The 1,153,433-nt window shown below is 39.3% G+C and overlaps 69 protein-coding genes, 7 long non-coding RNA genes and 5 pseudogenes across 192 annotated transcripts in view; 44 read left to right on the top strand and 37 right to left on the bottom strand.

The window, feature by feature from the left end:
* The window catches only part of LOC100118487 (titin homolog), a 98,083-nt gene extending 91,453 nt beyond the window's left edge, over positions 1–6,630 (top strand). For 3 of the 5 annotated variants that reach the window (XM_031933620.2, XM_031933617.2, XM_031933619.2), the window contains 9 exons: positions 304–466; positions 1,736–2,113; positions 2,522–2,813; positions 3,149–3,290; positions 3,401–3,600; positions 3,754–3,906; positions 4,138–4,261; positions 4,598–5,603; positions 5,884–6,630. In XM_031933620.2, coding sequence (XP_031789480.1) covers positions 304–466; positions 1,736–2,113; positions 2,522–2,813; positions 3,149–3,290; positions 3,401–3,600; positions 3,754–3,906; positions 4,138–4,261; positions 4,598–5,603; positions 5,884–6,119 — 2,694 coding nt within the window. In that variant the 3' untranslated portion in view covers positions 6,120–6,630. The remainder of the gene's footprint in view (positions 1–303; positions 467–1,735; positions 2,114–2,521; positions 2,814–3,148; positions 3,291–3,400; positions 3,601–3,753; positions 3,907–4,137; positions 4,262–4,597; positions 5,604–5,883) is intronic. The other 2 variants (XM_031933618.2, XM_031933621.2) reach the window with 2 other exon arrangements.
* Positions 6,631–9,776: 3,146 nt separating this feature from the next.
* Positions 9,777–77,929, top strand: LOC100679567 (muscle M-line assembly protein unc-89). 11 transcript variants are annotated; one of them, XM_031933625.2, is made up of 51 exons: positions 9,786–10,136; positions 12,488–12,737; positions 13,022–13,220; positions 13,631–13,744; positions 14,035–14,209; positions 14,286–14,386; positions 14,478–14,687; positions 14,783–14,968; positions 15,046–15,160; positions 15,243–15,484; positions 15,555–15,677; positions 15,776–15,967; positions 16,445–16,728; positions 23,504–23,807; positions 24,828–25,006; positions 25,515–25,665; positions 26,259–26,666; positions 33,101–33,310; positions 43,484–43,606; positions 43,883–44,061; positions 44,517–44,764; positions 45,166–45,422; positions 46,571–46,762; positions 47,160–47,342; positions 47,725–47,946; positions 48,021–48,590; positions 48,662–48,845; positions 48,927–49,051; positions 49,130–49,585; positions 49,663–50,029; positions 50,122–50,558; positions 51,027–51,456; positions 51,539–51,841; positions 52,098–52,279; positions 55,458–55,766; positions 56,368–56,548; positions 56,821–57,281; positions 60,116–60,290; positions 66,542–66,885; positions 67,129–67,363; positions 67,446–67,643; positions 67,724–67,921; positions 67,997–68,160; positions 68,302–70,938; positions 71,346–71,388; positions 72,165–72,875; positions 73,126–73,326; positions 73,915–74,415; positions 75,421–75,527; positions 75,853–76,033; positions 76,322–77,929. In XM_031933625.2, exons 2-51 carry the CDS (start codon positions 12,544–12,546, stop codon positions 76,426–76,428), a joined length of 14,598 nt encoding a protein of 4,865 aa, XP_031789485.1. In that variant the 5' UTR covers positions 9,786–10,136; positions 12,488–12,543; the 3' UTR covers positions 76,429–77,929. The 11 variants fall into 11 exon arrangements, with proteins under 11 accessions (XP_031789492.1, XP_031789491.1, XP_031789493.1 ...); XM_031933624.2 differs by having other exon boundaries at positions 9,787–10,136; positions 23,507–23,807; positions 71,346–71,535; XM_031933623.2 differs by having other exon boundaries at positions 9,787–10,136; positions 71,346–71,535.
* Positions 77,930–80,024: 2,095 nt separating this feature from the next.
* On the top strand, positions 80,025–82,345 carry LOC116738684. Its single transcript, XM_032602080.1, has 3 exons — positions 80,025–80,073; positions 80,653–80,812; positions 80,990–82,345. Exons 1-3 carry the CDS (start codon positions 80,025–80,027, stop codon positions 81,183–81,185), a joined length of 405 nt encoding a protein of 134 aa, XP_032457971.1. The 3' UTR covers positions 81,186–82,345.
* Positions 82,591–84,185, top strand: Or54PSE (odorant receptor 54 pseudogene; annotated as a pseudogene).
* On the top strand, positions 84,484–86,288 carry Or55PSE (odorant receptor 55 pseudogene; annotated as a pseudogene).
* Positions 87,872–89,367, top strand: Or56 (odorant receptor 56). Its single transcript, NM_001190570.1, has 6 exons — positions 87,872–88,156; positions 88,231–88,634; positions 88,694–88,793; positions 88,867–88,968; positions 89,068–89,226; positions 89,302–89,367. Exons 1-6 carry the CDS (start codon positions 87,872–87,874, stop codon positions 89,365–89,367), a joined length of 1,116 nt encoding a protein of 371 aa, NP_001177499.1.
* On the top strand, positions 90,020–91,123 carry Or57PSE (odorant receptor 57 pseudogene; annotated as a pseudogene).
* Positions 96,151–196,835, top strand: LOC100118006 (titin). 9 transcript variants are annotated; one of them, XM_031933611.1, is made up of 76 exons: positions 96,186–96,980; positions 103,254–103,296; positions 103,485–103,759; positions 103,833–103,978; positions 104,073–104,294; positions 104,385–104,734; positions 104,798–105,146; positions 105,501–105,742; positions 105,820–106,049; positions 106,139–106,282; positions 106,370–106,627; positions 106,711–106,854; positions 106,934–107,206; positions 107,273–107,818; positions 107,906–108,964; positions 109,044–109,586; positions 109,677–109,931; positions 110,014–110,157; positions 110,272–110,673; positions 110,766–111,167; positions 111,259–111,481; positions 111,558–111,730; positions 111,810–111,949; positions 112,246–112,762; positions 112,846–113,244; positions 113,331–117,035; positions 117,123–117,521; positions 117,608–118,127; positions 118,199–118,370; positions 118,463–118,649; positions 120,170–120,509; positions 120,594–121,308; positions 121,387–121,725; positions 121,967–122,123; positions 122,215–122,381; positions 122,878–123,007; positions 128,415–135,404; positions 136,066–136,838; positions 137,497–137,956; positions 138,107–138,207; positions 138,368–138,462; positions 139,220–139,440; positions 139,757–139,831; positions 141,371–141,475; positions 145,676–145,864; positions 145,936–146,143; positions 146,231–146,303; positions 146,904–147,704; positions 148,529–148,598; positions 149,459–149,512; positions 150,954–153,766; positions 155,251–162,682; positions 163,954–177,111; positions 177,244–177,269; positions 178,851–179,957; positions 181,377–186,882; positions 187,129–187,176; positions 188,036–188,143; positions 188,212–188,364; positions 188,448–188,811; positions 188,912–189,227; positions 189,319–189,607; positions 190,247–190,379; positions 190,484–190,920; positions 191,007–191,276; positions 192,228–192,609; positions 192,700–192,854; positions 192,937–193,227; positions 193,306–193,447; positions 193,546–193,870; positions 193,966–194,116; positions 194,449–194,553; positions 194,626–194,823; positions 194,922–195,227; positions 195,367–196,404; positions 196,680–196,835. In XM_031933611.1, the coding sequence occupies exons 1-75, from the start codon at positions 96,884–96,886 to the stop codon at positions 195,564–195,566; spliced, it is 59,037 nt and encodes a 19,678-aa protein (XP_031789471.1). In that variant the 5' UTR covers positions 96,186–96,883; the 3' UTR covers positions 195,567–196,404; positions 196,680–196,835. The 9 variants fall into 9 exon arrangements, with proteins under 9 accessions (XP_031789469.1, XP_031789470.1, XP_031789471.1 ...); XM_031933609.2 differs by having other exon boundaries at positions 96,151–96,980; positions 178,851–186,882; XM_031933610.2 differs by lacking the exon at positions 110,272–110,673 and having other exon boundaries at positions 96,151–96,980; positions 178,851–186,882.
* Positions 196,836–197,970: 1,135 nt separating this feature from the next.
* On the top strand, positions 197,971–199,348 carry LOC116415762 (TBC1 domain family member 13-like). 3 transcript variants are annotated; one of them, XM_032598921.1, is made up of 4 exons: positions 197,972–198,614; positions 198,675–198,992; positions 199,066–199,180; positions 199,275–199,339. In XM_032598921.1, exons 1-3 carry the CDS (start codon positions 198,441–198,443, stop codon positions 199,123–199,125), a joined length of 552 nt encoding a protein of 183 aa, XP_032454812.1. In that variant the 5' UTR covers positions 197,972–198,440; the 3' UTR covers positions 199,126–199,180; positions 199,275–199,339. The 3 variants fall into 3 exon arrangements, with proteins under 3 accessions (XP_032454804.1, XP_031776784.1, XP_032454812.1); XM_032598913.1 differs by having other exon boundaries at positions 197,971–198,992; XM_031920924.2 differs by having other exon boundaries at positions 197,971–198,992; positions 199,066–199,348.
* A 74-nt stretch (positions 199,349–199,422) lies between these two features.
* Positions 199,423–203,376, top strand: LOC116415761. Of its 3 annotated transcripts, none has more exons than XM_031920922.1 (5): positions 199,423–199,594; positions 200,781–200,788; positions 200,863–201,034; positions 201,095–201,213; positions 202,744–203,376. In XM_031920922.1, exons 3-5 carry the CDS (start codon positions 200,970–200,972, stop codon positions 203,217–203,219), a joined length of 660 nt encoding a protein of 219 aa, XP_031776782.1. In that variant the 5' UTR covers positions 199,423–199,594; positions 200,781–200,788; positions 200,863–200,969; the 3' UTR covers positions 203,220–203,376. The 3 variants fall into 3 exon arrangements, with proteins under 3 accessions (XP_031776782.1, XP_031776781.1, XP_031776783.1); XM_031920921.1 differs by having other exon boundaries at positions 200,777–200,788; XM_031920923.1 differs by having other exon boundaries at positions 200,681–200,788; positions 200,863–200,988; positions 201,064–201,213.
* Positions 203,377–203,611: 235 nt separating this feature from the next.
* Positions 203,612–205,686, bottom strand: LOC103317169. The gene is made up of 4 exons (XM_031921005.1): positions 205,150–205,686; positions 204,706–205,054; positions 204,275–204,625; positions 203,612–204,191 (listed from the first exon to the last, which is right to left on the bottom strand). Exons 3-4 carry the CDS (start codon positions 204,612–204,614, stop codon positions 203,662–203,664), a joined length of 870 nt encoding a protein of 289 aa, XP_031776865.1. The 5' UTR covers positions 204,615–204,625; positions 204,706–205,054; positions 205,150–205,686; the 3' UTR covers positions 203,612–203,661.
* A 9,668-nt stretch (positions 205,687–215,354) lies between these two features.
* On the top strand, positions 215,355–220,247 carry LOC100117699 (fork-head transcriptional regulator 2-like). Its single transcript, XM_001601813.6, has 2 exons — positions 215,355–217,008; positions 218,841–220,247. The coding sequence occupies exons 1-2, from the start codon at positions 215,703–215,705 to the stop codon at positions 219,086–219,088; spliced, it is 1,554 nt and encodes a 517-aa protein (XP_001601863.1). The 5' UTR covers positions 215,355–215,702; the 3' UTR covers positions 219,089–220,247.
* Positions 220,248–255,779: 35,532 nt separating this feature from the next.
* On the bottom strand, positions 255,780–260,376 carry LOC100117617 (fork head domain-containing protein crocodile). The gene is made up of 2 exons (XM_008214047.4): positions 258,746–260,376; positions 255,780–257,901 (listed from the first exon to the last, which is right to left on the bottom strand). The coding sequence occupies exons 1-2, from the start codon at positions 260,113–260,115 to the stop codon at positions 257,775–257,777; spliced, it is 1,497 nt and encodes a 498-aa protein (XP_008212269.1). The 5' UTR covers positions 260,116–260,376; the 3' UTR covers positions 255,780–257,774.
* Positions 260,377–266,557: 6,181 nt separating this feature from the next.
* Positions 266,558–268,426, bottom strand: LOC100117575 (annotated as a pseudogene).
* Positions 268,427–270,394: 1,968 nt separating this feature from the next.
* Positions 270,395–271,882, top strand: LOC103317168 (annotated as a pseudogene).
* Positions 271,883–285,481: 13,599 nt separating this feature from the next.
* Positions 285,482–287,914, top strand: LOC100677948. 2 transcript variants are annotated; one of them, XM_003424783.3, is made up of 4 exons: positions 285,482–286,697; positions 286,795–286,997; positions 287,086–287,260; positions 287,340–287,914. In XM_003424783.3, the coding sequence occupies exons 1-4, from the start codon at positions 285,653–285,655 to the stop codon at positions 287,441–287,443; spliced, it is 1,527 nt and encodes a 508-aa protein (XP_003424831.1). In that variant the 5' UTR covers positions 285,482–285,652; the 3' UTR covers positions 287,444–287,914. The 2 variants fall into 2 exon arrangements, with proteins under 2 accessions (XP_003424831.1, XP_016841895.1); XM_016986406.2 differs by having other exon boundaries at positions 287,324–287,914.
* Positions 287,915–304,140: 16,226 nt separating this feature from the next.
* LOC100117698 (paraplegin) lies at positions 304,141–307,639 on the top strand. The gene is made up of 10 exons (XM_001601812.5): positions 304,141–304,274; positions 304,358–304,626; positions 304,695–305,027; positions 305,117–305,348; positions 305,427–305,741; positions 305,822–305,990; positions 306,053–306,414; positions 306,505–307,001; positions 307,099–307,224; positions 307,302–307,639. The coding sequence occupies exons 2-10, from the start codon at positions 304,468–304,470 to the stop codon at positions 307,476–307,478; spliced, it is 2,370 nt and encodes a 789-aa protein (XP_001601862.2). The 5' UTR covers positions 304,141–304,274; positions 304,358–304,467; the 3' UTR covers positions 307,479–307,639.
* Positions 307,627–314,750, bottom strand: LOC100117738 (exonuclease mut-7 homolog). Its single transcript, XM_031921073.2, has 13 exons — positions 314,582–314,750; positions 313,841–314,236; positions 313,467–313,631; positions 313,234–313,374; positions 312,738–313,161; positions 312,297–312,667; positions 312,021–312,221; positions 311,795–311,944; positions 311,268–311,731; positions 310,324–310,491; positions 309,791–310,135; positions 309,528–309,718; positions 307,627–309,453 (listed from the first exon to the last, which is right to left on the bottom strand). Exons 3-13 carry the CDS (start codon positions 313,606–313,608, stop codon positions 309,114–309,116), a joined length of 2,937 nt encoding a protein of 978 aa, XP_031776933.1. The 5' UTR covers positions 313,609–313,631; positions 313,841–314,236; positions 314,582–314,750; the 3' UTR covers positions 307,627–309,113.
* Positions 314,751–315,005: 255 nt separating this feature from the next.
* Positions 315,006–375,328, top strand: LOC100117775 (disco-interacting protein 2). 10 transcript variants are annotated; one of them, XM_031921068.1, is made up of 17 exons: positions 315,006–315,544; positions 345,643–345,714; positions 357,885–358,061; positions 359,712–359,879; positions 364,061–364,477; positions 364,745–365,033; positions 365,359–365,698; positions 365,952–366,212; positions 366,425–366,977; positions 367,061–367,491; positions 367,565–367,796; positions 369,473–369,603; positions 369,686–370,072; positions 370,154–370,489; positions 370,571–370,867; positions 370,949–371,517; positions 371,596–375,328. In XM_031921068.1, the coding sequence occupies exons 1-17, from the start codon at positions 315,460–315,462 to the stop codon at positions 371,846–371,848; spliced, it is 4,998 nt and encodes a 1,665-aa protein (XP_031776928.1). In that variant the 5' UTR covers positions 315,006–315,459; the 3' UTR covers positions 371,849–375,328. The 10 variants fall into 10 exon arrangements, with proteins under 10 accessions (XP_031776928.1, XP_031776929.1, XP_031776931.1 ...); XM_016988867.3 differs by lacking the exon at positions 315,006–315,544 and adding an exon at positions 337,725–341,711 and having other exon boundaries at positions 367,565–367,781; positions 369,491–369,603; XM_008213955.4 differs by lacking the exon at positions 315,006–315,544 and adding an exon at positions 337,725–341,711 and having other exon boundaries at positions 369,491–369,603.
* A 2,020-nt stretch (positions 375,329–377,348) lies between these two features.
* LOC100117814 (anion exchange protein 2) lies at positions 377,349–441,291 on the top strand. Of its 9 annotated transcripts, none has more exons than XM_008213958.4 (14): positions 377,349–377,971; positions 398,509–398,723; positions 419,822–420,005; positions 421,402–421,483; positions 425,079–425,253; positions 425,380–425,609; positions 429,049–429,483; positions 430,418–430,697; positions 431,268–431,318; positions 433,400–433,640; positions 434,163–434,534; positions 434,758–435,230; positions 435,359–436,047; positions 436,419–441,291. In XM_008213958.4, exons 2-14 carry the CDS (start codon positions 398,628–398,630, stop codon positions 437,083–437,085), a joined length of 3,975 nt encoding a protein of 1,324 aa, XP_008212180.1. In that variant the 5' UTR covers positions 377,349–377,971; positions 398,509–398,627; the 3' UTR covers positions 437,086–441,291. The 9 variants fall into 9 exon arrangements, with proteins under 9 accessions (XP_008212180.1, XP_001601955.2, XP_008212181.1 ...); XM_008213959.4 differs by lacking the exon at positions 377,349–377,971 and adding an exon at positions 391,646–391,815 and having other exon boundaries at positions 436,419–439,644; XM_001601905.6 differs by lacking the exon at positions 431,268–431,318 and having other exon boundaries at positions 436,419–438,753.
* On the bottom strand, positions 383,848–387,575 carry LOC116738557. The gene is made up of 2 exons (XR_004344830.1): positions 387,146–387,575; positions 383,848–386,124 (listed from the first exon to the last, which is right to left on the bottom strand). It is a non-coding gene; the product is annotated as an uncharacterized LOC116738557 (long non-coding RNA).
* On the bottom strand, positions 400,206–402,631 carry LOC116415804. Its single transcript, XR_004226364.1, has 2 exons — positions 402,172–402,631; positions 400,206–400,841 (listed from the first exon to the last, which is right to left on the bottom strand). It is a non-coding gene; the product is annotated as an uncharacterized LOC116415804 (long non-coding RNA).
* Positions 441,292–441,482: 191 nt separating the features above from the next.
* LOC100117851 (serine/threonine-protein kinase mos) lies at positions 441,483–443,265 on the top strand. Its single transcript, XM_016988827.3, has 4 exons — positions 441,483–441,724; positions 441,802–442,037; positions 442,112–442,497; positions 442,688–443,265. Exons 1-4 carry the CDS (start codon positions 441,648–441,650, stop codon positions 442,988–442,990), a joined length of 1,002 nt encoding a protein of 333 aa, XP_016844316.1. The 5' UTR covers positions 441,483–441,647; the 3' UTR covers positions 442,991–443,265.
* LOC107981936 (U6 snRNA-associated Sm-like protein LSm5) lies at positions 442,999–444,129 on the bottom strand. Its single transcript, XM_016988832.3, has 3 exons — positions 443,578–444,129; positions 443,264–443,460; positions 442,999–443,126 (listed from the first exon to the last, which is right to left on the bottom strand). The coding sequence occupies exons 1-3, from the start codon at positions 443,627–443,629 to the stop codon at positions 443,094–443,096; spliced, it is 282 nt and encodes a 93-aa protein (XP_016844321.1). The 5' UTR covers positions 443,630–444,129; the 3' UTR covers positions 442,999–443,093.
* Positions 444,130–445,553: 1,424 nt separating this feature from the next.
* Positions 445,554–448,326, top strand: LOC100117929 (guanine nucleotide-binding protein-like 3 homolog). Its single transcript, XM_001601992.6, has 7 exons — positions 445,554–445,915; positions 446,133–446,237; positions 446,314–447,069; positions 447,153–447,501; positions 447,583–447,802; positions 447,918–448,095; positions 448,172–448,326. Exons 1-7 carry the CDS (start codon positions 445,897–445,899, stop codon positions 448,264–448,266), a joined length of 1,722 nt encoding a protein of 573 aa, XP_001602042.1. The 5' UTR covers positions 445,554–445,896; the 3' UTR covers positions 448,267–448,326.
* A 1,103-nt stretch (positions 448,327–449,429) lies between these two features.
* LOC100233150 (uncharacterized) lies at positions 449,430–456,149 on the top strand. 4 transcript variants are annotated; one of them, XM_016988818.3, is made up of 6 exons: positions 451,391–451,619; positions 451,790–451,895; positions 453,467–453,689; positions 454,059–454,240; positions 454,800–454,972; positions 455,385–456,130. In XM_016988818.3, the coding sequence occupies exons 3-6, from the start codon at positions 453,479–453,481 to the stop codon at positions 455,584–455,586; spliced, it is 768 nt and encodes a 255-aa protein (XP_016844307.1). In that variant the 5' UTR covers positions 451,391–451,619; positions 451,790–451,895; positions 453,467–453,478; the 3' UTR covers positions 455,587–456,130. The 4 variants fall into 4 exon arrangements, with proteins under 4 accessions (NP_001136350.1, XP_008212174.1, XP_016844307.1 ...); NM_001142878.1 differs by lacking the exons at positions 451,391–451,619; positions 451,790–451,895 and adding an exon at positions 449,430–449,659 and having other exon boundaries at positions 455,385–456,149; XM_008213952.3 differs by lacking the exon at positions 451,790–451,895 and having other exon boundaries at positions 451,386–451,619.
* Positions 456,150–456,419: 270 nt separating this feature from the next.
* LOC100118005 lies at positions 456,420–463,271 on the top strand. 8 transcript variants are annotated; one of them, XM_032598833.1, is made up of 5 exons: positions 456,420–456,562; positions 461,642–461,854; positions 462,070–462,251; positions 462,466–462,638; positions 462,774–463,271. In XM_032598833.1, the coding sequence occupies exons 2-5, from the start codon at positions 461,656–461,658 to the stop codon at positions 462,973–462,975; spliced, it is 756 nt and encodes a 251-aa protein (XP_032454724.1). In that variant the 5' UTR covers positions 456,420–456,562; positions 461,642–461,655; the 3' UTR covers positions 462,976–463,271. The 8 variants fall into 8 exon arrangements, with proteins under 8 accessions (XP_032454724.1, XP_016844327.1, XP_032454725.1 ...); XM_016988838.3 differs by having other exon boundaries at positions 461,633–461,854; positions 462,774–463,187; XM_032598834.1 differs by lacking the exon at positions 456,420–456,562 and adding an exon at positions 456,815–457,131 and having other exon boundaries at positions 462,774–463,187.
* A 597-nt stretch (positions 463,272–463,868) lies between these two features.
* Positions 463,869–474,109, top strand: LOC100680143. Of its 3 annotated transcripts, none has more exons than XM_008213966.4 (5): positions 463,869–464,111; positions 471,688–472,019; positions 472,161–472,342; positions 473,103–473,275; positions 473,346–474,109. In XM_008213966.4, exons 2-5 carry the CDS (start codon positions 471,797–471,799, stop codon positions 473,545–473,547), a joined length of 780 nt encoding a protein of 259 aa, XP_008212188.1. In that variant the 5' UTR covers positions 463,869–464,111; positions 471,688–471,796; the 3' UTR covers positions 473,548–474,109. The 3 variants fall into 3 exon arrangements, with proteins under 3 accessions (XP_008212188.1, XP_032454722.1, XP_032454721.1); XM_032598831.1 differs by lacking the exon at positions 463,869–464,111 and adding an exon at positions 464,536–464,576; XM_032598830.1 differs by lacking the exon at positions 463,869–464,111 and adding an exon at positions 467,446–467,629.
* A 500-nt stretch (positions 474,110–474,609) lies between these two features.
* Positions 474,610–477,579, top strand: LOC100678031. Of its 3 annotated transcripts, none has more exons than XM_008213967.3 (5): positions 474,610–474,758; positions 475,499–475,731; positions 476,577–476,761; positions 476,858–477,030; positions 477,229–477,579. In XM_008213967.3, the coding sequence occupies exons 2-5, from the start codon at positions 475,509–475,511 to the stop codon at positions 477,428–477,430; spliced, it is 783 nt and encodes a 260-aa protein (XP_008212189.1). In that variant the 5' UTR covers positions 474,610–474,758; positions 475,499–475,508; the 3' UTR covers positions 477,431–477,579. The 3 variants fall into 3 exon arrangements, with proteins under 3 accessions (XP_008212189.1, XP_008212190.1, XP_016844326.1); XM_008213968.3 differs by having other exon boundaries at positions 474,610–474,829; XM_016988837.2 differs by lacking the exon at positions 474,610–474,758 and adding an exon at positions 474,764–474,829 and having other exon boundaries at positions 475,502–475,731.
* Positions 477,580–481,156: 3,577 nt separating this feature from the next.
* On the top strand, positions 481,157–564,059 carry LOC100118259 (cardioacceleratory peptide receptor). Of its 3 annotated transcripts, none has more exons than XM_031921056.2 (10): positions 481,158–481,579; positions 494,373–494,558; positions 495,640–495,846; positions 535,805–535,940; positions 545,455–545,652; positions 547,279–547,373; positions 547,774–548,029; positions 556,228–556,408; positions 559,885–560,096; positions 560,694–564,059. In XM_031921056.2, the coding sequence occupies exons 3-9, from the start codon at positions 495,658–495,660 to the stop codon at positions 560,078–560,080; spliced, it is 1,251 nt and encodes a 416-aa protein (XP_031776916.1). In that variant the 5' UTR covers positions 481,158–481,579; positions 494,373–494,558; positions 495,640–495,657; the 3' UTR covers positions 560,081–560,096; positions 560,694–564,059. The 3 variants fall into 3 exon arrangements, with proteins under 3 accessions (XP_031776917.1, XP_031776916.1, XP_016844324.1); XM_016988835.3 differs by having other exon boundaries at positions 495,634–495,846; XM_031921057.2 differs by lacking the exon at positions 560,694–564,059 and having other exon boundaries at positions 481,157–481,579; positions 495,634–495,846; positions 559,914–560,047.
* On the bottom strand, positions 509,298–577,246 carry LOC116738556. The gene is made up of 2 exons (XR_004344817.1): positions 576,507–577,246; positions 509,298–509,447 (listed from the first exon to the last, which is right to left on the bottom strand). It is a non-coding gene; the product is annotated as an uncharacterized LOC116738556 (long non-coding RNA).
* LOC116738555 (alcohol dehydrogenase 1-like) lies at positions 550,684–552,827 on the top strand. Its single transcript, XM_032598828.1, has 5 exons — positions 550,684–550,961; positions 551,059–551,194; positions 551,282–551,772; positions 551,840–551,988; positions 552,058–552,827. The coding sequence occupies exons 3-5, from the start codon at positions 551,638–551,640 to the stop codon at positions 552,086–552,088; spliced, it is 315 nt and encodes a 104-aa protein (XP_032454719.1). The 5' UTR covers positions 550,684–550,961; positions 551,059–551,194; positions 551,282–551,637; the 3' UTR covers positions 552,089–552,827.
* Positions 567,093–574,647, top strand: LOC100680216 (myosin-2 heavy chain-like). Of its 5 annotated transcripts, none has more exons than XM_008213976.2 (9): positions 567,093–567,152; positions 567,245–567,497; positions 568,310–568,402; positions 570,106–570,244; positions 570,898–570,994; positions 571,464–571,639; positions 572,672–572,873; positions 573,634–573,716; positions 574,036–574,647. In XM_008213976.2, the coding sequence occupies exons 2-9, from the start codon at positions 567,332–567,334 to the stop codon at positions 574,292–574,294; spliced, it is 1,215 nt and encodes a 404-aa protein (XP_008212198.1). In that variant the 5' UTR covers positions 567,093–567,152; positions 567,245–567,331; the 3' UTR covers positions 574,295–574,647. The 5 variants fall into 5 exon arrangements, with proteins under 5 accessions (XP_008212198.1, XP_032454708.1, XP_008212195.1 ...); XM_032598817.1 differs by having other exon boundaries at positions 567,094–567,156; XM_008213973.3 differs by having other exon boundaries at positions 567,122–567,156; positions 567,292–567,497.
* A 1,859-nt stretch (positions 577,247–579,105) lies between the features above and the next one.
* Positions 579,106–590,639, top strand: LOC100118338 (pleckstrin homology domain-containing family M member 2). Of its 5 annotated transcripts, none has more exons than XM_001602280.6 (13): positions 579,106–579,549; positions 582,055–582,250; positions 582,340–582,527; positions 584,143–584,337; positions 584,831–585,097; positions 585,247–585,719; positions 585,809–586,181; positions 586,786–587,457; positions 587,542–587,766; positions 587,882–588,214; positions 588,297–588,545; positions 588,628–588,747; positions 588,821–590,639. In XM_001602280.6, exons 1-13 carry the CDS (start codon positions 579,229–579,231, stop codon positions 588,935–588,937), a joined length of 3,729 nt encoding a protein of 1,242 aa, XP_001602330.2. In that variant the 5' UTR covers positions 579,106–579,228; the 3' UTR covers positions 588,938–590,639. The 5 variants fall into 5 exon arrangements, with proteins under 5 accessions (XP_001602330.2, XP_003427730.1, XP_031776920.1 ...); XM_003427682.5 differs by having other exon boundaries at positions 587,524–587,766; XM_031921060.2 differs by lacking the exon at positions 579,106–579,549 and adding an exon at positions 580,499–580,920 and having other exon boundaries at positions 587,524–587,766.
* LOC100118374 (39S ribosomal protein L47, mitochondrial) lies at positions 590,405–592,402 on the bottom strand. Of its 2 annotated transcripts, none has more exons than XM_001602305.6 (5): positions 592,211–592,402; positions 591,785–591,952; positions 591,484–591,698; positions 591,246–591,405; positions 590,405–591,169 (listed from the first exon to the last, which is right to left on the bottom strand). In XM_001602305.6, exons 1-5 carry the CDS (start codon positions 592,330–592,332, stop codon positions 591,019–591,021), a joined length of 816 nt encoding a protein of 271 aa, XP_001602355.1. In that variant the 5' UTR covers positions 592,333–592,402; the 3' UTR covers positions 590,405–591,018. The 2 variants fall into 2 exon arrangements, with proteins under 2 accessions (XP_001602355.1, XP_016844335.1); XM_016988846.3 differs by having other exon boundaries at positions 590,895–591,169; positions 591,785–591,984; positions 592,211–592,366.
* A 1,531-nt stretch (positions 592,403–593,933) lies between these two features.
* On the bottom strand, positions 593,934–634,696 carry LOC100118409 (plexin domain-containing protein 2). 2 transcript variants are annotated; one of them, XM_032598802.1, is made up of 9 exons: positions 634,356–634,696; positions 632,655–634,276; positions 599,288–599,778; positions 598,898–599,194; positions 598,419–598,611; positions 597,953–598,162; positions 596,526–596,924; positions 596,291–596,427; positions 593,934–596,207 (listed from the first exon to the last, which is right to left on the bottom strand). In XM_032598802.1, exons 2-9 carry the CDS (start codon positions 632,761–632,763, stop codon positions 596,139–596,141), a joined length of 1,905 nt encoding a protein of 634 aa, XP_032454693.1. In that variant the 5' UTR covers positions 632,764–634,276; positions 634,356–634,696; the 3' UTR covers positions 593,934–596,138. The 2 variants fall into 2 exon arrangements, with proteins under 2 accessions (XP_032454693.1, XP_016844333.1); XM_016988844.3 differs by lacking the exon at positions 634,356–634,696 and adding an exon at positions 621,694–621,738 and having other exon boundaries at positions 632,655–633,596.
* On the bottom strand, positions 599,800–618,348 carry LOC116415803. The gene is made up of 2 exons (XR_004226363.1): positions 614,226–618,348; positions 599,800–614,162 (listed from the first exon to the last, which is right to left on the bottom strand). It is a non-coding gene; the product is annotated as an uncharacterized LOC116415803 (long non-coding RNA).
* A 1,120-nt stretch (positions 634,697–635,816) lies between the features above and the next one.
* On the bottom strand, positions 635,817–639,855 carry LOC100118447. 3 transcript variants are annotated; one of them, XR_004226362.2, is made up of 7 exons: positions 638,615–639,855; positions 638,096–638,534; positions 637,762–638,008; positions 637,126–637,447; positions 636,915–637,027; positions 636,638–636,802; positions 636,329–636,559 (listed from the first exon to the last, which is right to left on the bottom strand). XR_004226362.2 is itself a non-coding variant. In XM_031921061.2 (6 exons), the coding sequence occupies exons 1-6, from the start codon at positions 638,882–638,884 to the stop codon at positions 635,922–635,924; spliced, it is 1,551 nt and encodes a 516-aa protein (XP_031776921.1). In that variant the 5' UTR covers positions 638,885–639,855; the 3' UTR covers positions 635,817–635,921. The 3 variants fall into 3 exon arrangements, 2 of the variants coding, with proteins under 2 accessions (XP_031776921.1, XP_031776922.1); XM_031921061.2 differs by lacking the exons at positions 636,329–636,559; positions 636,638–636,802 and adding an exon at positions 635,817–636,015 and having other exon boundaries at positions 636,849–637,027; XM_031921062.2 differs by lacking the exon at positions 636,329–636,559 and having other exon boundaries at positions 636,607–636,802.
* A 92-nt stretch (positions 639,856–639,947) lies between these two features.
* LOC100678283 (poly [ADP-ribose] polymerase tankyrase-2) lies at positions 639,948–644,050 on the bottom strand. Of its 4 annotated transcripts, none has more exons than XM_031921063.2 (5): positions 643,823–644,050; positions 643,275–643,694; positions 642,958–643,184; positions 641,778–641,933; positions 639,948–641,695 (listed from the first exon to the last, which is right to left on the bottom strand). In XM_031921063.2, the coding sequence occupies exons 4-5, from the start codon at positions 641,781–641,783 to the stop codon at positions 640,247–640,249; spliced, it is 1,455 nt and encodes a 484-aa protein (XP_031776923.1). In that variant the 5' UTR covers positions 641,784–641,933; positions 642,958–643,184; positions 643,275–643,694; positions 643,823–644,050; the 3' UTR covers positions 639,948–640,246. The 4 variants fall into 4 exon arrangements, with proteins under 4 accessions (XP_031776923.1, XP_016844334.1, XP_031776926.1 ...); XM_016988845.3 differs by having other exon boundaries at positions 641,778–641,927; positions 643,823–644,028; XM_031921066.2 differs by lacking the exons at positions 642,958–643,184; positions 643,275–643,694; positions 643,823–644,050 and adding an exon at positions 642,758–642,947.
* A 7,190-nt stretch (positions 644,051–651,240) lies between these two features.
* LOC100118524 (protocadherin-like wing polarity protein stan) lies at positions 651,241–695,020 on the top strand. Of its 4 annotated transcripts, XM_008213987.3 has the most exons (21): positions 651,241–651,520; positions 680,070–680,493; positions 681,116–681,390; positions 682,123–682,462; positions 682,551–682,940; positions 683,537–684,031; positions 684,317–684,783; positions 684,858–688,183; positions 688,265–688,571; positions 688,652–688,976; positions 689,059–689,633; positions 689,728–690,094; positions 690,176–690,391; positions 690,472–691,044; positions 691,123–691,555; positions 691,631–691,868; positions 692,314–692,682; positions 692,941–693,388; positions 693,478–693,753; positions 694,126–694,132; positions 694,335–695,020. In XM_008213987.3, the coding sequence occupies exons 2-21, from the start codon at positions 680,207–680,209 to the stop codon at positions 694,344–694,346; spliced, it is 9,726 nt and encodes a 3,241-aa protein (XP_008212209.1). In that variant the 5' UTR covers positions 651,241–651,520; positions 680,070–680,206; the 3' UTR covers positions 694,347–695,020. The 4 variants fall into 4 exon arrangements, with proteins under 4 accessions (XP_008212209.1, XP_016844332.1, XP_016844331.1 ...); XM_016988843.2 differs by lacking the exon at positions 694,126–694,132 and having other exon boundaries at positions 692,944–693,388; XM_016988842.2 differs by lacking the exon at positions 694,126–694,132 and having other exon boundaries at positions 693,481–693,753.
* A 388-nt stretch (positions 695,021–695,408) lies between these two features.
* Positions 695,409–698,509, bottom strand: LOC107981939. Its single transcript, XM_031921235.2, has 3 exons — positions 697,849–698,509; positions 697,598–697,738; positions 695,409–697,342 (listed from the first exon to the last, which is right to left on the bottom strand). Exons 1-3 carry the CDS (start codon positions 698,023–698,025, stop codon positions 696,959–696,961), a joined length of 702 nt encoding a protein of 233 aa, XP_031777095.1. The 5' UTR covers positions 698,026–698,509; the 3' UTR covers positions 695,409–696,958.
* A 2-nt stretch (positions 698,510–698,511) lies between these two features.
* Positions 698,512–784,159, bottom strand: LOC100118634 (dedicator of cytokinesis protein 3). 5 transcript variants are annotated; one of them, XM_032595965.1, is made up of 22 exons: positions 783,671–784,159; positions 763,839–763,922; positions 762,880–763,073; positions 762,518–762,666; positions 727,700–727,784; positions 727,061–727,519; positions 707,473–707,772; positions 707,150–707,354; positions 706,781–706,963; positions 705,960–706,240; positions 705,307–705,780; positions 704,666–705,222; positions 704,161–704,583; positions 704,039–704,056; positions 703,443–703,605; positions 702,457–702,894; positions 702,233–702,374; positions 701,791–702,125; positions 701,384–701,724; positions 700,922–701,301; positions 700,122–700,468; positions 698,512–700,049 (listed from the first exon to the last, which is right to left on the bottom strand). In XM_032595965.1, the coding sequence occupies exons 1-22, from the start codon at positions 783,705–783,707 to the stop codon at positions 699,876–699,878; spliced, it is 5,769 nt and encodes a 1,922-aa protein (XP_032451856.1). In that variant the 5' UTR covers positions 783,708–784,159; the 3' UTR covers positions 698,512–699,875. The 5 variants fall into 5 exon arrangements, with proteins under 5 accessions (XP_032451856.1, XP_016844337.1, XP_016844338.1 ...); XM_016988848.3 differs by having other exon boundaries at positions 700,928–701,301; XM_016988849.3 differs by having other exon boundaries at positions 705,975–706,240.
* On the top strand, positions 748,451–762,263 carry LOC100678367 (innexin inx3). Of its 5 annotated transcripts, none has more exons than XM_032595968.1 (5): positions 748,451–748,493; positions 757,090–757,276; positions 758,247–758,671; positions 758,814–759,209; positions 759,450–762,263. In XM_032595968.1, the coding sequence occupies exons 2-5, from the start codon at positions 757,114–757,116 to the stop codon at positions 759,654–759,656; spliced, it is 1,191 nt and encodes a 396-aa protein (XP_032451859.1). In that variant the 5' UTR covers positions 748,451–748,493; positions 757,090–757,113; the 3' UTR covers positions 759,657–762,263. The 5 variants fall into 5 exon arrangements, with proteins under 5 accessions (XP_032451859.1, XP_003427733.1, XP_032451857.1 ...); XM_003427685.5 differs by lacking the exon at positions 748,451–748,493 and adding an exon at positions 748,759–749,339; XM_032595966.1 differs by lacking the exon at positions 748,451–748,493 and adding an exon at positions 753,001–753,147.
* Positions 768,081–768,969, bottom strand: LOC107981940. Its single transcript, XM_016988851.3, has 3 exons — positions 768,751–768,969; positions 768,500–768,625; positions 768,081–768,228 (listed from the first exon to the last, which is right to left on the bottom strand). The coding sequence occupies exons 1-3, from the start codon at positions 768,886–768,888 to the stop codon at positions 768,184–768,186; spliced, it is 309 nt and encodes a 102-aa protein (XP_016844340.1). The 5' UTR covers positions 768,889–768,969; the 3' UTR covers positions 768,081–768,183.
* LOC107981941 lies at positions 769,180–770,088 on the top strand. The gene is made up of 3 exons (XR_001729618.2): positions 769,180–769,568; positions 769,702–769,826; positions 769,970–770,088. It is a non-coding gene; the product is annotated as an uncharacterized LOC107981941 (long non-coding RNA).
* A 1,334-nt stretch (positions 784,160–785,493) lies between the features above and the next one.
* On the bottom strand, positions 785,494–789,007 carry LOC100118709 (dihydrolipoyl dehydrogenase, mitochondrial). Its single transcript, XM_001602560.6, has 7 exons — positions 788,844–789,007; positions 787,789–788,077; positions 787,236–787,602; positions 786,818–787,162; positions 786,653–786,744; positions 786,244–786,569; positions 785,494–785,904 (listed from the first exon to the last, which is right to left on the bottom strand). The coding sequence occupies exons 1-7, from the start codon at positions 788,883–788,885 to the stop codon at positions 785,839–785,841; spliced, it is 1,527 nt and encodes a 508-aa protein (XP_001602610.2). The 5' UTR covers positions 788,886–789,007; the 3' UTR covers positions 785,494–785,838.
* Positions 789,008–792,815: 3,808 nt separating this feature from the next.
* On the top strand, positions 792,816–793,524 carry CPR57 (cuticular protein RR-1 family member 57). Its single transcript, NM_001167845.1, has 2 exons — positions 792,816–792,871; positions 793,120–793,524. Exons 1-2 carry the CDS (start codon positions 792,863–792,865, stop codon positions 793,459–793,461), a joined length of 351 nt encoding a protein of 116 aa, NP_001161317.1. The 5' UTR covers positions 792,816–792,862; the 3' UTR covers positions 793,462–793,524.
* Positions 793,525–815,091: 21,567 nt separating this feature from the next.
* LOC100118824 (facilitated trehalose transporter Tret1-like) lies at positions 815,092–817,673 on the bottom strand. Its single transcript, XM_001602659.6, has 4 exons — positions 817,283–817,673; positions 816,994–817,208; positions 816,236–816,646; positions 815,092–816,155 (listed from the first exon to the last, which is right to left on the bottom strand). The coding sequence occupies exons 1-4, from the start codon at positions 817,333–817,335 to the stop codon at positions 815,272–815,274; spliced, it is 1,563 nt and encodes a 520-aa protein (XP_001602709.1). The 5' UTR covers positions 817,336–817,673; the 3' UTR covers positions 815,092–815,271.
* Positions 817,674–821,101: 3,428 nt separating this feature from the next.
* LOC100118859 lies at positions 821,102–857,189 on the top strand. 2 transcript variants are annotated; one of them, XM_008213997.4, is made up of 7 exons: positions 821,102–821,457; positions 824,690–824,912; positions 825,241–825,415; positions 846,777–846,837; positions 855,400–855,562; positions 855,632–855,803; positions 856,041–856,988. In XM_008213997.4, exons 2-7 carry the CDS (start codon positions 824,716–824,718, stop codon positions 856,119–856,121), a joined length of 849 nt encoding a protein of 282 aa, XP_008212219.2. In that variant the 5' UTR covers positions 821,102–821,457; positions 824,690–824,715; the 3' UTR covers positions 856,122–856,988. The 2 variants fall into 2 exon arrangements, with proteins under 2 accessions (XP_008212219.2, XP_016844343.1); XM_016988854.3 differs by having other exon boundaries at positions 821,147–821,457; positions 824,693–824,912; positions 856,041–857,189.
* On the bottom strand, positions 856,963–860,445 carry LOC100117535 (methionine aminopeptidase 2). Of its 2 annotated transcripts, none has more exons than XM_001600706.5 (5): positions 860,072–860,445; positions 859,675–859,746; positions 858,553–859,286; positions 858,204–858,471; positions 856,963–857,645 (listed from the first exon to the last, which is right to left on the bottom strand). In XM_001600706.5, the coding sequence occupies exons 1-5, from the start codon at positions 860,211–860,213 to the stop codon at positions 857,440–857,442; spliced, it is 1,422 nt and encodes a 473-aa protein (XP_001600756.1). In that variant the 5' UTR covers positions 860,214–860,445; the 3' UTR covers positions 856,963–857,439. The 2 variants fall into 2 exon arrangements, with proteins under 2 accessions (XP_001600756.1, XP_008212216.1); XM_008213994.3 differs by having other exon boundaries at positions 858,553–859,283.
* Positions 860,446–860,452: 7 nt separating this feature from the next.
* Positions 860,453–864,301, bottom strand: LOC100118894 (coatomer subunit gamma). The gene is made up of 6 exons (XM_031921316.2): positions 864,165–864,301; positions 862,854–863,955; positions 862,183–862,762; positions 861,773–862,089; positions 861,504–861,702; positions 860,453–861,424 (listed from the first exon to the last, which is right to left on the bottom strand). Exons 1-6 carry the CDS (start codon positions 864,202–864,204, stop codon positions 861,041–861,043), a joined length of 2,622 nt encoding a protein of 873 aa, XP_031777176.1. The 5' UTR covers positions 864,205–864,301; the 3' UTR covers positions 860,453–861,040.
* Positions 864,302–864,456: 155 nt separating this feature from the next.
* On the bottom strand, positions 864,457–866,965 carry LOC100118927 (prostaglandin reductase 1-like). The gene is made up of 4 exons (XM_001602741.6): positions 866,552–866,965; positions 866,183–866,477; positions 865,823–866,096; positions 864,457–865,751 (listed from the first exon to the last, which is right to left on the bottom strand). Exons 1-4 carry the CDS (start codon positions 866,655–866,657, stop codon positions 865,398–865,400), a joined length of 1,029 nt encoding a protein of 342 aa, XP_001602791.1. The 5' UTR covers positions 866,658–866,965; the 3' UTR covers positions 864,457–865,397.
* A 1,671-nt stretch (positions 866,966–868,636) lies between these two features.
* LOC100118964 (prostaglandin reductase 1) lies at positions 868,637–874,406 on the bottom strand. Its single transcript, XM_031921317.1, has 5 exons — positions 874,269–874,406; positions 873,937–874,106; positions 869,655–869,949; positions 869,291–869,564; positions 868,637–869,104 (listed from the first exon to the last, which is right to left on the bottom strand). The coding sequence occupies exons 2-5, from the start codon at positions 874,040–874,042 to the stop codon at positions 868,751–868,753; spliced, it is 1,029 nt and encodes a 342-aa protein (XP_031777177.1). The 5' UTR covers positions 874,043–874,106; positions 874,269–874,406; the 3' UTR covers positions 868,637–868,750.
* A 2,074-nt stretch (positions 874,407–876,480) lies between these two features.
* Positions 876,481–886,187, bottom strand: LOC100119040 (rapamycin-insensitive companion of mTOR). The gene is made up of 18 exons (XM_016988865.3): positions 885,800–886,187; positions 885,669–885,719; positions 884,880–885,036; positions 884,533–884,798; positions 884,029–884,444; positions 883,571–883,927; positions 883,000–883,394; positions 882,204–882,861; positions 881,397–882,075; positions 880,657–881,240; positions 880,321–880,587; positions 879,767–880,221; positions 879,587–879,689; positions 879,407–879,514; positions 878,195–879,334; positions 877,678–877,972; positions 877,098–877,371; positions 876,481–877,018 (listed from the first exon to the last, which is right to left on the bottom strand). Exons 1-15 carry the CDS (start codon positions 885,858–885,860, stop codon positions 878,909–878,911), a joined length of 4,983 nt encoding a protein of 1,660 aa, XP_016844354.1. The 5' UTR covers positions 885,861–886,187; the 3' UTR covers positions 876,481–877,018; positions 877,098–877,371; positions 877,678–877,972; positions 878,195–878,908.
* On the bottom strand, positions 876,668–878,300 carry LOC100119006 (prostaglandin reductase 1-like). Its single transcript, XM_001602809.6, has 4 exons — positions 878,195–878,300; positions 877,678–877,972; positions 877,098–877,371; positions 876,668–877,018 (listed from the first exon to the last, which is right to left on the bottom strand). The coding sequence occupies exons 1-4, from the start codon at positions 878,298–878,300 to the stop codon at positions 876,668–876,670; spliced, it is 1,026 nt and encodes a 341-aa protein (XP_001602859.1).
* An 85-nt stretch (positions 886,188–886,272) lies between the features above and the next one.
* Positions 886,273–891,191, top strand: Eif2b3 (eukaryotic translation initiation factor 2B, subunit 3 gamma, 58kDa). Of its 7 annotated transcripts, none has more exons than XM_032598656.1 (5): positions 886,273–886,294; positions 889,391–890,082; positions 890,154–890,463; positions 890,549–890,778; positions 890,869–891,055. In XM_032598656.1, exons 2-5 carry the CDS (start codon positions 889,406–889,408, stop codon positions 891,023–891,025), a joined length of 1,374 nt encoding a protein of 457 aa, XP_032454547.1. In that variant the 5' UTR covers positions 886,273–886,294; positions 889,391–889,405; the 3' UTR covers positions 891,026–891,055.
* Positions 886,591–889,007, bottom strand: LOC100678688. 2 transcript variants are annotated; one of them, XM_003427688.5, is made up of 3 exons: positions 888,192–889,007; positions 887,867–888,059; positions 886,591–887,799 (listed from the first exon to the last, which is right to left on the bottom strand). In XM_003427688.5, the coding sequence occupies exons 2-3, from the start codon at positions 888,020–888,022 to the stop codon at positions 886,888–886,890; spliced, it is 1,068 nt and encodes a 355-aa protein (XP_003427736.1). In that variant the 5' UTR covers positions 888,023–888,059; positions 888,192–889,007; the 3' UTR covers positions 886,591–886,887. The 2 variants fall into 2 exon arrangements, with proteins under 2 accessions (XP_003427736.1, XP_016844355.1); XM_016988866.3 differs by having other exon boundaries at positions 887,867–888,062; positions 888,192–888,445.
* A 44-nt stretch (positions 891,192–891,235) lies between the features above and the next one.
* LOC100119072 (60S ribosomal protein L37) lies at positions 891,236–893,142 on the top strand. The gene is made up of 4 exons (XM_001601012.5): positions 891,236–891,364; positions 891,815–891,950; positions 892,554–892,638; positions 893,035–893,142. Exons 1-4 carry the CDS (start codon positions 891,362–891,364, stop codon positions 893,084–893,086), a joined length of 276 nt encoding a protein of 91 aa, XP_001601062.1. The 5' UTR covers positions 891,236–891,361; the 3' UTR covers positions 893,087–893,142.
* A 796-nt stretch (positions 893,143–893,938) lies between these two features.
* On the top strand, positions 893,939–896,570 carry LOC100117616 (mpv17-like protein 2). The gene is made up of 4 exons (XM_001601098.6): positions 893,939–894,542; positions 895,171–895,685; positions 895,914–896,039; positions 896,126–896,570. Exons 1-4 carry the CDS (start codon positions 894,518–894,520, stop codon positions 896,141–896,143), a joined length of 684 nt encoding a protein of 227 aa, XP_001601148.1. The 5' UTR covers positions 893,939–894,517; the 3' UTR covers positions 896,144–896,570.
* A 4,167-nt stretch (positions 896,571–900,737) lies between these two features.
* LOC100119107 (protein RCC2 homolog) lies at positions 900,738–906,264 on the top strand. Of its 2 annotated transcripts, none has more exons than XM_008214004.4 (6): positions 900,738–901,065; positions 901,517–902,088; positions 902,964–903,204; positions 903,289–903,567; positions 903,636–904,204; positions 904,288–906,264. In XM_008214004.4, the coding sequence occupies exons 2-6, from the start codon at positions 901,888–901,890 to the stop codon at positions 904,456–904,458; spliced, it is 1,461 nt and encodes a 486-aa protein (XP_008212226.1). In that variant the 5' UTR covers positions 900,738–901,065; positions 901,517–901,887; the 3' UTR covers positions 904,459–906,264. The 2 variants fall into 2 exon arrangements, with proteins under 2 accessions (XP_008212226.1, XP_032451852.1); XM_032595961.1 differs by lacking the exon at positions 900,738–901,065 and adding an exon at positions 901,194–901,234.
* Positions 905,782–909,637, bottom strand: LOC100119179 (ras-related protein Rab-18-B). Of its 4 annotated transcripts, none has more exons than XM_032595962.1 (7): positions 909,138–909,637; positions 908,779–908,896; positions 908,371–908,688; positions 907,117–908,288; positions 906,879–907,036; positions 906,629–906,815; positions 905,782–906,554 (listed from the first exon to the last, which is right to left on the bottom strand). In XM_032595962.1, exons 1-4 carry the CDS (start codon positions 909,206–909,208, stop codon positions 908,124–908,126), a joined length of 672 nt encoding a protein of 223 aa, XP_032451853.1. In that variant the 5' UTR covers positions 909,209–909,637; the 3' UTR covers positions 905,782–906,554; positions 906,629–906,815; positions 906,879–907,036; positions 907,117–908,123. The 4 variants fall into 4 exon arrangements, with proteins under 4 accessions (XP_032451853.1, XP_032451855.1, XP_001602999.1 ...); XM_032595964.1 differs by having other exon boundaries at positions 906,879–907,029; XM_001602949.6 differs by having other exon boundaries at positions 905,917–906,815.
* A 2,751-nt stretch (positions 909,638–912,388) lies between these two features.
* LOC100119219 lies at positions 912,389–945,544 on the top strand. Of its 3 annotated transcripts, XM_032595960.1 has the most exons (15): positions 912,389–912,515; positions 912,583–912,761; positions 929,457–929,558; positions 931,172–931,310; positions 933,988–934,098; positions 935,042–935,651; positions 936,779–936,826; positions 937,471–937,897; positions 938,145–938,335; positions 938,728–939,111; positions 939,604–939,792; positions 940,200–940,684; positions 941,009–941,416; positions 941,503–941,946; positions 942,033–945,544. In XM_032595960.1, exons 2-15 carry the CDS (start codon positions 912,748–912,750, stop codon positions 942,225–942,227), a joined length of 3,747 nt encoding a protein of 1,248 aa, XP_032451851.1. In that variant the 5' UTR covers positions 912,389–912,515; positions 912,583–912,747; the 3' UTR covers positions 942,228–945,544. The 3 variants fall into 3 exon arrangements, with proteins under 3 accessions (XP_032451851.1, XP_031777199.1, XP_031777201.1); XM_031921339.2 differs by lacking the exon at positions 912,389–912,515 and having other exon boundaries at positions 912,638–912,761; positions 933,988–934,155; XM_031921341.2 differs by lacking the exons at positions 912,389–912,515; positions 936,779–936,826 and having other exon boundaries at positions 912,638–912,761; positions 933,988–934,155.
* Positions 943,814–985,244, bottom strand: LOC100119257 (pancreatic triacylglycerol lipase). Of its 5 annotated transcripts, XM_016988858.3 has the most exons (11): positions 984,817–985,244; positions 958,592–958,718; positions 954,701–954,864; positions 953,735–953,889; positions 952,023–952,142; positions 950,290–950,436; positions 949,453–949,681; positions 948,864–949,295; positions 948,145–948,271; positions 947,799–948,014; positions 945,666–947,579 (listed from the first exon to the last, which is right to left on the bottom strand). In XM_016988858.3, exons 3-11 carry the CDS (start codon positions 954,861–954,863, stop codon positions 947,477–947,479), a joined length of 1,692 nt encoding a protein of 563 aa, XP_016844347.1. In that variant the 5' UTR covers position 954,864; positions 958,592–958,718; positions 984,817–985,244; the 3' UTR covers positions 945,666–947,476. The 5 variants fall into 5 exon arrangements, with proteins under 5 accessions (XP_008212236.1, XP_016844347.1, XP_031777203.1 ...); XM_008214014.4 differs by lacking the exon at positions 958,592–958,718 and having other exon boundaries at positions 943,814–947,579; XM_031921343.2 differs by lacking the exon at positions 984,817–985,244 and having other exon boundaries at positions 958,592–958,784.
* Positions 985,245–992,391: 7,147 nt separating this feature from the next.
* On the top strand, positions 992,392–995,865 carry LOC107981942 (zinc finger BED domain-containing protein 1). 2 transcript variants are annotated; one of them, XM_031921345.2, is made up of 4 exons: positions 992,392–993,190; positions 993,309–993,455; positions 993,816–994,181; positions 994,277–995,865. In XM_031921345.2, the coding sequence occupies exons 3-4, from the start codon at positions 993,995–993,997 to the stop codon at positions 994,846–994,848; spliced, it is 759 nt and encodes a 252-aa protein (XP_031777205.1). In that variant the 5' UTR covers positions 992,392–993,190; positions 993,309–993,455; positions 993,816–993,994; the 3' UTR covers positions 994,849–995,865. The 2 variants fall into 2 exon arrangements, with proteins under 2 accessions (XP_031777205.1, XP_031777204.1); XM_031921344.1 differs by lacking the exons at positions 992,392–993,190; positions 993,309–993,455 and adding an exon at positions 993,510–993,636.
* Positions 995,866–1,005,863: 9,998 nt separating this feature from the next.
* LOC100119427 (pancreatic triacylglycerol lipase) lies at positions 1,005,864–1,018,083 on the bottom strand. 2 transcript variants are annotated; one of them, XM_031933603.2, is made up of 7 exons: positions 1,017,138–1,018,081; positions 1,013,874–1,014,145; positions 1,013,478–1,013,748; positions 1,009,193–1,009,432; positions 1,008,679–1,008,912; positions 1,007,770–1,008,097; positions 1,005,870–1,007,492 (listed from the first exon to the last, which is right to left on the bottom strand). In XM_031933603.2, the coding sequence occupies exons 1-7, from the start codon at positions 1,017,298–1,017,300 to the stop codon at positions 1,007,384–1,007,386; spliced, it is 1,617 nt and encodes a 538-aa protein (XP_031789463.1). In that variant the 5' UTR covers positions 1,017,301–1,018,081; the 3' UTR covers positions 1,005,870–1,007,383. The 2 variants fall into 2 exon arrangements, with proteins under 2 accessions (XP_031789464.1, XP_031789463.1); XM_031933604.2 differs by lacking the exon at positions 1,008,679–1,008,912 and having other exon boundaries at positions 1,005,864–1,007,492; positions 1,017,138–1,018,083.
* A 4,853-nt stretch (positions 1,018,084–1,022,936) lies between these two features.
* Positions 1,022,937–1,025,881, top strand: LOC100119464 (kynurenine--oxoglutarate transaminase 1-like). Of its 2 annotated transcripts, none has more exons than XM_008214021.4 (9): positions 1,022,937–1,023,088; positions 1,023,170–1,023,232; positions 1,023,308–1,023,387; positions 1,023,474–1,023,621; positions 1,023,702–1,023,938; positions 1,024,008–1,024,245; positions 1,024,333–1,024,499; positions 1,024,584–1,024,925; positions 1,025,015–1,025,881. In XM_008214021.4, exons 1-9 carry the CDS (start codon positions 1,023,023–1,023,025, stop codon positions 1,025,075–1,025,077), a joined length of 1,404 nt encoding a protein of 467 aa, XP_008212243.1. In that variant the 5' UTR covers positions 1,022,937–1,023,022; the 3' UTR covers positions 1,025,078–1,025,881. The 2 variants fall into 2 exon arrangements, with proteins under 2 accessions (XP_008212243.1, XP_031789466.1); XM_031933606.1 differs by having other exon boundaries at positions 1,022,982–1,023,088; positions 1,023,156–1,023,232.
* Positions 1,025,774–1,028,032, bottom strand: LOC100680518 (kinesin light chain-like). The gene is made up of 2 exons (XM_003427675.5): positions 1,027,588–1,028,032; positions 1,025,774–1,027,462 (listed from the first exon to the last, which is right to left on the bottom strand). Exon 2 carries the CDS (start codon positions 1,027,390–1,027,392, stop codon positions 1,025,923–1,025,925), a length of 1,470 nt encoding a protein of 489 aa, XP_003427723.1. The 5' UTR covers positions 1,027,393–1,027,462; positions 1,027,588–1,028,032; the 3' UTR covers positions 1,025,774–1,025,922.
* Positions 1,028,033–1,047,788: 19,756 nt separating this feature from the next.
* Positions 1,047,789–1,055,870, top strand: LOC100119597 (fatty acid synthase). Its single transcript, XM_008214022.4, has 14 exons — positions 1,047,789–1,048,078; positions 1,048,175–1,048,425; positions 1,048,494–1,048,725; positions 1,048,818–1,049,236; positions 1,049,595–1,049,888; positions 1,049,973–1,050,183; positions 1,050,263–1,050,423; positions 1,050,502–1,050,819; positions 1,051,403–1,051,929; positions 1,052,025–1,052,305; positions 1,052,382–1,052,768; positions 1,052,844–1,054,714; positions 1,054,791–1,055,531; positions 1,055,595–1,055,870. Exons 1-14 carry the CDS (start codon positions 1,047,925–1,047,927, stop codon positions 1,055,709–1,055,711), a joined length of 5,964 nt encoding a protein of 1,987 aa, XP_008212244.2. The 5' UTR covers positions 1,047,789–1,047,924; the 3' UTR covers positions 1,055,712–1,055,870.
* A 62-nt stretch (positions 1,055,871–1,055,932) lies between these two features.
* Positions 1,055,933–1,062,807, bottom strand: LOC100677849 (mothers against decapentaplegic homolog 4-like). Of its 5 annotated transcripts, XM_031920791.2 has the most exons (11): positions 1,062,549–1,062,807; positions 1,062,013–1,062,342; positions 1,060,820–1,060,980; positions 1,060,397–1,060,676; positions 1,059,289–1,059,522; positions 1,058,811–1,058,993; positions 1,057,561–1,058,451; positions 1,057,038–1,057,316; positions 1,056,668–1,056,949; positions 1,056,387–1,056,517; positions 1,055,933–1,056,307 (listed from the first exon to the last, which is right to left on the bottom strand). In XM_031920791.2, exons 3-11 carry the CDS (start codon positions 1,060,970–1,060,972, stop codon positions 1,056,233–1,056,235), a joined length of 2,508 nt encoding a protein of 835 aa, XP_031776651.1. In that variant the 5' UTR covers positions 1,060,973–1,060,980; positions 1,062,013–1,062,342; positions 1,062,549–1,062,807; the 3' UTR covers positions 1,055,933–1,056,232. The 5 variants fall into 5 exon arrangements, with proteins under 5 accessions (XP_031776651.1, XP_031776653.1, XP_031776650.1 ...); XM_031920793.2 differs by lacking the exon at positions 1,062,549–1,062,807 and having other exon boundaries at positions 1,057,038–1,057,313; positions 1,062,013–1,062,401; XM_031920790.2 differs by lacking the exon at positions 1,062,549–1,062,807 and having other exon boundaries at positions 1,062,013–1,062,396.
* Positions 1,062,808–1,074,490: 11,683 nt separating this feature from the next.
* LOC103317148 lies at positions 1,074,491–1,075,790 on the top strand. The gene is made up of 2 exons (XR_512725.4): positions 1,074,491–1,074,895; positions 1,075,004–1,075,790. It is a non-coding gene; the product is annotated as an uncharacterized LOC103317148 (long non-coding RNA).
* Positions 1,075,791–1,080,213: 4,423 nt separating this feature from the next.
* Positions 1,080,214–1,081,936, top strand: LOC100680052. The gene is made up of 2 exons (XM_003427670.5): positions 1,080,214–1,080,539; positions 1,080,625–1,081,936. Exon 2 carries the CDS (start codon positions 1,080,783–1,080,785, stop codon positions 1,081,860–1,081,862), a length of 1,080 nt encoding a protein of 359 aa, XP_003427718.1. The 5' UTR covers positions 1,080,214–1,080,539; positions 1,080,625–1,080,782; the 3' UTR covers positions 1,081,863–1,081,936.
* Positions 1,081,454–1,083,364, bottom strand: LOC103317152 (probable cell division protein kinase ECU08_0230). Its single transcript, XM_032595958.1, has one exon. The coding sequence runs from the start codon at positions 1,082,989–1,082,991 to the stop codon at positions 1,082,356–1,082,358; it is 636 nt and encodes a 211-aa protein (XP_032451849.1). The 5' UTR covers positions 1,082,992–1,083,364; the 3' UTR covers positions 1,081,454–1,082,355.
* Positions 1,081,921–1,086,356, bottom strand: LOC100677886. 2 transcript variants are annotated; one of them, XM_016988870.3, is made up of 6 exons: positions 1,086,126–1,086,356; positions 1,085,737–1,086,017; positions 1,085,403–1,085,495; positions 1,085,058–1,085,313; positions 1,084,846–1,084,985; positions 1,081,921–1,084,780 (listed from the first exon to the last, which is right to left on the bottom strand). In XM_016988870.3, the coding sequence occupies exons 4-6, from the start codon at positions 1,085,311–1,085,313 to the stop codon at positions 1,083,875–1,083,877; spliced, it is 1,302 nt and encodes a 433-aa protein (XP_016844359.1). In that variant the 5' UTR covers positions 1,085,403–1,085,495; positions 1,085,737–1,086,017; positions 1,086,126–1,086,356; the 3' UTR covers positions 1,081,921–1,083,874. The 2 variants fall into 2 exon arrangements, with proteins under 2 accessions (XP_016844359.1, XP_008212247.1); XM_008214025.4 differs by having other exon boundaries at positions 1,085,737–1,086,356.
* A 511-nt stretch (positions 1,086,357–1,086,867) lies between these two features.
* LOC100216504 (small nuclear ribonucleoprotein polypeptide C-like) lies at positions 1,086,868–1,088,276 on the top strand. Its single transcript, NM_001142630.1, has 2 exons — positions 1,086,868–1,087,038; positions 1,087,201–1,088,276. The coding sequence occupies exon 2, from the start codon at positions 1,087,230–1,087,232 to the stop codon at positions 1,087,581–1,087,583; it is 354 nt and encodes a 117-aa protein (NP_001136102.1). The 5' UTR covers positions 1,086,868–1,087,038; positions 1,087,201–1,087,229; the 3' UTR covers positions 1,087,584–1,088,276.
* A 599-nt stretch (positions 1,088,277–1,088,875) lies between these two features.
* LOC116418372 lies at positions 1,088,876–1,090,906 on the bottom strand. The gene is made up of 3 exons (XR_004228385.2): positions 1,090,812–1,090,906; positions 1,090,194–1,090,288; positions 1,088,876–1,089,162 (listed from the first exon to the last, which is right to left on the bottom strand). It is a non-coding gene; the product is annotated as an uncharacterized LOC116418372 (long non-coding RNA).
* On the top strand, positions 1,089,011–1,090,749 carry LOC100119837 (protein ALP1-like). 2 transcript variants are annotated; one of them, XM_031933567.2, is made up of 4 exons: positions 1,089,011–1,089,267; positions 1,089,339–1,089,581; positions 1,089,665–1,090,014; positions 1,090,101–1,090,749. In XM_031933567.2, the coding sequence occupies exons 2-4, from the start codon at positions 1,089,472–1,089,474 to the stop codon at positions 1,090,634–1,090,636; spliced, it is 996 nt and encodes a 331-aa protein (XP_031789427.1). In that variant the 5' UTR covers positions 1,089,011–1,089,267; positions 1,089,339–1,089,471; the 3' UTR covers positions 1,090,637–1,090,749. The 2 variants fall into 2 exon arrangements, with proteins under 2 accessions (XP_031789427.1, XP_031789426.1); XM_031933566.1 differs by having other exon boundaries at positions 1,089,162–1,089,581.
* A 68-nt stretch (positions 1,090,907–1,090,974) lies between the features above and the next one.
* On the bottom strand, positions 1,090,975–1,091,834 carry LOC107981935. Its single transcript, XM_016988823.3, has 2 exons — positions 1,091,533–1,091,834; positions 1,090,975–1,091,447 (listed from the first exon to the last, which is right to left on the bottom strand). Exons 1-2 carry the CDS (start codon positions 1,091,693–1,091,695, stop codon positions 1,091,254–1,091,256), a joined length of 357 nt encoding a protein of 118 aa, XP_016844312.1. The 5' UTR covers positions 1,091,696–1,091,834; the 3' UTR covers positions 1,090,975–1,091,253.
* A 14,919-nt stretch (positions 1,091,835–1,106,753) lies between these two features.
* LOC100119969 (akirin-1A-like) lies at positions 1,106,754–1,108,442 on the top strand. Of its 2 annotated transcripts, none has more exons than XM_003427671.4 (2): positions 1,106,754–1,106,913; positions 1,107,178–1,108,442. In XM_003427671.4, the coding sequence occupies exon 2, from the start codon at positions 1,107,304–1,107,306 to the stop codon at positions 1,107,868–1,107,870; it is 567 nt and encodes a 188-aa protein (XP_003427719.1). In that variant the 5' UTR covers positions 1,106,754–1,106,913; positions 1,107,178–1,107,303; the 3' UTR covers positions 1,107,871–1,108,442. The 2 variants fall into 2 exon arrangements, with proteins under 2 accessions (XP_003427719.1, XP_031776771.1); XM_031920911.1 differs by lacking the exon at positions 1,106,754–1,106,913 and adding an exon at positions 1,106,957–1,107,070.
* Positions 1,108,443–1,121,311: 12,869 nt separating this feature from the next.
* Positions 1,121,312–1,124,235, bottom strand: LOC100119998 (cholesterol 7-desaturase-like). 2 transcript variants are annotated; one of them, XM_031920917.1, is made up of 5 exons: positions 1,123,823–1,124,235; positions 1,123,467–1,123,654; positions 1,123,038–1,123,204; positions 1,122,749–1,122,927; positions 1,121,312–1,122,657 (listed from the first exon to the last, which is right to left on the bottom strand). In XM_031920917.1, exons 1-5 carry the CDS (start codon positions 1,123,910–1,123,912, stop codon positions 1,122,064–1,122,066), a joined length of 1,218 nt encoding a protein of 405 aa, XP_031776777.1. In that variant the 5' UTR covers positions 1,123,913–1,124,235; the 3' UTR covers positions 1,121,312–1,122,063. The 2 variants fall into 2 exon arrangements, with proteins under 2 accessions (XP_031776777.1, XP_031776778.1); XM_031920918.2 differs by having other exon boundaries at positions 1,124,140–1,124,227.
* A 23,589-nt stretch (positions 1,124,236–1,147,824) lies between these two features.
* On the bottom strand, positions 1,147,825–1,151,307 carry LOC100118966 (myosin light chain alkali). The gene is made up of 6 exons (XM_008214647.3): positions 1,151,118–1,151,307; positions 1,151,013–1,151,040; positions 1,149,643–1,149,951; positions 1,149,470–1,149,556; positions 1,149,163–1,149,227; positions 1,147,825–1,148,474 (listed from the first exon to the last, which is right to left on the bottom strand). The coding sequence occupies exons 1-5, from the start codon at positions 1,151,118–1,151,120 to the stop codon at positions 1,149,202–1,149,204; spliced, it is 453 nt and encodes a 150-aa protein (XP_008212869.1). The 5' UTR covers positions 1,151,121–1,151,307; the 3' UTR covers positions 1,147,825–1,148,474; positions 1,149,163–1,149,201.
* A 344-nt stretch (positions 1,151,308–1,151,651) lies between these two features.
* On the bottom strand, positions 1,151,652–1,152,740 carry LOC100679800. The gene is made up of 4 exons (XM_003427728.4): positions 1,152,578–1,152,740; positions 1,152,440–1,152,481; positions 1,152,144–1,152,344; positions 1,151,652–1,152,046 (listed from the first exon to the last, which is right to left on the bottom strand). Exons 1-4 carry the CDS (start codon positions 1,152,623–1,152,625, stop codon positions 1,151,846–1,151,848), a joined length of 492 nt encoding a protein of 163 aa, XP_003427776.1. The 5' UTR covers positions 1,152,626–1,152,740; the 3' UTR covers positions 1,151,652–1,151,845.
* Positions 1,152,741–1,153,433: the final 693 nt, after the last annotated feature.

Here is a 1,153,433-nt window from a genome sequence, read left to right as displayed (position 1 = left end):
CACTCGCGGCGCAGCCGACACTCGATCTGATGAAACAAGGCGCGGTGTTGAATTACCGAGGCGAACAGGGGCTGCTATGCAGCGCGCGAACTTAAACGAGCCGAGACCAAGGCGCCGTTTTGCAGCTTCACTTTTGCAATTTCTATATTTAGACGTTTTCGATCGGGAATGTTATATCGATTTTTAGTTAGACAAGGTTAGATGGTTGATATTCAGATAAATAGTACAAGCACAGAAATAATGAATTTTGATGGTAATAGAAGATATTATGATTGTAACGATGAATTTTATTAATGCTTGCAGGGTCGAGAGTTAGCAGCCGATGAGAGGACGCACATCGATAGCGCGGAAGGGGTCTCGAGATTAAGGCTCGACGGGATCACTGCTGACCAATCCGGCAAGTATGCTGTGTCGGTGGAGAACGCCCTCGGTAGCGACTGTCGATTTGCCAGTGTCGCCGTTGAAGGTAACTAGCACATAAATAAGATTATAAATTATTATTGTTACAATTATTTCCTGCAATCGAGTGAAACAAGTGCAGCAGCTTAGTCGCGAGAAAGACACGATCAAAACTCGACGCCGCGCGTCGAGTGCATTTTAACGAGTTAAGTAGGCGCAGTACACGGTCCAGTTCTCGCGGAGGGCTCCAATGACATCTTGTAATATAATTATACGGTATAAAACTGCGATACGAGTCGTCGGAAAAGAAGTGTCGAGCGCAGTCGTTTGCGGAATCTCGTAGCGCGTGGATTTGCGTCGGTTTTTCGTTTAAAGTTTGCGCGGTATACGGGATTTTCGATGACGGAATCGCGGCTTGTCTGATGACTTACGTGGTGAAATTATGTCGAGCCGGCTGGGGTAAGTCTTTTTTTTTATTTTGATGATTTGTAGGGTGGGAAGAGAGTTAATTGATTCCAGGGCTGGCATACTCTGTAGTTTGCTTAGTCGGTTTTTAGCGTCTCTATGTTTTGTGAGTTAGAATTTTAGAAAAACGATTTTTGTTTATAATTTTTCGCGTGTTATGAAAATATTTGAGAAAAAATAGCATGAAGATGTTTCAAGTGCTCATAGTATAGACTGGAATATCGAGAAGTCCAACGAATGAGTTGCTTTATCATAATACGCACACATTTTTCTGATATCATTTGTACACTTCTGTATCGTTAAACGTGACATATTTATTATTCACTTTATTGAACGATAAAAATATAGCAAAACGTTTTTGAGCAAAACGTATTCCTAAACTTCGCCGTTAAGTTTTTATTTAAAAAAAAAACCAAAATCTATTTATGCTATAAAAACAATCTTTATAAAGGCAGCTAACAACTAAAAGATCAAATAGATTATTTCATTATAGAACAGTAAAAAAAATTCTTTTGCACTTAAGAAGGTGTTCTGAAACTCTTCCATCGAAATACATTTCAACGTAAAAAAACAAAGATTTTTAAGCTTTTCAATGTTTACAGGATTACTTAGCAAACTAAAATACAGATACGGCAGCACCTGAATAAACATCAAGCTACACTAACCGAACAAAAAAATCTTCCTCATAAACAAAGCTTCCGTCTGACATTGCGTCTTAAACCAACAATTTTCGTTCTCCTTCAGAATTTTCAGAAGGAAAGTTATATAGGTTCTCATAAATCTCAAAATTTTATAATACTAAAATCTTTTATATAGGTTCACATAAATCTTAAAATGTTATAATACTAAAATCTTTGCTCCTCATTTCCAGGTCCGCCGGAACCCCCGTGCGATCCGCCGACGGTGAAGCCACTGCGCCGCGATACCGGCGCCAGTAGCAACGGGGCGAGTGTCACCTGGTGCTCGCCAGCCTACGACGGGGGCTGTGCCCTTACCGGCTACACAGTCGAGTGTCGGCGTATCGGCGAGCTCTGCTGGCGCGTCGTTGCCGAGAACTGCCTTAGCCTCTGCCACGAAGCGCACAATCTTCACGCCGGGGCTACTTATCTGTTTCGCGTTCGAGCTCTGAACGTTCACGGACCTGGTGAACCGAGTCCTGAGTCCAGGCCCTTCAAGGTGCCCTTCGTTGACATGGACGACGCCGAGGACAAGCTCAAGGTCGAGGAGGATCAAGCCAATATGGAGGACGGTTAGTCGATGAGTTTTTATTTTTTAATTTGATTAAAAGTTTGCATAAGGTGATATTTCGTTTACACGATTGGCCTACGGTCATAACATTTCTTTGCAACGATTGACATGCTTTTAATAATAGACGATTGAGACGTTACAATGTTTATAATAGAAGCAAATATGTAGCTGTCATGATTCTATAAGTAATCATAGCTGCAGTGGCTACAATTGTAGCAAGGTTTCGAATAGATTATTGAACGGCGGAGTGATCGAATTGGATTAATCAACTTGCATTCCTCATTTGTCAACCAACTATAAACTTGTACCTCTATTCAAGTTTTTTCGATTTAAATAATCACGCGAATTCTCTTATTAAAAATTAAATTCGCAAAAAGATTTTAAAATATTTTTCTTCTAAAATTCACAGAGAACGGCGAGTACGACGACAAGGAAGTAACAGCCGAGGAGGGTCACCTCTTCAAAGAGCGTTACGCTCTGCACGAGGAATTGGGCAAAGGCCGTTACGGCGTGGTCCGAAGAGTCGTTGAGAAGAAATCGGAGAAGTCGTTTGCCGCCAAAATTGTGCGAACCGTGAAAACGTCGGATCGCAAGCAAGTGCAAGAGGAGATGAAAATCATGAATCTGCTCAGGCATCCAAAACTTCTGCGGCTCATGGCGGCCTTCGAGAGTCCTAAAGAAATCGTTATGGTCACAGAATAGTAAGTGGATGAATGAATGCCGCCTCTGTTTCCTTCTAGAGCAATAAAAATCTTTAGAGCCAAGAGGAGGTCATAAGCCTTCGCGCTAGAAAAGAAATTTCGTTCTATCAATAGATCGCGTTTGAAAAAATACAAACGAGCAGTTGTAATCAGCGTTTTTATATTTTTAAATTAATCATCAGTTGTTGACTTTTGAAAGTATATCAACAAAATGATTTAATGTTACGACAAAATATTGTAGTCTATAATTGATTACGTTTAGTGATGAAAACAAAATATGCTTCGTTCAGCATCCAAAATTGGTCTATTATTTAAATAGCTAATTATTTGTTTAGCATATCCGGCGGAGAACTCTTTGAAAGAGTCGTGGCAGACGATTTCACGCTCACCGAAAAGGATAGCATTCTCTTTATGAGGCAAATTTGCGAAGGCGTACGATATATGCACAAAAACAACGTCGTTCATCTGGATCTGAAGGTATGCACGTTTTTCCCATATCAGGCAAACTACACATTTGTTATTTAATACATTCACGTAATAACTTGAGCTTGGAGAAGCGGTTAATTTAATATTACATTTTGTTGCAGCCTGAAAACATAATGTGTCACACGAGAACATCACACCGCATAAAACTTATCGACTTCGGTCTCGCACAAATTCTCAGTCCAAGCCAACCTGTAAGAGTACTTTTTGGAACTCCGGAATTCATTCCCCCAGAAATCATAAATTACGAACCCATCGGCACGGAGTCTGACATGTGGAGCGTTGGTGTAATTTGTTACGTCTTGTGAGTATCCCTTTCTCGCGCATGTGTGAATACGCAGATTTTTTAAAAATACTTCAACAGAAACTCAAAAAAAAACAGAAAGCTTTGCTTTTTCAAAAAGTAATAATTAATTTTAGCATAAATACTTAACTAATTTGAGTACTTTTGAATTAGATTAACTGGATTGTCACCGTTCATGGGCGATAATGATGCCGAAACTTTTGCGAACATCGTTCGAGCGGATTACGACTTCGAGGATGAAGCTTTTGATGCTATTTCGCCAGATGCTAAGGACTTCATCAGCAACTTACTTCAAAAGAAAAAAGAGTGAGTATAATATAATAATTTTCCATTAAAGGAATGCATTGCAATTAGAAATTGAGCATTATTGTAATTTTTTAATCAATTGAGTCCGAATAGAGGATTTCCTGTTTATATGAATTGTACGTCCTTTGATAAAAATAGAACATTTTTATTAAGAATCTTTCCAGCTAATTGGGGCCTTAATGCGCGGCATTAACGCCAAATTATAGTGATTGATTGCTTGTAACTTTGCAGATTGAGAATGTCCGCAAAACAATGTCTTAGTCACTCATGGCTGGCTCAGCACACAGAAAATATGAGCAGAGTCGCACTACCCACAGACAAACTGAAAAAGTTCATTGTTAGAAGAAAGTGGCAGGTTGGTACACAATCTTATATAATACAATCGTGGCGAAACGTTGCTGTATTTTGATGCACCCAAAAATTAATTTTTTAAATTTTGTTTTAAAATATAAAGGTGAGATCATGCTGAAAGTTTCAATCCAAACAAATTTATCAGTTTATTATTTTGCAATTGTTTTAAACAAGCATTTAGCTTCTTCTATTTGGTAAAAATAATAAGTAGGAGAACAAAAACAAGGAAACATTCGCCTAACCTCACTTTTTCGCCCAAAAAAATAATCCCGCATGCATCACATCCTTTTCTAACGTGTTGAATGTGTCGTGTGCGCTCGCTTTTTCTTGCCTCTCACAGAAAACCGGCAACGCTCTGCGCGCGCTTGGTCGCATGGCGATGCTGTCAGCCAATCGACGCAGCCCATCGTTATCGCCGACCTCTACGCGATCGCTCAGCGAAGTAGCTAGGTCGGAATCCCTCGACTCAGAAAACCTGGACGACAGCGTCCGAAGGGAGGAGGATGAATCTCTGGAGCATTCCGCATCCGAAGGCGAAATTGCTAAGAAGTCGGAGCAGACTGGGGAGATGGATAGTTCAAAGGTTGAAGAGGAATCGAGCAAGGAACTAAATGTTGACGATGTTGTGGAGACGGTAAAAGATCTGAATATGTCTAGCAAAGAGCAGGCAAGTGAAGATATAGAGAAGGACGTTTGTGAAGTAAAACAGGAAGATAGTGGTGATAAGGAGATCGAGGCTTCGAGCAAATCTAATGAACGAGAAGATGATGTGAACCTTTGCAATGAGGATAACGATGTTACCGAAGAGACTGAAAAAGTGTTGAATGTTCAAGCATCAACTGATGATCAAAAAAAGAAAGAAGACAGCGATAAAGAAGTGTCGGAGTCTAAGGAAACTGCGGAAGAAGAATCTGACGAGATAACTGTCATAGAGAAGGAGGAGGACACAGCGGAAAAAGAATCTCTAGAAGATGAAGAATCTGTAAAAGAGGGCAGCGATACATCCATTAAAGACAATAAGGCTGATGAAGTATTTAAAACCGTAGATAACGATAGTTTTAAGAAAGAAAAAGGCACTACCCAAAACTTTTTTTCCAAGCTCAAGAAGTCGTGCGATGTTATGGCTAATGAGTCGACCTCAAAGACTATTGAGAACAGCGTGTTTTCACGGGGAATCAGTAAATCTCATTTTGAGGAACCAATGAATAATGGAAGTGCAAAAGAGGTCAAGAGATTGAATAATAAGGAAACTGGTGTAGCTGCAGGTTTTAAAGCAAACAAAGACATTGCTTTCGATCGCGAATTTACCAGACGTAGTTTTCGCAAGTTTAATACTCAGCTTGAAGGTTTGTTGCGTTTTCAGTGTTTTTTTTTTATTAACTTCTTCATCTATATTTTTTCTTAATTATTTTATGAACCTTTTTGCACGTACTGTTTGTATTTGATGATTCGCTGTGTTTTCGTGATTCATGTTTGTTTTATTACAAAACTCAAAATTCCACATATTTATGGTACCACGCGTTAGAGATAGCTACGAAGTATTACTTTCAAGTCAAAATATTTCTCATTCGCCAAAACAGAAATCGTCATAATTTTTACTAAAAATTTTGCATTTTTTCAAAACAGCCAATACGGATGAGGACACAAGGCTAGACGGATCACCAAGTCGAGGTCGGTTCGCACCGACAGGCAACGTCAGTCGAACGGCCAAATTGTTCGAGAAGCTGGAGACAGAACAAACCGTCCATCATCACCACGGCAACAATAACGGCCTGGCGATGACGACCAAGGACGCGACCGTTTCCGGGAAGCCTCAGCGCAGCGAGCGTATTCAGCGAGCTTTCGCCTTCTGGAACAAGTAGTCCCGTTGAATCTCATTTTTATCACGCGACAGGCGCGCTTTCGATTTTTTCATTTGCAATATCTACTCGCGAAAGTTTCGGCCGTCGATGAGAAAAATTCTATGTACACTGCGATGAAGCGAAAAAATTGGTAACGAAGGATGTTATTGTTGTCAAAAGAGAGTCGCGCCTATAGACTAGGCTGTTCACATAATGCACGAGATTTTTATTGAATGACAATTAATGATTAGCGTTTTAAGAGAAGAAACGTTTTTTTCTTTAGTTATATTTTATTTCCTCTTTTTTTTTAAATATATAGTTCGTCGACACGGCAAGTACTTTTATTTTAAAAACTCGTCGTTTTTAAACGTGCGAGAGCGTCGCTGTGGCCTTTTTAACAGGGACGACGCACTATAATACGTTTTAATCCGCGATCGCGTGTACCTTCGACAGTAAAGATTGTTCACTCGAATATTACGTAATGTGTACCATAGACTTTATTTTATTCAAATAAAGAAGTTATCTGAATAAATTTCGTGTTCTCAATCGTTGTCATCAAAGTTTCACTATATAATATATTGAATTGCTTGTAAGAGGATGAAACGTGTAGTTGAAAAATGAATCATGCTGTCGTTCACCGTTACTGTTAATTAAGAAACTTACGGCATAGAACAAAAAGGACAAGTAAGCCCGAGATTACATGTTTCTCAAGGAAACACGACGTATACAATTATTCTAGACCTGCGCAACTAATGCCTTCCTCAGTATAATCAAATACGTTCTTTACTACTTAGCTTGCCTTCTCAATTCGCAAAAAGCAAATCCACTTGCAACCGCCACAAAAAAAATCGGTTCAACTGTACCGCATTCCAAATCGCAGAATCTTTCAAAGCACCTGATCACCATCCAAGCATTTGCATGGCCATAGAGAGCGAGTCAGATTGACAAAAATGGACGTCTAAATTGCAGCCGCTCTCGCGGTTAACTAAGCTTCTAATTAAAGCCACATCGTCCTGACGTACCCACGTAGGTATACTTACGGGGAAATTTGCGGCGCGCTTAGAAAATTCTGCTACGCGCGTCTAGCCTTTAAGGCCTTAAGTACTCCCGAGTCATTTGCAAGCGGAGGCTCAAATGCTCCGCGGGGATATGGGCTTGCGTCTGGGAGCAAAAGAGAAAGAGAGAGAGAGAGAGAGAGAGAGAGAGAGAGAGAGAGAGAGAGAGAGAGAGACTTCTCGTCTTTCTTCTGGAGTTCATTCGCTTATTTTCTCTTCGTTTGGTCATCGCCGGTCACTGACCTTCCTCTCGCGCCGCCGACGATCCCCTGCAGCAGCCGAAGAGTTAGCGGTAGCACTGATGTTGATGTCCACTGATGATGATCAGATGGAGATTCACCTGTTCGATAGCGCTCGCCCCTGAAGCTGTTCCGCTTATGTGAGGGGATTATTGTGTAACATGCATTTGAAATGTGGATATTAGGAATTTTTTATCATTTAATATTTTCGAAAGTTTTCTTAAAGTTATACAACTGAAGATTATTTTCAGTCGAGCACCGAAACAGGTTCGTAATAAAATTAAGGATGTGTCGATGACCACATTTGAATCTGATCAATATGCTTAATATTCATGACAATAGTTGTCTTCGATAGATATTATTATTCAAATGATGGAATTCATAATATGTAGCTGTAGTGACTTTATTGAGCTCTAAATTGATCGTAACGATTTTAACGCGACAATCTATCATCTCTCAATGATTTCCAATCGATCTCTTCTAGCTTGGTGTATTATTCTCCGATACGATAGCATCTATTTTGACACACTTATAATGACTTTGTCTGTCATTGAATACGTAACTACGTCTACATGAACACTTTTTTTAAAATTAAGACTATAATTTGAGTCCTGGATCCCTAAATTCAAAAGTTGCATTCAAAACTTGTATCGGTATGCATTTGCGACAATTGAAATATCAAACGAAAAATCCTATATGAGCTTAAGAAATCAGAATATCCGGAAAAACGTACACATCAACCGTAGTCATTACGTTGCAATGGTACAGATCGATTTGTCACGGCAGTTAGTACAATTCCCGATGAATCGTAAGAGCCAAGCCGACTTTAACGCTTCGTAATCGATGATATACAGGTTTCGCAAAAATCGAGAAGAAAAAACTTGTCCGCCGCTCACCTTGAAAATTTATTCGTGCGCGAGGGTAATAAATTTAACAAGAATTTATGTATCTTTGGAAGAACTTTCATGAATCTATTATCCTTGCGCATCTGTATTGTAGAATGCAGAATATACAAATCACTCGGTGTTAAAAATTGCTTGTTAGTGATTCAATTCACGTTGAATCTGTCTTCGAAGAATTCCATTTTTAATCGTGCTCTTAATATATCATAACTGTTTTTAATAAGAAAAATAAAAAAATTCTGCCAACCGTCCTCGATAAAACTACAAAAAAGTTATACATGCTCGTCCAAAATAAATTCACTCAGCTTAAAAAAATTCATCCTTTGCATAATCTTATATCGCAAATCTCATTTAAATTCACTCACGCTTGATGTATCCCGAACGAACAAAAATTCTCACTGCGTCCAAGTCAATGTCTTAAATCCAGTAAGCAGAATCTCCAATCCTGTCAGCTCGATACCCTACCGAGTCATATACCTACACATTATCTCTGCATCAGGTAAGTCACGATCGCGATGTGACCTATTGAAGGTGTGCCGGCCGACAACACATGTGCCGCTGCTATTTGTTGGGAGAAAGAAAGAGAGCCGGATCGGCGAGAGTTTAATGAAGAGAGAAAGGTAAGGACGAAGAAGCTGCTGCCGCGACAAGTTTTATGATTGAGCTTGATCGGTAAGTCGGTATTTCTGTAATTGAGTTGTGAGAGCATTGAATTTTTTTCTTCAGGGAATTAGACAGATCCTGTTTTTAATTTATACTTATCGAGGCACGAGTCGTTGCGCTTCTATTAGGATAATCGTCGGCGACTAAGAATCGTGCGGTTACAGTAAAAAGTTTTTGTTGGCACTCGAACAAAAACTTCTCCGAACGATCGTTCCGTCTTTCACCGGATGCAAAATTTTGTTTTTAGATAAGCTGTGAAAGTGCGGACTAAGCTATACTTTTAAAATCCACGTCAGTTCTACTGAAAACCTTTATAAAACACTGATACGAAGCAGTGACACACTGCACATACATTTCCCATAGTAAAAATGACATCCCTAACGATAACCTATCGAGCTATAACTAATAGCTACCTGTACCCCACCGTAATAATTCCACATTTGCACATAAAGCATCCGTCCCCTAGTATACATCTATCTCTCTCGACTACAATCCTCGGCTTCTATACAGTTTCCAAAAAGAATGTCGTAAAACGTAGTGTCGTTGGACACACACAAAAAAAGGAAAAGCCGACCAGAAGAACTATCCCGAGGATAAAGAGTGAAAGAGACGTTAACGGCGGAAAGTAAAATACGAAAAACAGGTTGAAGCACAAGAGAGAGAGAGAGAGTGAGAGAGAGAGAGAGAGAGAGAGAGAGAGAGAGAGAGAGAGAGAGAGAGAGAGAGACGGAGATAGGAAGGGTCGGGCGTATAATCGGTGCCGGGATACCGTTGCATGTGAATGGACCGCGCGCTTTTCCTATACTTACACGCATACGCCTCCAAGGAACGTATTCGCTTCTCTCTTTCTCTCGCTACTCGTCACTTTTCTGTCTCCGGCCGGTACCGGTGACGAGAGCCTCGCGGTTAGGACTCAGTCTTCCTTGGACGATCGTCGGTGCTGTGTGTGTGCAAGAGTGAGCGTAATTTTACCCGCCATGTGAAGCCATATGAATGAAAGAAGATCGCGGAGGCGTTGTTTGGATATGGTGATTAGGATGGTGTGAAGTGACAAGTGGGTTGTTTTTACGGTTGGGAAAGTTGGGTTAGAAAGTTTGGAAAGGCTAAAAAAAAAATAAATTGCGAAAGGAGGACGCTGATGCTCTTGACACTTTGCAACAACCGTGGCTTCTACTTATGGTTGGTTCTTTACTGTTAATTTTTATTACTTAGCAGCTGGTGTACCGTAAGATAGACGCGTAGAAAGCTCTGAATATTGTTCTCGTAAAGAATGCTCAGAAAATAGATGTCGGATGTTGATATTTTTTTTATTATGGCGGTTGTTATTGTCTTTTATATTGATATGTCTTTGTAGTGATCACTTTTTAATTAAATCTATACTATGTATTGCTAAAAGATTTAGAAATTTATTTATAACCTAGCTTTGTTAGATTCTAATAGATAAGAAAATATGGTAATAAGTAAAATAACACAGCGTTAGATGTTTTAACGATTGCTTGAAAATGTAATCGCTATCCGTAATGATTACGGATTTCTCTTTTCTTGGAAAAACGTCGCATTTTAATTATGGTAAATTGCTAGTTACCTGTATAATAAGAATTCAGAGAGAGGCTTTTCATGCAGCGTTTCTTCAATTTCTTGTCTTGATATCTCTTTATCAGTCGAATAATATAAAAATCACTTCAATTAAATAACTTTCCATGAAATAAATTTTTACAATTTTCTATTGAATAATGGACTAATTTTGAATAAACTATTTCTATAGCTATGCATTAAATGAATTCTGAATGTCCCAAACCAACTACATTGTTGAAAGGCCGTTGATAAATTACCGAAGTCGCACACGCAGAATAAATGAAAAAACTTCGATATGCAAATTCCGAAAGAGAAAGAAAAAATACACCTTGTCACATGATACATCGATTGCGGCGCGGCGAGTTTGGTTTTCTTGTTTCTCGGCAGCGCGAGTCTCACGAGTCTCGTTCACTTTAAAAGATAGTGGCTTCGCGCGCAATTAATGCTGAATTATTATGTGCAGAAGGAAGCCGCTTAAATGAAGCTGTATTTTTAAGAGAATATTCAATCGCAGGTCATATAATCGACCGGTTAATCAGTCTTCGCTTAATTTCATCAGTATCTACTTTTTAAGTATAGTTATATTCCATTAGTTTATTTTTCATCAACCTTATGAATTTGCTAAATAAATAAAAACATACTTAATCGTATCTCCACATCGCATCGGAACGTTATAACGTATTCACCGCCCAGCGCGCGCGCACTTAATTCACCCCGAGAAATTGGCATCTCCAGTTCATTCACTAGCGCGAGTGCGCGCCATACACAAGTATGTATAACACGCGGTATATCTCGAGAAAGAGTAGACCTACTCTGTGCACGAGGGAACGACGAGAAGGATGAACGTATAATGCTCAAGTAAAAGGAGCGCGTGCGGCTGCAGTTAAGAAAAGAATAGCGCGGGGCAATGAATGAGAAAATGAGAAAACAAAAAGTCCGCACACGCAGGAAAGGAAATACTTAGCGGAACGAAGTATTATAATCCTCTCGTTTTATAAGAAACCTATTCATGCATCCTTCGAAAAAGAGAGCGAAACAATTCAACCCAATGCAAAGCACGCCGATAGTAGTGCCGCACCCGCGCGCGCGGAATTCTAAGCCCACGAATTAATGGGAGACGGCGCGACCTCTCAGCCCGGAGAATTACACGGCGTAGTAACGAGAAAGAGAGAGAGAGAGAGAGAGAGAAAGAGAGAGAGAGAGAGAGAGCAAAAGGTAGACACCGGTAGAGAAAGAGAGAGAGAGAGAGAGAGCAAAAGGTAGACACCGGTAGAGAAAGAGAGAAAAAAACCACGGAAGAGCCGAAGGGAGAGAGAGAGAGAGAGAGAGAGAGAGAGAGAGAGAGAGAGAGAGAGAGAGAGAGAGAGAGAGAGAGAGAGAGAGAGAGAGAGGCAAAATGAAGAGTATGAGCAGCAGGAGAGAATGAGCGAGAAAGGCTGCTGCTGCAGAGGTGGAAGGCTCGCGCGCTCCTGCGGGAGACTTGTTCGCGCAGGTAGAAACGCGGTCACACGCCGAGAGGACCAGTCGTTTCGTGTTCTCCAAGGCGGCGAGCGTTCTGCTCGTTTGCCTGGTGAACCGCGAGCGAGAATCGGATATCGAGTAACTCTTTTCACCCTGCGAAAACAGTGTTGTTGATCTGCACTCTTTGATTAATATATGTTGCGAGGAAAAATTTCAAGTGTTTTTTTGCGATCTGGAAATTTATTATCAAGACACACCATGCGGTAATTAATTGCGAATGTATAGTGTGATACTTTTAGACCTGTGCGATAAAATGCACATTACAGTTCGTACGTGCGAGATAGAGATCTTTCTCGCGAAGAATATCGTGAGATTCATTTCAATAATGGGGTATTAAAAACGTACGGTGAAACGACGGGATCGCGCGTAAAACCGTTCCGAACATCGGCAGAACTTCATCAGGACTTCGCCAAAACAATCCGATCTTTTCACAGGTGAGGTAACGAGTTTATAAGAAGGACGTGCTCGATGATCGGAGGAGCGTCGTAAGATGTCATCGGTGAGCAGCAGGTATGAGGCAGTCAACATTTTGGAAGCTCTCGAGTCGGAGATAGCCTACGTGCCGGGAGGGCGGGACAGGGAGAATCGAGCGCTGATCGTGCTCGACATTCCGGCCGGCGAGCCCCTGCCAATTACCCGAAAGAACCTCGAGCTGCTGATCGACTACTTTTTGGACATTTTTAGGTGTGTATAGTAGAGATAAGTCGGTATAAGCCTATAGTCGAGAGTTGTCCGCTTCTTGCGTGCTATGCTAAGTTAATGTAAATTTGATGAAGTTAGAATGGATTCTTTCGAATATGAGTGAAAGCTTTTTTCCAGTCGGAATCATGAGTTTTATTACTCTATATGGTTTTATTAACGTCGTAGAAATGAGATTTTCCTGTTACAAAAATCCAGGCAAATTGTTTGATCCTTTAATAGATCATTAATAAATGTATCCAAACAAAACAAAAAAATTAAACCCACAGCGAGGACACCCAAGCAAACGGCCTCACGCTCCTGGTGGACGCGCGTTCGGCGACATGGCGTTCGGCCCGCAGCCACATACGCCAGGCATGCTTGCAGCTTGGCCCGAGGTCAGCTTCCGTGATCGCAGTGAGGCCCGACGGCTTCTGGGACAACCACCGCGTCGACAATTACTGCACCAAATCCCACAGGGACGGCGAGGTCAGTGAAAGAGCCGCTGCTCGCGATCTTTCTGCACTTTCGATGTTGGCCTACTAACGCGAAATTGCTGCTGCGTTTGCTTGATTGTGTCTTTACGCCGCGCGTACCTTGTGTTAGCTTGTTCGAGGAATTTCTAATCTCGTGATGTGGCTTTGATTTTTGAGAGGGAGATCAGTAATCTCTGATTGAGTGATTTAACAGTGGGAAACTTGAAGGAACGCGTGCTCGAGAAGCTTGTTTACGTTTTTGAAGTTCGAAAGTATGACGCTTTTGCTTTGATTGAGAGGAAAGGGTCTGGAGCATCAACCATTCGATTTTTTTTAACTTACCATACTTGAGCCAACTTTCTTGCGATATTGTAGTTATGCATTTATTAAAAATAAATTTCGATGTATCATCTTATTTTGCAGCCGATCTACGTTTCTCTCAACAGGTTATGCGTTTACGTCGATCCCAATCAGTTGACTTACAACTTGGGTGGTAGCAAGTCCTACGACCACGCAGCTTGGATTCAGAATCGAGTGGTAAGTTTTGTTGGTTTATTTCCTTGCTTCCTGTCGCTGCGGCTATAATATTTCATATTCCTCGGTTCGCGTTTTATTTGTCTTGGCGTTTTATGCTAGTATAAAAACATGGTTTTACATACATTTTTTTCCTTCTGTTATTCTTGAACTCGTGCCTTTGCATTAAAAGTTAAAACGAGGAAAAATTTTATTTCACTGTTGTATATTTTTTCATACATAAAATAGCTATGAAAGCCACTGCCGATTAGACGTTTTGAAAATTCCGCTTACTACACACTATCTGATTTCAGCGAGTCGACGAGTTCATAACCGACGCTCAAGACTTGATTGCAAAAATGGATGAGCAAAAGGAAAGACTGTCGAGCGCAGAAATGATTCGTTCTAAGGACTCTGACGAAACACTTGCATCTACTAAAGAAACTAATTTGGAAATGATGAGTGCGGCTCAACGAATACTACGAACGGGTAAGAAAAAGAATTAAAATTGTTTGTTTTTACATGGTTTAAAGCAAAATTATTTATTAATGCTGTTATCTTACAGGCAGACATTTAACGAGTTCAATGAGTCGCGAATCGGCGCAAGATGTCTTGGACACGGTACAAAGGATCCATAAGTTAATCGATTCCATAGAGCAGAAACAGGTACGATCGTAGTGCAATTATTCAATTAGCTGTAGTTAGAAATAATATTATGTTACCATAGTTCTAATTCAATTTCACTTCCTGCCCGTAGGTGGAAATCGAGAAAGCTTGGATCGACATGGAGAGGAACATCGACATTCTGAAGGAGATCGAGAGTCTGGAAGAAGGTGTAGCCAGCGTGACGAATTGGATTCTAGGGCCGGCCGATTCCATGTTAAATTCTCATTACCAAATAGGCTTCGATGTTGCATCGTCAGAGGAGTTGAGGCGAGAACACGAAAAACTCGAATTAGAATGTAGGGTAAGTTACGACTTCACGCCTTCTAATCGGCTGATCGAATCAGTACGTATAACTGTACGAACTAATGTAATTAATTTTTTTGTTTCGCTTGACAGGAAACGTATGGAAACTATGCGGAACTTCTGCACAAGATAGATAGCATATCGAGCGATTATCTGTCGGAAGATTTAAAGTCTCAAAGAGATTTCATGGATTTTGTCTGCAGAAGCTTTGCTACGAGACTCGAAAGGCGGAGAAACGTGCTTATCACTTCCCAGAGATTCTTTCGTCTAGTTTCCGAGGTGCATGATAAATACAATTTATGGTTCTTGAAGCTCGTTAATTCTTGTGTTTTGTATAACTGAACATTTTATTTCAGTATTTTGATAAAACTAGCGAAGTTTTCGATAAGCTAATAATGGGAAGTCGTACCTGTAGTTTCTCAAACGCTGGAGCGAAATTAGCGAAACTGGAAAAGAGTCAGCACAAATTAGGTAAGTGTGGAAACCGCTGTAATCGTTGCTAATTTTGTTCAATTAATGTTACTAAGCATCCGATATTCTTCTATCTTTATAGAAGGACTAGAAAGGGAGCTAGTGAAAGAAGGCGAAAAGTTATCAGATATACTTTCGATGCCCGTGAAAGATGCTCTATGCCGAGATGTACAAATTGATTATGGTGAGGATATCATAAACATCCAAGATATCTTGGATGCAACGAACGCGAGGAAAAACATTTTTAACGACAGCGTGGAGCTTCAGAAACTGACGCTGAAGCAAATCGCTCTTGTACATACGTATGAGAGTGATGCCGAACAAGTTAGTGAAGTTTCGTGATCTGTTATAGAAAATTATTATCTGAAATTTTCAATTATCTTCATTACATTAGGCAATACGTTGGCTAGACGATCTATTCGACGTACTCGTTAGTAGCCACGTCGAAATCGGCTGCAACGTTGCGGAAATACAAACGCAGAAGCAAGAGCATCAATCGTTTCAAGAAACAGCTAGGGTAATTCCCTATTTTGTCCCATTGATACACTAAACTTAAAATGCAAAGATCATCAATTCCATATTTATATTAATTCATCATCGTTTATCCGTTGACAGGGTACATACGAATATGGCTGTCAATTGATGAACGGCGCCCGAGTTTTGCGAATCTCGTGCAAACTGGATCTCGACGATAACACGTTGCTTATGTCGCGACTGCGCCAGGCTTGGCGACAGCTTCGTTCGGTCGGACAGGAGCAGCTGACCCGTTTAAGAGTCTGCGCCGTTTTCCATCGCAACGTCACCGACGTGAGTCTCTCCATAATAATAAACAGGTTTACCTAAATCGATAGCGAGCGATTACGTGCTGATGGTCTTGTTTTGCACTTTAGAACAGTTTGATTCATGGTAACGGCAGTTCACTTCTGAGATTTCAGTGTACGTGGAAAATTCGGTGATTTTTACATTTTATTTCCATATAATCTTTCAAGATTACTCTCGAGTTCATTAGAACTCGTTTAATGTTACTTTAATTATCTTATTTAAATAGTACATCAAACAGTAAATATGTGATTTAGAATTAAAAAAGATTTTGTTCAGCACATATTACAATTTAGGATCAATGCAGAGATTTACATCTCTCTCCAATCAAAAATAAATTCATCCCAAAAAAAGCCTCGCTTTCCACGCGCGCTCAAGAGACTTACTGTTCTAAGTGCATACATACTAAGGTAAGCAGCGCGTTAAAATTAACCGATTTCCGTTTTCGCTCGCGGCCACGTGCAGCATTGCAGCAAATTGCGCGAGATGATCGAGACGGTCAGCGCGTTTTCGCCAAAGAGAAGCAGATCGGTGACGCCGCTGCGCTCGGCCTCGGCATCGCCAGAAGCCGTCGAGGCTCCGACGTCGGTGACGACTACCACTACTACCTCTGCGCCGACTTCCCGGCACAAAGCTGAAATCAGAGATGTACTGACCAAGAGAGAAAAGCTCCTTCCAGAGGTTGGTCGAATGGTGCGACTTGGTCGGTTGTTGAGGTCGCGGCTGAAAGAGCCATTAGCTCATCAGAGGTAAGCTTCGTGTGTTTTTTTTTCGAGGTGTGAATGTACTTTGTTTATAAATGTTTGTTAACCTGTAATTTAGAAGGTTGAATTTTGTTGTGTACATAGAGGAACTATTGGTTTGATCGATTTGTCCTTTGATGAATAACATAGTAAGATTGGCAAACTGTGTAGTGAAAACTAATGCGAATTTACTGTAATTTGTATGATTATTTAGGGCGAATGAATATACAAAATATTATGCATCGTCGCCATAATACCTAGAAAAACAATTTTTGGAAAAGCTTTTGTTTGTTCAAAGATATCACTTAATGGTAAAAAATAATTGTTAGCATTTCTCAATACTCTTCAAACTTCATACACAATAAGAAAATTAATTAACTATATCATTCAAGATAAACCAATAAACAACATTTAAACGATATCATTGATCAGTAGTTAAATGCACAGTAGTAAGCAGACACTACAATTTCAATAAACTCCGCATATCACCCAAATCGCTTCAAACTAAGTACTGCAATAAATAAAAGCGATAAATCCAAACGCATTACGAAATTCACACATCGTATTTATACACCCAATCTCACTCACAAGGAAAGGTACCCAACCCGAACTCACCGATTTTGATGATTTTCATATATGTTGTAGAACATAAAAAAATAAGAGACACGTATTTTTTTTTATCGGCTAATTTTCACTTTTAAGGGGTAAAAACCTCCCCTAAAGTTAACCCCCAAAAAGCGTTTTTTTTAAATATCTCGGCTTAAAATTAATATTTTTCAATGAAACAAATTGGAGGTTATTTCTTACAAAAAGAGCAAGTATTTCATGGTGATTTGAAGAGTAAGGGTAGCATCCCCTATTTTTTAGGGGTTGAAAACATATATTTTTTGGCATAATTTTATAATAAAAATGTTTAAACCGACTAAAAAAAATTGGAAAAAATGTTTAAACATCCTTAATAACAAAATTTAGTTGACGTCTTTCGGTGTTTTCATAAATATTACCCCTAAGGGGGTAAACCACCCCTAACACAAAATAACTGTAAATATGTAATTCAATACATAATATTTCGTAGAAAGTTTGTATATAGAGGTTTTCGAGGTCGCTGATTACAAATCTGTTATCAGATTTTGAAAATTCAAAATGGCGGATCCAATATAGCGGACGGAAATATCGAAAAAAAATTTTATATAATAAAAAAGTTTTAAACGACTAAAAAATTTGGAAAAAATTTGTAAACATCTATAATAAACAAATTAAGTTTTTCGGTTTTTTCATAGATACTTCCCCTTAGGGGGGTAAACCACCCCTAACACAAAATAACTATAAGTATACTTCAATCTATAATATTTTGTAGAAGGTTTGTATATAGAGGTTTACGAGGTCGCTGATTACAAATCTGTTATCAGATTTTGAAAATTCAAAATGGCGGATCCAATATGGTGGACGGAAATATCGAAAAAAAATTTTAACTTTCAAAAAAACTTGTTTACAAATGTGTGATCTTTGTAGCCTGTACATGTGAACTAAAGAGCCTTAAACCCTAAACCCCTAAAGAACAAATAGGCTAAATGGTTGTGCATTTTAACCAAACGACTCCAAACCCCTAACCTCCAGACAAGCCGAAGGCCTATGCTTTACCGTAGACACGAGTATAGACATATTACCGATATTTTATTCTATCATTTTGTATGTAACAAATAACGTCTCGTTTTATGTTTCAATCAAAGATTATTTATTTTTCTGCTTTTATAAATTAGCATAATTTCAAAAGTAATTTCATAAATTATAAAGTATTTCATAAATTGCATAATTATATAATTTTATAAATTCAAAAAGTCCACACTTTTTTGCAAATGAAAAAACATAGGTTAATAAAATTAGTTTATCAAACTTTTTGCGTTTTGTAATAAAATTTAATGTTGTCAAACTTGGGAGTTTTTCATTGTTACAATTATTTCGTAAGCCAAACGTTTTTTAGATGAATTCTCGAAGTAATGATTATTGTATCTATAGTAAAATATTTACAGTCTGGAATTCCATAATAATACTATTTGCTACGATTTAATGAATTTATCAAAAAATCTAAATTTAATAATAAATATTATTCTAATTATTATTATTATTTTTCATTATCATTGCTATTATCAGTATTACTGTTATTATTGCTATTGCAATTATGCTTATTCTTCTTCTTCTTATTATTATTATTATATTACTATGATAATTTTTGTTATTGGTAAAAATACATAAAAGAATATTAATACTCGAACTTCATTTGCAATTAAAGAACACGTTGTTATTGAAAGGGAATTTTATATGCATTCATTAGTTTAATGAATGTTATCGTACATTCAATGATAATTCCACAGATAAATGTCTTTCACTCATAAAAGTTGTTGACAATATGTGCGAATCAGTATGTTCTTTTTTTAGATTGTTTTCATCGAGTGTTTACCTCAGCTGCCTGTGTTATTTTTTAGGCAGTGAGTGAGTTTTGTGGGTATTCTAGTTCGATGCCGGAAAGTACGAATAGTACGTCTTTTTGTTTGTCAGTGGTATCATACAGTTGTAGAAAATTTTCTTTAGTGATTTTATATAGATTTACATTATTCAATTTCAAAGTGAATAAAAGTTGAATAAAACCAAAAGTAGAGTTTTCCGAACATCACAAAGTGGAACGAGAATTCTTCTCCAATGCATAAATTAATGATTTGATTCAATTTACATTCACTCGTTTTATTCTGGTAGAAATGTAGCAGTCGTGCCTTACATGCAAAAACACAGCTTGTATAAATTTTACCGCTTGTTTTCATTTTAGATTGAAAAATGAAAATTAATCCGTTAAACGTTCTAAACTTATTATTAGCATACTTTCAAGCGTTAAACATACCAGATAGTGTCACGAATTATCACGAAACAGAGTTGGCCGAAAAAATAAAAGAAATTTTAATAGATGCAACACATGATTTCAACGATGTAGAAATGATTACTGATGACTCTTTGGATTTTCAAGAAGAGTATAAAGACCATAATGTGGAAATAATTGAAGATGAAGTGCAACATCATTTTCTTGATCCGGATATAGCACCAACAAATCAATGTACAGCAGATAATGAAGAACTAGATTTTGAATACAAAAAAAGAGCTGTAGAATTTTGGAGAAGTAGCAAAACGAAGCAAAATTTAAGTCTCAAAACAGTGCAAAACAGATTCAAAAAAGTATCATCTATTAGTCAGCTACGTCGTTGGGCTCATTCAATTAATAAAGGTGGCACGTATAGAGAAAAAGTAGCACAAATTTGTCAGTATACCCTGGATAATTTTCAAGCAGCTCTCGACAGTGGTTCAATTATCCATGATGAAGATATAATTCGATGGGCCTTACAAGCTAAAAAAGAAATTGGTTTTGATGATATTAGATTCAAAGCTTCTAAACATTGGTTACTCAAATTTAAGCAAGCACACCGAATAGTTTCTAGTAAAATAAATAAGTTCATAACAAGAAAAACACTAGAAAGTAGTGCAGAACTTACGGCTAAAGCTGAAGCATTTATCGATGACGTTAAATCGTGTATACCAAGGATTGGACTCGAAAATTTGTATAATACAGATCAGAGCGGATTTCAGCTAGAAATGCATTCTGGAAGAACATTAGCAGTAGAAGGAGAAAAGCAAGTGCAATGTCTGGTACAGTCAATTTCAGCAACAACGCATAGTTATACTATACAGCCACTAATATCAGCTACTGGACAACTGTTGTCACCGCTATTTCTTGTTTTAAAGGAACCAAGTGGCAAGTTTGGCCCTATTGTAGAACAAAACATATTTAGACCAGAAAACGTGTACGTGGAAGCATCCAAATCTGGAAAATTAACAACAAGTAAGGGAACTAATAACAATTTTTACATTGTAATATCGTTGATCAGTTAATTAGTAAGTCGTTTAATTGCAGATCACTTCAAAATCTGGTTGGAAAAAATATTTTATCCCTATGTAGGCCATCACTCAATACTATTACTTGATTCTTGGAGTGGTCATTGTGACAAAGTTATAGAAGAAACAATGCCACAAAATAAAATTATTAACATAAAAAAATTCCAACTGGAACCACAGGAAAAATACAACCACTTGATGTCTATGGATTCCGTATTTGGAAAAACTTTGTCCGAACATTTTCTGATAATGTAATGTTAATGGATCATGATATGAATTTTCACGTGAGAAATAATATAATTAAACTTCAATCATTGGTTCACAACCAACTGTCTTCACCGAGATATATAGATTTGTTTAAATATTCCTGGTATAAAAGCGGTTACGTCAATGAAAAACCAGATAAATTTGATAATCCTATAGATTTCAGTTTTGGAAAGTCTTGTGCAACACATTGTGAAATAGAAGGGTGCACAAACATTGCAATTGTACGATGTGGTTGGTGCAAAAAAGCATTGTGCTTTAAACACTTTTATGAGGACTACCATTATTGTAAAAACATCGTAAAATAATATATTTTATGCTCAATACAAAAAATGCACTATGGCAAAAGATAAAAGATTGTAGATTATTATTATACTCTAATATTATAAACAAAAATACATTATAAGTTGAATTTACAATAAAGGAATTTCAATAACATTCTGATAACAATTTCTACGGAAATTATAAAACTGCTTCACACACAGAATTTTCTTGTTTACAAATTTAGGAATTTGAGGTGGTTTGGTTAAAAAGCACAACCATTTAGCCTATTTGTTCTTTAGGGGTTTAGGGTTTAAGGCTCTTTAGTTCACATGTACAGGCTACAAAGATCACACATTTGTAAACAAGTTTTTATGAAAGTTAAAATTCTTTTTCGACATTTTCGTCCACCACATTGGTTCCGCCATTTTGAATTTTCAAAATCTGATAACAGATTTGTAATCAGCGACCTCGAAAACCTCTATATACAAATTTTCTACGAAATATTATGTATTGAATTACATATTTACAGTTATTTTGTGTTAGGGGTGGTTTACCCCCTTAGGGGTAATATTTATGAAAACACCGAAAGATGTCAACTAAATTTTGTTATTAAGGATGTTTAAACATTTTTTCCAATTTTTTTTAGTCGGTTTAAACATTTTTATTATAAAATTATGCCAAAAAATATATGTTTTCAACCCCTAAAAAATAGGGGATGCTACTCTTACTCTTCAAATCACCATGAAATACTTGCTCTTTTTGTAAGAAATAACCTCCAATTTGTTTCATTGAAAAATATTAATTTTAAGCCGAGATATTTAAAAAAACGCTTTTTGGGGGTTAACTTTAGGGGAGGTTTTTACCCCTTAAAAGTGAAAATTAGCCGATAAAAAAAAATACGTGCCTCTTATTTTTTTATGTTCTACAACATATATGAAAATCATCAAAATCGGTGAGTTCGGGTTGGGTACCTTTCCTTGTCAGAGCGCGAAACATAAACATCATCTGCGCGAGGAGATTCGTCGGGAGGCTTGATTGCGATAGGGCAAATCAGCGATCAGGAATTTAATTTCTCAAACGTCGACGAGCCGGTGACGCATCCCTAAAGAGAAATAAAAGGACCGGCAACTCGGTCGAAAAACGACTGCAGCAGATGCGCTCTCGATACTTTTTTATTAGAAGTTAGAAGAATTAGAACGACGACCACGATTCCGCGCGCATATCCCCTCGTCCTTCTGTATACTCATCGAGCTTTCTCCGGTCTGATGTTTTGCACTTCGATTTTGTTACGGAATTGGCTTACTCAAGTTTTTGTTTTTTATTCTTGTACTGGTTTGAAAAAATTAATTGAATCAATTTTCTTACTAAAACTTCGTATATTGTATGGTATATGTATAGCACACTTTAGTTTAAATAAGAATACTCGATATTTAAAATTTACGAGCAGAAGTCACGTGTGGTAAAATTCACAAACTTGTCGGCAGATTCTCTTCAAAGTATTAGTTGCCGTAAAGGAAGTAGTAATTACTTATCGGTGTCTATTTGCAGTAGCAACAACCGGTTAATAGTTTGCGTTGCTGCAGCTGCCAACTGACGCATGACGAGCTACCGCAAACCACTATTAGAACACGCGCCAGTTCAAAGTTTATTAGGATTTGCACGATTACAAACTAGCATCGATTGCAATAATTCTCGCTCCAAAATAACAAGAGTATATTATAATCATTTTCATAAATAGATCATAATTATAGTTTCCAAAAATAACAATCGATTCCAGAAATAATTTTTACAAGCTATTAACTACAATCTTAATAACGTTTCTTCAAAATGCTAAATTCTGATAAATCCCTCTCCACCCACTACATATTCCCCTCCTCACAACAGCTCCACCACACATCCATTCCCGCACCTCCATCTCCTCCTCGTCTCTCCATCTCTTATTATTCCCCATCGTCGTTCGCGACCCACCTTTTCACAACCAGCTCCACCAGACTGGTCGCAAGCTCCGAGAGCTTTTTCGTGAGCGTCTGTGTGGCGCGTATAGCCTCATTCGCCCGCGCGCGTGCACTTCGGAAAAGTTGTGTCTCCCGCGAACGCGTTTATTACGTAAGCTCGCCGGAGAGCAAATATTGCGGCCGCTCACGACTTTGACTTTTGGACGGCGGACGCGTCAGTCTTCGACGCTACGGGCACGCGGCACGTCGCGTTCCAGATATAGTTTTATTTTATTTTTTTTTTTTAGTGCGCGAGATAATAGTTGATTAACGAACTCGAATTGTGATTTTTTTTTCTAATTTTGGTGGATTGTGAATGACAGCAGGATGTCGGAGCTGGATGACAGCACGTCAATGGAAGGTGGAAGCGGCCAGACCGGTGGAAATCTGTCGGCTGTGCAGTCGATATCGGCGAAGCTTCTGGAGGTGACGAGGTTGGCGGAAAAGCTCGACAAGAGGCTCTGCGAAGCTGGAGCTAGGAGTCAAGCTTTGAATCCTGCTCACGAGGACGACGAGGAGTTTTGTAAGGAAGAGGATATGAGGGACGCCAATGTGGGAACGACTACGACGACGAGGGAGCTTGCGGAGACAAGTGGTGCCATGGAGAAACGTAGCGATAAACTAGAGGTGCGATAAGATCTTGTATCTAGGTAGTGGGAATAGTGGTGTGAAGGAAGCGTTTCGTCAATGATTTTATGGTATGACTGTGCTGTGTTGAAAGTTGAAAGTTCGGATAATATGGTGGCTTGAAGTAGGAGGCTTTTTATCAACCATAAAAATGGGTATTTTCGAAGACGTGTGGTGGAGAAAAGAGAATGGTTTCGAATTACATTTGGATATGTGCTATTTTACGCGAATATTTATATTCAACTATAATGGTTAAAGATTTCTTTAAATCTTTAAATCTTTTTCTTCGTTTTGTTAATTATAAATGAAAGTAAATTAAGTTTATTGAATCATCTATAATATTAAATTAGAAGTAGTATTATTGCAAGTTGTCAATGCTTCAGCAAGTTTGTTTTTAATGAAAGAGAAAAAATTAAAAATATAGTGGTGGTTTAATCGATTTTACGAAAATAGATTGTTTTGATAAATGAAGCGTAATTTCATAAGAAAGCACGACGCATTTCTCAACAGCTTTTTCCTGCATGCAAATATTTTTAAATCTATAAATACGTACAACTATTTTTACAATTTTATGTATTTTACTATCTATTTGAGTTTTTATTTCTTAATAAAATACAGACATAATGTGCATGAATTCATCAAATAATTGAAGGGTGATTCAAAATGTATAAATTTATTCAAAAGCTATTTCGAGAAGACCGGATGAATTTGCAATAAAGAGGTATGATGTTTGGAGGGTCCACTTTTGAATCTTCTTGAGATGATATAGAGTTCTTCAATTAATGCTGAAAATAGAATTGTGAATTATATTTTTTCTTTTTGCATTAAAAGTATGAAGTATGAAGAAAGTTTTACTTGAAACAATGTAACAATGAATTTTTTATCATTCTGATGGCGGATAAATATTGTTTGACAACATTATTAAAATAAAGAAGAGATAAAATTGATATCTGAAAGTTTATCCTACATGCATTGCAAATATAATAATAAGTCAAATTAATTGAAATTTCTCTTCTCCAGGAAACTAACGTCAAAGAAACCGAGAGCCATAGTCAAGCCAGCGATCGGAGCGCCGTAGAGGATTCGAACGTTGAGGAGTACGTCACCGCGACCGAGTGCTCGACGACGCCAGTCCCAAGGTCGCGCAGCGAGTCGTTCCTCTCGTCCGAGTACGAAGATGCCCTCGTTTCAACGACCTGGTGAGTGAGAGCGAGAAAGAAAGAAAGAGAGAGAGAGAGAGAGAGAGAGAGAGAGAGAGAGAGAGAGAGAGAGAGAGAGAGAGTGTCGGCAGCAGTAGTAGAGATTCTCGGAGCACGCTCACGCACGTTTTCCGAGCTTTGGCAAAATTTAAATGAGGTTTATTCTGGGCGCGGCAAAAACGGGCTCATTCACTTTTATTTAGACCGGTCGTCGGCGCTTTGTACCGGCGCCGCGTCGGGAGTGTCTTACGTCTTCTTGAATTCGCATGATTTATTGTTAATTAATCGTTTAGTTTACTTTGCGTACTTTCCCTGCAGTTTATTGCGCAATTATTTTCACTACAATTGTTTTTGTATTTGTAAATAGAGGATGACGTTGAGTAATGCGCTATAGATCGTTGTTTAATGTCGTAACTATAAAAATAGTAAATACTCTGTAGACTATATATTATTTATTACATAAATGTGATTTGTAAACGTAAAGTTAATTGTATACTAACGTTTTCAGTCGAAAAGCGGAAGATGAGATGGCGATAAAAAAAGCCGAGGTGCTTCCCATAGCGAAATGCGAAACTACATTATCAACGAATCCTCCAGCTGATGAGGAAATTGTCGAATACAGTCCTGACGGTGCCACCGTCATTCAACGAATGATTCAAGTAAGTTTCAGAAAAAAGTATACCAAAAATATTGTTTTTTTTTTGGAGTAAATCATTTCAATTCACCTTAAGATAAAATCATTAAAAATATAAAAGTAATAGAAACTATACTTCCACTAGTGCTCCACACCTTGAGTGACCCGCCACCTAGCGAAGAAAACGTTTTTTGTTTATTATAATTAATTGACTAACTTTATCATCATAAATCGAGTTTCAGCACGTGCAATAAGTATTAAGGAATGTTTGAAAAAAAATTAAGCAATTAAAATTAAATAATAACGGCTTATTTCGTCGGAAAAAGTCAAATTGTAGTTAGCAAAATGACCACTGCTTCTTAAAATTTGTCCGACGGAATAAAATGTGAATTTAAACTTTTACCTAATAAACTTAATTTTGTAATATTCCTTGATACACACTACACTTGCTGAAACTCACTAATACCCACTTTTCAACCTTTAAGTTTGTTTAAATTATTAATGGTTATTCAGACGTAACGTGGGGGCGCTGCTAAAAATTCGAACTTCTAGCATAAGTGTGGAGCACTCTTAATATTTTCGAAAGCACTAACGAGTGTCAAACGATTCTGTCACCAGGAAAAAAGTGGCAAAATAGTAAAGGAGGTCACCGAAACGACAACACTGCGTGTCTCCCACAACACACACATCGGCGTCGACTCCTACAAACTCGTCTCCAACGTCATAACCGATCACACCGACAATCTTGACTATCGCGAGCTTCAGGACCTGAACCGGACGATCCTCAACGGCGACTGTCCCTCTCCTCTACCCCTTACGACTCATCGCGAGGAACATACCTACTGTCCATCTGCCAACACCTTCGTGAACTACCACAAGTCTGTAGCAAGTGGTAAGATCGAGGAGCTAACCGATCGGCCGTCAACGCCTCAAAACGATCTTCTCGCACTGGAAAACGGACGCAGTGATGAACCAGAGGATTTGCTGACGCAGGAAGAGAAAGACTTCCTCACGATGGTCAAAACGGTAAGTGACGAGCTCGACGAATGCACGAAGTCGCTGATGCCTATGCGAATGCCGATGTCGATTCTGCAGCAACGTCAGCACGTCGCGGTCGCCTGCACGTCGGCCGCTGCTGCGGCTGTCGAGGAACTGCAGGCGATCATACCTGCCGCTATTTCCATCTGCGAGCTAAACTAATGTCAGATTGTTTATGTTTGAGAGAGGCTTGGTTGTTTCACTTGGTTGTTGTATTCAGGTTTATTATCGAACTATGCATGTTACAAAGTTACAAAATATATCGGGGCTATTTTAATTAAATGTTACAGATTTTCTCGTCAGATTATCTGTATACTAAATTAGAAAATTATTAATGATTGTTAAATGGTAGAAATTTACGCGTTTAAAGCACTGCTCTTATTATCTCAGAATCCTAACTAGGTGAAAACCAGAACGATAATGAAGAGAGTAATTATTACATCAGCGATAACGATGAACACGTGCTCTGGACCTCATATCGTTAATTTATTTTGTACTCTACTATTCAGACATGTCACAACACTTGTTAGTTAAGTCAAGTATTACTGATTTATCATTTTATTTAAAATATTAACGTCAATTTTATTTATTATCACTTTTTCTATGATAATCATCAGATATAATGGAGTAGTGTTTTGACTCTTATTGCGAAATCGAAAATGTCAACGTCGTTTCGGATTTGATAACCCTGAAATCAAAAATAAAGTTATTTCCACTAGGTTGCGGTAGAATGAGATTTCTTTTGAGATTTTTTATTTGGTCGAAGCATTTATTTTTATCTGTGAATAATAGATGGTCTCTGTTTCAATTTCGATGAAACTTGAACATAATAAATAAAAAAGAAACAACCAAGTTTTTCAAAATCAATGTTTGTGCAAATAAATATAACATTTTAACGCTTACTCATCATACATATCAGCAAATGTTGCAATAAGCTTTTTGTACACAGCCATTGTTATAATATTCATAATTTTGTATGTGTTATAATACGTTTCACGCATTTTTGTTAATAAATTAATAAACTGCATTTAAATATTTATTGCAAGCGCTTTATATCATCGTTATATGTTAATGGTTTTACAATAATTCTTAGGCATAGGTATACGTTCGACTATTGTTAATGTAGTTAGATCAAGTTATAATAAAAGTATAAAAAATGAGTTTTTAATTCTCTCCTATTATAAACCTATGATTAAACATTGTAAAATAAAAATATTTGGCAATAATAGTTTCGTCAGTGCCGCAATTATTTGATACTTGAAACTACTATGTAAATTATAGTTATTCAAATAATTAATGATACAATAATTTAAACCTATTCAAGCTTTGAATCAAATACTTAGGATTTATCCGCCCATACATTCGTGCGAGTTAGTCTAAAAATAAAACACGACCACGAGCAAGTATGTATGCGCATGAAAAGCGAAACTACTGATAATGGTAATCATAGCTGAGAGCAGCACTTGTAAGCCTTCACAGTCGTCTAAGAAAAGCTGCTGTAATCCGTTTTGTGCTTCCTTCCTCTCCGTGTTTTAATTTTACAAAGGAATATAATTGATAAAAAACAGTCAATTTTAATATATTGACTATTCATAATGGAACCCGACATAAAAAGTCATCGCCCAACAAAGAACAAAAAAATTAGTCAATAAAACCCAAAATAAAATTTCGAAAAAATCACCAATTCACATCGCACTGAAATCATCTCTCCTCCGCTTTCAAGTCGAAGTCTCCCAGCAGCACAGCACCGAAATCCGCATAGCGAAATCCCCACATCGAAGCCGGCTCCAATCGCCGCGCTTCTGAGCTTACGGAAATTTTCTAAATTTAGTATACCAGTCGACGAGCGAAGGTTCACCTCAGAATTCCTCCAGACCCTTTGCCCTCATCTCTCCTTGCGCCACCGCATCTCTCTCTCTCTCTCTCTCTCTCTCTATCTTTACTCTCGCACCAGACCAACCTCTCTCTTTCTCTCTCTCTCTCTCTCTCTCTCTTTCTCTCTCTCTCTATCTTTACTCTCGCACCAGACCAACCTCTCTCTCTCTCTCTCTCTCTCTCTCTCTCTCTCTCTCTCTCTCTTTCTCTTTCTCTGCGCGAACCGGCGCGCTGGAGGCCTACTCGCGAAGCTTCTCCTTAGCGGCGCTCGCGAGCTCGAGAGACTCGTCAGTGCGGCGATCGCGCCGGACCATCGCGCACGCGTGTCTCGCTCGTGCAGCAGCTTCGCCGGTATAGTGTCTGACTGTGTGCGGGTGTGTATATCGTTTGTATAAGAGATTTGAGAGAGGAGCAGTGCGAGCAGAAACCCTCGCGGCGAAAACGAACAAGTGTGGCTGCGTTATGCCGTTGTTGTTAGGGCCGATTATTGGCTACTGCTACTGCTACTGGTGCACGTGAACGAGTCGATTGTTTGGTAGAGATTTGTTTTTTGGGGAATCGGATAGTTTTTGTTTCGGCTTTTGACAGGTTAGAGTGGTTTTGAATTTTGATGACGGGCAGGTTGAAATTAAACTTTAATCGAGAAATTGATAAAAAGATTGGCTGTGTCCTAAGAATAAACCACTTTTGTAAAAAAGTTGCCGCAATAAAGACACAATAAATCAAGAGTGTGAAGTCACGGTCGCTGAAACCTTGACTGCGCGAATGTGATGAGGAAATGTGAAAAATAATCTGCATCGAAATGTCACGGCCAGAATTAGAATTTCAAAACGGACCGAGATATTTTTCGGCACTTACGCTCACGCCGCAAAAATTCGCTCGCGCGCATGGCTGTGTTTAATTTCATGGTGAGCCTATAATCGTTTATGCAAAGAAACGTCGAATCTCATAATTATTGAGAAGGAACCTAGCAGCGTAAACTCTTAAGCTGAAGACGAAGAAAAAATACAACTATCACATATATTGATGCTTAAAAAAAATCTGACGACACATCAGTTTTTTTCTTAATTTCGTTTCTAAAAAATTCCACTAACTGTACGACAAACAACATTCAAAAATACCATGATCAATCTCCACCAAAACAAACGAATTCTCGCCTAAAACAAATTACATCATCTTATCACATGTAATACAATAATCGAACGATAAGCTATCAAAACTCTGTTTATACGCGAATGCGCGCCCGTAGATAAGGTACGAACGGCGCGAGCGCGAGCTTTCAAATTGTGTCGCCGGCTATCATATTATATAGTGTGCATACAGTTCGACAAAAAGTGCACCGCACCTAACGAGGTGCGCTCGCGAGCGCATAATCAGTTATTCTTCCGCGCGGTTTTTCGAGGGCCGACGAAACTCGCCGCGCACGATATATTTCTCATTCGAAGAACGCCACCAGTCAGGCCGGTTTTATCCTCCCATGTGTGTATATGTGTAGCTTCTTCTCTCTTTCTTTCCTTCTCGCTCTCAAGCTTCTTTCGGGATACGTACTTTGTATAGTCGTGCGTTTCGTGTGTGGGTGATGATACTCACGCTTGTATTGGTATATGCATCGGAGGAACACGCAACCTGCAGCAGCTCCTCGTATAACAGCAGAAATTTCAGAGAGAGAGAGAGAGAGAGAGAGAGAGAGAGAGAGAGAGAGAGAGAGAGAGAGAGAGAGAGTCTGGCGGAAATTCTGTTCTGGGATTTGTTGTGATAGGAAAGGCTGGGGATAGGGCGTTTATTATCGTTTCATATTTTTCGTGTTTGTGTAATCAGGGAGGCGTTTTTGTTTTTTCAATTTTGATAAATTGAATAGCTTCTTGGTAGTCGTTACAAATGTTCGTTGTGCAAAATGATTCAGCCTTATGTGAAGCTTGCAAATTACAGACGGTAGTTACATAAATCTACATATGAAATTCAGAAACATTGTTCAATCGAGTTGGATGATGCCAAAATCTTAAAATAAAAATTGTCTGCAGGATCGACTTAAAAATAATTAAAAGCTTTTTGCGTGCCAAGAATTAACAAAGTACTATACGTGCATACAATAAAGTAAAACTTTATTTTATCCCGGCACAACTTTAATCTTTTACGACGATTTCACTACTAGTTTTAATGATTTTTAAAACGCGTCAAGCTATGGAAAGTGAATGTAGGCTAATGCAAGTAACGGTTTAACGGTTCTCATACATGAGCGCTGTCATCTTTGTTGATCCTACGAAACGAAGGAGATAAAGGATATGATATTTCGCATGATATTCAAAATTGATTGTACTACAAGACGTACCAATACATTGACAGTCTTATACAGCTTTATCGTATTAAAATAATTTAGTCTAGAAGGCATATTATACGAAGCAAATTTAAAAATCATTCCGTTTCATTACGTATAAATGTAAAGGTATACATCGAGTACCTAACGTGCGAGAAGAAGCACCTGAACGATTATGGAGAGACACGTGGAAGCCCGAGTAGCTCCGATAAAAACGTAACTCATAATATACTGAACACGAACGTTTAAAAGAAAACCCGCGATGTCAGGTCGATAAATCTTTTGCCTCTCGCTGCCGGGCGTAATGAAATCAAACAATTTTGCTCACTCGTTCGCGAGATGTCTAGACCATAACGTTGGCAGATACAGGGATAAATTTGTTGAGAGAAAATGATGATTACTTTGCTATCGGTATTCAGAAGCCATTTGAAGGTCGGTTTTGGGCAAGTTACTTCTAAAAGACGAAAAACAATGATCTATCTACTATCTCGAGAGTAGGCAGTTATATATCATGAGGAACTCAAGCAGCAACCGCAACAAAAAGTAGTTATGGCATATACTTCTGTATCTATATGCTTGGCGTGCAGATTAAGATGAGAGAAATATAAAAGTGCTTATGCGCCATCTATCGCCCATGGTAAATGATCTGCGGAAGTTTAGGTGTTAGGGCTAATATAAAACTGCTTTGCTTTTCAGTGTATTACGTTAGATTATAATACTTACGTGTGAATAAAAATAAATTTTAGTTCAGACTTAACAAAGTTTTTTTTTGAGAGAGTAGAGCAATACACTACGGTAAAGCAGTGTTTTTCTGTTCTCTCGTTATTTGGCGCTATGTATTTGAGTTGCAGTATTTAAAGTTGATTAGATTCATTTATCTCTTCTTTCACATTAAATTAATTTATTAAAATTTTGAATGTATATTATTTTTGGAAATTGATATAAGAATATTTATGATTTCACAAAAATATTTCGATATTTTTTATTATACAGAAAATAGAAAAAAAACTCAAACTTATAGATCGATTTTCTAGGAATACTACTTTTAATAATTTTATTCGATATAAAATCAAAGCAACTCTTATTGATACTAAATGACTAACGCATGACTTCATCTCTCACAGTTGAGCAGTATCGAAATAACTTTAAATCGATATTCTCGTGCAACCAGAAATACAATTTTATTCCGACTTTAAAACATTCTCCGCAAAAATACACAATTCGGTCTCAGTCCCGTGGTGTATATCCAGCCTCGGCTGTAACGTCGCTGTGCAGTAAAACAAAACACAAACAAGCAAAATGACAGCGATATATCCGAGTAAAAAGTCCTATTTTCGTCGCATCGCGTCTCGCGGGCGGCCTATTTCATATTATGGCAGGGCGTACGTATACACATGGTAAGCCGCCAGGAATAATGTTTCCCCGAAGGTTCGCGCTCTAAATCGGCCGGCTGGCTGCTACTGCTATGCTGCATAATTGGTTGGAGTAGTCTGAAAATTTTCGGAATGATAACAGCCGGGAGTAATGGGTGATAACAGCGGGACATCGTCGTTTAGAAAGATGTACAGAAAGTAAACCGAATTCCTTAGCAAAAGCGAAGGCTATTGATCTTGTGTGGAAGCAAAGTTTTTCTTCCTACAGCTCTCGATCGAGTCGTAGACTTTCGTAAGTTCACGCGTGACACGAATCATTGATATATAAGTGCGATGATTTTAGCAAGATCTTTGCCTACTATGGTATCCTCGCCTCATTCCTAAAGCGTGTAAGGACGTGAAAATTGATTACCCCCTGCCTCGGATCCCTGTTCCCTAACGTGATTATAAAACTGGTAAATAGATGTTGCATTAGCTATGGGACTTTTTATATTTCATTATTATTATTTTTTAAAGCTAACTTTAAATGTGAAACTCAAATAAACTATGCTAATAGCAAATTAGTGTCGTGGGTGCGTTTTGTTTTCTTCACGCTTTAAACAAAAATTAACGAATTCAAAAGAACACCAACTCGATTCATTAACTTCCAACCTCAGACCAGTACTGAAGTGAAAAAAAGGCACAGAAACAGCCACTAATAAACCACACAATAGCACTGCATCTCTTCTCACAAAATAACCAGTCAAAAGCCAAAGCAAACCCTTTGTCGGACAATCGATTCCTTCTCCCCCTCTCTCGTATGTGTGAGCGTGTGTGCACCGCATCGCAAAGCAAAGCAAAAGAATGTTTTGCCAATTTAGTGCGTACCGGAGGCCGGCACAAAAATGGTGAACGGCTACGGTGAGACGCTGAGCCGGAGCTCGGAGAACGGCCACGTGGACGATGCCTGCAGTGCTATGCAGCAGCAAGAGAGTACGACGACGACGACGACGGCGAGGTCGAAAACGACCACCATCGGAACCATTGCACTGCAGAGCGGAGGCACCAGACTCGTCATTGCTCTTCTCGAAGTAAGAATCTGCTATCTTGTTGTATGCTAATCGAGTGGGATGGTTCTTATTTTATTTTTCGGGTGGTTTGAGTTTCAAGGACGTTTGAAGGGATAAGTGGAGGAGAAGAAAAAGATTTTCGTTGTTGATTTGTGGTTCGTATGAGAGATCGATTGTGAAGATAAGGAAATGGAGTATTTTAAAGTTTTGGATAAATAAACTGAGAATGGATTTTACTTTGAAAGGAATTCGGTTAATAGAAAAAATCCGTACATTCGATACACCAATTTCCTGTCACAGATACGCCGTGTATTCCACATGCAAACAAGAATGCAGCTGGACGACCGATAGCATATCCGTCCAATCCCAAGCACACAGTAGATAATTTTAATTAGCCGCGAAATCGAAAGTCATTATGATTCCATCGCAGTTTCAAAGACACCGCCGGTATCGCTTACCAATTTGTCGATCGACGATAAAACGCTGCCGCGCATACCATTAAAAAAGAAAAACCTGCGCGTGTCGAGTAATTAATACCTTACGCCGCGCGCGTACCTACACGAAATTTCAAAATTCCAGAGTGAAAACTCGCGCGCATTAATTCAATTCGATGCGCGCTTCCTTTTGTTTTCTCTCTTTCTCTCTCTCTCTCTCCCTCTCTCTCTCACTCATTACATTTAAAATAATTTAACCCCCGTAAAACGGCCGATAAATCATCGCTCTCGCGCCGTGGCTGAGAAACAAGCGCACACGCCCATAAATCTCGCGCCCCCGAACAATTGTATAACACAGTTGCTCATGCGCAGGAGCTGTATGGAAAAAGCGGGTCAAACGCACGCGCGGCTTATTTATCATCGGCGATCTCCGGACGCGCCGGCCGTTAAACTCTCCGCTCTGGAATTTCGTGCGGTGTGTGTGAAGTGTGGAAGTCGAGGTGAGAGACTTAGGTACTATGGGATGACGATAAAAAGGGCAACTTTATCTCTGGACCATATGACAACGAGAGAGATCGTGCAATACCGGTTTCGACTAGAAGACTTGTGTGTAAACTTTCTAGTTGGGCTGCAGCAGTGATAAACCTTTGAGTAGGTATACGCTTTATTTTTTGCTTTTGAAAGTCTACCTTCTTGTTAAACCGACTGTGTTGCGACATACCCTACGAAACGTGTAATTATGCGAGGTATACACGGGTGAACGAACTTTTGCAGAAGAGTTCGCTGGAGATATGCTCGAGGAAGTGTAGTCTTACATACTGTTTAGTTCCATATGCGTCTGTAATTGATAATAATTTTGGCGAATTTTCATTCGATTCGAAGAATATTTCAATTCGAATGCCTAAAAACAACGAAATATATACTAATAACTGATAGATTATTTATTGTACAAATTAAATTAAGAGTAGAATGTATGTATTATTCTGAATCAAAGTGTATTTTTCAAAGCACTGACGAGAAAACCAAGAAATCCTTAGAAACCCGCAAAAAGTGTCTATTTCGAAGTAAGAAAACATATATATCCTCGACTAACCGTCCTTCCTACAACTCCGAGGGGAAGACACTACAACGTCGAAGAAGGAGAAGTCGATCCGGCCGAGGTCCTATATACCTACGCGCGAGACTCGTCTCGTCTTTCGAGAGCGCGTGCGTTGCAAAAAAAAAGAGAGACAGAAAGCAGCAGCAGCAAAGACGACGGTGAGCATACCGCGTTGTCGCAGAAAAACGCTCCTGCGAGCCAAGAGCAAGAGTATACATATATGCAAGAAAGACGACGAGAAAATGAAGTGGTCGTAAGTGTGCGTGTGTACACGCGTCCGTGTACAGGAGGAGGAAACCGGACTTTGCGGTGTAAATTGCTATGATTTTTAAGCGAATATTATGAATGTTGGTACACGCGTGTTCGTACAATGTAGATATTACCGAGATCTAACAAATTGCAAGATGGCCATGTCAATGGAACTGCTGTGTGCATGCCCAAGGGGGATTGTTAGCGTATTAAATATTAAACGAGAACGTTTTCGCCTGTAGGGGATAATTGAGGAAAACTGGTGTTCGCGTTGGTACAGGCGCCAGATTGATATCAATTGGATGTGTTTTCAGTTTTGTTGATCTTCTTCCGTTATTAAAATATTGAAATGCGATGGTACTCGATTTTAGAAAATGCATTTCGATTAATGCGGCCCTCGTGAAATGATAAGAACAAGTTTAAGTTTTTTTTCGACTGACGTAGAATCTTTAGAAATAAAACAAATTGGAATGACGTCGGCACTTAATCAATGAAAAATGATACGAGTTGATCGATGCAAAAAGTATCAAGTTAAAATGTTGAATAGGTTTAAAGTTTTTTTAATTTTTCATAAAGTTAACTGAAAAACAGAAAAAAAAAGAACAACAAAAACTTAAAGCAGTTATGGCGTGAGTGTCTCAAACAGGCTTAAGCAATGCTTTTCGGCTTGTACAGCTTTTCATTTAAGGATAAACAATCAGGAAAAGAGAACGAGTGCTACTTGAATGATACCATTCTTATATACCTTACTATATGCGACCGAAGTAAAAGTAAAAGCAGCTCGAGGTGTGAAACCAAAAGTGAACCGATAAAGAACGTCAAAAAAAGCACTTATGTAAAAATACAAAATACAAATGAAAACAAAAAGCAGCCGCACACACGTACACAGCACATCGGTTTCACTTTTCGTTTTTTATTCATTCCCTCTATTCGCAGTCGCGCGACACGACTTTAAAAAACTCGGGAGAGTAAAAAAAAGGAGGATAGTCCACGCGAGAAAAATGCTATCCGGAGAGAGGCTCGGATGACGAATATCTTCAAAGGCGTAATGAAACGTGACCGTTTCTCTTCGGTGTTTTCTCTCTCTCTCTCTCTCTCTCTCTCTCTCTCTCTCTCTCTCTCTCTGTCTTTCTCTCTCTTGCCGCGCGCGAAAACACGTGTTTTATTTTTAAAGGTCGCCGCGATGACGGTACATTCCAAATAATGGTTCTTAACGCACACTGACAGCAGAAAATAGATTTTTGTTTTAAAAGATTTGTAAAAGTTTCGCTGACAACTGACTGACTTTGCGCTGAGAGAAATATGGCTTTTGGACTACGGAAATAACGCACACGTGGAGTTTTTTTTAGCAAAAATCGAAGGATTCTTTTTGTTAGCAGATGTATATTTATAAAAGGCTCAATAAAAGTTTCACGACGGAGCCCACAATGGGCGATAAAACAAGATTCATACACACGCCATCTCTTATTCTCACACCTTAAATCATAAAATGCGATTTTCATACATCGAGAGTCGAAGTTCAGTATTGTCGCGGTAAACGTGTGTAAGCTTCGCGTGAATAAAAGAACGACTTTTTCATGCTTTCGTTTTCATTCTTCAGTCCCATTGTCTTGGGTGCGTTTGAATGATTGGTTTCTCAAGCAGCAGTGAGAACAACGTGCATAAGCTCACCTCAAAAAGCCATTCTAACCGAAATTATTATACCTTGGAGAATCGATCCTTCATGCCGGCACTGTAATCAATTCTGCGGAGTATTGCAAAGTTAAGCGTAATTAATACACCTTTTGTGATTACGAAGTGAAACTTATGTACATGCGTTTAAAGTCTTTTTGCTGACAACGGGTGTAGAGTTTCGTTGCTGTCGGCGGAGAACATTATTGATGACAATGGATTGAAGTTCTATTTGAAATTTTTAATAAAAACTTGACTTCAAAATACTATTATTTAGTGATAACAAAGCTATCGAATGAATTAGCAAATTTTTTTGCAAAACTGTTCAATCCATACTTCTTCATTACGCCGAGAGAGAGAGAGAGAGAGAGAGAGAGAGAGAGAGAGAGAGAGAGAGAGAGAGAGAGAGAGAGAGCAAGAAAGCACTGCACGAGCAGAGCGAATTCTGAAATAGCAGAGCTCCGAAAAGCCAACGCCCCGAAATATAACAGACTTACGCATCATTAAACTGCACGCGAGAAAAAATCATTGTTATGCGCTGAAAAATCTGGTCGTTAAATACATCCTACGCTCGGCCGAGCAATGCTTTTGAGATGAAAGGTGTTGATGTATTTTTGGCTGGAGACGGTGGCAGCTATAGACACGCGCCGTAGTTTTAAATTTACAACTTTATAGCAGAAAGTGTGTACGATTCCAGAGCGACTCGATCAGTGGCGTGTTTTAACGAAAAACGAGCTTCGCATGAGATTTGAATTGAATAGAGCTGTTAAAAGAAAAATGTTTAACAGGTGCAGTTGGATATTTCGTTATTTTGAAAATGCGTTTTTTTTGCTTTGTGCTTGTTTAATTTTTATAAATTTTCAAAATTATTTTAACAATTTTAACATAATATGAATGACTACTCTACATTAAAATTTCAGAGAATTTCAGTTAACTTGTACGTGTTGTAGCATAATACCATATCTATTTCTGTTCCCACTTTACTTCAGAGACACACAGACATAAAATACAAGATATCTTCAGTAGGTCATGTTTTTACAACAGTGTTCTGCCAGGCTCATTAACATTTTAAAGAAAAAACACCTATCTCAAAATATATGGATGACGGAAATACAATGTATAAACCGAGTACGTGTTTTCTTTAAAATACAATATTCTTGTATGCAGCGTGTAACAAAAGCTGCGATGGCCCTTGCAAACCGGAATTTTTCTTCCGTAATTTGAGTTTTGGACACGCCTGCTCTACAATCATCGACTCATCGACTCATATGGCCGGATATACCTTAATCCCGGCGTTCATCATCAAACCATAATAAACAGTTTGGATAAGCGGTCTCAATCAAAAGGCTATTGTTCGCTTTCTTGGAATACGAAAAATATTGGTGCTCATAAAAAGTGAGGTTTTAAAAATCTTCAATTATATTTAAATTTCCAAGATTTAAGATGCTATAAAGTCAGTGAATACAACAGTGAACACATACTGTTTTTATTAACAAATTGTTGAGAGATTCTGGAAACTTTAAAATTTTATGTTTTAAATATTTAGTCAAATTATAGTGTAGAATAATGTGTATAAATAACACAAAATTGATGTATTATAAGAAGCGTTAAATAAAATATAAAGCGTAAATTCAATTTTTCTCCGATACATCCACCGTATCCAATTTCCATACGATCACCTCAAATCGAAATGTCATAATCTCATCAACAGCTCAAACGTTTGCAAGCTGTCCAAACTCACGATCCATTTCTCCGCATCAACTAACGACATTGGCATACCGACAACCAATTAAATCGCGATAAAAATCACCTACCTATATTCCCAACTCACTGCCACCTCTCTTTTTCCGTTCCCACATCGCATGCGAACTTTCGAAAACACCGCGCCATAAGCTCGTCGCGGGCATTTCGAAAACGGCGAGAAACTCACCTCCCAAGAGTACATCGAAAAAAAAGCAGAACATCAGAATCCATACGCACGTGCGCGGCATTTTGCCGGCCTCGTTAGTCGCTCATCCGAATATGGATATGATCGACGTTCGCGAGTCGTCTATTTACCCGCCACTTCCACCTCGGCGATATTGTGCGAGAGAAACGCCGCGTGAGGTTGTAGGACTGCGGTGGCTTCTTAATTTGACAGATCGGCGCTGATTCCTTGTGCGGAGGAAGAAACGCGAAGCGAGTCGATGGATAAATTCCAAATTTGGATTGAAATGTAGTTTTCCGGTTTTTGCGGCACTGATTGAAATTTATTTCGTTGGATGGATGCTTTTTTGTTGTTTCTGTGCGAAGCTCGTAAAGAAACAGTAAAGAGGCATCTTCAGCCAATGTTTTCGTAATCATTGAATCAGATAAATAAGAGTGACACAATTGGTGACAGTATGTAGAATCACATTTGCATTTCAGTGACTCAGTAATTTTACCCCCATATGTATTTGCACAAAGGAAAATAATTCAAGCAGTTTTACTGAATTGACTAGTAACGTTAGCGCAAATTCGTTACAATATAGTCATACTTTCTTTATTGTATTTTCTGCAAAAAATTTCAGTAAACGTGAGTAGCAAATGTTATTAAAAAAATATTAATATAAAAACCGCCCTAATCATCCCACCTCCGCATATACTCTTCTACAAATACACATCAAAATGCCAGCATCTCGAAAGTAGTCTACAGCAGCCTGGACGCGTGTCCTCGCGCACGTCTCCTTCCCTTCTTTACGCACTCGCTACACTATACGGCAGCGAAAAAAAGTGCGTCCTTATACACCGCGCGAGTGACTTTCACTCCGCAAACAGAAAGAGAAGATATACCCCTACAGAGATGCTGCTCGCACCGGTTTCGAGATACGTATAGGTATAGAGAAGAAGCGAGAAAAAGAGCCGTCCTGACCTAATGCAACGAAACCGACAATTTACGCTTCCGGACGCGCTGGTTCGGTCATTTGGCTAATTCATTATGGCTTTCACTCTTGTGGTTTCCATCTACTCGATATGCGCGCGGTCTGCGCTTATATGACTGCGCTGTGTGATTGTGTCGCTGCGGTAATGTAGTGGTGCGGTTTTGGCGAGGAGATTAGGCGGTTTGTTTGGTATGATAAGCATTTTTTTATGCGCAGTGATTCAATATATTTTTGTTTATTAAAATTCGGAGAACAATAAAATGACGAAGAGTGCAGAACTTTTTAAATATGAATGTTACTGCGAATACTGCTTCGATATATTAATAATAAAAAAGTACCGATCTATAGTTTTTAAAACAACATTAAAACATTCAAATGAACCCATATATCAACTCATCACGTAAACACCTTCAATTCTCTCACAGTACTACTTTTGCATCACGACTCCTCATCTCGCGATCCGCACGTGTCGCGATTCCGATCTGGGAGGCATCCAGTAAGTATACAAAAGATCGAGTGGGGAATCGGGAAATCCAACTTTCTCTCTCAACATCGAAAACGCGCGGGTGGCCGGCTCACAATCCATCACGACTCCCATCTGTATATAAGAGACGCAAGAAAGAGGTGATGCAGGCGCACGAGCAAAACTTATACATCCCGAAAACTGGCTTCGTGCCAACGTCGAAAATGGAAGCATATCCCGTCTATTACGTTACGCAGTTCGCTTCTATACGAGTCCATTATTGACTGACTTTCGAAGTTTGTTGCCTTCGCCCAGTCACGCTATACACACATCAGCAGCAGCAGCAGCATCCAGGCTTATCATTTTCTTCTTCTTCTTCCTTTTCCACGTTGTCCACCCACGCAGCGCACATAGACACAGCGTTTTACTACTCGCGCGCTAATGTGTATCTCGCGAATTCTCAAAAGGCCGACAGACACATTTACGCGCTTGAAAATACACAGGGCGAATAATCGCGTATTCATGGTGCTCATCAGCTTGCATCCCAACAACGCGCACACGTATACGCGTACACGATCTTGTGTGAATGTATATATCTGGCCCTCTGTCTTTAGGTCTTGGGAGTGCGGTTGAGTTCAACGCACGCGCGGAGAGTTAATTTCTGCTCCGAGAGCCGGCTCTCGTTCGATTTTCTGAACGAGCTTGCGAAAATTGGGGAGAGAAAGATCATTCGAATGTTTCCCAGCTGTAGGCTGTGGGTTATCGCTGAACGACTCGAATTCCGTTTGTGAACTGGAGTCGTATCTCCTTCTTTTTTTTGGGATTTTCCGCTCGAGTTACCGCTAAAGATTTATTTGCGAGAGCGCTGGATTCGAAAATCGCGCGTGTTATACTGGCAGGAAGAAGGGGATTGTGTTACGGCTTGCCAGGAGAAATTAAAGAATTTATTTTAATTCATCGGTATGGGTTGAGGGAGTTGTCGGGTACCGATACGCCCAATAAATTCGCTTAGGTATGCGTCGTTGATTATTTTGAAAAGAATAGTTGGTACGATAGACATAGATTTAATACCGGTCGCTGTAATTGCAGTTTAAAAGCCCAGAGAACAAATATATTAATAGGTGAGAAAAAACTTCACAATCTTGTTGAGGAAAACGCTTTATCACTGTCCCTCGTGTTCGTGTGGTTCACGCCTGTGGTGTACGACTTTTCTTCGTATACGAGTCAGCGAAGATTAATCGCTCTTTGATAGGAATAACTTGAATTGGTGGCTCGCGTTGCGTTTCGTTTTCGATGATATTGTCATACTTCCGTGGAGGTATGTCACCTACTTTTCATACGATTAAACTTGAAGTAGATGAAATTAAATTAAGGATGTTATCGAGGCTAATTATAGGTACTTCTGATATTTTCAGAACCAGGATTTATTGACCTAATTAAGGAAAGTGGATGAGTAATTAAGTCAATGATATTTACCTTCGAATTATGTAAATAGAGCCTTTTTTTCAGCTGTACAGTTTTCTATTCATATTTCACCCGTTTATGATTTTCGTATTTAGACAACAGCCATCAAATTTGTTTTGTGGGTAATTTATTCTGTCCATTCATAACATAGGCGCAGTAAATAATTTGACCTACATAATCCTCTTGAAAATCAATTTACCGTTAAAGCATGAATTCCTTGCAGCCCATTTAATTGTATTTTATGTCACATAACAATACGATTACTATTTTCTATTAACGTCCGCCGCACTCAAGATCGCCTTGATGGCTGGTTTCCATAGTAGCACAACAGCATGTATAATTACCTCGCAAAAAGTATACTAAAAACACCGCACATTAATCTCCAGTTGCACAATATATACCTTATTATGTCACGTTCCTTTAACGATTCCGATGACGCGACATGGACAATCTGCATGAAAATCTCTCGAACTTCGCAAAGAGCCAGAAATAAAGGTGCTCTCTACACTAGACTATACACACATGTAATCCACTTCGTTAAGATTACCGATGTCGTCATCAGAAAAGCACACCAATGCCGAATGTGAACGCGTTTCGCCAATGTATACGAGGGCACTTGGCACCTCTCGACGGCCGGACGTTGCTGCTTTGACCGAACTTTATGGGTTGCCGTGTTTTAGGCGCGGGCTCTGAAGATGTGCGATTTAACGAATACGAATACCTAACGCTGATGGAATGAGAGTCGCGTATTTTTCGTTATATTGTCACAGGAATCTCAAACTTTTTAAATTAAAATTTAAAATTTACTTGTGTGCTAAACATTTTTATTTTAAAAACACTGTTGCGCGTCGATAATGTATATGTACGTATATGTGGATTGCTAGAGCGATAACAATCACCAAAACAAAGCAGTTTTAGACTGACCCGTTCGCGAGTCCTTTCGTCATCACCTGAAATTTCCATGTATGTGGCAGGTGAAGATAAATGGCGTACAGGCACTTTTCCTTTTCCCTCACAGCAATCTACGCACCGTGTCTAGATATAGTGGTGCCACCAATGTTAAAACCGCCTTCTTTTAGCCTACTGCTTCGGCCTCTTACGTTATAAGTGCAAAGCGTCTTAAGCCGATAGATACATTTTTGTGAGTTATGTATTTAAGTCTTCATTGTTACTTTCATAGACTTTTCCTGCTTATTTCGCTCTCTGTAAAATCAAATTTTATCATCCTTCATTAACAAAATAAGAATTAAAGAATTGTCCACGAAAAAAGGCAGTCTAATAAACGAGAGGACGTCGAACTCAATCACGGATAGACCAGACTCACATAATACATATAGCATCATCCCGTCGTACTATTTCGACTTGATGAACAAACATCAGCGCCTTGAAAATAGCAGCCGCGTCTTACACCAGTCGCTGCTATCTCAGCTTGTCTCCTTCAATGCGATGCCCTGCGTAGAAAGAATTCCAGACCTCGGCGCGTTTTTAAAATTAAAACGTACCCTTTGATTATTTTGCCTCTTTGTACGTTTCGAGACTGTAAACCGACTGTAGAATCCGAGCTGGATGACGGATGCTTCTTCCCGTTGTTGGATCGTTTGTTTGTACAAGGGACCGCTATTTTGAAACACAGTCTGAGATCCAACCGCGGAGTTTGTAGCACACAAACGTTTTTTTTTTCCTTTGTGAATACGTTCGTGCTAAAACATATTCTGAGCACTTGATGTGAAGGAATCGTTGACATTAACAATCAGTTGTTAAATACAAATTTTACGATTTATTAAAATACCAAATAATTTTTTTTTAATGGTAAAATAAATTTTCCAGCTGAATTCTTGAACCGTGAATATTAACAGCCCACAAGTGTAGGCATATTTACTAAATCCTTATGTTTCTTTTTCTGTCTTTCTTCAGAGTGGAGAATACCTGCGGCTAAAAGTTTTGGACATACAGCCGGAACTAACGAAGCTGGGCGTTTCGCCGGAGGAGGCAAAAGAACTCTTGAACGCCCACGATGAAGTGCTTCTTCGACTGCAGGTAAATACGCAAAAGAAAAGTCAGAAACTCTCGAGAGATTAAGATGCTGACAGGGTAATTATTTCAAATCCCGTTTGGCTCAACAATAAGTGTGCAACTAGCAATTTCTTACATTATAATTCCTAAAGGCTGTTCAAAAAATAAGTATCTTTTGTGAGGACGGAACTCGAGAATATCCATGTATGCCAATCAAGTTTACTTGAAACATATCGAGTGAAGACAACATATCAGACGCAAGATTGTATTCTGAGTAAAATATGTGAAATTTTGTTTAAGGATAAACAAAGTCCGGTGGAAGAATTACTGAGACAGGCCGATCGAGTCATATCGACGCAAAAACCAAAAGCAGAAGTGTACAAAGCCATGGCTGAAACACTAGCCGCCGCCTGGAAAGATGTGAACGATCTTCTGGAACGAAGGAAACAAATTTTAGAACGAAACGTGCTTTTCCAATGGTAAAATTAGTTTATAATAATAACATTATTGAAAACATATTTAAAGCCACAGTTTATTCATCATTTGCAATGCATGCCTTAATTAAACTTTCAAAAATGATTAACGACTATAAGAGAAAGCTGACAATGAAACTTAACTGCCCTACTTTGTATTTAAATTGACACTTGTGCTGATGTCGCAAAAATGCTTAAGATCTTATTAACTTCCTTTCCACGTGGGAGTAGAAAATAAATAGCACCGCAACTGACTGACAAATCTTAAGATTAATCTCAGCCAATCCTTTATCTGCTTTATTCATACCTTCTACTTAAAAGCACCGTATGTGCTTCAAATCAAAATCTGTTGATTGTAGATATATGCGTGGGTTAAAAATAAATAATTTAGGATCAACAATATAAATGCAACAATTATGCATTTACTAATTTATATTCTCTGATACTCATTAATTTTACAGCCGAGCAGAGGAGTGCAAGGAAAGTATGAAGGCCTTGGAAATGGCCTGCAACGATACTCTTTTACCGATCGAAATCGAGGCAGTTAAGGATTTTTTGAGAAAGATTCATGAATTGAGAAAAACGATGCTTGAAACTCTCATGGGAGCTTTGAAGGATGGTAAAGTGTTATTGGACAGACTTCGAGAAATCGCAAACGAAGGAACCCTCGACTCGAGGCCTGACAGAATAAAATCCGACGCCGATAATGGTATATCTTTAAAGATATTATTTTTAGTTGCATATTCATTAGATATAATCCTTAATCGTTTAATAGAGATTTTCATTATAGATAAGCTTTTCACGCGCATCGATGAAACATGAAATATAACTGCATGTAACAAGTATTATCCTGTTATGTTAATAAGAACGTTTTTACACGCGTACACGCACATATATTAATTAACAGAACAGCTCCACCTTATGCATCTAAATATAAAACTTCGTAATCACAGTCATGACAAAGCTGGTCAATCTATTGAAAATTATGCTCCATTCAATCATACCTCGCAATCAAAATCATAAAATATATTACTCACACTATAAAAATGACTCCCGTTGACAATGCCAATCCCGGATACTCAAACCGATCTGTCTATCCCTCATACGCAGCGATACACAAGGTGGAGGGCTGGCTAGAGGCGCTCCACGACAAGAGGCGTCTGATCGAGCTGTCGTTTCGCAGCAGGAAGACCCAGCTGGAGCAGTGTCTCGGGCTCGCACTCCTTGCCACGGATCTACGAGAGCTCGAGGATACGCTGACCGATCGAGTGAACGCCCTGTCCAACAGCAATGATCACCTCGGCGACTCCTCGGCCAGCGCTGAGTTATTGCTCTTCGAATTGAGAAAATTGCAAGTCGAGGCTAAGGTTTGTTTGTCTCTGCGAGGAGTCCCTTTATTGTTTTGCATTGTAGCCCAGAGCGTAATCGATTGTAATTTATACGGGAGATTGATTGGCTCTGAGGGAGATTGTAATTGCGGAGGGAGATACGTGCACGTGATGAATGACGCGTCAGGTGGAGATGCGCGTTGTAGTTTTCATTTGTTGAATTGGTTGGAGTTGAACTTTAATGTTGTTTCGGTCGAATTGCAGCAGATAATCAATGTCGGGTTTGGTTGAACGTTTAATTGTGAACAATGGGACTAGTCTGATGCACTTTTGCTTCTACTTTTATGCGTTAACTCAACTGTCAATTCTATGCTGCGTGACTATTCTTCTCTGCCCGTGATGTCATGGTGCATCTACTTTTAACGTAGTGACCTCACCTGTTTCATGATAATATTTACACTACCATGACTGTTAATTTTTAGATATTGAGAAACATTTTAAAAGTCATAACAGACTACATAATTCTATTTTTACGTAATTTAAAAGATGGTTATAAAAATTTATTTATAGCACAGTGTGGCTAAAATCCGCTGTTAAGTCACGCCTATCTGTGACTAAGGTAATCCTTTTTTGCACCGTGTTCATCACACTCGCTACGCTAGTGCGCTAACCTCACGGTGCAAATAAGGACTACTTTAGTCACAAATAGGCGAGACTTGCGGATTTTAGCAGCATGTGCTATAAAATTTTGTACGATACTCTTGATTTTAATGGTTCAGTTTTACACGGCGCTTAGCGCCGGAACCATTTAAGTCACGCGTATCGTAATGTACTATTATTATACTGCTTTATATAATATGCAGTACTGATTTTTTACGATTTTTACAGTCACTACTATTTATCCTCTATCCTTTCACACGATGATCATTTACGAAAAAAACTTTTAAAAAGCAGAAGACACATTAACTATCAACAACCGGTATAGAGCAAGACTGTTCGAATCCTTGGCGGTATCATACACGACAGACATTGTTTTACAACCGTACGAGCGATCGCTGTCGCCGCGTGCTGGAACCTCTCCTGCGTGCATAAATCACGGCTCTTTACTGCCTACCAGCCAATAAATTCCACCTAGTTTATTCAAGCAAGCGCATAAGAATAAACATTCTCTCTTGTCTGTTATACAGGACTTTCAGGACAGGGCCCTAAAGATAACGAAGTCGACGGAGCATCTGGTATCCTCGGGGCACTTTGCCGGCGAACAGGCGACCGATCAAGCCTACGCTATACTCGGTGCCGCTGCCGATTACATGAACGATCTCGATCAGTATGAGCTCATGCTTCATCGAGCCCTTGCTTTTTTCAAATCCGCACAGTCAGTGAGTTTTTTTTTACGTTGTACAGTTCTTATCGATCGGCTATTTTGCATTAAGCCTTGGTAGCTGATTTTGAAAGTGTTTGCGATCACTAATGCACAGATAAAATAGATCGATCACAATAGCGGTGTGCGAATATTCAGAATATTATACGTAGAAACGCCAAGTACTGATACAATAATTTAGAACTAGATTTTTCCTCATATAGCTTGAATTTTTCGGCTCTTTTCCCGCTCTTTAGTCTTTGATATCTTGATATAGACGAGATTAAAGTTAAGTCTTTCTTTTATGCTAATGATATTTGAAATAATATAAATTAATTCTAACTTAGTTCAAAATATAAATTTATTCACATCAACAAGGACTCGTTTCAAAATATTAAGTAGAATCAATCCAACAGGTCTACACGAAATTGGATCAACTGGAGATCCAACTGGCCACTACCGATCATCCCCCTCGTTCTGCGGGTCTCGCACGACTGCACGCTCAATCGGTCAAGACCTTGGAGGACGTAACGGTCGGCCCCCTCGCCGAGGGTCACGCTCTTCTGGAAATCACGGGAAGAGGAGCGCCCGGCGCCGAGGTATCTATAAATCTCTGATTCTTTTACTGCTTTCCTCGATTTTTCACACCGGCGTAACGCTTCGCTTGCGCGACATATCGATGTCAATCGAGTCTGTGTGTGAGCTTATACGGTCGTAGAGATTACGCGAGTACATGCCTCTCATTGTTACGGTTTTGTATGTTCGATGAGGCTTGTGATGTGGGCTGCGGTCAACCGTGACGGCAGTGGTTTTCCGAACGAGCTTGCGTTGAGGTTTTTTTGTTGGATATATTATATACTTTGCGGTGTAAATCGATTAAAAAGATTTTGTGAGATCGAGACCAATTTTTATCTGGTTATGTTTTTTGTCGAATGAAGAATGTAAACAAGTGTGTTAACTCAATTATTTTTATTGGTATAGGGTGTCAAACGTACAGTGGAAGAAATCGAAGACCGAAAAATACGATTGCTGGAACGCTGCACGGCTCACCGAGAAGAAAACGTGCGCATCTCGCGCTGTATAAGTGACTTCCTGCAAAAATATGACGAACTGTCGAACTGGCTTTCTGGCATCGTTGAAGCTTTTCTGAGAGGACACCAGGATATGGGCAGCGATTTGACGATGGCTCGAGATTTTTACAAGGTGATCTAATCTTCTCCAATGGTAGCATAATTACATTATTACACGATTCATAATTTAATTAATACGATTCGCAGGTACACGAAAAACTGATGGAGGATTTGGACAGACGAGCCGACGAGGTTCGCCGACTGGATCGTGAAGTAGTGCCTAGTGACATCTTAGAACATCTTCAGGACACCGAACGCGCCGACATTTTCGACAAAGTTGAGGCGCTTAGAAGTTCCTGGAACATGTCCAGAAGTGCACTGGACGCCAGACTTCAACTGGCCGCGATGTACGTCGATTTCCATCAATCGGCTGCTGATTTGGAAGGAGAACTTGATCAAATCGAAGAAAGCCTAAAAGGAAATGCCGATAATATGAGCGACGTTCAAATGGAAGACCTCGAGAGAAAGTGGGCGACATTGCAACCGCGATATGTGAACCTCACGAGCACTGGAAAGAAATTCTTGGAAGAAAGCAGAAAGATCGTAGATTCTTACCTCGATGTGCCACGAGCTTGTCTGTGCATCGAATCCATAATGGAGAAGTTTGCGAATAAGCAATTTAATGTGCAGCAGAAGTACGAACACTTGGTCACTACAGTGACGATCGAAAAGGAAATTCGGATAGAACAAGAGAAACGGCTGGAAGAGAGTACTAGGGTATGGATTTGAATTTCGGAATTGAAAAATTCTTGTGTAAAAATTGTCTTACATTTTTATTTTTATTTTAGACAATACAGTGGGTATCCAAATTCAGAGAACAACTCTTCCCAGTCATCACGTGCGAATCAACGAAGCCAACTGATATTTTGAGAAATCTCGAAAGCTCTCGTCTCAAGATTCTTCCTGAACTGAACGACGCTGTTACTGAATTAGACTCTCGAATAAAGAGCATCGAAGGATTTGGAAGAAAAGGTATGATAACTTTCGGTGTACTGTACAAACAGAATATTTTTACAGAAATGTGACTAATTCACAGTTATCAATTTTGCATAGATGATAAATTCAACATTGAAATCAAAACGAAATTAGCCCAAGTCTCTGAGCGACTCCGAACAACCGCATCGGATTACAAAAGCCTCCTCGACGATCTCATCTCTATTTTTGAGAAAATATCGCAGGTACTATATTCAAGTTTAATTGAATTCAACCTTTCAAAGTACCAAAAGATTATTCATTAATTTTCAAACCTATTTCAGGTGGAACAAGAAATTGACGCACAGAACAAGAACGCAGAGTCCTCGTCAACTCTTAACATAGAGTCCCTTCACGAGGTACGAGCACTTTTGGAGCGTCTTGATTCCCTCATCCGATCAACGTCTGAAATCTTCAAACGAGCTAAGCAAGAGTCCGAAAAAGTTATTGTCAAGATTCAAAACATGGAACCAGCGGATGCGGCTTGTCAAGATATCGAAAAGCTTAATCAGTCCTTCCGAATTGCGGTTGAAGAATGGAACTCGTACTCAAGTTCGACGAAGACTAGGCTTCAGGAAAGACTGGACTTCTGCTTATTTGGAGATGATTTGGATAAGATCAATGCTGAGCTTCGGGATCTAGCCGAACAACTGGCGACAATTACTGGTTGGCTTGGAGAGAGCCTTGCTGCAGCGAGAGGAGCTTCTGAGGCATTCACACAGTTTGAGAAAACTTTAGATGTAGGAAATAATTTGTACTACGTATTGTGAGTTAAGTCGATTAACTCGTTAATCTAATCAAATTTTCATAATTGCAGATTCTGGAGAAGAGAGTCGAAGAGTTCATTAGGAAGACAGAAGTAACAGTGGGTAAAAATTTGCCGAAAATTGAAAACGAACTGTCAGGTCTTAAAAACAAATTGAAAACGCTGAAGAATCTCACAGAAGAAACGAGGCAGAAGATCAATTCAAGCATCGAATACTTTGAATTACTGGAAGAAGCGAAGGAATGGTTCAAGGAAGGAAGCAAACTCCTAATCATCGTGGCAAGGAAGGCTACATCAGTAAAAGCTCCCGAGGATGCTAACACACTTCTTCAAGATATTGATGCCTTCTTGAAACCTGGCGAAGACAAACAAGAGAAAAGAATCGAAAAGATTCGTGAATTATCTACAAAAATATTTGGTAGGTTAATGTACACATCATGCCAATAATCTTACAGCAAATAATACAAAAAAATTGTAAAAAGCAAATACTAAGAAATTGACAAACTTTAGGAACCGACCGACTGCCCCAATTCAACGACGTTGTGGTAGAGAACCGCGAGATGCTAGACTCTTTCGCTGTGATCTCTTCGGAGCTGCGAACATTGTCAGAAAACCTGCGCAACACGGAGGACTTGCGAGAGAAACTTCAGCGCGAGCGCGAAGAAGCAGCCGCTCGAGTAAAAGAAGCGCAAGCCGAAGCAAGCGCCGCCCAAGCAGCTGTTGCGGAGGCGGAAAACGCGAGAAAATTCGCGGAACGGCTCTCTGCAGAAACGTTGGAGAGGGCGGCTGAAGAGGCCAGAAGAATTGCTCTCGTCGAGGCGGAGAATCTGCAGAAGGCGAGGGAGGTTTCCACCGCGTCTGCGCAGACCGAAGCGCCGAGTGAGCTGGATGGTGGGCCAAGCGTTGTCAAGGAGACCATCACGAAGGAAATCCATATTGTGGAGAAAGTATATTCTATTTAGTTTAATTAATTTCTTTAGGATAGTTTAAAAATGACGGAATTTATAATCAAGGGTATCTATTTTATTAAGAAAAAAAAAAACAGATTTTAATAATAGATATTTGCATACTATAATGAGTAAAAAAGAACAATATTGTATTTGAAAACACAAAATACGGTTTAACATTGAACTAAAATTATCTGCTATTTTTTGAAACAAAGCTTAAGAATAGAATGTCTGAATGCATAATTATGCAAGGCCGGTATGCTTGAACGCTTTACAACTCTCTTAGTTTATGAGAAAAAAGGAAAATTAAGGTTTTTAAAAGATTTTAAGAACTCGATTTCATTTAAATTGAAAATTATATTTGTTAAAAAAAAAATATACTCGGCGAAAAGCATTGTTGACAAATCACATTACAAACGCGCGATAGTTACAAAAGCTCACTAAAATGTTCATTTTAAACAATTGCAGACGGAAATTGAAGAAGAGCACATCTCCACCATCAAACAAGAGCAAACGCCAATAATAGAACCAGCTGAAATCGTAAAAGAACAGACAATAATTTCTGAGGAGCGGCAACAGCCTATGACGACGACGCCCATCCTACTCGAGCCAGCCGTAAAACCCGAATTCACGGTTCCGCTTTACGATGCGACAATACAGGAGGGCGAGAGGTTCACCTTTGAATGTCGAGTCGTCGGTCATCCTCGACCGGAGATCAGTTGGCACAAAGACGGTATTCCGATTTTAAACAATCCGGATTACCTGACCAAGTGCGAGCCCGACGGTCTGTGTACCTTGACGATCGAGGAAACTTTTGCCGAAGACTCGGCGAAGTTCAGTTGCAAAGCGGCCAATGAGGTGGGAGCCGCCGAGACTGAAGCTGTTTTGAAAGTCAGAGGTACGCTTGCGAGATAATTTTCGACTTTTTAAAGGCTTATTTGAAAATTGCTAATGGCAAGTATACTGTTTTACATTTACAGAAACTTCTCCGGAAGAACAATTAAGTCCACCGTTATTCGTGAAGGAATTGAGTACGTCGGTGGCTTTAGAAGGCTCAACTCATCAGCTGGAGTGTAATGTGCAGGGAAATCCATTACCCACAGTTCAGTGGTTCAAGAACGACGTGAACATCGATAACTCGCCGGATTATGTTACGACCTACAACAACGGCGAGGCGATTTTGAAGTTCGAGGAAGTCTATATCGACGATCAAGGCACGTACACTTGTAAAGCCGCTAATCGGATTGGACATGCGGCGACCTCGGCTACTCTGACGGTAAAAGGTACGAGAGAAATAGTTCATCAGTGTGTCGAGTAATTAATATGTTTTGAATATGTAAACATCAATTTTACCGCGATGGACACTTGTTAAATTTGTTTATTCGGGTTAACATGAGTTATTTACTTAATTGTCGCCATTCGTTATGATTATTTATTCACTACTATAATTTTTGCATTGTCAGACAAAAGTATCATTTTGAGCTTACGAAATACAAGATTTTGAAAAAGTGATAACTAATTCTTTGTTTTGCATGGTAGTAACGAAACCAAAGGAAGAAGCTGTCATCATGGAATTGCCAACAATCACAAAACCTCCTTCAAACACAACTATAGTAACTGGAGAAAAAGTTGTACTGGAATTCGAAGCGATTGGAACTTTACCCATTTCATTTATTTGGACTCATAAAGGAAAATCTTTAGACGAAGTAAAAACAGTTAAGGTATAAATTAAAAATAAGTTTTAAACGACACTATGGTATTATTATTAAACAAGAAAAATTGCTTGACTTTTGCATCAATATCAATATCATATTAGCCTATTTTTTTTTTTTTTTTTACATGGCATTTGGAACTCGAAAGTTCATCGTCTCATCTACGCAAGCCTTCCACGCTGCCCTATCTTGTGTCAACCCCACCCAAGATGCACCTCTCCGATCGACACCCACCCGTCCTATTTCTACTAGATCCGTTTTTACGTTGTCCTCCCATCTACGTCTAGGTCTACCTAGAGGTCGCGTTACCATCGGCCTGCCCTTCATGACACGCGTTGCCCTGCCCATCCCAATCTGCGCGATTTTATTATTCTGTTAATATTTGGTGACGCGTACAGATTGTGTAACTCATCATTGTGTAGTCTCCTCCATTCCCCGGTTTTCTCACCTTTCTTCGGCCCGTATATTTTTCGCAAGACTTTATTTTCAAATACCCTAAAACGGTTGTCCGCCTGCTTAGTGAGAGCCCACGTTTCGCACCCGTACAGAATCACCGGCAGTATTATTGTCCTGTATATTCTTATTTTAACGTTTTTAGACAACAGCCTCGACTTAAGTAAATTACTCACGGCGTAGAAGCTAACATTACCCGAATGGAGTCTCTTATTTATTTCGACATTAATCTCGTTTCTATCATTTATGGTCGTACCCAGATACCTGAATTCGCTAACCTTTTCAAAAGTAAAATTCCCAACTCTGAGATCTTCCTCCCCTCTGCAGATGCCTAGCTTATCCACAATCATGTACTTTGTTTTTGATTCACTCACTTCTAACCCTGTATACTCCACCGCTTTTATGAGGATTTCCGCGTTTCTTGCTACCGTTTCCCTACAATCCCCCAGTATATCCAAATCATCTGCGTAGCCTAGTATCTGCGTTGTTCCATTAAGCGTTGCGCCCATCTGGCTAACCTGCATTTTTCTAACCGCATACTCTAACGTTAAGTTGAACAGCACCGTAGAGAGCTCATCCCCTTGTTTTAAACCATCGCGTATCATGAAGGGTTCTGATACATTACCGCCTACTCGGACCTTTCCCGTGCTTCCGTTCAGACATATTTGAATTAATCTCATGAGTTTTTTCGGTACACCGAGAAGTACTAGAATTTGATACATTTTGCTTCGCTTAATAGAGTCGTACGCTTTTTAAAATCTATAAATAGTTGGTGTATGGTTTCGCAAAATTCCCACTTTTTCTCTAACAACTGTCTTATGGTAAATATTTGATCGCTCGTCGATCTGTTGCGCTGAAATCCGCACTGATAATCTCCTACTATATCTTCCGCGAATGGAGTGAGTCTAGCTTGTATTACGTTTGACAGAACTTTGTAGCACGTTGCTAAAAGTGAAATACCCCTATAGTTATTGCAGTCTGTCTTATCCCCCTTTTTAAAAATCGGTATAATGATAGATTCCTTCCAATTTTCGGGTATTGTTTCAATTTTCCAGATGGCACATACTAGTTTATAGATTTTGAAAGTGAGCTCGACGCCCCCATATTTGAGTAACTCAGCTGGTATAGAGTCATTTCCCGCGGCTTTGTTGTTTTTTAGTTTTTTAATCGCGGCCTCTACTTCTTGGTAGCTCGGTTCCTCCACGTGGGGTTCAGCAGTGTGAATTTCGTCCCCTAATTCTTCGCTATTTTCGTGCACGTTTAATAATTTATGGAAATAATTTTTCCACAGCGACAGTAATTTGTTGTCATTTGTTACGAGGTCCCCGTTTTCGTCCTTCATCAATTGCGCTCTACTCCTAAAACCCTTTCTGATGGCGTTAATCCCTGTGTACATTTCGCGGGGGTTATATTCCTTACTGTTAGTTTCTATTCTCCTAATAAGATTCTTTTGATACTCCCGCTTCTTATTTCTGTAGATCGCGCTCGTCTGTTTCCTTACGTTAGAATACTCTTCTACGGTCCTATCGCTTCTATTTTGTAAGCTATCTAATTTAGCCTTTTTGCGCCTTTCAAACCAGAGTTCGCACTCTTCGTCAAACCATGGTTTGCTCTTTGGCTTTTTCTTTTTACCCAGTACTTTGTTCGCGGCTTCTTTTACCGTTTTTTCGATGTCCCCCCATAAGCTATTCGGTTCGTCATTCCCCTCCGGCGATGTGTTTGCTTCTTCAAGTGCCTGAAACCTGTTATTAATTTCTATCTGGTACCTAATTCGCTCTGTTCTATCTCGTAGTTTCTCAATATCGAAGCTTTCTACCTTGTTTGCTCGCTTACTATTTTGATTCGCTACTAGTCTAGCTCTTAATTTGGCTACTACTAGGAAGTGGTCCGAGTCGCTATCTGCCCCTGTGAGGAAAGAGATAGATTGAGAGATAAGAGATAATGTGAAGTGTTTTTGTTGTTGTGGTGCTTGCGTAGTGTTTCTAGATGAATGCGTTCGACAGTGTGGGCTCATCACACCCACGCCTGTTCCTATCGGCTGTCCGCGGCTGCTTATTCAATTTATTCGCAGCTAACCTCTTTCTCAGGGGCTGTTCCTCTATCCGCAACCTAAGGACGCGCTGTGTAGTGGTGATAGGCACCCACCCGTCCGATCTGGATGACAACGCCCAAGACCCGCTTAGGGTAGCGGCATTGTAACAGTCATATTAGCCTATACGATGCCAAAAATGGTACAAGCTGACAGATACCTTCGTCAGATTACTGTCGACGAACTCGATAACCAACTAAAAAAAAAATACACAAAACACACACATTCATCCAAAATAACAACGATTAAGTGTCTCTTCATATCTCACCAAACTCGTCATCTCTCTAAAAGCTCATCACGAAAAAGCTCAGGCGAAAGGTCGCCCTTAACCCAAGTCCTATAATTTAAAAGCTCCACACGTCTAATTCGGTATTCTCTCGTCCGCTGGCTCTTTCTCTATCTCTTTCACTTGTTCCATCTCTTGTCCGCGCTGCGTATTTTTAGCGCTACTCTCTCTCTCTCTCTCTCTCTCTCTCTCTCTCTCTCTCTCTCTCTCTCTCTCTCTCTCTCTTTTCTCACCTTTGCGCCGCATATGTGTACGCGCGAATCGAGTTGGAGAAAGCGAGAGAGAAAGCATAAGGAAAAGAAAAAAAGGGCCGGAGGGAAAGCTAGGAAATGACCCCGCGTCTGATGATCTGTCGGCAGATCCGTGCGGACGAGGCAGCCGGGAGGAGCGGCCTCGAGCTGCTGGAGGCTTATCCCAAGGACGCGGGCAGGTACGAGGTGACGGCGCGCAACGCGGCCGGCGAGGCAACGGCCGGCTGCGACGTCGCCGTCAAGGTCAGACCCTTGCCCTCCGACACCAGCGACTCCGAGGCTGTGAAGCCAGCGCTGGTCAAGAGGGACATGGAGCCCAAGGCGCCGAGGATACAGTTGCCCCTTAGGGATCTTAGTATCAACGAGGGCGCCAGCGCCAGGCTGGATTGTATCATCGTTGGACAGCCAGAACCTGAGGTATGAGAGTGTTGGATTGTATCATATTCTAAGGACTTTAGGTGCGACGTTTTTATTTCCGTTTTATTGTGCCATATTTGTTATTTAATGTTGTGGCACAGATAATTTGTTGATTGAGCTTTAATTCAAAAAGAATACTTTGAAAAAAATACATTTTTTTAAATTTTATATTGATTATTGTTAATAATATTTATCGGAAACAGAATTTATCAAGCATACACGAATATAACAAAGTTTAAAATATAGCAAAGCAAAGTATCAATGTAGACATCATCGCTGCAGTATCTTGTTTGATTCACTGAACTGTGTAAAAATAACAGTTGTTTCGGTCTCCACGTGATGCTAATAGTGGACTATTACGTGATCATGTATACGTGCGATTTGGTTTATATTTAGAATACTATATTTTTGTCTTTTTAAAGCACTAAAAACGGTTATAGTGGGATTTAATGAATAACAATATAAAAATGAAAACATTATAGACTGAATACTTATTGACGAAATATACATTTTTATCTATTAAAATTTTTTTATTATATTATATTATTACTTTTTTAATTCAAATTATCAGTCCATATACTAGCAAAATCGTATTTTTCAGGTTATATGGTATCACGATGATAGACCGGTAAAAGAATCGGCAGATTTCCAACTTTTATTCCAAGGTGACAGATGCTCGTTACTGATCCATGAAGCTTTTCTTGATGATGCTGGTGTTTACAAAGTTGTTGCAATTAATACTTGTGGGGAAGCATCGAGTGAATGCAGGCTAACAATTCAACGTAAGCATTAAAATATTAGAAAGTTCTTCCTTTTAATTATTTAAATTGTTTGGAGGTATAAATCTTTTGTATGCTAATGGATATCCATAATACTACATTTTGTTCGGACGTGATACACTAGCTCTATAAACATTTATTTAAATACGGTTTAAAAAAATCTCATGGTTTTAAATTTATTGAAAACATAACCAGACTGTAAATGAAACAAAAACACGAAAAATAATTAATTCTCTACTATTGATCAACTAATCTCAATCATTCTTAACCTCTAGAACGAAGCCTGGAAGCAGCAGAAAGCTCGCCAAAGTTCGTCAAACTCTTGACGGATCTTTTGATAGCCGAAGGCGAGGAGGCGCGATTTGAATGCGCGGTAACCGGCGAACCGAAGCCCTCTGTCATCTGGCACCTGAACGGCGAGGTTCTCGTGGAAAACGAGCGCGTCAAGATAGTGAGCGACGAGACCGGTCGTAGCATTTTAAAAATCAACCCGACTACGCCCGATGACAAGGGCAACTACACGGCCAAGGCGACGAATCGTGTGGGCGAGGCTAAGTCGTTCGCCAAGCTCGTGGTCAAGGTTCTCAGTGATTTCCAGCGTAAGGATGATAACGTCGTGCAGATGGAGGAGAAACTCGTGCCGCCGTACTTCAAAGAGAAGTTCGAGAGCAGACTCGTACCCGAAGGTATCACGACCAAGTTCGAGTGCATTGCTGTTGGCAAGCCCTCGCCCAAGGTCAGTTCTGATATTTTGCTATTTTCAGTTTTGAGAATTTAGATTATTAGGCGCAGCTGGGCTTTATTGCGTGGACTAGATAACTGTCGATCTATTAAAATACGGGCAGGCATTGATTAATATTCGTAAGCACACGTCTAACTGAATCTATAAAAAATTACTATAAAAAATGTGTATAGTTTCTGCAAAACGTATTGTACACAAAACGTAACGAATAGATTTAATAAAAAGAATGTATACGTTTTGGAAGTTCAATAACTTGTTATATCTAAAATCAAACATTTTATGACGTAATATGCTTAACATTATATATTATTTTAATTGAAGCATATTACAGTTTCGTTAAGCTACTAATTTAACTGCCTATATCGTCAAATGAAATTATATAACGTGATTTAATATTATAAGTACAGGTCGATTCAGTTTTGTGATTCTCAATGAGTTTCTACCGCGATCAATTTGAAATAGCTACAATGCAATCTCTATGTATATATAAGAATTAAACAAATGGCGTGTCTTATTCGAGATGGAACGCATGCCAAAAAGCATTTTGCCATTTCTGCAACCCACCGATCCCACATGCAGCTTTAGATACATTTCTGAGCATCTTCGACATAATCCAGTCTGAATCGAGGCTCGCGCGAATCATGGCTCTATTAACTTTTATCCTATTGCTTATAATCGTAAGTGTCAGTGTGGGAAGAAAATCGTTCAAATATGATGATAAAGTTTGTTTTTAGTACGAATGTCTTAATTGTGCTGGCTTGAGCTAATGTGTTTACACTTGAAAATTGATCGCCGATAATTAGGTTGTTTAATTGGATAGTAAATGTTTTTGCAAATATTTGAGTCAATATTTATAATTCTGAACTTTTGTGTAAGCGAGTTATGTCTATCACTATGAATCTTGAATTTATTCTTGATTTCCAAATGGTATAATCATATGACGCATTAATTTTGATCATCCTAAAGGAATCTTAATTTTCATTTCCATGAGTTCTAATTAACGTAGAGGACAAAGAACTCGCTATATGGGGAAATCTACAGAAAATATGCAGTTAGAGTGCTCGAAAATCCGAAAAAAAAATTCGATCATACATCGCCGCTACCACACTTTTCTTATCCTTTGAGGTCTATAGAACACTGAAAAGGCGATGATCCTGCGATATCGACCTCGGCACAATGATTTCTGGGCGATTTAAAATTTTTTTCGTGAAATTTTCGTCGTAAAAATTCATGAAAAGTAGCCATTGTTCAACGGCATGTACTCAAGCTCTGGGGGTGCAAACAGTAAATTCGTATTTATAGGATCAAAGTATGAGATAAAATCTTCAATTTTAGCCCTGGTGAGTTAAAAATAGTTGCTTACATTGAAAGTTGCCTTGGTCTGAAAATAGCGAAAAATCGAAATTTTTCATAAAAAACACAAGGTAATTTTTTTATTTTAAAATCCTAATAACTTTTTACTCGGGCGGTTGTGGTCACCCATACGGGGCTTAAATTGAAGCTCGTTTTCTTGTACTTTGATTTTACCAAATTAGATTAACATTTTATTTGTTGATTAGCTATATGTATGCTTATCAATTTCTTATGGAAATATGCTTATGGCTATCAGAGGCCCTTTTTCGACCTTTTTGATTGTCATATATATAGCTATTCAACAAAGAGGGGTTTAATCTAAATTTTCAAAACCAAAGAACAAGATAAGATCTTCAATTTAAGTCCTGGACGATTAACAATGACAACCCGAGTCAAAAGTTATCAGAATTTTAAAAAGAGCAAAATCGCCGGTCCGTGAAAAATCAAAATATTTTTGATTTTTTGCATTTTTTGCATTTTTTAAACGTAGACAACTTTTTACCCAAGCAACCATTTTTAACCTACCAAGGGTAAAATTAAAGATCTTTTTCAGCACTTTGATCCTGGTAGAGGCATTTTCAGTTTGCGCCTCCCAGACATCGAGTACATGCCGTCGAACTTTGCATTTTACTAATTGCTCCAGGTGCCGTATCAGAAAGCTTTTTTTAAATAAAATCTCGGACCGGGATCCAGAGCGCGCACTTTCCTGTATGAGATTAGAACTCAGTGTGTAATTCTGTAGTATGACTCTCGCAGTACCTCGGTCCACATATTTTTCAAACAGCGCGCGAGCGCGGAGTGCCGATGAGTACGCGGCAGCGACTGCGTACGTTCCGAATCCTGATCCGAGATAGACTCACTACGTCGCGCAACAAGCAGAGAAAGTGAGCTTTTTTTCCAGCGAGGGTGTATGTATTTAACAGGAGTGAAAGTTAAGGGTGCCGAAGGTGGCCAAAGCTGAACACACCTCCCCCTGTCACCAGAGTCTTGCCCTGGAAAAGATCTTTAATTTTAGCCTTGGTAGGTTAAAAACGGTTGCTTAGGTAAAAAGTTGTCTACGTTTAAAAAATGCAAATTCACGAACATCGACTTTCATGTGTACCATATATTATGCGGTGATTGAGAAGTTTGAGCGATTCGAAGGTCAACATTCCAGGATGCCGCAATTGACCTACATTCTGAGTCAAAAAGTGCATCTTCGTATGCGAACGGGCGGTTTTAAGTGCTATACATTACTCGCAACGGACGCTTACACCATAAACTTCGAAACGCGCCGTGTAATAAATTTTATGTCTTTTCAAAGTTAAATAAAAGACCTGATTTAGATCTGGGGTATGCTTGCACATTGATTATTGATGATGAATAAGAGAATCAAATCAATTTGGATAAAATGATTAATAATCTTTTCTACTGGTGAACTCCAATTGTACAACAAAATCGCATTTAACTTTAATTGTGCCAATTATTCTATACAGATTCAGTGGTTCTTCAACGAACGACCAGTTCATGGAAAAGACTTTCTGGTTTCTGTCAGTGGTGATCGCCAGGTACTAACCATTCCGGAAGTAGGAAGTGTTCACGCGGGCAATATTTCCTGCGTTGCGGAAAATGCAGCTGGAAAAGCAGTTTGTGAGGCAAAAATTGAAGTCGGTGAGTTCCTTTTATAATTCATAACAAATTCGAATGCTAATTCGTAAAACCAGTTTTGAAAATCGTGTTCACCACCATATACATCGATTCCCGGAAATGAGCAAGTAATAATAGAAAACGATACAAAAAAATCATAAACTTCTATACATTGACGTTCATGAAAATATCTTTTGTATAAAAGAAAAAATAACAAAAACATAAAAAATTGTCAACTATAAAAAATTTAAAATCTAGCTGTAAAAAGGAAAAATAGATCCTCCACACGCGAGTCCACAAAAAGAAAACAATCTACTCCGTGGGGTCTCGTCGTTAAGCGAGAAATGCGCGTCGGCGTAGGTGTACGTACGGAAAAAGACGACCGGCACACATCGTTATACACACTTGCGACAGCATATCAGCGCCGGTCTTCTTTTTCACGTGCTAAAGAAACTGGATGATGAGCGCATCGTATAGTCACTCGCGCGCGTCTCTTTTACTACTTTTACTAGCAACCGACGAAACGGGGTTGCGGGCCATCAGAGGCGAAAATAACGCCGAAGCTCTCGTGCAACGGTGCCACGAGTTATTAATACTCGAATTTCCCTCTATTCTTCATTCACGACTGTGTCGATTTTCCCGCCGCTTCTATAGATGCCGGCCGATTACGAAATTATTGTTTTACAACGCTCTCTCTTTCTCGCGCAAATCGGCATCACGAGGAACGGTTTTGAAGATTATACGCTTTTTTACTCATGTGTGTCCCGAGCTTTTATCGATTTCTTTTTTCGAATCAATGCGGTGTATGCTGGCGTTGCCTCGCTTTTAAAGCCGGAACGTGTGGGAATTGAAAATAGAATTCGGGGATACAGGAATAGAGTCGTAGCAGTTTTCTGGAAAAATCATATAACGCTGTGCGCATACGCGTACGGATTTCAAAACAATATATATGAAAATATTGAAGTTTTTATCGTCGGGTCTGGCGTTCAGCCAGTAACTGTGTTTATGAAATTTTACTTAGCACCGTAGACTTGGTTACTTCTGATCGTTCGGTCCGATTCTGATTACGTTTTGTGAATGGTTACGCCGATTTTCACAAAATAAAAGAAATTGATGTTTACAAACAGAATATTTACAAATATCCGAAAGTGCAGCAATATCTGTAATATAATAACTTGTATATTTTGATTTGATTGATTAAAAACATATTCATTCCATGGCACCACAAATCGGTAAGATAATACTCATATGCATTAAAATAAAATTACAACTGCCTCACAATGCACGATTCGTTCTAATTATTCCATTGACATATAGGTATATCTAAACGACAAAATTCAAACCCTCTTCTTCAAAATTGCTTCCAAAACTCGTCAGCAACAAACATTCGTTAACCGTATATTTTCAACCCATCCCAAAATACACAAAACATCAGATAAAGCTCTAGTGGTTCAAGTAAGTCGCGATCAATCAAGCAAACGTCAACAAGCGCTCTCGTCTCGCGAAAATCGCGAGCACGAGCCGGCCGCTTATACGCGCATTGCACAACACACCCGCGCCAAACTTTCAAAATCCTCTCTCGTGTCCAGCTCCGCTCTCGAGCGCTAATGAGCCCACGTCATGAGGCTACAGCGAAATCCACTCGGAACGCTTGCAACAAAAAGCCCAAAACGATTATCCCCGAGAGAAGAAAATCAACTCGGAGTTACAGCGGTACAAAGGGCTCTCTGATCGCTCTTGCGAGCGCGCGCGAGAGAGAGAGTGAAAGAGAGAGAGAGAGAGAGAGAGAGAGAGAGAGAGAGAGAGATAAAGAAAGTAAGTATAACTCGAGATCTGTATCTCGCTCTCACTCTCTCGTGCTCTCTGTTAAAGCGCGAGAGAAAGAGAGTGGGAAGGGAGCGCGAGAGAAAAAGAAAGGGAGAGTACCGTGCGAGGCACGCGCAGAAATACGTTATTTTCGTCGGCACAAATACCCGCTGGCCGTGGAGAGTCGTCGTCGTCGTCGTCGTCGTGAGTCGGTCCGTCAGCCGCCGCTGCTGCTGCTGCTGCTACCGGAGAACCTGCGAGCGCGCAGAGCAGCCCTCCGCGAGAGAGCTCGATACGCATCGACACGGCGAGCTTTTTCTTCTTCTGCTTTATTATTACTGTAATACGAACGATACGTGTGATTATTTTCGATTTTCTGAGTGATTTATTTCCCTGCATCGAACGACATCGATCTTCTCTTTTCTCTTCAGCGATATAAAAAGCCCGAAGGAGGAGACACAGACTTAGAGTGCGATAATATAAAACGAGCCTAAACCAGAATCGAAAGAGTGTATCCAAGAGTAAAACATCGAAAACTGTGCCACGAGAGAAAAAAGTACACTCGAAGGATACACGAGAGGCATCAGCTGAGCGACAGTAGCAGACGAAAGCAGCGGAAGCGAAGGTACACCCGCACGAGTGAAAATTCGCGCGCTCGTCATATACGATGTCGACAGGTCTCGTAATTTTTTTTTTTTTTATTATTCGAATCATGCCAAGCCGGTCGTTCGATGGATCAGACGCGTGTGTGCGCCGGCTCTGCTGCTAATTTCGTCGGGATCGTGTCCGTGCATTTGAACTTTCGAAGAGGGAGGCCCCGCTAGCCGGGCCGAAATAGCGAGCCAGGCGGGGATGCTACGACCATCAGAAGAGAGACTATCTTTTACTAGGCTTTTCCTTAGCGAGGGAACACTCTCTTTACTTACGTAATTTGTACTCGCAAGAGAGAGAGAGAGAGAGAGAGAGAGAGAGAGAAAGAGGATTAAAAAAAAGCGAGAGGGCGAGAGAATCGGGATGAGTGAGTGATGGGGCGAGAATCGGTCTTCTCATCTTCTCTGGTAGATTGATGATTGAAAGATATGTTTCCTCGGATGACAAATAGAAAATCACAATTATTATTAAAAATATAGTCTCTCTGAAGTAAAATCTTGTTTCATCGGCATTTACAACTTCATTACATTTCCGAATTCCCATTTTATTAGTCACTCAAAGTTAGAAATGTTCCGCGCCTTGTAATTAAGAGAACGTAACGAAAACATCGTAAAATTTAACGATCGTATGAGTGCCAGGCATAAAAATATTATTCATCGAACCATACGAGTTCTTCGTTATGCTGCATTAAAATTTGTCGCTTCGCGCGTTTTATTCAAAAGTCAATTTTAAAAAAAGACCTAAAATAAAATAGAAGAAGGATAGTCTCCAAGACTCAAAATGAAAATAGTACCCACGGAGCAACTGATAACGAGCTGCTAATTACGCTTGAAGCAGGTAGACCAGTGTTTGGGAAATCCGAGCGGCCAGTTTAAAAGTCGCGCGAGTTCCCAGTTTGGCGAGAGATCCGGGCCAGGAGTCGGCTTGAATTTCTCGCTCCAGATAGTCGCGCATTCTCGAATCTGAATTTATCTGGATTTATTTGCACGATATTTTGGAGAGCTGCCAGCTACAGGTTACACGCAATGCCTATGTGTATTGCTCTCGAGCGTGAAACCGAGCTGAGGAAACAACGACGGAAGTATGACGAGAGAATTGAAGTCGCGACAGATTGCGAGCGATCGTTGACGGACATAATATAAAGCGGGAAATGTATGATATGAAAGAGGCTCGTCTTGCGCGAATTTCGGAGTTACGAGGATTGTAAATATTCAGATTTTTGGAGGATTGATGTGGGTGCAAGGCTTATAAGGTTGATAGTCGCGTAACGACGTTTTTCATAGTTGCTTGCGCTCATTAGTATGACTGTTGGACTCAATTTATTTTTGACCATACATACTTTGAATAGCTAGACTATTGGATCTAATGATTCACGGATTTTGAATAACCAGGAATTCGCACATCGTCGCGAAAACGTCGTAGGCGTAATCTAGATTTATTAGAATCATATTCAACGAAAGAACGGTGTCAATTTTGTTTTAAAAATTGTTAAAATTTAATTTAGCATACGAGAAAAGCTGTTGATTCATGCACGCGATTTCCGCGTTCGCACCTGCATTTTTATCATTACTCCAGACAAGTTGTCAACTTACATAAATTTCAGAGAATTAGAAACTGTAAATCCCAGACAGACATAAATTCAAATGTCAACTATTCGCAGGACTTTAATATCTCAGTTATTCATTTAGCGAACACAGTGTCTTAATATCCGCATGTGTACACTGCCACCGAATTAAATTCATTACAACACTGTGACTCATAATAACAGCTGCTCCTTGAGCTCGCTTTGATATTCCGTTTGCTCGTGTGTGCAATGAAATATTAAATTATACATCTAAATACGTTACATCGAGATGAGCAATTTTTATTAATAAATCATGCACATTGAAATTTTAAAACCAATATTTAATCATCACGTTATGAATAGTAGTGAATTAAAATGACGGTATAAAAATGTAAACAAAAAATCCATTAAATGGGTGACACTCTTTGACCAAATCGAAGCACAACAAGCTCCATTTTTCTCGTCTACAATAAAATATTACGTTTAACCGACCCAAAGATCGCTCCACCTCGATCGTCTACCAACACCTATAAATAAACTTCCTGCTCAAAAAACAGACAGGAACTACTCTACAACCAGGCACTCGTCTCGTACGAGCATCCCTCTCTAATCCTACCAAACGATCCAACACATCGAAAGCTTGCAGACTCGTGCGAGACCTCGGAAACGCGCGCGTCCCTCTAACATCGCAATTGCACTATAATAATCGTCGGACTCCCTCGGTTAAATTATAATGGCTCCTCGTCGCTCTCCCCACATTCAACTCAGCTCAGCAGCATCAGCAGCAGGTGTGATTGCGCGCCTCTGCCGCTCGTCATTTGACGAATCAGGCCGTCTATTTTCACGTCGCCTCGGCTGCAGCGCAGGTATACGTGAATATTCGTACTCTCTGCCGGCGCACACGCGCTCTCTTCTCTCTGTTCCTTGAGCTCCTCGGCACACGTCCGCGTCCGCACACGGCTGTCGATCGTTCTGTCAACGACTGGTCCAAGAGTGGAAGAGATAGAGAGCGAGGAAGGTGCGGGAAGGGGATGGAAGACGTAGGGATAGGTCTAGGGATGGCTAGCTGAGAGATCAAGTAGGAGCAAGAAAAAGACGGTCTGTAAGAGGCGACGCTCAATTTAGTTTTGTCGAGCCCGAAGGTTGGCTTCGTGAAAAATAAGACTGTGTTCGATGGATTTCGTTGATGATCAGAGCTTTTTTATATTTCTTTTTAGTTCAGACTTATACGACCTCTGGTTTTGGTTGATGGAAAAGCTTCAGAAAATGTAGCTAATTTATTAGATTCAAAATTCCTAGAGGGAATATATTCGGTATATGATAATATGTCACGTTTTTATATTTTTATATAAATATTTTAGCTTAATACATGTCATGCAGAATTTTTACTATGAATACTTCTGATATAATTTTCTTTTAAAGCATTTCATAAGTCGTAGCTTCTTGACTAAGTATGGACGAAATAGCGATTTTTTATATCAAATGGGCAGCCAGTCAAACTCTGACAATTGTTTAATTTGTATATTGCGCAAAACACATAAAAATAATTAAATCGTTAAATATCATAAAAATCACAAAACGTTCAAATTAAGCTAGAGTTCATAATGTGCATTTATTTACCCACTGTAATTTGGTTGGAAAAAGAAAATAATTATAACCTATAACATATTTTATAAATAATCACCAATCATAATTATTCATAATACACTGTTTCAAAGATACACAGAGTAGTATCACAAATGTCGATCCTTCAAACACTACAAATTATCATACGTCGCATACCGATACGATCTATAAAAATAGTATTATTGAGACCCTTATATATAGATACAATCTAATTAACAAGGCACTACACGTTAACTGCACCTCTAAATTATCACGTGCCTCGCATACACGACCGTACAATGATTCAACGCGTCAAAATAGACGATCCGATCGCGCGCCAGTGTTCAAAACAGGCAATTTTTTTGTTATTTTTGAGACGATGACAGGGCATAGCCCCGACAAGGATAGATGCACGTATGTACCGATAGGAAAAGAAACGATCCCCGTGACAAGGACAGCCTCCCATTGTCGATCTCTGTGCCAAAATTCACACACGCCCATCTCTCTCTCTCTCTCTCTCTCTCTCTCTCTCTCTCTCTCTCTCTCTCTCTCTCTCTCTCCCTCGCACTGCAAACACGTTACTCAGCGGGCGACGATATCGATCTATTGATAAATCGATTAATCATCGTGATTTGTACTGTGTACACAGGTGGAGGGGTCAAAGCGGGGGAGGAGGGGCAAATCAAGCCGATCCAACTGCCCATCGCAGCCGCCGAGATGCAGGCCTCGAGCAGTAGCGACAAGTACTTCTCGAGCGAGAAGACAGCAGGCGAGAGTGGCCTCTTTGACAGCCAGACAATGACCAAGACGTCGTCATCAATCATGGAATCCTCGACTACGCACACCTCCATGAAGAAGGAATACGTCTCGACGACGAGCACCTCCAACCTATCCAGCTGTCCAGCCCATCAGCCGACCAGTTTGTGTGTGAAGAAAACCTCCCAGAGCTCCGAGCAGTCCAGTGCCTACAATGGGGCACCGCCTGTTGTTCAAGTAAGTTAACATCTAAGTTGTTTTTTAAAGTGTAAATTATTAAATGTTGTTTTTTTTAAATTAAAATTAAAGTCAGAGTTTCAATGTCTCAGATATTATATATTACTAGTACAAAACAAGTTTTCTATAAAAGTAAACTAGACAAAAATTCTTATCCGATGATTTATAAACAAGACTAGATTTTGTAAAAACCTTGACTTGATATTTGAGAAACAACAATTAATTTATTTTAATCAAAAACAGTCACAGAAAATCGAAGAGTTCGAACGAATTGTGCAAGACGCGCCTGATGAAATCCGTCAAGAAAAGAGGGTAATCATTACTCAAGACTCGGGGGGTACGAGGCAAAAAGAATGCAAGCATCAAGTTCAAGTTCAAAAGCCTTGTAGAAAACAGACTGCTCCAAGGTTCGTTTCGCCTGTCACTGGAATGATAGTCGATCAAGGGTCGGACATTATACTCGAAGGAATCGTCGACGGTACGAATTCGGATTAATATATTGTTCGCATTGAAGAAATTGAGTTTCGCTGGATATTAAAACTTCATTATTCATATTTTAGGATTTCCACAACCACTGATAACATGGACAAAGAATGGAGCGGAAATACAAGCTAAGAGCGGCATAAAACTGAGCTACGATCATAATCACGTAAAGCTTGAAATTAAGGACGTCAAGGTCAGAGATGCTGGTAGATACACTTGTGCCGCTAGAAATGAAGTAGGAAATGCGAGCAGTACAGCTGATCTAGTTGTCAAAAGTAAGTATATTTAATAATTCAATAATTTTTTTTTCATTGTTGAAAATACATAAATTAAATCTAACTTTTTTTGCACGAAGAAACCATTTTCCCGCCTGTATTTGGCCGAAGACTTCAAGCTCAAGTGGTGAAAAAAGGCGACAGAGTAATCATGGAGGTTGAAATTACTGGAACACCTGATCCAACTGTAACATGGTACAAGGACGACGAACCTCTTATTGAACCGGAGTACAGAATGAAACAGCAAGGCAATTGCTATCTTTTGCTCATCGATAAAGGTACGATGGACTTACCAGTCTTTGACTTTAGACGTAAACTGACATATCTTAATCTTAAAATGATTAACGTTACAGCGGAGAAAGAGCATGCAGGAAAGTACATGGTTCGAGCTACGAATGCCGGCGGAGAGGCACAGAGCATTGCTGATTTTGCAGTATTCGAACCAACACCTGACACAATGGTTGAAATGCACAAAACGCTTGTCTACGAAAATGTGGCAGATAAAAATGCAAAGAAAGTAAGTAAAAATGGATAAAATTAAAAATGGCTGCATTCTGTCTCTTTACTTTAAAATGGTTTAACTATATTTTTATTTTATATGAATGTAAATTTGTTTACACAATTCTGAAGATATTCTAAAACATTATTCAAATAATAGCTTTGCTGCGGCCAGCCGACTGAAATACCTGGCGCAAACCTGACTACGGAACAAATCACTACAACGATGATTCAGCCAAGTGCTGCAATCAAAACTCCATTCCCTCCTACATCCTCGTCCTCTACAATTCGTACCGTTAAATCTACAACAACCGAAGAAAATCAAAAGGCATCGCGCACAGAAATGATATCTTCCTCGGTTGAATCACACCGCAGTGAAACGAAATCTGAGCAGAAGTTCCACATGAAGCTTGAACATAAGCCAGCACCATTCGATGCTTCGAAGAGAGAAGAAAAGACGGAAACTACCGAAAGCACAAGGGGAGGTAAAAGTGTCTTCGAAGAGAAAACTGAATTAATTGAAAACGAAAATATCGAAACATCAACTATGGCACGCAAGGATGCTCTCAGCTTCTTTGAATCTATGTCAAAGGGCAGTGATAGTTTTCCCAAAGGACCCAAGGAAATGATAAAGCTAACTGATGAAGATGACGGAACCGGTCCTGGATGCGATGTCAGAGTCGATCAACTAACAAAGAATTACGAACGCACCACTAAGTTTGAGGAAGCTGCTCATGAAGCACCAAAACCAGATATCAAAGCCGGTAAACGTGCTGTACAGGATATTTTCAATAAATTTGAAAAGAGCTCATCCTCGTCACGTGGCATTGATAACACCATGTTTGACTTCCCATATGAAGAACATAAGTTGGCACCTTTGGAATGCACTAGAACAATATTAGAAGATGTAACTGCATCTGGGTCTCCAATCCACGGTACCTTGACTATTTCTAAATTAGCAGCACAATCGGAGAGTGCTGAAGCCATGTTAAAGGGATTTAATCTTGTGCCTGAGCCTCCACCAGAAATTGGATATGCGCCAAAACCAGAAGAAATGACGAGAACACGACCAGACGTTTCATTAAAAGCAAAACAACTGCAAGAATCTTTTGAAAAAAGTCATTCACCTATTGATGCTCCCGTAGGGGGTGTCAAGATATTCCCTACAGCTCCACCCAAGGCCCAACCAAAACCTCAAGAGAAGACTCCAACACGCCCACTTTCTATCCCACCACCATTTGAGCTTGGTAAAAGTGACGGATATTCATCGTCTACGTCAACAGATGCATTAGCAATGGAAAAAAATTGGGCTCATAAGAGTGCAGATTCTACTACGAAATCATGGCCACCTCAGCAAAAGGATACCACCACAACGTTCACAGACAAACAAGAATGGAGTCTCCCAGAGCAAAATTACAAAGTTTCTGCTTCAGAATCCAAGAAAGAGGTAGAACTGAAACCAGAATATCGTTGTACTCAAACTACTATCGAATCGTCCAGTTCATTGGAGAAGAAATCATTTGGATCGAAGGAGACTCGTATATCGGAGACTAAGATTGAACCTCCACCTTCGCCACCAAAACCTAAACCTATCATATACAATGCGGAAACGATTAAAGTAGACCACACGGTAAATACTATCGAAGAAAAGTCAGTTACAGAGAAATATCGGGCTGAGTGTGATGTGCACAAAACAGAAACTACTGAGAAGAAATATGAATCAGTCAAAAAGCAAGTGGCAAGGCCTTGGCCTGACGGCACTTGTGACTTAAGAGCGCCTGGTTTAGTCAAAAGTGTATCAGACTTCTCTAAACCAGTTGTTAAAATGTACCATGCATCTCCGGCTCCAGCTCCAGCTCCGTGTCCACTTTTGCAACCTGGAACACCTCCAGAAATTGGATATGCTCCAGGTCCATATGTTCAGGAAAAAAAAGTTGAAAAGGTAGAAAAGACTTACGAAAGATCATTCGATAAAAAACCAAGTTACACTCCTTCAAGTGGAGTAAAGACTGGACCATCACCAGTGCAGACTAAAAAGACTGAAGAATATATTTCTAGAGATTACAAAGTGAGCACACCCACAGCTCCACCAACATCTTCATCAAACCGATATTCAAGGACTTCGTTCTACAGCGAAAGTGAGTATGAATCTGAAATTGACAACACCCTAAAATCAACAAGCGGATACCGGCATGTTCAAGCGCCAGTGTCCAGCCATACATGTAGGCCAAGGTCGACTGAACCTGAACCATTTCCACCATCGAGCTTTGAAGTTCCCTCATCTACTTTAACCGGGCCACCCAGGCCAGTTGTCACTCCAGATTTAAAAGAATCATCTGTCAAGAAAACATCCACACTATACGAAAAGGATTCTCGACAATACCAGCAGAAGACTAGTCAATCTCAACAATACGGAACACTGCCAAAGCCTGGATCACCACCAGTCTACGTTCAACCAACGAAATCTTGTTTGTCAAAGCCCTACAAACCAGAATCGCCAAAATTCAAACCGAAATCTTTCCAGGCAGAAAGTGGATACATGGCAGATACAGATGAACCATTGCGTCAACAGCAACAAAAGTCATTCTCAGAATCCTACTCTTCATTATCTGAATCTAAATCCAGTTTTATGGAGAGCAAGAGTTACAGTAGCAGTCAAAAAGGCACCACCTCATCCTCATTCTCACAAAGCCAATCCTATTCCAGTGCACCCAAAACTGAAATGCAACGAAGCTCATTCGTGGAGAAAGTAGTCGAGAAGTCACCACAGCCGCGATACAGGCCAGCTCCTGCAAAGGTTCGAAAGAACGCAATATTGTGTGCTGGTTTTGTGTTCATTCCTTAGAAACCCCTCATGTATGATAGAAATTTGTACTAGTCAAAATATTCCTGTGTGATGATTTTGTTAACTACGAGTAATAAGCTTAACTTAAGTCTAATTTGTGTTTCTCAACATTGAAACAAATACATATTTGTTGAGTTAACACATTAATCTCAAAACATGATCATGTTTGCATTAATAAATCATTCATAGAAATTCACATAACACAATTGTGCATTTTTGTGGATTTCTCTTAGCGTAATTATATATCGCTAGACTAATTATAATAATAAGCTAATTGTACCGATTGGTGTTTTTGATGTTTTCACAGTTGAACGATGCTTTTAATTAGAAAATGTGTTAACCTCATTTTTTGTTTGCAGGAAAAAACTCAGGTGTCCCAAAGCTCTTCGAGATTCGCTAAGGGTGAGTTCCGCGAAAGCGATTATGAAAGCGATTATGATGGTAGTAAGATATCATCGCTCTGGAAACCTCAAACATCAGCTCAAACATTGTCGGACACAAAATCATCATCATCAGTCAAATCAGTTAAATCATCCTTTTCTAGTTCAGGTTCGTTCAAATCTCGCAGCAACCGCTATTTCTTCTTCTAAGGTGAATGTCCCAGCCACTTGATAAGCAATAAATATGATGAAAACACACAGGCATTATGTATACTTTTAAAATCTTAGATGCTCTAGAAATCACTAATCATTAAGAATGTATATTTTTGTAATTTATAAGAATTACGCTTAATCGGACCCTGTTAAAATGTCAGACACATGTAATATATGTAATAAACTGCAACGTACAAGAACTTGGGACATTTTCCGTGGCTTGATTATCTTTACACAGAAAATTATTTTACAGCTTACGTAAACTAGTGCAATGGGCAAATTCGTTGATTTATCGCTCAAATGCATCCCTTTCCTGCTTCAGTTAGCTTACTTGCTTCTTTTCCTACAGCTTATTACCTTCGCTTGTTCTCCGAGCGTTGCTCAAACAGGCAGATTAACGCACTCTCTTTGCTTGCCCGCTTGCTTGCTTTTCTCTCAGCATTCTATGCAGCGTCTCTATATTTACATCTATCTCTCACTTTTCACGCACATAACGTCTACTTCTTTGAGCTCGCCGAGCCTTTTTTCTACTTCTATCACGCACCACCACCATCACCATCACCATACCCTCTGTTCTCTAAATAGGAAAACCAGCAACGGCGCCTCCTTCGGCATTTGCCGAAACAGCGAAGGAGAGCATTACCAAGAGACAGACCGTCACGGAAGAAAAGCCGCGACCTAAGTCCGTGCTTCTTCCCGGTTCTCCACCGGAAATGGCTTACGCGCCACCTCGTCAGTCATTTTACGAGGGGCATAGCGGTGTGCCATACCATAATGCCGTAGGCACGGAGATGAAAAAAACCGTGCGCATGGACGAGTCCACGGAGAACACGCGGAGGATCATCACGGTCGAGCAGACGAGTCGCGTAATCAAGTTTGGCGAGAACCAGACGAAGCAGCAATCATCTACTAGCCCGATAACCGGTAGCAATCAACAGCCGCAAAGGAAGAGCTCCTTCAACGTGCCGACACCAAAGAAATTCATCCAGGGCCAGTTCCGCGAATCCGACTACGAGAGCGAAGCTGACACGAGTCGAATCAGGGCCAAGTGGGCACCTAGTGAGAGCGAAAGCGAGGAGCCGCGATACAGAAAGGTTCAACCACCTCGGGCCCAGGCCATCAGGTCACCGATCATCACTATGCCTCCCAGCGAGTCTGAGGCCGAAAGCGAGAGAAGATCTAACCGCACGGAGACGACGAGAAGTCGACAGATCATCCAAGATCAGAGCCTGAAACCAGGCTCGCCACCAGAGTTTGCATTTGCACCTGGAAAAGAGTTCAAGACAACCGCGAATCGTAAGGCGAATCAGGCGATTTATTTCTTCTTCTTCTTCCACTCTAACGCGACTTTAACCAACCGTGACTCTATCGCGATTATCGAATCGTCATGCAAGACATTAACAGTTACTCTCTCTCTCTCTCTCTCTCTCTCTCTCTCTCTCTCTCTCTCTCTCTCTATTGCTATAATCGCGGTACGGTTTACGCTTGAAACTTGATAATGCGAAAAAGATGCTGATGTATTTTGGGTCTGATGTACCATTCGCAGACGTGGCCACGAAGCACATAAGCGACATGACAAGCAGCTTCAAATCGAAAACCGAGAAATTCGCAAGTGACATACAGTCCGATTTAAAAAAACGCAGCAAACCGATTTTGAAGCGCTCGACGTCCCAGGAAGCCACCAGTGCGACCGACGGCGGAGATGATCCAAGAACGTATAGGGAAGAATCCAGGGTCGCACAATATGGTAAAACTGTCAAAAACTTACATTTCTGACTCAAGAATAGAGTTAATTGATATTCATTTCAGACGATTTTGTTGAAAGGCTTCGGGGTTAATAAAACTTTTTTTACGATCTTATGGCTACACTAAGTGAGGGTTGGAGGAGTAAAATTTTTGACAATCAATATGGTGGTCGTCGATTACTTGTGCATGAAAAAAGTTACCCTGTGAACCGAACAAATTCTACTCTGAAATAGAATCTGATACTGCAAAAAAGTATTTGCCAATGAATTACGTCAAGTAGTAAAAGTCGCGACGTATCAGACATTCGCCAGCCTAAAAGTTTCGTCACTTCTATTTTCAGAGTATGATTCGTTTATTTGTCTCGGAAACTTTCTTAACATATTTTAAACTCGCCCCCCTATAAATCTCAACCGATTCGCCACTTTCTTCAAAATTTTATCAAAAATTCGAAACAAGACTGAAGTTTCCAAGTTTGATTCGAAACTTCACTCAGCGAATCAATGTGCATCCATGCACTGTCGCTCCAATATCCCCTTTCACAATGAGACAACAAAAATCAAAGAAATCTCGTCTGCGCGTCTAAATGCAGGCACGAAGCACATCGATCCGAACACGGGTCTGATCTACTTCAAGTACGATTTTGGCTACGAGTTTGGTATCGTGCTGCCGGGCGAGGGCAAGCGCACCGTGGCGAGCAGTAACCAGAGCTACAAGGGCCATCGCAATCCCGGCGACATCGAGGTCCCGATCGTCCACGAGTTCACCTCGCGCAAAGAGAACGGCTTCAAGCCTAAGGGACCAGCTCCTGGACCAACGGCTCAAAACTGCCATACCTTCCCTCGCAAGTCGGCTGCCGGCAAGTTCGGCAAGAGCGTCAAATGGGAGCCGACCTCCGAGAGCGAGTTCTCGGAGGCCGAAGACTTCCGTGGCTCGAACAGGATGTCGGTGCCCCCGAGTCTCTTGATACCGAGCTCGCCGTCAACCAGATGGGATCCGACCTCTCCGAGCCCTGTCTCGCTCAGCCCCAGCTTGCCCAGTCTCAGTCCGCGATACGGAGCCGGACCACCCAGCAACGTCGAGTCGACGCCAGGTACCGCTCAACAAACACCGACGACGTTGATGAATACGGATATGTATTGGAGGATTTATTTGTAAAAGACTGTGTATTTAAATAGTATATAGGTTCTAAATTGCCTTACGAAATCAGGCTACCGCTAACAATTTATAGCGATAGATTTCAATAGTCTTCAGGAATCTACATTCCTAAGTGCACAAAGATTTATTTCTATTCAATTTATGTATCATCGTAAATCGTAGGATGTATTTGAGATTTCTGAAGAGGATTAAAATCGAATAGCCACTAAATGTCTAAATAACGCAACTTCACGCAAGTTTATTTATAACATTGAATTTGGGTCATATGTGGCTTAGGCTACTTGATTCTTAAACAAACCCACGAAGTGATATTGTTTTTATTTTAAAGAGGCAGAACTATGTTTCAGTAATATTAATGAATGATATGATATATAATGTTAACATATTTTTTAATTCTCTTATATCGATTACACGCACCTTTTTCATTGTCTCATACGTTTCATCAACGATCATGTGTTTGTTAAGCATCTCCATCTACGAAATGGTCATTTTAGATGGCTGTAAATGTTGTGTACATCCGCCACTTCCGCTTATTGGCACTCCAGCTATATTTTGCACATATGCGTCCACGTTTTTCCCACAAGCTATTTTTGGTTTTCTCCGAAATTCCTTAAGAATTTTACTTGTATCTCTCGCTTACGTTCGTCGATTCATCACTGGTAAAGAAAGGCGAATTTTCACTTAGTAAGTCATTTAAAGAGATCATTTTCATCTTTCATTGCCAGAACAACTGCACGATATACCTGCATATCCAGAGATGATATCCAATTACTTATTCCCTGCCTATAATTATCTTTCAATTTTTGTAAATCTGATTGAAAATATTACCGATGATGTATCAATGTCGATTTGCATATCCTTGTGATTACCAGAAAAAATCTTATTGGTATTTACTTTAATTTGGTGTACAAATAGTGATTGTACTGGATATGCGTTACAGGTTCTCCGTGGTCTGCGACTAATGGCGAACGAATAGTCCCTATTGCATCAGAAGTTGTCAAGCCCTACATCGAAATCCTGCCTAAGAAAGCGCCATTATTTATTACGGTAAGAGCTGCTTTGTTGCTTATCTACTAAAATAAAATAAAGGTATTTGTAGCATACCTGTGCTTAACTTTCTTTAAAAAGACAATAAAGTGTTAAAGAATTATGATTTGTTATATTATTTTTAATACGATTGTTAATAAAATTTGTAATTTTAAAGGCGTATTTATCGTAAATCGATCGAGTTATTTGGATTAACTCTAAAAGCTGTCTATTTTTGAGGAAGACAGCGCGAAAAAGATTTGTTTAGGCTAATTAGTAGATCGCACATTGGAAAAAATTGGCAAATCACACTGCTTAATTAGAACAACTTATTTTATCTTTACAGCCACTGAGAGACATTGCGGTGGTCAGCGGACAAACGGCACGATTCGAGTGCATCGTTCAAGCTGAACCACAGCCAAATATTATATGGTCTAAGGACGGCAGGATCGTCGAGAATTCAGTCAATTCCGATGTTTACTACCGAAACGGCGTTTGCCGTCTCACCTTACCTCGAACTACACCAGGTTGGTACCGACATCTTCTTTACATAATCGTTCTTAATCACACTCTATTTATCAATTACAAAAAGAACGAAAAAATTCTTCGATATTCGCGTTTTCACATTCTGAACTGCTGACATAACTCAATCCTAAGTTAAATTTTAAAATTATCCCAACAATTGATTGATAACTTCAATTAACACCAATCATATTGAGAAACCGAGCTTTTAATTACCAAGTTCAGCGAATTAGGATGAAAATAGAAAATAACGGACAAACGCACTTCATTGACCCGGATTTTCAAATTTTCAGACGACGCTGGCACGTACGTTTGCACGGCGACGAACAGCCTGGGCTCGACCGTGACATCGGCGACCTTGCAGGTTCCAGGTAATAGACGATCGGTATACGGGATATAACTGTAATGCACGCCAAATGTATGAGAGGGTGGAGGTGCAATCTCGCAATTAAGCAAACGCAAATACCAAAGACGCGGTGATGGTGATGATGATGGTGGTGGTGTTTTTTCTGTAGAGTTGGACACTTCGCGGCTGCCGATTCGAGGCGTCGGATTATTGCGCCTCTGATGAATTATTTATTTTTCTCTTTTGTCTTTCTCTTCTCTTTTTTTTTGTAACGATCGAGAGTCGGAAGTTTATCTATATTAAGAAAAGGTCCGATTTGCCTCTTGATCGGGCAGAGCGGTAATCAAAGAGGACACGCAGGCTTTGAGGATTCGCAAACGGATATTAGATAATTAGTCGGAAGAATATATATTTCGTATTAAATCGCATCGCACAGACGCTTATAATATGGACTCGCCAGAGTACAAGTGCCAAGTCAATAATTTCCGCCTAAGCATTTCCACAAACATAATTCAACGTTTTTTTTTCTTCTTTTTCTTCCTCCTTTGCGAAATATAGGCGAGAGGACATAATTGCTTTTTCTAGTCAGAGGCACGCGCTTATATGAGAGATAAATATGTACTACTGTGTATCCCACTCTAACGAGCATCGAGACTTATAATATAATATAAAAGCAATGCTATAAACGCGAAATTAACGAAACCAGCACACGGTGAGATTTTAACGAATGCCTATAATAATTGTAAGTTTTAATGTTATTGTGAAAATAAAATTTTTATTCCAAAAGAATACTCGACAATTTTATGTGCATCCACTTCAATCAGTTACACACAAGCTTTATACTCGCATTCACTTCATCTAGTCATACGTACAAGCCAATTTTGGTCTTATGTATTATCCTTCAGTTTTTAGTCTAACTTTTACCAAAGCTTTAGCAACTCAAGTTTCGCTGGAATACCGATTTCAAAAAATCCTTAAACTTCTCGATCGAGTTTTCGCTCGCTCCAGAGAGCTGATCGCGCGCCCGAGCGACAAACTTTTATTTTCGTTGTACGCCCATGTTATTTCGTTGAGCCACGACGTCGTTTTGAAAACACTCGGTGGCACTCTCTGCTCTCGAGATTTATTATTATAATTTTGTGCATCGAGTCGCGCGCGTTATTTCGTCGGGCGTTTTTTGTCGACTTCGCTGATACGGGGAAGCACGGAGATTTTAGGTCATAGTATCCGGAAGGAATCCATTACCGCGAGCTTGCGAAGAAACTTGGTGCGAGAATTTTTTCGGAGTCAGAGTTAGGATTTCATGTTTTTTTGGAAGCTTACGCTTTACGGGATTCGTATTTGTTTGATGTTGCACGTGAAAATAAAATTATAGGATGTGATTAAACGATGAGTTTGAGGGAGGAGAATTATTTTTAATATAGCGAATGAAGAGAATGCTACTATTATTATGTTGGTTCAATGATCTTGTAATGGTCATTATTACGAATTATAAATGTTTATCAGCGTCAGAAGATTATTACGGCTGTGTAAATAAATGTGTGCTTTCTCTGCAGTACGTGGCATCTTTATTTCTTATCACTTCCTTTCATTGTCCTTAAGTGAACAGAGAACATATATCTATGTATATCTATTGTTTAACTATTTTTTTATTATTAATATATTTTTTCTGGTTATATTATTTTCTTATGTATCATCATCGTGTACAGATTAAATAAAAAAGGGTATAACAATTTACCAGATGCTTTAAAAATTATACTCAAAGGGTATTCAAGGAAATATAACATTCAGTAATAACATTATTCATCATCTATATTTCTAAAAGTTCTATTTCTTATACTACGTTAGAAGTAGCTAATGAATAATTTAGATTAATTGAATAAAGAAAAATACATCAAATATATGCACTTCTAATGTAGAAATTTTCTATTGGTGGTGAAATTTCTTCGTTCAATGTAAAGCAGCATGGCGGTCTTCAGCTATACTTTCTTTCTTCAGGTATATGAATTTCAATTATTATAAGGTAAAGTAAATGTGTAAAGTAATTGTAATGAATTTGAGTTAATCAAGTTTCACTAACTTAGAATTTAAAAATATTGCATGTAATTTCGTTGTATTATGTAAATGAATTCAGCATTAAAAAAAATTAACAACAGGTATTTTCATTTTTAATACTTTTTATAATCTAATAAAAAATTATAACTTTTATGACTTAGCTTTCAGTTCTTCAATAAAGTTTACATGTATAAGTAGGTTAAAAATAATTAAGAAACTATCGTGTAAAATCTTGTGTTATGGTCTATACAAAGCTATTTGAAAAATATAAAAAGGGCAAATAAAAAAATTTATAAACACGAAAAAATTCTATTTCATGCTCGAAAATCTACGTAACTCGCGGGAACGATAGATGACGACAGGCTAGTCAAAAATAGATCGCAATGTAATCTTGGAATATACGAAGAAAAGTATGACTTGGCGACCCAAAAATAAATCGCTAGAATAATGAGCTCTTAGTTTTATTGAAATATTTTTGTATATTTTTATGTGAAAGTTTTCATCCGAGATAAACTTCTTTATTTGATTCTTGAATATTTTAATTTTTTTGCTTTAATAATCATTCAAACAAAAGATTAAAGAAAATACTTTAAAACAACTATCTTTACTTTTACATTTTGGCAAATAGGAATGCAAAAGTATGATTCTGTTATGCATGTTTCCATCGTCTAAATTGTCAAAGTAAATAAATCATGCTGTCCACGACTTAAAACGTCATTTTTTCTAACTTCTAAAATATTTTCATTATGATACCATCATTTGCTTAAAATTAAAAAAAAAAATTACGGTTAATCAAATTTCCAGAGCAATAGTATAGAAGATCAAAGTTCATGCCAAGTATACAATCAAATTACAAATTACAATATCCTGATGAGGAGCTACAAAGTGTCACTTAGTTTGAATTTATCCCTGGAATGAAAAGTAAAACATAAGATTACACGCATCTCCAGGAGGTCAGCAACGAGCAGAGGTCGCCAGAAATAGCTCGGGGAAATTCGCGTAGCTAAGAAATTCGCAAATTCCATCGACAAGAGGCAAGAATTCCGTTTATGCGCGTTTACGCCTGGAAGAGCGCAGGGAGGCATTTGCCGAGCAATATTTGCTTCCGTAATCTGGAACACATTGCATTTAAGAATTTGTTTCTTTAATAAACGGACGCGTTTAGTCTGACGGTAATTTGTTTTTGGACAGTTCCACGCTTTTTATTTGTGTACAAACATGCGCCTTTTGAAAGCATTATCTATGCGGATAATGTGTACTTACTTTACTTTTGAGTTCGTTTAAATTTTATGTTCGAACCTGAGACGATCTAATTTAGTCAGCGAAGCAATAAATATACAGTGATATATTTTCTGAAATTTATTTTTAAAAAACCTACTTCTCGGTTATTTCGTTATAGGATTTAAAAAACAAACTTCAAAAATATAAACTGTTACACGTTTTATAGAAGTTTGTGCAACATTAAGTAACTAGATATAAATCTCTTCTTCTATTTTTATTATTATTATTTTTTAATAACCTTACGGGTTTCCTGCACTTCACAAAAATCTCAAGTCATTAAATACTTTACGTCGTTCAACGAACATCTCGACAAGATGGAGCGGAAATTTTTCTTACCAGTCAGATCGTTATACAGAGTCTTCGGTATTTTTGCTAGCTTATAGCCGACAAATAAAATATCGCAAAATAACGGCAACAGCGACAGGGCTAGCGAGAAAGAGTCGATTCGGCCTACAGCGATTATTTTAAACGCGACCCGAATGCTTCCTGAACCACGTGTCGCCCCTTGGTCGGTGCAAAGTTTCTCTAGTTTGTCTGTAGTTCATGACAAAAGAGCCATACAGCCTTTGGCTTAGGGTCAAGCTTAACTTCGATTCTAATTTATTTTATTACTTATTAAAGCATCGCTTCGTTTATGCGTCCGTGCTTGATAATCTGACCTGATTTGAGCAACTTTGATAGATTAGACGGTTTTCAAAATTTTTGGAGGAACTGAAATCCAACATACATCTTAACATTTAGGTTCTTTATTTTTGAATAAAATATAACTGCTTAGAAATGTTTCCATAGTCTTTTGTACTGGTAGTCCTATGACTTTGATAGTGTTATTTAATTGATTAATTATAGTATTTTTGCTCATCATAAAATGATAAAATAAAAATTTGAAAAATGGCAATTTATTGAATGATACAAAGTTGTTAAGAGTAAGATGTTTAATTTCAGGAGCATTCACGACACTGCAAGAAATACAAAAAAGTGCACGAAGTCAAGAAAAAACCAGGTTCGTTGCACTTAAGGATCTTTTCTTGTCACCTGAAATCCACATCAAAGGCCCCATACTCTTGCCAAGCAGTGACTTAAAAACAGAGTTTTGGAAATTTAGGTACAGTTCATTTAATTTGCAATTTATTATAAAAATTGATAAAATGGCAAGTGTTACATCGAAAAATTTCAAGTCTGTACATTTCTTTCTACTTCTAAAAATCAAAGCTCTTTTTCGCGAAAAAAATGTTACATCTAACTGAAATGGAAAACGTAAGAATCACGTTTGTTTTTGCAGCAACGAAAGTATACATTACGAATCAGGGAATCTCGACGAAGTGGCGCGGCGTCTCGAATTTTCAGATGCTGACACGACTATCGAATCCATCGCTAACTTTGAGGATTCACCGCGTTTTAAATCTAAGCTCAAAGCCGAAAGCTCGATGAAAAAGAAATCCAAACTGCATAGAAATGGTGAGTTTATAGATGCATGACTTCTTTTACTGATTTTTATATTTATTTGTTTACTACTAAACAACATTTTTTAATGCTAGTAACTTTATCAATGAACGGTATTGACAGATGTGTATTAATGATGAATATTTCAAATTTATGGTCGTAAAGAAGTTAATTTACGTTGAATTGATGAAACTATGTCCAAACGTCATCCTAATTTAGACGATTTAAATCATTTTTCTGTAAGTCCTTCAAATTCAACTAATTGTCGACGATTAATAATTTTCGAATGTCCGACCGTTGTGAGTATTTAATGCCATATTTTCGCACACGCCACGTAGTTGGCTATTCATAATGCACCGGCGCAGTCGAAAATGAACTTGATCTGGCGCAAGAACATGTGTTGAAGTCGAGTTCGTCGTCTATAAAGCCGACGCGAATCGAGCGAAAGTATATAGAAGGGAAAACGTTACGCGGTACCCCCGCAGGTGCTTTGGGTCGTTCGTTTGAACGGGTAAGTAAGAGCGTAGACTTTGAAAATTTCGCTCGGAAACCCAAAATAGCGTCTCGTCGCCAACTCGCCCAGAAGCAGCGGCACCTTGAGAACAGATGACTCAGACTTCGCGGCTCGTACGCCAACTCTTGCTTGCGATAGTGGGAGATATTCGAATCTCGAGATTTCGAATCAAGCTCTTTTTCACCGGGGCGTTGGTGAATGAAACTATAGAATAACTCCTGAGCGCTTTTTTACTGTAGGGAGATATTTAAGACTTGGGAGATTCAAAATTGAAGGGTGACTAATTTGTTCCAGCAGTATAGCCAATAGACGAGATGATTTTATTTGTTCGTCTGTGCCGAGTTATTTTTGACGTAAACATTTAGCTTACGATGATTTCGTTTAAATATTCGTTTTGTTGTTCATAACACAAAACGTTGATTATAATATTTGTTGGTTATCATATTTGGTATTCGTTCAATTTATCGAACTAGTTAAGAAGAAATATCAAATGTACTACGGAAATGCATACAATCTTAAATAACACATGTAAAGGAAGTTGAATCAAAATTTAAATATATCTTCTTAGTCAATAATTTAGTATACGATTTGATTCGTTTTTACGTTTAATAACAATATAACTTTTTAAGTGTTTGAGAATCATATATGTAAAAATCATTACAGTATTTTTAGCCAGGTATAATTCAATAATTGTATGAATAAAAGTAACGTTCATAGACATTTGCACGATGAATAATTTTTTCTTTCTTCTGTTTTTGAAAGAGGTCATACTTTAATAATGCAAACATGATCAATCGTTACATAACTGTGGCGTAGAATGTCCTAATGTCATATTACCATAATGAGTATAGCCCGTCCCTCAATAGCATTATAACTACTCCTTGTCATCTTGCTTTATAAATTCTACGGTTATTTTTCATTTGAAAATGAACATTTATATACCGCATAATAAAAGTTTTTGTAGTCTACGTTTCATCGGGACGTGTTTGGGCATTTGGCTAACCGATAATAAAAAATGGACCTGTAAAAACGATTACTTATTTTGGTTCTGTATCCTGAACTATATAGTGTCAATTTTACCATTGTTTTATTCTTTGTATTTGAATCGAAGAAATGTATCAGCAGCTTTATACACGTGGATTGAATTGAGCGGAGTCATAAAAATGATGGCAGTCATTACCATTTATAGCAAATTTCAAAGACATCGACTAAATGCTCGACTAATTGTATGTAAAGCAATGATATCTATCATTATAATATTAAACGTGATTTATTATAGTGCATAGTTAAAAATCAACTCCTCACTCAATGTTTACAGGCTTTGTTTGTTCCAACGGAGCAACTTTTAGCTATTGACAAAGTAAAAATTGTCAAAAAATATGCCAATACTTATACACTAATGTTCTTAGCAGTACTTTTGCTGTATATGATCACCATGTCAATTTATTTAGCTATTGAACAAACCTCAAATTGGATACGAATACGTGATTATGACAGCTGTTTATCCATTCAGATTTTACTGTTACGCGGTTAAAGTACTTACTTGCGCAAATTGAGCCTTTGTGCAGATGCATTCGGTGATTCTTCCAACTTTTGATGGAATATCGATATTATTAATATTTATGTGTACGTATCGAATCAAAGTATTGGATCATGATTTTAAAAATGCATAGAATTTCATCGAGTTAAGAAAATGCATACAAGAGCACGAGAATATTTTAGGATAAATTTGAAAATATTATTAATCGATATACTAAAATGCTCTTGATCTCTTGAATGAGGATTCGTACCTGTTGTAGTATGGTAAAAGAAATTAATCTCATAATTCGCTTTATGATATTCAAAACTGTCATAACATTTATGTCAAACGTTATTGCATGTGATCTACATATATTAAACGTTAGTTATAAAATTTCAGACATTATCACTTAAATTTTCGTATTATAATTAAGAGATAAAAAATATGATGGTAACGATTCAAAAAATCATTAATTAATTTTTAAGAATGTGCCTGTAACGCAAAGTACTTTTCAAGTCAGTACTATATTTTTGGTTTGTACTGAAATAATTCTTTGTGCTGAATGTGCAGATAACATGACAACTGCAGTAAGATGGAACGTATTTCTTACTTAGATATACCCTTTGGCTTTTGACAAGGATTTAATTTCGTGAAACTTTTCTTTTCTATCTTCAATATTAGGGTGAAGACATGGAATTCACGATATACTCCACTCCTTGGTATGAAGAAGAACCTAAAATAATGATAATCAAGAGCATTATTTTAAGTAAGTGCCAAAAAGCCCCTGTGATATCAATAAATGGAGTTATGTCAACCCTTGATAGAAAGTACCTAGCCACCGTAAGTCAACCTTATCACTTTAACATTAAATTTATATTTTTTTATAGCAAAAATCATATTCTAATAATTAGGATATTTTAATCGATATTTCAGATAATGTATGCAACAGTTTCATATATAACGACATTGAGAGCAGTTATCGAGAATGATAAAATATTATAATTAAAATAATAATCATCGCATACATCAAATAAATAAAGCAACAATACGATCTAGTGAAGTAATTGCGTATTCTCTTATGTTTGAATTGCATAGAACAACCTAATTTTTCTACACATAATATTTTCATTGTTATAATGTGTATTGAATCAATAAGTTTGTAGAGCATCAATAGCTGGTAAGGAAGTCATTAGTAAAAATAGATACTATGCCTTGACTTTGTCGAACATCATTAACATTGTGTAATATACCTCATTAGATTCTATACAAGCTTTAAGAACTATACGTTTACTATAACGAAATGAGAATTTACATATCGCCAAAAAAAAGTTTCCGAGTTCTACGTTTTGTGGGTATTATTTTGCGCGTTTGGCCTGTCAATGATACAAAATGGAACTATAGAACTGACATCTTTTTTTGGTTTTGCATAATAAACTGTGCATTGCTGTGGGTACCTTTGTGTAATGCTTTGTACTTGAATCACAAGAACGCGCATGGTAACAGCTGCTATTTCATGGATTGAAGTAAGCTGGTTTGCAGAAATAATATTTGTACTCACTTACAGTAAATATAAAAAGCGACAATTATATGTATGTAAAGTGATCAAAGTTAAGTACGTAAACAAAGAACACTCAACGTTTCATTGTCTGTTTTTTTATCCTTTTCATAGGTACTGTTATCGCAGGTGGAAAGATGTGTGTATTTGAAAAAAACAAATATTATAAAACAATATGCTACTATTTATGCTATGATTTTCTTCTCAGTTATGCTATTTTATCTACTGGCATTTTTCGTGTACATGTCTATCGAAAGACCAAACACTGGATACAACACTTTGATAACCACGGCTGTATATCCTTTTGATATTAATTCATATATGTAGCTAAAGCGATACTTTACTGTAATCAGATTTTTCTTCTGACGTATGCAGCCATTGCTCCAACTTTCGATGGGATCTCTGTGTTATTGTTGTTTGTGTGTACACATCGAATAAAAATTTTAGATCACAATTTCAGACTTGCGAAAACTTTGTCAGACCTGGCACAATGTATTCGCGAACACGATGATATTTTATAGTGAGTACTAAGTTATCCGTTAACTGAACATATATCATTGCTTCCCTTCTAAATTTTTAATTAATTATTAACAGTTTTAATTATTAATTAATTTTGCTACAGCACAATCAAAGAAACCAATAGCATAGTGCGTATTGTAGTCTTTAAAACCGTATGTTCCTTTATGTCAAATGTTATACCGGCTGGTCTGCAAATTTTGAACGTAAGCCATACAACTTATTGTAAACCATATCATTCAACATATTTACAGTAATAAATAAATCTTACAGAGTGTAGGGTTATCACAAAGTATCTTGCATATTTGTACTATACTCCTGGTTTACACAAGAATTGTCTTGTGTTCTGAAAGTGCCGGTAACATGACTAATGCGGTAAGAGAAATTTAAAATTAATATGTGGTGGATACAAAGTCTGGTACGGAACATTTTTTGGTTTAATGTGTACACAAAGAAAAACTTTTCCCTTGCACAAGACAGTGAGAAATCGAGTTTTAGAAACAGCAATAACAAAAGTAGTGCTGCAAAATTATTTATTTTTATTTCTGATACTCGTAAATAAGTAAAACAAAAATAGTAATTATTGCAATTTTTTCTTTGATGAATCTTCATAATTCCAAATGCACTTAAAATGAACGAATCGTAACACTATTTACGTTGATTAGTAAGCATAAAAAAAAGAACCGTGTTAATGCACTTTTTTGTATAATATTACTAAATCCTTTTCTGCAGGCGAAAGATTTGGTATTCACAATTTATTCAAGTTTGTGGTACAATGAAGAGCCAAAAATCGTATTAACAAAAACGTTTATTCTTCAAAAATGTCAAAATGTCCCTACGATACATATAAATGGTTTAATGTCAGGTCTTGGTAGAAAATACTTATTGACGGTAGATATTATCATTGTTCATTTACAATACTTATGCCAAAAATTAAAATATTAACGTGATAAAAAAAATTATTTTAGATAGTATATTCCACTTTTTCCTACTTAACAACATTGCGAGCAGTTACAAGTAATGAAAGGCAGTGAGTTTAATTACATACCGTGAACATAAATTGAAAATTAAAGATTAATTTTATGTAATATAGACATAAAAAAATATACATTTGATTTTATAACTGGAAATCAAACATGAATTTTTAGAGGTTTTTTTAAAAGTAACCTCTGTATTTTACAACTATGCGCAAAACTATTCGTTTAATAAATTGCGTTTCTTAATTAATTGACTTCTAACGTTTTTTCTATCACCTTGAGTATACTTGCTAGAGAATATTCTGCGGCAGCGAAATTCAAACTTTTGTAAATACACGCTATAAGAATGTTTGCAAGAGTGTTTTATTATAATTCTAATCCTAAATTTAAATAATTGAATCCTGTGGTTGTTCTAATGTACAAAGTATAATATTTCTGACATCAATTTTTTCAGAATTATTATACAAATCACGATAATTCAATAATAGAAAAAGTCGTTCTGAAGAATGAAGAGACTAAAGCATGGAACGTAAAAACTACTCTATGTAAAAGTGCATCGGTCATGGCTTGTGTTTGGGTGTACAGAGTCATTGTGCTATCATTACACTATTGAGAGTTGCAATGCGATGCTAGCGGCAGCTTCGGGAATTAAAAAACATGGCGTCGAGAAAGTCTCTGTTGACATTGGTGGTATATGGGAGTTCAGTATTTTCAGTCAATTTTTAAATAACAATTATTATAAATTGTACGTGAACTCATTAAATCAACTTCTAGAGTTGACTATTATCTAGGGCGAAATGTATTTTTGTACTGAATACAGAAAACTTACTAAAAAAAGAATCTACTGCACTAATTCGTTCCTCAAGGACTGTAATTTCAAAATGCAAAAACTCTGTTTTTAAGTTTTTACTCAGTACTCAGCAAAGGAACGATATCTACTACAAATTACTTTAAAAAATTTATTTTGTATATCTGAGCAAGAGTACGAACAGTCCTTTTCTCAATTACTACTTCTACGTCATTTTTATCGTTTTCATTTTAGTAACAATATCCCTGTGACTAGATAAGGCTTAGATTTCGAAGAACTTGTTTGTAAAACTAATGAATACAGCTAAATTTTTTCTGGAGCTTTTACGGAGCACCACACATGTTAATCATGCCAGAATTTATAACGTTCTGGCCTTCTATCATGTTTTTTGATAACGGTGTAGCCTCACTCTATTGACACGGAGTGTGTAAGGACACTGACAAGATTTTTTATCGTGTAAAAGTTTATATTTTTACATTTTTTAATGAAGCTCCATAAGAGCCCTGTGTATTTCGGAGACTTTCTGGCTGCCATCTTTGTTAACCTTCAAGCGCGCGAACTGAGCGCGCGAATCAAGTTTAAACTCCCAATGTTTCTAATCAATAACTTTGCAAACATCTAATCGAATAGTATATTATAATAAATGCATTATACGGATGGCATAGAAGTAATTAGTGACGATAGATACCGTGTAACCCATAGCTCCTCCAAAATCAATGAATTAGTAATTTATTATGCTGCGATAATGACTCTACAGAGTATCATTGCAATGCGCGCAATACCTATTTACGTTCTGTTCAACTAGTAAGGGCTATTTCTTCGGTATAACGAAATGAGTGTTTACATATCACCGAATAGAAGTTTCCGGGTTTTGCGCTTTCTTGGTACTCATTTGCGCATTTGGCCCGATGATAATAAAAAGTGGAACTTTAAAACAGATGTTTTCTTTTGGTTTTGTGTAATTAATTATGTATTGTTATTGCTGCCGTTGTTCAATGCTTTGTACTTAAATCGAAAGAACGTCGTAGCAGCATCTAATACATGGATCGAAGTAAGCGGTTATGCGGAAGTGTTAGCTGCATTTATTTATAGTAAATATAAAAGAGTTCAGTTATACGTATGTAAAGTTATCAACTAAATAATATGAATAATGCGTTATTCTTTACTTTTTCTGATTATTTTCTTTTGCAGGTGCTATTGTGTGAAGCAGAAAAATACTTGCTTTTCAAAAAAGTAACAATAATAAAGAAGTATGCAAATACTTATGCTAAAATTTTTTTATTAGTTATCGTATTTTATCTATTTACTGTTTTTGTGTATTGGTCAATCGAAAAACCAATCACTGGATACGAACATTTAATAACCACCGCTGTCTATCCTTTTAATATTAGGTCTCATCCAATTAAAGGACTGATTTACTGTAATCAAACCTTTAATTTAGTGTACTCATCCATTCTTCCAGTTTTCGATGGAATTTCCGTTTTATTAATATTCAACTGTACCCATCGACTAAAAATTTTGGAACACAAATTCAAACTTGCAAAAACTTCATCAGATCTATCAGAATGTGTACGTGAGCACGATGATGTTTCACGGTAAGTCAAGAGATTATCCAATAATTACACAGTAATAATTGTTATCAATTTTTGCATAGAACAATAAAAGAAACGAATAGCATAGTACGCTTTTTAGTATTCAAAACCGTATGTTCCTTTACGTCGAATGTTATACCAGGTGGCCTGCAAATTTTGAATGTAAGCTAGAAAATCTATACTAATCCTTTAAACTTTGCATATACATATACACAATAATGAATACAATATTTAGAATGTAGCGTTATCACAGAGTATCTGCCAAGTTTGTATCATACTACTTGTTTACTCAAGAATTGTTTTATGTGCTGAATGTGCAGGTAACATGACTGACGCGGTAAGATAAATTTGACGTAAATACTGTATTCCAGTATGTAGATGTAGTAGATATCGAGTCAAATATAATTTCCTTTGCCATAAACTTTTATCTTTTCAGGGGGAAGATTTATTATTCACTGTCTATTCAACTTTATGGTACAATGAGGAGCCTAAAATAGTATCGATGAAAATTTTCATTATTCAGAAGTGTCAAAATATTCCTGCGATACATATAAAAGGTATAATGTCAGGTCTTGGTAGAAAATACTTATTGACGGTATATATTATCATTGTTTTAAAAGAATTTTGCTTAATATCTTAACACAGTTTTATAACAAATAAAATTTTTTAGATAATGTATTCCACTTTTTCCTATTTAACAACATTGCGAACAGTTACGAGTGATGAAAAGTCGTAAGTTGCATTTTCATACCAAGGATATAAAATTGAAAATGAAAATCAATTTATGGATTTTCGTCATGTTTGCTTTAACCTACGGCTATGTGTATAGTAATTTTTCAAATAAATAATGCATCTTATAATTAATTAATTTTAGATATTTTGCTACCTCAAGAACTAGTACCTAAAAAAATGATACTGGTCAAATTTTCGTTTTTGTAAAAGTTTGATAGAAGCAAGTTTGAAAGGTTGTTAACACTCTAACACTTAAAATAGAATTCTCTCTACGATAAAAAGTATGAAAGACAGAGTTAAATCTGATAAAATGAAACTTGAGCTGTGAGATTAATTTATCTTCGCTTCTATTTTATACTACTCAACGTTCAAATCGAAATTAATAGTCACTTTCTTTCTTTCAAAAGTAGATCAAAAGTATCATAATATGTACCTAATCAATAAGTTAAAAAACATCGAGTCCGTCGTAAGAATCAACATATGACATATGAGTATTTAGAAATGGCATATATCGCGTAATAATTTGCTTACTCAACATCATTAAATTAGTAATTTATCACCATGCGATCGCGAATCTAATTAGCATTATTTTGCTGTGTGCAATACCTCATTACGATCAGTATAACTTACAAGAGCTATTACTTCAGTATAACGAAATGAGTGTTTACATATCACCACATAGAAGTTTCCGAGTTTTGCGCTTTCTTGGTACTCATTTGCGCATTTGGCCCGATGATAATAAAAAGTGGAACTTTAAAACAGATGTTTTCTTTTGCCTGATAAATTATGTATTGTTATTACTGCCTTTGTGCAATGCTTTGTACTTAAATCGTAAGAACGTCATAGCAGCATCCAATACATGGATCGAGTTGAGCGGGTATGCAGAAGTGTTAGCTGCATTTATTTATATTAAATATAAAAGAAACCAGTTATACGCACGTAAAACAAATATAGTACATTATTGTATACCAAGGTCGTAAAGTGGGTACTTTTAGACCAAGTGTGAAGTTTGCAGTACATGTCGTAAACGAGTACTGCAAACCATACGAGGAAGTAAATCTCACTTAGTCATTGGTGCACACCATAGTTATTGTGACGCATGTATAGAATTTTGTATTTCACAAGTAAAACGGAAAATGTTCAAAATATGACATAAATATCAGCAAGCAGAAACATTTTTTTTTACTAGTTCTTACTGTTATTTCACTGCTGATACTTTACAGTGCATATGAAAAACGTGGGAAAATCATGCATGCCTTACAAACATTTATTACATAAATAATGTTGTTTGTTTCATTTTCTGGTAATTTTGTATAGGCGTTATTATCCCAGGTAGCAAAATACTTCCTTTTAAAAAAGTCAATGATAATAAAGGAATACGCAAATACCTATGCTAAAATTTTTTTATTAGTTATTCTCTTCTATCTATTTGCTGTTTTGGTGTATTCCTCAGTAGAAAAACCAATCACTGTATCACCAATATACTATTTTCTGAAAACTTTTGTCTTGTCAGGGAGAACATTTAGTAATTACAATTTATTTGACGAACCAAAAATAGTATCAATGAAAATTTTCATTATTCAAAAGTGTCAAAATATTCCTGCAATACATATAACTGGTGTTATGTCTGGCCTCGGTAGAAAATACTTGTTGTTGGTAAATATTATCAATGTTTCAAAATAATTTTTTTTTAGATAATGTACTCTACTTTTTCCTATTTAACGACATTGCGAACAATAACACGAAATGAAGCGCAGTGATTTATCGTGAAGAAAATTGCATTATAAAGTTCATCAGGAGATTTTAAATAGTTTTTTCTTTTATCAAATTCCTGGCTTCACTTAGATGCTACGGGTAAACTTCAGACTCGTTTGTACAATCATAATTATTTCTCAAGAATTTAGTACTATCAAAATAAAAGCAAAAGTCGAAATATTTGAACACCTGCGCACCGGTTACAACCAGTAACGAATTAATCTCATATGAGTTTTTATAAAATTGAAAGTGGGGTAATGACACGCTTGCACGTAATTTAAACAGTATAACTAGCAGCATTAGGTTATTGGATTATAATTATGATCTTAACTTTGTCAGTATAGCAGGATCCTGGTGATTATTGTAACGCATCATCATTGTGTCCAATGCCTTTTAACTTGTCAATAGTCGTTCTTCCTAACTTTCTACAAGAGTTAAAACGTACTTAGGTCACAAGTAATGCACTATTTTAAAACGCAGAATTTACCGCGTATTCAAGCCTATGGTACGAGGAAATGCCTTGAGTAGCATCGATTAAGTGTATGATAAAAAATTACCAGCAATTTCTCTCTCGGGCGTGATATCAACCCTGGATAGAAAATATCTAGCAGTGGTAAGTGATTTCAGAATTAATGTTTTCTAACAAACAGATTTATAAAGATCATGACTTCTCCATTCACAACTTTCTAGCTCATGTACGCTACGATGTCCTATTTAATAACTTTGCAGACTGTAACCAGCAAAAGTAGAGGATAAAATAACGGAATAATTTATGAACCAAAATTTTAAATCATTTTTCAGTCAGTTTTACACTCCATTAACAGCGAGGACTATGTATGAAGAGAAAGTACACATTATTGTCAAACGTTAACATCTTGTATACTCAATAAAATATTTTAAAAAATTAAGAGTTCTATTTTTAACTAGCATAAAAAATGCCCATTAAACTCCAAATTTATAAATAAAAAATACGTCATCCATCCACTACATCAGACAACCCGAAATCCCGTCCATTAAACCTGCAGCTCGTCGACTCACATCGTGCGCGAGTCTGCAGTAGTGGCAATGTCACGACGAGGCGCTTGTGCAAGCAAAAGGGGCCGATTGCGAAAGCGACTGCGTCGACGTAATGCGAAACCGAGCGCATTGTACGCGATCTGAATTACACGGGGCGGCGCTGGATTTATCTCTCGACTTCCGGACCGACTGTGCAGCAGAAGACGAGGCTATGCAACCACAGCGCGTCTTGCTCCGTTTCGTTGCAGCGGCCTGGACTCTTTCATAATTGTCATCGTAACCTTTGCGGTTACGCTGATTAATTAGCAGCTCGTCAACTCGGATTTTATTTTATGCAGAAACGAGATAAGCTTGTCGGCAGATTGGATTACGGGGTGACTGCACTTGTACTTGTATGTTTTTGTGTAGATTTAGCGGAGACACGTTGGATTGTGTATTTGTGATGCTATTCATAGCATTTGAAAGCGTTAGGTTGGCGGTTCTTGAAACAAATACTGCTTTTGTTAACTTTTAATTAAGTTGAAACCAGTTAAAAGTCTGTAAGGGTGTTGACTATTTATAAAATCATAGGATAACCACAGCGAAGAGATAGCAGCGCTAACAATCGTCTGGCTGCGTTATTAAAGTGGAGTTTTAAATTAATACGTTGCTTTGCTACCAGACGTAGCGTGAAAGATTATGTGTACATTATTCGAACGTTATACGAGAGTTTTATGTCATAATTTTATGCAATATAATTTTATATAAAAAAACACGTAAATGGTACTTTGTTTAAATTTGTTTATCCGCTATATTTTTAGTTGCGTTATAAGCAAAAATATATTATTAGCCTGAAAGATGAATCATAACATCTTTCTAGGCTAAAGCTAGCATGAGTTATTTACAAAAACCTTCAAATTTTGTGTAACCACTTACTTTTATTTTGAATCCAAAACATTTTTCACAAGATCGCATCACCGCTAATTGTATACCCAAATTACTCGATCAAACTTGCAATTTCAAGAAAAAATCCAAATCCAGTCATGCACGTTCCCGAGTCGATTGGCATACCCGCACAGCAGAGAGAAAAGCGAAGAAGCTATTCGTTCTCTTTCATTCCTTTGCGCACGCGCAACTTACCGCGATGATGAGATCGAAAACGGTTAAACGCACACCTGTCTACGGTAAACAAGCTCCTCCACAATTATACGCGATAATTATGCGTTAATAAGCTAAAGCCCGAAGAGGCATCTCCGCAAATCGTATACACTTATAATATACGGATATGCCGCTACGGTAAAGTCCGAAGAAAGAGAAACGATGAGCGGAAGTGAAGAGGCGCGAGCCGAGATATTGTCTATAGTTATATGGGCTAGCTTACTTACACCTGGTTAATTAATTACAAAAGTTATGATTTCGGGATTGTTAAATCTTCGGGGACGCAAGTACCGTTAAACTAGCCAGTTTTGAGGCACCGCGGGCAATTCTTTTTCTTCAATTAGAGCGAAATGCTGTATGGGCAGTGGTCACGGGGTGTGAGTTCCGTGATATAAGGAAAATTAGGTTCTGAATATTAAATTTATTGAGTAAAGAGAACAAAGTGAGAAGACTGATCGTTTTACCGAGGTATTCGGTAGAGACAATGTTTGCAAAATTAATTTTAATAGCTTGATTTGAATAGCTGGACCTTCTTCTAAGAAAATAGTCTATGCTTGTTACAGTCATGCATTGTCATTAAGGTTTTCTTTGTTGTTTGCTGAAGGTACTAGGTCGTATAATTATTCATTCTGTTATTCTATTTTTATTGGTCACTTTGTCTATTGATTTTAATTTATGCATGATTCACTGATATTTCATTCATCGATACGCGTGAGTAATGATTATCTGATTATCGCTTAAAAATTATTCAGAAAATCTTACTAATGCAGATATGATCTACGAAAACTTATTTTCAAATCAGAAAATTCCTGTACATGCACTCACGTCTTCTTCGATTCATCTCTCATCTCACGGCAAAAGAATATTTTCAAACAATCGCATACAGTCCCATTACAGCAGGCACAACTCTCCAAACCTCAGCCGCAGATCTTACACAACAGTACATACCAACCAACAAATCATCCTCATTATCAAAAACCATTGTCGACCCCACTTACTCTCTCCCTCTCAGAACTCAATGTCACAGAGCGCAAATTTCACGATCTCGCCATATGTAATACCGCCTATACCGAGAAAGAAAGGCCGTACATAAAGCGAAATGAAAATAAAGCAGAGCGAGTCACACACAAAGCGTAGGCGGGCTCGAAAGAAAAAGTTTCGCGGGCGCGCGCGCGTTCGCTATATAATGCATGCGACTTAACGGTTTCGCGCTGGGCTGCACCTTTCAGCAGTGCAAATTTTTTTTATACGCGAGAACCGCGTGGATGGAGTTTCCTGCTTTGCGTTTCTAGTCTTATTCGCAGAGACTTGATGCTTTGATTTGATACTGCGGTGTCTAGGTGGGATTCGTTAGTGATTAATTGTGGATTAGCGTTGAATTGTGGATTGAGCTATTTGCTTTTATAATATCGTTTAGATTATAATATGTTTAATTTATAATAAGAAATATACGTTTAGTAGATGCATAAACGTAAAAATTCTAATTCTATATAATGACTTTGCAGTTTGGTTTTGAATATTTCGACATCTACATTGCTTTATAGCAAAGAACTGGTGGAAATAAAAACATAAATATTTATTGGCATATAGAAACTTGGCTCAAAATCGTAATATCCCGTTAGAGAACTGAATCAGTAGCTGTCTCACCGGGTATTGCTAAAGCCAAATTCAATAAACTTGACGTGCGAATAAAAACTGATGCCAACAGAATACAGACACGTCACGTCTTAAACATTTCAAATATAGTGTAATCCTGAAGAATAAAGAATATAAATTCGAAAGGGATTTTGGCTTGAACTTTGCGCTTTGCGAAAATCTGCGAAATTGCAGTTGGCGCGCCGTAAACTGCGGTTACGAAATCCTATCTTATATTGTAACAATTTCCTGTGCTTTGAAGTTATAAATTGTGTATTTTGCTTATGCGCCTGTTTCATATTTGATATTTTGTATGAACTATTATTACGTGTGCACAAAATATGAGATCAATGTGCAACCGTATTCGTAAAGAAATTCAGATTATGCATGATATAAAATTGAAAAAGACCAATCAACAAGTTTTCTATTATTTTGTGTAATAACACAATAATTAATATATTCCAGCTCGAAATAATCAAATCAAAGGAAACGTCCTCAGTGTCGTTTTAACGGCAAGTGCCGCTTTCCCGAAGAGAAAACACTTTAAAATAAGAATCTAAATCCACCTTTCAAGAAATTAGGGGGGCATGAAGATTATTTTTGAATGCTTCATAGAGCCAAATAGTGATTCAGTTTACAATTTTAATAATAGGGGATAGCGCATCTGCAGCTGGAGTATCAGAATCTAAATTTTAACCATTTCTACAAATCTGATACTCGACTCATTCATTTTTAATAGTCATAGGATAAAAATACTTGTACTTTAACACGAATATTTTTAAGCTTATGCACACAACAACTAATATTATAGTGTATAAATTTACCCTCAAATTTTCGACGCAAAATCCCTTAAAATTGTTATGAAAAATTTCGGATCCAATTAAGAAAATTAAAAAAAATCATAGACAAATAACCAACCATTAAACAGCAAACAACATCCGAAGCTCGGTAACGCATCTCAAAGCTACGAAGCTCGAGATTTCTCGTTTCTCTAACGCCTCAATAGCCAGCTATCCCTCTAGTCGCGCGAGAGATATTTTGGTCGTCTCTTCTCCTCCTCTCTCTCTCTCTCTCTCTCTCTCTCTCTCTCTCTCTCTCTCTCTCTCTCTCTCTCTCTCTCTCTCTCTCTCTCTCTTCCCTGCGTCGCGGTGTTAGACGTCGTCCCCACCACCTCTGTCTCTCTCGTTCTCTCTCCCACTCGATCTCAACTACTCACTCCTTCTCTCTCGGACCCGACGGCGCGAGAGCCTCCCGAGATATCTCGCTACCGGCTCTCTCATAATTCGCATTCGACCGACGTCTTGGTGTGCGGACAGAGAGAAAGAGAAGTCTCGGGGAGAACACGCGCGTTTTTTGGGTATGATGACTTGACTTCTGCCGACTGACGAGAGGCCGCCCGCCGCAGGCACTCGCGAAGCGCATACTTCATTACGCTTCTTTTATTATTATTACTACGAGAGAGAAAAAGGATTGTGCTTTTATTTCGACAAATCGTAATCGAAAGGACGATTACCACGAAAAGCAACGAGGAAGCAGCAGGAAGTGTTCCGTTCAAGTTTCTTCGCTCCTTCCGGCTTGACGAATCGAGAGGCGGCTTAAGCCCTCGATAAAGATAAGGGAGTGAAAGTTACAAAAAAGAAGAAGAGGAGGATATTATCCACCAAAAGAATCGACGAGCAGCCACCAACACAACGCGCTAGAAGAATAAGAAGAGAAGGATTGAGGAAGGAGAAAATGTGTCTGAAGATTTTTAGTGCTTGTGCGTGCTCGACGAAGTCTCGCTGAATTTTTCACTGTTTTGTTGAATCTATCATTAACACCGAGAAGGAGGATTGTATTTCACACGCATCTCACGTACATACACACCCTCACGAACCCACATAACACGAAGTTACGAATCGTCATATCATTTTTTCGTTACTGAATCGTTTCGATCAGGGAAGTCAAGCTGGAAAGCTTGAGTAAAACGCGGCACGATGAGGCGCCAGCAATCATGGGACATGCAGAAGCAGCAATACTCGCAGGAGAGGACCGAGACTCAGGTTACGAGGCAGCAGATTACCCAGCAGAGAGGTCAGTCTACGAACTGCCCAACTTTTTTGTTTGTCTTTGATTTTATTTTCTCTTTTCTATTCGAAAAACTGAACGTAACTATTCGAGGCTATTTTCGGCACAGTGATTCAGTCGCGAAAGCTTCTCGTTATTGAAAAGATCTTGCGTGTATATGCGTGGATTACGTATTGCGTTACGCCGATCGGTAGTTCACCTCGGATAAAAATATCGTTTATTGAAATCCGACAAACAACTAAATTTCAGCTATTCTTGCGCGAAAAAATTATGCGACTGGGAAGCTAGAATGGTGCGTTCTATTCTTAACCCAGTCCCAGAAATAACACTTTTACATGAAAAAAATAACAATTAATCGCATAGCGAAAATTTCGATGTAACTCAATATCTTGGACTTCTAAATTATCACACACACACGCAGGCCCGGTTATTTATAATGTTCATACGCTCCTATTAATATCCCTCCGAAATATAGTCCGACTCATTCAGCGAAAAACCATTGAGTGCTCCGATTCACCTTCCCACACGACAGCGCACACCATCATTTAAAAAAAAAATTTGAAAACTATACGTATAATACCGATCTCGCAGCAATGCGAATCCAAAATGCCCGCAGCCGATCCATAAATCACGCGTGCGGAGTCGCCGAAAAGAAAGCAGCGCGCAGTCGCGAGAAAGATACAAAAATACCGAGTAACACGGAGCGCGGTACATATAAAGTCGCGCTCGCGCGCGTGGTTGCATCTCCCTCGCGTGCATGCGCTCAGCCCAGCGTATGGAAGAACTGTTAGCTCGTTACGCTATACTCCTCGTTTCTTTTAAATCTGCCGCTGTCTGACCTCGTGACGCCGATCCGGGGATCGGTATACACGCACGTATACACGCATACATGCGCGAGAGTGTGAGGGGCTATTGTTTTTGGACGGCGGGCTCAATGGACAGGACTTTTGAGCGCCAGATGCAGTTAGCTGCGTGTATATTGTTGGAGTTTCGACGCCGATCCGTATTCACAAACAAGTATGAAAATCGGTTACCAATCGCAGCGAAGTAAATCGCTTTCATGTCCCCCAAAAGCTCAAGAGTCACGTACGCGAAAAAGAAAAAGTAAATCCCAGCAGCGTAACGCCTTAAAAAGATTCGATTTCTGTATGACGATCGGCCCTTAAAAATCCGTGCCGACTCGCCGCACCGACTGCGGCGGTAAAAATCGTGACTTTTTCCTCACCCAAGCTTGCGCGCGCGCGGGCTTGCGGAGAGTTCTTCCACGTCGGTATTCTATTTTCGAGTGAGCTCTCGTCGGTGCCGGGCTAAATTTAGGGCCTCGCTCGTGCGCGCTCCAAAATTCCTCGCACCTCGCTCCGTCTCGCTCTTATATACTTCGTTCTTTCTCTCTCTCTCGAATACAAATACAAGCGTACACAGTCACGCATACATACACACACACACGCCTCGTAGTTGGAGCCAACGGAGTTATTGCGCGGAGAGATAGGCGCTGTAACAGCTGCTGTACTGTCAGATCGCGTGGGTATAGTGCGTAATCGCGAGAGATTACGATTTTTATGAAAATGATGTGATTTATCGGACTTTTTGTTGAGGGTGAAAGTTTTCTTTTTTTTTTCTTTTTGGATTGGGTTGACTAGCTTTTGGGAGTAGGTTTCTATTTTCAAGGATCTAAATTCATAGATTATTCAAAAATACTTCCGGCTAAGTGCATCAGGGCGACGAATTATTTCGAATCACGTCTAAAATTGTGATCATTTTGTTAAATTTAGAAAAACCATGTAGAAATTGTTAGTACAACTTTTGCGACACAACTTTGTTACACTTGTTTTTGGACAGAGAGCCAAGTAAAAACATTGTTCTACACTTACGTCTTGATACGTGTCAAACATAAATTTGATTCTTCAAAATAAAGAATAATGAAAATAAAGTTAATTTATTATCGCGTATATTTCGAGCTGTCTGCTGGTATGAATATTATATTTTAGTTCATGACATTTTTAGGCACTGACTCAAAATAATACTTTCCTGTGCTACTTGGACCAATTTTTAATTTTTAATATTATTCTACGGCCCATAATACGATAGCTTTTGTAATTTTATACTATATTGTGAAACTAAAGAGCCGAAAAATATATGAAAAAACGTAACTGTCTCCGGCAATTCAAGTTATGATCCAATTTCGTTTTATAGTGTTGTCGAATTACACGATCACTTGCATTTTGTTACGTTTACTCTTCACGATAAGATCGAAGAAAAATATATGAATTTTGAGGTGTTGCGCGAATACAGAGACGCATTCTTTTTGCGGCACCATTACAGAGTTGGATATGCTCCAAGGCGCAAGAAAGAAACATGTATGTATATGCGAATCCCGTTTGTTACCGTCTTGTTTACGAGTTTTGCCGGTTTTCTTGCGATCATAAATACGAGAAAGATGTTATTTCAATTTTAACTCTAGGAAAAAGTTAAGTCAGTAACGCGTAACACGCTGCAATATTACGACTTAGATCCAAAAATTTTTTTTTTCGTGAAAATTGGAGCACCTGAAAAGCTTTTCTATCCGGAGCATACGTTTTAAAATTTAGACTCGTTTGCCGTTGACGCGTTTGTTCACTTCATTCGCGAGAGAAAAACTCGACAGGTGAAGCTTTAAGAGCGTCTTCGTCACCCGTGGAAGAGAGAGAGAGAAAAAAAGATCATCATCCCCCGAAAGAATCCGGCCAGTCCTGCCAACTGCGCTTTCGCCGCGATCACTCGAAAATTTCATGATTGCGCGATCGACGCGAGCCAAGAGAGATAAATCTGTGGAGAAAAAAATTCGAGCAGCGTCCATAGTCCAGCAGCGAACGCGACACAATATAATGCGCGCGAGTGGGAGAGCCTGGTTAGACCGAAAATAACGCGGGCGCATATTGATACTAAATTTAATGGTCGCACACTCATCGTTTCGCTCTCTTTTCCTGTCGACCGAATGATTCAAAGCCAGCGTGTTATTTTTTTCAGACCTTGTGCATATTAATTATTGGCGAATGTTTGTAGGGATTAATTATAGGTCGCGTGAATCACGCGATTGGAATTTGGAAGAGGTATTTAGAGATGTTGGATGTTATGTGCTGTGTGAGTTATGAAGCGATTTTATCAATCGTGGCTCCATTTCATTTGCTCTAGTTGTGATTTGAAGCTGGAAATTCAATCTTTAAAAAAATCTTTTAACGAGGTTAATACAGAAACGGTTAGTCGGTATTTGAATACAGGCCATCGAAGCCTAAATTTTCGTTGTATTTATTACGGCAACAAAGTATAATGCACTTACCAGCTTGCGCTAAATCGATCGTCGTTTCATGTTGCTCATTCTCGTGTCATCGGTTTCGTAAGTTGCTCTTCCGCTTCGTTTATAGCTCCTATTTGTGTTGTAGTCATTTGTTTAGCTTTTTTTCCTTGTTAACATGCAACGTCAGTAATAATAGATTTCAATTTGATTTAAAAAAACGATCGAAATTATCATTGTTTTTTTTTATGTCTGAACAAAAATATTTACTCTATTGTTCTTGCTGCGATTTCATTTGAGATATTTTGAATATTCTAAGAGTCAAATTGTCATAATAAAATTGTGGTATAATTTACTACAAATTTCACACGATTGAATCGACTAAAATACTAAAATGAAATATTTAAATTGCAAGCCTTAAATAAAACTAAAATAAAGTGATGCATCGCAAACGAAGTGGGCGAGTGCATCATCGATATATCGATGAATAAAGGCAAATCGCCGAGAAGCTCGTAACAATAAAACGCTTAACGGCTCAAGGGCAGTTTCGACTAACTTTAGCCGGAGAACAGGCAGAATAGCTGATGCAGCGAGATCAATGACCTGTCGAGTGTCAAAATTCTCGGGGATGTACCTGAGCGACTCCGAAAAACACTAAACCGACAAAGTCTCAGATTCGTCATGGTATGAAAAGGGGTCGGAGTCGTTGACGCGAAAAACTGAGGGGAAAAATGTCTGGCGTGAAAACAAACGCGCTCAACGCTGCATACATAGACACGCTAACAGCTTTTGGTCCATTTGGTGCGATTCGATGCTGTTATTTTAGTCAGTGACTGGATTTGCGTAATGCTTGCGGTACCGAGCAGAACAATGCGCGAGAGAGTAAATAAACGTGTAATTGTTTTCCAATAGTGTTGTAATGTGTTTATTGATCTTGATTCAATAAAAACTTAACGTTAAATTATAACATTTTAAATCAAAAGTAACGAACAATTATGGTCGATAATGGTATCAGTGCTATTAGTCCTAGGATTATTCACTGGAAATTCTAAGCGATTTGAGCAAAGAACAATTACAAGATTAACGCAATCCCAAAAAAAAACATAAATCTTCACTCGGTAATCTCTCGGGGCATCTGTCCGTGAACGCCAACGAGGATGTGGAAGCGAAGAAAGTGCCTCGTGAAACTGAAAATAAAGCGAAAACGTCTTGCGAAGAAAAATAGAAGAAAAGGAGACGAAGCCATGCGCGCGATGAGACTATAGAGTTGCGAGCGTCGGGATGCTGGGCGCCGCCGCCACCGCCGTCGTCGCGTAAAATGGGTCTCGGTAACGTGATCCCATCTCGCACAAAAATAGGCACCGCGCTCTCGCACCAGCGTCGGTGGTCAAAAGCTCTTTCTCTCTTGCGCTCGCGCGCGATATACTCGCTGTATACCACTAGCACACTATTGCTGTCGCCGACCGCCTTCTCCGTCGGCGAATGATCATCCGAGTAATATGCTGCATTTATATTACTATCGCTCGGAGGAGAGGCTGAAAGAAATGACCTATGCCACGCAAAAGATGCGTCCGGATATACGCGCGTTATAAGCTCTTGCTGGACGCTGATCTATGCGAGGACGGGAGTGGGCGAATGATTTATTCATGGATTTTTTTTTTAATTTTCAAGACGGCATATTAATGTTCACAGTGGATCTTTTGGCAACTTCGTTGTTGCTCTGCTTTGTCGATTTTGAGATTTATGCGGCAAGTAGATATATTGCTACGTGTACTGATGTCATATTTAAAGATATTTTGTGGTATTATTATAGATGAATTGGTATTTAATGCGACAATCATTTCAGATTACAAATAAAATAAGCCCTTTTAGATGTATATTATAGCACAGATTTATTTGTTGGTGCAGCGTATAAATTTACCAATGGTTACAACAAATAACGTCTTCACGGAAAAAAGTGAGCCTGGGAGGACACCGGCACTCGTGTGCAGAATCAGGAAAGCTGAATTATGCCGATACAGCGCATACGCCTACCATTAGGGCACACAATCGTGCCAAATGAGAAAGGTCTAAGCGAAGCCGATGCAGCACAGACCCGGTGCTGTTGTGGCACCAGTTCTTGTACTGCGCGCTGCCTCGTTCGCAGCGCGCTCTCTCCGAAGCATGCGCGCGCATAGTGTCATAGAGGCATACTGGCCATATTTTTCTTAGCATAATGTGTCAACAAAATATGTCCACATTATGTCGAGTACTTGACTCCAACAATGGGTGTTTGAGTCAGTCGCAAGCAGTATCTATCATTATATAGCCTTATATCATTCAGTGTATTTATGCAAGACGTTTAATCTGTCATGTAGATGCTTATTTTATTATGTAGAAACAGGCTAGCGTAACAATTTTTGCTTGTCTGTCTTTGCTAGCTGATCTACACCGAAGCTCATGGCTCCGGGAACAAAATTATAACAAATATATAATAAGCCACAACTAGAACTCTGATGCTACACGCCGAACCGAATGGAAAAATGTCTCTATGACACTATGCGCGCGCATGCTTCGGAGAGAGCGCTCTGCGAACGAGGCAGCGCGCAGCACAAGATCTGGTGCCAAAACAGCACCAGGTCTGTGCTGCATCGGCTTCGCTTAGACCTTTCTCATTTGGCACGATTGTGTGCCCTAATGGTAGGCGTATGCGCTGTATCGGCATAATTCAGCTTTCCTGATTCTGCACACGAGTGCCGGTGTCCTCTCAGGATCACTTTTTTTTCCGTATTAAATCTGAAAAGAAGTACGGAAATTTCTCAAATCCATCACAAATACATTGCCTTAATTTTTATACCAACGATCTATATACGAAAAAATGTAGTATAATCAATGTGTCATGTATTGATCTAGATACTGATACAACAACAAATATTAGATTACTTATTGTTATCCTATGTTTTGCAATAAAAAATTGAATATAAAAAATCATACTCGTTTCCTGACCTATTTGTTCTTTATGTTTTCAGTCCAAGGCGAGATGATCGTCCAAACTACGCCCACAGTACCAACGTGAGTTTTTCCTCAGTTACAATTTTTATCGACAATTAATTAATTTAGTTCAATTGAGTTTATATGTAGAAGCGCTACCATAGCAACCGTTCTCAAAAAGCTTGAAACAATTAACCTAATTCATAATAACAAATCACCCAGAATTTAGTGATTCATTTTATCAATGAGGTACCTTCTATCTTTTGCAGATTTTCGGGTAGACCAGGTGACCCGTCGCCACCAGTATTCGAACAAATCTTCAAAAATGCACGATTTGCACAAGGTGGCAATGCTATATTCGAGGGTCGCGTCAAGGGTAATCCAAAACCCGTCGTGTCTTGGACCCACAAGGGCGCACCTCTGCTGGAAACACACAAGATCCTCATGTCTTACGACGACAAAACGGGTAATGTAAAGTTACAGATAAACCAAATCGGACCGGGAGACGAAGGAGAGTATACCTGCCATGCCAAAAATCAATATGGTTAGTCCCGTGTTTATTACTTCTTTCATATAATTTTGTAATTAAATGAATTAATCTTAAAACGAATCCTCAGGAGAAGGCATTTGCTCTGTATACATTCAACCTGAAGGTTTTGGACCGCCACCTATTCAACAACAGGGTAGCTACAAGAAAGAGGTTTCGCGAAGTTATCAACAGTACACTAATGGCAGCAACATCACGACAACTGAGGACTTTAAGGTAATTTATGCTACAACCTTTAGATCAGTCATTTATTGCTGCAGGTAAAAAATAAATGAAAATTGTTGCTAATCCATGATTTGTATTGTTTTAGGTCGACATCTTTGAGTACAGGATTTTGCGTGAAACAGAGTTCCGTGAATCGATCACCCGGCGTTACGTCGGTGAGTCAGACTCACAGATTACGACGGTGGCTGATCGGAGTCTCGGGCCGGTTGCACCGCCGCAAATCACGCAAAAGCCTAGAAGCTCAAAGCTTTCGGAAGGGTCCGAGGCTGTTTTCTCTGCCAAGATATCAGGAAATCCGAAACCAAGGGTAAGCAGAAGCGTTACTTTCCCTTCGTAATTTAAAATTTCATTTAGCACATTAGCCCATACTTATTAAAAATTTGTCGTCTCTTCGCAGTTGACATGGTTCAAAGATGGTCAGCGCTTGCGCGGATCGCAGCACGTTGAAACGATATACTCGAATCAGACGGCCACGCTCAAGATTCACAAAGTTTCATCTCAGGACACTGGACACTACTCTCTTCTAACGGAGAATCCACAAGGCTGTACCGTCAGCTCTGCTTACCTAGCCGTCGAGTCCAATGATCAAGTTGACCACGCGCCAGTTCAATCGATCCAGAGCAAGGAGGTCATTACGACCTTCCAATCTGAAGCTCCCATTGAGACTCCTGAAAGTGGAAAAATTCTCGCTCCTAATTTTGTTCGCACCTGCACTGATCGCGATGTCACTGAAGGAAAAATGACGAGGTATGACGAAGAGATCAATCTCGTCTCGTAAACATATGAAAATAAATGATACATTTTTTGTAGGTTTGACTGCCGCGTAACTGGACGCCCATACCCCGAGGTCACGTGGTATATCAACGGTTTCCCTGTAGCCAACGACGCGACGCACAAAATTCTGGTCAACGAAAGTGGTAGCAACTCGCTCATGATAACAGATGTTAGTCGATCTGACGGTGGAGTTGTTACGTGCGTGGCTCGAAACAAGGCTGGCGAAACGTCCTTCCAGTGCAATCTCAACGTTATCGAAAAAGAACAAGTTCTGGCTCCGAAATTCGTTGAAAGATTTACAACAACAACTGTGAAGGAAGGAGAACCCGTTAGTTTTACAGCTCGAGCAGTTGCTACTCCGCCTCCCCGAATCACTTGGCAGAAGGTAGGTTGATTTTTCATTAATCTTACTTGAAAGAATTGGAATTTAGTGATTGTAACTTCTGTGTACGCATATTTTATTATGTAACTGGACAGCTATTTTATTAGTATTTTTAGAGGCAAAGCAAGCTCAAATTTTTAAATAAATATTACATAAAATACATAAGATACATAAAATATCCCTTTAAATTCAATACCATATTATAATTACAATATCATGGTTTGTCAATAGTACTAAATGAAAAAATTTTTTTTTAAATTGTACATACTGACGAAACCAAAATTTATTACAGTCATATTAGTAGATATTCTCCAAACCAACAATATAATAGCTCTAAATACAATAACACTTGTACAGGATGGCGTGCCGATTACGCTCGGCCCCGACGTGCGTATCACAACGGACGGCAGCGGAGCCTCAACTCTGGATATTCCATTTTCAAAGCTTACCGATGCTGCATGGTACCAATGTACCGCACAAAATGTTGCTGGCTCTACTGCCACCCGAGCACGCTTATTTGTCGAATCACCGAAAGGAGCAGTCCCCGAACCACCAAGACGCCTGAACTTACCTCGACCGACGAAAGTCATCGAACCTGAGTGAGTAACACATTTTTTTGCGTAATAATTAATATGCATTTTTAACGACTTTTAAATGATTTTACTTTGTTTTCCAGACCAGCACCTGGCCCCGAAGTGATCTACCTAAGACATGTGGAACGAGCGAAACCATACTTACCGCCGTCTGAAGAGGATAGAATTTATCCGCCACCACGATTTATTATACCATTGCGTGATGCTCACCAGATCGAGGGTGGACGTATTCACTTCGAGGCCAGAATCGAACCGGTGGGAGACCCCACTATGAGGGTGGAGTGGTATATCAATGGAAGAGCCATAGATGCGAGTACGTATTTTAATTTTGTATAACGAACTTTGTTGAATTTTTCAATTGTAAAGTCAGTCTTAATTCAAAACTAAATTTTGCATTTTCAGGCTCCCGAGCGACTTCCGTTTTCCGATTTGGATTCATTGCTTTAGACTTAATAAGTATAGTCATGGAAGATAGCGGCGAATACCTTTGCCGCGTAGTTAGCTCAACAGGAGTAGCTGAATCTCGAGCCACCCTCAGTGTGACACGTAAATAACTCATTCATTAACAATCAACATTACGATCCAAGTAAACATTTTTACATAATCATATAATAATGCTTTTTCCCTTTACAGCACGTGCCACAATCGAACAAACCAGCCAAAACCCCGACAGTCTTCGTTATATCCAACAGCTCGAGGATTACAGCAAGTACCAAAGGCAGGAGAGCGTTGAGGAGACCTCTTCTCAGCGACCAGTCTTCATCCGACCGCTCCAGGATCTAGGAGAGCTACAGGAAGGACGAAATGCCCACTTTGAGGCACAACTCACTCCTGTAAGCGATCCCACGATGAAAGTGGAGTGGTACAAGGATGGAAGACCAATCACAGCCAGTAAGTGTCACGTTTATTCGATTTCTTAGTTTTTCAACTTACTATGTTTATAATTAATCACTACAAAACACTGTTTATCAAAGGTTCAAGAATCACTACCATCTTCAACTTCGGATACGTCTCGCTTAATATTATGCACCTACGGAGTGAAGATGCAGGTTCTTACACAGTGCGGGCTTTGAATCGCTCAGGAGAGGCCATCAGTACGGCGTCTCTGCGTGTCTTTGGTAATTTACAATCATAATAAATATAAAGAATTTTTGTAAAAACTACAGCGATTAACTTAAAACAATTTTATTTGCATAGCACGTACTACTATTACTGCCGATCTCGGCATCCCCGAGCAACAAAGATACATCGAAGCTGCCGAGGAATTGGAAGCTTATCAACAGGCTGCACACCAAAAATATGTTCAAGAGCAGCCTGAAAAGATAGTCCCACCGGTATTTAAAACACCTATCAAGGATCAAATTAGTATCCGAGAAGGTGGATTCGCACATTATGAAGCTCAACTCGAACCCGTCGGAGATGCTTCACTCCGCGTTGAATGGTTGAAGGATGGACGTCCCGTTGAAGCTAGTAAGACATCATAAATTATTAATTATAAAAATTAAATGAAACCGATTTAACAATCCTTTACTGTAGGTTCACGAATTACAACTTTCTTCAACTTTGGATATGTTGCCCTCACGATAAAATACGTTACGATACATGACGTTGGAATCTACACTTGTCGAGCGTACAATCGTGCTGGGGAAGCGCATACAACGGCACAATTGAGTGTCATCACTAAGAATGATATAATTTACGATAGTCAACATCCAAGCGGACTACAGAAAATACAAAGCTTGGAAGATTCTAGTCGATACTCACGTAAAGTAGAAGAAGAAAAGATAATCAAGCAGCCACCAAGATTCTTGGGACCATTGAAAGGCACTAACAAGATTGTTGAAGGGCAAAGAGCTCACTTTGAAGCTCGCGTTGAGCCACAAAGTGATCTCACTATGAAGATCGAATGGTACCACAACGGCAAACCAATCACCGCTGCTAACAGAATTCAAACATACCACGACTTTGGTTATGTTGCTATTGATATACTTCAAGTTCGACCAGAAGATGCAGGAACTTACACGGTTGTTGCAAGAAATAATTTAGGAGAAGCCAAACTGTCTGCCACTATGATGGTTGAAAGTAAGTTGTAATTTAACATTAATAAATATAAAAATACATTATTTAAACTAGAAGCAATACAACTAAATTTTACATTTTCACTTTTAGCTCGCTCCAGCATTGATACAAGTAGTATGCATCGTGAAGCATATGAGAAAACGCAGCGCTTCGAAAATGCTCCGTTTGTTGAGCCGCAATATTACATAGAAGAGATATCAAAATCAAAACCAATTTTTGTTCAGCCCTTGAGTGATCCACCACCAGTTAGCGAGGGTAAAAACATTCACCTCGAATGTCGGTTGGAACCTATGGGTGATCCAACAATGCGCGTTGAATGGTTCCAAAATGGTAAACCGGTGACTGTAGGTTCAAGATTTAGAACATATTATGACTTTGGGTTTGTTGCACTTGATATTATTCACACAAGTGCTCTGGATGCTGGAGAATACACCGTACGCGCTACTAATCACCTAGGATCGGCCCATACCTCAGCTTGCGTTCGTGTAATTGGCCGTTCTGATGTTGTTACTGACACTCAAAATGAGCAATCCCTGGAACAAATTCAAATGTTGGAGGATTCATCACGTTATAGGAGAACACAACAAGAAGAAGTAACTGTTCAACAAGCTCCACAATTCACTCGGCCACTTCATAACATAGAAACCGTTGAGTTGACAAATGTTCATCTGGAATGCCGTTTGCAACCGGTTGGAGATGCTTCTATGCGTGTAGTTTGGCTTGTCAATGGAAAGCCAGTTAAAACTGGACACCGATTTAGGCCCTCTTACGAGTTCGATTATGTTGCACTTGACATTCTGGGCGTCTACCCAGACGATTCGGGTGTATATACCTGTCAAGCATACAATCAACTTGGTGAAGCTATAACTTCGTGTTCTGTAAGAGTACATGCAAAGAAAGACCTCATTCTCAAATCGCAACACCCAGAAGGCCTAGAGAGAATACAATATCTGGAAGATGCTTCAAAATACAAGAGGCATGAACTCGTAGATGAAGTCGTTAATGTCAAGCCTAGATTTATAACGCATCCAAAGAATCAGGAAAATCTCAGAGAAGGACATAACGCTCATTTTGAATGCAAACTTGAGCCAGTAACAGATTCAAATTTAAAAGTCGAATGGTTAAAGAATGGACGTCCAATTCAGATAGGTAAATTAATTTACTAAATATCACCATCAACAGTTTCTTAATTGTAAAAAGTGTTACTATAAATTGCATTTTATTTCAGGACATCGATTCCGTCCAATCCATGATTTTGGTTACGTTGCCTTAGAGGTAATAGGTGTCATTGCCGAAGATTCTGGTGTATACACATGCCGAGCTGAAAATCTCGTTGGAAGGGATGAGGTGAACTGTACATTGAACTGTCGTTCTACTGCTCAAATTTTAACAGATACGCAAAACGAGTCTGGTCTAGAACAAATCCACTACCTTGAAGATAGATCGAAATACCAACGCCGAGAAGATGTTGAAGAAATAACAACTCAAGCTCCGATATTCACAACATCTTTGAATAATGTAGAAATTAAAGAAGGGCAACGTGCACACTTTGAATGCAGATTAATTCCAGTATCAGATGCCACAATGAAGGTGGAATGGTTCCATAATAATTTGCCAGTTAAAGCAGGATCACGTTTTGTTGAAACAAACAGTTTTGGTTTTGTTGCATTGGATATTATGTATGCGTATCCAGAAGATGCAGGAACGTACACATGTCGTGCTAGAAATGCTATAGGCGAAGCCATCACTTCGGCAACTGCTGTAGTTCATTGTTAGTATACAGCCATGACAAATATAAAATTTTATTTAAATTAATTTTTATTTATTTTAAAATTAATTTATATATTTCAATTATTTACAGCTAAAAAGTCTATTTATCTAGAAACTCAAAATGAGGAAGCCTTGCAAAAAGTACGTCAACTGGAAGATCATTCGCGTTACCAACGTAAGACTGTACAAGAAGAAACAGTCTCGCAAGCTCCAGTATTTACTATGCCTATTAAAGATTTACAAGTTGCTGAAAATCAAGCTGCACACTTCGAAGCCCGAGTCATTCCGGTCGGAGATTCAAAGCTTGTAGTACAATGGTTACGTAACGGTGTTCCAATTTCAGCTTGTGAGTACATAAGCCAACTTAATTTATTTTATTTCAATTATTTAACATAACTTTTTAACGTACTTACTTTTAAACGTTTTAGCTAATCGCATTACAACTATGCATGACTTTGGTTATGTTGCTCTCAATATGAAGTATGTTACTCCAGAAGATGCAGGTACCTATACATGTAGAGCTGTCAACGATTTAGGTGAAGCTGTAACATCTGCTACTCTGTTTGTTCAATGTAAGTAAACACATAAATCCAAAAATCAACGATTCACTGAATAAAAATTATTCAACATTTTTAATCGTGGGCTTACACAATAAACACACTATTCTCTACTCTCTGCTTATACAGCTAAAGCAGCATTACAATTCGAATCACAACACGAAGGCGCATTATCAAAACTTCAAGCCCTCGAAGATACAAATAAATACCAAAGACGTGAAGAAGAAGATATTGTAGTTAACGAAAAACCAAGATTTACCGTTCAATTGAATGGACCAACTAACTTAGTTGAAGGTCAAAGCGCACATTATGAGTGTCGTATAGAACCTTATCCCGATACGAACTTGAAAGTTGAATGGTTCCATAACGGCAAACCACTTTCTACTGGTCATAGATACAGAACAGCTTATGACTTCGGCTTTGCTTCCCTTGACGTTCTGTCAGTTTATGCTGAAGATTCTGGTACATACACTTGTAGAGCCACAAATAAACTCGGTCAAGAACAAAGTTCAATAAACCTTGATGTAAAATGTAAGTGTTATAACACATACACGCTTTCGTCATGCTATAAAATTATAATGTATTTATTATTATTATAACTAAATTAATAAAAATAATTTTAGCTCGAGCGTCAATTATCCGAGAAACGCAGCACGAAGGAGCTTTAAAGAAAATACAGTATCTTGAAGATGATTCACGTTACAAACGAACAGATAGAGAAGATGTTATTATCGCTGAAAAGCCCAAATTTGGACGTCCACTTAAGAACATAGAACATTTGCCTGAAGGTAAAAGTGCTCACTTGGAGGCTACACTGACTCCAGTGAATGACCCAACAATGGTAGTTGAGTGGTACAGAGATGGAAGACCAATTCCTCAAGGCCACAAATTCAAAACAACCTATGACTTTGGATATGTTGCCCTTGATATTATGTATGCTTACCCTGAAGATTCTGGGACTTACATGTGTAAAGCTAGAAACGCTGTCGGTGAAGCTGTCACCACTTGCGTCATTTCTGTTGATTGTAAGTAGTTTTGTTTTACTTTTAAAATTTAGTGTCATGTTTACAAGTCCTGTGTGTGATTGTTTTGGCTTAAATTTACATTTATTTTCAGGTAAGCAAGGTCTATATCTCGATACCCTGGACGCACAACGTCTTGAAAAGATTCGTCAGCTAGAAACTGTAGAGGTCAAGCATGTTGTTGAGAAGGAAATTGTCCATCAAAAGCCTGTCTTCCTAACTCCACTAAATAATCTGGACCATCTTAAAGAAGGTGAACATGCCCACTTGGAATGCCGTGTAGAACCTATAAACGATGCCAATTTGAAAATAGAATGGTAATATAAATCTTTAAAATGCTAACGTATCGCATGTATTTGCTGTACTAATTTCGTTATGTTACACAATTTAAAGGTTTGTTAATGGTAAAGCTGTAAAAACTGGTCATCGTTTCCGCACAACGCACGACTTTGGATATGTAGCTCTTGATATTCTATACAGCTATGCTGAAGATTCTGGTACTTATATGTGTAAAGCTACAAATCTTGCTGGCGAAGCTGTTAATACATGCACTATTAAAGTTGGATGTAAGCACAAAAATATATTATCAATTATGAAATCTTCTAAAATTATAAAAAATATGGTTCACCAAATCTTTTATTCTAGCTCACCGAAGCCTTATACTTGATACTCAGCATCCTGATGGTTTAGAAAAAATAAGAGAATTAGAAGCACAAGGTCGACCAGCTAGATTGGAAGTTGAAGAACCCCCAGTGTTCCCTCCGAAATTTGTCACAGAACTTAGAGTACGTATATTCTTCGAAAAATTATTTAAAATTAGTACTAATTATCTGACTGTATGTAAGTTGAATCAAATTGTTTTTATATCACCGCGTAACTAGAATCCGTATTTAAGTTACGCCTATTTGTGTCGTAAATAGTCATGCTTATACATTCGCTACGCTCGGGCGCTATCTTAATAGTGCCCAAAACAACTGCTTACGACACGAATAAGCATGACTTTGCGGTGCGAGTGCCCTCCTTACACTTGTATCATAATTGTTAACATTATTTTATTGTACGAACTTTTTAATTATTTTAGGGAACAACGGAGATCTATGAAGGACAAACAGCACATTTCGAATGCCAGATTGAACCATTACATGATGCCAATTTACGAATTGAGTTCTTCCACAATGGTAAACCACTACCATCTGCATCTAGATTCCATGTCACTTTCGATTTTGGTTACGTTGCACTTGATATAAGCCATGCAGTACCAGAAGATGCTGGACAATATTCTGTGCGAGCAATTAACGCTCTTGGACAATGCGTCTCATCGATCGAGCTCAAAGTTATACCAAAAGATAATATTATTTTGGAATCGCAGAGACCAGAAGGATTAGATAAGATACGTGAGCTCGAATCCCTGCAACCATGGAAGAGACCAGATGTTCCTGAGCCTCAAACAAGACAACGACCAGTCTTTACGCAGCCTCTTCAGAATATTGATGCTATTGCTGAAGGACAAACAGCTCACTTTGAATGCAGATTAATTCCTGTTGGAGATCCGACACTCAAAGTTGAATGGTTTAGAAATGAGAAGCCGCTTGAAACAAGTTCGTTAATTCTTGAATACTTTTTTTTAAAGCATTTAATCTATTCGAAAGATTTTATTGTTCAATAATTTTTTTAATTTTAGGTTCTAGAATCACCAAAGTTCACGATTTTGGTTACGTTTCTCTTGATATTACCCATGTTCGCGAAGAAGATGAAGGTGTTTACATGTGTCGGGCCTCTAATCCTTTGGGTGAAGCTGTTACTACTGCTTCTATGAAAATCCAATCGAAAGCAAATATTCAACTAGATACACAACACCCTGAGAGTCAACGAAAAATAGCTCGTTTAGAAGCTGACAAAGTACCAACACGCGCAGAAGAGCCTGAAAAAGTTTTCGATAAGCCTATCTTTACGCAATTGCTGACTGGCCCAACCGAATTATGGGAAGGGCAAATTGCTCGATATGAATGTCGGGTAGTACCAGTCGGTGATGCTAGTCTTAGATTCGAGTGGTATGTCAATGGCGTTGAACTAAAAATGGGTAAGTGTAATTCTTTATTTTTATCAATGCGTATTTTCACATAAAGTAATCAAACAATATATTAAGAATTATCATTCTTTGACTAGGCTCTCGGTATCACGTTAATCACGACTTTGGATTCGTCACTCTGGACATAATGAAGGTCATTCCTGAAGATTCTGGTGTATATACTTGTAAAGCTATCAATAATGCAGGTGAGGCTGTATCTTCGATCTCATTAAAAGTAAAGGCAAGATCTGCTATATCTGGCGATGCTATTCAACCTGATGCATGGAAAAAGATACAGCTGAAAGAAGCAGAAATGAACAAAGTTCCGGAAATGTTTGTTGATACTACGCCGCAACAAGCACCTGTTTTCACTACTCACTTAAAGAGCTATGACAAGTTAGTTGAAGGCCAACATGTTTACTTGGAAGCACAAGTAGAACCCCGTGCTGATCCAAATCTTCGCGTCGAATGGTTCAAGAATAGCGTTCCTTTACAAATAGGAACACGGCTGAAGAGCACTTTCGATTTTGGATTAGTTTCACTATCAATAAATGGACTTCGTCCAGATGATTCTGCAATTTATACTTGCAAAGCCACTAACTTACTTGGGGAAGCTGTATCAACTAGTAGTCTGAAGATCGCAGATCGACACTGGCTTTTAGGTGATACTCTACATCCAGATGCTCTTTCTAAAATTAGTGCTCTTGAACAACCTCCAGAAGGTACCAAAGAACAGCCGGAACCAACGTATGAAGAACCTGTGTTTATTAGTCATTTGAATAATGTAGAATGTACTGAAGGTGATAATGTTCACTTTGAATGCAATGTTGAGCCATCTAAAGATCCAACAATGAAAATAGAATGGTTCCTTAATGGAAAACCTTTGCCATATGGTGCAAGATATAAATCAACTTATGACTTTGGCTACGTAGCTTTAGATTTGAATCATGCTTACGAGGAAGACTCTGGCGTTATAACCGTAAAAGCAACGAATTCCAAGGGTTCTGCTCAAACATCTGGTACCTTAAAATGTACTAGTAAGCAGAGTATTTATTTGCAAACACAGCATCCACAAGGGCAAGCAGGTTTAGAAAAAGTCAAGGAAGTAGATGATGCATATGCTTCGAAGGCCAAGAGATCAGACAGTGGACCAGAAAAAGAATATCCTAAACCTATTTGGACAGTTCCACTTCAACCTGAATTCAAACTGGGAGAAGCTGAGCCACTACATTTGGAAGGACAAGTAGAACCGAAAGATGATCCAAATCTCAAGATCGAATGGTACTTCAATGGCAAAATATTGCAGCATGGAGCAAGATTCAAAATGACATGTGATTTCGGCTTTGTAACTTTAGATTTGACTGATGTTTATGACAGAGATTCTGGAATTTACACATGTAAAGCATACAACAAAGCCGGTGAAGCGTTCACTTCATCAACTATTTATTGCTCGACCAAAGAAAATGTCATTGAACGCTCTCAACATCCAAAAGGAAAAGAAGGTCTTGAAGCTATTCAAGATTTAGAAGAATCTTTGAGAAAACAACCAGGTGCTGCTCCAGAAAGTGAGGGCGGACACGCACCATCTTTCACTTCCCAATCCGATAACCTTTCGAATTTGTCTGAGGGAGAACTCGCTCATTTCGAAGCAACTCTTATTCCAACTGGAGATCAAACAATGGTCGTTGAATGGTTCTTCAATGAAAATCAGATTGAAGCAAGTCATCGTATTCGTACTGTTTATGCATTTGGAACAGTTGTTCTTGAAGTTCTTGGCACGAAGATAGAAGATTCCGGAACTTATACCTGTAGAGCAACTAATAAATGGGGCAAAGCCGAAATTAGCTTGACTTTGGAGTGTATTGACAAATCAATGGGTCAAAAACCAAGATTCACGACCCAAATTCAATCTTTGGAAGGTCTTAAAGATAATCAATCTGCTCACTTTCAATGCACTTTAATACCTGTCGGAGATCCAAACATGAAAGTCGAATGGTTCCACAACGGACAACCATTGCGTCATTCATCACGTTTCAAGATGGTATCAGACTTTGGATTCGTAGTCATGGATATTGCAGGTGTTATGTCGCATGATTCTGGTGAATACGTATGCAAAGCAAGTAATAAATACGGTGAAGACTATACAAAAGCTACGATTAAGTGCTTCGGTAAAAGCGGCGTTTATCTTGATTCACTACAACCGGATTCTTTAGCAAAAATTAGAGAATTAGAGGCATTCACCGGGGAACAATATGCAGCGCCAGTAGCTCCAGTGGCTGAACCTCCTAAATTCATTACGCAAATAACTGACATCACGAAATTAGTAGAAGGTCAATCAGCTCACTTCGAAGCTAGGTTAACACCTGTAACAGATCCTGATTTGAAAATCGAGTGGTATTACAACGGCAAAAAATTGCCTCAAGGTCACCGATACCGCACGTTCCACGATTTTGGAATTGTTATTCTTGATATACTGTATTGTTATGAGGAAAATTCTGGTGAATACGAATGCAGAGCAGTTAATAAATATGGTCAAGACTCTACAAAAGCAACCTTACGTTGTTTGTCAAAGGCTAATTTGATATTGGAGTCACAGTTGCCTAAAGGTATGGAAGGAGGCTTGGAAAAAATACAAACACTGGAAGATGCTATGATTAAGACCCGTGAGGAAAAGGTTACAGAAACTAAGGGCAAAGCTCCAGTATTTACTGTTCCACTTAGCAACTTAGATGGCCTACGTGAAGGAGAAAGCGCCCACTTTGAAGCTCGTTTAACACCAACTGATGATCCGAAATTAAAGGTGGAATGGTTCTGGAATGGCAAACCATTAAGAACTGGTACTCGATTCCGAACATTCTGCGATTTTGGATTTGTGATTCTTGAAATATCGCCTATTTATCCAGAAGATTCTGGGGAATATAGTTGCCGAGCAACTAATGATTACGGTGAGGCAGTAACAACATGCTCCATGAAATGTACAGGAAAGCGTAGTATTATTTTAGAATCACAGTTGCCTAAAGGAATGGAGGGAACAATTGATAAGATCGCTGAATTAGAAGGACTTGGTGCAGAACCTGGTCAACCTAGTCCCGATGACGACACGGGAAAACCACCAGAATTCATTACTACTCCATCAGATTTGACGCTTTCTGAAAATTCTCTTGCTCATTTCGAATGCAGATTACAACCTGTTAACGATTCTAGCATGAGAGTCGAATGGTTCCACAATGGTAAACCTTTGTTAGCTGGATCAAGAGTTAAAACCATCTATGATTTCGGTTTTGTAATTCTTGAAGTTGCAAACTGCTACCAACGGGATTCCGGCCTATATACTTGTAAAGCAGTTAATAGACACGGAGAAGCAACTGTTAATTGCAAACTTCAAGTTCGAGGTAGGCAAGGAATTATTCTTGAACCTCAGCTTCCAAATAACTTTAAAACTGGAACGGAAAGCATTCAAAAGCTTGAAGAATCACTTTATAAAAAAGATGAGATCTTACCCGAAGAAGAAAAACCCAGTCCACCAAGATTCATAGTTGAATTGAAAAACATAGAAGTTAACGAAAGTGAATCAAGTCATTTCGATTGCCGAGTTGAGCCTACAGGAGACTCGACAATGCGAATCGATTGGTACCATAATGGAAGACCATTTGCTACTGGATCTAGAGTACATCAAATTAATGACTTTGGATTCATTTCATTAGATCTATCATATACTTATGCAAGAGATAGCGGTGAATACGTTTGCAGAGCTACGAATAAATGGGGTTCAGCTATCACAAAGGCTACTATTACTTGTACATGTAAGTAAACATTAATTTGTTAATTACAAATAATTATGAAACATCATACTAATTTATTAACTATAAATATATTCTCCTTAAATTTAGCTAAAAAATCTATTGATTTTGATTCTCAACTGCCATCTGGCATGAGTGGAGAAAAATTGAAAGAATTAGAACGTGGGCCAGTATCAGTAGCACCACCACCTGAAGCTCCCCGTCAACCACCAAGATTTATTACCCAGATCAAATCTTTTACTGTCGATGAAAATGAACCAGTAAGATTTGAATGCCAAGTCGAACCGAAAGACGATCCTAATCTGCGCATAGAATGGTACAGAAATGGAAAACTTATACCAGCAGGTCACAGATACCGGACTGTATATGACATGGGATTTGTGTCGATGGATATTTTGTACGTTTATCCGGAAGACTCTGGAGAATACGTTTGCAAAGCTATCAATGATCTTGGAGAAGACACAACCCGTGCCTCTGTCTCTTGCAAACGTAAGTAAAAATTTTAATACATTAGAGATTTAGATGTTTATTTTAAAATTATTTATGCTTACAAAAATTTTTATGATTTTTTACAGAGCAACCAAGTATCATCCTACAAAATCAAGTACCAAAAGGTATGAAGAAATCGGAAACTCTGATGCAAATGGAAGCTACTATTAAGAAATACACTTCAGAAGTACATCTCACGGAGGACGATTTGTATGATGCTGAGAAAAAACAGCCTCCAAGATTTGTGACACAAATCACAGATCAAGTGGATCTCGTTGAAATGAACAGTACCAAATTTGAGTGTCAATTAGCTCCAGTGGGTGATCCTAACATGAGAGTTGAATGGTTCTTAAATGGCAAACCACTGCTGCACAAAAATAGATTCAATACAATATACGATTTTGGATATGTTGCACTAAGCTTTGGATGGGTATATCCAGAAGATAGTGGAGAATACGTGTGCAGAGCAACTAATTTATATGGCATGGATGAGACTAAAGCAATTATTAGAACAGCAGGAAAACCAGGTATTATTTATGACTCTCAACTACCAAAAGGAATGAAGAGCATTGAAAAGATTCGTGAGATGGAAGCTGCGTGGCAAGTGTGAGTAAAATTTTGTAACTCACTACAATAACCTTTCTATGCAAATATACTAAATACAAACAATTTATTAGTGTCCCTGAGGAGGAAACCGAAGTGGAGAAAGTTCGATCACCACCTACCTTCGTTAGTAAACCAGAACCTTTCACAGTTGAGGAAGGAGACTGGTCCAGATTCTGTTGCCGAGTTACTGGTCACCCCAGACCTCGTGTTATGTGGTTAATTAATGGTCATACAGTAGTAAGCGTAAGTATTTTATAACTTTTTGAAAATAATTGAAATTAACAATAATATTTGTTTTTTGTTCAATATGTGCTAAATAAGTAAACGCTTTATAGGGCTCTCGGTATAAATTGACTTATGATGGTATGTATCATTTGGACATACCTAAAACCAGACAGTACGACAATGGAAAAGTTGAGGTTATTGCAAGAAGTTCAGTTGGTGAAGCACGAACGGAAACCACGCTCACCGTCAAACCCCGTAGTGATGATTATCGTGGGGTTCTAAAAACATCACCTAAGCGTAAGTACAAATATACAATACCCATTATTATTACTTGCGAAATGATATGAGACTTTTTATTCAATTATAAATTCAACAACTTTATATTTATGTTATTCAAAATTAGAAATTTGCGTAATTTTTTTTATATTGTATGATGTAAAGATATTTGCCTGATATCATTTCTTACGACTTTCACACTCAAAGTAGAAACACGTTTTGCAAAATAAACACAAATATCACAAAATTCAAAATCAAATCTTTATGCGAACGATCCAACATGCGACATGGCAACATTAGTCATGCACATTCAAATTGCGCACAAAAAAAAAAAACTAAAAACTATTACGAATCAACATCACATAGTTCTTCAATTCCAATTTCCCCCATCCTTTTCCATTACGAAATTTAGCAGAAATTATAAAGAGATGCAGCGAAAGAATTGCGGTTATCTTTGCGAGTTTGACAGAAGACGAACGCACAAAGGACTGTATAAAATATTATTTGGTATATGGATAACCCAACTATTGAAGGATATGAGCAGGTATGATTTTCTTTTAAATCGTGAAAATCTTGATGTTGTGCACAATGATTGGCTAATGAAATCACTCCTTGACTTATTTTTTTGAAACTTTTTATAAACGTTACATCATTAAGGGTAAAGGTACATCTATAAATTAATTAAAAGTGCATTTGGGTCAAGTATGATATTTTAGTAAAGCAATATGTAAATTTTTGAAGTGTATCGATCGCAAAATAGATAAATGCCTGATTGTAAAATCAGGTTGTATCTTCGTTCATACATGCATTCAAGCACTTGATCAAAATTACTCGTCAATCGGTAGTTTATTGCATAATTTCGATCATCGTTGATAGAAGCACTAAAACTGAGAATTTGCTGACATAGGCGTGATTTTTATCAAAAACATACGAAGAAATAACAATTAATTTTTGGATGTTAAAGTATATCTGATCCCTAAAACTATTTTGTGTTTTAATATACTTTGTGTTTTCAATATTTTCCGACAAATTACGAAAGACATCTATATTTTATTAAATATTTGTAGTAATATACCTTTTTTACATTTAAAATATGATACACAAGACAGTAAGAAACAAAGCAACATCAAGTTAAAACATTACATTGTCAAATAAAATGATGCACCTCCTGAATTGCCCTATGCCTTCATACTAATCAATATACCAAATCCAGTAATCCTTAAAAAAAAATTATAAATATTCGAATTTTATCAAGGTAAATTTTTCCAAACATCATTCTGAATGTTATATTCTTTGTGCCTATGAATAATGTTATGTGTTTTATTTTATTCCTGCATATATATGTTATGCATAATTAATTTTGTGTCCCTTACTTGAGTACTTATGTAATATAATTCTATTTTGATCATTTGAAAAATTTTGTGATATACCTCGCATGTATTGTGATAGGTAAGGTGAAAAGTGGATCGTTTAAATTAATAAATTGTTTGATGTTTAATTACAATAATAGCAGATTATACATTATAATTTATGTTCTATAGCATGGTATGACTATGAACTAACGCAATATCAGGCAGAAAGGCAAGAGACCGAATTAGAGCGCGTGTTCGATGAAAGAACACATAGCCTTTCGCAAGGTACTAATATAGCAACGGAGCATCTTGGCCAAAAAGTAATTAAAGAACCAGAAACAGAATGGCAGAAGTCTATTAAATCAAAGAAAAATGAAGATTACTATACTAAATTAATGAGTCTTGAAGAAGAGCAAATACTCAAAGAATCAAGGTTAAGAGAATCATCCCATCAATTTGCAATTCCAGGAGATAAAATTGTGAACAATTCTATCGCTAAAGGAATGGCTCAAAAGTACCACGAAAATCTGTAAGTTAACTTTGCTATAGACCATGCATAAAATAATATTATATATGAATTTAAGTTGAGCTAAATTAATTGTTCATATTTTAGAGAAACACAGCCTCAAGAGCCTGCTCAACCACCTCCTAAAATCAGTAAAAAATTCACAACTCAAGTAGATATTGATTCTCAGCAACACAAAGGGCCGAAATATCCACCTGAACCATCGGAATCCACTGTTCATGGACGTGAAGTTCATGTGGCCAAACAAAAGCAAACTCAGAAAGAAGTTAAGGATGACGTGGAAATAACAAGAAAAATAACGGCCACTGAGACAACAGAAGTTGAGCACAAAGCCAAGACTCAAGAACGTGTTGTTCAAGGACAAGTCAAGCCCTCGAAACCACCTGTATTCACTAAAAAAATTCAACCATGTCGTGCTTTCGAACAAGAGCAGGCTAAATTTGAAGTTGAATTTGATGGCGATCCTTTACCCACAATCAAATGGTATCGCGAAGATTTTCCTATCATAAACTCAGCAGATCTGCAAATTTACACTTTTAGTACAAAATCTATATTGGTGATACGACAAGTCTTTATGGAAGATTCAGGAGTGTTTTCGGTTATTGCTGAAAATAGAGGTGGAAAAGCAAAATGCAGTGCTAATCTTGTTGTTGAAGAAAGACGAAGACAGCCAGGCAGGGGAGGAATTATACCTCCAAGTTTCATTACTACTGTACAAAGCACCACGGTAACCAGTGGCCAGTTGGCAAGATTCGATGCAAAAGTTACTGGTACTAAGCCAATTGATGTATACTGGTTAAAGGTATGATATTATTACATTCCATTTTTTGAATATCTATTTGAAGATATATAGTAACGTTGTAATTAATTTTTTTAATAGAATGGAAAGAAAATCAGTCCTGATATTCGCTACAAAACTCTTGAAGAAGATAATATCTATACTCTTTTGATCTTGGAGAGTGTCGTCGAAGATACAGGAAAATATGAATGTGTTGCCATAAATAGTGCTGGTGAGGCCCGTTGCGAAGCCGAGTGTATTGTGCGCCAGCCTCAGCAACCAACAAAAACTGCTAAGCCATCGCCTAGTGACATAGAAAAAGTCCCAACAGTATTACAACCATTAAGAGATCAAACTATTAAAGAAGGAACATCCGTTGCCTTCTCCTGCAGAATAAGTGGCAAACCAATACCAACTATTCAATGGAAAAAAGCAGATAAGGTTAGTATTTATTAATTCTAGATATTCTTGCTTTCATAACAAAAACTTATTTTTATGTTATGTGTAACTTAAATTTCAAACATGAAATATTTAAAATTCAGTAATTCATAATTGTAGTTGAAGATATAGCAGTTTTTATTTCTCAATTCATTTTTAGTAACAATAAATCTGCTTTTAGTTTTTTGATAGATTATATACAAATTTTAGTATCTTTTATATAATTCTTTGATATATTTTATAGATTATCAAACCATCCAAGTACTTCCAGATGCAAAAAGAAGTGGACCTTTGCACGTTAAGGATTTCAGAAGCATTCCCAGAAGATGAAGGTGTATACAAATGTATCGCTAAAAACTCCGCTGGAGAAGTAACTACATCGGCCAATCTTAAAGTACTTGGTATGTTTCTATACGGATTAAATTTACAAATATTAATGTCTCATAAAACGTTAATTACATGAATGCTAAATGTAATTTTATTGATTCGTAGCTCCTGACCAGACTGATGTATTACCAAAGCTGACTCCATTAAAGGATCAAATCGTTTTAGAAGGGCAACCTGCCCAATTTAAAACCCAAGTATCCCCTGCCAAACCGAAACCGACTATTCAGTGGTATCGCGAAGGAGCCCTTATTCCTGAATCGCCGGATTTCCAGGTAATCTACTTTTATTACTAATCTTTATGATTCAAACAGCAAAGTACAAATTTTAAGAAACTTCTTAAAAATTGTACAGAAATCATTAAACGATTGATTTGCTGAATTTTTAATCAGCATCACTTTCAATTTTTGTTTTTTTAATTTATATTTAACACGAAATTGTTTTAAACAATTGAAACTTATATTCATATTTTACATACATTTTAAACACACTGCTCTAATGAAAAAACGTTTTAGAATATACAAGTATTTCTAAAAGACTATCATTTCTTTAAAACACTAAGAAATGATAAATTTTGTAATACATTGGCAATGACTGCAAAAAATTATTATTTTTATTGTGTACTGTTTTTCGGCCTGTAACATCACCATTGAATTATTCCGATAAAAAAACTAGTCATTTTGGATTTTGAATAAGACTGTTTGATTACCAATACATGAATATTTAGACGACCATTTTTTTCTAATTGTACCGTCATTTGCTTTGTTTCAGATGATTCACGAAGGCAATAATGCTGTGCTTCTTATCGCGACCACTTACGAAGAGGATACGGGTACATTTACGTGCCGTGCAACAACTTCAGCAGGAACTGTAGAATCATCGGCAAAACTCATCGTTAAAAGTAAGAATTAAGTTCAAATCTTAAATTGCTATAAGAGTTTGACTTGAATGTTTATCCCTCTTTTACGATTCAACGAATATTTACATTAACGATTTTGCAAGTATTTTATAAGAGGATAAACAAAGTTTTATTTATTTTTCAAAAAATTTTTCATGTTGCACTGCCACAACTTGCAATCTTGATTTTTTGCGCTGCTTTTTTTTAACACAAGTTTGCAGTTGTTAAAATCTTTTCAACTTCTGTGAGTCGGGTAGTTTTTTTCTTACTAACAATGATGTGATTAAGTATCTAAAAAATACATACATTGAAAACGAAGGTGGTGCTGACACATAACAAAATTCATACGATACACGCAATGTATTACATTGATAAAAAAATTTAGCTCACATTTATAAAATTTTAGTCCAAATTTCGTAGGGTTTCGAAAAGAGCGAACTGTTCAGCATAGGTTTTATCTGATATTAGACGCCTAGTTATTAAGAAATAATGTTACTTTTTGTGAAATTATTATGTGAATTATGTTGTTGTTCGTTTCAATGCATAATTGTATGAACGCCGAATAGCTTAACAAAGTTACAAATATTATCTAAATATTATAAGGAACGCATCGTTTCTCAACTACTAATAAATTATTTATTGTACGATGAAACACTAATAAAAAATATAGAAAATCTAAGTTTCTCTTTGTTGGTAAACAATCATACTATAACTACTACTAAAATTATCACTATGAGCATAATTAAGAAAGCCTCATCAAAACTTCAAGAAAAAAAAGATCATGCAGATGACTAAAATACTTAAAATACCAATTTCACACGAGGAGTAAAAAATGTCCCGAAACTCGTTAGCAGCTCAAAACTATTTATTATCCAACGAAAATAATTGTAAAGCGATCGTTTTAGATTGCCTTCGTCATACTATTTTAAAATCCCCACAGCCATGAAACACAAAAAGCTCTCCGCTCTGCATACAAGAGTAGTGGCTGTGTTTTTAAACAGTTATTTTTACCGCGGTGCCGAAATATCATTATTTTCATCCTCGTGAATAACACCGTTATTTTTATTACGTGAGGCATCGCGATCAGCAATTACTCTGCGAAGCGAGAGATTAACGAGCTCGCTCGTGTTCGTAAATCTCAAGTCCTATTCGCACGATCGAAAAAGCGTATTAAAGCGTAAAGAAAAACAAGCGTATGCCAGCGCGTGTAGCTAACTCCGCGATCGAGAAAAGTATATGCTTAACGTGAGTAAGCTACGAGAAAGTCGGAAAGAGGAAGGGAGAGATACAGTGTGCGTCTTGCGCCCTGCAACCTCTTTAGTTTCGCGTCAAAAACGCGGCACACATGCCGCGACGCGAGTTATTTCCCTCGTTCGCGCCAGATCGCCGTGCCGTGTGCACTCGGCTAGGCTTCTTAAGCTATTTCTGCGCACGTGACGTGTATTACATTACCCGGCTATATTTGGGCCGCAATATAGGGACTACTTACAGAGAATAAGAAACAAAACGAAGAAAAGAGGGAAAGAACAGAGGGAAGCGGGATGAGTAAACTTTTTGGTAGTCCTTTCGCAAAGATTACGCAAAGCATTAATTCAATTATCGTGGTCACAATTATTATAATAAATAGACTAAACGAAATGAAAACTCATTCATTTGAGCTTCTATTTATATTCGAGTTATTGCATAAAATGGTTAATAATCTGTGTTTATAAAATAAAATGGACGATTGCATAATATTAAAAAAAAAAAAAAAAAACTACACCACTAAATATATTTGAACTTATATTTTTGAAATGTCATGGCCATTTAATAGTATAAGATATTCGTGCTCCGTGAAAACATATTATTCATAAATTAGAAAGAGTCTGTTCTTTAAATTCATAAAAATAAGCGTTGAAAGCATCGTTGTTTTGCTACAGCTTTTGCATTCTTGCCAAGAATTCAATGCATACTTAAATGATTTAACAAACGTTTTGTAATAAAGTAACTTTCACTAAGAAGGCAATGAAAATTTATAATAATGAAGTACGTAAATTTTACTCTATAAATAAAACGCATTTTAAACTATCCATTCTTTAATACAAATTAGCAATTAATTAAACTATTATCTTAAAAATACTCTTAATCATCCAATTATCAATTCCGATTAATAAGTTATTTATCACATCGAAATGCAAAAAATAATCTTTAAAAAAAGCTCAGGAGAGGAGATTTTTCGCCCACGCTCATTATTGGAACCCAGTGAAAATTCAACCTTGAACATCCCAACCACCTGACCAAGAATTCAGAGAATTCTGAAACATAGCCAAAGTTTTGCTTGCGAAGATTGAGCGTAAAAAAATATTGATGATTCATTGTGGAATCATAGAAACTTATTCATCAGAGCCTCTATCGTCATTCTGTCCTCGGCGTTGCTTCCAGATCGCTGAATTTTCCTGAGGCCGTTGAAGAAAATAAGGGAGAAGAGAGTAAGAGAAGTGGGGCCTGCGAATGCTATTTCAGCCATCGCAGCTAAATGATGATTCAGGCCTCCGAAAATATCGCTACTACGAAAGTCAGCGTACTTTGGAAATGCCGCGTATTTTTGGTCATCGAAAAGTTCTTACTTAGTTTTTAAATATTCAAACATCAACTAGATTTTCATACTAATTTATTTGAATGACGTTACCTGAAAGAACAGAATTACAAAATATAGACAAATATCAAATTAAAGACATAATTTACACATTGAGATAAGTTTATTTCAAAACACTTTAATACATGTTCAATTGCGCTGTATGTAGAAGAAAAGCTGTAAAATAAATACAATAATGATGTATCATATAGTACAATTATTCATAGATAGTAATATATTCATGCCATAAATTAGAATATGATAAGTAAAAATGAAATATTTCAAACGCCAACAAACAAATTTTCAACTGCAAATTATATTCGCAATTAATGTAAAAATACAAAACTCAATAAAGTTATTCAACACAATTTTAAAACTTTTTTCATTATTAATCACGCATACACTTATATATATATATATATATATATATATATATATATATATATATATATACACAGTGTGTATTCTACTGAAATCTGAGAACGACAATTCAAGAGATTCGCTTTCCGCATTTGCAACAATTGTAATGCCATAAAATGCGAATTTCAATATTATGTACATTTATTTTCTGTTACGCTATCTTGATTGAGTAATACTATGAACTTGTTATTTTTCACGATAAACTCAGCACCACCTTCATCGCAGTTTATATCGTTATGCACTTGCTTATAGCCTGTCAAAAACGGCCGCTTTCAAACCAACTTTATTTTAAGTGAATTTTTTTTTATGAATTGATAATTTACTCATTAAATAAAGAGCTTTATAATGAAGAATCGAAATTGATTTTCGAAAATAAATATTTTGATAATCACAGTACATTTTCACCCAAATCTTGTTAAAAAAAATGTACTTTATAGCAATTAATATTTTATATTCTGAGAAAATTTGTAAAAACAACTGATAATATTGCTTTTGGATAATAAACGTTCGTTTGAAGGCGGCTGGCTTATACGCTGAACTTGTATTTTACTTAACTGATAATTTACTTTAGCACTTAAAAAAACACTAAACAGAAATACGCTGGAAAATGTTTTCTAATATCTCCTACGAAAGTCACTTTTCTACATATAGAAATGATGAGTTCACTAAAGTATTATTAAATAATAAGCCGTATAACAAAAAAACTGAAATCACAATTTTGAGAAGGTGAAAAGTTCCCGAGCGTATGCTGGTTGCGTCTAGAGCTTCGGTAGATGACTGTAACTGAGCATAAGCTGAGTAGAAGTTAATACCGTGTGATCACATGAGCACTCTATCCCCACCAAGCAGCATCTCTTGCGCTGTAGACTTCTTCAGTTATATGCACTCGCGCGCTTTTTGCTTTGCCGCAACTCTGTTTTATTTTTGAGCATGGCTCACTGCAGATTCAACTTAATTATTTTGAACAAAGTCAGTTGAGCAATTGAATTAAAATTACATATTTCAAATAAAGATATAATATATATAAAAAACTTTTATTATCAGTAATCTCTTTTCATAATATGTTTCTTCTTAATGTTATAATTAATCTTATAATTATCTAATAAGTTTAAATTATGATTTGCATTTTTTTGTATCAATTAATTTTTCCTAGTAAACAATGAGCGTAAATGTTTAAATTTTTAATTTTTTATGGTGTGTTAAAATTTTTTAAACGACTTTAAATTTAACTAAACATATCTTTGAATTACTTTATTATCAAATAGTTAATAATATTTACATTTAATTGTAATTTGGATTCGTAAATATACGAAAGAAAAATTACGAAGGTTTATTACTTTATATCAATTAAGAGGAAAAATATTTTATGCAGAAAGATCAGAGGAAATAAAGATAGGAACTCATTTGCAAAAAAAATATTTTTTTTATATGGGTCCTAATATAAATAAACTGAAAAATCGAAGATAAAATATAAAACTTTTAAATATTAATTAAAAAGAAAAAATAAAATAAGCTTGAACAAAAGAAATATAAACTATTATTGAATAAATCATATATTATATAATTATTCATAATTTAAAAACAAAAATGAAAATAAATATAAAATTATTATAAATTTATACCTTAAGCTTAGAAAGTCAGGATTGCAATCAATTAATTCTATAAAGAAAATACTTAAACTAATATACTGCTCGTTATTTAGATTACATTTATTGTATGCACTATATAATTGGCTGACGGCCATAGATCTCGAACTATATTTAATAGGGCTTATTTCAAAATCAAATAAGTTTTAAACAGAAGAATGCAACATCCAAGATATTTATCAAAGCTGTACCGTAATAATTTGTCTGATCGTTAGACAGGCAGTCTCTGCCAAAATTGTCTAATTTGATTAATATAATGAGGAACACACACACACATAAACGCGCGCACACCCACACACACGCACACGACACACGCGCGCGCAAAGCACGCACATACATATTAATATAATTAGAATAAATAAAGCAGATATTTTATTTCTAAACATTACATTCCAACGTGACAAAGTAATTTAATTTATTGTCATTATGAAAATCTAAAACAATTTTAGTTTATTATTGAGTGTTACTTTTATTATTTATTAAATATTATCACATGTTTTAAAATAATTTAAAGTACTACAAACAAAGTGTTGTAGTACTTAAAATTTATAAATAAATATCATTTTGTTCAGTTTGCTGGCTTTAGTTTTATGAGTGACCGCATGAAGATTCTTAAAAAATTAACATTGAATTATTGCACGCATTATGAGGTTTATGAGAACAAAAAATCATAAGATTTTTTAGCAGTTATTACTACAATTAAAATATTTATTGAATAATATATTTTCAGAGAGAAAGGGTGTGTACTATGAAACTTTAGTTCCCGAAACTGATAGTTCGAAAACTCAAGGATTAAAACCTATAGATAAACTTAAATTTGGATCGATTGTTGATGAGAACACAGTTAAAGAACTATCAAAAAATATTATTGAATTAGATGAGGAGGGACTACCAATTGGTACAGCTTTACAACCTGGAGATGAAACTCTACCATGGCGTAAGGGTCGAGTACATCACAGGCCTCGGCCATTGCTATCGTCTCCATGGAGGAAAGTAAAACCGCGGCCTCGTGATTCATCTATTGATATACCACAGCAAATTGCCATAGTCGATGCTGTCAAACCGTGGATTGAAGAAGAAGTTGTGTTAAAAAAAGCTCCACAAATACCTAAAGAAATACCAAAAGAAAAAATAGAAGAAGTCGAGTTGCGACCAGCAAAGACAGAAAAACGAGAAATTAGAAGAGAAAGCATTCAGTATGTGGATTTGAAACCGACACCCAAAGAAATTTGTAGAGATGAATTAATTTTACAAAAACTGTTAGCCGAGGGAATTGATATCGAACAATACTATGAACAAGCAGACAGTACCCATCTGGATGTTAAATCAAAAACAACAGAAGAACAATCATGGAAGAAAGAAAACATTATTTTAAAATCCACCAAACCACAGAAGAAACCAGTTGTGAGAGAAACTTTAGAAGAAGTTGTACTTAAACCAATCGATTCAAAAAAGACAGAAATAGAAGAATATACTGAAAAAGAAGATTCACAAATATTAAGTATTAAAAAATATATTACAGAGAATGAACTGCAGCCTCAAAAACCTAGACCTTGGAATGAAGAAAATATAAGTTTAAAAAAGGCAATAACAGAAAAGAAAGAAATAAGCAAACCAGTATTAGAACAAATAGAATTAAAACCAACAGACAAAATAGTGGAAGATTTCACAAAAATCCATCTAGAACAAAACACCAAGGCTGATAAAAATAAAAAATTTGACCAACAAAAAGTAATAGATCAAGTTACACCCTGGACAGAAGAAAGCATAAAATTAAAGCCAACACAGACCAAACAACTACAGAAAAACTTACCGTATCAAGAAATAGAAGATATACAACGGTTGCAAATTCAAACTAATGAAATAATTGAAGAAAATGTAAAAGCAATTTTAAAGACCAAGATCATTACAAAAGACGAAAAAGTCGTAGAAGAGAAAGAGGTAGAAGAAACTAAGGTATCCTGGCGTCGGGGCAAGAAAACGCCAAAAGAAAAGAAACCAATTCATGAAACTACAGCTGAATTGGAGGTCAAAGAGCAGCCTAATACGGTGCTAGTTCCGAAACAGGTTATTGAAGAAAAACCAGCGGAGAAGCCAGAGGATGAAACAATATTGCCATGGGTGAGAGGCAAGAAAATCCCCAAGAAGGTAGAACAAAAAGTCGAAGAGGTTGAGGACATTACATCTGTTGTTCTGAAACCGACGAAACGTGGACCAAAACCAGACGAAGAGAAACACGATGAAGTTGCTCTTAAACCTATTGAGAAAGCACCAAGAGAGATTAAAGAGAAGGAAGAAGTTTCTTTAAAACCTATTCCAAAGAACGCACCGGAGGAAATCAAGAAACAATTAGAAGGCAAGATTATTACGAGAGACGAAAAAGTTGTAGAAGAGGAAGTGGTTGAAGAAGCTAAGGTATCCTGGCGTCGTGGCAAGAAAACGCCAAAAGAAAAGAAACCAATTCATGAAACTACAGCTGAATTGGAGGTCAAAGAGCAGCCTGATACGGTGCTAGTTCCTAAACAGGTTATTGAAGAAAAACCTGCGGAGAAGCCAGAGGATGAAACGATATTGCCATGGGTGAGAGGCAAGAAAACCCCCAAGAAGGTAGAACAGAAAGTCGAGGAAGTTGAGGACATTACATCTGTTGTTCTAAAACCGACAAAACGTGGACTAAAACCAGAAGAACAGAAACAGGAGGAAGTAGCTCTTAAACCTGTTAAGAAAACACCAAGAGAGATTAAAGAGAAGGAAGAAGTTTCTTTAAAACCTATTCCAAAGAACGCACCGGAGGAAATCAAGAAACAATTAGAAGGCAAGATTATTACGAGAGACGAAAAAGTTGTAGAAGAGGAAGTAGTTGAAGAAGCTAAGGTATCCTGGCGTCGTGGCAAGAAAACGCCAAAAGAAAAGAAACCAATTCATGAAACTACAGCTGAATTGGAGGTCAAAGAGCAGCCTGATACGGTGCTAGTTCCTAAACAGGTTATTGAAGAAAAACCTGCGGAGAAGCCAGAGGATGAAACGATATTGCCATGGGTGAGAGGCAAGAAAACACCCAAGAAGGTAGAACAGAAAGTCGAGGAGGTTGAGGACATTACATCTGTTGTTCTGAAACCGACGAAACGTGGACCAAAACCAGACGAAGAGAAACACGATGAAGTTGCTCTTAAACCTATTGAGAAAGCACCAAGAGAGATTAAAGAGAAGGAAGAAGTTTCTTTAAAACCTATTCCAAAGAACGCACCGGAGGAAATCAAGAAACAATTAGAAGGCAAGATTATTACGAGAGACGAAAAAGTTGTAGAAGAGGAAGTGGTTGAAGAAGCTAAGGTATCCTGGCGCCGTGGCAAGAAAACGCCAAAAGAAAAGAAACCAATTCATGAAACTACAGCTGAATTGGAGGTCAAAGAGCAGCCTGATACGGTGCTAGTTCCTAAACAGGTTATTGAAGAAAAACCTGCGGAGAAGCCAGAGGATGAAACGATATTGCCATGGGTGAGAGGCAAGAAAACCCCCAAGAAGGTAGAACAGAAAGTCGAGGAAGTTGAGGACATTACATCTGTTGTTCTAAAACCGACAAAACGTGGACCAAAACCAGACGCAGAGAAACACGATGAAGTTGCTCTTAAACCTGTTAAGAAAACACCAAGAGAGATTAAAGAGAAGGAAGAAGTTTCTTTAAAACCTATTCCAAAGAACGCACCGGAGGAAATCAAGAAACAATTAGAAGGCAAGATTATTACGAGAGACGAAAAAGTTGTAGAAGAGGAAGTGGTTGAAGAAGCTAAGGTATCCTGGCGTCGTGGCAAGAAAACGCCAAAAGAAAAGAAACCAATTCATGAAACTACAGCTGAATTGGAGGTCAAAGAGCAGCCTGATACGGTGCTAGTTCCTAAACAGGTTATTGAAGAAAAACCTGCGGAGAAGCCAGAGGATGAAACGATATTGCCATGGGTGAGAGGCAAGAAAACCCCCAAGAAGGTAGAACAGAAAGTCGAGGAAGTTGAGGACATTACATCTGTTGTTCTAAAACCGACAAAACGTGGACTAAAACCAGAAGAACAGAAACAGGAGGAAGTAGCTCTTAAACCTGTTAAGAAAACACCAAGAGAGATTAAAGAGAAGGAAGAAGTTTCTTTAAAACCTATTCCAAAGAACGCACCGGAGGAAATCAAGAAACAATTAGAAGGCAAGATTATTACGAGAGACGAAAAAGTTGTAGAAGAGGAAGTAGTTGAAGAAGCTAAGGTATCCTGGCGTCGTGGCAAGAAAACGCCAAAAGAAAAGAAACCAATTCATGAAACTACAGCTGAATTGGAGGTCAAAGAGCAGCCTGATACGGTGCTAGTTCCTAAACAGGTTATTGAAGAAAAACCTGCGGAGAAGCCAGAGGATGAAACGATATTGCCATGGGTGAGAGGCAAGAAAACACCCAAGAAGGTAGAACAGAAAGTCGAGGAGGTTGAGGACATTACATCTGTTGTTCTGAAACCGACGAAACGTGGACCAAAACCAGACGAAGAGAAACACGATGAAGTTGCTCTTAAACCTATTGAGAAAGCACCAAGAGAGATTAAAGAGAAGGAAGAAGTTTCTTTAAAACCTATTCCAAAGAACGCACCGGAGGAAATCAAGAAACAATTAGAAGGCAAGATTATTACGAGAGACGAAAAAGTTGTAGAAGAGGAAGTGGTTGAAGAAGCTAAGGTATCCTGGCGCCGTGGCAAGAAAACGCCAAAAGAAAAGAAACCAATTCATGAAACTACAGCTGAATTGGAGGTCAAAGAGCAGCCTGATACGGTGCTAGTTCCTAAACAGGTTATTGAAGAAAAACCTGCGGAGAAGCCAGAGGATGAAACGATATTGCCATGGGTGAGAGGCAAGAAAACCCCCAAGAAGGTAGAACAGAAAGTCGAGGAAGTTGAGGACATTACATCTGTTGTTCTAAAACCGACAAAACGTGGACCAAAACCAGACGCAGAGAAACACGATGAAGTTGCTCTTAAACCTGTTAAGAAAACACCAAGAGAGATTAAAGAGAAGGAAGAAGTTTCTTTAAAACCTATTCCAAAGAACGCACCGGAGGAAATCAAGAAACAATTAGAAGGCGAGATTATTACGAGAGACGAAAAAGTTTTAGAAAAGGAAGTGGTAGAAGAGACTAAGGTATCCTGGCGTCGTGGCAAGAAAACGCCAAAAGAAAAGAAACCAATTCATGAAACTACAGCTGAATTGGAGGTCAAAGAGCAGTCTTATACGGTGCTAGTTCCTAAACAGGTTATTGAAGAAAATCCTGCGGAGAAGCCAGAGGATGAAACGATATTGCCATGGGTGAGAGGCAAGAAAACCCCCAAGAAGGTAGAACAGAAAGTCGAGGAAGTTGAGGACATTACATCTGTTATTCTAAAACCGACAAAACGTGGACTAAAACCAGAAGAACAGAAACAGGAGGAAGTTGCTCTTAAACCTGTTAAGAAAACACCAAGAGCGATTAAAGAGAAGGAAGAAGTTTCTTTAAAACCTATTCCAAAGAACGCACCGGAGGAAATCAAGAAAAAATTAGAAGGCGAGATTATTACGAGAGACGAAAAAGTTGTAGAAGAGGAAGTAGTTGAAGAAGCTAAGGTATCCTGGCGTCGTGGCAAGAAAACGCCAAAAGAAAAGAAACCAATTCATGAAACTACAGCTGAATTGGAGGTCAAAGAGCAGCCTGATACGGTGCTAGTTCCTAAACAGGTTATTGAAGAAAAACCTGCGGAGAAGCCAGAGGATGAAACGATATTGCCATGGGTGAGAGACAAGAAAACCCCCAAGAAGGTAGAACAGAAAGTCGAGGAAGTTGAGGACATTACATCTGTTGTTCTAAAACCGACAAAACGTGGACTAAAACCAGAAGAACAGAAACAGGAGGAAGTAGCTCTTAAACCTGTTAAGAAAACACCAAGAGAGATTAAAGAGAAGGAAGAAGTTTCTTTAAAACCTATTCCAAAGAACGTACCGGAGGAAATCAAGATACAATTAGAAGGCGAGATTATTACGAGAGACGAAAAAGTTGTAGAAGAGGAAGTAGTTGAAGAAGCTAAGGTATTCTGGCGTCGTGGCAAGAAAACGCCAAAAGAAAAGAAACCAATTCATGAAACTACAGCTGAATTGGAGGTCAAAGAGCAGCCTGATACGGTGCTATTTCCTAAACAGGTTATTGAAGAAAAACCTGCGGAGAAGCCAGAGGATGAAACGATATTGCCATGGGTGAGAGGCAAGAAAACCCCCAAGAAGGTAGAACAGAAAGTCGAGGAAGTTGAGGACATTACATCTGTTGTTCTAAAACCGACAAAACGTGGACTAAAACCAGAAGAACAGAAACAGGAGGAAGTAGCTCTTAAACCTGTTAAGAAAACACCAAGAGAGATTAAAGAGAAGGAAGAAGTTTCTTTAAAACCTATTCCAAAGAACGTACCGGAGGAAATCAAGATACAATTAGAAGGCGAGATTATTACGAGAGACGAAAAAGTTTTAGAAAAGGAAGTGGTAGAAGAGACTAAGGTATCCTGGCGTCGTGGCAATAAAACGCCAAAAGAAAAGAAACCAATTCATGAAACTACAGCTGAATTGGAGGTCAAAGAGCAGCCTGATACGGTGCTAGTTCCTAAACAGGTTATTGAAGAAAAACCTGCGGAGAAGCCAGAGGATGAAACGATATTGCCATGGGTGAGAGGCAAGAAAACCCCCAAGAAGGTAGAACAGAAAGTCGAGGAGGTTGAGGACATTACATCTGTTGTTCTGAAACCGACGAAACGTGGACCAAAACCAGACGAAGAGAAACACGATGAAGTTGCTCTTAAACCTATTGAGAAAGCACCAAGAGAGATTAAAGAGAAGGAAGAAGTTTCTTTAAAACCTATTCCAAAGAACGCACCGGAGGAAATCAAGAAACAATTAGAAGGCAAGATTATTACGAGAGACGAAAAAGTTGTAGAAGAGGAAGTGGTTGAAGAAGCTAAGGTATCCTGGCGTCGTGGCAAGAAAACGCCAAAAGAAAAGAAACCAATTCATGAAACTATAGCTGAATTGGAGGTTGAAGAGCAGCCTGATACGGAGCTGGTTCCTAAACAGGTCATTCAAGAAAAACCTGTAGTAAAGCCTGAAAAAGAACCAAAACTGCCAGCGGTGAGAGGCCCAAAAGTTCGTAAACCTGAAGATAAAAAAGAACGAAGCCGAAAAGTAGTTGATTTTGAGGAAACTGTAACTGTATTACCAATTGAGCATCCGGAATCAGTTATAGAATCTCCTGTTGAGAATCTTATTACCGAAACAATAACAGATATATGCGATATTGATGATGAATATGTAAAAGATGATAAGGTTGTATTGGAAAAGAGACGTAAATCAAGAACGCGAACTCAAATTGATATTTCAATTATGGATAAAGAAAAAACTATTGCCCCTAGATTTATTCAAAAGTTACAACCTGTTATAGCTGAACCTAATTCAGTAGCTAAATTCACTTGTACAGTAGTTGGAAATCCTACTCCGAAAATTACTTGGTATAAAAATGAGCAAGAGCTGCATTCTACTGAAAAATTCACGATGATTAATGTTGAAACAACTGCTACTTTGGAAATTGTGGAAGTTAATGAAGAAGATGTTGGGATGTACACATGTAGAGCTTCAAACCCTGCAGGTGTTGCAACTTCAACAGTGAATCTCGTTATTTTCGGTAGTTATAAATTATACATATATTTAACTTAATTTTGATTTGGCATGTTTTTATCTTCAATTTCAAATTTAATCCATCCTATTCTACTGTATTTTATCGATATTTAAAATCATTGATATAAACTTAAATATTGATGTTACCTTAAGATGTTTACTTTTCTTTAAAGCTTAAATAACTTTATTTAATGCTTTGTTTACATTAATTACATATGAGCTCAATTCTAATGCATTTTTTATAAATAGGATAATAATAAAACTAACTGATATATTATTTACATATTTAACTTAAGGAAATGTCGGAGCTATGAATTCGTTGATTCTCCATTGCACTGCGATTAGTTGAGAAAGTGACCATATCTGTTACTTCTCGGGTTAAAGGGTTATTGATCCTATTCATTTTATCTTAATAAACAGAGGTCTATGCGTCAAAATCCTGAAATAAGACTGGCAGTTTTTAGACAGAAAATCGTTCGCAATTTTCGCCATTAGAATTGATTCTTTACGAGCTTACATTCCAATACGATATTCTGTTAGCGTAAAAACAGAAAATTCGCTTGCGTACTTACTTAACAATTGTATATTTTTGAGTTCCTTTAACCAAAATTATTAAATATTAATATTAATCAAAGCATGTATATAAACGATAAATTGATATATTTCAGAAAAAGAAGAAGAAGGTATTGCTCCTCACTTTTTGTACCCAATAAAACCCTTGATGGTGGAAGAAAATACACCAGCAATCTTAGAATGTATAGTTAATGGAACACCAATTCCGGAAATAAAATGGTACCGTGACGAAAATGAAATTGTACCAGAAGAAGGTAAAATTGAGATTAGTTTTGTGCCAGAAACCTGCGCATCTAAATTGACTATTTTAGAACCAACGGTAGAAGATGAAACAATTTACCGAGTACGAGCTATTAATAAATTTGGAAAGGCTGAGTGCAGAGCAAATCTTCTTATCAATAACGCAGCTGTAGTAACTCAACCTGAAGTACTTTATGCCCCTAAAATTACACGGCCTTTACCTGCAGTTGTAGCTCAACGTGGAAAATCATTACTACTGACAGTTGAATTTGAGAGTGACAGTCAACCAGAAGTTAAATGGTTTAAAAATAATGTTGAAATTAAATCATCTCCAGACAAAATAATTAAATTATACAAAAATACTGCTGAATTGTATATGCCAGAAACAAAGAAGAAAGATGCAGGTAAATATGAAGTTCGTGTACAAAATACTATTGGAGAAGCCCGAAGCTCTGGTTCGGTATCGGTAAAGAATGAAGAAGATGTAACCGAAGCTAAAGCACCTAGATTTATTCAACCCATTCAACCACAAATTGTAGCTGAAGGTGAAGTTGTAATAATGGAATCAACAGTGGAATCATACCCAACGGCATCATTCCAGTGGTTTTATGAAAACAATCCTCTTGAAGTAAATATTTTAAATTACTTCATAGTTCTTAAGAGTTTAATGTGTGTGCAACAATCATAATCGATTATAATCGCCTTCTTTCCGTCCTTGAAATTTAATTTAATCAATAGCTTAAAGTTCATACTTTTTCCCTGCGGAGTCAAGAAAAAAGTGCTCAATGTACTATTTTCCTCACTTCAGACCAAGCGCATGTACCTTCGTCTTTAACTCTGGCATAAAAATCATGCTGCGCCAAACACTAAACTACGATTAAAGTAATATTTGGCACTTTTTTCGGCAAACAAGTACAAACTTGACGGTGGGTAGGTTTTAAAATAGTATACTATATCAATTGAAAATATTGGGTTATATGCACTTGTGAACATATCTACGCGCACTTTCTTCCTACGTGCATAATATACTATCCCACTCTAGGGCACTCTTTTTTCACCTTTGAACAGAAACTACAATCATGCTTTCGAGTCATATTTACAGCATGAATAAACAGTATACTTACGATAAAAATTGTAGATCATGGGCAGGCTATAGACGATTCTGAAGAGTGTGATTTCGCACTTGTCTATAATCACCTTCTCTTTACCCTTGGCACAATATATTGTTATGAAACAACCATTTAAATTTTATATTGACATTAATTCATTTAATACAATTTTTCCAGACATCACATGAAATACGCATTGTAACCAAAGATAATAAATCGGTGCTCATGATTAAAGAGGTTAAACCAGAATTTTCTGGGACTTATACTTGTCGAGCTGAAAATGTCGCCGGATCGGTCACAAGTACAGCAACTGTGGATCTGGAAGAAATACCATGGGAAAAAACAATAGAATTAGTGTCACCAACTTTCGTTAAAAGACTTTCCCCTATTCGAGTTATGGATGGAGAAAGTGTAAACATGATATGCGTGGTTCATGGTAAACCCATTCCAAAGGTTGAATGGTTCCATGATAACAAGCCAATCAAAGAAGGCAAACAAATCACAATATGTCAGGATTCCGAAGGCATTTGTAATTTGGCAATAAATGAAGTATTCCCCGAAGACGCTGGGGAATATACATGTCAAGCAATAAATCAAGTTGGTGAGGCTGTCTGTAGTACATCGTTGATTGTCGAAGGTATATACGAGGAAATATTACACTCATTTAAGACTATTATCTTTTAAATATTATTTTTAAAAATCTATTCAATATTTGAAAAATTGAAAAATCGATTTTGATGCCAATTACAATATTTGATTGATTTTATGTTGCCTATTTTTTTCATAGCATATGAGTACGTTCCGGATTCAGAAATAGCATCTTCAGCTATTGCAACATCGCTCATTACTGGACAAAGCGGGTCTGAAGAGGATCTCTTGTCCCCTAAGGTAGTGAAATTGACTTTTATTCATTAAAAATGTTTTAACTTACTTATAAAATTTAACTATAATGTGTAATTATAACTACTTTAATAGAGTTGTTACTTTTATATTTAATAACAAAATTTAATGGTTAAGAGAAGTAAAAAATTGCTTTTACAACTTTTAGGAGACACCATTAGAATCTGATACAGAAGATTTCGCACCAGAAATAGTAAAACAACTTCCGCAATTAATTCCAACAAAGGACGGTGAGCTCACTCGGTAAGTAATCAAATATAACTTTCTATTTATCCATATAAAAAATACAGTTTAAATGAATCACTCAAGGTAATTTTAATCATTGTATTGAAGTTCTACAAATTTTATTCATTTGCTAAGAAAAGATGTATTTAAGGAAGTTTAGGTCCAAGCCACTCTCTTTAAGAAACGATTTCATCAATTACTTTAATATGCATATAGCTTATTTATGGAATCTTTGAAAACGTACCATATAAATTTAGATTCATCGTTACGGATCTCTTCATTATGCATCTACAATAATGTTAAATAAATAAAAATTAAATCTAATGCGCGCTTCACGCGCTCAATTTTCTTGGAGTCAGAAATTTAAAATCACAACTATATTTAGATTGAATATTTGTTTTTTAACCAATCAAATCGCTTCATTAGTAGAGTAGTGCGTGGTCGGCTCAGTGGTAAGAGTGCGTGCCTTTTCGGGGAAGATCTCGGGAACGTGGGGCCGAATCCTCCATAGACTTTTACTAAAAAAAATTGCTCCTTCAGTAAAATAATTAAGATTGAATATATTTATATTATTAATATATTGTATATTTGAACAATATTTTATCTATCGAATTTATAAATTTAGTCGGAGGAAGCTACGTGCCAAAGAATTAGCAGCGGTTTTGTATAGCACTGTTGTCAGCAAATAAATCGTTCCTTAATGCACTTATTTATATTTATCTCAAATATAGACGAGACACAATAACGTTTTATTAAAGTTTATTATATTTTCAAGATTGGAAGTCAAAGTAAAAGGAAAACCGAAACCTGAGAACAAATGGTATAAGCAAGGCTTGGAAATTCGACCATCCAAAGAGTTTCAAATTGAAGAACTTGAAGATGGAACATCTATTCTCACAATAACCGAAACTTACCCTGACGATACCGGTGAAATAGTTTTTGAAGCACACAATTCTCTTGGAGTATCAACTACAACCACGTATTTATCCGTAGAAGGTAGTAGGATTGTAAATAAATTATTAATAGAATTAAAGATAAATTTTAACACACTAATTATATTTTAATTGATAATTAATGGTTATTTAAGTTTTTTCAGCTCGTTAAATGAAAATATTCTGCATTCGCTAATACAATCCTATGCATATCCGAATTTCCTATCCTTTCATGAACTTTACTCTTAACACATTCTATTAGTTCATAAAATTTCTTTACACAAGTGCAATCTATAAATACAATTCTCGAAAAATCTCATATACAAATTAATATAAATATAAATTTGCGAGTTCTACAAGTATTTCATTGTATCATGCAGGTATTGTTGGAACAAAAGAATATCGAAAACCAGAATGGGTAACGCAAATGGAAGAAATGCAAGAAGCTCTTCGAGGTAAGAACAAGCTTAGTAAAATATATACAAGCACGTGTGTTAGTATGTTTGGATTTATGAGTGACAGTTTAGACATAGACACCGAATTTTCTGCAAAAGGATCCTCGTCATCTAATATTATATATCAAGGTATGGATACAATTCTTCAAAATGACAAATTCGTAAAAACCACATTAACCCATACTTGCGATACGCGCAAAAGCAATTCTTTTGAAACTGATGTATTAAAACATGATACAAAAGATGCAAAAGAAATGCTACTTCACCACCGAGCAAACTCAATTATTTATCGAAGTGATATAAAGACAGTAAAAAACATAAGCGATTACTCAGATAAGAAAAAGATAAATACAGATAAAATATTGTATATGAATGAGTATAATAAAAATATTTTGAATACCATACAGAAGAGAAAAAAAGGAAATAAATTTGTTTACAAATTAGGGGCATCTAATAAGAAGCCGATTAGCATTTTTGAATTAACTAATACTAACAACGTCAGTAAAAATAAAAACACCCATAATCAAACAAAACTTAAGTCATCTTCTAATAATAAAGCAGTAGATATTAAAATTATAAAACCATTGAGATTCTCGAGATTATTAAAAAAGAATAAATTGTCTAATGACAAAAAGGAAATCAAAATGGATAAGATAAATGTAAAAGAGTCTTATGATAATATTTTTCAAAATCCATTTTCCAATATACATGACCAAAAAGATAAAATAATATTGAATTTTGGAGAATTCTCACCACCAAATCACAGTTGCATTGCTAACAGCAAACAAAATTTGCATGATTTAAAAACAAGACCAAGTATTTTTTACTTGTCACCAATAGAAGAACACAGTGAAACATCAACAAGCAGTTCAAGTCAAAGCAGAAATTTATCTTGCTATAGTAAATATTCTGTTACAAGCAATCATCGTTTGATAAATGAAAACTTTTTATTGCGTTCACCCATAAATAGGCACGATGTTTCGAGAAAATATCATACATATCCTAAGTCTAGGATTCCCATATTACGAAAATATTCGAAAAAATATCAGAAGTTAGATTCTTTACGTTCAAAATTGTTTCCATTGGAGCCACGAGAAATAGAGTTGGAAAGTTTTCAACAGCTTCATACTGCTGATAGTCAAGAAGAACTTCAAGAATTTTTATTACTTGAAAATCAATGTAGTAGTGATCTCAATTTAACTCCTGTTTCGAATTCGTATAATAATGACAGCCTACTTAGTGAAGTAGAACGAGACACAATGTCAGGTATTTTCTAATATTTTTACTAACCACAAATATTTAATCCAGAGATTTAATTTTGAAATGTGCATTAAGTTTTTTTACTTGACGAATAATATTTTATGCATAACAAGATTAATTCGCATGGTGTGCCATTTATGTGTTTTACTTTAACAGATTACTGACAATTGAATATCTTAATCAAGTCGATATAAATTGATTATAAAACAGGTAAAAATAAATTTAAAAATGAAATATTTTAGAAAAATTGTAAATTCATTGTAATTTTGTGTTTAATAGCTACACAATCAGTACCTCGCTTTATTCAAGAATTTACTGATACTTACACTACAGAAGGAGAAACAATTGTGTTGGAATGTATATATTCTGGAAATCCTGTACCAGGTAGCGTTACTTTATTGAATGGACAATATTATTACATAAACTTTTTAACAGAGACATACAAATAATATATTACGCAACATAGGAGGTAAAGAAATGGCGATGGCTCATGTAAATTAAAACACGAAGGCGAGGGTGATAAACACGTGCTATGGACTCACCATTTTCCTTCCCATGAGCGATATAATATTTTATGTGACTCTAGACCAGAAGCGCCACATTCTCTTTTGGGCGCCAAGAGGGAATGCGGTACTTTCGGTTGAGCGTTGCGAAAAGGCCCTTTTTTGTAACACGCGAACGATTTTCACGCCTTTCGTACCTATAAACCGAAAGTCAAGTGATTCTTTTTTGATTAATGGGCGAAACAGTTATTTTAGCGGACTAAAAAATGTTCTAAAAAAGTGTTGATTTTGATGTATTTGCATTATTTATTATTTACAAAAACAAAAATTGAATTTTACCTTTCTACAATGTTTGAACAAGAGCGTAGTTGCCGAAAATTTGTCCGTATTGCCAAAAAATTCACGTCAGCCCCGCTTAACATGTACTAACAAACACGTAAGTATGTCCGCGCGTTACAAAAAATATGGTGTGCACCAAGGACTAAGTGGGCTTTTTGACTACGTGTAGTTGCAGTACGTGTTGAGACGCGCTAGCATAAGCTGGAAGCGAGTGCATGAGCGAGCCGAAAACAAGTCACATTCGATCTAAAACGGCCCACTTTACGTCCTCGGTACACAAATACTATTTGATACATGAGAAATAAATGGAAAATCGCGTTTTTCTCGCAGAAGAATAGTGCGTTGCACGACTAGGAGCGAAAGTTGGCTTTTTCAAGCGAATTGTATTCGATGTCACACTGACATATATGAGATGTGTCACACAGATACACACACGAAAATGCAAATAAAAACTTTCGCCCCTAGGGAAAAAACACTTTCGCCTCAGATATATATATATATATATATATATATGTATGTGTGGGTACGTTTATACGTATATATACTAGGGTGGACCTTATTATTTTTTTTTTCACTTGGGCCGGGCAAATATAGCTTCTATATACCTCAAAAACCATGCGCATATAGGTTTTGAACCCATAGCATCGATTTTTCACGTGCCTCAAAGCACCCGAAGTTTCTTATGGGATTTACATGTTAAAAAAGGGTCAAAACGTTTATCGTTCTGAAAACCTCTGAAAATTTTGGAATTTTAACTTTGGAAGTATATTTTCCCATGTATTTTGCCGCTGAATCGAATGGTGCTATTAATTTTCGACGTAATAGTGAAATAAAAAAGTTATAAGCCAAAATCGTTGAAAAACTCGAAAAATCGCAAAAAAACGTGTAAAAATGGACTTTTAAGGATTATAATCAGTGATAAGTTGGAAAGTTTTTTCAAAAACATACATTTTTATGTATTTTGAGCTCATTAAATAAATGGTGCAATTGGCTTTTGCCGATTCAATTGAGAAAACAAGATATAAGCCAAAATCGTCAGAAATGTCGAAAATCACGGTAAAGTGACCAAAAAATGGGTTTGTTACAATGTTACTAATACGAGGTCACGACTTAATTATACATTGAAGAATCTGGTATCTGCTTTCCACTTCTTCATAAATGAAGCATTTTAATAGCATATGCAGCAAAACTGCATTGCAATTGCAAGAATTAAGTCGTAGTAGGTCGTTTTTGCGATTTTTTTGTAATAAAATATTTAATAACATTTAGTTATTTTAAGAACTATTTGCATTAATTAAACGTATAAATAAAAATTCACTTGACTTCAATATCAGCGCAACCCCAACTTTTTGTCAAACTTCATGTTTTTAGGACTTGCTGATATATTTCAAGGACTTGAAGTACTATAACTTCTTTTTTATTGTTAATTAAGTTAAATTACACTTACCTGTAAAGTTTTAAGTCTATATCTTAGAAAGAATAAAAGATATCACTTAAAATGCAAAATTTCAGCTCTCCGTAGAACTCACTTTTGAACAAAGCTTAACTATATGTAAATCATCAGTTCTTTCTGCAGCATCAACTATAACCACCATTTCTATTTTCCATGTTCAGCCGTGTCATAATTAAGTATTCAAAAACAAAATATAATTACCTCTCTGATCAAGTAAAAACTGTTTATCAGATTCGTCTTCCATCTTCTTCAAAGCATCTGCGCAAGCAATGTCAAATAATTTGTTTATGCTTTCTTTATATGTTTGTTCATTTTTTATTTGAGTATCTGATCTACGTGAAGCATTTCTTTGTATTTTTCTCCGTCTTTCATATTCAGCCTCCAGTTTAATGACACATTTTTTATCTTCTTGCGTAGGAATTCGAGCTTTCTTCCAAATAATGATACACTCTTCAATGGTTAACTTCGCACTTTCACGTACAGACTTTGAAACTCTTCGTAGGTTATAGAATAAAGCAGCTAGTACTTGTTTTATCGTTGGTAGATTATTAGTTGCAACTATTTGATTAGTATAATATCCAATGTGATTGACTCTTTCGCGTAAATTATAAGCCATTGTTGAAAAACTAAATAAAATTGTTCATGCCGAGCAATATATCTCGAAATTAAAAAGTACCTGTTGAAATAAATTGAGCCGTGGTTAAATAGGAAAATAAGTTTAATATAAATATTCTTATGTTTACATGAGCTATATGCTCGCCGTGCAGTGCTTATTGCTCTGAGTCCGATGATAGAGAGAACGTACAGTGTTTATTGTTTATCGTTGTATAATATAATATGTATATATTCAACACTACCATTTTGTATTCACGTTACTTCGTGTCAGCTGATCCCTTCGCTGATCCGAAAATGCTTTAGGCCGCGGTCCCATCGATGGAACGAAAATCAGGAATAAGAATTCTGGAACGACAACAGCCACTCACAGTGATTCCGGTTTACCCTTCCGGTTTTTGAATACAGCCCGTATCCGATACAAAAGAATTTTTCAGATATGTATAACTATACTTTTTATGTATAAAAAAATTGACCTCGTATTAGTAACATTGTAACAAACCCATTTTTTGGTCACTTTACCGTGATTTTCGACATTTCTGACGATTTTGGCTTATATCTTGTTTTCTCAATTGAATCGGCAAAAGCCAATTGCACGATTTATTTAATGAGCTCAAAATACATAAAAATGTATGTTTCTGAAAAAACTTTCCAACTTATCACTGATTATAATCCTTAAAAGTCCATTTTTACACGTTTTTTTGCGATTTTTCGAATTTTTCAACGATTTTGGCTTATAACTTTTTTATTTCACTATTACGTCGAAAATTAATAGCACCATTCGATTCAGCGGCAAAATACATGGGAAAATATACTTCCAAAGTTAAAATTCCAAAATTTTCAGAGGTTTTCAGAACGATAAACGTTTTGACCCTTTTTTAACATGTAAATCCCATAAGAAACTTCGGGTGCTTTGAGGCACGTGAAAAATCGATGCTATGGGTTCAAAACCTATATGCGCATGGTTTTTGAGGTATATAGAAGCTATATTTGCCCGGCCCAAGTGAAAAAAAAAATAATAAGGTCCACCCTAATATATACACACAAAAACACTAAAAAGGCCTTTCGTCTCAGGCTTGAAAAACTATACTTTTGCTCCACTTTTTCGTAGGCGAAAAGCGCGTTTTCGATGCACGTGTTATGAAAAAGTGTTTATAGCACAGTGTGGCTAAAATTCGCTGTTAAGTCACGCCTATCTGTGACTAAAGTAGTCCTTTTTTGCACCGTGTTTATCACACTCGCTACGCTCATGCGCTAACCTCACGGTAAAAATAAGGACTACTTTAGTCACGAATAGGCGAGACTTGCGGACTTTTGCAGTCTGTACTATAAAATTTTATACGATACTCTTGACTTAAATGGTTCAATTGTACACGTCGCGTAGCGCCCTCGCTGCGCTCGGGTGCTAACTGCGCCGTATAAAAAAGAACCATTTAAGTTACACGTATCGTAATGTACTATTCTCTTTTGGCTGCTCAAAAGATTTAAAATTTGCAAATTTTTGATGGTATACTGAGTTTTCATTTTTCCATTCTTTTCCCATGCACGAAAAAAGGACTATTCGTGTCTTTGTATTAAAAAACACGGTGCCCATAAACACCCTCACGTGAAAAAGCCAATGTCCCTCCTAGTTGCTCAATATACAGTTAAATAACTATAAAAAATATATATTTTTAGATATTGTTTGGTTCAAAAATGACAAAATTATTCTAAATCACGATAATATCAAGATTAAAGTTTTTGAGGATGAGAAGAAAACATCATTGATAATAAATGAAGTTACCCATGAAGATGCGGGAGTTTATGTTTGCAAAGCAACAAGTGATATTGGATTGGCTACAACTAAAGCTAAATTACAAGTCACCGGTACGCACATACATTTTATTTATTCTGCATAAATGAATTTCACTACAAAACATTATTCTTCGAATTACTAGATTCGCTTGGAAGACCATCAAAGACGACAGACGATACCGAAGTTGAAGAAAGTATTCCAGAACAAATAGAAAAGCCACATAAGAAAAAGAAGCCAGAAGTTAAAAAAGCAAAAGAAATAAAGGAAAAAATCAAATCAGAACGGATTAAGACTGATAAAAAGAGTATCACCAAAGAAAAAGGAACCCCTAAAGAACAGCCAGAAGAGAAGTAAAAAAATCGTTATAACTATCAGTATAAATATAGTGGATATTTTAATTTTATATTAATTAAGCTTGTCACATAATGCTGTTTTAGGAATATTGTAGTAGAAAGTCTCGAAACTCAGATATTAAATAATACGGAATCTATTGAGGAAAAACCAAGAAAGGTATTCCAATCGTTTTATACTAACGATAAATCTTTTCATAATAAATTAATTAGTTTATGTTCCTTTTTTTTCAATCATATAATATCGATTTTTTAATGTGTAGCTAAAAAATAAATCAAATTGGCTTTTTTATCACTCATGCTTGGATAGTGCCGCATAACGCAATGGTTTTGTCTTGGCTAAATGGCGAATTGTATTGTCGGATGAGGTTAAAGGTAAAATTGTTAAGTTATAAACAAAAACGTTACATAATGAAAAATAACGCAACGCAAAAGCGTTGAGTTATGAAAAAAAACGCAAGGCTTCTCGCAGCGCCCTCACCCATTTTAGCCTCGGCAAAACCGTGTGTTATGCGGCACTTTATTCTCGAACTCGTGATAAAAAATAGTGTTGGCAACTAGTGCGATAAGTTGCCAATCACGCACGCGAGCTTCATGTCGCACTCGCTTCGCTCGTAAACCGCCCACGTGCGTAATTAGCAACTTATCGCACTAGTTGCACAATATATATAATATTACTAAATTTGTCAAAAAATAAATAAAAATTCTTCAACATATTTTTTTACATTTCGTCCTTGATAATTTAATTTATTTGTTAAAGTTATCAAGAGCCAAGAAAATAATTCCTGTTCAAGAATCAGTAATAACAGAAGCAACACCAAGTTTAAAAAAGGTAGATGAAAAGCAACGTGATTTAATACCAAAATTGGATGAAATAGCTAAAGCAATCGTTGAGGAACAACAAGGCATCGTTGTATCAGAAACAACATCTGAAGATATAGCTTCTGATTTCGTAGTTGAATCAGTTCTAGACCAAGCACGAATAACTTCTGAAACCTTCGAAACTGTTTCCGTATCCGAAGTTCACACCGAGACTGATGTGCGCGAAATTAGGAGACGGAAGAAAAAACCTGAAAAGACTAAAATAACGCAGAAAGATCAAATCAGCGAAGTACGTGTTGAACAAATTATTGAAGAACAAGAGAAGAATATTGCACAGGAAGTTGAAGAAATTATGGAAATGCTTAATGCACCCGAATTTGGACCAGGAGAACAACCACTTCGAGAATTAGCGACTATTGGATATTTAGTACGACATGGAATCACTGTTTATGAAATCAATGAAAGTTTATACAGAACCGACAAGTTTCCTGCACTGAAGACTCCAGATGCACAAAATGCTTTAGTCCAGCTTGTCGAGAGAAAAGGTCATGGGCCGTTAATAACTCAAGTGCTTACCGAAGAAACTACAACTGATGAAAGTATCGTAGCGGCAACCGTTGGTTTCAGAGCTTTCATGAAAATGGTAGAATTGCAACACGCAACTGTAGAAGAAATAATAACCCACTTTACTCCAGAAGACTTTAGGCCTCGAGCTTGGGAAGTCACTGAAGCAACAGAGGTAATAAGAAAATAAATTTTTTAATTATTATACATGATATTGAGAAAAAACTAAACTGAAATAGTTTTTAAAAATGGTGTAATGGGGCTCGTTTTCGGGGGAAAACTCGACAATATTAGACCGGATCACAATCCCTCGGTGGGGCTGAGAACCCTCTCAATGCCTGTGATCTGCCAGCGTTGCAACGCAGCTCGCGGCGGGAGCTGCTTCGCGAACGTCGTGTTCGCACGTGTGCTGTCTCTCCGCACTCTCCTGTGCAGAGCCGGCTTCTCAGATTTGCGTTGCGTAAAGACGTAGGGAACGAGAGAGAACAATTTAGGGAAAATGAACGAATCCCGATTAAGATAAAATATCGAGATCTTCTACACGAGTATGCACCGAGTCACATCAATGTCGACTCAGCGTGGAGAGTATCTCGCGAAGCATATGCGCGCGAACTAGAAGGCCGCTATTCGATGCCGCTGCACAAAGTCGCAAAGCTGTAGCCGCTGTTACTGCTGACGCGATAGAAATAAAAGGGCTCAGCCCTACTTACTCGCAGTCGGCACGTCTTCTTCTCGCGATCACACACACTCTCACTCTCTTGCACGCTATCGATCGTCGCTCGATGTAGTCAGTTTTACACACGAGAGCTGACGCGTTCACAACTATGGGCAGAATGGCTATCTGTCTGTCCGACGAATGGCGACTTATACGCGAATCTACTTGATTTCGCACCTCGTTACAATATCTTAAATCAATTATTTTAACTACTACTTTCAAAAGACTTTAAAATAAAAAAATTTTCATTGCACATTCAAATAAACATGATGTTTCTTTTTAAGCATGTTGAAATTGATCAAACTGCAACCGAAAAAGTTGAAATTATTCATAAAACAGAAGTCCACGTTATGGGTGAGTTACTACTTGCATGTGATTTGTATTTGTAATCAATGGCTTATGTAGGACGAATTGTATGACGTGTATGTCGGTATACTACTTTATAATTTATTTCATGTGATATCATCAGTCTCAACTCTACTAGCGGGCAGAAATTAATTAATATTTTATTTTAAACTTATTTTTTTAATTCTAATTACGTTTTTTAAATCATAAAATTTTGCATCAATACTATTTTTCTTAAATTAAATTTTAAATTGACTAGATATATTTGTTCTTATATTTGGCGTTCAGTAAACCGAACATTTGAACTTTCGTAGTGTAATTAGGTATATTCGGAAGATTAGGCTGACAAGAATTACGCTACAAGAAACCGATTGCCGCCTAATCGAACTAACCCAAACACTGTATTCAAAATTTTAAAATTGCTCTTCCTAGATAATTTATTTACAATAATAAGATAACTAATTTTTGTTTTATGACTATTAACATTAAGGTTAAGTTAAACATTAAAGCGAAGTTTTTCGACTAGTACAAATATCTAATTTAACAAATGAGATTTTGATTTTCGCATGTAATGTTTTTTATTGTTTAGAGTAATATTTGAGTTCATACTTTAATTCATAGCAAATATTTATAATCTGATAAATAATTCATAAAAATATGTTCAGTACCCGAAATTCAGCATTAAGATCGTTTTCATAGTTGACGTAAACTTTTTGTATCAATGCACTTAATTAGCGTACCTAATATATATTTTTTTAATAAATGTTGATAAATGAATGTGCTTATGATGTCTTATCAGTAATGCGGTTTCTTTTGTTATGAAATTATAGTTAAAAAGCAAGTGCAGCACTGATGTTTTTTGTTCACAGAAAGGAGAGAAGACAAAACTGTTGTGCAAATACAGGATGTTCGAGAAATTAAAGGTTTGGTTTAGAAACTTGGTTTAAAACTAAAATATAATACTTGCTTAATATTTAGGAAATTTTAGCAATGTAAAAAATGTCAGTTGAAACAATAATTTTTGTGTTTAAATTTGTTTATAATAATTCATGCTTCGCACCGCTATAATCATACTATCAATTATTCTAGTAAAGAAAATTTTGTTAGGGAAGCCCAAGGTGGTCGTATCTTAAATTCATTAGCGACTTAATTCGAAACGATCAATCAGAATTGTCGATATAAAAAGTAAATATATACAATCAAGTGCAAATGATAAGCTTTTTCAAATCTATAAAATTGCATAAAAACGTTTAAACGATCTCAATTAATACTTTCTTCCTTAACTATGTCAGTATATGCCTAACTATAAGCTAGTTTGACATATTTAAGATTTAGTCGAGTAAATGTTTTTTATTGTTATATTTTAGCTGCGTAAATTTCTTTTTATATTCTTTCAGATGCATGAAGCTTTCTTGAACGAAATATAGCAGTGAAATTCCGCTTATGCCGCTATGCTTTCAATGCGCAGTATCCTATCACTCTTTCTTTTCTTTAATATGCAATAAAATTAAAACATATATTTTTTTTTATAAAATATACAAATATTAAGAGTTAACATTCATAGTTTTCCTGTTACCTAACCTTATTTATCACAATATCCCATAGCTTCGCTTCTTGTGCCATATAAAAGTAAGTAAATTAGAATATAGAAACACTTTAATTAAAATGTACATTATGACCAACACGCTTAACACACGAACTCTGTACGATAAATTTTAGACAAGGCATTCAGTTAAGAATGAAAAAGATAAATATAAGCAATTTTCAAAATATCTTGAAGTATTTAAATTAAAAGTGTCCGTTCACTTATATTATTTATGTATAGTGTATATGTACAACTGTAAATATTCGATCAATAATTAACGTGCAATAAAATGACGATATTGCATGATTGCTTTCCAGCATTTATTAAATATCTTTGTGAATTTATTCTGCTAAAAGTATGTGTGTATACGTACATACATATATTAAACAAAAAAATATTTATTTCATTAATACAGGCATTTCATAAACTATTTATAGTATTATAATAAACAACTCTTTAGTACAATAAGTTCACATGTTTGACAAAATCAAATTTATGTGCGACTAGACGCATGTTTGTATAGTTTTATTCGGTCATATTAATACATTATTTATAAAAATCATATCTATTTTGCTCAGTTTAAACGAGTTTCGTAAATTTATTAAGATTTTATATCACTATGTTGACAAGATATTAATATAAAATAAGACAATTTATGTTTTCATTAAAAATATCAGCTATTTGATCAGTACTTTAGAATAACTTTAACATAACTGAGCAAAAAAGAGATACATTTACACGTAAGACCTTACACCTAAATTCTTACATACTTTTCACAGAATACGAGGACACTCAGCAAGCACACATCACATTGCGTAAACGAAAAGATACAAAGCATCAGGAACAATCCAAAGTTGATGATACACTTGAAAACAGGGAAGATGGGATCGAAATTGTAGAAATTGAAGACACAACACAGCTGAGCATTACAGATGGACAACACCAAAACAAAAAACAACTTATCAAAACAAAAGAGAAAATACAAGATATAGAGGTTGATGAGGAAATTGAAGAAGAAATTCAAACAAAGAAAACATTGAAACCTAAAAAATCAAAAATCAATAGTGAAGAGTTACTCTTAGAAGAACTTGAAGATCTAGATATAGTGGAAGAATCGGCAGTGCCATCTCTACTACTCAATATTCCAAACCAACAAAGTGAAACTGTATCAACTATTACAACAACGGACCAAGCACCTGGGGAACCTAAAGATGAGAAAGCAAACATCGCATTCGATACAGTAATGGCACTCACAAGAGAATATCATTCCATTCAAGATAAAGAAGTAGATCAAATAGTGCCCAAGGCACCGAACACTAGAAAAGCTTCACTTTCTATAACATCAAGTGAATCATATTTAACAACAGAAACCATAACACAAAATGAAACAGATTATTTGGATGCCATGTCTTCGCCTTATTTAGGTGAGGCACAAACAATAGTCATACCATCCGAAGGGATAATCATTAGTGAAATCCAACCAAGCGAAGCTAAACCAACACATTATGAATCTACTGAACAATTAAATAGCAAAGCTGAAGTAATTTTGACTTTGCAAGAAGCTAAAACTATAAGTCAAACGACTGCGAATGAAAAAGAAGAAACGACAAAAAGTTATAAAATTCCTGATGAGGTACTGGCAGAAAGACGTATTATTCCTCAGAAAAGTCTTACAGTTTATGAGATCCAAGAGGGACAAAAAGAAGATAAACTAGAAGAATTAAAAACCATGCGAAATAAACCAAAAATTAGGCTTGATGAAATCGAACCTCTTCAAATAGAAGAAGTTTATGCTGCCGATAAAACAGGTAAATATTATCCAGAATTAATAGTTCCAACAGAAATTGCTAATACATCAGTGGTAGAGCAAAGACAACGATTCACTGAAGAAATGCATGTATCCGAAAAAGAAGGAGAGTATATACCGCAAAAGTTACCTGTTTCACAAAAAGCTGGAATAGAAGTTTCATCTGGCGGTGAAGCAGCAATCGTACGCGAAGTACCAGTTCAAGAAAGCGAAGATACGTATAATCCTGATCGAAAAATCGATTCTTTTACTGCAACACCGAATGTAAATTTGTTTGAAAGTATCAATGTTACATATGTTGATTCACAACAACGAGAATCAGAATTATCTATTGAAAAATTAAACAGTTTAAATGCTGAAATTAATTTGGAAGAAAACATATCTGTGTCCATGGCTGAAACAACACTTGGAGAAAAAGAGTCAATTTATCTGCCAAATGAGCAACCAGAAATGAAATCAGCAGAAAAAACATACCTTCCATTAGAACTGGGTATAGTATCAAGTACATTTGTTCAAGATTCAGAAGGTATATACCGTGGTCCTATGAAACCAACTCCTGCAATAGCCGAAACTAATATTCGTCCCGAAGAGCACATTAATGTTTCTGAAGTCCAAACCGCTGATTTCCCTGCAGAATATAAAGAAACTTTAAAATATACCACTGAAAGCGGTACAGTTGCATTTGAAACAACTGAAGCAAAACTTATACAAGAAACGATGATTCATGACCAAGAAAATCTGTTGGAGGGAAGCATTGAACCTGAAAAACGTTTCACACAAGTAGTATTAGATGAAATAAAAAGCTTAGAAATAACTCAAACTACATTTGCTGAAAAAGAAGGTGATTATGAAAAAAGAGATTTACCTGAAAGTCATAAGGGTAAGGAAGTTCCAACCCAGCCTATGGTATCTTATCAAACCACTGAAACCAACTTAATTGATAATGTTGGAATAGTTACAAAAGAAATACCTGATCAAGTAACTGCAAAATTAACAAGTGAAAATCTTGAAGGAACTTTTGTCAGAGTAGTGATTCCTATCGAAAATATATCACCAGTGTCCCAACAAATTCTTCCTCAATCAAAAATTGCAGAAGTAACAATTGATGAAGTTAATAGTGTAGATACCACAGAAGTTATTTTTACAGAGAAAGAGTCTGAATACGATTCATTTTTAGAAGCAAAGAATTTTAACGCTTCTATCGAAATTTCTATGCAAACCGTAGCAACAAAAGAAGAGGTAAGAACTGAATCCCCAACAGAGCAATTCAGAGTAGACGAAGTACCGGAGAAAAATATTCTTCCATTCCAAGTACCATTAGAAAGTATCACGATCAGCATACAACTGACAGCCGAAAAAGAAGATCACTATAAAGATGAAACGAAACCTAGTGAAAAATTAGCTGTAGTTGAATTAACGGAAGCAATACATGGAGCCACGACTCTTGAAATAATAACAAATGATAAAGAACAACCCGAAATCTCTCAAGAAAAAAGGCCAGATGATGCCGTGGCTAATTTAAATGTATCAGCACATAGTATAGCTATTAAATCTGAAATTCAAACGGAGCAAAAACCTGAAGATATTTTGGAACATCGACCAATCAGCAGTATTGCTATTTCTCGTCAAGAAGCATTTGATGAGCTTATAATCACAGAAACTCACATAGCTGAAGCCGAAAAACCTAAAGAAAAAGATGTACGACCTAAATTACAGCATGCTGATTTCGAATTAACAACATCAGACAGTATGGCTATTCATGAACTTACAACAATATTAAACAAGGTAATTGCAAAAACTATATTTGTTATTTTTATATGAATAATGATTCAAAAAGTGTGTACATTTCTAACAATAAGTAACAATAAAATATTTAGAGACTACAAGTTAAAAATAACATGTCCGAGGTATAAAATTAACATAAAAAATAAATGGAAATTATAATTTAGGCACCAAATCAAGTGTAAAATAAGAATTAGTGAATCGTGTCATAAGAGCAAGAAGTGTGTTTTTTTTTCTATCAAACATGATATTCAGTAAGTTTTGTAAGCAAACGAATAAAAGTCGACAGTGCCCTGGTAGAAATTTGTATATTTAAAATGGGCTGGAAACTATGAAATGGCTATGAGAGATAGCCTAGACATAACTTGTGATGAAACGCTTTTTCTCCCATTTCTTGAGCATTTCTTGGAATGAACATAACCTTAAATCTTTCGTATTGATATTAGTTCTTGTGTCGTACACTAATTTCAAAGAGGCTTACGGATTTTAATCGATTTCCAAACGGTTTACACAATTAACAGTCAATTAGAGTTATATACAAGCACGACATACGAAGATATTTGTGATTTTCTTATTTTTTCACTTTTTTGACCGACTTATTTTGACCGTAGCCATGAATTAGCTATCACCTGTGCTTTGCTTTAGACAATGAAATCTATTTTTACAAGCTTGAAAATTCCTTGTAATACGGTATGACTTTATTCTTACTCCAACAAATGCGTAAAAAATGTCCGAAAAAGCGCTTCATCGCTGGTCAAAAAATCGACCTATTTTTTGCCCATCTCTAGTAATACGTGGTATGTTGTAACTTTAAACTGATATTGATTTCTACCAGTGTGAGTGCTTATATTTCACTATGAATTTTGTGAACTATGTAAGAGAAATCTACAAAACAGATTAAAATAATAGATGCTCAATAATCTGTGCTATATACTCAAAGGACAATAAATGTTTTATTAATTGTTATCACTACTTACAATTGTAATATGTGGGTCCTACTTACATTTCCCTTATACCTAATAACATAATTAGTAGCAGGAGTGAACATCATTTAAATCTATTTCGCTCTTTGAGTGTACACGTATACCCCGCTAGTAGCCGTACCCACTAGAAAAAGTTATGACTAAACATCAAAAGAGACGAGCACTGAAATTATGCGAAATATTTTTTTCCCTAGATCTCAACAGTTTTTGTAAAGCAAGTATTAATTTTTGTGTTCTTTACAGAGAACACCATACTCAGACTAAAAAACTCACTTCTCGCTCCATTTACTTATTATAATATCTCTTATTTGTAATATATTTAAAATTATTGCATATGATTTGATAATGAAATACAATAACAAAGATTTGAATAAATTTATTGCGTTCAAAATAAAATAACTTTTGCTATGAAAAATCTTTGGACTAGTATATTGAACAGAAATAACAAAATATTTACAATATCAGATAAAATTATACTTATTAAAATTGATCTTTATCTTACAGGAAGATACTTGTGTATTGGAAGATATACCATCATCCCAAAATATTTTTCCTAACATCTCAAGAGGCCATGAAGTACCACAAACAGAAGAGACTATTATTTCTAACACTGTAGATGTATTGAAAAAAGATATTTTTGCTACAGAAATTGCTAAAACCGCACAAAGTGGCTTAGATATTGCACAAAAAACTGAAATAACAGCATCGGAATTAGAGGCTCCATTCATATCCGATAGAACACCGGATAGCAAAACAAGTAATGTAACATTTGAAGAAGAAAGAAGCGTTGAAATAATAATAACTAATACGCAAGATAAAGAAGGAATATATATTGAAAAAGAAAAACCTGATACTAACGAAGCAACAGTTGATTTTGATGTTCAAAGAGTGGCATCAACGTATGAAATCATAAGTGATAATCGCCTGAGTGAACTACCAAAAGAAATTGTTGCTGACGTACTACCAAAAAGTTCTTTATTGCCTTATGAATCAGCTCAAACTGAAGAAGTTTTAATACACGAAAAAGAAAAACCACTTTCTGATACCGTGTTTGTTGATAGAAAAGCAGAACTTACATTTGATACTGGAGAATCGCTGACAGTAGCTACGATAAATACCGCTGAAAAGGAAAGTGACTTAGAAATTGCAGAAAAAACAGAAACTAAATCTGCTATAACAAGTATCACAGCACATTTGGTCGCACAAGCAAGCGAAATAACTCCGGATAACAGTATCAATAAATTAGAAATCATTCAAGCTTCAGAAACATCAGCAGTAATAGATCTTGTACCATTTCAAAGTATTATTGCCTCAGAAGTATCTACTGCTGATTCAGAAACTATATTCGATAGTTTTGTTAAACCCGATGAAAAGAAATCAGATGTAATATTTGAAGAAGGGATAAGCTTGCAAGTAACAGAAATAATTGCTTCAGATACAGAGCAAAACCAGATAATAAATCGAGACATGAGTTCTCAAATAGCCGATACTAAATATGATTCCCACAGAGTAGCTGAATCTACAGAAATAATTCCAGAAATAGCAATGGGCAATCTATCTAGTAAAACTCCAGCCCCTGCTTTAGCATCTGAAAAACATATATTATCAGAAAGTATCATTCAAGAAGAAGCTTTTATAGCTGATAAAGAAAAGGAATTTAAAGATAAACTTTCTCTACAAGGAACTACTGCAAACATTGGCATTGGTGAAAGTATTGGAGTCTCTAACGTAACTGAAATCGTAACTGAAGATAAAGAAGTGGACATGAAAACTTATGAAGAACCAATAAAAAAAATAGCACAAGTTGATTACGATGGGCATAAAGTCGCTGAAAAATTAGAAATACATCCAGATATTTCATCAGAAGACTTGCAAGAACAAAAGCCAGATTCAGCCTCTGCAATTCAAAATCCGATTCCATTTGAAACATTTGTAAGAGAAGAGGTTCAAATTAGTGAATCTGAAGGGACGTTAAAAAAAGATAAAACTCCTAATGAAGCTAGTGCGCGTACAGAACTTACCAAAGAAAAAAGTCTGATAATTTCGTCCGTAACATTGGGGGATAAAGAAATTGAATACAAAGTAGAAACAATGCCAAAATCTCATACTGCTTATAAAGAACTTATAAGTGGACATATTGTTCCAGAAATTATTGAACATGTTGTGAACCAAAGCACAAGTGATTTCGCACATGAAGAAGGTAAACCCATACAAAGCGCCAGTCGTACCTTAATAACCGAACAAAATTCACTGCAGACAATTATAGTAGAATCACAAATAGATATTCCAGAGAAAAAAGAGCAAAATTCAAGTAATATACGAAATGCAAAAATTACGCAAGATACTCGAGAGAGTTTAATCGTCACAGAAAATTTAATAGAGGAAACAGAAAAAACATTTGAAAAATCTATAACACCAATTTCGCAAAAAGCGTTGGTGGATATGAAAAATTTACAGTCTCTTGAAATATCAGAAATCTTAACACAAGATAAAGAGGATACCTTCTTTTCTCAAGTTATATCGGAATATACTGGAAAACCCGATTTTGTTGAATGTATACCATTATCTGTATCTGAAATAGTCTCTAATGAATTCGAAGAAACATTATTACTTGATGATGAGCAGCAAACTCAAAATGCAAAGCATGAATTATTATTATTTGGTCGTAAAATAGCACAAACAAATGAAATTGTTACTTCCATGCACACTGATAATTTATTAAAAGATAAAACACCTCAAGGACAAACCATTACACCAACTTCTAATAAATTATCAGCATTAATTATTTCTGAAATAGTGACAGATGAAATAGAATCAACATTTGCACAAAAAGATAAAGTCGATCAAAAAGTAGCTCAATTACATTTTACAGGTCAAGAAATAGCAGCAGTATCAGAAGTGATGTCATTGGCATCATTAAAAGATTTGTCTGAAACCAGCACTCCAGCTTCGCAAACTTGCACAAAAAATGTTGAAGAAATGTTGTCTGTTAAAGTATCTGAGACTATATCTAGTGAGAAAGAAAAAGCTTTTACAAGTTTGGAAGCTCCGAACGTGCAAAAAGCTCATCCAGTTGTAGTAGGTAGGGAAGTTGCTGAAACTGGCGAAGTATTATCTATGACAAGCGCGGATCATATATTAACTAAGGATGAATTTTTCAAAGCTACTGGAGAGGAAAAAGTAGATACTATTTTACCTTTATTCATTTCTGAAGCGATATCTAGTGAAAGAGAAGAAATTTTAAATAATGCAGTCACTCCTTCAGCAAAAATAGCAGAGGCTAGTGTTTCAAGTCGAGAAGTAGCAGAAACAACAGAAACACTGACAAACTTAAATACGGAAAAATTACTTGATTATGAAATTCCTAATCAACGCATTGGAAAATCATGTGTTGATACTTTAATGACAGCAATAACTATGCAGACAACGCCAAGCGATTTAGAAGAGAATTTGTTCATTTCAACAAAATCTGATGTTACAACAGTAGAAGCAAAGGTTATTCATAGTAACGCTATTGAAACTCTTGAAGTAATAACAACACATAATATAGAAAAATTACAGAAAAATATTTTGCCTAAAGAAAAAACCGGAATTAAAGAAGCAGATACTTTAACGTCGCTTACTGTATCACAAGTAAATGTAAATGAATCTGAAAATTTGCTGGCAGTATCAGAAGTACCAGTTAGTAAACGAGCTAATGCAAACATAGATGGAAGAGATATAGCAGAAATATCTGAAACTTTATTGCTAACTGATACACAAGAGCTTCAAATAACTGACGCACCTAGTCAAGTAAAACCTGAAGAATCAATTGAAGGATTACCGCTACCTATAATAATGCAACCTGTATTAAACGAAACAGAAACTTATTTACCCGATAAAACAAAACCAAGCGAGAAAAATGCTCTTACTGACATAAGGACCCATGAGATTGCTGAAACATTGGAAACTATTCCATTTAATAATTTTAATGTATTCCATTCAGAAAAGGTTGCGGAACAAGAAACGAAACAACAAGTAGATGCATTAAGCACAGTCAGTATATCAGAAATAATTTGCAATGATTCGGAGCAGACTTTAATTGAGCATAAAATTCCAAAGACATTAACAGCAGTTCCGCAATATCCCGGCAATGAGGCAACCCTAGTGAGTGAAATCGTTGCCCTTTCCGCTACTGATGAAATAAAAGTATATGTTACCCCTGAAACGCATGAAGCGTTATCACATCTAGATGAAATGTCATCGCTGAGTATTATTCAAACTGTTACGAATGAATCAGAACACGAGCTCTTAATTAAAGAGGCACCTAAGACATCGACTGCTACTGAAAGGCTTAAAAGTCATGACGAACTTGAAACTGTAGAAATAATGACAATTTCAAGTGTAGAAACTTTGCCAGATAAATTCATTCCAGAAGAGCAAATCAGTACAGAAGGAATGGATATGCATTCTCCATTGATCGTCTCACAAATACAAGTTAACGAAGAAAATGAAATCATAAGTAATGAAACAAGCACACTCAATAAAATAAATGCCAAGATATCTGTATCAGGTCGAGAAATTGCGCAAACATCAGAAATATTGCCAATGACAAATACTGTAGATTGCCAAACAACAGAAAATTTAGAAGAAAAATACGGTACAGAAAAATTCGATATACTACATCCAATTAGCATTACTCAAATGATACCAACAGATTCAGAAAATAACCTTCCAAGCAAGGAACTTCCAAATGAAAAACATGCTAATTCAAGTATTGTATTGCAAGAGATAAAAGAAGTAACAGAAATTTTAAGCTTGACTAATGTTGATGACTTCGATAATCAAACTATGCCTAAAGAGCAACAAGGAGAGCAACAATTTGATACTCATACATCATTGATAATATCTTCGGCAACATTACAAGAGAGAGAAGAAACTATGCAAGCGGCAAGGGCAGCAAATGAAAAAGTCGCTAATTTAAGTTTAGGTGGACATGAGGCTGCAGAAGTACTTGAAATCATAACATCAACTAATACGGAAATTTTATCAACATCAACGATACCAGATACACAAGAAATTAGTACTGTTTTACAAGAACTGTCAGCAGTAACCGTGTCCGAAATATTATGCGACGAAAAAGAATTAATTTTACCTGAAATGCAAAAATTAGATGAAAAAACAGCTGAAACAATTTTAAAAGGACATGAAATTGCGGAAACAACTGAAATAGTTGTGGAGAATAATGTAGGATTAATTTTGGAAGAAAATATTCCCGAAAAACAAACTATTTCGGAAAACCTTAACCTTTTACATCCATTAGTTCAAATGCAGGCACATATTAACGAAGAAGGGGAAGCACTAAAAAATGTAGTTCTTCCAGCAGGACAAACAGCATCCGTTAAATTAAGAGGAGATGAAATCGCAGAAGTTACGGAAGTATTAACATTATCAAACGTCCAAAAGTTATCAAAATCTGATACATATGATAAAAAACATGGTAAACAAAAAATAGATGAATTTCAATCGTTGGTTATTTTACAAACTCATACGTCAGAAAGCGAACGAGAATTATTACCTGGAGATATACCAGATTCAAAACTAGCCCATGAGTCAGTATTAGGAAGAGACATTGCCGAAATATCGGAGGTGACGGCAATAGATGATGTAGTAGAAATGGCTAAATCCATTTCGCCGCAGGAATATCAAGGAAAACCGCGAGTTCAAGAATTAGAATCAATAAATGTATACGAAAGCGTATGTAACGAACAAGAAATGGATTTAAAAGAAACATTTGAATCAGCAACAAAAGAAGCACAACCTAAAATGTTCTATAACGAAGTTGCAGAGACTACTGAAATAGTTACAGCATCTAGTACATCAGAATTAAAATCTAAAAAAACAATCGAGAAGCAATCTTCTACAGCAAATATACATACATTAACTTCAGCTGTAATATTGGAAACTGAAACTACTGAAAAAGAAGAAGTTCTTGTTTCTAAGTCTGACTATGATAGCGAAAAACACGTTAGCGAAATTTTTATAGAAAATGAAGCAACGCAAATTTTAGAACCCACGCCAGGTTTAAGTGTTAGCGATTTACATACAAAACTTCTCCTGTCGGAAAAAACAAGTATCCCAAAAATTGATGAGATGTTGTCACTATCAATCTCTGAAATTATTCCAAATGAATCTGAAATGACTTTGGAAGAAACTGAAAAGTTAAAGACAACAGTAGCTGATACAAGTCTCTCAGGTAGAGAAGTGGCCGAAACATCGCAAATTATTACAGGATCTAGTACTAAAATTCTTGAAAAGTATCACAGACCAGATGAACAGAGTATTCAAATAAATATAGAAGATACTTTACCATCATCAACAGTATCTCAAATTATTACAAGCGAAACAGAAGATACTTTTCAAATATCGAGTATACCCCGGGTACGTGCTGCCTCATCAAAAATTAAAAGTTACGAAGCTACTGAAGTAACAGAAGTATTTGACATTAGAAATACGTCTGATCTTAATAAGGCCCCAACACCACTAGAAGAAAAGCTAATTTCTAACATCGAAGAGCATAAGGCTGTAACAATTTCTCATGTTATATCAAATGAATCAGAACATATCCTGCTGACTTCTGAACTTCCAAACACTAAAACTGCATCATTGTTTGTTACTGATTCAGAGGCAATTTTAACAGAAGAAGCGATAACTTCAGTAAATACTGAACCTTTGAATGAATCTTTATTACCCGATACTAAGAAAGGCGAATTAACAATTAACGAATTAAACTCTCTTGTTGTAACACAGTCTTTAATCAATGATAACGAAACTGTGTTCGATAAACTATACACGAAAAAAGAAGAAACAGCTGAAACAACTGTCACTGGAAGAGAAATCGCTCAAAAGTCTGATACTTTAGTACTTACCTGTGAAACAAATCTTCCCAAACAAGAAATACCAGCTACTAAAACGGGAGAAATAAATGTTAATGAAATAATACCTTTATCAGTAACACATATTCAGACCAATGAACAAGAAATAAACTTACAAGAAGAGTTAATTACTGAACAAAAAACAGCTGAATTAAGCATCACTAGCCACACAGTAGCACAAAAAATTGAAGTACAAGCTACCTTAACTACTACTGATTTGCCCGAAAAAGAAGAAGCAAATGAACAAAAAAGTACTAAAAATATTGACGAAATCAATTCCTTAATCATATCTGAAACAGTGACAGATGAAAAAGAGTTATCTTTAAAACCATCTGAAAAGTTACCGGAATTAACAGCAACCGCAAAACTTACGACAATCGCAGTCCCTGAAAGTTTAGAAATAGTCACAGCAAGTGGAGTAAAAAATATCGAAGATGCACGTATGCCAGAAAAAGTTAAAGTCAAGTCAACCCTAGATCATTTAGAAACAATATCCGTAACAGAAGTTACGTGTATGGTTGCCGCAACAGATATCATAACTGACAATATCCCTGAATCAACTAAAATAGAAAGCGAAACAATACCACTGCACAGCATAGAAGAGAATGAAATAATAATTCAGGAAAAAGAAAATCTTTTAAAACCAGAAAGAAAATTATCTGTAGCATATGCTGAAATCGGATTCAAAATATCAGAGGGAGTGCAAATATCAGAAGTAACTTCTCATGAAGAAAAACCAAGTAAACTCGAAACTAAAGATAAAAAAGAAGTGACAGCTGATATAGCTTTAACAAAAACACAAGTAGCTGTTAAAACAGAAACACTACCCGAGTCAACAGTAACAGAATTAAAAACAACTCAATATACAACTAAAACTGCTAAAAAAGTTAAAGACATTAAACACAGTATTGTCGTATCTGAACAAAGCACAGAAGAAACAGAAACAAATATTAATGAAACCATACAACCACTTGCAAAGACAGCAGAAATTTCATTAGAGAAGGGCCACTTACAATCAATAGGTAAGTATCACACAGTAAACTCATTTATAAAAACTACATATTTTGAACTTAAGATAATTATCTCGCCTTTAAGAGCCCTAATAAAAATATGAACAGGTTTCTAGCTAAAAAAATTAACTATTATAATATAGATTGAAAATTAGCCAAGAAGTGCCGCTGAGTGGAAAAACATTGTCGCAATTCTAGCGGTAAATCAGCTACTGTTAATATATTGTGATATACGAGATATAATATTATATAGAGCAAATAGGAGGAAAATAGACTTTTTCCGGCGAGGGTGATGATTCAGCACATGTAATAAATCGAGGGCGCCTTATCACCCCTGTCTAAAAAAGTCATCCCCCCTTGTTGAATACCGTGCATTTTTGACAAAAGAAAAAATATAGGCTTTTTTATGTGTATTGGAAAGAAATAGAACATTAAAAACTTCAATACTTTTTAATAATCAAAAAGTATAAAGAATGTGTCGATTCATTTTAAGATATTCCGGAATACCTCAGGATCCCAAAGAAAATATAAAATACTTGCAAAGTTGAAAGATTTTCAGCTAGAAGCTAGCTAAAAAGCTTACTCAAGTCTATATATCCAGCGAATTTTCAAAAACTTTAAACAGGAAACCTGTTCAAGTTTTTAAAATAATTAATTCAATTATTTGCTCGAAACAAACTAGTTCAAATAATAGCAAATATACATAATCAAATTCGCAAAAAGAAAATAATTTTACATATACAAAAATGAACAATAAATGCAATTCAAATACACACGAACAGTAATCATATCAATAATTGTTTTAACAATATTAATTACCTAAACATGTAAATAATGTAAGATTAATAAGTAATAAGAAAAGGTAAGTGGAGAGAAAAAAAATTTGAGACTTTATATCTATGTACACGGAAAAATCCTCGGGTTAAAATCTGCACAATAAGAACATTATAGCAGCACCATACACCAGAAAGTAGTATGTCCCAAGCTCAGAGCCGAAAAAATTCTGTTTTAAGAGAGTGCTATCCCAAACGGGTCACACCAGCCACAAGTAAAAAAGTCTTTGAAAACGGTATCGCTGCTATAACAAAACTAGCGTAGCCACAATACTGTATTCACGATTCTGCTGATGTCCTGATATTTGTGCAAAAGCTATTCCACTGAATTTTCTGTGTACTGAATAAATCTTAAGAAAAGTATAAAAATAATACCATAGAACAGAACAACCATAATAAACGTAATTACATTGTATAACATAAAAAAACACTAAAAATATAACATTTCAGAAACAACAGAAGCAACTGTCCGACAACACAACATAACAAACATACACTATAAACAGAAACATCCAAAAATCAAACATCAATATAGTACAGAATCTGACTCAGAAATAACAGAAGAGTACACAACTAAATTTAGAAGAGACAGTAATGATGAAAACGCAGCTATCAAAACGAAAAAAACAATAATAAAGAAAAAGAAAAAACCATCGTCAACTTCTGAAAGAGTTGTGGTCATAGAAGAAGAAATAGAGAACGTTAAATCTTCATTGCCGGAAATACCAAAGAAACAATTTATGGAAATCGAGGAAGTAACAGATATAATAGATGTTGAAGAAATAACACCGTCAATTATTCAGGAAGTTGAAGACAATTCTGAAAGTGAACAAAATATCGAATCTCCAATTAAAGATGGAATGCCACAAGAATTATCAGAAACAGAAATTAAAGAAACAGGCAAAAAAACAGTTCAAGAAACACAAAAAAGAGATATTGAAAACGAGGAAGCAACAGGCATTCACCCGGTTGTCAAATATAGCAAATCGAAAGAATCCGAAGAGATTAAAGAGCAAGTGACAGTTGTTCAAGAAGTCACGCCTGAGGGTAAGACTAAAAAGACAACAAAAAAGAAGATTATAAAACAAAAGGGCAAAAAGCAACAAGTTAAAGAGATCGTTACAGTTGAGGAGGAAGGCAAGGCACCAGCGACTACGGTGCATGAAGCGCCTGAAGAGGAAATAGTTTTCGAGGAAACAACAGGCATTCTTCCGGTTATCGAGTATGGCAAACCACAGGAAACCGAGGAAATAAGAGAGCAAGTGACGGTCCTTCAAGAAGTTACGCCAGAGGGGAAGAGTAAAAAGACAACGAAAAAGAAGATTATAAAACAGAAGGGCAAGAAGCAACAAGTTAAAGAGATCGTTACAGTTGAGGAGGAAGGCAAGGCACCAGAGACCACTGTGCATGAAACGCCTGAAGAGGAAATCGTTTTCGAGGAAACAACAGGCATTCTTCCGGTTATCGAGTATGGCAATCCGCAAGAAACTGAAGAGATTAAAGAGCAAGTGACAGTCGTGCAAGAAATTACGCCCGAGGGTAAGACTAAAAAGACAACGAAAAAGAAGATTACAAAACAAAAGGGCAAGAAGCAGCAGGTAAAAGAGATCGTTACAGTTGAGGAGGAAGGCAAGGCACCAGAGACTACGGTGCATGAAACGCCTGAAGAGGAAATCGTTTTCGAGGAAACAACAGGCATTCTTCCGGTTATCGCGTGTGGCAAACCGCAAGAAACCGAGGAAATAAGAGAGCAAGTGACAGTGGTTCAAGAAGTTACGCCAGAGGGGAAGACTAAAAAGACAACGAAAAAGAAGATTATAAAACAGAAGGGCAACAAGCAACAAGTTAAAGACATCGTCACAGTCGAGGAGGAAGGCAAGACACCAGTGACCACTGTGCATGAAACGCCTGAAGAGAAAATCGTTTTCGAGGAAACAACAGGCATTCTTCCGGTTATCGAGTATGGCAAACCGCAAGAAACCGAGGAAATAAGAGAGCAAGTGACAGTGGTTCAAGAAGTTACGCCAGAGGGGAAGACTAAAAAGACAACGAAAAAGAAGATTATAAAACAGAAGGGCAACAAGCAACAAGTAAAAGAGATCATCACAGTCGAGGAGGAAGGCAAGACACCAGTGACCACTGTGCATGAAACGCTTGAAGAGGAAATCGTTTTCCACGAAACAACAGGCATTTTTCCGGTTGTCGAGTATGGCAAACCACAGGAAACTGAAAAAATAAGAGAACAAGTAACGGTCGTTGAAGAAGTTACGCCAGAAGGGAAGACTAAAATGACAACGAAAAAGAAGATTATAAAACAGAAGGGCAAGAAGCAACAAGTTAAAGAGATCGTTACAGTTGAGGAGGAAGGCAAGGCACCAGAGACCACTGTGCATGAAACGCCTGAAGAGGAAATCGTTTTCGAGGAAACAACAGGCATTCTTCCGGTTATCGAGTATGGCAAACCGCAAGAAACTGAAGAGATTAAAGAGCAAGTGACAGTCGTGCAAGAAATTACGCCCGAGGGTAAGACTAAAAAGACAACGAAAAAGAAGATTATAAAACAGAAGGGCAAGAAGCAACAAGTTAAAGAGATTGTTACAGTTGAGGAGGAAGGCAAGGCACCAGAGACCACTGTGCATGACACGCCTGAAGAGAAAATCGTTTTCGAGGAAACAACAGGCATTCTTCCGGTTATCGAGTATGGCACACCGCAAGAAACTGAAGAGATTAAAGAGCAAGTGACAGTCGTGCAAGAAATTACGCCCGAGAGTAAGACTAAAAAGACAACGAAAAAGAAGATTACAAAACAAAAGGGCAAGAAGCAGCAGGTAAAAGAGATCGTTACAGTTGAGGAGGAAGGCAAGGCACCAGAGACTACGGTTCATGAAACGCTTGAAGAGGAAATCGTTTTCCACGAAACAACAGGCATTCTTCCGGTTATCGAGTATGGCAAACCACAGGAAACTGAAAAAATAAGAGAACAAGTAACGGTCGTTGAAGAAGTTACGCCAGAAGGGAAGACTAAAATGACAACGAAAAAGAAGATTATAAAACAGAAGGGCAAGAAGCAACAAGTTAAAGAGATCGTTACAGTTGAGGAGGAAGGCAAGGCACCAGAGACCACTGTGCATGAAACGCCTGAAGAGGAAATCGTTTTCGAGGAAACAACAGGCATTCTTCCGGTTATCGAGTATGGCAAACCGCAAGAAACTGAAGAGATTAAAGAGCAAGTGACAGTCGTGCAAGAAATTACGCCCGAGGGTAAGACTAAAAAGACAACGAAAAAGAAGATTACAAAACAAAAGGGCAAGAAGCAGCAGGTAAAAGAGATTGTTACAGTTGAGGAGGAAGGCAAGGCACCAGAGACTACGGTGCATGAAACGCCTGAAGAGGAAATAGTTTTCGAGGAAAGAACAGGCATTCTTCCGGTTATCGAGTATGGCAAACCACAGGAAACCGAGGAAATAAGAGAGCAAGTGACGGTCGTTGAAGAAGTTACGCCAGAGGGGAAGAGTAAAAAGACAACGAAAAAGAAGATTATAAAACAGAAGGGCAAGAAGCAACAAGTTAAAGAGATTGTTACAGTTGAGGAGGAAGGCAAGGCACCAGAGACTACGGTGCATGAAACGCCTGAAGAGGAAATAGTTTTCGAGGAAACAACAGGCATTCTTCCGGTTATCGAGTATGGCAAACCACAGGAAACCGAGGAAATAAGAGAGCAAGTGACGGTCCTTCAAGAAGTTACGCCAGAGGGGAAGAGTAAAAAGACAACGAAAAAGAAGATTATAAAACAGAAGGGCAAGAAGCAACAAGTTAAAGAGATCGTTACAGTTGAGGAGGAAGGCAAGGCACCAGAGACCACTGTGCATGAAACGCCTGAAGAGGAAATCGTTTTCGAGGAAAAAACAGGCATTCTTCCGGTTATCGAGTATGGCAATCCGCAAGAAACTGAAGAGATTAAAGAGCAAGTGACAGTCGTGCAAGAAATTACGCCCGAGGGTAAGACTAAAAAGACAACGAAAAAGAAGATTACAAAACAAAAGGGCAAGAAGCAGCAGGTAAAAGAGATCGTTACAGTTGAGGAGGAAGGCAAGGCACCAGAGACTACGGTGCATGAAACGCCTGAAGAGGAAATCGTTTTCGAGGAAACAACAGGCATTCTTCCGGTTATCGCATGTGGCAAACCGCAAGAAACCGAGGAAATAAGAGAGCAAGTGACAGTGGTTCAAGAAGTTACGCCAGAGGGGAAGACTAAAAAGACAACGAAAAAGAAGATTATAAAACAGAAGGGCAACAAGCAACAAGTTAAAGACATCGTCACAGTCGAGGAGGAAGGCAAGACACCAGTGACCACTGTGCATGAAACGCCTGAAGAGAAAATCGTTTTCGAGGAAACAACAGGCATTCTTCCGGTTATCGAGTATGGCAAACCGCAAGAAACCGAGGAAATAAGAGAGCAACTGACAGTGGTTCAAGAAGTTACGCCAGAGGGGAAGACTAAAAAGACAACGAAAAAGAAGATTATAAAACAGAAGGGCAACAAGCAACAAGTAAAAGAGATCATCACAGTCGAGGAGGAAGGCAAGACACCAGTGACCACTGTGCATGAAACGCTTGAAGAGGAAATCGTTTTCCACGAAACAACAGGCATTTTTCCGGTTGTCGAGTATGGCAAACCACAGGAAACTGAAAAAATAAGAGAACAAGTAACGGTCGTTGAAGAAGTTACGCCAGAAGGGAAGACTAAAATGACAACGAAAAAGAAGATTATAAACCAGAAGGGCAAGAAGCAACAAGTTAAAGAGATCGTTACAGTCGAGGAGGAAGGCAAGACACCAGTGACCACTGTGCATGAAACGCTTGAAGAGGAAATAGTTTTCGAGGAAAGAACAGGCATTCTTCCGGTTATCGAGTATGGCAAACCACAGGAAACCGAGGAAATAAGAGAGCAAGTGACGGTCGTTGAAGAAGTTACGCCAGAGGGGAAGACTAAAATGACAACGAAAAAGAAGATTATAAACCAGAAGGGCAAGAAGCAACAAGTTAAAGAGATCGTTACAGTTGAGGAGGAAGGCAAGGCACCAGAGACCACTGTGCATGAAACGCCTGAAGAGGAAATCGTTTTCGAGGAAACAACAGGCATTCTTCCGGTTATCGAGTATGGCAAACCGCAAGAAACTGAAGAGATTAAAGAGCAAGTGACAGTCGTGCAAGAAATTACGCCCGAGGGTAAGACTAAAAAGACAACGAAAAAGAAGATTATAAAACAGAAGGGCAAGAAGCAACAAGTTAAAGAGATTGTTACAGTTGAGGAGGAAGGCAAGGCACCAGAGACTACGGTGCATGAAACGCCTGAAGAGGAAATCGTTTTCGAGGAAACAACAGGCATTCTTCCGGTTATCGAGTATGGCAAACCACAGGAAACCGAGGAAATAAGAGAGCAAGTGACAGTCGTGCAAGAAATTACGCCCGAGGGTAAGACTAAAAAGACAACGAAAAAGAAGATTATAAAACAGAAGGGCAAGAAGCAACAAGTTAAAGAGATTGTTACAGTTGAGGAGGAAGGCAAGGCACCAGAGACTACGGTGCATGAAACGCCTGAAGAGGAAATCGTTTTCGAGGAAACAACAGGCATTCTTCCGGTTATCGAGTATGGCAAACCACAGGAAACCGAGGAAATAAGAGAGCAAGTGACGGTCCTTCAAGAAGTTACGCCAGAGGGGAAGAGTAAAAAGACAACGAAAAAGAAGATTATAAAACAGAAGGGCAAGAAGCAACAATTTAAAGAGATCGTTACAGTTGAGGAGGAAGGCAAGGCACCAGAGACCACTGTGCATGAAACGCCTGAAGAGGAAATCGTTTTCGAGGAAACAACAGGCATTCTTCCGGTTATCGAGTATGGCAAACCGCAAGAAACTGAAGAGATTAAAGAGCAAGTGACAGTCGTGCAAGAAATTACGCCCGATGGTAAGACTAAAAAGACAACGAAAAAGAAGATTATAAAACAGAAGGGCAAGAATCAACAAGTTAAAGAGATTGTTACAGTTGAGGAGGAAGGCAAGGCACCAGAGACCACTGTGCATGACACGCCTGAAGAGAAAATCGTTTTCGAGGAAACAACAGGCATTCTTCCGGTTATCGAGTATGGCACACCGCAAGAAACTGAAGAGATTAAAGAGCAAGTGACAGTCGTGCAAGAAATTACGCCCGAGAGTAAGACTAAAAAGACAACGAAAAAGAAGATTACAAAACAAAAGGGCAAGAAGCAGCAGGTAAAAGAGATCGTTACAGTTGAGGAGGAAGGCAAGGGACCAGAGACTACGGTTCATGAAACGCCTGAAGAGGAAATCGTTTTCGAGGAAACAACAGGCATTCTTCCGGTTATCGAGTATGGCAAACCGCAAGAAACCGAGAAAATAAGAGAGCAAGTGACAGTGGTTCAAGAAGTTACGCCAGAGGGGAAGACTAAAAAGACAACGAAAAAGAAGATTATAAAACAGAAGGGCAACAAGCAACAAGTAAAAGAGATCATCACAGTTGAGGAGGAAGGCAAGGCACCAGAGACCACTGTGCATGAAACGCCTGAAGAGGAAATCGTTTTCGAGGAAACAACAGGCATTCTTCCGGTTATTGAGTATGGCAAACCGCAAGAAACTGAAGAGATTAAAGAGCAAGTGACAGTCGTGCAAGAAATTACGCCCGAGGGTAAGACTAAAAAGACAACGAAAAAGAAGATTATAAAACAGAAGGGCAAGAAGCAACAAGTTAAAGAGATTGTTACAGTTGAGGAGGAAGGCAAGGCACCAGAGACTACGGTGCATGAAACGCCTGAAGAGGAAATCGTTTTCGAGGAAACAACAGGCATTCTTCCGGTTATCGAGTATGGCAAACCACAGGAAACCGAGGAAATAAGAGAGCAAGTGACGGTCCTTCAAGAAGTTACGCCAGAGGGGAAGAGTAAAAAGACAACGAAAAAGAAGATTATAAAACAGAAGGGCAAGAAGCAACAAGTTAAAGAGATCGTTACAGTTGAGGAGGAAGGCAAGGCACCAGAGACCACTGTGCATGAAACGCCTGAAGAGGAAATCGTTTTCGAGGAAACAACAGGCATTCTTCCGGTTATCGAGTATGGCAAACCACAGGAAACTGAAAAAATAAGAGAACAAGTAACGGTCGTTGAAGAAGTTACGCCAGAAGGGAAGACTAAAATGACAACGAAAAAGAAGATTATAAAACAGAAGGGCAAGAAGCAACAAGTTAAAGAGATCGTTACAGTTGAGGAGGAAGGCAAGGCACCAGAGACCACTGTGCATGAAACGCCTGAAGAGGAAATCGTTTTCGAGGAAACAACAGGCATTCTTCCGGTTATCGAGTATGGCAAACCGCAAGAAACTGAAGAGATTAAAGAGCAAGTGACAGTCGTGCAAGAAATTACGCCCGAGGGTAAGACTAAAAAGACAACGAAAAAGAAGATTATAAAACAGAAGGGCAAGAAGCAACAAGTTAAAGAGATTGTTACAGTTGAGGAGGAAGGCAAGGCACCAGAGACTACGGTGCATGAAACGCCTGAAGAGGAAATCGTTTTCGAGGAAACAACAGGCATTCTTCCGGTTATCGAGTATGGCAAACCACAGGAAACCGAGGAAATAAGAGAGCAAGTGACGGTCCTTCAAGAAGTTACGCCAGAGGGGAAGAGTAAAAAGACAACGAAAAAGAAGATTATAAAGCAGAAGGGCAAGAAGCAACAAGTTAAAGAGATCGTTACAGTTGAGGAGGAAGGCAAGGCACCAGAGACCACTGTGCATGAAACGCCTGAAGAGGAAATCGTTTTCGAGGAAACAACAGGCATTCTTCCGGTTATCGAGTATGGCAAACCACAGGAAACCGAGGAAATAAGAGAGCAAGTGACGGTCCTTCAAGAAGTTACGCCAGAGGGGAAGAGTAAAAAGACAACGAAAAAGAAGATTATAAAACAGAAGGGCAAGAAGCAACAATTTAAAGAGATCGTTACAGTTGAGGAGGAAGGCAAGGCACCAGAGACCACTGTGCATGAAACGCCTGAAGAGGAAATCGTTTTCGAGGAAACAACAGGCATTCTTCCGGTTATCGAGTATGGCAAACCGCAAGAAACTGAAGAGATTAAAGAGCAAGTGACAGTCGTGCAAGAAATTACGCCCGATGGTAAGACTAAAAAGACAACGAAAAAGAAGATTATAAAACAGAAGGGCAAGAATCAACAAGTTAAAGAGATTGTTACAGTTGAGGAGGAAGGCAAGGCACCAGAGACCACTGTGCATGACACGCCTGAAGAGAAAATCGTTTTCGAGGAAACAACAGGCATTCTTCCGGTTATCGAGTATGGCACACCGCAAGAAACTGAAGAGATTAAAGAGCAAGTGACAGTCGTGCAAGAAATTACGCCCGAGAGTAAGACTAAAAAGACAACGAAAAAGAAGATTACAAAACAAAAGGGCAAGAAGCAGCAGGTAAAAGAGATCGTTACAGTTGAGGAGGAAGGCAAGGGACCAGAGACTACGGTTCATGAAACGCCTGAAGAGGAAATCGTTTTCGAGGAAACAACAGGCATTCTTCCGGTTATCGAGTATGGCAAACCGCAAGAAACCGAGAAAATAAGAGAGCAAGTGACAGTGGTTCAAGAAGTTACGCCAGAGGGGAAGACTAAAAAGACAACGAAAAAGAAGATTATAAAACAGAAGGGCAACAAGCAACAAGTAAAAGAGATCATCACAGTTGAGGAGGAAGGCAAGGCACCAGAGACCACTGTGCATGAAACGCCTGAAGAGGAAATCGTTTTCGAGGAAACAACAGGCATTCTTCCGGTTATTGAGTATGGCAAACCGCAAGAAACTGAAGAGATTAAAGAGCAAGTGACAGTCGTGCAAGAAATTACGCCCGAGGGTAAGACTAAAAAGACAACGAAAAAGAAGATTATAAAACAGAAGGGCAAGAAGCAACAAGTTAAAGAGATTGTTACAGTTGAGGAGGAAGGCAAGGCACCAGAGACTACGGTGCATGAAACGCCTGAAGAGGAAATCGTTTTCGAGGAAACAACAGGCATTCTTCCGGTTATCGAGTATGGCAAACCGCAAGAAACCGAGAAAATAAGAGAGCAAGTGACAGTGGTTCAAGAAGTTACGCCAGAGGGGAAGACTAAAAAGACAACGAAAAAGAAGATTATAAAACAGAAGGGCAACAAGCAACAAGTAAAAGAGATCATCACAGTTGAGGAGGAAGGCAAGGCACCAGAGACCACTGTGCATGACACGCCTGAAGAGAAAATCGTTTTCGAGGAAACAACAGGCATTCTTCCGGTTATCGAGTATGGCACACCGCAAGAAACTGAAGAGATTAAAGAGCAAGTGACAGTCGTGCAAGAAATTACGCCCGAGAGTAAGACTAAAAAGACAACGAAAAAGAAGATTATAAAACAGAAGGGCAAGAAGCAACAAGTTAAAGAGATTGTTACAGTTGAGGAGGAAGGCAAGGCACCAGAGACTACGGTGCATGAAACGCCTGAAGAGGAAATCGTTTTCGAGGAAACAACAGGCATTCTTCCGGTTATCGAGTATGGCAAACCACAGGAAACCGAGGAAATAAGAGAGCAAGTGACGGTCCTTCAAGAAGTTACGCCAGAGGGGAAGAGTAAAAAGACAACGAAAAAGAAGATTATAAAACAGAAGGGCAAGAAGCAACAAGTTAAAGAGATCGTTACAGTTGAGGAGGAAGGCAAGGCACCAGAGACCACTGTGCATGAAACGCCTGAAGAGGAAATCGTTTTCGAGGAAACAACAGGCATTCTTCCGGTTATCGAGTATGGAAAACCACAGGAAACTGAAAAAATAAGAGAACAAGTAACGGTCGTTGAAGAAGTTACGCCAGAAGGGAAGACTAAAATGACAACGAAAAAGAAGATTATAAAACAGAAGGGCAAGAAGCAACAAGTTAAAGAGATCGTCACAGTCGAGGAGGAAGGCAAGACACCAGTGACCACTGTGCATGAAACGCCTGAAGAGGAAATCGTTTTTCACGAAACAACAGGCATTCTTCCGGTTATCGAGTATGGCAAACGGCAAGAAACCGAGGAAATAAAAGAGCAAGTGACGGTCCTTCAAGAAGTTACGCCTCAGGGTAAAACTAAAAAGACAACGAAAAAGCAGATCACAAAACAAAAGGGAAAGAAGCAACAAGTTAAAGTGATCGTTACAGTTGAGGAGGAAGGCAAGGCACCAGAGTCTACGGTGCATGAAACGCCTGAAGAGGAAATAGTTATCGATGAAACAACAAGCATCCTTCCGGTTATCGAGTATGGCAAACCGCAAGAAACCGAGGAAATAAGAGAGCAAGTGACAATGGTTCAAGAAGTTACGCCAGAGGGGAAGACTAAAAAGACAACGAAAAAGAAGATTATAAAACAGAAGGGCAACAAGCAACAAGTTAAAGAGATCGTCACAGTCGAGGAGGAAGGCAAGACACCAGTGACCACTGTGCATGAAACGCCTGAAGAGGAAATCGTTTTTCACGAAACAACAGGCATTCTTCCGGTTATCGAGTATGGCAAACGGCAAGAAACCGAGGAAATAAAAGAGCAAGTGACGGTCCTTCAAGAAGTTACGCCTCAGGGTAAAACTAAAAAGACAACGAAAAAGAAGATTGTAAAACAAAAGGGCAACAAGCAACAAGTTAAGGAGATCGTTACAGTTGAGGAGGAAGGCAAGGCACCAGAGACCACTGTGCATGAAACGCCTGAAGAGGAAATCGTTTTCGAGGAAACAACAGGCATTCTTCCGGTTATCGAGTATGGAAAACCGCAAGAAACTGAAGAGATTAAAGAGCAAGTGACAGTCGTGCAAGAAATTACGCCCGAGGGTAAGACTAAAAAGACAACGAAAAAGAAGATTATAAAACAGAAGGGCAACAAGCAACAAGTTAAAGACATCGTCACAGTCGAGGAGGAAGGCAAGGCACCAGTGACCACTGTGCATGAAACGCCTGAAGAGGAAATAGTTATCGAGGAAACAACAGGCATCCTTCCGGTTATTGAGTATGGCAAACCGCAAGAAACCGAGGAAATAAGAGAGCAAGTGACAGTGGTTCAAGAAGTTACGCCAGAGGGGAAGACTAAAAAGACAACGAAAAAGAAGATTACAAAACACAAGGGCAAGAAGCAACAAGTAAAAGAGATCATCACAGTCGAGGAGGAAGGCAAGACACCAGAGACCACTGTTCATGAAACGCCTGAAGAAGAAATCGTTTTCGAGGAAACAACAGGCATTCTTCCGGTTATCGAGTATGGCAAACCGCAAGAAACCGAGAAAATAAGAGAACAAGTAACGGTCGTTGAAGAAGTTACGCCTCAGGGTAAAACTAAAAAGACAACGAAAAAGCAGATTACAAAACAAAAGGGCAAGAACCAACAAGTTAAAGAGATCGTTACAGTTGAGGAGGAAGGCAAGGCACCAGAGTCTACGGTGCATGAAACGCCTGAAGTGGAAATAGTTATCGATGAAACAACAGGCATTCTTCCGGTTATCGAGTATGGCAAACCGCAAGAAACCGAGGAAATAAGAGAGCAAGTGACAGTGGTTCAAGAAGTTACGCCAGAGGGGAAGACTAAAAAGACAACGAAAAAGAAGATTACAAAACAAAAGGGCAAGAAGCAACAAGTAAAAGAGATCGTCACAGTCGAGGAGGAAGGCAAGACACCTGAGACCACTGTGCATGAAACGCCTGAAGCGGAAATTGTTTTCGAACAAATAACAGGCATTCTTCCGGTTATCGAGTATGGCAAACCGCAAGAAACCCAGGAAATAAGAGAGCAAGTGACAGTGGTTCAAGAAATTACGCCCGAGGGTAAGACTAAAAAGACAACGAAAAAGAAGATTATAAAACAGAAGGGCAACAAGCAACAAGTTAAAGAGATCGTCACAGTCGAGGAGGAAGGCAAGGCACCAGAGACTACGGTGCATGAAGCGCCTGTAGAGGAAATCGTTTTCGAGGAAACGACAGGTATTCTTCCGGTTATCGAGTATGGCAAACCACAGGAAACTGAAGAGATTAAAGAGCAAGTGACGGTCCTTCAAGAAGTTACGCCTCAGGGTAAAACTAAACAGACAACAATGAAAAAGATTACAAAACAAAAGGGCAAAAAGGAGCAGGTAAAGGAGGTCGTTACAGTTGAGGAGAAAGGCAAGGCACCAAAAACTTCGGAGCGTGAAGTGCCTGGAGAAGAAATTGTTTCTGACGAAGTAATTGATGTTTCATTACCTGAGTGTAATAAAATGAGATCTTCAAAAAGCAGTAAAAACAAAGCTCAATTAATACCTGCAGTTAACAGGCTTGTTCCGATTGAAATTGAAAGAAAAGAAATTACTTCCTCAAAATTGAAATTTGTGCAACCAACCCATGAAGTTCAGTTTGCAACAATAAAATTGAAGAAGACTACAATTCCGAAACGAAGAGAATCAAAATCAACGAAAGTACCTAAAATTCGACTAAAGAGTAGAATCACATTTGTATCCGATTGGCCAGCGCCTTTGCAGAAACCAGCTATTACAATTATAGAAGAAAATCCATTACAAAATGGTACACTATCCAGAAATCTAGATGAGGCAGAAAAGGTACTTAAAAAGAAGTACAAAAAGAAGAAATTACCCGAAAAAGAAATAACTGACTTAGAAAAATTGGATAAAGAATTTGAAGAGTTAAAAAAGAAACCTTTGGAAAAAATAGAAGATAAATCTATCTATGAAAAACCGCAGAAAGCACCGAAAGGAAAATCACCAGACGACGTCAAAAAGTTAAAAGTAGGTAAGGGAAAATTACCAGAACAAGAAGATGTACCAGAAGATATAAAGCTAAAGAAAACACCAAAGATAAAAACAGAAGAGACAGATAAAGCAACAACAGAGCCGAAATCCAAGGAGAAGCCAATTACATCTGAAGAAGAGGAAAAAATTAAGCCGGAATTCACAATAAAGCCAGACGATTTCATACCTTTCGAACATGATAAACCGGAGTTAGAAAAATTCATACCGGATCAAGAACAAAAACCAGAAGAAGAATTGCCTGAAAAAATGCCAGATAAATACAAACGTCCTGAAAAAAAGCGTAAAGAACAAGATATTGAACAAATTCCGATCATAAAAGGAAAAGCAAAGCCAAAAGAACCGCAGGATGAGGTAGATGTTAAGTTTAGAATTCCTGAACGAGATAAGCCTGTCGAAGAATCTGACAAAATTAATTTGAAGCCCTGGAAAAAAGATGAACCTGAAAAGGTGGAAAATAAGAAAATTGATGGTGATCTTACTTTAGAAAATTCACTTATCAAAGTTGTCGAGACTGATAAAATCCGTAAAAAGCCATTAAAGATGAAGAAAAGAATTATTCCTGCTGATCAGTCGCCTGAATCTTTAGATGAAATAATCTCCGTTAGTGAAAGTACTGAGAAAATAGTGAAAGATGATCTTACTTTAATGGATGCTCCTAGTGAAAAATTTGATACTTTTAATTATGACACAAAAGACATATCACACACTAAACCTAAACACCGAAAGCCAAAACAAGCACAAGACGAGTATACACTTTTGGGTGAGTATCCTCACTTACATAGAAAAAAACAGTTAATAGCGTATTAATTCTTATCATTAATTACTTGTAATTTTAGTCTACGCCTTTTTCATTGATTACTCTGCATTTATAGTAATAAATTATATTTTTTAGGTAAACACATGGATGTAGAACATGAGGTAAGCTTAATATATATATATATATATATATATATATATATATATTTTTTTTTTTTTTTTTCTGTAGAGTTATAATTTCATATTTTTAAAGTAATCTATCCTGATCACCTTGATTAGGCTTTTATAATCGCTCTGTGCATAGTTGCAAGGGATAGTGATAGGGTCACGATTATTCGAATATATACCTTAACCTTTACTTACCCCTTGTGCAAAGAGTTGTAAATATAGTATTAATAGTTAATATGTATGTACATCTGATGCTCCTAAACTCACCTCAGATACGGCGAGATATTGGGCCTCCCAATGGTTAACTTCAAAGAACACCACGAATTACTTTAAGCACGATATTCCCTGAAGTTTGTAGTTGGGAACTGGTTCAAATAATTGTGACTCTACTACTAACATGGGACAATTTATTAACAGTTATACTGCCCTGAGTTAGGAAAGTAAAGTGACGCTAAAGGACGCTTTCTACTTTTTTAAATGTATCATAATAGTTTGCTAGGTTATAAATTGGAAATGTTCTAGTACATTTGTAATATTCTATTGAAATAGAAAACAAAATTATCAATAATTAATAAACCTAGTAAATATTAGTTGCTATTTATTACCAAGCATAACAGTAAAAGTAAATTTTCCTACATCACTCATATTTACTAAGAAACATAAAACTAAAGTTTGCAATAGCGACAATACTAGTATAGTCGAATGCACTTGCGAGCATTGCGGACATATCTTTATACAAAATTTAGACTTTGTAACCTTCGTTTAATATTAAAATCTTTTGAAATTTTGTTTAAGTAAATTAAATACTATCAAATAAAATTATTAACAATTTAGTACTAGCTTATATAAAAGCGTGTTTATTATTAAGTGATTAAGATATTAGAGATCTATTAAAATCAATTATTAAAGTCATAATTCGGAACTACAAATCTACTAACTCAATTGCACAGCTTGCATAATTAGTTTATGGAATTTTATGAATGTAACTATTACATCAGTATACTTAGAATTGAAATTAAAATCAGTAATAACGCTAAAATTGTAGTTTTAATTTTTCTTCGATAAGCTAATAATATTTGATACATTACACGCCAAAACTGTCTAAACGCTTTTATTTATTATTAAGTTTTACTTACAAAGTTAAAAAATGTCAATTAAATTCATGAACGAAAATACTATTTTTCGATACTACTGTGAAAGCGTTTTGTTTTACACGAGTAGGAGATTATTACCGAGAGTGATGAATATCCAAGTGGATAATCATCTTTTGCGTGATTATCAAACCCTGTTCACCGATTAAGAATGCGTAACTTAATATCTCGTCATACACTAAATGAAAATAACACATGAATTAATAAATTAGTTAATTAACGTTTTGTTAATAAGTATAGCAATAAAAAATCTCTCTAATAAAAATTAAGGTATAGGATCAACAAAACAAAATAATATAAATTTTAAATACTTCTGCAATAAATTATCTTATGTATTTTCCATGATATAAAAATGAGTTAAACGTCAATGAAATATTCTTAGTATATACATTTATAATAATTCACATATTATTTTTAATTTCAGGGAATTATACAAGAAGACAATATTCCATTGGACACGATTTCTAATTTAGATAAAGAAATTATTACTAAAAAGAAGAAACCAAAGAAAATCTTAAAAACAACAAAAAAGATTGAAAACGAAAAACACGAATCTACAGCATTATATGAGGAGGAAAATATCGAATCTTATGAAGAAATTAGGGATACACAGCCGGCTGTAGATACGGCACTTAGAAAATTCTCTTTATTGGAATCTATTGAAGTTGTACAACCAATTGCTGAAACTTTTACAGATGATGTCAAAGACCAGTTATTAAAAGAATTTAAAGCGTCCGAAATTACAGAAGATATTGTTGACGAAATAACGAATTTCAAAGTAAAAATTCTAAAGGCTCCTAAAATCGAAGAGATTTCACCTCTTGATTTAGAGCAATCTCAAGAACTCCCACAAGAATTAGCAGACCATGACAATATAAAGCCTACAAAAACAGTTATTTTAAAAGAAGGTGTTAAAATTTCCGAAATACATCTTGGTACACAAGCAGTTGAATTCACGACTGAAAAGAATGAAGCGGAAAAAGCGTTTGATACAATTGAAGACTTAGATACTGCTCATGTAACCAAAGCTAATATTTCAAATGCCCCATGTGAAATGCTCGAAACAATAACTTCTGAATCGATAAATATCTTGCAAGCTGCAGATACCACATCAGCTATGGCAGAATCTGTAATAGATATTCAAGAAGGTATTGAATCATCTGAACTTATTCCACAACTGACTGTTGCATCGATTCCGGATGCTATCAAAACTGATTATAAAGTGACAGAGACTTTACAAGAAAAGGAATCTGACATAGTGCAACCAGTTCCCAGTCCAATCATTAAAAAAGATGACGAGAAATATAAAGAAAAACAATTGCCATCAACGAAGAAACCCAAAAAGAAGAAAGTAGCGTTTAAAATCGAAGAACAGAAAGTAGTATTTCCGGAAAAACGATTAGAGACTGCAACTGTTAAAGAAGTAGAAACCTTGATCATAAAAGATTCTGTAGATTCTGAGTCCATACCAGAAAAAATATTATTAAATGAAGAGGAAATCGTAAAACCCATTAAACCAAAAAAGAAAAAAGCTGACTATGAAGAATGGGTAGAACCAGAATATATTCCCCCAGTGTTAGAACCAATGCCAGAAAAAATTCAGTGGGAACCAAAGAGAAAGAAGGAAAAAGCTAAAATAACACCCGAAGTTCGAAAGCTCGTCCCGATGAAAATTGAAAGGATAGAAATCAAGCCCACAAAATTAGAGTTTACACCAGCCTCCAAAGAAGTTCAGTTTGCAACAATAAAATTGAAGAAGACTACAATTCCGAAACGAAGAGAATCAAAATCAACGAAAGTACCTAAAATTCGACTAAAGAGTAGAATCACATTTGTATCCGATTGGCCAGCGCCTTTACAGAAACCAGCTATTACAATTATAGAAGAAAATCCATTACAAAATGGTACACTATCCAGAAATCTAGATGAGGCAGAAAAGGTACTTAAAAAGAAGTACAAAAAGAAGAAATTACCCGAAAAAGAAATAACTGACTTAGAAAAATTGGATAAAGAATTTGAAGAGTTAAAAAAGAAACCTTTGGAAAAAATAGAAGATAAATCTATCTATGAAAAACCGCAGAAAGCACCGAAAGGAAAATCACCAGACGACGTCAAAAAGTTAAAAGTAGGTAAGGGAAAATTACCAGAACAAGAAGATGTACCAGAAGATATAAAGCTAAAGAAAACACCAATGAAAAAAACAGAAGAGACAGATAAAGCACCAACAGAGCTGAAATCCAAGGAGAAGCCAATTACATCTGAAGAAGAGGAAAAAATTAAGCCGGAATTCACAATAACGCCAGAGGATTTCATACCTTCCGAACATGATAAACCGGAGTTAGAAAAATTCATACCGGATCAAGAACAAAAACTAGAAGAAGAATTGCCTGAAAAAATGCCAGATAAATACAAACGTCCTGAAAGAAAGCGTAAAGAACAAGATATTGAACAAATTCCGATCATAAAAGGAAAAGCAAAGCCAAAAGAACCGCAGGATGAGATAGATGTTAAGTTTAGAATTCCTGAACGAGATAAACCTGTCGAAGAACCTGACAAGATTAATTTGAAGCCCTGGAAAAAAGATGAACCTGAAAAGGTGGAAAATAAGAAAATTGATGGTGATCTTAACTTGGACAAATTGCCCTCTAAAGTCGACAACGAAGATATAGACCATAAAAAGCCGTCGAAAAAGACACAGAAATCTGTTTTTACTGACGAGATGCCTGAAAAGTTTGAAAAAACCCTCACGGTTAGTGAAACTCCCGATGAGGTTTTTACAGATGATATTACATCAACAAAAAAAGACGAGAAACAAGATAATACACAAGATCAACAGAAAGACAGTGAGATACCTGTAACAGTGCTTGATGATAAACCGGAAGACATAGAAGAGATTCCACTTGATAAAGTTACTAAAAAACCTAAAAAGAAGAAAACGGTTATAAAGAAGGCTGACTATGAAGAATGGGTAGAACCAGAATATATTCCCCCAGTGTTAGAACCAATGCCAGAAAAAATTCAGTGGGAACCAAAGAAAAAGAAAGAAAAAGCTAAAATAACACCCGAATTTCAGAAACTTGTTCCGATAAAGATTGAAAGAAAAGAAATTAGACCTACAAAATTGAAGTATGTACAACCTACCGAAGAAGTTCAGTTTGCTACTATAAAACTGAAAAAGACTACTATTCCAAAACGACGGGAATCAAAGTCAATAAAGGTACCTAAAATCCGACTGAAAAGTAGAATAACATTTATATCTGACTGGCCAGCTCCCTTGCAGTTGCCAACCATTACAATTATAGAAGAAAATCCTCTACAAAACGGAATATTATCTAGAAATATTGACGAAGCAGAAAAAGTACTTAAGAAAACTTATAAAAAGAAGAAATTACCAGAAAAAGAAATGATTGATTTAGAAAAATTAGACAAAGAGTTTGAAGAATTAAAAAAGAAGCCTTTAGAAGAAGTAGAAGATAAATCTATCTATGAGAAACCACAAAAAGTACCAAAAGAAAAGTCACCTGAAGACGTCAAAAAGTTAAAAATAGGTAAAGGGAAACTACCAGAAGAAGAGCATGTACCAGAAGATATTAAACTAAAGAAAACACCAAAAACAAATGTAGAGTACAAGGAGACAAAGCAAACAAGACCGAAAACTAAAGAGAAGCCAGTGAAGGTTGACGCGGATGAAAAACCTAAACCAGAACTTACAATAAAGCCAGACAATTTTATACTTTCCGAACATGATAAACCGGAATTAGAAAAATTCACACCAGATCAAGAACAAAAACCAGAAGTAGAATTGCCTGAAAAAATGCCGGACAAATACAAACGTCCTGAAAGAAAGCGTAAAGAACAAGATATTGAACAAATTTCGATCATAAAAGGAAAACCAAAGCCAGAAGAACCGGAGGTTGAGGTAGATGTTAAGTTCAGAATTCCTGAACGTGATAAACCCGAAGAAGGTGTCGAAAAGATAACACTAAAACCGTGGACAAGGGAGGTGGCAGAAGAACCAAAAAGAGATACCCAAGATGTTTCGCTTGAAACAAAACCTTTATCTTCATCAGAAACTGATAAAGATGAAACTATAAAAGGAGAAAAGATAAAGAAAAAACCAAAAAAGACGCCAGAAGTTACGGAAGCTAAGGAAGGAATAACTATCAAGAAGCCTACAGAAGTAGAAGAAGAAAAAGTGTTGGAGGAGGTAGTCGAAGAAGTAAAGTTAAAAAAGAAACTGAAAAAGAAGCCTAGCATCGAGAAAACAACCGAAGAGATCACGATTACAAAACCAGTAGAGGAAGTCGCAGAAACTAAGCAACCTGAAGAAGTTTCGGCTGAATTGCCTCTAAAGGCAAAACCGAAAAAGGCGCCAGAAGTTACGGAAGCTAAGGAAGAAATAACTATTAAGGAGCCTACAGTATTGAAAGAAGAAAAAGTGGCGGAGGAGGTAGTCGAAGAAGTAAAGTTAAAAAAGAAACCCAAAAAGAAGCTTAGCGTCGAGGAAACTACCGAAGAGATCACGATTACAAAACCAGTAGAGGAAGTCGCGGAAGCTAAGCAACCTGAAGAAGTTTCAGCTGAATTGCCTTTGAAGAAGAAACCGAAGAAGACTCCAGAAGTTATGGAAGCTAAGGAAGAAATAACTATTAAGGAGCCTACAGTATTGGAAGAAGAAAAAGTGGTGGAGGAGGTAGTCGAAGAAGTAAAGTTAAAAAAGAAACCGAAAAAGAAGCCTAGCCTCGAGGAAACGACTGAAGAGATCACGATTACGAAACCAGTGAAAGATATTGCTGATGTCAAACAGCCTGAAGATGTTGTCGCGGATATATCTCTAAAAAAGAAACCAAAAAAGAAACCTGTTGTGGAGGAAGCAGCAGATGGTATGACTATCAAGAAACCAGTTGCTGTTGAGGACGAAAAGGTCGTTGAAGATATTACTGATGAAGTCGTGATCAAGAAAAAACCGAAAAAGAAGCCTAGCCTCGAGGAAACGACTGAAGAGATCACGATTACGAAACCAGTGAAAGATATTGCTGATGTCAAACAGCCTGAGGATCTTGTCGCGGCTATATCTCTCAAAAAGAAACCAAAAAGGAAACCTGTTGTGGAGGAAGCAGCAGATGATATAACTATCAAGAAACCAGTTGCTGTTGAGGACGAAAAGGTCGTTGAAGAAATCACTGAAGAAGTCGTGATCAAGAAACAACCGAAAAAGAAACCTAGCGTCGAGGAAACGACTGAAGAGATCACGATTACGAAACCAGTGAAAGATATTGCTGATGTCAAACAGCCTGAGGATCTTGTCGCGGATATATCTCTCAAAAAGAAACCAAAAAGGAAACCTGTTGTGGAGGAAGCAGCAGATGATATAACTATCAAGAAACCAGTTGCTGTTGAGGACGAAAAGGTCGTTGAAGAAATCACTGAAGAAGTCGTGATCAAGAAACAACCGAAAAAGAAACCTAGCGTCGAGGAAAAAACTGAAGAAATCACGATTACGAAACTAGTGCAAGATATTGCTGATGCCAAACAGCCTGAGGATGTTGTCACGAATATATCTCTAAAAAAGAAACCAAAAAAGAAACCTGTTGTGGATGAAGCAGCAGATGAAGTAACTATTCAAAAGCCCGTTGCTGTCGAGGACGAGAAAGTCGTTGAAGAAATCACTGAAGAAGTCATGATCAAGAAAAAACCGAAAAAGAAGCCTAGCCTCGAGGAAACGACTGAAGAGATCACGATTACGAAACCAGTGAAAGATATTGCTGATGTCAAACAGCCTGAGGATCTTGTCGCGGATATATCTCTCAAAAAGAAACCAAAAAGGAAACCTGTTGTGGAGGAAGCAGCAGATGATATAACTATCAAGAAACCAGTTGCTGTTGAGGACGAAAAGGTCGTTGAAGAAATCACTGAAGAAGTCGTGATCAAGAAACAACCGAAAAAGAAACCTAGCGTCGAGGAAAAAACTGAAGAAATCACGATTACGAAACTAGTGGAAGATATTCCTGATGCCAAACAGCCTGAGGATGTTGTCACGAATATATCTCTAAAAAAGAAACCAAAAAAGAAACCTGTTGTGGATGAAGCAGCAGATGAAGTAACTATTCAAAAGCCCGTTGCTGTCGAGGACGAGAAAGTTGTTGAAGAAATCACTGAAGAAGTCATGATCAAGAAAAAACCGAAAAAGAAGCCTAGCCTCGAGGAAACGACTGAAGAGATCACGATTACGAAACCAGTGAAAGATATTGCTGATGTCAAACAGCCTGAGGATCTTGTCGCGGATATATCTCTCAAAAAGAAACCAAAAAGGAAACCTGTTGTGGAGGAAGCAGCAGATGATATAACTATCAAGAAACCAGTTGCTGTTGAGGACGAAAAGGTCGTTGAAGAAATCACTGAAGAAGTCGTGATCAAGAAACAACCGAAAAAGAAGCCTAGCCTCGAGGAAACGACTGAAGAGATCACGATTACGAAACCAGTGAAAGATATTGCTGATGTCAAACAGCCTGAGGATCTTGTCGCGGATATATCTCTCAAAAAGAAACCAAAAAGGAAACCTGTTGTGGAGGAAGCAGCAGATGATATAACTATCAAGAAACCAGTTGCTGTTGAGGACGAAAAGGTCGTTGAAGATATTACTGATGAAGTCGTGATCAAGAAAAAACCGAAAAAGAAGCCTAGCCTCGAGGAAACGACTGAAGAGATCACGATTACGAAACCAGTGGAAGATATTGCTGATGTCAAACAGCCTGAGGATGTTGTCGCGGATATATCCCTCGAAAAGAAACCAAAAAAGAAACCTGTTGTGGAGGAAGCAGCAGATGAAGTAACTATACAAAAGCCAGTTGCAGTTAAGGACGAGAAAGTCGTTGAAGATATTACTGACGAAGTCGTGATCAAGAGGAAGCCGAAGAAGAAGCCTAGCCTCGAAGAAACGACTGAAGAGATCACGATTACGAAACCAGTGAAAGATATTGCTGATGTCAAACAGCCTGAGGATCTTGTCGCGGATATATCTCTCAAAAAGAAACCAAAAAGGAAACCTGTTGTGGAGGAAGCAGCAGATGATATAACTATCAAGAAACCAGTTGCTGTTGAGGACGAAAAGGTCGTTGAAGATATTACTGATGAAGTCGTGATCAAGAAAAAACCGAAAAAGAAGCCTAGCCTCGAGGAAACGACTGAAGAGATCACGATTACGAAACCAGTGGAAGATATTGCTGATGTCAAACAGCCTGAGGATCTTGTCGCGGATATATCTCTCAAAAAGAAACCAAAAAGGAAACCTGTTGTGGAGGAAGCAGCAGATGATATAACTATCAAGAAACCAGTTGCTGTTGAGGACGAAAAGGTCGTTGAAGATATTACTGATGAAGTCGTGATCAAGAGGAAGCCGAAGAAGAAGCCTAGCCTCGAAGAAACGACTGAAGAGATCACGATTACGAAACCAGTGAAAGATATTGCTGATGTCAAACAGCCTGAGGATGTTGTCGCGGATATATCTCTAAAAAAGAAATCAGAAAAGAAACCTGTTGTGGAGGAAGCAGCAGATGAAGTAACTATACAAAAGCCAGTTGCAGTTAAGAACGAGAAAATCGTTGAAGAAATCACTGAAGAAATCGTGATCAAGAAACAACCGAAAAAGAAACCTAGCGTCGAGGAAAAAACTGAAGAGATCACGATTACGAAACCAGTGGAAGATATTGCTGATGTCAAACAGCCTGAGGATGTTGTCGCGGATATATCTCTAAAAAAGAAACCAGAAAAGAAACCTGTTGTGGAGGAAGCAGCAGATGAAGTAACTATTCAAAAGCCGGTTGCTGTCGAGGACGAGAAGGTTGTGGATGAAATTACTGAGGAGGTTCAAGAATTCACGCTTAAAAGGAAACCGCCTAAATCTGTTCCGAAGCCAATTGAAGAGATTTACGAAGATGTGACAATCAAAAAACTTCGGCCTCGAAAGAAACCTCGCTCTGACCTTAAAGAAATTACTGATGTTGAGAATGTAACATTTAGGCCTCGTACAACAAAAACGAAAGAAGATGTCGAACAAGAATTTAAGATTTCTCTTAATACATACGAAGAAGAAGATATATCCATGTCGGGAAAAGTTAAATTGAAACCTAAAAGAAAGAAGCTTACTTATTCTGAAGAGACTGGCGAAGAAACGATTCAAATTATTGAAAAATATGACGATTGTGGTCCTGTTATTGAAGAAATAATTTACTATTCTGACAAAGATGAGTACAGTATAGATGAACTTGAAACAGATGAATTGCATTTGCCACTCAGACGTAAAACTAAAGGTAGAAAACAGTCTTACACTGTAGAAGAATTGGAAGATGATGTCCGACTCACTTTGAAAACGGACCGAAAGTATTCTTGTGAAGAAACAGATGAATCATTAGCTCTGAAACTTAAACCTCATCGACGAGTATCAACATATGATGAAGGTTCGATAAAAAATATTTTAATAATACTATTAAAACGTAATGTTAATAAGCTGCTTTCAGATGCGTTAATGCTTAACAATACTCATCTACTTAAGTATTGTAAGTATCGTTACCATTTATTCCTATCCATGACTCCTTCGCTTTGCATTTTATTTTACCTATTAGCTGCAGTAAAAAGCATATCGGTTAAGTGGTTATTAAATATATTATTGCGATAAAATAATAATTTTTTCGATTTAATTTCAGAGGAAGCCACGTTGAGTATAACAAAAGAAGAAGACATTGATGAAGAAGGTATATATTATTTCCATTATCCATTTCCTGATTTTTTCTTAATTATTTTAGAAAATAATAGGTTTATAAATTCATGTCTACATATTTACTAAACATAAATAGTAATGATGTCGAAGCTTATCTTGTAACTAGATTACACTTACACTGCAACTACATTTCAATAAGTAATGAGATAACTGAATGTAAATGGTTTGTTTAAAAAAATACAGTTCATTGTTGCAGCTAAAATAAATCCGTCCTCTTGCCACTATTTCGCGTAAAAATGCGCGAGTGAGATGTTGGTTAAGAAATAAATTCTTTTATTATATTTAATGCAATTGAAAAGCTATTTATAAAAGTATAATTTCAATTAAATGTTACAAAAATTATAATGAAATATCAGTACAGTTATTCTTTTTTTATTATAAGTAAGAATTGACAAAGAGTATTGAAATCGTTTTAAACTTTTGCCTATAGCTATGTTAGAAAAAGAAACTTTAGACGGGTAAATCATTATAAACTAATGTAAAAAAAGACATATGAATATCTAACCTACTACAGTGAATTTATTATTATAGTAATTTTTATATCATAAATACTGAACGTAAAAAATTAATTGCTCTTAGACCTTAGATCAAATCTATAAAGTTTGTGTAGAATATCATTAGAAAATTATGATTCATTCAAACATTGAAAAAATGATCTTTATTGATTTTATACTATCCTAGAAGTACGCATGTATTGATTTTGTAAAAAACTTTCGTAACCAAATTTTGTTAAAATATTATGAACTTCGTAATTATAAAGTATCATTTAAATTAGTTTAAAATTAGAAGAATTAATTATCTATAACGTTTTCTACAATAATGTTACCTAACAGTTGAATATGCTGTACGAAATGGAGATGCAATGTTTTCTATCTGCTCCTACGTAGCAGAAACGGATGAAGCAATCAATTTAGTAGAAGGGGAAAGAGTTTACATTATAGGTACGTATTATGCCAAAGTAATTTATTTAGTATTTATTAATTCTTATAAATGTTGTTAATGACTTTAGAGCATACTAATTCTGACTGGTGGTTCGTGAGAAAAAACATAACTCAGGAAAAAGGATGGGTACCAGCTCAATATCTTCTTGACGAAGCACAGTATACAATTTACTTACAGCGAAAACTCCACGAAAAAATTGACAAGCTACCAGTATTTGAAAGTATGTCTAGTATTTACATATTAAATAGCAATATTAATAATGAAAAAGAATGTTGTATTTACTTTGGTTGCATTTATGTTTAGAACCGGCTCCTGGGGATAAGACTAGCGCTCCTCGTTTTATAGAAAAACTTCAACCGATACATACACCTGATGGGTATACTGTACAGTTCGAATGCCAAGTAGAAGGCATTCCTCGACCCCAAATAACTTGGTTTAGACAAACAGCAATAATTAAGCCTTCACCAGATTTCCAAATGTTCTATGACGAGGACAATGTAGCAACGCTCATCATTAAAGAAGTATTTCCTGAAGACGCCGGCACATTCACCTGTGTAGCGAAAAATACTGCTGGATTTGCGTCGAGTACTACTGAGTTAACTGTAGAAATACCTGGATCTGAACACGGCTCAGATATAACTTTACTTTCAAGAAAAAGCTTATCAAGGTACAAAGTTAATTCATCATCAAGTAAAATATAATAATTAAATAATAAGTAGTCAACAAAATATATTTCAATTCTATTCTAAAATCTCTTACGTTATTAGGGAATCATCATTAGCAGATATATTAGAAGGAATTCCACCTACATTCTCCAAACAACCGAAAGCAAAATGTGTTAAAGAAGGAGAGGATGTGATTATTGAATGTAGGCTGGTTGCAGTTCCGGAACCAGAAATTACTTGGGTTTATGAAAACAAAAAAATAACATCCAAAGATAATGTTATTGTTGCAACAGAAAGTGATATGCACATGTATTGCAGTGTAATTAAAATAACGAAAGTATTGAAACAACAAGAAGGAAAATACACTATAATAGCTAAAAATAGAGAAGGAGAAGCTATTATAGAAATGCCGCTAAAGGTAAATAAATAGCAACGGAAGAATCAGTTAAAGTTTGATTGGATTTTTATAAATGTTATATCATTGCATTGATATTATTTCAATAATTTAGGTCCAAACCGGTAATCAAGAGCCTCCAGAAATTTTGGAGCCATTAAAACCTTTTGCTGTCAGAGAAGGAGAAACTGTAGTACTCTCAACCCAAATAGTAGGAAACCCATCACCAAAAATAACATGGTTTAAAGAGGGTCAAACACTCCGTGGATCAATGCCCAAAAAAGATGGAAATATTAATACATTAACTTTAATTCAACCCCGAATCGCTGATTCTGGAGAGTATTCAGTAATAGCTAAAAACGAACTTGGTACCGCAGAAACCAAAGCCACCCTTACAGTTGAAGGTAAATTAACGATTGTATAGTTTAATAATTTGAAAAAAAATGTATTATAACCTTTTCATCGTTTTTATAATTAAATCAATATTGCTTGCTTTTTTGATGCAAATAATATGCTTATTATTAACTTAAATGTTTGCGCTTCAACGTGTATTACAGCTGCTGCTACTTTAGATGCTGCGTTAGCTCTTGCAGTAGAATTAGCTAAAGAAGATTACTCGGCGCTACATCCAATTAAGGGTATTGGTTAAGCAGTTGATATGCAACTATGATTCAAAAAATATTTTTTCAATATTAGTTATTACAATATATCTGTAAAAATAATATCAATTCCAGTTAAATAAAAACAAATGTATGCATTCATGCTTACAGAACTAGCTAAATAAAAAAAAAATAATAATTGAATCTTTGAAAAAAATAATCAACCTATAAAATAGTTAAAATCATACAAAGAAGAAAGTTGTTCATTATATTACAAAGAAGAAATTTCCTTTTTTAACAAACATTATTATTTAAGCCAACGTATATTTATTCACATCTTTTATGATGTTCAATGATTACTTCAACTATTTTGCATGTGTGTTACTTTGTACCTGCACATTAATTGAACTCAGAAAGATAATCAAATTAACTTATTTTTCATAGAAATACCTAGTGGAGCTCCAGAACCACCGTTGTTTACGGAAAGATTTCAAGAACTAACCGTCCCCGAAAAAGGAACATTTAAACTCATAGCTAAGGTCACAGGCAATCCAGTGCCGGAAGTTACATGGCTAAGGTAGACATGAATTTTAATATTTAAAGTTTTGAATAGACCAAGCAGTTGGTTTATTCAAAATTTAATTGAAATGTTTAACTAACCCAATTTCTTTATAATTACAGAAATAACAAACCTTTAGATAAATCTCCGAATATAACTGAAAGTTATGATGGTGAAAATATTTCACTAGAAATAAGAAATGCTAACTCGGAAGTTGATGCAGGAGACTATAAATGTCTAGCTGTAAATCCAGTAGGTAAAACATCTCACGGTGCAAAAATTACCGTAGATGTAGACAAGGTTATGTTCACAAAGAAACTGGAAAGAAGAAAAACCATTGATGAATATAAATGTTTGGAATTAACTTGTGAGACTTCACATACCGTTTCAACAACATGGTGGCATAACGACAAAGAAATCAGTGGTATGGATCATCGGGAAGTAATTCAAGAAGGAAAAATTCATAAACTTGTTATTAAACGCATCAGTCAAACTGATGAGGGTACCTACAAGTGCACAGTTAAAAATCAAAAAACATTCTGTGATGTGACAGTCAAAGGTAGAGTATATTTATGCATAAAGGTTATCTTTATTCTCAACTTTACTATATGTTTCCTCCTATAAAATTAAAACCTTTGTTTTTAGCTTCAAAGCCTGAATTCGTCAAAAAATTACAAGACTTCGAAGTCACGGAGCGCGAAGAAGCAATTTTAGAAGTAGAAATAACATCTCAAATAGCCGATGTATCGTGGTTCAAAGATGGCGTACCATTAACTCCAACCACTGAAAAAGTGGAGTTTATTAAAGATGGAACTTTGAGGAAACTTTTAATAAGATCTACCTCAATTCAAGATGAAGGTGAATATACTTGTGCTCTAGTAGATCAAGAGTGTACAGCTGAAGTAACTATTGTTGGTAAGTACTTTTTAATAATGATATTAACATATCATAAATTAAAATAAGATAGCGATTTAGCGAAAGTCGTCTAAAATAATTAATAATAGTATATTTCGTATCTAGAATGAGACGTTAGTCTGCGTATAAGGCTTGCAATACGAGTCGTAGGCAACCAAGCACGAGCCGAATTCTCGAAACTGATTACTGTAAACATAAGTGGATAATAACTGATTTTTGTTCACTACTATAAATAATCTCGAAAATCTTAAACACAGTACATGTGTTACAAAGAATAACGTATGGGTTTTTTGATCTCACGTTTTTGTAGAGATTATCTGCACAAGATGCACTTTCCTACAGATCGTGCTTGCTACTGGCCCTTAACTCGTTTTGCAAACGCCACACTCAGTCTAGTTTAAGTGCTTAAGGGCTCAAAGACTTTTGGTCCTTGAGGTAGATGCCTGCAGAAATCAACTGCTTTCTACCATAATTTTAACTGATTAATCAGTTCAAATCCATTAATGTCAATTTGTACTATAGATTACACTAAAATAAGCTAAACAGAAGTTTAGAAGCCATTTTAAAAGTGTAAAATACTTTTACTCGCTAGTTTGACGTCATTGCGACCCTTAAATTTATACATACTAAACGAATTCATGCAAGTCCTTCAAAATCATTGCATCATTATTACTTAATTAATCTCTCTTAAAAAAAGTGATCACCGGGTATTTTGAAGCAGTTAATAAAGCGATTTGATTGGTTGAGAAACAAACAGCCGGGCAGAATAAAGTTATGATTTTGAACTTCTAAACTCAACAAAATTGAGCGCACGAAGCGCGAGTTACATTTATCTACTTTATTTATAAAACATACTCTTAATTTATATGTACATGTGTATATTCATATTAGTTTCAATGTAAGTAACAAGTATTCTTTTGTTAAAATAATACATTGTTTCATATTGTTCAGAATTACCACCTGAGATCATAACAAAAATGCAAGATGTTACTATAGCAGAAGGAGAAAAGGCAACATTTGAAATTGAGCTCACTAAAGGTGATGCTTTGGTACGATGGTTTAAGAACGATCAAGAACTTCAATTTTCAGAGCATATTCAACTTTCTATAGATGGCAAGCGTCAAAAATTGAAAATCTATAATTCAAAAATAGAAGATACAGGTGTTTATTCTTGTCAAGTTGGCGAACAGACTTCAGCAGCCAAGTTAACGGTTGAAGAACCAGGAGTTGAATTTATAAAACGACTGCCTGAAGTTACATTAGTACCTCTAAATGAAGATGCTGCATTCGAAATAGAACTATCAAAACCAAACATTCCAGTCAAGTGGCTAAGGTAAATTGTCAAAAGAAAATGTTTGCATTGAAAATTATACGTTGAAGAAACTTTTGCAATAATAATTGTTTTTGTTCATGAACATTTTAGAAAAGGACAAGAAATTCATAACTCACCCAAGTATATAATTACGGATGATGGACCAAAAAAGAAACTGGTAGTTAAAAAATGCACCGTAGAAGATGCATTGGAATACAGCGTAATTGCCACCAACGTAAAATCATATTCTAAACTTAAAGTTGAAGGTATGGTTACGAAAACATTGTTAATATGAGCGTTATAAAGCCTTCTGATTATACGGTTAATTAATATTTAAAATATCTCTAGTTGTTGAAGCACCACCCACTATTAGTATGGATTCACCGAAGGTATACAAGGTAAAAACTGGTGACGACGTAGAAATGAGCGTAAACTTTACCGCGGCGCCAAAACCAGCAGACGAATGGACTGTTAATGGTTGTGTAATACAGAAATCGAAAAAACTGATACCCACCATCGACGAAGAGTCGGCAACATTAACCATAAAGAAAGTTCAAAAAGATGATGTTGGAGATTACACATTAAAACTCACTAACGTTCATGGAGATACCACAATCAATATTAAACTCATTATAATGCGTAATATAAATTACTTAAGTCAACCAAATGTATATTATTGAATTGATGTCGTTCTGAAAAACATAATTTATTTTATAGAGGTTCCAAGTGCTCCTAGTGCCCCAGAACCAACTAACATTACGAATAACAGCATTACGCTTAACTGGAATAAACCAGCATTTGATGGAAACTGTGAAATAACAGAATACTTTTTAGAATATCGAGAAAAAGAAAAGACAACGTAAGTCAAATGACATGCATATTTTGAGAACAACGACGATTATTTGATTTTTTAATTATAGTATAATAATATTATTTAACTTATATATTATTTTTTAGATGGACCAAAGTATCGGAAAAAATAACAGAGACTATTCATAATATGGCCAAATTAACTACCAATAAAGAATATACATTCCGAACGAAGGCCGTAAATGAAGTTGGACCCAGTGAGCCATCCCCCAATTCGAAGATCATTAAAATTACTGAATCAGCCAAGTTGTCAGAGGATAAACCAGGAGCACCAAGAGGACCATTAGAAGTTTCGGGAATGACTAAAACTTCATTTACCATCAAGTGGCAACCACCAGAAAGCGATGGAGGGTCACCAATAACTGAGTACATCGTTGAAATTAAAGAAACTTCACAAAAAACTTGGAAAAAGGTATTCATTTTGAGATTTATGTTATTGTGATGTATTATTATGTGTAAAGAGTAATTTAACGTACGTTACAACAACAATACTTGGTCTTGTTACAGCTTGGAACAACCAAAGAAGAAATAACATACATAGCAGTGGCAGACTTGAAAACTGACGTATCCTATGACTTCAGGATAACGGCTAAAAACAAAATAGGCACAGGGCCACCATATGTGTCAGAAGAGCCTATAGTAGCGGGTAAAAGGCTAAGTAAGTATAAAAAATATGTTCTTTACCTAACGTCACATGTTTCATTCTTTTGATCACTACTAACAACTGAATATTTAAAACTTGTTTGTTGCCATTCTTGGAACAACTATATTTTTGCTATTAATTGCTTATTAATCTGCTTCAATAATGCTTAGAAATAACGAAAGTTTCCGAAGAGACTATATATGCTTTACTTGGGACTTTTCCTGGTACGAAAGTCATAAGTTGCAAAAGTAAGTTGAGCATAGCTATCTAAAACTATAAATCGCAAGCTAATTACACATTTTCCACTTTTAATGAATATACTAACATAATTTTTTATTTCAATTCAGCACCACCATCACCACCGACCAACGTGCATGTCACCAATATTACGAGCAGAAGTGTGACGCTAAATTGGTCACCGCCAATAAGCAATGGGGGAACTGAAATTACAGGTCAGTTATTTTGAAAATTCGACAGCAAGTATGGTTCACGTAAAATATCACTGACTTGAAAAATCTGTTTAGGTTACATAATCGAAAAGAGACCATTGGCTGGTAAAGGCTCAAGATGGACTAAAGTCGTTACGTTAGACGGCACAGTGCTTTCTCATGTTATCGAGAATTTGAAGGAAAGCGAATTTCTGTTTAGAGTTTTTGCCGAGAATAGTCTAGGCTTGAGCTTACCAGCGACATCAGAACCTGTACTACTCAAATCACATGCCGGTTAGTAATGCAGTACCTTTGTTATTATTTATTGCAGTTTCATGTGAGAAGATTTTATCTTAATTCATCAATTAAAAAATAATTTATTCGTTTTCCAGTGGTACCGTCGCCGCCAACAGCGCCATTGGAAATCAGACAAATTGCTGGCAACACGATATCGATTGGGTGGGGAAGGCCAGAATTCGATGGCGGCGCTCTTCTTGAGGCCTATAAGATTGCAATCAGGGACATCAAAAAGACGATGTGGATGGAAGTCGGGCGGGTCAATGCCGGCATCCAAAAACTGACCATCAAAGATTTGCAGGAAAATCATGAATATCTTTTCAGGATCTACGCAAAGAACGAGGTTGGCTTTAGCGAACCACTTGAATCTGAAGAGCCATTCAAGATTTTACCAGCTTCAGGTAAATTCAATGAATGTCTTACTAAACTGATATACTTGTGATTTCATTCTCTTGCTAAAAATATTGACTGTAAAGTGCAATTAATATATTATTACACAAATAAGACCTTTTACGAATCATTATATAATATGCCTTACAGAGCTAGCAGTAATAGAACCAGTGGCAGAGGCACCAGACCGAGGAGAAACGACCTTGAGCTTCAGTACCGAGAACACGAGCTCCTGGCTTCGCGATCACAACATGGACGCGGATATTCATTCTTACGCCAGGGCCCGACTGCTACGAAAGGACGAGTACTTCTTCCGAATCTGGCACTACGCCAAAAAGCTCTTTGAATAAATAATAAGCGCATTTCCACAAGTATCGCGGACGAAGTTTGCGTACTTTCCTTCAAATTATTATTATTACTTCATTTTCCATTTCACGTGCTCGACGACCCGCTTGTGGCTCAACACCGTACAGTGGGTTCGGCTTTGTCGCGAGACTTTCGAAGAAATGACAAACCGTAATAATAATACTAAAAGACTACGGCTCGAGTTGCAAGACTCGACCTTTATGGAAATTCCTTGCGTGTTCCTTGTATAAAGAATTATTATGAAGAGATATTGCAGAGGAAAACAGACGGAAGCATGCATTACTTATACCGGATGGGTCCTTTATTTATATTTAAAAGTATTTTTTAGGGGTACCGCAGGCGTGGCTGTAACGATGCGAGCTATGGTGTATCAGGCGAGTGCAAAGTCTAGTCAGCACAAAACCTGTGTCGAGCTGTGCTTCTTTAAGTGTAGATCGATAACGACGAGAATTCTCTCGTAAGATCAATGACAACGCCAAGATGTCCCCGAGATGATTAATGTAATTAAAGCAGAATTGCCCAATTGTTCCGTTCCCCAACATGTTTTTTTTCTTAGAGACTTTAAGTATTTAGATTATAAATGAAAAAAGAAGTTGGACCTACCCCGAGACCCCCATCCGTTTTCCCACACTAAATCCTATAAGCCTCTCAGACAGAGTGAATGCGCTCTTGCGAGTAAATATTTTTCTGCATTCATGAACGACGAATTAAATGTGATAAAGAAATCGTTCGCTCGTGGAGCAAAGTTTGTTACGTATATAGGCTGTACGAATTTTATTAAGCGAAAAACGTCATGTTAATAAGCCTTGCAACGTATTTTATGTATGTATATTGAACCTATGTAATATTATATATATATATATATATATATATATATATATATATATATATATATATATATATTTATTAATTGTTACTATAATACTAATTAACAGAACTCCATTACCATTATGTTTAAATAATTAATTTATTTCCAATGTAATTTTTAATCGTGAAAGTGAGTAAACGAGATGTTCAATCGACAGAGACTTTCAGAGCCTCTGATATAATGTATTTAATATGATATATAAATGAATGATTTATTTTTTTCGTTAAAGGAGAGAAATGCCATCCGATGTTGGTGCCCGAGACGTCAATATAGGTGCAGTCAAACATCATGCATTTACCAACATCGCGTCGCATACTCTCAACGATATTTTAAATATAATGTAATAACTTGTATAAAAAGCGATTAAATTATTGCATAAATAATACAGGTTGTTTAGATCAAAATCATACAAATCCTCATACAAAATCCACACATCCTTTTCCTGGTTGTGTTCGTGCTGAAATTACGCAGTTACTTAATAGTTATTAAAATTTAATATACAATTTTCAGAAATAATCACAAACACAGTATCACTTCATATAGTTTCTGAGTGTTTTTCACGTGTTTTGAAAAAGAAATCATGTATACACATATCTGCGTGTGTGTATATGTGTATCTGTGTGTGTGAGTATGTACGTGTATTTTTGGATTCTAAATTCGGAAAAGCATAAATTATCGGCTAGTTTATGTGTAGTGTCCGTTTTTTGCTTCCTCCTAGAGGAAGCTTTGTAATAATAAAATTTTCAGTTTTCAAAAACTAAAAAATACCTTTTCATAACAGCGTGCGCGGAGCTCGACCTTAGAGTCATTTGTTTTGGCGCTAAAGTCATCGACTTAGGCACGCTCTCTCACAGCGTGCGCGGGAACATTTGAAGCGTGCGTGGGGATACCTCGCAAAAAGTTTCGTTAAAAAGAACCAGATTTGATTCAGAAGGTCGAGATGATGATAATGAACCACACGCTGAGGATGAATTTTATCGATTAACCGAAACACAGCAAGCTACATATGGTTCACCGTTGAAAAAACGTAGACAAAACAGTGATGAAAAAAGCGAACAATCATTTACTATTGAAAGCATCGAGAAAAATATTTCTTTTCATTTTAATAATTCTAATGTTACAATTATTGTACATAATCATCATAATTAACTACAATGTACGATACACTATATTTGTGTTTTAGTTTAATATTTTTTGATAAAAGATGTAATAATTTTCTATTAAAAATAAGTCCTTTTTAAATTTGCAAAAATATTTTAGTTTAGTATAATTACACTCGTATATAGCGACAATGTGTGATTTAACGAACTTTTTGTATGAATAAGCTTTCACAGGAGCGTGGCCTATTTCACATTATGAAATAAATTTAATTTGTATAATATACTAATTTAGTATAATGTCGAGCTCCGCGACACTTGTTATGAAAAATAGCATACGCAACTCGTGCGAGAGGAACACGATTTACGCACGCTCGGGCGCGAACTACCACGCGTGCGTAAATCGTGTTCCCCTCGCACTAGTTGCGTAAGGGAGATTCCACATGATTGTACTTCCCTACCCCTTACCCTGTAGCCGTACCGCGTCCGACTTTGTCATCGAGTTTTCATCTACATGATTCTGTGGTCATTGGAGAATTCGATCTGTGAACGTGAAAAGCGCATCTATGTAATGTTTGTATTCGTGTTGCTAGCTCCGATTCGTTTTGTTGACATCGTTCGTCATCGTTTCCGTTTTTCTGTGTTTTTCTGTTCAGCTCCGAAATGACTTTGGCGTAGTTAAAAAGAAAATTTCTAAAAACATATAGTTGCTCAACAGCAAAACAGAAAAACGGAAACGACGACGAACGATGTCGACAAAACGAACTGGAGCAAGGAATATGGATACCCTGGATACCGCTGGATACCGCTGGATACCCTGGATAAAAGAAAGACAAAACTCGATACAGGTATTGAAGAGGTCAACGACATAACCTATACCAGGGACAAATGGGATGAGACTCTGGCCAAGAAGAGAGAGAGAGCTCTACAAGTCCTTCATTGATGATCTTATTGTCATTCCTGGAGAGTCGAACCTGGAGACTGGTAGAGTGGATGTGACCACTGATGATCATTCGTTGAATCTCGATCAAAACAGTAAGTGGCAGACGTTCTTCAAGGACAACAAGGTACTGCTGCAGATCGATAAGGATGTCAGGAGGCTGTGCCCTGATATATCTTTCTTTCAGCTGGGCTGTGAGTATCCTTGTAAAGCCATTATGCACAGCAATGGTCAGAAGAGACTGCATCAGAGAGTTCATCACACTGTGTTGAAGAGTGCCAGTGTGGAGGAAGGGTCTGTGAGTTACCAAGATCGCTGTTTCCGCAAGAAAGGCTGCAGGGGATTACATACCACTGGAGGTTGGCAAGGCCCACTGGGAAGTATTAGAAAGAATGGGAGATTCTGCTTTACGAATCTCATGGCGGAGATCAGAGATTTCTTCATCAAGTGCCTGGATAAAGCCAAGTTTGGGATCAATGCCATGATAAGCAAACTCGATACACAGGTATTGAAGAGAATATAAATTTTGTTATTAAACAATAAGTAGATTGATAATAATTGATTTCTTTTTATTTTAGGTGGAGATTCCAAGCAGCAAAGTACTAGAATGCCATGGTCATTATTATGCCAAATTCTGAAGCGTATATCTGTAACATCTACATTAACGTTTATGCTTGCGTCTGCTGTCTTTATGTAATTTAATATCAACATAATGTTAATGATGTACTTTTATATTACTTTAACTTCATTATACAATATTTCAAAAAAGTTTCACTTGATTTGATAGAATGTATGTACTAATCAAGAGAATCAATACTGTTTCAACATAATAAACTAGAATAAAATACTGTACAAGGCAAATCATTTTTTAGTTAACTAACAATTCATTTAAAACTTATTCAATTGACTTAAATTAAAAAATGAATTTTTACAGGCTCTAGTGTGACTATTTTACTTACTAGACTGCCATGGAAAGAAGAGATATGTTTTCGACTATTCTCATCGACAAAGTAGGTTCAACTTATATGCTGTTCTTATTGTTGGAAATAGTGTACCCACAGGAGATAGATCAACATCCAGTATGAAGCTTCGAGCAGCAATCATCAGGTACGTTTCACTGTTATGCAAATCTTCAATATGCACTTATGCATGTCAGCTCGAGCAATCTGAATATATACTTTTACATATAGTGTAGTAATAAATGACAAAGTGTAATTTTATTTTTTATTTATTTAATGCATATATCGTTGAAAATTAAACATACAAAACTCAGTAAAATGAGAAAGAACATAAAGCTACATAAAAATATAATTGAAGTTTTTTTATAGTAACTCGCTAATCTTTTTCCAAACGTCTCTGCTTGAGATGCAAGCAGAATGCCACTCTGCCATAATTTCTGTATCCGTAATAACATGGGGAACAGGTGCTCTTAATTTTCTGACAGAAACCATAAAAGCTCTGTAAGGAATGTTTATGACATTCAGTTTTGGCGACCATAAACTGCGATAAAGATGTGTTTGTAATAAACACCATTTATTTAGAGATGCATAGTTTGTGATCTGGTTGTTATCTTCAATCGTTCCCAGTATAGCACATTCTTCACCTCCTATTATTGATTTCTCTGCTATGAGCTTTTTCAGAATGCTTCTATAATTTACTTTTTTATCATAAATTCTGAAGACTCCTTGATTATTTTTTGAAAACCAGAGACAGTATTTTTCAGAATATTTGTTACCCATGTCTATCTCGACATTTCGAAAAGCAACTGGAATGAAGCGGCGACTATCGATGTTTCTCATAATATATCTCAAATGAAAACTCATTTTTTCATTGAGTCTCTCTTCAGTGAAAGGTCGCGAAGAAAGAATACTTTTCATAACTAAATGGTTGTACATTTTAAGGAGGAACAATTCTAATTTTGAAAGAGAATTTTCGCTGCCGATTTTCCAAGATGCTTGAATGCAAGAATTTTGATGCTCTTTTGTTTCGACGTAATAATAACGTCGTGTGTTTAAATATACTCTATACAGAAATAATTATACTATATACCGGAAAGGCAGCCATAATTAACTTAACTACCGCATTTTGTCATTTTGAATTTCAAAACTAAAATATTTCAAATTTTTGCTTCATAAATTCATATAAGTTTAGTCATTACAATAAATACAAATAATAATGTTCGTTTAATTTCAGGTTAGAATTTATAACAATTCTGCAGCTAATTTTTCCATTAATAGAAAAATGTTAATCTAAGTATTTCAATCGTTCATTGGTGTACCATTGCTTCAGCTAGCGATGCGGGTAAGTTTACTTGAAATAGAAACATATGCTACTCATTAATGGACCAACATAATCACCGTTGATTATTTTTGCAGCATATGACTCAAAGGCCTGAAGTCATAGAGAATATTATTTCATCCTCTCCTGGACTGAGCGAAGATGCCGTAGCGATAGCAATATTACATGATTGTTCACTTCAACAATGCTGAAACCATTAGAAAGTAGGATATTCATAACAAGTTTCAAATTTTTGCTCAGAAAATCCAGGTATATAACATTTATCATCAAAATTTTAGAATTGCCAAGTTACACCCTTCTTTTCTGTAGACAGCACAGCACATCGCTTCAGCAGTTCACGACGAAGCTCACAACTTTGCAGCTTCAACAAACTCCCACAACAACTCAACCGGAGACTCTTCCCAATCCTCGGACTCACCCCAGCCACGGTATGTCATAAAAATCTTACTGAATATGTGTGTCAGTATATACAACACCACCATTTATTTTAAACTCATAATATGATTATGCTATTATATAAAACCTTTATTTTCAAGCTTTTCAATAATACATGTAAATAATTTATTAAGTGTTAATCTTTTCTTGAAATTCAGCAATGTAAGATAATATTTCCCTAGTACATTTATATTTCAATTCTGCAGGTACTTTATCAAATCCAATTTTAATTAATTTCATAAAATTGTCAATAGACTTCTGATTGAGGCTACTAACAGGTTCTTTTGACGTCAAATCATCTATAGATTTCGCTATTTTTGCATTTTGGTCGAGCAATTTCTCAACTGCATCAATGTCAGTTGCATTCCTTTTTTTTCCAAATTTTGTACTATTTGATGAATTTGTGTTTGGAGTCACAAGCGGCACATCCTTAAAATTATCACTGCTAAATTGAGGTTCATGCTCTAAGTATGGCTGTAACCATAACATTCCATCGTACAATTCCCAAGAAACTTGTTTTGTATTTGCTGATCCAGAAGCATAAGGAGTTTTGGCTTTTTTCAATTCATCTTTAAATTTTCTGACCAAGTATTGCCATCGTTTCTCAATTTCTTGCTCTAAAATATATATATATATATATATATATATATATATATATATATTATTTAGTTTTAAAATCAATTATTAATAATAACTTCATTATTTCTGGTAAACTTTACCATTCATATTGACAATATAAATTTTGTAAATTGTTTCTGAAATAGTAGTAAGACATTTTTGCCTTTCATCTCTGAATTGGGAATGGTATGATTCTGTAGATTTATCGTAGAAAAATTTATTTTCCCTTATCATTTCTATGATTATCTCATCAAGAGAAATTATAAACTCAGTATCTTCTGAGTTTTCTTCAGTATCTTCATACTCACATGAGTTGATATTATCATAATCGTCATTGTCTGTCATTTTTCTGAAAAAATATGCAAATATGCAATGATAATAACTTAAGAATACAACTGTGCAGACTTATAATCTGAACAGTTAACACTGTCTCCCTAATTTTATTATGTCGAGATTATGGCGCGAAACGCGCGCTGTTCAAACTCTAGTATTATAAAAGCTCCATAACCTATATTTTCACTCATACATACATAGTATCAATAACTTATTTATATCAGCATTGTTTTGTAAACCAGTAGTAAATAAAATGGCTGAGAATAATACAGATGAGTTAATTAGTAGAAAAATAAGTATTTTGGTTGAACGTAAAAGATGTTTATATGATAAAAAGGACAGATTTTACTATATTCCAAAAGCTAGAGAAAACGCTTTCAAGGCTATTGCTGCAGAAATTAATTCTGAGTTTAATAAACAATTTGATTGTAAGAAATTATTTTAATTTAGATTTACTTAAATGTTCTGATAATTTAAAAAGCGTATAACAATGAAATATATAAAGTGCTCATTAATTTGTTTATAACCTATAAAGTTACAAATATAAATCTTATATTATTTTCTTGTTACAGGGAAAAGTATAAAGACACGTTGGGAAAACATTAGGAAATACTTTGCTAAAAAAATTCATTCACAATTAGGACACTTCTTATCTAAGGAGTTACACTACCTCATTCCTCATTTAAAAAGTAGTCCACCAGTAGCACCAAACAAAAGACCAGTAGTAACAAATGAAAGACCAGTTAAGACAGTGAATGATGTATTCCATGAAGAGGATGAAGAAACTTTGACACTTGATGATGTTATGAACACGACAAAAAACATCAAGGAAGCTTCAACTTCAACAATGAATTCAACAAGTACTGTACAGTTTCAAACAGAAAATCAGAAGCAGGAACGTATTAAGAAAGTAGAAGAGCAGCAGTTCTCTAAGAAGATTATCCCACCAAAAGATATAAATTATATTAAAAATGCAGACAAATTAAACATGTTGGAAAAAAAAGTATGCAAGTTGCTGAGAAAGCCATGGAAGGGATTCAAGGTTTGATTTCCACAACCAGTGATAATCAACAATATGATGATTATTTAATTAGTGTACGTCAAAGTCTTATGTATATTCCAGAGAGGAATTTATTACAATGCACAAATGGAATTTTAACTATTATTGACAGTTACATTTCTAAATAAAGATGATTTGATAATTTTCCACTCGTTTTATTTTAACATTATTGTTTGATTTTATAATTTTCAATAATATGAGTTTTATTAATAAATGTTCAAGATTCAAGAAGTTCTTACAATGATTTTCTTTTATTTTATTTTATTTGTATTATTTAAGGTATTGATTTAATTATTTCTTAAAATCTCTATTGAATTATCAAAATATAAACGGTATATTTTTATAAATTAAATAAAAATCTTTAATTAATCTCTTCATAATTTTTTTATAAAATTACTTTATTATTATACAATATGTATACAATATCTTTTCAAATATAATTTCGTTGCCAAGGAACTGTACCTTCGTTGCAGAAATATTCTGCTAAATTGTGTCTAATTAAGACTGGAATACTTCTGTTGTTTCTAGCATTTTGTACTTCTGGTTGTCTGACCTCGCCACCATTGTTACTATGTTGATTTTGTCTATTACTTGTGATGAGAAAGTTATGTAAACATAAGCATGCACTTATGATATATTTACTAGTGATTAGATTGAAACGTAAAGCATTGTTTAATAATTGCCATTTTGAACACAATATTCCAAATGCACACTCTATTGTAAATCTTGCACGACTAAGTCTGTAATTAAATATTTTTTCTCTTTCAGTGCGCAATAATTTTCTATTATATGGTTTCATTAAATTCTTTTCAAGTCCAAATATTTCATCAGAGATAAATACAAATGGTGAAAATCTATCACTACTTGGTAACTGTGTTGGTGCAGGTATATGTAACTCATCATTTGAGAGTTTTTCATTAAAACTGCAATCACTGAAAACGCTAGCATCACTGAATGAACCTAAAAATTTAAGAGATTATTTCATTATTGTACTATTCATTATATCACTTTTATAACTTTATTTTAAAATGAATTAATCTTACCACCATCACCTACTGAAAACCAAACGAATCTACAGTGAGCATCACTTATAGCCATGAGTACTATGCTATGAAACCTTTTATAATTAAAAAAGACGCTACCACCGTGATCTGGTTTCCTGATCCTCATGTGTTTACCATCGAGTGCTCCAATGCAGTTAGGAAATTGCCATTTTTCTTCAAAGTCTTTTGTGATGGACAACCATCCCTCTGTGTTAGGAAGTTTTACATACATTGGTGTGAGCACGGTAGCAATGATCTTGCATGTTTCTGCAATAATCTTATAATATGTCGACATCCCTACTCTTATAATACAAAGAGTTGAGCGTGACACTTCCTCCATGTCCCAAATAACTGCAAATATAAACACATAAATATGGAATACTTGTACATAACTATCAATTGATTAATTTATTTTTGTATATAATATTTACTGTATAGTCATCGCCAGTCGAATGCATGATGGAATAGGTGATCTTATGACATGTCGCTTCTCTAATCTACATCTAACTAAGTCATATAGTTTTTCAAAATTATCTACTGTCATTTTGAATTGCAATTCAAACACTTCATGATCTCTTAGTTGGAAATACTGGCATACCATTGCGTATGCTCCCACAGCATTTCTTATTTCTGATAAAAGATGCGGCTTGACCCACCATCTTCTTAATTTTTTCTGCATTTTTCTGATTAACTTTGCATGCATTAATGAACTTAGAGCAATATGCTGCAGTTTTAAAATCTTAACAGCTTTCTGTAAATTTTCTTCGTCCATGTTCACTCCTGTAAACAATGGATAGAAAAGTATAATTAAATAATTTATCAGACTATTTATTTATTAGCACTTTTATTAATGGTAATTAAATATTCTAAATTACTGTTGAGCAACTATATGTTTTTAGAAATTTGCTTTTTAACTACGCCAAAGTCATTTCGGAGCTGAACAGAAAAACACAGAAAAACGGAAACGATGACGAACGATGTCAACAAAACGAATCGGAGCTAGCAACACGAATACAAACATTACATAGATGCGCTTCTCACGTTCACAGATCGAATTCTCCAATGACCACAGAATCATGTAGATGAAAACTCGATGACAAAGTCGGACGCGGTACGGCTACAGGGTAAGGGGTAGGGAAGTACAATCATGTGGAATCTCCCTAATGTACTAAGGCCTGGGCACATAAGCACGTTGTTTTGCGGTCGAATGCGGATGGATGCGGCAAAGTCACTAGAACAGTTTGGTGATTTTGCATAGAGCCAATTTCTAAAAGTAAGGATGTTCCCCTAAAGTCTAAGATAGTACTGAGCGAACACACTGCAATTCACACTGTTTCTTCTGCTATTGCCACCGAACAAACATAACCTTATTTTTTATGAGAAATGAAGTGATTACTGATTAGTTTTGTACTTTCGTAATTGCCCTTACAAATCGACTTTCATGTAAAAATAAATAAGGAGTATATTTACATGTATTATTATTACTTAAGATAGCTGTAAAAATGCACTTCAGCGTCGAGGTTATGTTGATTTGTTTTTATCTTCGTCAGCTTGTGAATCGGAGTCAGGTGTGTTCGTTTTACAGTCTTGGTTAGCCTTCATGGAGGCATCGTGACTTTACATTGGCTCTATGCAAAATCACCAAACTCTTCTAGTGACTTTGCCGCATCCGTCCGCATTCGACCGCAAAACAACGTGCTTATGGGGCCAGGCCTCTATAAAGTGAGTCCGGGTGCAGAGCCTGCGAAGGTTCGAAATATCACTCGCTAAGCTCGGGTTCTAACCTCTCGGTTCCAGAAAAAACTGCTTACGCCACGGATAAGTTGGCGTATTTAAGGCAGGCACTGCTATAAAATATTGTACGACACGTGTCTCTTCACTAGGGTTGTGCGAGTTGCGGAAAAGTCGAGTTTCCCGCCCTAAAAACGCGACGAGCTCGAGTCGAGTTATTCTATAGTTTTTCGAGCATCTCGAAAAAATCGAGAAGCTCGTAAAGCTCGAGCATCTTTTACAAAATTCAATCATCTCAAATAATTCGAACGCGATCTCCATCAACTATAACGCTATATACAACAGTGGCAAACCTACAGCTAGTTGCCAATCGCCAACATCTGCCAATTTTTCGTCGAAGATGATTGAAATTCTGTTTTCTTATCCAGAACGCACTTACTCAACCCTAATCTACCAATTTATTACTGTTACAAAGTATGAATAAGATTTGCTTCTATGAACATAGCAAATGTCCTCCCATATGTCTCTTTTTGCGCTCGTCCAGTTAACTTTGGGATTTGCTCGAGCATTGGCCAAGTTTCATTTAATCTTTCGCATACCTACGTATGTACCTTATACTGACATGGGTATGGTGCTCTCCGTGGTTTTCTCTATTCTATAAATATTGAAATACCTAAGTGTGTAGTATTATTTGTTCAGTACTTGTATGGAAATTTATATAGGTATAGTAAGTTGCGCGTCAGAATATATCGTCGCTCCCTGCGCAGAGTAGCACATTTCAGAATTCGCTCCGAAGTACGTTTCACGGACCAAACTATAATATTATTCTTAGTATGAGAAAAACTTATGATAGTTTGATCATTTTTGTATTAGCAGGCTCTTTGCATGTGGATGCTACTATATGCCACTCTGGTTTTTATAAAATTCATTAATTTTTGAATTACGAAGCCTCGAAATTGTTATAGTATTTGCGCGAAAAGTGCATGTCTTCGTAATCGCGGCAAAGTTGCGAAACGTGCTAGTCTTCGTGACAAAGGCGTGAAATGTTCTAGTCTTCGCGACAAAAGCGGCTACTTTGAGATGTACTACTTTTCGTTAGGAGCGACGATATGATCCTAAAAATTAAAAAATTTGTTGCTCGAGTTGCTCGAGTTTTTCGAGCGTATTGACAATTTCCCGCAGCTCGAAATTGGGGAACTCGAGTCGAATTTCGCAATAAAACTCGACTCGACTTGACTCGTGTTTTTCGGAAACTCGCACAACCCTAGTGTCTCCAGTGACATTTTCTGGCATGGCCGTGCCAGAAAGTGCCACTTACGGTACTTATATATATCGTAATATTATAACATTTTTGTATGAATATAAAGGCAGTATTAATTTATTAATAAAATCATAGTATTTTCCGATATGACAACGTTGATAAACTACATGACTAATACGTATTCACAAATCTCTAATTAATTAATAATTAATCAAATAATGATATAGTTAAAATAATGTGTTATAATATGTTTCAAGATCAAATCTAAAATTAATGCATAATTCCATTGAATAACTTACAATATTAGTAAAACTTCTTTAGATACGACTATCATTCATCTGTACAATTGAACCTTAGCGAGCATAAGGCTTGCGTCTGAGCCCTCTCGTAGCAATACTCTATTTTGTAAACACAGGTACTACTTACGGCAAAACTATCCCGTTTACTACTCGTTTCGAATTAGCTCTAACCCTAGAAAAATTCCTATTCTGTTTCCAGTTGGCAGACAATTCCTCGCTTGTCTTTAAACACATAAAAAAATGAAACGAATGGGTGGGTTGGAACGATGCAATTACACTGCATTTATAGCTTCCGGCTAAGAGTCACTATAAGTTGAGCGAAAAAATTGACTTAAGACAATAATATACGATAATACACGATTTCCACGTTTTTTAGACCTAAAAAGCGGTCCTAAAGTGACCTTTTTTGACCGACCTGGAAAAAGCGGACAAAAATAGTATATTGTGGCCAAAAAGCCCACTTAGCCCTTGGTGCACACCATATTTGTAACGCATGTACTGATTTCCGCGTTCACACACACGCACACACACATATGTAAATAATCATGTACACACACAGACATATACATATATTTGATGTGAACTACTGACTATTTTCTAAAAAAAATTAAAAACGCCCGCTAAATTTTTTTTATACGACGTTTTGAAAAACGTTACTTTACGCCCGCTAAATAGGTACGGAAAATGCGAAAATCGTGCTTGTGTTACAAAAATAGTATATTGTGTACCAAGGGCGTAAAGTGGGCTTTTTTAGGCAAAGTGTGGAGTTTGCAGTACGAGCCGCGGACGAGTACTGTAGCCACACGAGGCCAAAACGTCCGCTTAGTCCGCTTTCAAAAATTGCACTTGTTGAATTTCACGCGAGTTTAGAAGATTTGCCAATAAATTGAATAGCGGGCGCAAACGTGATTTTGCGCCCGCTGCTGCATTTTTTCGCCCGCCGGTCGGAAAACGACTACTTTTGTCCCTAATTTTAGGTTAAAAAAACGCGAAAATCGTGCATGTGTTACAAAAAATCGATTTTTTCCGCTTTTTGAAAAGTTTTTTAAAATGATTAAAACGTACTGACAAATAAGTCATTCTACGAGAAGTCAAACATTATTTTTTCCGGCATTGAGCCCGAGATCTTGAATTTAAAAAAAAACCGCTGCCAATCCAACTAAATTTATAAGTCTAATAAATAAAATATTGTTTCAATATACAGTATAATCTGCCTGCTAATGTATGAGGCGATTTTTGATACATAATTTAATATATAAGTTTTGGATGATTCATTGTCCAAAAGTTTGCAGACCCCTGTTTTTTTATTATAGAATACGAACCTTGCCGTCAATTTTTTGTCAACAAACACACCTTGGTATCGGTAGTCATGAAATGTACTAGGTAATAAGTGTCAAATTTGAATGTAAAACCACTAATTAGCCATTATATCATGTTTGTTTTCTATATAACTTCTAGTAGAAGGTCAGGCCCATTCTAAAACTTTACAGCAATTTTTTTACTATAAAAAGGTATCTTTTTACTGTATTGAGGTTGTCGAAGTCCGGATCAAACATTCAGATTTTTATATTTTAAGGTTTAAAATGCAAATAAGGTAGCCTTAACATATGTATAGGGCTTTAAAAGTATTTTTATTGAAAAATTCAGAAAATTTCACAAAAAAAGTATTCCGGTAGTTTTAGTTAAAAACGCATCCCTAATAAGCTACAAATCATTGATAATAGGCAAAAAATTCAAAAATTGCTTGAGCCATTCGTCCCTTTGGAATCTTACGGTCAGTGAATTATGGACTCCCTACGTATAGTAGGTATTATAGAGGTATATAGAAGGTCTAAAACCATCAAAATAAAGGTAATTATGTCTAAGAATAGTAAACAAATTTGGTTTATTTATATACGTATTTATAAATTTTTAATGAAGAATTTTGATTTTAATTTCAAAGGTGGTGTGCCCCCTTAATACACAATATGCTATTATGATATACATCTTTTGAGAGTCTTATTTATCGTACTATTTATTTGCTCAATATAGTATATTTTACATCTAAACAAAATATTACTTTTAAAACTTCTGAATTTCTCAGGTGTAAGATGCATGCTAATGAATCGGTGATTGCTTTTGATTTTATTATGACATACACTCGTGCTTTTTTAAAAGTAATAGAAACGTTTGGACTTTTCTGACCGATAAGTCATTAATGAATATATACACAACAAGGCACTAATCGTGTCGCAGTTGCCGAAAACTGTTTCCAGAAGTCAAGAGGGACGACTCGAGCATCTTGTAAATCGAGGACAACCCCCCTGTGGTTGCTGAGATCCAAATACCCAAACAGCAGATTAAGTGGTGTGTGTACAAGGCGACGCATAAACAGTAGCCACCCGCACTGCGGATTCCAGTGCTTAGCCCCAAAATATTGAACCTTCATGACAACGCCTGCATTTTTGTAAATATTTTTATCTTCTCGTGAGCGAGGTAAATTTAAATTTTATTATACTGCGTTTCAACGGGGTTGTAGATAAACACGTTGATAACACAGGTAGAGCGAAATAAATATATCATAGTACGCTTATTTTTATATAAGTAAATTTACTCTTGAAAAATTGCATAATAACTTTATCGTAAGTTTGAGATTATTTAAATTTATTCATTTATGTTTTTGTTATAATTTAGGTTTATTCTATTAAACATTAGCAATATCACGATGACCCTATACTCTAGTGTGACGTTTATCCATCAGACGTAACCGTTTCACGTTCACGATTTTTATATTAAAAACAATTATAAATACATATGATACATTTTTTTTCTAAATCTTTCGCCTACGCTCAAGTTCGAATTTCAGCTAAATTCGAAAATGTAAAGTAAAGCAGACTACCAGTCTTATATATAAAATTGATGGACGGCATTTAACGAATTTTATGGCTCATTTACACGAGCTCCCGAACATTTGTTCGCTGCAATCGCGAGAATCTTACGCGGTTTCTGAAATAGCATCGACTTGAGATAAACAGATTTTATTTTCAGATCGTCTATGGACCTTCTCCGTTTCTCTCTCTCTTTCTATCTATCTCGCTCTCTCTCTCTCTCTCTCTCTCTCTCTCTCTCTCTCTCTCTCTCTCTCTCTCTCTCTCTCTCTCTCTCTCTCTCTCTCCCTCTCTCGCTCCGTATCTTCCTCCTCTTGCTATATGTATAGGTACTATTCTTCTTCTCTCCGTCTTCGTCTTCGACTTCGACGCACACCTCATTGCCCGTCTCGCTCGTGCCTTCTCGGTTTCGTTGAAACATTATCCAGACTCGTGCGAGAGACAGCTATACAAAACTCTGGTAAAAAGAGGAACTACGAGCTTGCGCACAGATTCTTTTCAGCTATTCGACACTGTGATTTATTTATAACTCATCACTTAACTTTTGCAGAATATATTGTGAATTAGACATCAGTGAAATAATAATTTGCGTTGAATAAATAAGTAAATATATTTCAATCACAAAAATATAATTATAATCGTTGGATGTACAAATACATAGTGTACATTTAAGGCGGATTCGCAAATCTTTGTGTTTAAATGTGACAAACAACAAGTAAAATACGTCATTTCGGAAGAAAAAATTCGAAGTAATTCAGTCCCATATCCGCTCACCTCGCACTTACACGTATATTCAGCAAAGACCCGTTGAATATCTAAAGCGAAAACAAATCAGTCGAGGCCTCATAAAAGCCGACTTGAAAAGTGACGACTTTCGGAAAGATATCCGTAGCAGCGGCGCTGTACAGAAAGATAACTGCACGTCAGCAATGTGCCAGGCAGGCGCGCGCGCGAGCGGCGATCAGCGGTATAAAATTACGATGCCGGTGTAAACAGTGAATCCTCCGCGGAGCGGCGCGTGTGATGGCTCGAGCCGCTTGGGTGGCCTCCCAGTTTCCCCTGCTTCGAGCACAGACGTCGAGCGCTGTTTCACGTGCTGCCCAGAAGCGCGCACAAAGCTCTGTACGTAGATACTCTCGCACTGCTGTCTGTTTGTCTCGCTCTCGTTCTCGTTGGCTTTTTTCTTCGCTTCTGAAGAGAGAGAGAGAGAGAGAGAGAGAGAGAGAGAGAGAGAGAGAGAGAGCGCGAAGGGGAGGAGTTAGTGAACGCGTCTCGACTAATTTGCCTTTTTATATCTCTTTGCGCGGCGCACGTTGAGCTTTCTGAGCTTTGAGCGCTGGCTCGAGCTTTCGCCGTTTGACTGACTTCAGTGACAGAGTTTCGGGAAAAATTGACGAGTTGAGTTTCTTTGAAAATATTTTGGAACTTGTACGGAGAAAAAGCTGGCAGGCTTTAGTCATTTTATTGTGGTCGTTGCGAATTTTATTGTAATTAAAATATATGTTCGACTCTTTGAGTGTGCACAGTTAGTTATGTAATTATTTGCTACGTTTTCTTAATTTTCTTTTCCGAACAAACATTATCCTTTAAAAAAACAGCATATTATAGCGAATTAGTTAAAATATTCTACTTTTCTGCGTACACTTACTCATATTTGCACAAGAATTTTCATATTTTAACATTTTCTCAGAATATTATAGCTTTGCAATATATTCGAGCAATATCAAGACATTCGAATTAGGTTAAATCCTTTCTAATCTTTATTTTTCAGAATTTTTACCCTTGTCCATAAGGTTCATTAAAAATAAATTATGCATTCGGTACTAGGAGTACACCCTACATATCTAACCTTTGAGAATATAAATTATCAGAGACTTGTAAATTATGTTATTACAAAAATTATAATATTTATATTTGTCGCTAGAAAAAAACGAGAAGATCGAAGTGTATATAATGCTCTCGGAACTGTAGTTTATGATCACTTAAATATATTCTAGACAATTAAAATTTGTATAGCTCTCATAGTTTCCTTCGTTCTCAGTAACGTCAAGTGGACACACCTGAACCACGGATATGCGTGAGAAGATTTTAAAATTTTCATAATTTTCTGAAAATACTACGATCGTTTCCTCAATTCTGGTCCACAAAACACAGCCTTAAAAATGTATTCCCCATTAAAATATAAAAATGTTGCAGCAGATGACTAGAAAGCATAGCAGTACTTTATGGGAAAACGTGCAGTCGTACCTTCAACGGTCTAGTCGTATACGCGCAGTGCACTAAAAAGGGAAGAAATCCGAGGGCGATCTGTGTTCTCGGTCTGCGGTTTTCTCTTGTATGTCCGGAACACGTGCGGCCGAGTTTTCCGTCTGCGTTGTGGGACTGCCTGTGATCTCGGCGCGTTTTACCGAGCGGACGGTCCCATTTTTATTATCAAAAAACTATAAACGGAGGCCTCGCCGCCGCGGGCCGTAAAAACATGTGAGGCTCTCTCGCGAACCCGAGGCTGCATCCTTGCGTGTTGTTTCATGTACGATCTCACGCTAAGATAATAACCGAAAATATTGTTTCACACCGCGAGGACGTTTCTGTGAAACGCATGATTTTGTCTCGAATCTTGTACTCTTTTTGGTATTTTTTAGAGCGGAACTTTTTACAGTTTCGATAAGAAATTCGAATATACATAGTATACGATTTTTTTAATAAAATGATTTACACAAATATGACACGAATTCCTGCACAAACTTTGCATACTTATTTTGCGTCTACTTAAAAGTTTAATATTATTTTTTGGCAGAAATGTGTATTATTATAATTATTTTAAACGCGAGTCTATTACAATTATGACGATTTTTAAAATAAAAATGCAGATCTATTTCAAGCGCCTAAATAAATGAGACTACACTTAACATTTATTTATTTTTAATTTTATGACGTATATACGTTTATACGTTTGAAGGTATGTACTTTTTTCAGGTATGTTCTTACTTTCATGTAATTCAATATTTTTATCAATATTATACATTCGATAATCTACTACAAACTGCTGTAGGCAATTTTTATATACGATTGCAAATTTAAAAAATATTCTGCTTATAAGGATTTATTGTATGATTTTATAGCTCTAAAAATTTTTAATAGTTGAAAGATCAATCAATCACAAGTATTACAATCACTGTATTGTATAGTAAATTCATAAGAAACAGACTTAAAAACTTTAATCATAGAATGCTTTCCGTACGACTATATTTCAAGTGCCAGAGCGTGTCGAAGCACTTGAGACAATCGTCACGACAAGGCTTGATCGTTCTGCCTAGGAAACCAAACAGTAAACAGTCTGCAGTCCTACGCTGTTATGAGACTCTTTCAAGATTCCACAATTATTTTTCGTCTTCCTTCTGTCAAACGAATCAAGCCTTAAACTAGTAGTCCTAATAACTACTGTCTACAAGCCACAGTAAATCACAACAAGTGGCCCACCCCGAAGATCTTCCCGATCTGCTACTAAACAAGTTTCATCTATTTCGAGCTTTTAATTTAGAGGCTTCTAGTCGGGAATGTTATTAAAAAATTTACTTGAGCACATTCGCTCGTAAAAATCTTAAAAATAAATAATTTTCATTTTCATCAATTTTTATAATATTATAGTGTATTCGATTTACAATCTATAACGGGTTATAAATAATACTTTTGCTACGACTCGGAGAATAAGGCAGATTTTACAATCGCTTATTAATTCTGGATATCTCTGGCATGAATTTTGATGACGTGAGTCGAATTGATAGCGGCGAAAACTTAAAAGCGAACGACGGATCTCTCGACGTTCATCTGTCTATAACGTACTACTCATCGAGAATCAAACACGTATCAGAGGTGTTTATTTCCAACGACACACGTGACGTCGTGTCAGATTCCAATTGACGATGAGATGAGCGGAATATATTATACAACACGCTTCGATTTTTCTCACGTCGAGATCTTTTCGCTAAGGCCGAGTTTGTATTTGAGTGCATTTTGGCCGTGCATATCAATGACGTTTTTATTGTTGACATTATTTTGATAGCTATATTTTGATTTTCTTGTCTAACGTGAAATAAAATGTTTGAATTGCTGATGTTTTCAATTTGAAGGAGACTTATTAAACGAATTTGACGATTATCTTTAATGAAGAATTCAATTCACTTATTTTACTTATACTTTATCTTTTACTGTATACAAACGTACAGGAAAAATAATTTACATTTAAACTTGATTTTGCATGCTCACCCTACTTTTTTCAATAAGATTTATTCATTTAACACATTTATAATAATTTGAAAAATTGTATGAATATTGTTAATGGTTCTTTTTATTACTATACGTAAAGTAAGTTAAAGTTTTTCATAAATAACCATAAAATTTGTTCGATAATACATGCAAATGATAGTCAATATTTTGATCAATTTATGCCGTTACATGTAGCTTTATGACGGATATTCACAAAAAATAAGATACGTCAGGTCGACAAATCAATTCAACTGTTTACCCTTTACAGACAACGCTTCCAAACATTTTAAACTCTGATCAAACCCTCTCAAAATCCACTTGTCTTTACTACAAACCATCGCGAACTTCGATCTTCAATGACCAAACCCCTCGATATATCACTACAATCATCGTTCGTAATCAACAATAAATAATCACCGAAAAAATACCATCCACCGAGCAAGTACTCTTTACCCAAGTGACACGGTTCTCTCCCCAGCATCTGCAGTGATCCACCATCGAAAGGATTGCTCCGACCAATGCCAGCCGTCGCCTCTACTCTTTTTTAGGCTCTCGACTCCACCTCCGCATCTTCGCGCCGCCCACCATCCAATGAAGCCAGGCTCGCGCTCGAGACTCCTCTCGGCTCGGCTCGACTCTCCAGTCGAACGAAAACAGAGCTTGTGTAAGGTCCCGGGCTTATTAGCTGCTTAGCTTCGCTCCGTCGGTGAGAGAGTGGCTAAACAATTTACACTGTGCCGCCGAGGGTAAATAATTATAACCGGACGCGATCAAAGTCGCGCGCTCAGCCGCTGTTAATAAAGATATTCGAGCGCGGCGATCCTCGTTTCGCGATGAAGTGCTGTTTGTGCGAGGGTGTTTACGAGATTATGAAACTTTGATGAGTGTTGTATAATCGTAAGCGGGATAAGTGCACTTTATCCGATCCGATCACGACCATCAGCGAGCTGCAGTGAGAGAGTTTGATTTCTTTTCTTTTCGTACGACCGAAAAAGCCTTTCGAGATGACCAACGAGTCCGAGACAGTGTCGTCCTCGCAGCACCTGCACCAGCGCGACCATCAGCAGAGTCAGCATCAGCATCATCTCCATGGTCACCACATCTCGACGGCGACGCATTCGCACCCGTCGGCCTCTCTCAGCTACTCGATGTCGAGTACGAGCAACGCGACGAGGCCGACGACGAACGTCTCGAGTGTCATATCCAGCCTCGCTCAAGCGCAGAATCTCGACCCGATTCTTGGCGCTTCGACGTCCCCGAGCACGGAACCGCCTCGGAAACCCGGAGCTCGTCGCCAGGAGAAACCCCCGTACTCCTACATCGCCCTCATCGTCATGGCGATTCAGTCCAGCCCCGGCAAGCGACTCACCCTCTCGGAGATCTACACGTACCTGCAGCAGCACTTCCCGTTTTTCCGAGGCTCCTACCAGGGCTGGAAGAACTCCGTTCGGCACAATTTGAGCCTCAACGAGTGCTTCATCAAACTGCCGAAGGGTCTCGGTAGACCAGGCAAGGGCCACTACTGGACGATCGACCCGGCGAGCGAGTTCATGTTCGAGGAAGGAAGCTTCAGGCGTCGGCCCCGAGGCTTCCGGCGCAAGTGCCAGGCGCTGAAGCCCCAGTACCCACAGTACTTCTCGACGGCCGCCGGAGCCGTGCAGTCACCCGGCTACGAGAACCTCACGGCCGCGGCGGTCGACTACGGCAACGGCTACCAGAACCAGTACCAGAACTACCCGGAGTACGCGATGTACGGCGCGGCGGACTGGACGTACCCGGAGGCGACGTACAAGACTCCGCCGATCGCCGAGGTGACCTACAAGACTACCGAAGTCACCTACAAGACCGGCGACGTTTACCGGAACGGCGAGATCACGGCTTTCAAGAACGAGCCCGCCTACGCCAGGGGCAGCGCACAGGAACAGCCTCCGGCTTTCAGACCGACCGACGCTTTTCAGAGCAACGTGAAGGACCACCACTTGCAGCAGCAGCCACAGCAACACTTGACTCAACAGCATCAGCTGCAGCATCATCACCAGGATGTCGGTTTCAAGATCGACGCCGACGCCGAGAACGCTTACGGCAAGTGCGGAGGTAACGTCTCGAGCTCCGTGCCGACGACGGCTGCGCAGAGTGTCATGACTACGGGCAATCTGGGACAAGATTATTACGCGGCTTACGGGAACTCGGTGCAGAATCAGGCGATCAACGTTAACGCCGCGATTCAGACGATGCTGCCCGGGTCCAGCAGTCCTGTCGCTGGGGTCAACTCGCCGCACAGCAGCTGCCATACGCCAGTTGCCGATCACAGTAAGTTTTTTTATTCGACGTTGGTTTCTTTTGAAATACATAATTTTTTATTGTGTTGATTGAAATTGTACGACTAAAATGAGATGAAAACTCGGGTTGGCAGATAATATTAATCTTTGGGCTTTTTATAAGAAGATAAACAAAATACTATAAGCTTGCGTTTACATTACCGCACAAATAATAATAGTAATTTTGTTTAAAAAATTTCATTGCAATAATTAGGAGCTGAATAGTTGACAAGTATGATGAGTATGACAGTGTCGTAAAAAAAGTAATAAAAATAATTCAGACTTTTTCAAACTTTGAATTTTAAACGCCTTACGATAATACAATAAATTGTAATATACTTAATATAAAAAAATGTCGTAGCATTTATCAGATCTTTATAAAATTATAAAAGCAACAGGTCAACGTCTCCAGAACGGAAAATATGAGTAGAAACTAGAAACTAACGTAAACGCATACACGTGGGTGGCTTTCTTAGCGCCATAAAAACAGGGCAAGCGTTGACATTCAAGCTGAACTGAATACAGACCGCCTTTCAAAATTTTTTAGAGCTTTCAACGCTCATTAAGGGATTTTCTTACAGGTCCGGAACGCGGAGGAAAACATCTGGGTGAAAATGAAATTTAAGATCTCAGTAATATAGCGCTGGGTTGTGTCTAGACTGCATCTTTATAATTTACGCGTCATATTATAGAGGCGACATTTTTTAACGCAAATAAGGATTTTCATTAGCAAAGAATTATAAATTTGTTAATGATCATATAATTGTTTTAACTGTATTAAGTAAAATTAAAAAGTTAAAATAATGCAATTTAAAAGAGCGTCTCCTTTAAACAGAACTCGTCGTTACAATATGACAGTATGACGTGCTTTCTATACGAGGGAAAGGATACACCGCGCTAACAGCGATCTCACGTTGAATGGCAGGCTTGACACCGTCGAAATAGACCACACACGAGCAAAATTTCAAACTGCAATCATATTCTTAGACCCTTTCTTGCTCCACTTTTTGTTATACTAAGACCTTTAATGACACAGCATGTGCGAACACGCGGAACTGAGAATGAGTAATGCGCCTCGGAGTGCAATAAAATCGACTGGAACGTAGGTCCAATGAAATGGATTTCAATATCTCTTTATTCATTGCTGAAGCTTCTTTTTTTATAACGAAAAAATCTCCGCAATTATATCGAGTATGAATAAATTGTCATAAGTGCGCGAGAGAACAAAAAATTTGGCTCGTGCGAAGATTCCGTGTAACGTAGAGTTGAGTCACTCGTGGCTCATGATCGGGATGGCAATAAAAACGATAGTACGCGCGAGGGAAAAAGGCAGATAAAGAAGCGAACCTCTAGTGGAGTGTCCACTTGAAACCAAAGCGTGCACTCGAAATCCGGTACAGTCAATGAAACTACTAAATGATTCTTTACTGTGAGATTCAGAGCGTTGCATGCAGTATCGTAAATCATGTACCTTGAATGAACATGAAAAAAGTTAATCAGTTTTAAATAGAGGCACCGTTAAATAATTTTTAATAATAATTGAATTACTCAAGAATAAATTATCTCCTAAATGTAGATTTTTAATCATACAAAATTTGATCAACTTACAAAAATATCAATCATCTTTGATTTATATTAAGAAAATTTTAAGAATATTAAATTATAAATTACGAGTGATTCTTTACAAATAATAGGATGAACGTGAAAAAAAATCGTAAATAGCCAAAATTATAGCTATATTCATAAAAAGTCTGAGCGATAACATTCTAAATGAAACAAATGAAATGATACGCACCGAGACTAAAGATTAAATTTCAATTGCAGATATGAGGCTACAGTGCTCGAGCGGCGGCAGCTCGACGAGCAGCGGCGGTGGCATCGTCGACAGGAAGCCATACTTGGGCCACACGGCAACGGGCTCGATGGGCCTGAACACGTCGCTGGGCTCACTCGCCGGTTCCTTGAGCCTGGGAAACATCGGCGGACTCAGTCTACCCGGCGTCAACGTCCACTCCTCCGGCGCGTCTCCGACCACCTCTATGTACTACGACCACATCAAGTACTCCATGTGAAAACTCTGACGACGTGCGTCTGTCTATACACGGCTCCAGAGCCGATGGGAAATGTGATTGAATAGAATTCTTATACGTATATGTGCCTTTTAATTTGAGACAAGCAGTCATGCGTTTTTGAGTGTGTAAATAATTTTAACTGCGAACTGGATGATGCATTTTTTCTCTTACGTGCGTGTATTTATGCTTATTTTGGTTCGTCATCAATATTGCTCGCGAGAGTTGAATTTTAAAATGCTTTGAATTGCGCGTACAAAGCTTGCTTCAAAGAAGCTACGATATATTTCATACGAGAGTTAACGAGTGCCACCCTAGTGGAAAAAAAATGTTATAAATTGTAATAAATTGTAATAAAACGTAAAAAAATGTAAGAAAATGTAAGAAACTGTACCTTTTTGTTGGATTTCAGACCTTTTTTCTCATACGTTTTTGTACACTTTCTTACATTTTCAGATTTGTTAACTTTTTTTTACATTTTATTACATTCTATTACATATGTAATGTGTAATATTATTTTACCGCCTAATATAGTCAATATATATTTTTTAATTATTAATTTTATAATAAAATGTAAAAATGCATAAGAAATTGCAAGAAAAAGTAAAAGAATGTAAGCAGAAGCAAGAAAATAAAACAGTCGCCATTTTCTTTGTAACGGGGTTCGATTTCAGGGGAAACTCGGCAATATCCGACCGGATCACAATCCCTCGGTGCGGCGGAGAACTCTTTCAACGCCTCTGATTTACCCGCGTTGCAACGCAGCTCGCTGTGAGAGCTGCTTTACGAACGTCGTGTTCGCACGTGTGCTATCTCTCCACACTCTCCTGTGCGGAACCGGCTTCTCAGTTTTGCGTTGCAACCGCTTGTTGCAACGCCCGCGGAGGCGGCGGTATTCGCGATGAGAACGTAGGGAACGGGAGAGAACAACTCGCGAAAATACAGCTAGTCCCGATTAAAACAAAACAAAATAATGATATATTGTGCGGTCAATATTGTCTCTTTACAAATGTGCGCCGAGTCACCTCAATGTCGACTCGGCGTGGAGAGTATCTCGCGAAGCTTACGCGCACGAACGAGAAGACCGTTACTTGGTGCCGCTGCACCAAGTCGCAAAGCTGTAGCCGCTGCTACTGCTGACGCGGTACGAAAAAAGAGCTCAGCCCTACTTACTCGCAGCCACCGTTCTCGGTAGGTGCACACCACACACTCACACACACGCTACGCCAGTGGTGTTGCTGGCTCCCTCGCAGGAGCGGACGTCCTCTCGTTTGACCGCTGATCGGCAGGCCAGGTCGTCCTTGCTTCTTGTAGCAGGAGTTGACTTGGACGTCTTCTTCTCGCGACCACACACACTCTCACTCTATCGCACGCTATCAGTCGTCGCTCGATTCAGTCAGTCTCACACAAGAGAGCTGATGCGTTCGCACCTATGGCCGGAAGCTATCTCTCTGTCCGACGGACCACGACTTATATGCGAGGCCCCGAATCTTGCCTCGCACTTGCGCAACGTCGCGTTTCAACAATGCGCGAATCTACCTGATTTCGCATCTCGTTATAACCCCCTCCTAGAATCGAACAATCGTCCCGAGTTTGATTCTACAATCTAGGAAAAACGCGACGTGTATCGTTCGGACGATTGAACCTTTTCTACGACGCACCTATTTCTTCTCTGGTTCACTCAGATGCTTGCAGGTCGCGTCGCCACCTCCAGGACCGTATCCTAGATCGATCTTTACCTTGATCGCAAGGTTTCATTCGGCACGTTTACGAACCGTACGCGAAGTGGCTTTGCTCAGCCTGGACGCTGCATCCCTCTGTTCGCCTACAGAGGTTCGCTCGTTAATCAGCGGCGCATCCGCTTGTCCGCTCGCTTCCCTCGGCGATTGAGCGATGTCGTCCTCTTCACTCTTCAGCGACCTTTGCTTGACCGAAAGCTCGTGCTACTCTTTAAGTCACATGACCGGTGTCGGATTCACGAACTTCCTCTTCAACGATCCTCCGACAAATTCTCGTCTTCAAGGCGGCGTCTACTTGGTGATGCTTTGCTTCGCATCCGCCGTTTGTGACTTTCCTTTGTTACGAAATCGCCAGCCTTGCTTGCTACCGGTCCATGTCGTGCTTTTTTAGTAACGCGCTTGGCACGCTGACGCGCTTCACGCGATCGTGCCAGGCACCGATCGCTCACCCTCTTTATCGAGTTTTCTAAGGGTGATAAGGTGGCGCTACCCTGTATCTCTGCCGCTGACTACACTTCTCTCCGTTGTAGTCATCTCTGTGCAGCTTTTTGCGGACCCACGCCTGAACTCCAGGCGAACCTTGAATCTGTCTCGATATTAGTCCTTCGTGACGCAAGCTTGACTTACTTCCCCTTGGTCGTAAGGAGTCCAAACGTCTTGCTGAGGTCTAACGTTGGTACGTTTCTCGTTATCTGCAGTTCGCGGAGACGACCGTCCATGTTGGGTAATGGAGAGGCGTAATAGCCCCAGAAGTACGTTGAATCTCGGACGCTAACGCAGGAATTAACGCTTTCCTCTTCGCGCATTCTTGCGTCCTCATTGTGCTCAAGCGTCATGTTACCACCTTTCTTAGCGCTGGACGCTCGTTCTACGGACGAAGCTAGCGGATTTAAACTCTTGCACCTCTGACCTTTCTACGGTCTTAATCCGCCTTGCGTCCAAATTGCTCGCGCTGTTCATTAGTAGGTGTAAGGTCTCGTAGGACTATCAGACTGCGGTGCGTCTCCTTGGACTTGCTTCGCTCAAAGCGCGAGCGCGTCCTTGCGTCTGACCTCCCCTGGGGTAAGGATGTTCCATCCCGAGGTAAACTTTCTGATAGCTCTACACGAGCTTGCGTCGTCTAAGTGCGTCGAGACAGGCGCGGGAAGGACTTTGAGGTCAAGGCTGTCAAGTCTAACTCCTCAGCGCTCTCGTAACCAGACCTCCTGCACCGTCTAGAGTTCTGTGCCTGTGAAGTTCTCGTTTCAGAACCTCTGTCCCCTGCGTTGGGACAGTCGCGCCACCAATGCGTCAATCGTCCACAAGTTCAGCACTCGAGCCTTTTACGCGCTCTTCTGTTATACTTTTTTACGTATTGTTACATTTATCATTTTAAAGAAGAAACCCCCATGAAATCCTGGATCAATGGATTTGTAATAAAACGTAACAAAATTTAATAAAATGTAGCAAACTGTAATAAAAAGTAAAAAAGGTCCGAAATCCAACAAAAACGTACAAAATGATACGATTTGTTACATTTTCTTATATTTTATTACACTTTATTACATTTCTTATTTCCACTAGGGCATATAGGAAATATATATATATATATATATATATATATATATATATATATATATATAATTATGTAATAGCGTGTATATAAAAATAGATAAAATAACGATAAATTATGCTTATTTACCAAATATAATGCAGTCCAAGTTTACAATTATTGTTCATAAAACAGAAAAAAATAATCATAGTCATATGCGATAACTAACTAACCAAAGTTTCATTGAAAATAACCATATAATTAAAGTAAAACTGACTAGCTTTTTACCACTTATATTTTGATTCTTCAAAATATGTTGTAAAATTTTTTAAAAAACGTATGTAAAGAGTTTGTTAATTAAGCAAGATTACTTTGCGTACAGTTGTTTGATATTATAATACTTCTTGCAATATACTGAAAGTAATGTAGCCAAATAATCGAACGACGTACTTTCTGAGCGTACTGTAATTAAAACAACGGTGATCTTTTATTAAGGAAGCGTTGTATGCGTTTCGCGCATTGTCAGCGGTTATTGAAAATAAAAGCCCGACAACCTCGGAAATATAATCTCCGTTATATATTTATATATTTAAAATAACCCTTATAAAATATACCTGTAGCTATATATTAATTTAAGTTTCAATAAGTATATATGTTAATAATTGTCGTATTAAACAGCAGTAATTTGATAAAAAAATATAGACTTAAAAAATTCATTGCTTTTTCCCAATGCATCTTCAACATTATAGACATATACGCAATGATGTTGTCACATCAATCAAGCTGCTCGAGAAGAAATATTTTCCCGTGAGAAAAAAGGCGCAACATGCTGTCGGCAGATTTCCAGACCATGCGCTCTTTTTCTCCACCGGACCGTACCATAAAAGAACAGATGATTTTTACCTCGGACTTTTGAGGTTTTAGTGCGTTTTTTGTGTGGCTCATAAATTTGTCTGGCGCGCTGACTAGAACCAAATTTTCTAAATCTCGGTCATCTATTTTAAAAACATGAGAGTTATATTATACACATTAATAATAATGTTCAACTTCTTTTAATTACAATTCAATAGATTCTGAAATTTTAATATTTATTCGTATATGTCACTGATTTTTAATCGAAAACTTTAGTATACCAGCACCTGTACAGAAATAATTAATCTGACTTACTTTATCTTTCTGAAAACAATTATACGTTTAAGATTGTAGTTCGCTTTTTTAAGACAGTGGGAAATCCAGGCATCTTGAATAGACCAGACTTTGGCCTAGAATCAGACATACAACGAGGTGCAAGCTGAGCCACTCAACGAGCTCGTTGACAGCAGAACTTCGGCAGCTAAGCTCCGTCGGAAACTGCCAACGCACGACTTCATAGTTTTCTCATCGCCGAATCGATCTCGAAAAACATCTTATATAGACTTACATACTTTTTTATTTTTATAATAGTATAGTCTGCAGGTACAGATTAAACTGATTGTTTACTGCTTGCGATTGAATGAATATTTTTATATCGATAATGTCGGATTAAAAGGTATATTCCGAAAGTACGTGCCTGCCTATATATCAACAAGGTATCGAAAACTTTATAGTCATATAGATGATTGAATTCAAGACTATCGAATAATTCGATCGATTATTTTACTGTCGAAATTAGTAATATTTATGCAGCACGCTTTGCGATTACATACGTACTTAATATATTAAATTAAAAAGGGTATTCATATTCGAGCAGCTCAGCTCAAAGCTCCATCCGTGCCAGTCGGATATTTCTCAAGCCCGAAACAATTCGGGAATCGAGTAACCGAGATAGAACACGGGCCGCATTGCACGCTCATGACGACATGTGCACGCCTTCGCATACATCCGATAGGATCTCGCTCGCGGAGTATAGAATCTCGGAGGAGAGATGCCGAGGAAACGCGCGCGAGAGCCAGAGGAAACGAACGAGGCAAAGAGAAAGAGAAAGAAGAGTCGCGGCTTCGAGGCAGAGGAAGGGGTTCGCTCTAAAATAATAAACAGTGTCCCGGGTGGTGTGTGCGGCTGCTCTCTCTCTCTCTCTCTCTCTCTCTCTCTCTCTCTCTCTCTCTCTCTCTCTCTCTCTCTCTCTCTCTCTCTCTTTCTCTCGCTCTCCGGCGTACGCGCGCGCGCGCATGTATAATAGTGTCGAAAGCCGCGGTCGCGACTTTACATTGCGCAGCGATGCGCCCGCAGGAAATTTCAAAACTCGACCAGTGGCGGCAGCAGCCCCCGACTGTTTGTTTGCTTTTCCGTTTTTTTTTATAGGCGCCTAAGGGGTTATAGGTGGTCCTGGAAATTCTTTGAAATTTCGACTGGAGATACGACGCTTTACTTCCTCTGCGGACGAGCAGAAGAGATTTTTCTTTCGTGTAAGTTTTCGTTCGCTCGGGTTAGTCGATGCTTTTATTTTTAACAATTCAGATCGACCGATACCTCGAGCAAAATCATCGTTTGATTGTACGTTCTGAATCAGATTCGCTAAACAGGCTGCACTGGAGTTTTTTCTCATTATTTTATAATCGTAACTTTTTATCGCTACAACGATTTATTCAAAATTTCTTTTCTTAAAACTGCGGAAGCAGGCCTGATTTGAAAAACGACTTTCAAACCGTAAGCATTTATGAGGGATATTAAATGCTCGAACTTTGCATTGATGTTTATTGCTTTAGGTACGAAATTTATTTTCGTGATTCTAAGTGTACAGCGGGACAGTTCTACAATAAGAAAGGCGACGGATGAGATAAGCGTTCGTTTAAACAAAACGATTCGAGAAAACTCACAAGCAAATAAACATGTAAAAGTGGATGGCCCCATGATAAATCTCTGTATATTTATTGTTCTTTTGAAGGAAAGCATTATTTTGGAATCGAAATGATGTTTAGACTATGTTAGAGCTCGACAAGTAGATTTTGTTTTCTATTTGCAGCTTGAATATTATTTAACTTTTTATAGTCATGAATATAATACAATCCAGAATGAACAGAACTTATTAGGGTTGAATATCATCGTTTTTCCTAAATTATTTTATGCCAAGTCGTTCACATTTCAAAATAAAAAAAATGTATCCACTTTTGGCTCTTGATATGATAAAATAATTTGCGGATAATTATATATCTAAATCATGAAGTGTATTTCTATTACTTAACGTCCAATAAAAAATCGTACATACACGTTCGGCTATTACGTGGATGTTTGGCAGTCCGACGGCCGAGTCAAGAGACCGCTAAGTGAATCATATTCCGATCCAAACCTCTTTCTTCTCTCTCTCTCTCTCTCTCTCTCTCTCTCTCTCTCTCTCTCTCTCTCTCTCTCTCTCTCTCTCTTCGTCCGATGATGATAAACAGCGTGTCTCGTCGGCGTCTACCCGCGAGTCGAGCTCCTCTCTAAAGCAGCTTCGTTACTATTGTATATTATTTCCCCTCCCGCCGTAGTAAACAGTCTCGCGTTAAACATTTACAAAATGCTCGACCGTCGACCGAGTACGAGTGCGATATCCGCGTGATGAGTTTGCGGCTTGCAAACGGCTTACACGATTACGCGTCATTGAAAGCTGATGCCCCGTCTCTGCAGATGTGTATTAAGAACCATTAAGTTTTGTATGAATGAATGGAACGGATAAAAAGTTAATGTTAAGGAAAAAAATAATGTTATTAATTTAACTTTTTATCGATTGGCTGGTAATCACTTTGTAATTAGTGGATTAAGAACTACAATAAACGCAAACGCGTATACATTATTAAAGAGCTGTTGTTTTATCAAAAATATAATGATTTTTTAAAAACTTAAAACTAAGAATGAAAGCAAGCATTAGTAGATATTTAATTCGTGACAGCTAAGAATTAGAAGGAGGAGTTTTTGGCGCCGATTACCGGCGCCACCAGCGTCGACGATTACCTACCGTATGATGACATCACAGCTTGAAGTGGCTTCTTGAAGGGAGAAAACCACCCTGTAGGCCACTCGAGTAACCGGGAGGGCTGTTTTCTCGCTGTCTTCTTATTTTGACTAACGACGTCAGTCTATTTCATTTAAACCTTTACCAACCTGCTGCTACTGTTTGTATACGATTAACATTTGGTTATCTTCTTGGCTATTTAAACATACAAGACTATATTTGAGCTGTATAAATACATTGTGGTGGATGTTGTATACATAAGCGACAATTAAAATAAAACGGATCTTAGATTTGTATTATAAAAAGAATTCCTTGATCATACCGCGAACAAATAAAAATATTATTTTACTTTTTTTCTATTATTTATATTATGATTACACATAGTATGCTCGCACACCGCTAGCATTGCAAATCATTATTTTATTTCACTGTTTGCATATCATGCTCCTGCTTGCAAATATATTGCCGTCATTATTTCCACGCTTTTATTTTGTCGTGTATCCAGGGCCTATCTTATTAATTCACTATTTAAAACTTGCTGCAAAGTAAGTATAGTGAAAAAAAAAGATTTTTTACTTGAAAATCTATAATAAATATATCAACCATCGCTATAACGGTAGCATACTTCTGTGACGCATGAGGTAAATCGTGCAATTGTAACAAACGCCAAAATTGATATTTAAAAAATTAGCTCATGGGAATAACAGCAAATGAAATTGATAAAACTAAAAGTTGAAGAAGTTAAAGGCGTTTTATTGTATTATTCAGTCAAAAGTTTTTATTTTATCATGTTCAAACATACGCAAATCATAAAATACAAATTTTTTAAATCGAATTTGATATATATTAAATTGGAATATTAATTTCAATTAAATTAGAGAAGAAAACGATATTATATTACTGCACTATTTGTCTAATTTACCGACTCAGCATTCAGTTTCAAATATCAAAGCAGTCTACCCGATAACCTCAGCCTGACCTGCCCGACTGCTTTTCCAGCTGGCTGCAAAGATTCATTGATAGATGGCGGCTAAGTTTTCGGTGAATTCGAATTTTTAACTATTTTTCCATTAGAAAAAATATTACAAATAAATTTTTTTCGATTACGCATCTCACTTTAATTAGATATTAGGTAAAAGAATCATAGGTAATAATAAACTTAAAATGCCTATCACCGACTATATCCATCTAGCACACTGTTCAATAGAACCACTGAATACTACTAATCTAAATATTTTCATCAATATAAATTTATTTAAATATTTATATTGACATTATGATTATGTGAAATAGCAATGATTTGTATTGAAATATTATGATGATTGAATACAATTCATTAGATTGCAGCTTCTTGAGTAATTTCGCATTCTAATATTAATGATGGTAATAATTTTAAAATATCTGAAAACTTAAAGAGCGTATAATAAAATGTAAAATATTGCAATAAAACTTAAAACTTTTTAAACATATAACAGTACATTTTTTATATATTCAATATAATTTGAAAAAAAAAATAATATATGTGCCTCAGCAATGGATTGTAGTTCTCCTATTATTCGCAAGGTAGCTAAACTGTATATTATTGTCACACGCTATCAATTTGCACGAGTTAAGTTAACAATTAGCAGGCTTCTGCAATGGGCATTTGGCTTGATATTTTTTAGTAAATTGGTGTTTGATGCTTACTAGGCCGGCTCTCGCATTTCTTCTATAATCTCTATATCGTCGGTCCCTACGAAGAGTAGTACGGTTCAGATTTGCTACGAACACTAGTACGGTTTAAATTTGGAGCGAAGACTAGTACATTTCAGATCTTTCCCACATGAAAAAATCCAATTGTTTAAAGAAAAACAAATAGTTATTTTGTTTAAAACTAATAGAATTGCAATATTTTTAGAGTTGCGAAAAATCTCGAAATTTAAAAAGTTGTTCTAAAATTTAATATTAATTTGTTTCTTCTAATGAAAGTATTCAATCAAAATTTATTAAATTTCGAAATTTTTCAAAAATTTCTTGGCAACTTTGAAAATATTGCAATTTTATTAATTTACCCAAAATAACTATTTGTTTTTTTCCAAACCAATAGGTTTTTTCCATGTGGGAAAGATCTGAAATGTACTAGTCTTCGCGGCAAATCTGAACGTAATAGTCTTTGTTGCAAATCTGAACCGTACTACTCTTCGTAGGGCCAAGTCGTTCGGATTTGGCCAACCGATAGCGAATCAGTTCTTTACGTTTCTACCAGGGTTTCTTCGAATTTTGTCATAATTTTTCTCATGTATTGTTACCAAACTTTACACCCAGATTGCTGCAGCGTCTCGTTTCATCAGATAATATCGCTGATCCGTATAAAGACGAGCAAAATCCAGATTTTCAATAAAGAGTAGAACAACTCAGATTTCTCGCAAAGACTAGCACAACTCAGATTTTTTCCATAAGAAAATATTCACTATTTTTCAAGGAAATACAAAGATTATTAATAAGACATAACTAATAAAATTTCAACATTCGTTAAATTGTCGAATAATTTAAAAGATGTCTTAGTTTTAAAAATGTTTATCTGAACTTTTAAATAAAAAAATTGAAATTTAAAATGTTTTTTAAATTATTCGGCAATTTAAAGAAAATTGCAATTTTATTAGTTGTGTCTTAATAATATTTGTATTTTTTTGAAAAATATTAATCTTTTCTCAACGAATATAAATCTTTTCTCATTTAACAATCTGCGTTGTTCGCTACGCTCAGGCCCTAACTTCACGCAGTGCAAAAAAGTGCTACTTAGGTCAAATAATTTTTTTAGAAAATTGTAAACTTCTGTAGAAGTATTCATTAAGATTGATTAAACAAGCTAACCAAAATGTCATCATCTTATTATTGATGAAATCAGAATTCATAAGAGAAACCATGATTTGCAGTCTTCGCACTATTGTGGATACTCCACGGGGCTACTCGTACAGTGGCGCCCCGAAAGCAGTCGAACTTCTCGAGAAGCTCGGCGTGTGCTGCTATCTGGATATGGTAGAGAGTAAGCATTTACTGGTAAGGTAGAAAATGATCAAATCAATCTGAGATACCGTTTGCAGAACTTTTTAAAAAGTATTCCTTACAGATTAGTACTTTATCTCAGTTCGGTTGCATACCTACCAATAAAATTAATAAAGCATGTTGAAGACATTAATGATCGGGTTGATAATTATTTATTTTATAATAACTTACAATCAACAATTATTTAAAAAGCAAAATCTAATTCAGTCAAATCATAAAGTTCAATTCTTATATTAATTAGAGAAACAATGCGTGTTTACTTTTTGCTTCGCGTTATGAAAATTCAATATCAAAAACAATTAAGTGCACATCAAAATCGCTCTTTAAATGAAAAAAGATAGACTGACGCAGCCAACCTTACGTGCTTTATCCCAGACTAAATAAAAACATTGTTGGACCCCTCCGTATATTTTCTGAATCAATATTGAAGTCCTTGCGCAGCCTTGGAGTAACAGGTAGTTCTGTTACTGATCTACTTTTTTTCAATATTTCAAAATTTGAATTCCTGATCTGATTTCAGTACAGCTTCTTCTCGTATGCTATATATTTTTAAAAAAATGTCAAGCTTTTGGAATATCGATTACGGACTTATTTTGTCGGACTGTACGATCGAGCTTTTCTGAGATTCTGTATAGAAATGCTATTTACCTACGTCACCGTGCATTAAAAAAAAATTAACTTACGCATATTTAAAAAAAAATATAAAAATATATAATCGTATAAATATTCATATTGTTAAAAAACTTTAATATTCCGTAAAGTGATACACCGTTAATATTCGGTAAAGTCTCGGGTAAATTAATATACAGGATCTAAAATATCTCATTACACATGTAGTGGATCTAAAATATCAGTAATTTGCTCGCCTAATTCCATGCAACGTCGATACGAGTGTATACAAAGCAAGCCGACAGTCCCTCTTTTCACGATCCCATCCCTCCCAAAAACATTATCATCCTCGAAAACTAATATATCTGCTGCGCACGTGTTTCCAATAGTTGTACACCCATCTCTCTCTCTCTCTCTCTCTCTCTCTCTCTCTCTCTCTCTCTCTCTCTCTCTCTCTCTCTCTCTCTTTCAGTCCCGAAGAAACAAAAATCTGTTATCAGCGTCCGAGCGCCAGCTTAGGCACCCCGACAAAAGGAGAAAAAAATCCGTTCAAAAAAAGGGGCCCTGCATAATCCCTCTCTCGCAACACAAAAGCACACAAACTCCTCAAATTTTATCTCCTTCTGTCCAAACTCTCACTCCCACACAGACACACACGCGCGCGCACATGTTCGCATGCGACTGTACACTCGCGCTGCGCACATTTGTTTCGGCTTACGAGGCCCCGAAGCGGCGCGCGCACGCCCATCTGGAAGGACTCAAAAGCGCCGAGAGAAGGATAGAGAGGAAAAAAGTGGAAAAACTGAAAGACGTGCAGGAGCCGAAGCCTCTCGGATATTCGCCGTGAGGAGAAGTAACGGGTTCGCGTGAGGCCCCGATGTAGATTAGGCTCTCGGCAGATTAAATGTCAACGGGTGAAGGCGCCACCAGCTGTTAATCCGTGATCAAGCGAGAAGGAAGCCGAGAGACCTACGGGAAAATCGGCCCTGAGATTTGAGATTCCGCGAATCTCAAATCTGTTGTTCGGGTATTCCCGGGGCTGCATAATACAGCGCCCGATTGGATTTGCGAAGATGCGGGCAGATAAGGGGCCTGCAGCTTTAATTGGGAATCGACGCAAGGATATCTTGATTTTTTCCCGACGCGACGTTGCAGCTTGCGCAACGAGGAACACGGAGTGACTGGAAAAATATCGTTAAGCAGAGCTGAGAAGTGTGACCGACGGTATTTTCGAGCGTTCGTTTGATCGTTGCTTTTCGAAAACAAAAGTTTTTTGCCTTCGAACCATGAGAAGGCTATTGTGATATTTTAGGCGTCTTTTTCGCTTGCGAGCCGGGAAAATATTCTAATTAGCGCAAAGTTTTCTTTGAGGGAAAATGCAACGTGCGCGCGTCTATAAGAGGGACTGAAATATTTTGGTCGATAGCTTTGGAAATAGAGTTACGTAAACTTAATGGAGATGACTGATTAGAGCATTCCAACGCGTTGCATCATTAATGGGACCATTTATTGCAGAAGCATAATATTATTTCCTGATAATAATAGATAATGCACTTAGGATCGAGAATCGAACGAATTTGAGTCATCCCTGTATTATTCAATGCTACAATATAAATACGATTAAAGTATCGAATGTCGTACATTTGTTGCATTAAACGTATTTCGATCGAACTATACTTTCACAAGGCGACAAAAGCCTTCTTATCTTTTAGCAAGTAATATAACTTAACGCGCATCCAGATGAGCGTACATCCTTGCGTCTCTCTCTCTCTCTCTCCCTCTCTCGGCACTCATTTATAGAGCCCGCGCGATAGATATTTCGAGGTTTGTTGTTGCAGGTACGAAAATAGTATCACCGTACCGCAGTCGCCTCCAGAGACAGAGAGAGTATGAGGGGGGAGGAGCGCAGGGCTCTCAAAAGTTTTGATGACTTATTAAGGATAGTTTTCTCAAAAAACAAAGCCCGACGCGGCTATCCGGCTCGCGCCTAATTTCCATATAATCCAGCGTCACCCTCCAAACAATATATAACGGCGCGATCGTAAAAGTCGCCAAGCGATAAATCTCGGGTAATAAAACGACTTCAATGAGAGAAGGAGAGAGGCGCTAATGGTGTTTTCGACGTCGAATAATGGCGGCACAAAGCGACACTTTACTCGGCGAAATTGGCACGGCACGGAGATTTCACTTTCAGAGGTATATGGCAGGTATGCGCAGCGCACAAGAGAAAGCGGGGCGTGGCTATACCCGTAGTGGTCTCCCGTGCGGGCTGCGGGTATAGTATACGACGATTATCGAGGATCGCACGAGACGATTCTTAAGGCGGGTTGGGGAAATTATCTGTCCGCGTGATTATCTACCAGGGATGAAGATTCCGGGCTGGTGATTAGGCCGGGGAAATGCGTGAAGAGCATTGGCGAGCTGCTGGTACCTACCTGCGCACCTTTGAGTTTATCGCTTTGGAATTTATGTACTGCAGTGTACAATGTGTAGTTGTGTGTTTAGTTGACGAGCATATTTCATTGCACAAATGCGCAGTAAAATAATCAATTTCAATTTGACAATATTTATTTGATTTTATTTATTGTAAATTTGATTTGATAAAATTGATAAAGTCGATTTGATATTATTCATTGTAAAAGTTAATCATATGTATAAGAATGCAATATATAAGCTTTGTATTTACGGATACTTGATAAAGTGCACGCAGAAAAATTCTTCGTGATATTTGCTTAGCTGTTATAAGCGAAATTTACTTTGAAAACTAAGCTGGGTTTACTAAATATCTTGCTCGAAATTAGCTCAACCGATTTAGAAATATTTGCGAAACTCAAGTAAAGATAACTCATCTAATGATTCAGCTATAATTTAACCTAAATATGTATATAAACATTTGAACCAATTCTTCATCTAAATATAATCATACAATTTTTTACAATGCATCACAAAAGCTTCCAAATTTTAGCTCATAATTCCAAAAAATTTCATAAGACCATCATCCCCCTCAAGCCGCACCTCCAACTTTACGAGTGCCGCAACGAATAGGTGCGTGCGTTCTCGCCACCATTTTACCAACGCGCGCATTGAGGGGCGGATGAAGAAATCGCGCGTGTCTATAGGAAGCAGTCGATAAAGCGGTCGCTCGTCCGCCTAAGCGCGAGATCAAAGGGCAGCGACAACGGATATGCGTATAAACGAGCTGCTCTTCATCCGAACTTTCGGCCCCGCGCGCAGCTCTTCTCGCGAATATACTTCCCTCTTCATCAAAGACCCGCGGACGGATAAATGTAAGCGGCCGTTTAGCGCGAAGCCGTCGCTAATTTTAATTGCCGGCTGATTTACCGTCCATATCTCTCTCTCTCTCTCTCTCTCTCTCTCTCTCTCTCTCTCTCTCTCTCTCTTTTATTTTTTTTTGCAAGCGGCAAGGCTTATTTTATTTACTTTTATTTTTTTTCAAGCGGTTAATGGATGCAGTTCGGAAGATTAAACGCTTAGCGTGTAAGTTTTGATAATCGGGAAAAGTGCGGTCGAATGGGTGGTGCTCGACTCTGTTTCAATTGTCGGCCTTTGAGAGAGTTTTCGAAAGAAACACGCGAAATGTTTTTCGAGAAAATAAACTACTTACTCATCGGGCCGCAGGAGCTGCTTCTGATTGATGAAGGATCGTAAAGGAGCGGCGGGCTGGAAATAGAGCTACGGCGTGGAATTTTGACAAATTTTTTATTTGTTCAATCGGTATAGAAAATTATATAAAAAATGCTCGTTTGATGTTATTTGAACTTATTTATTTACAGGCGTTTTTCATAAGTAAACGTACATTAATACAAACCACAGGCATGTGTGATTGCTTAAAAAATATTGCCGAGCACACACGAGCGCATATCGATCTTTTCTCGCCGTCCGCAAATTTCCCGATTTTCGTGCAGGAGTGGTCCGCCGCACGAAAAGTATATTGCTGCATGTTTGCTCGAATAAGTGCGCGGGTGCAATATTCGGTTTGCTTCGATGCCACGGTCCATCACCCCTGCGGCTGTTTTCAGAGAAAACAAAGGAACAGATCCGTAGGCGATATTTCCTTCTGCTTTCTCGTATCTTCCACCGCTCTCTCTCTCTCTCTCTCTCTCTCTCTCTCTCTCTCTCTCTCTCTCTCTCTCTCTCGCGTCTCTCTTTGTGTACCCTCTTGGCTTCCTTCCGTCGAATAAAAATTTTCTCGGAAAAAAGAATTGGTGTATGGAAAAATGTTTATAAGTATAGTGCGTGTGCTCTCTGGCTATTTTTAGTTGAGAGCATTCGAAATTCCAAGCTCGCAACCCTTCGGCAGATACAATCTTCATACTAGACCGACAAAAGTTCGCTATATTTTTAGTCTGATCAAAAATGTTCACCAAAGCAGCTTCATTTGACATCTCTTTCGCGATCCTCTATAACTCTATAATTTACCACCCCCAGATCCGTCACGTCAAATCGGAAGTAAAGCGTGCCACCGCGCGTGAGCGCGAGATTCAAAGCGATCTCGCACCGCCAAAGGCCCGGGGTTCATGCCCAATTTGCAGTGACGCACATTTTTTCTCCCCACGGGATCGGAGACACAAACGCACACTCCGGAATCGAGCCATTAACGTCGCACCCGAAATACACTATATGGCAACGGTGGCAGACAGCCTGGCACCAACTTATGTCCCTCTCTCTCTCTATTACATTAAAGGAACAGAGATGGCACATAGGTGTGTGTGTGTGTGTGTGTGTGTCTCTCTCTCTCTCTCTCTCTCTCTCTCTCTATATATATATATATATATATATATATATATATATATATATATATATATAAGAAGTGTCGCCCCGGCAATAAGGAAGGCCCGCTGAGCTTGAAAAAACAGCATAGAGCCGCGCTAATATCGGATAGGCCGTGAGCCTGAAAAAACAGTCGTACAGCCAGGAGACCACGTGATGGAGACCTGTGGTTGCAAGCCTTCTATGCTCTACTCTGGATTTGCTTATGGGGTGTGTATGTATATAGATGTATAGGTAGAGAGTATTGACTGTGCGGATGTGACCGGATGGCCCAAGGGCTCATTGATGAGGATTGGGAATTGGAAATACGCCGACTGTTGTGCAGCGTCACGTATACTAGATGTGCGCGCGGCCTGCAGCTCCCCAGGACTGCGACCCTTGATTGTTCGCTGCTGTGACTATTATACTGCGAATGTTGAAAGCGTTATTAAAATATAGAAAATGAATAAGATGAGTCTTTGCGAAAATGTTATTTTTGTATGTATTGTTGCTTTTGAGGAATTTAGCTTTCATTATCGTCATTGTAAATTATCGAAATTCGCATAATGTTAAATAATTATTTAGCAAAGTTCGACAATGTATTTAAAATTTAAACAAATTAAATTATTGCTCGTGCTATATAAAGGTGCAACTAGACAATCTTTAGACGTAAATGAATATCTGATGTGAATTAAAATCTTTATATGCAATTATGGAAAATTAATTAGACTCCTGAATCAAATCGCAATCCCACAATACAAAATCATTAACAAACTGTACATAAAATATCTAAGCAGTCATAGCACGAGCGGCCTAAAGCCTAAAGCGTGGGCACATAATGTATGTAATGCGTGCACGCCAAATTTGAATTACTGTTGTAACTACGTACCTATGCGCCACCTATCGTCGCTATAGCCAGAAAACCGGAACGCTTAAGCAATTGGGAAGGGCTAATCCAACGGTTATTATCTAAAAGGATCCTGCATGATCTTATAATTTTTATTATAAGTATACGAATGAAAATATACAAACTTAAATTTAAACACTCATAACGAGCCAATCCTCATCCCTCAAAAAAAAAAAAAGAATCAGATCCCGCAGCAAACACAGACACACGCACGTGTTTACGTTCACAGGCGCTACTCTCTCAAATCAGTCCCACATCGTGAAAAAAGAGAAATGATGTCCGCCCATACACGCACGGCCCTCTCGATGAGTCGACGACTTTCCCGTGTCCTCCCACCCCGTCAGCAGCCGATACCATGATGCAGGAGTCGGAAATTCCTTCGGTGCGCGTCGCCAAGCTGTCTGGCCCAGAAAAATCTAGCGCGCGCCACGCTGTCTGGCGCACTAAACATAGATGCATCGTCGGTTCTCTACCGTAATATATGTGTTTGTGGGGGGAAACAGGACTTCCCTGGACAGGATAGCATCGGCTCGATATATCCGATCTCGGAGCTGCGTAAACAGACGCGCGGCCTTTTTCACGCGCTACTCGTGTTGCGCCCGCTATGTACTGGACTCCTGGTGCGAGCGAGCGCGACCTGATATATGAGTGGATGAGGGAAGCGCTTCGCGGGGAAAATTATCGTTTCCTTAGCGAGCTCAACGGGGGCGGTGTTTTCGTAATTTTAAAATTAATTTTATTTTATTTTATTCCGCACCGATCGTCGACGTATTTAACGCTTTGCAGGAATTTAGCCGAGCTGTTGTAATAATATTCGCGTGTGAAGCGCGATAGCCGAATGCAGCCGTCATTATTGTTGTCATATTATATTAATCAACATATTATCGTTAAGCCTTGCTGTAATTGAATTGACGCAGTCGACGTTGCAGGGGAATGAATCTATTAATTGGGATGACGGAAATAGTAGCTGCACAAATTGGATAAATTGCCTTCCCCGCTGCTGAGTACACCAAATTGCCATATAATACATTGTAAACAAACTGCATGATAAGCCACCGATGTCAAATGAGTATCTCTAATATATCCTAATGCGTTGGATTTGGGAATTTACTTTGATCCAAATAAACAAAAACTCCACAGATATTTCTTCGTCTTGTGAGTAAGATAATTATTATTTTTCAACCAAATATTGAGCGTGAAAAATATCCTCGTTTGGCGCCCAAGCAAATTATTTTTTCGCGTACAAACCCGCGTACGAAATTATTATCAAAATAAACGTTTTCTCGCTACTATGCAATAATCGATAATTTATGTGCGGCAGTGACAGAGCATTAAAATTAATGCACTTCTCTCTCGATAAGAATCCTGCAATTGCGCGCAAATTAATAATCCAATGACGACAAACAGACGTCAGCGCCGAAAGTGCATCGAATAACACAGCCACAGTCTGCGCGGAAAAACACGTGACTGCAAATTTTCCCGTCTCCTCTCCGGCCTTTTCCCTCATTTCGACTGTCCTCCTTTCTGACAGGCTAATTAACGAGCTGACGAAAGGGACGGCCAATCTTCGGTCCACTTCCTTCCTCGTTTCTCGGATAACGGCGCGCAAGCTCCTTCGAAGCCCTTCGTTGGCACGTGGGAAATCTTCAAGACGTCGCCGGGCACGTTCCATCGGAGTCCTCTGGAAATCTTTGTTTTCGTTGAAAAAACGGAGAGATGAGAGAGAAGCCGCAGAGAGGAAGAAAATGAAAATTCTTCTCCTGGCTCTAATGGAGTGTGAAGAATTAATTGCTGCGTGCGGATCAATGATTGAGCTCTGCATGATTGTGGCTGCTGCAGTTTCTGAAAAATATGTAAGAATATAGTAAATGTATAAGTTTATAATAAAAAATAAAATTAATTTATAGGTGTCAACTTTGAAAAAGTCGATATTTATATTTATAACTCGATTGAAAAACTGGCGCAAGACCGATACCCCGCACGAGTCTCCGTCATCGATCCTCGCTTGCTCTCAACTGCGCACAAAGTCGCAGCAAGCGAGTCCTTAATTGCGCCTAAATAAAGCCGTCCGTCAGGGCTCTCTTTCTCTCGGCTTGGAAAAACGAGATAAAAAGACGAGCTATGCTGCTGTGTCGTGTGGCATCCGGGAATGTTTTTTCGGTAGCCGCGCCGCTGTCAGTCCAAAGAGCTGACGGGCGCGATAGCGCCGCGTAATTGCTCTTGCTCGAGTTTTCGATCGAATTCTCTCTCTCTCTCTCTCTCTCTCTCCCTCTCTCTCTCTCTCTCCCTCTCGCTCTCTCTCTCTCTCTCTCTCTCTCTCTCTCTCTCTCTCTCTCTCTCTCTCTCTCTCTCACTCGCGCGCGCTCGCGAGTAAAAATAATATGGCGTGCGAGAAGACCCCTTTTGTCCTGCGGGGAATGCGCGCGCGAGGGAGTGCCCGAGGATTTTCATTCGTCGAGCTGCGATGCATCGAAAGGCCCTTCTCCTTTCGTTATTGAACGCCGCGCGGCTTCGGTGAGACGCGGTAGCTCACGCCTCCTCTATATCAAGCGAGGTGAGAACGCTGTGTTTGGGTTTGGGAGCGTTGTGAAATTATTTTTTCTCGGTTAATCGATCGATAATAACTATAATTTTAAAAATTAAAACAAAATTAATCGTTCCGATAATATACATTACAGTATTGCTGTCCCATTTTCCGGCTCATTAGCGCTTTAAAGGGACGAACAAAAATAGCGTTGATCCGAAAAATAAAGTTAATTTTCCATTGTACGGAAATTCCGAGATAAAAGAGACCCCCCACTGAAAAGTCCGGCCTTGACACAATGCCCAAGGACAAAAAAGCTGACTAGCGTTGGCTGAGCCAGTGACGCGGTCAGTGGGTCTTTTTCCTACCTCCTAATTCCATTCTAGCTGCTCTTGTATTTATTTTGCCCCGTCTTCCATATTGTTCTTTTCTCTTTCTTCCGACTCTTTCTGCCGCCGCTAATTAGCATAAATATAATATTTCAGGCTTCGGTGCGTATTTTCCTACCGAGGCACAATGAGAAAGGGTCCGGAATGCCTTGACCTACTGACGACGGCAAATTGGAATGTCTTTTCCTGGCATTTTGAATTGAAATTGCGAGTAAAATTTACGATCTTATTTTACGAACTCGATAATCATATCCCTTACTGACGACATCATCGCGCTTACAGAATCAAACTTTTCCTCGAGCAAACTAACCCCAACAAGCTTATCGCGAGATGAGCGTCGAACGACTTATGCCGTGTAATTTCATTAAATAAGCACAAGTCACACGAAGCGCAAAAATTTCCCGTAAATGTCCTGCGCCAAATTCCCGCAGCCCCGAGTTCTCCACGTCGTCGTCGTCGTCGTCGTCGTCACTGCAACGCAAAGTCAAGCCAGCGCGTTATCCCTGAGCAGATCCAAGAGAGCAGCGCAGTGTACAGCAGAGAGAGAATCGAACGAACCGTGTGTTTTGACACGACCGCACCTCGGGGGATAATCCGTTAAACGTCGCTCGCCGGGCGGTCTTGCCCCTTTTTCCCCGGCGGACGACACGAGCTGCGCGCCCGCCATATTCTAATCCTGACGCGTGCGCGCAACTGCCGGACATGGTTTGATGCTTACTGGTGGCATTTCGGACCTCTACACGCTGCACGTTATAAGCCGCATATTTTAATACCTCGCGAGCTCTTTTCCACTGGATTATGTATAGGTGTTCGGAAGGAAGGAAGGAACTGCCGGGGATTCCCCGGACGAATTGCCGACGATTGACTGGTGTTTACCGTTTGCTGGTGGGTTTCCGACAAATCCGAGTGACCCGCTTTCCTCGAGACTTTTACACATATTCAGTGGAGGGAAATTGTGCGAGGCGCGTGCTTCGGGACAATAGAGCATTGTTGGCCGAACTACGGGGGAATAATTGTCCAGCTGGTGGGTATAATAAGTACACTCGATTTCTCGCTTTTCTTGAACGAGGCTCAAGCTGCGCGTTGGATTGGCTCTTTTTACGACGATCTGATGAATGCCCACGTCAAAAATCAAATTACGTGTCGTTATAATTGAAACTCTTGACTATAGCTCCGAGCAAAAACTTTAACGACGATCTATCAGCCTAATATGAAAAATCGAAAATATTATTTCTATTAATTCGATCGGAATCCTAATCGACGTCTGTTTTTATGAATAATTTCAGGCGCGTGTACGAACGACAAAGGAGCCTTTGTGCGAGCATTAACGCAACTCCTAGCGAGAGCCGCGTATGCATGCATTCTTTTTTTCTCTCCGACTCTCTGTTTCTCTGCGTTACGAGAGAGAAGAGCGTCTGTCGAGCGCGGAACGTCAAGTGTAAGTGCCTCTGACTCGAGCCACCCATAGCATAACCGACGAATTATAATCCGTAGGCGTCAATCTCGCATGGTCATCGCGGATCAAAAATTCTCCCTCTCTCTCTCTATCTCTCTCTCTCTCTCTTTCTTTCTTTCTCTATATATGTGTATATCGCAGGCACGTTCTTTATCTCTCGCTGACTTCTTCTGTCTGGCTTCTCCGAACTTTACAACATCGTGTTTTTACGTTTCTTTATTTTACTCCTCGGATTTGATTGTAAGCGTTTTATTAATACATAGCTGCGGAGAAATAAAAATTTCGAATGGCACAATAATTTAATGCCAAGTCAATGAAAATTAAATTTTTTAAATTATATTTAACACAAAAAATCTTTAAAATTCTAATTATTTAATTCTAAATAAAAACGTTACTATAGTGATGTATCAACCGCTTATAAATTATAAATTTCCTTTCGATCTCTCTCTCTCTCTCTCTCTCTCTCTCTCTCTCTCTCTCTCTCTCTCTCTCTCTCTCTCTCTTGGCCGTTATTTCCTGCTACATTCTTCTCGCGAGATTCCCTTGCGCGCCGCGCGCCTCTTCGGAATGACGGGAGGCATCCGTAGCACGCGCGCGTCTTACTCCGCTATCTCTCTCTCTCTCTCTCTCTCTCTCTCTCTCTCTCTCTCTCTCTCTCTCTCTCTCTCTCTCTCTCTCCCCCAGTATTTATTCAAGACACCTTTCGCTCGACGAAAGAGTCAGCGCAGATAGAGTCGCGTGACGAAGTGGATCCGCGTAGGCGAGAATCGAACGAATTAAGACGACGAGTCAGCCGCTGCTGGGCTACCGAGAGAAAGAGAGGACGACGTCAGGTGCGGAAATTGCGAATGTTTTTATTAGTTCTAGCGATGTACAATGGAACGATGGGTATTCATGTGCGTTTATAAGAGATCGTTTTCAAGGGTTGAAAGCACCTGCGTACTACGGATCGCTTTCGAGCTTCCGAGGCATGTTTGATATCGAGATTATTTTTTTAGGATTTTTTGTATCTGGTGGCTTTGCAGTGCTGGACGCAACTGCTACTGTACAAATATACTTATAGACGGCTTTGTCTCTATTTTTATATATGAGACTCTGGTGCATTTTATTTGTAGGTGCTACGTTGAATTGAGTTACTTAAAAGGAAAAATTACAAACAGTATATTTTATGAGAAAATTGTTCACAGCATCTTACTGAATTATTATACAAAATACGTAATGTAAGTAAGCAAACTCGTGTAAAAAATAACTCCAGATAGACCCCAATAAATATCGCAAGCCGCATAAATCAACCCGCGAGAAAATCTTCGAAAAATTCGGAACCAGTCCTAAAACAACTTGTTCGCCGATCGACAAACAAATAGATTCGCGCATACGACAATATTATATTCATCTTCGCCTCGCTCGAAAACACGTACACACACACACACACATCAACGACCGACGGCTAAACTTTGTTTCCAACACTCGGATATTTGGCCGCTGCCGAGGCTGGTTAGCGCAGGGAAACGAGGCGTGCGACATTTGTTTGTGTAACACGTAAACGCTCGCATCCGACACTTGTCAAATTTTTTCTCCTCGGGGATCGTAGCTTGGGAATTTGTAAAACTGTGAGGAAGAAGTGCCAGACTAATCGTCGGCGGCTCGTGCCAATGATCGTATTTATAATTTCTAAGCTTAATTTTAACGCACATGCTATCACATGCAATCAATTTACGATTTTATACGCTAAGAAAAAAGTGTTAGAAAGCAAAACACGTTCATATTTCGCGAGAACACAGCGACCGAAGAAAAAGTGAAGGAGGATATATCGCGGAGTGTTTCTCGAAGCCGACGCCACACGAACCGCCTACACGATCCTTTTGTCTCAGACTGATGGGGCATCCGGTTCCGGTTTTTATCTCCAAGCCCGTAGCCACTCGCTCAAGAGAGGTATACCGCGTTGCCTATATGGTGTAGCGCTGCAACATCTGTGCAACATGTCTTCTGCGCTTGGGTTTGGGAGGATCGCAGCGAAAGGTCGCTCGCAACTTTACGGCCTGGAGAAAATTTTTTTTGAAGAGACAAGCGTTAAAAATTTAGTTGTCAAATCAGTAAAGAGTGTCACCGAGACGTAATATGATAAATGGAAGGTTCATTGCTGGGACTTTTTTTCTCAGCTTGGAATATGATACATTTCATTTTTTTTTTTGTGCGACGATAATGCGAATGAAAACGTGACGTGAATCTAACACTTTTTTGGATTTAAGAGAATTAAATATCACATCGCATGCTTAATTGTCTAGTTTATACTCAATCATCCGAACGGATACGATTATTGAGATAAAGCTATAGCTAACTGTAAGAGTACATTTTCAAGGTACACGCATCAGCATAGACAGCTGCATATGGAATAATTAAAGTTGGATCCAACTATCATTTAAAGCTTTCAACTATACTTTAAAAATTGTTAACAATAAGCGTATACCATACTCTTAATAAAATAGGCATCTGAAATCGTATAAATTTATTGATCAATTTTTTTTTAATTTTAGCTTTGATTTACTTTTTTTATTTTATTTTATGATGAAAACTTAAAGCGTCCATGCATTGAGTTAAAGCGTATTCAGCAAGTCTAGTAACAGCAATAAATCTCGATTAATATTTTTTTTTCTATATGCCTTTCATGAAAACGTTTTAGGAAAAGGGCAATGGACTCCAGAAGTGAAGGCTCAAACTGTCATTATTAGAACGGTTGAACAATAATAGTATATTATGACACTGTTGTGAGAAATATTTTTCTACCTTGCTCGAGGTTTTTCGCACGAGTGAAGCGAATAAGATGGAAATAAGATGGATTCAATGACACCAGCCAGAACGGCAGCTATTTTACAACTAGAAGAAGAATTTCAAGGAGCCGTTTTTCGTCGTAATAACGGTTTGTATCTATTATTTTGGTTGCCTTTTTTCAGAATGAATCTAAATTAATAAAAAAATTTATTTATATTCCTAATATAGGCATCGATTCAGAATTTAATTTTACAATCATATAGCTGTGTATCGAAGAAACGAGCGCTTCATACTCAATGACAATGTTCTACGGAACCCCGACATATCCATGCAGGACGTAGGAAATGGTGAGAATATGAATGAACGTATTGGTGCGAGTGCCACAAATATGCAATAAAAAAACCAAGCCAACGTATAAGACTTCGGCAGTTGTAGCATGAGCGGTCCAAGTTACAGGTTTAACAAAATTTATATGCTTATATGCAGTGCGCGTGTCAGATTTGCATTAGTATGTTATAGCAAATTGCCTATGCACCACCTAGCGCCGCTAGCCGGAGAACCGAAGGAAAGGACTGTCCAAAGCAAATTGACTGCGCATCCTCTCGTTTTATCCGCGTAGATAATCTTCAAATGAGATATCAAGAGTTAATGTGTTTTAAAAACACAAATGGGCGGTGCGGATCATCTCCAGCAAGCCTACCTAATGCGCAGAGTTATCAGATTTTTCATTATCTTCTTCTCCCTGATGATACTTAGCTCACTAATGACTATTGTCATTAATGCAAAACTGTTTGTGTCCTCGCCACGTCAAAGAAGAACAGCTCCTTTACCCAATGAAATAAAAACCTCTTAACAATCGCGATTTCCATCGAACTCAATAATCCCCACCGCAACGATACAATTACTTCACACCTCCATCGTCGAAAAAAGAAACCTCGATACACCGTACAATAAGCAGCAATCATCATCAAGCTTTCTCGCACCAATCGATCTCCTTATCCCCTGACGTAACGCTCCTTTCTAAGAATACACCGCAGTGAACCTTCACGAAATAAGAAGCTCAATTCTCCGACAATCGAGAGCCAATACGAGAAACCCCGAGACGACAGCGCCTGCAACAACGGCTTTCAAAGAATACCAGCAGCAGCAGCTCTCACGAAACGCGCGCGCATCCAGTGTGTCCTAATAAACGAGTAAATAATTTCGGTCACGTTCGGCCCTCGGCAATAGGATTATATTAATCCGTCGCGCGCGCGCTCGCAGGCACCCGCAATTGAATGGCGAGTCAAACTCGAGGATGTTTTGGTAGGTGCGGACGGGGAAATAAAGAAGCCGGCCGGAGCCAAAAGGGGAAAAAGGAGCGGGTTGACAGGTGAATGGCGCGTCTACCTATTCTCGCAGTTCCCACGCGCGCTTTTCTATTGCGTTATTAGACGTGTGCGGACAAGAAGGGTTTCTTCGAGTTGGCCTTTTAGGTGCGGCGCGCCGATTTTCCACGCTATCTCGAGTGGCTTTTGTGCGCGCGGGAAATTGGGCAACGCGATGGTCCAATTGATCCTCGATTTGCGCAGCGAAACTTTTGCATATTAGGGAAGATTGATTGGACAGTCAAACAAACGATCGACTCGACTCGACTCGATTGTATATAGCAGCGTCAATAAAACCCCAACGCTGTACGTCTCTGAAACAATATTGAAAAAGAGCTCCGGGTTTCCAGCGCAAGCTCGCTACTCTCATTCCAGCCGTGCGTTGGCCGCAATTTCGTGGAAAGCCAATACCGCGCGATAAACCGTCATCTCAACAGAATCATCTCTATAAACTCACGAGGCTCGACGAGTCTGTTATAATTCGGGAGTTTTTGGAATTCGGGCAGCGCCCTTTTACAAATTCAGTCTCTCTCTCTCTCTCTCTCTCTCTCTCTCTCTCTCTCTCTCTCTCTCTCTCTCTCTCTCACTCGCTCTCCCGAGAGTGTAAGAAGCTTCTGCGCCGACGAAAATATACCCCGGGCCCACATCAGCTCACCGCGAGACGAGAGACGCGAGGCTGACGTATAAACTGACACTTCCCTCGCGCGCGCTCGCGACGTGGTCTGTATACTTTCGAGGCGGCTGCGCCATTCTTCCTCGCAGTGTCTTCTGCTTATATTCTTCACGCGCGCTTTACAACTTGCTCGCGGGGCTTTTGCCGCTGGATTAGAGGCTCCAAGCTCGCTTTTTTTCTCGGTAATTCGGGGACGTAAAAACGAGTTATGTGTGTTCTCTCGGTTTGTGTACGATATAAAATTGGAGGCTCTCGTTCATATAAATTATCACACATCGCGCTATTTAAGGCCAATTAAACCATAAATCTCACTTCGATCACAAAGTTTCGAAACTCTCCTATACAGATTTCTGGATCGAAATAAATCGCGAAACGAGAGCTTTGATTTTTCGCCGCAAAGTGGAGGAACGAAAAAAGTCTGAAAAATCCAGGAAAATTGCAGCCGCAGCGTGCAGCGGTCCGAATTATTTTCGCGGCCGATATTTCCATCCGTTCCGCCACCTAAGCGCGCGAAACCCGGCTCTCGGCCAAGATCAACACTAGACTTATACGCCACGCTCTCTCTCTCTCTCTCATCTTTCCGTTGGATTTTTTTCGGTCCGGATTTCTTTTTTTTCCCTCGCTACGCGCTACGGTTCAATCTGCGTCGCGCCGTCTGGCTTCTTATATTATGGGCTTCTGCCTGCACAGCAAAGATTTCTCGAGCCTCGAAAGACCGTCTATAATCGCGAGGAAAAGTCTTAATTTGCGACCATCCACGCGTCTCTCTCGACTTTGGCTATATCTCTCTGCTCTAAGATTCGCGCCAGCTGGCGATAGACACTTAAACGACGAACCAATGGCTTTTCGAAGGTCCATAATTCGAGGACGTAAAAGTTGGTTGCGCAAAGCTGTCTCGTTTGCGACGATTATTAATAATAATCCTTAACTAAGACTTTAATCATCGAAAAAAATGTTCTCCCCTGTTTGCGCAAGCTCCTGGCATCCGCTCGGCAAATCGAATACTTTCGACTATTCTCTATATTAACAGACCATACGTCCTAGCGTATAATGCCACCAGTGCAAACACGCTCGCGAGCTCCGAGTCCGAAGATCCAACAAAGCGGCAAACGATATATTTGCATCCAAATCATCGGTATTTTTTTCTCGGAATACCGCGCGAGCGCGAGAGAGATATCCACTTGGAAGATACGTGGATCCCACTTGAGAGGTCCAGGGCTGAGAAGACGCTGCCGAGGATGAATGAATGAATGAACGAGTGAATCAATGAAGACGGGCTATACTGGAGAGTCGAAGCGAGTCGAGGAGTGACTCGCTCTTCAGCACGTGTGTAAGAGAAGTATGAAAGAGATATCTTTCTTTTTCGTGCGCGCATAGTCTTGACTCTTTATGCCACTTCGGAGCGTATACGGCGTGCTGTGGCGTTGGATTGTTGTCGAGAGAACGGCTGAGTACCCGATCTCTTATGGGGCTTTCGCAACCGAGCTTTCTGGAGGTCCGGGTTACTCAACGCGTGAGTTCGAGGCGGGCCCTTGTATCTGCGATCGTGCGTGATTGAATAATCGTTAGATTTTCAATAACAAACTAATGATACAATTTTTACACGAATTTCGCACTTTCACAGCGAGAAAATCATGCTCGTAATTTACAGAACGTTATATTTCCTCACTCGTCTGATCCCAGTACCTTGCGCACTGCGCATACAATAATCCAGCGCAGCTCTTTGTCGCGCACATCTTTCACTATTTTTCCGTCTCGATGTTTTTTCTTACTCGTCCGCACTGCATACGAGGCTCTCGTCGAGAGAGAGAGAGAGAGAGAGAGAGAGAGAGAGAGCAGAATTTCGCCTCGTCACTCTGGCCTCTGGCGAGCAGCGGAGCAGAATGGGCGAGATGAGGGCTCGATTTATTTTTATTTTTCCGAGCTGCGCCTTCGCATCAAAAACGTCCGAGTGACTGACTACGAAATCATCGTTTCGATTGGGAGCGTTTTGAAAGGGATACGGCTTCTTGCTCTCACTCTCTTGCTTGGGACAGGTTGAGAGAGAGAGAGAGAGAGAGAGAGAGAGAGAGAGAGAGAGAGCGATACATATGAATTCTCTCTCTCTCTCTCTCTCTCTCTCTCTCTCTCTCTCTCTCTCAGTTGACGAGTGGCCTGCAGAAGCTTCGCATTCTTTTCTTTTGGACGATTCATGGGTAGGAGGTGTTTAAGCGGCGGTTGACGTGAAAATATTGTTACTGCCGCCGAAGGAAGTGAAGCTCGAGTGACTTTCTTTAATGTAAATAGCTCCAGGAGAGTAAGAGCTGTGTCTAAGATTGATATGTTTCTGCTTTATTAATCAGCAGTTTCGATTATGTGGCGGGTATGGACGGCTTATCCTATTGCTGATGCTCGCTCAGCGTGAATGACGTAAATTAGGGGGTTTTTCAGACCCTTGGGATACTAATAGGTGTCTAATGCCGCTGCGAAATGTCTTTATTAACGACTGAGCGTGTGCTCTACACACCTCTTTCCTTTTTATGAAACTGAGAAGAAATCCATTTTATTGTCGAAACTCGCAAAAGTGCACAATAAAAATCCAGAAGGAATAAAATCCCTAAAAATTCAAAAAATTTATGTCGCCGCATGTACCCGATCACTTTCCAGCGCAACACCGCGAGAAAGCTCACGAAGGTTTCCGATCGATCATACGCGCGCGTGATTCCCGGCTTGAGAAAAAAAAACTGGCTGTCGTCGATCGGTCATGTGCTCGGCACGTACGGAAAGACGAGGCGCCAAACGTGTCGAGGAGAAAAAAAGAGAAGTCGTCGTCCTGCGTGACTTTTCACGCCCGAATCCCATAGGCGGGTTCATCTCTCGACGCGGACAGGTTATTCGTTCGGAAGTTAAGGCCAGCCAGACGCGTCGGCGACGAGTCCAATTTACGGAGCTAAATATCCGCGTTGAGATGTGAAGAAAAAATTAATTCCTTGAAAAATTCGTAGAATTATCTCGAAGCATTTTCCACGACTCTGAATCCCATCCATATCGCGTCTCTTGACAAACGGCCGTCTGCGCGTCTTAATTGCTGCGCAAACACCTCTCGGCGGCCTCCAGGAATTACACGCGTCGTTTTTAAAAAAATCTCCGAAAATTTCTCGACTCTCACAAGGTGATATCGTATACACGCACGAAAATCGAGCCATCAAGGCAAAGTTTAAACGGTGCGTAAGACAAACGAGCTACTCGCTATGTCTTGCACATAACGCTTTCACGCTTTCTTTCGACTCGCCGCATCAGCATCTGCTCTCCTTTATCGCTCGCTCCTCCTCCTCCTCTTCCTTTTTCCGGCTTCTATATAGCACGCGCGCATACGCAGCCCCCACGTCGCGTGTGCACTTTCAAGCCTCATTGCTGTCGCTTTGAGTCGCGTGCGCGCGCGCGTCTTCCTTTTTTTCTGGCTTCTCCGAGCCGCTCGCGTCTCGTCTTTCGCCTGATGTCGTGCTGTGAGTTGCGGGAAGGCATAGGTGCGCGCTCGCGCGAGCTTTTCCGGTTCCACTTACAAATTAACGCCGATGAATGGGCAGCTCTTGTTGAAACAAAACTTATTGTTCTATCTCTCGCGGCCTGTCTCTTTTTCACTGGCGGTTGATCCGAGCGTGTTTGTTTTGCTTGCCAAACGCCCCGGAACAATCGGTCTGATATGCGCGCGTGGAAGAATTTTCGGACTGATTGTTGTTGCACGGATTCATGACTATTGCTCTAAGTGGCACTAGGCTGATTATTTGTGGATGCAATAATTAAGGACGGGATGTGTGGACTGTTTTCGACATTAATTAGCGCGGAGGAGGAAACAAGCTATATAGGAAGATCTTGTTTTCTTTATTGGAAACTATAAGAGAAAACTGCAAAGGGTTATTTCGAGCCTCTTAATCGACGCATCGCCAGTCTCGAGATTCATATTTATTGACACTACGTGGTTGCACGTCAAAGGGAAGGAAAACTCGATTGATCTCCGATCGAGGGAGAAGTGCGTACAAGTATGAGCGCGAGTGCGGGCGTTGCGGCTAAGTGCACGCGCGGAGTGTTGTGTCAACATCGAGCACTGCCAGCATCAACAAGATGCAGTTACAAGCATACAGCGTGTATACTGTCTCTGCTATACACTCCGTAATATACTTGTGACTAGATTATGTTGCGAAGTAGTCGCGGTTTAATTGGGACTCGTTTCGGCGTTGCGGGCTTAACTGGTCGAGATTAATTTTTTGCGACAAAATTTTGTCGTGCTAAAAGATTGCCGAGTTTTGGCGGGAATATTATAATTAGTATACAAGAAAGCATGAAGCGCTCACATCATCTCGTTGTTGTGTGCATTCAAAATAAGTGTCTCGAACGATCCATTATTTTCGTGCCTTTAAAAAATTCACTTGAGTTTAACGTCAAATACAAAGAAACGCAGTCGACCCACATTCGTAACGTGTAATATGCAATCATTTATTTTTACCGCCACACCCAACGTATACAATCTCAAGGAAGCGTCCTCCTTCCTGAAAACTATCTCAGCTGATGAGCTCTCTTTCGAAACTGCATCTAACAAAACGCGAAGGTACTCAGTGCCTATTGTTGCTCGCATCGCGCATCAGCACACACACAGCGTGCTGCGAGAGCTAGCTCCGCGCCGCGGAATTCGCTTCTGGCGTCGCACGCACTGAGAATATTTCGTCAATCATCGAGTCGTTAGCAGGGTCTCGTCAGGCGAGTGCCTTGACTTCTCGAAATAATCGCCAGGTCGGCCCGCGGCGAATCTTTCCTTTTTCTGCGCCAGCAAGTGTTTCTCTCGTGATACACGCCTCTCAATCGTTGATGTTTGCGACGCGAGCTTTAGCTTATGTATACTTATGCCGCGAGGGCTTGAAATTTGAAATTTTTGCGCGTGTATTATATATACGTGTGTTCGTCTGATGTGGGTTTTCCTGTTGTGCACTGCTGGAAATGAGGTGACGCTTGTTTTGGTCGGTACTACAACGTTGATGTTATTTTAACTTTGTGCATAGTATGATTTTAATCGTGTGTTGATTTAGGTATCGACGATCGGCGGATATTGCAAAGCGAATTCATGTATAATTTATTGAAATACATCAGCAATGGTTTAAATATTAGGGCGTATTTTTATCGTATAATACGCGCAATAAAAAGTATTAATCCCCTGGTACAAAATTGACCCTATTTCTGGGCAGAATTGCTGGCCAACCCGTGTTAAAATGTGATTTATCTGAAATTACTGGAATTACTCTGAAACGAATTTCCGATGATCTATTTATTTAAAAAAATTTAATTTAATTTTCTATCAGGGTTTAATTAGAAAAAAAGACCTTGACGAACCCGCTGAAAAACTGAAACAACGCTGCCCAGCATACACACTCACCCCAATAAAGATCCATCAACCCTCGCACGTGCATATGCGGTCTTCTCTATTTACGCAGAAATAAGCTCGCCCTTGCCTCATCGCGCGGCAGAATCGTATCAGCGCCCCGATAACGCGCATCGACGGGCAAATCTATCTCACCCCCACTATCTCCCACAACCTAATATATACCTATAACTGCACACTATGACGACTGCAGAGAGCGAGAAGCACGTATAAGAACGAGTATACCTACATAGGTATATCAGTACCAGGCGCAGGTGGTCGGTTACGTCTATACTCTTATACACGCACGGGACGGCGAAGGAGCGCCTGTTTTCAGAGCAAACCCTCGCGAGCTTACACTCAACAAGAAAAATATTAAATCAGCGTCGCGCGCAGCCTCCGCTGCTTAATACGACGTCTCTCTTAGAATTTCGCGACCAATTTATACGCCTCTGCTGAGGATGTAACATGTCGGCCGCGCGGCTTTTCCTCATGTTCGCGCGCGACTCGATGCTCTATAACTTGCGACAAGAATTTATACCTATGTAGGTGCGGTGTGCGGGTACTTATAGTTCGCTGAGGGCGTGGAACATGCTTTACGCCGTAGAGAGAGCTTCGCACAGTGTCAATGCTCTGTTTTCGGTGAAAATTCGGCCGAGTTTCTTTTTCTGCGTATGCGGGGACGAGGAATCGTTGGCCCTGATTTGAGGAGGATGCGAAATCCATTGCAGTGATTGGAGTAATTTGGATTGAGAAAAGCTTCTAGAAATTCAATTTATGAAAATTCGAATAGTTTTTTATTGTAATTAAAACGCTCAATAAATTATCAATACAATCACTCACTTTGATCTCCAAATTACACTAAAATTAAGCCTCCCAGCAACAAAAAAAAACATTCCCCAGAGCTACGCCGTCAAAATAAAGACATGATTAACCATATACACACACATGCCCGAACCAAATCTCGATCGGAATGCGATCGCCTCCCGTTTTTCCAGCTCCTTACTCCCTGATGCACAACACACACACTCACACACACACACGATTTCGTCCCGTCTCGTCCGGTAAGCTCATCCACACACGAATAAAATCAAGCGTATAATACACGAGCGCGGAGCCCGGGAAACAATGGCGAGCATTGTAGTTTCGCATCCCAGCGGCGCTAATGTGGCTGCCGGCGAGCATCGTTTTATTGGAACATAATGGTCGGGGCGCGACACAGCCTCACGTGGTCGCTCGGGCGCGAGGCTTAATACCTTTGGCATTATACGGGGCCCCCGTTCATTCTACTTCTCTTTTACGAGGGTGTAGTGCACGGCGTTGGAAAACTCGCGCGGACTTCTTTGGGACTTTTTTTTTCGGGGTACCGGAGCTGCGATGTGGGAATCTCGGAGAGATGTTTTTGATGTCGCGCAAGGTGAATCGAGCTGCAGGTTTCTGAGCGACTTAGGTTTGTGAGTAGAATTAATTTTTTAACTAATTTATAGTTTTCTTGTATTATTTATAATTTATTTCTCGAACGAAATTACATCAGAAAGAGTTGCCTGAAAAATCTGAAAAAAAACGCAAACATCCAACCCCCATTGCTCTACCCACGCGGAGCAAAGAATCAGAGAGATCAAGCTCTAAAAAGCCCGGAATTTCACGCATCACCTGTGGCCACTGTGAATTTCGTCGAAAAGATCAATTCGCTTTCAGACAGAAAGGAATCATCCCCCAAAGCCCGACGGCTTATCAAAATATCATGCGCTCGGCAAAGACGCTCTCCTGCTTCGCAGCCTCCGACGTTAAATCGAGCGTGCACACGCGTACGCGTGTGCCCGCGAGGCGATTTCTTCGCGGAGAGAGAGATTCTTCGAGCAGGTTCTCGTATATACCTATATAAATGCATTGTGCCGATGAAAGCCGTGCCTCCCGCGGTGTCGCGCACGCCAGCTACTTTTTTCCTTTCTTCAGATGAGGATTTTTTCTTTTTTCTCTCTGCGCGGGGGGATCTGGAGATTCGAAAATGGCATTATTGTGGATAAATGGGGCATCGGAGCTCGTTGAATGGGTCGAGATAATGGAGGGGATTATTTGGATGCTTTTTATTGGTTTGATATTTGATGGAGTTTTATCGACTGTCGAGATCGATGATTACTTTTGTTGTTGAATGGAGAATTTTATAAATGTATATTGTATGAATTACTATACTATTTCGATTGGCCAGCCATACGTTCATCATAAATCATCGCGACGTCTCAAAATTCGAAAAGTCTAACAAACGGAATCCCCTTGCAAATACACACATCTCAATAGCATCTCTGTTCCCCCATCCCGCAGTACAGGCGCGATAAACTCTACACATCCCCGTAGCCTCATCCACAGCAGCAACAGCAGTAGCAGCGATCAATCGTAGGCCAAAATAGTCGCGTCATACACACAACACACACACGCGCATACCACTGTTTAAACGCGCTGTCATTAAAGCCGAACAATTCCAGGAAGCGAATTCTGTGTGCAATAGCGTTTAACGAGGCCAGAGGCGACTATAGGGTTGAACACCCTAAAATTAGCCGCGGCCGCATATGTGAGCGCGAGCGGCGCGGCGAGAGTGCGTGAAAAAATGCTTACATTATCATCCGTAATTTCATAAACAGGCCGCGCCGCAAGCGCTAATGGCTCGTGTGTATGGGTTTGACGCTCTCCTTCCTCGACTTTTTTGTACTTCTCTCTTTTTTTTCGTTATGCTGCGTGGTACGTATATGTATACGTTGCGGGTGGCCCGAAGAGAAGACGACAGGATGAATTATTTCTCAGAGATGGATCGTGCGGGTGTACTTCCTCGATGAGCTCGTATCGCAAGACGCAAGTTTTTTTTCTGGCTTCTTGTGATACGCTGTAAACGTCGTGAGCTTTTTTACTGTGGTGTTACGTAATCGGCGTCTCCTCTCGCCTTCGATATACAATAAAATAAAAAATAACATATTTCTCTCAATAAAAATAACGCAGTTACGCTATACATGCATAATACGCAGGCTTATAATCCAAAATAAAGCAAACAAGCACAGACGTCCTGTACCCGCCGCGAGGACATTATGACATTAAACGCTAAATTGCAGCCCCCGCGCAAATACAAATACACACACGCTATGCGCCACAATTTCCGAATTTAATTGACCCGTCGACGGTAGCGCGAGAAAAGTCCTACGGCCATTTTCCGCGCCGTCGGTTTTCCGGCGCGAATTTCCCAGAGGGGAAATTATTCTCTTCTCGCGCGCACTTTTTACTTTCGTTCATACGTTCGCAGCCGTCGCTGTGTATAGCTTTATTGTTATTCCATGCTGTTTGTTCACGATCCTTTTTTTAACGTCACGTGAGCAGTGTTTGTATATTGTGGGAGATGGTTTTGTTGTTGATTGAATTTTCTTGTCGAAATGGAATTTTTTTCCGACGGCTGTAAGAAAAAAAAATTGCGAATGATCTTTGATTAAGGCTAGGGCATATCGATGGCCTACGATATTGGTTCGGAATTGCGAATGGACTTTGTTATTTCAAGCTTTCTTTTCCAAAGTGTCTTGGGCCATTAACAATATAGGCACGCCATTCTCTGCGGAGAAAATGGTTTTCAACAACTGTATGAAACGGTGAAGGTTGATATATAATTCGACGAAATTGCCCAATAAAATAGGGCAAACACTCCGAACGAGATCATCGAGGACGAAAGCGAGCGAAATAATCTCTAAGCACACATTATGTGACGACGGCTATGCCGAGCGATTTTTAGCTATTTGTCAGGCGTATTAGAAAGGATAACTTTGAGTGTTTGCGCGAGAGAAAAGAGAACACAAAAGCGACGAGGGGGAAATCGTCGGGCAGTTTTGCACCCCAAGCTCCAGGGCTACGGACTAAAACACACGGATCCCCTAGAGATGCGCGTGTGTACACGAGGATGGACTTTTCGACTGTGTGCAAATATTAGAATTTTTGCGGTTTGAAGTGACTTGTTTTCGCAGCCAATTATCGAAATTACGCACGATGGAAAAAATCGATTGTCTTATCATCCAATAAAATCTCGAAGGAATAATGCCTGCTTCAGAGCCAACCATCGGAACTTCAAAATATTTACGCGATCTTAGCCGCAGCCTCCGCAGAATGCACCGAAGGAACCAACGTCATCCGCTAATTACCCTGGTCAGTTCGAGAAAAATAAAACCTGCTCCGAATCGTACACACGATCGGCTCCTCCCGTAAACAGACTCGACCGCACACTTGCGCGATTCCGGAATTTATGATTCAAACATTCCCGCTCTCTCGGATACATTGATTATACTTCCGAAGGTACTTCTACGGATTCTCGCCAGCCCGGCGGCTAACCGCGAGAGATGGAAACAATCTGCAGACATTTTGTTTTCAGCCGTTGCGGAACTGCCTATATGCTGTTGCAGCTCTCTAAGCCCCTATTCGTTTGCGCTGCGTAAACTACATAACGCTACGGACGGCCGCGGCTGCTGTTGCTGCTGCTGTGGAATCGGGAGCGGAAGTCGGTGAACATTTATTTTTGGACACTCGCGCCGCCGCACTACCGTGTGCTACTAGCTGCTGGGTATGTAGGTGTACGTATGCGCGTATCCGACTTTTCCGGGAATTGTCCGTTAAACGCCTTGGAAGCTTTTTCCTTTTTTGTGCTTGCGTGTGGACCGTTTTGGAGTGTGTTAAGGGGTTTGATCTGTTGGGGGAGGTAAGGTGTGGCCCTGCGAGACTTAGTTCATAGGCACGTCGAACCTAATCGAATTCATCCATTGTGATATCTTCAGCAATTTATTGAAATGAGAATAATAAAATAAAAAACAAATATTAAAACTAAGTAATCAGCACAAAATTCGAAAATAAGAATCTACACTCCAAAATCCTGCAATCCGTTTTCACGTAATCGCCTCGAAGCGCGTCATAATCGTCGTCAAAAATTGCATTATTATATACCCCCGTCTCTTGATCGCACACAAAGAAACCGATACCTCTAACGCAGCAGCAACAGCTAGCGGACGTTGAACGAGCATTAGAGCGCGTTAATGAGAAGAATGAAGAACTACTGTGCGCACTATACAGCACACAGTCGCACAGACATAGTCGGGGGGTCGATGGCTTTAAAATCGGAAAAGCCCCGGTTCGTTTGAAATGTAGATCGTCGTCGTCCAGTGTACAACGCGCGCGCCAAGTAGACGAGGAGAAAGAAAAGGAGCATCAGCCGCTGCTCGGGGCGAGATTTGGATTTAACTGCGGTGCATCTGCCAAAACACGTGCTTCGGATAAAGGCGGGGGGCTTTTGCCAGACTCTCGCTCGCTCTCTCTCTCTCTCTCTCTCTCTCTCTCTCTCTCTCTCGTGTCCGTGTGCGGCGAGGCATTGTTCGCGCGCTCGGCGGCGCTCGGCATTATGGCCCCTGGAGTAGCCTCTTATTATACTTGCTCTCTATATAGAGATCTCTCTTTCTCTGTCGTCTATCTCGATTTTGCGGACCGCCTTTATACGGAGTTTGTCAACTCGATATAGCGCGATATTATACGTTGCCTTGGTGTCGTTCGATTGAATTTTAAGGAGCTGGAGTAAGGTGTTCGGACAATGAGAATACGTGCGGATTTTCGATCGATAATATATTTATTTTTGAACATTTTCATCTCCTAATATATGTGTGTTTGTTACGATGACGATATTACAATAATAACGCTCGGATGTGTGTGTTCTCGAGAAATTGCGAATCTCGAGAGCTTACTTCGATCATATAGATTCGCCTATTTTTTCTCTATACTCATAATAATAATATTAATAATAATAATAATATTCTCATATTCATCGCGCTATTTTCGCTATACAGTGTTTTCTCTTCTATTTATATTTATATATTTATATATCTGCAGCTTATTCGCATCTTTATTTATAATACACACAGAGATCTAACTACTTTCGAGCGCTGAGAGAACCGTTTGTATCTTTGACTGTTCGTACGATGACATTCGCTTTCGATTCACATCGTTGCACATCTCGCGTGAAAAAGAAAAAGAAGAATGAGAAGCTGATGATGACGTGCGCGGGACACGACTCAATCGAGGCGAAAGAAAAATTGACACATTTTTCGAATGTGATTCACGTGCGTAAGCCTTCTCGCTATAAATCACTCGCTTTATGCGTGAATAAAACTGCGGCAACAAACAGTTTCGTCACCTTTTTTTACAGTTCAGTTGACGGTCGGAAATTCCGTCGATGATAATAATCGTCAACTATAGGTGCTGATCGCATATCGCCGACCGAAACTACCCCAAACACTCGCACCCTTCGGTATCGCCCAGCCAAAGATCCAGCCTTTCAGGCCCTACGCAGTACACAACGTACTATACATAGATAACGCGATCGCGAGGGCCGCGTTTGATAATCCGATGCGCTTTATTCGCGTATGTATAATATAGCATACATATTATGCATAGCCTAAAAACTTTCTTATCTATTCACACTATGTACTCATATATAATATCGTGTCGTTCGTCGTCGTTCATTATCAGCTACATATCAATAAATATATATCTCAGCTCTTTTTTCATTAATATATAAATGCACGTGGTTCGAGTTATACACATACGACTTTTGATTCTCATTTATTAATTACAGTCCTATAATACACAGTCCGGTGCGTCGATCGCGTTGTGTAACGTATATACGTATATATATTTCAGCCAACGAGTGCGTCTCTCTCTCTCTCTCTCTCTCTCTCTCTCTCTCTCTCTCTCTCTTACTTTTCATGTATATAGCATACGTACACAGTGACGCGTTGAGCGAAGCTTCATTCAGTGCGTTCGATCGACGGTGAAAATCGTTGAGAGATAAGCCGATTTCGCAAATGAAACGAGCCTCGCTCAAAGTTACACGCGCGCGTAGAAGGAAAGAGGGAAAAACAGAGGAGCAGCGACCCCTAACAGTCCCGGATCGTTATCACAAAATCGGAGACAACCTACACACACACACACACAGCGAGCGAATAACAACGCAACAAACGAAGAAAGAGAGAGAAGTGTAGAGGAAATGCAGTGCGCGATGCGTATGTGACTTTAGTTCGTCCTCGGTATACGCGACACACGACTCAATAGACGATCGGCAAACAAAGCCCGGCTGTGCCAATTTCGCTGCGTGGTTATTTGCACAGATGGAAAATCGGCCGATCAGGCGCTCGGGTCAAGGGCGTGAAAGCAGTATTATCGGCTTTGTTTTTTTCCGATTTCCTCCGCAGGCAGCAGAGCTTACACGCCGATTTCTTCCGAAGGTGTATGTATTATTTACAGAGTGACGTCGACAGAAAAAACGCGCTTGGTTTCGAAACGCTTGCCGATCTTTTCCACGGCGGAATAATTCGGCGTGGAGAAAAACGTTATATGTACACAAGATCGTCCACACCACGATTATCACTCTTAATAATCTTCTCTCGTTCAGTTCCACTCCTTGGAGAAGTCGTCGCTGGCGGGTATCCACTCCTGCTTGACGTAGACCAGGTTCGGGTTGTAGCCGTTGGCGGAGTTGACGATACTCGCGCTTTGCTGCTGTTGTTGTTCAAGGTCCCGAGTGTGGGACCTTGAATTTCGGTATTCTCAGTACTTGTGCAGCGTTATGGGCAAATTGCCGCTGGTGTTGACTGCGTTGCAGTCCTGGTAGTAGCGGTGGAACAGAGGAGGCGACGGCGCAGCGCCTGCGGAGATCGGCGTCGGTGGACTCGACCTGCAAGCATAAGAAAGATCGGACGTTTTTGTTAGTTGAAATTTGTTTTCCTTCGTATTAGGTACGTTTAAACATTTAAAGAGCCGCAGTGCCTGATACGAGTGTGTTGGTAGGTGCAGTTGTCGGTTGTGGGATATTTGAAGTACGAATTTAACTTCGATATTATCAAAAGAGCCCAGCGTATTAATATGTGCGGTATTCCGTGCTCTATTTATTCTTGCTCCAACCGACGAAATCCAGTTTTCGATTATACGATCAAAAAGTCGCTATTTTAGTCTTCGCTTCGATAACCTTTGTTTGCTTTCGTATCATACTCGTGCAGCTGTCGCTAAGCACGAAAAATGTCAAAAAGGCACAAGAGCCGAGTACTTTAAATAATCCAGCAGGTAAACACGCGCGAAATTCTTGCAAGATTCTCCAAAAAACCGATAAAGAGGCCTACGACCCTGTCCCCTCCAAAAAAGCCCGTCGATCAAGGCAAATATTATCGTTCTCACTCGTCACGGCGCATCTCGAAAATTTGCGAAACCCGCCGACGGCGGCACTGAGAAATCATCGGCCGCGTCTAAAAAAAATACGGGAGCCACATGCGACGCGACGACGTAAAAACGGCTTCGCACATCGTTCGATCGTAACTCGCTGCGTTTGTCGGAAGGATGCGTGCTGATGAGCTAATGCTCGCGGCGGCTATTCGTGTACCAGCGTTCCAGCTAGTGTAATTGGAGGCTTATTTATTGGCCGTTGAAACGCGGGGCTTTAAACGTTAGTTCGCGGGACACTGTTCGTATATTTCATAAGCGCGAAAGAGGAGTCACTTCTTTCGCGAGAAAAAACGAATCCTCACCTGTACAGTTGACAGCTCGGCGACTGCGTCTCCTGGTACATTGCGGCCGTGTCGGGACTGGCGGCCTCCTGGTACCACTGTGCGTGCCCGACGTTGTTGTGGCTCCTCGTCGTGGAATTGTACTCGTTGTGGTCCATGATGTAGCCCGAGGGACAGTAAGCCGGATACATGTTCGACGTCGGCGAGGGATTGGCCCTGGCGATGCTACTCGTGGTCACATGCCCGTAGCCGGTCGAGGCCATCATCGCAGCGACGGCGGCCGTCGTGGCCGTGGTCGTCGTCGTGACCAGGTCTCTGGCGTTGCTCATGGGCTGAGGCTCCGGTCTCGTGGTCATGATGCTGTGCGTGTGCTGCTGCAGCTGGTGGTGCTGGGGCTGGCTGGCCATCATCTGGCTGCTGGTTTCGGGACGGTTGCTGGTCATGAGAGCGTCGACGCTGAAGCTCGTCGGGTCGAGAGCCGCCATGTCCTGAATCGAGGGGTTCTGATGGTGCTGCTGCGGCTGCTGTTGGTGGTGGGAGTTGTTGCTCTGATGGTTGGGCACCAGGGAGCTCTGGATGACGCTTTGGACGTTGTTGTTGCTGGCGCTGCTCTTGCCGCTGTCCTGGATCGGGCTGTGGTGGTTGTGGTACTTGCTCGCGGCGACCATGCAGTGGCTGGCCGAGTTGGGGTCGTTCAGAGGCTCCCTCTTGGGCTTGCAGAGTCCGCTCTGGTCCAGGAGCTTGCTCTTTCCGACAGAGTCGCTGGCGCTCGACTGGAGCGCGATGTTCAACGAGGACTTGGTCTCGTCGAGCCTCTGCTTCGCCGTCGCCGGAAGCAGGCCCTGCCTCTTCAGGGCCTCCTCCTTCTCTTTGAGGGCGTCCTGCTTCTTGAAGCGCCTTCGTCGTCGCAGATAGGAGCCGTTGTCGAACATGTTGTAGCTGTCCGGGTCGAGGGACCAGTAGCTGCCCTTGCCAGGCTTCTTGTCGTCCCTGGGCACCTTGACGAAGCACTCGTTGAGGCTGAGGTTGTGCCTGATGGAGTTCTGCCAGCCCTGCTTGTTCTCGCGATAGTAGGGAAAGCGCTCCATAATGAACTGGTAGATGCCGTTGAGGGTGATCTTCTTGTCCGGCGCGTTCTGAATGGCCATGGTGATAAGGGCGATGTAGGAGTACGGCGGCTTCACCATGTCCTTGCCCGGATGGTGGATGTGCTGCTGGCTGATACCAGTCACGGGGTAGCCGGCGGCCGTCGCATAGCCGCCATACCGATACTGGGCCTCGTAGTAGCTCGGCGCGGCGCCGACGCTCGGGTAGGACGGTGTGCCCATGCCCATGGGCACGGCCGTCGCGTGCCTGTAATAGGCGTTCTGCTCGCTGAACAACGTATGCATCTCGGCTGCTGGAACTCGCTCGTTGATATCCGACTACTCGGAGGCTGCGGGAACGAACACACTGACTGCGGCGGTCACTGATTCCTACCGGCTATTCTCATCGAGGCAGTGTACGTAAGTCCGATCAGCGCTGGCTATACTCGCTCTGTATAATTGAAGCACAAACGCGACGAGGACAACACACAATAACACTAGCTTTTCGTACGCCCCCGACGAGTGCAACACAACACACCCGTGCACACAAGAGCCGAGACTACAACTGCCGGAGCCGTCTCGGCTGTCCGGGAGCAGCGCTCGAAGGAAAAATTTCGGGGGCCACCTTCGTCAGCGCGGTGGGGAGTCACTGGCGAGCAGCAGTTGGTCGACTGGTCGGAGGTCGGGATTAGGATGCGCGAATGGGAGACTGAGCGGCGCCCGATTGGTCGCTTGGGACTCGCGAGGACACACCCCGGCCGAGTGCGTGGGTGAGAAAAAGAGATAGGCTTCCGAGGGGGCGAGGGAGGGAGCGCGACGCCGGATGCTAATGTGCGCGCGGCGTTCTCGCGAGGAGATGGATTTCTACTTTTTTTCCGACTTCGGAGATGATGGGTTAGGCGTGCGAGGTGGTGGGCTGTGGTACACGGCGATAGGGGCAATCTGGATTCGCGTAGGTGAGGTGTAGTTTTATCGATCGCGATGCACATCAGGCGCTGTGATGGTAGGATTTTTCGGGTAAGATTGGCTGTTTTTAATGTGAAAATAAAAATACGGTGGTAAATATGGGCTGACACGCATCGGTGGTTAATAATATTCTCGGTGTGTATATTTCAAAGGTTCTTTTACGTATAGGCTTTTATATTTCATTAAATATCAACTGTGCGTGGAAGGTTTGAAATCACAGGACACTTTGGTAACTGGTGTGGATTTTATCAATTTTTATAGTAACGAAGTGACTATAGAAAGTGGATGTTTGGAGCTAGAAATTTTAACGTAAAATTTTTTTGTAGTACAAGCTTATTTTTTTAAGCAGTAAATTATTTGCGCCTACATAGACAATCCTTTATAAAGGCTTACGTATATTGTTATTAAACAAATAAATAAATGTTAAAATATTTAAATAAATATGCTATATTATGTAGAGCACTGATTATAACTGTACGTCTGTGCAAAAGTGTCATAAATTAATTAGGGTTTCAAAGTCTAAATTAATATAAAAATTTTTCACGATATGAGTATAACGAATAAAATATATTATCATTTTTTACAATTCATATATCAAACATTTTATCGAATAATTGATTAATTAACGCTTATAAATACCCAGTGAATGATGAAAAATCAATATAAATTTTAGTATAGAATATAATCATCATAAATTCTCGCAAGAAACCTCTTCAACAACAATTACAGCCAACAAAAACACACAAAGTGCACTCGCCACAGAATCCGATGAAATATCCCTTGGTATAAAAAGGCGCTTCTCTCCACGCGAACTCGACGAAAAAGAGCGGCACGAAAAAAGGGAGAAAAACTTGGACAACCCTTACAATCGTAGAAGAAGAAGCTCGCCTCTCTCTCGGGTGAAGGAGGCGAGTAAAAGGAAGAAACGGCGGGCTGCACAGAGCTCTTTGAAAGACGGAAAAGGGGGGCAAGAGGGGATTCAATTTGGCGTCTGTTTTTCCAAGGGTCCGACTCCCGCCTTGCGAAAACACTCGAGGACACCTCCATCTTGCTTAAAGTTCTCCGCTGCGCTCGCGCGAACGCGAGGGAAAGCCGGCGAGGGGGGGGGGGCTTCGGGAATTCCTCTCTTCTTCTTATACTCGAGATATACACTGCTTCATGGGAGCCTTTGTTTGGATAGATCGTCCATCTCGGACAAAGTAATCGTCTAATCATCCTCTTGGCGCTCCGACGGGCGGCCAATCTATTTCAAATAGTTTTCTGCCCTCCCGTTTTTGCCTCTAATTTATACCGCTCATACGCACGCATATGGAGCTAATTTTTCGTATGTCTCGCGGTTTTTTGCGGATCGAATGAAAAAAAAAAAAAATTGATAGCCATTTCAGAGATCGGAATCCGCTGCGAGTGTACGTGTACCGTTAAAATATCAACAGTCAATCAAGTGCCTGTTTGTTTTAGCTTCTTCATCCTCCACTGACTCGCGAGACTCGCGCGCGCGCGCACCTGAGACCGAATTATAATCCGATGATTAATCATTCAAAGCCGAGCGCGCAAGCATCAGAGTATTTCTCGCTCGAGCATCGCGCACAATATTATCGTTAAAAGCCACATTTTTTCTTTCACGCGTTATATGCAAAATTCAAAAAAGGGAGCCGTAATTCATCGCTAAAAGCCCGAGCACAGTATAGTTCATCCTTGAGTGCGCAGAAGCGGCGGCGGCTTCTGAAAAACGCTATTCCTTCCGTGAACTCGACTATACTCCGACGTTAACGAGTTTAAACTCTCCCTCGAGTCTCTCGCGGCGATATGAATATTCATAGCTCGCGAGGAGCTTCCGCTCGGCGCCCGGGAGCCGCGAGGATCGATGGATCAGGGTAGAGAGCAGCGCTATACACTGCACTGTGCGCGAGAAGACGCCTAATTTTCATTTAAATGCAACGACGAGCGGGACGACGTCGTTAGGTATGGTGCGCGGGTTTCAATTTGCGTAAAACGGCCCGCGGCTAGGAGACGTCTCTCTGGGAGACGTTTTGCTCGTTTGAAGTTTCAAGAGACGAGTTTAATTGTCCTCCGTGCTAGCTGTTTCTCGATTTTATATGCCGGTTGAGGTGTATACAGTTCTTCTTATAGAGGGCGAGGCGGTTGGCTGTTGTGAGGAGAGAATTAGAATGCTTGACTGACTTTGCTAAATATATATTTTCTTTGTTCGAGTTTGTTTGAAATCGACCGAAAATTAACTCTTATGTACTATATAATGTATACTATTTCATTTACTGCTGTCACTATATAATAATATAGACATGTAATTTTTTCGTATTAACAAAATATTAAATTTCAAACTATTTTATACGCACGCCGACTTGATGCTCTGTGCAGTTCATCGTTAAAATAAAAAAGTTATAACAAAGCACTTTCCGAAAAGTGTTTTGTAAATTCTGCAGCCATAGCAAAATAAACCGTTCCCCGCCGCCCTGACCTAGCCTCCGTCTCATCGCGTGTATATACCGCTTCGAATGTGAAACGCAGAATAAAACACGTGTTAGTACTCCTTTTTTCCGGCCAACAACAATAAACCGCTCAATGCGCGCGCCGAGGAACCTGCGGCCATTCCTGTTTATCTTTTTCATGACGCGGCGTTATACGTTGAGGCATTTCCTGCTAGGAGAAAAACGGGCTTCTCTCGCTGAGAGGATGAAAAATTAATGCTTTCTAATTGATATCTTATTTCCCCTTAAGCAAAGAAAACCTTACTAAATTATTGTTTGCATTTTTTACTTCACGCGCTCTCGTATGATTTAATATTTTTTGTTGTTCGTAGTTGCGTAAAATTAACTTTTCTTAATCACACTTCGAATGAATGCACAAGTTATGTAATTATTTTATTTAATATAAAATAATTAATACAACTGAATTAACAACCCGAATTTCACTAATATATTTTGGATTATAATTATAAATTTGAATACACGTTATTGAAAGATTTTAAATAAAGTCCTACAGTAATTTTATCCGCTTTCTTATCAATGTGTGGCTCATTTTCTTATTATTTTAACGCGAGACAGTATCGTTACAATAAACGATCGCCTTCTTAAAAAAATAAATTGTACAGGAATACAAAATATTGTGAAAAATAATATTTTAATGCTCAATCTCGAGGAAACATTGACCTCGCACATTTTCTTCAGCATCAAATCAGAAATTTTCCATTAATACACAATCGATCGCCAATTACAGCTCTTCAAAAGTTCCCGTTTCACAAAATTTTCTACACCCGAAGAATAGCTCCGACTCTATCGAAGAATTCCAAACAAGCTCCAATTCCGCAATTTACCACGAAACTTCAGTGCGTTTACATACTTTTTCAGGCTCTCTCGCGCGCGGGCGTTAATTTCGCGAGCTCATAAATATTATCCTGAAAAACAGCGCCAACTCCGATAAAGTGACGTTAATAACTTTGAAAAGAGCTCGATGTATAGCCGCATACACACACACACACGTGGAGCAGCGCATCAGTCGCATCTTTCAATTAAATCGAGCTTCGGCGCTCTCGCAAGCTCTTTCTCTCGATTGTCGAGTTGCCGGCGCTATATGCGTGCGCCGCAGTGTGTTTGCCTCACGGCGGCTGCGGTCTGCGTCATGTCTCACTTGGCCGCGTAATTCGACGGTTTACGCCTGCGTTAGCTCCCTATCTCTCTTTTAAATTCTCGACGAGTTCTTTACTTCGCTTCTCTCTCTATGCGCGCGGAATAAAGATAACAAACACTATATACGGCGCTATACGGTATACCTATACAGAATTTTTACTGGAAAAGCTCATCCGTGCTCTAGTTTCTCTCCCGCGTGAAATTTATTCCGTGGAATTTGAATCTGCGGCTGCGGGAAATTGCGGCTTGGATTTTGATGTTGAATGCAAAAATCCTTCGTTTTGGAGTACATAATATATATGAAAGCCATTTATTGAAAAATTGATGGTGAAAATCTGGGTAAAGTGTGTCGAGCTTACGCTTAAAAATTTTGTAGGATTATAAATTATAGTTTTATATATATATATATATATATATATATATATATATATATATATATATATATATATATATATATAAATGTGGGTCTATATATCTGTGCTAAAACTGTGCAGCCTTCGGTTGGGTCTGCTGCATTGAGCCGATCATGCTTATATAACAGAATAAAACTAAAATTTAAATCTAATCAAAGATGTAGGGAGCTACTGTAATTACTTTTAATCTACAATACCAGCCAGTACGTATACAAACGCGACATTCTCAATACTTCAAAAAAATATACAAAATTGAAAAAAAAATCGACACATCCTCTCAAAATAAAAACCACCACTTTATCCCATCGAGTACATACACCAGCGCAGAGCATTCCATTTTCCGCGAATCCCTTCTCGCAGCCAATTTGCATCAAACTCCATCATATAGCGAGCCAAAAGGTACGCGCTCCCACCGCGGCACACAGAACAAAAAAAAAGCCCGCCATATACTCGCTCGACTATACACGTATATATACGTATATACACAGGATCTCCATGAAATTGCCAGCAGGCGAAAAAGCCGCGGCCGCATAGCTGCCCGGCGACGATAGGATTGCGCGCTCGGCGCGAAGAGCCAAACAAAAAAGACAAGCGAGAGGGAAAAAAAGCGCGCGATAGAGCGGAGCCGCGCAGGGCCTGAAAAGGGCCGCCGGCGAACAATGCCAGAGCGCCGGGTGGCAATTTCACGCGACAAGTACCGCGCATCAGCATATCAATGGAGCAAGCGCCGTATAGGATTATCTGCCGGATCCGCGGTTGGGCCGCGCAGATAGGGTTACGCGCTGTGCTGGCTGGCTCTCTCTCTCTCTCTCTCTCTCTCTCTCTCTCTCTCTCTCTCGACGCCGACGCAGATCAGACGTTCCGATGTTCGCTTGCCGCGCGTTATACGCGTCACGGGGGGCAGACACTTGCGCTGGATTTCGATATTACTCGCAGAGAGCTGGCTGTATGCGCGGTATATTATATTGAGCTGCGGTGAATATTCGGCTGTGTACTGCGGATAATCGACTCGGCGCGAGGAAAGGAGAGAAAATTAGGGAGTCGGATTATCGTGAACCTTTGTTTGATCGATCTGGATGGGCTGGTTATCGTATATCTTTTGCTTTGTTGGAGTAAAATTCCTTAATCTCGAATATAATTATATGCAATTATGGTTAAAGTACGTGGAAAACGCATACTTATAATTTTAATTTATCGATCCAGGCGAACAGTCGCGTGCAACAATATTTTGGTCTGCATCGAATGTCGATGCATCATCGTCGCTCCTGACTCACGGCGCCGATGATTTTGATATAAACGTACATGTTCAGATGAAAAAAATATATAATTCTGAAATCTGCTTCGATTATTGCGTAAAAAACTACGCATAATATATTAAAATCAAAAAGGCAAGAGATGGTGGTGCATCAGGTTCCTCGGTGTTCTTATACTTACTCGCTATTTTTGCTTTATTTTTAACGCGCGCCTCCAGCCTTGAACTTATCACTTTCGAAAGTTTATTATGAGAGCAGCGGAAATAGTAAACCGGGGCCGAACAAAATGCAAGAATTTTTACCTTGAACTTTTTCGATTCTGTATTTTTTTCTGGCCTTTTCAAGTTCAACCGCAAGACGCAAGAAAGTTGTTTCAATAAAGCATCGGAAAACAAAAAAGAGTAGTGGGTGCGTCAGCTGACAGTATACACAAGTGCGGATTTGGCGGAGCGTGAAAAATTGGATTCGCAAACATATTTTGGAAGAGTTGATTATCTTGAGATCCGTGTGGATTTTCCTGTTGACATGCGCCTCCCCTGTAGTATATGCCACAATTTAATAATGGGTGAAAATGATTTAACTTATTGCCTCATACATAAAAATTAAATGGGTTATTAGAATACATTATTTTACTGAGACTTAGAAATTGTTAAACTTTCTTTGTAGGTGAGAGCAATTCGTTTTGTAAGTGGATTAAAAAAATTTTGCAATAAAAATATCATTGATATCCATGCTTCTTCGCTTCACTGAATAAAACCAACAATCCATCGAGAATCTCCTGACTATTAGGTATTATTTGATCCGGCGATAGAACGAATCCGTATACTTTCCTTTATCACGTAGCTCGAAGAGGAGCACCACACGTAATTTCAATGTGATTTTCACCCAATCGCTCGAAATTCCACTTCCTGGATCTGTTGAAAAAAAACATTGATATAATCGCAGCCTGAGTTTAGATTCAAGAACGATTCATGCATGCTTGATTATCGGCTGCGTTATTAAATTTACTCACAAAGTGCTTCGTAAAACGTTCCCAAAGTATACTGCGTACCGTATCTCTTCGTAATGGCTTCAACCGTTTTTGATCCGATTCGATACTAAAAATTCGCACAAATTAATAAATGTCACAACATGAAGGTTAATAATTTAAATAATGCCTACCATTACGTCATAGTTGTCTAGACGTTCCTTGGTATGCCCATAAGGAAGAAGAAGCAGTTCGGAGTAGCTGTGAAAGCTGATGTACGCAAACAATTTATCTGCGATCGAAGTAATAAATTCTGACATTGACTTCATTTCTATTTCGGAAAAAGCGGCGCTTCCGGCGTATAAATGTTCGCAGCCGTTTTTGCTAGCTCCAACTTCTAAAGTTCAAATTTGTAGTTTGTAATAATTTTATAAAATCCGGATAAATCATCTTCCATTATATATTTTAGATTTTTACTCATCCACACGTTGTTCCAGTTTCGATTGCCATCCGCACAGTAGCAACCGTCAGCGTTCTTCGATCTAGTCTTACGCCACAATCGGTCCTGTAAAACGACGACAAAGAATAAAAAATTTTTCAAATGAAAATTGAATCGAGGTATGTTTTCATTACTCACCGTCGTGTGCGTGTAAACATAGCCATCAGGATTAACGGACAGAAAAATGTATCAGTCATGCGACTCAGCCAGTTTACGAACCGACGGCTCTTTGCTGGTTAAAAATTCGTTGATCAAGTAGGTGACAGTAGCCGGTGAAATCCACTCGCGAGCGTGTATCCCACCTTCGATGAAAATTCCAGGGTTATTCCGACCGAATGACAGCTTGATTCCCTTGATGTCGCGGCCCTCGTAACTGTGGCCACCAATTATGACTTTGACAACGTTGGGATGGCTTCTTTCGAGAGTATCGAGCCACTGGTAGATTTCCTCGAGAGTATGGTAGCTTGTCCAGTCGAATGAAGAATTGGTTTTGGATGACAAATTTTCGTTGCGGATCAAGGACTCGACATTGTCGATGTAGTTTTCGTATCGTATACCCGTCACGTTCATGGTTTGGAAAAACTCGTTGAGTTTTTCTGGAGCTACCATCAAATCGGTGGGGTGATTGTGGCTCGGACTTTTCCAAAAGGAATACTTTAAAAGTGAAGGAAATGTAGTTTTATTTTGAAAAGTAAACTCTTTCAATAAGCAATGATCTTACTCACCTCCTCAGAAGACTCTTCTAACGATGTTAAAATTGTATTCTGCTGTTCATAAAGAGGATTTATTCTAAACGCTTTTTATTTATCATACTACATTTTAATTGCAGTAGCTGACGCTACAACAGCAAGCAGGGTCAGAAATTTAAGTGTCATCGTCTCAAAGAGGCTATTAAAAAAATCACAAACCACAATATGGAAGGCTTTTTATTAATAAATATTTTGATGATTATGTAAGTAATTTATAAACGCACCTGATGCAACGTATAAAGAAGAATGAGATTCGTTCGACTTTATCAATGAAGCTCGTTGCGCAAAAGTTGCAGAAAAGATTATAAATGCTATTATATCGTCGTTCCCTACGAAGAGTAGCACTGTTCATATTTCCCGTCATAAGTAGCACAACTCATTTCACGCATGCTAGACTAGCACACCTCAAAATTCCCCGCGAAGACTAGCACAACTCAAACTTTCTCACAACTTAAACAACGAATTTCTATAAAAATTTCCCGATTTTTGCGAAACAGTCCCTAATGAACATTTTTAAATATTCAAAATGTACACTTTTTACCGAATTTAAAATTGTTTTCACAAATACAATAATTTTTTACAAACATTTTTTTAAATTATTCGCTTTTTTTAGAAACCTAAAATTTCCGAAACCTTTTTAAACTTTGAGGTTTGTCTGTCTTTGTCCAAGGTTTTCATGAACTTAACCAACAAAATAACTCAATAAAAACGTAAAATACTCACATTTTAAGTAATATAAAGTCGCGAGTTGTGATACTCTTGACCGCATTTCTGAGCTGTACTACTCTTCGCGGCAAATCGTGAGTTGTGCTAGTTTGAGTTTCAAAATTTGAACTCTGCTAGTCTTCGTACGGAGCGACGATATTTAATCGATCAAATCGTGAACTTTCAACCAGGTATAAAATTTTTTCATCGATAAGTCTACTAAAATACCCGAACACATTAAAATATTACGAAAAAATCCTACTAACTCACACAAAACCATAAAAAACGTGTCAAAATGACGAGGCCCAAGTGCAGAATCAAAAGTCAAGGAATCTCAAGAGGCACCTATATGCGCGCAAGAGAGAGAGAAAGAGAGAGAGAGAGAGAGAATAGCTCACACCGCATCCCTCTCGAGATCCGAAGCGAAACGGCCTTTTCAGGCACACACCACAGCATCCCATTCGTCTCTGCGGTCCCTCGAAGCGTGTACGTCTGTCGCATGATCCAGACGTGAGCAAACTCGCGCGAGAGAAAGAGAGAGAGAGAGAGAGAGAGAGCCGAATAACGCAGCTAATTCCGACTGTTTGCTTAGCAAGCATTTAAGGTTTGTCTTGGCCGTTGCTCCGTGTCTTTTAGACAGTCGATCTGTGTTCCAACCAAACGAAACGCAGGAGCTGCTGCGCCGCAACCGCACCGGTGAGGCATATTATACGGCTGACGAGGTGCCGACGACAATGACGCGAGACGCCCTGCTGCACTACCAGACTGCGTGCTGCAGGCGTTTCGGGGATTCCCCCGCCGGTGTGTGGCGGCGAGTTTTGCTCAGGTATGTATAAAGAGAGAGATTCTATTTGTTGGTGGACGCTGCTGTTTGGATGCTGATGCTAAACTGGGATGAATATTGTGTGTGTGCGTGTGTGTGCTGCGGTTGATAATATTATAATCTTTACAATCGGCCAGTATAATATTTATATCTCTTGATTTAACTTTTATAACGATTCTATGATATTTTAAATAGATGTTTGAAGATTTGATCAAGTGATTTTTGAGGTCACTTATCATTGCATACGATTGTACTATATAATAATAATCATCGCATAGTTTATCGAACTCTCCTCCACGATAACACAAATGCGTGTCAGGCTTTTGTTCATAATGAAACGATAACCGATAGAGACGCGTGATTTATATCTGATAATTACAATTAATTATTCTGATAGTATTTATCGTCATTTAATCACTGTATTAGGTACGGTGTACAGGATAAGTTATTCCAGTCGTCTGCGACTTCTGTGTGCAAAAATGCGTTTTTTATTATCAGTGCTCTTTGCGTTTGCAAAATCCATTACTGCCGAGAAAGTCAGCTATGAAAACTACAAAGTTTTCAGAATGTCAGTCAAACAAGAGCACGAAGTGAATTTCCTAAAAGACCTGGTCGCATCTCGTGACGGTGTGAGTATACGTTGCATAAATCTATTAACGAATATAACAGAAACGAATTTTTGATTACTCTCAGCTCATAATATGCGCAGTTCACATTTTGGAGTGGCCTAAGCATCGCTATCCCAACCGGAGTCATGGTCGCTCCAAAGGACCTCAAGTACTTCATCGAGCAGATGGACTCGTCAAGCATAAAATACGAAATGATCGTCGACAACGTTCAGGATTTGATAAACCGTCAACTATCCGGTATTGGTAATGAAACGGATGAGTTTGGGTGGAAGCGTTATCACACCCTCGATGAAATCTACAACTGGATGGACAGCCTTCCAAAAAAGTATCCCGTCGTAAAAGTCATCAAGGCAGGTCGAACTGACGAAGGTAGGAGAATAAAGGGTGTCCAAATTTCTTTTGGACCTGACAGAGCAGGTGTCTTCATTGAGGGTGGTATTCATGCCCAGGAATGGATCTCACCAGCTACAACAACTTTCTTGATCAACGAATTGCTTACCAGCAAGGAACCGAGAGTGCGAGCTTTAGCTGAGTCTTACGCTTGGTACATATTTCCTATGCTCAATCCTGATGGCTATGTATACGCCCATACAACGGTGAATTTTGAATGTTTCTTTATAATGTTTTTAATCTTCTTTTACCTAAAGTCAATATTGAATATCACGATCAATTCGTAGGATCGAATGTGGTCAAAATCTAGATCACACTGGGACTCCGACTGCATAGGCGTCGACTTGAACAGAAACTGGGGATACATGTAGATGGGTATGTTGACATTTTTTATTATTCTGACTATCAATTAAAATTATTTTCATCGAATCATGTAGAAGTGGGTGCCAGCAACGACCCATGCAGTGCCAAGTATGCAGGAAGAGCTCCTTTCTCCGAAATCGAGACCTACACTATGTCCAGATATCTCAGTTCGATTCAAGACAAATTATTCGCCTACATAACCTTTCATAGCTTTGCCCAACTTCTTCGAGTCCCCTATGGTTACTCCACAGGACACTTCGACAATTACAATGAAACGGTATAAATGAATTCTTCATAATCGATTGCGCTTGTCGTAAGCTCAAATGTTTTATTTTTCAGTACGCAATCAGTCTGAAAGCTGCCGGTGCTCTTGCACGACGTTATGGCACAAAATATACCGTAGGAAGTATAGCAGAAGTACTTTGTAAGTCGTTGATTTTATTAAAATCTCCAAATTTGCTTTAGTGAATAAATTAGTTTAATATGACACATAATCGTATTACAGATCCGGCTGCTGGAATAGCCGTGGACTGGGTCAAAGCTGTATTAAAATTGCCAATCGTATTTGCTTATGACCTTCCAGATAAAGGGAATTTCGGAATGCTGTTGCCTCTGGAACAAATTATTCCAAATAGTCAGGAAATTTTGGATTCCCTGATAGCATTGTTCTAAGAAGCTGGAAAATTTGGTTACCCGCAAAATTATTATTCTAAATGAATCAAATAAGCTCTAGGGGTTCGAGTTGAAAAGTAGGATAGGTATAAAAAGCACTCGAAGGAAAAATCTTCTATGTAGATCGCAAAAAAGTAATAGCTAGGTCGATTAAGAAATACGTTTGAACAATTAACAAACTTTACTATCGCAAATAAATTATGCATACATTTTTTCGTGCGAAAATCCTTAGCGGAAGTAGAACGGAATAAATACGTGAATTTGCGATGTATTATTATTATGTTATTGGCAAATATATGTGCGTAGAATCGAATAAAAAGATTTAAAAAATGGATTTTTTTTATTTTGACGTTTTTTTGGGTAAACGGTATTCTTAAAATGTATACGTAGGTCACGATTAATCAAAATCTAAAGAATATTATCAAAAAAACTTTGTGCTTAAGGGGTTCAGCCTGGGTTAAATCCTGCAAAAAAAAAACAAAAAATATCTACTGAAAATACTTATAATATACACTATTTCTACTCTATATATATATATATATATATATGATATTTTTTAGTAGAAATAGTGTTTATTGTAAATATTTTCAGTAGATATTTTTTGTTATTTTATTTACGAAAGAAGAACAAAATTTTATCAGACGTATATTTTTTGTTTTTTTGCAGGATTTAACCCAGGCTGGACCCCTTAAGGCAGTTACAGCATGAGCGATCCAAGGAGCAATCCTAACAAATCTGTACACCGCTATAGATATGCATTCTCTATGCAGATTAAGATAAGGTATATAGGAAACTGCCTATGCGCCACCTATCGTCGCTAGCCAGGTACTAACAAATCGGAAAGTTGATAGTAAATAGGCCAGTCCAAAACTGGTTTGCTTCACAGCTATACAATCAGACTACGACTGATTCCTTTCTTTCTTATCGCCATACCAATAAAAAAAACCTGGCATTTGCACGCTTCGACTACCACGCACATTCTTGATACAAGTGTATACATCATACGCCAAAAATAAAAGCCTTGTCATACAAGTACATACCTCCTCAGCCTGCCGCACACATGGAAGTGCGGCGCATTTATGTCCATAAAAGCTCAGTACCACATATAACACAGCCGAGCGCAGAAAAAACAACACACGCCGAGAAAGAAAAATGCATAGTGTGTCGGCGGCTCGCCGCAGAAAAGCGAAAGACCGAATTATTTACAAGAAAGATTCCCGGTAGCCTTTTCGTGGCGAATCTTCGTCTCTCTATTCTCGTCGTCGGCGACAGCATCAGCCGGGCGTATCTACTTATCGGTACACCGCAACCCTCGTCCGTCGCGCCAATGCAGACTATACCGGCGCGCAGCAGCACATCACAAAAGATTTGGAGAAGTTGCGGCTGAACAAACAGTGCGCGCACGTTCCTGCCTGGATTCCGCCTCGCACCCTCGCCTCTCCCGATGCTCTATTCTGCGACGCTCCCCCTCTCTCTCTCTCTCTCTCTCTCTCTCTCTCTCTCTCTCTCTCTCTCTCGCTTTGTTTATCTCGGTTTTAATACATCGCTGCGCACACCTCTACTCGGATCATCCCGGGCACGTATAATTAGGTCGTTTGGTGCTTAAGACGTGTGCTTCGCCGGGGGACTCGGCTCTAGCGATTAGATCAAAGTGTAATGAGTCTTGTACTATGAGTGTATTGGAATTTAATTTGGAAAACTGCGAAGGGACACTAAAATTCCTCCGTAAATGCGATATCGATCACTCGAACCTTTCTACTGTAAAAATAAAAATAAAACAAAAGCATTTATCTAAATATACGGACAAAAGCACATAAGCGGCTACAGGAGAACAGCGCGCGAAAGCCGCAGAAAATTTTTAGCGAGATTTCGGCGAATGCTCGTGTGTATATATATATATATATATATATATATATATACTATATGGAGCAGCTTCCAGCACTCGAAAGCACTCCAAGTTCGACGCCGCGCATGTATATGGAAACGAGGCTGTTGTTATTTTACGGAACGGCTCTGCGGCGGCGGCGGCAGTCGACCGAGTGCGAGGGCAAATCGAGAGGGGCACTGCACACGTATGTTAAACCGATTTACACGAGCGATATATGTGCGCGCGCTCTATAGCTGCGATGGCTGCTTCCTCTTGTCTCTCTTTTCGTCGCTTATGTTCTTTCGTTATGTAGTTTTGCACTAGCTGTCTTTGTTGGTTTCGGTGAAAGAGTGCGGTGGGGAATTGTTTGAAAAAGCTCGGGATTTCGGGAGCTTGTTGAGTAAGCGGATTTGAAAAGGAAGGCTTTTGGAGCGCGAAATATAATGATTCGAAGTAAATCTTGAGTAAAGATATGCATTTTCTTATCGATACTCGCTAGCTCGTAATCTGAAAAAATTCTGTAATCAGGAAAAGATGTTAAAGAAATTCTTATCGATATCGAGAAACAATATACGCATCACACGGCCATAAATAGCTGTTGCATATGAACAAACATAGTGTCTTATTCTACGCACTATGCTCGACCGAATTACAAATTCACACGCACCGATACAATCGACGCACAGTTCATTTAATATTATGTATACCTTGGAGATTCTTTCGTCGTGACGAAAGACAGGGCCGTGAGCGACTTTAACAATGGACATTTCGAAAATTCCTCCTTTCCCATCGACTTTTCTTCCCTTTCCCATGAGATATACATACACACAGAGTCGCGAGCTGCGCACGAAGGGAAGACGAGAGGAGAGCTGCTGCATACTAAACATACAACATATGTGTGGTTGAAGAACTTCCACGAACCACGTCGCGGCGGTAGGTTACGTCTTGTCTTACGCTTCATTCCCGTATGATGTTCCATGTCTTCTTACGTGAAACTTAATATTATTTTCCGTCTCTCTCACTCTCGTCTAAGCCTATAGCTGGTAACTTCGCGGAGACTTTCCTCGCTGGGAAACTTGGGCTTTAGCCGCCGCCGTCGAATTTCGTAAAATATATCAGGTTCTTCCTGCTGCACTAGCAAAGTTTTTTTTTTCGACGACGATCGATCATCTTCGTACAATCCATTCATATACTCCATGTGTACTCGCTTATAAACACTCCAAAAAAGTGTCGATCGCATCCCCTGCAAAACAAACCGCCCAAAAACTCCCAGTCACACGCACACGCACAGCCCACTCGAAATTCCATTTCACATTGTTGCTGCTATACCTTCTCCGAAATTTGGCGAAAAACTCGTCGCTCGGCGATTCGGCCCCGTTAAAACACCTGCGCGAGAAACGAGAGACTGAGAGAGATGCACGCGGTGTTCGTCCATTGAGCTTCGACTAGATGTTGTCTTAGGCGCGAGCGTAAACAGACTCGAGCTGGGAATCGCGCGACGGCGAATCTCGCACTTTCGAAAACCGGACGTCGCAGCTTCTTCTTCGTCTTTTGCTTCTTCAATGCTCCTTCCTTTTTTTCCTTCTCTTTCCTGTCTCTCTTGTTCTTTTTGCAGCCGAAAAGTGCGTCAGGAAATGTCAGGCCCGAATGCGATGAGTAAACATTCCTTTGTCGCGGTTTGTTCCTATAGATATATTGGGATGGATTTTTGGGCTGAATTTTAAGGGGGGGCGAGTGTGTGCGAAATCGTCGTAATCTCGGTGACGAAGGGAAATCTGGAGGCTCCGGTGTTGAGTTAAGGGTTTAAGTGGAAAATCGGATTTCAAGCTTGGCGCGCAATTAAGAATTGTTTCAACAAAAACCGATTTGAGTCACGAATCGTTTTTCACGATTTCACACTCAGCCTCTAATGTATAGCGTGTATGTGAGACGTCAAAGCGATCTCCGTCAGAATACCAGAAATTCTTAATATAAACCGAAGACTGACAACTTCCGGATGATGTCCATTACATATAACTCGCTCTAATGCCTCTCTCGATTTTTCGCGAATCGTAAATTCCGGCGAACGTCGCATCAAATGTACGCCAAATATATATAATAATAGCGATTCCAGGGTACAGCTCATAATATACGCGCACAGCATTATGCATACGAAGAAGAAGAAGTGGTGGTGGAAGAAGGCGCCACAAAACTGTAGATAGTACGGAGCCGGAATTTATAATATAAATTTGGCCCGTCTCGCTAAGCTGCAACAACAGAGTGCGCGTATGAATTAAGAGGGAACGCTTGGGTAAACAGCTCGAATTAGGCGCGCGCGTACGTGCGCCATTCGTCTCTTTTGAGCGCGAGCGCGAGGCAAGCGATAGGGCGACGAAAGTTACGACTTTCGCGCGAGCGCCTGAAGATCGTTCCGGAGCTTTTTTCATCGCTTTTTCAGATATATGGCCGACGATGCGCGAGCTCGCGTAGACCGAGGCTTATATCGGTGACCGTAAATTAAGAGGTAGTTTGGAAAAAAGGTATAGCGGTGGCGACGAGTATAATGTGTGAAGTTCAATGGAGGCTTAGTTCGAGGTTGCAGGTCTTTTGTATTTTAGCGTGAGCGTAATTTAGAAATAGAAAGATTCAAAAAACTTGTCAATTTACTTTGTTTGTGCACAGTTGTATATAGTGATTGGTGGCTAATTATTTGAACATATCGATTTTTGAAAATCGTGACCCTGAAATTCAGCTGAAATTCAGCTTAAAAACTTAGCTTATAACTGTTTTAAACGCCAATACTTTACATTTCGTGCCATTATTTTCTTTTATAACATTGAAATCGGTGAGCTTCACTATACTATTGCTTATAGCGTATTGTCCAGAACATGCCAACGCATAAGTGCATTTGGAAGTTGAAAAGAATTTTCACGGACAAACGTGGTAGTGTTCTATGCTCTATCTACATTATTACCTTGATTCGCGTACGATGTTTATGATAGCCGGAGAGTTATTAAATTATCAGAAAGTTAGAATTTGACAACTTTATAGGTAACTCCATCTGTTACAATGCCGCTACCCAAAGCGGGTCTTGGGCGTTGTCGTCCAGATCGGACGGGTGGGTGCCTATCACCACTACACAGCGCGTCCTTAGGTTGCGGATAGAGGAACAGCCCCTGAGAAAGAGGTTAGCTATGAATAAATTGAATAAGCAGCCGCGGACAGCCGATAGGAACAGGCGTGGGTGTGATGAGCCCACACTGTCGAACGCATTCATCTAGAAACACTACGCAAGCACCACAACAACAAAAACACTTCACATTATCTCTTATCTCTCAATCTATCTCTTTCATCACACATTACAAAAATGGGCAAAAATCCTGCTGCCGAGGAGGATGCGGGAGCGATGACAACTGCCCCGAAAGGGGATGTGTAGAATGATTCGTCACCTGGTCTTACGCGGTAACGATGCCAGCGAAGGCGCGCTGCCTTGCAGGGGGGCGTTAGGATGCGAGAATGAAACCGTAGTGTGTCTGACGACGAATTGACACTGTCCTCGTCAAAGTCGGAAAGCTCTCATACTTAGTTCTAGAGAGGTATGGGGGTTATCACCTCTAGAACGGTGGACTCACTTGCGATCGGAACAGGATCCGAAGCGCGCGGGTTTAACATAACATCATGGCTCAAAAAAATCAAATCCGAACCAAAAGGGACTTAAGGGTCGGAACTTGGAATGTTCGCAGTCTATACAGATCAGGTGCGTTTAAAGAACTCGTAAAGGAAGCTGATAGGTACAATCTAGATTTGGTAGCAATACAGGAATCGCGGTGGCCAGATGGCGGAGTACTAGCATCGGGTAACTTCACGTACCTGTATGGGGCCGGGAGTGGGGGATCTCTAGGCACCGGATTTCTCGTAAGCAAAAGCATCATACATTCGGTTAAAAGTTTCAAATCCGTCAATGATAGGCTCTCGTACATCATTATAGAAGGTGAATGGTATAGATATGTATTTATTAATGTACACTGTCCTACGGAGGACAAAGAAGAAGAAGCTAAGGATCTCTATTACGAAACTTTAGAGCAGGTAATCGACCAGTTTGCGTCTTACGACACAAGAATAGTATTAGGCGATTTCAATGCTAAAATAGGTAGGGAGGATATGTTTAGGCCTACTATAGGTAAGGAAAGCCTGCACGAAGCCAGCAATGATAACGGTATTAGGGTCATAAATTTCGCGGCGGCAAAAGATCTTATAATCAAAACTACGTATTTTAAGCACAAGAACATACACAAGGCAACGTGGACATCGCCGGACGGGGCCACACAGAACCAAATTGATCATTTCCTCATTGAAAAAAGACGTCATACTAATGTTCTTGACGCAAGGGCTTACAGAGGGGCAGATAGCGACTCGGACCACTTCCTAGTAGTAGCCAAATTAAGAGCTAGACTAGTAGCGAATCAAAATAGTAAGCGAGCAAACAAGGTAGAAAGCTTCGATATTGAGAAACTACGAGATAGAACAGAGCGAATTAGGTACCAGATAGAAATTAATAACAGGTTTCAGGCACTTGAAGAAGCAAACACATCGCCGGAGGGGAATGACGAACCGAATAGCTTATGGGGGGACATCGAAAAAACGGTAAAAGAGGCCGCGAACGAAGTACTGGGTAAAAAGAAAAAGCCAAAGAGCAAACCATGGTTTGACGAAGAGTGCGAACTCTGGTTTGAAAGGCGCAAAAAGGCTAAATTAGATAGCTTACAAAATAGAAGCGATAGGACCGTAGAAGAGTATTCTAACGTAAGGAAACGGACGAGCGCGATCTACAGAAATAAGAAGCGGGAGTATCAAAAGAATCTTATTAGGAGAATAGAAACTAACAGTAAGGAAAATAACCCCCGCGAAATGTACACAGGGATTAACGCCATCAGAAAGGGTTTTAGGAGTAGAGCGCAATTGATGAAGGACAAAAACGGGGACCTCGTAACAAATGACAACGAATTACTGTCGCTGTGGAAAAATTATTTCGATAAATTATTAAACGTGCACGAAAATAGCGAAGAATTAGGGGACGAAATTCACACTGCTGAACCCCACGTGGAGGAACCGAGCTACCAAGAAGTAGAGGCCGCGATTAAAAAACTAAAGAACAACAAAGCCGCGGGAAATGACTCTATACCAGCTGAGTTACTCAAATATGGGGGCGTCGAGCTCACTTTCAAAATCTATAAACTAGTATGTGCCATCTGGAAAAATGAAACAATACCCGAAAATTGGAAGGAATCTATCATTATACCGATTTTTAAAAATGGGGATAAGACAGACTGCAATAACTATACGGGTATTTCACTTTTAGCAACGTGCTACAAAGTTCTGTCAAACGTAATACAAGCTAGACTCACTCCATTCGCGGAAGATATAGTAGGAGATTATCAGTGCGGATTTCGGCGCAACAGATCGACGAGCGATCAAATGTTTACCATAAGACAGTTGTTAAAGAAAAAGTGGGAATTTTGCGAAACCATACACCAACTATTTATAGATTTTAAAAAAGCGTACGACTCTATTAAGCGAAGCAAAATGTATCAAATTCTAGTACTTCTCGGTGTACCGAAAAAACTCGTGAGATTAATTCAAATATGTCTGAACGGAAGCACGGGAAAGGTCCGAGTAGGCGGTAATGTATCAGAACCCTTTATGATACGCGATGGTTTAAAACAAGGGGATGGGCTCTCTACGGTGCTGTTCAACTTAACGTTAGAGTATGCCGTTAGAAAAATGCAGGTTAGCCAGCTGGGCGCAACGCTTAATGGAACAACGCAGATACTAGGCTACGCAGATGATTTGGATATACTGGGGGATTGTAGGGAAACGGTAGCAAGAAACGCGGAAATCCTCATAAAAGCGGTGGAGTATACAGGGTTAGAAGTGAGTGAATCAAAAACAAAGTACATGTTTGTGGATAAGCTAGGCATCTGCAGAGGGGAGGAAGATCTCAGAGTTGGGAATTTTACTTTTGAAAAGGTTAGCGAATTCAGGTATCTGGGTACGAACATAAATGATAGAAACGAGATTAATGTCGAAATAAATAAGAGACTCCATTCGGGTAATGCTTGCTTCTACGCCGTAAGTAATTTACTTAAGTCGAGGCTGTTGTCTAAAAACGTTAAAATAAGAATATGCAGGACAATAATACTGCCGGTGGTTCTGTACGGGTGCGAAACGTGGGTTCTCACTAAGCAGGCGGACAACCGTTTTAGTGTATTTGAAAATAAAGTCTTGCGAAAAATATACGGGCCGCAGAAAGATGAGGAAACCGGGGAATGGAGGAGACTACCAATGATGAGTTACACAATCTGTACGCGTCACCAAATATTAACAGAATAATAAAATCGCGCAGATTGGGATGGGCAGTGCACGTAGCGAGAATGGGAGACGACCGTACGGCAGCGCGTGTCATGAAGGGCAGGCCGATGGTAACGCGACCTCTAGGTAGACCTAGACGTAGATGGGAGGACAATGTAAAAGCGGATCTAGTAGAAATAGGACGGGTGGGTGTCGATCGGAGAGGTGCATCTTGGGTGGGGTTGACACAAGATAGGGCAGCGTGGAAGGCTTGCGTAGATGAGGCGATGAACTTTCGAGTTCCAAATGCCATGTAAAAAAAAAAAAAAAATAGGTAACTCCATACAAATGGTATAAAATATGTACACGATACAAATAAAATGAAAACTAGGTAGCAGAATCAAAAATAATTTATTTTGTTGAAATATTTTGGTGTACTTGTGCACACGCGTACAACCATACGGAAATTTTCTAAAAACACACCTCGGAATGCATATCTAACCTGCATTTTACAAACTCGAAAATGTTCCAGTTGTCATTTCGCCGACCTGCTTTTTGCGAAAAAAAAAAACACGCAGCTGTGCCTTCTTATATACTGGTAGTGTAGTATGATGAAAGACCTACTTACTCGAGCTCATGCAGTTACAGCATGAGCAGCCCATAAACAGCAGGCTCAACTCAATGATGCTTTGGCATAGGTAGCCCACCGCTACACGTACATTCTAAGTGCAGATTCTCATGCGAGAAATAACGCGCCTATGCGCCACCTAGCGCCGTTAGCCAGTGACTAGAGAGCTCGAAAGTTTAAGCGAGGTGGGCCGCGGGAACGGCCAGTCCAAAAATTTTGCATACCCAGCGCTAAAGTCGCGAATTTTTTGGCTCCTTTAAATAAGAGCCCGACACGATATTATATTATATATTTTGATATACGATTCTCACAGCACACCATATAACCCGCAGATATATGTATACGTTCACAGTCAGTCGTCTCGTCCTCTCGAGCAATACCCTGAGCTAATCCAAATAAATATTTACCCGCAGATGCCCCGCGTATAAAGAGTTGAGAAATTTATGTACAAGGCTGCACCACAGACTCCATTAAAAAAAGACCCATTCGAAAAAAAGAAAGATCGAGCTCAGTCGCTGCGCAGACAACGCGTGAATCGAGGGCGAGAAGAGAAAAAAAATTCGCTTCTGGTGGTCCGAACGGTCGTCGAACCTCCGGGGCGCTCGTTGACGCCCCAAAATTTTTTCTCAATCCAGCTCGAAATCCCTCCGGCGCGCGACGCAAGAAATTACATTATCGAAATAAGAGCATCTGTATATAAATTGTGCGCACTTTATATCATAGAGATCTCGGCGTTGTACTCGATGGCACGGCCGAACAATGCGCAAGACTGCGGTGAAGCCTCTTTATTGACCGAGGAAAAGTGTGTCCCGAGCGTTCTTCTTTTGTACCTGTCACACGCGAGTTATCCACGCTTCGCGCCAGAGGGTTTCTCTTGATGCACTGTGGGCCATTTCACGATTTGATGTAGAGGCTGATGGTGTTCTCTGGGTTTGTTTGCCGTGGATGTGAGAGGACTAAATAAGGAGATACAGCCACTGTGAGCAGCGCAGTGTGGATCGATCGCTTGGCTGGGCTTGAATTTCTCTTTAAATCTCTTTATCACTTGGTAAATACGCTCTTTGTATAGGAGGACACACACATACGGAAGCTTTGGTATACGAGTGTGTTCGGCGTGAATACTATGCTTTATCAAATTTATTATATAAAACGATTATGACCAACTCTTTTTTTTTAATTAGAGAATATAAGTCATATTAAATTATGACACGCACCGAAATTTTCCCAAGTAGCTCTCTCCCATGCACCTCGACGCCTCCTCTCCATATCAATCACCTGTTCGAAAAAAAACATCACTTCTTCCTCATCGAGAAGCCCACACCTATCTTAAAAAAAAATTCATGACTGCATCAGAAGCGCGCGCATCGCGGGCTGCAACAAAAACGAAGAAAATATTATTCCATCAACCGGTAAGAGTAACATCGCGCGCGTATTTTTCCAAGACGCGATACACAAACACGGGCGTGCGCTCACTGGGCCAGCACCTTATACGCACATAATAATACACTGGCAGCGCAGGCGAAAGAAATCTCCGATTCGAGCCCTCCTTTGTCGAGTTTTTCCCGAGCGTTGCGCGTATAACGGCCTCGTATATAGCACACAAAGCGGCTGCACTTGCCAGTCGACGGACTATGTGTTCCGCGTAGGTATGTATACCTGCTGCTGCTGCTGTGGATGTGGATAAAGTGGAGAGATTGTGGACTATGCCACCGTGAAATTCGGATATGCTATGCGGTGGGTGGAAGGATAATCGCGTGTGTGCGCGGTTTTTTTTTCTCCTCGAGCGTGAATCGGCTGCGGGTTGGGTGTAACCGTATTGTGTACGGTTTTGTATGCTGTTAAAGAGGATTTTGATTTTTATATAGCGTGATGGGCTTTAAATCTATCGTTTGAATCTCACATAAAATATTGTCGAGCAAGATTCACATCTTCAATCAAACGAAACTATAGTAATTTCACCGTACATAGATAGAGATGTACTATTATTTCAAAATTAATTGTGCTCGTATAGACCGATAGAGTCATTTTAACATTTTTATAATTTTAAACGAGCAATAGACTCAGAATATATATATATATATATATATATAATATATAGAGATGCTCCAATATTCCCATCCGATGACCCCTGCACCAATTAACTCGCCAACCGTGGATCCCTTAATGAAGACGCAGACCATCAGTACCACCCCATCATCATCATCATCATCATCATCATCATCATCGTCATCAGGCTGTGTGCAATAAGGCCTCCAGTACACACACCTCGAGCCTCTCCTGCGCGAAGCTGCAGGGGGTTACAGGTGCGCCCTCCAGGTATATTATTTCTGTCAACCGAGCCTCGTCGCGCTGTTTATCTACATACATATTTGACGAACTAAACGTCGTCGTCGTCGGCGGTGGCTGCAGCGACGGAGTTTCGAGATTTCGAGCTCTTCTATATATCCCGCGCCGGCGGCTGCAAGAGTGTGTTTCCTGAAGAAGCAATCTCCGTAGCATGGAATAACATTTAGGCCTTTCGGTCCATTTTCACAGCGACGACGCCAGCCTCGACTCTCTCACTCTGCGGCTCTGTGTGTACATGGTAAAACGCACCTCCCTTGGGCTCTGCGTCTGTGTGTGTGCGGGGGGATATGAGTAAAGCGGTAGCCTTTTAAAGCCGAGACTCGGAGAAAGGAGTAAGGGTTGCTTTTTTAATCCTCGTATTACACTTTTCTCTGGGCGATCTCGCTCGCCTACATCGATCGCCCACGCGGTGTAAAATTTTTCAATCGTCGATCTCGTGCCCTAAGAGTTATTAGCTAAATTAGGCGCACGAAATCGCAAAAAAAAAATCATCCGACACAGCGGTATCGCGCGACGGAGAGATAACAGATTTGATGGGCAGAATAAACGTCATGAAAAAAAATCTGCCTACTCCATCGGAACGTTATAAATTCAGGAAAAATAATTAGCCGCTGTTATTTTTGCGCTCGCACGGCAGAGAGGGAATTATGGAAACCAGGCGAAATTTTGGTAAATAAAAGCGAGCTAGACGCCTCGCTCGCATATTGCCACGGCGCGTATACGCATCGTCGGTTATACTCTGGACTCGCGAGAGAGAGAGTGTGAAAAATAATTTCCTGCCGTCGATACATGTACCTCGTGGATACGGGGATGAGTTAACAAAATATTATTCGAGGGATTTCAGTGATGGGGGCGGCTGCCGCGCGCGGCTCTCTTCCATCATATATGCCGCGCGATATGCATTGCGCCCAAGTTCTGTCTCTCTCTCTCTCTCTCTCTCTCTCTCTCTCTCTCTCTTTCTCTCTCTCTCTCTCTCTCTCTCTCTCGCTCGCTCGTGCAGTATATGGGGAATTCTACGGGAAAATGCCATTTTCTGGTTGGAGAAACCGAAAAAAATAAATGTTGGGGCACATTCCTCTCATGGGAAAAATCATGAACATTGCAGGATTTTTTGAAGTCAAGAAATTTGTATCTTTTTTCATGATTTTTCCGCATTCTCAACTGTGCGTAACTTTTGACCAAATCAAGCATTTTGAACGCATTTTTTTAAATTGAAGCTCTTTTCCCGTTCTTTTGTTCTACTGTAATACATTTTCTGCTTATGCCCAGATGCCCTTATCCTTTAGGTACATGCCGTTGATCAATGGCTATTTTTCGACGAATTTGAAGGGCCGAGAAAACAGTGTCACAAGGCACTTTTTCGATGTTAAAACGTGGTTTTGCACGGTTCTAAACATGTACAATAAGAACAAAAAAGTTGCGGGAGTGTGCCCCAACATTTGTTTTTTTCGGTTTCTCCAACCAGAAAATGGCATTTTTCTCGTAGAATACCCCATATACTCGTCGGCGCTGTTGCTCTTTTCCCCGCGCTTTTTGACTCTATAATAAGTTATACGTAATTCTGTGAGGCGTAATCGAATTTTCAGAACACTTTTAATTTCCCCGGTATAACGCAAGCTCGATAAAAAATTCAACGGCTCACACGAGCTCGTCACTCGGCACCATCAGAACCGCCGACGAGTAAAAGGACGACGTACCGGGCGTCAGTCTCACACACAGGGCCAGGAGGCGAGCGATATAACGCATACAGAGAAAGCGAATATCAAAAGCTATATAGCGGTGTGACTCGTGGGTCGATATGTGCGGCCGCACAATGGAGGGTGTGGCATTCGAGGACCCGGGACCCGCTTCCTCCTTCCTTACCATTGGCTGCCGCCAGGTGTCTAACATGGCGGACGTCTCCTTCTCTCCCACTTCCTGCGCGCACACTTCCTCGCTGTACTTCCCCTACTCCTCTCTCTCTCTCTCTCTCTCTCTCTCTCTCTCTCTCTCTCTCTCTCTCTCTCTCTCTCTCTCTCTCTCTATACCTATGCGCTCACCTTTACTCCATCTCTCCTTATATTCCTTTTTCGCGCTCTGCTCCCGTATACACGGCTATATATCTGTAGTTTTCTGTACGAGCCAACTTTTTTTACTATTGGGTTTGTTGGCCAGCTGTACCGTCGGTCTTTCTGGGGGTAGCCCCGACGCTTTTGTCTTTTTCCTTTCTTTCGCCGCGGTGACGTATGCTTTAATTTAAACGTCAGCCTGGACGTTCGAATTTGGAACGTCGGTTTTGTACTGTACGTGTTTGAAGAATCGAAAATGTCGACGGTTTAATAACGAAGGAGCTGATGGAAATTACGCGTGTCGAATTTGTAAATTCAAACTTGTATTTCTCAGAAATTTCATAGCTTAGATACCTACACGATTATAATAGCGCTTGTATTGATCACCAGAAAGTTTCGAGGCTCAGTTGTTGTCGCGTTCACCTTCGTTGCGGTACATGTAGATTTACGTGTCCGAAATTTAGCGCAATTATAGTGAAATCGCAATGAGATAAATCGGTATTGCATTTTACGAGGAGCTGACGAAATTTTTGGAAACAGAGAGAAACTTTAACATGCAAGCGATGGAAAACGTAGTATCGACCATTGGGACGTCTAATTGTGAGACAAAGAAAGAAATTAGGCATCAAGGATTTCCATTTTTGTCGGTCAGGAGCATAGTGAATTTCGATAGAAGGGAACGAGAATGTTTGATCGAAAACAAAATTAGCGACGCCGAGAAATCTACAATTATATTTGAAGCCTACCGAAAGCGTGATTTCAAAATAGAAAAAGTAGAAGATGATGATCACAACACCAGTTTCTTGTCTAATACAGCTTACCCAAAGATGGAATCGGAGGACGAAGAACAATCTTCCAGTACTTATCCGAGGGAAGAAAGTGACATGAAAAGTAAAGACGATAGCCTCAGCAGCAGTTTTTCATCCGATACCTCTGACACAAATTCGTATTACAATATTGTTAGTGAAGAGTCTAAACTCGAGGACGACGTCAACAACGACGTCAGTGTATCTCTGAACGATAATCCAGACCACGATTCGCAAGCTGACGGTGATGTTTACGGCAGTATAAACCAACCCACATCTAATTACTTCGAGATCAAAAGTCAAGAATATCAAAGGAGCGTCAAATGCGTACCAGAAATCAAATGCGATTCTGGTACGAGTCTTAGGGCATATTTGGACCACATCTTTAGGAACGGGCCTGTAAAAAGCTGCATAAACCAGAAGAGTCATAGTACAATAAACTACATTATCGGCGACGCTGTCATAAACTGCTATGATAACAGCAACTTATTAGGGGCCAACGATGCCGCAAGCAGCGTCGATGAATTCACAAAGTCGATAATACCTTCCACAGAGGATTCGATAATTCAGAAAATTAGAGAATGGGCGATTTCGCACAATATCTCGAAAGAACAGGTGGATGATTTGCTGCAGATTCTTCGGCAGAAAATCTTGCCGAATGCGCCAGTGTCCGGAGAAGCTTTGATGGAGAGCGGTCTTTCATCTGCAGTAGCTATTACGTGTCCAGAAGAACTAATCACGCTCAAAGCGTGCGAGCTGTTGATGAATAAAGAATCTATATTTTTTGACAGAGGTATGATGGGTTGAACAATTTTTAAATCCGTCACACGTTTGCGTATTTAAAATGAAAACATGTCAGTGTCTTATGCTATCGTTTGTACCTCATACAGGTTACAAGAGTTTATTCGAAAAATACGACGATGCCGAGAAAATTGATAAGATGATGAAGAGAGGACATAATATTATCAATTGTCCTATGAATTACATCCAGTTCACAACGAAGTATCGCATCAAACTACCCATCGAGAGCGTGAAAATATTTGAACACTTCGACCAGAAAGTAAAAACAGACCCTGAATTTTACAATGACTTGGTAAGCTCGACGACGTGTGTATTTTTTAAAAGATCACGCGCATTGTAATTTCGTTAAGGTTCATTTTTCCATACATTACGCATTTCAGAGGGCATTAATCGTATCGCAATTGTCGGAGTTTTACACACTGCAAGACGCTCTTCTTCCTATAATGAAATTGATATTGTCGGAAAAGGTCATGGCGTTCTTTCTTTTGAGAAGGAGAACGGTTTATTTAACCAAAATGGCATTTTTTAAGACTGCCTTCTCGGATTGTCTATACAGTAAGTTTGCGTTACTCGTGTGCATTTTTAATGTATCTAATAGATGATAAATCCATCAAATAGATTGTAATTGTTACAGAGGTGATAAACGAGTACGGATGTTTTTGGTTAGAGGACATAACAGAAACCGATTACTTCAACACGATTCTTATGATTCTTCACAAAGCAGATTCGAATAAATAATAGTGCGTCGCAAGAAACCCGTACAAATTATCACTAGTACAACTATTCTATAAATTCGTAAAATCGTGAGTATTATGCGTGTACATCACAACAATGTGCAATTAACTTTTACCAAATGGAAATTTATTTTATATTAATGACAAATTATGCATATTGTCCGTTCATGTCTCGCGTGATCAATCAGTGTTTATAATACGCTGGCCGGTTTCGTATGAATTGTATGCGTGTGTATTTATTAAAAACGATGTGTTTTTTAGCCGAAATATATGACAATAATGTTTCGTGATTTTTTTTATTAAACATTCGACACTCTTTCTACTGAAATAATAGAGCGCATTTGATACTGTTAGACGTGTGTGTATATAAGAATTGTTTCAGAAGTACATAAGCAAATTTAACTTTATACAACGAATAAATGTTTTGTACCGCGTTTATCAGGGATAAATATAAATTTCTTTCTTTTTTACAGTGTCTCACGAGCACATCAATCAAATCACTTAAAAAAGTATCCAAACCCAAAACTCTTTCACGATAACGAAGACAAATCCTCACCAATTCCATCCGTCAAACCACAATCTCCTCGACTCACACACCATGACGCAATACATAACTTAAGAAGATCGTCCCCGAAATTTTCGGAAGCCCATGCAGAAGGGCCGTAAAGTCTAGATCGTGACTTTTTCTCCCTCATCTCGTCGTCGCTCGCGCGCGTGATTACGACGTCCCGACGGCTACGTACACGTGTTGAAAGTATTTTAAATCCGACGGCTTAGATGACGCCGAGCCGAAGATTGATGAGCCGGAGCCGCCCGCGCGACGACGATCTCTCCTCGCTGGATTATAAGCGTCGGGAAGTAATTACGCGGCTGTAAATATCACGCAAAACACGCACTGCGAGCAGTTTTCTGAATCGATGATCGAGTGCCTGCTTATTTGTCGAGGGTTTATACGGCGGTTCAACTAATTTTTCGGATTATATCAATTATACTTTTTATGCTGATGTAGGCGCATGATTAATTGGCTTCTGGGCTGGATTTCCCTACGAGGATGTATGTGCAGTTGGCGATTGGAATGACGACGACAGTCTGGTCGAGAGAAAACAACCTGTGCTCTCGGACACAATCGTACATCGCTATGTAAATAGCATTGACTTGTTCGCTTGGACGTGCTATTTTTTTAATGATTAAAGAAATTGATAATGTTTCCTCCCAGCAAACTTACGACGATATGTACTGATGGCTTTAAACGCGGGAGTTTGAAATAAAATCGTAATCGAAAAAAATCATCGGAAATTAAGAGTGCGAGCGCAGATTATTAATAGAATTTCCAGATTTTTTTCCGTTCGGTTGCAGTCGAACTGGGATGCGATAATTAGTCGACATACATACATGCGGTCGGAGGGAGGGGCAAATTGACGTTGCTCATGTGCCAAAAGGACGTGAAAAAATCGTCGCGCTTCGTTAACAGCGCGAATTGCCGGCGGAGAGTCGATATATTTTCCATACGACTATTTCAGTATTTCCTGTCGTTCGCGTTCGGCCTTTGATTAACGACCTTCCGAAACTCGTTCCGATAAACAAAAAATACTCAATCATCTATCCCTCATTTTAACTCGATTATTAGTTAACGCTCGTTATTTAGTACACATCGCATAAATATTTATATCAATGCGACATGCGTACAACGTTCGGCGAATGTAATTATAGAGCTTATAATTATTATTTAAAAAATCACGATCTTTACAGCAATCGAATTGGCGTCAAGCTGCAGAGAAGCGTATCGTCCTCTTCGCCGTCGCGCGACGGCGCGGATGAAGAAACTAGGACCGCCGAGGTTATTCCTGGTTGAACAAACACTGGAATGGGTCGCGTGCGCGGCTCCCGGCACATATTTATAGATTTTATCTCTCTTTTAACTTCGGACGCGACTATCCGATCGCGACAGATGACTTTTCTGCCAGTCGCGCAAGCCTCACTCACTCGATGCGGTGAAAAATATATAATATCATAAGAAAATTCTCTTCGGGGAAAAAGGGGTCCAAGGTGTAATGGAAGCGCCTTTTGAAGTTTGAAGCTCCAGAATGGATAACCGCTAAAAATAACGGCGAATTATTTCGGAAAACAAAACAGCTCGCGACGGAACGATATAACGCGTTGGATTTTGACACCAGGGTGTAAAGATGTCCTTTGACGCCTTGCTATCTTATATCCCAGAGCTCTATATATTCTATCGTCGTACATCGCGCTCATTTTCTCTTCTCACCATCATCGCTCGCAGCGTCAGCCCCCGTTAGCCGAGTTGCGAACTGTCTGTGTTGTTTTATTAGCTCCGCAGCAGTTTAGGGTGCAGTGCGCATCAAGGGGGGGCTTTAGGGGCTGCAGCCCTGGGCCCCGGTCTTGCAAGGGGCCCCTCAAACCGAAAATTTTCAATACCAAATTTTCCAAAATAAATTTTAAAAACTAAATAACCCACACACAGAGATTTCAGAATTGAAAAAAATTTAAACAAAAATTTGTAAACAGTCCTGTAAGTAAGTACTGCAAAAGTAAAAATAATCTCATTGTATGAATGCAATAATGCACTCAATACAAATTTCATCAGAAAGAAATAGACAGTCAAATTTTCAAACGTTGCCGCGTATGAGCCGATCTCGCTTGTGATTGGTCAACGTCGCTGTGTTAGCACACGTGTGTGCCTCATAAGCTCCCCCCCTCTCGCTCTCTCTTTTTCATGTGCATACAGGCTCGCGCGCTACACGCGGTGGCAGCGAATTTTTGCACACGCGGTTGCTCCTGTCAAAACAAGTTCGAAAGTTTCGAGACATATGATCATAGATTATAATTCGTTCGCTATAAAATAATAGTAACAGTACTTTTATATACTTGAAAGATATAATTCACAAATGCTTCAACATGTCAAGGAAGTATGCTAGTGGTAACGTGAAATGGAAATTAAAAGCAGATAGAGAGAATTTTGAAAAGAAGCTGCCTAAATTATCAAATTTTTTTCCTTCAACGAGTACTGCGGATGATGCTCCTCCGATTTCTGAAAAAAGCAGTGTTGGTGCTGTTGATCTTTCTGAAAGTGAAGTGTTAAACAGAGATGAAGATGTTTCCAACGGTAGTGAAAGAAACAAAGAAACAAATGATATGACAAATCAAATCAAGATTGCATTGTTCTAATTTAATTGAGGATTCAACGAAATCAGGTATGCATATCAATCAATCAAAAATAGCTTTTTCCAACTGATCCAATCTAATTTAATGAATCCTATGTCTTGGATATTTTTATTTTTAATGTATTTTCTCATAAATTTCATACATATATATGCTTCGCGATCCGATATTAATTGTAGGTGCTGATTTAAGATATTCACATTCACATCAGTGTAAATTTAGCTCTGAACATAATACCACAATTATTGCAATTACCTCAAAAGAGAAAACTACAAATAAAGATGACTCATTCCCTGCAGATACAAACGAAAGTGAAGTTGTAGGCATGGACGAATCTGTAATATTGGAAGACAATCCAAAGACAGGTAATACTTTGTATTTTAAGTAATATTTCATAATTATATACTAGACATTTCGAAAAACATTCAATTAACTTTTAAAAAAATTTTAATATTTTGATAAATCCATTTAACATTTATAAAATTATAATAAACATCATCTATTATACTATTTATAAAAGTAATGTTATTATTGTAGATACTGTAAAACAGGATCCAGCTCTTTGGCCATTACATTTCACAGATGCAGAAAGATCTAAATACTGCGAGAAAGACTCGACATTTTTTCAAAATAAAAATTCGGATTTTAAAAATTCTGTAAGAAAATGTAAAAATCAAAATAGATTTTTCAATCCCAAGCATTTTACGAGGGCATTAAATAATGGCGAAAAATGCGAAAGAAAATGGCTCTTATATTCTGAATCGACCAGAAATGTGTTTTGCTATACTTGTAAGCTTTTTGGCGTGGATCATGAGAACTCATTTGTCACAGGATTTTCGAATTGGAAAAAAACATCTATCAATTAGTGCTCATGAGAATAGCAGCGAGCATAAACAAAATATGACGACATGGATTGAGCGCATGAGAGTAACGGAGAGAATAGATATTAATTTAATGACTGTTATGGAAAGTGAAATAAAACACTGAACTGAAATTTTAAAAAGAGTAGTAGCAGTCATAAAATTTATTGCTGAGAGAGATCTTGCATTTCGTGGTACACACGAAGCTATAGGCTCTCCAGATAATGGAAATTATCTTGGAATTTTAGAATTAATATCTGATTTTGATCCGTTCTTGAAAGAGCATATAATTTTATGCGCAAATAAAGGTCGGGGAACGGTTTCGTATTTGTCTAAGACTATCTGCGAAGAATTGATAACTACTATGTCAGAAGCTGTTAAAAAGCAAATAATCAGTGAAATAAAACGAGCAAAATATTGGGGACTAGTAGTCGATTCTACCCCTGACATTTCGCACATAGATCAGTTATCTGTAATTTTTAGATACTATTATAATCGCCATGTATATGAACGATTTTTTTGCTTCCTTAGTATAAAAATATTGCAATTACTTGAAGACGTCGAAATCAACATAAGTAATTGCCGAGCGCAGACTTATGATAATGCCAGTAACATGTCCGGCAAATATTCGGGATTGCAGGCACGAATAAAAGAAATGTGTGATCTGGCTGTCTACGTACCTTGTGTTGGACATTCTCTGAATTTGGTTGGTGAAAATAGTGTAAGCGAATGTATTGATGCGATGAATTGTTTTGGTATACTTCAGCGACTTTACAGTTTCTTTGTTGCATCGACACATAGGTGGAATATTCTAGTTAAAAAAAAGGTGCTAAAGTAACTAATTTGTCAGCTACAAGATGGTCCTGTCGAGTAGATGCAGTAAATGATGCGGTCAAGGATTATAATGGAATCCACAATGCTCTTTTAGAATTAGAAAATGACGATAATCAAAAAGCGAATACTCGACACGAAGCTGCGTCATTAAGAAAAAATATGACAAAATTGGAATTCGCATGCATGGCTGTGTTTTGGCATCGGGTTCTAAATCAATTTCATAGAACTAGTAAATATTTACAAAAAGTAGAAGTGGATTTAAATACAGCTAATAATATGTTACAATCGTTGATCACATATGTGCAAGAATTGCGCGAAGATTTTGCAATTATAGAATGTAAAGCAAAAGAATTGAGTCCTTTTGTCACTCAGGCATACTATGATTCAGGAAAACGAAAAATTACTCAAAGGCTTGCGGATTCTCAAACACAAACACAGAATTTGGAAGGCACTGATAAATTTCGCATTTGCACTTACTATGTGATTATAGATAAACTGATTGCAGAATTAAAAAAACGAAGTTCGGCTTATTTCCTTTATAAAATTATTTGGTTTTCTAGCTGATCTTAAAAGCATGCAAAAAAGTGATTTGCAAAAGAGTGCTGAAAATTTAGTAGAAGTATATAAAAAAGATTTAGAAAATACTTTCGTATTAGAATTGGAGCAATTTGTTACGCTATTGAAAGAGCAATCTTTGTGTGAAGAGAGCACGGGTGATTCCTTGTGCCCCTTAAAGGTTTTAAATTGGATGGTAGATAAAAACATAATAGACATTTTTCCAAATGTTTTTATCGCATATCGTTTGTTTGTAACGGCGCCAATTGCGAACTGTGAGTCGGAAAGATCGTTTTCTGTTTTAAAGCGATTAAAAATATGTAGAGATCTACGATGGGACAAGAACGATTATCATCCTTGGCAACATTGTCCATCGAATCCGAGATAATGCGAACGCTTGATTTTGACTCTCTTATAAACGATTTTGCCACGACGAAAGTCAGAAAGCGCTCCTTCGTAAATAAGAAATAAATAGCAATAATAATTTAAACAAGATTATAGTAATTTTATTTTTTTACTCTTATTCCTGGAGTATAAGAGGAATATACAGAAATTCCTATTTATTTGTGGCGAGTCGCAAACTGTACATTTCAGATTTCCAACTCGTTTTGCGCGGGGTAGGTGGGTTTATGAAAATTCGTTAATAATAACCCAACAACCTTAATCAAAAGGGGCCCCCTTTTCATCGCAGCCCCAGGCCCTCCAAAACCTTAATCCGGCCCTGTTAGGGTGTGCCATATACTATATACTATACGCCGGCGTATATAGTACATATATCGCAGTGGGAAACGCGCTGTTGTTTCATATCCCTCCTCGGCGACCCCCGAACCGCCATTTCTCAGTCGGCATATGCGTATACGCGTGAGTCTCTATATACCAGTTTCTTACGTCGTGTTTTTCTGTTTGTAATTCTAGGCTGTTAAATAAATGGAGCCTCTGTGCGCTCGCGGCTTAATGATTAAATCAAAAGGAGCAGCGCGAGCGAGTAAGCGGACTCAAGGGGCTGTGAGATTCAAAGCGTGTGCGTGTGTGTTTTGTCTGATGACCGGCGGAGTGTTTTATTTTCTCGAGGCTCGGCCGATCGCGCGTCCTCGTGTTGTGCAGAGGGTTATCCTTACGAGATTGCGTATACATTTTATAATTGCCAATTTTTCACCATTTCGTAAATTTGAAATGTCAAACAGCCGATCGACGATCCCTATACAGTAGCAGACGAGCTATATAGAGTAGGAGTATAGGTATACGTGTAGAGGAAGGACGAGCGCTGCAAACGTAGATAGCCGCGCGATTAAGCTGCAACAATAGGAGAGGCGCAGCGCGCGGTATGGCGAAGCTCTGCAGTCGACTGTATAGCTCCGCGCGAGGGGGTTGACAATGTCACATTCGCTCGGCCGTTATTCCAGCACGAGTTGGCTCTTTCACGCCGCTCGGTCCTCCCGACAGTTTCACTCCGTCGCTGCTGCAACTTCCCCTTTATCTCTCTCTCCCTCTCGTGATGTGTTCCGCTCGCTTTATCTCTCTCTCTCTCTCTCTCTCTCTCTCTCTTTCTCTCTCTCTCTCTCTCTCTCTCTCTCTCTCACTTGCACTTTGGGGGCAAGCCTGGCATATTAGAAGATCCGTGAATTTCGTCGCCCGCGAAAGAAAACATCCCTCTTTCATCTTCAACTTTCCCGGCGCTTTGTCTAATTTTCCGTCTGCCCTCGCTGTCTGCGCGGCGCGTCAGTTCGATGGCTCTTTCTCGTGCCGTTGGACTGTGTGCGTGTGTATATTCGATGAAATCGTTATTGCCTCGACAGATTTCTCGGTAGTGGCATGGCTTTCCCCATGCACTTTTATGGGTGGTTCTGTGGGGTGTCGATCGGTTGGTATAATACAGTGAGAAGAGTCGATGATTTTTCGAGGCTCTTTTTTGTGTGGACGATGATTTCGAAGGCAGGTAAGGAATCTGTAAGGAAAAATACAATAGTAGATTCAAACAAGCTTTCAGTCATGCTTAAATTAATTTCAAGAAATTCACACAGCAATTACTGACATAAAATTAAGTTAATCACCCAAAAAAAAAATAAAATCAGAAGTAACAAAACGCAACAAGCCCGAAAAAAATCCCGTCACTCTCGCATCACCGCAACGTCAATCGCGACAAATCACTGCGCGGCGTCACCGAAAAAACCGGCGCATCTTCCTCCTCCCTATATACACTCGCACGCGACGTTTCGGCCCAGCAACAGCACGACAAATCCGAAAAAAGCGTCTCGCGTAATTCTACCTCCGCAGACACATCGACCGAGGGAAAATAGTCTTCCGGATTGCCGAGCGCATCTCCGCAGCGTTAGCCGAACGAACGGCCTTTCTTTCGTCTTTGTGCCTGAAATACACGGCAACGCGGCCGCGGCATCTGTAATAACAATCGAGCTCGAACCGCTGCTGCCGCTGCTGCTGCTACTGTTGCAGTAGCCGATACTCGAGTGAGAGAAGGGAAGAAGTCTGCGGTGCAGTATGCACTACATGCCAGGAGGTATATGCGCGTGCTGGATATGAGGAAATTTTTGTAAGGGCTGCCGCGATGCCAGAGGAAAGGGAGAGAAGGGCTTTTCCGTTCTTTTTATAGGGGATGTATGTGTGTGCGTTGATCGGTATTACGTATTATCGAATTTGAAAATATATTCGCGATTGTAGCGTGTAATTTTTGTTAATTATTTGAGTTATTTGTTCAAACAATAAAACATTACATCACGTTTCGCTGTGTTATACGAAATTCATTCGGTGTTTATGTTTCCAGCGAGTTTCAATAACATATATTATTACTTCATTATGACTTCGGTTGTTATTGTTCATTAATACGGGGCAATAACTTAGCGTTTATTATGCGATCTTATCACTGCGACAAATAAATAAATAAATAAATATATATATATATATATGTGTATATATGTATATATATGTATATATAGGTGTATATATATATATATATATATATGTGTATATATATATATATATATATATATATATATATATATATATATATATATATATCAAGTACCGTGAGGTATATAGTTTCAAGTCAATGCATATCGGGAGCAGATTACACAAAACACTTCCAGTGTTTTTCACATCACTTCATTACCCGTATCTTCGTCGCGGACACGCACACTACTCGAGTTTAAAAGAAAAGTCGACAAGTCTTTTTCTTGAGAGCATAATCCTATTTTTTCGGAGCGTAAGATCAATATTTTTTCTACAAACGTTTTACTTTCAGTTTATTTTCGCAACTCGCCGCTCCTACACAATCATCTATTTACCCATTTCTCTTTTCTAAATAAAAATTCAAACTCGCTCGCGCAAACTACTTGGCATTTTCAATCAAACAAGCTCACGCAGCATCATTAACATCCTTTCTTTCATCATATAGTTTATGATGATTATATAGGCGTGCGAAGAAAAACTATATTTTGTGACGCGCCAAGTATGCAACCGCGTACGAGTTACAAATAACAACAAAATTTACCTACATAATTGACCTACTACTCGGGAAGTCGAAATGCAAAACTACCGGTATAATGCACACGCCATAAGCTATGCTTATGATGAACAGTTGTTTTATCTTAGAAATTTGCGCAAACATGCTCGTGTACGCTTTTCAGGCCACATTACCATTACATACTTAATTTTTTGTCCATACTTAATTTTTTCATTATAAAAAACTTAAAAATGACCTTGTCCCCCCACGAATCAACATCTGACACCTCTCAATTTGTCCAGCAGACTCATGCATAAACCTCAAACACTCCGCCTCCCAACTATATCTACACTCATGAGAGCCAGAACCCATCAAGCACTCATAAAAATCCCCGCCTTCTAATCTGTTTACCAAGCGAATACCCCACAGACGCTGCACATTCGCGGCGCGACTGCACAAAAGAGGTCCGCGCAGGAAAAACACGTATACACCGCATAGCAGCCGAAATCGCCGAATGTCTCGTAGTGAATGAACATCGCGGCGCTGAAATGTAGGGAAGTGTATAGTATGGTATATGTATATATATATATATATATATATATATATATATATATAGCACATTGTGAATGAAGCGCGTGGCGCGCGCGCTTGCGAGCGAGCCATTGTTTTGGTTATTTTGGCAAACCTAACATAACAGCGCTTGTTGTTTAACAAAATAAATGATTTTGTCGCACCTACCACGAGTTCTTCTTTGCTAATGGCTGAGATGCTTTCTTTGAGGAGACTTATTCCTCCCACTTTCGATGACGGTTTTGTGCGCAGCTTTATTGTGCCGTGATTGTCACCTATATATTCTGTCGATCTGAATGACGGATCGTTATTTTTCTTTATGGCTCTATTCGATATTCATGACGAAATTCGACGAGTATTATTTACGTTATTGTTGGAGAATGGGCATTTTTTAAACTTCGCCCAACGAAATTATTATTCGTTCAAATACACTGTGTTCTGCGCAATAAACGACGATTGTTTTTTCGGTACAGCATCATCTGTTTCTATTTTTAGGAAAATAATACCGTCAGCAATAAAATAATCACGAAGCTCGTCGCACCGCAGTGTCATGGAAAGCCAATATAAAATAGCCATTAAGTACACGTACGCGCACACCGACTCTTTCACCGAACAGCAGCCGAATATTTTCGAAATATACACTGAGAAAAATTTGATAGTAGAAATTAACTATTTGGGATAGTAATTTTTACTGCTTTTCATAATAAATTGGTAACAGACTTTTAAGATATTAGATAGTAATTTTTGATGAAATCGAATTTTTTTAAATTTAATTTCAATTTCGCTTATTTCTATATTTTACACCTATCAGATACTTCGCGCTGTTATTACTATATTATTTATTATTTTTATTGATTACTAGGAATGAAGGCGCGCTTCGCGCGCTCTTGATTCTATCTCTGTCTAATAACACTGCATGGTATAGAAAATCTACTGTTCTAAAATCTACTAGATCTAAATCTAAGTGTTGGGCGGCACACTAACGTCTGCTAATATTTTATAAGCATGTAACATGTTACTAAATCCCTCAAAACTATTTTTTAATAAATATATTAATAATGCTCAATGCCGTCATCATTGGTTTGAATAATGAATTTGAAGAAAAATTCAGTATAAGAGTCAGTGGGTTTGTCTATCATTAAAATGCCATTTATTTGCATTATAAAAAAGCTATACAACTGAAATTTTACACAGATACTATGCTACCTAGAAAACATGTAGCCTACATGATTATGATTTAACTGTTTTCATTCACATTTTCACATCGAGGTCCATATGAATTTTTTAATTTAGCGTATCAAATTTTGCTTGTAGACAGTTACACAGAAACTACCATCTCTAGCACATTGTATTTCTGGTTTCCAGTGTATTTTTACATGGAGAAAGTGTATTTGATTAAATTCAAACTTTACCGACTGAGAATATTATAATTTTTCCCACATTTTACTATCTTAGGTAGTAAAAATTAAGTCTTTTGAAAGCCGTAACAATTTTTACTACCTGAAATAGTAAAAATTAATATCTCTTATAGTGAATTTTACTATAAAGATAGTAAAAATTACTAGCATCCGAGTCTGTTAACAAATTATCATCCGAGATAGTAATTTTTACTGTCAAATTTTTCTCAGTGTAAGGCTCGAGCGGGAAAACGCAAATAATCACCGGCCACTGCACCGAGCCCCGCGATGATTTCAATATTCCGTTGTTGTTTTTGCGTCGAGCGCACAAGTACACTATATTTTTAAAACCTTCGCGTGTTTTTGAACTTTTTCCGAAATGCGCGTATGTGTGCAATGTGTGTATCGCCGCTGGCCCGCTGCACATATATATATATATATATATATATATATACACATCCAAAATCCGTCGGACCGCGAACACGTGCCAAGCTATGCGCGGCTACTTAGCCGGGCGTAGGAAAACAAATTGTTCGAGGCGGGATTTGTCGAGAGAGAGAGAGAGAGAGAGAGAGAGAGAGAGAGAGAGAGAGAGAGAGAGAGAGAGAGAGAGAGAGAGAGAGAGAGAGAGAGGAGATCTTAATGCCGTCGTCGTGGTTTAACATGCAGACACTGCAGCACTGCACACAGTGCAGGGCGATTTTTGATTGCTTAATAATCGCGAGGCTTTGCGGCTGATTAAACCCGTAGTTGATCTACTTGGAGACAGGAGCTCTCCGAGCGAATTGTTTTCGCGAGTAATTGGATATCGTCGTCGCATTTGTTTCAGTATATGTGTGTGACGCGGTTTGTAATGGTTTGATAAACGCGTATTTAAATAATACGACACGTACAGCGATGTGTGTTGTTGTCGAATATAAATACTATTAACATTATAATTAATTATTTGTTTGTTTGTTTGTTCGTGTTGTTATTTATTTATTTAATGAAACTTCTATTTGCATGCTATAGTGGTTATTCGTATACGATTTCGCGATAAGGTATATTAAGAGATGTTGTTTATCGTGGTACGTTCTGATTAAAAAATCATGACTTTTATTAATTGTGCTTGTATTTTCTCGTTTCGACAGTAAAATTCTCGAAATGAAACAGTATACACCAAGTTCAAAATTCATTTTATAAATATCGCTATCAAAGCTGCACCGATGGGAAAAATAAAGCACAACTCGATGCGCTTCATAATTCCAGAAAATTATGGTTTAGAAATAAATTAAATTTCGTCGCAGTCGCAATAAACGCGCGACAACAAGAGTTCGTAAAATATCGCCGCAGCACGTAATGGCATCACCTTTTTCGATATAATTCAACAAAAACAAACGGTTAATTTGTCAAACGTCTTTTCTACACTTATTCCGCGCGCGCTCTCTAAAAGCAAAGAACGCGCCGCGAGAAGTACCTGTCAAATGAGACCGTCGAAAGACTTTTCAAGGACTGCACCTCGCTCTCTCGTCGCGTCGCTGAATGACAGCGTTAACACTTTACTTACGTCACTTCGCGGCGTAGCGGACTTGTCACAAGTCTAATTTTTCGCTTCCTTTATGCGCGAGCGTACGGCGGCGGAAATAAGAGGACGTTTTTAATTTTCTCATCCGCGACCTTGTATAACGTAGTAGAATATATGATCGAACTTCAAACTTCAAAAAAAAAAAAAAGAAATGGGCAACTCGAACCGTCATATAGGTCATCGGTTCCCGGGACAACAACAGAGCCACATATGGAGGGTCATCCGCGCAATTACGCACTTCATCCCCCGAAAACTGGCGCGGCCACTCGAAAAAAGAGACATCCCGACAGCGGCGGCAGAGGCGGCGGGAAATATAAAATAATAAAAAGCGAGTCTCGCGCGGTATCATGGCTCTATATATCGTACAGTCGCGCGCGCCCGGCTATATAGAGAATAGAAAGCTGTATAGCGAGCTGAGGGAGAGGGGAATAGAGCGAAGGGGAGAGAAGAGAGAGAGAGAGAGAGAGAGAGAGAGAGAGAGAGAGAGAGCTGCGGCGCGCGATCCATTAGGTAGGACGCCCCTGGCTGACACGCCCTGACGCTATCAAAACACGCCTTAAAACTTATATTCCAGCAGTAGTGTAGCCCCCGAGGTCCGACCGACCGTCTCTCTCTCTCTCTCTCTCTCTCTCTCTCTCTCTCTCTCGCTCGCTCGCTATATGTATGTACGTGTGTGTGTCCGCGCGCGTGTGTGTGACGGTGAAAAAAGGCAGCATACGTGAGATAGAATAACAGAGTGTAGTTAACAGGCTCGGGTAAAAATATTCACGCTGCGCCTCGCCTTTCTCTCTATCTCTCTCTCTCTCTCTCTCTCTCTCTCTCTCTCTCTCTCTCTCTCTCTCTCTCTCTCTCATTCTATTTCGCTTTTTCTATCTGGGCTTTTTGCGAGAGCGAGCGACCGAGCGATAGAAGCTCGCGTCGAGCTTTCTTTTTTTTCGGAGCGCTGTTTTTTGGCGCCGGCTGCCTGCAAGCTCGCCGCGGAGTATTTTTATAATTCCACTTGCTTTTCGGCTAATTTGGAGAAAGGTGCGGCTGGAGCTTTCGCGGAATTAAGTATATACTTTATATGTATAGGCGGTTGCGGTGTGTACGGATATGAGACCTTTCAATTGATAAGGCTTATCTGCTGCAACTGATGTAGATATAGGTAGCTTCATGATTCATCGATCATGTTGATCAGTAAGTGTGTCGTTAATTTTTGTGTGTATGGAACGAGAAGTACAATAGTACTTATAGTGATTTTATGTAAAAATTGAAGCACTTTGTACTATAGTAGCGAACGAGATGGAGGGAGTGTACAGAGAGGCAATATCAATTCAACAAAAATATATTTTTTATATTATGCTATGCACTTTATTCGGATAAAATAATACTAACGTACGAATACTTTTCCGGTGTTGCGTCAATTTTGAAGCGCATTTTTTATCATTGGCAGGTTTTATTCGGATGACTCATTTTGGCACAATATTGATCTGGAACAGTATGTGATCGAGAGATTTATATGAGTGCAATAAGTGAAGCGATTTTTGCTTGCCTCTAAAAGTGCAATATAATGATCAACTTACGGAAACGCTTTTATTCCGGGCTGGTAGCGTTGATTGCTCTGCAGTTGCAGTTGACTGTGCCGTTCAGTCTGTTACAGCTTTGGGGCACTTTACCTTGAGTGATGCACTTGAGGAAACAAAGGAATGATTCACCTCGAGTACATTTGACTCCTTCTTCGGGGAGATCGTTTTCTGTAATATAGTGAACATTTATTATTGCACATTATTTAGTCGCTATTTAATTAGACATCAGCTATTTCAAAGACAGGTTTTTTAATATGAAAAATGCTTGTACATGCAGTGGAAAAATATTTATAAACTATATGACTCTTAAAGTTATGTACCGCGCACATTAATGCGCACAACATTGTTGCAACATGGAACAGATATTTAACAATGTGTTATGTATAGTAATTTTCAAATATAAGTCTGATATAATCAAACAAACTAATTTCCTATAACGTAAAAAGAGAAAAGGTAAAAACGTACCTTGAGCCATCAGCACAGCCATCATGGCTACCATGACCACGAGAAACAGCAGGACTTTCATGTTGACTTTTGCGTTGCACTTTACGGTAGAATGACAACGAATACTGCAATAGCTAGATGCGCGACTTTTATACGATTTTATGACGATAACAACTAGAAAGGTGCTATATTTATTTTCTGATTTAATCACGGTGTTATCATTCTTGTAAATCGAGAAATCAAAGGAAAAAAGCTAAGTAAATTAGATTACGCGAATGACTGGAAATGTGGCTGCATCTTTATCTGTTCGATTAGTGTGAAATTTTTATATTCTCTGCAAGTGTATGTACGTGTCAGGTTTTCGATACTATATTTTCTCATGAAAATTAATGGAAATATTTTTTGGATGAACGAGTAATTTACACTTGCTTCGCTACAATTTATACAAATTATTGGGTCGAGTTTCCATTTTATATGGTTATTATTATTATTTTTTTTAATAATCAATTTATTAGATTTGGGACCCTAGCATATACAGGTATGTATAATATTAGATAGATACACCACTTACGTAAATAAAACCACTAATCAAGGGGCGCGACAGCGCCGCGCTGGCAAGAAAAAGTACGAAGTACGATTTGTCCGGCCTAACCCTATATACTTTGAAATTTGGTTTTCTTAACCTTAAAAAAAATCTCGAGAGCATTTAAATCATTACTATTGCGCGTATACGCAATCTGTTGGTATCTACTTGAATATATTAACCTAATCTTTCATGATTAAAAAGATTCATCCAAAAATATTAAGTTATTAACTTAATATTGCAAGTTGAAAATTTGCTCGGTATATTTCTTTTCGTTCAGTTTCCATCCTCTCTCGATTTTTTCGTCTCCTCCGGTCACGTGACTTCCGGTGAGGTTAGGTATTATGGTATTATACACCAGTGGTTAAAATGGTTCATCTACTTTACCGACATTCGTCTGCTACTCAGCGACGCACGCGATTATATGCATATAATAATGCTATACGATTATATGCGCGATGCGATCATTGTCTAAAGCAATAGTAGCTTATTGTCTATCGAATAGATCAAGATTTCATGAAGTGCAATAGCAAGGAGGATATGCTTTGTAAAAGATGTGGAATCTCCCAAAAAACCTTTTTTCAAAAGTGAAAACCTTGACAAGAAAAAGACTAATAAACGTACTGAAATCTCTATAAATATTAAAATGTCAAGTAAATGTTTTTTGCTATACGCATTAAGATATCATTTTTTGGGAAAACTAATTTTAACTTTAATTTTATATCTTAATGTGTATAGCAAAAAACATTTATTTGACATTTTAATATTTATAGAGATTTCAGTACGTTTATTAGTCTTTTTCTTGTCAAGGTTTTCACTTTTGAAAAAAGGTTTTTTGGGATATATTATATTGTAAGATGATTACATAAAAAGTTGACCCTTCATGTATAATGATCGTACAATATCATTTTTTGACAGGTAGATACTAACATGCTGTAGTTTTAAAATAAAAAAAATTATAATCCTCCAAAAAATGTTATCAGTTAATTATAAAATAAGTTGTCATGATAATAATTAAATTATTTTCTCCGTTGAAATGAGGTTCCAATTTTTAAAATATCCTATCAGATCACATATTAGATACATATACTACATAGTTTAGAATCGTCGATGAATATATAATTCTTTCACGCAACAATATTAACTGGAAATCGCGCTGCTTCGATATCGGTTTATAATTAATCACTATAGATATGAGCCAAATGTTTATTTACTCATTGTGAGTAAGAATATGTATGTACATATTTATAACATATATGGTTCATATCTACATAATTTAATAATACTATAATAATATTTACTACAATTTATATAGCATAGTATTCGACTAATACAATTATAATTTTAGATCCTTTTCATGCAATGGTAATGACATAAATATATTTTAAATATTCATCTAAAACTTACTATTTATCTATTTTATATTTAAAAAGTCTTTTTCCTTCATAATGAGAGTATATTTTGATACCATCGGGGTTTGAACAATAGTTTATTCTATCGAAGCTTTCCATACAAGTTTACATTCGCGCAACTAAACAAAATTCTAATTTTAATTTTCTATGCATATATTGTGATCGTAGTTAGTTTTTTGTAAGTACCTATGGGTATAGAATATCTATCTTACCGGCGCTAAGTAGGTATATTACCCGTGCCAGATGGTGTTCGGATCAGCTGATCGGTTGCGTATTTCATTGTAAGATTTGGAAAGGTTTTCAATACAATATGAAGTATGAAGATCCCGGCAAAGCTGAAGTTTCTTCTGCTACTCATTGCAGTTATCAATTAAAGACTCCATACTTTGCTGAAGTGACACCATTGAAAATGTTCGTTTTGAATAAACTCAATATTTAATTCTCTCTTATATACCTTATAAATAACCAGCAATAATGTTTTTTACTTTCGTCAGGGTTTTAACCTCCAAATTGATATGCTCAATTTGCTAATATTTATTCTTGAATCGAAGAAGTTGTCTACAATAAATAATTAACAGGATCGCAAGATCAAAAGAACGTAATAATGCAGAACGTCCTAAAGTCAACAAATCGAAGCATGTTTCGATCTCATGTAAATATGTTGAATTGTTTACATCGACATATGACGAAAAATAATGCAAACTTGCAGCGATGTCTGAATAGCAACCAAATCTCACAATTGTTCAGATCAATGACTCACAATGTATGTACCAAGATTTATTTTTATGTGATGGCCTCAATTTTCTATGACAACGAAATTATTATTTTCAGACTATTCGTCAAATGAAAAGAGAGTACAGAGCTGTACATGCGATGCTGGTTCGCAGTGGTTTGTCCGATACATCCAGCATATGTCAACTTAATCATTGTAGGGCCCTGAGTACATCCTGTGTAAGATCAATTCAAAGTAATCCTGCCAATCCCAGTAATCCTAATGATCCCAAAAACCCTGCATCTAATGAAAATAAAGATCAAAACAAGAAAAATAATGAAAAGAAAGCAAGAGAGATGATGTTAAAATTGGCTGCGTGGGCAATGTTTTGCTACATGAGCACAATTTGGTTACTATACTTTTTCACGGGAAAAACTACTGAAGAAGAAGAAGTGAGAATTCTTTCAAATTTTTTCTTTCATTTTCATATCTAAAGTTGTGCAATTTGAAATTCAAACTAATATCCAACGATTCGTTTCAGTCACCCAGATTTGTTTCATGGAATGAGTTTGTTCATCAAATGCTAGCCAAAGGAGAAGTAAAACAACTTATTGTGAGACCAGAGTTAGACATGGTAACTATTATACTTCATGACGGTGCTGTTATTAAAGGTAAAAAAAGCACATTCAAAACTTACCACATGGTTACACCAAACGCAGCAAAAATTGAGGAAAGAGTACGAGAGGCTGAACAACAATTGGGTATCAAACCAGGTTAGATTTAAGCTATTGAATTGTAAATCGTTCAAAAAGAGCGAATTGCTAATTCATCAATTACTTTGTTATTTGTAGAAATGGGAATCCCTGTCATTTATGATAGAGGAAATACTGCTGCTGTACATTTAGCGGTAACAGTTGCACTAACCATATTATTCTTCGCTTTGATGTCTCGATTTTCCTCAATGCGCGGTCAGTTCGGCGCTAATATGTTTACTCAAATGACACGCGCAAAGTTTACCTTAGTAGATCCTTTGACGGGTATTGGCAAAGGAGTCCGATTTGCCGATGTGGCTGGATTACAGGAAGCCAAGACTGAAATAATGGAGTTTGTAGATTATCTAAAAAGTCCTGACCGTTACAAGACTCTGGGAGCCAAAGTTCCAAGAGGTAAATTTATTTCACATACACGTTCGTGCACTTGTATTAGAAATTTATTTTAACTAAAAAATGCTTTGTGTAATGGCTAGGTGCCTTACTTCTGGGTCCACCTGGATGTGGAAAAACTCTTCTAGCTAAAGCAGTTGCAACGGAAGCGAACGTTCCATTTCTATCAATGAACGGCTCCGAATTCATTGAAATGATCGGAGGTCTTGGGGCGGCTCGCGTTCGAGATTTGTTCAAAGAAGGAAAGAAGCGGTAAGGTCTTGATCAGAATTGGCAAAATACTGAGCGCGTTTGAAAATTCATTTTTATTGCAGTGCGCCGAGTATAATATACATCGATGAAATCGATGCTATCGGTAAGAAACGTTCAGAATCAGCTGACAGAGGTGCAGGTCAATCAACCGACGAAGGCGAACAAACGTTGAATCAGCTATTGACCGAAATGGACGGTATGAGCTCGAACCAAGAAGTTATTGTTTTGGCTTCGACTAACAGGGCTGAGGTCTTGGACAAAGCTCTCTTGCGACCGGGTAGATTCGACAGACACATCCTTATCGATTTACCAACGTTGATCGAGAGAAGGCAAATTTTCGAACAGCATCTTAAGGGAATTGCCTTGGAGCACAAGCCGTCAACGTATTCAAATAGATTAGCTTTCTTGACTCCAGGATTCAGTGGTATGTAAAGCACTTGTTAGAAAAAATATGAACACGACACCGTATATTTTGTGTGTAAGGTGAATACAAAATCTACTCAACCTTTTTCAGGAGCCGACATAGCAAACGCCTGCAACGAGGCAGCTCTTCACGCAGCGCGTCTCAAAAAAAACATGGTAACCGGTGACGATCTTCTGTATGCTGTAGATCGTGTGGTAGCTGGTATCGAAAAACGCGACAACACGATCGCACCATCAGAAAAACGAGTCGTTGCGTATCACGAGGCTGGTCACGCACTGGTCGGTTGGCTGCTCGAACACACCGATGCGCTGCTGAAGGTGACGATCGTCCCCCGGACAAATCGTGCTCTCGGCTTCTCCCAGTTTACGTCTTCCGATCAAAAGCTTTACACCAGCGAACAACTCTTCGAGAGGATGTGCATGACTCTCGGCGGCAGAGTCGCCGAGAGTTTGACGTTCAATAAAATTACTACTGGAGCGCAAAATGACTTGGAAAAGGTGACGAAGATTGCCTACGCCCAAGTGCAGCAGTACGGTATGGACCAGATTGTTGGGCCGCTATCTTTCCATCCTGAGCAGACCGATACTGTGAGTAAACGACTTGAGTTTCTAAATTTGTTTGTATGATACTCTGCAGATTAGCTAGTAAGATTTTAATGACTAATCACCAACAACTGTTTTTCAGAATACTCGTAAACCCTACAGCAAGAAGTTGGCAAATTTGATGGACCAGGAAGCAAGGACGATCATCACTCAAGCATATAAAAGAACTGAACAGTTGTTACTCGAAAACCAGGATAAATTAAAACTGGTGCGTTTCATCCACGCTTAGCCTATATTTAAATAAAAATAATTTAGTTAATGTATACTGATCCTTTTTGCATTCAGCTTGCTGAAGGTTTGTTACAGAAAGAAACACTTACCTATGAAGAAGTTGAAAAGCTCATCGGCCCACCGCCGTTCGGTAAAAAGAACTTGGTCGAGCCAGCAGATTTCGAAAATTCGGTACCAGTACCCGAACCGCCGGAATCAGAATCGCCTCCTCCTCAGCCTGCTCCTGTATAATTATTGATAATAATCTGTTATTGTAATACCTTCAACAAGCGTACATTCATTTCTTGTCAGTGGCATCGACATTTTGTAACATATACCAGGAGAGTGCATAGAGCTTTTGTAATATAGAGTGTTTTAAATATAAATAAATTAATGCCAATTAATTCGAAAAATGGAAGGAAGTTTTATTTGTATGGGTTAGATATAATATTCGATGCCGAATACATTTTTTTTTCATTCATCTCATGCTGGAAAATCGTTTGTTTTTTAAGCCGAGAAGTATTTTTATCATCAATATACCCTAGATCTAATCAAAGCCAGAAACTATCCGCATAGCGTAGAAACTTTTTTAAATCCAAGCACGACATAACATTTTTATGACCTAACAAGACTCATGGTTACGATTTATCTTATATTCCGGCTTTATAAGTTGTGAAAATTAATATTTTTAATCATCTATTCTACAATACTAAAACGAAAATTTTAATTAACAACGATGCAGCACTTATTTAATGATTAAATAAAAAATAAGACGATAATTTGTAGCTAAGAATCTTGAATGGCTAAAAAAATATTACGCAGCCCTAAGCTATTCTGCATACCTGCTCAAAATTCGTATAGTTTTATACACAGTATGTGGATTAAAAATATTACGCTCGTTCATACATTTACTCCATTATCCTACTCGCGTAACTAAAATATATCTCGTATAATATGTTGAACGAAAATAATTGTTATCTTGTACTATGATGTCAGGTCACATTCCCTTCGAAGACATAGATTTGGTAAACGGACCGACCTTACGCAACTATATAACAAACTAATTCGATATATAGCGAGTAACCCTGTGTACATAGAGGTTTTATTATTTCTTCATTAAAGTACTATGAACGTTAGCATTTGTAAATGACTCACCCACAGGAACACATAAAAATACATCTAGACATGGTTCCATTATCATAATAAAGCGATATCACGCATGTATACTTTGATACTCAATAAAAATTCATGGTTTGGCAGTAACACATTATTGATAAAACAACGAACAGATTTATTATTATAGAAAAAATTTCTCTAAAATAGCGACAGCTTTTTTTCTTATAAAGACAGATCTATTATTATTTGTGACTTTTTCAAACAAAAACTTGACAATTTAAAGCTGTAATGAATAGCGTGCATTTTGTAGCACGAGTTTTTCAGAGAAACTTTTTCGTTTTGAATAAGTCACAATATTATATCATAATCATTAATAAAATAATGGCGGAACAAATTGATAAATATATATATTTATATATTATAGTGTGTAATGTAAAAACGTGTTTATATCACTGCTTCATGAACACACTTTTCAAATTGAAACAAAAGTGAGTTCTTAAAAATCACAGTATGCACAATAGAAATACTTGAATTACCGAAACTTACTTTGATTCAATTTTTGATAATACACACGTTACTTAATACTTATATAATATTGCACAAAGCAGATTCGATCGAGTATTTTAGATCGATCGAAGATTTCCGAAAAAATAAATTTCGTTCACAGTATAAATTACAATTTAGTCGATGTCTTAAAAGTGAAAAAATACACAATTTTTAAAACTCGCTTTTGTCTCCACGCGTAACTTGTAACTACTCGAAATTAGATTCTTAACCTAAGATATCCCTTAAACTTCCATTAAGAACACGCTGCATGTGTGAACCATACCAGTAAACTTTACCGCAGCCCTCGCAAACGTAAAACTTGTTCACATGCTGCAAGACGTTTGGTGGAACTTGATCTGTTTGTACTATTGCGTTGTACTTTGTTGTACAGCTTGACACGTTCAAAGTGCCGTAAAACACCTGCCACGAACGACACATGGCTTGCTCCTGTGTCGGCATGTCATTCGACATTTGCCTCACTTTATCCGGTGTATCCCAATGATTATGAATATCGCCTCCATAAGGCGAGGGCGGACCAGGTTGTGAATGAAAATTGCGCCCAGAACTAAATCGATTAATAGCGTTAATCAATGTTATAATCACCTAATTTTTGTAATTATATATACCAATTGTACTAACCGCTGCATAAGCTGAAGCATTGTGTCCTTTGAGACAAAAACAAACTCATTAGAATTGCACAATTGGCATCGACTCAAAATGTCGTTTTCAGAGACACTGATTTTGAAGTAATTAATAACTTCGGAAAGTTGATCCTCTTGTTTGTACTCCATAATATTGTAACAGCAACCAGGTGGTAAGTACTGCTTGAACTACAACAAAAATTCAAACGGTCATCAAATCGGGTCTTATTAAACTTAAGTATTCAACTTGCAAATTCATACCCTCTCAAAATTTCCGTTTCTCGTAAGAAGTATTCTTCTCTCATCGAGAGCCGTACGGAAAGAATGATCACCTCCTCGATCATGTTCAAAAAATACGCAGTCCACACCACATTTTCGCAACTGTCTGGCCAATCCTGCCAGCATCGCGTCGCAAACGAATCTGGGTGCCGATCGAGTCGTTCTACTGACTGCTCCTTGAATCATATTTGCGGCGGCCTGTGAATTTTCCTGCCAACCTTGGGGACCAGTATTATTATGGTTGATAAACGATTCTGGAGGTTGTTGATGTTGTGGTGCCTGGGTATGATTTTCTCGATACACGGACTCCGAAGGTTGTCCTGCATTCTGCATTTTAATATACGTTTTTATTATTATTGTTCATTTATTACAATTGATAATTCAAAAGTATATCACGCAACTGTAAAAAAAATACTTTTAAATGTTAAATCGAAATTCAGAAATATTTAGAGAACTTTTAAAAGAATGTTAATTGATCTAACTTAAAATACGTTTGCGAACGAGCTGGAATATACCTTCGGAGGATTTCTTCTTGGCATATGATGCCTGCTGTTTGATGGCCTATAGTTTTGTGGGCTTTTTGATGGCTTGTGACTTTGATGGCTTTGCAACGGCTTGTGAGAAAATTGCTGTGTCTGAGCATGAGCATGTGCATCTCGGGACTGCATACCTGAATAATCATTCTGCACATCCAGTGCATTATATATCACTTTCAACTACTTGATTATCTAATGCTACGTTAGCTTTGCAAAAGGGCACTCGTCCAGATTTTCAAATATTGAAACTCAGCAGTCGATTTATTTTAAATTGTGAATCATATTGACTTTGATTTATAAAAATTAATCAATTGATACATACAAGAGCACCCGTTTGAATAAGCAGTAAGAACAAAATATAAAATCTTCTGATGTAGGCTTATACTTCTGAATATCGAGCAATATCGAGTAATCTTAAGTGCAATGACGTTATTATTTAATAGAGGGTTGATATATTAAAAAAAAATCAAACATTTACTAATGTCAGAAAATAATTATTTATTGCAATTATAAGAAACAAAGTCATATTTCTTATGCATGTTTTTCATAACAATTAAAATAAAACATAACGATTATTTTTGGCGATTAATCACGCTAAGTTTCTACATGTTATGTATGTGTACATATCTGCTTTAATAATAAACTATGCTCGTTTCGATAAAAGAAAAAGTCTATGCTTAGCCCCAATCCCAGCGGCTCTCCTGTAGGTAATAAAAAAAAAACTTGTTATACTGATGACCAATTTTTTTTTGTATAAAACATGCTAATTATGCCCTTTTGCAGTTTAGCTGCAGTACTATTATAGGAGTAACTTAGGGGATTTTAATTATGTTATATAAAAAAGCAGCCATTTAAAACTTGGATACCAAAACTTAAATAAATTCACGAATTGAATGATGCACTAATAAAATGAACATATTTACCTTGTTATTCTGTGTTTTTTTTGCTTTGTTTTTTGATCTCGATGGCTTCTTACCATCAGCACTTGTTGATGATTTATGAGGTGCATGATGCATGTGGTGACATACATCCTGGAAAGGTATTCCTAAACGATCACATTGCACAGCCAATACATTGTAAACCTCCAATAAACAATATGCATCTAGCGATGCATAAAGAATTTGGCTTTCTCTCAATGGTCTTCGCTCCCAATTGGAAAATTGATCAGACTTGTTCAATCTTTGTCCAAGGCATAGCTCTACCAATTTGCTTAAGTTTTCATTTGTAAAGCATTCATCGCCTTTGAATGGAAATACAAAATTGTCTTCTTTGAGCAGTTTCTTCCACAAGTGGCTTAGATCCAAGTAGCCATCCCCACAGGCTCGAATGTTTGAAAGAGCTGGTAAACTCTCTCTAATCACAGCTATATCATGAGCTATACCAAAACCTGAAATATACATTTGTCAAAAATCTGCATAAAAATGTTTTCTATTTTCAAAGCCATATTTACCTAATTTTAAAATACTTCTATTATTAAATAAAGTTATTCCGAGTTCGGACCAAAGATGTTGAACCTTATTCCCTAAGGTTGTAACATCCAGAATATAAACGTTTGTCTCAGTGGCAATTTGAATCAGAGCTAGTTCTGGTTTTCTAATACCTATAGTAGAAAATAGTATTGAAATGAAATTAGAAATTCCTATCTCATAATTTATATTTAACTATAGAATATTTACTAAAACTTGGCTTCCATTCCGAGTCGATTCCAACTACATTGACATTTCTCAATGCATGATCTAAGAAATCTTCAAAAGATTTCTGATCATTTATTATTTGAATACATTCTCTTGGTAACTTGAGGGTGTAATATATCCTGTTATCGTCCGCATCCCAATTTTCGTCATTTCTCGAATCGTTTCCAACGCAGTTATTAGCCACTGCAAAATTAAATAAAATTGATTTCAAATCTTCTAAATGCAGTTTCAAAATCCATAAAAAATATAAATACTTACAATCAGGATTGTCATTTACGTAATTTTCAAGATGCCATGGCCATTGATCTCTTGGTACATTATAAGTTTGGGCAAAGTATAAAGCTTCTGGATTATCATTAGCGTTTACAAGAGATCTCAAAATTTCTGCTTGCAACCTGGGATCAGAGCCAACTGCTTCTTTTGCCATTTCTCTGAAACTCTCAACACTGAAACTACCATCCACATAACGCTTGTAAACCAAAAATTGAAGTGCGCCTTCTCCTCTTTTCTTGTGCAGGAATGGACAAGCCTCAGGAGGAAGATTATACAACTTTGCTAATCGGGCAACTAATTTGGATATAGGTTTGTGTTGTAGAGTCGATATTTTTACATCAGGTATATTATTATCTCTGAAATGTGCAAAAAAAAGTTTTTAATGCAAAATAAAATGTCAAATAAGTACTAGTATTGCATACATACATTATATATTGATCCAAAGTAGCTTGTACATTGTTGTCAGGAGCGAGTAAATTATCCAGATAAGTTACAAATGTGCGTTGCATTTCTGGTTGGTCTTTCATAAGATCTTCAGCAATGGTAACCTTATTTTGTAAAATTAACGGCAGTAATAGTACTTCTGGATCCGAGAATGATCTCTGAAGTTTTAGCATTTCTGCAAACTGGCCGGCTTCTTTGAACTTTTTTTCTATAAGTAAATCCTGTATAAAACCAATGAAAATCCTACTCTCTGTGTGGAATTCATAAACCTCTGCAACCATCTTCATAAGTTGCATGTTTTTTTGTTTACTAACTAATTTAAAGGCAGCGATTTTCAGGTCAGTGACAAGACAGTTCTTGTATTTATCTTTACAAGGTGTGATCCATTTTGTAAATTCCTCGATCACTATAAACAAATTTATTAGCAATAAAAAAAAAATACTCTTTGTCTTAAAAAGAAAAATTGAACATGACAAACCTGTGAATGTTAGAGAAGATCTAGTTTTTATATGGTAGAAGTCATTACAATTAACTAAAATCCTCAATGTGCTGAGGTAGGGATTAGGTGCCGTCTCAAAATATTCACACAGAGTTTGTGTGACGCCAACACTCTTTTTCCCTGCAATAGAAACATGCAATGCATTCCTCATTGAACAATATCAGGTAATAAATGAAATGATAGCAAAATCAAAAATCTTATCCGTTACTCACACAGTCCCCAAATGTGGTGCAAAGAATATATCCAAGACTTTGTCGCCTCGTCGATAGTTGAGAAGAACTCCAGGTCCTTGTCCACTGTATGTGTACGGACAGGAGGATCCCAATCCAAATTGTTGGCTAGTGCCTGTGCCATTTTCTGTATAAAATCTCAGATACCTGTAAGTAAAAAATAACGCGTACTACTCAAATCCAGTCTCATCAAATAAATCTAAACCGCAAATCTTTGCCTTACAACAACGACTGCAAGGATATATCGCGAGCTAATATCAATTGGCACGTGAAAAATAAAATCAACCCAGGTAATATCGCTGGCCTTGAAAAAGTATGCAAATGAATGGATGATATACCGAAGGATGTATTCTAACCTCAAATCAGGAGCCTCTCCACACCGTCCTCGTCTATAGCTCCGGTCAGGTTGTAAGTATTTATACTTATTGTTGGCACGTTATCGCCGATTCGCCGACTGCGAGCTGCCCGGAAAAATGGCCTCGGCGAAATTACCGAGTCGCGGCGGAAAGCAACCAAATTCCTTGCTAAGAGGCCATTGTTTTTCGGGCACTGGCCCCATCCACACTGCACACTGCACAGTGCACAGTGCACACACTGTGCTCTCCTGTCTCGACTCGCGCACACGGTGTATAACTATATAGTTGTATCCGTACGTATATGCCGCATACCTTGCGATTATGGCGAATCTCGTGGCGAATCTTGGGGCTGCGTCTTCAATGCGGATTTTCGCGAGGCTCTATACTGCAGTATACCTGTGTATTGTACTTATATATGAGCGCTCGACAAGTAGCGAGAGTATGCAGAATACTGCACTATAGGTATATAGGGTATGGCTGTGTCGGGTTTCTATCATCAGAATGTCATGAGTGGAAATATCTGATTTATACTTCTGAGAAAGAGTATTATTTCATTTTTCTCGTCATCACGTGTTAACTTGTTGAAAAAATTTATTTGTTCATAAATAATTTTTTTTAGATATAGTTCTAAGTGTATTAGTTAGGATGGGACGAGATTTATTACAAAAAAACCAATCACTCAAAAACGGAGCTATGGCAAATTCCCGTGAAAAGTATAAGAAATCTTTAAAAACATCAAACCTATAGATAATGTGTAACGTTCACCGAATTCTCAATGTCGAATCCCTCCATTTAACCGATTCGTCCTCCCGCTACGCGCCTCATTCCAGATCCCGACCACAAAAACCAAACCGGAGCAACAACAACGTGGAGCTCCGAAAAACCAAAACAAAGGCTTCAACTCCAATGCGCACAACTCATTCAAAGCCAGCGCGCAATAAGTATATGTACAACGCCTGTCCGCGAGTAACATCAGATAGAAATCAGCAGCAGCTCGCGCCCTCTGACATCGCCAACCGTCACCAGTCGGCAGTCACCACCGCCGTCTCACCCACACATGCGCGTATTATTATACAGGCATACAGCGTACAACACACACGTACATACAAGAGAGCAGCATAAAACGAGTTCGTCGCTCCTGTGTCGCTGGTCGCGCCGCTGCGCGGCGGCAGTTCAGAGCCCGTCTCTCTCTCGCTCGCGTGTGTGCGGCGGCTCCTCGTTCGAGCAGACACCAGCTGCGGTTGAGGTGCACCTAGTTGCGCTTGTGCTGCGGGCCAGCAGCGGCAGCAAGATGGCCGGACAGTGACGGAAGGGGGCTAGACAGAGACAGCTAGAGAGAGAGAGAGAGTGAGAGAGAGAGAGAGAGAGAGTGCAGACAGCGACGTCGTCGTCCTGAGAGTAAAGTGCGCGCGTTCGGTGTGTTTTCCACGGCGATCCTATACTCTTCGCTCCACCGTACAGCTCCATAACGACTGCTTTCGACAATATAAAAGAGATAAAGAGTGTGCATGTGCTTGACTCGAGACACGACGTGTAGTTGATGTGGTGAGGCCGCCGCGGATGGCCTAGCGTCGAAGCAGAGGAGGCTGAGCCCGCGAGAGTCTCCGAGAAGAGCAGACATGACCGAGCTCAACGTCGACCTCGGCAAGCTCCCCGAGGATGTCCGGGAGAAACTCGCCGAGCTGGACCTCGAACTCTCCGAAGGTGAGTCCTCCCTCTCACTTATATTTTTTTCCTCTTCTCCCTCTCTTTGGTCATACAGAGGGGTGTCTCATCTCGCGGTCTTTCCCGAGAAAAGCATTACACAGACTCACGGTCCGTGCAGCGCCGAAGGCTAAAGTGAGAGGAAGTGTCGGTGTGTTTGTGTGTAGAGTGCAGCTTCGTGACTCACCCCGTTCGACTCTCTCGGAACGGGTTGCCGTGCGCGCACCTTGTCTCTCTCCGTGCGTATGTAATATAGCCAAAGTATGCGTTTTCTGCGCGTGTTGTTGTTTTTTGCTCTCCTATATTTTCTTTCGCATATTGCGCTGGCGTCGTCGTGTCGGGTGGAGGGGAGGGGGGTTCGGTGCGTGCGGCAGAACGACGTCGACGACACGACGGGGGAGAGAAGAGCGGCAGCGCCAAGGGGCGGCTCCGCTGCAGCGCGGGAGGGTGAGCGGACACTTTAATCGATAATTTCCCACGCGCTCTTTCGGCCGGAGCCGCTGCTGCTACTGCTCTGCGGATGCTCCGAGATATACGTGTGCGCGCGTGTATACGTCGAAAATGAGAGATGTGTCAAAGGGAAACCGGATTTTTCTGCGTGACGTCACTTTTTCTTTTTCTCCCGCGGCCCCGTTTATTAAGAGAAAGAGAGAGAGACTTGGTCTCTGTGTGGATTATTATTGTGCTGCTGCTTCTGCCGCCGCCGCCGCCGAGAGGCTCGTTAACAGTTGTTTAATCGGAGAGAGGAGCTGAAACTACCATGGATTATTTATTGGGTTCGTCTGCGAGAGAGCTGCCGGGACGAGAGCGACGTCGTCGTCGTCGCGCGCGGTCTTTTATACATACATTGTGCTTTACGATCGATAATTTGAGAAAAGACGCGTTGCTACGGCTCTCTCTCTCTCTCTCTCTCTCTCTCTCGCTTCGCGCGGCTTGTAACGCCACTGATGCGTGTGTATACGTACGTATAACATACGTGTGGAAAGGACATCGATGAATTTTACATATGGTATTGATTTCTCCGTGGATGCCTGTGCGCGGAGAATCCGGTCAACACTTTACGCTCGATTTCGCGACTAAACCGTATTCCAAGCTCGCTTATCGACGGTATATTACACGTAGGCACTTGCTGTACAATTTACGCGCATACACTGAACGTTATAGGTATACATTATTTAGCACACGCGAATTTCTCGGCGATCGACCCCGCCTTGATCTTCTCCGCGGCGTTTCGTTTTTTCTCTCTTTTCTTGCATTATACGTGAGATAGATAGAGAGAGAGAGAGAGAGAGAGAGAGAGAGAGAGAGAGAGAGAGAGAGAGATCTCCCCTTCTCTCTCAAGGCGCGATGACTAATACGAGGCTCTTTCGAGAAAGAAATTAGCCGATTATCGAGGTATACACGCGCGCGCGCGTGTGTGTGTGTGTGTGCTGGACTTCCTCCTTGCGGCGAGGTCGTTATACGGTTTTTCGACCAAAAATGTATTAAGCGTGCGGTGAGCGATTCCGAGCAAAATAGACGCCCCAGGTGCAATTAAGCCGTCGATCGCGCCTAGCGATAAGAGTTCGGCTAATGAGTAACGCGACAATGTTTTGTTTTCTACACTCGCCGGAGTGGTCGGTTGGAATTAATTGATTCGTCGAGGTTATGACGCGGCCGGCAATTTTTTTTCGTATGATACTCCTTGAGAAGTACGATGAACTTTACTCCTTGTACATGCTATTAACAAATATGTGTAATCTGGATCTCGGCGATTCAGCGTAATTGCGGGGGAAAAATTTGCGTTTATCGGACAACTCGTTATCTCATCGTGTCTGTATACCTACGCACACTCTCGTACACGGGATTACACGTGTTACTGTTTTATTCATGCCGAAGATTAGCCGTGCGCGAAGCATAATATTTTGCATTCGATATAGCCGATAAACTTGATTTAAAAATAACCACGACGAGTAGTATGTTCACCTATACAAGAGTAAGAGTGACATTACTCTGCTCGCTCATTTTTATTACCCTCTTCTATTATACAATGAATGAGTTGATTGATATTCTCATAAAACACTAGTAAAAAAAAAAATCAAAGTCGATGCCGCCGTATTGGGTATCGAGGGATTATTTATAGATTTCGCATACTATCAAGCATCTGGTATCACTTTTCAATCCAGAACTTTCGTCGGGCCGCTGTACGTAAACTATTTTCACTAAACTTATTTTCGTGCACAAATTTTCGACCATCTCCCTGCAGCGACGGAATTCCAAACTAATATGCACATCTATATTTCACGCACGAACACTATTTATAAAACCGCTAATTTCAATGCTACCTTATGTATGTACCTCCTCCGCATTCCTACGACTTTTCCCACAATAATACACTCGCTTCGCGTAGATTGTTTTAGGATTATTTTTGCGAACGGCATTAATTCAACGGAAAGAGCTTGAACGTTGATGGGAACTTTTTTTTTATCTGCTTTCGGCATCGCGAACGACGCCAGTTTTTTTTCTTCAAACTTCCATAGCGTACAATGCGAGAAGGTATAACTTCATCGAGTCCTGATCATCCAATAAATATACGAGATACGTTTTATGACTCGAGCAGCGCAAAAATGTTCTCCGCATCAAAGATGCGCAGCAGCCGTAAAAAGGCATCTGCACATACGCATAACCGGTGTACAGAGCGAAAAAGCCGTAAAAACCGGGCGTAGGCTGTAAAGCTTGAATATTTTCCATGTATACAGAGACGTGCAATCCAAGCAGCCGAATCAAAAATTCCCTGCGCTCCCCGCACGTATACGCATAAGCCTAATACACAAAGAGTAGGCAGGTATAGAGGCGCAGACGGTTATATAGAAGGAGATGTCAGGAGAGAGAGAGAGAGAGAGAGAGAGAGAGAGAGAGAACAGGTCGTCGCCGGCGCAAAAGAAGAGAAAAAAATGCGCCGGCGGTTTCGATTTCGCATCCGGCTTCAAGATTCCGTGACGGGGACTGCGCTCGCGTCGACTCTCTCGCATCGATTTTGAGGTTATGTGTGCGTCGCATGGCACGACGACTATGGGAAGAAGAAAAGATTGGGTACAGCGAAGAAGTTTACAAGAGAGAGAAGATGAACTGCGGACGTCGCCGTGTGTAGTTGTCGCGCGACTTGACTGCCGCTGTGTTGGAAGAGTAGAGAGGATAAAAGCAAAAAATGACCGAGTGTCCGCGTTATTTCTCTCTCTTGCTTTTCTTTTTGAACACTGTTGCGAACGAAAAATGACAGTTTTTCCAGAAAAACTTTGCAGATGTCCGCGCTGAGGACGGTTTTTGTAGTTTTTTTAACGGGTGTTTGCCTGCACTGAACTGCCCATTAAACTCCGTTGTGGTATAATTGATTGTGATTGGTAGAAAAAGCGCTCGCAATTGGAGCGTAATAATAGACGTTTACGGTTAGTGCTGCTGCTGCTGTACGTATCAATTTTATAACATGATGAACAAATGAGGATTACGGAAGTCCTCGAATGATATAATCTATTGTTTCGTTTTCCACGGGGCACATCGAGAAGTATGACTTGGCATTGTGATGTCATCCCTCGATGTACACAACGACTCTTAATAGCGATTCTCCTCGCGATGATTCCTGCATACATTACACCGTAAATTGCGAGGACAATCCAGCAGTACATCAGCACCTCCGATTAATCATACACGAATTTCCCGCCTTTTGCAGCGAACTTGTACTAATCGATTCGATCTTCTAACTCAGCGCGTCGATAAAATCGCTCGGAAAACCTCCGAAAAATAACTTTCTAAATCGAAAAAAGCTTTTACTTTCGACAACAGTCTCGAACTTGAAAAACGTTAGCCTAATATAAAATCTATCAATCACCTCTCTCGCGCCGCAGAATGATCGATCTCACTGTCGGCTTGGAAATTCAGCATTTAAAACCGAGTCCGCTCTCGGTGAAACCGCATATTCGCCGCGCGCACGCGATTTAATAACGCGAACGAAATCGCCGGGGACAAAGGAAATTCCGCCGAAAAGTCGCGCCGCCGCCGCTGCAACAGCGAAAGGAGAGAGAAAAAGAAGTTAGTCACATAGCAGCCTATAAGGTAAAACCCACACATACACGCGTGAATATATAGAAGGGAGAGAGAGAGAGAGAGGGAGAGAGAGAGAGAGAGAGAGAGAGAGAGAGAGAGGGAGAGAGAGAGAGAGAGAGAGAGAGAGAGACAGAACGGAAGCGGGAAATTTTGCTCGGGAATTCGACGCGGTGCTCGTGGTTCCGTTTCTTTGCCGCCGTTGCTGCTGCCCATATGCGCGCGTGTGATATGGTGCAACGTGCACATGCGTGCCTAAATGCAGGTATACGTATGCGCGCACACGCGACCGATGTATATGTGCATCTATACGTGGCCTCGTCGCTCTTTATGGTAAGCGGAGAAAATGTCTCGGAAACAGCTGAAAAATGCTGCCACCTGCGCATATAGCCGCGGCAACTCCCTTTTTCTCTCCCTGCGCGCACAGTGTCTCTCTCTTCTTGGAGCGCACTTTATGCGCACACTTGTACGACTGCTATGGTACCTACTCGTGGCTTTTTTTGTTTCGACTTCGCTGGAAGCACATAAGGTCGGCTGTGTGTGTTGTGCGAAAGGTGCCGTTCGCTGCTGCTGCTGCTGTATTGATAACACAGGGGACAGGAGTCGTTTATTACGCTTAATTGAGCACTTAGTCATGAATTTTTCAAGCCGTACGTCTCCCGACGACGTGGCGGAGAATTCTTCGGGGATTCGAGGGAAACAAACGCGGGACTGTTACTTTTGAAATTGGATTTTTCTCCCGCGAGTAGAATACAGATGGGACTTGTGCGTTTTTAGAGGTGTATTAATGCTTCAGATTTTTAGAGGTATAGAAAAAGTGCGCGCAACACGCGGTATTCGCTCTGCTAGGCTGCGAATGATTTTAAATCGAATCGAAGCCGCGCGCGACCGTTACTTTTTATCGTCCGTCGTTAAGCTCTCGTAATATACAGTCTACAGCTGCGTATAGTCGAGTGTTTATTAATGTTTTTTGCGCGCTTTATCGCGCAAGAATGTATGTAGTTTTCAGATAGGCTTTTGTAACTGCTGTGGTACATACGTCTCTCTTTATTCATTGCCTCCAATTCTTCCACAGGAAAATACGTGTACGTATTATAATATTCTCGAGTGTTTTCGGTGAAACATCCAAAAATACGTGGAAGCTGCGTTTTTACTGCGCGTTCTGCCTCTGCCCAAGATATTCCTTATCGTATATTGTGTTCGAGAGCGAGGGAACCCTTCGGAGTCTTCTCTCCTCTCTTTTTTTTGTTACGACACAGATAAGCGCTACATGCACTTTAGAAAATTAATTCAGCTCTCTGGTAAACGTTGTTAGAGAGAGGCTTTTACATTAGCTGTTATACGTTCTTCAAAACACGGAATAACACCAACCGCAAGCATGTGTATTTTTTTTGTAAAAAGCTGTGCTACCTCTTTGGCATGCGAATGTGTGTACTGTTTAAAAATGAAATCCAACTATAGCTTTTCTAGCTCAAACTTAAAACTCGTTCTCGAATATTTCCTCAGCGGCGTGTAAAACTCCGCGCTTCCCTCGAAAACTTTGCGGTTCGAGAAACTCACAGCCGTATTAGAGCAAGATCCCCGTAAACGTCCGAAACCAGGTTAGCGCGCGGCATTAGAATCTCGCAGCCGAAATTCCTTTTAAATTTCCTCTCTCCCTTTCTCTCCACCACAATACACACCTCTCTCTCTGTCTAGCTCGACTATACCCACACACATATCCCTCTTTCTTTCTCTCTCTTTCGGGTTTCGGGCATTGACAGTCGAATCGGGAAGCGGAGCAGCGGTTTGCAGGTGGCAGCGGCTGTCGGTAAAAATAAATCGTGTCGGGAGAGGAAAAGTGAGACAGCGGCGGATTGAAAGACAGGCCTAGAGATCTAGCGTAGTGTATAGGAAGCGTCGAAGAGAAAAATATAAAGTGAGGCATTTTTCTCATTGTTTCTTCTATTCTACGCAGCCGCTGCTGCTCCTTTTTGTGGAGAGAAGAAGAGAGAGCTTTTCTGTCTCCCCGCGCTTTTTTCGGCTGGTTATAACCGATGGCAAGTAGTATAGCGCAGAAAGAGCTAGGGGGAAAACGGAGTCGATACGTGCAAAAAATACACGCGCTACGCTTGGCTTCTGCGGTCATTTTAGCGCGTAATTATCGTCCCTAATGCTTTCTTGTGGCGCTGCCGCGCACTGCAGGCAGTATTTACAAGCGCGTTGCGAATGGATACAGTTATATCGTATACAAAAGCGGAGTGAGCTATATGATTACACGGTAGGTGGAGAAAAATTAGCAGTTCCCTCTTTTCGTTGGCTCTCCTCTGGTTTCGTTTTTATTTGCTCTCCGAGTTCGCACGGCGAATTTCAACTGTTTCGCGCAGCTCGCTCGGGATGTGCCTCTTAGCTTCTTTGGCGGAAAAGTTCCGCCCGAGGGTTACGATAATGCAAATCCGGTGTGCTCGACGAAATTTGCATTCGGTTCAACGCTGAGAATTTTTATCTGCGCATTTAGATAATGAGTTCTGAAACTAAGTTATAGGAACTAATTATCCGAGGGTAATGCGATAGTCCGAGTTGGTCGCTTTTTTTGCAAGCGTATTACATTTCTGCGCGGTTGGGCTAAAATTTGTTCTTCGCACGTATGGCTCGTGTTTTGTGATAAACTCTGCTAGATAAACGACTCGGCTCTATTGTTTACCGTTATAATTTACCTGTATTATATCTCACCCGTACAAACCGAAGAGCTTTCCGTCCAGCGTTCTATTTTAAAGTCCACTTGATCGACTGCGCATTTTGTGAAAAACACAAAGCCGGAGCTATCCAAACACGTATAAATACCGTCGAAATCCGCGCTTCAGGGCGAGTTAGTGAACCGGTACAAAGGGCATTCCATTCCCGTCTAATCAAACACGACGGCTCTGTCTTTCTCCATCAGCATCGATTTAACTAATGGAAAATGACACAGGCGCTTCGCGGGCGTTTCCCGAAGTTTAAAAGACTAAAATCTCCAGCTCTGGCCGATAAATCAAAGCCGCAGAGAGCAGCAGCAGCGGCGGCGCTTCCTCTCCACAATACATCAATAAACCGCCAATAATACAGCCGAGCTTGCGAAAGATTTATCCGCCCGCCGTGTGCGCGATGTGTGTATTCTTAGCCCAATGATTCGCCGCAGGCCTTCTATTGATTCGACGAGAAAGACAGAGCGAGAGAGAGATGGAACATGGCTGCTGCTGCTGGCTATCGATTTCCAAATTTTCGCGTGACGAAACATCCCAAAAGAGTAAATTCGCCGCTGCTCTTCTCCTTCCCCTACGGCTCGTTTGTATTATAGTAGGGGATTATGTGGCCGCTGCTGCTGCTGCTGCGGTGGTGATTTATCGCGGTGCACGCGAAGCGAGAGTTTGAGAACGAGGTCGCAGCAGCCGGTGGCATGACGACGACGGAGCTGATGCTGCCGCTGCGTTGGGTATAGGGTATACATGGAAGAATCAGATTCGCTCTGGAGTCTTCTGCTACTGCTGCTGCATTCCTGCGGCGAGTCGTGTGACGCTTGCGAATTTTCTGGAATGACGCCGAATTAACGCGTGTAGGCTTTGATTCGCCTGCTGTGATGTGCTGGTGATGAAGATGCGGATTGAGGTTTCTCTCGGAGATTGTTGCGTATATGGAGTTTGTAGATTGCTGAGTTGAGTTTCTAGGAGAGGACGTTTGGATTGAGTTTCGCACAGTGTGCTGTTGTATGAGGTGGTGGAGGAGGATTAATCGCGTGAATCTTATCGTCGTGTAGATGAAATAAATGTTATTTACATTAAAAAAATGTTATTGAATTGCTCTTTTTTGATCTCAGATTCAAAGATTGGACAATCCGATTGTATTATCGTGATTCTATTACACGGAATGAATTTCCTCGGTACGTGAATCATTGATCCTTGATAATGTTACTTTTTTTACGTGACTTCTGCAGCCTGTCATTATCGAGAAGATCATCGAATCTTGATTCTCATTTCACAATCTATAGGATCTACGTATTCATGGAATTCGAATTCGTAACGTGTAAACACTCAATTCTCATTCTATTTATGTTCCTGCAGGCAATCATGCAATTGATTATTTGGTTATGCAAATACCTCGATTTTGATGGATGTAATCAGATTCGAATGTGTAATCATATTCGAATTCTATAATGATATACTGTGTTTACATTTGTATTCATCGTACAGATACCTACTATGCAGTCGCGCTTAAATTCATGAGTTATAGTTTTAAAATAAATGAACGTTAATCTATACAACTTCTATCTCATTGTAATTTTGCGTATTTCATTGATTTTCAAAAACTTACGTTGCCACTTAAAAGGATATATAAAGGCTTTTCACATACATGAATCGAGAACGCGGCCTTCCGTTCAAATTACTGTGATAACAACGCGCGTAACCATAATTACCATACGCGTCATACAGAACCAGCCAACAACAAACGCAATCGGATAAAATTCACACCGTCCGCAATTAAACTCTCCTTGTGTTGGTTACAAAAAAAATAATACAACGCAACAATTATACCCTTACATATGTCCCACGCTGCCCGAAAATTATAAAAGAAAACCACGAGAATCACGCTTCCACTTAGAGCTTGTAAACAGACCAATTCTCGAAATAAATTATGTAACTCTAACACGTGCCCGGAATCGCGAGTCGAAAATCAAGAATGACGCGGTCGTCACCATCAGCAGCAGTAGCACCGGTTATCCTCGCGTGCGCAAAGTGCAAAGCACACAATAACGCCGTTCGCAAAGAGAGAAAGAAGACGAAGAAGAGAAGAAAATAGAGAAAAACGACGCCTCGTTCAAATCCGGTTGACGGGGCGCGTCTGCTCGATCGTCACCTATGCAAATTTGCTCGACGCTGCTCTCGAGAGCTCAATTCATAGTGCGCCGCGGTTACGTTCGTTCGCTTATCCGTCGTTGCGTGACGTCAGCGCTGCCCCAGTCGAGGAGAATGAACAGATGTCCATCGCGCGGCGATCTGTCGCTTTCGATTTGACGGTATATCTTGCTCTCTCTCTCTCTCTCTCTCTCTCTCTCTCTCTCTCTCTCTCTCTCTCTCTCTCGCTCGGTCTTCTTCGTAATTATAGGTTGCGAGACTTGAATTACTCGACGCGGTGGATGGATAGCGCGGCGCGAGGGTATAGATCCCTGTTTTATCGGTATATACCGTTTTGTGCAGCTGCTTTTATGCGCCATTGTCTGTAACTTGTGAAAGGAAGGTTTTAATTATACGTGACATTTGTAATTGTAGAATGTTAAAAAATTGTATTTGTTGCATTATAAATTGTTGAGTGCGTGATTTCTTCGAAATTTACTGTGATCCTTCAATTTTTGATGCAAGAATAATTTTCGCAGGTATCCAATCATGTTTATGCTGCAACAGAGCAGACATCATATTCTATTTCAAGAAACGCCTTCTTTGCAAGGCATTATGCATTGTCAATAGACTCTTTGTATTAAATTTCTCAACTGAGTTCCGAGAATCCAGTTATAAGAAAGATCACCGCATTTATATATAGGATTATATTTATAATTCATATACCTAGAAGCGCTATCCTCTTTCGCACACACAGCTCGATTATCTTCATTCAATTAAATGCACGTGACGAACTAAATGTTATATCATCTGAAATCGTTACAGTTCTACGAAAAGTTATAGTTCGTGTATCGATAAAACAGGGAACTACGGTCGGTATGCAGGATCACCTGAAACAGGAGGAACTTCGCGTGAGAGACTTGCCGACTATTACGGCACGGCTTCTTACATTCCGCTACACACATGAGCTTTACAGTTTTTTCTTGTAATTTTCTCGGTTACCGACGCGCGCAACATGTATCCGAAGCCGATTTCCAAGCTGTGCAAAAACCGAGCCAAAAATGTATTCGCAATGCGCGTTTTATTTTTGGACTTTCTACTTAAACTCTATACTTTAACTATACGTGGAATCTTTAAATTGCATCACGACAAAAAGCATTTGAACAAACACACATCTCGATTTCCCAACGTAAAAATACTGCTCTGGCATATAAAAGCTAAAATATATGCGAGCGTCTCCGTGCTCTTCCCAAGAAATCTACCTTTTTACGAGCGAAAACTCGAAGAACGGCACGTAGCACAGGCTCCTTGTCTCGGATATATATATATATATATATATATATATATATATATATATATATATATATATATATATATATATATATATAAAACTTTCACCGACGTGAAAAAAGCAGATGAAGTTTGGTGTAATGCAGCGCAATAAAGGCAGCAAAACGATATAAAAACAAAAGCCGACTTTGTAATTCTCGGCTTTTCTCCCACGACGCGTAAAGAGCAGACGAGTTGCTGCGGTGGGCGCGGAAAGGATGAGCTCTGGGAGAAAGAGAGGAGCGGGAGAGGAGTTGCGACACTAATTCTGTCGGAAGTCGCAAGGCGCAATTGGCGCGACCGCAGCGAGCTCGGACTAGACTCCTTCCTTTAACGCCTCGCACGCTTGGTTATCGGCTTTTGTTTTTACTTCACTTAAGGCATCTTTCTCGCGTTAGAAATTAAAGTATGTTGTTTGTTGTTTGTATTTTGAAATTCATTACGATGAATCGAATGAACGATGCACTTGGAGAAGTGTATTATATATTGTAGAATCAATTAGTCAGGTCTTATGGTTATGGGCGGTGAAGGGGCTTTATTTAAATGACCAAGCAATCACGTCATGTATAATTTTAGCGCTGATTGCGCCAGCAGGAATACTGCGCACGTATAATTAGAAATCAATTGCTGTATCATTGATCAATCGTATCAATAAATTAAGGGATAGATCTATCTGTCGATTGATTCGATTCGAGATAGCCGGATTTTTCGAATTCCACGATTAAAAATGTGCTGGGATAATTGTTATTGTGCATATAATTCAATGTCGCACTTATACCTGCATGCTTTCTGCATTAAGTTTAATGAACCATTAATTAATTTCATTTCAACGTTTCTCATTTCCTCATACGCAGTAGCGTGCACAATATATTCAAACGTGAATCACAAGCAAAATACCTATATGTGCAGTGACGACTCTTCAAAAATAAACATTCCACACTCTGCGGAAATTCAACCTTTACCTATATGCACGCTCCCATTCGCACGAAAAATTCCTCGCACCTTTTTTGCCAGCTTGTCGACTCTTATCAACTTCCTCGACATCGGCATGCATTTTCGGCTCTCTTGTACTTTTACATACCACTATACTCGGCCGATAACAAGTCCTGCAGCTAATAGCTTTTTCTTGTGGATCTATGTGGGTCAGAAAGTTCTCTTTTTTCTTACTCCCTGGCGATTCGCCTGTGCGCGTCGCTTTTTCATTTTGTTTTCGCGGCTTTTCTCGTAATCTGTCGCCGCCGTTGCTTAACGCGCGAGTTTACGAGCGAAAACGTTCCCCGCCTTCCAGACCATTAACCCCCGTGTAGCAGCTGTGCGCAGCTTAGTATTATACGCACAGGCGCGACTGTCTCTTTTTCTCCGCTCTGTGCTTGGAGGAAAAAATTATCATTCCGAGTTTGTTTGCCGAGAGGGCCGTGATTTATTTCCCATCGATCGGGACTATAAATCATCCGAGAGACTTTAAAATGTAGCGGGTGCCATTAAGCTCTGGCAGCGGATACGAGTTTAGTGTATAAGTGTCACTTCCACTGGATCTACTAGGCATTTTTTGCCATCGAGTTGACTACCGCCTTGGCGGTTTCCCGTTTGTCTGGGCGATTATAGCGTTTATCGGAGACGCCTGTTGTAGTGCGTCGTTTCAATGAAACTTGCTTTGAAGGATCTTGTGCCAGGAAGTGGGAAAAATAGCGCGGGTCTAATGAGGGTATTTAAGTCGGCGATAACGATAAAGTTCGAAGCTTTGATTGAGTATCGCTGGTATCTTGTAATCTCGAATTAACTTTGTAGGACTTGTATGGCGGATCTGATAAGGATAGTAAAATCTCGCATTAAGTATTATTTAAGCCGCTGTTTCTGCGGATTTCTGTAATTAAGCCCTGATTTATGAATTTCGGTCGTTGCAACCTGTTTGCTTCATACACGTAGAGGTATACATTTTATTATGTCGGCTAGTGGAAACGAGACGTTGAATATTTCTTGGGTGACAGTTACAGAAGTGATTTTCAACGGTCGATTTGAATAAAATAATATTATCGTTGGAACAGGTTTTGTAAAATGAATATCAATACGGTTTGCTTATTTTGACAAGGTTCCCGGTTACGTCGCGATTCTCCTCCGAAAACAATTTCAAAAAATCTCGGACAGCACAAATCGTTAAGAATCGTTCCCCCAATCAATAAGTAAAGCCTCAATTTCTAAGCCCCAAAATTAAGCTCACGACTCAAGACTAATTGCCTAATAGCTACCAGGCATCTCCCGCCTCAAATGAAGATACCTTCTCCCAAATCCAATCTGAGTAAAAAAAGTGAATGAAAAAATACCGTACAAAAAAGGCTACGTCTCTCTCATCGGCCAATGATAAATTACGTCGTGCGCGGGCACACTACACAGCGGCAGCTGAATTTCGAAAGCAAGAAGATGCCCTGTCAAGCTACTCTCACTCGTGCCTCGTGGTTTTATTTCATTTTCGAGATGACGACGAAGACGGCTCTTGTAATTTCGAGTCACTTAAAGTGTATTACGAGCCAGGAGCGTACGGGTATACGTATTGTGTAACACAACGAGAGAAAGATGCACGTGTCCGAGGGATCGAAGGAGAAGAATGGCCAAGTAGTGAGCGAGAGAGAAATAAAGGCAGAATGAAGGGAAAAAAGAAAGCAAGATTAATGAGAGAGACAAACGTGTAATGGGTCAGTGGGAGCAGTATACGTACACCGGGCGGATCGCCGCTCGAAAATCTGATACCGTTTTGTGTGTGGCTCGCGCCTTTCTCGGGTAGGTATTTAATTTGGAGTGTTTGATGGTTTTTTTATTGGGCTTATCCATATTATAAGCTAGTGTGTAATGAAAAATGATGTCTATACTGAAGTACGTAATACGGACGTTACTGTGTGTAGGAAAGTAGTTCAAAAGGTTCAGGAGCAGATTGAAGCCGTAACAAAAGAAGAGCACTTTCTTCATTATGTTTTGTTGTTTACATAGCGAGATGTGTATATCTTTCAGATACTTGATTTTATTTCAAGACTCACATTTTGAAAAAAATCCATCGATCAAAAGCTATGCGCTATTTAATACATTAATCGCAACTAGAGCACGAGCAGTAAAACAACAATAGGTGAAGACAATGAAGCCCAGAAGCAGTCGAAATGTCGCGAAGTCAAGCAATAATCAAATGCAAAAGGGGGAAGGCGAGAGAGAACAACAAAGCTCGGATTGTCCGGTTAATCTGTCGCTACGGTTGTTGCAGTCTAGCGCACTCACAGGGGGACGGGCTTCATAACAGCATTGTACACACGCGCCCGTCATTCTTTTCTAGTTTATAATAGAAAAATTTTCGAGTTCGCTCGTGACCAGAAACAAGGGCAATAACTTTGCCGGCCGTTGCGTAATCTTCACTGTGCGGCACGTGGACTGCTGTGTGTACGGGCGAAACGAGTGAATAAATATAAGTTATCCAGTTTAATAAATCGGCTGGTTCTAGAAAAATGGCTAAAGTCGATTTATTAAAGCTTCGACTCGCTAGATGAATCACCTCGGCGTGTTGTTAGGACTGGGATATAATGAGAGGAAGGCTGCTATTGGAATAGACTGTGTGATATTGTAGTAACTCACGAAAATAGAATGACATAGAGAACTGATTTTTTTAATTTGTTTGATGGATGGAATGTATAAGATAGGGTTTTCTTTATTTTATTGGGGCAAATTTAGCCGCGCGAATGCATACTTTCGTTTTGATGGAAAATTTAATAACGCTGGTGTCGCTTTGAGAAGAGAAAAAAGTAGTTCAAAACGTTTAGCGCTCATTGTGCCATGAAGTCGTCGTTGGAGAAATTAAGTCATTCAGGCTTTTATCACAGTTGTTATGTGCGATTGGAGAAAAGTAGAAAACTTGAAGTTTAGTGTACTTGGAAAATTCACTTTACTTAGTGTCATATTAGTCTTAATTTTTTAATTCATATAAAATGCTCATAATTTAGCAAATGTGCTCGAAAATTAGAAAAGTTGTTTTGATTTTCTATTCTTCAGAGTTAGCTTAGAAAACACTAGAAGAATTATCACCCGCAATGGTCATAATGCACAATATTATACATTTTATGAATGCTTTCATTGAACTAATAAAGCAGATTTTAATACTTCTAAAAGTACTAATTACCGCCATTATCATAATAATTCGTTTATTTAACTTTCTCTCCGATCCATAAAGCTTATTATAAAAAGTTTTTTACTCTTCTTGAAATGGATATCCATGTAATCTTTATTTCAATCTCCTTACACGTCACTTAATTATCATCGACTGGTATGGAATGAGAGTCTGGTATTCTTCTTTTATTTCTCCTCCCAGTAAGATCATCTTGCATATTTAACTGCTGATTCATGCAATCAAAGAGCGTACTTAGTTTTATTTAATTAATAAAGATCTTTATAATGAAATTACATAATTTACTTTGAAGCCGAAATAAACATCTCATAATAAAATACGCCGTTAGGTTGAAGAAGATGTGAGATAGTTAACGATGATTGCTTTAAAATGTAGCGGTAATCCACATATCAGTTCAGTTTTAAGAAAAAAAAATACAAAAAAATTAACGACATTTGCTACCTTTACTTTATACAACGCAATTAATTTCAATCTTGGGGGCGACTATTTTTCAAAAAGATTTTTCTCAATACTTGCCCCCGACTCTCTAAATCTTGCAACCATAAGATTTAAAGTATGATAACGCAGGTATAAAGATACTATTTAGGGCGAAATTCGACACCCAAGAATTTCTATCGCACTAAGCTCTCTCCACAAAGTGCACATAACAAATCACGAAAGAGAAAATTGTTTTGAAATATCGTCGTATTCAATAATACCCACGACCGAGAGCACGCGACAATTACGCAAAAGACACGTATCTATTAAAGTCCCAATCAGCACCCAGTTGTTTTCTTCTGCTCTTGGGAACGTATATCCATGTGTATATATTAACCTATAAACTTCTCACTCGCGGAGGCGTATGGAGGACCGGTTACTTGCCTCACACAAAAGTGTCGCAGCGGCTCAAGCTTATTGACGCAGGATGTTTGCAGCATAGCTCGAACTTTTATCGTCCAAGGCCACCTGTGTGTGCGCACGCGTACAAAGCAAACGTCCTCCAGTTACCTTGGCTCGACTTTTTCCTCTTGTTCTTCGTCTTCTTTTCTCTCTCGTCTTCGCTCCTTATATACTTCCTAAGCGCAAAAAACACTCGAGAATGGGATTGAGTTACCAGTGTGCTCTAGATATTTACGCGAGACGGCGCGAGATTATGGAGGCGAAAAAAGCAAAAGTGTGAATATCAAGCGCAAAGTAGAGTCAATTTAGCAGACGTGAAAAAAAGCTGCTTCTTCACGAGTCTAGCGTTGTTTGCACTGTTCTTGCTAAAGTGCGTGCAGAGCAGCTATAGTTGCAGTTGGGAAATAGAAATCTGGAAAATTTCGTCAATCTTGAGAGTCTCTTCTGCGTTGGGTGGATATTATATGCGAGGAGATTAGGGATTACAAAATTCGCTCCATGTGCAGAGAGAGTTGTCGACACACACTTGCATTGTTGAATTAGCTTTTCTTCGTTTGACGTAATTGTTGAAATTTAAAATGCGTAATAAAAACTGAAGCCTGAAGACCTGTGGTAATTGACACGTTATTTTTCGTGGTTCTCGTTGTGAACACCTGAACGACAGATATATATCTGAATATTTCTCTGATCATAATACAAAGGCGTGCATTGACTCCTTAATAATTTATAACGCGTATGAATTAGATATTCCAAAGGGGACGGCATTGCGGTTCAGCGAAACGTTAGACGTTGAATAATTTATCACAATAACCCGGCTCGATAAATATCGATCAAGCCAATCAGAACGGTTAATTCAAACCGACAAGGAATACGATTTTTTGCGTTATCCTGCGTGCGCAGGTGATAAAATATTCATTTGTAAAGAATAAATTAAGCACGGGGCTTTTGAATGCAGAGATTGAAATTAGAAATATTCGTATATTCTTTATGATACTTCCTATAAAGATAACGACATTTACGGTCGCCGGTTGTGTACGTAATATCGAAGCTGTTATTGTGGAGAGTCATATGACATGTACGTTTTTGAATCCGTTTACGTAATGACGCGTTATTTTCGAGATTGCCTTGACTTTATGATTTTAGCATCCAGCTTTCCGGACACACTCGGTGATTCTCTTCCAACATAAAACTTAACTGTTCAAGTAAATAAAAAAGAATTTCCGTCATACAATCGTAAGATGCGGTCGAATCAAATCCTTTGCTTTTGTGTATAGCATTACAGTCTCGTCTGGAACATTCCACTGAAGCAAACCCAGATGTATGCAAGTATTCATCACACTACAAACGCTTGGTAACCCGAAAAAAATCGAAACGTGAAATAAAAACGAGGTGGAATACAGGCGCTGCTCAAACGTACGCATAATCGAATGCTCAGTAGCCGCGGAGTCGCATTGCATTTATGCACAACATAAACTCCGTTATAAACTCGGAGAGAGAAGCGACCCTTCGTGAGAACGGAATATGCGATGTAGATAGAGCAACGGAAAAAGAGCGGAGCTATAGAGAGAAAACTAAAGACGAAGAGCCTCGGCTTCCCGGAAGCAGACTCCAGAAGACAGCGAGGCGTCTTCGATGCTACTACATATGATATACTCGGCCGCTTCTTGCTCAGCGCGTCGATAAATCCGTTCTCTCCCTTACTGCAGCGCATCGGGGAAGAAGCCCTTCTTCTCGACGACGAGTCTCTCTTACTCTTTATCTTTCTCTTCATACCGTCGACGGAAGTGTCAACGTCGTCGAAACTATGTACTCTCTCGTCATCGCCTTTGTATAATGCAAGCGTGTCTCGATGCTTCGCGATAGATAAGCCGATTCGCTAGATGCGTGTGTGTGTAAGCAGACGAGCCGTTACTTTCCGCGTTCGTTTGCGATTACGCGTCGCCTGTGGAAAAACGGTGGGGATTTTTAATTGGGGATGACTGCGAAGGATCATTGTTATTAGTAGGAAGTGAGGAAGCGCATATCGGAGGAGAGAAGAGAATACGGGTAGGCGAACGAATGCTCATGCGATGCGTGTACGGTGAAACGACGTGATAATTCACCGGCTGCGTTTTAACTGTTCATAATGTGCGCAGTGAGGGAATTTGATACGGCCGTGAGTTTTATTTGAGAGGAACAATGTTTTGGATGTTGCGCAGTAGGAAGGTGATCGATCAAAATGTAAATTGGTAAAAGTCGACTGCCTATGCTGATATAATATTACGACTAAATGCTTGCAGTTGTAATGACTGTGTTATAAGTTTGTTTTTTCTTATAACCAAATCTTTTCGTCGGGTCTGATACAGATATACAATTTGGAAAGTTATTCGTAAGATATCTTCGACTTTTCTGGGGGTTTATCTTATCTGCTTGCTCTCACTCTATGTACCAAAGACGTCTTTCATTCGAAAGGGGCCTGGAAGTCATAAGACGTCTTTGAGAAGGCGATATACTGAACAATGGCGGACTAGAACGTTTATGTACCGTACATTTCGTATTACACTAACCAGGGAACAATAAAATGTTGAGAATATGAGTTATATACAGTCTGTACATGTGTTATACCGTAAGAGCAAAAGTTCGATAATTGACATTTACAGATTTATCGCCACGATCAAAGTGGGTTGTTTGTTAAACGAATGTACGGTTGAGTATGCATTAAATTATCAATGACTTCGTTATCGGTATAGCTTGTGTTTTTCAACTGAGTTTCTTGAGAATTTATATTTTATAAAAGATTTTGTAAGATCATCAATAATCTTTGACATTATAACTAATACGAAACAGTAATTATAAGTATATGATAAAAAATCAAATAATGCAAGAATATCAGACAATAATCTAATCTTGTGATCAATATTGCATATTTGCTCGGCTACAATGATAATTTATGAAAATTGAAGTATCAGAGTATGCGCATAAGCAAAGATGTTTTCTTCGTTATTTTTGCACGAGGTTCAATTCCAATCACACTAATCCCGCGCATTCTAAGAAAGAAAAATCTACTGTACAGAAAAAAAGAAACACCAACTCGTACACCATCGCATTTCCATAAAATGCCGCCAACCATAACTACGATTATTAAACGCTACACACCCGCAAGGACTTCCAATAAGACCGCAATAAAACCGATCTTATCGCCGCAACGCCAACCACAGCTCAAGGCAGAGGCAGCAGCAGCAGCAGCTCATCTCTCGGCTCGTCCGCAATCAGTGCCACCGATCGGCGGTATTTTATTCAAATTTTCAAGGCCGCCGTGCATCCATCGCCCAGAGGTCCCAAAACGAAGTCGGGCAAAAAGTCCTGGCGTAATGATTCGCGGATCGAGCCGCAACGTCTTCTGCGCAATGTCTCGTTTTTCTCTTCTTTCATGTACGCTCTTTCTCTCGGTGCGCGCAGTTTCTTTATTCTTGCTGCGATGACAAGAGGGAGAGAGAGAAAGAATGTAAGAAAGGAACGGAGATGGCGAGAGCGTGTTGCCGGCAAAAGATCATAAAGTAGAGAGAGATGGGGGGGGGGGGTAATTGAGATAAAGCGGTAAAAATTGGATGGAAAAGGAGAGAAAAAGAATCGGCGAATATTGCTTATATTATAGATATGATGGGGAGGTATTTATTTGCTTGTTTGCATATTTTAAGGAATTTTTTATTCCTAGCTTAATGATGAGCAAGTTTTTATTGCCTGGTTTTATCTCCAACTCCTATTAAATTGCTTTGAATTCTTTCTAGATTCTATATAGCCTCTGATTGGTAATTGGTTGCTCATTTTCAAAAAGTAAAAATTGAGAAACCAAACTTAATTTCGCGATTTCTGTGTCCGTCGACGGATAGCGATGTATATAATGAGTAATAAAATAAAGCAGTTTTGGATTGGCCCTTTCCCCGCTGCTCAAATTATCTGTGTCTCTGGTTGAGCAAGTATAGGTGGCGCGCAGGTGCTATCCCATTCCCCTTATCTCTATCTGCGAGTCCAGTGCATTTATAGAGGTACGTCACCTAAGCCAAAAGTGCCTAGACGCGGACCTGATGCTTGGACCACTTATGCTATAACTGTCTAAGTATATTAATAAATAATTAATAACTAGAGGCTACGTAAAAATGAACCAAACTCGTAGCCAGGAGTTGACCCTACGGAGAAAAACTGAGGAATAAAAGGAGAATCGCAGGGAAAAGCAAAAATCCGAAAGAGGTTGAAGAGATCAAGGCTATAGATACGCGTACGGGTATAGATGCGCAAGAGAGAACTCGCTGTATATGATATACAAAAGAAGCAAGTGGTGAGAATATACACGCAGAAATAAGAGACACAAAAACTACGACAGATCGATGAAAACTAGAAAGTGGTTTTGCCGCTCTCGGAGATATGAATAATAGATCTTTTTTAATTGGCGCAGACGATGAAATACGAAAATATACTCTAACCACACAAACGTCGGAAAAACAGAAGCTCACTTAAAACGGTATGTTTACCTAAAAAGCTTGTAGACAGCGCGATGCATACATATATCGAGTAATTAGCGAGGATATCGCATTCAAACGATCGGCGCAAATCTGGTTACTTTCATCGTTCTTCTATACCACACAAACACATACACCCGGGCAAGAAACCACTTGCATAATCCGCACATATACATAAACGAAAAATCCTATCCTCTCCGTAGCGTGACTCTTGCGGAAAGCTTCCATTGATCGCGAATTGACTGCATGAATGACGCAAGAGGCAAAAAGCAGTCGGAGGAATCGATATCGAAAAGAAAGCCAAGAGTAGATCAAAGCAGCGAATCGAAGCTGTACGTATACGCTGAAAGAACAAACAGAGAAGAAGGAGGAGAAGGAGGGAAAGGAAAATAAGGGAGAGAAGCGCGCAGGGAATGCAGGGCCGAGCTCACGCACAGCCTCCTCTCTCTCTCGCTCTCTCCCCCCTCTCTCTCTCTCTCTCTCTCTCTCTCTCTCTCTCTCTCTCTAATAGAATATACAAGGAGGAACAAGGACGCTGGGTAAAAAAGGAGCGACATGAGGAGAGATAGTGGGGAAACGAGATATGCGCACCGAGAGCAGAGCCGCATACGTGAATAATATGGGTAAAGCTGAAAACGTACGAAGATTGGAGGAAAGAGAAAGAGAGAGAAACCACTATTCGCGCCCTTTTCTTTATCTATCAATCCTTTCGAATTTTTCCGCGCGCGGTGCAGATACTTCTTTCCTTTGCCTATTTTCGCCAGCTATTCGTTTATCATTCGTTCGCTTGTTTATTTATCTGCGAGCTCAAGGAACTTATTCAGGGATGAATAAACGGCTGATAATCGTAAATAGCTCGACGGTGTTTACCGACGCGAGTACTGTAACGCCTCGATTAAAACACGTCGACGACCTTGTTTGGACGCCAGTGCGCTTTACTATTTTTGTCCACAGTTCTTCTACCATTTAAACTCTTTCAAAATTCACTTGTCTACGCGTATGCAGTCTTTTTTGCGATTCGATCTTCTCTCCGTAAACGATACCTCGCAAAATTGTACCCAGCAGCAGCCTCTCTGCCAATCCCGATGAGTCCCCTGATTAAAAACTCGAAAAATTTTGCCTCAGCCGTGTGTGCAAATCGAAAGAAACAACCAAATTATAACCACCTGGTCCCGGGTATATTTCGCGTCATTATACCTGCTGTTTGCGCAGCCGCGAGAAACTCGTCTTATACGCACAAGTCTCGGTGAGCCAACGCGTGTATATACCTATATATACACGCGAGTACAGGGAGAAAACCTCCGAGGGCGGCAGGAGAGAGAGAGAGAGAGAGAGCCGGACGATAAACCGGTGACGAGAGGAGAAGGAGGCATTTTAGAGGAACGCTGCGCACACTGGTGTGTATACACCAGGGAAAAGAAGAAGAAGAAGAAGCGTACGAGGCATAGACGGAGATAGGTATTATCCACACGTACCGTGGGTACATAGAGGATCGAGTCGAGCTGTATATATGTATACACGAACGAAGCAGGAAGAGATGAAAGGCTCTCTACTGCAGCTCGACGGGCTGTATAGAAAGAGGTAAGGGAGAGAGAGAGAGAGAGAGAGAGAGAGAGAGGTATGTTCATGTGTGGAGGCGAGAGAGAGAGAGAGAGAGAGAGAGAGAGAGAGAGAGAGAGAGAGAGAGAGAGACAGAGAGATCGGTTCCCATATTTCTCTCTCGTCGTCGCCCGCCGGCAGGACTAGTCAGACTAGTTCGGAAAATTTTCGGACGGTAAATCATCGTGCGCACTACTACCACCGCCGGTGTGTAAAATCTCTCTCTGCGTATAATTGAAAATACAAGAAGAAAGTAGAGACGTATCTCAATACACACCAAAACAAGATCGGCATTCCCCGACGCGCGTCCTTTAATGCACTCTCCCGCGCGCATTAACTTAATACCAGACTACTCGGTGTATTATCCCTCGCCTAGGAAGAAAGAAAATGATAGCAGCAGCAGCGGTGCCGCAGGACAGACGAGAAAATGCAGGAGTAGCCGCGGCAGAGAGAGAGAGAGAGAGAGAGAGAGAGAGAGAGAGAGAGAGAGAGAGAGAGAGAGAGAGAGAGAGAGAGAGAGAGAGAGAGGCCGCGAGCACAGGGAAGGAGAAGAGTGGGATGCTGCTGCAGCAGCGAGAGTGGACGGACGGCATGCCACCACTCCTCTCTCTCTCTCTCTCTTCGTGTGTACACCTCTCTCATGTATAGCTATATACACGGTCTATCTCTCCCTCTCGCGAGCGCGCCTTTACTCCCGTGTCACGACTTTTATTCGCCGCTGCCTTCTCTTACCTCCTCGGCGCGGCGCGCGCGACGGTGCGGCAGCAGGCAAGGATAGCACCGAGCGCCAGTCGAGTGCCGCGTCTCGTTCGCGAGAGCCGCGCACGCACGCCGCTCGCTTGTGTATACCGATCGTCGTGCCGATTTTTACCGCACAGTATCAGAATACCTACAGATCGTCGATCCTCGCTTGGTACCGGTCGTCAGTTCGGTGCTTTTCGGTGGATGACCGGTTCTCGAAGGGCGGGGGGGGGTGGGGGGGAGATCGGTTGGAAAATCGGCTGAAAAAGAGTTTACGATTTGTTTATTCGGAGGATCACGTGCAGAATACCTCGCGCGTATTTCTCTACTGAAGAAGAAGGAGAAGAAGAAGAAGTGGAGGAGGAAGCAGCAAGTGGTCTCTCGGCGTTCTCCGAGGTGGCGGCTGGCGAACGGCGCAATTCGCTCTTTCTCTCTCTCTCTCTCTCTCTCTCTCTCCCTCTCTCTCTCTCTCTCTCTCTCTCTCTCCTCTTCCTGTGGATTCGCCCGATCGAATCTCGAATGGAATTCTCTGTCTTCCTTTGACGCCGCTGCTGCTGCTGTGTTTGTGCAACTAAGTGGCTACGAAACGCTGAAGAAACGGCTAGTTTGCCTTAATTAGCTCGTTCGTTAGCCGAGCGTAGCAGCTTCGTTAGGCAGTTTGTGCAGCAGATCAAGGCGGGAGGAGAGGAGAAAAAGCGAGTGAGATCGAAAAGTCCGCGTAATTCGACGCTCCGAAAAAGTGCCCCTACTCGACTCTGCGTGGGCGAGTCGCGAGTGGGGGAGAGGACGCGCGCAACAAGAGGAAAGTGAAGGCGCTCTCTCGGTCCTCTTTGGGATGCGCGAGTTATGCCCCTTCGGGAGTGACTCTCTCGCGCGGCTTGCGAAATAAAAACAAACGCCGGTTAATGTTGTTGTTACTGCAGTACGCGAGCACAATACCCGTGACCTAGAGAGTCGTGGATTCGCTCCGATAGGCCTTGCAGAATAAGAAGAAACGCGCGAGAGGGAGATATGCATGGAAAAAGAAGCAGCAGGAGATAATTCGAGGCCTGATGCCCAGGGTCGAAGAGATTAAGCTCGAAAACGCGATTGAAGATGCTGCGGCTCGATAAGGATCCGGCGTGGTGGTAATCTTCGAGGCGGGAAAAAAGTCAGCCGAGAGAGTGAAGGTGAAGAGACTTTGCGTGTTTCGTGGATTATTCGCGGCGAGAGCAAGAGATGATGATGCCCGCATCGCTCAGATAAGAGCCGCAAGCAAGAAGAGAGCAGGAGGAGGAGGAGAAGCTTCGGAGAGGATCGTGTTTTTCATGGGTATTGCGGATGATTGAAAATTGCAGACTCTCCTCCTCGCCGGCCGGGAATAAGGGCAGGATGGAGCGAGAGCCGAGGAATTGAAATAATGAAATGCTCGTTACGAGGCAAGAACGGCCTTTCGAGATGATTAGGAAACCAAATTCTGTACAGCGTGACAAAGACTCGAAGGAGAGATAAGATAGAAAGATAGAAGGCTGATAAGTAAGAGATAACGCTCTCGGAGTCCAGTTTTCGACGTTTGCATTCACGAGAATCCACTGGTTCTTGCGTAACGAACCAGCGTTATCAGCGACGATCGCAGGCATCTCAATTACCCGCCGAAATTGAAACGTTCGCGAGTTTAAAATCCGCGCTCGGTTAATTTCTCTCCGGTGAAAAAGGAAGAAGAATCGGCAAAATCGCTCGTTAGGAATGAGCGAGCCGCTGCTTTTCGCAACTCAAGAGAAAGCGTAAAAGAGAGGCCCAAACGCGAGCCACGCGCGCGGTCATCGCTCGTTAGTCGTGTGTGTAAACTCGCATCGGCGGCGGCGCTCGTTAGTGAGGGAAGTGATTCGACGGCCGGTGATGAAAAACGCTTGGAATGAACGTGATTTTTGTTAGTGCAAAGTGACACATACATGCATAAGTGACAGTGCGAAAAATGAGGACGTTATCGTTTGAGAATCTGAGGAGGCTCGTCGGTAGGAGGAAGGACCGGGACCACGAGCCGTCTTTCGAGCGCAGCGAGTCCTTCAAGCGCATTTCCATTAGGAAGAGTTACCTCGATCGAGGTAAAAGACGCACCAGGTTGCAGAAAGCCAGCGATTTGGCTGAGACCACGGCCGCTGCACCGGTGGTCACCGTTGAGATGTCATCCCGTACTAGGACGAAGAAGGTTGTTGGACCGACGATCGTTCAGGTCCGAGGTGGTGGGAATGTCTCGGACGAGTTTGACGTTGACGAGAAAAAGGAGAAGAGGATCAGTCGCGATGACGTTGAGGTCTTCGGTATCAACGAGGTAGTGATAGAGGAGGACGATGATGAGGATGAAATGAAGGTGAAAAGGAAGACTCCTGCTGGAACCATAGTCTACGGACAGTGGCTCAACGACATCGATTCTTCGTACTCTTTGAAAGACCGAAAGTACAAGATGGACTCTTACTCTTCTCGTGACTCCAAGTTCGACTCCTCCCGTGAGAGGATATACATCTCGCAGGAGAAGCGTCCGTTCGCCAAACAAAACTTCGCCATGTCTCCTGTGAGGAAAATCAACGAGGACAACGAGAACAATTGCAAGGTCTCGTCGGTGCTCATCGAGATGGATAAGTCCCCTCAGCTGCCTAGATCGCAGTCCAGAATTCAAATGAGGGATGAACTCGACAGCCTAGAAGCGGTGGACGAGTACGACAACCGAAGCACAGCCGAAGACTACAACAGCACAACGTCCAACAACGTTATCACCGTCAACGCCGTTCCTCGTTGGCGGGATCCACCGAGTGTTCCAGCCACTAGCAGTTACTCCCTGTCCTCGAATCCGGGCGTCGAGTCCAGTCTGGAGGATAGGTACAATGACCGGAGCGTTATCTCCAGAACGGTATCAGCACCTGACAAACCGGTCGTTGGCAAAACCGACACAACTTCGACCAGAGCTTCTGGGTTTAGCCTATCCCTGTCCTTTTCCAGACTGACGACTGATTTGAAGTCAGCAGCTATGACCACCAAAAATGGTCTATTCAGAAGACGCAAGAGGCCGACTCCGATGAAGCCGTCTCCGAGCGTCAGCGCCCAAGGTTACTTCGAGCGAACCGCAGCCGCGTCAACCTCTACCAGAAGATCCAGGAGGAGTAACGTAGGAAGTGGCAGGAGAAGACCAGTCTACACGTCCAGAAGACGAAAGATTACAACGAGTAAGCCTAGTCCAGCACCAGACAGTCCGGTCTGGTTTGTACCACCCGAAAGGCGAAGATCCAACCGCCAACGTGGCAGAGTCTGGAGGGAAGTCCGTTACCTTCCTCAGGATGACGGTAAATCAGACGCTGACAACGTGGACAGCAAATCCAATAACTGGTCCAACGACTCGAACCTGTCCGACGAATTCGACGACAAGAAGCTTCTGCTGTCCGGAGACTTTGAGGAAAAGTCTGAGGCTTCGCTAAACCCTCGAAAAGCCGACTCTGGCTCGAACCTCGATTCCTCGTCGTTGGTCTCCAGCTTGGCCAGCTCCACATCTCTCAAACCCAAGATCAGCGACTTTAACGAGGACAAGATCTTCTACGAAGAGTACCGTGGCGACAAGTCCAAACCCGTCAACCCTCCCGAGAGCAACTACTTCGCTAGCAGTCAGTTCCTGGGATTCGTAGCCAAAAGCGCTGGTCGAAACGTCGTCACAACCACCATCACCACCACCAACAACAGCAACCAGCGCTGCGGTTGCACCTCCTCCAGTGAATCCGACGAACCAGAGCGGGTTTTACTGGTCGTGGGTGGCAGTAAGAAGGACGGCAAGGACGCGGTAAGTCTGAACGTCGCCGGTGGCGAGAAGAGGAACTGCTCCGTGGTACTGGTAGTGGAGAGTCAGAGATCCAGTGGCGTCAACAGACAGCAGGAGGTTGGACCAGGCCAGAGGAGGCGACCGCTCAGAAGAAAGTCTCAACTGAGGCGGGGCGGCGCTGCCGGTGGTAACAACGCCAGGGGACAGCCAGTTTACCTCGCAAGGAGGAGGTCGTCGCTCAGGAGGAGACCCTGTAGTAAGAAATTGATTTAATGGACGCACGGGTGTAATGCCGGGGATTAATATGTCTTCTAGGAATTATGATCGAACCAAATACGTACACGTAATAAGCGAGCAAATCGAATCTCGAGTGAATTATTTTATCGATGAATTATGTTTATTTCGCATGCACTGCACACATGCAAGAGGTGCGTGATTTATCGTGAAACTTCACTTTCTAGATAGTGTTTGATTTTGAAAACGCGTTATCGTAAATTTTGAACTTGAAATTAAAGAAAAGCGTCGCAAACCAGTTTCATAACACCGCACCACACGCAAACTTTACAATCCTTCATTTAGCTAACAGTCCGCATCAAACGTCTGGCTTTTCATTATCATTCAAAATAACATTGCGAGAATCTAATTTATAACTAACAATCCTCTCGCGCATCTCATTAAACGCGACTCGTGCCGCAACGCGAGCGGCAGACGCGCTCAAAAACAAAAGCCGTTTCGCATCATTTCCACAAAAAGAAGCGGCTATGCTATATACTGCCAGTCGAGAAAAATGCAGTAACAAACAATCCCGCGAATTATGCAGTCGCTTGTGCTCGCGCATTTTCGTAAGCACGTGCGCGCACGAGCGCGTTGCACACTATGCCTTCTTTCCACACGCGTACACATCGAAGCTCGCAACATGATTTCATATTTTCCTCGCGGAGTATTTCTCCTTATCGCGGGAGATTTTCCCTTTTCCGCAAGCGCCGGCGGGAGCTACGATGCGTGACGACGTGTTCTGCTCGTCGGAACGCGCCTATCATTTTGTCTCGCACTCGGCGGCGCGTAATTTGCGCTCTTATTGCGCGCGCGATCCGCCTCCTTTTCGCCCGGTAGCATCTCGGTGTATTTAACGGTGTTTTTTGCGTTTCCTATAAAATTATCCACGTATGTACAGAGTCGCGCTTTTGCGTGCACGCGCGCTCGGGATGCTTTTCGAAAGTTTTCGGAAGACTCGAAAATTGCGATGATGAGCGTTTCTTCTTCTCCTATTGCGAGGCATTAGTGTGTGTATGCATGGTGTATACCTCGCGTGATACGAGAGTAGAGAGAGAGAGAGAGAGAGAGAGAGAGAGAGAGAGAGAGAGAGAGAGAGAGAGGTATCTCTCAGTGCGCGCACGCGCGGATTCGATGAAACGGAAAGTGCTCGCGGGCTTTTCTCGTATTATGTTGTATACGCGCAGCGACGTAAAATCCATCTCCTTTTTTAGGATATATAACGGAGCTAGCGAAACGTGAAACTATCTCGTACGCTTAGCTCGTATTAAAATGATAAGCGCCGCGCAGCGAGTGTGCAGCAGCAGAGGACTTCCGTATTGATTTCCAAGTGAAATCACTGCAGCCGGTCTCTCAAGGGAGCTTGAAATATACGCTGTAAATCGCGCGCGCTCGTTGTACAAACTCCGCGCTTTCTTTTATTAGAAAAATCATATCGGGCCGCTGATCTATATTATTCTTTCTTTCGCAATTATGAGGTAATTGCGGCTTCGGTTTGTTGCTATACCGGCAGCGTTATATTCAATTAGCGCAGAGCATTGTCGGGGGGCAACTCGCGAGCTCGCGCGTTTAATTAAGTTTTCCCGATATTTTTCGATTAGAACGTTATAAAATAGAGAAAACTCGCAGAGTAGTCGGCGTAATTACGGGAGTCAGAAGTGTGCGGCGCGGGGTATACACTATTCAACGAAAGTCTCGAAAAGAAAGAGCGATTCTTTCCGCGATATTGTATGGCATAGTCGAGCACGCGATAATTCTCCGCTCGGCGGTAGCGGCTTGCGCACTAATAAAACAAAATCCAGATCAATGTCCGCTCGCTCGCTTGCTCTCTCGTGTCGATTCGCGGGACATTTGCCGGGTTACCGAGCGTAACACTCCACGCGTGCAGACATGATCCGTCTCGTGTAACGCGCATAGTTCAGCTCCAGAGGCTATGCGAGTATGTGTGTGTGTGTGTGTGTGTGTGCGCGCGTGTGTGTGTGTGTGTGTGTGTATGGAAGCCTTGTTGTATGCAGCTACTCGTTGCTGAATATGCATTACGGCTGCGGATAAATGGCCGCGACGCCTGGCGTATATGCCTGCCTTTTATGGGGCATTCCGTGTCAAATGCGGATGGTTTAGATTATGGAGCTAGGTGCTATTGCCGCGACGCGTGAGCTGTTGGAAGGAAATTCATCGAGGAAATTGTTGTGAAAAATTTAAATGTTTTCGCCAAGCAATGCGTTAATTACTGTACGAATGTCCGCGTTACGTCTTAAAAGTTCACGACACGATCTGTTTGCCAAACGCTATAAACAACTCGAAATACTCGCTTGGCGCTCCACATAAAAGCCATTCATTTGCCGGCGCGTATAACACGGAATACCACCGACAACCACAGCTGCATAGCACAGCATAGCTCTCTCTCTCTCTCTCTCTCTCTCTCTCTCACTCTCTCTCTAATCGGAAAATCGCACTATACTACTGCAGTTATCATTCGCGAAGCGAGACCGCGACCGTTATTGCTCCGGTTTCCCGGTTCGCCGAAATAAAGCCTGCGCGCGTTATACTACTGTTGTTGTTGTTGTTGTGTTGTCTCTCGGAAAAGACCTATAATATTAGCTCTCATTGGCCAGTCGCGCGACCGACACTTGAATGAGCGATTTCTCTTTGAGTCGCTGTCATAGCATTGTCACCGACGCGCGGCTTCGATATGCATGCGTTCGCTTTTTGCGCAAGACCCAGATAAGAAGCTATTTATTTGTGCCCCAGCTGCTGGACAGAGCGACGTTTTTTCCGAGCTGAATTTTGCGAAATAGTCGCGCGGCGGAGAGTAAAGGGGTACGTAACTGACGACGTCGTTATACACACGGAAAGTCGTATTACGGAGCTCCATGCTTGTCAATTTGTTCGCGCAAGATTTCAATTTAGTTTGTGCAAGCGTTCCTCTATTTTATGGCGTTTTAAGAGTTGCCAGTCAGAGTTTGATACTGGACATTTTTTCTCTCTCGTTTTGCGTGTGCTCGGAACAATCGAGTCGAATTTATTGGTTTAGAGCGAGTACGATAAGATTGAGGTGTACGCATGCAAATACGGGCGTTTTCTCGGGAATTTCGTTATCACTTGAGGCTTTTTTTCGTAGATATAGATACCCCGTAGAACGGAGCTGAAATTCTTAAGATAAACCTTGGTCGTATCCGAGTCCCGGTATAATCCCTTGTAAAGCACAGGATTCACCTACTTTCCTTCAAAATTTTTGGACGCGAATTCACGCGAATTATTATACAGGTGTCAGTTTCTCACTTGATGTCGTCGCGTGAGATAAATTGTGTGGATATATTTTAGCTGCAATTAAGTCTTTACATCGCTGCCTTCTCTAAAACAAACTTCAAACCGACGCTGTCTAGGTCATAACTCTGTCATTCATGTAATTACTTCATCAGTTTAATATGTTAGAAATTGCGGCGAGAACGTTTGTGCGCAATCTCCAGTAGAGAAAACGTATAATAACGCAGAGATCGTTTTCACATTTTATTCAAGAATGCATAAAAAATTCTCGAGTTGGATGGATGCCGTAATTAGCACAACTTTGGTTAAAGCACCCAGTAGTCGGTGAACCGACGAGTAATCGAAGTATCGATCGTCGTTCAAAGCAATTTTTACGCGTAGTTGAGCTTTTAAAATCAGCCCTTCTCCGCTCGCTTTTTTCATCCGGTAAATATACCAGCACGCGACTACTACAATGCCTCGAAAAAAAACCAATCGCGTTGAATGATGAAAATGGAGAATAATTTTGCCCTCGCTTCGCATTTTACCGATAAGTTCGCATCGTTGGGAGGATGCTTTCGAAAATGACGTCCCTTTTTAGCTATATAATACCTCTACCTTTATACACATTGTCTCACCCGTTCTTTTCTCTCTCTCTCTTGTTACAGGGGACATCACGCAAAAGGGCTACGAGAAGAAACGGACGCGACTACTGCAGCAGTATGCGTCGAAACAGCTTGGTAAGTCGGACTTTCATCATCGTTCTGTCCTCCCAGTTTTCTCACTCTCTTTTTTCCGCTGTATACAACACACCACTCTCTATAAATATATGACACACGTTTGTCGCCTCACTCGCGATCTCACACTGTATACTGTACATATATCGTCTATGTATAACGTCTGTGCGCTCTATTCTCTGTTTGCTCTCGGTCTGGTTCATGGCTTTTGCATTTTTTTCTCAAGCTTTTTTTTCACGTCTATCCTGTGTATAATGCAAGCTGCTGCTGCAGCTTTCGTCGACTCGACGAAGGACAGTTTGCTACTCGTGTGTGACGTCAATGTAGCTGTTGAGAAACTAGTTCTGTGGGGATGTGAGGAGAAAAAAAAAGACATTCTGCGGCGAGAAAGAAAAGCAAATTGCGCGTGGTGGCGTTATCTATACGGGGAAATGTCGGATTAAGAGATTTTTTTAAATTAGCCAACTATACTTTCGAAGTTCTTATCGTAATTGAGACCTTTCGTTTGTAAATAAACGTGAACGCTTGATGAATTTATTGATGGATTAGAAATTTTCAATTTAGTTTATTCGATGCATTAATGGGAAAGTAATTGAGTTATTATAAATAGCTATGCGCAAATCAAACATATAGTAGTGGATATGGATAAAGATTTTAATATAAATGATTCTAGTTTCCGGTATCACCTCGAAACGTCGTCGAACGATTAATAATTCTATATTCCATAATTAACATCACACGACAAATTACATATTTCAAAAGAAAAACCCCACCCACTTTTGCAGCAATTCCAACTTGTCGTTTACCATTCGTTTTCATACGCGAGTCTTCATCTCCGACCAATAATTACCGAGATAAAAACAACTTCAAAATATCGGGTATTAAAATCAACCATCAGCATCGATTACATATCTCGATCGACCCATAGACACGCACATTTGACACACATATTGCTCGCACAAAATAACTGCAGAGCCCAGAGCACATATCGGATAAAAATGCCGAAGAAAGAAACGCCACACTTCTCAGGGGGAATAATTCATAATCATGCGGAACGCGTTGCGCATTTTGCAATAGCCTGTGCTTGCCACGCGCGCGATCACCTTCCGACGAAAAAACAAGGAGTATATAGCAGTAGCAGTTGATAAAAGACTGGCAGCGGCGCATAGCGACGTTGAAAAAAATGCGCGCCGAGAGAGAGAATCGCTAAACGCGAGGAATTATGCGGTTGCTTCTGAGCAGAAAAATAACAGGATTATTATTGTTCGCCGGCGGTGTGAGTCTGTATTTTCTATGCCGATGTATCCACTGAATCTCTCATAAGGCGTTGTTCAACGCGCTTAATTACCGATGATTTTCGATGATAAAGATTGAACAATGAAAAATCGAGACATTACAGTAAAAATCTAGGGTATAACGCTTATCAAATCATCGGGTGTATTTAGATCCGCGTCTACGTACAAAAAGAGGCGTAAGGAATCTCGCTAATGGCCAGACGTATATAGTCTACGAGAGTGCATAATCCACAGTTGAACGCGCATCGCGGACGCGTCGCTTATTACGGTAGCCTTTCCTCAGAGCTGCAGCGCGATGCATAATATAATACCGCAGACGCGTAAGAATTCCCCTCGCGTCTGCTGACGACTTTATTTTTTCTCTTCTCCTTGCGCGCGCTTTTGCGGTTCGAGTATAAGGTCGCGTTATAAGCTCAATTTTTTTCAATTTACGAAGAGTTTTGAACACGGACTCTCTTTGTGAGAAACTTTTCTGTAACATTGAAGTCACTGATAATTGGAAGATTTATGCGTCGTTTTATGTAATGAGCTTCATCCTTGAGGCTGTTCGCGATTTTACATGCCACCGACAATTAAACTAACAATCGGCGTTTCTTTTTCATGCAAACACGCTTGAGTAATCTTCTCACCTCTTGAGTGACCAATTAAACAATCGATTACACTTTGAGTGTTATTAATTGCGATGTATTTCGATTCGTATATGGATTACTTAAGAGTATAAGCAATAATATTTTATTCACAATATACTGTTCGGCTCGCGTAACATTATGGTCTCCCGTTACACACACACACACACAAACGCACACACACGTGGATCTGCCTAACTAGCAATTTACATGTTAACACTTAGCGTGGTCAAGTGACCGAAGTCGCTGCATACAATATTATATATTAATGCATGTTTACTTTTTATTTGCTGCTTGCAAAATCAATGCCACGGAATTGTTAGCTCGGATTTATTCTAATGCAGAGGCTCACTCGTTCGTAATTTTACCGCCTAGTCAGCAGCTCTTATTTAAATAACAAATAGATTAAAAGGCGGCGAGTAACTGCTGCTTCGCTCGACTGCGAAGTCGCCGCGCAACGTTTTACGATTTTGATGAAACTAGGGTGTTTTGAAAAAACTAATAATAAAAATTCCGCGAATACAAATCAATCGTGTTTGCTTTTAATTTCCTTCAGAAAAACACTCTACTCTCACGGAAAATCACGCTCGTTTGTTCTCTAGCAAGCATCGAAATTTCTTCGCCAAATCAAATCAACGAAGAGAAAATTCCACCTTCGGCAAACGTGTCAGTGAGAGAAGCCTTTATAAGTCCCTATCTCCCGCGAGCAGATTATCCTCTCGAGGCACACATGTGCCTATGTATACCTACTTGCAACTATTCCGCGCACATTTTTCCATCTCGACGTGCGTATGCGCTCGTTTTTTTTTTCTCTCTCTCTCTCTCTCTCTCTCTCCGCTACACTCGCGTGTTGTAATCGATTCTCGCTCTGCCTCGCGCATTATTACAGAGCAAAAGACTTGGCTATGTGGAGCTCGGAGAGAAAAAAGAAACGTCGCGTGTATCCACAGCGCGGTTGCGTAAATTTTTATGCGCGTATTTGTGTTATTAAGCCGCGGCGCGGCCGCCTGTCCCGACGTAAATTGTAATACGTGAGCTTGATGGGGATATGGCGAGCAGCATCTTGGTGTTCCGATTCACAGAGGACGAGACAATGGCGCGAGTATGATTTGATCTTGGAAGGATTGTATCTCTCGCGCGGATATTGTGTCGCGATCGCGTAACGCCTTGTTATCGCGCTTCGACTCGGCGAGTAATGATCGTATTTATTTCTGGGAAGATCGCGGTGGATCGACGGTTCTTCTTGATCATGGGTGTGGCCTGGCGAGAAGACGAAGTGTGGTATGTGCAGTAAAATTTGATGTTGACAGCAGAACCTATCCTTGGATGTGTGATCAATAAAAGTACTGACAGTCGTGACAAAAAGTATTATACTGTACAGGGTATAGTGAAGGAGACAAAGTGAATTCAAAGCGTTCGTTCCTATACAGGGGGAGACAAAAAATGTTATTACAGTGCAATAATTGAAATCAACCTTCATAATTGCAACAAAAAAAGAACCTATTTCACTGCAGGCATACATAACCGTCGCTGATTCTCACGATACTATACGCGCGCAAGAAGTTCTACGTCTTTCGCAACGCACACTTCCTCGTCTTTTATATTCAAACATGCTCATATATATTCAAAAGTGAAACGACGCTGTTTTTAACTGCATCAAAAAGCATAATGGGTTATAGAAAAGTTGAAAGGGGTACGTTTCGAAAGTGAATTTGCAGAGTGGGTTTAACAATTATGTAATAATCGGTCATAAATTATTTATTTCTTGCAACTGACAGGAATGTCCAATATTGGATCCAAATCGAAATCAGTTTTATAGAGAAAAGGTAAAATTATATCTTGTATTATTTAACTTTGCATGCTCTTTTGTTTACCTGCGAAGTGTATGAAGAACTGAGAGCTGATTGTCGAGAAAGAAAGATTCTTATGTTTGAAAAGAAAAATATTTTGAAATAAGCGTCCTTCTTTTGCATTCACAGGCTCGATTTTTCAGCTTTCCATATGCACTTCGGAAACAAAAAAGTATTGGAAAATATTTCGCAGTAGTTGAGAATACTCGTTAAAATCAATTCCTTAAGCATGCACTGTCGAGTAAAAAAACTTGTTCACACACAATTGGTTTGATATTGCACCGTCACTGCGTGTTATTTCTTTGGGACTAGCGAGCCTCCAGAGTTTGCGATTACTACAAAAACATCGAAAAGAACTTGGAGATTACGTAGTAGTTACCCTGTATTATGCACCTATACTGTTAGTTATCTTACAGAGTCTTGTTGACCCACTTGTTTCCACAGAGCTGTGATATATTTGCTTGTTTTGTATATTGTTTAAAAGAAAATATTCGGCTCTATGAACATTGGCCCATTACACGGTAAGGATTGTAACATTTCCATTGTCAAAATTCATATTTTTTTCATAAATTTTTTTACAACGAATTTCGCTTTATTAAAACGAAATTACAGCGTGTACCATCCCGTCTTACAAGCACCGAACACGAGTACAATACACGTTTTAATATTCTTCAAAAGGAACAGTGTGCTTCATTTGAAAGGATGTGATTAATGGATTGTCGTCTTCCGTGAAAGTTGTAATGGAGCATTCTTATTACAATGTAAACTTCGTACACAAAGCGTAATGCAATGCAATAATGTAGGCACTTCGTTTTTCATTGCGATAGCCATTACGTAAAGTAATACTCGTTATTCCGTGGTGATACACGAAATTCAATTGCCATTACCGCAATAACCACAGCTTTTCAACGTCCGTCCAACCTACTCCCACCTCCAAGCAAATACCTATACACGTAAATTTATCACCGAAATAACAACTCCCTACTCACTCAATCCAGAGTCGAAGCGCAGCAAAAGCCACACAGTAGCCTCTCTAACTGTGCAAACACATTCCCCGATTGCAACCTCGTCTTCTTCTTCTTCTGCCTCTCATCATACATCGTCCATCCGTTGCTGCTGCTGCTGCTGCTGCTGTGCAATAAAACCAAACTTCCACACGAGCTGAAGCAGCAGCAGCGTCAGAGCTGACCTCGCTTATACGACTCTAAAAGTCCTGATGCGATGTTATATACGATGTGCAGTAATAATGGGTCGCGCGTGCGTATGCAGAAAACTCTCGGTGTGCTGAAGAAGCCATCTGCTGCCGCGTGCGAAAGCGTTCGCTTGTCGACATTCTCCATTTTTGCCCGTTCGCGCATAAATGGACGGGAAGGCGAGTAGTAGGGGCAATGAGTCGTCGAGTGTACAGTGAGTAGTTTTATCGCGGCTTAACAGTAAGGGACATTGATGACCGGCTGCGAAACGGAAACGTAGCGATGTGCTCAGGCTGTCCGAGAGAGATGGACGTTGAGAAATCCATAAGTGAGATTCTTTCGGATCGTTGCTTGCTTATGGTTTCGCTATGCTCGACGAAGGCTCAACGATTTAGAGGTTTCAGAGATCGACTATGATTGTGAAGGACTGAATGATCTTCTAATAGCTCTTCTCTCTTTGTTTTCGTGCCGGTCGCGACTGTAGATAGACTGTCCTTTGTTGCAATACTGCAGTCTATATACTCGCGAGGATAGTTTTTGTTTGCTATAAAAAGAAAATCGAAAAATTTGCGGTTGCAGGGCGAACACTTTGACGATCCCATACTCAAAGGTAAATTTACTATTGAGAATAATATCCCGTCAAATAATGTGGACAAATAACGTACGAATAATTCGTAATGTGTAATAGCTTAATACTCGTCGTAGAGAGGAGAAAGAGCAACATATAATAAAGCAAATCGCTTCTCTTGAAATTCCGTCGCGAGGTTATCTTTAAAACGGACTTTTAAATTACATCCCCCTCAAAGTTGCATGGTTAACGATAACGAAGTAATTATATACGTGCGCGCGTATACGCGAATGTTTAATCAAACCCCGTTCGTGCTAATTTTCCGTGAATCGCAGCTGATAAGACCGCGAGGATAGCGGCTGATGATTACTAGCTCCGTAAATTGTTCCCTGATGTTTATTTAATTTTATCAGGCCTAATTTGTACTTGCCGTGACGCGACTGTAATACGCTGCTTGTTATAACAAAAACGCACGTGTGCTTACATCCGGATACAGTATATATAGTGAAGAAGCGAAGATTATATACATAGTTCTTATTAAAAATAATTAATCGTTACAATTCAATTAAGAAGAAAAGAAAATTAATAATCACTTCTATACATAAAAATGTCATACAATTCACATTGTAACGAGAGTAATTGAATCGAACACGAGACTCACACCTACGTAGAAAATCATTTCTCTCAACGTTAATGCACCTCGCCAGAACGAGAGACTTCACTCTTAATAATCTCCCGAGCAATCATCAGCCAGCCTCGCTCAATAATAAGATCTAAAAACCACCCAATCCGAAACAATCAGCATCGGCAGCAGCAGCAACAGCAGACTTGCGAAAGCGTCGGCGAGAAAATCATCAATCAGTGCTTTTCCCCGGCTCTCTCATGAAAATTAGCTACTCGCAGGCGCGAGCCGAGTTGCCGTCCATCACGCGAATAAGCAATACGTATGCAAAGGACGACGAGTCTCTAACGAAAGTGCGCGGCTACACCGCGAGGAAGCAAAATCGCGCTCGTTAAACTCGCGTCGTCGCCGCGCGTGTATACGGCGTAGAGAGAGAAAATCGGCCCTCGTCAATCGGCTCAATATATGTCTCGCTTGGATATATATTTACCCCGAGCGCATCGGCTAACGAATACCGTCTGAGCACTGGGATAGCTCTGTTGCGTGTATGCAAAGTCTGATGGGGCTGTGTTGATGTTGGTATGCCGGGACTTTTAAGTCGATCTTTATAAACCTGCCGAGATGTCGCCAAATCGGTTTTTCGTACCTTTTAGATTGTTTTGGGCTTGAATTCTTTGAAAATCGTTCAGTTTTCTGTAACCAAACAAAGTATAGTTGCAACCAATGCAAATGATGACTGAACTACAATATTAACTTTGAATCTACAACGAAGTAAACATAATCCACGTGAAAGTACGGCGAACTCCCTGCCGTGTGAATTATTTTTGCGACGCTTGTGCATTCTTCGGTCGTTAAGTATGTGCACTTTGAAAGGTACCTCCTCACGTTTTTTGTTGCGCCGCAATAAAGTAGGCGCTTAGCAGTATCAACGCGTATAATTAGCCTTTTTTACGATCACTTACACGTACACACGCGCCCAGGAGTGTTACGCGCGGGGCCTAGACATCTTATTTTCAATCGCGGCCTGCTTACGCAATGGGAATTGAAGTTTCTTGTGCCGATATTTCGCACACACGAGCCGAAAGATTTTATGTTTCCGATAGGGAGTTTAAAAATAAATTGATTGCGATTTCACTCGCGCGCGCTCGATGGATCTTTTATTTTCCAGGATTTGTTTAACGTCATAAACTTTCAACGGACTCTGTATGCACGTGTGAAATGAAAGTTAGTTGCTAGACCAGATAAACGAACGCGTGGCGTATGCCGAGTATGCAACTCATCTATTTATGTGTGTGTGCTATACTGCAACGAGCAAAGTTTTCTAAAGGCTTTGACGCGATTAAAGCTCACACGCCCATAACAGGTAAAGCGATGACATCAATTTATGTGTATACATAATGTAAGAGATGACAGTGCGATCATATGTTTTTTTTTTCACTGATGACAAACCGAATGTGCATAGATTGCATATCAGGCATGAATCATTTCGATTTTGAATATGTGTGGAATCGACGCTGGAGCCCTCGAATATGTGGCATCGCTATTTCAGTCACACTCCAGTTGCATTCCATCGGCCGCAGCGCGATTTAACGACCTTTCCCATTGCATCATCCCGGTGAGGTGCAACTAGAGTGTGACCAAAGCTCGCGACGACGAAAATTTGAGCACTCGATAAAGTCTTCTTCTGTCCGAACCCGAGATCGCGCTAACGTCATATCGATTTCCATTGTTCGTGGAATCGATTGTATCCGACGCGACGGAGAACAAACGAGCGATTTGTCATGGCGCTGATTGTTTGTTAGGTATCGAGAGTGTGTAATTTTTGTTTGAGGTAGCTATTGATTCGAATATATATGATGAATTAAAAATCTTCGGGATAAAATTTCACCTTAATGCAGGCGTTCAATCAGCAAATGAAAGTTTAGACACGTAGCGATTATGAAACACGTGCGGGTATTGTATTAGTTGAGATTGCCTACGTTGATCTTGATCTCATAATCTGATGCTCGATCACAATATTTGAAATAATCGATCCATTGACAGATTGAGCGCAGATTCGGTCGATTTCTCCGAATCTTTTTCCTAATGTCTATACAGCATATACCTCTGATGTAGTATCCAAGTCGAAAGAAATAGTTTTCCAAACTCTGTAATTACTCCGAAACATTCGCTCCGATCCAGATCGTTTAACATACCTCACCGAAAAGCACACAATGGAAACTCGGATTTATAAATCAGCGCACACCGCGACATCACAATGGCCATTTAATCAGGAAAATTCAAGGAATCCCAATTAAACTAAACCAGGCTCGTAATCGAACAAGTTCCCTCAAAAACGCCCTCTGCATCCACCTCGCAGCGGAGAAAATTTCGAAAATCCAGCATAAGCGCGCAAAGCTCAGCAGCGACAAAACCGCATTCCGCGGTAGTCTCTTTCTGTACTCTCTCGCGGCTCACATAATGCGCGTCACGTCCACACGTACATGTACGCGGCTTATGCACACGTACGCGCGCGAAGCTCATATACCTGGCGGCGAGTAACTGTGCACCTAGACACGCGGAAGAGTCGCGCGAGCGCGGGGCCTTTTACATAAGGCGATCCTGATGCGCGATGGCTTCAGCAGCAGCAGCAACAGGCGAGGCTCTCTATGGATTTTTCGCGGCCGCGAACTTCTTCCCATGGCTGGCTCGCGAGAGGACGAATGCCTGGATTAGGGTTGGAGTGGGAGGCGAGGCAACCTTTCACTGTGTGGGAAAGGCTGATGCACGAAATCTATCGATGGGCTTTCGGAAGTTCTCTACTGCTGCTGCTGCTCCTGCTCCTGCTGGTGCATCTGAGGAGAGTAAGGTTCTTATACACTGCACTTTGAAACTATGCTGCTGCTGCTGCTGCTACGGGTGAGAGTGACGGAGGAGATTCGTCGTGGAGATTACGGGCGATGTGCCGTCGATGCTCATATTATTCCGCGTCGCGTTTCAGGTGCGGTTAATTGTGGGAGGATTTTTTTCTTTTTTCTCGAGTGTAATTGATGGGATGCGGAAAATGCGTAGTTTGAGCGTGGGGATGATGGGAATATATTCCAGCGGTGTCGCGTTGAAAGTCGGAGAGAGAAGAAAGTGTTTATGGTGCGGAGGCTTTTTGAGAAACGGTGTGTGATCGGTTCGATGATATTTCGCTTTGGGAAAGGTCGGCTGTTGAGTAACTTTGGCGGTAATGATGAAAGCCGATAAATTTTGCGCTCGTTCGGGTCGTAAAATTATTGCGTTTTGATTTATGGTAAATAATTGATCGCTACGCTTTTGATCTGGATTTTTAATGAAAAATCTTTCATACGCTGAATGTGTTCGGCTGCTGTGTCAATTAGAGGCACGATGTATCGCCGTGTAGAGTACGAATGCAATTAATAAAGTTTAAAAGCTTGTTCGACGGAATTTTATTAGAGTTTCGATGCGAGTTGAGTTTGAAATAGTTCTGTGATTGACAAATTCCATTTCCGACATCTAATTTACTCATTTAACTGCTCTTTCTGCTCGTTGCATAATTGTATACATAGAGCTTGATTCAGTACAGACATACCCTTTGCTCGCGAGGCTATTTTACATAAAGATAGTGAAACGCTATCGGAACACACTCTTCCGCTATTAAAAGTAGAAAGTAAAATTTTAATCTCTTTAACGCGCAATGAAAAAATTAACGTTCCCATGTAACATTATAAGCTCGAACGCGAGTTATACATTCAACGAAGAAAGCGTCACCCTCTACACCGACGGATATAGTCAGCAGCGCAGTAACACAAAGCTCGCGATGATTATTTGCTCCAATTCCATAAAAAGCAAATTGTCACAGAGAAAGAGCCATCGCTATGCCTAGGGGCACTTATCCCATGTAACATATGCGCCGCCGTCGCCGTTGCTCATATACCTGCCAGCAGCGCGTAACTGCACATCGCGTGCGCTTCCGGGTCTCGTTGTACACATCTACTCTTCTTTCCGTGGTAGATTCTTCCTCAGCTGTTTTATTTGTTCTCTTCGACTTTTCATTTTTTCTCGTAACTAACTTCCACAACTAATGCATAGATCACGGGGGTATTCTTACAAATGAGTAAACGTTAATCACGCGATGCAAAGATTCTATGCAGCGTATAAATCATCGCCTGGATGAACAATCTGTTTCGCGAAATAAAACATACACACATACAAGAATATTCGCTCCGTGAGTCTTCCCAAGAACGATAAAGAAATCGAAAGGCAATATAATTTACGATCGAAAAATGCAGCCCGACGACAAAATCATAAAGAAGCGAGCTTAATGGCATACCTCGTATACCATAAAACACACTCGTTTCACCCCATTTTTCACACACATACACACACACACAGAGCTGAAAGGCTGCGCTGCAGTAGTATCCCCCCGTGCAGCAGCAGTCGTTAACCATTATCGGACACGACCCGAGCGCGTGGGCGAGCAACAAACGAGGGACACAATTTCTGTAAAGCCTCATCATGCGAACAACAGCAGTAGCAGCGCTAACGAAACGCGTAAATCGCCTTTTGCTTTTCTTGCCGAGAGCGACGCCATGAACCAGAACCGAGAGACCGATATGGTGGTGGGAGTGAATGTGGGGATTGAGGCAGCTCTTCTCTGGAAATAGCCGCGCTGAATATCTGTATCTGCGTTGATAGAAACACAAAAATTCTGGACTGGACTGATGTCTCAATCTGAAGTGTCTATATGAATTATGCACACGCGAGTCTATTGTAATTTACGCTTGTGTCTTTGAGAGAGCGGAGGTATTACGCAACGTCGCCTCGTTCGACAATATATTTATATACTCACACATTTTATGGCTTATTATTCGCTTACTTTTCTTGTGTGCACATGGTGTTTTTTGTTTTATTTTTGTTGTTGCCGTTCTTTTGTACTGGATTACGCTCACAAACGAGCAGTTTCGAAAACATCTACGGAGGATTATGGTAATGTGTGTGTCGGCTATTATTGTTTGCAAAAATGTGCAGTCGGCTGCGCAGTAAAGGATATACTAGATATTATAATTTTATTGTTCTACATATCATATCGTTGTGTTATACATTCAGTAAAATTCATGCCAAGCAAGACTAAGAAACACCGTAGCTTTTGAATCTCGAACTGTTCCGCGCGAGAGCTGTTGCAATGAAGTTGTTCCGTCCATCATCCAAACGTTCCTTTTGCATTCCATGCGATTATTAATGAGGCGATTATTCGCCTACACGATACGCTTCGCTTTAAAGCCTATATCGCGCCGACGAGCTATTGTCTCGGCATTTTTTCTCGGCACAAAATAGATCAGTTCCTCCGCAAGACACTGCACGAGAATATTATACCATCGGTAATTTGATTGCAGGTAAATACTCGCAGTTTCGTAACTCTCGTGTGTATGTGTGCACGTACTCGGTTATCTCGTATTGACTCACGCGGTGAAAAAAAAACTGAATCACGCAAGGTCGAAAACAGGAAGAAGGATGATGAGCAAAGCTATACGTATAAATGCAATTGGCTAAAATACGTGTGATTCTCTTCCTTTTTCGCCGGGGGACTCGCGAAGTTAAAGTCGTCTAAGAGGGTAAATACAGTACATCGTGAAGAGAGCGTCAATTTCGCAGAAAGTTGAGAGAAATACACTTAACTTCGCGCATTACACACGCCAGGAGGTTAAAAACGGAAACGACGCATCCGTCTGAGTGGTTCGTTACTACTGCTTGTGAAGTATTATGCACGTATACAATAATTTCTCGTTACGCTGGTCGTAATGCTGTTTATGTCTCCGAGGTATGCATAAGGGTGTACATTTTCTGATGAATTTATTATTTCCTCGTTTTCCGCTTATAACGCGAACGTGAATTAATTGATTTCGCAAACACAGCCGACACACGCACGAATGATTCTTCCAACACTATAAGCAACACACCATAAGAAACCCAGAACAAAAATGAAAATCCAATAAACTTATCTGTCCCGAAAACGCATGCGAACACACACCAGGCAGCGGAAATAACGGAAGCGGCGGAGGTGGTGGTGGTGGTGTTGGTCTCGAAAGGACAAGTTTCGGCAGTGGCAGCGGCAGCGGCGGAGGCGGCGGCGGTGGCGGAGGGCGTCCGCAGCCACGCGCCAGGCGCACTCAACGTCGCGTCACCCACTCCGAAAAGCGCTATCACTCAGGTGAAGCCTCTCGGCGAGGCGGAGCCGCTTCTTCTTTAGATTTTGGCTCCGATCTCGTCGTATAAATGTAGTTTACTTCTTGTCTCGTCGTCGCTTGTTTGATATAGATGTCTCAGTTGCATTATTTTATTGTTTGCGACGCTTTGGTCGTTGTTGGAATATACGTACTGAGTAAACCGGATATGGTAAATTATATGCCTGTCGTTGTATTTATGTGTACAGTAGCTATTTTGTCGCGAGGAGTTTCCTAATCTTTGATGGCGCGCTGGCTAAAAATGAGATCGATTTTCGTGGGAAATTTCTTTCTGTATCGATTTAAAGCTGGTTTTATAAATATGCTAATGAGAAAAATTACGCATATGCTTGGGACTAATAATGTGTACGTGCTGCCCGGAGGGCTTTGCGAGAGAATAAAAATGTGTACCTTGAAATAGTCGATAAATGCAAATTATGTTCACCATCTTATTTTTTCATCTACGTGAGAGTATAGTATACTTGATGAGTATAAAATCCGACTGAGTCTTTGTATGTGAAATTCCGTTTTTAGTGTCGCATGGTTATCTCTAATCCCCTTTTGTGTTTTTACAATTTTGTACATTAATGGCGTATGTGCATCATAAATATGATATTTTAGTTTTAGAGCTATAGTTGTGTTTGTACTAACAAAACTTCGAACCCATATAACAAAGGCAGAAGAGTAACATAGTTTCCAGCTACTCAAAATATAACGAGTACAGGATTTCTAGTACATTGAAGCGACGTTTGCATAATTTCAAAAAATAAGAGCACAACTCTGTCACCTCAACTCTTATCTAAAAGAATAAAGCCATCACCGCCGGGTAATACCCTCCTACTATACCACGCCAGAAATCGTGTGTCTCGATAAGCATACAACATCGGCGCATTAAAGCGGCCGTTCACTTTGTCCAAAAAGTCGCCGATACCCTGCACACAATAATATCCAAAAGTTGCACATAACACACAACCCATAGTTTTTTGGTAAACGTTATGGTTTCACGGTGCAAAGAAGCTATACAGTCCATCCAATAAACACACGCAGCAGCGTCCCTTTAAAGGCACTTGTGCACGTGCGCGCTTCGTCTCGCTCTTTGCGGTTTTTCGAGCCTTTCTTTCTCCTCGTCTCGCGTCAGCGGAAGAAAAATAAGAAGAGGAGAAAGAAGGAAAGTCATATTTCGCTGCGCAGCTACTTCTCTCCCTTTTTGCTTTTATTTGTGTTTCGCTCTCTCTGTCTGTTCTCCTTTCCTCTCTTCATCTCTGTCTCTCTCCTCTTAGCGAGCCTGTCTTACCCGGGAGATCTATCGGTGACTTTGTGGCTGTGGGTGTAAACGCGCCTGTCGATCTCTTTTCGTTCTTTCTTCTCTGCGGTTATACCTTCGCCTCCTTCTTCTTACTCTCCTAATAATTAAGTCATCTCTCTTCTCTACATTATATATTTGTTTTATTATGTTCGATTTTTTTTCCACGGGGACACCACTCGAGCAATCGCAAACAATACTTATTCACAAAATCGATACGAGAGTGTCCTCGAAAGAAATATTAGTAAAAATAAAGAAAACGTCGGAGAGGAACGCGCTGCATATCCCAAAGTCCTGTATCTATGTTTTCTTGTGGTTGTTGTTGCATGCACAGGCGGCCGGCTAGCGCCTGGCGCTATTGCCAGTCCCCCGGGCTCCGGCGGCTCGACGGGTGGCCACAGCAACAACAACAACAACAACAACAATACCGGCAACTCGAATTCGGCTGCCACGAGACGCGGCAACCGCAGACTCACGCGCAACGAGAGCCGCTACCATTCCGGTGAGTATAGCCCGCACATCTTACATCACAGACACACATGCACACACTACTGTTCCTATACGACATGTTCAAGAAGAGGATCGTCGCGAGATCGTTGTTAGGTACACTGGGACGAGGACGTGCATGATTTTATTAATTTTTTTTCTATTTTTTTTGTCTCAATATTTTTTTTTCTTGAATCAAAGTCATGTGTGCATAAGGTAGAGAAAGTTGATGATCGCCTCCGTGTATTTTACGTACTGCCTTCTTTGTAACCTATATAATATGTAAGTGTTTTATCATAAATGTATACCTATTTGGATATTTCTGTTGTAACGAGCCGTAATTTTGAATTTCCCTACGTCTCTCTGTGTAATTTTGTGAATTTCGTAAGTAAATGTTGGCCTGATTATACTATACACTATGTGCAAGTAGTTTAAACGTCAAAATTAATCTGGCGAACCATGTGAAAGTGTTGCGAGTTCCTGTCTCAAGTTGCTAGAGATATAATAATATTCCAGGCCCACATACCAAAAAAAAAAAAAAATACTTAATAATCCCTATAAATAACGTTGCGCCGCAAGTGTGTCCAAAAAGTCATTCTCGAACGGCTCGAAACGTTGATGCAAGCGTAATATCTCCCCCTGAAAACTTTTCGAGCTTTAAATCCTCTCCGAAGCTTGCGCAGGGGGCCGTCGTATAAATCAAGAGCGCAACTTCAGCATTTAGATGATGTATAGAGCGCGAATTTAAACTTCGCGGGGGAAATTCCTTTCACTGCTCTGCTGGAAAGTTTCAGATTATTATTTCGCTGCTGAAAAATCGAATAACCGCAGTTTCGAAATGTCTCTCTCTCTTTCTCACTACACACAGCAAGTTTAACGAAGGCGGCATTATTCAAATGAAGTGTTACCGCGCAAAACTCGAACACAACGCATTAGCCGTTTGAAATTACACGTACGTATATAATATCGCTTTACAAGCACGCGCGCGATTACACCAACAATGTTCACCTTAAGGAAAAAAGCCCATTACAGCGCCGAGTCTGAGACATCGTTATTCAATACGCGTACATAGCACCCGACGCGTTTCAAAACAAGCCCCTCGCGGGAAAGAGGGCCTTAAAAGTGCGTTTTATAGGCGCAATTAAACACGCAAATTCGCCCGCTAAGTCGCGCATTAGCGTCGCGCTAATTGAAGTTCGCGCGCCAGCGTATAATTTCGCAACTTTCTCGAGCGTTGCCGCGATGCGTTACACGCGCTGCACATCGTCCCAACTGCGCGGACTCTCTGGCCATTTTTGCGTAATTCGTGTCAAAGACACGTACGATATACACACGCGAGTCGTCGTAGTGCAACTAGGTGGTATCATTGTTGTCGTGGCTTTATCGCTGAATGAGATCGTTTGTCGCCAGTTTTTTTTTCTGGCGCCGAGTTGGGAAGAGTTATGGTGTCGGAGCTAATGTGCCCATTTACGCCGCTGAGAAGACAATGATGGGATCGTTGTTTCGTTTAGGGAGAAAAATGCGCTTATTTCGCTTTCTTTGTTAACTAACGGCTTTACTCCGGTCGTTGTAGGACAATTTTCTCACTTTCGAAGAGATTCAATGTAATAAAATGTGATGCTCAAAATTTGTATGGATTATTGTTAAAGCTCGCGTTGTTTTATTATAATTGAGCAATGGAGGGATCGATAATCGCGGCTTTCGCATCGATTACACGACGATCAGAGTAATTTGTACTGGATGATTTCGCAGATTATATCTTTAATTTGCTACAGAGCGGTATTTAATAATCGCTACGATTATTCGTGGCGTCGGAAGATACAATTATCATCATTGTTTGCATTTATCAAACGATTGCGCGGTATAACTCTGTACTAACCATGAAGTTACAAAGAATCGAAATAAAACGACTAGAACAGAATTCAACAGCTCATTAATCCCATAAAGCGGCTATTATAAGACATACCGCGTTTCTATCGCAATGCGAAAATATTTCCTCTCTATTTCTGAATACAGCTCAAGAAATACAGCAATGAAACGTGCTGCAGATAATGCTACAATAATTCATTTCATTGACTCGTACATAAGCTGCGCATTAAAGTTCGGTACAGCATAATAGAGCAATCTTTTCACTCGTCTAGCTCGCATTGTAAATATAAATACGCAATTAACTTGTCAATGCTGTGTATTTCAGCCATATGCCTACATCCTCAGTCTAAAAATACTGAACAACAATAAAAGTTATTGCATAGTAATGGGTCTATAAGATAGCATACTCGAATTTCAGGTCAGCGGCGCTAAGTTTAGTTTTAATGTATTTTTCCCGTCGCAGACGAGCACACGGTCTGCATTACATCGAAAATAGCGCGCATTGATTCGATCGTCTCTCACATCACGCTCATATCATCTCGTCGTTTCCAGAAAAAGTAATAATCGAACGTATAGTTAAAATAATTTTTCCAATCGAGCAAACAGCCATATCTCAAAATTCTAAACCGCCTCTTATCCTTCCATTTATCTTCGGCGTGTAGCCTCATCGCGTGCAAGACAAGGCGCAAAATTACGTTTCGTTCCGAGACGCGCATTCCGCAGCGCCTTGAAAGCGAGAGTGCAACAAAAGGCGTGCATGCGCGGGAGAATACGACTGTGTAAAATTCAAACGCTTCCTGCGAACCTCAGGCTTGATGTGTGCGTCCATCAAACAAGCGTTTCGCATATGTATTATACGAAGCTTAACAAGCTCGAACTTCGTCATTACGTTATAAAACGGCCCTCCCTGAGACTTCGCGAAGGAGAAAGTTCCCGGTGTATTAATAATAGAAAAATTACACTCCCTACTTCATTTTCCGCCGTAATCCAGAAATTCCTTCCTTCCCACAATCGAAAAACTCGCGATAAATCCGATAAGCATCTCTCGGTCGAGTCGAAACACTACCACTTCCGTCATTCCATCCGCGAGGGAAAAATCGAAACGGCATTTACGCGAGAGAGCAGTGCGTAGGCGCAGTCCGCGCACAACAGGGAAAGTCGCGCGGAGTATGCGCGTGTCTAATATACGCGGACCGAGATATAGACGGAGAGAAAGGTCAGCAGCTGCCTTGGTATGTCCATTCTGTTTTCTGCGATCTATACGCACACACTTTATCGTGTAGGTATAAGTATGTGAGGCCTCGGGGATAGGTGACGCCGCGGAGAGTAGGCAATTACTCGCGTTATGTGTTCGGTGCGGGTCGAGGTGGGTTTTGATGAGTTATTGTTGCCGGTTCGATCGGTGGGTCGTGGAATGCGAGTTGGGAGGATATTTTTTTATTTGGGACAAGAAGAATGCTGTATAGGATTTTGGGACGGCTGCGCAGGGCGATATCGAAATGAGAAAGAGAAAACTTTACCTGCTTTGGATTTTGATCGGGACTTCGTTGCTTATGAAAACTACTTTTATAATAACCGCTATACGCTTGCTGATCGTTTGGCGAACGAAGACTGATTGCGATTTGCAAAGGAAAAATCAAAGCTTGACCTAATGAAGCGTAATTTTGACAGATACTGCACAATCTATAGTCCAGAGTAAGCCTACGGTGACGTAAAATCCTCGACGTGCAATTATGTTTCATTAGGTGTAGGCAGTATCTTTTTTTAATTTACTATAACTAGCGCGGAGTAACGTAACGGCCTTACAATGGCGGTTTTTGCGTAAACATTTGCTCTGCATAATTGCTTTTTACGAGTTTACAGAAAATACGCGCGCTTGGGCTGTACACACATATCTATATAGGGATATGCAAAGTGTACCAGCGTCTAGAAGAAATAATTAGGTTGTTCTCGAGTGAGTTTTTGTTGTTATGTAAAAGATTACGTCGAGAAACACAGATTTTAACGAGTGTACGACAAAGGATCGATTAATTATGTAATCTAATTTTATTGATATACACCTATCATAAAATGATTACTTTTAGTGTCAAGAAGACGAACTATCAGAGAGAAATCTCTCAAACCAGTCGAGAAGCTTTTCACGCAACCGTCGCTCTGCTTATTTTGCGATATCACACGTTTGCGAATGTATTGTTCAAACAAATAAACAAAATTATCAATAAAAATAATGAATTTGAATGCAATCTTAACCAGCTGCTATCACGCTAACCAAATCCACAAACCCCAAAGCTACCAAAACTAACCCTCACTTTCTCTTTCGTCCAACAGAGGTCCGCCAGGAAGCAGTGCAGCAGGCGTTGGCCGCAATGCAGGGTCGACCCAAGCCCTCACTTCCTATGCCATCGAAGCGCACCTCCGTGATGGCCCGCAGCCCGGAGCGCAGCAGTGGAGGTAACCAGGGCAGTGGCGGTGGAGGCGGTGGTAACCAAGCCGGCGACTCGAGCAGCGACGAGGACAGCGTCGTTACGGAGGAGAGTCCGGGCGCGGGTGGACCCAGTGGTACCGGCCTCTCCGACACCAGCAGCACTGGCTCCGCCAGGGACACGCCACCGCCGCCGAGACCACCGGCTAGGAGGCCACCTGCGGATATCACCGACATCGCCGAGTATACGCCACACGCCTACTGCAATCTCGTGCAGCCGCCCGATGTCACGCACACGACCACGCAGTCGCGTAGACCTGCGGGTGAGTCTTTTGGAGTTGATTTTTTCACGTAGAAAATTAATGTGAATTATTGATCAACCTTGAATCCAATCGCAAAGTGAAATATTCACGAAGGAAGCTTAATAAATTTTTAAGTACTTAAAACGAGGATCGAAGTTATTTTTACCGAGAACCCAGTTTACTCTCCTCTTGAATCATTTAGTTTGATTGGCACCGCCTAGAAATAGTTTTGATGCTAAGGATTAATGGTATTTGAGAATTTTCTAAGAATATTATTTTTCTTAACAGGAGCTGACAGAGTCAATAGGTACCACGTAGTAGAAGATAATAACACTGGAACGACAGGCCGATGGAAGGTGTCGGCAAAGATCCAACAACTGCTCAACACGCTTAAACGGCCAAAACGCAGACCACTGCCAGAGTTTTACGAGGACGACGACATCGAGTTGGAAATCGCAGCTAATCCGAAGGATCCAAACGCTCCGAAACCCGAGGGTGGCACCATGACACCCGCCGTCGGCGAACAGCTCTCCGTGCCTTCTGGACTGCCTAGATCGGTCGAAGCTTCTATTCAGAGGTCAGCTTTATCCAACTTGTCGTCTACCTGTATTTTACTCTGATACTCGACTAAATATGAAAATTTGAAATAGGTCTTTTTCTCAACCGTGCTGGAATTGCCAAAGTTCAATATTGTTTGTAAAAACTACGAATTAACTATATCATTGCAAATAGCACAAACACGCCTCGATCGTGCTCCGATGATTCAATGACTCTAACAGCGCGCGTGCACCGATTCCACACATTCCGAATTAAAATTCACAGCCCGAAGCGCAAGGCAAAAATAAAGAACATAAAAGAGAAAAGAAAAATGAACTCATCTTCCTCCGACTCGATGATTGCAGGTACGGCTCGGCCTCGTACAAGGCGCCGGCGGCCACAGTTCTGGACCCGAACGGCAAGCTATGCGTGACGCTGACCTACGGCAAGCTGCTCAGTCGCTCGTACAAGATAGCCTACACGCTTCTGAACAAGGCTCTGAGTCGCGTCGTCGGCGAATGTTGCCTCAAGCCTGGAGACCGCATCGCCCTCGTCTACCCCAACGATGATCCCATCAACTTCATCTGCGCGTTCTACGGATGCCTCCAGGCTGGAATCGTGCCTGTACCCATCGAGGTGCCGCTCACGCGTCGCGATGCCGGATCACAGCAGATTGGCTTCCTGCTCGGTAGCTGTGGCATTCAGGTGGGTTGTCGTCGAGTAGGTGCTTTCGATCTGAAAAATTACCGTGTTCTTTATTAACTGCTGCTTTTTCGAATGAAATTATCGTTAACACTGAACGAAATAGACCGAGCAATGAAGCGGAACTTGCGAATGAAAATTAAGAGGCTCGTAAACAAAAGTGAGGAGCGTGAAAAAAACGATAACAGTAACAATGGGTATGGTCATAGAAAGGCAATAAAACTAACCGGCTATTGTCTGCTTTTGCATGTCTCAGGTCGCTCTGACCAGCGAGGCGTGTCTCAAGGGCTTGCCGAAGACTGCCGCCGGCGAAGTGATCGCATTCAAGGGCTGGCCGAAGCTTCACTGGTTCGTGACGGAGCATCTAGGCAAAACCCCTAAGGACTGGATGCCGCCGACGCGGCTCACCGACGACACCCCGGCCTACATCGAGTACACCACCGACAGGGACGGCTCGGTCATGGGCGTCACGGTCACGCGGGCTGCCATGCTAGCCCACTGCCGTGCCCTCACTCAGGTAATAATCAATAGTATACGAGGCGCACTCGGTAATTTGCAAGCTGTATTTTTTTTAATAAGCGTATATGTGCCTTGCCGTGCAACGAGCAGGAGGTACTATTGACATTTGTCATTTCATTATGTACTTTCTTTTGTAATTTGTTACGAACGCTTCCGTCTGTGAGCTGTAATAATATCCGTATATTGACATACATGTGAATTATTTCCCAGGCGTGCGGCTACACCGAGGGAGAGAACGCAGTATGTGTTCTGGACTTCAAACGCGAAGTCGGCCTCTGGCACAGCACGCTCACTAGCATCTTGAACGGCATGCACGTCATCTTCATTCCGTACGCACTGATGAAGGTGAATCCGGCGAGCTGGATGCAAATGATCACGAAGCACAGAGCAAGCGTCGCCGTAGTCAAGTCCCGAGATCTACACTGGGGACTGCTCGCGACAAAGGACCACAAGGATATATCCTTGTCGACGCTGCGACTTTTGCTTGTCGCTGACGGGGCCAACCCCTGGTCGCTTTCATCCTGCGACCAATTCCTCTCGGTCTTCCAGTCCAAGGGCCTGAGGCCAGACGCCGTCTGCCCCTGCGCCTCATCGAGCGAAGCCCTTACGGTGTCGGTCAGAAGGCCTGGCCGAGCTGGTGTTAACGCCACTGGTAGAGGCGTGCTCAGCATGTCGGGACTAAGTTTCGGCGTGGTCAGGGTCGACCAGGAAAACTCTTTGACGTCGCTCACACTGCAAGACTGTGGTCAAGTCATGCCTGGAAGTGAGTGGTTTGAAATAATCTAATCTTTAAAATAATTAAAAATTCTTTGAGAAACAAACTAACCCGAGGTACTTTTTTTAAAGGTATTGTAACAGTGATAAAGATGGAAGGACCACCGCTAGTCTGCAAGACGGACGAGGTCGGAGAAATCTGCGTGCACAGTGCAGCAACGGGTAGCCAATATTGGGGTCTGCAGGGCCTTACCAACAATAACTTCAAGGTACAACCGTTGCAAGCTGAAGGCCAGCCACTCGGCGATGTCGAGTACACGCGATCCGGACTTCTTGGTTTTCTTGGACCGGGCAACCTTGTCTTTGTTTGCGGCTCTCGAGATGGTCTCATGACTGTCACCGGGAGAAAACACAATGCGGATGATATCATCGCAACCGTACTAGCCGTCGAGCCAATGAAATTCATCTACAGAGGAAGAATTGCTGTGTTTAGCGTGAGAGTATTGAGGGATGAGAGAATATGCGTTGTCGCTGAGCAGCGACCCGATTGCAGTGAAGAAGAGGTAGGAATTTCTTCAACGCGAGATTACGCCGAAGTTCTTTTCTTGACTTCTTACTAATGGAGCAAACTTTCAGAGTTTTCAATGGATGTCACGAGTCTTGCAAGCAGTCGATTCAATTCATGCTGTTGGTATATACTGCTTAGCGCTCGTACCGCCTAATTACCTCCCAAAGACACCACTAGGAGGTATCCACTTGTCCGAGACAAAGAGACGTTTCCTCGAGGGTACCCTTCACCCGGCCAACGTTCTTCTATGTCCTCACACTTGCGTCACGAACCTGCCAAAGCCACGTGAGGTTCATTCGGGTAAGTCGACCAACGCTAAAGCTCAAATCGTGTGAATGCGCTTGAGAGCGAATGTGTTTGAGACTTTTTGCTCTATTAAGCTTTTTAGCTATTATCTGGTATTCGAGTCCCAGAAAAGTTAGTATATTGATTTGCTTGAAACTTGTAATTTTTTGGGATTTAGAGTGTTAGGTATGATGTTTTTTGTTTAGCGATTTTTTCTTTTCTTTGTTCAGTGTTAATAAATTATGATTAATACGTTTAGAAATACTAGGCTGATCATTCATTGTTAGCTTTTAGAGATACAGATTACAAATGGATTTGTTTGTATAGAATACTTTTTATTTGCAGCAAGTGAAAATTGGCATTAGAAGTACTTAAGATAAGATTCGATTTTCGCTTTCTTCATGTACTTACCATGGCACTTTGAAATCTATATGTTTCACGAACCTGAATCTATTAGGTGTTATATATATATATATTTTTTTTTTTCACCAAATGGCAAGTTAGTACATGCATACATTTTTCAAGGAATGATCTTAGATTAACTATCTGACCTAATGAACAGTTATTATGAGACCATTTTAAACGATTTTTTCAAAAGAAAAAAATCATTTTATACACTTTTTTGCTTGCCTTTCGATGCAAGTCTGATTAGTAGATACTAATCGCATCATGGATTACTTATATTCGTTATCCAAAAAATTATGAGTTTTAAATTTTTACAAATACTAACATTCTGTGAGCCTAATGCCATGCTTAATTTTTCGAGTGTCATTGCGTGAATGGAAATTAGAGAGCAGACTTCCTAAACTGAGTAGAACTGATCGAAAGCAAAATAGTGATCAGTTTGCATATAGATTCAAACAAAATTTGGCCCTGGTGATCCAAACGATGGCACTAGAAAAGGCAATCGTGGGCGATGACGCAGGATTTATGCATTGACAACTATTACAGTTTTTTTACTACATTTTTATTACTTATTCTTTGTTTCTTCAATCTTTCCTTTGCTCGTTAATACTTACCTTTACACACCTTCAAAATTTAGACGATTCTTAACGTTATTCATTTTCCGTTCTTGCAAACTCTTTCGGTTGCCTATCTTTCTTTTGGCTGAGTTCGTAAAAAACCCCCGAGTCTTTGTCAAGCATAGATCAGTAAGTATTCGGCCACGGAGAGTTTTAGCATACTTTTTAATTTTTCTCGAAATTTTTTGAAAAGAAGTTGACTTTTGGTTTTGAAGGTTTAAACATGAGTTAAAACGTCGTAAAACGATCAAGATCGTTTGACGCGTATTCCTCAAGTTTACATCTCTCGAATTGCCAAATGGCTATTCGTTCTTTAAATTTGTTAGAAAAATTAGAAAAAGTAGGCCAAGACAAAAGTTGTAGTCGACTACTCGACGATCTACGTTTTAAACCTCAATATTCGACATTACGACATAATATACGCAAATACTAACCTGCGAGAAATGCAAATATGGCTGGTCATCCTAAAGAGACACAATTGGATTTGATTGCTCAAGCAAAAGCAAAGCCAGAACAGCATCAAAATCGTAGTTGTCGTTGGCTGGTGGTTCTAAGAGTCTACGGTTTCTCCGGCCTCAGTCAGGGGAGAGTCTTGTGCAGCTGCTCTTCTAAAATGGGTTTTGAGCGTTTGCGTTGGTTTACTAACGTCAAGGTCGCGGGGGCGTGTAGCGGGGGATTCTGTTTCAGATGTGGGTCCGGCCAGCGTCATGGTGGGTAATATCGTCCAGGGTAACAGGCTCGCCTCGGCGCAGGGCAGAGACATGGGCGTCCTCGACGAGGACAGTGATAATGCCAAAAAGGTCAGTTTAGTAGCTATAGATTTATATTCGGAACATTTAACATTAGCGGTGTAGTACAATTTCAAATTCATTCATTTTCCAGTATCAATTCATCTCGGAGATTCTGCGATGGCGTGCGGTCGGCACTTCTGACCACGTGATATTCACCTCGCTGAATTCTAAGGGTGCGGTTGCCGCCTCTCTGTCCTGCTCACAGCTCCACAAGAAGGCCGAGCGCATCGGAAACCTTCTGCTCGATCGCGGAAGGATCAACACCGGTGATCACGTTGCGCTGCTCTTCCCGCCTGGGACCGATCTCATCTGTGCGTTCTACGGTTGCCTCTACGTCGGCGCTGTTCCGGTTACTATCCGACCGCCTCATCCTCAGAACTTGCAAACTACACTGCCCACTGTTCGCATGATCGTCGATGTTAGCAAATCCGTGCTCATACTGACCAATCAGACCATCTTGAAACTACTTAAGTCAAAGGTAATGTGAATTTTGTGACTATCAATGGTACTCTTTGGGTCACCCAATGTTAACGTTGTTTTACTTTTTTTTTGTGTTTAGGAGGCCAACAATGTCGTCGAAGTCAAGAGCTGGCCAACGATCCTCGACATGGACGACATGCCAAAGAAGAAACTTCCTGTTTTGTACCGTGCGCCTACAGCTGAGATGCTTGCCTACTTAGATTTTAGCGTGTCGACAACCGGCATGCTCGCCGGCATTAAGATGTCCCACGCGGCTGTTACTTCTCTCTGCCGGGCTATGAAACTAGCATGCGAACTCTATCCGTCGCGACACATCGCGCTCTGCTTGGATCCGTACTCCGGACTTGGATTTGCTTTGTGGTGTCTGAGCAGTATATACAGTGGACATCATTCGATTCTTATACCTCCTTCCGAAGTAAGTAGTATAATGGATAGTTTCTTATGGCTATGAATAAAATTGACCTTGCATAAAATATAACGTACGTCTAATTTGCAGGTCGAAGCCAATCCAGCATTATGGCTGTCGGCAGTAAGCCACTCGAGAGTACGCGATACTTTCTGCTCCTACGGCGTTATGGAACTTTGTACAAAAGGCCTCGGATCGTCGGTTCATGCCTTAAAAGCCCGAGGAGTCAGTCTCGCCTGCGTGAGAACTTGCGTCGTCGTGGCTGAAGAGAGACCGAGGATAGCACTGACCAGTAGCTTTAGCAAACTTTTCTCCGCTCTCGGCTTAAGCCCTAGAGCAGTGTCAACCTCTTTTGGTTGCAGAGTTAATACGGCCATTTGTCTACAGGTTCGTAACATCATCAGTATGAATAATTAATTAAGATTTTATTCCAGTTATTGAAATACTGACGTAATTATTTATCTTCAGGGAGCATCAAGTCCCGAACCCTCAACGGTCTACGTGGATCTACGAGCTTTGCGCAACGACCGCGTCTCCCTCGTGGAACGTGGCTCGCCTCACTCACTCTGCCTCATGGAGTCTGGCAAACTGCTACCAGGCGTCAAGGTTATAATTGCCAACCCCGAAACCAAAGGCCAGTGCGGTGATTCACATCTCGGCGAGATCTGGGTACAGTCGTCGCACAATGCCAGCGGTTACTTCACCATCTACGGTGATGAGAGTGACTACGCGGATCACTTCAACGCTCGCCTTGTCACCGGCAATACGAACGAGGTTTACGCGCGCACAGGATACCTTGGATTCCTTAGACGCACTGAGAGCGTACAGCAGAGTGTCGGTGGTACTGACATACCCGGTGATAATGTTTCAAATGTTTCGGCCTCGGAAGTAGATGTGGCACGAGGTGATTCTGAGCTACACGATGCTGTGTTTGTTGTGGGAGCTCTGGACGAAGCGATTTTGTTAAGAGGAATGAGGTATCATCCAATTGATATCGAGAACAGTGTTATGAGGTGTCATAAGAAGATCGCGGAATGGTATGTTAAACTTATTCATTGGTGCTTATTTTGTGTTGAAATATCAGTTTAATAATTACTACTTTTTCTTCTTCACAGCGCTGTATTTACGTGGACAAATCTGTTGGTCGTGGTTGTGGAACTTGACGGTAGCGAAAGTGAGGCGCTTGACCTTGTCGCTCTTGTGACCAGTGCCGTACTCGAAGAACACCATCTCGTTGTCGGCGTTGTCGTGGTGGTTGACCCCGGTGTCGTGCCCATTAACTCGCGTGGCGAGAAGCAGCGCATGCATCTTCGCGATGGTTTCCTCGCAGACCAACTCGACCCTATCTACGTGGCGTACAATATGTAAACGATAACGAGCTTTTTCGCGTTCTCTCCGCAAGTAGAAGGAAAACATGGGTTAAGAAGTCTCGCACAAGCTTTCATTTTTATTGTATGTTTACTTTTTTTGTACCAGTTCAGTTCGTATACTCCGACAGTAAGTCGTTGTCACTTGTCTTATTTATTTTTGATGATTTACGTAATGATCATACGTAATGAACAACCACGTATATGCTTGTCTTTCTTATTTTCCGTGACTCTGTTAACGCATACAGGAATTTACACTTGTTTGTTTTTGACACGAGCACGCTGCAGCTTTTTTAAAGTTACATACGTTTTACAGATATTGTGTTGAGATGATGACAATGAAGTTTCAGATATACAGTAATCTTGAATGGTGATAAGAAATTTTTCACTTTTAAAAATGTTTATATAGAGTTTTTGCATTTTTTATAATAGTGCAGAAATTATGACAGTTAGTGATAGAGAACTAAGAGCTTATACTGCAAGTCGTTTGATTAAACTAAAGGATTGACTTATGATTCAAGTTCGCGCGAGAAAATTAAATAGTGATTGTGTTATTTGAACAGAGTGAAATGACAACATTTTATTCATTGACTTCAACGGTGCTCGAAGTATAAGCTTTTCATTTCGAGAAACTTAGACTGTAGAATCACACATCACGTACATCGACTCGCACATTATTAATCAACCTCAATTACGAGGAAAAACAGTGACAATTTTATATCTTGTCATCATAATGTTTTTGTGAACTATCGTTTTATGTACTGATTATTAACCAATATGATACTAACATACACAATTTATTTAAAATTTTGCTCAAGTGATCGCGCAATGGTGTCGATGAGATCATTTCTCTCTTAATACAAACACACATGACTGTTTTTCAATGGGATGTACATTTGTTGATACTTTTATAATTTAATAAGCTTATTTTATTCTGTAAAGGAAATAAAAAGGGGAACAAGCGAAACTGGCTTCACAGTGACGAGTGAATTCTCGCGACATTTTATTCTCTTTTCATTTCTTTGTAGTGCAATCCTTGTATTTACATATTTAATTCCCTAGATCAGTTCTCAAAAAATATAAAGGAAAACTAATTAACCGCGACTAGACACTTTGTACATAATAAAATTACAACTAAGATGAACTAGGACCTTCTTTTTCATTCTGTAATGCGGAATCGTGCCATCGCGTAATTTCTCTTTATACTCGGCGTCATCATGCATCGCCTCTTCTGCGCTTCTGTGCAGCTATCTCTTTATTCTTTATTTTTAGAGCGCCGGCAATTTTTCCCTGTAGGTTTGTGCAATTACTGTTGAAGACGTCCCGAAAAAGCAAAACCAGTTAAAATTATCTTCAGATTGTGCGAAAGAACTCTTGCTTCTCGACTTGTACGGAAGTTTCGAGAGCTATTTTAACAACTGGCTTATGGTTACAAAAGAGCGATTTTCAAGAATATGAGAAAAAATAAACAAATTTTTAAGAAAAAAAAATGATATAACGAAAGTGAATCTATCTTTCAAAAGTGCTTAATTCACGATAACATTATTCAATACATACTATTTATATAAAAGCACGCAGTAAAATTTTGTACACATCAAGTCATTAAAACGAGTCTCGATGAAGCAGTTAAGAAATCGTGCGGTTTTACGAGATTTGGAGTGTGTTAGTTACTCAAAAAAGAGGAAGTAAAAAAATTGAACGTCAGTTGCTCCCAATTTAAAGATCGCCTTGATCTCAATAATAGCTCGTATCAATAGAGATTTTACTCCAAAGTAGAAGAAAAAGCGAATTTACTCGGACACCGGTAAATTTTGTAACGATCGGCGTTTTATACATCGGAGTCAGTATATTTCTATAACAGAATGCATTTGTAGGGCGCTCGGCGAATTCGAAGATCGAATTTTTTGCACAATCCTACCTCCGCCAGGGCCGAGTACGTATGGAGAGTATTTTATGTTAAATTTAATATAGCTTGCAGTGTTTTCTTAGATTTTGTTTGTTTATCTACAACCATCGACAAGATAGTAAAACCAATGCTATCTAACACTTGAATCTTTAAAAAATTTAGATTATCCGCTACCTAGCGAAACAATTCAATAAAACTGATTGTGCCGCTATTGATGTTTTTATAGTATTATTGTTGACTGTATGTCAGTAACCACTATGAAATCTCTTCGTGAATCAGAATTTTACTTTAACAAAATTAAATATTTACTTGGAAAAATATTTATAATCAATCATTCCATCAGCAAAGTGCACTTTTCATTGAATTTACGATTCACGAAAATGCATTTCTAAAGAAAACAAAATCAAAGATTCTGCTGCAATGTGTAATCGATTTAACGTAGGGTGACTCAGGAATGAATCATCGAAGCGCGCCCGGCAATTTGCCGTTACCGGGTGCGTCGTGGTATTTGGTTGTATAATGTATAAATGTTGATACTAGTAGTAGTGATAATGTGGAATACTTGTCATACCGATTACGTTATAAATTTAGGTCCAGGTCTGGCGCGTGTCACAGTCCAAGGGACGTTTTATTAGTTATTTCGCAATGTTTTTACGACTTGATGACGGAAGGTAGATGCGAGGATAAAAAGAAAGAGAGAAAAAGGGCAAACGAGAGAAAGAAAAAAAGAAAGAGCCAAGTGCCGTGTATATATTATTAAGATTATTCGAGTCGTAGAGATTTATTGTTTTAAAGTATAAGGTACGATCATAGATTGTATTTCGAGCGTACGCTAATTATAATATTGCGAATGAATTATGTACTATTAATTAATTGTCACATTATCGCATAGCGTTTAAAATGCCGTCAGACTAATATGTTATTTTATTCAAAGCGCGCATATTGTATTATTATTCTCCTTGTCAACGTTATTTGTTGAATAAAGAAAAAAAGAATGTGAAAATTTATGAAAAGATAATTTTCAGATAAGACGTCGATGAACAATAGTCGGAATGTACAATATATTGTCAGCGATTTGTATTTTTAGAGGCGGTTGACAATATTTTATATTTTCCTACACAGGCAGTCCTCGCGGCGGAATGATCAACACACAAACTAAATTATAAAAAGAACTATACGAGAGAAAAATGCTGCTGTCTTGCAAACTTTCACTTTGCGAAAATATACAATTTTGTCTAACACTTAAGACTTCTCGAGAGTATACCCTTTTTTATTGGAAGGAAATTGAACACGAGGAGTAATTGAGTAAAGAAGACTGTCCTAACAGTTGTTAGTAGCGCTTTTTTCTTATTAACAAATCGATTGCTCGGCAATCGTTATACCCTTTCACACATTTACACACCGAAACACCGACTGCGTTACAATATACTTAAAAAAGAAGAAAAATAAAATAAAAAGAGCCGTATACGTACGCATACGTACGCATAGGACACAATTTGTAATCCACTTGATATTTACGGGGAACGTCGCATGGACCGAGACACAATTATTAATAAACGTAATGTACATTTTTTATGAGCTCGTTGTTATTTCACACTTATCCATAATCTTCCTTGACTTGATAATACGACCAATAGTAAAAAATCTTTTTTTTTTCTTTCGCAATTTCATCATATATTTTTTGTTTGAAATAACGTTGAGTTTATTATGATCTCTTTGACAACAATAAGCAATAATACGATATCACGTTTTTAGATTGTTTGTGGATGAAGAACTTTATTTATAAATTTACATATTATTAAAAAGCAATTGTAAGAAATATTGGAAAATGTGTGCTAAAAAGGATCAGCCTTTGTATTATTTGTTAACTTTAGAAATAATAATATCGTAGCTGTTTGTGTGTATACTTAATCTAAACAATGCTTTTTCTTATGTTCTCCAAAATTTTTTTATGCATCAAGTTAGTATTATTTAACTACTTGCACAGTTCATTTTAAATACCGAGTGGAATTTAATACACAAAAGCTTGGTAAAATTAAAATTGTGTTTTAAAAAGAAAAATTAGTCAGCGTACGCGTGAATAATAGCCCTGATTTCAATAGTATCAAGTTACATTTTATAACAATAATAAAAAAAAACTATATCCTTAAATGTCAGAAATGAAAGTCAGTGTAAATTCTAATTTGAATAAGCCATTGACCGGTACGTAATCCGCGGACTTGAAGAAAATCGCATACACGTGACTGGCATACATTATTCCGATAGAACACATCAGTTCCGCGAAGAATTACGTTTGCTAAATTACCGGTTCGCCTTATTTCTCCGACTTGGATCGTTTGAGCGTTCGAATTTATTTTCTTCTTTATTCCTCAAATAATTACGGCGTTTTCAGAGTAACCATAGACGCAAGTGTGCGGCTCCTCGTTATCCTGCCGACCAGAATGGCTTTGCTATCTAACGAACAAAATACTCGCGTATTATGTTACACGAGTCAATTTTGTCTATAGTTCTAACGACGGTGGAGCCTTATTATAACAAGGGCCTTTAAATTATTACTACGCGGAAATGCTTATTATCATTGATCAAGAATACTTTTTCAATTTTCAGTTTAATTTTTATGCGAAAAGAGTTTAAAATTCTTTATGTTAAGTTATTTAATCAGAAAGTCAATTACGAAGCCTCATTGAATATCGAGATAATAGCAGGAAGTCATTTGAATTATGTATAAGTATTATGTGCGCGAAAATTCTATTAAAAATATTAAATTATTAAATACAAAAATAACAATATAGGCAGTATTTTTATCAAAGCAAACAAGTCTTTTAATGTCAAAAAGGCACGAAAGCATAGAAGATATTTTTTGTATATTATGTTCGAAAGAACCTTGGATTATGAAAAGAAGCGAGGGGTGAAAGAGGGCGAGCGCTGTAAACTTATTGAAAAATCTGTATTACATTTTTCTTTTGATCTTCTTAAAAGAGATGGAGATTATAAAATCGCAATAAGTATATTATACCCTTGATATTATACACCAACGCAAATAGAGTACCAAATGAGCAAACAACGAATTACTCAAGCCCTAAATAATGTTTATCCAACCCTCGCAGTTGAAACGCATAAACTGCAATTTTGAAAATTGCACCCGAGAACCTGATGGGCGATTCGCTGAAGTTCGTGAAACAAAATAATGTTCTTTAAACAAATTCAGCCGACACTTATCTCTTATCAGTCGGCGATTGTTAAAACAAAAAAACGTAAAAAAAAACAATAAAAGAAAAACACCGACGAATGCATAACGCACTCATACAGTATAGCTAATAATAATAGGGATACCAACAGTACTCGCGCGTGTGAAGCCCCTACCACGTGCTGGCGACTCGCGCAAACCTGTCCTATACCCTCGCGGGAAGCGCCCCCTCTCCGCAGCCCGTTCTCGGAAACTCCCAAGCTCGCCTCTCCAGGAGAGAGACAGAGAGACAGAGAGAGAGAGAGAGAGAGAGAGAGAGAGAGAGAGAGAGAGACAGAGAGAGTGGCACTAGCAGACAGACAGAGAGAGAGGCACTAGCAGACAGACAGAGACAGCGAGTCGGTCCGAGAGCCAGCAGTGTGCGGAGGGTCGGTCGCGTCGCGACCGGTAAAACGCTGTTGCAGCACACCACCACTACACTGTACACACAGCGAGTCAGTCAGTCGATCGTGCCTATATAGGTGTATATATATATAGATACACACACGTTACGTTTTCTCCCTCGCCGCGCGCTCGCGTGCCGCGCTTGTTGCCGCGCGCGTCCAGCAGTCTAGACGCAGCGCTGCACGACTCAACAGCTCCGAAATAATATAACATATACAGATACGTGCGTGCCCTGTGTGTGTTGTCGCTTGTATATCTCTCTAAGAGGAAGTCGACTCTTGTGTCCGTGTGTGATTTCGTTGCTTTGTTTACCGGATGTATAAACTGATACATGTGCAGTATTGGACCGATGGAAGCTCGTTGCGAGCGTTGGAACAAGTGACAATGCCGGCGGGCGCTGCAGTGTGAGCAAGAAAAGTGCGTGATTCTTTGTTCCCCGTGTGTACAATATCGTATACACACGCGAGTTATATACACACACTGCTGAGACTATGACGGTAGAGCCGTCTATGTGAGATTCGCGGACTCTCGAGCGTATTAGGATCATCCTCGTCGCTGTCTTGTGTTGTGAGGATCGAGCGAACGACGTGAGTATACATACCTTTGTAATACTCGTTTGTGATACAGGTACTATCTACTTACATACACGCACGCACACGCCAGCGGCGGCCGTTTGTTTTGTTTGGCGTGACTTTGAACTTTTTTTTACTCTTCGCTGCGGCGGGAATTTTCTGCGGAATTTCGTGCGTTACGTCCAGATCGGACGAGATATTTTTTTTATTTCTCCGAGAGCCGCTTTTGGTGTCTTTAATTAATGAGTTTTGAGAGCGAGAGAGGGATTTCGAGGAGCGGAGCACCTTAGTCATTGTTTGGAAAGACCGGGTGTACGGGCAGCAGCAGGTTCTTTGATGAATTGAAAGCGTGATTAATGAAATTCGTGTGTTCGATCTGTTGGGGGAAAAGGTGAGCCGCGTGAATTTGACATTTTTTCATAAGCATATATTCGATGTGACGGTTTTGTAACGAAATCTACTGTATACACTGACAATGTGCTGACGCGCGAGGTTCTTCTAAATCTGGAATGTTTACTGTTTTTTATTTTCGTACCTTCGTTTATTTAATGCTGAACGCTCGAATTTACGAGTCCGTCGATGTTATCACGATCGCTCTTATTTTGAAATAGCGTTTTCTACAAGTAGTAACTTCACTCTGCTTCGCTACAGCTTGATGTTTTTTTTGTGTATAAATACGGCAATGGCACACACAAATGCAGCGAAATTAATTATTAAAAACAAATTCGCGAACGCGTACATTTTCCTCCATACATCGTGGATATAACTGAAATAACGCAAATATTTGATATAACAATGGAGCAGCCATCGTACCGCGAAAAACTGGGGTATGAAAATGACGTGCTGCCGTATGCAAGTAATAAGCAACAGGGCATTGTATGAAATCTCTCGAGCAAATATTTCAATAGCTCGTCAGAGAGCTGCAGGATGAAAAAGCAATTTTTCATTTTTTCTTGTAAGAACGCACGCATACTATAGATGCACACACACACACGCACACGTGAGAGACCTTGAATAATTCTTGATATACGGGTCCCTTCCTACCTGATGATGATTTTCCGTAACCTTCGTAAACACAAAAGTACGAGTAGCCCTTGTTAGCTTCGCAACCCCCTTCAACCCTTTCGTGGAAGAGAGCTCATAAATTGCAGTTCACAAAGGAAGCAGATGGCGGCGGCAATGATTTTTAATCAAAAGCTTTCATTACTCGCCACCGCGACCCATCTTATACTTTACGAGGTGACGCCTTTTACATCGTCTATACGCTGCGTATTAAACCTACCTCTTGATTGAAATAAATTGTAGCGTGATATGTGTAAATTAAATTCTTCTTGATGGGATCTTTAATTTTTACTTAAACTTACTCTTATTTTTATTCGGTTAGAATTTCGTAAGACTCAAATTAGTATACGCTTGGTCGTTTATTTAACTTCTTATAATAGAGTTAAGGATTTCATTGAAAATCGATGTACAGCACACTTTTCTAAACTCAAACCAGGACTATGAATGGAACGTTTGTACCACTTCGACAACAACAGACCAACTTACAATTCTACTACTTCTGTTATTGCGGTTTTTGTGGTGAACGCGTAGCTTAAACATTTTCTTTTACATGAGTAAGTGTTTCAAAAATGTATTTCGTATATGATTCAGTGCGATTTTTTGAAAAAAATGTATTGTTTGCTTTATTTTCCAATTACAAAAACAAAATTAAATCTTGTAAGCCTTAGTGCTTGAGTCTATTCATTAACGGGATTGCTGCGCGTTTAATTTTTACTACCGAAGCACCGAAGTGGCCTTTTTTCCGACCTTGCTTGATCGCTTTTAGTAAAATTCTATTTGGTCGTAAGGCGATTTTATTTGTTCTGTAATTATACCGTGTAATGTCTGTTTTATACGAATGTTTTCTATAGTATTGTTTTTTCCAGCGTGTAGTAGTTAACGTTCTGCGGTAGTAATTAAACTTTTTACCTAAAATATCTTTTCGAAACTATTTATCCTGATCATAGTAGTTTTGCACAACAGGGAAACTTGTTTGTGTTTTGCACCACTTATAAAAAGTACACGCATTGTTAATGAAAAAAAGAGTAATGAAGGTCAAAGTTATATATCAGTAAAAATTTATATTTTTATAATGATATAATTTTTGACTTACGTATCTGTTTTACCAAATTAGATTCGAGTAAACAGCGACAGATATTCTCTATATCTAGGAACTATCAAATCTCAAAATTAATTACAAAATAAGTTGTGCAGGATTATTCAGAATTACATCACATTTATGAAGTATCAAACGTATCAAAGCAACATTAGTAGTAGTATGTAACATACTACTGAAAACTATAAATATGCACGAACAAAGGTCATTACACCTTGATCGATCGTCACTTGATTCAGCAACAATCACTCCCCCACCTACAGGTTACACCAGTAGTAATTATACTCTACATCATGCGAGTAAAATGCGCGCGCATATGAATACTTCGTTGTTTTTTCCTTGTTTAGTAGGGTTATAAACTCACTGACTCTTCCGCTGCAACTCATCAATATAAACCGAGAAACATCGATTCTACGGGAGCGGCTAGGTTTTACCCTCCGTCACTACATCAGTCAGTGAGACTCGTGAGGATTGTGTTCTTGTGATCTGTAATTATTGCGCGTATAGATATGCCTGCAGGAGAGAGGTGATCATTGAATTCAAATCGGCTTCATTGCTCTTTGCTTCCGGAGATGAAAGTTGTTGTTGGAGATTATTAAAGGGAGCTTGATTCAATTTCGCAGAAAATTGGTTTTCGTCGTGTTATAGCATTTAACGGCAATTTCATCATTTGCTCTGATTTCTCTGAAATGGAATATATAAAGGTTGAATGAATTCTTGATTCAAATGATTATGAATATATTTTAGGTAAATTATTAATATTATTTATTTTACATCGCAATCCTCTGTTATCATGCAACGTACAATGCTTTAGTTGCATGAAATAATGCTTTTTTAATGATGCAGGATATTTTATGTCCTTACACTTATCAGAATGATAAGCGCAAAGCGGTTCAAAAATAAAAATAATTGCGATAAAAGCCAACGGTATGTCAAGCAGTAATGCATCGTCTTACAATGACCGTGGGCTATTACTTTATATTTATGTTTACAAATACGAAAACTCTGTACTTAAATGCATTTAACATCGATACTTATCCAAAAAAAATAATTCTTTCACACCACGACATTTTTCTACAATAATAATTATAACAGTTTCAATGCAAACGAGTAATTTTTAACTCTAATCTTGCATATAAGCTAAATAATAAGCTGTCTTTTTAGCTGAGTTTTTTTATTGCAAACAAAACTTATCACAGTCAAGATTTGTACAGGTAAACGGATGACTATCGAAGAACTGCATTCATTAGATTACCAGCTAATGTCCGTAATTCGCCAGTCGGCGGGTCCACTTCCGGAAATACACGCTGCACGACTATTTTTAAAGCACAAGAGAGCCCGCGCGAAGCCGCACAACGCGCGCGGACTCCTGGAGCGAAAACGTAGTGGTATACCTCGAACTTGTTGACTCGTTGCCTTGGAACCGTTATGAAATATACGTGCCTTGAGTGATGTAACTCGCAGGTTTTTTTGTGATGTACGGATGGCAAAGGAGGCAACCTATCGTAAATTTGTCTTATTCGAAAATTGTCCTTTTTGGTGTTTTATGTACGATTTCGGTTCTTGAGTCGATGGAAGCATAAATAACATTTTTATTCAGAATTATTAAAATAGCCGTATACTCCAGATGCGTGGGCATTAAAGGCTCCATTAAAATTATAAAGTCCAAGCAAAATTTGCGTCATTTCCTCCCACGCTCAATAAAATTCGACTATAAAGTCTGATTTTAGCTTCAAAACGTGCAGGATTACAAATTCTTTGGACTTTTACACGAAATCATCAGGATTCAATTTCAGTCTTTATGGATAACAGAAAAATGGCAAAAGTTACTGAGGCTTGAAACTGTTGGTATTGACAAATCAATATTCGTTTCTGTCGCATATCTTTGACAATTAGAATCGAGACGGCTGTGGAAGCTTTACACGAGCATCGCTGATAATTGGCTTTGGCTAGCCGGACAAAAACTGACAAAGGTGTAGCAGTGAACGCTGGCTCAGATGCGGCCGTAGGTGATTCACATGCATCACGGGACTCGATTTCTCGTGTAAACTCTCAGGGCTTTGTTTGTATACCGTTATCCTTTGATAAATTTTTACTTCATCGATTGATTTTCATACATGTAAGCTCAATATGCAGCCTTCAACGTTTATTCTAGTTTCTAACTCAGTCGTACATTTCATCCTATAGATACGTACTATTTTCATTTTGTATGTGAGAATAATAAATGATAAAAGAGTAAAATTATAAAATATGTCTCAGTCTGTTAATTCTATCAGATGACAATTGTTTCGTATTACTTTTTCTTGTATGGGCGAAACGTGAAACCCGATTCAGTGAGATCTGTGCGATCATGTACTGTCGGACTGTCAGCCACTGACAAATTATAAAAATCATGGAGATACTTAATTGTGATAGCGACTGTCTATATGCGAGTGGTCACGTTACTATTTCGCGCAAGCCTTAGTATGCTTTGTTCACTGATTTATTCAAGTATTTTCTATGACATCAAATTTGGAAACAATCCAGAGCGTTTATGCATCAGCAATTGTCGTATACAAAATTATATTACACAAAAACTGGTTGAACCTGGTTTCGACACCAATAAAAGTAAAAGTATCCTGTCTTTCAGGCAATCATATTGCATCGAACATCTGATTATTATTATATTTTAAGAACGTTGATCGTTTGACACAAAGAAGACAACGTACGTGGAAAATTACGTCAACTGCCTCAAATGGGGTCAATTAATCGAATCATGGAAACGCTTTTCGCGGAAATACTGATAATTTACATTGATCAGATTTAGTCCGGAATAAAAATAGGACAATAATAACAAATTTCGAGTTACGTATTTTCATTAATTGCAAGTAATTTGTGTATCAGTATGAGAAAACCAGATTTTTGTTGCTAAAGTACTGCTTTGAGCTTTGAAATATTAACCCAAATATATTTACATAACAGTAAAGATAATATTTTTTAATGATAACAGTACAAAATATTAGTACACACAATATCTTTATGCACATAGTGTATCGATTTTATGATAATTTGGGAGCATGAACAATTGAGTCACAATACATGAATAAATTAAAAACAGATAACTTCTGTTTCGCCTAAATTTTTATGGACTCAAATATTGATCAATATGTCTTTCCGTTCATCATCTAGGAGACATTTTATTTATCATATCTTGAAAACTATAGATGTCCATACTGTGTACGCTTTTTCATAGGCTGAAAAAGAAATCTGAGCCCACAGACCAGTCGAGGTTGACTTAAAAAGAGCCATTGTCTCGCATTGTCTTAAATCCGCAAAGGACTTGATTGCGTAACAACGACAGCCCGCGTGACGTGCCAGAGGTTTCAACGATAAAAAAGACCAATCTATGAAATAAAAGTCCTCGCTCGCCAATTCCTCGCTTCAAAATCACGATGCTGATTTTTTCTTTTTCTCTCCTTCCTTATGTATTTAGGCACGGTGATATACTGTTTCGCATAAACGGTCACTGAAACGTCCTGTAAACGTTTGTCTTGCCAGTTGGATATTTTTAAACGTGACTGTACGACGACAGAGAAATCTTGTATAAAAAACGATAGCGCACCATATGTTGCGGCATTGGGAATCGAATTTTATGGAAGAATTAAGCGCGAATGGAATAGAATTGCGCATTTTTATAATTGAATTGCTCTAAAGTATGTAGTGATTTGACCATATGAAAAAAAGGAAAATAAAATAATTGTTAAAATTGTATGTATATATTTTTACGGGTTTAAAAATTATAGATATACTAGTACAATAAATATGAATATAGTGGGATTCCTTGTGTACATGACTTCTACTGGTGTTATCAAACGTTTTCACTGAAGTGTAAACGCTTCAACATGGTAAGCAATGCAATATTAATCGTTTTCCCTCCAAAAATGTACACTAACCTTATTTTGATAGACGTCAAGCTTTCTTGGTTTAACCTTCAACTAAGTGCAAGGTCTTTACTTCTTTGCAACTTTTTTACATTTGAATTAAGAATATCACCTGCGAATGAGCAATTCACGGATCAATGATCTTATATTTTGATAATATTTATTTTCACGATTATTAGAGGAAATAACGACTATGCATATAATAACCTACTGTTTTGTAACCATACTGAATTTTAATTAGCTGTCAAAATTCAATAACGTTAAAACACTGTGTAGGTAATATAGATTAAAGCCAAATCCTTTGGTTTATCGAAAACACTTGCACGTATGTATATTGTATACGCTTCACGCGCGCATGCAGCCTGTGCAATTTCGCATATGTGCTCAAGAGAGCCTTCGCAAGGGCTGTTTTATCCCCGCAACATTGAGACAAAGCCTCGAGCTGACGCCGGCGAGCAATCTGCACAGAGCAAGCAGCCACTTGCCTATCAGCCGAAGGATTTTCTGAAACAGTTAGCTTGCGTGAATCGATAAGCGCGCAATACGTGATGCCTGTGTGCACATCGCCAGCGTCGGCGTCCTATACGCGCGATGTGTCTCAATTCGCTTTACGTATTCTGTACGCTACAGCGTTATTATATACTGAGGCGTATATACTTACTTTACATTGTGGGTGCTCACTTGTTTTTTTTATATTTTATTTAGTAGAGAGCAATACTATGCTAGTAAACTGTATTACGTTGTCAAATATTTTGTTTGATTTTGTATTAATGGTTTGTTTTTTAATTTTTAAAGATTGTTTGTTGCAAAATGTTTTCAATCTCATCGAATCAGATGGTATGATCTTCCAATGCTCATTCATTATGATGGTTTAGATTCTATACATATAATTTCTTTTATTTTTGGTTCACATTGTCGATTCTTAAACCATCACATATTTACTAAGTTGTATTTAAACCAAGATAACAATATATGTGTACTTTTTGTGTGAATATTTGTAAAAAAAGTTCTATGTCAATGTCTATCATCTGCCAGAAATTACTAGCTTTTTGTATTGTCCTTCTCAATGAATGTAACAAAGACATCGTTCAATTCTATGTCGCTTCTATAATAGGCGTTCCAGCAGCGTGAAACTGAGAAGCAAATGCGGTCGTGCATTGAAATCGATCCTTTTACCACTATGACGTTGATTATGATAATCAGTTGACGCCGATGCGGTATATAAATTTATTGTAACCGATATCTGTTTGACCGTCGTAAAATACTATGTGACAATCGGAAGTTATATTTTTGCTTTTTCTCAATTTGATTCTTCCCGCGCGAGTAGAATTTACTTTCTATCAAAATTGCAACATAAATTCTTTCAACTGTATATAAAAAATTTATATTATTTGTGCACTAATCCAAAGTTGCTTTCACCACAACTTTAGTCGACTTCAAACAGCATTTATATGCTCATTTTGTTTTATTGTAAAAAATCATTAATGTTTTAGGAAGTAAAGTAGCTGCAGTTTGAGTTATATAATTAACAGTTTTTAGATTTTGTTTTTTATTTCTTTATCAATTAATAAATGTAATTGATCCAAAATTTGTAAGACTTCGTTTTTGTTGTATAGTTTTTAGAGTAGATCCACATATACGTAATCTGACATTTCGTATCAAAGTGATATACCAATAAATTTATCTTTGGTTTTTACGGAAGTGTGAGCAAGAAGGAACACTACTCGAGTTGATTCATAAAGAAGCGCTAGAGAATCAGCGAAAGTAATTTATTTTCTAAATTAAACAACTGCTGATATATAACGTTATTTTCGCTCATTCATTTACTATAGATATACAGCTATAGCGGTGTGTCGATAAAGCAAAAACCCTGTACGTCTCCACGCGAACCTCTATGCGAGGATAACGGCCCAAGCAGCCTTTATCGATCTCACCTGGGTCGTTTTCCTCCAGCACACACCTATGAGCACACAGTCGCCATTGCATAAGGCATTCTCTCAACCTGGCACTACTGCAAAACTCGTCGTCGCGTGTGAGGCGCCGATGATCTAACTTGGGTTTGGCCGGTTGTTGAGAATCCACATGCGTACCTAGACAGAGGTGGGATTGATAAATTAATGCGTACAGTCGAGCGATCGTCCGAGGGTGATAGAAAAAGTTTGGCCAAGACCGAGGTCAGGACGAAGTTGTTTCCTGCTCTCGTCCAGCTACTTGGGGTATTGGTGGTAGTCGACCGTGTGTGGCTTCTAATAAGATAAGAAAGTTTTGTAAATATTGTGCGTGGGAAAAGTGTCGCGCTGGAAAATTTCCATGCCCGCTTATTGCGGGCAAGGGCGCGTACTTGTATTTTATCGCGTAATCTTTGTCTGAAAGCTCGAATCGAGGGGAGTTAAGGTGCCCGCATAAATTATTTGGTTTATCGGCCGGGATTGCGGACGTGAAGAGATCAAATTCTTTTTTTAGATTGATTTCCGTTTTTATAGAAATTGTTATCTCGGATTTTGATACTGCGTATTTGAGATTGCTTCAAGGTTCTTGTAAAAAAGATAGGAAAAGGTTGTAGTAAACAAATCAGAGGAGAACTTTTCTGTTATTTCGTGTGAGTTAATAGTGAATATTTTAAAAAATTAGATATTTTGGACAAAAGGATAGATTAACTTTCATTTCAAATAGATTGATGTGAAGAATATTCTAGAAGAAAGCCTATAAAGAAAAGGATCATTGAACCAATCGAGAGATGTTTATGGAATAAGTACTATAAACACCTGATTAGGCTGGCCCTAGCCCTTACCAGCGAGAACAAGAAGGAACGCCAGTACTATACTGAACTGTATTTTAAAAAAAAGTAACTTTGGAAGAATTTAAATTCCACGAACGCAGCAAATAATAATATGCTGTAACAAAGAAGCGAAGCATACAGTTTACACGACTTACATAAAACGATATCAGTAATTGTAACATTCCTCTTTGTAAGACCACGTCACACACAAGACAGAAATATTCTCATATTCATAAACGATCTGTAGCGCGGAGACGTATGCTCAGTAACTCTCAGATCAATTTAAGCATCCATCACATGACAATGTGAAAGTGAGCTCAACGTATACATACGTATCATGCGCCTGATGGTAATCATCTCTCTCGTAGTTGTCGCTGTCGTCCGCAAGGAATCGTTCACCTCTTGCTCGAAACCATCGTCATCCCCACTCAAGTCACGGGATCTCGCACATTTCTCTCTCCCTCTCTTTCTCTTTACCCTATAGTATGATCACGAGACGTCGCCTGGTAAGAGGATTTAAACGCAAGGCAGGAGAAATTTTACCATACTAAGTTAACTGCAACGCGGATAGTATATGCATACAAAGTAAGGCATCATTATACAAAAGTGAGTAGAGGTATGCGTCGACGAGAGTATGGGCGAAAAAACTGCGCCCGCGAGCCGCGTGATTCATCGTCACGAGACGTTGCGTGTGTATGGTGTTATATTGTTTTATGTACACAGAGAGACGAGAGCTACGCAGGAACGAAGCGCGGATTAAACTAATTGCAAAAGAGAATGAGACAGAGAGAATCGGCAGCATTACAGCACGTGATGATACGAGTTCCCGGCTGTATATAGACGCGATGAATATGTCCAGTCGCCAGTGTGCGGAATTCGTAATCGCGCGCACGCGCTCGTGCGTCATTATGATGAGAGATCTCTTTTTTATTTTAGGCTTAGCGCTGGACGCGTTGTTTCCCGGAAAGTCCAAACGAGGTCCCTGGGGAATCGTAACTCTCTCGCTCTGCCTTATACAAACTCTTGGGGGTCTATTCTTCTTTTTACGATTAGTTTCTCTGGGGAGCGTTGATACGTGCGGCAATGAAACGCTCTTTTTAGGACGTGAGCAGGACGTGTATTTTCGCAAAATCTTACGCAAAGGCTCTATGCCGGTATACTGATTGATTGATATTAATGAGAGCTCTTGTTAAAAATATCGCCGAAATTCATTGTCTTGAAGTAGAGAGCTGCTGAGTGCTTCTGGAATGCCCTGAATTTATTATACGGGATCAGAGTTAAGACTTAATAGAGCTTATACTTTTTTTTTATCACTGTCGTGATCGCCTGTTGGCGTAGGCGTCGTTTTTGGAGTGACTTAAGTATTGTTTTGAATATTAAAGTGGGTTTAATTAAGATAAAGTACAATGTCATTTTATGAAAGTGAGCTGAATAAATTTATTAAATTATTGTTTGTTTTTAAAAAATATTTGAATAATGTTTTAGAAGTAAATTTAAATCAAGGTTTGTTGAAAAATGTATAAATATAATAAAGAATTGAGCATGTTTCACTGCAGTAACTGAAGTGTTCAACATCTATTAAAGACTAGCGCTCTCCGCATTTTTTTCTGTATATTGCTGTACAACTAATTTTCAAAATACCAAGAGCTTTTAATGATCCTCGTAAGAACGTAAGTCACATGCACCAAGACTGATTGAGTATGAGCTTTTTCTGCGTTATTATTATAAATTCGAAAACAATATGGTTATGAATTTCTTTAAATTATTATTATCAAATAAACATTGGTGACACGAAATTTTGAATCAGTCGGTATTTAAAACATTATTTACTTGACCATGTATTTCTAAATACTAAGACTGATAGATACATATTGAATATAATGCTTGCATACGATTACATTTCAGAATTTTACGTGGGAGTCATATGGTCTCACTCGTTATTCAAGCGTCCGAATCCGGTAATGCGATGCGTGCTGATAAGATATGTTATACATCCGTTTTTACTCTCTTATGGAGTACTTTATAAATCGATCTATTTTTTTATGCTTTGGATAGCTCACCCTGATAATGATGTTATTATACTATAGCATGTTTCAAATCGTGGTATGACGGTCAGCTTCAGCAAAGAGTAATCACATCAATTTAGAAGTAAAATTCTTTCATTAATGGCTATTTTTTACAAAAATGTTCGTGCTGGTATATAGTTAAACGCAGTTACTACAAGACTACGTTTATAAGAAAGTTTCAAATATAAGCTGCTTATTCTAAGAAATAGCAAAAGGAATGAAGTTAACGAGACAAAGTTGCATAAAACTAAATCGGTTATAACTACTTTTCTCTGAACTGTATATCCTTATGTATGTAATACATAAGGAAGTAATTACAACAAAATTTGTTAAATTATTTTATGATTTTTTTAAGAAGTATTGAAGTAATGTTCACTATAACAACGTATTACTTGATATCAATTTTGTACACAATATTTTTTTTTATTTTATTTTCTAATACCACGATATTATAGATTAAATGATTTCGACTTTTCGAATTGGTAAAATACAGGTGCCTGTTGGGTAAATCGATTTTGTATAATCGACGTGTAATAAAAACCCCAGAAATAAGGTTACAATTCATTATTTCATTAGCATTTTATCACTTAATCAAATCAACGTGTGTAGCGTCTCCATTATTTGCACGAAGCTAGGTGGAAAAATTTACGAGAATTTTCTGTTGAGAAAATAAAAAATGTATAATTTCTACTTTTAGCATTACATTGAAGACTATTTCTCTGACCACTTTAATACATCGAAATTAAGACCGAAATCTAAATATTATCAGGTTATTCCACCTCGGCCATCCAATCAAAGTGCCTCCATTGAGGTGAAGCAATCAAAACTTCATACAACAATATTCCTTCATTCTCAACAAATCAAAATATCTTATTTATCTACCATGACCTAATTACTTATATGTCCTTCTATAATTTCGTGTCGTGTGATCATTACGAAAGAAAACAAAACGCAATTCCTCAGCAAGCTTTCAGTGAAGAAAAGTTCGAATTAACGCACTTACATTATCAGCGATCTCTATTTCCATGAAATTAGTAATAAACTCCCGAGCATTACATTTGTCATTACCGATATCCATCGGAATCTCGTGACTACTTTTTGTAGGATCGCGTGCGTTTGTACTTTTTTTTTTCGTCGTTCCAGTCACGCGTTCGTGCGCAAAAACAATTGGACGCCGACGACAATTGGAAGACGGAGTAAAAAACGCGGACACAAGTTCGTTAATGGCAATTCTCACCAATGCTATTTCTACAGCAGAGAGCGACACTCTCTCTCTCTCTCTCTCTATATATATATATATTTCTCTTCGTCTCTCTCTCTCTCTCTCTCTTTTCAGCGTACAGAAGCCATCATCGCGTCGCTTATGGCAATTGATGTCTCTTTGAATCCCGCTTGCGTTATCAATCGGAATTGAAAGTTGAAAAAGTAAGTGCGTGCCTCTGCCTTTTGTGCGTTGTCCAATCGTAGCCATTTAATGTTTAATTACTGAGACCACGTAAGAAAGAGTAGCATATGGTGGTAGCGAGCAATGGCCATTTGCATGATATAAAACGAAAATAAAGTTCCTACGGCGCCTTGTTCATATGTGCGCTGGTTATGTAATGTAGCTGACGAAATTGAAGATTGTTTGTTTGGTCACTTAAATGTGCCAATTAAGTGTATGTGCTTTCACTGTTGCTGCTCTCTTTGTCGAATAATAAAGCCTCTTGAACTCGATATGTAATTTTTAAATTTATTGTATAAGATTGTTTTTTTATATTAGTAGCGGTTATGATTTTTGTGTAAAAATCACGAGAAAAATTAAGAAAAACTTCTGTCAAAGCGATTAAAAACTAAAAAAAATAAACAAAGTTCTACATTTCTACAACACGCTTAAGGACCTACGAAGACCTGAAAAAAATACATGGATATTTCACGTCGTTACATGAACAAGAAATGGCTATACTGTTCAAATTGGCTTGTAGTTTGTATCTGGGATTGCAAATAGAAAATGCTATATCATTAGTATCAAAGTACGGAAAAAGAACTACATTGAAAAAATATTTTTATAATTTAATCATCGTGGACGTACAACGCAGAATTTGAAATTTATTCACAATCGAGAACAAGATGAAGAAACTCATTCTATGAAAGTTGCAGTTAACAAGTTTAATTTAGTTTGCTTCAATTGAATAAGGGAATAGTCGACTTCCGTGCCAGGCTTAACAATTTACCTCTGCTGCTCTAAGCATTGCAGCAAGTTATGACTGTTTGATGGATAATTGAAAATCAATTTTACGATAGCTGTGGTCAGTAACGATTGATTTTCAATATACTACGAGGTTAGAAAGAATAAACTGTAACAATAATGTTCAACGCAGTTTTATCTGTAAAAAATAAGTTGCTCGAAACAAAATTTTTCTCCGATATTTATATATAATTTGAGTTTATATAAGTAATTCACAATTGTCTATGTAAAATAAAATGATACAAACTACTAGTATTTTTCCAACAAATTTAAAATTCGTACAAGTTATCACTTTCTGAATCCGCGTTTGTCATATGCTGACAACAACCCCGCATATCCTCGCACACATAACCCATTACGAGGCCCGACTAAGAGACGTCAGTATGTATAATATATCAGTCAACAACAGGCGAACGATCTCCAGAGAGTCCACTCGCGACTGGTTAACCCGTTGTTCCTCCTCTCTTTCTTTCTCTCTTACTCGCTCAGCAACGAGGAACTAAAAGCTAAGCTCGGAATCGGCGCGAGCCAGTCAGTTGCGTTCGCCGGCTCACCGAGTTCACGTCTATCTATACCTACGTGCGTACGCGAGTGTGCAGAAGACATACGCAAATCATAGATCGCGAAAGTAGCTCTCGACGGGGAGAATCGATCGAAAAGAGGAGCACTTCCGAGGTCCAGTTCGGACAGCTATAAGCTACGGGAGCAGGTAAAACCGGATTTCGCAAAGTAGTATATATACATATATGCGTGCTCTAAACCTGTATAGATATATGCTAAGTAGTTTGCGCACGTGTGCCACAGTCGCGGAGAGTTGCCGAATAATTTCATCCGGTGCTGAGAGTCACATATAAGCATGTACTCAGTGTTATGCCGGCAAAGAGCGTAACGAAAGTTGCTTAGACTCGAGCCTGCGTCATGAGTTGAATTTGTTAGAAGTATAGTCGCATTTCTTTCTGAACGGATTTGCTAATTCGGTGAGCCAGGCTGGCCTTCCGGGCTATACTCAATGTTGTAATAATTTTGAACAAAGACTAGTTTTGGGTTGTTATTCCTATCAACATTATTTTCAACAGCATGGGTGTGACCGTGTTATAAATTGAACGACAGTGGTATTGTGCTTCAGTTTTTATTTCATCTCTTTCTCTCTCGGCGGTGTTTTTCCATCTCGAGATATTTGTCATGGGTGTCTTTTTGATTCTGTCAGCGTCGGACGTAAAAAGAATTTATCAGCTCCAAGAATTGCCCCGATGATGTAACACATGGGATTCTGAATTCATCCATTCCGAAGCGTCAATTTTTATTAAAATGGTTTCTTTTAAAAACTGATATACATTTTGTTTGCTAATTGCTAAATTCTATTGCTAAACTCGATTGCTAAACTATTTTGCACTGACAATTTATTTATTAAGCCATCTTTGTTCTACAAATGCAATTGTATATTTTTACATGGATGAGAAGAGTTGTGTCTATCAATGCAGACAAACATTGTGTTAGGCTTTAATTTTTCAGAGCATACGCATAAATTGGCCGAATCAAGCGAATGAAGTCTAATCAATATAGGGTCTTCGAAGTCCTAAAATTTATTTTCATCAAATCATCGGTTCGATCAGCTTATTAAACATGTATAACATATATAAATTTTGGTGCACTCTACAATACAAATACAATTTACGTATAACTGGTAGAGCCTAGTGCTTAAAAAAATATTTTGTTCAATATTTTTGGTATTGAACGTTTTACGTCAGCCAACATGAAACGCCCACTTATATGCATTTATGAGTTTATAAGTATTTTAATGTCACCTTTATTTGAAAAACAAAACTTTGAGGCTTCTGAATGATATAAACTCATCAACGTTAAATAAAAAATGTTTTGGTTTAGTTAAAAATAGTGTATTATTTTTCTAGTCATCATTTTCAGATTATTGACACATTGAAACATATTTAAAAAAGTAAACCCCATAATATAGAAATTTAACTATCAACCGCGGCGTTGAAATTATCGATCACCCCTTGACGGGCATAATGGAAAACTTCCTTTTCATGAGGTGGCGTTGCAACCTCAGTATCACATCAGCTTTTAAGGGTTCACGAAGTGACCGTTGTGTGCCGTTAGCTTTGCATTTTCCGAGGCGGGATTTTGTCGTTGGTTCCGTCGGTAAATCAATAACACTGTTTAATTTTGTTTGAAATATAAAAGTTTAGAAATAATGTAAATATGATTTATATAAAAGAATATCTAATTTTTTTATTAATTTTGTTTACATTCAGCTAATAATTATAAATTTGATGTATTGTTATAATGTTTTAATTTATGCGTGTAAGTTATTTGATATACAAAAATTTCAGTCTGTTCAATTATGCCTAAATTAAAATCGCAGGTTTCACCGTTTTTCGAAGAATATATTTAAAAAATACATGCATAATTTATTTACGTGCTGCACATAAGCAAAACTATATATCACTATACTTATCAAAAATTCACTTCAGGTCATTAATCTTTTCAGTTCTTGAATATACACTAAAATTAGATATTTCTATGATCATCAGTCTAGTGCAATTGAAAAAATGTTCAAGTGCAGAAACGCGAGGTTAAGCTAATGAATTCTAATTGATTACATCATGTTAGCAGACCGTTATTGAACAAAAAATTAACATTATCAGATCGTCCAAACCTATAACAGTTTAGAATTTAAGCACTTATTGTCACTATTCAAAAATAATCCATCATATTTTAATGTCTGAGGAAACTTACAAGGATAAGTATGTGTTAATTTATTTGGGATTATTTTCGCTTAATTCATATACATTTCTCTTCAGTTATTTACAAAGGTCTACCCTAAAAAAATGTATGGTGCTTAGAATCGCATAATATTTTATATGGGAAGGTAAAATTTCTTTTTTAACTTAATAAATACGGAGAAAATAATGAACCGATGCATCTTTTACCTCAAAAAACTTTTTTAAAATTGCTATACTTTGATAAAAGATTATCAAAAATGCTAATAACAAAATTAAATATAGCATTAAATTATTTAGATACTACAGCTGATGGTCCGATTAGCAATTTAATCATTTCGTGACGCTCGCAAAGAGGTGCGTCTCGAATTCCAAATAGCCAGGATGACTCTCACTAGCGTCAAGAGACGCGAGCCAAGAGTCAAGTGACACTTTAATAATTATAACGTTTGAATGTATAATTAAGCCGATTTTAATGCATGACTTGCGCGCATTTGAAATCTTTTGATTTGTTACCTTTTGTTATTTTCAATCCTCGTTTCATTTTAGAGACATAGCGAACAAGTGAAAAGTCCATTGGAACAATTTCAGGTTGGTGTAAAGTTACCGAACATAGAAGAAATAATATATGAGATATCATATCATTCAAGTATCGATTACCAAATAATCATCACAATTTTTGTAATGAATTTGTTTTATCTGTTGAAATAGTTTAGGATACGCGAGCAAATATGGCTGCAAAGCTTTGATGTTATCGATCAAAGCCAGGTAAGCGAAGTTGAGTGATGCTTTACCAAGAGTGCGTGAATCTCTTTTTCTTTCTCTCTTCCCTCTTCCCTCTTCTCGTTGGTATAGAGAAAGGCAAACATTGGTTTCTCCTTCGGTAGCTGTATGTTTCTGGCACAAGGTTTTCGCAATCCGAACAGACGCGGGCTGGGCCACCTCTCGTCGTCCCTCGCCGTTTTCGAATGATTCTTACATAAATATAAGAGACAACGGAACTCGCGCGATTTAATTTCCACCACTGGCAGCTTTCTTGTGCTCGAGACTCGCCGGGGCCGCTTGAGTCATTGTATGGATTTTGCAAGTTGAATGTATTCGCGTAGGTCTGAAACAGAATGGAAAGTCTTGCTCGATGTTGTCTGATTGAGGGCTCGTGAATTTTAATTATTGACGACGTGAAGAGCATATAATATAGCCCTTACGAAATATATGAAATGGGCCCAGCATCATTTGCTGCATGTCTGGAATGGAATTTAATTGTTTATGATTTGCAAACACGATTTTTAAACATTTGATGCATCATTTAATGTACCAGCGCTCAAACACGTGATATGACTGAGTGTAAAATGTAAGATGAAACGATAAAAATATATCATTGAATTATTGTATCCATACCTTCAACTTTTTTGCAGTGTAGATCTTGCAAAATTAGTCTTCCTTCTTGATGTAAAGTATATAGTCATAATTTGTATTGCTTAAAACATAACAATTCTGAGAAAATCTAAAAGTTATGTACGGCACAATGGATTAATAATCTCGAACAATGGCTAATCAGCAACAATAAAAACTCTTACTCGAACGTATACTTTCCAAACAAAATTAATTATTGTAGCGTTATGACTATATAGTAGCTTACCAGAAGCAGAATAAAAATTCTTTCCGCGAGTTCATTCCTCAATCCACTTTGGATTTTACCGATCTGTTCGTTCTTCCAAGCAACTTTTAATCAAGCAATCACAAAACTTCCTTCGCGGAGTCTTCCGCTTAATTAAATCATAGTCGAAGGGGTTTCATTATCGAAGCTCTCGAAAACGGTGAGACGCCCTCGTTAATGTTGTTTGAGTGACCTTGAAAAACGGCGCCCGATATGTGTAACGCGCAAGTGCAGCGGAGAAAATGAAGACAATAATAAAAGAAGATGCGAACACTAGGCACATGTTCGCCAGCAGGTGGCAGTGGCACGAAAAAGAGCTTACGACTATACGGTCTATTAAAGTTCCGATCAAAACAAAACAAACGCGCCTGGTATGGTCTTTATACCCAGAACAGATACAGCCAGTTGATTATAGTGTATCTTGAGTGTCTGCATGAAGCTTTGTTATCGTTGCGTGTATTAATTAACATTTTACACTCGCCGCTTCGGTGAATTGCTCAATGGGTTTCTTACAGTTTGGCTTTGTTACAAACAGAGAGGAGACAGAGTCAAAAGCGAAAAAGTAGACGACGGGACTCGAACTCGCGGACCCGAGAGCCAGAGGCCTGTGCTCTAACCACTGAGCTAACGTCTACGATGCATTCGGACGCTATGCATCGTAGTACGGTTCGGCGGACTCTTATCGCTGACTTGTCTTCGCTACTCGCGTTGCAGACGTGTGCGTCTGTGACACCACCCCCTTTGAGGCGAGCCGTCCTTGGCTCGCGCACTTCCTTACCGATAGGCAGTTCCTGCTTTCTTCGGCCTTGTGTCTCGGCCTTCGGCCATGTTCGGACACAAGACTGCAAGGCTGCATTACCATGCAGATTAGAGGCGTCCACACATGATCTATTCAGACTTATGACTTACAGAGGCTTGATCTGGGGCGTCTATTGGTGGAGTGCTGTCAAGGGTAAGGTAGGTGTAGTTAATGTAGGTAAGGTAGGAATTGTCGTGGATCGAGAAGAGATCTATTTTTTTAGCCGGGTTCTAAACCGGTGATCTCCCCGTAAGGGATGCCAGAATGTTACAAACAGAGAGGAGACAGAGTCGAAAGCGAAAAAGTAGACGACGGGACTCGAACTCGCGGACCCGAGTGCCAGAGGCTTGTGCTCTAACCACTGAGCTAACGTCTACGATGCATTCGGACGCTATGCATCGTAGTACGGCTCGGCGGACTCTTATCGCTGACTCGTCTTCGCTACTCGCGTTGCAGACGTGTGCGTCTGTGACAGCTTATATTTCAAAAAGTTAAATATCGTTGTTTTATAGTTGGGAAATTTTATGATTCCGAATGACGTCTTGAATTGAAAAAACATTTAAATCAAAATAGACTGATTATTGAATTATTTAAAGGATTTTACATATACACCTACCTATACATCGATCTCTATATTATTTGAATTAGAAGTAAGGCTTAAATGTACATTTTTTAAATATTTTGCTCGCTATACTTTTAGAAGCGTTTCTTTTAGAAAAAACTACGAGATTGCATATTCTAAATCATGTTCAATTGTTTCCTTTTAGTTCCTACAAAAGCAAATAACTTCACTTGATGAATATTCATGTCCATTACTATCTTTTATTGAAACACATATTTTCAAAGCTCTTGGCATCCCAATTTTAACCGACTTGTGATTGGATGAACATACTAGCTAATAATATTTTGCAAATACTTGTAAAATAGTTTTTTTTTCATATAAATATATACAGATTTATGAAATAATTAAAAAAATATTTTATATACTTTTTTGGATTTTCTATCGCCATTTTTACGTAGAAAATCCTCATCGCGCTGGAGACTTTTCAACAAATCCGTCGGCATCAAGAAAGGAGACTTGCTGGGCTAAATCACACTTAGACGATAAATCGTTGCGCGCAGCGGTATACTACTCGTGCGCACCGTAAACACGCCGTACATCGCGATTTGTGAGGCTTGAGAGTAAGGAGCTCGATCGGAAGCCCCGGAGAGCGGCAACGATGTTCGAGGAATCCGTCTGGATCAGGGAAAAGTGAAACTGAGAAAGTCTTGACATTTCTCTAGGGTTTTCATTTGTTTTTTTGTTTGGCTTCTTATTTGCTTCCTGTTTTCGAATTGCTTGCGTTTTTCGCCCGTAGCTCACTTATTTATTCTACTTTATACATTTTAGTATAGTCTTTGTAATCAGTATTTTTCTTAGTTAATAATGAAGTGATGTATTACTAGCTTTATTTTTGCACTATACTTTTTAGCTTGTGATAATATCAGTAAATTTACGACTGCTTGAAGGGTTTTGTTACAAATCGATCAAGACATATTGATAAATTGAAAAGTTGCAGACATCTGTATAAACAAAAGATAGGTTAAAGGAATTCCTAATAAAATTTGCAAAGAGAATTTCTGAAGTTTTCTTTGCAAACGTTTTCCGCATTAGGAGGGGCAGAACGTATCGTCAGCATCTGTGGAGGGGCCGATCAGCCTCTGCTGTTCGTTGAAACCTTTCGTCAAATTATCCGCGCCTTCTTGCGAATGAACATTACCGCTAATGCTCCCGTCTGTCAATAAAGTTGTTGAAGTGTTATATATCGTTTGATTACTACTGCATTGACATGTAAGAATGTAGTGTAAACGTGCGGTGGGCGTTATACGAATAAAATTATAGTGACAGTGAATTTTTTTATTTAAAAATTTGCTACGAACACTATTTTGAATGTTCTTATTTGAGCTCACTTGCGCTTTTTAATTTATCAACATGTTCAAAATCACAGCCAGTTTATGTTGAAAAAATTGTACGCATCGAATTATACTAAATTAATACACGCACTACAACATAAAAAATAAATAACTTACTATGATAAATGAACATTTGAAAGCACAAAACAATTTCGATAAACTAATACGATGAATGGAGAGAATAAATAATTCGTTTTAAACGTAAAAAGAAACCATAAAGTTAATTTATTAAAACATCGTTTGCTGTTTCAGCAACTAGCAGGACGACGGAGCTGCCATCAGAGCGACTCCTCCACATGTGGACATCTCCGTCCCAACTAAGGATCGGACGGGCACCCAGAAAAAAGATCAGTCCGTAAAATAGACCGGCAATGAAGAAGTCCACCATGAGTAACAAAGGCGATAAACGAGCCATGCCTGCTAACAAGAGAAAACTCTCCTTCCTCGGTTTTGGCCAACGGATAGCGGTGAGTATTAAAATTGTTTTTAATTAAAACTGAACATTATGTTATATTATGCGTTTAGTATAAACTGCAACGATTTGTTGGCTAATTTTTAGTTGATTTTTTAATAAAAAATGTCATTTTTTGTGAGATTTGAATTTTTTTAAACATCGAAATTAAAAAATGTATTGTTTCCCATGCATCAATAAGAGTTTAAGGCTTACAATTCTTGTGAAACGCACACCGAATAGAAAAAAAATAACCATCAGTCTTTTCCTCGGTATACGGCACCCCCCCCCCCTCGATATAAGCTTCTTAAATACGAAATCCGATTGCGTAAATGAAGTTCCGATGCGCGGCGACTGTATTGTAGTACAATCGACCCAGAAGAGGTAGAAAGCAACAGACGAGAATTCGCATTATCGATTTTGAACGAGCTGAACAGCGTAAGAAAAGGAGCCCCCAAACGGTATACACCTCCTTGCGAGAAAAGGAAAATAACACAAGCTACCGCGATTTCTCAGACGCGTAGAAGTAACGTTAAGTAATTATTGAATCGCGCCCGCCAATCAGGTCAATCGGTCTGCGAGGTCATGCTTCTCTCGACGACTTCGTCGACGTCGACGTTGTTCCTTCATCTCAACGCGCACTTCGTCTTCTATTCTTTTCGCGCGTATATTGTTCTCTCTCTCTTCTCGGATGCTCTTTTTTCCTCCAGATAATGACGTCATGGCACATCGAAGTGGATAAAGAAAAACAAAGTCGGTGATCTGCTGTCTCATTCAGTATACCTCTTATTGTGGATTTTTCTATTTTGTTTTCGTACAATGTTTCATAATTTTGAATTGAACCGCAAGGAGCTACAGTTATGTCGTTCACTTTGTAGTGGAGAAAAATACATTTGAAAGCACTCATTTGCATGCACTGTTAAGAATATAGTACTGTGGATTATTTTAATCATTTTCAAAATTATTTTCGAGTAGATTTAAAGAGAATTTATCTAAACCAAATAGATTTATATTGCAATTATAGACGAGTGAGACAAGTATAACGAACAATGCTTGTCCTTTAAACTACTCGTTGTGTATTAACAACATTAAAATGAAACATTAATCATGTCTGTCTAGTTTAACAAGGTATTAGATAAATGAATCGAACAGCACAAAATAAATGAAAAGTTGGTCAAGGCACGTATAATTTCCATCGAGAAGTTTTTCTGTAATGTTATCATTCTTTTAAGTAAAAGGTGCAATGATAACTTATACAGAAGTATATAAGAAATAAATTACGTAAAAATGGAAAGCGAAAAAGCATTTCCTGTTAAATTCAAAGGTCATCGAAATTAGGGCGAGTTAGAGACGCCTCAATAGGAGCGATTTCGTCGTAAACAAGAAGGTCGAATTAGCGTATATTGGCGTGGAAATGAAGCGATTGACAATCGTCGATTAATAGTCTTATAAACTCTCTTAAAAAACCTTTCTCTTCACTGAAAAATCATACATCAGATAAATACCAATCTACAGCATTTTATTTATATTCTTTTTTCAATGTTCGTGCTTGTACTAGACGGTTATAACACTTATCATTAATACCCGCTTCTTAAAATTTCAGCTTTATAATTTCAGCATCACTTCGCATGTCATTGTCTTCATCATCGAAACTTCAGCCTTCATCAGTATAAGCGCGTATCGATCAACAAAAAGCCATTAACCGCTGCGACATCTTATTGTAAATCCACTGTTACACACTTGCTCGAGTCTACCACTAGCGCGATAATCCATATACTTAGATGCTTCTGTAGTTGATCTATATACCTATGAGATACGACCATCGGGTTACGTAACGCGTGCGGAAGCCATCCTGCAAATTCGATTACAAGACCAGTGTCAATCGTTGTGCTCTTCGAAAAAGAGCAAGATCGGCCCCGCCGAGAGATTATCAAGGTGCAGTTGAGCGCGAAGCGCGTGTCCTAATGCATTGCGATCGCGACTGCGAAGCTGGCGCTGCGAGTGCGGCTGTCAGTACTGGTTTTACCGGTCGACGTTGTTGTCATTGTTGTGAAAGTGGTGAAGATAGAGGCGGATGCGTCGGGCGGGAAAGAACGACGATGATGATTCGATAACTGATCCTGGGCGCGAACCACTGCGAGAGGTGATTTAATTATAAAATAGACTGTATGAATGTGTTATCTGATTGAAATTTTATTTTAGTTTTGATCTAGATTTTTATGTATGATTTATTATGTAGCGATAAGCCAAATAAATTCATAATCGATAGGTTTATATTACACATGTACGTTTTTCTTTTTTATTGCATGCTTCACTGCCTTATTATTTATTTTTGCTTCTAACTTTTTCTTTTCTCATCTTTCAGTCTGGAATATTTCTTTTACCCTTTTGCTTACTTAGCATTTTATTTTTGCTTGTCTTGTTTGAATCTATATTTCTTTGCTCGGCTCTTCTCTTCCTCCAGTATCTCGCATTTCAATTGCACAGACTTACAAATTCCGAGTATTATAATACTTTATTCTGTGTAACTGACCCTGGTAGAAATTGGCCGATTTAAAATGGTGAAAAAGCTAAGAACTTGGTAGTTTTCTTTGTCAGTACTTGTTACAAGATGTAACGCTTTTTATCCTAGTTCTTTGGCAGTTCTTAGATCGAGCTGTTTTTGAAAAATAATGCCCAAGATAGTTGGTCAAATGACAACGTTTACTTGGCTCGGTTGGCTAAGACGCGCGGCTATCCTTGTGCAGGGCTCGGGTTCAAGTGCCCGGTCGCTCGAAATTTTTCGGATGATTTTTCGCATGCAAATCATTATTCTATAAACTTTCATTAAAAAAAACTCGAATACAAGTCTGCTAGTAATGATTTTCCGATTTTAACCTCGAATCGCCATTAACCACGTGCACCTGTGTCATACTATTTCACCAACTATCTTCGGAATAAAATAGTTAAGAATACTCAATCTAAAAACTGCTAAAGAACTAGGATAAAAAGCGTTACATCTTGTAACAAAAACTGACAAAGAAAACTACCAAGTTCTGAGATTGACAACCTCAGAACTTCCAAATAACTTGGATACCGTTTCTACCAGGGGATGTGTATCTTTTGTATATGGAGTATAATTAATGCTATATACAAGGCAAATGTTAATGATGAAACATTAGGATATGATAAACTCTTCAACTAGAAGGATGTGATTTTACCATCTTATGCTGTTAGAGTAGCAGCAAAATAAATTAATTTTGGACAAGTCTTTTTCTCACTGTTATAAATTTTCAACATTCAATGTATAAAGTCTCTGGCTAGCAAAGATAGGTGGCGCATAGATAGGCGCTTTTACGTGTTTTTTTTTTTTTTTTTTTGAGTGAAACATTCTCGTCAACGCATAGAGTTAAAATATTGGGTTTTATGAAAAGGTTTCTAAGACAAATATATGACTCATAAAGAAAATTGCATTTAGCACATACGATCGAATGTCGATTTTCTACCTTCCCAACGACGTTCGACTAAAATTTGCGCATACAATAATTTTTGTATATCAGCTAACTTTTCCTGCATCAGTCGCTGATTTTCGGCCACCCTTTCTCCTACTGACCGTGAAACTGTGGGTAACCCCAACTCTCCCCGTTCTGGTTCAGGGTCGTTGCTGTCCGGAGCAGATACCACATCAGCAGCGCAACTCACTGCTGCAATTGCTGCAGCAACTGCTTCCCGGAAATGCACGGAGAGCTACGTGCGCGCACATATCCGTTTCTACCCCCCTCGAAGCCGAGAAGAGGAGAGTCGCTGCAGGGAGGGATGAAAATTGGGAATCGCAAGATCGATCGGCAGAAATGCGCCGTCGCCATCTGAATAGGGGAGGCTCTTTTGGGCGTTTCTTCGTCGAGCCCGATATCGCGCTGCCACACACTCTCGAACGTTTCACGATTGTCCTCTTTGTCGCGTGTGTGTGCGCGCGATGCAGCAATGCTTTGAAAGCTGGCTTTTTTTGGAGGATCGATCTAAATGGAGCGCGATGAATAGAGAGCGAAATTATAAATAGATGCTGCTGCTGGTTCGAACGCCTTGATGCCTTTCGCGGATGGGGAGTTTTGCGCAAGAGTTTGATCGATTGCGCCGAGCTCCCAGTGCTATATATAAGCTTGATAGTTTTCCGAGGATATTCCATTTGCGCTTTGTTTGATGGAAAATTTGTTAAAGGATTATCAGCTTTTGATGTTGAAGGATTCGATGTTGTAAAAGAAAAAAGAGAAATGGCTTACTGATATCAATAAGTGTCTCGTCGGGATCTCGACAGCACCAAAGTTTCTGGAAAATGTGATTTCACTTCTTGTCTACGCCATTTTTGTAATATATTTAGAATAATATATACTTTTTACTACCTATTAAAAACAAATTTTCAGAATTATGCTATATACTATTGTTTTTTATCACTTTCGAATTAAAGAGAGATAAACATTGTCGCTTTTCTTTTTTCAATTCAATCAAAATCAGTATGCAATGATACTTTGATAAAATATTTTTGATGGATCATTAAAAAAAATCTAGCGTAAACTTAACTTGCACAAATTGTACAACCTGAGTTGTAAAAACTTAGCCTAACTTTTTTATGATTGAAAACTTTATTCATCGACGGTTGTAACGTCAGTTTATGGCACATCAATAGAATACAGTTTCATATCTTTCTCTAAAAAAGTAAATAAATCTACGGTTTTCAAAAAAGCAATTTTCTTCTAATATTTTAGTTTGTCTGAAACTGCAGATGGCAAAGGCTTCTCTCTAAGTGGGAGTAATGCGATGCTTGATATTTCAGAGTTACATGTATGAATAAAATGAATTTATGTTTAAAATTTATTTTTTTCTATATTTGGGCAGAATTCTCGACAAACTTTTGTATTTGCGATATTTTCATCAGTGATAAATTTTTTAGTTAGATTCCCAACCAACTTTGTTTAGGCTGTAATATGTATACATTTTCTCAAAAAATACAAAAGATCTTGCATGTGATAATATCAGCTCTTTTGCAGTTTATTCAAAGTTTTTGATCTCTTATTACGAGATCCGATGGTCGGCTATATACAAGTCACTTGTAATCAGATAGCTTTCTTGAAAGTGTCCAGTTTGAAGGTCTAGAATAATAATTGATGGGTCACGAACTACTTAGATCACCAGGATTTTAAGTCGTTCATTCGTAAAGTTAATAAATATCCAGATAAAAATATGGATCCACGTATCCAATCTCAGAGATCTTCTTCAATCACGTTTCTCCACGTGTCGTGCCTGAATCTCTTCACAAATTCAGCAGCCGCACATCTCGCTCTGCATCAACAACGAGTCTCTGCACGGCGTCCGGAAGCATTCTCGCGCTTCTCCGAGCATTCGTCCAAGCACACATCCGCGCGGCGAAAGTCCTCGTCGTCGTCGTGGCTCGGCGTACATCTCATTTCCCTCAGAAGATCCGTGTATACATATACGCATACAGCACTCCGCACACTCGACCGAGATGCGACTGTAGCCAGTAGTCGCAAGCTTCGGGTTCAAGGTCGGCGCGCATGGCCGAGCAGCGATGCACGTATATGTGCGCGCATGTGTGCATGCGCGCGAGCTTGCAGCTACTCCGCTCTGCACCCCACCTTTACTTGCGCGCATACCTACACTTATCCCGTAGCGCCGGTCGATTTTGCTACTTCTACTGCTTTTCCAGCCGAGTACTGCAGCAAAATTGTGTGCTTTCGATTTCTAATGGATGATTTTCTTGGAAGTCTTTTTTTGATAGCTTGCTCTTATGCTTTAGACTGGCCACTGTACGTGCAGTTTTTTTCAAGCAATCAAAAATTATGGGAAACCAGGTTGACTTTTTATTTTTATTTATTTTTATTTTGAATTTTTATTTATGTTGAAAGTAAAAATATATTTATGCCAACCTACAGTCAAAGACGTCATATTACGTAGACCATACATTCTATCAAATATAAGCATATTTATAGTAATTTATGATACAACTTTATTATTTATGGAAAATCCAAGCTAACAATAATAACAAAAGCTGATTCTGATCTCTTATATTAAATCCGGGTTGAATATAACATAGCTGAATAAAATACGTCATGATTTCATGGAATTACACGAGCGTCGCTAATGTAAAGTTCAAATTTAACCATCACGTTGATTCAGAGCGAGTTTTACAAAGTATTTTTAACGTCATAGATGAGCAGAGATCTAATAAAGTTGGAAAAATCATTTTATTTTTACCTAAACTGTATACCCACGCTGAAGTAAAAAAAAACTAGTCTAATTGAAGCTATATATAGCAAATAAAACCCAATAATATACCTGATTGGGAAAACAATATGTTTCATAAAGCAATAACCTAGATCCAGTCGAACACTTTCAATTCCAGCAGTACACCATCGACCTTTGTTTCCCTTCTCCCACACCATCTTTCTTCCCCGATCGCGTTCGTTTCATCTCCGTCTTGCTCTGTCGTGTTAAGAGCCGAGGCCGAGAGTTTCACTGAAAATTCGTCTCCTTCTCCTCACTGCCTCGCACACTGTAGCACTCGTTTCATCTTCGTTTCCCAGTGTCTACGTGTTGAAGTCGGCGCTATGCTGCTCTAAGGAAGCTAAACCAGTCCGACTGCACTGCAACTATTTTTCTATACTAATTCTCTTGGGCAGGAAATAAGCTTCTGTATTATACCTGCCTATTTCTATGGTGCAATTTCCTTGTGTAGATCGCTTTTCGAATATACACTGAGAGAAAAGAATCCTTGACACAAAGAAGAATTCTTAACTGTTAAGAAAATTGGATTAAAATATGGACAAATCCAAGCGTCTTAACAGTTAGGTTTTCAGATTTTTGAATTTTCGTAACTTTCTTTCCGTCGACGTAAAATCACTAGCACTTTATAATTACTTGTTTTCACTTCTTATTATCATTTAGTATCGCATAAAGTACACTTTATCATTTAGTACTCACGAATAATCCTATACTAAAATCATTCTTATTACCATTATTATTCTTAGCGTAGTCTGATTCTTGAATAATTTCACTTTTCTTAGAAGATTTATCTTCTTCCATAAACATCAGAGAAAGGCTTACAGAGCTAGAAAGCATACATTTTTCTTCCTCTAAGTTTTGCAGATGTATGCGGGATTTCACATCACTTTTTTGGTCTCACTATACTCAATCGCATTAAAGTTATAATGTTCTACAAGTCTATTTACTAGATAGTTGTGGTGCACACCAAAGTGTACTATCCATGTACCTCGATTAGACCAATAGTTTAGATCAATCGAATTAGAATCATCGTAGAGCTTTGAGATTGCAATACGCACATCATCAGATTGGAGTTCTGGACTGTTGAAGAGAATAACACTAGCAGCACTGATATGAAATGGGTATAAAAACATACACAAAAGCATTCGCAGTTCTACACCAAACAATACTCAAAACAGTTTTTAATTATAAACTTTCATCTCCTGCCATTCAAAATTTTTCCACGCAAAAATCTGACAGCAGCATCATGCATCGTATTCACACTCGCCTTCAAACTCTAAAAAAAGCTTCTCCCCTCTCTAAAATCAAAACTAACGAGCAGCGCAAAAGCTCTCGGTCTCCGTGTCAATTTCCATTACACCACCTGCTCGCTGACGGTGAAAAAAAATTAATCCTCAAAAGTTCCGGTAATTTCGTCCTCAGCGCGCGATCTTTCCGGCTTCTTTTTTCTTGCTGCCATTAGCACCTGCACCCTTTCCATACACCTACATAATATACACACATCGACGCAAGGTTACACCGCTCGATAAACCCTGTGCCATGACCTAGCCCTCGTATAGACGCGGCAAGTTAATGTCGCGCACTCGCTCTCTGACTGACACGAACCGTTCGGGTCTTCTTTTTTTTCCATTTGACGCTAAGTGCTCAGCGTATGCTATCCACCGGTGTGCTGGCCTTTGTTCTGCTGATGCAACTACCTCCACACGCTCGGATAACAAAGAATGGCTTAATGATCGGGGATTATTTTAGGTCTTTTGGCCCGACATAGCGGGAGCTTGTAAGCGAGTTCATTCTGGTGAGTTTGTAATTATATACGCGATTGGTTTCTGAACACCTGTCGCTGCTATGAATATATCAACCGATTATGTGGGGCTAGGGGGTGTATTTTTTCAATAATTTTTTTTTGTTTGGGGAAATAAATAACGCTTCCACTCTTTCATATCAAGTGCAACAAGCTGTGTAATTTATTTCCACTGCATGACTACTGCAATAAGATGTTGTCAATGGGCACGGTAAAAAACTCTGCGAATTAATTTTTTCCCTAATTACCCAAGATCGGATTATCTTTTTATTAAAAGCTTCTCTGATGTACAAATAATTCAATGCGCTTTCGCTTGATCAGTAAATGCTTTTTTAAATTTAAATGTATGCAGCATCTTAAACGAACAAGAACTAAGTGGAATCATTCATTTGCTCGACCGAGCCACGCAGAGAAACACACAAAAGACAGTAAGATTTGTATCGCCGATAATTACTGCAACTCGATCCGGCTAAACTCGTTAGAGACCCAACGCAATTGATGGAAAGAATTTCCGTAATACCGTTAACACTAACAAAGAAGATTGCCGTCGACTCGCCATTACTCTGACTCCGAGTTACGCACTTGATCCTCCTTTTTATATGCAAAGAAACTTTCATTTCCTTCCTCCGCGCACGACACACAACAAACGAATGCCCACAGCGTATTTCCATCCATTACCATTGCAGCAGCAGCAGCGTGACGCAAAAGAAAGGGAAGAAAAATCCACTTGTTTTCACGCACCGCAGAATCCATTAACCTTATTCAGGTCGTCGTTGGCGAATATTATGCACGCGTGCGTCGCGTTTGCGCCTGAAAAATTGCAACCGATACGATGTTCACCTTTAAACTTCACTTTGGGTATACAGACTAATGGTTTATGAATGAGTATTACGGGCTACTATTATCGCGGAGTAATTATCTTATACGATGACCTTTCTCGGCAATATCGCCCATCGGTCGATGCATTGTGTCATAAAATACTGTTAAGTTGAAGGAAGACACGTGTCGCGCAGTGTGAAGATATTAAAATATAGAGGTGCATACTGCATATTATAAGTTATTAATCATCTTACGATAGGTGCTATGAGTTTATGAGAGGTTTTATTTTTTTTATTTTATGTATTTATCTTGTGAGCTAGTATGTATGCTTATAATTGAGTAAAATGTATAGATATATGCTATATTATTATACTATAGAAGCGTTTCAAAACTTTTTACAGGTGAGCAAATTTTGTAAAAATTAATTTGCTGTAGGATCGAATCAAATATACTTTCTTTTCAAATACTCTTTAATCAAAACAAAAGTATAATTGTGGGTTAATAACACCAGGGATGAGCTATTTGGCGTCATACAATATTATATAGCCTAGCGCAATAACAATTATCTATTATGGTCAACGGACCTCTGCGCCTGATTTTTCAGGCACAAAGTAAACGTATTTCAACAACAATCCACATAGTCTCAACAAAATTACCGGCCTCTATTTCTAATTTGCATTTTGCTTGTCTAAATTTCAGCTCGACTGCATAGCCGCGCATAAATTTCGCTGATAATAAGACGTATGTTGCATAACCAGAGCGCGAGTATTATTATATACAGGCGCGCGCATGGACTTGCCCGTTTTCACGGATGACCGACACTTGTTGCGTCTGCGCGCGCTTTACCAGCTGTCAGCACAGCGCGAGCGCATAGCGCAGCCCCGCCAAAGGAATATGAGGGGCTTCGGAAGCAAACGTTATAGAGTGAGAGAGAGAGAAAGACCGAGCGAGAATCAGCTGGGTGGCACGGGACTATTTTAGCATATGTCAATACCCAGACTTTGCGGCACAGCTCGCTCCTTCTATTTTCAAGTTGCTCTTTCTCTTTCGTTCGGCGCAAGCTGCGCGCAAGCTCCGCTGCTTGCGTCATCCGTGAATATCTGCAGCAACGACGGTCTGATGTCGCGGCTTTGTCTTCCGTTTCGTTTTGTCGAACTTTGCTTTTTCACTTTTTAAAGGCGCATGCGGGTATAATAAGAGGGATGACGTTGGTTGCTTTGTGCTGCTGCTTTTCTGTTAGTATACAAGGGGTTGCTTGCATGCGCAAGCTTCTGCGTCGTGCACGCGAGGTATTCGTTGAAAGGAAAATGTCCTTTTGAGAAGCTTGATATTTTGCACTGTAAATTTAATCAAAAACGTCGGGCGAGTGAGCACAGTTGAGAAGGCTGTATTGAAAATGACATTCTTTTTATGTACCCGACTATACAAGAGCCAAAATGAACAGATTCAAACCTTCAATATTTTACATTGTTGTTTGATGACTACTTTTTCTTATGATAACAACTGTGTGATATTTGATTTTTTCATTTTGTAACTACTTTCAAAAACAATATTGATGCCTAATATCACCCGAAAGAAGAGTGGATACGTTTTTGTAATCTCATTAATTGTTTATTTTTTGAAGAAGCTATTCGAAGGGTTTAAATCGACAATAATATTCTAAGATGAAAACACAAGAGTCATCGCACAGTGGTGATAATTCGAAATGAATTCTTCTTTCTGCAACGACAATCCTCCAGTCCTCTCGAGTTACAAGAAAAATGTTGTCTTCTCTTTCTAATAGGATGGCATTTTCTTTCCTTTGTTGTTGCGATCATCTGCAGGGAGAAGACTGGTTTGTCGTTATCAGAATAATATGATTACAATATTTCAATAACCGTGTTTCTTCGTTCGCTTTACAGAATATTTCTCGCTGAAATGAAAGTATGGAAAATATATATTTTTATTAACTCGATCGCTGATGTACAATTGCATTCTTTTGTAATAAAACGTAAGCTCGCGCGTCAGAGTTGAATATAGGAAATTAATTTTTCCGTTGAATTTAAACTTTGCAGAAGAACCGTCGTCATTCTCATAATTCGCTATTCCAGTAAAATTAAGAATTACAGCAAAATTATACTTAAATCTGAAATGCACAATGCACAATCTCCTTTTTTCTCAGAATACACATGACAGTCGTTTTCGTTAAAAGAGGATTTTACCTCGTACTCGAATGAATAATGCAATTTATAATTTGAATATATCTTGCAAAACGTTTCTCAATATTCTCATCTTTTATCCATTGCTATATTTATAGCATTACTATATATAACATTTTCATATATGGTACACCATGTACAGTAGAAAAGGGTCGGCTACAATCAGACATTCCACATGATGGACGATGAAGGCGTTGCTGTGAACTACACAGTTTTCCTAAGAATTCTCTTTCAAGCATTTTAGCACCTCGTGAGTTTATCGCGTCAATAAATTTTCCTTTATTAAAAACGAAAATTCCTTTCCTTTATACCAGCTCGTTCCATCAATACCAACTATAGCAGACGAGACGTATAATGAAATAAAGAGCGCGATAAAACTTTCGTCGCACCGAGTATCCATCTAGACGAAATCTCGGAGAGAGCGTCACATTCAAGTGACGATTTCGCTATCGCAAATTGAAACTAACTCACGCAGTTAGAGAGAATCCCTCCTATCGAAGAGAAAACGACGCGGTATGCAGCGCAAGCTGCCCCACCCCATCGTATATTCTATCCACGCAGCCGACGATCTCTCTCTCTCTCTCTCCCTCAAGCGCGAGCCTATCTACCGGTTAAAGCTCCTCTCTAAAGCTCCACGAGTATGTACATGTATATACATACATCTTCGTCTCGCTCCAGTCAACACACGAGCCCTGCGCAGCAGTATATATAGCAGCCAATTTGACCCCCGTGCAGTCTCGCTCGCGCATTTCTGGGTCGTCCGGGCCGCCGGGGATGGACCCGGAACGTCGACGTCGAAGGCAGAGAGGTGCGCTACACGTTTTATCGATCCGCGGCCGTACGGCTGATTCGTGCGCCTAGGAATTCAAATGCCGATGACGCTATCGGTAGCTGCCTGTTTAAACGAGCATTGGCTTACGGGGAGAATTTTGATGATGATGCGAGCGAGCTATACTGCGTTAACGCTGGGAAACTCTGCGGCAACTGCATAGAGCTTGAATTATATTCACTGTGCCCCTAGGCCCATCAGCTGGATAAATGGGCAATTAAATTTTCTAGTTTTCAAAGTTTACAATTGGTCGGCATGCTCGTTTGGGAGAGTAGGCGTTCTTCTTTTCAGGCTCTATTGATTGCGCGGTATTGTTGTTTCCAATTCTTGGGGATGTAGGATGGAGTATTATGTGTTTAGTATGATCCGGTGTTCTCTAAGGAGATAGTGCGTGTCTTCAAATGAATGTAAAGTTGTCTAGAAGTCCCGAGTAAACTTTAATGAGGTTTGGAAACGATTTTAATGCATGCTATATACCATCAAAAGTTTCTGCGCAATAGTTTTTTTTTATGTAATAAAACACTTGGATGATAAAGAATGCAGCGTTGGGTGCATATTAAAAATGTTAATGCTATAATTACCGCCATTATTTACTACACGTTTTATGTAAAAGAGTTGAAACTTTCATATGAAAGAAGCATTAATGGAGTTTACTTAGAATTTTAGAAGCACTTCTGGGATACTGTATCAGCATTGTGAGTGACAAACATTTGCATATCCTTACCGCTTTTCTATTTATGCATAATAGCGATAATACACTTTTTACAGGCGTTTAATTTTGCATAATAAAAATTTGAAAGTCAACAGACGCTTGGTTATGAATTTAAAATGCATTCTAATGGTCTTGAAAATGTTATGCATAGTCGGTGACCTTGATGAAAAGTAACTATTTTTAACAGCTGATTCTTATTCAGGATATTCTGCTATAGCTGCAGACACGCTAAATACAGTTATAGCGTATTGAAACTGCATTGTGATCTATTCATGAGGATGACTATAATAAATCCCAAGTTGAAGGGCTTGTATAAACCTCGAATACGTAGCCTGTGCGTTCTATCTAGGACAATGATATGTGTTATGATGTATCGTAATCAGGCGATTTTCGGCGTACGTGACCTTTGCGTTTATATATGAAAATTGTTTTTATCAGAACAGTTTCGAAAATTATGGATAAAATATTGTTGATTTACTTGCATAATAAATTATACAAAAATGTATGATGCACAAGAACATTAACTTTTTATCGAGTATGTAATTAATTAAAAAAAAAATTGGTGAATTATTAAAATATAAAATGTTATTTTTCAGAAATACATAATTGACGTCAAAAAATGAATAATATACTCTTGAAATTAACTAAATTATTGGATAACCGAAGGCCAAGAAGGTCACATGAAAACAGGAAACATTCGAGTAATATTCATATCTAAATACGAAATTTAATAATTGTTAGTAACAAGACAGTTCGGTAAATTAAATAAAAATCGTGAACCTTTTTACCGTTACCTCCAACAATGAAGGCCATCATCATAATCACAAGCAAAAAGGGAATAATGACAATATCGCAGAATTACAGGAAGTCACTGAATGTACGACATTTCAAAATGCCTATAAAATGACCGACATAAAAGTCTATAAAAACATGACAATCTTTGAAAAAATCTTGGAAAGTTATTTCACTATCTAATCAAAATACTGCGCATCATTAATTCATATAATAAATGTTGTGCTTATAATATTTTGCTTCCTGTAAATAGTTAACTGACGGCCAACGTAGCTCTACCGTAAATTCACAGCAGGAAACAACTTGTTGTAACTAATCGATAAAAATTCCATTTATTTCTGTCACTTTCCAACCGCTCCATGTATAGAACTGCTCTCCTTACAGTTCACTAGTTTTTAGTCGTTGAAAATGATCAACTATATACATTGTTTCATCGCAAAGAACGATTGTCCCATTCCGTTCGTGTCGTATATGCAATAACCATCATCCCCCTACCACGATCTCTTTTAAAACAAAATCATCCTTCTCCCTCAAATTCAACGCCTAATTTATCATATAGGACACAAGAGCAAGCAGCACTACGTCATCCCTTATCCTCCAATCGAATTACCTCGCGGCTATTATTATTCCTGCTAAAACAAACGGATCATCAATTCCGGCGCGAGTAATAAGAAAATCCCTCTCATTAAAAACGAAATCCCAGCCGGTACCAGACCACAAATCTGGAACCCGAGCACACGCCTCCCCTTCAGCATTCGTGCCGCGAATAAGATCTCCCGCGCAGCGTATAGAGCAGCAGTGTGCTTGCATGCGGACTCTTTTTCTCTCACGACATATCGGGCAGGAAAAATCGTCCATAAAGCCAAGCCGCAATTAATAAAGTGAAACTCTGCGGAGGGCAGCTCTCCTCTCCGTATACGTGCGTTACGTATATAGGCGGCTCTACTGTACACTCCCCACCTACACGCCGTGCATAGGGAAGGAGGTGGTGAGGAGAACGAGCCGAGCCTTTCGCCCCTTCGGAAAGTGGGGTTGAGGCTGGCGCCGGCGCATCTAAAGCCGGCGCGCGCGCTACCGTCATCCCTCTCGGCCCGGGATACGGCATGACCGTCGGCTGCTGCAGTTCCGTCGCTACTGCCCGGAAGTAGCGGTCGTCGCGGACGCGCCGCGCTTCGACTGGCGAACCGGGCCGCGAATTTCTTTTATATTCTATTTATCACGTACTTATACGGTTTTGTTTTGGAACTTTAAGACAAGTAGTCGTATAGTGTGCAAACCCTATTTATTTAATAGTTCTTAATTCTGTAAAGCGACGTTGTTGTTGTGAACGACTCTTCAACAGTACTCGGCTCTCCTTCTGTTCTTTTTATTCCCGAGCATGCTCTTAAAGTAATAGCAGGTACACGTGGCCACACTTATGATTTTCAAGCACGTTCTTTCGCCCCATCGAATTTAATTCTTAGGCGCGCCACGAGTGTCTTGTATTTACACCTAATTTTTGTTCAAAAGTGAGGTGGATAGTGACCGTACTCTGGTTCTCTTAGTTGACGTACTGTAACGACAGAGAATTAAGTTAAGATGTGACTGTGGTAAACCGCTCGCTGATACTCGAAATTCGATTGCTTTTTAATTGTGTCAAGCTGGCTGCCACGAGACCCAGTTAACACTTTCAACTCGACTACATTATTTAACACTGCTCGGATTATGGAACTAACTGCTTAGGAAGGCTACGTCGTTCTCGCGCCGTTAGACGAAATGTAAGTTTCTACTTCTAACACGTCGCCTTTAAAAGTTTCTTTCCACTCGTTTCGCTTTAATTCGTCGCACTAAATTTGTCACAGGATTGTAGGCCTCAGTTAACAATCGTTACGTCTATGTAATATTGACGCTCGTTCGCTGCATGACGTACAACTTTTCGGAAAACTTTACTTATTTTCGCGCATTTCATTCGTGACTTTTCAATGATGAGGTATAAGAAAAAGTCTGTAACTACTTAAGTATTCAATCTACAGCTTCATACAGAGCCATTCGATCGCCATGAAAAATTACTGTAATCATTGATCGAAGTAAAAGCATCATGTATTCAGTCGAGCGAAGTTTCTAAATATAAATTGTAACTTCAACATCTGGACGTGGCAGGAGTACAATATAATATTGACACATTTGTACCAATTCAATGTATAAATATGGTCAACATGACATTTTTTAACTTCTACTCGTATCACTTGAAAAAGTTAATGCATAGAAGTGGAATCGATCTAAAAAACTTTGCTATTTGGGCAGCCGAAAATAACTCGCTAAAACCTGTAGCCCTGATCTGCAAATAGAACTGAAAATTTGTTTTATGATAGAACGATGATCTAACCTTACAAATTTTTCCAAAGCTAAAAATACAAAAATTTCTGAAGTAAAATCGGAAAACCTTCGCAGCAGAGCTAACTCTATCTCTAACTAAAAAAACACCCACTCTAAACTCTATCGATCAGCTGAACCGGCACTGTATCGTCCCAAAATTCGCGGCCATCTCTCACTCCGATTTGCAAAAAAGAAAACGAAAAAAAAATGGTCCCCCTTTGTTGGAAATCCGCGCTGGCATTAAAACTTTCTCATATCGGTTCGCTCGAGCGACTTCAATTTCGTCGGCGCTTATCCGGGAAATCCGGCTTTCCTCTTTCTCTCCCTTGCTCTCTTTCCGTGTCGGGCCGTGGGAAAATTAGACTCGCGCGCGAGAGATGGAAAAGTGCATCCTGCGTTTCAGGGCAAGGCAAAGCCGGGCTCTGCACTTGTCACCTCGCACCGCTGCTCGAAATGGACTTTACTCTTGGAAAATCGATGAGCCACGCGAGGGAGAAGGCTGCGTGCACCACCCCCGCGACAGCGGCGCGTCTATAGACTACACGAGACGACGACGATGACGATTCCACAGGGAAAACGTGTGTCAGCGGAGGTGGTGTATAGTACTAACGCAACATGGTGTTGTTTTCGAAGCGATGCTGTTTTGCATGAGGGATTGAGAAGCTGGTGGTATTGTTATATGCGGGAGATTGTGGTAGCGATGATTTGCTGCTGCTGGTAACACAGATGCGGTTTGTTGATGGTTTGGGGCTGGGCTGGATTTGAGAGGAATTTTTATTGTTTTCATGACGGAATTCTAATTTTGGATGTTTCGTCTACGGATCTGCTGGATGGTATTGTCGCTTGAAGTGCCGTGTCTTTTACAAGGAAATAACTAATGCTTATTATAAATAACAAATGTTTAATATGTATTTAGTTTTTATTTTGACTTGTTACAAACCTGTTCAAATCAATATCGATGTGCATATTTCTTTGAATACATAATTTGGTTTGGTCTATTTTTTTAAAAGAATTTGTATGCTTTAACGAGAATTAATATATTTTGAATACAATGCGCTTTTCTTAAAAAAAAAAAAAATAAATAACACCAATAATAATCACACGAATTAGTATGAGCACATTCTCTTGAAAACGCGTTAGAGAATGAATAATGGATTTCAGTTGAAAAACAATTATCCGAATTACAATTAATCGTTTAAGCTTGAATAATAGACAAACCAGTAAATTAATTTCAACGAAGTTATGCAAATGTTATGTATATGCGGTTGAAATTCAAATCTTTGATTGATTTTTAGCGATTTAATTATTTAAAAAAAAGTAGATTATGCTCTTGTAGATGGTCGACATACGTGAAGGTCGTGTAATACTCTGCGCGGAATCGATTGAAATCTTAAGAAAACGTGTTGAACGAGAAGGGGCCTAAGTGAAACAAAAAAGGTGGGTCACGGGGTGACCTAACTCTGACGCATATCAGAGTTAAGAGGACCTGAGGAAGCATGTAAAAACTGCACGGATTCAATTTTTTTCAGTGAGATGAACGCGATGTTCGCACTTTAAAATTAATTAATTTGCCGTGGGTAATTAGCCATAATAAAATTTTCAAAGGGGAAAAATTTGAATGATTTATGCACTGATTAAGATGCATAAATAAAAGAATATATCTCCCTTCTATATTAAACATTTTTAAACAAAAGTGAGTTTTTAAATTTATGTTCCTTAAAAATAGAAGACTTTTCCCTTAAGAAAAGTAAGGGAGTTACTTTTCCCTTTTCAAGAGAATTCGTACAAACTTAGCAAAGTTTAATTATTAACAATATAATTTGTGCATATGTAAACACGTAGCTTTATTTTTTATACCAATGAAAGTTTTACTTTTTAAGTTTAAAAGAACTTATGTAGCTCATTGAAGTGGAAAAATTTCTCAAATTTACGTCGTGGTACCTAGAAAAAAATAGTATCCATTTCTTTTCGTTCTCTTGCATTTAAGAAATAAATCAGTCGCAGCTATCCGTTGTAACAATAGTAGTACATAAAGTCACTATTCGCGGAGCTTAATGAAAAAAAAAACAGTAAGGGCGCAATAACGAGAATAAGAATAAGAGTAAGATAGTATAGAGAAAAGAAGCTTGTGTAATTTGCGAGAAGCACGTGATAGTGTCGACATTGTACCGCTCAGCAATGACTACCGTTACTGTTTCTGATGCTAAAGTAGAAAGTCGTTAAAATCCGGTGTTCGTCATACATCACATGTTTTTTACTCTCCGGAGATTTTGCTTGAGCGAAAATGTAGATATCCTTACCGTAACATAGGTAAATAATGAGAGAGCGAGGTAAAAGATTGAAGAAATTTTGCCTCGAGTTTTTTGAAGTTGTAAAATAAAGCTAAGGTTAAGATGTTTTTTTTTGTTGCAAATTTAGCATGCAGGGCAACGAGAATTTGTACCAAAACATGTAATTTGACTAACATTATATTTTATGTTAAAAAAGTAATCACCTAGCAACCGTATAACTTTGATTGTTCAACTTTCAAATCAATAATTTTATAGTAAGGAGATTTACATAAAAGCTTCTTCTTCGTTAAACTTTAACAGCGCTGATTACATGTCAAGCTTATTTCGTTCTAAAGTTTAAAATAATCCACTTTTTCAAGAAACGTTAATCTTCTTATCGTAGTAACTTATTACTGTCAAACTAAGTTATGCACTGCTATGATTAATGAGGTGTAAGCCGATTCTACCGGATGAATAAATCTGGTAATCGACCAATTCTACGTAATTTGTTATATATTCTCCTTAAATTTATGTCGTGAAATCGATAATATCTTTTTTGACAGTGTCGAGACATTCTGCGCGTTAAAGGAACAAAGTTAATTTCAACAAAACTCATTCGAAACGAAACAATAGCTCAAAGTTGTTTTCAAACACGTTATTCTATTTTAGTTGGACCCATAATTTTTTCAAGTACCAAAATCAGTGTAGTAAAATTTAAACACGTACATGCAGCCTTTCTGAATAAAACATAATTTATCATGCGTTAAATTGTTAGCAAGCAGCGCGCTCTCGAGGCGTCAAAAATATTTGTAGAACAAAAACGGCGCACTTTGCAGCGAAAAACTATTTTTAAAAGTTTCGCGAGGCATCATCAAAAGAGCGGTAAAGAGCTAGTGCACCCTGTCTAGCCGTGACGTCACTGTGTCCGCGTGTGCAACCCTTTGGAACGCTTTAACGAAATGACGTCACACGCGCGGCAGCTTCAACACAGCGTAACTTCTGCAAATTGAGTTTATCCTAGTTGTGAATAAATACCACGAGTCCTCCGCGTGTCGAACAGAAAAAGTTTGTCGAGCGTCAACGGAAAAAAAGAAGAGGAGGAATCGTCTGACTCTCGCTACTCAGTCTCCATTATCTTCTAAAACGGCGTTTTCTTGTTATACAAGCCACTCCATCTTTTCCTCGCCACCGCCTCGCCGAGAGGCATCCTTAAAGACGAGAAGTCGAAGGCGTCGAAGATTGCGGCGAGATAGCGCCCCACACATGCACACGTACGTGTAAAAAAAGCGCAGAGATAGGGAAAAAAAGGTGAGAGCGCAGAGTAAAAGTGCGGGTGTGCAGGGTCGCGGTTTCAGAAAGAGGGAGGGAGGGAGAGAGAGAGAGAGAGAGAGAGAGAGAGAGAGAGAGAGAGAGAGAGAGAGAGAGAGAGAGCCAACAGTGGCGGACAGTAGCTGCTGCGCCGGGTCGCGGGGCCGAAAGCTCAAGTTCAAGGACGCGGCACCGCATCGACCGGCTGCAGCGCCACCACCGCGTCCTCGACACTATATCTCGCTCTCTTTCGCCGCTACTGCTAGTGTCACGTGCTCACTGCTACGCTGCCTTCCGCTTCCGGAGTCTCCGTCATTTGAATTTCGTTTGCCTTTATTATCTTTTATCTTAACTAGAGAGTGGGAGAGAGTATAGAAAGCTGAAAAGTTTCTGTTTTCATTGTTGAGAGCGTGGATGCTTGATTACGTTTCGTCAAGGTGCTAGATTGGTTTTAAACTGCCTTTTTACTATGTGAAAAATACTCTTCTAATTATATGCTTTGTGGGTGTCTTTGTATATTCTGCCGTCGAGAATCGCTTTATGATTTTTAATTTCAGAAAGAAACTGTACCCTTGTAAACCCGTAAAGGGTTTCAAGGGTGTCAGTAAAGCTTTATATTCATAAACACGTTTATCATTCGCGAATAAATAAAGAAGCGGGTTCAAAAATAAACGAAAAAGCTAAATCAAACGAGATTACTGATGCGTCCCACTTACGTTTTACTTTTACTGCTGAAACGAAATGTACAATAAAAATTGCTTATCTCGTAATGTAGTCAAATTTAATAGATAATTTGATAACAGGCTTCTATTTTACTAGCTCTTTTCTTAACGTGTGATGTTAGGTTGATCGTAAGTTTCTGAGCCACTTTAATTTTACATCTTGTTAGATAACTTATGTTGATCACAATTCTTAACAAATTAGCTACCAACTTTCAAATTTTAATATTTTCTTATCACGAAAACATCAGAGTGCCATTGCATTTTCAAATTGGATTTTCTCTCAAGAAATTCCACTCTACTCTGATAAGTAATCAAAAACTTTGGATTTTTTTACACAATTTTATAATAATCTGTTTTTGAGTAGCCTTGATAAGTGAGCAGATTCTGATAGTTCGGAAAGGAAAAATATTGGCACCTTGACACAAACCAAAGGGAGAATAGAAGATGCAGAGCCACTGAGTGTAAGCTCTCTTAGTATAATGGTTTGTTAGCTATTATCCAGAGGAAACTTGACCGACGGATACATTAAAGTTTTGACGCTAAGAGTACACGAAGTTGAAAACTGACGAGAAAATCATCTGAATCTAAAAAGAAATCTACTTTTTCTTTAATTTTCCGTCCAATTATAAGTACCATCAATCTTTTTTCTAGTAACGACGGGGAAATTGAAAAGAAAATTAGGTGAATAATTAATAGTACTATCGTCTCAGGATTCGCATCCATGATGATGTATTAATGAAATTCTATACAACAAAAGAGCAAATAAAGCGCAGAAAGGCGAACATCCTTATCTTTGTTGTGTCGGGTGTCCCGGTCAGATTATCATTATCAACTCAACGAAGCTGTTAAAAAAAGTGGACAAAAGTTCATTTTATCACGTAACATAGTCTTCCAGACGATAACGTATACAGTTTGGCATTAAAAAGTCGATCACCTGATCAGCTGAGAGAAAAAGTTTTACGAGCGAAAACGCGATGAAACTGTTTATTGGCAAGAAATTAAAGAATGTTTTTGTGTCTTTGGCAATTTCAGACCGACGGACATGGCGCGGAAACGGTACAAGAGCTCGACGAGGAGATGGAGAAGGTGTTCGCGATGGACGCCGGAGAGAAGTTCGACGTAGCCCGGTTTGGATCGCCCTCGGAATCAGTCGGCTCAGATCGTGATCGCGACCGAGGACCTAACATTCCACGCTATGGTGATCGTGGTCTGGATCGTAAGTATTTCTTTCATGTTTCTTTATTTTATTCCTATATTCACATCGGATGCACTGTGATTTACTTACGTCTCTTTTAAAAACACTTAAATTTTTACACACACTTACATGATTACATCGAAACGTCGAGTGCGCGAACTTGTGAAATTATTCAACGAATCACTCTCAAAACTTGGAACAACAGTTATAGCGAATAGCCTTTTCATTCAGTGAATGAACCTATACCTATGTATATGCATGTCTTTAAGAGCCGCCAGTCCGATATAGCGACAGAAAAGTTCAAGCTTTGTGTTCGAGACGTTCACGCTTGAGTCTTTCTATTGAGGGAATGACGACGCGTCTGCCGCGCGTAATAATCTTGGCACGAGTCGCTAAAATTACGAAACGACCAACGGCGTTCCGGGCGCAATTTTTTACTGCTGCTTATTTGGTGCTGCACGTGATTCGAGCTTTACTCGTGTCTACCTCGCGTTATTAACCTTTATGAATCGATATTTCAATATCGAAATCGTTTGGACTAGTAAGAAATTCAAATATGTGCTAAAAACGTGAACGAACTGAAAAATCTAGAAAACTGTCAAAATTACAAATGCTTTATAATTTGTACTTTAAACTTTCGCAATGTTTTATAATCTCTATGTCTTCTAATTAGATATGTAACTCTTGATTTGACGATCAGCTTTAATAGTCTACTTTTCTAATAATTTTTTTTTCATACTAATTTATTCGTTAGTTATTGACACCGCCTTCACGTTTGCCGTCTTTTAACTCTGCCCTGACGGATTTTCTAAAACTTATGACAAGTATTTGTACGTAGATTGAATTTGAGATGAACATTTATTCTAAAACTGCAAGACGTGCAATTTTTCCTTTTTTTAATAAATTATTTGTAACATCGTTGTCTCGTGACATTAATATCTCCGGAAGTAGAACGTATGTAATATAGAAATGATGATATCGGAAAAAGTTTGTATACATGTTGTGAAAAGTATTTAGCGAATTCAATCTGTTTAACCCATTGACCCACTTCTAGGTTTTATCACTGCTTTCTTGCTTTTGAATTCTAAGTAAAAAGTTTCCAACTTTTTTCGATTGCATCTATTTTCGAGAAGACATACGAATTTTCTGAGTCTTAAAAAGCGGGCGATGGACAGTCGAATAAAGCAAATAATCGCACAGCATGAAGTTCCAATCAAGATAAATTTACTATATCTCACATCAAGTAATGTTAATATATTATACACAGTTTATACAAAAACACAATTAGACTATGAACTATTATCAAATTTTTATTATTCTATTGTATGCGCTCAAATTATTTTTAATTTCAACATCACGTGATTCCTGAAATAACAAGCATTTAATCCATCTATTTTTCTCTTTGGTTTTGTTACAGAACATCGAAAGAAGAGCTACCCACACCCGCACATGCCACTGAAGAGTCTTCACTCGAGATCTATGCGACGTCATTTATCACCGTAAGTCCTTGATTCTCTAGTGACACTTTCCATCACTTTTGCAAGTATTTTAGAAGAACTTAATCTCAAGTGGTTCGTTTGAGTTTCGAAGTGCACAAATTTGACAATTTTAAGACTTAACCGGATTTGTCAGTATGTACGAGATTATGAGACACATCAGTTGGCGATGACGAAAAATTTCAGGCGACTCGATTTCCGGCATCAAGATTATTCAATATTATACATGTAATTGTTTAAACTCACCCATGGACGTCTAGTTTCTCTTCCATTCTTTTCTCTTCGAAGATGTGTTATATTACTGTTCCCGGATTATTCAACCCTCAACCATAGAAATCATTAAACGTGAAAAATGCTTTTCCAACGCCTCATCCGTTTTTTATCCTTCTAGAGGATCAAATCGGCTCGACTATGTTATTATACTCTGGCGCGGTTTTGACAGTTTTTCATTGTCAGGGAGCCTTAGTCTGTGTATCCTATAACGCAGAGTAGTATATGTAGGAGGGAAAGTGAGAAAACGTACTTCATAATGGAAAAATCGCTATGAAGGCGCCCTTGATCGCTTTCCAAGCATAAAACCGATAAAGCCGAGATCCAGCGAAGGGTAAGCGAAATCGTACCGAGAAAAAGCAGGTCGTTCCCGGAACGGATTACGATGTTCTTCCCCTTTTTTGTGGTGTTTCACGTGCTGAGTTAAGTACTCATTGATGTACTTTGTTTTTGAAAAACTCAAAGGACCTCGTTACGCTTTGTTTAAGCCGTTTGTAAACATGTGTTATAAATGATCCTGCCGCGCAAGAACGCGAAAAATTAAGTGAATTCTTTCTACTCTCTTTTGTAAATGATTTTTAAAGCTGTATTAATTATCTTTCAAACTTTTAACAGAAATAAATATGCATTTGAAAATCTTATATTATCGAAGCGTCTTTCTCGGCATGCTTCCATAAGATTATGTCCATCTTTAAAGCATAGTAAATAGAACTTTTTTTTAATACAGTATGTCTTATTACATTTTTTGCAGCGCTCAAAATAAATTATTAAAAAATTTTAATATCGGATATGAAAGTAGGTCATAAACCCTTTTTTGTGTCACTTATAACTTTTTGTTAATTGATTTCCATAATTAAATAGAATAAATATAACAACCTAGTCTAACACTGTATATGTATAGATAATGCATACAGAATTATTTTCATAAAAGTGAGGGTCTCTCATATTTGAACATTTTCTACCCAAAGAATAGTGTTTCGTGGATCAAACAATAAACAGCACGTGTGCTCTGCATACAATAAGACGTGCTCAAAGTTATCAAAAAAAAGGAAATCATTCTAGGAAGGAAATATCAAACATGCTAACTGTTCATTATTACAGGCACTGCGAGTCCAGTAACATTACCTAAGTAGTACTTAAGTCAATCCCGTGCGCTACATCCAGCGCGAAGCCTTGAAAAAAGTGTTTTTCTTTTCTCTCCTGTGCATTTTCCGGCTTAATGCAATCATAAACCTCGATTATTCGTGGCACGTTTCGTTTTATGCAAAATGATACTTTATCGTCTGCTGCGTATATGTGCAGTTCGCATGGTCCGATTGTCTGCAATATGCGTGCTTTAGTTTTCATTTTCGCTCTGGGACTGTGGGAATTTTTTTCGTGATGATTCGGGTAATTGGATTATAGCGGTGCTATGGTGAATTATTGATCGTCGTTCCGCTGAAACGTATAGGTTTAGACTCTAGTATAGTATAGTGCGTATGTTAACAAGTATTCATTAATCATTGAAAAATGTTTTTGTTTATTCTTTTATATGATCATTGGACAATTTGTATGAATTAAGGAGGTAGCGCGAAGAAGCTTCTCACATTTATATTGTTCGGATATTCAATTGTTTGACTTATATTTTGTTTTTCCACTTTACAACGCCTTTGATGTATTCGTTGTTTACTCTACGATGCATGGGTAAAACGTACATGATGTTCTGTTCACCAAAGAATTTTTATTGCGAAACTCGTGCTTGATTGTAAAATATAGTAGTGAAACAAACATTTCACTTACGCCTATAGTCCGCCAGGAATGTCATAGCTTTTTGTTATTCACTGCCGCGTTATCCTCTATGAAAACTTGTGATATAAATCTTCACTCTATGTCTGTACATCGATACAGTACTACATCCACAGCTAAATGTTTTTTCTAGCTACGGTCGGTATATTCATTTTTTACCTTTGAAACATCATATTATCTACCTTTTTTTCAGAAACATCGAACCAAAATTTGCTTTGAAAATAAAAGCTCTCTCTCCCAGCGCTGGCTTCCGAGAAAACGTTTTTCTAAAAGCATACACAAACATTTTCCTTTTTAATAAATCCTACTTTAATCCAATTTGATAAAGATAAAAACGCGAGAAAGCCGTCGACTGTCGGATGAAATCTCGCGCGCATTCTTTTCGCCTGCTGCGGAAATTCACCTTGAACCACATTTCTTGCGTGAAAAAGTAGGCGAAATGAAGGAGATCCCCCTTCCCCCCGCAGCCTTAAACGTTCGCGGAAAACTTTCTTCCAATTTTTAATCCCGTATATACCTTCTATCTGTAGCTAATGTCAGCTCTGTAGACAGAGTCGCGATAGAATTGCACGAAAAGCCTGAAAAAACTCGGTCGTCGCTTTTCGCGCATATAAAATAACTTTGCGAGAGTTGTTCAGTCGAAGAAAGAGCGAGTACGACACCGCGACGTCGCCTCATCTCGTCGCGTGCACTTTTTGCAACCAGTGGCTTTTATATTTAACTCTCTATCAGCCAGGAGGATCGATGCGAACGTCTTTCTCGGTGCTCGCGTATAAAATTGAATGTAAATATAATTGGATATCGGTTTATACGCCGGTTTCTTCGATGGCTTATGGCTTCGATTGTTTTCACGAGCTTTATTCTCCCGACGATCGTAAGTAGTCGTAGCTCGTTTCCCATATCGATCGCGGTTGGTTTGCTTTTTCGTCTAATACATCATCAGTGCAGTTGGCGAATCGATAGGGATGTTATTTTAACGATGGCTAACAACTTTAGAGGTGAAACGAGTTTTATTAATGCTGCCTCGGATGCTCGCCGGCAGTCAAGGTGGCAATTATTATAATTAGATCGCCAGTTCGTTACTGAGTTCTAGCCTTGATTTGATTCATTATAGTATACGAGTGAAAGAGTAAAGCGAAGAATTATTTTCTCAATTTAAAACGGGAGTGCACTTTATTGCATATTTCAGTATAAAGTCGCGGATTAAAAAATGCCTCGAGTTTTACGATCGATGTCGTAAAAAATTAGTCGCCGTTCACGTAATATTGGAACTTTATATACGCGTATTTCGACTGAAGTATATTGGAAAAAGGAGGAGCAGTTGAATAGACGCCAAGAGTGAAACCACTGTTTTCTATTTAGCTTTTGGCAGGGCTGCTGATTTACAGTTATACACTTATTACCTCATTCATCGGGATTGAAAATTTTTCCACGACAGAAGAGAGCATGGAGTTCCTCTCATTCATGAATCGTCGATTCAAATTGTAGTACAATAAATGCGTGCAACGAAGGGAAACTGGAAAAAAATTCTTGTATGTTTCAGCGAAGGTTCTCTAGGCGCCGACAATAGTTTGGAAGAAGAAGCGTCCACAAACGGTCTCAACGGTAACGGCAATGTCCCAGTGTCGGACAACGGACAGCTGGATCTCGTCGACTCCATTAACGGCACAAAACCTCCTTCGGAGGACGAAGACAAGGACGATTTCGATGATGGCAAAGTAAGAATATATACCTGTATTGTTTTTGTCAAGAGACTGAGCTTTTATAGCTTTCGAGCTTAGATGAAGAATAGAACCTAAGAATAACGTTTGATTAAGCTTTGAAATTTTTTGTTGAATCTGCAGGACGAAGACGTCACGGAAACTCTCGAAGACATCGCCGAAAACATCGCTAGCAGCGAAAGCGAAGCTCCGATCTCCGAGAGGGCGGCTTCCGGTTTCAGCGATAGCCCGCCGGTTGGCAGTCCGAGGGTACAATTCGACAAGATTTGCGAAGAGGACGGCCACGTGATGAGCGTAAACGAGGCCGGCGACGACGACAGAAAGTGCCGGCGACACCACAAGCACGACCACAAGTCAGTATACTAAATGGCCACCGAAAGCTCAAAAAGCCATTCATCATTGTTTCTCGAGTTTACGTCAAGCTTGAGGATATTGTATCATTCGTTAGAAATTTGCAGGGTTGCTCGAGAGATTTCATACTCTATTACAAATTTTGTATTTCTCAAGGAAATCAGAAAATCGATCATTTCGAAGTAAATTCCCTGCGTCAGAATTTAAGCTACTTGGATTAAACGAGATGAGCTGCAGCACGAGATGAGAATTAGAGAAACTACTGTATGTGTGTGTGTGTGTGTGTATATGTATATATATATATATATACACGTTTCGTGACTGTAATTGCCATAGCAAAGCATCGGAGGCAACTTAATTGAGCCGGAGTTCCATAAGCGAGCTTCCGATTTACCGAAACCTCGAGTAGAGATTGCATTCCGTTTCTACCTTCTATTCTGAGCCAAAGACTTCTTCGTCATACTTCTTTGATTTGCGCGAGCTTAAGAGGAGCTGATAACCTTGGCGATTAGTTGCTGCGTAGCTGCATATAGCGCTTTGCACTGCTAATCGGGTAGCGACGATAGAAAATTAAAAAATCGTCATAGATTCTAGTTGAAATAATAGTTAGCAAAGTTAGTGTACGTAACTGAATGTCGTTCGAATGCCAACCATTGTTGGTAATTTTTTTTAGATTTATAGAGTCATATTTTGCAGATGATACATATCTCATTATGCATAAGTGTTTCAATAATTAATAGCTATATGGCCCAATATAATTGTAATCGATGATATTATGAAGTTACAAGACTTACGTGCATGTCATATAAACATGCAAATCGGAGCGTAGTTATAGGTACTACGTTTTCACTTGAAGTGCGTTTACTTAGAAGTTATAAAAACTAACTATCAAGTGGTGCTTAAACATTCACGATTTGCAAAGTACGTAACGTTCCATCTAGAAATATCATGATAAAATCTTATGCACCAACTCTATAGGCCGAAAGGGAAACAAAGGTGGAAAACTTTCGTATCAAACGTTCAATGAAATCTTCTCCAATCATAGTCCCACATTGTGCTATAGTCGATGCTGCAAAATGTCATGTTACGATACAATAGACTTCTTAATAAGACACAACTCCTTTGATCCTTGAGGAAAGCGTTCAGTACCAGTCTCTTGATCCGCAAGCAGACTCTAGGAACAAAAAAGCTCGCAAAGACAAAGCAAGCAACGGTAGCAGCACCAGCGACGACGATAGTCGCTATAGAAGTGCAAACGAGAGTAAGACGAATAGACTTTTCGGCGCTGTTGCCAGCTGCTGTGCGCCAGGTTCGTCATCCGCGTGTTTCTCTCTGTCGGGCGGTCGCGGCGGACCGCAGCTCTCGACGGTCCCCCAACATGCCCATCCACTACGACAGATCGCCCGATCGTATCGGCGACGTCCGCCGGTATTTACGCAGTGATATCCCGTGTAATTTCGATTCGATTTTAAAGAGTCTACGCGACGCTTTCTTTCCTATTGGTGTGCATGTCTGTGTGGGTGTGAGGTGCAGTGAGAGGCGGTGGATTTGTGCAGTGCTTCATTCAAGTGCATGGCGTGTGTAGAGGGTTCGAACCGACTCTCGACGTCCCGCTTCCGTGTTCCTGACGCGACGATGATGGGCTGACGTGCGGAGAGCTCGTCGATCATAGCTGCAACGATAAGGAACAACGTTGTGTTTTAAACCAGAGCTTTTCCGACTTTATATCCGTTTGCCGTTGTTCGTACAGAGTGACATAAAACGATCGACTCGTCTTCTTTTATTTTTTATTTTTCAAACGCACAACCGGTGTTCGATGATAGGAATTGATTCGGATTTAAAATTAGCTAACTTCCTATACAATGGACAACAATGCGCTCGCGATCCAACAAACGATATTCCACAACGCGTCGGCCGAGTGACATTGAAGTCGCAACGAGGATCGATACCTCGCAGTCGAAAATTTCAATCTTCTCTCCTCCTTCTTCGAGAATCCAACGGAAAACCTCCAAAAGCCCTCCCGCGAAATTCGTGGCTAAGGTCAAGCTCGAACCTTCGTCGCTCGTAAATTTAACCTCGCCACGGGGGAAATTCGAAGTCGCCCGCCGCCACTAGATCAAGACAAAAAGCTCTCTGCCAATTCGGTTCGCGTGCCAAAAACGGCGGGGAATATTGGCTCTGCCACTTTAGGTAGATACAGGGGAGAACACGCGCAATGCTGATGGACGCGTTGCCGGCAGTCGTCTGGTGTAGAGACGAAGTTCACGGCGAGAGTGAATGAGAGCTGCTTTGCTGTTTCAGAATGCTTTGAGAGGGCGCGTGAGTGAGCTTTCGACGCAGTAAAGTTCGGACTGGTATTGAGTTATTTGTTCGCGACGTGGAGTACATGAGAATTGAATGTAATGTAGGGGTTGATTGTTTGAAGGTCGACGAGAGGATGCTTGCTTTTATTTTTTGACTTATTAAAAAACTGTTCTTTATTAGTTTTTAGTAAAAAAATGTATGAACCACGTCAAACTGAACTTGTCAGCGCGTGTATTTTGTCAAGTTTCGCACAATAAGTCTGTAATTAATATTGGAGAAAATAATTTTAAAAACTCAATATCTTCGTGACCTACATTTGTTCTTGTGATACTTCTTTTGGTAAAGCAAATCTTGGTTGAATCAAAAACTTTTAATTGGGTAGTTTCATTAGCTACGTGTATAGAAATTTCAGAAAAAGAGCTAGAGTAGTTGCAAAGTTTAAGAAAAACTCCCTGCGAAAACATGGTGGTTATTTAATTTTTTACAGTTTCATTGAAAATTAATTACCAGCTATTATTAACAAGATAAATATCGAATTATTATTTGGACATTTTGAAATCGCGGAACTACATGCACCTTCATGTATTGCGTTCATCCTAAGTAGCCAAAGTTGCGTGTACGTATGAAACGTGCGATTTCATTCATAATTATAAATAGACATGCCTATCCTAGAAATCGTATGAAAACTAAATCTAAAAATATCAACTGGTATGCACGAGTTATAATTATTAATAAGGATTTGTCACTTTCTCACTGAGCAGTTTTTGCTACCGAATAAGTTTGTTCTATAATAATCGCGACTCTCTAAACTTTTAATAAAATCAACGTCTTATCCTGCAATTATAACTTAATTAACACGGCTCTTATAGTTTTGAATATTAATTTCGTACTAACGTCACGGATATGACATAGCCCGTACTGCTTGACAAACTCTTCAACGTTAATAAGTTGCTAGTTTGGTCTTTTCGTAAACACTTTGAAAATGCGCATCGAGCTTTCGAGACTAATGTTATCCCAATTATAGTTCGAATACTTTGTCTAACATTGTCACGCTACTCGTGTGAGATATACCTCTTTGATTATTTAAAAAATAACATACACAAACTAACGATCGAAAATCGCTGTTTACTTCCACAGACGGCACCATCACCACCACCACCACAAATCGCGCAAGTACTCTCTACAGGAGGATCCGCAATGGCGCAAACGCTCTGGTGCAGGTCTGCCGGGCGAAGGCGGCATGTTCGCGGGTCCGGCGGCCGGTCGACGCGTCAGCGTCCAGCCCGACGAGGCGAAGACCCTACAGGAGCTGGACATCGACGACTTGGAGTCACACAGGAGCGACGATCCGCGCGGCATGAGGCGCCACAAAGCCGCCCACCCAACCGTCCAGATTGGACGGCGCAAAGAGGGTGGCATACCCCACGAGACCTTCAAGAAGATGTACGACCACTCGCCGCACGAGGTATTTGTCCAGCTCGACGAGCTTCATGGTGTCGGCGAGGAACGTGAGTGGCGAGAGACCGCCAGGTGGATCAAATACGAGGAGGACGTCGAGGAGGGCGCTGATAGGTGGGTTTACTTTATTTAATATTCTTGTAGGTTGTATGATTGTATTAATTTTGGAATTTCTGAAACAATTAATTAGCTCAAAGAGCGGTTACATAGCAGACGAGTAAGAAAAATATCTAAATGCGACATTGTTTTTTCTACTGGTCGAAGTAATTTTATTATTGGATTCTGAAAATAGAACTAATGTACTGAATACTTATCTCTGGAAAGTATTTTCATTGGTAATCAATGGAGAATAATCGTATGTATACATGAATGATTTCATAACAGCGCTATTTTATTTATCGGGTAACTTATAACTATTAATATTGCCACAAGTATTGATCTGTGCATAAATAAGTGTGCAGGTGCACTTGCACTGTATTATCCCCTGTAGTCATGGTATATTTATAACATTCTTATCTTACCGAATAGCTATAGCATCGAGTCTACATAGCGGACTTTTTTCTAGAGCCAGAATATGGCGTATCTTCTGCGTGTATACCATGAAAGCATACATCCATCCGTTAAATAACAGTAATGATTTTTACTCGTGATTTTTATAAATTAACTGCGTTTCATAAATATTCCTTTTTTTACTGTTATCACCGTAATGATTCTCACATAACTCATTACACCAACAGTTTTGCCAAGCGGGTGTCACGGTGTTGACAACTTAAAACAAACATAAGCCATATATATCGTCCATGAATGAAGAAAACATTTCTATTTCTACTCAGTCTAGTTAATATAGAACCTTTTATCTATAATTAGATTAAACCATGAGGGCACCCACGTGGCTCGCGCCTTTTATTTTTTACCCACGCGCGCGTTCTTGCTTGGATTTACGAAGTTTCGGCGATTCCAGTTATTTTTGAACCAAATTCAAATACCTCTCAATTCACATATCGTAAAAACAAATTGATTAATTTTCCTTTTCGTGTATTGCTCACAGATGGGGAAGGCCTCACGTTGCCTCGCTGAGCTTCCACTCGTTGCTGAACTTGCGCCGCTGTCTCGAGACCGGCGTCGTCCTGCTCGACCTTGAGGAGAAGGATCTGCCCGGCCTCGCATATCGCGTCGTCGAGCAGATGGTCATTGAGGAGCTAATTCTTCCAGAGGATCGGCCTGTAGTTATGAGGGCTTTGCTCCTGAGGCACCGGCACGTGCACGAGCACGACCGGGGCTTCAGGTTCGGCGCTAAAAGAAATTACGCTAGCTACACGAGTCTTCAGGTAGGTTCGGCGATACATTTACCTTGGCCTTTTGGAAATACGATTTTTCGAGATGATTACTCTTAATTCGATGACTATTCAGCATCAGTTGAATTTTATTTTGATAAGGACGTGAAAAGAACTTTGTTTGTAATTTGCGTATATTTTACTAAAAATCGAGCTGCAGACACATTATTTTGGTTGAAATAACGCTTTAACGCTGCGGATGATTTCAATTTTCGCCCCGAGAAAGCTTTTGATATGACTAACCACAGATATCTACACTTGTTCAGCTGGTGATGAATAATTAATATAATTTAATTTTTAGGAGAAAAAATTTTGAGTATATTAACTTTTATTTATAGTCAGTGCGCAAGCAATCATTGCATAAGAAATATATATGTTTGCTGCCAATTTTAACGCTATAACAGGATTAAATGAACACCGTTCGGTGATGTGTAAAAGTTTATCAAAAATAGGACGCTCAATATCGAGCGCAAATATGAGAATAGCTTAGTGATTTTATTTTTGTCTGCTGTAACGAATTCGATTTCGACAGACTGACAGAGCTATCCTGTCTTGTTTCCACAGTCTATCTGGTTTGACGACGAAGACGCTACGCGGGAAGGTGCTGAGAACAATGTAATTAAAAAGTTGCCAAGTCTCTTCCTTTTCGTAAATCTCTTTTATATACCCTTCACGAGTTTTTGCAAAACTTTTCGACATTTTGTTATTATGCATAAACCGCTAGTTCTTGTTCACCCTTATTTATCTGAATACGTTTTATGTCCTTGGATACATCGAAGTTCATCAGCCTTATAAATAAATGTCCTTTGCATTTTACGTATTTTAATTAACATAAGAATATCATTGCGATGGGTTGCGGACTAAATAATAAATCATCTTGAGTACGGTTATGAATTATTAAAGTATATCAAGCTCAGAAAGTTTCGCAGTGATAGAATAAAACAAAAATATATTTAATTAGTTAACTAGGTAAACAAATGCGTGAGTCTGAGCCTTTTCTTACGGTTAATTTTTTAATTAGAAAAATATTCGCTATAAAGCAGTCAAATATCTAATATACAATATTTATGATTCACAAGCTTAAAAAACATAAGCCACTTATACATTGTAAAGCTAAGTAAAATAAAACATAATTCCTTTGCAAGCATTGAATTATTTGTTCACTTTGCATATCAACTTTTATCTTACAATAAATCATTTTATAAATTAAAATACTTATTTGTAAATTAATCAAGGATTTCTCATTTAATCTGGGCTTAATGCCTCATAATCTTCAATTACTTTCATAACAATGTGTGGAATCAATCGATGAAAGTTTAATTATATTTTCTCAGTAATATTCAACTTAATTACTACTCGATCATCTGACTCGAAACAATCTATAATTACATTTGTGCTCAATCAAACGCAAAATTAGGTCTCAAATTAGAAAATTTTTTAGTCAAAAAAAGTTTTGTGCCGGGATGAACAAAAGTATAAAAGATCACAATTATATGGAATCTCATCAAAAATAGTTTAAAGCCAAAACGCATCTAAAATACCGTCTGTGAACCCACTGCGCATAAGTCCATGGCACCTGTTCGCATTTTGCATCGTTGATTTTGTTTCGTCCTCGTTGATCGTATACAATACCATATACGCACAATTTAATTTCCAGGGCGTCACGCGGTACTTTTTGTTATGTCATGTTTTTCCTCTTTGCAATCCACTGCTCTTTCTCTCATTTTTTTTTCATCTCCCAATTAACCGCTGAACAGATTTATTTCTTCGATCTCGTTGGTACACCCCATTACATCATTGCCTATACAGCTCGTTGCCTCGCTCCAATCGTTTTCAAGAGCATGGAATGTGTACATACATATATGCGGAATACTTTATTTCTGGAATTCACCCAGCTCGATCTCAGACCTCTTTTATTCTCGTCACACTCGATCTTCATTAAAAATCAGTCCATCGTTGTCTATCGTCCATATATACAATTCGACAGCATTTTTCTGTTCAGACTTATGCAGTACAGTCAAAGCTGTATATATTCGTCATTGATGTGATACATACAGATCAGTGCATCGATTCAAAAAGCAGAAAAAATACATTCTCTCCTAGAAGCGTACTTGACAAGTCGACTCGACATTTTTTCCACCTTCACTGTACGTTTTGTACTAACAGTATGATTTGTACAATATTTTTGTGTTTTACGTTGCTGGCTGTGTTTCCTTGGTTTATTTTGGACTGTAACTAACACTGTAAATTATTTTTATACAGAGCATGCGCCATTCGAACACTCAGGCTGTTTACATGATTGTATTATCATTTTGTTCCTTACACAGCTTTTACAAATTTAAAATAACAATCTTAAACGAAAACCGTCGATTTCATATATAAAGCTAACCCGAAGTAAAAAGAATCTTGCTGTGTTCAAATCGCCAGTGCACCTCTCGAGACTCAAAAAAATTCCATTATATGGCTAGGCAAGTACTTTAGTTTTCAGCTTCATCGAACGAATCAAGTAGACCTCATATGTGCATCTTCAGACGCGTTTGATCTTTCGTTGAAATATAAATTTACACGCATTTCTACACTGTATATCAAACAAATCTCTCCATATCGACCAGCCAACTACACGTACACGAAAGATTAAACCGTGCTGCTGGCATTTCTGACGCTAAAGACGAAAAATCGATTTCCTGTATTCGCAGAACCTGAACGATTCGAAGCCGAAGATCGTGGCGTCGAATCAGGCGCTGGACAGCAACAACCACACGGTCGTGGACATGAAGGAGGAGCTGACCTTCACCAGCAGCAACGAGGATATGAAGAAGGGTCACAACGACCACATTCTCAAGAGGATACCGAGCGGCGCCGAGGCGACGGTTGTTCTTGTCGGCGCTGTCGACTTTCTTGATCAACCGACGATAGCCTTCGTGAGACTGGCGGAAGGTGAAATTTGAATAAAGTTATTTTTGAATTTTAATAGCGAGCCTCGATCGATTTCTGCATTTACTCGAGTTTCTGAATTGAACAAGGATTACAGAAGTTACGAACAAGAAAGTTTCTTTGTGAGTTAATAATTATATTCATGCGGAACTTTGGTTCCAAAGCGTGAATTCTCGACAAAGCGGCGCAGCCTCTTTTCATTTCGTATGCTTTTGAAAGTGCAAAAAGTTTGCTAGTCTTGCAAAAGCATGGTATTACTCCCCACTGAGTTTTAAACGTTATGAAAATATGCGAGTCTGACCGCAGCTCGCATACATCTACTTAGTTTGACTTTTGTCATAGAATGGATCCATAAGACGTTGAACCAAAATCAATAACATAGCAATCACAATGACGTCTTTACACACACACACACACACACACACACACACACACACACACATATATATATATATATATATATATATATATATATACCCCTTAAATACTCATCACAACAATTTCACAAATCCACCAATCTCACAGGTATCCTGATGCCGGCGATAACGGAAGTCACCATTCCCGTGCGCTTCATGTTCACGCTCTTGGGTCCCCGCAACTCGGACCTGGACTACCACGAGATCGGTCGGTCCATTTCGACGCTGATGTCGAACACCTCGTTCCATATGATCGCGTACAAGGCCAACGAGCGCCGAGAGCTGCTCTCGGCTATCAATGAGTTCCTCGACGATTCGATCGTCCTGCCACCCGGCGACTGGGAGAGGCAGGCCCTGCTACCCTTCGGCGAGCTCAAGGCCAAGAGCGAGGCCATCCGCAAACGCAAGGCCAAGGCTATCGAGGAGAAGAAGAAGAAGCAGCAGCAGCAGATACAGAGCGAAAATGCCGCCGCCAAAAAAGGTTCGTTATTTAATTCTCTCTTTGGAGAGCGGGCTTTTCGACTTACTGTATGATAATGAGTGGCGAAAGTCTGATTAAATGAAGCTATTAGATTGCGATGTGCTTGATATAATTTTAAAATTTTAAACTCGATTTTGATTAAAAAAAGAATTTTCGTTATATCAGTGACCATTGTAAAAAAAGTTTTATTTGTCATGTTATTTGTGTAAAAATGTGTTTACAGCTCTACTCGCAGGCGAGGACGAGAAGAAGCCTCCGGACGACAGCGACCCGCTACGAAGGACGCGTCGGCCCTTCGGTGGTCTCATCAACGACATAAAGCGACGATATCCTTACTATTTGTCCGACTTCACTGATGGCTTGAGCTCGTCCTGTCTTGCCGCGGCAATCTTTATGTACTTTGCGGCCCTCTGTACGGCCATCACCTTCGGCGGTCTGTTGAGCGACAAGACTCACAACGTCATCGGCATCTCTGAGACGCTTGTCTCTTGCTGCTGTACTGGTATTATTATGGCGCTGTTCGCAACGCAGCCGCTCGTCATCATCGGTACCACTGGCCCACTGCTCTTGTTTGACGAGAGTTTGTATAACTTTTGTATGGCCAATAATCTCGATTTTCTTACGATGAGGCTCTACGTAGGAGCTTGGATGGCGATCATCGCTTTGGCCATCGCCTGCGTTGAAGGATCCGTGCTGGTGAGTTCCTCGAACATATTTTTTTGCTACAAATTTATTTGTTTATTTCAAACAGACTTAAATGTTTTTTAATAAGAATAATGTATCTATAAGAATTGAATTTATTTAAAAATACATGTGTTCTGTAGGTAAGACTTTTCACTCGTTTCACTGAAGAGATCTTCACCGGCCTAATCTCCATTCTTTACATCGTCGAGACTTTCATCAAGCTCGTCAATTACTTTAAGAGAAATCCTTTGCTACCGACATACTGTTTCGCTTCTGACACCAGCTACGATAGCAACCAAACCGTCTATCAAGATATACTGCAGCAATCACCGGTCAATAATACGGAAATCTCCAGACTGACGGAAGCATCCCAAACCGCTGTCGAGTCCGTCTTGGGCATTAGCAACAATCGCACAGACTTTGCGTTGTACCAGGACTCGCCGTTTATACCCGCCCACGACAAAGTCGGTCTGATGATTAACCAGCCGAATACCGCGCTTATGTGCACGATTCTCTGTTTGGGCACCTTCCTTGGTGCCTACTACCTTAGGATCTTCAGAAACAGTCACTATCTTGGCCGAAGTGCTCGGCGAGCCTTTGGCGACTTCGGCGTACCCATTAGTATTATTACATTTGTGCTGATCGATTACCTTGCGGGTGTGAAGACAGAGAAGTTGTTGGTGCCGGAGGGATTGTCGCCAACCTTACCTGGAAGGAGCTGGCTAGTTAGTCCAACCAACGGAGACGTGCCCCTATGGATGGCGCTGGCCTGCTGTGTACCCGCTCTATTGGTCTATATCCTTGTTTTTATGGAGACGCAGATTTCCGAGTGAGTATAAAATACAAACTTTAGTGACAATTGATAACAAGTACGCATAGTATTGTAGAGAACGTTCGTGCATCCGCCAGTACTTTATACGATTAATTTTATTTTTATGAAATAAACTTAAATCTTTTTGTTTCTATAGCTTACGAATATGTCAGCAGGTTGTCAAAGTTACGTGTGATCGATTTGCTTTTAAATTTTTATTTTATAAAATTTTGCTGCGATAAATTTATACAAAAATATTTAAAGGTTTTATCGAGCATTTCTGTATAGAGTGATGATATTTAAAAGTAAACTAAACTTAGCAACAAAACAATAACTACAATGACCCTGCCATACATTTAACACAATCTAACTTCTATTACCATGTGCAGGTTGATAATCGACAAGAAGGAGCGCAAGCTGCGCAAGGGCAACGGTTATCACATGGACATAGTCGTGGTCTGTTTGATGAACTTCGGCTGTGGTCTGATTGGCGCTCCATGGTGTTGCGCTGCCTCGGTGCGTTCGTTGACGCACGTGAACGCGGTGACGGTGATGTCGCGCACCCACGCACCTGGTGACAAGCCTCACATCGTCGAAGTTAAAGAGCAACGCGTCTCCTCGTTGCTCGTGGCCATCCTCGTGGGTGTGAGTGTATTGATGGCACCGTTGCTACGACGTGTTCCGATGTCTGTGTTGCTCGGTGTTTTCCTCTACATGGGCATCTCCTCGACGAACGGCGTACAGCTGTTTGACCGCGTGAAGCTGTTCTTCATGCCCGTCAAGCACCACGGCACCGCCAACTACGTCCGTCGTGTGCAAACTTACAAAATGCACATATTCACGCTCGTACAGATAACTTGCCTGGCAGTCCTCTGGACCGTTAAGAGCACTAAAGCTGCGCTTGCACTACCTTTCTTTCTCATACTGATGATACCACTCAGGGCGCAAATGACCCACTTTTTCAGTCCGGCTGAGCTCAGGGCACTGGACAGCAAGAACCCGGACAACGAGGAAGACGAGCCTGACTTTTACGAGGAGGCGCCGCTACCTGGTTAAAAATGCCAGTGCCTTATTCGGATTCCTACATAGTCGTCTTCTTTTCGTCTTTTTGATTCTCACTATCAAATCTTGTTTCGGCAAACAGGTATTTGGTCATTTGCACTTGCGAAGGCCAATTCTCGTTTGGAATATAAGATCAAGATGATTTCTGTCATATTTTCATCTGTTATTTTATTATACGAGATGAGAGATTTATATTAAGTAGAATGTTCTTTTAATTAATAACGCAGAACAAAATTTTGAAGCACAGAATTGTTTCAATTATAAAGTTGTTAATATGAATATTTATTGTTTTATAACATTTTTTTATTTATTAAGTAAATTCAAGTTTAATACAAAAATTAAAGGTGAAAATGTGACATAAATTAATTTAACGAATAAGTAGATTTTCAAGCTATTTTTGCAATGAAATCATTTCTGAAAAATATCAGTCAAATTGTACTTTTAGTGGCATCTTAGCTGATGGTTTTATGAAACTCTTATTATATAAACCCTTTTCTCTTTTATTCGTAATTACTTTTATCAGCTGATTCTACTTCTATAAAACTACCTCCAATATGTATGTAGACCTATACTCTGGTTATTTATATATCTCCCTCAACATGTTGGAAATCAATGCACCAGGCACGTGTACATTCAATTGATTCTAGAGTAGTTTCTACGCTTTTATTGTAAACATCACTTTTTCTTAGAGCCTAAAACACTTAAATAATATTACGATTACGATTGTTCGTACGCTTCATTACACGAATGTCATTTTAAATTTTGAGTATACTAAGGATCCATGATTTGTTTCTCTTTATCATGACATCAATTCATTGAGTGGGTCTAAACGAAATTTTTAGATTTTTAAGGCATTTTATTTCGATAACGATATTTTAACTTTCATGCATATTTTTTCTAAAGTTAACAAAATGCATGATATTTGAAGCTTGTGTAATAATTTGTACGAATAAATTGATTTTTTAAAACTGTGAAGTGGTACGTGAGAAAAAAAGTTAAAGTTAATATAACTGTTAATAATTAAGAATCTCGTTTGTAAAAAGGTGTATTACGAAGGCGCATAGATTTTTAAAAGATTTTTCCCTATAGGATTTATATAATTAAAATTACTTAATTTATTTACGCATCAATTTGACGCTTTTATTTTTGAAGAATATATTTTGTGCGCTTAAAATTATAGCATTTTTATCAAACTTTTTTGTTTATTTGTAAATATGTACAATGTGTATAAAAATTATAAAAACGCATAGTATGACGTATGTAAATCTAAAATATCTCTATCAGCGCCTTATTTTCATGTAAAATACGTTACGTGATTTCAAAAAGTATAATGTTTCCTATGTATTTTTATAACATACTTGACGTATAAAATATAAAGCTGTAAAAACACTGCAAACGGTAAAGGGTAATACGCTTCAACGTATAATTGGATGTGCTCGTCCCTGGTTCTCGAGCTCCATTATTGTATTGTGTCAAAGGACTTGAGTAAAAACTAAGCATCCACTGGTGGATAAGAACTTGTAAATAAACGTTTCCCTATATTGTTTAACTTGTTTTCGTTAACCTAGCAGAAAAATTTCTCTGTAATACTGTCGTTTTATCATAGATGTTGTTACATAAAATGTTCAACAATCATATATTTAAAAATAAACCATAAATTTGGAGAAAAAAAAGACAAAAAAAGAAATAACGCAATTCTATTCTACACATGTAACAAACAAACTCTAATAAGACATACAAATTCTAAAATCTTGCGTGTACAATTAGTATATTAATCTGTGTGTGAAACAGATGAAATTTCAGTCGTTACAGTGAAATACAAGCGATTACAATTTTCTGCTACGGTCGCCGTCGTGCGTTTTGTGCTCGTAAGAGTCGGTTAGAGACGGTTTTAGTGCCTAAGATGCGGTAGAAGAAGAAAAACGAGAGTGCCAAAGTAAATACTAACGAATCGTCTCGACTTTATCGCTTAATTGTTTAACTTAAAATTGTAATTCATTTTATTTGTACTTATCAAATTTATAAAACATTACTTTATTTTCTACAAACTGCTGATTTAGGGTAACGATTACCGTTGATTCAACTTTACATTAAGTATATCAGAAAGATCAATCTGCCAATTTAATTTATCTTGACACAATAAAACTGCCTACTTTCATGTCAAAGTTCTTTTATGAACTGTGTACATAAATTCAATATAAAAAAGATGAACGATCAATTTTGCAATAAATTTAATTAGTCAATATTTTATACGTATTGCGAAACAAAATTATCAATGTTTCATTTTTACATCGTTCATTATTTTGAGTGAAACTCTCTTATTGTAAAACCTGTTTAGTAAAATCCCGTCCCTAGCTTATAATTTAGCTGCACTTTACACGTGTACCTTAATCGATACTACCTCTTAAGTCGAGAGCATTAAACTTGTATAAAGGATACAAAAATGTAAGGATACTTCGAACGCGTTTAAAACGATCTGTCCATTAAGGAACGCTCAAATTGTATGAAAAGCGTGACGTCGATAAAAACTGTGTAGGGTATGACAGCGAAAAATAAAATGAAAATATAATTTTCGAATCTCTCTTACAACGTAGGAAGAAAAGATTAATAAAATATATACTTTGTTACAAAAGAAGAAACTGTATTTATGCATGTCGGTTCAAGACCTGTAAGCTTCTGTGTGAAGGTACTGGTAAATAGAAACTATATCTTGTACTCATGATTTTTCTTGACAAAAAAGAAACAAAGGGACCGATTTTATTTCAAGATGAATATATATTGTATACACATAGGAAGTATGACTTTTTTATTTTTTAAAAAGAGTATATTAATTTTCTACAAGATGAAAAATTTATATTTTTTTAAGCTTGCTACTCTTTTTAAAAAAATATGCTTTCCTAGATTTGAAAACAATGGAAACAAAGAAAAAGGTATAGGTGATCTTAGATGAAGCAAGGGATTTTTATAATTTGACTTTCTCTGATACGGTAATATTTCACAAATATAAAAATCTATTTTGTCTTGTAATTTTTATTATACTGAAGCTCTCGCTAAGGATATTGAAAAAAAAATTACAAATTGATAATAATAATTGATGGTTACTTCTTTAATTAGAAAATAAATGTAAATCTAAGTGAATTCAACAATTTTGCCTACTTATAGTAAAAGATCATGATAAGTACAATATGCAAAGTACTGAGGATTACACGTTTTGAACATGGACCAAGTGATAGTGGATTGTATTATGTATTGTTGTATTGCAATAAGGTAGCTAACAAAAAGATTGCTAAGTGAGAAAGATATATGTGTAACATAAAACAGGTAAACGTGAAAAAGAGCAAAGAAATATAATAAAAAAGAGTGTATTTGAATTCTCTAGAATATTTTATAATCAATATATATTTATGTCAATATATTGATTGTTAAAAAGAGAGAGGAAGGAAAATCAATTATAATGTTGGTACATATTTTCAAAAAATAACGAAATGAAAAAATTAAATTAAAAAACAATGTGCAGCACAACAAATTTGCTCACTATTGTTGCAAGATTAAAAATTAATGCTATGTATAACTTATAGAAAGTTAATGATCGATGATGATGCTGGTAATGAGTCCTCCTAGTTAATTGTGATAGAATTCAAAGCGGTCGAGCGAAACTTAAGGTAATACAGATGCACTGTTAACTCGTAAATTTATTGCTTCTTCGTGTACTTCGAGTAAACGAGACAGTAAAATGTTATGGCTCTAGTTCCATTTTTGGAAATAAATAAAATTCTTTAGATACATGTAGTAACTTACAAATATTGTTAAAACATTGAAGTTTCTGTAAGTTTTTACATTATGTTTCTACAAAGCTTATGAAACAGCTTGCTTTCACTGCATAAACTACACAATTACACTTAAAAATTGTTAAGAATCTAATTTTAGAATTATTATATTATTCTTTTATGACAATTCATTAGTATTCTTCTACTGTTATTACTATTATCTTATATTATAATGAATATTGTAATATGAATTACTTATATGGAGAGATTACGACGAATTTTATTGTTATCGAATGATATATAGAAAATTATTGTAAATAATCTAGTTAACGTAACAGTATTATGAGTAATAAAATAGAAAATGAGCCTCTCAGCAAAATCGTTTATGCTTTAGATTAGAAGGATAAGAAATAAATATTTTAATTGCCCTTTACATGCGTTTTTTTTTCTTTTGCATACAATTCCTTAAACATTTTTTCTAAGATAATTAAAACTAAATCTAATTAAAAATAAAAATTTCGAAAATTCTATTTTTCTAGTTATCTTTTAAATACCTTTAGTTCTATAATAGACGCATGTGCTTGTTTTGTGACCTCTCCTGTCCTTCAATTTGGAAAGCAGACGACAAGCATTTGTCAGCTGCTCAAGGCATATAGTCAATACTTATGTAGCAAACAAATATTTATAAATAATTACTACTAAAGTATTCCAATGTTTTGTATTTTAAACAAACCATCGAAGTTTGAAGAATATTCTCGATATAGTGAAAATTTTCATTAGATTTTTCAAATGGCATCTCCAAGAGCAACTATATCAATTATTAAATGTCTTTCTCCACAAAAAATTCACAATGTGTCTAGTATTAGGTATGATTCCATACAGTAACTCAATATTAAGTATACATTTATACGCATGGTTTTTATCTATTTGATTTGTTATTTAGACAAGCTTTAAGTCCAAAGTCTCCTGCAACAAAATCATTTAGGCAAACTTCAAGTCCTAAGACTCCAATCAGAAACTCATTAAGTGCAGAAAATATTTTGAATGGTCTTCAATCTCCGATTTTTAAAATTGACACTCCATACAAAAGAAGGATTGTCAATGAAGGTTTATTAGATGAGTGTCGCACAGTGCTTGGGAATGGAGCTTTTGGGACAGTTTATAAAGCATCTTATAAAGGTATTAATAGGTATGTGTAATTATATTATTTAATTAAGCTTTTAAAAATACACGCAAGTGATTAAATTATTTAGGTAAGGAAGTAGCAGCTAAGGTAATAAAGAATAATAAAAGGATAGACAGTTCTATTGACATGGAAAAAGAAGTATCTTTTTTAAGACACTCCAATATTGTTAGAATTTTGAAAGTTGATGAAGGACCTGCTATGACATTAGTTACTATGGAATTATGTGGTAATTCATTACAAAATATACTTGAACAAAATCCTATCAGAAGCGAACAAAGGATTTTTATTTGGATATCAATAGCAGAGGCATTGAAATACTGTCATAAAATGGGTGTTGTACATGCTGACGTGAAACCCAAAAATGTCTTAATGGGTTCAGATAATCAACCAAAACTAGCCGATTTTGGAAGTGCTATTTTCATAGAAGAAACTGAAACCACTTCAGTTTTTCATGTAAGTCATTTTCATTCACATTTTTAGATTTATATATAGCTATGTATAAGTATTAGTAATAAATACTATATTATTCAAATTATAAACACAATACATTATAAAAAAGGAACTTACTCATTATTCCTAAATCATTTTGAAACAAGCATTTTTAGTGTTGATCTAGGTAACATTTTTATTTGAATAATTTCAGGGAACTCCAGGATATGCTGCTCCCGAAGTTGTTCGGGGTAATATTCCTACACCTTCATCTGATATATATTCGTTGGGGGTTTTAGCTTGGCAAATGCTTTCAAGAACTCCTCCATTTTCAGGTTTGCACAAGCATACAATTTTATATCTTACAGGCAAAGGTATAACTCCATCAGATTGTGATTTGAATGATGACTTTCAAGGGGAGTATAAAGATTTGTACAGAAAAAGTTGGAATATGAGACCTGACGATAGACCTAGTCTTTTACAGATTATTAAAGAACTAAACTGGTTAGAAAAGTAATAATATTATTATAGACCTTAGAGCAAATTTTATTTAATTCTTAAATGTATTATTTTTAATATTAATAAGTATAAAAATAGTTTATGATGATCCCATGAAGTTTTTACGTGTCCGGCATATCTCCACCAGGTACAAGCTGTAAAAAATAAACATAATTGTGAATTGAATTGTTAATAAAATGTTAATAAAAATGTATACACTGTACCATATTTTATACAAATGATATACAATGAACATTTAGAAAAAGAGAAATAAAGAATGATTAGACATTACCATTGTGATATTGTTTCCATTCAAGAGAATCTGATCCAATTTTGTGACTCTTCTTCCTTCTGGAGTAGCTTCGCTTTCTGTCACATCATCTAACAGCATATTAACAAAATCATCAAAACCTTTCAGTGTTCCAACAATTTCTTTGTCATTTTTCATAATGATGTGTATTCTCGATCCAATACATTTATCTACCAGTTCTGAAGATAATAAATTATCAATGTACATTTGTATAAAAGTACACAACAATAAATTGAAATATAATAAACAATTTTGGAAAACTTTTATGAGCAAAATTTTTCTTAATACACACTTACCGAGAGGTAGTAACGTGGAGGGATTTGTAGTTACGCTACTAGCACTCGTCATTATGATCTAATTTAATTTTAGATTCTTCTATTTATCAACCAATAATTATTTGCGGCTCTCTTATTTTCGGCTTTTGTGGCTAAATGTAAGAGGTTATGAACTGTAAGTAAGTTGGGTGGGAAGAACAGCTTTCGAGAATCGAGAATCGATTACTAGTCCAAGATGGGGAAAATAATTACGTCAAATTTAAAATTTTTTTATAAACGGGTTTATAACTTAGTTTTTACGTGTAAATTTTAATATTAATAAAAATTCGTTTTTCAATCATATTCTTCAGTTTATGTGAACAATAAATAACAAATGCTTAGGAATTTTTTTAAATAGCAGGAGGCACAAAGAGCTGCAAACGGCTGAAACAGCGCCACACACTGTAGCTTTTGTAAACTTCGTGCTGCGAAGAAGGCCTACTGGCAACGAAGATCATAGACCTTAATAGAAGCGCAAAGCCCCATCCCAGATAACACCACGTGCCGGCACAACGTGCTCTTGACGTACCGCACGTCGTGCTGTATGGGATCCCAAAGTGAGGCACCCCGAGCGCTAGTACGCACCCCGACTACGCGCGGCGCGTCCATCTAATTCTGACGTTCTGCCGGTAACATGAGATGCGCGATCGATAACATACCGCTCGGGACGGTAAAATGTTTTTTCGCTATGTGCAATGGTAAAGCTATGCATTGCAACTATGCTAATTACTGTTGACAATGCGTAAAGACTGTGCACAACTAAAAATAAGTACTAAACAACACGAATAAGCCAATTATACCCTAAATTCTTATCCTTAAACCCTAATGGGGCCACAACTTAAATATTACATCGACTTATTGGAAGTTGTCGATAACGTTAGTCCAATGGACAACGTACTCGACTCTCAACCCTTTTGATCCGAGTTCAAATTGGGTGCGATTTTTTTTTAATTCGTACACATACAAGCCAGCATATGGTTATTATTATGGTTATTCTTCTAATTATCATCATTAAATATTCGAATTATTTTATATTTATAAAATGCGTTGAAATAAAATATATTATAATTTATTATTATATATAAAATATTCTAATGATTTTTTTTATTGCTTCAACAGATTTCCACACTACCTTTGAGGTACTGTTGTTAGCGCGCTGGACATTTTTATTTATTTATTTGGGATTAATTATATAACAAGGTTGGAATAACTAATACATATAATTTGAATTAACTAACAAATAAATAATTAGATAAAACGCGGAAATTGAAAAAAATCTTTTTACATAATTATTCCAAATAAAACCGTGGAGTCCTTCGCCTATAGCCCTAAGTAAACCACGGAAATACTCGCCTAATTTGATTGAATCTGCATCTATTTAATAAAACGAGGTGAGAAAAAATCTGCCTTGACAGCTTACTGATAATTGAGGGTTAAAAACAATAGACGATCTTCGCGCGTGTAAACACATACGCGACCGCGACTTCGCGCGCCTTTTTTAATGATTTTCAAATTTAAAAAATACATTTTGTGATTTAAGGTCTTACAATCATATAGTAATAATGATACAAATATACAATTGTTATTGCTCAGATTTTGTTCATTTACTGATAATAATAGAATTCCTCTTGCATAAAGTAAGATATATGAAGACATCGTTGGATGAACATTAAATTGATTGCGTTAATATGATTATATTATGCATTTACAATCGATATAGCATGAATATTATAAAAAAATTAATGTTGAGGGAATGTTAATTACTCGTACATAAATTCTATAAGAATAATGTGTTTTATTTAAACGCATTTTATGAATATGAAATAATTCGAATATTTAATGTAACATAAATAATAATAATAAGAATAACCATAATAATAACCATATGCTGGCTTGTATGTGTACGAATTAAAAAAAAAATCGCACCCAATTTGAACTCGGATCAAAAGGGTTGACAGTCGAGTACGTTGTCCATTGGACTAACGTTATCGACAACTTTCAATAAGTCGATGTAATATTTAAGTTGTGGGCCTATTTGGGTTTAAGGATAAGAAAAAACATTTTACCATCCCGAGCGGTATGTTATCGATCGCGCATCTCATGTTACCGCTCGGGGTGCCTCACTTTAGGATGGGGCTTTGCGCTTCTATTAAGGTCTATCTTCGTTGGCTAATGTGAATTATAACCTAAAATTCATGACAAGCACGTGTTTTGTTGTGAGGTGTTTTTACGTACGTTTCTGAGATAGCAAATGAGTGTTGAGTTTGTTTTGATAGTATAACAAATAATTAAAACGCAAAAATGGCAAAGTTTTGCCTGAGTAAGTATTTTGATCCATTTTTTTAATCAAGTATTTAATAAGGCATTAGTTTACATGAATTTACGTAAGAGTAAATTTATAAATAAGAAGTATATATATTTAGCCGAATTTATATTTCGTTTTTATTCAAAGCTAAATGTTTTTATAATATATTGGCATTTAATAAGTAATCATATATGAGTATTCTAGCATATTTACGTTTTTTTTCCTATTCTAGAAAAATCCAGTAAGAGAATTCAGGCACGTAAGCGTTACAAGATTGAGAAAAAAGTAAGAGATCACAACAAAAAATTGAAGAAAGAAGCAAAAAAGCATCCTAAGAGTAAATATTGATTTGTAAGCACTATTTATCTATTACAAATTTGTATTATATTTAATATTTTTGTGCTTGATCACAGAAAAACAGAAGATTATTCAAGTACCTAATCAATGTCCTTTCAAAGAAGACATCTTAAAAGAAGTAGAGGCATTGAAGAAGCAGAAGGAAGAAGAAAAACAGAAACGTAAAGAAGAAGCAAAACAGAGAAAACGCGAGGAACTCGAAAAGGCTGGCTTAGCAGGTTTGGTAGCCAATGCAGAAAACAAACAAATGGAACATGATTCGTTAGAAACTATTACGGATAGCAATAAAACTGAGAAATTCGGAAAGAAAGAAGAAAATTCTCTTAAAGCTTACTACAAAGAGTTTAAGAAAGTCTTGGACGAAGCAGATGTCATTCTAGAAGTTGTAGATGCTAGAGATCCTCTTGGAACTAGGTGCAAGCAAGTGGAGGAAGCTGTAAGATTAGCAAAAGGAAATAAAAGGCTTGTGATTGTACTCAACAAAGCAGATCTTGTACCACGAGAAAATTTAGATCAATGGTTGAAGTATTTGCGTAAAAGTTTACCCGCAGTTGCATTCAAATCTTCCACACAAGACCAGGCAAAGAGGCTGGGTAGAAGAAAGCTTGGCAAAAAAAGTGAAGAAAATATCCAAGGTGGAACTTGTTTCGGAGCAGAATTATTGTTATCTTTACTTGGTAACTATTGTAGAAGTACCGGAAATACTAAGGCTAGTATTCATGTCGGTGTGGTGGGTCTTCCCAATGTAGGAAAATCTAGTGTCATAAATTCATTGAAAAGAAGCAAGGCTTGTAACATTGGAAATACACCTGGTAAAGATGATAGATTAATCAATGATTTTTTGCATATGTACTTAAAAAATTGAATTTACTAATTAATTTTCTTACACTTATAGGTGTCACAAAATCAATGCAAGTTGTACAACTTGATTCTAAAATAAAGCTTCTAGATTCGCCGGGCATAGTATTTGAAAACTCAAAGGATGCCGATGCATCGGCTGTCGCATTGAAAAATGCCGTAAAGATTGAATCTTTACACGATCCTTTCACGCCTGCAAGTGTGATCTTAAAACGTATTTCAACTCACCAATTAATGGAGATGTACGATGTAACTGAATTCACGACGCCAGAAGAATTCTTTGCCAAGAAAGCTGCTAGGATGGGAAAGTTTAGAAAAGGTGGCATACCTGATACCTTAGCTGCTGCACGTAGCATTCTTACAGATTGGAATTCAGGCAAAATAAGGTAAACAGATATCGGTTGATTCTTTATAATTTGTTACAATATAATATGAAGTCTATAACTAATTATTATTTTTTTTGCTAGGTATTACACTGTACCACCTGAGGATAAAAATACACATGTCTCTGCTAGTATTTTGACTTCTTCTATGAAAGAATTCGACATTGAGAGCTTTGCTGCTGAAGAAAAAATGGTGCTGGACAGTTTGGCATCGGACAGTTCAAAGTCTGTACTAGACCCATTAGAAATTTCCAGTACTGGACCTGTCGAGTCAACTATGGACGTTGAAGGAGAAAATGAATCTGTAAGTATAAATCGACATGCGTATTTTTTATTTTACCAATTCAATGATTTGTATTATATTACATTTATGTGAAATCACAGTTAATAATAATGTATTTGCTAAAATTTTATTACAGGAGGTAAAAGTTCAAAGTAAAAAAGGAAACAAAAAGAAGACGGCAGATGATAAGAAAAATGTACCTGTTCAAAGGAAAAAGAAAGTCGACCCCATATTCGAAATAGAAGGGAATCAGCAATTGAATCAAATTAAGAAGCTGGCGTTTAAGAAACAGAAGAAACAAGCGGCAAGAAGTGGTTAGTAATGATAAAATATTTAAAGTAGCTTATATAGCAGATACAGTTTATTATATACAAGTTTTTTCATTTTTAGCAAAGAAAGCTGGAGTATTGGCTGATGTCTTGAGTGGAGTAAACCTAAAGACGGACGATAACTATGACTTTAAAACAGACTTTTCTATTAAATAAATAGATTTATTTATATAGTTATTATATATTATTACCTAAATAAATTTTTTTTAAATCTTATTTTAGTGGCTTAAATTATTTTACTGATTATAATTTTTATTAGCTCTTACAGTAATAATAATAGCGACTACTAAAGTTTTTTCAATAGCAAATAGTCTTTATTTACAAATTATTATTCCATTTTAAAATGCGTCAAGTTAATTGTTGCTGTAATATGATAATTACAGAAATAATATCTTTCTCGATATTTCATATTAATGTTGATTTAATTATTCCATTTCATTCGAATTTAAAGACGAAATTATTTGCATCATTAATATATATAAAAAAAATAGTTTTAAGTTTTTTCTGACATACAAAAAGACGTTAAATTTTGCACTCTCGCGATTACCCAGAAATATTCAGAACATGCAATGAAACCAAATGAAACCGTGAACCGATTTCTCAAGTAAACTACAAATTCAATGCTGTGAATCACCCACACGCAGATAAACAATCAGCTAAACCAACCTCGGTATTAAAAAATCCATTTCAACCGCAAATTTTCTTATTTTCTCTTCAAGCATAATTCCTCAATATATGTAACGAGCTCTTAAAATTCACAGGACCAAAAAAGATACGACAACGTCAAAATGTGACTCAACATACAGTGCGCCTCCATCAATCAATTTCCGCATTGTACATTCGGGAATAATATAAAATCTCTCTGAATTGATAAAAATAAACCTTCGCATGCGCACCTCACTCCGAAATCGTTCGACAATAAGCCTCTCCGTACACCTCCCACTCACAATAACAATTTCCAACGATCACACGTACGTGCCTACATACACCCACACGATCGCTTGCGCTAATCAATCTCCTCGTGGAATCCTTCGATTCTTTTTTTATCATTTCTCGCTCGTCGAAGGCGGCGACGTCGGCACATGATTAGCTGTATCTCTCGCAGCAACTGATATCTCCAAGCTATTTACAAACACATACATTCGGAAGTATCTGTATACACATAAACATATATGCATATAGAAGAGCGTCTATAGAACAGAAGAAATAAAGTGTACCACTGGAGCGGTCGCGCAAAACTTTTCGAGCCGGCTAATGGCTTGCGCTTTTTTTCCGAAGCTTTATAGCTCTCGGTAATGAGCATGTGTGCGCCGAACTAGTTGCGCGGCGCTCAGTCTTGTGTTTGCCGCGCCTCTGTGTACATATTAACAATATACAGTTGACTGCTATATAACTAAGTTCCACGCTCCGCTATAGTATACACGCATATACATCATTATTATTATTATTGTTGCTGCATATTGTGCCGCCGCTGCTGTGTGAATGCGTCAAACTACTTAATAAGAGGGGCTGACTTGGCAACATTTCTCGGACGCGCTGTTTATTGCTGGTACCGATACACATACATCATATGTATACTTATAATCTATTATATTGGAATAGTCACGTACGCTGATTGTTCTTTTCTATATGTAGGCGGATTTCGTTCTTCTTTTTTAAATATGTAGCTTTCTCGATAGTATACGTACTTATACGGTAATAATACTTATAATACCGATTTTTGGGGGTAGCGATCGCTGATGCAGAGTTGAGCGAATTGCGCAAGAGCTAAAATGTTGTGTCATTATTAGGTATAATGATGTGGCTTTGAGCGACCGTATCTTTTTACCCCGGGACATTTTCGTTGCGCAAATTAAGCCACCAGATAATTCTTTCGAAGTCCGTGTAGCTGCGATGGAAAAATAAAAGTTTTAACGATTATGTGAAACTGGCCGATCTAATTATTATTGTTGGAGACGTATACCGACTATGTAAATATTGAATCTGGTAATTGCAAAAGATCGGGAAGAGGGTATAGAAAAAATTTGTAACGTGTGCCATGTTGTGTCTAAGAGCCTATTTTTATTGCTTTTACAACCCTTTTAGATGTATGTAGAAAGCGGGAATGCTACTGTTATTTGTATTTTATATAAAGTTTAATCCATCAATATTATACTTAAATATACAAATTGCGTACAGATCATGCTTCTGTAATTATTACAAATGCTTCCATTCAACGCTTTTTGTGCCGTGTACTGCTTTCACGAACGTATTTATACTCTATTTCAAATCATCGTTATGATTATCTCATCGGTTTTATATACATTACTTTTTCCGCAAAATGAATTTTAACAAATAGCTCGCCGTAAATAAATAAATAAAGAATGCAATAATAATGTATATATATAACATTATTGAAGTACAAACGTTTTTCTGAATGTTGCGGAAAATAACTTTGTTTATCATCTGGGTTTTATTATGCGTAAAAAACATAGCATATATATATATATATATATATATATATATATATATATATATATATATATATATATATATATATATATATCGCTTTGTTGTAAACATATTAAATCTTTATGTATGTAGGCACCTATACACCATATTTATGGTAGCATACCACAAAATAAACAACATTATTAAAAGATAACATATAATTGTGCATTAACAAGTATCACCTGCAATAAAATATGCTTAATCTATAATAACTTTGTTGAATAAAAACGTTTGTCATATATATCATATTAATTTTGATTAATAATTATAGAAATAAAATCGTTTATTGTTCTTTCGTTTTAATGTATCCAAATTAATTAATGTATATAAGTATTCATCTCAATCCAGAACTTTCGCCTCAATCATCACGTGCCGCTCAGCTCGCGCACATTCAATCGATGATACACCCCTGCGCACAAAAAGAAGTGTATGGCTTTAAAAAGTTGTTCTCATAATATCATAACTTCCGCAGCTTAATAACGGGAGAAAAAACGCTCGAATATTGACACCTCTCCGCAAGCTCAGCGCAAATAAAGCTTTGACTCGCGTTCGAATTAACGGGGTTTCGTCCCTTGCATACACGCCGTCTTATCGTCTGTAATGTATGTATGTATGTATGTATGTATGTATGTATGTATGTATGTATGTATGTATATATATAATCATTATATACTATCGCGCGTATATATATATATATATATATATATATATATATATATATATATATATATATATACACGCGCAAGCACAAAGCACGTTCTGAAGTCCGTCCTCTCTGGCGCTGCTATGCAGACGAAACAGTTCGATCGAGTAGCGCAGAGCTGTGCGGTCTCGATTGCGCTGTATTCGACACTTGGTTTTTGCCGAGCGCACATGAGTCTTCGAATGAACTAGACGACGATCCAAGAAACACATATAATAAACGCTAACTCTCATCTCTGTCTTGATTTTTAGCTATTACATACCTATATCGATTTTTGTCAGGCCTTCGAAGGGAAACAGGTGTGCATTTCGATCTCGTGAGTAGTCGTATACCTATATAGTGTTCAAGTTCATATCGAATGTTGTCTCGTGTCTCTGGGATGCGAGAGGCTGCCTTGGTGATCCTCCGTGTTTTATATAATGTGGAAAATTCACGATGACTCGGCGCGGTTTTATCAAAATGTTAATTAGTTATTTTTATCTCCAGACAGTTCAGTTCAGCGCAGAAATTTTTAACCCGATAATAATGGATTTTGCAAATAGCGACACCGTCATTTAGAGTAATTAATAGACTCCACTCATGTCGCGCTGATGTATGTATTAGTTATTTGGTAATGAGTTAATTAGTCGTAGTTATACGATGCAGATCAATAATATACTATTAATGATCATGCAAATATCCCTATGTTAATTAATAGGGTATATTTTATTATTATGGTTGAATGCTTGTGAAATTATTGTTTTGCATCAGATTTTGCACCATTGCATACAGATTTTCTTCTTATACCTACCCTGGTAGACAGTTAACCATTTTTGTTGTGGTTAACTTGTTAATCATATGGAAAATTTTTTTCCAAAATAAATATCTAAATTTCTTATAAATTTAACTCATATGGTAATTAATTAAACCATCTATATTATAACATGTTTACGAGGAAATTGTTTTAGATATACCCGACAGTAAAATATAACCATGGCGTGTCGTTTTTAATTACGAATTCGGCCAACGGTTCACCGATTGATGCTGAGTGGTTCTACCAGGGTACGGTTAAAAATATATTTTGAAAGAAAAAATTCGCATCACAGTTTTTATACCGTGATGGAATTCTGACCGAAAGAACTTTAGAGTAATTTTTGTAAATATACGTAAATAGACGTTTTTGTAAATAACTTTAGATAATTTTTGTAAATTGTAATCAAGTTTAATTAAGTAAATGGAAAAAATTATAATTTATAAATATGTAATTATATTAATGAACTTATTCGAAGGAAAATAAATCAAGCGTTTTTAAATGATTCCGTAATAAAATTTGGTCAAAATTCGACATTTCTTATAATAACTTACTTACACGTTATTGCTATTTTCAGTGTTATATTCAGGTATCGCTCTTTAGTGTCAATAACAAAAGTATATTCTGTAGATTTTTGCAATTTCAAATTTGATGATTTATTATTGTATGTCATTGCGTCATATAGTTATATACATAAAATTTCGCAAATATTCTTTTGGTAAATACACAAGTATGTTTTTTTATTCCATGCAATCGAATTTGTCAACAAAGAACTGAAAGCGAGTATATATAGATCGTTATAAATTTTAGTTATGTAATTATGTAACTTATATAGATACACAAATGGTCAAACGACATTATACTGTACTGTACTAAAGAGGCTCCATTTTACGTTGCACATACGCTTTTGTGCTATAATATTTGTAAATATCACATCATTATGATTATAAATAAAGGAAACGTCCATCCTAATTTGCAGGGGTGTAGTTATAGAAATTTATATGTAAAATAAACGCCAATGAGACTATCATTTCATTACAAATGCAAAACAAATAAACAAAAGTACCATTATGCAAACGATCGAAAGCACCGAGATGCGTATCGAGGCTGTTTCATACATACGCCGGAGTCATTATTTTTGCGCAGCAGCAGATACGAACATCTCACAAACGTGTAAAGCAAAGTTTGATTTGTCAACAAATATCCAATCAGCGAGATGCAGTTTCTCGTTGACTAAAAGTAAATCGCGAGAAAAAAAGCATCCGACTCCGAAAAAAGTATGCGAAGAGTAGAGTAAAACACGCAGAACGCAAATATATTCGCGCAAAAATGTGAACGAGCGCAGTAAAACTGATGCAATTAAAATTTTACAGAGCCGATAAGAGATGTCTGGCCAGGCGCAGAAGCCCGACTGGATTCGGCCGCCGGGTCCGCTTAAAGTTTGGAAAATCATCGACGGCTATGAGATGATGATGGACGGCACCTGGAGTCCCATCAAGATATCAATCCAGGAGATACCACCTGATCGACACGAGGAGGTCATCCAACACATGTGTACCTACTTCCTGAACGATGACCCGGTCTGCAAGAGCTTGAGTAAGCTTAATTCATATTATGCAGCTTTATATCGTTATTTTAAGCGTTTGATCATGTCGCGATACGCTTTCAGTTTTTGTATGCGTGATCGATGCCTATACTTTTTATCACGTGGTCGTAATTCGGCTGTGACACCGAGCGTGATGCGTTTTTACATTTTTATTATTCTGCTCATAACAAAGTTACAATGGCAAGTTACCATCACAACTACCAAAAAGTTCAATAGAACCCTTTATTGTCATAATTATAAAATACCATTAAACATTTTGAAAATTATTTTAAAATGTGACCTATTGAATTTCTCCACAGTTCAGTTTCCTAAAATAAAATTATTTATACGTGTATAAAAATTTGTCTCCAATTTTACAGAAACAAAAGATGATCCTAAAAGGCTTATGGATACCATAATGCTCTGGAGACATTGTCTACAACAAGGTTTAGTCGTCGGTGCATTCACGATCGATTATTTTGGAAGGCTATCAAAATTAGCTGCGGTCAACATGCTGCTTGTGATAACAGATTATTCGGAGCTTAGTTTAGTAGACATCGTGGTGAGCATTTTTTAAAAATTTTGCGTAAGGTGAAATGTAGTTACCGATTCCAATCTTTATGAAGTATGAAGTTTCTTGCAACACGTTCCCTTATGTTTATCGAAGATAAGAAAGGGGAAGGCATATATTGCTTCAGCAAGAAAAACATTGTTTCGACATCAGTGCGATGTGATAAAATCTTTAATACCGAAGAGAAACTTTTTATTTTCAGTTTTAATTAATCAACCATGCGTAACGTGAGTCAGTAATATTATCGATCACGGCTTCGTTTTTACGATATTATCGTACTTTATAATATCTTTGTACTAATCTGGGCTAAGAAGTGAGTCGATATGTCACGTTTTTAAAAATTCCATAAATTTATTATTACATATACGACAACAAATAAAGCAACTTGATGAATTGTATGATTTCGTAAAAGTACATATTTTACAAGTGTAACAATTAACATAACGGATATAAAAAATAAATTCCAAGTGTTGTTATATTTCTTAAAAGTAAATGTTTCTACATTAAATATATGGTGTGTTTTTAAAAATGTTTTCTTATATTTTTTCAGAAAAAATTTTCATCGCCACTGTCCATTCGTTTGTTTAAAATGTATTACGAGCTGTCGCTTAAGGCGGATGTCTGCAAGATCTTCGGAGTGGATAAGTATATTTACGCCACTGGCTTAAGTGTCGCATATGCTTATCGTGGACAAAAGCTTGGACAGCGTCTTTTAGAAGCTAGGCAAGTATATAATATCCAAATATATTGGAACATTTCATACCTATAAAAACTTTTATGCGGTTATTTTGTTTAGTCTTCATTCACTCGTTGGATCATTTTCTCCAAAGCTGATGCGTATAATACTGGTGATCGTTCCATTATAAACAATCAATTGAGCAAATATATTTAAATAAACCGTTAATTATAGAGCACACGTGCGGTAAACGAACATTTGCTTAACTTGATCGAATATTTGATCGTCTTAAAAGCTGATTATCATTTTAATTAACTTGACCGTGGAGAATGAAAACAAGAATATGTTAGCTTTACATGAAACCAATATAATCCTGTTATCTTTGGTCCAATGTTATGTCAACGAACATATTGTAGAATTTCAATTTTATATTGAAGAAAGTTTTTTTGCGAATTTCAGGACAGACATCGGAAGGTATTACGGCATTAAGGCAACGTCGTCAACTTTCACATCGCCTGCATCTCAGGTCCTGGCGGAGCGCGCTGGATTCAAAGTTGCACACGTACAGTATTATGCGAATCTAGTGAACAGAGATGGGACACCTGCTTATCCGGACATCGAGGCTACGGATATGAAGATCATGATCAAATACCTGGAATAATATGTCATCCTATTCCACGATACTTTTATATTACAATTCCCTTGACGTTTATTCGATATTGAAATTATAATAACTAGTTTTACGAGTATGAATGATAATTTCGCTTTGATTGATTTGGGATGACTGAAAATACAGAATAGTTATATTTAAGATCAAAGATGGATTGTATACGTTCGGGTGCTTCCAATGCTTTGTAATGCCTCTTTTTAATTATAATTTTGCATTTATACTTTTGATCGGTTCTTTTTTTAATGAATTGTAAAATAAATTGTAAAATAAATTTATTTACTACAATGTAGTACGTATCATTTATGATGATTATATTACTAAACAATTTTTCATTTATAAACTAACTATTTGTGAAATTCTTATGAGAAGCGAATTCATCGCCATTTCACAGGCAGTTATAAGTTATAAGTAAATATCAAATTAATCAATTTCATTCTATTTTGCAACTATCGATAATTATAGTTATCTGAAACCTTATGGTTTAAGAAGATTATAAGTTGATTTAGAAAATAAAACTTATATTTGAACAAAAATACCTTCCATAATACTGCATATAACTCTGTGTAATTAAGTTATTTCTTAAGTTATTTTTTGTAAACCTTTAACTTTCGTTAAACTAACGTTTGTTCTTATAGATATTTTTTCGTAAAATAAGATATAAATTTTATCAACTATACTATTATTTAACATTTGTAATCGCTGTATATTCAATATATTTTCAAAAATTAACTGAAAAATTCTTTTGCTAATAGTATTAATAGCGTTTCACAACAAATTGCTACTTTTTAAAATCACAGTACAGCCATCGGCATAAATTATGCCTTGTGCAATCGCAATTTTGCGGTAGTCATTGGATTTCCTTGGCTTCCGGCTAAGATAAGTCAGTTTTATACGTTTTATCACTGGATTAAAACACACAAAACACATTACAAGTACAGAATTCAATATTATTAGAATCAAAATATAGGTTCGTATTATAATAGTATACCACGGTAGGCTAAAAATAAGCAACAAAGTTGCGATTTTTAGGTTAGAGTGGTCTAAAGTATTTAACTGATAGTTAGAAAATTAATTTACAATATCCACAGTTTTATTTTATGCTGCACGTCGAATGCAATGTAGATATGTATGTGTTTGTGTATATATATATATATATATATATATATATATATATATATATATATATATATATATATATATATATGCATTTAAATATTAGGAATAAGTGCGTGCGTGGATGCGCGTATAACGCGACATGGGCGGAAGACACATCAGTGAAATCTTCCAGTTATACGAGCGAAGCATACTAAATTTGCTTTTAGAAGCAGAAGAAAGGGCTGATCTATGTTTGCGCCTTTCAAACCTAAAATTAACGGTTGCGTCTTTCGCCAAGTCTCAGTCTGGGAGAACTGGCCACGTAACGACGCAGCTTGTTCCTTAGAGTGCATATAAAGTGCGACACCTAGTGTTTACCATAATGTAATTCTACCATTATTTAAATATTATACTTGCAACGTTATTAGAAACAATACGTAGGTATATACTCTTATTAAAAACTCTAAATTAATAATGATAATACACATGGCTGAAATGTCTTGGGATTAAACACACGAGATTTCAGTTACAGACATCTCAAAACAATTTTTTTTTAATTATAACATATTAAATAATTACTATACTGACATTGAGATACTCTTCTTAGTTAATTCTTGAAACGTTAAAATCGATAACAATGTAAAATATCGACATTTTCAAGGTAAAGAATTGTTACAATGTCTGCATAGTATAAGTGTACATAAAGATTACTACAAGTGATCTTCATACATCTATGCTACTAGTTATCTACAAATAAACACTGTACGCGTACAACTATACAAAATACAAGTCCCCCACTCGCACATGTATTTGAACGCGTTATCAGGATATAAATACACGATGCGATATCACATTTTCGTAATTTATTTTCTAATATACTACGAGAAGAAGACAGTCTGATTTCTTCAGCAGTATTAAGAGGTATGTTTTTTAAATGTCAAAAAAACATTGTGTGAATTAATTATGTGAATTGATTTAGTAACATAAAATAGTGCAGATATCTTATTCTTTACAATATATTTTCCTTTGCAGTACATAATTTTTGTATCGCAATATTTTTCAATCCTATTATTATATTGTTTTATTTATTTTGTTTGGTTATTTATTAATGAAAGCGTATGATTTAGTACATTTGTTTATAGAGTATTTATGAATCGTTCAAAAATCCCCGAAGTCTCATCTGTGTATAAGTATGTGAATTTCACGAAAACAATTCATAGAAGTAAAATGCCCAGTACTTGGACAAAATGAAAATTCACCCCTAAACTTGGATGCTCAAAAATATTCGCGATTGTGATAAAATAAAAAATATAACCCTGGTAGAAATGTTCAGCAGTTTATTAGCAGTCACTACGCAGTTCATATTGAACTGGCCAGTACATTCAGCAGTGACTCGCCAGTCGCTGTGCCTATTTCGTCAGATTTTTGACACAGTCACTGGCCAAGGACTGGGGAATCAGACTTGAAAATAGAACTAATAACAATTGTGCGTTTCTTACTATTTTTAGCATTGGAAATTAATAAAAATGACTTAGAATCAAAAGAAATAATCAAAAATATGTTTTTTGACAATTTTTCAATGTCAACTTTTAGTATAAAAGGTATGTGTCAAAAGGGTCAACCTAGCCCTACAGATGCATACACTCATATATGAAAGTATGTACAAGTATGCAGTGCTGACTGACTTTGTGTTATGTAAGTGCAAGTACTGTGTAAAAAGTGTCATCGATGTGCTGAAAGTCACCAACGATCAGGTTTGAACAGATATTTCAACCTCATCAGTATGCGAGCCAGTTTCTGTCAATGTCCAAGTACTATCATTATCATGCTAAATCCATGTTATTAAAGTTGGATGTTTGTTCTTTTGTGTGAAGACTTGTTAAATTATTAAAAAACTGACTGCCATGTCAGATTTTATTTGACTGTCTTGGTTCGGCTTTTCACCTTGAACCTTATGACTTTGGCGTCAAAAAATACAGGTGGGCTCATACATGAAAGTCGAATTCATATCAGCTAGAATGAATTCAACTCAATATATTGTTTGAACATGCCAATACAAATTAAGTTGCAAAATTTCAATGCTCTAGGTATGATAGTTTTCAAATAAGAGCAAAAATAAAACTGTGAAAAAAGTAATCAAAACCAATAAAAATTTGATTTTGCTCTCATTTGTAAACTATCATACCTAGAGGACCAAAAATTTGCATATTAATTTGTATTGGCATGTTGAAACAACATATTTAGTTGAATTCATTCTAGCTGATATGAATTCGTCTTTCATGTATAGACCCACCTGTATATTTTGCCGCCAAAGCCTAAGGGTTCGACATGGCAGTCAGTTTTTAAATAATTTAACAAGTCTTCACACAAAAGAACAGACATCTAACTTTAATACCATGGATTTAGCATGATAATGACAGATTTGGACATTCACAGTAACTGGCTCGCATACTGATGAGATAAAAATATCTGTGCAATTCACTTTGCAGACCTCATCATTGGTGACTTTGGGCACATAGATGACACTTTTTTATAATTTACATTTAATCATCAATGATCAAGTGAATACCATATCATTTTTAACATTGACTGAGAATGTGAGAACTGTGTGTGGTGTTATCTGTTATTCTGCTGTATAACATAGCAGACAACATATACAACCTGTATACTATATCTGGTATATACTCTTATATGTATGTGTGTATGCCCCGTCAAAACGATCAACGTTGATTCAATGCTGATTGCAATATTGATTTCAGTCTGAAATCAGCGTAGGTACTGATTGTGCTGCTATATGAATATAAGTAAGATATAAGCAGACAGCCTGTACCACCTGTAGTATACACTACGTAACATACTAGGTTAAGTTGTTACTTTTTGCCTCTTTAACACGTACATTTGAAAAATTATCACAATTATTTGGGTAAACGGTAGATTTAAGTAGATTATCGTCAAAAAATAATTATCATTATTAAATATGTTTTGATTTTTCTTATTATACCAGTTTATTCGTATAATAGATTTGTATAAATTATACTTGGCAGTTCTTAGACAGTGACATGTACTTCGTACTGGCCAGTAGCACTGGCCAGTCACTAGTCTGCTCACCAGTTTCGCTGCTCAATTTTCTACCAGGGAACCTCAAAAACTAAAACGGATCAGCATTGTAAAAACCATTACAAATATAATATATTCACGGCTTTGATTACTTTTTTTACAAAAATAAATTTAAAAGGATGTTTTAATAGTCTGCTCTGGAGTTCCATAAGAGCAATTTTTTTCAGGATTGTTCAACTTTGCCGAACACGCGATTTCCATAAAGCAGTGGTTGGACACATTTAATCACAATGTCCAACTACTAGGTTAAAATCGTGTCCAAGTACTGGCCCAATCGCGTCAAATGGTGTCCAACTGTACGGCATTTTGATGCCACTCTTGAAAATTTAATTTTATTGTAAAAACTGATTGTTGGAGGTTCGATTTTTTTTTATTGAATAGTACATTACGATACATGTGACTTAAATAGTTATTTTTTACACGGTGCAGTTAACACCCGAGCATAGCGAGGGCACTAAACGCCGTGTAAAACTGAACCATTTAAGTCAAGAGTATCGTATACAATTTTAAAGCACAGACTGCTAAAGTCCGCAAGTCTCGCCTATTCGTGACTTAACAGCGGATTTTAGCCACACTGTGCTATAAAGATAATTGTGTTAGCTGAATGTTGATGTCAAAAGTTTTTAATATACTGCAATTTGTCCATACAAAATCAATAACTTTCTACTTGTGTCTAAATATCTGTCCAAGTACTGGGCATTTTGCCTTAATGTATGCATTTATTGAAATGGGACTTCAAAATTCTTTTGTCTAGAATTGGAAATGTTGTGGTATACTTTTAATCGAATAAAAATAAAATAACTGCGTAGTATTGCTAAAAAATAAACGATAACTATATACTTTCGACTGCGACTTTATCGTACCAAAATTGATTTGCTGGACAAGGATAAAGTGGCACTAATTTTATATATTTCGTAATTATTTTCTATCCACAGACACTTTTACCTGGATCCAGTAAGTCAAGTTTAATTAACTTAATAAGCAAAAGTAAACTTTCGTGTGCTTTTATCCAATTATTCGACATTTTACATTTCAATTCCGTAATTTTTAAGCCACGCTTCGCAACTTTTGGGAGAGTCGTGCGTAGGCGATGAAATTCTGTGAAACAATGATATTGCTCAAGGAAAATATGGTTATTATTGATAAACCTCAGTGTGCGTTTGTTTGCGATTATATATCAACGTAGTGATACAACTTTTACTAATGTGGAGCTAATTCATCCTTCCATTTTTTTATCAGTTTTCAGAGCTTTCATTTCTGGAACAAGAACTCAATTTATGAAAACCGAGATTTTTTTAATTGAGTATAGTTCAGTATTTTTCTTGTAAAAGGGTCCATTGGCATTTTTTTCAAGTGGATTTTATTACTAAACTTGATGTTTATATACATACAATTATATAGCAATTAATAATTTAAAAAAAGGTATAATCTGCTCCAAAAAATTAAGTAACGAATAAGTTCCATTATCTCCTAAATGCAGATATAAAAAATATAAAATGCGTGTACAACATCCAAAGTAGTAGATTTATTATATTTGATATCATAAATAAATAATACACATATAATAGGTTGAATGCGATTGAGGCGTTGATCGTAATTAATTATATTACGTTTCTCAAAGATGAATAATCATACTTGAAAATTTAATTAAGAGTAGGGCGAAGCTGATGGTGATGAGGTCCTAAAATTCTTTAAATTCACAATGGACTAGCGTCATGTCTATGTTAATTTTCTCGAATAATTGCATACTTTTCGTTTCCAGTAATCAAAGTTTGGTATTGATCACTTTCATCATCGTAGGGTAAATAGTAAGTAAACAGTTTAGTAATTACAGGTAACAAATAATAAATGGCTCGCTGGCAACGACCGACAGGACCTTTAAACGTCTGGAAAGTAATCGATGGATATGAAACTTTAGAAGATGGAACAAAGAAGCCTGTTAAATTTTCCGTTCAAGAAGTGCCAGATGATGAGTATCGACGAAAAGAATTTCTGGATCTTATGACTACGTATTTCTTAGCAGAAGAACCGCTTAGCAAATCCTTGAGTATGTATATGCACTATTCCGCAAATATTGCAACCAATATAACTTTTAATGATTTAAAATTTCAAAGTTCAAATAGTTATATATTATCCTACTATGATTTACACTAAAATTAATACCATCTATACGAAATCCCAACTTTCATATTATTTTCCAACCCATGTGATATAAAAGTATAAATTAAGTACCTCATAAACAAGAGTTACACATTTTTTAAGACATCAAAGATGATCCAGACGGAGTCGAAGGTTTTCAAACCATCTGGAAATATGGTCTAAATCAAGGGATTGTTATAGCTTGTTATAAGCTCGATTCTGATGGAAAGACTGAAAAATTGGTTGGAGCTAATGCAGTATTTATTGTCAACGAGCAGACTGGAAAAGATTTCGCCGAGTACAAGGTTAAAAATTTTATCTATTTCTATAACGTTTGTAAGTTTGTTTGAAGTGTCCTAAAAAGGACACTTCAAACAACTGCAAAAGCATTTCTGATTTATATTATCAATTTCGTCGCATATTAAATACTTTATTTTTATTCTAATTTCGCATCACAACGATTCTAAACGTTTCCTATACTTTGTATCTGTATTATTAAGAAAGCCAATATTATTTTAGAAAGGGTTTAAGTCGGAGAAGTTCATGAGAATTTGGACCTTTTTTGAAAAGCTTGCAAGTAAAGCCGATGTTACCAAGGCGTACAACGTAGATAAATTCATTAGTTCGATAAGTCTCAGCGTGTTGCCTGAATATCGAGGACAAAAACTTGGCTATCATATACTTGATGCAAGGTAATATCATATGTATAGTATAGTGGGTGCAATTTTACTGACTTGAGAAAATTTCAAAAACGAATTTCCTTGCAGTTATAATTTATATATATTATTATAAAATAAGGAATGTTAGTAATGAACATAATCTTTTAGATCTGCCATGGCAAAGAAATACGGATTTACAGCGACGTCTACAATGTTTACAGCGGAAGCTTCGCAGCTACAGGCGAAGCGTTCAGGATTCGAGGAGGGATGTTCGGCAGATTACGCGGATGCTGTCGATGACGAAGGCAATCCCCTATTTCCTAATATTACAGCCAAGTGCTCAAAAATAATGATGAAAAGACTTCCCTGATCTGAGGATACCACCACAATTTGTCCTCTTAGCAAAAAATGTCTGTGTACCAAAAATGTATACTGTAATATACTGTATAAATGTATACTTCTTATTATAAATAGTTGAGAATTTTTACAGCTATGATAATTTGTCTAATAATATTATTATGTATGTTTATTTTCGTAAATAACTTGGGTTAATAAAAATCAAATACTTTATAAGCCAATTCATAAAAGCTGTCTTCAAATGAAATAATCAAATGAGACAACAGTGTATGTGATTATAATTGCCAATAAACTACGGATTCGCACCAATAGAATCTAAGCAAATACCTAATCGTAAAAGCCAACATCGTAGATGTTCAGCAGACGTGAACTTGCGCTCGAACGCGGAAAAGCTCTCCATCTATTCAAACACTTTATACTCAACGCATTAGATGAACAAATCTATGAAAAACCGGACACTTCTATTTTGGTCTAAAAATCATCAATTTTTTTGGGAGCATATCTGATCCTTGCATTGCCGCGATTTTGAAATGCTTATTTTCAACGGATAGTTTTAAATTATCATACTTAAAAATAGTGACTTGGGTTATAATTGTTGTCTTCGTTTATGAACAGTGAAAAACATAAACGTCCGAGTGTTATCATTTCTTAAGAACCCTTACACGAGAATCGCACCCAGTTTTCCGTGGATTCGCACCTATACCACATTCTTCCCGTGACGTTACTTCATAAAGAGCGTCCGAGTGCGATCTCGCGTGCGGTTTCCTACGTGACCTATAGCTACGCGATCGAGTAGTACACCCCAATCATCTGGTGCGCTGCAGAGCGCTGACATTATACTTACGTAATGCGCTCAACGTGATCGCGACGCCTATAATACTCGTGATGCACGTACAGGAGAGGCTTATATTATACGCTCGCGCAGGAACTTATCCACGCGGAGTTATTAGCTCGTAGGTGGGGGACCGGCTCGCCGCGAATCGCGATTCGGCTGCGGACACTTGAGCGAGTGCGCGTGTCAATAGCGAGCCGAGAGTGAACTGCTTCTGCAAGCTATATTAGCGCTTAGTCGGGAACGCCGAGATTTACGTTCGGTATGAATTGATCGACTGCGTGTGCGCATATTCTTTGTGTTGATTGCGGTTTCAGGTAGGTCATAATCATTACTTTTCGTTATTTCATATTCAAACTATAACAAATTATGTAACATAGGAACTAATAATGGACAAATATTAATTTACTTTTTGAGCGCGTGTGTTATTGTAATGCGCAAATAAAGCTCGTGATTCGAATAAGCTTCAATAATTAATTTGTGGCTTGTATCTGAACTTCCCGATAAATATGCAATTATGAGAGTGCCAATATGCATTATTAAATTGTTGATTTTTACACTATCTTTGTATCATTTTGTATGTCTAAGAAAAATATGAAACTTGTGTTCGTTTGATCGAGTAGAGTAAAATATCGTTCAGCAATATGAGTATGCTTAGTAAGCGTAGCCATTAGCTTGACTTGGTCGCTAATTTTAGACTCAATTGTTAACAATGCTATATTTTGCTATTGTGTAGGAAAAATGTGAAAATTGTGTAATTCTGGTCGTCTGGTCGTAAAGTGGTACGTCTTATTGTTTCATTGCTTTTCTACGACTTCAAGGCAAAACTTATGGAATCGTACAAACGGTATCTTATTATAGTTCTAGACTCTTGAAGCAAATATATATAAATATATATATATATATATATATATATATATATATATACACACACACACATATATATATATATATATATATATTATAAAGATAAACTTTTAGACACGCCAACTGTGTGACTTTTGCATGGTTGTCGTTATTATAAACTCAATTAGGATTCGCATATTTTTTATCGACGTTTAAATAGGTACATTCTTGACATTTAGTCACTTCAGTTTGTAGAAGTTATTGTGCTTGCAAAGGTTAAATATTGATCTTTTTAAATTATGGCAGTTAGAGTAACTTTATTTATAAGCTATTATTGGAATCTTTAAACAAAAGTTTTAAAAAGGATTCGATATGGTGCCTTTGTTCAATTACAAAAGTTTCGTTCTAAGGATTAACGTATAACAATAATTAACAATAATCACAATTGCAGTAAAATAACTCAATGCACTTATCTCATATAATAACTATTGGTACAATAATTTAGTATTATCAATGTTATGTACACATAGCATTTACTTTATTTCCTTTGGATGCTTATGATCCACTTTCATATATTAAACGACGTTTCAGAGCTATATTTCATAATTAAAGAACACCTATTATCATTACCACAGCATCCATTTAACAATGACCAATTTAGCCATTCAAAAAGTCGTATAATTCATAACGTGTCCTTGACCGAAAATCTTCAAATTCCTTCGTCATTGTAGTCCACCATTGCTCTTTTAAATACATGAGGCAGTAAAATAACAATAAACACTTATTGACGTTACAATTGTGTACCCAGCTGTGAGTATGTTCACGTGTATAATATACGTCTCGCATTTTATTCTTACATGTAATTTTTGCTTCTTTATACCCTTTTTTGATCCAAAAGAGGAGCTGTTATTCTACATTTCTGAAACTGTATGAATGATGAGTGTATAACTTTAATTACAAGTCATTAATTGTATTAATAATCAATTCTACAAAGCTGACACGTAATTGCACTAGAAAAAAACATGTTCACAAGTCGTCAAAATTTCCGTCAATCTCTCTCTCTCTCTCTCTCTCTCTCTCTCTCTCTCTCTCTCTCTCTCTCACGGATTACCGTGAATACGTAAACACAATCTTTCGGTCCGTTGCTTTCGCTATTGAAACTGTCAAGATGTGGAATTTCATGACGAATGTAACGCAACGACGTGTATTTTTTCGACAGATTACGTATTTTTGCAGAAGAAACATTAGTTTTCATTTCTCTTATCGATAAAGATTCAATCTTTCTGTTTTGATTTGTTATGAGGTTCGATGCACGAACGTTTACTGATTATTTGCTTTGAATACACATTGCATAAATTTAGGCAAGTCATCAAAATTTCTCAATAACGTAACATGAAAAATAGACAGAATTTTTTTTTAAAAGCCGCCATAGGGAAACTGCAAAAAGTGTTTAGCGCTAATTAAACACTAATAATTTTGGAACGATTTTTCAAAATATAATTTTAATAAACTTATTAATTGGGCTTATACTACAATTTTCAAAAATAATTGCAAATTTTTATATTGATTTTTTCCGTTAAAGGCCCTATGCAGTATTTTGCAATTCCGAATTCGTCAATAATTACGATAGAAAGTTTAATTAGAGAAAAGTATTCGCTTGATTTGTGACTAATTTTTATTGCAATTTAAAACCGCTGAAACTTCAATTAAAATCGCCAAACGATTCACCCAATCATAAAGCCAATGTTGAATACAAGTATGCAAAAGTCTTTAACTCCTGCAGGTATAATAGAGATTTCACTCGTCAAGCGCATCACGATACAGCGGATGATCCAATTTTACCTCCCTGGGTATCAAGCCCTCTTGAGTTCACTATATAAATCATCGAGGCAAAGAGCTTGTTTTTATTAGGTCGTTATAGAACGGTATAAGCAGATTGTTACAAAGTGATGATCGTGAGACTTTTGTCTCTGTTGTGATGCTGTTTGTTCGGTTTTGCGAATACTCGAATCGATATCATAGATATATATGTTTTAAACTTAAACCAACTTAAATTATATAACGTAGTATAATTTCTTAGGAAAGAAGTTCCTTATCGGAATTTAAGTTATCAAACTATCTTTTTATACTATTGAGGATTATGATATTGATGGAGAAATAAATGATGGCGAAGCAATTTTGTGTCAGAGATTTTATTTCCATAATCATACATATTTTATTAAAAAAATTATCGAACACAACTCAATTCAATGCAGTATATGCTGCATAAAATATAAATAGTGCTGGTGAATGATTCATCAAGATATGCATACGATATAGGTAAGCACTTTAACGCCGCAATTTGATTTCGATTATAAATACAACAGTAGCTTTTACGAATCCATTAGTCATAATTATGATTGTAATAAACGGAGAGATCTTTTCCAGGTGACGTTTTCCATTTTTGGAATAGATCATGGATGTAATATATTCCTGAATTTTGTCCGTAAAATGTCGTATTCCAGATTCATCTAGTATTTGAATGACGTATTCAAATTTTTGAATATATGGACTCCCACCTTCGACTAGGAATAAAAAACACGCTCTCTGTATATTACAGGCTGCGCTATTTTCATTTTTCGAATTTTGCTAGCCTTCAAAAACTGGTCGATGTGAAACTTTGATTTTTGACTTGACGTGATGCATATGACATTTTGATGTTTTTGCAAATATTCGAAACATATCTTCGTATCATCAACTATCTTCGCCTTTGATTTTAGTCTTTGCATATGCTTATTATCTGTTATATTTTCTGTTACAGTTTTCGACCCAATGTACGGAGTTAATCCGCTTTGGTCGATTTCTTTCAACGAACTAAATGATTTTTCTTGTAACACTACTTGGGTCTTAATAATACTGGAGTAAAGCCAAATAGAAAAAATACTAGATGGGAAAAGGATACCTCTCATGAATATTCTGTTCACTGGTTTCCGGGACAGCTTCATTGATGGTATTCTAAATAGAAGTTCAAATATGATTGATACCTCTATGCGATCACTGTTTGTTAAATTGGAACGTAGTATGTTAAATAGCCGTGCACAGAGTATTATCAAAAGGAAAGTGATGAAAACAAAGATAAAATTTGTTAGAGAAACTTCTACTACTCTGTATGTTAAAACTGGTACGGCAGCTTGAAAACAGAGGTCATAGTAGTTGACTATGATCTCCGGATACAGATTATCAAGCCCTATAAATCTAGAAGTCACTACTGGAAATAAATTTATATCACCGGATACAAAACCTTCATTTGTTTTGTTAGAAATTATCTTGATCGTTACATTAGTTTTCATCCTCAAAGTGAAGTTTGGATCGAAGTTCATAAATTCCAAAATACTACGCGTCAAGTGATAACGGGGACTTTCGACTTGCGTGACAGATCCTGTTTCATTCTCTTCATATGACAGAAAAGGAGGAAAATTATAAATGAGTATTTTCAAAGGGTAGTTGTTGACGTTACGTAGTTTGTCTCTGAAAATAACTTTCTTGGAATTTTCTTTGTGTAATAGTTTCGAAGAAAGGATTGTAATCGTAAAGAAAATTACTGATTGGTGATTTTTCGATATTGATTTCCAAAATAGATATGTCTAAGAATTTGTTTGACCAAGCATAATCGAAAACTGATCTGAGAAAGTCATTGAAATGTGTTGCCATGCTGTGAAATATGATTAGGAAACATTTTGGTCTTGTAGGCTTGGGAGCGATCTGCATTAAATCGTATACTAGTTGTTTCAAGCCAGAAGCTTGATTATCGTTAGGCGTGTATTTGTAGAATACTAAATATAATGTTGTTCTTGTTGGATTACGTAAAACCGTAGATTTTGCAAGAAAACTTTCATCCGCATTTTTTAACTCACTCATATGAATCAAAGCTACCGGCATCTGTCTCACTAATTTCTTAAGAAGAAGTTCGTATCCGGGAACATTTAATGCGGGCTCACTTAATATTGTCATGTATATATTTTGTTCTTTGACTAATACTTTTTCAAGCGCACGTGTCCAAAAATATCCATCTTTATTTAATGATAGTTTTTTACAGTCGCTGCACATTGACAAATGTCACAAGCTTAAAGCAACAAAAATATTTTTAAGAAAGAGTTTTATTTTAAAAAAAATGAAAATACTGGTACTAAACACAGAAACTGTTCACTTGCCTTAACACCGAGTTCTGAATAGTTGTATTTTTTAAGCGCCCATCTCCTACTTCTGATATTGATTTTTTCATATTGATTCCTACTTTAGCACACTATTTTATAATTAATTCATACAAAGCGACAAATTTATAGCATTTTAAGTGTAGAAGTTAAACTGTATAAGAGTCATCGAAGATGCTTTGATCAGCTATACTGACCATGACCGATTTAATTTTTTTCTTTTTGCAATAGGTTATTAGTTGAAGACTTAATTGTTTTGCGATAAGTCTTAATTATGTCAATCGGAGCACTAGAGTCTTTCGATCTTTTCTATAGAAATAGTAGAAGTACAATGCCTCGTTAGCATATCGTATAAAATGAGATGTATAAAAATGAGCTATTTCTAGTGAGGATGAGATGATTCAGTACAAGTTAGAGTAAAGAGCGCTGATGGAGTCAAAGATAGAGAAAAAAGTGCCATCCCCTCTCCTTGTTGTACATAACGTTCCTTTTTGACAAATGGAAGTAATGCAGTGTATGCCTTTTTTCATTCATAAAGTTTGGGTCGTTAATGTTTGAGTTTATAAAACAGTTATCTTTCATCGCATTCGAGTGTTTATATACGCAGTGCTGCATGAAGTAATAAAATATAAAACGCACTATGCGTCGCGCATTTCAAAAATTAAAGTCCAAAATGAAAACGGCAAAAAAACGCGAGCAAGAAAAATAAGAGAATAAGTCGCGCGAAAAGCAGCCAAATATGTACGGAAGCAATTAACACAAGCTCGCACGAGAGAGGATCAATGCGCGCAATTTCACACGAGCTTAATATACATGCGCGGGTCTCGACGGGGGGCGTTTCCTCCGTCTGTCATGAAGGACACGTGAATAGCGTATAAACCGAATTTCGCTATTAATAAAGCGTATACGTAACGAGTCTAGTACATGTTGTGTCCTTATATTATCTGCCCCAAGTTTCGTGCGGGTAACTCGAGATTCAAATAACACGGCTCAGAATTGGAGTTGTGAATTTGACTTTCAGATGTATGTTAAGAAATATTATAAGCTGCAGCGATGATTTCTCTGGAATCCAAGTTATTGGAAAGTTAGATGTTTTATAGTAAAACTTTGTTTTGAATAGTAAAACATGTAGTATAAACCTTATCCGTTTGTTTGTAATATTAAATGTCGGCAAATATTAATATTGATACTAAAGTTTATAATTCATTGAAAATAATCCACAGCTTTTCATAAAATGGTCTTATATAAATACTTGATAATGATCCCTTGTATTGATATACAGATCAATATGGCAAATTGACTTTCTGGGAAAAAATTAATGATCTATATGTTTTTGATATTCGTATTATTTCGTGATATTAGCAGCTTGCTGAGAGATAAAAAAACTCAAATCTTGAGTTATAATAATGTGTACCAGCGGGAAGGGGTAAAGACAGGGATTCCATGATTCCATTGAATGGTCAAGGCATAAAATGTGTTGTTACTTATGCATCGAAAACTAAATTTAACCTTTTACTGCGTGAATATTAACTTTTGCAAACAGTATATAAGTACTGCAGTTCATCATGTACACACTTTTTCAACGGAAAACGTCCTGCAATAAAAGAAGCTTTTATTAGAAACAAGTAGAATTTTGGTCGATTTTTCTCGAGATATTCCCTTTACTGCCTATTTTAAACTTGTTAGTCATGCGAAGCTAAATTATATATTATATTTTTTACTAATTCGTAATAAAAAAATAAAACTGATTTGGTATATGATTATTTTAGTGTATTATATTTGATCAATTCGATCCAAATGTGTATACCGCCGCGTAAAGAAATAGAAAGGATCTTTATATATACAAAGCAATGGAGTTGAAAGTATTCAAATGAAGTGAAGAGATTAAAAATTCTTAGCTCACGTTCGTGCACACATAAAGTATTCCGAATAGACGAATGTCACGCGCTTGTAAATCAGTTGCCTTTCTGAAGTTGTGAAGTCATTAAGTTCCGGTCGGGTCTCTAGAATTACGCCGCGACGTGTGTATTTCTTTTTAAGATATCCTCATGAATCGGCAAAAGAAGATTCTCGCATATAGTCGTGGAAAGTGGTGCATACAGTAAAATGCAATCGCAGAAAATTTTCGTAATAGCTCCAGGCGAGATTTTTCGTTTTGTTGCTGTAGAAAGTTTTCTCCGTAAACGTATTTTTCTGCATCATATTTACATAGGGAATATTTAGAATTGATGATGTACGAAAATTCAGAGAAACCGATATTTTTCAGGGTTTAAGCTTTCTAATTTCTTTTATCCATATTAAAATAGCTGCATATGTCTTGCAGTAATATAATGAAACTGACATTGCGATTCAAAAAAGCGAAAAATTTTACTAAATTGACACCGTACAAACTCTACACAAAAATAATCCTACACCTTACACAAAATAACTCTACACACATATTTAACTACACCGTAAAACTCTACACAATCGTATAAGCTATTGTTATCCATTGTTGCAACAATAGGTTATACGATTGTGTAGAGTTTTACGGTGTAGTTAAATAATCAAAAATGCCTGTAGTGTTTTTGTGTGTAGTAAATATCTGTGTAGAGTTTTTTCGTGTAGCAAATATGTGTGTAGAGTTATTTTGTGTAGGGTGTAGGGTTATTCTTGTGTAGAGTTTGTACGGTATCGCTAAATTTAACAATAAAAAAATTTTGTAAATAGCAAATTACCCTATACCATCAAACCCATATTTCGTAAACATCAACCGCGAAACTAAAAACTCATCGCAAACAGCAGTAAACGGGAATTCGCTGACACCTTCTCCCGCATCGACATACAGTCACGCCAAAATTTACATCTGTTGTTACAGGCCAGACGAATAAAGGTTGTTCGACCAGACATACTCGCACCATCAGGGCGGATCGCGACTAACTATCCCTGACTTTTTACGAGGGAGGAAAAAAAAGGTGAGTGAGAGGATGAGCGATAAAAGCAACGAGAGCCGTATCGCGGCCGATTGGAAACGACCTGCTGGACCACTCAACGTTTGGCGGCAAGTCGTGGGCCGAGAGCTACTGGCCGGGGGCTCGACCAGACGCATTCGATTTTCCATTCAAGATGTTCCCGAGGACAGATACGACGAAGCCGTCGAGCACATGCTGGAGTTCTTTCTCGCTGACGAGGCTACGTGCGCATGCTTGAGTGAGTCCATACGGTGCACAGATTTTTACGATGATGCTTTTGCCTTTCGTCTATATATGATAGTCTCGTTTCGCGCTTTTTCAACTCGTTTGTTGAGAAAGGTATGGGATAAAGTTGCGGAAAATTTTGTTCGCGTTACAGAGTTGAAGCAATGTCAAGATGCAGTGGAAGATTTTAGAAAACTTTGGAAGTACTTGTTCGAGATAGGCTTGAGCGTTGCTGCGTTCAAATTGGACTCAGACGACTCGTTGTTGGAACTCGCGGGAGTTAATGTGCTGTTCGCCGTGACAGAGGAAATTAACAAAGCTCTGGAGGACTTTACGGTAACGTGGTCTTTTTAGTTTATTAAGCACTCGTAGAGTTTTGTGAATTCTGTGATAGATCTGAACCTATTTTGGTGTGCTTTATTTACATGAGCAATTTACAATCAGGATTACTGCGGATATAACCGTGTCAATAAAAGATGCATTTACTCAATGTTGGATGCTAGTTTACTCTCCTAAATCGTTGATTGGTGTCCCTTGAACTAGTACGCATTAGTTTAATTGCTGATGTGATCCTATATAAACTTTCTTCTAATTAGTAATCAAACGTTTGAGAGACTGTGTCAACACTACTTGCGGGATAATGGGGCATTTAATTTAGTTCATTAGCTGAGTGATTGAGTTTATTTTTAATAACTTTAATCTAGTATTTAATCTAATCAATAGTATGGGTTGACATTTCAATATACTTTGAATACATATCGATAAGAAATAGCACAGATTGCAAAACTAAAGGTACAAAGCATGCAAAGTCAATGTTAGATCATTCAATCGACGGAAGAGGCAGCCTGAAGGAACTTCGCTGATGAGGCGAGACCAATCCGTTTACTTTGAAAGCCTTCATCCTTGCCTTCATTAATCTTTTGCTTAAGCTAAAAGAGCTATATGTATGTATACCTTTCAGAATTATGACCCCCTATTATTAAATAACCATTTTGTTTTTAATCTGGTCTTCTTTATGACAAAAAGAAACAGTATCTGTTTTCTTTACGCTTGTCATCGCTATTATCGAATCATTTAATATAGAACATTTTTTCAGATCAACTTCAAATGCGAGAAAGCAAGGAAAATTTTCGAATTCATACATGACGAATCGGAAAAGGTAGATGTTTGCGGAATGTACGGAGTAGACACATACATTTCTGCATTAGGGCTGAGTGTATCTCCAGCTTTTCGTGGCCAAAAACTTGGAGTTACTTTACTTGAAGCCAGGTAATAAATAAAACTAGAACATTTTTAAATTGAAAATACAAATAATTATTGAATACGTTCAATACCACAGGAACGATATCGGCAGAAAGTATGGATTCACTGCTACTGCAACCATTTTCACCGGAGCTGCGTCTCAAAAACAAGCAGAACGTGCAGGATTCGAAACGAAATATAGCCGTGATTTTAGTGGAGTTTTTGATAATGATGGACAGCCTCTTTTCCCATGTATTGAATCAAAAGACATAAAATTCATGACGAAAGAACTGCGGTGAAAAAATGATCAAGTTTCATAAAAATTAATAGTATTTGTTTAGATTTTTTAGTTGAGGCTAATTTCATAGTCAGTGTTGACTGCAAGAGACCAATTTTCTAAATTTTGTTTTTTGAGAGTACTTTTTTCTAAAATTTTGAAATCAATTCAAAGGTCTTCCTCTCTCTCTCTCTCTCTCTCTCTCTCTCTCTCTCTCTCTCTCTCTCTTTCTCTCTCTCTCTCTCTTTCTCTCTGTGATTGCCGATAACATGCAGTTAGGGCAATTAGACAATGCAAAGGTTAGCTTATCAATACGAAAGGCTGTTTTGTATTTATAGATGTTTTCATTGTAATGCATTTTTATATGGGTTGGTGATGTGCAGTTTCATATAATTAGTTGGCTAGTTTTTTAGCAGTGAGTTTAAGCAAATAAGAAAGTGAAAACTCCAAAACATGTAATATGTTGTAGAATGCCATTATTTTGGATAGTTAAGTGAAACCAAGTATTTTAAAATATGTAATTACAGCACTTTAAATGTTAGCACAAATAATTCAATAAAATAGTTGATGCTACTTGTGAGAAACTCTTATGATAATTGCAAAACAATACCATAGATTGTTTAGTCACTATACACGTCACTGTATTTCCATTTTTGAACTCTGCAATATTTCACTATGCGCCTAAATATAATGATAACTCAATCCACCATAATTATAACCATTATATGATAAGATATTTCTTCTTATTCACGCCGCTTTTACAGCCGAGCCCTCCGCCGCTACTTAGGCATCAGCTGTGTTCTACGCTCATCTCTTACATAACACAACGAGCCGGAACCGAGCGCGACCCGCCAGTCGACAGCCTCCCGCGCTTGCAGCACGTGGCGCTTGTCACGTCACACCCCCTATTTATCGCGGCTCTTTGACAGTGTCTCTTGTGAAAAGTTCTATAAGGTGGACTCATGTTCTCCTAGTTAATTTTGTTTGCTGACGGAGATCGGGTTGGATATCGTGGATTACCGTCGGTCGTCTGACCGATAGCTACTGCTATAGTGTCGTCTGTCTATTTTTGGAGAGGCAAGTTCATGTTGGTGAGACCTCTTTGGAGGTTATAGCTTTGTATATGTATAGGCACTACAAGTTTGTCGTGGAGTCATGCTCATATAGCTATAAGTGTCATTCGCCTTTTCGCAACACGTAGACGCATGTGATACGGAACATTTATATATAAGGGTGAGATCCTCTAGTATGATGAAGAGTTATTGCGCGGAGTGATTTTTCTTCTTTATCGATGGAAGATTTTGGTATTTATTTATTAATGTACCAAGAAATTTGTCGGTTTTCACCTTGCCGTGTATTTTGTTTGTTTTTTACTAATAATTTTTCTTTTATTTAATTGGAGCATTCGTTTAGAGAAAACATTTTTTGTGATCTTACGTTACTTATCTTTATCGGAGATAATATTATGAAGACACGTTGTTTTATCTTGTTTGAAATCTGATATTCTCGCGGTATCTTCTATAGAACAACAAGTTTTGAACAAAATAACCAGTATTCACCTAGCCGTTTTTTCCGCCACTTCGATTCTGCACGTAAAAATAAATAATAAAGTCGCAAACCGAGAACTTCGTATACCAGCCCTGGCCGTCAATAAATTATGCAGTGCATTTATACGCAGCGTTAATCGCTCCACATTTTCGGCAAATTATAATTATTGAAACAAGGAGTACGCGCAAGTGCCGATATTCTGCTTCATTACGTGATTGCACATCGGACATTTGAATAATCCAAAAGTTTTAATCTCGCACATGGACTGGCATAAACTCTTCCATGTGAATCCCCTGAATAAACCATCGCGCATTCGCGCAATTACTCGGGCCGACGCTCTGCCAAACATATAAATATCGAGCTAATTATTTCATCGGAATCATATCGTCGCTTTTTTGCCTGTGCCGTGTATAATACACGTGCAGTAGATACGAGATGAGCAGCGATAAAGCAGATCCACCACGTCTGGTAAGATGGCGACGTCCCCCGGGTCCAGTCAACGTCTGGAGGATCGTCGACGGAGAGGAAACACTCGACGACGGCTCAAAGCGGCCCGTCAGGCTGTCCATTCAAGAGGTGCCCGAGGAGAGGCGAGAAGAGGCGCTGCAGCTCATGATCAAACACTTTCTCGCCGACGAGCCGATTTGCAAGTGTTACGGTGAGAGTAGTTCTGACATAAGCCAAGTCCCGCGACTTTTGGGAAGCAGATTTTGATGAAATTTCGAAATATCACTTGCGTGAAAGTTAAAGGAATCGCATTTAGTTTTATTTTTGATGAGTTTGAACTATTAATTCCTGTTTTTAGATATAAAAGATGACAGAATTAAAGTGTTAGATTTTCCTATGCAGCCTTTCAGTTTAAAGGACCAATCCATTATGAAAATTTAAATTCAATCCTATTCTAATAAAGATATATACTATAGCTGTAATCATTTTATTCGTGTTGTCTGATTGACTGCTCGTTTTATAACAAAGAGTGTATTTCGTTTTATTGTTTTGGGAATCTTGACTTTTTTAAATAAAAATTGAAAGCTAAGTGATGTACCAAACATTTTTATATAAAAAAATCATGAGCGGATGTCGAGAAACCAAAAGAAACGATATATGTGATTGACTCGCGTAGTGCGCATGCATCCAAGTCAGGAAGTCTAAACGTTTTTAACACTGTTGCGAGTCTAAATTAAACATAATTTTATTGTACGCACATACGCATAGATCGCTAGAGCAATATCAATTACCAAAACAGCAGTTATGGACTGGCCCTTTGTTACTGCTTGAACTCTTCGTAATTGTGACAGGTGAAAACTAATTGAAGCATTTCAAAAAATATTCCACATGAATATCTTACCGTCGACTGTTATTTTGTTTAATTTAAAAAATTTGTGGTTATTTTTTTGCTCTACAGACAAAGTTTTTGTATAGCAAATTTTTAACATTCACAACTCATACTTGCAAAGATGCATGAAATAGGAAAACAAATGATGACTTTACATTTTAATACAGGTGTCAAAGATGATCCAAAATATACTCACGATTTCGTTCTTCTTTGGAAATACGTAATGGAGAACCACAGGATCGTTGAAGCTGCTTACAAAATCGATTCTGACGGACGAATATCTGACCTAGCCGCAGTTAACGTGTTGTATGTCGAATGGGAGGGAACTGATGCCGAACTAGAACTACTTACGGTGCGTGTTTAAAAAAAATTACAATTAATCATAAGTATTTATTTTTCATGATGGCTATAGCTGAAATAAAAGTATACGCTATCATATTTTTTATAGAAAAAAATGCAGTCCGATAAATTCATGAGGACCTTAAACGCCATGTTAGAATTGTCGCATAAAGCGGATGCGCGCAAAATATTCGGAGTGGACAAATACCTGTCTGCATTGGGACTGTGCGTTGCGCCTCGTTTTCGAGGAAAAAAATTGGGCTTGAGAATGCTCGAAGCTCGGTAAGTGTATATGCGTATAATTACGGGAGTGTGCTCGAATATAAAATTGTATAGGTTTCCCTTGGTAGAAGTGAACCTAAGAACTGGCCATTTATTAGGTAGTAACTAGGTTAAATCCTAATAACTGGCCAGTTACTAGCCTGTTCTTAGACTCATTTCTACCAGGGGCATGATTATAATAAAATCGTGTATTTATAGGAACGAAATAGGTCAAAAATATGAAATTCCGGTATCTTCGACAATATTCACAGCAACGGCTTCTCAAATTTTAGCAGAGCGAGCTGGATACAAAGTGGAGTACGCTCAGGATTACGCAGATTTTAAAGCGGAGGACGGTACAGCTTTGTTTCCAAATATTGAAACGAAGGAAATAAAAGTCATGATGAAAGCTCTTTATTGAACGTTTGATATTTTACAAAAGAAATGAGACCCCGAGCAAGTTGTTATATTTTTAAAAACAATTCATACGACGCAAACATTGTGTACATTATAAATCATTGTAAAATATATTGATAAAGTATTAATAAACGTCTGTATATATTTGTTTTATTAAATGTATCATTTTATAGAAAATTTTGTAACTGAAATCATGTATAACATTTCTCATACAGTGTCATATCAGCAAGAATGAACTTATTATATTACTCGGTCAACTTCAAAGGAAGGATTTTTCTCATTTCGTTATATTTATACGGCTTAAAGGGCTCATACATCTATACTCCTATTTGCAGCTAGTAGAAGAACCCCATATCTTTAGTATTACATTATACATGAGCCGCTTTTTATTGAAAAATGTACTTCAGATTATTACATTATGATTTGAAAACTTTTGAAAAGTATGACATTTTTTGTCATCGCTTCGCTTTGTATGTAAAAATCATCATATTATCTAATACTAATAACCAAGCTCATAATATCACTGCAAATGCATGCAACTTTTCAAAAATGAGGGTCACATTGGTTAAAAGAACAGTTATAGCTAACAGTTATACCTTTTTATATTCTCCTATTAAAATGCATCACGTGTGCATTAAGCCATTTTTACCTTTTGGAATTCGGTTTCAGCGTTTTTTTTTATGTGCATAATAAATCATTGTTCATACTAACATTTTTATTATTTCGTGTACCCTTTTGCGTAAATGGAGTTTTATTACGTATGTACATATCATAACATACGTAATAATCCTTTAGTTTCCATAAGTAATATTCATGAAAAATTCCTTGAGCTTAAGTAAGAGAGATATAGCATACGAACACTTTGAAACTTTCAGTAGAGCAACCGAATGCTACAATTTCCAAAATACCATATCTCAGTCTATTTTCGTAAACAACTCAGTAGAGGAGTTCATCAACTTTTGAAAAATCAATCCTCATCAAAACAGCAGAGAAGAAAACTTGACCTGAAAAAAAGCATGCCACACGAATATTAATGATCACCGTAGGTCCTGCGACAAGTGCGTAAAAGCGGAAGTGCGGAGTAGGCGGGCGATTTGCCAGTGTACTTTTACTCTACCTCTGGATCACGTCATCCAGAGTGACAAACTTTGTTCGCCGCGAGTTCGGCTCCTCCTACCGTAGTGAAGAACACGGCTTCTGGCTTTCATCATCAGCTGCAGGAGTAGTTTTCTCTCCTCTCTGTCGGTTCCGTATAATGAGTTGCCAGCTGCGTATCGGTCAATGCAATGGAGAATTTAATTTTTTACAAGGGGAATCCCTTTTTTGTCCTGGCTTCTGCTTTGCTCCTTTTTTTTTGTCGAGAAGTTCTGCTGGGCCAAGTTGTGCAAGCAAATTTACCTCATTATATTTTGATTGGTAGTTGGCTTTCTACGGTTTCGGAAAGGTAATAACATGGCTTATTTCAGCGAATGGTGTATATGCTGCCATTATTAAAATTTGGAGCATAGACGGATGAAATTATGATCTGATATGGAGTAATTTAATTTTGTGCAGCTTAAATTGTTAAAAAATAGAAACGTTTACAAGATTTATCCGAAAAGTAATTTTAAAAATGGTTAAATTGGGGCGTGAATATTGGAAAAGTTTTGTAAAACGAATTTGAAATATTGCAAAATAAACACGTATATGCGCGGTAGACGATGCTTGATTGAAATAAGTTTTGCTCTCCCCGTATTTATACTGTATTTTATTTTCAACAGAAACCACATAAAAGCCAATTTCGCAGCATACGAGTTTAATCCTCCAAATGGATTTCAAAATGCATATACTTCGGAGCAAAACTTTGTTCGAAAAAAATCTAGTTTTATATGTTCCACTTTGTATATCCAGATATACTTTCAGAGGATGATACAATGTCAGAATATAGTCAAATCTGTTCTCCTTCTAGGTACTCGAGAATTTTCTCGTTATGTCGCGATATAAAATAAAACAGCCGCGCGCGCGAGAGGGACGATAGAAAATTTCTCGTTACCAGTAGCAACTCAAGCACGACGCATACCTCATTTTCCTCGCGCCTTATCGAATAACCCCCACATGCTCACGATCATCTCACTCCGCACAGCTGCATCACGTAAGCCCCAGCAGGTTTCTCGTCAACGACTTTGCCGGGGACAATTATTCCGGTGGAATTTCGAGAGAGAGAGAGAGAGAGAGAGGACCCCGATTGCGTATGCAACGCAGGTTGAGAGAGAGAGAGAGAGAGAGACAGAGAGAGAGAGAGAGAGAGAGAGAGAGAGAGAGAGAGAGAGAGAGGAAGATATGTATATACCTGTATATATAATGCACGCATATTTGCGTGGTCGGTGCACGTGTCCCGGTAATAATTCTCGGATTGTATCAGCCCGTCGGGCGCACGCGACTAATATACTTTCGAAGGCGTGCCGCAAGGACCCACCAAATCGGCCAGCTGTATTAGTACTTCGAAATCTGGCAGACGTGCGATCAGCGATGCGCTTACTGCTGTTGGTTGTAAATGTCGCGTTTTGAGCTTTATACAGTCGTTGGGAAAAAGGCGGAGTTTAAGAAGTTTAAAAATTGACTAGAAAATACAAATGTATGAGGTCTACAATAAACGTACAAAGAAATAAAATATATTCGCTAATATTTTCATTGGTTTATTTTATATTATACTTTTGTTATTATATAATTAATTTACATAAGGTATTATAACGGATATGATATAGCTTATATACCGTTCAACATAATTAACATTTTACCCTTTAAAACACTCTAACGAAACATTACAAACAATTTTTCCTTTTAAAACACTTTTATTTTCAGGAAAAATTTGCTACATCAACGTTGATCACGAATAAATGATCTACTTCATACAATGCATTTCATAATACTTCCGTATATTGGCGGGAAAAAAATTTTCCATTTCAAATTGAAGCACACCAACGCGCTCTTTCACAAAATGTCGAACATTTTTAAAGAAATAATATATTCTCTTTGTAATTACCTCGCCGTATACGAAATTACATAATTACAACGGCTATATACTTCACAGTGCATTTTTTTCGAATTCGTTTTTTTTCCTCCCATACGTTTGAATAACTGTATTATACGACACACAGCACCGTAAAATCGTTGTAAACGAGTAAGCGCGTTACCTTATCTCGACACCTTTGAAGTCTTAGCAGTTGCCAGGATTATCGTTTTCAAATTTATAGTACCCAAAGCCAAGTGAAAACTCCTCTAAATCTACCCCTCTTGGATATCAATCCGACTTTTTTCTTCTCCTTCTTCACCTCATTCTTCTCGAACAGCTGATCCTCGTCTCGCTAGTCCCGAGACGTATCTACTGAGGCTCTGTCAAAGACAATCGATTGCTCTCCCGCATATCCATACTAAAATAAACCATAGCATCATCCTCCTCATAGTTGCTCTTTAAAGAGGAACACCTTGTGTACAATACATGTGCGTCAAAAGCGAAGTTTCCCAGCGCGCATCAAGAGCAGTCGAGCCGATAACACTCGTTCAGAAATAATATCGATCCGAAAATCAGCGGCTAAGTATAGCCGGGCGTATAATCAATCGGGGTAAAAAATAGCGTCAACCCCGTGTATAGGAGATGAACCAGCTGCAGTGGAGGTGGTGGCGCGCGCGCATGGGGTTGCCGGCGGCGGCGCGCGTCGGAAAAGACGAGAGCGAGAGCCAAGTGAGAAGCCAAGTCCCGGACGATGCTTCAGTCGCGTTTCGCGCGCGTATCTGGCAAGTACAAGCCACTGTATACTCCTCTCGCTCGGTATTCCCTCCTATACTCTTACCTTTAAGTATCCGTGCATTAGTGCGAAACTTGTTGCTGCAGATGTGCGGATGTCTTCTTTTTTGTCCTAGCAGTGCGGTAAAATTTGACGATCGGGGGTGTGTTATAATTATTGCTTCACGATAAGACATCTGGCGCCGATATTTGTATATGTAACGTATCACTGAGTGCGCGAGTGTGGGTGTGAAATCCGACGGAGGAAGAGACTTCGAATTCCCGCGCGGAAGATATACATCGCAGCGTGACGCGCTATGTGTTTGAGGAATTGTCGGTACAGCTGAATTTTCGCTTATTATGGATCGTGGATGGCCAAGATGATGCGCGGTGAGTTATGGATTCTTTCTTCTCTGCAGAGGTATTCGATATCGAGGCGCTTTTCGTCGTTGTATGTGAGCGATTAGGGATTTTTTTTATTTCGGCGGAGTAGATGCGCGGGAGTTATATTGGAAATTAGGAGACGATATAAAAACGCGAGGCTTTACGGTGTGCGATTTTATGCGCGGCGATAAATTTTACAACTATGCCGCTGGGTTTTTGGGGATGAGAGAAATAGATTGGTTGAGGCAAATTGGAAAGCGAATGGCCCGATCGATCACCGATGGCAAGCATAAATTGAGTAATTTTTTTTGCATGTTTGAGGGAATTCTCGTTATGTTTTAAAGTGCGAATTTATTGAGACTGTTATCTCTGTTTTGACTTCAATGGGTAACGAGGATGGAACGATTAACATCCCATTTTCTACTGGAGTATACTTTTTAAGCTGCAAGAATAAAATGTTGCACTTTGAATTGTACGTTTACCGGCTGCTAAAGTCGCTTTGTAGAGTTCTTTTCGTTTAAATTCATATTAAACTCTTCGAGTGATAACCATCATAATTTAAAATTTGAAGAGTAGAACAATGTTTTTTATGTGTATATATTATTCTTGCACAATATATATTTAAATAAAAATTTTGAAATATTTCGTTTCATTTCGAAAATTCAAGCAATTTGATAATAAGAAATAATAATATGCATTGAATCAGTATTTTTAGTTTTATTTAAAATCAGAGAGAGAGAGAGAGAGAGAGAGAGAGAGAGAGAGAGAGAGAGAGAGAGAGAGAGAAATTTCCGAACTCAAACTAATAATACCATCGAATAGAAACCAAATACTGATAAGCATCAGACTCTCATTGAATTTGGGTGATCCTCATTAGGACCAACATTGTTATTCGCTCTAAAATTAGATTCTCTTTAAAGTAGATGCTGCTTTTAAATTAGCTATATTAAATATCAAATGCGTGCGAGTAAAGTTTTTGTTGTAGAACAACGTTTCAGAAAATTCTGATTGATCAAAACTTTTTCATCAATCGATTCGTCAAAAACTTTGTATACGATTTAATTGAATGCAAAATTAATAAACGCAAATCCCTCTGCCTTAATTATAAAAATCTGTAAGATATACTCATCTCAAAAAAGGATTATTTCGGGGTATTGTTATTCATTGAGTAAATTCGTTACATCATAATTTCCTTGTTTAACGATTATCCATTAAAAAATTACTCGCACATCTAGATCGTTCCATATACAAACATCAAATTCCTTCGCTTACTAATCCGAGAGCATAGAACAATCCCAAATCATACAAATCGGTCCCACACCTAATCGTCAGACTATTAGCAAAAGCACGCGCGAATGGTCGAATAATTCAAAAGGACCGCGCACAACTTTTATTACTTCATTATCGTCGCGCTGAATCTCTCGGCGCCATCAGCAGTAATTCTGCTGCGGTTTTGCCCATAGAGGTCCGAAAATAGGCGGATCTTGCCCAACGGTTTGCGACAGCATCTAGAATTTAATTACAAACGATTAACTCTTTGACGACAGCCCTGGTTCCCCCTATCTCGTATAGGTAGTCTCTTTACTGGTCGCGAGAGGCTTACGACTTTGCCAATAATCCCCGGTCTACGTACCTGTTGGACTTTTAATGCGCGCGTTGTGCGTCCAATGGCTCGTATAAGATGCTCAAGTGTAGTCACGTATACTGATATTGTTCATCGAGAGCAGCATATTTCCAGAAGGGTGCATTGTTATTATGTTACTTATATTTATACATTATATAGGTGATAATTAATTTGGCTTTTGGTGAGTAAAGCAGACGTTATATGTGTGCTGACATGATGGTTATGTCAAATGGACGTTCCGAATAGAATACGCATTCTCGCCTACCTGTGGTACTGATGATATTATATTGTATGTGATTCTATGCGCCGCAATGAGAGATAACACATGCGTGGTTTCCAAATCCTGCTAATGAAGTTCGGGTCTATGTTCTCCTCACAAAGGCGAATCCTTTTAAAAGCAATCATGATATTTCTGTAATAGTACTGCATACTAATTAGATCAAGAACGAAGTATTTATTCTAGCTAGATATATTATAGGTAGATATTCTCTGTGGGTATATCATAATTGTTATCTCTACTGTTGATGTTTGCAGAACAAACAAGAAATTAGTAGTTTGCCTCTTATATTATCGAACGACTACGCATGTGTTATGAATTATCTATGCATAGAGTGCGCGTTTGCAGTAAATATTACTTGATAAAACGCAGTCCACCCCTCCGAGTAAATAATTTCAAGTCTAATAACCACGAAGCACATCGCGCTGATGATTTAACGCAGCGCTATTTCCTAAACGCCTCGCGCCTCCGCCTATAATTCTTCTAAGTATCGCGAGAAGCATGGAATCCGAATCCTCCGACTAGCGCGGAAAATAAATCACAAAAACAAATCCACGCGCATAGACACGATGCGGCTCGCACGCGATCGTAAAGCACACATACGTAGAAAATCAGGCGCAGTTTCAGATAGTTCCCTACTCCTCTATATAGGTATACACCCAGAGCGAAATAAAACTCCGAGGCGCTGCTGCACCTGTATATGGGGTGCAAGAGAAAGAAAAATAGACAAGCCGCGAATTAGAGGCGGCGGTCCGGTTTTGTATACGCATTATACGAGAAGAGTAAGAAGATCGTGTCGAAGCGAAAGAGAAAAAAATGTGCGAGAGAAGGAGAGAGCGAAAGGGAAGCCTCGCTAAGTGCCCGAAGCACGCACTACACTCGGACTGAACTTTATCGTCGCTTTATTTTCGGCGCGCGACTATACGCACACTGGACCGTCGAGCTCTTCCGTCTTTTCGATTTCGAGTCCTCTTGATGTGTAGAAGCTAGTTGTCTCTCTTTTTTATAGTAACCGTCAATGTGGAGTTTATATTTCAGTCGGTGGCTCTGCGAGTGTGTATATGTGTTATAGGCTTGTTTGTTTTCCTTCACGATGGACTATAGGCTCGCGGGAGAAAATAAACTTGTAGCATTCGTGTGCGCAAGAGAGAGAGGGAATCGACGTTGGGATTTTCGAGCGCATCGCGGAATTTTTTAGGCGGTGATCAACGTGCGCTGGAAACGTCGCGATTGAACGTTCGTTCGGTACTGTTTGTCTGTTTGAAGAATAAACGTGGCCTTTGATCCTTTACGAGATGTTTCAAATTTTGTTCGGGGAGATTTTTCCGGGATTTCGTTTTGTCAGAGATTCGCGTACAAAGAAGCAGATTCTGCAGTATATATAGCTAAAACATATTTTATAGAATTTATGCGATGAAACTATACGCAAACTCGTCGTCTTTGAAGTGGAAGATCGATATGGTATTATCTTTCCACGTATGGTTTGATAAAAAGATACGACTCTGAATAGGAAGGTTTTTATGTTGGCGTTATCCGATGGATAATTATTTTATGCAAATTCATTGCTAGTATTTTGATTGTTGTCTCCTTCGACAACATTATTCTACTTTGGATGGAACTTACTATTTTATAGGAAATAATGTATAGGATTTTAAGATAAAGTACTGTAATCATGGTAGTTGCGCACTTATCAAGATTCTAGATTTACTAAGCTGCATCCGCGGAAGCATCGATTTTCTTGGCATATAAATAATTTTGTTGGAAGTAGGTTGGAATCGTAGTATTTATTTAAGAGACTTTATTTAAATAACACAGCCGAGTTCGTACTACAGAGTTATTACAGAAACTAGTAACAAACGAGCAAAATATAATTGTGACACTTTTTAGAGAATTAATAATAATACACTGAATAAACTTTATGTGAACAAAATAGAGAAAGTTTGTTGTGCCGCTGATGTGTTGGCTGATCTGCGGTTCTTGAAGAAGTGAGGTCCTGTTCCTCTGCGTCTCTGCTGGGGGGCGTCGCGTCGGTGGTGGGTCGGGTGCATTAAAACCCAGGTAGCAACCCTCGGATCTCTGCTCCGCTCTTGTACGGTTATGAGCTGTGTGTGTGTGCGTATCGTTGTATGTGCGAGTATTTTCTCAACACCCTTCCTCAACGATGCACACATCGGTGATCTAATAATTGACCATGCCTGACATTTCTGCAAACCTTCTTAATTTAATTTTTCCTAATGGCTTCGTTAGCATGTTGGCGATCGTGTCTACTGTGGGGCAATACTTATAATCCATCAGCTGCTGGTCTTTAATACTTTTAACGAAATTATATTTCGTATCGATGTGTTTCGTGCGATGTTTAAACCTTTTATGATCTAAGAGCTTAAGACAGCTGTGATTGTCCTCATAGATCAAGGCCTCATATTAGGCCTCTATTGATGATAATGACACGCACGGCTGTTTTCGGCATGCCCAACTAATTGGCGATCCGAAGTATTGAAATATGTAGCCGCTATTAGATTTTCTGTCGATTCGTCATTCTGCCTAGTCTGCGCCCGCATAGCCGATTAGCGTAGGTGCGCCGCCCTTTTTACCTAGCCGGACCTCTGCACCTTTTGTGCCATGCAGGTAGCGGGCGACCCTCTTTGCCTCGTTCCAATCAACTGTAGTAGGCTCCTTATTCTTCTGACTTAGAATGGTTACGCTAGCAGATATATCGGGCCGCGTATTAACAGCGAGATATAATAACTCGCCGATGAGCTGCTGGTAACGTTTACTTTCAGGCATTGGCGTTTCGTCGTCCTTTATCTTCATATAGCCTTGATCGAGCGGAATGTTGGTGATTTTGGCATCTTGCAGTCCGAATCTTTATAGAATCTTCTCGATGTACTTCTCTTGCTTCATAAAAAAAATGCCGTCCTGGTCTCTTCTTATCTCGATTCCCAAATAAAAACTGAGGTTACCGAGATCTTTGAGCTGGAACTTTATGCTCAAAAATTCCGCGACTTTATCGATCTTCTTAATATCTTTGGCTGCGATAAGAAAATCGTCGACGTAGACTATAAGGTAACTATTGTCGCCGTTGTCGTCCTTAATATACAGGCATAAGTCGGCTCTGCTCTGTTTAAACCCGAATGACGTTAGACAGTCGTTTAAGCAGTCGTTCCATACTTTTGCCGCTTGTTTAAGCCCGTATATTTCCTTCCTCAAGCGGCAAACCATGTCTTGCCCATCTTGAGTGCTGTAGCCGTCAGGTTGCTTCATGTAAATGGTCTCCTTCAGCTCGCCGTTGAGGAATGCTGTTCTTACGTCGAAGTGCTTGATCTGCAAACCTTTATTTCCCACTACTGTTAACAGCGTGCGAAAAGTTGTCTGCTTCACAACTGGCGCGAAAACTTCGACGTAGTCCTCTCCGTATATTTGCGAGTAACCGCATGCAACGAGCCTAGCTTTATGCCTATCCACTTCTCCTTTGGCGTTCAGCTTCGTTTTATATACCCATTTGCACTTAATAATGTCGCTCTCATCTGGTCTCGGGACAATCTCCCATGTGCCGTTTTTAATATGGGACTCTACTTCGTCGTCCATTGCTTTATTCCAGTGTTCCTTATCTGGCCTTGATAGTGCCTCCTTTATGTTTCTTGGCTCGGGCTCGTCTATCGTAAGATGCAGTGTAGCCATATACCTGTCTGGAGGCATGCCCCTGTTGGATCTTTCGGAGCGCCTGACCGTCTGCTCGGCCACCTTAGGTAGGCCGGCCGCCTCCTCGATCGCCTCAGGTATATCTTCGTCCTGAATGCTACCCCCTGCTGAGCTGTCCTCGTTGAAGCTGGCATAATCTTCGTTTGATGACACTGTAGAAGCATTATCGTCGAGATGGTCTTCATTGATGTTCTGGCCGTTATGTAAGAGAATCTCACATTCTTCTTGATACGAAGTTTTATTCTTGATGCCTCGCTTGTCGATGAATTCTACATCTCGGCTAATTTTTATTTTGTCGGTCTCTGTATCTAAGAGTCGATAGGCTTTAGACTCATCAGAATAACCGATGAAAATAAACTTAACTGCTTTGACATCCAGCTTTTTACGCTGTTCCTTAGGGATGTGCATATAAGCAGGGCTGCCAAAAATCTGTAGATTTGTCAAGTCGTGCTTCTCCGAATGCCAGAGTTCAAATGGCGTTCTTGTCGTTGCTCTACTGTACGGTAGCCTATTCTGCAAATAATTTGCAGTGTGGACAGCTTCTCCCCGTACTTTTTGTGTAGATCCGCATCGAAAAGCATGCATCTTGACATATCGAGCAGCGATCGATTTTTCCGTTCAGCAACACCGTTTTGCAGCGGTGAGTAAGGTGCTGTGTACTGTATACGGATACCTTCGCTTTTCAGAAATGATTGGAGTTCCTTGTTCTCGTACTCCCTTCCTCTATCTGACCTAATGATCTTGGGTACTTTACCGAACTGTGTCTTAACCATTTTCACAAATTCCTTGATGAATCCAGCGGCCTCGTCTTTATGTCGCATGATATACAAATGCGTATACCTGGAATAATCGTCGATGATGGTCAAAAAATATCGACTGTTCCCCGCCGTCGTCGTCTGCATTGGGCCGCAGACCTGTGTGTACTAAATCGAGGGATGCGTGCGTTTCGATTTTAGATTCTTTAGGAAACGGTTTACGGGCTAATTTCCCCTTAATGCAGTCCTCGCACACGATGTCACGTCCGCAATCCGATACCTGGATTCCAGTGGCTAGTCCCTTTTCGGCTAGTTCCTTAATCGCTGCTGTAAAACGATGGCCTAAGCGTCTATGCCACACGTGGTGATAGTCTGGAGTACAGCGGTTCTTTATTGCCACTACTTTTCCTGCAAAAACGGTTTCGGGTCTCAACTTGTAGAGATTAGAAACTTTCTTTGCTGTAGCTAGCACTGTCCCGTTCTTTATGATCTTGCAGATATCTTCCTCGAATATTGCTTTATAGCCATCCTTCGTGAGCTTACTAACGGACAGGAGATTTGTTCCTAATCCGGGTACATAGAGCGCGTCGTGCGCTTTTATTATCAAAGTTTTTTGGCCCGCATCTGCGCACTTTATGGCTGCTGTACCCACGCCTTCTACCTGAACGCGGTTTTGATCGTCCGCTAGGCGTACGTACCCTCTGTTGCCTGCATCCAGATGCTCGAAAAAATGCCGATTCTGCACCATGTGGCTTGTTGCACCGGAGTCCACTATCCAGCCCTCTTGATCTACCTTAGCACCGTGACAAGCTTCGAACCTCGCTAGATAGACGCCGTAATCATCCTTTTGCGTCTTAGATTCTTCAGTAACCTTGTTTACCTTTTCTTGGTGCTTCTTTAGCCAAGCTTTATACTTCGAACACTCACTCTTTGGATGAAACTTTCTTTTGCAGAAAAAACACTTTAAACTTGATGATTGGGCACTGTTCTTGTCCTTATACGCTGCCTTCATGGCCGGTTCGTCCGATGGTTTTTGCTTTCCGCGAATCCCTACGCCGCATAAATTCGTCGGTTAACTTGCCTTTGACGAAGACCAACGTAAGGTCCTTCTCTGGCCTTTCCTCTAAAGCCATGATGAGGGTGCCGTATGATGAGGGTAAACTGCATAGCAAAACGCCGATGAATGTGCTGTCGTCGACTGTATGGCCCATGCCGTAGAACTTGTCTACGTATTCTGACAATGTCGCTATATGTTCGACCATATCACCGCTCTCTTGTAACACCGTATGGTAGAGACGTCTCTGTAAATGTATTCTACCTGAGAGAGTTGACTTCTGGTGACATTCTTGGAGCGTTGTCCACTGCTCACGTGCTGATTTCGCGTTCTTTATTAGCCTGAGTTGACTATCCTCCACCAGTAGACCGATGGTGGCTTGTGCTGCTTCGTCCTTCGCAGTCCATGCTGTATCAGCTGTAGTAGGTGGATCTTTATCGATGACTTCCCACAACTTGTCCTTCATCAATAAGAGTTTAATTTTGTAACTCCATACTGAATAATTCTCTGTGTTGAGCTTTTGAATGGCGGTGCGTACGCTCTCTGATGCCATTGCTTACTGTATCAAAACGCTCACGTCACTTTATTCACTTTTAGCAAAAATTAACTTTCTCGAAATTTCCTTATGTATCGCGCACTTTGTAACTTTATTGTCTTTAATCTTTACACTTTTATTCACTAGGATCTGGGCCCATAACCTGTTGGAAGTAGGTTGAAATCGTAGTATTTATTTAAGAGACTTTATTTAAATAACACAGCCGAGTTTGTACTACAGAGTTATTACAGAAACTAGTAACAAACGAGCAAAATATAATTGTGACACTTTTTAGAAAATTAATAATAATACACTGAATAAACTTTATGTGAACAAAATAGAGAAAGCTTGTTGTGTCGCTAATGTGTTGGCTGGTCTGCGGTTCTTGAAGATGTGAGGCCCTGTGCCTCTGCGTCTCTGCTGGGGGGCATCGCGTCGGTGGTGGGTCGGGTGCAATAAAACCCAGGTAGCAACCCTCGGACCTCTGCTCCGCTCTTGTACGGCTATGAGCTGTGTGTGTGTGCGTATCGTTGCATGTGCGAGTATTTTCTCAACAAATTTATCTGTTTTTATCAGGTCAATATTTAATTTCCACACGCATGTATAGAGCTATCCTTTGCTATCTTAAAAACGGCCTTTTAAGCCAGACTCTTATATATCAAAAGGCAGCGCAAAGCAAAAATATTACTGAAAGCTTTAAATTAGATTCTGATTTATTCAAACTATCTCCCAAGTTAGTTTACCCATAGATGCAGTATAAACGATAAGATGCTTAAATATTCTTATTTAAAAGAAAACTTTATTTTGTCTACATTGTATATATTAGCAATATATAAATCGTAGATCAACAAAAATGTATATATATATATATATATATATATATATATATATATATATATATATATCAATTCATTTCACAATTAATAGTTTATTCCAAAAGCTTATCATTAAAACATGTTGAGCATCCACATAAATATAAAATTTCAAATGTCTCCTCTCAATCATTACTGAAACTGTATACATTTTCAATTTTGATCACGTATCAGGCTCATTGAAACTGCGTCAATGGAATACAAACACATCTCTACAAAGCTCGACCCTATCACTCACATCACCTGAATTAAGCTATCGGCACATCGTCACTATTACGTATTCTCCAAATCTCCGACCAAACACGAACTGAGGCGAGACACAGCTTTCGCGCACAATTAAACGAAGAAAAATGCGATCTCTCTCCATCCTTTTTTCTCATACCTTATCACCTTCTTTTTCCGTCTGAGGGGAGAAGTCTCGTAAAACGCCGAAATTAAATCGTCCGCTTCTTTCTGCTCGCGCACTTAAACGTAATTGAATGCAATGGAAGAAAAAGGAAGACGGGAAGAATGTAGGGAAAGGAAACAGCCTGAATCGTATAGCTATATATAGCTTTCCATATAATTTTGGCGGTGCTTCGAGATCTCGCGGAAATGAAAATGAAACGGAAGAATATCGAGAGGACATCGCGGTCTCTCTGCTTTTTACGAGGAAGTTACGCCGTGCGCGCCTCTTTGAGAGAGCTTCAGCGCCCGTTCGCATCGAGTCGCTTTTTGTGTGTTTTTTTACCCTCAGTCGCCGCGTTGATTCCTTAATTAAGATCCAAGCCTGTTGCTTATCTGATACTTTTGAGTGGACGAGCGTTGAGAAAAACGCGCACGGAGGCTTTATCGTGGGACTGATTTTTATAGATTGTTTTCAAGATTTACCGAATGCATAATCTAGATTGCGTTCGATCGACGAGACAATTAGATTTCAATACATGCATACATAGTCCTGAAAAGATTCACAATCTTTTATCTTCGAATTTATCGTCGAGTGCCCTCGGAAATTCGTTCCAATCAAGAGGTTCTCGCAATTCGAAAACTTTTAGCTTTAGCGTCTTCAGCGCGAGCCTGTTATATACACCTTAAATTCATATTAAAGTTCTTCAAGTGCTCCAGACGCAAATACATCAGCGGCAATTTGTGCGAATGAACAAACTTCTCGGGAATACTTACTTTCATTTTCTCAAAGACATCTAAGTGACTGGAAGTGCAGCTTGAGTAGTAGAAATTCAAATTAAATGTTCCGGTATGATTTAATTTAATTTTGCGGTTTTGTTTTGACTCTCGTACGCTGAAAATGAAGGAAAATAAAGAATCGATGCGGCAAACACGTACATCATACTGGAATATCATAAACACTGCGCAGTAGGGTTACTGTACACCACAAGACTTACCCTTTTATGAAGAAAGTTTTTGAATTGTCGCGTTTCTTTTTTATTAATTTTTATTAATAATAATTTTGTAATATTCTTGGGCGTCCATTCAAAGGAAATAAAATTCGCAGGGCTCTTTTCCGTTTTGACATACGCCGTACATGATGTATAGTCAAATAGTCAAAGAAGTAGTTTTGGACTGGTTTTTCCCCTAGCGCTCAAACTCTCTGAATCAGCCTAGAGATAGGTGGCGCATAAGCGTTATCCTATTTCTCTCGTCGCTTTCTGCGAGTCCAGAGCATGTATATAATTGCCTGAAATCAGTAGTGGTAAAACAAAGAAAACTATGTACCGCTAGGATTTACTAACGAGTGATATGAAACTGTTTCATTAAAGAAATCCGTGTGAATGTCTGCTGTTGGCGGCGACGCTGAAATCGAGCGACTGAGCCGAGTGTAATCGCTTCTATACTTATCGTTTGCTTCCTTAGGTTAGTTCGTAGAATCGACGTAGTTTTCTTCAATTATTTTCTCCCTTGATTGAACTTCGCTAACCTGAGCCGGAATTAATATCCCTCATTTCCGTTCATTAAAAGTCACGCTATGTCAAATATGTCTGAACGGAAGCACGGGAAAGGTCCGAGTAGGCGGTAATGTATCAAAACCCTTTATGATACGCGATGGTTTAAAACAAGGGGATTGGCTCTCTACGGTGCTGTTCAACTTAACGTTAGAGTATGCCGTTAGAAAAATGCAGGTTAGCCAGCTGGGCGCAACGCTTAATGGAACAACGCAGATACTAGGCTACGCAGATGATTTGGATATACTGGGGGATTGTAGGGAAACGGTAGCAAGAAACGCGGAAATCCTCATAAAAGCGGTGGAGTATACAGGGTTAGAAGTGAGTGAATCAAAAACAAAGTACATGATTGTGGATAAGCTAGGCATCTGCAGAGGGGAGGAAGATCTCAGAGTTGGGAATTTTACTTTTGAAAAGGTTAGCGAATTCAGGTTTCTGGGTACGACCATAAATGATAGAAACGAGATTAATGTCGAAATAAATAAGAGACTCCATTCGTGTAATGTTTGCTTCTACGCCGTGAATAATTTACTTAAGTCGAGGCTGTTGTCTAAAAACGTTAAAATAAGAATATACAGGACAATAATACTGCCGGTGGTTCTGTACGGGTGCGAAACGTGGGCTCTCACTAAGCAGGCGGACAACCGTTTTAGGGTATTTGAAAATAAAGACTTGCGAAAAATATACGGGCCGAAGAAAGATGAGGAAACCGGGGAATGGAGGAGACTACACAATGATGAGTTACACAATCTGTACGCGTCACCAAATATTAACAGAATAATAAAATCGCGCAGATTGGGATGGGCAGGGCACGTAGCGAGAATGGAAGACGACCGTACGGCAGCGCGTGTCATGAAGGGCAGGCCGATGGTAACGCGACCTCTAGGTAGACCTAGACGTAGATGGGAGGACAACGTAAAAGCGGATCTAGTAGAAATAGGACGGGTGGGTGTCGATCGGAGAGGTGCATCTTGGGTGGGGTTGACACAAGATAGGGCAGCGTGGAAGGCTTGCGTAGATGAGGCAATGAACTTTCGAGTTCCAAATGCCACGTAAAAAAAAAAGTCACGCTATGCAAAACTACGGTATGGTTGTGTTGGCGTTCGACGATCAGCTGCTTTAAATCCCATTAGCTTTGAAGCTGATAGAGGGCGCAAGAATAACTTTCACTTGTTACTACAAAGGATGAAGAATTTTTTATTTCTCAAAATTCTAGTGATAAACTTTATGTTGACACGTTGATTCGAATTAAACAATTCTGTAGTTTGTTTAATTCACTGAGAGAAATGTCCGGTACGCTGATGTAGGAAACTTTAGGAATTTGCAAAATTATTTTGGACTGGCCTTTGTCGCTTTTCCCCAGCCGCTTGAATTTAGCAAGCAAAGTTTCTGGCTGGAGAAGTGGCGTATATTCTGTCGGATTTTCCTCATCACTATCGTTGCTCCGGGCGTATACATATATAGAGGTCTGCCACCTTATCCTTTTTAGAGCCTAGTAAAAATATGACTTTTTCCAATCTCTTACAGATTTTTAATAAATTTAGTGCATGAAACGCGTGAAATCTATTATAGCTAGAACATCGAGTCGAGAGAATTCTCTTGAATATAATTGGTCTTTTAAAGAATCGACTTTTTCCATACAATTATTACCTCAACCTCGCGATCTCTTTCACATTTATCATACAAATGCATGTGCGCCCAACGTTGACTTTCAATTTATGACGAAAGACGAACCGCCGCACATGAAGTATTTTCTTTCAAAACTTAATTTCTACAATTGAAAATACAAACCCGATCACGCGGTTGAAGCAATATTCATCCGAATTAAATTATTCGCCAAACGATCGTGCTCGACAAAAAGTATGCTGATGCTCACCCACACAACGAATTGCATTATCTTAACGCAAACAACAGTACGGTCGCTCGAACTAAATTATTTATCCTCCTGATGATGCATGTTGATAATAAAACGACTATGAAAGAGGCAAAAATAACAGAGAAAGAAAACGTACCTCTCAGGCACACATCGCTTTATAATTGCAGCTAAGACATGGCTACAGGCGACGTAAGCAGCAGCAGCATCGGAATCAGCTCGCCGAGTAGTCCCGAACATCATTCGCGCAAAAAGAGGGCGAGAAGCTGCAGCGGACAGGTCTGCCATCATCAGCGTTTACGGGGATGTGCCGCTGAGTCGTCGCGGCTTTGCTGAGTCGGCTTTTTGGCCCCAAGGTAAGTGAGTAGTGCATCGGAAGGTACCGAATTCGGTGCGATCGACGCGCAAACTGGTCTTTTATTGTGAGAAATCCTCGGGGGAATTCGTTTCGGTGCGTGATTTCTGGGCTTTCTTTTGTCGGAGAACCTGTGTCGACGCGTCGAAGTGTATACAACGCATTGCTGCATGCGCCAAACGATCGAGCTATTGTGAGAGTTTCGACAGACAAGTGAACCATACGTCTTTCGCGTGTGCAAAAATTATAATAACGAGCGTCAAAGTTAGCTTGCTTCACTATGATCAAAAATAATTAAATCATTATCAAGACTTTCAAGTGCTTCAAGGAAATTTAGCTTATTGTTCATGACACACATAAAACACTGTTTGATAGCAGCGAAGCAGGTTTAATTAACTTTGACTTAGCAAACGATGAGCTAGTTAATTACGATTTTTTCTACTGTTAATTCGATTGACAAAAAGGGGACTTATATTTTTTTTAAATCAAAATCTTTTCCACGATAAAAATTAATTAAAAACGCGAAATCAAGATATTGTAACAAATACTTTTAATTCAAACTTTTTCACATTATAAATAACATAATTAATCAATATATAATTAAATACACATAAATGACAATCTTCAATAAATATTCTTTAAAAGTGCGTTATTTTTCTGCAGTGTCACTTTGTAGAGTAAATTATGTGAAAAAGCTCTTATTCTGAAAAGCTCAGCGTATTTAAAAAGGTATTCATTACAAGAAAGCTCAGGTTATTAAAAGCACTTTAATGAGCCAGTTGTCTTATATTATGACGCCATATAAATAAACCTTATCATTATAATAACGCATCCTACGTACGAATCCGCATGCAATACGATTGAAGTCGCCAATACACTTATCCTTAACTTTTTAATAGAGTCGATTGCACCCAAAAATACACTTCTAATAAAAATAGAAATAGATTCAAAATCAGAGCTACACGTGCATAAAAAAAGACTAAAATTAAATTTTGTGACGTGAATGATCGCGTAAGCGGCATATCGTAAAAAAATACAGACGCCACAACAATAACAAGATATCTTGCGATGCCAAGGAATAGAAGGTGCTCGTCATCAGGATGGATTTCCAACTCCCCTCGGAGACATGGGTCAGTGCATCGACGTGGCCAATCGAGACGGCTCTCGGTGGTATACTCGACGCGAGCATCGTGGGCTACCTCAGCACCGAGGTGTCGACGCTGAACAACATCAGCCGGATAATCGAGCGCAACATCACCGACGAGATCGACCCTTTCTACTTTTATCAGGTCAGTCAATTGTTCATTCGCACGACGTGATATAACACGCGCGTTTTTAATAATAGATAACATTTTTAATATACCCACACGATAACATACCGCGCGAAAACACCTCGAAGCGGCTATTTTTAAAAACAGCCGTACAGAATAACGGCGGCCAATTATGTAAATAAAATAAATAACGATGAGAAGCCTGTACGCCCGAGAGATTTAGCGGCCGCAAAAAATCAATTTTTCACAGCCCGCACCATTAAGCCGAGAATTATTACTTTGTAAACATAATGAGAACGGAGAGAGAGAGAGAGAGAAAGAGCCGGCACAGATTTACATGACAAACCGACGAGCCGAAAATATAAAAAGCCGTATGGGAGTATGCGAACGCGAACTCAGAAATAGAGAAAGAGAGCTAAGGGGCCGACGCGCCGAAAGTCTCACTCTACAAAGGAGAGGAAAAAAAGAGCGCGCGCAAGAGAGAGGATGAGAAATAGTTTCAAGTGCGCGCGAGGGAGAAAGGCAATTTTTATAAATGAGTTAGCCGACAAGGCTTGGATGAATATGGGTCGATAAATGGGGTTAAAAACATAAAAAAAAAAAACAAAATAAGTAGAGGAAATGATTAATCGATCGCCCTACTGTTCATATGCCAATTCTAAGCCTGTAAAGTACTGCATGTCCGCATGTACACGCAGCTATGACTATTGCGCAGAAGAACGATTCCGGAATAGATTTAATTCTATTGTACCGAATCGTGTTAATTCGCGCAATCGCATCAGTATAGGCCTGCAGTATTTGCAACGAGCGCGAGATTCAACGTGTGCTATTATTTTGCACGAGATAAAGCTTGTTAGCGGATATCAAAGCACAATAGAGCTTCGCGTGTGCCTTCTTTCTCGCGTTAACGTGGATATAATTGCCCTTTGATATGGCCAGAGATATAATAAATTGAAGAGCCGCTGCGTATGTTCGTCCGCGTTAATTATTCGAGTTTGCGTATAATTTCAGAATTCAGACAATGCACCTGTTGATATGTTCCTAATGAATTAATTAACGGTACGTCCATCGTGATTTAATCTCCCGTCAAAAGTCATACAGGTATATATCATAGTTCGCGTGTACGTGCCTTCGTTTAGGCGAGTTATACGCACTTTCCCGATCGAGGGACTAACGACTCGAGATAGAACGTATAAAGCCAAAGCTTTTAAGCTCTAATTTTCCGTTCCTCAGATAAAACACATCCGGAACGCCGTTTTACGGGCAGATAAAAAAAATCACGGCGAGCCGAGGCAGTAAAAAGATTCGACGAGTCGCTTTGCTATATACCAATGACCCGAGAAGCACTATCGCGTGTGTTATCAGAGTTTAAATATTGCCAAAAGTTTTGCCCTAGAAAAATATATGTACATCAACTTGCCTCTCGTACTCGTAAAATTATTTACGGCCTGATTCGCAATCTCGCCGAGTCTGCATCATTACGTGTTCTGATTATCCTACAAAAAAGAATATTTCGCGTTGCACGCAACAGTTCGCTTTTTGCATCCTCAAACAAACAAACAACCCGAGCTTGCAAACGTTTATCCTTATGCTTCGATGATTCCAATCCTCGAAATTCGGATTTTTTTTCCACCTATAGAAAAACAATATACAGCCCCGGCATTGTTTGTGCGACTTTTGACGCGCGTGCGAATTTTTTTAAAAACAAACAGACCTTATCTATACGACTATACGGAAGTGACGTATACACAGTCGCGTCGGCAAATATGGAGCGCAATAAAGCTCGCGGAGGATCGTATAAACAATGCACGGAATAATCGGCCTGAGCAAACTGCGCGTCATCTGTAAGCGAGAGAGAGAGAGAGAGAGAGAGAGAGAGAGAGAGAGAGAGAGAGAGAGAGAGAACGAGATATAAAGATAAACTTATACGAGAGAAGCCACTTAGGATAAAGAGATAAACGAGGTGGCGGACATTGATGCGCGACTCGGAAATATTCCGACGAGCTGTTTATTAAATTTCCAAAGCGTGTCAAACATGTACAGTTGTCTTCATCGTGCTGGATTCCGGAATGTATGCAGAACACGTGTGCGTGTATACGAGTAGGTTTGCGGAGCGTCTAGTTCCTTCTTCTTCGAAATTTTGCTCGTAAGAGCGTCGCCTACGCTGATGTAATTAGAACTGATAATCTAAGGCGAAGTGCATGAGTTACCCGAGTTTACCTGCTTTAATGGTACCTGATGAGAGTATAGCGATAGGAGCTTATTAATAACGTCTGTGGTTCTCGGCTCCTATGCGAATACCTACTGAGGAACGACTCAAAAAAGGCCTAATTTTGCATGACATAGGGCTTTTTCTACAATAAAATACCGGAATGAAAGATTCGATTCACACTTGAGTTTATCAGATCTTGGACAAATCGATTCTATTTCGGTACTCCAAAAATGGCAATTTCAAATAGACAATAGACCCTTAAACTATTTTTTCTACGCTATCAACCTCTCGTTATAATCGAATTGCCTTTATACTATGTGGTTTCGACACTATTATCCTAATTGACGTACACACCGCAACGAAGCGCAAAAGCGAAGCCGCCCTCGCACAAGCAACATACCTCGGAGGCGTTTGATTCGCAGCGTCGTCTACGCGTATAGCGTTTGTTTCGGCGCTCATTACAGTGCCAAGCATCGCTGAATACATTGACGAAATGCTGTATGTGTAAAGGAGCATCTCGTCGTGAGTAACGAGGCTGACTATTGTCTCGTGACTTGGTTAATCGTCTCATACCACTTAATTAGAATCTGCGGTGGGTATTAAGGTGTACACGAATATAGGAATAAAAATCTTATGGCTTTACCTTCCAGAGGCTATTGTTCGGGCACAACGAGCTTCTCTGGGTATATGAGAGGCGAGGCGAGAGTTTGGTTGGCGGCTGTCTGTTGGGCTGGGCTAGCCTGTACATCTCGGCTTTAACTATAATTAACTGATTGGATCTTTGCGTAGGGTATTTCGAGGGATGATAATATGCGCTAATAGCAATTAGTGGCCTTAGGGCGAGAAGGTAAAAGTAAGGTTTGATGGGGCAACGCATTATATCCGTACTATAATATAACGCGTATAATAATATGATAAAATATTTAGTTTTCACGTTATATTCTTGCTTGCTTACACTATACCGGCATAACTTCCATAACTCGCGTACACAAGAGTTCGCGCTCCATTTCTCAACGTAAAACGGCACCCACCGTTATCCTCTTTTAAAATTCAATTTACCATGCTGTATTCCAGGTAAATACTGCAATAATGTTGCAGCTACCATTCCCCCCCCCCCCCCAGCGAAGCAGGCAATTTACTCGTATACACGTCAAAATCGCGCGAAGTTGTTCAGTATACAGAGAAAACATCGACTATACCGGTAACTCGGGGAATCTCGTAATAGCGTTTGCAAATGAGTTCGTCAAAAAACTTTGCGGTATTAAAATTAAACGCAAAAACTGCTCTGACCAGCTCTTCAGAGTATCCAAATTCGACGAGATGACGCTTCTTTCTCCTAACAATCTTCCGAACGCGCGATTCCGTATATCCTTAATACAGAGGCTTTCAAAACAGACGCACACTCATTAATTATAAAAATTCCGCCAAAATTTACGAAGCAGATCGCATAAATCAACCGGCTTCAAAGCGCGAATCTCTAATTAATGCGGGCGTATGCAGGTTACGAATATACACACACGCGCACGCACCACGTTCACATGGCCCGCTGCAGTAGAGCAATCAAACGACGCAACGCACGTGTATACACACGTGTATAAGACTGCACAGGAGGCGACAACGACGGGGGGCGGCTGCATCAAAGAGCGGAACCGTTTACCTTGAGCGTGTAACTTGGCTCGTTAAAGAAGCTGACTGTTGATGCTGCTGGAGCTGAGCTCCATGGTGTGTTAGTTCGCGCTCTGAGCTATAGTGATGGCTCTAAACAATATGTCGCTTGGTTGCTTTTGACGTCGTCGAGGTGGGCATAAACTTCGACAATAACGGCCCGGCGCGTAATTACGGAGGCGTATAATTGAATCACGAGATCATCCTGTGTTCGACGCTTTGCGATAGTTTTGTGCGCTCGATGAGCGCTGATCATTGCTCAGTGCGATGCACAGCTACTGCGGGTAGGATTTCCACAGGCTTTTTCGACCCGTGTAAGTATACGTACAGGCACGCACAGCTCTGATGTGCGGTCTGACGGGTAATCGCTCGGGATGAGGTAATTTGCTATAGGAGTGCTTTCCAGACTCGTGATTCAATTACGCTGTATTCAAGGATCTTGCGCTGCCGCGTATATTCGCGGAGCTTTCTTTTTTACTATAGGTATAAAGAAACTTTTTCAGTGAAGTAATTCGACAGCGATAACGCGGAGTGATCGGAAGTCTATTTCGAAATAAAAGTCAATCGACGAAACCTCGCGGCCATACGTATGGCGGGAAATACTCGCTACGGCGCAAACAAAGAAAATGCTCGCTACATTACGATTGAAAAGGCTCGAAATGAGGTGTGTGCGTGGGGTCGCGCGGCAAAAAGAGAATGTATGATATACTATAGATATAGGAGAGTAGAAGAAAAAGGAAATATTCGCGGAATTCGGGCAAGGCAGATAGGAACGAAGATGACGTTTCCTGATATCGACTGATGCCGCGCGCAATGGGAAAGCCGAGAACGAAAATCCCCCAATAAAAAGAAAGAGGCCGGCGAGCGCCATTAAAAAAGACGGTAAAAGAAGTTTCAAGGACGACGCGGTGCCGTTTTTATACATAGGTTAAAGAAAGCCTGATGGGACTCGGATGAAAGGGCGCGCGTCCGCGTGAAAAAGCAGCTGTCCGTCAGCTATACCTACTACTGTGAAAATTGGATGGTGCTAGTCGAGCATATGGTTGGAGTATTCGAAGTATAATGTTCTTCGGCAAATTCTGGTAATTCTGAGCAAAATTTGAATGTATAATCGTTAAAAATATACTTGCCATACATGGATTACTGGGAAGTTTAAAAAAACTCCGACCGAGTTTAAACAAGTTCTTCCAAGTAATTATGCTTATACGCTTAACGTTGCCCTGAAGTATAATGGAAACATCAAGTCGTTGTTCTATTTCGAGAAATAAACGGCCGTCTTCTGGCTTATACATCTTTACGGAACTTTGTTTTGCCGGACGAACATTGACTGCGTGGTACGATGCGCCTGGCTGTTATTGACACGAACTACTTCTTTATGCGAGATTGGCTCGCTTTTATACCCGCACCGCTTTTTTAGCGCTGCGAAAGTTGAGAAGTTATGCTTCTAACATTAAATTGAGTTTATTGTGGAGCTGCGAAAATTTACGAATACCTTTTACAATATACTAAATGTGATGGGTACTTTATTGTAACTATAATCAGTGAATAAACTCTAGAACATAGTTGCACTGAATTTTGTTTGCTTGAATGGCAAGGTATGACGCTATGTTCGTTATTACAACAAACATCGTGTAAACGATAGATATAGTTCTCTGATATTTGCGCAAATATTATTCCCGCAAAATTATGATTGTAACTTTTAATTGCGAAAGGCTAATTTCGATGAGGTTCGTTTAAGTTATTTTATCGTCTCTATTAATATTATCATAAAACTTATACTTTATACCTGAAAAATAAATATCGATTGAATTTTTCAATAATATCTGTCCATCATTATACTGAACTGTTAATAATTGAAATTATTTGTCGTGCATGCCGTCCCAATATTACCACAAGCTTGCGGACATTCCTGCCGTAACATTATCCCAAATAATACATTTCATGCACAAAACTGTCAACTGTACATTTCGGATTGCACGACACGGGTCTTCCAATTACGCTAGAGTTGAAAAATCCTATAGCAAAGCAAAACTTTCACCACAGCTTCAGCAATATCCTATACATTATATTACTCGCATCAAACATTAATAATTGTGCTTCTGTGTAAGCAAGAAAGACTAACGGCAACTATATACACTAGCCGCAGTAGCCGTGGTAAACAAAACTTATAAATACACGAGCAAACTATAAGGCATCCTTCATTTACGCGCTGGTTCGACGGCGAACTTTGCACCTCATTAAAATAAAGAGGATTCCGTTAAGACCCTCAAAGTACCCGAGACTATACGATTCTTATCCTGCAAAACCTCTCTCTCTCTCTCTCTCTTTCCCGATCTCAATAAATAATGTTCCATTCCCTTGCCGTCTCGTCACGGCTATCCGCACCGCGACTGTCCTCGCGCTTCGTAGTTTCTCTGCTTTAGCTTTCGGAAATTGAGGTTATCCCTTAGCTATACATACATCATTCGACTTCGGGTTTCTCAAGACGGTACGGAGAATCCGATGGAAAAAAGCTTTCAAACGCTTATACACTCTCGAGCTTTTTTCAAAGTCCGCGCCCTGGTAGAAATGTCAATGGTTCAATGGCTTAGCAATGGCTTATTTAACCAATAACGTCAATGAACCGCTTAGAAAACAGCTAAATAACCGCTTACTGTAATAGAAGCTTATGCACAGCTCCTTGCAGTTAATTTGCTTAAATTCAGTTGACTAGCCATACGTATACAATTGTCAGGTTAACACTTTTATTAACGAATATAAATTTACCTATATGATTGATTATAATTGTAAAAAGGTTAGGAAATGCAAAGGACATGTAACAATTTGTAGATAATATATTTAAGTTGTATCTAGATAGGTTAAGAGGTTAGGATAATCACCAGCTAAATGAATCGATTTAATTTTATTAATATTTCAATTTTTTACATTTAATATAGTCCTATTCTACTATCTAAACAAGGTTTGTATGATACGCATGCACTGCACTTCATTTCACTTGACCGTACCAAGTCATGAACTGTTATTTCATAATGTCATTGTGTTATTACTTTAATTGACTGATTTGAAATTTTGGTCAAAAATCACAGATGCCAAGAAAAATGTGAAATTCTTATCTTATGTACTTAAAACCACAATGAATGTTTGAATGGGTTCTTTTTTAGTTTAGTCTTGTTGAACAAGGCATTTTGAACTATTTAGTTTGCTAATACAAACAATTTCTATTTATTTTATTTGATCAGACAGCATGACATTATGAAATAACAGTTCATGACTTGGTACAGTCAAGTGAAATGAAGTGCAGTGCATGGGTATCATACAAACCTTGTTCAGATAGTAGAATAGGACTATATTAAATGTAAAAATTGAAATATTAATAAAATTAAATTGATTCATTTAGTTAAATTTTAGCTTGGCAACCGTTAAAACAGTTAGCTAAGTCTAAAGGTCTTAGCAAATTCGAACCGTTAATTTTCTACCAGGGCGGTAACTCCATGATATCTACTTTCGTATGGAAAGCGTTGTATATATAGATAGCGAATAGAATTTGAACCCGACTTAACTGGGTCTCGGTGTAAATTGCTGATTGATCGGCCCTAATAGACGTCCAAAATTATGTCGGTGCTAAAATCGAAGAGATGCAAAATAATACTATATAGTTCGTCGAGCGCAATATTCCCTTTTTAATTCCTAACGGAATGCGCGCCTGACGTATACGATTTTCCTCGACTCCTTATTGCGTTAAGTCGATCATTCGCCATTCAATGTACGCGTACCGCGCACAAAGTCCGCAATAACAGATCATGCAGCTTGGCTACTTCGTGAGAGTTTTCTCAGCATCGTTCTTAGACCGAGTCACGAGTCCGGATTTATCGTCCTCCGAGGGATATCGGCGGCGTTCTATCATCTTCTCGCAAATCGGCAAATCGCCGGATATCGGCGGCGTTCTAGCATCATCTCGCAAATATCGTTGGCTAGTTTTCCGCGAAACGACGAAGAAAAAGGCGTATACACGCCGACTGTTAACAGAAGTAGCGTGTAGTGGATAAAGGAATCTAAGACGCGCGAGAGCGTGACGAAGGAGCAGGAAAGTCATATATGCAGTTATAACGGATAAGGATTTTGATCCTAATAAATTTGGAAAATTCAATATAATAATGATTATAACCGATTTAATAGATATATTTTAGATTACTGACTAATGCATTTTTTCAAATATTATGTGTTGGGGTCTTGGTGGTAAGCTTCTTCGGATAGAGATTTTAATTAAATTACATCGTGATCTACAAGTGAATTTCATTTGAGATTTTACTTTCTGTCATTGAGCAGCAATTTAAACCATTTTAAAATCTAAATTTTTCAATTAAATACCACAGAAATATTGTTCACCATTAGAGTACCGTTTGCTCTTCTTCTTTTACACGCCGTATAAAAATAAGAGAATCGTATAAACGTCGAAATAAGAATCTCTCACTTTCTAAAATAAAGGTTTACACCTCGCTATACCCAGATCTAAAAAGACAGACGAGCGCTATCGCCCATTCCGTGAATCGCAATAATGCTTCGGATCTTGATTCTAACAAATATCGCGTCTGGAATAACAATGAAAATCCAACCTGTAACGCCTTTTCTACGTACAATTTCCATACGAAGTAACGTCTTTCCCTCTACTGTCAATATCGCAGCAGACGCATAAACCGATCGATTCCGGCGCATACTACCGGGAAAACTCGTTGCGCCTTCGCCAAGACTTTCTCGAGCACACGAGTATGGACTAGCATGTGTATGCAACGTGTATCTACATGAAAGCGTATCTGCTGAACTTCAACCACACGTATTATGTTCTCTCACCTGTGTAATGGAAAAAATATTACGTGAAGAATAACGGAGAGACGGAGGTACGACTTTTAACCGGTGGAGTCTACGTGCCCTTCCAAAATTTTTTAGGCCAGTCAATCGAGAAATTGCAAAAAAATGCGGTCGCACGGTTTTAACATAAATGTTTGAACGCGGTCAGCAGTTTTATACGAATGCAGGTCCAATTTACTAAATGAACAATCGAAACCGATGTATTCACTTTGTTCGACATAAAGCTCCAGTGTTTCATGTTCCACTGAGCAAAAAGGTACATAATTGACGCGCGAGTTAATTTAAACGAAATATTTGCGTCAGTATTCTGATGGAAGTATTTCATTGCAATATCTGAAAAGTGACAGGAATTGTAGCATTTATCATCAATTATATCTGGAATGCGAATTCCGTGCATTTAAATAAAACTCGTGAGTTTCGTATTGTATCGACGCTTTCTGCGTAAATTATAAAGTGACAATCGATATAAAAATCCATAAGCTTTACAATTAGTTTAGTATACAGGAAACATGCATCGAATCCTAGTACCCGTAATATGATTTACAGTCGAAATTGATTACACAAATTCTAAAGCTCAACTGTATATTATACAAACGAAAATCTGTTTACTATTTTAGGAGCATCGTGTCCTAACAACGATTTACATTTCCCTTCGCTACACGCGCTCATCACTGCAATTCGAGCTACCATGTTTGTCCTTTCTTCCTTTTGCTCATCCGTACAATCTTCGCCATTAAGCAAATTCGGATCCCACATTATATACGAACACGTAGAAACGTCGTCGACATTTCTCCATCTGCGCTCATTGAAATTAGGAAACGAGTCGTGTGCGCCGTCGTCATTTTTCTTCCCCACAATCAAGAACGCATTGTTCGTCCGTATTAATACGTCGCACGTGACAGTTATTTGGAGGGTCCGATATCGTCATTATCTTCGCGGGTCCTCGTGTTTTTCGGACAGAAGTCTCGTTTCTCACCCGGAGGACGAACCTGACCAGGTTATAATATGGAAAATACAGCGCAGTTACGATGACTTGCATCCTTCCTCGCGAGCCGCTCATTCATGATGGCCGTATGATCTTATAGCTCGGCGTCACAATGAGCGTTGTTTATCTTCTCGTCGCGAAAAAGAAAATTAATCTGCGATAGCACGAATTATTTATTCTTCATATCGTCTATAAATTTGGAGGTATAAATGGTCGCGTCTCTATCAAATTTATCGATCTAATTCTTCGTGCTTTTCCGAGTTGCGTCAAGGAGAAACGCGTCATTAGGCTTCTATTAATACTCCTCAGATTGTTGCTATATTTTAAATCACCACGCACGTGTGGCTTAAAATCGATTTTTTCTATTTCTCTAGCAGCGCATATGCAGGTACTTATCGATGCACTTTCACCCTATGATTATAGATAAGGCTCTTATTTTTCCCACCTCGCATAATTCCTCCATAAAATCGTGTTCCGCGGCTTGGTCGTCTGAAATAGATCATCAAGATTAACGCAATCCTAACATTTCGTACACGCATGTTTTTCATCATCTTTTGCTCGTCCGTGCTATTGAAAATAACGATTCTCCGAAATCCATTCACGAACATGCATTTCCAAGAATTATTACACTATACGGATGAATAAATACTCAACGAGTGAAGTGCGGCTATTATATCGTCCTGAATCAGATGCAATTTTGATTGAAATGCATGATTTCCGAGAAGCTCACAATCGATTTCACGCTGATCGAGTCGTTGCGCGTAAGCTTAACAAGTTCGAAGGCTATACATTCGACATAATCTCGAAGCTCTTTTTCCGACGCCTAAAACGGCTATTCGCAACAGGACTCGGCTGCAATCAGCGCGAAAAAGCCAACGCGATGTGCCGTCCGCGAGCTGATCGAAATTTATATCGAGGCACCGAGTCTGCAGCCGTATACGTGTATACGCACACTTGCCATTAGGGCTCATCTATGCGCATACGTATAGAGAAGAAGGATCGTTACCCGTTGTCGCGATAAATCTCTCGCTGCAGGCGACTATATACTGCGCTGGGAAAGACAGGCGACGATCTATATCCTATACTGATGTATGTCGTGCAGTAGAGAGAAACAATCGCCGATGGCCGCTGTTGTTTGTGTGTATAAATTGCGCGAGCTCTGCTTTTTCGAAAATGGAAGTCGATTGAGTTTGCATGTATGCGATTTTATGCGCGGTCTAAGCAATACTATACTAGCATCCTTTGAGTTTTCTTTCGTTACTATGACACGTTAAATCAATTTTCTATGCAATAAGCCAGATATATTTTTTTCCGGGATTTGCTCGGCCATGTCTAGTTCCACTGCTCACCACAAGAGGTCAGAGCAAGTATGTCGATTTCCAATACAAAGTATAATGTTGCACTTATAAATGTTACTGAGTAAACAAAGTAAGAAATGCCTTTGTAGAAAGATAAGTGATAACTGATGTTTCCATATTTTTGTTCCGTTTCTACGTCATACTCGTATTCTTATCAAGCTCGTTATTTCCTCTCTCTATATAAAAAGAGGAAAATGTGTCAAAGCTCATAACAAACAAAGCCGACAGTATAACCAGCATCAATACGCGGACTTGTACTATATTTTGTTCGTTACGCACTAATTAACCGAGAATATAAATATGTGGCATAAGTGTTTTGTATATTATTAGGAGACAAATCCATCATCGATAAAGCAGTCTTCATTAATGGAAGTAATAACGAACCTTTGTACAGACATTTCTGAACGAAATAACTGTTGACCTTTCTTATTGATTGGCGTTCCTTTATATATCTACTTCACAATAGCAAATCGAAATAGTCAATGACATCAAAATACAAGCCCTCTGGAACATGCTTATTTAAAAAATTACGTTGCAAATTATAATACTCGCACGAAACAAAATTGGAAACTCGCGTGATAAGAATCGATTTTCCCATTATTAAAATATTTCAATTTGTCTTGTCGAGCTCGTATAAATCATCTTACCGTCCGGTTCGCGGGCTTTAGGAAACTCGTAGACGTGATTTTACCGAAGGAGGAATTTCTGCTCGAAAAAGTGCAGTCTTTCGCAAGTTTTCAGCGTAATATACGCGTTCACTTGCCAGAAAAATGAATCATAGCATAATATCCTTGATGATGGAATTCGGTCAGTAGCGTAGGTGTACATTATCCGTTGCGACGTACGTCGAGAACCAGAAAAGCGTTTTTCGCCGGGGGCAAGGGTACGACCGCAAGTCGAATCGGGAAATTCAAATTCAGCGTACCCGAGGAAGTTCGACCGATTGAAAAAATGCAAACACTTGCAGCAGCTGTATTAGGCTACCTTTAATACACTTTGGCGCGATATCGGCGTAGTTCCGCAAGTCGTATAAATTCACGCTTTATTTACGAGGCCATTCGCCTGCTCGAACTTTGAGCTTTCTCTCTCTCTCTCTCCTTCTCTCTTGGCCAATCTCGCAATTCGCGACATTAACCTAGTTTGGCTTTTGATCTATCTCTCTTTATACTCCATTTGACTACTGGTTTTTGTACTTTTCGATCGCTTTGTCTGGTAATTACACGCAATTGCACGGATATGCGGAGCGATTATCTACAGGTATTTGCGGTAACGCATTGATTGCTTAGCTTTGTTGCGTGTGTTAGGGTATTCCGAACTATCTTTACTTAATTTAAAAAAAATTAATACAAATAATAAAAATGCTCGTACCACCTTGTACCTCTAATTAATTAACTTTCCAATTTATATTTATAACGATCGAACTATTTATTAACGGGATAAAAAATTAATTTTTTACACACAGTTCCAAAGCGGAAATTCGTATGAAATTCCTCGTCGCATTGTAAAATATGCTCTTACATGCGTCACATTCACCTTAAATCTCGCAGAGTAGAATATACCACATCTGGGATTCCAATAGTAAAAGTTTTAATTTATTCGAATCATATAGGACGTGGTTATATGTCTCTGCTTTTCGTAATCCAACTAAGCTCTCCACATTTCCTTCTCATTTCCCACCTAATATAACTAGTTTAATAGATTTACTTCTGAAACGAGGCAGCAGTGGTATTCATATATCGTACATTTGAGACTGAATTAGTTTTGATCCTATCTGCTTCAGACAGTCGGAGTATGAATCCAAAATTAGAATGGTGAATGTACATTAAGAATGATATTAATAATAGATTTTTTTGAGATTTTTCATTTTGAAACAATGGTATGTGCTAACAAATGACTCTTGAACAGTCGAAATCATGGATTTATAAACCGAAACACTTGTGAAGCCATTCAGAGTGAATTGACAAAGAAAATAATGAAAAATGCTTTGATCGCGTGTCTCGCGATCTGTATAGAAAAGCCTCTTTTTTCGTTGCATTTTATTTTCCATGAAAGATATAGAGAATGATCACTATAACTTTCGCAAAACTATTTTCACGCATATTTCATATCATCACAAGTCTGGTGAAAACGTTAGATAATTGGTGACGAAAAACATAATTTATTGATGTAATGTGTTCGTAATAATAAAACTAAAAACTTTATGTATGGATATTTTAATTGTTAAAGGAAATCTGACTAAACGATTTTGCAGATTAAATCTTAAAATACCATAGCACATATTAGAACGATGTAAATGCACTATTCTATGGAAATATTCAATATATCGTTTTATAAAAATATACGGAAAAGTGGACAGTATATTATGTAACTAAAAATAATTCACCTCAATTTCGCTTATCCTGTATCAAATTTTCTGTGACAGTACCAGGGAATTGAGAGAATCCGCCGTTTCCACAAGATGGGGTCCTCTTGTTCAGTGTAACAAGACATAGATTGATGCTCATCGTCGAGAAACTCTTTCATCTTATCAGACCTGTAGATGAATTACGAAAGTGGATTATTATAACACGAAAATCAATGTAGTAACCGACGGATTTTATGTATTGATGTCTATAATTAAATCCTCCCAAATATTTTACTAAAATCTTTTTCGAATCTCAAGTTAATCTTGTGTCAACTTTTATTTTGACTCACTAAGAACAGCAATTTTTTGTCCGAAATATTACCTATACAGCTAACCTTAAAATAGAAGAAAGCATGAAGCTTCTTAATAGAGCACGATATAGTAGAAAAAAGCCCGTTTTTAAAATGTTTTCAATTACATCATAGCTTTGAACTTCTAATTAGTTGATGGCTATCCTCAAAGCTGATTGAACTGTGATCTTTATACTACCGGATGCAAGGGGGGACTTATTATAGGTGCATGCAGTCGACTCGAGGTTTCACGGGTAATTGGACGCGAACTGAAACAAGAAATGTGCGCCTCTGTTTCGGCCCCTCGTGTTTTTCTGGCCACTTAATTAGTGCCATTCTTTTTGATGGTTTGGATTTTTTTATACTTGTACCAGACCCTGAGATTTAATTATAGCGTGTGCCATATTGGGAACGTAGTTGAAAATAAAATCAGTTGCTTTCCTAAGAATTGTTAATACACTAATTCGTTTCCAAATTTTTTTTATCAACTATATTCAAATTGTTATACGTAATATTTTTCAAACAATTATTTATAGAGCGATTTACATTCACGGAATCATATCAAATCGTGTTTACTTTCAGAATTTGCCAAAATTAATTTTAAACGAATTTACGTTCAAAACTTCGTACGTGAGGTAGAATCTTTCAATATCGAGTGGATATCAAGCACTTCTATATAAATCCGATTTGCATTTTATAGCCTAGTTATTACTTTTACGAGTATATATATATATATATATATATATATATATATATATATATATATATATATATATATATATATATATATATATATCTGTAAAAGGACTCCATCCGAAGGATGTATGATACATTCCTTAAAATGGGAAAAGAGGTTTGTATGAATCGAGTCGTCGTTTGCATGTCAAATCGTTACTATTATATAGCATCAGTATACACGATGATAGTACAGAAATTTGTGTCGACGGGCTTAAGTAAAAGTTATGTGCATCGCGAATTCCGTTTGTAGCCACGATATCGAGAAAAATATCTCGCACTAGTGTCACTGTACATACTATGTCTATGGTAATATATTCCAAGAAGCTATGCTGCAACGAATCACCCAACGTTTCTACAATTTCAAATTGTTATTTTAATCGTTTGCAATTTACATAGATCTATTGGTTTTACCTATTCTGTATATTATTCTCGTAAAAAAAACAGGTATGGCGATGTTAAATTAAATTAACAACGCCAATGATCAGCCACAAAGAGATCGGAAAGCGATGTATTTTCCAATCAGCCGCAAGTTTGCTGATAAACAATTCGCTTTCTCCGTCCCATCTGATCGAACCCTCTATAACGTCGTCATACGATTTTTAGCTATAACGTAGAAATCGCCCCATTGACGCAACCTCAGAATGCGGGAGACAAGTGTGTGTATAGGGGGGGAAAAAGCTTCGAAGGAAAAGTAATTTCCTCCAGAATATTTCACGCGTGAGAGACTGTATACTGTCGTACTATTCGTAATACGTATATAGTGTTTCATGCACAAATGCTGATAGCTGGTAAATGCATCGTTGTCACATTAGCGAGTATTAGAACTGAGCGTTTAGCTTTCATGATAATCGCTATAAGTTAATAAAGGTAATGAAGCTTGTTACGAAAATGCAATCTATCAAAAAGCAGGTTATGTAATTAAAATGGACTTCTTTTGTTTTCTGGACTTGTGCTGTGCAGTTACACGGCATTGTTTGATGATATAAACGTTAAAGGAATACTTTATAGAACATTTAACCAGAATGCGTCAACTATCTTGTATACTCATTTGGAAATCCGCTAACGTCAATCAACGCACTGCCCTCGCATCAGGGCTAAATGGACCGTAAGATAATTAAAACTGCCCTTAACATATTATATCCGTGATATCCTCGTACATCGAAACCATTCTTCTGCTCACCCTTGACAATAGTTCAATCGACCTCGAGAAAGTTATTTCTACCCAGCGATTCTCATTCCCTTGTAAGAACGCGTAAGCATCCAAACGCGTGGGAGCTCGGGTATTATATGTATAGGTATCTCACGAAATGAATCTCCCCCTTCTCCTTCGTCACTGCCTCTGTAATTCACCTGCGTGAGCATATACGGGTACCCATATTTGCGACCCCTGCATCGGCTCCACAGATCAATTTCACATTCCCGCGCGATTCCGTCGTCCCTCGTAAAAAGTTATGAACTCCTCGCGACTCTTGTGCGTGCGTGTATTATTTATACACAAGGTTTTTCCATAGCGTCCCCCTTGACTTTTCTTAGTCTCGCTGTTCGCCCCATTTTTTGCATTCGATTTGATTTCTCTTCTTTTCCGTTATTGACCATCGAGTATCAGTTTTATTTGTTTGTACTGTAGGGAAGCTGTTTCGAGTCGACGGTGTGTATGGGCTTTTGTAACGACCACATTGTTTGTTGGCGGATAAACAGCCTATTGAAAATAAAACTTACTCCAGAGTTAGTGTCTTGCCGAACTCGACATACATCTACTTATGTGTATCTGGTACACGCATAATAAGTATTTAACGTAACTCATAGAGTCGAAATTGAGAAAAAACGATAATAATTATGCCATCGCGGAAATCTCGACTTTTTTAGATTCAAATTTTAAGCTTACTTATGCACAAGCTATGTACCAAACATATTTTTACTTTGAAGACCGTTGGAAGTCCAATCTAAACTAATTTTAATGTTAATGCATACGTGTATGCATAACTTGACCTGCTTTTCGGCTGCTCATGCTACAAACTGATTAAGAATTGGAACAATAAATATTTCAACAGTTATCGTTTATAGTGAATAGTCATAATCAGCAATTAAAAAAAAAACCAGCCGGCAAAATTAAAAATAACTTCTTTTCCTAAATTTAGAATGATATACATGACAAACACGTGATTCGAACTCAAAAGCCTCAGAATAGATTTCTAACTCGTTGTTGATGAAGTCGAAAATTGTAGTATCATAAAGCTTCCTCTAGGAGGAAGCAGTATCAAAGTGGAATTCTTTCACATGCGGTATTTCCATTAGATGCAGTGAAATTGTATTTGTTCGTGAATTTTCATCCCATTTGTCACGCACTGAAGCAAATCTCATGCCCATAGACACACCGCAGCCCCAAAGCATTCCAGAGAGCATTCAAGAAAGAAGTGGAAATGAATTTTTCTTAATTAAACTCTACCCTTTTCAGGCAAGAGCGAGAGCCTTTCCTTTTCTCTACTCCCAATCTTTCCAGAATTGCTCAGCAGTGTTCTCAGATTCGACTACTATCTCCATCGGATACAGGCTAACCCCTATCCGAGAGAGCGTAACGCCAGGGTGCCTCGGTGTCACGAACGCAGGCATTTCAGTTGGTTTCCAACGCGTATCTCTTCCTACATCTCTTTGTTTTTTCCTCCGATCTTTTTCTTTCTCTCTCTCTCTCTCTCTCTCTCTCCCTCTCTCTCTCTCTCTCTCTCTCTCTCTCTCTCTCTCTCCCTCTCTCTCTCTCTCTCTCTCTCTCTCTCTCTCTCTCTCTCTCTCTCTCTCTCTCTATCTGTCCCTCTTCCGGTGCCATCTCCTTTCTCGTCCGCCGTGCCGCCTCGGCGTTACGTGATCTTGATTCCGTTTTCCGATTTTCATGGAATAATCTGCGTCGACTCCTTCTGAATACGGAAATCGAACGAAAAAACGATTTGGCACATTGTATTATACAGATCAGAGTTACATATCGGACGAATGAGAAAACGGACAGTGTTTATGCGTCGGGAGAATAATGGGCTCCCGCGGGAAAAAGTTTTATTATACACTCGGAAAACACTTTTTCCCGAAGGACGCTTATTTTTACTACCACCGCTTAATTTACGAAGTTTCTTATTGTGTAAGAGAAAACAACGATTCGTTCCTGATTTATGTTCGCGAAAGAGCGTCGCGACACGCCGGTTCCTCTGTTAATATCTTACGCGGATAATTTATTTCGCCTCGTTACCGTCGGCAACTATGATAAAGCCCGAATTTGTACATTCCACGCTTTATTTCCTCCAGGAAAGTCGCCGAGCGAAACGCAAAAAATAAAGGAAGTATACAGCTAGAGGCGATGAAATGTCAACGACGGGCGATGGCTGTCACTCACGCGTCAAACTGCGCGAATTCTCGACATACGTTCATATAAGTAAAGGCGCCGCAAACCAGTTGACCGCCGTATAAGACCTCTCCTTACATTATCACGTGCGACCTGAAGAGCTGAAGTCCCTTTTTTTTCCTTCTTATTTCTCGGCTCTCGCAATCTGCGCAGCTAATCCGATCCTCGTGTCGATAAGAGGAACTTTCGTAATAAAGGATTTCTTACCCTCGTCGCGAGTACTGTGCGGCACAATGGCAGGCGTGCGTGCGCACGCTGGTGATGCTAGATTTTTTTTTTCGGAGGCAATTCCGAGTTCTACTGAAGTTCCGAAGGGTGTGTGTATATTTTTTCTGTGGTCGAGGTGCAGCTAGACAGACGTTTATTTTCGGCCGCGCGGTTGATTAATTGAATTAGTTGCTGTGGTGCGAGGTTGATTTTTATACTTGGTGCTTTGTTATTCTGATTTATGATTATTAGATATGGCAAAGCTGCTGGATCAGTGTATTATGAGCTGTATCTGTATTTCATTGTTATTTTTTTCGTTGTTTTGTATGATTCAATATCGAACTCGAGAGGTGAGCTAGCGAAAAATTGTATAACAATTAAAACTTAAAAACAATGCGCTGCTGATGTTTTACGCTTCGTATTTTTACCGACAATATTATCGAGGCTTACGTTACAAATTGATTGACGTTAAACCCAAGTAAAACAGAAAAGGATTTATATTTCAATCGATACCTTTTTTCAAGCCACTCTTTTTCCTCTTTTTCAATGCCCATAGATTTTCCAGCGCGATATTATGGATTCGAGAAGGCATCCCTTTATCTTCTTCAGACAAACGTTATTTCCTCTAAAAAATCCTACATCATAATATATTCGATGTTTTTAATATTTCATTCGTTCCCTTACCTTTTTCCAACGAATTTACCATTTTCATAGATTAAAAAAAAAGAATAACGAAGAGATTTATTGATTAAACGTATTCCAGCTAGGCTTATTCCAGTCTGCAAATATAGTTCTATCAATTACTTGTTCACACATCGAACTATCATTCCCCCACACAGTGGCACTAAATTGGAAATTCGAGAAAACGAACGTTACTCCGCATAGCAAAACAGAGAAAACTGCTCGAATATTTCGAATTAACCATGTTTTGACAAGCAAGTACTGTTAAAAAAGGCTCAAAACGCGCAATTGAACAACCCGAAACTTTAGCTCCTCGAAACGTACGCCGAAAACTAAACCTATAGTTTAAGAACTATCAGAGATTCCTGACAAATTATTAATGAGAATGCTTAGATAGTGGCATATGCTGAGAGGTTATAGACTCTAAATACACTTATTGGATTGTCACTTGTCGGTAAGATAAAAATACATTTTGCCAAATAATCGGGCCTAAATATTTCATCAGGGCCGAAATCTCAAATCAGCCAATTAAAATGATTGCATAAAGAATTTTATTTTAACTTGTTTATTAGTTTTTGGTATTTTCAAAAAGAAGTGATATTTTCACAAAGGCAGCGCTTCGCTCATGCGTTTTATTATAGAATTTCATATGATTTTTCCTCAGTCGTAGGCGGCCTAAGGGTCTCGGCAAACGTTGCCGCCGAGGGATCTTCCATCTATTTTTTGCAAATACTATTTCCTTCATCCCTCTTGTCGCGAGATAACTCGCGCAAGGCAACCTACATCACGGGGTTGCGGTAAAAAGAGATTTTTTTCGTGCAAACATACTTATCGAGATTATTATGGCTCGGATGTACTCTTCTTTGAGGCTCGACAAACTCGAAGGAGGATGCAAATCGTAATTTGATGATTTACATTTACAACGTAAAAAAACCGACCCGAGACGAACGGATAAGAAAATCCGGCTTACTGAATATTGCAAATTTTCAATTTCAAAACCCATTCCTTTCTGAATTATCAAGACGATCCAATGCGTGCGTAACTAACGCTTTCACTCGAAGTTGTGTAAATCTCTGCCGATATCCATCGTTACATAAATAAAATATCGGCTTACGCTTCTGACTACGAAAATCTTAATTCAAAATACACACTTTCTTCCCCCGTCATGCTTTTCCATACCTCTATTTATAGTACACCCGTGAAGCTCTTCTAAAAATACGAAGCAAAAAAAATATAGTAACAAGAGAGTGATGATAAAAAAGTGAATTTATAACAGAGGATGACTCGCGCGATAGCCGATTTGTTTAATAAATGAGCCTCCGGAAGAAGAAGTTCATATCCCGAGCCTTTGACGATAAAAAAGCCCGTCACGTCAGGAGCACACACAGGCTCTATACTATCGGACGCAGACGCGCGCTTGAACGGAGTATATAAGGACGGGGCTATCGTGGCGTGGCATCGTGCGGGTGGCTGTATCACTATTAGGCAATAAAACTGATTCCGGATGGAATATACGTGGAATTGTACTAAATCACTTCTTGCTCGTTTATCCTTCCTTCCTCTTTTTTTTTCTGGCAGAGTATCTTCTCACGACGCTTTTGCCGGGGTATGCGGAATTTATTTATTTTTCTCTTCTGTTTTTGTTTTGCTTGTTCTGGCCGCGGTATTGTGGGCTTCTGATATACGTTTGTTGGGAATACGCTTGTCGAAGAGCACGTGTGTGCATCTGAAAGCGGGATTTCTGCGCGGTGGTTGAAAAACGCTCGAGTCGCCTCGAGCCTCGCGAATTCGATACCTTTTGTTTTGTCCGTTGCTACGTTTTACGTCAGGGCAAAATTCAATTTGAAGAAAGTCAAGAATTTTATAAATTAATTGATTTAGTAGATGCTTGAAGGCGTATGAGGAAATTTCCCTTAGAAGCAAGTTAATAATAAGTGTCTTTGTCTCGCAAGATCTCAATGTGCGCACAACGTTTAATTGCATCAAAAAAGAAATTAGGTTGAGTGGGTGCGAGAGAGTGAAGGTAGTGATGTGGAATTTTTTTATTTCCAAGACGAGCGAAATGCACATAATGGTATTCACTTTCACAAAGTCTCGCGCGGGAGAAAATTGAATTACCGTCGTAGCGAAATGAGAAAAAATGTATTTTTGATTAATTTGACGATATTTTATACGTGTTTCAATATCGCGTAGTTTCAGTGTTGCAGTAGTCTACGTAGAATTGAACAAAATCTGCTTAAATTTGAAATACGTAATAAAAGTATGTTCGTATCCGTAGGTATAGGTATATACTTTCAACAAGAGCATGTCTCTATGGAAGTACAATATGATTTTGTATTCAAATAAGTGTACTACTAAAACATCAAACTTAATTACAGCAAAAAAGCAAGGTGCACTCGGTGCAGCTTTACGTAAATAATTCACGGCAGTCGCGCCACAACTGCATTACAATTTGCAAAGAAATTGAAAAAGTCCAAGATAGTTGAAATAAGTCCAGAGGCAGTTCTTAGTAATAACTGGCAATTATTCGCGACTATATAAGTTGAGCTACAGCGCAGTGCACTACTATTGATTTTGTCCGATAAATAAAGTTTGACGGCTTTCGGACCGTAAACGCGAGCTTGAGTTTCTGCGGAGGCGTCGTCGTCGTCATCGTCACAGATTGCTTGTTTTGCCTAACTTTCAGCGCCAACTTTTATGCGTTTTTCTTAAACGACATGCGCTATAGAAAAATAAAGTAATCGAGCTCTTGTATAGAGGCGATGGGTAATTTGTGTATTTCATAGGATATACAAATATATTTGATTGTACGAAAGAGTTATAGAGTAAAGCTACAATGTTATTGACGTCATTGTACATACAAACATATTATATACATGGTAAATATTGTCTTCTTCCAAGACAATGAATGCCTACAAGTTTGCAGAATTGTTTTCTTCTGCACAACACTCCATGATGCGGAGAATTCTGGGTTCAAGTAAGTCGGCAAAAAAAATTTCATCAGTGTTCTATTGTGCAATCAAGCATGTATAAGAACAATCTCTATAGACTTAATTTACGTTTTCAAAGTAATAAGAGCGCAGGGAGATCTTTAATTAAAAAGTTGTGCTTCTCAAACTTCCCCAAGAGAGTCGAGAAAAAAACGATGAGAAAGTTCTTCAAGTATGTAATGGTGTTTACGTCAAGTAAAAGCAATTGTGCATTAGACAATAAAAGCAGTTCATTAAAGTAATTTTGAAAAATTTATTTGCAGTGATCAAGGTCTCTTATCCGTATCATTTCACAAATACATTACAACGAATATCAAAGTATAGGTATAGACTTTGCACACAATATCCATTCTTATACGACGAAAGAAAGAACTACCGCGACAGTAATGAACCCTAATTATTTCGGGATTAAGCTCCACATAATACAGCCGTGCATATGAGCGCGATTTGGAATAAGTGCGTATAACTAGACTGCCGAGGTAATTCTCTCGTCGGACTATAAGCTGTGCGCAGGCAATCAGGTATACCGAGCGCCAAGTTTTACGTCTGCGTCCAGTATGGTCGAAATTTTTTCCCCAGAATCCTCCCTGTGGGCTACGTTCACCGCAGCTGTGTCATAAAACGCAGTAATCCCTCGTTGCTAAACCTCTGCATCACTTGTGCGATTCTCTCGTGTCACTTTGTGTTAGGCTGTTGTACATTCGTTAGAGAATCATCTCGATTCAAGGTGAATCTCGGCGATTGCGTAAGCAACGAAGATATAGGCTGACTTTGCGTTACGAATGTGCTTGCAGTGTGTACGATGTGGATTTATGGAAGAAAGATGCATACGGTGTATAAAACACACGATGCTGCTGGAGAATGTTCAGACGATTAAAGTGCACAGCCTCGTGAGGTATGTGCAGAGACATTTGAATACGCGTAGATTTAGCGCTGAGCTAGAAGTACGGTCGAAGATTTAAACTCGCTATTGTTTTCTGTGATCTTGTTGTTTGTCTACATTTTGTTTCACGTTTTCAATATTTCTCACGTGAACTTCATTTAATTGCATTGCAATATCGAATTGATTATTGTACTATTTAAAAATAGATGTATGATTCTGTTTATAACTACATCTCCAGTCAGTACATTATTCATACAATTGACCGTACCCAAGACAAGAATTTTCATTTTAAAATACATCAACTCGTTCCCGCCAATTAATAGCTAATTAGCGAATCTCCTTATCCGTCGCAAGAGCGTGCACTGAATTTCGCGGAATTTCGCTAATTAATTTCACATAAACGATCCTCGGTTGTAAAAACTCTGCAAATTCCCATGTGTCAAGCGCCGAGTTTCTCGCAGCCCTGAAGTTAAGAGCTCCTGAAACATTCAAGCCCCGGCATCCTTCCGTCTTTCGATTATACGAAGCCGCAAGTAGTGCGCGGCGCACCTGCTCGACATTCGCGCATCAATCGAACAAGAGCTTCTGTCATCCCTCCATCAGCCTTAATATTCGCGCTGCGGGTGACTGAAGCGCGATTTAACGCCGCTCGACTCATAAATAAGCCGATTTAATCGCCCAGCCACGGCATCCCTCGTATCAGTCATATCGCTTTGTTATATATATATATATGCACACACACATACGTGTGTGGCTGATGTGCGTGTATGTGTGTGTGGGGTAGGTATGAGGGTTTTAACACTCGACTGGCTTTACTGCGAGATCGTTTTAGAAAATTGGCCTTTCGCGCCTTTTACAGGGCCAATTTCGCGAGCGATCTTTTTTGTAGTTTGAAGCGCGTGTGTGTATGTACATATGTATAGGCAGTGACGCCTACTGTAAGCCGAGGAGTACTACAGCATTGTGCGGAGGTGGGATCAATGAATGGTGTGTGAGGGTTCGGCGAAAGAGGCTTTCAAATATTCCCAGGATCGCGTAAAACTCGTTTTCCGCTCTTTACTCGCGCTAATCTTAATGGGCTCTGTCATAAAGTGCGTTGCTTGTTTTACCTCCTGAATGACGTTTAGCCTTATACTACTGGGTCCGAGACGGTATGAGATTTCGACTCTTTGGTTGGGGTTATCGATGATGTTTATTATGATTGGACCTGGATTAGTTTTCGTCTTTTTATGACTACTGCATTAATTTACAAGACCGATATAGGTATAGATTCACGCGCGAAACTTTTATGTAATCCTTGAAATCCTATACATCGTATAGTTCTACTAAAGTCAGATCTCTTAATACGTCATAACTGCATTATAGGTAACGAATCCTCGGGGTAGTACCGTCTCATGAATCTGAATAATATGTAACAATTATACAATTATGCAGTTTATCAATTTATCTATATTGTTACACTTATACGTGAAAAAACTCAATCTCCCAGTTTCTCACAATTTAAATAACGGCACGAACGATCAATTTCCGTCGCAATCTTCCGTTATATTGCTCTCTTCCGATAATAACATTTGATCCGAACATTCGCACGCGCCAAAAAAAGCTAATAAATATTGTCATTGAAACGGCAGAAATGCAAGGCCAATTCCAATGCTCGACGCGCGAGTGTGTACAGTTACACGTACAGGAAAATAGAGAATCGCATCGATCTGCGTCGCGTCGTCATCAACATCGCTGGTCCACGTGCCGATGCAAATTCGCGTCGACGCGCGGACTATCGGTGAATTTATGGCGCACGGGAACTTTCTCACACGAGCCAGAGCCATTTTAAGTCGACAATCACGGATGAAATACGCTGTGATTTATTTTTGCCGATGATGATAGTATTATAATTTATATGCTTTAATTATTTCCACGCGCATTTGTGTACCAATAGTTTTTAATTTACTGTAGTTGAGCATTGATGGCTTTTCATATATATAAATACTAAATATTGAAACTGAATCAATACGAAAATCCGGTATTATATAATATGGTTCGGTGGACGTGATAATAATTTACGTTTTTCATTATCGATGTAAATAAAAGAGTGGATATAGACTGTTTGTTAAATCGAATCGAACGAGAAAAATTTTAAAAATCGATAACGTCGATGAAATGAATTCTGCTGCATCTCTACGCGAACAAACTTCACGACTCCGTTGGCGAGTCGACGATTCAGCCCGAGAAGACGCTTTCTAAAAGGCAACGAAAGAAGGAGAGAAGCGTCTGGCCAGTTCCAAAAATGGACGATAAGATCCTCCCACGCGCGCGACGTGACGCCGAAAATAAAGACATTTCGCGCGAATTTTTGGCATCAGACACGACGAGCTAAATTATGATTAAATGCTGCGGAACCAGCTACGTGCGCTGAGTCTTCAAGAGAGACAAGACAATATTTACGAGCGCGGATTTGTTGTAATAGTCGCATTGACAAATAGATGTATGGAGTTATTGACCTGTATAAGCTTGTGCAGCTGTGTTTCGGTGTTTCCGCCATCATTAAAATATAATTTATGAGGTAAGAAGTTTTAATGAAGTCATGTGTAATAAAGCGGTAAGAGGATTCTGGAAAACATAAAATGTGCATTTGGGTGTGGTAATTTTCATTACGAACGAAACATTTTTCCACTCTCTTATACAAAATCTGACATCCAATTTTTGCTCACGCACCAAAGCGCACAGAAGCTTTCAAACACCACTCTATTATAAACTCAACATACCATACTGTGCAAGCAAAGACTACACGTATACGTTCGCGTTAATTTTTCTTTTCATTGGCAGCGACACGCACACAGAGCGCGCTGCGCACGTAAAAGTGAAAAATCATTTTCTTTTCCGAGGCAAACGACACGTGTCAGATTATCTCTTCTGCGCTCGGCCTTTCCCGTGCGACATCGCTGTCAATTAGGCTCAATTACTAGTATATCGCAAGAGGCGATGCAAAAAGTGTTCCGCGCGCGCGTGCACGTTTCGCTCTCGCGAAAGAGATTCGCGAGGCGCAGGAGTCTGCTACCCACCGAAAGTATTACACGGTATTAGCATAACTGCATCGTTGAATCTCGTTTAGCGCGAGTGCAGCCATTAGCCGGACGCGTACATTTTTCCAGCGAAAATGTTCGCTCGCTCGCCAGGTCCTCGGCCTCGAAAGTAGCGCGAAATCAGCCGAGGGGAAGATACCGCGCGAGGTATAAATAATTCAGTAAATGAACGTATCTTTGTCTTTTACAGGAGTTGGTACTGAATTTTGTGTTATGTATGAGTGCGCGTGCGTGTGTTTGTAGGACGTTTTTGCATTTTTTCATGTTTCATGGTGGAAAATTATTTATGATATATAGCTTCGAAAAAAATAAAAGTAAGCGGTATATATATTTGTAAAGTATTGGCGTTACCATGTGTTTTTGAAGTAGGGAACGTAGAAATACGTACAACGCATACCTGTGGGTGAGTAAATTGTTCACAGAAAATTTGATCGTGAAAACGTTATATTGGTCGAGTTTCGAGTTACGTAAAAGAAGCAACAAAAATTAAAAAAAAAGAGATCGGTTACAACTTTAAAATTCTGTGAAACAAATGCTTTATTTGTAAAATTTGTGCAACTTGATTGACGCACAGAGCATTTTGATAAAATTTATAAACTATCATTCCCTGTGTTGTGACTTTTTAAAATAACGTTTTTGCTATTTACGTTAATTCAGAAAAAATACTTTGATAAAATATAAATACTAAGTGTATCTAGAAGGAATATATTTACTTAAATAGCAGTGAATATTTAAGGTACTTCGCTGTAGACGTTCCTTTGCTCATTTGGCTTTCCGTATTTTTAACTAATTCTATAACCGGCGAACTTTGTGGTCTTCGAAAACACCCTTTTACGACCTCACCACGTAAAATAAGTTTTGCTTGTTCAAGTTCTTCTTTCTTTAGATTGTATAAGTATGCTAATTTAATAATGTCTTTATTTGAATAATTTACTATAAGTATATTTATAATTTGTATTTTACTATAGAGTTACATGACTGCGCATACAATGCGGGCTATCTATACTGGCGGCTTCAATCGAGCTTTGATAAAACAACATTAGGATGTGCAAAACTGATTGTTGTTTTTGAACAATTGATATAGCATCGTGAAACAAGCCATTACTGTACACACACTAGATAAAGACGTTTTTTGTACTGTAGTACAAGCCAAAAAATCGATATTAGTTCATCGCATCGCTCTGCAAACATGTCCAGAAATACTTATTTTAAAAAGTTATCATATTAAAAAAACTACGAAAATCTCACAAAACAGCTCGCATTATATTAGTTTCCTACGAACGCAACTGGTTTTCAAAACAAACCCGGTGAATACTACGAAATTCTCGTGCCTCTCGTGCAGTCAGAGCCACGAGTCAATTAAAATCCAAAATTTTTTCTTCAGATACAAATACGCCGTACAGTCATCCGATGAAAGAAACGAACAATAGCGCGTATCCGCATATGTGGAAAGCTATATATTAATTAAAGAAGCGACCGCGGGTATGTTTGTTTTCCGCGTGTCGTATTATACGTCCGCCCAGTCAAAAACTATCTATCGCGGCTCTGCTCTATAACTTCCGCTTTGGGAAACCAATATGCAATTAACTGTATATGCAGCGAAAGCATAGGGAATTGAGTCGGGGCACGCGCATATGGCTTCGGCAATTGATCCTACAGTCACGAGCACCTGTATTCTCGCTTGCCTAGTGCAATGCTAATAATACAATTCGGAGAAAGGTGAGATTCGAAATTCTGTTTTGCTTTTCTCTCTAGTTTACGATCAGTTGAATCTGTGTCATTGCAGAGATTCTAGGAAAAGCTTATGCGTCACACGAACCGGTCAATGTTCGTTTGTTTGTGCGAGATGCACCTTTATTGGATTCCCCGTTGAATTTCGACGTTTGTATGTCCGACTGAGTTTAGTTCGATGGGAAATTCGTATTGGCAAGCTTGACCTTTTTTGGGAAGGGCAAGGATCGTAGATTTCGTTTCGTTTGGTAAACTAAATCTTATTGCAATCCAAAATTTGACTTTGTTAGCTAAGCTAAAATAACGCGTGAAAAATCGTAAAATACGACAAATATTAGAGACAAGAGTTTTGTGTGTTGCATCAACATCATTCCGCTGTTGTAGCGATGTTGAGTGACTTGGAAACCCGTACTTTAGAGAGATATTAACGAAATGCTTTCAAGACGAAATCGTGTGCCCGCGTTTCTCACTTTATGGACGCGTATAAACGTATGTTGACGACTCGCGCTAGAGATATCAGTCGGAGATGACTAACCGGACAAATGCTACCGAAGACTCCGTATCATCTATGTGAATTTATGGGTTGTTAAAATCAGCGATTGAGATTATACATCTTCTCTGGCTGTACTGTAAAATCACGTTTTGTAATTCGCAGATACGTCTATGATTGCATAATTCATTTGTTAAATTTTTAATTCAATTAGTTGGACATTTGCAAACAAATATAGTCGAGATTTAATTTTCTACCATCAATATCGATACAACACGGTACCCAAGAAATAGTGAAGCAAACGCATTCACGATCGCACATCCTGGTAGTCAAGAGCAAAACCTGATGATGAGAGCCGCATATAGCGAACCAAAGACGGATATTAAGTACCATGCAACGTGGCCCCTCGCGTTGTTGGCGTTTTTGTCTCCGTATTGTGTGTTTTTTTCCTCAAGCCCCGCCCTTCTCTCGGCGAGTGATGGATTGTTCGCGACCAAGACGATTTAGCGAAGATTTTCAAAGAGAATAAACATAAACATCTGTTGTGCGAGCAAACGCGCACAAGGAGTTTCGGGTTTTCTTTGCCTCCGCGAGTCTAGGAAGAATTCCTTTTGTGCCGACCTGGCCAAGCATGAACGAGATTTCAAGTATTCGGAAGAGAGCTGAGAAAAATCTGCTGGAGTAGCATTAGATCGAGAAATTTCGTTGTTATACTTATGTTTGTTATTTTGTATAGATATAACCGTATAATATCGTTATACTTTTACGGAAATAAATACAGTCAATCCGATTAGTTGTGTGTATTGTAGCAACACGTGCGAAACTATGCAAACTTCGGTGCCAGTTTATTTTCAAACTTTCATTTTCCAAATATGCATCGATGAAAATGGGGTATGGCGTATCGCCAATCGAGTTATATAAGAAAACACATACTGAATATCGATGATGCGAGCAGCTTCTCTGACGCCAGGATATTCAAATATAAACTAAATTGACGTTCCTACTTTTGTTATAGAGAGACGCACCTTCAATAATGTACTCGTAATCTCAGGCGGTGACCCAAAACCACTTTCCTCGCTCTTCACAGCACCTGTATCAGATTCGCGAAACACCGTGTGTATATCTGTATACAGTTGGAGCTCAAAGCACGAGATTGTCTCTCGACGCGTCTGTATACGGGATCGAAATTGTTGGCAATTATTCACGAGAATGTCTGATCGCTGCAGCTAAGCCATTTAAGGTAGTCGGCGAAGAGAGAGAGAGAGAGAGAGAGAGAGAGAGAGAGAGAGAGAGAGAGAGAGAGAGACCGGCGATAAAGGGACGGGCGATTTTACGAGCGCGCGACTGGTTCGGAGCTGCGAGGATCGACGAGGCATTGTATATAAGCAACTATTCCCGAGGATCTGGACGTGAAGTGCTGGCTCGGATATTTGGATCTATCGAGAGGTCGGGATTTTATTATATCGATGCTGGTGATTGCTTTATGGATGTAACTTTGTTATTGTCTGTCAATCATATTGCTGTGATAAAGTATATATTGTGAGATGTAAATTTGTTGGAGAATTGAAATTTCAATAACCCTGTATGAAGAGGTTACCTACGTATGACATTCACTTATTCGTAATTGATTGATGACGCCATCGGAGGCTATTATACGAATTCGTATATTGTTTAAATTTTCTCGTCCATGATAAATCATGATGAACTACAATATCCATAAATGTCAACACATTATGTACATTATTGAAGGCAAATAATCGGTATCGTATTCTATTGCCCATGAGATATATTGTCCAAACAGTGAATGATTTACATATCACAAACATAACGCCTATATACCAGTCCGTATTTGTTCTATTTCAGCGAACCCCATCAACGCTGCCGTTCATCGCCCCCATCAAGCAGCCCTGACAAAATAATCAAATTCACGAGGTATATAATCAATTAAAGGACGGAAAAAAGTTATCCTTTTCCCTACTGATTCTTCTACCACACACATGGAATTCCGCGTGATTAAACAAAACTCTCTCTCACCCCATCTCTTCCTTATTGCCGGCAAGTGATTAAAACGAAACGCCGACTCCATTATGATTCTCAAGCGCATTCAGTCGCAAAACTTTCTTCCGCGGAGAGATCGAGCTCGCGAAAAAAGGTCAATGCTACCACTTCGCACGCGTGCCATTATCCTGTCGATCAAGTAATCTCCCTTGTACACCGCATGCACGAATCGTCCTCCCTATAACGAAGAGTCGGACTCGAGCGAATGCTTAGTATGTATAGGCACTTAAGCCTTGCTCTAGCCTCGGGGGCTTATGAGATCTCCACGCGAGAGGAGCATACATGAATGGTCATAGAGATCCGCGCTCGATCGACTTGGAGATTGACGAACGATTGTTATCGCGGCCTAAAGTCAGTCGTCCTTCGAGCGAAACAGTTATACAATAATGGCCGGAGAGGAGAGCTCGGCGACCAAATGAATCAGAGAGCCGCTTCGAGGCAGAGATGGATTGACAGCCCCCCCCCCTCTCTCTCTCTCTCTCAAGCGTTTATTTATAAGGATATCTCGCTTTTTTTTTCTTAAAATAGAGACTTCCTATCCCCTTTTTTCGCTCCTCACCGGGGATAAAATCTGCGCTTTTTTCTTTGAATGAGTGCGACGAGATGGAGTGAGAGAGGGGGGGGGGGGGGGGGGAGGCGCACATGAAAGAAAGCGCGAAGAGGGACGCTTTAAAGGAGACGTAGGCAAAGATCCGAGAAGCGATAAATTTAACGTCTGCTACTAACTTGTGTGCAACGGATATTAAAGTGCATCTGCTAAGCTTCCTCAGGTTCTTCAAATAAGCTTATGTCGTGGTGAAATGTGCCGAGAGCTTGCGCAGTATTTATATGCATTGGATTTTTTTCTTTAATTTAAATTTACGACGAGTGGTGATGATTTTAGCACGAAAGGAACATTGAAATTAAGTAATGCCATTTTAGAATTTTCTTCAATTTGGCATATATTTGATTCGTATTATAAATGTGACTAAGCAACTTGATCGAAAGAGTACAATAATTGAAGCAGCTTTATTAACGTAGATTGGCATACCAAACTAACAAAATCTTTGCAACGTATCTATATAAAACAAGACAATTCGATTCATCAGTATCAAATAATAACTATTAATACCTCAAGCAATTAATAACGCTAATAGGCATAACGTGTTCTATTAAGTAAAGTAAAATTAAAATAACGTTTCGACAGTCAAACATTCAGTAAGTCAAGCAGGAGATAGAGTCGGAGAGAAGATTCAAATTCATTTATAATGTGCTGCGAGACATGTCCCATCAAACACAATCCATTTATATACATTTGTGTAATATCATTACGGTGTTTATGTGCCTTCGGATACAATGAGCGGAAACGTCATAATAAGTTATTAATAGAATACTTGATTGATCGAACTACATATTATACTGTTTACGTATATTCTGTGTATGCATTTCACAATGAATATTATTCACAAAAATATGCAGTTTATTACAATTTTAATTTTATATACTGATCTTTCTCATTGTAGTGTTTTTGTGTATTTTATTTGAAAAAATGACTTTGTATATAATACCAGAAAAACTAAACAGTAAAAATCAATGATTATCATTAAATGAGAAAATGCCAGATTTAGCGATGTATACCTTATCAGGGAGAAAAGCCCAGCCATAATTACCGTAGACTCCGGCAATAATAGCATGAACGGTTCATCTAGGCACAAGTGAAAATCGTCCATGCATGTGACACCACCTATATCTTTGCCATAGCCAGAGACCAAAGTCAGAAAATTCAAGCTGTGAAGGAGAGGCTAAAATTGTTTTGTTTTACGGCTACTATACAAGTGGCTTAGCGCTACAACTTGGCGGGTTATATACCCTGTTGTAACGCTTTGTACGTGACTCCTGTTCTAGCAACATACTTATTTTCTTCGACGATGAACATATTTAAACTGAATGAAATACAAAGTTCGGCTTTCGGGAAGTTTCGAATTCAAATTTCTGTATTTCTATTCATGCTGCATCATAACAAAAAGTATAATAATAGTTGTTTAACTCGAAGGTGTTCGTCATGCAAATTGTATAGAATGTGAAAGGCGTGATCTGACGCTAATAAGTGTGATATAGTATAAGATGCAGGCTGAGCTAGCGAAGTTTGAGAATTAAAAAGTTTTCAGTTTATGCATTGCACAAAAAACTTTGAATCCGATTAATTTTTTACGAGACGCGGCGCATAAAATGCACATTATAAATGAATGACAACAAAGTTCAAAAGAAGTTGGAACACACTTTGTTTACTTATACAGTAAATGCTGATGAGAAAAATTACTGATGTCCCCAAGTTTTTTTTCTGATTAGAGTATGGCATGGATTTGCTACTTTTTGAGATTATTTATTCAATTCTTTTATTTCATAAGTATTACGCATAAGACTCAATTATATCTAGATTCTAGAAGAATTATATCTAGAAGAAATCAAAACTCAAATATTTTGGTCTCGCCTGAATACCATATCCTTGACGACGTTCCCGTAATGACTTAAAATTTCATCTTACGTACTATAAATGTCTAATTAAGTCTTGTAATTTACAAATTTCTTCTTGAACGTCGCATCCTCCCGTATGGTCGTAGACCAAAGCCATAGTTTCATTTGCGAATTTACGACCCGGGGCGCCCATACGTGAACAAACAGGCGCGTGACTCGACGTAATTACGCGTTGGGATCGGAAGTGGTTTCGAGTTGCAAGTGCAGAGAGCTTGTGTACGTGTGTTTATATCGGTGCATACCTATACTTGTATGCACTGGTCGTTAATGCTTCCGACCCGTCTGCGATCGATATTTCGTTTTTTGCGAGAGGCAACTTGAAAACAGTCAAATTACATTTATGAAGGAAGTGGGAAAAGGAATGAGTAGTCGGGTTCTTAAATAAAAAAAATGCAACAATTTCGCGGTTAACCTAAATATAAACAGTAACTTGCTTAGGCATAAAAACCCTCACGGAACAGAGGGAAAAGCCTGAGCAAGCTAGTGAAATAGAAATTATTTATTGATCAAGTAAATTAATGAATTTATGTAAGCATAAAATACAAAAGTCAAAACTTATTATCTAATTTAACTTACGCAGTGGATAATCGATCCTTATATTTACAGAGCGCTCGCTTACCTAATATTTCGGGGATCAGCCCCTACAATAACGCCGCAAATCGCAAATATCGGTGCGCTGTACGTGACGGACCACCCTCTCTTCTGGGTAGATTGTCGATCGAGAAGATGGAGGTATCCCGGGGTGGCAACGCCCAGCACGTCACAGGGCCCCGACGTCTCGGGAACGGGTCCAGCCCTCGCTCCGTGAACGACTTGAGACGACTCGTCGAGTCGTCGCGACCGGGACCTATAGCGAAGATTCGCTATGCGATAACAGCACGCTTGTGTCTCGCCCACACGGAATTACAGGCACTTTATTTACACGAATTATAGAAATAAGGGAGGAATCACATGCGAGTGATTCACTAACAAATATAATTCAAATTACAGCGATTACTACAGGCACAATACAAAAGCTACACGAGAATAGAGGTAGGCTTCGGATCACACTGCTCTCGATCGATGCCGAAACGAATCTGACGCTCTCGCGCGCACTAATCGATCTCAGACCGCAGAAGGGCTTACGCATGCGCTCTTTCTTTTCTTGGCGCGCCATAATTAACTCGTCATCAAGAGGCGCGGGAATCAAACCGTGCTAGGTGATACATATTTTATGCGGAGACGTATAATACGCGAACACAACTGTTGATTTTTGCAAAGAGATTTCTATCAAAATAGCCGTTAAAGGCGGACAATGGTATATGACTTAATGCAGTTCTAAGGGGATTCAGAGTCGATGTAGCTTCCTGAGCTATTTGACGATTAGTCTTGTCGTGGCTGAGGAACTGAAGCCTTTACCATGATGCTGTTAGGAGGATTATGGAGAACAAGGTCTTCAGAAATTTACCTATGGGTTGATTTACGCTAAGCTCGGATGTATTCGTATTTTCATAAGAGTGAGAATTCTGGTGTTTTTTTTTTTTACATGGCATTTGGAACACGAAAGTTCATCGCCTCATCTAGGCAAGCCTTCTACGCTGCCCTATCTTGTGTCAACCCCACCCAAGATGCACCTCTCCGATCGACACCCACCCGTCCTATTTCTACTAGATCCGCTTTTACATTGTCCTCCCATCTACGTCTAGGTCTACCTAGAGGTCGCGTTACCATCGGCCTGCCCTTCATGACACGCGCTGCCGTACGGTCGTCTCCCATTCTCGCTACGTGCCCTGCCCATCCCAATCTGCGCGATTTTATTATTCTGTTAATATTTGGTGACGCGTACAGATTGTGTAACTCATCATTGTGTAGTCTCCTCCATTCCCCGGTTTCCTCATCTTTCTTCGGCCCGTATATTTTTCGCAAGACTTTATTTTCAAATACCCTAAAACGGTTGTCCGCCTGCTTAGTGAGAGCCCACGTTTCGCACCCGTACAGAACCACCGGCAGTATTATTGTCCTATATATTCTTATTTTAACGTTTTTAGACAACAGCCTCGACTTAAGTAAATTACTCACGGCGTAGAAGCAAGCATTACACGAATGGAGTCTCTTATTTATTTCGACATTAATCTCGTTTCTATCATTTATGGTCGTACCCAGATACATGAATTCGCTAACCTTTTCAAAAGTAAAATTACCAACTCTGAGATATTCCTCCCCTCTGCAGATGCCTAGCTTATCCACAATCATGTACTTTGTTTTTGATTCACTCACTTCTAACCATGTATATTCCACCGCTTTTATGAGGATTTCCGCGTTTCTTGCTACCGTTTCCCTACAATCCCCCAGTATATCCAAATCATCTGCGTAGCCTAGTATCTGCGTTGTTCCATTAAGCGTTGCGCCCATCTGGCTAACCTGCATTTTTCTAACGGCATACTCTAACGTTAAGTTGAACAGCACCGTAGAGAGCCCATCCCCTTGTTTTAAACCATAGCGTATCATGAAGGGTTCTGATACATTACCGCCTACTGGGACCTTTCCCGTGCTTCCGTTCAGACATATTTGAATTAATCTACTAGAATTTGATACATTTTGCTTCGCTTAATAGAGTCGTACGCTTATTTAAAATCTATAAATAGTTGGTGTATGGAGCTCGACGCCCCCATATTTGAGTAACTCAGCTGGTATAGAGTCATTCCCCGCGGCTTTGTTGTTTTTTAGTTTTTTAATCGCGGCCTCTACTTCTTGGTAGCTCGGTTCCTCCACGTGGGGTTCAGCAGTGTGAATTTCGTCCCCTAATTCTTCGCTATTTTCGTGCACGTTTAATAATTTATCGAAATAATTTTTCCACAGCGACAGTAATTCGTTGTCATTTGTTACGAGGTCCCCGTTTTCGTCCTTCATCAATTGCGCTCTCTCCTAAAACCCTTTCTGATGGCGTTAATCCCTCTGTACATTTCGCGGGGGTTATTTTCCTTACTGTTAGTTTCTATTCTCCTAATAAGATTCTTTTGATACTCCCGCTTCTTATTTCTGTAGATCGCGCTTGTCTGTTTCCTTGCGTTAGAATACTCTTCTACGGTCCTATCGCTTCTATTTTGTAAGCTATCTAATTTAGCCTTTTTGCGCCTTTCAAACCAGAGTTCGCACTCTTCGTCAAACCATGGTTTGCTCTTTGGCTTTTTCTTTTTACCCAGTACTTTGTTCGCGGCCTCTTTTACCGTTTTTTCGATGTCCCCCCATAAGCTATTCGGTTCGTCATTCCCCTCCGGCGATGTGTTGTGTATAGTGGTCCGAGTCGCTATCTGCCCCTCTGTAAGCCCTTACGTCAAGAACATTAGTATGACGTCTTTTTTCAATGAGGAAATGATCAATTTGGTTCTGTGTGGCCCCGTCCGGCGATGTCCACGTTGCCTTGTGTATGTTCTTGTGCTTAAAACACGTAGTTTTGATTATAAGATCTTTTGCCGCCGCGAAATTTATGACCCTAATACCGTTATCATTGCTGGCTTCGTGCAGGCTTTCCTTACCTATAGTAGGCCTAAACATTTCCTCCCTACCTATTTTAGCATTGAATTCGCCTAATACTATTCTTGTGTCGTAAGACGCGAACTGGTCGATTACCTGCTCTAAAGTTTCGTAATAGAGATCCTTAGCTTCTTCTTCTTTGTCCTCCGTAGGACAGTGTACATTAATAAATACATATCTACACCATTCACCTTCGATAATGATGTACGAAAGCCTATCATTGACGGATTTGAAACTTTTAACCGAATGTATGATGCTTTTGTTTACGAGAAATCCGGTGCCTAGAGATCCCCCACTCCCGGCCCCATACAGGTACGTGGAGTTACCCGATGCTAGTACTCCGCCATCTGGCCACCGCGATTCCTGTATTGCTACCAAATCTAGATTGTACCTATCAGCTTCCTTTACGAGTTCTTTAAACGCACCTGCTCTGTATAGACTGCGAACATTCCAAGTTCCGACCCTTAAGACCCTTTTGGTTCGGATTTGATTTTTTTGAGCCATGATGTTATGTTAAACCCGCGCGCTTCGGATCCTGTTCCGATCGCAGGTGAGTCCACCGTTCTAGAGGTGATAACCCCCATACATCTCTAGAACTAAGTATGAGAGCTTTCCGACTTTGACGAGGACAGTGTCAATTCGTCGTCAGACACACTACGGTTTCATTCTCGCATCCTAACGCCCCCCTGCAAGGCTGGCATCGTTACCGCGTAAGACCAGGTGACGAATCATTCTACACATCCCCTTTCGGGGCAGTTGTCATCGCTCCCGCATCCTCCTCGGCAGCAGGATTTTTTGTAATGTGTGATGAAAGAGATAGATTGAGAGATAAGAGATAATGTGAAGTGTTTTTGTTGTTGTGGTGCTTGCGTAGTGTTTCTAGATGAATGCGTTCGACAGTGTGGGCTCATCACACCCACGCCTGTTTCTATCGGCTGTCCGCGGCTGCTTATTCAATTTATTCTCAGCTAACCTCTTTCTCAGGGGCTGTTCCTCTATCCGCAACCTAAGGACGCGCTGTGTAGTGGTGATAGGCACCCACCCGTCCGATCTGGACGACAACGCCCAAGACCCGCTTAGGGTAGCGGCATTGTAACAGGAATTCTGGTGTTAAAATGTAAAAAAACAGTAATTGTTATAGGGGTAGAATATTTGCGGACGACGTCTAGCAATTTCAACAGAATAGAATAAAATGCACAACGCATTTAGTAAACAGCAATACAGCAATAATAATCTTTTTCTTAACACGTGTATGAAAAAGACCCGTTTCCATGCCTCTAAAGTGAATGGCAAACTGCTCATATCGAGCGTGCGGGAGGGAATCATTCCCTCCCGCTACTCATAAACACTCAAAAACACTCACAAATAATCAAATTTTTGAAAAATATTGATATTTTTTGAAAGAGTGGTTTACGACTCAAAATGCGCAACTTACCATTCACTCTATATGCATGAAAACGGGTCTTGACAGGCACTTGTCAAAAAAAGTACAGTGTGCAACAAGGGGGGAAGGGCAATTTCTCCCCCCCCCCCCAGTTGCACAATATACTATTTGATTATTTAACTAACCTATACCTAAGTTTTCAACTTAGGAAGGTTTGAGGCATTCATATTTATTATTTTCATATTATATTAATGAAACAATTAATAACCTGATACGAATATTATTCAAATCTGAAACAATAACGATGATAATAATTAATTTATGCACTAATCAATGTTCCCCAAAATATACCCGAATTCGTTGTAAACTAAAATCAGTTTTAGAGGAAATCGACGGAGCATTTCGAATTGAAGATGAAATCGATAGTATCTTCATTACCAAGTAGCGTGTTATTAATATTCAGTCGTAAATCAAAGTTCGACTTTATATCTGCGCCAAGCATATGTTTGAATGTTTTACCAGAACTAATGAATCGGCTCATATTATACTAAGGTATTCTCCAAATTATGGCATAACTAGTAAATTTAATGGGTTATCATACTTCAGTATAAAATTCAGACCATCGATTTTCATACTGTGTTGTATCCTCCCGCCTATTAACTGTACAATTCTACGAATAACCATTACGCGGATAATAAATACATATCTTCATTAAGGAAATTCATCGCAAAATTCACCCAGCTATAAGAGGCAATTTATAGTCCAAACAGACAAATTATACATATCAAACTGTGAAATCCATTTCCCGAGATAAACCGTAAAACCAAAGTTCCCCCAACGCGCATCCATCAAAAGTCAATCCATTAAACGACCCCAGCCCGATTTTAAATCAACAATCACTTCGAATAAATTAACTCCGTATACTCGCCCCGACAAACTTTTGATTTATGTACACCTATAAGTGCCACTGCAGCATCCCTTGGTAATCCGGCCTCTTATTCACGCGGTAATCCACATCTTGGATATCCCCCCACCCCTTAAATATGAAAAAAAGCTAAGGCTACTTCGTGGTGTCATATCGAATTATAAAGCGGGAAAACTCAATTCCCTGTCGAAGCGGGAGAAAAGAGCGTACCTGAGACGGGAAATAAAGGGAGGCGAACACATATGACACGTATAGTCGAAGAAGTGCGACGTATGCGGGTAATACGATATTATCGTGTCGCCGTTGCGATAAATCGACGCCCGTACAACGGATCCTCCCCCAGGCTTTGGAAGATGATTTACACATTTTACAGTAGCTCGGCTCTGCAATTACGCTGTCGTCAGACGTTGATTTCTTACTTAGTCGATGCTGCTGGTTGTTTAAGTTTGATGACTACCTGGTAGGTTGAGACTTTTTACATGGGGATTTAGTTTGAATAAGTGATTGGTTATAATATGCATAAATGTGCAAAAGCTTGTGGAAGGCTTCGCATGTACTTTCGTACTGGATGTTTTGTTTATCATTATTTGTATTTTAAAATGATTCAATCTTTTGTGTTATAATCAGAGTTATAATTTTGTTCTAATACTAAAAGAAGTCCCAAGAATTTGGGATACTTCTGATGATTTATTCCTTCCAGTAAATATTTCCAAACATGTTATACAGTTTGTTTTTCACACCTGGAATGCCAAGCTATGATCGAGCTTTTTTATGTGATACTTGTAATACCTTTTGTTTCTGTCATAACTCTTGAATAGACTGACACTGTACACCTGGGAAGTGTAATCATTTTTCTTACAAAAATGTTTTACGAGAAAAAGGGATGGTGAATACATCTGTTTCATAGCTAATATATTTTATTTAGCCTTAAAAAGTATAAAGCATAATTCGGAGCGATAAATTCAGGGTAAATCCTTCTATGCGGGCTAAATGGATCGTAACCCGCTATGTAGCGCAAAAAAGGTCTTTTCATGTAATTATATTAAATGCGCGTAATAAAACAAGTGGACCATATCTTTTAAAGAAACGTATATCAGAGATTATATTGTAATATGTTATGTGCATGTGACCTCCAAAGAATTATATGATTGACAGAATTTATAATTAAATTTTGTATTTCGAAAATCAAGTACCACGAAAAAATTCATACAAGCTGCACGAAACATCTCATCCTGGGGGTTGCCCTATGAATTTTTTGAAAAATTAACGTAAATTTAAACAAAACTTCAAGCTTGTGAGCTGCGAGAAGAGGTGCGAGGCCAGGGGGCAACGCTCGGGGGAAAGAACCCTCTCGCTCTTTTCCCGTACAGTGGAAACGACCAAAACTCCTTGTACTTATTTGATAGCGTAAAAAAACGAACAAGTTCTATTGCAAAAAGTTTATATGAGATTTTTTTTAGACTTGAAGGTTGAACTTTATAATCTCATTTTTTGCATTAGGGCTTTATAAAACGCGATATAGATTGATAAATTCTTTTCACACAAAATTACAACTGAAATTGACACTATGCAAAGAATACATCTATAGCTTCTGATAATTAATTTTTCTACTTTCAGACTGAACAATTCACAGTTTTGTGGCTGCTGTTTTCTGTGATCGTTGTTGGCAACACATCAGTGCTGGTAGGTTTAATATTCGGCAAAAGAAGAAAGTCGCGGATGAACTTCTTCATAAAGCAGCTGGCATTTGCAGGTAATATCCTCTCTTTCCTCTCTTAAAAAAATGATGGCCTTTGTTGTGAAGCATTTAATACGCGATTCTGATGAGGTGTTTAAAATGAAATGTGGAAACCTTGATAATAAATAAAATATATGTAATATAACTAGCAAGAAATTTTAGTAACAATTAATCATTACCAAGAGTGTGTAGTATTACAACATGTGTATTGAAAAGTGGCACCCTAACCCTATTTGAAGTAATAATAAAGTGTGTGAATATTATTTAGTTTTTTTTTTAATGTCAGTGAGAAGTTCAATTAAAAGAATAAAGAGTTTGAAGATATACTGTGTCTCTGTGCCCAAAGTCGCCCTCGGTGAGGTTTGAGAGGTGAATTTAAAGAAAAGTTCAGTACCGAGTCAGTAAGTTTAAGTCTATCATTATACAATGCTCTTTGAATTGTAAAAAGTCTACTAGACAACTAAAATATGGCACTGCCACTTCCTATATTACCTAGAAATATGTAACCTAGATGATTCTGATTTAACTGTTTTCGTTCATATTTTCACATCCAGGCTCATGCGAATTTTTTAATGGAGCAGGTCAAATTTATCTTATAGCCAGTTACGCAAAAACTACTATCTTTAGTACATTGTATTTCTGGTTTCTAGCATATTTTTACATGGAGAAAGTGATAAATGTTTTGGCTTTTTTGTCAAGGTATTAGGTAATTAGAATTTTGACTTTTAACAGTTGTGAGAGATTTTGAGACCGATACCTGTTTTTCCATTTTTGCATTTATTCTCATTCAAAAACTAACAGGTCTAGAGAGCTCATATTTTGCATATAGATTTCTTTTGTGATTGTGAAAAGATATTTAAAGTTGAATTAACGTTAACTGAAATACTTTTATGTTCGACTCCGACACTGATGTGAATGCAAACTCATGCTATACGACTAAATAATTATCATGGGTGTTGTAGTCGAACACAAAAGTATTTTAGTTAACGTTGATTCAACTTTAAATATCTTTCCACAATCACAAAAGAAATCTACATGCAAAATATGAGCTTTCTAGACCTGTTAGTTTTAGAATGAGAAAAAATGCAAAAATGGAGTAACAGGTATCGGTCTCAAAATCTCTCACAACTGTTAAAAGTCAAAATTCTAATTAATGCCTTGACAAAAAAGCTAAAATACTTATCACTTTCTTCATGTATAAATACACTGGAAACCAGAAATATTGTATTGTGCTAGAGATGGTAGTTTCTGTGTAACTGTCTATAAGCAAAATTTGATACGTTAAATTAAAAAATTCATATGGGCCTCGATGTGAAAATATGAATGAAAACAGTTAAATCATAATCATGTAGGTTACATGTTTTCTAGGTAGCATAGTAAGTATATGTGTAAAATTTCAGTTGTATAGCTTTTTTATAATGGAAATAAATGGCATTGTAATGATAGACAAACCCACTGACTCTTATACTGAACTTTTCCTCAAATTCACTATTCAAACCAATGATGACAACATTGAGCATTATTAATATATTTATTAAAAAATAGTTTTGAGGGATTTAGTAACATGTTACATGCTTATAAAATATTAGCAGACGTTAGTGTGCCGCCCAACACTTATGGTAGATTTTCTACCAGTGTCATTATACAGAGATAGAATCAAAAGCGCGCCTTCATTCCTAGTGTTAATTAAATTTGAAATGATAAGTATTCAAGTGTGTAAACTTATACAGTAATTAGGTTACATCAATTGATTGAAAGTATATAGTCAAATATTTATCCATACTCTACTCTGAAGAAAACTAATTTTACAAAAGTATGAAAAGATTTTTACACTTTTTAAATTCGCTCATTCGATTTTTTGGGATGACCTATAACGAACACTTACATATAATATAGCTATATGTTTTGACCTTTTCATTAACTTTTGATGAAAGTTAAATTAAAATTTAAAATATGATCTGTCCCTGATCAGAACGTGGGTGTTATAAAAGGAGATATTTCCCTATTCCCGTGACTGATTTCACATAATTAATTATAACTTAACCAGAGATGAAAAATTATAATTTGTTGATATACATAATTTGCTATCGTTGTATAATAAATAGAGCTTATAAATCATAGTCCTATACCTATTATATTACCTATCGGTAAAGATAAATACGATCATAGATGCAGTTCCAATGTATACGTAATTTGCACGAATATGCAGTACTAATCACAAAATAGTCTCCTAACTCTCGAGTAAATTAGTCACTCGGGGCATCACTTTGTTTCTGAATATATAGGTATATACACCACAGAATCGTTCAAATCCTGTACCAATAGACAGCGCATGTTCCCTTATTAATTATCCCCGAAGCCAATGAAGCAGTAAATTCCCAACGCGGCTTGATTAATAAAGCCCGGTAATTCGTGTAAGTGCATTCGGTAATTCTTCAGTCTACTCGTCTCGCAGCATAACGTCTCGAAGCACTCTTCCAGCGCCGGTGAACTGAACGCCAGCAGAGGTCCCCATTGTGCCGTAAGGTTTTCTCTTCGTTTCTTACTTCGTCGTCGTCCTGTGGCACGTCTCTCCGTGTGTGTATATGTATATACACATGCTGCGGCTATTGTTCCTTGCGTGCGTTGGCGGATGTATATAACGTCGCGAGGAGCGACTGCATAAAAGCCGAAGGAGAGAATAGGACGAGAAGGGCGAGACGGGATCGCGCGAGCTTTTTCGAGAGCAACGCGGATTGTAATGCAGATACACCCATCTGATACGTATGCGTCGAGACGTTTCGCGCGCTTTTCTTCGGGCTGCGCAGAGAGTGATTTTGTGGATTTGCTCGATATTTTTTGCTGTCGCACGCGCGAAACCGATCCGCCCTGCGAAGCGAGATTTTATTCCTGTGTATACTGCGCGCGATCGGGAGAGATTTATTCGTGAGACTATTAAGTTTCCGTTGCAATGTATAATCCTTTAGCAGCGATGTTTATGTAGACGGGTAGAAAAATCGGTAGACTCTCGTGCACGTGCGGCTGTTGAATTTTCTTTGCAGTTTGTATTTTTCGAGCGATTTCGGTGCTTTTAATCCGTCAATTTTTTTCTTCGATGGTGAGTATAAACGATGGCTATTTTTCGCGCTCTAATATTAAAAGACATTTCTATCTCCTCAGAGCGCATTGTTCGGCATATCATATACCGCTCGAGTACCTCTCGGATTGCAACAAATCGAAGACAATCCTCCCATTATACGGGAAAATTCTCAAAAATATGTGTGCTCCAGCAAAGACAGGACACGGTCAGAGTGCTCGATAGAGATAACGGGAAACGAGACGCGGTCCGAGAAGTAAGAAAAATACGCGTTGTACGTCAAGGATTTACCGGTGAATACAGTGTGGCTTAGCGCACTCGAGGGTGAAAGTCGGGGCTATACATGCGGATACGTATAAGCTGAGCGCGGGTATCAGTTTCAGAGGGTACGTCTCTTTTTTGTATAGCTTCTTATACCGGCGGCAACGCGATGATTCTTATTTATAGCGAAGTTTTTCTCGCTTTGTTCCGAAAGCATGCAATGTGACGTTTGAAGTAAATATTGTTTGGTCCAGACGTTTTCTCGACTCGTACGATATCGCTCGGATGTGCGACGCGAGATCGAAGCTGAAAAAATATGATGTACCTAACATGGATTTTTGATTTGGTCAATTTAGTACATACTGATAATATTTTACTGTATTGTATTTGGTTAAAATTTTAGCTTCAAGGTAACGCGAAAAAAAATGTATCAAGTCACTCCGCCCACACATTGGCGAACCATCTGAACATTGCGATCCAACCCCGACTCGCTGTATATCTCGTTTCCTCGCGATCGCCGTAAAAACTTAGTTTCCCGAAGTTGGTCAGTCGTATAGCGAAATACAGCACACGTCCCAACAGTCTCCGGGCGTTAAAATATTTTTTCACGGAAAACTCGGAACGTCGCGAGATCGAGCGACGCGATAAAACCTACGGGGAATTTGGATTCCGCGCAATCGCGCTTTACGAGGGTCAATCAGCCGATAGTCGTTAAAGTCACGCATACTCAGAATAGAGAGAGAGAGAGAGAGAGAGAGAGAGAGAGAGAGAGAGAGAGAGAGAGAGAGAGACGTTTCGCTCTTTTAAGGACCGGCACATGCACGAGTGCGAAAGTAATAAAACAACTTGCGTATTAATTGGAGCTGGCCGAGTATTAACCGCAGGGCTCTGAATTGTACGGAAGAAAAGTTCGTACATCGCTTTAATCAGCTTGGAGAATGTACACGGACGGGATAATTACGCTTTTAATTATGTAGCGAGTGTATCGGTGCGGAATTTCAACAGTTTTACTCGTCGTAAATTACGGAATTTTGCAAAACCGCGGTGTTATAAATTGCGGACGACTACTTACTTTTACCCGGGCGACAACGGTTTAAAATTTATGCGCATTTTAGGTGCCTTTGCGCGTGTAAAGCAGATTCGGTTGCGGCTACTGTTACGCGTCGAATTTGCTTTTTGAAAGATGTTCGCAGCAGTTCCAATTTATTGCGTTAAAGAGAATTCAGTGTTATTACTCCTCGCTATATAGTGGTACGTGAGCATAGCGATTTAAATTACTATCATTAAGATTATACAGTTGATATTTAGTGTGGTTTATTAATTGCTGTATTATTATTCGGTAACGCGTTAATATGATTTTTAACATCGGTATTCATAGGGATAAGAAAAAAAGGAGTGCTCCCTTCTAGCTTATTTTATTGCTTCCTCCTAGAGGAAGTTTTGTAATAGTAAAATTTTGAGTTTCGTCAAAACTTCTAGAAAATACTTTTTGGTGTGTTAGAAGTTCAAATCACGTGTTTTTAGAAAATGTCCGTATGGATGTGTGTGTGTGTGTATACCGTAATATTTCTGGAACTACTCCGTTAATATCATTAAAATTTGACATGCATGTATATTTTTGGATTCTGAATTCGGGAAAACATTTATTTTTTATTTTTCTAACTATTTTTTTTATGGCCAATTTTTGATTTTTGAAAAACACTATTTTGCGTTTTTTTCAATCATCCCATTTTTACAAACAATTCAGCTAATATGCATTTGAAAGAGAATAAAATTACCTACTTTTCCCCGTTTGGTCCTCGGGGTCGACCGCTTTGTTCGGCAGATTAAATGAAAAAGGTGATTTTTAAAAAAAATTCATATCTCTGAAATTAAACATCATAAACTCATGAAAAAAAATCATGTCGATGGATCACGTGTCAAACTATATCCCATTAAAATGTCAAGTTATTTGACTACTTATTTTTTCAGTAAAAAATCAAAAACTGGAAAAAATGTGTTTTTTGTGCCTCGATTACGGAAGTAAAAAGGCTTTATTGCATTTGAGATTTTGGGAAAAAGTAGATATTTTATGTGTCTTGGCTAAGTTCATTACGCAGCTTTCAAACCCCTATGGTTCTTAAGATATCAAGGTTTCAATTTTTTTTTGAAAATTTTTTGATTCCTCATATCTTCAAAACAATGCAGTCAAATGCTTCAAAATTTTATTTGATGATTAACCATAAAAAAGCTATTTGCTGCTAAAATTTTTAACGATTTCGTCGAGCGGTTCTCAAGTAAAGAGTTAAAATGTAAAAACTGATTTTTCTCAAAACTTTTTCTTCCTCTTATAGGGGTGTCGTTGCACGTCGTTAAAGTTCCTCCCTATGAATTGTCCCTATGCAACATGTTTTGAGAGTAGAATTATATGGCACAATATATATTTGTTTTTTTATAGTAAAATTATACGTAAGTTTTTTTAGATTACAATCTTATTCTCTTAATACGATAACTTTATTTTTACAGAGTTATCCTTTCATCAATCTCTTCTTTTTCGCGATTTTGAGAGATTTTGATCGGATTTTTCTGATTATTATATATATTTTGCTATAAGAAAATTGCTCCTACAGCAAAATAATTAAGCTTTGAAATATTTAAAATAGCATTCACATACTGTATTTTCAAACAATATTTTATTTATTGGGACAATAAATTTCGTTGGAGGAAGCTACGTAATTCTGAAGAACCCCGATTGGGCTTTGCTTTTTTGATCAAAAATTATTTCGAAATTAAACTCGTGTAAAAGTATTGAAATCTATATACTAACAAACTTATATCACAAAAGTGCGAAACAAGAAATTCATTAATAAAGCATACAAAACCTATTTAAAACGTTACATAAGTATTCAATGAAAAATCAATCAAACAGTCTAAAAAAAATTGTTTAGTCGCAACCTTTATACCTATAATCATAAAAAACTTTCATTTTATAGCTGAAAAAAAAACATCGAGTTAATCAAGATTGCACGCAGCAATAAATTCCTTACAGCCCTGATCCACTTTGATCAACGCGCGGTCTGAGGCCCGCATCGAAAAAGCACCCCATAAACGACGAGGCAAAGCTGCAGCAGCCGAATCGCGAACGAGTACTTAAAAAAAAAGCCGGCAACAATCAAACGCCGGTGCCGTATTCCCTAGCGATCGCACGAAAATAGTTCTCGCCCTCTCTAAAAGTCTCCCCAATTTCACGCGCAGTAGCCAGGCGCGTTTCGACGAAGCGCGCGAATGACAGCTCGACTGCATTATCGTCAATTTGGATCGAAATAAAGCCACGGGGATTACAGCCGTATACGCGTCGTTGGGACAGTCTCTTGTACCCGGGGCTAATTAAATTTAAATTGAATTTTAAGCGCTCGCGCGATTTAACGCGCGCCAAGAGGTGAAGATCCTCTTGACTTGGCTCTCTCTCTCTCTCTCTCTCTCGCTCTCTCTCTCTCTCTCTCTCTCTTGCGGGTCATGTGTAGAGGGACCTGTTCGTGAATGGAATCACTGAGACTGTGAGTGAGAGGTGTCCTTTACGTTTTTCGAGAAAGTTTAAAGTTGCTCTTTTTCGAGGTGTTCTTGTTTGTAAGAGAAGAGAAGACAATGGTTACACAAAAGACAATAGACGATTGCTCGGAGGTAATGTTGTACGAAAGTTTTTACAATGCACGACGCTGCACCCCTTGGCAGAGATAATTTTTAGTTAACGACAACATAATGCTGGGAGCTTGCGCGCTCGCTGCAAATGAACTTTTCAATCGCGATAGAGCTTTTATAACGGCACCGATGCCATTACGATAAATTCGGCATCGTAAACATGGGTATCGATAAGAAAATTGATTCGACGACCTGCGGCCATTAAAAAGATAGTCATCTGCGAAATTAAATTGTGTATTGAGACGGGTAATAATTATGGTATCGTGGTAAACTCAGCTCGTATAATAAAAATAAGAGGAAAAAACACGTGATTTCAGAGTAATTTTAATACTCGGTATGGATGTTTTTTTATGGTTTATTACGAGTATTTTTTTCAGATTTGCATACGACAAATTTTATGAAATGTTCCGGTGCAGTGATTTGCGTTATTTTAATACCTTTTATATTTCAATGCTATATAACGTCGCACGTTTTTAGCTTTTATTTGGAAATCGATATTCCAGTTTCAATAAATAAGTTTGTTCGTCGTAAAGCTTTTTTGCTTCCTCCTAGAGGAAGTTTTGTAATAGTAAAATTTTGAGTTTCGTCAAAACTTCTAGAAAATACTTTTTGGTGTGTTAGAAGTTCAAATCACGTGTTTTTAGAAAATGTCCGTATGGATGTGTGTGTGTGTGTGTATACCGTAATATTTCTGGAACTACTCCGTTAATATCATTAAAATTTGACATGCATGTATATTTTTGGATTCTGAATTCGGGAAAACATTTATTTTTTATTTTTCTAACTATTTTTTTTATGGCCAATTTTTGATTTTTGAAAAACACTATTTTGCGTTTTTTTCAATCATCCCATCGTTACAAACAATTCAGCTAATATGCATTTGAAAGAGAATAAAATTATCTACTTTTCCCCGTTTGGTCCTCGGGATCGACCGCTTTGTTCGGCAGATTAAATGAAAAAGGTGATTTTTTAAAAAATTCATATCTCTGAAATTAAACATCATAAACTCACGAAAAAAAATCATATCGATGGATCACGTGTCAAACTATATCCCATTAAAATGTCAAGTTATTTGACTACTTATTTTTTCAGTAAAAAATCAAAAACTGGAAAAAATGAGTTTTTTTTTGTGCCTCGATTACGGAAGTAAAAAGGCTTTATTGCATTTGAGATTTTGGGAAAAAGTAGATATTTTATGTGTCTTGGCTAAGTTCATTGCGTAGCTTTCAAACCCCTATGGTTCTTAAGATATCAAGGTTTCAATTTTTTTTTGAAAATTGTTTGATTCCTCATATCTCCAAAACAATGCAGTCAAATGCTTCAAAATTTTATTTGATGATTAACCATAAAAAAGCTATTTGCTGCTAAAATTTTTAACGATTTCGTCGAGCGGTTCTCAAGTAAAGAGTTAAAATGTAAAAACTGATTTTTCTCAAAACTTTTTCTTTCTCTTATAGGGGTGTCGTTGCACGTCGTTAAAGTCCCTCCCTATTAATTTATGTCAAACTATACACTAGTTTTATTATTGTAAGTTTCAGTATGATTATGTATAATTAAAGAGGAATGGGAATGAGTCGTTGGGTTTTTGAAATAAGAAACACATCAATTTCGGCGAAAATTGAGCGGAAAAAAAGCAATTTGAGGCGATACATAAAGTTTCATGACAATGAAAAACAAACATACAGAACATGTGGTAAACAAGTGCGTAATCTATATACACATGAGCAAGATGTGCACTCTTCTAAAAGAATGAGGTGCGAAAAGTGTACAAAATATATAAGGAGTGGATCAATGAAACGGCACGTTGCTACTTGTGGTTCAGTTTGTCCCATTTGTGATCGAAAATTTACGTCTAAGAGATATTTGACGCAACATATTAATCACAAACATTGACATATTGTAAAATATTAATAATACAATTGAAATATAAATAAAACTTTTCTTTTGTAGTTGCCCTGTACTCAATATTTTGTATTATTTTTTAATTGCTCCTTCAGCAAAATAATAGAGATTGAAAATATTTAAAAAAGCATTAACATTGTATGTTTAAATAATATTTTATCTATTGGAACTATAATTTTAGTTGGAGGAAGCTACGTGCCAATGAATTGGCAGCCGTTTTTTATTTTAATTATAGTGCCCTGATGCAACCAACTTTTCAATTGAAAATTGGCAGACGTCAGTGAAAGTTTTTGAGCCTGTATTGCAAATCAATCAGAAAGGAAATGCTCAACTTTTAACTTTTTGAATATAATGAGAAATATTTTTATGTAGAAAAAAACATCATTGCTAAAAACTATACAATAAAAATTCGTATGGAACGCATCATTGTACAAATAAGTACATACACGTCTACGGAATTGCTATACCAGGCATACACGGCGCAATTACAGAAGCGCAATAATTGATAGCCGGCGCATCAATGATATTTATGTGTACCTCCGTGGGAGGATAACAGGATATCGGCTAGACGAAACTGCTGTCCTAATAAAGACGAATGCTTGCCTGTTGCAGATTTAATGGTGGGTTTAATATCAGTCCTGACGGATATCGTATGGCGATCGACGGTCGCCTGGTACGCCGGTAACGTCGCCTGCAAGATAATCAGGTTCATGCAGGTCGTCGTCACCTACAGCTCTACCTACGTCCTCGTCGCCCTTTCCATTGACAGATACGACGCGATAACACGACCGATGAACTTCTCCAGGAGCTGTGAGTATCTAAGCCAGTTCTTTTATTTTCTCGCTGCATCCTTGCTCCGACGGGGGAATTATTGTTTTACGGCCCCCCTACACGTTTTATGATTGAGGTTTACGGTCGATGCGCGGAATTGATGTGTTTGCCGAGTGGAAGAGTACCGGCCGAGCTGTATATTTACAGATGTGGATCTTTGCAGGGAAATCGAAGTGCTGATGCTTTTTTTGAGGGTGACCCAGTATCAGTCGATCTGAATTTATCTTACTTACTGTAAGATAATAATGCATTTGACGTAATGTACAATCATATTTTCGACTTTGAAAAAGATGTACAAATGGCATTGGGTGCCCGGCAGGCTATAACTTTCGATCTCCATAAAAGTTGCGAAGCTTCGAGGGCATCAGTCGTAGGACACTTCGTCAATACAGGACTTTTCGGGTTCGGCTCGACAGCGACGTCGCTGAGTAATCACTTTCGCTTCTCGCCGTGAAAGAGACCCGATGAACTTTCTGCTTCTGATGGGTAGTCGCTCTAAATCAGTTGAGGAGCCTTCGGTAATTCGTTTTCTGCACTTTCTAACAAAAATCATCAGCCGGAAGCATGATGGATGGAACTGAAAATCATTTTCAATAAACGTCCCCTCCTATTTTTTAGTTTGCGAACTTTTCAAAAGTGTCGAAGATGATAAAAAACTTGCTCCTTTTGGGAAGCAAAAACATCGTTCAGTAAAGAACCCTTTCGTCGGAAAGCAGAGCGAACCTTCTTCAAAATCTCGGAATAATTCGAACACTCCGATTCTAAAATTCAAAAAATCCAACTCGCGTCTCCGCGATCCCGCGACAAAAAAAAACTCGAAAATCTCGCCGCAGGCATCTCCTTACAATCCGGCACATCTCATCTGTTTTTTTCGTCTCCGTCCCACGGACTCACCGTATATACGCGACCGACGACGCGACGAATGTCGTCCTCTGCCATTGCTCCGGGCGACCCTCGTAAAATTTCTCGGGTTGAATAATCCGCTTGGTATCTTTACGCGTGCAGTCGACAGCTATTTCGCGTATATTTTTCGCCGAGCTCTGCCGTCGCCGTCGCGGTGTCGTCGATCTCTCTCTCTCTCTCTCTCTCTCTCTCTCACTCTCTTACTCTCTTATTTTTTTGTTTCAAATTTTTTTCACGCCGATGGCGCTTTACGTTCTTTATTAAATTTCGGCGCGTATATAATTCCGCCCGCTGATCCGCGGTCGGAATTTTTACGATAGAGCGCGGTGTTATTGGATTTTCGCTTCAACGATTGATTTATGCGTGCGTTGCTGCATTCTTCTTGCGGACAGATATCGTGTTTTTGATAAATAAAGTGTGCTATTTTTTATTTAAATAATTGATCTGCTTCGCGATTTGCGTACCTTTTGATAACGACGGTTTTGTTGACCTTTATATCGACGATCGAACAGAATCACTTCGGCAAATTTTATTGTATCCTTTAAAGGTAATCGAATACATATCAGATTATGCCTTTCGTTTCGCTCCATGTCATGTTCGAATGAAAAATCGAGCTTTTCAATCAGTTTTTCGCGCTTTTCCGACTTCGGTATACACCTTCGGTTGATGTTTGATGAAACGAAAACATTTTCAAATCAATAGGGTGCAGAGCGAGGGCTCTGGTCACAGCTGCCTGGAGCATCTCCGTACTTTTCAGCGTGCCGATAATTTTCCTCTACGAGGAGAGAATAGTCGAGGTACGTATATGAGCGTGTGTGTATGAACAATGCTTCGACTTACCCCAAGTAATTGCAAAATATCGCGGGAACAATGGCTGTTGTTATTTCACTTTTGCTTGTCGATAAACTCATTTGTCGCGCCTTGTACAGTATAACATTCTCAGTTGTTCGGCAAAGATATGTTAAAGAAAATTTTTTGAACTATTTTAAAAAATTTGAGAGAAAGCTTGAGCTTCTCCGCGAATGAAATAGTAAACGAACTCGGGCTTCCGCTTAATCCGAAACGTTCTTTGAAAACTTTAAACCGATCTTTTCGAGTAAATCCGCGTTAGCGGATGGAGAAACAGATTAGAAATTGGAGATTTATAGCGATTATAGAATCTGCCATTAAAAGTCTTAATTCTTCTCCACGATACAGGGTAAAAATCAGTGCTGGATAGAGTTGGGCTCACCGGCGAACTGGCGCATCTATATGACCGTGGTCTGCTTGACGCTGTTCATCATACCGGCCATTATAATCGGCGGTTGCTACATGGTCATCGTCTGGACGATATGGTCGCAGAGCAGCGCGCTGAGGCACGATCCCACGAGGGACACGAGAAGAGCGTCGTCTCGAGGCCTCATTCCCAGAGCCAAAATCAAAACGGTCAAGATGACGTTCGTCATTGTGTTCGGTGAGTCTTTGTTTGTTCTATAATATACTATCACTCGTGCGTAGGAGGAAAATATTCAAAGTTTTACGGTTGATGAGTTTCGCGTTCGTGAGGTTTCCGCGAATTATATTTCGCAAGAATTTTTTCATAAATTTGTTGCGAGAAATGCGCTTCTGGAAAAGCGTGGGAAAGGATGCTTCCACGAAGAAGCATGCGCAGTATAAAAAACGTGTTCTACATGTTTCTACGTTGAATGCAACCCGTACGAACACTTCGATTCAATCAAAAGTATACAGCTAGAATTTGTTTATCAATTTTTGAACAAAATCTCGGAAGAATGTCAATTTATACAACGCAATACCATATATACCCCAAAAGTAACATACGCCACGCTGCCGAGATTTTTCCAACACACTAATAAAAGCATCATCGACAGCCCATCGATATAAGGCGCGGCGATTGCGGAAGCGTTTTTCTCCCCCCAAGCGTCTTATATACAGCCCCGCAGCAATCGCACTCGTCTCTGCAGCGCTTTTTGAGTCGTCTAAACTCCCCGAAATCCGATCCGCTCATATGGCGCGAGAACCCGGAAAGAGAAAAGCTCCTTTTGTTCGCCTGCGGGCTCTTCTCTCTTCCGGGCGCGAATTTTTCAGCTGACGACGTTTCCCGCCCCGCACTTTTGACGAGCTGTACATAAATTTCCTGACGCTACGCACTATATTATAAACGTGTTACGTGATACGCAGGAGAAGTTATATTTCGAGGATTGCCGAAGCTTTACGACAGGGAGTTTATTATAAGGAAGCTATTCCGAGTGAGCTTTTGTGCGCAAGCTATTGTAGCAGCGCAAGATATTTGACCGGAGGCTTCATACAGTGTGCTTTTGCTTATACGTGAAGTGTCTTTTTGTTGGAAAGCTTCGTTTACATTTACATTTGTTGCTTTTCAATACGAGATAATTCGGAGTTCGTATGATTATTTTAGCTGCGTCGGTATAAGCAAAAATGGATTTATGTTATAAAAGTAAATGGAACCCACGCGCGATTATTATTTTATTTGTTTATTTGCACGAATATAATTACATTCGCACAAGAGCTTACGGTTGCTTGAGAATAATATTGCGTGGAAAATTTTTGTGGAAACGTTTTAAAATTTTCAGCGTTATTTACACATTCGTGATTCGAATTAACGCGCGAGGAATTTCTTCATCGGTTTTGCGGCTCTAACAAATACGCGACGAGACAGTCGTTTCATCCAACGAACCGTAACAAAAATCGCGCAGTATAAAGCAGATCATTGTTCTTTTTGTTTTTACGCGCTTTTCATCGCTAAATAGCAACGATTTCGTGATCCAGTCGCGATTATATGAGGTAAAGAAGAAAACAATGCTTTTCTCGCTGCAACTTCGTGCAACAATAAAAGAGCTCCGGCGGCGGGGTACATTAGGAGTTAAAGAGAGAAAAAAGGCATTTGGAAGAGCGTTTAAAACTCGCGCGAACTGCGCTAAATCATCTTCGCGTTTCGCGGACTCTCTCACACGCTATAAGGCGTAACCGTAAAATCCCGCAAGTGAATTAAAAGTCTCGTAAAGCCCGAGCGCGATGAGAAAGCTAAAACGGCATCGTTCCTTGCTTATGAGTCGTCGTCGATTATTCTGTAGTTAATTATCAAAAGTTATTTACTGTCGCGACTGAAAAATCGTTTAAAGCTTAATTAATTTTCGCAGCGTGCTTTGATTCGATGAAAAAAACCTGATGCTAGACTAACGCGAATCGTATACTCTAAAATACTGTAATTATGATTATTAAGCTTTTAACAATTTGTATACAGCTTATATATTCATTAATATATTGATTTGATTTATAAATTGTCGAATTGAAATGAAACAATAAGTGAGGCATCAATGATAATCATTCAAGTCCTTGTCTTCATTTTAATCAACAAATTTATATTGGCATCAGATATTGCAGATCAAGATTGCATTACAGCGCCTTCGATCGTCTATACACCCAAATAATGTATCTGTACTGCAGTAACGATAATATACGCGTGATATAACAGACGAATACGATGACACATACCTATACTATGAGAAAGCCATTAATGAAGTAATTAAGAAAATATGGATTGGTTGAATACGTCCTGGAGTCTATGCGCATGACAGCCAGTATAGGTCGCGTGCGTCAGTGAACGCTTTGAATTTTCGAGTGTAGGAACTGCGCGACGCTTCGTATATGAGCTTTTGATATACTATTCTGCGCAATACGCATAAATGAGAAACGCACGCGTGAGTTCTAAATAGATCCTGGAATATACTCGATTTGAATAACAATTGCATAGCACAAGGCGCTAAATTGGAAGATTCTTGGAATCTCATCGCGAATCATGGATCTTCGTGTGCTTTACTCTACTGGACTGCAGAAAAAGGGGTGTAGGTGATTTTCCATTCTTAAGTATCAAATTATTTTTTTCATTTATTATTACCTGGATCTGACTTCTTAGTGAACTTGCTTTTATGTCTGAGTTATTCATAATTTTATATTCTATTCATGATGTAACAAATTCAGAAATTTCAATAATTTTTTCATAAATAAACTTCATGGTTCATTAAGTGTTGAATTATCAAAACGTCATTATAAAATAGAAAAAAAATTAAAAAGGAATACAAACAAAATTAAGATTAACGACACCTTCGTACAGTTTATAAGATATTGCTGATTATGCAAGTGACAGTGACGGATGTAAGCGTCTGAATGATTTTAATTCATTGTATTTTTATCTCTTAATCATTTATAGCTGCACAGTGCGTGAGTTCACATCTATACTGTTAGACATTTGAGTTTAAATTTTAAGTTAAAAAATGGAAATAACTGACAAAGTAGCTGTTGTAAATGGTGGGTTAGGTGTAATCGGTTCTGCAACTGTCAAATACTTACTAACGAATGGAGCCAAGGTATTAATCATTAAATATTGTTATCACGAATTAAATTGTTCATCTTGATCTAGTATTTTTGTATATCACATAATAGACAAGTCAATAAAATTTTTAGTATGTTGCTATACTGGATGTACATGAAAGCCATAGCGACGTTGTGATAAACAGAATTAAAGAATTAGAAACCGAACTTGGAAAAGGAAAATTTACATATTACGCTTGTGATGTCACCAAAGTGCATAATTTTACAAGTAAATCTACTTATCAAAATTTTAATTAAGCCATGTTTATAACGATATAGTACTAACATTTTCTTTGTGATCTTATATTGTTTCAAGCAAGTCATCCAACAGCAAAATCATGTCGATATACTTATCAACTGTGCTGGATTTCTTAATGATCGACAAATTGACTTGACGATCGACACTAATTTTATAAGTATTATAATACTGTATATTATATTAATTATGTAGTTTTTAGTATTTTTACATTATTTAAAATCAATTGATTTAATCTTCACTGCAAATATCGACGATTAAATATTGTATTGTATTGCTTCATCTTGCAGTCCATATAACTCACATGTAAAATACAACAGTCGAGCTTGTTCAATAAAATACATGTGATCAATGTTAATCACAATAAATAATTATAGAAAGCAACAGTCAACTGCACGCTGGTAGCGATCGATCACATGGGAAATCACAAGGGTGGAAAAGGTGGTGTAGTGGCAAACATCGCTTCGATTGTGGGTCTCATGATAACTCCAGCCGCACCTATCTATGCTGCTACGAAACACGACATTATTTCTTTCGTCAAGTCAATGGAGGTAATTTTATGTTTGATCAAACTTTATGACAAAAATTTTGTGACATCATTTTTATCTTGTATTTGAGGGACATAACGAAACATTGGGCGTACGCGTAGTTTGCATATGCCCTCACCTCACGGATACCAGCATGGTAGCCAATCTGGAAGAAAAAAACCTCCTGTTAGACTTTTGCAAGGACTTAATCCACGAATCATATAAAACAATGAAGCAGAAGTAATTAACAATAATTTTTACTCAATTAAAAATGGCCCGTTATTAAAGAGTCATATTATCTTCTTGCAGACCAGAAACCGTTGCATCGGCTATAATATAAATCATCAAAAAGGGAAACCTGGGGCTGTTTGGATAACAGAGAAGGATGAGCAGCCGTACGCAGTTAGAGCGGACACTGACATTAGAAAATTGCGAGAAGAAATATGATAATGTTATCGGAACGCAAAGTATCATAACGAAGTGACTTAATTGTAAAGCCGAGTAAAAAAAGCTTTGTTTGGCGAGTAGTTTATTATCTCTTTGATTCAATTATCGTTTTAGAATAAAAAATTATACGTTCATTAAATTTATCTTATCACATATCAGATGGCGTTTTGGATTGACCATTCATCGTCTGGAAAGACTTTGAGCATGTTCTCGTGGCATCGTTGAATAAAATTCCGAAAAGATCTGACTTCTTACTGTTATCCGTTCGCTCCACTCGAAAATAACATTATACTTCCAAAACCATACCCAAATCAACAAAAATATACGTAAGATCCAGACCGCAGCAATAAACCCATAATCACTTCATTCCCAGCACTCGCTCATATAACACATCCATCCATTCACATTTCGCGCAAAACCACTTATCGCTCTTTCATCAAACGCGTTCCCGCACGTAACGGCATAAATACACATGAACTGGCGAAAAGAGCTTCGTCAGAAAAAGAAGCGTATATACCTATATACGCACAAGCCGCATCGCTCCAACACGAAATTTCGCACTTGCGGGCTCTACCCTTAATAAGCCCTCCCAATAATCCAGCCCCTCATTAAGATCCTCGGCTCGTTCGCAGAATTACTCGAATTCGCTCGAAACTTGCTTGCGTCAGTGGTATTTTTCGAGTTCAGTAGCGTTGGCCCGCCTGACGAAAGCTTAAGTACACATACACATGTATACACGAACAAGTGCGAGCGAAGGTGAAGAGGAGGAGAAAGGCAATCGTAAAGCAGGCCGTTTAACGAGGAAAAAAAGCAGCCCGGGGAGAGCTCTCGTATGCGATCGTAATTCGTCCAGTCTGACGGAGGATGCTGCTTAGTTTCGCGATTTCTGCGATTATGGCCTGTGATATAGGGGAAATGCGACTCGGGGGATTGTGGAAATGACGATTTTAATGGGTGTATCTTATGGGAATGTATTGTGGTTTATATGAGAGGTAACAAAGGCAATTTTTATTTACTTTATTTTGTTTGCTTACGTAGTTTTTTTTTTTTTAAGAATATTCAAAACCGTCAAGGTTCAAATGAATGCCACGATTAATTTTAATTAACTAGGAATGAAGGCGCGCGAAGCGCGCTCCTTATTCTATCTATGTCTAATAACCCTGGTAGAAAAAACAACATAAGTTTTGGGTACACTAATTTCTGCTAATATTTTTACCATATTACCTACCATATGTTACCATATTCTGTAATACTTTTAATATAAATATATTAACAACGCCCAAAGTCGTTGTCGTTAAGGTCTGAGAAGTGAATTTGAAGAAAAGTTCAGTAGAAGAGTCAGTGAGTATAAGCCTATTATTACAACCCTATTCATTTGCATTGTAAAAAAGCTAGGCAATTGAAATTTTACACAGATACTTGATATGCTACCTATAAAAACATGTAATCCAGATGATTTTAATTTAACTGTTTTCATTCATATTTTCACATTGAGGCACATGTGAATTTTTTAATTTGGCGGGTCACATTTTGCTTATAGGCAATTACGCAGTAAATACTATCTCTAGCACATTGTATTTTTGGTTTTCAGTTTGGTTTTCAGTATTTTTACATGAAGAAAGTGATAAATATTTTGCCTTTCTTGTCAAGACATTAATAAGAATTTTAACTCTTAACAGTCGTGAGAGATTTTGAGATCGATGCCTATTTCTCTATTTTTGCATTTGCTCTCATTCGAAAACTAACGGGTCTAGAGAGCGCATATTTTACATATAGATTTATTTTGTGTCAATGAAACAATATACAAAGTTCAATTAACCTTAACTGAAATACTTTTTATTTCGATTCCGACACTGATGTGAATAACTTATACGACTAAATAATTATCATGGGTGTTGAAGTCGAAATCAAAAGTATTTCAGTTAAGGTCAATTCAACTTTAAATATTTTCACAACTAAAACAGAAATATATATGCAAAAAATGAGCTCTCTAGAAATTAGTTTTTTAATGAGAGCAAATGCAATGCAATGGAAAAATCTCTCACAACTATTAAAAGTAAATATTCTCATTAATGCCTTAACAAAAAAGCCAAAATATTTATCATTTTCTCCAGGTAAAAATACACTGGAAACCGGAAATACAATGTGCTAGAGATAGTAGTTACTGCGTGACTGTCTGTAAGCAAAATGTGAGCCGCTAAATTAAAAAATTCACATTGCCGTTGGTGTGAAAATATGAATGAAAACAGTTCAATTATCTAGATTACATATTTTAAAATTTAAAGGGCATTGTAGTGATAAACTCAAATTCACTGACTCGGATACTGAACTTTTCTTTAAATTCACTTAAACCTCACCGTGGGCGACTTTGGGCACGGAGACACAATATATCTTTATACTTTTTATTCTTTTAATTGCACTTCTCACTTATATTTAAAAAAAAACTAAATAACATACACACACACACACACATTATTACCTACTTCAAATAGGGTTAGGGTGACACTTTTCAATGCACATGTTTCAATGCTACACTTTTGGTAATGATTAATTTATCAAGATTTCTTGTTGATAATATTGCATATATTTTTTTCTGAATCCGCTATTCAGATTTCATACTAGTTAACCTCATTTCATTTTATTTTAAACACCTGAAAAATTTCTACCAGGGTTATGACTGTTATGAGGGTTATGAATTTAAAGCGTGCGGGTTCTCATCTGTTACCTAGGCAACCGACCATAGCAACCAATCAGAATCACGTATTAAAGGCTTCACAACCAAGTCCATCATTTTTTTAAGAGAGGATTTTACCGTTATGAGTAAACGCAGTAGGAGAATTAAACTTAAGAAACAATAGAAAGCGCAATAGCGACAAGGAGCTTATGTAGGTTAAGTGGTATATTACTTTGAAAATCGTGAAACGAATTAAATTCCACAACGACATACAGTGTAGCAAACAACTGTTAATGCATTTCAGAGGATTTTAGGATGTGGACACAACATATATATATATATATATATATATATATATATATATATATATATATATATATATAATTTACCAAATATATTCATTATAAATATGTGACTTAATTATAATTAAAAATTCTATAATATAAAAATATGTTTTGATAAAATAGAAATAAAATGTAACTTAACTGAGATGTCTGCAATAGATGGCGCGTTGGCGATGTTATTATAAGCCTCGAATGGAATTTATATTCAATTTAAAACAATTCACATTGACTTTTTTCTCTATTATTTCGTATTTCCTCAGCAACTAACCAACCGTTACAGAAACACACTTTAAGAATCCTTTGTACTTTATAGATGGACAAAATTAAATAAAAATTGGATTTACAGATAAAAGAAGTCACGATTCTTGGTAACAGCCAAGCAAACGGTGGATCCAATTTTCTTCGTTAACTTTTGAAAAAGAGAACGGAGAAGGGAAGCTCAAGATTCACTTAGACATACGCTCTATATATCTAGCTATTATCATTCTTTTTTAACTCGATGGCAGTATCGATTTGAGAAGCGTTAGTAAACACGTTGAATCAATAGAATAGTCGAGCGAAAAAATCGCTTCATATATATGCAAATCCAGAAAAAACCGGACACTTCAGGGGGTCTGAATGAACAAATTTGAAATTTGGGAGCACACCTACCTAACCACTTTTTTTCGTTCTTTAGGTCATATAGAACCCGAAAAACCTTGGGTTCCCAAGATTTAAAAAATTCCTAGCCCTTAAATTAAAGCTCCCAAATTTCAAATTTGTTCACTCAGACCCCCTGAAGTGTCCAGTTTTTTCGGGATTTGCACATATTTGTACCTTAACGTTTACTCTCTATCGATCTTTTTGTGGTAACAAATTCCCAGAGTATCTCTCAGTCAATATACAGTAGCTTAATTAATCAACTGTACTGCTGCCCACTCTGAATTTTCATAGTAGCCGTACATGCTTGAAGAAGCAAACACCGAAAGCTCGATATCCTCTAATATTTTTTCCGTTTACTATAAACTGTTGCAGTGTTTATCTTGTGCTGGAGCCCCTACATCGTGTTTGATCTCCTGCAAGTTTACGGACACGTTCCACGATCGCAGACAAACATAGCGGTCGCCACTTTCATACAAAGTCTGGCGCCACTAAACTCTGCAGCGAATCCAATCATTTACTGCCTTTTCAGCACACCTTTCTGCAAAACTGTGAGGTAAGTCGTTACTCCCTCTCGCACTAGCGAAATTCGATGAATCATCGCGAAATTTTTTTTTCCCTCCAGCCTCTTATTAATTAGCGGCGTCATTCCCAGTTCCCTAACGACGTCACCTTCGCGAACACATGCACACAGATGTACGCAGTGTATAAATAAACCAACCCAGATGCCAGTTCCCGAGTAAATGATTTAATACACGGCGAAAAAACTCAGCTCGAGCCGTGCTAATAATCCGAAATTATTACGGGGAATAACCAGAAATCGGAATTTATCGTCTCGGATTCCGGTTTAACCCTACCGTTAATCAAACTCTCCTCTTTGCAACCAAGACGTTCGGCTCTCCGTTAATAGCAGCACACGCGAGTCTCCGAAAAAATTGGGTTTACGTCTCGCAAACATGCAGACGCAAGTATCCCACGAGAGACAAATGAATCGCGTCTACTCCTCTCGAGTCTAATTTAGGAGACATCCGTCGCCGAAAACGCACAAATTGAGCGACACAATACTCTCTCTCTCCCTCTCTCTCTCTCTCTCTCTCTCTCTCTCTCTCTCTCTATCTCTCTCTCTCTCTCTCTCTCTCTCTCTCTCTCTCTTTCTCTCTCTCTTTCTCTGAAGAAAACAAAAGAATCGTAAAAAGAAGCAGCATTCCTCGCTACCGATCGATTAATCCCCGTCACGCTCGTGTACAAGAGCTACACGTGTTTCCACGTCTCTCGAAAAGCATCGCGTCTCTCGACGACTACGACTAATGGCTCGCGGCGCGGTCCCTTTTTCTGTACATCAGCTCTCTGTACAGCCAATTCACTGCGTACACGCCTAGATATGCTCCTTTATCTCGAGGCTTACCTTTTCGGGACGATTGTCGTCGTCACCGGCAAAAAGCTGCTCTCGGTATCGGCTTTTTGAAGCCGTTTGCTGTAATATAGACATAAACGATTCTGATGCGCGACGCGTACACATAAAGCATTTACGAGGAAACTCGCGCAGCCTGAATGGCGAGGTATCGAGAGTTTTTGCGTCCAGTTGTTGATGGCTGCGATTGTTTGTGTACGGTTTTATAAGGTTATATATATAACGTTAGCCGTATAATAAAGCTGATCCGGGCAGAAACTCAAGCGGATCTTCGGCCGGATAGAGCAAGATTGTTTACTTTAGGCTTATGAAGATAAGTGTGACGAAAATTATCTTCGTTTGATGTCAAAAATTAGATTTCGTATATAATACTATGTTCATATACCTTGAGTACAACAAACCATACTAATTATACGTATAGGGATCAAAATTCCAAATCATTACGACTCATTCCGCGAAAACCAATCGTTCAATGATTCGATTGATGACCTAATTGTAATTGCAAATGTAGCATCCTGCACACCACCGGAGTTAGCTAGATTCATCTTTAATACCTTTTTTATCAAGCGGTTTAATACCTGGGAGCTTGAAATCATAACTGCGAACACGTTTCCCGGTAAAAAATTTGCATAATATTCAGTCTCGTGATGATGATTTCCAAGATTTATCATTCTATTGATTTATGTTGATTCCCCGAGTAAAAAGAGTACTTAAGTCTCTTAGCGCCAGCTACACGTTAAAGGGAAATATAATTCCCTCTTCTCCGCCTCGTTAAAGCACACGGCTCCTCTTGCGCGAGATCGTCTTATATAAAGCTTTTATGGTTTATAAACCCGCGTGAACCGACGTATACCCTATATATAACAACATACAGCTCGTCTCCGCGTGTATATTATACGCGAGTGGATGCGGCGTTACAGCTAAGTGCGCACGTGTAATATTTTTCATACGTAAGCTCTTTTTGTAGCTTGTATCCTTTTACTTCGTTTAAAGACAACGCGAGCTTTATTTCACTCTCTGCAGCTCTGCTGGCAATTTCAGCTGGAATTTGATTTATGCCTCGTCGGTGCTTTCGAGGACATACATACCACCGCGTCCTATCGAATTAATGAAAAAAGTGCCTTTTCCATCATCAGCCAACGTTTTACTCGCCATCTATAGAGAGCGCAAGCGGAACGGCCGCAGCGAAGAACCGGCCGAGAGAATTTAACCCGACGATTCCGCGTAGCTCTTTAATTAGGCAATGCGCTGCAGCGCAGCTTTATACGAGCGCCGCTATATACTCTATACACCGTCCGAGCTCATACATAATAAAAAGCTCATCTTCTTAGAGATCGCTGCTGTGCTGATGTGTAATACTGCTCGCGAAGAGCTGGAAAAAAACTCGCGACGTCAATTAATCGCTGGCTACGCTACTACGCTATAGGCCGCCGATCATGTATTCGCAAAAATAGCTGCTTCGCTCTAAAATTAAAGTCACGATCGCTCGGGTGCTGCAATTTTTTTTGCGACAAGCACGAAGCTCCTCTCCTTTTTCGCGCGGTTCTTCTTTTACGAGTCGTTTGTAAGTCGCGCGCGCGATGCTCCCAAGAGAGAGAGAGAGAGAGAGAGAGAGAGAGAGAGAGAGAGAGAAAGACGGAATACCACCGGGAAGTTTCCGGCTGCGCTCTTAATCAAAAGTCCGTTTAATTGGTTGCGAATTTCCGCTAATGAATTTCGAACTGCGATAGGGATACGACGTAAATTTTCTTTACGAGTCGCCTGTCCTGTGCACGAGACAGAGAGTGAGAGAGAAGCGGGTTCTTTTCGTGATTCTTTTTACGCGACAAATGCGATGATCGCCGGAGCGCGAAGAGTTTTTATATATACATATCGGCGTTTGCAGTTTGCGACTCCTGGTTAATCGGAGGAATTTCTTTAATTAATTCGATTGACTTGATAGCGATAGCGCTACAGGATGCTTGAAAATGTTCGATTCATGACGCGCTGGGGTTTTCTGGTTTTGTCGATTTTTTAAAATTATTAACGGATTTTATCGGAACCTGAATTTCGCGCTGGTTTGTTGAAGCTGTTTCAGAGGCTGCAATAAGTTTTAATAATTTGCGAGCAATTTTTACCACGCGTGATTTTACTGGCATTTGTTTATAAAAGCTTTTACAATTGAATTTAAACGCTTTCTAGTGCACGTACGGGCTGTAAAATATCGTAATACCGTCATTTTTGCAAATGATCTCTTTCGAAAACGCACATTATATTTTCGAAGTGCCGGCGCGTTTGGATTCGAAATTTTCTTCCTAACTTGATTTTTTCGTGCAAAAATAATTTAATTATTTCTGCACGTGCACTGTTGAAATGAATGCACATTGTGCAAGCGATCACGGCTATTGTAATTAATTTTTGATGTATATAAATTTATTGAGCAGATTCAGTTGGTTATTCCCAACCTGAAGTTATTTTTTGAATAATCATGCTTTACCGACAATTTTCCATTTTAAGTCCACCTCAAACGGTTGGCCGACCCTTCCCTTTCTCCCCAGAATAAACAAAATGCAATGTCCTATATCATAATCCTCTCGAAATTTTCATTCGCTGCTAAAAAAAAACATGATTCTGTTCAACAGTAACATGCAAGCGGTTTCCTGGTTCTCAGGCCTCTGCCCATCTAATCCGCATCTCTGCTTCGGCACGAACACACACGGCAACAGTACCAGAACAACCGTCACGACCTCACTGACAGCCCACTCGTCCCGGCGCAGTGGCCACATCTCCATGCTTCACCCGTCGTCCAGAAAGCGCGTCATGGTCTCGCTGGTCTAACGGCCCATTGTTCAGGGTACAGTATTGATAAGCTCCTTCTCTGTATAACGAACTCCGTTATATACTCGCATCTGCTCAAGTTTACGAAAGATTCGTTCGAAATATCGACGTTTGGATAACGAACCTCGTCTTATACTTTGGCGCAAAAAAAGAAATGAAAAGCGTCCGTAGACGAAAAACATTGTTGAATCAGAATTTCGCATATTTTTCCAACTCGCTCAAAGATTGTTTCTGATAAAGCCAGCGTGTGCACCGCTTGAAATCTCACACTGCGCGGCGCAAAAATAGCGAACGTTGCTGCAAGCTCTCTTTTCCGCTTCTGACAAAAGAGAAAAAGCAACAGTCGCGGAGAGAGAGCTTTCCGTGCAAAAGGACTGCGCAACGGCGCGAAAACACGACGTGGCGACTAATTCCTCGCAATTAATTAAAGGCCTCCATTAATTTCTCCTTCTTGCCTTCTGCCCCCTCTGGTTTTTTCCCTTTGCAAAACAAAAAATCACCGCCGCGGCTCGCTAATCCTCCTCCCCGCGTATATATGAGAAAAAGGGGGGGTAAAAAAGTCCCCGCTGCATCGAGCAGCTCCGATGGTCTCAATAAACGTCTGCTATTGTAGGTCTGGCTTGAAGTCTAATAGAATTACAAAGCAACAGCAGCAGCAGCAACGACCAGCAGAAGGCATCAGCATCGAGGAAAAGGGAGCTGAGCCACACGCCGGCGTTTTTTTATACGGACAGCTGCGAAGCCGAGCGCCGTCGACGTATTTTTCTCGTCGTACGACTCTCTGTATATAAGTGTACATACTTATACATCCGTGTGCCTGTGCGTCCGCGTATGTGTGTGAGACCTGTGTATAGGTATATAATATAGGATAAGACGCCCTCTCGGAATTTTTTGCGGCTGTCTCTTTCACTCGTTCGTCTTAGCTCGTTTTTCCCCTCTGTTTGGGAAAACTGTTCTGACGAAAAGTCGCTACTTCGCGGCGTGTATTATTACGATATTTTTGCATACTAAGTTCGCGCGGACGGTTGCATGTGGCGAAGACGCGATAACGTCCTCGAAATGTGTATGCGCTGGAAAGTGATACATATACACATATTCCTTGGGACGTGACACATCATTTTGCACTCGAGCTACCAGATAGGATAGGAAATCCATTATATCGTTCGCTTGTGATTCAATGATATGCAAATTCGACATTTCCACGGGGGGACTGAATATTGTACTCGGCGTGGCGGCGGAAGCTTGATGTTTTGTTGAGAAAGAAACACGGGGTTTTCCGGGTAACTGTGTTATATACCTACTGCCTTGCGTTATGATAATCGTAACTTCGATGTTTGCGGGGGATTAGGTTGTATGATGTATCGTACGTGTGTATAGAGCTTGAGATTATGAGTAGAAAGTGATTGGAAGTGGTTATAGACAAGTTTTTTTGTTTACGTTTGAATTTAATAAATTATTTCCCAGGATACGTAGGTGCGGTATGTTTTTTAGATTGATATTAATTTCTCTATAGTTATACTACTGATTTTTAACTGATGCGGAGTATCAAATAAGAAACAACCGTTTGACAGTTTATCGATTCACAAAACCATAACTATTGTTCCAAACTATGACCGCGCAAGGATCAAGCTCCTGTGTTGAAAACCATATAAAAAATTCGTCAAATACTTTATTGCAGAATACAAAAAAAAAATTGCAATGAAACCAAGCAAGGCTCAAGTCGCGAGACTCGAGGAGACGAGTTACATTTTTTCAAAATCTCCACAACAGGCAAGCGCGTCTTTTCGAGCTCAGGTTGCATCCTCAGTCTACACCCACATATAGTAGTGCGCACCAGCTAAAGTAGCATCCATACACGCGTATAATCCTGCATAGAATCCATCGCGACTAGCATACGTACACACGGAGACAAATTTGGCTTAAAGGGAATGAATGAGGCCATACGCGCGCGTTCTTGTCATTCGCATGCGCGAACCCAATACCTCCTCCTCTCTTTCTCGCGTCATAAATATAATACGTCGGCAGAGAGCGTGAACTGGAGGAAAAGATATTTGGATAAAGCAGGAAGTCGAGAGAGAGAGAGAGAGAGAGAGAGAGAGAGAGCCGACGCAGCTTGCGAGGGAGGAGATAACGAAGAAGACGCTGCTGCTGCTCGAGGGCTGCGTCTTTTGCGAAGTAGGAGGAGGAGAGGAAATGAAAAAAGGCAAGAGAGAGAGAGAGAGAGAGAGAGAGAGAGAGAGAGAGAGAGAGAGAGAGAGAGAGAGAGAGGTCCACCCTTGGAAGTTTTTACGCGGCTGCATATTCCGGCGGCCGTAAAGCGTTGGGAGTAAGTGTGTTGTTCGCATGCACTCTTTTATCTATGGTTCGCGCGAAGGAGATCATTCGGATCGGTTTTTCCAGGAATGTTTTATTGGAAATGGGCTTGCGGGCTTTCAACGCTAAGAGGGGAGGTCAATTTGGATGCTTGTGAAAGGGTTTATTGCGTTAGGAATGAACAGATATTCCATATAGGGATTGTATTTGGCTATGGTTAGCCATTGTTTCTGCTTTTTTTATTGGTTTTTTTTCAACATTCCATTTCAATATCGTACAAAGTCGATGGATTCAAAAATATATTTGTTTATCATAGAAGAAGGAAAAAATTTGATTACTTTAATCATGAACTGTACGCTATAAGTTTCAACTTCAATTAGACCGGAAGATCTATTTATATTCTCTCCAATTTTAAACATCATAAAATTTATCCCATTTCAACGCAGCTACTGCCCGAAAGCTTTATCTTTAACTTATGGAATATCATGGCTTGATATCACATGAGTCATCATTAATATCTTCCAAATCATACTAGTGCACTATAAATAAATTATTAATATTCTCTAAAATGACAAGAGAATTATGATCAAACACGCTATAATAAATATATCCTCAAAGAGTTATCTCATCAATTACAAGCTCTAAAATAATACACCAAAGAGGAATCTACCATCCCCGCGTTCAATCGCGCACTATAAGCAAGAAAAGTACGAAGCACTTTCTAAGCGTCGTCTTTTTCTCCCGGCGCGTGGCAAACGAGATAAGCGTGTAGAGGGGAAAGCGTAGCCTGTCGCAAAAAAAGGAAATGAAAAATACGCACAAAAAGAGGCGCGCGGGGGCGAGTAAAAGTGACAGTAACAGAAATAAAGTTCGCGAGCGAGAAAAATCCGAGAGGGCAGAATACAAAGATAGAGATAGTGTGTACGAAGAAGAAAAAAGAGAGAAAGAGAGAGGCGGAAGAAGGATACGTGCCGTAGTAGAATCGGATAAAAAATCGCGCGGCTCTGCGTCATCGAGGCTGTTTTTTTTCTGAGAGGGCGACGGCGAGTGTACAGCTGCTAGACTCGCGTCGTTCCTCATACGTACTATAATATACTATATGTGTCTATACACACGCATGTGTGTGAAAGGGTTTCGAGAGATAAAGAAGAAGCGGGATTAGGCGTGAGGGCTAGAAAACGATATGCTTTCGCGGAAGTGAGCTTTCAGCGCGCTGCTCGTCTTCTTACATTTATTTTCGGCCCTTTGCCGCGCAAAAGCGCAGCCGATACTCGAGCAATATGTTTTCCTTATCTCGCGCCCGTTATATATACGTACATAATGCCGGCATTCGCTGATTTATGTTCGGAGATTAATTGAGCGATCCTTATATTGGATGGAAATTTCGCCTCTTTATCGATGGAACTTGTTTTTCGAGGCAACGTCAGCATATAAAGTGTTATAACTACTGTCTTCTTAAGTAGAATAAGGTATGTTATGATGGGACGCGTGACGAGCACTGCGGATGTCAATGCAATATGATTGATTGTGGATTATTTTTATTATGTTATTTTCTGCGCGTGATTTGTTTAGTTCGGGAGAAGAGGGGGGTTGTAGGGATATGTCTTACGGATTGTGTATTGAAATGTTCTGACAATAAATATTCAGTAGTGTCAAAAGATCTAAACGAAAGATTTTTTAATATGCAATACAGTTTTAGTGTGAACGTAATTCTGTGCTATTAATATATCGTTTCACTTAAGAATTTTACACTTATATGACACTTATGATTTCTATAATTATGTAAATAATATATTATGTGGATTAAATAAAATTAAGATATTTATATTTGAGCTAATTATCTTGATAGTTTAGGAGTGTATATTTTATTTTAATATCGTCGTGTAATGTGAGGCATGATAATATAACGTATGTAAGGCTGTTATAGAATATAAGGAACATAATTACATAAATTATATATACAGAAAAAATTAAAAATTTTAAGATACAAGTATAAATGCATTAGAAGATGATTACAAGAAACTGATTATTTCTTATCCTTCTGTGCTATTGATTATGCAGGACAATTTTATATCGATCTCTCCGAGGCGTACAACCCATATTATTATATGCGTCGGTCAATAATACAATCAATAAAATTCTTCCGCACAATAAACATAGAACCTTTATTATTGATACCTGCAGTTCAATGTTCATCTAACATGCGTTAGTTATTTATATAAATAATATACGATCATGAAACAAAAGAAACGCTATACAGGGATTTATTTTTATAACTTATAAAATCCGATGATACTTTTTAACAATATATTAATCATAAATGCAAAGCTATTATCATAATAAATAAACATTCCCGTTAGACGTACAATTCTTTGCGACTGACTCATAATATTGCAAAGTTTAATTTTATCATAAAATAATATACGATGCGCGTGTCATAAGTTTTTTTTTCATGACACGGCATACACGCCGTGTCGCAAGTACAACTTATGTCACTAGTATGATAATGTACTAATTCAAAATAACATAATGTACTCCATCCTCACCGTGAACTGAATACGTTAAAATCTATTATATGCAATCCACAATATATTTATATTGATGAATTATTTTGGTGTACATTTATTACTCATGTGGTAGCATTCATACGTATTAACTGGAATGATCTAGAGTTACTTAATTTTCTAATTTATTAATAAACCAGCGTTACTTGATTTGATATATTTAGTCAAGAGTAGTATGAATATTTTTTTATAGAGTATATTCTCAAGAGACGCAAAAGAGTTGATGTCAGATGGAAGCAAACGAAATATACTTATAAGAAACTTTATCGTCTCATATTTTTGAGACTCAGAGGAAAAAATACGCTCAAAGTATACGTGTAAATAGGTATAAATAAAATTCCAACTATACGCACTATGAATAGGATCAAGCATATGATACAAACATTTTATGAATTTTTGTATAAAAAAGTAAATTATATATATACGAACGAATGTATATAGATCAAAATTCAGAAAAATTATATTGTAATATATAACTTATTGTTGTTGTTTATTAATTAAGAAATAAAATAATTATATTTAATAATAAATAATACACGTATAATGTTTAATAGCCAAACTTAGTTATACAACAAACAAAATAAACTTAGCAGTTTTATTGCATATATAATAGATTATATTTATTACTGCAAAAATATTGTATTTCAAAATATACTGATAATTTATTAAAATGCTTACAAGCACCGATAAAACTAACAATATTCTTATCAGCGTAAAGTTGTTCGATCAAATTGTAATAAATATGTGAAATATAGTACAGTATATAATACGTTGTCCTATTATTATACAGCAGTTATATATATATATATATATATATATATATATATATATATATATATATATATATATATATATATATATATATCGTTATTATAAAACTATTATGGAAACTAATTAATTATATAATAATTATAAGATCGACTTACAAATTTAAAATGCATCAATATACAATCAAAAATGCTATAAAATGTTACTGAAATTTGTTCCGATTATTTCATTTTTTTCACCCGATGATATATAATATTTTAAATATTTTGTAAATGTAATTTATAAGATACTAAATAATAAGAACGTATTCATTTGCAATGGTATATAACTCTGTAGAAATAAGTAAATTCTACTAGTTGGTAAAAACATTTTGTATTACAAACGAAAATCATTTAACAGATCTATGTGTAAATCAAAACCACTAATCGAGGACTTGTTCAACGATCAAATTTTATCTATAATGCTATAAGTGTAAATGAAAAGTGATCTACAATGTGATCTATCGCTTGTGTACACTTCCGAATAAATCTATAATTGTATGAATATAAACACGTCTTCTTAGTTCACATGAGCATTTTTTACAGAAAAAAGCAGTGCAAGACTTTTTATTCGATTATTATTTTTTAAATTAGTCTCATGAATAACTATAACAATCAAAATAATTATGATTGTTATCCTAGTTATTTCTATATTTTATATAACTCCAATTTTAAAAGAATTTTCACGATTAAATTTAATGAAAGAAAAGTCCGGCATTGAATATCTTTTAGATTCTACTTTTGTAATTTGGAAAAACTTTAAATTTGAATTCATTTTGAATACTAAAGACGAAAAGGTAAGTATTATGATGATTACTTTAAAAATATTAAAAATAAAATAACACTGATATAATAATTTAGTGGTACATCAAACTTAGAATTATTAATAAAATATGTTGAGCGTACCTTTTGCCATGCTAACCGAAAAAATTTTTAAGCAAAAACATCGAATATATTATAAGGCCAAAAACTCCTCTCTCTTGTCGGGCGATACTTGCAGGAGAACTTTAATGTCCACTCTAGTAATTTGTCCAATTCGTCTAGTGGTCAAGCAATGAACGGATACACTCCCTGTATCTAAACTTAGTAAAAGAACATTGGAAGTCATACATCTAGCCAAATTCAATTTTCTTGAACGATACCGCGATATATGGTGTTTGTAGTACTTACATCAACTATAATATTATCTAGTACGATCCGTTCATCGAACGAAAAAAAATCATGAAAAAATATCCATGTAACCTCACATTCACATTTACATTCGCATAACGCACGAATAAACAAGTGCGAACCGAAATCGAGACACGTGATACGAAAAAGGATCAGTTACCAAACTCATTCGCGCAGCAGTAGCATCGTCTCCGACGCGTCTCATGCCAATAACAAAAAGCAAGTAAAAAACACACCCCCACGCGATATCCTAAGCGACAAATCCTCTTTTCTCTGATCATCCTGAAAAAAATGTCTACCCTTACACACAGTATACCGAAGCGCAAACTCGAGTCAACAAGACACGACGAAGTTTCAGAGTCGCACTTACCATCATCATCCACGAGGAGTACAGGATCATGATGTCTCGAGGCAGCAGCAGCAGCAGCACGAGCTACTATCGTCCGAGCACTTGCACGCCAAGAGCCGTCTCGCCGCCCCGCAATTATCGGCCCTGTCATCTCAAGCTTCCCCAGCTTCTTGCTGCCGCCTCCAACGCGTTCAGCCAACGATGCTCCGAGATAGGTTAGCTCTCCTTTGCTTTTACGCCGACATCGTGTGTGTGTGCGCTAGCTGTATAGTGAAAGTATTTGCGGTCTTATCTGGTTTGAGCGTATGAAGCTTATACGTAGATTGGGAAAAAGCGTCGTCGGGCCAATTTAACAATTTTCTTCTTTTCTCGCAATGATGTATCTGGACGAAATAATTTTAATCTTGCCGCAGCGCAAGTGATGTAAGAGATGCTTGCGCAACGGTAGTTGTTATTATTATTGTTTGATGGAAACAGCGTTTCCTATACTCGCACCAGCCGGTTCGATTACATAAACTTTTGTTGTTGCTCTTTAAAAGGAAGACTGATGAATCAAGGGAAGCTTTGTATAAAAATTGAATACTTCCTCTGTTCAGACACCAGTTATTGACGTTCGGATGCGTAGAATTTCTACGAGGATCTCCCCTATAGATAAAACTTTTACGTTGTTACACTACTCTTGCATTGACTTTATCAACTGATGCATAATAAATGATAATAAACTTACTACTATGTAATCGCAGCGAAAGCAGTAACGTAATTTTGCAACTACTGAAAGCAAACTAGCAGAAACAGCATAAACACTCTGTCCCCATTATTAAAGCAAATTTCTCTCTCCAAGACCTTTGATTTCATCCAGTTCACTGCAAACTTTTCCATTTCCGAAACAGCCAAACGGAAAGCAAGCTGCATCGAAGCACATAACTTATTCGCCCTAATTTCAAGTCTCATCAAGATTTAACAAGAGCAACGAGAGAACACTTTATACCTCCTGTCTCACTCGATAGCCATGTATAATTGATTACAGACTATCCGACAACCTCCTGGACAGGCTGCTGCAACAGCGCGCGAACAAGCCTCAGCGCGGGCGAGGAACCGTTTGTGCAATCTCGGCGAATAGGTGAGTCGTTTACAGCCCCTTTGAAGGATTTATTTTACTAATACAGACGAAACAAGAACGAAGGGATGAATAAAGCATCGGAAGCAGGGCCAGGCTTGAATTTCATTGCGCAGGTATCTTAAGTGAATTGATGAGAGGATAATGGTTCGCTTGTACAGTAGTTAGTTAGCTACTTAGATTAATTACGAGATCGTCGTGTATGTATACTCGTCAGTGATTATATGAAAAATACCGAAATGTAAGTCAAGGTATAGCGAATGAATATATCAATGAATCGTAGACAGCGCGTGGGTGTAAAAAAGTTGCGAGAAAGCTCTCGGGATGGAGAAAAATAAACATCTTTTAAGAACTTTAATGCGATCGCTATATATCTCGAAACTTTTTTCACGGAAATAACTCGCAGATAACACTGCGAGTGATTAAAAGATTTGAAAACGCTTATGAAAACTTGGTTAATATACACTGGAGAATTAAAAAGTGCTTTGAGCGGACGAAAACGGCTCGGGTGGATACTTTAAAAAAGGTTTGAGACTTGCGACTTTGTATTAAAGTGGAGCTGCCGTGCACAGGTGTTTCCTTGCAGCTACAGGTGGTTTCGAATCGGAATAGTCCATAGTGTAATTATCGAAACTTGTGTTCCCAACTAGCTAAAATTACAAATTATCCCTTGTTAGCTGCTTGATAGCTTGATTTAAAAAAAGATAAACAATTTGTATTTTATCTGATATACTTACGCAATGCATACATAATATATAGTGTGGACATTCAAAGCAAGCCAAATCTTCCTAAGAATTTTGCTTTTCCGCGATATCCAATTCCAAAGAGCCCGGGCGTTTACCGAGAAATGCCATTGTGAAAGCAGAAAAGTCATAATCTCGGAAATAACTTTATTCACAGCTGCGTCGACTCGGTAATGCAACCCCTTTTTTTAAAAAAAGCTCAACGCGCCGCGTTCATAGAAAAACTTCTGGAGACACTGTGCGAAGGAATCGGAAATGCCGTGCCGTGATTGCTACGTCAAAAATACATTTTCCACCTCCTGAGTAGGTGTATATGAAAGAAAGTTCCTACATTTCGTAAATTCAAATACAAGTGGGAGAGAGCTTTTCGGTTTCTATTGCACTGGCAGCGCGACCGATGAAATTTTAACACATCTCGGAAGCAGCGCGAGGCTTTTGAGTTATTCCGCTAAGTGCTGGCTGCGCAAGTTGTACAATAAAGCAGAGGCACTTATTTTGCAATTTCCGAGAGTAGCGACAGATGTAAACAAAGTTAATATCTGTGTAGGTTGTTGCGAAATTGTCTCCAGATTTGAGAGACTTTCATTTTATAAGTTTGATTGTGTTTGGACTATCATTAAATTAGATCCGTTATGCAATCGGTATTTTTTAAATAAGAACTATTTATATTCACTCGGTCAACTATGAAATGAATAAAATAACCAATCGATTATTCTACAATGAGGACGTAAAGTTATTTCGTTCTGTTGTAGTAGATTCAAACTTGAAAAAAACAGTGAAAATTTTGGCGTCAATCAAAGCTTGTTCCATACTTAACAACTAATCGGATTGTTTCCAATTCTCAATACAGCATCCAATCGTTTTAGAGAGAGGATACAATTGCTCTTTGTAAAATAAATTTCTGTTTTTCCGTGTACTGAATAACGAGCACAAGGAATTAAAATTCAGCGATTGCGTTTCCAGGTAAAATGGATCAAATGCCTTTAACATGCAGATCACAATCAGGCTCGCCGTATTACACAAAGTACCTGGAGGGAAAGGTCACGACGATCCAAGAGAAGCATCAGACTGTTTTAGCAGAAAACGCCAATTTGAATAACCAGTAAAGTTACTTGATTCAGCTCAACTAGCTTAAGTGTTAGCAAATTTAATTAAAAGGTCTCTAAATTTTCTTTGGTGTATGATTATAGTTAAAAATCTAATAGTACATTACGATATTTGTGACTTAAATGGTTCTTTTTTATACGGCGTAGTTAGCACCCTAGCGTAGCGAGGGCGCTAAGCCCCGTGTAAAACTGAATCATTTAAGTCAAGAATATCGTATAAAATTTTATAGCACAGACTGCTAATTTTAGCCACACTGTGCTATAAAATATTCAATTTACATCGGAATGATTAATGCATATTTGAGAAAGGATATAGATGACAAAGATGCCAATTTTCATCGAATACATATAGTAGCATTTTATTGGAAAAATTTTTCATTTACTGTACCTCAGATCATAGATCAGCTAGAATACTTATTTCGAAGCAAAATATTAAACGTGAAACTAAAAAGTCTTGCAAAAAATGTAATATGCATCGCAATTTCAAAAATATTTCCACGTCCAATATCGTCGTTCAAAATATCGTAAACGGAAAGAGGAGAAGGCGTTGAAATATGCACATCCATCAAATAAATGATTTCTATATTTTTTGTACAAAACCTTTTTCAATAACCGATAGAAACAAAAATCCGTCTGCTTTCGCTTACAGATTGTCAAAAGCCACGGCTCGTACCCAAGAGCTCGAGGAAAAAGCCGCTCAGCTAGAGGAGGCTTTACGCAGAGAAAAACAACAGTCTCACGTCGCAGTAAGAGCTCGGATTTTCGCTCGATTCAGTTTTACACCCTCGCGACGCGCAGCGTCGTCTTTTTGGTCGTTTTATACGCTGGGACGTTTTAAAGTATCCGGAAAGGATCTCGGCGCACTGGCTTGGAAATACGAACTTTTTGCAAGTTTTTTTTTTTTGAAAACATCGGAAATTTGTTACAGCGGTTTTTGAATTTCATTTTAAAAATTTTAGCAACTTCTTCGGCTTCCAAAGTTTCAAACCTCGTTGAAAGTTAAACACGCTAACTTCGTTAAAATTTCAAGCTCTGTATACCAAAAGCTCCTTAATTAGACTCGTAATCCCATTTAAAATATATACCAGTGGCGTTTTCCCTAACAATATCGGGAAGCGCTTCCCTCGGGAGTCGACGGATTCACGCTACAGATAGCCCCGACAATACACTGTATGCATATCCCGCACTCGAAATATGACAAAATTCGATTTTCAGCTCCACCATCGCGCAGTCAACACAGCGGGGGTCGCATCTTCGCTCGAGGCGAGCACGTCGACGATGGCTCAGAGCTTCGTCGATCGCTCGATTCAGACGATCTCGCTCGAAGAAGTGCAGCAGACGGTAGTCGATTGCAGCAACGCGGATGACGCGGACCTCATCTCTATCAGCAAGTGGGTTCGCGCGTGGGCGGAGCTGGAATTTATGGCCGCGGGTGTATTTTTGGAGCCGCGAACTCGTGTCGCGATCTGTAACGAGCGGATGGAGATTTAGTGGGCCGGAGGTTGTTAGGCTCGCTGATGGATGACTTTATTAATTGATTTAGAGCGGCCGGCTGGCGAAGTTCGCGTCAGATGATAATTTTGGGTATTGATGAGGGATCGCCGGAGGGATTCGCAATTTAATTTTGGCGCGAGGTTCGAAGACTTGCGCAGTGATTTGAAAATTTCATTTAAATTAATGTTCGGTAAAAAACGGATATTCATAGCATATCGAGAGCGAGACGAAACGTTATAACTGGAATCAAAATGGTTGAGTAAATATTCTTTTCTCGTGCGCATATGTGGGTCAAGTGCGGAAAGTGTTTAATTATGTTTGCGCGCGGTACAAATGTATGGGTATAATTAAAGGTAAACAGCAAATCAGTTTGTGCACTTTGAATGAATATTAAATGCTCTCGGAGTTCGTAATTGCGCGTTTGGCTGGTCGACAATTTAAAATTTGTTTATATTTTCTTTCCTAATTGCGTTTATACAATCGATATAGGAAAGTCAGAAGATTACGATACATCTTTGATATCGTGCTGTTAACTACATAAAAAGATGAAATTATTGCGCTTGGCCTGAAAAGATCGCTGAAGTACATTATGATAAATTCACGTGATCAGATTCTTCCGGCTTTTCGAAAAGAATAATTTTATTTAGTGGAAATATCGCGATGAATTATTATATTCCAAAGTGATAAAGAAAATAACGAACGTTTTACAAGCCATCTGATTGGGATTTCTCAAATTCGAAAAAGAATCAGATCCGCATCTTGAATAGGCCTGATTGAAGTTTCTAAAAAGAAAAAATATCCCAATCAGCCGCGATATAACAATCACGGAGTCTCGGTTGAATAGCTCCTTGAGAACCCTTTCTCCATAACAAACCTTGTAATCAGTCCGTTTTATCAAACGACGACATATAAGTACGTTTACTCGACAGATCTGAGCTGGACGCTCTAGAAAACGACATGAAATCACTGCGAGACGCGGTGAGGGCCAAGGAGGAATTGTGGGACCAGGCAGTCGCTCGCGAGCAAAGCTACCGGGAACATTTGGCCAGACTCTCCGTCGAATTAATCACCATCCGTCAGTTGTCGGATTCACGCTTAGATGAGCTGCAGAGAGTCGAGAAGAAATTAACGGTACGTAAGGGCGAGCTATTCAATCATCGCATTTCGACTCCGCGCGAGCGTGCGGTATTATATGTTAGCATGAATCCTTATTATTATTATCATCAAGATGTCAATGTCGGTAGGGCTTACAGATTAAACGAGTGAGAGAGAAGCCAGTTTTTTTTTTTATTGGGGATAATTAGAGTGTTACTAATAAAATGAGCGATGATATTAGAGAGATTATGTAGATTACGTAGGTTTCTGAGAAGCAAAGGTCAGACGCTGCAACTACTGTTTGAAAAATTATTTGTCATTGGAAGTGATAAGTATGCCCGAAAACAAGAAGGCGGTCATCGGAATGATAAGTATGCGCAGCTCGAAAAAATTAAGCTTTGCGTGTAGTCGGGACTTTATCGAAAATTCTGAGTATTACAATTAAAGCATGCAATATATGACTTTTGCGCATTATTATACAACGCTATACCTTAATTTTATTAAATGTAATTGTTATTTTTTGAGTTCTTTTGGTAATTATCAAGTTCATCGTTTACTCCATAATCATATACGTTAGTAACAAAAATGAATATCTTAACATCAATTTTGAAATGTTACACAAGAACTTTATAGAAAATGTTCATGATCTTCAGTTTGTTATAAAGCATATCTGTGTGTGCCACGTATGAGTTGCACTGTAAAAAGCTGATACAAATATAATTTGCTCACTTAAGCAAACCTAATGTAATATCAAAGAAAGTATTTTTAGTAAAATTGCGCTGTAATTTGTTTCCAGGCAAATAATGACGAGTTACGAGCGACACAAAAAGACTTGGCCTTAGCAAAGAAGGCAATAGTAAAATTACAGAAACGTCAAAGGTATACAAAAAAATCTGAAAACATTAAAACTTTATCGAAAATCGAATCCCTTCTGGAAATTCAAATATAATTTTCACTACACAAAACCTTCATCATCAATGCCACACAACAATACAACCAGTCTACAAAAGCGCCGGCATTATGCTATACGACAATCGGTTGAGCGAGTAAGTCGGTCACGTTGAATTACAACGACAATCTCCAAATAGAGGCCCTTTTAAACAATACACAACGCCTTAGATTTTGCTGCTTGATTGAATTCTATACCTCTTGATCCCTATTATACGAACAGCATCAGTCGAGCCATTATATTTCGCAGACAAGCCGAAGGCAGCGGTATCAATCAGGAGCAGCCAAGCGATGATCTCGAGAATAAGCAGCAGCTAAACCCGCAGGTCCAGAGTCCGTTGGCTAAACAACGGAGTCCCAAAAAGATGCATCAAGTACAGGTGAAAGATGCTAGATGCACAGCGCCGATCCAACAACGTCATCGGCCTCGTGATTACTCGCCGAGGATCGAGACGATGCGGACAAAGGAGACCAACGTCGACAAGGACTTCAAGGACTTGCGGGTTTGATTTTGTAGAAGAGGGCTTACGTCGACTTGAGCAAATTAAGAGGATGACGCCTTTCTGTATTAAGACCAAAATTAATGGGGCGTTTCTCAGATTCCGAAATTTTGTTTCGAATTATTATTATTTTTTATTTTATCAGAGTTGATTGTTTCAAATTGTTTTTACTATACTTTGATTATTTATTCTATTAACTAACGCGGTACTGCTACAAACTTCTGTGACTATACAGAAGAAACTGCAAATTGTTAACTTATTGAGCAAGTATTTCTTGGTTATACTTGCATTGCTTTGAATGTTTCTTCTCGAACTACTTTTAATAAACTTTTGTAAAAGGTACAAATTCTAAATATCAAATATGTGAACAGCTTTATCATTATAATACCTATACCTTATATTAGTAATTCATTTTAGAACAATAAGAACGCATAGTAAGAATTGGTAAACTTGCATTTTTAGTGTGGATTATCAAAACTATCAAATCATCACTTAAGATTCATATTTAATAACCGGCAATATAAGGATACATCACAATATACCTTTCCTAACATGTGTTACAACCAGTGTTTGAAACTTGGCCAAACTTTATCAAATTAAATTAATAGACTATTCCAAGAGGCTTGTATATAGCATTATACCTAACGAAAACTCTGGTATACTCATGATGAATGCTTAATGATACTTAATTATACTTTATTTCAATACTCACGTATAGTATTATTATAACATTATCTTAATTGAATTTTTCAATTATTTAAAATAGATTTTATCGAGTAAATGAATGTATGCGTTCGCTCCATTATCAGAAATATGATAATATGTTTAAAAGAATTATGTATCCATTTGTTTTTTTGTATAACTATATTGTTTCATAAGCACACTCTCTATATGCAATACTCGCAATACTTTTATAGACATAAATGAATGTGTTCCGATTTTTCTACAGCATTTTATTAAAAAAAAATAATAAGAATAATGTATTTGGTATCGCAGCCGCAAGATAAGATTAATTACTTATCCATGAATAAAGATCAAGAAGGAAAAGAATAGCTAATTAAATCATACTTGACACGTTCTATAGCGACACCCTGGGTCCGCGTCAACACGTCGTTCGATGTTTTTCTCGCGTGAACCCGTGCATCAGTATATAGTATAAATTACATAATGCCAACCGCTAATTGACAAATAAGGCGCTATCACTCCCTTAGATAAGCTTGTTACTATGCACGCCATTCGACTGTATGAGTTTTCACCGATACGCATTATTTTAGCGTATTTATTAATGCTTGACTTGCTCGATATGATATCACGCCTAAAGGAAGAGAAGAAATGGGTATAGCAGCAAATCACTCAACATTTGATGTGGATTGAGTGCAATTATAGCGGTGCACAACGTAAGAGTACGTTTTCTAAAACGATGTATCAACATTACACCTGATGACTATTCAACATGCTATTTATAAAAATATTATAAAATATGCACAATTTTTTATATTTTCGACTGTAGATAAGAATAAACTTGCTACAAATTCACAATTCTCTGAATGTTAGGAGGTATCGCCATAGTGTTATTTGGTTTTGTATCTTAAAGATGATAAGCATAAGAACTTGTTTTCTGAAAATAACTACGCTAATTTTTTTTTAATACATCAGACATCTTTCTTAAACATTCCGTATAGCTATCGATTTACTCGACTTTCCTGCTTTTGACTTTGTGTTGCTCTTATTTGCGATAAAAATCGATAGCACCAGAACACATACAGAAAAAATAATTATGTTTGGAGAAAATTTCGTTGATTAAATAAAATAATATGGTATTTTGACTCTTCTGTACATATCATACCTACATATTTATGTGATTCAACTAAGTGGTGCCATCTACCTAACAACAGTCGAAACATATAGAGGATATGCCTATAGAAGAAGGGATAGCCAACAGGTACTACGTTCACTCGTTCACTTCGTTTAATTGAAAATCCTATTTGGTTCTAGAATAAATCTATGTTTGATATTGTTGAACTATAATATTATTTGATTTTTCGTTTATCATACACTACAAGATGTATTTTTATTCTATAATAGATTAAATTAGGCACACGTGCTGAAAAACTGAATAACATCTTTTGCCCAATAAAAGTGTTGTAGTTTTTACTTTTTTTTTCTTTGAATTAAAAGGGTATCAAAAATTTTGTAATAAATTAAACATTCTGGCACTTACCTCTTATTCATTTACTGCTTTAAGCAATATAACATAATATTGATTGGATTTTGATCGGAAACTTACATTACACACATTTATAATTCAATCGAATATCGTTCAAAATAAAAAATGTCATACACAAACATCCCCATAAACTTACAACGTGTATTACTAGAACACTGCAGTATCTGTATCATCGTCTGATTAGTCATTAGACTGGGTCCAATCCTCGTGAACGCGTGCAAAGTTGGTGACGATATTAAAATACAGTCATACAGCCGAACGATAAGTGGAAACGTGATTAGAAGAGGTCACACGACCCTGCACTCCTTATCATAAGCACTGATATATATTCTTTTTTTTTTATTTTCTTTCTCTGCAGTATTCGAATATACAGACGCACACAACTATTTCGTGCAATCAGACAGTCGCTAAAGTGTCGCGCCTTCTCGAAATAGTCATCGGCGCGGGTGTGTATTTCCACTGACGTTACTCAGATAGATATGAGCATTCATGCTCGTCGCGCCGAATATATACGTATATATAGATGCGTTATAATAGGACAGTTGGGTGATGAACTTTCGGCCACCCTGCAGACTTTTCCTAGCTATACGTGACGATGAGCGCATACACACGATCGTCGTCAAGCGAGTTTCTGTGCGATATACTTTTCCTTGGAGGCGTATTTGCCGTTATCGTATATATGCTTAACAATTCGTTGGAGTTCGGATGAGATAATTCAGATACCCAACGCCAGAGTCTATTATGTTGTAAACAACCCTGTATTCAGTAGCTCTGGATGACCTGCAATTTTTAATTTTATATGCTGTGAATTCCTTTTTTTAATACATACAATGTTAGTGGTAGTGCTTCAGTATGAATATTTCTCGCATGCTTTTTAGAAGAATTAATAAGCTATTTTCAAGAATTTTGAGCTCGTACTCTTAGAAGCGGTACCACGTTTAAACATTTACAATAACCTTTGCTATAAAAGGGATATCGCCCAACATAATCGACTGTCTTCTAAGAAGTCTGGCGCACAAGACTAGAATATTCTCGGTCTTACTTTGGTCTTATCATGGACTATATACTTATTTTTCATTCATTACCACACTGGAAAACTCTACACAACTGAATAACCTATTGTTGTTTCGGAATCTAATGGGACTAAGTAGTAAATAAGAAACACAGGATTAAACTAATTAGACTTTATTCTGTATTATAAAACACGTCTTAAGCTTTGCTTGATTTCGGCCACACTGGTGCGTAAGGAGCGAACTCCGAAAGCTGCGATATGCAGCTATATATACTATAGTTTTAATTACGCTATATGAGTTCTAAGGGACCAGTTTTACTGCGTCAAATATTTTTTACGTATCTGAAGTAAGCTCAAAATTAAATTTTTTAAATATTTTTTTTTTAATTTTAATTATTATTTTCAGTCCATATTATTGTCGCGAGCAAGTCCTGAAAAATGAGCTTGAATTCATTTCATACGCACATCCTAAGCTATGTAGCGACTAACTCACATTTTTTGCTTTTGTAGCAGTTCTTTATTTTGTATTTTAATAATAGCATACACAAAAATGCAAATAGTAGTTCTATTTTCAGAACCCAACATAATATTATATAGTTACAGATATATTCCAATCCGGTTTTCCATTTGAAAGATAATAATTAATCGTGTCTCGAAAAGACTTGCTTTCAGCCTTAACTGTTCCTGAATCCTGATGCATATTAGCACGCAAAATTAAATAACTCCTCGTCTCTCGAGTGTTTTTCAATCGATTTCGCCATTCGCGGCAAAAAATGCCGGTCAGACGAGACCACATGTTTTTCTCCGACCGGCGAGATACAGGTCTTCGGTGTCGCTGCACGATTATATCACTATAAAGTTTAAAAATAACATTCGTCGGACTGGTGCTAACAATTCTCCCAAAAGCGGATTATAACAATACCGATCATTTTTCCCACGCTGTCGTAACCGGAACGATCGGAATCTTCCCGCCGATAAAGCCCTGCCTCCACAGCGGCCGATCAACAGCGAGATCAACATCGAAAACAGCGAGAAAAAAATCGCTCAAGCCTCCACTCGCCGCAGACGTGTTCGACAAATCAGTGCATAGCGTTTGACCTCTCCTCTCCGTCAGAAGATCGGCTGCTGTGCAGTGGAATATCAGCATATTGATTCCGCCCCACCCCGCGCGATCACTGCAGGCTATGGCGCGCGTGTTTCGCAAACAAGCGAGAGTCGCGGCGTTTTATCGCGAGCAGCCGGCAGAAAAACTGCCGCCTCGTCGGTGCGATCAGTTCACGAGAGCTTCGGCGAGTTCTCTCGGGTTCTTCGGGGAGTTCACACGTCGACTGCGCGCCTGCCACAACGAGCTCTCGCTTTTCAATTTCCGGCTTCGAAGTTACAGCTCGTACACCGCGCACACAACACACGCACACACACGCACACACACACACATGCAACAGTCGAAAAGTTCGTTTCATTAGCTCGACTCGATATTCCGCTGCAGTTGGAAAATACTCGCGATGACGACAATGACAGCGAGGCTAAATTAGAAACTCTGCAGAGCATTGACTGTACTGTTATACACACGCGCGCGCGAAGAATTCGAATTTCCCGCGCTTGCGTAAAGCCGCGCAGAGAAAGCTCCTCGCTTATATATACTCAAGTCGTTCCGCATATACATACAGCGCTACACGAAGCACCCTTCTCCAGCAGCGCCGATCAATGCGGCTGATGTGCGAGGAGGAGGTTGTAGCGCCGAGTGCGCCGTCGCAGCAGCCGGACGTACTCGGCGTTGTTGAGCAAGTCGGTGTCGTCGAGTATTACAACGGCCGCGGCATCAGCGCGAAATTTCACTGGCAAGCCGCAGAGAGCGAAAATGCGGCCCTGAGCGGCAACAACAACAGCAGCAGCAGCGGTAGCGACAGCAGCAGCTGCAGGAGAGGCGCCAACATGCCTGGACAGGACGCCGATATGGAGCTCTGCACCGACAAGGTCCTCTCCAAGGGACGGATTCTTCAGGAGCTCACCAAGGCTGTCAAGCTGGTAAGTGCATATTATTTTCATGCGCAGATATTGTTGTGTGGGATAGATTAACGCTGTTGTCGTCTAGAATTGTGTCTATAGTTGCGCTGCATGGAATATAAGAGAGAAAGAGATGTGTCGTCATGGGTGTCTTATGGAATTGATTTTCGCGTTGTACGGAATGGAGTGTGTGTGTGTGTGCGTGTGTGTGTGTGTGTGTGTGTGTGTGTGTGTGTGTGTGTGTGTGTGTGTGTGTGTGTGCCTGGGTGCATAGTGTTTAAGGCTGCGTCTGCAACCTTGTTTTTCTGTCGTGTGCGCCAGTGCGCAACGTAGCTGGTGCATGTACACTTTGGATTTGTGTGTTATCGATTCAGGAGACTGTGCAGATTGCACACGAATGTCTGCGGATCTTTGCGTCCTGTCCTGATCGTTATAACGTCTGCGACATCGTCATGCCAAAATGCATACGGAATCGGAGACGTCGAAGTAATTGCTGCAGATTATGTTTGCTTGAAAAAAATGAACTAAAACAAAAATCTTTCCTCTCGATTTCTACCGTACTTTCTTTCGGGCTTGCTCGTGGTGTATGTTGTTTTTGCAGCTCCAAAATAGTTCTGAGATTTAAACAGCATATATCTATCTGAGATAAAAAAAGAACACTTCTGGCTGTTTTTAAATATTAACGGACATTTAATAGTAATTAGAATTGGTTTCAAAATTAAAACCTATAAAAAATTCCTTTGTTTACAGTAAAACCGTATGAATACATTTATCGAAAGCGCATTAGGTATTCCTCAAGAGGCTTACTCACAATTACCCATGAACGTTGTTCATTGGTTTAAACAATATTTCGATAAATGCGTCTTCAGATTATACCTATACACACTATATACATATATAAGTACATGTATATAATATGCTCGCAGAGCATGTCAATATCGAACCTGTCGCGGCGCGCGAGTGTCAGTGTGAAAGAAGCATTGAGCGCAGCAGTAGACACGAGATTGCATGTAAAAAGTGAGAGCGCGACGCGAGCGCCAGGCAGGGGCCAACGTTCAAGCAAAACAGTATAGGAAATAAAGTTACCTCCGTCGATCTATTATTATTGTTCTCGCTTCCGCACTCTCCCTCCCGCTCGCTCGCGGGATTATTGTTTGTTCAATGAGACGTCAAGGCTGACAGTTGGTCTTTTCGGAGGCTCCTCGCGCTCAAATCAACGGCGTCACGAAAGGTTTCCTCTCGAGGGAGTTTAAAACATTCACCCTTGCATATAACAGAAGAGACACATCAAAAGCCTTAGGAATCACCTATCTGCGTCGGTTGAGGGACTTCGGAACGTTATCAGATAGTGTGCAACAGAAGTCCCTCATGAGTTTGAATATGTGATTTAGCGTGAGTTGTAGGTATGTGTATTGTGTTGTTTACGCGAGTGTCAAGAGCGAGCCAGCTGCAAGAGTTTGTTCTAACCTCCAATTTCTGCACAATCATTATCACAAAGCAGATTTCTCGTGCTTCTGCTATATCTGTATTTCCCTCGATAAATGCAAGATTATGCCGTTGCTCTAGAAGAACGTGACTTTAATATCCGCAGTCTTGTACCTATATACACACATAAGAGTGCAACAGCGAGTGACTCATCGTGCGCGCACGGACTCTATATAGGAGCGATTAGCGAAGTGACAGTTCGTACTTTCTTTCTTTAAAATATTTTAATTAAACTCCTTTCACGCCCAATATACGCTTCTATACCTACATGTGCTATGTGCATTTAAAAAAACTCTTTTGCGTGACTTCATCGCTCTACTATTTTGCAGCGTTTCCGCCGTTCCGCGTCGTATGTATTCATCAGCTATGGAAGTTCAGAGCCGCTCTCTGATACTCGTTTTACTCTCTCTTGTGTCTGCTTTAAAAGCGCGACTGTGTATAAAGTGCCTGTATAGCTTCTAGAAACGGAATCTTTTGTTCACGCAAATCAATATATTGTGTATATACCGTTTTGACAGTGGGGATGAACAGTTTTCTCCATCTGTAGATTGTGCATTGTTGTTTCTAAAATAGACTTGGCTACATGGGTTTGATGTGTGTATGATAAGATTAGTGCTTCCTTATGGTATATTAGTGGTAAATTTCCATGTATGTACACGGCGTACGCATGAGAATAGATTTTCGGGAATATCTGTTTTCCGTTAATAATCTTTCAATGTTTGATGCATTTCTTTTATCAGATTTCTTATGATTATGATTTTTTTTATAATTTTAGAATTTGCAGTATTTGCTGAATTTTAAAGCTTGTTGAGCTAAAGCTGCATTTTCAAAATTATATAAAATACAAAAGCTAATTAATTTTAGTAATTATTGTGATATATCGCCATAGCATTGACACAGATCTATTCTTAGATATTGCGGGTTCTGCTCATTACCTTTAACTATATTGTAAAGAAAAAAATCTATAAATATACTGTGCAAAAAACTATATTCAAAAGTTTTCAATATCCTATCATTAATCATTAACTATTTTGATTACAGGTATATGCACAGAGCTTGCACGGCACCGTTGTACTCGATGGTGACTCCTGGCTTGTGTACTGGTTAGATCGAGCTCTACGCCATGGTTTGCGCATTGAGCGCCATGGATATTGGGGTACAGCCCGTGAACTTAGCCATCAAGATACAGTGGTTGTCATACATGCGCTACAGAATGTATTAACATCAATTGGAAAAGGTATGAAATGATTCTATTTATAGTATTTATTGGCACAAAGTACAGGAGATGATAATGAAAAAATTAATTCAAAACTTTGACATTTGTAGGTCGAGCTTGGCTATATCACACATTGAGTGAAGGTAGCTTTGAAAGTTACTTGGCTTGTATGCTGAGGGACATCAAAACTTTGAAGAAGCAATACTTCCAACATGCTCTTGTACGAGATGCAGATAGAACTAACCAGCTGATCAACTTATTGGCTGGGCTGGAAAATGTATCATTTACATTACAGCTGGTGAGTTATAATAAAGCTGACTGCTAAACACTATACATATTTAAGCATGTTATCTATCACGTCATTGTCATGATTGTTTTTTATTGCACATTATGATTACCATAATAACTGAAAGTTATAAATTGTGTGCCATTAATTGTGCTCTATCTGCTGATAAATTCAAATGGTCAATAGACGTACAACTAATAGCAAGAGCATTTTTATCATGTGTCAATATAGCACTAACTCCTACATGGAATTAAGGATTTCAGTTCATCAATTATGGAATTGATAACTTTTTTTCCATCTGAAATTAATAACGTTATTTTTATAGCAATTATCTTGAACCAAGTTTAAGGGTACTTGGCTCCTTCCCCAACTTCATATTATTTTCTAAATGAAATCCATGATAAACTTAAATCGAAAGGGGCTGATAAGACGAAACTAAATTGTTGTTCAAATCTCAAGGTTCAATGAGTTCATTATACTCCTGAATAAAAATCATTCTCCGAGTAAATTTTGCAAGCTACTACTGATTACTAATCGTTGCTGGCCGTTTTCTTTACAAATGTCTTGGGTAAACAATTCCTACTTTTACAAAAGTATTATATACTGTCTCAAAAATTGTCTCAAATAATTGTCTCAAAAAACTACATAAGATACTACTTCTGTAAACGCGACAACTCATTGAGCCAGTCTCATTATCATATAAATTTCAAAAAATCAAAATCCATCTCAATGGGGGAGTAAAAACAACTGAATGAGCCGATCGCATTTGAAAAAAGCGCGGCTATCGCTTCGTGTCATGCTCCAAACCGTTAGATTAAAATTTATCGCGGGCAAGGCAGTGCAGCAGCTCAGCGCACCATGGCAACTTGCACCAAGGATATTAATAATGCTCGCAGCGGCCAGAGCAAGATAAACTACAAAAATAAACTCTGTTGTCGAATTCAGGGACGTCGCCGCTGATGAGAGAGTAGAGAAGAGGAAGAGGGGCGTCTCGCGCGTTTTTTACCACGAGTCCCTATTTTCGCGTGCGCGCGCGCGATATCCACTCCCAACAATCACCCCCCGGTTACAATTATCGCTTGTAATAAATAGCTTCCGTCGCCTAACGAAGTGAACCTCTGTTTTTGCTTTCTCGCTCTCGATATATGGACGGTATATGCGAGAGGGCAACAGGTTATCGAGCCGAGTCTCTGCATTTACGAGAGCACCTTATTTTTCTCGCCGGTGCGCTGGTACGTGTATGTATGCGCGTATTCAATATCGCCGCGTGGAAAATCTCGCTGTGCACGACAACAGGCCCCGGGGAGGGATAGCGTAGAGGGACGGATATCGCGTGGAAAGATGCCGGGAGCTTTTGGTTTCTTTTGTTGCAACTGCGGTTGATGATTCTCTGCTCAATACGGATGAGACGTATGTGGAGAGAACAAAAAAAACGTATGTGCCGCTAATCATTTTTAGCCCGGATTTTTGTACAAGGCGCGAATACGTTTATTGAATCGGGAGGGTCATCGGTACAATTTTTTGCTCAGCACTTTCTTACATGAGTAGCGAGGATTTTTAGGAGAAATGAATGGGATCCAAATTAAAGTAATACATCTAAACGAATGAATTTTTTTTTACTTTGCAGGATGTCACGTACTTGGACATCTGCAACTACATGCCACAGCGGCCTATGAGCGGCTCACCTTCAGGTACAGCGTTGACTTTGCATCTGCGCTCGACAAGCGTCTCTTCGAGTCTCGCTTCACCCGGCGACAGCGGCGTCGCATTGGACAGCGACATGGACGTCTCCAACGAGACCGACGCCAGCAGTTACAAAGAAGTAAGATAATCCGTTATTTTTCTTGCATTTCATCGGAGACTCTCGAGTGTTTTTTATTTGCTATATCATCGCAATAACTTGTTATATCTCAATATTCGACACATTTTCTTACTTCTCAGCTCAGTCAGCAACTCAACTAACAAGCCATTTTTATTGATAGTCCGTAGTTTTCTGCTTATTTATGACGTTATTAATTGTATTTTTTAGTACGCAACTGCGTAAATCGGGTAATCGGGACTTCCTCTATCTGACGAAGTGATAAATTAAAAAGTTTCTTATTAGCGCTGATAGTGCCTTTCAAACAAAATTAAATTTTTCATTCTTTTCAAAATTGCTGAATAAAATGCTTTATGCCGATATCATAATTTGTTTCATCTATCAATAGCTGTTCGATAAAGTGAAATCTCGTATCTCGAAAGTTTATCGAATTTATAAATTGCAGATAATGAACTTACAGAACAATTAACAATGGTATAATGCGTTTCTATTTCAGGAGGATTGGTCTACCGATAACGTTTTAAAATACCGTAACAATAAATACAAGTTAAACGATAATTGCACCAACGATAATAAAAATTTGGAACGTTCGTTTTCATCGAGCGACTCTGGAGAAGATAATAATAAGACACCTAAGCAATCGCCTGTTGCTGGTACTAAATTTCACAATTCCACAGTCTCAAAAAGCGATATTATTAATCAAAATCTTACCAGCAAACTCGACGATAACGAGTTGAACTGCTCAAGTTTAGACACGATAAAGGTAAATTGATTTCCATTGCAAAACTACACATGCTATTACCGTTCAATAATTACAAAACACTTTTAAAGCTCCAAACGATCACTTTGTTTCACATCTCATTTGTAGAATGAATGTTAAAACATCAACTATGTTCTTTATTATCGTTTCAGGATTACAATTTCTACAGTAAAAGCCTAGACGAATCGAAGCTAGACCAAACCAAAACAGACGCGGAAAACAACGGCATTCAAGCGCCATATAACAAACGCTCGACATATTACAGCGACACGAGCTACAGTTTCAAGAAGGCCTTAGATCCTCGTAACTCATACGTCATCAACAATGACACGAATCTTCTCGAATTGAGCATGACTATTTCAGACTGCGACAATACGGAGGCGCCTTACAGTATCCTCAATACGATCAACATGACAGATACGAGCATACTGTCGTCGTCAGGCTCGGAAGCACTGGTCCAGCGGCGCCAACGAAAAAAGAAACGAGGCGAGAACAAAAAGCGCGTTAGTTTTCACGAAGATATTTTTAAAATGATGAAGCTTGATGACGATGAAAATTACACGAATTTTTCGATGAGCTTCGCGCCACCCAACTCCGTACCGAAGAAGGATGCTCAGAGGGGGAGGTAATGTCGCTTGTTTAAACGTATAAATACGAATCAAGTCAAGTCTCGAATCTTTAATAATTTCATATTGCTTGATTATGAATTACTAGGTACAGCTGGTGTGGTCATGGAGACTCGCCCTATGTACAGAAGACCGCGAACACGAGAAATGCCTATTCGGACTACTACTCTTCGTCTTCGTCGCTTAGCGTGTTCGACAGCGATGCCGATCGTAAATCCAACGATCAAGTGGCAAACGACGATTGCGCAGAAGCAGTTCAGTGTGCATGCATGGCAATGTGCGAGCGTGGAGTTCCGGAGGGTCAGGAAGATCCGGCAAAAGCGATGCGCCCGAAGATCGAAATCGAACTGGAAGAGAATGAGGCGCAAGAGGCCTATATCGTCGAAAAAGAATGCGGAAACATTGTTGAAGATCCGCCGACAAAGCTTGAAATGCCCAGGTTGCCTAACACAAAGAATCAGGTAAACGATTTTTATTTATTTATTTATTTATGAAATGAACTAGTATTTCCTAATCATACTGGGTACAAACAAGGATATATTCCCATATCAGAATCCTTTTTTTTTCTTTGCACACTTACATCTTTTATGCAACGCACGTAATAAAGTGACACAAATATAATGCATATCACTATAAGAAACAATCTGAGATAATTTTAGTTTACTCAACAACTACATGATATGCATAACTACTATAGCATGTTCCTGAACTTTGACTTGTACTTGTATAAAAGTTAAAATATCGTAGTTTTTGAAATCTCTTTGCTTTAATCAACAATATTGTTGCGTCTAAATAAGATTAAACAGTTAATAATAATGTCGTAAGTCGTAGTTTTTTTAAACTTTCAAAAATTTTCCTATAGCGTTGAAAAACAATAGCGGTTCGTCAGTAGTATTAGATACATCCTAAACTATAAACTACTTGAATTATAATATGAAAATCGCTTCACTGCTTGCATCTCAGTTACTCGCTTAAAAGTCATTGACTTAGCACGCAATGAAAAACCGCAGCATCGCTTAATGCATTTTCAACGCTCTAATACCTTTCCACGTTTTTCTCTCGCAGGGAAAGTACGCGAGCTCGAGCGACTGGTCGGACCTCGAAAGCATTACGACTACCTCCGACTACATAGATGATCGCCGCAACAGCGCCGGTGATAGTGGGACCACCACCAACACGACTACGTCTAGCAGCAACAGTCGTCACCTGGCCTCGCCCATGAAAAAGCGCAACATGACCTCGATCATCTCTGGCGAAGGAAACAACAGACTACTCGCGCCTGCACTGAGACAAGCACCTTCGAAAACATCGCTACTAAGCAGGTTTCTGCGTTCCATCACCGAGCGTAAATTCGAGCTAAAGAAGGATAAGAAAAGCCAGCCCAGGGCCAGTCCACTGTACATCAAAGGTGCAAAGATCAATCAACAGGAGATTAAGGATTTCGACGAGGCGCTCGAGAAGGAGATTCAAGAGAACGTGACTGCAGGAAAGAGGGAATTCAGCGGGGAGAAGATAAGTTTGAAACTGAGAGAGGTATTCAAGAGAAATATTTATAGAGACAAGACGGAGGAGTTGTACAAGGTTTATAAAGTGAGAAGCTCGTACATGACTAATGGCGAGAGCAAGCCGATGCTGGCATTGCTCACGGATAAGACACTTTACTTGACGGGTCAAAAGGGCGAACACACGTACAGCAACCAGTTTGTTATACCGTACAATGAGCTCGATGTTATCATGGTAAGCTGATTAGAAATCGCTTCTGTTTGAATTTTAACTTTAGTGCAACACACAATTATTTTATAGTTGATTCATGCATTGCAGATTGGACCTAATGCGCAAACAATTTTAATATCAAACGCTGATTATGAAATGCAGTACTTATTCTCAACAGGAAGTAGTCAGACTACTTCAGAGCTTATAACTCATTTGGAAATCGCTATGAGAAGATCACCGTCCAAGCCTAGACTGCCGGCGGTCAAGGAATTGAATTACGATGATATGCATAGTCTCAAGCATTCTATTCTAGCTGAAACAGCTGTTCATCCGGTAATTTAATATTCAGTTTCTATTTGAATACGAAAATAAAAAAATAACTGACATCAAAATATATACTGCGACGCATTGCTATCATTTATGCTGATGATAAATTGTGGTTTTACAGGATGAAAAAATCGAGCACTACAGCCTCATATACATGGAGGACGATCACATTTCACCGCCAACAACGCCGTGCGGTCCAACCAAGGAAGGCGATCTCATGTTCCGGCCTCACATTTACCACACACAACATTCTAACGCACCAACTAGCCCCTGGGAAGCTGGGTATTTCGTTCTGAAAGGTGGAGTTGTCTACATGTTCACAGACAGTAGTCAAAGATTACCGAAACGGGCCATTCCGCTTAAGGGTGGCCTCTGTCAGGGCTGTCGACGAATTCCTAACTCTCATCGTCCACATACCTTCGAAATTCTACTGAAACCCAATAAAGCGTTCCAGGTTGGATAACAATACTTATTTTTTAAATATTGTCATTCTTTTTTCAAATATCAGTGAGTATAATTTTTGCATATTTTTTAAGTTTGCTGCTCCAGATGAGTATGTAGCATCAGAGTGGCTGCAGAGCTTCGTTCAAAGTGCTTCAGGCCTTTTTGATTGCTCCGAGAAGAGAGATCCATTGGCCTGCAGCTTAATTGTTACTTCGAAACATTTAGTAACGATGAAAGAAGTATTTCCTGGGACGCAGAGAGGGCAAACGCTCTCTTGTGCAAGCATTGAAGATCTTTCTGCTTTTCGAGTGCCTCTAGCACAACAATCTTGGTGCATACTGGCAAGTTTTATAAGTATTTTAATTTTGCAGAACTTTTTAAATAATAATCAACGTTTTATTAATTTTATTCATTTTTTAATAGGAGTTTGCGTGTCGAGAAGTTCATGAGAGCAGTGGAGATTGGGTCGTATACTTTACAAATTACAGAGAGCTTTGCGCTTTTCAAGAAATTTTAGAAACACTGTGGGCAAATACGAAAGGGGTAAGTTTAAGTTACGATTTAAAATAATAATAAAGGAACAGAGTAGCGACATTAACATTAATTTGTATAACAGGGTGAGTTTCCAATGTCAACTCTACCACCTGAAGACAAACTTCATCGTCGCTGTTCAGATGCAAACAAAAACCTCGAACAAGCTTGGCGATATTTGTTACCAATAGGAGTTGACTAGTATTTTAGTATACTTAATAGATTCGATTTTTGCGTAATCCTTAAATCACTACTCCTTCATCAAAAATAGTTAAGCGGCCCGAATTTTAAAGTAAGTTATAATATATATAAACCAAAAAGAAACAAAAGTACACGTATCATATCGTCGCTTTGCTTACCTGAATTATTATTCAATCCATTCAAGTTTATAATATTATGAAAACTGATTCGAACCCGAGCTCCGATAGTCAGTTTCATTGATCAAAGATATATATATATATATATATATATTTTTTGTTATAATCGGAATTGTTAGAACTCTAACATATGAGTGCAATAATTGTTTTGTTATAAGTATACGAAAGTTTCGTCATTTATTTATAATTCTGAAAAGACTGTACATATATTTATGATTAGTTATCGCGTAAATGTCTATATACGTTTATATATGTACTCGCATTTATCGAGAGGGCGGCTAGGAAGTAATAACGGTGCATTCAAAGAACAAAATGATTTGTATCCATCTATATCGACACCATAGTAAGTTTTTTTGTCTGCGGCAACTCTTGAAAGGATAAACTTTCGCACTTGATAGAGATGCAACTGATTATTAACATTCCTAGTACCAAGAGAAAAAATGCCTTAGCTTTGCAATTCTATTTTTTGTATTGTCTTATAGCGTAAAAAAAAAGTTATAATATGAGTACGGCGTGTCAGGTCAGGAGTGTGAGGAAAGAACATTATTTTCCTCCATTATTTCAAATTGTACAGATATCGCGACTCGCACAGAATTAAATTGTATTATATCAAAGGTGCTTCAGTTGCCAATAAGCAAAGTACATCTCATTTCTTTAATGATAAAAGATTATTGGAGATTATTTATTAACAAAAAAGCAGTATTTTTATTCATACCATAAGCTTTGGTAGCAGCTTTCCAAACATCACATACTAATGGAATATTTGATGAAATGTATGCATGAAATCGCTTTATTTTTTAAAGTTTTATTTTTCAATTTTGCCCCGTGGTCCCCTTACTGTGCTGCGAATTGCGAGTAATGACTTGCTCAAATATTATATTGTGAATATATATATATATATATATATATATATATATATATATATATAAATCTATACGTTAAAGCGAAATATACAGACCACGTTATTACTCGCAAACCCACGAATTGTGATAGGAAGTTTTTAGTAAATAATCGATGGCAGTGCATCGAACAACTGTTCAAAACCATGATACACTAATATCAGTTACTCGTGATTTATCTTCAGAATTATGAGAAAAACTATCATTAAGCAAAAGTGATTATTTTTAATTTTGAGCAGTAATGAATTTTCTGTTTATTTTTAATGTAATTTGTGCCGTCAATAAATGTTTTCTCCGACTAATAAAAACTTTTTGTTTACATTTGTTTTGTCTAACAATGATTAATGATACAATAGTTTGATTTTTGTTATGCGATAGTTTTGCTGATAATTCTCTACTTATATATAATAAATCTCGATGCAATGGATGTATAATGGCATAAATTTTTGCATAATAATGTATTGAGTTTCATCGTACATCGGCTACACAAGCGTTGAGACTTCTCACGCCGGTGCTTCTGTAGGTCTTTCGCCTATGTACCCGTTGAGCACATTCTAACCAGTGGTAACCGATTATCAAAGATGTATCGATTATAATCGAAACTCAATAATAAAATTGTATGAATGAACTAGTCAATTTAATTTACACAATTTATTCCCTTTTTTCCCTAATTTACAACGGTTTTTTAAAATATATATTACTTATATTAAATAACGGCAGTTTTCATGTGTTGTGATTACTGATTATTTCCTTTAAAAAAGTGAGTGAAAACTTCATTTAATCAAAATTTAGTCATCACATCTTCAACATGTGTTTAAAAATGCTATACTAGAACAAACATAATAAACAAATGATGATTATGATACAAAAATTCAGCATTTTTTGAATAAAACAATTTTTTATTCTTTTTTTTAATCAAGATATCAATAAAATAAAAGCGACTTTCTATAAATGTTGTGTATTATACTTTTTACATATAGTTTAGTTGAGCAATTATAAAAAATACTCTATTCGTAGCGCGAAGCTACTCTTAAGAATTTAACCTTCCTAGACCTGAATATTTTATCCATGTCAACACTTGGGTATTTTTCTTTAAGCGTATCTATGTCAACATTAGGGAATTTCTTGAGTAAACTTATGACAGCATTCTTCTCACGACTAAAACAAAACATAATTTATATTAATAATTTGTTCTAAAGATTTGAAATATGACAACGATGAATAATATACTTACTTTTGAGCCCTGCGTTTCTCATTCCATAATTTCTCACGATACAACTTCTGGAATTTCCTGACTGCATGTCCACCGTAACCGAAAAGATGTCTCTGTTTCCATTTGGTATTAAGATGCTTGGGTATGAGATGCTGCTTTAATCTGTAAAATTGCTTCATTCCTGTAAAAAAACAAAATAAACAAAAGTAAATGATATGATAGGATAAACGTCTATGGACTTATTTCAAATTTTTCATACCCAGTATATTCCAAACATATTTCGTAGGTCGTTCACCAGTTTCTCCAGTTTCCAATTGATAATAAGCCTCATTTCTTTCACGTACAACAGTCTCAATATTTTTCATACTCTCTTGTACTTTGTCAATCCTTTCTGGACTAGGAAACAGTTCGTAGGCCTCATTACAAGCATGCTCCATGGTCATCAGCATGTTTCTTTCTTTCAATAGAACATACCTGAAAACATGAAATTTGCAGTAAATGTTCATGATTTATAGATATTAAAATTGCACTATCAAAATCACCCAAAAAAAAAGTGTTACCATAATTTGTGCAAATCTTCGTTACTCTTGTTTCGAAGTTCATCAGCTTTCCACGAGCGCCCATGCTGGATTTTGTTTTTGTTCCAGTTCTTTTCATCGTCAAAGAACTCCATCAAATCATGATTCCTGGCCGTCGTGTGCAACAAAGCAACTCGGTGAAACGTTGGTCTGCAAATGATACGCATACAATTATTTCTAACCTACAAAAAGTGCTCTTATCAATATTTTGTATCGGCGAAAAAGGCATTGACAACTAGTTTGAACAATCTCTCGCGAAGTCCGTTGGCAAACTAATTCTTTAAATATCACATTCACAGGTACTTGAACAATTGAAAGACAAATTATAGCATATCTTTTACAGTAATCTCGTAGCTCTTTAAACTCGATATCAGATGAAATCGAGGTTGACGGAAATTCGATACTTACATCCTATGGAGGGCAGTGTATGTCGGTGAGGCTGCATTTTTGTTTAACGACAGGTTCTTTAGTAACTTTGCCACATTATTTACTGTGTTTGGAACTCTTAATGCTTTTATGAGAGTCGCCATTTTCACCGCATTCTGCGCCTCTCTCCGAGTCTCTGAGTCTGACTTCTCTGCTCGCGGTGTGTGTGTACCTACTATACGTATACTTATATATACTATTTTATAGTCTGCTGTGCATGTGCTGATCCGTCGCGGTGCGGCACGTGGGAAGTCGGTAAGGTAGTTTCAGCTATTACAACTCTTTTCTGCTTTTTCTTTAAAAATGACCGTTTGGGACTATACCTACATAGCAAACTAGAATATTGTAATGTGAGAATAGTATATTGTGTAAGTAGAGGGGGGGGGGGGGATTGTTTTTTTCTAGCGAGGGCCAGGATGGCTAGCAAGCCTACGGCGCCCTCGACTCCCACTCGTGCTCAAAACATTGCCCAAATCTGAAAAAGCCACTCCCCCCTTCTTGCACACTGTACTTGTTATTGATAAGTGCACGAATAGGCCACTTATCATGCATATGAAAGGAATCGGAAATTCGAGGACTTTTCAAAGTAAAACAATAATATATTGAAAATTTTAAATATTTTTATATAGACACACACATCCATCGGATAGGCTGCAGAGTGAATAAAAAACTACCCCTTTGGGAGGAAAAGACTTTTTCCTCCCAAGGGAGTATTTTTTTCCCGCTGCTAAGAAAAACTCGATTTTCCATTCATTTTACATGCATGGAAAGTGGCCTTTTTCGTGCACGCGTATCATGAAAAATAATATGTAAACCCGCGTAGAGTACACGAGATCAAACGAAAACTTTACTCTGTATAGACGACAGACGCAAGCTATAGGTAAGAGGGGGGAGGGGCTAATTTTAACGTTTTTTTGTCGCTTTATCGTTTAAAACGGTTACATGAAAATAAAGAATCAAATAATTGGGTTTTAAGAACTTGGTTTGAAGCAGTTATACACGAATTTTCAGCTCCCTAAACGGTCACTATAAAAATCCGTCTACAGCTTTAAAAAAGTATCAAATTTATAAAATTGCCCCAGGGGTGGCATCCTATAACGGTCTCGGGCAATATTATACAGAATAAATTTAAATACAGAATGGCGTGAAAAAATTAATCAGAAAATTGTATACATTAAGTTTCAAACTTTATTTTTTTATTTTTGTAAGTGCTGTGACGGAGATGAAGCTTTTATATCATATTAGCGACCCATTTCGCTATTATATATCAGTCATCCCTTACCACAGCTTATGCGGCCTTTGACAGCTTTTTTGGGCACACCGCATTTTTACGGATCTTTTTTTAGTATCTGCGAACCATTTTAAGCCATAATTAAAGTACTAAGGGCATGTTTATAAAATAAATTGATTCAGATTCTTATATGTATCTTATATCATCTTATCAACTAAGAACGTTAATTTTGAATGCAAGTAATGTCTAAATGCCTCGCACATTCTCGTAACTATAGCCGAAATTTGACTCATTAATCCGAGTAATCTAACACACTTTTATTACAAAGCCGCTCTATAAAAAGCCGCAACTCAGAATGCAATTATTTTTACTTTGAAGCCACGTGTTTTGGGGGGGATTACACAGTTTACAAGCATGAACAATACGGCGATATTAAATCAGATTTATTTGAGTTATAAAGAACTTCTCTTCGTATAAAATATTGAAAGTCATTTAATTAAAAAACGAACATCTCTACAATTTTAAAATGAATGTTTATACTCGAGTTCGTTGAGATCACTCACCTCTTGACTAAAAAGCAAGTGGGAATTCCGGAAAGTAACGCTTTCACGGTAGGAACATTCACAGAGCTTATTACCATTCAAATTTGACACTTATAACCTACTACATTTCATGACTACCGATACCAACATGTGTTTATATCGGTAGACATGAAATGTACATTGAATGTAAAACCACTTATTAACCATTATATCATGTTTGTTTTGTACATAACTTCTAGTAGAACGTCAGGCCCATTCTAAAACTTTACAGCTATTGGAGCTTAAATATTTGTATGGCAAAATTGATTGAAAAATTGAACATTTTCATAATATCGTGATTACCGTGGAAAGTATTATTACGTACAAGGAATATAGTAAAAAAAAAGTTTTTTTTCGATATTAATTAAAATATTTATTATCACAAACTATAAACTAAATCGTACACATAAATATTTTTAAAAGCTTATATTCACTTACGTAAGATTTTCTCCGTTTTCCACGTGCCTTGGCAATTATAAAATTAGGAATCTATTTTATTTTATATTCAATACATATAATAGAGACTTACAGAGCAGTGCCATTTTAACTGAGATTGTACAGAGCTCATAAATGAATATGCATTATTGTATAAATTATACAAAAATTGACAAATCGAATATTTGTACCGTGAAGCTGCACACGTAACATGTATTATATCAAGTATAAACTTTCTGTACGATTTTCATTGATTGCCTTACATTCATTAGTGCTTCTGACTGATGCTCGGTGTAGATTTGTGTGTTCTTACGAGAAGTAGATTATAATATTGTATATGATCGATATATCAAATATATTTGGATTGTGTACATAGTTAAAAATTGATAATAGGCACCTCTCACTGTATATTGACTTAAAAATTAGATAAAAATTAATAATCGTTTATAAAATGCTACTATTTACAATTAAGACACAATAAATGTTTGACAAATATTATACTAAATATTATTAATTTTCTTTTATACTCGTTACACCAAAGCTCCATAAGATAATTGAAAAATTTCTTTATAAAATATATTTGTGTATTTAACGTATCGCGAATCTTTTTTCTCCTCCCGAGCGGAAGATGAAGATAGATCAAAAACCAGGGCTCGACGTTTAATCATAAAATACTCTATATTTGATGCTATATAAACATTCGCAATTCGGCGTGTCGTTGAACGAGACGCTCGTTTTCGCCAGATTACGCGTGTCTATTCTTGTACATGCATAAAATGAAAATTGTTTGGGAAAAGGCTTCTTTTTGTCATAAGTTTACATCTCAATTTCAAAGAGACGCTTTTACACTCGAGCCGTAGTTTCGGCGGATACTTGTACGTAATGTACCATCTAATTGTATAATTGCTGACCGCTGAGCAAAATGTTGATTCCGCGTTATCCATTCCGAAGATTTAATTACATTAATTTCTCTAACGATATAAAAAAGAAACGAATTCTTAAACAATAACAAAATATACGACGTGCTGCTAACATCACATTGTGAATATCCAAGATATTAAAATGAACTTAATCGATTGCGTCTCGACTTATAAGGCAACATTCGACTAAGTTGAACAAGGCACTGCGAGTCTCGTCGACGAACCGGATTGTATGTAAATTTAAAAATTTTACAATCTCCAAAAAGTAAGGTCTGTGTAGAATACATCAGATAGTGAAATACATACAAATGTAAACATGCATTTACCATTAATTTTAAATTCCGAACCAGTGCAGAAAATTATTACAAACAACAGGTAAGAGAGTACAGTCCAGTCCATCGACGAGTCATCGCACATTCCATCTCGCAGTACGAAAAAGACGCTATATCGTTATGCACATATCCCATAATTCGCGCGCATCATCACCTTCACCAGACCAGCCTTCTGTTTTCTTCGTCGTTGCGGTGAACTTTTTGACTGCGTCTCGTTACACAAACGCGCACATGTATAATAATTCCGAGACGAGCCGTCGCGCACGGAAGGGGAGCATACATAGTAGGAAAAGAATTTGGTCCAACAGTTCAACAAAACACACAGTTAACTGCTGCTTTTGGCTGCTATTCCGTCGCTGCTTCTGTTGCTGCTGTTGCTGAGGTGCTGCTCTCGTTTGGATTAGCGGCGCATCACATGTGGATCGTCGCGGCCGTGTAGCGCGCCTCGCCTCGTCGCCAGCTCCACTGACTTGGTCGATACTGTGGTGGATGTAAACAATTTTAAGATGAAAAAAAGGTTGTGATTTGGGATTGATTTTATGAGAGAAGAAAATTGCTCTTACCCGGATGAGCATCTGGCCTGATGCACTGTGGGGGTTGCGGTAGGCGTATGCAGCCCAGGCTGCTAAGCCGGCGATCAGGGATACTACGAATAGGATACCGATGATCCCGGATACTCCCATGTTCATGTTGTCTTGAGCTGTGATGAAAATTTCGAGATTGGTATACAAAAACAAAAGACAAATGCAAATTGATAGTGAAATCGATCGAAAAGAATTTTTGGACAAAAGAACTTACAGTGCTCCAAGGAACTGCTAGCCGGTCCGACAGCCTGTTGACTAGGACTGTACTTGGTCATGACAGGCATGTCATCGGCATGATGATCCTCGGCCCTGGCCTCGACGTGTTCGTGATAAGAGGTGGATTTAGCTGGACACTTCTTCTCGTCGCGGATGTTTCGAATGTCGCAGCCTTTTTGCAGCCAGTCCTGACGGAAACGGAAGGTACCGGTGCTGCATTTCTGAAGCTCCTGGCACCACCTGCAGTCGAAGTCTTTGATCTTGGTCAGGCAGTCGTTGCAGTTGTCCATTTGCAGACAGGTTGGCAGGGCTTTCAGGTAGATGACCGTCCAGTTTTTGATGTCCTGACGCTGGAAGTTGACGCGGTGGTACTCGTAGATCGTTTTTCGTCGCGCTACTGTGAAATTTTAAAGATTCGTTATTTTGCATATAGGTATATAATTTTGCGAAGGGTATCGCGTTGTTGCATTATTGAGTTAATGCAAGGTGACGTTTTGTTGCATCATTGTTTACTACACAATTGCGTTTTTACTGCGCGTATTTTGCATGTTTTCGATTGTGGCAATCTTGAATGACCCAGATATGGGCTTTATATATGCATTAAAAAATCGATGGAGTCATTCAATTTTTTCGGCATTTATAGTACCTACATCTAGTTTTTTAGTTTCTCGAGCAAGCATTAATCAAAACGAGCAGACACTTGGTATTATCTGTAGGCTGCCATCGACTCAAAGTGTCGATAAAATAACTCCTATGAATACATTGTTAGATAAAGAGTTATCATGAAGCATTTTCAAAGAAAATATTACGATGATATTTCTAAATCATAAGAATCATCAATTCAAACACAAACTTTAAACCAAATCAAAATTCTCGTCAAATATCCCTCTATACTCGTCGTTTTAGTTCTTATAGAACGAGCATCCCCAATCGCGTCTGTAGCAATCGCAAAACGAAAACATAGACATCCCGAAGACAAACCGGAAATAGGGAGATCATCGTCCGAATGATCATCCGCTGTAACGTAAATCCCCTAGGAAAAGGGAAAAACGGTTGATATTTGAAGACCGCAATAGTGTACACAGACATGAAGCTGCAACGGTTAAGTCGAGCTGTTTATAGACATTGGACTCGAGCCAGAGTAACACGCGGCGAATGATGCCCGTCGACAGGTGCTACAGGCTACGCAGTCTGTGACCCGTCTGGTTTCTGTGTTCGTCTGAATTTCTCCCGTGTGTATTTGCGGCTATAGTTTACGATTTATGATTATGTATTATCAGTATTTTAATTTCAGTTCCGTCGGGTCAATATTTATTTTTTATACTGTCTACTTCTTTAAATCTCCGCTTCGTTAATATTTGCTCGTTGCATTAATATTTTCATCGTGAGCTATAATTAAAACCGTATAATATTGCGTGAACTCACAGAAAACGGTCCTATCCATCATGTAGGCATCGCTCAGTCCAATTTTCACGGGATGCTCCTTGTCCTCGATGCTCTCGACCAGTACAGGGATTTTCGAGTAGACAAAAATTATATCGCCGTTTTGCAGCAGCGTTACTTGGAACGTGAACGCGCCGGCGTCGGGCTTATCTTGCAGCTGCACGTTTTCCCATTCGACGGTGAAGGCAGTTCCTGCAATTCATGCATTCAGATAATAGTGCATTTCGAGAATTACTCCTGCTTCCCTTTATCATCTTGTTTTTTAACAAAACATTAACTCTAAAAATACGATTAATATCCATCATGATTTTTAGTTCGGCATATATTGTACCTTCGTAAGTACAAGACACCGATTCCGCACACAGGAAAGCAAATCTGGCGCAAACGGCTTAGTCGTGTAGATCATTTATAGCTGATGCACATGGGGCTAACGTATGTAAGTGCTTACCGTTGTCGGCGTACTTGACGAAGCTCTGGGATGACAGGGTCGTGTCGAAATTGGCCATGAGCGGTGCGATGTATTGGGTAGCGGCTAACCAGCTGTGCACGTACTCGCCGGTGTAGAGGAAACCGCCCGTGGCGATCGTGATGTTGCGGACTTTGTGGCCATAGAACGGAAAGTCGAACTGCAGCTTTATGGTCTGCGAAAATAAAATTGCAACAATGGAAAGCGCGTCGTGCGGATATTATACGTTGCGCAAATAAATTTCTGTACAGATCGAGTATAGCAGCTGCTGGGAGCTATTGTCTATAACACCTTGAGTCACTGTGAGTGTTATAATGCCCGATTAGTATACGACTATGGAATTATGGATATTGCAATCTGATTATTGATTTCGAAGCTAGTCTATCCAAGTATGTATACGAACGAAGTGATCTTCGTTGTAGTGGCTTCTGAAATAATTATATATAGCATTGTTAACTTACAGCTGCTCTACGGTGGCTCTTGCTAAGCAGCGTGTTGACGGTGCGATTCGGGTGATTGTCGAGGTCGATCCAGTACCTCTTGCCAATGGTCTCGTCGACGGTGAAGGTGCTGTTGTAGTACTGATGTGTGTCGTTTTGCGACTTGGTGATGTTGTTCTCCTGCAGAGTCTTGTTAGTCACCTCAGCTGGGTATTTGTCGATGTTGAACTCGTCGAGAGCGTCGTCACTCTCGCCCTCTGGATGATTTGCACCGGTGACGTTTGACCACATCGTCCGGTTGGCCCAAACGTGTATTTTCTGAAATCAAAATCAAATCTTCGCTTTAAAGACTTTTCCTTTTCTTGTATACAAGATAGACAATGCGTAAACCAATGAAAAAATCGATCTTACCGATTTATCAGCAATGCTGGGCGTGACGCTCGTCGTAGCGGTAGCGTTGCTGACCTTTCCAGTGACGTTCTTTTCGGTGGATGGTACGATCGGCGTCGACACAATGACACCTTTACCAGCAGTGCCGAGTATGACCGGTTGAGGAGTCGTTGAAGTAACGCTGCTCGCATTTTCCGTTGCGACGACGCTAGCGAGAGTCGACGTCACGTTCTGCTCCTGCGTCGAGTAGCTGACGTTCACGCTGGTGTTGAACTTGGTCATAACCGGCTGCTGGTTCTGAGGCGATGGCTGAACGGAACCGGCTTCGGTGTTCGATTTCGGAGGCTGTTCCTGGATCGCCGGAGGTACAGTCGAAGGCTGAGATGGAACGTTGCGACGTCGCCTGTCCAGCGCGAGTAAGTTATCTCGGTTCGAGCTGAGCTCGAATTCCAGCTCGTGATCTAGCCCGGAAAGCTCGCTGGAGAGGCTCGTGTAGTGGAAATGAGAGAGATCTGAAATCGAAAGGTCGTTCATTTTTTTTTTTTTTTTTTGTTGGTGACGATGACGTTTGTCATGTCAAGCTAGCAATACTTTAGTTGGTAGATTGCGTAATCGGAAGTTGAAGCATTAACGTCATACAGTGTAACAATTAAATAACAAAGCGTATGCTACAACGTAATTGCACGTTCCTTTTATGCTAGTTAATAAATTCATTTATATTCACAGGAAGTGCGCCAATCTCTAAATTCGGCAGTTTCTACCGAATCATCGCTGGATCGATGATTCACTCTATAGTACTACATTCATACATTGATCATTTTTTCTCAAAGAAATGCTTGTTCTCCAACGCGTAATCCCTAAATGAAGCTTAACCAGTACAGTGATACGGAATCTCATAGGCACAGTGGCTTAAATAATCCATCGCGCAGAGTAAATAACATTGTCACTGAAATATATCCATAGTAAGGAATAGTGCGTGCCGTTCCGCAGAACAAAGCACTCATTCAGCGGCTCAATGGAATCAGAAAACTAGAGCGAATAAAGCGCAAAAACTGAATTTGATACTCGCACGCAATATTTTAAAATAACTTCCCGCGCGTCATAATTCTAATAAGTGTTTCCAAGAACTTTGCAGTCACGAGTGCTACCTCACCACATCCCCGGCATTCGAATCCCCTGCAATAATCACAAACAAAATCCGTCCAAATCGACGAAGCGCGCGATAATGCGACGATCCCGGAAACGAAAAGAAAAACGATTGAATCGACACTCCGACGGAGGAAATAATCGCGGAGACCAGCCACAGCCTTGTCGGGTCGATCCCCTGCGTTGTGAATTAATAATCGAGCGGTGAGCTCGAAACCAGAAGCACAAGCCGGAATGTCCATCGATTGCCGCGGACGACGCTGGAATTGCCATGTACACGCGCGTAAATATACGCTCCGCAAATATACATGCGAAGGTGCGTTCCACATTTCGCGCGTTCGTTTGCTATTGTGAGATTGAATAGCGGCGTCATCGTCGAGGTGTTTATTTTTCTTCCACATCGATCGAAGTTGTTCTATCTGTACACGAATTGATCATGATTACAGACTGTGATTTTCGCTTATTATATTGTGATCATTCATCTGCATAATTAGAAACATTTAATAATATGATTTCTGTAAATGACATGTTGGACGGTGGCGCGAGTAATTGAATTGACGTAATTGGCTTACTTTGTGCCAGTGTCACTGTGACACCTATATAAGCTTCTATACGATCGAGAGGAAAGTGAATTTATCAGGTGAAATATCGAGTATTTTTCACAAATTCTTGCAATTCATCCGTGATTCAAAGCCACTGGCGATATTTTCCTAAGCTACATCGCCTCAGGCCACATCAGCAAACAAAACGTCCTTTCTCAAAAAACACAGCGCACAGTACCTCCATTCATCCCAAGCGTCATCCTCTCTCTGACTCGCTCTACGAAAAGCTGCAGAATTTCCGGTGGCAAAAACGCGCAGCATCTGAATTCGCGATATGTAATCCCACAGCGATTTTCAGCGAAAGCATCGATTTCGACAATTCGCAGAAACAGTAAGGGGAGAGAAACAAAGGACCCGTTACTTTATAGCTCGCGATCTCGCGAAAAAACCCTACAAGTGGCTATCGATCGCGCGAGACAATTGCAGTTGCGCTGCAATTGATGGAGGGAAAAAATCGAGACAGTCCATGGTTCGAAATGAACTGCTGCTTGAGTCACTTTCAGACGAATCGCCGTGTTGTTCTTGCGGTCTTGTTGCTTTTTGGAGAACCGCCTGCGGCTAGTGTATGGACTACCGCGTTTCAGGATTTTTACAGGAAGGTCTGCGTTGTTTGTAATCGAAAACTATAGCGATAATTTTCGATTCATATCGTGTAAATAATGGAAGAGGAAAGTACATCACAAGCAAACTCATTCAGTATAGTGCACACAATCTCACGTTGAGAATTAGCATAAGCGGTACCGCGCTAACTCTTCATTTTTGCATTTCTTGCTCGCGCCGCGCATCGGCCCGCGCGTTATCCGTTACGCGCGTGTGCTGCACGAAACAGCTATATCACAAGCCGCATCTCTCGCTGAGGGTATTATATACCGTTTTCCCTTCTTTTATGCACTATAGGTATAGCCGAGAGACTCCGATTCGCGCTTGTATAGCGGGCGATTTAAATGCTCCTATATCGGCCAGTGATTTTTTTCGAGGAAGCGCTTGCGCGACTCATCACGTCCGATCGAATAGTTTGAGATGAAATCGCGAGACGCTGTGTGACTCGAAGACACGATTTATTCGCGAAATCGTGAAGGATCGTGTACACGATTCTTTGCGCGCGGCTATTTGTAAGTCGATTTTGTACGAGATAAAGCGGTATAGTGGAGAGAGCTAGAGGCTTGTAAAAATGCGGTTTATCGGTGTATATAAGCATGTAGTTCGTTGTATGGGTGACTCAGCGAGGGCTCTTAGCATAGCTTCTGCGTTACACATAATCTCATAAGACATTGCTAAGTCGGCGCTTGAAGATTTTAATTCCAAGATTTTACAATACAATAGAATCGGAGAGTTAAAAAAAAATAAAAGCAGCTGAATCCACACGCGTGCACTAATCCCTAGCTTAATCAGCCGTCGACTCGCTCCTCGTTAATTCCATCCGAACACTCAGATGACCATCCGAGCAGCCATAAAATTGCCGAAGCCATCCGAGATCGGCAGTCAGAGCTCGTTCTTCGTACTTTTTCCCGCAGCTCCTCGTAAAGTCACGCTTTCGGCTCTCCTGCATCTCGCATAGAAATTCGGCAGTCCGCGCGTGTAAAAAAGAAGCCTCCCGTGCGCGAGCGAATAAGAAAAGAAGCTTCAAGAGGGCAACGTCCTTGCGGATCGACAGCGGAGTTGCATTCCATCGGCTTGAGGTAGATCGCGCCGTCCTTGTTCTCTCTCTCTTTTTACCTTTTCTCAGTATACATATAGCTATACGTACGTATGCGCGTACGTATAGACTCGCGGAACACGGCTCCCTACGCGACAGGTTGTTCACTTCCCTCGAAGCTACAGCGCTGTACACGCAGGCGTGACGCAATTTTCCGAGCTGTGGGAATTTTCGCGGGATTAGAGAGGAGAGGCTGCGCTGCGACTGCGTGTTGCGTCCGCTTCATGCATCAGCCGTTTATTGCTGTGAATTGGAGACACTTGAACGAATCGTGGTTCGGCGTATTGGAATCATATATCGATGAAGTTTGTATACGCGTAACCGGTGATTGATTTGGATAGCGTATGAATTATGCGAGTGTCGTCGGATATTTCTTGCGAAACTCGAAATTGAGATATCGTTCTCGTCCAAATGTGAAAGGAATGCACGATCAGCTGTTCCGGCAAGCGCACAATTTTTTTTTTACACTTCCCGTGCGTCATTTGCGGTTTTGAATTTGTATAAAACTGCGTCGCGCATACTATGCAAAAAGGACGAGAGAAAGCAACGATCTCAGAAGATTCTTCCTCTTATATTGTAGAAAGAAATATTAACTCGGTTCACCGTACCGAGTATCATTACGCGAAGAGTTCGACTTTTTATTATCTTTGAACGAAAAAACAAAATACGCTTCCCTCCGCAGTCTAGGCTTCGCTCATCAGAAGAGATGCCTTTGAAACCTTTTTACCACCTCGTCTCTCCCTCTGAACTTCAAGTGCGGCGCGTAGCAGCGCAGCCGAAGAGTATAAAAAAGCTGCTCGCAGTCCTCGAAATATACTTCAACCTCACATTGAATCTCGCCTTGAACATTGGAATCGTTGTCGCTTCTTGTCGCCTATAACACTGCTCGACTAAGTGAGACATAGTATTAGCCACTAGCTCTCGACGGCAGTATAGCTTGCAGTTCTCATCAGTTTTCGAAGCTGTGCTATGCACATATCGATTCATCGATCATTTTGCGCGTGCTCGACAAAAAGCAACCTATCACAAAAGTGATAAACAAGCCGGTGGCGGCTCGTAGTCTCGTTAAAAAATACCACTCAAAACGCCTCGCCCTCTTTATTTTTCTGCTGCCGAATAATTAAGAAGCAATTATCGTCTAACTAGGCTGTTACGCAATGTTAGCGGCGGTCGAACGGAAAAACGCAGCCTCGAGACTGATAATAACGGAACAGGTGAAGTATACGTGTGTAGACAAGGCGCAGTTGGTTTTAAAACGCAATATAATACGCATCACAAGTGCGAACGCATTGACGCCTCGAGCCACGATCGAACAATAGACGCACAGATGCGATTCGCCGAATCGACGGATCGGACGATCCTCGTCCTCGATGGAATTAAAGACGACGACGACGAGAAAAAAGGGAGACGAACAAACGAACCGCGTGATGATACCGCGTTGAGTGGATTCGATGCTGACGTCATATAGCGATGCCTACATGACACTGCGTTATATAGGAATTTTTTTTTTCGCCTTCAATCGCGGAGGTATAATAAACGAATGAGCGGTTATTCGCCTGGATGATACTATATAGAAGTGTCAATTAAATCACTGCAAGTTTTAATTTTGTCAAGTCGATGAATCAATTCTTCAAATCAAGCCGTCAACGATGTTTAGTCATTCTCATGCCTCGTTCCGCATCTTTCAAAGGAAGCCGTAATAGTACGATCCAGAAATCGTGCGTCGACCTTGCCGATCGATTTGCATCAGCTGTTAACCAGTCCACATTTGATATCGGGTTCGGATCGCGCGCGAGCAAAACAGCGTCTCGCAGCACGTTCCCGCGTCGTATACAGAAGTGCCGCGAAGGTGAACTAATGCGACCTAATACGGGTTAAGTAGTCGCGGTGCGTTTGATGACTTACTAAACCCGGCTTGTGTCTACTTGCTCGAAGCGGTTGTGAGTAATTAATTCGAGAGCTGGTTTGAAGCGATTTCACTTGTGTCCGCAAAAAGATATAAACAAATACACATTGTTATTGCACATCTGTTTCCTATAGTACTGCACGTGATCACGAAAATGAAAAAGCGTCTAAGTATACCTGTAAGTATACCTGTAAGGACTGAAAGGAACCCGACTTCCGGACCACAATATACCGCACGCGTCACCTAAACCAACTCTTTTCCACTGACGAAGATCGAAACGCACGAAAGCAAGACCGGAAGCACATGGGCTCGATGTCATATGCACACACGTGTGTCCCGGGCAGTTTTATCCGATGCACTATCTGCTCCACTGGATTCTATATGTATACGTGTATATGTACTAACGTCGACGCTCACGTGATGCGGCGGATGAACAGTGTCAAATGCACGGTCGTGAAATATCGCTCCGCAGTTGCGGCGTATGTCTGTGAGGACGTTATATATTATGTTCTTTGAATCGATCGTAAAATAATAATACAATCATAGTTTGGCATATTATGTTCTTTCTACTGTGAATGTGAGTATATGCTATACGGTCGTAAAAGTTTGCTTTGAATTACAAAGCGATTTTTTATTTGCCGCGTGATATCACGATTTGGGTATAAAAACTGAAAATATAGTCGTCTATGTTTTATTCATAGTAAGATAGCAAAAGCAATTGTTCCGTCGGAAGATGCAGAAAATTAATTATGCAAATCTATTCGCAGATGCTTTATTAGCGATTTAAAACGAATCGATACCCTTGCAAAGATAAGTAGTAATTAAGAGGATGTACAGATCGATAATGGTATTTCCATAACTTCAATTAAACGATTTCAAGATACAATCGTAATAATATGTTTAAAAAAAACGTGACTCTGGTTTAATATGCTAATCTGCTTATATAGAAGAATTCTGAATACAGGAGCTTTTAACAGCAACAAAGAACTTATGCAAACATCAGTTTCGCTGTTGGAAAACGTTCGCCATCTTCTATCTATAGCAATTACGTACAGCTTTAAAAAAGCGCAACCTATTATTATCTTTAACAATCCTTTGTTTTCCTCGACTACACACAGCACAAAATCATTCGTATACGCGATTTCGCGTAGATCTGCAAAGCCGAGAGACGCAGTTCGAAGCTTCTCTCCTGTCGCTGAAAAAGGCCACGGAGTCGTTCGGACTTCCGTCGATCGTGTGGGTGCAGATGGAAAATATTTGCCTCGAGCGGCGCCGACGCCGACGCTGCTGGTACGAACCGGATTCTCGAGAAATTACTATATCGCCTTTCAGGAAAACGTATATTGAAACGTTTAATGTCGTTATCTTGAAATTTAACGCTTCAAGAAAAATTTTCGACGCATCGATGTACGTACAGTGTGTGTACGATGTGAATCATCACCGAAGTATTAATTTTGAAACCGTATAATAGTAACTTATAGAACATTTCGAAGACTAGCGACTTCAGACGCTCTTCGACAGCCCGGTTGTTGATTAGGTTTGGTGCTGATATAATTGACTATCATGATGGATCGGAAGTGGACGTTCTAAAACAAAGAAGTTTTAGCATTGTTGCACACCACTATATCTAGCCATATCTTCACCCACTGATACAACCATACATTCGTCCAGACGGATCAGGCACAAAGTGTTTGGCTGGAACAAACTCGCGTAGATGGATGATCCTTATCCGCGAGATACGCGCTTCCTGTCGCGCGCGAAAGCGAAAGCCAAGTGTGCATGAAGCCACTTCTCCAGAAGATTCCGTAACGCGCCTACTGTTTTCCGCAACAGAGGCGCGATGCGTTTTTGACGAGCTGTTGTTTCCTCGGGAGGTCGACGAACTCGGCCGTTGAAAAGTGCGTGACTGAGTTTCTTCTTTTTTTTTCTTGACGTATTATAGTTTTAAAGAACACAACGGTATGGCGCTCGGTGTTGTAAGAGTGGCACAAAGGAGTAGGGAATATTTCGAGGCAAACGAAGTATGCGTTTCAAAAACTGCTTATACTCTCTTAAATTAAAGTAGTGAAAGTTTCACTATTTTGCATAGTGAACATACTTTTCACTGGGAAAGTAGTGGAAAATGATAGGTTATATTTATTTCACTATAACAAAGTAGTGAACTCTTCACTAGTGTGATAGTAAATTTCACTACTTTGGTAAAATACTATGTTCTGCGCTATTTACGTAGTGAGAAAATAACTATTTAAATAGTGAATCGAACTCCTGCAGGTTCGCGAAAGATGTCGTGCAGCGCGCCGGCGCCATTGCGGGCAGTTGTCACGTTCGGGTCCGTGCATCATCGAGTCATTGTGCCGTGAACTTGGAGGTAAACGTAATTACTCCTGTGCTGTTTGTGCTCGGGTTGTGCATTTATTGTGCCAGATTAAGGTGGACGCGTCTAAGCGAAATTTTTTTTATTTCATTCAGCGTTTTGTGTATAAAATTACATCTGACACGCCTGCAGTCAGTTCAGTAACTACACTCCATGTAAATTTATCGTCAATCAAAGATGAACAGTTGATTGACTGCGAATCACTAACTGATGCTTCTGACGATGAATCTTTATAATAAACTAGCTTGACGTTCATTTAAAATTCTTTTGTAATTATTTCAGCATGAGTAACCTTCAAAATCGAATTTTGAAATACGATAATTTTTAACTGCTACAAGTAGTGAGTATTCACTGTTTCTTGTAGTGAAAATTCATCAATTGATTGAAGCTACACTATTGAAAAACAGCTAATATTCACTGTTTAAAACCTTGAATATTCACTACTTGGAACAGTGAATACTCACTACTTCGTACAGTGAATTTAGTTTCTTTATTTCGTGTAGTGAATATTCACTATTTTGTAGTTGCGTAGTTATCACTTTAAGGGAATAGTGAATAGTCACTACAATGTAGTGGATTTTCATTACATTAATTTATACTGGTTTTAATTGCGTCGATATATAGAGCGCGCGCCGTTGGAAAATGCATTCCGTGAAGTGAAGGTCAGAAACGTTAAGTGCCTCGTAAAAACAATAAGTGCGCTTTCGATCTGTTAGTATACGAAGTTTGCTTGTGGATCAAGAGCTAATGAAGAATACGCATAGTATAGTATGCGATTTTTATTTCGAAAAATGACTTTGACGATCTTACACCTCCTCGAAATGAAGTTATGAACGTTACCCTTACAAGTCATATCTATAAATTTTTTGATCTCAAAACTATGAATGCAAACTCGCGCTGCAAAACTCCTTAATTAAAGCTCCTCTTATACACACACACACGTACAACAAACAACAATAAAAAGCGACTCTTGTACACCATAGCGAATGCACAAAGCTCGGTGCACAATAGCGCGCTCGGATTTAAATGGCCTTTACAAACTTCATTACGACAATGCGACAAATTTCTCCCGATTCATTGCTCGCACAATGCGAGAGAGCGGAGCAAACATGCAACAAAACAGAACGCTGCGCACGAGGGAGTGGGGGTACGGTGTACTGTCGGTAGAAAATGAGAAAATTGCGGCACGAGAGGAAAAACACAAAGGCCTGGCGCCGACGAGAACGTTATCGAAAGCCAGTCGCGACGGAAGATCGGTAATGACCTGAGCGAGCAGGAGCTGTGGCGCAGACGAGTCGCGGTAATTTTCACCCTTTCTCGCGCAAATCGATCCTTGTATGACAAACGACGAAAAACGAAGGAGAGAACACCGAGCGACGGAGAGATGCAATAAAGGAGAGCGATTTTTCCTGTTTGAATCGGTTTGCTATAGCGGATACGTTTGTTACTGTGTCGGATACTTTTGTTTGCAACTGAAAATTACGCCACCTAGCGTCGTTAGCCAGAAACCAAAGAGCTGATAAGTCAAAGTGGTACAATACGAAAGGCCAGTCCAATTCTAGAGCTTGACGATATTCTTCCTCCTCCACGTGCAAAAAAATAAATTATTATCATTTGACATCGAGCACTTTGAGTTGTGATAACGCATGTGTGTATATTACGCAGTGTATAATATAACACGCCGGGCTAAATATAGCCAAACCAGCAGTAAATATGCAAGTAGCATCGGATAAACGATCGAGAATCGCCAGTCAAGGACGAGAGAGGCAGCAGCATCAGGAGAGAGAGAGAGAGAGAGAGAGAGAGAGAGAGAGAGAGCCGTTGCCGCTCGTGTGCACGAGAGAAAGAACCAAGGAAAAAAAGGAAATTAACAAACGACAGGTAATGAAGGTATAAAGGGACGACGATGACTCGGAGAATGTGTATCGTTTAAAGCTGTAAACTAATTATCCGACGGATTATTATACACTGGATTTATTTGCGCCCATTATTATCCCGCGCTATGTATAGCTTTTTGCTGAAATTGCCGTCATTAAGGCTGCCATCATTAAATTATGTTGATTTATTTTTTCAGTTAGCGGTTGCTATATTGTACTGCATCGAAAATTTACACGAGTATAACAAAGTCAGTCCCACTCTCTAAGCTCATCACAAAACCGAGTGCTATCAATAATACGTCCCAGCGACTCCAAAAGCAGCTGCAACAACAACAAAGCCGCTTCCTCCACATAAGATAAAGAGAACAAAGATTCAAATTTCCTTCGCGTATTGTAGAACAAAAAGCAGTCGCAGCAGCAACGCAGCGGCCTAATCCCTCGGCCGCCGCCGCCGTGGCATATGTATATTTATGTGCAGCGCGTCTATTTATACGCTGCACACAAAGTGCATCGGTGTCGCGCCCGGGTCTTAACTTCTTCTTCTTCATCATCGCGCGCAACACGTCCTATATACACGCGGTGCATGGCTGCGGGCGTTTATTCCTACCTATACGTTTTCCCTCAGACCTGCGCGAGTGAGTATATCAACGCCGTGGCTTTATTGCGCGAGAGGCGCCGAGTTTCGCGCGCGGTTTGATGGCTCGATATCGGCGACAGTCCACGCGGAGTGATGTTTCTATTTATATGGAAAACAGGAGGTGGATTGACTCAAAGATTGATGCGAATTGCTTTCCCGATGATCGAGGAGTTTTTGATACAGGCCAATGTATACTTCGAGTTCGTCGGCACATCTTTATATATTGATGCAGTTTAAGACATTGAGCTTGTTTTATATATTTCAGGTCGCAAACGCGCGAAATTGAATAATTCCAGGTTCTACTCTGATGTCGCAAAAAATGCGGTACATGAATTTCGCGTTCGCCGCAAATAACACAACAACGTTCATCGCGCAACTGGTCGGGCGAGCTGCGCGAGAAAAAAACGCCGTGGAAACGGGTTTGGAAAACGTGACTCACGCGACGTAAAAGTACCGAGCCAAAGTGCTCATGTTTACGGTCATTTTTTCGAGTGTATATAGCTTATACTGATTTTGAAGATTGTTTTAATATAAGAACTTGCCTTTCTATCGATAACAAAGTTTTTTTAATACGTGTATGAGAAAACGCTGGATTAATCGATTCACATTTTTCTCTGTACGTATTACACGGGTACAACGAACTTTCTTCGTCGCGTATTTAAATTTTCCGTGTAATTTATAACCCTAACAAGCGCATATCCCAGGATATATCGGTACTTCATCTTAATCGTTTCGCATCATGCCATCGACGAGTCGCGTAAAAATAGAGAGCGGAGAAAAGCTCTCCGTATAACGTGGGAAGTCACTTGCAGTATATATTTTTCTTGCTTTTTTTAGCTCCTCTCGTGTATGTATATGATCTACGCGTCGAGTGTACGTGAAACGAAAAAAAAGAAAATACGGAGCGTGTGGAAAAAACGTAGTTGCAGGAACTATCGCCGCCAGCTATGTGATGTGTGTGTGTGTGAGGAGTTGGAAGGAAAAGACAGGCCATACTTTGCAGGGAACTTTTTATAGACTCATCTGGAAAAATGTTGAAAATAGGGCTGCACCGTTGCATTTTTTTTCCACCGAGCGCCGGTGATTATAACTTTGAGATAAGGCGAAGCCTGTTTCTTTTTTCAAAATGGAGAAATTAACAAGCTCTGCTTTATTATCACAATAAGTTAAGTTTACTAGCAATGGAAAACGGCATAGTTTACGGCGCATTTCTCACGGAAACCAGGAAACAAAGCCGTAAGACCACGTAAATTCTTCGTGGAACGCGCGATACTTCTCACACTCGCTTCGTTACCGCCGCTTGATTTATACTTCTACGCGCTTTGAACCTTTATGAGAAGAGCGTGAAAAAACCTCTTCACAGTAATCAGCGCAGCTTTTGTGGAAAGTGAATTTTTTCCGACGTGAATGCCCGAATCGTCACGCTTGAAGCTAAAAATGACTGCTTTAATTATTCGATATGGTATATTGGATAAAAAACTATCTTTGTCGTGTAAACCGCTTAAATCTTCTTTGTAACCCGCCATGTCGAATTTGAATTATTCGCAGACCTCATGCTTTAAACATGAAAAATATTTGCATACATTTTCTAATGCGGTTTATTGATGCTCCACGTGTTATACGCCTCTAATTTTACAATCGCAATTATAGCATTTCGATTTGAAAAAATTAAATTTATTCACGGAATAGAGCTACCTTATAAAATAGCCATTGGATTTTGTCATTGCATTTACATGGCAAACACGCGCCGGCGTTACTTATTCTTTTCCAGAAAACGCCAACACGCAACGTCTCCTTTGTTTTTTCAACGATTTTAAAAATAATTCACCCGTTGCACGCCGAGACTCCGAAAAAAAGAACGCAAGTCCCGCGCTGTCACGCACTCTTTAGATGGCAAACTACTACGACACGACTGTAACCGAAACGCAATTTCCTGCGACATTACGCGGTTTCGCCAAGTGTAGTTTCTCGCATCTGTCTCACTCTATTTATCGAGTGGACTTGTCCTTCGTTCAAAAACTTCCTTCGAATTTCAAATTTTTCATAACAGCGTCGGAAGTCTCCACGAAACAAAAGCCCGTAAAAAAAAAGAACCCGAGAGTTCCGAATCGAGGCCTCGGTTTCCCATGCCCCGGGACAGTTAGCTTTTATTGTGCTCTGAAACTTTCCCGGTGTTTAGGCCCCACGGAATTGTAACGGTCTCGTGTCTCGCTGCGGCCACCTCCACTTGCCCAAGAAATAGAGAGACGCGGGTTCAAGAATCTCGAGCGTGTAAAGTGTAACGCCCGCCGACGGATGAGACCTGGAGATCGCGAGCCGAAAATGGACCGAATGTGAAAGTGTATCGGCTCTTACTCCGCGTCGATTTCGCTTTCGTTCGGGATGTGTGCTGGAGATTATCTGGATTATGACTCGAGTATAATATAGGCTGGCTTTAGGATTGGGAAATACGAACCGGATTTAGCGCCTGGTTTTGATAAACTTCAAAGCTTCGATGGAAAATTCTAACCGTATCGATAACAAATATTATAGCGATACATCAAAAACTATTCCAGAAACACACAAATCGCGTCGCATATGACAGTAAAAGATGGCCAAAAATATAAAGAGGATTTCGAAAAAGCCCTCTCCCTCGCGAGCTTATGCGACAACGAGATTTATCCGCGTAATCTTCCAATTGCAGATATTATATACACTCTCTTCGCTATGTGCGGAGTTGGTACGATGAAATTCTACATCACGTACGCTTGTCGCACGCACTTAGCGCGCTGCACTTATCTCGTAATAAAGTTATGCAAAGCGACAATCCTTGCGATCACTTGTCGTGTCGGGTACGTATAGACGTTTTGCCGCTTGAACTGGGGTGTTGAGAAATCGAAGATCCTTATATTTTTGGATTACAAGCTTCAAGTAGTTTATGAAAGATTCACGATGAGTTTTTCATTCGATTTAATGATTCAGCTTAATCCACCTGCATTTTAATTTCCGCAGAAAAAAGACGTATCGTTGATTTACGATCTAGTTTTTTTTTGGTATACTCATCGTAAAATTTGATTTGTTTTGCTCACTGGAACTAGCTTCAAAACTGGTTTCGTTCGGCATCGTTTTTGACTTACTTTCCGATCCCGTCGGAGAGATATATCATATATTGCGCATCTTTGTTTTCTCTCGATCGACTAATTTAATTAAACTGAATTAAACTTGCATCGATTAGTTCAAGTAATATTACTTCAAAAGCTCATTTCCTTTCGCACGAACATCATCATAGTCTGATACTCTATAGAACTAAAACGTATTTGACCCGGTATATAACGACGATTAATGAGGCGACGACTATACGACGACTGTCTCGGCAAAGACAATAGGGAAATTCATTAAAATTTAGCTGTATCAAGATCGCTGATTTTTATGCGCGCGCGAAATGTCGAAATGAATTACTCAATGGCACGGCACAGCTGAGCGAGTGTGTGCATAGGGTCAGGGGACTCTGAAGGAATCATTGAACCCCGATGCTCACTCTGCTTACACAGCTGACATTAAGCAATTTCCTTAGAGATTATCTTGCGAATTATTTGCGCCGTGAATAAAATATGACTTTGTCGTTCTAAAAGCCGCTACTATAACGCTGTCTCCATTTCCGTTTGATTCTTGCCATGTGAGTCCCATTGACCACAATTTTATAATTATGAGCCAAACGTTATATAACATCCTTGCAAAAATAGTAGAGCAAACTTTTATAAACGCATTTGTTCTCTATCTCGTTATGAAAAAAAATCTGACGCGATTCAACAAAAAGCACACTACTGCCAGTTCATCCGAACAAACAATATGAGAGAGCAGTCATCTGAAAAGACATCACAATTTAGAACCGCGACAATAAAAAGTTGCATTAATCCTTCTTCGCAGAATATAACGGCTCGATAATTTTCCGAATTGGATGCCAACCGAGACACCAGCACCGTGTAGCACAGAGAGAAAGAGTTTGACGCTCCAGCCGCGAATACAGTGACACGGCTCCGAGGATTTTCAGGCCAGCGAGCAGAATAATTACGTGCGTCCAGACGCGCGACGAGCTGAATAGGAAGAAAAAGAAGAAGAAGAAACCGCGTGGGTGCGCTCGCTCGCGCGAGCTTCGAGTTTACGGCTCTTCGACCAGATGAATTATGCACTTTTAAGCGTTCGTTTAGCGCCTTGTAATGCTGTGCCTTTGCGATAAATCTGCGGTGTTGTTACGATTGCCATATAGCTGTGAGAACTGATCGAAAGGTTTATTGTTAATTTCGTAAGCGAGAATTCAGTAGGTCAAAGGCCCCGACAATATGATGCAGCAACGTTGGAAACCGCGAGGGTATCTTTTTTTTCGATGAAAGCGCTCATTGTTTTCGAGACGACATGAGAGAGATGATACGCAGCAAATGCGTCGCGCGACAAAGTCTCTTTTCACTTTTTTCCGGCTTAGACTTCATGCGCTTTCGTTGTTCCTGTTCGGCTTCGTGTAAATACATGCGATTCTTCCTCTTACTTTTTTTCTCCATCCAGCTCAGAGGATGACGCTTCGCTTTTACTTTTAAATCAGGAGAAAGATCGAGAAAAATGCAACTGGTTCAGCCGTGTTAACGAGCGAACCACCGGGATTAGGAAGCCAGCGTGTGTCGTTGCTGTGAATTAATAGCCGAGTCACGTTTAAGAGTTGGAATGACAGCTTAAAGGTCGTAACTCACCGATAACGCCGACTTATATTTACATAGCCAACAGGAAAGATGATTGTTAACCTTAGTCGAAACAGTAATAAAAGACGCTCATCTCTGAGTGCGTTCCGCAATAAGCTTCAGTGGAATTCCGGTAAAACGCACTAAATTTTTAAAAAGGGTAAGCGGCCTGGAAAAATTGGGAAACTATATATGTACAGACCTATAGCGAACAAACCGTATTTCGTTAAGAGGTTAAGTGACAAAGTTTTTCGCGAAGCTGTTCAGATGTGTTCACGGATACTTAAACAAAAGCCGAAAAAGAAATTCTAGATTATTGAGAGACTTTTCAGCCTCATCATGAGTGAAAACGAAGGCGATGATAATCAGTATTGGTGCGTTTATCTTAGGCAGTTATGGTATGAGCAATGCAAGCAGGCTTGTCAAAATGGTCTTATCATGGCTGGCGCACGTCTATATATGAAGTATCCACGCTGATAGCTAGTTATAAAAGAAATATGAAAACATAACAGAAAATGTTAAATACAAAAGTTGGTCACATTCGGCATCAAAAGTATACCGATACCGCGCATCTCGATCCCAAAAGCTCTTTAAAACAAACTGGCGCTCGGGCGAATTCCTCAATTTATGCACATCCACCAGCAACCCTTATACACTATTCACGTATTCACTCGTTTAACAGCAGCAGTAGAAACGGACGAGCTAACAGCAAAAGCAGGTTACCGGGGAGAGGGAAAATCGTACGAGCAGATAATGCTAATTGGACGGGAACACGCGTTTGGCGAGAGCCGGTTCGCGAAAAAGGACGTAAAGAACGCCGGAGAAGAGCAGCAGTGGTAAAAGGAGGCGGTCGAACAAAAATACAACCTTCTCTCGCTCCTTTTATACGAAACGCGCGCGAGTGCTGAGATTTCAGCGCTGATTTTTTTCAGAGGTATACGAAGTACATATGAAGTCGCGATTCGTTCTTTCGGTAGAGAGCAGCTCGAACACAGTATGCGCACTTTTTACGCGCAAAATGCGTCTAAAATAGCTATAGACGTTAAATTTTGCAATGGTCGCGTTTAGCAATATTTCATACTAGCAAGATGTTAATTTTTTTTTCGCACTAAAACGCGTAAAACGGCTGTATACAATGATGCACTGTTCTCCTGACGTTCAAGAGAATTGCCAAAAATAGTCATCCTACTCTTTCTGAACTTAGCAGAAGAACGAAATTAAATCCTAAAATCGCATCGCCATACTTTTGCACGGTTCGCGGTCCATTTATCGAAGCGTCCGCAGTCGCTCGCGGCTTTCATCTCTCACTCTCTCGGCAGATTTGACTTTAGCTCTCGGGGAAATTCGCTCGAGTGCCACGCGATGAGTGAAAGATGCTCGAACAGATCGCTGTACGGTTCAAAAACAACGAGATAGGCAAGCATCGCTTCGTTCTGATTTCAAGCGCGGTTTTCTCGACGAGTTCGGTGAAATCACGAGTTTTGAAATCACAGACATAATCATCAACGCGAGCTTGTAGTGCAGGCATTAAAAGCGCATTAATGTCAGGTATCGTTAGTGACCAACAACTTTCTTGTCATCGATGTGTGGGTATTGAAACTGTTTTTATTTTGGGTAAATGAGAGGAACGTGTAGATATAGATATAAGATTATAAAATTATTAATAACTATTAATTAAAAAATAAATACTCAAAAAAACGAGTCTATTTAAAACTATTTAAAAAAATTCAGCGAAAAACGTCAGCATAAAGAAGCAACGTCGCTACACTAGCTCCTGCCGTTCCTCGTTACTCTCGAAAATAAATAATTTCGGACTAAATTTTCAACACAGTATACAACAGATTCGAAGCCGTCGCACGCACTAATCGTCATCCTGAAGCAAATTGAATAGTGCTTACAATCTTTGAGAAAGCAGCTCTATAGACTTATTTTTTCCCCGACGACTCGGCTTTGTCTCCGCGACTATAATATGTCCTTGTTTGTTTACGTAAGTACAGCAGATGCCTCGTGGGACGACGTTACGCAAAAGGAGTTGCGCGTTCATTGGTGCACGCGCGCTGCATTTCGCTGAAGTATAGAGCTGCGATAGGAAAAATTCCTTTTTATGACGTGACGTATATATATCAGGCGCGCTGTGCGGTTTCGCGGTGATGGCTTCGAATTTAATCCCGTGATTTCGAGGCCTAGAATGAGAGTCGTTTTTTTCAGTGCATATGGATTGACAAGCATATTCCATTTTGCTGATATAAGAGAGCGAAAAATCTTGCTCAGTCAAATGCTATCGGATTCATATTTTTTAAAGTTTTTGTTGGATGTATGATTTTAATGTTAGGCCAACAAAATATTATCAAAGTTTGTTTAGTTCATACGACGAAAAATGCGAGAATTACTGTTGGCGTCAATAGAGCGAATTAGATAATTAGATCTAATTTACTGTAATGATGCTTAGTATAATTTAAATTGAATTTTCAGGAAACATAAAGCACACTGCACGTCTGTTACGATTGTATGAGTATAAGTATACTTCAATGTAACAGCATTCGTTACATTTTATCACACTTTTTAACCAACATTCCAAAAATTATAAGTCACTCTCGGGAGTACGATTCTTGTTTTACATACAAAATTGCAGATTGATTGCCGCGTGCACAAAGATAAAGGATTACGTGGAAAAGAATAATTCGCACTTATGCAACGCGCGTGGAAAGAAAATAATTATTTTCAATTACATTAATGAAAGCAAATCGCGCCTGACTAGTTTATATGACCGACACAGGAATACCTACGAAATGACTACACAACTTCTTACTGAATCACAGTAAAAGCCAAATAAGGCCATTCCGAAAATTAACTCTTGGAATATAAACTCCAGACAAAAAATCACAGATCAACGACCAATAAAACAAATATCGTCTTAAAAGTCTCGAGCATTGTACGATCGATCCTAAATAACGATGTATCAATCAAAAGAAAATACTATACATCTACATCAATAAGAAGCTTACTTAAATAGCAAATGAAATCCACTACCGAAAAAAGAATTCATCAATCAAATCTATTTCTCGAAGATACCTCTATACAAACTGCGTCACCGTCGTCCGACAAGCCACTTCAATCCCGCAATTAGACCGAGCCATCGAGCAATACATTCGATCGATAACTAGTCCAAGCGACATTTCATTTCGCTCATCCAGCATCGCGCTCGCGATGGACGATCTCCTTTCTTCATTGCCTTCGCGGTAACTCACGTACAGCACGACTGACTGTGTAGGATACACTCGTTATATTGGAAGTCGTTCGGCGCTTTACGAGCGCGATCGCGAACGGTTTCAGGGAAACTCGACGGTTTTCTAAATATTCCGCGTTGTTCGTCGTTTGTGAGATTTTTCAAACAAGTTTCTATGGCGATTCGTATAAATTTTCTAGATGGGATCGAATGTAGGTTGGTGTAATAACGTATAGGCTTATTATAATTAGTCGATCACTTGCATATGGGTTTGAATGAAAATTTTAATCACAGCTGTCTCGTTTAATCGCTGCTCGTGAAATCGATGGTTCATAGGTGAGTATATATACCTATGCGTATTTAAATTAGAAGAGATAGTCGTGTCGGGTATGTTTGATGAAATGATTCGAAATCATCCTCTTAGATGACTGAGAGGTTTAACTAGTTTTCGCTGTGTATTGTTTTCGAGAATGACCTTTTTTCCTCTATCAAGGCATGCTGATTATACCCTGTGCCTCGGCTTGATTTGCAAGCCGGATTCAAAATTATGCTAATTATGTTAATTGATTTTGGAAATCCCGTTCGTGCCTCCTCTGAGAGGGATGATTATCTGTATACCCGTTGCGTAATTCGAGCTATCGCCCTGTAAAAGAAGTTCCATTACGATCAACTTTTACAACATGCGCTTTTCGTTTATAAACGCGCATTTTGCACACATTTCATCAAAATAATCCTGCTCGGATTGAATTAAACCTGGAAGCTATAAACCGCCAATAACCACTTACTATAAAATTATTACATCCGCTGAGTAAACACGAGCACGTATACGCACCTAAAAATAAACCGGTCATTTAATCGCGTAGCCGCTGCAGTTATCGCTCTGTAAAAGGCGCGAGTTTTCTCGCTCTCGACACATCGCGCAGCTCAGCTGCTCATCGCTCTCATTAACACGCCTATATATATATATATATATATATATATATATATATATATATATATATATATATATACACACGCCCGCGTACATTGGCATCGGAAGGGCCGCCGCCACCGACGGCGTCGGTATATACTGCAACAGGCACACCTCGTTCGTTATATTACCACATATGAACATTGAAGGAGCAACGATATGAATACGAGCGACTTTGTATGTATATATCTGCGTCCCGGTGCATAAAACACCGGATCGAGAGATGTACGTACGTGGGTACAACATATAAATATAAAGAGTGAGTGAGAGAGAGAGAGAGAGAGAGAGAGAGAGAGAGAGAGAAATAGAGAGAGAGAGAGAGAGAGAGAGAGAGAGAGAGAGAGAGAGAGAGAGAGAGAGCGACAATCGTGGGGCCATTGGCAGGAAGTTCAGCTCCGTGTCTGATGCAGACCGGTGCGCAGTGCACAGACGTAGGTTGCTTTATACGCTGCATACACGTGCATGTTAGGGTATACCTGCGGGGAAAAGTTCTCGAGATGCAGCTGCAGCCCGCGGCTGCTTTGAGATTTTGTTGCTCGAATTGAATCGAGGAACTGTGTACTTATACGTAGAGGAGGTGAAGATTCGCGAACTTGTGAGTATATAGCGATCATTTTTAGAAGAAGGTGAAAACACTTGGGTTTTTTATGCCTCGAAGCAATTACGGTTGGAAAGCGGTATGATCCCTGAAACTATAATTCTAACGCGGAGATTGCGCCGAAAGAGATAAACAAGCCGAGAGACACATTCAAACTTCAAATATTAAACTCATATAATTGCCACTTCGAACGGAAATGCAGTTTTGTGCATTTATTTCCTTTCATCTTAGAGAACACAGCAATATACTCTACAACTATATAATAGTGCTCGCTCGAATGAAATGCGCGCTGTGCACGATTCCGGAACATCGTTAGGTGCTGCGTATGTATATAATATAATGCGAGCAATTGGTAACTGTAAACTTTGGGTGTACATGAGTGAGTGACTGGTCATAAGCGCCGAATGTACGGAAGTGCCCCCCTGTGATAAGTGGGGGTCCACTTTAACAAAGAACTTCCTGTCGCAACGGCAGTTTCTGCGTGAATTGATAGTTTTTTCATATCGAAGGATATAAGAGAGGTACTTTTGAATTTAGGTTTTGAGTGGAATGAAGTTTTGTTATTTAGCTTTGGTATCTATTGACGATCGAATCATTTTATAAGGTACAGAATCGATTGACTGTTTTTAATCAAGACTTACAATAGCTTATGGTGATATGTTATGCGTTAGTTTGTTCCAGACAGGAAGTAAACCTCTATAAAAATGGAAATTTTGGTATCTCAGCATCGAATACAAATTTTCGGTAAGGACGGAACTGCGTGTTTTGATTCATTATGCTGGAGAATCAACTTCTATGTTTCCTCAGCTAAAACAAACACACACGACCCGACTCTCATGTTATTTGTTTATACGATTCACTTTATACTGTGTAAGCTTTTCTCTAAAAATTGCATATTTATTTTTACATATGCCACACAAAATGAATGCCATATTATTTAAGAATTTCACAGCACTGAAAACAATACATCATTGCTGCCGCGAATTTTCTTCGACACTGTACCAGGTTCTCAAGTCTCCATTCTATTTCATGATACCTACAGTAAAAGCGGAAACAGCTGCTGTAGGAAGCCTATGAAAGAACGTTTACAGGAATCGCTTCTCAGTCGTCCACCGCAAGTACTTCGTGCGCGTTAATTAAATATCAATTATCCAACGCAATTTGAAATTTTTTCACAAAGTCAAATAGCTTTCTCAGAAATTAAAATCCCTTCAACTCGCACCACAAAGCATTAATCAAGCGCATATTTCGCTGTCTCACGCAAATATAACCATAAACTATACAAATACACCTGTTCTCCAAGAAAACGTACGAGTCAACACACATGATAAAAACTACATAACGAGAAAAACAAATCAACGGCTCTAAACGTCCCTTACACGATGAGCAGACAAACGCACACACAGTAGCCTCTATACCCACCAACACACCACCTATACGTCGTTGACCATCCGGACTGCCGGTCTTACGTTACAGTACACGCGCGCGAGCGCAATAAGTGCAACGAACTCAGAAATTATATTGCGCCTCCAGCGGCCCGTGTAGTAGCGGCCGCCGTCACCTTTTTTCCCTTGCCTTTGCTTTCCTGTGCACTGCGCGCAGCTCTCGCTATGTGTATAACGTATGTGTATTATAGCTACGGCTATACACCTATACTTCGCGAGAGCACGAACTTCCTTTCGTCGCCCCGAGGACTACATACGCGATTCGACGTACGTGTATACAGGAATCCGCTGGAGGCTCGATTGGATTATTTTTGTGGATGTGGAGCTTCTAGAAAAATTTTTAAAACGAGGCAATGTAGCGATGTGTTGAAAAATGTAGACAAGCTTTACACCTTGCTGTATCACTTTACAAAAAGGATCGTGTTGCACGCTTCAAATCAAATGTGAAAACGCGGCAGCTTGAATGGATGAAAGGCATTGTGGGAATTCGAAGATTGTACAAAATTCGCAATGAGAATATGGGAGAGCGCTCAGACTTGTGTATGCGGTATACTCGAGTGTCGGATTGCTGTTAACCGGAAAATAAAAATACATTGTTCTTTCTTCTCATGAAATTTTTGTAAAATGATGTGCTGCAAGTTTTGATAATTTCAATCAAGTAGTTTATAATATTTGCGTCGCTCCGAAGAAAGTATATCAAAACGAAGCGAGAGAACGACAAACAAGCAATTCCAATCGCGATAGTGTTAAAATTTCTTTTGCATTATTTCTCTGCCGGCGCTAAGGGTTATCTCGAGCAGCGAGAGACGATCGTCGCTATCGCGGTGACAACGAGCGACTGCAAACGAAAAAAAAAAGATAGCCTGCTCGACATTTCAAGTATTTACCATATGCGCTTATCGTCGTTAATTATACCAATGACACGAACGCCAGTCCATTCTACTGGTCACCTTGAGGTCGCATTTTTCCTTTTCTCACCCCATCGGTTATATTTTCTCTCGTCAATCGCATGAGCTTCTATCACGTATGCGAAGAAATCTTTCGCGTTTTTATTTATATAAGTAGTTTCGTTGAGCGAAATGGTACTGTATAAGAACGAGGAAAATCGTGATCCAATTGACTCCTTGAGCACTTCTAAATTCATGGTATATTTTTGTTTCCCTAATTTTTAATAGCGGACGAGTATATTGAAGAACTTTTTTAATAAGGCTTAGGCAATTGAATTGGATTACTTTGCTTACGTTCGTGGGCTAGATTTGAGTGAAGTAGCGATTGCGATAACTCACCTGAAACAAAAAGAGATGGTAGATGATTAGAATAAATATATTTAATCGATAAAGATTTATAATGATGATTATAGAATGATAAGAAAGATTCTATAGCTGCCAGATAAAATCAAAATATTTTCTAATCATATCTTTAGTAGACGCTTCGCGAGCCTTGTTTATGACTATGAACATTATCGCAATATTCAAATTAACATATGTATATGATTGAATAATTAAAAATAACATAACGAATTCAATAGGGAACGGAATTCGAAAAAAGGAAATAAGCTTTCGCCATATCATATTAGCAGGGTAATTCCAGCAATTCAAACTAATTTCGATAACCAAACATTGAAAACACATGTCTCGCACGTAAGACATCAATCAAACGTCTGATAATCCGAAAACTTAACGATGACGCGTTTGGGCTTCACCGATCATTAAAAAGAACTGCTGATCGGTCTTTATATTTGTATCTGCACCCAAACAGTGATAACCACGATGCATGACAAACGACGCTACAAATCATACCACAATATGATTATTCGAAATTAGGTAACATAACTTATTGATAAAACCGTAGCCCAAATTACAACGCAGACACGACGTATTTATTCAAACAATCAAAACACTCTACCGTGTACACACGCGTTATCTCTTCCGAGAGCGATTGCATTAGAACGTCAACGAGTGCTTGCGAACAATTTTCAGCGTGTACGTCTTGCCTTCGTGCTCATCAAACAATCAAGCCCTTGGTACGTATGTATACGTACGTATACTGTACAGGCACAGCGCACAATTCATCGTGCATTACGCAATCATAATTGTTTATAAGAAATACGTGGGCGAAGCGCGAAAGCAGGCCTTGTTTAGGAGTCTCGCGAGGCTCGACCTTATGAACGCTCAATTATGACGATTAGAATAATTTTAATTTCGCGCTGATTAGAGGCTGGTAAAAATAACGTTCTAAAAGCTAGTTTCAGTAAGCTTGACAATTGTTGTTGTTTTTAAAATCATTGCAAATATTTTTACGCGAAAGTGCGATAATGAAGTCTACGGTGTGGATCGGTCGATGATATCAGAAGTTACGTAAGGCCTCGTGTTGATTTAAAAATGGCGAAAATGTAAACTCTGATCGATAACATCAAATCAATTACGAATCTCGTCTGTTTGAAAATGACGGCGATTTTTGTAGCCGCTGGCGCGTTATCGAGAATTTGCATTCTCAAACTTCTAGAAATTCAAACAGCGTGTTGTACTGACATATTTCATCCTTCGAGCAATAATTAAAAAATGCCTACATCTGCATATTTTATGCCGAATTTACTATATGTATAATAAACTACTCGTCATCATCAACGAATAAACACATTGAACATCCTTCGATTGAAATTTCTCAGAAAGTATATATATATATATATATATATATATATATATATATATATATATATATATATATATAATCATCGCAATTTTCGACTAACTGAAAAGCCCTCAATGCTTTCTAAAGAATTGAAGTTTCGAATAATTCACGTGAGTATAGAGAACATCAGTACAGAGGCGCAGAAGCCTCTCGTCACAACTCTACGGCAACAACGTCAGGCTGAAAACCTACAGAGGGAAGAGTTCGCAAGGATTAACGCACGAGGAAACACGATATAGGATTACCAGCGTTTATTAGCCTTGTCTTCGACGCTGCCACTGCTACTGTTGGCTTTTCTAGCTCAACTGATTAAGAGACTCGCGTGACTCGCGGTTCTCGCGGCGACTTTATTATACGTTATACTTTGCATAAACAATCGAGCGAACTTTCCCTGGACCCTGTGGAGTACAGTACAACCTGTCACAATATGCGCGGGGAAGGCGGTTTTCCTTCGATAGAATGTTGTTTCAGCTGAATGCCGGGATAAGATTGTGCTGGATGGTGTTATTAGCGAGCTATTTCGAAGCTTTGTTTGCGTGAATTTTTGTTTTCGCTTTTCGCATTAAACTTTGGTCCAGATTTTACTATATTCGGATGAATTATAGACATTTCGCTTTGTATAAGTTTGTTTACAGGCCAATCGTCTGACGGATTAATTCTTTCGGAGATTGTTTATCGGTAACTTTAATGATACAACATTATCATTTATACGCGGCAAAGTTTCAGCGCTATCGAGTGTTTGCCTCTCGCGCACGATAGAAACAAATTTTTTAGAGACGAGAGTTTTTTTTCATATGCAAATTAGCGATCTCGCAAAAAGTATACGATCGTTTATCAATCCGAAACCAATGTCCGCGAGTGATCGAGTATATTTTTTTGTCCATTAGAACATGGAAAATCCAAAGTTTGATTCTGGACGTTCCCAGCACATGTCAGCTGTATGTCCAACGATGTTATAAACAAACTTTCGGGCCTTGAATCGATGTGCACGTTGCTTAGAAATTGAATTTTTAAACATAGTTAACCTTCCAAATATTAGCGTAAACTCTAAAGTTCACCAAACGTTCGAACGCCTCGGCAATTTTACAGCACAAATAATCTTCGAATTTTCAAATGAGAAATTCAAAAAATAAATATCCAATACAGGCTCTCTCTCTCAAGCACCTCATTCTCGATCTCCGAGAACTGCAGCTCTAAAATCAACCCCATCCCAGCCTAAAAAAAAGGATCGACCCAAGCACATCAGATAGATACATATACAATACACACATATATAAAGTAGCGAGAGAGCATCGGGGATTTAGATTTATTTGAAAAAGAAGATAAAAGAAGAAAACGAAGAGTGAAGAAGAGGAATAAAGAAGCGCGCAAAACGATGAGCCGTTCTCCCGAGCAAGCGAGAGAGGAGAGAAGAGAATCGCAGGCTGGAAATCGTCGACGCGACCGGTCGGGCAAGGATAGCCGCGCGCGCGCGCTTTGGCATTCCACAATTTCACCGTGAGATCTATCTTGGACGTTAGTGCGCCGAGAGCAGCGCGCTGTATTCTACTCCGATCGCGAAATCAGCATCCGAGCGCTGTTCTCTATGTGCTGCTGGGGAAGACCAGAGAGGATCGTCCTTCTCGCCAGCTTCGTTGCATTTCGCTTGACGAAAACCGGCTTCTTAGCATTTCTGTTATTAAACGTGTAAAATACATGGATGATTTTTCAGAAGACCGGTAGGTTTAGTGAGAGTTGCCGATTCGTAACCAAGAAACCCCGAAGCGATATCGTACCGGTCTTCTTTGTCAGAAGTGGTCATTTCTGCAGATATCTCTATCTATATAGATCGTGGCTGTTGAAACGTGCTATCAATCGTAAGCATATCTCTATTTATACGCATTTCGGCCACGACAAATTCGATCGATTTGAATCATGTATTGAAAATGTATTCGCGCGTGATAAACTTTTCTAATGAATATTGTAATTCCAAATGGTCTTCGATAGCTTAGTTTGTGTAACGCTCTACATTGCTATTTGTCATACTGACACGATTCGATAAACCGGTTTTTTATCGCCTGCGCCGTGGACGTCTTGAGTTCGTTTATGTACAAGCAGCGCGAATACGTGGTTTGAAATTATATACAAGAATTTTACGATATTCCTTCAAACGTTTTGAATATTTTTGAAGAACAGACAACTTTTGTGGGAAAAGTAGGATATTTTGAATCGTCGTAGTTGTTTATTTTTAGATCACGAAAAAAAGAGATCGTAAAATGAGTTTTGAATAACGTTTTTAAACAAATAAATGCACAGAAAATAACAAAATAGTACATATCAGTAAATTGAAGCTCTTCTGACTTCTGTTCAAGAAGTGAAGAATGACACGATAAGCTAAAAAGAGCTATAGCATTCGATTACGTCCTACTCGACAACCATTCGTAACGCAATAATGTATAAACTATGCCTATGCAAATGTTTAATCACAGATTCGCAACTACAAATAGTATCATCTCATCCTTTCTTATAATAATCACTTTTTAGAATAATTTTTCGTTTTCGCTTTTAATACCTTTTTTATTTCTTACAAACAAAATTTTCCTCAAACACCTCTGATCTCCAACAGTCCTCTCTACCTATACTGATCGTCGTTTACCGAGTTTACATACACGTGCGACGTATCGTATTCACCGCTTGTCTCCTACGTCAAACGATATTATTTTTCAAGTTCATCGTCACCGGATATCAGTCGCTCCTCAAGAAGCAGCAGCAGCAGCAGTAGATCACAATAAGGAAGAACAAGGAGGAAAAAAGGACGTTCTCTCTCTCTCTCTCTCTCTCTCTCTCTCTCTCTCTCTCTCTCTCTACCAAGAAAACGTGAGTCTGCGCGTCTCTACTCTGCCATCCGATCCACAACACACACATACACAAACACAGAGCAGCAGCAGCGCACATAAGGCCAAGGTAGGGCACGGTTTCGAGTTTCACCGCGGCTCTTTACTTGCATTCACGGTTTCGCTCGTGGAAATAGACACGTCTTATAAGAACCTGTGTAGGAGCGTTTTCTGCGCTGTGTTGCGGATAAGCATCCCTCGGGACTGAGCTTCACCTCCGAAGATTTTCCTCCATTGTCTCTCTGTATATTAGGTATATGATATATAGGTAGGTGGATACGGGAGAGAGAAACGAAGAGGTAGTGTGTATTGTGTATCGAAGAGGAGTAGGAGGTAGAAATTATGACGAGAGCTGAGTGGGCTCGACGAGGAAGACAATAGAGAGGATGAGGGTCGCGTACGATTTTTAATGCCTGTCTTTGAAGTGACGTATCGAATTCGGACGCACAAACGGATCCTGCTGCGATGGAAATCAGCCTGTGTGATCTGAGGAAAAGCTTTAGCTTCGTAGGCGGCTTGAACAGGCTTGTCATTGAGAAGTATTAAAGAAACTTTTTGTACGTACGATTTGTCTGGCAGCTAATTCACGATGACTCGTTTTTATATCAAGGGTGTACCAATTTTCTGGCTTTTCTGTGAATATTATACCTGAGCTCTAAATGACTCGAATTGAGAACATTCAAACGAATAGAACGATTATCATGTCTTTTTTAAAGCAGGATTATACTCGATCGTTGAATTATGCAACCGAAGAAAAGAACAACAGATCATACGACTCGTCGTACAAAGATAATAAAAAAAAACCCAAAGCTAACTTCCTTGTAAAAGTGCGGCGCAGCAGTATTACAGGTGAGACGCGGGAACAATTAAAAACAAGTATTATACACACATAGTACACTCACGCGCGCGTAAGAGGCGAAAGGGACGCGCGCGGTAATAACGCGGCGAAATCGCGTTTCACTCGACGACGAGCGTTATAACTATACACTATTACTCGTATGTGCTCTTCTTTCGACTTACGTACACGTATTTACATTTCTATCTCTGTATCTCTGTGTACAGAACGACAGACGCTTCTTGCGCATACGACTTAGAGGCTCGCGAACTTTTTCTTTCCCATAAGCTTTACGCAACTGACTAATCTCCTGTCATTGTGCCAAACGGCGCAATAATAACGCGCTTTATTTATTTTTTTCATTGCGAGCTGCACTCGTTGTATTTACGATACGTTTAAGTTTCAAAAAAGTAATATCGGACGTATAGCTCCGATATGAAACTTGTTTATCTCGCAATATCGCCGACAGAAAGCTTCTAAAACAAAGGATATAAGAGACTATACACCAGCGTAAACCGAGAAATCCATGTTACGCCGTGGCGAGCACCAAAATTACGCTCCTCGCAAAAAACAAGACCTTGCAGCAGTAACCTCGCGATAAATGTTCAATCTCCGGTCTAATCGCCACAAACAACGCGCCCGCAGAGGTGCGAAACCCCCGGCGTCTCGTGCGTATTATACACTCGAAAAATGGAGCGTAAAAACGCCGCAAAAAGCGGAGACGAAAAAAGGAGGTGTTTGTGTGTACACTGCGCGTGAATTGATCCACGGTATTGCTACCAAATCTGACCGTCACAAAAAAACCACATGGCCATAGTCAACAAAGGATGAGTTTTCATGTAGCTGTCATAGCGACAGCCATGGCGACAGTAATAATACCGTAGATCAATTCACGCGCAGTGTACACGCGAAGGGGAGCTATATAATGGCATCTCTCGGAGGGGATTCGCGCTTGTCAACGCCAAGCGAGCTGCGGCAGTGAGAGAGAGAGAGAGAGAGAGAGAGAGAGAGAGAACCGACAAGATCGAGGCAACACACCTGCGAGTATTGTGGTATATACGGCTGGGCCAAGGTGAGCTTTCATTGGACCGATTCGCCTTTTTTTTCAGCGAGCAGCACTACTACTCGCGAGAGTGGCTTGTATGGCTTTGGGGACGTCTGCGGATGAGGCATTGTTTATTTTTTAGCGCTGCGTGTACTACTTGGTTTGTTTCGAACGAGGAAAACGAGATGCGAGAAGGATGTGTTGTGAATTCTGTGACGTCGCGAGAATATGTTTTGGCAAAGAGTGTAATCTAATTTTTGAGAGCGTATTCTCGGGTGGAAAGAGGCGGGATCGGACAAGGTTGCAGTGCTGATAAAGCGCGAAGCTCGAAGGTTGCGATTTTGCTTTTTATGCGGGTTTTAAAAATCGTTGCTGTGCGAGAGATTTCATACTGTGTATATGTCGAGAGGAAATTCGTACGTTGAAATGTAGAATCGGTGGAATAAAGAAGCGCTTGAATTAATTCCAAAAAGCAGTGCAAGTTTACGTAAGCTCGAGTAGTTCTATAAGTTCTCCGAATTGTCTCGAAATTACAATTAAAATTGATGCAAGCCAAGCTTTTCCTTTCACACGACATTTATGTATTCCGTTATTATCGCAACTACAATAAACATACGCTTCAAACCCATTCCTTTCGTCATCCGTAAAAATGAACACGATGCCCATCGTAGTTAAAAAAACGCTTATTACGGATTATCCTCTCCTCGCATAAGCACCGGCTTTACAGTCATGTTTAAATTATATCACACACGTGCAATTAAAACACTATCAAAATCCGCTACGTGTATCGCAGGCCTCGAATAACAATCGCAGAGTCAGAGGCAATAAAACTCCACGTGAATTCAGGTCTCCGTCTAATAGACGTCGTCGCGAACGAATTTTCTCCGAAGCAATTAACACTGTCGAAGAGTCGCCGTCGTTCTCGTACCGGCCGTTTGTTCCGACAGATGCAACAATGATATTTAACGAGGTCTCGGGCGATTTTCGCAAGGCTGCGACGCATATAACCAGCTCGGAGAAGAGGAAACGACGATCCGTTCGCTTTTGCTAATTCTTTTCTTTTTCGTTGAGGCTGTATAGTTTTTCATAAAACGTCCTTCGTAATTTCTGAAGCGTCATTCGCGTGCGATATGATTCGAACGGGACGTGAACACCTATACGACATATTACGCGAGTTTTATACAGATGTTTTGCCAGATAATGTAAGAGCGTGTCGTCGGGATGTAATTTCAGAACGATTGTTCACGCGGTTGGCGTCTTTTTTTGGGGCCTTTTTTGCACTCGACGTTGCGTAAAAGAGAGCTGAATCGGCGTTTTATTTTTGTCTGGAATTTTCGACGCGTGCGCGCTACGGGAAAAACAAACGGATCTGCAGAATTTGAAATAATAATATTATATTCGAGTAGTTTTAGTAGACAAAGTTGCCTTTTAGAACTCAAGATCGTAAAGATTTTAAAACTCTGCCTTGTTGCTCTTATCGCTGGCTGTAAAAACGAGTTGTAAAATAGACTGTGTATTCATAATTTGATTGCAAACGCATAACACCGGTCTTTTCATAGACGTAAGAAATACTAGAAGAGCTTTACCCAAAGTCAGCAATGTAACACATCCTAAAATTCATAACTAATCAGGAGAACAGCTATATCACAATCCACCTTGGGACACGCCCGCGAAATCGCAATCGCGCTGGTCCCTCGGCGCGAAATTACTCATATCGGTCACGTTCCTCTTCCACGAGGCACAATAGGAAGTCACATCGTCGGCGCTTATAGGCGTCTCTCTTATGCGCGAGAGACAAAAGGAGACGAGAGCGCGTGGATTATGTGCGCACGAGGAGCCACGTTACACGAATGTATTATAATGTACGGCTCGGTCGTCTCGACGTGGCTCTGCCTCCAGACGCGAGGTTGGCTTGTTACTGTAAAGATTTACGTAGAAAACTACTCATTTTTCATCATTTCACAACGAGTAAATCGTGCATAGCTACAATCCTATACTCCTCATCAGCAGTCGCGCATAGGCTATCGAACAATAAAGAAAATCATCGCCGTCGCATTATAATTTTGCAACGTGACGCCAGCGGTAATTTATCAAAAGGAATAGAACTCAACCGATCGTCTCTAATACAGTCGCATGAAAATTGAACGGAACAATCCACTGTCATTATCTCCTGAACAACTTCGTCAGTCTTGTCTTTGCAACGTCGCGAGACTCTTTGATGCGCCTCGCACCCACACACTCGAAAAACTCGGCACACGTGTGCCGCGTACATACGTGTGTGATGTGACGGTGGCCGGTTCTCGTAGATTCTCCCGCGGTGCATTCAACAGGCGAGAAAGGCGAGGGAGTAGCTATAACAGCTTTTCGTCTCGTGCACACACATGGCTCGGAGTTTCTTTTTTATTATATACTCTCTCGCGACGGTTTCTGCATTTTTTCGGCCGTGTCTTTTTATAACGCCGATCTGGTGTACGCGTTCGATTTTTTGTGAGCGGACATATATCTCGTGCGAGCCTTTTATTACTATTATTATTCCGTTCCGCCGACTTTTCGTTATCTCTCTCGTTTGTGTACATCAACTGCACACGCATCCGTTCAGTCGAAAAAAATTAATTAACTCTTTCTCTGATGTTTGATCTTCTCTTTCTTACAGGCGAATGCGTGTGCGTAGAGTGTACTGGTCCGATAAGAGAAGAACGTCCGTTAGATCTACTGTTATAGAAAGTTTGAGAGCTGTAGAAGTGACTTTTTTATTTGGAGCAGTTAACGTGCGATGATTACGATTTTTAATTTTCTTTTACATCCGAGCTTTTCAGATTCACGCGCAACGCACTTTTACTCGTAAAATAACGAATGCACATTACGCTCTCTTTTCCGATTGCTATCCCCGATCTACTGGTAACGGATTTGTTTTCACTCGCTTCGTAATTTACATCTCATTTATTCATTTATGAAAGCGCAAGCTGAAACAAGGTCAAATTCAAATCGCACTTGAAAAAATCGAATCATCAATAATTTATCAAAACAACAATGTCAACACACTGAGTAATTTTTTTTCCAACGAATTTCAGACCTGCTGCAATAAAAAGCTCATTTGTACACATCAAGTATTTAAATTTCTCCACCTTATCATTATATACGACCATAATAATAAAGCCTCTCTCGTGTGCGCGAGTCCTCAATTGACGTTCAAAAATCATAAGCCACAAGTGCCTCTCGAAAACTCGCCTAAAATGGCCCGTAATAACAACGCCGTGAGCTGCTGTCCGTTACTTTCTCATTTCTCTCTCTTTTTATCCCTTTCCGCGTTTCAGCCTCAAAATTTTTAAACGTAAATACATCCGAATTCCCTTTTGCGCGCTTTCTCTTTCATCGAGAGTTTTATCTCTTTTTGCTTTGACATCGAGTCTCGAGAAGGATAGAGAGAGAGAGAGAGAGAGAAAGAGAGAGAGAGAGAGAGAGAAAGAGAGAGAGAGAGAGAGAGAGAGAGATACGTTCAACGATTCTCTCCCACACTTTACGCTCGGACCTCGCGCGTTTTTGGCGTTTTAAAGGCGAAAACTGTTATGCTTCTTTCTCTCTCTCCCTCTCTCTCTCTCTCTCTCTCTCTCTCTCTCTCTCTCTCTCTCTTGCGATGCCAGGAGCGAGATAATATATACAACGGGAGTCTTTCGCTCTCTCGGTTCATAGAGATCCTTTCTCGAAAGCGATTTTCGATTCCGGGTAAAAGGAGTGATTTACTGTGCTGTGCCGCAGTGATCGGTATTTATAAGCTATACTGCGATTCTAATTTTTTGCAGGTTATTTCCTAGTATACTTTTGCGCTGTTCGAATGGCCGATAGTAAACATCGGAGTGGCGGTACATTGAATTCTAATACTAAAAACGGCCAATAATAAATACTGGAGCATAAGCGTTTCCATATCCTATAGCTTTTCAGAAACGCTTGCAAAATCTACACTGTATTATTATACTGCGATTGTACGTTCGATACGGCAATTAGTGCAGAGCTGGGCATCGGCAATTTATTAGTTCATTTATGCAAAATCCGATTTTTCAATGCCACCAACACCGTGTATACCAATCACAATATTTACTGTCTGATTCTGCTCCCGGTAAGCACACTCTTGGAACCAGAAAAATTTAACGACCCCCGTGTACATATAACCCTCGTACTCAGCTATCCGAAACGAAATTCCTCGCATGTTCTGGTTATTCAACAGCTGTTTTCTCTCAAAACCGCACACGCGTGCGCGTCTTCATATTCGGAAAAGAAGTCGAAAAATGCCCTGACCGCGAGTGGATCCGACTGACGTCAGTAGAGGCGCCTTTTTAAGACGAAAATTTCGGAAATTCAAATTACTGGCTCGCGACGCACCGATTTCTCCGGAGTTATATCGTATTACGTTAAATTTCGTCACAGGTATACGTCGGATGACAAGTTTCATCGATTTTTATCTTATTCTAGATCGTGTACCGATAACGATCGTCATTGATAAACCGACTTTTATGCCTCGCATTACAACGACAATAATAACAACGGGAGCAGGTTCCCAGAACCACGTAGTATATAGTAATAATACGGCGAATCCGGGAATATAACACGTTATCCATTATAGCAACAAGTATGGATTCCACTACCATCAACACCACACCGTCACACGACGGCACTCATACTCTATTGTATCACTAAATCCACAACACCGGCTCGAAGCGCACGCGATGTTCTCTCGCTTGGAAAAAAAATCCAGATACTCACCGTTTCTCGCAGCATCGGCATATCCGGTCGCGACGAGGTCAAAGGCGAGGATCGCGAAGATGATCAGCGATCGGCGAGTGCACCACTGGTCACACGCCATGTTTCCCATTATGCTCTCTCTGTCTCTCTCTCTCTCTCTCTCTCTCTCTCTCTCTCTCTCTCTCTCTTTCACTGTATATGTATACTCTCCTTTCTTCTCTCTTCTATCGAAGCACACGTACGGACACACACTGGTACTTGCGCAGCTTCTCTATGCGTATACGTGTGTGTGAGTGAGTGTGTATGCCTACGACTTCTTCTACACAAGATTATAGCTTCTTCTTCTTCTTCTTGGTATAGCGAAGAATTTTTCGCACACTTGCCCTCTTCGATTTTTCAAATACTACAACTCGCGCACACCGCCGACTATAGTATGTACTGCGAATAATGCAACTACGACGCGCTGCTGCTGTTATACATAGCTTGAGAAAACAAGGCAGCTGTACGTTTACGTACGTATATAGGTGTATGCACGTACAATAAAAACGAGTGAAGGGGGGACTCCGCGGCGCGACGACTACGACGACGACGACGCGCAGAGGCAACCGAACGTGAACTGCCGGCGCTCGCTGCTCCGAACCGCTCGCTCGCTCCGCTCTTTCATCAGTGTGTTGGTGAACGGAGCGTGTTCGTGTGAGCCAAGTGCCAGTTGGCGCTGCTCTGCCCCCCCCCCTTGAGTTATCTCTCACTCTCTCTCTCTCTCTCTCTCTCTCTCTCTCTCTCTCTCGCTCTCTTGGTCTCTCGCGTATATACAAGTATATTCGTGTGCGCGGAGAACTGGCGGCGTTGGCTCGTGTGCGTGTGGGGGAGTGAGAGAGCGCCTATACTCTATACACTGGCTTGCCGTTCACTTCGATGGGCTTCGTTTGCTATATAACGTGTTCTCTCTCTCTCTCTCTCTCTCTCTCTCTCTCTCTCTCTCTCTCTTTCTCTCTTTATACGCGAGACGATGGTTTCTTCTTTGTTGGAGGTATATGGACGGTCTCTTCTCTATGTCGAGTGGCTTTTCATTAATTTGACGCGGATGGTGAATTTTTTTTTTCAACGCGGTGGTGATTATTGACGAGCATTTTATATTTTGCGATGCTCGTTTTATATTCCGTGAGATTGCGAGATGCGGAGTAGTTTTGATTCTAAAATAGCCGGGCAATCAGCGGCGTTTCCGTAACTTAAAAATACGGCATATATTCAATGATCGAGAGCTGCGGATGTATACATTTTAATTGCTGCAAAGGAAACCGTAGCAACCCGCATTTTTATCACGAAACTTTAATTAAATTTATAATCAGCCGTGAAAGAGACGAAGCTAAATTGACGTTACAACGTTGTTATCGTTTAAACGCGCCTGTCGCAGACAATTATATATAATAACGAACAAATTACGCTTTCATCCGAACGTTTCCATTTTCGTCGAACTCGTAAGTCCGGAGTAAAAAGGACGAATCGGATACAGCCGTTACCAGAGAGCACAATGAAACGCCAGGTGATAATGGAGACGTCGAAGGGGAAACCATAGATACTTCATCCTTTGTCTTGTCAGGCTTTGATATACTTTTCATCCTCAAGCGCTGGCCGAAGACCGTCTGAAAAACCGACAATAAAAAGCGTCCTTATCACTCTTTCGAAGAGCCAACGCGTCAAAATTTCGCGATTTACCCTCACCGAGACATTAGCCCCTGAATCGAAGGTCCGACAGATCGTCTGCACATCCCTCGTCGCTTCCACAGCTTGCCTTCTAATCTCGCCGATCTTCTCAAGCAAGTACTCCCTACGGCTGGTCCTGCCTACGAACGACAATTCCCTCAGTGCATCGAAGGCAGGATTCAGTCGGGAGTGCCGTATCTTCCGAAATTCATCTAGCTCCGCTTGATTCTCCTCGGCGAGTCGAAGCTCCAGAAATTTTCCTTGATCGTCGCGAATACGAGCCGCTCGCGCGAGAAGCTTCTGGCTCACACTCGACGGGTCCAGTGCAGAGGAGGAGGCTTTCAGTGTCTGCTCCAAAATGCCGGTTATCTCGAGCGTGGCTTCGCTGGCTTTCAGCTCGGCGTAGGCGTCGATTGTTAACATTGTTATCTGAGGGGAATTAAGGGATTGTTTTACGAAGTGTGTATGACATTTCTTACCGGTGGATGCGATTTAAAAATGTTCAGCGTAACATTGTGTATAAGCTCTATCTAATCCAAGGAAATAAAATACTCGAAGAGATTATCGATTAGATTAGTTGATAAAGAACTTAAACGCTATCTTATACCCTCATATCTGCTAGATAAATATAAGTAAGCGCATACGGGTATACTACTGCACCGCGACAGATCTATAGTACGTATAAACCATTTCGAGATATACTTGCAGTAGATAATAACGCAGTACGTCGCATTTTGAGGAAGAACAGAGCGATATTTTTATCGTCCTTAAAAATACACATCGCCGTGTGGTGGATACGAAGAATATTCACATTTACTCACTCGATCTTCCAATGAAAGTCCATCCATCAAAGTTTTACGACAACCGCTGTCGACGTTGCAAAAAATTAATTTAAGCAAATTATAAATCTTCGGTCTAGCTGGTCCCGTGGCAGACGTCACGACTGTCTTAGAACTCCTCACAGACTTGATAAAATACAGGTACAGCCACTGTTCGTCGTTCATAATCGGTGACTCGAGATCTACGAAGTGAGATAGAAAAATATTTGACTCCGCATACAAACGCAGGAATGTAATGCATGTCTACTCTGTATGCAGCCTTCTGGAGTTCTCTGAACGCCAAACGTTCGCTCCTCTTCTCTCCAAATATTTGCCAGAAGAGATACGAAGCCGCTGCTCTTGTCAGTGCATCGCCAAGAAAACAAATAATGATTGCAGGCTTCGTTCTCGCAGATATTCTCGAGCAAGCCGAGATAAAGATTCTGCACTGGAAGCTCCGAGCCAGCCACGAGGTCTAAAATCAGATACAGTCCACCTGCTAGTAAGAAATCGTTTAGCGATGCTGGGTGGTCTGCCAGACACTTCCAGATGAAGCTACCGATCGCCGCGAGGAAGCTGCAACGTTTGTGTTTGGTTAGAGCGAAGGATATTGCAGTTCGAATTGCAAATTTTATGATATTCGAGCTGGAAGTACCTTTGCTTCAGTTCCGAGTCTTCTGGCTTTTGATACAAGCACTTTTTTAAAGAATGGACGGCGGTCTTGATTATTGAAATGGAATTGCAGTCTTTCAAATGCTTTTGATTTTCAACGATGTTCTCGCTGGTAACGAGTAGAAACGTTACGATTTCTTGATGGGATTTTGTAAGTGCTTCGAAATCCAGAATTCTTTCGATGAGCTCTGCAATAACGTGAACATTCATTATCGATTTCGTTTAAGATGGTCCAGACAAATTTTATGTGAATGTGACCTACTCAGGATCACAGAAATGAAATCATGTTCACGAAAGTCTACTAATATAGCGTCGCAATTCACCGAGGAAAGAGAGCACATCGTTTCGGCGAGACATATAACGTGATGTTCGTCGTAGTTTACTTTCGTAAATCGCTCGAGCAAAGAGAGTAATCTAAATAAAGAGACGAAAGTCGTACAATAATAAAGCACAATTATTACCGTTATCGTGAATAAAATGAGCAATGGAAACGATTACAGTATAATAATATCACAGTGTATGTGTGCGCAAGCAGAGGAGTTGTTACGACCAAGTGCCAATAAGTAATTTTTTATCAAAAGCTAGCAACGATTCAATTACTCTTAAGATTTCACTTGGACGATTTTCAACAGATACATTCAGCTTTTAAATAAGGATAACTTTTTAATGCTTTGCTGATATCCGTTTGTCAAATTAATAAATGAATATTTAAATTCATACAGCATCCCGAAACTAAAGAAATTAGTGCATTCGTAAAATAATTTAGTAACATGAATATAGGTAATTAATTGTGGAGTTTAACCCACTAACGTTGTATATTATTTTTGGGCTTCAAATCGTTTCGAGGTAGTCAGTTATTTTCGTTATAAGCTGAGAGTTTATATTTGCACAAGATTTTATCTATGAATGTATGTTGTGTATGAAACTCATTTCATTTGCGATGCGAATATCACGTTTTCCCAAACTGTGGTGTCACTGAAAAATGAAAAGTTGCTACTGATACAATAAGTTCATACAATACCTCAGCGAGCCGCAATTTTCGATAAACTCATCTGCTATTTTTGGCGAGAGAAAAGTCAGTGCATACAACGCATATTTGAAAAGATGCCAGATCTGCTCGGGATTCCAGGGCGTTTTCGTAGCCGCGAAAAGATCGACGAGTTGAAGAACCCCAGACACTATGCGCTTGTTCTTCGGTGCCTGTACAATATCACATTAACAAACTCGAGAATTCGTAACAAATCACTACAAAAATAATCGACGATTAACTGGTAAAAACAAAAAACATGATCAAGTACTTCAGCAGCATTCGGTTGCGATTCCACAATCAAGGCTATGCTCAACAGCAGCGTCTTCTTGAACGTTAACCCAGTGAGTGAGTCTGTTTCAATAATCGCCGTCTCGGCCCAAGTACCACATGTCCCGAATTCAGTAGCGACGACGAGGTCCGCTATGTCATCAGCTATTCCGGACTCGACGATCTTCCAAGTCGAGCCCGAGCCTCGGCTCTGTTGCATTAGATTCGCCAAAATCAAATTCGCTAGCTCGTTGCGCAACTTCCGGCTGCGAGAACTGCGACCGGCGCGTAACACTTCCCGTCGAAACGATGCTCTTAAGCTTCTGTTGTTCGGACAAGTATCATTGCATTTACTACAGTTTTGAGGAGTTTTGATTTTAATAAAAATTTTGTAAAATAATTTTACGAAAATTTGTAAATAAATAAATAGTTTTATCTAGATTTTTTATTTTTGAATGCTGGATATGAGGTGACATTTACTAATTCAGTATACTGCACATTATGAAAATCGCGCATCATTGGCACTAATTTAAATAGTTATGTGTGTTTTATAAATAAACCCATCACTGAATATTCATCTTAGTACTTTTTTTACTAGAACAAAATAATTTACAATTAGATCATAGCGAGATCATACCTTAGAGCAGCTTGACTTGGTGGTTTTGAGTTTTGTGAATTTTCCGTCAACTCGCTCGAAAGTATCCTCGACTTCATCAGTCTCCAGAGAATTTTCACGCTCAACTCCAACGACTTGTAATAATCCTCCTTATCAAGTTGTAAATCTGCATCATCCATATTAGGAATACAAGGACATTCGCATCCGTAGAACGGACGCATTTTCAGCATGATTTGATTCACTATTCCAGTTTCCAGAAACCTGTGACCTTTCATATCGGTTCTAAATATTTTCTTATTTGATTTCGAATAATTAAATAAATAAAATCTTTCCAAATAAAGAAGAAACAGCTTACAACAAACTTGCGAAACGGAAACAAGCGCCAGGATAATCTCGAGAATATCCGGATAAGTTTCGTCGGAGACGACTTCCGCGAGCTCGTCGAGGGTAACTGGAAGCCTCGATGCTTCCACGGCTTCGCGGCGCGCATCCGGCTTCACCGCGTCTCTCCTCCTCTTCTTCGACTTCTCATGGGTGACAAGTCCCTCGATCGCTGTTTTGGCCATAATGAAAGCTCGCCTCGTCGGCACCAGGATCATCAGATAGCCTAAAAAGCTGAAGTAGCGTCGGAGTGTTTTTGCACAGGTCAGTATCTCAGAGGTACAGTGTAGAAGCAATGGTTTCGAGCAGAGCTCGAGTAGCTGGTACAGGATGTCGAGATATTCGCTGGACATTCTTGCGCATAGAGCGACGAATTCAAGGATTTCGCCGATCTGGGGTAGGTGCTTCACGTACTGATTTTTATATCGGTTGTTAAGTTTTTTGGAGGTTGGGGTTTAAATTATACGCTAATATTTTAGTCATGAAAGGATACGTATCCGTCGGAGCCGTTGTATCTTAGAAATTTGCAAAGTAGGCACGCGATATACGGGGTATCTTGTTTGTTTATGGGATCGTCGATCAGATCTGATAACTTTTTTATCGTGTTGTTTAACTTAACCAAGCGGCATTCATCATCTTCGCCAATTTTGGAGCAGGTTAGAAGTACAAGGGAAGAATACGAACGAAAACTTGGACATGTTAGTAGCTGATCATCGCTTGGTTCTGAAGAAGCATGACTTTCTTCGCCGTATGACTCTTCCATTGCACGATTAATTTTATAACCTGTATGAAGTTTCGTCACTTACTTGAAAGGCAGTCGACTATAAGTAGTGATATCAAATAAAAAAATGCTATACTGATAGAGATACTTCTAGAAAAATTTACTAAACCATTGATGAAATAGCAAATTGTAAGTTATTTGCAATCAAAATTTAAAAATTCAATAATTAAGTAGAATCTTTTTTTATATAATAAACACTTTAACCTAAATAGCTTTCACTACATATTTGATGTCAAAAACATTCAAAATCTTTTCGACGCATGGAGGAAAAACCTTAACAATGTAAAGCGCAATTTAAATCTGCTAAAACTAACGGAAAATATATCAGCCATATTTGTATTGGGCATAAGTAATGAGTGGTTTGCATCCTGGGCCTTTCTTATTGGGCGTAACGCGTACGCGGTATTATCGTTCGATATGGCCTTAAGCAGAATATACCCTGGTAGCTAATGTATTTCAAAAATTTGCAACTACATCTTTTCCTAAAGTCTTCTTGATAATTTTAGTGATTAACTCCCAAGAGCGCTTCAGAATTCGGCTTCGGGTAAACTTAATGAAGAATCGCCTACAAAAAATCTGCTGGACGAGTCGATGCCATAACATCATTTATAGGTTTGTAGACATCGAAGTTGGAGGTCGAGAGTTCGACATTTGTTTATTTAAGTTTACAAAGTATTAAATTCCTGAAGCGTAGGCAAAGCATTCGAAGCTACTCGCTCATAGTAGTGTTCATAATTTTTAAATTAGACCCATTTTTAAGCGAAGATGGATTACTGCGAATATGCGGTAGGTTAAAAAATACTAATCTAATTTAAAAGTACTTATAAATTTGAATCAATTTATGAAGCTGTTGCCCCACAGATTTTTTACATTATTACATGATTAATGTTCGCATGATTTTTTCTTCTTTCAACGAATAATTATACGACTCGAGGTAGAATCATTAAGAATAGCTCAACAATGAGGAAAATAATTTTAATATAAAATGTGATAGATAAGTTCGGATTACGAAATACGAAGGGCTGGTCAAAGAAGTATTAAAAAGTAAAATGTATGCGTATAATATATCATAGAAATCGTGAAAATATTATTTTATTACATAAGTTTCTATATCATATGTTTACGCTTAAGAATAATTGTCAATATATATTACACTTAAAAGATATAATATAGAGATATATTATGCAACAAGTTAAATTTCTATTTTGTGCACGGGTAACGAGCTATTTGTTCGCCACGAGTGCTATAAACTTACGCATCTGCTATATACGTTTTTTTTTTGCTTTGATACACCATCTGGTGTAAGAAAATTCCGATTCATATAAGATGTAAAGTCATACAAATTTACTGAGCTAATACTCGCAGGTCTTCTGTACTCAAGTAGTTCAATATTTTTTGAATAACGAGATCATCCAAGAATGACAAAACCTCGCTAAGTACTTCCGCAGCATGAGTAGTCATATTAATCAAATCCACATGTTGGATGAATTTGTTCAGGCTTCGTGAAATGATCGGGAAGTTCTCGCTTATTTTCAAGTTTGTGAATGTTTTACGGAAATCCTTGTTCTTAGCGTGAATATTCAGCGCCTGCATATTTTTCGTTAATAAGTCGAAAAGCGTCGTGTCCTCGAGTATCTTACACACCTTCGCGAACTGCAACTCAACCTTGCATTTGTCGTAATAAAGTTTCATATCGGCATCTTGTTCGAGAACCCCCAAATCTCGATTGTTCAGAGTCATCCCCCGAACTTCTAAGAGCGCTAGCTCCCTCAAAATTAATTTGCTAGTTGAAACTTCGTTTATTTCCTTCGCTAACTCGAGTAACGTTCGATCCTCCGTCCAAATCGCGTGTATGTCAGCTCCATTGCGCAGCAAGAGTTCCAAGGTTTGGTTTACATTACTCTTATTGCCTGTAAACCAAAACGTGTTACGTGCGGCGTGCAGAGGAATTCGACCGTTGTTGTCTCTGGCATTGACATCGGCTCCTCGCTTAAGCAGCCAAGTGATCGCGTGATTGTTCACGTGTTTCACTGCAACGTGCAAAGGAGTTTTTCCTTTGTGATCCTTAGCATTGACGTCCGCGCCGCGATCGTAAAGCATCTGCATAGTGCTCAGAACTTCGGGGAAGAATTGCGGATGGATCGTTGCAGCGGCATGCAGGGCGGTATACCTGTCTTTATGCTGAACATACGACAACATTCCGTACTTCAAGATCATTTGAATTTGATGAAAGTCTCTTGAAAATATACCCTTTATCAAGAGCAATTCGTTGGTTCTGTCGGAACTGTCGTAATACGGTAAATAAGGAAGAGAATTGCAGTAGCAACTGTACAGTAAATTATTGTAGTTTGCATCGAGGAAGAGCTTCATCGCCTTCTCTTTACACACTTTTTTTTCCTCGATCCCTAATCTCACGATTCTGATGGCCTCTCCGTTGTCCCACAGCTTTATGTATAAAATCGGGCTTCTATCCTTGGAATTGACATTACACGGATCAGCACCGGCGTCGATCAAGATTCGTATTACATCTATGTGACGAAAGTAAACTGCCAGTAGCAAAGGCGTGATTTCATCTTCATCTTCGGCGTCAATGATACATCCATGTTTGACAAGATAATTCGTCATAAAAACATTTCCGTAGGCCGCGGCTAAATGCAATAAAGTTTTCCTACCAGAATCTATAGGACTTTTGACGTCTACTCCTGTGAGTAGGGCCAATATTGCTCCGTTGTCTTCAGTTCTTAAGGCTTTTTTAATCGTTGTTGAAAACGATTCTGTTCGATTAACGTCACTCTGAAAAATAAATATGCAAATAATTATTACGAATATATAATCGATGCGTAATGTGCGATGAATATTTTAAATAATTACTTACCATCATTTCGCAATATTAATTTTCTTGATATCGATTTGAATTCAATAAATATTATAGAAATATTTTAAATACGTCGCCTTCAGGTTGGACTTTTGTTAAAATAAAACTTTTATTGTCCCATCAGCTTAATCCAAATTTTTCTGGCCTATTCTGCAACTAAAAACAAAGTTTTATATAATTTTTCAGCTTACTTAAACATATGTTTGATTATTTTAGTTTAGTGACTAATCTTTCAATAGCCCTAGTGGAAAAAAATGTAATAAATTGTAATGAAACGTAAAAGAAATGTGAGAAAATGTAAGAAACTGTACCTTTTTGTTGGATTTCGGACCTTTTTTCTCATACGTTTTTATACACTTTCTTACATTTTCAGATTTGTTAACTTTTTTTTTACATTTTATTACATATGTTATTTTGCCGCCTAATTTAGTCAATATATTTTTTTAATTATTAATTTTATAATAAAATGTAACAACGTATAAGATATTGCAAAAAAAAGTAAAAGGATGTAAGCAGAAGTAAGAAAATAAAAAAGTCGCCATTTTTTTATATAATATTACGCTTACAGACAATTTTTACATTATGTTATACTTTTTTACGTATTGTTACATTTGTCGTTTCAAAGAAGAGACCCTCATGAAATCCTGGATCAATGAATTTGTAATAAATTGTAATAAAACGTAACAAAATGTAATGAAATCTAGCAAACTGTAATAAAACGTAAAAAATGTCCGAAATCCAACAAAAACGTACAAAATGGTACGATTTGATACATTTTCTTATATTTTATTACACTTTATTACATTTTTTATTTCCACTAGCGAGTATTTTATCAAATGATGTTAGAGTATGAAAAAAAAAATGTATAAACACTTGCTGACACTTGTTGAACTAAATACAAGTAGATATTTTTCTAAAAAGAAATATTTAAACCGAAGATAGCCAAATAAAAAATTTAAGTGTGAAAATGATAAATTAACTGATAAAACTAATCTACAGCTATAGGAAGTGCAAATATCCTGCAAAGATTTTTTCAGAGGTTGCTGTAGACATATGCTGCAGTAATCCCTGTATGGCCAACTCTGCAGACCATTTTCGGAAGGGCCGTGCTCCACACTGTCGTATCTTTCGAAGTCGTCAAATTGTCTGAATTCAAGTTTTTATATCGATTAACTCTCACCTCCTCATGTAGCAAGAAAGTCGATAATTTTCGACCTTAAATTACACAGACAGCAGTGGGCCTCTTTTTGCCAAACAGTCTCAGACGTAGCTATTAGGTCGATATGTGATACTGACTCAGTGATTGTTATTGGATTTTTTTTTGACTTCTTTAATGTTCATTCCTATTAGACTTATGCTGCTCATCGACTGTGCATTACGGTGTCATGCGAGTTCGTATTCTTGAATCTAGGAGAATTTAAAATCAAATTAGTTTCCACTTTCTTCGAGGTTTTCTATTAAGAAACTTACGAAGTGCTTAGGATTCTGACAGCTTACCTGTAGCTTATAGGCGAGGCGGGAGCAGGAGTCCTTTGCATCTGCTGCCTGCGTCTCACGTCGCCGACCGAGTTACTTCTATATCGGAGCTGATCACACGCACAACGACGACGTACAGAAAATTTTGACGATCAGCGATTTTTGAACACAAACTCCGATCACTTTCAAATACTGTTGTGATGACGATTTGATGACGATTACATGCTAAGGAACACTGTAATCTGCTGCTGCTGCTATACTACCACGAAGACTCGCTGCAGCTTGTGTACTGTATACATAGAAAAAAAAACAGGGTGACTAGATTCCTTGTCGGGGGCAGGGGGAACGCAGAGTCACGTGACCCGCAGTGCCGTATGAAAATCAGGGCCGTAGTTGCCAGGATTTGGTCCCTTGCAAATGAAAGATGGTACTTTTAATAATCTGTAAATAAAATATAATTTAATAGGATTTTGTTATTCTACTGGATCTCATAAGGCCTATTATATTTGTGCTTATTTAAAACAATCCCTTTCCGTACCAAAGTTCTTTTATATTAATTTATCTATTACCTTTTTTTAGACTTTCACTGGCATTTTATACGGGCAATTAATGATTTATGATGTATTATACTGGCAGATAAAGAACGCAATGGAAGATTTTTTCAGCAATTCTTTACTTCTGTAAAGGACTTTTATTTTATATTAGCTGCTTAATTCTTCGTTACGTATTTAGGAACAATACAAATGCTCAGCTGATTGAGGGACTATGGCCACTACAGATAAAAAGACTAGATGGACTACAGTAAAGTGCAAACCTAAGTATTACGTATTGTGACATAGTAGACATGCAATGCTGCGTCACAGCATTAGCCGAACAGAGGGGCGCGCGAGATTTGAATTTAGGCAAACTCAATCAACATAAGAATGTAGTGAGAAAAAAATATATATTTAGTAGGAATTTTAATTTATTGGTTATAGCTTGAGCGGTCGAAGTAGTAGTTCAAACAAGGTAGTTTTAGCATTGTTGGCATCCTCTTGAATATTCAGACTCAGCATACATATTGATATGGTGGAAATGGAAATGCCTATGCGCCAAAAGGTCCAGTTTGAAACTGCTTTGTTTTGATATTAAAAGCTTAAAATTTTACAATTAGATCTTTCCAACATATATGCATGGAAATTACGTTGTCGCCAATCTGATTAATTTTATTAGTTCGTTTATAATATTATTTAACGACGAATCTTTATAGACTTTTCATGATAATGGTTTTTTTCATTAGGAAACTTATGTATGTATACGTGCTGTAGGTACTACTGTAACATACCGAATAGGACGCCACTATTAAAACCGTGGATAACTCGCGACTCTCACACTAGGCGCAACGCGCGAATTTCAAAACGCACATTATAAAAACGTCGAAACTCAGAAAGCCTTAGAGAACGGTAGAATGTAGGATTATCACTCGTCTCTCAGAAGACTATAGAACAATAAAATCGTGGAACGGAGAAAAGCATAAACAGCCATAAAACAGAGACCCAAGCGAGGACTTATGATGGTCTGGGGAAATCCTAACGCCGTCCAACGGCGTGGAGAGGGCAGCAGCACAGCAGAGCCAGGTCAACGCGCGCGTTCGCTGCCGGCTTTGCGACGGACCTTTCCACCACTCCAGTCACCCACGCGCACCCTCCCCCAGGGCCCAAAACACCATCAAGGAGGGAGAACCCGAGTGGAGATGCTCCAGAACGAGAGAACATCAAGCAGACCACTCCGAGACGCGTTCCGATCCACATCATATTTTTGTAACCTACAGTCGAATAAACGCAAGACCTAGTACATCATTCTAAGTCCTGCTTACTGTCAATTCAGTTTGTTTCCATTACCGAATAGAATCCTGCTAAAATCAATTCCTTTCTTTCACACAACTTCAGGTCAGTCGACAAAACATAGTCTACCATTTTGGCCAAACGACCGCACTGGGTTATCACACTACTAAAAATGCGTTATCGAGTAAAATGTTAAGCCAGCGACATCTATGGGGAAATTTTGACACGCACAAATCCGATTCTAATTTTCATATGTAGATAATGTAGGTATCTTATTTTATAAGAATATCATTATCGATACAATCGATGAAAAATAAGTAGAGTAGTATAAAATTTAACAATAAAATCAATCAACTATATATAAGTTAAATTTGTAAAATATAGAACGGCATAATAATAATACATGATTGCAATACCAGCTACATACAATACAGGTATCGTGTATATTTTTATTTATTAAAGAATGATAAAAAGATTTGTTTGGTTCTGCAGCAAATTCTGCAGGATAACTCTTGCAAATGTACTCTAACTAATTACCTTATCAGTTCTCTTCCTTATTTATATTTCTTAATTATCTTGTTTCCTATTTTTGACAGATATCCCCAAATCGTATACGCGATGAGCACACAATCGAATGCTACAACTTGTTCTTGATTTATCGTTTTTTTACTGATGGTCTCTTCTCTCCTATGATTTTTGGACGAATATAGAATGCTATCGTAAAAACCTGTAATTGCCCAAAAGCAAGTAAAAAAATTTTTCGTAAAAACGCACATGAATAATCTGTTATAAAATAAAATAACCTGTGTACACGTCAATAGTCGTTCTCGCACATCTTTTAAAATCTTATTATCAGCTTCCCTATATAAGAACGCATCCAAACTATTAACCGATGCACAAATAAGTCTCGCCGAACCCGTACCCGATAAATACAATCGGCGCGCTGTCCGTTCATTACGATACGAAAACTCGAGCGCGTGCAGCAGATCTACAATTGAAATGTGTAATGATAGAGATTAAAAATCGCAATTACAGTCCCCTATTAGATAAAACCCTCCGCGTGCGCGCATTATACGTCGCGACGGCGGTGTGGAATATTCTATCTTGAGACACATTTCAAAATAGCGCATCTCCGCGCCTAATCTAGCAGTAGCGAGAGACTCTGCATTACTCCCCCTAATGAAGAGCAGCGGTGCGCGAGAGAGGAATAAAAAAATCGCGTTGGCAAAGATAATCCGCGCTCTCGAGTCGCCGGGATCTCGTTAGCGTCATCTAGGCTTCTGTGTGCTGCACTCGAGAGAGAAAGAGAGAGCGAGTAGAGGATCATCTCTCGTCGTCTTCGCGCTCTCCGCTGCGCGGCGGGACGTCTTCTTGCTCTTCTTCTTTAGCGGCATCTTCGTCTGGGGCTTCTGCTGCTGATGCTTCTTCGGGCTCTGCGCTCTCGAGTGGCCGGCTCTTCGGCACGCAATTCCACTCGCTTTTCACTGTACCGCCGATACGGCAGCTGATGCTGCGGTTGGTCTGATATGATAGTGTATGTATATGATGAGACGCGGGGAGGAGTCGAGGAGAAGAGAAGAGTTGCGCGAGATAGACTGGCGCCATTTTATCGAATTTCTTTGGTATTTGATTTTGAGATTGGTATAGCAACGGGAGAGTGAGGAAGTTATACAGAGGAGAATTAATGATGTTTGAGTTGAGTTTGCCGTGAACAGTGTTAGAGGCTGGAAGGAAAATATTTTGGGATGTTTGATGAGGATGATTTTGTACATACAGTAATGAATTGCTGCTCGCGTAATTCTTTCAAGTAGTGTGCGATGTTTTTACTAAATTTTAGTAAATCGCAGTTCTTGTTTTCTTCTTTAAATATATATAATAATGATGAATAATCATCGTAATAATTATTTAAAATAGAAGGAATGTGACATTGTCTATGTGAATACTTACAAGGAAAATGTTCAACATCCAAGGAACATATTTGATGTAAACGTTGCGGGAATTGATTATTTCGATGCCTTCAAAAATGGACTAATTATTTTTGCAGGGAGAAATTTAAGGAAATATAATGCTTGCGGAAATTTGGAATATTTAGAATGCCTGCGCATTCTGACTATACGCAAATTAAACAACTGGTTACTTCTGACTCAACCAATAAATTGTAATTTCATAGGTGATTTTTTAGAAAAACCAAACTTAAAGAAGTTAATTTTCAGAGATTCAGCCGAATTAATTTCCTAAATGATGTACAGAAATTGTTATCAAACTCTTCACTATAGCAAATATCTTAGAAGCGTAATAAAATTTAAAAATTAAACGTTACTGCGAGCATGATTGCAAGCTTTCAAAGAAAATTGAAGTCACCCCTCTGTATTCGTACGCATCTTATATTTATTTATTAAAGCGAGGCCGTCTATACATCCCAATACTTTCAATTAAATTACATCTTACCCAGCACCCACTTGCATCATCCGAAGCTTTTCCCCTCAAAATAAATCTATCTCATGCAGCATTTAAAGCTAAAATAAATTCCAACGCAATATGTAATAAAATTTATATATTTTCACGATTTCTATGGCATACAGTATACGCATACATAGCTTTACTTTTTAGGCACGAGCGCGACACGGAAATGCCTTATAGTTTCGTGTGCGAAAAATGTGTGAGATGCGATATCTCACGCAATTTTCGACCGATCGGGCTGAAATTTTAGGAGTCTCCTTTTGCAAAAGCTAAAAAACTATTTTTTTTATCCCGATCCTCTACGTCGTTTTGAAATGCAGGCACAATTTGTTCGATTTTTAAGCGTTTTTTTAATAAAAATTTTCCTGTGATGCGATTATCTCGGAAAGACTTTAATAAATCGGGCTAAAAATTTGTGTGCGAACTCCCCTCGTAATACTAAGCTGACAGATTTATTTTGGGCTTGATCCTGCACGTATACGCAGAATGCGGTCACCTCCAAAAATAGCTAAAAACGGTTTTTTAGGTCTAAGTCGAATCTAAACATTCTACAAAATAAAGTTAAATGGAAAAGTTATAGATCATTGAAAAATACAACTTTTTCCCATTATCATCAAATCATGAAAATGCTTATAACTCGAGTTTACAGCCCAAAATCGATTTTTTACAGCTAAAAAACAATTATTTGCCATAAAACATTACGGATTTACGTTTTACATGAACATATTAAATGTAAAAGTTGTAAATATTTTCAAAATACTACTTTTTACCGTGGCAAACATTTTTTTAAACACTTTTTGACATACACAACCCTAAAAGCGATTTTTTGATACATAAATTCAATAATAACCGGTGCAACATGCCCCATCCAACCAAATTATTTTCAGCAATTTTCCTATATTATTAAAAGCTGAGTTATATTTTGGCCTTTATCTCATACATATATACAAAATTAAACCACTTTTTAAATTAAATTATAAAAAATGCATAATTTAGGAAATACGTAATCGACGAATACAATCCGTGTAACTTGGCATTATATAACGACGTACGCTATATTAATTAAATCTTTTAAGCTGAATCAGTACAATTCACTTTCAAAATTCAAGTGTATATACTGAACTAGAAATACCTAAACTCAATAAAGAAAATTGCTTAGATTGAAGAAAAGCTCTAAGTAGCTTACTACATCCCTCTAAACTATGCTAAATACCTAAACAATCAATTTTCTAATATTCTAATTGAAATCCTACAAACGAAATATCATCCTTTTATTTACTTCCTCTTGAAAACTGCAATACAAAAGTGTTGTATTATTTATCTGAAAGTACAATAAAATAAAATTAAAATAAGATATATTTTAAGAATATCTACAAACAAAAATAAATAATTGATACAAATACAAATAAGTTACTAATTTTCCAGTAGTTTTGATGATAGTGTTGATGACCGCCAGAAGAATACCAATCAAAACTTTGACAACAATATTGAAAAAAAAAAACAGGATAATACTGTATAAGCACCGACAGGCATTACGAACGCGAAGCGCGAGCGTTAGCGGTCGTGCCTTATGCGCAAAACGCGAGCGTTGCGCGCTAATTAATTCTTCTCTAAACAGCCCTTCGTATTCCATACTCCGAAACAACCATAGTTATCATATTTTTATTAGAATTTCATATTAAAATAATTTTCCTTATTGCCGTTGAGCCGTTCTTTAATGATCCTACCTCGAGTCGCATTTTTCGTTGAAAGAAAAAAAATCATGCGAATATAATAATTATGTAATTATATGTAAACTAGCGCGCCACGCGCAGCCTTATGCACGCATTGGCTTGCCGCCCTGCATCGCGAAGCGATTTATTAAAGTCTTTCCGAGATAATCGCATCACAGGAAAATTTTTATTAAAAAAACGCTTAAAAATCGAACAAATTGTGCTCGCATTTCAAAACGACGTAGAGGATCGGGATAAAAAAAATAGTTTTTTAGCTTTTGCAAAAGGAGACTTCTAAAATTTCAGCCCGATCGGTCGAAAATTGCGTGAGATATCGCATCTCACACATTTTTCGCAGTAGAATCCCCCATATTTCCTAAAGTCTACCGCAACGACGCTCAAGAGGGGTATAACTCTTATAACTTAAAATATTAAACTATTCTGTGCCCAACAATTTATACATATTACACCCAGCGTCTTTCCAATCACACAAATAACACGAGTATAGCGCACAACACCTATCCATCTTCTTCATTTCCTCGGGGAACGAAGGAATTGCGTCTCCGTGATTCACCGCAAACTCCGTGCACTAACGACTAATTAAACAAACTTCCCCCTCCCTTCCCCTTACCATACCTAGCACACTCACACACAGAAACCGATCAATTAACCTGATCCACGGCATCGCCGCGCGTCCCTCTAAAAATAAACGGCGTGTCTGCACTAAAAATAATTTGAATATATATTAAAATATTCACCATAAGCCTGTCGCGTACACATGAAACGATTTCCTCGGCTCTGGGCTCGCCAATACTCAATTCCTGCGTGTATGTCTCGTACGCGCACCCCTCGTATGTACGCTATACGTACGTGTGCACCACCACGAGCACGTGTGAGTAAGTACACGCGCGCACCCCCCCCCCTCTCTCGAGAGAGAGGGGTGTACACGCGCTGTCCCTTATGCAGCAGGCCGTCTACGCTGCACGTGCAGCGCATTATACGTGTGTATACACACCCACACGACGGCGAGGGTGTAGGGCATATTCTTACACGAGCGGACGATGCGTAAGTCAGCTTACGCTTATTTTTCCTGTACATCGTACGCAAAATTTTAAGAGCTTGTAAAATGCGAACTTCGGTGCTTCACGCGATCGCGGAGGAATAATTAGGCCGAGATATGCGCGCGTGTGCGAGGGTTGACTAATTGGCCGCCGATACGCGTAGAATTTGGAGCTGGCGCGATAACTCGCATTAAATGTTAATTTCCTCGGATAAAGCAGTACCTGTGTATTCGTATAGAAAAGAACGCCAAGAGAGAGAGAGAGAGAGAGAGAGAGAGAGAGAGAGAGAGAGAGAGAGAGAGAGAATCGCGAGCCATGCGTCATCCGCGAGAAACACACGTGGCAATTAGCCGGAGCAGTTGTGCCTCGAGCTTTACAAATCCATAAATTAATCCGCAGCCGTGTCGAAAAAACGCAGCGTCTCTCTCTTTCTCCCGCAACCCACATTCAAAATACAGGCGGACTTGGCGCTCGGACTGTACCACTCCTTCTCCTGTGATTCCCCCGTCTCTTCACCCCATGCACACACACATACACACGCTCTCTCCCTCACCTTCTACACAACCAAGGCCCCCGTACACATCGCTGCCAAGGGAACGACGCTGTTCTCTCTCTCTCTCTCTCTCTCTCTCTCTCTCTCTCTCTCTCTCTCTCTCCCTCTCTATCTATCTATCTATCTCTCTCTCTCTCTCTCTCTCTCTCTCTCTCCCTCTCTATCTATCTATCTATCTCTCTCTCTCTCTCTCTCTCTCTCTCTCTCTCTCTCTCTCTCTCTCTCTCTCTCCGACTCGCCATCAAGCGTCGGGCGAACTCGTGCGCTGCCGCCGGTGTCTCGTCCCTTATACATACAGCACACAGTATAGAGAGCAAGCGAGAACACTGGCTCGCGCACCGTTCGAACTCGCGGCGGCAGTCTCGCGCCAACCACGCAGCAGTGCGCGCTCTCCTCACTCCCGCGAGTGTCCCGCCAGTGCAGCAAGTTTTTTACCTGTGCGGTGTACTCGCTCGAATCCAGTGCTACCGGTACGCATACATATTATAGTGCCATAGAGTGCGAAGTATCGAGAAGAAGGTATCATCGCCAGTGCGACCAGCATCGGCAGCGGCGCCAGTGCGACAAGTGTCTCGCATATTATAATACAGCGTCCAAGTGTTATGTGAGACAGAGGGCGAGAGCGAGGAGGAGAGCGACCTTGAAGAGGAAACAACCGGTGAGTGACCCTGTGGCGGATTTTCAGCGGCGTTTCCTGCGCGTCGCTTTATTTCCTATGCAGCCGCGGCGGCAGCCAGCAGCGCATTGTACAGTGTGTCTCTCTTTCTCTCTCTCTCTTTCTCTCTCTCCTCGTTCTTGCGATCTATAGTCCGGTGATATCCGCCGCGATGTGTATTCGCGCTGCGGAATCGATCGTCGAGTATGTATATACGTGTGCGCGAGTTATCCCGATTTGTATCGAGAGGTATTTAACGCTAATTGGGTTACGCCGAGGAGAACGGATTTTCAAGCGCGAACCGCCGTTGTTTGCTGAAACAATAGGTGTCGAACACACGCTGTATAGTTCGCGCCGAGGACTGATTTTCGAACCTGTTGGTATAATACTGCACCCTTATACAGCCGGCTTTGGAACTCGGTGATACTACGGATCTACACTTGAATTTATTCCCTGCGCTCCGCGTATTATCGTGTTCTTCGCGCGTTCGTTAACTTCGCTCCGGATTATTCTTCATTTTCGAATTCCGCGCGTTCGCGGATAAATTTATGAACTGCTGATACGCTTTAAAAGCCTCTCGCGCGAGAAATCTAATCGGATAGTAAATCCGCTCATCCGTTATAGGAGCTGAGTTTACAGCTATTCGCAAATAGTACAACGAAAAATATCGCCTTTCGAAAATGCGGGATTTATGGGAGATCGTCGTATACGTGTGCACCGTCGTTTACAATGTGTATACCAGCGTCATTAATCGCACGACGGCTAGCTGCACTCGCTCCGCATCAATTATTCCCGCGAATTATGAAATTTCCGCTCGACGCGATATTCGAGGCAATTAAATCCATCGGTCGCTAATGAACGCTTACCCCGCTGCGGATCCATGTAACCGCTGAAGCGGGTGCTGAGTAATTCCGAAACGGAATTAATCCATACATTCTATGCTGTACGCCAAGAATCGTCAGAGAGAACTCCGACACGCGTCCAATTAAATCCAACTATATATCCCTGCGCACCTGTCTCTCGGCGTTTCCATCGAGCGAAACATTTTTTCCGCACAGGCCGGTGTACACCAATTTCGCCTAATACACCAGCTCGCGCACCGGCTTTACGACGCTCGATCCTGCACCCGAACCGAGGGTATATACGATCGTAAAAAAGGAAAATAAACTACACGAGCCAACATCTTTCTCTCCCGTGGACGATATACGAAAATCCCCGAGTCTCGTAGTAGGCATACACACATATATCGTGCCGTACGTAGCTATACCTACGGAGCAAAGGATGCGCGCTTGCAAGGAACTCGCGAACGCTTCCCTCGTTTGTCCGCGGCTCTCTCCCTCCCGATAGCTTATGTATGTACGGATCCTACGTCGGCGGCGTCTTTTCCCACGAGAAAACGGACTTTTAATTAGCGCGCGCAAGCACACGACTACTACCGCGAGTTCAAGTGCGGCTACGTGTTCCTCGAGAGAGAATCTTACCTACTCCACGCGTGTGTGGAAGGGGATTTATGCTTCTGTTTGCTGGATTATTAGTTATTGCAGGACTGTTAGATAGACAGCGTAAAAGGGACTTCATAAAATTAAATAGACACCTCTATACAAGGCGAGCGTTTGGTACGTTTTAAATCAAATGGAGCGCAGTATTTATTACAGGCTACACAGCCGCTTATAACTGTCCCAACTATAAACAGACACTCTAGAGCTTTGTCTCTCGCTCTTTCACCGCGACATAATCAATCCCGCAAATTATATTGCTCAGGCTGTCCCGTAGCTTCCATATTTCCCGCCGTCTATGGAAGCTTGTACTACGTCATATACGCTTCTCTTCTCACCACAGCATAGTACGTGTTATAAATAAATCGGTCGGTGCTCTATGAACAATTCATGTTTTTCCCGAAGTAACTCCAATTTTTGCTCATTACGGATATCTCGCGCGCGGTAACGTCTGTCGCGGGCGACACGCGCTTCTTCTTCTTTTGGTCAATGGATCCGAGAGAGCGAGTGAAAAGAGCGTCGCGCGCGCGCGTGCAGAGAATCCTGGCCTTTTATGCGGCGGGGAAAAGTAGCGTGTGTGTTCGTTTCTTTCATTAACACCGCGACGCGCAGCTCGATCGTCTGAATCGGGTCCTTTGTCGACGAGGATTTTGTGTTTGCTTAGGTACGTAAATATGTGTCTCTGGTGATGTGTGCGCACTGTGTCTTAAAAATCGGCTTTGATGAATTCGAGGGAAAGTCGGGCTTTGTCGCAGAATCGACGTGTGCGTGATTTATAGTCGTGATTTTTTCTTACTCGTGCTTTACTATTACGCATGTGCGCAACAATGGATTGGCAGTTTTACTACACTGAAAATTATCGTTCGCCAGTGGTTTACTGTTAATCCCTCGAGCCGTGCGGTTATTCCGCAATAAATTAAGAAAAAAATCACATACCGATACACCGAATCCCATTCGAAATGGCAAATGGGTAATTTACGTCCAAGCTGCTCAGTACAGTTCAATGAAGTCCTTACCATATCCAGTGCACGCACCATTGACTCTCCTATAACAATAACGAAAAGCCCCTGAACCGAGGCCCACAATGTCTCTCCGCTGTATAGTACTACAAACACAAAAACTGCGCGCACACGTAGCCATTGAGGAGTTTTAAAAATGCCTCCAAACGACTTCCCATCACTTTCCTCCCCTCTATTCGCTATTCTTTTCTATTATGCCAACCGCACTCTCTCTCTCTCTCTCTCTCTCTCTCTCTCTCTCTCTCTCTCTGCGTCTATGTATACACACTTTTCTATATCCTCTCTCCTCTCCCCGCAGTCATTATTTCGCTCTATAGTTTACAACTTTTTGTCGCCGCCGTCGTTCAGCCCCGTCTCTCTCTCGTGCAGGTAATCTCACAAGGCGCCTTTTTTCCTTACCGATGCAGTTTTATTGACCGACGTCTCGCTCCGAGAAAGATCCGAGGAAAAGGCCCGTGTGTGTATGCAGCCGCAGCTGAAACGGATAAAGAGAGATAAGAGAGAAAGTAAGGAGAGTATATATTACGTTCGATGTAGTACCGAAGGGCCGACTCTTATCGCGTCCGGTTATCTGCGAATGCAAATTTTCTGGGGATGTATTTTAGGCGCCCAGGAAATTTCGCGTTTCTCGCGTACCCATATAGTAAGCGGTAAAGTCGAGGTGAAAATTGAACGGCTTCCTCCTTTCGACGGGAAGGGGTTTCTCGCTTTGCTCGCTCGCGCGGTGAGGGCGACATTAATCCGGCTTATACAAAGTGCCAGCCACGCGTAATACCGCTTCTTTCCTCGACCTCGACGCTTAACGCAATAACGAAACTTTTTACTTTACACCGCACGACCAGCGTCCAATCAATCGACCCTCATCCAAATCCCAGCGTTTTTCTTTTTCTCTCCGGAATAATCTACACGGGCATGGTGTATACCAGACGTAAAAAGCGATAAGCTAGAAAGTCCATGAAATACTCGATTTTCTACATTTCACACATACCGCGAGCGACACAGAGAGAGAGAACACAGCCGTGTGTCCGGTGTATAATAAAGAATCGAGCGAGTGCGCGCAGTGAGAGAGCTGCGGATAAAGGAGCAAAAGAGCGAGCGAGAGAGAAACGGTGGAAGAGAGTAGGGACGAAAAACTCGAACCTGCCACCTGCCGCCGTGACTCCGGCTTCTCTCTCGCTACTCCCTTTCCCCTCTCGTCTTCCTCCTCGTCGTCGTCGTCGTCGTCGTCTCGTGTAGTCTCGATGAGATAAATGAACTTCTGAGAGATCGCCGTGCGTACGGCCGAGCGAGCGCGTGGATAACGCAAAAATCGAACGCCGGCTTAAACGACGCTCATTTGGCGTGCGGGCTTCTTTCGATGCCGGCGCGAGTTGCTCCTGCGCTGGTTTCTTGTATGCGAGAGTTGCCGTGGAGATGAGCTTGTATATTATTCCGACTCGCCGTTTTCGGCGCGATATTCCGATTTGTTTTGCGCGATGAGGGTTTACTTCTTTTTTGGGCTCAGGATTTTTCGGGATAATTGATTTATGCTTTTTCTTGTAGCGACTCGCGGTTTTGTTGTGCAGTAATTCGATACGCTATCGTAGCGAAGTCGAAAAATGTCCTAGATTTATCGGGCCCGTGGACACAGGCTTCCGCTTTTCAGCGACGTGTACGCACGTGTACGCGGGTATAAATCAGATTACCGCGCATCGTGAAATTTTTTTTTTTTTCGCGCAATCAGCGGAGCTTAATTTCGAACATTAGCCTAGAATCCAATTTAAATTCAGAGTCAAGCTCATAATTCATGTATACTCATCTCGCTCGCGCTGATGTCTACTGCTGCCTATACATATTTTAAATTTAGATTGTATCTCGCGCCGCTAAAAGGGGCTTAATAATCGTGTGTACACGACGCGACGCTGAACGCGATTGACTAATTTTTCCGACGCGTCCACGCGTTTTAATCTCGGATCATTTATCGATCGGACGTTATTATAGCGAGACGACGGGTCGTAGACAATGGGCTGACTCGTGAAATCGCTCTATTCCGGATTGATAACTCCATTATACACACTTGCAATTAAAATACCTGCATAATATAATCCTATATTCGCAGAGAAGCGACGTCGAATCATTTTTCCTGTCTTCCGTGTACGCGCGGAGACAGGTTGAGGCGGACTGGCTGTGAAATAGAAACTACCTATCGGGAGACTCACCGAGTAAAACTCGCTCTCATCTGGAGCAATGTATCTAGTTTTCGAAGTCGGTAATATATCATTTTAACTCCCTTAGCTCTTTTTAGCTCCCTTAGGTCAGCTCTTTTTTAAAGATATAAATCAAAAGCGCCTGGAATGAACATGTTCGCGCCTCGTGTGTGTGTGTGTGTGTGTGTGCGTGCGTTTGCACCTTTGCCATTTCCTGTAAATCTTTGAAGTAACGCAGACTCGACGAAGTGCGAAGAATTGGCGTTTTGAAGAGAAAAAAAATATAAGAGTAGGCAATTGGAGAAAGTAGCGCTTTCAAAGGGATCCTTTGAAGTGTAAAATTCGCAAACGTATAGTAACGGCACATCGCATAACACTCTATATTGGCCTTAAGTATAATCTCCTGCCTCGCTCTCGACGCTCTTTATATTGGAATTACAACTTGTTTCCCCCGCGAGCTATTTGCCTTTGGGAATCCGGTTCTCCGAACTTGAAAGTAAAGCTGAAAAGTATCTCGAAAGCTCATTCTCGTGTTATTATGCTTGTACGAGGATGAGAATGATGTATTTTGACGAATCAATTGACTGTATAATTTCTTCGAGTTACTTTTGAAATATCACGAGAAAATAGAGCGATTCAGAGAGGAAGCATAACAGAGACTTTACACAGTGTCGCAGCGTCACGCGCCATAACTCCTCGGTCGCCGTGAAGTACGCCCCTTCTAATAGTTTTACAAAGCCGTAGCAGAGTATCCTGCGGACAGAGTTGGCTGAATCTCGCCAGAAAATGCCGGTCAGTTCGCGCTCTTGACACCTTGCCAAAAGTCATCCGTTAACCACGAGCACTTACTTTTCTACGCACACGACGAGTCCGAACAAAGCTCCTCTCGTGTGTACATCGCGAATAAAGGTAAACCGAGCTATTTCGGACAAACACCCCATGAAATTCATATGTTCGAACAAAACGTTCTCCCTAAATTCTAGCCACATCGCGATCTCACCCTGAAAAATTCCGAACCTCATGAATTCCGAGCTCGCCAGCTCTCCCAACGCCAGACGTATTATATCCTTGGCCTTGCCTCGAAGAAGAAGCAGCGGCAGCCGCCCGGCGAATCGACTTGGCCCATAAAAAGCCAACGCGTACAGGATATCCCTCCCGTCTCAATGTCAGCAGTAAGCCGGTGGGCTTTTATAGCTCGGGGGTAATATAGTCGCGCGCTTGCGCAAAAAGCTCTCTCGGAAAATGCGCGTATACGCACCGGCTTCTCTCGGTACATATCGAATTTTGCGCGAGCAAATTTCGATGCTGCGCGCGCACGCGACTCGCTGTTCACGCATTTCTATCACGCGCGCGTCTCGTCGACGTTGGGGATACGGGGATTTCACGACAGCAGTGGCTCTGATTAGCCGGGGGGTTTCTTTGACGGGAATTGACTCGACAAACGGAAGAATTCGTCGTTTGCAAGCTCTGTAACGTAACGAAGCATTGTGTTTTTTTTCCGAACTTCGAAAACTCCTTCCCGACGACACTTAACGAAATTAAAAACTTCGCGATAGGATTTCGCTCCTACTGTTGCGTGTACGCACGTACACACACTTGAGAAGTATGTACAGAGGAGAAGTGAAGAAGAAGAGCAAGAACGGAAAGAAAAGGCAGAGGGGCGAGTTCGCGAGAATCTCCCTGGGGCGTTGCAGCACATCGGAGAGAGAGAGAGAGAGAGAGAGAGAGAGAGAGAGAGAGAGAGAGAGAGAGAGAGAGAGAGAGAGAGAAGGACGCCGTGTGTATGCGCCGCGGTATAGAAAGGGTCCCCGAGGAAGACACGCGCTCGACGCTCCGGGAGGACGGAAAATTGCGGTTGAAAATGTTAATCTTTGAAAATTATATGATGGGAGAGAAGAGACGCCGCGATGAAATTGATAGAATTTTATGGACTTGTCTCGTACACACGAGCGATAATATTCCGCTGCTATATCGCCGCCGCAAAACTGTATCATTCAAAGGAGAAGGGAGAGATGGGAACAAAGAAAAGGGGAAAAAGCGAGGAGATTAAAGTCGCTGCAGAAGAGAAGAGATAGGGAGAGAGAGAGAGAGAGAGAGATAGAGAGAGAGAGAGAGAGAGAGAGAGAGAGAGAGAGAGAGAGAGAGAGAGAGAGAGATAGAGAGAAGTACACGGGTGTGGAATCTCCGCCGTGCGTTTATACGCGCGTATATATATTTAAAGTCGCGCGCGTCTTATCTGCGAGCTTTTATTTCTTTTTCAATTCTCGCTCTCTAGTCGCTACGCGCTTAGTCGCGCTAAATATTTCGAAAATAATAAAACGCTCGTTAAACGCACAATAACGCTGACGTCTCAATGCTGTAAATATCGAGCTGAAATATAGCGCCGTAATTATCTCGATAAGATACTTCGTACGCGTACCGATTCGAAATGCCATATTTTCGCGTTTCTTTTTGTGAGCATATAGTAGGCGGAGAAACAAAGTTGCAGAAGGCTGCGGTTAGCGGAATGTTTCCGGGGCGATTTCGAAAATTCGCTAACCATATGTTCGCGACGATCCGTAGCGTAATTACACCGTTACGATCGATCCGCGCAATATGTCTTGATAGAAACAAACGAGTAAACGTAGAGTCTATAAGCGTAATTGGATATCAGGATTTTTTCCGTCAAAACACTGTCCTCTCCCGCAGTAACGAATCGAGGATCTTAATGAAAATCGAATTAATATCCAGCGCCGATTTCGCCCCAAAAGGAGCAAGCCAGCTACTCTCGCTACTTGACAAACTGGAAATACTCGCGATAAAGCAACCTATACGCAGCAAAAGAGATACGGCGCAGCCCCACCTCTTACTCGGAGAAAAAGAGACACACTTATATAGATCCGCGTGTGCATATGCATTCAAATTTTCCGATGACGCCCTCGAGAAAGCCATCTACGATCGCGGATCGGTATAAAGAGAACACACCTCTCGCTGCTGGGAGGAATCTCCGTGTAGGAAATGGAGCAGCTCTCGCGCTCGGCTCGGGAAAATATACGAGGAGCGATAAAATTCAAAAGAGGAAAAACAGTACAAAATACATACATCCGCGCTGAGGTATAGGAAAAAAGGAGCAAATCGACTCGAGAGAGGGAGAGAGAAGAGCCGTGATCCTTGCGGCGACTGGCGTGTGGATACGTGTGTACGTACGGTTATATCCCGTTCCTCGTCGTCGAATCATACTCGACACAGTCAAACGTACACGACTCGGGGATTTCAACGCTGCGGTGCTGACGTTGATCGATCGCGATTCTCTCTCTCTCTCTCTCTCTCTCTCTCTCTCTCTCTCTCTCTCTCTCTCTCTCTCTCTCTCGTTTTCCACCAGATTCGTGTTATTGTTTGCGTTCGCGCTTCGCTCTTTGTTGCTTTTCATACGCATGTGTGTGTATGTGTACTTATCGCAAGATGATGCCGCAGTTTTGGGAGATGGTCCCATGTGGAGGACGATGAATTCTTTTTTTCGATATGCAGATAAGGATTTACGTTCGACGAGAGAGACCGTTAGGTGCTACTGCCTGTGCGAGATCCGATCGCCTGATGAAAGTTTTCGAGAGGCGATTCCGCGCGCTTTTTATGGATTATGGACTCGCAATAGGCGTGCTTATACCGATAGTCCGCGCAGCGCAGTTATGTAGATCTCAGTGATTTTACGCGATGCTTTATATGCCCTGGAATATGCTTTTACTTGTTACTATACACTCTAGAGCTGCACTGCTAAATCAGCGCCCATGTATACCGTCTTATTCGAACCGTTATACTACACCTCGAATATTTTTATAATCGAGATCGATTAAATTCAATAAACGCCGTATCCCGAGCAAGTAGGTGCGTGTGTGTAAGTGTACATACCTAACGCAATAAAAAAATCGAAAAGCACCTGCTGGCGGTCTAATTGGCAGCGGGCACTAAAGCAAGAGAAATTGTTGGTAATTTCGACAATTAGCTTACTTTATGCTCCTTTGAACACATACGCGCAGAGAGAGAGAGAGAGAGAGAGAGAGAGAGAGAGAGAGAGAGAGAGAGAGAGAGAAACGCCTCGGCAAATGGTCCGGGAAACTCGACTCACGTCGATGCTGCAAAAATATAATACCGTAGCAGTAGTTCGCGCCGCGATTACCGCAGAAATTCCCCTTAAAGTTTGCGCGCGTCGTTTTCGAGAAAACTACAGAAAATTCCTCCAACTGTCGTACTAACTCTTCCGCGTGCGCTCGCACTTTCAACGGTATTTGTTAATGTTATAACACACGCACACACACACACACACACGACCTCGTCCCTTACACTTAAAAAATACCTCTCGTCAATTATTTTTCCTACGCGTACACATCTTCTTCGTGAAAGTGAGATGTTTTCTTCTCGCAATACTATAACTCGTGCAGGCGGTCAATTACGCCCCAGAGGTGAGCTCGAAAAGAAGAAAAAACGGCGTATCAACGTCATCCTTTATCAAAAGAATCACTTAGCAAAAGTAAGCATCGCACGCGAGGCACCTTCGCTGTATACAGTGTTATGTATACCCGGCATATAAGAGAAGAAAAATAAGCCCGCGAGAGAAAAATTGAAATCAGCACTCGCGTGAACGAGATAAAACTCACCCTCCTCTGCGCTGCATATACGATAACGTAATTCGGCCCATGTGTGCGTTATCGCGGCTTCTTTCATACGTATACACCAGAGAGAGAGAGAGAGAGAGAGAGAGAGAGAGAGAGAGAGAGAGAGAGAGAGAGAGAGAGAGAGAGAGAGAGAGAGAGAGAGAGAGAGAGAGAGAGAGAGAGAGAGAGAGAGAGAGAGAGAGAGAGAGAGAGAGAGAGAGAGAGAGAGAGAGAGAGAGAGAGAGAGAGAGAGAGAGAGAGAGAGAGAGAGAGAGAGAGAGAGAGAGAGTAAGAGAGCAAGTTTAGATAGCGCTACCCTTAGACTTCCGACGCGCTCTCTCTCTCTCTCTCTCTCTCTCTCTCTCGGGGCAGCAGCGGCAGCGGCGGCAGCGGCGGCGAATCAATATTTGGAGGGTAAGCGCCCCCACGATACATGAGTCACTCACCCCTACTACGCGCGAAAGCAAGAGTGTATGTGTGTGCGAGCAAGCGGCGTCTATGAGTCTACTCCTGCCCCATTGTTCTTCGCGCTCTAATGCTCGCTTCTTTCACTCGAATTTCTCTCTGTACTTCAGCAGCAGTTTTTTTTGCACGTGTATGTACGCTGGGGGAGCAAACAGAAGAAATACAGCTTTTTTCGTGCGCGCGTGAGTCATCTCAGTTTTCAGGACTGGCTGCGGTCCCGATCGTGTAACGGAGATAACGGGGTGCGATAATATCGGGGTTTGGTTTTTATTGCTAGAATTTCTGTTCAGGGGGGGGGGGGGTTTGAATGGATTTTTTTAATAAAAAGGTCAGTGTACGCCGATATTTTTTCAGGAGAAGATGAGTGTGTATGTGGCACGGACGGAAGCGAGTGATTTATATCTTTCATATTTCGGCCGGCATTGTTCGCGCGTACGGAATCTTCTCGCACAGTCAGGGGAAAAAGTAGAGATAGAGCTCGCACAATGCTCTGAAAAGTTTCTTTTCGGGAAAAGGCTGAAAGAAAGTTACAGCGCGATACACACGACTTGGCGAAAATAATGGAGCGAAAACGGAAACTGTAGTTTAAGAACGTTGTACGTTGTATGAAAAATCGATACATATAGCTAGAAGGATAGAGTGTATCCAACGCTACTATATAGGTACGAGGCTAATTACGGCATCTGTTCCTATCAAAAAGCATATTAGTCGTCGTGTGCTCGCAGTCCATTATTGTCCGCGCTCTAATGATCGTCTTTTATGATGTATACACCACTTCTGTATTCCCTTCTCGAATTACCTTCCTGTGTCCGCGTGCGCTGTTAGACCTTTTTTGTCCCCTGGACACACACGTGCACAGTCTCGTCTCTTCTATGATACTTTATTGCGTCTGCGACTGAATATAGACGCGCGAATTAGGGTCGTGAAATTGTGGAAGGTTCTATTACGCGCACCTGTGACGCTCTAGTATACCTACTTCTTTCGCATCAGTTAGATAACAACAATATAATCCAGCTCTCGCGCGGAGAGCGAGAATTAAAGCCAACCACTGCGCCCATTGTTCTCAGCGTTTATTATCCGAATAAACACGGCATATTGCGCGCCGACTCTTTTTCCTCCCCCTGCAGCGCTCTCCTCATTGTGCTCGCTCTCCTTTTGTATACAGATATGACACCCTCTTCTTCTGTTTTAATTTTTCAGCGCGCAATGCGGAGCTAGCCTCGCTATGAAAAAAAGCTTGAGAAATTACTCTCGGGCTGACGAGCGCGCGAGAGAGCTGCAAAGTAGATGCGATCTTTAAGCGCGCCGTGAGTGTGATTATGCGTGCGTGCGCATTATTATATGCAGCCGAGGGTGAGCGACGCGCGGCCGCCTGCATACAGGAGGAATTTAAATGAGCTTTTCCTCGATATAATACTCATGTGTATACTTATTTTATTTAAATCGGTCTATCATGCCATGCAACAATAATAACGTTCGGAATATGCAACATTCCTTTACGGATAAGCCGACGCTGAAAAAAGCTCTCATCCCGCAATTATCCGCATATCGGCGCAATGGTCCGCGATCGCGCGCCGGGAATTCTGCGAATAGTCGCGCTCCGAACGCAAACCGCCTTACGCGTAGTGGTTTACATAGTATCGACCGGCGGTATAGGCTCATAGTTTCGAGAGAGCGAACGTTCTGCATTCCCCGGACGCATGGAAGCGCATGCCGAGTAGTATAAGTGTATAACTCGCGACGGGATCGGCTTGTGGGTATAGGACTCGAGAGCTTTCGAGCTGTTTGATTTGAGAGGATCGTGTGGTATATTGATTCGACGAATTTTTATTCCCCGTGTTTGCGCAGCGTTATGAGTCACAAGGGTTGGGTGAACAGAAAAAGTCCGGGGTGTGAGTGAATTAGGGACGAGCTGCTTCGTTAGGCTTTTTTGTAATATATTTCTAAGAGCGCTCGAGAGCGCATTGTCTCTACGCTCGAATATGCGCCGCTGTGGCGAATTACCTACGTGACCGCCATACCGATCGGTGTAAAATGCGTAAGGTGTCAACAACCCGCCGCGACTGTCTACTTATTATTGATTCTCCTTCGTTCAGATTTAAATACTCAGGAGCAATCGAGATAGAGAATCTTCTACATTCCATAAATTTCGCTCATATGGGTAGAAGAAAAATCGGATTAGAAGCAGCTGACGCGGATCCAACACGCTGATGAAATTAAGAAAGTAGCTCGGATACAAATGCTAATCGGTTTTCCGCGAAAACTGGATCTCGATCTAATCCCGATTCCCGTAATCCGAGTGTAAGCATGCGGTAGAAAGCCTGAAAATTTATACATTCCCGCTCGTGACACTTAAAAGCTCGTTTTTCTTCCGGGCCGCTCGGAACAATGTTACACATTCATCCGCGTATGGATCCATGCATCACCATTAATTCTCCGCGCGTTTAGCATCTAAAGAAGCGAAGCGTTGACTCAGCGAAATGTTCATCAAACGGAGTGCCTAATCGATGAAGCCGAGAGCTCACGGCAATTAAACGCCGCTTTGTGATAAGGTCTATCCTTATTTGAATACCGAGCGAGATAGAGTAGAGGAAAAAGGCTCTTCGATTCCACGCTTCCTTGCCCTCCGCTTCCTTTATCATACTCTCTTCCTACTCCTCGCTATGGCGTAGCGTATCGTAATTACGTTCGAGAACGACGTAATTAATCAAGCAATTTCTGGCGCGATTTGCTTCGCGCGTTGATCATCATCTTCCCCCGCAAAAAAGGGGCATCAATTACCTGCGCGGCGGCCACTGCGCGTCGCGGGGACACGAGGAGAGGATCGGGTTTCAAGGGCAAGTGCACGCAGTCATCGCTTCGGTCTTATAATATTCTTGAGGTTTTCTGTTCTTTTGTTCTCTCTCGGGAGGATCGATCGTGTCTGATGCGTTTTTTTTTGGAATCATCTCGGCTGCTTGGCTGTTCTCTCGGTCGTGCGATTCGAATGAGTGTAAGCTCGAAAGCTGCGGTTTGAGAGTGATTGATTTTTTTTCGGAGGATTATTTGTTCACAGGAAGCGATACACACTGTGTTCTATTTATTTTTTGTGTATCCACCACACATTATTATGCTAAAAACTGTCGTTCATTCTCTGCTTCTTTTTGTTCCAGGTGAGTTCCCAACCACGTCGCTAGAACAACTCGTAAGTCTGAAAGCCGTCACACGCGGATAGGTTAATTTCTTTTTGATAGCTCAACACTTCATCCCCTTGACGATATTGACTTACCCGTAAAACACCGACGGCGTGATAAATTCGAGAAGTATGTAAATGGGGAGAGGATATCTCCCGAAAAAAAGATACTGGCTTATTCACGAAGCATCGATCTCACTGAAACGCAGCGTGTGTGTGTTTGTACCCTGACCCTTCCCATATAAATAACAATTAGGCTCACTGTCAACTCGAAAGTGATCCTCTTGCCCCGGATTTACCCCAAACGGAAATAAATTTCGATTTCTCTGTATACCCGCGTTCTCTCTATAGCCCGTGCGTGTTATTTACGTCTTTCTACCTGCAGCCACGCACTGTTTTTTAAATATAGAAAAAGCTTCATAGAGTGAGGATATAAATCGTAATAAACTGCACTTTTCGCTCACTACATAAAAAACTTTTCGAGACCTTTGGGGTGGCTTACTGCGTAATGTGTGCTTTACTTACTCTCGAGATGCGACGTGCGTGTATCATCGTTCTCGTACTATGTCAAAGTAATAAAAAAAGGGAGATCAACAAATATTTCATCGAAGGAACTTTCCTCGTAAACTCGACGAAACGGTGTTGATTTCACCGCGGCAAAAACAGCCTCTGAAAAAGCTTCCCCGCAAAAAGTCATTGTTTGCAGAGGTACAATAATAACGATCCTCGTCATTAAAAAATGAAATACCCGAGCCGTAAAAAAAAGAATGCCGTGTCCCGAGAAATTAGTATCTCTCGCCGCGTCGTCGTCTTCATTCTCTCCGGTCTTTTTCGACTCATTCTTCCTCTCGCTCCCTCATCATCCCCGCGTAATTATAAAACGAGTCGAACAATGCCACCGCGTCTTTTTCATTCCTCTTCTCCGTAAGCGATCGCTCAAAATTATGTCATTTTGTTTGGCTCGCGCTACGTTCTCGATTTCGCTTTTTCACCCGCTGCGCTTTATTACTTCGTTATTTCTCCACGATCGAGTTTGCGCTCGATCAATCACGCGGGTGTTCGTATGTGTATGGGACCGACGTGTTTGCTCGTGTGTACGATTATTGATTTACGGGGAAAGTTTGTTGCTGATGTATTTTTTCGATTGTTGCGTATGAGGTAATCGAACTGTATGAATCGATACAAAAGGGAAACGCGTATTGCGAGTCGAATTGAATTTATTGTATCGAAAGCATATGGGGGAAATGGACGCGTCGACATTCGAAAGGGCATTAAAACGCGATTACTCGTCGACGGGTTTTTGTGCCGTGTAACGAATGAAATTATAGGTATTATACTTTCGGAGCGTGTACCTCGGCGAGTTGTGACGCTGATGAAGTGTCATTCGTAAACGGGTATTAAAACCGAGCGAGTGATATGTCATTGTATAAGCGGTAATTAAGTGTACATCGATACGAAAATTGTAGAATTCGTATGAATTGAAAAATTTAATAACTAGATCAACTATTTCGATCGGAATGTAGAGCGAATTGCGGGATACAATTGTACATCGCGGATACAGTTACGACCCTATTATATCGGTACACACATAAAAACTGTAATCACATCGCGTTTATGGTCGATTGTATAGTTGAGTTACACGTGCAATTCATACTTTCTCCATTCCATAAAATTGCTCCTCATTCTCTTACTGTTACAATTTTAATCGAAAAATTCTTCAATAAAACATCAGCGATATCTATTCGCTACACTTCTGTGACTCACACAGCACATCTACTTTTTTCACACATGCGCGCATCAGTTCCATTCGATTCGTCAAAAGAAGGAGAGAAACACATCAGTCGCCTGCACAGACTGTGGCAGCGCATACCCCCCTGAGTAACCTTAACAAATGACAGGCACACATCAGGCGCAATTTCCTAAAAGCAATAAAGCCCGAAAAGCTACACAACTCCAAACACAGTCCAAAACTCGTCGGCTAACTCGACTCGCCGTGTGTTCCTTCGACGATAAGAAAATCAATACGGCCCGTCCATGTAAATGAGCCCTACAACACTTTTTTTTACTCTCGCATTGGCTCGACCCCCGAATTTCGTGCGGATGATTCACCTTGGACAAACTTATAGATATAGGTATGGAAGGCTCAAATATGCGCTCTTATATTCTTTCCATTTTCTCGACCCAGCGAGGGGCTGCTGTCACTTTCCCTTGATTGCACACTCATTACCTGATATGCGTCATCTTGAACAAAAACTTCCTGATATTATTATTCAGTCAGTAGGGGATCCGACGAGCCTCGTGGTCGGATGTTATATTTTTCGACGGATTATATTGGGGTTCATCCAAGCGACGTGAGATTATTCTGAAAATATTTTCACAAATCGCAAGCCATGCTTAGTATAAATTTAATTAAATATTTCACGTCGACATTATTTACGACCGCCATATAAACGCCATTAACGACGGTGAAAATACGCGAGACTAAAAATTCTTCCTTTTCCAAACATAAAATAAATCTGACCGACCATCGTATAGCTATAATACTCGTCGATTAATATATATCCTATCTTTAATTGTAAGCACCAATACGCACTCGCGCTTCTATATCCAAACGACTTTCATAATATCCATAAATACCCGTCTCTGAAAGCTTAATCGAAACGATATAGCAATAACCCGATGCATTCGAATCTCCGCAGCTCGTGCCATAATGAATTTCAAATTATCCGTCGAAAGTGACCCGGCAGATACGCCGAGCGCTTTGCTTAAAATATTCAACGTCGACGAAAATTACAAAATGATCGCGCTCCGAAAAAAAGCGCAACCACGCTGAAAGCTCATTCATATTTAATCGAGCCCTCAACTCAATCACTTCTCGCGCGTGATTCATCTATGTTTATACCCGCAGATCAGGCTGTCGATAAATTAAATCGATCCCTTGCACGAGCTCGAAAATTATGTCATTTCCAGAGCTCTCGACGCTATAAAACGACCTTGTGCTGATGCTGCGCCCCGTCGCGAGTTCCTCTCTCCCACCAATTAAGATATCACGGATTTTCGGATTCCTACGGTCTCTCTCTCTCTCTCTCTCTCTCTCTCTCTCTCTCTCTCTCTTTTGCTATATGGCGAGTGAGAGAAACGAAAGAGAGCGAGTAAGAGAGAGAGAGAGAGACAAGGTTAATTTACGCGCCTTTAAAGACGTCGCCCGAGCGTGAAATGCATGTACGCGTATACGCGGCTCTCTCGCGGAGCCCAAAACCCGTTTGCCGAGATCCCTTGGATGGCGCTGCAGTTGCTGCAGTATACCACTATACCTACGCCCGATGTGGTGGGGGCCAGAACAGGTTCTATAAAATTGAGCGTTCTTCCGTGAAACCCTTATCTCCCGGCGGGCATCTTCTTCTCTCTTCTCTCTTCTCTCGCTCTGCACCTACGTGCGTACATGCGCGTGTGTGTACGTGTATGCTAGGATATAATGCACTATATATAGTATATAGCAGCTTTGTGTGTACGTTATAATATACAGTTGCGCGAGAGGCGACGTCAGGAATGCACTTGACTTTTGTTAATTCCTCCAAGAGAGGAGAGAGGGTCGGATTAATGCCCGACTGAATGGGGGATATCTGATCGCGGGTTCATATACGCAAGCAGTCCTTTATGATGATTGTATTGTAATTTCCGCGAGCTACATTGTGCGAAAGGGCTTTATTCTGCCGTCACGCGGTTTGAATCACGCGCCTTTTTTTCGGCCGAGGTTAATTTACGAGATGAAAGTCGCAAAGTAAGATAGAAGGATGATGATCGATGACGGTATCGAGATCGCATTATAAACTACTGTAAACAGCGGCGTTTCACAAAAATATACGACATCCCGATGGCCAGGTTGACGCGTATAAGCCTGAGAGCTGGATGAAATCTCGTAGCTGCGGACACACATCTTATTCTCGCCTGGTATTAGAGAAATACCGGGTTTTACAACTGGAACACACTATAATCCACGATATATTCCGAATAACGCTGAATATTCAAAGTAGACAGTCGGACGGGTCGTTGCTCTCAATAAATCAAAAGCGTCATATTTTTTCGTAAAATAATCGCGCGCGCGCGCACCGCGCCTAGTATTTATAAATAAAAACACGCGACGAGCAAGCTGAAAAGTCGCTTATTCATTAGCTTTAATACGCGCCACGTCTGTTAGTGCTACAGTCGTGCGGACATACGTGGAGTAAAAAGAGCTGATGAGCTTCTTGCGCGCGCTTCTGAAATTTCAAGATCATTTCATTCCATACACCCGAGGGAGATTAGTTGCTCGGAATTTTTCCCGAGTCACGTGAGAGAGAGCCGCACACCGGCCGAGGCGAGGATCTGATACTAATTGACAGGCTGTTCGGTCGGTTTGAGCGCGGCGCCTTATGCGCACTTGTTCCACGAGTATACGGTATTAAAATGCCTATTTATTGTCGATGCACACGTGGGAGGCTTAATTAAGTCTTCGTCGCCTGCAGCGTAATACAGAATATCGTTTTGATAAAAGTTCGAGCTGACTTCTTGGAATATCGAATGGATATATTCCATTGCCGTATAAAAGTGCCAGCCGAGCGAACGAAAAGAGAAAAAGAAAGAAACAATGAAAGTTTCGAGAGAGAGGCGCAGCCCCGGCTAATAACACGTTGGCTTGATGAAGGCTAAAAGCCCGAGAACGTTTTAAAAGCTCTTCCGCGAAATGAGCCCTTGCGAGTCTATAATTTGATATCTAAAAGGTCTCTGCATCGGAGCCGAGCTGCACGAGAGAGAGAGAGAGAGAGAGAGAGAGAGAGAGAGAGAGAGAGAGAGAGAGATCGAGCTGCTCGCTTGTGCGTTCTGGCGTCTGAAAAATCGCGTTACTGTTAGATAAATCGGAACAACAGCCTGTGTGTCTACATTACTCGTAATCCTGCACTTTTCCAAACGCTCCGTCGTCGTAAAAAAGCGAGTTTACAGAGCCGCGCAATCAATTTGCGGCGGACAATTAAATAAAGCCTCGAACCGACGCTGCGGTGTAAGATCGTTTACGAGTATATGCAAATAACCCTTTAAACAGCTCGTCCATCGAATTTCGTTGTATGTGTAAGGTAAGGATGGGAAAAGCGTTATCAGACCCGCCGAACGCTCGTAAAAGGCCTCCCGTCGTAGTTAAGTCATAGGAAATCGTTAAGCTAGGATAGCCGGCTTACTTAGGCACGAATTTATGACACTCCGCGCGCTGGCTACATCCGCTGCTGCTGCTGAGGTGAAAAAAGAAGGATAACTGTCGATGTATCTAGCGCCATGAAATTCCTAATCGGCTTTCGAGTGTGTTTGGCTTTTTTGGAAAGGATGGCTCCATTATACGCTTGTTTACCGAAGTCGATTGATTTATAAAAAAAAATAGTATAAAATCGCCGTTATAACTTATACTCGAATATCACGTTTGATTTTTCCACCTACGAGGTAAATCCTCGCCGGCGAAGAAAAAAAAAGAAGTAGCGTAGGCGGTTTCGCGAGGCATTCCTTCATTTCCATAAAAGCGCGTCGCGTGCCGGCTACACTTTCGCGCGGCACAAAAACTCGCGCGAGCTGTTTCTCTCTCGAGATTTCGGCCCGAGGCAACGAAAGGGCAGCGACGCGTCTCAAGGACTCGAGCCTCGGTGTAACCGAGGGCCGAAATATGAAGTCGAGGTTCGGCTATGCGGTGTATAGGTATATAATGTAGACGGCTTTTTAATCTTCATCCGGTTTCGTGAAACGCGAAACTGAGGAAGTACGGCGAAGTATAACGGCGCAATGATGCGGCGATGAAATCGCGATAGTCCGATAAGAGGGGAGATCTGAGTCGAATGTCGAAAGCGTGAAAAAACTGCATTATTGTTATACTATACATTATTGCACTTAAGAGTTTATCGTTGCATGAAAATAATAATGCCTGTACGTTTGAAAATTTCAGAAGCATTCGAGTAAAATAGAAATGCCAAACCAAGCGCCAACGCCATTCAAACCTCTCACTGTAAATCTGTTCCGCAATTTACAGGTTGAAATAGTAAATCAATCAAATATTAATAACTCAAATACTTATAAGTTGCTGTTATAGCACGAACCGCCCAATATAAGCAAGCCCAAGAAGGCTCTTTTGGCACCGGTGGCGATCAATTTTTCGATAATGGATTTACGTAGAGTTTCGAGAAAATTGAGCGACTGACGCGCGATGGAAGCCGTACGTGTAGGCACATGTGGTTTATGTACCAAAACTGATTAATCAAACGATCGATTTCCTCGTTTGAAACGTCACGGTACACACGCTTACTTTCGAAAAGAGACCGTAAAATGAATGTGTGTGCCGAGACATAACGCGTAACAATATTGACAAACGGCAACACTAAAAACCGTTCGCTAATTAGCCAATAAATGATGTAAATAGCTGTTTACCCAAGCTTCCGCACATAAAAAGGGCTTAGCACTTCGAGGAAAATAAGAAGGGTAGGAACGAAGCGTATGGAGGATCTCCGGTGTACCCACTCGCGCGATGCCTAAGTCATAAGAATCCGATTAAGTGCATTCGGTGTTCTATGCGAGAGCTGCGAGAGGACGCGACTAGTCTAGCTCCCTCTACACGGTGTTATAGAGGCGCCTCGACAATGTGTGCTTATCAGATGTAGAGGCGAACGACGGCGCGGGATCGAAAGCCCCGTAAATCCCCCATAAAAGCCTGACCTCACGTAACAGATTTTCGCCTTCCCAATACAAGTCACGGCTGATTTTCAAACCCATAGCTATATCGACGAAAAGTCATCATTTTTCCTCTCAAAAATTACACATCTGCCATCTTCCGAATTCCAGGCTTGCCATCGTCATCATAGATTATTAACACCCTATATCGCTCCCTATAGAAAGAGACCATCTCACCACCCAGAACATTCCCCGCATCCTCGCCGGCGAGAATTTCGAATAAATACGTTATATGCCCGCGCGCGAACTCCTCGCATTCGAGCCTCCGAGGATGTATACGCACGCAGACGCAAGAACCTGCCCTAAGGGCACGAACGCATTAAACTTGCAGCGGTCCTCTCGCACACAGCAGAGACGAAGAAGAAGAAGAAGCCGCCGCCTTCGCGTTTTCGTTCTTCCTCCACAGACTGTACAATAACGGCCGCGCGTCTGCTCCTCTTCTCCCCTTTTTTCGCCTATATACTCCTCGTTCTTTTTTCTCTCTCTCTCTCTCTCTCTCTTTCGTCCCTTTTCTCCTCTGCACACGCGAAAAGGCTTTGTTCGTGCGTGTATAGCTCTCTCTTTCGCTCGCGAATTTCGGACGTGTTTTATTTATGACGCCGACTTTATTTACGATAATTACCGGCAGAGTCGGTCGGTTAGAAAAAGCTACGGGCGCATTTTTGCGAGCGGCCGCGTTGAAATGGAGAGCCTTCTGCCTTTGGAATTTTCGAAGCCGCGGAGACTCCATAACAGCGCGTGTCGAAAAAAAAAATATTCGAATCGAATGCAGACGAACGTCTAATCAGCCGCGCGTTGCAGTAATTGAATCGCGAGTAAGTAAGTCCTGTAATTGAAAATCCTCCTCGAAACCGCACCGCTGGCTCGCTCGGTTTTAATAATATTCTCCTCCGAAGAAGAGTAGCGAAACCGCAGAGAGCGTGTCACTTCAACCTGCTGACGAAGTTCCGACGAGCGTGGCGTGCAATAATTTTCCAGAAGTCTCCCCATCTGTCCCCCTCCCGCTCTTTCCGCCCACCTCCGCTTTGTCCTATCTTCCTCGCAACCGATGCGCGCGTATTATGCAGTCTCGAGGGCCGCGCGTATAGTCGAAAAGCTCTGGTCTGGCCTGCGCTGAAGGCTGTGTAGTATACTCGTGGATTATGGTATACGGAGGATATGATGATGCTGATGGCGTGTGTAGCGCAGGCCCGAAAAAAAGGGACGCCTCCTAAGATAATTGGTAGGACTGGATTCCATGCAACTTTCAGAGCCTCCGCGCGCGTAATTAATAGTTCCGCGCTCTCTCTCTCTCTCTCTCTCTCTCTCTCTCTCTCTCTCTCTCTCTCTCGTATCCCCCGCCTTCTCTGATGCTTCTTCTTCTTGCTTTCTTTGTCTTTCACCGCTATAGGTCGCTCTCGATACCTGCGAGCCTCATCTCCATCTTTCTGATGGCTCTGCGTCATTTTTCGCTCTCGTTTCGCGACGTGCATTTCGCTTTTCGGTACGTTTTTTTTTACCAGCGAATATAAGTGTTTTGTAGCTGGTTTACAGGCGAGCTCAATTTGAGCGTGTAATATTCAGGGACGAGCTGAATATTAATCAGGTCGAAAATTTCGGTCGGTGATAAGTTGACAAAATTACATTTTTTAAAAATTATAAAATACTACAATTTCTATACGAAATTTCACAGACTTTACACACCTCCCTACCCTATTCAACAAAAATGCCACAGCTCGCGCGAGCCCGAGTATGTTTGACTTTACACTTCTCCCGCTTACCTACACGCGGTTCTCGGCATATTTACAACCTCCGCTTCATCTCTCCTCTCTCTCTCACCCTCTTGCCTTTTATATACGCGCTATCCGATCCCTCTCTCCCGTACATACATACATACCCGAGTCTCTCTCCCCACCGTTTTCCACGTATCTGCCTCTGCTTCTCTCTCTCTCTCTCTCTCTCTCTCTCTCTCTCTCTCTCTTGCGCGCGCGCGTATCATCGTCCTCTCTTCTCTGTCGGTTCTGCTTGCAAAGTAATATCGCGTTGCTGCGCGTCCCGAGAGCGATATCTGGAACTGGATTCCTCGGGAGCGTCGCTCGTTGACGCTGCCGCCGCCGCCGATGCTGGAAATCGATAGAATTTTTGCCGATCGAGATAATGGGCCTTACACTTGTTTCCGAGCCGATTGCCCCCCGAGATTGCCACCGTCTATAGTTTCTCTCTCGTGAGATTACCCGCGAGAGCGAGAAGCTTTTTCTTTTATTTTTTGTACGGTATTATGACGTTGCGTGGTGTATGGAAATTAAGCGACTCTCGGTCATACCATACGCGCTACACGTGCGTGTTTTCAAGTTGTACGCGAGACTTTTCGCGGTGAGCTGTGCACGGGATGTATCGCGAGGTTTTATTCATTTCTGGGTATAGCTAAGGAATTTGTTCGGGAATTAATATGGGACGATGGATGCGTATGGTAGCTTCTTGTTTCGACGTAAGCAACGATGTTCTAAGCTTTAATTGCGTGTTCCGCGAGCGAGGAACGAGATATTTGATACTCTCGGCCGCTGCACCGCTAGTTTGAATATCGCGCGGTTTATTTTCAACGCATTCTGAGAGCCGAGCGTTAATTATGATAGCGGCTCGAGATCCAGAGAGAGAAGAGCTGATGCGCGAATGTATACATTTTGCCCGCATTCGGCGCTGATGCAGTTAATTGACACATCAATAGAATTTACATTCCTCTTAATGTTTTTTCCACCATCGAATTGATAGCCAAGCTACGGGCGAGTGAGCTATTTTTTTACGACGAGCTTTTTAGCATGTTATACTCTCCGATGGCTCTGGTATAAAAGTTATGATCCATTTAGCGCTTATGCGAAGGCTTCGGCGCTTTTACACAAAGTAATACCGCTCTCGAGGAATAATTGATATAGAAAACCTAGCCGTAAAACTCGAGAGAATTCCAGCTCATAAGTCACTCGCACACCCGTGTGTATCCCTTATAAATACCGCAGCTCGCGTATCCGGAATTTTTCACGATCACCCGCAACATAAATCCTCGCATCTGTTGAAAAATGCATACACGCCGCGGTGCCATATCGGTAATAAAAGACTCATCCCCCCTGCACAGCGATATTTATATAAAACCTCTTAAATTTCGAACCCCACGTGACTCCAATCCTCGACGAAGCCATCCAAGCACGCGTCGTGTCCTCCAGTGAAATCAAATTTGCACTAGGGTACATAATCGTCCTGGGCTGGCTGTACGAGCGTGATTTAAGCTTATTAGAGGACTGAGCACAGCGGAAGACGATTCGTTCTCTTTTGCTCCTGCTGCGGAGCAATCTCTCTCTTTCGATCGCCTTTGATTCCGCTTTTCTCTAGCGGCTTCTGTTCTCTTTTTCGAAGCTCCCCCTACTACTACGAATGGCGTTTCCGTTGGCTTTTATTTCTCGTGTGGGTGGACGGTCGCGATTGCTCTGAATATTTGAGGGGTAATGCGGACACTCTTTTTGAAGACTATTGGTAATCGTCACGCTGTTGTATGGGCAGTTTTCTCGGATGGATGGGCTTTGGAATTTTTCGCGCATTTATCGGTAAAAAATAACTGCCTGCAATATGGATACGCAGAGATCTGATTACAGTAACAGAATATTGATAAACGTTAAAAAGAAGCAACACACCAAGTCCATTAGACATACTAGCAATTTCACCTATAAGCAGCGATCCAATTTGTAAGCAGTTAACCGCGCATCGGGATAATTAATAATCGAGTCGTGTAAACAAATAACTCATTACAAGCGGCGCATCCGCGATATTACACCGCGCGCGGCAATTGGCCGGCGCGGTGTTTTAATTAAATCCGATAAACGCGCGCTTTCGTATCTTAGCTAAAGCCGATTGAACAGCCGCCGCTTTTTGTTTTACTGCTGAACGCATTAGCATCGCGCGCGAGGTATTTATTTAACAAAGCTCTTATTAAATAGCCAATCAGGTGAAATAATTTCTCTCTCTCTCTCTCTCTCTCTCTCCTTATCGCTTCGCAATACTGCTATCAGTTTTTCGCACTCGTTCGAAACTCCTTCTACGTTCGATTCCTTATATCTGGGTCTACCTTATCCGGAGCAATTATCCTCCCGCTCTCGACGTTTGAATTTACGAGCCATCGCCTCGTACTTGGTCATTTTCGCTAATATGCGGAAAAAAGATACTTTCCTCCCTTATCCTACATGGCTCCCTCATCAAAAGCCTCTCGACGATAATAACGTCCAACACACTACATTCTCCGGTCAGTCTGGCACACTATCCGACACCACATATTTTTCTACGAGCACCACGCTCTATATCCACCATATACACTCCCCCTCGCGAACTTTGTCCATCTCGTCCTGGTCTCATATTTTTCGTCCTCTCCTAGAGGCGCGCGCGTTAATCCTCTCTCTTTCGGACGACCCCGCACGCGGCGCTTTTTCGTATACACACATGCAAGGGGAGCCAGAGCAAAGGAGACGGAATTTTCGCGGGGAGCGATCCGACGCGATCCTTAGGGAGAGCTGCGCTCGGAATCGATGCGCGATTGCTTCGTACATGTGCGAGAGAGAAGAGCCAGCAGACCCTCGGTGATGCGAGTCTGTCTGACCGTCTAACTATTAGGGCTTCGCTCGTCGCGTTGCATTTCGTTTGGCTGCTCTTCCCGCGTTTCGACTTTTATTCGATGCTGAGCTGTTGCGCCTACTGTGTCTGAGCGGGCTTTTAACGCGACGAGAGCTGAATTCTCAAGTAGGTGGGATATTTTCTTGTGTTTTGGGGCTATAAATGCGTTTTTATCAGCATTATTATATTTTTGCGAAAGGAACGGCGAAATCGAGCTTTTTGGGATACTCAAGTTATAGTAGAGAACACGAAATTCACTCCACTTCGTCTTATACTTCCCTTACGCGCGTAGACATAAAATTCGATCGTTACAAGAAAACGACTCTCCAAGTTATATGGAGCATAATACGGCAAATTAGACGAGAGCAGCAGTAGAGCCGCTTTTATGCGGCCACTCGAATATTTCATCGCCGAAACTCCCCATCGTACTTTTTAATCAAAGCATAAAAAGACCGCAACTTGAATAAGCATCTCTCTCTCTCTCTCTCTTTCTCATCCGACATCATCCCCTCGTGTATATAAACCGAACCGACCTCCCCCGCTCGGAAAAAAGTTTCGCCATACAAAAGGAAAACTCATTAGCAGTACGAAGTGATTTTTCTCATGACTCGCGAGCATCCACTCATACAGCCACAACAGAGCGAATACAAGAGGAGTACAAAAACAGAAGAGACAGGCGCGGGGATCCAATATGTGAAAGGAGCAAAAGTAGGAAGCGAACGAGACAGAGGCCGAGTTCTCGAGAGCGAGATAAAGACGTAAAAAAAACGCGGAGCCGGAAAAAGGCAGAAAAAGCAGCCGCTCTCTCTCTCTCTCTCTCTCTCTCTCTCTCTCTCTCTCTCTCGCTCCTTGCCAGAGCGAACCTAGGAAAAAGGAGAGTAGACGCGTGCAGTATAGCTATATACACTTACCGGAAGGGAGAGATAGATAAGGCAGTCACGAAGCTTAACGGTAAGGCGCGGACATAAAGGAGACGTAATTAAAGAGAGGATAACCGATGGAGAGAAGAGTCCCTCTGCATGGTCCTGTGCCGACGTGTGAGAGAGCCGCGGATAGACTCCTCGATTTGTACAAGAGAGGCGGGACAGCTATGGAAACGGACGGCAGACAGAATCGAAAGGGGATGTATAGAAGAATGCGATAAGCGCTGCTGCGCGCGCGACGATGGAAAAGGCGCCGCGCGAAATTTTTCCTCGTCTTCGTTTTCTCCTCCGAATGCACAGAGAGAAGCATCAGCGGAGAGCAAAAGGGAAATGGCTCTGTGCGCGCGAGCAGGTATAATTAACGAGGGGAAGAGATCTCGAGCCGCGCGAGGGAAATGAGAATTAGATTCGGCGGATGGAGAGGTGTATATCGTGCAGTGTATGCCGGTTGTTATGCACGAAGGAGGTGAGAGAGAAAGGCTAAAATGGGAAAAGCGATGCGCGATCGAGTTGCCGGCAATTTGTATAATAGCTCCCCCTCGTCAATGCGGGAGACTATAGCAGTCGCGACGATGGATTTTAATTGTGTGCAATAAAAGCGCGGTTTTCTTTGGCACCGAGAGCCGTACGTGCTGCTGCTGATTTTGCATTTAAGCGGAGTAATTGCGAAGCGTGTAAGCGCGTGTTACGAGCGGTTTTGCAAGGCTGATGAGTGAATTTTGAGAGCCCGAAAATTAGAGCGGTAGTGAAAAGACCTGTTCGAACCTGCTTTATTATACATTGGCGCAACTGCGTAAAAAAAAATACTTCCTCAGGAAAATCAAACAAGTCCACGATAGAACTTCAGGTACGCGCGCAATCCCTTACCCTAAACAACTAGCCGCATAAGGCTCGAGCAAAAAGCGCGGAGCAATTAAAGAATTAAAAGCGCATCAAGTAGAAAATTGAATTAACAGTCGTAATTACAGTCGAAGCCTCTCTCACAACAACAAGAACGAGGAAAAAAGAAACAATCCCATAGGAGAAAAAGCGCGCGGCTGTCATTTGAAAAAAGCGCGCGCACCTGCTATGGAGAAAAGTACGCGCAGAATTAAACCCGTCGTCGAGCGGATAATCGCGCGCGGAGCTCGGTGCGCAGCAATTAAAGGGAAAAATCGAGGAGCGGACACGCAGCTTAAACAAAATACCTCCTCGTCTGTGTATAGTATAGGTACATGTGGAAGCAGCAGGCCACGCGATGGGGAAAAACAGGACGACACACGCCGCTGACGTCATAAAGAGGCGCTCCTGTGTGCCGAGTCGGATAAATAAAACGCGACGCATAGTGCAGTAAGGGACGCGATGATGATTATTCGCCCACCCGCAAAGTCGATTTTAAGTGTAGATCTACGCCCGATTGATGGATACTTCCGTGTGATAATTAATCTCTCTCTCGCGGTATCCCAATCTCGATGAGTGATCGGGGCTGGTTGAGAGGAAAATTGAAATTTGAGTTTTCAGAGAGCCATTAAAATTTAAGTTTTCAGAGAGCCATTAAAATTTTTAATGATTGCATAGTGGAAACAAAGTTTGACGCGCATAAAACGATGAATTTTCCCAGGTATGCGCAAACTAGCTCTCTCGAGAGAGGTGCGACGACTCGTTCGATAATAACCGAGTGAACCTTCACAGACGACTATAACAGGATCACGTCTTTTCCTACGATTGAAAAAAAAGAAATAGGTTCGCATGGCGTTTTCACTCGACAACGAGACACGTCTTCAAAGAGAAAAGAGTATAACACATAAAGAGAGACACTGCGATTCTCGTTTCACGGCCTTGTACGGCCTTTGCACGAAACGCTTAAAAGGACGTACACAATTGCCCGAGGAGTTCGATGGAAAATAAAAGAATCCATACGCAGCCGTATCGAATTAAGAAGCGACAAGTAGGTACACGCGGTAAAAAGACCAAGAGTCCAACCGCGACGTAGGTATAGAGTTGTAGTAGGAAGTATACAATCGCATAAACTGTGTGGGATGATGGAAGAAGGAGAGAGAGAGAGAGAGAGAGAGAGAGAGAGAGAGAGAGAGAGAGAGAGAGAGAGAGGAGATTATCTCCTGTAGTTTTGCCCCGCTTGATGTACTGGTAGTTTAATCGTTTTCTAAAACGCGGATTTGTATGCGGCTTTTACAACTAAGTGTATGGGATTCTTGATGCGTGAAATTTTCATTGTATCGCTGTGCTTTAAACGTTATGCACGCTTGTCTGCGTATTTCGAAAAAGCTCACATTTCCCTACAGCGTTTACAACGTAAATCGAGTCCCCGCAGCGCATTCAAATCTAGCGTACCGAAAGCTCAGCCCAACCAGTCCTAGCACACATACACACACGACGATCAAAGTTTCCTCCAAGAGTCGAAAGAACCGCCCGCGGCACAGGAGCGTATACAGCGCTGTGATTTGCCGGGTTTGAATAGACTAAATTGGAGCGCGGGACTTTCCTACGTAGCGGTATATACACTCTGCGATGTTTTTCCGCAACTCGCCCTCGTTACGCTGCACGCGCGATACACATATCCTCATCGCTCTCTTTTTTTCCATAGCGCTGCGCTTTTCGCGCCCGCGTTTAAGGTTTCGAGTGTGTTTCGGGGAAACCGGTGAATGCACGAGCAGAGGGATTTCGAATTGCTGCGGTGGTTTGCGGTCGGTCCGTGTGCGGGCTTTGAGCATCCGATTCGGATTTCCGTATAGCACGTGGGTGTACGCATGCGGGGACTTTTTAATTACGGGGTTTCTGATGCGGCGCTTTTTAATCAGTCCGAAAAGTTTGTTTAGCCGCGTGTGCACGAGGGAGAAGCGACGAGCGGCTTTTAATTAATTTCGAGCGTATAACAGGATCGATCGTCGAAACGAGATTTTTCTCTAATTACCGAGCGTTGACTCATTTCCTGATGCGACAAAGTCCTGGCAAAGCCGTAAAGTGTGTACGCGAGTAAAAGCCGCACGGCAGCGTTGAAATTACAGTCAGCTTATTAGCTATGCGCGCGACGGCGCTAAACACACACCCCGCGCGTTGACGCGCAACACCTGTACGACAGGCTGAAACGAGAAAAAGGTGAATTCCTTCGTCGACATACGTGTATAGGTATACAAAAAGCTCGCGTTCTATCAGTCAAAGCCGGGGGGTATACACACGCGAGCCGTGTAATTTCAGCGCGGCTCCTCCCAAACGATCGTTCTCCGCGAATCCGTGCAAGAATGTGTCTCTCCGTCTCTTGTAAAGTCTAACATCATACCGTCTTTCGATTTCAGAGAGAGAGAGAGAGAGAGAGAGAGAGAGAGCGCAGAGGAGGAAGTGTCTGTGCCGTGAGCAGTCGGCTCAGACGGGACGACAGAGAGCGAGGATGAGACGCTGCACCGGAAGCTAGAAGGAGCCGCGAGCAGGTGTCATGGCCAGGAGGCGGCCATGCTCGTGGATCAACCCACTGGCGCTGCTGCTCCTGCTGGGCGGGTTCGCGAGCTTGGCCCAGGCCTACCTCGCCGTGCTCTCCTCGAACCTGCCGGCCGGTACGTTGGTCTTCGAGGCTGGCGTACCGCATCTCGGCGGGAAGAGGAAGTATGCGGCTTCGCAGGACAGGACGGCTTGGTTTGCGCTCAAGCTGCTCAAGGTGCATCCGCATACTGGAAGGGTTACCTTGGCCAAGAGCCTAAACTGCGATGGTCTGCAGTATCCGAGGTGAGTTCGTTTTGAGGATTTGTTTTATATAGTTTTTGGATTTGGGTGGATGACGCGGGGAAATAGATGCAGGCCGAGTTTGTTAAGACGCGATAACTTCATGAGTCTTTTAGATAAGAAGAATTCAATTTTTATGGATGGAGGCTGCTTCATACTTTATTATTATTAAAGAAAAACTCACGAACCTTTGAGCTTTAATTTTTAAAAAAGCTTAAAGGTTCGTGAGTTTAAGAATAGATCTGTCAAATAAACATGTTCACATTTATTTCAATTACAAGAAGACGACGTCTATCACCATTTTTAAATTATTCACTCATATAATATCTACTCTTAATAAATTCAAAATGCAACAAAATAACTGGCATCTACAATCCAATCATCATTACATTCAATCAGCATTAATCAATTATCCACAAAACCCCCCTCCATAAAATCCAACCCAACACATACGCTCCAAGCAAACCAACAGCGCAATCCCACCAATTAAATCCTCCCCTCCAAAAAAAGCATCCTCCGCAAGCAAGCACGATCATAAACTAATTCCCTCCTGGCCTACAAGCATTCGTATAAAGCAAGCGTTGTCGTCCGACGAAATTACACCCCACTCAACCTTCTCCCTCAGGCTGTTCACGTTCTACATCGACTCGACGAGTTCGCGGCTGGGCCGCGCGACCATCGACTACTACAGCCTACCCCTGCGCGTCCTGGTGACTGGCTGCGGCGGCGAGAACGTCGACCTCGCCGCAACGAAAGGCTGGATGGCCGAGACCCTCGCTTCCTACGCTATGCCCAGTACCGACAAGTTCACCGAGGTCTGCCTGAGGACGTCGCAACTGGTGGCCGCGCTTCGGGACTTCCTGCCTCACACGGCCCTTAAGCAATGCGAGACCAGATGGGGTATGTTTATGGGATGCATGCATTATACGCTCGAGCCCGAGAGCGCGCGATTTTCTTCGGGTTGTTTTATATCGAAGGCACGTGATAAGTGCGCGAGAGGCTACTTTTCTCTGGTGCGCGGTATAAACGCTATGCGTATTAGGATTACTGTTGCCTGGAGATAATTGTTTACTCCGCTGTATCTGGAAATGACCTCCAAAGTCCAGTATGAAACGGATCAAATTTGAAACAGGCATCAGTTTCACGCCTATATATCTTGGCGCTACTATACGAATGCGAATATAGTAGCGGAGGCGGATCTTCTTTTCACCGCGTGTAATGTATCGTTACCCCCTAAGGCCATGACATACATTAATTTGGAGCTCTGAGATCTCCATCGGAAAAATCGATAACACGCAGTTGGATTTCCGATTAACAAGCCGATCAATTATCCCTCGGATATAAGTAGAAACAGGCCGGTCGATGTTTGATTAAGTTCTACAGTGTCGGTGCTGATTCAATATGAACGTGGAAACACCCTTTTCGTGTTCTTCCGCCTGTTTACCAGCTCTTGGCTTTAATTACTTTCCGAGTAATGAAATTCAATTTCGATTTAATTTCGCTCGCCGAGCGAGAGAACGGCTCTTTAATCTTATTTAAGCTAAATCAAACAGTATTAAACTGTGACGCTTTGTAATCTAAAGGAAAAACAAATACGCGATTATTTCATAAAAATTACGATATAACGTTCAGGCGGAGTAGCGGATCCACGTTTCCTAGTCGAAGGCGCAGCGGGTGACCTGGTCTCGGCGTCGGAGCAGTGTCTGGTCGACCCGCTGTGGAAGATCTCCGTGTCGATGACGTTGCGATGCGGCACGACGTACCTGGCAGATGCCGAACACCGGCTCAAGATCGTCTTCCATCACCAACAACTCGATGACTCGGACTTGGGTCGGAGGGTGAGGAGAGAACTGAGGAACCAGTCGCCCTTCTTCGAACAAGCGCTTTACGTTGCTGCGGTCGAGGAAGAGAAGGAACCTGGGGTTGCGGTCACGACGGTCAAGGCGAGGGATCCCGAGGGTGGAATCGTCAGGTTAGTTTCGGTTTTGAATTGTTGATTGATTTGACTTTTAAGTACAAAAATAAAAAATGGAAAATTATATGATATTTTTATAAATTAGGTACACCATGAGTTCGCTGATAGACGCGCGATCGCAGAGTCTCTTCAACCTGGACGCGAACAGCGGCAAAGTAACGACAACGGCACAACTCGACCGCGAAAACGTCGACGTGCACTACTTCCGCGTCTTGGCAGTGGACGACTCGTTTCCACCTCGAACTGGTACGACGACGCTGCAGATCAACGTACTCGATGCCAACGACCATGCGCCAACCTTCGAGTCACCTGAATACGAAGCTTCGGTACACGAGAGCGTCCCTATCGGTTCCAGCGTCATCTCCATCAAGGCTACCGATCAGGATATGGGCAAAAATTCCGAGGTTGAATACTCTATCGTCTCGACGACCGGTGGTGGAACTACGACATTGACGGAGGATCAGTCTACGTTTAGGTACTTAATTTTAAGCAACTGATTGCGTACGAAAATTAAATTTTGAATTTTGTTAAGAACCTTTTTAAAAAATGCATGTAATAATAACGATACGCTATCAGTGACCTGTTGATATTTGCGAAGTATAGAGAGACCGAGAATCTTAAATATTTCTATAAAGAACGGGCACCGATAGAAATAAATCAGTACCAATAAAATAAATGCTCGCCATAATTTTCACAATAGCAAGCTTGATCAAGTATTCTCATGACCCCCGAGGGAGTGATAAACACCGTTTAGCAAAGTATTCATAACGATAAGAAAGATGGATACAGCATGATCTTCCGCTCTCCGTCCGATTGTCTCTCGCCATACACTCCCAAGTCTCGCGGCAATCAATCACACCCTCGAGCACTGCTTGTATTACATTCATCCGAGACTGAATGCTATTCATTCTGATGTATTGATTTCGGCATCGTCAAGATGAATCACCCCGTCAGCACAGCCGAACGATGCCATAACTCGCGCGCTTCGATCCCAGTACGCGCTCATGATCGATCCCGCAATTATCCTTGCTCGCGCAAACACGCAATTCAATCATACAAATTATATTCCAGGATCGATCCTCGTACCGGAATAGTCACGACGAAGACGTCGCTAGACCGCGAGAAGACCGAGGTCTACACCGTGATAATTCAAGCCTCGGACCTGGCCAACCCGGAATCTAATCGTCAGACAGCCTCGGCGACGTTGGTCGTTCGCGTTCTGGACGACAACGACAACTACCCGCAGTTCTCCGAACGCACGTACATCGTCAGTATACCGGAGGATATGGATTACACGCTGAACCCAGTGATAGCGGAAATCCGTGCGATCGATGCCGATGCCGGATCCAATGCGGCGATGAGATATGCCATCATTGGAGGCAACACCCAGAACATATTCCAGATCGACTCGCAGACCGGAGATGTGATACTGGTGAAGCCGCTGGATTACGAGACCGTGAAGAATTACAAGATCATCGTGAGGGCGCAGGATGGAGGAATGCCTGCTAAGTCTAATACCACACAGCTGCTTGTCAGGGTCAAGGATGTCAATGACAATGTGCCGAGGTGAGGGAGGAGTATTTAGTTTGGTATTTATGTGGAACTGGTGACTAGGCAAACTTTTGTTCAATGCCTGTTGAGAAAGTGAGTTATTGTTCTGTCATGCTTTATTACGATTGGGCGAAGCTTCGATGTGCTGAGATAACTTTTACTAATTTGTAGGGGTTTTATCAGTTTTACTTAAAGCAATAGTGCTTCAATCATTTTTAATTTAATAATTCTCTAATTTGAATATATTTTATTGGTATTCGCGAGCCAATTATAACTAACCCGTTTATCTCCAAATTTAAGGTTTCATACTACGCTATTTCAAGAAGCAGTCTCCGAATCCGTCTCGATCGGCTACAGCGTCTTAAAAGTCCAAGCCTACGACGCCGACGAAGGTCCGAACGCCCAGATCAAGTACTCGATCGGTTCGCGTGATTTGAGTGGTGGGTCGACGGAGAACTTCCCTGTAGCAGTCAACTGCGAGACCGGTTGGATATTCACAGTCAAGCAACTCGATCGTGAACAGTGTTCCAAGTACCAGTTTGTCGTGGTGGCCAGTGATTCCGGTGAGCCACCGAAATCGGCAAGTGCTACGGTGATACTGACGGTTACCGATGTCAACGATAACGATCCGTACTTCGAGCCAAAGAGCTACGAGGCTGTGATTGCGGAGGACGATCCACCTGGAACACCTGTCACTACGGTTACTGCTACGGACCCTGACGAAGACGCTAGGATTCACTATGAGATCTCGTCGGGAAATACCAGAGGTTGGTCTTTTTATCTACAAAAACGTAACGATACTTTTTTGAATAAATATTGAGAATTCTTTTCTACATTTCAGGACGATTTTCCATAACATCGCAAAACGGTCGTGGTCTCATCACCGTGGCTCAACCACTGGATTACAAGCAAGAGAAGCGTTTCGTCCTTACCGTAACGGCCTCGGACTCCGGAGGTCGCAGCGATACGGCTCTGGTCTACGTGAACGTCTCCGACGCGAACAACTACGCGCCGGTCTTTGAGAACGCGCCCTACTCGATCTCGGTGTTCGAAGATGCTCCGGTTGGCACAACGGTCCTGGTGGTCAGCGCTACAGATTCGGACGTTGGTCAGAACGCTCAAATCACCTACAGTCTGAGCAGCGACGAAGACGGCGCCGAAAGTCAGGAAACCTCCAAGTTCGCCATCAACCCGCAGACCGGAGCCATCACCACGACCAAACCGCTGGACAGAGAAATGGATAAGGGCTATCTGCTGACCATTACTGCCAAAGATGGTGGAGTTCCTCCGATGAGCGATACCACCGATGTGGAGATATCGGTAACGGATGTTAATGACAACGCGCCAACTTTTGACTCCGTTCAGTACCAAGGAGCGGTAAGAGAGGACGTACTGATCGGCACGAGCGTTTTAAAGGTCACGGCAACTGACATCGACGATGGTCTCAACGGAAGGGTGAAGTACGTTCTGGAGAACGACGGAGACGGCTCCTTTGCCATCGACCCGGCAACCGGTGTCATCAGGACAGCTAAGGCTCTCGATCGCGAATCAACGGCCCGATACAACCTAAAAGCCGTAGCCGTGGATCGTGGCTCGCCCGCTCTTTCTTCTACCATCTCAGTGGTCATCAAGATAGAGGATGTGAACGATTCGCCACCAACCTTCGAAAAGGAGAAGATCGTTCTGTACATACCAGAGAATTCTCCGATCGGTTCGACAGTCGGCGAAATCTACGCCCACGATCCTGACGAAGGACCCAATGCCGTCGTCCAGTACTCCATCATCGGTGGTGAGGACGCAAATAGCTTCCGACTCAACACCCGTCCTGGCGCTGACAGAGCCGAACTCATTTCCTTGGTCGAACTGGACTACGAGTCGACGAAGAAGAAGTTTGAACTGGTGGTGAGGGCAACTTCGGTACCGCTTCGCTCCGACGCCATGGTCCAGGTTCTTATAACGGATGTCAACGACAACGCGCCTAAGCTAGAAGACTTCCAGATCATCTTCAACAACTTCAAGGACTTCTTCCCCAGCAACTCTATCGGCCGAGTTCCTGCATTCGACGCTGACGTTACGGATAAACTAATCTACACTATTCTATCGGGCAACAACGCCAACATAATCTCGTTGAATAAGACCACCGGTGAAATTACCTTGTCACCTCAGTTGAACACTAATGTCCCGCGCGTTGCGACGATGGATATCTCTGTTACCGACGGAATCAACGAAGCTAAGGCCACCATGACGCTGTCAGTTCGTCTTGTCACCGATAAGATGCTCCTGAACTCGATAACCGTGAGGTTGGACGAGATGACGGTCGAAGCATTCCTGAGTCCGCTGCTGGGCTATTTCCTGGACGGTCTAGCCGCCATCATCCCGTGTCCCCGGGACAACATCTTCCTGTTCAGTGTGCAAGAAGACACCGATGTGCACAACAAGATCCTAAACGTGAGCTTCTCGGCGAAGCGTGCCGAACCTGGTTCCAGCGACGAGTTCTACAGCACGCAGTTTCTACAAGAACGCGTTTACCTGAACCGTGGAATCCTGGCCAGGTTGGCTAACGTCAAAGTCCTACCGTTCGACGATAACCTCTGCGTCACCGAGCCGTGTCTCAACTTCGAGGAGTGCGTCACTGTGCTCAAATTTGGTAACGCTTCGGGCTTCGCCAGTAGTAGTACCGTTCTCTTCAGGCCGATCTACCCCGTGACGACCTTTACCTGTCAATGTGCCAAAGGCTTCACCGGGAGTAGAGAAGCTTACCTCTGCGATACCGAGGTGAACCTGTGCTACTCGAATCCCTGCAAGAACGGAGGCACGTGCAGAAGACGCGAAGGCGGCTACAGCTGTGAGTGTCCTGTAGGCTACATGGGCAACGACTGCGAGGTGTCCCTCAAGCAAAATGCTTGTGTGCCTAACCTCTGCAAAGGAGGCTCGACGTGCATCAATAGGGTGAGCGGTGGATTCTTCTGTGAGAAGTGCCCAGCTACTCCGTTGGACAGTGTAACGCCACTGTGTCAACTGAAATCTCGCAGCTTCGGACCCACGACCTTCCTGACCTTCCCGTCGTTGAGACAGAGACACAGATTGCACCTAAAACTGAGGTTCGCAACCGAGGCGTCCGAAGGTCTGCTGCTGTACAACGGCAGGTACAACGAGAAGCACGACTTCATCGCGTTGGAGATCGTCGAGTCACAGATGCAGTTCAGCTTCTCCCTCGGTGACGAGATAACCCGAGCTACAGCGAAGATACCTGGAGGTGTGTCCGACGGTCAATGGCACGAGGTCCAAGTATCCTACATCAACCGATCAGTGGTCGTGTCGCTGGACAACTGCGACGTGTCATTGGCATTGAGATTCGGAGAGAGACTCGGCGAGAGATGGAGTTGCGCTGGTAGAAACGAGCAGATCCTCGAGACTCGCTGCAGCGACGTCACCGAAACCTGCCACAGGTTCTTGGATCTTACGGGGCCACTTCAACTAGGAGGACTACCTGCGATCCCCTCGAGCTTCCAGATCCGCAACAAGGACTACGTTGGCTGTATCAGCGACTTCCACGTGGATCACCAGTTCGTGGACCTAAACTCCTACGTGGCGGACAACGGAACGACCGCTGGCTGTCCAGAGAAGAGACCTTTCTGCGCATCCACTCCCTGCAACAACGGGGGCAGCTGTCGAGAGGTCTGGTCGGGTTACGTGTGCGAGTGCGTCGAGAGCTACTCTGGTCCTCAGTGTGATGACGAGATGTCCAAGCCCTGGCGATTCCGTGGCAACGGTCTGCTGAGCTTCAACCCACTGCTCAAACCCATCCACCTACCGTGGCTGACTGGATTCAGTTTGAGAACGCGAGACCAGGATGCATTCATCATGACGATTCAAATCGGTCAGAACAGTTCGATCGTGTTCGAGGTCATAGGCAGCAGACTCGCAGTTCTGTTGAACGGCGCCGACGTGATCAGGTCGTGGGTCGAAATCGCCGACGGCAACTGGCACAGGGTCGAAGTGCGATGGCAGAGCGGTCAGGTATCTCTGGATCTAGACTACCGGAATCGACCGATCGTCCAAACGTTGGCAGCAAAAATGCAGGGACTGTACGTTGGCAGAACGCTGATCGGTAGGTCTGACTCGACCTTTAACACCGAGCTGCCCTTCTTCAGTGGATGTTTACAGGTTTGACATTGTTCAATTCAATAGCTCTTTATGGTACAAGTAATACTGTACAGATGTGCTAACGTATCAATTATATTTCAGGATATTCGAGTCGGAACGAACCAAACGATTCTTCAACGACCTATAGTCCAGGAGAACGTGGGCTCGGGCTGCGAAACGGATAACACCTGCACTGCCAGTTGCTCTGAATCAGCGACCTGTGTTACCAAGTGGGAGGAAAGCGAGTGCGTGTGCACAGAAGGTCGCGTAGGGCAGGGCTGTGAAAAAATCTGTGATGTGAACCCTTGCAGCGAGTCTGGGTCGTGCGTTGAGAAGACGAACAACAAGAAGGGCTATGAATGCCAGTGCAAGTCACCGGAATACTCCGGAGAGTACTGTGAGATCAAAGGTGAGACAAACCAAAAGTTTTAGAGCGCTAACTCGAAGATTTGAAGTTTTCAATCAATAAATTCTACTTTAAATCAACAGCGGAGCAGCCATGTCCAGCAACCTGGTGGGGTTCTCCGGTTTGTGGTCCATGTCACTGCGACGAGTCCCGAGGTTACGATCCAGCCTGTAACAAGACGACTGGCGAGTGTTACTGCAAGGAGAACCACTATCAACCTCCTGGTGAAAAGGAGTGCATACCCTGCGATTGCTATGCGACCGGTAGTTTCGGACCACGTTGTGATACCATCACCGGCCAGTGTAGGTGTAGGACCGGCGTCATCGGTAGGGCTTGCACTGACTGTCCCAATCCATATGCAGAGGTCACTCTGAAGGGCTGCGAAGTTGTCTACGATGGCTGTGCGAGGTGAGCAGATATTATCGCTACTCAAAAAGCGTGTGAAAAAAATTAATCGATCATATTCTAATCACTATCATTCTAATTTCAGATCGTTCTCCGACGGACTCTGGTGGTCTCGAACCAAGTTCGGTGACACGGCGATCGAGGACTGTCCCGAACCAGCCGAAGGCAAAGCTTCGCGTGTCTGTTCGGACAAACTTAGCGGCTGGCAGGCACCGGACCTGTTTAACTGCACGTCCGAGGCTTTAATAGAACAGCGTCATCAGCTTGCCGCTCTCGAGGCCAACGAACTCACCCTCAACACTTACATCGCCGTCAAGATGGCGATGGAACTGCACAAGGCCGTCAACGCCACCAAGACCATGTACGGAGCCGATGTCCTCGTCACCGAATCTCTTCTTGTCGCACTTCTCAAGTACGAGGATAGTTTGGCCGGGCTGAACCTGACCCATAGCCAGGACAAGGACTACGTGGCTCATCTAGTGGGCATTGCTGGAGCCGTACTGCAGAAGAGGTACGCTGACAACTGGATCAGGATCGAGTCCCTAACCGGGGACAGTCCTGACAAGATAATGCTCACCATGGCTGAGTATCTTAAAACACTCGCTGTGTCACAACATGACACGTACACCAGTCCGTTCGAGGTCGTCGATACCAATGTTGGTGAGTTAAATCGTCCATGTGTATAATGGTCACAGGTGTTATAAATTCACTTCATTCAAATCTTAATAAAAATTGTATTTATCGTCATCCACAGTTCTAGGCTTGGACGTCGTCACGTCCGAGAGTCTGTTCGGTTACGAAGCGACGGAGTACAAGGAAGACCCGAGCCTATCGACTGCCAGGCCAACGGAGGCCGACCAAAAAGTCATACTGCCGGACACTTCTGCCTTTTTCGTCACGCCCATGCACATGGGCCCTTCGATAAGCTTTCCAAAGTACAACAATTATATGCCTGATCCCAACAAGTTCGATCCGTATTCAAAAGTACAAGTGCCTCTACGTCTGCTGGGTATACAGTCGGTAACCCAGGGCGACCTCAATGTCAAAAACAGTTTAAGTAATCATAAGGCCGTCTTAAGCTATGTGCAATACCGCGAGTTAGCTTCTATACTGCCGAAAAGGTATGACTGGTTACGATTTTTAAAAGTGTCCCAGTGAATCGTACAACAAAGTTGTAAATCGATTTTCCTGCCTCTTTCCAGGTTCGATGATTCTGTAACTATAAGGTGGGGAGTGGAGGTTGCAGTCGGATCGCCAATCGTAACGGTGTCCGTCCTAGTGCCATCCGAAACTGGATACAATACTCTGACGGGGATACCTCTCAAGTCCCCGGTCAGAATTCAACTTTGGCTCAGCGAGGACGACGGCTACAAGACGAGAATCAATCCACAGTGTGTTCACTGGAGTACAGCCCGAGGGTAAGTTTAATTTTTTATTACCAACATCGTCGACTTTTGATCGAATCCTAACTAACCGTATCCGTCATCTTCACTCCTAGAATCGGCGAATGGAGCAGACTGGGCTGTACAACGGAGGTCGACGACACGAACATGGCCCTTGGTATGATGGTCAACTGCTCGTGCATCAAGCTCTCTACGTTCGCAGTTCTAACCGACGTTCTGGACCTCGAGTACGTCCCCGAGCCATCGCTTCTCGAGGACGTCACGAGCTACAGCGCGTTCATCGTGGCACTGCCTCTCTTGCTCACGACGATCCTGATCCTCGCTTTAATCCGCGGTGGCGAGACCAACTCCAATAGCATCCACAAGAACCTCGTGCTCTGCGTCTTCTTCTCGGAGCTGCTCTACCTCGTGGCTCTCAAAGCCAGACACGCTCTGATCGGCAACGAGTTTCCCTGCAAGCTCATCGCGATCGGACTGCATTACGCCTGGCTGAGCACTTTCTCCTGGACCCTAGTCGACACGGTGCACCTCTACAGGATGCTCACCGAGATGAGGGACATCAACCATGGCCAGATGAGATTCTACTACACGCTGGGATACGCTGTTCCAGCCATCATCGTCGGCCTGACGATCGGTGTCAGGGCTGACCAGTACGGAAATTTCTACTTGTGAGTACAACTTATTTTTTGTTCGAGAAATCCATCGATATGGAGTCGAAATTCTAATGAACACCTTGACACTTCCAGCTGCTGGCTGTCGATTTACGAGAATGTGATCTGGTCTCTTATCGGCCCGATCTGCCTGATGGTCCTGGTGAACTTCTGCATCCTGATTATGTCGGTGCGGGCAGCGTTCACCCTCAAGGAGCACGTAATGGGCTTTGGAAATCTGCGCACACTGCTCTGGCTTTCGGTTGCCTCGCTTCCGTTACTCGGGACGACCTGGACTCTGGCGGTGCTCGGAGCCAGCGAGAACTCGCCAACCTTGTCTTACATGCTCAGCGTGTCGATAGTCGTGCACGCGACCTTCAGCCTAGTCGGCTACTGCTTCGTTAACGGACGGGTACGGAGGAACCTGTATCTCAGCCTGCTCAAGTGCATCGGCAAGAAGGCGCCGCTGCTCGATGTCAGCATGGTCAATGGGAGTAGTAGCCAGAACGTCAATAATACCGGGATCACCGTGAGTTTTATTTTCATACACGATGTTAAAACTCACTAAATTCATTCCTTTAATGAATGATGCAAACGTGTTTAGCGGTCTGGGATCGCCTACTCGTCGACATACGGTGGGACCGACGCGAATTCAAAAAGAGTCCACGTCGGGGTGTCGACGAGCAGCACAACGTCTCGGAGCACAAACAAGACAGGATCCAGTCCATACAGGAGCGATACGCAGCTCCGTAACACGTCGACCTCAACTAGTAACTACAACAGCGATCGTGGAGCTTACATGTCCCGACGGAGCAATCACTCGACGAGGCACAAGAGACACGGTATGTATCTAAGAAAAGCGATTCTAGCTGGATTTAGTTTTAAACAGCCATGAGATAAAAAAATTTGTTTGCGCTCCAAAGAACAAAAGTTCATAATAAGTAATCAGCCAAAGTGACCAAAATCCTCCAAGATTTATCTCTCATTACTACTAAGCACTATTAGCATGAGCGCTCCAAGCAGGCCTAACAAGGCAGTTTTGGTATGATAGCACGCCACTATATAATATATACACAAGCGAGCAAATTGTTTCGAGTGAAATAAAAAAGTGTTTATGTGACACCTACCTTCCGAATTCAGAGACTACGCAGATATAGCTGAAAAATTCTAGTCTTTTGAAATATCAATCGATCCTCCGCTGCCACGGCCACGCTTTCGATTAGCTGACATCCCAAAAAGCTTCAATATAATTTAATATTTCCGTATAACATATTATGACTTTTTCAGAGACGAAGCAGGAACGAAGCGAGCAGCAGAAGCGCCGGGAATCGGAGTCAGACTCGGACGCGTCGCAGCGGGATAGCCGAGGCCGCGGTCTAGACGGCACAAGTTCGCATAGTTCGGAAGACGAGACGGACAAGACCGTGGCACAGGCCGCGGCGGCAGCTGCTGCCGTCTCCTCCAAGAACATGGGCGTTTCAACGCAGCGCGAACCGCATAACTACTTGCCCAACATATCGGGTAGTGCGCCGCAACCGCCCGACAGCCTCAACGTGCTGCACTGCTCCAGTACCGATCTCTTCCCGAACATCAAACCAATCTACGCACCGAGGTGGAGCTCGCAACTGCCCGAGGCTTATCTACCGTCGTCCAACAGTTAGTTATCAACTTTTATGAAGTTTTGTTGCATGATTTTTTGCGATTATAGAAAGTTATCCGATATAGGATTAAGAAATCTGTATCATTAGTAGATGAGATATAAAGACTCATTATTGTTACTATATATTCTCTGAATACTTCGCAAATGACTTATCATAATTTCATAAAATTCACTGCGAAATATTCAGAGAAAATCTCACAAATCCACGGCATCACTCCACCTCGCAATAACCAGTCAAATTTTCTACCCTCTAGTAGACGCCCGTGGTAGCCAGTGGTCGGGCGGCACAATGTCGGACAACGAGATGGCCTCGACAAAGACGGCCTCGCCGAACCCGATGTCCTACGCCGAGTTGAACCTGCACCACGCGAAGATGCACCCCGACGCCGAGAACTACTCCGAAACCGAGGAGAAGTTCCACATAGCCGACAAGTACCTCTACCCCTACACCAGTCCCGAGGACGAGCTGCACCAGCACCAGCTTCACCTGCAGCAGCAACAGCAGCCCTCGTCGCACGGACCCATGTCGCCGACCCCCTACATGCTCTCCATGCCCTCGAGGATACTCAGCTCGAGCATGAGTCATCACTCGCAGACCTCGAATCACGATAACTTCACCAACGGTTACGAGAGGTACGGAAGCCTGAAGAGGGGACAGGCGCTGCACAAGATGAACCACGACAATCTTAGCTACAGCGATAGGTGAGGAATCAAATTGTTTTTTTGCAACTTGAACAATGAATAATGAATTCGATGAAAATTTAACGATCCAATTGAAATTATCTCAACAGTAGATACGGAAGCCTAAAGAGAGGCGGTAGTTTGCACGGCTCGTACCACGACAACCTGAACACGGGTCTGGAGAGGTACGGCAGTCTGAAGCGAGGCAAGATCACGCCGACGATGCTGGAAGATCCGTCAGACTACATAATGCCGATCAGCAGTCGGACGCTGTCAGGCTCGCTTGGACACGACCTGCAACAGCACAGTAACGAGCTCGCCGCGCTCAGGCAGCTTCAACTCCAGCAGCAACAGCTTCACTACGAGCACACAATCGCAGAGACTGAGTGAGTACTACTTTGAATTATGGCGCCAAAGAGCTTTTCTACTTGGTTCGGTGAAGGATTTCTATTAACTCGGGAGGAACTTAAACTTGAAAATTAATTTGTAGCTCTGAATAATTATTTTGACGATTTGCTTCTTTGCATTCGATTCGTCAACTATCTTCATTATTTGGCGTCCGATATTCTTTTAGTGTACTGTATATTTATTAATGCAGAACTAGTTATTTTATATTACCGAACTTGTCTCGACCTACAACGGAATGTGGATATCCATTAAAAATTAATTTGATTCCTACTAATTTGGTGTTGGTATACTTATGAGTAACTTTCTCTTTTTCATAATGCTTGGCTTGGATATAACCGAACAACTAACAGTGAGGAGGTAAGCTTCTATTTAAAAAATAATTTATTTTTCTTATAATTTACGATGAAAGTATGTATGTAAAAAATACTCCTAAATTTTAAATAACTTTTAACAAAAACAAGTATTCTTTCTAGATCTGCATATAATTTTAATATCGCAATAATTCTTTCTGTAAAATTGACAATCAGTATGAACTAATGTACATATTTCTCGGTTTCAGGAAGGATATTAGCAATGCAGAAACGTCCGTATGACAATCTTGTCTACAAAACAAATAAACAAGAGAAACAAAGCAACAAAATGTCGTACAAACTTATTACAGAGTTAAATATTTTAGGCTTAGCCATTTTACACGCAATGAATAAATAGTAAGCATAAAAAATAGTATTTTAAGCGCTGGCCATGATCGTACTTAAAATGACGTAGCCATATAATGAATTGCAAGTATGTGTGAGTGCCTGTTCATATTGTGCTTATGTCGTCTGAACACTTTCGAATCGACTGATTGTAATTTTTTGTTAATTTATAAGAGTACAGGACTTAAGTGTCTCAGTCAGTTCGATGGTATTGCATCGAATCTTCTTAGACTTCGAACCTGTAGTATATGATCTCTTGATACTATCTCTCTCATTTTTCATCAAATCATCTATCTACGAAAAAAAATGTCATTACTTGTAATTTATGTACTTTTATAATGCTCAGTATTTGTGCAATGTATACATTCCAATGTTATTATTTAACACTTTTTAATTAAATTTTTATGACGAATTTGTATTCTTTACATGCCGAGAAGAAATAGGTATAAAAAGCGTACTATAATATCGTACTTTACTTTAATACTCGAATCTTTTGTATATATTTATATGGAGAAATTTGACGAAATACAAATAATTTATATACCCTGTATCCTCGAAATATTTTATTTAAAATTTTCTTCTTTTTGTTCAAATGCGTCTACAAAATAATGTGTAAGCCTAAATCTTTAAATGTAAACATGATCAGTCGTAGATTTTCTAAGAAAAATATAATCAACGAGACCTGAAAACGTTGGTAGAAACAGTAGTCTGATTGCATATTATATCAGAGTACACAAACAAGACTGACATATATGATAACCGAGGACGTCATTTTTATCGGTTTCATTTTAGTAACAATATACATGTGACCAGATAAGGCTTAGATTTCAAAGAACTTGTTTGTTGTTTGTAAAACTAATGAATATAGCTCAATTTTTTCTGGAGCATTTACGGAGCACCAAACATGTTAATCATGCCAGAATTTATCCTTCACACGGAGTGTGTAAGGACGCTGACAAGATTTTTTATCGTGTAAAAGTTTATATTTCTATATTTTTTAATGAAGCTCCATAAGGGCCCTGTGTATTTCGGAGACATAGCAACATAAACTCTATTGCTATATGGTGTGAATGGAATTTTTTAGTGTGGGATAAAGGGATTATGAATTCATATTTATAAAAAAAATTGTTTATGCACTTCAAAGATAATCAATTTATTTTAATTAGTATTGTAATATTATCTTTACTTATAAGTTAGTAATTTCTCTTAAGATAGTGCTGGTAGTGTATCGGAAATAGTTTTATCCTCGAAAGCTATCTAGACATCTGGCTCAAAAGAATAGAAACATTAGAAAGAAGAAGCCTGGGTTATGACTTATTAATCCTTGGTACATAATCTTTAACGGTATACGCATGCAATACATAATATTAAAAAAGTAGAACAGAGGTAATGGTTACACCCAGCTTTTGGTAAATTAATAATGTATTGCGTACATGATAAAACGTATGCTCATAAAATAATCATGTTTATTTGATATTCTCCAATGATATTTTCACATAAAATATAGCAATCGATGTCTGATAATTTATTGCTTCCTCCTAGAGAAAGCTTATTGTAATAGTACAATTTTCAGTTTCGCTAAAACTTCGTAGAAACGCGTATTTGGAGTTATTTCGAGTTCGAATCATGCGTTTTTAGAAAACGTCCATGCCGATAGATGTGTGTGAATAAAATTTGACATATGTTATCTGATTCTGAATTCGGGAAAATTTTTTGTTATGATTCTGACAATTTTATGGCCATATTATAGCCATTTATCGATTTTTGAAAAAATATTTTTGCTTTTTTTTGATGATATGATTCATACTATATATTCAATAATAGTGTATCTACAAGAGCAAAATTGCCTAATTTTTCCCGCAAGATTTTCCAAATTGACTGTTCCGTTCAATTTGTATGATAAAAAGTGTTTTAAAACAAATTTAATATCTCTAAAACTAAATTGTCAAACTTTTTGAGAAAATTTATGACAATAAAAAACGATAATATCTATTTGCTGTAAAAATTTTAAACCATTTTGATGACTAGTTTTCGAGCTCAAAATTGAAAACTAGAAAATATGGATTTTCTATGTCGTACGCGATTACGAGAGTAAAAAGGCTTTATTTAAATTTAAATCTTAGGAAAATATTTATATTTATCACCTCGGCTAGGTTTTTTTTGCAGCTTATAAAACCATTTAGTTTAAAAGATATTATGATTCAAATTCTTTATCATTTACCCTGTATACCCTGTATAACTGAAAATTACTGTTTTTGTTAAACCTTATAACTCGCTAACTAAAGTTCAGAATGTTTTGAGGAAATTCATGATTTTATGAGGTTATGAGGACCCTATGGTACTTAAAATAATAAGGTTTAAATTTTTTCATGAAAATTATATGATTTGATATTGTGACGACTGCTCCTTTAGTAAAATAATTAAGATTGAAAGTATTTTAGAGATTATCAATATACTATATATTTCAACAATATTGTATCTATTGGAACTATAAATTTTGTTGGAGGAAGCTACGTGCCAAAGAATTGGCAGCGGTTTTTTTATTGAGATGCAAATATCCCCATTCGGCAAATACAGTATCTTCAGCTATAACTTCCCTGCGATCAACCGTAGTTATATTTATGTCAACTTTGTAGTAGTCACTGATCTCATGAATGTTAGGTATTAATACTTCAAATCTGAATACTCCATAATCATCAGAATTAAACTCTCCTTTCTTGAAGCAGTTGTCTTTTAATATGGTTTTGGGTAATACCAGGGCTTTGGGCAAAAGTTCACGATAACGATTTTCTGAGCAGACAGGGAAATCCAATGTTAGTAGATGTTTGTAATTTTCATAATTTTTATCCGTAGCATACACTTCAACTTCACTCTAGGAATGAATACGATGAATTACTAATACAATATTTACATAATTCAGTTGTCATCAATCACAAAAAATGATTCAATTAATATTTTATTTTTTAATATAATGCTTGAAATTTCTATCGTGAATATGATTTCAGCATTTGATGACCTTTTTGCATCCGCTAAAATCATATTCTCACACTATATAAGTATACCTATATCGAAATCTATCATTTTACTAATGTGCAAAGCTTTCTTTGAGATAAAACTAAATACTCACTGAAATAGGTGGAAAATCCCGATTTACAGTCATTCTTTTTTTGAGTCTGTTATAGGTAGCATTATGTTTCTCGATTGCATATGAATGTAGAGTCAAATATTTCTCGTTAAGCCTATTACTCTTGTAACTTATCAGCTTTATCTGTAGAATAAGAATGAAAGTAACTTAAATTTAGATATTGTACAGAAATATCTGTTCCATTTAACTTTTTTATTATTCAAACATTTTTTTTTTAAAGGATGGTTTTATACCTGAGGCTCCACATTTTGAATCATCTGATTGTTATGACTGGTCTTTAGCTTTTCAGCATTCACTTGCTTCTTGATCGAAAAAGCTAAGACGAACACAACGATGTACAGAAATAGATTCATTTTTGTCTTCTCTGCAAAGCACAAGTGATATGATAATGGAGTGCAGGCTTCTTTCATACAACCTTATATATGGTTTGTTATATCCATTGCTTTTTATCTCTAAGACAGGCCGGCTTTGTAATTAAGGTCTTACCAAAAAAATAACATCATTTAAAAGTGATTATAAAATAAATATATCAAAGAGCCATCAGAAATGCAAAAGCTAATATGAAATGAAATCATTATTTTGACGTACAGACATTCGCATAGCAATATGTCGATACGAAAAAAATTCCTCTCGTAGAATATAAAATTCATGTTTTCGATTCATTTTTAATTAGTTTTATGTTTTGATGATAATTACGCGTGTACATATGACTCGTACAATAATATCTGCACGATGACTGAGACTTAATGAGCCGCATTCACCGTGTGAGCAAAAAAAAAAGAAAATAATCGAGTTTTTTTAACAACGTAGTGCAATCGGCTACTTTAGTCATAAGTATCGTATTTTGCGTACTATTTTAATCAGACGATTCATCTTTAAGTTTAAATTAAGCATTGTTATGATAAAAATTACTTTTATTTTTATTCGAAAATATAAATAAATTACAAAATACAGTTGGATTAATACTTGGGAGAATATCATCAGCGAAATAAACTTAATTCATTTATACATATGTATCCGTTTTGACGCCAGCAGCTAAAAATTTTTGATGCCAAAGACAATTTGCTTTTCTCTACCTAAACAAGATGGAACGAACGTCCAGCGTTCAGACGGAGCGGACATGCTGAGATGTTTGCGTCTAGCAGCAGATGATTACAATCTAGCCATTTAATAAAAATCAAATTATTTGACATTTCAGTTTACGTGAGTTCAAAATTTGTGAGTACATCATACAGATTTAAATTAAATACGTTCGATTAGAGTTTCACATGAATTCTCTTATAGTGTAACATTGATTACGTGCTAAAAAATAATGATGCATCCAGCTGTTTATTAAAAACAAAATAAAAACAGAGAGCCAGCAACTGATTCAATAGAACAACTAATCAATTCCTTAAATACATAAGTCTAAAAAACGATGTTTAACATAAGTAAATGAATTGCTTGCATATAAATAAAATGTTAATTTGTAAGCTGATTAAAATTTTAGTGTTATCCACTTGTTAATAGTAATTCTGATTTTATCTACACTATTTACTATACAAGTTATCGATGCTTTTGATATTGTGTCATATGGTTTGCATTTAAAATCAAGAGTAAACATTATCTTCAAGAAAATTATTATAAAAGTGTCTTATAAATCGTTAAAATTTAGCTTTGAAGCTGTACACGATTTACTGCATATAAGAAAAATATGAAGTTTTCTTTACATATAATAATTCAGTCAATTCCAGATTTCATTATAATTAAAAAAAAATGTATTAGAATTGATTTTTTCCCATAGTGACTAGACAGACACAGAGTAGCCTCGCATTATGTTACAGCATGTATAAACCTGTCCACTTAAAAAAAAACTTTATTCAAATTCTTATGCATTTCATACCACCTTATTATTAACTAAGAACGTTAATTTTGACTGTAAGTAATGTCTAAATGCCTGGCACATTCTCGTAACTAAAAAGGCGCAACCCAGAATGCAATTATTTTTACTTTTAAGCCACGTGTATTTGATTACACAGTTTACAAGCACGAAGAATACGGCGATTGAATTGGATTTATTCGAGTCAAAAATAACTCTTCTTCTTATAAGATATTGAAAGTCATTTAATTAAAAAACAAACATCTCTGTGATTTTAAAATGGATTTTTACTCGACTTTGTTAACTTTCAATATCGTTTTGGCTTTTTTGATGATTGACGACAATATGTAGGTATATATAAAATTACGTTCTATGGACTAGGATATCGTAAAAGACTGCTCTCTAAACGGTGTCTCCGTCAGAAGTAACGGAAAGCGATTGAAACTTGGGCACCGAGTAATTATCGGCGTGTCCAATGGACGAGGAATTGTGAGTCCGATTAGACGCGCGTTCCAGTGTTGACGGCGCAGATGGAGTGTCCTGGTGGGCTTTTGGTGGTATAGGTGGCGGACTGGCCTGTAAACGATTTCCAACATAAGAACTTAAAAATAATCAAACGAGTATGTGGGGATCGTCGAGTTGATTCACCTCTTGACTTAAAATCGTGTGGGAATTCTGGAAAGTTACGCTAGTGAAGCTCACAGTAGAAACATTCATAGAGCTTATTACAGAAGGCGGCGAGATGTTCATGATGTCGTTGCATCGCACCCGTGGCTCGAAGTCCTCGTAGCTTAGATTGTTGAGGTTCGATAGGTGTGACTGGAAGTCTGAAAGGCTTGAAAGCGTTGAGATTCCACTGTCGCGTAGATCATGTGAATCGCACGAATTGCGCGGGTCATCCTCGCTATTCCACTCTGTATTGCGTTTGTGCGAGAGTCGTTTTGGTGGCGCAGGGGGTGCTATCAGACTTGAACTCATGTCTCGCTTATCGGGTGCTACAAATTAATAATTAAATTATGCAAGTGTACCTCTTTTACGTATAAAATGTAAATTTCACAGTAAATCACACAAGCTACAGTCAAATTAGAATATATCTCAATCAATTAGTATTATTAATTATTAAAACACAAGCGTGTTTAAGATCTCTTAGATGAACAAAATATGCGAAATACATTCATAAAGGAATGTGAATCTCGCTGACAAGTTCACACATTTTTACTTCGAAAAATGATTCAAAACATGCAAGAGTCTTAAAAATTGTAAAACTAAAATACAAAACCAAACACACATATTTTATATAAATATAATAAAACTTCATAAAACAAACAAAAACATGACCTTTTGAAATCTCATCTCGCTTTAGAAAAAAAAAGTTCTGACACACATTCAAACCTTACACACAACAGCGTTTCACATTCCTCAAAACCAGTCACCACTATAGAACTTACTGCAACCTCTAGGGGGTAGCGGCGGGGCAGGCTCGGATCCAGGCTCGCTCCAGGAGCTCCTCATGTTAGCCTGCTCAGATCCGTCGGTGGGAGTCGACAGTGAGTTCCTGAGTGGCAGCTTAGGGCTCAGCGGTTTGCTGAGAGAGCGTTGATGGGTCGGTCGCGGTGGTGTCGTGCCATAGCCAACAGAGCGTGGACGAACCTCACGCTGAGGTATCGGAGGTGGTGCTCCACCATTTGGACAACCGTCGACCTTCGTATAGAAACCCTCATCCTCCAGATGACCATCGCTATCTGCACGTGACATTCTCGAGCTGGTCATCGATTCCAGAGTGGCCGGACGCTGTTTGTCGTTCACCGGAACCGGTGGTAACGGTGAGCTGTTGATGAATTGCAAAATGTAGTTTCGTAAAATAATTCTGGTATTTCAAATAATAAACGGCATCGTGTATGGATACGCACTTGATAATACTGTCTTGATGCACTAAACGTTGTCGAGTCATTGGACCCAGGCTCTGCTTGAGCTGTGTGAACCTCTCAATCAGTCTCTTGTGGAGCGGCTGGACTCCAGACGGAGCAATCTGTCCATGAAGCAGTAGACCAGCCTCTAGTACACTCATCTGGTCAAGGATGAGATTCTTCAACCTGTTGACGTGTGGTACCATCTCCGGGTTCTGCCTTGCGAACTCGGTTGTCAAAAATGCTTCCTGATACTTCGTTATTCCGCCCATCACGTTTGCGTCTATGATGCCCTGCAAGCGCATGCTGAACGGATTGATGTTTCTGTGTGGCTCAGCCGTGTACTGGATAAAAAAATGCGCTGTTAACTGAAGAACTATTATCGTATCTAATTTTGAAAGCACAAATACCTGAGCCACAAGTCGTCTGAGTTCACGTTCGACGCTCTGCATAGTCTCACACGCGTATTGCACCGGAGCCAAGAGTTCAGATCTCTTCTCAATGACCTCGAACCACCTGAGGATTCCAGGCAATTTGGCTTCAGTCGTTAAAGTCGTTCGTTCGATCCAGAGAGACTTGAACTCGTTTTCGCGATCTACTTGGCCGCGATGTAGCGGCCGATCGAAGACGAAGCGACGCACGTCGTTGACGAGGTAGAAAGCAACTACGCGTTCCGGTACCTCGAACTGCCCACAACCGAGGCTACCTTCCTCGGGAATCGGTTTTACGTTGCAGATCTGGATGTCTGTAAAGAAGTATAAATTATTTGTTTGATTTTTTAATGATAATTTAACTATCTAATTCATCAAATAGTAATCTGTGGAAAAGTTTGTTCGCGAGTTCAAAACTTACACTGTCCCTCAGAGGATAGAATGGTTTCGTCGGGTGGTGAATTCTTCATCAAAATTTGTGCGCTAGGAAATTCTGTTTGAAGTCGCTGAGTAAACGCCCCTATTCTCTCGTATTCTAAGCCTCGATAGATAAAAAGTTTGTTCTAAAGATAAAACGTTATCACAAATTAGTAAGAACTGATGTATCAGCGGCACAGAGGAGCATTTTAAAATTAATCAACTCACCCTAACAAAAAGCGGAAAACTCAGTCCGTAGAATCCAACTCTGAAGTACTCGGGCTCTGGCCTGAGCTGCGTCAAAATATTATCCAAGAATTTCGCCTGCACCTTGAGGACATCGCTGAGCTTTGCATAGTCGTACAGCCTCGTTTCGTAGAGGACGGCGAGCTCTTTGCATAGAGGTATGCCCTTCTCCCAGCACTTGCCTCTGTCAAAGTAGTGGATGATCTTGAGATAGAGCAGCTCTTTGCGCTGCCACTCGGGCTGTTGGGGATGATTGTGGTCGGCTGCAAGGAGCGTCGAGCTCCAGCCCAGCTGATCGGCGTAAAGCTTCATCGTAAAGCCCGCTTCGGTGTAGTTCTCGGCGGCTAAGTGCAGGTCGTGTAGCTTGTAGATGTAACGCAGGTACATTTCTTTGCGGTTGAATTCATTTTTGTAGAAGTTCTATGGAAGAAAAACGAAACGTGAATTAATACTTTATACTTTTTAGAGAGTATTTAATTTTTTCCGCGCGTTTCGTCTTCTCGAATAGACTAAAAGGCAACATTTCTAAAATATCGTATACTTCATAAATACATTACATCATGTCTCAATCCGTTAGCAAAGAACTTATCCTTGTAGTAAGTTTGTACGTAAACGAGTACGATACCGAAATCCTTGTAAATGCTTTCGTAAACACATTTCTTTTCCTTCTCTTCGACTTTACGCTGAAGCTCGCGCAATTTCTTTCTCATACGCAAGCAAAGAACATCCATTGAAGACTGCGACACTTGGCATTGCGCGATCGATGTAATTTAAAAGCAATAAGCACACCTGCTGGTTTCTCAATGATATAACGAAGTTAACACGATCTAGACGCTAATATCCGTGTTTATTTCCGCGAGAGAGAGAGAGAGAGAGAGAGAGAGAGAGAGAGAGAGAGAGAGAGACAGGAATGAACACGTGGCAATATATATATATATATATATATATATATATTGGAGATGGTTTACCAAGAGATTAACAGTGCATGACATGCGCTTGTCACGATTCTCGTCGCCTTGGATGACGCTTCGATAATCCAGTAATCTTTCCAGAAGACGCGTGACAGAAGTTATGAAAGCCGTGCCACTGTCCTTCCATGTCGGATCCTCAGACTGTACTCGATCTAATAATCTGAAAATTCAACAATTTATTAATTACCTATGATTACGAGATGACATACTTAGATAACAATGCAATCTAATTATGAAATATAAAAACTAATATTCTACAAGTACTGTTTAAAAGTTTAAATAAAAAATATGGTGATAGTGCTGTAACCTATTAAATAAATTTGTAAAATAAAAATCGTGTATAGGTACTGGTATGAAGACGAACAGACCAAAAATAATTCGTGCAAGTAAGCGTGTCCATCTATGAACTAAATAAATTTTATATAATAATTCTGAGAATTACGAACATAAAAGAAATAAAAATTGAATGAGTAATTAATTTTCGTTTTTCAACAGCTGGTTGTGTACTAAAACTTTGGTACAAAAATAAAACAAGGCAAAACGGCAAAGTGCACTTTACAATTCACAATACTTTATAATACTATAAAACTTACACCGCGCTTAGATGTTCCCTAAATTGGCATGGAAAATCGAAACATTTTTATAAATATAACATATGGATAAACGTATAATTTCTATGTATGAAAGCAAAGATTTCGAAATCTTTGAAACTCACATCGTGTTAAAAAGCTGTCTATACTCGTCGTCCCCTTTGTTCTCACTAATAAGAATGTCGAGCTTATCGATCAACTCTGACTCGACCGATTTGAAACTTCCTCGCGAGTGCTGTTCGCACTCCATCATATCGAAGAAGATATGCAGCGTCGCTTTTCGCAACTCGCTTTCGGGCACGAGAGTGACTTCAAGGAAAGGACCCACCATGCCGGGGATAAATTCGAGCTTTTTCTCTCCCAAGTGTGACCACATTGAGAGGATCTGGAAACCCATGAGTACTCGCATGTCTCCATATTTCTCGACGATCTTTTCTCTCTTGACCTCGGAAAAGTGCTCGAGCTGTAAGGATGGCTGAGTGAGGTATGCGACTGCTAGGTTAAAATATGTTGACCAGAGTTGAGAGTCAAAGCTTCCATGTAAAAATCTGAAACAAGCAGTAATTCAATCCATAAGTCTAAATTCTTCAGGCGCATGCTTCAGATCTTTTACGTTGGCAAATTTCTCACCTAAATGCAAGTGGTTGCGCAAGCTCCTGTAAGGACTTCAGTATGATATTGTTCGCCTGCATCCTGAGGACCAGCCAATCCGGCGGAAAGATCTCCTGCCTCACTAGCTCTCTCAATACCAAAAACACTCTCAACAAGAAATCTTTCAGAGGTTTCCTCTCGCCCCCAACCGTCAGTTCCTCCCAGAGTCTTCCGTAGTGGTACTCGTCCAGCAATTGCAATAACCCCATCAGACAAGCCACGAGACAGTTCAGCACCGAGCCACCAGCGTTTATAATGATCAGAATCGTCTGTATGAGAACGTCAAGGATCGACAGACTGAGCGTTTCCACGTCGTGGTGCACGCAATTGTTGACCTTGCCATCTCTGCCTCTCTTGTACATAAAGCTCAGGATTTCTCCGAGTATCTCTGTGCAAGTTCTCAGCTCTTCGCGTCTGGCTAAGTGAATTCGTAGATTTCGACATATCGTTGCCAGAAGCATGTTTCTACTCTCATCGTCTTTGAAGAGCTCGGACGTTACCAGGCTCTTGATGGCTTCGAGTTTCGCTTGTATCAGCTGGAAATTCGCGGTAAATCAATTATAAAAAAACAGATATACTTCGTATTTAAAAAGAGTGAAAGTAATTGGCGTGTGCCATACCTGAGGTGCAGAATCTCTAGGCACTGAATCAAGCATGGAGCAGGTCAGCGTGGTGACCTCCATAATCGACAGTACGTCGATCAACTGCTCGAAAACTGCAGATATTGAAATAAGCAAAGCCACTTGCAGAGACAGAACTATCTCGTACGGCAGAGTCATCATCTTGTTCAGCGCAGCAAATACGCAAAAGATATCCTTCCGGAAACTGTCCTCGTATTGCCCTGCCGTGGCTCTGGCGTAGAGCAATCTACTCTGAATAATAAACTTGAAAATATATTCAAGCGATCTGAAACACTTCATGATGAATTCTTGCTTCTCAGGGGCTGTGACCCACTCGGTGCAGTGCTGCACACTGCTAATGAGACCTTTGTAAACGAGCGCCGCCGCGAAATGACCCGAGATATAGGCGTTAATCACGGGCTTAAAATGCTCGAACTTGGAGTCCTCCAGTAGGATAAATATCGATACGAGTACCTGCAAGAACGTAACTTGTATAATAGAATAATACGACCGGATGTGCGATTATGATCGATGGCTGATAGATGCGAAAAACTGCGAACATGCGATCTATGAATGATAGACGGTCACATTGAGAAAATAATACAAGCGGTTATCTTAAAAGCGTTTTCAAACAAATAAGAAAATGATATTACATTTAGCACTTGTACCTGAAACACCAGGCCAGAGTGAGCCGTGGAGTTGCCGTCCTCGGTATGAAACATGGCGAAGAGGGCGTCAAGGATGTCCTGGAGAAACTTGACGAGTTCCTCGCCATCCAGGCGGAGCACGCGACCGAGAGCTTCGGAGATCTTCTCCGGGTGAGCTTTCCATTGGAGCAGGCTCAACAAGTCGACGTTTTGAGTGAGCTTCGTACTGCAGAGTAGCGTCTGGATGAAAACGGCTTCCTTTGGCGATCTGGTGAAGGGGCCTATGCCTGGAAATTTCGAAGCAAGCGGTTATGATATTTTTTTACACACATTGTACTTACTAATGTAGATGTAGGTAAGTTTAATTGATCGAGTTGTATTTTAATCATCATCGTTCACATCGAGATGAATTTCAAGCTCGACTATTTTAATACTTTAATCAAAAAAAAAGCAATTTTAAATAGTATTAAATTGAAATAAAAATTTTCATGCAAAGTTTCTCACGAACAAATATACCTATCACTTATTAAAATAAATAATAAAATTATTACAAGCAGACGTTATAATTAAAAAAAAATTAATATCAGGGAGTGCCGCGCAATCAAAACAAAATGGGAGTCTATTCACTAATTAAAACCTCTTCGCGCTCATCAATGCAAACTCTCGCAAAGGAAAAGCACGAGCTTTCATCAGCGCACAAATACGCCCGGTAAATCCCGTGCGAACATCGGCTTTCATTTTAATACAGACGTTCTAAGCTCGCACAGTACCTACAGCAGACCGAAATATACCGGCACACGAAAGGCAGGCGCGATTCATGTCTTTACCTGGATAATTTGGTTCGCGAGCATTGCTCGGCATGGCGAGATAACTGAGCGACTCCAATTTAGCGCGATCCTCGCACTTGTAGATGTAGAGCTCGTGTTGGCCGTCTTGGAGGGTTGCACCCCCGGCCTCCATTAGCCTCACGAACGCGAAGGCGAACAGCTTCTTGTCGTTCTTCTCGCGTGCTGCGGAAAGCGTAGAGGCGATTAAAGGGGGGAAGGTTAAAATTTGTCTTGATTTACATCTAGGCTTATGGAGTATCAACAGTCTGCTGGTGGCGAACAGAGAAGGCTCAGTTATGATATTGTGCCTTTTACTGCATGATTTTTTTTTGTGACTGAGAATCGTTATAGTAAATTGCGAACACTCACTAGAACAATGTCGGAATTCAAAGCGAACGTGGCTGCCGTAAAATTTATCGATGGGGACGGCGAGCCGGAGAGTCTCGGCCCAAGATGGACTGTTGTGATGGTAAATTACCAAACTTTGATACTCCGAACTCCCGTCAGTTCCAGCTGCTCCAAAAAGGCAGCCTTCCAGCGGTTCACCCTCGGCATCCAGCACCATTATGGTTACCTGTGCGTCGAAATTCACAATTACGCTTTGTACGGTTATAACATCATTATGCAAATAAATATTTTTATAAGTATGCGAAAAGCTTGTATTTCTTTATTAAAAAAAGGGGATGACAAACCTCGATGTTCTTTCCAGTGGACTTGCCACCACGTTCGAACTCGCCGCGTTCGAGCTTGAGATATAGGTCGTTGCGCACGTCGCCGGGCATGATAACGTCGGAGAAGCCGAGCTTCTTGGTCAGGCAGATGTTCTTGAAAAGTAAGGGGTTGTCTTCGCGAACTTGGCAGAGTTCGCCATGCAAGACACGGAACGACACGACGATACCGTAATTCGGTTGTCCCGGCAGTGGGGAGCACTTGTCCTTACGAATTATCTGCTCGTGCAGCTGGTGGAACTCCTTCTCGTCGCCTTGGAAAACCTGAGGGGATAAAGTTTACGTGATTAGGACGTGAATGAGATGACGAATCAAGAAGATTGATTTTTTTCACTAGATATTTATGTGTATTAAAAAAGAGTTTGTATAAAAAAACAATCGCAACGAACAGAATAATTTATTTTATTTTTAACTTGAGCTGATAATTGAGCTGTAATCTTAAGCCTCGAGGAAAAATTAAACTCCTTTAATTTCTACAAGTACATAGCAATAAGTTACCCACATCATCGAATTAGCATAAACGTTACGATGCGAGTTTAACAGTAGCTTTCAGATATCAACTATGCAGCCAAACTTCTCTCCCTCGGGCTTTATGCTAGAAGTTTACATGCGGGGACGAAACTTTTTTTATGGCCGAACTTCGCGTCGTAACAACTTACAAGACTCGTGTAAAAATTTGAATATATATGCGCCTTGTGTACGTTATATTGGTACGCAAATATTGTAGAAATTTTATGCACGATGTATTTACCCGAAATTATACACGATTACACAAGCGAAGGTCAGCGTTGAAAATATATCAAAATAACGATCTGTTTCTTTAAATTTCTTCAAGGCCGTCAAATTATTTTATTTAGTTAATTGAAAGTAAATTATTTATTGTCGGTAATATGGTGTACGCACGATATTCAATTTATAGTAGCTTATAAGTATGCAAAATATAATAATAGTACATTACGATACGTGTGACTTAAATGGCTCTTTTTTATACGGCGCAGTTAGCATCCGAGCGTAGCGAGGGCGCTAAACGCCGTGTAAAACTGAACCATTTAAGTCAAGAGTATCGTATAAAATTTTATAGCGCAGACTGCTAAAATCCGCAAGTCTTGCCTATTCGTAACTAAAGTAGTCCTTACTTACACCGTGAGGTTAGCGCACGAGCGTAGCGAGTGTGATAAACACGGTGCAAAAAAGGACTACTTTAGTCACAGATAGGCGTGACTTAACAGCGGATGTTAGCCACACTGTGCTATAAAAAATATTAAGACGTTATTATATAAAGAACGTTGGTTCGATTTCTTATGACCGTAGGGTAGTATAAATACAGGGGTCGATCGCTACCAACATTTTTTTTAAATAAACGCTAAGAATAGAATACAGATGTTTTTGTTTTCAATTACAAGCAATTTATTTATCCGTTTATCACACGCTACAGCAGTATAAAGCCAAACCAAACATTTCATTAAATTTTACATGTAAAATTAAATAGTTACAACATTTTTATAACACCACATTGATTGATTACGAAGAATTATTTTCAAACATTACAGTAATGCAACCAAGATATCCACAACAATGAAATAACAAAACTCGATAACATTGTATTCTATTTAAAAGTTTCAGGCTCATTTTGTTATTTCGTCAAATGATCAAGACACTGGAAGTTAAAAGTCATATTAATTTTTCTCATATCCCTAGTAGTTATAAAAGTTCAAAATCTTACCATACACATTAGTCTCATATTATGCTTAATAATATTTTATATTATTTGTGCACTAGTATAGACGTAATAAAGTCGTGAACTTTTGGTATTATCTAGATGAATTCTAGATTCTACTTCACCCCAATTTCAACATTTTGACTATATAAATATTTTATAGCTTTATTTTGCATGTTAATAAATTCCATGTGCATATTATTTTCTCGAAATCATTCTTAAATATTTATCGTGTAAATACTTCCACAAAAGCTCCAAAAAAAATGCCACGATGGATGTCAAAGTACCTCCCAAAAAAATAATTGGAAATATTCCAACCTCTTCCTTACCAGAAAAACTTTTTATACCTTTTCTTGCAAAAAGCACGTCAAAACTCTCAGTACCAAACATGATCTCATTTCTCTTTACATAAAGCTTCATTGATGCATAAGACCATTTCTCGATAAGTCCTCCTTCAAAGCAACGGCGAAGAATCAAATTGAATCTCGGTACGTATGGCGATGCTCTGTTAAACAAGATGTCAACATATCCAGGTGCGATCGGTTCCTCAACCAAACTCAATATTGAACCGTTTTCACCCGAAAGGCAACTATAGCTGAGCATTCTGCCTACTTCGGCATCTACCATACAACCTTGCACTTCATCGCTACCTCGTATCAGAGCCAACTCGCAATTGAAGTCGTCGCTCTTGTTAACATATTGCATGCGAGATATGGCTTGAAATGTAGGGTCATCGTAATAATACTCATTCATGACATTTAACACCTCGAACGGTACATATGGGATAAGCTGGTGATGAACTATATCTTTCAAAGAACGCAGTTCAAGATACACTATCTGGGAAAAGCTCATCGCCACGAGTTCTCCAAATGTCATTGCGAAAAATCCAGAGGATACTGTGATTATTAAGAGGAAAAAGATCCTCTCAATCGCAGTAGTGGGAATGTTTGTAGAAGTTTGTCCAAAAATCAGAATCTCAATAACGTGAAACATTTCCCAGATCTCATTGGGAAAATATAAGTGTAGGATAGTGGTCAACAATAAAGTAACGACTATAATTCCAATGAAAACTATAATGACTTCGTAGGTGAATGCGATCTCCGTTTTTCCATACTGTTTGACTAACGCGTGTTTGCCGTGTGAGTACAGAAAGGTACTTCTACGCGCAGATTCAAGGATTCCAAGAGCGACAAAACTATTTATTGTAAAATCTATTTCACCTCTTATAATTGCATCTCGGACGTTACCTTCGGCTAAATTAAATCGATTCAAATTTGGATAGTGTTTGAGTTCTTCTGTTATCTTAAAATTTACTGTGAAATTCGAATAGTCTGACACGGTTTTTGCGATGGTAACGCCCTTGCCACTTATTGCGCGCCATATATCGTTTCCAGAATATTCTTCGTCTATCATAAGGTCAAAGTCCGAATCAAAGAACCCCGCATCCAACTTGTATCCATACATATTTTGCAATTTATCGGCAAATAGAATAATTTTGTTAGAAAGTGGTGTAACATCATAAATGTCATTAAATGGATTATACTGATGTATCATTATTTCGAATGCTACATCGATATTTTTATGAAGGGTATAATCTACTCTAGGTATGATCATTTCAATTATAGCAACATTCAGAATCTTGTATGTCCATAGAAGTTCGAAAAAGGATCTTAATTCCTCGTGTGTTTCTCCGTCAATGATAAATAGCAGACGCTCCGGTCGAATAGTATTGTTTGTAAAAAATCCTAGTGATTCGCTACACACTTTAAGATCATGAGTTGCACTTACGAGAGAGTTGTTATTGCTTGAAAATATCACATGCGGTACTTCTTGCTGAGACTCTTGTGCTAGAAATTCTCTTATACTTTGCTCTCTTTTGTTTTCCGCAGTTCTCCAAAACTCTTCAACATTTATAATAGTCAAGGGAAACGTTGCTTCCATTATTTTGAATAATAAATTTGATGTTGAAGAAAGGTATTTTGGAGATTTAGTTATGAGTATTGAGTTTTGTATGGGGGTCTGTCGAGCAATATAATCTACTATGTTATTTATAGTATGATGCTGTTTGCAAGAAATTTCACTAAGGCAAGAAATAATAGTATACAAAACAGCGAAAATAAATTCGTCAAAAGACATTTTATATTTTCAAATCATAGAAAGTTTCCTTAAATTTGAATGTCAGATATTCTTATACCTTCAAACTACAAACTAGCAACATTTCAGCACTAGCGTTTGTCAGAAACTTGCATTTTTATCGAAAATCCATACGTGTATGCATTTTCAGTATCATTAAAGTAGGCGCATGTATCATATAATTTCGTAAGTTTTCACTTATATTTTCTTCCACTTTAAGTACATATTCGTAGTTCTTGAAACTTTTCAGTTGGACTATGAACTCCTTTTATTGTCACCCATCCGACACAGCGCGTGATGATATTTTGATAGTAAAGTAGGGTAAAGTTTTAGGTCGTGAAATCATCATGTTATAATTAAATATACTTAATGATATTAGAAATAACTTGATATCAAACGTATAAACTTGTGTTGGATTGTTGCACTTAAAATTCAGAGTAAATATCTTAGATTCATCAAGTTATGATACATACCAATGACCAACCTTCAGTGACATGACGTGAAGGAACTTTTTTTATGGCCGAAATCTGTGCTCTAAGAATCGCATAAAAATTATAATATCTATGCTTTTTAATACGAAATATTTTTCATCGCATATATGTACTCTAAATTATACATCGTCATAAAGCAAGGTATAAAGTTGAGAATAGTGGAAAAATGCGATGTTTCAAAATATCTTCGAATGAAATTATCATTTTGATACCTATAATAGGTCTTTTAATTGTTGTTCATGATATACAGGATATTGACGCTTTTGTTAGCATGAAATCTTGTAATTAGTAAAAACTATTTTTCTCATTAAAGTACTTAATAAAATTATTTTACCCGAAATTTGCGATGATATTAATTATTTGTAAATCTTAAATGTCTTCTGCTAAAAAATAAAAGTATCAATATCAATTTAGCCTGTAATGTGCAGTATAGTTGATGTATTTTTTAGTTTATGTTGATAAAGTCAAAATTTCCTATATCATATTCTAATCAAATTTAATTTTCCATCAAGTACATTATACTTATGCAATGATAAAGTAAACTCATTTTATTTTGCATTTCAATAACACATAACTGTAAACTTATACGTGTATATTATTTTTTAGAATCACTTAATTCATTTATCTTGTAGATATTGCCACAAAAGCTATAAAATAAATATGACAATAGAAGTGAAACTACCTCCCAGAACGATAATTATCAATTTATTCAGGATCGACACATTATTTCCTTCGACAAATATTTTTTTGTATTGTTTATAAAAAAACCTATCTATTCACTACACTCTTCGAGATCGTGTGTTGCACTCACGGAGGAATTGTTATTGCTTGAAAAAATAACATGTAAAGCTTCTCGTTGAAACTGCTGCACTAGAAATTCTCGTATACTTTGAATTCTTCTGTCTTCCGCACTTTCCCGAAACTCTCCAGCATTTATAATGATAGAGCGAAATGTTGCTCCCATTGTTCTGAACAATAAATTCGATATTGAAGAAAGGTACTTCGGAGATTTAGTTATGAGTATTGGGTTTCCAATGGAGGTCTGCTTTGCAATATAATTAATCACTTGGTTTGTTACAGCATGCTGTTCGCAATTTATTGCTCTATACTTATAAATGATAGGGCACATAATAGCGAAAAGAAATGTGTTTAAATACATTTAAATACTGTACTATGTATGAGAAGTTATCAGAAACGTTGGATACCGCTGTGCTTCCGCACGCCTTGTGTTTTAGTGCGGAGTGCTTACTTCTGTACTAACAAACATAATAGGAAACCCCAAATAATAATGCATTTAAATTTGTTTCAATATTCAATGCACGAAGTACACTGTATATTTTTTTCGCAATTTTCCACTTCTAAAATATTGAATAGGTTCGAAATTAATAAATCTGTAGCACTGAATCGATAACGCTATTTTACTACTATACTTATTCTACAGTTTGTTTGCAACAATTCTAACGATCCGTCGCATTATTAAAACAATAAGCACTTGCAATAGTAGAAAACTGTACCTATGACAGGAGTATTCAAGGTATTCAGTAGATAGGCTATAGGCATACCAAAACATAGGCATACTAAAACACCCCCTCTCCTCTCAGAGTGTTTTGGTACCCGATGGAAGAGTGGGAATGGCTCTCCCTCTTTTCCACATACTAAAACACTCCCTCTCCTTTCAAAGTGTTTTGGTACCCGATGGAAGAGTGGGAATGGTTCTCCCTCTTTTCCGCATACTAAAACACTCCCTCTCCTTTCAAAGTGTTTTGGTACCCGAAGGACGAGTGGGAATGGTTCTCCCTCTTTCCCCATACCAGAAAACTCCCTTTCCTCTCAAGAGTGGGATGGATCTCCCTCTCTCCCGCACACGAAAACACTTCCACTCTAAGTGATTTGCTAACCGATGAAAAAGTGTACCTCTCTCAAATATGTTTTTGGAATGCCTATAGCGTTCTCTAATTTTCTGTTTCACGGATTAGAAATCAATCCTCATTGACGCATGTAAGGCATCCTCGAACCGATGCCAATTTCGGGATTAGCTTTTGAGGAAAATGTGGGTGTGTACCGGGTGCGCACACCGACATCCTTTGCTCAGGTGGTTGACAATGCAGCATGGTATACTGATCGATGCCCTTTAGTTTTAGAATAAGCGTTACACCTTTCATACGAATGCTGCGTATTGCTTTGGAGAAAAAATGTGGGCGTGTGCAGGTCGAATAAGAAATTAATCCTTATTGCTGTGTAAGGCATCCTCAGACCGTTGCCAATTTTTGGAATGAGCGATATGTTTCTCTTGAAAACGTGGGTGTGTGCAGGTTGGTGAAGTGATGAACCCTCAAAGCTGTTTTCCACGTTAGAGATAATTTTCGCACACACTTGAAACTGACGATTCTTGAAGAGATAATCTTACGCTCAATCTCTCTCTCTCCCTCCAAGAAAGCGTAGGTGTGCACTCGAGTGATTGAGGGATGGTCAAATTTTGTTGAGAGGGAGGAGATTTTGAAAATTCCGGTGGGAAGTGTCTAAGGGAGGTTCTATGAGAAGAAAGTGGAAATTTTTCGGCAATTCGAAGGACTTTTGGCAATTGAAGTGGAAAGGGAAGCTTCGCTGTCCACCGTATTTAAGGACCCGGTGCATGCTTCATCAGTCAATTCACTCCTCGTTTCCAAGTTCATTCGGCAAAATAGTGAAAAGTGTTCTCCCGCCTTCGAGTATAACCCCTCAAGATACACCGGAGTCAGGATTTTTCTTGCAAGCTGACAAGAAAATGTCACCGAAGAAGCTAAATTCATCAATGCAGCCTTCTCGAAGCCGACGGAGTCTGCAGGTCGCCCAGGAGCGTATACGTTGGCTGGTCGCCAACGCACCAACTCTCCTAACAATGCTCGACTACGTCTCCTGGGCAATGGACGTGGTCGAAACACGTAAGTGAATTTTTTTTTTTATTGTACTATTCAAAAGTTTTTTTCTTTAAATTAATTTATTAAAATTTTTTTAATGTTGCAGTGCCACAACCACCAAATGCTGCTTTGCAGCAATTAGCACCGCGACGATCTCCGACGGCTGACCTGCCACGACGATCTCCGGCGACTAACCTGCCACAACGATCCCCGGTGGCTGACCTGCCACAACGATCCCCGGTGGCTGACCAGCCTCGACGATCCTCGACGGCTGAGCAGCCTCAGAGATCTTCGACGGCTGAGCATCTTCGACGATCCTCGGCGGCTGACCCGGCGCAGCGATCTCCGACGGCTGACCCGCCACGGCGATCCCCAATGGCTGAGCAGCCTCAGAGATCTTCGACGGCTGAGCATCCTCGACGATCCTCGGCGGCTAATCCGGCGCAGCGATCCCCAATGGCTGAGCAGCCTCGGCGATCTTTGACGGCTGAGCAGCCTCGGCAATCTCAAACAGCTGAGCAGCCTCGACAATCTTCGGTGACCCGAAGAAGACGGTCTCGGTCGAGCTCAAGTTCTAGCTCGAGTTCGAGCTCGAGTTCGAGCTCTAGTTCGAGCTCTAGTTCGAGCTCCAGCTCTAGCGGAACATCATCTAGTAGCGCATCATGTACATCTGTTAAAAGTATACGCGATCTCAAGCCGATTCCTAAGATCGCGTCCTCGAATATGAAGAGAAAAGTAAATGGTAAAAAATATTAAATTTATTCTTAAAATTGTATAACTTTATTTAAAAAAATGCTAATCTGTTTTTTTATTGTTAAAGATCAAAAAGGCAACGAGCAGAAGAAGAAAAAGGCAGGAGAGAGAGAGACGTCACCAAAACCAGGAACATCTACAATGACTTCAGGTAAAAAATGCTTTAACTATAAATTAGTTTTATTTTGTATACAATAAATTTATTTTTTGTTTGCTTTAATTTTTCAGAGGTTACGAGACCAGTACCGAGACGTGGTATTTTGCAATTGAAAAGGACTGATAGTAAACAGCAGCAACAACACCAGCAACAGCAGCAGAAACAACAGCAGCAACAACAGCAGCAGTCACATCAGCAGCAACACCAGCAACAACATCAGCAACAGCAGCAGCAACAACAGCAGCAGCAGCCACAGCAACAGCAGCAGCAACAGCCGTCACAGCAACAACAGCAACCTCAGCAGCAACAACAACGCAATTTACCGCGGATTATAGATGATGAGATGATAATAGATCACATCAATGTAAACAAAATTTACAAAAATTATAAAAAAAAAATAAATTTAAAGAACTGTGGACACCTCATCGTTTATTAAAACTTTGAGTTTTCCCAAATTTATTTAGAAAAGTTAAAAATTGTAAAATATTTCAGAAAATTTAGATATGATTTTTAAATTGATATACTCTGCTCTTTGTCTTCCTTTTAGTGTAAATAAATAAATAAATTGACTATATGTTAAGATAAATTTCAATCCCTTTTCAACATTTTTTTTTGTTTTAAAAGATAAAAAAGAATCGTAAGAATTATAATTCTGCCAGAAAAGATCTCATCAGCAATCTTGAAAGATCAAGAACTTTTCAATAATCTTTCAAACACAGCAAATAAACTTAGTTTATTTATAACATATCAGGGTGGAACTTCTTTTAAGTTCACCACATGCTAAAATAATGAAATACAAAGACTGATAATTATTAAATACTATTTATTTGTTAAAACTACAATTCACATGAATAAAAATACATTATTAAATATAATAACAATTGCTTTCTTATTTTTTAGAACCTTGAATAATTTATACAATCTCATTTTTATCTATCCAACTATTGTGATCGCTACTGAATCCTAACCATTTAACATATACGCGTTTACCACTTTTCTTTAAAACTTTTTCTACTAAATAAATTTCCGGATACATAGTTTTATGAATTTCCGTTTCATAAAAGCCACCAGAGACGGGTTTATCATAATAATCTTTGAGGTGGTAAGTTACTGGATCTGTTTTTACAACTCGCGTTATTGTGAAAATTTCCGTAGACCAATTTGGTGTGTAACCTTTTTCAAAAACATTTTTTAACCTACTTATTCGTACTTTATCTCCTACTTTGAATTTCGGTTCTTTCACTGACGACTTTTCAGTAGGAAAACGTCTCTTGACCTCTCTCTCATTTGCCTGTGTAACATTTTCAGGCTCGATTCCTGTTGTCCGATGTTTTCTCGAATTGTATGCTTTGAGCAAGTTAGGTAGAATATCCAACCATTTATAGCTTCCTTGTTTGCTGAATTCTGTCCACATTGCATTTTTTAACGTTCTATTGAATCGTTCGCATATACTTGCATGAAGATTACTATGTGAAGAGTATAAGTGTATATTGTGCTTCTTCATAAGTTTTTGAAAAATTGAATTGTAAAATTCTTTTCCTTGGTCAGTTTGTAGATTCTTCGGTACTCGTCCTTCTTTCAGTATTGACTTCATAGCTGCAGTAACATCCTGGCCACTCTTCGACTTGACTGGCACGGCCCACGCGTACTTTGAAAATATGTCTATGACAGTGAGTAAGTAGCGGAAAACTTTGTTCTCGCTAGCGTAAGGAATCATTTCCACAAGATCACCTTGCCAAGTCTCATCTATTCCGCGTATATCATATTTTCTTCGCTTGTACCTGCGGCGTGCAGCTTTATGCAGCTATTCAGCTACTTTTTGCTTTTCCATCTTCTTTGATTATAAAATTATTCAATTGACCAATAATATATTCAACGCTTGCGAAATTACGTTGAGAAATATCATTAAGATATTTTAATTTTTTGTCCACATCAGATTTAAGGCTTTCAACTTGCTCCCTATATTGGTCTATAAGTTCACCAATTCCAGTAATTTTAGAAGATATATAATTTACTTCCGTCTGCAGGATAACTTGCAGTGAATGCAAAGTGATTGCATCTTTTGGATTGCGTGGCTCTCCGAGATTACAGAGTCGCTTCTCCTCTAAGTCAAAATCGCCGTCTGATGTAAAATTAAAACCATTTCCTGGAGGCCCGCGACTCACTTGCTGCGAGCTCCCAAGTTTTCTTCCGAACACATCGAGACTCATGGTAGTACTGATGCAAAGAAGAAAGATGCGTATCAATATATATGCCCAGCTTCACGCAATTCTTCAATAATTGAATGAATTTCGTTGGTGTGATTGTTATTTCCAGCAGATCGTTCGGCAATCAATAATCGAAGTCGTTCGACAAGCTCATTTGGATCGTCCCAGTAGACAAGATCTATGGAAGAATTTTTCTTAGCTATTTTATATTTAGGTGCAAGTCCTCCTCCGCTGCTGTTGTTCTTTTTACGTGGAGTGCTGCGGAACATTGGAGCTAAAATATTCTTATATTTATTACTTCTCGACATTCTTATAGATTCATCTTTGCTGAATTTTTTCCGATGAGCATTTGATGCTTCCAGAATCTTGCGATAATTTTCACGATCTGCTGAACTCAGAAGAAGATCATCCGGATATTTTTTAAATAGCAATTCCATTAGTCCATTCGTTTTAGGATAACTTTCATTTCTGACTTTGACATATTTATCATCAAACTCTATTTCTGAATCACCAATCATATACACTCCATCAACCTTTCGCACTCCGTATATATTGTCAATTGTTCTACGGCTTTTATCTAACAATGATAAAAAATCTTCAGCTGATTCATTTTTTCCACTCGTAGATTTAAATATAGAATTGGTTATTGTGTTAAAAGCATCATCATCATCATCATCATCATCATCATCATAATCATAAACAGTATAATCCAATAAACTTGATTTATTATTATTATTATTTTGATCGTTGAGCAAACTTAATCGATCGATTCTTGTTCGTTTTTTCATTTTCTTACTGCTGTTTTTAACAAAAATGTGATTGGATGGTTGCTGCAGTGGACTTTCACTTTTCATCTCAACAAGTTTTTCAAGTGGTGTGACGACTGGTTTTAGAGTATCGCCGATGACTTTTTCAAAATCATCTTTCTCCTGTTTTAATAAAGTGTATTTTTTTTAATAGCCTCACGAGCTCGCAAGAGCTCACTAAGAACATTCTTCTCTTTCTTGAAGTCTGACATGCTGACGTGGCGATGTCTACAACTGAACTGCAAGTTTGAGACTCATAATTCCTTTTTTATTGCAAAACAGTCAAATCCTTTTCTGTATCTACCCTCATTCATCGGTCTATCTTTGTCAATGACGATGAATCCATATCTATCATTCTTCCAACATTCAGAACAAAGATTCCGAAATTCATTGAAAGTTAAATCAGTATTCACATGATCTTCATAGATATGTTTAAGATTTACATCATCTTGTCGATAAATTACTAACAAATTGACATTATCCTTAATGAGATGTTTTCCTATATGAGCATAAGATTGACATAGATAGAAACTATCTACACTCTTATGTCTTCCCATACAGAAGAATGCTCTGACGTTATCCTGCTTCTCACATGCCACATCATCAAAAATCATAATTGAATTTGGTAGGGCTTCATCTGGAGATACTACAGATTCATGCTCACTAAACGGAAGATATGATACTCCTTCAATCGAATCCAAGACATTTTTGAGAAATTGATACTTTGGCTGATTCAAGGATTTAGAGTATACATATAAATTCTCAAATCTAAGACCATTGGGGTGTGTAATTAGAGCCAATAAACTATTTGTTTTTCCACAGTTTGATGGACCACAGAATACTGCTCGTATACTATCTGGTAGTAATTCCCCATGACGCTTCTTTCTCTTCTCTTTTCCAAAATCAAAATTCGTGACAGGGAGTTTGACGTTTTGCTCGGTAAAATCCATGTTCACGCAACAAAGTCACATTCAACATTGAGCTCTTGAAATATAAACGCTCGTTTTATACCATAAACGTCAGTTGTGAATCAACACTCGAAGAGAGATGATCATACACAAATCTCAGAAACAGCCGAAAGGCTATGGATTGCTTGATAAAGTTATCAATAACTTACCTGTTGAAATGCATCTTCCTGGATATCAATACTGCGGTCCCGGAACCAAATTAAAAAAGCGAATGAAAAGAGGAGATCCTGGTATTAATCCGCTTGATCAGGCATGTAAAAAACATGACATAGCTTACTCCGATAAAAATGGAGATCGTAAAGCTGCTGACAAGAAGCTTGCTGAGGAAGCTATGCAGCGTGTCAGAGCCAAGGATGCGAGTCTTGGTGAAAAAGCGTTTGCTTTTGCTGTTAACAGTGCTATGAAATTAAAAGGAAAAACTGGAATGGGACTGAAATTTAATAAGTTAGTGACTGTAGCTAAAAAATCAATGACAGCAAGTAAACATTCTCGCAAGGTTATTCAATCAGCGTTGAAGGGTGCACGTCAAGCTGTTAAAAGTGTAGGAGGAAAGAAAAAAGTTATCATTCCACGTGTTCTGCCGCTTCCAGCAAAAATTGGTGGAGTTCTTCCTTTTCTCATTCCATTGTTCGCAGGACTAAGTGCCACCGGTGCTCTAGCAGGAGGTGCTGCTGGAATAGCTAAAGCTGTTAATGATGCTAAAGCCGCGCAGAAAAATCATGAAGAAAGTAAGAGGCATAATAAGACCATGGAAGCTATTGCTTTAGGCAAAGGACTCCATCTTAAGCCCTATAAAACTGGGATGGGATTATTTATGACACCTCATATTGGTTGTGGCAGCAATCAAGTGAATAGAAAAAAAAAACTTCGATTTAACTTTGCCGAATCGTCCACTGACTGACTACGATCTAAAAAAATATGCTCATATGATGAAAATCTCAGATTTCCGAGGTGTTTTCATGAGAAATAATTTGCCTCCCAATGGTCCATGGTATAATGAATCTGCAGTGGTTAACTTGGATGACTATCAAAATAGAGGTACTCACTGGGTTTGTTATCGCAAGCAAGGTTCTGAAGTGCTTTATTTTGATAGTTTTGGTGATCTCAAACCTCCCAAGGATCTCATGATGTATTTTAACGTGAAAGAAGTTAAATACAATTACAAAAGATATCAAAATTTTGACTCATTCATATGTGGCCATCTTTGTCTCTACTTCTTAGCTGGAAGACTATAAAAAGAGGTGCTCGCAGCCGAATGAATTCATTATCATCCGATCAGTCATGGAAGATAGTTTCACTCTGAGTCTAACGGGAAAATCTTCTGTACTAGAAGCACAATATTTCCCTTCAATCGAACTACCAGAGCATAAAAATTTTGTTTTGGGCTTAGTTGAACTTTTAACATTCAACTCTATTCCAAACGTTGACTCATCAAACAATAAAGTTCATTTGAATGGTGAATTTATTACTATTCCAACTGGCAGTTACGAGATTGATGCTCTTGATCAATTTTTACAAGCAGCTTTGAAAGCTAAAGGAATTAATTTTTCCTTGAAAGCTAACAACAATACTCTCAGAAGTGAAATTACTTGCAGTCATCCCTTAGATTTCAGACCACACGATTCAATAGGTCGTCTCCTTGGCTTCACTCCTCGTATTCTCAAAGTTAAAGATCTTCACAGCTCTGATTTACCTGTGAAAATATTGAAAATCAACGCACTGCGAGTAGAGTGCAACATCACTGCAGGTGCTTACATCAATGACAAAAGAGTTCACACAATCCATGAGTTCTTTCCCCGCGTGCCTCCAGGATATAAAATCATAGAAGTTCCGTCTCATGTCATATATCTACCGCTCAGCGTCAAGTGCATAGATCATCTACAAATTCGAATCGTCGATCAGGATGGAAATTTGGTGAATTTTCGAGGAGAGGAAATCACTATTAGACTCCACATCAAATCTGTATAATGGGCATCGTTTACAATTCTGGATCATATATAAGTCAGTCATCATGGCAACCAGCCATCAGTCGACCGAAGAAACTCAAACCGTTAACACGCAAGAGCATTCAGTTTCTGAAAAGTCTAGGACTAAATGTTCGTGGAAAAAATTCACGTGTATAATTTTTTGCTGCTTCCAGAAAAATGGACGAAATTCTAAGCATTCAATCAGGTGTCGTATTCGATGAGTCTATTGCTCATTATGAAGTACACGCACATCAGCCATACTCATCATTAAGCTTTGACAACAGCGATGAAATTCGTATTTCTATCCAACATCAAGATCTATGTCTTCTGCCATCACGTAGTTCTATCCATGTATGTGGAAAATTGAAACTCAAAACTGGTTCATCAGCTCCAGCTAAAACTACATTCGTGAACAATGGCATTTGTCATCTGTTTGATGAAATTCGTTATGAAATTAATGCTGTGGAGATAGATAAAAGTAAAAATGTTGGTTTGAGCAGTTTTATGAAAGGATGGACTTCATTTAATTCGAATCAGAATAATATGCTAGAAAATGCAGGCTGGCTTGGCAATGAAGAAAACGTCAAATCGTTTGTCGATGAAAAGGGAAACTTTGACGTTGCGATTCCGCTGAGTATGATCATGGGCTTTGCAGAAGACTATAAAAAAATTATAGTTAACATGAAGCATGAGCTCATTCTTACAAGATCGAGAAGTGACTTGAACGCAATAATCCAGGAAGGTACTACGACATCTGGTGTAACTGCTTATGAAGATTGTGAAGTAAAAATATCGAAGATAGAATGGTTAATGCCATATGTCATTGCATCTGATAAACAAAAACTTCAGCTATTGAATTTCATTGGTAAAGATAATCCCATCTCTATGTGTTTTCGTTCTTGGGAGATATTTGAATATCCTCTTCTCCCAAGCACGAATAAACACGTCTGGACAGTGAAAACATCAAATCAACTGGAGAAACCTCGTTTTGTAATTCTCGGACTACAAACAAAGAGAAAAGCTGTAAGAACTGCAAATACGAGTAGATTTGATCATTGCGAGATAAGTAATGTGAAACTTTTCTTAAATTCACAATATTATCCATACAACAATATGAATCTCGACATATATAACAATCAGTATGCGATTCTCTATGATATGTATGCTAATTTTCAAAAATCATACTATGGAAGAGATCCACAGCCGATGCTGACAAAATCTATGTTCATCGAGAATGAACCGCTAATAGTTATTGACTGTTCACGACAAAACGAATCTCTCAAGAACGCTCCTGTTGATGTACGTCTAGAGTTTGAGGCTAAAAAGGATTTTCCCGCACACACTTCAGCCTACTGCATGATCTTACACGATCGTATCGTTCAGTACAATGCCATCAGTGGGGATGTCAAGAAACTCGTCTAGGTTGCACCAAAAAAATAAAATGGAGTATGCAGTAGACATGACTGGTTTCAAGCAAACCGGAGAAGATTATATTCTAAAGGAAATTGCAATCATTCCTCTCAACGATAATAGTGAGCCTATTGTTCTAATATTTAAAAATCCCTTCCCCTGGAAAAAACTCTCTGACAAAATACAAAGGGAAAACAACTGGCTTAAACATAATCATCATGGCATGAACTGGAAAACCGATGGACATGACTACTCTCAAATTGGAAACTTGCTTCGTGACGCTTTGCATGATGCATCAAAAATTTTTGTCATGGGTACAATAAAACAGAAATGGCTTCAACGATTCAAATTTCCACTGCTCGAATGTGCTCTTCACCGTGGTGCGTCGGTTCATATAGCCCATTCCCCACCAAATAAGAGCATGGTTATTAAATTATTTGTCTGGAAAATTTAGTCAAGACGAAGTTGATTAAAATGTATTATGAAAAAAAAAAAAGATTAAATAAAATAATTTAAAAAAAAATTATAATTCTTACGATTTTTTTTTATCTTTTAAAACAAAAAAAATGTTGAAAAGGGATTGAAATTTATCTTAACATATAGTCAATTTATTTATTTACACTAAAAGGAAGACAAAGAGCAGAGTATGTCAATTTAAAAATCATATCTAAATTTTCTGAAATATTTTACAATTTTTAACTTTTCTAAATAAATTTGGGAAAACTCAAAGTTTTAATAAACGATGAGGTGTCCACAGTTCTTTAAATTTATTTTTTTTTTATAATTTTTGTAAATTTTGTTTACATTGATGTGATCTATTATCATCTCATCATCTATAATCCGCGGTAAATAGCGTTGTTGTTGCTGCTGAGGTTGCTGTAGTTGCTGTGACGGCTGTTGCTGCTGCTGTTGCTGTAGTTGCTGTGACGGCTGTTGCTGCTGCTGTTGCTGTGGCTGCTGTTGTTGCTGCTGCTGTGGCTGCTGCTGTTGCTGTTGTTGCTACTGCTGTTGCTGGTGTTGCTGCTGCTGTTGTTGCTGCTGTTGTTGCTGCTGTTGCTGGTGTTGCTGATGTTGCTGCTGCTGTTTACTATCAGTCCTTTTCAATTGCAAAATACCACGTCTCGGCACTGGTCTCGTAACCTCTGAAAAATTAAAGCAAACAAAAAATAAATTTATTGTATACAAAATAAAACTAATTTATAGTTAAAGCATTTTTTACCTGAAGTCATTGTAGATGTTCCTGGTTTTGGTGACGTCTCTCTCTCTCTCCTGCCTTTTTCTTCTTCTGCTCGTTGCCTTTTTGATCTTTAACAATAAAAAAACAGATTAGCATTTTTTTAAATAAAGTTATATAATTTTAAGAATAAATTTAATATTTTTTACCATTTACTTTTCTCTTCATATTCGAGGACGCGATCTTAGGAATCGGCTTGAGATCGCGTATACTTTTAACAGATGTACATGATGCGCTACTAGATGATGTTCCGCTAGAGCTGGAGCTCGAACTAGAGCTCGAACTAGAGCTCGAACTCGAGCTCGAACTCGAGCTAGAACTTGAGCTCGACCGAGACCGTCTTCTTCGGGTCACCGAAGATTGTCGAGGCTGCTCAGCCGTCAAAGATCGCCGAGGCTGCTCAGCCATTGGGGATCGCTGCGCCGGATTAGCCGCCGAGGATCGTCGAGGATGCTCAGCCGTCGAAGATCTCTGAGGCTGCTCAGCCATTGGGGATCGCCGTGGCGGGTCAGCCGTCGGAGATCGCTGCGCCGGGTCAGCCGCCGAGGATCGTCGAAGATGCTCAGCCGTCGAAGATCTCTGAGGCTGCTCAGCCGCCGAGGATCGTCGAGGCTGGTCAGCCACCGGGGATCGTTGTGGCAGGTCAGCCACCGGGGATCGTCGTGGCAGGTTAGCCGCCGGAGATCGTCGTGGCAGGTCAGCCGTCGGAGATCGTCGCGGTGCTAATTGCTGCAAAGCAGCATTTGGTGGTTGTGGCACTGCAACATTAAAAAAATTTTAATAAATTAATTTAAAGAAAAAAACTTTTGAATAGTACAATAAAAAAAAAAATTCACTTACGTGTTTCGACCACGTCCATTGCCCAGGAGACGTAGTCGAGCATTGTTAGGAAAGTTGGTGCGTTGGCGACCAGCCAACGTATACGCTCCTGGGCGACCTGCAGACTCCGTCGGCTTCGAGAAGGCTGCATTGATGAATTTAGCTTCTTCGGTGACATTTTCTTGTCAGCTTGCAAGAAAAATCCTGACTCCGGTGTATCTTGAGGGGTTATACTCGAAGGCGGGAGAACACTTTTCACTATTTTGCCGAATGAACTTGGAAACGAGGAGTGAATTGACTGATGAAGCATGCACCGTGTCCTTAAATACGGTGGACAGCGAAGCTTCCCTTTCCACTTCAATTGCCAAAAGTCCTTCGAATTGCCGAAAAATTTCCACTTTCTTCTCATAGAACCTCCCTTAGACACTTCCCACCGGAATTTTCAAAATCTCCTCCCTCTCAACAAAATTTGACCATCCCTCAATCACTCGAGTGCACACCTACGCTTTCTTGGAGGGAGAGAGAGAGATTGAGCGTAAGATTATCTCTTCAAGAATCGTCAGTTTCAAGTGTGTGCGAAAATTATCTCTAACGTGGAAAACAGCTTTGAGGGTTCATCACTTCACCAACCTGCACACACCCACGTTTTCAAGAGAAACATATCGCTCATTCCAAAAATTGGCAACGGTCTGAGGATGCCTTACACAGCAATAAGGATTAATTTCTTATTCGACCTGCACACTCCTGCATTTTTCTCAAAAGGAATATGAAGCTTTCGCATGAGAGGTGTAACTGATCACTATACAATGCTTCATTGTCTACCACCTGAGCGGGGTCCTTGGCGTGCGCATCAACCTGCACACGCCCACATTTTTTCTCCAAAGCAATACGCAGCATTCGTATGAAAGGTGTAACGCTTATTCTAAAACTAAAGGGCATCGATCAGTATACCATGCTGCATTGTCAACCACCTGAGCAAAGGATGTCGGTGTGCGCACCCGGTACACACCCACATTTTCCTCAAAAGCTAATCCCGAAATTGGCATCGGTTCGAGGATGCCTTACATGCGTCAATAAGGATTGATTTCTAATCCGTGAAACAGGTGTGTAAGAAAGCAAACACCTCAAAGGATTATCTTTTTCTACGGTACACGCCCACATTTTCCTCAAAAGCTAATCCCGAAATTGGCATCGGTTCGAGGATGCCTTACACGCGTCAATAAGGATTGATTTCTAATCCGTGAAACAGAAAATTAGAGAACGCTATAGGCATTCCAAAAACATATTTGAGAGAGGGAGTACACTTTTTCATCGGTTAGCAAATCACTTAGAGTGGAAGTGTTTTCGTGTGCGGGAGAGAGGGAGATCCATCCCACTCTTGAGAGGAAAGGGAGTTTTCTGGTATGGGGAAAGAGGGAGAACCATTCCCACTCGTCCATCGGGTACCAAAACACTTTGAAAGGAGAGGGAGTGTTTTAGTATGCGGAAAAGAGGGAGAACCATTCCCACTCTTCCATCGGGTACCAAAACACTTTGAAAGGAGAGGGAGTGTTTTAGTATGCGGAAAAGAGGGAGAACCATTCCCACTCTTCCATCGGGTACCAAAACACTCTGAGAGGAGAGGGGGTGTTTTAGTATGCCTATATTTTGGTATGCCTATAGCCTATCTACTGTATTCCAATTGTAAAACGTGTTATAAAATATGCAATATTAAATTTAAAAAAAAAGTTTCTGCAGTTTTTATGAGTAAAGATTATAGTCTATAGCAATACGAGAATTTAGGAACATTTTTAAAACAAGGTACCTAAAGTAAAATTTCTTGCTTGTTGAAATCTTGGGTAAGATTGCAAGAATATTAACAATAATACTAAGACAACTTTATACAATAATAGAGTCCAACAGCAGATGAATAATACCATCAATTTCATAAATATACACGTAGTAAAAGTAACTAGTATTCTCACTAAAAAATTAAAAAGAAAACTTCACAAACCTTAAACGTAAGCTCGAGCTCTTCGGTCTGCTCCTGCGTGGCGTCCACTAACGACAGTACACCAACTCCGTGTGGCCTCCTATAGGTCGCAACCCCGGCTTTGTTCTTCCCCGAGTCCGAGTACAGCATCCTTCCGCACCTCATGACGTGCGCCACCATGTAGAGATCTCGACTGAGATCTGCATTGCCGAGATCCGTGAATATCGTGCAATTGCTGTGCATCTTTTCGACGTAGTTGGAAAAGCCCTCCTTGGATATGCGCACGAGGAAGCGCTCGCTTATGTACTGGCCGCGTTTCGCGTCGTACAGCGAAAAGTAGATCTCGGTGTCTTCGCCCACCGAGTGACCAAAGTCCCGCATACAGAAATACAGGTGGTGAGTCAACACCTTCTTGTGCTCCTTGCGACGCAAGGTACCGCGAGCTGACGCGCCCTGGGAGTTTTCGGCGCTCTGGACGTGCTGCAGAAGATTTTTTAAGAGAAAGTTATAATTGTTTTATTTGTGCAAAGGAAAGGTAAAGTGTTGTTGCATATTTAGTCAAATTTATAAATTTTACTGTAGAGTAGTCGTTTCAAGTTTTGAAGAGATACTTTTAGAAAACCAAAATATTGAATTTAATAAAATATGTTGAAAACTCACCACGTGGTATAGTTCGATAACAGACATAGAGTCTGGGTCCACCATATGAGAACCTTGTCGGGGTACGAGATCGAGTCCCAGTTTTCTGCAAAAAAAATTCAAGAATGAAAACGTTAGATTTATAATAATGATAAATAAATTTCGTTACAACGAAAATAAGTTGATATCAGAACAATTCGAAATCATGATATTCCTATAAATAATGCTTTTATTTCGGAAACATTATACGTAATTGTTAAAAAGCTTTGAGTTGATAAGTAGAAACTTGACATGCACAGTATCATATACCCCAGAATTGATTTGATATCCGATACACCCTGAATAAATGAAACGCGATGACAGCGACGTTCAGGAATATTTTACATGGTAAATATTCATTTCAGCCACATCCATCCAAATAATATAATATAAATTATACTCTAAAGCAGAGACAATGTCGATTCAGAATTGGAATTCCAATAATGCTGAATAAACTGATAAATTCAGTTTTAATAAAACATATTATTATAAACTTGATGTAATTATTCCAAACTAATGCATAATACATCGCCAGCCAAATAGGAAATTCAAAAGCACACGAAAACACTGTCTGAAAAATTTCCCCTCCGAAGCCCGCCTGTAATTTCGCATGCAGATCGAACATCGGCCGCCCATCAGTCGGGCGCAAATTCCTCTCCTATATACGTATACTCCGGCATGAAATTTCCAAGCTGCAGCCTCATCTGAATGGGATCGCAAAAAATCGACTCGGCGCTTCGAACATCCGATCGGTCGGCTGCAACGCGCCGCACACGTATACAATTAAGACGTAATCAGTACGGCTGGATCTTCCTTTTTCACCGGCTCCTTCTTCGCCATTATTACTACCCCGGGCTACTTCTGCGTGACTCTCTACACGCATTCAAATATGCGTCGCGTGTACGCATGCGGAATGTATCGGAGGATGATGGGGATACAGCTGAATGGAAGAAAATGGCCGAGAGTTTTTTAATTGGCGAAGTCTGCAGCAGCCAATGGGATATCGCATTGTTGCCGTGAGCTTTAGCGCGGAGACAATGCGGGGATTGAGCTTGTTTTTCAACGAGCTATACGGGTTTGAACTGATGATGCGTGTGCGGCGCGAAAAATGCGTGATTGAATGAATGCAACGAGCTGCAGCAGACGTGTTACAGTTGGTTGTACGACATGGGAAAGTAGCTAAATTTTCTGAGTGAAAAAATGTGTATAAGTCGATAATAGTTTTTTGGCATTGTTTTTGTTTCTTTTTTTCATTTATCTGTATATATAAATGACAAGTATTAGAAAAGCGTTATTTTTCTATTAGAGGCTCTCTTTTTCGGCTTCTGCTGCAGGTTTTTCATTCGGAGACGACTCGATACATTTCAGAATTGGCGTTTGTCCATTTTAAAAATAAAATGAAAATCAATGCGACAACCTCTTTAGGAGCCTTTGGCACAAGTAGGACACTCAATAACGTAAATATTTTATGTGGAAAAATCATATATGATGCATTTTTCTATAAAAATTTAACAAGTATTCAGAAAGTTTATTTACCGCACAAACGATTTTTTTTAAGTAAGGAGGAAAATTGAGTAAACGATCTAAAGACCACTATCGACATTTCTACTATCCCGGCATCTTTTCCCATAAAATTGAAATCTCAACGGGAAGCCTCGTCAACCACAGCGTCGCATCCCACGAACACACGAACCACCAACGAAGTCGTTAACACCGCGTCGCTCCGACAAGTTCATGACCACCCAAAACTGGTCGCCATGGGCCTTCTGGACTCAACGAGAGAAAGAGATGGAGACGTAAGCGGCACAAGACCACCCTAATCTACCAGAATTACGAATCCACCCTATCGCCGATGGTGATCTCGGGACGATAGATCCTCCGGCCGTATAATGGAAAACAATAAACGACGCAGAAAATAGGAGGTGCGAGCTAAGGAACGAAAATGTTTCCGGGAGGACGAGCCTCGGGGACCATACACGGCTCTGCAAAGCAAAGACTGACCGCTTCGGGTTCTCGGGATACAGCTCAATATTCTCGAGGCTGCGGCTGAAAATTTCGGTAATTCCTCGGGGGCTCCTGTAAATACCTCAAGGCCGTTTCGATGCGCGTCGTTTGCTACCGTGTTCCACGGATAAAATTCTCTTTTCTGGCCTAGAGCGGAGGCCCATGAGCTCTCGCAACGCGTTGGGGGTCGGGGTGCGATTTCCGGAGTTTGCCGAGGGAAAACATTTTTTTTTTAGAATCATAGCTTGAGGAAACATACAGTTTTTCATTTCGTAGTTTTGCAATATATAGCTCGAAAAATTACGTTTATCGTGTAAGTCGTAAGTCGTAAGTCGTAAGTTTTACGAATTTTGCTATTAAAAATGAACGCGCATAATTTTTATAAATATCTAAGTTAACAGTAATAATTCGACTCAATAGTCAAGTGTTAATAATGGGTTCCTCATTATCCATCAAACTAATGGTCCGCAAAAATTAATGGGTGAGAAGAGAGATCCTGCTCGTAACACGTTGCCGGCTCCGCCGTGATGCATTCCAGAAGAACAAAGCGAGCAAAAAGGGGTAAAATAGGCCCAAACAAAGGAGAGCTGGACAAAGAAAAAAAACATTTTTCATCGAATAACGAGGGCCGTCTCTTTCGTAAGCTCGAAAACGCCTAAACCAGACTTCATAAAACCAGAAGGGAGTATAAGGAGAACTGCTGCACTAAAGCCCAGGCGGAGAAAATACGAGCAACGTCGCTATACTTTTATGTTTTATTTCAAACGAATCTAACTTGTACTTTTTGTTGCTCTCCAGCTTAATTGAAAGAGAGTCGGAGAAAGAGATTGGCGAATTAAATATTAATGGAATTCCCGGCAGAGCTGCGCGAGGGTATAAGAGATGATGCAAGACTGAATATGAATGCCTGGTATACATGGCGGGGAGTGACTGAACATTTAATTAAGATCTTGCAATTAATACGAAATGAAGGATTTCGTGCGCGCAAGCAAGCTTTCTCAAAAATTTTAATTCGAGCATCCGTTTGATCTAATTTTTCGAGGTTGAAAACTTTAATTTCATTTACTACTACCATCATCCGTGATTGCTCGTTACACGAAATTCGAACAGAGGATGTAATACGCTTAAACGCAAGAATATCAACAAAATCGCATTCTAGCACGAACGTAAGGCGACGGGAATGCCTTCACGCAGTCCAAGCTCACGTAGCGAAAAAAAGAGCGAAGCTGCGCGCGCACACACACAGACGCTCCATATAGTCCGCAAAGGAACCAAAGAGAAAAGAGCGAGGTACAGTCAGAGGGCGACGATGACGAGAGAGAAAGAGTCGAGCGCAGGGCCCTTCTTTCGGGCCCCTTTCCCCTTCTTCTGCCTCACCCCCACCTCTCCCCTTCCTCCCGGGGCCTGATGGAATGCAGGTGAGCCCTCGAACCTCTCTCTCTCTCTCTCTTGAACGCGCGGAGACAGGTTCAGGCAATGTCAGAGCCTCCCGCGGCGGACCTATGCTCCATTCCGAAGATATCGGATAGCGTGTGAGTGAGATATGCAGCGCGCGTGTGGAGCCCGGGAGAATATGGGACGTGTGCGTGGGCGCGAGAGAGAAAAGGCTGCTGCTGTTGCTGCGGGGTTATTTCGCCGTGCGCGGCTCCTTTTTTTTGCTGCTGCGCCGAAGGATTTTTGGGGGACCAATATACTGCTCGCGTGATGATTGTCGGATCCTGCCATAAATTTGCGGGAATAGCGTGCACGGCTTCTTCTTCTTTGGCTCGCTCTCGTTTGTAACAGTTTTCGGGAATTGGACTTTGGTTTATGTTAGGCTGGATTTCGTTGCGGTTGCTCGGGTTGAAAATTGTTTTCGTAGTTTTTGATATAATAATATTTCAGGCAAGAGCTGCTTGTACAGTAATCAATGCATACTAATGAGATCGCGTCCCATCGAGTTTTAATTCGATATTGTGCAGAGATAAAGATTAGAGCCAATATTTTATTAAAATTCGCCGCTAATTAAAGAGCAAGCATAAACTCGAATCTTTACGAGAATCGCTAATACTATATATATATATATATATATATATATATATATATATATACACGTTTGCTGAATTTGGATGCCGTGTAGAGAGTCAAAGCTGGTTTCTTCATAAATATTGAATACACTCTCCACAGGCTTCTTCTTTTACCTTGACGTCATACATAGTGTAAGCGCTTAATAGTTTAATTCCAACCTCTATCCAGGCATCTCAGCCCCAGCCTGAGAAATTTTCGGCATTTAAATTTTCCATCAGCATCATTCCATCGTTCCAGCGCGAGAGGATGTTCCCGTTGGCATCTTTAAATTCGAAGAAACGCAAGGTAGCAATCTGATCCGCTGCTCCTCGAAAAACCGAAAGCCGCGAACTTCCAAAGCTGCAGGCCTCTCTCTCTCCCTCTCTCGAAATTAAAACAAAAAGCCGGTCATAAAAGGGGGAAATAAAGAAGGAAAAAAGTGAGCCATCCTCGCTTCCAGCAGCGGCGAGTATTATAGAAGCTGCAGCCAAGAGAGGAGAAAAAGAAGAAGAAGCGGAGAGCGAAGGAGCAATAGCCTCCGTGCTGGCGTTGTCTCGCTCTTACAACCGGGGAGTAACTACCGGTGTTACAGACTCGCTCCCCTCCGCGCGTCCCTCTCTCTCGCTCGCTCTTCGCAGCCACCGGTCGACTCCTGGATCCCACGCGCCAGGTATATATATATATATATATATATATATATGGAGGAGGCAGGTATGTGACGCACACATGTGCACGCGCGCACGTGTAGCCCACTCGAGAGTCAGGGGCGTATTATGCGCGCTCGTGCAGGAGTCAACGACATACAGGGTGTCCGAGTACACTCGCTTGCCGATATATGCTATATATTACTAGATCGAGTGTGAAAAATTAAGATGATCAAACAGCCTGTTTCTTGGTAGATTCTCGAAGATTGCCTACGGCCAACTGGGCTTTAAAGAGATGCTTTAAAGAGCGACCCTCATTAATGAAACTAACTACATACAAGTAAAGTATAAATGTTTGTCTTCAAAGGTGATTTAGTCTTGGGCTGCTGGTAATAACTTATTATACCTATACTTTCGTCTAAAATGTTTTAAACGCTTCTCATAAGGGTAATTTTTGCAATTTTTTCCAGTTCATCTAGTATTTATTCTCCTTCTCAGCGCTGTTGTCGTAGACAGCTCACTAATTATTATCTAAAGTTGATTAAAATTAGAATTTTTTTCTGTTCATTATTCAATTGATAAAGTGCAGCAAAACGTCGACAAGTATTCGGATTCATTTATCAATTTATCCTTCCACTTTGCAACATCCCATACTACTAAATTTCGTATTCAAACATCGCAACCTCAGCATACAGATTAAGCCCAAGTACTACAGTCCGCTCGATCCAGGAATACCAGACTGTCGATCACGTCTGAACGAACCTCGAGTGTCTGTTCGTACGACTGACGCGCTCTTTGGTATACCTACAAGTACCGGAGAAAGGACTTGGGCTGCGAGATACACGGGTCGTGTACATAGCTTCTATATATTGATTCTATCGCTGCATAATGCTCGCTCATTCGATTCTACGCGCGTCGGTTATTGGCTTTTTACGCACGACACCGGCTCGGCAAGAAGTTTATTTCATTAGACTGATTGATATGGAGAATCGATTGGATTATATCGTCGAAAAAAGAGCGATGCCGGAGGGGGGAGTTTTTGTGTTTGCTCCGAGTGCGACGAGGGACAGATTTTTAGCCCGCTCGAGTGCTTGATTTAATTTCAGCTTCGGAAATATTGGAAATGCGGAGTACCTGTATTTACTCAACTCGCCAAGGTGTGAATTGAAGGCTCAAATTTAAACGTGTTTTTTACAACTTCAGCGAGACTGGATTTTCACAAGCAAACAGTGAAATCATTGATAAGTGACGAAAAAAAATATACCACCAGGGGTATCGAATTGTCCCCGTCGACGACTCTACTGTTCTCGTCGCTTCAATTGGGTTATGTACACTCGCGTGCACACGTGTTCCCCATGAAAGGCCAATTATACAAGTCGACAACGGTTCGTCAAATCAAAGCACGTTACGAGAGCTTTGTTGCGCAACGCTTTGTGTATACACCTACCTCTCCCTTTATCTCGTTATACTACTCGCAGCATCAGAGAACGATACGAAAAAAAGTTCTGTTAACGATCATCAAAGGTATAATACGATATCAATCCTCCTAGAATTCAATAAACCGAAAAAGCACTCGACCGCAGACTGGGAGCCACGACGACGATGCATCCCGTCGAGATCGTGAGATATTAGAAGCCCTGAGACTCCATGAGCTGCGCTTGCGAAGTCGCATCGCGTGCTGCAGTCGCGGAAAATAAAAAGGAGAAGCGCTTGTCCGCCATGGACAGCTCGCTCGATGACAATAAAAAGTTGAAGAGAATTGGCAGGGCGTGGAGGGAGTGGAAAATTGATGAGAAGTGCTGCTACGCAACGACGTGATGCTATGGTATACAGGTAAACTGAAAGGGATTGGAGGATTACTTGTTACTGCAAATGATTATTCTTTTTCGACGAGTTCGATGGGCGGATTGGAGAAGAGATTGATTCGATGCTTCGAATCTTACCGTAATATTTATTTGATTAATTACAGTCAATATTAAAATTGAACAAAAACACTTCCTCAATCTGGAGCCCGCACAATCGCAACCATCAGCGCAAATCATCCGTCGCATTTCATCATGTAAAAACATCAGCAAGTACTCAGACACGCCTCAACGGAAGCGATGATTTTCCGCTTTCCCGTAAAGCCTCGGTTTTTCTAATCTCTCCCAGCAGCAACACACCGGAAAGCAAACACAGCGCCGCGATTATTAGAGAGCAAGTCTAAAAGCTCGCGCCGGAGCCTTACTGCGGAGCAGCACGACATACTCTCTCTCTCTCTCTCTCTCTCGCTCTCTCTCTGAAACGCCCTTTAAGTTCGAGGACCTTATAGCTCTCATAAAGCCTCTCGAGTCTCGCGTAATACTTTTGCGTCGTGTGTGCGTGTGCGTATGTGTGTACCTTGTACCACCGGTGGGTGGGTCGTACCGCGAGTTCCGTCGAGGTCGTCGACCCGAATAAGGCACTTTTGAGTTTCGATTTTTCCCGCGCTTAGTTTTTCGGTGAATTAGATCTCGCGTGCGTAGCTTCGAAAGTTTGCTGGGCTGATTATACGCGCCGTTGATGCAGTTTCGAGTTGGAATTACGAAGGAGGGCTGCGAAAGTTTCCGAAAAAGAGAGCAGTTTTGGGAACGCGATTGAGGGAGTTTGTTCTCGAGCCATTTGGGCAACGAGTTTCGTGGAATTTTCTGCTAGCTTGAGCAGAAGCTTTTGTTTTGTCCACGGTGAGTGAGTTTGGTAGGGAAAAGTGGAGTTTAAATTTGTTTAAAAAATTTGTATCTCATTGCGCGAGATTGAGAGAGAGTTATCCCGTATGCGATAGCTTTAATGCTCGCCAATTTGTATAAGGATCAGTTTGAACTCATTAGCAGCTGTTGGAAAATTGTGTTCGCGAATGGAATGGGATCTCCGAACTCGCTTATTTTGAATTAAAAATTTCGTCCTCTCGTCGCTCTCGTAAAGTACTCGATTATAAACATTGTTCGTATTTGGAAGGTTTCATTGTTCTCAGATGAATGAAGCTTTATATTTCGAATAATTCATGCCCCAAACTTTGAATCTTCTCCAATAGGGCTTTCATGCATCACAAGAGTGTTGTATCAATGCTGTACAATACTCTTTTTATACAACCACACTCTATTAATATAGAAAGAGTATTGAACAACAAAATGTCAAGCTACTGCGTCGAAAAATTCGAAAAAACAATCAATAGCGCACTTGCTATCTGTGCATCTAAATTGCAAAACAATAGTCAGACATACAGTATCCATCCATCGAGCAAACTGAATAAATAACATTTTTCTATATGCAAATACCACTTGCTCTATCTATCGCAACTATATACGCATATTCGTTCTCTCCCATCTCCTCTCCTTTTCCCTTCGACGTTCGATCCATGCCGAGCCGATTGACCATTTGAATTTCTAATCGTTCGACAAACCACGATCGGACGCTGACTATCGACTGATTGGAAACATCAATGGTTTGATAAGAATGTTTTTAAAATAGTTAGAGCTTGAGAATCGATTTTCAAGGATGACATTGAATATTTCAGGATAGGATTATGATAATTTATTTTAGAAGCTAAACCGTTACAACTCTGAAACACGAGATTCTTATAATAGAACTCAAAGCATATAATAAGTGTATATACAGAATAAACTGCGACATCTAAAAATGATGTCGTATCGATACGCTTCGATCGCTTCCAATACGTATGCGTGCCACATGTACCCCTTTATAAAATAAACCAAAAACACCCCTCGTATAGCAAAAAATAACAAAGCACTACAAACGAACTCCGCATAATCAAGCACTCCTCCATCATCAATCAATTCTAATCTCATCCGATCACTGCAAATCCTCTCAATTTCATCGCAAACCTCTCTCGAATCCCCCAATAAAACTCCGCGAAATTCAACCTCGAAAAAAGAATTTCCAATAACGGCTCTCTCTCTCTCTCTCTCTCTTTCTCTCTCTCCACAGTGAGCTTGTCGCTTCTTCTGGCGCGAGATTTACATCGACCGGCTACTATCGCCGCGCTATAGACTCTTTTCCTTTTTGCGACGATGTTCGCGCGGAACAAAGGGAATAAGAAGAAGGTGGAGGCGGGCGGGTAACTTCCAGAACTCGCGACGTGATTAATGGACATGCGGAATTGAAACGTTGGTCGGCGGTCGCGAACTGCTAGCCAGTAGTGGCTTCGCCGGAAAAATATTGATTCGGACGGAAACTCTCGAGCTTTATGTTCGATCGACTGAATGTGAAGTACATATTGGAGACCTTTTTTTCGTTCGTGAATTTTCCACTTGGCTCTGTAGTGTCGTTGAAATCGTTTCGGAATTTTGGCTTTATTTCGCGGTACTGATAGTCATGGAAACGCTTAGTAGTAGTCAAGTTGAAAAATGTTTCAGGGGAAAAGTTTTTCCTTAAACTTGATGCCGGAGTGAAAGAGTAATTAACTCGGTTATTATTACAAAGGACGCCCTTCAACTCGGAGCTTCTAATTGCGTTATTAGGAAAATTTAATTACGGCCTAGGTACCCGCCGCGAAATATGCGAATTTGGTAATCGTCGACACGCGTATAGAGAGCTTGCACCGAGTCGATGTAAACTTTCCCTCGCTCAAAGTTCCAGCTTCGTTCGTCTGTCACATTCAATTTGCCAAGTCTCAACCACTATCATGCGTGTGCATAAAGTGCGACAAAATTTTCACTAACTATAGACATTTACATGGAAAAACGGAATCAAACGTATTTCACAGAAAGCAGATACTATGAAACGACGATAAGAATCCATTACAATTAAGCGTAAAAACGATATAGATTTTCCAACTCACTGCACATTTTTGGTCTTCTCATTCGTTTTGTATTACACTTCGAGAGAAGAAATTCGAGGCGCGAGCTTATATGCAGAGGCTCGACGCTGTACTATACGGACGCCTTTATCCCGTTTGTGGAGAGAAACGTGCCGAGCATACCGTTAATTATTCGAGTCGAGCGCGCGTGAGACTCGACACGCACACACGTATTTCGTTTATTTCTGTATAAATACTTTGGCTCACGAGCCTTTCGCTTTTTCATTTCTCGATGTCGAGCATAAAGTCGAAATAATTGCCGAACGCGTAGCTTTCGCGAATACATTTTTTTTTCATTTTTTTGCAGCAAGAAAATCACGTTTACTTTTAACGTTTTTGAAATTTTTCATCAAAAAACTCTGATAAATTATAGTGCACACCTGATCGTATTCTACACATCAATATATCATACTGTTCCAAAGTGGAAGAAATGCGCTCCCGCAGCGTGTATATAGAAAATAAGGTTTCCCCTCTATACTCGTGCAACCACGTCGAGAAATGCCTTATAAAAGGCGCGACTCTCTCATATTTACGAGCGGCCGCCCTGCACCTTGAAAAGCTTCACCTGAGAACGTGGAATTTTTGAGTGTTGAGAAAAGTAGGATATGGGACTTTAGTTTGAGGGATGATAATCATGGGTTGAGAAAGTAATCTAGTAGTAGATTGCTTGCTGGGTGGCGGAGGAAGTACTTGAGCAAGTTTTCGGTTTCGACGACGAATGTGGCGGCGAACTCGTTGTCTTAAGGAAGATGTGGATTTTGTAATGGCCAGCCATTTTCGGGAGACTTGAGCAGCATTTAGCAAGGATTGGGTGTCTAGTTTGAATAGAATGATTTGAGACAGTTCGACGGGTATTTCGCAAATGAAGCAGATGCCTTGGTGGTGAACACCCATGGCAATCATGAGTTGCTTGAAGGAGTCCATGTTGGCAGCTTTCTCAAAATGCTCAGCTCTCTTCGAAAGCTAACCTTGGATTGATTGAGACTGAACATTTACGACCTTATATACCCAATCTGTCATATTAACTGTAAGGGTGTCACATACAAAGGATGGGCGTCAGATACAAGGGGGGGGGGAGGGGTTGAGGAACTAAAAAAAAAACAGATAATTATAATCTAGGTAACGTACATTATTTATAAATAACGGTTTACAACAGCTTGTAGGAACACAGTAAAAATACGTCTTTAAACGCACCTCAAAAAAAAACAATCGAAATCTCGTTTCCATCACAGCCTAATGCCCAGCACGACACGCTCACGGCCTCGAGAGCCCGATACATGCATCCGGCGGTGCTAACAGCGAAAATTCGTCTGGCATTACGCGCGAAGCGATCAGAGAGCCCCGTGTCCGTGAATTATGCAACCGTCCGGCTAATAGGAATTATTCAAAAGCCCGGCGCGTTTACACGCGCTACCGTACAGCGAGAGCGGGAAAAGCTCGAAAGGGAGTTTTCGCGCGCGGTTGTATTAGTGGTCTAGACGAGTCTTTCAAAAACTGCCGCTGAAGCTTGAAGCTCGGATGAGCTTTTTAAAGTTTTCCGTTGTGCTGTTTCGTGCGCGCGAAGTTCGCTAGACTTGAAATTTAATGGCGAGCTTGCGGTTATGCCGGGGTTTTTAATTCGGATTCTACCTTTGCGAGAGGGACGGAGCTTTTGAGCACTTTATGTACGATTTCGCGAGGTGAATGCAACGCAGCTATCGAACGTCGTTTCCTGCTTGAGATGGAAACCAGTTTTCAGCTGCTTTCACCTCGCGCTCTCGAGTATAACCGGAGTTTTTCGACAGCGAATACACGCGCACCAAAAAGACAATTCGTCAAGTGGCTCTCGCTCCCTCCTTTTCTCTTTTCTCATCCCTTCGCTGGTATGTATATATGTATAAGAACGCGAAGGTATACGGAGGTAAAGCCCATATTCCTCCAACTCCTTCTACTCCCGCGTCTTTCATGTCTGGCCTATTGTACCAGAGCGTGCGCCGCATTTAGAAAATTACGCCGTCATTCATTCCGCGTGCTCCACTCGTATTTCTGTATGTGTACTCATCCTGAGACCCTATCCTCTCGTGCACGTGGCTCTTTTACCGTATATCTATATCTGCGCCGGAGAGTCGTTGACATATATAGGTGTGCACACGAGTGTATCTACGGGGAAGCTTGTGCACACACGAAAGGAGGGGGGGGGACGCACGCTCGTCAGCCTAAAACTGTTGCTTTTTCATCGCTCGGGTTATGCAACCTGTGCACGAGAGCTGTGTATGCACTCAGGAATAAATATATATTTTTTAGAGGTATACGCGTTTGCGTTCTCGGCTAATGGAAATCAAACGCGGTGCGTAATACCGCTTCGATGAACGAAGCAAATCATCAGTGTAACGCAAATCCGATAATTTCCCTGTAAAAACTATCCAGGTTACTCGCTCGAACCATAAAACCGACGTTTTATCGTGGCGCGTATTATTCTCTCGTATAAACGCACTTTAATAACTCATCAATCTTGCAGTATATACTCCGACGAAATTCCAGCTTAATCATCTCTCCTGCAAGAGCAAGCCTCTCTTCTCTCGGCGCACACAAGAAGAGAGACCGGTTCAATTTTCGTGAAGCGCCCTGACGCAACGTCGCGCACAAAAAGAGCGGCTCAAGCCCGCGCTTAGCATATTATACGGAATGTCTCTCACGCATACATGCATGTGTATGTGCATTCCGTTCTTCATCGTACATCTATACATGTATACTGATTATGGTATAGTAGAGGGAACCGGTAAAAGGTACTCGAGGGTAATAGATGTCAGGGTCGGAGATGCGCGTGTGCTCTCAATTAGAGCAAATAGCGCGTGATTAAGCGAGATTAGTACGAGTTGTAGCTTCGGTTTTGTACCACACGACCGATGGCCGCGAAGCTTTGACTGACTTTTGGTCGACTTCTATAGATGTGTTCTACGTCAAGCTTGGGGATGGGAGAGCAATCTTGACAGGGAGGAGCTCAAAGGGCGCATTTATGCCGAGAGTTTAATGGTGTTCCGGTTATTAGATGCATTTGGGATGAAACACGCGTTTTGGGAGGGTGTCTAGAGAGATTTTGGCGAATTAACGAAAATGTTAGCATTGTCTCTTCGATAGACACGAACGTGCGGTTTATATGACCTCGGGTAAATTATGTGATCTATTCGAATACGTTATCGATACTAGCGGCTGCGGGTGTGTTCTGTATATAGGCAATAAAGCTATTTCATCACTTTACCTAAGTATATATTCCTATTATATAGGTTTCTGTGTATGTGTATGCGTAAGGCAAAGTTATTGACAATGGAACTTACAGCATAATTAACCACATATCCACATGCCATTCACCATAAACTACGACAAGATATACAGCCTCTATAAAGATTGCTCACAAGGTTAAAAACGCCGTTGACTTCACTTTTGACTCTACACGAAGTATCTCCACGCGAAGCAGGAGAAGAAGAAGAAGAGCCTCTATATACCACGTCCTACTTTTCCGAGATACTTATCATTCAATTACTTTTCGTATTCTCTCTTCGACGTAAATCCAACTCAGAACTCGACAGTCGCTGTGTATGATATACGCACACGAGCATACCACAAGTGTCGTCTCTTTTTCCTCGACTCCACAGACATGCGTTACATACACACACACACACACACACACACGTTCTATCCTTACAAAACGTCGTTGGTCAGAAGAACCTCGTCCATCAGCTTCTCGGAATCCCCTTAAAAAAGCGACTTCGCGCACACACTCTGTGCACACACCCGAGAAAAACCAACTGTCGTAAAGTCGCGCTGTGTGTACGCGCGCGAAACCAGTTACCGATTTTTCTCCCGACGCTTCGAATTCATTATAAATATATTATACGGTTTCCTTTTTACGCCGAGGCAGGCTATACGAGCATCGAGGATTAATTTCTCCGATAAAAGTGCGCCGATAAGAGCGAGAGTCGTAATACTACCGGCGCACGATAAGCTCCCATAATAAACCAGCGCAGGCTGCTGCGGTCTCTGGCAGTAGGCCAACGTTCAATTAATCACAACTTGGCGAATCAACTCAACGTCCAAATGAAGTTTTGTGAACGGAATCTGTGCGATAAAATTTGCTTTTTCATACTTGGATAACAATAGTATAGGCAAACGATCGAGCGCAGACTCGTCACTTCAGCGTCGCAAAAAGGCCCATCAACGCTAGCTCTCGAGAAAAGAGCAATCAAGCGACACCCTCTAGCGCGGAGAGAAAAAGAAAGGAGAACCGCCGGGATAAAGAGAAATTTAAAGGAAGCAGGAGGACGGCTTCCATCCGAACTTACGCCGTAGTTCATTAAAAGCCGCGCTACTGCTGGCATTCATTAAATTTCTCGGAGGCCGGCCTTTCCGGTCTTACACTGCGTACAATAGTGAGGACGTGTGTATACTTTATACAGCGTAACGCAGCCGGTGGCGAGATACAAAGGCGCCTGTAATACTACGGAACTCTTTTCTTTTTTCCGCGGCGGAGCTTCCGTTTCTTTCGATCTCTATACGCCTGAACACGCGATCGATCGGGTTCTATGCTGAGGATTTTACTCCTCGATAAAGTCTAGTGCTGCATTGGTTTTTCTTGTGTAGGAGAGGCTTCGCGATGCCATGTAAAATGTGTACTCGAGGATCCGGGAATTTCGGTGATTGACTGGCACGCCCTGGTGCTTCGATCGAATTGTGTTTACGGAGACGATTTGCCAATATTGTATAAAGCTCGTTTGGGGAATTGAAGAAACGTTATTTTGTCATTATGCCAACTGGTGTACAATAATAACAGTTTGTGTAGAGACTGTAATACAATTTCTCTTGGCGCCTCCGGAGATCTTGTGAAAAAAACCCTCGGAAACATCTTTTGCGCGTTTCTCGAGGCACCTCATTGTGTACCAGGGGGTATAATCTTCAGCCGACGTCGCGCCCTCTCCTCTCTTCATGAAGCGGCCCTTTCTTCAGCGAGCTAACAAGGCTTTTCTGACTTTTTAAGGCAAGCGCTGCTTCAGAAGCCGGCCGCCTCTCTATCGGATTTAATGATTTCCGCGAAAATTCAAGAACAAAGATGATGTGAATCGTCCTATAAAATAGTCGTATCAAAATAATGGATATTCGCCTTTATTCCTATATCTCATATCTGAGCTGCTAATGATTGATAACTTTGATAGCACTTGCCGTTTTATAGCATGAATGGCTCAAGACAGCAGGTCGAAGAAGCCTGTTTTGGCACACCTCTATATCTACACTCGGCGTGCTGATACTAATGAGGGAAACAAAGAAGTGCCTATGCGCCACCTATCACCGCTAGTTACACACCAAGACTACACAAAGGAGCCGGAAAGTTGAACTGGTGGGAGGAATTAAGGCTCGTCCAAAATTACATCGTAGTAGATAGGCGTTGTTTCCCAAATTATTAGTGTCGCGTATGAATCGTTGAATCTCTTAGTATATCCACCCATGAGAAGCCGCAACAGCTACAGGCCTCTCAAAAGTAAAGCACGCGCGCGTCTCATACTCCTAAAGTGCGCGCGGACCCCGATAAAATTGCAAATGCCTCGAGTGAAGGAGCTATATAGAGAGACGGGCGCGCATTATAACGTGTGTCCAAAGAAAAAAGCCGACGCCGCAGCATCAGCGGCAGCAACGTCAATGCTATACTCGGCTGCCCCTCGGGGGTAAAAAACGTAAAAGCCAAATCGAGTTAAAGGCTGCCGCGTCAGAAGGCAGCGGCAGCAACGGCGCTTTGTGATGCTCCAGCAGCAGCAGCGGCGGACGAAGAAAAACGACGAACAAATATTATAGGTATACAGTGTATATACCACTATCCTATGCGCTCGAGACGCCGGAGAGGAAGATAATGAAAATGTACGTAAAGGAATGAAAACGATGTAAAACAAATTAGCGTATAGCGGCGAGAACGACAACCAAGGCTGTTTCAGGTATCGATCGGTTGATGCGACGAGCTTGCGTAGGTATCTTGCGATTGAAGAAAGTTCGAATAGCAGAAAAAAGACTGCATATCAGCGACGTATTGGCTCATGCTCCAATTTAAAAATCCATAAGTCAGCGCGGATACGTCCTGCCCCACGAGGAAAAGCAGTCATCCTCCAGACACAATAGCCCTAGGAGCCACGTATCTATATGGATCCGAGTCGACTCACCATCGGATCGTCCGCCTGGAAAAGCGTCATGCGCTACTCGGCTCCGCGCGTCGCTGCACACACTCACACACACGCGCGCGAGTGAAGAATACACGGAGCTATAAGACGCTGTGTATAGAGAGCGAGGGAGAGAAGGAAAGGCGATATATGCGCGAACGAAAGGCTCTCTCTTTCTCTCTCTCTGTCGGGGGGAACAGGTTCCCGGCTTGGTTACCGCGTATTCACCGAGCTGAAAACCTTGGCTCTCTACTCTTGCCCCTTGAGAAACGGAGTGAGTAGAGGACGGCTTGTACATCCTCGACTTCTTCTTCTTCTTCTTCTCCGTAAGCATGTGTGTATGTGTGTCTTTATGGGTGGGTGTATACGTACGTATGCGCGAGCATGGGATGCCCGTATAGTCTCTCTCTCTCTCTCTCTCTCTCTCTCTCTCGATCTTTAGGCTGGCTCCGATCCTCCTGCTTTTTCGGCCTGACGCTATACAGCTTTGATACTTTCGCTGCTGCAAAATATGCGAGCGAGTTCGGTGTTTTATGCGAGGAGCTTTAGCCTATGGACTCTTTTAGGGTGATGAGTTTTTTTATAGGAGTGGATATCGTTGCTGGAGATTCTATTTGGGAGCTGTGTATAAGGATTTTTAGCCTCGTTTTTGCACTGATGGAATGCTATACGTGAACTCGGTTCGAGATGATTTGCTAATTGTTTAACCGGAAAACGACGATGATCGTCGCGCATAGCTTGACTCTGTTGCGCGTATACGCTATGTAGTGCTTTTTGTTGTATAGTCTTCGTGAGCATTTGTCGGAATTGCCGCTGTAAAGCAATCGCGGCTTATGCGCTCGGCTGTGCAATCAAGTATTTAGATACCGTTCTGAAGTCTTCGTTTCCTTCTTGTCGTTTTATACGTCGGGGCAAAATTATCGAAGCGAGAGTAAAATATTAGCGGGACGAATTTTTATTAAAAACTTTTACCTTGCGCGAGCCGAGGCAATGATTTAATGAAATTTCATACCGTGTAATGAGTAAACACGTCCTTTGGATCCCTGCCAGGTCTATATATAAATCGTCGTATCTCGCGATTTAGGAGGAGGACGAGGTTGGCTTGAAAATTTCTTACACGGCTGGGAATTAAATTACACCGATGGAGCTATGATTAAAACGGCGAAAAATTGCGGTATCGTCGCGAAATTTATGACTGAAAAAATTGAATCGCTAAGACACAGAACAGTGTGTACTCGGGACAAATCAGAGGAGAACAGGGCAGTGGAAAAAAAGGAACGGGAAGATGATTGAAATCAACGGAACGAGAAGAAAAAATTTGTCCAGGAGTCCTGACGCCATTATACCGAGAGCCAGATCAATTTAAGACGTGCTCTTATTTTTCTCAGTTCAACAAAAGTGCTGGTACACAGTTTCGCCACGATAATGTTGGCCCTGTGTCAAATGAAATATTCCGACATCCAAAAACCTCGTTCTCATTAACGAGAGAGCATCGAATCGGTCTCGCATATATAGAACGTATAGTAAGCCCCATCAATCCCGCGGTAATGTACTCACAGAGAGGCATCATCGGAGAAAATTAACTGGAAGAGAAGGGACTATACACACTTCCATTCAGACTTTCTTTGAGGAGCTTGGCAGCTCCGCATCAGCTCACTCTCGAGATTTCATCAATCACCCCCTTAAGGACGTTCAATATTGGACGCGGCCTACAGCAAACCCTAGAATAATGGAAGTATATAGGAGAACCTGCGCGGCGGTATATTTGGAGGTATAGGAATCAAAGTCAACAGTTTCCGATGAATATTGAAAATGAAATGGGAATCGAGGCCGGCGCGGACCTCCCGCAAAGCTGCGATATTTTCTGCCGCCTTTGTGCGCACACTGCGGACTTTGAAAGATGCATAAGGCGCGGTCCAATCTCTTCTGTGTTCGAGCAGATTTGTATTTTAGATCGCGGAAACGTGGATTGCTTCGTCTATGCGGTGATTTCGGAAATTGGAACGTCAGGCCAGGATTTTTGGGAAAATGTCGATGAAATGTAAATCAGAAAAATAGAAATCCCCATTTTTATGAATTTCAGCCGAGCGAAGAATTTACCCTCTCATATCCATCGAACTTCCCATAACTCGGTGTCATGACAAGACTGGACGCGTCTGGAGGAATTACGTCACTTCCTCTCTCCCGGGGTAGCCTCCCGCAATCTCTCTTCTCGCCACACACTCGTGCTTTCCTCTCACACTCGGCGCTGCACACACTCTTTCTCCCGCAGCTCTGGGGCATAAGTTCAGGGTCATACACCCCAGAGGAGAAAAACGCATGGGACTCTCTCTCTCTCTCTCTCTCTCTCTCTCTCTCTCTCTCTCTCGCTCTTTCTCTCCGCGGTCGTATATATATACAGCGCGAAACGAGTCCCGAGCCGAGCCGATCGGGTCCACTCGATCTTCTCTCGGCTTCTTTGTCTCCTCTCTCTCTCTCTCTCTCGCGCGCGCGCGCGCACGAGCCCTCGCTCTTATCTCTCTCGCACGCTTTCTGTCTGGCCGTATATTTCTCTCAACATAACTTCGAACTTCGCGAAGCGAGAGGGGCTTAAGTGGGTGGCCATCTTTATTTTACGATACGTGAGAGAGAGAGAGAGAGAGAGAGAGAGAGAGCTTTAGTATTCGCCAACGTATATACTAGGCGGTGAGAGGTTTTGCAAATTTCGTACTTTATGGTCGGCGTAGAGTGGGAGCTTTATGGACTAATTAGAGCTTCGGACTGTTTGTTCAATTGTGCCTGATTTTATGCTTATTATTACGGAGGACCTTTGAGTAAACGCCTACAATATTATTTTCTCAATGTTGAACTGCTGAATAATAAAACTGGAACGAGAAAGTGAGGCGCCGTTTAAAATACCCTTTTCGAAATCGCCTTGCGCTTATACACATATAGAGGCGTTGAAAACGAGTTTTTCAAAAGTGATAATTAAAATAATTGCTTTGATTTTTGCAATATTGTATGCATGATTATATACGCGGAGGAAAGCAGGTGAGCTGCGAGTGTGCGATACTCTGCGTTATGAATAAATGATGAGATTCAGAGTGTGATCTCAGAGGGATATACAATAGCAGGTGTAATTAACAGGAGTATCGGTACTTTACATCACAGATTGCGTGAAACGAAGGTTTGCGCATTAGCTGTATGAACAATAAGAATTTTAATGGCTGATGTAATTTTTTTTTTCCTTAACGATCATAAAAAGTCTAACGATATTTTAATGGTGACTTGCCGATCACATCAAGGAATCGCTGTATCGTTCACGCGATGGATTGGATGAATTTTTTCGCCAAATAAAGCACTTTCGATATTCTACGCGTGAAACGTACATAGAAACCACGTTAACGTGCTCTGAAAGTGAGAAAATATCGCATTGCTGGAAAGATAATACTCGGCTAGAAATAGCATTTTCAGATCTGTTAGAGAAGCTACAAGTCGCGTGTAATGCAAGGACGCGTTTTTTACGGCACACAGAGAGCTATATTCATAAATATGAAATACACCGCATTCTTCGGACTATTTGCAGAACTTCTACCTATTGAAGTCAATCAGACATGAAAACTTTTGTCATTCTTGATTGATTGCGACTATTTTTACAGTCTGTACATTATGTGAGCATATTGCGCTTCGAGTATAAATTATTTGAAAATATTTTTTTTATTGTTGATGCGTAAAAGAATTAGCAAACTCTAATCTTCTTATTAAAAGAAAACGATGACCTTAAAGGCGCAACGTCTCAAAACTCAACATTCTGATCAATTCTCCAATAAGTACCTCTAGTCTGAATCATTTTACTTTTCGAACCGAGACAGAACAAAGCACGACTGCACACAGTTAAAAATCTTCATCCTCGCTCGCCAAAACCAATAGACCGCAAAACTTCTCACCGCAATCGAAAATTGCGCAACTTCGTACACGCTCAAACGTTTACCGCACAATCGAAATTCCCTGCGCTTAAAAGCTCCCGTAAACAATAGCTCCGGCGACGACAGCCTCTATACTACCGTCATCGAATAAATCTTTAAAGCTGCCTCATTGTCGGCACATATGCAATGCGTTTTCGAAGTCAGCAGCGTCGTAACGAGAGGATCAATTGATCATGGAGACAAGCAGCAGCGCTGCGCCAAGTGAGAGCGTAAGTTCGCGGTTATCTAGGTCGCGGCTCGTTTCACAATGTTTACACGCAGCGACGACGACGCCGAAGGATTTTATTGGACTCGACGACCGGCGGAGGATTATTGGCTTCAAAAGGAACACGACTCTCTCTCTCTCTCTCTCTCTCTCTCTCTCTCTCTCACGAGACATACAGATGAGCGTCTTATCTTTTTCATTGCTTTATCAGTATAGTGCCAGAGATTAGACTCCCAGCTGCAGTTTGATGATATGTTTGCGGTGCACAGCCAGTGTAAAGATCTGATTTGAGTTCGGTTGTAAAACGCTGGCAACAATGGCATATTACTTACGGTTTTCCGCGCATCGGCGGGCTGACCTATAATCAAACCTCGTGCGCGCATTAACTCTCGCGAGCGGAGACCACACCGCGCGCGCTTATTAAACGCGGCGTATCTGCTAATTTGCTCGTGAGCGACCGTCGATGATGTGCGCATTCTATAACTGTTCCTGCGCGTCGAGAGAACTCGGGAATCGCGTTATGTTATACGAGCATTATGTAAGCGTTTTCGCATCGAAACGATTCGAGCGAATCCGCATCGTCGAGCTTGTAAGGAAAAATATCAAAGTAATAAGTGTAACCTACTCATTAAATAAAAATCATTATATGCATAGACCTCGCAAACGCGAAAAAAGAACTCGTACAGTATAATATATAGGTATACGTGCAGGAGATCACGGCTTCATCTGCAGCACGTCTCTCTCTCTCTCTCTCTCTCTCTCTCTCTCTCTCTCTCTCTCTCTCTCTCTCTCTCTCCGGGCCGTAATAATCCCGTCTGCTACGCACCTGGCAGTAGCGTGCGCCGCAGTCCCGAAGTAAAACGGTCCGGACTGCCATTACCAGCGAGGAGAGTCTCGTGCAGGTAGGTATACCTGTAGCATAGAGAGAGATGCAGAGGGAGAGGGAGATAAAGAGAAAGGCGCACGCAGAATTCTGGAAGAGAGGGATATAATGTGTAGCCGAGAAGGAAATGCTGCCGCGTCTCCACTCGCTCGTGCGTATACGCGCATGGGTTTAAATGGGGGAACTTTTTTTAATTCAGAAAATTAAATTTTTATTGGGTAACAGAGCTCGAAGCCTGTCCTAGACAATCGAATCATCTCTCTCTCTCTCTCTCTCTCTCTCTCTCTCATCAATCAGCTCCCGGTCCTATGCCAGTCCCACAACAATCTATACGCAGCAGCCGAAAAACTCAATTCCGTAGAGAGCCAACGCCACACACACACGGAGCAAAAGCAACGCAAGAAGGGCATAGGCATCACGGCGGTCGAGTAACCTCACTGTTCGCGCCGGTGGTGGGGCCCGACATCGGAGCGGGGCTGTGGTTGTATGCTCCGTCCTTTTCTCCTCTCGGCGCTCCGAGTCGTCGAGCTCTCGGCGCGAGGCCACCAGTCGCTCTCCGGGCCCGTTCCGCGCGTCACGCGCGTACACCGTTCTTTTTCTCCCCCCTTTTTTTCTATCTCTCTCTTCTACACACGCTGTCTCTCCTTGTATTTATTGTTGTTACATAGAGATAGTTACAGAGTTACGGGCGTCTTTTGTTGTTGTTTACGGGCAGCTCGACGCGTAACGTTGTGAGAGTGTGATTATTAATCTGTGAGAGTAGAAGTATACCTACTGCAGTGAGAAGTCGAAGCTACGGAGAAAGAGAGAGAAAGAGAGGATTCCTCGCCGTGATTTACCTTCTCTGAGAGGAGAGCTCTGCAAGGTAGGCTGTAGTGCGTTTCGTCGCTGGATTGTAAATATGGTGCGATTTCGAAAAGTGCGGAAAGAGGTTATTCGAAAAGTGACGCAACCGAGAAAGAGAGGATCTCTGAGTGAAAATCGGTATTTAAGAAACTGTGCAGCGACGCTATACGCTAGTTTTGAAACATAAGGGGGTTGTGTGACTCGCGCGTGTGTGCAACAGTTGCTCGGCGGGGGTCCTTCCGGCCGTCGCACGAAATGTGAAATTCCGTATACTATATACTGGTAAACCCAACGTGGCTCGCAGCGCGACAGACAAAGCCGTGAGAGAGACGCGCTTTTTCACCAGTTTCGGAGCAGATGCGCGCCAGGTTGCGTCGAGAACGACACGCTACTCTCCGCGTCTGCGCTGGAATTTATGTGAAAGGGCACGCTTACTCACGATACTTTCTCGACGACGTCATGTTGTTATTACGCGTAATAGTATGGAGCTGAAGTGCGGAATTCCGCGAAATCAGCCCTCGCGCGCGTTTACTAGCTCGCTCGGCGTAAATTAAGAAAGAGCCGCTGCCGCTATGCGCGTATAAGTATACGGGAGAGAAATAACAAACGCCGAGCGTCTCACTGAGACGCAAGGGCACGAACGTCGTTTTTTCACTCGCTCTCGCGTAAAGACAATGAGAGAGTCGTGCAGCTGGACTCTGCTGTCGACGCTGTTGTGTACTATTGTTGTAACGCGGCGAGTCGACTATAATGAAGCGAGACATTCTTTCGAACGAATTTCTTTCTCAGTCTAGCGTAATACACTCGAGTTTGATTTCGGGTTTTTACCCATAGAGGAGCGTATACACAGAGCTGACTAATTTCGCGGACAATGTGATGCGCGCACGACGTCGGCTTTTACGCGCCCCACCTCTCTCTCTCGCTCTCAAACTCGCCGTAAATTTTAACAGCCGATAAAGTTCGCCTCGTAAACCCCGCGCGTGTATGAAAACAGCGTGTTCCCAGCGTAAACACGAGACGTTAAATCCCCCGCAACTATTTTTTTCTCATTTTTCTCATTCTTCGCGGGTGTAGGTACTTATACACACACTTTCCGAAGATTTTAAAAAAATCTCACCCAACGCGTCGATCAGTCAAGGCAGTCGATCGAGACGGACAAACGAGAGGAGCCAATAATTTCTCCTCGGCGCGTCTTTTCTCACGCTCTGCGGCCTGCGCTTACGCTTAGCCCGCGACACGTCTTGTACTTATGTACACCCACGGTGTGCTGCAGCATCGGTTAGAGCGCAAAAAGCGCGTTGAGAAAATTTCATCGCTTTGTTTCGAACGAACGCCTCCGGGACACAACGCTGCGGATGGCGCACAATAGTAAACAAAAGAGCGGCGCAGACCAGCGCAAGGCCGTAACTCGGGTGTCGTTGCATCCGTTGCGATTAAATAATCGTGCGGAGCTAGTGCATCACGTATACGCGCGAAACGCGATCGTTTCCGCTGCTGATTTTTGCTGCTCGAGAGAGGCGATGTTTATTCGAGGCTGTAGTAGAGTAAGAGCCAGAGGGAGTTTGTTTTAAGCGTATTCCGCGCGCTCGGGGTGACGTTGTAATTAGCCGATTAAGCTTGAGATATTATATGCCAGAGATTTGCATTGCTGTACAAGTAGAAAGTAATCTGGATTTTCTACTCGGCGTGTGTGTACAATGACGCGGGTGTATTTTAATGCAGCTTCTATTATACACCCACCGGCCAGCTGGGTAATTACCGGTTATTAAATTAAGCATACTCGCCGCATTCTGTACGAGGGCGTTAATTATCCACTCGGAATTTACGACACACGAGCGCGTGATTCCTTCGCATGAAATTCTAATCGCGGAAAAGCTTTTCACCGTATAATCATCGATAAAAAAAAATAACGGAAAACTGGTATTTCGAGTGAAAGGCATCTCGAAGAAACGAGTCTCTCTTTCACTATATACCCGAATAGCCAAGTAAGAAACGGCGAAGCCCGAACGACCCGTGCTCAAATCAGTGACCATCAAATTATCGCGATATACCCCCATAAAGAGACTTTGTTACTTCAGCCCCGGATACCGCCGCGGATGCGTTGAATGCTCGAAAATAAAAATCCAAACCGAGTGCGTATAGTATAATCCTCTCCTCGAAAAACACTCGGCTTCGCGCGTCTGGGGCGATGCACAGAAAAAAGTATCGGGCATCAGCTCTCGAAAAAGAAAAACCACTGTGTGTGCCACATGTGGCCGTGTATAAAAGCAGCCGTTGTACGCCCGATAAAGCCGGCGCGTAGCTGAACTCGCCGCCGGCTGCACTATACGGATTTACCTCGTTACGAAATGCATATAGGCTCCGCTGTATAGTGAATGGAGAACGCGTTTTCGCGATAGCCGCGCCCGCGCGCGTTCTATATAGCCTCGAGTTGTAGAGGATTTTTTAATCGAGTTTATCTCGTTAGTGCAATTTCACTTTGTTATAACTTTATTAACGAAGAGACTTTGGTTTTTCTTATGAGGTATATAGAGTATCGTTCGCATAACAGAAGCTCATAACGCGTATAGGTGTCGATTTCACACGGAGGGAATCGGTTTCAATGTCGTCGATCAATTTTCAGCGATACAACCCGCAGAAAACACGTTAAATCGACGAGGATTTTTTACTGGGATTACGACGTTCGTTACGCAACGACGACGGCGTGTTTCCTTCGCTATTTACCTCTGGCGTAGCGAACTCGAATTTTGCGCTAAAGCGAGTACACTACGCAACCGATTTCCTCACGTGAAATATATCGATTCAACGCTCGCTATACCTATAGCATCGGAAAAGGCCGAAAAGTATTAGAAAGCTGTCGGAACGCAAGAGTCATCGTCCTGCGGCTCTCTCTCTCTCTCTCTCTCTCTCTCTCTCTCTCTCTCTCTCTCTCTCTCTCTCTCTCTCTCTCTCTCTCTGCGTCACAGTAGATTCATAAAGGAAGTCCGCGAGTTGTTTCCGCGTGTATCACACAGCGTCTCTTTCGGCTCTCTTGTAACTGACAGAAAAAGCTATAGCCCAGAGAGAGAAAGGATATAAGGGATGAGGTGTCAATTATCGTTCCTATGTTAAGTCCACTTCCTCGAACAAAGAGAGCACAGTCGCCTCGATCCTTTTGACTCGCGTCTTCTAATACAACGCGCGGAGAGAATTTCTTTTCAACGAGTTGTTGTTGCACGTGTCACGTGACGATGAAATACTTTCTTGGACGTTACAAGAGGTGTCATATCTGCTAAAAATTCAAAGTCGCGCTTTGCATTTAAAAGCCTCGAGCCTGTATGTCTTCCGAAAATATTTATCCAGCGAGATAATCGCTCTCGGAGAGAGAAACACCATATCATCTAGGTGTGACTTGTACACAAGATGAGAGGGATAGCTTATATTCCCATACATAATATAAGCGGCTCTTTCCCGGACTTTCTAATCTCGCGCTGGAGATGAGCTTGTGTGGGAAAAGGGCATTTGAGGAAACTTCTTTTTTTTCGGCTGTTGATTTTTCCCGCGCGCGGCCGCAGGCACTGTCTCGGAAGTTCAAGACGAACGCGCACGTGAGCCGAGTTTTGATGGACTTTCGGGAGTAGAGTAGGTACACCACTCGTATACGAACTTTTAAAGCGTCGCTTACGATTTTTCAAGCAAAACGAAGCAACACACGAGCGCGAACCAGTCCTCCCCGCAGAACCAGAAGAGAAAAGGAGTCCACGTCCACGCAGCCCCGGTGTCCATGTCCCTCCTCGCGTTTCGAGAATTCGAAGCGAAGAAGAAGAGGCAGAGGAAGGGAGAGAAAGGTGCGCCGGTCCCCGAACGGAATACCTTTCCCACGTCCGATCATAGATTCTTCGCTCTCGGGCCGACCTTGGGCGATTTCACGATTCACGCTTCGAGAATGCCGCCACCGCGATGCATGTGCCGGCCGCTCTTTCTTTATCCTCGAGGTCCTTTATTTAGACTTGTCGCGCTATGGATTCGTCGTTCGAGGAAAGTCGAGTCGGGGGCATTGCTACGAGGAAAAGTGAGCAGCGATAATTGATGCGAGCCGTTTGAAAATTTTCGTAGCGATGTGCAGTTAGCGGATCAAGATCAGTAATCTAAATTGCGGCTGTTTGAATTCCTGAAGCCTGAGGTGGCCGGTGAATTTTGAAAAGTTGTGTACCGGAAATTCGGTGAACGATCTCGTGATTCACGAGGAATTTCGCGCGAGCTATCCAGAGAATAATGGAACTACTCGTGCAAGTTATATTGTATCCTGGATGTGTCTTGCAGTGGATCTCGCAAACGATGAATAATTCAGTGGGGAAATACTCTCGACTTTTGATCATCAATCGAGGCTTCTGAAAACGCAGTTTCGTTCGATGGTCACACCATAGATATACGCACTGCGAGTCGAAGTATATAGAAAGCCAGATCCTCTCATTGTTTGTCCCATTTCCATATCATCGTGCATTTATCCGGCGCCGCGGCAGTTGCCGGCGCGTGTAATCACTCGTGAATCAACGAGACGATGATTCAGAAAGAAAAACATTTAAAATTAATTAACCGCTACCAGCCGCTTGCGGTCTTTCTCACGTTGTAAGATCGGCAGCTTTGTTTCGCCTTGTATCAACCTTCGAAAAAATATATAACATTTAAAACATCCACCTCCATGTGTCAACGTATAAACAGAGGTGCGTCCACGAACAGCTAGCTACACCTCTAACTGTAAAATCCATAGAAGCCACTAGAGAGTCTCCAACACTGTGCACACGCGTCGGTGCGAGTTCGCGTCCTTTCACCATCGGCGCGGGCATAAGGATCAGTCACCTGCGCGAAAAATTATTGTGTGTTCTCTCTCTCCCTCTCGTGCGAATAAAAGCAAACGCGCCCGACGTTCTGAATTATTCATGGGCGCGTTCCGTATAATTCCCGCCACGGGGAATCGAGTGTTTCTCTCTCTCTCTTCTCTTCTCTTTTTGCGAACCTGTCATTATCGATCGAAGCGTTGCACGGCGCAGGATCGGAAAATGTTTCTGATTGAGATGAGAGAGCGAACTGTTACAATATTATACCCGCATTATATATCGTTGTAATTTTTGTTGCGCGTCTCTCGATCGAAAAATATGATGAATCTCCATAATTCATCTTTCAATTGTTATTTCGAGCCCCCATTAATATTAATGCTCGCTGAAAGCGGCGATTTGCATGCGCGGCACCGACTGCAGCGTTCTATATATTCATGAGAGAGAGAGAGAGAGAGAGAGAGAGAGAGAGAGAGAGAGAGAGAGAGAGAGAGAGAGAGAGAGAGAGAGAGAGAGAGAGAGAGAGAGAGAGAGAGAGAGAGAGAGAGAGAGAGAGAGAGAAAGGACGACGCGTAACTTTTTAACTGCAGCTGGCGGCGCTGATAAAAATATTTTTCCCCCCACTAGCAATCAAAACTTATGCTTTCACGATTGCGATTGTTTTTCCACCCGGAAATCTGGGACGCGGCCAATTGTTTCGTCGCGCGTATAAAAGTTTTATACCTCGATCGGGTAGGCTGTTATACACGGCGCTTGTTGTTCCAATTAGTTCGTGAAAGAAAATCTCCCGGTGACGATCACGCAAACAAAATTCCATCGGGAGTATCATCGCCAATGGTAGAGAGCACACGAGGATTTATTAGATCATTCGAGCGCGTTTATCCGTGTGAGAGAGATCGGATCGGAGTATGCGGTGGCACATACGCAGGCGGGAGCCAATATCCTCTCTCTATACTCTCTACTGTCTCGAGAATAGTCAATTGGAGTTATAACGGCAAAGTTTAAGTTGCGAAACTCGATCCGTCTGCTGGCGTGTAAACCAGTCGCGCGAGGGACTCAGCAGAATTTACTCTGTTACACTTCACTTCTACTGTATTATACGTTCGGCGCTGAATAATTGCTGATCTTTAAAAGCAGTGTCACGTATAATCCGAGGAAAAAGCGAAAACTTCTTGAAAGCCTCGGACGAGAGAAAAAATTACGCCAAGCGCAGTTGCAGAAACATAAAGCGATGAAAAAGAAAATCAGACGCATAACAAAGCCGAGATGAATACTTATACTTGTCATATACGTGGAACGGGGACAATGCGCGCGAGCGACTTCTTGGCGATTGACCCCGCCGGAGAGAGATGCGGAGCGACGACGACGTCTGCCTTCAATTAGTTAACTAATAAACTTCTAACGACCTACAACTCGATACTCGCTACAGCAGTGGCATTCGCGTGGGACTGCCGTGCTTTCAGGGTCTTATCGTTTAACCGCGACGAGACCGAGCCTTCAGTGAGGCGTTCTTTTTTCGGCAATCAACGCTGGCTGTGCGTGGCGCTGATTCTAGCTGAGACGGTGATTTTTTTCCGGGAAATCATAGATTCACATACGTACGACGGCTCTGCAGATACGCCGTTACGCGGCCGGTAAATACGAGAGATAGCAGCTGGATGTATATTCCTGCGCGCGGAGATAAGTTTATTAATTTAGGAAGTCCGCTCACAGATAACGACGACGACGAGGAGGACGACAGTTTTCCAGCTTTCCAGAATTTTCACTCCTCCTTATCTGCAGACTCGAGCGCTATCTCCACACCGCTAAATTCTTCTCCTCGCGGGCTGTAAAAAAAACCAAACAGCGACGTCTTATCGAGCCGAGCAAACATACGCGCCGAGCAAACTCTTCGAAGCCGAGGCGTTTCTTCTCCATACGTGTCTGTCTATAAACGAAGAGCAAAAAGAAAAAAATCCAGCCAGCAGCGCAGCAACGTGACCCACATGCAGAAAATCCGCGCGTTTATAAGGACAATCGAGAGACTGCATCGCTGACGCACGCGAAAGTCCATGTTGTACGCGCACGAGGACGCTCTCTTCGAGTAATATAACATACGGGGGCCGCCGCCGCCGGAAGCTAGCCTTATAACGTGACGCAGCGCAAACCCCGCTTCACTGGACCCATCCTCCTCCTACTACCACTATACTTTGTCGGAGACTCGACACACGCTGTGCGCTTATACTTGTGCTCGTTGTTGCTTGTTCAGTTGTCGCGCGAACGCGACAGCGACGATGTGGCGAGCGGACGGTTTTCGGTCGTGACTTGTGCCGTGGGTGTATGATATTGTGCATAGTAATTCGACGTGTCGGTCGGTGCTCTATCTTTTCGAGGTATTTATAGTGGATTCGTTGAATTTTTGTGTGTATAGTGAATGGTATAGAATATTGTGCGAATGTATTAGCTCCGCGACTAGCGCATAACGCTTAAGCGATCTATTTCAACGATATAACAACGCCGGGGGGCGAATTAAACAATATGCCGAGATTTAAAAAATCGATATGCAAAATTACATAAAATTGATACCTGCGCGTACAGTCAGGCTCGACGATTTAATGCCTTTCGCAATGCCAGCCGCGCGCGGCTCTCGAGCGTATAATAAATGGGAAATTCTCAGAGTAACCATTACGGAATGTGCGGCGCATTTTTCTCCGCAGCCTATATCTGATCTCTAACGCGGCACACTATGTACAGCCGATCGAATCGGAAACTGTACATTGTCTATAAAAATCTGCGTGTACGCCGATCGCGCGAACGAAACCGCACCATATTTATAATAATAATTTATCGACGGCTCAAGGCCGCTTATTATCCCATCACTGCATCATTGCTGATTATATCTAAAGCAGGTCTCCATAATGCATAATGTGAATGGGACGAATTAGCGCTAATCTGTGCGTATCGTTTGTGTTATAGGGAGTATAACAAGAGCCGAAAAAGATGGCGGTGTTCGGCTTGGTCTCGGCGGTCGCCGGCTTTGTGAAAGTACGATATTTAATCGACAAGGCCATAATTGATAACATGATCTTCAGGGCCCACTACAGAATCACATCGGCTATTCTATTCGCTTGTTGCATCATAGTCACGGCGAACAATCTAATAGGTGAGTACTTTGGTTTTTTTTTCATGTTGTTCTCTTCTCTCCTTGTGTGTGAAAAGTATATCCCATTTCTGGCGCATTAAACTTTCTATACGAGGTTGGATCCGTTGTCTCAATCTTTTATTCGAGTATGATAGAGCAGTTTTGTGTAAATATAGTCGCATCGATGGTTACGTTTTCCGATCGTTAAAAATCTCAGGCTATTTTAGTTATACAGTCTGACGACTGAATCATCGACTAGCCGTAATTGCGAAGGTTAAAGTTAACGCATCACTCGTGTACATAGTAAAGAGAAAATTTTCAAATTTCACCTACTTGTTCGCGAGTTTTCAACGTCGCGTATGATACAGCTAAACAACCAACTCGTTCTACGCGTTTATTCACAGTCGAAGCAATTGTTTCTCTGAACAAAAGCCCGATTCTCTCCGCGACTAAATCATTGCCATTCTTCACTTTCCCCCATCGCGCGGTGTCGTAACTAACGTCTAACCCACTTAGCTTAATGAAAAATGAGAAGCGCAAGAAAAAACTCGCTCCTCGACCGTGAGCTTGTAATTTCGCAATTACGCTGCGCGCATAAAAAGATGCAGCCTAACGAGTTCCATGAAAACTACGAGTCTTTCAAAAATCCCGACAAGTCCGATGCTGCGAATTTCACCTTTAATACAGGCTGTTATTAAAACTGCAGATTGTGTGAACACTCGTTTTCCAGAGGCTTTTATCGCGATTCTGCAAGCCTCGTGGTTTTATGCACACTAGTATAGCCACAATATTGTATCCTATTGGATGAAATTTCACCGAGTCTGCATACACGGGATGCGCGATGCAGCTGCTTTCGACGAATCGCAAAAATAGATCACTTTGTCGCTTCACTCTCGATCGTATTTCCTCGCGTGGACAAAGCTCATCGTTACAATGTACAGCGAGCATCGTCGACGAAACGAAAAACTAAAGATCTTGCATTGAATTCCAGGTGACCCGATAAACTGCATCGGCGACGGCGCTGTCCCCGGCCACGTGATCAACACGTACTGCTGGATCACGTACACGTTCACCCTGCCGGGGAACCTGAACAAGCCCGTTGGAACGCACGTGGCCCATCCAGGTCTCGGCGGCGACTACGGCGAGAAGAAGTTCCACTCGTACTACCAGTGGGTGCCGTTCATGCTCTTCTTCCAGGGCATCCTCTTCTACGTACCCCACTGGATGTGGAAGCAGTGGGAAGAGGGCAAGATCCGTACCATCTCCGAAGGTATGCGAGGTGCCTTGGTTGAGACGAAGGTCGAGCGACAGGCCAGGATGCAACGACTCGTCACTTACATCTGCGACACAATGCACCTGCACAACAGCTACGCTGCCGGATACTTCTTCTGCGAGGCGCTGAACTTCATCAACGTCGTAAGTGTCTTTTGCTTTGTTTGTATAATACGACGTTTCCCACGACTGTTTTTTTCTCCTCTCGTTTGCACGCTGTGTGCGTGTAATTACGAGACGGTCGGTCATCATGTCTGCTTGTACTAAAACAAAGACTGACTTTCAGGTGGGCAACATCTTTTTCGTGGACACCTTCCTGGGCGGCGCCTTCCTGACCTACGGCTCGGACGTCGTCAAGTTCAGTAACATGAATCAGGAGCAGCGTTCGGATCCTATGATCGAAGTCTTCCCACGTGTAACCAAGTGCACCTTCCACAAATTTGGTGCCTCCGGAACGATTCAGAAGCACGACGCCCTCTGCATCCTGGCTCTGAACATCCTTAACGAGAAGATCTACATCTTCCTCTGGTTCTGGTTCATCGTACTGGCCGTCATGTCTGGCTTGGCTCTGCTCTACAGTATGGCCGTGGTCCTGCTGCCCAGTACCCGCGAGGCCATCCTCAAGAAGCGCTTCAAGTTCGGCACACCCACTGGATGCCAGGCTCTGATCAGAAAGACCCAGGTGAGCTTCGTAATGCAAATGTCGGAAAAGCCGTTGTGTGCGTTAGCCGAGCGCTCGAAATTTGAATGCATAATAATGAGACTTCGGAAAGCCGTGAGCAGACAGCGAGCTCATTTTACATTTAAAGCAGCGCATTTCCACGTTGATGGAAAATCGTTGTTGGTTCACGGCAAAATTTTCATTGTTTATCACAACGCTGCTTATAAGTTCAATTTTAACGATGTATCTTTTAACTTTCAGGTCGGAGACTTCCTGCTGCTTCACTTTCTGGGCCAGAACATGAACATGATGATGTTCAACGAAGTGCTGGACGAGCTCTGTCGTCGACTGCATCTGAGCTCCAGCAGCGGTGCCTCGCCGACATCGGTGCCGTCGGCACCGAGCACACTCGAGATGTCGCCTATCTACCCGGAGATCGAGAAGTTCTCCAAAGACACGGAGATCTAAGCGCTCCGGATCAGCCACCCCCCACTTTCGACAATATATGTGATACGCGATTAAACCGCGGAGGAGTTGCTACTATATAAAACATGGCCCTCACATCGAGAAAGGAAACAGGGAGATAACGAGGACGCACTGGACCATCGTAGGACAATATTTACATTAATGTACACGCGCACATATTATAGGCTCTCTTTCTCTTTCTCGCTTCGAGGAGACACGAGCTCTGCAGCAGCTTCTTGCTCTTTCGCATTTGAATGTTAGTTTCGTATACGAGGCGACGAAGCGGAGGATCCTTGAGTGTACTTCAGAAAGAAAATTACGTAGATGGGAGCCAGTGCGACATGATAACGGACGTGCGTCAGGTGTACGTTGGAGAAAGAGAGAGAACACTGCCTCGACGAAGTATAATATTACACGGAGCGTCCGGAGCGATGGGCTGTGAGTGATAAAAAAACTGTTCTCTGCTTCGTCGCCGATTATCGATAAGTCTCTCCCACGCCCTCAGATATCTATACGACCTGAAGAATATAAGAGAAGAGGAGAACGAAGACGACGTGAAAAAAAACGACTACGACGACCTGCTCGAAGTTGTAATCAAGCCGCCGACGCACGCGATCTTCGCATAATATAACGTTACTATTTTATTAATATTATTATTATTATTATATTATTTGTATTGTATTTTTTTTTGTCGAACAGTGTGTCAATCGAGCTTGCGGAAAATGCCTAGCCTGTGTGGAAACTAGAATTTATTTTTGGATAACACGAATCATCTTTGAAATTGTTGCGATACATCGCGATTAAGTGAGATTTACGTTTTTGGACAGTTGAATTTTGTAAATATTCCAAGCGCAATTTTCCGGACACTCGATTGACATGCCGACTCATTTTGTCATCAGCATCGAACCTCGTCGATTAATTTGTAAGGCGAGGCCTCTCGCGAGTTTTCAAGTAGACGAAATCTATGCGCTAGCTAATTTTTATTATGTTTCAATTGAAATCTCATTTTTTTTTCTTTTCTCATAACCTATAGATCTGTTGTATTTTCTTCTCCACGACTTTCATCCGTCAGACTCGAGGCATTTCTTTTTTTTAATTGAATGTACACGTCGATGCGAAAGAACGAGAGTATTATTTTTGTCGCGCGTTGGCGTAGTTGAATCGAACGATTGCAATTGTAAATTTAAGGACGTCAAATGACGATGCGATAATCAAATTTCATAGTGTAAGTTTTGCTATTAAAGCTTTTTTGAAAAAAGTGTAACTATGACAATAAGCAATAAGAGAAAGGCGTGTTTCAATTTTTGTTTAATATAATGTCGTTATATAGTAATTTACGATGAATTTTTGTAGTTTATTCAATGACAATAACGAGAAAGTAATACATATCAAATATATGAATCTTTAGTATTTTTTATGAAACTCGGCATTTAGCTAAATTTCCTAAACTTCACATATTTCGTTGTGTCGGATGCATTCCTGCATGTAAATGTCGTGTGCAATAAACGATACAGAGCGAGAGAGAACGAATCTTTATTAAAATACGCGTGCAATCTGAAATCACACGTAGGACTGTGAAATTTTTCGTACTATGTAATAATCTCTCATTGCCATTACGCTCGACGCTGTTCTATTATTCACCGTCTGACTTTTTCTCTCATTGCGAATCGTTCTCGCGGTTCATAAATCACAAGGCGCAAATGCATGTAGAAAAACGAGCCAGTGCTGGTCTTTTTAAATTTACCGCGAGTACGAGAGGGCGCATCTCCGTCCAAGGGAGTTTTACACAAAAACAAACCGCATGTCTCGCTCCACCAGGATGTAGCAAAAAAGTCATTCGTCACTCTTTTTCTCCTCTCGTTAGGAATACGCACATACGCATATTGTGCTTCTAATACCAACAAAATCCACCTTTTGACACAAAGTTTTCAACCCTACTGTGTTACGTTCTGTGTGAACAAGAGAAGAGAAATGAGCGAAGGCTTCATCATTTTGTAAACAATCTGAAATTATAATACATGTACAGAGTGTTGAAGCCGCTATGAGATTCTTTGCTGTGTTTGGTACGAGAATACGAAATATGCAACAAAAAAATTATAAAAAGACAATATTTTGCGATCTCTCGAAGTAAACGCGAGATCGGTTGAAACGTAGGTTTGCAATTTATATAACAGTAATTAAAAAAAAAAGACAAAAATAATGCTGCTACTTATGTAGTTCATAGAGCTCGATTATATACACATATATATATATAGTTTATGCATATACAATATAGTCCTGTTCTCTGAGTGATATGTTCATAAAATAGCCTTGCGAAGAGATTGTGGGTAAGAATAATGAAATGGAATAGATAATGAAGAGATTCGAAGAGTTTAAAGAATGACTAAAGCGTATATAGTTATTTGTAATTTTCACGATGTGCCTCTCGTAGGGTTATAAAGACACTTAGGTATTAAGAGATTTTATGGATAAATAATTCGTTATTATATGTAATTTACGCCGCGATGCAAAGTGAGAGGAAGACTGCCAATTTGTGCAACGCCGTTAAATGAAGGAAAAAAGCAATTGTGAATTTATAAATTAGTAAATAAAGCTATTTCTCCAAAAAAACGAGGCTCTTCTCGTTATTCATACTTACCGCTTTCAACGACAAGATTAAAATGCAAATGTAACGCAAATTTTGGTCGATGCCAATAAAAACTCAAATCCAAGATAAAGAAGGAAACGTGACTTCTCGAAGAATCGAGTTCATTATACACGATACGAGCAGAGAAAGAGAATTCAATACGTGCAACCAGCATGATTTCGCATTGTTCAGCGCTAAATTGTAGAGAATTCCTCATTCATAATTTATCGTTACTCACCGATTGCCCCAGTCGACCTTGTTGATGATCTGCAGCTTGAGCTCGCGCGTCTGATCGGTGGTGAGAGTCCCGGCGAGGAGCTGTCTGCGCCATTCCAGCAGCTCGCACATCACCTTTCTCAGTGTGTTGAACTTGTAGGTTTCCCGATCCTGCAAAGAACAATGAGCGAATTGCTCTCTGTATTGATTGGCTATATCTAGGTTTGCAACAAAGGGCTATTGACATCGTTTGAAACTGCATACGTTCATAGTGATTTCGAGAATGTGATTAGAACGACAGACGAGTTTTTTAGTCGATTCGAAAGGCAGAAATGGCATTGATTCTATAAATAATAATACGAATGTAATGTAAAATGTACGAACCACGTAGAGTCTTTTCCAAATGCCGCCCCATTCTCGCAAAACTAAGGTGACTTCTCGAACAACAGGGTCTTCCAGTGGGATGACCGATTCGAAGAGCCCTTCGTTTTCGATCTTGCATGATTTCAGATGCACGTAGGAACTTGGAAATATTCCCTTTACAGCTCGATTCTTTATGGAGAAACCCCTGTACCATCCTGGAATCAATAAATATTTATACGAGTGTTTTCTTGCTCTTCTCATCGAAATTGTTCGCAACCGTAGTCATGGCTTTTCTCGGAAAAAGAAAATTTGGTTTGTAAATCGATTTCCTGAATCTTTACCAATGCAACATTTTTACAACACATTGGTTCGCGATTACGAGTAAAAGCAATCTTTTCGAAACGGATGTTCGGTTAGATAATTTAGCGGAGATGCAACTTTTCTCAGAAACGACATTCCAGTTGGATAACCGTTGCGTTTAGCAGATAGAACGAGTTATGCGTAGCATTAATCATTCGAAAATAATTTAGAGAGGGTATTTTTAATCTAGGAAACTTTTTATAATCATTTGCGGTGAATCATAGGTTGAAATTATTTTTTAGACTCGCGATATCGTCCCGCAAGGTCAGGTGAGTGACTAAATTTTTAAATGCCACAGTTTACGATGTGCACGCGTATCGGTTTTGTACTCTCTAGCTTGCGTACTCTCTAGCACTTATTATTCCGGAAACTAACGGCATTACAGTGCTCAGATGTGCTCACAGCTGCGCTAGTAAAAAGCTAGATTTATGCATCTACATTATCATCGCAATCGAAGGAAGTATTTTTAAATTCTATTCAGCGGTGAACATATTTCAATATCTTTACAACACTGCATATATTTTTATGATATTTTTATTTTTTGATGCCGCTAATATTTCATAAGAGATTCCTCTTATATTACAAAACTAGAAAAATTAAATAAATAAATAACACCATACCTGCACACTCTTCCAGGATCTGTAGGGTTTCGCCGATTTCGAGCGGCAGACCGTAGCGCGTGTCGCCTCGCCAGTTGTAAACGGCTGCAACAAAAAGAGAAGAGAGGGTGGCATGAAAAAGAGGCAATTTACCTTGAGACTAAATTTGTATTCCCATAAGGACTACTACTAGACGCCGGCTTCGTTATTGCCGAGGGAGTGCACGAGTCTCTCGTTCTCAGTATCGGAATAATTTTTAATCGCGTTCTTTCATTTAGGAGAATTAAGCTTTCGGCGGGACGCTTTGTGTAAATCATTTGCGAACCGAGAGGGTAATTAGAAAAAAACTCTACTTAGTTAGCATTTTTGCTTCGTTAGTTTCGACTGGCTTCAACTTCGTTTTGAATTTAATCAGGGAATTGGGAAAATTGATTTCACTCGATCATTTTTTTTTTAACAAGATAACAAACCGATTCCTCCGTACATCCGGTTTATCACCTTGGTATAATTACATTCTTCACGCTCGTTTGCTAGAAGTTCTGTTATCTCAAAAAGAACTTGACTGCGAAGCAGCGCAAATTTCATTTTCCTCTTTCACTTCTTCGCACGGTGATAAATCAAACTTATGCTAATTACCGGCTCATTCAATTTCAGCCCGACGTTTAACTGGCAAGTCTTTTAATTAATTCAATCAGTCTCGCGCTGCGCAAGGCAAGTCGTTTCATATAATTTTTCTGAAGTTTCATGCAAACGTTGCGTAGATCGATCGTTTACATTAGATTAAAATAAATACCAATTACCGTTCACACAAATAGTGAATGTCACGGTTGAATGAGCTTAATGCTCTCATAGCCGGTACATACACTGCCCATAATCTCATTACGAAGGATACATCAACCAGCATAGCCATAGTCCCTGATAATTGAACTCGCATTCAATACATTATAGCCAGTATATAGCCTTGGTAATGAATGCGGCTATCGTCGAGTGCAACAACCGATGAAATTAATTATTCAATAATGCCCAGCTCTCAATTCTAATCGCCCGCACGCATTCACAACAAACAACCTCGAATTATACGCAATGTCAAAAAAATATAAGATCTACCCAAATAATCTCATCGGACGCGTACGTTGACAAGTTCAAGCAACGCCTCGTAGTCTCCTCGCTCGACACCCGCAAAAATCCGCAGCTGCCGCTGCGCACACCGTCATCAGTCAGAATCCGCCAGAAAAAGACACACCAGCTGTGTTCGAAGCAAAAGCTCTTCTCCTCGCCGAGAGAAAAAGAGGCACCGGAACGTACACACATAGCCGCGCGACAATGCGCGTATGATTATACGTACTTCCGGCCGGAGCTCTCGCGCGTCTACGCGAGATGGATCTCAATGAATCGCGCCGCCGTCGTGCGTGTGTGTGTGTGAGCGAGTGTGACGGCAGCTCATCCCAAATTCGTTTGCAGTAGAGAGAGAGAGAGAGAGAGAGAGAGAGAGAGAGAGAGAGAGAGAGAGAGAGAGAGAGAGAGAGCGGAGACACACTCGTTGAAACGCCACATCCTGCCTCGTGATTCTTGCGCCCAACGGAAAACACGTGTCCCCGTCTGATGCGCGGGTTGCAGTGCGATGAGTGTATGTGTATGTGCGTACGTGAATGTAGCCGTCTTGGTGTTCTTTGATGCCGGAGATTATGTGGTGCTACTACTGGAGCCTGAGTCAACATTAATTCTCGTGGACGCGATGTTTACAATTCTGGCTTTTTGGTGGTATGTATAGAGAGGCAACGGATATTCTCTGGCTTGTCGAAACGCACTGGTCTTGTCGGCTCGGAGTTAATGAGTCGGTTTCACAGTAACAAACGTTTTTCTACATAGCTTTGTGCAAAAAAGTGTTGCAAGTTATATTTAACTGGATAACTCTATTCCCTCACGCAATAAATATTGCAATGCACAAGCATGTTTAATTGAGAACACTTGTCACAATTATGGCTTTACAGTGTGTACAACACTCTCCGTCTATTGTACTAACAAGAGTGAGAATCTTACGTGTTTTTCACCGGACAATGGAGCTAACGCGCGGATAAACCTTTGATGTGATAACGCTACTTTACGTTTCGCGCACAATGTTGTACACACGACTACGACGTCACGCTCCACTGCCTATTTCGCCTTTATCAAGATATGCCTGAGATAATAATGTCCGATATGACAACCGCTAAAAACTCTGCTTACGAAATATATTTATTATAATTACATTACGTCGGACATCGAATTAGCGTCAAAGCGCATGACGAGAATCTCAGGCGACAATAAAACGTGCATAGCAAACGCGCTAGCGCGTTTATGATTAGACTGATCGGAACACAAATCAGGCACATCCTGGTTGAACCAGAAACGGTATATTACAGGAGTCACTTTCCATGCGTTGCCTTTGCTTTTTGAAGATGCGATGCTTCCGGTGGATTTAACGACTTCTGATCATTGAGCAGTTATTACTATTCATTTTGTACTTTATATTTTCATGTTATATCGCACAGTCTTCCTTTTAGATAAAATTAGACCTTTCAAAGACTCAAAGTTTAGCTAAGCAGACTGAATTAAGAAATAATGTGGATTAAGTTAATAAGGGTTACATTTCTGCACGTCATACACGACTCTCAAACAGTTCTCAACACAGAGTAAGCATATATTCATAATATAAATGAGATTCCTGACATACGCAAACCCATGACACGCGTCAAAGCGCATTACGTCCTCCGACTCTGCAAAGAAAGTCAGATGAATTAATGCCTAACAGTGTTGTCCCCCGCACACGTGCGCATATAACACACACGACATCGTATTGTACAAGATAATAACGCTATACACGACGCGTCTCACGGAAGCTCGAATAGATTTTCTACTCGGCTGGCGTCGACAGATTTTTCGCGACGACGTGCTGCACGTGCACAGCGAAGCGTTGGCTGCACCGCTAATGGCAGTCGTCGTAGTCGCTAATGGCTCGCTCGCGGCGAGAGAAGAGTGTCAATGCACCTATACGCACGGCTACTCGGCCGGTCGTCACGACAGTGAACGCGAAGCGGAGGTCGAACGCTACGTTTCTCCTCGCGTTTTCCAACTTTTTTCCTCCTCGTTTCCAGGACGTGCTATTGGAACGTTTCTATTTTACCGAGTGTGTAGTGGTCGGGTGGGAAAAACTTGGCGATATACGTGAGCGGGTTTTTAAAAACAGGGGGATGGGGTGAAAGACTAGAGAATTTCTATATGCTGCTGATGTTGCTAGAGATATTCTCTCCTTTTTGCTGTCGTTGCATCAGTCGGAAATGCAATGTGTTCGATGATAATTTAAAAGAAAAGCTATCGTTCTGTGTGAGTCTGTTGTATTCAATTATATACTTTTGCAGTAATTGGCATGACACATCAAATTTAATGAACAGAATTAATCATAAAATATCCATTTCGATATAAATTTTAAGAATAAATATTTTTTAAATGCTTTCTTTATACGAATTGAAAATCAGAGCACGACTCAGTTCCTGGTAAACAGCCAGCGGTCAAGAGTTTTACCTTTTATGCCGCTTCTCGAAAAAACTAACAAGTGACCGAATTACCTGATACCATTTAGTGTTTATATTTAGCCTGATTGTATTTTAAAATCCAAGGCGTTTGAGCTATAAATGTCATATGTCCCAAAAGCAGTTGTAGCATGAGGCCTTTTTTATACTATTCAAATTTTTTTTATTAAAATTTTGTATATTCATGTTTATTCTTGTTAAATAATGCGCTGTAAGTAAGTATTCAAGCTTACTTACCAACATAGTATCACAAATCTCGTATCTCATGATTCACATTCTCATTTGCGAGAACCACCCCCGCGCAAATCAATATCGCATCGAATGTAATACCAGCCTTGTGCTGCCAGCGTAGACGTGCGCATATCTTCTGTCGAATCGAGTCATCCCTGTTTACGTCCGTTCTTGCTGTACCCACTCGGTTAGTTGCTTGCTTACATTACCCGGGATGCATCATTTAAAATTGTGCTTAAGATCTTATACGTTCGACTTTTTGAATTTTCTACCATGTAAGAAAATTCATCAAAGATAAGAGAGAAATTCTTACTCTTTCTGTCTAGAGAAGCATATGAAAGCAGTAAAGACATGTCTTGATGCTTTTTTTGAGCTCTGCTGTCCTATAAGCCTGTACCATCACATATTCGAAATTTATTTACACAATGGACGGTTATATAGTAAAGATAAGCATACAATAATGTTTTGATGTAATCATATAAAAATTTTATTCGGCATTAAAAAATTTAATTTACAGTATTTTGTTTTTATAAATTAAAGTTAGACTTAAAACTTAAAAATTTATATTAACCAGTGTAGCAGAACGACTTATGATCCTCAATCTGTTCACGCTGAAAATAAAACAAAAAATAAATATCTGTTATTGTACAACGATATTAAAACCGTCGTACACTGCCCGTTAATGATTACTTTGAATATTTGGAACGTCAGCCATGGCACTTCAAATATATTTTTTATGTGAGATACCATGGTCGGCGTTCAAAAGTGTCCCGTAATGGCCAGTCTATAATATAGCAATTTTATTATAAAGAAACTAATTTTTTTGCTGTATGTCGTATATTTTTTTGAAAATAAATAAAAAAACAATCTATCAGATCTTACCAGACATTCTTTGGTGGCTTTCCAAGATGATGCGTGTTTTTTGCAGTTCCATGCTGCTTGCATAATGCATAAAGAAGAGGTGTAAGCAAATGCATTGCGTGCATAAGCAAGTGCCTTGGACCAGTTCTGCAATTTCAATAACAGAATGTTCGAAAATTTTGGTAAATTATCAATACTAATATGGTCTTGTTAAATTCACGCACTGAAGTGGATAAGTTTGTACCATAAATTAAAGCTGAATGATTACTTACACTTTCTACCTCTCCATTTTCAGCTGTAGCTTCAACGGGATCTTTTGGTACTTCTGGAGCTTCGTCAGCACTGATCATTACGATTGTAAGACAAAGCAGACCAAATGAAACAATAGACGAGAATCGGAAAGACAACATCTTGATATGTTATGTTAGACGAATTTTATTACTGGAGTGACTAGTTGCTATAATCAAAGCACACACAATGAATGATGCACATGTCAAAACTCTGTGCTCTTATATACCCAAATTTCTTTTTTGTTGATAATAATTTACTGCCACACATCACCCTACTACGCATGCACAATCGCAAAAAAAAATCGTAATTTTGTCAAAGCACGATTTTTTTATTCGAAATTCATGTATAGTTTCATTCCGCATCGCAGCAGTAAATATTATGATTGTTATATGTTATACTTTGTGTTGTAAACTTTCCCGTAGATAATATGAAACACTAAATCGCTTCTTGGTGAATAAAAAAAACGTGCTATTGACAAGATTATGATTTTTGTTCGATTGTGCATGCGTAGTAGGGTGACGTGGAAGTAAAATATTAACAACAGAAAAGAAATTTGGGTATAAACGGGCAAAGAGTTTTAACATGTGCATTATTTATTGTGTGAGCTTTGATAAGTATAGTTACTCAGTAATAACAATCGCCCAACATAACATATCAAGATGCTATCTTCCCGATTCTCTTCTATTGCTGCATTTAGTATGCTTTGTCTTACAATCGTAATGATCAGTGCTGACGAAGCTCCAGAAGTACCAAAAGATCCTGTTGAAGCTACAGCTGAGCGAATGGAAAGAAGAAAAGCGTAAGTACAAATCATTCGATTATACATAGAATTTATTTTACAAACGTATTCAACATGTGCGAATTTGTGTAAACCATATTGTCATTTGTGATGTACACTAAAGTTTTCAAATATTTCCTAATTGAAATTGCAGAATTAGTTCAAGGCAGTGACTCATGCACGGAATGCATTTGCTTACACCTCTAGGCTATGTTTAATGCAAGCACTCTGGCACAACAAAAAACGCATAGGATCTTGGGAAGGTTTTAAAAATGTCTGGTAAGATACGAATAGTTTCTTCTTATTCATTTTCAAGAAATATACAATATTAGCAGAAATATTTAATTTCTTTACAACGAAGTAGTTGTGTACAATGTGTGCTCAATATCTTTGTAATCTGATGTTTAATTTATGATTTCCAGAAAGAAGAAATTGAGAGGCATAAATCGTTTTGTTACACCGGCTAGTACGTTATTTGTCAAAATATTATAGTAATGTTTCTTAGCGTTTAATAAAAGTTTTGATATCATATAAAAATCAATGTCACTTTAACCTTTTTTTTATAACCTTTTATTCTTCTTCAAAAATATCTAGAATATCCCTACGTATTTCACGATCAATATCCCGTTCATTTTTCAAGATCAAGTCCACGCACACACACCAGCATCCGAATTCATTTAGCTATACTCCATAGAATCACACACGAGTATACCAGCTATACCTATTCATACATCCATACATTTGCAGCAGCAGTCATAGGGTGCATTTTTCTTCCATCAGGGCTTTGTTTACGCCTCGCAATTCAATGCCACGCGGTGTATAGCGAGTCCGCTTCCTTTTTTCCCCAGAAACGCATTAATGCGTCGATTCGTATCCTATGTGCAACGCGCGCACTATTTCACCGCGGCGGCTCGTCGACCCCTGATTTCCTCCCCCTTTTTCATTCTGCCAGGCGGCTCTCTTCGTCATCCCTGCACCTCGACACCCCCGCCTCTCCGCGAGTAAGCGTAGGCGGCCTAGAGTGTGTGGATGCGTGTGGAGTAGCGGAGGAAATCGAGGATCCTAGAGGGTCATTTCGAGGACAATGGACCGCGCATTTTCAGCGGAATTTTTCAACGTCGCAGTGTGAGACCCAACGTAGATGGAGCTCGATTACTCCTTTCTTTTTATTTGTGGGGTTGGGCGCAGTACAGTCGTTTCGTATGACTGTATTGTGGGGACAACGACAAAGAGCGATCGGGCTTTTGTTACCCGCGGAATTTTAATTACGCGGTGTTTTGTGCAGGTGTTCGATTGGAAGGACACGAGAGCTTTCTCGAGTTTTGTTCGGTACATGAATAGAACGGCGAAATTGCCGAGATTCTCTTTTTGTTGTATAAAGATATAACTATGAATTTTTATAGTATGCTATCTCAATAAAACATGAAAAGAAGAGCGAAGAATACGCTTCCAAAACACAAGGATCAGTCCATCACTATTTTTACACCAGATAATGTCAAATAAACAACGTGCTTAGCGCAAGCAATTCATAAATATGGGTCGCGGTGGTATAGCCTTAAAAGTCCGCAAGTGCCAACATTATTCTTCTTGGCATCGCTACACTGAACCAATGTCTCACGAGAGAAACAAGAACGACGCGATCTCTCATGTCTCAAAATGAGAAGATGCCAATTTGGCATCGACGAAGAGTAGAGGACACAAAGAGCGCGCCTACTCGGCTGTACAGCCCGAGGCACGCCGTCCTCTATACTTACACGCCCTTATAGCTCGACGCCCGAAAACGTTTCGCACAATCTCTCCTCTGTTTCCCCCTCGGTGGTATGTTCCCCACTCGCAGTCCTGTGAAACCCCCCCCCCCGAGTTATTGATTCGATTCCCCGGGAAAACCTGGGAAAGTCCCTGACGCGAGCAGGAGACAACTTAAAGGGAGAGAGCTCTGCAGGGACTTTGGGACAGTATACGCGTGCGTCTGCGTCCCTTGCTTTTTATACTGTATATATGCTAACGGGAGAGCATGCGGAGTCGAAGTTACGGTCTTTATCGAGCTGTACCAGTGCGATGTGTCTGATTGCGGCATTTATCGCCCGTGGCGAATTCTGACTCGCGAGCTTTGATAAAGTTAACCGGGATTGTCGACCTTGTGGTTGGATTATTCGACATGTGTTTCTTGTGTCTTGGTGGTGCAATATATGATTAGCCTTGATTCGGGGGCTTTTTTCAGGTAGTCTTAAAACGTATTTTGATAACGCGATGCATAGTTGTATTTATCGAGGCTAATATTTTATATTTGTATATTTTACATTTTAAATTAGTATGGACATAGAAAAGACAGCGATCGGCATGATAAGTTCAAGCAGCAGTAAGGCAGTAGCAGTATAAAAGCAACAATAATATACAACAATTTTTCCGAAATTATAACAAATGATAAGAGTTTAGGCAATAAAAAACAAATGATAATCCATCCCAGCTCATTTGCATAAGCTGAATGGAAGCTCTAAACTGTCGTCGTCTAAGGGATACATCTCCAGCTGCGTGCGCCCTCGCGAAGATCACGAAGGATCATGAGAAAGACTCTTCGACAGTCAATATTATTTCCAAACTTCGTGTGTGCGCAAGACGAGGCAAAGGGAAGGATATACCCGTATTCGCTCGACGGAGTTTAATCGTGTTTTCCTTCAGACGAATTTATTCGGCATTACGACGCTCAGGAGGAGGTCGCTGCTGAATCTGCGCAAATCCTCACGGGGGATTTGAACCTGACTTTCCGCGCTAGGATTGAGAAGTCATTGAAATTGCAGGCTTTAAAGTTTTAGCTGAGGCAGAAGTTTCATTGTTTGCTCTAGTGCTCATAATGGTCCTATGTGTGGTGTATGAAAAGCTTGCTTTCACACCACTGATGAATATTGTATGTATGTGGCAGAGATGGGTACATTATTACTAAGGGTTTGGATTTTGACTCTGTTACGATTATTAGAGCTAAATTAAGTTTACAGTTTATATTTAAGAGATTTTTTGATTGAATATATTATACTGCACATAAATCTTGTTTTTTTTACGTGTCTAGCAAGGAAAGCATTTTACGAAGGTAACCATTAAACTGAAAATGTTATACTTGCAATACTCATACGAAGCAGGAAGTGATACAATATTCTTAAAGACAATTTTAGTTTGAAACTGTGCAATAATAAAATTTAGATTTTATAGCTACAGCAAATAAAACATTTAATTTGTACATAGTGTGTACAACTCGTGGTTTAAGATTATAATGCAAAATGCGTAATAATTTTTATTGTAAGGACAATTGCACAAAGTTATTTTATAATACATGAAAAGAGAAAAATATTCCAATTTACATTTTTATAGCGTGTATCATCCATGATCTGCATTTTGGTCATTTTGAATCATAATCATAGATCAGCAATGGAAACTCGTAGTTATTAAATCAAGCATATGCAGTTGACATTTAACCTTATAAGTTATTTTTAATATCTTTATTTTTTACTATTATTTTATTCTTTAAAAATATCAGTATGCATGTGGATGCCAGTACATTTATGAATACAAGTCTTTTAACTTTGTAATTTATTCTTTAATCAGCAGATTATTATCATCGATGATTCATCTGTCTGGACCCCCTATAAATACAATGAATGGAAGGATACGCTTCATAAATGCTATCTAGAACCCCATGAAATATAATGTATTCACATATTAAATTACTTTTTAGTACCGCCATCAACAACTTTTGTTTATAATTCTATCATAACCAATAACAGTTAGTTTTCTACGCATCGGTCAGTTTCATGCGGTTGAAAAAAGCTGTCACATCAAATGCTTAATAAATTAATCATCAATAAGTAAGTGCACGTGTGCTTGCAAGGACTCGACGCGTTTCATGTCGTTGGCCAATTTCCCGAATGAAACGCAACACTCTATAATAGGCAGACGATCTCAAAGCGTCGATTTTTGCGCGCATGTCCACCACACATGCATTATACATACATGCCACGAGCGCGTGCAGTTAAAAGTATGGTAACGACATCGGATCGAGCAAACGCCTGCGTCACATACGGGCAAGCGTGCATTTTATGCTTCCGAAGCTCGCGTCGCGCAGACAATGCAAAGCGCCAGTCCTGAGGCGATCAGCGACGACGACAGAAAATAACCGCGAATAAAGCTGTGTAAACAATTCAATTGTTTTCCATTTCAAGTTCCATTCGCTGCGCGCACTGTAGTAGACTATAATTTCATTAACTTATTAAATGGAATATAAATACTTGATTGATATTTTTAATATTTGTTGTCTATCACGGAAATATATCAAACTTTACAATATATGATTCATTTCGCGCTCATATAAATTTCAAAATTGCCGCAGTTTCATCGCCAACTTCCTTTTAAAATTTTAAGGTTATGTCTCGAGAATAGAATAGTCTCGAGAGTAGAATGTCTCTAGAATATTATAAATACACAAATTATAATTTGATATGTATTATATTACATTTTTAATATTAGAATCAATTTTAGAAATCAAAAACAAATCAAAAAATTCTAACGATACTTTTGACGCATGCGCACTACATGAGCCAATCTTATTGACGCATTCTTGGCTTCACTTCATCCGGTCATGACTTTTTTATATAGGGAGGGATGTAGACCCGATTATTCGATCAGTCACACACAAGGTGCATTTTAATCCTAAATCAACAGGTTTTCACATAGTGTTATTTGAACAGAATTGCTATTTAATTATCATGATTCAAGTAAATATGTATAAACCTCGCTCATGATCGTTTTGGCTTGGTAAATAAATAATACTAATTAGTGTACTGCTTGCTTTCATATACATAATTTGAATAAAACATCAAACGTTTGAGGTAGGTAACCTATCAAAAAATATTTGTGAAATAATATTTTTAAAATTATTTTTCTAACATATATTCAGATGATATAAAAGTTCGTGAGTTGGAAACTCAGCATTACAAAATGATTTATTATGAAAAATTTATTGAACTATAAAAAAATACTATTCAATTTTTTCCGAATCAAAACGATAATATTTTAGCTACAGCAATGACACCAATAGGTTCTACTGATGCGTAGCTAAACCAAAAAACTAGACCATAATACTGAGGATTATAACGGAAGCTTAAAAATATCCCCGTTGATATCATGAGGGAATCCGCAGCAGAGTATACTATGCGACAATATAAAGTCCCTGCGAAAAAAGGTATTAAAAAGGATTACTCCGAGCGAAAGGCTGTTAAAATAGTTTCATTATTGAACTATTTCTCTTTTTTCCCATTCATCAGCTTGGACAATCCCAAATACAAAATGTTTCCCTCAACTATAAAACCCTATGTCACGACAATTAAACAACCACAGAGTAGTTAAGCTCTCAGAGAAAAATCTCATGCCGCAATTACATCGAAGTTCTCCACTCCAAAGCTCCTCTACTACTACACTACGAGATAAAAAGGGCACGCGCAAAGCTCACAAGAGTAGCTTTTAAAAGGACTCTTCTGTCTCTGCTGGGAAAAAATAACCGTCTCTCTCCCCATCTCGCAAAAAAACCAACAATTAAAAAGCAAAAACTACATTAAAAACGAGAGATCGAGAGAGCCTCACTCAGACAAAAGCAGCAGCGGTAGCAAAAGCGAGCACCCGCTTTTGTCGGGTATCTCCATCGCGCTCGCACTCGAGAGAACGGGGCGCGACGCGCATCAATTTTCATCCCCTAGGCGCGTATGGCGCGCCGCCCCCGTCTAGAAGGGAGAGCCAGAGTTTCATTAAGAGCTGCTGCTGCTGCTCAGCTCATTCCGCGTATACGTATATACATATACATATGCAGCGTACACAGAGCTAGGGCGAGCGTTGTGTGGTGGTGGTGGTGGTGTATAATTCGCGAGGAAATTTCTACTCGCTCTTTGCGGGCTATACGCGTAGGTATAGTTTGTGCGCGCGTGGATGGTGCCTCCTTGGCGGTTCTTTTTTTGCGACGGGGTGTGCGTGTAAGGGGCGTCGTCGAGGAGATAGTGCATCGTGCGGTCGTCGAGCTAGACACATTATTGGGTGAGTGGTGGATGGGATTTTTTGTCTGATTCCACGGCGTTTACGATCTTTCTCGGGGGTCTTCAGTCCTCGCTTGGACTGACCTCGAGAAAAGTGGATTTTGTTATAAAATATTCAAGTGATAATAGAGGCTTTATACGTACGGTATTTTGTGTATATATGGGCTCGAAAATAAGAGTCAAGGAGAGAGACAGAAAAAATACAGAGTAGACGGGCACGAGGGGTGGGAAATATAGAAGAGAGAGAGAGAGAGAGAGAGAGAGAGAGAGAGAGAAAGAGGTCAAATTATATAGTAGAGAACTATAAGATTGCACGTTTTTGACGAAACGGAGTGGTATGAGCAGCTGCTACGCTGCAGGCTCAGTACATTTTATAGTCAATATTTCCACGGCTATTCTGTCGTATTAATTTTACTGCCTTTACATCGGTCTACATTTGAATGCATAATTGACGGTATCAAAAATTTACACGTCAATATAACCAACATTTTATTCTCCAATTATGCAACGGAAATCTAGCGCTTTCCTCGCAGTGTGAACCCCTAACTGCGACAGCAGTACCAACAACGACATAAAATATAAACGCGATTATAATGCTCAAGTAGTTTTCTAAAGAACAAGCGGGCTATTCACATTGCGACTCTCTCTGCATATACCCCGGCGCAGAAACACTGTTCAAAGTATACAAGGATTATACTGCGCATCTGTCAAAACTTCAAGTCCTATATATTTTCCACAGCGCAGTGGTATTGTGTACGTTTGTTATACTCGAACTTTGTGTTCAACGGACTTTTGCAAACTAGCCAGAGTTTCCACCGGTGACAAATTATTACTCAACTGCGTTAAAAGAAGTATACCATCCCTAGTAGAAAATTAACGGTTGAAATTCGTTAAAAAGTTAAGTTTAATTGGCCAGTTTTATCAAATCTTAATGTAAAAAAATAAATTAAAATATTGCTAATATTTTAGTTGGGCATATCTATAATACCACATCAGTATTATTATTAAGTTAAAAATTGTTTTTCACTTTTTGGCATTAAAACGTATATATGTCTTATTACGAATATTTAGATTTTTTACGATTGTAACGCATTTTTCTTCAATTTTTGGATTGTAACAGTCATTTGACAAATTTCAAGCAAAAGTTTCGTTTTATCCTGAGTTAATGCGTGAAAATAGCAGAATATACGCTTCACTTTTATCGCGTAACAAAGCTCCCTCGAACAGTTGAAAGACATCACTGTCTACCTTAAGGATCTCCGCACTGGCTCTGCACGAGATGACGCAGGAAGATAACACCACGCGCTACTCTCTCAGTCTGCGTAGGAGCACTTGCACTTCAGCGCAAGAAGGGGCTTCTAATTAAGGGTCATTTATATTTCACGAGATCTTCTTTTCTCTCGCTCGTAATATGAAAGGATTTCTCGATTAACCCATGGGATCTCGCCAGATATCTCCTCGGAGAAACTTTATGAGCTTCGGAGAGAAACCTACTGTTGAATTTCCGAATTAGCCTGATGAACTTTTTTACAGCATCTTTTTCTTTAAAAACTAGAGCATTCAAGTTTATAGTAAGTCGAGTCGTTTACGAACTATATCACTTTTACAACAGTTCATCCAACTTTCCCGTGACAGGTGCGTAAAACCGAGGACTTACGTCGAATTCCACTCGTAACAAAGCGTCGAAAAGCACCTGCCAAACTGCAATTAAATCTCGGGACAATTTCCTGCACACTATACAAGGAAACGCATCCAAACAACACAATACCAGAGCGTAACGTCCACTCGGAGAGGTCTAGACCATCTAGACTAAAAGGGTCGAGCAATATTTCCTCCGAACAAACACAACGCGGCTGAGACATGCGTTCAAATATCCGTCGTCGAGGCCACTGCGGCCTCGTAAAAGACCCGCAAGCAAACGCCGCCAATAATAATCGCGGCCATAAAGCGCGCGAGGGATGATGAGGAGAATTTTCAAAGGCCAGGAGAGAGAGAGAGAAAGTTTAATCAAGCTCTCCATTTTCCAAGCGTACGCAATTATCGAACGTATGTATGTGTATGTGTGGGTATATTCACTCGCCGAATTTGTACGACCTGCGCACGCGAGTCCTCCGACTGTGTATATGGATATGGATATGTATACACGTCGGGCGTAGGTGTTTACGCAGGCACACATCCGTCGACGCAGAGGTCGAAGCGTCGCAATTATGGTCGATGAATGGTTGGTATGTGACTTGGCTATCGATAAGCTATATATTGTGTGGAGCTTTTTTTCGAAGGTGACGCGCGCGCGCGCGGTTGGTTTCCTTTTTACGTTAGCGCGTGTACGGGGAGGACGTGTGCTCGGGAACTTTGATTTTTTTTACTTAGTTGCAGCTGACTTTTAACATATTTGTAGGTAATGAATCAAATTTAAATGATAGAAGAAATAGCATCTGTTTCCATATGCATGAGTTTTGAGTAATTACGTTAGCCTATACACGAAAATTGCATAGCTATGTTTACGATGCGTCTTATTCAGGAAATAATCACCCTAATGCAAGGCAAACAAGTTTGATGGATCGTTCGGCGACTACAGGAAACCCGATAGAAAGCGATTACGGAAATAATGGCTATATTATTATTGATACTATACATACGTACACTTACAAACTTCCAAGAGTTTTTCAACTACAACTATAAAATTAAGATGATTTCACCTTATGAATCATAACGATAACAAAGCGCGATTGCAACTTTTTAATAATTTTAACAAGTTGCAGTTATCAATGGCTCACAACAGCAGGAACTGCACGCACAGCCAGAAATTATTATTGTACTTCCTACATATCTTCCTGCTCCGCCAGTTTTGATTAATTTGTCAACGCCTCTGACGTCAATCTTCATTCTGAAAATCGTACCACAGTATCATCCATACTATACATTCTTTTCAATGTAAAACTCGCGCGTTCATCGAGTCGAGAAATGAAAAAATCATCCCTCAATTTCGGATCCAATATATCGAGTCGCTGCAGGTTCGATGAAAGGAAATATAGAGAGAAACGCGCATCATATTCGAAACTTAAACAGCAATATCGAGCAACGCGATGTGCTGCTGTAGCTCATTCTTATCGAGCCGGTTGCCAAAGCTTATCGACTATACATGTATAGGTATACGTGTGTGCGGCAACGAGTTGTCAGCGCTCGCACATTCGCGTACTCTTTTCACTGCGAAAATCGTTCACGCTTATCGTTGCGCAGCGGCTTTTACCCCTCACTTACATCGGCGCGCTTCGCGCTCGCGGCTGAATAACTCCTGCTTTTCTGAAATTCGGAATTCGAGCTTCGAAAGCGTCACAATACGTCATTTTGTAAGAGTTGCCGAGCAAAATCAACAAAATACGATAAAGAAAAGCAGCTCGATCGAAGCTGTTTACCCAACAAACTCCGGACTTCAGGAAGATCTCCAGCAGCCGGGTATAATTGAAAAGTTCATCCTAACTGTTCCCGAAGCCATCTCCGCCGAGCTAACCCACATCCCCAGCGGCATAAAAATAGCAAGCGCAGAAGCACGGCAATCAGCAATCTCGCGACGTCCTCTGCTGCTGCACGCGAATTCTCAAAACAAAAAAAAAGTCAAGCCTCGCCCCATTGAACAGCGTAATCAGACTCTTTAAATCGCATACTCTCGAAAACGAAGAAAAAAACCATCTCTCACGGCCGTGAACGTAAAACTGCTGCGCAGCTTCCGTGGAAAACAGCGGCAGTATCCCTCGAGGAAAAAGAGAAAGATGCTCTCGCTTTGCACGCGGCGATTCTCCGCTCGACTGGAACACGCGAGAGCGAGAAGAGAGAAAGAAACTTTATACTAGCCTGACGTTCCCGTTTCCGCATTGTGCGCCACTGTATATACCCCTCCGATTGTTATTACACGACGACGACGACGAGAGAAGCGAAGAAGACGTTCGTGACGCGGTTCGAGCTTCTGCCTCGATAATCTCGATGTTGAAAGGGACGACCAGATTAGGTAACTCCCTTTTGTGCGGAGACGTGCAGGCGGCCGTTCGCTTATTATTATATTATACTGCATTTTTGTCGGACGGCATCTCTTTTTGTGTGCTCGGAGAAGCGGCTTGGTCTGTACTTTATAGTCTCGTTATTATCGTGTTGCATGAGCGGAATCTTTGCCGAGGTTCTAGGCCGCTGCAGCTGAGTTTTTATCTCGAGAGAGCTCGGTTCATTGGTTGCGTTTCCAATTATTCAGACGCGGCGATAAAGGCCGCTAGAGTTTGTTGCTAGCTGTGTTAACGGGGTCTTTTTAGTTTTGCCTGCTGTGTGTGAAAAAGTGGGATTGAAGTTTTGCGCTCGAGCTATTTGAAAGATCCTGAAGAAAAATGTTATAACGTTGTCTCGAGTATTTTTCCGCCTAAGCTGCTACTTTGTGCAAACTTTAATCCATATTTTTTTTTTTTTTATTATATGTTTGACTGTAATTATGTAATTTTGTGTAATGTAATGCCCTTTTTTTAAATGTATGCACAGTTTTTATTAGTGGGATAAAATATTAGCGGAATAAGTGAAGGGCTGTGCGCTGCGAACGTTCTTTGCATAGCGGAGTAATGAAAAAAATAATTGGCGGATACCTTTCATTTCCCATGAATTCAACTCGAATTACTGCAATCTTCATCAAAATTCAATTATATCAATCAGTGAAATGCGAGTGCGAACTCGCGCAGAAGAATCATCGTTTCCATTCAATCGACTTTTATGATTGATTCTTTACCCAAACATAATATGAAACTCTTATAATGGGAAAAGAAATAATGTTCAACTTCTGTAGGTCGATTCCACAATTATTTTGCACAATCTCTGTAAACGTTTAAATACACTTCACGTCTGCTTAAACGTTGCTACTGTTGGTTTAACAAAGATAATGTTTCAAGTATCGGTTTGTCTTCGCTTAGTTCTGTTCGGAAAATAAATAATCATCGCAACCTAATTATTGCGTACAGCATACGCGTGATTGCGAGGTAAATATACAACTGCGAATCATGTTCGAGAAAGCCGGGATTTATGAAAATAATCAGGTACGCGAGTTGCATTGGTAGATAATTCGAATATCGTAGTTCGAACACAGACGTTTTTTAGTATATGACGTTCAGGTGATCCACATATACATAGTATTTTTACCTGTGACATCGCGTGTACGATAACGCTGTTATCAGAAGTAATTTAAAAATATCAATCAGCTTATGATAATTTACGAAATAACTGGCCAGTCTATAAATAAGTATTAACTGCTCTCAATTCTCCAATATTAAGCAATAAATCATCAAAATATACGTATTGATAAATCAAACCACCGTCTTTATACGTGCAATGTTCAATACATTCTGTTCCAATACCCACATATCTCTCTCAGCGGCATACGTGCAATCAGACCGATAAAGCCATATCGATTCCTATCATCTCCGATTATAAGTTTGTCCACAGTTTCATAATCCTTGCGCATACAATACAAAAATACTAACGCACCAATTAGTCGCACAAATATATCTCTGCGGTATAATCACACGTTGTAATAAAAAATCATAATCCTTGCACATACAATACAAAAATACTAACGCACCAATTAGTCGCACAAATATATCTCTGCGGTATAATCACACGTTGTAATAAAAAATGAGACATAAAAGCTCAGCAGCTCGTTATCGTAGTTTAAACAACGCGGACGCATTTCAAGGATGTACAAACAATTCCAATTTCGACTGTGTCGAGGAGAAGCGCGCGCCGATAACTGGAGCATTTAATTTAATCAGGAGGGGCCCCATCTCTCTATAACGTTGCGCCGAGCGCAAGTCGTGAATACGCGCTTATGCCGCTATACCAGTGCTGGGAAAAGAATGGAGCGAAAGACGGAGAAAAGAGACGAGAGAGAGAGAGAGAGAGAGAGAGAGAGAGAGAGAGAGAGAGAGAGAGAGAGAGAGAGAGAGAGAGAGAGAGAGAGAGAGAGAGAAGCGAACGAATATGAAGCCGAGTGAAACAATGAAAATGAGAAAATTAGACGCTGAAATCTAGAGGAAAAGAGAGAGAGAGAGAGAGAGAGAGAGAGCGAGAGCGAGAGAGAGAGAGAGAGAGTACACGCAGAGACGGTCGGCGATTTTAATGCTGTACAGAAAGAGAGAGGATTGAACTGCGAAAGAGGGCTCTTTGCGATGTGATGTAGATATCTTCTTTGAAGCTACGAGTTTTGTACATTCTTTTGCACTTTCGAGTCGCGCTTTTACTTTTTTTTGGAGAAATGTGCGCAGTGTGAGTTTTACTACGAAGTTCGGACGATTTTATAGTGAAATTCTACAGTGGAATTTCTTTGAAATAATTTTCACGAGCTCGTGTTCTTTCAAATCGCTTTATACAAATTAAGGAACAACCTTTCTGACTACATAACTCAACAGACATATCCTGCCTGTCTGTCGACGCATCGTCAAATCAATAAAACAGATGCGCCGTCTCGACGCAGACCCCAAATTTATCAACCTTAGCCCAGATCCAGCCTTCACGTTATCAGACAACAAAAAACTCGTCATCCTATAAAACGCGAACGATAAAAAAAGCACAAGCCACCAGAGCAAATTTCAAACGAGAGCTCAACATCTCCTTAATTACAAACAATTGCGGAGATAAAGAGCCAGGGGAGAGTCTTATCCAGCGGACAGCAACGCTCCTTGGCACACGGAGCTCTCCTGACGCGATCAATGCATGAATGGGCCGGCGCGTAAAAGGCACGCACTGCACACGAGGGAGAGAGCATCGTGCGGGGGGAGGGACGCTTTACCCAGAACTGCCGTGATGTCGCCTGTATGGCTCGTATGGACCGCGAGAATCTTCAGCTGCTGAATTTTTCGGTTTGACGAGAATTTCACGCGTGTCTCGCTGGAGTTTCTAATCAGATAGAGCTTAGGATTACCGCGATAAGCGCTCGTTATTGCTTATTAGTCATCACAACGGTGTGCACACATCAGCAATAAATAAATCATTCCAACATAGCTATTTCGTATTTAATAGACCTGCAGTGTTTGATCGCTTTGAACGTGTTATGAAACAAAATAATCGCCGTACCACAGGCGACCGCCTCGACGAATGAAACTCAATCATAGAGAACCATTGAAAAAGGCAAATAAAAGCCCGTCAATGTTTATTCAAAACCCCTCGATTAAATAACTGCTTATTTAGCCGAAATGCGCAGACACCCACACACACACAAGCACGACTCCAAACTGAATTTCGGCCAATTTAAAATGCAAATTCTCTTCCATCCGACTATCTTACGCAGCAAACAAACGATTCCTGCGGTAGCTACTACTCTCTGGATTTCCCATAAACAAAAACACACTCCAGCAGCCTCTAAATTTATTTTCTCGTACACTGTAGCGCTCCCACGCACTTTACGCAAAAAAATCAAATGAAATGCTAATCCCCATCTCCTCGCAAAAAGAAAGCCAAAAAAACGCAGACTCGTTCAATATTTACAACCCGGCGCATTTCGCGCGTGCCTCCGGAATTGCGGCGTCCGCAGAAATAATTCGCGCGACACACACACACGCGCGTTCGCAAAAAGCGGCATCAATTTAAACGCTCAGTTCCTTCTTTTTTCCCCCGCCGCCCTTATTATATTATACACTCCCTCGTTTTCCTCTCGTCAATTGTGTCGGCGGTTTGCGCCAATTTTAACGTCGCTCAATTAACGGAGAGAGATGTGCCTCTGGTTCGTGCTAGGGAATCATCAATGAGCGGCGTTAAAGAAAAAATTCCTGCGCGCACGAGCTCGTATAAATGGAATAAGAGCAACGTCACGAGGCGCGCTCTCGAGACATCAACAGACACGCGATTTTGACAGCTCCGTCTTTGTCTCCCACGCGCGCGATTGTGTATACTTTATAAATCGAGCGTCTGTATCGGGTTACGCGTTTACGGGAACACACATCGATATTACTATTCCGAGAAAGTCCCTTTGAGGCTCGGCTGCGCTTTGTTTTGTTTACGAAAAGCATCCGAGATGCGAGGTTGACTCACCGACAGCGTACTTGGTCGTCCTCGTGGTGGTCCACATCGCTGACCGGCTACATGTCACCGCGGTTTAGGCTAAAAACTCGTGCGATGTACCTCCCGGAAAAACACAGACTCTGCAAGCACACGCACTTCACCACAACATTCGCGCACAACAGCCGGCGCGCTCGTCAATAGCCAGAGTAAACAGCAGCAGACGCCGGCATCGGCTTCGTCTTCGCGCACTTTCTCTCCAGCATCGTCGTCGTCGTCACATATCGCACAGCATCACAACTGTAGGTGTACTTAGATAAAGGTACGGATGAAAATTAAAGATGCACTAACGACGTGGGTGTGTTTCGCGCACGCGAGGGTACCTATGCAACAGCGGCGTTGCCGTGCAAAGTCAAAGTGTATGTAGATGTGATATATATGAGCGGCGGTCACCGGCAACAACGGTGCGGCGGAGGACGACGCACTGACGGCGGCTGCTAAGACTCGCGCCGCGAGCTACTGCTGCGTGTGCCGGGACAGTGGCGTAGAGCATATAGTAGGGGCCGGGAGAGACTGACGAGTGTAGTCTGAAGCTGCGGTGGGGGTCCACCGATGCCGGCGCCCCTGTGCGTGCGTGCTATACGGGTGGCGGGAAAATTCGAACGTTTTATAGAGGGTGCGTTGTGATGATTGTAAAAATGTTGTCGGCAATGCAAGTATGGTAACTGTGAATCGGATGGAATGGAGAGAAGAATTATGTAGATACAAATTTTATTGGCTTGGTTATAGCTGCTCAGGTGGATATTCGTGACAAAGTTTAACGATATATTTTGAAGGAAAAAACGTAAATCGTCATTTTAATGTTTTACAGTCATTGCTTGAATAGTAGCGGATGAGTCATCTGTTCTTTGAATGATTTTTAATGGTATTCTAATTTTCCTCTGATGTCATTTATCAATAATTTACAAAGTAAAAATATTAAGATATTAAAATAATGAATAAAACAGTTAGTTATCTGTAGAGTATAGACACGTCACAAGTTATTATATTTATGTAAAACATGCGCGTGTGCGTATTTTAATTAAGCAGAATGGATCGAGTACTTCACGGTAAGATGTTAGAGTAAGAGTACAGACCTATACAAACACGTAGCACTCCCGTTATTTAATCAGCTTAACAGCAATTCTTCAATTTTTGCACGCTATGTGAAGAGCTATTTAAAGAATAGCGATGTTAAGAGATCGCATAAAAGGATTCTTTGACTAAAGTTAGTATTTTAGACTATATAATTGTTAAAATAATCAAAATACTACATCAAATATGTTGCGCATACGACCTGCTAACGAAATCGTTATAGTACATATAACATCATAGATAGCTATAATTAAAAAATTGCAACAAATTGAAAAAAAAAGTTGATCCTTTTATTTAATTTTGTCATGAAATAAAAATGTCAATTTCTTATGTATAGGTTAACTTTATTAATTATTTTACTTTCCACATGACTTTCATGCGCAAGAAAGTATGGATTTTATAATAAATAGGACTTATTAACTTTTGCCTATAACGAATTTTCGATCAATTACAGTATTTAGTCGAATTCGGGGTCAACATTTGTAAAGTTTCTAATGATAAACAAATAGTGGAGACGTTCATTCATTCGAAATTTCGATTCCCGTTAATTATCGTATCTCCTTTGAAACAATGAATTGAAACATTAAAACAGAAAAGGACAGTTGACCAATATACACATGAAATAAAATAAAATAAATATGAACCGAGAATGATCCATGAGTAAGTAATTCTGTTTTCCTGAATCAATTATTCCTTGGGTAGGATTGAGAAGAAATTCGATATGGACTTTTCACAGCCTCATACGCCTTACAGACGTAATGGCTACCGATTTATTCTCAATAAATACGAGGCTTATAAGAACAATGATAAACCTATTAGTGACGAGACGTCTGTCTCTTATTTAAATAGGTGATCTAACAATCTTATTTACAGTTCTGGTTTAGTTTTTTCTTCTTTTGTCTCTTTCGTAAATTAGCAGTGATGATAGGGCAACGTAGATAGCGATCAGACATCGACGACTACTTTGCCCAAATAACTCGGAGTGCAGCGTCTCACAATGCAGACTAGATTTAGAGCTACAATGCCTTTCCGAGATTTACAGCGTATTTTAGTTTTTCTGTAACTTCCTAGAAGTTGATTGGTTTGCCACAGTACGCTGCCAAGTGCGCTTCTCTGAGAGCTTCCGCACAGGTCTGTAAAAACCATGATTGTAAATAATAATTATAATGATTGACGTATTTTACAACTAACTCAAATATATGCATTGTCACATATATGTTTTAACAAAGAATAATTGGAATGTTTACTGAAGCTATCTCAATAATATGAAAGTTCAGAGTTAATTCTAGAACTTTTTGCGATAAAGTTAATCATATTGAATGCGTAGGCAGTATTTCTGCATTAACTCGCTTTTTAGTGCATAATAATTTTAGGAAAATAATTGATGCAATCTTTTTTTTATAGGTAAATTTTTTTTAACCATGTATTACTGATAAATTGTGCAGTAAAAATAAGATATTAATAAAACATACCGGGTGAGCATGGCAGACCCTAGCGACATCCTCAGCACTCGCTCCATACTCCATAGCGAGAACAGCTTCGTTGATAAGTTCACCGGCAGCTGGCCCAATCATGTGGACACCCAGGATTTTATCGGTGGCCTTGTCGGCCAGAACTTTGGCGAATCCATCAATCTCGAGGTTTGTTTTCGCTCTCGAGTTAGCCATGAACGGGAATTTGCCGACCTTGTAGTCGATACCTTCCTTCTTAAGATCTTCCTCCGATTTACCGACCCAGGCTACTTCAGGATGCGTGTAGATGACGCTTGGCACACAGTTGTAATCGATGTGTACGGCACCTAAACAAAATAATATATTTGAATTTATGGACTCTGATTTTGTTATATTTATTCTATTCGTAGAAGCATCAAATAGAAATCACCTCCAGCAATGCCTTCAACAGTGATGATGCCTTCGTCTTCAGCTTTGTGTGCCAGCATAGGTCCATGGATACAGTCACCAATAGCATAAATGCTGTTAAGATAAATAAATTTGATGTAGAATAAATTAATAAAAGCACGAATTGAACTGTAACCTTGATACATACTTAGGAATTACAGTTTGGAACCTGCTGTTAACGGGTATCCTTCCCTTCTCATCCCGTTCGATTCCAATCTCTTCAAGACCAAGATTTGATGTGTATGGCCTCCTTCCAATGCACACCAAGAGAACATCACACGCCACGGTCTCTTTCTTGCTCGGGTCTTTCGCGTCTTCAAGAACAACTTGGATCTCTCCGTTGGATTTAGCAGCTGCAGTAACTTTCGTTCCTAGTTTAAATTTGAGTCCCTGTTTGCTCATTATTTTCTGCATAGTTTTACTGACTTCTCCATCAATGCCTACACCACCAATGGACGTCATGAACTCAACAGCTGTTACATCAGATCCCAACCTTGAAATAACAGAAGACAATTAGCTTTTCATGATCACAAATAGAAAAATAATTAGGTGCTATTGATTGATACCTTTGCCACACTGATCCCAATTCTAATCCAATAACACCAGCACCAATAACGATCAATCGTTTAGGAACAGAATCCAAAGAGAGTGCACCAGTAGACGAAACAATTTTTTTCTCGTCAACTTCAACTCCTGCGAAAGGTGCGACTTCACTGCCTGTAGCAATAAGAATGTTCTTTGCGTTGACAGTGGCTACAGTAGAACCATCTGATCCAAGAGCAGTTACTTGGTTTTTGCCAGTTATTTTTCCATGTCCTTTGACCAGTTCTATTTTGTTCTTCTTGAATAGTCCTGCTATTCCTCCAGTCAAGGCCTTGACTACAGATGACTTTTGTTCCATCAATTTGGGTAAATCAAGTGACACGCCAGAGACTAGAAAATAATAAAGTTAGTTGTACAAGGTTGTAGAATATCTGTAGCTCTGGCTATTATGTAAGAATAAGCATACAAGTTATGAATACTGTGCAGATGAAAGAACATTGAGAAAATAGAAACTATTTGTTATCATTTTCAGATTTTGATCAGTTCATATTGAATTTATAAATAAAATAAATGTACCCTTGACTCCTCTGTTATCCAAATCTCCACTGTGAGCCATGTGATAATAGTGAGAGTTGTTGAGCAGTGACTTTGATGGGATGCATCCTACGTTCAAGCAAGTTCCTCCAAGCGTTGGGTCCTTCTCTATACAAACTGTCTTCATTCCCAGTTGCGCAGCCTTGATTGCAGCTACATAGCCACCAGGGCCAGAGCCGATAACAACAATGTCGGCATCCAAAGAACTGGCATACCGTCTCTGCTGAACAGCTGCCAGTACGGGGTTGACAGCACGCTTCATACATGATGGCTGCAAATTACAACAAAATAATCAGTTAAATTTGTCATAATTATACGTATTACGAGTTAACAATAACAACATTCGTATGACAGATGAAGAATTTAAATTGACAGATGGTCTCGTATACGGACCACTCCAAAATGAATTTCGGAGCACGAAAAATTACATCAAAGCTGAACTCAAAATACAGAAAAGTTGAGTTCAAAAATAAATCTCGAACATAAGTCAAAAACGCGGTTCGCCTCCGCAAGCACACGACCTCGCGCAAGCATTACCACGGCCTGATCACCTGTGTCCACAGAACTACACATCCCCACACAAACTTCAGCGGCAGACCATCAGTCGATCAGACGATTTTACGCAAATCTATGCACGCTTTTCGACGAGCGATTTCGACACACCGAACGTACGATCCACTTTTAAGTCAAGACAACTGCGATAAAAAGCTCGGCGCGCCCGTGAGTACGAGCGAGACGGAAAACACATCAGGAGACCCCCGCACCGCAGCAGAAGCAAAGCCCGTGGAAAGTGACATAACCAACCATCAGATGTTTCTACTACCTGAACTATTATCTTCGAAACTCGATGAATGATCGCAAGACTGCGGAACTCGCAATTTCTTATCTCAATATCGCACGATGAGAGAGAGAGTGACAAGAAGCTGATGGTCACGGGATTGCCCTTCAGAGCCAGGCGAAGGAGACCGAGACGAGGAAAACATGAGGACACGAACGACGAGGTAGATCGAGAGTAGACGTCGAGCTGGAGGACTCACCTTCATGGACACAGCCATCAGGTTCCACAGGTTGGCCTGCATCCTGGCTTTTCGAGGGAGAACGACTTCTTGGGGCCGAACGTCGAATCGAGAGACGAAGGGGTTAAGAAACGAGTCGACAAGAGAGAGCCCCGAACGGTCGGAACCCTGGGGAATGAAATCAGCTGCTAGTCAAACGTCACGCGGACCGAGAGGTCGATGAGAACGGAGTGTACTTTGCGACTGATTAGTAGCGGGAAATTTGAATTTCGATTTTTTATCAAAAACTATGAAAAATTCTATAGCGTGCTTGCTAAACTGGAAGTTTGAAAAATATTACAATTGTCGTGTAGCATAATAATTTTATAAAAAGGTTTTAGTTTTTGAACAAAATTTGTTCAAACCTATAGTGTGTATGCATTAAAAAAAATTAGTATCTGGATCTGAATGTTGTGAATCCAAGATAAACGTTATACGTGATTTGCTCGTGACAGTCATGTCGTCACTCCTAAATAGAGTAGCATATCTGCATTCTGAAATTACCGAGGAAAAGTCGCATATATAATTTCACAACGCAAACATAGATCTCATATGCCTTTGCGGTAAAGACTACTTAGTACGTTTCAAAACTTGCCGAGCACATGTTGATTTCGAAACTAGATGCAAATCTATCAAAATCAAAGCGCACATCGATCTCCGCATGTAAAAAGCCACCCGCAAGCAGAAAACACTAAAAATTAATGTAGTAAATCAGCTTTTAAACTGCGATAATAAAAAAATAGTTTATATTACATAATGATATCGTTCTAAAATTCATGGAATTCACAAGATGAGTGTCTTCGTTTTACCTCAAAGGTCATTTTTTCCACTCAAAAGGATTCTTGCATTATATAAGCTTCAGGCAATTTATATAGCGCTTACATTACCACTGCCCACACGCAAATTATAGTTAATTGAAACATATTATATATTTTACTGTAAATTGCACCTGGCCTTAAACATATTCTGTGCAAATTTCTTCGATAGTCCAAATTTTTACTTTTTTCGGAATGGAAAAATTTTGAAATTTCGTGATCCTTATGAAAAATAAAATAAACAATTTTTTTTTTACATGGCATTTGGAACTCGAAAGTTCATCGCCTCATCTACGCAAGCCTTCCACGCTGCCCTATCTTGTGTCACCCCACCCAAGATGCACCTCTCCGATCGACACCCACCCGTCCTATTTCTACTAGATCAGTTTTACGTTGTCCTCCCATCTACGTCTAGGTCTACCTAGAGGTCGCGTTACCATCGGCCTGCCCTTCATGACACGCGCTGCCGTATGGTCGTCTCCCATTCTCGCTACGTGCCCTGCCCATCCCAATCTGCGCGATTTTATTATTCTGTTAATATTTGGTGACGCGTACAGATTCTGTAACTCATCATTGTGTAGTCTCCTCCATTCCCCGGTTTCCTCATCTTTCTTCGGCCCGTATATTTTTTGCAAAACTTTATTTTCAAATACCCTAAAACGGTTGTCCGCCTGCTTAGTGAGAGCCCACGTTTCGCACCCGTACAGAACCACCGGCAGTATTATTGTCCTGTATATTCTTATTTTAACGTTTTTAGACAACAGCCTCGACTTAAGTAAATTACTCACGGCGTAGAAGCAAGCATTACCCGAATGGAGTCTCTTATTTATTTCGACATTAATCTCGTTTCTATCATTTATGGTCGTACCCAGATACCTGAATTCGCTAACCTTTTCAAAAGTAAAATTCCCAACTCTGAGATCTTCCTCCCCTCTGCAGATGCCTAGCTTATCCACAATCATGTACTTTGTTTTTGATTCACTCACTTCTAACCCTGTATACTCCACCGCTTTTATGAGGATTTCCGCGTTTCTTGCTACCGTTTCCCTACAATCCCCCAGTATATCCAAATCATCTGCGTAGCCTAGTATCTGCGTTGTTCCATTAAGCGTTGCGCCCATCTGGCTAACCTGCATTTTTCTAACGGCATACTCTAACGTTAAGTTGAACAGCACCGTAGAGAGCCCATCCCCTTGTTTTAAACCATCGCGTATCATGAAGGGTTCTGATACATTACCGCCTACTCGGACCTTTCCCGTGCTTCCGTTCAGACATATTTGAATTAAATAAAATAAACAATAGCTAGCTAAATTAAAAATAACTTTTTTTCTCGAATTTAGAATCCAAATAATGATATGCATGTTGAATTTCGTTGGCTTTAACAGCCTGCATTCAAAAATATTCATCCATACGGACATTTTCTAAAATTTCGTGATTCGAACTTCAATTCCATTAGAGTGAATTTCTATAACCTAATGTTTTTGATGAAATTGAAAATTGTACTATTTTAAAGCTTTCTATATAGGAGGAAGCAATATATAACCAATAATATAATAAGATAATATTTAAAATCAACGGAATGATCAAGACTAGATGAAATCTCGTAAATCGGGCGGCTTTTCCAGAAGGAAAATCTACATGGTTTCCATTCAAAAACATTGTTTGGGCATTATTATAACTGCAGTGATACGTATAGTGAAACCACACGTGGTGTTCGATATATCTACGTATATACTTTAAAAGTTTGAATTAAAATAGTAAAATAACCCATACTTCAGAAGAGTATGGCAAACTTACTTTATTATACAGTAAATATTAAATAGACATATAGATCTTTAGTGTAAATAATTTCAATGAAGCAGCAAAGCTGATTTTTTGAAATCAGCATTTTATATTAAGTATAGAAATTCGGGATTCCCCTAATTAGCGTTATATTACAACATTTTGACTTAATTCAACGAAGTTCTACATTATTGTGCAACATCTAATAAAATCGTCTTTCCACGAGACATTTGAGTAATTTAGAACGAAATTACAGATATCCATAACGGACGGACATTTGGAAACCCTTGTATAGTCAGAAACTAATGTGAACATTATCGCGGTGATGAAAACCACATTTTCGAAATTCACATACTTGTACGATTTGAAACTTGACATTTCTAAGAGTGAAAACTGACCGCAGGCATCAGCCATAACTAAAAATTGCAAAACTATATAATAATAGCAAAATATGTTTAATAATTTTGCAAGCAACCGGGATGTCATCGGGATGTCATCATGTTAATGTACATGTGTGTGAATTTAAAAATTCTCGACATTTTTTGTTTAATTTATCTAATTTCGAAAAAAAGAATCTAAAAACTAGGTAATCCCGCAGAATAAGAAATTAGAAACGAATTTTAGTAAGGTGTCGAATATATACATTAAACGATACGTTGCTTTATATGCCGCGAGATTTATCTGCTATAAAGGCACTTGCATTCTGTAGTTTTTCACTCCCAGAAACGAAATTTATGAAATATATCACAAATCGCGCATCCATAGGCACCCATCCAGTTTAAAAACCCATATATAGTTTCCGCAAAACGATCCCAACGGTCGATTGGCAAAGCCCTACGCAACCTTTGTCTCGTATTCTAGTCGACTTTCGAAAATAAGCAACAATGTAAAAGAAGATCCACGCGCGAAAGAAGAAAGCAAACAAAAATCGACGGCTTTTTCCCAACGGTCCGGTCCCTCGCGGTAATGAGATTCACCGGAGTTTATTGGTTTACTGCATAACCACTGAATCTCTGACCATCTATAGGATGCCAGACGGGATGGGTATCCGCGGTCACGCTGTTACGTGTACCAGCACGCAATCGCCCGAAGGTCGGATCAAAAAATCGGTAGCCGAAGATGAGCAGCGGCAAAAGCGGAAAGGAGCATCTCTATTTCTCTCTCTCTCTCTCTCTCTCTCTCTCTCTCTCTCTCTCTCTCTCTCTCTCTCTCTCTCTCTCGAGCGGCGCGGCAGTTATCGCCGATAGGCACAGGAGAAATTTTTTCTCTACGCCTGCAAGGAGGGGACCATGGGTGGAGAATGAGTATAAAATAGCCCGGGCTTGCAACTGTCAGCACATTCAGTCCTCCGGGTCTCCTTTGATTCAGAACTCATCCAGTTCCAACTCAAACCAAAACTCAAACATGAAGACGGTATGTACACTGATACACTATATTACGCTCGGTTTCACAGACTTTTCGATATTTTACACGATTTTGATTTGAATTTGTTAGAATCGTCGGTGCTATTCCTAAAACATTAACCGTTGAATCATTCAGTTTATACATTTTCAATAATATTGTCAGTGCAAAAATTTCATTGAATTCATTTTCCTGTCACAAATTTATAATAAAAAAATTACAAACAAATCTATAACGAACCATTTTCCAAATATTTCCAGATCGTAGTTTTCGCCGCTCTCGTAGCCGTCGCCCTCGCCGCCGTCCCAAGGCGCAGGCAGGTCAGCCCACCCGGCAGTGAGACCATCGTGCTGAAGGAACAGCTCCACGACAATATCGGTCTCGACGGCTACCAGTACAGCTACGAGCTCAGCGATGGATCCGCCAAGCAGGAATCCTCCCAAATCGAGGTCCGCGGCAACGAAGACGCCACCAACCGCGTCACCGGATCCTACCGATGGGTTGATGAGCTCGGCCAGGAATACGTCATCACCTACGTCGCCGACGAAAACGGATTCCAGCCCCAGGGTGCTCATCTCCCAACCCCACCATCAGCTCTGTAAACTGCCTTCGTCTCGTGTCGTTCCTATAGTTAGTTAGTTGAATAAACTGTTTTTTTTACCTACAACAAAATTTTGAGAGTTTGCACTTTTTCTTTATAACAACAATACATTCCCTGCAATGATACTATGCTATACTTATAAAATGACTTTTGTGCTAGCATTGAAATTCGAATTGCGGATGAGCGCTTTGTTTGGGGGATATCCGATAAGAAGTTCAATTGCTACGAATTCACTCTTGGATTTAATTACAAAGGCAACAGCGTCTTAAGTAGCTTTTATTCTATCGCAGTCTGCCATTTGAAGAGGATAATTTATCATTGAATTCATCAAATAAAACTGAAAATACTGAAAGATTGAGAAATCGTGGTAGATTTTCCAGAATAAATAAATTCTCCGCTACCGTGTGTCGAAATATATTGTAGTTCAGTTCGAAACATATAGCATTTGCATAAATTACAATTACAGCGCAACGTTATTAGCAAGCCTATAAGAGAACATCGCGTTTGCGAAATTCGATTGAAAATTCCGCATAATTAAACTCAACCTCATTCAAAATCGTCACTTGCTTATACACAGTCATCCGACAAACACTCAAAATGCAAGAGAGTAGAAAGCGTATTATAATAAGATTTGACAAATCGAGAGCTCATCTTCTCGGAAGGAAAAATCCGTCATCAATTTATGTAACGCCAGCTTTCTGCTTTCGCCAAAAAATGTAAAGTAAGCTCTCGCTCGTACATAGCGCGCCAGTCAAAAGATCCCGGCCCCTTGAAGCGTCGACCCGCCAGACACGTTGCGCTGCACACATCCCACTCGCCAGGCGCGAGAAGATGCCGTCTCCTCCTCTTGCGTAGCTCGAGAACAATCGTTGGCCAGCTTCTTTCGTCTACACCTATATACACAGCAGTTTCCCGAGAGACGATGCGCACATCCTCCCGCGCTTCTGCTTCGAATCGATTGCCCAACAGGGCACCAAGGACACATCGGCGCCGTCCCCGTTCTATTACGAGATATACTTTATGCCGTGGAATCGTGACGAAGGTATATGCGTGCTTTCGAACGAGAGAAGATAAATAAGTTAATAAATAAACGGAATGTGTGTAGTTTGTGGAACGGGTGTATGCACGCGCTCATTTATTTCAGGATGTTGCAGGAGAGTGAAGAAGATGCTCTTGATTCTTTTTCGGGCTTGATTTCCTTTTTATTTGGGTGTGTCGTGTTCAAATATAGTTTTTCTGGGAGACACGGACGCTGAGAGATACACTGGAGATTAATGGCTAAATTAAATTTTAAATTACCCGCGCTATTCTTTTGATTCGCGGATGGACGTAGAAGAATTTTAAGAGGGTGCATTTTTTCGCCGACAGATTGATGAGAGCAGAGCGACATTCTTTAGGCAGAGTGAGAGAGAGAGAGAGAGAGAGAGAGATCTTATTTAGAAATCAAATAATTTTACAAAAATTTTTTAATTAAAAGTTGTGTACGTCAGTGAAACGATATAAATATTTATAAAGAAACTGTACCGCAAACTATTAAGTAAATTAAATTAAGTACATGTTAATATGTATTTATTATATGTGTAGGATAAGTTTTACAAATTGCAAACATATAGTCAATATGCGAAGTAGTCTGAGTTTCTTGAAGGACATACATATGTGCAAATCCAGAAAAACCCGGACACTTTTGGGGGTCTGAGTGAACGAAATTGAAATTTGAGGGTACACCTCCCAGACCAACTTTTTTGGGTTCCTTAGGCCACCCAGAACCCGAAAAACCTTGGGTTTCCGCGATTACGAAATACTTATTTTTTTGCCGGGCACTTTAAATTCTCTTATGGGAATTTAACATGGGAAAAATAAACGAAAATTAGCCATGGTTCAAGTGCCCGGCAAAACAATAAGTATTTCGTAATCGCGGAAACCCAAGGTTTTTCGGGTTCTGGGTGGCCTAAGGAACTCAAAAAAGTTGGTCTGGGAGGTGTGCCCTCAAATTTCAATTTCGTTCACTCAGACCCCCAAAAGTGTCCGGGTTTTTCTGGATTTGCACATATTTGTAGTCCTGAATATTTAAAGTCATATACTTTGTCTTCACCTACCGTTCTTACCATGTCGTTGTCAGCTTTTTAATTTATTGTACGAGAATTAAAACTGGAATGTCATCGACACAATTTTGGGAGTATAGTTGCATTTTAATCGTATCAGTATGGTTACTTTTTCTGCAATTTATGCTTACATTTTGTGCATTCTCATTTATTGCACTAGTGGGATAATTTGCAACGAAAACGACGTTACAAGTTACTTGATGAATTATTTGATGGAGCAAACTCGGATTCAAAAGTCAATTATGATAAGCAACTCTTCAAACCACCTTTCTTCGACATCGAGTTCGGTAATCACAAAGATGGCGACCACATTTCTCTCCATCCTTGTAAACGTTGAAGAATTCCAGAATCCTTTGAAAAATAAATCAATTCAAAATATAAAAGGATTGCCAAAACAACGCTCTTGGCGAGAAGCACTGCACACCATTTTTTCAAGCAACGACAACGACAACGAGAGTACAATACATGATCTCAAAAAGTGTAACGAATTGCTTGGTTTTTTAACGATCGATACTATTCGACCAAAGCGTCTACTGTTTATCATCGACGGAGTAAAACACGAGGAGTTACGACCATTTTTTAAATTCTTGTGGACTTTAAAAATCCTGAATGCTGTAATTGAAATAATAAGTTCTAGAACAGCTGAATATCTTCGTAATACAGCCATAGATATCTCATCAACTATCAAGATGCATCATTACAATCCATTTAAAGACACCTATCATGTCGCTTCATTTTCTGAAAATATTGCACTTTTTAGCGACAAACTTCAAAATATGTACGGCTACAAATTAGACGCGGGCTTTATTGAGGACGAATACAAACTAATGATAGATCAACAGTATTTCGGGGACGACATTTGGCGTATCATCATCGGCCTGGACGTGAGTATTACGAAAACGGTAGCGGACTACTCTAATTTTACTGTGAATCTGAAGGTATCAGATCCATCCCGCCGTACACAAATTTGCGCCAATTGAACATTATCGAATCGAATATGGTTGAAGCATTACGTCAAGCTGAAATCGATTTTGTGATCAACAGTTATCTGGTAATTGGAGGCAAGGAAATCACAGAAAAAAAGCATTTTTCTTTATCCAATCAGTACACACGCAGTGGTTAAACAGTATAGAAAGATGAAGCTTTTATTCGGTTACGATGTGCTTATTATAGGAATTATAATTGTACTTGTTATATTGATCTTGTCCAGTATTCTGCGAGTCTTCTTGTCCAACAAAATTTGGGAAATATACAATATAAGTTATATGTTGGTCTTTGGTCAAACCTTGACAACCATCCCCACTAAAGCAACTGAGAGGATCTGTTTCCTCACGATGATCTTAATATCTTCAGGCTTCTCTGTTTGTGTTTTGGAATATCTCATTGACATGCACTACTTTTAGATAGAATATCTTGATTTGCGCTTTTTGAAAGATATTGTCAATCACAAACTCATTCCATACGTACCCTTGGAAATATTAAATCGATTAGTAAGGTTATATTCCGATGATTCTGTAATTGAAGCAATATACCGCATGCAGCCAACTAATAATAGGAGTGCTGATTTTAATTGTAAACTAGCTTTGATTCACAACAGCGAAGAAGTGCAAGGTTTTTACGTAAACTATGCCATGGGTACTATGTTGAGCTCCAGATACTCTTCGGGCAAGAACGGCTGGATCCTGAGCTTCATCGAGGAGCCAATATTACCTGGATATACTGGCATGATCTTTGCCATGATTTCGCCCTACATATCTAGGTTTAACGAGATTATGCGCCGATGCTTTGAAGGTGGATTTATTAACAAGTGTTTCGAAAAATACACAACACTCTACCCGAGTAAAAATAAGGTCTTGTTCGGTAACGATAGCTTCAACATCCCCTTTTCGAAAAAAGCAATGAGGACCAGAATCGTTAACACAGAAAGTGTAGCCAACCTGAACAAATTGTTGACTACACCCCTGGGAGGGAATTTAATATCTGTCGCACTGTTAATTTTAGAGCTTTTGTGGAAATATGTGAATGATATAATTTTTCAATTTCATTGGAGACGACGATATGCTGCACCAAAAGCCTTTGTTCTTCGTACCTGTCAATACTAATAATTGCTTGAAATAATTGTTTTCACCTTTTCGAACGAATTTTATGTATTGGAAGGTGATTTTCTAACATTTTCAAAAGCTTTTCTCATCATATACGATACACATGTGTGCATAGGTATATCTTATCATCATGTGTAATAGTATTATAAATTTTATTATGGTGCAAATCAATTGATTTGAAAAAAAGTTTCTCCATAAATTTTATAATACCCCTACAAAAATTTCTTTATCAGCTTTCGTTGTCAGCAGGGAGAATAGATGCGTTAACAAACGCTTAGTGGTCTTATTACACTATTACAGTCATCTACCATAATATGAAAAATCGATGACTTTAGTTTGAGCTAAACGGAAACCAAAAACCTGCTTACTATTGCTCGTTTTTACAACGTAAAAGAATATTTTGAGCTAAAATAAGAAGTATATAAGTAAAAAAAGTTAACATACTCACAACAAAATCACTAGCGACCAAAAAGGAAATTCAATATATGCCCTAAATTTCAGTACCACGGAACTTAAAGGATTGAAAAATGTTTGGATAATCAATGAACTGTAACATCATGACGAGATTCAATAATCTATGAAATACCAGCAGACAATAAAGAAAGTCCAAATACATGTGACATAATCTGAAAGAATATAGATACCACTTTAGACACCGAACAAACTGTACACGCATGAAAACCCTACACAATAGTACATTGCGATACTAGTGGCATAAGTAGTACTTTACAGCGCGGCGTGTATAAGGCTGCGTCCACAATTGACCGTTTTGGCTCCGTATTCGGTACCGTTTATGTGCATTAGTATATCTGTATGTATAACGTATACGGGTGATTGTGGACACAGCCTAAGCGCCCGAGCCTAGCGAGTGCGCTTAACGCCGTGCCATGAAGATCGACTTATGACGCGTGTATCGTACGATATTTTATAGCACTGACTAGCATAAATCCGCTGTCACGCCTATCCGTGTAGCCTCCGTGAGCAGTGGCGTAAAGTGCTACTTATTCTACTGGTATCGTAATGTACTATTTAACAACTCAGGTATGAAATGAATCTCTTTTCACGCCAGGAGGTAGCGTATAAAATCGTTCATTCCAAGCGTGTGTGAATATGTTCGAACTTGAGCGGGGAGAACAGTATATTATGACACTGTTGTGGGAGATGGTTTTCTACCTTGCTCGAGGTTTTTCGAAAATCGAGCAAGGTAGAAAAACACCTGCCACAACAGTCTCATACGATATTTTATAACACGACAACCTCAAAATCGACAACAAAGTTTTTTGATCGACAACAAATTTTGAGGTTAGCGTGCTATAAATGATCATTTTTTCCCTAGGGGAAAAACAGGTCATATTTCCCCGCTATAAATACGTGTTTATGACACGCCGTGGCATAAACCTTGATTAAAGTCACGCTAAAATATCGTACGATACTAGGGGGGTAAAAGGATTTCACCCTCGTGGGGACAATATCGCCCGAGCGAAGCGAAACTACTTTACCACACCAGTATCGTAATATTCTATTTTTAAGGTTTTGCAAATTTTATAAATTGTTTAAAATAAACGCTTACTAATGACTGTATTGTGCATGACTTGAAAAGCACGATTCCCTACTTGTTGTAAAAAATACGGTGTATACTATGGGCGTATATATGTATATTACAGACTCGGGTGAGGTGTTTTCAGCACTCGTCTACGTCTCGGACGCTTTCGGCGCTCTCGACTCTGACTTGTGCTCAACACATCACCCTCGCTTGAAATAGCCTATTATGTACTATTTCTACACGGATATTCTCTACGCCGATTTTTTATTATTTTACTATACTGCAAAAATCTACAGAATCACATAATCTATTGTCAGATGATTTTTACAACAACAGGTTATACGCTTGTGTAGAGTTTCGCAATGTACTAAAATAATAAAAAATAGGTGCAGAGAATATTCGTATAGAAATATCGGTGTTGAATTTTTTCATGTAGGAAAATACGATTGTGTAGGGTTTTTATGTATACAGTTTGTTTGGTGTCCCACTTTCCGTGTTGCATATAGAACTTTATTTACGGCTTAACTGTGTAGTCACGCTGTTCCCTTAAAAAGTGGACTTACATCAATACAAATAAAATTTAAAAAAACTTTCAAGTTTCTAAAATTAAAATTTTTTTATGGTTTTTCCAAAAAATTATTAATTTTTCAAAAAATTAAAAAAATTTTCTCCCGTATTTGCGGGAATAAAGTAACTTTATTTGGTTGTAATTGTGTCACCACAAAGAAAATAGACACCTTTATAACACATTATTTGTTTTTGTGTATAAATAGGTTTTCAATAAAAACGAAAGTATTATAACGCAAAGCGCAATTTTTTATGCAGAGTAGACCTATATCCATTTAAAATATAGAACATAATCATGCGAAGCGTAGTTCTATTGTTTTACACTGAAGAGAAATATTTGAAACACTGTTCTACTTTATACTTATGGATTTTAAATAAAAAATAATACGCTTACGCCAAAGTCAGTTTGTTCAATGCGTGTAGTTAACAAAAACCGTATTACAGTTTTTCATATGGAAAATAATAGGTCATGAACAGAATAAACACGCCTATCCTAAATAAATTGTTGACCATCTTCTTGGGGAAGGTCTAACATGCATCACAATATACAGGGTGACCCAATTTAAACGGGCACCGCTCATAACTCGTCAGGGACAGCCACAATCGAAAAAATGGTAGAGACCAAAGTTGTAGGATATCGAAGGGGCAACCCGATGGTGACCTTGGATTTGACTTTGAACGCGTTTTTCAAGGTCATTTGAAGGTCAACTTTGGATTTTTATATAGGAACCCCATTCTTTTATTGCGGGAATGGAAAGAGCGGTAAATTTTACGTTCAGAATGGTATGTTCGGTTGCGGCACTGAAGGTCATCGCAAGGTCATGCAGCCAGAATGAAACCCCGCCTACGTAATTCCTCTAGCGACGCCAAATTAAAAAAATTGGTAGAGATTAAAGTTGTAGGATATCGAGGGGACAACCCGATGGTGACCTTGGATTTGACCTTGAACGCGTTTTTCAAGGTCATTTGAAGGTCAACTTTGGATTTTTAAATAGGAACCCCATTCTTTTATTGCGGGAATGGAAAGAGCGGTAAATTTTACGTTCAGAATGGTATGTTCGGTTGCGGCACTGAAGGTCATCTCAATGTCCTGCAGCCAGAATGAAACCCCGCCTACGTAATTCCTCTAGCAACGCCAAATTAAAAAAAAGTGGTAGAGACCAAAGTTGTTGTATAGGGGGGGGGGGGGAGAATTGTGACCTCGAATTTGAGCCAGTCCTACAAGGTCATTTCAAGGTCAAATTATTTTTTTTCAAACTTTACTTTTACTTTGTATCCGAGATGAAATCCCTTCTTAGATGTTCTCTGTCCAGCGGCCAAGACGCAAATGAGCCCTCGCTAGCGTCCAAACATAAGTCTCGCTATTCCCCGAATGATCCCTTCCGACGGTTAACTTGCGAATGACTCCTCTAGGTGGTCGCCACCTACCTACCCGAACTCCTGATGTGCGAAAAATAAAAATGGCTCCCGAAATAAGCCTATTAAAATAAGTCCCGCGCTCAGTCTTGCCACCGCGACTCCGTCGAACCTTCCCCTACGACGCTTAACTCACGAATGATTTTCAAGCAGGCGCCCCGGCCCCGCGCCGTACCTGCCGCCCGAACTTTCGATTTGCAAAAATAAAAATAGCCTCCGAAAATTGTCGAAAGAGTCTCACACTCGGCCTTCCGCCAAAAATATTAACGAAAATTTTTATTAAAAAGCCAATCATCGATACAGAAAAAGATTAAGTAAAACATCGAAGTATTGTAGAAAAACGTCAAAGTTTGATAAAAACGTAAAAAAAATATTAAATGTTTTATTTTTAAAAAATCATAAATTGATAAACCGTAATGCCAAAATATGAATAGAATTTTACAATAAAAAGCCATCGATACAGAAAAAGAAAAAGTAAAACATCGAAGTATAAAGTAAAAAAGTTTTTATATTTATTTTACACACATTTATTATTTGAATCAGAAATAAATTGCATTATGTTTTTTTAAATAACGTTGTTGTTTTTCCATTTAATTGATTCATAAATTATTATTGTTTTAAGATTAGATAGATATACATACATACGTATGTTTGTATACATATGCTATATACACACATACATGTAAACACGCATGTTGAAAATACATATGTATAAGCAGAATTATAAAGTTTGTAATACATACCATGTCGTCACACAGATTATACATACAATTACTGGCAACAGTTAATATAATTATTTAATGATAATTCCACTGTATAAATATTTTAATTCTATTAGAAATATTTTTGCAGCAGAAATTGGTAGGTACTTAAATTTTTTGCACTTTTCTATTAGATAAGTAATAATAAACAACCAACAACACTAAAAAATGTATGTTCATTATTTAAACTTGTACAATATGTAAGCTGTAAAATATTGTATTTAACACGATAATAATTAATTAATAACATACATATTAATATAAAATATTGCATCTAAAGTTATGTTAATGTAAAAAAATTTTTATCTAACGTAACAGAATATTTATTATTGTTAACAAATGAAGATTGTACTTTTTACATCATTTCATTTAATATTAAAAATAATACGAATATACATTTTCTATTAAAATTTTTGTATTAATGTCTTGTATAAAAAAAGTTCTGCAATACGTAATGAAGGTATTTCTTGAAGAATCAATTTACTTAAAATTAAAAAATGTTTGATATAATTTCAAGTCATAGCGATTATTCTAGAAAATATTGTTTAAGAGCTAAATATTCCGATTAATTACCCATATTTTAAATGTATGTATAAGTTTGATTTCACTTCATAAAATTTAATAAGTTAAAATAAATCTTTTACTAAAATACAATTTTAACTATTTTATAAGTTATCTATTAAAATTTACTTTTAACACTTTTGGAATTACAAAATATTTATTTATTATCTATTTCATAAAAGCTTCCTAATCAATAAATTATTTTATAATAAAAAATTAATAATTACTATTTGCAATTAAATAATTGTTTAAGTAGTTTTTTATTTATTATTTTTTGCAGAAAACAGTCTAAGTTCTAGTAATGCAGTAGAATTTTTAAATTTATTTAGATATTTATCGACTTCAAATACTAATTTAATAATTGAAAATATGTGATTTGTTTATAATCTAAGTAAATATGCCGGACTATAGTCGAAGCGAAATTCTTGATATTTTATTGATTTTGGGAGAGTGTCGAAGAAATTATAATGCAGCAGCACAATTATATCGGAGGCGTTTCCCAAACAGAAATCATCATCCATCTCGAAGTACGATCCAGAGAATTGAACAGCGAGAGAGGCGAGGACCTCAAAGATCATGGTACGCTAAATGATTAAAATCTTTTCTTCTATTTTAAATTTACTACTTCGTTTAAAGTGCAACATTTTACACGCTTTCAGGATCCGGAGTCGAAAAAGTGGGTGCTGTTTGAAAAAAAATAATTTGACCTTGAAATGACCTTGTAGGACTGGCTCAAATTTGAGGTCACAATTCTCTCCCCCCCCCCCCCCCCTATACAACAACTTTGGTCTCTACCACTTTTTTTTAATTTGGCGTTGCTAGAGGAATTACGTAGGCGGGGTTTCATTCTGGCTGCAGGACATTGAGATGACCTTCAGTGCCGCAACCGAACATACCATTCTGAACGTAAAATTTACCGCTCTTTCCATTCCCGCAATAAAAGAATGGGGTTCCTATTTAAAAATCCAAAGTTGACCTTCAAATGACCTTGAAAAACGCGTTCAAGGTCAAATCCAAGGTCACCATCGGGTTGTTCCCTCGATATCCTACAACTTTAATCTCTACCAATTTTTTTAATTTGGCGTTGCTAGAGGAATTACGTAGGCGGGGTTTCATTCTGGCTGCATGACCTTGCGATGACCTTCAATGCCGCAACCGAACATACCATTCTGAACGTAAAATTTACCGCTCTTTCCATTCCCGCAATAAAAGAATGGGGTTCCTATTTAAAAATCCAAAGTTGACCTTCAAATGACCTTGAAAAACGCGTTCAAAGTCAAATCCAAGGTCACCATCGGGTTGCCCCTTCGATATCCTACAACTTTGGTCTCTACCATTTTTTCGATTGTGGCTGTCCCTGACGAGTTATGAGCGGTGCCCGTTTAAATTGGGTCACCCTGTATATTGAATAGTTTTCACAAAAATATCTAAAAGACAGAAATATTGGATTCGTTAAGAAGGGAAAGATTTGTGCACTGAACTTTTTGCTTCTGCGTGCTTTTTGACAAGAATTTGAGGTTTCAAGTAATTGTCCAAAATCTTGTAGGCAGTATGACTCAAAATATGACATGTAAAAATTCAAATTGTAATGTTTATGACACCAAGGGTTTGAACGTAAATTAAATAAAATAGATCATACCACAAGAAAGTCCGGCCGTAAAACGATTCGTAAGTGAGCAACTGTTCGATCGAATCGTATCTCTTGTTATAATCACGCACGCATACTCGACCGATCGAAGCACAAGCTGATGAAGAAATAATGCCTTAATTATCGTGCACGGTCACTCGGGCGAGTGCTACACTGAAAAAAAAAACTAATAGTTTTAACTCGAGACTCGAGTAAAGACTACCATAGCCAGTCGAGTAAAGGCGGTCGAGTTCCTTTTATTAGAAGAATCGAGTAATATTTACTTGCGGATAGAAGAAATCGACAACATTAATTAAGATTAGAAGTTGATAATTTAATGAAATAAAGGTTTACAAAGTGCTTAAATAATACTTTTTTAATACTTGTTGTTATAAAGCGTGTAACCTTCCTGAGGAGCGTTCGGTGGGTAACACTCAACGAGACTGGTAGTATCTAACCAAGTCTCGAGTAGAAATTAACCACAGTAACGATAGCTGTATCTACTAATTTTTTTGGTGTACCTTTGATTCAAAATAGCAAAGAAGTGCAAGGTTGCTACGTGAACTATGCCATTGTCACAATGTTCAGCTCCAGACACTCATCGGGTGAAAACGGCTGGATCCTGAGCGTCATCGAGGAGCCAATGTTACCTGAATACTCTGGCATGATCTTTGCCATGGCTTTGCCCTGCATAAGCAGGTTCAACGAGATTGTACGCCAATGCAAGGTGGATTTATCGACAAGTTGTTCGAGAAATGCATGAAACTAAGCGAATACAAATAAGGTCGTGTTTGGCAACGCTTTCTTTATCATTCCCTACTTAAAGAAAAGCAAAGAGGACCAGTAGACTTATAAACACAGAAAACATGTCCAGCTGAAACAAGTTGTTGACAATACATTTTGGAGGAAGTTTGATATCTATCGCAATGTTCTTTTTAGAGCTTTGTAAAAATATGTAACAGGCTTTGTCCTTCGTATTTTTCGATACCAATGAAGACTTGAAGCAGATACTCTAGATATCATCGGATTATATGAGTGCAAGCTGATTCATAAAAATGTTCTAAGCTTGAATTTAATGCATGGATGCATTACAAACGTGTAAAGATGATAAGTAACGATTAGGCGCACAAATGCTGCAAAATAAAAATAGTTGTATGAGGAGTATATTCAATGTTTCAGTAACGTAAAATATTCCGAACATTAGCTTTCGAACGTGTTTTACAAATATGGATTTTGAATAAATAGGACAGTAATATAATTACACACATATATCAGCAAAGTTTTTTATGGACAGTGAACCTACCTGTGAAAAAATTTAAATAATCTATTTACACCTACAGATTTTTAATAAAAACTAAAGAAATACAATCATGGTGGGCTTTTATTGTATTCCGTGTAAAAAAATAACGTAATCTCAAATAGATTTTTGTTAATTTTGTATGGTTTCAATGTATTTGTACAGAATTGGTTTTGAATTTATTATTATTATTTACTGTCATTTTACGCTAGGTTTCAAGGAAAATAGCGATACAGATTACGTGATGAATTATATGGTGAAACAAACTCTGATTCAAAAGTTCATTGTGATAACCAAATCGTCAAACTACCTATCATCAACGTTAAATTCGATAATCACAGAAATGGTAACAACCAGTCCATCCATTATTATAAATATTGAACAATTTCAGGAAAGTTTAGACAATCAGCGAATTCAAAACATAAAACAATTTCTAAGACAAAGATCTTGGCGAGAAGCAATGCACATCATTTTTTCAAGCAACCACAACCACAACACGAGTACAATACATGATCTAGTGGAGTGTAGCAGATCGCTAGGTTTTTTTACAATAAACACTAAGAGACCGAAGTATCTACTGTTTATTATCGACGTTGAAACGGGTGAGCAATTACGATCATTTTTCAAAACCTTGTGGACATTCAAAATACTAAATGTTGCTCTGATTGAAATAATTAAACAAAAAAGAGCCGACCATATTCATGAAAGCATCGACATTCCGTTGGAAATCAAGGTACATCATTACAATCCATTTAATGACACTTATCACGTCGCACCGCTAACAGATGAAACCATTCTCTTTAACAACAAACTCCGAAATATGTACGGCTACAAGTTAGACGTGGGCTTTAAGGAGGATTACTTCAGACTTATGATAAACAAAAGCTATTCCGGAAACGACATTTGGCGCTTCATAAGCGGCATAGATGTCAGCATTACGAAAGCTTTTGCAGACTACTCGAATTTTACTGTAAATCTCAAGGTATGGGAGCGAACCCCGCCGTATTCAAACTTGCATCAATTGAAAATTATCGAAACAAATTTGTTTAAAGCATTAATCAATGCTGAAATCGAATTTATAATGAACAAATACCTAGTCGTTAAGTACAAAGAAACCAGAGAGAAAAGCATCTTTCTTTATCCAACTGGTAAATACGCAGTGGTTAAACAGTACGGAAAGATAAAGTTCTTATTTGGTTATGAAGTCCTCGTTATAGGAATTATAATTGTACTGGTTATATTAATTTTGACCAGTATTCTGCGAGTCTACTCCACAAATAAGATTTGGAAAATATACAACGTAATTTATATGCTGGTCTTTGGTCAAACCATGACAACCATTCCCACTAGAATAACTGAGAGGATCTGTTTCCTCACAATGATCTTAATATCTGCAGTCTTCTCTGTTTGTGTTTTGGAATATCTCATTGACATGCACTACTTCCAGATAGAATATCTTGACTTACATTCATTGTCGGATATAGTCCATCACAAGCTTATTCCGTACATTTCCTCAGATGTTTTGATTCGATTAAAAATTGTATACTCCGATGATTCTGTAATTGAAGCAATATACCGCATGCAGCCAACTAATAATAGGAGTGCTGATTTTAATTGTAAATCAGCTTTGATTCAAAACAGCGAAGAAGTGCAAGGTTGCTACGTAAACTATGCCATGGGTACTATATTGAGCTCCAGATACTCTTCGGGCAAGAACGGCTGGATCCTGAGCTTCATCGAGGAGGCAATCTTACCTGGATTTCCTGGCACATACTTTACTATAATTTCGCCCTACGTACCTAGGTTCAACGAGATTCTACGCCGATGCTTTGAAGGTGGATTGATTGACAAGTGGTTCGAGAAATACGTAACACTCTATGCGAAGATTGACAGTCAGTTTTTTGGTATTGAGAGTGTTAACGCGCTGGATTTTTTAAAGACAAAGAGGAGCAAAATCATAAATGTAAAAACTGTTTCCAGTCAGAACAAGTTGTTGACTATACTTCTGGGAGGGAGTTTGATATCTAGTGCAGCGTTCACTTTGGAGTTTTTGTGGAAATATGCAAGAGATAGAAATTTTAAATTGAATTAGAGACAGAGATTTATTGCACTAAATTTCTTTATTTTTTATATCTTTTGATAACAAATTTCCTTACTATAGAAACAGGTTTATCGCGTTATCTTGACAGGAGATTTCTTAATATTTTCAAGAAGTTATTAAATTATATTGTTGCGACAGTGCACGTGTGTGAAAACTTGAAATGTAGAACTAAAATGATTATGGACAGTAAAGCCACTAATTCTATGATAATGATAGTCAATAAATTTAATGGCGATAAGGTCCTGCCGTGAAAATAAAAGAATCGTTTAAACATTTTGAAGTGGTATAATATGAAATAGAATGTATAATATGAATTCCTTTTTTCAGTTTTTGTTGTATTATATAATAATTGACGTGTTACCAAACGCCTCGTGGGCTTATTTTTAGTCGCGAATTAGTAACCAAAAAGGAAAAACAGGTCTATAGCCTTATCTATACAACAAATATTTTTTCAAACAAGAGTACCAAAAAATTCCGACCGCTTACATAGAACATTGCAACAATTGCATGTTATACTCATTGGAGCCTATAAAAGTCCACTAAAAAATGTCTATAGGTATTATATTTATTGCAAGATTTCAAACATCAAAAAGGGCATCTATTTCACACACAAGCTAAACATTGAGGTAATTGAGGCAAAAGGTAATTATCAATTAATATTCAGAAAATCTCTATACAAAACATCTGGAAAAACTATCAATTAACAAACATACATAATTATCACATTCTTATTATTAAATCGTTTGCTGTACAGTTGCTGTTCTCTTCATTTCCTAACAAATAATTGGTTTACAAATAAATAGAAAACAATTTTTATTTCTATTATAAATGTCACGGTGCTGACATGTTATCAGAAAATTTGATTATTATTAAATTTTATATTTTTTACAAATCTTTCGTATATAAATTGTCTTTGCACTAGATGTAAACAGCCTGCGGCTAAAATAAAAAAATGTATATGTAGTAAGTTCATTCTGTGGATAAATATAATCACATAAGTTTTACAAGAATGTAATAACCATCGAATATCGACTTAATTTAAGCAAGCTCTTTATCGTGTAAAGTAAACATTTCAAAAATTACTTAAATGTTGATTATGTTTTGCAGATAAAGATTCCTTGGTGGAAGATCGCCTATTTGAAATGGTTGTAAAGTTAGGAACTGACTACTTATAGAATGTGCAAAACTTATGTCATTTCAAATTCCCAAAAAGTAGCAATGGTTCTCGGTATTTATTGAAGAGTATTCACAGAAATATGTGAAAGTGTTCAATTCATTAAGAATAGGGAACGATTTGTTCACTGATGAACTTTTTGTTGATACGTGCTTTATGACAAGAAATTAAGGTCCGAGTGATTGTTCACAATCTTGTAGACGGATTTCCTCAAAATATGCGACATGTAAAAATTCAAATTGTAATATTTATGTCACCAAGGGTTTGAACGTAATTTAAATAAAATATATCATATCACAAGAAAGTCCGGCCGTAAAACGATTCATAAGTGAACAAGCGTTGGGTGGAATTGTATCTCTCGTTATAACCACGCACGCACACTCGTCCGATCGAAGCAGAAGCTAATGCAGAAATAATGCCTTAATTATCGCACGGTCACTTGCACGAGTGCTACACTGAAAAAAAACAAATAGCTTCAACTCAAGACTCTAGTAAAGACTAATATAGCCAGTCGAGTAAAGGCGCTCCGAGTTCGTTTTATTAAAAGAGTCGAGTAATATCCTCGAGCGCTCCGAGTAGTTATTGCTCGACTCACACCTGGTAGAGTTTGCCAAGCAAGCCAAGCTACAATAAATACGGATAAAAAAACGACGACATCAATTAAGATTAGAAGAGGATAATTTAATGATATAAGGATTTGTAGAATGCTTAAATAATACTTTTTTATACTTATTGACAAAGCGTGTACCAGTGTGTCAGTGGGTAATACTCGATAAGACTGGTAGTACCTACTCGAGTCTAGAGTAGAAATTAACCACAGTAAAGACAGTTGTACCTCCAATTTTTTTGGTGTACCTTTGATTCAAAATAGCAAAGAAGTGCGAGGTTGCTATGTGAACTATACTATTGTCACAATGTTGAGCTCCAGACACTCATCGGGTGAAAACGGCTGGATCCTGAGCGTCATCGAGGAGCCAATGTTACCTGAATACTCTGGCATGATCTTTGCCATGGCTTCGCCCTACGTACCTAGGTCCAACAAGATTATACTCCGATGCTTTGAAGGTGGACTTATCGACAAATGGTTCGAGAAATACACGATACTACTCGCGTAAACAAAGGTTTTGTTCGGCAACGATAGCTTCAACATCCTCTTTTCGAAAAAAGTAAAGCGGAACAGTAGACTCATAGACACAAAAAAAAGTGTCTAGCCGGAACAAGTAGTTGATTAAACTCCTGGGAGGAAGTTTGATATCCATCGCATTCATCTTTATGGAGCTTTTAAAAAAATTTTTTTAAAAATTAGAGGCAGATATTTTAATATCATCGGATTATATGAGTGCTGACGGATTGATAAAAATTTGTTTAAGTTTGCTTTCACTGTCTAGGTGCATCACACACGTATAAAAATAATAAGGAACGATTATATGCTCATATGCCGCAGGATAAAAATAGTCGTATGAAGAGTCACTTACGTTAAATATTCAGAACACTAGCTATCAATCATTTTTTACGTGTGTGGATTTTGAAATGGCAAAGTAATTTAATTACAGACATTAATAGAGTTTCACAGATAATGTGAATAAAATGGAAATTATCTATTTGCACACATAGTTTTTAAATGAGAACCAAAGAAATGCAATCACGTAACGTGAGACTTATTTCAGTATTTGGTATGAAAAATAGCGTAATCTCACATAGAAATTTCTAAAAAAAATTTTTATGGTTTCGATGTATTTGTATAGCATAGGTTTCATATTTTTTTCTATTATTATTTACTGCTGTGCTACCCTGAGTTTTAAGGATAATGGCGATCGAAGTTACTTGATGAATTACATAAATAAACAAACTATGATTCAAAAGTCTGTTGTAATAGCCAAATCTTCGAACAACCTATCTTTAACGTTGAATTCAATAATTACCGAAATGGTAACAACGATTCCATTCATTATTATAAATATTGCTCAGGCAAAGATCTTGGCAAGAAGCAATGCACATCATTTTTTCAAGCAACTACAACTACAACAATAGTAAAATACATGATCTCGTGGAGTGTAGCAGATCGCTAGCTTTTTTTACAATAAACACTAAGAGACCGAAGTATCTACTGTTTATTATCGATGGAGAAACAGGTGAGCAATTACGATCAATTTTCAAAATCTTGTGGACATTCAAAATCCTAAATGTTGCTGTGATTGAAATAATTAAACGCAAAATAGCTAAACATATTCATGATAGCTTCGAAATTCCGTTGGAAATCAAGGTACATCATTACAATCCATTTAATGAAACTTTATATCATGTCATTTCGCTGACAGATGAAATCATTCTATTTAGCAACAAACTTCAAAATATGTATGGCTACAAGTTAGACTTTGGCTTTATACAGGATAGTTACGTACTTGATGATAGACCAAAAGTATTCCGGAAACGACATTTGGCGTTTGATTAGCGGCGTAGATGTCAGCATTACGAAAGCTGTAGCAGACTACTCGAATTTCACTGTAAATCTTAAAGTATCGGAGCGAATTCCACAGTACCCCAATATTCGGAAATTGAACATAACCAAATTAAATATGAATGAGGCCTTGATTTAAGATAAAATCGATTTTGTTATTAACAATCACCTGATCGTTCAATACTTGAGACAAATAGAGAGAAGCCTCCTGCTTTATCCAAGCAGTAAACACGCACTCGTTAAACAGTACGGAAAAATAAAGCTCTTATTTGGTTACGAAGTCCTCATTATAGTAATCATAATTTTACTAGTTATATTGATTTTAACTAGTATTCTGTGAGTCTTCTTCCCCAATAAGATTTGTGAAATATACAACGTAATTTACATGCTGATATTTGGTCAAACTATGACAATCGCCATTCCCGCTAGTGGAACTGAAAAAATCTGTTTTCTCACAATGATCTTGATATCTTCTGGCTTCTCTACCTGTGTTTTAGAATATCTTATTGAAATTCACTACTTTTAAGTAGAATATCTTGATTTGCGTTCATTAAAGGATATTGTCCATCATAAGCTCATTCCGTTCGTTTCATCAGACGTCATAAGTCGGTTTAAAAATATATATTCCAATGATTCTGTGATTGGAGCCATATCCCGCATGCAGCCGGCCAATAACAGGAGTTTTGGTTACAATTGTAAACTAGCTTTACTACTATATACTAAAAGCGTATCTAGCCAGAACAAGTTGCTGATTATACTTCTGGGAGGGAGTTTGATATCCATCGCAGCGTTCTTTTTGGAGTTTTTGTGGAAATATATGAGATAGAAATTTTGAATTGAATTGTAGACAGAGATTTATATCTTGTATTGTTGTGCTTAAAAAGATGAGAATCGCACATGACCAAAATTTTAAGAAATCATCGCAAATAAATTTTTGATCATAATTATTTAGCTAAAAGAAAAATATTTGAAGCAAAATATTATGATCATTAGAAAGTTCTCATTAAAATCTTTAAGATACATTACCCAAACATAAGCATCTAAGACATCAGACAAGAAATCATTGGAGACAATAAAACGCATTTAGGTTATTTAGCAAATTCAAAGTATAATAGGGTCGCGTTGCTCCCCGACGGCACAGTATAAAAACGTATACTTGCCATCGGTGCGCTACCACGCACCTTGATTTTTCTTACCTATAGAAACAGGTTCATCGAGTTATCTTGACACATGTCTGAAAATTCAAAATGTATAACTAATTATTATGTGCCGCAGTAAAACCACAAATACTATGATGATGTAAATAAATGAGTTTAGCAGTAATGAGATCTTGGCTGAAAATAATAGAATAATTTACGCGTTACCAAACGCTTCGTGGGCTTATTTTTAGTCGCGAATTAGTATAAAAATGAAAAACAGGTATGTACAACAAATTTTTTCATATAAGTTATTGTTTTACGCAAATTATTTTAAATATTTTCAGGAAAATGCGTGAACTTCAAATAAAAACCATAGGTAATATTGCACTGCTTTTAACTTCTTTATACGTGTATGGATTTCAAATAAAATAGGTAATACTATAATCTCGTGAATGCTGCAGCGCAGATTTTTTATTGGATAGTAGCTACATATAAAAAATGAAGAAATATTCCTTTAATGTGTATTTGATATTTTACGCACGTAAACATTTACACTCATAGATTTTGAATAGAAACGAAAGAAATACAATCATGTTACCCTAGATTTTTTTCAGTATGCGGTTTGAAACCATAACGTTATTTCATACAATAGCGTTGCGGAAAATATTTGATCGTTTGAATGTATTTCTATAAATTTAGCTTCAGCCTTTTTTACATAACGAAACAAACTCTTATACAAAGGTCAATTTTAATAACCAAATCTTCGAGTCACTTGTCTCTAACTTCGAATTCGTTAATCACAGAAATGGTAAATACGATTCCATTAATCAAAATAAATGTGGAAGGATTTCAAAAATCTTCAAAAAACCAGCCAATTCAAAATATAAAGACACTACTTGACGAACGATTTTGGCGAGAAGCATTACATATCATTTTTTCAAGCAACGACAACCATAACAAGAATACCATACAAGATCTCAAAGAGTGTAGCGAATCGCTAGGTTTTCTGGCAAAACGTACTATTCGACCGAAACAACTACTATTTATCATCAAGGGAGAAACGCATGAGGAATTCCCATCATTTTTCGAATTCCTGTGGACATACAAGATGCTCAATATTTCTGTAATCGAAATAATCAAACCAAAAAGAGCTCAAAATCTTTATAAAAGTATCAACACACAATTGGACATGAAGATATATCAGTACAATCCATTTAATGACACCTTTCATGTTGCATCGCTGTCACAAGAAATTATTCTATTTAGCAACAAACTTCAAAATATGTATGGCTACAAATTAGATGTGGGTTTTATAGAAGCCTCCTATAAAGTTATAATAGACCAAGAGTATTCCGGAAACGACGTTTCGCGTATCATTAGTGGCCTTGATGTAAGCATCACGGCCACTAATGATACGCCTGTAGAGTGTAGCTGTAGCAAATTACTCAAATTTTACCGTATATCCCAAGGTTTCGGAGTATATCGCACAGTATAAGAACTTGCAAAAATTCAACATAACCGAATCGAGTGTTGACGACGCATTAATTCAAACCAAAATCGAATTTGTCATCAACTTATACACAATATTTGGTTTCGATAACCTCGCTGAGACAAGTATCTTTCTTTATCCGACCAATAAACACGCAGTAGTTAAACAGTACGGAAAAACGATGTTATCGTTTAGCTATGAAGTCCTCATCATAGGAATTGTAATTGCACTAGTTATAATAATATTGACCAATATTCTGCGAGTCTATTTTTACCATTCAAATGGTATACCTCGACTTACGTTCTTTGAGGGATATAGTTCATCATAAACTCATTCAGTTCGTTCCCTTTAACTATTTAAAAATGTTTGAAAAGTATCGTTCAGACGATCTTATGATTGAAGCAATATCACGTATGCAGTTGATTAACAGGAGTGTCGATTTTAATTGTGAATTAGCCTTAATTCAAAATAGTGACAAAGTACAAGGTTGCTACGTTAACAATGTTGTTGGCACTATGTTGAGCTCCCAATGTTACCTAGGTATTCCGGTATGTTCTTCGCCAAAGATTCGCCCTACGTGCCTAGGTTCAACGAGGTTATGCGCCATTGCTTCGAGGGTGGATTTATTAACAAGTGGTTTGAAGACTACACGACAATGTACGCCAGAAGGAATAAGATCTTGATGGCAACAATAGTTTGCCGTATTTGCAAAAAGGAAAGAGGGCTAGAGTCATGAACATAGAAAGCACCTCAAGTCAAAATAAGTTGTTGACTATACTTCTAGGCGGTAGTTTGGCATCCGTGTTTTTTTTTTGGAGTTTTTGTGGAAGTATATAAAAGATAGAAATTTCGATTTTGATTGGAGACGACGATTTAATGCTCTAAAATTTTATCTTCTTTCCATTTTTCAAAATCAATAAAGACGTCAAATCGTTGCATTTAATTGACGAAAGATTTTAACATTTTTAAAGGTTTTTACAATGGTTATAATATGCAATAGTGTGATAAATTTTATGATGACCCAAATTTATATGATATCAATACACTGTTTCAAGTAATTGTCCACAATCTTGTAAACAGATTTCCTCAAAATATCAAATGTTAAAATTAAAATTGTAATATTTATATCACCGAGTGTTTGAATGTAATTTAAATAAAATACATGTAATCAGAATCTAATATAACAGTCATTACAAAATCTACCTTTTCCCTTGAAATCCAAAGTATTTATGAATTTTGTTTTGCATCAAACGGTTCGTACTTGTATAAGAGGACTTTTGCAAATTAAGCAGAGTTCATGAATAATTGAATCATTTATTTTTAAATCATGATCTTATAAAAATGCGTTGATGAGGTTTAATACATGATTATTTACACACTTATATATTAAATAATAACAATACATCCATGCAATATTTTTTACAAATGTCCTCTACAAAAAACGTCACGAACACATACTCTATCAATTGTTTAATTAAGCAGGTACATCGTTATCTTTATCGCCTTTTTTCTTATCTGTTAGTTTTCGCACACCTGAGTAGTGTTCTTCGATTTCAGCTAGTGACCTTCCTTCAGTTTCGGGAAGTATGAAATAAATTGTAAGGAAGCCTATAAGATTTATGGTGGCAAAACCAGCAAACATACCCGACAATGTCACGTATCCGGCAACATAGAGAAAAACTTTGTTCAACGTTGCCAGATTCAAATTGTAGAACGTTTGACCAATTCCAGAGCCCACTAGGCGATATTGTAGAGGAATTATTTCGCTGTTAATTAAATGCATGATTTTATCAATGCCTGCAGCAATCATAAATATAGCCATTATAATACTGATCGTCGGTACCCAGGCATACTTTTTTGAATCGATTTGATTATTTTCCATCAAAACGTTAAATATCGCTGCAACAGCGTACGAAACTCCACCGCCGAAAAGTGAGAAAAATATGAGTTTCCTTTTACCAACCAGGCGAATTGTGAACAAACAAGAAACTGCTCCCAGTGTGCGACCAGCATTCAAAATAATCGTACCGGTATGAGCTTCAAGAGGTGATTTGATTTGTTGGAATATGAGACCAGCGTAGGATTGCGTTGAATGAGATCCACCAAAGGTATTAATGAAATATATGTAACAAGATACTGCCAGAGGAATATAGAAAGATCGATGTAAGTACGGTAGAACCGTTCTTTTCAATCTATGTCCAAAACTGGAACTGCCAATGCTTTCATCCGTCATAGTCTTCTTTCTGGACATTTCAAGGGTGTTCATGAAAGTGTCGAACTCAGATTTGATGCATTCTTTGGTTGTCCAGCCTCGAAGCCAAGCTAGAGAACGTTGAGCGTCTTCAATGCGATTCTTACCTAGAACGATATATTATTGTTAAAAACATGATATCGTCTTATAATGGCTCTAATGCACGTAAAGAATTTTGAAACCGTACTTGCAAGCCAATGTGGACTGTGCGGTATGAAGCAACACATTATCAATCCAATTACTGGGACGACCAGATTTACTAATGCAACTGTTCTCCAATACAAGTAACCTCCCAAAAGAACAGCAAAGAATTGGCCTGCCAAATAGAACAACGTAGCAGTAGACATAAGGGTGCCTCTCAGCCTTGGTTGCGAAATTTCGGCTATGTACGTAAGACCAGGTCCCTTAGTCATACCACCTGCTGCACCATTTATTGCTTGTGCGAACAAAACCATCGAAGAATTCGTCGCAAAATGGTAGAGCAGCCAAGAAAATACGACCATGGCTGCTGCGAGCATCATGAGCAAACGACTACCCATCCATTGAGCAACAACGCCTCCAACGATGGAACCGACAGGTATCATGAAAAAGTAAGTGGCTGAAAGAAGAAAATTACAGAAAAGAATTCATCAAATCGTTCAATTATAGAAGTAATTAAGTGGCAACGTTGTGATTGCAGTGATAAATTTTGTATGCAGCTTTTTTTGTTTGACTTGAGATATGATCAAACTTCTGTTTTCTGATATCACCGACAAGACCCACGGGTAGTCTTAATTCAGTGGAAAGACAAACAAAACTTTATTCAAAGAAAAATGACGAATTGATTCGTCTTGAATTGTGATTAATCTAACATATCATGATTATAGAAAAAGATTCAAGCTGCATATGAAAAATAATACACTTGATTTATCAATAAATAGAAGAATAGTAATAATTAGTACGTACAATACCATGTCAATTCGGCAAAAGTAACTTTTATCTCTGCATCCTTTTTGGCTAACTCTATTAAAAATATCGTTGTAAATCCCATGCAGGCGCCATAAGAAAATTTCAACATATTCGTTGCCAACGTAGCATAGGATTGCGACGCGAGAATCCTAAACGCAGAAGCTTTGTTTTCCTTGTCATAGTCGATGTCACTAAGATTCTGCTTGATTTCTCTATAAACATAGAACGCTCTTTATAATTCTTACCGGTTAAAAATATTTAAAATGTTGCTATATCCACCACGTACCTATCTATTTCATTGGACTTATGTTCACCGTTAACCGTAATATTGTTATTCATTTTTGAAGAATGTCAATCAAAAGGTTTAACAAAATTCAAACTTCTCCCCATTCAACGCTCTGCAAAAAACACTTTCACTGTAACACAAGCTCGTCTGCCGATGAACAAGAGCCAACTCTTCCTCGCGATCAATTAAATACCATTCGACTTGAGTATCAAGTGCACGATTCTTCGACGAAATTAACACCCCCGGCGCTATTTACAAATTGCATTGTACATTTGCTTTGAACATTTCGCAGATCGCGGATGTGATATAAACTCCTAAGCGTCTTGACAAATTGTATCGCTATATAAGATAAGTATCTAGGGCAGAAGTCGGAAAAGTTGGATATTCTTTTGATACACAACAATAAAGACTGATGATAGCAATTGCTGATAAACTGATAAGGAAAATAACCGAACGTGGGGAGAGATGATCATGTAAATTTTTACCTTACGTGTAGGAATTTTTAACAAAAAGGTAAATCGTTTGGTAGCCGGCTTAAACAAACTGGAAAAACACTGTGTAAAAAATTTGCAAAATTTTCATTTACTGTATAATAACATTTGAAGCTAGCAGTTTAATTGTATCAAGGAATGCAATATAACATTTAAAAAATTAGAAATAAAATATATCGTTGAATAAAGTATTTTAAAAATAATCTAAATGAAAACAAACTTCATATAAATCATGATAGGAGTTATATTTGAATTCTTGGTTGTGTATGTGATACGTCAATGAAGTATGGACTAGGGTAGAATCGTCCCTTTTGATAGTATTTGTTTGGATTAAAACAGTAAAAAAATAAAAAATCGGAATGCTATAATAAAAACGCTATTTTTATAAGCTGACGAATTTGAAATTCTGAAAACGTTATTAAATCATGTTACGTCATGTGAGTATTTTTTATTTTTTATGGTCCATTCCATTCTTGCTGCATAAGTTTAAAATGGTTTCGCAGCGAAAATTGTTTATTTTTTTTTACATTCATATGAAACGTAGAAAATACTTCGTATCCATTTCAAAAGAAGTTTTCATAGACATAGAATACTGAGCAATCATATTATTGATTTAATATTTTTCTAGAGTCAATATTGAAACGCCTATTAAGTGTTGTAGGAAGAAAACTAAAATACAGACAAATGTATGATTTTATTAGTAGTATTAATTCTTGCAACGCACATTTGCACATACGTCTATATGTATCCCTAAAATCGATACCGTGACTCAATTTGCATTGCATATTTACATAAAATAAAATGTATAGTTTCAACAACGTAAACTGTAAATGTTAGAAGCTTTCAAATGCCGTTAATTGAGAATCAATGAAAAATAAAAATATAGTTTGCTTCAAACTACTGGGTCAGCATAGTAAATCAAATAATCAATTTAATGATACAGTACTATACGCAAAAACATGTTTTGTATCTTTCGTAAAATAAGACGCAAAATGATCTTTCTGATCTCTCTCAGTCAAAGCTGTCTATATTTATCAGTTAAATTAACGGAAACATACTGTGAATTGTTCAAACGAGAAGTGTTTACCATCGGCAACTCCTCTTCTTCGTCTCCCGTTATATACGCAAGTGTAATGTACATATTCATGCCAACACCCACACCGATCGAACCGCAATCACTTATGCTTTTATCCCGCCGTGTAACGGTAGCGCACGCGAAGCAATACTTGCACATGGATGCATATTTTTGAAATCTAACAATTATTCCGGGTAAATAAAGTATCGCGTATATTGGTTCGAGTGTACTTTTAACATCGCAGGGATCTGATATGGGTATTTATTTTAACGTACATAAAAGTTAAAAATAATTGGTTCAATATTTTCCATTCGTTTTGCGACGATCGTGTATGGCAATGAGTAAAAAGTATATACGTTGACGAATTTTACTATAAGTACGTAAACTCGATGCGCATACAATACGGAAGAATGTTACGGAAACAATTACATATAGATGATAATACAGCTACGTTCATTTGCAATCAAATGCACGCGCTGCAGTGAAAGGATTTGCATGTCTACAATCGCTCGGATGCAAATGTCATTCGATATGGATGCAGGTATGATATTACAATAATAAAGGCGTACATACTCATGAATAAATATTGTGTTCTATATTCGTTTGGGCTTTACAAAAAGATTTTTAAAAATTTCAAGTTTCCACTTTCGATTAAAATTTGTTTAACAAAGTGTAATAATATATCACTTCTCAGCGTATAGAAAACTCACGCAAGAACTGCGCTAAAAAGCTTCTCCAGAGTCTAATGATAATTTATGATTTACGTTGCGTGAGAGTGCAGCTTATTCTCATTAGCGACACCTTCTCACCTCTTTCTCCTCCTAAATTACAGCTCTCTACGGATTAACAACCATGCGACGACAATATCATCGCCAGTAAAATGCCATATGCGAATCGAAATCGTACTATACATCCAAAACAACAACCACCCGTGTTCCATTTCCTGAATAAACTTTAAGTCCGCATCAAAATCAACAAACTCGAGCACCAAGGAACCACAGCCCTATCGGCGCATCTCACCGACGAAACAAAAAAGGTCGCGCCCGCGAAATTTAAAAAACAGTAGTAGTCATGCTTTCAACGCAGCTGCGGCCAATTTCCTCTCGGCTCTCTCACGCATATAACAGCTCCACCACAGCGGGGGCAACTTTTACCCGTATCTGTGCATTAAACACGTACTCGCCCAACTATACTCATACGCACACTGACGTATACTTTGCGGGTAAGTATTAAACCGTGTGCGGCAAAACTGGTTTTCTCGACGATGGGGAAGTATACAGTCGTGGCGTTTTTCAGAGGGTGGCCGCAGGACACACACGAAGAACCGCGAGGGCGAACGAGTGAAAGAGAGAGATGGAGGGTTGCCAGGCTGAAGGAGAGTGTATATTTTGTTTACGGCGTGACTCGGAGCTGAATCGACGTGGCGCGAGTCCGATATGGGTTTTTACAGCTGCGGCGAGTATCACGGGGTTTTCACGCAGGGGGTTGAATGTTTATAAGACTGCAGGGCTGAGTTTTCGTGAAGTGACGTTTACGTACGATAGAAAGGTCATTCGAAAACGAAAATTAAATGAAATCACTTAAGTAAGAAGGAGCTATATCGAGGCTTTTTACGGCGCAATAAGTCGAAGCTAAGCAGGCTCATAAATAGAGCTAAACCAGGGGCTCACCCTCGGGAGCTTAATCTTCGAAAATCGCTTCCAGCGTAATTCTTATATATCAATGAAATATCCCAAATCCATAAAAATCTCCATCTCTGCCTTCTATACTTATGAATTTAAAAGGCAAACCTATTCAGAAAAATGCCAGCATCATCCCCCACGCAAAACAACCCTGCATCGTCTCTTCCACAGCCACGCGTACATGACTCCTCTTGCGTTCTCGTTTTAATCTCGCGCGCACACCGCACATACACCCATATATATATATATATATATATAGTATGAGTATAACGCACAGTAGTACAGAGAGAGAGAGAGAGAGAGAGAGAGAGAGAGAGAGAGAGAGAGAGACAGAGACGCACGACACTTAGGGGCGCAGTAGTCGAGTCGGGGGTACGAAAAAAGGGAGCGACAGATGTACACACTCTCGCACACACACGCACACGTAAAAGAAAAGATGCTTTGCATTAGCCAGTAGGTATATAGTATATAGTGGTAGTATAGGGGGTAGTGCGCAAACGCACAAACGCCATGGCGCGAAGAGGTGGGTATACGCAAGAGTCGCGCGCGGGGTCGGCGAGTCCAGTGTAGTTGTGGCTCCGGCGCCGAGCTGATATAGGTGTATATACGTATACTTGTATAATCCTTAGAGAGAGAAAGTCGAGGCTTGCGCCAGCGCACTACCTACTCGCGAAGCGCGTGTGTGTACGAGCGACGCGGATGTGCAGGGGGTAGTACGCTCTCGCGCCGATGACGCGCGAGCTCGGCCGAGACCAATATTCGAGAGAGACGGCGTGTGCGTGAAGGCTGTGAGCAGAAACGCTTATCTTTGACTCTTAGTTGTTGTTGTTTTTGTGGATCGTGCTGGAGCCGAGGATATGACGAGCGACGGAGGAGTGGAATGAGGAGGGCTGAGAGGCGACTGATGCGCAGACTGGATTGGAATACGTAAGTTTGAAAATTGAGATGTTGCTGCTGTGTTGCGGGGGAGACGATCCTATATTTGAATGTCGATAAGATCGGAGAATTGAATTGTTGTTTTCGAAACTGTTCAATTTTAAGAATAGGAAACTATTGATGTGGTATTGAATTGTAATCACTTTTCAGTAGTTTGAGTAAATACAATTGAATTGACAAGATATGGTTCCATTGGTGAATTATTTTTAATAATTTTGAGAGAGAGTATTCAGTTTGTGATTTGCATACGATAATACATTGATATCAGTCCCAACAATTGTAAACGTTTGTAACTGAATTCTATACTAAATTTGTATTCGAAACATAAAGTTTCATGTAACGCACTTGACCCTTCGCGGATTACATAACACGGCGCAGAAAAAAGAGCTTTTAAATTCAAAGCATCGCATCGAAAACATTAAATTCGCTCACGACCTATCACAACGAAACCTCAAAGTCTAAAACCGTTTATTTTCACTCCCTGTACCATAAGAGTATAGAGGCTTTGCTCTTTGTCGTAGCGCTTTTTTTCCGTATTGATTACTAGGGTTCGTTGCACGTGATTCGTATATATAACGCTTCCTCTCTTGTTCTCTCTCTCTCTCTCTCTCTCTCTCTCTCTCTCTCTCTCTCTCTCTCTTTCTCTCTCTCTCTCTTCGTCTCTCTTTGTTTACTACCCCGAGTTTATGAATGAAAGAGTTGGCGAAAGAGCCAATAAAGACGAGCTCAAGCCTACACGCTGCACTGCTGCAGCCTCGTGCTGCACAAAGAGCGTCTGAGTAGCAATTTTGCAAAGACTCAATGTATATACCCCTAATTTCTTTTGAAAGCCGCGCGTGCGTGTGCACAGTCGAGGCTACACAATGTGATTCACCGAGGCTGGAAATTGGGTTAATGGAAGATTATGGCTTTATCGATTTTTTGCACGAAAACAACGGCTATACTACTGCGCTCCGTGTGTGGCGTGTGTCTGCGCGTCTGGAGTGTGCGTATTAGCGAAGAGTGCTCAGTCTGCACGTGGACTTGGTATTTTCGCGCAGCTCTAAGTAGTCTCTGTTTATTCTACTTTTAGTGCCCGACTGAGTTTGAATTTGTTCGGGAATTCGAGCCTCACTCGACGTAAGTGAATGAGCTGGATTACAAGTTGACGGCTTACTTGAAGAATCACTTGAAGAAAATCATTTCTGATAACGTTTCGAAAATGCCCATAAAGTCAAATCCTAACGAATTCCCTTGAAAATATACAAATCCCCGATCATAAACTATCAATCGAAGCGGACGATCCATCAAACGCCCGCAACAATGCCTATCCAGTAAACAAGCGCGAAACTCCCTACGACAGTTCCTAAAATAACATTCCACGCGTCACGACGACGGCCTGGAAGACGACATCGTAATTAATTGACTCCCCGCGTACTTGAAATTTTCATTAATATCCGAGCTATATCACGCTATCGTTGGCTGCTCGAGCGAAAGTGAAATATGGCGGTAGTACGTCGGACAGGACGAATTTTTTTTTCCTTCGCAGCCGAGAGATCGAAGCCGTCAACACGCGCCGACGGGCGGGTCGCACACTTTTTTTCGTTCTCAAGGACAGCTGCGCGGGTGGAGTGACTCAGAACACCGCGCGCGGGTTAATAGACCACATTTCCTTTCGCTCTGCGGCTTTTTTTTACCTTCTTCCCAGCGCTGAGGGTGGGGGGGGGGGGGTTTGCCGTACCGCATCGCCTTATTCACTTTTACGGACGAGCTGTAAATGCAAAACGCAGAATTACACCAGCGCGATAAAATATTTTACGGGTCGAGTGAGGCTTGATAGCGCGGAATTTTGTTATTGGACTGCGCTATGCATGTGCAATTTTTTTCGGATGAATCGCTCAGTTATATTACGCTGTTGACTTTTAGATCCGCAGTAAAAAATTATCGATTTTTCATAACCTGTGCAGTAAGCGTAAAAAATATTCATATTTAATTGAAAAATCCGTTAACCACAATTTCCCCGAAACATTCATAAACGAATACGTCAGCGCGTAAAAGCTTAATCCGGCAATCGCTTACGAAACACCCTATCCCGCGCGCGCACTAAAACGCAAACGTCCGCAACGAAAGCTACTACAGCAGCACTCCGACGATGACTAATCTCAAAAAGCCGTCAGCGCTGCAAGTACAAGCCGGCAATTTAAAATTAATCTTCCGAGCTCTTCCTCTCGGTGCCATTGTTACGCGGTATACAGAGTCGCATTGCCGGAATACAGCAGTAGCAGCAGCCGACGCTGAGTCAAGGAAGGGAAAATTGTCTGCACTTCTCGCGAGCGGTCAATAACTGCGTCTGGGACGGCCCTGCAGCGACTCGGCCTATTCACCCGGTTTTTCAGCTCGGTTAATGTATTCTTTCGTATAAATCAATTTCGCGCGAGTCGCTTTGACGCTGTATGTATACGTGGGCTTTGGCTCGACCTGAGAGTTGTGCTGCCCTATATAAAGAGATATAGAGTATATGCCTATAGGTGGTGGAAGATGTACATGGTTGTTTTTGCTTTGACTTTGACGAGCCGTGGGAAATTTCGATGCAAAATTCGATGCTGCGCGCGCTCGTTGAATTTCATAGCCGTGGAAAATTGCCCCAAATTTCGAGGCACTGTCTACCTATACGGCAATAGGCTCTCTCCTCGTTGTTCCGAATTTTGCTAGGCATGGACCGTTTTATTGTGTTTATAGCCCGGATAGAGAGAGAGAGAGAGAGAGAGAGAGAGAGAGAGAGATGAGATTTTTCGCTGAATGATTTTTCTCTGGTTTTCTTTAATTTTATTTTTTGAACTAGTATTATGATTCTTAGATATATTGATTTCGAAATCTATTTCAATTGAAGATTCAGTAATGTCGCAAATAAAAAGCACAGTTAGTTTCTCTATTTTGTTTGCTTTTCCATATTCATCAACTCAGAATTTTCACAAAATAGAGTATCCATCTGTGAAATATGGCATTTATCATAAAATAATAATTCATCAGATGATTACAGATTTTACAGTTACAATCGGCTTCGTGTATATTAAAAATAAAATTAAAAAATTCCAGAGCCTGAGAAATCTCTCTAAATTAGAAAACTGCACAAAAAATGAAATTCACATCAAATATTGTATAAAATAAGCTCAACGATATAGAATATTATTACATCTCACATAATCATTGTTTCACCCCTTTGCCCACTTCACAATGCCCACAGCAGCGTCGAAACTCCCAGCGCCAAGTATGTGCGACGTAGGCGAGACTCGTGTTCTCCCGAACGGTGGAACTTCGCCGTCGGTGCTACTGGCCGCTAAACTCCGGAGACCGAGTTGCGACGAGGAGCAGGACAAGAGCAACGGCAGCTCGACGCCCGGTACACCCACCAGCCTCAGACGTGCCGACAGCCTCGAGAAGTGCTTCAGTGATCCTGAATTTTTCAAGTAAGTTTCCTATCGATTTGGCTTATTTTTGTTGGCCCGCGTTGACGTTTTAATGTATTATCGTTTGACCTATAATAATAATGTTCTTGTGGGAATAGATCGGCCGATTTGTATGGGTGAAGTTTCAAGTTGGGGAATTACGAGCTAAGTTCAGTCGTCGAAGTTACTAGCTTAATCTAACTATACCTACTTATGAATAATTTCCGTACGATATTCATTTGTTCAATAATTTACAATACCTACCCACATCTTAACCTCGTCATCATCATCCGAAAAAAATCGCAAACACCAATTCTGTTATTCGAAACGCGAATACTCTGTTCCCCAGGAAGCAGCGCCAGCGCCAACAGCAGCAGCGCAGCAGAGACGGTTGCGATCATCGCTCGACCAGTTCCAGCCGCGGCAACGAGCCCGAGGCGAGCACTGAACCCGAGTGTAACAGACTCGCTGCTGCAGATGCGTTGCCACCGCCGCCACCGCCACCGCCGCTCGACAACAACGAGGTGAGCTCCTCTTTTGCGCTTCTCTCTTATTCTCGTTTATTTCTTTTTATCCTTATACAGTCTCCGCTATTCATGCGCGAACTCGAGTGACGTGTAGATAGAAATAACGAGAGAAGTCTTTTAAGGAGATTACGAGATCGAGAGATTATATCAGTGGCTGCAGGTGGTCAAAGGTATGAAGATGGGTGTCAGATTTTGATTGGGATTGGAGGAGCTGGATCGTATCGGGTGTGTGCGATTAATGTGGCTACCGGGTGGATCGTAAAAATTTAATGCTCTTATTGACCTTAGGATGGACTATTGCAGAGTTCTATTACATTTTTGCTACAAGTTTAACGCTCGTCTCGTGTGAAACAAGTTTCGAAAGGTGCAATATCAGAATTCTTTCTCCAAACCTCGGATGACTCAAGCTTGAAAACTCCTCAGCAGATCTGCATGCCAGAACATCCTCTATCACCACTTTATATACCGGTTCATCAACCAGCAAATTGAACCATCCAACCCCAGCATCTTTCGCTACCTCAATAATTGCACAGCAAACGCATATCGATCGCAATCTCCATCCTCTTCCTCAGCTCCTCTTATATAGCGCCGAAAACCTCTCTCTCCGTCCGCAAATGGACCAAGCCTAACACGATGCATCATCCAAGATTCTCGGAATACCCCCGGGAAGCTGCTTAACTTGGGACTACGGCCCCTCTCTCTTTCGGCGGCTGGAAATTTTCGCCTAATGGCATAGCACTCTGGGGTCCGGATTTCGGAGACCGGCTTTCTTCGGAATCCCTTCGCAGGTGTACGGGTATTATGTGTGCGCCAGGCTACAGCACGTGTGTAGCTCGTATAAGGTGGGATCAGGATGTATGTGGGGCATTCCACACTGTGGATTTTACAAAAGACGAAAAATTGAGGTTTTTTTGATCGAAAATTTTTCATATCACAAAAATATTCCGAAATAATATACCTCGACCTTCCTCGAGTCTCTCGCGAGTATACTCCTGTACACATGCATACAGCGCCCGCATGTGCCGCAGTTTTTGCATCGTGACGACGGCGCTTAAAGACGCGCAGATGGATGAAACGAGAGATGCTGGGAATGAGAGGGCTTGAAGGGAGGATGCGATGTGTATAGTATGGAGGAAGGGATGTCTATTGAGGCGCGGAGAGGAAAATACAGCTATTCACTGAGAGGGAAGGAAAATCTTGAAAATTCATCGGCATATATTTTGTATGCTCACGCGCATACCGAGGATAAACTCGATAAGAATATTCGCGTTATATTAAACGCAGCCTCCGAAAATTCGAGAAAAACTGAGAGGAGAAAAAGAAAGCTACGGAAGAATACGCGTCCGAAAGAGAAACGTAAAAAAGGATCAGACGCATAAAAAAGCGAGCGCGCGTGAAGCAAGACGTTTTGGATCGAAAGAATGAGCGGAGGCAAGAGAGAAGGCTACACGAAGCGAGAGAAAGAGAGAGAGAGAGAGAGAGAGAGAGAGAGAGAGAGAGAAAAGGAACGTGTGGGAGAGAGGAAAGGTGTTTCTTTGTGCAGATTTTCGGCTTAGGCGGACTTCACACTTCTGTAAAGATGCGCATATGGCCCTACAATTCACACCGTATGTTCTGTGCGGGCCGACTGATTCGGGAAACATTTCCGCGGACTGATGAAAGAGTTGGGGAGTGGGTGTATGTGAAAAGGGGTCAGATGAAAAATGTGAGAAATGTGCGTAGTTTTAGTGCCCTTGTTGCTCTACTGCGTGTAGTAATGATTGATCGCGTGGAAAATTAAAATTGATGCTGCTGTGTACTAATGATTAAGTGGTGGCTTTTTAAAAATAGTCGTTCGAATGGTATTAGGAAATTTATAAATAACAATAACCAATACAAGCCAGAGCAAAACGCAGCCGAGAATGTCCCCTCCATCTAGCAGTCATCAACAATGAGCATTATCCAGAAGCAAAAAAAGAAAAGAAAATCTCATTACCTCGAGAAGAAAGCATTAAAAATCAGCTCTATTCTCTTTCTCCAAGTCGAGGACAGTCACCTTGATATATCGCACGCGTCGGGCAAATAAAAAAAAAACTCGCGCATCATCAGCAACGATAAAGAAAAACAGACCTCTAACCGCCCGATGTGCGATAGAGGAAATAAATCCTCGAGTCGTCGCAGCAGCCGCCGATGATTTCCGGCGCAGTAATACTTATAAACGACAAGCGCACCATTGCGAACGAGGCTTAAGAGCCGAGCCGCCGTGAGTCGACGCGCCGCTATAGTCTATACACTCGCCGCTATACGCGCAGCTACGCCGACAGACTCCAGTCTGTTGTTTACTGCCGTACCGCCAACACTTTGCGCTGCGTCTGTGAAACGTGGATATTTTGCGCTGGATTTTTCTCCGTCGCGAGTGAATTTCCTTCGGATTTGTCGATAATAGGTAATTTTGGAGAATTGATTTTTCTTTAGAGAGACAGTTTTTTTCGTGTTGTTTGGGACGAGGAAACGCGAGAATTAACACCTGTGCATCTTTCCTTGTTATCGAGAATGTTCAGGCGTCAGAATACACGTATACGAGCGACGATCTCGCGTTTCTTCGTTACAGAGCGACTTTGACGAGGAAGTGAGAGACTGTGTTTTGGAATTTTTCAAAGCCGAAACAAGGAATCGTTGCATGCAAGATTACGCGCATTTGCATAACTGGCTTATCTATTGCAAAGATTGTACGAATGTACCGTTGATGTAATCTTGAAATTGAATAGAAGTAGTTCTAGAAAAAAAAGAGATTCAATGAGCGTAATCGTAGTGACGTGATACGAATCGAGTAATCCCGAGTACAGTGAATAGTGTTATCGAAACGACGTGTTATTTTTTTCGTCTTTTTTCCACGTCAGCCGACTATACATTCACACGTACAGTACGGGAGGACAAGTTCATCAACGCGACACCTTGCAAAGCCAGTCGATACCTGTATAATATAAAGTCCGCATTCCAATATATCTGCGCTGCAGCGCTCGATCGGCAAGCAAGTACTGCTGCTGCTGTGGCTCCCGGGACTTCCCGATTTTTCTCGTTCGACGCAGCGCGATATAAGTATACTGGCTGAGGTACGGAATTCTTTTCGATTGCTGTGGAGTGAGTGGGAATAGTTATTTTTTGCGATATTTAAGTGCTCGTGCAAGACTTTGTGCTTTATAGTTTGAATTCGATAATTGCGCGGTTGAATAATTTCTAAATTTAGACAATTCAGCGAGAGCAATGATTCATAGCAACTTCTATTAGTATTCCTTTTTGCTAGAAATAGCCGCGTCGGACTCTGACGAAAGTTTGCGGGAGTGACAATGGACACGTGGAATGAAATTATACAATACAAACGCAATCTGATTTTAAAGTCAGATGCGGGTAGTAATTGTTGGCGAAATTAATCGATTATATGTATGAACGTGTTCAATGATTTAAAATGTTATCTATCAGAACTCGTTATTACACAACGATAAAACTTAATGACGACACAGAGATCACATCAGCGGCGTAACGTAGTAGCCCAATTAGATAAAGAAAATATCGACGAACGTCGCGTTCGTGCGCGACCGAATAATAAATCACTACGTGCGCGCATACCTGTTGATTCTATCACCAGCGATCGCACCACACCGCGAATTACGTAAACCCGGCGCAAAAAATCCCTCGCTACGATATCATTGCGCAAATTAATACGAAATAACTCAAAGTGTCGCGTGTACGCGCGTCGCGCACCTCGTCATATTATGCACCTCAAAAGCTCAACGCGCCAATAATTAATCAAGCTGAGGTACATTATGTAGGTATGTTGCTTCCTTCCACGCACATTATGTGTGACCAGTCGCATATAGCGGACGAAAAATAAACGAAAACGTCTATAGGTGCAGTAATATAGCCAAAGGATTTGCATGGCCTCGGGAATAAATCAGCCCGCTCTCAACTCGCCCTCGCGTTTTACGCGCGTAAATCACTTTCGCGTTGCGACACGCGGCGCAATGCAGAAATGACTTTCTTATACACTGAAGGAGTATTAGTTGTCATGTCGGAAGCTGCTACTACTGCTGAATCGAATCTCTGTTTTGTATACGATTTGATCGTTCCTTGTTTCGACGTCCAAAGCGCAATTAAGCACGAGTGCGACTACTTCATTACTCGCAGGCAAAAGTCGCCTAAATTTAACCCAAAAATTACACACCCACGCGTGCCTGCACGTGTCGAACAGCAGCAGCTGTTTTACACATACATCGCGTGTATATAGCACTAGCAGCACGTGGTCCTCCAAAAATCCATGCGAAATATTCTGTGTGCAAACAACTGCCGGAGCAGCTGCGGTCGGTCTCTTGCTCTCATGAATCTGGGTATGTGTGTTACTCAGACTGCAGTCTTTCATACACTGAACTCTGCTATGCGGAGAGCGAGTCCAGGGAAAGAAAATGTATTCGGATTGGCCTGACTCGCGACGACGGTGTTTATACCGTTCGACGTTACAGATTCTACCCGCTACATACCTACACTCGGCATGTCGTCGCCGATGGATGGGCTGGACGTACGTGTGTATATATATGTATTTATGGGTCAGTGCGCGGCGGCACGAGTCGTTCGCGCGCGATACGGTTCGCCGAGAGAAGACGACGAGGAGTGCACGCTTGGGATGCGATGAATTATGGGTGCAGCAAGCGCGCGCAAGCGGGGAATGAGACGACAGGCTTGCGCGGGATGCCGTTTGTTTTTAAGAAGAGTTTGCTGTTTGTATTTCGTTATGTCGCGCGCGAAAATAATAATTTACTCGTATATTATGAGCGGGAGATGTGTATTGGCCAACGGCGGTAAATTTGAAATTTTAATTTTCCCGCGCAAAAAAAAAGCTCCTGGATATTGCGTGCGCGAGCCGATAATCTTGCATTGGAATGAAACAGTTATATAGAGTGCAGTGTGTGTGAAAAGAGACCGAGCTCATTAAGGATTTTTTAATTTTTAATCTTCTGCTGCCGATGCTAGTATATATTATTCGTGGAACAATTTTGAATCGAGACTCCGTATTACCTACTTACGGCGCGTATTTAGTTTATCTCTTTTAATCCGCGGACTTTCTCCGTTTATTTATCGATGTTTGGATACAGCGATCGTTGAATATTTTACATATAAGTGGGGGATTTCGTGAAATCGGAAAAGTCGCGCGGAAATTCGCGCGGCACGCGAGAGGCGGATGCGGTTCATTCCATTGATCCATCATTTTTAATGGCGCAGATCTAGAGTATTGATAATACCGCCGAGCTCTCGGCCGTTTGCCGCAAATTGAATATTCATATTTTATCTATATACCGTGCGCTCTTCCCTTCGTTCCCATTCGTATATATCGTTTCGTATTAATATCCTGATTGACATGGATTAATGGGATGGAGAACGCTTTACGTTGAATTAGTCTTGTGTGCAGAAAACTTCCAATAAATGGAAGAAATCGAATCGAACTACTTATAAAGTTTAAAAATAATACGTGGCTCTATATTTGTATCAACTCTTATACCGACCGCAAAAACCCCATCACTAAAAAATTGTTTCAGTAACCCACTCACCCGAGCTTACCTACACAGCAAATCAAGTTCAACGCACTGCGCGCCACGGACAATAAAAAACTCGGCGTCGTCGTCGCCAAAGAATCTCGCAAACTTCTTCTCCTTCTGTGCGGCGCGCTGCACACATCGGAGCCTCTATACGTCGTCTCCGAGCCCGATTCGGAAGCTCGCGAGAGAGAATCAACTCGCTTGACTCGCGCACCGTTTCTCCTCCCATCAGAGCCAAGACGAGCTCTCGAGCACGTCGAGCTCGGCAATTAAAGCCCTCGCGGAAAACGGCCATCGCAGAGCAAGAGAGAAAGAGAGAGAGAGAGAGGGAAGAGGTCGAGACGGATTATTGATAGCGCGCGACGACGAGATTCGCGCCTCCCGCTTTTGTCGGGCTTAATGAGGGGGTGGCAACTTTCGGCTCTTTTGTGATTTTTCTGAAGCTTCGTCTCTTTGGTGCCCCGTTTGAAGCTATGCTCTGATGGGGATGTCGTGACGGATTGGTGGATTACGGTGCTTTGAGTTGGTTTGATTGTGACGGTTTTTGAATTTTTTATGTTTGTGGGATGTTCTCTGACTTGAGTAGAAATACTTTTGTTTACTCGGGATAACCCCTAATACCTCGTAGTCCGCGGGATAACCCCCAAGGCAAAAAAGGAGGTTTTCCCATAGTGCTCAATTGTCGCCCGATTATGCGCGAATCGTTTCCAATGCGTCATGCGTCCCGCTGTACAGACTGCGAAGTAAAAATTTTACGTCTTCATAAAACTTTATCGCTCGCGCGGCTGTAAATAGATGAATGAGAGCTATTATAGTCTACGCACTATCGGCTCGTTGAGGTCCATTACTAATCAATGATTACTGTTCGCTTCTGTAAAAGAGGTCTTTCTGCTCCAGAGACTCTGATTTCTCATCGATTCATACTCTCAATGTGCTTCCTTCAGATCATTGTCGACAATTAATCTCATTCAGCGTCGCTCTTCGATTCACAATTCACAAAACTTTGAAAAATTCTCTCATCTCGGCTTCTTTCATACAGAATACACATAACGAAACTTCACACGGCGCATCGGCAAAACAATTTTCCCTCCGCATCATCGTCAATAGCACACAGAGCAGCGCATAAACGCGGGCAAAACTTTGCGAGAGGGGAAGCATTTTCCACTGCACACATGAGAGAGAGAGAGAGAGAGAGAGAGAGAGAGAGAGAGAAACGTGCTGCGGGCTGCAATTCCTACTCGCATAATTCATTGTGCGGACCGTGCGAACCGTGAGTGAGCCGACGAGCTACTACATATACCCACACATACGTATACTCTTTTCGTTTGCTCGCGCACACACTAAATTACACCCGGTCTTGCACTTCTAATTAGTGCCTACGCGTATACTCGCGACTATACTCCACTCTATGGACTCCCCGCAACTTTTTTCTCCAGTATACATAGCGTTGTGTGCGGATTTATAAGGCCCCCTATGTGTTGGTGTTCTGCGATCGCGCGGATTTTCCTTTCGTGTAACACTATACGTTGGCGCCTTTGTTTATACGCGCGCGAGCGCGAGTCGAGAGAATCTAGTTTTGGTTGATGCGGGGAAGACAGGGGGTAATTAATGGGAGGCTTTGGCGCGCAGACATGCGGGTCAAGTGAAGTTTTATTCTTCTCGCTGAGCTGCTGTTGTTGCTGGGATGCATGTATAGAGCTGCTGCGCTAGAGAGAGACAAAAGAAATCGTGGATAAGGAACTGTGTCGTAAATTCAGGGAGTCGGGGTTCTACAATACGGCGAGGACGCGCTTGCTTAATTACTTTGTTTGCAGGTTCTATACGTATTATAGTACCTATGGTTTATTTTCGCATCTCAGGGCAATGTTGTTTTATCGAGGGGAAAAGTTTACGGTTTGGTGTCAATTTTTTGTCAAACACAGCGGAGACCTTGTGCAGTTTACGGCACCAGGTGATTAGAGCTGGTAATTATTTTCTTACACAAATCACGATTCAGGTAAACAGACACCGCTACTGACTCCGCCGTCTATCCTCTGCCTGCATTGTGTGCATGCATGCATAAGTAGCCACTATATTCTAACGAGCCCGTATTCTGTAATTATCGTCATTTTTCTAATACTCCTGTTCTAAATGTTTTCGCTGTGCGAATGTTAATAATTTGTTAAACGGAACCCACTGTTTAAGAAAAAAATGGGAGAACAGTTACGTATACATGAGTTGCTCGTGGGTAGATATAAAAATTGTAGTGAGTGTACTGTTGATGGTTTTTGTAGGATTTCAAAATTTTTATGAGGGAAAATGAAATTAATTCGATGAATAATTTAGCTATTGGTTTTGGAAAAACTTATTGGAAACGTAAGGGCCAAAATTAAAAATTTTCACACTTGAATTAAATTTTTACTTAATAAATAAAATTGATACATTACGATTCAACATTAAAAAGAAACACTGTCAACGCCCACCGTTAAATAGCAAAATAAATCCTCCATAAGAAATCCTTAGCAGCGATTCTCCTGCATCACAGATAGCGAATCTTCCACTCTTCTCGTCAGCATAGCCGCCTGTCGACTTGCGTCTTATTGTGCAATTCTCTCCCTGTGTATAAAGACGCATAGAAACACAATTCAACGGCGCGCAGTAGTCCCGTGTCTCAGCTCCTTTCGCACAGTACAGATATCTTACAGTATAGACGCGGACGTCGACGTCCGCACATAGAAACGGCAAAAAGACCTAATTACGCGCGGAGACTTTCCCCTCGTCCTTGACTTTCAAGTGGACTCGCGAGATGTGATTGCGCGACGACGCGGATGTGTATACGCGCAAGTCTCAGGGCTGCGCGTTAATTGCCGCACGAGCGAGACTTCAATGCGTCGACTGTTTTTCCCGCGGGGATGAATGGCGATTCAATAGCAGTCGTCTTTTGATACTAGCCGTTTTATGCATCTGGATGGAGATGAGACTGTCGCTATTTAAGCTGGACGTTTTTTTTTTGTATTGTGCGAGGATGATGTCGGGGTTTGTGTCTGTATTAACTCGAGTTGGATTTTTAATTCTGATTATTTGTACGATAAAGTCGAATTTAAATTAACGGCATTTAGCCTGTTTAATCGAGAAAAAAATAACAAACTGCCACTGCCTCTAAGAGTCCAAATGAGAAACTAACTTCTCACTCGGCTTCGAACTTTCTCAAAACTTTAAAACTTCTTTGTGTACCATCAAGTTTGACGTTACTGCCAATATTCTCGATTTACAACGACAGGCGATCATTCCAAAAACTATCAATTCCAAACTCCTTTCCATAAAACTTACCTCTCTTCCCAGAACTAACATTCCTCAACGAGCCTCGCGTCAACTAAACGTAAACACGGCCAAACTCGATCAATTCATCAAATCGAATATCCCAAGACGTCTCCCAATGAAAAAAAGCCACTACACACCCGCGACTGAGGAAAAAAACCGCGACAGCCGCAAATCGATCAGCCAAACGGAAGAAACGTCGCGTAGCGCGTATACCCTCGGGATTTCGCTTTCCTTGCGCGCGATAACGCAATAAACCGCCGCGACGGTTCTGGCATCGCGAGACTAAAATTCGTCGAGCTTCTGCGAAGTCAGTCGGTTGCAGCGTGTGCCATCAGACTATGGATGTTAATAAAGCGCGGATTTGACGATGATGACATGGGAATATGGCTGTTTTGAATTAACACGGCTGTTGCAGGCAGTTTGACGCTGAGGCGAGAGGCGTTTTATTACACGGGCGGGTGGGCCGTTGCGAAACGAGGATTTATCGGTGTGGTGTAGCTCGATTTTATCGTGAGACCGATTTACGTTCGAAAAAACGTGCGTTTTTGAAGTAGAGTTCAGACTATCTATTAGGGCGATAAGGGACAACTGTAAAGTCGGCGACTTTCACGTTTCGTATAAGGTATGCTTGCTATACGGGTAGATCGATGGAATCGTTATTGACGACTAATTCGGGCTGATGTAGATGTAGACTGTATAGGAGCATTTATTTCGTTGACATGGGTGTGTGGATTTTACTTGACAATGTAATCAAATACGCGATGGAATTTCTTCGTATTAGTAGACGCGTGTAATTATCGAACATTAGTCAAGAAATTGCTAAACTAGCTAAAGTCGGCTCAATGCACAACTATTTACAGCGCACGTGGCGTAACGTGCGATTGATTATTATAGCTATAACGGAGACAAGCCGTTTTAATAATAATATCAACCTTTAAATTACATACTCCACGCGCCACAAGTATCATCGTAGCTCACTATCAGCGATAAAACGAGGCATTCGACCTCATAATATAACTTTACGTCACACTTTGATGCAACGAGTTATTACGTATAAAATTTCTATATATTGACTTCAATTACACCGCAATTACGATCCCAACTTACTACTACTACAGCCCAACGTTGTAAAAAATTTTTTTCTCTCACGACCTGCAGTACACACCATGCAACGCTTCCATAAAACGCAAATCACCTTCCCCCACACCTCCGTATAGGTATACAATGCGAAAAAAAGAAGCCAGTTACGTAAATGCCCCGCTTCGATTGAAACGAAATCGCCTTCGTGCAGCGCAACGCTATTTTCCAAACTCGCGCACGAAGGAGAACACGCTGCTATGTATAACTCACGGCTCCGCCTTTGCTTTATTTACCGCCGACCTCTCGCATGCTAATTACTCTCTTCATTACTCGGTTGCATTTACACGACTGTACAGTCGCCGTTTCGTGTGTCGGTCTAAGCGAAGCTTCTAAATATACGAAGTCGCGACGACTGACGGCTATTATAAAGCGCAGCCCTCGCTTTTCCTGATTCGAGCCGCGCGCGCAAATCTCGCCCATCCGATTCACTTTCTAGAGAAAATAAGAGCGGAGAGGATCGTGCGGAGCTAAGCGGAGCAATTAAATCGGCTGACTTGGCGCGAGAAAATCGCGCGTGGAGATGTTTTTCTGGTGTGGGACGTGTATGGAGTTGATTGACTCGGAAGCGTGATATCTGCTGCTGATTTAGCGAGGTGACGAGAATCTTTTGGCTGTGTTTGTATTAAATTTTGATGTTATACCTGTTCATTTTATTTCATATACTGAGTATATAGATTTGTTACAATTATAAGTTGTATGGTTATGGCCTTTCCGACTCTCTAATAGTTCCTGGCTAGCGAAGATAGGTGGCGCATAGGCACTTATATTATAGAAAATATCTTTCTCTCATCACTTCAAGACGCGCAACTGCCTTTTGTTGAGCTTGCGCTCTACCCTTAGGTCGCTCATGCTATAACTGCAGCAACTGAATCTATATGATTGCATTCCGGTTAGACATTTTAACCGAGGTAAAAATACTGATCGATTGATTTTACAACGGTTATTAAATCACAATTTTTATCTTCCGCCACATATCTTTAATTAAGTGCATTGATGCATTGATATCGTAAAACGTACAAATGACAAATATCGATAAGATATCATTAAATAATTGATAAATCCGACTTGCAAAAAACAGACCTATAGTACTTATCTGCATTTCTATAATTTTTATTAATTACAATCGCTCTTCTGAGATTTCCTATGCAGCGACATCGTGGCTATAATTATAAAATATCATAACCACAAATTAACCTTCAATTTGTATCAATTCATGTCACGAACGAGAGAGAGTATAAGTATACAAGAAAAAAGTCGAATCTAAAATTATCGAACCACTCCCCCATCAATATCACCTCACCGCGCCTCATTTTGCAAGATCATCCAATATAAATAACACCACAGCTGCATACCCTCCAATAAATAACGAAGCGTAAGTAACAGTTCTGTACAAAGCGCTGCTCTTTGACACACACCCGTAATGCAAACCATCAGCTCTCAAGGTCATCGTTCATCTCGGTATGAGAAAAGGGTCGCGCTCCCTTTTATTTTTAAATTTCGCGCTATTGAAAGACTATCCGCCGCACGCGATTAAATATTCCTCTTGCAAGAAGATTTCCATGCAGACGAATACACGGAAATGAGCAGCGACGGCGGCGGGAAGATAATATGCGGCGCTCGTGCGCACGTAGGCTACTCGTTAGGCCGGTTTTAGAAAGTCGCGTGCATCAGACACACCGCAAACGGTTTTTCGCCATTAACGATCGTCGCTTGTTTTAACAATATGTTCCCTCTCGCGCTCATGCGGCTAACGAGCGTGTATAAGTGTATGAATATATAACTTTTACATTTTTGCGTGGAAGAATGCGATTATATACGAAGCGAAGCATAGGTTGAGGAATGATGGAATTGATTTCCTTATGGAGTGTCTTACGGCAACTGCATTTCATTTTTATGGTTTGTGAGCAATTTGTTCGGCTTTTTGTATACATACATGGGAAGCTGGTTATTCCGTGATTGAGTGCTGTATTATTATTTTTAGCTGGTGCGTATACTGTATCTAACGAGTTTATTATAGCTGTTTGGCTTTGATGCACATAGTGAATCGAAGTGAATTGAATAAGATGCAAATTACGCTGATTCTAATGGAATCGTGTCAATGTCGGTGTCACTTCTACTTTGGGAATCCTGTTTACCGTCAAAAGTATTAAAAGCCCGAGAACTGTCATAGATGTCAGGAACGAATTGATTGCATCGGGCGAACGGCATACATTACGGCAACTTCGATTCTAACTAATAACCTACATAAATCTTGAGGATGGTATTGATTTTCGCTATCTTTTATATCGTAGAATATAATATATATATTAATAGCTGTAGAAATCACAACCTTTGGATTATTACTTTCCCCGCAAGTGAAATCAAATTTTTACATTCGATTTTTCCCACATTCCAGTGCAAACATGCAAACAAAGGCCATAAATTCGCCAAAACTTCGTTTTTCATTCGAATTCACGTCCATATACACGATCTTCCCCGCATAAATTCTCGAAAAGCCTCAAACTCTCGTCAACAAGTCGCAATGTTTTCCCCGCTTGCTTCTTAAAAAAAGCGTACAGAGATTCACAAGTGCTACGAAGGTAACGATTAGCGCCGTCAACGGGGTCCCAGCAACCGAATCCCCGGAGACGTTTATACAAGCCGCTGCGCACGGATCTCTTTATTCGTGTGGCGTCGCGACGCTTTTTATCCAAAAGATCCGTGACAGCACGATACGCAGAGGCGCGACAAAAGGAGGCAATCTCCGGCGCTGTTTGTCAATCGGGAGAAAGCAGCGTCTCGCCCGAAAAAAAAACCTCTTAATAGCGGCGCGTGCGCGAGTGAGAGAGTATAGACTAGCTCGTAAAAATGAATTTTATCGCGCGCGAGTCTAGAGGGTTTTTTATTTCGGAATAGAGAGAAGGAGGAAACGGAGGGGTGATGGAATGGAAAATCGACGAGCAAATATTTAAAGTGAGCTGGTTTTTTTTCGGAGGATTGAGAGGTGTGGGTTATGGAGGCTATTAGCTGTAGTGTATCGTAGGGAAAAGAGCGAGGACTCGAGAAAAGTTGTTTTTTGCTGGTTTTGTGGTTTTGGATCAAGTGATTTTAGTCTGGTTTTATGGGCGATACTCAGTTGACGTAAACGGGAGTATCTTTTGTCAATTTTTCACAAAAAAAAATATGAATTAAATAATTATCTCAAAATATTTCTTTTCCATCCAAGAGTGACACATCTAATTCAACTGCCCAATCCCACTGCCTTATACGCAACGTTGTAAGAAGGACGTACCACTAATAGCGAGGAAATGCTCTGCTAGCCGCAAAAATGAAATACCATCCAGTACAACGTATACAATACACTGAGATACTCACTGCAATAACCGAAGCGAACGTTCTCTCTCTTTCCCGCAAGGTGCATCGCACGAAGATGCATCGAAACGTGTCTGCAGCGCTGCACGTACATACTGCACACACACACGCACACACACACACACACACGAGAGAGACTCTCCATTAAGGCAGATCGTCGGATTACGAGCTCCGTTCTATCCCGTGTATGATACGCAGACTGTTGTGCATTGCTGCTGCAGTGAAAGTCTTCGACGTATTTTTGCGGCTGTGCGCGAGATGTATCGCTTCCACGACTGCGGATAGTATTATATATTACAGCAACCGGACGATCTCCGCGTCAGTTGCAGCAACGACAACGCGGTTGTATGAACTGTAGCCGATTGTTAACGCGCATTGTTTTTTTTTTGCTCCGATATTTTTCTAGAACAACCGAAAAGAGAGTCAGCCCAGAAAGATTATCAATCGGCAACACTTCACATAGCAGCTCTCAATGCATTCCCATCAGACTCCTCTCCGATTTCCCTCTTCTCATCTCGCCACCCACGACTCGCGCATTTCCAGTCCCTTCTCCACCCATGTACAGTCCATCAGGCCGTTCCTCTCTTTCCCTGATTTATCCGCATCGGCACTCGAGTGCATCGGTGTCGATTGGCGTCTACAGGCTCTCGCTTTTCGACGCACTGTTCCCTGGAAGTCGCAGAGCTGATTTACGAGCGACTCTCTCTCTCTCTCCGCGCATTTCCTGCACCTAAAAGGAAAAAAAAGCGTCGCACATCGGTGCAGTGCCTGTGTTTTTTCTCGCGTTTTCGGTCAGCCGACGCTTTTTTTATGTCAGCTCTCTCGAATGTAATAGTTTCCAGACTGCCGGCGCGGCTCTTTAGCATTCGAGTTTTGCTTTCTTTCGGCTCTTCGCTCTCGCGATGGCTGTACTGAGGAGGCTGCGGTTTTTGCGAAGGGCGGAGAGAGAATAAAGATCTTTCGCGGTGTACGATCGTGTCTGCGGTTGCACTACGGGGATAATGAAGTCGGAATATAAGGAAACTCGGTAATACGCTGAATTTGGTCATTTACATCGTTTACGATCTCATCGAGCGGTCCTTTTGTCTTTTACTTCGAGGTTTTCGCAGTTCTATAGCACAAAGCCCGAGACACGCGCTGCCAGCTAAAATTAGAGCGATTAAAAATTCACCACTCTCATTTAAATTAATTACACGCAGGCGTCTGTACAGCCTATTTTTAGCAGCGTACTCGAATGCAAATCCCTTGGAAAAGGAGGTCAGTCTCGACCTATACTCTGTATACGGCTGTACTAACAACGTACAATCAGCCGCAATAAAAGAACAACCGGCTCGCGCGAGAGCCGCCAAAGTCCAAAGAAAACTCGCCGCTTTATCTCACACTCGCGGGAAAGGAGTAGCGCGCGTTTAGCAGCAGACGGATCACGGCGTTTATAAAAAGAGCTATGCCACTATACGCGAGGATGTGACGCAGCTGTTCGATGCGCTTACGTCCTCTCTCGCATGCGCGCATGGCTGCAATTTTAATCGTTCCTCTCTCTCTCTCTCTCTCTCTCTCTCTCTCTCTCTCTCTATCTCTCTCTCTCTATCTCTCTCTCTCTCTCTCTCTATCTCTCTCTCTCTCTCTCGCTCTCTCTCTCTCTCTCTCTCTCTCTCTCTCTCTCTCTCTCTCTCTCTCTCTCTCTCTCTCTCTCTCTCTCTCTCTGAACGCGATTGTGTGGACGAATTCGCAGGCGCTTTTTGTCGTAGCTTCTTCGCTTCTTTCTTGGATTGCGCGCGAGAGACTGATGCAATCGGTGCCGTTTTGCGTAACGATTATGTACATGATGCGTGTGCATGTGTGTGGTGCCTTTCTACAAGGAGCTGACTTCAATGTCAGGAGTTTGGTATTTTTTTCCTTTGTTTCTACTAGGAAAGTGGGCTAGACTCGGTGATTCACACAGTAGTTTATCTTTGCGACTGCGATGCTTGACAATCGTGATTTTTCCGTAAATATTGCCGCGGCGATATTATGTGCTCTATCTTCGCCGCCGCGGCTGTGTCTGAATTGCATATTGCATAGTTTTTCTCGTGGCGTCTCGCTGCAGCTTTGTTTGGGAATCGTTATCGGGTTTTAAGTTTGAAAAAATATGGCGATAACACTCGTGTGCATCTGTGCATGAAATATTGAGTAATGAAGAAAATACGATTCTCGATGAGTTTACCTGTTCTCGGAAACAATATCCATACTTCATTTCTTTTAAAAATATTATGCTCGCAATAACGTATACTTGTTTTTAATCATATACCGTTCTCTTTTTGTTTCAGGTAAGGACCACTTAACGGCCTCACTTAATTTTATTCAATTGCGTGCGCCAGCTGCTTGAGGTAAAAAAAACCGCAACAATCTGAAAATTCCCAATTAAACGTATATATCAGCGCACTCGATACCCAGAAAATGTGCACCAAAAGCGCTCGCGTGTCTCCAGAGATAACGAACTGCATACCTCCGACAAGAAAGAAAAACAATTCTTCATCCGCAGTCCATACACTTTTAGCGCACGCAAAACTAAAAAGCGGTCATCTCTCGATCAACCTCGTTATAAAAAAAATATATGCACACACGGGTCACAAAGCGCACAAAACACACAAGAACTCACCATATAACGAAGAGCAGAGTTCGACCTCGTGACGTTCTCCGTACGTTTCCCCCTCTCGTGCACATCGCATCACTGTGTGTATACTCGCGCTCCCGGAACACGCGCCGAGTTCGCATTCGCGTCCGGATAGCCGCGCGGAGAGCAGTTCGCGCGTGTCGCTTCTGCGGCATTTGAATTTGAGCGAGTAAGCGATTGAAATCGCCCCTCGACGGTTTGTTAACCCAGTTGCGCTGCAGTTGTTCATCGATTTTTGCGACTCGCTGTGTGATAGTCGTCCGGATCGTGGAAATATATTGGATATATTGTACAGTGTAAGTTTTTGTGTTCTAATTGTCACTCTGTGGTGTTGGCGAGGATTCACACATGTGTCGAGTGTGCGCTTTGGAGAAGTTGTAAGGCGAGGAATGCTCAAGGTATATCACTGCTATCTGCGCGGGATGCGTGAGTCATTGCGAGATCGTTACGAATTCGACGTGACACGCAGAGTTTTATAGAAAAGCACTTCCTATAATACGTGGTTATTATATTTCTTTCAAGTTAATCGAAAACGTCGAGCAATTTCCGCACTGTAAAACGTAAATCATGGCGAGTTATCGTAGCATTGACTTCAGGCTGTACCGATCTACGTGGAAATAAAATAATATGATATTTAAAGCCAACGATAAAAACGCGTAAAGAGCCGCAGTGCGCTTTACCTTGAACCTTATACGCGCGCGGGAAACCAGAAATTTTAACGACCGCGCTGTGTATAATATCTCGTCGCGCAAAAATCGATGGCCAGGTGCATTAAGCACTTGAGTATACATACGCGTATGTATGAAAGATCGAATCGAAAAAGTCGGCAATTAAAAGCTGAAATCCACCCAACTTTATAATATTCAGCGAAAACTCGTTTTTAAACTTCGCGCGCGTTGCACAACAAGTCAGGGGCGAAACGTTCGTTTTTACGATTTCGTTTGTTAAATAATATGTGGAGTACGACTAGTAAATTGAGAGGCTGTATTTTCGCAGGTTTAACGTTCACGGTGGGAAAAAATTAAACGTCCGGCATTCCTTTGTGGCATTTGACAGTATAGCGCAACAAGCGCACCGGAGACATTCCTCCGAGCCGTTAATGAGTTATTAGGAAAGCGATAGCTGTTCTAAATATTTCCGCTAAATAGCTTTATCCGCGTCCTCGTAAACCCGTCGGAATTTTCACTTCGAATTAGCGATCGGCTAGTGTATAAAATCGACGTGAAAATTTGCAAATTAAAAGTTTTCCCTCCACCCGCAGTGACTCGAGTTTACAACAATCTCCCAATTTAGTCCAGTGTGCATACATACATCAAAAAGAGTAGCGGAAATAAAAACTGGCAATTCTTTATTTCATGACCAATTTGCTTACTAAAACACAACGGGACTGTTGGAAAAAATGTACGCGCAGAAATAATAATATCGCAACGATTTTCCGCGCTCCGCAGAGAGAGAGAGAGAGAGAGAGAGAGAGAGAGAGAGAGAACTCTACTTCTGAAAGAAACTTTTCGCTCCAACGAATATCCGCCTACTCTCGCATGAGCCGTATTAGACTACTGTACAGTCGATACACGTCACGGTAGACACTGAGCATCTGCGAATCTACGAACCGTTAGCCCCTGCATTCCTGTGCAAGATATTCGCTCTATAAATACACGTATACAACCTAGACTATACACACAGTCGAGCTTCAAAAGCTCTCGATATCCACCCGCAAAATCGATTCCCCTTTCGCGAGGAACTCGCAAATCTCCCAAAAAAAAAATCCATCCCATCCCGCACACGCGCGCACACTTCCTTCCTATATATACACAACAGAAAAAAACTCTCTCGCGTTTACGTAAGCGAGCGTATCTTCCACGCACACATGTGCGTGATTTCACGGTCACGATTCCTAGCTCTCGGTCTCGCGGAAAGAGAGCAGTAGCAGTTCTGCGCTGTGTGTAGCGCGTAAAGCACTCTGTGTCTGTGTAGTGTAGGTTACGGCTGCTGGCGACGACGTCCCCCAATAAATAGTCGTGTGCGTATAATTGAGGCCGATGAAAGAGACGAGGCATCGCTGCGCGTGTATGGGAGGGAAGCTCTGGCTTGTAGATTAGGGGTTATATGGATAGAGAGAGAGAGAGAGAGAGAGAGAGAGAGAGAGAGAGAGAGAGAGAGAGCTTGGCTTTGATTTTTGACGGGCTATTTATTAGGAGCTTGATGCTGTGACGAGATGGAGCCTGAACGAGAGAGGGAGAGAGAGAGTCCAAGGACCTTGCTGAAAAAGGAGGATAGGGTTTACTCAACGCTCGGCGATGGCCGTCGAAAATACAGCCTTTGTTTGTGTATAATTCTAAGTTTAAGTGCGAGGTTCATGCCTTTTTTCTGCTTCTTCTGCCGATTGTTAGCCTACGATGGCATTGAATTTCGTAACGAGTTATCTTGAATGGGTATACTTCATTCCGTTTCTTTATATTCATTTCCATCCTTTTCTTTTTCTGCATAATAATTCACGGGATTGCAAAGAATTTTCCGCGTCTCTTTCACTGCACATAAAAATTGTACATCCGATTCTCGCGTGTACCGATACCCACGCGATAAACCATAACTCGAACCTCACGAAATAAAACGCGCGACGCACAATAAAAAAATTTGTCAACCTTAACGCGGCCGACGTATCCATAATTAATTTCCTTTCGGTCACACCGCGTACACACTATAATACAACCGACCGCTTGTACGTCTCTCCGAAATTACACTCTCCCATTCACCTCTTCTCTACACCCGACTCTTTACGACCGCCGAAGACCACGAGTTCGTTTTCGACGTCTCTCTCTCTCGTGGCATATGAACATATACACACGCGAGCTGCGTAGGCCAAAGTCACGTCCAGCACCGATTTATCCGCGCGCGTTTATTTATGCTCGATTTTTTCGAGTGGGCGACTGCTGCCGACGGGGAATTCCCTCTCGTTGCTCGTTTTTTGGCCGCCGTTGCCGCTGTAAGCCGTTGTTGTATAAAAGTCTCTCGGGCGTGATTTATCGTGAACGGTTTGACGGTTGTTCGCGCCGCAGAGCGAGGGATTTATTATTAATTGTTCCGCTTTTATGGAAACTCTACTACGAGACGCGCGAGTGCGATGGTTGTTTGCTTTTTGCGCTCTGGACGAAAGTTTGTTTTGCAATGCGGCGAATCGATTAGTTGCTCTTGGCGCTTATTGGTTTCTGAGCTGACTTTAGACTCGCATTACATTCAATAGTTCGTTTTCTTACATATAGATTGGCAATGTCGGAAGTTTGAAGAATGAACGTTCCGGAGCTTATTCAAGCACTTTTTGCTGCGACTTTCCATTCCCAAACAACGATGAAAAGTATACTCAGTCATGTTTATAAAGCCGAAAAGAAAGATTTTACTCCAGAAAACGCCGCGTGTTCCGCGAACTGTTATGCAATAGTGAAAAAGCCCGTGAAAGTGGACACAACAGCTGTTCGAGGGGGTCTCGGCGCACGAAGCAATATAAATATAAGGAAAGTTCACAACTCGATGCATAATAATAAGCGATTATCGCTAATTGTCGCGTATCATACGCTACAGCGTAACGCGATGAGGGAAAGACTGTTAATGTGTGCGTAGCACTATTACTAGGAAAAAGCAGGACATAACTGTAAAGTTCGTTCCGTTTCCGCACGCATAACAAATGCCGCGTGCGACTGCTATCCGATAACACTTGCCGGCGCGCTGCCCACTGGGTAAGTGCGATAATTTAAATGGGACGTAATTATGCCAGATGCTCTCGTAATTGGAGTCGTCGTCGCGTTATCGCGGATGGAAATAGATTCCGCGGTGTTTCGAGCTGATTCGCGGTGGAGTTAAGATTTTAGGGATCAGGTACTTTTAATCCGTCTGCGATAAGGTAAACGAGCTTGAGTCGCACGCGACGATCCTTCTGCTATCGATGACTGATACTGCCATCGATAACAAGTGCCGATGAAAAAAAGCGCCTTCTCTCCATTACGCTCGCGGCGTACTCAAAAAGCCTTAATGATTGCGGCTTGTTGCGCAATCGATAAGTTTGCATTCGAGCGGGACGTGAATTACAAGGTGTATACGTATAGAGACGGACTTGTCAGTCGCGTTTTCTTGCAGCTTTGAGTGAAGCGATAAAAATGTCAAGCTGCAGCAGCAGTCGAAGAGTAATTTATCAATCAGTTATAAGACGATAATACGTACTATAATGAGTTCAAGTGCTAGAAAAGTAAGCAAACAATATAACAGCCTTTAAAAATGTGTACACGCGAGAGCGTTATCACAGACACACTTACTTCTCTTATCAGCGCGGCACTAGATAGTCCTTATCGAGCGTTTACTTAGTTGTCATTTTTGCTCTTTTCAAAAGTCAGCGATACGTTCATAACTGAAGAATGAATAATTTTGAAAATACGTAACGTTTACAAACTGCTCAGTAAGCTCAAAAACGCCTAAACTTCATCGCAAAATAAAATTTAAAAAAAAGAGAAAACTGTCAAATTTCAACGATAGCGAGAATATCTCTCTCTCTCTCTCTCTCTCTCTCTCTCTCTCTCTCTCTCTCTCTCTCGGTGAAATCATCGGTGACGACTCTCGCAGTAAATGTAACAGCGAGCGCTGCTTTCGAGGAAGAGAAAAAAATATACCGCGAGTTTTACGATTCTCTCTCTCCGCTAACGAAAGTTTCGAGGGGAGAGAAGATTGCACTCGGGCCGTTGTGTGCACCTTGCGGACCACCAACGTTTTTATATAAGTATACGCTTATGTAGCGGACTAGCTGTGTGAGAATCATTCCCCTTACATCAACAATTTAACGCTGTGTTTTATAAATTTGATTTTCGTATAAATATGACAATTGAGATTTACGAACAATAAAGCGTCGCGACTTTATTGCGCTCGCGATAAAATGTATAAATTAACCCGCAGCATCTAATTAACCATCAGTTACGCACGCTCGCAGCAACAGATGCATCAGATATACACACATAAACGTATATTTAAAAAAGAAGTGCCAACTAAGCGCCTCTCGCAAGAGCGGTGTATTTTCCTTATTCCTCGTGTCATTCGCGGCAATTACACAGCTGACATACAATTGAGCGCCCGCGCCGCGGCGCCGAACATAAGGGCACTTAACGCGGGCCATTTCCGAAAATTGGACGGCATCTCTGTGTGCGTTACTTTAATTGAATGAAATTTCATATTTCTCGTGGGTAACGAGAGGAACGACAGTATAAATAGTGTGGCGTCAGGGCCTTGACACTCGACTCTATAATATGTCTCTTGGTTGTAACACACGAGAAGCGCTTGAATAATCGAGTGATGTTTCTTCTTCTTTTAGGTGATCACGAACGGCGCATCCAGGAGCTGCGAGAGCGACGAGTGCGACGGTCCGAATAACGGTGAGTCACTATACACTCTTTCAACGACGACGACGACGATGATGTGTGTGCGCGTCTCTGGAGAGTTTATAGTTCCTCGCGAATGTGATCTACGACAGTGAAGGCTTCTTGTGAATGTCAATAACGCAACGTTTCTATAAGCGCGTGACGGCAGTGTAGCGTAGTTTATGATTTCGTCGTTGAATAGTTTGTTTTTTTAAACTTTCGAAGAGTTTCGTACTTACCGTGCAGTATACAAACAAAAAGCTGTACTTAAAATTTTTAACGTCCAATTTGAAGCTAAATTGCATTTCAAAGCTGCAGGCTCCCGGCTCTGGATACATAATTTATAGCGCGAGCTGACCCAAATTAACTTTTTTCCGCGATATAAATAAAAGCGTTTTCTTATATGGCCTATGCGCTAAATAAAAACGAACTATATGCAAAGCAGCGACAACGTCCATGTATAAATCTCATCGTATAACGAATGCACGAAATCATCATCAGCATTGAAATTAGAGGGTGGCGACCCCACGCGCGGATAAAAGACCCTCCTGTCCGATGGCAATCGTTTTCGCTGTACATGGACGAGATGCGCTCTTCATCGTACAATTCCCAATTCCGTCGTCAATTGACGAGGGACCGACGACCACGACGACGCACAATGTCCGAGATCAACCCCTTCTCTCGAAATTCGACCTCTTTCTCACGGGCACGTTGCTGGCTATGTATATACGTGTTACGCTCGCCTTCCTCTGTACCGTGTGGTCTTTTTTGTGTTTTGAATGTGATAAGAACGCGACGCAGCGCAGAGGGGTTCGGTTAATTTATGCCGATTTTACGGCTGATATAGAGATATTGTAGAGGGGAGGGCTGGATTCGAATGCGATGACAATCGTCCATTGTGCAGCAGTTGTGCAGTTTAGTGGATGATGAATTTATTATTCAAAAACGCATGTGAAATCAGCGCTAGTATACGCCGAAAAGTATGTACAGCCGCAAAGCAAATGAGTTTTGGACTGGTCTGTTCCCTCATACAGTATCTAGTAGTGAAAGATAGGTGGCGCATAGGCACTTTCCAGTTTCCCTCATCACTATCGGCGCAACGAGTCTAGAATCTAGATATAGAGGTGTGCCATCTGAGCAAAGACTGTAACCACGTCTTCGTTGCAGGATCGCAGTATTCGTGCTGCATCTCATTTTTTTCGCCGTCCCTATAGCAATTCAATTATTGCGTCCTGTTCTTCTACTGACACTTTCTGATTTTCCTCATCACTATATAAGCGCACCATAAAGGTTTGCTGCTATACCTGTGCCAGAACTATCTTATAATAGACCTACTGCTAGAGTCGCTCATACAACTGCAACAGCCGAATATCGGTATCTCAAGGTGAGCAAATATAGCCGTAAAGTTGCGAGGGATTTTTCAAATCCGCTTTCATTCGCCGCGATAATACTTTACTGCGCAGAGCGCGTTTCCTCTGGCCCATTAAAAATGATTGTCGTTAAGATTTACGCATCGCTGGAGTCGCGCGCCGGTGTAAAATCGTAAACTTGTCAATCATAGAGCCGTGGAATAATGCGACGGGTACGTATGCGGCTTATAAGCCTAAAGAGAAAGTATCCGAGAATAGGGAAAAATATTCCCGAAGAAATTCCGACAATCGAGAGATGACTTTTGCGTTTGTGCTTGGGAAAAAAAAAGGAAAGTGTATGTGTACACTCGTTGAGTTACGGCTGATATGGATTAAATAGAGAGACTCTCAGAAGTATATATATATATATATATATATATATATATATATATATAGCTCTCCCGTGTCGTAACTCTCGAGTAGACGCGGAGAGATGCTAACGATGCCTCCGGATCGAGGAAAATATTTCTCCATTACACGTGCGCTCAGCTCGCAGTCACAGGTTTACCTACGTGACGCGCGTCCGAACGTTGAATTATTACTTCATCGAAGCCTGATAAGCCTCGCGAGTGAAAGCGCGCAAGAATGCGAGTCTTAGATAACGCTGTGTAGACACATCCCGAAAAAAAAGTATAAAATTAGCCTACTCGAGAAAGAACAACGAGTTTCCCCTCACTCAAACTTTCATAAAACGCGAAAAGCTCATCCTCGACAAACACGAACGTGTACTTACATTCGCACCTTGATCTTCGAGCTCGAGTGGTCTGTTTTTAATTTCGTAACAAGCCGCGCGACGAGGCTGCGCACCACAGCGCGGTGAGAGGCCGCTTCGGAAATTTCACTTTCAGCTCGTAAAAGCAAATCGCTCGGATCTTCTTTTCTTTCTCTCCGCGGTACAGAGCGGCAGCGGCAACGAAAGTCTCTAGCGAAATTGCATCGATCAGCTCCTTATTCGTTCGTTCCTTAATTAAGCGGCCTAACGATCGCATCGATGAAGTCGTCGTCCTATAGTTCCTGGGTATAACTAGCGAGAATCGACCGGCTCATCCGCACAGCCGGGATAGAGAGAGAGAGAGAGAGAGAGAGAGAGAGAGAGAGAGAGAGAGAGAGAGATAGGTATGGAGAGCAAGAGAGTAGACTGCGAGCGGCTGATTGAAATCGTCGGGTCGTTGATCTTGCCGCCGCCGACGACGACGACGACGACGACGAGAAGCGCTAGCTGCTGGGAAATTGATGGGATTTGAGAATTTGTATTGTCATTATTTTTCGTGCGTGTGAGAGTTAAATGGATTAATGGGAGCATAGGTGATTGATTTATTGATACTTTGCATGTACTATCGTCTGTCGAATCGAATTATCGAGTGTTCCTTATAAGCTCGAACTGACTCGTCGTAAAATCCATAAAACTGATCCTCGCCTTATTCAATTTCGTTATCTCAATCTCCGATCTCATGTAACAGCCAATAAAGTAATCTCATCGAGCACTTCCCAGCTGCACCGTCGAACCGATCAAGCCAAGCTTATACCGCGCAAAAACCTCCTCCAAACAGCCGCGGCTTCGGTGAAGATGCTGCACCTCTATAACACAAAGACAAAAAGACGCGCTGCGTCGGCCTTCTCTTCCAAGACAAGGCCTCTCTCGCTGATCGCGCTCGGAGAAAGCGAAAAAAAAGAACTGCGTCGGCAGGTGCTACAGCTCGTCCGGTCGTTAACCCGGTCTCTCTCTTCGCGTTGATGCTGCTGGAAGGGCCTTCGGAGGGTAATTTCTTCGACCCCTCACGGATGCGATGCGTAATACGCGCTGAGAACTTGCAAAACCTGATTCGCGCGTTTATTTATTCTGGAAGTATATAGCAACGCGTGCTCCCGAGTTTATTGCGTTTCCGGATTTTCGAATAAATAAACGAAGCTTTAATAAGAACGAAAAAAACGTTTCATAACCGCGTCGACTCAACGTCGCCAGCTGCACCGAAAAAAAGAAGAAGTAACGCTACTCGCCGCATCATTCCTCGGAGGAACGTTCTCTGCACCCCGAGGCTACGCACGATATAACGACACTTGCGCGGCGAGAAAATCGCGCGCATATAAGGAATAGCCGGAACGGAAGTATATGAAATTCGTTGCGCAGTCATCCGTGTGATTGCTTCGCGATTCGGTTGCCGATGATTTTTTTTCACCTTTTTCCGCGCGGGCATAGCCGTGCGGTGCGTGCAGTATAGGCGACGTGTGCAATTTTCCTTTGATCCGATGCTCCGCTTCTATACCATAATACGCAAGGCGAGCCTTGACGCGTAATTGAGCAATTACGTGCTTCGATGCGACCAATCGAACCAATGCGCGCGCGAGGATGTGTCGCGCGCGAGTTTCGACGAAATGAATTTTTGCTTTCGATTTTTTTTCCTCCGATGGATTGAGAAATGATAGCGACACGGGGCTTTTTACACAAGATCGTGGTTTCGTGCGTGGTTTATCGTGATTCGAGCTGGATATAATTCGATTGTAATGCGAGACTATGGCTGTGATGTAAGTCTCGCGATCATTTCTATTCGTATATAAGTACCCGATCGTACTAAAAAATATTGTGGTAAATTTTTGAAGTACAAAAAGCACAGTCCACACTTATGACGTTGAAACGGTTATAAATACGAGTAATCGCGCTGTCGCTCGCTCCGAGTTTTACAATGGAAGATGAGGTTTACTGAGATTCCATTATCTCAGGCACGCGGTTCGGATATAGTACAATAAAACATTATCGCGCCAACTATAATTGTAGCGTCAATATTTGTGTGTCCTTTGTGCGCGATGCGTGAGAAACAAAAGATGAATTTTTTTTTATCATATCCAACGTAAGCAGATTTAACGACCTTAAACTTCATCTTTTACGGCTGAACTCACGTAAAAGTTAATTCACAGTTTCACGTCGTGTCATCCTCTACCAAACGTTATTTCCCCTCAAAAACAATAACACCATTAATTACATTAAAAATCCTTATCAATAATCGAATCTCGACACCCGCCGCTTTATCAAATACCGAATCCCCAGCTCTCGGGAAAGCCTCGGCGCAAGAGCGGAAAAGCCTCTCCAAACAAAGAAAACTATCCGCGCATAGCCTCATTACAATCTCTCCATCACCAGCATCTGCATCGGGGGAAAGGCGCCGAAAAGCCATAATTACACGCGCGTACACATCCATCCCATTAGCAATCTCGCCTATCGCGATCTCGTAATAACCTCTTGTGGTTCTTCGATCGGTGTCGGTTTTCGCACGAGAGGAAAAAAAATTCTCGCGCCACGCAACAACGTCGCGCGTGCATTGTTTCGCAATATGCACATACACGGGCACCTGATACATGCACACAGGCGATACACTGCACCGGCGACTAATCGCGCGGGAGAGTGAAAGCGGCGACATGCAAATGTATCCGCAATTTCCTTATGGTGACGACTTTCGTCTCTCTCTCTCTCTCTCTCTCTCTCTCTCTCTCTCTCTCTCTCTCTCTCTCTCTCTCTCTCTCTCTCTCTCTCTCTCCCGCGTTTACGTGCACACACGTGTGCTATATGTGCAGCTCTCGCTCGCGCGCGCGAGAGCGACGTGTTAATTGAGCGGCGGAGACTGTGTGTGTGTGTGTGTGAGAGAGTAATTAAAATTTTTTAAACGGGCTATTAAGCGCGCGTAATATATAATGAAATTTAATTTGATCGCGTAATGCGCAGTGGTGAAAGCGATTTTGCAAAAATCGCCGCTATATGCTGAGCGGGAAAAATTAGTCGCCGTTTGATTGAAACCTTTCTTGGGAGCTGTATATATAGTGCGTGTGTGTATAATGACTCTGCGCTTTGGGTATATAGTACGTGTAATGGGGAGATAAATCTCAATCGGTTGACATTTTGTATTGCTTGATTATAATTTTAGGAGAAAACTATACAAACATACATGCGCGTTGGAAATCGGTAATGATCGTCGTAATAATTCAGAGGATTTCCGAAAAGCCTCGTGCGACTCGCTTCGCATAATCGAAGCTAGCGGGAGAAACCGATTTCCACGCGATTCGGGAGCAAAAACTTCATAAATAGCGCCTGTGTACACGGTTTACAGAGAGAAAAGTAAAACTAAAATAAACACGTTTCCTCTAACCACATTGTTCTGGTCGTTTGATAAAAGCGGTAAATCGTGATTTCCTGACTCCCGGTGAAAGTAAAATTTAAATTGTCGTCCTCTTGTCATAAATAAAGATTTCAGATTGTACTGTACGACTTCTTTGAAATTATAGACTTTAGATATTGTATGAGGAAATAGTAGACGCCGTATATGTGCAAGTGCGTATAACGATGGATATCCATAAATCGGTAGGGGAAATGACGCGTTCGGTACTGCTCTGATGATGCGGCTATTAATTAAAGTTCAATTTTATTTTATCATCGTATACGCAATTAAAACACCAGTCACATTCGTACTCGCGAAATTTACAACTCTACTCCGACGACTGCTCAATCAACTGTCCGTGTAAAAAACAATAAACATGATTTATACTCTATACGTACACTCCTCTTCATCATCGTCGCTGATGATGAAAAAAGAGCTTCGTCTCATTCAGCATGACGATCTACTCCAAAAAACGTCGAATGAAACATCTCGGTATGGATCGCATAAAAAGCAAATCAGAAAGTCGCCGTCTCAATCGTGTGTATACATATACACGTCGCATTGTGCGCGAAATCGATGGGTCCGCACGGTTTTTATTGCCCGCCAAGAAAGTGCTCGAGAGCCCGTGATCATCGAGTGTATATCCAAGGAAGATATACTCCTTTCTAATGGCGCACGGTATAGGATATAAGACGCTTATGGAACGTGAGCGCCGATGTCGTTTTCTTGGCTGATGTTTTTGTTCTTGCGCGGCTATATTCGAGGAGGTACGTCTGAGAGGATTCGATTTATACCGGTGTAGGTATGCGTGTGCTTGCGAGAGATGATGTAGTTGCTGGTTTAACGATGTCGGGATTCATTAGATTGGATTATGGCTGGTAGATATGGACTGAATTTGGAACTGTGAGTTAGTCCACGGAGCGACGGTTATTTGAGAAACTAAGAATTTTGCACATTGGGAACGTCGTTCCCGAGGAAAAAAAAAGCGTGAAGAAAATAGTTGAATTATAGTGCGATTATACTGATGCATCTAGAAAATAATCAGTAGCAGAGCATCGGAGCAATCGTAATCGCAACAAACGAAATAATTATATGGTTTGCGTTTTGTAACGGACTTGTGCCGGGTAGCTGGATAACCAGAAACTTGTATATTTTAGGCACTTTCTAGGCTCGTATACTTGGAATCAAATTTCTACTAGCGAGAGAAACCTCTCTTGGGGCATTATAAAATTTGGTACGAGCCGCTGACCTACTGTTACATATCTTGTGTTTACTTTGCGATATTTTTCTTCGACCGAACTTCTTATACGCGTCCGTAATAAAACACTATATCTATATCGAATATAACTTTATTTTGAAAGCAGCGCAAATGCCTCGCATATCAATCAAATTTAATTTTCTAAATGCATATTCCAATTAATAAAAGTAATCCAATTCCAAGCTATCGTATAACGTAATAACATATTCCGAAGCCTAATTTAATCGTACGTTCTATATCTGAAAATTATAATATTCCACCGCGGTATCCAATAATAAATTCAAAAATGTTGTAAATAAGTCGTGTATATAAAAACAAAATTAATTAGACGGTGATAATCAGCGGCGCTGTACAGTGGAATCTGAATTTCAACGCAATGCCATGCAGTTGACCTTAAATCTCTGCACGTGAATTAACGACGTCATAATGTACACACTTTCAGTGAATAATTAGGTCAGCACCTGTTAACTACCGTAGACCTTGTGTGAAAAATATATCTCTATAATTAAAGCACATTCCGCACTATCGCGCTAAATCTGCAAGCTCTTCTCATTACACCTATATAAATCTCACCTCGAAAAATGCAATAATTGCCTTAAAGCTATGTATGCATATACGTCAAATAAATAGCAAAATTTAATTAAGCGTCTCTCGATGACCCGTCTAGCGGAAACAAAAACCGAGTAACTGCACTCGATGTACAAAAGGGGTAAATGATAAGCACGTCCGGTTTCATCGAGCGCGAATTAATGAGCGCAAACTGTCTAAGAAGAGAAAAAAAAGAAGAATAATCCGATGTAGGGGATACGCGGTTACCTCATTTCGCCTCACCTTGGCGCACATGTGTATCTCGCACTTCCATGTATCCGATTAGCCGGCGAAGCCTTACGTCAAAGGTATATAGCACGACGTACATATGTACGTACATACATGCGCCGCTGCAGTTTGGCATAGACAAGAGACCGAAGAAACGACGCCGACAGACAGTCTGATAGTAGTGCCGCGATATGTCCGACGAGGTGGACGACGAAGGGACTACGGTCCGAGACAGGATCGCCTTTTTGGAAGGTCCTCCGATTAATATTTATTTATTTTTTTAATTTGCAATATTTATATCTCCAAAAGAGATCTCGAGGCCTTTTTTAATTATACGACGTGAGACGAATGAAAAGTGGCTCGCGCGCGAATGTTAAATGGTGCGGATAATTTCCGCGGAAATTTCCCGATGAAATTTTTTTGCGACGCGCGCGCTTATATCGATTCGTTATGATGAAATTAGGTCGGATTTCAGTGCGCTGTTTTTATACGATCTGTGCGGATGCGAAAATAAACAATCGAGTGTGTGATGTTGGAGATTTGTTTATTGCTTCCGCGGTTACCAACGTTTTGCTGTATCGATTACACTACTATATATAAATAATACTACCGCAGAGTAATTGATTTTTTCGACTATATGCGCGGTGCACAGAGAAGAGCCGCGGGTAGTGCGATTTAGCGGGTCAAGCGTCATGTTCCATTGTGCTACTGCACTACATTCTGCGTTCTTTCAAAATGTCGCGAATTTTCAGAAAAGAAGTCGCTCTCACGTGTCAACGCTTTTATAAATATTATGAAAAAGTGTGTGGCCTATGAAAACTGAAATATGCGATACCTTAAAATGATTAGTTTAAAAGAACTTTTTGAATATAACCCGCCTTAAGAATTACACGAAAACTTATTCTTATTAACTTATTCACGACTTATATAAGGTATTTCTCCTTTACAGGAAAAGACATAATGGCACCAGTTCTGAGTGTACCGCCTCCTCCGCCACCTGCGCCACACATGGGTCCAGATGGCCTGATTCTGCCCCGAAAGCCATACAATCCGTGTTTAACTTCGACTAGCCATAAGGATCTCCACAGGGAACTGCTATTCAACCAAAAAATGTAAGTTTCGCTTGAATCTATAAATGCGATGATCTCTGCAATTGTATGACAATCTCGTCTACTTTACAGAGGAAAAAACGTCCTCAACCAAAAGAGCGAACTCCAGCGAGCATTGGAGAGACACAGAACGATGGTTTCCCGCAAGGAAGCCGAGCGAAATCAGGAAGAGTCATACAAAAATGATCCACGAACAGCCTTGCAACGAGCCATCGAGCAAAGAGCCAAACACATACAGCTATCGGTACGTTATAATCACCTTATTATACAAGCTGTAATTATAGTCATTCAAAGGCCCGCAGTATTGCAACGAGCATTCCTAACTTTTCAGTTTACGAATGATGTCATTGAGGATAATATAATGCCATTTCAAAAAAAAATTTTCAACATTATGAGCGATATGAATAGCGAAAATGATAACACTCGATTCGACAATAAATCAATCGTGCCTAACGTGTACCAATTTGTCTCTGATTCGCAGCAACAACCTCAGCCAACGGAGCCGCTTAATCCTCTAGCGACCGCGAGGGCGAAATTGCGGTCACGCACGGACTCCCAGTGAAGCGCAGATGCTCGAGCACACCTGAAGATAATCAACCTTATTTTGCGGAAAAAAGCGCTAACGACGAATCGCGGCTTTTCACAGAAGAAAATTACACAAACACACACACACGCAGAGAAAAAATAAGTATATTAATTACTATACATTGAAGATTCTTATAAGTTTCTTTTCTGCGCTATACGACGACGACATTGACGAGGACAGCGTGACTGTGTAAATAACTCAAAGGCAAAAAGATACGGAGTGAAAATCGTTGCGTAAGCCCTTTACCCTTACCTCACATTATATTATATTTATACACTATCCGCACTTGTACGTACATTGCATTGGATTTCGGAAGAACTAACAAGCATGTAGCGTCTCCTGTGTCGATGATTGACGAACAACGAGATGACACGCGCGTTGACGAAAAAACGAAGGGGCGAGTATAATGAAATCGGAAGTGAACTATTTGGAATTTGGGACCAGCTCCGAGACAGAGTCAACAAGCTTCAATGTTTGTTGCGAAAAACGATGACAGCTGCTGGAATCTTTAGTCTTCTTCGACTATATAAGGCCTTACTTGTACTATATTTCTTTAAAGCGTTATTGCTAGCTATAACGACTAGGCCGGTTATGTCTCTGCAGTTCGTAGAATTTAAAATCCGGGGTTAATTTATAAGAGTATTGACAGATTCTAACAAGCCAAACAGATCGAACAAAAGTATATTATTGAACACTGCTGTTTCTTTTGTTTTTCTACGATATTACAAATAGCGATGATCTACGATAACGACTAATGGTATTATATAGATGATAAACGAGAATTAGAGAGAGAAGAAATGATTATTATTGTCAAAAATTCAAATAAAAAATGAAATTATTTTATTGGACTTAAGTATTATTTTTCCCGTCCTCATGTTCTCACAAGAAAACGAATAGACGTCAGGAGAGAAACAAAATCAATTCACACGCAAGAATAATACAGAATATATGTCTTTACGTATATACGCAGTATGTGTACATACTTACAAAAGGAAAAAAACAGTGACAAAACTCTTAATTACGCTGAAATACAAACAAGTCGAATTATCAACTTCAATGTCACGAGCAAAGCCGTTTCAAGTGCTAAATTTATATTTTATCGACGTCCTATGTAACGCCGAGCACTGTAGTCAGATTTCCCGCTGACACTGTTTGCTTTATAAACAACTATACATCGCAATAAAATTTTTCTTGAATTCTTTTTTTATTATGAAGCTCATTTGAATAGTGTATAGACAACCGTTAAAAGTGCCTTTGGCAATCAAGTTGATAATTGTATTTGAAAGACTTGTGTTTAATAATCGTCTCCTCGTGAAATTACTTCCTTGCACGTAGGTCGCAAAACGATCGTGTGCTCAAACTGAGCAGTGTAAGATCCTTTTACGTCGACCAGTGGGGGATAAGCTTCCACAGCACCCTTATCACATAGATCTTTCAGAGCCATCTGATACTTGGTGCAACCAACACGATCCAACCAACGTTTGCAGAACGCAAGGGTACCTAAAAAAAAATTAGTTAAGACAATAAGTATAAAAGAAATTTAATCAACATTATGATATTATGATGAAATATTATGTATTGAATGAAAACCAATCAAAACAAGTGTTCACTCTTTAAAATTCATCTATTTATGTAAAAGATTAAAGTAAATATTAAGCGTATGTGTATATATATATATATATATATATATATATATATATATATATATATATATATATATATATATATATATATATATATATATAATATATATATATATATATATATATATATATATATATATATATATATATATATATATATATATATATATATATATATATATATATATATATATATATATATACATACGCTTAATATTTACTTGTATATATATATATATATATATATATATATATATATATATATTAGAAACGTAGAAGAAATGTAAAAATAAAAATTATTGTGATAAAGTACTATCTATATATAAACTATGTCTGTTAAATAAAAATTATATTTAAAAATATATAATTTGTTCTTCTGTTTCAATCACCAATTATTACTCCAAACAATACTTACTGAAGTGTTTGTTGATTGTATTGAGAAGAGACTTGCTGCTTTGCAGCCTCAGTGGAACATAACCAGCATCAAATGTCTTCATATAATGAGAACAGTCATAATCATCGTGAACGACACCTCGTCCGGTCGATCCGAAAGTCTCAATTGCATAAAATTCATTCTCTTCCATCCTGGTAGCTTCTCCACCCTTCACTATTGGCACAGTTTTTCCAGCATGAATTCTATAAGGCGCAATGGAGTGACCATTCAGATTCCTGATGGATTTCACCTGCATAAAATTGTTTACTTATTAATGAATTTCTAAGAGTTGAATAATAAAGATGATTCAAAATATTTCAGTTATTCATACCGGGTAAGTCTTTCCATCGATCTCCACCTCATAAGATTCCATGACTTCCTGAATAGCTGCTCCGACATCACAAAGTTGGACGTCGATACCCGCCGCCTTGATACCAGTGTTTGTGGCATCGCGGACGGCCTCGATGAGTTTATCGTATTTTGTGTTAAATGCTAGAGTAAATGCGCAGTCAATAATACGACCATTGATGTGTGTGCCGAAATCGATCTTGCACACGTCGTCGTACTCGAGGACCGTTGTGTCTCCAGCATTTGGCGTATAATGAGCCGCGCAGTGATTCCTCGAGCAACCAGTTGGGAAAGCCAAACCAGCTTTCAGTCCGTTTTCTCCAATGAGTCTCCTGGCTGTTTCCTCCAATTCATTACAGATTTCAATCATTGTCATTCCTGGTTTGACCCAGCTCTGAATATGCTTTCGTGTACGCCTGTGGGCTTCAGCAGCTAATCGTGCCTCGTTGTAAATATCATTGTGCATTCGATCCAGAGCTCTGGCCTCCTCACTGCTGAACCTTTCCTTGGCCTTTCTCTCATCAATCCCTGCAGCAGGTGGATAATCCATGATTTCCCCAATCGGGAAATTGCCATCAGGATAGAGAGATACAACAGGGAACGCTATCGGATCTTTATTTGCGCCTTTTCCCTTATTTTTGCGCTTCTTCTTCTTCTTTTTCTCTTCCTCGCCACCATTTTCAGCAGCTACTTCGTCACCATTCTCCTTCACGTCTGCTGCATTTGAAATACAAAACCCAAACATTAATTAGAGTACAATCTCAAGAAACGAAATATATATATATATATATATATATACGCTTTTTGTATAAGATAACACGAAACAGCTTCAATCACTGCAAATACGCACAAAATGAATCTTTATCCGCAAGCAATAATTAACAAGTAATTTCACATATTATCATTGCTTGTTGGACTGAAAAAATGTTGATTAATCATTTGAATCATTTTGATTAACTCTTTTTTATGTAACAAATACTGGACTTTTCAAGTCCAAAACAACAAACAAAGTAATCATCTGGAATTTTTTTGAAGCTGTATCTCTTGTTCTTAAGAATTGGATAATCAATGTAGCAGTTATTTTCAACATAATAACAAACAATACCTTCAGCAGCTGCACCATCCTTGGGCTTATTCTCTTCGCCTTCGGGAACATCGGCGCTTGCCTCTCCAGCACCTGTAATATACGCAACGTTACCATGAAATAATCATCGCTAGCAACACCTGAATAACATCGACAACACGTGCTCCCGTATAATAGAACGTAGCAGCAGCAGCAGCAGCAGCGCAGTCGAATATGCGCTTCGAAAAATATAGGTTAAGTGACACCCGCCTCATCGCACAAAGAAAGAATACAACAATAGATGCAAAACGCGCTAAATCTTTTGTAAAAACCTGGCAAAGAGGAAACGGAATCGCTGGCGCGTAATATCAGGATAGGATAGCTCTTAAAATCCCGGGAAATCGCACGCAGAATAAAGTCGACTATTAATAGTACTCACCGGCCTTCTTCTTCTTCTTCTTTTTCTTCTTCTTCTTGGAAGCCTCGACACCGGCCTCCTCACCGTCGTCGACAATCTCGTCCTTCTCCTCGTCGACGAGCTTCTCCGCCGATTTGCCAACCTCGTCCAATACAGCAGCCATTTTCGAATGGCCCGATGTGTGCTGCTACGGCGTTAAAAACTGCTCGCTCTCGCACACACGTCGCCGAATGAGAAAAACACAACGCAAGCAACACACGATATGAGTATGAGATGAGAGAGGGGGACTCTGCTGCTACGCGGAAATTAAGTTACGTTACGGGACGCGCCCTCTATTCGCGGCAAAAACTGGAGGATCGATCGCGCAGATTTCTACTTGTAATTAAGTACCAGCTTTCAAGGTTGTATTATCGCTTTTTTTTATTCATAATTATAATTATAAATTCATTTTTTTGTATGTTTTTCTGCCGTTTGCCACGTGATGATGCGTATGAGATGTATTGAAATTTTTGTAAACTCGTTTGAAACCTAAATAGTCATACGAACTCAAACAAATCGATATAGCTATCGAAGTGTCCGAGATAACTGCATAATGTTGCTATTTTTAAATATCTTGCAGTGGTAAATAATTGTTGGTAGCCTTAAAATAGTAAGGAACACACTAAAGTAGCCAATATTTAGACTTATGATATTTTAATACACAAGTTAAACCTATAAAAAAATACAATGCACTTACAATAATACGGCATTTATTCTTGGAATAATAATAATCACGTTATTGACAACAAAGTAAACGGCTCACGCTATCCTCCTGATGCTCATTATAACAATAAGTATATTCAATAATTCATCATCATCATCATCATCATCATCATCATCATCATCATCATCATCATCATCATCATCATAGCTCTCAACGCTCGCCCATAAAATCATTTCACGTATCTATATGAATGTTCATTAAAAAAACTCAACGGCGGTCGCAAGATTTTAACCGACGGACGAGATGATGAGCTCGGCAACCTCGGGATCTTCAGAGCGTACGGTGAACTGCATGGTGACTTGATCGGTGAGAGCGAGCTTCGCCCTGGCGAGGACTTCCTTTCCACCGCGGAAAACACCCGACAGCAGCAGCGTGTGTTGCGTCGCGCCAGATTTGACGCGGTCCGACCTCTCGACCGGCACGAGTCCCAGGAAGAGAACGAGGCTCTGAATCGCCGCCTCGAGAGTTGTTACTCCGGCGCCAAGTGCAAAGATCTGTTCGTGCGTCACGTAGTTACGCGCTGATGCCGCTTCCCACGCGTTCGCGAAGTCGAAGTTTGACGGGGCCGAGCCTCGGATCTGGTCTCGCAACGTTATCTCCAAGTCTTCCAACTGAAATATTATTTTTGAATAAATTTAAATATTGAGATAGGGTCATCGAGTAGTGCAAGAGAAAGAGGCAATAGTTTACCATGTACTCGTCGGCGTATCCTTGATCGGTGTCTGGAACGCCAGTGTTGGGATCACAGTCTCGAGCTAAGAACCGTAACGTGGTAGGAAGAGTAATAATGGTCGACTGAACGTCTTCAGGGAATTTCAATACTGTGTAAGTAGTTCCTTGTTCGTTGTATCCCAGACGCGGGCATGGAATTTCGGAGACAACAGTGAATCTGCAAATGCGTCGCATTAATTCAAACTGTTTAATTATATGTAAAAGTTGATGATGATAATAATACATACACGTCCTGGGTGTCGATTGAAACGCGAACGTCTTCCAACAGTGGATCAGCCAGGGTATTTAAGCAGTCAAACTGCAAAATGAGATAGTCGGCGAAACAGTGCTTGATGCATTTGACATTGTACTCGGTTTCCGATTCTGTGAGTTCGAAGACAGACGACGACTTGAAAAGCGGCGCGTCTCTTATGATGGCTGCAAGCTCTGAAACTTGACTGAGCTTCTCCACGAAGCTTTCCTCCCTCGTTAACCTCAGATGTTGTGGTTTGACTGCAGATAGTATCTCTTGGGCAGGTTCTTCTACAGTTTGTGCCGGTGGAATCTATGAAGCAAACACGAAAATCAATAAGTGTAACTTTGATATCGAAATTGACTTGAATTGAGTTATAGAATAATTTATTTTCATCGTAATAACCTGTGAAATGTCGAAATCTTCTTCCATTGGCGACGAGACGTAATTGCGCAATGCCCTCTCCAAGCTGGGAATGGACAGCTGGGGCGGCTGAACAAGTGGCAGGATCGTCGGGTCAGCGTTTTGCTGTAGAATCGTGCAGTAATATGTGGCGCGATCGCGGACTTCGTCATCGGAATCCAGCTGGCAGCGCGAAAGCAACACCAGTATGTTGGGCAACAGAGTCGGACAAGCAGCAGCGAAGTGAGCCAGAGCGGTAACAGCGGCTGCCCTTACACTTGCGCTTTCGAGAATGACGCGGTTGTAGATGAAGCGAATATAGCGCGAGGGTTGTTTGGAGGTAGGGCCTTCCTGACCCAGAAGGTGAAGAATGCGCACTGCCAGCGATGTGTGTTCACAGTCTTCAATGAACTCACAGAGGTGTGCTAGTCCAGCTTCTTTAGCTTCTGCATTACCCTCCATCACTGCAATTATGGTATCCGCTATTGCTGCTTTATATTCAAGCCCTCCCTCATCTCTCAGCATGGCAGATAGGAAGTTCATTAGGACTGCATGTTTGCGAGGGAACTTTTGGCAAAGAGCTCTGGAAAAGTGATGATTGTAAAGTATATGATTGATAGAATGAGATCTGATTAAATAACAGTAATAGGAAATGTTGAAAATAACCAATATACCTGATAGCCTGTACAACAACAACCTTGAACTCATCCGAGATTTCTGATACAAATGTTGCAATCTGTTTCATCAGACGATCAACAGAACTCTCTGCTCCAGTTTTCAATAAGGTGGTGATAGCTAGAGTAGCAATCGATCTATTAGAATCTGTGATCAAATTTTCTAAATCTAAATTACAAGCAGTCACAGCTGCTGGATGGGTCATTGCTACTTTGTTCAGGGTACGAACAGCAGCAAATCTAAGAGCTGGCTTTGGGGAGCCACAGAACAACTGCAAGACACTGATAGCAGATGCAATCTCTCTGGTACTACTCCTTCCAAGGTTGATCAATGCATGTGCAGCCTCGTAAACCACCATTTCTGACTTGTGACGAATGCAGGATTCAATAAACTCCAAAAGCTCAGTGCCTTCATCAACCTCATCCAAAAGTTTGCAAGCCATCCTTATCAACAAACATGCTGCGTAAGGGCTCTTAAGACTAGATCTCATCAATTTGGCTACTAGTTTGATAACAGCATGCTTATCTGATTTCCTAGCCTGGTAAAGTACACCTAGAGCATGATATTGCACCATGATATTATCGGAATTCAGAGCTTCTTGAGCTTCGTTCGCCCATCTTCTGGCAACATCTCCCGATACATTTTTGAGATGCACAGTGGAAACCAGCGCAGCACTTGACACTGCTGGAGATCGATCAACGATAGCTTGCTTCATGTATCTTTCAATAGTAGCCAACATTGCACCATCTGTAATAGTGCATAATGCTCGGATAGCAGCAGCCCTGTAGAGATCCTCCTTTCCTGTCATGTCCTTAGTCAAACTTGATGTCACAATGATGACATCCTCAGCAATGGAGCTCAACTCTTTGATGCCCAAATAAACTAGTCTTCGCAGTACAACATCGCGAGATTGAAAAAGCTTTGTCATAGCGAAGAAAGCCTCTGTAGCCTCTGTTGTTCCAAGCTGCTCGCCCTGATTCAGCAGATACAAGATTTTTGTCAAAATATGGGCACATTTTCTTGGATTTACTGGCGTGTCATTGAAGGTACGAGCTTCCTGCAGCACAGTAGTCTTTTCCAGGTTCTGGAATGGATTGCCCCCTTTAACAAAGGAAAATTATAAAAGTTAGAGAATCAGTGCAGTCGACAGTTGTGTCAATTGACATGCTTATGGTTTATTTTTGTAAAGACATGTGTTTGGGAGCTGTCAAACAGGTAGACAAGATTAACCTCATTATAAACTTTCACCGATCGATACTTGCTGTACAGACAAAATAAGTCGTCTGCATCATAGAAAAAATAATGCTCACCATCTTCCTCTTCCTTTTTGTCGCGTTTAAAAGCATTCATTCTGCTGGAATTGTTAGTAAATTCAACAAAAATACAAGACACGTCAGCTCACATCCGTGAACTGCAGGTAGCAGCGGCGGCCATGATAGTGGGACTTTCGCCCACTAATGGCGCGAAATTTGAAATAATAAACACTCCCTATTCAATGTTCGATTGATTTATTAAGAGAAATAAAAAACGTGATGTTTAAGTAAGTAATAGCTACTCTAAGAAACAAAGAACTAACTGCAAAGCTGTGTGAACATAAAGCTATAGTCTACTATAAATTGCAATGTTTATTTTGATAGTAATATTAATGAGTAAGACGCTCGCGTTGAATATTGCTAACAAATTTTTAGATTATTTTTTTGCTTTCCATCACAAAAATAAATATTCTTTGAGTATTATTTTATAAATTAATTCCTGAATCCTTGAAAGCATAAAACGTACTTTTAAAACGTGTAGTTCGCCAACATTGCATTTTTTAAAACAATAATACATTGAAATTCAAATAATTCTTTAATTGTAAATATCGATGGGGAAAGAATAAACTACTAGCCTATATCATATGTACATAATATTTTTCGCAAATAAATTTTTGACTTTCATCACAAGTTGGCAACAGTTTTAATCGCCTACGATTCCCAACATCGACTTTCTCTCGCCCAAAGCTTTATCCGCGAACGATTAAAACAGCTCTAGCAACAAATTTATAGCTAAATCAGAATCATAAGTATATATATATATATATATATATATATATATATATATATATATATATATATATATATATATATATATATATATATATAACCCTAGCACTTGTTCACTTGTTGCTATTCAACAAGCCCAAAGCTTTATCCGCGAACGATTAAAACAGCTCTAGCAACAAATTTATAGCTAAATCAGAATCATAAGTATATATATATATATATATATATATATATATATATATATATATATATATATATATATATATAACCCTAGCACTTGTTCACTTGTTGCTATTCAACAAGCGTGAATTATACATAACACTAAAGTAAGTTTATATTTATTTAACAAAACATAATATATATATATATATATATATATATATATATATATATATATATATATTCAAGTTTAACAATATAATATTCGATATCAATTACAAAATCAACAGCGACAATGTATATATGCATAAATGCGATTGCAGGTAAATAATCTAGCTAATTTTACAGCTTAACGATAGCTTTGCCAACGTTTTCACCTCGCAGCATTCCAACGAAAGCTTCGAAGGTATTTTCGAAGCCGTAGGTAATGGTCTCCTTGTAGCGCAATTTTCCTTCGCGAATCCAAGCGAGATTTTTCTCGATGCCCTCGTACCACACCGAGGTCCATCGAGTTACGAAAAAACCTTCCATTTTCAACTGGAGAGACGTGAGGGCCGGCTGAAGGGCAGTCGCTTTCGGCAGAACCTCGTGACGCAGAATGTCACCACTGTTGTAGCAAGAGACGCTGCCGCAGACCGATATCCTTCCGTGGATCCGCATCTGACTGATTACCGCACTGGAGATTTCGCCGCCTACCTATATACAATAATGAAATATTTTCGTTTCTAATGATGCTTCATGGTTGTATATTTGAGTTATATAATTACGTTGTCAAAATAGCAGTCGACCCCATCGGGCGCAGCTCTTTTCAGCGCCTCCACGACGTTCTCCGTCTTGTAGTTGATCGCCGCGTCGAAGCCCAACTCGTCGACGAGCCATTTGCCCTTGGTATCCGAATCGGTGATACCGATAGTCCTGAGACCGAGAATCTTGGCTATCTGACCGACGTGGGAGCCGATAGCTCCGGCCGCGCTGCTCACCACGAGTGTTTCGAACGGCTGTGGTTTGCAGATTTCCAAGAATCCGAAGTATGCAGCGATTCTAACGACGAAGAACTATTTTAACTTGTCGTTATATTGTCATGTTTTTTCGCTGCACGATGATTATTAAATATGTGTGTATATTACCCAGGTAACCCAAGAACTCCTAAGGCCAGCGACGCGGGCAGATCGTCAAAGTTCGGTAAGCTGTAGGTTTTGTGCTTGATCATCCCGTAGCCAAGCGACACGTCAGGATTGAACACAGCGTGAGTTCGCCAGCCCAAAAACGCTACGACTCTTTTGTCGACGGGGTACTTTGGGTGTTTCGTCTCGATGACTCTGGCCACCTGAATGCCGATCATGGTCGAACCGACTGCTTGGTGTACACTAAACGGTCGCATGTACGGATCCACAGAGATGTACTCGGCTTGGACCATTATTTCTAAAACGAATACATACATAAGCCTATGCGTTATAATTGATGTATGCGATGTGATATTTGTTGCTAACACGAACCGCCTTCTTTGACGGGCTGCAAAGTCTCTTCCACCAAAGCTAAATCGCTTGATTTTGGCTCTCCATCGAACGCCTTGCGAATAACGAACTTTTTTGCGACAACCATGATGTTTGGATGGAATAAGTATTTTTATTTTTATCGGGTTATGCTTGAAAAAAATTTAACCCCGAATATACACTGGCTTAATTCGAGTCTGGGAATTGCTTACGGAGAGATGAATTGGTTATCTTGGCTATATAGGTTTGTACGATTTTGAAATTGCAAAACTTGAATTTGCGACTGTTGCAAACAACTTTTAATTATAAGTACAATTAATCCGTGTAACTTTTTAGAGTATACATTTTATTTGTAAGATAATCAGGTAGTCTGAACGATTCGTCATTGACTGACTACGCGATATGTTAGAGAAGCGCGCACGCTAATCTGGGAGACGAATATTATATAGAAATATACGTAAACAAAGTGGAGCGTACACACCGCGATCATATTATATTGCCAAACGATAATAGGTGTCACCGAGACATTTATCAAAACAATTTTTTCCTCATGATATAAACTTCATTCTTTTGATTTTGCTTAAGATATTTTTTGGTGAAATTTATAACATTCCCGAGTACAACAGCACGATGATTACAAATTGCGAATTCAATAACATAATAACCGAAGCTAGATTATATAATAGGCTTAATATGCATAAAATATAGATCGTTTATTGAACATGATGCTATATATGTATGCGGGATTAAGAGTATGTGTATTAGGTATGCGTGTGTGTAGCTGTGCGTGTAAAGATGTGAACAGTAAGCATGATAGATCGATAGCCTATAGAGTATCAGCGTATGTGTGTGCATGAGAGGGACGCTACGCTTGAGTCGAGCGTCTATCGCTTGAGGGATGAGTCGAGAGCTAGATGCGATAGGAGGGACGCTATACGTTTGTGGGGGAGGTAGCGTAGCGTGGGTGAAAGCGTGAGGGTAGCTTCTTGCGAAAAGCTGCGATAGAGTTCTGCGCTGCCAGCAAGAGAGCAGGAGAAAGAACGACTCTACGCTTGGGCCTTTGGGGGGGCATCGATCAGTCGGAGGTATTTGTGCATCTCTTTACAATGCTACATGACTCATGAGCAAGTAGAGTCATTAGCAAAATATATGAAAGCTTTTTATTAAAAGCATGTGCATTGAAATACCATCTTGATATTAAATAATTTAAGAAATGTATATAATGTATAATTTGTTAAGCTTTTTTGTTATTTTAATTTGACATATAAAATCGTTTGTACATATATTCGTTGCTTAATTTATTATTATTTTTGTCGTCTATGTGTGTAACATCTTTATCACTACAATTTTCCTTTGGTTTGAGAATGTTTTATAAGCATATCATCCAACAACTATTGCTAATTTTAAATTTGTACCTTTTAATTAATCACAGCCAACTTTGTCCACTGTAAAGAAGGTGTTTTTTTTATAAGTTATATAAAAACATATGATAAAATTGATTTGTATTCGTTCCAAGCGAAATTGGCTTACTTTTAGGATAAATTAATAGATTAAAAATTTTACAAAACTCATACTTTAAAATATTTATTCATTCCCTTAATTGACCAGCCATCTTGTATTTCTTTTTCTAAATCTCTCAAGTTGTAGAGTTTATCTTCTAATTTAACTAACTTAGTTTCGTGACTGCTATTTGATGTATGCTCGATTTCTAATCGTTTTCGCTCTTACTTTGGTAAATGATTTGTCATCAGCTACTTCTAACTATCTTAACTATCTTTTGTACCTTTGCACCAAAATGCTCTTCTATTTATTCAAATGTTGCATTCGTAAAGTCTTCCACTGTACGCGCACTTATCTAGGGGGCGAATATTGAAAACACGTCAACAAAGTTGAGCATGCGTATCTCGATCATATATTATCAAACGATTGTGAGTGTCACCGAGATATTTCGCAAAATGACCCTTTCCTTATAATATAAGCTATATTTTCTAGATATATCCATTCTCTTGAGTTTGCTCGAGACTTTTTTGGTGAAATTTATAATAAATCACGAGTATAACATCACGATAATTACAAAAGAATCAGAGCTATTCTTATTCGATCTCATGATTTTATTAAAATATTACAAAAATATATGCATAACATCTTACACTGTATAAATGTTATGTAATGTATCACGATTATTATTATCAGTACATTAATTTAAACCTTAACAATAGCTTTTCCAGTATTCTCTCCCTTGAGCATTCCCGTGAAAGCCTTGAACATATTATCGAAGCCTTCGGTGACGGTTTCCTTGTACTTGATGTTTCCTTCGCGGATCCAAGCGAGATTCTTCTGGATTCCCTCCAGCCATCTGTCGGCCCATTTCATGACGATGAAGCCTTCTATTTTCAGTTGGTGAAACACGACCGCAGGCTGGATTATCGTAGCCTTTGGTATCTCGTTTACCGCATAGTCGAGATTGTTATTGTAAGAGGAAATGCAACCGCACACAGAAACTCGGCCGTAGTCGTTCATATGGTTAATGACCAAGCTGGAAATTTCTCCGCCAACCTGAAGCAGAAATCAATGGAAAATATTTATTATATGACTCGTTATTAGTTAGCTATTCTTATAATCAAACGAAAACCTTGCATTTAAACTCCATATGCATGGCATTCCATCGAAACAAATGATTATAACAATATTGTACGATCAAGAATTTTAACTATAGGGTAAAAACAGCCGATATTTCCTCACATTATCGAAATAGCAGTCAACTCCGTTGGGCGCGGCTTTCTTCAAACAAGCGGCAATGTCGTCAGTCTTGTAGTTTATCGCCTGGTCGAAGCCGAGTTCATCGACGAGCCAGTTGCACTTGGCCGCGGTGCCGGCGATACCGATGACTTTGAGTCCCAGTATCTTGGCGATTTGACCAACGTGAGATCCAACTGCTCCGGCAGCGCCGCTGATCACCACCGTTTCGCCTGCTTTTGGCTTGCAGATTTCTAGAAAGCCGAAGTAGGCAGTGTTTCTGGAGTGAAAAAATAATATGATATATTATTTTTCGTCGATGGAGAAGGTGCACTTGAATTATGTAATATCAGCATTTTTGTATACCGACCCTGGCATTCCCAGCATCCCTAGAGCAAGAGACGAGGACAGCGGTTCCAAGTCCGGTAAGAGATAAGGCTTTTGCGACACCAGCGTGTTTTTCGGCGTGTCGTCGGGGTTAAGTACCGAGTGGGTGATCCAGCCAAGGTTTCCTACGATTTTTTTGCCAACCGGGTAGTTTGGATTTTTCGACTCGACGATTTTGGCCACTTGAGAGCCGATCATAGTGATGCCTGTGGGCATACGTGCGGTGTAAGGTCGCATGTACGGGTCCACGGACAAGTACTCGGCTTCGACCAGGATCTCTGCGAGAAATTAGTTTACAGTATAAGTTTACAATTGGAACATGCATGTTGAATTTATTTTTATATTATTTATGCTAAAGCGGCTTGCTACTGTTATAATGCCGCTACCCTAAGCGGGTCTTGGGCGTTGTCGTCCAGATCGGACGGGTGGGTGCCTATCACCACTACACAGCGCGTCCTTAGGTTGCGGATAGAGGAACAGCCCCTGAGAAAGAGGTTAGCTGCGAATAAATTGAATAAGCAGCCGCGGACAGCCGATAGGAACAGGCGTGGGTGTGATGAGCCCACACTGTCGAACGCATTCATCTAGAAACACTACGCAAGCACCACAACAACAAAAACACTTCACATTATCTCTTATCTCTCAATCTATCTCTTTCATCACACATTACAAAGATGGGCAAAAATCCTGCTGCCGAGGAGGATGCGGGAGCGATGACAACTGCCCCGAAAGGGGATGTGTAGAATGATTCGTCACCTGGTCTTACGCGGTAACGATGCCAGCGAAGGCGCGCTGCCTTGCAGGGGGGCGTTAGGATGCGAGAATGAAACCGTAGTGTGTCTGACGACGAATTGACACTGTCCTCGTCAAAGTCGGAAAGCTCTCATACTTAGTTCTAGAGAGGTATGGGGGTTATCACCTCTAGAACGGTGGACTCACCTGCGATCGGAACAGGATCCGAAGCGCGCGGGTTTAACATAACATCATGGCTCAAAAAAATCAAATCCGAACCAAAAGGGACTTAAGGGTCGGAACTTGGAATGTTCGCAGTCTATACAGAGCAGGTGCGTTTAAAGAACTCGTAAAGGAAGCTGATAGGTACAATCTAGATTTGGTAGCAATACAGGAATCGCGGTGGCCAGATGGCGGAGTACTAGCATCGGGTAACTTCACGTACCTGTATGGGGCCGGGAGTGGGGGATCTCTAGGCACCGGATTTCTCGTAAGCAAAAGCATCATACATTCGGTTAAAAGTTTCAAATCCGTCAATGATAGGCTCTCGTACATCATTATCGAAGGTGAATGGTATAGATATGTATTTATTAATGTACACTGTCCTACGGAGGACAAAGAAGAAGAAGCTAAGGATCTCTATTACGAAACTTTAGAGCAGGTAATCGACTAGTTCGCGTCTTACGACACAAGAATAGTATTAGGCGATTTCAATGCTAAAATAGGTAGGGAGGAAATGTTTAGGCCTACTATAGGTAAGGAAAGCCTGCACGAAGCCAGCAATGATAACGGTATTAGGGTCATAAATTTCGCGGCGGCAAAAGATCTTATAATCAAAACTACGTGTTTTAAGCACAAGAACATACACAAGGCAACGTGAACATCGCCGGACGGGGCCACACAGAACCAAATTGATCATTTCCTCATTGAAAAAAGACGTCATACTAATGTTCTTGACGTAAGGGCTTACAGAGCGGCAGATAGCGACTCGGACCACTTCCTAGTAGTAGCCAAATTAAGAGCTAGACTAGTAGCGAATCAAAATAGTAAGCGAGCAAACAAGGTAGAAAGCTTCGATATTGAGAAACTACGAGATAGAACAGAGCGAATTAGGTACCAGATAGAAATTAATAACAGGTTTCAGGCACTTGAAGAAGCAAACACATCGCCGGAGGGGAATGACGAACCGGATAGCTTATGGGGGGACATCGAAAAAACGGTAAAAGAGGCCGCGAACAAAGTACTGGGTAAAAAGAAAAAGCCAAAGAGCAAACCATGGTTTGACGAAGAGTGCGAACTCTGGTTTGAAAGGCGCAAAAAGGCTAAATTAGATAGCTTACAAAATAGAAGCGATAGGACCGTAGAAGAGTATTCTAACGTAAGGAAACGGACGAGCGCGATCTACAGAAATAAGAAGCGGGAGTATCAAAAGAATCTTATTAGGAGAATAGAAACTAACAGTAAGGAAAATAACCCCCGCGAAATATACAGAGGGATTAACGCCATCAGAAAGGGTTTTAGGAGTAGAGCGCAATTAATGAAGGACGAAAACGGGGACCTCGTAACAAATGACAACGAATTACTGTCGCTGTGGAAAAATTATTTCGATAAATTATTAAACGTGCACGAAAATAGCGAAGAATTAGGGGACGAAATTCACACTGCTGAACCCCACGTGGAGGAACCGAGCTACCAAGAAGTAGAGGCCGCGATTAAAAAACTAAAAAACAACAAAGCCGCGGGAAATGATTCTATACCAGCTGAGTTACTCAAATATGGGGGCGTCGAGCTCACTTTCAAAATCTATAAACTAGTATGTGCCATCTGGAAAAATGAAACAATACCCGAAAATTGGAAGGAATCTATCATTATAACGATTTTTAAAAAGGGGGATAAGACAGACTGCAATAACTATAGGGGTATTTCACTTTTAGCAACGTGCTACAAAGTTCTGTCAAACGTAATACAAGCTAGACTCACTCCATTCGCGGAAGATATAGTAGGAGATTATCAGTGCGGATTTCGGCGCAACAGATCGACGAGTGATCAAATGTTTACCATAAGACAGTTGTTAGAGAAAAAGTGGGAATTTTGCGAAACCATACACCAACTATTTATAGATTTTAAAAAAGCGTACGACTCTATTAAGCGAAGCAAAATGTATCAAATTCTAGTACTTCTCGGTGTACCGAAAAAACTCGTGAGATTAATTCAAATATGTCTGAACGGAAGCACGGGAAAGGTCCGAGTAGGCGGTAATGTATCAGAACCCTTCATGATACGCGATGGTTTAAAACAAGGGGATGGACTCTCTACGGTGCTGTTCAACTTAACGTTAGAGTATGCCGTTAGAAAAATGCAGGTTAGCCAGATGGGCGCAACGCTTAATGGAACAACGCAGATACTAGGCTACGCAGATGATTTGGATATACTGGGGGATTGTAGGGAAACGGTAGCAAGAAACGCGGAAATCCTCATAAAAGCGGTGGAGTATACAGGGTTAGAAGTGAGTGAATCAAAAACAAAGTATATGATTGTGGATAAGCTAGGCATCTGCAGAGGGGAGGAAGATCTCAGAGTTGGGAATTTTACTTTTGAAAAGGTTAGCGAATTCAGGTATCTGGGTACGACCATAAATGATAGAAACGAGATTAATGTCGAAATAAATAAGAGACTCCATTCGGGTAATGCTTGCTTCTACGCCGTGCGTAATTTACTTAAGTCGAGGCTGTTGTCTAAAAACGTTAAAATAAGAATATACAGGACAATAATACTGCCGGTGGTGCTGTACGGGTGCGAAACGTGGGCTCTCACTAAGCAGGCGGACAACCGTTTTAGGGTATTTGAAAATAAAGTCTTGCGAAAAATATACGGGCCGAAGAAAGATGAGGAAACCGGGGAATGGAGGAGACTACACAATGATGAGTTACACAATCTGTACGCGTCACCAAATATTAACAGAATAATGAAATCGCGCAGATTGGGATGGGCAGGACACGTAGCGAGAATGGGAGACGACCGTACGGCAGCGCGTGTCATGAAGGGCAGGCCGATGGTAACGCGACCTCTAGGTAGACCTAGACGTAGATGGGAGGACAACGTAAAAGCGGATCTAGTAGAAATAGGACGGGTGGGTGTCGATCGGAGAGGTGAATCTTGGGTGGGGTTGACACAAGATAGGGTAGCGTGGAAGGCTTGCGTAGATGAGGCGATGTTGAACTTTCGAGTTCCAAATACCATGTAAAAAAAAAAAAAAAAAAAAAAAGCGGCTTGCTAATCGTTTAAGTTATTAATGGACGTTATCATTTTAAGATATGATTTTGCTGTGTTTATTTAACAATAGTTAAACAAATATTCTATTCTTTTTCAAAAACGTATACTATTTCGTTTTTTCTAGCTATAATTGCGCGATTATTAATTGTTTTAACTCACTATTTGCAACTGACATGACACGAGAGTTAACTGTGTCATCTGATTTTTTGTTAAACCGATTAGGTGTTTGTGACGCGAGAGTCTGTGCAATTATTACTTACCTCCATCTTTAACGGGTGGTACTTCAAAAGTTTCCAAGACTAAATCACCATCTTTTGGCTCACCCACAAAGTGCTTGGCGAACACAAATTTCTTGCCGACGACCATGATGCTACGTGCTCCACGTAAATGATCAATAAAGACTTTGAGTAGTAGTAGTAGCCGGTTTCAACTTTCAAGATTCAAAAATATTGTATAAAAAAGCATTTATCAAGATTATAAAAGCTATTATTGTAGATACCGAGTTAATCATCGCCGGAAGCGTATTGATAAAGTTAATTCTATTCACGCCATTGAGCGCGTAAATATACAAATCAACAAATGAACTACTCACCGGCAGCTTTTTCGTGATAATGTGTCTGCAGCAATTGACGGTCGGCTTATAAATGCGGTGAGTGGTCTGATGCCGGCGCGTCAATACGGTTGATATATACTCATCGACCAAGCCCAAATTATGTACTGTAATATAGTCTGGTGGCTCACCAACAGATCGCGCGTTTTTAATATAGGATATAGCTGTGTGAGTGTCAATATTTGCGATCGTAAGTATGTACGTCTAACGTACGTGTAGTGCTCACGCATACTTACTTATTGCGGTTCGTTTAGACATCCTTATAATATATAGTAATTATCATTATAATAGCTGTGTCACGAGTGAGTTTGGTAAACTGAACGGGCAATTATAAGCTTATCTCATAACGCTCAACTCGCATCGACATCGGTACTAATATGCAAATGTGTGTGTATATATATATATATATATATATATATATATATTTATTTATTTATTTATTATATAATTGAACTTGAGCTTAATACTTACTTTTGAAATCGCTCAAAAAGTTTTTAAGCTGCAAAATTATTCACCGCATCTTTTTAGGCACGACCGCGACACGGAAGTGCCTTATAGTTTCGTGTGCGAAAAATGTGTGAGATGCGATATCTCACGCAATTTTCAACCGATCGGGCTGAAATTTTAGAAGAAGTCACCTTTTCAAAAGCTAAAAAACTTTTTTTTTATCCCGATCCTCTACGTCGTTTTGAAATGCGGGCACAATTTGTAAAAATTTAATACAAATTTTCCTGTGATGCGATTATCTCTGAGAGACTTTAGTCAATCGGGTTGAAAATTTTTTTGGAAACTCGTCTCATAATAGTATGTTGACGGTCCTATTTTGGGCCTGATTCCTAACATATATACGAAATGGGGCCACCTTCAAAAATCGCTAAAAACGGTTTTTGGGCTGTAACTTTAAATCCAAGCGTTCTACAAAAAACACTTAAATGGAAAAGTTGTAGATCTTTGAAAAATACAACTTTTTTCTATTGACATCAAATCATGAAAATACTTATAACTCGAGTTAACAGCCCAAAATCGATTTTATGCAGCTAAAAAACCAATTATTTGCCATAAAACATTACGGATTTACGTTTTACATTAAAATATTAAATGTTAAAGTTGTAGACATTTGTAAAATACAACTTTTTTCTATTGACATCAAATCATGAAAATGCTTATAACTCGAGTTAACAGCCCAAAATCGATTTTATGCAGCTAAAAAACCAATTATTTGCCATAAAACATTACGGATTTACGTTTTACATGAAAATGTTAAATCTAAAAGTTGTAAATATTTTCAAAATACAAATTTTTACCGTGACAAACATTTTTTTTAACATTTTTTGACATACACAACCCTAAAAGCGATTTTTTGATACATAAATTCAATAATAACTTCGGTGCAACGTGCCCCATCCAACCCAATTATTTTCAGCAATTTTCCTATATTATTAAAAGCTGAAAGTTATATTTTGGCCTTTATCTCATACATATATACAAAATTAAACCACTTTTTAAATTAAATTATAAAAAATGCATAATTTAAGAAATACGTAATCGCTGAATACAATCCGTGTATATACTGAACTCGAAAAACCTAAACTCAATAAAGAAAATTGCTGAGATTGAAGAAAAGCTCTAAGTAGCGTACTACATCCCTCTAAACTATGCTAAATACCTAAACAATCAATTTTCTAATATTCTAATTGAAATCCTACAAACGAAATATCATCCTTTAGTTTACTTAGTCTTGAAAACTGCGATACAAAAGTGTTGTATTATTTATCTGAAATTACAATAAAATAAAATTAAAATAAGATATATTTTAAGAATATCTACAAACAAAAATAAATAATTGATACAAATACAAATAAGTTACTAATTTTCCAGTAGTTTTGATGATAGTGTTGATAACCTCCAGAAGAATACCAATCAAAACTTTGACAACAATATTGAAAATAAACAGGATAATACTGTATAAGCACCGACAGGTATTACGAACGCGAAGAACGAGCGTTTTGCGGACAAGGCGGCAAGCCAACGCAGCCGTACGGCCGCGCATGGCGCGCAAGTTGAATCATGTAACTTTTAATAATTTTGTGGAAATTGGTTGTTTATATTTTCTCATTTGCCAAACATTAAAATTTCATTATTATATTTATATCAAGATAAAAAATCAATTTTTGGTATTTATCAAATACTCACATATGTGCACCGCATTTTATTAAAGTGAGTTTTTTTAACAACTCTATATGTATTATATATACAGTCTTACATACGGCTATATAACAAGATTATATTATATAATATTGCCAGGCACTTTTTCGAGATATAAAAAATATACTTTATGATAATATGTAAATCAAATATATTAACGTGTGTCAAGTTATCGTTTAGTGTTTAATCCTGACAATCGCTTTGCCAAAATTATCTCCCTTAAGCATACCCCTAAATGCTTCAAACATATTCTCAAAACCCTCTGTGACAGACTCCTTGTGTTTGAGTTTTCCTTCTCGTAACCACTTGCAGATGTTTTCCAAACCCTCGTCCTTGCGGTCCTTCCATCGCGCGACCAGAAATCCCTGGATGGACAGCTGCTTTGATACAATCGGAGGTTGAATAATTGTACACTTCGGTAGATTTTTCGGATCTGGGTGATTGTACGAGGATATGCTGCCACAGACGGCCACTCGGCCGAAAGTATTCATTTGATATATTACCGCACTGGAAATTTCTCCGCCCACCTGGGGTTGAAAACGATAATTTTGTACAATTAAATCATTTTTTTTTTTGTACACTCATATATAAGACTGTAAAATTTACATTGTCGAAGTAGATGTCAACACCCATCGGAGCAACATCCTTCAATTTTTCGAAAAGATCGTCTTCTTTGTAGTTGATCGTTGCATCGAAACCAAGTTCGGTTATAAGCCAAACGCACTTGGCAGTAGAACCAGCAATGCCAATGGTTCTGCAACCGTATAATTTGGCCATTTGACCGACGAGGGAACCAACTGCACCAGCTGCTCCACTGACTACGATTGTATCGCCCTTTTTAGGTTTGCAAATCTCTGTTAATCCGAAGTAAGCTGTCAATCTGTAAATATAAATAATTTGGCTTATTCGCATACACTGAAATATACTTGAATCATGCATCTATATTTTACATAGGCTATCTTAATGTATTGCAGTTATTCATTTTGTCTAAGCTTTTTTATAGGTGATTCAAAATATTGACATAAATCGACGTGATCATCAATGACAAAAATCATCAATGATATATTAAAATCATCGTTTCATTTTATAAAAAGTCATTCCCAAATCACATCTAAATAAAAGTCTTTAAAAAAAGCATGTTATTTAACCAATCTTATCTGTTACATATATTTCAACAATCCTATACCCTGGTTGTCCCAAAACTCCAAGTGACACAGATACCGGCAGATCGCCTAAGTCCGGCATGAGATAAGGTAGCCTGCCAAGGAATGAATGAGCCTCGAAATTATCCGGGTGCATAATTGTGTGCGTTCTCCAGCCCATGTAGCCGACTATGTGCTTACCCACGGAGTAATCTGGATTGCGCGATTCGACGATTCGTGCCACTTGGCTGCCCAACATCGTCGTGCCCAAAGGTAGGCTGGACGAGACTTTACGCATGTATGGATCCACAGAGAGATATTCGGCTTCGACGAGGAATTCTATAACAAACGAAAGAATAATGTATAAAACCTGATGGCAAAATTTATAGCAAATAATAATAAAACTGCTATAAGTTTTGAAGGGCTGTATACACTTGTTAAATAATTCATATGCACCGGATCACAGTAGACGAGGTAACTATTTTGCTACAAACAGGATTTTTTGAAATATAAAAAAAGCATTATTTTTGCGAACATTCTTATTTAATTAAAAGTATAAACCTCCATCCTTGATATCAGGTAAATCTTCTTCCTCCAGCGAAAAATCGCTTGCTTTTGGTTCTCCTAAGAAATATTTTCTGAACACATACTTTTTGGCACGAACCATAGCGACACACCTTTTCTACTACCTGCTGCTACTAATTTCAAAAACTTGTTGATTTCTCTCGATTCTATTTCAATAAGATCTGAATTTTAGTAAAATAACTAGTCACAATGGTTATCTGTAGCGTATATACCTTGTACTGACTGCGATATTTATCAACAGCTGGCGTCAAATCAAGGCCGAGCAAAGATTTCATACTATAGCTTTTACCGTATCAGTTTATCATTTTAGTTACAAACTGGACCATACTATACTCAATTCAGCGATGCCTTCGCCATCTCTTACTTGTCGGTTCATTACATTATTTTTAACACAATTTCAAATTATACATGACTTTTTAAAACAATAGTGTAAACATGCAAGAAAAATTACACGATGTTTAGTATTAATTAAATAAACATTTATTATCACTAATATGGTTTTCACAAAGATTGTTCTTAATACGTAACATTTCAAGGCTCGATGAGGAATAAGAAGTTAAGGTAAACAATTTTTTCATACTGAAAACAACAAGATTTTGGCAGTGATTTCTCGATTTATTTTACAATCACATATTCCTACGCTTTGATTTATAAAATATGTACACAATTATCAAAGTTCGAAAGAAGTAACTACTCAAGGCTGATGGCAGTGTTGATGCCCGTCGCTTTCAACATCTTATCAGAACTCTTAGAGATTCGCATCCGTTCCTCGGGCTTCAAGATCTCCGCGATTATTTTTTCGTCGCTGCGGCGCTGCTCCGCCAGCAATCGCTTATCGCCGCCAGTCGACGATTTTTGCGAATTGACGATGAATTCGACACTTGGAGACTCGGCAGCCATCGTCGCCGCCGTTTCCTCAGTGACCACGGATAAATGTTCCGGTTGTGGATCCGTTGGAAGGGCTAGTCTACCGTTGACTTTTGCCTCCGAAGGCTTTGACTGTTTGTGCGACGGGCTGACGACGACCGCCGCGTGTGTTTTAGGAACATGCGATGATTGACTATCCTCGGGTGCATTCACAGTCATTTTAAGAATCGTCGTAGGTTCCTCATAAAGCTGTAAATTTAAATTCCATTAATTTATGTTGTGAGCTTTAGAAACAGATACAGCAGAACCTTTCATACTTACTGTATCAAAAGAAGAATCTAGGAATAATTCCTGAAGAAAACGCCTCGCAGTAATTCTGTAGGTATTATTTGCCAAACGTGAAGCTACCTCAGAGTATATACATACATCCTGCACGTAAAGATAATTATGATTTCGCAAATTCTAAAGTTATTTGAATGTAATTGGAAGAAGTTTAACTACCTGAAAAATATTGGGATATTGCTGTCTTAACCTAAGTAGCGTCTGTTGACTATGTCTAGAGAAGACTGGATTTGCTAAACGCTGCGTATGTCTCAAAATATCTCTGTAAATGAATAAAAGTATTTATTATTAATTCGGATAAACTTTTCTAAAAAAAACAAAGTTTTTAACTCTAATTACCTTCGAGTCTTATCGACAGTTCGACGAAAATCGACATCAGTCCCGACCGAATCGTTTGAGACGCTCTTTTCTCTGAAGCAAACAAGACAGATGCGCGAGTGATCACTTGTAGCTTCATACTCAGAGCTTGATTCTTCGTCCATGTCACTTGGATTTTGTCTCGATGTTGACATCGTTCTTTGCTTTGGCTTGCTGTCCTCCGGCAGTACGAGTCGATTATTCACTGTCGCTAATACGCACTCTGAATCGCTTTCGTTTATGCTTAGTTTGTTTGACGCAATCACATCAACGTTCGCTTTTGCTCGGTCATCGAGGATTATTGTGGGAATCGGAGAGAAACGATCAGAATCGCTCTCGTACATTTGTTCTTGCATCCGTTGTTGCTCTCTTTCAGGTCGAAGCAATCGAGCTATCATTCTCGTATCTTCCTGCAGAATCGATGATTCGCTTGTATTCTGAAACAAAAATGAATAATAAATGATTATTATTGAACATTGATAGTGCCGATAATGTATAGCTGCATTACCATCTATATTTATGAATATATTATGTACCTGAGTGCGTTTAGACTCGAAAACCGGTCTAGATTTATTAACTTTATCACGGAGTATCTCAGATGGTGTAGCTTCGGGGAATATCGCATGAAGCTTCCGTGGTAGACTAATACCCATATAGCGTGGATTCGAATCACTGCTGCTTTCTTCCGGTGTTGTGACAGTAGGTTGCTGTGTCGGTGTTGCAGCAATTTCCGCAATCCAGCTACGGGACGACTCAAGTTCTGATAAGCTTTGCAAAGACAGTCTTCCATCCAAACTATACATCTGTGAAATAAATGTAAACCATTGATTCGATTATTACTATTATTAACTGTCAAGTGCAAAATAACGCACCTCAAGACTACTGTGCGAGTAACTGGGCCGACGATGCCGTTGTAAACTCCTCAATTTTGCATATCCCTCTGCATCCTGTTGACTGAGCCTCTGCGCACTAGACAATGGACTAGGTGTCTCTCCTCTCTCAGGCAACATGTATCTCCTTGGTTCAATATCTGTCGCCGCACTTTCCGACCTGTTCCGTTGTCGGCGTAGCACCGGCTCAGGGGGCAGCTCAGGCTTTCCATCACTGAGACTACGGTGGTGTCGTTGAACTGAGACTGGACTGGCTGACTGTTGTTGACTGCTGCCAGACATAGAGCTACTTGTGGACGATGGCTGGACAACCGGCCAATAAGCACCACGCTTGTAGCGAACGCAAGGCCAGTTATAACAGGTGAGAATATCCGCGCCGGCGCGGCTTGTGCTCACTAAACTGAGAGCGTACATGGCAGTCGCGCGAACCGAGTAGTGAGGACTGGATTCGGCCATGGACGTAAGTAATTCGATTATGCCCAGGTTAGTCAGCTGCTCAACACCCAGCGCTGAGGTACCCACATGGCCAAGTGCCCATAATGCTGATTTTACTTTAAGAATCCGACCTGAATAAGGAAAAAAGAAGTATTGGAATTATTAATTCAGTAAATAGAACTACAGAAAATGTTTCTTTGCTGCTTTCGCCAATTATATAAATATCTGAATGAACCAGACTTTTATGATAGCATCGACTTCATATTGCTGTTATTATATCAACGTACCTTCTAAACCACAAGCGTACTCTTCACGCATATCGAGTTCACCTCTCCAGCTTCTCTCAGGTGTCGTCCTTCTTGAATCATCTTGACTAAGTTTTCTCCTAACTTCGACCATCGGTTCGCACTTCAGCGGCGTGTGCATATCTGCTTTATCAGCAATTTCTGAATCCAGGATAGTCTCCAGCCTGCTAATCCCACCTTCTGCGTCGTTCTTTTTCTCGTCAACTTTACCATCCTCCTTAGCAGCTCTATCTTCTCGGCTCTGACCACCAGAACCGTTGCTGACGCATTCCATCCTAAATCGCTGCACAATACGGGCGAACCTTTGCAGCACATTCCTACGCAACAGTAGCTGCATTCCATGATCATGCTGTACAAGTTGACCAATCATGTGAGGCGGTACGAAGACGTCCTTAGGCATCACGGGATTACCATTACTGCGCCGAATATAACAGCCATTTTCACCCCGCTGTCGACGCGTTAGTGAATCGTGAATCTCACCCTCGACGAGGCCCGCATAACGCTCTGCCAGCCCACTAGGTTTGATCCATCTCTCTAATTCTTCTGCAGCTGATGGAAGATTTCCGAAAGATGATCGCAAAGAGTACAAGCGGATTTTCAAGAGGTGGCCTTTATCGCCAAGATTGTGCAGCCATTGATCCCAATTACTTGACCATTTATCCTGTTGGTAAAAATACAATTAACGATCGCATCATTTAATAAATATAAAAAGTGTCGTAATTTATAACATTAACATTAAGATCGTATGAAGCCATACAGCATTTATAAACGAAATCAAATCATCGTTACCTCTGATTTCTGGAGCACAACTTCGAGATACTCAGGTTCTTCGCAGGCTTCATGAAGCGCCTCAAGAGCCGCGAGCGCGACGACTCTGCTGCTGTCGCTGAGCTTATTGAGCAGCAGCCCGATGGCCCACTGATGTGCGTCGACCATTTTAGCCCTCAGAATAATTCTGAGAAATTGCGTAGCGTACATTCTCGTGCTCTCCAGAGTCGAATTTTGAATTACTTTGGTCATGACTTGTCGATTCGGACCGTCTCGCATGTAGTCTAGACTTGAAATAATTAGTTTTACGTAGCAATCGTGTTTCGTAGTCACAGCGAGATCCTGGAGTTTCTCGAGAAGATTGAATGTACGGAGTGTGGCGATTCCACGCAACGAATGGCTAAGCTGACCAATAAATAAGAAGTACTTCTGGCAGCAAGTGGTGGAAACATGTCGCGGTGAAAACAGACAGTCGTGGGCTGACTGAGCTAAACGTATCGATGTCATCTGATCAGCAATGTCAGCAATTAATTCGTTTAGAAAACGCGTACCATCCGGTTCGTGAATATCGAGGAGCAAGTTAATCAGCTCACATCCTGCTAATGTTGTTTCACGAGCCATCAAAGCATTCGTGGAGAGCTCGATTCGGCTGTACTGATTTGATGATGGCTTAAAATATCTGTAATATAAAACATTATTTTACTAAATTATTTTTTTTTTAAATTACTCAATTAATTAAAAAAATATATTGTACTTAATAAACTATTAAAATGAAAATAAAGATTTTAATGCGTCCGTGTATACAAAAGCAACATACTTGACGAGTTTCTTGATAAACATTCGGTGGTCCGAATCATGTAACAAACTAAACGCATTGTCCTGGGACCTAAGTATAGACCTCACAGCGGCCCAGTTCCAAGCGAGCGCGTCCTTATTAGTGAGGACTTGCGAATCCTTAAGCAACTGCTGCATCGGTGACTCGCGGCGCAACCAATTCCGGATCGAGGACTGTCGGCGCAAATTATGCGGCATGGTTGGCCGAAGCCAAGCTCCCGCCTGCAGGAGCCGATCCATAAAAAGACTAGCCGGCGCTGGTTTGCGGCGCATCAACGAGTGCATCCGTCCCAAAATTGCCACGGCGGCAAGCGCCTGGTGACGACCGACGCTAGCTTGCTCCAGTAGGTTTGGCAGTGGTGGTGTCATGTCGCATACCTATGAAGCAAATTAATATGAAATAAGAATCCGACTTGAGATCATTTATTAAAAATGTATTTTATTTAAAATAATTATGTTTCGCAGAAATAAATAGTTAGTAATTATTCTAGTACTTATGTATGACTATTATTAAAACAGTTATCCTGTTTTCTTTTCGAATAAAAAATGCTTACCTCAGGTGGTAGAAGCGAGTGAGCTAAATGCAACAATGCGCCGAGTAACACGGCTGCTCTGACGGAAATGAAAGTGTCAGACGAGACAATAGTCTCAGCTAGCGCTCTGTGTAAACCGCATTCCAGTAAAATGTACACTAATAACCCTAGATGCAATTCCGTAATATTTGGACAGTGTGATGACAAGGAAGGCAGAATGGTCCTACCCTCGGCCGCGACAAATCCTTCTGACAGTTTCCACGAGTTTTGAAAGCGACTTGGATCGACAGCCGCAAGCGCTACGTCAGGCTCATCTGTCCACGTTGGCAAAGGCAATCCCAATAATTCATAAAGTAGCTCTAAAACGGCACCTCTCACCTAAACAAATACAAAATAATTATATAAGTTATTTCATAAGATTTAATGCAAGTATTTGAGATATTTCCCGTAACGAAAATAACGAAAAAAATGTACCGCACCTCTAATTGCTCGACGTACAGAATATCCGAAATGGCCTTGAGACCCGAGTTCTCGTTTGGATGGCAAAAGTGTATAACACCCGAATAAGATCTGAGCACGCTTAATAGAGCATGTTTGCTGGCTGCGAATCGCTGATCCCAGTCCTCATTTGATCGCTCGAGGCCCACGGATTCGAGTTCGCAGTAAGGTGCAGCGAGGCACAATAAGGACACGCTGGTCCGCGTTTCCGGATTGCAGAGCAATCGCAGCAGTACGCCGACCACTGCTTCGGTGATGGCGGGACTCTGGCCGCTTGTGGCAGCACGAGCCAAAGTGCCTACTCCACCGCAGCTGATCAGTACATTTGAATTTAGAACACCCAGTTCGCAAAGCACTGCTAGGAATACTCGAAACGCTCGATCTTTTTCTTCCATACCTTTTAATTCATATTATTTTGATTAGTTTATGACTTTGAAAATGGTTGTAATATATTTATGAAAATTGTCGTTGATTGTTCCTAATACCTCCACGAGTAATGCTGATAAGTGATCTGGCTAATGTTGGACTAAAATGTTTTGGAGCGAGGACGAGTATTCTCCTGAGAAGTCTTAATGCTTGTATCCGTTCCATTTCATTGCGGATATTAATATCCATACTACGAGCAATGAAATATGGATACTGCAGTCTATTGATTGCTACTACATCCTGCTCCTTTTTGAGCATGTAACGTATTGCCCTGAGTGCAGCTGCTCTAACTTGTGTCGCTTGGTGAACCAGTCCCACACGTAGACTAAAAGACAATAATAATATTAATAATTGAAATCTAGCTTAATTATTTAATTATCACTATCATACAATGTTGGTATCTTACCAGCAATATAATTCATCTGCACTGTATCCATATTCCGGAACTTCAGTCTCAGTAACGAGTTTGACAATAGCATTAAGGTATGCCAATTTCTTAGCGTCGGATACCCCATGTCTCTGGCACAGGTTAGATAAAGCCTCTGTGATGTTCTCCTTGAAATCTGGATAAATTTAAAAATAAGTTCAAAGTCAGTCTTATACTAAAATATGATTCTATAAATAAACTTATGCTTATTTTTAATTTTCAATTACTAAATCTAAAATTAATATTTTCAAGAACTTTAATTACATTAAAGATTCTACAACAAGATATCTATTCATTACCGACAGCCACGTATTGAAATAAAGTCAGGTCCTCGACTGTACAACTATCAACAAACTTTGTAACAAGTTAATTATTGAGTTTCTGAAAATTGGAGCAGTCACCCAATTACACTTTTTCCACTATATAACAAAATGCCTAAAAATAGTTTCCCATTCAATTCTCTGCAGTTTCAAAACAAAGCTGACTCCAAACCCAAACTTTTTAAGATCACGCTTTAAAAATACCATTGTTAACAATATAGGCAGAAAAAACAAAAACAAGAGCGCGATATGAGAGTCTACATTGTAACTTGTGCACTTGACTGCTCTGAAAATACACGACATGTCGCGTTTTCTGATGCTCCTTGGAGACTCGGTACCATCGAGACCCATCGGTGCAAGGATACTCGAAAGCCACCGATTCTCGGAAGAAGCTGTGAAACGCAGGACTCTCTCAGCGGCAAGAAACCGGAGAGATTAGGATCCTAACCTTTTGACAGATCGAACTCCACGCAGTTTTCCTCCTGATCGTGCCTGTGACCTGTGAACGAAGCAGTTTAGCGTTAGAAAGCGAAAAAACACGGACGAACAAACAAAAAGATTTATCATTCAAGGACGTACGCCGGTGTGGAGTGTTCGAGCGAAGGCTGCGGTTCCAGATCATCCAGCTCGAGATTGCCATAGCTGCATCGGTCGCCGCGCCGGTACAGAGACTAGCGACGGCGAGGACGAGGATCCGGCTGGTGTTCGACGATGCCGGTGGACATCATCTCCGCTACCTGCTAACACTGCCGTCGCCTCTGCGGCGAAGACGTCGTCCCGCTGCTACTATTGCTGCAGATTATGATGAGGTTCACGCGCATACTACTGCCGCCGCGGACTGATGCACTATAGCACGAATAATCCAGTTTCGAATGAGGCATGCATGCGTTGTTGTCAGTTCACGACACCGTGAGACGACGCACCAATCAGCAGACAACGACAACTGACTGCAGTCTGCACTGAACACAGAACACTGAAGTCTGAACACTCTGAACTGCACTTATTTCGATGTGGCGGCTCCTGACGGCCAAATGCGTGTGTGCATCATCGTGCGCTGCGAATACGATACTACAAGTATACATATTACATATAGATATAGATTTGGGCTGGATTCGATTAGCTCTGTCTCGTTCTAGTGTAATATGTATATAGTATTATATTATGTTGTTAATATACCCCGGCCTACGTTACCGATGCAGACATGTGGGCACCCGGCACAGTGCGAATTATACTATATATGCACTGAATAAATAGGTCTGTTCCTGTTTCGTATGGCGTGGGATCAGGATATTTGCGGAATAGGCGGGAGGATAGCTGAGAATTTGAATATTACATTTATTTGATGGTGTTAAATTAGAATACTTACTTAATTTCTTTGATATAATAGCTATACTTTTATTTTTACATCAGGTACAAAATATCGACAACATTTACATTACATTTTTTGTGTGCATATGTACATACATACATACACATATATCACTTTTAAATAGCCTTTGATGTATGTACAATGTAGAAAAACAGTAGTGATTATCATCAATAATTAGAAAATATATTCATTTTGATTTTGCATTTTTAACGATTCTGTTATACTGTGTACTTATTATAATTTACTAACACTAATAATCATCAAAAAGAAAAAAATTAAATCAAAATTAAATTTGGTCTCAAGGAATGGGTATATTTCTTGCTGTGCACCATCTTGATATTGTTCGGATAGAAGGCAATGGCATCTTTTGTCTTAATAATTCTTCATAACCTCGGGTCCCACATTCTTGTTTCAACTTAATGGCTTTCATCATTGTTTTGTGAGACCAACTAGTAACAGATTTTGGATTATTATGCCTTAATTCAAGAGCTCTTATTTGGTCATCAGTAAAGACATCTGTTAAGTATGTTTTATGATCTATTTTTTCTTCTTTGGCTAATTGTTGTAGCTTATGATTTACCGATACTAATTTTTTTCTCAATGTATCGTTTAACTTTAGCTGTTTTAGTAACAGTTTATCCATTTTCTCAAAACGTTCATCTGCAATTTTTTTCGCTTCAGCTTTATTTAAAATGATACCTGTAGTTTGTGCTGTTGAAGTATCTGAGTCTGATTCTGATTCTTTTGTTTCAGTTGTATCATTAACTGATTCTGAATCGGTTATTTGGACTTTTGCTTTATGTATGCTTGAAGGTCCAGGAATAATTATTGGTGTTTTACTATTTGCCATTCTCAATTGATTTAAAATATCTTGAGGTTTTAAAATGCTAGTCAATGTAGATTGAACTACTTTTCCTTGACTGTTCAAGTTGTACACTTCAACTTGTACACTATTTGCAGAATTGGTTTCTTTTGTATCATCAGATGATAGCAATTTTAACGTTGATAATGAGTCTGTTGATCCAGTTGTACTTGCAACATTTATCACTGCTGGCTGTGAAACATCATTAGTCAAATTTGTATGCGGAATGCCTAATACTTTTGTCTCTTTGACAATGCGGTCACCAAAAATTGTTGGTACAGCATCACATTTCAATTTCTTTGTACCATCAACTCTAACTTTTTCCCACATATGAGGTTCAAAATGAGCCTGTAATATTATATTATTTAACAGTGCAAAAATTTTATTTTTAAAATTCATCTATTATATCACCAACCTCGCACAAGACAGCACTTTGATGGTATTTCCAATCTTTCATGTCCATATTTTTTATCCATTTAGCCATCAGAATAGGATTGTGACGTGGAAAACTGTTCATCTTCAATTTTTTTTTTGAAGAATTTTGACAGTTTCTGTATGAACACGGAGGCATGCTTGTTTGTTTAATTTAGATACTTTTCAATCCAATGCTACTAAAAAAAAATAACATTCATCAAAACTGCACTTATTTAAATAAATTATGCTAATATATTTTTAATAAAACTAATATTTTATTACGTTTAGAAACAAATTTATTAATTAATGATAGTGTTTTTGTTTACCTTCTAACGTGTATGTATATTAACTAAATGACTACGGTTACTCTATTCAAGAAAGCCAAGATATCATTCAAAAACCAAAGACATCATTTTTTTAACCGTTGTACATTAGCTTTTAAAAAAATGGTTTATCTCAATATTTTGTGGTTTTGTTGATGAAACTGAACAGTCAAATCTACATATATAGGCTTCTCGCTATATAAAATGGCAGCGACCAATCGGTCATCGGCAACTGGAGTTCCTACTTTCAGTAATATGTTTGTCACAAATGGTCATAGTTGATTTATAATGTTGTTGTGTTATCAAATATAGATTACTAACAATAGAATGGGTTATATTAAGTATAATGCGATTAACTTTTCCATTCATTAATAATTTGTGCATATTATATTGAAAACAAATTCAAAACTATAAAGGTATATAAATCTTGACTTTGTAACGCGACTTATCATAATGACAATACTGACAGGACAAACAAACCTATTTTTTTAAATTACTGTATTCTAAATATTAAAATTAAACATTATTTTCTTATTCTTGGAACGCATATCAATAAAAAAATTAATAAAAAATTACAAAAATATTAAGTGTAAAAAAATGTAAAAAAGCGTATAAGTAGCCAAACTATAAAATGAAAACTAATTAAATAATATACTAAAGTTATTAAGCTTTTTATTTTATTGTAATTTAAAATTAATATCACTTAACTTTGTTAGTTAGTTATAATAGGATCACTATATAATGGGAAAATACGTATATTCATGTTATATATGTATATGGACTTTATAATCAAGTTTTTACTTGAGTCAGACATCAATGTAGAATATAGGTTAGGTTTTTGTAAGATGGTTTCAAAATAAAGCATATATTTGGACATTTTTAAACTGTATATTTGAGTCTATAAATAAATCTGGCTTAATTGTTAAATACTATTTTGCTGTATCTATCATAAGTAAATTATTCATCATTCGGTATAATTTTGAATGATTTATTATACTTGTCAATATGTCTAAGTTACATATTTATAGGTTATAATAGTAAATTGTGTTTTTAATACAAACAAAACATTACACAATATCTTCTTCCTATCTCATCATTAAAATTTTAAACACTATTCATATTGACTTAATTTGTAAATTTTTAAGAATTATTTATCTTCTTTCGGTTTTGTAACTGCTAATATTTTTTTACATGTTTTATAGTTCAGATTTATTACAATGGTTCAACAAAATGAATTTCAAGCTGTGGTACTTGCTGGTGGCAAAGGTTCTCGCATGACAGAACTTACTGCAGGGAGGCCAAAATGTCTATTACCAATAGCAAATATGCCAATGATATGGTACCCACTGAAACTTTTAGAACAATCAGGATTTACAGAAGCAATTGTTGTTGTATCAGAATGTGTGAAATCAGATGTTGTTACAGCTGTTGATAAGCTTAATCTGAACATCAAAGCTGAAATAGTTGGAGTTGCAGATGCAGAGGATATAGGCACTGCTGATTCTCTTAGACTGATTCATGAGAAAATCCATTCTGACTTAGTGGTTGTATCGTCTGATTTGATTGCAAATATTGATTTATCCGAGACCCTGAACCTGTACAGAAAGCACAATGCTAGTTTGACAGCATTGATTCTTCAACCAGCTAAGACACCTCAAGATTTTGTGCAACCTGGCCCAAAAAGCAAACAGAAAGCAGAGAGAGATTTGATTGGCATTGATAATGAAACTGGTCGTATGGTCTTTCTTGCTTCAGCTTCAGATTTTGAAGAATCTATAAAAATGCCTGCAAAGTTATTGAAAAAGCATTCTAATTTCACTGTTTACTCAAAATTGTTGGATGCACATTTATATGTGATTAACAAGTGGGTTTTGGACTTTTTAGTTCATCATAAGTAAGTTTATTTTACATGTAATGTATAAATGGTATAAACTTGTAAAGCTAATTCAAAACCATTTTATATAGAAATTTTAGTACCCTGAAAGGTGAACTATTGCCGTACATAGTTAAAAAACAATTGGATAAACCCAAAAGTGTTTCTGAGGATAAAAATGCATCTGTTGTAAAAATGGATACAAAGAAGGATGTTTTTAGATTCGCATTAGAAAAACCTTTTGATGCGTTAATAAGAAGCATGTCATCTTTCAATGATCATGAAACAGATTTAGAAGACGCATATCACAATGACATCATTAAATGTTACGCTCATGTCATGAATGGGAAATTTGGACTGCGTGCTAATACATTACAAATGTACAGTTTGGCTAACGCAGTGGTAAGTAGTCACTAAGAATTATACTTGAAAACAAATCAAATCAATCGTAGATCTGAAATTAAAATTTTTTGTATTTTTCTCATAGGTGAATGATTGGTATGAAATGAAAAAAGAAGGTGATTTGCCATGTTCAAGCATTTCTCAAAATGCTACAGTAAAGAGTACACAATTACAAAGTTGCAGAATTGATGAAAATGCAATTGTCAGTGAGAAAACTTCTTTAAAACAAAGTTATCTTAGCAATAATGTTGTGGTTGAACCTAAAACAAGAATATCTAAGAGTGTTATTATGAACAATGTAACAATTAAGGAAAGGTAAGATAGAAGATTTTAATTTTTTTTCATGTCTAAGTTAAACATAAAAAAATATAAATTCTAACGAATTCCATTTCTTTTTTGTTGCAGATGTGTGATTGAGAATTGCATCATTTGCAATGGAAGCACCATTGAAGAAGGCACACAGTTGAAGGACTGCTTAGTAGGGGCACAGCATGTGGTACCATCTGGAAGTATCCACAACCGTGAAGTTTTGACCGATATTGATAGGCTAATGGAAATTTAATAAAAATATATATTTTTATTTTAAAGTTTACTGCAATTGTAATTATTACATCACTGATTATCTTCATTTTGTATATATATATATATATATATATATATATATATATTTTAGTTTGATTTTATAAAGATAATTGAAAGTTCATATAAATAAACCATTTATATTTTACAAAAATAAATTTTATTTTGATTCAAATCTTTTGAATTCTCGCGCAAGATAATTTACTAACCCAACTTGACATCCGGCATCCGGTCCTGATCGACTCGCGCATATCTCGGAGTTTAGTTCGGTTCGTTTTCACGTTCCCTTCGTCTCTTTTCCAAGTGCTCTTCGTGCAAGATGGTGAGGACAAATTTTCGCAAATAAAATCTAATTATTACACTGTAATCTCAATTCTACCGAACAAGCAAATACTGTCAATTTACTGAGAAAAGTTTGTATAAACTATACCCGTATATATTTATTGACCCAGAAACTTTTTTTTACAATTTAACAAGATAAAGTGTTTGATAGGTTAGAGAGCGATTGGTGTTTACATGCGCTCACTTTAGTAATTGTTGCCAGTAATATTGTTATTCATATTATTGGTGTTCGTAGTATCCATTTGTTTCGTAACTTTTTACCCGATTGATTACTTTATTTTGATCTTTTGAACAACTTTGAGAACTACAGTGTACTGGTTCTACTATGTGGTACTAGCAGTATTGTTTGATTTGGTGTAACTCAAATTGAGAGTGCTTGGGTGCATAGTGAAGTGATCATTAAATTTCAACAATTATTTTCAATTTACAGACGAAGGGTACATCGAGCTTTGGTAAGCGGCGCAATAAGACACACACGCTGTGCAGGCGGTGTGGTCGCAGCTCGTATCACATTCAGAAGTCACAGTGCGCACAATGTGGCTACCCCAGGAAGAAGATGCGCTCCTGTAAGTACTATTTTAATTACATATTCTTGGCAATATTCAGCTCATTATCATAAAAATCACTTAATTTTCAATACACAAAAGTTTGCTACTTCAATTACCCAATAACAATATCATATTTCTTAAGATTAATTTCATGTATTATAACCATGCATAAACTAAATGATTTTTTGTATAAGAGTTATGCTTTTGTTAAAAAAACTTCTGAAGCATTTATGTTAAAGTAAATACGTTAAAACCTGTTGATTAATCAAGACAGTAAAATGTGCTTCGTATTATTATTTGGAAAAAAGTTTTGATGATTAGAAAATAATGCAGTTTATCGGTTTAAAACTCAATTGTTGCGTGTTAGATTATTGATTGGCTTTATATTGAACTATATATATTTTGCTTTGAATATTACAGAGCAGACTTTAAATACTAATGGCAACAAAAATTAATTTTATTTTAGTTTTATTTTAATTGTTAATAATGTCAGATATAATATTACATTGAAAGTTTAGCTATGTATGATTTATTACCATGGATACTCTATGTAATTACAGTTAATCTACAGAAAATTTGATTACAAAAACTAATAAATTTTGTATTTGCTTTGTTCAACAGACAACTGGTCCATCAAGGCTAAGAGGAGGAAGACCACTGGTACTGGTCGCATGCGTACCCTGAAGATTGTGCGCCGCAAGTTCAGGTGAGGCTCATTTATTTATAAGTAGATTTATGTGTGACTTATTTTGAAGATAATTTATTCAAAATTATATTGAAATGGTCCATGTGTAGTGATTATTTCTATTTTATTATTTTGAACATAATTAGGAATGAAAAAAGTTAATTAATATTAAATTACTTATAATTTTGGTTTAGTGCAGCCTCGACATAAAATATTGATTATTGATGGTTAAACATTTTCTAATGTTTATATTTAAACAAAACAGAATCAAATTTAAAAAATTTTGTCATGACCTACCATAAAAATTTATGTTTAAAATTTTCCGCCATAATAAAGAAATAAACTGTCCAATAATACCTAACGATTGATCGAAGCTTTGTTTGAATCTATTTCTAATTCTTTTTTTATTTTTTACAGGAACGGATTCAGGGAGGGACTACCGAAGCCCAAGGCTGTTGCCGCCAAGTAATTGTAACGAACTTGTTTAAATAAAAAAACCTAAGGTTTTTGCTAAAAAAATCGCAACCAAACTTTCTTTTCATTGAATTTCCCGTCACTTCTTTATCCTCATCCTTTGCAGCCTTGGTCAAAGCTAACTCTCCGACTCAGCTCCAGTCTGTCGACTTTGGCATTATGTCAGAACGACGTACTTATATATCTCTATAAAACTCGACAATCGAAGCATCTAAGTCTTCTATAATCAAAGCTTATCTGCGTAATTTACAAGCGCCTAAGACAGCGACGGATAGCTTACTCACAAAAGAAAAAGTAAATAAAAGCAGTAAAGTTGCATTTTCGTCATCAGCGGAATTTTGCGCGCAAACGTATTTCATTGTTTTGATTTTCGAACTGTTTAATGCCAAATGCGCTTTAATCGCATTATAAATAAACGCGTGACAGAACTTGTAATTAAATCGAGATCGACTTGTTCTATTCTTATTCTGATATTTTTTGTTATTTTTACAGTAAAGATGATTTGGCAAAAATAACGTTCATTAATAGCTCCAAAAAAAAGGATAAATGTCTTAGGACCTATATTCCTCTACAGTGTTGTCTTTTCAAACTTCACAATAGATTCGATACATTCCGCAGCTTATAGTAAAGTATAAGAAAATCCATTGTTACAAAAATTATCAACAAACAGGCAGAGTACGATTCCTAGAAGTGCTTTCGATCCTATAAAGCGCGAACATCGAAAGTACTCGATCAATCCAAAAGTCAACCACACGCGCGAAAATCTGCAATAACTTGTACAAATTTGCATTCGGCCGATACCTGCAAATATCCGCATTCAAATAGAAGACCCAACTCTCAGTGCATCGCCGTCTTCGACGCTGCACTGCATATATTATAACATATATCTATATGAATGCAGAGAGAGAGAGAGAGAGAGAGACGCGTCCGTTGGCGCGGCTATTTAAACGAGGAGCCGCGGCGACGAGTCACCAGTCTTCCGACAGCCGCCAACGAGATCGAGATATAGGAGCTCGAGTCAGCGTGAGAGCCGCGCCGTCGATCGGTATAGAGAGCGAAAGCCGATTTTCACGTGCGCATAGGAGGAGAGCAGAGGGACTTATACTCGCTCTCCCCTTCATCGCAAGCCGGTGCGGAAAGTTATGCCACTTTGCTGTCAACCGACCTCCCGTTTGCACAAGCGCCAGAGAATCAAGAAGTTTATTAATTACCTCAGTCAGGGAGGATAAGACGCGAAGACCGATAACAAGCAGACAGTTGTGTCCTTTGGGTGTAACAAGCTTTTTTGGATACATACTTCTGCGAATTTTGGTCGCTGCTGTTTTTCAAAGTAGCTCGAATTTCTTGGCTGATATTTGAGTTCTCAACGTTTCTTCGAAGAACGAGTACTTACTTACACTGCGTGGAGCTGAGAGTGAAATAGATCATGGGCGTCTTCAGTAAGATGTTCGGTGAGTAGAAAAATAGAAAATATGATTTGCTAGAGATTGCAGAACTTCATTCGCTTGGTTCGTGATTCGGTGAATAACTAAAATTAAATTTTGGCACTGCCGATACTAATGTATGACGTAAAACGACGCGCGCGGAAGCGATGTCGTGCAGTTTTCTATAAATAATCTCTCCTTGTCGGGAAAATCTGTTTTCACGAGAATCAACGCTGGGAAAACGATGTAAACAAGCGAATATGGCGCAGATTCGATGTAGGTATACGTCGCGCGGCTGACGTGATCTGCGGCGTAACTACTTTTTTACTACTGCGAAGTGAGAAATTTACTTTGTCGCGTTTTTCAGATGTACAGCATGACCATACTTTTGATATTATTAAAATCAGAGTATATACTAGTGGATTCGACATTTGGAAATAGTTGAATTCAAATATTGACACGATTTCATTCTTATCTGAAGTCCTGAAAGGTCGTCGTTCTCAGTGTTGCTAATCGTTCCAAGTAAACTCTATTATGGTGTTCTTCTTTATCACATCAGCTAAAGTCGCGCGCAGTTGTCAACATTCCCTCTAATACTGCCTCGTAAAAAATAACAATACACGAATTGGAACCAATCGTTTCTCTCAATGAACAGGCAAATACCTGCTGCTCACGAATACCTTGAGCTGCGGCATGATGATGGCCGCGGGTGACTTGATGCAGCAGCGCAGCGACTTCCTCAAAAAGCACTTGACGAAATCGACAGCGGCGAACGAACAAACAACGAACGTCTTGTCCCAGCACACGAAGAAGCTTGCGAATAGCCTGGACGACGAGTTGGAGAACCTCCAGAGCGTCGTCCGAATAGTCGCTAAGAACGAGGCACCGGTCGCGGCCAACACGGCCGACGGCTACGACTGGATCAGAACGCGGAACATGGCCACCGTGGGTCTGCTCCAGGGCCCCTTTCATCACTACTTCTACGCCGTTCTCGAGAAATTCGTGCCCGGAAGAAGCGCTGTGTCGATCGTTAAGAAGACATTGCTGGACCAGAGCATCGCCAGTCCTACGTGTCTGGGGATCTTCTTCTTCGGACTCGGTGTGATGGAGAACAGGAACCTCAAGGAGATCAACAGCGAGGTCAAGCTCAAGCTCGTCGACACTTGGAAGGTTCGCATTGAATTATGTAATTGTAATCGCGTTACACGACGCGATTGCCGGTTGGTAGATAAGGAGATATTCTCGTATCAGAGATTTTAAATACCTGCATTATCTAAGTAGTGGCTTTTATCAAACGAGCAGCTGATCGAGAGCTTGATTTTTCCCCCAAGCCCGCGATATATCTTCGGGAAATGCAAGGATTCGTTGTGATAACGAGAAAATTGTCTTTGTTCCTAGGTGGACTGCATGTTCTGGCCTCCCACGCAGTTCATCAACTTCATGCTGATACCCCTGCAGTATCGGGTGATGTACATCAACTTCATGACGATGATCTACGACATGTTCCTGTCGTACATGAAATACGTGAGTTTCAATCGAACGGTTTGTTTTAATAAATGTTTGAGTATGAGTATACGAAAATAAAATGCTCCTACCCTTTTGTGCCCCAGGACGCAGAATTCGAGTGAACGAAATCCAATCAGAAAACAAAGAGAATAAAAGGAGGAACTGCAGCGACGCTGGTCAACGTCGCGCTCGAGTTCGCAGAGCCAAAATTTTCCAAAACGTCCGCAATTATCAGATGAGAAGATAAGATGTTCTACGCATCGGAAAAGTCTCGAAGACATCGTCATCGCAGGATCGCACTGTGGAAGGTTTTTCTCCAGAACATTCCGTGCTTGGAAAGTATTTCGAAAATTCCTAATCAGATAAAGGCGTAAGAAGACAGTTAGGAGAGGAGGAGACACGAAATCGACTGTACGGGACAACGAGCTTTTGAGCTGCGTGTCTCGTGATTGTATGAAGTAAAGCAAAAATTGTAAAATGACGCACTGACACAATATGTACTTTTTTATCAAGAAACAATGAAGATAAATAATTTTTTTATACTAATTATTTAAACGAATTAATTGCGTTAAACGTCCCTCGATACCTTTATTCTTATGTCTTCTATTGAACTTTCCTAAAATAGTATTATAAATACAACAGTTAGAAAAGGAATAGTTGCCTGATCTACTGGACATTAGCAAAAAAAAAAACACTACTTTTTCTCTAGAAAAGTTAAAAATTTTTAACCGCATGCACAAAAGCTACTTACTTATCTGTTTACAGTCTCATTTTTTTGCATCTTTCCAGTCTATACTGTTAATTGTTTGTTCTATGGATTAAGGCCTTTCTGATAAACTTTCTAAACGAACAAGCCATTTTTATAGCTTTGTTTTTATTTTTCTGAAATTCCTATACACGCACGCGTATATGGCACAAGAAAAAAGAACATGATACTTTAAGCTTTTAAGCGCGCATCGTGTGTGTGTGTGTGTGTCATATAGCATACTGAATTGTCGATATAAGCATCTGCAAGTTTCATTTCTTCATATATTCAATTCATCTGCTATAAATATCTGCTATACTTATTTCCGCAGCTTAAGACGATTAATTAATCTATTTATTTATATACCTTTTAATAAATGATTAATCCGAATAAAAACAATAATTCATGTATACATACAATCAGCGGTATATAGGGTTGTACCTATATTTCTAACCACGCTGCACTTAAGATCTTGCGATAATTCACGTGCACAGAAGATGCGTATATCAGAATTTATTCGATATCTTATTGTATAATGCAATAATGAACCAGGATAACAAAATTAAATAACGAGTAGATCGTTTCAACGCAATCTGATAATCAATAAATCCATCAAAGATATACGAATTGAACCTTGAACTTTTTTACACACTCCCATTTCAAAAAAAGAAAAAGCGTATAGCGCCTGCATTATAATCATGCGAATCTTTATCCCAGCTTCGAACCTATACTATATAGCCTCTCTCCTTATATACATCACACTATCTAATCGTCCTCTAATCGCTTTTCCTCTCGCGAAAAAAGAAAACCCGACCGATAAACCCATCGGCGCCTCGTCGCACGTGAGTTTGCGCGAATATATAACAACAGTAGGCTCTGCTCTGCAGTGTACGTGACTCCCTCGCTTATTGTTTATCTCGCATTTATAAAAGCCGCTCTCGAGTCTCGCTTCGTCGCGAGACTCGCTCTCTGTTTGACGATCGGCGACAGGCTTACTTATAAAATTCCCACCGCCGCTCGACGCCAGATAGCAAACATGCATCTGTTATTGCACACGTAAATATAAACAACGCGCGGCGCTCGACTTTTATCAGCTCTATCTCGTGCGCGGCTTATTGCGAATCGCGTGCTGCGAGAGCGTCTTTTGCGATGCAGTTGTTGAACTGGCGCTAGGAACTTTATCGCTGAATATATAGCGAGATTATTGAGTTGAGGAGATATATGTATATATGCGCTGAGGAATGCAATAATCACCTTGAAGGTTCTCGATTCGAAATTCGGATGACGCGTACTGGGAATCGCTATAATGACTTTTGGGACTCGAGATAAGGAAGAAAAGGAGGCGATGAGACTCTCCGCTTCTTGACCGATATAATATATTGATGTGCCTAATCGGTCGAGTTTTTTCGGGGCTGATGAGTTTGTTACGTGGGAAAGCGGAATTTTCGTACGAATATTAACTACCTCTGTGCGTTGGAAGGTTTTTTCTTTTTTTGGAGGCAGCGTTGATGACTTGTTGGAGGAACGACTCTATATAACAGAGGTGTCTATGCACGCGACACTTTTGAAATAACTATTTTTGTCGGATAGTTGGAAACGCGGATGCGCAGTTGGCATTGTGATATTATGTACAATTCTCGAAAATTTTTTTTTATATTTTTTAAAAATTTCACTTTTTATTATTATTTTTTATTTTTACAATATTACGCGGATGTACGTTGTAAACTAACAATGCGACCGTGTGTCCACTTTACTGCCTAAATGGAATGGCGATTGTTGCTTGTATTATTAGTAAAAATTGACGATGACTATAATACGGTGTTTATATAACTTATTAGACAAACCAAACACTTTTTTCTTTTATTATTCAGTCGGCGACGCTTTGTTAAGATAAGCTTGTTATCCATATAAAAGTATAGCATGTATGTCCAGAATGTTCTTTTATTATAAACCTATATATGACGAAAGTCGATTTAAATTGTCGTTTATGGTATCAAAATTCAAAGGGAATAATTTAATAAAATAGTATAGGCGCGCAAGATATAATTTTATTATTGTATCATGTTCCCATGTATTCGCAGTAATTCATATTGAATATAGTACAATGAATTTAAACATCAATGTTTACAACTTTCTCAACAGTTTTTTATTAATACACAAAGAATAATTGGGTCTAAAAAAAGTGTGTTAAACAGAATTTGTTTTTGCTTTCCTGATGGAGATAATGCAATTCGATAAGACTGTTCAGCTCGATCTCGGTGCTTTATTTGTTTGGGGATTGAAAATTCTTTCCTATTGTGCGATGAATTTTGCTGTTTATTTGTTTGATCTTGATTGGGAGGATTTTCGTGCGCTTACGGAAAAATACCAGCGATGCGTCAACTTGCATACCTTTAATTGTTATTGCCTTAATCATAAAATGCCGTGCACTTTTTCTACCGTATTCTCTACCATTTGTAAAGTAATAAACGACACGCGACACATTATACAAATATTTCAAGATTATATATATATATATATATATATATATATATATATATGGCTTTGCGATATCAATAAAATACCGATTGAGTAATAGGCTCATTGTATTTTGGAGACAAATATTAAGATATATGTGTCAGGCTATATTTACATTTTTTTTGTGAGGCATGTCAAGTTGATATTATATTTATATTATTGCGTATATAATCGTATTCGAGAAAACAATAAAACTATCTATTATTTCCTGAATTTCTATACTGTAAAGATTTAATTTCAGTTAAATGAAATGAAAGACATGTTATAGGTTTGAATACATTAAAATTATGATTAAACATTATACTGGAAACAAAAAAGAGAAATCGCAAATAGATAAAAAGTTCGAGTCAATCACCTTATTTCGGAGTTTTTCTATGAACTTTAGAACACATGCTACATAATAGTATAGGTTATTATATAGGTATGTTAAAAATACGTTTTGCGAAGGTTTCTGACAACAAACGAAACTGTATCTGTTTGGATTTAAAAACAGTCGTATATCGGATATCCACATTATCGTAAAAATATAGACTCATTTTGAAAACTCTTATCTTGTTACAAGAATATTTTCCCGGCCCATATTGTTAATATAACTGATGTGCATGCGATAAGACACCTAATGCGCATAAAATCTTGTCAATCAAACCACGTCATCCAGAATCAATGATGACTTTGTACAGAACACCATTATAGATGAAGTATTCACAATTGTGCGTGAAAATTCAAACTTCCACGTGCAGCCCATGTCTGTTGTATCATCTCAAGAAAGGCGATCAACATTCGAAACACCTTGATCACTTTATACCGAATACTTTTAAAGATTTTAACATTTACACCACACTGCTCTTCGTAAATACAACACCAGAACAGTATTGTCACTGATTCTGCGACTGAGTTGTCCAGCTCACAAATTTTAGGTTTGATGTAAGCTAAATTATCCTCTACGAATTAACAATAATGTTAATTTTTTGATCTTTCTAAAACGAACTGCGTGATATATCCTTTAGTCGAATTAAATATATTTTATGTAATATTTATACAGACCGATCGGACACACGTGTAGAAAACTTTGGCGGCAGTTTCAAAGCGCATGCGCCTGCGCAACCCGCTGCAATTCAAGTGCACCTTCTCTATACATAACATATCGCAGCCTGCAAAGCATGAGTAAGAAAAGAGCTGGTAAAAGCACTTCACTGCGAGCGCTTATATTACATTTATCTCCGGAGCTCGCGCTGTTATTTTTATTATGATTTTCGAGCGCCAGGTGGCCATATGCACAAGCTTGTTTTTATTATTATTATTATTATTATATATATATATATATATATATATATATATATATATATATGTGTGTGTGTGTGTGTGTGTGTGTGTGGATGTGTGGGTGTGTGTGATGCTCGCTCCAATGCGGCTCTCGCATCCCGGCTGTTGCTGCTGCTCATCACCGCCATTACAGCGATAAATGTCACTTTATACATCTCTTCTCGATGATCCGGTATATGCTTTTATACCACGGGTTACCATACTCTCGCATAGTTATGCATATTATAGGTGAACTGCAGTGAACTATAGGTACAGTAATATCGAAAAACGCGCGCTTTTTCAGTGTAGTTTCCCGCCCCCTAAACTCTCGTTTTCAAAGTCAAGCGGAAGAGGCATTACACGCGCACGGACAGGTGAAAATAGTATAGGTACAATCTACCTGGCAGTAGCAGCTGCTGTCCTAGGACCGGGAATAGCATTTGGCATCTTCCGAGAAACAAGAGTCAGAGGGAGCGAGAGGTATGTGCGCATTATACTACAGCGTTGTATAACTCTGTCTCTTTTTCTCGCGCTTGCGGTCAACTGAAGCGGCGGTCGGGAAAAAGGATATATAGGAAAAGAGAAGGAATCTGTATATAATTGTTGTGACGTTAGAGATTAATGTTTTGTTGATTTTCTCTTAGAAATTGTAAGCGTTTTATAATCTTTCGTTATTGTTTATGTTGTCACATTAGCTTATTAGTTATTAATTAATTGTTATTCAAGGAGCCAATTTAGTATTAATAATTTTAGGATGCTTAAATATCCCACGCTTGTAATTAAGTCTGTAGATATTAGTACATATAATAGCATAAAGATAAAATTGACATACCACATGCACACAGTATTAGCAGTTTGAATGCAAACCTTCCCTCTCGCGCAACCATCGATTAAAATAAACTTCATTCTAACGAATATCCTTACAAAATAGCAATTGCAGGATCGGCCTAACCACCGCATAAAGGACGCCGAGAGAAGTGGCGTTGTAAAAGCAGCCTAAAATAAAAAGGCGCCACTGCCGCGCACACATCATCGCTCAGCTACACTGCATTGCATTCTCTCTCTTTCTCTACCGCCGCCGCATCTGAAGAGAGACAGAGCTAGCGGCGCGTCTCTCCGAAAAAATTGTGTCCGCGCAGAGAGCGTGCTGTGTGTGTCCGTCCGTACGTCCGTCGTCTCTCTCTACGCCCGGCAGAGCAGCTGCAGATCAGCATCAACAACAACGCGCGGCCTGCAGAGTACAGTAGTTAGTGCGCATCCTCCTTCAGTTCGGTTTGTTGTATACACACACATCGCGTCAGGATGTCTTCCAAGAGGAAACCCGCGAGCAAGAGCAAAGCCAAGAGCAAGTCGCGCAAGGTCGAGTACGACGAGGAGGACATCTCGAGCGAGCACGACTCCGAAGTCGAGGATGCCGAGCACCAGGAGAACGCCGACGGTGAGGACGCCGCCGAGGACGATCTCGCCGACCTCGCCAGCATTCCCGAGCTTCCCGCGCCAGAGGTACGTCCTGCATATACGTGTTACTTATTATCCTTCTTCCTCCTTTCTTTCGCGCGAGCGTCGCCGCCGCCGCGGTTATCCTAACGGAGCGTCCCTTTTTTCCCGATGCACGAGCCGTTATACACGCTATATGCGCGCCGCTTGGGAGATGACGAAGCGCGTTGTGTTGTTTCCTGCGGAATGATGCATTATTCCACTCCTAAATGGAGTTGCGAATTTGAAGGTTACGTTTTTATAATTCGAACTGGTTGTGGCGGTTATTTTTGGTTTTCGCCTGTGTGTGCTGTACGCGTACGCACACGCTGTACTCGACAGCCAAAAGAGCGAGAGAGAGAGAGAGAGAGAGAGAGAGCGAGAGAGAGAGAGAGAGAGAGACGGAGATATACGGGCCGCGTATATGCGAGCATAGAGAGAAAGCCGCGATGGAATTATGCAATTTTTCTGCTATCGAGCTGGCATTTTGCAGCAGATGTGAGATTTTCTTGCTACGTTCGCTATACATGCCGTATATCATGTTCACTATATTTTTCTTCGTTAGCAATTTGTTGCTCGCTCTGTTTATATACTCCCTGTACTTGTTTCATTTTTTGTTTTTTCTCGTTTTTCGCGTATAAATTACAATATTCTTTCTTTTTTCGTTAATATCCGGGATTGGCTGTGATGTGTTTTGTCACTTCTTTTCATTGTGGTTGACTTTGTACAATGACAGGTGTTGGTACATGTACTCTTTGTGATTACCTCATATTTGTCCCTGCATTGCTTATGAAGTTTATGACTTAGAGTTTATATGTTTAGCAAAGTTTCATTCTTTAATGTTGATATTCATTGAAATCAAATAAAGTTCAATAACTTAATCGATTGTTTATACATTTTAGGGAGGATGGGGCAAGGCTGGAACATTGCTGATGTGTGGCCTGACCAACTGGGACATAGCCGGGCGAAAGGCGCCACCAAAAGGAGCAAAGGCTAACATTGGTCGTAGTTTATGGACTCCTCACACTTTTAAGAATTTGAACGGAGCAAGAGTAAGATTGGTAGCCTCAGGACCTGCTGCATCTCACAGTGTGATTGTTACTGAAGATAATAGATGCTTAGTATTTGGTAGAAATGATAAAGGTATTTGCATTTTCACTACATACTAAATAAGTTATCGAATCATGAGTATGAACAACAGTTGAACAATATTCAATATTATTTTAGGTCAATTGGGACTTGGTGACACAAAACGTCGAGATGATCCCACTGAAGTAGAAGCATTGAAAGGACATACAGTTATAGGAGCAGCTTGTGGACGTAACCATACGCTGTTTCTCACTAGTCGTGGTATCGTATATGGTGCTGGGGCTAACAATTTGGGCCAGTGCGGAGTTGGAAAGACAGATGCTATGATTATTACTGCAACCAAGGTTAAATACAGTGGCCCCCCTATTGTAAAAGTTGGATGTGGGGCTGACTTCTCCATGATCTTAGATGTCAAAGGTAATTATCAGACGTTGCTTTATTGATTTTGATGTATGATCACATTAATTAACTTGGACAATCAATAGGTGGATTACACTCCTTTGGAACACCAGAATATGGTGTACTGGGTCACAATACGGATGGAAAATATTTTGTAACCAGTACAAAATTGGCTTTTCATTTTGAAAAAGCGCCAAAGCGAATCGTCATCTATGTCGAGCGAACCAAGGATGGCCACATCACGCCTCTGGATGGCGTAGAGATCACAGATTTCAGTTGCGGGTATCAGCATGTGGTGGCTATCGACAGCAAAAATCGCTCCTTCTCTTGGGGTTTCGGCGGCTTTGGTCGTCTCGGTCACAACGAACAGCGCGACGAGCTCGTGCCTAGGCTCATCAAGTATTTGGAGCCACCGAATCGAGGTGCTAAAGCCGTCTTCTGTGGCAGCACCTTCAGTTTGGTCTTGAATGTGCACGGTACTATGCTGTTGTTCGGACAGGCGAAACGTACCGGCGAGGCCAACATGTATCCAAAGCCCATCCAAGACTTGTCTGGATGGGATATAAGATGTGTGGCTTGTTCGCAGACCAGCGTCGTTGTTGGAGCTGACGAATCGGTAATAGCTTGGGGATGCAGTCCTACATTCGGTGAATTGGTAAGTTTATTATCAAATATTAACTCTGACCTTTTCATTTACTGAATAATAAACAAGTATAATAATCAAAATTATTGTAACAGGGTTTTGGTGAGATGCGGAAATCCTCCACTACACCAATGGAAGTAAAGGCCTTGGAAGGTTTGTACATCACAGCTGTCACGTGTGGACTCTCTCATACCTTAATGATCTGTCGAGATGAATCTGAAGAAGAGAAGGCTAAGATTGAAAAACTTCAATCATATTCTGTTTAATGTGACAAAACAACGAAAAAGCATTGCATTGAAATAATTATACTTTCCAATTTTGTATACTGTTCAATGAGGAATTGATTGATCCGAGCAGGAATTCTCTTTTAAGCTGCAAAGAATAAACGATGGAGGGTATTATTTTATTTATGTTTTTTTTTATGAGGAGAGAATTAGATAATTTTTCTTATGCCTGATTCTCTACTTCTCCATAGATCTCAAAATTGATTTGGCGTACAGATGATGCTCTCGCTTTTAATTTTTAACTTTGAAATTGTATGTTATTACTAGAATGTTTTAATCATCAAAGCACTTTCCATTAACTCTTTTTTAATCAATCGTTTTCCGTAGAACTTGACATTATTGTTAGGGTCTGAACATCTTAATTATTTACTGTTCACTTTTTATAAAACGTCCATGGACTTACTACTTCTCCACTTGTACTTCCACTTTACATACTTAAAAATTGCGCGGAGAAACTTTGATTATCGGAAAAGGCCGTTATTTTATTAATAGCTCAAGATATAGACAAACAAATAGAGGCAAACATATATTTTGATACGTTGCTATTTTATTAAGATTCGCTGCAACATTATACCAGACAAGTGTACGGCAAAATGTGCTGGATACTGATTTCGCATTTTATATTTTTCAATCTTGAATTAATTGAAAGAATATTTGATCATTTCAAATATTTTTACTTATTATTTAAATGGATGTATCACAATTTTATAAATATAGTCATGAAAGTGTATTGTAAATAGAAAAGAAATAGAACAATACTTTGTGTTAAAATATTACAAACAGATTGTTGAACTGTTTGTAACGTCACAGCAAAATATTGTTTTAAACTATTTACTTTTCACGTTATAACTATATCTGTACATTTGTTGCCACATTAAGTAGAAAAGTAAAACAGTAAATGTAAAGCTAGAATGGAAAATGTCGAGTGTATTTATAATGTTATTTTGACAAGTGAAGAAATAGTCCAGAACTGATCACTAGTCAAAATATTAATGTAAATATTGTAATCATTTTTCAAGCATTATGCAACGTGTATATTTGATAGACTTCTCAACTGTAAATTTCCTGTGATGATAAAATTTAAACTGATTGGTAATAAGACTTAAAATATTTATAATTAATAAAATAAGTCAATTTATATTTAAATAATCTAAGATAAAACCCAGCATAGCTTGATCGTACCTTGCAAGTAAATATTAACATAGAATGTTTTCCTTCACATACATATTATATTAATAACTACAGAGCATGAACTTTTTAGTAAAGCATTTATTGTTGCCTATTATATTATTATACAGGGCAGGATAAAATTTACCAACTTTGGGGAATAAAGTCTGAAAGTGTTTTAGATAATGGCCATAGCTAACTGTACTATTGTAACTCCGTGGTCAACGCATACGTGCAGTATCTGATGCAAATGTTATACATTTTTCAATCGCGTTTTCACTTTGGAAAACAAATTTACATGTGGTATCCGTGCTCGAGTTGCGATTACTCGAACAGTCTTCGATATAATAATTGTAAGAGATCAACATTTTTTTCTTAATTTTGTGATCAAGGATTTTACACAAATTTAACACTGTACACTTATACTGCTGAGATGTACTGCGAACGTCTTTTGCATTGTGATGTTCTTACATTTGTTCATTCCAATAACTGCTCATATTGAGTGCTATTATTGCGCTCGGAATATTTCCAATTGAAATACTATGTGACAAATGTATGAGACTCATTAATAATTACAAAATAAAAGAATTTTCTACAAATTCATGCACTTTATACAGATAACAAAATTTATTTATTTTCCCATACTTAAAAAATACAAATTTAATTTATATAAAAAAAATAAATGAGTTTGAAAATTCTCTCAATTTATTTGTTTCTCATTCACATCTATGAAATATTACGAGATATTGCAGATTCACTTATATTTGAAGGAAGTGCTGAAAAATATTGAACATTGGTACAGCACCATTATTGTTGATGATTAAGTACTTAATATGTTTTTACAGTGACATAGCTGCTATGATGCATTTTCTCATTTATGAGTGTCTTTCTTCTCGCTCTAGCGTTTTTTCCTAATAAATCAACGAATAACGAACATTTTAAATTTATTTTTACTAGATTTTTAATGATAAAATCATATTATTACTAAGAGCTTAAGATCTTTTTTATCGGTAGCATCAATAACGAAATCGATCGTTTCTTCTTTTTCTTTGGAAGTAATATTGTTATATTTCCATCTAAGTAGTTGACAAGCAATGTAGTGAATAGGATTTGTTGGATTATACTTCAGTGTTTTACTCAGTGCCCAAGTCAAAGGAGCCATTAAATTTTGTCTGAAATTAACATTAAATGTACTATTAAATTCTAAATATTCAAGACTGATGTATACATTTTACCTCAGATAATTTTTTCTATTTAAAATTTTATTCTTTTCACATTCATCGAGTTCGGCTGCATTACTGGAACTACTATTTACCAACGTTGTGTTTGATTGTGAACATGAATCTAAGTCACTTTCTTTTTCTTCATCTGAATTCCAGTTATAAACTAAGATCTTAACCATATTATTTTGCAGTTATAAGGGACAATCAAATGATAAGTATATTAAAATTTAAAATTTATTTAAAAAATTACTTTATCAATATTAAAGCATTCTTCGATATAATTTTTATTGTTGTAACCTTCATAACAAGACATTTGTAAAGTCTGATTTTATCTTTCCAAGAGTTTTTGTTATCAATGTTAATGCCCACTAAATTTAACACTTCTTGATAGTTTTGAATTGCTGAATTAATTAAGTTGTGAATTTTGGACTATCTTTGGGAAGAAACAAGATTGCCAAAAAACATGCTCAATTGTTTAAATAAAAAATAAATTAAAATGACTGACAAACAAATGAAGATAACGAGAAGTTTAAGGTAATGATTGACAATTTAGTTGAGAAACCACTTTATTTACAAATAAATATTTTACAATGTTTTCTGTACATGAAATTCACTGCATATTACCAGTCTTAACATAGCATGTTTCATTGAAACATTTATAATATCACGAGCATGATTGAAGATACATAAAATTCGTAAAATTATTAACATGTTTTAGCTTATATAACAACAAATAAATGTTGTCATACAATATAACATACTCTTCAATTGTAATCAAAGTTATTGCAGCAAATGTAACATACAAAAAGCTACAAAAGTTTTTATAACAAACGCTTCTTTTACTGTTTTTTTTTATGTTACTTGTGTATCCTCAAATGTTAAAAAGTGCTGTACTAATTAATATTGAAAATGTTAAAATTTTAGTTACTGAAATATCATGTTGAAGGCCGTCTATAGGTTTTTACATTTTTTATACGTAAGTGCATATTCTAAATTCATACAAAAAATTTCAAGTTGAAAACTAGGTCCTAATAGAACTATAGTTGCTACTTTACAGTAATTAATTTTTAAAAAATATGCAGAAACTATAATTAGTTAAATAAAGTACACAATATATATATATATATATATATACACACATATATATCTTGTTGATAAGCGATAGTGTATTAAGGTATGCCCAGTTCAAAATATGCAATAAATAAATTCTTGCTATCATTTCAGCTTGCACCGCAGCACTTTCTTAGTGGAGATAGATTAAATTAAACTGCAATAACAACTTGAATATGTATTCTCCGGCTCGTAATCGTCAGTTAGTTGCATTCCCCTTCTTCCCATCCGTTGTCTTGGACCACCAGCAGTATTTGCACCGTTATACGTCTTGTAAGAATATGTGTCCCATAAACCTGGTGTTTGAATGATCTGTAAAAAGTATAAAATATTTTGTAAATTGTTTCATAATGACCTTTCGCGCTTACTTAAAATTATTTGAACTGATTAATACCTTTTGTACAAGTTCCTCAAAACAACATTTCACACCATCTGCAGTTTTGGCACTACTTTCAATGTAAAGTGTCTGATGTCTTCTTGCAAATTGCAAGCCTTCTTCGGTAGTGACTTGTCTATCTGGAAGATCAATTTTATTGCCCACTACCATCTTGACAATATCTGTCTTGTTGCAGTATGTATGTAATTCATTGAGCCACATATCTAACTTTGTGAATGTGCTTCTGTCCGTAACGTCATACACTAAAATAGCTCCTTGACCATCCCTATAATAATTAGGAGTTAATGTGCGGAAACGTTCTTGTCCAGCAGTATCCTAAAGAATTATTTCAACGGAATTAGCATTGAGCCACCAATAAAACGTGGAAATACTTTATCTAAATACAACAATATAATACAAACATACCCAAATTGCTAGTTTCACAGTGTTGCCGTCGATTGTGACTTTCTTAGACTTGTAATCCATTCCCACAGTGTTCTGTATATTGTCATGAAACTCATCTTCCGTAAACCTCAGTAGAATACTGAAAAGAAAAACAAATTAGTCTTTGAAACAATATGCTAAATGCATGTCAACACAAATTATTAAACACATATAGCAACATAAACGTTCAAAAACCTTGAGAATAACCTTAAATTTCAGCATGAGAAGCAATAAAAAAACAGAACAATTGAGTCGCAATTCGTGACATCATCAAGCGAATTTTTTGCCTTGTACGGAAGAAAAATAGAAAGTCAACTATAAAAAAGTGCGCTACAACGTACCTGGATTTTCCGACATTGGTCTCGCCTATCATCAAAATCTTCAGTATCGTCAAAACGTCGTCTTGCTCCATGGCGACCTTGGATAAACACTACCTACGACGACGAGTAGCTATATAAGTTTTTACCAAATCACAGCCTACACTTCTGATGGCTAGATGATTCGTCGATATATAAGTAAACAGTGTAACACTTCTCGGGAAGATTCTCGCGCATAAATTTCACACGATTTGTTCTGTCTATATAGGTGCGGATTTTTCAGGTCTACAACTGTAGAAGGTAGACACGAAGTTAGAGATGATAAAAGAGGAAATCATCAACACACAGTGATCCGATGCGTCATGCTTTTTCCCCTCTCACTATACTCGCGAACACTAGAACGCGACTGCTGAATGCTGATGTTCGCGGCGCAACGAATTCAGATGGTCATAAGCATTAAGCGTCAGTCGTCAGATCCACTTTCGGGAATCCAGCTGATCGACTGCAGATGGCGCTGTCGTCACCTTTTGGGCATTTAAATGTTACAATGCAGGGTTTTCACATATTGTGTGTCTGTGTGTGCGAGTGTGTATATACATATATATATACGTGTGCTCCGAAAAGGTTCATTGATTGTTGCTTCGCCAAGTTAGAGAGTACTGCAGTGCGTATGTGCGGTTTGCTGTTCATTGTACGTTTATTTAAATTAAAGGTGTTTTTCGTTTTGCTTTAGCAACTCTCGTTAGTTTATATGGAAAATTGGTAAACATTATACCGTTACATCCCTGTATACCATATAATTAAAACGATTTCTAGTATCATATTACCGTCTACAATAACGTTAACCGATGAAAAAAAGCACGAGGAAAGTTATCGTCAATAAACGCACAGCAGTCGACCACAAAATTCCGCGACGTCTGGCGTGACCATAAATTGAACCTCCTAGAGTGCAATCAGGACACGGCTATATTCGATGAAGTCCAATATCCGACAAGATATCGTTTACAAGTTTATATACATTAGATATTAAAGCAAACTGCTAATTCAACGAGTTAACTCTCCTGTTTTCGCATTTCATATTCAGTCACATACGGACACAAAAATAAATAAACATCGGACGATTGAAATGAACACTTCGAGAAATCTCAGCGACACGAAAAGTGCATTAAAAATTTCATACGACAATTAAAAAAAAAGAACATCCAAACCGTTCCGCAAAAGTTACGGCGAGCGAAAGTGACCTAATGCTCTCGTAAATATCAACCACGTTCATCACAACATCAAAGAAGGTGCGCAGAGATAAGCCCGTATATACAGCATACTTATATGCATATGTATGTATGTGTACCTATACGTGCGATGTTTTCTCCCTACGGATAATAAAACGCCGATGTATCCGCGAACGCGTGAAAGTGTGAGTTCGATGCGTACCTATATGTAAGAAATGTATAGTTCGATCTCGTGCTGCAACTCTCGCGCGAGTGGCAGTTCTCCCGAGCCGTTAAAAAGATTATCCGCGATGCCGTGCGAGGATCGCACTGAATATAAGTCGCTGTGTTTTTTCCCTTCCGTACGTGCTCTGCATTCCGGGAAGATCCACGATGCGCGGTTGTACAGCAGTTGCGAACATACTGTATACAATATATTATAAAAGCTCGTGAAAAAGTGAGGGCATTAGGAGAGCAGACGATTTATCGACTAAACAATTCAGAAATCACTGGAAACTTTTTGTATGCTGATTTTTAAAATTTCTTGAGCAATAATTTATTTTTGAATAAAAAAAGAACGAATATTGTCATGTGCTTGGCGATGTCTGATGTAATTTTGTCCGATTCTTCGATATCCAAAACGTTAAAAAAAATGCGCAATTTAATGTATGTTGGTAAGGGGAAATATAGCGCATATAATTAAGTAACATCATTGTCACATCGTAATCGATAAGTCTTCTTTCAAAGCGCCGTCGTTTTAATTGCTAGCGTAGACCATAAAGCAGTATATAACTTTTTGTTCGCAAACGGCTTCCACTTTGAACTACTTACGCGAGCAGCTTCTCGCATCCTCTCTGAGAATTATTCAGGCAAAAGCCTTATATTACACTGTTCGGTCCAGTCAGCTTCTCTACACCGAAGTATCTATATAGTAATGCAATGTACTATGCATCCCCCCCCCCCCCGTCAAACATAATCTCTCGACGCGAAATTTTAAAAAATCCCAGTGCTTCCATCTCTCTCTTCAACCGCTGACGCAATTGTACCGTCACTGATCGTCATTCGTTACGGGAATGCCATTTGATCGGTGGAATTTGCGGTCGCGAGATCGTTCGTAAAAGTGTCGAGTTGATGTTGTGTACATTAGAAAAATGTGAGTTTTGAAAAAAATGGGGCGTGAATGTTTGGATTTCTGCAATGACATTCCGACTGGACGGTCACCGACGGTCAAGTTTGCGATCAATCTTTTTTATTCTCTCTCCATCTCTCTCATCCCGCTCGGCTTCGGGCTGTTTCACAACGGCGCAACTGTGTGTTCTTTTCGCTACCTTACCAACAAAGTTGAAAACGAAAATCATAGCAGTCAGTTTTTTGAACTGTTATTTTTATAGGCAGCGAGCTGACAAAGTTTCGTTATGAACAAGTTAGTTCTTACTTAGAACATTTGAATTGCAGGTTAAGTCAGCAACGCTGCAGCAGTCAGAAAATCCTGATCGACGATTCTTCCAAACACCGTGTACGAAAAATTTGCGCGCAAACAACGCAATTCGACGTTTCGACATCGTTAGATAATATTCTTTTAGAATCACCCAAAAGCAGGAAAGAAAACAAGCAATTACCTTCGAATCCACGAGCACCTCCATCTCACAATCCCAAGTGTGAAGCTGGCCTAAAACAAAGCCCAAGAGAGTAGACTGTATATAGACCGCTCGTCGGCTGCAGCAGAGCGAAAGAGGGTGGGGATCTGCTAAAGCTATCGCAGCGCTGCGCGCGATGGAAAATGGCGACGTCGAGCAAGTACAACTACAACTACCCGACGGGGCTCGCAGCAGTGCAGAGCAGTAGCCTCGGCGGCAATAGCGAAGGGGCTGAGCTGGAGTAAGCAGTGTTGCTCACGCTACTCCCCTCTGGCCTCTCTCTCTCTCTCTTTCTCTCAGTGAAAAACATCGACGAGGAAGAGAGACGGACTGCGCGCCGAGAGAGAGAGCGAATGTGATATATACATAAGTATACAGTGTGCGAGAGCTGAGAGCAGTGCGTGTTTGTGTGCGAGGGAGAGAGAGCCCTGGTGCGCGGAAAATGGCAGAGCTGCAGGACGCGGCGCGGCTAGTGCCTACGAGGACGACGATAACGACGACGACGAAGAGTCGAGGTCGAGGAGGAGACGAGGCTCCCTTTGTGGCCTGATATCGCTGTAATAATATCTCTCTCCCCCCGTGTGTGTATCATACATAGAATATAGTATATATATTGCATCCCAGCGTGAGTTATAGTACTACTACCAGAGAGTGTTTGTGGATGTGCGCGAGTGCGGGGCACTAGGAGGCCAGGACACCTACGCTAGCTATAGAGACTCTGCAGCAGCAGCAGCAGCAGTACGTCCCCCCCCCCCCGGCGATTGGGATTCACCGAAGCTCTGGAAAATCATGGCATCCGAAAGGTATATATATTTGCTCTTTTTTCGTACTCTCTCCCTCTCTCTCTCTCTCTCTCTCTCTCTCTCTCTCTCTCTCTCTCTCTCTCTCAATCTCTCCAAGAAGTGCGGGTGGATATAGCGGTACTGGCCGCCGTTGAAATTTGGCAACCGCGGCGCGGCGCATGACACGGCCTCGACACGGCCCTATGCGGTTTGCGAATCGATAGCGAATTGCCCTCTTGTTTTATTTTTCTCTCGCCTGCTCTCTCTCACACTTATATAGTTATATATCTCCCTCCGCGTGCCCTACAGATGCAGCTCGAGAGAGTCGTCTCTCACTCTCTCTCTCTCTCTCTCTCTCTCTCTCTCTCGCGTGTATTCCGCTGAGCTCTATTATGCGCCCGTGCGAGAACGTGTGTAGGCGCGTGCGACACACATTGTCGCTCGTTCGTTCGCTTTTTTTCTTCTTCAAAAGACCGGAGAATACTCCGTTTTCTTCCGCTCGCCACCACCTAGAGCTGCATGCGTTATACGTGGGATTTCTCCCGTTTCAATGCCCCCTTCTCTATCTCTCTCCCTTTCTAGTTACACAGCAGCAGCAGCATACGATATGCAGTCATTTTTTCTGCTGCAGCTTCTTCCCCCTTTTTTCGAGTCGTCAAGTCGGGAGAGTTTTCTTTTTTGCGCCGACGATGAGAGAGAATCTGGGGCTTTTCCGGCTTCGCTGCTGCAGCTCTCGATCTTTTTTCCCGTCGACGCGACGATGATGCTCGAGTTTTTCGGACGCGCGGGGTTCTGGGTTAGAGCGGCCTCGGCTACTTTTTTTCTCATTTCTCTCTCACTCTCAGAAGTGTTTATCTCTTGCGAAACGAAATTTCACTCGGAATCGCTCGATCGAGCGCAGAGAGACGGCCGCCGAGGGCGTGTGTGCGTGCAGTGACGAAATCGTTTATCGCGGCGAGTTACAAGACTCGGATTATCAGCGAATTTCTTTGATTTTTTACAATCGAACGGGGGGCCTTGAGAGTGTACGCATGAATTATTCATCCGGAGCAGGGAAATCACATATTTCCAGAAGACGTTGAGATGCGATACGGATTCCGCTTCTCTCTCTTGCTCCTCTTGGCTTTATCTCGATCGCTTCTCTTTAATACGAGGTTTTCCCCCCGGGCGCGAGCGCAAGAAAAACGTCATCTCTCTCTCTCTCTCTCTCCCTCTCTCTCTCGCGGTCTTGAAAGAGCTACATTACAGTTTTCTCGGATGTACGTCTTGGGATTCTCTTTGATTTAAAAAGTGTATCGCTTTTTCGTCTTCTCGCATTGAGATTTTTTTATATTTCCTCTCTTTCTCGAAACACGCGTTATTACATACCTACTTTTAACTATTTCGCAACGTCTGCGCACGACTCCCGGAAAACGCGCAGCGTTTTTAATTACACCGCACATACTTAATCTATTCACTACTCGCGCGAGCGGGGCGATGACGTGAAAGTGGATTATAACAAAGCGGCTGCGGAAAACGTCGCGAATTCGAAGTTTGTACAATTTCTCGCGCAGCATAGGCGGCAATCCCGTTAAGCACTTATTTCCGCTAGTCTGAATCCAAGACGTTGTCGGTCGCCAGAGCGACGACGACGGCGAGGGCAAAAAACGAATCCCGAAATTGCCGAGAGCGCGTATTACTTCCTGTCCGCTTGGCCCTGCGCGCCGCCGCGCCATAATACAACTTTCACGGTCACCTAGGGGACTAGGTATACCTTATACTCCGAGAGAGAGAGAGAGAGAGAGAGAGAGAGAGAGAGAGAGAGAGAGAGAGAGAGAGAGAGAGTGATCCGCGCGACGATATTATTATACCGATGGCCTCAAGGCTGATGGATTTCGCGCGCGCGCGCGGGGGAACGAACTGCCGCGCTGCATTTTTAACGCGCGGCTCGAGCCGAGGTTTAAATTGGGAGACGTCATTGTGTGCCCGCGCGCTCACGAGCCCCTCTCTGTCTATCTCTTTTTTTTTTACTATACACAGAGGCTCTCCGGTGTCTTTGAAGCGCGTGTGGAGAGCTGTGCGGGGAGATTGTAGGTGAGGGTCAGACGAAAATTTTAGCAGGCGCTTTTCTTTCCTCCGCGCGCGGTGATTAATCGACTTTTGAGGAGGTGGGAGTGAGGTTAACGCGGGCGTGATGAATCGTGCCGTATTTTGTTCGATATGGTCGCGAGGGACGATCGTTTTAATCCGTGAAAAATTACGCCTGTTGGACGCGTTGGAATCTGCATAGCGTTCCGGTAACTCCTGATGCGAGCGAATAATTAGGTTTCGGGGGATTTTCGAGTCCTGCATGGGAGACTCTCTCGGCTTTGTAGTCTTGTTGGTTTTGGCAGTCTGACAGTGCGCGGCGTCTCCTCTTTACTCTTTGAAGAGGTGTGTTTCTTCGGTGCGGCTCTGTAAAAAATACTGGCCTTTAGCGTCTCCACTTACGCTAATAGATGGGACACGATGCTTTATTATCTTGTTTTAGAAAATCCCCGGGATATAAATACAAGCCTGTGACGGTCGAAATAGAAGCGTTTATTTTTATGGCGACCGTGTGTGTGTGTATATTAAAATTCTGCGGTTGAAGTTCCAAGAGTATCGACCTCGCATCGCGAAACATCTGTTATTTCCACGTTCGATCGCTGCACTAACAGCACCAATAAACCAGCCGATCATCTAAAAAAAAATTTCCGTTACGTCCAATCCTCGTTACCGAGAACTGACCCGCGCGCGTGAACTATAAAAAGCTTCCGCTAATCAGAAATTCATGCGACGGCGGCGGCGGCCTCTTCGTCGTCGTGTCGTCGAGCCGCCCCGTCGAATCACCATAACTCGCGCTTATATACATCGCCAAGCATATTACCCACACATATTTCCAGAAAGTCGGCTGAATTCATTCGAGCTGTTTTTCACAATGAAGATTCATCCCAGCGCACATAATTATGGCGCATCTGTGGATGTGGCCGTTAATTACTTTGTCGTCGTCGTCGAATCAAACGCTGCAATTGCAGTAGCGACGAGAAGCGGCTCTTAAAACGCACTCGTGTACCGCGAAAAGAGAGTCGGAGCAATTGGTGAAAAAGTACCGACGATGACGACGAGACTATAACGTCGCTTATACATTATCGTCGTCTCATCGGGGGATGTTGTAGGTATAACGGTGAATGAACGTATACACACGCGGTATGAATTTTTTAACGAGGTGTCCAAAGCGGCGACGCGCGCGACTCAAAGGACTCTCATATACGCGCACACAGTGTGTAATATACGTCTCCCCCTGTACGAAAATGCCTCTTTTCCACTCGACGTCTCATGTGCGTCAGCGCGCATAGACATGTGCGCCTTTGGGTGGGACCGCGAACTATATACACTGTCTCTCTCTTTCTCTCAGCCGCGCCGACACCACACGCGTCCTTCCCCTCGTGCTTTTTCTGCCGCCGCCGCCGCCGCCGCCGCCGCTGCTGCAGCAGTGTGTGTATGTGGAGCTATTCTCTTTTTGCGTCTGCACTGCTGCTGCTCTCTCGCCCATGGGATTTTCGAGGAATTGAAAAATTCAATCGGCTCTCTCTCTCGTCCTCGAGTGTGCGGATTGCCAATTGCTTTTTCGACGGGATGTATAAAAAAAGAGAGCTTATTAGCTTTATTCTTCACATTTTCTTTTCATTTTCGAAAAATGCCGGAGCCTACTGCCGCACCGTGTGTCATTAAACGAAATTGCACTGCAGAAGATCGTGTTTTATCGACGAACAATGAAGCGAGATCCCTTTGAAACGAACGACGACGCTGCGGCGTATAATATATAATCAGGGTAAAAGTTGCTCTCCTCGCGTGTGTGTTTCTAAACTTTTTATGAAAGCGGTAAATCGTCCCGGCACGACATATCAAAGAGAGGCAAAATAAGCCAGCCTCGTATAATACCCAACGACGACGACGCGATCTGTCCCTCCGCAAAGTTCGAGCGATATCGTTGTAAACTTGTTAAAGTAAAACTCGATCTACGCGACTTTACGGCCCCGCCGTAAACAACCGTACAATTAGCACAAATTTATTACCCGCGAGCACGAATTCGTGAAGAGAAGAATACATAAACACACGAGCAGTAAGTCGTTTATTCATTGGAGAAAAACGCGCATCTCTCTGCACGCTGTCAGCGGCGATTCATAAAAAAGCCACCAGTCAAAAGCGCAGCGCATACAACAAACGCCGCATTGAAATCAACAATCCTCGCACTCGCGCGTGCGACAATTAGTCACTTTTCCCGTTGCCCTTCTCTCTCTCTCTCTCTCTCTTTCCCTCCTGCCATTTAGTATTTCCCCGCACTCGCGTGCTTACTTATATAAAAAATGCCTCTTCTCACACTCGGAATAATATCTCTGTACTACCACTACTAACGACGCGACCTCTTGCGCGCGCGCATTCCCGCGTCGTGTCTTTCACTCGTTTTTTTTTTGCAGCGGCAGAAACGTTGTACATATACATGTATATAGTATGTCCTTCGCTCTCTCTACTCTTCCGTCTTTTGTGCATTTCGCCTCGGCGTGCAATTTCCCTCTTGTGCGAGCGAGCGCTTTTTGCAGCGGCCGTCTCTCTCTCTCTCTCTCTCTCTCTCTCTCTCTCTCTCTCTCTCTCTCTCTCTCTCTCTCTCTCTCTCCTTCGACTTATCTCTCTTGGCTCTTTTCTTTTAACGCGGCGCGTCTGTGTCTGTATGCTTCTCGGCTTTCTATCCGCGGAGAGATGCACCGCGCGGTTTCCAACTCTTTCTCTCGTGTGTGCAGAAGCTCTGCTCTCCGACGTCGAGGAAATTCGTCGGTGAATTTCGGAGGGAAAAATGGGTCGTCGCGCGATGAGCTTTGGTTATGTCGTGTAATTATTATATTAGTGCGCCGTTGTCTTGTGTGTAGACACACCGATGAATGGGTAATTGCGCGCCGATCGAATTGATATAATAGAGCGCCATTAATAAATCAATTGTATCTGCGCGATTAGCGTGTGCGTATAAGCAAATTTGTATGGAGAGACGCAATTATCCGCTCTACGAATATGTAATTATCATCTATATTACTCCAATAGCTTATTATACGCCGATAAAACGATTCCCGAGCCTTTCGGTCTTACTACACGCACACAACAGCCTTGTTTTCTGCTCTGATGAGCCCAATCGCCCCTAGATACCTGTACACTCTTTCTCAGCGTAGCAGTAACAACGCAATTTAAATACATAAACGCACACTATATACGAATGTGCATCTTGACGCTTTGTGCGCGGGAGAGCTGATATCTTGAAAAGAACGCGAGAGCGTACAAGCAAACATGTGCGCGCCTCTGCATCACGCACTTCATTTCCCTTTTGCGCGCGCTTTCGATCTGCCGATGCTGCACACTCTCTCTGTGCTTGTTACGAGAAGGAGTCTTGCGCGAAGCGTCGGCCTCTATTCGCGCCAATTAAATCGTCCCTTCTGACGGTGACATCATGCTCTCTTTTCTGCACAGCACGTCTCTCTCTCTTCTTCGTTCCATCATCAATTGTGCGCAATGTCTGAGCAAAGGGCTTTGTCTCTCTTTCTCTCTCTCTCTCTCTCTCTCTCTCTCTCTTCAGCAGCGCAAGGAATGCGTTGAAACGGCGCATTTACGCGCGAGAAAGAATGCCGCAGATTTCGCCAGCGCAGTATGCTATTAATCTACTCGAGAGACGACGGCGAAACGATGAGCTTTGTCTGTGTTCTGCTCTCTGCTGACGTCCGAAAATGCGCCAGAGGTTTATTCCGGGAGTCGGATATGTACGTGTGGCGTCGAATTCGATTGTGCAAATTATTGGAAATCTCTGCTGTATGTTATTGTTTGGCGCAGCGATTAGCTTGTTTTCACACTCCGAGTCCGATTTGGAGAGAGGAAAATTCATAAAACGCTCTCGGCGCGGCGCGCTGAATCACGAGAGTGTCGTATATTGTATAATTCAAGGAATTAAAATAATTTCACTCTATATGCTGCTGTTCTGTTTTTTGTAGGCGACTGCAGATTCGTGCGTTTAATTGGAGCGAATCATGATGCGCGCGTGTGTGGGTTAATGAGAGGATTCTGTAAACATGGAGCGCACTTTTGTTTTATTGAAAGTTCGCTTTAATTAACGCCGAGTTTTAGGCTCCGCTCCTGCTGCAGCGTGATTAAATTAGCTTTTATTTTTCGCCTGCGTGGGCGCGAGTATTTTGCGACGATGTTATGGTAATTTTTAATAGAGAGTATGCGCGTTTCGGTTTGAAACAAACAGAGAATCAAATTTTCTCTCGAACTAACAATCGAAAGGCTCCTAATAGGACAGTGAAGCTCGATTCTATTAGGGCGCGTTTCTCTCGCGGAGAGACCAATCAATCGTACAACTTAGAGCCTATCAACAGCCCCGTCAGACGGAGAGATATAATGCAATTCGGCGAGTATATCTTATGAGAGCTGGTAAATGCAACTCTGTAGCAACAACCGAACGACACCGGCATCATCACACACAGACATCGTGTCGTACACCCATACGTATAGTATAATAGCGTCGTATAGTAACAGAATCATCGATTGCCACGACGATCGATAGCTCGGCGGCCTCCGCCCCCGCACGCAGCGGCAGCGGTAACAACGGAGACACTACTCGCGCACACACTTGGCCCCATTCTGAGCTTCTCTCTCCTGCTTCGTGTCGCCCACCATGCTTACGACTCTTACATGTGCGTATCTATATACATATACGTACAATAAGTCGTGCGCGCAAAGAGGCACGAATTTATTAGTGCAACGAACGAGGCACGTGATATCTCCCCGGCGCCGGCGCCGCGCCTTTCTCCGCCGCCGGTGTGTATAATATGGCTGCTGCTGTTGCTGCTCATGTGTTGTACCTATATATGTAGTGTACACACACATGCGCATGCAGATATATGCGTACTAGCTCCGCGAGCTCTCTGTGCGTCTAGGCACATATGAAATTGGAATTCCTGATAGGCCGGTGCACGGCGTAAAACTATTTCCACTCAAGTACGCGCGTAGCGGGTTCAGTGTGTGCGGTATAGCGGTAAGCTCAGGAGCCGGCCGGTATGCGCGCGTGTGCACGGGCGTATTCAGGGATCGATGAACGAGAGAGAGAGAGAGAGAGAGAGAGAGAGAGAGAGAGAGAGAGAGAGAGAGAGAGAGAGAGAGAGAGAGAGAGAGAGAGAGAGAGAGAGAGAGAGAGAGAGCTGCTGCTGCCGTGCGGTATATATAGCGCTTTACGCGGAATATGAGTTCGCTGGGCATGAAAACGGGGATTATTGTTTTGGCTTTTGCATTGTATGCTGTTGCGGGGAGGAGGTATTCTGCCGATTGTTTTGGGTGTCTATTTGTGGGTTGCATTTTCTGTGCTGTGAGGGGAGGGGGAGCCTATTGATATTTTGAGGGAGGGTTCATTGATATTTTGGGAGAGAGGTGGTGTGATGATGAGGCATTGTATTTTATTTTGAGAAATCGAGTTTATTGGATTTTCTCTCTACTGGTGAGGTAGATTTTCTATTGAAATGAGATGATTCAGAAGAAATGATGTTAAATGTGTGAAATACTTTCAAGAAATAGAAATAATGCATAGTAATAATATCTTTAGGTAGAAACGAAGCATTAATGTATATAGTTATATTTTGATCAATGCTGCATGTAATAACTTCAGTTGATCGTGTGATATGGATAAAGCCAAAAGTAAAAGTTGACCGCCTGGTCAATGTCGCCACGATATATCTGTTCAAGACTAAAACTTTAATTATATAACAGAATTATTAATCTATTCAAGTCTGGTTGAAATCAATAAGTTATTTCTTTTCATGCTGCATACAAAGAATTGAATTTATACAATCAAAAACAATTACAAATTTAATGACATAAAAATACGTATGAGTTAGATGTATATCAAGATGAGATTTCTCTCATAAAGTGCAACGCATTTATTTAATCTACGAAGTTTATAACTTTTGACTCGTGTTTTCTAATAGCATTCGAAGCATGCAAAGCTTTTATCGTATAAAATTTCAGGATATGTTTTACATTCAGTTGAGAATTCTCTTAATTCATCCAAAATATGAGAAATGTCGCCGATCAATTGACATCATTCTTAATAATACACTGATCATAGCCAATTTATTTCACTTCTTGTTTTAAGTTCAGGCATTCGAAAATAGCTTTTTTAAAAGCGTGTAACGAACGACCGTCTGCTCGAAGAGCCACACAGAAACCAAAATAGTGTTTGGACTGACCGAAGATCGTTTCGCGATCAACTCTATCCAATTTTCAAGCTTATCAATTTACCATAGAGACTGACCCGTATATGTGCGCGCCTATGTATACACAAGAATATATAGACTCCTGTGTGTACGTACATAGAGAGAGCTGGGCAAGCCCAATTCTTTTTCCGATTGACGAAAATAGAACACCGGACCGACCGTATAGCAGCGCATCAGACACACATCGAGAGCTGCAAAGCTCGTGTGTAATCATACTCACACACACACACACACAGACACACGTTATACTGATTGTTACGTCAGTTTCAGTTATAAAGGGGAGAAGCAGTTTGTTGCGACGCGAGGTGATATCATAGCATTGTGATGGCTCGTTGCGCGCGTTATGTGTGTGTCTGGAGGGGGTGTATATCGGGTATTAGAGAGAGGAAAAATTTAAAGAACCATATATCGAGCGCAAGAGCGATTTGTTAGCTTAGTAACGTGCCCTATATATATATTGTAGTGCTCGATTCAGTTATACGACGCACCGCGACTTCCGGAATAAATTTGTTTGGACGCGTCGAGTTTTCGTTCATGACGGAGCCTCCTCGTCGAGAGCTGCTCTGCAGTGACGCGGCAATTTATTTTTTCGTCCGGACTTGGAGTATACGCTAATGGGATTGTGTTGAACTCGTCTCGCTGTTATGTGCGCATAAACCTTTTACGTGTATTGCTAGGTCGATGAAGAAAATTGAGAGAGATGAGAAGTAGAAGTAATAGAATTAGAGATGCGCCGAGTGTCGTAAGGTTGATTCAATTTTCAGACACGCAATGCTCATGATAGAAGTAGTTGCGAGCACTTGAAATTTAAAAGATTCGAAGATGACAGTTGTTGATTTCTGAAATCTTTTTTATTTGAATAAACGTCTAGGGAAACTGGTAAGATATGGTGATAGCTTCTCGGATTACATCGAAGTCGGTAGAGTTCAAAGGTGTTTCCGAGCAGATGAGATATTGAATTTTTTTGCGCTCGCTCACTTCTTATTTTAAACGTCGACTAATTATTCTTATTTAACTTTTTTTCTTATCAATTTCCAGTTTAATAAGTGAGTAATTAAAAAAAATTGTTTTATTAAAAAAATCCCAAAGAATCTTTATTCAAGAGAATTTTTTTATTTAAACTTGAGAAAGAACATTTTTCGCGAAATTCATTTTACTGGAAACCGTTGTAATACTAGTGATACTGAGGTTCTCAAACCGCACGCTAAAAAAGATTCGTAAAATTTTTAGGATTCCTTCTCGAAAAAATCGGTTAGTGCGACGGTACTGATGCGTGTGTAGTCGCGTGACTCACTCGCGAAGCATGTTTCAGCGGCGATATAAAAGTGAATTTATAAGCCGCATGCTAATCGGGAATCTTCAAGATTTACCGGCTCCATGTGTCAAAATAATGCTATGCAGAAGCACCACTTCGGAACCCTTGTCGTGCGGCAATTGTTACTTATCACTCTAGAGGTTTCGCAGCCTTTTCTCTGTCTGTAAATAAAGATGATTTTTTATTTAGAAAAGGGAAGAACCTGCATTGAAAAATATCGATTTCATTCTTTTTTAACATATTTCTTTGTTGCAAACAATACAAATTTTCAACGTTACGCAAAACGAGTATATATCACGGCTTGCAGTTATTATAAGCGATAATCTAAGCAAACACGAGTGTGTTTTTTTCTTGCGCCACTTTTAAAAATAGCGCCAATATTTACAATGTTTATCAGTCTGCTCACTGGCATCTCTCTGTCATAACTCGCCTTATCTCTTATATATATGTTACCTCACTCACTTTTAGCAAAGATCAAATAGCCGCGTTCAAAGAACTCTCTTCAAGCTCACAGCCTCGTCTCCAGCGCCAAAGAAAAAATCTACAAAAACTTTTACCATAAAGATACAATTCATCCTGACGAGCCTCCATCATTATTACGCAACAACGACGACGACGGGCCGGGGAGATATCGAGTTCGTTAAAAGCATCACATTGTTCGAACCTCATCGGCTCTTGCGAAAGGTATAATATCTCTCTCGCGAAGAAGAAAATTGTTTAAAAAACCATTATAGCGAGAAAGTGCTCCGGTTAAATGCGCCGCGAGGCGTGCAAAAGAAAGAGAAAAAGAAAGTCAAGTGACGCAATTGGCAAAAGCGCTAGAAAAAAAGGCGTGTAGATATAGTCCCTATATACTCTCTCGTTCTTGAGTGGGAGAGAGCGAGCGGTCGCGCTGTCGCTATATTAAATAAAGCCATCAAATTCCGCGCCCGATAATGGACGAATAGCCAGCAAGGCCATTTTTGGCTTCGTTCCAGCTCCTACTCTGCAGAGCCGATTTTCAGTTCACTGGCAAGTTCGTCGATGAATCATTTCCTTTTCGCCCCTACCATCCTCTCTTGTCCTCGTCCGTCGTGTCGGTGTATTATACAGTGTCGTCGTCGTCGTCGTCGTCGTCGTCGTCGTCGTCTCTCTCTCTCTCTCTCTCTCTCTCTCTCTCTCTCTCTCTCTCTCTCTCTCTCTCTCTCGCTCCCACGTGCGAGGAAGACGACGAAAAAGGGGGTCGCAAACCTATAGCGACGAAAGAAAAACTTTTGTCGGGAGTATACGTATCGATTCCGCTGCTGCTCTGCTGTAGCTGTTGTTGGTCTTGGACTTCCTTTTTCTCGCTCATTGGTGGGCGGTTTGACCGTGCCAATTGTAACTTTTCATGCAAATCTATCGCGAAACTCGATGAAGCAGTTTTTTTTGTCGGGAATCGATGGCTCGAAAATACATTAGCTCTGAATATATTTTACTTTTAGCACGGTTTGTGCAGCTGCGGGTAGGAAATCGATATTTTCACTCTGTTCCAAATAATTATACGAATCATTTCGATTGTTTCCTTTTTTTCTAAAATTAAATGTAATACAAGACGTCAAACTGATTCACGCATGACGTCAAAACATAATATCACACTTTCCAAAATTTTTGGCTGATTTAACTGCTTTTCTCTCCGCATATTGAATAACGAAAATCTACACGACTTTGCAAAAATATAACGCAAAGTCTGCCAAAAAATTCAGCAGTCAGCTGGTCGAACAAACTAAAAATCGCGTACATATTTTAAGTTGAATTTCCGCGTGTGCGCCATTCATAATGAGCTGTGCGAGATCCAGCGTATAAAGGCTGCGAATGTTTAAATCGAGCGCATTTTCGAGCCCATTGATACATCGATTTCCACATTGGGGTACATATACCCGCATCATAGCTGTATTTCTAGCCTCGACGTGTGGTTCCACGTGTGTGTAAATAGCCTTTCGCGTACGGCGAGACCGGCCAGAAGCCGATTAAACACACACTGGCTGCCGAACAAGTGGCCGCTTGTTTAAATATTTACAGAATAATGGGCCGATGAGCAAATATAGCAAAAACGCGTTCGCTCTTCTCTCTGACCTCTTTTTAGCTTCATCCAAAGCTGCTATTTACGATCGATTCTTTTCCTTCGAAAAATTCCAACGTTATTCTCTGAAACGTCTGTACAAAATACGACTTGTTGTTACTTTTTGAGTTTTCAGTGCTCATTACATCGACCGATAATATCCCCTACCGGTTTTCCCCTTATCAGTCTCATTTTCACACAACAGCTGCAGACAGTATACGTAAACCATTACAACGTTCGACTTCTTTTCCACCTTGGAATACACAAGACTTTCGATATAAAACCACTAATCTTCCGTCTCACGCTTTTAATCGCGTGCCTTCACTTTTTCTTCCTACATTACAGCTTACTCTCGCGTGTCGCGCACCGACGCCGGCCAAGTTAATTATTCGCGTAAACGCGCCACTGGCGCGAAAGAGAAAAGCAGCGGCGGCAGCGTCGTCCCGATTGTAAGTATTCACTTCCCGAAACGGTTTTCGCGATGCACAGAGCGCGTTATTTGTTTTCCCTCTGCTCTATTGCGCGCTGATTTATGAACGCCGTTAATAACGCGCTCTTGAGGAGTAGGAGGAAGAGTATAATGTGTGCATACTTATCTCGTCTCTTTCTTCTCGATGCTCTTTTTACGACGGGGAATTGGGTTAGCCGATTGATCTGCCTATGCTGCTTTACGACTCTACACTGCTCGATTATTGACCCGCAGGGGGGAGAGGCTTCGCGTTTTGTTCTTTATCGAATCATCGTCAGTGTTGTTGCTTAGGCTGTTTCAATTTTTGTGATGCGGTTAATACGCGGAAGAAATACACTTACGGTATGCGTGTAATACCGTTCGGGTATGTTTACCTTTGAAGAAAGGAAATATCCACGGTCTCGTAACGCTACTTTTCGTGAATAAGAAAATATGATTTTTGAGAAAGGTGGACTTTCAATTCACGTTCGGAAGCGCGCGCGCACCTGTCTTAAGAAAACACACTGCCTTCCAATACATCTTCGTTGTTCCGACACTCGACTTCCATTCAGCTGTCGTGATTGACGGATTGAGTGGTAAAAGTGGAAAAACATGAAAATTTCAAATCTGGCGTGCGCATAATAATGCGATGCATGAAACTATGCTATATAGGCGCCTTTGAGTTCCATATACTACACTGAGAAAAATTTGACAGTAAAAATTACTATCTTTTATCGTAAAATTCACTATAAGAGATATTAATTTTTACTATCTCAGATAGTAAAAATTGTTACGGCTTTCAAAAAACTTAATTTTTACTACCTAAGATGGTAAAATGTACTATAAAATGTGGAAACGTGTGGGAAAGTGGTACTTTGCGAACGCAAATGCATGCGCAAAATCGAACTTTGCGCACGATAACAGGAAAAAATTATAATATTCTCAGTCGGTAAGGTTTGAATTTAATTTTTTTTTCTGCGGCAATCAGTATTTTAGTTGAGATTTTACGTTTATTTTATTATAATGAGTTTCTGTGTCTATTGATTTAACTTTATTATTCATTAATCATCGTTAATTTTTATTAACTTTGGTTCGTACGTCAATTAATACATCAGCTAGATCTGAAATTTTGTACGTAACAAATCTGTTTAGGTAAATGGTCAGCGCACTCGACTCTCATGCCGGAGCTCCAGGTTCGATTCCCGTCGCCGCAAAAAAATTTATTCTCTTTCTTTCTTCCAAACATCATAACAATAATCAATAAAAATAATAAATAATAAAGTAATAACAGCGCGAAGTACCTAAGAGGTGTAAAATAGAGCTAAGCGAAATTGAAATTAAATTTTTAAAAATTCGATTTCATTAAAAATTACTATCGTTGGATAGTAATATCTAATATCTTAAAAGCCTGTTACCAATTTATTATGAAAAGCCGTAAAAATTACTATCCCAAATAGTAATTTCTACTATAAAATTTTTCTCAGTGTCGAGCTGATGTGTGCTATTAGAAATCGCTAAAAATAACGAGTATACAGAATCACGCATACTGGGAGTTCGGCGCGTATATGGAAGAGTTAAAGGTCAGATTTGGAATATTCGAATGGATATTATTCAAATTCTTCGATGATAATAGCGGCGGTCCTTCGATTTGGAATTCAAACGCCGTAGGGACTCCTTTCACATCTTCCGCACTGGACGAGTGTAACCATTGCTTTCGAAAATGCACATACATCCAAGAAATAATTCATTCCTCGTCGAAAATCCGTGTCAGATCGGAGAATAAACCGAACATAAAGCTCTCCCGCAGCCCTACATCGCTCATCCGCAGTTTACGTTATGAGCTAATTCAAGTGCAAAATCACACACATACATAAACTGACCTACTTGATTTTAAGTGGCGATTTTGTTTCATAATTGAGCTTCGCCGCAATCTCTCTCTCCCGTATTCTGCACACAGATATAGCCATCGTACTATAGCTATAGCACACGTGTATACCTTTTATATTCAGCGTTCGGCTCATTTTCTGCTTAGCCTGCGCATTGTGTCCGGCATCAGAGAGAAACTTGTGTAAGTCTAAGCCAAAGCGCACGCGATCGTGTCGCCTATATATACATGCCTGTATCCACACATACTCTCGGCTCTTATCCGCCAGCGGTGAAACTTGCTCGCTTGGCTTGCGCGAGATAGCTGCTGCTGCTTGCATGGGTGCACGAGTCTAGGCCAAGACGGGATCTTTTTGCGCGCGCGCGCGATCCCTTCTTTCCGGATGCAGCAGAGCTATAACGAGAGAGCGTATGTGCTCAGGAGCGAGAGAGAGAGAGAGAGAGAGAGAGAGAGAGAGAGAGATTTTTTTGACGTCGCTCTTTGATCGGAGACTACGAGGCTTCGTCGTCGTGTGAATTCTGACGAGGAAAACTTTCGCCGAAAATTTTCTTGGGATTTTACGATTTTACGAGATTGCGTGGCGAATTTGGATCTTCGATTTTTTTGGAAGGTATAAGAACAGTTTGCATCCGAATGCCTTTTTCGTCTCTTTTGTGTTCAACCACTTTATTTATGTTATTTTTCTAATTTATGTTCGAATATCTATTTTTGCTTTTGATGCCCTACTCAGCAATTCTCAACAATGTCCCAAAACAATTAATCCACTTCAACATGACGTCGATTTTCCTCAAATATTTTTCATACGTGCCATTGCAGAACTTTGCTACGCAGAAAATTCGTTGCAACGATATCTCACAACCACCTTCTTAAGTGCATCGCCGAAAAGGAAGAAAAACGAGCGCGCTCGTGCAACAATCCGACCCACACATTCATTGTTCGAGTCAGCAAGCCAAAGTAGACGCCATCAGATATAAGCGTGTGAAATTTCATACTTATGAAACGATAATAACGGAATAATTAGGGGGGCTTATAAAATATTAAACGCAATCTTGAAAACAAACCATGTGTGTGAGAGTACAGCAGTACTACTACTTATACCTGCAGCGGCTCGATGATTTTCACGAGATGATGTAAAGCAGCGCCAGCGAGTGTTAGCGTGCATGCTCTATAAATCTCCGTCCCATTTATCTAGAATGTGACACATTCCGTTTCTATATGCACAACATTCTACTGCTGATGTTTGTTTTCCCTGTACGCAATCCTGCATTGCACCTTTTGTTTTATATCTTATACAAGGTAAAATAATTTTCAAAATTTCATTCCGCAAGCGTATACCCAGAAAAGAAATTTCAAGATTCTTTCTGCTACTCACTCGTGCGGCATCGTTATACGTTACCTTGGCAGAATTCCCAGCCTTGATCCGTGCGGCTGCCGTTGCAGCCCTTTGATACGAAACTCCACGTGTTCCATCAGAGGGTCCTCGAATCGCCAATCGACCGTAATTGGCTCTTCTCGGAAATGTCCCTGCGCGATGTACACAACAAAATTTATCTCAAACAGGCGAAATAGACCGCTATATTCGTACAATTAAAAGTGTATTTACTAACTCTACAGTGTTTCAACAATTAACTAGCACAGGACAATCTGACATTTGCGTACCGAATCGATACGGAGCGACGTTGACCCATCGACTGAGTACTCTTTGCATTGACACGATTGTCGGACTAGTGCCGTTCTCTCGGCGGAAGGTCTCCGAAATATCGATTTCGGATTTCAATGTCAATTTCCGGAGGGATGGAAAACACCCGATTTTCTTTTGCATCAGCCGAAACGAAACTTTAATTAGTACACGTTGCCGAACACGATTGCCTTTTATAATTGCATATACGATCTACTATACGCCTTCGAGATAAGGTAGGAAAATTGATTTCTAAATAGAGTACCTATTCATTATTAAGGTCTACATCATGCAACCGGCGGCGATTTATATAAGAATTAGAACAGAGAGATATCCACGCGTCGAAAAGATATAATTCCATTCCGTTATTGGGTCAATAGATTTTACCCTTTGCGCGCATGATAACACCGCGCTACTGGTGTGCGCGTAATAACATTGAATTTCGTAATTTGAGTTCATTGCTGCAGCAGCGCTAAACTACACAATGAGCCGATTCAGAGCGACAAAAGTCCTCTCTCTCCCTTACACGCACACATATATATATGCACACACACACACACACATTTCTTTCAATTCCTATCCCCGAATTCACTCCTCGACACGCGAAAGCGCACATCGATTCCACTTACTTTCTCCCGCGTCAAACTATATACATACCCACGAGAGATGTTCAGGTGCGATATGAAAAAAAAGCATATAGCCATGACACAGACATACACGCGTACACATCGCGCACGAAACAGAGCATCGAGAGCACGGCAATGCTGCGGAGTAATTGTGTTCCGTGCACGGCTATTTCACTGTATACGATCGCGAGCACAAGTGCTTTTCTTTTCATTGTCAGCGATGCTCGTTCCGTTCTTGCACGCAATCGCTGAATGGGAAGAGCGAGCATATATATATATATATATATATATATATATATATATATATATATATATATGTGTGTAGAGGTACACTGCGATGAGTTTTTAAACGCGCTTTTGTCTCGCTTATGCTTCCAGAATGGAGTGGGTGGAGATCATCGAGCCGAGGACAAAGGAGCACATGTACGCCAATCTAACGACCGGCGAGTGCGTCTGGGATCCGCCACCTGGTGTAGCTGTGTAAGTATAGCCATACGTACTATATGTTAATGCTCAATTGGATGTGTATATGTACAGAGTACATCTTAATCCGATCTGTGCGGTGCACGTACCCGAGTGTTTGTTTGCTCGGTCGTATTGTCGATTGAGAGACACTCCCAACGGGATTTTTTTGATCATATACTCTTCCCGCGAGAAAAAAGAAATAATTTACAAGAGCAAAATCGAATCATCACCTCTGACGCGTACACTCTTATCATCCGTCTCATCTCCGTAACGAAATTTCGCGACTATATCGTCTAATTTCCCTTCGTTAATCCTCGGCATAATCGAGTTACGGATAGTTTGACGTTAATGCACTTGCGATATTTGCCCGCCGTGTTAATCCAATCAATTAGCGCACGACACGTCTCTCACGCGTGCGAATATTCTACATCCATATACATTATATCCTACTCGCAACTCGCGAAAACGTCCGCCTTGTGTATACGTCTAATAAAGAGAAGTGCAAACACAGCATCGCTCCGCACGCAAACTGTGTGTAAAACACGAGAGAGTCGTCTCGCGCGCGCGGCGATCTATTTAGATTAGAGAAAGTTGTCTCGATCTCGATTCCACGCGCGGATTTCCTTATTCGATTGTCGGCAGCTTGTAATTCGTCGCGCGCGACACCGATGATATTACACTTTCTATCGGCCGATATACGTTTATCATACTTTTCTCTCTCTCTTTGCACACACATATGGTGTGTACTGTACACTTCGTGCATTGTTAATTGCACCGATAATCGCTGCTGCTGAATCGAGAGCTGCGCGTGATCGAGGAGAAATGAAAAAGGCCCAATTACGCAAGAATGCCGAGTTGGATGTCTCTCGTCGTCGAGTTTTTTTCTTCTATACTCGTCGGATAGGAGAGGACGTAATGCGATGGATAGGCCGGTTATTACGGGAAATTCAGGTTGCAGGTCGCGCCAACGCGAGTAAAGACTGTGACCCTCTTTCCGCGAGTGGTTTCCGAGTTGTTTTTTTTTCATGTTCAGTGCGTTTGGATTTTCTCGATACATTGTGTACTTGTGTTTACGCCTGATATTACGGTTTGAAAGTATGAAATTCGAAATGATTTTATAAGTAGTAGCTTTCGACCCACTTTAGTTTCGGTTTACAGCTATTTTTGGCGCTTAAACTTTCTTTGTTGAAGTGGACGCGGTGTAAGAGGCTTTTTGTTGGTAGTCGAGGAATCGTGTTGCAATTTTTAGAGATTGTTTCGCTGCAATCTACCAAATTAAAGGTAATCTCTGCTCGACGGTTTTCGTAACATAACACGTTAGCTCGTTTGGATTAGGAAAAAATGTAACGAGCCTAAACGTTCTTAATCAAATAGACACACATTATTACGTACCGTTTTTAATGAACCCGCGCGAAAATATTCGGCGTTTTTGAGTCGCCGCAAAAGAGAAGCAAAAAAATTAAAATTCAATTAAGAGATAAGCGAGTTCCCGTTAGGCATATTACAGCATACAAACAGCAAAATAAAAATGTATCGTTCCCTTATTAAGCAATAAAGCGCCACTAATTAGATTTCCCTTTTATAGAGCGCAACGCATTAATCTGTCCGTAATTTTTCTTAATTTGCAGAAAGAAAACCGATAACAATCAGTGGTGGGAATTGTTCGACCAGAGCACATCTCGCTTTTATTACTACAATGCGACGTCCCAGAAGACCGTATGGCATCGACCGACCGACTGCGATATCATTCCACTGGCTAAATTACAAGTAAGATTTTATGGTTATTAATACGCGGCATAGTCGCCGTTGTCGCCGTACCGGCGTCGTTTTATTATTCAGGAGGAAGTTCATTACGAAGCAGTATTTATAGAGGCGTGCATTGAAAATAAATTTTTAACGCTACTTACTGCGCGCTGTCGATTGTTTAAAAAGGAGACGCGCGGCGCTTTCAAGGATAATTAGCTCTCGAGCTTATTGTCGAAAATTGATTACAAGAAATAAGTAGCTAAGCGGCTACTTTGATTTCATTTTGGCGCTTTTCCATTTGATTTCAGTAGCTCATTATATTTCACAATTATACTCCAGCTACAATACCACTAGCGATACATGTAAACTCAAAATCAAGCTTATAAAAATTCGTCTCAAAAGTTTCTCGCAGTTTATCGATTCGCCGTTTAATTAGCTAGAAAGCTCGTGGGTCAAAGGACGAGCGTATTTTTCTGATACGTCTCTTTCTCTGCCACGATAGCGTCGCTCAACAATACCCACTGCGCGCGCGGGCCGCATTAACATTCTACTGAATGGCAATTTCTTTAAATAATTCATCAAGCGCCATACAGACGACGACATCGTCGGCGTCGAGAGAGAGAGAGAGAGAGAGAGAGAGAGAGAGAGGGAGAGAGAGCAAAGAGAGAGAGCAAAGAGCTCGTGTGCGGCATTAGCATCGTATTTACACGTACACACATATCCACGGAATACACACCGTATACATCTCTCGGCGCGGCACAATAACGTAATACCCCGAGAGGCCACTCGTGTGCGGCCGCTGTATCATCCCGCGGGAACCGCATATATTTTACATATGTGTGTGTGTAAGTAAGTGTATTACCCTCACGCAACTAAAAAATTGGTATGTTTACGCCGTAAATATCCTACTCGGAAATCCAAAGTCGTCGCTCAATATCGTAAAGCCTTGCAGGAGCTTTTTCCAGCTCGTCCTCGTGTGAATAGCATGCACTTCTAAAACGTAATACTCGTGTCTCAGCGCCCAGCATCAGAAGAAGAAGAAGAAGAAGAGGAAGACAAGCGCGCGTCTCTCTCTCTCTCTCTCTCTCTCTCTCTCTCTCTCTCTCTCTCTCGGCAGGAGAGTCTTCTCTTCTACTCCGCGGACGCAAGCTGCGCGCCGGGAGATATAAATAGCGCGCGGCGGTTGGAAAAGAAAATCTCTCTGCTTTATATCATATACCGTACAGCACTATACACAGCGCGTATACGACTCCGCGCGCCTCGCTGTACCAAATGCTGCGGCGGCATAGCAGCAGCAGTTCTCGTCTTTACACGTATACGTGTGCACGTACGTATACGCACATAGGCTGGTGCGTTAAGTAGTGCTGAAAAGCAAAGTGCCAGATGTTGCGGCGGATATCGCATGCCGGCGAGGCATTAGGGCGCCACCTGCAAGAGAGCAAGCGGCTCTAGCCCTTTCGCCGTCGTCGTCTTGCTCGCTCTTTAGAAAATTGACGTATGCACGCGAGAGAGAAGATGATATACCTACGTGTGTGTGTGGAGTTTGGTCGAGGCGTGAATGGCGGATGTGGGTTTTCGGGAGTGAGGAAAACGAAAGCTCGCGCTGGATGTCCTCGAAGAATTTATAATAGTAGAAAAGATTAGTTTCCGCGGAGAGGTGCCGATGAAGTCATCGCATCGATCTTTCAACGAGGCTCTTGAGGAGGACAATGTAACGCACACAGCATTAAATATTCATCTCTCCGCGGTTGAATACCTGTCCCGCGATTGATTTTCGGTCTCATTGTGCTCGAGCTGCGGCGACGAAGGTCGGGCCGTGCTTTCAGAGGTCAGCAGTCCTTTTTACCGCTTCGGGTATTCGTTCAACTGCGAGTAACCAGAAATTTGCATTGTTCGACGCGAGTGCTCCAGTTTTTACACGTGTTCAAGGTACACGAAGAAAAAACAGAGTTGTTGTTATTCGAGCGGAGCATTCGAATCTTCGCTTTTTACACGCACAAGGCTCAGAGTAAAGTATAATTGGATCCCCTTTAAGGTTGTTTATCTTGGCGCGAAGCTACGAGCGCAGATAATACGCTTTCCTTCGATGGTCTGATAAATTCCTTGTTGGTCGGTTTCTCTCTCTCTCTCTCTCTCTCTCTCTCTCTCTCTCTCTCTCTCTCTCTCTTTTCGTTTGGTTCGATGCTATTATCGAATTTAGCGAGATTGTTTTGTATCGCTCTCACCTCGTTAATGCAGTTTTTTTACTTCCCGACTATTATACGCTGTACCGAACTGACTAAACACGTGAAATTCGAGTATCCCATCGATTTTTCATTCAAAGAGATTCTTCTGCGCTACTGCGGAACCTGATTGAGGCACGTCTTCTTCGCGTTTCTTGATACTCGCGTTTTTGCTCGTTACGCTAATTAACGTAATGATTGAAAGGGGGTATTCAGATTCGTTCTTAGGTTTTTTTCTAATTACGGTTCAGTAGAGTTATAATTGTTTTTTTTTTTTCATTTTCCACTTATTTTGAGCAACGCAATCGCGCAGCCGTCAAAATCAGATATCGATGATGGTTATCGAATTTGGAAACTCTCGATCTACCCTCTGATTGAAAACTAAAACATACGACAAGGTCTCGTGTACAGGCCAATCGACTCGGCGTATGATGGCGTATCATTTCGATTAATCCTTTCGAAATTCTCTGTTACAGACTCTGAAGCAAAACACAGAACCGGTCAGCAGCGGCGGAGGAATGGACAGTATGAAGTGCAGCGAGCCGAAGAGGAAGGAGACGGTATCGACTCAGACGCAAACTCCTACGGTTGGTCGATCAGGACGCTTTAATCACCATGAAAATCCTAGTCTAGCTACCACTTTGGTAATTTGTTTATTTGCTTTTCCACGTCCCCGATTAGTTTAACTTGTACATCGTGAGTATCAGGACTTGCGCTTAGTTGATACTATCACACGTATATTATTCATGTTGAATGTTATCCTGGTGTATAATACCCTTGATTTGTCTTCTTTAACTAAATGTTTATATCCGAAGGCATGAATGGAATTTTAACTATACAGATATTTCATTTGTTATCCTCTAGATGTGTCTTGAAATTTATAATGACCTATTTTTAATAACTAACTTTAACTGTCTATTTTTTATGTAATACATTTTTCAACCCTTTGATTTTACAATATTTGCATTTGCTAGAGCTGTTATATACACTTGATTTATTATTGTGCCCCTTTATCCGAACAACAATATGTCACGTATAAGCACACCGTTAGCTATACCGTATAAAAACAGGACTTTAATATTTTACGATGCAGCTTTAGAAGTCTTATCTCAACTTTATTGCACGCTTTATCGATCCGTTTGATGTATAAAAGCTGGTTTATGCGATGATAAGCAAATAATAACTTCGTATTAGCAACTTAATAAAAAAGCTTACAACGTATACATGCTGATAAAACGTATTTTACCCTTTAACGATCTTTGAGCTGCCGTTGGAGTCGCTTACACTGACCTAATTGTTAAAATCGACTTCAAAGTTAAGTTTACGTTGTAGTAGATCAAACACTGTAGATTCAACGAGAAACTTCGCGTACTTGATTTAAATAATAGCTTCCGTGTGCTCTAAGTAGATCGAGTCGAGATGGATAAGACGGAGTTGTAGAATTGTAACTTGCGAATTTTCAACCCTAAACCTCCCGCAGTATAAAAAGACAGGAAAAAAGTACTCATGCCGTTATTTATCAATCCACAGCAAATCGGCGCGTGCAAGCCGCACAGTCCGGGCGCCTCATCGGACCTGCTGCAAACGTCTCCGCCGTCTCCGTCCCCGTCATCTCGCCGACACCACCACCACCATCACCATCACAACAACAGGCACCACCACAGGCACAACGACCAGCCCGTTCAGGTCCAGCAGCAGTCCTCGCAGTACCAGCAACAAGCTCCAGCGCCTCCGCAGCAGCCGCCACCCCGACGACATCACAATCACTCACAGGACTCGGGCAGATCGAGCGACAGTTCCGTCTCGCACAGTCGCACCTCCCTCGAGTCCGGCAGCTATCGACTTCTCGACTCGCCTCACAGGCATCATCATAGGTCTCCCAATCAGCCGCCCCCGCCGCCCATTAGTTCCTCCCAGAGACAAGGGGGTGGCGGCGGTGGGACCATGGAGATGAGGGGCCAGAAGAGCGGGACTCTCGAGGCCATGAAGAACCAGAAAAGTCTACCGCCCAGCGAGCCGCCCCCACCGCTGGGACTGTCGCTGTCCACCAGCACGCCCTTGTTCAAGAAGAAAACCTTCGCCGAGCCGCAGAGGGAGTCCAGGCGCGACGTTCACCTGGACTTTGAGAAGAGCAAGAATGGTGAGTTTTATCGCTGCGTGAATACTGCTATCTATTAACATCGTTTCTTCTTCTACTGTGTTGTGTTAGTTTTTTTTACGGGCTATATCTATATCTAGTTCTTCATTATGGGAAATAATGATGGGGCATTTTTGTTGAAACTGCCTGTGTATACCGTAATGCTTTTTACGCGTTGAAACTTTGTTCAAAATTTGTTGTGAGAACGTCCTACACTGTGTCCCGTTTTATGTGTCGTGTTCGTATCCGATATTGTACGCGACGTCAAACAAAAAGTACTATACGGTATGCACTGGAACAGCACAGCTAAATTACTACATTCCGTACTCTGGTACGCTTTGTGTACCATTATGTGCACTATATGAGAATTTTTAATATTTTTTCCTGAAGGGTAGCTAATCGATACGACGCCTGGTATGTAAGTAGAGTGGAAATAGGTTGCAAAAACGAAAAGAATGATTCTGTACATTTTGCTTCAAATAATACGCGGGATAACGTGAAAATTTTGTATGAAGCTAAAAATTGTCCTTGTAATTTTGCTTATTTGAATAGTTATTTTCGAACTTATTGGAGAACTGTCAGTGTCGAACTAAATTGAAATTTCTGCTTGAGCAATCATATTCGAATTTTTATTTCAACGTTAAATTAAACAGAATATTTTGCAGGAGTAAATAAAACGTGCTGAACTTAATTTGAGAAAGAGAAAGTAAAACTTCGAGATATTGTAAAATAAAAGGCACAAAAAATAACTAGAGAAAGCGTAAAGAACAGAAAGAAAACTAAAGTTTTCAGTAGGACGAGCTTTCTGAATTATTAAATGCGTTTTAATAATCAACAGTAATAATCTTGAATAATTCAATAGAAATAAAAATAAATCAATTTAAATTTATAACTCTTTTTGTCGTTGTATTGAGTCGATTGAAACTTTTTGCATACAATAAAATGTATCTTTCTTATTTAAAAGTACATCTGATTATCATACAACTTTCTTTCCAAATTTCAATTTTCAATCTTCATCTTTTACTTTTATTTAGTTCGTCTATTCTATATTACTGTCTGAAATCTACTTAATTAGATTTTATGAAATATTTATGATAAATTTAAATTACCTTTTTTTTAACCTTGCCCAGGGATCAGAAATTCAGAATTTCGCGAGATATTAGAAGCAGCACTGAGAGGAAAGTACGGTATTTGTAACTATAAAAAGCACTAGTGTAACATTTCATCATGTCATCGCAACGGGAGTATACGGTTTCTGCGTAAATCATAAGATATAAGAAAAAAAATTCAGACTAGAGTTCTAAATCATCTCTAAATTTAGATACCTGATTTAGACTCTTGAGATATTTATGAAAAAGAATTTCTTTATTCTAATCCTAGTAATGAAAGTTTACAAAGCTTTTGTAAATTTTTAAAATACTTGACCGAATATCAACAATACTGAAACGTGAACGTAACACGCCGAAGACCGTCTTTACATTTTTCATCTCATTTCACACATTAAATATTGTAGAGCTATGCGAAGTGTTTGGATTAGTTGTTCTGTATAGCATCGACTATAGAAGTGCTGGGTGTGAGCATCGCCGCTTTTTCTTTCTATAATTTCGATAATGTGTGTTTCTCTATTATTTGCAAAAATCGACACTCATAACAAAGATTGACAAAAATAATACGTAAAAAACAAAAACTCATCTGCAAAATACCACCTCATTTGTACGATACAAGCATCATCATCGCACTCCATCGCTGCACAGTGTCAACTAGCGAAACCACATCATGCCCTCAAACAATCTAACCGCAATATCTCGATTCCTTCCAACAGGTCGAGTGCAGGCGCAGGAAAGCGGTCGAAGTCCGTACGGCCATCCTCAGCAAGAATCCAGCAGCACATCGCCGTATCGTGAGTCGGGCGGCGAGCGTAGCTTCCGCCAACAGCAGGAGGCGCCAGTCTACAGGCCTCCAGACCAGCAGCAGCAAAGCTACAGTTACAAGTCTCAGGGCGACAAGTACCGCTCGCTGATGGAGAGCAGCGGAGGAGGAGGAGGAGGAGGTGGAGTCAGCAGCCGGTACCGGGACCGCGAGGTTTCGCACCGCGATCGCGTCAACAGCCTCGACAAGTCGAACCCGGCCTTCTATGGGGGCTCGGTGCACACGCGCAACGCCAACAAGCAGCAGAGCGTTGACGGAACCGGCAGCATCGGCAGGAGGCATCACGGCTGCTCCGTTTCGCTCTCCGAGGCGAACGTTAGGTTGGTTTTGTTGCTTGCTTTTGTTACGGGATGTTGCTTACAGTAGCTGCGAAAGCACTCGAGATTATGCGGTATTTCATTAGAGCTAAGATTATGGCCTTGAGATGTAAATGTCGAAGAAAGATAAACTGTTAACTTTCCTGTGGTTCAAACGAATAAACTGTAATCCTGTAGAATACATGTTTTGCTTAAAGCATTTCAATGTTGTAAAAACGATATTTTTTCATAAAAATAATACTATTTTTAGAGAAATGTATGGCGCCATGATGGCCGAGCGAAACGATCCGGCAAAGAATCTGGTGGTTAGGCCTGGTCAAGGTACTGGGAGTAATGTGGCCAAACAGAGGAGCTTTGATGTTATGGCGGAGAGAGATTCCAGTAGAGGAGACAGGGAGAAGGATTTCAGGAGAGCAGTGACGTGCAATAATTCCGTAGACAGTGAGTGCCTAAAAAAAGTTTTTAAAGTTCACTGAGAGTAAAGTATACATTTTTAGTTAACGAGAAAACAATTGAAAAGCAGCAATAATAAGTAGAAACGATTTATATATCAAAACGGTCCCAGTTTAAAACGGGTTTGAGCTAACTCTAGTTCCTCTATTAATGAGCCTATTTGTATGGCATGGAAATTTATTACAGGCATACCATTGTCTCAAAATAGCCTTAATGAAAGATGAAAACTTTATAGTCAACTTATTTAGAGCAGTTTGCTATTATTGAAGAGTGTGCAAAAATAGCACCTCAATAGAAAAATTAAAATAGAAGTTTCACAATATTATCGACACTTGCAAACCAGTATAATCTAAATTTTAATTATTTTTCGCTATTCCTAGATACGCAACAGCCATTAGCCCGCAGTTACAGTTTTGTGCAGCATCAGAAGCAACAGCAAAAGCTCAGCAAGCAGTCTTCACGGCGCCGAGATCATGACGACGATTCGATGCATGAACGCTACCTCATGGCCCAGGGTCTGGACACTTCGCAGCAGCGACTCAGTAGTAATAGCAGTAGCAGTAACGCTAGTGATAGCAGTGGTAGCAACAGCGCCGACGCGGGTGACGATATTGACGAGCCCATCGGCCTGGACGATGGCAAAAAGAAGCGCAGCAACGGTAATCCGAGTCCGCCACCATCGCCGTTTTACGGCAATCTGTTGGTCGACGCGGATCACCTTCTGCCGCTTCAGCACTACATACTCCAACAAGCAAAACTCTCTGGTGAGTTATTGCATCGGAGAATTTTCATCTATTTTATCTTACTTCTGTATTGCGTAAGCTAAAACTAAAATTAATTGAAAATTTCATTGTGTAATATTTAATATTTTCATGATTATCAATTTGGCGTGAAAAAAGTTAGAGCTTTTTATGACTTCTAGTTTGGTGCAGTATATCTCCTTTATGACTTTGTGATTTACGGCCTCTCCTAATTAATGTAGCAGGTGTCTTTATGTATTATGCAAATGATATGTAGAGCTTCTCAGTACGTAAAATTTAACAGTTTAGCGGCACTATCTATTTTAAGTGATTTCGGCGAAACTGTAATAAATATTCAAACTCTTCAAATTTACTTTCATAATTTTCAATTCAAAGAGTAGAACAGCACACTATTTTATTAATTACTGTTTGCCCATCGATATTTCTTAATAATCGACTTTCTCAAATCATGAATTTTGAATATGTGTTAATATAAAAATAATTTTCGTTTTATAGGTTGTTATAAATTCGGCGATCCCCTTTTAGCAGAGGAGGGTGATGATTCTTTAGACGAGGAGGGAGGTAGGGGAGCCGAGCTTCATGGAAGAGCGGATGATGACTCTGATGATCAGTTCGCAGATGACGAGGCAGCTAGTAATCAAGGAGATTCGTCGAGTCAAGAGTATCTGGAAGATCATTATGCAGGTCAGTTTAATTTGTATTTATTAATAAACCATGTTCTTCAGAAAGTAGAGCGTTTTGTTTGTAAAATTGATTTAACGTTCATAAATACAGACATGAATGCTTTATTTTTAGAGACGAGTAAACAAGGTCAATCATATTACAAAAGTTTTAATATATTTATGAAAGTTTTAATCCGGATGTCTCATCGAACGTTCTGACAAAATAATGTGTTTGAAGTTTATATTGATTTAACGTTGTCGGTTTGAATGAAACAACTTCAGCATGAACTAGGTTACAGAATGAGTTTTGATTAAGCGAGAAATTTCAGGAAGCTTCATTTATATCGGTTTTACATGAATTGTGTTGTTGACAGATTTTAAAAATATCTCTATTGTCTACAAAAGAATCATTAACTTTTTATATTTCAGATTTAGGAAACTACGACACAGCTGGCCTAGCTACTTACTACAACACAGCGGATACGCTAACCAGGCCACAGACAACGCCACCACCGCCTCCGAACATAGTCTCCCAGGCTGAAGCGCGCGAGAGCATCATAGCCACGAGACCAATATCCCTGCCTGCTCCGACTGTGATAACCGGGCGTAGCGGGAGCGGTATGGGAGGCTTTGGACTGAGTGGTCTAAGCGGCACCTGCGTCGACACGACCGATTACGACGAGGCTCGCAAGGACGATGGCAGTGGCGGCGGCGACATCGAGAAGTACGCCCAGGACAATCTTAATCTGAATTGTGGCAGACCCAAAGGTCTGAGACTGCTCTTTAGGAAGAAGTTTAGCGTTAGAGATATATTGAGCTGGAGTAAGGATCCTATACCTCAGCCTATGCTGGTTGTCGTTGATGGAGAGAAGCTTCTCAAGCGGGAGGCTTGCAATCTTTTCCGGCTTGTTCAGGTTTGTGCTGAACATTTTTATCATTGTTATTAATCTGCTTAAGCATTATTAAATTATTACATGTTAGTTTCAATTATATATGTTATCTTACTTAAAAAGAGATTAACACATGCAATTTGTATTAATGAAATAGTAAATGGTTAAAGTTGTTCGCACTTATTATCGTAATAGATTCTTGATGTATGTTACGCACCAGGAATAGAATATTATTCTTGACTCAAGTTGTGCATTCATTTGATAAAATTTGCATTTCTGGGAAATCATTCACAATAAAAGTAATAACTCTAATGATGGAATACTAAATATGGAATTGAACTTTTTCAGGTTTACATGGGCGATCGCAAAGCCAACGTAGGGATGACCCTTGACGGCGTCGCTATGGAGATTGTGAACACGGCATATTCAAAGCCACCTCTTCGCGATGAATTGTACGTGCAGATTTGCCGACAGACGACCGAAAACCCGCGCAAAGAAAGTTTGCGTCGCGGCTGGGAACTTATGGCCGTCTGTCTAGCTTTTATTCCGCCGAGTGCGACATTTGAACCGTATCTGGAGGGCTACATGAATCGGCACAGAGACCCGAATTTCCAGTTCCCCGAGGTGGCCAAGTGGCCGATACACGTTCAAGTTAGTCACTATGCGACGGTCGCTTGTAGGCGGCTGCAGAGGATTGGAGCTCACGGCAAGAGGCAGCCTAGGAAGGCTACGCTCGAGGACATCGATCAAGCTAGGGTTAGTATTCTGTTTGCAGTATTGTTTTATCATGCTTATATTTGCTATTCAGATTAAACTTTAAATAATAATTCGTCGTTTCGCAGCTTCAAATTTTCCGTGCCTCCATGTTTGGAGCGACCCTGTCTGAAGTTATGGCTCTACAGCGTGACCGCTTCCCTCAGCGTGAACTTCCCTGGATCCAGACAACGCTGACGCGCCAGGTTTTGATACGCGGTGGCACCATGACCGAAGGCATTTTCCGAGTATCCGCTGACGCCGACGAAGTCAACGTGCTCAAGGCTCGTCTGGACAAGTTCGAAGATGGCGCGATACTCGCAGCGTCTCAGGATGCTCATGCGCCCGCTTCGCTGCTCAAGCTTTGGGTGCGAGAGCTGTACGAACCTTTGATTCCAGATTCGTTCTATCATGAGTGCGTGAGCATGAGACACGAAGACATCGAGGCTTCGGCAGCCAACGTCGCTGCATTGGTCGAGCGACTGCCTGAGTTGAATCGCAAAGTGCTCTGCCATCTCATCCATTTCCTACAGGTTAGTTCATGTATTATTAATTAGCATTAGTTTTATCTGTTTACATAGTAATTTTTTTAATGTACGATAATAATGCATGATTTCAGATCTTTGCCCGACCAGACGTTGTGGCTAGAACAAAAATGGATGCAAGTAATTTAGCCATGGTTATGGCTCCGAATATACTGAGATGCACCTCACAGGATCCTCGGGTTATTCTAGAGAATGCTCGTAAAGAAATGGCCTTTGTGCGCACGATGATAGAAACCCTGGAGACCGCCTGGGTAGAGGACCTCCACTGACCTACTCGTCAGCTCTAGATAAACACTCTAGACCACTATGCCAAATGAATCCAATGTATATTCATTATTTATCACGTATAATTACCATCGTAATTGTGGTTTTAATTGTCGCTATTTTGCGATCTGTGAGTCAAGCCAATTATTTTTCACTTTGCTTCAACGAGAGAACGAACAATTTTATTGTAATTACGACGAGAAAATTTCAAGAAAATATGGTACCAGCCACGATGACGAGCGTTGTACAAATTTTCTAATGTCAGGAGCAATAGCGATGTGTAACTTGTAAAGATTTCTGCAATAGCAATCTATAGGAGTGTGTATTAATTAAAATTATACAAGCGTGAAGACAATTTTAACTCAATGTGGGACTTATATAGGGTGTTCAGTTGTAATGACAAGAATGTTTGAAGCCACACATGTTCCTTGCTCGCTTAAACTACACGAAAGAGAAAAGTATTTTTAATGCAGTAAATGCTTTACTTTTTATTTTTCGCATTTAACGCATTCTCCGTTTGCACGCAATAGAATACGTACATATATATTTTTGAGATCCTATAGAACATTTGTAGTAGAATTTCCAACGTTTTAATGATTTTTCTCCTTGTATTTACGATAAAATTCTGTTCCATGCATTTAAAATATTTTTTGGTTCATGCATTAGAAGAGAAAGTCAATCGAGTCATGCTCGCCGTGTGACAAATTTATTCCTTTGATAAAAACTTGTAAATTGTGCATAGGAAAAACGTTTATCACGTCGAAAGTAAGAAATGAAATTGTCATTCGGCGAGATTATAACACCCGATTCACCTATATCACCTTCCTATTTATTATTTCTATGTAATGAAAATTCTATGTTGCATACTAGAGATTATTAGATTTTTATTATGTACATCGCTATAGAACGAATATATATAAAGTATATATATAAAAAAATATATATATATTTTAATGCCCCTTGTTACCGCGCGCGCGTCAGGCGCGGATATGGCTTTTTTACTCGAATTGATTGTTGAATCTCATGTAACATAATATGATGGTGAAAAAAGCAAACGATACGTTACCGTGTATAGCTGCACCCCGCGATGACTTTTTGTATTTAAGCGATAAAGTAACGCGTATGACGTATAAAGTAAACACGCTGCGAAGAACTAGCAAGCCATACTCGATGTGTTTTCTTTGATTTTTTAATTATTATTATTAATTAATATTATTTGTAAAAATGCATATTTCCTCGTCAACTTTCCAAAGAAAACCTATCATTCTTTTACGTAATTTGTGAATCTTCTTAGTTTCATAATGTCACGCAACTAACCATATTTCCTTTTGTAAAAAGAAAAAATTAGGATCGAGTGTTTGTATATAGAGTGCCGTGGATGAACAAGAAAACTATAAGAAAAGCCTCTCTCTCTTTGGCGATCTTTAAATTATTGATTACAATAGTGTATCGCAAAATGCTACCGTTTCAACGCTATAAAAGACTTGTTAAAAAAAGTTATTGTATAGAACGTACAGAGCTACCGTACAAAAAACTTCATGAGACGTATCTTACGTATGATTTAGAAAGTACTCACTGAGCATTGCTTCTGATGCTACCTTTTGTATAAAAAATAATGAATCTTTTGCGTTTGAGCTGTACAGAGTTCTATGAAAAAAAAGGAAATCACGTGAAACGTGTTGACGGTTGGCGTATGACAATTGTGGTGAAAAAATTCCAAAGACATTCGAAATACTCTTTCGAATACTCAATTCATTTAGTTTTTATTGATTTTCAAGTGACAATAAGCGCTTTACGTTTATTTTGTAATGTGTATCTACAAGCTTTTTTCATACTATCGATGATGAAATATACATCGAAAAATAAAAATGTAACGTTAGTTTATCATTCAGATTAATGAAACCTTAAATAAACTGTATCGTTTGATTATTTTTATTCGACAATAATTTTTCTTCCAAGTGAACCGCAATATATTAATTCACTTAATGTGACTCAAATATATCGTGAGTGCTTTGACCTTGCGAAATGTGCTTCAAGCTTATTGAATGGTGGACTGGTTAATTTTACAGCTTTCAATGCGCTGTATAAATCAAAGCTTATTTGGTTGAAAAGTTATACGTATCGTAGTGTTCGTTTTTAAAATACAAATAAAGACTTAATATATTTTTGTAATTCACACATTTATATTACTATGAGCATAAAATTATTTTCTGAATATTACTAACAATGAAATATCACAATCATACATATTGCTCATCGATTTTAATTCATTTTTAATTTAAATTTTAAACCTGTATAAAGATTATATGCATATCATGTAGGAAATTCAAAATATTAGAACTATCTATTAGTCCACTGTTCAAATGGCTTATAGAATTTTGAATATTTTTCATAAATCTCCGCGCAGCTCGCCTTAACCGCTACTAAATCTTGGTCTTCTAGTTGTACGACTTAGTCGCATTATTTACGAGATTCACAAGGTAGAGTCTATCAAAATAAATACTAGTAAAAATTACTCTTTAAGAGCGAAACTTCCGCTCGCGTAATCTACGTCTGGCTGTTATGGCTACTTTAGAGAAAATAGAAACATTAGCGTTCATTCTATATAGCGCTTCTTTGTTAATTGATAAATCAACGAACAAGAACTTTGAGTGATCAGAAGAATAAGCTCGCTACCCTCTTCCGACAATAGGCGAAATCAAATGTTTGATTATAAAGAAAAAAATGTAGATTTTGTCCAATCGTATGGATATATTCAATTCTGAATGAATATTTTATGAACTTGATTTAGTCACTGTACAAAGCAATATTTTAATTATGTATGAATTGCGTTTTTTTATTGTATAGAAATCTCTAACGTTAATTAATTTTCACTTTTTAATACGTTCATTTAATTTAATTGTTCCAGTCAATTACATTATGTATCACATTATTTAATTATAAACTTAAATCTAGCGTATAATAGCGGAAAAATTTATACAAACACATACAACACCATCAAGATCAATAAATTCTATCTAGTATAGAAGATGAAACGTAACTATTTAAGATGTTGGAGGATTGTTTCGAAATTGTACTGTTCAACTGCAATATCTTACTGTTAAGTAGTAACTAGAAGACCTTTGAATAAAATGCAATAATTATTTTGTAAAATATTTTGTTCACTCTAGTGATTTATTCACATATGCTATACCTAATTTAAAAAAAAGATGAAACCGCCAATTAGTTTAAAATTATTTGCTGTAGGTATTCGATGTAGCTTGTGAATTAACTAACGTCGCATTATGTTTTACATTAATCAGTTAATAAAAAATTTTCCAAACATTGAGTAGACTATTTTTCCGTTATCTTTAAATTACAAAAAGTAAAAAATAAATTTGCCAAGATTATGATTCCTCTGCCTATATATTTGTGATATTAAAGGTATTAAAATTAAAACCCAATTAAGTTTTTTTTATGTTTTATTAATACTTGTAAAAAATAACATTTTTTCTTGTCACTATCTGAAGAAATATTTATTTCTCATCTGTGATTCGTTAATTTTTGTTGTAAAATAATAAACAAAACACTTACAATTATATCTTCTTTAGTATTTTCTATAAAAAAGGAGGATGAAATGTTCGTACAAATGTACTAAACGCCGTGAGAAAACAATACGAGAAGCATCTAACTTCGGCATTTTTAAATTATTACAATAATATATCACAAATTCTAAAGTTTCAACGCTATGAAAGACTCGTTAAAATGTAATAGAGTATAGAGGGTACAGAGCTACAGTACCAGAATTGGAGTTAATCATTGAATGCCGTATATGCGAACTTGTTTTTACGTTTTGAAAGTGCAAGAAAGTGGATTCTTATGAGTGGTAGCTTGTAAAACAAACATTATTTCTTTCGCATTAAACAGTAGAATAAAATTTTAACGAGTACTACGTTTACTAAAGAATATCATAATACGTGCACATATATTTAAAAAAAAAATACTTGTATTTTTTTTAAATAATGGTTTGTAAAGTAAAAATTATATGAATAAGTTAGTAAACGTTCTAATCTAAAAGTAAAGTAGCACTTGAGTTTATACTCAATACAGAGAACAATCTTTTATAACTCAAAATGATTCCGGCATATTATAAACATTATTTCGAATTTGAATAAAAGCGAATTGAGCCACTTGAAAACATTTCCTTAATGAGTAACAATTTTAAAGATCTATAACAAAGAAATAATTTTGCGCAGAATATTTTGAGATATGATCGATGATATTATGTACTCTATAACTTTGATAAGAATTGCAATTCTCACAACAATGTAGAAATAAGTTCGTGAAACTTACAACTAATAATTATATTTACAAACATTTTGTCTAAAAATGTATGTACCTGTAGAAGTTATTGCTTGTATTTCTGTTTCATTTGAGTGTTGATTATTCTTGTATATAAAAATATTATAATTTCTCTTATAAGTTTGATAAAGATTTAAGCGCATATGTAGAGTATTTATAAATGTGTCGTTAGAGACGCTTAAATAACTTTGATTATTCAAAGTTCTTAAGTCTAAGTAGTACCCAGCTCTGCTTGATTGACTAAGTTTACAACATCAATTACCATATATAAGCGTTACAATTAAAAGACTAACTTTTACAAAAGCATCAACTAATATATTTGATTTTTACAAATCGATGCAAATCAGTTTTATAACAAATAAAACGACATTTTGCATCGTGAAAATACAATGTATTTTGAATTTCCAAATGATTCATTTTTGTGTTTAATAAGTTCCTTATTCGTCAGTTTCGTGTAATTAGATGGCGTTATATGAAGTATATGAAAAATAACGAACTGCAGAAACATGAATCATCGAGAAATTAAAAAAATACTCGTATACCATAAACGATAACCCTAAACAGTGCTCCGAAAGATCTATCCCAAACCTTCGGGACACTTTTTAAAATATAGTCAGACATAGTCGCGCCTTACATCTCTAAGAATCTTGGTCGTCTAGATGTGTATATACGATTAGTAGTCGCGTTATTTACAAGATTTACAAACGAATTTAAAACACTGTATACATATAATAATAAAATCGTAATTATGTATGTATAAAAATCGATCACATTAATACTAGGGCATGTTCCGGGGCAGCTCTCTTCCTTCGTCATTGAATTTCTCATATTCTGCTGCTACTCTGCCTCGGCTCGCGTTATGCAGCGTACTAGGAAAAAAATTACCGTTCGAGGGTTGCTCTCGAGGCTCAGGTCAGCAGCTGTCGGTGAAGGAGGCCGTCGAACCGCTGGCTATCTCCGCGAAGTCCTGCCTACTTGCCGAGCACAGCTTGCTCGAGAGGTCGGTCTCGCGCTTCCTGCAATTCGGGGATGTGCAATTTTTATTTCTACGAAATTTTTGCAACGAGAACCTTCGTGTTTCCCAGAAAATCAGAGAGTTTTTTCGGGTTATTATTTTTATATTGAAGATCGTTTATCATATTTGGATAACTGATATACTGAATTTTTAATAACGAAACTGCTGCTGATAAAATCTAGTTAATTCTCTGATGAAAAAGGATTTGTAAAGGACTCACCCCCTGCCCGGTAGTTCCATAATATCAACTACGACACTGTTCACGTAGAGTCGGTCGTTGCACCAGAAGAAGCACAATGATCGAGGTTGCAGAACGTCCATGTCGTACGCCCACGACAACTCGACTCGTCGTATTTTGCCAATTTCTCCGGTCGAGCCGCCGGGGTGTGCCACGACCATTCGCGTCGTCGTCCCGTGCTCCAACTTCATGTAGCCGCTGTACACATTTTCAATGAGTCCTTTGTATATTTGTTTTAAATTTTAAGTGAATGAAAACTTTAATATTTCATTTAGGAGGAGAAAACGTGAGAAGATATGATGAATGAAAGCTCTAAAATGTAATTTACCTGGGAGTCAAGTCCATGTTACGTATCACGCCATTGTCAGCGTGAAGCGTGACTTTCATGTATCCCTGCACCCAGCTCTCAGCCGTGGGTGGCCTGGCCAAATTGATTGTTATTCTGTAGTGTCGTCCTGGAAAAAGGAGAGTCGTGGAGTTTTAAAAACCCGTAATGAGAGATTACAAATCGCTTTTTTTCTCACTGCACGTGATTTCTCAACTCTAGTGCTATACTATTTCCTAGCAATTGTCATTAACTTTTCTTTGCGAAACTTCTGGTCACTGTTTGGTAGGAGCACAGGTGCCACACGTTTTCTCGCAATGGTGAATCCAAGATGGTTGTGAATTATAAGAACTAGCCAGTAATTATAACTGTGTTTCTTATATTTTACGTGATACCTTGCTAAATAACTGACTGATTTAATCGGTTTTGATAAGTAATTGTAATCAGGACTTATTAAATTAAGATAGATCGATCCAATCGCAATAATACATCGATTATTATCAGTTTGAATGGGATCAGTCAGTTTTAATTCGATAATACGAGTTCAACGATTCATAAAGCTTTTCATAAAGATTAGGCTCTTTCTACTGATAACGTGGGGTTATAGTGGGGATATTGAAAGCATCTGGGATCATTCATTAGAGTTAAGAATTCACTTAAACGAAATCAATCACTTCTTCACAACTTCAATCACACGCGTATACAATACGAAAAAAACTCACTGCAATAAGGATCGTCTTTCCCGGTAGAGAAGAAGAACTTGGAGCCCAGCAAAGCCGACACATCCTGTCCCATCTGCTGCCTCCTCACCAGAGCAGGACTGCTGTCCGCGTGATATCCCATGATTCCGCAACTGAGGCTGTTGTTGCTCTTGCAGGAGAAGCACTCGCCCCTGAGGAAACTGGCGTAGCTGCCACACTCGTGGGCTACGTACTGACACTTGCTGTTGATGCTCTCGATGAAGAGCTTGATAGCTCGCACGTGGTTGCAGGCCACCAGGACTCGCGAGGCTTCTTCCAGACCTTCGCGAATCAAGGTCAATGGCAAGGACGGCGTCGTCTCGCTCAGGTCGGTGCAGCCCGGCTGCTCCTTGCCGTTGTTCGGGTAGAAGTCCAGGTGCCCGCACGGCTGGCTCATGCCGTAACCTGGAAGACCTTGGGTGATTTTTTTTATGTTTTTGATTTTGAAGCTTTGTCGTGTGAAATTTTGGTGTGACAGATGATGTACGATTGCGGCGAAACTACGATTGCGGCGAAACTACGATCGGTGCAAGTGCGTATACTGTGCGAAATGAAGAAAAGGGCTTAATACCTAAGAAGAAGATGCTCTTGCCGTCGGTATGGATGACATCGACGAGTTGGGCGTCGGTGTAGTCGAGTCGCAGGTGACTGGGCATCCCTTGGAAGTAAGGTTCGGCCGGATCGAGTCCGGTTATACGGCCGATGTTACCGTTGAGCTTCTCGCCGGCGTAACCAGCCGTGTGGGCCCCCAAACTGTGTCCGATCAGATGAACGTCGCTTGGGTCCAGGCCGTAGTTGTTCTGATGTGGAAATCAATTTATAACGGCGAGTCGATGCGAAATATAATAATCACCCGCAGCTTTCGTGTATACAGACGTTTTACTTATTTTAACTTTCTTCCGAGAGATAATGTACGCGTTTAGCAGTATAGTTTTCCGAGAAGAATTCATCGATTCAATCTACATTCTACTTGCCGTCCAAGAAAGTTCGCGTCTTTAACGATAAGAAAGTCAGTTTTTTGCTGCGCTGTATGTATAAGAAAACACACTTTTGCATATAAGTAGTTTTTAAATGAAATTTTTTCAAGGCCTATGTGGGTCGGAGCACTTGGGTGCTCGATTGTTTTTCTCGCCACAGATGCTAATTCCGAATAATTTAAATAAATCGTCGTTTCATCGGCTTTTCTTCGTCGCAGAAATACCACGCGTAAATCAACGTAATCTTCATTGGTAGAGCTTGTACAAAAAAAGACATTTTTGTCCTCTATTAAAAAGACGCAACGGCTCTCGAGATTAATCACACATATGTCGTTGCAAAACGCAGACTCAATCCATCATAAAAATTTTATTAGTGATAATTCAGAAGCTCGTCGAGAAGAAGGAAAAAAAGGCGGAGCATGTATAATCACCTGCAGATGCTTGACGAGATGCGCGATCTCGAGTCCCACTAGCCTCGTGTTGGCGGTGGCCTGTGTGTAAAGGGGTAGACTGCCACCGGCCCAGTCGACGATTATCACGTTGTAGTCGCCGTGCTTGAGCAGCTCGTTTCTCATCTCCTGCGATCAAAGAAAGCGCCGACGCATAAGTATACATTATACGAGATCACCGCGAGCGCGTAAGTCGGTAGCTGTGGGCGAGGATTAAATAAGCGAAAAAAAAAGAAAGGAAGAAAGAAAGGATCAGGCTTGACGAGAAATTCGAGCGGAGATTATGCGCGGATTTCGGGAGGTTATTACGTCGTAAAGTATCGATTATGCCTTGATGGAGCTTCGATACTGGATAATGGCGTCTTTTGAGTTAGGTTGTTTTTTTTTACGCTTTGATTATTTATGGGACGATGCGAAGTGTATATAATAGAAAATTTCAAAGCGCTTTCGGAATTTCCTTGAACCTGAGAAAGTTCGAAACTTTTATAATGTATCTCATACATGCGTTAGCGTAAATCAAGCGGAGGCTCGTTAATTTCTCTCCTGCGAAATTAATGCGATGACGTCAGTGATAAATCCATCCTCAACCGTTCTCCGCTCACGCGCACTCGTACACGTAAATTACGTCAGTGCGTTCAACGCGATATTTTTTATCCGTCGTCAGATTAGTTGTCACAAAAAAAAATGCAATACGTAACCCATCGACAGGTCCATGTAATTGCACCTTATTAGGCCATCACGTGTAGCCCAGGTCTAAAAATAGAGTGTATGAATAGAGGCCTGAAGCCCATCGAGATGATAAGTGTACATAATACGCGCAGCGATTCCGCGTCTCGTAAAACGGCTCCGAGCTCGCAATTTGCATGTAATTGCGGGTCCGGGTGTGGATGGGAATTATGAGTGTATTACACTTCCGCCTATCGCGAAATCCGATATATAGCCGGACGTGTACGCTCGTGGGGGATATTAGGAAGTCTGGTACCGCGTGCAGAGCGAGAAAAAAATTCGGTGATTACTCTATAGTAAAGTTAAAGCTCTAATCGCTTCCTGATATCTACAGAGCGTCTTTTCGGCTGGCGTATTTATGCGTAACTGGTTCTTTTTTTAAATCGTTGCTTTTAGGCTAAATGTTGTTGTAGGTACGTAACTCTGCGTTATTTTATTCGTGAATTTCGTCGAAGGAGTTCCTTTGTTTGGTGCACAGTAGATGAGTCACTCGATCATGCCTTGCAAATTAAGATTTTATAGTTGTAGCCTGTAACACCTTTGCGAGGCGAACGATTTTATAACGTATACTAATATCGCGGTTTTACGAGATTTTAATCATGTTTAGCATAAGAAAAATTAGGAGGATTCTCAACGAAGCTTTTACCTATACCAAACGCCAGATGATATTAAAGAACGATAAAAAAGCGCATGTATATTTCAAAGCAAAGTACAGTTTTTCTAAGCTTCAAATCTGAGTAAAAACAATTAATCACCGACTACAGCGATATCTCCATTCACTTTGGACACATCATAATAGGAAAACCAGATCGTAGTTACGGTCGTTACACTGTATAATCATCGGAATTCCTCGGAGCTTATCGCGTCCATCATATCCAGTAGAGGAATAAGCGTTGGATCAGTCGGTCCGCAGTGGTTGTATCTTTATATAGAGGTATAGGAGCTGATCGCGTCGGGTGGCGATTGCAAAATTAAAATGAATGTCTCACCTTCACCCAGTTGCTGAGCGGCGTGTCTATGAAGCCGTGTATAATAAACTTGGTTTTTCGCTTCGGACTGAAGTTCGAGCGCTTGATGGACTTGTCCTTTCCTACGATTAAGACTTGGCCCTGCAAGAAGATGAGCAGAAGAGCGTTAGTGTGAACAAGAGCTGGGTACGTTGTTCCTGTGAGTTTTCTGATGGGAATCATTAGGTGTTTCTTTTTTGTCTCGGTCATATTTTCATGCGGTATGTTTGTTGACGTGTCATTGGCATAATGAGTGGATTGAACCTCTATATAGAGTCCGACTGTTAGTTACTTATTTTCATCTTGACCGCAAAAGTGTGTGTGTGTGTGTGTGTGTGTGTGTGGGAGTGTGTGGTTGATTGTGACGATGAATGAGATGCGATGTTTTATTTTGATCTTGAAAAAAGTTTTTGTGTTCTTCGAACAAGTAATGTTAATCACAATATGTTTATATGAAGATATATAAGATAGAAAAGTAAAATAACCATGTGATACACATACGTGGGCGAGATTTGTCCGCGCCCGGTTTTCAATTCAAGTAACTCATACTTTCTCCTAGAATTATATTATCAACACTCTTTAGTCCAATACTCAGAAGTCACGAGCAAGTTTATAAAACTTATAATCATCATTTTAATTATTTTTATAATTTGAAAGTTAAATAATCCAGATCAAAACAAACTTGATCACATATCTCCTGATCAAGTTCAAGGTTGATTGAAAAAGTAAGCATTAATAGTCGAAAATATTATAAATATAACATAATCTTATAAAAAAGGAAATCCTACAATTTATCGAACAATCATTTCAAACTGAAACGCGCTAATTCGATATAATAGGTGAAAGCTGTGTGCAGCTAAAGTATATTTTCAATAACATCGATTCCGCAATCGAGAATTAAAAACCGATAATCCCGATCAATCGCAACCTCACCGATACTGCATAAACACGTGCACAGAGTTGCACGTGCACTCGCGCAATACTATAGTTAAAAATTTCAAAGCCAATTAAACGCGGACGTTCGCGCGCGATGATTTAAACGCGATCGCTCCGAAGCGAGCGTCTAATTAATAATGCGCGCGAGATAGTTCGGCCTATTAAATCCGAACACACACACAAACTTGCCTATTCGCGCCTTTGATCATAAGACAGACATTTCCTACATTAACGCGCAAACTGCGGATAAATGCCCCCCTGCGCTACGTTGTGCTGAGAAATAAACGAAGGAAGATAAGGCGAACGGATTTCGCGAGGGGGGAGAAAAATCGGAAAGAAAGAGCGCTCCCGCGGGAAGGATTCAAAGCGCGGCGTGATTCCGAATATTAACCGTTGCGGATAATGAGAGAGATAAGAGCTAATGGGTTTGGCGGTTTCCTTTATATTCGAACGCTTATACCTTTTAATCTTTTATCGTTTATTAGATGTATCTTTACTGTAACTGCGGATTGCTTTTTGCGGAAGCGTTATTAACTTGTTTAGCATGTATCTTATCACGCGAACGTTCGCGTTTGATTTTCTTCTTTGCGTTTCTGAATTTCAAATCTAATTTCTGATGACGCGGAATTTCGCGCATATTTACGAGTTCGTATTAGTAAAACAAGAAGATTGTAGCTAGGGAGTGATAAGAACTTTGAATTTATCAATATGGAAATAATCATGATTCATAGAGAGTTATCAGAAATTATGAAACTTACTTCGGTGGGATTGTCATTGGTATAAAGTATAAACCGAGTGTTGATGACCTCCCGCGGCAGCGGGAAAACATTGAGAGGTCGGTGAATCAGATGGTACCAGCTCCTGGTGATGTTCAAGCAGCCCAGCTCGTCGTAGCATCGTGTCTCGTTTTCGACTGTGAATTTTCAAAAATTTTCACTACAAATTTAGATCGAACGAGTTAAAGATGGAATTTTTACTACAACTGGTTTTAACTAAATACACAAATTTCAATGATATGCTGCATGATGCACAATTTATAGCAGCACGTTTATGGTAGTAAAACAATCAATACTATCATAAAATAGAATCATTGTCATTAATTATAAATCACAGTTCAGTAGACTAGTAAATTATTAATTCTTAATCACATCTTTATAAAAACCGCTGCTAATTAATTTCTTGCATTCTTGTTTTTTTTTTGCATTAATGTATGCATGTTATGTAGAGCGTTATAATGAAAATCAGTTTACTTCGTGTATACGTGCTTTTACATTCTCAAAAATGAATAATGTCCTTACGAAGTACGACGATATCTCGAAAAATAAAGAAATTTTGCATACATTTATAAAATGAATTATTAAATAAAATGTGAAAATCATTATTCTGCTCTTATTTTTCTCAAAAGTTATATCGTTCACAAACGACGTGAATAGAACGAAAAATCACACATTTAAAAAATTAGGACAAATGCATGCCAGTATAATAATACAAATATTCAAAAAAATACGAGATCTGGTCTCCGAACACCTTACAGAACAAGTTTCTGTAACCTGTTTCTACCGAGCTCAAAATTTGCCCCTCTCCGAAAAAAAGCTCCTAGAAAAAAAAAAATCCGAGAATTTACAAAATTTTACACGCCGGCCCTTACAAAGCACGCTTCAAAGTACAAGCAGCATTGTGGCGCTATCAGGAAAGAAAGAGATTCGCGTGGATGAACGACTTACAGGGTAGCCAAGGGATATTGACTTCTATTCTGTCGCTGCGCGCCCATTGCCACGGGTCCAGGATTCCAGCGGAGCAGATAACAGGAGCCAATGCCACCAGGAGTAGGACCAGAGCTCCTTCGCACTCGGAGTTTCCTTGTTTTCTCACGCCTCTCCTCCTCATCCTGCGCACACAAACACACGCATATTGTTTCCGTTAGTCTATTTCTTATATTATTATGTAGTTATTTATTCATCTACATTGTTTCGATTATATTTTACAAAAAAATCCCGGATAAAAGGTCATTTAACTGCAATCAATTATTATCGATGAAGTAACGCTACACGCACGATGGCCGAATAGCCGCAACCTTGACTTTTGCAGTCAAAGGTCGAGGGCTCGATTCTCGCGGACGTGTCGAAACTATTTTCTAAGATCAGATATTTCACAACGCGGCGGCGCGCGCCATCAGCTGTTATATTCGTACGCGCACGCGGTTTTATAAGCGCCGGGGAATCGAAGAGCTGCGACGGTGCCGGACGAATTTTCAGTTATATCACTGGTTTCATCTCTTTATGAAGAAATGTAGAATTTGGTCTAATTTATCGCTGCGCGTTGGCAGATTGGGACACGTTTGCTTATCATAATTTTTAGTCATGGGGTTCCAAGTGTTTTTTTTTGCTGTTTATGACAACATGTTGATCGAAGTAAGCTTTACGAGGAAAACATGATTACATCTGCGGTGCGTGTGCTGTTCACTGCCCGTCGTAACGTTGGAAGAGAATTTTTCGATGAATTGACGAACACGATTATTTATGCACTTATTGGTGCTGTCTTTTACGAATAAGAATATAACTTAATTTAATTATTGGGTACACGTTTTAATATATACGCATTTCAACTGAACCATATATTTTGGGTGACACTTTGAACAAATAAACTGAATGTAATATTGTTCACGATCCCTGGTTTAAAAACTTAAAAACTTTGTACCTGAAGTACCCGACACTTTAATACAAATCGACAGTAACTCCAAGGCAAACCCTAAACCACCACAGTTCGAACGAAACCTACCTAACGATCAACGAAGCAATCAGTTCCACCCCAAAAAACCACAGAATCTCCGATCCTCAAAACTCAGCACTGCAACACAACAGCGTCTCCTCCTACAGCCTACTTTCAGCACAAATAATCACAAAAAATCTCGATGTCACTGAATTAACTGAAAACCGCACTCTCGCGATACAATACAATACAAGCATAAAAGCAGCCGGAGAGAGAGCAAACAACAACTCGCCTGTGTCTTGGCAGCCGCGTGCGCGCGTCGCTACTAAGTGCTCGGCGGCGAATGTGCGCGTCCGCAGCTCTGGGACTGAATTTGAAAGAGACGCGAGACGGGCCCCGCGCTCAAGCGAGCTACCAACAGGTAGAGATCGCGTATATAGTGCTGTAGCAGTAGTAGAGGCAGCATGAGCGCAGGTAGTCGGGCCGCTGTAGTGGGGCCCGGGCCCCCGGTCAGTGCGTATTGTATAATATCGGGCGACCTTCGGGCGCCGCTTCGAGCGGCACCGATCTCGGAGTGTTATAAGAGAGGGACGCGGAGAGAGTGAGAGAGAGAGAGAGAGAGAGAGAGAGAGAGAGAGAGAGAGAGAGAGAGAGATGCCGATGTATTAAAGAGTCGAGAGGATGCAGGTCAACGAGGTGTGCGCTGTGTGTATAATGTATTGTTTTTTTTTGAGTGTATAGGCGCGGTTGGACGTTTGTACTTTACGGTATAGACGGGTCCGTTGTTTTTCTTTCGATTCCAAAATCGTTTATTTTTTAAACGATATGCCTAATTGGTGAACTGATTCATTAGGCATACTTTGTATACGCTTATAAAGTTAATGCTCTACTTTTGCTATTTCAAAATCTTTCGATAGCTAGTATGTGGATTAATCGAATGAAGATAACATGCACGCGACTATGAATTAATGCTTCATTAAGAAAAGAACGAGGTTCGTTCATACGTTACATTAACCTATGCGCATACGTCAACCTGCCACCAACTACCTTACAACTAACGGTCTATTTACATTCCTCGATGATGACTATGCTCAAGTACTTGGAAGTTATCATTACCATTTCAAAATGACGAGTATAATTGTACAGGAAAAATCGAGAAGAGTAACACTAATAGGTAAAAGTCTCACACATTTTCCACTCCAAGCCGTAATCACTTCCTCGCTAATATCCGTATAAAAAAAAGTGTCGCATGCGATTGACTTCTCGATCTCAGTCTCATTTGTTATAATATTTCGCTGGCGGCGCTCTCGCGCACTTTCGGGAGGGCGAAGTAAGTTATACAGCGCCGCGCGAGAGCGTTATATTTTATAAGAACGAGGTGCAGATCGCGGCGCATGTAACGAGCGGAAAGTTTCTTGCGGTTCTCTCTCTCTCTCTCTCTCTCTCTCTCTCTCTCTCTCTCTCTCTCTCTCTCTCTCTCTCTCTCTGCCTATACGTCGAGAAAAAGAAAAGTGCTCGTGCGTCAACAAATAAATGCGCGCAGGCGCGGTTATGAGCGCGAACTTTTTCTTCAACATGCGTCTGCAGTGAAATTTTCGCGACGAGATTCATGCAGAATCATCGCGCCGTTTGTTATGTCTGCGCCGCTTTATTCCGGAGTGTATTGACTCGAGGCAAGTTTTTGAAATTCATATTATGTATACGTGTCTGGAAGAGGTTAATAAATATTTGGTAAATCGAATATTTTGTTCGTATGGCAATTTAAAAAAAACTGTTTGAATATGTAATAGTGTTATGAAAATCGTTTACAATGTAGTGTTTCTGTATAATAAACGCAACAATCTTGTGGGTATCTTTATGATGGATCAAAATGCGTTTTCTTCTTTTTATGTAAATTATGCGCATCGAGAGAAGATTATGTATTTACGGTGAATTTTTTGTGCAACGAATAATCGAATGCCGATGGAAATCACGTTGCGTTCTCGACCCTATTAGAATAATAATAATAGTTGAGGCGCTTTTAGAAAGGATTTTGAACAAATTTTCGGCACCGAGCGCGATTGGAGGGATTAAAGAATTAATGCAGCTGAGTGTATAGAACAAGTTGTAATATGTAATATTTATTAGAAAGTTGCTCAATTCCGAAGAATTCGGGCTTACACAAGAAGTTTACACGGAATATTATGTAAATTGTTAAATTATTAAAAGTAATGGCATTATCATTCTTTCATGTAAAAATCGAGGGTATACAATTATGTAGGTTTGGCCAGCTACGCGAGAAACATGTTCTTCCAGATGTATCGTATTCTAACTGTTGTGATTCGAAGTATAATAATTTTGAGATTAAATTTAGTTTTCCTCGAGTAAACTTTTGTACGAATTTCATACCTGCTCCGATTTACATCAGTCACCTGATGTATACCTACGCATTTCGCGTGAGAAAACGAAATGTGCTTAGTCAGCGAGGATGAAATGTCTAATAGAATGTCGTTAACTTGACGTTTGAGTATTAGATAAATCTCTGACACCCGTGCATAAATTAAAGGCGCTGAACGGTTCGGCGGTCGATCATTCAAAGAAAAGTTTGCTGTAAGAATAATATAAGAAGAAAAATTGATAAGTATGTAGCGACTTTCTGATTCTCTAAACTTGTTCTTCAAGAACTAATTATTTGTACATACAAGCACGTGGAATCAGTCTTGTGAAATATCGTAGTGCCAAGCACGATCAGCTGTGAAACAAAACAGTATTGGATAGGCCTTCCCACGATCGATCTGATCGAACTGTTCGAACTTTCCTATACTCTCTAGTCTTTGGTTAGTGAAGATAGATGGCGCATAGGCGCTTTCGTATTTTCCTTATCTAAATCTGCGCGTTGAGACTAGATATAGAGGTGTGCGACTCACGTCAATATTGCTTTGCTGACCTGCTGCTTGGGTAGCTCATACTATAACTCCGACTATAGGTATATCAAAATTCTACCCATTGCAGCTGCTTGATGAGAACGATCATAAATTTTCTTCACCCCATTTACTGAAATTAAAAATTTTACAATTCTTTAACTGTTTTCACTACATTCGTTAACGTATATTTATAAGTATTTAGAGAAATCTTTAAAAGTTGCAAATGTTTGACAATTTTTTCAATGATTAATTTATCATTAATCAAAAGTGAAATAAGCATTATAATACAAAGAATACAGATATGCACAATAATACAAAGATACACTCAATTGGATGGAGTCAAAACTTATAATTGCCAACATTTTGGCTTGTAAAAGGTGTTTTTTTTTTAATTTAATACATGAGTTATCATCATTTCAAACTTGTTATATACTTATATATTATGTTTTCTTTGGTGATTTGCCTTTTATATTTTTACTTCGCTATAATTACTCTTCTGTAAGCATAGAAAAAAGTATTCAAGGCAAACAGCCGCAAACAAAGCTTCTTGTGTGACCCTTAAATGAATGTTATATAACTTTAATTTAAATGTTTCTCCGATAAACTCCAAGATTGAAGGGTAGCAAGATGTATCAAAACTGCAACTTGAAGGATTGACAGATTGTTGGAGAGTATGAATGGAAGCCCTGTTTCAAATTTTCAAAGTGTGGACAGCCTATGATGTTTTTTTTTATTTCAAATCAGGATCCATGCAATTCTAATATAAAATACAATATAAAACCAAGTATCATAAAAATGTCACTATTAAACAGAGAGAGAGAGAGAGAGAGAGAGAGAGAGAGAGAGAGAGAGAGAGAGAGAGAGAGAGAGAGAGAGAGAGAGAGAGAGAGAGAGAGAGAGAGAGAGAGAGAGAGAGAGAGAGAGGGAAGATCAACCATGATAGAAATAACGCGAGTCAGTCGATATATTGTAGTAGTGCCAAGCCATTAGTGGTATTATGTAAACAGATCAGTTTTAGATTGGCTTATTCTCGTGACCACTTGAATTTGCTGCTCTTTAATCTCCGGCTAACGGCGATAGGTGGCGCGTGTATATATTTCCATTTCCCTCATCACAATCTGCAAATTAAGTCTATAGATACAGCGTTGTGCCACCTATGCCAAAACTGCCTTCTCGGGCCTGCTGCTTGGGCCATTCATGCTATAACTGAGACTTCTATATTATGCGAATGATTACCGCTGTTCATTGCGTAAACTCTGTGCATTTTATTTTGCAAAATTATGACTCTTCATTCTAACTTTCCATGCATAATTGTGATCAATTCAGAGTCTCAAATGAAAAAATTATATTTCGATTTTATTCGTATATAAGTACAAAATCTTCCAACTTAAACTATTAAAACTCAATAGAGTTTCCTAAAAATAAGCCTCGCAAACTCGCTTCGAATATCCACCTTTTCTAATAACTCCTATCTAAAAAGCTCGTCTTCTCCAAGCACATCTCAAGCTCGCAGTCTCCGCATCAGTCAAGCACGCATAATCGGCTTTTCGGAACGATGCATAACGCTCTCACCTCTCGATTACACGCTCGACACGACACCAGTTGCACAAGAGAAGGAAGGCTCCTTGTATATACCTATACAGCACACATATATACCAGGCATTTTTCCTACGGCTGCTACACGGCCTTGACAAGGATCCCGAGTAAAAGTTGGCGCGCGAATGTGACGGATAGACCCCCATTATCCGGCTCTCGACCGTGAAAAACGGCATTCGCCACGCGAGAGCGTCTTCGGGGATTTCTTTTTATTTCGTGAATTTTTAAAGGCCGAAAACGTAGCGCTCGGCTGATATCGATCGCGTAAAAGTGTGCAACGATAATGTTATCGGCTTTTAGCGCGGTTGTAATCCGCAATCGCATTTGGTTTTCAGAGGATGAAATATTGTCGTTTTACGATCGTACTTCGCATTATTGGAGTAAAAACGGAACACTATATGTACTATTGCGTAAACGTTTTTAGCACCGATTCTTTTTTGCGCGCATAAATCGTTCGCGCGGAATTTTTACCATCGCCTGCACGTACACACGTCGCGGACGATAATTGTTGCATCAACGATGAAAAATGAGTTTTGGCTCGTCGTCGACTCGGTTTAGAAGTCTTATGGAGGTAAAAGTAACAAGTTTGGCAAGGCCTGAGGATAAAAGACATTTGTACTGTTTAGCGATTGCTTCTCGGCCTTCACTTAAACCATACTGTCATATCCGCGGGTCTATTCGAGTTGTTGCACGAGGCTCCTCTCTCTCTCTTGGTCTCGGTGCGTTTGAAAGTGAAACCGAATTGCGAATTTATACATAACATTGAAAGCGTCTCCTGAAAAGGCCGGAGTGAAATATAGGGGTTTTCAAAAATATCATTCTGCCAAGTTGTGCAATTACGTGCCTGTACCCGCTTTCTTTGCCGGCCTGTGTGTGTGTGTGTAATGTATGCCTCCTTTTACGAATGTAGCTCACGGCTATGCAGATTACACTCAAATTGGGACTTTTCTAACGAGGCTTTAATTGAACGCTTCGCCATTTCATTTTATACATAGCGTCGAGCCTCGCGGAGAGTTAGAAAATTTGACATTTTCCAGTCTCGCCGGCGTGCGGGACGCATCAATCACGCGAAATTGCCGCTGGGAAAATATGAAAGTAAGGCGTCTCTCTTAAAATAACGACTGTACAAATGATCTCAGGCAATTCGCCGAACGAAAAAGTCATCCCCAGATCTTTATCCCTTCTTTAAAAAAAGGTCCCCAACACGCATATTCACCGAAGCCTCGAGGGAATTTTCGTCCGTATCTGCGAGTATCCACTTCCGATGGCTGCAGCTCGTTAATTGTATAATATGGAAGCAGGAAGTCCCTCGGCTCGAATTTCCGAGGCCGATAGATCTATCTGCGGAGCAGACGCAGGAGCAGAACCGATGCAAATCGCGAATTATTCCAAGCTGCTCGCGCGCGCGGTTTCACTTCCTGTAGCTTTTAAATGCGCTGCGGCGTGGTTACCACGTGTATGCGCGTGCAAAGGTGAAAATGTATTACTTATATGTTGTACAGATAGCATGTATACAGCGCGAAAGGAAAAACTCTTTTCGCAAAGTGTGACGCATTGTGTCGATTTTTTCGAGAAACCTCGTATTTACGATCTCTGCCGAACAATCGGTATACTATACTGTTATGAGTGATATGTGGGCTGTCTACCGATCGCGCGTTATATTTCGTCGAAAAAACGATCGTTTTGAAAGTCGATTCCCACATTTTCGTATAGCAACAATGCGAGATCTCGATTCAACGAGGTTTTACACGCAGACACTTAAGTCTGCAGTGAAGCAACGGCCAGACATGATCGGCGCGATTATTGAGCGACCGGTAATGGATTTAGCGAGTACAGTCGGAGAAAACAATGCGATAAATCCTTTCGCCTCCTGGCGATCGGTTGCAGCGAAGAAGAAAACGAAACCCAATTCGCCGACGCGATATTCCCCTCCTGTGTTGTTGGAAAAGATTCGACGAGTCTCTTGCGCAATCGAGAGATTACCAAACGACCGTAAGTACGTATCTCTCTTTCTTTCTTCGCTTTTATTCCGTTTGGAATCCGCGCACTTATCTGCGCATCCATCGGAGAGCTTTTGCTTGCGTATGTGTACTTCGGCTGTCTTCTCCTGATGGCGATAAAAATATGGCTTGTGTTGCAAAAGAGTCGTACTCTCACTGGTATTATGCGGGGAGAAAAATTGTCTTCTTTTGTTGTGTGTTTGAATAGAAACGATCTTGATCTTGTACTGGAAATCGACTTGGGCGTAAAACGTACGATTTCACAGATTTGTTGTGTACTGGTGGTAGCGAATTGAAACGTCGCGATTCTGCTCGCTCGGCGTCTCGCGTTTCCTGCTTCTTTGTCGAATCGTTCGTTGAGAGCATCAGGATTTACGCCGTTGCTTGTTAACGGTTTAAGTTCGGTGGGTAAAGTTGCGTTTACGCGAAAAATCAGTATTGGACACAACGTGGCTTGGCTTCCTTGAAACAGAGCATTTGGGACGTAGAGTGCATTGCAATGAAATGTGGCTTTAATGATTTTCACGTGTAGGTAGCCGAAGTGACACGCGACCTTCGCACGCCTTACAAGTGGGAATCAACTTTTCTCTCGTTTCAAAAGTAAATGTTTAACGTTTCTCGATTGGCCGCACATTGCAAAGCTAAGCCTTTCGAATGTATTTGCGGGCTTGTAGCTTGCTTACCGAGTATCTCTCGACAGTTTAAAAAAAGCTACGCTGATATATTTGTGAGTTTCGATCACACAAGTAGATGTCGGATTTTAAAATTAAAATTAAAACGACCCGAACAAAAACAATCACAAAATACAACTCAAACATCCCGGAAAATCCGAACCGCGAAAAAACGAAGTGAATCGGACAAACAAAAAACCCGAGAGCGTAAATGTACACACATTCCTGCGCGGCGACTTCTCACTTTCTCTCTCGCTATACCAGAAGAAAAATGCGACTCTGCCGTTCGCCGTTTCGACGCAGTATCCGCTGCAGCATATACGTATACATCAGCAGTGTACACCTATACACAGACATGGAAGCAATGGATTACGCGAGTTACGATTTCGGCGCTCGTATAATTCCCTCGCAGCCGCGACTTTACGCTTCGTTAGCATAATTCTGCAGTTTGTACGGGACTCTCGCGCCGAGCCGTTATCATCGTCGCGCGACTCTGATTCATTGTGTGTTGTGTGTACGCGACTGTTGAGAGATCGCTGAGTCGCGGCCCGATGTCGGCAGCCGATATGATCCGCTTCTTATTTGAATTCCACAGGAGTGCCGGCGGGTTCGGCTTGTTGCAGATTTCGATGCTGTTTCTAGGATGGTCTCTATGGGTTGGTTGGTTCGATCGAACGATCGTTTGGATTTTGATGGAGTTGAAGCGAGTAACGACTACAAGTGGAACGAGTCGAGTGCAGTCGTAAGAGATTTGTTTATTTCAAACCTTTCTTAACGAATTACCCATTCGTTTAAGCTCTTCGTCACACATGTAGCGAACAACACTTGTTTCGGTAGGCAAAAATTTAAATAATTTTTACAGCTTCTATAATTCGTGATATGCTGACCACGCAAAACATCAAACACGACTTCCGCAGAGCTGTTTTACCAAAACAACGAAGTATAAAAAAAATTTGATTTGACGCAAGTGCTTCGCATAAAATTACGAATGTACCTACGCAAGTAATATCATTTGAACCAGGAATTGAAGAAAAAGTCCGTTTCTGGGTTCGCGATGACTAATTTCCCGTGCGGCTAGTATACGCATCCCGGAAGGATTTCGAGACAAAGCCCGTTGCTCCTTACAATGCCAATGAAAAATTGAAGCCACCGTCACGTATGCTATATCATTATTTATGAAAAAACTGCTTGAAAATAAATTAGACATAAATTCTCGCTAAAAATGTAATCGAATGCACATAACGAATTCATAAACGATATGGTATGTATAATACCTCGAAGCAATTACTCTCACAAATCATTCGCTTCGAAAATTGTTGAAGTAGATATAATATTATGGTAGCGAAGAAACTTGGAGAAATCACACTGAGAAGTGTCTAGAAAACGAAAACGATTGGGCAAAAAAAAACTCGTCCTTGTTATCAGGTACAATAATCAAATGAGGAAGTTTTTCGTTTTAGCGTTTCGCTCGAGCGGTTGACGCAATGAAAATCGTGATATCGCGTTGCGCGATCTCACGCCTTAGTAGACAATGCCACCGGTCTTGCGCACTCGCGATTCGATTGCGCTTCGAAGTACTTGACCCTTCTGGACGCTTCGGTGCACGTGAGAAACATTTTTTAAACGACTTTTCATTCGCGGTGATGCTTGTAAAATTTTTGGATATTAGTTTGATGAGTTTTCTCATTTGAATTATTATAAAGGCTGGAAAATATTTTGATGGATTTGTTTACGAGTATATTAGTCGAAATAAATATTTGTGTGAGAAAATAAAAATTTTCCAAGCGTGTGTTTTCATATAAAGCGATAATATGATAATTTATTCTGAGGTATTTTGACGTCAGTAAGGTATATACTTTCGTATATTAGGAAAAAAGTATAGGACCTCTAAAAAGATACGGTAAATATTCCTTCTTATGCTCAATTCTATAACTCAAACAGTGAACATTAAGAATGATTGTTATAGCAAAAGGTTATTTTCAAATCATAAATTTGAGTTAGCGACACAAAAAATGTTCATTAAAAACTGTTGCGAGTCTAATCCATGAACTATACATCAAAACAAAGCAGTTTTAAGCTGTCGCTTCGCGCAAGTGCTTAAACTCCTCGCGTCTCCAGTCATCAAAGATAGGCGGCGCATAGACACTTTCCTATTTCCCTTTTCACTTATCTGTAGGCAGAATGTATATATAGAGGTGTACCACCTATGCCAAAACTGCTCTGTTGGGCCTTCTTGAGCCGCTTATACTATTTATTTTGATAAGAAATTCCTGACTGTGTTATAACAGGAAACTGATAAAGTTAAAAAAATGCAATAATCAATTACAGTGCAGAAATAAAATTACGACAGCCTAGACAGGCAGAAAACCGCCTGTAGTTCCAAAATTTTCTTATTCCTGGAAGATAATCATTTAGTGCAAGCCCAGCTGAGCTGATCGAGCAGCAGAACAGCCAATATTTCAGTCAGAATTCAGCAGATATAGATAGAGAAGTCTTACTTATATACTAATTCAGACACCAGCTACCTTTCTGTATTTTTAATTCTCCCCTGGATTATTTAACTCGATTTGGTTTTATTTATAGCGCTTATTGAAAATAACTTGGTTTTCCTCCTAGCAAATACTTTCTCTGTTTGTTATTAACAATAATAACGGCAAATTCATGGTTTTTTAAAAATATCTCAAAAACTACTGCACCTACAAAACAATCATCGTGATTGAAAGTTGCTTGAAATATTGAAATGCATTAATTAATATATTATCTAACAGAATTACACCTTAAAAGTAATAATGCCAGTGTTTCGTCGATAGACTATAAGACAACAGGATGGCAAGTAAGCATTAAAAGAATAATTTTAAAAAGTACAACCATATCTTATTTTTTATATAAGATGAAAATCCGCTTTGTGTTTAAATGATTCTTCTATACACTTAAGAGGGATTTACTTGATTTTTTTATATTTATGATTTTGCTCATATTTGCACAAGATGATTTGGATTATTAAGTATAATGATTTTTGTCAGTGTGCTGATTTTTAACACTTGACATTTTTAAAACTGATTTCACTACATTCATAAGCTATAAACATCAGACAATTTCTTTAATAATCTCATAACTTTTTAGAGGAGAAATCATAATTATAATATTAAGATACAGAATGGTGAGGATGGATACAAAACTTATAGTTGCCAACATTTTATAATTTTAACGGGAAATTTCCTCCGTGAGTTAGGCGGTTTTTTATATGGCATAAACACGTGTAAACACTGAAATTTTCGAGAGGAGAATCCCGACAACGTGCGCACGTGCTTTTGAACGAGACAGGACTACAACCCGCCGATGGCGTGCGTATTCCATGGGTTTTTATGCAAATACGGTGTGATTTTCGTTAACGCATTCTCGACACATAAAACAGTGCGTCATCGGAGTAGCGAGTGAATGTGCATTGGCGGGAACGTCGACTCTTCCGCAAAGTCGCCAAGCAGTTTCTCGCGAATTATAACAATGGGATTTTAGAAGGCGACGAAGAAGATCAACATTTATCGTTAAAATGCGTACACGGGCTTTAATTTTCCAAAGTATATATATATATATATATATGATTTACCTAATGCAACACATGCATCACGTCTCAGTTGCTCAGATCTCGGCACAATGATATCACGCGGAAAGAGCGCGTACTGCTCATTACGCTAGAAAGTGCCTTTTGCGCGGCAATTATTTAAATTACTCACAGCTACGGCTGTGTCTACTCGCGATAGATCGAGCAGCAGCAGCCATACAACTGCATCCCGTCTGACGTAACCCACACATGATTATCCCTCTCTGTGTCGTGTCTCAACTTTCTCACGTAAAGTGGTCTCGTTGCAATTTGATTGCCGCAGACATCAGACGCGCATAGTCTCGGTTCCGCGTCAAAACCAGCCGTCGTCGCTTTTCCTGGAAAAGCTGGACACACCCGCTCCATCAGGTGGTACACGCACGTGTGTAAGCTTGTGTGTGTGTGTGTGTACGTCCTGCGAATCGGCACGCGCCTACCTATACACGTGGGGAAACTCCACTCCGAGGAACGTTCTGGACGATGCTTCGCGCGCGCGCCCGGCTAATTATGCAATGGACCTCTGCGCGCACATTATGTCACCTGCATAAGCGCGAGGCCATACGGCGTCCGAGTGTGTGTGTACCGGCGGGGATTATGTCATACTCGTAAGCCGGGCCTCCGTGAGCTATGTGTGCATGTGTGTGCGGAGACGATTGCCGATCGTGTATGAGGCCGTTAGTTTGTCATTATCGCGCGAGCGGCTTTCTCGGCATGTACGGGAAATTGAGTGCTCGTGTGGATATAATGGCTGATGTGTCGCGTAATGTGTGCTGATGTGGCTTGGGAAATCGGGAAGAATGTGTGTGATTATTGTGAGGATCGATATTGGAGATCAAAGTGCGAGTGTAGTAGTGATGATGATACGGTGAGATGATGTATAGTTTTAGGAATGAAGTTTGCTTGATTGATCAGGTTATGCTTTATTTTTTTGGAGTTGTATGATTTTCAGTGAGTCGATTGTACTACGTGACAGAATAATGAATGATGATTGCATAAAAATAAAAATAATTATAATACTGTTCCAGAATTAGTAGATGATATCCGATTTTGGTAAGACGCTCGCATATGTGCAGATATTTTCAAGGCAACTACATAATAACGCACTCGGGAATAAAACAAGTTTCGACTGATTAATTTCAAGTCGATCTGCATTTACATAACAATTGAAGATTCAATGCTGCCGAAAAGAAAACAAAAAATACTTCCGATCTTACGTATTAATCTTTGGCGATGGCGCCAGGGCCTCGGTAAGTATAAACCGAATAATCCCGAAACGCGATCATCAAGAGCGCACGGTCCAAATGGAAGGTGGAGCAGAGCTCTCCCCGAGGCTCTGAGCTGTAATCAAGAAAACCAGTCGTGTGTGTGTAAGGCTCGCCCGAGGCGCCAGAGGAATGCCGCACAGTAGCCCGTATTTCTGCATTCCGCTCTCGATCTGCGTTTTATAAGGAAGACTGGCGAGATTTCGCCAAAGCGACTATGTACACTCGCTTCTCTAATCTGATGATAATCTGCCGTCAAACGTACGCGAGCAAACGAGATGACGCGCGAGAAGCTGTATTGTCTCTGAGAGCCTGATTCGACGAGGTTCTAATGAGAAGTGTAAATATTGGCTTACTTTGTTTTTCTTGGGCGTTAGAGATACTTTCGAGTGTTTTTCACTGGGTCATCTCAGATAGTTATCGTTTTGTAACGTTATGTCGTTCTGTGTGTGGATTCGATATGTTTGCGCAGGGGATTAATGTACGAGGAAACAAATACACTGCATTTCGTATTGAATAACATCGGTTATTTAATAAGTTGATAAATTCGATAAAATTATGTAAAGAGATATTCAAGAGATATGTCAGATCCAGCGTGTTTTACCTCCTTATCTTTCAAAAGATGTGAGAGAAAATTCTACATTTTTAAATTTTTGCTTTCGCTTTCGTGCTGAACGTGTTATAAATTTTGTGCGAATGAAAATAACTTTGTAAACTTTCGTTCTTTATCGAATCGGTATATTCGTGCTTTGCTATACCAAAATAGCTCTTTTTAGTGTAACATAACACGCCACTTTTCGCGCAGTTATATAAAGACGTTTGACGCTGCCTTCACCCCATAATCACTTGTTCGAAAAATAGAAACTTTATTTTCCGTCCAATTAAGAAACATCTTATTACTGCAGCTTGTACCCGCACGCGTCCACTTTCTGTCATTAGAAACGTCGAAAATCCTCGGAAACATCCTGCAATTTGTTTCGAAAAACACACGCGGCGCAATGCGCATGCGCATGTCGGCAAAAACGGCGCTACACGTAAAGAACGCTCGAATTGATATTTATAACGTATAATTTACACTTTATACGTCGTGTTGTGAGCAATCAAGTTTTTTCATTTAAGCTCAAAACTTTCTTCCAGCCGTTACAAGCATCTCCCCCAAGCGCGCATAACCTCAAAAAAGTACCGGTCGAGCTTTTTATCGAAATATCGCACGCAGGCTAGCGAGCGTGCATCGACGAGGGATTGTCCCCGAGACTACAAAAGGAGGAACGCGTCGAAAAAAACAACAACGGATCCCCTTTCGAAAACAGTCTTCGGAATCCTGTCACACAGCGAGACCGCAACGGTAGCCGGCGCCGGCATTTTCGAGAGACGCATACACACCGCAACTCTCGAGAAAGGATGGCTTTGACGCAAGTCACTTCACGGGCACTTTGTATTTCTATATATCGGAGTAAATACGCACACGCGTGTGTGCGCACCGGTATAAATATGTTGCATATACATATATATGTAGAAAGATCACTACGGTGTGCGGCGGTTGGCGCTGGGACGCGAAAGCGGCGGCGGCGCCTGTCGCGAGAGAGGAGAAAAAGTAAAAAAAATTGTCGTGCGAGAGGAGTGAACAAAAAATAAATATCGTGAAAACGTGGCGCCAGCATCAAGATCGGGAAGAGGCTTGGGGTCCCGGCCATGGTTAGTGCCACTGAACGACGTAACGAAGAAATGTGCGTACGTGAGTATCAAGGAATTAATTGGCCTGTAACCAATTGATCGGTGATCTTTATGGTTACGTATTCCGTGACGCGAGAGGAAACATTTGACTCGACTGTTGATTTATATACAGTGAGTTGATGCTGGAAAATTTGTCCGATTGGACTTTTTGCGAGAGAAGCTGTTGAACCGAATATGCTGTTAGGTTAAAGAGATAAGGGTTATGAGCAGATTAGCTTATGCGATAAATACGGAATAATTTATTCTTTTATGTTAGATCCACGTTGATTGCCAGGCTATTGTAAAAATAAAATAAGAACGCGATTAACGTTTAGTTGGTACTGCACAGCCGACATGTATCTACTTACGCGCTTTCGATTGTAAGCCGCAAAATACGTTAATTATATAGTTCAGTTTTTTATCTTTACATTGGATTATATATAGGAAATAATTATTAAAATGAGAATCACATTTTTTCGTCAATAAATCCTCATTACGCTTTTGTTTTGCCTACGAGCATATCTCCACACAGGTGTCCCAAAATCGAAATCGATCGAAATTCCCATAACAATAAAATATACAACAAGCACAAAGCTTCGAGTAAATGACGCAGACACGCGAAACAAATTCGAAAACAAAGCAAATTCCACCTCCTCTCAGCGATCGTTTATGTAAATACGGAGAAAAAAGGCGCGCGCAAGATTAACGAGTATAGGAAAAAAAGGAAAGCTCAATCAACGAGAGATATACCGCTCGACATATATCGCGGAGAGGAAGAAAGGAGGCGCCTGACTGTCGGCGCTCGATCGCTGAACCGCATTTCACCTGGTCGTCGTCGTCGCCAGGTATTAAATAATTATTATTTCGAAAGGGAGAGTGTGAGGAAGAAGCGGGAGAGCCGAAAGAAGGCGAGTCGATTTCTGGCCCAGATTCGGCGTCCTTCCCCCCGGCAATGCTGCGCCACTTCCATACACAGACGAACTGCTCCGCGCACTCGAGGGACCTATAGAAACCTGACCCAAACTCTCATGCATCTATACACACACGCGTGCGTGCGTGTATAACACGTCTTCGTTTCACCTGCTTGCGTGAGCTTTCTTTTCTTTCGCTTTTATTATTTTCTCTCGATTTTTCGCACACCGGTGTACACAATATGCGCGGCGAGAGCCTAGAGGGCAAGTCGCGTTTTTATTTTTTAATTAATTGCAGTTCAACGATGCTATCGCATAAGATAATATATTCTGCGCGCAAATCTGTCGAGTGACGCGGGAAATCGACTGCGCGCCACCTATCTGCGCCAGTCGGAAATTATACAGTGAACTGATTTCAACTCTCCTAATTTCAATACTCCTAGTGATCAAAACAAAAATTAACGAGATACATTCCGTTGTTGCATCGTTACTTAATCTTCTACTAATCTCGTCGTTCCAGACGCATAATAATCTCGCGGTCGTTCGACTTCAGCGTTATTTACGCGTCTCTTCGTTGCGTATTATATTATAGCTCGGCATAACTCTGTCCCGCATTGTAGAGCGCCGGCGAGAGCCTCGAAGAAAGTCGCCTAAACGAAACGAAGGGGAAAGTGGATAGGGTAAGGCTCGTTTGTCCTATCCTATATATACTTGAATGCCGATCGCACCTGATGATGACGTGAACAAGTGATTTCCACTCGCAACTTTCCTGTAAACTCACTCACACACATGACGCTGCTGCTGTTGGAGATACAAAAAAAATACCGATCTAAATGAGATCAAGAACATGGGAGACTTACAAAATCTTTTTTTTTGGACTCTATGTTTTTTCCCTACTGTATAATAATACTACTGTTATCGAAATCAGAGCTTAATCACGCCGGACAGGCTATTAATTCGTAATTCGTATTTTGGATCCGTGCGCTGCAAGACGTGCCCTGGAAATTGAGTTTTTGATTGTACTCCTGTGATTCGTCGATTAAGGAAGTGAGATAATTTTCGGCTCGTGAATTCGAAATCGACTTCGTCCATTCTTCCGTCACCTAGATATAGATGATGCGTCGAACAAAATTATTGGCAAAATTGGTGCTCCTATTTTCACAACTGTAGACGCTGAATTTTCGAAATAGCGCTGATTTGCAGCGGAACCCCTGGTCTCGTTTGATTTTTTACACGAAAGTGTTTTTCCTTCTAAAATTTATGGAGGAGAAATTTCGTAATGCGAATAAAATACTTTCTATAATGCTTCATTGAAAGCGCGTGTAAGCGATAAAGCGCTTGAATATTTCGTCTCACTTCCTGCTGCGCGTATACGTCAATGCACCTTTAGATCTTTCATATCGGATCGTTGTCTCTTTGATTTTTATAAAATTGTCCTTACGTACGCTAAATCGAGCAATTTTCAGTTTTCATTGTTCTTCTCGTACTACCGGTAAAAATAAACGAGCGACGTCTCGTTACATAACTTCATAAACACCTCATCAGTAAATGATCGACACGTAACTCTTCAATTCTTCAAACCACAACTTCACACCTGCACATTCCGCTTCATCTTCAATTTTGTCGCCATAAAAGCTCACGCGTCGCGCGCATAAGAAAGTGTTTTTCTCTTTAACAGCCGGTGCTCCGTAGTGTCGATGTCGTGTACGATCGCCGCCGCGACTAATTATACGGAAAGTAAGCGCGTGTGCACAGACGTATCCGCGGAAACGCGCGTTTTCCGAACGCGCCGATTTCGCGCCCCCGGGCGCGATCTTTTCCAGCGTCGCATTAAGACGCCTTAATTGCGGCTGCGCGTGTGTGCGTATGCGTCGCTCTTCTTTTGCTCTCGCGCGGGATTATACTCTAATGCATCGTTTCCTCGATTAGCCGATCGAACGAGGAACAAGATATCGCGTGTTGTTTTTGGTGTTTATAGCGTTGTTTATCGTATTTACACTTTAATAACGGCTCTAATTTCGATAAGGTTTTAATACGTTTCCGCGTGATCGAAGTAACGAGGTTCAAAAATGCGAGTAAAAACTCTCGCTTGTTGCAATTATACGGCGTTTTTTTTCCTCGAAAAATAAATCTCCTCTCGAAGTTTTTTTTAATATTTATCGCGAAATTTCTTGCATCCTCGAAAAGAAGAAGCATCACCGTCTGATGAACTCATCGTCCGAAATGATCAATGGTGTGCAAATTGGCCAACCTCGACTATTAAGCAGGAAAAAAATCGCAGAAACTTCCTATCGCCTCGGAGGATCTTCTCTGTCTATAAATTATCGCCGCTCCGCCGTTGGAACGTGCAATTTAACGGACGAAACGAAAAAAGCTAAAGAAACGGCAGCAGATCTTGCTCGAGTAAACGACCGATCGTTTCAGGGTCTCGATCATGCCGAAAGCCGCCACTCGGCTGTGCATAACGCGCGCGCTGCATACAGTCTCTATAATAGCCGTGCGCTAATACACAATTATAAATCGGCGCTCGAGAAAGGCCTATAATAACGGCGCCCGAGCAAAAAAAGCAACGTAGACGTGTAAAATAAGACGAGAGAGGGAGAGATGCCAGTCATCGTCGTGATTCAATTGCGCGACGGCACACAGGAAAGCAGCGAGTAAAAAGCTGCTGTTCTTTATTTACGGTGACGTAATATCTTTACTGGCCCCTTTCTCCCTCGCGAGGCTTTTTCTCTCTTCTTTTATACGCGAAGGTGTGTGTGTGCGTGTGTGGATCGAAAAGAGAGCGCAAAAAGAAAGGAGAGAAGGGGTTACGCAATGCTTTTCGGGAGCAGATTTCCGCGCGCGTAAAATTTCACCAGAGATATATGGCGAGTAGGGGCGGAAGAGATCGACGCACGTCCTTGCCTGGCTCAGGCCTAAGGCCGTTCGAACGCTGTGTATACGAGCTGCAGGAGGTGAGGATCGCGAGAAAGCATTGACCTTATCCCACTAGGAAGATAGGTAGTAGACGATCGTTTTAATCTTTTTCTCGGGGATCGAGTGGTGCAAGATATCGCGTGGACGATAATGACGCGGACTTAGTATTTATGAGATTCTCTACGGGTCACGAGTGTTTTTTTTGTTGTAGATCGGCAATGTTTCGCTCGAGCTATATTGACGATTTTGGCGCATTTTCGGAGCGAAGTCGCTGGATATTGTGATGGTAATTTTGACGGTTGTTAGAGTTATACGTAGAAGTTCTTTTACGTAACGACTATAATCGTTCCGAAGATTCTCAAAGGTCATGTTAGAATCGAGCCGAATGAAAGTGTTGACCTTACAGTCGTGTATAATTTGCAGAAATTTTAGCAAAGATGACTTTTAAATTAGAATATCAGCGAACGTAGCATAACGATTATTTTGAAGCTTAAATTAATACAAATCAAAGCGAATTACGCAACACCAATAAATTATCGTTGAGTAACGCTCGCGTATACGAAATGAAAAAAATTCGGCTCGTCGCGTACGAAATCCGTATATTTTTACAGCCTCGTAAAGAATTTTACAAGCACCCGCGGGTAAATTGGCTTTGCGCTCCTCTTACTGAACTGTTACGTTTTCTCTCATTGCGCCGGCTTGATAATGCGCCTTTGTTATCCTATACACATGAAAGTCTCGTCGTCGCGCTGGTCCTGCTTTTTGCGTGTGTAAAGCCGGTACTTTCCGAGATCTGACCTACTGCAGTGCCTGGAAGTGGTCATGAACTTAAAAGCTTTTATGAGTCGGTATATATGAAAGTGCGGCAGCGCGCGTCAAGGCTTTCAACCGTGAAACACTTCGATGCTTTTATTTAACAATAGTTTAATGCTCCACGCGCAGCGATTCGCCTGAATATTTTTCGGACACAGGAAATTACTATCACCGTGCGGGGAGATTTTTTCATCTCTCATAGGCGAAACTCTCTTTGTCGGTTTGTATTATTTTTCAAAATTAGCTTTGATTTTATCGCTCGCTTCAGGGTGTACGAGAGATCGAGCTTTATGTTGTGGAGCAGTGAATATAGCGTTATAAAGGCCTCATTACAACTTTGCAAGCATTGAATCCTCACTTCGCTTATGTATACTAATGCGTCAATCGTGATATCATCGTACAAGTATTTATGCGATGCTAACAGGCATAAAGTGTTGTATTAAATGAGTTTGCGGGATTCATACGCAGCTTGAGTAATCGTGGAATCGATTATGCAGACATCACGATGACCGTAGTAACTTTCGAGAAAACTTTAATCCTTTGATTTAAACGGTAGAGTGAAGACAAGTGGTGTCCTGACACATTTCCATTTCTCGCAGTACAATGCACAACCAAAATTGAATACACACAAGTTTAGATGCGCTCCGCGCGTTCTTTTTATCATATCATATATGACGCGATCAATTCTTTTTGATAGGATATAACCATGTGTCATCTAATATACGAAAACTGCCTTGTTGGGCCTTTCGATTGAGCCGCTGTACTCTTGGTAAAGTACCCCACCTCCTGCACCATCAGCGCGAAATGAAGAAAACGAATATTTAATCAGTCGTCACCTGCAGCAATTTTCGCTTTAGTCTACTCCTCCCTCCAAGCAAACAAGAATTAAAAAAAAACTCTTCGCAGAAAATACCTTTCACAGAAAGTCCCCCCGCGGACGGCGCACACGTGCGCGTATACACGCTCGTTTTACCCGCGGAAGCCGTTGAACCCGGAAAATGTGTCTAGTCACAATTATCGCCGTTTTTCCGAAGCCTCCGCGCACACTATGTTATTATAGGCAAAAACCGCGCGCCTGTGCGTGCGCTAGCCTAGGAAAGCGAGCGAGCATAGGCGCCGAGTTCAATTGATACGTTTCACTCCGGCATTTTAGCGCTTTCCTTTTTCTTTTTACCGCCGAGAGTTTCGCGAAATCTTGAGTCGATTTTCTTTTTTCTCTCTTTGCTGGCCTTTTTATCGTCGCAGGGCCGTCGCAGGGTGTAATGAAGATTCATTTTATTCGCTGCGTTATGCACTGTAGGAACTGTAGGAACTGGTATATAGGCTCACTTGTATCGGGTTCCGAGCAGCTGGCGCCTGTTCGGATTTTCGAAATCGAATTTTGGGCAGTAAATGAAAGCCAGAAGGGGATTAAGGAGATTTACTGGCTGTATTGAGATTCTTGCTGGCGCCGTAATTTCTGTTTCAAGGTTTTTATGTGCGATCGGTTAAAAAAATTTGAGTTTTTGAATTTCGAAATTACATGCTTCTTATAGAGTGCTTTTTCAGCACTTTATGTTTTCAATTTATTCATGCTATAATCCGACCCACGCTTATACACACGCTAGTACGACGCACTTGATGTCACGTTACGAAACTTCAACGACATTTTCCCCGACACTTTCCACGGAGAACAACTATATAAGCGTCATAAATTTCTCTCCACTTGATTCCTTTATACTATCGCACACAATACACAGCCATACATGCATCGCATCCCACGAAGTCGATGTAACAGCACGGAAATTTCAAAACAAACGGCGATATCACTCGATCCAAGCGACTTCGCGCGCAAAAATAAAAAATACCAACATCCTCGTTAAAACTCATCTCTCAAAATCCATAAATCCGAGCTACGCTATACTATCCCGTTAGATAACCGAGCGCGACTCAAAAAGCCACGTAAGAATTATAAAATGCCGAGTCTACGCACATGCAGATGTCTTCCGCGTTTTGTGGCGATGACACGGTGCCACTGCACTTTCTTCCAGTCCGCAAAGAAAAGGAGAGAAACGGGCAAAACAGAATGGCATCTTGCGCAATATCTCGCGTGACAATGCGTCCCGCGTATTAACAGTCAAAAGGAGAGATACGCGCGGGGGCAGTCGAACATCAAAGCTTCGGAAGCTACACGCGCGCGCGCGTTGTGTGAGTGCGTGTCACGTGCGCGTACGGCTTTCCAAAGGCGCCTGCGCTCGCTCGCTCGGCCTTTACACTGACCCAAATACCTCGAATAACGGAGTGAGAGGCTCGAGAGAGTATAGGTAGTTTGTGTGTTGTTAGTAGATTTCTAGGTGCGAATTTAATCGAGAGTGATATATTCAGACAATATTACAGCAAGATAATCGGTTGTATAATTTATTTAGTTGCGCGCAGCATCCGAACCTCTGGCGACCTGGGGCGTCGGTGTCATAAGAATAGTTTTTGGGTTAACATCTTCGAGAAAGAAAATTAACATATTTTAGCTTGAGTTGAATAATAGGAGAAGCGACTCCTCGCAATGCAAAGTATTACGTGTATGTGAAATCAGAGGCTTGCAGAATAATGAATGTTTCCGTACAATTAGCGAAACAAACACGGTTATCTTCTCTCTTATTCAACTGTGGACGAGCTTTCGGACCTCTAAAATGTCTCATGTTCACATTGATGAAAGCTCAATCGACGTAAGGATGATTGATTTCAGGAAGTTTTCCTGTTCAGCAACACGTATACAAGCGAGTCCAGAGATCGATTTTAATCGGATATACACGATCGATGCCGGATCGCCGCGAAAGTCGACGGGCTATCCGGTAGTTTTCTGCGTCGATATATACGAAGCCTTGGAAGTGGATTTTGAGGCTTTGAGCTGCAGGTGAAATTATCTCCTGCAATTTTTGGGATTTCATTTGTAATTTTTGCCGGAGAAAGTGCAGGCATTGAAGTTTGATGCATTACGGACTTTTAAATGTTGTCTGCGCAGTTTTGTTGATTTTATTTGAATGTTTTCGTGCGAATAACACTACGTTTTTACAAGGCGATACAGGTACACCTGGTTGTTTGCTTCTTGAAAAGAAATTCTATAGGACGTAAAGAGTAAAGAACATAATATTATTTTGCGAGATAATAATTTTTTTTTGTGAATTTGTCAGCGCATATTTAACAATATGTATATCTAAAGCGTTATTTTCTATAAGTTGTCAGCAATCGTTGTTACCCACTATTTAGCATTATCTTTAATAATTTGTCAGAGAAACTTTGTTAACCTCAAAAGTTTAGTTTGCGGCGTACATTTCGAGGAGCAAGAGTTTCGGGATGCTCCAGTGCGCGTTTTGAGCCTTTTTTGACAGTTGTGGCTTGGCAAAATGAGTCTAATTCGTGATTGTCCATATTAGGTTGTAGCTGCTGTTGCGGAGGTGATGAAAGCTTGATTTTTGATATCTGATTGCAGATTTGAATTAAACGTCTTTTAATTTTTCTGCTTTTTTGCGTAGGTGACGACGATTTTATATGCATGTTTTTCTTTAAATTTGTTGCCAAGTCTGAAACTGGACTAGTCGAAGAAGATGGAGTGTTGGATTTGGAATTCATCTTGGTGGCGTTAGTGAGGCTCCAACAAGAACCAAACGCTGATTGATTATAGTTGTGTCGTACAGCCGTATTTATACCCATCAGATGATGGGTGGGGTGTCATTATGGTGGATGGGGTGGTATTTTTTGACGGGTGGGGTGCGACACCCGGTTAACGGGGTGTCGTACTGGACAATCTATATTGCCGAAATATAATGGAAAGAAATAAAAAATATACATTAAGGTAATAAATCATCTTGGACAGGCTTTAAATGCGAATGATGCCCGCGAATTAAACCTGATATGTTTAGATAGAACATAATAACTGTAATTTAATATAATTACTGCTGAAACCTAAATAGTTATGTGAGTATTCCGAATTTATCGTAAAAAATGCAACTTGTCTTTATCGGACAATGCGTATACGCACTTCTAAATATAACGCATAGAGAAAGCTTTCAGACTCTGTTTGTACATATCCTCTAACATTAAAATAACAACATCGGATTCAAGAGCAACGGTGCATTCCACGATTACAATAGTTACCTCATCCGAGCAAAAAGTTTCTCCTTGTGGTTAAGGAACACCGATCGAAGGCACATGCTGCAGCGATACGAATAATAGGAAAAATGCTAAATCGATTTTCTTTTATTACACAATTTTCACTTGCCACATGCTGTATGTATCCCCAACAGGAAATTTCCTTTAAATTTCTACACGTAAATACTCGGCAACGTTCCACTTTTCCCCGCATTACGGCTCGAAAGAATTCGTTATATAAACTGGCTGTGGAATGAATCACCCGCACATATTCGCAGGGATAGAGTTATTGCTATGAAATTCGACGTTATTCTATTATCATCGCGCTCTGATTTGCATCTCACGCAGGTGCACCGGTTATTTATATCTCCGTGATAGATAAGTCTCAATTAATTCATCGAAAACTACGCGAGTCCAATAACTGGTTCCACCTATAAATAGATACGATATATCCTCGTCGTGCTTACATTTTTTCGCGCATACCAATTACCGGAAACGGAAACGCGATCAATCATAATATTCCAGGCTACACACGGAGAACATGATTTTCAACGTGTTCTCGCGAAAAAGTGTACATAGAACATTTGAAATCTCGGCATATATAATATGCGGTATATCAAAGAGCGAGATCTCGGCATTGTGTCCAGATGCTAAAAACAGGATAAAAAATAATTTATAGCGCTTTCAGCTCTCTCGGACAGCAAAAGAGAACAACTGCACACAGGAAAAGGCTTTCATATATTGTTATATATACGTAGGGTTCTTGCGTCCGAATTCTGTATCCTATATACATTTTCCATGGTTTTTAAGCCGGGCGTTACGCCGACTGAGCTCGCTCTATAGCTGTTACAATGAAAACTCCGCTCTTTTCTTCAGGAAGTAACGTTCGGATGCACGCAAGAAAAGCACCCGCTGATATAAATATCGCGATTGCGTAAGTCGTCTTGAGTGACCTTTAAAGCGATGCAGATATTTGGATGTTATATGCAGGTGCTGATGATTATTTGAGTAAGCTTAAATATAAGAGGTGAAATCGATTGTAAACTGTATCGTTGTGTTCGTGATGTAGGGACTTCCTCTGCGCGGGCGATTACGTGTATGGAGCGAAGGATAATAAATGCGCGTTCCGGAAGGTATTGTTTGCGTTTTTATGGAGTCTCTGCTGCAGTTTGTATAACTGCGTACGAAATTCACGAGTGTAGTCATTTTCGTAATTAATGAAGTGTTAACGACCAGAATTAAAACTTCGTTTCTCTTGACGGTTTCTCGAAAACGAGCCACGATAAAAACTTGAAGCACAGAGATAAGGGCTATTTTAATAAGCGCTCATTGCAACGCATTCGCATCGAAATAACAAAATCGAGTTATTAATCACCCAACCAATACACGCGCAGTGGCAGGCTCTTATTAAACTGATTTATTTCCGACCGAACATCGCAAACCACGTCTACTTTTCATCGAGAGGATCGTATAATGTACGAGCCGCATGTTTAACGCAAAATTGTCGCGTAAAATTGATAATTAACGAGAGAGAAAAATCATTTCGTCATCTTGACAGATACGCCGATGTTTCCTCCAACGTACTGAGTTTCCCGCAAAGAAAAAACTGCTTTTACTAGCTGACCATGGCCTCGTGTAGCTCTGATCTGATCTGCATTCATATCTGCGTTCGTTGAACTTTTTCTCCCGAGTTTTCTGGAAAGCGAAATCAGGGAATATCCTCGCGTTTACGTTGCATGCACATGAATACTCTCGCGTCTGCTGGTATAATGAAACTCGAGCGCAAAACCTAATTTATGATAAGTTTTTGAGTTAATTATCGAGTATGCACCTACAGCCGGGGGCTTTTACTTCAGTATAAACAAGGATATACTTTGAGCTTTCTAAAAGAGCTACGCATACGCTTGTTTTAAAGGAAATCATACGACGCTGAATTTTCAAAAGTTGAAGTTTGCCCTCTTATCTCGAGTTAAAAATTATTAAGGAACTAACTGCTGGATATGAGATAATTACACGCTTGAATATATGCAAATTAAGGACATTGCTATAAAATGCTCTGTTTGTTTTTCGAAAATAATCTCGGCGATATACTTTAGAATTACAGCTTGTGTAGATTAACGGATTATTCAACTCTCACGTATACACGTGCGCGCGTATGCATATCAGGTTTTCAATGCTAATTGATCGCACGTCGCCATACAGTTAGCTGGGGACTTTCAAAATTTGAGATTTCCGTTATGTAATCTGACTTCTTGGATGTTTGAAAATACATACATACATCTAGAGTAAGTATCTTATTGCAAGTCTCCGATTGTATCACTCGAAGTAGTTATTTCCTTTGGGACGAAATTTATAGTTGTTATCACAGAACATTACGAGATAAATTGTTCCCGTAATAATCATTATGTATCCTTACTGAAATTTCGGTAAAAAATTGAATTCCAATTTTCACCGCTTCAACACTCTCTTTCCAGTAAGTGAAGATAGGCGGCGCACAGGGGCTTTCCTACTTCCCTCATTGCATTCTACTATCTTAGCGCATATATAGAGGTACATCATCTATACTAGAATTAACTTTTCTTAAACTTGCTTTGGTCGCTCATCCTGTTACTGCTCGAGGTTATCTCGCAGAGCATGTTCTTAGCTTTAATTGTGGATATCTAACTTCATTCCATACGCTCTTTATGAAAGATCTTAAGATATTTGTTTATTCAGCATGAAAATAGTCAATGTAATCTTCAAAAATTGACTTCCACGCGGTTTTCCAAATTTACGTCAAACTACATCTCTGCGATAATAATTCGACTTCAAACAACGCGCAGCGCAGTGTCAACTGAAGTCAGCAGTCGCACATCGTAAACGCTATATATAACCGAAACTTTCACCTTAATTACTCTCTTATCTGCAAACGCGTAATAATAACATCGCTGCAGTTAACTATCATATTTCATGTTTCCCGGCAAAAATACCGAGGAACTCGCTTGAGCAAAAGTAGGAGCGAGTGTGTACGCAAAATACTCGCACAAGAAAACGCGATTATTCCATAGCGACATAATCAAAGCGTTATCTAGGCGCAATTTCTTCCTAGGAATTTCTTCTCCTATATTCACCTCACATTATAATACTATCGCTGCTCTGTATCTAATATGCGATACTTTCCTCGTATATTTACACAAGCTGTATTCAGCCAACGCACTTCCCACCATAAGAATAACGTTGTCTGGAGTCACAATCATTCGAAGATCATACCGTTATACAGACTCGTATACACGGGAACGGGTAAACCTCGGTGTCATTGATTTATCGTGGGCTGGGCTCACACCCTCGTCTCTAGACTCGATCCAGTCGGCAATTCCCCGAGGAAACGATAAATTTCACAGCAGCTTCGTCTCGAGACAACTCGGATATGTGCACTGCGAAAAAGAGACAGTGAGAGACCAGCAACCGTAAACGTAGGAGAACGACGAGGTTGGAAAGCTGCTGGCTGCCCGGTGAAAAGCCGCTCCAACCGCACATACACACATGCGTATGCACGAGTCTCCATATGGATAAATAAACCGATTAGATTATACCGGAGCGATTAATGCAGATTAACGCGGCGAGGTAGTTCTCGTCCTTTTTGCCCCGCGAGCGAACGCGTTGCTTTAATTGGCGATGCGAGCGGATGCATAGATGTCGTTATTATTCACGCTGACTGCCTTTGTTTAATGTCAGCTTGGGAGATCGATGATTTCGTTTGGTTTTTACCCGGAGATTCATAATGCTATGGGTACGGGTTGGATCGCTGTGGCTTGATTTTTAGTCATTATCTAGGCGGAGGGAAGTGGCTTATGTAAGGCAGCTGCGGCTGGATTCGGATTGAGACGTTGGCTTGGATTAGTAGATTAGGATTCGTAATTGAGAATCGTGAAGATTGTATGGTGTTTACAAAATTTGTGTTTGGATTGCTAATATTTGCGGATTCGCCGGTTTGTCGTCAACGTCAGCATTAAAGAAAACGTATCACAGGGTTCTTGACAGACATTTCGTTCATGTAGGACAGCTTACCGCACCTGCTTGTGGTCAACCTTTGGAGGTGAAACATTACCGAAGCTCTTAAACTGAAATTATCGGCTAGAGTATGCAACGTTTACTTAAAAAAGCGTGTGTGGTTGCTGTCAAAGATGCCAAAGAAGAGAGGCCTTCATAAGTGTATACATACAATTTGCAAGATATTTACGATGCACGCAAAGAAAAGCAAACGTTCATCTTGTGAAATTTCAACAACGATCGTCTAATCTTCTCGGCGATGAATCAAGATTCGCCTCTCATAGACTCCCCATCGTGTTTTCCAATATTTCGCAAATCAGCAGGTGCTTTGAAAATTGCACGACAGCTCACTCGTTCTCCAACTCTTCACACCATTCACAATCAGCAGTCATCCTCGTTCTACACTTTGTTAGCTGACATTGATCGTCGCGTGGGAGCCGAAGCCGATCGGCAACAATGGTGGTTAACTAGGGGGAAAGATCGCGGAGCAAAAAAAAACTCTGCCTCGTGAACAACCATGTTGTGGTCAGCCAGTGCTCGGACGAACGTCCTTCTCAAGGCGAAAAAAATAAGCAGCTACCGATTTTTCCTGCGGCAATTCTAACCACTTCATTTCCTTACCCTCGAAACTCCGAATCGCCGCGGCTAATTGGCTAATAACGATTTTCACGCGGCGGCGCGCTTTCTCGACTGCACAGTCGTATGGTCGGCTCTGCCCGGATAAATAGCCGAGCGGAATTTTATCCGTCCGTTATATCTGGTTTGAAATTGCAATGCGGAACGACCTCGAACTTCCGAGTAGCGCGAGCTCCGTTCGTGCAGTAGTGTTGTATACAGTTGCAGCCGTAGGTCAGCGTGTAGCGAGCAGCGCGCGGATATAACGCTATTAAAGCACGAGACTTTCCTTCATCCACAATTTACCGACGACTGTATGCGCGAAACGCGCCGTAGATACGCACGCGATGAGATCGTCGTCCCTCGTGGAAAGAAGTGTCTTTTCATTCGTCAGATTGTAGGTTAATTCCTGTAGGAAGTCGTTTTCGCAGCGATTTCCTTTCTAAATCTGATGTACGCGACTTTTGGTTCACCGTAAGGCCGCTAGGCGGCGCGTGAAACCTTCTAGCGATCTGATTGCCTCTTCTCTTACATAAATAATGCGTTTACGTAATAAATCGATCGAATTAATTGGGACCAGACCTAGCTTTTACGAATTAGTTAATTTAACTAACCGATTTTCTCTCCCAGCGCCAAAACTAGCGCTCACACATATACAAACTCCCAGCAGCTCATTATCCGCTCAACCCGCTTTCCATCGTCGGCGCGGGTAATTTAGCGAGATCCTCGTCTAGTTAGCTCGCGGAAACAAGACGCGTAGATCGCGATGAATTTTCGCGGGCTTCTCTCTAATGGAAATCGAGGTCTCCAGAAATTGTGAAAGAACCATCGTCGGGCATTCCAAGCGAGTGTAACACTCGCGATGTATACACCTATACGTACTCACGCCTACGTTAGGTTAGAGGCGAGCCGCGGAGAAAGCGCGAGTACAGCTGCTGCTGCTGTTGGCCGGCTTGGCCAGAGCTATAACAGAGTGTGTGTGTGTGTGTGTGTACATATATATATATATATATATATATATATATATATATATATATATATATATATATATATATATATATATATATATATATATATATATATATATATATATATTCTAGTGGGCACGGCTCTCGTCTACTGGGTGTCTTGAAAGTAGATTTTCTAGGGAAAAAAGTCCTTTTTTTTGGGTGTACGGAGATTTTGTTGCCTGCTACGTACGTGAGATTTTGTTGGGTTATCGGGCGTTGAGGAGATTTCCTGGATCGGTGTTTATATAGCTGCAGTTGCGGCATATCATTGTTGGTTAAATTTTTTATTTTGTTCGCGATGATGAATCGTGTGACGGAATAGCGGAGGATGTATGATTTTGTTTGGAGGTTCAAAGAGACGCGTGCGGAGTGCGAGTACGTGAGCCTATTACGAATAAACTTTGTTTCTTGACTTTCGGCTTTTAGAAAGTGCGGTATCGTGAATATTAAATCATAACAGCCATACGTATCTCGACATTACGAGTGATTTTGTAAAGTAATGTCAACAATCGTTGCTTTTGCATCACACGTGCGGCTAAAACCCGTACTAGCCCATCGATATTATTTTATGTTCATGTGGCGGTGCGCTGCAAAACCGTCTAAGACAATACCGAGCAAATCTCACGAAATCCCAGCATTCCTCGTGGAAAACGAAAGAAACATTTTCGTTCTCCATCTCAGGAAAACTTTCTTTCTCCGCGTTAAATACCAAGTTTCATTCCAGCCGCGTGACTAACACAAAGCTCGCGCTATACCCCGACATATCTCATAATCAGGAGGAAGAAAACTGAAGCAAATCGATCCCGCGCTCGAAACACCGTGCAATTATACATTCGCGTTCGCCGTGTGCGCAAGATCGGCATTAATCCGTAACGCTCGAAACCCGCAATCGAGGAATAAACAAGTGTGGTGCAATGTACTCGATTCTAGAAGCATCTCGAGAGAAGAAAAGTTCGCACTCACATTTTCGATGCTACTCTCTCATGTCACAGCTGCAGCTCTTCGCACACCTCCTCTCTCTTTCTCTCTCGTCGCCGGTATAGTCGCCGCACTAAAGAAGAACAGAAGAAGAGTCGTCTCGTCGACCGGTTGATAACGATTACATATACCGATCACACACGCGCGCGCAGTGTCGCGCTTTTGCTCGAAAATTTATTGTACATCGACGAAAAGTGTGCTGAAGGATCGGTATAAAGAGAAGCGCCTCGACAGACCGGAGCTCGCGAGCGCGGCGAGTATAGTATAAGTGTAGCCTTAGCGTTTAGCGGTGAGAGGCCGGTGCTCGACTGACGTTCCCGTGCACGCCGGATATTCACTTGTCCTGGGGAATATTCGCGCCGCCTCACACACACACACACACACACACACACACTCACCCACAGCTGCGGCAGCGCTAGCTCCGTTACACGCTGTGGCTTCTCTCTACTACTTCTACTACTACTGCAGAGCTGCTGTTTTACTGCTAGACTGTATTACAAAGCTGCGCTCGAGCGAGCGCTAGGAAATGCGGAGCGAAGCGCGTGGCTCTTCTTTCTCCGAGCTGATTATAGTGCACTGCTGTGAGCCACGATTTCGCGGACGAAGCGGAATTTGAATAAAGATATACTATGCGTTGTTATGCAGAGATTTGGTGTGCATGAGAATTTCTTAATAAGGCTCGATTGTTAGGCAACGAATAAGAGGTTTGTCGAAAAATTCTGCATTGGAAGGTGAGGAGTACTGTGAATATTGGAATGATTTTGGATAAAAAATTAAACATTTAACATATTTAACATATTTAGTGAAAAATAACTCATTTACGGAGAAAGTTAAATCGCTCGATAAGACTTTTCCAAGGTATAATGTTGTAGAATTTTTCTGAAAGCCATTTTTTGCGCTTGCTTTGTGTACCAGAGTATTGGTAAAAGTTAACAAGATTGTTATCGATTAAAATTTACCATTGAAAACAGCAATATAATACTGCAGCAATATTCTTTGTAATAGAAATTGATGTATCCTATGTTTCACAGCTATAATATGCGTATGTCATTCCATTTTTCTAATAAGTATAGGCATTTTGTAATGGATATCTTCGAAAAAAAAATAATGAACCCACAAGACTTGACCGTATACGCATGAGAAGAAAGTGAAACCGAATCTTGGCCGCATAACAACGAGACGGTCTTCAATAAATTGTAATAGACACAAACTGCATTTATATGATCGCCGGGACAAAAACAGGTACTCAGTACGACGTACACCGGCATAATTTGCTACATAAATCATAGGGCCCGCGGAGTTGAAAAAAAACTTTCGCCGCCGCTGCTGCTATTGAGATAAAAAAATATGAAAACTGATAAGTTTAATTTCTCGTAGTCTAAAAACGGGTTCAGCGAAAAAAATTGTATACTGGAAGAATCAGCAGAAGTACGTGGCAGCGAAACATCCTTAGCTGAATGTCTGTAATTGCATTTACACTTACAGGACCGTGAGAATATGAGATCCGGCCGAACAAGTTCTCTCGCAATGAAGAAAACGAACTAACAATCCAGAATGTCTTCTTTCACTTTTGAAACGTCTCTTTCCAATGCCATTATAACAGGCTGAATTTGTTTGTCCACGAAGCACGCGCTTTTTACATATTTCTCGCTATAGGGATAACTACGAGATATAAACTGGCTTTCGTTTCGAAAAATTTATTTCCTAAAAGTTTCCTCGTCTGCGATCAAACTAATACTCTTAGATTGATGTAGGTCGACGTGTGGATGCTGTAACTATTTATGAGTTGAAATTTGTGTTTTTGTTTACTGATTTTCTGTTTATGATTTTGAGGTATTCGAAAACTTAAAAAAATATGCGTTGTATAGGTGCACATTTTCTTAAAATTCATTATTGATGATGGAATGTTTGAATTGTTGCACATAACTAACATACTTAAATTTAAATTTTTCTTAAAATAATGTACCATACACGTACATTTCTAGTTATTAGATTTATGGCAGATGAATAATCAACATCATTTCTTTAATATTTAATTTATTTCTTGAAAAACTATCCATGCGTGTTTTGATATAAGATTAGAAATCACAAAAATTTCTTAGAGAACAAAAGAGAACATTTTTTTACCTTCAGCACGTCTTTTTGGTCCACAATCCGACTCTCACTCTCACTATAATCTGCCTTTTTCGCAAAGAGAGAGTGACTTGCAACAAATACCTATATGTTACGTTATACACGTAAGAGCATATCATTTCGTATCCAAAAGGATTTTAATATCGGTATAATATATGTTGACTATAGAGATTTAATGACGAGAAACTAATAAAGAAGATGCAGTTACGACGTTATTAAAAATACTGATGAATGTTCGTAAAAATTCTAATTGCATTTTTCCATTCAATTTTTAATTTCTAAACGTTGATCAATCAATAATTGCACATATACTAATGTGAATTGCTTGTGCACAAGAAAGGTTGATATAGATTTAGATTTGCAGAATTAATTGCAAATAACTCACCTAAAATTTGTATAACTTCGCAGCTAACTTGATGATCACAACTTTAATTTAAAAAAATTCACAATAAGAATATCACAAAAAATTTTTTGATGCAGTTTTTGTTTGGATCCGTTTATATATAAAGAGCATTGCGACTGTACTGCTATCTGGCGGCAAAAAGTGCTATGATCAATTGAAGATATGAATCGAGTACATGTAAAACAAAAAAAAACATTTCCGCACCATTAAAATCCTTATTTTTGCTAAATCATCCGATACACAATTGCTTTATACAACGCGTAATATACCACACTTGCAATAAAATTTCATGCCAAATCAATCCCCTCAATTATCTCGCCTAATTTTGTCGTCCAAAACCCACTAAGAGCCATCTTCCATCATTACAGATTCGACGCAGATAGCAGGCAAAATCGTGTCCATTACAAGTTTTACACAGGCGTCAGAGTAAATTACCCACGATAATAGGCAAAATTACAATGTTGCAAAACACGGAAACCGCATCATGGCTAACCGACCAGCGACTTGCAGCAATGACGATGAATTATCGAGTCTGCGGGACACTTCTCCTTGGTATCTTTCGATTTTGCGACACACGCGCATCTGCGGGTCCTGCGAAACGATAAAAATTGGCAGTTTGCGCAATCGGACGGTGAATTTGATTGTGAAATATCCGATTTTCTCGCTGGATTATATTTTGAGAGGAACTTTACTTATGAATAGGGAACAGACATGATTTTTAAAACCGTTTTTAAAATAAAGTTAAGGATAAATCTTACACAAAAGTACATAACAGTATACAATAAGATTCACGATTTTTACTGCAATATTTCTTAAGTACCGAGGGGTAAATTTACCGAAAGATGGAAGTGCCAACGGTCAAAATATTCGATTTTCAAAAGTGCTGAAAAATTATTCACGACGGGTAAAAATGCCGAAAAATAAAATGCCGAATCATATATGTTGATCGGTAAATGAACAAAATTTTGATCATTTCGAACAAATCTTAGTTTTCGGCATTTTTACCCTTCGTGACTTTTTTTTCGGCAATTTTAACTTTAGGAACCTTTACTTAATGGGATTTGTTTTTTCAGTATTTTTTAACTTTTGGCGTTTTTATTTATCTGCAAAATAAGCTTTCGGTACATTTCTCCCCACCCGTTTTTGCCTAAAAAATAACTCGATTGGTTGTTTGGACTGATTTTTCAGCCTAACAACATTGTTTTGCTTTCGTAATCTATTGAATCTGTTCAATCCATATATTAATTTAAAATCTAAACACTTATAATATATAATTATGTCTTTGTTCTAACTATTTCCACCATATTGTTGTAACCAAATGTAAAACTCGACTTTTGACTCGTACACCTCTACTCGTGTCGGTACAATATGCTTTAAAAGTGTGATTTTTTATTTTATTTTATTCTAGAATAGTACAGAGTATAACTAAAATAGAGACACTCAGTACCTTGCAGAGGTAAACATGTTACCTGTTTACAAGCACTGGCATTACATAATAAAATACAAATATTAATTTGTTTTAAAATAATAATTAATTAATAATTAATTAAAATCTACAAAAACTTTCCTTCTTAACGCTATATGTCACAAACTAAAGGCATCAATGCTTGATCTTTTGTTACTGCAGCGAATAACGCATTTTTGCCAGGCATGATATTCAACTCTGACATAAGATACAGTAATCCTTTCCAGCCACTTGAAAACATTATACAAGCTAAGAAGACAGATATTTGTAGAGTCTCAAGTCCAACAAAGTCCGTTTTAGGAGCAATATTCCACAAAACATTATTAAAGGACTCATTAGCATTCTGAGTTTTTCCACCCAAACATTTTCTTAGATGCTCTGGCTCCGACAATTTTTCAAATACAACCTTGATCTCGTTGAAAATTTCTTCTGGTAGTATTTGTGGATGAACATACGCATCTTGTTTACCTTCAGCTACTGCTTTTTGGTATTTACACCAAGAGTCGGATCCAGGAAGACAGTGCATGTGCTGAGGATTTTGATCAGTTGAGGCTTTGTGATAAAAAATTGCCCAAATTGCTCTAGTCATGTCTTATATTGAATCCGGATGTGCTCTAATAGCATTGCCATAGTAAGTTTGTAGTGTATCTCTAATTTTATCGGTCAGTTTTCCTTTTCCTCCAAGTTTTTTGTTTTTCTTCAAGTTTCTGAGCTGCGTTCCAAAGCGTTTTTGAACATGACTACAACACTCTTTCTTACTTATTGTCACATGAGTTCCATAAGGTTTAGAATTTATAATGTTTGAAAATGTTGACGAATCTCCATCTCCTAAGTACGACACATATTTTACATTATATTTTTCTATTGATCGACTAAAAATATCCACAATCGCTGAAGACTCCATTGACCCAGAAGAACCCCAATGATTTTTTGTACATGATGGTAAGTGTGAGCTGTGCCAAATTTCCCATTCTTTAGTACCTTCTGATCCATGAACTTTTTCATACTGGTTGCTTTGTAAACAGTAAGAAGAAAGAACTTCTAAATCAATAATCTTTCCACTTTCTTGACCCAAGATTGTAAAAACTCCATTGTAGGATCTATGACCTCGACGCTGCCACGTACCATCACCTTGAACACCTATTTCTCGTTTACAAGCAACGATTTCATCTGGACTATTCGTAACATCTGATTCATCATCTAACATATTTTCATCTAAATCTTCAATACAACTAATAGTTGACTAATAGCTTCTGGATTAACACTTTCAGGTTCATATATCTCATTTTGTGAATTAGTACGTGTAAGTCGAAGTTCTTCGTCTACAGCTTCAGACATAATCTTATCCGCAACTCTTGATGTAACTTCAAAAAGCACATTACGTATTTTAGTAAAAGTTGCATTTTGAATTGGACGAGGAAAGTCCATTACTCCACAAAAAGTTCTCAGACTTTCAAGGCCATCACCAACCAGTCTCATAGCTAGGACACTGCGTCTATTGATTTCAAAAATATTTGATTTTTTTCTAATTTGTTTACAGTTGTGAAAATTCTTCTCGCGTAAACACTTATCATACGTAATAGAATAATTGCCACCTAATCCATGACATTTTATTTCATAAAATTGTATATTTCCACCACACTTACACATCAGATTGTTCTCTAAGAAAGTAAACAAAAGTCTCATATCAAAGATTCTATAAACTTCGAAATCAACCTCAGGATAATCTAGAGACGACAGTTTACGGGCAGAAGAACATTTTATTTTCTTATTAGCAGAACAAAATTTAGTTTTTTTTTTCTGCCGTTATAATTTCTTGAATCAACTTTTCTGTGACGCTGTCTTGAAAAATCCATTATGCACACACTATATAAAAATATAAATGTATTATGAAAACACTGTTTTTATAGTATATATTTATAGTAATATTTTTATATGTATTATAAATTTCACTATATCTTGTAGATATTAGATTTTATCAGATCCAATAAATGACATGTAATCATTGACATTAGAGGTTATGTTATCCTTGTTGGCCTTATGCAAATTGTATATATAGATATCGATATATGTATAAAAGTTACTGTGGCTGAGAGCACCCCCTGCTGCTCATGATGGTCTCTAGTCTTCATGAACAGTAGCGCATTTGTTTCGACCTAACGGTCTGAAATTAGCTCGTAAGCTTGAATTCGGAATAAGGCCGTTACCGGTCACAGTCGAAAAGGAACAGGGAACAGATAGGGCTATCACACGTAAAAAGGTACACCGAGGAACAGCAGCTGACAGCGAATCAGAAGCAATCTTTAAACGGACTCATTCCTTCATGTTCTCTCTCCACCACCTCAATAAGGAACAAGACCCTTTAACGCTTACTTCTGATTGGCTGTCAGCTGCTATTCCTCGTTATTCCTTTTTACGTGTGATACCCCATATACAGCTTAGATAATAGCTCGCTGTTCTTCACTTATATAGATATACGAACCAATGTTATCTTCTTGTATATATTCCTGTATCTGTATTTGTTCCCTGTTCTTTTTAGCATGTAACGGCCCGAGCGAGTTCCTTGTATCTGTATCTGTTCCCTGTTGTGGATATAGGTTGATTTATTTTACTTTTATATTACACACACACACACACACGCACACATAAAAGAAGCTAACAAATAATGAATATAGTAGATATATGTATGTATGTGTGCGTTAGCGTGCAAACAGTATTTGACTTGCAAAATTATTAATTTTGCTATAGATTATTTATTAGTGATGGGCGATACAATATCGATATAGCACATATCGATACTTTTCATCCAATACATCGAAGTATTGTATCGATATTTATCGTACCAATATTTTCATGTATCGATACATGAGTATCCTGTATCGGGTTTCGATACAGACATATAATTTAAAAAAAAAAATTATTTATGAAATAAAATAAAAATATAGAAGGTATGTTTTGAGAAAATAAATAAAACAATAATCAAATTTTTCATGCACTTGTATTATAACCTTACACACATAACCTTAAAATGCACTAAAATGCACTTATACTTTTTACAGTTCTGATAACTATAACTAGAATCGGTTTGCTTCCTATGACATAATTTAATTATTAAATAAATTATTTAATGTCCACACTTTCGCACTTTTAGATTCTGCAACTTTGTACCAGGACTTCTCAGTTTCTTCTGATGTAATTGAATTGAATGGACCTCTTTTTCTCTTTTCTTCAATTAGTTTCATAAATTCTTCAAACATCTTATGAATAGGATTTTCTTGTCTATCACATAAGATTCTATAAATGCTAGGTCGCTTCCACAGAAACCAAAAATTAGCGTCAGGATGGTTGCTAATGGCACTATAATCATCCAATAAACACAAGATTGTATTCTTGTACTCAAGAGCAATTTGCAATTCACTTTCAATTGCTGGAATTACAATTTCTTTTATTTCGTCGAAGCCTTGAAATATTTCATCGTGCCATAAGCGGATGCATCCACAACCTCTCGTAGATATGAAAAAACAATATCTTGCAGAATAGTTATTACCGAGATCAATGTTCATAATTCTAATGGCAGCTTTTACAAACCTCTCACTGCTTGACGCTAAAAGAAAATTGAACGCGAAACGCATTCTGTCTTTAACAAACTGATCCACGATCACGTCCAGCAAATCAAGATTTTTTTCGAAAACCATTGCGTCTAACCTATGCATAAACGTACATAAAAACTGTATAGAATTTACTAAAATTCATATTTACTATCTGCAAAACAATTTTTTCTTGAAGAATTCTTGATCACTACAGTGCAGTCGTGTTGACTTTCGATCTTGGACAAATGAACGTTTTGACGTCCGTAGAGGGAAAGTAGAAGCAACAATAACTGACTGCACGTAAAAACAATTGAACATCGATGTTCTGAGTTTGAATAATTCTAAATCGCGCGTGGTACGTAATGTACGTATTGCGCAGGCGCGCTCGACGCTGATGAGACTGCTAACCTAACTGTATCTGAGGCGAATGAAATTCAAAGTTCGAGGTCTTTCGAAGAATTCGGAGTCGAGCGATCACGAGTACAACTACAACGACTACGACTGCCGCTGCTCCTAGCTTCTGGTGCTGCTTCATCGCGAGGATACGTGTGTGCTTGAGAGTTGAGAGACCCAGGCTATAGAAGCGTCCTCCACCTGCGCTTGGAGTCATCATCGTCGGCGCCGCGAGCCCATCGCTGCACGTGCGACGTGATACCTAGGTTTCTTCTTCGTCTGTCCATTCTTCGTTCGTACTCCTGATAGCACTTTTGTAAAAGCTCCGAGGAGAATTCTTCGAGGACGAGCGAACCTCATTCCTCTTTCTATTTGGTAAGATTTTTCGTTCTGTAATATAAAATGTCCATACTGCGATGATATACATTACAGATCAGCATTGACGCATCCTGGCTCATTGAGCTTAAGCTAAAATTTGTATTTTTTACTCCAGCTCTATCGCGAATCGGAGTGCCAACAAGTTTTAAAAAAGAAAAGAAGACATAAGAGAACTAGAGAAGAGAGACAGAAAGAGAGATAGACAGTGTACATTGTAGCCTGGTCCTGGTGCTTGTTCCGTGCATCTGAATATATTTTACAGGTATGTTTTTTTACAAAAAACTAAAGTTTCATTTGGTGGTCTAGTTAGGAACTTTTTTTTTATTATTATGGTATGAGGAATATACATATAGATTAATAAAATAAAATATTTACAGCTTAAAAGTATCGTCAGGATTTTTAACTCCATTCGTCCATCCCATCACCATAGCATGTTTACAACAGTATGCACAATGCACATTCCATCCTTTTCTTGTAACCACTTATATCTGCCTCTTCTTTTACATGCTTTTTTCTATTCTTACTTTTATATATATATATATATATATATATATATATATATATATATATAAAAGTAAGAATAGAAAAAAGTATACATATAATATAAAAAAAATTATTTCAGTGCCACCGACAAGCAGTGTCTGGAAGTATTTTGTGAAGGGTGATAATACGTCAAAGTGCAAACTTTGCAATACGGAGGTCAAATGCAAAGGCAATACTACAAATCTAAAATTTCACATTCAAGGTAATCATCCAGAGTTGAATCAAGAGAAAGAGACTAGATCTACTGAAAATAAAAGCATGAAGAGGAAAATGGATGAACCATTGAGCGAGTCTGAGTCTGATCGATGTACCCCTTCTCCAGCTCCATCGAATGATTCAATTTCAACCACTTGTGTTCCTGAACATTCAGAAATACTAAGAATGTCATTAAGCAGCAAGCAAATAAAGTTAGATTCGTCTTTTGCTACGCAAAAGTCATTCTCAGGTAATCATGGACATAGACTAATTATATATAAGATAGATTTGATTTTATAAAATAAATAATTTGCACACTATATTATATTTTATTTATTATTACAGAAGGAGGAGAAAGATCAAATGATATCACGAATGGTATTCTATTTTTTATTGCAAAAAACAACATACCATTTGATGTTGTGGATACAGAAGGTTTTAGAGTGTTAATGCACAAGACAGCTCCACTATATCAAGTACCCAGTAGAAGAACAATCACAAGACTTACAGCAGAGAAATACGAAGTATTATCTTCGATTATCAAAGAAGAACTTGCTACTACGGAAAATATTTGTTTAACCACGGACGTATGGACAGAACCCGGAAATACGAAAAGTTTTCTAGGGCTTACAGCACACTACTTAGTAAATAATACACAAAGGAGCGTTGTAATTGGTGTAGAAGAATTAAGTGAGCGCCATACATCTGAGTATTTAGCTGAAAAATTGTTGCAATTTACATCAGAATGGAATATCAAGAAAGAAAATATAATAGTAATAATATCTGACAGTGCTGTTAACATTAAAAAAGCGATTATAGATGCTTTCCGTGAGGGAAAGCATCTGCCTTGCTTCGCACACCTTTTAAATTTGGTACCATCCAAAATTATTAAAAACGATGAAGTTATAAGTCCTTGAATCAGCAAAATTAAGAGTATCGTAACTTTTTTTAAAAAATCTGTGATAGCGGCCGATAAGCTGAGAAAAAATGTAGGAAAAAAACTTATTCAAAGCATCGAAACTCGGTGGAACTTAACGTATGAGATACTCTTAAGATTTGTCGAGTTAGCTGATAATATTACTGTAATCTTACTTCAAATTGATAATGGTCCAGATATGCTAACTGCATCTGAACTGAAAACTGTTAAAGAGTTTTGTACATTATTGGAGCCATTTTATCATGCAACCCAAATCATTTCCAAAGAAAAATATTTCACAGGAAGCAAAACGATCCCAGTTATCAGAACTATAAAGAGTAAATTAACCAGTATAATGACCAGTACAGAATCGGGATCTAAAATGAAGAATCTTTTAATATTAGAGTTTTATAAGAGGTTTGAGAACATCGAACAAATGTCGCTTTTAGCGATTGCCTGCTTGTTAGATCTAACATTTAAAAAATTACATTTTGAGAAACATCTTTCTTATGCAAATGCTGTAAATAAATTGACTAAAATATTAAATTCAACTGATAATAGAATGTGCGAAAAAGAAAACAATGCAGTCAATCAAACAGGACTCGATAACAACGACTTTTGGTCGTTTCATAAAAGTGTTGCTGATTTAAGCAAAAGTAAAAAAATCGAAGTTGTGGATAAAAATGAAATGCCTGCAGATCTGAAGTATTATTTAGATCAACCCGTAGAAGAAATTGATTGTAATCCAATTACTTTTTGGGATAGATACCGCGATGCTGCTCTATGTAAAATCGCAAGGCGCTACTTAACAATTATCTCTACTTCAGTTCCATCAGAACGTTTATTTTCAGAAGCGGGAAATATCATCAATAACGCAAGAAATAAATTGTCTAACGAACACCTGCAGCAATTATTATTTTTACATTCACTTTCTTTCGAGGAATGGAAAATATAAACAAACTGTTTAAAATGTAAACCTAAGGGATATAATAAAAACATTAATTTATTTTCTTTTTAAGTATTTGAAATTTTCTATTTTTTTTTATTGATATATCGGGTATCGATATTTTTTCTTCGATATATTTGATGTATCGATACACTTATATGCAATACATATCGATACACTTATATGCAATACATATCGATACACTATATCGATACTTTGGGGTTGTATCGCCCATCCCTATTATTTATATAGGTTGTTTAAACAAATTTTTTTTTGCAAATCTGATGACAGATTCGTAATCAGCGCACTCGAAAACCTTATATTACATACATTTTACGGCCCATTCATATGTTTTCAAAAAAGTGGTTTAAGGTGGTTAGGTCCCCTTAACAAATAATTTCCGTTGCTTATAATTTATTTCGCACGCAATAGCAACAAATTCATATACATAATTCATATGTTAAATTATGGCATATAAATAGTCAACAATTCATTTTAATCCACTTCTTGATTGAATTCTTATCAGATGATTTATTTATATCTACTACTTTTAGACTATTTGGTAGCGCATTATATGCAATGATTGTTGTGTTCAGCTTTTTTTTTAAGTTCGATTGCTGCTACAAATAAGGAAAGTACTGCTGTTGTTCATAAATTAGCTGAAAGAAAATATTTTATTACCTTATCACCTTACAAAAAATTTCAGTGGATAACTTCATGGTTTAGCAAACACTTTTAAAGAATTAAAAAAAGCAGGTGGGATTAAGCATTTGAAAAAGTGTTTTTATTATGCTATTGATCAAAATAAAGGAAACGCGGAAAAATTAGCTAGTGCAATAAAATGCATACCTGATCACGTTTGCAATTGTCATGAAAATTGTGGCGATTGGTGCCATCGAGATAGCAATAAAAAATCTCAAACATTAAAATTAAAAGATGAAGCACTGTATAATTCTCTTCGACAAACTTTTACAAAGTATGCTAATAATGCATCTAAGTTTTGTGTCGCAGCATCTAGTCAAGCAAATGAATGTTTAAATAGCGTTACAATTATAGCAGAGCTTCAAAATCTAGATGCTATAGTATGAGTGAATCTGCTGATTTTAGAGTTGCCAGTGCCGTTCTTTCAAAAAAATGCAGGCGATTCCGGATTTTTAACAGTGAAAAGAATTCGTAATGTACAACCGGGAAAATATGCATCTGCATATTATAGTTGAGTTGATAAATTAAAAAAAAATCAATTAAGAAAAAAAGAACAAAAACGCTAGACATCTGTTGCCTTAGGCAATTATTTCTAACTTACCAGCCCTCCAATTGAAGCTCTATTCTAATACTTTGATCCTATTAATACACATTTTTGGATTGCGCCTTCAGACACTGAGTGGGTAAAGTTGAACCATGGCTAATTTTCGTTTATTTTTCCCATGTTAAATTCCCGTAAGAGAATTTAAAGTGTCTGGCAAAAAAATAAGTATTTCGTAATCGCGGGAACCCAAGGTTTTTCGGGGTCTGGGTGGCCTAAGGAACCCAAAAAGTTGGTCTGGGAGGTGTGCCCTCAAATTTCAATTTCGTTCACTCAGACCCCCAAAAATGTCCGGTTTTTCTGGATTTGCACACATACGCATTCCATACATTAAGATTATGTTGAATTTGTTCTCGCAACAGTGTTTTTACAATACTACCTAAATCCAGCTCACGTTTCGCGCGCTCAATTTTCTTGAGGTTAGAAGTTAAAATTCGCAACTATGTTCAGGATATTTGTTTTACAACCAATCAAATCGCTTTATCAACGGCTTCGGAACATGCGTTTATCACTTTTTTTAAGAGAGAAAAATGGCATACGATTAAACTTATGATTTAAAATTTTAAGATCTTCACGACGTAATAACGAAATACAGCGCTTATTATCATATTCTCAATTTTCACTTTTTGATGTTAGAAATTTAAACATGTGCAGACATTTCGGGGTAAAACGAACAACTAATCAGAGGATGAATAGAATGATTACCATGTCTTTTTAAGACCACCAGAGAGCCCACGTTTCGCACCCGTACAGAACCACCGGCAGTATTATTGTCCTGTATATTCTTATTTTAACGTTTTTAGACAACAGCCTCGACTTAAGTAAATTACTAACGGCGTAGAAGCAAGCATTACCCGAATGGAGTCTCTTATTTATTTCGACATTAATCTCGTTTCTATCATTTATGGTCGTACCCAGATACCTGAATTCGCTAACCTTTTCAAAAGTAAAATTCCCAACTCTGAGATCTTCCTCCCCTCTGCAGATGCCTAGCTTATCCACAATCATGTACTTTGTTTTTGATTCACTCACTTCTAACCCTGTATACTCCACCGCTTTTATGAGGATTTCCGCCTTTCTTGCTACCGTTTCCCTACAATCCCCCAGTATATCCAAATCATCTGCGTAGCCTAGCATCTGCGTTGTTCCATTAAGCGTTGCGCCCAGCTGGCTAACCTGCATTTTTCTAACGGCATACTCTAACGTTAAGTTGAACAGCACTGTAGAGAGCCCATCCCCTTGTTTTAAACCATCGCGTATCATGAAGGGTTCTGATACATTACCGCCTACTCGGACCTTTCCCGTGCTTCCGTTCAGACATATTTGAATTAATCTCACGAGTTTTTTCGGTACACCGAGAAGTACTAGAATTTGATACATTTTGCTTCGCTTAATAGAGTCGTACGCTTTTTTAAAATCTATAAATAGTTGGTGTATGGTTTCGTAAAATTCCCACTTTTTCTCTAACAACTGTCTTATGGTAAACATTTGATCGCTCGTCGATCTGTTGCGCCGAAATCCGCACTGATAATCTCCTACTATATCTTCCGCGAATGGAATGAGTCTAGCTTGTATTACGTTTGACAGAACTTTGTAGCACGTTGCTAAAAGTAAAATACCCCTATAGTTATTGCAGTCTGTCTTATCCCCCTTTTTAAAAATCAGTATAATGATAGATTCCTTCCAACTTTCGGGTATTGTTTCATTTTTCCAGATGGCACATACTAGTTTATAGATTTTGAAAGTGAGCTCGACGCCCCCACATTTTAGTAACTCAGCTGGTATAGAGTCATTTCCTGCGGCTTTGTTGTTTTTTAGTTTTTTAATCGCGGCCTCTACTTCTTGGTAGCTCGGTTCCTCCACGTGGGGTTCAGCAGTGTGAATTTCGTCCCCTAATTCTTCGCTATTTTCGTGCACGTTTAATAATTTATCGAAATAATTTTTCCACAGTGACAGTAATTCGTTGTCATTTGTTACGAGGTCCCCGTTTTCGTCCTTCATCAATTGCGCTCTACTCCTAAAACCCTTTCTGATGGCGTTAATCCCTCTGTACATTATTTTCCTTACTGTTAGTTTCTATTCTCCTAATAAGATTCCTTTGATACTCCCGCTTCTTATTTCTGTAGATCGCGCTCGTCTGTTTCCTTACGTTAGAATACTCTTTTACGGTCCTATCGCTTCTATTTTGTAAGCTATCTAATTTAGCCTTTTTGCGCCTTTCAAACCAGAGTTCGCACTCTTCGTCAAACCATGGTTTGCTCTTTGGCTTTTTCTTTTTACCCAGTACTTTGTTCGCGGCCTCTTTTACCGTTTTTTCGATATCCCCCCATAAGCTATTCGGTTCGTCATTCCCCTCCGGCGATGTGTTTGCTTCTTCAAGTGCCTGAAACCTGTTATTAATTTCTATCTGGTACCTAATTCGCTCTGTTCTATCTCGTAGCTTCTCAATATCGAAGCTTTCTACCTTGTTTGCTCGCTTACTATTTTGATTCGCTACTAGTCTAGCTCTTAATTTGGCTACTACTAGGAAGTGGTCCGAGTCGCTATCTGCCCCTCTGTAAGCCTTTACGTCGAGAACGTTAGTATGACGTCTTTTTTCAATGAGGAAATGATCAATTTGGTTCTGTGTGGCCCTGTCCGGCGATGTCCACGTTGCCTTGTGTATGTCCTTGTGCTTAAAACACGTAGTTTTGATTATAAGATCTTTTGCCGCCGCGAAATTTATGACCCTAATACCGTTATCATTGCTGGCTTCGTGCAGGCTTTCCTTCCCTATAGTAGGCCTAAACATTTCCTCCCTACCTATTTTAGCATTGAAATCGCCTAATACTATTCTTGTGTCGTAAGACGCGAACTGGTCGATTACCTGCTCTAAAGTTTCGTAATAGAGATCCTTAGCTTCTTCTTCTTTGTCCTCCGTAGGACAGTGTACATTAATAAATACATATCTATACCATTCACCTTCGATAATGATGTACGAGAGCCTATCATTGACGGATTTGAAACTTTTAACCGAATGTATGATGCTTTTGCTTGCGAGAAATCCGGTGCCTAGAGATCCCCCACTCTCGACCCCATACAGGTACGTGAAGTTACCCGATGCTAGTACTCCGCCATCTGGCAATCGCGATTCATGTATTGCTACCAAATCTAGATTGTACCTATCAGCTTCCTTTACGAGTTCTTTAAACGCACCTTCTCTGTATAGACTGCGAACATTCCAAGTTCCGACCCTCAAGTCCCTTTTGGTTCGGATTTGATTTTTTTGAGCCATGATATTATGTTAAACCCGCGCGCTTCGGATCCTATTCCGATCGCAGGTGAGTCCACCGTTCTAGAGGTGATAACCCCCATACCTTTCTAGAACTAAGTATGAGAGCTTTCCGACTTTGACGAGGATAGTGTCAACTCGTCGTCAGACACACTACGGTTTCATTCTCGCATCCTAACGCCCCCCTGCAAGGCAGCGCGTCTTCGCTGGCATCGTTACCGCGTAAGACCAGGTGACGAATCATTCTACACATCCCCTTTCGGGGCAGTTGTCATCGCTCCCGCATCCTCCTCGGCAGCAGGATAAGAGATAATGTGAAGTGTTTTTTTGTCGTGGTGCTTGCGTAGTGTTTCTAGATGAATGCGTTCGACAGTGTGGACTCATCATACCCACGCCTGTTCCTATCGGCTGTCCGCGGCTGCTTATTCAATTTATTCGCAGCTAACCTCTTTCTCAGGGGCTGTTCCTCTATCCGCAACCTAAGGACGCGCTGTGTAGTGGTGATAGGCACCCACCCGTCCGATCTGGACGACAACGCCCAAGACCCGCTTAGGGTAGCGGCATTGTAACAGTTTTCAAGTAGTCTAAGAAGTAAAATTATTTATATAGTTATTACCTAAGTGTCTACCTCCAGATTTGATTGATTTTGATCAATTACATGATTTGTTAACTCAGATGTAACAAGTGGATGCTGAGCTCCCTGCAAAATATATACATATACGTTTATTATAACTTTGTATAATTGAGTATGAGATAAAAACAAATGTTTTCAAAATAGTGTATACTAACCACAATATGCGTACGAGGTGATATTACATTTCTATATCTGTACGCAGTCTTCTTTGTTATGCCTTTATCGCCTATTTCTCGGTATCTTTTATATCTATTCATTTTAATGTTTAAATATATAATAGAACTGAATATCTTTGTTTTACTATAATAAATACAAAAGGCCTTGTTTTATTCTGCTCTGTATATAAAGCTCCCTCCCCCCCTCTCTCTCTCCCTCTCTCTCTCTCGCTCTCTCTCTCTCTCTCTCGTGCTCTCTCTCTCTCTCTCTCTCTCTCTCTCTCTCTCTCTCTCTCTCTCTTTCTAGCCCTGGCGGATAACCTTAGCATATAGGTATTTTCGTTTCTTCCAAATTCCGAATTCCGCTTATGTTAAGGTTCAGAAATAAAAATCCGATTACAAACAGATTAAATTAATGCCCTTGAATTATGCAAGTTTTGATTATTTATCAGCACAATTTAAATCATTTATTATAATGCATTTATTTTTATTTGTGAACCAAAACATATGAACGGAATTCGGAATTTAGAACGAAGGGATATCGAACAAATATATATAGTATGCAGCTTCAAAATCGAACGCAATAACATGCATGTAGAAACCTTTATATATATATATATATATATATATATATATGTGGTAACGGTTACCAGTGCAATTAACGCACGTTGAGCACGTTACGACGTCCCTCCGGGACAGAATCAACATTCGGTATAATACTTCTGTTGTTACAGCTATTAAAGGCGCAGCATGTGAGAGAGTAAGAGAGACAGAGAGAGAATAAGCATCGAGAGAGATTTAAATTCAGCAACGTACAATGTTGCCACCTGCTCGCACACTGCTGTCAAGAGTTGACAACAGTGTGTCAGAGGGCATAGGTAAATCTGTGCTCGCGCTAGCGAGCCATTCCGAGTCTGTCTTCGCGCCGCTCCGTTTCGCGAATAGACACTGCGATTGCGATTATTGTGTGCGAGGGTTGCGAGGTCAACCGAACCGAGGACAATCCGTCCGAGACCATCTTCGCGTGGGTTAGAACGGCCGTGCCGGCCACGTACATCTGTAAGTACTAGTTCTTATCAACTCTCGCTTACTCGGGCGACTTTAAGCCTCCTCTCTCTCTCACCTCGACTACATGCTGGTAGCTGGCATGCGCCCGTCTGGCGCGCTTGTGTAAGCCAAGCACCAATAAACAGTTAGTCTAAGTTTTACAATAATCCGCGAGTGTTCATTGACTTTTCCTCCTTTTGAATCCACTACTATCACCGCCGCGTGTTCATACGTCTTTACGTCCGTGCGCGGATAGATTATAGTCGGTAGAATCTAGTGCCTTCTGCACAGCCAACGGAAACGGTGAATAGTAGCATAAACAACAAACAACTTAAAATAATAATGACGGCCGAGCTACCGTCATTATATATATATATATATATATATATATATATATATATAGACACACACACTGTTGGTGATGATGTTACCTGTGAATCGTGCTATTTTTTTACTAATGATAGTATAATTACAACTATTAGTAAGTGATGACAGAAGGTCTTTGTGCAAAGTGTCAAAAAATCAAAATTGAAAAATAGAATTTTATGCAGAGATTAAGTTCTTGGATGAGGTGTGTTCCATAAAAACAATAAAAAATATTACTACTTCCCAGTTTCATCTGTGTACTATGATAAGAATGATAATAATCATATCAAACCGAATGATTTTGTAAACAGACACAAATATTATATTTTGTGGGAAGATAACATCAGATATCCGTTATATTGTATGCTTAGGAGGTATGATAATTATGACTAATAAACTATGATAAATTAATTATTTTGAATAAAATTAAAATTATGTAATTTTTATATTATGTATTTTTGCAGAGTCCTTGGAGGATGCTGAAAATAGAGCAACCATAAAACCAAAAAGAATAATTATTACAAAACGTTTAACTTCAAGTGTAAAGTAAATTTTTAAACACAGATGCTGACAGTCAAAATTCCTCGCAAAATCCTGCTGGCATCAAAATGTGTAAGAGACAATCTCAAATAGAAAATTCACAGCGTATTTTGGGAACGTGCAAGAGTCAATTGTTAATGACTAGTCGCTTAGAATTAGTTCTGGATACTACGAGTAATGTGAATGATAAACCAAAGGATATAATAAAAAATTGTACCGTGTCATTGAGTGATTGCATGGAAGTATCTTCAAATGTAATTAAAGGTATGTAAAATATAATAGTATAGCCTACGTTACTGGTTAATAGTCTCAATTCATTTTTTTATAATTTATTCACTTATTTAATTTCAAACAAAATATTTGTGATTTTTAAATTCAACGCTATTTTATATATAATTGTTAAGTAATAGTTTACTAGCATTACGTAATATATTTTTTGTTGTAATAAATATATTGTGTAGAAATAAATACAAGGTCAACGTCAACAGTAGAAGAGCAACAAACGCCTGAAAGTTGCAATAATTTTGTCAAATAGCCAGAATAATCTCTCAAACCTTGCACGTAAGGACAGATTTACAGGAAAAGCAAGAAAAACGTTACCAAAGCCAGCTTCTTCTACATCACAGGAAGTTTTTGCCTCTCCAAGAAATAGTGAAAATCAAAATTTATCACCTACTTTGTCAACATCCACCAGAAGCTCGAAGTCGCCTACTAATGGTTTTGATCGTCCTAGTGCCGCTTTATCATCTCTAGAAAAACAAAGATATTTAGACAGATTTGCACGTTTGGGGAGACCGAGGACAAGATTGCCATTTGGAAATATGACAAATAATAGTATGCGATCGAGATCACCGATCAACTCATTAAGTAAAAAGGATAATCCAGCCAATCAATCAAATGCTCAACAATCAGAAAATAACCATGACTTGATAACTAACCTCTCACCGCACGATGAACAGCAAAACAACAGGATTTCAGACTTGCTTGGTGAAAATGAGACGACAGTAGCTGACACAGACCAGTTGAATGGATCCGGTGAACTGAATGCATCTAGTAGAGGTAGCTAATATTTCTTTTAAATACGCATCAAATACGCGAAAAACATTGAATTTATTTAATTAATAAAACGTTTTGTACTATAACAATTTTGTGTATTAATTTTTCTTATAATGCACCTTATTTATTAACTAATATACCAAAAAGACTTACTACAAAATAATATGAAACAAATAAACAAATAACAATTTATCACAATAATAAAATATCCAAATCATTATCAGCTGATTATCAGCTGATTATCACCTGACGTTTTGGCATGATTATCAGCTGATAATCCACTGAGTTCTTTCAGTAAGGTAGGTACCTAGAAAGCCATTATCGTCACTTTACTCGTATTCAGTGACCTCAAAAACCCCCAATCAATGAGTCTCGACGAAATATGTCGTTATTTTCCGTGAAACTCCAGGAGACGACGTTGATACTGCTAACCCTGGGCACCGGGTACCTCGAGGAGCGTTTCCGTCGCTATATTCGTGTTCAGCGACCTCGAAAACCCCCAATCAACGAGTCTCGACAAAAAATGTCGTTAATTTTCCGTGAAACTCTAGGAGACGACGTTGGTACTGCCCACCCTGGGCACCAGGTACCTCGGGGAGTGTTGCCGTCGCTATATTCGTGTTCATCAACCTCGAAAATCTCCGAGTAACGAGTTTCGACTAATTATGTTTCAAATTCTAACAAAACTCCAGGAGACGACATTAATACTGTCTACCCTGGGCACCAGATACTTCTGAGAGTATTGCCGTCGCGATATTCGTGTTCAGCGACCCCAATAACCCCCTAGTAACAAAACTGTACTTTCTCTCATTTGAGGTTACGTATCTCTTCTTTAAAAACAATATGGGCAAAAATAACCTTATTCTTGCGTTAAAACGATGTCGCTGTTAGCCAATTATAACCCAATATTCTTGGCTTAGATAAGCTAATTCGATACTTACAAGCTTATTTTTAGGTTAAAATTGGTTGCGATTTCTACCAGGGATATTGCTTATATAATTCAACGAATCATAATTTCAAACGATCCTCTAAATCAACTTTACGACTCACTTTATGAATAATTTTACAGCATTTTTAACGAAGTTTACATATATACATGTTACATAAGTGTGTGTGTGTGTGTGTATATATATATATATATAATTTAATTATTGTGAGAAAGTGCCCAGCTAAGATAATTAATAAAACTTCATACCTTTTCAAGCGCGTATTCATCGCAGACTAATAAAAAACAACTGCATGTACAGTGAAAGACGATCTGCCGTTGAAATTTCATTCTTCGGCGCATATAATTTGGATATAATTACACATTACGCAACCCGAGGGAGGCTAATCCGCGTGAAATTCGCCATAATTTTAAAATTGCTTTTATTCACACGCATAAACACATTGCTTTCCAATTGGCAATTGCATTTGGAAAGCGCGTGTATGTGTATACGCGCACACGAGGTCGTAAAGGATCGTGTAATAATTTCGGATGCGCCCGGCAAAACGACACGACGTCGAGTTCGCTTGCTTTCGCTATGTGGGCCAAATTGAGCCTTGCGCTGCGTGGCGGCGTTTTACGATTGCGCACCTCGCTGCGCGCGGAGGAGATTGTGAGCTCGATTTTGAAATGCGTCGTTGTTGTTTTTTTTCTTTGTTGATTTGAGTTGATGTACTAGGATTGATGTAGTAAGAGGGAAGTGAAAAAAAGAGTTTTCATGTGGTAAATTTATTTATTCATAGATGAATTTATTTTTCATTTAAAAAAATATTGTTAGAGGCTAATAAAGTAAGCGTATATAGTTACAACGTAATCTAGCTTGTACTATGTGTTAGCATATTAGCGCAAGGTACGTATCATATTCTAATTTTTGTTAATTTAATTATTGTTAAACATTATATTCTCTAGTAAATATATCGGACATTGCGATCTTACTGATCAAGTCATATTTCGATTCTCAATTATATTAAACTATATTAAACTATGTTTCGCATAAAAATATTGTATGTATATGAGTAACATCAAATAAAAATTAATTATGATTATTCAGCGGCGAACTTTACGTGTAATACATGCAAATAAGCAGTATATTTATAAATTAAAGGTTACACTATTTGCTATAATGCCTCGATAATAACTATTCATTACAAATTAACTACAGCTTATTATCTATGATGAATTCAATTTCAATTTATTTCTAATCGATTCTTGCATTGTCAAAAAATATCTTTTTTCGTCTTTTCAGACACTTTCAAATTGACGCGCAACAACGATTCTCGGCGGATAAAAACGATCCATCCTCGTCTCGATAATAACCTCATGCACTACCTATAATACAACAACGCGAAACTACACATCGACGCTGATTAGCAACAAATAAATTTTCGTCCACATCCACGCGTATAATGAATGAAGTTCTCTTCCTTATTGGTCTCTGTCTACGCGTACACACGTACGTATATAAATTGTGCACAAGCAACCGTAGGCACGATGATTTGCAGCCTCGCGACGCATGAAAGCTTGAGCAGTAGCGACGAGTGCCAAGGTGAAAGAGAGAAGAAGAATATAGTAGTAGTAGTATTTATGGTAGCGGCGCATATGCTCCGGTGGGTCGTCAACGTGTCTGACGGTGAAAGGACGTGCGAACGCAAGGCTCTCTATACACGTGCGCGAAGTTCGATTTTCCGAAGTCGACGCGTTTACTTCGATGTGAGTGTAATTAATTGCGACGCGATTACTAATACAATACTAGCTGCGTTAATTGGTTGCGATGATCGAGGGAGATAAAAGTGAAGTATAGAGTTAAAACTATAGTAAATAGAGAGCACGAAGATGCAGAGTTGTCGTGAAAAGCTATGTACAGTCTGATACAAAAATTTTTATAAGTTTTTCATCTATATCGTCATATACGAACCGATGAAAATTCATTCCTATAGCAATACACAATATACACGAATCTGACCATAATCTATTCAAAGTCCAATCGCAAAACTGACTCTCGTATACAACTAATCAGCTCATGAAATATCGACGTACACAATAAAGTCTCATTCTCTTTCGACGCGCGGTTTCAAGGCCCTCGATTGATCCTCTATACATCATATTATACCTCCGTCGTTTCTCTCGTTACAGCTTGCAATTATTGCATCGCCGTTCGGTGACGATCCTTTTCGGCGCAATGCTGATGATGTCGATGTCTGTATGGGCGTTTCTGCCACGGCCGTGAGCGAGCTCACGTCGAGACGAAATTCAGGTCGCTGATGTATCGGCAGTTCTCCACTTTTAGTATCTGCGGCTCGTTCGCCACTAGAGTCTTCGAGCTGGCTGGACAAACGGTGATTCTGGAAGAATAGATAGGTTTTGATGAACTATAGTGGTTACCAAGCGATAACACACACACACACACACACACATATATATATATATATATATATATATATATATATATACACGTGCTTTCATAATAAATTATGTTGCATTCGGAATTCATAAGTTACGGTCGAGGTGAAGGTGAATCATTACGATTTATTCATTCAGCGAGGAAAGAGTAAGAAATAAATGGGCTACGGGTGATCAATTGCTTGAAAAATAAATTCGTTTCTGTGTGCCATCACTCACTCGTTTTGAAACTCGAGACTCTTGATAGTAAGCGAGTCGATGTAAGCTTTAGGCTTGTGCAGCAGTCTCCATGTCAGCGGGTTGAACATCGACGTCTGATAGTCCCAAGTGATCTCCACAGCTTCGACTTTACCGACCACGTCACCGGGTATCACAGCCGTGTGCCTCGTTCCCGGCTCGTAATACTTGGAGTGTTCACTCAAGGACAGCCTCTCGGTCATCTTGCCATTTGGTCCGATCACTCTTATCACGAACATGCCGACCTCGCCGCCGTAGTTCAGGCTCTCGTTCGTCTTCGAGACGTTTATCGTCACCCGGTAGTGAGCCTCTGTCAACAGAAGGAGAAGCTAGATTATTGTCGAGGCTGTAGTAGTCGCTGTGTGTAGACGAGGAAGCGTTAAATCATTTCTGGAAAGTCATGCGCGGGACCTGCACCGGAGGGTTCAAGGAGAAAATCGCGCGCGCGCGAGTTTGATCGCGTATAATGAAAGACTCTGGGATCGGCGTGTGCGCCGCGGCACCGGAAGGAATAACGAGAGATTAGCGCATTATATTGTGCGAAGTAGTTGCGTAAGCTTCTTGGATATTTATGAAAGTTTTCAGTTATTATATATTGTAACGGCGATTAGCTCGGAGCAGAGGATGGAACTTTTCGCGGAATGCGTGTAAGTGCAGCCACGATGATCTGTTTCGAACACGTTTTCCTATATCATCAAGTGGTAATATAATTAAAAGCGAATCCGCTCGCGCGGCTCAATGTCATTTTTGTATGTTTTCGTTAATTGCGGTAGAAAGTCGTCGTCGTCGTCGTGGCTGTTACAGCACATACGTGTTATTACAGCTGTATATAAAAGTGGCAATTAGAGGCGAGCGCACATGTAGGAGAGAAGCTTATAAAAATGAACTCACTGCAGAAAGGCTTGTCCCTTCCTGTCATCAGGTAGACGGAAGCGTGATGGTTTCCTGGCTGGGCGTTGAATCCGAACCTGGGGCAATGTTGCTCGACGCAATCGAAGCAGCTGCCGTTTTGAAATCTCTCCCACGAGGTGCAAGGCACCGACAAGAACGGACACACCGTGTTTATGCTTTCTATGAAGTACTCGTAACTCCGTATGTGGTTGCAGCCGAGAAATCTTTTAATTCCTGCGGACGAAAGGTGTCGCGCGTGAGTTACGATGGAGGGAAAAAAATCGGTTGGAATTTGCTTTGTTCACTGAGAGAAATAATTCGAGGCAGCAATGTTTCGCGTGTCTTTGAGAAACTTTTGTGAAATTCGGTTGTTTTCTCTCGCAGATAAGTCGTGCAATGAACTATTTTACATTTCCACTTCCTACACGAATTTGACATTTTTATAACATTAAAATGGCAAATTAATTAGGCCTTTTAGGAGGAATCAACCGATTTAGTCAGCGAGGGTTTTTACCTCGGAAGAAACTTCCTTTCTCCAGGGTGATAGAGTTGAAGACGCCCTCGTTGCATCCGGGCTGATTTCTTCCACCGTTGGGGAAGAAATCGATGTGGGCCACCGGTTGACTGATACCCAGACCGCCGCTGATGAACGGACTGCAATCGGTGTGTATCGCAGTGACGAAATCCGCATCGGATGGATCCAGACGCACAAGGGGCGATGTGTTGCTGAAGTGAGGCTCTGCAGGATCGAGACCTGAAATCGAAGATTATATACTTACTATATAGTAGATTTGTTCAAGATCTATGTTCTATAAATTTGTGTTTGCACAAAAATATTAATTTTTCTTATACAAGAACATCAAGTCAGTGCAATGGGGACAACCTACTTCCGGGTGAATCTGTTGGCTAACTTTCTGAAAACAGTGCGCTATACGAGTTTTTTTTCCAGTTGCCACATTTTCGGTAATAACGCGCGACGGTACAGGTAAGACTTATGTTGATTTTGCGCAATGCTATACGGGAGACGCTCCAGGAGCAGGAATAACGAGTGTGTCTTTTATTGCGATGTTTTCATTTTTCCAGCGACAGTTATAAAATTTATTTTATTTCCTTACTTTCAGTCGACAGTTTTCGAAGAATCTAGAATGTGACGTGTTATGCGACGAATTTATCACTATCTCGAATACAATTAATTACCGGCAATCTCCCTGAAGAATTGTTATAATGAAAGTTTTGGCATCCATGGGCGTGTCTTGTTCCAGTATAAGTTCTCGATACATCCGAAAACGATTAATTTAATTGCATAAAAAGTAACAAAAAAACGTTCATCAACGATAAAAATTATCACCAGTGCAGATTTAGGAATTCGTAAATAAATGCGGAGAGTTGCGTGCCCGCCGCAAACATTACGTCAATAGTCTGAATTAATTGATCGCTTGTTTTTATAGACTTTCACATATTTCATATAATCAACCTGACTTTTATAAAATATCAGTGTTTTTGTGCTTATTAAATCGTTTTCATAGCACTACAACGTTTATACGTATAATTTTCTCGTTAACCTGCGACTATATAGTGGATAACACGGAACTGACTCTGTGCAAACGTACACTAGACCTTGAATACCAGTGGAATGACCGTTCATTTTTTCTCAAACTGCGTGAACTCTCTGCTTAACCAGCATTTGCATTTCGAGTCACGTCGAAGTGGAACGGAAAAACAATTGGAGCAGTTATCCTTTTAGTTACATGTAGTTGACACTACAAACGCGTACCTATGTTTAAGTTTAGACGTGTGCGTTTGTTTATGAATATTCAGCTTAAAGTTTGCAGAAGAATATTACGTTTATTATGAATATTACAATGCGAGGAAGAGCAAATGTATGTAGGAACGTAATTCTTGGGTGAAAAAAGGGAAAACAAATTACAAAAGATTTTACTCGCTACACGACTGTGAAATACCGATTCACGTATATTGCGGAACTCCGTGCGTGGAGTGTCAACGAACTGTGAAGCGCTTTTTATAATGTGTACGAAAACGTCGAATCACAATCTTCGTGAGAGACAGAGCACGAGTGGATGGTCCTCAAAGTGGTTTGCGTATTTGCATACATTAAACATTGTCGTGTATACGTAGCAGTTTCTTTTCGCCTTTGAATTTCCATGAATGAGTAACAGGATCAAATATTTAAAATATTCCAGGTGTCAATGGTTAAATTCCTCGAATCGACGAGAAAATTTATAAGTCGAAATAGCTAACTCTTATATCTTTGAAACGCAATGGAATCCAACGCTATATCTTTTGTCTCCGCGTGAAAATTTTAAATTGCGCGAGCCCCGCCGAAATCGATAGCAGCGGCATCCCCCTGTGAACTTTACGACTTCCATGACATTTCGTTCATGGAAGCATTCTGCCACTTCTTGTTGCCTTGTGCTCTCTTACTACTGCTGTTTACCTCATTTCTGTCTTCGGGCGGGTCTAAAGGACCGTAGGGTGTGGTTCTCGCGACGACCCTCTCGCCTTTTCCATCGATTTGCGTTACAAGAGCTTTATTTGTACTCGGGAGGCCAAGGCTGACATTGCAGGGGTGGGAAGCGTTTGTCTCTTATTTGTACAGTGTCGAGGTATAACAATACCTTATCTATCTCTTTATTATTATTATTATTATTATTATTATTATTATTATTATTATTATATCGTTCAATAAAAATTGATAACCAATGAATTAAAATTAAATAAGTCATCAATTATGAAATAGAAATCGATTACTTCAATTTTAAGAAGTATCAATTAATTAAAAATTAAATTTTTATCAAAATATTTATCCCTATATACTTGTCTTTTACACAGAAGCTACAAGCCCGCTCGATAATTCTCATCTCCCGAGTCTATACGCCGACGGTATAAGAGCGGAGCACACAGTCTGTACACGTATCCACGGGCAGCGCGCACCAACACCATGAAGCGCGCGACTTTCCAGCGCAGCGTGTACGCGCGGCTCGCCTCCACTGCCGCGCGTGACTTGCCAGTTTCACACCCTGCGCTGCTCTGCTATCCTGGTAGTTCCCGATGAGATCGATAGCTTACGTAACGACTCGCGCGCTCCGACTCTCCCCGCGGACAATCAAATCCATTGATTAGCTTCGGCTCTCCATCTGTCCCGGCTGTACTGTGTATACCTATACATACTCTGCGATCGGTTTTGCTCGCGATGCTGACTATGATTAGCTTCGGGATCGATATGATAATGTGCAATTTCTACGTTGCTTTTTGGGTCTGGATTTTTTATGCTATAGTATTATAATTCAACGTGTCGCTATTATTTGTTTCGATTTTTTTTAACCGGCTGTGTAGCTACTTTGACGCGGTTTACGGCAGAACTGAAGAGTTGTTGTAATTATTCGAGAAATTTCAATTAAATTTTACGCTGAAAACGGTTACGATTGTTTAAAATACGCGAACGTTGCTGCAACTTTTACCCGTCGTATGGAGAGCGCGGGGAGTAATTTATTTACACTTTGGAAATTTGGATCTTTAAGTAGATTAACGCTCAATATACGAAGATAATATATTATATAGTTTGGCGTTTTAGCGGGGAAAGTTTGGTTTTACAATTGCAAAAAATTAGCTTTGCGTGTACTATTTCTGCTTTTTTGTTTACAAAGCGGTATTTTCGCGTTTGGAAATTGTAATAAATTCGCATTACTTCTATCGCCTCACGTATACTTACGGGCCATTAATTAACTTTTACAAGTTTTTGCGGCTGATAACTTACAGTTATTAAGTTGCAATCTGTCATCGTTCTCGAGAGACAAAAACGCCGTTCAGCATCTGAATTTTAAGAGCACGGAAGCAATAGCCTGAATTCTTTGCATTCCCAAATGTTTAACTCTTAAACAGTTTTATGATTCGGATAATTTTTTTTCCAAACGCGGTGATTCCGAGAAGATCTCCTCGGCAAGCGTGATAACTTGATCAAGCGTCTTTTGATCGGCCGTCCACGAGAATATTCGTGCATGTTCGACGTCTTGTGAAAACGGTCATCTAACTCGCGGCGAGGATGTCGCGTTGCACAAGATTTCGTTTCACGGAAAGCCACGAAAATGCCGCGGTGTTGGGCAACGATTATACTGCCGCGCGCGCGAGAGTGCCAGTAGTAAATGAGGCTTATTGTCATTCCATTCTTTAATGCACATTTAGGGTAAGACATTATGACGTTTTGCAATTCGCAGCTTGGATTAATGCGCGGCGTCAACTTTTTTGCTATGTAAGTACGGTAGTTATTTGAAGAATTTGTTTTCTTCAAGGCAAAAGTAAAGGGTTTTTGCAAGGTCTACGGGTCACCAAATTATATATGATTTGCAATCATTGATTTGATGCGCATATGATTTTAGCGAAAAATATCATAATTTGGCTATTTATGCGGGCCTCTGTATAGATATTTTAACTTCTTATAACGCACTGGAAATCCCCAAATAATTGGGTCAAGTTTGTTTCACGAATTATCAACTTTTGTATTGAAATCAAGGAATGATTCTCCGTAAAGTCGAAGTGAATAAGTAAATAAGTAAATAGCTGTCTCTGATTCATGTGTAATACGAGTGTATTTTTCTTTAAGAAGGTCCATCAAAAATGATAAGTGATAACAATAAATAATAATAATTGATAAAATTTGGTATCTCATAAATAAAGAACGTCCCTGGTGTAACCGAGCGGCTGCGACCACTCAATGGAATCTTCAACCGCAAAGAAATCGTAAAGCCCCCGGTTTAAAATTATATTTTTTTAAATTTACGTACCCGTTATCCTTCCAAGTTTGTAGCCATACTGAACTCGCAAATTGTGACCGACGTAGCCGCAGGTGTGAGCTCCCAAGCTGTGCCCAATGCAGTGTAAACGCGAAGCCTGCATCTTTCCCTTCTGAATTAGTTGAGAAGCTAATCTGCCCGTCATGGCACCCACGAGCCTCGTGTTCGCAACGGCTTGAGTGTACGGAGGTCCTGCACCTCCGATCCAGTTAATTACCACCACATTGCAGTTTTCTCGCAGCAACAGCTCGTTCATCATCCTCTGAAAAATTGGCAAAGTTTTATTTTATCTCTTTGTTTTTCAGATAAGCATTTTTTAGAAATTGACAGATGCTTGATTAAAGTGCATTAGCACCGAATAAAACGATTGATTCTTTCATTACTTACTAAAACCCACGTTTTATTTCCGTTGTCCAAGTAACCGTGAATGATGAAGTAGAGGTTCTCATTTCTTCTCAAAGGCGAGTCTCTGATCGTACTAATGCGATCTATAACTAGTTCATGCGGATCGTCTACGCGATCTCGGGTGTAAAGCATAAAAAGCGGATTAATACTGTCTGGCTTAGTCGGGAACGTCGATACTGGTCTACTGCCTCCAGACCATGGAGTTCCAATGTAGAAACAACCGAACGGCTGGTAGCATCTCCACATGTACCATTCTGAAATATAAAAATTATTGTGCATCGCCTGTTTGGTTGCAAATAATGAAGTATTGATCGCTGAAGTCTATAATTAAAGAATATTAATTATTTTATAAGGTATGAATGTAAGTATCAGCTCCTGTATAACGCGGTTCCTTGTGAAGGATGTGTAGAACCGGTTGCCTAGTGCAGGCGTCACCGTAAGGTACACTTTCTGAAAACGAAGCTGAACTATATCGACCAATTTATTTCAATAAATAGATCAAATCATGATACTTGAAACGAAAGTTTATTATTATACAAATTGTAGACGTTAAAATCAATGTACAATAAATCTCACTTAGATGCGGCACGACTTGAAACCATCGAGGAAAGATACATTGTGCATGGGTATACAGCATAGCTTCTATTATCAGTGCTATTATAGCTCACACATTACGTTCGATTTCCGAGCTAATCTCAACATACACGAGGGTAAATAACGTTTCTCAAGTTTCAACACGTCATTTGCAAGCTCATCAATTTTTTTCCTCGTGTACATACAAGAAAACATCGTTACAGATTGGAGCTAATTATGTCAAACAAATTGTTATTTAACAACAATATCACGAATAATAAATATATTCTGATAATTACCCACGCACATGAATTTTTTACGAATTAGCCTTTGACGTAATGTCTGCGTAAGTTCAAGCGGCATCGTTGTGCATCCATCCTGACCCGCAAAGATAAACGTCCCGAAATAGCAATAACCTTAAATGCGTCACGATACTTTGGGATTTTCAGAAAATATTTATTGGATCTTGATCGCATCACATAATAAACGTCATACTGTTTTTATTCTCGTTCGATTGCACAAATTCAAGTGCTGTAATCCTTACGAAACGCGTAATAAAGTGTTAAAAAATGTTAACGAGCGAATACAACATTTTCCTTGCAAAAACCAGATGACACCGATTCATCGCCGACGATTCGATGAATTTCTTTCCTGCTCTCTGTCAAAATATTAGCCAATCTTAAAATGAGAGAAAAGCATTTGCAAGATTACGCTCCAAGTTCACACGAGGATATCCCTCCCGGTTATTATACAACATCTATATCTCGGCTCAGAGAATTAAAATCCAGTCTCTTGCGGATACAAATATTAGTGCAACGTCCTCTTATCACCTGACAGCATAGCGTGTCAGTCGGATTTAGAATCGCGATTGTGCCACGTGCGTGTCGTATATAGTGACTTGCGTCCAAGTTCATCGTTGACAGATCATCTTTTCCTCAAAAAATGTCGTCTCGGGGTTATCGAGGCGCCTCGAGAGATAGCGCATCGTTCTTTGATTTTTCTCTCACTGCTCATATCCGTCGCTGCGGAGCTATCAGTTCCTTGAACACACGGACGTGTTGTGTCTTCATGCTGGCTTGCAAATTATTTATCGCTATGGAGCAGCGCCCACGCGTGACGTCGACGACGATCGAGACACAGTACACATACGTATGTATTATCCAAGTTAACGTTTGATTCATGAGGTCTGTCGGTTGAGCTTATTGTTATTTATTTTGGTTTTCGACCTGATGTAAAGCCGTGATTTTGATGTTTTCGTTTAGGGTTGTTGACTTGCGTGTTCGTTGGCCTATGGCTAAGAGTAATGCGCAAAATCGGTATGACTATTATCGAGGGACTTGTGTATCGAAATGCTCGTGGCAGATAAAAACAGGAACGTAAAATTTATGATTGTGACGAGTACAGTTCGCAATAGTCGTAACTACGCGTTTATTTCATATACCCCATCGAGATTGCTCGATTTTATATGATCCTTAAAGTTTTTTGGACCAGTTATTACGGCAACGATAAGTTTTTACGATATACAGTTAGTGTTGAAGACTGAATTTATATACATTTTAGAGCAGGAATTTACATATAATTTGACAGAAGCAGTTTAAAAAAAACAACGAGGATACGATATTGCATTCCAGTTACAGTACTTCAGCGGAAAACTAATTCATCGATCTGACATTGTCAGTTTTCTCGGAAACAATAAGATGAATTATCTCAATCAACATCCGCATGTTGACACGTATCTATAAATAAGATACCTACTACAACTTGGTAAGCAGCCTGTGATGATCAATGAGCAATATCATCTCTGTGACTGAAATAGCATCAAAGTAGCGTATATTGTAAATTGAAATAATTCAATTATTTCAGCAGTCAAATCGATTGATAATTGAAAGAGAGTAACAGAGTATAGGGAAAGTTGTTGATTAATTCGTAAAATTTGAATCCTCCTAATTTTATTTGAATCCAAGAATAACAAATTGTACAAGTGATTCATACGAAGAGAGTGTCTAAACTGCCAGAAAAGAATAACAGTGGGACCTATCTGTGTTTTCTATAGTACCCAAAATAAAAGAAATTACTTTTAGTTGATCGTTCTTATATTATATAGTGACATTTTGCGCGTTTCGCGCGAGCAACTGCTTTTATTTTTATGTTTTTTGGACATGTCTTAAGTTTTGAGGTTATAATTTCTCAATTTAGAAATATTGTTTCAATTAATATCAAATTAAAATTTATTAATTAATGTACTGATTGTTTTATAATTTATTTAATTTGCATTTATATCATAAATAACTTTTTAAAAATTAAGTCTATATCAATTCGTAAATATTTTCTAGATTTTGTATTTTTGCGCCCTTTTAAAAGCAGCCAATCAAATCTCGTTTTAGTTGGCTTCACTTTTCTCGTATCTCGAGGAGGGATCATATTTTGAAGCTTCAGTCGTTTTAGTCGAGATCGAAAGTAACCAATGTCTCTCCAAACGTGTGTTACTTTGATTTTTTTTATCGATTTTGACTATAAGCACTGTTGCTCGTAAATAATGGCCTATTAAAGTGGATTAAGTATGGTTACAGTTATTTTCGGATACCATACCAAGTCCAAAAACTCCAAACGTTATAAATAACGAAAAAAATCACCAGTATAAAAAAAAAACCTTTCTCTCGAAAGCCAACCTACCATCGTCATACTCAAATATGCTCTCATCCAGATCCGCCGACTGCTGCGTCGTGCTCGTCGTAGTGAACACCTGCCGATCTTCTCTCTTCTGGTTCCTGTTGTGCGGGGTCGACAGCAGATTTGCCGTGTAAATCAGCATCAGCAGTGTCTCGTTGAACATCATCTTGACTCTCCGATTCGCGTCTATATCTCAACACTTGATAAATATCCACTGCACTACGGGCCTACTATATCTTACTCATTCAGACTTTCGTGTGAGCTCGAATACGTCCACGTGCTCCTCTCGGCGTCTGCTTCTCCTCTGACTTTTCGTCTGTACTGAGTCCAGACGCAGCTTCGTCTCGGCGCGAATATCCGCTACGATTGATAACGAGTCGAAAAATCCATTGACGCAAGTAGATGCACACACTCGCGGAGATAGTAGTAACAACGCGTCTCTCGAGCGAAGCGAATAAAAAAGAAATCGACGACGATCAGAGAAAAATGGACGCACCGCTCGCGCTCGTTTCCCGTTCTGCGGTCCGACAAAACTCGCCGCGCGTTATATACATATTTTGCAACGAGCAGTCTAATATCGCTCCCGCATCTCTCTCTCTCTCTCTCTCTCTCTCTCTCTCTTTCGACGGAGATAAAGTACGTCTGTACAGTTTCGGAGAACAGACTCCCCGAAAGAGTTGATAACGTGAGCTGAGGGGGAGATAACTTTTTTCCTTCACAATGGTCGAAGACGGCGAGTGAGCGATTCGCGGCCGCGTCACTTGTGTATACCGCTCAGGTCAGTGTGTATACGTACTGAACAAGATATTGTTCGCCTCTGGGGGTCCGCGAGCGCGAAATCGCAAGGTATCCGCTCGATCTCCGCAAGTTCAAGGCCGTCGGTGTAGATACTTGATTAAAGAGCGATCGAGAGCCATGCACACACACCCACCTCGAGTGTCCGGCTCGGACTGAAAATCGAGCCTCCGGACCCCCTGCATCAGTCGGCTCTCTTCCCCTTCCATATCGCAGCGATTCCTTGGCGTTCTGTTGACGTTTTTTCCTCCGCGGCAGACGCGATGATTCTCGTCGCGAGATAAGAGGCGAACTTGCGGTGAAATAATTAATCGCTTCCAGAGAGGCTCAAGCGGGCCGCATGCACGAAGCGCTTTTTCTGCGCTTTTCTCGGAACGGGGACGAGCCTCTTTTTCAGCCGCTGTCGTGAAGGAACGCGGCGCGATGAGATGAGCCGATGATGCCGCAGTACCGATATGCAGTCGGCTGCTGAAAGAAGGGGGCATTCATGTGCTTGCCGAGATCGATGCCTATCAGGGAGCTTTTCTGCGCGCGCGGAGTGTCCGCATTCTTGGGGATTCGGGTTGGATTCATTTGAGCTCGTTGATTTTTTGCGCGCGAATGTTGCGTAAGAGCGTCTGGATGATTTGAGATGTCGTGTGACGATAAGCGGATATTATGGGCTGTAATTAGACATCAAGAGGCTTGCTCTTTGGGTCGTGCGATATACGGTCGGAATGTGGGCGAAAGCTGCGGAAAATTTTATGTAATAATGTGTAAAAACGACTCAAGTCACGTTCTCGCGTTTTTGAAAAATTACAATTTTAGTCTATTGATATACGTAAGATCGTACAATATGAATTACGGTGCAATACTGCGATTATACTATGCATGGGCACCACAGATAGACGGTTGTCTTTATAATATAGTGGAAAAATTGCCTTGAGTATGCCGAGAACACATTTTTCGTACTCTGGCTGAAACTTTTTTTTTAATGAAACGTTTTGGTATCAAATTTTACATTCAAAAAAAGGTAATATTGATAAACGTAACTTTTTTCAAATTATAGACTAGTTTCAGTATGATTTTTGTTATGTTGGAGTACGTTCTAGACTGAGATCGCAGATTGTAATGAGGTTTGGAGCGAGATGACGTGGGGGCGTCATCTATATTTACTGGCTGGAGACTGGTGAATCGGAAAGCTGAAGTCGTGAGAGAAGGGCCAGTTCAAAATTCTTTTCTTCTATATACGGCTACTATCATGTGACTTGGCACTACTCATACAACTAATTATACTTCGACTTTACCAAAACTCTGAGGGTGATGAGTATTTTCTGTCCACCTATTCATAAAAACATACGTTTAATAACGCCGCTATGGATTTTTTTATACGCATCACCTAACTTGAAAGAAGAAAAATTTCTCATCCAGTTTTCAAAATCACTTCCTCGCCTCCTTCTTCCCTGTATCCAGATTACACAAACCATTCATTCGACCGTACCATTCACACCCGCATCGTTAAACGCACAGCTGCAGCACACACCGATCTCCCTCACCTCCTATACCTGCGACGCATCGGCAGTTCCTCGCACACCCCGCATAGAAAAGCCCTCTGGTGCAGTTCAAAAGGCCCCATCTGCGAGAGTATCCAGTGTCGATCGACGGGCACCGTGTAGACATAATAGACCCTCTCGCACAGCTGCTCGCTGCCACACACACTCGCGCGCGCGGCATATCGATCCTTCGAAAAGCCGGCGGCTCCTCTTGTCCTTTGGCTTCGGAAAAAGCGAGGGAGCTCGTCTACACAGAGTGGGGAAGGCGCAGCCCGTACACCCCCTCGGGATTTTCGTTGGGAGCGCGAATCGCCTCCGCTCGGTCTATACGAGCCTAATACAACGCACCCCCGAGATTCGGCCCGGGTGTACTGGGGAGCCCCGAAGATATCGGCTGATAACAGCCGAGAGCGAGGGCCACCCCTAAAAGCTCACTCCTCGAGGAGAGAGAAAGAGTGAGCGAGCTGACCTGCTCCTCTGACCTTATGCCGGCTGGATAGCCAGCTTGTTACGTGTGTTGTTTTCGTGGTTACTGCCAAGGTTGGATTGCCTATCTGCATGAGCTTCTCCTGAATCTGCGTGTATAACCAAGGGCGCGTGAGAAACTTTCAGCCCTGGCAGGAGAATTGGTAAAAAAGCTCGGCTCTGCAAGCCTCGAGGGTGACGATGTACTGTATAAGGGGGTTGCTCGACATGGTGGATGGAGGGGTGTAGTCGACGAGGGTGTATACGTGTGCGTGAAGAGAGAGAGAGAGAGAGAGAAGAAGAAGACGTGGACGTGTGCGTGCGCCACATGCGTATAGCGTATATAAGACCGACGAAAGGGGCCCGCTGCTATATGTATATACACACACAGTGGACTGCACCGCGCACGCAAGACCCTCGGAGGCCTCTTGCACGCACGTGCTCGCCTGTTCGAGCGCCCTATCAAATCCCCATTCATTTACATGCCCCCGGGGCGTCCTTTTCTTGCTGCAGCTGCGCACGCGAGAGGCCGAAAACGAATTGGCTCGAGGGGCTAGCCTTGGATTGCGCTCTCGGCGTCTGTGTGCGATGAGCCGGTGTATTGGTGAGCTTGCGTTTATTGCGCTTTTTGGGTTGGAGAGAGGTGAGAGCGTGTGCGAGAGAAGACTTTTTCGTCGATGCGGTTTCGGAGTGTGTGCGAGAGGATACTCGCCTTTTTTTTAGTGGAAGAGCAAGCTTTCACTTGTGCTGGCGATGAGAACTGTTACATAATGCATTTTTATCTTGTATTACATACAGAAGTAAAAATTTATCAAAAGGTAAAATTGTTAACACGAGGTGATTTGGAGAAATTAGTAAAATGCGTAAAATTGTGCTTTACGTACGCTGAGTCAAAAAGGTCTCTTTTTTTGTTGCCCGTATTGTGGATCGAGAGAATAGTGTTGCGAGTACTCCACCTTAAGTTTATATAAAATATAAATACAAATTTATATGCCAAAGCATAATGTTGAACAATTTTTTAATATCAGAATATTTTAAACTAAGTTTTATTAAGCTAGTCGAAATAATGTAGAAATAAGACATGACTTGCTAGTTCCAGTTCGACCGACGACCCCAATCTAAAAATAATCAATGATTTATTAATATATCTAGTGCATATCCTACCGAGTAAGTAGATAATAAAAGTTTGATTTTAACATTCAATATAATATAAAATGTATTTCCAGGAAATAACCAAATACTATATTATAGAATAACAGAATTTATCAAAGAATGCATTGAATATTACAAGAAATGAACTAGGCCAGGTTATGAAGAAATGCGCAAGAGATATAACATTGAAAATGGAAATACGGTAAATTGTACTATTATATTTATTATTTTTTTTTTATTTTTATTTTTATATTTTATACTTTATATAGATATATCTTGGTGAGGGTTTTTGTATATTGAAGTACTGCAATAGGATCTGCTTCAAACCCATAAACCACAAATTTTTTTGACTGAATTAAGCATGATTCTTTGGGGAAAGAGAGGTTTAGCCAACAAAGCATTAGATTTGAGCCGAGGGATCAAGAATATTCCCAACAGATCACTTGTGAAACTTATAGAAATGAAGATATTACGATTGCTTATAAGTATTTCATTATTTATATTCTTTTGCAAGCCCTGTTGAAAAAAATTCATATTTTTTGTACGTATTTTTAGTACGTACTAAAAGCATATGATTTAGCAGGTAGTGCGCATTAAAAATGTATGCTGATTTGAGACTGATATTATGAATATATTAAATGTAATTTGAAGTATTTAGTGAACATACTATTTACATAATTATGTTAACATCTCGTTCTATTACAAGTATTATTGCTTTACTTATTATTCTAAAAATGAAATACAAATTTGAATTCGAAATTGAACCACAAACGCGCCTTTCTTCACTAAATAATCACACGACAAATAGAACTTCTTAAAAATCTATCGAAATTTTTAGAAGGATATAGTTGTCATTTGTAATGTTATTGATAAAATTATAATTTACACTAAAATTAAAATTGTGCATGTGGAATGGTATGTAAATCCAATCATATCTACAAGCTATTCGGTAAAATCGAATTGCTTATTTGACAACGTGCATACTGCATGTATTTCACTAAACTCTTATCTGCTAAAAACGAACATTCGCGGTGAGCGTACATATTACCTGATTAAGATTCAATGCTTCTTATTATATGTATTATTTGGAATTATACATTGATAGAAAATGATAAAGATGATCAATTTATTTATTTGATTAATATTTTTATTATTAGTATAGCATGGTATATTATCTTTGGTTACATTACTTATTCATTTTCGGGTAATTGTATAATAAGTGCTGCAGAAAGCGATGAAATAGTATATTGTGTACCAAGGGCGTAAAGTGGGCTTTTTTAGGCCGAGTGTGGATTTTGCAGTACGAATCAAGGCGAGTTACCCCGAGCCGAAGGCGAGGGCGTTTACGAGCCCGCAGACGAGGAGGTTTTGGAAGGTTTCGCTGGAAAATTTGAACAGTACTACTCTTTGTAGGGTGCGACGATATAATCTAAGGAGCTTTTATTATTTGTTACATTTTGTTATATTTTCTGAAGTTGCACAAGGGAATGTAAGCAATATTGGTTTTAATGTAAGTTTACATTATAAATTTTCAAATACAAACTTGAAAACTACGCAAAAATATATATTTTTAAACTTATAATACTATGTAGCTAAAGCTGGGCTGTATGATTTTCGTAATGTCTTTGCTTCGGTGAGTCATCCAACATAGTATCTCTATATACATACGCGCTACAAACATAATACGCGGGTTTTCACAAATTAAAGACAGCTATATACACAAGGAAGTCCCTGGTCGTCTAGAAGGGGAACCCCTCTATTGAATAAAAATCCCGATTTTGTTTTCTTTATCATTTACTCGTATTTACAGAAATTTGCGAATTTCAGCGAAATTATCATGCTTATCTTTGCGGAACAGTTGACATCGGCCGCTTGAGGTGAAGTACCTGCTGCAGAGATACGGATAAGGAAGTGCTCGGTATAAAAGCATTCATAACCGATCGTATGTTAGTCACTTGGCGGATTAGCTTTCCAACTAGTTACTGTCGCCTAGGCTTGCTGTCTGGCAGAGTGAGTGTCAAGCTTAGGGTGAAAGGCTCTACTTACTGTGCTATTATATTTTACTAATTAAAAATAGTTATATTTTTGCAGAGTATAGAAGTTGCAATGGACCAGAAAAAATCTAGCATGGCGACTTATGTCTTATTAATAGTGGTAAGTTGTACATTTTTCCTCGCGCGATTAATCGAATTTCACAAAAAAAATAATGCAATGCTTATAATTTTTAAGATTGTGACCTGGGTGTCAACGTCTCAAGCCAGTAAGTTTGATTTTCCCGCTCACATCGTTGGAGTGAATTACTCGGCTCTGTAAGTTTCCTTCTTTCGGTCGACATACTACAGTACTCACGAGATTCCAAAAAATCGAAGCTAATGTATATTATTTTAAAATCAAGGGATGATCTGGAGCCGTATATGCGTTTCAAAAAAGTTGATCTCGGAGTCGATATCCTGGACGACGCAGCGCCTTTGCACATAAGAAAAGCCTTGGCAGATGCGACACTCTCCGACGATCCTGCGATCAACCAGCTCCAGTTCCCTGTTGTGAGTATCATTACTTTTTTCAATCTTGTTTGATCTTCTATTTAATCGAAATGATGAATTACAAAAATCTTGCAAAACAGGGTTATCCGAGGTTCCTCGAAGCAGTGGCTCGGTTCTACTCACCTCTCGTTGGCCATGACTTGGTACCGGGGAAGAACGTTTTCGCCACAATCGGTGCGACTGGCGCAGTCTACGACGCTTTCCAGGGCCACACCTCACCCGGAGACGAATGGATCGTTATTCAACCGGCCTATACCATGTACTTGCCCATGATCCAATTGGCTCGTGGTGTACCTAGGTTCACCAATCTCAAGCTCGTAAGTCTTTTAATTTCATTATTTCGTAATAAATATCGAATAACTTTAACGCGTGGTATCGGATCTTAGGCGAAAAAGAGCGGTCAAATCACAGGTGAGGATTGGGTGATCGATCGCGAGCAAATGGAGAGTCTCTTTAACAATAAGACTAAAGGAATCTTGCTGAACAACCCATTGAACCCATTGGGCAAAGTGTATACCCTCGACGAACTCGAGTTTATTGCTGGACTGGCCAAAAAGTACAACACCCTCGTGATCTCTGACGAGGCCCACGAGTGGATCGCTCACAAGCCGCACATTAGAATCGGTAAGCTTACTCGCGTTACAGATTATAAAAATCTTTACAATATAATATATAGTAATAAATCTAATGTGGTTATTGTTCCATCTGCAGCTTCTTTACCCGGAATGTGGGAGCGCACCATAACTATTGGATCATCGAGCAAATCGTTCAGTGTAGCGGGATTCCGAGTTGGTTGGGCTTATGGACCAGCAAATATATTAAACCATCTCAAGACCATTCACAAGAAGACCTCAGAGACTGCACCAACCCCACAACAGGTATGATACGATACGAGTAACAAAGGCATGCATCTTTATAATATACTACTATATCTAAATTGAACTTTTAAACGATCATTGCAGGCTGCTCTAGCATTCGGCTTCGAGCAAGAATACCGAGACTTCGGCAAACCTGACTCGTTCTTCGCAGTTCACAACCGCGAGGTTCAGGCCAAGCGCGACTTTATGGTTAAAGTGTTAGAAAAGGTGGGTCTCAGACCAATCGTACCAGGTGGCGGATATTGTTTGACACTTGATTGGACGACCCTCAGGGGTAAACCGCTTGTGAAGACAGAGGACGCAAGTATGGAGTTTTCCAAGTGGCTACTCAGCAAGGCTGGTGTGGTTGTACTGCCCCTTTCCTCATTCTATGCTGATGGATACAAGCATCTCGGAGATAACTATTCTCGATTATGCTATCATAAGGTATTTTATTTTTTTTTTATTTTTTGAAAAAAAATTGATTAAATTTTAAAATATATTGGAAAATGCTAATGCCGTTTTTTATATTTCAGAGCGACAAAACCCTTAAGAAAGCAGAGGAGCAGCTGCAGAAATTGTTGCAGTACCGATATTAATTCGTATTAATATCTGTAATATAGGATTGTAATTAGTTAGATGAATCTCTCTCTCTCTCTCTCTCTCTCTCTCTCTCTTGAAGTAATTCGTTGTCGGCGCGTTAAACGAGTGCTATGATGTGGATTACTCATGGATATCAGTAATCTTTTCCTCGAAAGGCCATACAAGTATAGTTTATAAACTATTGTTAGCAATTATAGTATAGTTATCTAAAAAGTCTAGAAAGACAACTCTTTTGCAAGGTAAAATGCTGGCAAATATAAGTTATTATTCCATATTTGTTCAGTTTTTTTCTTGTATAAATACATCATATTTCAATCATTATTTACTCATAGTAAAAATATTTGGAAAATCGTTGTGAAAAAATATCAGTAAATTATTGCCTCCTATTAAGATTGAAAAATGTTTGTATGTTTGAGATGGGACCAGTTAGTCAGCGGAAGTAAAGTTGTCGTATGTTCAGATATCGCGTATGCTTTGTTTTCTTGCAAATGTTAAAATTGTAAGCCAATATTGTCAACAAAATGATTTCTATGAAAGTTTTGTTTAAAAAAAACATATTATAATGTAAAAAAATTAAGTTAGTCTTTTTAAAAATATACAGAATACATTTTATACTCAAATATAATACATTGCATGCGAACAATTAATTGGTTAACAATTATAGGAAGCTAGGAATAAATGAATTATCAGCAGTCTTTTATTTTGTGTATCTTATATATTTAGCAATCGTAATCAGTACAATGTAATTGTATTTGTTACAGGTAACGCTAATTAACTAAATAAACTATAATCAGAACTTATAATAGATTACAATATGTCGAAGTATTTATAAAACAAGCCCCTATTTAAACACTATTTTTTTACCGCGAATAATATCCAGCACTATATTAGGAAGGTGTTTGTGTTTCTGCATAATAATCAATTGAAAAAACGTTTTTCCTTCTTTGTTCCTAGTTTTTTGAACAGCTTCTAATTCGTCAGGTTGAAGATCGTTAAGTGTATGTATAATTCGCCCATCTCCTACCTCCGCGTACGCGAATGCTTCTCTAACCGACTTCAGTAAACGTCTAGAATTCTCATTTTTGCACAGGTCGAGTGCGGTCGCGCCTTCATTGTTTCGTACGTCGTACATCGATCCGAATTTGAGCAAATTCATAACAATATTCAGTAAACCGTTTGCTGCAGCCTCGTGAAGTGCCGTGTCTCCCTTGATGTTGATCAAATTAACATCGGCTCCGTTTTTCAATAGAACCTCTACAATTCTATTGTGACCGTTCGCAGCAGCATAATGGAGTAAAGTCGATTCGTTTTTATCCGCGCTATTAACATCTCGTCCGTAATCAAATAGCTCTTGTAATTCTCCAGGGTCGTTTCTTCTAATAACACTGAATAATAAACCTGTTTCCCTCTCCACCCCGTTCATCCATTCGGTGATTTTATCCTTTCCTATTGTGTTCAAAATATCATCATCGGCAGTTTCAAAAATTTCGCGCAATATTTTAAAAGCAGAATAACTCTTATTCGCACGATTCAATATCTCTACCATCGATATCTTTGTCAGGAAGGTCTCTTTATGTCTCTTTCCGAACACGATTTCTTGAGCGTTAAGCAATTCTTTACTCAATTTTAAAGCTTCGTCAAGTTTGCCTTGTATCGTCAGAATCAACAGCATATTTTTTTTTGTAGATAAACTATCAGGGCGAGTCGAATCTTTTTCCTTACTGCGGATTTCTTTATAAATTTTTAAAGCTTCATCAAGCTTACCCGATTCAAAAAGCGCTGTAGCTATGTTATGCTTTGTAGATAAAGTGTCATTGTGATGGATTCCCAAAATTTTTTCTTGGATTTTAAGAACTTCCCTACTGTGCTTTAATGATTCGCCGTATTTTTTTTCTTGCGTCAGTATTACTGCGATGGAATTAATAACCTTCAAGGTTGAGGGATGTTCTGGTCCAAGTACTATTCTACATTTCTCCAACGACTCCTGAAGAAGTTTTAAAGCTTCGGTTAACTTATTTTGTCCATGGAGTGTGTATCCTATGCTGTTTACCGTCAATATAGTATCTGGACTATCGGGACCTAATACTTTCTTCTGTTTTTTGTAAACAGTCTTTAAGACTTTTAATGCCTCATCATATTTTCCCACAGATTTTAATGCTTCTCCTATATTACGTTGAATCATCATAGAATGAGGGTGATCTTCTCCAAGTATTTTTTTATGATCTTCATATGCTTCCTCAAATATTGCTAAGGCTTCGTTGTATTTTCCTTGCTGCACAAGAGCAATAGCAATATTTCCTTTTTCTAGCATTTTATCTGGAAGATCTTAATTATTTGCTGCTTTTAGATCGGATACCCCTTGCGTTATTTTTGTAGCCTCGCTAAATAAATAAAGATTTGAAAGCACTTTACTAAGGTCGTTTTTGATAGCCAATGTATCTGGATGATTTTTGTCTAGAAGTGATTCATATATATATTTGAATAAATTTTAAGATGTGATTTTTACCTTATCTTTCTAGAGACGCTGGGTCGAAATACTCGTTGAGAACTTTGGAAAAAGATTGATGTACTGGGAAAGATCAATCGAACCAGACCAAGTCATAATAATTCAATTTTACTGAATATCGCGTGAAATACAAGAATTCAAAACTATAAATTGCGGTGAAATAATTCAAAACACTAACTGGTAAAAGAAACAATATTTAACTAATCGAAAAACTGAACCTCCGCTCTGGATGCGGGCACAAAGCGCTCTGCCGCCGCTTGGCTTCAGCAAGCGACGCTAAAGTCCGAGAGGGAGAGAAATAGGGAGAGGGAGTAAGCTTTGTGCTACCTCTGACGTGTGGTCCCGTTAGCCTCCCCTGCTCCAGCGTTGCAGTTTTCTTGGCTTGGCTCATTGCCTCGGCCTTATGGGCCTGGCAACGCCGCAAGCCTTGAAAGCTGCTGCGCTAGCTCTGCTCAAGTGAGGGGTGGAATTGTTTTGAATTCATGTAAGTGTCGACGTTTCTCGATTCTTACTTCGAGAAACTTCGTCACTTAACAGATGCCAAGAATTTCTTTGAGCAGTGATAAGGTTTCCTCATATTCCTTTGAATATTCAATATAATTGCTTTGTTGTATAGAGTATATGCAGTAGTAAGATAATTTTTTCCTAGACTTGTGAAAAAATTATGAAACATAAAAACTAAAATTTACTAAATATCTTTTTAGATTTTACGCGAGTATATCGCGCTCTCCCACTCTTCATTTCAACGCTCCGGGTCAGCTGAGCTCACAGCAGCATAACAACAGCAGCGCCACGAGCCAGCGAGCGGCAGCAGCAGGCAGCAGCGAGAAAGCGGGGAGAGCGGGCAGTGCTGGATTATTCGGAGGGTCGCTCAAATGCCAACTTCAGGGGGCATCGCGGTAAGAGCAATCCGCTGCGTCCCCTGAAGTCAGCCATCGGACGACCCTGCATAAATTCGAAAATGTTCGAATTACTGGTAGCTGCACCGATAAATAAGAATATGTCAAACTAAAATTAAAAAACAAGAATCCTAATCAAGCACCAAATCTAGTTACCCAAGATTTGAATATCATATGTAAATATTAATATATCCCATAAACTTAAATCTACCTACCCCATGCATAGCGAGATGCAAATGAAAGAATAATACTAAACTAAAATCCCCTAAAACCATCCACACCAGGCACAGCAAGTTGCTAACATAAAACGAAAATATTAAATCCTAAGTACATAAGCCTACGCAAAAATCAAAATTTTAAATATGTCTGCACGTTGGAGAAAGGCGAGCGAGCGCAAAGTGAGATTAAAAACTAAAATCTTTAAACCCACCTACCCCATTCAGTAAGAGTTTGAGTCCTAAAATATTATTTCAAATAAAAACCGAAATTCCTAAACCTACCAACCTCACACAGCTAGAGTTTTGGTTTTACCCAAAGGTAAGAGTTTTATTGAGAAACTCTTGCTAAATAATTCTCCATGGATGGTATTATCATCTTAGTTAATATTATCCTCTCTCTCTGGCTCGCCTCCCTTCGATATGCCGACGTTTTTAAAAAAATATTTTCTTAGTCAATCTCTTTTTCCTTGTTAAAAATAATTGCATTAAATTTCACATCAAATTTTATGTTGTAATTTAAAAATTTTTAAACGTTTAAACAAAAATATAAATGCAATAAAACGATAAAGCCCCTTTTACACTATATGTACTGGAATTGTAAAATATTCTAATTACGCTTCAACCTATGTACTATAAGGGATTTTCGGGGTCGCTAATTACAAATATTTTAAATACCATAGGGTTCTCATAACCTCATAAAACCATGAATTTTCTCAAAACATTCTGAACTTTAGTTAGCGAGTTATAAGATATAACAAAAATAGTAATTTTCAGTTATGCATGGTATACAGTGTGAGAGACGAAGAATTTGAATCTTAATACCCTTTCAACTAATAGGTTTCATAAGCTGCAAAAAGAACTTAGTCGAGGCAAGCAAAAGATCTACCTTTTCCCAAAATTTCAACGTAAAGTCTTTTTACTCCTGTAATCGTAGGCCAGAGAAAACCCATTTTTTTGGTTTACGATTTTTTTTCAAAAACTAGTTGCCAAAAAAGCTTACAATTTTTATAGTAAATAAATATCAGTTTTTATTGTCATAAATTTTATCCAAACGCTTGACAATTTAGTTTTAGAGATATTCAATTATTTTTAAAATTACCTTTTTTATCATAACAATTGAACGGAACGGTCAATCTTAAAAATCTTGCGTGAAAAAGTAGGCACTTTAATCCTCTTTTGGAAACACTATTGCTGAATATATTGTATTAATCATATCATTAAAAAAGCAAATATACTTTTTGAAAAATCGAAAAATGGCCATTAAATGACCATAAAATGGTTATAATCATAAAAAAGAATGTCCTGAATTAAGAATCAAAAAATATACATGCATGTCAAATTCTATTACGATCGGTGGCGTACTTCCAGATTTATGACGGTATACATACATACACACACACACGCAGCAATTATGCTACGGCCTTCCTGAAGAAGGTTCCGGAAGATGAAGAAGAAAGATAAAAGAGATAAAGCTGCAACGCTGCTTATGAATGTTCTTAGACGGTGGCCAAAGAGCTGAACGTATGAAATGCTCCTCAGACTGATGCAGAGGAACGTAGGTCACAGAGTTGAATTTACGCTTCCTGACCCGATACAGAGGAACGTAGGTGTCAGGGTGTCTGTCCACAGGATGGCCGGACAATGCTGTTCAAAGATAACGACCTGATTACGCTGCTAGACGCAGACGACAGGACGATGCAGAAAAAGCAGACCAGTTTGATCCTGAGCCCTACTCAGTTTGGTGGACGAAGGATGTACGAAAATGTAAAACTTCAAAAGAGAAGCCAAAATGGTTGGAGGATTCCAACTCTGAACACCTCCAAATGCGTTTCTATAAAGTTTTAGTGAAACTGAAAATTTCACTATTACAAAGTTTCCTGTAAAAGAAAGCAAAATGTTTCAACAATACACTTGTTTTAGTTTTCAAATAATAACAACGTATGAAATATGCAAACAAAGAATTTACGCCAATAAAACGAGTTGAACTTGAAAGGAGCTCCTTAAACAGCGTATCGTAAAACTTGTCAAATTCCGCTGACACAGTAATGTGCTTATTCCCTCTCATAACCCCAAAAAATCCTTGAAATACCTTCTGACAGCGGGCAGGATCGACCGGGCGAGCAGAGGCCAACCCGACGTCGTTCCTCCTCATGTATCCCTGATCGCAAGACCGACACGTGTCCGTCTGCAGACTCAACTCTTTCGTTGTCTCTCATCGCCTGTCTCGTTTGCTCGACGGATACGCGCCTTCGCCAATGTACACATCCACACACAGCGCTTCATGAGCCGCAAGCTTCAAGCCAATATACACAGTTATACCACTTCAATCGAGTGTGTCTTTTTTCGTTTGTTTTTCTTTCTATTTTCGTACTGACTACATTCGCGTCAATATTGTTTTCGCTCATAACTCGGAAGACTTAATAAAGGTGTCGAAAAACGAAAAAAAAAAAAAAAAAAAAAAAAAAAAGGTACAAAACAAACTTGATTTTTTCACTAGGAGAGCAGGACGCTGATGGAGGCTCGCCGAACGTCCAGTGTGCGTGCGCGCGCGTTGCGGCCATCAGGTCACGGTAAGCTTCCGTATGTACAGCTGTCTCTCTTGTTTATCCGCAGAACGCACTTCCGAACTTGACGCCGTGGGTGCGACGGAATCCGTCAGGGGTGAGGGAGAGAGGGGGGGGGCGGGCGGATCAATTGCCCATTTTAAAACTAGGTGCATCTAAGTGCGCTACATTTTTAGGTGAGAAATAACAAATTTAGCGGCATTATATAGGATGATCTACTACGCTATTCGCTACAGCGTCGTCATCCGCCAATCACACTTCTCGATTTATCACAATTAACCAATCCATTTTCGGTAGTTTAATTTTTCGGTAATTCTTCTTTTAAAAGGATTGTTTTGGCGTACGTAGGGATTCTCGCAGGGAAATAAAGAATTACTCACATAACAAATAAATTGCTGCAGGGATTACTGAAAAAAATTAAACGATTGTTGGATACATATGATAGATAACTCTTTTGAATGCGTTTTGGTTGAACACTAATATGGAGTGACGGTGAAGTGTGGTTTATGAAATTATGACTATTAATTAAGTGCGTGATTAATATCTACCATATTATAAAAGTAAAGAAAATCTATTTATTACTATGCATTGCTGAATTATAGTCTAGTTTTGCAGTCTGAATAATAAGCTATTTTGATCTGAGATAAAAGTAAAAAAGAAATTAATCTTTCATTTGCATGCCAGTGCGGACTTTCTATCTTAATTGACTTTAAAAAAATAGTAAATGATAAAACTACGAGAATAAAGAATATTCTTCGACTTTGCTCCCACAGTAAATTCATCTCGTATTTAATTTTGCTCATTTTTTGTTTGTATTTTTTACGATACGTTGCTCATCTACTAATATATAGTTATACTCGTATATGATTTATAAAGTACACGAAGTTATTGACGACAAATAAACATATTGATGAATATACAAAATTAAATTTAAATAGGTGGAACATTAATATATATATATATATATATATATATATATATATATATATATATATATATATATATATGCACATAATTTTAACTATAAGCTATTTTTATTTTTCTTTAATTTTGGCCCTTCCGCAAATGCAGTTTTCAGCATTTTTATCCATCTGAATTTCTACCATCTACATGTGCTGCAAGCAGTATAGTAATTTGTATGGCATTGAAAATCATAAAAAATCGAATTTCCGGCATCATCGCGTCACGATACAACGTTTTTGGCGATTTAATTGAAATTGAAGAACCTTAGAAAAAACCCTCAGAAAAAATCCTGTTCTGACCGGGACCAGTAAATTTTACTGTACAGTGCCCACTTTTCTGGCTCTGTAACGAAATTACTGTACTTTTTAGTGAAATTGTCTGTAGTTTTAGTAAATTTTACTGCACTGTTTCTCTCCGTACATTGTTACATTCAAATAAAGCGTATCTTGTGGAATATTTCACGATGAAATACAGCAGATTCTGAACTTAGCTATACAATAACCCAATGAAATAATCATATAGCTTGTTATTTTACATTTTACTTTTTAGTTATATACACCAAATGAAAGGAATCGAGTCAAAATCTTCACTCAACCAGTCGAATCAGCGGCACCTCGCTCCACAGCCATCGCACTTCTTCTTCGAACATCCCACAGCCCACCTCCAGCTGTTCACGTTGGCACGCACCTATTACGCCATGCGTATACCTATACATTTAAGCACGCACTCCCAAATAGTCGAAAAGTTGACGCTAACTCTGATCTCCTGCTGTTCTCCTAATTGATGTCTCGCCTTAGTCCTCTATCGCTCGCGATTCCACGCATGTTCTCGCACATACTCTCATATAACACGCGAAGAGCCAATACACGCACACAGCGGGTGAAATCGTTCGGCGCCTGGCGGACAGCAACCAACGCCCTTCGCAAGCTTTACTTTAAGGGCAGCCGTGCCAGGACTCTATGCTTGGCCAGCAAGTGGTTTTAGGGACGCGAGTCGGCAATTTTATGCGTGCGCAGACACACACACATACACAGGGGGAGAGACGCAGGCGGCGCGCGCCGGAGAGAAGTGCGTACAGGGGGAGCCCTAAGGAGAAGAAGGAAGACGGAGGATGAGAGAAAAAGGGATGTGTCGAAACAGAGAGCAGCGGAGAGCAGCTTGTCTGTACTATAGGCTCGATGGTCGGCTGCGGTTTGTGCTTTCTTCTTTTTGATTTTTGTTAATTGGCTTGTTAGCTGATGCTTGGAGATCTGTGACGGGTTCAGATACGAGAGCGGAGTGTGCCGTTGGTCTAACAACGTATTACGGTCTCGAATATTGTGCAATTAGAGCCGAGCGAACCAGTCTGAGAGAGTAAATGTTGATATTTTTCGAAATGATGACTTGCAAAAGTTACTCACACTTTTATGTTCATCAGACAAAATATCTGTGAGAGTATGAGTGTTTTTTTTTGTACTCTTTTTACCTGTATTTTATAACAAATTCTGGTTTATTCTGTCATGGCTGTAAAATAATTAATTTTGATAGAAAAGGAAAAACTTGAAGCTTGAATGATTAGCTTATTCATTTCAAGGGTGGCTATGCAACTGAAAATCATTTCAGGACATTTGTGACACAAAATTTATGTAAAATAATAATTTCTCTAAAATATACATGATATTTTATGTAAAAGTTCATTTTCACAGCAACGAAAAATAAAGTGTACACGCAATTTAGTGTGGTTTCGAACGGTTTGTATGATTATCCAAATTTACGTAAAGTTAATACAAATTATTAACTACATTTTGTAAAGATTATTTATGATACCGCTCTGGCGACCCAAAAGTATCCCTATATAAAAATCCCTATATAAAAAAGTCATGACCGGATGAAGTGAAGCCAAGAATGTGTCAATATGATTGGCTCATGAAGTGCGCATGCGTCAAAAGTATCGTTAGAATTTTTTGATTTGTTTTTGATTTATAAAATTGATTCTAATATTAAAAATGTAATATAATACTATAATACATATCAAATTATAATTTGTGTATTTATAATATTCTAGAGACATTCTACTCTCGAGACTATTCTATTTTCGAGACATAACCTTAAAATTTTAAAAGGAAGTTGGCGACAAAACCGCGGCAATTTTGAAATTTATATGAGCGCGAAATGAATCATATATTGTAAAGTTTGATATATTTCTGTGATAGAAAACAAATATTAAAAATATCAATCAAGTATTTATATTTCATTTAATAAGTTAATGAAATTATAGTCTACTACAGTGCGCGCAGCGCACTGCGCCAAGTCTAGTTTTTCAAAATCTCCTCGAAACTAATTATTATACTTGCGACTATGCGGGGCTAATAAAAAATTTTTCCTACTAAGACGTTCCATCTGGCTCATTCATCCAAAATCCAACGTACTATTGTCCGCCAGACAATGCTATACGTTCCATCGCATCAAAAATAAAATCGCATAGCACCACATCCTCTTCCGGCCAACAAAAAGACAATTATTATTATCCTTACAAGTACACCCTGGCAAGCACTGCACAATAGCCTCTACACCAAATGCGAATCTCCTTCGGGATCTCTTGCACGAGCCATAAACCTATACCATTCCACCGCTCCTTTGTCCTTCCGCTGGCCGTACATACGAGAGCCAATAATATAGGCTCAAGAAGCAGGAGCAGCGCTGAAAAAGGCCTCTTCTCGCGCGCAGCAAGAAATCAAAGTCGAAAAATAAATCACGCACAGGCCTTCCTGCGATCCTGTTCATTTTAGTCTTCAATTTGACTTTCACTTCTCCCTGCCCTTGGCAACATCCCTCTCTCTCTCTCTCTCTCTCTCTCTCTCTCTCTCTCTCTCTCTCTCTTTCTCGAGTAGGTAGGTACACGCGTCCGAGCGCGCGCGGCAGCTCTGTCCACTGCGATTTCGTACCGTAACACCAACTTTCGTTCCTCTTCCAGCGCGCAGTCGTCGAACTCTCGAAAGGTCTCCCCTTTCCTCTGGCTCATCCTTAGCCGAGCCCATGTCGAATGTATACACATATAGCTATACGGCAACGTGCCGGAGAAAGAGAGAAGGAAGAAAAAAAGTTTGCGGTCCTTCGCGCAGGAAGAAAGGGAGCGCTCGAGAGGTACACGCGTACACGTGCACTAGGGGACCCTTCGAAGGGCTGCTCCCAAGACCAAGGACCAATTCAGCCCTCATGATTCCCTAGTAAAAGTGCGTAGGCGTGCGCCCTTTAGGGACGCACCCGCAGCTGCAACAGCCGTTTCGATGGCTCACCGTCAAAAGCTCGTAAAGTCAAGCCGCAACGCGCTCCCGGCGTCCCTTTTACGACTCTATACCTGGTTCTGGAAGAGAGGACTCGGGTGATGTTACGCTCCTGGCTGGGGTGGTGCGTAGGGTGGGTGGTGTTCGGGAAAGTTACAGAGTGTAAGTTTTCATGATGTTGTTTTATGCATTTGTTTTTCTGGATTTGTTAGAGAGCTGGTGGTTTTTGCGGTGGTTCTTTTGCCGGTTCATGGGAAGAACTGTTTCAATAAAGGATCGCAAGTATTAGCTAAATTTTTACTTTTAATTGGAGAACATCACAACTGTTCATTATTATAGATATTCAGAAATAAATTGTAAATTTTTGAAAATCTGTAAATTTATGATTTTTCTTCTGATATATTTTTCAATTGTATTCTAGAAAAAATTACTCACAGGACTTAGTTGCGTATTGCGTATTATGCTACTATAAAATAAAACGAAATACGTTTTATGAAAAGTACTAGCTCATAAAAAAGTTTTTCATAATTATGTTTAAATCGTGACTGGCACGATGGCTCGAGTCCGCATTAATTAGCAAAAGTCTTCATTATTGCAAAAGCTGTTTATTAGACAAAAAATGACTTGCAGCTAGTAAATATCGTCGAATGTATATTGGCGATCGTCGAGCTAGTGCAAAATATAATCATTCACATAACGTATAAGAGATCCTTCTACCTATACTACACGTAGTCCCACTTAGCTATATGCAAGACTCAAAAGAGCTCCAGCCACCTCTTGAATATCTCGCCCTTCCTATGCACTTCTTGGCCAGCTACGATGCCCTTCCGCCTATTCATGAGTTCCTGTCGGCAACGTTTATCTTTAAAACCGGCCGCACTGCAGGACTCTCTCGCTCGCTCCTCTCGCGGGCACATCGAGCAGCTCCACACAGCAACGCAGGCTGCCTTTTGTGTCAAGAGCGAGAGAGAGAGAGAGAGAGAGAGAGAGAGAGAGCCGACTCGCCCACCCGATCATTATCGTGCCGCAAGCGCCTGCATACTAATCTGCCTCAGGGCTGCCGTAATTAGGCGAGCATGAAGCGTCGGAGCATATTCTCTCTCTTGCACATTCTCTCTTTCTCTCTCCTTGTACTTGGGCGAAGGACGATGACGGTTAGAAAAAACGATGATGGCTCAACCCTGTCTCTCTATCTGATGCAGAACTGCGTGCGGAAGCAGGCAGTGAATTGAGGCTCTTATGTTCTGTGAGGCATGGATTGCTGTGAACGTCAAATATGCTTGTTTGATTAGAAAGGATTTGTTATTTGGAGAACAGCTGGTTTACTCTTAGAATGCATTATTATTATGTATTTTGGTACGTTAATCATTTTTGCCAGAAATATCCTGTCTCACGATTGATAAATAACGTTATATTAAAGTAATGCGTACGCTTATAGGACGTGGGAAGAAAGTATTTTAATTTTTTGTAATTATATTTTTTATAAGCACAAAATTTATTTAAAAACCGACGACAAATAAAACAACTCAAATACAATACATTAAAACCATAAACTGACGAAGCTTGCACACAGAAATCACTGAAAAAAGACTCCAAGTGCCTCGATGCCTCCAGGTAAATAATCACAAAAGCAAAAGGTTTCGTTCTTTTTTTGGAACTGTCATTCGTGAGAAACCAGGAAACCATAGACGGATCATGGGTCGCAGTCCTCTCACTCGTCTCTCTATTGAGCGCAACGTGTTCCTTCCTCTCTGGCGGCTCTCGCTATCACCACGGCCGCCTCGAACGCCATTGGAGGAACCAACACAAAGCGCGCGCTCGTAAAAGCAATTGCTCTTGCCGTAGCAGCGGTAGGTGTGGAAAAGACAAATCGCTCGGATGTCAACTTTACCAGGATATTATACAGACGAGAAAGCTGTCAATGTTTTCTGAAGTGTAGATTTTTTTCGCGGATTTTCGGAAGGATTTCGGCTGCATTCGTTTATGCTTGAGGTGTATAGGTGCTATACAGTTGGACGTACGCAGACTTTTTGGAATTTGGCAAAGTTAAATAAGCGGTTTGGATTATCATAGCGAGTAACGTTCGTTTTTGTTTGATAATTATTATCTTGTTTGATATTGATTTTTTTACTATTAGAATCAATATTTTCTCTGTAGGAAACTATTCTTTTCCATATAATACTTTGAAATACCTATGAGGTACTTTAAAGCTTGTTGAAGAATAGATATTGAGGATAGTATGGATTCAGATGCACGATGATTAGCGATAATGTAAAAAAATATACCTGTCTCATTATCCAATACAAATTTTAGCATGACTAACTGAAATAGTTGCTTTGTAATTTTAGAAATCTTTTATTTACTCGATCACTTAATCTCAGAATATATGTATAATGTATATTTTGCGCAGCTTTATAACTCTACACTGGAAAAAAAATTATGGTATAAATTCCTATGTTTGGAGATAAACTTGCGACTTAAGGTAAAAATGTTCATGCATGATAATTTTAACTATACGTTTTGTAAGTATTAAGTGAGTAGTTGCCACTGTAAGTAACAACCTAAGTTTTGTCGCTGCCTGCCCGTGCGCCAACGTCTGTCCGAGGCTCTCACACAGATACAACATAGCCTCATCTGCGTAGGTACACCTACACTTTTCCCCGCTAGAACGCGTGTAAACAGCTTTAACCCGGCGGCCGCGCGACGCGCCAGCGACACCCTGGCATAGCCGCGACTCTGAGCAGTAATTTTTTTTTTCTATATTGTTGCATGGAAAAGCCCCGAGAAAATTCCCGCGTTGGCACGTTCAAGGATTATTGGACCGGTCCGAAATTACTTTATAGTGAAGGAGTATGCTTGGTCTTGCCTCGCAAATCCATCGATACTTTAACAGCAATAAAACAGCGCACGATAGTATACTAGGTATACTAGGTGCGATATACCTGGTACAGAGAGCGGACCGCTACTAACTTGATGTTCAAAGAAGGTAGGGGCTATTTCGTAGCAATAAACTGTCATTTTCAGGGACGAATTTCTTTGCTGGGGGTAGTTGGGAGAGGCGAAGAAAGAGCAGTATCCCTCCGTAACCCGCGCGAGTCACTTCACGTCGTTGGTTTCACGGCGTTTCAAAGACTTTGTGTGCACATACACTGAAAAAAAACACAGCCGTTTCTACTGTAAAACACGGTAGTTTTAGCGAGTGCGGCACAGTAGCGACTTTTCAGTAAAAATAGCGAGTGTCCACTGGTAGTTTTGGCAGGCCTTGGCGAGCTGTCTCTATCTCGAGGATATTTAGGTTATGTATCACCTTTTAAAACACCAAAAATCTTAAGAAAATAATTTTTTTAATGATAGTATTATGATAAAATATAAAATAATGGCCATTATGGGACTGATAAGTAACAAAATTAAAAATGTTCTTGTAACTTATTTGCTAATGTTCACTCTGCATCCGATAACGGGATGGTAATAAGTTGATGGTTGTTATTCAAGGTATTTTTCTCTCTTATAATGATTATTACTAATAACTTTAATTTAATTAATCATATTACTCATTAAAAAAACTATTTTCTTAAGAGTTTGGATGGTTTAAAAGGTGATACATAACCTAAATATCCTAGAATACCCACACAGTATGAAAGATTTCAATGAAATATTTCGAAATATTTCAGTGAAATATATCCACGGAATATTTCTAAAACCTTCCAGTAATATTCCATAGAAGAGCTATCAACCGACTCAATGGAAATATTTCGTGAAATATTTCAGAAATATTCCATAAATATTTCATAAAATATTGCTCAGAATTATTTACTTAATAATACACTGAAATATTTTGCGGAAGATTTTTGGAATCTTTTTTAAACATTTCTTTGGAACTTTTGTAAAGAATTTTTAAACATTTCTCAAAAAATTTATGAAATATTCCATAGATATATCTTGTAAACTTTTACATAATTATTTCTTCATTATTACAATGGAATATTTCTTAAAATATTTATGAAATAATTCTTTAATATTTTATTGGAACTTTTCAAATAAATTTTGGATATTTCTTGAAATATTTCAGGATTATTCCATACATATGTCTCGCAAACTATCATGTAATTATTTCGGAAATATTCCAATGGAACATTTCTTAAAATACTTATGAAATAATTCTTTAATATTTTATTGGAACTCTTAAAATAAATTTTGGATATTTCTTGAAATATTTCAGAATTATTCCATACACATGTCTCGGAATCTTTTATATGATTATTTCTACAATATTCCAATGGAATATTTCTTGAAATATTTATGAAATAATTCCTTAATATTTTATTGGAACTTTTAAATCAAAGTTTGAATATTTCTTGAAATATTTCAGAATTATTCCATACATATGTCTCGCAAACTATCATGTAATTATTTCGGAAATGTTCCAATGGAGCATTTCTCGGGATATTTAAGAAGTAATGTATTAATCTTGTATTGGAACTTTTAAAATAAATTTTGAATGTGGCTTGATATATATATATGAAATATTCCATACATATATCTTGCTAAATTTCACATAATTATTTCATCAAGATTCCAAGGCAGCATTTCCTAATATATTTAAGAATGATTTTGTAAATTTATAATTCAAACTTTTATAATAAAACTTGAGTATTTCTTAATACATTTATAAAATATTCCATGACTGTTCATTATAATATATCTTCCTGAAGATTTATTATAAAAATATTTCAGTAGAATATTTTCTAAAATGTTCCATTATAAATAAAATTGATTGTTACTTCTTAAGACTCATTGTAGATGATGTCTAGGAGTCCATGCGATATTTCTAATGTAACTTAATGTATAGTATATGACGCATTATAGATAATGATTTGAATTTCTTTATTTAATATTTAATTGCGTTATGTGTTTTATTATTTTTATAAATGCTGTTACATTATATTAGTGAAATTTTATTGGTCATAATGTTTAGTATCACACTATCGAAAGATTTAATTTAATAATAAAATTTCAGTTTACTTTATTTCAAATTCAAAATACAACTCGCGCCCAATCGCATTTATACATCAAGATGGATCAGAATTATTTTAAAGAAATATATTTTGGAAGCTTGCTTAAATATTCCAGAATTATTTCAAATACAAATCCCAGGAGACTGTGTGCCACAAAATAATTTAGAAACATTTTCAAGGAAATATTTCATGAGAGATTTGCAGGGCGGGGCATTTTATGAAATGATATTATTGCAGTAATATTTCTGAAATATTTCGTGAAAAATTTCAGAAATATTTCTGAATTCTTTCAAAAAAGATTTCAATATAGGAATTCGAGGGACATAACATTATTTCAGACATATTTCGTCGAAAGATTCCTGGAAGATTTCAAATATTTCGTTCCAATATTTCCGAAATATTTCGGAAATATTTCATGCTGTGTGGGTAGAGACAGCTCGCCGAGACCTGCCAAAATTACCAGCGGCCACTCGCTGTTTTTACTGAAAAGTCGCTACTGCGGTGACACTTGCTAAAACTGCCGTGCTCTACAGCAGAAACGGCTGTGTTTCTTTTCAGTGTAGAAAATCGGATCGGAGTAGTTTGTAATGCGCAATGCAAGTATGTAATGAGGGAGCGTGCATAAGATGCGCAAAATCAAAAGTTGCACACTTGCGCTATGCATGAGAGAATGCGAGAGGAAGAACGTATTGGAAACGCAAAGTGTCACTGCTAGTCAGCTGAGAGACTCTTTAGCAGGACGCTACCTATATTTGTTGCAGAAAATTTCATATTTCTTCCGAGACACTTAAAATTTTTGAATTTTCTTTGCAGACAATTCAACAATATTTATTCAAGCAGGGACACGGGAGACTAATTTTAGCAGCGTATAAAGCTAACAAATATTATTTTATGATAAAGATAAGAAATAAGTTGACTAGATTGATCATTAAGCGTGAAATTGACAAATTTTTATTTACTCTAAAATCTAACAAGATAATTCACTTTAGATGATTTAAAATAGGGTACGATGACTACGAGTAATTTAAAATAGGGTAAAAATCGTCTAAAGTGAGAAAATCCGATGAAAAACCGAAAAGTCTCGTTTTGAACAATTTCACCCTGTTTCAAATAGCTCGCATTTTTTATAGAAACGGTCATTATTGACAATTTATTGTTTTTAAATTCAAGATCTTGGGCTAAGCTGTTTAGTAATGCGGGAAAAATGATGATCACTCGGCCAGGTAACAAATTACCCGGGGCGCAATAAAGGCTATTTTTTGGTAACTATTTGGAATTGTGGCTTTATTATATTTGTTACAATTTTATTTAAAGGGAAAAAATTGCAATATAACTTTATAAAATTATGCGTAGTTATACGCACGTAACCCATTTATTAATTTGAGCCCTATATTTTTTGTAATATTTCTGATTACAACATTTTGACTACTAAGCGATTTCTTAGCAAAATTTTATTTTAATTTTTAGTTAACTTTTAGCTAAATGAGTTAAATAAGTCTTAAGATCTTAGCGGTTTTGACTCGTTAACTTTCTACCAGGGTTATTGCATTTTTTTAAACAAGCATGCATAAATCATTCACAATTTACATTAATGATGATTATGAACTATGCATGTATGAAAATAAAAAACATTTATCTTATTTAATTATTTTATTTGCAGAATTGACAAGACCCACTTTCAACTAGCGACAGAAATAATTCAGCTCTTCCCGGGAGAAAATATTAAAACATTTTATTCTCCGTTTAAGTTCGAGGGGTGTTACAGTGCTTACCACTGGCTGCTATAAGAACATTATAATTATAAAACATTATAATTAATCAAAACGCATATATATAGAAATACTTCTGATCAAACGCGTTACAAATTTAGGCAGTACTGATAATAAGAGCGACACCAACTGTTCACAATTGCACTAATATTGTATTTATACTTAAAAATTAATTCAAGTTAAGATATTGTATTGAATAAACACACAATGAATTAAAAGTGAAAAACTGAGTTTTATAAAGATAAAATAATCATATTTAATATTTAAACTAATTTAGCAATAATAATGAAACATTTGATTCTGAATACCCACAGGAATCCAAGTGTTTTAGAAGAGCCTATTAATGGTAAACTATAATGGCAATTTTTATTATCGTTCCAATATCATCACAAAGTAATGTTCATCTACAATTGTTATCAACACATCTATAGGGCTAGCCCATAGAGAAAGTTCAGAAAGTTTGGGGTGTGACAAATTATAATCTATAACACATCTCATCCAATCATACAACGAATTTAACACAAGCAAATATTCCGCACTAATAAAATCAACGCACAAAATTTTCGCTCCATCCAGATTTCCGTTAGCAAAGAGCGCGAAAATCGAATCTCGCGCCACGACGCAATCAAAATATTGCACTTTCCCATGAGCTGGAGTATATAGTATATACATAAAACTCCCCCCACGCACATCACACCCCCACCCCCAACGTGAATATATAGAAGCGCGGTCGGCGGCGAAATTCAGCACATCGCGTTTTTATACCCTCCCAATCGATGCAACCAAATCGGAGAAACAAAAAACATCGCGAGGCCCGTCATTCGAGCCGATCACCTTCGACGAGCTCGTCAAAGACACTCCAAAGATTTGCAGAAGTGATCGGTAGTAGGATATCATGTCGCCGATAGGCTCATCGACTGTCGGTATTGCGCGCTTTGACTCGCTGTGTATACATATGTGTCATATATCGCGGCTCTATACTCTGCCATGTGTGTACACATTTGTGTTTCCTGGTCTCCTGAAATTCAGGCATATGCGTTATAGCGTGCGTTGTGCCTCTCGCGCTCGCAATTTCAATTTCGGTGATAATAACAGGTCCTCTTCGGTGAAAAAATAAATATATTTTTATTAAAGACCTATAATAATTGAATAACAAAAAAATACAATTAATGATTTTTCAAAGAGCCAAACAGTCTGGTTGACGACTGCGTATAAATGTATGGATGAGAGCTGAATAAAAAAATAGTATACTCCATACTGTGCGTAAACGTATCAGTATGTGAAACACGCGCAGAATCGACGCACGCTCTCTCCCGTATGGGAATTTTTTTTTTCACGGAATAACCGCACGCACAATCAGGAAATCATGTCGCACTGCCGCGGAGCGTCAGCTGTTTGCGCGCTTTTTGCTTCAACTATGGTGCGCGCGTCTCTGTTGTGCTTTGATGTTTAGAGAGGGACCTAACTGTATCGATATGCGGTGTATCAGGGATGAGGGAATCAGACATCTCATCGTGTCGTATATTATAAAGAATACTGACGCACAATATTTTTAATCGTTTTGACTTCGTTCTTTGGAATACTTAAAAATGATCGTTATAACCTAAACAATATTTTTTAGCTATATTTTTATTAGCTTTTTACAAAGCGTAAATAATATCTAATTGAAATAAACACAAACGTTTATGAATGTGACTATAGTCATGTTGCATTATACTCATATAATTATGATTATACAATTTTATTAAATAATGGCGTAAAAAATTCACTTAACCTATTCTGTACAATATACGCTTGAGAAATAAAAAGTAGCGACGCCCATACCTTTCATAAAGATTTATTGAGTTACTCTAATTGTAATGTCGTTATCCCGAATATGGTGGCGGGCTAATGGGGTCTCTAATTATGAGAGAGAAAGAGATAAGTGCACGATAGAGGCATGCAGCCTATTTAATTAGAATCACTTACCTTTTCCTTCATCTCTGCGAGGGGCCTGCTCTGTTTCCAGCACGTCCTCTCAGCGGCGTTGGCTCAGCTTCCGAAGCGGATGGTTTCGATTGGAATGGGGCGTCGGGGGTCAGAAACTTTCAATTTAAATGTGTACTAGCGATGTAAATTTTAATACAATTTATTCAATTTGCCACAAAATTTAAATAACGCTCGCTCGCAACTATCTAAAACTTTCGAATTATTTTAAATTATCGAAAATAAAGAACCACAACGTAAATGTTCTAGCTGTATGATTGCAAGTAAAGTAAGTTTAATGATAGGAATATTCAAGTTATTTTACTAGCCGAAAAGTCCTTACACTGATCTGAATTTTTCTAAATCCTGAATCGTTAAAATGATTCTAAGTCTTTAAACCGTCGGAAATTTTCTAAGTCTTGATACACCGAAATAATTCTAAGTATCGATATACCGGACCGAATTCGGCAGAGCTTGCGCGTAGTGATGATTTTTCGAACGGACTGAGAACGTGAGGACCTGTTGCTGGGCTCTTTTATGCCCTCGTAGCAGAGGCGATCTCCGATTTTTCGTCTCCTCGGCGGGGTGGGTGTTTGACAAATTAGGAGGCCTAGATGCAGCTTCTTGCCTTATTAGGAGCTTTTTATGCGTGTGACGTTGTAGAGAGGGCCAATCAGAAAACCAGAGTAAAAATCCTCTTCTCTAGTACATCGAGTCCCCTCGTGCTCTTCTTCTGTCAAACTCGCCTCTGATTTACCTTCTTTATCTGCAGACTCATAGAAGCTTCCTCATAGAAGCTTCCTCTGTGCATTTTGAGCCGACTTGCGCGGTGTCCTCTTTGGCGGCTCCCCGAGCTTCCAGCGCGCGTGACTTATGTGTCACTTGCCGATAGCGTTGCGCGTTCCACGGCCTCTCTTCTTTGCACGTGCATCGCTTTCGAGTATGCGCGGTCCATGATGTACAGTAGGCCTCTTGTTTTTTTCTCTCTCTACTTGCGTCTGCTGTGTTCCCGCCGTGGAGCCGAGATGTGTGCGCATATCGGTGTGCTTCGCTTAGCTTTGTGCCTCCGCTGTAGGACTGCAATGTGTATGTGCATATTGGTGTGCCTCGCTTAGCTTTGAGTCTCCGCTGTCGAACTGCAATGTATGTGTGCGTATCGATGTGCTTCGCTTCGCCTCTTGCCGTAGAGTCGTACTGTGTGTATACATCTCGGTGTTCTATTTTATCTTTATTATTTTACGTGAATTTACTATTATTATTGATTTTTCTAACTGATTTTACTTCGAGTTTAATTATGTTTTTATGTTTACTTCGCCTTACGTTGTCGTTCCTTATTCTTATTAATTCAATTAAATATTGAATTTGTCGAATTTTCTATATCTTAGTATACACTGCATTCTAGTAGGAAGGGTATCGATGGATTTACTTTATAATAACTAATCTTATTAGTTTTTAGTATTTTAAGAATGCGAAAGAAAGTGAGCATTTCACAGTATCGAAACTCTAAATTCATTGTGGTTTTAGAATGAATACTTTGGGAATAATGTTATACTTATTTTGCACTTGTTGACAGGAAGACAGTCTCTTTGTTAAGTCGGTCAAAATTGCTGAACAATAGAATTTAAAGCTTGTTGTCTATTTATAGAATATTCTGGCAATTGGTGTATTTCAAGTTGATAAAAATTAAATTTTATACACAGCAAACAAGAAAAAAAAGACTCATAATCTGTTTGCTATTCAATTAATATTTTTTCAACTAAAATGTAATATTTTTAAAGATATTTTCCTCATTCATTGTATGTATACTTTCATTTAAAGTTATTTTGTTCGATGAAAAAAAACACTGAAAAGTTAAGTGTCTGTATTTGTATCTTACTCATGTTTTGAAATAAACAAGGAAAGTGTATTATATTAGCGCCTGCATGTATAAATTCTTAAAACTTTGTATTGCAGTTTAGATTAGTTTGACGAAAAGTACTGCAGTTCGATAGTTTAATAAATATGTTCTCTCGCTACTTCCTGACATTTTTCATCATTGTTATGTTTGCCTTCGGTATACATGTCAGTGCTTTAGAAAAAGAAGAAGAAGATGATGATGTTCAAAATCGTAACCCCCTCGTAAGTTTGAAACTTATTTTACATAAGAAATTGAGCATACTAGCTCATTCAAAGAAAATGTGCGCGTGTCACCTTAAATACTGCAATTCTGAATAATCATTATAATTAATAAAGACAGTTTTATAAAAATGTCAATTCCATACCAAACTTTGTATTCTGATCACAGCTTTATTATTATACTAACAAGCTTCGTGAGTCGAATTTTCTTCTGCCTTATAAAAAAAATTTTTGAACTTAGATAGGATCAAAATTGTAAACGTTTATTAAATAACATATTATTTAATATACAAACTCGAGAATAAATTAAAAAATTAGAAACTAAAATTAGAAACTGTTGTATTGTTATATATAACTCTTATTAATCATGAACATGTATTTGTCAACCCGCGACAACGCTTTTATAACGGCTTCAAAACATCCAGTTATCATTTTGTAAGAGAAGACAAGTTATGAGCCAATATAACGTAAATAACTAATATTTCAGGCTGTTAGAGCTGTCCTATTTCTTCTCAAAAAAGGTATCAAGTGGGCCGCCGAGCACTGCTTAAAAGAAGCAGCAGAAAAATGCCAGCATCTGGCGAAAAAACCCAAGGAGGCCTTTAATTGCGGCGTAAGTCTTTTTTATTTTGATGTATAATTAAATCATAAATTATATTTTTCACTTTTGCAGAAAGATTTTATACAAGCCAACAAGGGACGTTGTGCCACCGGTAAATAACTACTTCACTGATGTATTACTTCAAATACTATGAACAGTTTTAATAAAAATTTTAAATAGTTGTATATATATATATATATATATATATATATATTAATGCATTATTTTACTACCCCATATAAGTCCAAATAAAACACAGCTTTTTCGATAAACTCTTGGTAAAATATAATTATGTCTTCATATATATGTAGGTAATAATATGCTGAATTTTGGTTATGATTATCGTTATAAAAGTACGCACAGCATAACAAAAGTAGTAATTAATGACAATATGAAATAATTGCTTATATTTGTATGGTCATGGCAAAAGTTAGATTACAATATATGAATTAGGAGTGATTTTTGAGCAAATATTTTGTGTGCAAGAACAAGAAACGATGACTTTGAAGAAAGATTGTAATTAAACAAAAATTACAATAAGAATATACATACAAAGTTAAAAAAAAAAATTTTCTTTTCAGGTTATAAAGTCACGTTACAAAACGTTTGAAATTAATAAATCGCAAATTAACGTCTCGTATTATTGTATGACAAAATTAACAAACTGAATTTCGCAATTTAGATAGATTGCAAAATTATGCCAATGTTATCAGCAAAAGAGACCCCGATTTGCATGCCTGGCAAATGATTACTTGGAAATGTTACACCACCAAACTCCCACGAAGACAATGTTATTGCATTTTTGATTTGGCGCATTTAAGAAAACGCATAAGTTTGAGCTCAGTGTTAGCTGAGCTGACGGGCAATAACGATCGAAGTGCTTGGTGTTCGTGATAAAGACGTGAAAATCGATTGAACAAAAAGTCAATTCCAAGTATATATACACACTTGGAAAGATTGGCAAAATGATAAATTCCGATACTGAAACATCGAGTCATAAAGTTGTGATATCAGGAATTTCCGGACGATTTCCAAATGCTGATAATGTGTCCGAACTCGAAGAAAAATTACTAAACAAAGTTGATTGTACCGCCGAAAAACACGGTCGATGGAATATAGGTATTGAGAATGATTTGCGTGTATTTTAAGTATATTTTGTTACGGATGTAATATCTTTTGCAACTATATTATGTTAATCTTCTTAATTTGTTAAAGATAATCCAAAAGTTCCGCAGCGAATCGGAAAATGCAACAATATTCAAAAATTTGATCGCGTATTCTTTGGACTTCATGCTAAATTGACCAACAGTACCGATCCTCTTTCAAGAGTGTTGTTGGAGCACAGTTTTGAAGCTATCCTTGATGCTGGTATTAATCCACGTACTTTAAAAGGCAAAAATGTAGCCGTTTTTGTAGCGACAAGTGGAACGGAATCATTAAAAGCATTTTTTTGTCCAAAAATAAAGGTGAATTATATTCTTCAAGACTGAAAAATTATGCTTATGAAATCGGGAAAATTTTTTATTCATTCTAGGTTGACGGATTCGGTATCATGGGTTCTAGCAAGGCAATGACTGCCAATCGCATTTCATTCTTTTTGGGTTTGACCGGACCAAGTGTTCACGTAGATAGCGGATGCACGGGCTCTGCTACTGCTTTGGAGCTTGCGTATCACGAAATAAAAACAGGTCGTTGCGAATCAGCTATCGTGGCAGGTGCCATGCTCAACCTTTACCCACATTTGTCACACCAGCTGAATGCCTTAGGCGAGTATTTTTATTGTACTTTGAGGAAGAAAGAATACTATTTTTCTTTTGTCTGAAATTTCGAGCAATTAAACGGGAATCTCTTATTTTAGGTGTTTTATCTGCGGATGGGCAAACTCGTTCTTTCGACAATGCTGCCAATGGTTACGCTCGCAGTGATTCGGTAGCAGTGTTATTTTTGCAGCGTGACACCGACGCTAACCGCATTTACATGGAGGTCCTGAATGCTAGAACCACCCATGCGGATGGTCCCGATAAACCGTGCATGATGTATCCAAGTGCGGAGTCTCAGATCACTCTAATGAAGCAAATGCTTAACGAATGTAAACTGTTGCCGGATGACATCTCTTTCTTGGAAGCTAGTGGCGTTGCAATTAAAACCGTAGATGCTAATGAATTGGAGGCCATTAATCAAGTGTATGGCGATCGAGAAAAACCTTTGCCCGTTGGTGCAGTCAAGTCGAATTTGGGAAATGCAGTTGCCGTCAATACTATAAATTCTATAATTAAGGTAAATATTAAAAGTAAATTTAATCGAGCGGCCCTCGACTCTACATCAGAATTATATGTTAAATTTCTATTATATAGTAAATAGAAAACGAAATGGTGTAACAAAACTTTTTTTTCATTCAAAGCTCGAAAAAAAGTATTATGCAAATATAAATTCGTAAAAGTTGTAAAAATCTGATACTTTAGCATATCTATTTTGGTGACGAGCTAAATTATTTTTCTTTATCTTAGACAAATTAAAAAAAAAAGAGAAAATTTGAGAAAATTAATATAAATTCAACAAATTATGCAAACTTAGAGACCCGTCAAATTGAAAATCATTGACCTATCCAATAAACATGGTTTGTTTGCAAATTAAGGTAATCATAGCATCAGAAAGTGGAAAAGTTCCACCGACTATAAATCATCGAAAACTGAATTCAAAGGCTATTTTTTCAAAAGAATGTAAGCTTTACATTCCTATGGAAGTGTTCCCTTGGACTGGTAAATATTCATCGATAAATACAACTTCATACTGTGGAGTTTTCGCAAATATTCTTCTAAAAGTGCCTGATCTTAAAAATAACCATCAAGTAGATAATAGTGATAACTTGCCTAGACTTGTTACAGTTTCTGGACGTACTGAAGAAGCTGTTTTAACAATTTTAGATTATGTAATTAATGAGAAATTCAGCTTTTCTTCAAACGTGTATTATTAACAAGGATGATTTTAAATTCCGTTCAATTTATCATTTTAGGTTCAAAACAACTCTGCAAATCATGACTTTATTCAATTAATCTACAATATATTTGAATCTAATGTCAATAACCATTTATTTCGTGGCTATACCGTAACTTCTGACAAAAATACGCCTTCTTCTTCGAAGCACAAAATCATGTTTGATTCTGGCAAAAAGAGAGATGTGTGGTGGATATTTTCTGGGATGGGATCACAATGGGTGACTATGGGTAAATACAGTTATATTTTATAATTTAACAATGACGTTGATTCTGCGCAATGTGCTGAATAATTCAAATATTTTCTTAGGTAAAGAATTATTGAAACTATCAGTTTTCGAGGAAGCTATAAAAAAGTGCGATGCGGTTTTAAAACCAAAAGGTTATGATATTTTTAAAATTATAACTGATAACGATCCCGAGATGTTTTCCAATGTTATACACTCTTTTATTGGAATTGCCACTATTCAAGTAATTCTTTTAAAATGTTTAATATATCAGAATTTTTTTTAAGTTTTTGTATGTATATTTTTGGATGGCAACTTTTAGGTTGGTTTAGTAGACGTCCTGAAGTCAGTTGGTCTCAACCCAGACTATTTGATTGGTCATTCCGTAGGTGAACTTGGATGTGCATATGCAGATGGTTGTTTCACCGCTGAACAAATGGTCTTGGCTGCTTTATCCCGTGGTTTAGCTTCAGTTGAGACAGAATTAATTCATGGATCGATGGCCGCGGTTGGTCTAGGATACGAAGACGTTGCTCCTCTTTGCCCATCTGACATCGACGTTGCTTGTCATAATAGCGCTATTAGTGCTACCATTAGTGGGCCAGCAGAATCAATGAAAAAATTTGTTGGCGATTTGAAAGTAAAAAGGCACTTTATATACATAATACGCACGTACATATGAGGGAATCTTGTTAAATCAGCATATAGAGCGGCATATAGAACTTTTCAAAGAGAAAGTACACCTTTCCAGCCCGATTTTTTTGCTCATTATTTCACAATATGTACAATACGTACAGTGGAATATGAGAAAAGTACGTATTGTCAATGTGATAAATCAAAGTACAAGAAATAAGCTTTAATTTTTAAAAATATGGTTGCTTAGGTAAAATTTGTTTACATTTATAAACAGTCAAAAAATCATGAAAATCTTGAGATAATTAAAGAATGCTTATATGCCCCCCAGACATTGAGTACGTGCCGTTGAATAATTGCTACTTTTCGTACAATCTTAATTTGCGTTTCAAATCGTATGATATGCAAAACAAAAAAATTTAGCTAGAATTAAAAAAAAGGGTATCTATAGTTTGAAAATTTATTAATTTTGTATCACTTTATGAATGCCGATTTTCAAAAGTTTTCTCATATATATATATATATATATATATATATATTTTTTTTTTATCTTATTACATTATTAACGTATATATCTTTATTATTTAAAGGGCAAAAGTATATTTGCCAAAGAAGTGCCGTGCAGTAATATCGCTTACCACAGTCGTTACATAGCTAATGCTGCTCCAAAACTTCTCGAATATTTAAAACAAGTCATCCCAGATCCTAAAGTCCGTAGTTCAAAGTGGCTAAGTACTTCAGTGCCTATGGATCAGTGGACTACTGATAGCGCACGGTTTTGTTCTGCTGAGTATCATACAAATAACCTTTTGAATCCAGTATTATTTGAAGAAATATTGCGAAAAATTCCAGAAAATGCGATTTGCGTAGAAATTTCACCTCATGGGTTACTGCAACCTATTCTAAAAAAATCTTTGCTTGATAGTTGTATAAATATTGCACTTACGAAAAGATTTCACCCAAACAATTTAGAGCATTTATTAGAAGCTCTAGGTGAAATGTACAATGCTGGTCTACAGCCAAAAATATCTCAACTTTATCCGCCTGCTCAATTTCCAGTCCGTAGAGGAACGCCTTCAATATCTTCTCTTATACGATGGGACCACAGTGAAGACAGGTGAATTTTAATCGATATATAACTGAACCGTTTTACGTATTTTACATATATATTTTGAGATTTCGTTATTGCTATTGCTGTTACACATTTTCTAGGTTCTTGCATAAGTATGAACATATTACAGAAATAACGGAAAGTGAAAGAACATATGAAATACATATTAACGAAGAAGAAAATGAATATCTTCAAGGATATGTAATAAATGGGAAGTTTTTCATTCCCATGGCATTATATTTAACTAAAGCGTGGGAAATTTGGAAATCCTTCAAGACGAATAATTTTTCTAGTGTGATATTTGAGGATATAAAAATTTATAAACAATTAATTAACCTTCCAGAGAATCACATAGTAAATTTTTCAGTTACAGTATTTAAAGGTTTGAATCACGGATTTCAGCTGTTTGAATAACTCCTATTATACAAAATGTAAACTAATTATTTCACTAATTTCAGGTACCAGTAAATTTGAAGTAACTGAATCTGAAATTATTATATCATCAGGTGTAATAAAAGGGACAAAGTCACCCGATATAGAGCGTATTATATCCTATCAATTGGGTATCGATAAACAGAAGTGTGAATTTAACCAAGAGGACTTTTACATGGAAATGCAAATTCGTGGATATCAATATTCCGAAAAATTCAGAAATGTTTTAAGAGCTTCAATCGATGGCTCTCTAGGGGTGGTCAAGTGGGAAGATAATTGGACGACATTTATTGATGGGGTTTTACAGTTGTATGCCTTTGGAAATTACACTCGCAATGTAGAAGCGCCTATATTGATAAGAAAAATAGTTTTTGATTTTAATAAACATGAAACAATGATGAAAAAATCAAAAGGTAAACATTTATACAACTTTTTAATACAAAAATAAACTTCTTTACAGTGAATATTATTGCCATAATTGTTTTTAGAGGTGTGGATTGTCATAGATAGGAGTATCGCTTGCTTGTCAACAGGAGGTTTAGAAATACAAGGACTACAGCTGGAAGCATTACCCAAAAATTTGAAACATAAAGTTTTGACCAGTGATAATATGAAAATTATTCCCAATTTTTGTAAATTTAATTCCTCTGCTGCTTGCAGTTTGCGTTCAATATTACAATTAGTTCTCGAAAACACATTCTCAACGAAAATGCCAATGCTTAATTTTGCTGTAAATAACGACTCAATCAACATTGGTGGTTTAAGAGAAATTATAATGAATGATATTCCTGAATCAGAATTATTCGAGGTTGACGTTATTTCATACAAAGCGTCAGAATTCAACGCAACTCTAACAATCTTATTGGAAGATTTCAGAAACTATAATCCAGAAGAAATAATGAAAAAATTAGGAAAACTAGATTTTATGGCGACATTTATTAGTGAGGATAAAGCAATTGCTTGTATTGACTTAGCGGAATCAGTTGGACTTGCGCCTGTTTTAACGAGAAAATCAGAGGATAGAAGTTTTATTCTGTTTCGTAGAAAACAAAACTTAGGACCAATCAAATTTTTGTACATTTCAAAAAATAATATAGAAACAATACTAAATAGTTTGAAGTTCATGAAGTTTTCATCATCGAGTGAAAGATTATTAATCATAATAAAATTACAGGATGTTACTAACTTAACAGAATTAGTAACTTTGATTAAACGTCATATTTCGTTAAATTGCGTTCGTATTTATTGTATAGAAGATATTTTTTCATTCGAAGATAAATGTAAAAATAATTCATTCTATGAAAAGCAAATAGAACTAGATTTATTTACCAACATTTTGACAACAGAAAATGTTTGGGCAACTTTACGACCCACAGCAGTTGTACAAAAATTGAGAATGGTTAATAATTGGACAGCAAATCGATGTAATAATGTTATAACGTGGACGGAAGGACCAATAATAAAAAATAATGATAGTGTTATCAGAGTCGAATATTCAACGTTGAACTACGAGGATACGCTTATCGCTAATGAAAAATTTTACTCAAGTACTTCTGAAACTGAGGGGACGACCAGAATGCTGGAAATGCGTTTGGGAATAGAATTTGCAGGTACGGACTCTAAGGGAAATAGAGTTATGGGCATAACGTATGGTAATTCCATGTCTAATTCAGTCATTGCTGACCCTGCATTTACCTGGACAATTCCAGACTATTGGAGCTTTGAAGAAGCAGTTACTATTCCATTTTCTTACATCATAGCATACGCAGTTTTAAAAATGAAAGCTGATGTAAAGAAAGGCGAAAAAATATTCATTGATAATCCCTGTAACGGATTTGGACTAGCAATTATACATTTAGCCTTACAGCAAAGTTGCGAAATTTTTTTAACGTATAAAACACAAAGTGAAAAAGAATTATTACAATCAACATATCCAAAAATATCTCCAGATCATTTTTTTAACTCATCGATTAATAATCTGAGGGATGATATATTCTCAAAGACAAAAGGACTGGGAATGGATGTTGTTATTTGTAATACTAGTTCTGTTAATATGTTACGAGTACTTTTAACCCTTATATCACGAACTCAATCTCGTGTTATTATGATAAGTGATTTGTCTGACAATGAAATACACGAGCACATAGGAATGCATGCCTTTTTATCATCAGTTAAGTTTAGTACTATTGTGCCTAAAAGATTAATATCTTCAAGTTTGAATATAAAGATAGCATTAGCAACGATGCTACAGCAAGGCATATGTGAAGGTTTTGTACAGCCGTTAACAAAAATTTCTTACGATAGGAGTTCTTTGACCGATGCCTATAATATTTGTCTCAAAGGAAATTATATAGGGAAGGCTAGTAATACGTAGAATATTTATTGTATAAGTCATATTGCTCTCTCTATAACACTGTATATTTTTTCATTTACAGATTGTTGTTAAAGTTCAGCCAGAAAAGTCAGATCAGAATTTAGCTCTAGCGATGCCACGATTTTATTGTATGGAAGAAAAAACTTACCTCATTATCGAAGGCTTTACTCCTTTTGGTTTAGAATTGATTGATTGGTTGATTGCTAGAGGTGCTAAACAATTAATTATCGCCTCCACATTTAATCGTCAAATCAGTTATGTGAAGCGAAGACTAAACTGTTGGCGCGAGAATGGAGTGCAAATAATTCTCAGAGATGAGTTAAGCTTATCACAAAGAAATATAAAGAATTTACTTGAAGTTGCCTTAACTTTAGGGCCTATCGATGCTATTTTTGACTTGCAACGTATTCAATCGTCGTTAAAAATTAATGAAATTGATTTTGCAACGAAAATTCTAGATGAAGAGTCCAGACGAATATGCTGCGAACTTAGATTATTTCTGGTTTGCTCCGTAGATATTGGCACAGACATGTCAATATCGATAAATAAATTAGAAAATGCTTGCAATACCCAAACGTTACATAATTCAGTCGAAGAACTATTGAAAAAAAGAAGAATAGACAGTTTACACGGATTGCATGTTAAATTCCAATGCCTTAGTACGCAAAAAGATTGCAGTGATTTAAGTGTAAAAAGTATAAATTTATGTTTAATAAAAAACTGTTTGAAAAAGTTCGATGATATTTTAGGAGTCGAAGATATTGTTGTGGAAACCAAACGCATTCTTCCATATCATGATATGGTTAGTACAATTACTTAATTATGCAATAAAAATTATACGATATTTAAAAGTTTTGTTTTGTAGGTAACTGCAAATCACAGTCAAACTGCACCTGAGGCGAAACAAGAGGAATCTGCAATTTTTGCAAAAAGCCTCTATCAAAAACCCAGCACATGGATTGATGGCATTTCTCTTTTATAATTGGAAGTCTCACTTCGAAAGAGTTATTAGGGTAGTCCACTAGCTTTGGCCGTCGATTATTGTTTTGTTAAGTATAAACTAGTTTAACTCTGTGTAGCTGGCTATATGTATAAGAAAGAAACTATAGAACACAATGCTATAAATAAAAAATAAAGTGGACATTTTTTATTTAATTAAAATATAAATGTAGAATAACAAAAGTTAAAGTTGTTGCTTATTTATAAAAAAAAAAAAAAAATTAAAAAATTGATCGGCTGTGAGAAGAATGCAATCCACGTTATAAATTAAAAAAAATTATATACCCCTGAGATAGTCTTCGATGTATATTTTCAAAATTTAAGATTATTTTCAAGATTTATCCCATACATGATTTACAAGTTTGATCATACAGGTTGTTTTCATTTTATTTCTTTAGACTTATAGTACTGGCAGTTGTAGGCGTACGACAATTTTCTCCTCGCTAGCACCAGGAAGAGTAAAGAATCAGATCAAAGTGATAAGTCTTTGTCTCTTTCTTTCTTTTACGTCGGTGGACCGCTACTTCGCATCTTAAGCAGCTCATCGTCAAGAAGTTGTAATGGCCGGTGCAGTCGTATCTAGTTTGAAATAAGTACTGTCGGAAATGTTTGTCTCTTTATGTTTTTCTAGTAAGTCAGAAAAAAATGAGATGTATACCTCTATCCAACATGGAGTTTCTTTGATACTTTGTCTCGGATAATCAGAACCAAATCCCTTGATGAAGCTTACTCGCAAAATAGACTGTCGAAGAAGGTCATCGACACTGATTCCTGCAGCTGCGTTAAACTCTATGCAAAAGCATGTATTTTAATACATTAAAATCATTCGTGCGTAATTAAGTTATCGTGTTCTACTTGACAAAAACAGCTGCGTTATATTTATCATCGCACATTAATAAAAAGAACAGTAATCTGAAGTTGAAAGGAAAAACTATATACCTTCGGTCATAGGGGTATCGTGGTTTGTACTTCCCTCAACGGCGGCAGCATGAGCTGCAGCAGCGGCTTTTGCCGAGGCCATCTGATTTCGCATCAGTCTGAAGCATTGGTTCAAATCAAAAACCTTGATGTGAGTCGCAGGGTAGACCTTGTGACAAATGTCACCAGGTGCACGGCCGGCCTCTCTATCCAGGAACTGCGATTGAACGAATACACTATTATGGCTCTGGCACTTCAGCCAGACATCGCCCTCACCTCGCAATTCAAGTTGTACGCCTTTGCCTAAAAAAATGTCGAGTTAAGAAAAAATAGGAATAGTCATTACGATTTAATAAATCTTTCCAACGATTTACAATGAATTTGAACATACCAATGTGAAGTCGAGTTTTCTCGCTCCTCTCGGTGCGATGAATGTTGCTAAGGGCGCCAAGACAGAATCTATTTTTAGAGAAGGGATCTAAATAGCCGTCGATTGTGATAGTCTGGAAGGCTTTGTTAACTTTGTAAGTCTCTCCAACCTGTGTGTCCAGCTCGAAATACGCTATTGAGCACCATTCATCTGGCAAAGGCGTTCTTGAGATCCATGGTCGTTCCGGAGCGGATCCTGTACGTATGTTACCTGCTACTTCACCTCCATTGTTGACCCCTTCTATACGATAACAAAATTGATTAGTGGAATTGACCAAATTAATAGCTGGGTTTGATTTACCCATATTACTGCTTCGTTGATTTTTCTTTAAAAAAAATGATTTTTTTTTAAAGGTGACAAGTTCATTATTTCAACAATGGCACGTCTAAAATAAAGACTTTTTTTTACTGTAAAAATCCGAATGAACGCATTTTGAGCTATTAATTACAGGTTCAAAATGAATAAATGTAAATAAGGAACTCACTAAGAGTAGCTAGAAGATTATTGACGAATGATGCTGGCTGGTTGGCGTTCAGCGAGGTCATTGTTGGGCCGTAAAAGCCCTTGCCATTAGACTGTCCCTGAGGATTATTCAGTACCTGGTTGCTGCCACTGCCACTCGCCGGCATCAGGGGCTGCTGCTGTTGCTGATTAACTGTGGTCATTTTTGGGCCGTAGAAGCCCTCGCCATTAGATTTTCCTTGAGGATTGTTCAGAATTTGGTTGCTGCCACTGCTGCTCATCGGGATCAGGGGCTGCTGCTGTTGCTGATTGACTGCGGGCATTGTTGGGCCGTAAACGCCCTCGCCATTAGATTGTCTCTGAGGATTGTTCAGAATCCGGTTGCTGCCACTGCTGCTCATCGGGATCAGGGGCTGCTGCTGTTGCTGATTGACTGCGGGCATTATTGGGCTGTAGAAGCCCTCGCCATTAGATTTTTCCTGAGCATTGTTCATAATTTGGTTGCTGCCACTGCTGCTTATCGGGATCAGGGGTTGCTGCTGTTGCTGATTGACTGTGGGCATTGTTGGGCCGTAGAAGCCCTCGCCATTAGATTTTCCCTGAGCATTGTTCAGAATTTGGTTGCTGCCACTGCTGCTTATCGGGATCAGGGGTTGCTGCTGTTGATGATTGACTGTGGGCATTGTTGGGCCGTAGAAGCCCTCGCCATTAGATTTTCCCTGAGCATTGTTCATAATTTGGTTGCTGCCACTGCTGCTTATCGGGATCAGAGGCTGCTGCTGTTGCTGATTGACTGTGGGCATTGTTGGGCCGTAGAAGCCCTCGCCATTAGATTTTCCCTGAGCATTGTTCAGAATTTGGTTGCTGCCACTGCCACCCATCGGGATCAGAGGCTGCTGCTGTTGCTGATTGACTGCGTCAAATCAATTGAATCGTTTTGTGCATAGTGCCATGAGACGCTTTTCATAAACTACATAAAGCGTTAAATTTGTCATTTGATCTGAATTATTTTCTTTTAATTTGAAGTTTACTGTGACTTTATAAAAATAGTATTTTAATATTTATTGAAGTTAAGCAAACATTTTATAATTTAGATTGAAAGTATAATTCTTGACTTTTCGGTCTTTAGCGTGACAAAGTACTTCAAACGCAATTCCGCTTTACGTTCTTTTTTAATACCACATACTGACGATAATTTTCAATAAATATTCATCATAATTAGACGAGAAATGAAGAATAAGCTATGCAAAGATAATAACGGTCAGTACTTACGGTAGTGCAAATTTTGCTGCGCCGGTAAGTGATGCGTGTCAGTATGTGTCGATTGTGGAGGATTTGTCATCCATGTTTGTTGAGCAGTAGCCTCATTGAGGTAAGAGTGGCTGATTGAAGCCGAAGTGCAAGGACCACTACTGCTACTAATCGTTATCTCGTTGTAGGTACCTGTTCCGTTAGCTGTCAAAGATGACCGCAATACATATTTTTAAGAACCAAATAATTGCGAACAAAGAAATTAACTTTTAGATAATTAAGAGCGGTTTCTATTTTTTTTTCTATAAGAGAAATGTAAAAGCTTCAAGGTTGTCTCGAGCCTTACGAAAGCGAGTTTTTTTAGTAGCAACCTATGTAAACTTCCCTGCAAATCTACTGTACATACAATCTATTTACGCCGACAAAGTTTAACTACAAATAATTCAAATTTATTAGAACCAATCAACCTAGTATAATAAGTCATATATAATCAACTTACCGGTCAAGGGTTGATTAAGATTTGGCACGTAAGGCTGTTGCAATTGTTGTGAGTTGCTCGGCATTGCGGGCTGTGTTATTGCGGGTGGATAATGCTGTATTGTTTGGCTCATCGTACTGACAACATCGATTTCAGCACTAACACCAGCAACGGCAGATGCAGGGACGTTGCTACAGCCTCCAGCATTGTACTCGTCCATAGTAGTACTTGGCTCTTGTTCGGCCAGTGTGAGGTCTGCAGAGATTTGCGTGTTTTGTATACATATCGAGGCAATAGTATTGTCAATTATAAGGGATCCAGCTCGGGTTAAATCCTGCAAAAAAATCAACAAAATATTCATCCAATAACAAATTTTTCTTTTCACGTAAATTAAAAAATAAAAAATATCTACTGAAAATATTTACAATATACACTATTTCTACCGAAAAATACTATATATATATATATATATATATATATATACCATACAAAATCACTGACTAAAATTCATGACATTTTACTATATAAATAAGTGTTTTTAGTCACTTGCCACGGCTTTGACTCTACTCTACCCGGGCTTAAAATGTACCTTAAACATGCCCCCTCATACCTAATGAAAGACATTTCTTAAAAATATTAATTAAATGTTGTTAACAACAAGTACAGTGTGAAAAATATTAATTAAATTTATTAGCTACGTATACAACTTATGGATAATAGGCCTGAGGGGGTATGTTTAAGGTACATTTTAAGCCCGGGTAGAGTAAAGAAGACAATCCAGATCTTTCATAAATCCGTGGCAAGTGACTAAAAACACTTATTTATATAGTAAAATGTCATGAATTTTGGTCAGTGATTTTGTATGGTATATATATGATATTTCTCAGTAGAAATAGTGTATAGTGTAAATATTTACAGTAGATATTTTTTGTTTTCTAATTTACGTGAAAAGAAAAAATCTTTATCGGACGAATATTTTGTTGTTTTTTTTTGTAGGATTTAACCCAGGCTGGACCCCTTAAACGCAAATACAACTAATTTTTTATAAAGAATGTAAATCAAAGTTTGCGTTGCATAATTCGGTTGTAAAATTATTATATTGTTATTACTTGAAATGTAAAAAACTTACCGATTTCAGGTGAAACGACTCGTTCATAGTGATACGGGTTCACGCAAATGACATCGCACTTGAGACCGTATCCATAGTAACAAAATTTGGTACGTATCATTTCGTGTCTGCGAAGGTCCGGCCACCTCCAGATCTTGGCATAGATTACGTGTGGAAAGCACTTGCGACCAGCGATCTGCATCCTGCCATCCAGTGTCCTTGGTATCGTAACGCATTTAGTCGGATGCATGCCGTTGGTCGTGACGGCAGTGATCAAATTATCCAGTGCTTCTTTTTTTTCCTGCAAACGAAGGCAACGCATCATGTACAGCATATTATGAGTATTAATTTTTACTATGATGTAAAATGAATGTTTGAATAGAAGAACGATTAAGATGATTAAAAAGCTCAAAATATAACTATCTAAAATAATGAAAAAAATACCTGAAGTCTTTTCACCAGAGATTCGACAGCTCGCTCGCTGAAACTTTCGTTTTCTCCCCCTTGTCGATGGCACATTAGTGATTTAACTATTTCTGAACAAGCCTCTGATGAATCATACGAAGACTTACCAGACTTACCAGATTTACCAGCCATCTCCTTTACTAACGAATAAATAAAGTTACTATTTGTTCAGTTATAACAGTTCAAATCTTAAGGGCTACACAATAGTTTATGAAAAACTGTAGCTTTTAAAAAGTAATGTTATGTCATAGAGGGCTGAGCCTGTGCTAAAAATCAGTTTGTAGGGGAAAAAATGCTATGCGATAACTTTAACCGAGGTGGTTGCTTCCTAATAAATTTTAAGTTTTTCATATGCAGATTCGGAAAATCTGCAACTTGCCAATTCTGAACTTGAGGCAACTTATAAACGCGCAAGTCACCTCTAAAGTACATAACACGGTCTCCGCGCTGAAGTCTTTGGGTCTGTGAAATTGACATCTTGACAGTCAGGACCTGCTTAAGATTGTCGCGAGTAAGATTCCGCCTGAACTGAAGAGCGCTTACAATAGATACGCGAGAACTCTCGTGTCACTATTAATGCTATAAAATAGGGTACAAAAATCGTGTCATAAGTTGTTCTTTTATAGAATGTACTATACTATTTATGCTACTTCTGTCGTAATGTACATTTAATGAAAGACGTATGTATGTTTGTGTACAGAACTTAAAAATTAATTTATCATGGTTAGAAGATGGCTTCGTCTTGGAAGAATTCTATGAAAAATTATGTGAAAAATCAGAAAAAAAAAATCGAAACGTGTCTAAAGTCGCTAGCAGTTGACCTGTCAGTTACGGACAAGAGTTAACATTTGAAACCTGTACACAGTAAGCCCCGTCATCGTGCGACGTAAAAGAAAAGATTAGTATAACAACAACTCAGCTCTCACTGCACGAACACATCGGAATTCCGCAGCGTCGCACGCATGGAAACCGAACGAAAGGGATGAATCGACAGACGGAGAAATAGAGAATCGTATACGCGTGCACATCGCTCTTGTATTGGTATACCTATGCCGGGATATCCAACGCAATCACAGCTGTTCGTTGAATACAGCTCTCCTGATATTATAACGAACATTTTCTGTCTAACCTCTATTAAACCCATCATTCTGACTTATCAGCTGCCTACTTACTTATATTTGTTGTAAGTCTGGCTGTTCATGAAGTTTTTCTTGCCTATAGAGTACACTACGTTAAGCTGTTTGCTTTCTCGTTCTCCAATTTTTCAAATTCATCACTCACAAGCCCTGCAAGATCACTTCACTTAGTAGTCTTCTTACACTTGCCAATTTGTTTGCACCAACGGAGCCAATATTAGTTTGTGAGGTCCCGTATTAGACTAAAGACTAGACTTTTCTACGAGCAGCCGTTACTTTTGTTCTGATTTTCCCACCCTATGTACTCGTTTTCCCCTCTCACTCACACTCTCAGCCTGAGGCTGCGTTTACATGGAGTCTGGCAATCTTAAGAACGGCAGATTGGAGAGATCGGGAAAATGTCGAACGCATAAAAAATCATCATTATGAATGTTGTGATCCACTTTACGGATAGATATTGTAATAATTACATAAATAATCATATTTTAACGCATCAGCAAATCATAATTTTTTCGAATATATGCTTATGAATTTCGTAACCTCAAAATAGCGGATGTAGAAATTCAAATCACCTGGTCTCTCTAATTTGCCATTCTTGAGATTGCCAGACTTCATGTAAACACAGCCTTATCCCTTCCACTTTCCTCTCTTACTGAACAGGACTCAATCGGAGATTTGAGAGCTTTTACTTATACTAGGGTTAGATCAAGCGCGCTTTGATTATTTTTCTTATTTCTGTGTTTAATTAGTTTAGTGATTTCATTATTAATACATTTTTGTTTAAAGCTTCTAATATCAATTAAAAAAGCGTTACGATTATTATAAAAGTGGTCGCAATTGTGTAATAAATAAAAACAAATAAACAAAGTTAAAAACTATCATCTGGCTCACGACTCTCTTCACTCGTTTTATTTGAGAACAAACTCTAAAGAGCAAAGTAGTCTACAATTTAAGGACGAACAACTATAACCACTGCCAAGCTGTCCACGGATATTAGAAAATGAGAGTATAAGTATCACGTATATGAACTATTCTATGATAAGTCGGAAACTTCTGGGACCTAAAATGGAACTATTGCATCTTTGGGAATACACTCACATGACTAAGTTTTTTGAGTTCGTTAGAGCACATAAAATATGTAAAGAAGAAGGATAGCAAGGCGCATCCATATACCAACTAAGAGCTACGGGGCAGTTATCATAAAACAGCCTGTACACCTATATGACTCATTGAGTAATTTTTAAATTTTATTTTAAGTTTAATTTTACTTTATTTTAAATTGCTGGTAAGTTTTAATGTAGGAGATGTCGTTTTCAAGAATTTTTAAATCTAAGATCTCAGCCTCAGCTCTTGATTAAATTAAAAAAAAATGCCGTTGAGTTAAGTAATAAAGTGGAATTCGTCGAAAATGCCTAAGCCATTTTTTGTAAGAAAAAAAAATTCTCCCCGATTCATGGTCAGCGCTCAACTAAAATTCGAAAATACTTGTTGCTTAGCCAGGCAATAAATTACTCAGCGAACAGGTAATGTATAGGCTGATTTAGTAGAATTGCTCGCTCATTATATGTATAAAGATACATTTATTTACATGAGATATAGAGTCCGTAACTGGGACACACGATAATTAGGTCACATGTCGTAAACTCCACCATCGCCGTCCATTCGTTAAACCACGATCAGCTGTCTAATCCATCCAAAGGTCTGGCCCTCGACTAACTAACGGCTGCACTCGAAGCGCATGCTTGATCATCATTCGATCGACAGCTAGTCGCATCGGCTATCAGGGAGTTATGAGCGAGGAGCAATTTGCAGAAAGCGCGTGCAAGGAGCCAATGACGCCGGTGGAGTTAACTTTTAGAAGAAGGGTGAGAGCGAGAGAGAGTTCGCCAGCTGGCAGGGGGAGAGAGGGGTGGCAGAGATGAGTGTGAAAAAAGCGACTTCAGAAGGTTTTTCGGCGACAGACTGCAAGGCTCGACGTAGAGGTCGAATGGCACATGTATACACAACGGGAGAAGAGGTCGTCGAGCGCGACTATACATAGAGGAAGAGACTGATTGGTTTCCCTGCTCTTTTGCGCTCGAGAGCGGAAGGCTTTGTGTGCATACACTGAGAAAAAAATCATGAACTCTTTGCTGGTGAGCCCCCCATGGAGTATATCCTGCGCGAGCAGCCTGGAGTAATTCCAAGTGCTGCCGCCTGGACTGCGACTAGCGCTATGGAAAAATTGCAGGCGCTCTCTCCCGCCAATAGTTACATGGCGTAACCCCAATTATCGCGGCAGGCTCCTTGGAATTTACGGACCACGTGCATGCACGCTCGACAGCACTATGACTTTGGATTGTTTGCAGGTTTTACGCAAAATTACGATTATTGTATAATCGTGAGTGTTTTGTGCATGAGATAAGACGGAGGAAAAAGCAGATTTTCATTCAATTAATGCCATCAACTGCTGCTAAAATTATTAAATTAGCTCAGACTAAGAAAAGAGATATTCTCATTAAAGAAATTTTCAAAGTAAATTCAAATTGTATACAAAAAGCTAATTCTAATATTTTTATTATGGCATGCCAGTCAAGAATTGTCCCTCCGCAGAAGTAAACTGTGAGATTTTCTATTGACTTTCTGCAAATAACGACTGCATTGTTTTAGAGATATAAGGAATCAAAAAAAGTGCAATAAAGCCTTTTTACTTCCGTAATCGAGGCACAAAAAAACTCATTTTTTCCAGTTTTCGTTTTTTACTGAAAAAATAAATAGTCAAATAACTTGAAATTTTAATGGGATATAGTTTGACACGTGATCCATCGACATGATTTTTTTCGTGAGGTTATGATGTTTACTTTTCAGTTAATCTGCCGAACAAAGCGGTCGATCCCGAGGACCAAACGGGGAAAAGTAGGTAATTTTATTCTCTTTCAAATGAATGTTAGCTGAATTGTTTATAACGATGGGATGATTGAAAAAAACGCAAAATAGTGTTTTTCAGAAATCAAAAATTGGCCATAAAAAAAATAGTTAGCAAAATAAAAAATAAATGCTTTTCCCGAATTCAGAATCCAAAAATATACATGCATGTCAAATTTTAATGATATTGACGGATTAGTTCCAGAAATATTACGGTATACATACACACACGCACACACCCATACGGACATTTTCTAAAAACACGTGATTTGAACTTCGAACACACCAAAAATTATTTTCTAGAAGTTTTGACGAAACTCAAAATTTTACTATTACAAAGCTTCCTCTCGGAGGAAGCAAAAAGGTATCTATAATATTTTCTGTATACCTCATAGTTTTTCAATTAAAAATCTGACAAATTTTGATTTTTCCAAGTTTGCATGATTTTTAATTGAAAAACTATTAGGTTTGCAGAAAATATTACAGATACCTTTTTTTATCTGGCTTTGATGAAGAATTAGCCAGTATTTTTTTATTTCTGTAGGTCTCTAAATAAAAAAGTTGAAATTTGGACCAAATCACCGATAGAAGCAAAATTTTTAGGAATTCCTCTAAACATTAGTTTATTTAATCTATACACTTGCAAATGTATTAAAAAGTTATATTTTAAATATATTGGATACAATCTCAACTTTGTGGAGGTTATACTATGCATATAAATTAACACTTGAGAATTTACGAACTTTCATAACAAGGAAGACACAAGATTTCAACTAAACCATATGTTCCAATTACCTTCGAGTAAAAACATCTATCTATAACTAACATGAATAAGATATTTGTTATTAAAGTTGATTCAATTAACTTAAAGTTTTTGATTAGGTCACAAACTCACTGATGAGATTTCATGAGCCTGCCCCGATAATTGCGGATGGCTCTATGGAAATATTGCTTGGACTTGTCACAGGAAATTTTCCGTGGCGCTACTGCACTATATGCGGCAGCACCTGGAACTACTCCAGACCGCTCGCGCAGGATATACTCCATGGGGGACTCACCAGCAACGAGTCCATGATTTTTCTCTCAGTGTAGATATAGAGATATAGATGTACAGAGTGACGTTAGACGCGGTTTTGCAGTAATAAGAGTTCAAAGAGACGGGCTTATTGGAATTTGTTTTTTCTTGCATTCAGTCAATTAAGTGTGCCAATCTTCAAATTCACGTTTTACCTACATTTTAAATAATTCGCATCTCCATTATTGCAACAAATACTCGAGATTAGAATACCAGATTAGATCACAAAATCGATTACAAAAAATCCTCGTCCTTTCAAACTCCCGCTTCAAGTTCACCCAACTCGACCAGTAATTTTTTCCGTTCGATAACACTTTCTCCGCGTGGCTCTCCCTCCATATACATGCGCCAGTCGTCACGCGGCGCGCAAGACCGCGAAAAAGTAACACACCGCCGTCCCCTCCGCGTCATCGTCATGCACGAAACCTCCGCATCGCACTTTTATACACGTACCATAACAGCAGTGGTGGCATAGCATCGCGTGTCGAGGGGGAGCGACGGCCTTCATAATATAAGCATCCCGGACCTTTCAAGAAAAGCTCAGCCGAAAGCGAAGAAGAGGAGGAGTAGAGCTGAGGAGAAGCGGCGGAGAAGAAGACTCGTTTCTTCTTCGCGGTTAATACACAGCCCATACACGAACGAAGAGAGAGAAAGAAAGAGCGCACGAAACGTCTTGAGACGCGCCAAGAAAGCTGAGGACAATGGAGTAACTCCTCCGCGTCACAGGATAATATGAGCCTCGAGGAAACATGTACCGAGCTGCCACCCCCGAAAAGCGCGCTATGTGTGCACGCCGTTCGACCGAGAGAACAAAAGAATCTTGGGGTGCTGTAACAGGGCAGCAGCAGCTCTCGGGCGCTATACGTGCAGGCGAATGAACGAACGAACGAACGAACGAACGAACGAACGAGCGAGAGCTGTGTGGTCGAGCTGCCGAACGACATTGGAAGAGCGAGAAAGAGAGACAGAGAGAGAGAGAGAGAGAGAGAGAGAGAGAGAGAGAGAGAGATCCGCGTGTCTGAGCGTCTTGGGTCGGCCGAGACGGCGATGCGGATGATTGAGATTCCGTGAGTTTTTGGACGCGGCGGCAGTGCCAGCAAGTAGATGTTGCTCGGCGACTAGTTTTAGATATTCTACGCAGGAAATTATCGAAAGAGCTGAGAAGCGTTGGTAGTGATCTTTAAATTAATGATTTACCGGTATTGAACAGAATATAATTATCGTACCTATTTTATGAAATTAAAAATAATTTCTAGAGGTGGTACTTGTTATACGTACTTTATTATATGTTGATATGCATGATATTTTGTTAATAATTAAATAATTTATAAAAATTTCATTTGTTTGAAAAAAAAATGAATTTATCATTCACTTCAGTACTATGTCTCCTCATATTTTTTAAAAGACGACGCTTGGAATCTCTTTTAATCTGACTTGTTTTCTCAATACTGCAATAATTAACAGGAGCATGATTTTATTGATAAAATATTTTTGTAATCACTCAATCAATTATATTTTCGGTCTACATTTTTTATGATCGCACTTTCGATTCATAGCACTTATTTAAAAATTAAGTTCAATGCAATTTTCCAAGCGTAAACATTGTGCGAAGAGCATTGCTTTCAGTCAAATTTTGAATACATAATGATAAATGAAAAAATACGCTTTTATTACCGATACCTACAATCGTATAACTCAGTGTACAAATGTAATGTCGCATCACTCAATAAAAATTATATTCTTTAGCAAAAAATTAATAAATAAAATATAACAAGAAACACGACTGCGTGCTTGTCAGTATCATCTCGCGAATCTCCGTGATTGCGAAAATCCGCGCGAAAGCAGGCAAACGCGACACCGGCAGCCGGAGTCGTCTGGTGACAGTCAGTCGTTGATCAATAAGCGCGACGGTTACGCATGAGTGGTCTCGCATAAAAGGAACGTGGTGACACTCATCAGGAGGTCATGAGGCGTAGGGAGAGTATAGAGTCTCCTCTTCGAAAGCGCGCTCGCTCCCAAAGCTCCGCGCGCGTCGCCGCGTAGCGATCGTCTCTCACGCGCACACCGACTCAGCTCTCACTGCACGAACACATCGGAATTCCGCAGCGTCGCACGCATAGCAACCGAACGAAAGGGATGAGTCGACAGACGGAGAAATGGAGAATCGTATACGCGTGCACATCGCTCTTGTATTGGTATACCTATACCGGGATATCCAACGCAATCGTCGAAACGGAGGGAGAGAGAGCGAGAGAGTTGCGGAATGAGAGAATCGTAGATTCGAGCTGACGAAAGGGTTGTGGGCGGCGACGGAACAGTCATAGAAACTCTATCCGGGCAGCAGCCGAGGCAGGAGGTCAATCGGCATTTCGCTCCCCTTTACGAATGCTTTCCTCTCCTCACCGTCTGGGTCTGTCTCCCTCTCGCTCGCTCACTAACCGCAGCGAGGGAGAGAGATAGAGAGAGAGAGAGAGAGAGAGAGAGAGAGTTTCGTCGCGCATCCCCCCCCCCGCATTCAGTCGTCGGCGTTCCCTTTCCGGAGGGTGCGTGCGCTTGACGACTCTTATTACGTCGGCGAGGTTTCAGCAGTTACTCTCTCTCCCTTTGCGGAGGCTCGGTTTTCAGAACGTTGCATTGTTGTCCGCTGCTGTGTGTGTAAGAGAGATGAGTCGCCGAAGTATTCATGCGTCGGAGCGTCTGCGACTGTCAGGCTTGAATGAGATGCGATGGGTTGTGCGGATTTTATTGAGGGTAGAGCATGCAGAGTAAACGTTGGGTGTGCAGTCGTGCTTTATTTAGAAAGTTTGATGAAAAGTTTCGTTATTTTTGAGAGACGAGAGATTTAAAAATTTTACGAATTATTATTTATAGTGTAAGCATTTCGTGTCAGGAATTTTTCTCGTGAAATGTGTCTGGAATTCAAATCATGTACTCTTTAATTACGATGATTTAATTCTTGTAATCTTAAGTTCGAAGAGCATATCTATACCCTATAATATATGCAAGTCTGGCTCTTGAATTATGTAGGTATATGGAAATCGAAGCTTCGCTAGACGCCTTAATCAACCGCCTTATCTAATTATAGGCACGAAATTCTTTTACAAAAAAAAAAAAAAAAAATCACTACCGCATAATACGATAAAATCCCACAATCGAACGAAATCCCAAGGCGCACCATGCATATAGCATCCCGATCACGTATCGGATCAAGCCCACCTCTGAATAATGAATGTAAAAGCCCAGCGGTGCGTGACTTCCCTTCGTCCAAGCGCCTCCATAGCTACCCAGCGCCTATAGTCGCAAGCTAGCGCGTTCGCTGCACAATGCGCCATGCTGCTGGTACTCAGCAGCAGAGCGAGGGAGGGAAGAACAAAGATAGTACGGCCGAAGAGCAGCGCACTACCACCTAGCCGGCTATGCAACCCTAGCATTTTCCACGCGTTTCCTTTGTTCGCTTGATTATCATTACGGGCAATTACGCCGAGGCGTCGCTTTTATGCCGGGGAATCCGCCAGTGGGCGTGGCGACTATTCTTGTATGTCTGTATAACAGCTGTATAGGTATAGCTGCGTTAAAGTCTTTGTGGGTGGCAGTGTGAAGAGCTCGGGAGAAGGAGACGGAGAGAGAGAGCGAGAGAGAGAGAGAGAGAGAGAGAGAGAGAGAGAGAGAGAGAGAGAGAGAGAGAGTTGAAGAGGCCGGTCGTTAGCGGACAAAGGAGGATTATCGAGAGGGCAAACGCAATCTCAGGGAAACAGAAGGCGCGGGTGAGTGAGAGTTTAGCTCGTTTATTATTTAGACAGCTCGGACTGCTGCTGTCGCCTAGGAAGCTTCGCGTGACACGTAACTATAGCTTTGACAATTTTTAAGCTTCGTGATTGTAAAGGTTGAAGATAATAAAACATGTGTTCTACAGCACTTTGCGCCTTGTTTACTTATAGTAAGATTTGCAGAATGATATTGCTTCATTTTTTAAAAATTAATATAAATGTGTGCTATGCATTCCATACGATGAGTTGAAGCTTTTGCCCCGCGATGGAATTTTCTGCATTTTATTCTGCAGTGTAAAAAATTTACTCTGAATTTAAATGAGCAATTATTAATTATTAAAAGTAAAAAATGAGCTTGATCGTGTCAAAGCATAATTTTACATAAAGCATTCTCAACCGAATTTCGAATGAACAAAACAAAATAATCTTCACAACGAGCAATCGACCGCATACGTTATCATCAAGTGGAAAGCGCATATTATAATTCGCATTTTAAAAGCTCCATAAGGCAGCTGATAACCTTTCAATATTGTCATATCCCGCCTCGTAGCGAAATTCCGCACACAAATTCATTGTAAAATCGCTCGTCGCTCTCTTGCGACCCCATCGCCTGAAAAAAAATGTTTCACTCCCACAGCTCAGCGGACTTCCTCTCGTTCTCGCACAGGTCACTCTCAGGCAAAAAACTTTCCCCGTCTTTTTTCTCTACCAGGGCTGCATGTGACAGTCGACTGCGCATTCCTTTACTCTCTCTCTCTCTCTCTCTCTCTCTCTCTCTCTCTCTCTCTCTCTCTCTCTCTCACTCCGAGTATTGACTGCTCGACGCGTGCATAGAAAGCGAGAGTTATATACACACACGATCAGCCGCAGCTGCAGCGTGTACACAGGCGAAAAGCTCCCGGACGTTTCCAATCAATCGGCCCCTTCCGTCGCTACCAGAGCAGCATAAGTCGCCCGGGAAAATCGAACTTTTCTATCGCCTCCTTCTATTTGCAATATCGCAGCGTATGCTCGCTCTCCCCTCCAGTCGCGCCGATCGAACGCGCAAAAAAGAAACGAGAAGAACTCGCCGCACACACGCCCGCGAGCGAGTATCGATGAGCGCGCGCCACTGCATTTATACGTACACACATATGTGCGCGCGGAGGGAGAGTGTATAGAAAAAGCTCGTGCGTCCGCCCGATCGAGTCGCCGCTCCTGATACGCTGCGGTCGATGTAAGGAAGGAAGAGCGCTGCCGGTGTCTTGAAGTGTCTGCTTTGAAGCGTCTTGCGCGCACAGCAGCTCGAGCTATATGAGTGGAAGTAGCCATGTACACGCCAGCCTCGGAAGGAAAGGGTTAGTCGCTCAAGTGCTTCGAGCCACACATTGCTACAGGGGCCTCATGAGCGAGCAGAAGGTCGCCGGAGCTCTCTTTCTCTGACGTCTCTGTCTCTGTCTCTCTCTCTCTCTCTCTCTCTCTCTCTCTCTCTCTCTCGATATTCGTGGGGAGAGGAAAGAGAGAGAGAGAGGGTCTTTGACCTACCCCTCGTCGGGCTTGAAATGGATGTATCCCGTGGTTTCGGCAGCCAGAGCGGAGGGAGAGAGAGAGAGTTATGTGGTGGCAGTGAGAGTGACTGAGGTGGGGGAAGAGAGAGAAAAAGAGGCGGCGGGGAAGGGAATTTTTTGGTTTTGTTGAAATGGTCGGGAATCGGAGTGGCTGGCGCCGAAGCCGAGTGAGGAGAATAGAGGATGTGCATGTGTGCTTGCGAAATTTTATTGGGGGGTCCAGCGATTCGGCGAGTGAATGGTCAGTGATCTCTGGAAAAAAGATTAAACTGATTTTAATATTTGATCTAATTTTCTAAAAATTTAATCTAATTTTCTAGCATTAATTTAGATTAGTAACGAAAATAACGATATTCGCAATTGTGCAAGAAGTATCACGAAAATAGCTTTAGTACGGTACGGAAGTGCCCTATATTTTATCGAATCAATTGTCACCAATAAAATATAATAGAAAGTAATTTGAAAATATTTACTCATTACTTATAAGAGAAGACTTATGATGAAGAAATCTTCATAATTTTATTGCTATAAATAAACTTAAAGCTGATATTGTTAAAAATAACAAAATGAATATTTTCTACCGAAATTTTCTTCTTTGTAATTTTTGAATTATTTAATACCTATTTACTATGACAAAAATAATTATAGCAAAATCTAAAAGTTGAACTTATTATATATCTTTATAGAATATAATGATATACGTATTCACGAATGAAGTAATTTATATGAAATAAATAGAGTATAATATAAAATTCTCTTCAGTTATCATTTTTTATTAGATTCATTATACACGTTTTAAATTCCTTTATTCAATACATAAATAAATAAACTAAATTTTACGCGACCTTAATAAACGATATAACTTTTGTTAATAAATCAATACGTATAAAAAAAATTCAGCTACATAGAATACTTCACTACGAATTAGATAAAAAGCTTACTTGCGACACACAAGTAAAATGACACAAAATTTATTTAAGCCCCGAAGAGCTGGCGCTCGTAAAAACTATAATCAGCAAGCTAGAAAAAAACTCGCACAATTAACCCCCTTTTCAATTACATCGCACAGAGCGTGCGCTTACAACAAGCCTCTCTCTCTTTCTCCCCTGCAGCTGAATTAAGCGACGGTATGCACGACGCTGCAGGCGCGTTTTAAGCGCGCAGTTTAACGAGCGCCAGCTGTCAGAACTGTCTACGTCAGATCGATGGCATCGCAGCACGACAGCGCATCAGGAGAGAAGCCCACGCAGGAGCTTACCGAGCTCTCTCTTGCGAAAGCGCTGGCTCCCGCTCTCGGCCCTCGGCGCTTAGCCCTCTGGTCCCTCCTGTTTCCCAAATATGAAAACCAAAAATTTAAAGGGTGAAAGTCGGAGGATGAGGCGCGACTTTGAGTAATGATCGCCGGATTTCGGAGTTTGGGATGCCACTCTTTTCGGGATATCGCGGATGAAGTTTTTTTTTCATGTTGAAAAATTTGTATTTTTTTCTGCGAGGGCTTGCGATGCTTTGACTTATCGTCGACACGTCATGGTATGCCTATACATTGGGAAATTTGAAAAAGTCAATTTGCCGTTAATGAAAACGTAAGTTGACATTGGTATTTTGTATGAGCCTATTATGAAGTAGGTGTGTATTTTCGTTTCTAAGCTTCGTGCAATATATTGAACTCTACACTTCCACGCTCATAATCATTAAAGACTCAAACACTGACAAAACGATTATTATTTTCAATTTTTCGAAATTACTTCTTGCATCTCATAATACATGCACGCATATGTTCACGCATACAGGTGAAGCCCGGTCGAACCTCACTACTACGTCCAATTTTCAAACCCCATGCCAGAATCGAAGCTGATCAGCTGCAGCAGGCGAAGGAGACGTGGCTTCCAATCGAGCCGATAATTCGAAGGGCTATCGGCAGTCTATTGGTTTGATCCCCCGCTGCCAGGCTAGCAGGAAGGGCCGGGCGGTCGTCACGAAATTTCGTGCGTGCCGCGCCTGAGCCTGCCTGTCTGTGTGCCGCCGTTGCCACTTTCTCTCCTGCGAACGAGGATCTCTCCCTCGCTTTCTCTTTCTATCTCTCCCTCTATATACCTTTCCGTGCGGATTCGCTTTCATCGAGCCTCGGCGTTTCCCCGCTATGTGAATTGCTCTGGGTTCGAATGGGGTTGATTGAAGAGAACAGGTTGGAGGGTGTGGTTGGCGGGTGGTGCGGAGTGAAGAGCTTTGCTGGTGGTTGGGGTGGAAAAGGCTGGAATTATGGTGAGAAAAGGAGTAGGAGGTATTCGAGCTTATAATTATGAGGTTACGACGGTGATAGGGTTATAATATGAAGTTGGGTTGAAATCGTGTATGCATGGTGTTTGGATACTTATTCATCTTTTATAATCGATGTGTTGTATTTATTTAATTTTTGGGATAAGTAAGTAGTTATTGTTCACTTTATAGGAGTGATAACTAAAATGCGAATCGATTTTTGGGCTTTTCAAGTTCGCATTGGTGAACCTCTGAGCTTGCATGCTGAAAATCCATCTACTTTCCCAACGCAGAAGCGGTATCTTAGGAAATATGGGAATTTACATTGACTCGTCAGCAGTCAATGAGAAAAACATAAATAATGATACTGAAGAAAAAGTTCTAGCTGGCAAGCATCTTATTTTTATACAAAAAATTAGCAAATAAACCATGAAAATGACTCATTATCGGTTATACGTACTGAGCGTGCTTCAATTTTATTTTAGATCGCTAAAGTTACTTCTGATAATTCCTTTTGATTGTAAATTAAAATAACAAATGTAATGTGAATAAATAGAGTCGTAAGAGAGGGAGGGAGGAGGCTGGAGAGAGAATATTTGCTTATTGACAATATATTTTTCAACATTACTAACTTTAAGTTTATTACATAATATATTAAATTTGTAATAAAAACTTTCAAATAATTAATTTAAAAGCTTTTTCGGGTATGTAACTGTCGAAAAGTTCTACGTTTATTTTGGCGACCGACGCACAGACCTGCGAGCAATGGTCATGCGGATAAGCCACAGTGCGTCACCCGACAAGGGGTGTTCGTGACTGTAGGGTCGGTACGTGGTCCTTAAGAGTCAGGAAACTTGAGAGTTTTCTTTATAATTTAAAGGGCTTGAGGTCGTTTCAAATGAATGTGTCTTTTCGAACGTTATGACAAGCGAAGAAGATTGATCGGCAGAGCAATGACAATTGAAGATCGCTTGTTGCCCGGCGAACTAAACATGTAAGGAAAAGGGAGATGCTTGCGAGAAGCCATTGAGTGCAGTCGAATTTTCTGAAAAATAAAGTTTTCATTTACGAAGCTAAAAAGTTCTATCATTGTTAAATTATACATAATATCTGAATGTTCCGAAACAGGGTGGATAAAACTGTGGAACACATCGTGCTGGGGGAAACCCAGGGCCCGCCCAAGCGCGTAGAAACTTTTTATTGACCGGATAATCCAAGACCCTAGAATAAAGGAAAAAGGAATTTCGTTGGAAATTTTAAAATGCGCGTCTCAACTCGTATATTGTGCGTACACAACTGCAGTCGTGTATTATATTGAAAATTATTACAGTACTGAGCTGTATAACCAATTGCTTCTATCAATTTTTGAGGTCAATTTTTTAAAAATACTTTTTATTTTTCAAACATTATACCATCTAACATTTCCAATTACATCTCATATCATAACTTGATCATCAGTATTTATGTATTCTTTGCAGACGTTGCAGATAACTGGTCAATGTCCAATTTCAGCAAAAATTTACTTGACAATGAGAATACACCCGATAAGAGCAAACTAAAGAGAAAAATAGATATGGTAATGCAAGACTTGACATCCGAAGCACGCGCACTTGCTATATCTTCGAAATCTCGACGTAGATCTGTTACCGGCTGTACTTTAATTACATCAGATTTAAGTAATTACGTATTTGACGATGAAAATATTACTGAACTGATCGATGCATCAGAAGATGATAGCGATGAATCTGATTATGAATACAAAATCTATCTTCAAAAGCCAGCAAAAAGGCCTAAGATAATAACTCATGCAGATGAGATAGCATAGCATAAATCGTGCAAAAGGCTTAAAATGTAAAGGCATACCAATCGAAGCTGAAATGAAATTATGCAATCTGATGCGTGATCATGCACAATAATTTTAATTATAATACTTTTACTGATAGAACAATAATGTACTTATTGCAATTATTTGGCCATCTGAGACATTATAGCAATCTTTCTATAGATAAATAAATACGAAATAAACCATATTTATTTATAATTTATATTTCGAATATTGAAATATGTATGAGGTAATAAGTAAAAAAGAAAGTTAATGTCTAGTATGAAATGAAATATTATGATATTATAGTGTTATATCCAAAGTGCGACTTAATTTCGCTATTTATATTAAATAAATTATCATGCTTTACCAGTACAGCTTTTTATGAATTGTTTATAAAATATAATAATTATATACAAGTTATCTTAAAATAATAAATTCAATCAAAACTCATGAGAAATCGGCGTTGAAACAGCATTCTTCAAACACCAATTTGTGGCAAAAGAGAACAACATTCTGAAACTTTTTTCATTTCAAACGACAAACAAAAATCCAATCGACAAATTCTAAATACTTATTCTCGCTACAGCGTTACATCCCTCGAAATCAAGCTCTAAAAAAAGACCATTCATCTGTTCAACTTCTCTCACTCGGCGCCGTATATTCCTCTACCATATGCACAGCTCCACACACCGACGCACAACCCACTAACACAAGCAACATCCCAACTCGCGGCTCGAGCTCGCGTATGTGTGCGAATAAAAGCCTCTTTCTCTCGTCTCGTCCGGTCTATTCGCAACCTCCAGGCGGAACATAGCGCTCTATCGTAGCTCGCGGGGCCCGATCTAACGCGCGGCCTAGGAATAATTTAATCGTGCGCCCGAGGGAAAGGGTTGAATAAAATATATTCACATATTCGAAGCAGGGGAACATCCTACGGGAGAAGGTGGTCGCACTGCGCCAAGCCGCCCAACGCCAACGTTGCAGAGTAGGCGGTCGGGGAAAGAGAGAAAGAGCGCGAGTGATATATATATATATATATATATATATATATATATATATATATATATATATATATATATATATATATATATATATATATATATACACACACACACACATATATAGGGGGCTCGGACCAGGCCAGCTCGTGAAGCCGAGAGCCGGCTTTTCTCTCTGCTCTATTCTTTGGACGACGCTGTATTGCACTGGGGGGACCCTCGACTTTGCATCAGACCTGCGCTCTTGCTTTTTTATACACCTGCAGCGGTGCTGCTGATGACTTTGCTTTGCTCGATATTTTTAGTTGCCGGTGGGGATGCTTTTGATATTTACTACTACTTATTAAAAAGCAATTATTACGTGTAAAAATGCAAGACGATTTTAGAGGTTCAAATAATAAGCGTAAGATGAAATTTCGATAGGCTGTTGGTTAACACGACTTTTCGTGCATCAACAATAATAGAACAATAGTCTGGATCAATAAAAAATATCTGTGGTTGAGAAGTCTCCTTTTACTTTCTAACAGCTAACATAAATTTTTATCAGCAAATAATACGCCGCAATCGGACAGAAGCCTTGAAGTTAAGCTAATCAGTTCAGGCGGCAGCGACGCCGCGTTTCAAGATAGCCGTCTAGACAGACAGAGCTAACAAGCGTGCAGTCAATGGCCCGGCCGAAAAGTCGGTTAGTTTCTTCCCGTCATGTTCCTCTGATTCTTGCGCTCACTCTTCGGAAACTGTCGTTTTCGTCGGCCGGCTCCGCGCCTCCAAACTTGTCTTCTCTCTCCTTCGCTCTTCCACATGCATATAACACATTTCAAAGCTTGAAAGCTAAATCTACGTGATCGCAGCCGAAGCCGTACACTGGAAGAGTCGGAGAGTCTGATTGCGTGGTGATCAGTGGACGAGAGCGAAAGGGTTCTCGTCGTCGGGATTCCACCCACGCTTTTTTCACAGACAAGCATCCCTGTGAAGGAATGTCTCGATTAACGATCCAAATCGAGGGATTATTAGGAGAACTTGGCCTAGTATGGTGTTAGCTCGGCTGTGTGGAGGTGGCAGGAGAGGTGGATGCTTCTTCTCACTTGCTCGTCTATGGATGCACCTGTGGGGTCGAACGACTGAATGCAATAAAAGGATAAAGACTCCCGTTGCCATCGCGCGGCGCGTATAGGGAGAGAAGAAGAGGATGCCATTAATGGCCTTTTGCTCCCGGGGCAGGTATGCAGTTGGCATTTCGATTTAAGTTTATCTGGGAAGAAAGTCGTAATATTTTAGAGAATTGTTATTTATTAACTTTGAATATTTAATTTTTCAAAAGTACTATCGACGGGCATGTTAGAATTTTATTTAAATAATAAATTTTTTTTCAATAATTTATTTTTGAATGTATATCTGGTACAAAGTAAAATGTTGGCGCAATTACAAGTTTTTACTTTATCCTCAATGATCTGTACATTAATATTATAATTCTTATCATGCATTTAGAATGCTGTGACATCATCAAAAAAAGTTGTTCGAACGCTTGCAGCTTACGAAAGTTTCTCTGTACGCTCATAAAATAAACGCCAAATAAGTACAGTGAAATCAGTTTTAAAAATCTCAATTATTAAAGTTTAGCGAGTAAGCTAGAATTAGCTGACTAGTGATAAAATAAGATGGTTGCCCTCATCTGAATTATTATTTATGCGCATACTTGCCGTGGCCTGTTGCTTTATAGTCTACGATGTGTATAGAGTATAAAACATAAGCAAACTAACTAAAAATAACTATTATTGAATCCTTAACTTTCATACCCCACATAAATGTGCAAATTTAACTGTCTCTTCAATTAAGGCAGAGCAAAGCAAAATTGAGTCTTTCGTCAACATTTGCATACAGGCGGACTGTCCACGCAGCATGTAACTCAGCAACCAGCTCAACCTTTCACCATAGATTTTCTTTGCTCAGGAATAAATGAAAGTTGGTACACCGCGTTTCAGAGCTTCAAATTGCCACCGAAAAGAGTTCTCTTTTTTTGCAATAAACAAAGTCAGTCTTACTTTTAATATACACTTTTCGTATATTTTGATGGTGTCTCAACGTGATCTATAAAAATCATCAAAAAATACAGGTCATTTGTAGTAGTTATATTTTATTAAAAATATATTAAAAATTATTATGTATAGCTATCAATAGTTTCAAAGAGTTTGTGGCTATGATTATTTACAAATTCCTGAATTTAAATACAGCATTTTATTATACATTTGTTATGGATATTGTCAGTAATGTCACATTTTCATGTGTATTGTACTAACATTCGAAATGTATTTGTTTGTGTGCATTTGCAATTATAAACTACAGTTCTATTTATGGTTCTCGTATGGCACTAGCATGATTCCGAGCAGTATTATTAAGATTGCTTTTCACAAAAAGTTAAGATCAGATTGAAAAACGAGGAATTAAATGTTTTTCAAAAAAGCTATGAAACTAAATGTTTTAAAGACATTTAAAGGGAAAAATCAAAAGTGTTCATTATTCTATCTGCAAATCGTGACTTCCTAGTCATATAAAGAACTATTAGTTTATACATAAAAGAAATGTGGCTGTCTCGGGGACAGCCGATAGAAGTGAATACTTAAATAGACGTTGTGGAATTTTGGAAAATTTTGAATAGTTTCGTTGCCAGAGAATCGAACGTATACGAAGTGAGAAATGTACTAGTCTCCGCAGCGGGACTGCAAATGTACTTTATAGTCTTCGAATGAATTAGTCTTCGACGCAAATTCAAATGCGTCTTCGTTAAGTGCAAAGTACTAATCTACAAGGATACATTTAATTGTGACTTTTTTGATAAATTTTTATAATTTTTTGATTTAGTGATTTTGATGCGTAAATCACCGCCATTTTCTTATTTTTCCAACTTAATCGCAACTTTGACAGAGAGTTATAAAATCTTAGTTGAAGTAATCATTGATCAACTAGTAAATTTAGGATAGGCAAAATATAATACAAATGAAGAAAATATAATAAGAATAATAGTATATCGTACGATATTTTATGACACAACGTGCATAATCCGAGATTTAGAGTGTGCATTTTTGGACGAGCGTGCGGTAAATGGAGGTTTACGCAAGGGCGTGTCATACAGTGATAATGTTTACCGCTATAAGTCAATAATGTTTACCTGCAAACGTTTCGCGCATATTAAAAAAGTCACGTCGTCTAGTTGACGCAAAAAAATTGAAGTACCATGAAAAGGTACCGCTATATTAGCGCGTCCAAAATCCGAGAAAATCCGATAGTGCGGCAGCCAGCTAGGTTCCCGTGGCCTTTTCAAACGGAACGACTCCATCTAGGTTTTTCTAATGTATTTGTGCCTGTTGAATCCGAATTTCGAGGGTGGAGTGTAAAAAGTGACAGGTTATTTGTTATCTGTGCTTGTTTCTCTTTAAAACAAGATTAAAGTTTTGGAAATGCAACGGTTTTTTTTACTTTTCCCATATGAATTTTCGAAACTTCAATGATTTTTCTACGTGAAACAATGCATTTTACGGGAAAATGTATAAGAACACTTTCAAGAAAATTTTGCAACAATTTTTCCGGAAAATTGTTTATAACAATTAACCTGCCATTTTTTACACTCCACCCTCGAAATTCAGATTCAGCAGGCAAAAATACATTAGAAAAACCTAGGTGGAGTCGTTCCGTTTGAAAAGGCTACGGGAACCTAGCTGGCTGCCGCATTATACGATAGCCGCTTGCAGCGTGTGTAAATAAGTGCGCCTGATATATAAGGGAAGAGCTGAGCTGTGCGAGCATGCTAACATGCGTGGCGAAGAGTGCGTGGTGGGGGGAGAGAGCTCACCGATTTACTCCCCAGTAAAATGTACGGAAGCCCGGTCACGACATGAACAAGTTGCAGAGTTACCGTGCACACAACGAGTTGGCGTGCGAGTTACCGTGCGAGTTGTCGTGCATGCGTTATGTTGATGCGTTCACGAACGCGGAACTTAACCTATAATCAAACTAAAGTAAACAAAACGCCACACACGATTGAGTAAATAAATAAAATACTTAATGCTAAGTAGTATCTGTAAAGTCGACAGTAATGTTATGATTTAATAAAATCGTATACATATAGTGTATAAACGACTACAATTAAATGGTATATGTTCGTTGTATTTTTATATTTATGAAGCATATTGGAAAGTATGTTTATGATTTTTACTTTATTTAATACGTTTATTAAAATTATTAATAACAAATATGCTAACAATTGATATTTACTTTATAGATTGTTGTTCTGCTTGTAAAAAGTTTGTTAACCTGTCTATTTTATGGTTTTTCTACAAAATGGAATCTGTTTCAATAGAAGATGTTATAAAAAAATATTTCCATGAATGCTATAGTTACACAGAAATTTAAAAAATTCTGGAAACACATGGATTATTTATGTCTTATAGACAACTACAAAGAGTTTTAAAAAATCTGGGCTTAAGAAGAAAAAACAAGGAAGAGAATTTAGATGATATAATTATTTGTATTTTAAGCGAACTAGAAAGTAGTGGAAGCTGCCTTGGGTATAAATCCTTGTGGCACAGACTAAAAACTTTACATGGCTTAGATGTTAAGAGACAGACAGTGCTTGATATCTTACGTATTGTTGATCAAGAAGGCATTGTACACCGATCAAAATATAGGCTCAAAAGAAGGACGTACAATGTGCCAGGTCCAAATTTTATCTGGCACATCGATGGTTATGATAAATTAAAGCCCTTTGACTTTGCGATACATGGTTGTATTGATGGCTTTTCGAGAAAAGTTATGTGGCTAGAATTGGCCACATCTAATAACAAACCTGAAATAATTTGTTATTACTACTTAAAGGCAGCTCAGAAGTTTAAACAAATTCCTGCAATAATTAGATCAGATCATGGAACAGAGAATTCCACTGTCGAAATTGTGCATCAAGCTCTTAGATCTGGACACAGTGATCCGTACGCAGGTTTACATAGCTTTATCAAGGGTAAAAGCACTGCTAATCAACGCGTGGAAAGTTCCTGGGGAAGGATGAGACGTCATTCAGTAGAATTTTGGATCAATTTTTTTAAGGATATGGTCGAGTGTCGTGATTTCGATAGGTCTAATAAGATACAGGTTGAATGCCTAAGATTTTGTTTCGCACCGTTGATAAAGTTTGATCTAGAACAAACTAGAAAGGGATGGAATCGACATAATATACGTAAACAAAAATGTGATAACGTTAAGAGTGGAAAACCGAATTTCATGTATTACGTTCCAAATGCAGTTCAATGTGCAAATTGGGGTCAAGAAGTAAAAAAAGAGCACATTGAAAATGCAATTAGAGAATTTACAGAAACACCGACATATTGTAATTCAGATTTTGTGAAACTAGTAAATGACATATTTCCAGGTTTATCAACACCGGCCAATGTAGAAGAAGCTACAATTTTGTATCATCAAATCCTAAATGAAATTAATCAATATAATGATAATGACGATATACTTTAATGTAACAATCCAACTAGCGATATTGTGTACTATATTTGTAATAAATAAAATAAAATTATTTTTATTTGTATTAATCAACTTTTTATTAAATCATGTTAACTGTACGAACAAAGTACATTTTCACTTAATACATTAGTCATATAAAATACGATTTCGGAGAATTTTCAAAAACATTTTTTTACCTACAGCCCTGTACAAAATGATTTGTCAATCTATCACATTCGGAGTACCAAAATAAAAGTCATTAATAATAAAATTACAATTATGTGCAGTAAGTTTACTGCTCTCAGAATAGGACTTTTATTTAGCTACTCTGAGAGTAGTGGATTTACGAATCATTTTTTTTCAGTGAGTATTGGTTATACCTATTAAATAAGATTTTTGAGACTTTATGCATACAATAACTTTTTCTAATCTACGTTTTGAGAACTTTAACTGGGTCAATACTTATATAACTATAGGTAGTCTTTGGAAATTCTTATTCTAACATTATTTAAGAAAATAATAACTTATCATATATTAAAATACGTAGATCTGTAATGCATATCCAACTTAATGCATTAGATTTGTTAATACTATTTAAAATGTCAGCTGCTAGTGGTCTATACGAACTTTCGTAAGAAAAACATTGTTGTAAACAAGGTTGAAGTTCTTCTGGGATATTTATCATACTTGGAACTTCTTTATTGCGATATTTTTCTTCTAATTCCTCCTGATCATTAACTTCCCAGATACTATTCTCATTGAATATCTCCCAGAGAATGCAAGCAAGTGACCAAATTTCGCTCTTGAGACTGGCCTCTTCTCTATCAATGAGGATTTCCGGAGCCATGTACATTATTGTTCCCATAATTTTGGATCCAACAGTAGTTCTTAATGATGCTATTGTTATGGAAAAACGGCTTAGACCAAAGTCGCAAATCTTTACGAGACCATTCAAATTTATCAATACATTTTCGGGTTTTAAATCTCGATGAATTATCGGATTGCTTTGTGCATGAAGATACGCAATCGCTGTACATATTTGTTTCGAAATGTCATTTTTTCTGAGATTAAAATTGTACGTATTCTTTAAGTCTTCATCAAAAATAACGTCTGATAAAGGAGCACTATTTTTAAAATACTCCATTATCAAATATACTTGTTTAATATCTCTGGAAACTGCAAGTAAATGAATAAAATTTTCATGCTTTATGATTTCAAGAACAGCAATTTCTTTTTCAACATTTTTTGTATTCCTTGTATACAATTTAATGCATTTGATGGCCACAATTTGTTTGTTAAAAGAGCCTTTATAAACTTTGCCTTGCTGACCAGCTACAATCAATTCCTTTGAAAGATCAAAATCTTTCTTTTTTATTTCTGGCACACTTTGTATGGTTAATTTTACAGTTTGGCATTGAGTATTACCAATAACAATTTTTTTTGAGGTTTCATTGCAACCTTCGCTGCATGTTATTTTACAGTACCAAGTATCTTCCGACGTCAATGGTAAATTATGTAATCACATAAGCATCTTTCCTTCCTTAAATAAAATATCATTCCTGAACCACGAAAATTGGGGCTACATTCTGGATAACAAACTGGAATCACCCCAATTCCTAAATGGTCATTAGCAAATCCAACAACTTCATTTGTATTGTGAATGATTTTGTGTAGATCACCTTCATTTGAATCTGGATAAATATATACTTTTCGTAAATTTTCATCAACTTCTACTTGATACAGATGTTTACCATTAACAATAATTTGACTAATTTCATAACCAAAATCAGTAGGATCAAAACTATCCTGGTCCAGTGTCATACCATATTCTTCATCATTATCTACTACGTGCCAGAAAATACCAATCTTATATCTGTGACTTATATACGTTTCCTTAGAATATTTTGATTCTCCAATCACCATGTACGAAATTGATACTTGGTTAAAGTTATTTGTGATGATTTCGATTGATTGCCCACATTTATTAAATTCAGGTACAGATTCTTCATGCATTATTAAATCATCATTCAAAGGTAGTTCTCCAAGTGGCTCCTCTGTAGAGTTGGAGAATCATCGCATTTTGAAACATGCTGTTGTGGTTGCATTATTAAATCATCTTTGAAATTATCATTTTGCATCATTAACTCATCTTTGGAATCATCAATCAAAGCTGCTTTTCCAATTGGTACATATGCACATGGAGAATGATCGCAGTTTGAAGTATGTTGTTCTGGTTGTATTATTACATCATCTTTGGAATTATTAATCAAAGCAACTTTTATAAACGGTTCATATGTACATGGAGAACGATCAGATTTTGAAGTATTCTGTCCTGGTTGTTCCTCATATTTAACTTGTTGATCAAAATTATCAAAATTGGTATTTGTAATATCTTTCAAACTTTTGTCTGGTAAATGATGTATTTTTGCTACAACTTCTGTGTTAGTGTTATTTTCATTTTCAGAGTTATAATTTTCCTGGACCGTATCAACTGCAGTTTTGACTATAGTCTGTGATAAAGAAGCGTTCATTTCCACTGAAGTGGACAAAAGATACAGCTGTATGCGATTTGATGATAAATTATTACATTTGTAGTATTTAAATAAGCCACATTCTGTACCATTTGGCAAGCTAAAACTTGTGATCTCTTCACAGTTATGGAATCCCAATTTAATAGTTGATGACTTAAGTAGCACTACAGCTGTTTCATGTGTAAATTCCCTTATACCCATTTGTATAATGTCATCAACATTGTATTTTACAGCAGTATCCAGTTGAAAGCTTCTACTTCCACCAACAGGGAATTTTTGTTGATTGTACTTTAGGTCCTCCGCATAGCGATGTTTCCATCCAACACTGATAGTTTTATATTTTGGCGCAAGTTTTAGCTTTGCTGGCCCAGGAGAAGGAGATACTTTTCTTAAATCTGAAATCTAAAAAGACAAAAATGTACAAGATGTAAAAAAATTAACAATGTGAATCCGTTTTAAAATGCTACCTTATTCTGTCTTTCGAGTATATCATCATCTTTTCCTGCTGGTTTTATATTATTTCCTTCCATGATTCGACGATACAAGTTCACACGTTCTTTCTTGGTTGCATTAGCTTTCAAAGTAGAAGTAGTGGCGATACTCTCCACTGAAAAATCAAATTATTAAATTTTGAATTGTAGATTGTATTAGAATTGCACATTAAACTGGATATACAAACCTTTGTCAACTTTCGTGCTTTTGTAGCGTACCCTATATTCCTTAACGTTAGGTTCCATTTTTATTTGACCATTTTTAATAGATAAAGCTTTTACTTTTGTCACTCCTTCATCGTCCTTTACATCACATACTAGTCCTAGAGCATCAGGAAAATATACTTTTACACACTCAAGGCTTAATGTTCCATCTGGTTCTAATGAAAAAGACATAGCCTCATCGCCAGAAATAATAGTTATTTCATCTTGAACATTATCCATCTACAATTAATAATTCAAAAAATAAAAATAGACTGTTAAGTAATATAATATTAAAAAATAAATTGGTGATTTAAAATGGAAAAACCTACGGTTATCTGTATTGTAGTCCAATGTGCTGTTAGTAATAATTTATAGTTTCCTCAAAAAACAAAGAAAATGCAGCTCTTATTTAATACTTTCACCTATAAAAAAATATTTATTTGTCACATTTACATATCATGCAACATCATTTTCAGTTCAAGATTATTATCAATCATATCAGTCAGACATTTGCAGCATTGTGTTTTGTCTTTCTGAGAAAATGAAATGAATATATATCCAAGATTTTTTTCTAATAAATCACGTTCAAGAAAAGATGGTATGAAAATCAATTACTCTCTTGTTAGCTAATTAACTAATACCATTATAGCCATTTGTACATACCTTTAAAGTATTTTTATAAGTTTTGTTTTCGCTCAAAACTGCCACTCTTTGTGAAGAACAACGACGATCTTTCGCTTTGAAATCTCAAAAAGAAATGAAACGATTCGCGGCACTCCATGACATGATATGATTGGTTAGGTTATGTAGGTTCCGTGTTCGTGAACGCATCAACATAACGCATGCACGACAACTCGCACGGTAACTCGCACGCCAACTCGTTGTGTGCACGGTAACTCTGCAACTTGTTCATGTCGTGACCGGGCTTCCGTAAAAATGTGTACCTGGCGAGCATATAGAAGTATTCACTTCAAAAAGAATGATTTGTTTACATACAACTGACGCTATTAGATATAGAACGCCGAGCGTGTGGAGACGCGACATAGCCTTACATCAGATTATACTATAGGTAGAGAACGCCAAGCGCATCGAGGGGCCCGAAATTCGGCGGAAAGAGCCGAGAATACACGATAGCTGCTTGTAGCGCTAGTAGAGCAGTGCGGTGACGCGGTGAGGTAAGGGAAGAGAGTTGTCAGCTACGCGTCGGCGAAGAGAGCGCGGAGAAGGGGGAGCTGCGTGTACGCCATTCGCGCAGGGAAGAGAGCGGTCAAGGGGAGAGAGCTGCCACTGCTTTTGTGACGAATTTATCTGTCGCGCCGCCGTGACGCTCGCCGCTCGCCGATTCGCTCCCCAGCAAAATGTGTACCCGACGGGCCTATAGAAGTATTCACTTCAAAAGTTCTATAAATGCCGACTGAAACTATGATAACTGTTCTTCTTTATCTGAAAATGTATTAATAAGCTTAACAAACATTGTTTACTGACAATTGATAACATTTTTATAATATATTTTTTCCATACGCTCGCTTTCCCATTGGACATTAGGAATGTTGACATGCAAGCTTAGCCCAGAGGGTGCTTTGGTCCCCAGTTTAAAACCCGTGTTAAATGTATGTCTATATTTATGCTTACGGAAACGCTCTTGCATGTGTGAGTTAGGTCACGTGATACGTACACGCATTGCGCATGTGTGAACGTATATATGGATATACATTTGACACAGGTTTGGGGCTGGAGAGTTGAGACCAAGACGCCCTCTGGACTGAGCTTCCACGTCAACATTCCTAATTGGTCAATAGTCGACTTACAATTTCGGCCAACCGTTTGGTAGCGCTGTACCAGTGGTACTTGATCAGCATCAGTTCGGGGACGATTTTATTCTGCTTGTGTCCGTCTACTGCAGAGGTCTTGTTCGGGCATAGTCACTGGATACCGTGTACGCTTATTGACGTTTTGGAGCATAACGTATGTATTTAAATTATTTTCGTAAATATTGTTCATATTTCTATTGATAAATATAAAGAAATATATTCTTGCTGTGTGAAAAGAATTAGTTGACATTTTTCTAAAGTTTAACGTTTCAATCGGCATTTACTTTCTCTTATATTAATGTATTTATCTTTACAGATTTTTTTATCGTGGTATCCAAAGTCACAATGCCAAAATATTATTGTGAATACTGCGACACATACCTCGCCAACGACAGCCCAACCGTAACGGATACGCATCGCCAGGGGCGTAAACACAAAGATAATGTTACAAATTATTATCAAAAGTGGTTGGAAGAAAAAACGCAGAAAATGATCGACGAAGCGACAGCCGCTTTTAAAGCCGGAAAAATTGTTTCTGATAAGAATACTACTTCTTCACCACTACCAAGCCTTAACGATGAGAGGAGAAATCACAAAAGGAGACGCCGAGGCCGGCGTGGCAAGGGACGTTGTTCCAATATGGGACCTGACATCGCGTGTAAAGCTAGTCTAGGTGGAAAATGTTTAAATATGCACTAAAACGCCAGAGATAACCTCACTTATTTCGTCTAAAATACCTAACCTTACACATATTCGTGCATGTTTACAAACATGACTACACTCAACACTCACACCGACATGTACACTTTTTATGTGGGTTTGGGAAATCTGTGTGTTCAAGGTAATCAACGATAAAGTATAAATGTGATGATCTTGATAGATATTCCCAGCTTAGTGTTCGAGCCAGTCGCAGGCAGTATCTATCAGTATAATGACTTATATGCATTGTATTCATGCAAAATGTTTAATTTGTGGTGTAAATGCTTATTTTATTATATAGAAACAGGCTAGCGTAACAATTTTTACTTGACTGTCTTTTCTAGCTGATCCACACCGAACCCCATGGCTTCGAGGGTAAAATTTATAGATGGGTGTTTATATGAAAATTTAAACTATAACACTTGAGATAAAGACAAGTGGATATATTGTTTTAACAGCTTGAAACAAACCACAATGCAAAATTTCAGCCCTCTAAGTATGATAGTTTTTAATTGAGAGCAAAAAGAAAAATTGAAAAAAGTAATCGTACAATCATTGAGAATTTGGTTTTGCTGAGCTTGTACTCATGGGTCCGATATAATCTCCAGCGTTTGGTTTAATACAAATGTAAAAATGAGAATTAATTAAAAATTGTATGGTGTGTGAATAAATTCTCCACTGTTTAAGTGCTTTAAAAAAAACCTTCTATTGTACATTTTATTTTTATATTTTTTCTTAGAGCATTCCAATTGTTAGAGTAAAAAAAAAACAAGAAATAACATTTTGACATGTATGTACGTTATTTGCGTATAATTAATCAATAAAACAGTTTAACGGCATAACTTCTACATTTCAAGACTCAGACGGAGGTATTTCCGTTTGCTTCATTTGCGATTCATAACAGAGCGCGTCGAAAACATAAACAGTTGATTTTGCTTCACGAGTGGGATGCATAACTGCGCATGCGCCACTAACTGACGCTCTCGAACGGCGTATGAAAACGGCGGGGCTACGGTCCCTTTGGCTGCGTCTACAATTGACCGACTTCGGTCAAGCGAACGTATACGGTCGTGAATTCGATGATGCTGCCACCACAGCTCAGTTTTTCACTGGTTCTCGACTAACAGACCTTATGAAAAACTAACCTACGCGACATTATATATCATAAAAGGCGCGATATTTTGAAAACACAAATTCAAAATGTTTAAAATTTACTAAATGTAGTTACAAAATTTTGTGAAAAATGAATAAATATAACTAATACAGGGACAAAAAAAGCATAAAATATATAATTTAAGCGAAATATTGTTTATTGATAAAAAATACAAAGCTTACATCAAGATGTTTGTAAGTCTATATATATAGCCTCTATATACACATATGACACATACACCAATTTTGATTCTATACCGGTACAGCACATATAGTCTTTATTGCCACACAAACAAACAAACACTTAAATGGTTACCTCCAAAATAAACTGCCAATCAATTTCCCTAAATTTGTATATATGGTAGTTATAGATGATTGTAGCTTATTCTGCATTGAACATGTTATTCTGTATAACTTGATATATATTCTGAAACAAAATATATGATTTTGTGATGTATAATATAAATAAATATTCGTGGTAGCTTATAATAGAAAATATTTAAGAATATATTTAATAATGGATAGGGTCATTGTACGTAATGCCATGAATTTGTGGATCAAAGTTTATAATATAATCAGTATTATTTTGCAAATTTGTTTAAGGAAATGTAACATTCGTCGGTGGTGGGTAAAACCCCATTTGCGCAATGAGTTGAGGGATGAATACGGAGCTTACAACTGTATTTTTAGATACTTTAAACTAAATGACGAAGAAGAATTTCAAAAATTTGTCAGTATGACAAGTGAACAATTTGATGAAATTCTTGAACTTGTAAGACCACAGTTAACAAAAAGAAGTAAGAGGCGAGCACTAACACCAGAAATGCGTTTAGCTGCTGTGTTAAAGTAAGTAATATCTATATATTGTATTTAAACACAGAATATTATATCTAAATATGCTTATATTCGAAATCAATTACCAATTACAGTTTTCTTGCACATGGTAATAGCATTCAGAAAAGCGCATGGATGTTTTTGATTGGCAGGAGTACCATGTATCGATTAGTCACAGAAGTTTGTACAGCAATATGCAATGTACTAGAAGAAAAGTATGTCTCTTTTCCATCACAGGATGATTTATCAGTAATTGCGAATATGTATTGGAGAATATGGCACATGCCTAATTGCTTTGGTGCAATAGATGGAAAGCACATACGAGTAAAAGCTCCACCAAACTCTGGTTCATATTTTTTTAACTATAAGAAGCATTTCAGTATTGTACTGATGGGACTAAGTGATGCCTTCTGTCGCTTTATTTGGGTAAATATAGGTGATTTTGGTAAGATGGATTTTTTACTTATGTATTAAATGTACTGTATACTTTGAAAAGTCGATAGTGTGATGATACTATTGTTCATTTAATAGGTTCGTCAAATGATGCAGGTATTTTTCAGCGCAGTGACCTACGTCAAGCTTTGGATAACGAAGAAATTGATATACCAGCACCTACTTACTTACCTAGAACAGATGTGCTATGTCCATACTTTATCATCGGTGATGGAGCATTTCCATTAAAAAATTATTTAATGAAGCCATACACCAGAGCCAATAATCTGACACATGAAGAAAAAATAGTTAATTATCGTTTATCTAGAGCTAGACTGACTATTGAAAGAGCTTTCGGGATTCTGACAAAGAAGTGGAGAATATTAGAGTCGCCAGTAGATTGGAAACTAAAAAATATTGAGACTGTCATAATGGCACTAATTTGTTTGCATAATTTTCTAATCACTGAGGAAATGAGTAAGGATGAAGCTGAAAGGAAATATGTATTTCATCCTTATAACATAGAAAATGAAGCTGAAATCGGTATCTATTTAGGAGATGAACCAGAGGATGCAACGAGTATAAGAAATACTCTAAAAGATTTTTTTTGTAGTCATTTAGGAAGTTTGCCATAGCAAAATGAACGAGCATTATGAACGATAGTATATATATTTAAAAGAAATATTAAGCATGAACAATTTCCTGCTAAGCTTATTGTGTGTTATATAATAAACATTTTGTATTAAAAGCCAGTGTTATTACTAAAAGCAATGCAATTTTTATACAAAAATTATGTTGATATATACTTACAGGAAAATTAGAAGTATCATCAAAGTATATAGGTTATGTTTGTACTAACACAAGTTTTAAATATGCAGCTTCTGCTATATATATATATATATATATATATATATATATATATATATATATATATATATATATATATATAAAGGTCTCTGAATTGGCGGGAAATGTAACATATTTAAAGTTGGTGAAGTAATAATGGTGAAGTAAGATTAAATTATAATTAAATGAATATAGATTACATTTATTTTAAGAAATATAAATTCGTTAATACTTGTACATCGATGAGAAATATCAAATTTGTATAATATTATTAACTTTAGACACCAGTAATTATACAAGGAATAAACATTAAAATTTTACGATTACGTATATAAATAATGAAGTATAATAAACGTTAATTAAATTATAAAGAATGTCACTGACAGAAATGAAAATAAAAGTGAACTCAAACCCCGCGTAAGTTGACATTTCTTTCTCCATTTCGGTGTCTTGCGAAATGTTCAAGAAACTGCATGCTGCTTAAAATTTCTATCTGCTTATTGGTCAGCATTCCTATATCGAGCTCGCCCCTTGCTAATCTTAAATTTATAGAGCTATATTCTCTTCTCAAATAACAATAAATTGCGTTGGCTCTGTCCGCTGCAACAAAAGAGAATCTTTATAATAAATATAGTTCTTTACCCGAAGCCCTTATTATTAGTACAATTATACATCGTAAACTTACCGTCGATGATAATAGCGTTGTTGAATTCATTTCGAACTGTATTCGCAATATCATTGAATGCTTCTTTTCTTCTAACAATGTTAATACTGTCGGGGTGGAGATGATCATATAGAAATACTCGTAGTCTCGCTTCTCTAGCCACTGACACATGCACAGGATTCATTTTGTTTCTTGTATGATAAAGCACGATGTTGAAAAAAACAATGAGTTTATATGCGTTTTTTGTCTCGGGCACTTATAGCTCGCAGTGTCCGCGCAAATGTGTGGTTTTTTCTCAGAAGGCGCCAAGGGCTCAAGACAGCGAGAGATAGAGAGAGAGAGAGAGAGAGAGAGAGAGAGAGAGAGAGAGAGAGAGAGAGAGAGAGAGAGAGAGAGAGAGAGAGAGCTAGAGAGAGATCAGGAGTGGAACAACAATAGGGGAGGGGAGACTTTAAACAATGTCGCGCCAATAGCTGATTCCAAAAAAATGGACGAGCGCGAAGAAGCAGATATATAGCAGAACACCGACATATATACCACGTCGTCAGTTGTATGTAGTTCTATCGTTCGTTCTTTGCTAGCTGATTCTTTACCGTCCAGCATTTTCGAGAGTATTATCCTGACAGTAAAATGTACGGAGATCTCATTAATCTGGTAAGAGAAAGGCCGTATCTTTACGACAAAAGTGATCCAAATTATAAAGAGCGGAACAGGCGTTTCGGCGAAGTTGCTCAGATTATAAATGACAGGTGCAACTGACAGGTTTGTTGCAAGAAAGATAAAGGTATTCAGAATAATAATTATAAGCAATATAAAATGAAAATAATTTTCTTTCAGCTACAAATGTGCTGGGAATGTGGGAAAATGTTGAGAACGATTTTAAAACTGCATATGCAAAAATAAAAGATGCAAAGTCAGGCGCAGGCGCAGCCGAGGTTAACGTAAATTTCCCTTATTTCAAGGAATTATTATTTTTGGTCACTGTAAACGAGCATCGGCCAGCAATATCTTCTTTTCGGAGGAAAAACAGAAATGCAAACCATCAACCAAAAAATGACAATATTTGGAATCAAATTCCAGGTGAATTCAGTGGTAAAAAAAGAACAAGACAAAGCAGGGAACAAAAAGTGCCGGTTTTTGATAATTTTGCACGCGTCAAACTTGCTGAGACGACCGAAATGCGTAAAGTTATCAATAGTGCCCAAGAAATGTTAGATAATACCTGCAAGACTGTATTGACAAGCGTGAATACTTCTCGTTCTGCTACTGAAAGTGAAGATCCAAATTTCCAGTTCGTATATGAGAAACTTTCAATGGTTGCTGAGGACAGATTAGAAGAAGTGTTTCGAAAAATTCTTCAAGGATTGGAGGAAGTAAGACAATCTGTAGTTTGAAGATTCATTTCATTAAGTTTATAATAATTTATATTTAGCTTTACACCTATAAAAATATTGCTTTATACATTTTTATTGTATAATTATTGTTCAACTTATGTATGGGTACCCTGTGGACCCATTTATCCAGAGATATATCGGTAAAATAGATATCCCTGTACCGACTGATACTAGACCAAGAAGAACAAATTCCATGGACACGCTGCTATCAACTTCACCTCGTTCCAGCCTTCTCAATCTGCAGAGTCAGCGAGGAGGCAATCAAGGAATCAAGTAACATGGAGAATATCATTGACATAGTAGAAGATATACAGAGCGAGACGATACAACGAGAAACAACAATATTAGATCTAAACTCTCTAAATAAACACTTGAAAATGAATAAAGAAAATATACTGTATGTAAATATAAGAAGCTTAAATGCAAATTTTAACAAACTTCAAGTATTTATTGAGAGACTAAAGATAAAACCATGCATAATCGTATGCGCTGAATCATGGAACTTAGATTTTAAAGACTATTTTATGATAGAAGGATATAAAATGTATTATAACAGTAGCAAAATAAACAGATCTGACGGTGTGGTTGTATACATTGAAAACGATATAGAGGAAGACACGGAGATTATTGATATAGGCAAACTTAAAATACTCAATTCTTGTATAAAAATAAACAATGAGAACACAGTAGACATATCCGCAATATATCGATCTCATGACATACCAAAATCGGAATTTATTATGAACATAAAAGAACTAATAAAAAACAAAAAGAAGACTAAGAATCATTTAATAATAGGAGACTTTAATATTGATACACTGACACAAGAGAATTATAGTAATGAGTTTTTATGTAACTTACTAGACTCCGGGTACCACCCAGGATTTCAGGGTATAACTAGACCGTCAGATTCTAAAAATATTGGAACATGCATAGACAATGTATTTATAAAAACTAATACAATTTTAACCAGGACTTTCAAATTAATTTATGCGCTAACTGATCATTATCCACTATTTGTATCGATTAACAAGCAAAGAGCAAACAAGGTAGAAGAGAACAAAACAACAATAAATTACAAAAAACTAAGGAAAATAGCGAAGGATGTAAATTGGGAATTGATATTGACTATGCATGATCCAACTGAAGCTACCAATACACTTATTGAACACATAAAGATTAGCATAGATTTAGCTACGGAAAACAAAAAAATACGTAACATACGAAACAACACAAAACCTAGGAAAATATGGATTACTAAGGCCATAATAGAATCGTGCAATAAAAAAGAGTTATTGTATAAGACTTGGCAATTGGAACCAGGTAATAATAGGCTGAAGAAAGAGTATAAGGACTATACAAAAATTCTAAATAAAGTTATCAATGAGGCAAAATTTAAATATGATAGTGAACAAGTAGGAAAAAATCTAAGAAATCCTAGACGTTTATGGGAAATAGTGAAAACTAAACTAGGGAAAACAAATAAGAAAGACGACACTATAAAACAAATTTTAAATAAAGATATGCAGAAGATCGATGAACCCATAGGCATAGCCAATGAGTTCAACTCTTATTTCTGCAATATTGGTAAAAAACTAAGTGATAAAATTAAACAACCAACTAGTGCTAAGGCACATCAACCAATAAAGTATCCTAAATCTATTTTCTTGACCCCAACTAATAACAGTGAGATAAGTAGAATCATAAAGAATATGGAATTGAAAAGCGGTGGAGTAGATAAGATAAATGTTAAAACAATAAAGCTGCTATCGGATTATATAATAAATCCATTAGTGCACATTATTAACTTATGTATTGAAAAGGGTATTTGGCCAGAAGCGTTAAAAAGTGCTGAGGTGATACCAATATATAAAGCGAAAAGTAAGAAACAAGTATCAAACTACAGACCTATCTCTTTAATCTCAAACTTAGCTAAGATATTGGAAAGAGTTATATATTGCAGAATTACTGAATTTATAAACAAAAGTAAGATCATAGCGGAAAATCAGTATGGTTTTGTAAAAAATAAAGGCACAAAGGAAGCATTATATCATATAACAAACATTATTTATAATAAATTAGATAAAAGTAAGCCAATAGCTATAAGTTTTTTGGATCTCTCAAAAGCATTTGATACTGTAAATCACAAAATTTTGTTGGATAAACTTTATAATTATGGTATTAGGGGAATAGCATATAAATTAATTAGGAGTTACTTAACTAATAGGTGCCAAAGAGTTAAACTGAAAGATGTCGTAAGCAGTTATGAGGCTGTTGATACAGGGGTGCCACAAGGAACTATATTAGGACCACTATTTTTTACTTTATACGTCAATGATCTCTTGATAAATATGACAAAAGAAACAATCATATCCTATGCTGATGACACAGCTGTAATATCAACTGATGATAACTGGAGTAATGTTGAAATCAAGATGAACGACTACTTAAGTAACATATCGGTCTGGCTTGCACAAAATAAATTATCCTTAAACATTGACAAAACGGTATATATGACTTTTGGTAATTATATTGATAGTGTCCCAAGAAACTTTACATGTCAAATAAAGGGAAAGGTCTTGAAAAGGGTGGAACACTGTAAATACTTGGGTATAATCTTCGATTTCAACATGAAATGGAAACAACATATAGAATATTTAATAAATAAAACTAAATATTTAGTGTTTGTATTTTATAAGCTAAGAACATTCATGGAAACACATACATTATTAATGATATACTATGCATTCTTTCACAGTGTTATAAATTATGGAATAATAGCATGGGGGGGAGCGTATAATAACAACTTGAACATATTACAAAATTTACAAAGTAGATTGCTAAAAATAGTAAGTAACAACAAATTCATGACTCATAACAAACCTCTAAACTTAAGACAATTGTTTGCGTTTGAATCCATAGTGTTCCACTATAATGATATGAAAAACAGGTTCTTGACATCGAATAGCGTAACAAGGAAAAAGTTGATACAGATACCACAAAGAACTAAAACTGTAAGCCAAAAAAACAGCTATATAAAGGCTGTTGGTGTATTCAATGATCTTCCAAACGAGCTAAAGACTTTAAACAAATATGAAACAGCGAAAAGTAAAATAAAGGAATGGATTAGGATGAATGAATGATATGCTAAAATACTAGGGATGAATATTTAGGTTCTATTTAAAAATTAAATTGTAAGAGGATCTCTTGTAATGGGAATAGTGTTATAATAAAGGAATTGTAATTAGTATTAAGTTTTAGTAGATAAGAGTGGCCAGTCCTGCCAACAGGTACCTGCGAGTACCTCTGCGGGATTTACTGGTGCATTGCGGAGTGTAAGTCACTATTGTAATTCACTAGTGTAAATTTTCTGGCTAAATAAATAAATAAATAAATAAATAAATAAATAAATAAATTATGTACAACTTCACTTCGTAACATATTTAATAAAATGAAAGTTTTATAACAGTCATTGTTTGTCATTATTTATGTAGAAAATTCTAAATCCCTTTATAATTTTAAATCTCGGCGAATTTGGCGCGCATCGTCGTCTATATACACTGCATGAGCATAAGGTATATATATATATATATATATATATATATATATATATATATATATATATATAGACTGCACTGATAAGATATTATCGTATTGAGAGCGTCATGTAATGCACATTGTACATGTGTTGTATACCAGTATACCCTTCAGAAAAAATAACACACGTGCTCGAGTTCCTGGCCGCATCAAAATCTGTAATCTCTTCTTCCATAGACTTGGATTTATTCAATGTTGCATTACATAATTTACGTATTACCAAAATTCATCAGTAGGTACTATTCGAAACTATATATCTATATATAGCTACAACTATCGGCGCTATGAATTACGATATTAAAAGAAGTGCTCTGTACGATATCGATAAATCATTATTAAGCACGATGAAGGACTATCCATTTATATACAACAATAAACAAGTCTACAACTCTAGAGGGGAAATGAGAACTGCTTTATTTCAAAAAGTAGCAAAAGATTTTCAGATTATTTACCCTCATTGGCTAGGTGTAACACGTGAGTCTATGACATGAACAATACAAATTACAAATAAAACAAGCTTAAAGGCCTTGGCAGCGAAAAGATATAAGGCATCATTTTTTATTATTATGTATATACATGTAAAAAATGGATGTATGGGGAGAATAGATATATGTATATTTCAAATAAAATAAGGTACGTTGTTATTTTGAGTACAAAATTCTGCGAGGCACAACTGGGATACCGTCGTTCGTCGAACTAATCTTAAAAAGAAATTATATGCGCGCATGCACATTTATCAAATCACACACACTCACATACATGCTTTGACTTGCGCAGCGCGCTATCGTCGTCAACAAATTAAATGTGGCTTTGCTCTAAAAGACAAGCTTGTCTCCGCTACTATTTGAATGGCCGGCTCGATATCTATAACTTCGATTCAAATTCGTTCGCTTACAATGCGTCGATCACTGATGCTCTGCGCTCGGAGTAGTGGCGTTGGCGCGTTGGATGGCTTTAGGATCTGTATTGCGGGTACGTCGAAATCGGAGCCACGTCTCGACGGCCACGTTGACGATGTCCTTTCCAGGGCTACGACTCCCTGATCGCCTCCTCAGAGCAGCGAACTTTTGATTTGATACAAAAACCCTTCTCGGGTTTCTGCAATTTCTCTCGAGTCGACTGTATTATAAATTTGCAGAGTCCAACCGATCGCTTGGACCTCTCGCAGCGTTCTGCTTTGCCCGGCGATCCGGCGCTTCGTATTCTCTCCCGCACACACACACACATACAAATCGACGCTTACCAAATCTACCCTATAAAATGTCGCCCGTGTCGCAGCGCGAAATTTAAAACTTCCCCCGACCCATAAGTGACCGTTACAAACACCCCCCCGATGTGTGTCCTTGACGTACATCGACTTCCACTCTTTGCTTTCTTTTTCGAACAAATTTCGCCGATATTCATCTCAACTCACAAAGCCGGATAGTCGAGACTAACATTTGCGAAGCCTGCTCAATTTCTCTTGTTTATTTACATCATCTGTTCATCAAACTTACAAGCTATGATCTCGCTAATACTCTATTTACATGTACAAGCTTCTCGGCACATGCCTCGCGCTTCGTCGGATCTATTTACAAACATCTATTGATTATCGTGGATCATTAAGACAGCGCATCTCATCGCTCAAATAGCTTTCGTTTACGGCTTATAATATTTTCTTAAATTATACCGATTGTACGTACCTTTTACGACCGCCTGATCGTCAAACATTACCAACTCATACGCATTTTCTCCCATTAGCCGTGATACCCGGTACGGCCCCTCATAGATATAAAAAAATTTGGAGATTTGACGCTGCGCGGCATCGGACAAATGGGGTACGCGAAGCATCACCTCGTCCCCGACCTCGATGTTGATCCTTGACACTGTTTTCTGCGCCTTACAACGTGTTTCGAATGCCTTTTTCAAATTTATGTTCGCTCGCTCCAAATGAAACTCGCGCGCGTGTGGTATCTCGCTCAAAAGAGGGAATATCTCGAGTATTTTTTCTTTCGGCTGTTTATTATAATGTAAATAATAGGGCGTGTAATCCGTGCTCTGATGGACCGTTAGATTTATACACTGCTGCACGAAGTTCACGTACCGTGCCCACTTTGTGTGTTGATCTGCACAGTAGGTGCGAAAAATTCGACCGATTTCGCGCATGCTACGTTCCACCGGGTTTGACTGGGGATGACGTATAGACGAAAACAACACATGGATCCCTACTGCCTCGAGACTCGCCTTCCACGACGGAGAAGTGAATTGGGTTCCGTGGTCAGACAAAATTCGTTCGGGTTTCCCTACATCTACGAAATATTTCTGCGTTAACTTTGTTAGACAAACCTTTGTTGTTGCGCGTTTTATCGGATAAAGCGTTATCAACTTGCTGAAAACATCTTGAATCACAAAGATGTATTGCACACCTCCTACGGAGCGCGGCAATGGCCCGAAAAAATCCACGGACACAAGTTCGTTGGGTTTCGAAGCCTTTAGAAACTGATATCCACCTTCCATCTTATAATTCAAATATTTAACCCGTTGGCAAAGATCACAACTCTTTGTAAAAGCTTTTATCGCACGTCGCATTCCTCTCCAATAGAAAAAACGTGATAAATATTTCTGTAATTTAAAGGCGCCCGCGTGACCAAACTGTTCGTGTGTATATCGTATAGTTGTTAATACCAAAGACAGCGGTAAGAGTAATTTCCACCCCTCATCTTGCTTGCTTTTAACATAGTAGACCTCATGATCTACGCATACCGAATGATTTTTGGACTGCTTTTTTACGAAACATTGAACCTGCGCGTCGTTTTTTTGGTGTTCTTTGATTTTCTTTAGCTCGCTTAATAATTCCGGCTTTAGGCAAAGGGCTTTTACTAAATTTATTGACTTTATATTGTTTTCCGAGCAATCTGTTATTTCCGGGAGTTCCCTCACGCAATTCCAAATCAAACGGTTACAATGACTTTGGAACGGCTCGCCCGGGAAGTGACGGCTAAAGAAATCGGCTACTACATTATCACTACCTTTGCAATGGGCTATCTCGAAATCATACTCTTGCAAGCATAATACCCAACGCGTTAATCTCGCGCTATTGAACGGTGAAGTTAATAAAAACGTCAAATTTTTGTGGTCGGTGATGATTTGAAATCTAGAGCAAAGTAGATAATACCTAAATTTCAAAACTGAATATATAACCGCTAGGAGCTCCTTCTCGGTGACGGTATAATTCCTCTCGTATTTTGTTAACACGCGCGATACCAGTGAAACTATTCGCGGATTATTTTCTTCGTCTAACTGGTATAATATTCCCGATACGCCTATGTCGCTCGCATCCGTCTGAACTCGAAACTCAGTATTTGGCAAATAATGACGCAAAGTTACACACCTTGAAAAATTTAATTTCAGCTCTTCGAAAGCTTCCGCGTGCCTCGATGTCCATACCCACGGCTTATTTCCGCTCAAGAGATCCCGGAAAGGATCGATATAATTTGCGTGTCTGACGACAAACCTCCTATAATACCCGCACATTCCTAGCACAGACTGCAATTGTTGTTTATCGCGCGGCGGCGGCAGATCGTGAATCGCTTTCAATCTCTCGGGATCCGGCATAATTCCCTCGCGCGTGAGTACAAATCCCAGAAATGGGACAGAATCCCTAAAAAAATTCGACTTTGCCAAGCTTAACGTCAAGCCCTTTTCGATCAACCGATTGAAAAGTCTATCAAGGTGCTGAACATGTTCATCAAAAGTACATGACACTATGAGCAAGTCGTCAATATACGCACTGACAAAATCATCAAACTCGGGCCCGAGTGCGATGTCCAGCGCTTTGATAAATGCGGCTCCCGAATCCTTCATTCCGAACGCGAGAACATTAAACTCATATACGTGTCCGTTATGTACAAATGCCGTGAATTTCTTTGACTCTTCGCTAATTGGTATCTGCCAATATCCCTTTACGAAGTCGGTTGTCGATAGAAATTTTAGTCCGTCCCTCTTTAGCAAAAGTTCTTCGATTCTCTGCGGAGACTCGTTATTTGCGCGTATTAATTTATTAGCCCAGCGGCCGTCAAGACACAAACGTATCTCTCCCGTTTTCTTAATAACGATACGCGTCGGATTGCAGTAGTCGCTGTTCGATCGCCGAATGATACCTAGCCTTTCCATTTTTCGAACTTCAGAGTCGAGTTGTGGTCTGACCTCTAATGCGACCGGCTGCGACCGACGGACGAAAGGTTTATCGCTCGAGACCTTTATCACGTGCTCGTATCCCTTTAAACGACCCGGCTCGTCCGAAAAAACCCTTCTGTTCCTTAAAAACAACTGTCCGATGACGCGCTTATGCTCGTCGCTTAGCTGTGTCAAGCCCGCCACGTAGCCTTTGATATCTGACTCGACATTATACGGAGTATTATTTTCGCACTTCATAATCGTTATATTATTTGCGCTCACGGCTACCATTTTTTGGGATACTTCCGTATCGCAACCACCCCCCATGCTCGACCTCTCCAATTTTTTGGTAGCGTGGTTCAAATTTTTATCTAACTTATGGGTTTCTAGGATATGCAACTGTAAACTTCGACACGCGTTAGCTTCCAAATTTTCGTTCAAAGTTGGATCACCTTGATACGAAATCAGATTTGACGGTATTTCTTTTCCCTTTAATTCAAAAGTTCTGTCTTTAAAGTTTATGATTCCGCCGTTCTTTTCAAGAAAGTCCGCGCCCACGATGATATCCGCAGCCAAACCCGGTACCACCAAATACGTGTGTTCAATATCATAATTCCCGTATTGAATGTTCAAATAGATTTTCTTCGCAATTCTAATAGTCTTTCGCGCGACTGCTACACCGACAGCCAAATTGCTTACAGGTAACTCTGGGATTCTAGTGTTTACTTTCGATATACTCTCGTAGAAACGTTGCGAGACGCATGTGATATCGCTCCCGGAGTCTATCAATACGGTTACGTAACTTCCAAATATTTTTGCACGCATTCTCGGACTCATGATGTGAGATTCGGGTGACAAATCACCTTCACCGACCTCTCCTTCTACATCCCAAGCTAGATCTTGTATGAACTCCGACTGCTGTATCGCGCGAATATTGTGTGCCGTTGATGGACTTTGTTTGTTCTGAAATTGCGAGTTTTCTCCGTCGTTACTATTCGGGCTTCTACTCTGATTGCTAATCTTCGGCGGTGGTCTAGAAGTGTCAGGTAGTGCAAAATGCGAATTTCCATCGGAACGCGCTGGTTCACGCCAATTTTCGCGAGATCTATCTTGTGAGTAATTACGCCTTCCGGGGCCTGAATAGTTATTTCGTTTAATCAACGAATCGTTTCTTTGAATGTGATTTACCTGATTTACTGTATGTTTTTGCCGTTCTTGCTGCTGAGCCGATTTTGCGTACTGGGTATTACCGTTGTAGTTTTCACTATACGAGGCATCTAGACGCGCTAGCGCTTGAGAAATTAAATCACTCTTTAAATAATCCACGGTTGACAAAGCATCTCGCACACGTTGAGGTAATTGCTTAATAATGGTGTAATTAATCTCGTAGTCATCCATACGCGGTGTGATGTATTTTGCGGCTCGCGTTTGTTCAAGGAAGTATTCACGCAGACAATGATTCGAACCCGGCTTGAACTTCTTCGCCGCCCACTCTGTTTTAAACTTCATTCGAGCTTCTAACGAATAAAATTCGTCGTTGAAAATACGTTTAAAATGTTCGAACGATATGAAAGGGCTAAAGCGTGCCTCATACCAGACGCGCGCGCGTCCCTTTAGAGCGTCCTCAACCACGAGCAATTTTTGTTCATGTTTTATTTTTTTGCGGATAAAATATTTCTCTAGTTTTTCAATGAATTGTATAGGGTTGCCGTTTTCTCCGTCGTAAGTGGGCAGAACTAATGAGACGTGAAGCGTCTCAAAATGACTTAGAATGCCATTGACCAAATCGAGGTTTATATTTGAATTTTGATCGTTATTGTTAGGTCTCGGTGCGTCTGAGTTGTCATGATCTCCAGGCGGGGTTATTCCCTGATCGGTCTGCGTATCATGGTCATTGTACGATTTACCGCTACTATTACCGTCGCGGAGGTCTTTGTTTTTAGCTTTGAGCGATGCGATTTGCCTTCTTAAACATTCGTTTTCGTTATTTGCTGCTGTTTGGGCGGCAGACAGTCTCGCGATTTGCTCTCGTAACTCTTCGATCACTTGAGGATCTGTCATTTTGGAAATGTCCTTTCCCTTACCAGTTCTCGTCAGAACCATGCGCTATCACAATGATTATTTTATTACGACGATTTATGCCAATTGTACTCTCGCAAACTTTGCCCGTTCGTTGAGCGCCATGTAAAAAATGGATGTATGGGGAGAATAGATATATGTATATTTCAAATAAAATAAGGTACGTTGTTATTTTGAGTACAAAATTCTGCGAGGCACAACTGGGATACCGTCGTTCGTCGAACTAATCTTAAAAAGAAATTATATGCGCGCATGCACATTTATCAAATCACACACACTCACATACATGCTTTGACTTGCGCAGCGCGCTATCGTCGTCAACAAATTAAATGTGGCTTTGCTCTAAAAGACAAGCTTGTCTCCGCTACTATTTGAATGGCCGGCTCGATATCTATAACTTCGATTCAAATTCGTTCGCTTACAATGCGTCGATCACTGATGCTCTGCGCTCGGAGTAGTGGCGTTGGCGCGTTGGATGGCTTTAGGATCTGTATTGCGGGTACGTCGAAATCGGAGCCACGTCTCGACGGCCACGTTGACGATGTCCTTTCCAGGGCTACGACTCCCTGATCGCCTCCTCAGAGCAGCGAACTTTTGATTTGATACAAAAACCCTTCTCGGGTTTCTGCAATTTCTCTCGAGTCGACTGTATTATAAATTTGCAGAGTCCAACCGATCGCTTGGACCTCTCGCAGCGTTCTGCTTTGCCCGGCGATCCGGCGCTTCGTATTCTCTCCCGCACACACACACACATACAAATCGACGCTTACCAAATCTACCCTATAAAATGTCGCCCGTGTCGCAGCGCGAAATTTAAAACTTCCCCCGACCCATAAGTGACCGTTACATACATATACCTAATCAATTATTCGTATGTCATGCTTTATGTTTTTTGGCTACCAAGGCCTCAACATAATACATTATAATTATTACTGTTTTTTGACTTCTCATTCAATTTTTAGCTGATACGGTTGAAAAAAATGGAATGATTTCCGTGAAACATTTACCAGAGCTCATAGAGCTCACTTAGAATCAAGGAAAATGACGATCTTACAAAAACAAATTTTTGAACATGCGACGTACCTTAGTGACGTTATAAGTCACAAAACTAAAAAGCGCAAAATTACTGTTGAGAAGGATAACATTGTCAAACAAGAGATGTTAATTAATACAGGTGTGAGCACAGCAACTCATATTAATGAGTACCAAGAACATACTTTTGACGACTACTTTAACACTACCATTAAAAAAGAGATTGCAATTGATGACAGCGCAATAAGCATCGAGCATACAGAAACACCACACAATAATGAAGATGAATTGATCATTCTGAGTGAGGATGAGGAGAATGATGATCTTGATGTCGATGATGATTTTAACATTGAAGGATGTGCTCGAAGCAACATCTATACAAAATATACAGAACCGCCAGTTACCCCAGTTACTAAATCAACTGTGCTGTCCACCGAAAATGAATTGAAGAATGATTTTTATGAAGAACAAATGGGAGAAGAAATTGTCGAAGAAATCGAAGAAGAAATTGTCGAAGAAATCGAAGAAGAAATTGTCGAAGAAATCAGAGAAGATTTGTCAATGACAAAGGAATCTACGATAATACCGAGTAGGACAGAACTTAAAAATTACTTTGATAGCAAGTTCAGTAACCAAAAGGAAACAGATGAAACATCTGGAAGATCTTCTATAGATATAAAGATGATCGCTGAGGAGATACAGAAGTGTACGTCAAGTTTCAAGAAACATGACAAAGTTACTTCAAGAACGAAAGTAATCTGCTCAGTATTAAAGAGCCTACCCCCCCAAAAAATTGGTATGGCTTACTTAAAAATTTTAGAAATCACGAGCAACTAACAGTATGTTAGAAATTTTAGGCAGCACGGAATTTCTACAACATTTGTCAAGACACAGAAATGGAGAAAGAAATTTAGCTGCTATTTTAGTTCAGTTTTATTTTCATTATATACGTTATTATCATATTTCTGGCATATATATATATATATATATATATATATATATATATATATATATATATATATATGTTCAACGCATGTCAGCAAATTCATGTATTAACATTAACATGTTTATTCCTTTTATAATTACGGAGGTGTTAAATTCATAATATTCTACAAATTTGATATTTGTCATCGATGTACAAGTGTTCACACATTTCTTAGATGGGTATTGCAGACCATTATTTGTCTGCTATCAAGATAAACAGTTCTTGCAGCAGTAAAAGCATTTACAATGCTATCAGTCTGTGAAGAGCTAGAAGGAATCAGGAAATAATAAGAATTGATTTCACGATAGTTAAGACATGTTCATTATATAAATGCACCAGACAAGTGTAACATAAATAAAGTTAACTTAAAAGTGCGTTTTCAGTAGTAATATATAGGATAGGAGGACATTCATGGATAATTCAAGTTCTTGGCTAAGCAGAATTTTGCAATCCTAAAAGCAATGAAAGTGTAGCTTATATATTGACACTTCATTGAAACAAGATTTTGTAGTTTTTAGTGCAGATAAACAGATAAAAAAATTTAGTACAGAAACCTACCAATACACCCAAGAAGGTTGCCCAAAATCTTTTGAGATCACAATCTGAAAGCATGTTTCAAAACAAAAAGCAGAGTGCATTGTAGTTGTCGGCGTCTAAGTTTCCTCCGGAGGAAGGGAGTGATCAACAAGAATGCATCAAATCCTAGGCTGTTGGGAGACAAAACTCCTGTCACTCATTTCTGCACGCTCAAAAATATAAGGTCTTGTGCTAGCTCGGCACCCAAACCTGGAAAGAGCTTTTTTAGTGACAATGCTTTGCTCCAAACTCCGGACTGCTACAAATAAGTACACCTGGAGACAGCAACAGCAAAGACTGACAATGGAATTGACGAACAAACTGTATTAGAAGGAGAGAGTAGTAATTTAACTGTGGGAGTTGGTGTAAGGCCATTAACTTTTAAGTAAGTTACATTTTCCTTTTAACTCTTTTGATTGAGTATAGTTTTCATCAATGTACTTACAATATTGTGATTTATTTTTCAGGGAACAAACTTAACCAAAGATAACGTGTATTGCTGAAGTTTCTGGTCAAAACATAGCAGTTGACTGTGATACATTCCGACATACTTGTATGTATGAAAACAACCTATATATTGAGACTGGTGGAGAAGAAGGAGGCGCCGTTTTGTGCAAAATAATTACCTAAGATTTAAGATCGCGATCTAGTTAATGTATCTTAAAAAATTTATGAGTATATTTATTATTATTATTATTACTATTATTATTATTACTATATTATACATAGTGAATATGAATTTTATGTTCCTGCGGGCTGTTTAACAGCCACCCGAGAGATCTCTTGCATAACAACGCATTCGCATGCGGATTGCTGATATTAACGTAGAATGTATGTATATATCACATACACAGAGATACACCCCGCGCGTAAGCTCGATTACGATGTAACGGTATATATATATATATATATATATATATCTATATGTACGATACACACGACAAGATTTGTTTGGATCATGAAGACAGAGCAAGAGAGAGGGGAAGAAGAGAGTACCCGATAAATATCTTTATAAGGAGTGTAAAATACAGAAGTTTGATGATCCGCTTGATTTTTCAAGCGACTGAGGATTGTACTTAATTGTAAAATTATTTAACGAGTTAGCACGACGTTGTATTTACCGGAAAAAAGTCGAAGATTATTCTTTATTTATATAAGCATGTAAAAAGTTAACTTTGTATTTTTTATCAATAAACAATATTTCGCTTAAATTATATATTTTATGCTTTTTTTTGTCCCTGTATTAGTTATATTTATTCATTTTTCACAAAATTTTGTAACTACATTTAGTAATTTTTAAACATTTTTAATTTGTGTTTTCAAAATATCGCGCCTTTTATGAATTCACGACCGTATACGTTCGCTTGACCGAAGTCGGTCAATTGTAGACGCAGCCTAATGCTTTTGGGGCTCGGGAGAGGGCCTCGTCGGCAAGCGTCGAGCGCTATACCTGCACAGTCATGCCCTTGCTAGTTCCTGAACAGACGTGTCCAAGACTAGCTTTCTAGAGTGATTTTAAGAAACGAATTTATCTACGGGGCGGTTTTGCTGCATCTCTTCGAGCAACTGTTCGAATGACAGAAGGTTAGTGTTTATCCGCTTGTAGCTGTCTCTGTTTGGTCAGTTAGTTTCGGGTTGTGTTTTTGCTTCGTGAGGATTTTGGCCTATTGTGCATTATTTGCAACAATTTTATACTGCATCAGTGACATAGAAGCCGAGTAGATACTACATCGTTTTTTTTGTAATTTTTATTGGCACCTATTGACAAGGCTAACGATGTCTGGGCTCGTTTAGTTATTTTATATCAATTGAACCAAAAATATAATTGAATATTTATTTTTGTTTCAGTGTACACAAATAACACAGTAACTGAGTAGCAGCACCTCGAAAGAAAAACGAAAGAGCAGTAAAATAGCCAGTCAGACTCAACAGAAAATAGTGGATTTGCAAGTCCACACTAAAAGTTCATCATAAATGAGCAGCTTTTATGTCAAGCGATATCTAGAGTTTGATGCAATGAGCGCTGTCAACGGTACTCCATCAAAGCGGGCAAGATTAAACTCTGGGCATGGCCGTCATAGAGCCTCGAGCCAGCAGTGTTCGCCAGAGAAAATCTCACCTAAGCAAGAAACCTCGTCGCTATTTAGCAATCTCACGAACGAATTGACTCCCGAAAAAATAGCTAGCAATATCAAGGAACAGGTTGATCAGCTCAGTCGCAAGAAGCAGCTACGTTTCTCTTCTCAGCAACAAACTGCGGATGCCTCCGAGGAGATGGCATATAACCAGACTGCAACTACATCGGCTGCGAAAACCAGTAAAATTCACACGGACTTTAATGATAAACCTATGTTCACTCTCGAGCAGTTGAGCCACTTGTGCCTAAGAAAAATGGAGGAGCAGAGACAGCTTATCAGCGAAGAGTACGACCAGGTCCTGAAAGAAAAGCTCGCCGATCAGTACAGCGCCTTTCTTCGGTTCCAGCACGATGAGCTCAAGAGGAAGATAGCTTCTGAAGATCATCCCAGCTACTTGAACTGACGAAGTGCAATTTATGAATTGAGATATTGTGATTGTGTCCAGTTTTGTTTAGATTCATTATTACTAATTAATAATTGTAGAGACTGAGTGACTTTTATAGATTACAGATTGTTATAGAGCTTAGTGTTTTTAACTGTAGATTAATGTTTGTAGAGACTATACAGCGTTTACCATTAGTGAGAGATAATAGGAGTTCAGTTCTATGAATTGCTATTGACCATAAATATTGACATATAGCAATTAGCATGACACACCGTGATATGTGTACACTTTATGAGATGTGCTCAAATTCAGTTTTTTAATTTTTGGACATGATCATCAAATCGGAAAATGACATTAATTCTTTGTTATTCCCTACCGCATAATCAATTTTTCATTTTTTTTTATTTCATGTTAGAACATTATCTTTGATTTTTATTTTAAATAGTTAAATACACAACCAACTACTAAAACTCAATTTTTTTTTACAAATGTCACTTCAAAGAGAACATGTTATACTCGAAAAAGGGCATGCATGTGCACTTGAACTAACAGATTTCGATAATTTTATATTCATTAAAATACTTAAAATTGACCTTTTTAATTTATCAGATTTTTTCTCCGATTTAAATTGCTCCACGATGAAATATAGTAATATTCAATAGCAGATAATCCGCTCATCGAACTCTATATCAGCTACGAGTGCATACGAAATCACCGCAAAAATTTCTCATTTTTTACGCCCAGTCCCGTGTCATCCCACCTCGCGCTGCAGCGGCAGCACTCGCTTTCAAAATTAATCGTTACAACCGGGCACATCCATTGCTCGGGGAACGGCCTAACCGGAGAAAGCCGCTACATCCAAAGAGCAAGAGAGAGAAAGAGACAGACAAGGGATTAAAGGGCTCAAGGAGCGCGCGCTCGTTATTTGGCCGAAGTCTCGGCGCCGACCTCTTGCCGGCTGATGCGGCCCTGCTCATTGTCACCCACGGTGTAATTAATATTCATATGTACGTAGCTGAGAGCCGGCTGAGTATGATCGTGTATTGCCTCTCTATATCTATCTTACTTCGCATTATACTGCACGAAAGCAGAGCGGCTCAACAACAGCGCGGATAGAGTCGAGTCGCGCGGTGCTGTTTGATTGTTACATGGATATACGTATCATCATGGGAGAGGGGCGGTGTGGATGGAATTCCAGCGAGAGACGCGATGCTAGCACTGAAACCGAACTTGGGTTGCTCTTCATCAGGGAGACAGGAGGTGCCAGGAGGAAGTCGGCCGCGAGAGAAACTATCAGTCGACGTGATGCATATATTATGGGAAGAGTTTTCAGAAGCGATATCGTTAAATTTTAGTTATTTTTGTAGCTTAATTGTTCATCATATTAGATATTAACATTCGAATTAATTGATCGGCATCGATTAAAAGAAAAAGGAGTTATGGAAAATATACGATTGTTTTCAGAATAGACATTTTAGTTTGAGAATTTACGTTTGAATTGCTAGTTTATTAACAAGAATCACTGATAAAATATTATACTATAGTTATAGATTATTTATGTCTTAATAACCGATGAATTATGCTGTTTAACGCTTGTGCTTTGGTCATTGACCAAAGTGAATACGAAAATTCGATTTGCATTTATAATATACTTTTAATTATTTAAGTATTTTGCTGGCATTCAAATTTTAATTAATCTTCTTGTAAGATTAATTGCGGTTGCTCATTCCTCGCACATCTCAGACCATCGTAAACGCTGAATTTCGAACTCGTCATGTATACAGGTATACGTCGTGTTTGCTTTGCAGTGACTGGGATGTATTATATATGTATAGTGTGTATACATGTATACACCACATATATATATATATATACACACACACATATATATATATATATATATATATATATATATATATATATGTATGCACATACGTATATACATCCCAGAAACAGCAAAGCAAACACTCACTCGGTCGAGAAAATATATGTATCTTATAACATGCACATATATTACGATACAATAAACGCGAGAAAGTATATTACTCATACGTGAAGCGTGTGTATACACACATTTCTTTACTTGCGGAGTGCCGTGTATCTGACCATGCTCCGACAGACAGTATATAGATCGGCAATCCCGAGCGAGCACCAACCTCCCGAGCATTACCTCCTCGTCGTCCTTCTCCGGCGCGACCACAACAACATTCTCCTATCGCACACATACACACACGCGCGTCCTACGTAAGGACCTCGCAGCCTCTCGAAGGCTCATGCGATCGCAGCTGCTGACCTTGGAGGCGAAAGGAAAACCCTTTGAACCCAAAGGAGGCCCGGCGGTAGCAGGAGCGCAGGATCCCGTGGAATCCTTGGCCGGCCGATTATTGGATGACATACAAAAGTGGTAGGGAAGCATAAATCTGACGCGCTCTCGGCCGATGGGGTGGCCCGCTCTCCGCACGTACGACGGGGATTCCCCCCCCCCATGTATGCGGGAGGTTCAGACGCGACGCGCTCGTATGCGACTGTGCTGGTCGCGTTGCGGACGGGAGAGAGTAGCAGCAGAGAGATGACGATCTCTCCCGGCGGGGGGTATATATTTACGACGACGCGTGACGATTCCGGACAATACAAGGGTAAACAACAGGAACAGGTGGACATGAAGAGTCGGGAGGTCGCACAGACAGACGCGCGCGCTCACTGTCTCTCTTTTCAGCGCGAGCCATGTAGACAGCACAGGGGCTGGGAGAGACAAACGGATGCTGGGGGGGTTCCACACCCCGGGGGCGGTTCGTCGCGTTAATAGCTCGAAAATTACTGCACACGTACAATACCCATGTATATCTGTAGGTGCAGTGCACTGCTTGATTCGGGAAGGGATGCGTGCAGCATAAGTAAGCATAAGTACTGATTGTGGATTTGGCTTTTCATAACTGTGCAGCGCGCGGCTTTTGATTGGCGACGCAGATCGGATTGCGGGGATATTTTTGAAGGGTGTACGGACGAGGATGAGCACGCTGTGTGCGGGTTCTGCTGCTCTGTTAATGGGAAGACGAGCCGGAGTTTTTTTCGAGGGTCTCGGGCTCTTCGAGGAGATATTCTTTTTGGGCTCAGGTCCTACCGCTGATGATATCCTAGTACGCGTGACTTTGATAATATGAATAATAATTATCTTGGAAGGACGTTGCTCCGGTTTCGACTGGTTCTCGTAGGTCGGAACACTTTGAGCTATAGTGTCGGCCGAGATGTCGTGTCGCTTTTGCGTTTAAATTTATTGCAGTTATAGTACGTGAATGCAAAGTTGCGTAGTATATTTGTATCATCGTGGAATACTGAATTTTCTACGTTTAACTTCGTTTTTGTTAGTGATCAAATTTATTTACGTATCTATATAACATCTATTATAGATTAGTAAAATTTCGTCGACTTGTCGATATTTACGTACGTACCAAATGCGTACAAGTATGTTAGGTATGTTAGGTATTTAAGAACCCACACGTACAAGTATGTTATATAGGTATTTAAGAACCCAAAAAAAAAATTATTAAGTTAAAAGTTCAAAAACTTAAAAATAAGAGAGCTACGTTACGATATTTTATTCCATCATAGGTTCTATGATACAGGTCATGCATTCTCGTACATTTAGATTTTGCATGAGAATTAAACGCGGAGAAAAAATGAAACATAGGCGTTCGATAGCTGAGAATGTCATAAAATATGAGCTAAAGATCAATAAAAGTGCTGTGCTGAAGATCGTTAAAAATGAATACTGTACTGGTAAAAGTAAAAGACCCTCAAGAGTAGTGAAGTTGGTATAATAAAATCAAATTTTTTAAAATTTTTTATTCATCGCAGAAATCGATTCCTCGAGAATATCATACATAAATATGTAATTTTCTTACGTTTTCGTGAAAGAAAATTATAAAGAATATTGGTGGTTAAAATATTGTCAAATAAATAGTCTCCGCACTTGAAAATTCTTGGCAATCTTAATCTTACGATAAATCAGGTAAACGAAGATTAACGTAGTCGTGGATACAACTTCGATTATAAAATACAAATTTTCATAGTTGCATTTTAAAGGAAAGCATCAACTTTTCTCTTCGAAGATGTCACATTCATCGACTGCAGGCCCATATACTCTTAAAATCTGGCAAATCACATCAACAACATAGCGACTAGTATAGCTGATCGTTTTAGCAATGCACACAAGCTGCGAGTAAAGTCCCTCGCGCTTCTATACATAAAACTCACTGGGCGTTTCCAGGTAAGTCAAAAGTATCAACAGAGAGGTAGGCCAGTAGCAGCTATTAAAACATACCTCCAGAGCATCTCCGCGAATCCACCCACCTCCGTGAGCGCGAGCTGGAGGCGGCATGACGACACTCCTCCCCGCGCGTGCGAGGTCGAGCGATTCGGGTCAGAAGCGCGGGAAAATTCAAACGGTCGCACGCGCGCGCACCGCCTCTTCGCGTTGGGGTTACGCCCCGCGAGTTTGACGGCCTGCCCTCCGCGGGAGCCGCCCCCGCTCTTTGACCAGGAACTCAGGAGTCCCGTGGAAGCTGAGCCGAATGAGACGACCGATTGCTGATAGGGACAGACAGAGAGAGGGATATAGACTTCTTGTTGCTCTCGAAGCAGAACGTTGCTGGGAGGTGCTGCATTCGCGGAAGCCCTTCCTCCTTGGGCTCAGATTGTTGCTGATAGTGGAGTCGCAGAGGCGATACCTCGCGGCTATGTTTGCTACCGTGGGTTCGGATTGGGTGCCAGAGATTAGGGGAGTCGAGGTTTCGTGATCATTGTACAGTCCATTGTTGGCCATTCGCATTATGCCCTTTTCGCGGTAAACCTTCCAGAGACGTTGGACCGTGTGCTGCTGCTTGCTGTACGCGAACTCCGTATAACAGACTATGTGCTTAATAGAAAGATAATCTCTAGAATTAATCCTTATTATAATCTCAAAATGATCCTTTGTGCAATAATTCAAAATACAATTTTGAAAAAGCAACGCCACCGCAAAAGTAAACCTATCACGTTTCCGCCTATTTACTCCAACGAGTTGATCCAATCTTTCAGAGCAAATATTACGTCAGCCGCGTAATCGAATCATTAGAGCGCAATAAATCGTGCAAACAACCAAGTCCATGCAAATGACAAGTCGGATCAAGCCATCACGATCCTTACATAATAACGCGGAGTCGTGCGCAATCCCCACACGAATCGCATTTCGTTCCCCTCGACGAGGCGCTAAACGCCAACGTTCGGGGTGGAGAGTTCATTCGGACAGACCCTCGAGCTGGTAAAAGGGATCGCGCGACCCCATCGTTATATACATCGCTGCGAGGCGAAAGCGAAAGGGCGGTGTTGCGAAATTCGGAGAAGAGAGAAAGCCCCGCAGAGCAAGTGAGCGAATACCAGGCATGCAAATTTTTCCTCTACGTCGAGCATGCGTAATGGCAGGCAGTTATCCCTTCTCCGCTGTTGTTCCCTTCATTTTGTTTGGGTTTATCGATTTTCGTTGACGATATCAGCTGTAGGTTGCTTTTAATTTTTGCTTCCTCCTAGAGAAAGCTTTGTAATAGTAAAATTTTGAGTTTCGTCAAAAATTCTAGAAAATACTTTTTGGTGTGTTAGAAGTTCAAATCACGTGTTTTAGAAAATGTCCGCATGGATGTGTATGTATGTATACCGTAATATTTCTGGAACTACTCCGTCAATATCATTAAAATTTGACATACATGTATATTTTTGGATTCTGAATTCGGGAAAAACATTTATTTTTTATTTTTCTAACTATTTTTTTTATGGCCCATTTTTGATTTTTGAAAAACACTATTTTGCGTTTTTTTCAATCATCCCATCGTTACAAACAATTCAGCTATTATGCATTGGAAAGAGAATAAAATTACCTACTTTTTCCCTGTTTGGTCCTCGGGATCGACCACTTTGTTCGGCAGATAAAATGAAAAAGGTGATTTTTTTTTAAGGGGTCAAGCCTGGGTTAAATCCTGCAAAAAAACAAAAAGATATTCTTCTTACGAAAAATTTTTTTATTTGTTGTAATTTGAAAAAAAAATTCTATTGAAAATATATAAAATATACACCATTTTTATTGAAAAAAAAACATGTATATACCTTGTAAAATTATTGACCAAAATTCATGACATTTCACTATATAAATAAGTGTTTTTAGTCACTTGCCACGGCTTTTTGAAAGATCCGGACGCGGACCATCTTCTTTACTCTATCCAGGCTTAAAATGTACCTTAAACATGCCCCCTCGGACCGATCGAGAGACATTGCAAAAAAATATAAATCAAATACTGCTAGCAATGTTTAATCGATATTTTTTAGATAACAAAATTTGTTGCTAACTATATTTAATTTACATTTTTTTGCAATGTCTCTCGATCGGTCCGAGGGGGCATGTTTAAGGTACATTTTAAGCCCGGATAGAGTAAAGAAGATGGTCCGGATCTTTCAAAAAGCCGTGGCAAGTGACTAAAAACACTTATTTATATAGTGAAATGTCATGAATTTTGGTCAATGATTTTACAAGGTATATACATGTTTTTTTTTCGATAAAAATGGTGTATATTTTATATATTTTCAATAGATTTTTTTTTTCAAATTACATCAAATAAAAAATTTTTTCGTAAGAAGAATATCTTTTTGTTTTTTTTGCAGGATTTAACCCAGGCGTGACCCCTTAATTCATATCTCTGAAACTAAACATCATAACCTCACGAAAAAAATCATGTCGATGGATCACGTGTCAAACTATATCCCATTAACATTTCAAGTTATTTGACTACTTATTTTTTCAGTAAAAATCTAAAACTGGAAAAAATGAGTTTTTTTGTGCCTCAATTACGAATGTAAAAAGGATTTATTGCACTTGAGATTTTGGAAAAAAGTAGATATTTTATGTGTCTTGGCTAAGTTCATTGCGCAGCTTACAAACTCCTATGGTTCTTAAGATACCCCTAAGGTTTCAATTTTTTTTTTTAATTTTTTGATTCCTTATATCTCTAAAACAATGCAGTCAGATGCTTCAAAACTTTATTTGCTGATTCACCATAAAAAGAGCTATTTGCGGCTAAAATTTTAAACGATTTCGTAAAATGTAAAAACTGATTTTTCTCAAAACTTTTTCTTCCTCTTATAGGGGTGTCGTTGCACGTCGTTAAAGTCCTTCCCTATGAATTGTCCCTATGCAACATGTTTTGAGAGTAGAATTATACGGCACAATATATATTTGTTTTTTTATAGTAAAATTATACGTAAGTTTTTTTAGATTACAATCTTATTCTCTTAATACGATAACTTTATTTTTACAGAGTTATCCTTTCTTCTTTTTCGCGATTTGAGAGATTTTGATCGGACTTTTCTGATTATTATATATATTTTGCTATAAGAAAATTGCTCCTACAGCAAAATAATTAAGCTTTGAAATATTTAAAATAGTATTCACATACTGTATTTTAAAACAATATTTTATTTATTGGAACAATAAATTTCGTTGGAGGAAGTTACGTGCCAATGAATTGGCAGCGGTTTTTTTTATTGCGCGAGATTCGGTTGAATATTTTTCGGTTCGTTCCATCAATGCCGCTACGATAATATTCCGCTCCATTACTCGAACGTTCATAGTCCCCTAATTCACGCGTCTATTTTACTATTGTTATCCCGCGCGATGGATAGTTTCAATGCGTACCGCACGTATAGCGATAACTATTCCATCGAACTTGCTTTATTCGCACAAAGCGATCGTACACCGCGTACACGATTTCGAACGTTCCAACGGCAAAAATCCTCGCCAAACGAAAACAATAAATCACGATGAGCGCGAGTACCCCTTACCGCAAAAAATCATCGTGCACACAAACATAGAGCTGCGAGACGACTAGTCCTACCGCGCAGAACTATTAAACACACTCGATCAAATCGTCGAGCTCGCATATGCTCCTGCTAATTTCGCTGTCACAGCAAACACCTAATCCATCCATCAAGTCCGCATCATCGTCTCCCCCGGCCGCCTTTTGATCGTGACTCCTTGACGACATGGTCTAGCACAAGTATAGGTATGCAGCTTCTTTTTACCGCCTCCCGCCCCCGCACGACGCTCTTCCTTCCTGCTCCTCCTCCAGCATCCAGCCTGGCGCGATATCGCCGAGAGCTGCTCGCCTGCTCGGAAAGCAGGCCGCCGCGGCGAGTCATCCTCGGGGCGCCTCCCTGGCGGTCGGCTGTCGAGGGTCGTGCCGACGCTCCCGACCCGCGGGGTTGGACGCCGCGACTCGAAAGGGCGGCGGCGGCGTCGTTCCGCGACTCCACGGCCAGCCCTCGGGGAGACCGCGCCCACGCATTTTCAACAGGAATGCAGGAGCGCACAGGAGCACTGGCGCTCCCGGTTTCTCGCTCTTTCGCCACGGGAGTTGCCAAAGTCGATGTGTGCGTGTGTGTACGTGTGCCGCTGTGCAAGAGAGTCTGGAGGGAGTTGGCTCCGCGAAGGTAGTCATCTGATGGCGAAAGATGGGAGTTGCGCGGAAAGGGCCGATGAAGGAGCGAGTGAGACTGTGTGCGTGTGTGAGTGTATATGATGGGTAAGGAGCAGGCGATGCTGGTCCTGTTTCGTTGCGGGAAAAGGGGCGGAGAGGTACGGCCTTTTTAAAGGCCTGGCGGGCGGTGCCGGCTAATTGCGCGCCGCGAGCGTAAAGCTGGACCTGCGCAAATGATGTCTGATGATGGGTATGAGGCTTTGATTATTAAAAATCGTCGATCTCGCATACGTTCCTGCTAATTTAACTTCCAAACAGACACTTACTCGATCCGCGAGATGATTGTAGCGGTTATATCACGAGCAAGCAGCAGGTCAAAAAAGGCTGACTGGGTTGACTCTCGAGGAACAGTCTTTCAGCCTGTTGGCATCTTTCCTAAAGCAAGGTAGTTCTGGCATTGGTGGCGTACCGCTACATCTATAGCATTTTTATCAATTTTTAAATCCATGTTTTCAATATTATAATTACAAAATTATTAATATCAACCTCTATTAATATCTATTTCTTTATAAATCATCACTTTTTTGACAGAGTTACAATTTTCTCTAACCATCGCGTATTTCTATAAAGCTATAACTCCATAAGTCAATGTCCAAGCCGCCCATTCAAACACCTTCAATTTATAGAGGACTTCCACGACTTTTCTCGTCGATGAAATCACATGTGTGAAGCAATATACTGAGCATGCATGTATGACAAAGGGGTGGGCACATAAATTGATAAAGGAACCCATCCACGCATGAGGAACAGGAGTTCAGCAGTCATCAAAAGTTTGCCATAGAGGGCTCGCGTACATGTAGTACCGTCAGTGCTTGATACAATCCTTGGAAATTTCGAAAAAGCGTACACGAAAGCGAGGAAATAATTTTTAAACAGGGGAAAAATTCACTAGACCTGTAAGGAAGCAAAATGAGGAGAAAAAATCAGCTTCTTATTACCAGCGATTATGCGCATAATTTGATAGAAACTATAAGCCTTGAATACTTGATATTTTTCTAAGCTATATCGTGTTTTCTGAAAAATAACGTAAAAGCATATTTCGATGATTATAGCACCTGTCGTTTATTATGCTTTGCCGTCCTCTGCTGCGGGCTTAAAATATAGAGGACGGATAGGAGAAGAAGCAGACAGTGAAGGGCGTTACCGTAGTGCGAGGTGAAACAGGCTTTCTCTGAAATATGATGGACTGTACACGAGAGCATAACCCATAGCTCCTGGTTCTTCTGCTTTCCTATTTTCCTTCCTATGAGAGATATGAATTGTCGCACTCATATCTACCTCATCTTCAAAGTTGTGTATAATATACGATAAGTATACTCGAGATTGAAGTATTTCATCCAAAATGTTAGAAGATCGTATTTCGTATTCATTTATTTTTAATCAAGCTAGGGGTAATGCATTTTGTACTGACGTAATTGACAATGAACAAAGGTGATTTTCAAAGTAAATAAAAATCTGTCAGTTGTGCAGTTCGCGGCGAACGTGGCATTACCTCCACTCAAGCGCCGAATCCCCAATGCTGAAATCCTGTACAGCGATAGCTGTACTTCAATCTCGATTCCCAATACACACATCAGTATACTCTCTCTTTCTCTACTTTCTTCCTATATATTTCAGAGCGAGCCACTATCTCCGCGGCATAGTCCCTCGTACAGGCAAGCGTCGTCGGAACTCCTGCCGCGGAGAAAGGGGCATCCGCAGGTGGGGGCGAGAGTGAGTATACATAATAGAAAGAGACAGCCGAAGGGAAAGAGAAAGAGAGGGAGAGAGTGTGGAACGCACAGCCAGGAGAAAGTTCCACCTCCTCTGTTAGCAATATGCGACTCTGGTTCGTAAAGTTTCCCGCGCTGGTACCTCCTCGGCTCTCTTATTCTCCTACTACGTCGATGTAACGGAGTTGCTTACACTGCGCATGTAATATTATAACGGTCCTCGTTACCCGTCATATGGCATACACTGGACCTCCTCCACGAGCGGCCTCTTGTATATCCAGCGCTGGCCACATGATCCCTCGCTTTTACAGCCAATCCCCCATCGAACCATCCACTTTCGCCAATACAGCCGATCTCCCATATCGATGACCCTCGAAGTCCTGTCCTCCGAGCACAACGAGAACAAATCGCGTCTCTTTCGTATACTTGTGCGCAACAAAGGAAAGAGAAATCGAAAACGGAAGAAGAGAAGAGCAGGGGGAGGCAGAGCACAAAGCCGCAAGGGCCGAAGAAACTATCGAGGACTATCGGCCGTTTTATCGATTCGATCGGCGCCGATCAGGATGTCAGGAGTGGCGAGCGGCGCACTGGCGTAGCGCGCGCGCGCGCGCGAGAGAGAGAGAGAGAGAGAGAGAGAGAGAGAGAGAGAGAGAGAGAGAGAGAGAGAGCTGCAGCTTCGACCATCAGCGCAGCACTTCCGAGGGGGGTATAAATTATCCTCGATCGCGGCAGATCGGCATAGGGACGCAGCAGCCGCGCTGGCAGCTCGTTTGCCGTGCAGTGGTGTACAATGTGACCATTGCGGGGAGAAATCACCGGATTTCCCGTGTTTGCGCGTCTCTGTATGGGCGCGAGTGTGGAGAGAGAAAGAGCGAGAGAGGAATGCGTGGGACGCTCAACTGTCAAGACAGCGGTAAACAACTGGAATAAGGGAGCACGCGAGGCCAAGAAGTGGCGAAAACGAGAGCTGCAGCGAAACCGTAGGGTGTGTTAGGGTGAGGAAGTGGCGAGGGTGGGCGTCAATTACTATGGAGTCTCTCGAAGCTGCGGTAGGGGCTGCTGCTGCTGTTGAGGGGATTGGTTTTAGGAGCCAAAGGGAGCTGAAAGATGTTGGCAAGGGTATGTAGGGAGAGGTACGGGTTAAGGGGTAGCTTTTTCGTTAAACTGAGTAATTTTGTAATTTTATACCAGATGAACTTTTTGTATAGTTTTTTTTGCGAGAATTTATGCTGTGGAACGCTTTTGGCTGATGACCGAGTTGAAAGTGAAAATTATTTGTATTTAGATACATGGTTCGTTGTAAAGAAAAATATTAAAATGTGGTACGGAAACGAAAAAAATTTAAAGGTTAAAATGTCGAACGTGACACGTTAAAAGATAAATAAGTTTTCCTGTTCATTTACATGATTTTCTTTGTATAAATAAAGTTATTACTAAAATTTGAGATTTTCAAAATTTTATTACGTAAAGCTGATTATAATTGGAGTACATGAGATTTTAGTAAGGACAATTTTCTTAGCTAATTAAATATTATATCATAATGTAATAAGGTATCACTGAGAGCAAGTTGTCAACAGCTATCTTGTTCATAAAATTATTTATTATGATTCATTCGAGTTATTATTTCATTAAAGTTATTATATAAAACTTGCACGCAAAACATATTCAAGCCAGATTACTTCTAGGAACGTCAGCAAATCTCCACTTTTCAAGCATATGCGCAAAAGCGAATCTTTAACGGCACGACATTGCGCACAGTGTCAGGATCGAAGCACAAGAGCGAGGTGTCTCACGAGCACATTCGCATGACACAGTCGCCTTCCAGAATTCCACGCTGCAGCTGGAATCAGGGAACAATGAGCTAGACGTAGAAGATTCCTGCTATTCGACATTCCACAGAATATCGTACAGTGATATTCCCTCCTTTTTACGTACAATAACACGGACATACAATTTACCGTAAATATTTACAAAATTATTTACGATTTTCTCATTACTTAAGGGGACCTCACCACCTTAAATTAAAAAAAAATTAAGATATTGATTTTTTGTGTAAAAGTACCTTAAATTGTATAAATTATTAATTAAACAATTATATTAACTCAGGCATACTGTAAAAATTATCAAACAATGTTCATAAATACCATGTCAGGTACAATAGGTCTTCGTAGGCCAAAAATCACAATTTTCATTATTTCAGCTACCGCAGACTTACTTCAGTTTTGGGCTTCGAAGGGCACTTTTTTCTTAATGGATCTACTTTAAACACTTATGTTTATGGAATGAATGTGGGAATTTTAAACAAATTTTAATTATAAAAGTTAAGCACAAGTAAGTCTGCGGCAGCTGAAATAATGAAAATTGTGATTTTTAGCCTTCGAAGACCTATTGTACCTGACATATGGTATTTATGAACATTGTTTGATAATTTTTACAGTATGCCTGAGTTAATATAATTGTTTAATTGATAATTTAAACAATTTAAGGTACTTTTACACAAAAAATCAATATCTCATTTTTTTTAAATTTAAGGTGGTGAGGTCCCCTTAAATGCACAAAAAACCGTATAATTCGGCGCAACGATCGACTCGCCGACACCGTAGTATTCGACGGTCTTGAACGTGTATCTATGCAAGGCTATACTATGTCTGCTTGCAAACAACAAGCCTATGTTTGCGTACCACGAGTGATGTCTAAATCCCTAATCGCTCGTAGGTGTATATATATCTATCCCCGTTGTGTTGTCGCGTCGTGCGTGGGCGTGCGGAACGAAAGAGTTGCGCCGTTCGCGATACACCTGCCACCAGGATTGCATGTCAAGCGTAGGAGTAGGAGATTCAGCTGCTCCCGCAGGAGGACACGATACACGCACAGGATTCGAAGCACTTTCCCTTGTTGGTTTTTCCCTCCATCTCTTTCTCTCTTCGCTTCTCTCGACTGTACGATACAGAAAGAGAAAGAGAGAGAGAGAGAGAGAGAGAGAGAGAGAGAGAGAGAGAGAGAGAGAGAGTGAGAGAGGTTGGAAGAAGGGTCGTTTGCTAGCAGAATTGAGATACAAGACAGACCAGGGTAGCAGCTCGTGACGTCGGTATTATTGGCCTCGACGCGGCTGCCGCGCCCTGAACTCGTTATCATCATAGCTTTTTATTTTCCGCCTTTGGCTCGAGATGGAATGTGTGCTCGTTACTATAGACTTTTTGCATATACTTTATTTAATATGAAAGTAATATTTTATAATGATAACTTACGACGATTCTTGTACCTGTGACGTTCTGTCGCAAGTATTGACGGCGGTATATCAGAATTTAGCGATGGAGATACAATTAGCTTTGCGTGGCTTCGTTGAGATAAAGTTCGATTAATATTGATATAATTAAAACATCAAGTTTGCTCTACATACACGCTCATTTGAGTATTGAGTGTAATTTTTTGGGAGGAAAAATGTCACGAATAAAATTGTTGAAATTATTCGTGATTTGAATACTGTACAAAAATCATTTAGTGTCATTCTTATAAATATATAATACACATTATGAAAGCTGTAGCATAAGCTACACAAACAGTATCCTCGTAAACGTGGCGGTCTTGCCGTATAGATGGTACACCGCTAAACAGGATATGCACTGAGTGCTTACATTTTAGTGATAAAGAATTTGAATTTCTCCGCAAGCTAAAGATTTAAGCAGTATAGGTTAAAGGCCAGTCCCAATCGGCTTTTTTCAAAGCAATTATAATATGCACGCATCGTCAGTATAGATCGGCAAATATTTTTTATTCGTTCAATTTAGTTAAATAGCACGCATGCCTCGTCATAGTATGTGTAAAATATTATCGGCATATGCAATTTATCGCGATATCAAATTAGTATCGATTAATCTATAACTCTGCTGTTGACTCAGTAAGTGAATTTTCTACTCGATACAAAAATCATATAGAAACCTTCACCAGTCCAAGGATGCTTTGCACGACTCGTAGGTCGGGCTGTTTTCCGAGTAGAACTGCTGGTACCATTTGCGAAAGGCCTTTATCGTCCTATCCTCCTTGACCAGTGCAGGATTATGCATGAACTTTTTGTGATTCCACACGCGCATGTCCCGCTCGAACATGATGCACTCGCCTATGAAGACGATTTTTGAGTAAAAAGACGCGAATCTGGAAGCGTACATCGTATGCGTGACCCGATGAACGAGTGGCTGCACCGGAGTGACCGTCTGCACTATGAACATGGGTCCCAAGGCACTTTCGAGATTTATCTCGACGCAGCCTGGGCCTACCTGTCGGCCCTTTACTTTCAGGGTGAGGATGGAGAACTTATCGAAGAGGATAAGATCGTGATGGAGCGTAAGATGGGCGATGTGCGTTTCCTTGTTTTGCTCTTCCGAGTCGTCAGCGGTTGACTCGTTTTGAGAAGTGGTTGACCAGGATATATTGGTCCATCTGTGGTGCATTATCTTGGTGAACATGTCCGTCGGCAGCATAGCTGGACCGTGGATAGCGCCCAGGTGGGCCCAGTCTGCGCCGTTTTCCGGAATATCCTACGAAATACACGCCATTTTTATGATTCTTGTTTTATGCGGGGAAGTTATCGCAGATTCGTATTTAAATATGTATTGCTTCTATGCATACCTGGATGTGACAATTGACGTAATACTCGTTACGTCCTTGATACAGCAAGCTGTGTTTTGCGATCGCTTCCTCTTTCTGCGGCCACCAATAGGGCGCTACGTTTTCCGCGTGATGCCACACAAATATCGATCCATTCACCTCAATGCTTTCCCACACTTTGGCTTTTATATTCGATGGTACTAAAAATAAAAATCTTGACTCAAGTGAAAATTGAAATTCGTAAAAAGATATGCCAATGAGATTTTATACAAAATGCAGATTTCATTAAAATTCCTACGCCAATAATTACCAGTTTTGGTGTAGGGAATAGTCGTGCAGTTTCCAGTCTCGCCGCAAAAACGCCAACTATGAAAATGACACTCCAAGTCCTCTCCTATGACTTTACCGCCTTCAGCCATGTTAGCTCCTAAATGTGGGCAGAAAGCGTCTACGACTCGTACCACGCCACTCTCGGTTCTGTAATTCAAGAATAAAAATTCATTCTTATAATAGCCAAAAGTTCTACATGCTAAAAAAATTCAAAATTTCTAAATGGAAATTTCGTTCACCGCGAATAAAACTCGTTGCAGTTTCTTTGTAATATAGTTATAATGTGTTACGCAGTGCTGATGAAGCAGCCGGCTTCTGCATCGTCAGCGACACGTGCGTCTCGGCGGCGTGCGCCAACGTGCAACACGTCATAATAGTTTTGTGCGTTTAAGAAAACACGTTTTAATACCTGAAGACTGCAAAGTTTTGACCAAGCGCTGCCACGTGTTCTACTTGTCCATTCTCGAGACTGCTACTCTCGAGCAGACCGAACCAGCCGTTAGGATAAACCGGTGGCAAATTTTTCAACGTCTGGTTTACGTTCGTCCTGTATTTCGCCATTAAACTTGAAGATTTTGGATCTGTGTCTGTTAAATCCTGAAAATGCGGTTGATTCAATTAACGTGTATTCGTAACTTTGATTATACTAAGATTAGAAATTAAGCACCGCGGTACATCGTATCGTAAAAATTACAAACTTTACTGTCAAACTTGTAAATTTTACGCGCAGGATTCGAATGCACAAGTAGAATCTCAGAAACTCACCCGAATCCAATTAATTTTGTAAAAATAGCACAGGTATACCAGTGCAACGAAAGCGGCGAGCGCGCAGGCAGTACAGAATTCGACAATCATCTTTCCTAAGCAGACGCCGCTGCTGAACTGAAGCGCACGTGCGTTACGAAGACCGAGAGAAAAGGACAACGAGAAGGAGAGCGGAGAAGGGAGAAAGGGAAAAGGCGAAACACGAAGGAAGAGATTTAGAAGAGAGATGACGCAGAGAAGAGACCGCTTGGGAATTTCTCCGCTCTGATCTTGATCTCTACTTCCAAGGAAAGATTTTAACTGACTCTATGACCTACAAGACACCTGTGTTGTATTTCGAATGACAGAGTGTTCCAGTGCGTGGCAACCTTGTCGTATAATTAGGGACTTTCCACACTGATGCGTTGCGCTTGCGTTGTGCCTGTGTTGTGCCTGCACTGCGCTGTGTTCCTCTAGTAGTGTACCCTAGTGGAAAAAAATGTAATAAATTGTAATAAATTGTAATAAAACGTAAAAAAATGTAAGAAAATGTAAGAAACTGTACCTTTTTGTTGGATTTCGGACCTTTTTTCTCCTACGTTTTTGTACACTTTCTAACATTTTCAGATTTGTTAACTTTTTTTTACATTTTATTATATTTTATTACATTTTATTACATGTGTTATTTTACCGCCTATTATAGTCAATATATTTTTTTAATTATGAATTTTATAATAAAATGTAACAATGCATAATAAATTGTAAGAAAAAGTAAAAGGATGTAAGCAGAAGTAAGAAAATAAAAAAGTCGCCATTTTCGTATATAATATCAAGGGGCACGACAGCGCCGCGCTGGCAAGAAAAAGTACGAAGTACGATTTGTCGACAGCGCAATCAAGGGGCACGACAGCGCCGCGCTGGCAAGAAAAAGTACGAAGTACGATTTGTCGACAGCGCAACCCTATATACTTTGAAATTGGGTTTTCTTAACCTTCAAAAAAATCTCGAGAGCATTTAAATCATTACTATTGCGCGTATGCGCAATGTATTGGTATCTACTTGAATATATTAACCTAATCTTTCATGATTAAAAAGATTCATCCAAAAATATTAAGTTATTAACTTAATATTGCAAGTTGAAAATTTGCTTGGTATATTTCTTTTCGTTCAGAGTTTCCATCCTCTCCCGATTTTTTTGTCTCCTCCGGTCACGTGACTTCCGGTGAGTATTATATTAGGTATTATACACCAGTGGTTAAAGTGGTTCATCTACTTTACCGACATTCGTCTGCTACTCGGCGACCCATGCGATTATATGCATATAATAATGCTATCCTCTCTTAAAAAAATGATTCCTCCGCTCTTAAAAAAATAATGGACTTGGTTGTGAAGCCTTTAATACGTGATTCTGATTGGTTGCTATGGTCGGTTGCCTAGGTAACAGATGAGAACCCGCGCGCTTTAAATTCATAACTCTCATAACAGTCATAACCGAGGTAGAAATTTTTCAGGTGTTTAAAATAAAATGAAATGAGGTTAAATAGTATGAAATCTGAATAGCGGATTCAGAAAAAATATATGCAATATTACCAGCAAGAAATCTTGATAAATTAATCATTACCAAAAGTGTAGTATTGAAACATGTGTATTGAAAAGTGTCACCCAAACCCTACTTGAAGTAGGTAATAATGTGTGTTTGTGTGTGTGTGTTTTAAATATAAGTGAGAAGTGCAATTAAAAGAATAAAAAGTATAAAGATTTATTGTGTCTCCGTGCCCAAAGTCGCCCATGGTGAGGTTTAAGAAGTGAATTTAAAGAAAAGTTCAGTATCCGAGTCAGTGAGTTTGAGTTTATCACTACAATGCCCTTTAAATTTTAAAAAGGCTAGACAACTAAAATTTGACACAGTCACTTACTATGTTACCTAGAAATATGTAATCTAGATGATTTTGATTGAATTGTTTTCATTCATATTTTCACACCAATGTCAATGTGAATTTTTTAATTTAGCGACTCACATTTTGCTTATAGACAGTTATGCAGTAACTACTATCTCTAGCACATTGTGTTTCTGGTTTCCAGTGTATTTTTACCTGGAGAAAATGATAAATATTTTGGCTTTTTTGTCAAGGCATTAATGAGAATATTTACTTTTAACAGTTGTGAGAGATTTTGAGGTTTTTCCATTGCATTGCATTTGCTCTCATTTGAAAACTAATTTCTAGAGAGCTCATTTTTTGTATAGATTTCTGTTTTGATTGTGAGAATATTTAAAGTTGAATGACCTTAACTGAAATACTTTTGATTTCGACTTCAACACCCATGATAATTATTTAGTCGTATAAGTTATTCACATCAGTGTCGGAATCGAAATCAAAAGTATTTCAGTTAAGGTTAATTCAACTTTGTATATTGTTTCATTGACAAAAGAAATCTATATGTAAAATATGAGCTCTCTAGACCTGTTAGTTTTCGAATGAGAGCAAATGCAAAAATAGAAAAATAGGCATCAATCTCAAAATCTCTCACGACTGTTAAGAGTCAAAATTCTTATTAATGTCTTGACAAGAAAGGCAAAATATTTATCACTTTCTTCATGTAAAAATACACTGGAAACCAGAAATACAATGTACTAGAGATAGTATTTACTGCGTAATTGCCTATAAGCAAAATGTGACCCGCCAAATTAAAAAATTCACATGGGCCTCAATGTGAAAATATGAATGAAAACAGTTAAAATAAAATCATCTGGATTACATGTTTCTATAGGTAGCATATCAAGTATCTGTGTAAAATTTCAATTGTCTAGCTTTTTTACAATGCAAATGAATAGCGTTGTAATGATAGGCTTAAACTCACTGACTCTTCTACTGAACTTTTCTTCAAATTCACTTCTCAGACCTTAACGTCAACGACTTTGGGCATTGTTAATATATTTATATTAAAAGTATTACAGAATATGGTAACATATGGTAAAAATATTAGCAGAAATTAGTGTACCCAAAACTTATGGTGTTTTTTCTACCAGGGTTATTAGACATAGATAGAATAGGGAGCGCGCGAAGCGCGCCTTCATTCCTAGTACGATTATATGCACGATGCGATCAATGTCTAAAGCAATAGTAGCTTATTATCTATCGAATAGATCAAGATTTCATGAAGTGCAATAGCAAGAAGGATATGCTTTGTAAAAGATGTGGAATCTCCCAAAAAAACTTTTTTCAAAAGTGAAAACCTTGGCAAGAAAAAGACTAATAAACGTAGTAAATCTCTAAATATTAAAATGTCAAGTAAATGTTTTTTGCTATACGCATTAAGATATAAAATTAAAGTTAAAATTAGTTTTCCCAAAAAATGATATCTTAATGCGTATAGCAAAAAACATTTACTTGACATTTTAATATTTAGAGATTTACTACGTTTATTAGTCTTTTTCTTGCCAAGGTTTTCACTTTTGAAAAAAGTTTTTTTGGGAGATTACGCTTATAGACAATTTTCTACATTTTGTTATACTTTTTTAGGTATTGTTACATTTGTCATTTCAAGAAGAGACTCCCATGAAATCAATGGAAATCAATGGATTTATAATAAATTGTAATAAAACGTAACAAAATGTAATAAAATGTAGCAAACTGTAATAAAACGTAAAAAAGGTCCGAAATCCAACAAAAACGTACAAAATGGTACGATTTGTTACATTTTCTTATATTTTATTACACTTTAATACATTTTTTATTTCCACTAGGGTATATCTATATATACGATATATATATAGGATATACATTACCAGAGGAACAAGCGCAGCGCAGGCACAACACAGGCACAATGCAAGCGCAGCGCGACTTTGTTTCCACACTGACTTTCATCAGTGTGGAAAGTCCCTTACCGAAAGTTCACACTCTCTCTCTCTTTCTTCTCCGTCGCAATCCACCTCTTTCTGTTCTTCACAGTCGAGTGTAACCATATTAGCACTACACGTTTTTGATCTGTTGCTCATGGTTTTATACGCTTCTCTGTTCAAAAGACTAAGATAACAATCAACAAATTATAAGCTCATTATCAGCTCTCAGACGTACTAAAACGTTAGCTGATTATCAGGTGTTATAATTATCTTGATACACATGGATTAAAAAATACATTGGAAAATTTAGATTTTTTATTTTTTCAATAATTATATAATTTTTCAATAATTTTTAAAATAGATCAAATTCATATAATTTATGCTCATAAGTGCTATTGTCGGATAGGTTATGAATGGCACCAAAACTATGAATCTGAGCTTCATAATTAGTTCTTTAAAATTTTGTTAGTGTCATTTAATTAATAAAAAATAAAAATATAAAACCTCTGCCTTAATTATGGTTTTAGTTTAAGAAGCTTATAGCGATTTTAAGAACTTTTATACAGCTAAAAATATAAATTCAATAATAGCATATCTTGTAATTGCCAGAATTTTGTTTAATCTACTTTGAGTGCAAGGTGTACGATGCAAAATAAAAAGGTGGTTCGTCTCCCCTCCCTCACCACCAAGTTTCTGTGATTATAAGTGCGCGCTTCCGAAATCTTGAGAGCGCATGAATGGAACACGCAGTACAGTTCAAACCACCCTGTATAACTTTCACACTTACTGTTTCGGTTTCTATTAAACTTTTTTTAGTAAGCTAGATCACCCGTGTAGCGATGAATCGTTCTCTGTGCATTAGTCATGTAGCATGTGAAATCGATGTGCCGAGTTTTTTTTAAATAAAATATTGAGCTCGGGGAGCGTAGTGTAGTTGGGTTTAGGCGCTTTGATTTTGTATTTATACTCGCTTCTCTCGCCTTCCTTCGATGTGCCGAGGTGTTGATTAAATAAATGATTGAGCTCGGGGAGCGTGGTGTAATTGGGTTCAAGAACTTTGGTTTTTGATTTATACTCGCTTCGCTCGCCTTCCTCCGATGTGCCGAGGAGTTTTTATAAATAAATTACTGATCTCAGGGAGCATAGTGTAGCTGGGTTTAAGCGCTTTAGTTTTAGATTTTATCCTCGCTTCGCTCACCTTCCTTCGATGTGTCGAGGTGTTGTTTAAATAAATTATTGAGCTCGGGGAGCGTGGTGTAGTTGGGTTTAGGCGTTTTGATTTATACTCGCTTCGCTCGCTTTCCTTCGATGTGCCGAGGTGTTGATTAAATAAATGAATGAGCTCAGGGAGCGTGGTGTAGTTGGGTTTAAGCGCTTTGATTTTATACTCGCTTCGCTCGCCTTTCTTCGATGAGCCGAGGTGTAGTTTAAATAATTTATTGAGTTTGGAGAGCGTAGGTTAAATGGGTTAATGCATTTCGGTTTTAGATTTATTTTTTGCTTCCTTCCGCTTGCCTTACCTTCCTTTGTTGTTTCGATGCATTGAAATTTACGGTGCGTAGAGTAAATGGCTTATCAGAGCATATGAAGTTGAGTCTTGTTACAAACGGAGAGGAGACAGAGTCGAAAGCGAAAAAGTAGACGACGGGACTCGAACTCGCGGACCCGAGAGCCAGAGGCCTGTGCTCTAACCATTGAGCTAACGTCTACGATGCATTCGGACGCTATGCGTGCATTCGCGTTGCAGACGTGTGCGTCTGTGACAGTCTAAAACTTGCTGCATTTTGTTGCAAAATTATTATAAGATTTATCATAGGTTACTCCGAAATCCTCGTTACTACGCAAGATTTTGGTTCAACAAAAATAAAGGACTGAATTTTGCAATGTATATTCCGTATGAAGTTGTTATATGCATTATTTTACAAATCTGATAACAGATTTGTAATCAGAGACCCTAAAATTTTCTGGTAGTATATAGTTTTTTCACAAAACTCGAGTTATGCAGTAATTCGCATCAACAAAGTAGTTTCAACAAATCATTTTGCAAATCTGATATTAGATTTGTAATCAGCGACCCCAAAAACCCCTTATATTACATAGGTTGAAGCAGTGCTGGGGTCACGATTATTCGAAGGGGCACCCAAATGCAAACTTCAAGGGACATCGCGGTAAATGCAATCCGCTTTATCCCCTGAAGTCAGCCATCGGGTGACTCTGCATCAATTCGAAAATGTTGGAATTACCGGTGGCTGCGCCGATGAATAAAAAAATGTTAACCTGAAACTTAAAAACAAGAACTCTAAGCACCAAATCTAGTGACCCAAGACCTAATTATCATACATGAATACTAACATATCCAATAAACTTAAACCTACCTATCCTATGCACAGCGAGATGCAAATGAAAAAATAAAAATACTAAACCAAAATCTCTTAAAACTATCTACACCAGGCACAGCAAGTTGCTAACATAAGACAAAAATACTGAATCCTAAGCACATAAGCCCATATACAACATTATAAGCCTGATCTAAATCAATTTACCTAAAAATATTACATTTTCAAATATGTTGGCACGTCAAAGGAAGGCGAGCAGGAGCAAGAGTAATATTAAAAACTAAAACCCTTAAACCAACCTACCCCATTTAGTAAGAGTTTCTGTCGTAAAATATTATTTTAAATACGTTGGCACATTAAAGAGAGGCGAGCGAGCGCGAAAGTAGCATTAAAACCCAAAATTCCTAAACGTACCAACCTCACACATCAAGAGTTTTGGTTTTATCCAAAAGCAAGAGTTTGATTGAGGAACTCTTGCTAAATTATTCTCTAGATGATATTATCATCTTAGCTAATGTGTCGGTCCCTAAGAAGACTAGCATGTTTTAAATCCCTCTGGAAGAGTAGTACTTTTCACGAAAACACTTGCGGTTCGGGGCTTTATGCTTAAACAATTGATGATATTTATGAACGACATAGTTGTACATAGTAACATTTACATGCAAAGAGACGGCTGGTACAAAAATTATTAAATTATCATATATTTTTCTCATACTACAAAGAGCATTAGTTCGAGCCGTAAAAGGTACTACTCTTCGCGGTGAAAAATGAATAGTACCAATCTTCGCAGCGAATAATCAAATACTAGTCTTCGGTGCGACATCTGAAATGTACTACTCTTCGTAGGGACCAACGATATTATCCTCTCTCTCGCTTGCCTCCCTTCGATATGCTAATGTATTTAAAAAAATATCTCAGTCAATCTCTTGCACCCTGTTAAAAATATTAACATAAAATTTCACATTAAATTTTATGTTATAATTTCAAACTTTTATATGTAAAATCTTACATGAATCAATAAAATTGAAAAACTTTACGTTACGACTTATGAATTTCGAAAATCAGTATAAATGTACTATTTTTCGAAATTTATAACAGTCGTACTTATATTTTACGATGCAAATGGCATAAGTCAATAAGTGACACTGTTTGGCACAGCCAGGCTAGCGCCCGAGTGTAGCGAGGGCGCTATCATCGTACCTGAAAGTGTCGCTTACGACGCCCGTGTCGTATACTATATTATAGCCCATGTAACGTAGACTCGTTAAAAAACGTTTTAATTGACATTATTTTCATTGTATAGGAATTTGATAAAACTATGCACGAATTTTTGAAAGTGCAAACATATTTATGTATGATAGAATACTAGTTAAATTACGCAAATATAAGTATGACTGTTACAAATTTCAACAACCAGAACAAACGTACACGTACTTACGAGTGTAGCTAGGGCGCTGTCACCGTACCTGAAAGTGTCGCTTACGACGCCCGGATAGTATGTTAATTTAATACATATTATTCTTGAAGGTCCCAAAAAAAAATTTACGTTTATAATAAAATCTAATATCTCGTAATACTGCCCTACGTATCTTTATAAGTATTTTTATTCACTATAGCCACTTTATTCCCGCAAATGAGGGAAGAAAGTTTAATAGTGTTTGAAAGTCCACATAGTAGTTCACCCGTTCGAAATATGCGCGTGTTATCTAGTAGAATTGTTATGTGCTTTGTGCCTGGAAACGCTACTTACGCAACGTAAAAGTGTGCGGTATGAGCGAATTAACGGCACACAGTGCCAAAAAATTATGAAAAGATAAGTAATCTTTTTCATTTTTAAATTCAACTTAATACATAAAAATTCAACATGGTTTGGATTTTTTTTATTGTTATTTATAATTATTTCGTGACTATTTACAAAAAATAATTATTAAATATTATTAAGCAATAAACAATTTCGCATATATACACAAGAATAAAAATACAAAGAGGTTCGCAAACATAATGACGACACTGAATTTATCGTAATCGACCTTTATCGTTGCATCGTTCTTGATAATCTTGTCTATCGGCTCCTGGATAGTCGATGCATTGCGGTTAAAAATGTCCGGTGAAGGCTTTTGCATCGCTATGGCTTCACAATCCAAATCGGACTGGATTTTCCAGATTGGTGATGCATCCGTGTAGATATCGCGCTCCAACGTCTCGAGGAATCTTAAGAAACAACCCAAGTACGGTATCTTCTTTGCGCCCGGTAGCTTATCGGCGAAGCTCTTCTGTTTTTGGAGTTTGCCGACGAAGATTGGAAACGCCAGCCTCAACCAGTTTCTTCCCATGGTTTTAGTGACATCTCTGCGCGGCGGCGCACCAGGTCCGTTGTCGGGGTAGCACCAGATAAACCAGCGACTGTACAACGTATGGAAAGTAGCATCGTCCACGCTGCTGTGTTTTGTCTTCTTAACACTAGGATCTAGCACCAATTCGTTGAGCATCTCGCAGAATATTGTGGATGAGTTGACCATCAGTTGATAGGAGTGCTCATCATAACTTTGAAATCTAGTCGCAATGAAAGTCTGGAGAGCTTCGTGGATCGTTGGTGACTCAAAGGGCGGCTGCTTGAACTTGTGGACGCCCGAAGCCAACATAACGCTCTTTCTCAAGTTTAAGACTTCAAATGTCTCAACGTTTAGATTGCTTGACATTTTGCTCGGTAGTGGCAGAGCCAGTGGACTAGTGCAGAGTATACTGTCAACTGAACTATGAACGTCTGCAACTCAAAATGCATGGAACTGTATGCCTGGCCTTATCTGCCGCATTGGGGGGGGGGGGGGGGGGGTAGTTGTTTGTCCGCCTAGAGAGGGTGCTTGGGACTGCAATGAAGAGAATTTTCTTAGAACTAGGTAGGTAGGTATAGAAAGTGTCTAGACGGGTCGTAAAAATTAACGGGACCAACACTTGTAATTGAGAGTCATTAAAATGCTCTTTGTCAGAAAACGCAAAGGAAATTTTATTGGTAGACACTTAGTAAATATCCAATATATATCCAATTAATTTATTAAAGTTTTCACAAATAATACCTATCGTATCATTTAGAAATCTCAGAAACTATAACTTTACTAAGTGTCTACCAATAAAATTTCCTTTGCGTTTTCTGACAAAGAGCATTTTAATGACTCTCAATTACAAGTGTTGGTCCCGTTAATTTTTACGACCCGTCTAGACACTTTCTATACCTACCTACCTAGTTCTAAGAAAATTCTCTTCATTGCAGTCCCAAGCACCCTCTCTAGGCGGACAAACAACTACCCCCCCCCCCCCAATGCGGCAGATAAGGCCAGGCATACAGTTCCATGCATTTTGAGTTGCAGACGTTCATAGTTCAGTTGACAGTATACTCTGCACTAGTCCACTGGCTCTGCCACTACCGAGCAAAATGTCAAGCAATCTAAACGTTGAGACATTTGAAGTCTTAAACTTGAGAAAGAGCGTTATGTTGGCTTCGGGCGTCCACAAGTTCAAGCAGCCGCCCTTTGAGTCACCAACGATCCACGAAGCTCTCCAGACTTTCATTGAGACTAGATTTCAAAGTTATGATGAGCACTCCTATCAACTGATGGTCAACTCATCCACAATATTCTGCGAGATGCTCAACGAATTGGTGCTAGATCCTAGTGTTAAGAAGACAAAACACAGCAGCGTGGACGATGCTACTTTCCATACGTTGTACAGTCGCTGGTTTATCTGGTGCTACCCCGACAACGGACCTGGTGCGCCGCCGCGCAGAGATGTCACTAAAACCATGGGAAGAAACTGGTTGAGGCTGGCGTTTCCAATCTTCGTCGGCAAACTCCAAAAACAGAAGAGCTTCGCCGATAAGCTACCGGGCGCAAAGAAGATACCGTACTTGGGTTGTTTCTTAAGATTCCTCGAGACGTTGGAGCGCGATATCTACACGGATGCATCACCAATCTGGAAAATCCAGTCCGATTTGGATTGTGAAGCCATAGCGATGCAAAAGCCTTCACCGGACATTTTTAACCGCAATGCATCGACTATCCAGGAGCCGATAGACAAGATTATCAAGAACGATGCAACGATAAAGGTCGATTACGATAAATTCAGTGTCGTCATTATGTTTGCGAACCTCTTTGTATTTTTATTCTTGTGTATATATGCGAAATTGTTTATTGCTTAATAATATTTAATAATTATTTTTTGTAAATAGTCACGAAATAATTATAAATAACAATAAAAAAAATCCAAACCATGTTGAATTTTTATGTATTAAGTTGAATTTAAAAATGAAAAAGATTACTTATCTTTTCATAATTTTTTGGCACTGTGTGCCGTTAATTCGCTCATACCGCACACTTTTACGTTGCGTAAGTAGCGTTTCCAGGCACAAAGCACATAACAATTCTACTAGATAACACGCGCATATTTCGAACGGGTGAACTACTATGTGGACTTTCAAACACTATTAAACTTTCTTCCCTCATTTGCGGGAATAAAGTGGCTATAGTGAATAAAAATACTTATAAAGATACGTAGGGTACTGGTATAAACAATAAATCATAATTTTCGATTAATGTTTTATATTACGAGATATTAGATTTTATTATAAACGTAAATTTTTTTTTGGGACCTTCAAGAATAATATGTATTAAATTAACATACTATCCGGGCGTCGTAAGCGACACTTTCAGGTACGGTGACAGCGCCCTCGCTACACTCGTAAGTACGTGTACTTTTGTTCTGGTTGTTGAAATTTGTAACAGTCATACTTATATTTGCGTAATTTAACTAGTATTCTATCATACATAAATACGTTTGCACTTTCAAAAATTCGTGCATAGTTTTATCAAATTCCTATACAATGAAAATAATGTCAATTAAATCGTCATTTAAAAATATAATATTCAAACATATCAATTTCTCTGTTTTGATAATGAGTTTGTTCATTTATAGCGATAATATTTGCCATCTAATTTAATTTTTAAGAAAATATGAAATTCGAAAAATAAGTCGTAAAATGCAGTCATGAATTGCGGAAAACTTGCGAGCAATGTTTCTTAATAAGTAATTCAGTGGCCAAGACTTCGTTTTACTATTGCATCTTTAGCAACGGCGTAAAATAGCAAAACTGTAATGATACCAAAACTGCTTGTCGCTGACAATACTTTTTGAATTCAAATAACAGGCGTGCTAAAAAAATTTTTGACCCTTCAAGAATGATATGTATTAAATTAACATACTATCAATGACACTTACATCGTAACTTTAATTCTTTTTTAACGAGTCTACGTTACATGGGCTATAATATAGTATACGACACGGGCGTCGTAAGCGACACTTTCAGGTACGATGATAGCGCCCTCGCTACACGTAAAATATAAGTACGACTGTTATAAATTTCGAAAAATAGTACATTTATACTGATTTTCTAAATTCTACTGATCTTCGAAAATTATTTTGAAATCAGAGAACCCAATATCATAGTATAATAGGAATGCGACCTGCGCCGTCGTTATGTCGTACATACTTCGTATACTTTACTCGCCAGCGCAGCACTGTCACGCACCTTGATATTCGACCTAAAAATCTTCAGGAAAGTTAAACAGGGTGGTTTGAATTCCAGCGCATAATATTATATTACTACTTATAATCACAGAAACTTGGTTGTGGGGGAACGAAGACGAACCACCTTTCTATTTAGCACTGCATCTTCAGTCGTCCCCTTCTACTGCGTCACTTTGTTTCCTCGAAGCATAGAGGTACTACAGGTACCTAGGTACCTCTATGTCTTTAATTTAAGCTGAGGTATCTTGAGATATGAAAAAAAAATGAAAACTGATATCCATGTGAGCAGGAGTACAGCTCAAGTGTAGAGCTCTGGCTGCCAGAGAGGCCGTCGGTGGCGTCAGCTGGCTAGAGGGGAAAAGTCTTTGGCCGACTCTGGCCCATTTGGTCCTGTCATTTGCCTTTCTTTGTAAGATAGCCTGCCACCAACTTCATAGAATCTTTAGAAAACAAACAGTCCTCTGCTATAGCCAGCTTCTTAGAACTAGTAATGTGCTTGTGATGAATCCTATTTTGTTCAGGTATCATACACTGATGATAGCAACCAAATAAACAGGACTAAGATCCAGGAACTGAATGGTTTAAGTATTATATATTAATATTATAAATTAAAAATTAGAGTTAGTGAAGTATATATTTACTTTAAAAATAAATGTATTGTTAATATTATAGTAATAAAGGCGTAAATAGCAATATCAAAATAGTTAAAGTTTTATGTTTTGCAAAAAAGAAAAAAACTTATCTTGTATGACATACACACAAGATACGCTCAGAAATTTTGCCTATTTTTTGACTTTCCGAAGTTTTGTCCATTTTTAATTTCGATTTTCCGAACTTTTGCCCATCTGTATTTTTATCTCCTCGAACTTTTGTTAACCTGAATTTTTAGCTATCGTTATTTTTACGTTCCGCAATTTCATTTTTTAGTATTTTTCGCTCTCCGATCTTTAGTCTCTCAGTATTCCTATTTTTTATCCATCAGAAATTTTGCTTATTTTTAAATTTCCGAACTTTTGTCCACCCGTATTTTTACCTTTCCAAATTAATTGCTACTAGTATTTTTACTTTTCGCATTTTTCGCGGATATTTCTCACTTTTCCAATTTTGTTTCTATAAAGATTAAATATTCTGAATTTGTGCACATAAGAAGTATTAAGTTTTAAGTGCCTTATCAACCATTGCGATTTACATGCACGGTTATTATTTGCTTTCCGAACATTACTTCATCGCTAATTCGACATTTATAATTTTTTAAAGTACTTATTTTATTTAGACAGTTGCATGCTCAATGGCTGTCCGTTATAAAAATTGCGAAGGCTGATAATCCAACCGATTTAGCAGTTCATGTAGTTGCCTCCTTGATCATAAACTTTTTTCTCACTCCCAGTCACTCCCCCTCTCCCTCCTGTTCCTTTCTCCTGCTCGTTTAGCGTGAAATGAGCGCTCGCATCTCGCGCGTCTACATCGCCGCTTCTCCGTCTGCCGCATAGCCGCGTGTCGGATGAATATTATCGTTCCTGCGGCGAGACTCCCCTCCAGCAACTCGCATAACGAGCACAATTAGTTCCGCTCCATCGAGTTCTAAATGCGGAGTCTTGGCAATCAGGAATTCAGAGTCCGACAGGAGCATCCTCCGCGTCTCCAGCGCTTTCTCTTCTCGCCGTCCTTCCCTCCTCTCCTGAACTACTCCGAGCGATGACTCCGTCCTCGTCGCTCAAATATTATCCTCGAAAGGGAGGGGCCGGATCTCTCTAGCTACCCGCAGAGAGAGAGAGAGAGAGAGAGAGAGAGAGAGAGAGAGAGAGAGAGAGAGAGCGAGAGAGAGCGAGAGAGAGCAAGGGAGCAACCGTACGCGCTATGCTCTCCTGCGGATTAATCCTGCTCCCCTGACCCTTGTCGCCGGCTTTCTTATTAATATGCTAATTTAACATCAGGCCAAGGCGCGCCGTGTATGCCTCCTTGCGTATGCTCCCCTATCGCTGGCCGCGCCTCGTCCGCACCACATGGATTTTGCACGCATCGTGTGTACACACGTTGCTGTCGCACACTGCGATGCACGACGCGCGGAACGAAAGAGAGAGAAAAGCTCGTCGTCGTGCGCTCACGAATTGCGGTCACGTGTAATGCGATACACCTTCGATCAGGGAAACATGCGCGACGAGCCCTCGGAAGCGTAGCTTCTCCCGAGCGCATCCTACGGGACCCTATGGACCTTGCGTATAGCTATCCCGTCTGCTTTCTAGCTGCGCGTGTGAGAGCACATTTAGATGTTTCGGGGTGTATCGCTTAGGACTAGGAGTACACGAGAGCAGCGGATTACACGCGCGTCCAGTCTGTGCATGTGCGACGAAACGGGCCGAGGAGCGAGAAGAGAGAGAGAGAGAGAGAGAGAGAGAGAGAGAGAGAGAGAGAGAGAGAGAGACTACTGCGTGCACAGCCATTGCATAACACACAGGCTCCTCGTTCCGTTTACGGATCTCACGGGGATTGGAATTTGCATGGGCATCGGCGCCACTCGGAAGGTTCAAGATCCCTCATGAGTGCCTAATCGACCGCCCTTCGTTAATCCCCCGGAGGGTAAAAAGATTTGCCGCTTCAGTGGTTTTGAAAGAAACTTCAACGATCGGCTGATCAGGAGCGCAAGTCCTCCAGGAGGATGCTCCTCTTTCTCTCTCTCTCTCGCTCACGCACTTGATCCTCGACCTTTCCCCCTCTCTCTCTCTCACTCTCTCCTTCTTTGTGTCTCACGGACCTTTGCTCGCACGCGCGTGACTTATACGCCGCGCGTGCGTCGACGACAACGACGACGGGGCTGTAGATGGCTTGTTATAGGCGCATTCTTGCACGCCAAAAGCAAGCTGGTTAAGGGAATGCGTGTCTCCGAGCTGACCAATGACAGCCATTTGATACCAAACTCAGAGGAGCCGATACTAGGGAATCATATCCGTGAGAGGTGCCAATACGTGCATATCATATACACGCTGAGTATCAGCGGCTGCGAGCTCGACAGCGAGCGTCCGGTCCATCAGTATGTATGCTGTGTATGCACTGTTCGCACAACGGCACTGTGTGTGAATTCACGTCACGCTTGAGCAGGTTCGAACGGCGCTCGTCCTGTTCTACAAGGCGAACATGAGCAAGACGGAGCTGCAAGCGTGCGAATGTGTGAACTCGCTGTACGCGAACGTCTTTCGTGCCCTTTTCAGTTTCTTTCACTCAGTGCATGAGAAGTATTCTGAGACGGCGCTGTTTCTCTCTCGCGCGCATTTCTCCTCTTTCGGCGATCTGGGGCTGTTGGAAGAGCGATTCTCTGCGTCTCGCTTTTACTCGCTCGTTCGAACGACCACCAGCTAATGAGCACGAGAAAGAAGAAATGGAATTAAACCCATTGGCGATTAGGGATTTATAAGTAGAACGCCATGTGGAGGAGTGAGACACGAAGCACTACTCGACTACGAAGGTGAAAAGGCCTGCAGTCTCACGGGAGCTCTAAGATCAAGCGCTAGAGTCCCTGAATACTAGTGTACTGAAAAAAAAGTTAAGGTTACTGGAGAATCCAGTAGTTATTAGTAACCCGTACCGGAGTCTGTCCGGTAATGCAACCGGACTCATATCCAGTCTATATAACTGGATATTAGACAGAAATAACTTTATTCTTTACGAGTTAGTCATAATTTAGTAATTATACTTTCAAACCTTGCAATAAAACATTCGAAGCCCCAGCTTTTCAATAAAGCTTGCGTGAACTAATCCATAGTGCCATTGTAAATAAACAATAGTAAATATGTGATGCACGTATACCAGGCGAGCTCAAGTGGGCTTTCATGTTTACTTTGTCGCTATTGACTGCGTCGGTAATACCTACTGTACCAACTAAATCTTTCAAAAAATGTAACTAATTCTACATCTTAAATTAATTTCAATACTATCTTGGAATGCAAAAATAGAATATAATAATAATATATACAGAGAGTCGCATACATTTAGAAAGTAGAAAATCGCAGATAAAAGTTAAAAAATATAAATAGCGATGACTAAATATTTAAAATATTGAAACTTCTAAAACATAAAAGTACAAATAGTGAAAATATCAATAGACTTAAAAATGTTTTTTGACTTTGAGAACTTTTGTCTCTAAGTATTTTTGATTTCAAAAACTTTTACCCCATCTGTACTTTTATTAATCCCAACTTTCGTTAATCTGAATCTTTAGCTATCATTATTTAGAAGTTCCAAATTTTTATATTAGTATTTCTAGCTTTCCAAAATTTCTCTCAGTGTTCCTATTTTCTGAATTTTTATCTATCAGAAATGTTGTCTATTTGTTGATTTTCCGAAGTTTTGTCCGTCTGTAATTTCGATTTTCCGAACTTTTTCCCATCTGTATTATTATTATTTTTAACTTTTGTTAAGCTGAATGTTCAGGTATCGGGGGGGGGGGGGGGGGGTAATTTTTCCGAAAGCTACATTTCCAGATAGATATTTTTTCAGAAAACGATTATATCGATTTGAAAAAGAAGATTCTTATAATGGTAATTAAAAGTATTAGTTTTATTGTAGAATGCTAATAAAGCATGAATATATTTTTAATTAATGGTAAAAAGTAATAAGTGAATCATCGCATACAAAATTCATTGCAATAGTAAATGAAAAAATGTAAAAAAAGTAGAAAAACAAAATTACGAAAGCAAATTTTTAATTAAAAGATAAAAAAGAAGAATACGCGATTAAATATTGAATGGAAGATGTACGATAAATAAAAAACGTTAAAAGCCCAGAAGCAGCTAATTTTTTTGCCCAGATGGTGCCATAGTTAACAAATTCAATAAAGAAATTGCACTTTGTTATCCTCGTTTACCGTAAATCTAAATTCAACACATAATGTAGAGAAAAAAGACAAAGAATTCGCCCACTTAGAAATTAAAATGATATTATTAATTATTTTTAAGGATTAGAATAATATAAATATATAAAGAAGAGTGGCTCGCTTGCGCTGTCATCAAAGATAATCCTATATGCCGAGATATTGTCAATTAGTGTACATCGTCACCGCTTCCACAAAAATTAGCACACCTGAAACTGCTGATTTCAGTCCCATTCGTAAAGACAAGTACATTTCAAGATTTTGCCGTGTAGACTCGCACATTGTATAAAAATACTAGCGGTTTTGAGGTTTTATTTTTGAAAAATTGTTCCAATTACATACAATATTAGTTTGAGTCGTGAAACGTGCTAATATAAAATGTTTTACATTTCTGCGCGAATAATGAAATGTGCTATCGCTTACCCATTTAAGTGGATTCAAAGGAATCTTTGAAGTATATCGAGCCGATTAGAGAATAATGCAGATCTGCAGATAATGTAATTATCTTTGTCAAATGTAAATGTAAATCAAATGAATCCAATTAAGTCATGTTTTTCTCATGTAAAGAAAATTTAGCGAAATTTAATTTCCGCATTCAGTGCCAGTTGTCGTTAATTTTATCTACGCAGCTAGGCGAAATTGAATTTCGCACACAGAGATTCAAAAAATGTTCTTTTAGTACTTTAATAGTAATAGAAATAATAACAATAATTATAATAATAGTAATAACAGTAAATAAAATAGTAAATCATCTCGTTGAGTGTATAAGGAAGGGCCACAATTTGAAATCATTCCCATGCATGATCAAATTTGAAATTATTTATATATCCAGCTTTACAGGGTAATACGCTATACAGTTCCTTCACCGGAAATCATTGCAGTTATGTGTGTTATGCGGAGTTTTATCCGGTGAAGTAATTGGTAAAAAAATTGTTGATTATTAAAAAAGAATCTACTCCGTTTTACAAAAGCACGACCATGATTAAAAAGTTACATACATAGGTGTGTTACGTGATTTCAGTAATTTAAAAAGTCTCAGAAGCGGCGACTTCAAATTATACAAGTTTTACAATCTAAAAATTAAATTAGTAAATGCTGAGGCTGATGAATACCTAGTTTTTGTTAATCTTTCCCATGACCAACCAGGAATGACTAAAACAAGTTCCGTAAATAATAGTATATTGTGTACCAATAAGAGCATAAAGTGGGCCTCTTGTACTGAAACCACACGAGGTCAAAAAACTCACTTAGCCCTTGCTGCACACCATATTTTATATGAGGCGTGGACGTTTTTTAAAAACCGCTTAGTTCCTTGATTAGGCAAAAAAATGTTTAGCCCCCTACATTAATATTGTAGCTCGCCCGTCAAAAAGAGACTTTAGTCCCAATGAATACATACAAAAAACGCGGAAATAATTCGTGTCTTACAAAAAAGATACATTCGTGTGTTAAAAATACAGTACATATTTCATCAACATTATACGCGCTTCAAGCAGCTCCCCTCTTCCGTACTAGACGCGTATCTGCTTTCTTTGTCAATTGCACAGGTGCAATAAAGTGGGATTATGCTGTTACAGTTACTGCAATATTTTCAGTCAACTAAGACGTGCAACTTGGCGGTAAAGTATTTGTACATACGGCAAAATGTAAGTTTTTCAAAATACAGGATATTAATAAGTGGGCGTGTACGTATTGTTGTACGAATTTCTTTGACAAAAAAAAAAGAGAAAAAAATAAAATAAAAATAACATTGCATGTACATTTGTAAAACGTCCTGTACATCATTTATTAATCGAATACTCTACCACTTGTATTTGTCACTCCCTCTCGACTTATTTGGACTTTTACACTGTACGTGTCAATTGCAAGTTCAATTGCATTACAAATAAAGAAACGTCAATCGCTGACGAAGATTCTCAATATTTCTTGTTCACGTAAAAAGTAATTTAAAACGTTTTTTCAATGGCAAAGCGTTGATTCACATGCACACAATAATAAAAATGTTAGAATCCGCATTGTTTTACAGACAGGAGAAAGAGTAAGGATCCGAATAACATTCACCATAAATAAAAACGTAGGTACTAATTAATCTTTTCTCCCTTTTTAATGCTTAAAGCATACCAAAGCTTTCTGAATAATTAATTGTTTTCAATGGTCGATCTTGAAGAATTTCTCTCGTACTATAAGCTTCTCTTAATATTATATTGAAACAAACACGTATGAGCTATTCGCAATGCACCACACTGTTTTGTAAAGGATAATATAATTGAACTTTTTTTATTATAAAATAATACTGAGGTTTACAGTTGTACAAAATGTTTTAAAAAAAAAATTACAAAATGCTGAATAATATTAAATAGCACATACTAAAAATATACTTTCATAACAACTATCGATTCCTGGCGGCATGCTGGGCATCGCTCCATTTCCCTTTGACATCTGTTGCCGCAAATCATACAACATCAGTAATAACCACAGGGTACAAATGCAACCGTCCTGCGGTCAGTCAAGCAAACAATGCATATATCTAAATAAGAAAAAATCACGTTAAACGAAGCTATCAACCATTCCATGATCATCCGTTGCAAATAAGAATATTTTAACAACCCATGTAATACAAATTTCAGAAATTGTAGCACAAAGCATTCATTAATATTTATTAATTTTATGACACGCCGTGGCGTAAACCTCGATTTATGCTACGCTCGTGCAAAAATGCACTCGCTAAATGTCGGTTTACGCACGTTGTATCATAAAATATCGTACGATACTAGAGGGTTAAAGGGATTTCAAACAAAAGGATGTGAAACTACTTTACCGCACTAGTGTCGTAATACACTATTGAAATATATAAAAGAGTATCTAGATATTTAAGGCTTTATCCGCGCAAGCAAATACTTTAATAAATTTGTATTACCATTTTGCCTGAGAGCCATGTCTTCAGGCTGTCCTGCTACTGGTTCAGGTGGCTCAGGGAGATGAACTGCAATACCGAGGACCAGATGGACAACATCCATTGGTACACCAGGAACATTAACCGCTGCACCGGGGAGCGGCTCAGGGGCATCATCTGCCATGGCGGGTACCGGCTGAATAACATCAACTTCTAAACCGCCAACCGGATAATGGACATCGACTTCCATAGGTGGGACCGGTCAAGGAACATCAAGTTCTAAACCGCGAATCAGATCATGGACATCAACTTCCATAGGTGGGACCCGTTGAGGAACATCAACTTCTAAACCGCGAACCGGATCGAGGACATCATCGCAAGTAGAGCAGACGCCATGCTGAACCAAATTTTTAATATTAAAATATAATAGTTGAAAGAACAAAAACAAAATCGTTATATTGTGCTACAAGTACTATAAATAATGTAAGTATTTTTTAGTAAAATAAAATAAATCCGAACAAGGTTGCTGGCTGTACGTTTTTACCAACAACCCTGCACCTGTCATTGCTATTAATATTACTAATACTGTTGCAATGATTGAACTATGAGTATATTTTGGCGAGTATTCGCGTTCCAGACTTTTAATCGATATTTCTTGCATTTCAATTTCTGTCTCTCAGTATTTCTACTTTCCAAATTTGTATCAATCGGAAATACTGCCTATTTTTTGACTTTTCGAAGTTTTGTCCATCTGTAATTTCGATTTTCCGAACTTTTGCCCATCTGTAATTTCGATTTTCCGAACTTTTGCCCATCTGTATTTTATCATTTTGAATTTTTGTTAAGCTGAATCTTTAGCTATCATTATTCTTGACTTTCGTATTTTTACATCCGTACTTCTTGCTTTCCAAACATTTGTCTCTCAGTATTTATACTTTCCGAATTTTTATCCATCAGAAATATTGCCTATCTTTTGAATTTCTGAAGTTTATCCATCTGTAATTTCGATTTTTCGATTTTTTCCCCATCTGTATTTTTATCTTTCGAATTTTGGTTAAGCTGAAACTTTAGCTATCATTATTCTTGACTTTCGTATTTTTACATTAGTACTTCTTGCATTCCGAACTTTTGTCTCTCAGTATTTATACTTTCCGAATTTTTATCCATCAGAAATATTGCCTATTTTTTGAATTTCTGAAGTTTGTCCATCTGTAATTTCGATTTTTCGATTTTTGCCCCATCTGTATTTTTATCTTTCGAATTTTTGTTAAGCTGAATCTTTAGCTATCATTATTCTTGACTTTCGTATTTTTACATTAGTACTTCTTGCATTCCGAACTTTTATCTCTCAGTATTTATACTTTCCGAATTTTTATCCATCGGAAATATTGCCAATTGTTTGACTTTCCAAAGTTTTGTCCATCTTTAATTTCGATTTTCCGATTTTTTCCCCATCTTTATTTTTATCTTTCGAATTTTTGTCAATCTGAATGTTCAACTATCATTATTTTAACGTTCTAGACTTTTAATAGGTACTTCTTGCTTTCCGAACTTTTGTCTTTCAGTATTCCTTCTTTCCGAATTTTTATCCATCAGAAATTTTGCCTATTTTTTGACTTTTCAAAGTTTTCTCCATTTTTAATTTCGATTTTCTGCCCATCTTTATTTCTATTTTTCTAACTTTTGTCAATCTGAATTTTCAGCTATCATTATTTTTAAGATAGATTGCACGCAAATCCCAAGTCAACTGAGAGTGTACAAAAAAAAGTTGTAAGCATATATTGTTTAAAGTATTTTAGTAATGTTTATCACGTTTTTTTATTAACTTTTATGTAATTTGATATTAATACAATTTGTTTTTATTCTAACACTCCGTGCGCGAAACGCGGTTTTCTGGGCTCGCTTTTCGTGCGCGAAACAAATAATATGGCGCGAAACATGCCGTTGCTATGGAAACAAGTGTGAAAAAATATGGTTCGATATATGTGCGCGGAGTAAGCGGGCCTTGCACGGGTGTAGTTTGTCGCCCGAGCAAAGCGAGATAGTTTGATACTTTGCGCAATTGTCTCGGAATATACTATATCGTCTTATAAATTACATTTGGACGCTCGCATGACTTGGGAGTCACACGCATAAGTTAGGAACACTATTTTAATTTATACGTTAAATAACTTTCTTATAAGTTCGATTTCCCATATTTATCTTTGGTCTATTGGAATGTTTGAATTTCATTCTTTTAAATCCTTATTTTTCTGTTTGATCCGTAATGTTTGTGTAAACTAATCCGAAAATTAACCTGTTTCTTCATACGAATTCCATAAGCACTACGTTAAAATAAGAATTTTCAACTAACTTTTTCTCGAAATGTTGGTCGGTAACTGGGTCTGAAATTTTGGAACAAGGTATAATTAATGCTTTAAAATAGCCTGCAAAAAGTTTTATTTGGATATCTATAGTAATTTCTTTTCTGGCCGGTTTACCTTAAGTCACTAATTTTTTAATTCGAACTTCGAATTCCTACTTTCATCTATCATCTATCATCAAGATGATATAAAATTTTTAACTTGCAAGTTAAGGGTCCATAATATAAGCTTACTTATTTGACAACGATTTCTATAAATATACATGAATACACTCATGTATAGAATGACGTGGTCTATCTGTCGCATATACCCTGATTTAAAAGGATTCCGAAAAAGCGCACTAAAAGCGATTCTTCGTTCATCTGCTGGCACAGCCGCGCGTAGCGCGAGTCGCGCGAAAGACATCGCTCGGAGACTAGGGATATATAAAGAAATGGTAGTATACGTCTAAGATTTTATACAGCAACAGTAAGGAGGCAACGTTTACGCCAAAAGGAGAGAGGAGAGACAAGAATGAATTGGAAGTCTCTCGCTCTCTTCACGTCCGGACGACTCTCGCTGTGCCTCACATGATCCGGAAAGCATGACGAGGCGAGAAGCGCAGCCATAGACAAGGGAGGCAAGAATGCCGCGCGTCGCGCGCCACCAGCACACCGACTCAAGGACGCGTCGGCGTTCGAAGGTGACCAAAAGAAGTCGAGCAACGGAATCGACTGGCTGCGCTGTCATTGCTTCTGAAATTCGAATCTAGGATTTGTGTTTGCGTTTCGATCGTTTACATTTCATATGAGCTCTTCGCTTTTACCTTATATCCATAGTACTTTTGAGAACATCTGCTTACTATATTTATTCTTTACGCAGCAGCCTAGCGTAATAAAGAGTACATAAATGTACATAATTTTATAGAAATGTATAAAAATGTACAATAGTGTACAAAAGTATGCACATGTCGATTGCTATAAAAAAGTTGAAAAAAAAATGAAATTAATTTACCAAAAAGTTATTTAATTTCAATTTCTACTTTTTCTACCTATTTGCTACATAATTTTTGAAAAAAAAATGTATCAAAATGTAATTGTATATTCTTGACATTCTTGTTGGAATTCTATCAAAATTTCTATCGAAATATAACAAAAATATACGCTTTTGCAAATTTGTGTTCACCATTGCGAACTCAAACAGTACCTTTTATACTTTGTACAGCGTATACATGAACTTTATATTTTGCCAACTTTTCGCTAAGAATACAATTTTATTTCCGCTTTGATTCTTGCACATAGTTTGATTGATTTTCTAGATAACATAATACAATAGATCATTTCGGCAATCTTTCTCTTACAGAAAAACTGTTATGATTAATAATAAAACTTTTGACTTCGTTGAAAACAGGTTATTGTTTGGATCAAAGTGTTTGGAGTTCGATTTACGTGCTTCCAGAGCAAAGCTCTAAAATATCCGCGGATGTGTGTGTGTGTGTGTGTGTGTGTGTTTGTGCGTGTGTGAGTGGTGATATTTATGAAACTATTCTATCCATATCAATATCAATTTCACATCTTTGGAGTTAAAAATTAAGTAACATTACTTTTACAAAATTTCATTCGAGCAAATATTATAAGCTAGTAATTAGTTAATCTCTCAAATTGCTCTCGTTTTTTAGAAGATTTATGTCAGATACATTTGTAAGCAATGTACAAACAATCATTTTGGCAAAACCAATAGAAAACTAGTTTTTGAGTTTAACAAAATGTTCAGGAATATGCGTTCTTATATAGTAGGGTAATAAGTTATAAGAATCAAATAAATTAAAATACGATCGCAATCTTACGTACCTCTAATGATCTGTAAGTATAATGTGCATGTTATAGAGTATATTTTTAGATGCTCGGCAGTCTTGTCACGAGTAAGTACAGCGTAGTTATTATTACGAAAAACTACATTGTACACATACTATAAATATATATAATAAGCATTTTTCTGAAAGAATGAACCTTTGTTCTACGCGATTTCGGGACGATAGAATTTAACTACTTCTCAAAAGTTTTATTATTTGTGAAATTTCGCTACTCTCAAACCAAACGCATTAAACTTTCTTCAGACAAATAAACGAGCAAACAATTTTTTTATTGGTGTGCAAAAAAGTGTGATCTTATTACAGTGTGAGCTGTTTTTGTTTTTCAAAAATTTGATACTGATCCAAGTTTTTGAAATTAAATCAAGGAGGTAGTTCACCGACTGCAGTGTTGCTAAACTCTGGGAAGGATTGTGAAACAATTTTTAAGAATGCAGTGTTATCGTGTGTCAAAATTTTACAATTTATGTTATCAAACTTTGACATGGGATCACAATTTTGGATTTTTGTTTGGATGGTTGTTAAAAATAATTTAAGAAAACTTTGCGACAGATGCATATGGTTCCTCTACAATTTCGTCTACTATTACAAACTTAAGAAAGATGCTTATAATAAATACAAAATATTGTTCTTTTATTGTGTAGTATAATATAATTTGAATAATAGGTATAATTTATTTACAATAATTTTGCTAAAATCGGACAAAAAATTTTATCTAGCGTATTATGTAAAATATTAAGTAGTTTGCGAAACATGATGTATTGTTTATATGTACGCTAAATTTTTTTTCTCGCAGGTACCTATTTCAGTTTTCTTAAGCGTTAAAACAAATTGTTCTTGATGACCTTTGCTTCATAGAATCTTCTTATAATGTTCACGTGGTGCTTTTGTTGATCTCTTGTTGGCTTATATGTTCAAGATGTTTGGCCAAATTATTTGAACATCAGTAACTAAAAAAATATATTCATCTTATTAGAAATAGAAATAGTAAATAGCAACCAAACATATTTTCGCCAAGTGTACAGTACATCTTTGGGGAATTTGGTTACTAAACTAGTGGCATTTGGTATAATACCTGATCTGAATTAGATTTTTGACACTTTTATTTTATAAATAAATTATGCAGTGTCCGACACATTCGTAAAACTGACATCTAGTAGTAAATCAAATTCACAACAACAAGCTGAAATGAAATTGTACATTCTTTACGCGCAAAGTATATGATTCCCGCTCGGGAAAATTATCTACTCGCACACGCAGTTTATTTCCATTTTCTAGCTTCGTATGCAAAAATTTTGATGCTACATAATGTAAATACAAAATAAATGGTGAACTTTGTCACCTACTTTGCACAATGTAATATTGAAAATACAGTGTGGCAAGTTATATTTTTTTTAAAATTATGTAAAAGACGAAAAAAACTTTAATTTACGGATTATAAGAGAACATTTTTGTTGAAAAAATATAATTAACGTTTTATTTATCTATTATACCTACAGTTATTTATCAATAACTTTGAAATTGCATACAAATTGACTTTGCTTTACGCGTTCAGTTTTCTATGAAACCAGCTATACCAAATTTTCCCTCCACTCGTATTACTTTACATTCACTTATAAATAGAATATCTCAGCTTACCACTTCCAGTTAAAGTCAAGCCTAGTTCTGGCTGGCTCCTTAACTCATCAATTTCTTGACGAATGCTGAAAAATTATAAATAGGGTTTGAACGCGGAATTGCGCAAAATACTTGAGAACAACATTAAAAAAAGGTCATTTGCTGGTTTTCTAAATTTTTGAATACTTCTTATTTTTTATTATTATAACAAAATTTCAGTAAGATTATATTTATTAGAATACCATAGCAATATTTTGTGGTAATCTACGTATTAAGACCGTACATTTTTTCGCATTTTGCCAAAAATATAAAGAGAGATTCAACTCACGGGTGTATGGGATGAATCCATCTTCGTCTTCCTTGTCCATGCAGTCCCTGATGACGGCTTCGCATTCCTTGTCGTCAAGACGCTCACCTGCAAGCCCAAACAAGTTCATACTTGTTTAGTCATATTGCTAAATAAAGCATCAGAGTAGGCGCGGTACGAAAAGATGAAATTACCAAGGGAAAGGAGAACGTGCGACAATTCAGCGCCGAGCATCTTGCCATTTTCCTGCTTGTCGTACAGTTTCAAGCACTCGACGAAGTCCTCATAGCAGCCCTGCTCCTTGTCCTTTTTGACCTGGCTGTAAATGGGCAGGAATTCGGCTAGGCTCAAAGTCTTCTCGCCGCGTTTTTTTGTGCCACCAAGTTTCTCAATGGTTGCGTTTGTTGGATTCGTGCCAAGAGCTCGGAGGAGGTTTCCGAGATCAGCGGCGTCGATGTTGTTGCTGCCATCGGCGTCGTAGATGGAGAAAGCGAACTCTGCCTCTGTTTTATAAACATATCGGTTTTTTTTTCATTCGCTTGAAAATTTTATTTAATCTTGCGTCTATTTTCTCCGCGATCCCGAGCGAAACTATTTCGAATGCGAAGCGCGCTCTTTGCTGGACGTTATTCTTACATTCGTAGGGAACGTAATATTTTTGGAATGCCTGTATATAGATGCATCGGCCTTTGGATACTAAAAATAGTTTGTTTGCCAGATGTTCCATGAGTAAGCGTTGAAATTACATCAGTGTTACGAAAATCGTACGAAGACTTCGGAAATATGAGCCAAGGAGAAAAGCTCTCGTACTGTTTCACAATTTTGTTAAAACAGAAGAGTGTTGAATATTATTTTTATTTTGCGTTTTAACATTATTTTTTAATATAGTACAAAATCTGCGATATTATTTTTCAATATATTTAATACTCATCGAAATATTTTCGGTACTTAATACATTAAAAAATTCGTATTTAAAAAGAGAGTTTACTTTACTGCCACGAGAATTCGATTTTTCATTTATAATAGCAATTATATATTTCTATGGATATCATTTTTTATTCAATTTTGATGAGATCCAATTTTCAGAAATTCTCATTTTCATTTTTTACTGTGTTGTTCACGTTAATCCAGTATTTTTGTCATGGAGTTGATGAAAATAACATTTTCTGAATTTTATTATACATATGCTTGTACAATTTTAGAAACACTTTCACTAATATATTTTCATTCAGAAGAAAATGAGGATCAACAATATGATTTAACGAAATCACGCACCAAATGAATTCCTAGTAAAACTATTTTCTGAATTTCAGTAGCATGTATTAAATGTATAGACACTTTCACTGATTCATTTCCACTAGGAAGAAAATGAGATTCGACGAAATGATCGAACAAAAGCACGAGTTAAACAAATTCCTAGTTGTACATCCAACGCGAACTGCAACATTAACATCACTATCTCCAAATTCGAATAATGTATAAGGACAGCAGTAAAGTCAAGTAAAGAATATACGTTAGCGTCAAAGCAAAAAAAATTGTTACATTGCAACTTATTCGTACTCACTTTCAACGTCCTTAGATGAGAGATCAGCCTTGAAATAAAGACAGAAAATAATCAATAAACATGTACACGCAAGGCAACATTTTGAATTTTGAAAAAGACTCTCACCATGGTGAATGTGTTCGTGCGGCTTCTGGAAGCTTACTGAACCGAACTGGAGCCAGAAGTGTGAGCAAGCTCTCCGCGCGTATACGTTTATAGCCACAGATAGCGTGGCACACAGACGCGTCGTTAAAGATATTTGAGAACCAGACCGGCGGCCGCTGAAAAAGCTTTAAAGCTTTCTTTCCCGAGATTATAAATAAGAAGCGGCGGCGTTGCTGTTTTGAGAAAATCTTCCGCCTCCACTACTGCGTTCCCTTTCCATTGCTTTCTTGATTTTGTAAAATTCTAATAGTGAAGATTCTCAACTATGTACTGTGCTATTATAACGTATACGTAATATTCTCAATTGTGCATAAATATTTCAATTCAATAACACTACATAGAAAATTTAAAACATAGATATGAATGTTCAAATGTTGATAATACACAATCGCTATGGTTTTAAATTGATGTTATAAGTATCTTAATTTTTAAACTTGACAAAAGCTTATAATTGAGTAAGGAAGATTAGTAACTTCTTAAGTATAAATCACACAGTTGTCATACAAATGTTTTTATTTTGTTTCCATTTTACAGGTACATGCTTGATATCATAAAAAAGATCAGAAGATTACATTGTTCGCAGTGACTATGACTGAAAATTATCGCAACACTTTGAATAAATCGAAACTTATATTATTTTCCTACAAAATTATTTCCAAAAGGTGCATTTGCTTTTTGATAAAATAAAATTAACCTAAAATCAAGTTTTTTCCTAATTTTGGGCCGATTGTTCCCAAATCAAAGCCAGTCTTCGTCAAATTAGCCCCCGCTTCAATACCATTAATCATCATATTCTTTACTGAGTCCCAGCTGCTTTTGAAAGAGTCTTTTTCTTCATGGTAGGTATTTTTTAAAGCTCCTTCAATTCTGCTTCCAACTGCTTTCACCCCCTTGAAGAGAAAATATTTCATCATAATGAAATTGTTATATTCTTGTATATGCTGTGAATGAAAAAAAGTCATTGGATAAACTTATAAACTTATTTACTTCTAATCCCATCGTTGCAATATTGTTTACAGCATTTTCCATGTCTGAGACGCCGCGACCGATAATGTCAGTACCCGAGGATACAACTTTACTAACACCCTTTTGTATCATATCAGATGTTGTAGAAGCCAAACCACTTGCTAGACTACTTCCTAAATTACTTATTGCATTATTGCCTAGCCCAGTGAGAGGAGACGGCATCTATTTACAAATGTGCTCAAATCAATTAAACGTTACATTCTTCTGCTTATAATTGTAAAGTAAAACTACTAGATAGCATAAAGATAAAACATTACCTTCAAAATTTGTCTTTTAATTCTAACGTCAGTGTTGAAACTCTGATGCACAAATTAGTAGATTAAAAATTAGTTTTTACCATTTAACTTGAAATTTAATACGATTGAATTATAATTTAAAAATTATGGTCACATTACCATGACTAATGTACTGTAAACCAGAACAACAGCTATTTCGAACTTCATTTTATGTTCAGTTTTGCCTCTTGAGAAATTATACAATAACTAATGAAAAGCTCGCGGGTAACTGCCTTATATACGACAATAACTATGGTAAAGGACAACGGAAAGAGTGATTTTCATCTTGTTGAATATGCACGTTTCATTCAATTATCGTATTCACGCGAGCAAAGAATATTTGCATCGGAAACAGTTATACTTTACATAATTACAGCTGCTTATACGAGCTCACTTGAATATTCAAACAGGCGTGAAATAAATTGATCGCTGCAAGTTCATAATTTGTAAAAGAGTTTTAAGTACACAATTTTTTTTGTATAAATTATGTCAAAAATGTGTCTTTAGGCATAGAGAACCCCACTTTTAGGTTTTTGACTTTTCACTAAAACATAATCATTCAAAATCTTTAAAATACTTATGGTATGGTGTTAACTCAGTAATGATCTATTTATGAACTTCGAGCGTTCTTTCTTAAGGGGACCTCACCACCTAAAAATTAAAAAAAAATGAGATATTGATTTGTTGTGTAAAAGAACCTTAAATTGTTTAAATAATCAATTAAACAATTATATTAACTCAGGAATACTGTAAAAATTATCAAACAAAGTATATAAATATCACATGTCAGGTACAATAGGTCTTGAAGGCCAAAAATCACAATTTTCCAAAACTGAAGTAAGTCTGCGGTAGCTAAAATAATGAAAATTGTGATTTTTGGCCTTCGAAGACCTATTGTACCTTACATGTGATATTTATATACTTTGTTTGATAATTTTTACAGTATTCCTGAGTTAATATAATTGTTTACTTGATT

Source organism: Nasonia vitripennis, chromosome 1 (genome assembly GCF_009193385.2).
Source record: "Nasonia vitripennis strain AsymCx chromosome 1, Nvit_psr_1.1, whole genome shotgun sequence".
In the NCBI taxonomy this organism is placed as follows: Eukaryota; Metazoa; Arthropoda; class Insecta; order Hymenoptera; family Pteromalidae; genus Nasonia; species Nasonia vitripennis.
The sequence above is the reverse complement of the archived record's forward strand: the minus strand, read 5'-3'. Positions and strand labels throughout refer to the sequence as shown.

Excerpts from the sequence above, each read along its gene's own strand:
- LOC100679567 (XM_031933623.2), top strand. The coding sequence starts at position 12,544 with ATGTCATCGGTGAGCAGCAGGTATGAGGCAGTCAACATTTTGGAAGCT. Across the intron at positions 15,485-15,554 it reads ATGAGAGTGATGCCGAACAA|GCAATACGTTGGCTAGACGA; the intron begins GTTAGTGAAGTT and ends TCATTACATTAG. Across the intron at positions 66,886-67,128 it reads GGGCACCGCCTGTTGTTCAA|TCACAGAAAATCGAAGAGTT; the intron begins GTAAGTTAACAT and ends AATCAAAAACAG.
- LOC116738684 (XM_032602080.1), top strand. The coding sequence starts at position 80,025 with ATGGAGCGGAAATTTTTCTTACCAGTCAGATCGTTATACAGAGTCTTC. Across the intron at positions 80,074-80,652 it reads ATCGTTATACAGAGTCTTCG|GAGCATTCACGACACTGCAA; the intron begins GTATTTTTGCTA and ends GTTTAATTTCAG. Across the intron at positions 80,813-80,989 it reads ACAGAGTTTTGGAAATTTAG|CAACGAAAGTATACATTACG; the intron begins GTACAGTTCATT and ends TTGTTTTTGCAG.
- Or56 (NM_001190570.1), top strand. The coding sequence starts at position 87,872 with ATGAGTGTTTACATATCACCGAATAGAAGTTTCCGGGTTTTGCGCTTT. Across the intron at positions 88,157-88,230 it reads ATAAAAGAGTTCAGTTATAC|GTGCTATTGTGTGAAGCAGA; the intron begins GTATGTAAAGTT and ends TTTCTTTTGCAG. Across the intron at positions 88,635-88,693 it reads GAGCACGATGATGTTTCACG|AACAATAAAAGAAACGAATA; the intron begins GTAAGTCAAGAG and ends ATTTTTGCATAG.
- LOC100118006 (XM_031933609.2), top strand. The coding sequence starts at position 96,884 with ATGAGGCGCCAGCAATCATGGGACATGCAGAAGCAGCAATACTCGCAG. Across the intron at positions 111,950-112,245 it reads AATTTGTCACAGAACTTAGA|GGAACAACGGAGATCTATGA; the intron begins GTACGTATATTC and ends TAATTATTTTAG. Across the intron at positions 195,228-195,366 it reads CAAGATTTTACCAGCTTCAG|AGCTAGCAGTAATAGAACCA; the intron begins GTAAATTCAATG and ends TATGCCTTACAG.
- LOC116415762 (XM_031920924.2), top strand. The coding sequence starts at position 198,441 with ATGAGACTCTGGCCAAGAAGAGAGAGAGAGCTCTACAAGTCCTTCATT. Across the intron at positions 198,993-199,065 it reads TAAGCAAACTCGATACACAG|GTGGAGATTCCAAGCAGCAA; the intron begins GTATTGAAGAGA and ends TTTTTATTTTAG.
- LOC116415761 (XM_031920922.1), top strand. The coding sequence starts at position 200,970 with ATGCTGAAACCATTAGAAAGTAGGATATTCATAACAAGTTTCAAATTT. Across the intron at positions 201,035-201,094 it reads TTTTTGCTCAGAAAATCCAG|ACAGCACAGCACATCGCTTC; the intron begins GTATATAACATT and ends TCTTTTCTGTAG. Across the intron at positions 201,214-202,743 it reads TCGGACTCACCCCAGCCACG|GGAAAAGTATAAAGACACGT; the intron begins GTATGTCATAAA and ends TTCTTGTTACAG.
- LOC103317169 (XM_031921005.1), bottom strand. The coding sequence starts at position 204,614 with ATGGAGGAAGTGTCACGCTCAACTCTTTGTATTATAAGAGTAGGGATG. Across the intron at positions 204,192-204,274 it reads GTTTTCAGTAGGTGATGGTG|GTTCATTCAGTGATGCTAGC; the intron begins GTAAGATTAATT and ends TTAAATTTTTAG.
- LOC100117699 (XM_001601813.6), top strand. The coding sequence starts at position 215,703 with ATGACCAACGAGTCCGAGACAGTGTCGTCCTCGCAGCACCTGCACCAG. Across the intron at positions 217,009-218,840 it reads TACGCCAGTTGCCGATCACA|ATATGAGGCTACAGTGCTCG; the intron begins GTAAGTTTTTTT and ends TTTCAATTGCAG.
- LOC100117617 (XM_008214047.4), bottom strand. The coding sequence starts at position 260,115 with ATGCATACGTTGTTCAGCGAGCAGAACGCCTATTACAGGCACGCGACG. Across the intron at positions 257,902-258,745 it reads CCGAGCTGTCAACTGTACAG|GTCGAGTCCACCGACGCCGA; the intron begins GTGAGGATTCGT and ends TTATGCTTGCAG.
- LOC100677948 (XM_016986406.2), top strand. The coding sequence starts at position 285,653 with ATGCAAGCGATGGAAAACGTAGTATCGACCATTGGGACGTCTAATTGT. Across the intron at positions 286,698-286,794 it reads ATCTATATTTTTTGACAGAG|GTTACAAGAGTTTATTCGAA; the intron begins GTATGATGGGTT and ends TACCTCATACAG. Across the intron at positions 287,261-287,323 it reads CTTCTCGGATTGTCTATACA|ATTGTAATTGTTACAGAGGT; the intron begins GTAAGTTTGCGT and ends TCCATCAAATAG.
- LOC100117698 (XM_001601812.5), top strand. The coding sequence starts at position 304,468 with ATGCAGAACGTCCTAAAGTCAACAAATCGAAGCATGTTTCGATCTCAT. Across the intron at positions 304,627-304,694 it reads TCAGATCAATGACTCACAAT|ACTATTCGTCAAATGAAAAG; the intron begins GTATGTACCAAG and ends TATTATTTTCAG. Across the intron at positions 305,742-305,821 it reads GGGAGCCAAAGTTCCAAGAG|GTGCCTTACTTCTGGGTCCA; the intron begins GTAAATTTATTT and ends TGTAATGGCTAG.
- LOC100117738 (XM_031921073.2), bottom strand. The coding sequence starts at position 313,608 with ATGGCACAGGCACTAGCCAACAATTTGGATTGGGATCCTCCTGTCCGT. Across the intron at positions 310,136-310,323 it reads CAAGAAGAAATCCTCCGAAG|AATGCAGGACAACCTTCGGA; the intron begins GTATATTCCAGC and ends ATTAAAATGCAG. Across the intron at positions 309,719-309,790 it reads GAAACGGAAATTTTGAGAGG|TTCAAGCAGTACTTACCACC; the intron begins GTATGAATTTGC and ends TTTTTGTTGTAG.
- LOC100117775 (XM_008213954.4), top strand. The coding sequence starts at position 339,626 with ATGAGGACGTTATCGTTTGAGAATCTGAGGAGGCTCGTCGGTAGGAGG. Across the intron at positions 364,478-364,744 it reads GCAGTCGCGTAGACCTGCGG|GAGCTGACAGAGTCAATAGG; the intron begins GTGAGTCTTTTG and ends TTTTCTTAACAG. Across the intron at positions 367,797-369,472 it reads GCCACGTGAGGTTCATTCGG|CGGGGGATTCTGTTTCAGAT; the intron begins GTAAGTCGACCA and ends GGGGGCGTGTAG.
- LOC100117814 (XM_008213958.4), top strand. The coding sequence starts at position 398,628 with ATGAAGAAGTCCACCATGAGTAACAAAGGCGATAAACGAGCCATGCCT. Across the intron at positions 420,006-421,401 it reads TGGTGATCGTGGTCTGGATC|AACATCGAAAGAAGAGCTAC; the intron begins GTAAGTATTTCT and ends GTTTTGTTACAG. Across the intron at positions 435,231-435,358 it reads GCGTTGAAGGATCCGTGCTG|GTAAGACTTTTCACTCGTTT; the intron begins GTGAGTTCCTCG and ends TGTGTTCTGTAG.
- LOC100117851 (XM_016988827.3), top strand. The coding sequence starts at position 441,648 with ATGGCATCTCCAAGAGCAACTATATCAATTATTAAATGTCTTTCTCCA. Across the intron at positions 442,038-442,111 it reads TTATAAAGCATCTTATAAAG|GTAAGGAAGTAGCAGCTAAG; the intron begins GTATTAATAGGT and ends TAAATTATTTAG. Across the intron at positions 442,498-442,687 it reads AAACCACTTCAGTTTTTCAT|GGAACTCCAGGATATGCTGC; the intron begins GTAAGTCATTTT and ends GAATAATTTCAG.
- LOC107981936 (XM_016988832.3), bottom strand. The coding sequence starts at position 443,629 with ATGACGAGTGCTAGTAGCGTAACTACAAATCCCTCCACGTTACTACCT. Across the intron at positions 443,461-443,577 it reads CTCCACGTTACTACCTCTCG|AACTGGTAGATAAATGTATT; the intron begins GTAAGTGTGTAT and ends TATTATCTTCAG. Across the intron at positions 443,127-443,263 it reads ATGGAAACAATATCACAATG|CTTGTACCTGGTGGAGATAT; the intron begins GTAATGTCTAAT and ends TATTTTTTACAG.
- LOC100117929 (XM_001601992.6), top strand. Across the intron at positions 446,238-446,313 it reads AGCAAAAAAGCATCCTAAGA|AAAAACAGAAGATTATTCAA; the intron begins GTAAATATTGAT and ends GCTTGATCACAG. Across the intron at positions 447,803-447,917 it reads TTGAAGGAGAAAATGAATCT|GAGGTAAAAGTTCAAAGTAA; the intron begins GTAAGTATAAAT and ends ATTTTATTACAG.
- LOC100233150 (NM_001142878.1), top strand. The coding sequence starts at position 453,479 with ATGTCTGGCCAGGCGCAGAAGCCCGACTGGATTCGGCCGCCGGGTCCG. Across the intron at positions 453,690-454,058 it reads CCCGGTCTGCAAGAGCTTGA|AAACAAAAGATGATCCTAAA; the intron begins GTAAGCTTAATT and ends CCAATTTTACAG. Across the intron at positions 454,973-455,384 it reads CAGCGTCTTTTAGAAGCTAG|GACAGACATCGGAAGGTATT; the intron begins GCAAGTATATAA and ends TGCGAATTTCAG.
- LOC100118005 (XM_032598833.1), top strand. The coding sequence starts at position 461,656 with ATGGCTCGCTGGCAACGACCGACAGGACCTTTAAACGTCTGGAAAGTA. Across the intron at positions 462,252-462,465 it reads AAGATTTCGCCGAGTACAAG|AAAGGGTTTAAGTCGGAGAA; the intron begins GTTAAAAATTTT and ends ATATTATTTTAG. Across the intron at positions 462,639-462,773 it reads TATCATATACTTGATGCAAG|ATCTGCCATGGCAAAGAAAT; the intron begins GTAATATCATAT and ends ATAATCTTTTAG.
- LOC100680143 (XM_008213966.4), top strand. The coding sequence starts at position 471,797 with ATGAGCGATAAAAGCAACGAGAGCCGTATCGCGGCCGATTGGAAACGA. Across the intron at positions 472,020-472,160 it reads GGCTACGTGCGCATGCTTGA|AGTTGAAGCAATGTCAAGAT; the intron begins GTGAGTCCATAC and ends TTCGCGTTACAG. Across the intron at positions 473,276-473,345 it reads GTTACTTTACTTGAAGCCAG|GAACGATATCGGCAGAAAGT; the intron begins GTAATAAATAAA and ends TCAATACCACAG.
- LOC100678031 (XM_008213967.3), top strand. The coding sequence starts at position 475,509 with ATGAGCAGCGATAAAGCAGATCCACCACGTCTGGTAAGATGGCGACGT. Across the intron at positions 475,732-476,576 it reads GCCGATTTGCAAGTGTTACG|GTGTCAAAGATGATCCAAAA; the intron begins GTGAGAGTAGTT and ends ATTTTAATACAG. Across the intron at positions 476,762-476,857 it reads CCGAACTAGAACTACTTACG|AAAAAAATGCAGTCCGATAA; the intron begins GTGCGTGTTTAA and ends TATTTTTTATAG.
- LOC100118259 (XM_031921056.2), top strand. The coding sequence starts at position 495,658 with ATGGATTTCCAACTCCCCTCGGAGACATGGGTCAGTGCATCGACGTGG. Across the intron at positions 545,653-547,278 it reads GATGAACTTCTCCAGGAGCT|GGTGCAGAGCGAGGGCTCTG; the intron begins GTGAGTATCTAA and ends TCAAATCAATAG. Across the intron at positions 556,409-559,884 it reads CCTTTCTGCAAAACTGTGAG|TAACATGCAAGCGGTTTCCT; the intron begins GTAAGTCGTTAC and ends TCTGTTCAACAG.
- LOC116738555 (XM_032598828.1), top strand. The coding sequence starts at position 551,638 with ATGGGAAATCACAAGGGTGGAAAAGGTGGTGTAGTGGCAAACATCGCT. Across the intron at positions 551,773-551,839 it reads CTTTCGTCAAGTCAATGGAG|GGACATAACGAAACATTGGG; the intron begins GTAATTTTATGT and ends CTTGTATTTGAG. Across the intron at positions 551,989-552,057 it reads TATAAAACAATGAAGCAGAA|ACCAGAAACCGTTGCATCGG; the intron begins GTAATTAACAAT and ends ATCTTCTTGCAG.
- LOC100680216 (XM_016988833.2), top strand. The coding sequence starts at position 567,137 with ATGCCAATAACAAAAAGCAA. Across the intron at positions 570,245-570,897 it reads AACGCCAATTTGAATAACCA|ATTGTCAAAAGCCACGGCTC; the intron begins GTAAAGTTACTT and ends TTTCGCTTACAG. Across the intron at positions 573,717-574,035 it reads AAATTACAGAAACGTCAAAG|ACAAGCCGAAGGCAGCGGTA; the intron begins GTATACAAAAAA and ends TATATTTCGCAG.
- LOC100118338 (XM_003427682.5), top strand. The coding sequence starts at position 579,229 with ATGCGGCTGATGTGCGAGGAGGAGGTTGTAGCGCCGAGTGCGCCGTCG. Across the intron at positions 579,550-582,054 it reads TCACCAAGGCTGTCAAGCTG|GTATATGCACAGAGCTTGCA; the intron begins GTAAGTGCATAT and ends TTTTGATTACAG. Across the intron at positions 586,182-586,785 it reads TGCCTAACACAAAGAATCAG|GGAAAGTACGCGAGCTCGAG; the intron begins GTAAACGATTTT and ends TTTCTCTCGCAG.
- LOC100118374 (XM_001602305.6), bottom strand. The coding sequence starts at position 592,332 with ATGGCGACTCTCATAAAAGCATTAAGAGTTCCAAACACAGTAAATAAT. Across the intron at positions 591,406-591,483 it reads ATATGTTTGGAATATACTGG|GAATGAAGCAATTTTACAGA; the intron begins GTATGAAAAATT and ends GTTTTTTTACAG. Across the intron at positions 591,170-591,245 it reads GAGAAACGCAGGGCTCAAAA|TCGTGAGAAGAATGCTGTCA; the intron begins GTAAGTATATTA and ends GTTTTGTTTTAG.
- LOC100118409 (XM_016988844.3), bottom strand. The coding sequence starts at position 632,763 with ATGGGAAACATGGCGTGTGACCAGTGGTGCACTCGCCGATCGCTGATC. Across the intron at positions 598,163-598,418 it reads CGTCAAGTACGCCGACAACG|GAACTGCCTTCACCGTCGAA; the intron begins GTAAGCACTTAC and ends CATGAATTGCAG. Across the intron at positions 596,428-596,525 it reads TAGCAGTTCCTTGGAGCACT|CTCAAGACAACATGAACATG; the intron begins GTAAGTTCTTTT and ends TTTTCATCACAG.
- LOC100118447 (XM_031921061.2), bottom strand. The coding sequence starts at position 638,884 with ATGGAAGAGTCATACGGCGAAGAAAGTCATGCTTCTTCAGAACCAAGC. Across the intron at positions 638,535-638,614 it reads ACAACGGCTCCGACGGATAC|TACGTGAAGCACCTACCCCA; the intron begins GTATCCTTTCAT and ends TATAAAAATCAG. Across the intron at positions 637,028-637,125 it reads CGCAACCGAATGCTGCTGAA|GCACCGAAGAACAAGCGCAT; the intron begins GTACTTGATCAT and ends GATATTGTACAG.
- LOC100118524 (XM_008213986.3), top strand. The coding sequence starts at position 680,207 with ATGGCCAGGAGGCGGCCATGCTCGTGGATCAACCCACTGGCGCTGCTG. Across the intron at positions 682,941-683,536 it reads GAGGATCAGTCTACGTTTAG|GATCGATCCTCGTACCGGAA; the intron begins GTACTTAATTTT and ends ATTATATTCCAG. Across the intron at positions 690,095-690,175 it reads GCTTCTATACTGCCGAAAAG|GTTCGATGATTCTGTAACTA; the intron begins GTATGACTGGTT and ends GCCTCTTTCCAG.
- LOC107981939 (XM_031921235.2), bottom strand. The coding sequence starts at position 698,025 with ATGAAAGAAGCCTGCACTCCATTATCATATCACTTGTGCTTTGCAGAG. Across the intron at positions 697,739-697,848 it reads TTCAAAATGTGGAGCCTCAG|ATAAAGCTGATAAGTTACAA; the intron begins GTATAAAACCAT and ends CTTATTCTACAG. Across the intron at positions 697,343-697,597 it reads GGGATTTTCCACCTATTTCA|AGTGAAGTTGAAGTGTATGC; the intron begins GTGAGTATTTAG and ends ATTCATTCCTAG.
- LOC100678367 (XM_032595968.1), top strand. The coding sequence starts at position 757,114 with ATGGCGGTGTTCGGCTTGGTCTCGGCGGTCGCCGGCTTTGTGAAAGTA. Across the intron at positions 757,277-758,246 it reads CACGGCGAACAATCTAATAG|GTGACCCGATAAACTGCATC; the intron begins GTGAGTACTTTG and ends ATTGAATTCCAG. Across the intron at positions 758,672-758,813 it reads CGCTGAACTTCATCAACGTC|GTGGGCAACATCTTTTTCGT; the intron begins GTAAGTGTCTTT and ends ACTGACTTTCAG.
- LOC107981940 (XM_016988851.3), bottom strand. The coding sequence starts at position 768,888 with ATGTTGTCTTTCCGATTCTCGTCTATTGTTTCATTTGGTCTGCTTTGT. Across the intron at positions 768,626-768,750 it reads AAAATGGAGAGGTAGAAAGT|AACTGGTCCAAGGCACTTGC; the intron begins GTAAGTAATCAT and ends TTGAAATTGCAG. Across the intron at positions 768,229-768,499 it reads AAGCCACCAAAGAATGTCTG|CGTGAACAGATTGAGGATCA; the intron begins GTAAGATCTGAT and ends TTTTATTTTCAG.
- LOC100118634 (XM_032595965.1), bottom strand. The coding sequence starts at position 783,707 with ATGTGGACCACCACGAGGACGACCAAGTACGCTGTCG. Across the intron at positions 707,773-727,060 it reads AGCTCGAGCTTACGTTTAAG|GTTTTCCAAGGCGACGAGAA; the intron begins GTTTGTGAAGTT and ends TTATCCCCTCAG. Across the intron at positions 706,964-707,149 it reads TGAATTCCGACATTGTTCTA|CACGCGAGAAGAACGACAAG; the intron begins GTGAGTGTTCGC and ends CGCTTTCCGCAG.
- LOC100118709 (XM_001602560.6), bottom strand. The coding sequence starts at position 788,885 with ATGCAGGCCAACCTGTGGAACCTGATGGCTGTGTCCATGAAG. Across the intron at positions 787,603-787,788 it reads GGATAACAGAGGAGTCAAGG|TCTCTGGCGTGTCACTTGAT; the intron begins GTACATTTATTT and ends ATTATTTTCTAG. Across the intron at positions 787,163-787,235 it reads TTGGGATCAGTGTGGCAAAG|GTTGGGATCTGATGTAACAG; the intron begins GTATCAATCAAT and ends TGTTATTTCAAG.
- LOC100118824 (XM_001602659.6), bottom strand. The coding sequence starts at position 817,335 with ATGAATAACAATATTACGGTTAACGGTGAACATAAGTCCAATGAAATA. Across the intron at positions 816,647-816,993 it reads TGCCGAATTGACATGGTATT|CCACTTACTTTTTCATGATA; the intron begins GTACGTACTAAT and ends TTCTTCTTTCAG. Across the intron at positions 816,156-816,235 it reads CAGTCCACATTGGCTTGCAA|GTAAGAATCGCATTGAAGAC; the intron begins GTACGGTTTCAA and ends ATATCGTTCTAG.
- LOC100118859 (XM_016988854.3), top strand. The coding sequence starts at position 824,716 with ATGTGCGACGTAGGCGAGACTCGTGTTCTCCCGAACGGTGGAACTTCG. Across the intron at positions 855,563-855,631 it reads CTGCTATTCAACCAAAAAAT|AGGAAAAAACGTCCTCAACC; the intron begins GTAAGTTTCGCT and ends TCTACTTTACAG. Across the intron at positions 855,804-856,040 it reads CCAAACACATACAGCTATCG|CAACAACCTCAGCCAACGGA; the intron begins GTACGTTATAAT and ends TCTGATTCGCAG.
- LOC100117535 (XM_001600706.5), bottom strand. The coding sequence starts at position 860,213 with ATGGCTGCTGTATTGGACGAGGTTGGCAAATCGGCGGAGAAGCTCGTC. Across the intron at positions 859,747-860,071 it reads GAAGAAGAAGAAGAAGGCCG|GTGCTGGAGAGGCAAGCGCC; the intron begins GTGAGTACTATT and ends CGTATATTACAG. Across the intron at positions 857,646-858,203 it reads TACAATCAACAAACACTTCA|GTACCCTTGCGTTCTGCAAA; the intron begins GTAAGTATTGTT and ends ATTTTTTTTTAG.
- LOC100118894 (XM_031921316.2), bottom strand. The coding sequence starts at position 864,204 with ATGAATGCTTTTAAACGCGACAAAAAGGAAGAGGAAGATG. Across the intron at positions 863,956-864,164 it reads CAAAAAGGAAGAGGAAGATG|GGGGCAATCCATTCCAGAAC; the intron begins GTGAGCATTATT and ends CCTTTGTTAAAG. Across the intron at positions 862,090-862,182 it reads AAGATTTCGACATTTCACAG|ATTCCACCGGCACAAACTGT; the intron begins GTTATTACGATG and ends TTTGCTTCATAG.
- LOC100118927 (XM_001602741.6), bottom strand. The coding sequence starts at position 866,657 with ATGGTTGTCGCAAAAAAGTTCGTTATTCGCAAGGCGTTCGATGGAGAG. Across the intron at positions 866,097-866,182 it reads GGAGTTCTTGGGTTACCTGG|AATCGCTGCATACTTCGGAT; the intron begins GTAATATACACA and ends CTTCGTCGTTAG. Across the intron at positions 865,752-865,822 it reads TCGACTGCTATTTTGACAAC|GTAGGCGGCGAAATCTCCAG; the intron begins GTAATTATATAA and ends TATTGTATATAG.
- LOC100118964 (XM_031921317.1), bottom strand. The coding sequence starts at position 874,042 with ATGGTCGTCGGCAAGAAATTTGTGTTCGCCAAGCACTTTGTGGGTGAG. Across the intron at positions 869,565-869,654 it reads GGGATGCTGGGAATGCCAGG|AAACACTGCCTACTTCGGCT; the intron begins GTCGGTATACAA and ends TTTTCACTCCAG. Across the intron at positions 869,105-869,290 it reads TTGACTGCTATTTCGATAAT|GTTGGCGGAGAAATTTCCAG; the intron begins GTGAGGAAATAT and ends TTTCTGCTTCAG.
- LOC100119006 (XM_001602809.6), bottom strand. The coding sequence starts at position 878,300 with ATGGTTCGTGCCAAAAAGTATGTGTTCAGAAAATATTTCTTAGGAGAA. Across the intron at positions 877,973-878,194 it reads ACCTGATATCAAGGATGGAG|AATTCCTCGTCGAAGCCGAA; the intron begins GTTTATACTTTT and ends CGTTTGTTATAG. Across the intron at positions 877,019-877,097 it reads TTGACATCTACTTCGACAAT|GTGGGCGGAGAAATTTCCAG; the intron begins GTAAATTTTACA and ends TTTCAACCCCAG.
- LOC100119040 (XM_016988865.3), bottom strand. The coding sequence starts at position 885,860 with ATGGCAATCTCGAGCTGGATGATCTGGAACCGCAGCCTTCGCTCGAAC. Across the intron at positions 883,395-883,570 it reads ACTCGCTTCTACCACCTGAG|GTATGCGACATGACACCACC; the intron begins GTAAGCATTTTT and ends TTTGCTTCATAG. Across the intron at positions 882,862-882,999 it reads TTTATCAAGAAACTCGTCAA|ATATTTTAAGCCATCATCAA; the intron begins GTATGTTGCTTT and ends TTTATATTACAG.
- LOC100678688 (XM_003427688.5), bottom strand. The coding sequence starts at position 888,022 with ATGCCTCCGTGTTCATACAGAAACTGTCAAAATTCTTCAAAAAAAAAA. Across the intron at positions 887,800-887,866 it reads AAAGTGCTGTCTTGTGCGAG|GCTCATTTTGAACCTCATAT; the intron begins GTTGGTGATATA and ends ATAATATTACAG.
- Eif2b3 (XM_032598656.1), top strand. The coding sequence starts at position 889,406 with ATGGTTCAACAAAATGAATTTCAAGCTGTGGTACTTGCTGGTGGCAAA. Across the intron at positions 890,083-890,153 it reads GACTTTTTAGTTCATCATAA|AAATTTTAGTACCCTGAAAG; the intron begins GTAAGTTTATTT and ends CATTTTATATAG. Across the intron at positions 890,779-890,868 it reads AATGTAACAATTAAGGAAAG|ATGTGTGATTGAGAATTGCA; the intron begins GTAAGATAGAAG and ends TTTTTGTTGCAG.
- LOC100119072 (XM_001601012.5), top strand. Across the intron at positions 891,951-892,553 it reads CAGGAAGAAGATGCGCTCCT|ACAACTGGTCCATCAAGGCT; the intron begins GTAAGTACTATT and ends TTTGTTCAACAG. Across the intron at positions 892,639-893,034 it reads ATTGTGCGCCGCAAGTTCAG|GAACGGATTCAGGGAGGGAC; the intron begins GTGAGGCTCATT and ends TATTTTTTACAG.
- LOC100117616 (XM_001601098.6), top strand. The coding sequence starts at position 894,518 with ATGGGCGTCTTCAGTAAGATGTTCG. Across the intron at positions 894,543-895,170 it reads CGTCTTCAGTAAGATGTTCG|GCAAATACCTGCTGCTCACG; the intron begins GTGAGTAGAAAA and ends CTCAATGAACAG. Across the intron at positions 895,686-895,913 it reads AGCTCGTCGACACTTGGAAG|GTGGACTGCATGTTCTGGCC; the intron begins GTTCGCATTGAA and ends CTTTGTTCCTAG.
- LOC100119107 (XM_008214004.4), top strand. The coding sequence starts at position 901,888 with ATGTCTTCCAAGAGGAAACCCGCGAGCAAGAGCAAAGCCAAGAGCAAG. Across the intron at positions 902,089-902,963 it reads CCGAGCTTCCCGCGCCAGAG|GGAGGATGGGGCAAGGCTGG; the intron begins GTACGTCCTGCA and ends TATACATTTTAG. Across the intron at positions 903,205-903,288 it reads ATTTGGTAGAAATGATAAAG|GTCAATTGGGACTTGGTGAC; the intron begins GTATTTGCATTT and ends ATATTATTTTAG.
- LOC100119179 (XM_032595962.1), bottom strand. The coding sequence starts at position 909,208 with ATGGAGCAAGACGACGTTTTGACGATACTGAAGATTTTGATGATAGGC. Across the intron at positions 908,897-909,137 it reads ACCAATGTCGGAAAATCCAG|TATTCTACTGAGGTTTACGG; the intron begins GTACGTTGTAGC and ends TTTTCTTTTCAG. Across the intron at positions 908,689-908,778 it reads CTGTGAAACTAGCAATTTGG|GATACTGCTGGACAAGAACG; the intron begins GTATGTTTGTAT and ends ATAATTCTTTAG.
- LOC100119219 (XM_031921339.2), top strand. Across the intron at positions 937,898-938,144 it reads CTCTCCGAGGCGAACGTTAG|AGAAATGTATGGCGCCATGA; the intron begins GTTGGTTTTGTT and ends TACTATTTTTAG. Across the intron at positions 939,793-940,199 it reads TCTGGAAGATCATTATGCAG|ATTTAGGAAACTACGACACA; the intron begins GTCAGTTTAATT and ends TTTATATTTCAG.
- LOC100119257 (XM_008214014.4), bottom strand. Across the intron at positions 950,437-952,022 it reads CGCTCAGCAACTGGGTGAAG|GAGATGAGAAACGAGCTGCT; the intron begins GTGAGACATTCA and ends CTTTGATCGCAG. Across the intron at positions 947,580-947,798 it reads ATGGAACTACCGGGCAGGGG|GAAGCGCGAGACCGACCTCT; the intron begins GTGAGTCCTTTA and ends CCCGAATTGCAG.
- LOC107981942 (XM_031921344.1), top strand. Across the intron at positions 994,182-994,276 it reads TACGCAAAAGTCATTCTCAG|AAGGAGGAGAAAGATCAAAT; the intron begins GTAATCATGGAC and ends TTATTATTACAG.
- LOC100119427 (XM_031933603.2), bottom strand. The coding sequence starts at position 1,017,300 with ATGATGTTCAACGAGACACTGCTGATGCTGATTTACACGGCAAATCTG. Across the intron at positions 1,014,146-1,017,137 it reads CATATTTGAGTATGACGATG|AATGGTACATGTGGAGATGC; the intron begins GTAGGTTGGCTT and ends TTTATATTTCAG. Across the intron at positions 1,008,098-1,008,678 it reads AAGGGACAAGCCTTTCTGCA|AGGCTCACTACCGGGTGACG; the intron begins GTGAGTTCATTT and ends TTCTGTTGACAG.
- LOC100119464 (XM_008214021.4), top strand. The coding sequence starts at position 1,023,023 with ATGTTAGTCACTTGGCGGATTAGCTTTCCAACTAGTTACTGTCGCCTA. Across the intron at positions 1,024,246-1,024,332 it reads CAAGCCGCACATTAGAATCG|CTTCTTTACCCGGAATGTGG; the intron begins GTAAGCTTACTC and ends TTCCATCTGCAG. Across the intron at positions 1,024,926-1,025,014 it reads CTCGATTATGCTATCATAAG|AGCGACAAAACCCTTAAGAA; the intron begins GTATTTTATTTT and ends TTTATATTTCAG.
- LOC100680518 (XM_003427675.5), bottom strand. The coding sequence starts at position 1,027,392 with ATGCTAGAAAAAGGAAATATTGCTATTGCTCTTGTGCAGCAAGGAAAA.
- LOC100119597 (XM_008214022.4), top strand. The coding sequence starts at position 1,047,925 with ATGATAAATTCCGATACTGAAACATCGAGTCATAAAGTTGTGATATCA. Across the intron at positions 1,049,237-1,049,594 it reads CTATAAATTCTATAATTAAG|GTAATCATAGCATCAGAAAG; the intron begins GTAAATATTAAA and ends TTGCAAATTAAG. Across the intron at positions 1,050,184-1,050,262 it reads ATCACAATGGGTGACTATGG|GTAAAGAATTATTGAAACTA; the intron begins GTAAATACAGTT and ends ATATTTTCTTAG.
- LOC100677849 (XM_031920791.2), bottom strand. The coding sequence starts at position 1,060,972 with ATGGCTGGTAAATCTGGTAAGTCTGGTAAGTCTTCGTATGATTCATCA. Across the intron at positions 1,059,523-1,060,396 it reads AGTCGTTTCACCTGAAATCG|ACCTCACACTGGCCGAACAA; the intron begins GTAAGTTTTTTA and ends AAATCTCTGCAG. Across the intron at positions 1,058,452-1,058,810 it reads GCAGCAAAATTTGCACTACC|TCAATCAGCAACAGCAGCAG; the intron begins GTAAGTACTGAC and ends GATTTGACGCAG.
- LOC100680052 (XM_003427670.5), top strand. The coding sequence starts at position 1,080,783 with ATGTCTTATAGACAACTACAAAGAGTTTTAAAAAATCTGGGCTTAAGA.
- LOC103317152 (XM_032595958.1), bottom strand. The coding sequence starts at position 1,082,991 with ATGGAGTATTTTAAAAATAGTGCTCCTTTATCAGACGTTATTTTTGAT.
- LOC100677886 (XM_008214025.4), bottom strand. The coding sequence starts at position 1,085,313 with ATGGATAATGTTCAAGATGAAATAACTATTATTTCTGGCGATGAGGCT. Across the intron at positions 1,084,986-1,085,057 it reads AAGCACGAAAGTTGACAAAG|TGGAGAGTATCGCCACTACT; the intron begins GTTTGTATATCC and ends TTGATTTTTCAG. Across the intron at positions 1,084,781-1,084,845 it reads TACTCGAAAGACAGAATAAG|ATTTCAGATTTAAGAAAAGT; the intron begins GTAGCATTTTAA and ends TTGTCTTTTTAG.
- LOC100216504 (NM_001142630.1), top strand. The coding sequence starts at position 1,087,230 with ATGCCAAAATATTATTGTGAATACTGCGACACATACCTCGCCAACGAC.
- LOC100119837 (XM_031933566.1), top strand. The coding sequence starts at position 1,089,253 with ATGGATAGGGTCATTGTACGTAATGCCATGAATTTGTGGATCAAAGTT. Across the intron at positions 1,089,582-1,089,664 it reads CGTTTAGCTGCTGTGTTAAA|TTTTCTTGCACATGGTAATA; the intron begins GTAAGTAATATC and ends TACCAATTACAG. Across the intron at positions 1,090,015-1,090,100 it reads GGTAAATATAGGTGATTTTG|GTTCGTCAAATGATGCAGGT; the intron begins GTAAGATGGATT and ends TTCATTTAATAG.
- LOC107981935 (XM_016988823.3), bottom strand. The coding sequence starts at position 1,091,695 with ATGAATCCTGTGCATGTGTCAGTGGCTAGAGAAGCGAGACTACGAGTA. Across the intron at positions 1,091,448-1,091,532 it reads CAACGCTATTATCATCGACG|CGGACAGAGCCAACGCAATT; the intron begins GTAAGTTTACGA and ends CTTTTGTTGCAG.
- LOC100119969 (XM_003427671.4), top strand. The coding sequence starts at position 1,107,304 with ATGAGCAGCTTTTATGTCAAGCGATATCTAGAGTTTGATGCAATGAGC.
- LOC100119998 (XM_031920917.1), bottom strand. The coding sequence starts at position 1,123,912 with ATGATTGTCGAATTCTGTACTGCCTGCGCGCTCGCCGCTTTCGTTGCA. Across the intron at positions 1,123,655-1,123,822 it reads ACAAAATTAATTGGATTCGG|GATTTAACAGACACAGATCC; the intron begins GTGAGTTTCTGA and ends CCGCATTTTCAG. Across the intron at positions 1,122,658-1,122,748 it reads ACGTCAATTGTCACATCCAG|GATATTCCGGAAAACGGCGC; the intron begins GTATGCATAGAA and ends TGTATTTCGTAG.
- LOC100118966 (XM_008214647.3), bottom strand. Across the intron at positions 1,149,952-1,151,012 it reads CTCATCTAAGGACGTTGAAA|AGGCAGAGTTCGCTTTCTCC; the intron begins GTGAGTACGAAT and ends TTTATAAAACAG. Across the intron at positions 1,149,228-1,149,469 it reads TGGATTCATCCCATACACCC|CATTCGTCAAGAAATTGATG; the intron begins GTGAGTTGAATC and ends ATAATTTTTCAG.
- LOC100679800 (XM_003427728.4), bottom strand. The coding sequence starts at position 1,152,625 with ATGAAGTTCGAAATAGCTGTTGTTCTGGTTTACAGTACATTAGTCATG. Across the intron at positions 1,152,345-1,152,439 it reads TTAAAAGACAAATTTTGAAG|ATGCCGTCTCCTCTCACTGG; the intron begins GTAATGTTTTAT and ends ATTTGTAAATAG. Across the intron at positions 1,152,047-1,152,143 it reads TTGCAACGATGGGATTAGAA|GGGGTGAAAGCAGTTGGAAG; the intron begins GTAAATAAGTTT and ends TTTCTCTTCAAG.